The sequence below is a fragment of the Schistocerca serialis genome, chromosome 5 (genome assembly GCF_023864345.2).
Source record: "Schistocerca serialis cubense isolate TAMUIC-IGC-003099 chromosome 5, iqSchSeri2.2, whole genome shotgun sequence".
NCBI classification, from domain to species: Eukaryota; Metazoa; Arthropoda; class Insecta; order Orthoptera; family Acrididae; genus Schistocerca; species Schistocerca serialis.
In genome coordinates this window covers 523,726,128-524,879,560 of record NC_064642.1, presented here as the reverse complement: position 1 = coordinate 524,879,560, position 1,153,433 = coordinate 523,726,128, and the positions used below count along the sequence as shown (strand labels likewise).

Here is a 1,153,433-nt window from a genome sequence, read left to right as displayed (position 1 = left end):
ATTCGTGAAAGGAATGATGATGCATTGGATAAATTCTTTAAATTGAAATGAATGCTTTTTTTAAAAAAAAATTACTTTATATTATAAAAAATCATTATTAGGGCATTTTTTTAAAAAAATTTGGATGACAGTTAACATACATTACTAGATATGCGCAAGGCTGCTTCTTTACCTTCTACAATAATACTCATCCTCCAGATTCCCGACCAGAGCAGTCTGCCGACAAGCGCAGATACGTGCAGACAACTACCGATTGACGTAGACTACTCAAGACTAACAGAGACTAATGCCGACTAGCGACAAGCAACAACTAACTACATACTGCTCTCTGGTCAGAGACTCTCCTATGCCTTGCCTATTGCAGGCAGCGCATACATCGCATACCTCTTACATAACCCTCCACTGGGGGGGCAAAAATTTGGCAGCGATGGTGAGTCAATTGGACTTGCCATGAGCAACAAATTTTTCTTAATTAACTAAGTTTATAATCACAGAATATATACATATATATAAGTGCAGAACATGAAATAAAATATAGTGCACATGCACTGAGTACAGAACATATCAAGCAATGACAAAATGTATACGCAATGAGTACAAAACATATTAACAAATGACATAAAGTGCACACGCACTATAGTACAGAACATATCAAGCAATGACAAATTGTATACGCAATGAGTACAAATCATATTAGAATGTCACATAAAGTGCACACGCACTGTAGTTTTTTTTTACTATTTTACAAGAACTAGGATAGGAAAGGGAAGGATTGCATCATGGTTGTAGCACATTAGGTTGCATGCAGCTGCACTGAAAGTCCATATCTTTCTACAGAAGCACAACACCAAGTGAGACAATCAGAAGTTCTTTTCCCTGAAGTATTAATCAGTGTAGCCAACACACTGAAATGTCTTAGTAATATTCTATGTTATCATTTCGGTAGTACATTAGGTACACCAAACAGTGGGACCATAATAACATCTCCATCGCTCAAGGTGGTGGACAGCATGTCGTGTCAACATCACGTTCTTGTAAGGTACACCAACGTAGAATTAGTGCAAAAACCAAATATAGTGCTCCATGATCATGAGGATAGACAGGACAAACGGATATTGTAGTAATTTCTGGTAATTAGGTCAGAAGGTGACGGACTTTAAGTCTTATGCCAGTCATCATTGATAATTACACTAGTCCATCAACTGATTTGAATAATTCGTGGCACTCTTCGCCCAGTTACTGAACATTTCTGTACCATGTATGAAGTATTACAGAATAATGTTCATAAGTTATCTGTTTACAGAGAACATTGGCACTCATTGACCAGTTACAAACCATCAGAAGTCATCATTCAAAACAGGAGCTAAAGAGTGTAGCATCAAGCTACTGGTATTCATATATATAGCATGAAAGTGACATAACATTAATTTAAAGTATAAGAAACAGTGGCATTCATTGGTCAGCAAGTATTGAATATTACAAAACATTTTTCATCATTCAAGTGACATATGACATAATTAAAAATAATTATTGGCACTCTTTGCCAGTTACAAAACATTAGAAGTCATCAGTCAAAACAGGAGTTAAAGAGTGTAGAGCATGCATGCATTATTACAAAATATCATTCACTATTACTCATAACTCATCATTCAAGTGGCATATGACATATTTAAAAATGTAACACTCTGTAATTATTACTCAAGTCTGTGGTTGGAAAACATCATTCAGTATTACTCATAATTCTCTTAAACTAGTAGCATTATTTGGGACTGGTAATAGATTTTTTTTGTGCTAGCAATGCTTTGCGTTGGGATCGATAATTAATTGCTGGGGCATAACAATATTTGCTTTGGCTTATTGCTGCAAATGAGGATAGGTAACGTCATTCGTCATGACTCAGCTGTAGCAAGGTTACGAAACAAATAGAGTATATGTGATCACATTCATGAATGACACACACAAATGGGTAAAAAAAATGCAAGTTTAATGACCAACTGCTTATAGCACATTAATTATATGAATAGCTTCTCCAGCAAAAAATACAAAATAGATTATTAACCTGAATGAAGAGACGCATTTTATGCTGAAAAGTAGTGAACTTCGAATTAACAGGTAATGAAATGTGTATTAAATATATATGTTCTCTAGCTGTCCTTTCCAAAACCTTCAGTCATCATACCATGCGACATAAGACATACCGTCAAAACGAACTGCAACCAATACTTAAATAACAACATATCATTTCTTAACTAACAGTAAATATACAAACTTCATCTGCAAAGAAAAACTTCATTATTATCCATATCACTATATTCTTCATCATTATTCATCACCATTCATTATCATCTGCAAAAAAGTCACTTCATTATTCATTATACAACTATTCAGTATAGAGTTCCTTATTTCTAGCATATTTCATCACCAAAACTAAGATGTGAAGTTCTGTCTGACAGCCTGCATAAATCGCCTCGTATTCTGAAAGAAAAAATTAGTTAAGACTGCTATCATACGATGTGTATAGTATATTCTTGTTAATGCTTGTTAATTCTGATCCATTCACGCTTCGTGACGAGGTATTGCATCTTCTTTCGTTCATTGCGAAGGTGAAATTCCTATTATTTGTTTCTTGTGCACGTTATTTATGTCTGAAAATGATGAACAATGATTAATGTCTTGCATTTAAATCATATACCCATTAAATAAAAACTGGTTTATAGTGATATAATTGAGCATACAGCGCAGCATGACAGAAAACGTAATATGTCAAAAACATAGACAGTCTGCAGGTGCAAAAGTGTACACAGAATATCATAATGTAACAGCAAAAAACAAAAAAAAAAAAAAAAAAAAAAAAAAAAAAAAAAAAAAGGTAAAATAGTCATGATGTTGAGATATCATAAGACAAAATGTCAAAGTCAACTGGTATTTGTTACATCTTAAATATTTCATAGTGCATACAAGCAAAACAGTAAAACAATACTATCACACATACATGAAGAATGGAAAATGTACACGGTCTGATGTGTAACGACAAGAAGAGCGACCTGCTAACCTTACCTTGCCGGGCACTTGCCAAGAAGAAATACGATAATCATCAGTAAGTGTTCATGTGAATATAATTGCATAAGTGGTCATTAAAAAAATCACGAAATGTCATTACAGTGTGATAAATCATAAAGTATGTTCATTCAATAAAGGGTCTGATGTTGGAGATATGGTGATTGCCTTTGGTTTTTCTGGTTCTCAGAGTTTCGATGTGTACTACATTGGGGTGAGGAATGCTGCGAATTCGATATGGACCTGCATATAGAAGCTCAAATTTACTACATCTACTTTTTCCTCTATTAGATAAATAATGTGTGCGTACTAATATCTTCTATCCATTGTGAAAGTCACAGCGTGTACAAACCTCTTTTTGCTGTCTTCTCCGGCGCTCTGCGGCACGTTTGATGTTGTTCAGCGCAATGTCAATTATTTCGTGGTGTCGTAGTCAACGAGATGTAGGAAAGGTTACTAACTCTTTAATTTTGTTAGGTGGTTCAACATTTTTTAGTATAACAGTCGGAGATAGCATAGTAGATTCATTTGGTATGGAATTAATTACATCCTGGAATGAGAGTATGTGTGTGTCCCAATCAATATGTTTTTTATGGCAGTATATTCTACACAGTTTACCAATTTCTTTCATTAATCGTTCACATGGGTTCGAAGAAGCATGGTACCTGGATATATAGATCGGAGAAATGTTTCTAGCTCGTAACATACGTGTCCATATAGCAGATCGAAACTGTGGTCCATTGTCGGAAATTACTTTCAGTACATGCCCTACATGAAATAGAAAATGTTTTACAAATGCTTTCGAAACAGTTTTAGCAGTAGTTTTGCGTAACGGAGTGAAGGTAACAAATTTTGAAGTGAGTTCAACAGCGACAAAGATGTAGCAAAAACCTCTATTAGTTCTGGGAATCGGATCAAAAATGTCTACAGCGGCCATGTGTCTCAATTTAACACGTACAATGGGATGTAATGGAGGAATATGTGAAGTCGTATCTGACTTAGCTTTCTGGCAGATTTTACATGACTCTAAAACTCGTCGAATACGTTTCTCCATGTTGGTAAAATAACAGTTCTGTCTCAGTATAAGAAAACATTTTCTGGCTCCGTAATGTGCGTAACTTAAATGAGTATACCAGATTAATTTGTTAACAAGTTCGTCAGGAATGCATAATAACCAACTGTTGCTGTCAGGGTGAGAGCGGCGAAACAGAATGTTATTGCGTACAGTGTAATGGTTTCTGATGGTAACATTATTCCTATCTTGCCAAAGCTGTTTAATTTCTTTCCACACGTTGTCTTTACTCTGCTCTTGTGCTATGTCTTGTAATGACGACGAAATGAAATTTTCAAATGCAACTTGTTGAATGTACGTGACGCTGAAGTTTGCTTTGCAGAAGTTGGTTGCGATGTCTTGCTGATTGTTGCTGAGAGAACGCGATAGTGCGTCTGCTACAATGTTTTGTGTACCGGGAATGTGAACAATTGTAAAATTAAATTCCTGCAAATAAAGTTTCCTTGTGTTTAATCTGTCGTGTGTAAATTTAGCGGAAAGTAAAAACTGTATCGCTCTATGATCTTTGTAAACGGTGGTATGTCTTCCATAAAGAAAATGCCGAAATCTCGTCAATGCCCACACAACACATAATGTTTCAATTTCTGTAACAGAATAATTGCGTTCAGCAGGTGACAGAATGCGACTCGCAAAGGCTATGTTTTTAATTACTGTAGTGCCATCTTCTTCAATTTCCTGAAAAATGTGTACGCCTAAAGCGGTGTTAGAACTGTCGGTGGAAATGCAAAAATGTCTAGTTAGATCTGGATGTGATAAAAGTGGTGCATTCATCAAAGCTTGTTTCAGGTTCACAAATTCAGAATGTGCTTGCTTATCCCAGGACCAAATAGTGTTTTTATCTGTCAATTGACATAATCTAGGGGTGTCTAAAGCAGAGTAATGAATAAATTTACGAAAAAAGTTAATTAAACCCAAAAAGCTGCGTAGTTGTTTCTTCGTCGTAGGAACAGTAATGTCACGTAAAGCTTGAAGTTTTTCCGGGTCAGGGGCAATGCCTTCTGCTGAAATTACATGTCCAAGAAATTTTATAGAAGTTTTGCCAAAGTGCGATTTACTGAGATTTACTGTGAGTCCTTGTGCACGAAAAGTTCGCAACAGTTGTTCAAGAATCAGATTGTGTTCAGACCAGTTAGCTTCTGCAATAAGAATGTCGTCTACATACGTTGTGATTCTGTCTTTAAGTTCTGTCGGAAGTATTGTATTCAAACCGCGAATAAATGCTGCTGAAGAAGTAGTTAAACCGAACGGTAATTACAAAATTGATAACAGTCACCAAAACAGAGAAAAGCCGTGTACTTTCTGCAGTCCGGATGGAGTTCAATTTTCCAAAATCCCAATTTCAAATATAACGTGGAATAAATAGCAGTACCATGAAATTTCTGTAGAAGTTCTTCTAGTGTTTGAGGGCGATCCGTTTCATTAATAATAATGTCGTTGATGTGACGCGAATCAAGTACGAGGCGAAGTGAACCATCCTTTTTCTTAAATATATGGAGCGGGTTTACGTACGGACTAACTGCCGGTTCAATAATTCCTTGGTCAAACATAGCTTGCAATTCTTTCTTAACTTGTTCTCTGTAAATATACGGAATGGGATAATGTTTGGCTTTAAATGTGTCGTGCTGTTTAACTTGAAATTCATACATAAAACCGGACATGGTACCAGGCAAGTTGTCAAAAACTGGAGCTTGCTGTAAAAGCTTGCGTACTTGCGTGCGTTCGTCGTCTGTATTTGCACTGCTCTGTTTAACTTTATCAGAAATCATCTGTATAACGTCATAGTCGGCATCGTCTGGAGTATTATAGTTGTGTACGTACGTATCTGTTAACAATGTGGAATTACAGTCTATGTTACGTGATGCGGAAAAGACCTCTGTACGATTAATTGTTTGTTCTTCTGCACATAAAGAGTGCTGAAATTCTAAAGCCAGTTGTACATTTTCATCCTTTAACATTAAATAGTAGTTCTGAAAGTCAGTAATTGCGTCGTGTTGTACCAGAAAATTCGTACCTGAAATAACGTCTGTCGTCAATAAGGGAACAATCCAAAAATTTGAGTGAAATGTATGACCTGCAATACAAAATGATAAATGTGTCTGTAATTTTACATCTACTCTTTTACCAGATACTGCTCCTTTTACTTTAGTTTTGCCTAATGATAACGTTGGATAGGTATTCTCTTTGTTACATTCGTTGAAAGTTTCCTCATTTATGACTGACATAGGAGATCCAATTTTTAATTCGATGACAGGGTGTGAAACGGTTTTTTGAATAACTGGTGTTTCCTGCAAAAGAGTATCTCGGATGTCGTCAAAAGTAATAACATTTTCGTGAACAACATTCTGCGTGTCAAAAGTATTGCTTGCGTAGCTGGAAGATGCGACCTGTACAGTATCTAGTCAAATTCTATCTGACGTGCTATTATTTTCGGGAGGATGCTGTGGCATTTCAACTATTTGTACTGTTCTGTTATTTCTTCCTGACGTATTACGTTCGGGATGATATCTACTGTCTGGTTCGTTCCTGATAATATGTTGTTGCGGATGATTTTGCTGCTGGTAAGACCGACTGTTATTAAACGTACGCTGAAAATTGTGCTCATTACTTTGACGTCTGTCATGATAGTCATTTCTATACGGTGCATTGCGATAGGAATTGAAATAGTGTGTTTTCTGTACGTACTGATTTCCTTGTTGCTGTGGATTACTATTTGTTGGAGCTGAAGCTATACGTGTAGGCGGCGAAACATTAAAGCTTGGTTGACCTTGTACATTACATTGTTGGTTAGGTATGCTAACCAGCTGCTTTTGTTGCTGTTGTTGGGAAAAACCTCTATTATTACCAAAATGTGGTTCTTGTTGCTGATAATTTTGACAGTACTGATAATTAAAATTTTGTCTGTTATTAAAGTTATGCTGGTGGTTGTCGTTCCTGAAGCGTCTATTACCTTTGCTATTGAAATTGCGTGCCTGATCGTAATTGCTGTATGTTTGTTGACCTTGGTTATTATATAAAAATTTTTGTTTATAAAGGAATAATCCGATTGCTGCACTTCCAAAAGCTGTAACAGATCTCTGAATGCCGAAATATTTTCTTTCTGTTGACCCGTTAAAAGTGACACTCTTAATGATTGTGGTAATTTAGAAATACATAATTGAATATGTGCAGATTCACTGTATGGTTCACTTAAGTACTAGTTTTGTTGGACCATGTGTTCAAAAAATTGCGTGACTGTGGAAAAATTTGAGTTCTCATAATTCGGTAAACCAATTAATTGATCCTTGATTCCGCGCTGTGTCGTCTTCGACCAATATGCTGACAGAAAAGCATTCTGAAATTCTTCTACCGAGTAGCATTGTCTCGCGATCGGTCTCATACGAGTTGCCGGTTCACCTTCCAAAAAACTGCAAATAAATTCAAGTTTATGTGTTACGGGCCAAGTCAGTGGAAAAGCAAAGCTAAATTGTTGTATTCAATCCAAGGGGTGGATCTGTGTTCTGTCATTTTTAAATACTTTAAATTTTCTCACTGATAGAAAATGTTTATAATCAAAATTATCGTCTCTGTATGTCTGAACAGGTACAGGATTGTGTGAGAATCTATTTGTCTGTGATTGTTCGGAATCTAAGTCACGTACTCTCTGTAAATTACCTAAATTATACTGGCTGTGTGAGTGTGACAAATGTTCGGAATGTGCCGTATGCTGTGACGTGTTATTGACTGAAATATTATTTATCTCTGTCACCTCTTGCTGTAAAGTCGACAATTTTCTACGTAATGTATCATTGGACGAATCTATCTCACTGATCGTCTGCTGTAAATTTTGGAATTCAGGTGTTTGATTACACGAAATCGGTGAAGTATTGTCTTATTTGGTGTCATTATTACTTTCAATAACGTCAATACGACTGGCCAATTCATCATATTTTTCAGTCAGTATTTTTACCTGATCATCGTTTTTAGTGTCACAAGCATTAATTTGTCTTTGTATTTTACGTGTGGTTTCGTTCAATTTTTTAACGTCTGCCTTGATGACATCGGAATACTGTATTAGTTCTAATTGTTCAAGTCTGTCGGTCACTGTCTGAAAGTCTACTGTGTGTGTATCTGTTTTTGATTTAAGATCGGAAATTTCATCACGCAATTCGGTGTTCAACTGTTTGATAGTATTAATTTCGTCTGATACTGTAGCAATATTGTTGTCTACGTATGTTTTTGCTTTCGTAAACAATTTACGTTTATCTTCCTGTCTCTGTGCGGTAATTGTTTCCATGAGTTGTTGCTTTACTTTATTCTGTTCCTGTATGAATTTACGGTAACGCGTTTCACTGTTTTGTAGGTGGTGATTAAAGCGTTCGTCAATTTGACTGTTCTGTTGGTCAAATTTCGCGTCTACTTTTGCATCCAGTGTGCGTGAAAGTTCTGCTGACATTAATTTAAACTCGTCGTGTAACTGTGTTGCGTTTTCAGAGCATTGTTTACCGACTGCGCTAATTTCGTCTCTAAGTAATTTAGTTGTAGCTGCATGTCTATTATTTAATTCTTGTGCCACAGATCTAATTTCTTCACTACTGTTCCTAGCACAAGCCTTGATTTCCTCACGTAATTGTTCCTTACTATCATGACATTGCACGGCAATGGCTGTAATCTGTTGACTAAGCTGTTTGGAATTGTTATCTAATTTTTCATTAAGTTGTTTGTTCTGTTCACTAAGTTGTTTGAAATTTTCGTTAAGGTTGTCTTGTTTTTCATTAAGTTGTTTGTGGTTGCTGTCTTGCTTATCATTCGACTGTTTAAGACTTTCACTAAGTTGTTTATTCTGTTCACTAAGTTGTTTAAAATTTCCACTCTGTTGTAGCAATACTGCCATAATTTGATCCAAGCCAGTATTACCTACTCTATTCTCTGTGCTATTTGATGGCATACCTGCAATTGTCACGTTTTCTGTAACCATTTGGTCATTCTGTAATTGTTGAAAACGTTTGCCAATCGAATGTGCACTGTTGGTCACTAAATCGGAATCAAATAAATCTGTCGTACTTTGAGTACACTGTTCATTTTCGTTAGAAAAATTTATCTGTTCACAATTCAAATTTTGCAAATCGGGTGTGTTAAACTGGGCAGCGTTCATTGTAACAGAACGTCCCGCGTCATCAATTGTCGTTAAATTAACAGAAGACACAATTGAATTTATTTGTTCATCATTAGGATCAAAATCAGTACTAGTGGTCAGTACGCACTGATTGTCTACAATTAGGGGATTATCATCATTACACTGAGTGTCGCAAGTATTATCGGTCAAATTATTAGAGTCGGCTATTTCGCTCATTGCACATCGCGATGTACTGTTAACAGTTTTTCGCGGCATTTTTCACAAATCAAAATTAAGCACAAATGGAACAAGGACAATGCAAAAATGCAACAAACACAATTACAACAAAGAGCAACAAATTGCTGATGATCTGTGAAAGAAAGAGTGACAAATTAGTAAATGCGTTGCGCCAGATGCAAACTTCGTTTAAGTAAATAAGAGCAGATATATGACTATTTATCAGAAGATTCACAAAGAAATACGATCCTGGCCGGATGTCGCCAAGTGTAACGTCCTCACAAAAATATAAAAAAAAAATATGAACCAAGTGTAACCTCCCCACGAAAATATTAATTATAATGTACCAAGTGTAACCTCCCACGTATATAATAATTAAATTAATTTTATATGTTGTAACATCTGAACAAAATTGGCTCCCATTTATAATCTCAGTGCAGAAATGCATTCACATTTGATGTACTCACAAAAATTCAGTTACTAAATCCCCAAATAATAAAAAAATTCAGTAACCTGGTAAATTTTAGGACGACAGCAGCGCTGCGCCACGGCCCTGTATTCTGAATAAAAAAAAAGCAAAAATACTTACCTCAATAAAAACTGCGAATATATCTGCTCTTACCTAATTTTTTTTTCACAGCTCCGTACAATGCTGGCCTATACTTTCTGATTCGTGAAAGGAATGACCATGCATTGGATAAATTCTTTAAATTTAAATGAATGCTTTTTTTTAAAAAAAATTACTTTATATTATAAAAAATCATTATTAGGGCATTTTTTTAAAAAAATTTGGATGACAGTTAACATACATTACTAGAAAAGCGCAAGGCTGCTTCTTTACCTTCTACAATAATACTCATCCTCCAGATTCCCGACCAGAGCAGTCTGCCGACAAGCGCAGACACGCGCAGACAACTACCGACTGACGTAGACTACTCAAGACTAACAGAGACTAATGCCGACTAGCGACAAGCAACAACTAACTACATACTGCTCTCTGGTCAGAGACTCTCCTATGCCTTGCCTATTGCAGGCAGCGCATACATCGCATACCTCTTACAAGGTGTACTTGTGAAAATAACATAATATCAGTTGAGAGGTTCCAAATCAGTAAAAGTGCTATCTTGTGGGTTTTCAAGCAGCTTTATCAGAAAGTGAGATGCGTTAATTTATACGTCCATATGCTCTGTAATTACAGTAAAAGTCCTGGTACAAAGATAGGTTGCAAGAATGAAGACAAAGGTTAGCTATTCCGGGCCAACATTCTAATACGAGTCATTTTGTTTTGCAGTGAGATGGCATATGTAAATTCTATTAAAAACAGATCGGTTTCTCGCATTTGAGTTATTTGATGTAGGCTTACCGCTTAGTCTGATATCGTATCGATTAGCGCGAGCTTCACACATTTCCGTTCAAAATTAAATTTTCTCAGTTCTGTCACCCAGCACCGAGATTTACGTATTTCGATATCAAAATAAATTTTATACAATTTCTTCGACACCAGTCTGACACAAATACGAGTTTCAACAAATACAAACACCACTTCAAAGTGTTACAAAAAACTTTCAAAGGTCAAAACATTTTAGTGTTTTAATTATTAACATGATATAAGAATAAAGCAGAAATATTTACCAATTTCTTGTTCTGCGTATTTAGAAACAATATTCTTTAAAAATCAAATTTTTTTCGTAGAAATTTAAGATCACTACTTAAATGTGTAGGCAAGCACTGTATTATTACTCATGCAAAATATTGTTTTTGTAGCTTCGATAGTGACTGATATAATTATAGCTAAGTATGCAAAAAAGGTAGATTAAGGGAAACAAACTGATGATTTTCATGTAATAGTTTTGTTAGTGATAACATTTCAAAACATTCCAACTCCACGATATTCTTGATTCATACTGTCCTTTTCATGTTGCTTATTTTTCTTTCTTTTCTTTGTTATTCTGCCCTCCCCTGTTATTTTTTCAGACGCTTCTTCAGCTTCAGCAAAGCGTAGCCTTCTGCAGAAGCCATTTTCCATGTTATCCCCAGTTTTGATGCGTAGTGTGATCACAGTTTTTTATCTGCCAGTCACTCCATCATTAAAACATATAATGGCAGCCATCATACCATTCTGGAAAAGTGGCAAGCGCTACGAAATGCAGCTATTGAAACTTTCATTTGGATTCTGTGTTTTGACATGAAACATTTTTCCAACAGTTTAGACTCTAAGAGGTCCATATTTTTGGCCATAGTTCTACCACAACAGTTTGTGCTAAGTAATGAGACCTTTTAGGCACGTTTTGGAGTTTCATAGCAGTGTGACAGATAGGCACTTAGAAATATGCACCATAATGTCCTTTAAACACGAAAATGGTTAGGTAATATACATAACGTATATATTTTTAGAATGCGGAAGAGGCACAGAATTTTATTAAATAAAAAACAAAATTTTCATGTTTTGAGCATTCATGACGTCCAGGTCGTCTTTAAAGAGGAATAATTGCTATCCATCCAATGTTACTTCCGAGCTGTATTCACACAGTACATGAAATTTTAATTTGAATATTTCTTTTCTGACAACAGTCTTATGTAGCCTAGAACTACCATATACCATTAGCACATGAGTTTGAACACATTTTGCAATCTGGTCTGCTTCATGATGAATGTATGTACGATTTTTACCTAAAATCAGCTGCTACAGATGTGTGTATATGAGTATCCGTTGATTGCACTCAGAGGTAATTCAGTATTTGAGAAATATTGTTGTTATTGACAGCAAAGTGATTAACTTGTTTAATGGTATCTATATAGATTTCATCCTGCATTTTCAACGGGCAGCATTCTTACGCTACCAATGTATCTGAAGAGGAATAAATATTCAGCAGTGTTCTCGTACGTGACCGCCATAGACGCTGGTGAAGTATTCCAACACTCACTTGTGGAACGTTCTGATTTATTCACAAACTGAAACGAAGTTAACAGTACAATACGTAAAACAGTTGATAAGCCGTCTGTGGCTAGACAGTGGATTAGAACCGAAATTGTATAAGATGGTTCAACCAAAAGCTACAGAAATACGTAGCCAAATCTTCGTATGAACAACACTGTCTTCTCAAGTAGCAGTCCGGTAGTAACCCAAGACTGCAGGCCACGGCAGGTCTTCACGGTCAGTCAGGCGAGGTCACAGTCTGCTAGATGATTCAAATTCAAGCTGCCGGATTTGTTGACAGCTTCTCGTAGCAAGGCCAAGTGCCACAGTGTATTCCAATGATAGTGTAGTCTCTACAGTAATGTGTCAGTCAGTGATCGTTAGGCCGCAATACAGGACATATATACCGGGTGATCAAAAAGTCAGTATAAATTTGAAAACTGCATAAATCACGAACCAATGTAGATAGAGGGGTACAAATTGACACACATGCTTGGAATGACATGGGGTTTTATTAGAACCAAAAAAATACAAACGTTCAAAAAATGTCCGACAGATGGCGCTTCATCTGACCAGAATAGCGATAATTACCATAACAAAGGAAGACAAAGCAAAGATGATGTTCTTTACAGGAAATGCTCAAATTGTCCACCATCATACGTCAACAATAGCTGTAGTTGAGGAATAATGTTGCGAACAGCACTGTAAACCATGTCCGGAGTTATGGTGAGGCATTGGCGTCGGATGTTGTCTTTCAGCATCCCTAGAGATGTCGGTCGATCACGATACACTTGCGACCTCAGATAAACCCAAAGCCAATAATCGCACGGACTGAGGTCTGGGGACCTGGGAGGCCAAGCATGATTAAATTGGCGGCTGAGCACACGATCATCACCAAACGACGTGCGCAAGCGATCTTTCACGCGTCTAGCAATACTTTGTTTTTTTCTTGGTTCTAATAAAACCCCATGTCATTCCAAGCATGTGTGTCAATTTTTACTTCCCTATCTACAATATTCCGTGGTTTGTTAAGTTTTCAAATTTATACTGACTGTTTGATCACCCGGTATGTTTTGGTGCACGTTTACTTCTTGAAAGATTTTCATCCCTTGTACTTAGCATGGCTTGGCTAATTTAGTAAGCAAGGCTTAGTCAGTGCGGCTGCTCTAAATAATTCTTTAGCATTTTTGGTGTGTAAATGTGGAATGTACATACAGGATTTAGGGGAAGAGCTACAGGTTCTGAGAATATTGGTATCGTAATATGTTCGTACTTCATTCTGTTAGCTGTTTTTCTTTGCATCCAACAGTCTTCCCATAAACACACCACATAATTTACTACCTGATATTTTCTGCACGGTCATAACTGCACCGTGAAGCTTACTGTGCCTTCAGTACAGGCAAAACATATTATGTCCATGTCCACACTTCAATACCTGACCTGCTACCCAGGGGAAAATAAATATTAATGGCTGAAAATGGTTCAAATGGCTCTGAACACTATGGGACTCAACTGCTGAGGTCATACGTCCCCTAGAACTTAGAACTACTTAAACCTAACTAATCTAAGGACATCACTCACATCCACGCCCGAAGCGGGATTCGAACCTGCGGCCGCAGCGGTCGCGCGGTTCCAGACTGTAGCGCCTAGAATCGCTCGGCCACTCCGGCCGGCATTAATGGCTCACTTGTGCTATGTGTACATTCCAGTACTAACCAACCTAAGGACATACGACTCGTAATAGCGATAATTATTCGTCTGCAAATGGAAAAAATTCTGATGTAATGTTGTACACTATACTCTTCTCTGTCATCTAGAAATATTTGCAGTTTATCATTAACATCCCGCACACTGCCTCCTTCCTCTAACCGTAAATCCCGTGTGGTACAAACCTGCTGTCTTCAATATTTGGCTAATTATTTTACTCAACTTTGCAGCCAGATATCCTTCCTCTTGCAGTTGTAATCAGTTACCTAAGGGAGGGAGGCCGTGTGAGGCAGCTGTTGTGAATTGTACATGAGCGTATTTTTAATTGTTTGCATATAGTATTTTTCAAAGCGGCAATTAGGGCCAGCCCAGCATTTACCTAAACGAGCGTGGGAAACCGTCTAAATATTTCGACAAGGGATTTCAGATCGTTTCCGTATTCCTTGATTTCCGGAATGCTTTTGACAAGGTAGCACACAAGCGGCTCGTAGTGAAATTGCGTGCTTGTGGAATATCGTCTCAGTTCTACGACTGGATTTGCGATTTCCTGTCAGAGAGGTCACAGTTCGTAGTAATTGACGGAAAGTCATCGAGTGAAACAGAAGTGATTTCTGGCGTTTCCCAGGGTAGTGTTATAGGCCTTTTGCTGTTCCTTACCTATACAAACGATTTGGGGGACAATCTGAGCAGCCGTCTTCGGTTGTTTGCAGATGACGCTGTCGTTTATCGACTAATAAAGTCATCAGAAGATCAAAACAAACTGCAAAACGATTTAGAAAAGATATCTGAATGGTGCGAAAAGTGTCAGTTGACGCTAAATAACGAAAAGTGTGAGGTCAACCACACGAGTGCTAACAAAGACCTGTTAAATTTCGGTTACACGATAAATCAGTCTAATCTAAAAGCCGTAAATTCAACCAAGTACGTAGGTATTACAATTACGAACTACTTAAATTGAAAGGAACACATAGAAAATGTGCGTTTTATTGGCAGGACACTTGGAAAATGTAACAGACCTACTAAGGAGACTGCCTACACTACGCTTGTCCGTCTTCTTTTGGAATACTGCTGCGCGGTGTGGGATCCTTAGCAGATAGGACTGACGGAGTACATCGAAAAAGTTCAAAGAAAGACAGCACGTTTTGTATTATCGCAAAATATGAAAGAAGAGAGTGTCACAGAAATGATACAGAATTTAGACTGTACATCATTAAAAGAAAGGCGTTTTTCGTTGTGACGGAATCTTCTCACGAAATTCCAATCACCAACTTTCTCCTCTGAATGCGAAAATATTTTGTTGGCACCGACCTACATGGGAAGGAACGATCACCACGGTAAAATAAGGGAAATCATAGCTCCTACAGAAAGATATAGGTGTTTATTCTTTCCGCGTGCTATACGAGATAGGAATAATGGAGAATTGTGAAGGTGGTTCGATGAACCCTCTGCCAGGCACTTAAATGTGATTTGCAGAGTATCCATATAGATCCAGATGTTCTAGAGGTAGAAAACCCGCACTGAATCTGGACAGTGTAGCAGCCCACAGTCTATCAGAGCGAATTGTATCGGACTCTGGTTGACCCTGTGGCTCGCAAGTTACTGTGCTGCATGTTACGCTATAAATGCGGGGTTTGTATGGAGTTATGTTAAAAGATGAAAAAAACTGTACTTCTACAATCTGTAACGATTAGTAAACAGTTCATACCAACGTGTTAATAAAAATAAAAATTTTGACTGGAGCTGTTATCGAACACACGAACACTAGTATTATAATGCAAGAATCTGCCCACTGTATTAACTTGGTATCCCGCTACACAGTACTGAATGAAAAACGATTGTCGTACATGTGACTACAGTGTTGCCAAATTGCCTTTCTCTTACGTCTATTTTCTACTGAAAATATGCACAAGACGAAAATTTTGTCACATTTACTTTTGTACTAGAAGCATGCAAGGAATCGTGCTGTGATGTCGGAGAGCGCGAATTTTGGATTGCCACGTATATAGTGTCCGTTGTGTGAACCATCTTCGTAGGTAGTCATCGGGAGTCCAAAATGTGCAACTAATTCCAGTGTAACGTACAGAAATTTGTATTGTAAATTTAACTGAATTTTGAGCAAGAGTGCAAACTATCCACGACATGAAGTGTAGTAATCTATACTAATACATAAGAACAAGTCGTTGTTTAAAGTTGTTACCAAAAATATTTAAACTTTCTTAACCGATTTACTCTAATGAACAGTCTGATGGACATAAGCTAGATATTTTTTAATATATAAATATAGTGGGTGGAGCGAAATTCACGCAATCGGTCTTCGCAGCGATAAAAAAAATATCTCTCATAAAATTTAATCTCGCGAGTACAGCCGGCAGAAAAAGGACGTTAGAGAGTGATAATCTGGCAACACTGTAACAACAGTCCGCGGCTCGTGGTCTTGCGGTAGCGTTCTCGCTTATCGCGCACAGGGTCCCGGGTTCAATCCCGGCGAGGTCGGGGAGTTTCTCTGCCTCGACATGACTGAGTGTTGTGTGTCTTTCATCATCATTTCATCCTCATTCACTCGCAAGTCACCGTAGTGGCGTTAAAGAACTTGTGGAGCGGCGGCCGAACCGCCCCGCGAGGGGTCTCCCGGCCATCAATCCCATACGTTTATGTCCTGTAACTACCTCTGGCAGCACGTATTAATAGTGCTGTACAGTTGGTTCTGTGTGTAGAGTTTCGGGTTAGCATGCATGAAGTCGATGGTTCGATCCTCGGTTGGGGCGCATTTTATTATTTCCTAATATCATTCTGACATTTCATACTGTAATATACACCGCTCCTTAGGTCACATGTATCCTAAATTTGCAACATTTTCTAACGCTGAACATAAAAAATGGTCAAATGTGTGTGAATTCCTAAGGGACCAAACTGCTGAGGTCATCGGTCCCTAGACTTACACACTACTTAAACTAACTTATGCTAAGAACCACACACATACCCATGACCGAGGGAGGACTCGAACCTCCGGCGGGAGGGAACGCGCAATCCGTGACATGGCGCCTCAAACCACGCGGCCACTCTGCGCGGCGAACGTAACAAACACCTGATTAAACAAATAAGAAGTAATCCTTCAGTTTCTCCCGGCGTATTTGATAATCAAAATATCCACACCTGAGAACTGTATTTCGAAAAAATGGGTACTCAGTGGCAGATTCAACGTGCTCTCCGCCCAACCACTACAGCACAATCTGTGGAGATGGATGAAATCACGAGGGAGGAGGTAGGCACTGTGTTTATTCCATATACAGGCGCACTCTCGGGGAAAATCGCTCGCATTTTGAAGAAACACCGGGTCGGAACTGTGTTTTGTCCTCCGAATAAAACTCGTGCACTGGGGTGAGCGCCAAAGATGACCTCGGTTTGAGGAAGGCCGGCGTGTACCAGATTCCGTGTCAATGTGGCAAGTCGTATATTGGTCAGACGATGCGTACCGTCGAGGATCGATGCCGTGAACACCAGAGGCACACTCGACTGATGTATCCGAGCAAGTCGGCGGTCGCTGAGCATTATTTGTAGGAAAATCACTCTATGGAGTATGAACGCGTGAGGATTCTGATACAGACGTCGAGATACTGGGACAGCGTTGTTAGAGAGGCCATCGAAATTCGCACCAATGACGACCTCATAAACCGTGACTGTGGCTATAACCTTAGCAAGGCTTGGGAACCAGCGATTGGGTTAATCAAAAGTAAATCGAGCAAACGTATAGTTGTGACGACCACGGCGGACAGAGCCATCACACCGACGTCACCTCAGACGCCGTCGCAATCTGTTCCACCGCGCGACGTGGCGCGGGGCACGGACGGCGGAGTGAGCGCGCCGCGGGCGGAGGGAATTTAAATCTGCCGCCGCCGCGACAGAACCCAGTTCCTGCTGAGCAGCCATAGCGTACGGATCTCCGTGCCGGCACGTTCACAGGAGCTCAGTCCGTCAGTTCACCTGATGATGGCGACATGTATGATCGCCGGAATATTGTGCCCGTTGGACACTGTAGACCGGCGGTACACCCGTGGATATTTTGATTAAATAAGAAGTACACAGTTGAAACAAATGACTTGTCATAGGACCGAATAGCTACAAAAACAATATCAATTTCGAGATGCTAAAGATGATAGCAGCCTACAACACGATAACACAACATCTACTTGAAATTTATAGTATATGTAGTATGAGCGCTCAGACGTCGCACATTAGCAACCAGTGACAATAATAATGTCCATATTAATGACCGCGTGACCTTCACAATAGAATAAGTTGTCCTCAGAACAACAGATGCTCAAAGCAACCTCCTTGCATGTCCAAACACTGCGCAATCAGCCAGTTCATACAGCTCTGGACCCTTAGCTGCAAAGCTGCGTATACAGTAACTAGAGCAGCATGAACACACGCTACCAATTCTTCCACATTCGTCGGTGGAGTAGAGTACACGTGATCCTTCAGGTGTTCCCACAGGAAGATATCCAGGGGACTTAGGTCAGGTGAACGCGGTGGCCATACAACTGAACCTCCACGTCCGGGCTATTTCCATGGAAATGTTCTGTCCAAATACTGTCGCACATTAATTCCAGAGTGTCGAGGTGCACCGTCATGTTGGAACCATATCCTCTGCCGAACATGTGGTTGAACATCTTCCAGCGCATCAGGCAGATAAAATGGTTCAAATGGCTCTGAGCACTATGGGACTCAACTGCTGAGGTCATCAGTCCCCTAGAACTTAGAACTACGTAAACCTAACTAACCTAAGGACATCACAAACATCCATGCCCGAGGCAGGATTCGAACCTGCGACCGTAGCGGTCTTGCGGTTCCAGACTGCAGCGCCTTTAACCGCACGGCCACTTCGGCCGGCGCATCAGGCAGATAGTTTGAGAGGAATGTACGATACCTTCGCGCAGTCAACCTATCGGGCAACGTGTAGGGGCCATAACACTTGTCGCCCAATATTCCGACCCAAAGTGAACTCGATATCCACGGCCGCCTGTGAATTGCTGGTTAACCTCACACCAGTGGTAGGCATTGGGCATGTTGAAGACTCCCACACGGCTGAATGCTGCTTCATCCGGCCATATTACGGTGTTAACTAAGTCATTGTTGGCTTCCTGTTGTTCTTGTTGGAACCATTTACAGAACTGCATCCGCTGATAGTGATCTGCAGGATGCAGGTGTTGCGAGAAAGCATAATGATAGGGGTGCAGCCCACGCTCGTGCTGCATGTAACGACTGTGCATTGCGAGACATGCAGCTGCTTTGCTGTGCTACGTGTAATTCACTGAAGTTTTTGGTGTATGACCTCCAGAATAGCTTCCTCAGTGTCTGGAGTACGGCGGGTCCGTGAACGACCTCTGTTACGCGATGGTGGAAGGAGAGAACCTGATTCCCGAAGGCGCAGCTCCAGACGACGGAACACATTTTTATCTGGATGGCTTTGATGAGGATATCTAGCAGCACAATCACAAGCGGCAACACAAGCCCATTTATCAGATACACTAAGAACCAGAAGCATATCTACATATTCATCGTTTGTGTATGCCATACGTCTGCAACAGTGGTTTAAAGGTTTGCAATGAGAAAATTTGATACATGTGCGCATGTCCATTGGCGTCTGCCATGAGCGCGTTACTCCGCTCGCAACTAGTCACTGTCTGGTGGACAGCGCGTACAGTATAAACACGCCGTCAGTCCTGCGTGCTGTTCCATCTGACGTGCATTATCCCTCTGACAGATATTGTTCTGCAAGATTCATCCCGACACCGCTAATTGTGAAATGTTCAGTTTCGAATTTCACTGTTTCCCTAACGGTAATAGACGTGATGTTTCCACAATCCCATAGACTGGAATAATAATAATAATAATAATAATAATAATAATGCATTTAGATACGTGCTAAACAGCATGCGGTTGCCAGACTCAGTGTTGAAAGGCATAATTAATGGGACCATGGTGATAACACAAACAAGTAGTAAGCGAGTTTGGACATTATTTGCAAAGCACGTTGCTATTCCTACTGGTGACGTAAGGCCCTAACGAAATGTAATGCACCTGAAAGAGGCAAGAATAATAGATGGTACTAGGGATCATTGGAGGAGGGTACAAAGAAAACAGGTTTCCTGTTCACTAGATGAAGTGGTGCGAATAAATTCACGCCCACGACGTGGAAAGGGCTTCTTTCAAAGCTGACCAATCTTCCATTTCTACGATTGTAATGTGTAAGTGCAAATGTTTCATAGAGGATCTGCTCCAATCGCTGTTGACAAATAAGATGTCAGATACGGTACCACTTAGACTACATTTACCAAGTAAAAAATATATGCCTCAACCCAGGCTCCAACCATCGGCTTCCTGTATGCTAACCCAAAACTTTATCCATTGCACCAACTGTACAGCACTATTAATGTGTGCAGACAGAGGTAGTTACCGTACATGTGATTACAGTGTTGCCAGATTGCCACTCCTTCACGTCCTTTTTCTGCTGGATGTGCCAGCCGGATGAAATTATTGGACAGACATTTTTTTATCGTCGGCATGTGAGGATTCACGCTGCGAAGTCCGAATGCGTGAATTTCGCTTCACCCTATATATATTTGATACAGAAATGGGAAACGTTGTTAGGAAAAACTTCAGAAAGATGTAGCTGGCTTCCTTCAAGTTTTATGTGATATAGTAATATAATTTCAGACGGGCAGAGGCTATTTTGTTTTTCAAGAAACGGTGTACATATTTTGTCTTAAAACCGACAACGAGAAAGAAAACGCTGTGCTGTGAAAATATGTTGTTTCGATTTCTTTCCTTAATCAGTTTCTACTACGAGAGCGATTGTATGATTTGTGCCACACTAACAAAGGAAAATGTGTAGCAGATTTTTATGTCACTCACTACATGCTGCGCAATTTGTTAGGATATCACTTACAGCAATCAGGAAATGACAGGGCTCATTTTACGTTAAAACAAAATATTTCAGAAACTGGTGAATATTTAGTAAGATTGGGAATGTCGACGTTGCATAACTATGATTTCGGAATGAAGCAAGTTTCGTGAGCGGGCGAAATTTTTACTGTACTCGTCTTTACTGTTTCTCTGGTATATTAATGAACTGGCGGATAATATTAATAAGAACGTAAGACTTTCTCCAACATGATGAAGTCACCTACAGCGTACTGTTTGAAAGAACGGTGCACAAATATTCATTCAGATCTTGTTAAGATTTCAAAGTGGTCCATATGTTGGCCACTTTCTTTAAACGTTCAGAAACGTAAAATTTTACATTTCACAAAACTAAAATACGCAATGCACTATTGCTATACTATAAATGAGACATAATTGGAATCAGTTAACTCATACAAACGTCTGGGGTAACATTTTGTATGTGACATCGTGTTAGATGAAAATCAGTTTGACTTTTAAAAAGGGTAAAAATCCAGAGAGGCATTTCTGACGTTACGGTTGATAATGAAGACAAGAGTGAAGAAAAATCAAGTCACGTTCGTTGGATTTGTCGACCCGAAAAAAGCGTTCGATTATACAAAATGGTGCAAGAAGTTCGAATTCTAAGGAAAACAGGGGTAAGCTGCAGGGAAAGACAGGTAATACACAACAAGTACAAGAACCAAGAGGGAGAAGTTAAGTCCCATAGTGTTAAGAGCCATGTCAACCATTTTGAACGTAGGTTGCAAGTGCTAATCTGAGATGAAAAGGTTGGCAGAGAAGGAGAATTCTCGGCAAGCTCCATCAAATCAGTCAGAAGACTGATAACTGAAAAGTAAAAGATGTAAATTGGCATTACCACATTGCAGTCAAAGGTAAAGCAGGTGGAAGAATTCGGTTAATTAGTAGGACACTTGGAAAATGTACTCGGTCTACAAAGAAACTGCTTACGAAACACTTGTTCAATTTGTCCTGTAATAGCGCTCAACACCTGCAACAACAGTTCAAATGGTTCAAATGGCCCTGAGCACTATGGAACTTATCATCTGTGGTCATCAGTCCCCTAGAACTTAGAACTACTTAAACCTAACTAACCTAAGGACATCACACACATCCATGACCGAGGCAGGATTCGAACCTGCGACCGTAGCGGTCGCGCGGTTCCAGACTGTAGCGCCTAGAACCGCATGGCCACTGCGGCCGGCTGCAACAACAGTAACTGAACGTACACTGAGGACAGCTCGAACGGTCACAGGATTGTTTCATTCACGAGGGTGAACCACTGTAGTGTTGAAAAACAGAACTGGTAGATGCTGCAAGACAGACGCAAACTACACAGCGAAAGCCTACTTACGAAGTTTCACGAAACAGCATTAAGTGAGGAAGCTGGGAGTATATTGTCGTATACGTTCCCATAAGGACACCAGCGACAACGATATACTGATTACGGCACAGAAAGAGACGTTTGAGCGATCATTCTTCCCCCATAACATACGCAAATGGAACGAGAAGAAATCCTAGTACATGATACTGTGGGAAGTACCCTCTACCACTCGCTTCACATAATTATCGGATGCAGATGTAAAAAGGCATGAAGACGTACATATTCTACTGACATTTGGGCTGTATGTACCTACGTCGTCAAATTTAAATCGTACTAAAATGCAACACACTAAAGAAAGAAAGGCTTATGAATGCGTGACACGACTGCCGGAGGTCAGCTCTAGTGTTGGCTTGAGCCTGCTGCTGCTGCCGGAAGCTCCACAGCTATTCAGATGCGTCACGTGACGCCACCACACAAGGCAGCAGAGAGACGCCGCATCGAGTGACAGTCTTTGTCTTTTGGCCCACGGAAGCGCCTCTCTCTCTCCCTCTCCCTCTCCCTCTCCCTCTCTCTCTCTCTCTCTCTCTCTCTCTCTCTCTCTCTCTGTCCCTCTCCCTCTCTCTCTCTCTGTCCCTCTCCCTCTCTCTCTCTCTGGCTCTAGCTCTTCGCCTTTCATCTTTCCCATACCACACTGCTGGAGGTTCTCTACACTCCCGGATATCACTTTCATATATATCCCTTTGCTGGAAACCTCAGTCTCCTAGAAACATATCTCATTGCAAGTCCTGTCGTCCTCGATAAACTTCTTGGTAGTGGAATTCAATACGTCCGTCTTCTCGATGCATATCGGGTGTGTCAAAAATACATCCAAAACTATACTGGACTTTTTCCCCACGTAAAAACAAGGAAAAAAATATGACTTAAACACAGATCTGTAATTGTTTCGTAATAAGTTACTAACAAAGGAATATTGGCATATCGGAGGTATCATATTATCACCTGATAGCAACTGTTAACAATATCACAGCCTCATAGGAACCGCTAGAAAACATTCAGACTGCTCTCCGCTAGTTCCTACAAATTTCTCAACCCATTGTATCATAGACTATCGTTTCTTCTACAACTCTAGCAGGTATTGCCAATCTTCGGTTAGTTAGTGTCATGTTCCATGATTCATTTTTACAGTAATTCGTAATCACTAGGAACGAATCAGTCTACGTTCATATTTAAGCGTGGCTACGTGATGGCCATTTACAAGATTTTTTCCTTTATTACGCAAGTGAATTAGTCATTTCTACCCAACAACTTTTACATATTACGTACATAGAAATCTTCACACAGAACAGGAATTTATTTTCAAATGTAACTTTGCTGACTGTCGAACATCTTTGTGACTAAGTGATCAGAAAGCATGGTGGCACCATTCTGTACCCCTTTTTGTTTTAACGACAATCTTAATGTGAGATAATCAGACATTTTTCCTCCTGGTATTCTAATAATCAACAGCATTGTTTCTTCTGAACTGCAGTTGGTTGTTTAGAACAAAATTCATGAGTGAATAGATAAAAAGTGAAGCAACTGTCAAAATGCCTAAGTATTTAAACAGATGTCTACAAGATTGTCGTGGATGAGAACACATATCATTCTCACAACAAGTATTTTGAGAAATAAGTTACCAGAAGATTGTCAACACGGCAGCTTTGAATGAAAATACACGACATATATTAACTTAACGATTTGTCTCTCATGAGCATTTGCAATAATTTTAAGAGGAAAGTTTGCTGAAGTATACTATGTTTTTTTGTCTTTTGCAATATGCTTTATCATCAACATGGACAAATAAAAATTTTGGGTTTCCATCCTACCTACTATGTCCTCACCATGTGCTACATTTATAGTTGCTGTAGCACCTCTAGATGTGCAGAAATGAATACAGTGTATCTTTTTTGAAACTGAGAATAAAAAGTTTTGCGGAACATCACTGAAGTCCGCGGCTCGTGTTCGTGCGGTAGCGTTCTCGCTTCCCACGCCCGGGTTCTCGGGTTCGGTTCCCGGCGGGGTCAGGGATTTTCTCTGCCTCGTGATGACTGGGTGTTGTGTGATGTCCTTAGGTTAGTTAGGTTTAAGTAGTTCTAAGTTCTAGGGGACTGATGACCCCAAAAGTTAAGTCCCATAGTGCTCAGAGCCATTTGAACCAATATCAAATGGTTCAAATGGCACTGAGCACTATGGGACTTAACTTTTGGGGTCATCAGTCCCCTAGAACTTAGAACTACTTAAACCTAACTAACCTAAGGATATCACACACATCCATGCCCGAGGCAGGATTCGAACCTGCGACCGTAGCGGTCGCGCGATTCCAGACTGTAGCTCCTAGAACCGCTCGGCCACGCCGGTCGGCGAACCAATATCACTCAATAATAAATTTAAGAACATTTTTACCGTTTCTTCTGTTGCTATAGGTACGTATAGACTTATTATAATGCTAGTGTCACTAGCAGAAAGAATTCTGGTTGTTATTAGAAGAAAGGTTGTTTTCACACATGAAAAACAATAGTGGACGTACCACTGAGCCTTATGGAATCCTGTAAGTGATTCCCCTTCTGTGAGTAGAATGTCCCCTGGCTGCATTGGCGTCGCTATTAAGAACATCTTATTTTTTTAGGTATGATATTATCCATTGGTTAGCGACTTCATAAGTTCCGAAATATCTCAGTTTATCTAGGACAGGGAGATATTTGGCTCACATAATCAAATGCCTTAGACAAGTCACAGAAAGTACTATCTGGTGTCAATTTCCTGTTTCGTACTTGTAAAATTTAATAAGTTTGCGTTTAAATGGCATTCTCAGTTACGGAACTCTTCCTAAAATGAAACAGTCGTTTGCTAAGGCTATTTTTTGTTTAGGTAGGATGATATTTTGGAGTACACCATATTCTTAATTATTTGAAAACGATGTTAGTAGCGAAATGATTCGGTAGTTATCTGTAAACATATCGCAATCTCTCTGAAAAAATGACCTAAATAAATAATGGAATACATCTTGTGCAAAGTCATTTCTACCGCATCGAGCTGTATTTTTATTTGAAACTCAAATTTGTGCCAGAGAATAAAAATACCTTAAAGGTACTTCGAGGCATCTTCTCGGGATTTGTGTCATCTAATGCAGATTGTGGATGAAAATCGATGGGAATGTAGTTTAACGAAGATGCATGCCTTGCCAGTGTTCTACCACACTGCACCTATCCATGTATCGTGGAAGTTATCGGTAAGCACACCATGAACAAATTGACTAAAATGCGCTTCGAAGCGCCATCGTGCATAAACCACATTATTGTTCCTATTGCGAGGAGTAACGTTTCATGAGAGTCTGCAAACGAATTTGGTCATGCTTCGATGTCTTTGAAATGAAAGGATCATGCTGATAACGAGTACGATCTCGTATAGAAGCAGGAGACGTTTCGAACATTTTCAGTGAGTTTTATCAGCCGATAACATTATGAAATGCATCTTTCTTAGTTGTTTCGGGGTTAGGATTCAGCATACATACATATATATATATATATATATATATATATATATATATATATATATATATATGCAACTGTAGGGATATAACATTTCAACATTGTGAATTAGATGAAGTACACTACTGTCTTCGGTGTACAGTCATCACTGTGTATGCAATGCAACGAGCTTCGATAGATATGCTTACCGAATCTCATAAGTACGTGTCGTTCCATTCAAGTACCACTAGTGACCCGTATCGCTGACATTTGGCGAGCATCCTGAATAAGCAAATGTATTAGTGTCGGAGCTGTTTCCGCTGAGCCATTGCTGTACGGGCTGCGAAGTAGACCACTAGGTCAAGGTAGAACGTTTTTCTGTCTTGCGAACTGAAGTCCTTTGGGTCTAATGACTCCTGAACCGCACGTAGAGGCGAACTGCTTGTGGTACAGTAGTTCAGGACAATACCACACCACACACTGAATCGAAATCGACGTTGATAATTAGTGATAACCGTGGTATGACTACAATCGCTTACTTACGAATGTTACGCAACTCCGGGATGCCATCTCTGCCAAATGTGGCTTCGCCTCTGATGCGGGAGGGATACGTGGTATCACATTTTGGGCACCGCCTAAGCTTCATCACTAACATACTCTGACACAAAATTTTGAGGCTATTGAAGAGGGAATGTGGAATAGGTTTGCTACAAATTTTAAGAAACAATTGGTCCCAGAATCGATAGTCAATAATTTTTTTTTCTTAAAACGCTTGACTGTAAAGTAATTTAATTGCTTTACAACGGGAGTAGTCAACCTGTTTTACTTATCACTCACTCTTGAATATCTGTGAGGAGTGAAATTTTCTCACCGCTCACTGGCTCCACAGTAACGGTAATTTACTCGTATAAGGTAGGCAAGGAAGTTTAATTCATAATATTTATAAATCAGAGTTACAGCAAGTTGGAGCATATAATTATTTATCAGATTCATAATATCAAAAGTTTATAAGAAATGAATGAAAATGTTTGTAAGATGGTTACCACCTACCGCTCACCATGAAAGCTGGAACGACCATTAGGGGGCGGCAGTAACCAGGTTGACTACCGTAAAAAGTTTAGCAATGAGGACTCATCCAAGAAATATACAGAAACAATCCCAACCTTTTTTACTAAATGTGGACTAGAGAATGTGAACGTCCACTTAGGTGACGTTGGGTTTTTCATTACTAACAGTATTTCTAGACCACGTTCCACAGACCAACTGAGTTCACATTGCGTTTCATCAGGTTCCTGGTAACCTTTTTCTTGGTGGACATAACCGAAAGATCTCTGGTTTCCAGTACTTACAATTCCCTGTATCTTAATTTGAAACATATCTCATAAGACTGGAAAGGTCCAAAATCAACATGACATACACTCTGAACTGTTGCATTAAAAGACAGAAATCTCCTGACTGACGCACTTACACTGGTAAGTATTGTGCAAATTTCGAAGACATCAAAGTTGGTTGTAATTAAAAAACCGTATGACGCAGACCCCACAAGCGACAATTTCCTATAGGGCACACTGCTTAATCGAAACAATCGGCAAGTCTCAGGAGAGGCTCCAGTGTGGTCTCTTACAGTTGTACATGGAGTTCCGAGGCATCTGCTAGTGCCAAATCAGGTACCAGCAGGAACATTCAACTGATGTCGCAGTAAATAAAGTGCTAAGGACAGAAACTACCTGACAGACAAAATTTGCAGTGACTACCAGCATCGACTCTGTAGGATTCTCTTGATTTCCTGCCTTGTTTATAAAGTAATAAATCGAATCACCAAATAATATCTGCAAGGAAAGATTTGCTGACGTCTGTTGGGATACTTAAATGAAACCTTCGCACGATCTGCTACCTGGAAGCAAGCAAACCGAAGCAAATGAACTGTTTGTGGTGGTGGTAGGAAGCTACAGAAAATTGCGCAAATAATGTACTTCATCGAGTATAGCGGAGGTGCAACAACAGTAACTCTTCGTTGAAATAAGGAAAAAGGCATACGTTCTGTTAAAAACGTTACTTGAACAGAAACACTGCAAGATCAGGAGATCCATCGATTTTACAGCAGCCGCGCAGGATTGGCCGAGCGGTCTAGGGCGCTGCAGTCATGGACTGTACGGCTGGTCCCGGCGGAGGTTCGAGTCCTCCCTCGGGCATGGGTGTGTATGTGTTTGTACTTAGGATAATTTAGGTTAAGTAGTGTGTAAGCTTAGGGACTGATGACCTTAGCAGTTAAGTCCCATAAGATTTCACACACATTTGAACATTTGATTTTACAGCAAACAAATAAAGCATGGCAAGGTAAAAATTAGTCTGAAAGCGCACCTCTGGGTGGCAGCAGGCAGTCAATTGCTACCTGAAATGCCTTCTTCACAGTAACTGTATAATGTGTACACAAAACAATTTTGTCCATACCGGTGCAGACAGTGCAGCAGACGTAGGCGTATCGGTAGCACTGGTTCACTTTGAACGGCGACCACGAAGTAGGCGCGGTTCATGCCGTTGCTGAAGCTATGCTCTGACGCATATGTCGCTTGACTTGCATGTAAGCTACACTTAGCGAGTCTGCAAATAATCGTATTCATAGTTACTTTCAGTACTGCCAATAACTTTCGGGTGTCAACATTCAAAGTCAACAGTTTCTCACTAAAGTGCCGGAAAAAGAAATTGTCATATAACAGAAGTACCAACCAAAGCAGTTACTCAGCTCCATCGTCTGCTGATAGATACAACAACCGGTTTTCCTGATTATACTGAAAATAAAACAGTCACGGTTACATAGTTACTTTTATTTGAAAATAACGCTTTTCGCTGTGGTTAGGCAAAATCAGATCATCTAAAAGGGAAAAGGAGGCTGTTTGTATAATGTATTTTGTGTTTTATTCCCATTACCACCTTGAACTCATTTCAGTGTTGAAGTTTTATTGATCTACGTAACATCCACTACAATTGAAAGACTTTTGACCGTGCATTTAATAGTACAGTGTCAAAGAAATCTGCACCTCTCACAGACATTTATCGATTTTTTTAACGTTTCTAAAATTTGTAAAAGTTTATTGCAATTTTTTTGATTGTTCGTGGTCGCTGCTTTTGTGTGCTTTATCCATGTGTACTTGCTGGCTAACTTTTGATATTAACATCATTTATCACTATACCGTTTATCTACTATGTACACTAAGCGTCATATTATTGTAAGTAATTTCGATGGCCCAAATTACCTGCTCAGTAATTTTCCTTTAATTGCATTTTAATTTTAATCTATTTTGAGCTTTCTTATCAAGTATAGGTTAATCAGTTCCATATTAGACTTGTCAGTACCTCAAGATACTACCGCCATCTGTTGTGCTTTCGTTGTGTTAGCGCGGGTAAATGCGGCTATCCGTCGTTTAGTAGTTCTAGTGCCGCTGCCGTTTAGACGGCACAGCTGTTTAGCATCCACGCCAGTGTGACGTAGCATGACTCTACGTTGTGCTCCACTTGCTGTTATAAAAGTTCAAGGGTATTCGTAATTCTTCGTTGCTTTCCTCTATCGGTTTGTCTGACCCGCTTTCGTCGTGGCTGTGGGTTGATTTCCGAAATTTTTCCATCTCGGTTTCCAAAGTTCCTTTCAGTTATTCTGACTATCGGATTTTCATGCAGACGGTACTGTTCGTATGTGGTTGACACAGAGCTTCGTTAGCCGGCACAGTGAACTTCATTTTTCCGTTTTACATAAGAGCTTTTTACGGTTTTAATCAAGTTACTGGCGCAGCTTAGAACGATGACTTTGTAATGTTTATAAGATAACTATTTAACATTCCAATGCTGCCGCTGGATCGCACAGATCCACTGGATAGTGTTTCTGTGCCTGCGTCTCAAGGCCTGAGCTGCTTCACCCCCTCTCGTCTGTCCCCCTGACTCGGGCATTCACAATAGGCAATTGTGTGTTTACTTCCGCAAGAGCAACACCTTAGGTACAGAGGAGCGGCGGATCGCACAGATACCACGCCAGTATCCCCGTAAATGTTCTTGATTCACTGAATTTTCCTCAATGTAATGTCTCTTTGTGTCTTGTATTGAAGCATTCTGTATGTCAAGTGGAAATTATTATTGTGCACTTATATAACAGAAACTGGTACTGGATATCTTCGACCCAGCACCAGCATTTACGTTCTAGTCTCCCTCGTTCCTTTGCAATGGTCTCAACTACTACTTTTATTTTTATTTTGTTTTGCAAGCATAGAATGTTAACATTGTTGCAGATCTGTTGTTTATCTCGACATGGTCTCAAATGAAATTCGGGATGCACACAATCCAGAAGTCACAGATTTTCAACTACTTTTGTGTGATGAAAGCGATGGCGAGGGCGAACATGCTGTACACAGGGTTGCTATTATGGATCTGTGAGGCGAAGAGATCGATACTGATGCCTCAGAAAGAACAGAGGAAAGAGACGACGCAAAGACCGAACAAAGTGACACAGACGTAAGTCCAGGTGAGGAAGATGGCGATGTGTGTCGTGGTTATAGGAAGAGAGGAAACAAAATAATCGAATCATTCGACTGGAAAAAGACACCATACATAAACTGCAGGAAAACCCAAAAACACAACACTCTCCGCATAAGGCTTCCTGGTTTCACTGGGAAAGCAAAAAAAATTGAAGGAATTTCAAAAAATGGGATTGCTTATTTGAGCAGGAAATGCTGGAAATGATTGTAAAGTACACGAACAAATACATTGAAATTATCCGAAGCATTTAGCAGCGAGAACGAAGAGCTCACACAGCGGACATAGCCGTGATAAAAGCCTTCATTAGACTTCTGTACACAGCTGGAATGCACAAGGCGGGAAGGGGAAGTCTTCAAGATTTGTGGGATTCCAAGTGGTTCGCAGTCGAGATATTTCGGTTCTCCATGATTGAGTACAGGTTTCGTTTTCTGTTACAAGCACTGAGATTTGATGATAGACAATCACGTAGTGAACGCAGAGTAGTGGACCGCCTGGCGCCAATTCGAGATTTATTTCAAAAGTTCGTGTAGAACTGCCAATCTTGTTACGTTGTAGGCCAAAACGTCACCATTGACGAGAATCTCGAGGCCTTTGGAGGACGTTGCTCTTTTATCCAATATATACCGTCTAAGCCGCAAAATATGGAATAAAAATATTTGCTATAGTTGATTCCAAATTGTATACACCTGCAACATGGAGATATATGCTGGCAACTCAGTAATAAAAGCAGTGACGTGTTTGAACGTTTGGTGGAACCTGTTACTAATTCGCGGCGCAATATCAGTGCTGACAATTGGCTCAGCGATGTAAATCTGTTCCTTGATTCGTCAGAGAAGCATCGACTGTCATATGTTGGAACTTTGAAAAAAAAAATGGCCGACCCCGAAAGAAATAAAGGAGGTGAAAACCAGGGCTGCAAATGCTAGCATATTTGATTACATAAAAGAAAGTACGATCGTTTCTTGTCTCCCACAAAATAAAAATAACAAAGAAATGTTTTATTGATCGCAAGTATGCATTATGCCGCTGAAATTGACGAAAACACAGAAGATAAAAGAAAACCTATAATGATATCTTATTATAACACACATAAAATTGGAGTTGATGTGGCTGACAAATTATGCTCTGCCTACGACGCTCACGGGAGTACACGACGATGGCTCATTGTCGTATTTTATTCGATACTGAATGTTGCTGGTGTAAATTCCCGGATAATTTATATGGGAAATTGCAACGAAAGTCTCCTCTGACGGTTGTTCCTTCGTCAGTTCAGACGGGAACTCTTGGAAGAACAACTGGTAAAACGAAGCCTGCCTTCCCATCTACCTCGGACCCTGACTGCCCGCGTTATTGAAGTTCTTCCGCAAAATCGCCGACCTTTAGGTCTTGTTGGTGAGAGGGCCGACAATGCCGACACTAGTCAAGAAAGAAGGAAGCGTTGCAAACCCTGCCTCAAACTAGTACAAGACGAATGACGAAATACTCGTGTAAAACATGCGGATAATATCTGTGTCTTCAACACTGTGATTTTGTTTGTCGTGAAGGATGTGAATTGGGTGCTTCTCAAGAAGAAACATGAAAACGTCTTTTATTCGTTATATTTTTAGTTGTAAGTTACTTTTCAAGACTTTGTACGTCGTACATACCAAGTGAACCATTTCCTGAACATTATATTTTCCAAGCGTAGTTCCTTACTTCTTCGTTGTATGTTTATGAAATAATTCTATAGTAAAATTCTCAAAACTAAATATAGTACCTTACACGATCCTGGAGCTCATCCATACGTGATATTTTTAATGTATTGTTCATTTGAGTGAACGGATCTCACAGATCCGGCGCCAGCATTTGTGTGAGTTTAGGGGCACCATCATCGGTGTGTTAATTAGCCTCTCTTACCTTTTAGACGATCTGATTGTGCCTAACCATGGCGAAACGCGTTATTTTTAAATAAAAGTAACTTTTCAACCACGACCGTTTTATATTCAATATAATAAAGCCCACAAGTCCGGCGACGTTCTGTTAGAAGGGAATCTCATAAAACAAAATCCTTGTAAAAATAGTAGCGCAGTGGACAACATCGCTTACTACGACAGTGACAATTTAAAATAAAGAACCTGTGTCACATGGAAAGGTGGTATTAGTCTCATGAGAATCTGTTCATTAATATTATCTAGGTATAGAATTTTCTTCTTCTTCTTCTTCGATATGCAGGAGTAGTGAAGCCTTGGGAATAGCTGTAACTTTCCTTCTGCTACTTTATCCTTTTAATTGCGCGACTGGAGTAGCTAGCGGCTGTGCCTGAAACCCTCTCAACCACACTTTTAATTAGATTTTTGCTTCCTCTTTGGCCTCTTCTGATAAATTCGATGGCATTAAGTGTAATCACGGGTGCCTGATTATGAAGAAATTTCCCTGCACCTACGATGCGCTGACACTGCTTTGTCATGCTGTGTAATAAAGAGATTGCGAAGAGGACACTCGAAGTACCCTGGTCGGCAGCCGTCAGTCAACTGAGACGGCTGCCTTTAGGACGGGAACTCCTTTCTGCGTCGGTGCCACGTTATTCTGTGTGGGCCCTGCGCCACCAGTGTGTGGCACCCCAGCACCGCACTTGTGCTACGCAAGACATAACGAAGCCTTGCGCCATGTGAAGAGGATATTCTCTTAAGTTTAGGGGGAACTTCTGAAACTCTCCACTAGTGACGCTTGGAATACATCATTCAGTAGACAGAAATGCCACATTGTTAATCGCCTTGCACTCGCTAAAGAACTGACCTGCAAGATGTTGAAATAATAACGGGAGACAAAATTCATCTGAAATGCTGGAGAGCGAATACTTGGTAAAGGAACTGGTGTGCAACTGATAATGCTCCCAATTCCGCAACACCCTCCCATGCATTAGAAAGAAGTGAAAGATTAAAAATGAGTCATGCATCTGAAGTCAGGGTATGAATTAGTTTCTGACTGGAAACAATCCTTAACCACAAAGTTTAAGTCGAATCCAGCGACAACACTGAGGACAGTGCCATATTTGAGAGTGTAGAATGACATAACATACTGTATTACAAGCTCTTATGAGACTTGATAGACCATAGTATCAGTTGCAAGTCATCACAAATATTGCTTGTGAACGTGAGAGTGTCATTGCGTCCAAAACCCACAATGTAAATGATCCACACACTGAAACATGTTACAATACAGTGTAAAATGTGGTCAGCTTGGCATGTTTCATAATGCAACAGTGCCCGTCTCATTATCCAGTCTCTCATCCCCCCCAACCTTTTCCGACGCTTCCCTGTGTGCTAACGTGCTACAGCAGTTATTCCTGCCATTAGGAGCAATGATCATCGTAATCTTATTATCATCGCCCACTCGAATACAGCTAACGTGGTTTTACTATGGCAAAAACATTGCATTGGTGCTTATACATGCCATCAAATATTGAAGTGACTCGCACTAAACTAAAACATCGGTATCGGCCAACCTCCGTGTTGTCCTCTGACAATGGCGTCATTGGATGAGTTGTGGAGCGGCGTTGGGTCAGCACAGCACTCCCCCGATTGTTGTCAATTTTGTGTTTGCATGTCTGAGTGGTTACGGAAGGTCCTTAATGAGGCCGGCAGCGTTCATGATACAACCAAGCAGTTCATTTCACGTATTAACCTCCAGTCTGTGCACCTCTGACATCATCCAACCCCATAAACAAAAAACAAACCATAATGGCGTAATGTCTGGCGATCCTGATGGCCAGTTAATTGTACTAACACGACCAATCCAGCGCACTACTGACCTAGAAATAATGTACGTTAAATGTGTTCGATCTCGGAATCCATTTGCAATAGAGCATATGTCCTTATCAAAGTTTTATTTTCACATGACTGGTCGAAAAATTACCTTTCCTTCTGGAACACCCTCTATATATGTAATGGTTATTAGTCCACAAAGTTTGTAATCCACATAGCAATCCATTCACAGGAGATGGATTAGACTATTTGTCTGAAGGTACTAGTACAAAATAGCAGTAGGCTTCCTCTTCCTAGTGATATAACTGCTATAAAAAGCCGCACATTGAACTAGTGAAATAACAAGTATTGAGTTATAAATGGAGCTGAAATAATTTTTGTGAACAATGTCATTGGTTATTATTATCTTTAATACTTTATAATTAGCTAGCAATTCACTTATCGGCATTGTTTTTGGTTCTTTTCTTGTATTTAGTTCAGAAGTTATTCAGAGGGCCGTAATTAAGTTTATATTGTGGCAAGATGTAGCAAACAATGCTGCTCTCTAGAAAACTCGTAAATGGAGGGTAAAAACAAACGGTAGCAATAAAGTACAAAACCCCACGAAATGGTCGCATTGTGGGAGGTACATTAACCTCTGACCTTCCTTTCTTTCCTGGCGTGGCTCTCTGCTCCCACTTACCACACTTTATGAAAGGGAGCTAATGCAGCGTCGCCTGACGTAAGAGACGGACGTCACTGCTATAATCGAAGGTCGCACACTGGAAAGGAGTGTGGTGGTCTTTCATGAGCTCGCCCAGTACTGCTATAGGTGGGCAATGAAAGACTGTGCCTGTACCCGTTATACGTAAAAGTCGTTTGCCTCTGTTCTTAAAATGAATTCAACGAAGACAATATTGTTTACCATTTTGAGTCGTGGTTTTATTCGTTCATCTCAAACATTGTTTTTCCTTCAGTGGTCACAAGCTCACTGCCTATAACTGAGATATCTTAAGAGGCCCTTTATTTGAGTTACCATTAATGAAAAGGAAGTTGTTGTCATTGTGCTATTTTTCTTGGTCTTAGAAAAGAAGGTACTAGCTTCTGGTGTAGAAGGAGGTAAGCCAAAATGTTGTCGAATCTGAGCGTCAGACTGGTAATAATTGGTTCGAAGCGGCTTTGAATCTAGATATGGATGTCAGTAGTTCGTGCGTCCCTGTCGTATACGTCATACGTAGACTCATTCGCGTAACAAAATGAAATACAGAAACTTTCCATACGAAGTACGTCAGCACCGATACGGCTATTGTATTGTTTCTCGCGCATTTGAAAGTAGCAAATTTCATTAACTCACTTATACAGAAAAACCGCTCCGAATTAACTTTTCATGTTGCACTCAAACTAACTGCTGGGATAGTTCCTTATAGATGGCCACGGCTTATTTCTTTTTTATCTATATTTTGCAGGCTCGCTCTTTTAACCCTAGAAGAAAGTGAGAAACAAATATCTCCACCGCACCATTCGAAAATATAAACAGTTTGCAGAAAAACAAGAGAACTAATACGAGAAGAAAGAACTTAGGATATCTGAAACATAAAAAATTTTGTAACTTAATTTACATTCGAACATTACCGAACTTTATCAGTTTACGTAAAATGAGTGTAAAAGACCTGAATTGTTTGTCCCTTTTCATGCAACGTGTCTCTGTTTCCTTTTTTTTTTTTTTATTTTTCAGTGTCACTTACGTTTTCTTTATTGTTCACAGAACAGTTAACGTATCTGGTCGTGTTTTATTAAACTCGCGGAAACGTTAAGTCCCAAAGACGGGAATGTAAACGAGTTCCATGCGGTAATCGTTGAGCCATTAGGGTTTCTCCCTATGACAACTGAGTATCCTGGTAACAGTAACTCAATAAAACTATGGAATACATCTGAAAAAGGAATGAAATTTATGGATAATTTCCACCAGTAGCTTTAATATTATTTTTCCCTATAGTTCATATCTATTATGATGGAATAAACTGTGTCGAACCTCTATCTACTTTTCCATTTTTACTTCCGCTTGGGTAGAGCATAATATTGCTGTACGGAACAAACGTTCACGCTCTCATGTACAATATTAGCGCTCCTTACGCCAGCATGATTGTAACTCAGATAGTGGAAGTTATCCAGAACCGCCACTTCCCCTTTAAGTAACTCCTCAGATATCCTTACCAAACTGTGTTCACCTGATTTCCCAGCTTCCTTGAATGATGCAAGAATCAATTCGGGTCTTTCGCATGACAAATACGAGGGCTACTCGGGAAGTGAGGAACGATCCGTCGTGAAATGGAAACCACTGTGAAAATCCCATGAGGCTTTTCACGGACGTTTTGGACAGTGTCTCTAGTATGTCCGTCGATCGCATCAAGACGCTCTTTTGATTTGTGAGCACACTGTGAGCGAGTAAAGGTGGCTAGAACAATAATGTCTCCCGCCAAGTAGGAGGGCCCGCTGAGAGACTTCGCCTTACTGAATGCAACCCATCTAATGCAACTGCCGCGCACTTCCTTCTTCACGGCAATTCTCAGCCGCACGCTGCAGGGGCAGTGAAGACGCTTCTGCAGCCTTTTCGATGGGAAGTGTTCGATCACCCACAACACAGCCCTAATTGGCTCGCCCTGAGTATCATCTCTGTTCACATGAAACGCTGGATACGCGCTATCGACCAGTGTAGAGAGTTATCGGAAAGCACAGGCGGCTGCCTTCTATGACGATGGTGTTGGAAATTTGGTATAACGCTCCGACAAATGTCTAAGTCGACGCGGTGACTATGTAGTGAAGTACCTGAGAGGTGTAGCTAAATGTGCAAAGAAAACAGAACTGATTTTCACAGTGGTTTCCATTTCGCGACCGATCGTTCCTTACTTTCCAAACAACACTTACATATTCGTTGGCCGATCACTTGACTGAGACAGACTCACAGGAACTCCTTAAGTGCGAGGACGTAAGTGCAACATTTAGTAAGGCTCATTTGAAAGTGTTGTGTTAACAGTTACGGCAGGAAAGATATTTACTGCTAATGACTCGCCATTCACGTCAGAAGGACGACAGAAAATGAGTGCGGGGGAGGTGCAGAGATCTACTATCTATGAGATGTATGTATTACACTTCACAAAATAGACATTGTCAACATTCAAGAAATATTGGAAACAAAGCTTCTATGCACCACGAGCAAAGAATGAAAAATGACGCACCACAGTGATCACAAAAGTTCGCACCATTAAGATTGAAGGCGAACTCCTTGGAAGTTACAAACGTATCCATGCGTATAGACTCATATTGGTGTAACGGGGTGATGAGAACTGATGGAACACGATGTCATGCAACCGAATGCTAAACGGTTTGTCGTGGAGCTTATCGTGAGACTGGCTATCCGTTAATGCATAGCTGCTGACAGTGCCTTAATATGTTTTATAGACACGGAAAAAAACAAAAATTCAAGGCTAAATTTGTCCGGTGCTTCCAGCTGATTTGAACTACTATGTCACATACTTTTCAGGAGGGATGGTTTGTTCTAAATTAGTATGACTTTTATCCACAGAGCTGGAATCAAGCAAAAGAAAGTTATTTTAATCAGCTATTGGTTCAAAACAGTGCTCCTACAGTAGTTGTCGTCATCTTATCGCTCTTGCTTACTCAGGTGCAAATATTCCCTTCTGCTCTTGCACGATCACGCTGACGAGTAAGAATGGTAGGGGGGGCAGAGCACCTCCAACTTCTCGTACCACAGTTAATAACTTTCCAGCCAGTTTACCATCCAGATTAACAGTCGGCAAAATTGCATACGAATGCATTAAGGCACTGGTGTTCGTTGATCTTGATAGAGTTCTCCTGGTATCTTTAATTGTCAGGGTTACTTTCCTATGGATTTCCTCTTCAAATCCCGATTAGTCTGAGCTGGATGTAAATTCCTTACTGAACGATGGAATAAGTTTATTTGCCTCACCTATAAAATTTTGGGCCGATTCTGCAGCTTGCTGTGCAATATCAAGTTGAAGATTTGTTTCGAAATTTCGTTGTCTTAAGTCTTCCAACTCTGTCACACTGTTCGAAATTATGCAACCATCCAATGCTTCCCCTGAAATCACTGTAATCTACGTTGCGCACAATTCGATGTGCATAACGTAGTAGGTCGCTATCATGCACATCTTATAAATTGTACTGAGCATCACTGAAATGCGCAAACATCAGTTTTTGTAACAAACGCACCTTGTCCTTCCTTGAATAACCGTAGTTTTTCTTATGCGCTATACGGTCATATTGCTGTGGAATTACTCAAAGTCTATTCATGATTGCTTTTTCACTCAGCTGCGGATGATCTTCCATGTACGTAATTATGATTAGCATCCGCTCCTAGGACAACGATTGTCCTTTACTATATTTCACTAGAGACAGGATTTGTGGCACACTGTCCGACAAGATTGATGAACTACATGGCTCGACATCTGTTTCGGTATCACTTTCACTTGTTAAGCACGTATCATCATCATTGTACCTTTCAAGTGTACTCAACAGCAAAAACGTGGGTCACTGTAGACAAAACATCAAAAAACGGACCATTTGGCAACGGCATCATAAAAATTGGGCAGGGCGTGACGTCAGTGGGACGAAGCGGCTCATTGATACAGCAAATCCGAGATATCCGACGCTTGTTCCGTATTCACCTATGCCCCACGAGCTAAGGATTGCTGACTTTACGACACAGATTATGCGCCTGAACGGTTGTTCGAATCGCTACGACGACAGTGGATGCCAATAACTATGCGGCACAGGGGCTATGAAACGTCGAAGAGTGTGCCGATAATATGGAAGATCAATTTTAACAAAAATTTCTTGCATCTTGAAATTATAAATTCGCACGGTTTTGACGAAGGTTAAAGTCACAAAATTACCTTCTGCGAGCATGTGGAGTCATGTGTTCAAAGACACTCCTGTCTCGTCTGTTCCCAGTGCTGTAGTGGATACAAAAATGAAATAGTAACATGAAGGTGCATAGTCTAAGACTATATTTTTTTCGTTTGTGCGGATCAACTAGAAAGACAAAGATGGTGATATTTCGGTCAGTGTTACCCAAACTATGAAATCGAGTGTGAGGGAAATGAAATAGTTGCCCTTACTACATATTGGCTTCGCTATAATTTGCATAGTTTTCATGAAGCACCTAAAGAAGCGAAGGATGTGTCTTATGGCGGAGAAAATGTCTTGAACTTTGAGACGAATATAAAAACTTTACCACCTGTGTGAGTACAGTAGCAGTGTAATCGCAGTGTGATTTCATTACGTCAAGTTACAAATTCCTATCGCTAAACTGGAAACATAGGTCGCTACCGCACTCCACTTAATTCCGAACTATAATACTGCAATATTATCAAAACTACGAAAAAATAAATTCTCTAGACCAGTTATTTATGGGAGGATGGAGTAAAAGGGTAATGAGACAAGAAAGAGAGAGAGAGAGAGAGAGAGAGAGAGAGAGAGAGAGAGAGAGTGGGGAGGGGGGGAGTTGAAGCTGAATAAATGTCACAAGAATTGCTTTACATATTTTTGGAAGGATCCAGCGGGTGGAATTACAGCGTAGGAAACAGATGAATTTAAAGTAATGAAAAATAGCTTTGAGAAAGGCCCTCTTGATCTATTCCCTTTTAAGTATGTAGACAGAGAGCGAATAAAGATAATGTATTATTCAAAACATAAAAATTAAAAGAAATTTGTTTCCATTTTTCCATCGCAAACTGATCTTCCACTGGCTATCACTGACAGAAAAGAACAAATAAGGAAAATAAAATGCTTTCAGTGCTCTAAATCTTTTCCAGAATTTCCAAGTCAAGCGTCTTGGTATGTAGTCTATGAGGCGTTGGACGTAATAACTAGATGAGGCAGCTTACTCCCACGTTTCAAGAAGGCAGCCCCAAAGGGCTTCAGCTGTAGCCGGTTCGTTTCGCGTGCACTTCTCTGACAGTGTTCCTGCTACCTCCACCCAATATTTTCCCTTGGGTTCATATCACAAGCCGGTGGCGGCCAGTCCATGACGTTAATGTCCTTGTTGGTGAGTTGCTGCTGAACGAATGTGGACTTAGGGCAGGTGAATGGTGTTCCTATAGCGTTAACTCTTCTTCATTACTTATTATCTGCAATGAAATAAGCACACGTTCTTCAATATGGGGGCGGGAGTGGGGGGGGGGAGACTGCAGCTTCGAGGGTTCCCACGATTGTATGAAGCAATCCAACCCCAAAAGGAAACCGATAGCCACCCACGTTCTGTGTAGGGTATTGAATGTTCAATCCTTTAGCGCCTAGTGGTAGTTTCACTGTTCTATCTCTTTCCGTAGCACGTGAACATTCGACCAGTTTCTCCGTTTTCGAGACTCTCGTTCACAGGCTCTGCGTAACAATAATCGGTGCTTTGTCAAGGTCGATTATCTCAATGAATACCCTCATTTGTAGCCCATATCTTCGCTAGGGTGTTCCCCAACCTGTGTCTTCTCCTCTTACATGCTTTTTTACAGCGTCACGTGTCCGCAACTCCACAAGGCGACATTCAGTGTCGCGGTGGGCAGCGGTTATAATGATTTGGATTATCAGTGTATTTGGCTGTTTATCTATGTTTATGTGTTATGTTTGTTACTAAAAATTGCAGTCCGCTATTGTTAAAACGCCTCCCAAGACTTCTTCCACTGCTCTGTGTCCCATGCTCTGGTTGCCATGGTGGTCCATCACAAGGCTGCAGCTCACCTCGCCTTCGTCTTCCCCGTCTTCCCCTTTCCATTGTTCCATTTTGAGGCAGTTAGTCTGCTGTTAATAAGTTTGTAAATAACCACAGGGGCATTCAGCGATATGCAGCGTCCCACATTCGCGTTCAAGACATAAACGGTGTATGAAGAAAACCTGAATAACACTGTAAACCCCGTTAAGAAATTGAAGACCGAAATGTTGTATTTAACAGCAAAAATCCGCCATTAATGTGTATACTGAGGTAGTGTCTTATGCTCCCTGGTTCATGAAACACATATTCTCTCTTATCCCATGGGCTTGCCAAGTTAGCTGCAACATTTAAGAACATTTGGGTTACGTTCTGCATATACGGACATTCCACATAAATTTAAAAAGGAAGGTTTAAAACACATGTGTCCTACTAGTAACGACGTAAAGGCTCGAAACAGTGACACTTCTAAGCAGCACAAAGCGACTCCGAGACTGTCAAAGGGCAATAGAGAGAGCAGTGCTCGGAATGAGCCTGAGAGATAGCATCAAGAACGAGGAGAAGAAGGATTGTCTATGAAGTCGTTGAGAGGATAGAAAGACCGAAGTGGCGTTGGGCAAGCCACGACTCTAGGAACAAATTCAAATGGACTAAAACAATGACGCAGTGGTGTCCGAAGAAATCAAAGAAAAATGTCACACGTCCTCTGACGAGATGGAGAGACGTCATCCAACGACATGACGGAAAAAACTGACTCCAGACCGCTCAGCAAAGACCGACATGTAATTCCTTGGGAGATGCCTATATTCAGGAGTGGATTTCTAGAGGCTCAGGAACACACACACACACACACACACACACACACACACACACACACACACACACACACACACAAAAAAAAAAAAAAGACCGAGAGAAAAGGTCACCATTTGATTGTGTGTTCGATCCAAAAAGATCGGCACGAATACCTTTTTCTCTTTGATTTCTCCTAATCGCTGTAATTTTTTAAATCTCTGGCATAGAAATTGCATCAATTCTACCTGTCTTCTGGAATGACCGGTGCTTACCCTTCTGGCCACGCTGTTAACTAATTGCCGCTCATTCATGGCACTGCCGCCAACTGTCTGTGCGACATACAATATAATACTCCTATGACCCTCAAGCCAACGATTTGAACTTTCCTGAAGTCCGAAAAGACAATGCTAAGCTGCACGTCTAGGTCCTGTGGACATGGTGAGATGCGATCTCCACCTGAAAAGCTGCGGTAACATTAGATCCACTCAACAGTCATCCTGTACTCGCGTCATTTTTCACCTGGTATGGAATGACTTTATTCTGTACTGAAAATAATAAAAATGAGCTCGCATATGTATGACACTTTAATTAAAATATTTCACAGCCGTGGATATAGTGGAGTGTCAGCTGGTGCAGTGCTTTCCGTTTCTGTCAGTTTCTTTTTCTGTGGCTGTCATCGTCAAGTGCTAAGTGTAGATGCATTGTAACTCACGGGAATATTATCAGCACAGATTCGCTTTTTATTTTCTGAAGAGTTTGTCCATTGATATTAGATGTTATACATGTACCATCTTGTGAGAGTAGCAGTTTATTGTTTTATACTCTATATCTTATATCTCAACAAATCTTTACATAATCTAAGTTTTAATTGAGTACTTTTAACCATTTATGACCAAACGTTTATGGTTCCACTCGTTGGTGCACTAGTATTTCTATGGTCATGTTCCTTGGCTTTTGCTATGTGACAACTTTAATATTCATTTTCAGCCACATGTCAGTTGCGGATGAAAAATAATATAAGCTCTGGTGATTACACTAGGATACTCAAATAAATCCTGACTATATAATTACGTACATGGTATGCCAATTACACATGTAAAAGTAATGACCGAGACTTTATTTATACTCATTTGCAAAGAGTTATACGTAATGTACCATTTACACTCCTGGAAATTGAAATAAGAACACCGTGAATTCATTGTCCCAGGAAGGGGAAACTTTATTGACACATTCCTGGGGTCAGATACATCACATGATCACACTGACAGAACCACAGGCACATAGACACAGGCAACAGAGCATGCACAATGTCGGCACTAGTACAGTGTATATCCACCTTTCGCAGCAATGCAGGCTGCTATTCTCCCATGGAGACGATCGTAGAGATGCTGGATGTAGTCCTGTGGAACGGCTTGCCATGCCATTTCCACCTGGCGCCTCAGTTGGACCAGCGTTCGTGCTGGACGTGCAGACCGCGTGAGACGACGCTTCATCCAGTCCCAAACATGCTCAATGGGGGACAGATCCGGAGATCTTGCTGGCCAGGGTAGTTGGCTTACACCTTCTAGAGCACGTTGGGTGGCACGGGATACATGCGGACGTGCATTGTCCTGTTGGAACAGCAAGTTCCCTTGCCGGTCTAGGAATGGTAGAACGATGGGTTCGATGACGGTTTGGATGTACCGTGCACTATTCAGTGTCCCCTCGACGATCACCAGTGGTGTACGGCCAGTGTAGGAGATCGCTCCCCACACCATGATGCCGGGTGTTGGCCCTGTGTGCCTCGGTCGTATGCAGTCCTGATTGTGGCGCTCACCTGCACGGCGCCAAACACGCATACGACCATCATTGGCACCAAGGCAGAAGCGACTCTCATCGCTGAAGACGACACGTCTCCATTTGTCCCTCCATTCACGCCTGTCGCGACACCACTGGAGGCGGGCTGCACGATGTTGGGGCGTGAGCGGAAGACGGCCTAACGGTGTGCGGGACCGTAGCCCAGCTTCATGGAGACGGTTGCGAATGGTCCTCGCCGATACCCCAGGAGCAACAGTGTCCCTAATTTGCTGGGAAGTGGCGGTGCGGTCCCCTAGGGCACTGCGTAGGATCCTACGGTCTTGGCGTGCATCCGTGCGTCGCTGCGGTCCGGTCCCAGGTCGACGGGCACGTGCACCTTCCGCCGACCACTGGCGACAACATCGATGTACTGTGGAGACCTCACGCCCCACGTGTTGAGCAATTCGGCGGTACGTCCACCCGGCCTCCCGCATGCCCACTATACGCCCTCGCTCAAAGTCCGTCAACTGCACATACGGTTCACGTCCACGCTGTCGCGGCATGCTACCAGTGTTAAAGACTGCGATGGAGCTGCGTATGCCACGGCAAACTAGCTGACACTGACGGCGGCGGTGCACAAATGCTGCGCAGCTAGCGCCATTCGACGGCCAACACCGCGGTTCCTGGTGTGTCCGCTGTGCCGTGCGTGTGATCATTGCTTGTACAGCCCTCTGGCAGTGTCCGGAGCAAGTATGGTGGGTCTGACACACCGGTGTCAATGTGCTCTTTTTTCCATTTCCAGGAGTGTATTTAACTGTATGACTTCTATATGTCGGTACTCTCACAGAAGTTCTGTACAGTGCTTAATGATCTATGGTGTGTGATGACAATGGAACACCCTAACAAGTCAGTCTGACTTGATTACGTAAGTTCTACTAGCAAAATGTGTATGTTTTTGTATACCTTACATTATCAGGAAATATTTATGTATACCAGCAATTACGTACTATTTATATACTTTTTTTGGTCAAGATGTTGTGCTTGTCATTCAACCATAAGATTATAGTATTATCGAAACTAATCGTGAAGCTCTTTGACGTCAAGCTTTCTTTCTTTTTTAGTTGAAAAAATCATGTATTAATTACTGTATACTGGATATAATCTCCGGATAAATATTCGTATTTTGGGCAACTGTATCATTTCTGAAGCGTACAGTTTTGTCAGTATTAGATGCGCTATAGTGGTAGAAATATTGGATGCTGATACGAATATTGTCACGCAATAAAGGACCGAGGGAGGTAACGCAGCGGTTAGACGGTGGAGTCATGTTTGGGAACACAATGGTTCAAACCCGCCTCCTGCCATCCGGATTTAGGTTTACCGTGATTTTCCTAAATAGCTCCACGCTAATGCAGGGTTAGTTTCTTTCAAAACCACACGACTGCTTTCTTTGTCCATTCATTCGTAATCCGAGCGCGTGCTCCGTCCCTAATGATCTCTCTTTCGGCTGGATTTTAAACTCTAATTTTTCCATTTCCTTCGTTCAATAAAGGAGGGACGGCGGGTGATGTCTGGTTGCACACACTAAGGGAGGGACTGCAATAGGTTTCGGCATCAGATAATGTATTAACCATAGTCTTCGATAGCATTTGATCTTACACTCCACAAGTCACTATTTATTGTCCTACAATAGCGTGTATCATCCAGTCTGCAGGATATCGGTGGGACAAACGCCCCTTCGTACTAAAATACAACTCTTTTTCCTTAGAAGCCAAATTCTGTTTTCGACTGAAGTTTAATAATATAAAAATCTGGGGAGAGTGAGATCAAAAGAACTCGTACAAGACTGGGAATTGCAACACTGTTCCATTTATTTCCAAGTTCATGTCGACGTGCTACAAACGAACTTTTTTTTTACAGTGGACGCATTACAGGAACAAGGTTAAAAAACTGAAGATAAATTTTTTTACTGTCGGCGTACGCTTAGGCGCTTCATATAGAAATGAGTCAAAGGAAGACGAGACAACGGTAGGCAGTCATTCGTCCGGTGACATGACATAAATCTTTTACATTGAAGCCAGCTCCATCAATTCTACTCTCCCCGCCCCCTCCCGCCCTTTCTCTTTTTCTTTTCTCCATGCATGCAAGCCGAAGGGGAAAGGACACAGTCATTTCCTCTATACGCCACTTCGTCACAGCTTGAAAAACAGCTGATATACGTATTACAGTCTAAACACGTTTTCCATGTGCGTTCCTAAATTCTAGTAAAGGAAACAACAATGACAGCAATTAATTGTTATGTCCCGTCGTTTTTGTTGCAAAAATGCAAAATAAGTGCGCTTAGGTGCTCAGGAACATAGATGCAATGAAAATAACGTCGTTCCTGAGTCTCGATCACAGGGTCCTGGGCTCGATTCAAAACTGTGTCCGTTCCAAATAGTCAAATAGAACATTGAGAGGTATACATGCTACATATTCAGATACAATGCAATCAATTTTTGTATATATAAACGCCTAAGGGTAACAGATCACGTCGTGGGGAACAACTTTTGCTAGAGACAAAATGTTCGTTCATACTTCCTTGCAATATTAAGTGTCTTTTATTATTGTCTACGCCCCTGAGAAGCGGCAGGTTGTCGGTAGTCTGCAGAATGCGTACGCACTGTGGGTTGCTTACAATCCAGTCATTTGATCTGTGTGAAAATGGGTAGGCCGATTCCTGATTCGCTTCAAAAATATCCTACTCCGTATAGTGATCCGCATTCTTGAGGTTTTCTTGTCGAAAATGAATCAGTTTACTCGTGTAGGTAGTGTGCAATACGCTAGGCTAGTAAACTCAGCTAGTTGCTAGTTCGATGAAATCTAGTCGTGTCAGGGACAGAAAATTCAACAAAAGAGCATCGAGTGTCCCCAGAAGCGTCAGAGAACATTTTGTATGTAAGAAAAGTTGTTCTCCATCGCGTGATCGATAATTCCTACACGTTTGATGCTAATACTCTGAAACACGCTATACATTCCGTCTATAAAACGGTCAATTACATATGGAATTACAGCATACAGTTTTGTCAAGCCAGAATTACCTGAGTTCGTATAGCAAACATTCTATAAAAGTACGCTAGGCTAAAACACATGTCATATATTACAGATAAGTCAAAAACGTTTAGATATTGTAATAGTTCGTGAAATATATATACAGTGTCTAAAACAATCCACCTACACGGGAACCACATCATGAAACTTTGCTATTTTAATAGTCATTTTGGAACAAGGTGGAGGGACAACAATGATAAGATTAATTGATGACGTTGCTATGCTCAGTGGAAACGAAGTAGAATTACAGGATTTGCTGAAATGAATGAACAGCCTAATGAGTACAGATGGCGGCCTGAGAGTAAATCGAAGAAAACGAAAGTAATGGGAAATAACAGAAATGACAACAGCGAAAAAGCATCAAAACTGGTGATCATGAAGTAGATGGCGTTAAGGAATTCTGCTACCTATGCAGCAAAAGATAACTCATGACGGAAGGAGCAAGGCGGATATAAAAAGTTGATTACCACTGGAAAAAAGGCATTCCTATTAGTATGAAATACAGGCCTTAATTTGAGGAACAGGTTTCTGAGAAGGTACTTTTGGAGCACGTAGGTGGCACATAGTACTCTGAGATGGAAAGTTTGGCATAGAAGAGAAATTTGTGGCGCGTGGCATTAGAATTTGATGTTAGTTCAACACGCAGTTAACGATAATGAGATCACGTTTTCCTTATTGTAATAAATGGAAGAGTCGGAGTAGGAAGTGGGGAGGTCGGATCCTTGTAATTACGCCTTTGTGTGAGCTGTCCACCATCCCGGTCGCTATTAGAACGGTTGTAATGTGATGTAAAGATTCACACGAGGAATTGTGTGTCTTGCTTGAACTGTTTGCCTGTTAAGGCTTTAAAACTTACTTTAAAACTTACTTTGCGTCCACTTAATGAAAACAAAAAATAAGTGATAAATCTCTTGGCTTACTCTTATGTATTTCTGGTGTCTCCAGAGAGTAAGACATTAAGTACATCTCAAAGACTTGAACACTTTTGCAGCATAGATAATAAAAGTGAATAATTCCCTCATTGTTAAAATGCAGAGCTTATGTACTACGGGTTCAGTGTGGTTATTCTACTTCAGACTGTTATTCATTGTCATTCCAAAACATTTCCACTATCTGTGTATCCGGCGAGAACTTAATACCGGTATACCGGTACAGAAGGTCTACAAAATTATTTTATGTTTTATGAAACGCACAACTGTACCCTCCTGACAACATGACACAGTTGCTAATCTTTGCATCACGGTATTTTGTCTCAGATGATATTATCATAAACTTTATGAAACTACTATTATAATTATTGCATGCATCACAGGCACAAATTTCAATTCGAAATCATATAGACGTCATACTCAACAATCAGCGCCCTTAGTTTAGAAGAAACATTTCCAGAACTCGATACCGGTAACTGCTTGATTATCAGAAAGGAGTGACTGGTTGCAAAGTGAAGAGGATTCTGTTGAGGTAATGCTATACATCTTTATTGAGAGTCTACAGGGTACAGCAGTAATATTCATCCTTTTCTCTGTTTGATAGTTGTGTTACTTTAAGTTTCAATGTCTCTAAATAGAACGAGACGGGCTAATTTGAAATTCCTCGTTAGTTGGAACATCAGCTATTGGGCTTCGTAGAAGTCGATGATTATGGAGCTCCACTTCTTGTCATCATCCCCCCTACCCCACTTATGCGAATCCACCTTGTAATACATCTTGCACGGCCGGCCGAAGTGGCCGAGCGGTTAAAGGCGCTACAGTCCGGAACCGCACGACCGCTACGGTCGCAGGTTCGAATCCTGCCTCGGGCATGGATGTGTGTGATGTCCTTAGGTTAGTTAGGTTTAAGTAGTTCTAAGTTCTAGGGGACTGATGACCTACGATGTTAAGTCCCATAGTGCTCAGAGCCATTTGAAGCATTTGATAGCATGAGTACTTTCCAAGAGTACTAGTTAACAGCACTCCACAGCAGAAAACGATATAAAGTGAATGTCATTCAGAGCACAGAATTATGTTCCACGTTAAGTCTGAGTATTTGAGGAATTTAGCAGTTACATTGTTATGTGTGTTATTGTGATAAACCGTACCAACTGGCCCAGAAAGAGATCTTACCTGATGACATGTAAGTCGATTTCATATATAGAGAATGCAGATTTTCTTTTTAGTGATTTTAGATATGAGTCCACATCTGTTGAGTCTTTTAAAATTTTTAGGCTTCTCATGCACATAGTTTCAAACTACTTGAAGTTTCCGCTCTGTCATTTGTCTATTTAAATGTGTGACATAGCAACTTTATAATTACTGTCACGTAAAGGTACAGTAGATCAAAACTGGTGCAAACATGGATCCTTTCGGTAAGCCTTTCTTAATAACTGGTCACCTGAATTTCTAAATCTCTCTGAGGTATTTCAACTTAGAGGGCGACAGCGTACCATTTAGAAAGGTACCCACTTTCCTGGAAAGGAACTGCTTTTGGGAAACTGAAGGATCGTATGCAGCTGATATAAGACTGAGTATTTATACGTGTGTAGGAGTAATATTTGATGGCAGAAATATCTCTTAAGTCGAAATCCCACTTGCTTAGGCTAAATCAGGAACTCATAGTTTCGTAAATTTCAACAGTTTATGAAATACACGTATGAGTGCTACCGACTGGAACTGTTCTGCAGTAGAGTCCTCTCCACCTGAATTTTTATATTTAATATGCATGTACCATTTATAGTAGTTACTCGTTGAATTATATCAACTGCGTAAAAACTGGTGTTGGCTCTATCCACAAAATCACAGCCACAGAGTATAAACACTTTTGGAACCAACACAAGTTCCCCAGGCAGTCTAAAATTACTTCTGTCAGTACTGACACTGCCGTTAGAGTTTAATAGTACGTACTATAAGTGAAGAAGGTAAGAAGTAAGGTTCACACAACCACTTTCAGACTTTTTCTCAGACGTTCCACTCTCGAAAAGCATATGGCAAAAATAAACAGCAAAACCTCCCAGAGCCAGTTCTGATTCATTTTATTACGATGGTCACTTCTCCCTATGTAGGAAGGAGTCATATACTACTTCCATTCGGAAGAGATAATTGGTAACTGATATTCTTTGAAACGCTCTCGCCACAACGAAAAATTATCGGGCTTCTTAATTGAACTAATGCAAGACGAGTTGATAACCGTGAGACATAACGCGCTTAAATATTAATAGCGAAGGTATCGATTTGTAAAGAGTCGGTGATCTACAAACAGATAAATGACAATTAAGATACAGGGGTTTCCTTACACAGGCAGTGTCGTCAGTAGATTTGTGGCACCTTCTGCTAATGAAATGTAGTCATTTGTTCGTCTTCCGTACAATATTTTCTGTAAGATGGTTCTCAGTTAAACTGTTTATAATTGCAATCCCTTAGTATTTAGATGAATCGACGAAGTTTAAATTAGTGTCATTTATCGTGTTACCCAAATTCAACGGGATTCCATAATTACCGATGTGTAGGAGCTCACAATTTATGTATTTTATGATTAATTGCCTTTTTCGCAACATTCAACTATCTTGTCTACAACATTCCGCAGTTCGTTTTGATGTTATGATGGCTTTATTAGACGGTAAGCGACAGCCTCATCAGCAAATAATATAAGAGGACTGCCCAGAACATCCCCTAAATCACTTCCATAAGGAACAACAGAAGGACCTGGGAAACCGTTGATATCAATACTGTTGTACTCGACGACCACTCATAAATTACTACAAGTGAATAAAGAGCAAGTTGTGTTTTAGAACAACAATATTTTCCGAATCTTGCTGGTTACTTGTCAATAGATAGATTCCCGCGAAGTACTTCATAACGTTCGAACCCAGTACATTTTTTAAGATCCTACTGCAAATCGACCTCAATGACGTGTGGTTATAGTTCAGAGGAGTAACTTCCATTTCTTTCCTTGTCTACTGGTGAACTAACGCAATTTTCCAGTCATAGGTACGGATATTTCGTCGAGTGAGCGGTTGTGTATGATAACTAAAAATAGAACTATTTAATCAAAATACTTTGCAAGGAATCTAACTGATAAACAATCTCGATTGGAAGACTTGCCTTTATTACATGACAGCGTCGCTACACAGACCGCATCTGCTTCTAAGCTGCTCACGTTGGCAGCGATTCTTGATTCAGATTCTAGAATATTTTCTACATCTTCTCTGGTGTAGGAATTTTCGGAAAACTGTGTTTACCCACGTCGCTTTAGATGGCGCTGTCATCTAGATTGCAATGAAGGTATCGATTGCATGTCGCTGCTTGTATACTTAACATTTGATTAGAAACTCGTTGAATTTTCTTGGTTCAAATGGCTCTGAGCACTATGGGACTTAACATCTATGGTCATCAGTCCCCTAGAACTTAGAACTACTTAAACCTAACTAACTTAAGAACATCAACACATCCATGCCCGAGGCAGGATTCGAACCTACGACCGTAGCGGTCACGCGGTTCCAAACTGAAGCGCCTAGAACCGCACGGCCGCACCGGCCGGCTTTGAATTTTCTGCCGTAATTCGAGACGGAGCTGGGATATGAGAACTATTAAACGCGTATTGCATTGAAGTCAGCGCTAAGTTTCGGGCTAGTGTAAAAACCACCAATTTTGAGCATACGTGTCGCACTGTGCAAGAACGCTCTGTTAAACGCAATAGACCAAGGGCGCTCTACCCACCGCGGAGGGGCAGCCTTCCCCTCTCCTCGTAGTTCTCAGGGAAACAAAAAAAATACCGTGTAGTCAGATGTTTAACTTCATAAAATGATTTAAAATTCGGTATTATGCAGGTTTTTGACGAGCCTGATACTGCAACTTTCTTACGGCAACTTACATGTCGCCTTTCGTCTTTCAAAATATAAAAATACTGCACCGCCTCCGTCCCGCTTTGCCACCCCCTCCCCAACAACAAACTATCATACGGGCGCTCTTGCCATCGACAAACAGACGTGGTCCTTTCTGACAAATGAACAGTAGCGAAACATCGCTTAAACACGTGGCACTGTATGTTTTATGAAAAGTTTTATCATTGTCATCATCATCATCATCATCATCATCATCCCTCGTTTGTGTCAATACAGTGCAATACAGTAAACTATGTCATCAATAGGTATGTAGATTTCCTACTAAGAACTATCTGGAATTTAGTACTGCCTGCCACTACATTAAAACAGGAGAAACCAGAACCTCCGATTACAGGTTTGACGCAGCACATAGCAGAGGTTTAATTGTTTCAGACACAGCACCGCCTCGCCTCGCAGCACAGTCAATGCCAACAGTACACTCACTGATGGCCTCTCTTCAGCTCCTGGCAGGGGGCACTAAGAGCTCTTCTTTCATGTAAAAGGAAGAGTTTTCTTTAGCTTATGTGATTGCTGCTCGTCGCCCAAATAAATTTGGACGCCACGGCCCAAGTACCACCTGCCCCGTCTTGCGGCAGTAGCTTTGAACTGAGAAACACTGTGATGGTTTTTTGCACTTCTGCCTGGTTTGACGCGGCCCGTCACGAATTCCTCTCCTGTGCCAACCTCTTCATCTCAGAGTAGCACTTGCAGCCTGCGTACTCAATCTTTTGCTGGCTGTATTGTAACTTATGTTTTCCTCTACTGTTATAACCCTCTACAGTTCACTCTAGTACCACGTACGCTATTCCGCGATTTCTTAACGTCTGAACTACCATCCTGCGTCTTCTCTTTGTCAATGTTTTCCATATATCCCAGTTCTCGTCGATTCTGTGCAGAATTTCCAAATTCCTTACTTTATCTGTCCACCTAATTTTCAACATTCGTCTGTAGCACCACATCTCAAATGCTTCTGTTCTCTTTTGTTCCGGTTTTCAGACAGTCCATTTTTCACTATCGTCCAATGCTGTGCTCCAAACGCCCACTCAGAAATTTCTTCCTCGAATTAAGGCCCACTTTTGATACTAGTGATCTTCTCGTGGTCAGGAACGCCCTTTTTGCCAGTGCTAGTCTACTTTTTTATGTCCTTCTTTCTCCATTCGTCGTTGGTTATTTTACTGCCTAGGTAGTAGAAATCCTTAACTTCATCTGCTTTGTGACCATCAATCATGATGTTAAGTTACTCGCTGGTCTCATTCATGCTACTTCTCATTATTTTCGTCTTTCTTCGATTTACTCTCAACTCATATTCTGTACCCATTAGAGTGTTCATTCCATTCAGCATATCCTGTGGTTCTTCTTCACCTTCACTCAGGGTAGCAATATTACCGGCGAATCGTATCACTGATATCCTTTCAACTGGAATTTCAATTCCGTTCCTGGAACTTTCTTTTATTTCCATATTTGCTTCTTTGATGTACAGATTGAACAGCAGGGGCGAAAGACTACTTCCCTGTCTTATACCCTTTTTAATCTGAACACTTCGTTCTTGGTCCTCCACTCTTATTGTTCCTCCTTGGCTTTTGTACAGTTTGAGTATTACCCGTCTCTCTCTGTAGCTTACATGTATTTTCCTCGGAATTTTGGATATATTGCACCACTTGACATTGTCGAACGCCTTCGCCCAAGTCGACAATCCTATGAACGTATCTTGTTTTTCTTTAGTCTCGCTTACACATCGTCATCCAGTAGTCGTAGCAACGAATCCGCCGGGAGAGCCTGAAAAGTCCCTTGCCTGCCTGAGGACCTCCTGCCCTCTCTCTTGTCACCATCCACAGTGTCTCCCTTTCATTTTCTGCTGATCGTCTCTTAGAGAACCCTAGGACGTTGAACCGAGCCTGAGGAATGTGATGAGCTGCCCGGCAAGTGCTCCGCCGCCCGAAGACAAAGGAGCGGCAGGGCAGGGTACACGGAAGCGTTTGCCATGCCCGCCTACAGTTATACATGTAGTCGTGAAGGCTGCTTCCCGCATGCCGACTCCTATCGCTAACGACGTGCGTCGCTTTTGTCTGAAGACACTTATAGATAGCTACTGTTGAACACTCACAGATAACTGTCGCTGTCGATTTGGTGGTTCCTCAGGTGTGTATCTCTCACTAGGAGAGACGGCCGTGCTTTTATTGTGTTGTTGCGGTCTTCCGCCCCAAGACATTTCTAATACAGATCTCGACGGAAGTCTACCCTGGGACTGTCTCTTTATCTCTGCATTATTATTGCAACCTGCATTCATTTCATGCTGCTTACTATACACTAATCAGCCGGAACGTTACATCCACTGACGTACTACCCATGTCTAGGCGATAGCAACGTCACCTGACAAGGAATAATTGCTTGTCACACTCACGCACGGTCCATGCAGTATCCAAAATGTAGAATAGGGAAGGCGTGCGATGTTCTGAATGTGACGGACTGGAGGCTCGGCACGAGCATTTCGGAAATTGCACTGCGTGTCGGGTGTTCGAAGAGTGCTGTGGTGAATGTCTTCGACACGTTGCGAAACCACGGTAAAATCACGTCCAGACGCCATGGGGTTGGGCGGTCAGCCTTCGTTACAGGTGTCTGACGTCGCAAGATGGGCACACTGGTTAAACAGAAGAGACGGCGAACTGTGCCGGAGGTAACTTCAGACTTTACTGCTGGGTGGAGTACAAGTGTGTCTCGACACTCCTAGAGGCGGGCCTCCACACCCAGCGATCCACAAATGTGTCAATGTTAAAACCACGACATCGGCAACTACGGCTGGAACTGATACGTGACCATCGGCACTGGACGGTGGCGCAGAGGCAGATAGTTGATGTTTTCCGACGAAAGTAGCATTTTTCAACAAGATAAGGCGCCATGTCATAAGGCCAGCAGTGTGATGGAGTGATTCAAGCTCCAATTGATGTGCTGGCCAACCAACTCGTCAGATCAGAACCCGAGCGAACACGTGTGGAATGTAACTGAACGTGGCGCCCCAGTCGCCGGAATTCACGAGATATAGGCGACTTCAGTGTGCAGATGTGGTGCCAACTCCCTCCAGCGACCCACCAGGGCTTCATTGCTTCCATGTCACGACACATCGTAGCTGGTATCCCTGCAAAGTATGAAAATACCGGCTATCAATGTATTCCAGACTTGGGGTTCATTTAAAAATTTTACCCCACCAACTTGCCATCAGTATTCTGACTGTGTTGATGCGGCCCGCCACGAATTACCCTTCTGTGCCAATTTTTTCATTCCTCAGTATCACTTACAACTTACGTCTTCAGTATTTCCATCGTGTACTTCAATATCTGCCTTCTTTTACAGTTTTTAACCTCCACAGTTCCTTACATTACCAAATTGATGATTTCTTGATGCCACAAACTGCTTCCTATCGACCGGCCTCTTATTCTATTCAAGTCACGCCACAAATTTATGTTTACGCACTTCCATTCAGTACCTTCTCACTTGGTTACTCTGTCTTATTATTCTAAGTAATCTTCAGTATTCTTCCGTAGCACCACATATCAAAAAAGAGTTATTCTCTCTCGCCAACGTTTCACTTCTGTACAAAGCTACGCTCCAGACACTTAACTTCATAAAAGATTTCTTAATACGAAAATTTGTATTACGACATCTATTGACAAAGTAACTGGACTCCATTTTTTGAGTCTTGCATTCCAGTCGCCAAAAACGGAACCATTATACACTGAAGCGCCAAAGAAACTGGTATAGGTATGCGTACTCAAACACAGAGATATTCAGTCGGCAACGCCTACATAAGACAAGTGTCTGCCGCACTTGTTAGATCGGTTACTGCTGCTACAATGGCAGGTTATCAAAATTTTAGTGAGTTTGAACGTGATGTTACAGTCGGCTCACGAGCAATGGGACACAGAACCCCGAGGTAGCGATGAAGTGGGGGTTCTCCTGTATGGCCATTTCACGAATGTACCGTGAATACCATGAATACGGTAAAACATCAGATCACCGATATCGCTGCAGCCGGAAAAAGATCGTGCAAGAACGGGACCAACGAAGACTGTAGAGAATCGTTCAACGTAACAGAAGTGCAACCCTTCTGCAAATTGCTGCATATTTCAATGCTGGGCCATCAACAGGCGTCAGCATGTGAACCATTCAACGAAACATCATCGATATGGGCTTTTGGAGCCGAGGGCCCACTCGTATACACTTGATGACTGCACGACACAAAGCTTTATGCCTCATCTGGGCTCGGCAACACAGACATTGGACTGTTGATGACTGGAAATATGTTGCCCCGGTCGGACGAGTCTCGTTTCAAATTGTGTCGAGTGGATGGACGTGCACAGGTATTGACGCTGCCTCATGAATCCATGAACCATGCCTATCAGCAGGGGACTGTTCAAGCTGGTGGAGGCTCTATAATGCTGTGGGACGTGTACTGTTGGAGTGATATGGGACCCCTGATACGTCTAGATACGACTATGACAGATGACACGTACACAAGCATCTTTTCGGATCACTCGATCCATTCATGCCCATTGTGCATTCCGACGGTCTTGGGCAATTCCAGCAGGACAATGCGACATCCCACACGTCCAGAATTGCCTCAGAGTAGTTTCAGGAACACTCTTCTGAGTTTAACATTTCCGCTGGCCACCACATTCCCTTGACATGAACATTATTGAGCATATCAGGGATGCCTTGCAACATGCTGTTCAGAAGAGAGCTCCACCCTCTCGCACTCTTACGGACTTATGGACAGCCCTGCAGGATTCATGGTGTCATTTCCCTCCAGCACTACTTCAGACATTAGTCGAGTGCATGCCACTTCGTGTTGTGGGACTTCTGCTTGCTCGCTTGGACTCTACATGATATTAGGCAGGTGTAACAGTTTCTTTGGCTCTCCAGTGTAGGACACTTTGTTGTCCACCTGTCTGTCTGTCTGTCCGTCCGATTGTTAAGAAATCCATTTTTGTCAGGAACAGATAGATGCATAAAGTTGAAATTTGTTTCAGATACTGAGGTGTATAGTTTCTCGGTGGTGTAAAACACTGATGCTCTCGTTTATGTCACATATTGTGGTACTAGCGAACCCTGCCTACAGGGTACTTCCCGTTGGCCTAGAATCATGAAATTTGGCAAGAAGCAAGGTTTCGGAGCATACCAAAGTAAAAGGTACGAAAACGGCAAATTTTTAATTATATCACAGGAAAACAATTTTCCGTCATTTCTTATCTGGCTCTCTACATATGTTCGTTCGTCTGTTAAGACTCCTCTTTCTACGTAACTGGTAGATGTATAAAGTACGTCACATATTACGATTAATGGTCCCTTGGCATTATAATAAACATTAACTTGTAAGTCAGTGCAATCAAAAGATACGGCCATCAATGCCACATATTTTGATAATCGCAAACTCACTCATCAGAACCTGTAGGATACTTCTCGTTGACCTAGATTCATGAAATTTGACAAGAAGCCAAACAAATATTCGGAAACTAGTCGCGTATAACTTGAAACGCCTTGTCTACGTGCAGTAATCGCTTCTGGATATCTGATGATGGATAAATTCCGAAACGTATCATATGATCAATAAAGTCATTCCTTGCCTAAGGTTTGACTTTTACCATTGCGGCCCATTCAGCCTGAATGGAGAATTAATGATTTTAATAACAATGTTCACCTGCTTCCTGCATCACTTTATGTCACATTTATATTATTGAAGTTAAAATACTGTCGAAAAGCGTGGAATCCCTGGAACCAACACCATGCCAGTAATCAATATCGATAATAGGCAACAGTTGTCGAGATTCTCGATTCCCGTAATAGAAAAATGAAATTTGTATGGAACCCTCAGAGCCCGCGTCCTACTGGACCCTGGCCATTTTTTAACTTTATCAAGAATTTTACAGCTTATTGGTCCTTGTTTCCTGCGAAATACTTCTCTCCCCTATGCACAGACTTTTCCCATCGGTGTTTCCATTTCGCGAAGCAGTCCTGAATAGCTTAATCTGCGGTGCTCGAAGGTCTATGACGAATTTGCTTCGATGCCATCAATACTCTGAAAACGACGACCCTTCAGCCCTGATTTTAATTTCGAAAATAAGACGGCAACGAGCCATGTCTGTGGAGTAAGAAGGTTGCTGGAGAACCGTCATCTGATTTCTGGCACAAAATTGACGAACTGACAAAGCTGAGGGTGCACTACTGTGGTGGAAGAACGATGACTTGTCGTGCCGCAATTTCGGTCTCCTTTTGCAGATCTCTTCACGTAACGTTTCAAAATCCCTTGACAGTACACAGCATTCACTGTTTCACCTTGAGGCAAGAATAAGCACAATTCCAACGAAGTCGGAAAAAAACAGTGAGCATCCCTTTGACATTGGATCGAGACTGACGTGCTTTCTTGGGGCGTGGGAATCTTTTGTCAATGCAGTGTGATGATCGAACTTTGTCTCAATGTCGTAGCCACTTCGTGGCTGCCTACGGAGCCACGGTTGTAGCCTGGCGTTTAGCACTTCGAACTAATTCGATGGCTGCAAACGTCTTTCTTCAGAGCCCCAGAAATATGGAAATCGAGTGGAGAAATCGGGACTGTGTGGACAGTGTGTAAGGGACTCACAGAGAAATTTGTGCAACGTAATCTAAAAAACCTCGTCAACATTATGGTGGGTCTACATGTTTCTGAGGTTGTTTAGATTACGTTGCAATAATTTCAGTGGGAAGCCCTTACACATCCATTACCATTTTACACTATTCGATGACGTAACACATCAAATATTGCTAGACACTGTGTAAAGGGACGCCTCTTTTCTGTTGTGAACTAGAAGAGCCACGTCTAATTGAAATTTCTCCGTTGTTGCTACGTACTCTAATTAATTGTACCAGTAAGCATTTCGGTCTATGCTAAAGCCGTTACTACCGCGAATTTATGTGTAATGCGTATCGCAGTAGTAGCCACATTAACATCGCCACTGTGCTAGCTCGGAATTAATTCTTGGCTGTTGGAATGTGTTCAGTCGTGCTTGAAAGACTGACTGTAAGAGTTGCATCCACGTAACAACTGGATCATGTAGAGATCAGTAAGCTCGAAAAATTATCATGCATCACAACAAAATCACTTAATTAATAATTTATGATAGCAAAATCCCCGGTCAGTACCACTATTTTTATCTGTCGTCACTTGTTTCACTATTGGCATGTTTGCTAACGAGAATGACAGCGAGTTAGTATTTCGAGTTTTGTGTTTCGGAGGCCACCTTAAAATATAACTGGCTGTGTAACTAAGTTCAGTGGTTGGAGCGGATTAACGGCATAACATCGCCGGTTACATTTAACAACGCTGCTAGATGTTACAACAATAGGACTACTTATGAACAGTAACTCAGTCATGTGCATGCATGCACACCTCGTTCATACAAAATCCGAATGCCTTGGTGTAATACAGTACTGAAGCAGTCTGACTGAATGAATAGTAGTAATCTGTCCAGAATGCAAAGCATTAAACTAATTTAGTATTTAATTTTATCAAGAGGAACAAACCACGAAAAGGATTAATGTTTAAGGATAGTTAAAAAATCAGTCATACACATTTAAACCGAAATTATATTCTTTCACTTGAATTTATAAGTCACTGGTGCAACCTATTATATCCCAAGCAACAATAGAAGCGATCGCCACGTTTTTACCGGAATTGATACGATAAATGTTGATAAAAGGCGACTTTCGTCGCTGCTTACTTAAGAGCGCCCAGCATTCTCTGTTTCTAGACTTCATCACATCATCTAGGCCTCCAAAAGCCAATTGTGAGGGACTAGTACCCTTACGTATGCGGACATGGATTCCTTATAAAAAAAAATATCTACTACGTTCCCTCTACAATGTCTAGAAGACTGTAATAGAAATTTTGACAAACGTTGCATATTATACGGTCCAGCCACGTTAATGTGACCACTGCCTACGTTCGAAGTGCAGTTGTCATGCTGCAGAAACATCCAAAAGGGCATAATCATAAACCTTTTGGGCCAACGTGGAAGCATTTCCGAAAAGGCTAAGTCTGTAAACAGTTCACGTGCTGCCGTCGTTAAAGTATACCGTGAATGCATGGCAACTGATGCTTATCTAATGTAACACGTTATGGTCTCCTGACCTTCACTGCTTACATATTACGCCCTCACAATCATATTCCGCACATCAAGACGCGTCATTTGAACCCAAACTCGATAAAATAAAGTCAGTGTTGTATGAATTCATGTAAATGGTATGCAAATAACAAGTGCGCACTGGGGTTGAGATACTCGAGGCTGACGTACACACACACACACATTCAAGACACGATGGTCACAAGAGCTTTTAGTTTGGGAGAGGTGGACCGCACGCTGAGAGGCTGGTCCCTTCAGAGGACGATTCAGCCTGTCTACGTCGGATGGCGACTGCCCATGGAGCAGACAGTGTTTGCCCAAGTGAAAGGGGAGAACGACCCCGTGTTCAGCTTAAAAGTAAATTCCGCTACATTGTGTGGGAGCACCCAGCCTACGCATTCTTTACAAACATAGCACACAGTTTCAGAGGTTTTCACAGGGAGACAGCAAACGCCAAACGTCGATGCTACAGATTTCTGGGTTGGTCGCCTTAAACGAAACGTCATTCTCCCGTTTTAGAAGAGCAGTGCTAATTGGCAGACTATATTCCTGACTCCTTGAGCTGAAGGAGTAATGGAAGAGACTGAAAGATATACCCCTTCACGCCTCGCGTGGAGAGGGGCTGTTCCGTTGACACTCTTGGAGCGAGAACACGTAACAAGAGTGTGTGCGCTCGTACGTGTACTCAAAGAGCGATGAACAAGTCTCTCCTCAGTACTTCACTGGGAGAGCACCTCTGTCGACAGCGAATCGGAGTGTGACTCTATATTTAGTCCTTGCGATTAAGCGTTGTTCATTGTGTTGGCCGCCGCACTTATTGTGCGGTGTGAACGGACGGAGTTATAGTTAAACGCCTGCGAGCGAATTTTTGAGTGGCATCATGGTGGACTGGTTATCTGACCACGCCAATAGCTAGACTAGGGGCGAATAGGAGTCCTTGACTTCATAAAGGGGTGGGGACAGTTTTATAGGCAAAAGTCAATCCAGATAGAACGAGAATTACCTTATTTGTCAGCAGCACAGACAGCAGTCATCGCAGCTTACGGTATTGTGTGCCACAGCTCTTGCGAGCCCCATATTTCCTCCACAACAATACTCTTTACTGCATTTCACACACGACAGCCTCGTCCGTACCCAGTAACATTGTAACGGATAATTATTCCAGTTGAGTAGGCACAGATCTCAGCCATTCTGCCAAGTCAATAACAATCTTAAGCTTTGTATAGAAATTTCATTAGCGAATCCTATCCTTAAGAAGTAACTTCACATTCCGAAAAGAACCTGGAAATAACTTGTTCAGGACATAACTAAAAGTGACATTGTGATTTCTTAGAATGTTTGCAAAATAAATAATAATTTTCCTTACTTTCATGTTTTTCTTGCACTAACTAGCACTACTCCAGTACCCAAGTATCCCACTAGTTACATAAGAAACTTTGTGAATTTTTGTGTCATTCCCTTACAGCGGACAACTCCAGAAGATATTTATTGCTGAAAGTTTTTCAGGCATTTCTCTTTAGAACGTTAGGAGCGTTTGTCTGACTTCTGTAGTAGTGTAGGGGTGGAAATTGCATCTTGCACGAGCCACAGGGTAAAGAGCACATCTCAGATTAATCCGTTGCGCAGAATGACAGAATAGCACCCACACACTCACACTGAACCAAGCCATAGATCACAGGGTGAACAATGGCTGCGTAGGTGTGTACGGATGAATAGACGTGCAACTGTTGGGCGAATAATCGTCCACATGAACAGAAGGGCTACTAACAGTGTCTCCTCGACTGTGCGCTGATATGAAACTTCCTAGCAGATTAAAGCTGTGTGCCGGATCGAGACTCGAATTCGGAACTTTTGCCTTTAGCGGGCAAGTGTTCTACCATCTGAGCTGCCCAAGCATGACGGATCCTCTGCCCTTGCAGTTTTACTTCTGCCAGTACCTCTTCTCTACCTTCCAAACTTCCCAGAAGCTCTCTTTGCCCGGTAAAGGCAAAGGTCGCGAGTTCTAGTCTCAGTCCAGCACACAGTTTCGATCTGCCAGGAAGTTTCATGCTGACTGCCGTTCATCGGAGACGAAGACATATATTTGCATGGCAATACCACCACTAGTCGTACACAGAGTGGCGACAAATGGCCTTTTCGGATGAATCACGTTGTACGCGCCATCGAGCTGATGGCCGTTGTGTCGTAGGAAGGGTCCAGGTCGGAAGAGGTAGCATTATGGCCTGGGGATTGTTACGTAGTCCCTTGGTTACGTTTTCATTCTAGAAGGCACAAGGGGTCAGTACAGGTTTGCATCTATCCTTAGGAACATTTTCCACCACTACATTCAGTTTGTTTTTCCTCGGCACGATGGCATCTACCAATAGGAGCCTTCAACGTGTCACACAGCTCGCAGAGTGCGAACGTGGTTCGAAGGGCACCAGGATGAGTTTAATCTAGATCTCTGTCCATCAAACTCCCCAGATTTAAAACCAATCGAGAATCTATGTGACCACCTCGATCGGGCTGTTAGCACCATGGATCCTCAACTGAGAAGCGTAGCGCAGGTGGCCATGACACTATAGTCGGCATGGATCCACTTCCTCGCCGGTACCTTCCAGAACCTCCCTGACTCTCTTCTTGCACGTCTAGCAGCGTTCCGAATTGTAAAAGGCGTTTGATAGGTGGTCACATCACTGTGACTGGCAGTGGACGACGGTAGAAGTCAGTTTACCATTTGAACTGCCTTCTACCTTTGGTTGACATAGGTTTTTTTTATTTATTTCCAAAGTATCAGAGTCGAGAATATAACGTTTATTGCAAGACACATTTTTCAAAATAAGGATCAGCCAGTTGGAAAGTAAGTAAACTGTTTATTATTTCACTGGGTGTTGTGTGATGTCCTTAGGTTAGTTAGGTTTAAGTAGTTCTAAGTTCTAGGGGACTGATGACCATAGATGTTAGTCCCGTAGTGCTCAGAGCCATTTTTTTTTTGTTTATTATATCCAAAATATACGGCATAACCGTTAATACATTCATCCTACTTTGAGACAAGATGGTTAATGTCATCATGAAAAAATGTTTTCGGCTGTATACGGAGCTACAATCCCACTCAGGCACGCACCTTCGAAGCAAATCTAAGACCACGAATGTCTTTCTTCAAGGCTCCAAAAAGGTACGGAGATCGCATGGGGAAAGAACGGAACTGCATAGAAGATATGCAAGGACTTCCCAGGCAGACTTCCGCTGCCCACTGGAACAACCATGGCAACAGGTAGGCCCCACTCACTTACGCAACCTCCATATGGTCCCGACCTCTCCCCGTGTCTTCTTCTACTTCAAAATGGTTCAAATGGCTCTGACCACTATGGGACTTAACTTCTGAGGTCATCAGTCCCCTAGAACTTAGAACTACTTAAACCTAACTAACCTGAAGACATCATACACATCCATGCCCGAGGCAGTATTCGAACCAGCGACCGTAGCGGTCGCGCGGTTCCAGACTGTAGCGCCTAGAACTGCTCGGCCACTCCTTCTTCCTTTCTTCCTAGGCTAGAGCCTGTTTCCTTAGTACCTCTCAGTCTACCCTAAGGATGTCTCACTATTGTTTTGTACATTCTTGCCCTTGCAACTTTTCCTATACCCTTGTTTATCCAAACAGTATCATTTAAACATCCTGTATTTCAGTGGTCCCATAGATGCGGTCGTACTTTCAGCTTTTGAGTGGATATGACCATATTTAGGTTTTTGACTGCCACTTTAAATATATGCAAAAGTTTTTGTATATAACCTTCACTGTTTTCCAGCAGACCTACATCGTCCGCACAAGAAATGATTTTTATATCTTCGTCCCTCATTCTATAACCAATATCAGACAATACCTTCTTTATCATCTTGTCATTGACTGTATTAAGACGTAGGGGACTCAGAAAGTCACCTTGTCTAATACCACTATTAACCACTATTAACAGATAAGCAGGTGGTTAATCTGCAGCAATTTTCGCCTTGATGCAGCTGTTAGTATAAATGACTTCAGTTGTTTTTATTAAGTTGATAAAAAGCCGGTTTACCACATCTGTTAACTGAATCATATTGAAAGCTTTCTGTAAATCAATAAAACAAAAGATAAGCTGCTCTGATGTATTCAATGGACTTATCTGCTACCTACCTAAGAATAAATACTGCGTTGGTGCATGACCTACCATATCAAACGTAATACTGATCCTCTACAAGGTTTTCTGAACTCAGATTTATCACTCCATAGTTGTACGGGTCTTTCTTATCTCCTTTTTCGTGCATGAGAATTGTAACACTAGGTTTCCATTCGTTTGGAATTTTATTACCAGTTACAGTATTGTTAACCAACTTCGTTAATTGTTCAGTTAGTCAGTATCCTCCATATTTTAGAAATTCATTGAACATCCTATCTTTCCCTGGAGACTTACTATTTTGTAATAGTCTTACAGCCGGCCGCTGTGGACGAGCGGTTCTAGGTGCTTCAGTCTGGCACCGCGCTGCTGCTACGGTTGCAGGTTCGAATCCTGCCTAGGGCCTGGATGTGTGTGATGTCCTTAGGTTAGTCAGGTTTAAGTAGTCTAAGTCTAGTAGACTTATGACCTCAGATGTTAAGTCCCATAGTGCTTAGAGCCATTTGAACCATTTGAACAGACTTATATCTTCTACCTCCGTATGTGAAACAAGTTCATCATCATTTACTTGTATACTGATCTCTGATCTGTCAACATTTTCTAGTGATTTTTTACCATTATAAAACTCTATTAAATATTTGAACCATGATTCCTCATTTACGTCGTTCACTTTCAAAACTGCATTTAATTCTTTCCTCTCTTGGGTCATTCTTCAAATTTGTTTCTCCAACAGGTCACATTCTAAATTTTTATAGTTTTCCAGTGTTCCTGTTTACAACGATTCACTTGCGATTTTGTCTGATTAGGAGTTGTTCGTAATCTCCGTAAGATCTTCTTTTTTGAATGTTTTACATTTCAAATAGACACATCTCTCTTTTTTTATACATTCGTTTAATCTCTTCGCGAAACCGTGGTGTGCTATTTGTTCTCTTGCCTTATAACGCGTGTACTTGTGCTTTTCTAGCTGCTACTACTTTCTTTCATTTTCTCCCAAGCCTGATCTATGTTATCCTCTGCGTTAGTGAGTTTCTTTTATTTTCTCTAGCAATTGTTTGTCATATAAAATTTTTGTGGGTTTGTTCCACAGGAACTAAAAAATTCAACCGTGCTCGGAAATATGACAGACAGTCACTTGTCAGCCAAAACACCCACTCGTTAAGACTGACACAAATTGCGGCTAACACCACTGTTGTAAACTCGATACGCCTGCCCCTAGGAGGCGTGAAGCTTTACTGCCGAGGCAGCGACCGGCTGTCACCATTCGAGTTAATGAGATGTTTCAGGTGGTCTTAATGACATACTTGTGGCGGGGGATAACCTAATGATGTCTGATTCTTCCCACCTGCTGTTGCACAATAAATTATCACGTTCTATCACTACTGTATGCGGGAACATACCCGTATTTCTCTATAACGTCTCTGTGTTTACCATGAATTGTGAATATACATATATATACATACTACATAAAAAGTATCCCTGACAACGATATTTTGTTTACATATTTGAATTTCCCACGGAAAAATGGTCTAGAAGCACATACTTTAATATCAGAAATAGAACCCATGTCGAACAGTGTTATACTTACTTGTCAGAAGATAAGTCTGTGTCACTAGGTGGAAGAGCAGAATCTCACACACAGGCCAAACAACCACTTAAAAGCTCATCAAAAGACCTACTACCAACAGCCTTGTCACAGTGGTAACACCGGTTCCCGTCAGATCCCCAAAGTTAAGCGCTGTCGGTCTGGGCTAGCACCAGGATGGATGACCATCCGGTCTGCCGAGCGCTGTTGGCAAGCGGAGTGCACTCACCCTTTTGAGGCAAACTGAGGAGCTACTTGATTGAGAAGTGGCGGCTACGGTCTCGTAAACTGACATGCGGCCGGGAGAGCGGTGTGCTGACCACATGCCCCTCCATATCCGCATCCAGTGACGTCTGTGGGCTGAGGATGAGACGGCGGCCGGTCGGTACCTTTGGGGCTTCACGGCCTGTTCGGGAGGAGTTTTTTAAGACGTACTGATACTTATCACATCGACTAGTCCTAGGCCAACGCAGACAAAACTTCTTGACGAAATATCAGATGTTCCTTCCACCGATAAAACCACGCATTTTAAGAGGAAGGCACTAATTGTATCGAAAGAGCTAATCTCAATTGAAAATTTTGAAACAATACATAATAAGATGGATAAGAAAAGAAAGGAAACAGAGAAAAGACACAAAAAGATCACCAAAGACGCCGGCACGGTTGCTCAGCGTGTTCGGTCAGTGGGTTAGCTGTCCTCTGCAATAAAAAAAAGTGAGTTAATGGGTCAACGACGAAATTAAACGAGTATCTTACGACGTCCACCCTGAGCAGGTGCAATGAACGAAAGCGATCAAAATGAGATTAACAAAAAGGGAAATATTACTGAAGATAAAATGAAACTACAGAAGCTCCGTAACAAAAATACTGTAAATAGCTCACCGTGTACGTCAGATGCAAACACTGCAAGAAATTATGAAAATAATTTCGATGGATGCGATGAGGATGAATGTGTTGGCTATGGTTAAATCTATTACGAAACTAATAAAAATGACGATTGTATTCAGTGTGTTGCCTGTTCACGGTGGTCAACATTTGGTACTAAGTGCAAATGTTGTGGCGAGAGAAAGGCTAAGGGAAAAAAAACCTCATTAGAAAGGCCAATGTTCAGTCAAGATATATAATAAACTGATATACTTGCTTTGGACTAAAATAATTCATGGTACAATTTTGTATTAACTACAACATATTCCAAACAAAAATATGAAACTTCAATTCATTCTTTCCTTCATGTATCACTATTGTCCGTTTGTCCCATTACACTGGTTCTTCTCACACGTACACCTTTTGGTGAGATGGACCACTCATATATATTTACATTTTCTCATTTCACTAGTATCGTAAGTGACAGCACCTCAGTAATATATTGTACTTAAATTTATATGATTCTCCAGACGACCGCCGCTGCCAGAAGTGAAAATGAAAAAAGTGGTTGAACTCTCTTACTCTGTAAGCTCTTAATTTTTGTTATTAATGGATTTTATGTGCCACTTTCCACTTCTCAAGATATTTTTATTTCTCAGGCTCTTAGGCCTACTCCTAGCCTTGGTCGTCATATTTGTGGTCCGTCCTTTCAGAGACACAGTACTGATACTCTAAGCAGTGACATTACACGTCCAGTAGGTCGCTGGCCTGCCTGTCGGTGGATTTGTTTTCAAGATGTTCCTTTCTCTTGGATGGTTGCTTTCACCACAGCTTAGGAGTTCAACCCGTCCCACTAGCCATTGTTATAGATTTTCGGCATCTCTAGCCTTTGCTATTCCCGCACCATTAATGCTGCAAGGCAGCAGGCGCAAATGTTTTTCAAAAAAATGGTTCAAATGGCTCTGAGCACTATGGGACTTAACTGCTACGGTCATCAGTCCCCTAGAACTTAGAACTACTTAAACCTAACTAACCTAAGGACAGCACACAACACCCAGCCATTACGAGACAGAGAAAATCCCTGACCCCGCCGGGAATCGAACCCGGGAACCCGGGCGTGGGAAGCGAGAACGCTACCGCACGACCACGAGATGCGGGCCGCAAATGTTTTTCTTCAAGGTTTTCTTCGTTTAGCGTGATCAACAGCCGATTCTACATGGTAAAAGTTTTGAACGTCAGAGTTGAGGGCGGAACACGAAAGACTCCCTCGGGCCTCGAACCTAATCCCATTTGGTATATTTTGACTAAAGTTCAGTCTTGAACACATGTTTTAATGATATAGATAACCGGTTTCGGTTCTTTCTACAAAACCATCATCAGACCTGTGGATAAATTTTAAGAAATACTAGATACCAATCTTTAAATAAAATGAAAGTGTCTAATGATGTCAAAATTTAACAAGATAAAATAAAATTAGTTATACCCATGGCTCCCTTAGGATGGTAGGTGGAGCTCTCCTCGCTGCTACGCAGTCAACTGATGGTTATGAGTGCTGAACACGAGCTTAAATATGCAGAGGCTCTGCATATTTACCAACCAAGTTTTACAGCTTTGCAGTTTCCAGTGGTAAAGGGGATATGGAGTGTAGTGTTGGCAGAAGATCCAACACCGTATTACTAGAGGAGGCAGAAATGCACGCGTTTTAGCTCACGCAGGCTGGTGTGAGGAGGGAAGAACTATACTCACGTGAGGTCTGGAACATGACAAGGAATTAGAATTCAGAAAGCGGACGGAAGTAGTTTGATACTTAACCTTAATCCAATAATAATGAACGTCGCTCTTGACGGTACATGATTCACAATATCAATCTGTTCAGATCTTGAAGTACTTATAGTAACTGAATATGGCGCCTTGCTAGGTCGTAGCAAATGACGTAGCTGGAGGCTATGCTAAACTGTCGCCTCTGCAAATCAAAGCGTATGTAGGCAGTGAAACATCGCAAGCAAAGTCGGCTGTACAACTTGGCCGAGTGCTAGGGAGTCTCTCTAGACTAGACCTGCCGTGTGGCGGCGCTCGGTCTGCAATCACTGATAGTCGCGACACACGGGTCCGACATATACTAACGGACCGCGGCCGATTTAAGGGCTAAGACCTAGCAAGTGTGGTGTCTGGCGGTTACATCACATGGAGTTGCACGACAGTGTTAATAGGGGGTGGTTTCACATTATATCTGTGACTATGTATTATGCTTCCTTAAGTATTTAATATTCTAGCCGCATTTGTCTTCAATATTTCTAGCATTCGCCGCTGACAACTCTGCTTTTATAAAACTTTATTTTGACATCTAAGCTGGCGCCAGGAGCTACTGTAGTATATGCGGTACGCCACTGCGTTTTTTGCGGTTAGTAAAATAGGTTTCCCAGCCATAGGAGTCTTACTTATTAACATGGATTCTGAAGCTAATTTTCAACCTGAAACATTAAGAGGAAATATTCTTTTCATTCTAGGGAGTACAGAGGCTAAAATTTATTTTCTCACGATGATTGGAATTCGCCGTGGCTACACTTGGGCCCGACGCAGGTAAGGGCTAAAAACAGATTGCGTCCGTCGGCCTGGCGTTCGATCGATGAAACTAATTGGTTTGCCATGGTTACACGGCGGGCAGCCTGTTTTGCCACAGATTGGCTTTCAGGCTTGTTAAAAATTTAGTGCGTTGGGCGGTGAGGCCTAAGAGATGGGGGCTGCATTAGCTACGTCCTGAGAACGTTTTTACAACGTCACCCATGTTACTTTTTACTTCTTTTTACGGCAAAAGACGTGTATTTAGTATATCAGGCATTCAGTGAATGTTCATATATTATTTTTAATTTGCCTTCCAAATGTTGTTTTCAATTTCAACACTATCGAAGCTCTCGGTGCACTTTAATAAGTAGCTGACTCGTTATGCCAATAAGGGAAGTACCCTAACTCAGATAGCTAAAACCAAATACAACTGTTTTAAAATACGGAGTTGTGACTATTCTACTACCTGTAAAGATCGTTTATAGGTACATTTATGGTTTATCTCCAATCGATGTTTGAAGGTCAGCCATCAAGCTGTAAGAATCAGATTATTCCATGGTGACGCAAGAAAGTAACTTTTTCAGGCGATAGTAAGGCGTTTAAAAAACGACGATGACAGACACCCAACGAAAAAAAAAAAAAAACTGTTTTAGTAGCTAAGCATTCATCGGGAAGAAGAAGCTATTATGCGGAACAGCAACTGAGAAACAGCTAATGCTTTGTATGGGGTAAGGCTTTGTGGACGATTAGGAAGGAATGCGAAGAAGGACTGTAGCCTTGAGATTGAAAATGGACGTGGTCAGAAAAAGATAAGCTGGATCATGTTCAAAGTTGAGAAGTTGAAGAAAAAATACAATTACTACAGGACATTTTAAAAAGAAAAAGAACTGTTTAGGACATTTGCAAGGAATTTTTAATGACTGATGATTCAGAAGGGATGGGGAAAGGAAAAGGAGAAAGGTATTGATGCTATTTCATAGATAAGGCGAAAAAGCAAAACATTCATGTAATGCCAAAAAGAAACCGTAGTTGGCGATGACTGATGGAAAGTCAGTATTATGTAAAGACCTTCCTAACGGGCAGACCACTAGAAAAAAACTAAAAGTCATCAACAACAAAATGGTTCAAATGGCTCTGAGCACTATGGGACTTAACATCTGTGGTCATCAGTCCCCGAGAACTTAGAACTACTTAAACCTAACTAACCTAAGGACATCACACACATCCATGCCCGAGGCAGGATTCGAACCTGCGACCGTAGCAGTCGCGCGGTTCCGGACTGCGCGCCTAGAACCGCTAGACCACCGCGGCCGGCCATCAACAACATTTTCCTCGAAACCTGTCCTTCCCCTTGCATCAAGGAGGAATTAACTGCACACCTCTGTCCTCCTATTTCTCTGCCTCGTGATGACTGGGTGCTGTGTGATGTCCTTAGGTTAGTTAGGTTTAAGTAGTTCTAAGTTCTAGGTGACTGATGACCATAGATGTTAAGTCCCATAGTGCTCAGAGCCATTTGAACCATTTTGTCCTCCTAATATCCGGCCGCACTATTCAATGAAATTTCGGATATACATTTGTCACCCTTCAGATCTAGCGACAAAGCCACAAGAAAAGCATTTACGCAGTAATCTAAAAACGCTATTTAATATTCCACTGACAATTGTCATATTTCACGGGAATTTCCTATTTTATAGTCAGAGGCCCGATTTTAATTTCATTTCAATTTTATGCCGTCATTTACAGGTGGAATTTCATTCACTTCAGTGTAATTACTCACACTTGCATGACAGATTAGACTGAATAATGTCTGTCAGAATACAACAGCTTGTCCAATCTAATCACTTATGAACATTGGTCAATCTGCTTTCCCGGCCACGTAGTTTATCAGCTGTCATTGGTTATGAACCTCAACCGATCTACATAGGAATGGTCTATGTAAACTGCTTTTTCATTGACATAAACGAACACAACGATAACACGATTTAACATTTCAAAATGGTTCAAATGGCTCTGAGCACTATGGGACTGAGGTCATTAGTCCCCTAGACTTAGAACTACTTAAACCTAATTAACCTAAGGACATAACAAACATCCATGCCCGAGGCAGGATTCGAACCTGCGACCGTAGCAGCAGCGCTGTTCCGTACTGAAGCCACAGCGACCGGCATTTAACATTTGCTCAGCAAAAATATCGTCATTCAGCAGCCAAAGTATGTAAATTTTAGATTAATTCCACATGTGCTTGGGCTCCAATATGACCTGTGGCCCATCTAGAAAAGAAGCACAGTAATGTGTAAGGGGTTCCAGACTGGTTGGAAAATACGTATCATAACAATGGAAAATTTGTTCATAATGAAACGTGCCTCTTCTGAGAAAGTAATGCGAATAAAAATTTTGAAAAATATGACTTATAGGTTACTTATTCCTAACCACTTTATCAGAGGAATTTCTGAAAGGATTGATTAGTTTTAAGATAATAATTTTTTGTAAAAGCGGACACTAACATAATAAACCCTGCCTACACTTTTCTATGTATTTAAGGCTCTAACTTCTTTGAGATTTACAAAATACGAAAACACGTGTGTTAAAATGTGCTGAAGACTCCAATTAGTATACATTGTAATTTTGAACAAATTCCGGCAAGTAAAATCTGAGAAGAAGTACACTTCATTATTAAAAACTGCAACAGCCACTAAATTCATCAATGCTTCCCGGCCTCATGTGATGGGTTGTCGGCATCCTCTTTCATCCCATCTTGCAATGTCCTTTTCCTGCTTGTGTGTACTGTCTTGTCCATGTTTCAAGATTTCCAACAGCTCCCTCTGATGCCGTGAGTCTTTCATTATCTAAATTTAACATTTATTTAATTGTGAAATGACCAACAGTTTATGTCAGTCTTTTCAGAATCCACAACTAGCAACATTTCCTTCATTGGACGTTGTCGCTGCATCAAAGACACTGAAGTGCAGTGTACTAATTTTCACAAACACTGTATTGGGAACTCTACTGCAGATGGACTCGTTAGGATTCTGGGTGCGGCCATGAAGACTTTCTTCAATAGGCTTACATCTGACAAATCTTTGAAAGTTTCTTTCAAGATGTCTTGGCAAAAGTAATAGCTGGTTTGTGAATAAATTTCTCCCCATTTTGCTGTGTTCTGTTGTATTTGCACATTGAAAATGTTTGGGGGGGGTAGGCCATGAATGGGTTTATCGTCTGTTGAAGGGAGGTGAAACAAAGCAGCCCATACAGCTCGTTTCGTAACTTCAATACAACGTAACGCTACTAACATTTTGCTTGATGGCTGTGCCATAATAATTTTGAACTCTTTCTATGGCAGATTCTGTTAGTCTATTCTTTCCATCGAATCCTCTGCAGTCTTCCAATTTCTTTCCCTGGTATGCCGTTTTCGATCGTCGCAGCCTCGTACCCATTCGCTTTTGTACATGGCCTATGGACTCCTGCTTGTAACAGTTACATTTTCTCCATATAGATTCTCTTCCTCAACTGCTTTGAAAGCTTTTGAATACCCATCTCCTAAAAAATTGCTGTCGAAGTATGGGAACTGTGAGATGGACATCGTCATGCCCGAACGTCTTTAGTTTAAATGGATGAATAAACCAGAAGTAAGGCAATAATATCTATGTATTAGATATTGAGAGGGAAAATTCTGTATACTATGTTCAATAAAAAAGAAATTGGAGGTTCCACCATTTAAATCTGTCTGCAGCCCCTTAGCACATATTAAGTTAAATGTTCAACGATAGTCCTCGCATTTGAATGCAGTACTGCACTCGTCTCAAAAGAGAACAACAAAATCTTTGAAACACCTCCAAATCGCCTGGTAAATCTTGGCAGGTCTAAACAGTTCGTTGCTCCAGGTCTTGAATTGTATCACCAGCATAGGTGTAGGCTGTACTTTTCAGAAGTCCTCAGGAAACTGCAGAGGACTGAGACCGAGCGATCTTGGAGGTCAAGCTGAAAGATGACTGTCAGTCTCTTTCATATAGACTGGCGAAATGTCATCTGCGCGTCATGCTGGGAGCGCCACATAGTGTGCCATGCCACTTTTACATTGGGAAGACAGCATTAAGGCCTTCTGGAAGGAATATGGGACATGTGGGTGTTATATTTCAATTAAGTTTCCTTATTCCTCATCCGAAATGTGGCTGCAGTTGGGTATCTCTATGGATAGTTCATATTTAACGCACCATAGTGGCAGAGGGAGGAAAATGCAGTATAGGTGGCAATGTTGGTTTGGATTTCGAATGGTAACGAACAAAATCACCCACCTTAAAACTTTATGTTACTTCGAGCGTGATAAAGACGCGGCTTGCGTGAGGAAGAGGGCAAACTGTAACGAAAAACTCTTCCCTCTCGCTGAAAAAGAATGTTACTTCAGGAGTCAGAAAGAGGCATTTGGATGAGAAAGACACTGAACCCACAGGCGGGGCTCACTAGGATGTTCGAATTTCTAATACAAACATCTTCCCACCACACGATAGAGAAAGCCAGCTTTACACATGAAAGAGATTTTCATGACGCAGAAGGGGCCCTCGACATGCGGCAGAATGCCATTCTAGGAGAGAGAGAGAAGGCTGAGTGTGAGAAACACAGAGGGCGCCGAGTTGTTGGAAGCCTTGGGATGACAGACATTTTAAAATTTTGCGAAGTTTACCCGAAGCGAATGTAATACTCCCAAAACGATGGGGATGGCGAACGAGAAAGCAGAGGATAAACTCGCATGAGGATAGAAAAATGACGGCAGGGGAGAGTGATTATGATTAGTCATTTTCGAATTAAGCGCATTTAGATTTTCCCCTCTCGTAAGACCCACGGATTGACCATTCGTGTGCGTGTGATTCCCGTGGAGGCGGGAGGAGAACATGGAGGAAGAAGCGAGTACGGCCGCTGATGGATGGCGGCCATACGGGTCCGCTTTCGGGGGCGGAGGGGGGGAGGGACCAGAGGGAATGGGAGGGTCTTATTACTGTCGTCCGTGTGCAGGCACCCGTGGTCTAGGAAAGGCGTCTTTGATTAGTAATCAAAACGTCCTCCGTCCTTGGTTCAAAACACGCCACTGCTTAAATTTTGATTAATAATCGGCGTTGGCGGACGAAGACTTCCGGCATAAGAAGTCAAACGGCCTTGTCAAAAAGGGCGGAGGAGTGGACAGAGCTTCAGGGCACTCCCTTGTCGTTGGGGTGGGAAACTGCCCCTAAATGCGGAACAATCAGCAATGATCAACGGCATGAGGTTGAGAGGGAAATGGAAACCTCTGCGTTGAAGACACATAATGTGTATTCACAGGACAGAGCCCTGTAATTCAAAAAATATCATGCTTGTCTCTCCACTGCAAAAAGACTCCAGAGTAGTCGATTCAGATCTCTGAGAGGGGACTGTCAAGGAGGAGGTGACCATGAGGAAAGGATTGAATTATCTACGTAAGAATAACTTTCTACGAGTCAGAAGCGTGAATGTGGCAGGGAAGCCTGAAATCTGAAAAGGGAAATGTAAAGGCTCAATCTACACATAAAAGGGGTGAAATGGAAAGAAGATAAGGATTTCTGGTCAGATGAGTATAGGGTAAGATCAACAGCAGCAGAAAATGGTTTAACGGGAATAGGATTCGTTATGAATAGAAATTTAGGGGAAGGGTGTGTCACAGTGAACAGTTCAGTGGTAAGGGTGTTCTTATCAGAGTCGAGAGCAAACCAACACAGAAAACGATAGTTCTGGTATACATACCGTCATCGCAAGCTAAATATAAAGAGACGGTGAAAGTATATGAAGATATTGAAACGGAGATGAAAATTTAATAGTCATGGGGGACTGGAGCGCAGTTGTAGGGTAAGGAGTAAAAGAAAAGTTTATAGGAGAATATGGGTTTGCGACAACGAGTGAGAGAGGGGAAAGACTAATTAATTTCTGTAATAAATATCAGCTAGTAATAAATAATTCTTTGTTCAAGAATCACAAGAGGAGGCGGTATACTTGGAAGTGACCAGACGATAGGGGAAGATTTCAGGTAGATTACATCATCGTCAGACAGAGATTCAGAAAGCAACTGCATTATATGGTGCACCCAGGAGCAGATATAGACTCAGATCGCAATGTAGGAGAGATGAATAGTAGGCTGAAGTTCAAGAGGTTAGTAAAGAAGAATCAGCAAGCAGAGAAGTGGGCTCCAGAAGTACAAAGGGATGACGAGACACACTTTAAGTTCTCTGAGGCTATAGATACATCAACGAGGAACAGCTCAGCAGTCAGTACATTTAAAGAAGAATGGGGATGTATGAAAAGATCAATCACAGTAGCTGGAAAGAAAAACATAGGTACAAAGAAGGTAACAGCGAAGAAACTACGAGTAACGGAAGAAATACTTCAGTTGATCGATGAAAGACGGAAGTACAAAAATGTTCAGGGAAATTCAGGAATACAGAAATACAAGTCACTGAGGAATGAAATAAATAGGAAGTGCAGGGAAGCTAAGACGAAATGGCTGCAGGAAAAATGGGAAGAAATCGAAAAAGAAATAATTTTTGGAAGGACTGACTTAGCGTATAGGAAAGTCAAAACAACCTTCAGCGGAATTGTCAGCAGCCTGTTTCTATGTTGGCAGCGCTGCAGACTGTGTTAATATCGCTGACAGAGCTCTCCTCCCTCGACAAGAGGTTCTGTGGTTGGACGGACTAGCAGTTAGCGAGTGGAAAGGTAAGTGTATGGACATGATATTCTTAATGGAGACTGTGTTTGTAGGACATGCTTTGTGAAGTGAGATGAAATGATGTGTTTATAAGAAAATACGTAAGGATATTTATGATGATAGACTTTGTTTGATGATGTTTGGGCAGTGGAATTATTGACAACTATATAATTTTTGGAAATGGATGTCAAGAATAAGGTAAAATTATCTAAATACATTCTTTGCTCTTCAACAAAATCTTTCTTTTTGCTAACCCTATGATTCCCAGTAGTTAGTCTATAGTAGTTAGAATCTTTTTATTTAGCTGGCCGTTATTGCTACTTGCTGTATTTGATGTAGTTCGTGTTATTAAGATTTTGTATGATTTAAGTGACTTACGGAAAAGAATGGGGTTTCCACTATCGGGATTCGTGATTGAAATGAATTTAGGCAATTAACAGAGTTGGAGGCAGTTTCATATTTACTTAATTTCATATTTTTTGGATTTGTAGTATTGTTAGGATTTCTTGCAATTCTGGGCCATTCTTTTGTTATAGTTATTGGAAGTCATGTTATCAATGAATAGCAGCCAGATTGCGTTGGGCATGTACGTTGTGGGTAATAAATGAATAGGTTAAGTTTGAGTCACCTTTGTCAGGGAAAATTCAGTAGGTCAGTGTAAAATAAAAAAATAATTAATCTAAAACGGTGCAAGACGTTCGAAATTCTGAGAAAAACATGGGTAAGCTATAGGGAGAGACGGGTAATAGGCAATATGTACAAGAGCCCAGAAGGAATAATAAGAGTGGACGATCAAGAACGAAGCGCTCGGATTAAAAAGGGTATAAGACAGGGATGTAGTCTTTCGCCGCTACTGTTCGACCTGTACATCCAAGAAGCAATGATGGAAATAAAAGAAAGGTTCTGGAGTGGAATTAAAATTCAAGGGAAAGTGAAGAAGAATTACATAATAGGCTGAATGGAATGAGCAATCTAACGAGTCAGGAATATGGATTGAAAGTAAATCGAAGAAAGACGAATGTAATGAGAAGCAGCAGAAATGAGAACGGCGAGAAACTTAACAACAGGATTGATGGTCACAAAGTGAATGAAGTCAAGGAATTCTGTTACCTAGGCAGCAAAATAATCAATGACGGACGGAGCAAGGAAGACATCAAAAGCAGAATAGCACTGGCGAAAAGGGCATTGCTGACCAAGAGAAATCTACTGGTATCAAACATAGGCCTTAACTTGAGGAAGACATTTCTGAGAATGTACGTCTGGAGCGCAGCATAGTATGGTAGTGAAACATGGACTGTGGGAAAACCGGAACAGAAGATGCTTCAAATGGCTCTGAGCAATAGGGGACTTAACGTCTGAGATCATCAGTCCCATAGAACTTAGGACTACTTAAACCTAACTCACCTAAGGACATCACACAATCCAAGCCCGAGGCAGGATTCGAACCTGCGACCGTAGAGGTAGCGCTGTTCCAGACTGAAACGCCTAGAACCGCTCAGCCACACCGGCTGGCAAAATAAAGAATGAGGAGGTTCTGAGCAGAATCGGAGGGAAAAGAATATGTTGTAAACACTGAGAAAGAGAAGGGACAGATGAGAGGACATCTGTTAAGTCACCATGGAATGACCTCCATTGTACTAGAGAGAGCTGGAGAGTGCAAAAACTGTAGAGGAGGACAGAGATTGGAATACATCCAGACAAATAATTGAGAACCTACGTTGCAAGTGCTACCCTGAGATGAAGATGTTGGCACAGCAGAGGAATCAGTGATGGGCCGCATCAAACCAGTCAGAAGACTGACGACCTCAAAGAAAAAAAAAAGTGCGTTTCCGCTGATGCAGTAATTCTTCTGCTATTTCTTCGGAAATTGGCATTTAAGCCAGGTTCGGTCGGGATTCGTTGATTTCGTTTTTACTCTCCTGATTCAGTCAAATAAGGGAGACGGTTGTGGTTATTCTTACGTATTACAATGATGGTAGATTCAACTAAAGTGTCACCGATGTCCGTTTCCGTCACTCCGTATTCTTTCCTCATGCTGTCAACAGTGTTTAAGGTAGTAACCGATAGCTAACAGCGTTGGTTGTTTCTCGGATGTACCTGCAAGGTATGGGAGAGAACATAATTTTCTCTTGTAGTACGCAGCGATCTAGTTTACTTTCCTCCAGACAGGAGTTTATTCTCGATGGGTTTACAAATTTATTACCTTAGGGGGCCATACCCTGCCATGAACCGTTTCGATAATCATCCATTGTTTGTGATCTTGCCTGGGGTTGTTCATGTTGTGTCCACTACTTAACGGTGTTTTACGAAATTAAGGCCATTTGTGACACTAAAACAATCTGCCAGTCTCCTCCATGCAATCTTTTCGCCACAAGCGCGCCAGAAGATATTTCCGTAGTACAATACCATGATTACTATCTGAGCGCGAGTTAATCACTCATCCTAATTTATGAAGCATCAGAGAAGGAAGCTGTCTTGGAGGTGCTTGCAGAAGTTAATATTGCATTTAGTATACTCTACTATAAAATATTTTAAACTTAGTTTCCAGGAAGAGTCAGACAACATATTACTTCCTTCCTAATACATCTGGCGTAATGAACACGAAGAGAAAATTGGGGAATGTAGAGGGAATATACTTACCAAAAATCATTCTTCTCATGCGCCATTCACGAATGGAACACGATATTGACGCGTTAGATGTCGACTTACTTCGGCAACAAAATGTGCCGGTGCCCCATCATGCATCTGCCATATTCCCCATAGGCGAAATTTGACCCAATCGAAATGTTTACATTTCAAATACCTTAGTACTAAGTAGGTCAATATTTCATACTGAAGTCATTGGCGACTCGTAATCACACATTCATTCGGGAACTAACTGATTTAAGGCCCATCTTCACCGGAATATTTTTGCTCCTATATCCGTACACGTTCACTCATGTCTCTTTCCGCTGTTGGTTAAGACACTTTGTATACCAGACGTTTGAAACGTTTGTAGTTCCTTAGTATCCCTTCAGCTTCACTAATTAATTTCCAACCAAATGCTTCTAAGACGGTCGTTCGATAAGTAATCAAGATTTTTTCTGAAAGTAGGTTTGTTTTATTCAGGATTTCAATACACCATGTAATTCCCCCCCCCCCCCCCCCTCCCTGTTTTGGCTACAATGCCCTATTTTTTAAAATAGTCTCTATTCAATGCAACGATCTTATGCCTCCCTACTGCAAGGGACTATATGCCAACATATTACCACTCTACGACTTCCTGCAAGCAAGAATATCCTTACCATCATTCACGTACTGCTTCCTGTGGAGTGCATACGTCATTAGACCAAACAGGTAGGATCCCTTTATGATCTGTTAGGCGGCGAGGAACCTAGTGGGCACATATTTTTCAGTGGCCCAACTGGTGGACGAGTGTATCAGTACTACCAACAGAGATGCCCAGTTGAGTAGCGTGGTGTTTGATTGTGGTCCGATAATCACCTCTAATGAGTGTCCGCACGTTCCAGCATTGCAGGAAACACTGTGTGTGTGGCCGGCTATCACACGGGAGATCGAACACTCGCTACCAGTTTCGGAAATTCTTTACGGGGCCTCCAAGCCGCAAGCGGTTCCTTCGAAGACTTGACTGCACCAAAGTGCACTTGAGGTATGAATTCACGACATTCAGAAACATCACACGGGAGATCGAACACTCGCTACCAGTTTCGGAAATTCTTTACGGGGCCTCCAAGCCGCAAGCGGTTCCTTCGAAGACTTGACTGCACCATGGTGCACTTGAGGTATGAATTCACGACATTCAGAAACGTATGGCGTCAGTACGCCAATATCGAGAGCTGTATATGGGGCTTGAAGACGGAATAATGGATATCCAAAGCTGGTAGTGAAAATGAAACGAAAAAACTTCTCAGCTTACGTGGCAGTTAGAAGGTTTTCTTTGTTAAATATTTGACCAGCTGCTGTCCCACGTCCACAATGGATCAACAGACACCGTGCTTTTGGTCACTGCCAGGTCTCCGTAGACATTCTGCAAGCGCCTATGAATATCTGTGATGCTCCGGTTTCCCACTAAAAGAAGCTCAATGACAGCGGTCTGCTCGGAATGCACCTCTGTTACAGAGGCCATTATGAACGCTACGCACAGCGACGCCACATATCGAAACATCATGAACTATACAGGCTGAAGCAGAATATTCCACTGTCATACAACAAACTTTTTCAACCGAAATCGTCCGAGAAGGAAATGTGTTACATTACTATTGAACGCCTCTAGTACATTCGGTTGTTTTGTGAAATGTACTGGCTTCCATGTTTCGGTCACTAAATGACAGATGTATCACATTTAAATAGTGAACAGATGCACCGCGAGAATTTGTGTGTGTGTGTCAGGAATACATACCTCCCTGTCCTGCTGTGCTGTGTCCGCCGCTCGTTGCGTAATTTTCCGTAATATGTGACGGACCGCCTGAGATGTGACACAAGCTTGGCCCGTTGCACTTGCCGCGGGCCTCGAGGCCCTGACAGCGAACATGTCACTCCCTAGCCGTGGAGCAAAAGCCGTGAAAAATTCAGAGACGGGCGCGCTGCTACGGATCCATTACTCACTCCATTATGTGAGTCCGGGTGACAGCGTATCTGCCATGCAAGCTGGCTACTCTGGAGCGATGGGCTAAGAGGCCGCGTGAGGTTTCATATCGTTCATTATGTGGCAGTCTTTAATTCATTTACTTACACAGGGTGTGGTGTAATTCAATGGAATTTTCCGTTATTTGCGCAAGTCAACGACTGATTGAGCTCACTTGATCTTTTCCTATGGACACCTTCTCTAGGAAAGCTCCTCCGCACGAGCCTTAATTTCTCTTACCTTCGTTGCTGGTAGTAGGATCATTCTGCAGTCAGCTTCAATACCGGTTCTCTAAATTTTCTCAATAATTTTCCTCGAAAAGAATGTCACCTTCCGTCCACGGATTCCCACTTGAGTTCCAGAAGAATCTCCGTAATACTTGCGTGTTGTTCGAACATACCTGTAACAAAAATAAGAGCCCGTCTCTAAAGTACTTCGATGCTTTCCTGTAAACGGACCTGGTGTGGATCAAAAACACTCAAACAACCTGAAGACTAGGTCGCTCTAGCACCCTATATGCGATCTCCTTTACAAATGAACCACACTTTCGCAAAGTTCTCCCAATAAACCGAAGTCAACTATTCGCCTTCCCTAACACAATCCTCACATGCTGGTTCCATTTCATATCACTTTCCAACATCACGCCCAGATTTTTAACCGACTTGACTGTGTCAAGCACTACACTGCTGACGCTGCATTAGAAGGATCCAGGTTTGTTTTTCCTACTCGTCTGCATTAACGCAAATTTTTCTACATTTAACGCCAGCTGCCATTCATCACACCAACTAGAAATTTTGTCTAAGTCATCCTGTCTCCTGTCACTCAACGACGACACTTTCTAGTACACCACAGCATCATCAGCAAACGACCGCAGATTCCACCCCGTCCCGATCGCCAGATCATTTACGTACACAGAAAATAAAATCAGTACTGTCACATTTCTCTGGGCCACTCCTGACGATACCCTTGTCTCTGATGAACACTGCCGTCGAGGACCTCACACTGGGTTCTATTACTTCTTCGAGCCACTCATAAGAGTGCATCTGGGAACATAGTCCATATGCTCGTACCTACGTTAACAGTTTGTAATGGAGCACCGGAAGTCTAGAAGTCTAATCTGCCAGTTTCCCTTCATCCATAATTCGCAGTATATCATGTGACACAAGGTCTATCTGAATTTCACACGAACGATGTTCTCTGTAACTTTGCTGATTCGTGGACAAAAGTTTTTCCTTCTCAAGAAAATTTATCATATTCCGTTTCAGAATATATTAAGAAAATTGGTCTGTAATTTAGCGGGTCCAGTCTGTTAACCTTCTTATACACAGGAGTCACCTGCGTTTTTTTCCATTCTCTTGGTATTTTGCACAGGGTGAGAGATTCGTGATAAATGTAAGCTAAGTAAGAGGCCATTGCCGTACAGTACTTTTTGTAAAATCGAATTGAGATTCCATCAGTTGTGACATTTAATTTTGGTTTCCCTTTTAGAAGCTATTTCCAGTTTTACTAACAGGCCTTCAAAATGAGAACCACCTGGTATTCGGAGCGACAATAAGTTTTGCAGCGATAGCCCGCACGACCTAATCCTGCATGTGCTGCTATTTGTCGTCAATTTCTTAGTTAATTAGTTGGTTAGCTACAACTTCTAAAGATCATTTGAATGATTCCTTTATCGAAGTGACGTTGAGCGAGTTGTTTAGAGCAGGCCTGTTCACCGATATGCACGTGCGAGCTGGCTCATTGTAAGTGGGCTGCTTCTCTGTTGGCAGCGCTGTGTAGCGCTTTGCATTGGATCTCTGACTGCGCTTTCTTTGTAAGAGACTCTGTCGCTGGTTGGACTCGTTGATGTAAGTTAATCGCCAGTAGAGTTCGGCATTTGGAAGATAGTCACCAGCAATTATGGAAGCACTGTTGGGCGGTTGGAGGTGAACAGCCAGCAGTGATGGGTGTTACATGTGGGTAGAGGTCTGAAGTGTTAGCGTAGGCTAACTACCTGGAAGTATCCGACTTGGAGATTGAAAATTATTCATGATTATGTATCTTTGTACCAGGTGTCAATGACGATTTACATTCGTGTCTGAACTGGATGTCACATTATTAAGGTAAAAAAAACATTATTTGGTTTGCAACAAAATCTTTCCTTTGCTAATCACATGCCTATTAGTAGTTCGTGGTTTTAGTAGTTAAAATCTTTTACTTATCTGGCAGTATTGACGCTCGCTGTATTGCAGCAGTTCACGTAATGAAGATTTTTGGGATGTAAGTGCTTAATGAAAAGTTTAGGTTATCGTTAAGATTTCTTTTCAGTCAGGGCCATTCTTTTGAATTAGTTATTTGAAGTCAGATTGTAATTTTTTTGAGCAGTCACATTGCGTTGCGCTAGAATATTTTGGGTCAGTGTTGACATGATAAAAAAAAGTAAAGAGAAAGTAGGTTCACTTGCACTCGATTTCACACAGCAGTTTAAGTAAAATATTTTAATAAAGAAGTTTCACTGCGCACACACCACAGTAGGGATATGGAGGAGGAGGGGAGGAGAGAAGGAATCAGAACATTGCATCTCGGCTTGAGAAACGGTTTTCAACGAGTCTATTCTACAGCCGCAAACACGACGGGTGTTCAACAGGCAATGCAACAATTTTTTCCCTGAAAACACGTTGGCTGTATTCAGGATTCCAGTAAACAATATTATTCAAAATCTTTTGTTTACAGAACCTTACTTTTCAACATAATCTCCGTTCAAACCGACGACCTACGGCGCCTTATTGGGAGGGCCTGTATGCCGGGATGGTACCACTCCACTAAACGACGCAGGAGCCAACGTCTTGCTGGATCAATGGTCTCCCCATCAGCCACCTACTGCTTCCCGAGGAGTGCATTCTTCTTTGGGCCAATTACATGGAGATCAGGAGCTGCGAATCCAGGCTGCAGAGCAGATGAGGAAAGACAATCCAGTGAAGTTCTGTGAGATTCCTCTCGGGAGTGCAAACTTGTATAAGGGCTTGGGTTGCCATCGAGAAGCACAAGTCCGTGTGCGTTTGTGTAGCGACGAACACGCTGAAGTTGTCTCTTCACTTTCGTGAGTGTAGAACAATACACTTCAGAGTTGACCGTTACACCATGATGGAGGACACCAAAAAGCACAACCCCTTCAGAACCCCAAAAGACGGTCGCCATAACTTGAGGGTGCTGCTTTGGTCTTTTCCTTCGTAGGAGAGGTGGTGTGGGACAACTCCATGGACTGTCGTTTTGTTCCCGATTCGAAGTGATTAGCTCGTGTCTCATCACCTGTAATGATGCTCGGTAAAAAAAAATGTTATGATCATCCTCGTAACGCGAAGCAATTCCGCATAGATGTTCATTCGTTGCTCATTATGGTCTTCCGTTAGGCAGCGAGGATCCCAGCGGACATTCACGTGCTGGACTAGTTTTTTGTGCACTGCCGACAGAGACGACTGGTTGAGCGGCGAGGTGTCTGGTTGTGATCCATCGATCACCGCGAATGAGAATGTCCGCACGTTCCATCATTGCAGGTGTCATGGCTACCTGAGGCCGACAGATTTACGCGACCTTTTTTCGGTCATTACAGGCTACTCGACAAGGACTCGCCACGCTCTTGTTCACTGTCAGATCTCCGTAGACATTCTACAAGCACCTATGAACATCTTCGATGCTCTGGTTTTCCGCCAAAAGAAACTCAATGACAGCTCTCTGCTTGGAACACACCTCCGTTACAGACTCCATTTTGAAAGCCATGTATGGCACCGCCACAAATCTGAACTGCATAAACTACAAGAGCTTAAACGGGAATATACCAGGTTGTACCTCAACAAATCCTACATTTTTTCAACCGAAATTTCCTGAGAAAAGATAGATGTTGCTCTACTTTTTGAATGCCCCTCGTACTTCTACGCAAATTTATCTCTTCACGTTGGCTGATAATTACTGTTGAACTGATGAGAAGTGACAGTGAAATGAAACTAACATTTCTTTTCATTGATATCGGAAGAATATGGGACAGGTAAGTGCAAATAATAATATTTCTTGCGACTGATTGAGCCTTATGATGAACGCCATTGACACGAACATGTATTTCGTGAATATTTTATTCAAATACAAAACATAGAAATACTTCACGTCAAGAAATACTACTTATTTTGCTTTTCACCAAGTCATCATTGTCCGATACCACTTACTGAATATTGCTAAATCGAAGTTAATCTTTAAACTGAAGTCCGTCCATGAGTCTCTGTGGGTAAATTTCGTTACTCGCAGAAATCTGTAGGTCCCAACATGGACACAATCGCATCTGCACACGCTTGTGAACTTGTTGAAATTTATGTTGAGGAAAATTGTTATACGACTGTACAAGACATAGGAGGTGTCATCAAATATACTGTGAATGAAGTTTTTTAGGAGCAACAGCTAATGCTAGAAGTATTTGATGTAATTTAACCAACAGTACGAAAAGGGAGATGAAAATCTAATAGTCATGGTGGGCTGGAATGCAGTTCTAGGGGAAGGAGTAGACGAAAACCTTACAGGGGAGCATGGCCTGCGGAAAAGGAATGAGAGAGGAGAAAGGCTAATTGATTTCTGTAATAAATTTCAGCTCGTAATAGCGAGTAATCTGTTCAACAATCACAAGAAGAGGACTATTTGAAAGAGGTCGGGTCATATGGGAAGATTTCAGTTAGATTATATCATGGCCAGACAGAGATTTTGAAATCAGATACTGGTGTGTAAGGCGTATCCAGGAGCAGATGTAGACTCAGATCACATTGTAGTAGTGATGAAAAGTTGACAGAAGTTTAAGAAATTAGGAAAAATCAGTACGCAAAGAAGCGGGATACGAAAGTACTAAGGAATGACGAGATACGCTTGATGTTCTGTGAGGCTATAGATATAGCAATAAGGAATAGCTCAGTAAGCAGTATAGTTGACGAGGAATGAAGATCCCCTAACAGGGCTATTACAGAAGTTGGAAAGAAAAACATAGGTACGAAGAAGGTAACTGGGAAAAAACCATGGGTAACAGAAGAAATACTTCAGTCGATCGACGAAAGAAGGAAGTACAAAAATGTTCAGGGAAATTCAGGAAAACTGAAATACAAGTAGCTGAGGAATGGATTAAATAGGAAGTGCAGGGAAGGTAAGAGGAAATGGCTGCATGGAAAGTGTGAACAACTCAAAAAATAAATTATTGTCGGAAAGAATAACTCGCCATAGAGCAAAGTCAAAACAACTTTCGGTGAAAATAAAAGCAAGGTGCTCACATTATAAGTGCAACGGGAAATGCAGTCTTACCTGCAGAGGAGACAGCGTATAGGTGGAAAGAGTACACTGAAGGCCTGTGTGAGGGGGAAGATACATCTGATGTGATAGAAGAAAAACAGGAGTCGATTTAGAAGACATAGTTAATCCAGAATTAGAATCAGAAATTAAGAGAGCTTTGGAGGAATTCAGATCAAATAAGTCAGAAGGGATAACATTCCACCAGAATTTCTAAAATAATGGACCGGGGGGAGGGGAGTGCCAACCAAACAACTAAGCACGTTGCACGTTGGTGTGTAGAATGCATGATCTGGCGACATAATCTGACTTTCGGAAAAATATCATCCACACAATTACGAAGACTGAAAGAGCTGACAAGTGAGAGAATTATCTCACAATCAGCGTAACAGCTCGTGCATCCAAGTAGCTTATAAGAACGATATACAGAATAATCGAAAAGAGAATTGAGAATGTGTTACACGACGATCAGGTTGTCTTTAGGAAGGATAAAGGCATCTGAGAGGCAATACTGAAACTGCGGTTGGTAATAGAAACAAGACTAAAGGAAAATCAAAACATAGCATTTGTCGACAGAGAAAAAACGTTTGACAATGTAATATGGTGCGAGATGTTCGACATTCTGAGAAAAATAGGGGCATGTTACAGGGAGAGACGGGTAATGGGCCAAGAATGAATAGCAGCAGTGGACGACCTAGAACGAAGTGCTCCAAATACGAAGGATGTAAGACGGGGATGTAGTCTTCCGCCTCTTCTGTTCAATCTGTAAATTGAAGAAGCAATGATGGAAATAAAAAAAAAAAAAGGTTCAGGAACGGAATTAAATTCATGGTGAAAGGATATCAATGATAAGATTCGCTGATGATGTTGCCAACTGAAGTTAAAGTGAAGAAGAATTACATTAGCTGCTGAATGGAATGAACAGTCTATTGAGTACAGAATGTGGATTGACAGTAAATCGAATGGCCGGCCGCGGTGGCCGTGCGGTTCTAGGCGCTGCAGTCTGGAACCGCGAGACTGCTCCAGTTGCAGGTTCGAATCCTGCCTCGGGCATGGATGTGTGTGATGTCCTTAGGTTAGTTAGGTTTAAGTAGTTCTAAGTTCTAGGGGACTCATGGCCTAAGATGTTAAGTCCCATAGTGCTCAGAGCCATTTGAACCAGTAAATCGAATGAAGACGGAAGTAACGAGAGGTAGCAGGAATGAGAACATCGAGGATTGAGAGTCACGAAGTAGATGAAGTTGAGGAATTCTACTAACTAGGCAGCAAAATAACCAACAACGGACGGAGCAAGGAGGACATCATAAGCAGACTGGCACTGACAAAAATGGATTCCTGGCCAAGAAAAGTCTACTAATATCAAGCATGGACCTTAATTTGAGGATCAAATTTCCTGAGAACGTGCGTATGGAGCACAGCATTGTATGGTAGTGAAATACGGACTGTGGGAAACCGGAACAGAAGAGAATCGAAGCATTTGAGATGTAGTGCTACAGACGAATGTTGAAATTTGGGTGGACCGATAAGGTTTTCAGGGGTCTTGTTTCCTCTGCTGCTTCTCGGCGCTCTGCAAGTTTTTCTCGCCTTTCATATTTCGTCTCTCTTCTTCATCTGCTCCTTCTTCCCCTATATTGTCCTCAAGTTTTTTTCCTTTGCATAGGCCGCCTATATACTCCTTCCACGTTCCATTTCTCACGTATGTGATTAGTACTGGTTTGCCATATGAGCTCTTGACATTCATACAGCTGTCTCCCTTTTCGAGAAAGGTTTGTAATTTTCCTGTTGGCAGCATCTATATTTTTCGCACTTATTCATGCCTCTAAGCTTTGGCTTGTTCCCTTATCCACTTCTGCTTAGCCATTTTGCACTGTCTATAAATCTCATTCTTTGTATATCTGTATTTCCTTTCGCCTGATTCATGTGCTGTCTTTTTGTTATTTCTCCTTTCATCAATTAATTCCAATATCTCAAGTGTTATACAGTGTTTCTACTCTGCCTTGTCTTTTCATCTATGTGACTCTGCTGCCTTCCCTTTTTCATCTCTGAAAGATACCCATACGTCTTCTGTTTTTGTCCTTTCGCCTCTTTGTCCAAAATTGCCTAATGCTCTGTCTGAAACTCTCATCAAGCTCTGGTTTCTTCAGTTTATCCAAGTCTCATCTTAAATTCTCAACTTTCCGCAACTTCTTCAATTTTAATCTGCAGTTACACAATAAATTATAGTCATAGGTCACAACTGTCCCTGGTTCTGGTTTGCCGATCTCTCTCAGAATTTTATAATGAATGTGAAATCTTTCAGTGTTCTTCCGTCTCTTCCACATGTACGACTTCCTTCATAATTTGTAAACCATGTTTTACCGATGATTAAAATATGCCCTGTACAAAATTCAGAATTGTACCAGGTGACTTCCTCTTTCTTTTCTTTCCCCTTTCTCCCTCAGTCCACGTTCTCCTACTAGTTTTCCTTCCCTTCCATTCGCTATCTTAGAATTGCAGCCACGCATCACAATTAAATTTTCGTCTCCCTTCACTAACATAATAATTTCCCTCATTTCATGCCACATTCTTTCAACACTTCTTCATTTGCACAGACAGCTCGCATAAAGACTCGTAATACTGTCTCGGGTGTTGGCTTCATATCTGTCTTGGCTACGACAATACGTTCGCTATGTTATTCGTAGTAGCTCACTCGCATTCCTATTTCTTATTAATTATTAGGTCTACTCGTGCATTACTCCAACTTGGATATGTGTTAGTAAAGCTGTACTGGCCGGAACAGAAGTCCTTTCCTTCCTGAGACCATATTTCACTAGTTCACATTATACACGACTTCAAACTATCAGTTTCTCTCTTTCAGAACTCTCTGACCAAGTTATCTGAGTAAGGGATATAACATTCCACTCTCTGACACATATGCTACTTTTGTTTTTATGAGCAGTCCCTGCTCGGAAATCCGAATGGGGGACTATTTTCCATTCGGAATATTTTACCCACGAGGATGCCATCATCATTCAACCATACAGAAGAGCTGTATTCCTTCAGGAAAAGAATTACGGCTGTAGTTTCCCTTTGCTATCTGTTGTTCACTGTACCAGCTCAGCAAGGTCACGTTGATTAATGTTACAAGGACAGATCAGTCAGTCATCACGACCGTTAATCGTTCAAAAGTTGCTGACACTATTCGGAAACCAAGTGTCAGTCCAGCTTCTCCAAACATTCCCCTCTTTAGTGGTTGCACCTACATTATAATTACCTGAGTCGCTGAGGCACACAAGCCACAAAATTTCTGCGAAATTCATGGTTCGTGTGTGGCGGATAATTATACAACCAAAAGAAGTAATGCGATTCATTATTCCACATAGACCGTATCTTTAGCACAAAAAAGTAATGTACAATGCTACTACCAAATTTCTTATCAACTATCCAATGATATGAAATGTCTGAAATCCTGCAAAGCTAAAGCTGGAAATAAACAGAAAACGTTTCTTCTTGGCAACTTCTATTCCGTAGAATAATTTTATTTTTGTGGTATGTAAAGGGATGGTGGTTAGGAGCTATTATTTCATATCTGTAGAGAGAAAAAAAAGGCTTGCATCTAACCATATTTACATATGAATGAGTAATGTGGATGAAAACTAACTCGTTCCGCGTCATTACGATTACTCACACAAATGATCCAAGGAACATGGAAATAACTAACTGGTCTAATGGATGGAAGCTACCAAAAAACAAGAACGTCACACTACCCTAGGAAACGTTTGCTCTCAAGCTATGCACAACAGAGAAAGAAACGAAGCACACAGAGGGAAGTCGAGGTATAGATGTAAGTACTTACAAAATCTGTTTATATATAGAAATTTTAATAAATTTGTTGTTGATACACTTAACGACAAAAATACTGAAATACTTAAGATGTAGCTTAACTGTAAGGAATTCTGAGACATTTGTTATGATGAACAGCTTGCTTCCATGTATTATTAATGACCCTTAAATGATACAGCTGTGTATTATACACCATTTCCTCCATGCACAAAGCCTATGGCCCTTCGGACATTTGCATGTATTCTTTTGTGCGTAGTTAATGAACGCGGTTCCCAAGTGATGAAGACCAACTCGTTGCCCTTGTAATATAAGCCACAAAGAGGCTAACAAATTTGTCTCTTTCGTCCCACTCATTGTGCTTTTCACGTACGCTTAACAACACCCAGTATATGCCACCACAGTTTTCTTTTAAGCCGCGTGTAATCCTGGAAGTGGTCCAACCACACAAAGGCAACGAAAATACTTTCCCAACATTAAGAATAAGCAACGGAGTTCTCTTCATCACTGCAGACGAGCTACTGTATTCATATTTCACCACATGCTTTCTGCATCTCCATCATCCTGAAATGTATTTCCATGCATAAGCAGTTTAGTGTAGTTCTATAAAGTCACTTGCTCGGTTTTTTAATGAAGTATTACTATCAAGCCCTTACGTGTTGCTATAGCTATCGTTCTCCGTGCAGACTTGTTTAGATAGTTATTTGTCTGCAGCATGGGATTAAAAATTTACTGTTTCTCTGACGAGTTCTACAATTCTTGAATGAGATACGGAAAAACTGAGAAATGCGAGTGTCCATTTTTCTTTCGTTGTTTCTCAGCCTCTGATCACACAAAGAGGATCATGACCAATTTCGATTCTTTAGTAAGTAACTATCAGATGCCATGAATCCGTTAAATGTTAACTCACCTATTGAAGAGGTCAACTGAGGTGCTCACAGCATTCCCCCTCGTTTCTCCGTTTCCGTAATAAGATATCTTTGTGGGTATTTGTGCAATATTTGAATGTCTAATTACAATGGGAAGCAAATTTTCATTCAGCGTTAGTAAATTACTTAAATTTAAGATTTAAACATTTACTGAGACACACGGAAAGCAACATATATGAGACTCTTGAGTTACACTCAGACTTCAAGAAGATTCAATTCCAAAGAAAGAAGGTGCTGACCGCTGTGGATATTAGCGAACTGTCAGTTTCATAAGCCAAGATTGCAAAATGCAGACACGGATTATTTACACAGGAAAGGAAAATCTCTTCGAACCCGACTTCGAAGAGCAGTTTGGGTTCGATAGAAATGGAGAAAGACATGAGATCAGTTTGGGTTCCACAGAAATTTAGAAACACATGTAGAAACACGTGACTCTCTATCTTTCCTTCGAAGACAGACTGAAGAAAGACAAACGCACTCACACTGAGGTGATAAAGGCGTGAGATACCTCCTAATATCGTCTCTGACCTCCTTTTGAACGGGGTAGACAGCAGCTCAATGTGGTATGGACTCAACAATTCGTTGGAAGTCTCCTGCAAAAATAATTGAACCATGCTGCTGTCTATAGCCGTCCATAATTGCGAAGGAGTTGTCGGTGCAAGGTTCTGTGTACGAACTGACCTCTCGATTATGTCCCACGTATTGTCGGTGGAATTCACATAGGCTGATGTCAATGGCCAAACCATTCGCTGGAATTGCCTAGAATGTTCTCCAAACTAATCGTGAATAATTGTGGCCCGGTGATATGTCGCACTGTCATCCATAAAAATGAAGACCGTGAATGGCTGCAAATGGTTTTCAAGCAGCCGAGCATAATCATTTCTAGTAAATTATCGGTTCAGTTGAGCCAGAGGACCCAGATCATTTCATGCAAACACAGCCAACACCATTACGAGGGCAGGCGCAGGCCTCCAAAATGCCTTTTTGACAACTTTGGTCCATAGCGTTGTGGGGTCTTCGCCACACTAGAATTTTACCATCAGTTCCTAGCAACAGAAATACGAACTATCTAACCAGGCCACGGTTAGCCGTCTTCTATGATCCAAACTATATGGTTGCAAGCCCAGAAGAGGCGCTGGAGGCGAAGTAGAGCTGTTAGCAAATGACTAGCGTCGGTCGTCTGCTGCCAAATCCCATAACTCCAAATTGCACCGCATTGTCGTAATGGATACGTTCGTCGTATGTCCGCCTTTGATTTCGACGGCTATTTCATGCAGTGCTGCTTGTCTGTTAGCACTGACAAGTCTACGCAAATGCCGCTGCTCTCTGTTGTTGGGTGAAGGCCATGGCCCACTGTGTTGTCCGTGGTGAGAGGTAATGCCTGAAATTTGGTATTCTCGACACTCTCTTGACACTGTGAATCTTAGAGTGTTGAATTTGGAATGTCTTTTGCGTCTATCTCATACTACCAATCCACGTTCAAAGTCTGTTAATTGCCGTGGTGCTGCCATAATGACGTCAGAAATCTTTTGGCATGTATCACCTGAATACAAATGACAACACCGTCAATGCACTGCCCTTTTTACACCTTGCATACGCGAATACTACCACCACCTGTACAAGTGCACTTCGCTATCAACGTTTGCCACTTCAATGTAAGCAGCGAACATTCAGTTATGCCTTATACAGAAACCAACTGCAGTTACAGAAGTCGGCGGACATAGAAGCAGTATTTCAGAAGGGTGTGGGATAAGGTTGTAACCAGTGCCGTGTTTTTTTTCTTTTTTTTCATTCATAACGTACAAAATATTCTGCGATCAACCAATGAAACAGTCGGTTAATGCACAAACATTGAGGTTCGCCAATAACATTGCAGTTCTGTGAGAGATAGCAAAGAATTTGGAAGATCGTTTGAACAGAATGGATACGATCTTAAAAAGAGATAAAGAGATGAATAACAAAAAACAAGGGTAACGCAGTTCAGTTAAATGGGTGATGTTTAAGTAATTAATTGCAAATTGAGGTACTAAAAGTAGTAGATGAATTTTGCTATTTGGGCAGAAAAATAACAGATTATACCCGAAGAAATGAGGACATAACATTCGCAACGGCTGGGAATAGGATATCATTTCTGGAAAAAAGAGGAATTTCTTACATCGAATGAAAATTTAAGTGCAGGGAGTTTTTCCTGAAGCTATTTGTCTGGAATGTAGCACTGTATGAGAGTGAAACGTGGCTAATTAGTAGTTTAGACAAGAAAAGAATGGAAGATTTTGAAACGTGGTATTGTAAAATAATGTTGAACATTAGGTGGATAAATCTCATAATAAATGAGCAGGTGCAGAAAATAAATGGAGCGAAAAGAAATTGATGGCGCGACTTGACTAAAACAAGGGATCAGTTGATAGGACACATTCTGTGACGTCACACAACTGTCAGTTTTGTTATTACAGAGAGGTGTGACGAGTAAAAATTGTAAAAGGTGACCAAGGGACGAATACAGTAAGCAGAGTGAAATGTAGGTTTCTGTAGTTGCGCAGAGATGAAGAGGCTTCCACAGGATACAGCAGCGTGGACAGCTCCATCAATCCAGTCTTCAGACTGAGGACCATAACAACATCAACATGATGAAAGGCAGCCATTGTGACAAAGATCTAGCTCCACAATCAAAAACATGTTTTCTGTTTTATGCCGTTTACATTTAAGTAGCAATAAATCATAGAAACATTTGGCATCAGAAAATTGTAAAAATTGTGAATACCTGAACTGGAAAATCACTCGAAAAATATCAAATTACTTGCATTGTTAAAATCAAATAAACATCAAATTACAAAGTTACTAAATTAAACAAAAGATATCCTAACATTTTCCGTGTTTTTTACAATTTCTTATAGATACTATTACGCATACACAAAGAACACATTAATTTTAGCAAACAAAAGAATAACAGTATGTATGGCTAGATTACATGATATTCGGTAATACAAACACTTTTCCTATGATTATTGTTTTGGGCTGCGTGTTCCTTCTTGGGTTTTCAGTTAACCATGGCAGTAGACTGTCAGAACTCGAGTCACCTTTCCTGTATAAATATATTCTCCATGACTGCAATAAACTGATGATATAGCTCGCCATTTCCGAAAGAAACAGCTATATATTTTTCAGGCAAGAAGATGAGTTTGTCATGAAGGAAGTGTATTTTCAAAGACATGATTCCATATAACAAGGCAACAGTTCTCCAACAGCCTCCTTATACTTTTGAGTTCTTTTATTTCGTAAGAAATTAAAATAAAAGGTTTACAGGTTTCCTAAATAACTTTTTCCAACATGTAGAGTTTAATCAATATGCTTTTCAGTTTGTGGGAGAACGAATTTGCATCCTTCGCCTTTTGATTCACTCAATCGTGTGAATTTTTCCCTCAAGTGCTTATAGGCTTCACCTTCGAGGCTTATTTTCTTTTTAAGAAACATGTATATGTAACAAAACCTAAGGACAACTTACACTGAGTACCACAATATCGATTCAAGTAAAATAATTAACTCACAAGATCCGAGCGCTGAATAGCACTATCATCGTATTGTTCCAGTCTTGTCATATGTAAAAATTATACATGTGTTGGCAATACATTTCTTCTGTTTTGTTTTAGCAATGGAAAACGCAGTAGAACTAAAACTAGAGATAAATTTCAGTTTTCTTTGTAGTATTCGTTATCAGCACTATGGAATTTATAAGAAATAGCTAATATCAACGAATTTATATTTTCACTGTTACACGGTATTATTGATATGTGACCATTTATTTCTGTTCTGTATCATGAAAACAATAGCCATTATTTATTAGTTTTCTCCGGCACTAGGCCGTTAGTGATTATAGTTGTGAATTTTAGCTAAGTGCATGGCGCATTTCAAACCGGGGCCTGACCAGTTATAATGGAAGAGCAGATGATAGAATGTGTTTCAAACAAGTATTTCTTCCACGTTCAGCCTCGACGGGAAGGCTCTTTTTGAAAGTCGGTGCTGATTCTTTACCGCATATTGCACTCTCAGCGCCGCTGGTGTCTCTAATGATATCGACGTAGATAGAACGTTACACATTAATTTTTTGTACTTCCCTTACCATTTCCTTCTCAACATATTTGGTACGATGACGCATCCTGTTTCAAGTATACGTACAAAGCCTATGTACTTGAGAGTTAACCCAGTTTTGCTTTGAGGTTTCCACGTCTTCCGTTATCGCGAACATTTGAAATGCGAGCTACTTCTTCTCGTGGTGATATGACAAGTATGAACTGCTGAGATACATTTTTCCGCAAGATTTTGTGACTTCATATGGTGCAGGTGAGTATTATCGCAAAGGACCATAGTTTTTTATTTCGCTGCAAGCTGTTGCATATGAAGTGTTCAGATGAAGATATACGAGGTGCATTCAAGTTCTAAGGCCTCCGATTTTTTTTCTAGTTAACTACTCACCCGAAATCGATGAAACTGGCGTTACTTCTCGACGTAATCGCCCTGCAGACATACACATTTTTCACAACGCTGAAGCCATGATTACATGGCAGCGGCGAAGGCTTCTTTAGGAGTCTGTTTTGACCACTGGAAAATCGCTGAGGCAATAGCAGCGCGGCTGGTGAATGTGCGGCCACGGAGAGTGTCTTTCATTGTTGGAAAAAGCCGAAAGTCACTAGGAGCCAGGTCAGGTGAGTAGGGAGCATGAGGAATCACTTCAAAGTTGTTATCACGAAGAAACTGTTGCGTAACGTTAGCTCGATGTGCGGGTGCGTTGTCTTGGTGAAACAGCACACGCGTAGCCCTTCCCGGACGTTTTTGTTGCAGTGCAGGAAGGAATTTGTTCTTCAAAACATTTTCGTAGGATGCACCTGTTACCGTAGTGCCCTTTGGAACGCAATGGGTAAGGATTACGCCCTCTCTGTCCCAGAACATGGACACCATCATTTTTTCAGCACTGGCGGTTACCCTAAATTTTTTTTTTTTTTTTGTGGCGGTGAATCTTTGTGCTTCCATTGAGCTGACTGGCGCTTTGTTTCTGGATTGAAAAATGGCATCCACGTCTCATCCAATGTCACAACCGACGAAAAGAAAGTCCCATTCATGCTGTCGTTGCGCGTCAACATTGCTTGGCAACATGGCACACGGGCAGCCATGTGGTCGTCTGTCAGCATTCGTGACACCCACCTAGATGACACTTTTTGCATTTTCAGGTCGTCATGCAGGATTGTGTGTACAACTCTGGAGGCGATCTGTTCAACAGTCATTCGGCGATCCCCCAAAACAATTCTCTCAACTTTCTCGATCATGTCGTCAGACCGGCTTGTGCGAGCCCGAGGTTGCTTCGGTTTGTTGTCACACGATGTTCTGCCTTCATTAAACTGTCGCACCCACGAACGCACTTTCGACACATCCATAACTCCATCACCACATGTCTCCTTCAACTGTCGATGAATTTCAATTGGTTTCACACCACGCAAATTCAGAAAACGAATGATTGCACGCTGTTCAAGTAAGGAAAACGTCACCATTTTAACTATTTAAAACAGTTCTCATTCTCGCCGCTGGCGGTAAAATTCCATCTGCCGTACGGTGCTGCCATCTCTGGGATGTATTGACAATGAACGCAGCCTCATTTTAAAACAATGCGCATGTTTCTATCTCTTTCCAGTCTGGAGAAAAAAAAGAACTTGAATGCACCTCGTACGAAACGTCATAACAACCAAACGGTTTGAAATCTGCGTCTGATGCTAATGGGATAATGCAGTTAGGATCTAGAAAAGCGAATGTACTGTCGGCACATCCGCCTAAATAATTCAAAGCTATTCCCTCAGCAGATAGGGTGATGTTCACCGTCTTTTTAGAAGTCCCGGTTCCGATACTCATCGAATTCCTCGAGCATGGAAGAACAATTAACAGTGACGCTTGCTGAGAGGCACTTCGTCGCATACGCGAGTCCGTCTAGAGCATACGGCCATTGCTGCCCATGCAGGGAGTGAGTCTACTCTACGATAACGCATGTTCACACGTCTGCAAGGTCACACAGAGTGTAATAGCCAAGTTCAGGTGGCAGTCGCTTGAGCACCCTCTCTACAGCTTGATACGTCGCCCTGCAACTTCCACGCATAAAAAAAAAGGAAAAGAAGGAAAGTAGATCAACTCATACAAGCACTTCAATTCAGAGAACAGGGAGCCCTTCGACACATCAAGCAGTAGGATAGTTGTGCTCCGCTCTCTGATTGTTACTTTCGTGTGAAGACTACAGTTACAACCACTGTGTTGTTTCATACCTTTTCTTTTGATCACCTCTCATAGTACTACGCTATACATCAGGATGTTTCACTATAAACGCCTGATTTAATTACTGCATGTGGCCGAGCGGTTCTAGGGGCTTTAGTCTGGAACCGCGCTGCTGCTACGGTCGCAGGTCTGAATCCTGCCTCGGGCATGGATGTGTGTGATGCCCTTAGGTTAGTTAGGTTTAAGTAGTTCTAAGTCTAAGGGACTGACGACCTCAGATGTTAAGTTCCATACTGCTTAGAAAAAAAATTTTTTATTACTGCAAACAAGGAAAACTCCAGCATTGTTCATATAAATTTGAAACCGTTTTGTCGTTACTGCGTATCGATTTCAATAAAGAGATATCATATTCAGTGCAAGACTAAGTCCAGTAGATTCACATAATCAAGCACGAAATCTAACTTAAAACATCGGTGTTTACTGTGAACAACATGCCAACTAGCGGGTAAGATAGATTATATTTTCAGCTGCCATGTAATCCACCAAAGTAAGAATGTTTTGTATCCAGAGAATAATTATTATCATTTCCCTTCCATTCAGTATTTTCCTGTACGTTCTAAGTGTACGTGAAATAAAATGATGCCATCACTGTCAAGTATCAATCATACCACTGTACGAAAGAGTCTAAAACAGGTTTCTAAATTCTGTGCAATACTTTGCTTGTATTAAGAAAATAATTTTCTATCACTTAGGCATCGATGTGGAAAGCGAAAATATAAACTCTTATTCTGGTCGACGCCTATCCCATTTTAATGCGAAACTTCTTTATACTCGTCTCTAAATTTGCTGTGTGTTAGGCTCATATGAAAGTAAAATCTCAATGTCCTTGCAGTCAGAAATAAAATGACTTTTAGGCAACAGGCGGGGAAAATGAAGATCCCTCCCGTCCAAAGGACATTTAACATGTATTATGTTAGTAACGATCCATCCCAGCTGTCCATAGGTAGCACTCAAAACTGAGTACCCACGATCGGATTACTCGTCTGGCGTAGCGGCAAATATGTACACAAGCCTTCATCATGAATCAGTCTATTAGGGAAAACAGTATCAAAAACCCTGCAGTAGTTCGTCAGATTTGCCTTCACATACTGACAGAAAAACGCAGCGGGGGTTGTAGTATGTACAGATTCCGATCAAGTTTCGCTGCTATCTTCAGTTACGGCTGGTGTTAAGCTTACATCTTTTCCCGCCGATACCTACTCTTCTGTAGCTGACCAGCTTGTAGATCCTGTTATTGCAACTAGATGTCAGTCCATCTCCCATTAAGTACGGAACAGACACAAAAAAGCGACAAGGAAATCAGTTCGTTATACACTGAAGCGCCGAAGAAACTGGTATGGGCATGCGTATTGAAATTCAGAGATACGTAAACAGGCAGAATACGGCGATAGGGTCGGCGATGCTTATATAAGACAGCAAGTGTCTCGTGCAATTGTTAGATCGGTTACTGCTGCTACAATGGCAGGTTATTAAGATTTAGACTAATTTGAATCTGTTGTTGCAGTCGGCGCACAAGCGATGGGACGCAGCACCTCTGAGGTAGCGATGAAGTGGGGATTTTCCCGTACGACCATTTCACGAGTGTACCGTGGATAACAGGAATCCGATGAAACATAAAATCTGCGACATCGCTGAGGCCGGAAGAAGGTCATGCAAGAACGGGACCACCGAGGACTGAAGAGGATTGTTCATTGTGACAAAAGTGCAAACCTTCCACAGATTGCTGCAGATTTCAGTGAAGGGCCATCAACAAGTGTCAGCGTGCGAACCATTCTACGAAACATTATCGATATGGGCTTTCGGAGCCGAAAGCCCGCTCGTGTACCCTTGATGAATGCACGACACAAAGCTATACGCCTCACCTGGGTCCGTCAACACCGGCACTGGACTGTTTATGACCGGAAACATGTCGCCTGGTCGGGTGAGTTTCAAATTGCATCGCGAGGATGGAAATGTACGGGTATGAAGACAACCTCATGAATCCATGGACCCTTCATGTCAACAGCGGACTGTTCAAGCTCGTGGAGGATCTGTAATGGTGTCCAGACCCCTGAAACGTCTAGATATGTCGCTGGCAGGTCAAACGCACGTAAGCACCCTGTCTGATTACCTGCATCCATTCATGTCCATTGTGCATTCCGACGGACATGGGCAATTCCAGCAGGACAGTGCGACACCCCATACAGAGGGGCTCCAGGAACACACTTCTGAGTTAAAACACTTCTGCTGTTTTCCAAACTCCTCAGATATGAACATTATTGAGCTCATCTGGGATGTCTTGCAAGACAACATCTTCATCCCCTCGTACTTTTACGGATTTATGGACAGCACTGCAGGATTCATGCTATCAGTTTCCTCTAGCACTACTTCAGACATTAGTCGAGTCCATGTCATGACGTGTTGCGGCACTTTTGCGTGCTCGCGGGGGTACTAAACGATATTACGCTGATGTACCAGCTTCTTTGGATCTTCAGTGTATAAATGTACACTGTTCTAAAGAATTTGGTGAACAGATGAATCAACATCCAGTCTATTAAACCTATTTTGATACAAGCAGTACTTGTCTTATTCCATGACTCGAGAATTTTACTAGCAGTCTAACCAGCAATTAAAATCATTCCCTACATTCTGGCTGTGCTATCCCTTATAGTGTCAGGCAACCCTTCAGCATGAAGTGAGCGGTGTTGCCCCAGTGAATTCTAGTGAGATACACAGATGGCAGTTGTCATTTGTTTACGATGTATTCGCCATGCATGCGCAATGAGGCATCTTAATGCAGTGCAAATTACAAGGGCGGTTTGTTTGATCCAAGAAGGGTGGACTTTCAGTCGTGCTGCTTAAATGCCAATGCCTCTCCATGTGTCATCCATTGGTTGCAGAAACACTACAGGGAAAAAGGTCAGCACACAAGGCGAATTGAAAGAGGTCGCCGAATCACTGCAACCCCAGGGGAAGACCGATATCTGGCCACCTCTGCATTGTGACCTCGTACGAATACCGCCAGAGCACTAATGGAGATCTCAGAAGGATCACTGGAGCCACTGTGCCTAATCAGACTAATTAACAGATTACAGCAAAGAACCTCACAACCCAGACGTCCTGTTCGAGTACCCCGCTTGACACGACAATATCCTGCAGCTCACCTTCAGTTCTGTCTTTCCCATGCCATCTGGTCACTGGTTGGTAAAGACTGTGTTCGCGCGCAGAGACCAGTGGTGAGCAGTACCTGCCAAACCTTGTCCAGGAAATCGACAGCTTTCCAAGGTTCTGTGATGTTGTGATATTGTGGGCATGCTTCGATTTTGGCAGACATGTGGATCTCGTCATTGTGCGTGCCACCTTATCATCGGCCAGTACATCGAACAGAGCCTGTTGGTAAACTGCTTGCTGGCTGCTGTCCCTGGTTCTTCGCCCGACGGTTGTCAGATAATTTTTCTGACGTTTCGTCAGCACCAATGGCTGGCATTGTGAAAGCTGCGGCCTCCATTGCTGATGGTGACTGGAGTCGAGCTCACGGCCACAGACTATATGTACCTGGCCCGCCAATGTCCAAGGGGCTTCAGCGCAGTCATTTCCAGTGCGGTCCTCGTCTTGCACCCGCAACAGTCATTAGCTGTAGCACGGGAGTCCAGGATGCGTTTACCTTGAGGCTTTCTTCTTTCTTGTTATAGCTATTCTCGTGTTTGTGTGTTTCTATAGCTTTTCTGAACAAGCGGATGTGATAGCTCTTCTCCACAGCCAGAACTTTCGCGTCGGCGAATTTTACTATGTGGTCGGCCTCACGCAGCTTGGGCTCTGCCACTGTTTATTTCTCCACCTGCCCCAATCTACAATGTCGCTTATCTTCTGTAATCCTGGCGTTGATTGATCGTCCAATCATTCCGACATAAACTTTTCCGCATGTACGTGGTACGCAGAATATTCCCGACATTGCAAGTGGGTTCCCTTGCTCCTTTGCCGATGTTCTTTGTCGATTTGTAAATAGTCTTTACACCATGTTTGCGCAATATACGGCCAATTCTGTCCGTCACTGGGAACTTGCGACAGTAAGGCCGTACCCGACATTTCCTTTCGCGATGTGTCACTTCGCTGAGTATTTGACTCTGTTACATTTCTAATATACCTCGTGGCGTAGCTGTTGCTCTTCAGAACAGTTTCTAGGTGTTGCATTCGCGTTTGAGGTGCTGTGGCTCACAAATTCGTCTTGTTCGCCTTACTGTCGTATTAATCATGCCTCTTTTCTGGCTCGGCTGGTGATTTGACAGTATGTGCAGGTATCGATCCTTGTGTGTCAGTTTTCGATACACGCTGTGTCCCAGAGTTTCACCATTCCTTATGACAATCACACCTAGAAATCGTAGTTGTTTGTTCAAATGGTTCAAATGGCTGTGAGCACTATGGGACTTAACATCTGAGGACATCAGTCCCCTAGGACTTAGAACTACTTAAACCTAACTAACCTAAGGACATCACACACATCCATGTCCGAGGCAGGATTCGAACTTGCGACCGTAGCGGTCGCGCGGTTCCAGACTGAAGCGCCTAGAACCGCTCGGGCACAACGGCCAGCGCCGCCGACAGCACTATGTAATGAATGATCACGAATAGTGGAAGATGACTGGTCCTACTCCCACTCCTTCCCCCTAATGACTGAATCATGTCCGCGCCCATTCTAAACGGCCCGGAGATTTGTATTTTTTTTTTTTTTTTTTTTTTTTTGTTTGTGCCAACGGTACCGAAATAAAAAGATTTTATTCAGGTTTTAATCGTCCAAGCGCTCTGTTTCACTCATGCATCAATCTCTTAACCTCATCACGTTTTAGGTTTGATTTTATTTAGCAATTGATGTCATGCAATTGATGACTCCCTGTGTTGAGCGATCTCACTGATAATTAGCATATTACGTGACATAACGTAGAATTTTTCAATTCACAACATTGGGCAACGTGGGACGATCTCATTGGTATTTTGCGTGTTATGTGATATCAAATAGAATTTTTCAGTTCACAACATTTGCATATGCGCGACACGCTTGAGTGACGTGTTCGTGGTCACCCTGTTCCGCCACAGACTCTCCAAGAACTCTCATGAGCTCTCATTAAAGAATGGGTCGACTTCTGCAGACTTACCCAGAGCACGCCAAGTAGGTGTCACGCAGTGATAAATGAAGGACATACACAGTATTGAAGGTCTCAAATTCCAATTAAAAGCACCCAGGATGAGGGGATGAATAATTGTTTTCACTTCGTTTTCGAACCGGTCGGACATTTCACTCCTTTCGATGTAAACGATCCAGTTTTGTTGCGTACTAAGTTTGTGAAAGATAAAAGTACAATTTGGTAAAATACCCACTCCTCAATTATTGCTCATTGTAGTATGGCAGACGTCCATAGACATGTTCCTCTAGTTTTTTTGAGCATTGTATTCCACATTCATCATTCCTACGATTATAAATTACATGCACAAACACTACTGGTGAATTACTCCGTCTGTGATCACCATTTTCTTTTACAGATGGTATTTCATTTGTGGAATGCAGACGGTACGTGATCGTAGCAACCAGCGATATAACGAGAAGGTTACATGCGTCGTTAAATGCCTAACACATACAAACTACTAGTCGTTTGCTGTTTGTAGCACCCCTCGTGTGTGTAAATAATCATTTTATTGAAATACCATTTTGGAGATTTCGAGCATATTAATTGAGTGTCAGTCATTTATAATTCAAATTGAAACCCTATTTCTTGAAGTCCATGTCCTACTCAACCAGAGTGTCATCCTCTCTAACAATAAGAATTAATATTTGAATGCTAGAACGTGTACCGCTTTGCCCTAGGTTGAATGTTCGCTTCCATCATTGGAAGCACCCCCTGCATATCGCTGAACTCCTATTTCAACAAGCTATGGTGTTAGTTTTGTGGTACGTTGTCTGTCGTTGTTTCTGCACACTCTGGAGTTAGTGTTGCTGAGACTGTTACAACAAACGACTATGCTCCTCATTCACAGAGCTAATGACGAGTTATTTAAATGAAGTTTTACCTCCATGTTTAACTAAATTACATTTGTGGTACGTTATCTATCGTTGTTTGCGCAGGCTCGCGAGTTGATGGAACAGTTGCTGTAGTATCAGATAGTTTTGCAATTTCTTACCCACTCCTGAAGCAGGAGGAACGTCTCGACGTTAATTAACTGCCTCCTGGCAGCGGAGAGGTCTACCACGCTGTCTAATAATAAGAACTGTTCTCATTTGTGCCGTAGTGGAGAATGAAACTGTTTGGAGAAAAGTTCGATAGTGGTATTCGATCTTGCAACTAATTTCCAACAGAGAGTACAGTTTCGTAAATTTATGATGGAAACTCTAAGCAGTTATAGATACAAGTTCGTCCTTCCTGTAGCCACAAATTCTCTAATTTATTACTTTCCTTACTATAGATTCTGAGAGCCACAAATACAGCTTAAAATTCATTTCCTCTTTTTTTCGCTAGTTTGCGCCTTCGCATTAATTCAAAGGCGAATTAGCCCAATGCCGACAACATGCATGCCATTTCCTCTTCATATACGAACCGGACAGAAAACTAAGTAAAGGAACCTCTGCCACCACAGAAAAAATAAATAAATAAAATCGTTGGAATTACTGTTATTTTAGTTTTAACGATATAGAGATACACCAACAGGAATTCTAACGAAAAAATTTATCGGATGGTCTAGCCTTAGCGCATACCCTCAGTCAGGCTACGTGTCTTCTTGCATCTGCATTGCTCTGGCGTGAATTTTCTAACTTAAATAATTGTTTGGATAAAATTAAAATTTTAATATTACATATTTTTAAATCGAACTCAAAAGTGTAAAATTATCTCTTGTAGGCCCATACAGATTTCTAGCCCAATACAGATAGTCCTCAAAATTTGTATTTGTGAATTTTCAATAGGTGCAACAATACTTGTAAGATTTATAACGAAAAACATGGGGTACATGCAATACACAATTGATACATGAATTTTTCACGTCCTAATTATTGTTCGTTACATGTGGCCCAGTTTTCGTCACAGGTTTTACAAGTTGTATCAAACGTATTAAAAGTTCACAAGCACAAATTCTCAGTACTTTAGGCGGTTCGGAATCTGCATGAGCCAAGGTGAAATTTTTTTCTTTCCTTGTTATGTTACAGATTTACTTCATTTGAATATGTGTTCTCTGTTTTTCAGTCTTATACATGCAAAATTTCTCAATGGATATTTCGATGAAATTAGATTTTTATTTAAATAATTCCTTGCAAACATACAAGATTTTTCATATTTTCGCCACGCAATGACTGTCCCGAAATTTTATGGAACAGGCAAGATGTTTACCCGCGGCTTCGTCCGTGTACAGATATAGAGGTATAGAGTAATGGTTCGGTCACTTTGGTGCAACACGTAAACGACATAGTAAGTAGTAGGATTCGTGGTGGTATTGGTAGCTTTGGTAGGGAAGGGAACATAAGTGAACGTGTGAGAGAGAATGAGAGGCGACAATTTCTATTGGTTTTTTGTTTGTTTGGCACATAATTAAAACCGCATATCGTTCAGTGTTGCCCCAATTTGGATGCCGTAGCCATAGAAAATACAGGGCGGGGCAAATGAAAGTAGTTCGGAGAACAGAGTTGAAGGGTACAAAGAAACACAGCAAAGGAAAGGAAGTACACTACTAACCTGACTACAGCAGATGTTGAAAGTGATCACCATTCACCTCTTGGCACTTTTGGAACCTGGTCAGGAAGTTACCGAAAGCGGGTCGAAGCTGGACTGCTAGAACTGCTACAATCTCATCCGAAATGTTCCGCTGCGTTTCTTGAAGACTATGAGTATTTTAACGATACAACTTACAGTTGAGGTCTCCCCAAACAAAGTAATAGCATACTAACAGGTCAGGTGACCTGTGTGGTCAGCTAGGGCAGCGACCACACTGACCTCTGCTAACTCTGCCAGGCGTGGAGATGGTGAAATGTGCTCCAAAGTTCGGCCAGCTGTATGACGAGTTGCTCCATCCTGTTGGAAGTAACTGTGGGTCTTTTCCTCCTCCCTTAATGGAATATTTTCGATATCTCAACTGCAGATTTTTGAGCGCTCTTTTAACTTTAGGACTCTGTATCGCAGAATGAACAAAAATAGACTTATACCACTACTGAAATAAGCCCTTCATATCCACACCTAGTCTCTAGGCGGTTCACCACTTCCAGTTTCAAGGGGAATCTAGTAGGACATTGATCGTAAATGCAAACGATGCGATCGAAATGAGGTACGGCCGGCAGGTATTCAACACATGCAGCATACTGGTAATGCAGTTTCAATCTTAACTGACGAAAGCTACTAGAGAAACTACCATAGTTTTTTACGATAGCCTAACGTAACCTATGTTAGTCTTATATCTCTACGTATGTCACAGACACTGCACACATCTTCTCCTTCTTCCTTTTATGGTAACTGGTTACTGCCCGCCATCGATGTGGAGCACGTGTTGGTCTCACCGCGGACTTCTAGTGCTGAGCCACACAAATTGATTTCATCAAAGTGTACGGGCCTGAAGATGGCGTTGACGCAACGTCGAAACTAGTAGTCAAAAAAATATAAAATCTTAAGTACAGCTGGAGGAGTTTCATTTTCAACAAAAATTGTACCAGCTGTGTCCCACTTTTATCCAGTTTAAATATGGATGTACGAAAATTGTGTAAATTATGGTTTGGATGCTAATCACAAGATCATGATGGTGAACTAGAGCTAAGTAAAAAAATTTCGTTAAAATCGTCTTTGAAAGTACTTTCAAACGATAGAAATAGAACACAAGGAAATTGGAACTACTTGGCTTTATAGTTAAAGCTACAAGTTTTTTTTTTAGTTTGACCTCCGTAAAAAAATTCTACCACATATGTTGATTAAAGAGAAAAAAGTTATCATTAGGAGCTCCCGAGAGAAGTGTGATAGGATAACTCTTGTTTCCTGTATACATAATCCATCTGACGGGAGGTGAGCAACAGCCTGTGACTCTTTATCGATGATGCTCTGGAATATGGAAAAGTTTAGTCGTTGAATGATTGTAGGAGGATGTATGATGACTTGGACAGTATTCACGTTATGAATGGCAGCTTCCTCTACATACTGGAAACTGTAAGTGAATACACATTCCTCTAATGTTCGAATATAGTACGAGGGGCGTTTGAAAAGTGGGTGCAAAGTCCGAGAGATGGCACCATTGGCGCGTATCGAGGTGATGTTTCATTAGTAACATCTTTGGAAAGAACGCACGCCAAGTTCCAGCCATATTGGTCAATTTCTTTGTGTTTGTCACTCGCGAGATTCAAGGAAGACGAGTGATTGTCAAAAAATGGACGAAAAAGAATTTAGTGTGGTGATTAAACATTACCTTATGAAAGGCTAAACGCCTCGCGAGACTAAAGAGAGACTTGATAAACATTACGGTGACTCTGCACCTTCGATTACAACAATTTATAAGTGGTTTCAAAATTTTCGGAGTGGCCATATGGGTACAAGTGATGCTGAACGTTCTGGACGCCCTGTGGAGGTTACGACTCCAGAAATCATTGATAAAATCCATGATGCAGTGATGGATGACAGATTAGTTAAGGTGCTTGAGATTGCTAGTGCTGTGGGCATCTCAAATGAACGGGTACACAATATTTGCATAAATATTTGGACATGAGAAAGCTGTCCACAAGATGGGTTCCGCGATTGCTCACGTTTGACCAAAAACGGAATCATGTGAAGTGTGGCAAGGATGGTTTGCAGCTCTTCGGGAAGAATCTGCAGGACTTTAAGCGTCGTTTCGTCACTGTGGATGAAACATGGATACATTACTATACTCCTGAGACCAAAGAACAATCTAAACAATGGGTTACCAAGGGAGAATCTGCACCAACAAAGGCGAAGACCTTTCCTTTGGCTCTGAGCACTATGCGACTTAACTTCTGAGGTCATCAGTCACCTAGAACTTAGAACAAATTAAACCTAACTGACCTAAGGACATCACACATATCTATGCCCGAGGCAGGATTCGAACCTGCGATCGTAGAGACATTTCCTTTGGGTGGAAAGTTTATGGCGACTGTATTTTGGGATTCGCAAGAGATAATCCTCATCGACTATCTGGAAAATGGTAAAACTATTACAAGTGCATATTGTGATCGTTATTGGTCCGTTTGAAAACAGAGCTGCTAGATAAACGCCAGCGATTGGACCACAAAAAAACCCTTTTCCATCGCCACAATGCACCAGCGCACACCTCAGCAGTTGTGGTTTCAAAATTAATGGAAATAGGATTTCGTTTCACATCCCCCCTATTCTCAGTACTTAGCTCCCTCTGAATACTATTTGTTCTCAATTTGAAAAAACGGCTGGCGGGACAAAGATTTTATACAAACGAGGAGGTGACTGCTGCAACTAATAGCTATTTTGCAGACATGGACAATTCCTATTATTTGGTATGGATCAACAAATTAGAACAGCGTTGGACGAAGTGTATAAGTCTAGAAGGAGATTATGTCAAAAAGTAAAAAAGGTTTACCCAAAACACGTAAGTAGTTTTTATTTTTGAATGGACTTTTCAAACGCCCCTCGTATTAGTGGTCTGCTGCTTGATACAATCACTTCTAGGTGTAACACTGCAAAGCGGTATGAAGCGGAACGAACACGTCGAGTCGGCAGTAGGTTGAAAATGAAATGGCTCTAAGCACTAAGGGACTTAACATCTGTGGTCATCAGTCCCCTAGACTTAGAACTACTTAAACGTAACTAACCTAAGGACATCACACACATCCATGCCCATGGCCGGATTCGAACCTGGGACCGTAGCAGCAGCGCGGTTCCGGACTGAAGCGCCTAGAACCGCTCTGCCACAGCGGCCGGCTCGGCAGTAGATTAGGTGAAAGGCCGACTTAAGTTTACTGGGAGAATTTTACGGAAGTATAGTTCATCTATTGAGGAGACTGCACACGGAATTAATTTTTGAGTATTGCTCGGATGTTTGGGATACCCACGACGTCGGACCAAAGGAAGAGATCGAAGCAATTCAAATGCCTGCTGCTTGATTTGTTGCCTGTGGGTTCGAGTAGTAAGCGGGTATTACGATAATGCTCTTTTAACTCTTGTGGGAATTCCTGGAGAGAAGAAGACGGTCTTCCTGCGAAACGCTTTACAGGTAGCTTACGGAATAGGCATTTTTGATAGGGTACACAACGATTCTACGGCCATCGACGTACATCTTGCGTGAGAGCCGCGCCGAGATAGAGAACTCAGGGGTCGTAAAGAAGTATAAAGAACGCCGTTTTTCCCTCGCTGTTTCCGTTATTGGACTAGGAAACTAGCAATGATACAGGTATCCTCTAACATGCTCCGTATTGTGGCTTGCGGGGTATGTGTAGATATGGACAACAGTGGACGTGTTGTATATCAGTACCTACCTGTAGCAGTATTCGGTACCTGTAATTTCTTTACAAAAATAATGGCTCTGAACACTATGGGACTTAACATCTATGGTCATCAGTCTCCTAGACTTAGAACTACTTAAACATAACTAACCTAAGGACAGCACACACATCCATGCCCGAGGCAGGATTCGAACCTGGGACCGTAGCAGCAGCGCGGTTCCGGACTGAAGCGCCTAGAACCGCACGAATTTCTTTACACCATTTGTCTTGTGTCTAATATAGCCCTTCATCTAAACAGAGTGTTATTAGTTTGATTGCCACAAAATATTCTTCTGGTGATTCAGTAGCATGTCTGTAACTAGAATTCATAGAATGTAACGTGCTTAGGTCCCTGTGCAAGGCAGGTTTTTGTCCTACATGCGTGCTCGCTTGTGCTTACGTTATCTGTTGCCGTAATCAATACACAACAGCACAGCCTAATTTCTCACATCGGATGCATACCTCCATCCCTATTGTAAAGCAAAGCGAGTTCCGCTGTGCATGAAATCTTGCCCTTGACGCATCCCTGCCAGTTGGGAGCACGCCAACTGCGCTCAAGCTCATGTGTCTGCATATGTGATTGACATTCGCTTCAATTATGACGCAGGGCTGTCTGCTTGTGTCGTATGTCTTGCGGTTGCTTGCGGAGTTCTAAATTCGCACTCCATCCATCCGTGAGTATGTCCAGGTGAAACTTTGAAGTTATAACCTCCACATTTCTGATTAAATATTTCATGTGTAATACTAGGAAACGTTTTGACTACGTGAATCGTAATCCAAACCTCAAATGAAAACTCAAACCGTACACTCTCCAGCTCTGAATCTTGGCGTATGCTCTTCGGTAATTTTGTGTAAACCATGATTCATTGAGGTATTATTTCTCACGCAATATGTAGTCTGGTTAAGCCTAACGTAAATGTTAGTACGTGTATGTAGTGAGGGATTCAGAAATGAAACAGACTGTAAGAATAGAAATTCCATATAGTCAAACTATTTTCAGTAATTCTAGATGTTTTCAGTTCTTCTAATTGGGAGACTGAAGAAGCATAATGAAAGGAACATACCTGAGCCACCTCCGTTTCACTAACGCAGGGTACTGTTCAAAAGAACCAATCTGAAAGTAGACCTGGAAGAAATTATAGTGTCACTGAGGAATGCAGATGACATAGCACAGAGAATGTGCCTCGGAAGCACGTCGGACTTTGCTGGCAGATCTCAGTTGAGAATTATGATTGAAAGAGCCTGTCGTGCCAGAATCGACAGCGACTACAAGCTGATTATGCAACACTGCCAATTCCATTTATTCGTCGAGGGTTTCATGAAACGAAAAGGTAATTAATTTCAAAGATGGCGGTGACAGAGACTGTGGGTATTGTGGCACTCCAAGAAATTCATATTCCAGAATCAGCAAGAGACGGATTTACTAGTTTTGATCTGCCACCATTATATCGAAAGGAGACGAGAGTTCCGCTTTGTTTTGCTAATTAACAGTAATTTTATAGGTAACACTACAGAAATATTACTTGCATATGACTGTTCTGTTGGAATAAGGATCAAATGTACGTGTATCTACATAATATACCCGGTTCCGCCATGAAGTTGAAACCCTGAAGTCCATTTTTGCTGTGTGTACCTGGTTATACACACTGGTAATTTCAGCTCTCATCACTACAGTTGAGGATATGCAGTTAACATCAAGAATTAGCGAGTGCTAGATATCTGGGCAGAAGCTACTCATTAACATTTAATGATTTGTGAAGGATAAATATACCTTCCATTCAAGAACGTGGGGAATCTCATCTATACCTGATATGTTTATTACGGAGAGGGCAAAACGACAGACTCCTAGCTTGTAGAACATCATTCAAAGGGCCGACGAAGTGTCAACAACGTACAGTTATCCTCACATATTGAATAAACGTACTTCTCTTAAAGAGGCCAACCGTCACAAAACTCAATATCAGAAAGGAAACTTGATCACTCTAGCCAGAATGGATCTCAGAAAACATAAAAAAGAGCGGGCCATCCAAAATTATGGACTTTTTCAGGTGTGGTAACCATTTCCGCACTACAGCTCATTACATGAGCTGTTTAAAAGGAATACACCCCCTGCTAGTCTAAGATGGCCACGTAACAGCCAAATAACTAAAACACGGGACCCCAAGGCAGAAAAGAACACATAATGCTGTAAAACAGTGAACACAGAACACGAGAGCCTGAACTTCAGTCATTCCAGGTTAAAAATCTGGAGTTACTTGAGGACGCTATAATCATGTTAAAGACACAAATCCGAAATTCCTAACACTCAGCTCGATCAGTGGTTCATTGACATTAACTAAAGTTTCAAACGTAAAAAGAATTTTTCAAAAATCTAGTTAAGAATTGATGCTGGTTAGCTTAACTGTTCATAGAGACGATAAACACTAGTGAAATCTAAAATAGTTCCAGTACAAAAACCCAGAGGAAGTGATGAAAGCGTGAAAGACTACATAATAGTATCTTTAGTATGTGAAATATATGTCTATGATAATTTTTTCTTTTTTTTTTTTTTTTTTTAGTTGTTTGGACACACCCGCTTGTTGAGAGAACAGTTTCCAAAACGCAAATCGGGTTTGGAAAACGGACGAGATCCTGCGACTAGCCACTGGCCGCGTGCATATTTATATAGCACCGCTCAGTACTGTTTGGCCTCTCTTCAGCGTATGGCACAGTGCGAATTTATACATTTGTGGGGCAAGACGAATAGAATACTTGCCTTGATAAACGGTCTGCAGCAGGGACTAGCGCTGTTACTCGTGCTATCCGAATTGCACTTTGAATTTGTCCATTTTCACCTTTCTCGCTGTCCAGGGTTAACTTCCACAGAACGCCAAAATCCAAAGTTTGTGTATGCCTACGATCTGGTTGTCGCGGCACAAGCAAATGCTTTTCAAGTTCCAGAAAAGATGGTACAACTTTTTCTGACAACTCTCTCACGCTACTATAAAGAATATGATAAAACCTCAAATTTGGCTGAGTTGTATGTAAGTGATCCACCTGAGGAAGGAAAATGCACACAAATCTCAAACTTAGAATTAACGGCCAACTAATCCATCACGTTTACAGTCCAACTTATTTCAAGGCTGAATTAGCTTGTACATTCTTGTACACACACATGCTGGAAGTTAAAAATAAAAATAACGTACAAATTTGCACGTAGTAGGTGGGATAGTACCTCTAATTCTGTGGAAGTCTCAACCAGTCTGTAGTATTGTGGAACTATCCCGATACGTAGACATGCTAATTAAATCAATATACACCTGAACGAAGTGCTATCAATTATGTCTGGGTCTCTTGGCGCTGCTATTACACGCTGGTTGCCACTGCTGGCGTTCATAAATTCCACATGTCAAATGCCTTTGAACATCCTGACTTACTATTCCAGCAATTTCTACAACAAGTAGCCACCCCCATTTTTCAAATATCTAAACTATATTGGATCTGTCGAAGGCAATAGAGACTGGCAGATGACGAAGGTTGGCACTGTATGCTGACTCGTGGTCGATTGAACAAAGTATTCCCATTTGAATTACCGTGAACTACTTTACACAGATGCAGATGTCAGATGGTAAAGTGAATTCTTCACGGTGATCCACCATGAGGCTCTTGGGACGTGCAGACGTTAGAATATTTTCTTTCTAGTGAAAATTTTCTTAGTTTTAGAAATCGTGATATACCGAAATTGCACATGTTAAAAGCGTGTAGATATTAGCTTTGAAAGTTGTGACATTGTGATATTTTATATGTTAAGATACAATGTCAAAAATGGCTGATCAACTCGAACGTGTATTTGTAGTATTACATTCTAAGACAAGAAAATGACGCGCCACGAAGGAGTTGAATGTCGATGGTCCTTCCGAGTGATACGGTGCCAAATTATGTCCAGCTGGCGCATTATATCATCAAAACCCTGAGCTGGTTGGAGGGCTTTGGCCATGATGCTAAAACCGTTCTAAGCTGGGAACACAATTGGGGATCTGGCTGCCTGAGGTAGGGTTTGGCAAGCACGAAGACAAGAGGTAGAAACTTGCGCCGTGTGAGAGCGGGAATTATGTTTCTCAAATGTAAGCCCTGGTGTTGGATGGCCTGCTGTTGCGGGCAAGAAAATGGGGTGTAGAATGTCAACTTACTGCTGTGCTCCAAGGGTGCCGCAGATGGCAATCAAAGGGGTTCTGCTATGAACACAAATAGCACCCGATACTACCACTCGTGGTTCTCGGGCTGTATTGTATCAGGCTGTATTCCGCTGCTGTCCGGAGCAACACCAGACACTTCTTCTCTGGTTATCGGAGCTCAATTCGAAGCGGGAATCATCACTGACAAGTCGACTCCAGTTACTGAGATTCCAAGCGGAGAACGCATCTGTTGACGCCCCAGTCAGCGGTGGGATACAACCTGGCTGCCGCCCCATACAGCCCGACAATCAGGAGTGGCCCTCTGGGATGTCACTTCCTTTCATAGCAGAACCCCTTTGGTTTTCACCAGCGGCAGCATTAAAACACAGCGTTACGTCGAAGACATTTTACGCCATTGATATCTCTGCAGCACTCAAAACAAATAAAAGGTTCCGGGAGCGCATCTGTATGAACAATGTTGCTCTCCGGTCACCTCTTCCTGTATGGATCAGAAGGCTTCTGACAACTTGAATGAACGTATGTGCTGTATACTGCTTAGTATTCAACACAAGTATTGAATTTCCAACAAACTGCGTGACTTGGAACAAATGCAAGCCCTTTCCATTATCAGGCATTTCACGATCGATGTTAACGACCTGCAAGCTGCACTACTGACAGAAAAGGCAGACATAAGAGTCCCCTCACATGAAGATACCTTATTTCATAGCATTTAATAGGATGGCAGCATCCCAAAAGCCTATTGAAAATACTAGTTTAATCGTCTTGTCTTTCTACTGTACGGTGCAGGATCCTATTGTTCCGACATATCTCTAAGTGGAATCCGGTATCTAGCCAGTGCAAGTTTGTCTCGTTAGGCCATAGTCCTAGCTACAGTCATTACACCTCCCATGGGAAACGAAATCTTGACCCACACTGAGATCGTGCTTTGCAGCAGACGTTACCAAAGTGAACAGATACAGCCTACTGACAGCAAACAACATGACGTAGTTCACTTCAAATACTTATTGCTGTTTGCTATAACAGCCGGTTAAAATATGTTGAATACATCGTATTTATTAATGAATTATGCCCAAACAATAACATCGTCTTATCGTGCTTCAAACATGTTTCGATTATCACATCAATAATGTGAACATCATTAGCCGAAGTGAGAATTAACTACCATTAACTAGCAAGGGATTTTAGGGTCACGCAACCTAGTGACAAGAAATGAGTATATGGGAGAGCCTAGTACAGCCGCTCCTATGTCATGCTACACTGGAAACTTTAGTGGTAAACAAGTAAACAAATTTCCAGAATGCATTTTCACTCTGCGGCGGAGTGTGTGGTGATATGAAACTTCCCTGCGGGTAACTGTGTCTCGACTGTGACCAGAACCTGGGGCCTTTCCATTTTGCACGCAAGTACTCTGCCAAATTTTTTTCACAGTATCCCCCTCACCGCCGCCGAGCCTATGAGACACAGGAAAGTGTGAGACATGGAAATTAACAGAAGTGAAAGCCTTTATTTATTAATTAAATTTTTACTCTTATTGTTGAAAGTATGTTGACTAGATGTCACGTAAGGAGAAAGAAAAATGATGACCTTGAAAGAAAAAGAACCGCCAGACATTGCCAGGGATAGGTGCCCTCAGCTCCTGGGGCTCCCCAGTTATGTGAAGGTCTGAGATATATCGCGATATGTTTAAGATAACTGGCAAACAAATTTTGGTAACGTGGCGTGCGTTCGAAAGCTACATGGGCTGTCTGTAAACGGGTCCAGAAGTCGAGGCGAGATTTTGCTCCCTCACGAATAGGTATAATGGCATGATATTTGGTAGCGAGTGTAGAAAGGTTCGCCATTCGATCGCATTTGGTGCCACTCGGATGTAGCAGTCAGTCATTTAGCGCACGTATCGCTAGAAGTCGTGCGAAGAGGCGCAGATCAGACATTGGTTATCAGTACCATGTTTTCCGGAAAATGAGGGAAAGAGGTGAATCTGACAGGCCGATGTTGTACAGTCGCTGTTTCGTGACAAATTTCCTGTCGACCCCTACGTGATACCCCTCTGCCTGGACGTCTGCAGGGAGGAAGGGCTGATCGATGGTACTCCACACTATGAGCCACAGCATGGAGAGTGTTTGTCTCCAGCAAGTTATGGGGAACACGGCGTAATAATAGGTTGTAAAAGTCCTTGGCCGTGGGCGGACGCGTATATGGGAGGCTGGAACGTGCATAACAGTAATCGACGAAAAAGGCCAAAAATTGAGACTGGTAGAGCGCGATGTGCCTAGCAGACACCGGTAGTGAAGTAGATGCAGGCAGCAGGACTTCAAGCAAGCTGCGTTTTAGGGATGTGCCCCGTCTAGCCCATTGTCTCATCATAGTACTTATATACAAGACCGCACCTCCCATACGGACAATGAAGAGTCCGAGACCACCATCCCCTGACTGCAAGGCAACAGCCTCACAACTAACTTTGAACAAGTAATCAGCTGTAACAAAATAGCCAAGTGCCTCCTGATGGTTGAACTCAATCGCCGTCGCCATCGGTCTGGGAAGCACCTACACGACGTGTATCAACTTTGATGCAACATATCGGTTAATGGACTCTAACAATAAAGCGTGTTCTGGTGGCGCAGGAGGTTCTAGTGGAAGTCGTTGAGGGTGACGTGTAACAGGCAACGGGAATTCATGGAGGCTGTGAGTGTGTTGGTGGGGATGAAGGTAATGCCCATGTACCTCTCCATCTTCTTTGACACTTCGTTCCGGTGTACATCGCACAAGATTTGGTGACATTCATGACACTCCCTGCGGCAGGCCCTTAATATGTAATCAATTCGAAGACGACTCGAATTTCGGAGCCGGTTCAAAATGGTTCAAATGGCTCTGAGCACTATGGGACTTAACTTCTGAGGTCATCAGTCCCCTAGAACTTAGAACTACTTAAACGTAACTAACCTAAGGACATGACACACATCCATGCCCGAGGCAGGATTCGAACCTGTGACCAGAGCGGTCGCGCGGCTCCAGACTGTAGCGCCTAGAACCGCTCGGCCACCCCGGCCGGCTTCGGAGCCGGAGAGGACGAGGAGAAGCAGAAGGTCGTCAACATAAGCCCGGAATCGAAAGGTAATGGCGAAGGCTGAGTTCGGAGAGCTCAATCGACAGGCTCCGAATGAGGGACTCTACAGCAATAGCGTACAGGAGAATAGAGAGGTGGCACCGTTGCCGAATTGAGTGGCGGATGCGTACCGGTTCTGCCGGACGTCCATTGATTTTGACTACTGAACTGACACCACTGTAAAGTTACCGGAGAACGTCGATGAATGGAAGTGGGATGTCCATGCAGGCTGCTAACGAAACCAAGAAAGGGTTACACACATTGTCGAAATCTATAGCGACAACGGCAGCACTGAGTTTTCATGTCGCCAACATTGCAATTGAGTAGCGGCATTAACCTGTGGCAGTCTGTATGTTACCGTGTCCCCCCAAGCGTAGTAGGCTCCAGGCAAAGGACGCTAGGTATTATAGTCCGGAGAGTCATTGCTAGTAAGCAGTCGAAGTTCTTGTAATCTGTGCTGAGTAGGGTGAGCGGAGTATCGATTGAGACCATCGAACCATGGGCTGGTTTGTGGATCGGAATGGTGATCCCGTCAACAAAGTTTGGTGGGACTGCTAGGTCAGATGTCATCAGTTCCTTGAACTTAGTCGTCCACCGCGTTGCTATGAGACCCTGCAAGACCCAACTGAGCTACTCGAGCACTTCTCAAAACTACTCCTCACATCTTTTATTCCGCCCATACCTCATCTGCTACCTTACAGAGTTCACGTAACTTCTCCTGCGGAACCTGCGGGTTAAGCACTTCTATAATTCTGGTGTCAAACCTCCAGCCTTGTCTGCACAGTGTACCTTCTTCCAGGAATGCTACTCTCGCAAGTTTCGCAGGAGAACTTCTGTGAAGTTTAGAAGGTAGGAGATGAGCTACTGGCGGAAGTGTAGGTTTGAAGACAGGTACTGAATGTGCTCGGGTAGCGTAATTGATAGAGCACTCACCAAAGGAAGGCAAAGGTCCGAGATTCAAGTCCCGGTTCAAAAAAGTTCCTATTAACTCTCGCTCGGAAATGATTCATTGAGTCTGCAAAGAGGTATCTGTCACATTACATTGCATGCGACTGCAGCATTAGTCAAGTCAATTTTTTGTCAGATGGTTGAAGTGATCTCTATGAGCGCGTTGTACGCCATATTCAACTTTTTAAGAACATCGTATGTTGCCTAAGCACATATAGTTTTTCGAGTGATGCCTTACATAAAATTCAATGGAAATTAACTGCTTTGTAGTGTCCATGCTCCATGTAACAGGTTGGTGTCACCTAATTCATCTTCGGGGGACAAGATTTTTTTAAATCGTGAGATACTTCATTAGTCTCGTAACTGGTTCGATGCAGTAAGAGACGATTACTCCTGTCTCAATCTCTTCACCTTGCACTTACGTTCTGAGACCATTGTGTTTGCCCATACGAAAGTGATACGTCAGTCATGTTATCCGTCACACATTGTGTCGCGTCTTCTAGAACACCAGGCGGCATTTCCTCCAGGAAATTTAGAAAATGTTGCTCATTAACGTGGCCTGTAATAACAGTAAGGCGACAGTCAATAACACTTCACTGAACAGCAATGCTGCATCATTCCTACTGAGATCATCGACCGGTACGAAAGACTTTTACTGTGAAACTAAGAACTACTTTTATGTGGTAACAAATATGTTCCTTTCATTGCTGAAAAAGATGGGTCATTAAAACCACAAGTTGATAGTAAGAAACACGAAAAATGCCTTCCTCACGTAACAAAATTAACTCTCGCTAAGCCCTGTCAACATTGCATCTGATATAGCGGTGGCAGTTTCATATAAAACGCGAAACGCAGCCCCTTGACTTACATTGTGCAAGTGGTAAAATACTCTCGAACTTGCACTATACCGTTAGAGCGATTCTATGCAAGATCAGCCAACGAATCTTTGGCAAAGCCTCGTCGCCAGTTTTGTAAAGGCTCAGTCGCTACCGTTGTGGAGGTCGAATTGTCACTATTGTTACGGTAGGCCCAGTTCGTGAGTTCGTGAAACGGCTTCTGGTGCAGAAAAATGCCGGACAATTTCTCCCTGCCACTGCTACGCTATGCACCAGGGTCAGGTAACAGGATAGGAGAACTAAGGTTCTGCAACACTCCAAAAAATTACTAACAAAGTCGCACAAATGAGTTGAAAGGTTTACATATCTTTGTAACTAATTGATTAATCAAGTTTGCAACACTGCTTGTAATATAACACAAAAAGGCCCTCAATGGATAAGAGCAAATAATCGTAGGAAAACTTCTCGGTACATAGCAAATACAATTTACAACAACTGTCTGTTCACTTCTAAGATTTCATTAAACGACTTGGCGTGAAGAAGTCAGCCCTGGACGAAGATCTACAACCAAGTGGGTGAGAGAGCTGCTGTTCATTCTTCGGAGTAGGCTTCTCCGTTGTCATTCGGTCACTGGCGGACTGTACTTGGCCGGCAATTGGCCGAGGCGAAGTCGATATCTTCATCCTCAGAGCCGCACGTGGCGCTGGTGGAACTCGCGCAAGTGGTGAGTCTCCATAGCACTGGCACCAACTCGCATCTTTGCGCCTGAGGTGCTTTTGCTCTGCCTGTGTCTTGTTCGGACGACACAGCAGAATCATTATTTAGCATAGTACTTGCTGAAATGTTAAATCCTGTTTACCAAAAATTATATATATTTTGATGAGAAACATATGACTACAAAACCTCAATACAATTTTCACACCACGGAAAAGTAACTGATATGAAGCAACAGTGGACACGTCACTAGAATGGCTGGTGTACCCGTTAGTTACGGAAGGCACTGAATTTATGCTAGCAGCAAGTTATCTTGAGGAACTAAGTCTAACATGTGACAAGAAATGGTAGCTGCTCCAGTTTTTAAAGTGGAATCGCAGCGTTGATGCTGACGACTTACTGGTGTGTACCCACTGAATTAGTCTTCCGCCAATCTCCCCATCTATATCTGCCCATTCTCAAGACTTCCCCAAGCCCGAGAAGACTCACGAAGCCTGTTGTATTCATACAGTTCTCTCACACCTGTTTTTAGTGCGATCAGATTTCTGGACTCAAGACATGGTGAACATTCAAAGCCCTGCTCACTGCTTCGCCTACTGTACAGCTTTGGAGTGTTGCCTGTGATGACGCTGGGGCTCGAGCCGGTAAACGGCATATCGACTATGGTTGCTGTATCTTGGCGGACGACGCACAGCATGCACATACGTTGCAATGACCAGTATTAAATCTATGCTACGAAAGCATTTCAAATTATCCTTCATTCCCCATAAGCTAAGGGTTTATGTCAAGAAATCATTCATTTTCCCATAATTTTTAGAACAACTGTATAAAATTTACGGTAATTAATTAATATTTTGGCAATTTTGTTTTAAGAACAAAGATCTATAGCAGATCAATAAAGTTTGGAAGTATTTGCGCGAATAAGCTCACAGTGTTGGTCAAGCAAAAGGCTGATAAATGAAATAATTAAAAAATAAGAAACTTGACCTGATTGATTGTATATACAGGTATAAACATTTACTTCTACATGTGAAAAAGCAGCATATTTCAATTTAGAAATATAAAATATGAGGTTAAGTTAACAAAACGAGGAGAGAAAAACATTCTGTTGCTCAGACTGTGTACGAATACTGTTCAAAAGTACATTACCAACCTATTTTGCGAAAATGAACAGTACAGCATTGTTATTGTTGTTATTGTGGTCTTCAGTCCTGAGACTGGTTTGATGCAGCTCTCCATGCTACTCTATCCTGTGCAAGCATCTTCATCTCCCAGTACCTACTGCAACCTACATCCTTCTGAATCAGTTTAGTATATTCATCTCTTGGTCTCCCTGTACGATTTTTACCCTCCACGATGCCCTCCAATACTAAACTGGTGATCCCTTGATGCCTCAGAATATGCCCTACCAACCGATCCCTTCTTCTAGTCAAGTTATGCTATAAATTTCTCTTCTCTCCAATTCTATTCAATACCTCTTCATTAGTTATGTGATCTACCCATCTAATCTTCAGCATTCTTCTGTAGCACCACATTTCAAAAGCTTTTATTCTCTTCTTGTCCAAACTATTTATCGTCCATGTTTCACTTCCATACATGGCTACACTCCATACAAACAATTTCAGAAACGACTTCCTGACATTTAAATCTATACTCGATGTTAACAAATTTCTCTTCTTCAGAAACGCTTTCCTTCCCATTGCCAGTCTACATTTTATATCCTCTCTACTTCGACCATTATCAGTTATTATGCTCCCCAAATAGCAAAACTCCTTTACTGCTTTAAGTGTCTCATTTCCTAATCTAATTCCTCAGCATCACCCGAATTAATTCGACTACATTCCATTATCCTCGTTTTGCTTTTGTTGATGTTCATCTTATATCCTCCTTTCAAGAACATGTACATTCCGTTTGGCTGTTCTTCCAGGTTCTTTGCTGTCTCTGAAGGAATTACAATGTCATCAGTGAACCTCAAAGTTTTTATTCCTCCTCCATGGATTTTAATTGCTACTCCAAATTTTTTATTTTGTTTCCTTTACTGCTTGCTCAATATACAGACTGAATAACTTCAGGGAGAGCTGCAACCCTGTCTCACTCCCTTCCCAACCACTGCTTCCCTTTCATGCCCCTCGACTCTTATAACTGCCATCTGGTTTCTGTACAAATTGTAAGTAGCCTTTCGCTCCCTGTACTTTACCCCTGCCACCTTCTGAATTTGAAAGAGAGTATTCCAGTCAACATTGTCAAAAGCTTTCTCTAAGTCTACAAATGCTAGAAATGGAGGTTTGACTTTCCTTAATCTATTTTCTAAGATTAGTCGTAGGGTCAGTAGTGCCTCACGTGTTCCAACATTTCTACGAAATCCAAACTAATCTTCCCCGAGGTCGGCTTCTACTAGTTTTTCCATTCGTCTATAAAGAATTCGTGTTAGTATTTTGCAGCAGTGGCTTATTAAACTGATAGTTCGGTAATTTTCACATCTGTCAACACCAGCTTTCTTTGGGATTGGAATTATTATATTCTTCTTGAAGTATGAGGGTATTTCGCCTGTCTCATACATCTTGCTCACCAGATGGTAGAGTTTTGTCAGGACTGGCTCTCCCAAGGCCGTCAGTAGTTCTGATGGAATGTTGTCTACTCCCGGGGCCTTGTTCCGACGTAGATCTTTCAGTGCTCTGTCAAACTCTTCACGCAGTATCATATCTCCTATTTCACCTTCGTCTACATTCTCTTCCATTTCTATAATATTGTCCTTAAGAACATCGCCCTTGTATAGACCCTATGTATACTCTTACCACCTTTCTGCTTTTCCTTCTTTGCTTAGAACTGGGTTTCCATCTGAGCACTTGATATTCATGCAAGTGGTTCTCTTTTCTCCAAAGGTCTCTTTAATTTTCCTGTAGGCACTATCTGTCTTACGCCTAATGACGTAAGCCTCTACATCCTTACATTTATCCTCTAGCCATCCCTGCTTAGCCATTTTGCATTTCCTGTCGATCTCATTTTTGAGACGTTTGTATTCTTTTTTGCCTGCTTCATTTACTTCATATTTATATTTTCTCCTTTCATCAATTAAATTCAATATCTCTTCCGTTACCCAAGGATTTCTATTAGCCCTCGTCTTTTTACCTACTTGATCCTCTGCTACCTACACTATTTCGTCTCTCAAAGCTACCCATTCTTCTTCTACAGTATTTCTTTCCCCCATTCTTGTCAATCGTTCCCTAATGCTCTCCCTGAAGCTCTCTACAACCTCTGGTTCTTTCAGTTTATCCAGATCCCATCTCCTCAAATTCCCACCTTTTTGCAGTTTCTTCAGTTTTAATCTACAGTTCATAGCCAATAGATTGTGGTCAGAGTCCACATCTGCCCCTAAGAAAGTCTTACAATTTAAAACCTGGTTCCTGAATCTCTGTCTTACCATTATATAACCTATCTGAAACCTGTCAGTATCTCCAGGGTTCTTCCATGTATACAACCTTCTTTTATCATTTTTGAACCAACTGTTAGCTATGATTAAGTTATGCTCAGTGCAAAGTTCTACCAGGCGGCTTCCTCTTTCAATAATAAACGTGCTGATTTGGCTACATTCAAGAGATGATAAAGGAAAAAAACACCGTACACAAATTGTGACAAAATCAACAATAGTTATGCTAACACGTACTGTGTACAAAATACATTAGGTAATATGAAATATGTATAAAAACTCATACAGTTCGCGCAGATATTAAATATAAACAAATGAAAAGCTGTCACCAATAGAGTAGAACCAGTGTTTTTTCAGCAACATTTTTATTGTGGAGCGGGTAATAAATACCTGGTGGTTAAAATTAAACTTTCCCTGTTCAACTCTCTATAACACGGAAGTTAATTACGAGTACCAAACTTGGTAGCATTAATGTGAAGGACATAGGGAAGAGAAAAAATGCAGAATCAGTTCAATCGAAACACTTCTGATGTCTGCTACGGTAAATCAGACCTTTACATACTGGCACCATTATTGCTACAAAAGGGGTTCAATATAGCGCCCATCAGTGTCCATCTGCGGAGCTAGTTGGCATATAAACTTGTACTACTGTGGTAGGCATGAGCTTCGTATCTATCTTGGCCACAATAATGCGTTCACTATGCTGTTTGTAGGAGCTTACCCGCATTCCTATTTTCCTATTCATTATTTAACCTACTCCTGCATTACCCTCATTTGATTTTGTGTTTATAACCGTGTATTCACCTGACCAGAAGTCTTGTTCCTCCTGCCACCGAACTTCACTAAGTCCCACTATCTCTAACTTTAACCTATCCATTTCCATTTTTAAATTTTCTAACCTACCTGCCCGATTAACGGATCTGACATTCCACGCTCCGATCCGTAGAACGCCAGTTTTCTTTCTCCTGATAACGAAGTCCTCTTCAGTAGTCCCCGCCCGGAGGTCCAAATGGGGGACTATTTTACCTCTGGAACATTTTACTCAACAGGACGCTGTCATCATTCAACCATACAGCAAATCTGGATGCCCTCGGGAAAAATTACGGCTGTAGTTTCCCCTTGCTTTCATCCGTTCGCAGTTCCAGCGCAACAAGTCCGTTTTGGTTAGTGTTACAAGGTCAGATCAGTCAATCATCCAGACAGTTGCCCCTGCTACTACTGAAAAGGCTGCTGCCCCTCTTCAGGAACCACACGTTTGTGTGGCCTCTCAACAGATACCCCTCCGTTGTGGTTCCACCTACGGTACGGCTATCTGTATCGCTGAGGCACGCAAGCCTCCCCACCAGCGGAAAGGTCCATGGCTCATGGGGGGAGTACAGCATTATACAGTTTAAAAAGACATAAATGCGCATAAATTATGAAAATTTTGATATTGTTGTTTTCATTAACTGAGTAGTTCTTGTTTGCAGAGCGTGAGCTTCTTATCTCTGAAGCTAACAAATCTATGACCAAAACTTTTTTATCCTGTATACCAACAGCCGCGCAGAGACTCGAATTCACGTGATCTAGTTGCATTTTTCTCTCGTTAACAAGCTCCAGGCTGCGATTTGTGCACAGTACCTTGGCAGGATTTGAAACATTCAGTCATGTTGAGTTGTACGCTTATGGCTGAGTTGCTAGCGTACTGCTAGCGATGAGTACGGAATGAAGAATACTTTTTCCTTTAACGCATTTCTGGTCAAAGTAAGTCTACTATTAACAAACTTCGACCTTAATTTGAGAAGAAATTCCTCAGAATCTATGCTTTTAGCACAGAATTGAATCATGGATTGTGGAAAAACCGAAAACTGGGAGAAACGAACCCTTTGAGACGTGATTCTTTAGAAGGATGTTGGAAATTAGATTTGAAGAGGTTTCCCGCACTGGATCATAGGATCCAATGAAGCGGGCGTCGTTCTGTTGTCTGCATTCCGCAGACTGGCTTGATGTAGCTCTTCACATCAATGAATTCCGTGTAAGCCTTTTCATCTCTGTACGCTTACTGCACCCCACATCCGATTGAACCTTTTTACTGTACTCAACCCTTTGTCTCCCAGTACATCGCTCTCCTTATTTTCAGTTACCAGAGGCCTGTAATGAATGGTTGTGTAATTTAATTGTGTAATATAGTAATTACAGACTTGTTACTACATTGCAGTTTTTTGGTATTGTCTTGTTAGTAAGTGGTAAACAGCTGGTTATAACACAATTACTGATTGTTCCTGCTTACGTATTGTGACCTTATTAGAGCATATATACTGCACTGGAGTTGTACTTAGAATGTGCGAGCTGGCGTAAGTTCTGCGTTACAACGTTTGTGATATGAGGACAAGCGTTATCATGAGTTAGCAGAATGCCTTGTCGCAGTTTTCTCGGACGTTGCGCCTTGATCGCACGCAGTTACCTCTCCAGCGTTGCGCAAAGATGGAGACACCAGGTTCCTCGAAATCAATAAGCAATGGGCCTCGCTAATCAAGAGACAGCAGATGACTGACTTTTGAACTTCTTTATCTGAGGGGATGATGATGACACCACTGCGTCGTCGGCACTTTCCGGTTCCTACTAGTGGCATCAGTTGTGGCGGCAACAGTGATGGTCCTCTTTGGATGCATTTAGCAAAAACGTCGTCGTAGTTTACGTTTTCGCATTTATGGAATGCAGTTTGGAAAGAGCCAAATACCACAATAATACTTTACCTGTAGGTGGCCGCGCGGGGTAGCCGTGAAGTTTGAGGCATCTTGTCAAGGTTCGCGCAGCTCCCCAAGTCGGGGGTTCGAGTCCTCCCTGGTGCCTGTGTGTGTGTGTGTGTGTGTGTGTGTGTGTGTGTGTGTGTGCTTACGCCTAGGGACCGATGACGTCAGCAGTTTGGTTCCATAGTCCTTACCATAAATTTCCAATTTCCTACATATAGGTGCTTATATTTTCCCATCGGAGTTGTGCCGCGTTGCATATACGTTACATCTAAGCTCTCAGTCGGAAACTATTGGTCGCCATTGTATTTAATCTGATTATGTACTGCATCTACGATTTTCCGTTAGTGGTTTAACATGATCAGTATGTTGTTACTTATATTGATTTGGTCGTTTATAATTACTTTCCTTTTTGTTACAGAGGCTCTTTGTACTTTAATGTTAGGATTTTTCTGTTGTGATTATTCAGCCTAACAATTTACATATGCTGTTCTACGTTAGGTGGTTCACATCCATGTTTCATAGGAGTTCAGCAAAGCCAGAACATCTCCTGCTCCTTACGTGTTCTTTGAATTTAGTTTTAAAATTTCTGCCTGTCCTTCCTGAGCCGAACGCGACACGTGTTCATGCCGTGTCTTGCATGACAGATTCTCTTTACCGAACTGTCGCCTCGTTTCTTATTCGATTTACTGGCGTCACTAACTCTCTGGCTTGCCTTCCCGTGAGTGGCAGCAGCAGCGCGTATCGATAAGAGCACTGTCGTATTATCTTTGAAGCGACCTTTAGTATTTCCAGCTCGTCGTGTGTCGGAGTTCAGTCGGGACGGAGCACCAGTGAGGTGCGGACAGCCAATTTTCGCCGACTGCTGGCGACACACATACACTGTCCGACGGAAGGAGACTGGAGCGGCAACGACCGTTTGCTCATCGTTCGGTCGGTCGTCTCATCGGTCGACGTGTATCTGGTCTTTTGACCGTTTCTGGGCCTCGTCAGTTGGTCATCTTGCCGCCAGTGGGACGGTTCCTTCCTTGTGCGGAGATATCGGGTGGCCATTGGGTAAGTACACTCCTGGAAATCGAAAAAAGTACACATTGACACCGGTGTGTCAGACCCACCATACTTGCTCCGGACACTGCGAGAGGGCTGTACAAGCAATGATCACACGCACGGCACAGCGGACACACCAGGAACCGTTGTGTTGGCCGTCGAATGGCGCTAGCTGCGCAGCATTTGTGCACCGCCGCCGTCAGTGTCAGCCAGTTTGCCGTGGCATACGGAGCTCCATCGCAGTCTTTAACACTGGTAGCATGCCGCGACAGCGTGGACGTGAACCGTATGTGCAGTTGACGGACTTTGAGCGAGGACGTATAGTGGGCATGCGGGAGGCCGGGTGGACGTACCGCTGAATTGCTCAACACGTGGGGCGTGAGGTCTCCACAGTACATCTATGTTGTCGCCAGTGGTCGGCGGAAGGTGCACGTGCCCGTCGACCTGGGACCGGACCGCAGCGACGCACGGATGCACGCCAAGACCGTAGGATCCTACGCAGTGCCGTAGGGGACCGCGCCGCCACTTCCCAGCCAATTAGGGACACTGTTGCTCCTGGGGTATCGGCGAGGACCATTCGCAACCGTCTCCATGAAGCTGGGCTACGGTCCTGCACACCATTAGGCCGTCTTCCGCTCACGCCCCAACATCGTGCAGCCCGCCTCCAGTGGTGTCGCGACAGGCGTGAATGGAGGGACGAATGGAGACGTGTCGTCTTCAGCGATGAGAGTCGCTTCTGCCTTGGTGCCAATGATGGTCGTATGCGTGTTTGGCGCCGTGCAGGTGAGCGCCACAATCAGGACTGCATACGACCGAGGCACACAGGGCCAACACCCGGCATCATGGTGTGGGGAGCGATCTCCTACACTGGCCGTACACCACTGGTGATCGTCGAGGGGACACTGAATAGTGCACGGTACATCCAAACCGTCATCGAACCCATCGTTCTACCATTCCTAGACCGGCAAGGGAACTTGCTGTTCCAACAGGACAATGCACGTCCGCATGTATCCCGTGCCACCCAACGTGCTCTAGAAGGTGTAAGTCAACTACCCTGGCCAACAAGATCTCCGGATCTGTCCCCCATTGAGCATGTTTGGGACTGGATGAAGCGTCGTCTCACGCGGTCTGCACGTCCAGCACGAACGCTGGTCCAACTGAGGCGCCAGGTGGAAATGGCATGGCAAGCCGTTCCACAGGACTACATCCAGCATCTCTACGATCGTCTCCATGGGAGAATAGCAGCCTGCATTGCAGCGAAAGTTGGATATACACTGTACTAGTGCCGACATTGTGCATGCTCTGTTGCCTGTGTCTATGTGCCTGTGGTTCTGTCAGTGTGATCATGTGATGTATCTGACCCCAGGAATGTGTCAATAAAGTTTCCCCTTCCTGGGACAATGAATTCACGGTGTTCTTATTTCAATTTCAGGAGTGTATTACCTCTGCATGGTTGGGTCCGAGGCAGTGTGCGCGGGTCGCCGTGTCTCCGAGTTCCGAGTGGACAACAAGGGAGTCGGGATGGAGCTGCAGTCAGCTCCGGACAGCCACCATTTGCTCGACCTTATTTGGTCGTTCGGTCGATCGTCTCATCGGACGACGTGTATTTGGTCGCCAACCGCTAATGGAAACTCTTAGTGTGTCGACTTCTTGTTCCACAGTGATTTCTTTTAGGATTGTTCCAGTTCTTGTGGAAGTGATTTCGTGGAACTGTGTCTAGCTTGTGTAAATTCAACTGAGTAGTTGTGTTAATGCTGTCTGTGTAATGGAGAAGGCAGTCATTCGATTATGACACAGCAGCGAGTGTGTGTTCATCGCTGTGTTGATGACGTCCGGAACGGTGTGTGGTTCCACAACCTTGGTGTTGTTCATATTTGTGAGTGGTTATAGTACCTTGACTGTATCTAGACGCCAATTTTCGAACGTAGTGCTGCTGGTATCCTCGTCCTTGTTGATATTTTCCGCTGTCGTGCTGTTCGTCGGGTGGAACGGAATTGATTAAGTTGTTGGTTGGTCCTTCAGCCGTCCCGAGGTCGTGTTGCCATCCGATTATTTAGTATTACGCTTGGCCGCCTGTCTCACATAAATTTATGTTAGAGTTACCTCCTCAGGCCGACCCTTGGAACACTTCTGAGCACCACTCTTCTGTTGTTTTCGATTATGATTTTTTTTTTAGTCTCAAGTACTCTGCGAGGCCTTCAGCCGTCTATTAATTTTGTTTGTTTTAATGTTCGGTATACGGCCTTCAGCCGAACTTTATGTGAAATATTTTAAGATAAGGCCTTAGTTGGAAAATCATTTGTTTAAAACCTTGCAAATTTTCTTCTCTATCAGAAATTCTTGTTATCCAGGCCTTAAGCCTTGAGTTCTTCTACGTCAAGTGTGTGGCCTTAAGCCGTGTGTATTTCCTAATGCAATTTTAATTATTTGTGTCCGGGCCTTCAGCCGTATTGTCTTTGAATGCCTTTAAGGGCACATGTTATTAAGTGTTTCAGGAGAATAAAGTTTGTATGTTTTGTGCAACTGACAGTAACTGATTCTGACGTCTTTCCATATCTGTAACCTGATCCGCACTGTCCTCCGAATCCTGATTTTACTTCTCAATTACAGTAATTTGTAGTTTTTCTCTTTCTCTAGCACCAAATTTCTAATGTTCTTACGCTATATAATTATCAAAAACTCTTTTCGCTGTAATAGAAATGACTTAGGTGCCTGCAGTCAACCCTTAGGCACAGCGAAGCAGGACTTCTATAACACCTGATCGACAGGAAAAAATTATCCTGATCGGGCAGATTGGGATAGCAAAATGCTGTAACTCGATTTGTCGGTGCGTTTGTGCTGAAAGGAGTTGGCCGATGTGACCGTGTCTGACTATGGTCGTGATGTCGTGAAGCAGAGTCCAGAATCAATCTCTGCAGTAAACAGCGCCTCTGTGGGTTTGGTTGCGCGAGAGAATGAGGGGTGACGCTGCTTGTCGCTCTGGGTGGGCGTTACCCCAGTAACCTAACTCTTGTACTGATACTACATGACGACCGGATCCACACCTTTGATTATCATAGTTGGATAACCGTTACTCCGTAATGGTGATCATCATCACTTTGAAGCATTAGGGCGGTCGTCCTGCTGACTTGTCTACTTATTGTTTACACTTTGTTGTCCTTGTACATTTACTATTCGTGTAGTTTATTTACAAATTATACGGAGGTCCAAATTTACCGTCCTGTCGACGTTGAGGTCTTGAGACACGGAGCACCAGCTTATGTTTGACAAAGATGGCATAGGAAGGTAGAATATGACATTTCTAACAAGTGATTTACGGAAAACAGAGATAGAATATCAGCTCTGACAGCGCCTCTGTTTTGGTGTATGAGTCCGGTATCTGAACAACGGATCGAACTCCACCGATAAAAGGATGATTACGTAATGTAGACTAATACATGTGATCTAATACCTGCAAACAACGAGTGATAGTAATAAACGAGGAAAAGCGGGAATGGAAATTTGGAAATTTGTGATAAGTTCCTACGCGGTCCCTAGGCTTACACGCTACTTAATCTAACTTACACTAACGACAATACACACACCCATGCCCCAGGGAGGACTCGACGCTCCGACGGAGGGAGCCGCGCGAACCGTGGCAAGGCGCGTGAGACCGCACGACTACCCCGCGCGGCCCGGGATTAAGTTCGTCTATAGAAATGTAATTCAGTGTCGTATCATTCTGCAGCTCTGCAGCTCAGCTGTCATTGCGCGAACAGTATATCGTGGCACCTGGCTTTTTTTTTTTTTTTTTTTTTTTTAGACATTCGTAGTTATTACTCTTCTCAGTGACTGCACACAACTTCCCCTTGTGACCCATATTGAATCCTAAGACACGGAAATTATCGTCATATTCTTCAAGTACCCCACCTCACATTTCGTTATACGTTACAATTGTCAGTTACCCTTTATGTTACTGACTGCGTCCCAACAATATCAATTGTGACACATTATATCCAGCCTACAGAGCCAAGTCCCCAAGGATACTTTTGTTAATTATAGAGCCTCTAAGTAAGACAAGTTCAGTCTCATTCTGCGCTTCTTTGAATATTCTTGTCCTCGTAACAGATCTGCTACCTCCCTAGGGCTCGATGCTATAATTTTCATCAAGTGTCAGATTATTACGCTTCTTGTAAAGTAAGAGAATCAACGGTATTTGTGATGCCAGGACTCTGACCAGAGAAGGAAAGGCCGTTTCGGAAGACTAATGAATATGAGAATTTTGCTTTATTGGGTTTGTAAATATTTATATAAGTGATTCTCCATGATCTCAGATGATGAAAGGTATATACAGCCAAACTGGCAGGTTCATAAGTGACTCTTTTAATGCGATTTAATATGTCTTTAATTCATACATATTATTTCATGACCGCTTGTTTTTGAAGCAGTGCTTCAATTAAGGCGCCCTTACACTTGCGCTCCTTGCTCCTAGTCGCCGTGCGACTGTGCTTGTCCCCCACACAACTAGGGCACGCGTGTAGGAGCATGCCTCTTCCTGGACAGTGAGCACTAGTGATTTCATTCACGCCTGTGTTTACATTGGACCCCTATACTTCAGTGTAAGGCAAGCTACAGCCGCAAGGCGACTAGCCGCAAGGCGCACGGGTGCAAACGCACTTTCTGACAACGCAACACCCAGCTTGCTGGGAGGAAATGAAACTTTACTTGTTGGCAGGATACGTTATGCTATTTCAGTGAATAGAAAATGGAGTCCAACTGATTAAGTACTTGGCACTATGATGTGTCATCTGTCAAGGCCTGGATGCACGCAGTTATTCGGTTGGGGAGGGTATCATAATAAAGCCGTTGTATCTTCTCCTGAGGCAAGCTAGCCCACGCCTGTTTTAACTGGCTCTCGATATCGTGGATACTGCCACTGGAAGGAGTTTACGTTTGAACTGGTCCCAAATACGTTCTATCTAGATATATCTGCGGACAAACTGGCCACAGGAGTACTTCAACTTCATGAATACAGTTCTTAGAGACATGTGCAGGGGGTGGACGAGCTTTGTTCTGCTGACAAATGGCACCACTGTACAGTGTCGCTGGGAAGGTAACATATGAGAGGGCAGGATGTTCCTACCCTCAAACGTAACCAGCCATGACCTTCAGTCATACCCTCACCATGACGCGAAGAGTAACAGCGTTGCGCCTCTCCAAGACAGTGGAAGAATGGGATCTCTCCAGAGGCAGCTGTCATACTCACCGACGATGATCATTTAGCATAGTGCGGAATCGTGATACATCTCCGAACACAATGCGACGCAATTCATCAGCAGCCCATGCTTCCAGGTTATGACATAATATCAAACTGCGTTGTGATGTTAATGCCCCCTACATTATGGGACGATAATTCCCCACTCCTGCGGATACTATTCTCCGACCAGTAGTGCGGGATGATACAGAATATTGAAAGAAGCCCTTTACTTCTTATCGGATGGAAGGTGTAGATACGGAGGGGGCTGGGATGTTCTTGGCGCACAATACAAGAACTCTTCCTTGTCTTGATCAGACGTGATTGACCAGAATCTTGCCGACGAGTATACGTGCTCTCGCGTTCCTATACAGTACAACATCGGACCACTGTGACATCCTAACGCCGCACAAATTTTGGTATTTCACTGTCGATTAGCCAGCGACATTGAGACTCAAAGCGAGGCCTATATCAAATTCCGCCAGGTGCTGTTACCGCTGTCTCAGACGAGTACATGGTGCCTTCGTGTTCTTCGCAGTGATCACTCATCATCGAACGCTGTTTACGTCTTTTGTATACACTAGCTGGCCTGGTAACAACACTAAACACGGGTAAAACTCATGCGCTGGGGTGGCCATTCCACCTGTCACTGGCAGTTGCTGCTCTAATCGTCTACATACCCGTCGATGGTGTGTACATGAACGTACACCCGCCTGTAACCTTTTCTTCTCGTTGTATATAAAAAGAAATCATGCATCTGTTCTTATTTTTTATGCATAATTGTGATGATAGTGGTAATTCATGTAACTTTCCGGTGTCAATAGCCTGCCACTAATTTTTCAGTCTGACAAATACTTCAATAACAGGTATGAAATTTTATAGTCTCTTTAACTGACGTGTCTGTAACAGCATTAATTTATGTTTAGCTAAATTCATTAATAGCGTTGCAATAAAGCTCACTTATAATTTTTTTGCGTTACTGTTGTGTGGTAATTCACCTTTTTTTACCGTTTGTCATTTGTTGCTACTGATATTGTGTTCTCAAATGCACCTTGACTTTTACAGACCTGGAGAATCTTAGGAAAAAGTGGTTCACTGTACCGAAGAGGGCATATAGGAAACTGGCGTGACCCATTCTTGAGTAGTGTTCGAGTGTTTGGGATCCGTACCAGGTCTGATTGAAGAAAGACATCGAAGCAATTCAGAGGCGGGCTACTAAATTTGTTACGGGTAGGTTCGAAAAGCCCGTAAGTGTTAAGGAGATGCTTCGGAAACTCAAATGGGAATCCCTGGAAGGAAGGCGACGTTCTTTTCGAGAGACACTGTTGAGAAAATTTAGAGAACCGCACGAAGATAAGCTACGAGAAACTAGAGCTCATACGGAGGCATTTCCCCTCGCTCTATTTGCGAGTGGAACAGGAAAGGAAATGACTAGCAGTGACTAGCCAGACACCGTACAGTGGCTTGGGGAGTATCTAGATGTAGCTATAGTTGTAGAGCGTTTGAATCGTATGTACCAAATAAATTCATGTTTCGACTGGAAAGAAGTGTATTCTTCCATTTGGGTGTCATCGATGATCGGAAACATGCGAATCGATTCTCTGCATTTGTGGGCGTCTACAGAGTGACATGTCACTGGAGTAACCGTGGCCATAAAATTGTCGTGGGAGTTGTTTAAAAAGTTTTCATGTTGAAGCAAGAGAATCACCGTGTTCACTGGTGGTACACATCAGTCAGGTCCAGAATTGTGATATCCCATAATTAGCCACAATACGAAACATTACCGTTCCACGGGTGAGACCACAAAATTGTATGTGCCTCACGTTTTAAGTGAATACAACAAACGTCGGCTGATGATCGTTCGTTCATCTCTACTTAATCGTCACCAATTAGCTCGGGAACGAATTCAGTCAACATAAAATGTGAAATGGGTGACGATGATGTGATAACCAGGATGTTACATGGGGATGACGCAGGGCACTGTTTTAAACGAACAGACTGTCGTCTTTTCTTCTAGAGAATATAGAAGAGCACGTAAACGCGGATTGTTATCGTTTACCGTGACCACTTACCATAAACTGAACTTGCGTCCCCCCCTGGTAGCTGAGTGGTCAGTGTGACGAAATGTCATACCTAACGGCCTGGGTTCGATTGCTGGCTGGGTCGGAGATTTTCTCCGCTCAGGGAGTGGGTGTTGTGTTTTCCTTATCATCATCATTTCATCCCCATCGACAAGCAAGTCGCCGGAATGGCGTCAGCTCGAAAGACTAGCACCAGGCGACCGGTCTAGCCACCTGGAGGCCCTAGCCACACGCTTTTCCAACTGGTATTGCCATCCAGAAAATACGATATTTTAATATAAACGTCGAAATATTTAACCTACCACGTTTATGTAGCTGTGAGACTATCGTGTGGTTTCTGCCTCTGTGTTTATACGTACATCAGCACTTTCTCTTTTGTTTACATGTTTTACTTTCCCTTTTCCGTTTGTTTTTACTCCAGCTGGACATCCTTTCAGGCGTATGCTTACACGAGTGTAGCTGGAAAAAATAATAACTCCGTTGGTTACTGAGTTACCATAAGAAAAATATAGGACGTCGCATTGCGAAAACAAGAGACTGCGTCACGGACAGAGGAAAACAACAGGGGTGAGCGGTACAACGACAGTGGAGTGTTTTATAAAGTTCCCATAACAGCGACCGTGGAAAGCACTGCAAGCTGTCCACGGTGACTGGTTGGATGACAATACTTCACATTTATTCCGGGAAAAGTAACATTGCTAACACCAAACGAAACGATACAAATCGAAGGAAATACCAGACCATGAAAAGCTTTATCTGCGATGTTGGTTGACAGCTGTTGAAAATTATCAAAACAAGTGATTTAAGTAGCTGTATATTACAACTGCTTTACAGGCAGCTAGCAATAATGCCTCCGCCACGCAAATAATATTATTACACTACGTTAGGTAAAGGAAAGCACTGCAGTTGATGTTCATGGAGTTACAACACCCGCTCCATTCACCGCCACCAGCTACCATATTAGTATGAGCGTCTAAGGATGGTAAAAACTGACCGAAAGCTGTTGCCATCAAAATAATGTTTTTGCGGTCGAGACTGAGTACTTTTTGCCTGACCGCTGTTCTCCACGAGAAATGTTCTCAAAAATTACGGTAGAAACGGTTCTTCAGGAGTGATGCCTAGAATAAATCCTTTCCCTGGACAACATGACAAATCTTTATTGTCGTCATCCATTTGATATCGATTTATACATAAAGCTTTCACCTATATATTTCCATACATTATAGTCTTCAACCACAACCAGTCATTTTGGTTTGCTGATCCAGTTCACTCATCGATTAGGTAATTGTCCGCAGTAATGGTTTGTGCAAAATTTTACTCGTTTACCAAAAGTAAACTCAAAACAAATTAATAAAAATGTGTTAAAATAAAAAGTATTATTTAGTCCATGACGAAAAATATAGTCCATAAGTCGCAGTTTTCTGCTCCAGAGGAGCAGGAGGAACTGAAACCGTCAACGTTGGTTACCATATTCTTCTAAGTGGAGCGCATCACAAGTTAAAAGCTGTCAAATTGAATTAAACACCGAAGATTTACAATTGTTTTTTGAGTCATCAGTCTTCAGACTGGTTTGATGCGGCCCGCCACGAATTCCTCTCACGTGCCAACCTCTTCATTCCAGAGTAGTACTTGCTACCTCCGTAATCAACTGTTTACTGGATGTATTCCAATCTGTCTTCTTCTACGGTTTCTTCACTCCACAACTCCCTCAAGTATCATGGATGTCTTAAAAGGTCTTACAATATCGTCCCTTCTCCTTGTCAGTTTTTCCACATGTTCCTTTCCTCTTCGATTCAGTGCACAACCTCCTCATTCCTCACCTTATCAGTCCCCCTAACTTTCAACATTCGTCTATAGAATCACATCTCAAATACTTCGATTCTCTTCTGTTCCAGTTTTCCCACAGTCCATGTTTCACTACCATACAATGTTGCACCCCAAACGCACATTCCCACAAATTTCTTTCTCAAATGTTTGATACTAGTAGACTTCTAGTGGCCAGGAATGCCCTTTATGCCAGTGCTGGTCTGTTTTTGATGTCCTCCTTGCTCTGTCCGTCATTGGTTATTTTGCTGCCCAGATAGGAGAATTCGTTAATTTTATCTACTTCGTGACCATCAATCCTGTTGTTAAGTTTCTCGCTGTTCTCATTTCTGCTACTTATCATTACTTTCATCATTACCCTCGACCTATATTCTGTATTCTTTAGACTGTTCATTCCATTCAGTAGATCAGTAATTCTTCTTCATTTTCACTCAGGAGAGCAATGTCATCAGCGAATCGTGTCACTGATATCCTTTCACCTTGAATTTTAATTACACTCTTGAACCTTTCTTTCGTTTCCATCATTAGTTCTTTGATGTGCAGGTTGAACAGTAGGGAGGAAAGACTACATTCTTGTCTTACACACTTTTTAATCCGAGCACTTCGTTCTTGGTCGTCCACTCTGATTTTTCCCTCTTGTCTTTTGTACATATTACATATTACCCGTCTCTCCCTATATCTTACACCTATTTTTTTCAGAATTTCGAACATCTTGCACCATTTTACATTGTCGAACGCATTTTCCAGGTCGACAAATCCTAAGAACGTATCTTGATTTTTCCTTAGTCTTGTTTCCATTAACAACCACAACGTCAGAATTACTTCTCTCGTGTCTTTACCTTCCATAAAGCCAAACTGAGCGTCACGTAACTAATCCTCAATTTTCTTCTCCTTTCTTCTGTATATTATTCTTGTCAGCAACTTGGATCCATGTGCTATTAAGCTCATTGTGCGATAATTCTCGCACTTGTCGGCTTTTGCAGTCTTCGGAATTGTGTGGATGATATTTTTTCGAAAGTCAGGTGGTATATCCCCAGACTAATACATTCTACACAGAAACGTGAACAGTCGTATTGTTGCCGCTTCCCAATGATTTTAGAAATTCTACTGGAATGTTATCTAACCCTTGTGCCTTATTTGATCCCAAGTCCTCCAAAGGTCTTTTAAATTCTGATTCTAATAATGGATCCCCTATCTCTTCTGTATCGACTCCTGTCACATTAGGCAAATTTCCCCCCTAATAGAGGCCTTCAATGTATTCTTTCCACCTATCCGCTCTCTCGTCTGCGTGTAACAGTGGAATTCCCGTTACACTCTTAACGTTACCAGCCTTGCTTTCAATTTTACCGAAAATTTTTGTGACTTTCCTATATCCTGAATCAGTCCTTGCGACAAACATAGATAATATTATGGGGCAGGCAAATCAAATACTGCATTTTATCGGCAGAAGTGTTGGAAGACGTAATATGTCTACTAAAGACACTGCCTACACCACGTTCGTTCGTCCTCTGCTAGAGTGATGCTGTGCCTTACGGGATGCTTATCGCTGGACGGGGGGCATCGAAAAAGTTCAAAGAAGATCTGATTGTTCATTTTTCCCATGTGCTGTTCCAGAGATTGGAGTGGTAGAGAATTAGTTCGAAGAAACCTCTACCAGGCATCTAAGTGTGAATTGCAGAATAATCCTGGAGATTTAGATGTAGATTGGAAGGGCATTAAGTCGTTTCTCTGACGTGCTATTGCGGAGAAATGTCTTGGTACTCCTCAGAGTTGAAAAACATCTTTCAGGTTCAGCAGTTGTCAGAGGTGTTGTCACTTCTATTTCCAGAAGTTATTGTTACGTGAGAGTGGGTGCCCTGCAGATTGTAGTTTGAAACGGCATAGAGGTACAGCTCCTGCAGTATTTCCGAAGTCGGGTCGTTGGTACAAGACCGAGAGCTACGTCTTTAACCTTCGTTTCCCCAACATGGTGTAAACATGGATAGCAACTTTGAGTTCTTTCTGTGGGAAACATCTTTAGTAATCTTCAAACTCTGAACTCCTATAGCATTGGTGCGTATAGATGATCTACGGCTTGGAAACGATCGCGGGCTTCTCTTTTAAGCCTACCGAAGACTTCTTTTGCATCTGAACGGAACTTCTGGCGCTTGGTCTGAGAGGTGGCTGCTGCCCCGACTGCGATCGTCAACTGAGGCTCTTATATCATTAATAACCTGCATGAGACGGGATGATGAAGTTTTTACTTTTTTTCTTTTAGAACATCGACCGATCTGGCCTCCAACTGATTCTTCTTGGTATCCACGTGAGGCATTACCTTTTGGTAGCCAAAATAGGAATTCTTCATCTTATATATTGCGACGGAGTGCAACTGCTTGACGACAAGCTTGGTTCGATGGCGATTTTTCAAGTGCCGGTAAACGTTCCAGCAGCAAGAATTTATTTTTATACCCCTTTTTTACAGTCCGTTATTTAAAATCCCGTCATACTGCAAATGCCTCTAAAGTGGAAAGTCGTCGTTTACAGCTACTCTTTACAGCTGTATCATCGTGTTTCTGCGTTAACTATGTGTGGTGTGTCTTTAAACATACGATCTATAAGATTCAAAGAGCGTTTTGTAAGAGTATCTGCATTATCCCTTTCAGGACTGAATAATTCCCAGAACCTTTTACACGCAGACTATTCTTTTCGAACTGCAACAGTAATTCTAGCCGTCCCTTTCCGGAAACATCTATTGTTTCATCTGCCATTGAAGCAGCGAACTCAGTCTGTTTTCTATATTACGAAATACACTGTCGGAAAGAAAATCGGTACATCAAAACATAGTGAATGTAGAGTAACGAAATTTCGGGAATACATTTGTCTAGGTAATATATTTAAGAGATTAACGTTGTAAGATCACAGGTTAATGTAAGCGTGAGGTAAGCTATTGCAGATGTCAAAGACTAGTACATTAATAACCGGTGTAAACACCAGAATGTTGAATGCCAGCGTGTATGCGTTGTGCTTTGTACAAGTGCCGGATCTGAGTTTGTGGGATGGAGTTCCATGCCTATTGCACTTGGTCGCTGACCACACGGACGGTTAATGCTGTTTGTACGTGACGCTGGAGTTTTCCTCAGATGTTGTCTCATAAGTACTCGATTGCAAACAGATCTGGTGTTCGAGTGTGCCAAGGTAACATGTCGACACTCCGTAGAGCATGTTGGGTTACAGCAGCGGTATATGGGCGAGCGTTATCCCGTTAGGAAACACTCCTAGAATATCAGTACTTTAAACATAGCTGCGCTACAGCAACGGTTCCACGTAATCAGATTAAGAGCAGCCGACCAGTTGCAAAGGATAAAGTAATCTTTACCTAGGTTTCAATAGATATAAATCTATCTTCTTCAGAAGACGGCAGTATTATAATAACATGAAGCGATATGTCCTTATCGTTTAGACAAACATCTGCATAGTTACATTAGTCATATAAAATATAGCCCTGAAAACAGGGTTTGTCAGACAAATAAAATAGGTACATGGAAGTTGGAGGGCGCATAAGCTACTGACAAACCCTGTTTTCAGGGCTATATTTTATATGACTAATGTAACTATGCAGATGTTTGTCTAAACGATAAGGACATATCGCTTCATGTTATTATAATACTGCCGTCTTCTGAAGAAGATAGATTTATATCTATTGAAACCTAGGTAAAGATTACTTTATCCTTTGCAACTGGTCGGATGCTCGTAATCTGATCACCCCTAGAATGTTATTCATGAATGGCACCTTAACAGGTCGTAGCACCGGACTGATGTACAAATTTACAGTCACGGTGCGTGGGATAGCCACAAGAGTGTTCCTGCTGTCATATTAAACGGCAATCCAAATCAAGGCTACAGTATAGATCCAGCACGTCTAGCTCACACACATGTTGGTTACAGGTCCTCGACTGGCCTCCTAACCAACACACAGGCCTGATTGGCACCGAGACATAACCAGCTTTCATCAGAAACACAACAGACCTTCACACTACTCTCGAAGAGCTCTCACTTGACACCACTAAAGTCGAAAATGTCGGTGGTTTGGGTTCAGTGGAATGCGCGCTACAGGTCGTCTGGCTCTGAGCTGACATTAAAGTTCCGATTTGTAGCAGTTCGTTGTGTCACTGTGGTGTCATCTGCTGCTCAAATTGCTGCTGGAAATGGGATCTACGATGCACGAGAACTATGGCCGAGCAGGATGGTAGGGCCACGTGGCAGTCTGGAGCCTGGTCTTCTTGCGATAGTAGATTCCCGTGAATCCCGCTGTCAGCAATCACATACAGTGGCTACATTCCTGCCAAAAGTTTCTGCATATCATAGACAGCTTCTCGTATTCCTATTACACGACCTCCTTCAAGCTCAGTGAGGTACTGATAATGGCGTCTTTTTCGAACTAAAGGGGTTCTTGACTAACATTACATGACACTTGCTTTCCGCAAAGCCTTGGCGGGCATCGTCAACTAGAAAATTTTACCTGTATCTTCTGTGAAAGACGCCTACGACCGTTTGCATGAGGAAATACCACTACGAAATTTCTGATTATTGGTTAACTGTTAGTCGAAAGTTTGAATAACTTAACTGGAACAGTAACGGAAATAAGACGTTGCAGTGAGACAAAGAATTTTATATAACAACAACATTTTATATAATATAATCATGAAAATAACTCCTCGATCACTCACTTTAATTAATGGTACGGTTATATGGAATGCTGGCCCGTCATCAGTGACGCAAAAAAGGCAATTTTATGCAACCTGGCTATCTATCCTAACTAAGATGACTATAGAGACTGTGGTGTCACCGCCAGACACCACACTTGCTAGGTGGTAACTTAAATCGGCCGCGGTCCATTTAGTACATGTCGGACCCGCGTGTCGCCACTGTGTGATCGCAGACCGAGCGCCACCACAAGGCAGGTCTCGAGATACGGAATAGCACTCGCCCCAGTTGTACGACGACTTTGCTAGCGACTACACTTACGAAGCCTTTCTCTCATTTGCCGAGAGACTGTTAGAATAGCCTTCAGCTAAGTCCATGGCTACGACCTAGCAAGGCGCCATTAGCCTTACATAGCAAGTGATAGTTTGATAGTTATAGTATGCAATGTCTCATCCGGAATGCTGTATTCACAACAAGGATAAATAAAAGTTAAGTATTCGAGGAGCTGCATACTTTTCTTATTAGCATTCAATACTTATCCTGTTCCAGAATTCACGCCCGTCTGCGTTAGATAGCTTCCATTTCGGCCTCCTCTATCTACAAGGTGTTGGCACATTTACCAACACATCAGAGACCATAACGCAGAGCGCCTGTACTCACCAGAGTCTCAGCAGTGAGAGCCTAACCGTCTCCCCTCGTCCGGGGTCCACACACAGTGGCCGGAAGGGCTGAGAGAGTCTGCACAGCGGCTATTTGCCAACCTAACGGGGCCCGCTAACGGGCGGGGAACTTATGTCTTTCTGGTCTAGTGCAGCAGCACACTACTTGATACAGTGGTTGGCTAAACTGCATTTCCACATTCAGAGAACCCACAGCAGACAGCTCACGCATATGTCAGCAGACGCCCCGCATTCACATTTGCAGTCCATACTAAGAGTGATAATATAACATAATTTCGGATTAAAATTCCGTCACTGTCGGAAGGGCACCCAGGTGTGTTTTGAGCATGTGACTCTTGTAACAAGCCATGTAGCGGCTCACATGGGGCCGTTACAGCATCAACCCACCACGTCCTATCTCAGAGGCAACACATGCACGACCGTTACAGCGTGTATTTAAAGCAAATCTGATTTGCATCCTCACAATGGCTCTACTAGTGCCACTCTTATGCGACTAGCGCAAAAGTGGAATAGACATCATGTTTCAGGTGTAGAAACACGACTACCAATTTTGGCTTATGCCGCACAACTCCTTCTTGGTGTAGCATTCTTTTTCCGTCTACGTATTTCGAAGACAATTTTATGTTGCAAAAGGCTGCTCCCATCTGGCGGTGGTTCAAAACACGATGTATTCTGTTGATTGCCCCATAACAGTTTCCTGTCAGATGTCAGCAGGGACACAACATCAAAATATATTATACACCTCTAATGTATTTTATTTGAAGCTGTTGTGTATTGTTCGCACAGCTATTCTGTTGTATGACAAGAGACGTCGCTACAGAACGTCATCTCTATAAGATGTATTTGAATCTGTATGCATTTCATATTGGTCTGACGAAAGAATTTCCAATAACTGTACCTTTATGTACCATACAGTGTGAACGGTCAGCGAAGTTCATTGGCCCTGTAATAACTTTTTCTATAGAAATTATCTGAAGATGGTGATTTAATTTCGCTGAAACGAGTAATCAGTGTGTATTTTTATACGTCTGAGCGAATAAAATTCTGTATTAGAACATCTGTGTTTAAACTGATATACCACGCATCGAAATTGTATATTGAAACGAATAATATATAAATAAACCAATGTGTGCAGACTTAAGCCTTTCTCTCTTAAAGACTTGCAGTGTAACATGGGTATGTAGCAGTACTGCCGCGCGGGATTAGCCAAGCGGTCTATGGCGTTGCAGTCATCGAGTGTGCGGCTGGTCCCGGCGGAGGTTAGAGTCCTCCTTCGGGCATGGGTGTGTCTGTTTGTCCTTAGGATAATTTAGGTTAAGTAGTGTGTAGGCTTATGGACTGATGTTCTTAGCAGTTAAGTACCATAAGGTTTCACACACATTTGAACATTTGAGAGTACTGAGAAAGTCCGAGCATTTGAGATGAACAGTGTGTCCAAATGGTGCAGTGGTGAACGCAAATGTCTAAAAGGAGAAGATTCTGTGTTCGAGTCCCGACCCGCCACACATTTTCACTCGTCGCTGCCGATTCTGCTCAAAGTTCCGATGTACTGTAGCTGATATCATCGGTTCCTTCCCTTTCCTTTCCTTTATCCCCCTCCACCATCAATTTACGTAATAAATATGAGGGCAATTGAACATTGATTTAAAGAAAGCTGTAGATGAAGTTGGCCCTCAGTACGTAGGGAACGTGTTACAGGATTTCAAAATTTCCACAAACAACAGTGGAGTTAACTAAATAAATTTGTTGCTGTACAGGTCAACTTTGCTAGCGTAGGGAATGTTAATAATACTTCGTTTCCGCAAGAAGGAGTTCTTGGGTATTTTAGACAGAGTCCACTGTGACGTCAAGCCATTTTACAAGTGGCAGCATTATTATTATTCGTTTCTCTGTCTTAAGCTTATTACAGCTACTTAAGGAGAATGTTACGCGAGCCTCATTTCGCTTTTATCTACAAATCATCTTTTGCGGTCATTCTGGAAATATGGATAAGTAGGTTCGTACATTTTGGCTGTCGTAAATTATAAACAGTGTTTCTTTATGAAGTTTACGTGCAGTTTATTTACGGTGCATACCACGTAGGTGTGTGGAGCTAGCGTTGGGTGGACGAGATACAGAATAACTCTTTGATACATTTATGAAAATCAAAGTATTTGAAATACTCATTACCGACAACAACTAACATAACATACCCTCCTTCTTGATCAAAGCTGGTTAATTTGCCAAAGCAACTTTTTAAAAATGATTAAAACCTTTTATCAGTAAATCTTAACTCAACAGCACTGCAAAAGAACTGATTCAAACTAAAGTGGCAGTGTAGCTGAAGGCTTTACTGAATTTTAGGAAAAGGTGAAAACACACAAGTCTTTATAACAGATTAATAATAATAAACCATCAATGTTGAAAGTTAATTCAAGATTTAGCCAATTAACGGTCACAGAATAGCGAAAACGGATATCTGAAACAAAATTACAGAACCGAATTTATCAAAAGATTAATAGGTATAACAGGCAGCCATGCCAATTACATTTACCTGCGGCCATATACAAATTAATTCCGCAGCATAAACCAAATTTACAAACGTTTAAGGACAGAAGCTCCACTCAGACAATCATTTACTTTAACAAATCAACGACTCCAGAATCATTACATGGAAGACCGTACACTAATAAGTAACAATAGTGTAGTCATTTAGCAACAAATTAAATAACTGGCAAAAGCATAATCCAGGAAGCAAAAATAAAACTATAACAACGAACAATATATTGATGAGCTCTTCCAGCTCCGAGACCGTTAATCCGGCTCTTCGGTGTACATCTAGTTACAGAACGGCGCAATAGTCTATTGGACTACGTCACTGTGGCAGTTTACAATTCAGATGGGCACGGACACCTTACGTGGTACACAACAAGGCATCAGGCAGTCCATAAAGAAACTATTTTTAATTCTGGAAATAGTTGCACATTAATGAGACGTACTGTATCTTAATTTTCAGTTACAAGAGTCCCAGACATTGTAAGACCAATTCGTCGTCCACCCTTTCACAAAATGCCCGCAGAATACAAGTACCAACAGCTATTACTGAATGACTGTACACACTCATAAGGGGGCGCCACCCGCGAACACGGTTACTAAGTTATTTGAAATAACGCTTAGGTTACCACAATAAACTCGGACGCTTACGACGGGAACACAACAGCTGATGGAGTTTAACACGCTCAACGCTTTAGCACTGAAGAATGCACCGCAAACTGAGTTGCAGGTACAGATGTAACCAGGTAGAAACACCGTTCTTCTTCCAGGAGTTTCAGCTGCAGAATTCGTGCACTAACGACTGGTAGTCTTTTACCATTCCGCCCAGGTTAGAACGACCAAGCCAATGCCAATTCAACAGCATTCTGCCCCCAAACAGCAATACAGCTCGCATCAAACACGCCGCCCTCTTTTATCAGGCCGGCGCCAGACTCATCGCACGCCAAGCAAAGCTTGCTGTCTCCCAATTCTCGCTCAACTCGGACCGCCACTACGCGGCTCCCATGGACCGCGCACGGTCTGTCTGTGGTGCCATCGTCGCATGCAAAGAATCTAGGAACAAGAGATGTGTCAGATCAAGGATATACCGTCATCCGGCGCAGGTGATCCTGCCTCTTTTCACGTATTCTGCAAACCACTGCTTGTTCCTTTTATGTTAGCAGAGGTTGACGTCTAAAGATGATGGTGACGATGTTTGGAGTTTATGCGCGCTCAACGGCGAGCTCATCAGCACCCTTACACTTAATAAAGCAAACGAATGTCACTAAAATCTCGAAAATTGTTCCACACTTACGCACTCGAATGGAGCACACAATCATTCTACACTCCTGGAAATTGAAATAAGAACACCGTGAATTCATTGTCCCAGGAAGAAGAAACTTTGTTCACACATTCCTGGGGTCAGATACATCACATGATCACACTGACAGAACCACAGGCACATAGACACAGGCAACAGAGCATGCACAATGTCGGCACTAGTACAGTGTATATCCACCTTTCGCAGCAATGCAGGCTGCTATTCTCCCATGGAGACGATCGTAGAGATGCTGGATGTAGTCCTGTGGAACGGCTTGCCATGCCATTTCCACCTGGCGCCTCAGTTGGACCAGCGTTCGTGCTGGACGTTCAGACCGCGTGAGACGACGCTTCATCCAGTCCCAAACATGCTCAATGGGGGACAGATCCGGAGATCTTGCTGGCCAGGGTAGTTGACTTACACCTTCTAGAGCACGTTGGGTGGCACGGGATACATGCGGACGTGCATTGTCCTGTTGGAACAGCAAGTTCCCTTGCCGGTCTAGGAATGGTAGAACGATGGGTTCGATGACGGTTTGGATGTACCGTGCACTATTCAGTGTCCCCTCGACGATCACCAGTGGTGTGCGGCCAGTGTAGGAGATCGCTCCCCACACCATGATGCCGGGTGTTGGCCCTGTGTGCCTCGGTCGTATGCAGTCGTGATTGTGGCGCTCACCTACACGGCGCCAAACATGCATACGACCATCATTGGCACCAAGGCAGAAGCGACTCTCATCGCTGAAGACGACACGTCTCCATTCGTCCCTCCATTCACGCCTGTCGCGACACCACTGGAGGCGGGCTGCACGATGTTGGGGCGTGAGCGGAAGACGGCCTAACGGTGTGCGGGACCGTAGCCCAGCTTCATGGAGACGGTTGCGAATGGTCCTCGCCGATACCCCAGGAGCAACAGTGTCCCTAATTTGCTGGAAGGTGGCGGTGCGGTCCCCTACGGCACTGCGTAGGATCCTACGGTCTTGGCGTGCATCCGTGCGTCGCTGCGGTCCGGTCCCAGGTCGACGGGCACGTGCACCTTCCGCCGACCACTGGCGACAACATCGATGTACTGTGGAGACCTCACGCCCCACGTGTTGAGCAATTCGGCGGTACCGGCCTCCCGCACGTCCACCCGGCCTCCCGCATGCCCACTATTCGCCCTCGCTCAAAGTCCGTCAACTGCACATACGGTTCACGTCCACGCTGTCGCGGCATGCTACCAGTGTTAAAGACTGCGATGGAGCTCCGTATGCCACGGCATACTGGCTGACACTGACGGCGGCGGTGCACAAATGCTGCGCAGCTAGCGCCATTCGACGGCCAACACCGCGGTTCCTGGTGTGTCCGCTGTGCCGTGCGTGTGATCATTGCTTGTATAGCCCTCTCGCAGTGTCCGGAGCAAGTATGGTGGGTCTGACACACCGGTGTCAATGTGTTCTTGTTTCCATTTCCAGGAGTGTATGTTACGTGATCTATAATAGCGGAAAAGAGTAAAAGTAGCTGTACATACGATTAAAACAAAAGTAAAACGACAAAGGAACTGCTAAAAAAAACAAAGAAAAATGTGACTGGCCGACCACCTACAAAAATTTGGGTAAGCCAGTCACACTGCTAACACATTCAAAATATCGCCCTAAAATCTTGGGAAAAATGCTGGACAATTCACTAATCTTTAAAACTCTAACCACATTGTTTGAACATTACTTAAAAAGATGACAGATCCGTCGGCAAATCCGCCGCGGTCCGCTGGTCGGAAAATAAAACAGTACAAAAAAATATGGCGCACAGTTATCTGTACTTCACAAACTACCTGTCGAAAGAAACTTCGTTGTAGATGTACACATGGCAGAAACTACAGCTCACAAATGGATGATTAATTTCTACTTGTCAGTCTCCTTGCAAGATGAGATTCGCAAATGACTTCCCGAAGCTGCAACCACGAATAAAAACAAGAGGATCAGCGCGATATGACGCTGGACGATCGGTATTTAAAGGTGTACGACTTACGTGTGATAGGGGTATGTTCTAAGAAGGAATATGCATTTACATGGAGGATGAACTACGACAAAGCCTTGTAGAAGCGCTTCCTGGTGCATAAAAGGGTTTCTTCTTGTTGACGTTAGAAGGGATAAAACAACAGTTGGTAAACGCTGTGCAGGTCTTTTACACAAATCGGATAAGAGAATACATGACAAAACGCCTATAGTACAAGTGGAGAATTCTTTTTCTTCAGTACAAGAAAATGTTCACGAAACTGATTTCACAGTGTAAAACTAAAGGAATTTAAGTACGATTTGTTAAAATATCCACCCTTTTCACAAGACTAGGTATCACGTAACATCCAGCTATTCCAAGATGTAAAGAAATTTGTAAATGGAATTTTTTTCAACCAAGACTGGTATCTATTTCATGGCCCTTACATTGTACTCATGGCGGTGTGGCTAGCAACGCCTCACTGCATCGTTCAAAATTTTAAGGAACTACACCGCTCTGCTCAACTTAATGACGAAACAGATAAAGTAACGCAATATATTAATAAAGCGGTGCAAATGAATGAAAGTGTGGGAACATATTGCCCGAGGTCTCCCAACCGTACACAGAAAGTTGGATGTCACATAGCGTGAGGTCAGCGTGACCATAGCTTCAAATGGGGCTGACCCCTCAACAACAGGCAGTTGAAGGGATAAAAGCGGCGTGTGTCAATCAGCGAACAGTTACGGTGCCCTGTGGCTGTGTTCTTCATTACAACATGTCCCGGAGACAACATCGAAGATTTCACGCAAGGAAGAATCATCAGGAAACTGGAAGAACATCTGTGACGTGTGTACCTGGGTGTTTGATACTGCTCACAAAATTTTGACAGGTTCATAGGGACCATTATACTGCAGCCCCAAGCTGAGGAGGTTGTCCATCACGGTCAACTACAGCAACAGATAATCGCTGCATTCGGCAACGGCAAGAAGGAGCCCACGTCAAAGCACGAGTGCAACTGCTTCCACATGTGACAGGACTAAGGCACGAAATGTCACGGTTCATAGCGGCACGGCGACTGCGTTGGGATGACCTCTGCGACCGACCAACACTACGTTGTGTTCTGGAGACACCCACACATCGGGGGCATAGTTAATGATGGTGCCAAGAGCGTAGGGTCTGGCTTAGAGAGGAGCAATGTCGCTTGATCTTCTCAGCGTATTCTGCACGAATTGTGATACTGGACTGTTGTGTACTTAGTTACGCGTACTAGAGCGCGGCCCGTTAAGCGCAACAGCGCAGGCTCAGCGCCCGTCCGTCACCGCACTACGAGATGGCGCTGCCTTAGAGACGGACGAAATTCTGCTTCCGCCGATCCGCGTATTAATATGCAACGCAGCCAATGAGATTGCTGCAAACGTAGAACCTTTTCTCCTTGCGGATCACACTCGCGCAGTGATACATGAACGCGCGAGGTATTATAACGAGTGAACAGACCTCCGATTAGTCAGTCTGCATTTGTCTGCACCACTCTGTACCAGTCTACATTAGTCTGTACCAGTCTATAGTCAAGTTTCAGTCTGCGCCTAATAAGATTACCATATTCCTGTACATAGCCATGAAGATAAATGAATAGACACTTTGTCAAGTATCAGAGATATGTGAGAATAAGATTAACGTACCAAGACCAAAGGAACTTCAGATTGTCAATTGTAAACAGCATCCAGAATCAAGTTTTGTAATGTCTATGCTTTTTATTATTTTAATAAATGTGTGTGAAAATTAATCAAGTTCTGTTTAAAGTTGGTCACCGTCAATCTGCTACTCTAAGCGTGAAAGTGGCATTTCTATCGTCTGACCTAACGGCAGAAGATAAACACGCCACGATAAGACCACAAGACATATTGCTGACACTCGCCTACTTCGTTAGAGCGACAAGTCAAATAATCTGATGGTGTGTGTACTGAAGGTCTTACAGTACACTCACCACATGGACGTACTGTTATATGGTGAGAGGTGAGAACACTTAGTGCACCCAGGAGCATTGTAGGATATGTTCCTTTGAATGCTCCAGGTGGTACGATGTTGCATAGGAGTACTGACCTGCGAATCCTTGAACACGGTACACTCACCAATCACCATTGTCGATACACTGTATTCCTTCCCCATCTGTGTATTTTAAGGTGTAAATTCGGCCGCGGCTTCATTTTTATGGATGACAATTTGCAACCACTTCGGCCAGCACGGGTGGAGGATCTCTTGGAACTAGAACATATTCGGTGCCGGGACTGGCCTGCTCGTTCTCCCGATTTAAAACGAGAACATGTGGGATGCGTAGAGAATACGTATTAGAGCTCATCCACATAACTCAAAGTTCGTCCAGGAGTTGTCAACTGCGCTGCCGGAGGAATGGAAGGCCCTACCGAAAAATGGCTCTGAGCACGATGGGGCTTAACATCTGGGGTCATCAGTCCCCTAGAACTTAAAACTACTTACACCTAACTAACCTAAGGACATCACACACATCCATGCTAGAGGCAGGATTCGATCCTACTACTGTAGCAGCAGCGCGGTTCCGGACTGAAGTCCCTTGAGCCGATCGACCACAGCTGCCGGCGAAGGTCCTACCGCAAGAACATCTTACCGACCTTGTGGTCTGCTTGGGAGCCCGTTTCACTGCTGCCCATGGTGTTCACACGCCTTGCTAAGAATCATGTCCCTCCTCTTATAAGTCCAGGTGAACGTCATAAATCGCTTTGACTACAATGTAACTACTGTCTTTGAATAGAATTGTCAATTCTGTTCCTACAATCGCTTTTTCCTTTGAGTTGCCCTCTTTATTATACTGTAGCAGTTCCTTCTATGTGTGTTCCAAGTTTCATCAAGCTACCTTACTTCGCAATAGCATGTCAAGCGAAAGATACTTTGGTCGTTAAGTTCTGAGCAGTGGTGTATACAGGAACAGGCAGAACAGATACTTATCCAGGTATAGTTATACAGAAAGCAATAACTAAAAAATTTCCGCAGGGCGGCAGAACTATTATTTTTATATTTATGCATTGAGCCACGCCTTAGGGGGGAAAAAGGCATTAACTCAAGAAGTAACACGTTCTGTAGTTTACGCGGAAGATCTGTTTCTTATCGTGACTGGGCGACCTAGAGACATAGAAAATATAATAAGGAATTAGGTATTAGATAATGCGGATTAGGATTTTCTTGCACGTCAGTGAAGCAGTGATGGACAATGTGGTTAACTGGAGCAATTGAGGTATGTTTCCTCTGGAAGTAGGCATCTGAGCCTGATGATACCATGATGCATTAAAGAAGTGTAATTATAAATGAATGTAGCTTTAACGAGTTTTAACAGAGTCCTATGGAGTAAATAGTGCATATAGCTTTATATATATATATATATATATATATATATATATATATATATACACTCCTGGAAATTGAAATAAGAACACCGTGAATTCATTGTCCCAGGAAGGGGAAACTTTATTGACACATTCCTGGGGTCAGATACATCACATGATCACACTGACAGAACCACAGGCACATAGACACAGGCAACAGAGCATGCACAATGTCGGCACTAGTACAGTGTATATCCACCTTTCGCAGCAATGCAGGCTACTATTCTCCCATGGAGACGATCGTAGAGATGCTGGATGTAGTCCTGTGGAACGGCTTGCCACGCCATTTCCACCTGGCGCCTCAGTTGGACCAGCGTTCGTGCTGGACGTTCAGACCGCGTGAGACGACGCTTCATCCAGTCCCAAACATGCTCAATGGGGGACAGATCCGGAGATCTTGCTGGCCAGGGTAGTTGACTTACACCTTCTAGAGCACGTTGGGTGGCACGGGATACATGCGGACGTGCATTGTCCTGTTGGAACAGCAAGTTCCCTTGCCGGTCTAGGAATGGTAGAACGATGGGTTCGATGACGGTTTGGATGTACCGTGCACTATTCAGTGTCCCCTCGACGATCACCAGTGGTGTACGGCCAGTGTAGGAGATCGCTCCCCACACCATGATGCCGGGTGTTGGCCCTGTGTGCCTCGGTCGTATGCAGTCCTGATTGTGGCGCTCACCTGCGCGGCGCCAAACACGCATACGACCATCATTGGCACCAAGGCAGAAGCGACTCTCATCGCTGAAGACGACACGTCTCCATTCGTCCCTCCATTCACGCCTGTCGCGACACCACTGGAGGCGGGCTGCACGATGTTGGGGCGTGAGCGGAAGACGGCCTAACGGTGTGCGGGACCGTAGCCCAGCTTCATGGAGACAGTTGCGAATGGTCCTCGCCGATACCCCAGGAGCAACAGTGTCCCTAATTTGCTGGGAAGTGGCGGTGCGGTCCCCTACGGCACTGCGTAGGATCCTACGGACTTGGCGTGCATCCGTGCGTCGCTGCGGTCCGGTCCCAGGTCGACGGGCACGTGCACCTTCCGCCGACCACTGGCGACAACATCGATGTACTGTACGAGGTATCGTTACGTTACTGCCTGCGTCCTCCTACACAGTGCTTTCGTATCTTCTGACGATTGACTAGTAACAACTCTTCGCAGTAGTTCCATTCCTTCGGTTCCATCAATATCAACAAGCAACGGGCAGCTTGCTCGAATAATGTTGTGTTTGCGGTTTGAAAGCCTTGTACTACTTTATACTTTAACTCTCGAGTTCGTAAGAGACTAATACCCAGGTTTTTAGTTTCCTAAAATATTACCCTCCAATATGAAATCTGGCCTATGTGTGAATTCAAGCAATATAAGTTTCTTTCGAAATTTCATAGTGGCAAGAACCTTCTCGTAGCACAACGGAGCAATTAAAGGGTGGTTTCACAAGAGTTAAACCAATACAACCCTGAAACATACAATCCTCGCAACAGGGTTCATGTACAGGGTCACAATTATCGAACTATACGAAATAAAATAGTCATAACTTCTGAACGGATTGCGTTAGGACGTTCAGACTACACGATTTGCCGCGGGGCATGACGGGAATTAGTAGGCGCGTGCATGGTTCGGTTTAGCGACGAAGCCCACTTGTATTTAGATGGGTTCTTTAATCAGCAACATTGACGCATTTGGGGGACTGAAAATAGCCATTTCGCGATCGAGAAGTATCTTCACCCTCAACACGTGATCGTGCGGTGTGGAACGTCCAGTCACGGAATAATCGGTGGGATGATCCTTGATGGCACGGTGACTACTGAACGGTACGTGAAGATTTTGGAAGATGATTTCATCCCTATTATCCAGAGTGACACTGATTTCGGTAGGATGTTGTTCATGGAAGACGTAGCTCTACCAGGAGGGTGTTGACGTTCTGGAGGATCACTTTGAGGACCGCATTCTGGCTCTGGGGTACCCAGAGTCCACAGGCATGGGCCTCGATTGGCTGATCTGAAAAACACTGACAAGGATAAGGACTGAATGATGGGACATCTGTTTCTGATCTGAAATCATGCGACTACTTTGTGTGAGCCCAGATTAAAGACAAGGTGTACAGCAATAGCCCGAAAACTATTTCTGGACTGAAAACAGCCATTCAGAAAGTCATCGACAGCATCGATGTTCCGACACTTTAGCGGATCATGCACAATTTCGCTATTACTGTGCGCCACATCATCGCCAATGATGGCAGGTAAGACAGGCATTTTTTCTTGAGTCATCTGTCATGTGATTGGTTTGCTCCTACGTCCTCAAATATTTGCTGGATGTATTCGTATCTCTGTCCACCTCTATAGTTTTTTACCTCTACAGCTCCCTCTACTACCATGGAAGTCATTCCCTGTCGACTTAACAGATGTCCCATCATTCTGTCCTTATCCTTGTCAGTGTTTTCCACATACACCTTTACTCCCCGATTCCACGCAGAACCTCTTGATTCCTTATCACTCCACCTAATTTTCAACATTCGTCTGTGGCACCACATCTCAAATGCTTAGATTCTCTTTTGTTCCAGTTTTCCCACAGCCCATGTTCCACTAGCATACACTGCTGTGCTCTAAACCTAGGTCCACATTCTCAGAAATTTCGTCCTAAAATTAAGGGCTCTGTTTGACTCTCTTTGCCAGAAATGCCCTTTCTGCCATTGCTGTTCTGCTTTTGGTGTCCTCCGTGCTCCGTCCGTCATTGGTTATTTTGCTGCTTAGGTAGCAGAATTCCTTAACTTCATCTACTTCGTGGCCATCACTCCTGGTGTTAAGTTTCTCGCTGTTCTCATTTCTGATATTTATCATTACTTTCGCCTTCCTTCGATTTACTCTCAATCTATACGCTGTACTCGTTAGACTGCTCATTCCATTCAGAAGATCTTGTAATTCTTCTCCACTTTCACTCAAGATAGAATGGCATCAGCGAATCTCATCATTGTTATCCTTTCACGAGGGATTTTAAATTCACTCCTGATCATTTATTTTATTTCCATAATTGCTTCTTTGATGCACAGATTGAACAGTGAGGGCAGAAGACTACAACTCTGTCTTACCCTTTTTAATCCGAGCACTTCGTTCTTCGTCGTCCACTCTTATATTCTCTCTTGGCTCTTGTACATGTTGAATATTACCAATCACTCCCTAAGGATTACCCTATTTTTCTCAAAATTTCGAACCTCTTTCCCCATTTTACATTGTCGAATGCTTTACCAAGCCAACAAAAAGTGTGAACGTGTCTTTTTTTTATTTTATTTATTTTTTTTTTTTTTAGTCTTGCTTCCATTACCAACCGCTACGTCAGAATTGCCTGTCTGGTGCCTTTACCTTTCGTGAAGCCAAACTGATCGCAATCTAACACATCCTCAGTTTTCTTTTCCATCCTTCAATTTATTATTCTTGTCAGCAACTTGGATGAATGAGTTGTTAAGCTAACAGCGTGATAATTTTCGCACTTGTCAATTCTTGCAGTCTTCGTAATTCTGTGAACGATATTTTCCAAAACTCAGATGGCACGTCGCCAGACTCACATATTCCACACACCAATGTGAATGATATTATAACTTCTGATAGTTATCGCCTTTTCGCGGTTACGCGTTCGGTGCCTTAAATGTACGCAATACCACCATTTTGGACCTTTATACATCGGTGCCCAGACATCGTCAAATATTGGCCAAAGAGATGGTGTTCATAAATATTCGTTGTTAGTAGGATATTAAATCAATCACAAGTTCGCAATCAACCAACTGTTCTCATGTAAAGAATATATATAGCTCCTATATGAGTGCGATGAGCAGTTATCTCTTCCCATGCAAGAGCTCTTCTTCACCGAAGATTGTCAAGCTCTACACATTTGTTTAAAAGGCTGAAAGGTGGGGGTCGTGCATTGAGACCATTTCATTCACTTAATTTCGTAAAAGGAAATGTGCTCCCTATCCTTCGCTGTCATAACGTCAACAATAGTTAATAAATCAGTCTTTGTTACTGATCACACATGGCGAACCCAATGCCCAAAATTCTAATTACTGAATTAACTTCATTAAGAACTACTCTTATAATTTCCTTATGTTCTAGGAATGACACCTTCAGCTGTAATTATACGTCTTATTTTATTCGCAATGGATTTCGGTATTGCGTTAAACCATCTTGAGGCCCCTGAATACAGTACACACATTTCCGAAGGAGCTAAACAGATACTGTAGAATACAGACACTGCACTACTGTATGTCAAGCCAAAGCAAGACAACCTGACGCTAAGAACCACGTCCCTCCTTACGCAGGAATCACGTGAAACGCGCTGTGGGACGTAGACACTAGGACACACGGAAGTTTCGATCAGTCCTGAGTACGCGCTCGGATATCCAAACTTGTTAAGGGGACCGCTTGCAGGTTCGAGTCCCGGACCGGCACAAATTTTCATATTTCTAGTGAATTTCACAGCTGTTGTATAACCGTAGTCGCAGTTTGCGAATGCGTTAAATAAAATAATTTAAGTAATAAAGTTACTGTACGTTTTAAGTTTTTCAAGCATAGCGCAACTGGTTTCTAGAGTTTATTCCCCGTTTCGACTGCTACGGGAGTGTTCATTGGTCGTGATCTCCACGTGTGCCTTGTTTCGCTTCTGTTTGACTGTAAATGTCTTTTGACGTTTTCACTGAAACAGGAAAACCGAATTATTTCAATCTTGAAATTCTGATCCAGACGTAGCAGTATAATACTTTTTTTGTATATTTTACCTCAATTCCTCAGCAGAGCACTGGTGTCGCGCATTTCTTGTCTTCCGTGTTGCCCTCGTTAGTTCAGTTTTCGTCGTCGTCTCAGTACCCGGACGGCCCTCACAGCACACGCTACGATAGCACACTGGACGCTCGTAGATTATGTTGTCAGTTGCTGTGTTGGTGACAAATCACATGAATGTGTCGTCTTTTAGTAAGTCTGATCGGCAGCATAAGCTTCTTCATTTTGCTCATTGGTAGCCCCCTAAAACGATTTAAATAATTTTAGTAGATTTCAGTAAATTACTTTTACTAGTTTTTATCACTAACTTTATTTTATTTTTCAATCACTTAAGGCCCAATACTTCGCTGGATAACATCTGTATGGGGTATTGTCTGTTACTTGACATAGGTTGACAAGAAGATATTTTAATCAGTAAAGTGACGCCAGCACGTGATTTTGATAGAGTTCAGTCTCGTTTTTTGCAGTTGTTCCATCTCACATAGGGACTGTCATTGAGTTACTGATTCACTGTTTTTTTATCCAGCATCAGTTCTGAATCCTAATTCTAGTATTTCCTTTTGTAGACATGATATTTATCATATGTCATAGTATTTTTATATTTATTGATGATGATGCTTTATAACTGAGAAGGGCTCAGAACTTTGCCTAGTCACGCCAACAGTTACTCTGCGGCATTCTGTAACTACCCCTCACACCATACGATATACCATAAGTAAATAACATTCTTTTGATATGAAATTAAAAATCGCACTAATTAAATATGTATAAACCCGTTCTTTGTAGGGCGTTTGTGATCCACACCTAATTTCCTAACTTGATGCGTAATGTTTTCTTCCATGTTTAAGTCTTGTCATTCAGTACTTTAAAATACCTCAGATAACTTCAGTGTCTCATTATCAAAGTATTAACTTAAAAATGCAACTTAAAAGTTGCGACACCAGTTGTGTGTATTTATGATTAACTTGATTAAATACAGCTACGCTATACTATTGGAGTTTTCATTAGGTTTTAAAATATTTAATGATCTTAACACTTGTATTAAAAACTGTTAACTGTAGGAAATGTTAATCAAAAGTGGTTCAAATGGCTCTGAGCACTATGGGACTTAACAGCTGTGGTCATCAGTCCCCTAGAACTTAGAACTACTTAAACCTAACTAACCTAAGGACATCACACAACACCCAGCCATCACGAGGCAGAGAAAATCCCTGACCGGGCCGGGAATCGAACCCGGGAACCCGGGCGTGGGAAGCGAGAACGCTACCGCACGACCACGAGATGCGGGCCCTATGTGAAGCTGGGCATGTTTTGTAAATGTTGGCCGCAGAATAGTGTGTTCAAGCATTTTTCAGAGAATTTAACAGCACTAACAGAGGACATGCGTAAAAATGTGTTAACTTTAAAATGAATAACACAATTACCGATGTAAGTTCTCCACAAATTTTATGTTCTATTAACTTTATGTACATTTATGTGACTGAGAAAAGAAAGGACAAAAACTTCTCTGGTAAGTTTACCAAATTTGGAAACAGAACTTGTTGTTTGTTGTAGTGCATAAAATCAATAACAGCTACAAAACGAGGCCTTAGCAGGAAAGCAAGGAAATATGTATTAGCTACCTGAAGATAAATTAGTTATAAATCCGAAACCGGTAGTGGTTTAATTTGTATAAACATTTTTACACCATCTTCTGTCTGGTTGCTGTTTTCAGTTACAAACCTTATAATTGTATAAATACTACAGCGACGGTTGTCATAATGTCTAGTTTTGACAAGATAGCGTCTCTGAACAGGTTTCACTGACATCATTACACGGAATCACATTTCAATGAATTCATTCCCGTTGATACCATTCATTTCATTACAGTTCAGTGAACTTTAATCTGTTGATATAGCCTACGGATCTCCACCAAGGGTTTCCCTTAGTTCTGCTACTAGCAGAATTTCGTATGATTACCTCTGGCTGTGACTTTCGAGAGCTATAGCAGGGAAATATCAGCGATACCGAACATTTAGGTAGGTTCTGCAGGTTTGGTACGCTGACCTAAATGGTTGAGGTGACTGTTTCCAACAAGTAATTCTAAATCTCCATCTAGCATGAATTTTCGTTTGTCACGACTTCTACATTATTTACGTACCTCATAGGAAAAGCTCGTTAGAAAATAGCAACTATCTGTCATGTTTCCACCAAAATACAAGCTTAAAAAGCGACCTACAAAACCTTTGCAAATGATCCCTGAAAATTTAAACGAATTCGTTAATAATACAACAGAAAAGCTGTTTACAACACCGTATGGTTCATAAATGTAGAAATCTGATGTTAAATAAAGCTGTATGGAACTGTAACGACCACCATGGGTTTGTTTACCCACGTAATTGAAAAAGTTCTATTTCTTCGTCCACAGTGACATCTTTCCTTCGAGTGAAATTTCCTGGCAGATTAAAACTGTGTGCCCGACCGAGACTCGAACTCGGGACCTTTGCCTTTCGTGGGCAAGTGCTCTACCGTCTCAGCTACCGAAGCACGACTCACGCCCGGTCCTCGCAGCTTTACTTGTGCCAGTATCTTGTCTCCTACCATCCAAACTTTACAGAAGCTCTCCTGCGAACCTTGCAGAACTAGCACTCCTGAAAGAAAGGATATTGCGGAGACATGGCTTGGCTACAGCCTGTGGGATGTTTCCAGAATGAGATTTTCACTCTGCAGCGGAGTGTGCGCTGATATGTAACATCCTGGCATTCTGGAAACATCCCCCAGGCTGTGGCTGAGCCGTGTCTCCGCAGTATCCTTTCTTTCAGGAGTGCTAGTTCTGCAAGGTTCGCAGAAGAGCTTCTGTAAAGTTTGGAAGGTGGAGACGAGATACTGGCAGAAGTAAAACTGTGAGGACCGGGCGTGAGTCGTGCTTCGGTGGCTCAGATGGTAGCGCACTTGCCCACGAAAGGCAAAGGTCCCGAGTTCGAGTCTTGGTCGGGCACACAGTTCTAATCTGCCAGGAAGTTTCATATCAGCGCACACTCCGCTGCAGAGTGAAAATCTCATTCTTTCCTTAGAGTGTGTTCAAGTGAGTGTGAAATCTTATGGTACTTAACTGCTAAGGTCATCAGTCCCTAGGCTTACGCACTACTTAGCCTAAATTATCCTAAGGACAAACATACACACCTATACCCGAGGGAGGACTCGAACCTCCACCGGGACCAGCCGCACAGTCCATGGCTGCAGCGCCACAGACCGTGCGGCTAATCAAAAATGGTTCAAATGGCTCTTGTAAGTAGGCTGTTTATGTTTTCTCTATGTAAGTAGGCTGTTTATGTTTTCTCTATGTAAGTAGGCTGTTTATGTTTTCTTATTGGCAATGTTACGTAGCGCTCAATATGAAAATCACTGGCTGTGCTGTGTGCAGTCTGTGGCTGCTTTGCATTGTTGTAATACTCGCCATTGTAGTGTTAGGCAGCTGGCTGTGAACAGCGCGTAGCGTTGCGCAGTTGGAGGTGAGCCGCCAGCAGTGGTGGATGTGGGGAGAGAGATGGCGGAGGTTTGCAGTTTGTCATGAACTGATATATATATATTATGATTTGTGATGATATTAAGGTAAATACATTGTTTGCTCTCTATTAATATCTTTCATTTGCTAACTACCCCTATCAGTAGTTAGTGCCTTCAGTAGTTTGAATCTTTTATTTAGCTGGCAGTAGTGGCGCTCGCTGTATTGCAGTAGCTTGAGCAGCGAAGATTTTTGTGAGGTAAGTGATTTGTGAAAGGTATAGTTTAATGTTTGTCAGGGCCATTCTTTAGTAGGGAGTTTTGAAAGTCAGATTGCGTTGCGCTAAAAATATTGTGTGTCACTTTAGTGCATGTTTGAGTACGTTCAGTTTTGCTCAGCTGTTTGAAAGCAAATAATGTAAGAGGTTTATCAGCACAGTAATTCAGAAATTTTTCTAAGGGGATGTTTCATATGACGACCCTTAGCATAGGATACCTCACTGGAATCTTCTGGTTTTTTCTTGTAGTTCGTGTAATTATTGTAGATTTTGTTTATTACTAGCGGGTAATTGTAGAGAGAATCTCCTTTGTAGTTGCAGTCTTTCATTGTTGTATAGTAAAACAGTTGTGGCATGCATGTAGATTTGCAGCAAGTATTTCGCAGCTGCGCTTGCAATTAACTAGATATTATTTTCAGTGCTATGTTAATGTGTTCTCTTATTTTTGATCTTCAAATTGTGTTTTTCTGTGTTGTCGTGTGAAATACTGTGACAATAATGGCGTGTGAAAAACGTAATACTAGGCTCCAAAGTAAACTGAGAAATGACAGTGAAGACGAAGGCAGTGTGTTAGCGCCGCAGAGTAATGAATTAACTGATGTTCAAAGTAGTAATTTGGTAATTGTGAATAGGGAAATGGAGCGGGCTGCAAACAATGGTGTAGACAGTGAAACAGGTAGTCAACAGGGAAGCATTATCGATCGATCGGTCGGCAACAGCTCGTCTCAGGAATCCGAAATGACAGGACACAAATTCGCAAATACTGTAGATTCAGGTTTTGGGTTATCACCGTTTTCTCAAATAAGTCAAGACGCATTTTCTGCTTGTCAAAATGTGAATGTTGCAGGTGCAAATGCACTGCCGAAAAGCGTAGAGAAACAGATTCCAGACACTAATACATTATTATTGCAATTAATGCAACAAATGGAACAAAATCAGAGACAAACACAGCAAAAGCTTGAAAAGTTAGACACAATGGAACAACACCAGAGACAAACACAGCAACAGTTAGACACAGTGGAACAAAATCTCAAAAAGTTAGACTCATTGGAACAAACTCTCGAACAAACACGTGAGGATTTAACTGCTGAGTTACATAACATTGAATCGAAATGTCAAAAAGTCTGTAATGACGTAAAGACTCAAATTTGTGAGCATTTTCAACCTATTTTTTCGCGTCATGAAAATGCATTACAGAATCACGAAGCAGCCATAAAAGAACTGCAAACTATTGTTCATGAAAATCACAACACCTTGCAAGCTAAAATTGACTCAGTTGCATCTACCGATTCGGTTACGCAACTTGCAAAAACTCAGGATAACTTAAAGGACACAGTAGATTCGATTTCAACACAAATGGACACTCTGAAACTTGGTTCAGAAAAACACACTGAGGAAATGTGTTCATTATCAGAGAAAGTAGTTGAACTTTCGGATCAGCTAAATAATTTATCTGCGAAGGTAGATGATAATCTGAATGACGCAAAACCGGTAGTCTTTAATGACACAGAACAGAACGCACAAATTAGGAAACTGAAACAAAATCTGAATCAAATTGATACGCAACACCAAAGAGAAATCCGGGAAGTACAAGATCAGCTGACACAGGTAATACAAGAATTACGTATTTCAGAAGAAACTCGCGCTCCAACACGGGAAGAGGGACTTAGAAACACGGAAAAGCCGCAAAATAATAACACAGGGCATTTCGGAAGTTATGAAAGAAATTGGCAATGTGCACCGAATTTTGAGATGGAACGGCCGACACGACCTAACAATGACCGATATGCGACTCGCCGACATGATGATTTTCACTATAAGCTGTTCATTACTACACGTAAATTCAAAACATTTAAGAATTCTGGCAACGACATTCATCCACAAGCATGGCTCCATCAATTCTCTCATTGTTTTCCTCCCAACTGGTCGTTAGAACACAGATTAGAATTTATGTGTGGCTACTTGGAGAATGAACCAGCTGTAAGAATGCGATCGGTAATTCACGATTGCCACAGTGAAGGAGAGTTTTACCATGCCTTCCTCTCAGCATATTGGTCTCAAGCTACACAAGACCGTGTAAAACATAACATCATAATGATGAAACACTTCGAACAATCTGAATTTTCCAGTCTTGTGAAATATTTTGAAAACATGTTGCACAAGAATCAATACCTGTCAAACCCATACAGCCCCTCAGAACTCATCCGCATTTGCTTAATCAAACTGCCTGAACATTTACGACATATTATTTTAGCAGGACGTTGCAAAGACGACATTGAAGCTTTTCAGGGACTGTTACAAGAATTAGAAATTGACACTGACAATTGCGGAACGCGAAACCAGGAACACAACAATTACAGGTCACATCCGTCGCAAATCCGCGATGAAAGAAGTAATAACTGGACACGACAAGGCTATTCTCACAACACAAATCGTGACCAAAATAGACACCACCCGTATGACAACCGTTGGCAGAGTAGTAATAACTACAGGGAAAGATCACCTCTCCGTGGTAATGACTATCACAGAGACAATCAGAGAAACAGACAATATGGGAACCAAAATAAATATTATCAGGGGAGACAGAATAACTTTAGACGCAACGGTCCAGCGCGCAGTTTCGATTCAGGGAGAAATTCTCCACCACGTGACCGACAAGAAAGAAACTATGGCATCTACCGACATGACGACAGACGATATGATCGTAACGATAGACCTGAACTGCATCAGAACTGGCGGGATTCAAACAGAGCAGGGCCTTCCCGTCAAAGTGAATTTGTAGAAGTTAGGTCTCCTAATCCCAATAACGACGCGCGCCAACAAAGGAACAGACAATGACTCGCACAGCAGGCAGCCGCGTGCGCCCGCTGGCTCCGAGAAAAATAACATAAGACGCTAGCCTGGAGAAAAATTTTAGCATTCTTTACCGATGTATACAACATGATAATTGCTTTGAAGTTGAACTCTGCGTACTAGGAAGAGTAAAGGTTTACACCACATTTCACATGTAAAACCGTTTATTGAAAGATAATCTGCTTTTAACTTAGTCATTGCCATAAAACTTTTCACTTTACATTACTAGTATGCTTTAGAAACTGTTACCATGCAACAATGTTTGAAGTTAAATATCCAATCAAGAACCAAGAGAACTTATTTAAACAGAAATTACGAATGCATTGTTATTGTGAACAGACGACACAGTGTTATTGTGTGTGTACATTCTTGCTTGTTTGTTGCACGATTACGTAACGACTATAAGGCTCACATACTTAGAACATTTACCAGTACTGCTAATGAGATTTTAATGCAACATTTTGGTTTATTTGAAAATACATTCTGAATTTAAAGTGCTTTCTGAGAGATACCAGATGACACAGAGGTTAGTTTATGTGACAGCTACACGATTTTTATCACGACGCTACTAATGAGAGACAATTTACAATGTTGCTTTTGCGGTGTATCTGTTTTATATCTGCACAGTTTTCTGAATTCTTCTGGAAATCAAAACATGTTTTATTAGTAACTTTTGTGGTATAGCTACAAGGAGACAGCCTTTTCCATAGCACAACAATACGTTACAGCACAGTACTTTCATCATCACAACAATAAGCGTAATAACTAAGATATCTCTACGCAATGCATTTCACTTTTGTTTATCATGAGGTAAGTACATTGGCTTCTGCAGAACTTAGCTTTCAGAGGACGATAACTACGACACTTCCACACAGATTATGTTGCAACAAGACGCACATTTAGCGCTACAGTACACGTATTTGAGTGATTAATTTTGTACTTGAAACATTTATTTTTAAAGATTTTTTAATTACAAAGAAAGTTTTCCGTGATACATTTCATTCCATTGCTGTAATTTGTAACACCTGAGGGCATAATTACATTTATCCTCAGGGGGGAACACGCTTACTTTGTGTACCATGTGTGTGGCAACCACAAGGAACCCTAGCTAATATGGTATTTGCTTATACAACTTTACACATCGGTACCATATTTCTCTAACACATAATTACACAGCTATCTGATCATTTAACTGAGACAGACAAACGTTTTTACTATATCAGTGACAGATGTTTACGTAATTACACAGGTGGATAACTTCACACTTATGAAACTGTATTTTGTCTGTACTTTGTGAAACTGTTCATATTTTTTTGGAACCATTGTGATACTATGAGAGCTTTGAATGATGTATTTGGTATGGATTCATGATTTTTAAAGTACGTTTGAGGTAGATGACATTATTTAAATGAGCAGAGAATTCTTTTTAGGCTTAGAAATTATTGGAGGAAGTTACGACGATTTTGAGATTTGACTGAAGTTTTATGATATTATTACGACGATGATGTGTATTATGTTGTTGAGGAATGTTTATTATGCTACGTATTTCTCACGATGAAATATTGAAGAAGTGTCGACGAATATGTATATGTATAATGAGGTAAGGAGTTATGAATAGTGGGTAGGGACTCTTGACTTGTGAAAAAGGATGTTGGAAACCAAGAATCGTACTTTAAGAGTTATGACATGTGTGAATCATGTGTGAATGTATCACAATGCCACTGAACATTTTTTGGACACTGTTATATTCATAGGATTTTGTTTCTACAGATTTGCAACGCTAATTCTTGACCTGTGAAGTATTTTTATGTGAGACTGTCACTTTAGCGAAAATTGCTGTCGTAAATATTTCCGTACGAAAGTTAAGTGACCACCTGCACGTAATGCGTCGCGGGCACCCAGCTGTGTCAGACGCCTGGAGAAAAAGTCATTAGCGCGTGCCTTTCAGAGCACAGGAAGAAAGAAAAAAAAAGAAAGGGAAGGCCATTATCCTGGCCATTGTCATCCCTTTAGAGAAAGCATCGCAAAAACGACACGGTCGAACTTGAAAACATATGATTACACTAGCTCTTAATTTACGATATTTACTGAAATGCCTAATAAAATGACAAGAAATATTTTTACATCTGCACACCTGATTACGACAAGCGTCTTTCTATGAGAGTTGAGAGCTACTAACTTATGAAATGTCACATGACTACTGAATGATATTTTTATGCTTTGCTTTTCATAATTGCTTATTTCATTTGACATCTGTTTTCCAGCTGTGTTGCAGCATTGCTTTTATAAAATAAAATGCATTTGCTAATGTGAACACTTTCTGTCAACAGATCTATTAAATAATTATTTTATGATCCACATTCTTTAAAAAAGGAGCACTTGGAAAGGAAAGAACAATAAGAAGGAACTAGTAACAGTAACACATAATTTTCTTTTCAAGTACATGGTAATATTTCTTTTACAATAAGTTGTTGTGGTGCACCACTTTAATTACATAGATATTAAGATGTGAATACACATTTCCCCTATCTGCATTGTTGTTTTTACTGTAATATTTTTTCTGCTTGCGCTATGTCATCATGTTTAGGTATAAGTTGCTGCTGTTTGCCAGGCATAGTGTTATTGAATTTGACTTTTGCTAATTTATACTGTAGCTTGCTTTGCAATTTTCCATTTTTTTCATTGCTGTTTATATTAATTGTTTTGTGCTGCTGCATTGCCTCGTTCCTTAGTTTAGCATCTGAGCTCAGTAGATTTAAGTTTGCTTAAGAGGGGGTAGACTATATGAGAAACTGACTATGGAGAATAGGTAAAGAATGCATTGCGAAGTTATATAAAAAGGATTTGGGCCCAAATGAGTATTGTACAATCAGAAATAATTATTTTGAAAGAAATATGAACAGAATACAGAAAGCATGCTTGGATAGGATTTTTTTGGTGGAAACAAAGGATGAAATAAGAGGAAAGATATATGAAGTTTTGGGTTGGACTGCAGTACCAAATGTTACACTGAAAACGAACCCTGTCCTTTCCTATTGGTGTTATCCCACTATGTGTGTGTGTACCCTTGTGTATTTGTTTTCTTCCTGTCTCTGTGTAATTTCATAGAATTTTTTCTTTTAATATTAAGCTACATTCACTATGATGAGGAATACTGTTATGCTCAAATACAATTGGCATTAATAATGTGTTATTTACTTTGTAAAGATGTTTAGACATTGTTTATTGTTTTGTTTTAATGCTCATGTGTAAAGTTGATGTTTCAATAATTATTCTGATCTATGTATGTACTTATGTCATAATTCCTGTAACATTGATGTATATGTTTATTTCTATTCTTTTGTAAAGCCTGTTTTACTACAAATGTTATCTGTATTGTTATGTTTTTAATAATGTATTTTGTACCTTTGTTATTGTATTCTTATGTTATAAAATTGTAATTGTCACCAGTTCATGATATTATTAACATGTAAGTTACATTTCACTGCACACGTTTCTGTTGGTCATAGTACATGGACAATATGTGAGAAGTAGGGACTGTTAGTGTTTGCACGTTTGTTAATAATTCTGCAAGGGACTGGACAACAGCATTGCTGGTTCTAAGGACAATTCCAAAAACTTTGTGAGTGCACAAGTGATGGTTTATGGACTTGCTATATTATCCGCAAGACTCTTCGATGGTGAATGTGCACCTGCACAATCGCAACAGATGGCTGCTGGCCTTCTCTACAAGGACCGCAGTGGGTCTGCACCTCTGGTGGCCCACCAATACCGTAATCTCTACCAGGACTACAGTGGGTCTGCTCTGTGATGACCTACCTACCAATACTCTTCAAAATTTCGACTGACTCTGCTGTGGGTTTGCTCTGTTGTGGCCCATTACCTGTCTGCATGTCGAGAGTCAGCACTGTCTTTCCATTGGAAGGACAACACTACTTCTTCAAGACTGCATGGAAATCCACTACTTCTATGTGCATTTTCTTTTACTGCTCAGACTTTGAGAAAAACACTGCTATTCCCCTGTTATGTACGATTAGGACTGTCTTTATGGACTGTGAGAAAATTTTAGCTTTTAACCAACATTGTATCAATAAGTGTGTGCATTTGATTTCTTTGTTATTGTAATTATGAAAAATTTTTTCAAATCTGTATTGGCCACTGCCCCATCCAATTTGTAAAAATTTTTGTGGGGAGCATGGGGGCTATGTAAGTAGGCTGTTTATGTTTTCTCTATGTAAGTAGGCTGTTTATGTTTTCTCTATGTAAGTAGGCTGTTTATGTTTTCTTATTGGCAATGTTACGTAGCGCTCAATATGAAAATCACTGGCTGTGCTGTGTGCAGTCTGTGGCTGCTTTGCATTGTTGTAATACTCGCCATTGTAGTGTTAGGCAGCTGGCTGTGAACAGCGCGTAGCGTTGCGCAGTTGGAGGTGAGCCGCCAGCAGTGGTGGATGTGGGGAGAGAGATGGCGGAGGTTTGCAGTTTGTCATGAACTGATATATATATATTATGATTTGTGATGATATTAAGGTAAATACATTGTTTGCTCTCTATTAATATCTTTCATTTGCTAACTACCCCTATCAGTAGTTAGTGCCTTCAGTAGTTTGAATCTTTTATTTAGCTGGCAGTAGTGGCGCTCGCTGTATTGCAGTAGCTTGAGCAGCGAAGATTTTTGTGAGGTAAGTGATTTGTGAAAGGTATAGTTTAATGTTTGTCAGGGCCATTCTTTAGTAGGGAGTTTTGAAAGTCAGATTGCGTTGCGCTAAAAATATTGTGTGTCAGGTTAAGCACAGTCGTGTAAAATTGTTCAAAGGGGACGTTTCACTCTGAGCACTATGGGACTCAACTGCTGAGGTCATTAGTCCCCTAGAACTTAGAACTAGTTAAACCTAACTAACCTAAGGACATCACAAACATCCATGCCCGAGGCAGGATTCGAACCTGCGACCGTAGCGGTCTTGCGGTTCCAGACTGCAGCGCCTTTAACCGCACGGCCACTTCGGCGGGCGTGCGGCTAATCCCGCGTGGCTTTTCTTAGGGAAACGTTCGTATTGCGTCATAGATGAATATCTCTAGAATGAATGACTGTGATAAATATGTGCAGAGTTCGGTGTCACTGTTGTGTTCTCGAAGATAGTGAGAGAGAACTGGGAGGATCAAACTGTGTGATACCACATTGCCCATTCTTCTTGAATAGCACCGACTGTTACGCAGAGCTAAACGCATCCATCAAAAACCATCACGCGTGATACTGTTGGAATGTTTAAACACAACGCCGTACAGAAATGCAAAGTAAACTGACAGCAAAAAATTCGCGTCACGAAGAAGGAGTTGTGCGACTTAAACACAAGTTGGTAGGCGTGTGTCTACAGTTGAAAGACGATGTATATTCAAACTTTGCGCCAGTCACTTAAGAGTGGAGCTAGTAGAGCCACTATGAGGTACAAATCAGGTTTGCTTCAATACCCGCTGTAACGGTCGTGAGCGTTAGTTACCGTTGAGATCGAACGTGATAGTTAATGTTAGTCAAATGGATTTAAGGCTACAAAGAGGCCATTATCAACACCTCACTGAGTCTCAACGAGGCCATCTCATAAGACTACGAGAAGCTGAATGTTCCTTTCGCGATACTGCAGAAGACTTGGCAGGAATATAGCTACTGTACGTGATTGATGGCAGCGGTGGGCACGAGAAGACCAGGATCAGAACGGCTACGTGGCACTATGAAGAGCGTCCATTCCAATGATACCAAACCACTGTCGTTTACGATTTCAACGATGTCAAATGAGAGCTCATTAGAGGGCAAAATGGAGGTCTGTTGTATTTTCTAACGAAGACTGCTCTGCCTCAGTGCCAGTGATGGCCGCATGGTGGTAACGAGGAGGCCATGTGGACGCCTTCAGCCAACCTGTCTGCGTTCTAGACACACTAGACTTCTATCTGGAGTTATCGTCTGGAGTGAGATTTCGTATCTCAGTAGGAGCATTCTCGTGGTTCTCTCCACACGCCCTGACTGCAAATTTGTACGTCAGTCTAGTGATTCGACATTTTTGTGCTGCCATTCATGAACAGCATTCGAGTAGGTGTTTTCCAACAGGATAACGCTCGCTCAAGAACCACTGTTGTAACCCAACATGCTCTACAGAGTCTCGACATGCTGCCTTAGCATACTAGATCATGAGATCTGTCTCCAAACGAGCAGTTATGAGACATTATCGCACGACAACGCCAGTTTAATCCACAAACGGCATTAACCGTCCCTGTATTGACAGACCAAGTACAAATATGCATGTAACACCATCCCACAAACCGACATCCGGCACCTGTCAAAAACAGTGCATCTGTGTTTGCATGTTTAGTTTCAGAATTCTTGCGGTTGCACTGGTTAGTAATGTGCCAGCTTCTCACATTTGCAATAGCTCATTTGCACTTAAGTTGACCAGTGATCTTGCAGTGTTAGTCACCTAAACAGTAACCTAGGCAAATGTTTTCTCGAAATGTTATTATTCTACATCAATTGTTTTGTGGTGATACGACTTTTTCCGACAGAATATAGTTATGAGGGGAGCCACACGTCTCCACCCTTCTTGGTCAGACGCTGTCCCTGAAAATATCTTCCACCACCAGAACTGGTACCGATTACCTCCTGGTCGATGGCCTCCGATCAGTGTGCTTTAACGATCATGTTTTATGTGTTTGTGTGTGAGTGTGTGTTTGCGTGTGTGTGTGTGCGCTCGCGCGAGCTTGAGTGTGTGTTTGTGGATTACTGGTGCACGCTACAATAGCTACGGTGATAGTAGTCTAAGGTCCTCAGGTAGATGTAAGCTACAAAGTGTCTCGCAAAAAAGGGACAGTTGTTTTACAAGACGGAACTGGAAATTATGGCACGCATTGTTGTCACAAAATGCTGTACATAAACACGTAAACTAAGAAGAATAGATATGACACTTTTCATAATTATATATTGAGTAAAATTGGCTTCAAAAGAAAGTAAATAAGAGAAAGACGTTTTAAAATCCCGCGCTGTTCGGCATTCAATGGTAATGAGTGACATTCATTTCCGTGGCTACGTTAATTGTTTGTAAATAATATATAATTATCGAGGAAAGATAAAAAAGACAGCCGGTATATCGTAAAATCCTGCAATTACTGCATTGGTTCTTAAAACTAATGAATAGTAGTCCTAAATAAATGAATCATACAAATATTTAATCATAATTGTGTTTACATTGCAGTGGATTCATTATCGGTTCATTGGTGCGTATATATACATTTCTACGAAAAATAAACAAATGAGAAGTAAAAGATTAAAAATGGTCGTTTTTTCCTGTTGATTTCTAACTGAACAGCTACCTAAATTGTTCAATGAAAAACATTTTTCACCAAATTATTCCATGTTGGAAACAGGCTCTAGCGGCAGAAAAAGCATGTAACGCAATGGTCATCTCATAGGCAGGCGTACGTACTGTGAGCAATTCAGGACGGTAAATTTATTGAGTGGGATAATATCGACGAAAACATCGGAGCAGGTAGAAATGGGCCAATAAAATAAATAAAAGCAAACACTGTCTGAACAGGCCGTGAAGGCCCAACAGCCACCGTGTCATCCTCAGACCTTAAGCGTCACCGGATACGAATACGGATGAGCATGTGGTCAGCACACCGCTCTCTCGGCCGTTGTCAGTATTCCAAGCTAGTACCGCTACTTCTCAATCAGCTAACTCCTCAATTGGCTTCACAGGGGCTGAGTGCACCCCGCTTGCACTCGGCAGATACAAACGGTGACCCATTCAAGTGCTAGCTAAGCCTGACAGCGCTTATCCTCGGTGATATGGCGGGAACCGGTGTCATCACTGCGGCAAGGCAATAAAATAAAGTACAGGTGTCTTATTCATCATGTGAGGTAATATGATTATTTTTTTCAATAATGTTACTTCAATGAATTTACATTGTAACCTGAACATGATAAAGCTATGACTATCGTTTTTGAAACTCTCTCTCACTCATTGTGTTATATTCTGTTCTACTGCGGTGTATGGAAGTTGGATGCTTGTATTTCATGTTCTGTTTACTCAAGGCAGCTACAAAAACCAAATACTTTAGCACCTTTCCCAATTTTATGTACCTGATATACTTAAGCCGTCTTACAGTGACTGACATATCATAACGGACTCCATAAAGTGATCAAGTAGTACTGTTTCACCGGATTACTGGACAAGTGGAGCAAAAAAGAAAAGATATGTCTGCACGATAAAACGTTATAGTCTTTTCGGATAAATCAGCCACTAGACTCCAACACATGGATCGTGAAATCACTCAACCTAAATCTGACAGTAAAAGTTTCTCGAGGGTGCGGTAGTACTAGGTACTGACTTTGGCTCTTCTAATATCATATGAAGAAATTACGCGTACATTATCGACATTAAGGATAAACAGGAAGGGGAGAGAGATTGGGTTTACTGCTCAGTCGACATCGAGGCCATTAGAAACGGAGCACAACCTCAAATGGTTCAAATGGCTCTGGGCACTATGGGACGTAACTTCTGAGGTCATCACTCCCCTAGAACTTAAAACTACTTAAACCTAACTAACCTAAGGACATCACACACATCCATACCCGAAGCGACCGTAGCGGTCGCGCGGCTCCAGACTGTAGCACAACCAGGGATGGTGTCAAGGATAGGGAAGGAAATGGAAAGTGTCCTTTCAAAGGAACATTCCGGCATTCACCTGGATCGATTTAGGAAAACCACGGAAAAGCTAATTCTGGATGGCCGGCCGCGGGTTTGAACTTCCTCCCAAATGGGAGTCTAATGCGCTACCCACTGCGCCACCTCGATCGCTAGTAAGAACAATCAGTCTTGGAAAGTAATATTGAACACAGTGTCGGCTATTCGTTTGACAATCCACACGAGAAACAAGTATCTTGAACCTCCTCTCACCGAAAAGAAGTGCCAGCTGTTGCAGGGATAATGGTCGCCAAAGACAAAACAATTATCAAGATAGATGGTGAATGTTTTTTTTTTTGTTGAACAAATAGATGATCACCACTACCATACTTCAAAGATGAAATGGGTACAAATAATTCAAACAATTATGTTTAAAGCTCAAAGACATCATCAATCGCAGTCCAGAAAAATACGTACCAAGTAAAGTAATACACGATGTGATAAGGTATAGGATTGGTAAGCAGGGAACATCGGCTGCTGACCCCATTTGAGGACACAAAAATTTATTTTTAACCACATTATGTAAAACAGAGCACTGGTGACAACACAATGGTTAATTGGTATTTGCAAATAGTAGTGATATACACCGATTATTCAATTGTACAAAAGTAATGAGAATAATTCAAAAAATCTGAAAAAACAGCCCTATGGCCCCATCTTTAAATTAATAAAGAAATTTCTTTACACAAATATAACTTTAACATAGCTACTGAGCCCACTAGTCAATTATCAGGCCTTGTGAATATGAAAATAACAATTTTTAAAAGCTATTAGGATTCAGAAAAATACTCAAATAGCAAGAACTCATAAATACGTGAATTAACGGTTGTGGAAAACATTCCGCAAAATGATGTTACCATAGCCTGAAAGATTTACACAGCAATCAGCACATTCTCGACGATTGACGTTCACATCAGCCTCGCGTCTGAATTCTGTGCTCGAGAACTCAAGTGACAACAACAGGCAGTTTGGCCTGCGCATACCAATAACGGCTTCTAGAACACCCAGATCCAGTATTAATGCACAGTTCACTAAAATACTAAAACCAACTGCCAAGCATTGGGGAGCACCCCAATGACGTGAAATTTCACTTTATAAACTTATAAACCACAACTAGTTCAAGGTGAAAATGACCAGACAATCCTCACACAACCTTAAATACCAAAGAACCCTCTGACGGAGCAAAATTATTACTATTATAGTTGCCAACCAAAAGGAAGTGGACAATTCCAATTTAAACTGGCGGCTGAAGTTTTATACAGGGAATAAACTTCGATTCATGAAACTGACCATTTAACATATTAACAACAATAATAAAAAAAGGTATCGCCGAATATCGGCCACACTTGTAATGCAACAGAATCAGGCCACAGGGCAGTTACATGGACCTGCAATACCAATTGTCACCGACCAACGTCCAAGTGGTTTAAGGAATGACTAGCGAAAATCAAAGCGGCTACACGTAGCAATGACACCCAAAAGTTCCACCACAAAATGGCTCAAGATTTAATGTTGGTCTCGGAGCTCGCCGATAACGTGCACACCAGGGTAAACTCCCTCGCACTCCTCAGGATTCGAGATAGACACGACTTTTAAACAGAGCCTATGTTGACCGGTGACTGCTTCCGCACTCCAGTTCCGCTGGCCACCAGACCCGGCCGCCGGAATGTCAACATCGTGCGCCCTCGCAGTACACCAAGCGCCGAGTGACTACTCGCGATGCTTCGCGCGCTGTCTTCCCCCCAGTCACTGCCCTAACCGAGTCTCCGTCACTCTCCTGACCGAGTCTCCTCACTGCCTCACCAGCGGCGGCCGTCCTAAATAGAGAGCGCTGGCCAACCAGGACGCCGCAAAGCACGTAACCTCGACAGAGAAACTATCCTGCCAAGAGCATCGCAGGAAGAAACGGCTCATGATGGTAAAAACCCACCTTGGTCTCATGGTACCACTCGGAGGCCATTGGGAAATAGAGACTACTACACCTTCGTCACAATATAAATTCAGGGAAACTGTTAAGAGTGTGATTGATGTCCTTAGGTTAGTTAGGTCTAGTTAGTTCTAAGTTCTAGGCGACTGATGACCTCAGAAGATAAGTCGCATAGTGCTCAGAGCCATTTGAACCATTTGTTAGAGGAAACTTAATGGCCATTTCTACAACATAAGCAATCCTAAGAATTTCCACCGTCAAATACCGTTGGAATGAAAACATCACAAAGGCCGTCGAAGAAATGCAAAGACCTACGAAAACCTCCTGTTAATTATAACATCTCAAACTGGAGAGGAGTTTAAGCAAAAGCGGAACGATCCAAACAGGCGTCTAAGCAAGCGTATCAAGAGTCGTAGGATCATTTTATAACTAAAATACAACAGGATATGGATGAGATGCAAGCTTTTACCTATAAATTAATGAAATCCTTAAATAGAGCGGATAAAATACTGCAGCACCAAATACAATCATCGAGCATCACTGCAAATAATTTTATAAAAAAAGGAGATTCGGAATTGAATTATACACAGATCAAATTTGTCTAAGGAACAAGGAAAATATTGGAAATATAAAGAGAACTGCCCAAGTTACAAAACTGAATGGAAGCGAATGCAAAAGTGCTAGTTATCTGTCATTCTGCTAGGGTACCATAGTAACAAATGTACTTTTTTATTGATGGGATATCCCATCTCACCTGGCCAATAAAAGGATGTGACGAGCTCAACGCAACCCAATAGGAGGTGCTACCACTCACTGATGCCTAAAAAGTGCTGTCAAGAACTTCACAATTTTACGAGTTTCTTTACAAATGTCGTGCTGAATTATTTGTTTTGAAAAAACGGTAGAAAATAGTTACAAAATTATGTAACGAAATAACTGAATTTTGCTACAAAGTTGTGTAATGATATGTGCAAATGATTAGATACGTATATAATTATAGTACCAAATTAACCTCTTATGACTTTCTATTATGAGGAAAAAACTTGTCCTTACACGGTTTTGAAGTGTATGTGTAGTACTGTGGATTCAATCGCAACAGAACATCTGCAAGAAGTTTTGAAACGCACGAAAAACAGGAAATCAAGTGGACCAGTAATATAATTGTAAATTATTACATTTATACTGATCAGCCAAAACATAATAGCCACCCATCTAATAGCCGGTGCGTCCACCTTTGGAACGGATAATAGCGACGACGCGTGGTAGCATGGAAGCATTGACGCTTTGGTAGATCTTTGGAGAGAGATGGCACCACATCTGAACACACAAGACGCCTAAATCCCGTCAATTCCGGGGAGGGGGCGATAAGCTCTGACGCCACGTTCAATCACATACCAGATGTGCTCGACTGGGTTCAGATCTGGCGAGTCAGGGAGCAAGATCTTCAATCGGAGATCGCCACTGTGTTCTTGGAACCACTCGATCACCCTCCTGGCCTTGCGACATGGCGCATTACCTTTTTGAAAAATGCCACTGCCGTCGGGAAGCATGACCGCCGCAGAGGGGTGTACGTGGTCTGCAACCAATGTAAGATATTTTTGGCCGTCATGACGCCTTGCACGAGCTCCACTGGACACATGGATGCCCACTTAAATATCCCCCAGATTATCATGTAGCCACCGTCAGCTTTTCTCAGTTCCGCAGTACAGGCGTCAAGGAGCTGTTCCCCTGGATCCCACGCCCCGGTTCCCGGGTTCGATTCCCGGCGGGGTCAGGGATTTTCTCTGCCTCGTGATGGCTGGGTGTTGTGTGCTGTCCTTAGGTTAGTTAGGTTTAAGTAGTTCTAAGTTCTAGGGGACTTATGACCACAGCAGTTGAGTCCCATAGTGCTCAGAGCCATTTGAACCATTTTTTGTTCCCTTGGAAGACGACGAATTCGCTCCCTCCCGTCGGCATGATAAAGAAGGAATCGGGTATATTGATAATTTTTACTTATGGACCGTCTGACAGCAACTAAATAAAACACAATTTTAGTGTTATGCGCGTTTCGCCTTTATTTTCTGCAAGGCATCATCAGTGGCAGGTTGCGTGGACAGTTTCTTACATATTACGCTCCTGTTGCATTTTTGGTGTTGTTCTTCTTCTTATGAATGCCAGTTTGCGGTTTTTTTCCCACATACCACGCGCATGGCACTAAAATTGTGTTTTATTCAGTTGCTGTCAGACGGTCCATAAGTAAAAATTATCAATATACCGTATTATTACGCGCAACTGAGGAAGACAGGACCAAAAATGTTGAAGGTATCGGGATTTATCAGACCATGCAACGGCCTGCCCTACCAGTGCGCCAGCGTTTAGTGTCGATGGTCACGTGCCCATTTCAGTCGTAGTTGACGATGTCGTGGTATTAACGTCGACTCGAGCATGGGTCGTCGGCTACGGAGGCCCATTTTTAGGAGCCTCAAGGACCCAACAAAGCCTGTAGCTATACTCTAAACTCGTTTAATGTGTAATAAATATTTTTGTTAAGAACAGAAGACAAGAAACAAATCTAGATACACAGGTTAATAGAAAGATTTTTTTTAATATGGTTATTATTCTTATGCATAGAGATGATGTAACAATTTCGGAAGAAAGTGAAGATGAGTTACAAATGTGTCTGTGTGTGTGTGTGTGTGTGTGTATGTGTGTGTGTGTGTGTGAAATCTTATGGGACTTAACTGCTAAGGTCATCAGTCCCTAAGCTTACACACTACTTAACCTAAATTATCCTAAGGACAAGCATACACACCCATGCCCGAGGGAGGACTCGAACCTCCGCCAGTACCAGCCGCACAGTCCATGACGGCAGCGCCATAGACCGCTCGGCTAATCCCGCGCGGCTGAGTTACAAAAAGCAGTATATAAATTATATGGTTAAGAAAAAGAGAATATAATCGTTGTATGACAAGAAAGAGAACTAAAATCATGGTTCATCATGGGAAATACCCCACCCATTCAATTGCAATAATAAATAATACTTCACTTGATCAGAACTGCAGTTTTAATTTTTTTAGCATGTGACATGACCTATGACAAGGACGAGGATGTAGAAAGTAAGCTTAGCAAATATCAATCAGAATGCATATTGATAAACAAAAACATTTCGAAACAAAGTATGGAAGGAAACAGAATTAAAATTTTGTGAAAGCATGACAACACCTTTATTGCTATATGGAACTGACAAGACAAGTGTGGGTAGGCTCATGCTCCGAGGGTTCTGTACAAACGTAATTACACTGAAGCGCCAAGGAAACTGGTAAAGGCATGCTTTTTCAAATAAAGAGATATGTAAACAGGCAGAATACGGCGCTGCGGTCAGCATGGCTATATAAAACAGGGGTGTAGCGAAGTTATTACATCGGTTACTGCTACCACAATAGCAGGTTATTAAAATTTAAGTGAGTTTCGACGTGATGTTATAGTCGACGCACGAGCGATGGGTGACAGCATCCTCGAAATAGCGATGAAGTGGCGATTTTCCCGTCTACCATTTCACGAATGTACGTGAAGATCAGGAATCCGGTAAAACATCATACCTCCGACGTTGCTGCGGCCGGAAAAGAATCCTGCAAGAATGGGACCAACGACGACTGAAGAGAATCGTTCAACGTAACAAAAGTGCAACCCTTCCGCAAATTGCTACTGATTTCAATACTGGGCCTTCAACAACTGTCAACGTGCGAATTGTTCAACGAAACATCATCGATATGGGCTTTCGGAGCCGAAGGTCCACTCGTGTACGATTGATGACTGCACGACATATAGTTTTACGCCTCTCCTGGGCCCATCAAACCTACACTGGACTGTTGATGACTGCAAACATGAAGCCATGGACCCTGCATGTCAGCAGGGGACTCTTCAAGCTGGTGCAGGCTCTGTAATGGTGTGAGGCGTGTGCAGTTAGAGTGATATGGGACCACTTATGCGTCTGTATACGACTCTGGCAGATGACACGTACGTCAGGATCCTGTCTGATCATTTTCATAGATTCATCGCCGTTGTGCATTCCGACGGACTTGGGCAATTCCAACAGGACAATGCGACACCTTACATGTCCACAACTGCCACAGAGTGGCTCTAGGGACACTCAAGTGAGTTTAAACACTTCCTCTGGCCACTGAACTCTCCACAAATGAACATTATTGGGAATATCTGGGATGCCTTGCTACGTGCTGTTCAGAAGAGATCTTCAGCCCCTAGTAATCTTATGGATTTATGAGCAGCACTGCAGGATTCGTGGTGTTAATTCCTTCCAGCACTACTTCAGACACTAGTCGAGTCCATGTCACGTCGTGTTGTGGCATTTCTGCGTACTCGCGGGATCCCTACGCGATATTAGGCAGGTGCACCGGTTTTTTTGGCTCTTCAGCGTATGTATGTAGATAGTTTATCCATCACATGAATCGAGACTTCTGGCGATTTTTGCTTGTTATCATATCGATATTGGTATGATATCGGTTCGAGAATGTTGTGATTTTAAGAATGCTGTAATTTTAAGCTTCAAGTTCAAATTTTTGTGTAACTTTGCAACTGTTATTGTAATTTTTCGTTTATTTTACAAATTTTGGAGTTACGTTAACTTGCTGTGCTAACTGGCAGTGACAGCTGTTTAGCGTTGTCTGCTCTCATTGCTTTTGTTATTAGTGGTAAAATGTGACCGAGGTCCCAGAGAAGAAAAAGTACAGCCAGCCATGGGTTATTGTTCTTACGTAGATGTCGATTTGTTTTGTGCAATGTTTCAACCGATATTTTATGGGATGTCAGAGCTTCATCCCAAATAATGGAGGTGGTAACCTGCATGAATTACCTATGTTAATTTGGTTTCAAATATTACAGATGCTGTACTTGTTGCAGGCGCAGACTGTCTCGGAATGTTTGTATGCAGAATGAGCAGAATAAGCAGTTCGCTGAGGACCCACATGCTAGCGCTGGTGTGGCAGAGTGGTCGGGAGGTCTTACGCCTATCACTGCTATATGGCAAAGGTGTCGTTTTCACAGCGGAAGGAGACATCAGTTCATTGTAGCTCATCCAATTATCGTGAAATATTTGTAAATTATATACACAAACCTACCTCGCGAATGACTCTATTACTGAAAACCAAGTCAAAATCCTTACAATAGTTCCTGAGTATTTTTAATGGCAATAGCAAAATACGTCCTTTTCTATGGTATAACTACAAATTAACGATTTTCAGAGTTTTTTCCTGTACTGGTACTGTGAAGGCTTGCTTCTTACCAAATTACATGATACTAGGAAAACGGGAAGTAGCTCATAGATTTCGATGAGTGAGTTCCCGAATATAAAAAATGGCCATTTTTGACTCCATTGACTTAGAAGCTTGAATTTTTTACACTGCCAAGGAACCGTAGATCTTCGTATTTGATATAAATTTCAACGTCATGCCTCTATCTTTCCCTGAGAAAAAGTGGACCTGACAATCGAAAACACGCACACACGCACACGCACAGAGAGAGAGAGAGAGAGAGAGAGAGAGAGAGACGGGCGGACAACAAAGTAATCCAATATTCCTTCAGTTTGAACCGAATAAACGACAGAATGAGAAAACCCCCAAAAGAAACGTGGTAGAAGTAAGTTTCGAGCAGTAGATAGTAGATTCCTCATTGAAGTTAGAGGTTTTACCAGGGAAGAATATTTTAAGATGTGAGACTTAGGAATCAATTAGATATTTATAATATCAATGAAAAGATTGCATCACGTGAATTGCGAGACTTATAAAGTGTCAATAAAATATTATATAAGCAGTTACGCCATTTTACATACTGCGTACAAATGGTCCAAGCATTGCAGCGGATCGACCGTCCTCAGCTGGTTCGATGCTGGCTGCCATAGATGTTGACAATGTCTACCCGAAAAAGTGCCTGTTTTCAGATGAAGCAAAATTCCACATTTCTGGAATTTTGAATCGCCATAACATTAGGATTTTAGGTTCCTAAAACCCAAAGAACGCACTAGAACAGATCCGTGGAAGCTCAAAGCATAATATTTGGTGTAGTCTAGTGCACAGTAGGTTGATAAGCCAATTTTTCTTTGTAGAGGAAACAATATTGGGCAATGTTTGCAGGTATATACTCAGACGCTCCTACCAGAGAGCGAAGAGTAGGATCTGTCCATCATCTTCCAGCATGATGGAGCAACCTCGTTGTGAGCGTACAGGATGTGTTGAATGTCACGTTTCCTGAGAGAGGGATGATTCGTGGTGGTCGTATCACATATCGCTCGCGCTCTCCCTACGTCACGCCATTTGACTACTTTCTGTGTGGTTCAGTTAAGGATCTCGTGTACCCGACTCCATTCCAGCCAATAACATTGTTACCCTTCGTTGACAAGTAAATGAACCGATCAGAGCTGTTGATGCGACAACACTTGAATATACATGGATAGAACTCTAATAACGTTGATGTACGAGCGATGTGTGGGGCATATATTGATATTGTGACATAACGGAAAAAGCCTTGACAACTGATAAACATTTTACAACAAACCATGACGCTCTATCTCTAATAGTTTCCAAGTTACTATTTTTTAAATGATAGCTTGACTTTATGGATACGCTTTAATATGTAGTAGAGTTTCTTACCGTTCCATATGCGTATGAAGCATAGGGAGACCGTAAAATTATTAAAAAGGAATCCACAGTCTTGCCTGCACAGCCACTTATTAGAAATATGAGCGGTTTCGGTATCCAGTGGTATGCCATCTTCAGATAAAGCACTATCAGACTGACGGTAATGACACTTGGAACAGCTCTGCAGTTTTGCGACTAGTGTCAACACAGCTGCGCCCAGCGTAATTATCCTCAACCAGATGGCACATTATCTGAGGATGGTATACTTCTAATATCTTTAGCAAATGACTGTGCGACCAAGATTGCTAGGGGTGGATGACAACCCAAAATCGATAGGCACATGATAAGAACACTGTTCTGACGACTGTTAAAATCAGATATTTTTATCTGTAACCGTAATTCCTCCTTCCTGAACATGAGACGTTGTTCTCCCGAAACTGAATACACTGTATTTTATACCCTCATCATGGAGAAAAATTTTGGCTAGTGGCAAATAATCGATCCTCGGTCTTCCATGTAGCTGTCAGTTAAACTGATTGCTCAGCTACAAAACTCGACTTACTATTTGTTTCATCTGAAATTATAGTAACAAGAGCTACTTTTGAACTTGCAGCATCTGATGTTGTAGAAAGTCTCGTGAACTAGTAAACCAAACTCAGCATTTTCAGTAAAGATGATCTGTTTCTTGTAACATTATTGGAAATAAAATGGGTAAGGACCATATTGACATAAAGATTCGTCTGAAACAGTTTGACTAAAGGGAATTGGACAAGAGGATGCCACGAATATATTACTGTAGGGAAGTGTGTTGTACCTGGAAACATTTGAGGCTTTCTCCTCTAGCCAGCTCTATAACAGAAGTTTCATATTATTTCTTACTCAGTTTTTAAATAATGGAAATCGCTTTTTGTGTGCTGCAGTCTTTGTTTCTAATTATGAAAACTGTTTCAGAAAATTAAGATTTTCCCCATTGCGAAACTATGTTTCAAGGTACAACATGGTCATGTACCTAGGAACACGGTATTGAAATTTAAACGCGTTATAATGGAGAAAATCTTACCAGTACTGCATTTAGTCGTCTACATTTTACATTATTATTCTACTATTACATTATTATTCCACTACGTACCAATAATAATCAGTAAGTGAAATCAAGTAAAGCAGACGTATTATGAAAAACCAGTTACAAGTTAAAATCATTTTAAAACAGAAGCTGTTCGCAACCAACAAAAATTTTTAAGACAGGTAAAATTTTTAAAATATTAACAGACAGTTTCTTTGCCACACACACACACACACACACACATATATATATATATATATATATATATATATATATATATATATATAGGTGGCAAATGTGGCAGCACACAGTAAGTCAGTTTATTGATCAACAACACTAATGACACAATACTACTGACTACAACGTGATTCTTTTTTATTTCTGTATTTCTTCTCGTTTTAGTGCGTCTTATGTTGAACACAAAGCGATATAACCGGAAAAGAGCTTCCTGTACGATTATGATACCAATATTTATAGTTTCTTTCTACGGTAATTTTACTTATAATGCACTGACTGTGAGTGGAGTGTCATGCAGAATTTCTGATCTCCAGAGGCATAACATTATTAAATGCACACCTGGAAATATTAATTAAGTTGAAAGCAGAGTTTAATATCTGTCCTCAGTCAGTCACAGTTTTTAATAATATGGTTCTGCGGTTTGCGCTAGAGGAAACATGAAGTGGCTCGTTGGATGAAAGCGAAACAAAGACAAATGGCGGCTGAAAGGAATCGCCGCAGATGGGATCCCAGGGTGAGAAAGAGTGAGCCGCCCCAGCCTGCCGAAGACAGATTTCACGTCGGAGGACTCTGCTCAAAGAGTCACTGGTTCAATGCCGAACGGCCAGATCACAATGGGGACGCAGTGAAAGGCGACCACACGACAAAGGAAACGCCCGTGATGAGAACGGGTATGAAAGGTGCCTCTCGATGCGTTGAAAGCTGGCTCTGTGCGTAATCGTTGCCCTGAAGAGCAACAATGCACCACAAGTGCACATTTTTGGAAAAACTTTTATACTCCTCTAATTACTATAGGTACTCCCGCCATTCCACGATATAGTTCTCAGAAAATCCACAGCTTTTAATTAAAGTAGCTTTTTCTTTGCAGCATAAACTTTCACAAGGACGACGTAAGATTGTGCAATATCTTCAAAATGTTCAGATAAAATGATATACCCTGTAAGGAAAGGTGGGTGATAAACAAAACGTACTTTTAACCAAGAAAAAACAATAAGAACAGGAGCCAAAGAACCAAGTTCTTAGCTTAAAATGTTTTATGAGGTCTCCCTCTCTCATACAGTTCAATTTTTACGTCGAAGAAATAATGACGTAAGTAAAAGATTCAAGATTGAAATTAAAATTCAGAGCCAACGTATATCAATGAGCGGATTCGCTGATAACATTGCTGTCCTCGCCGATAGCGAGGAAGAATTACAGAACATACAGAAGGGAATGAATAGTCTACTGATCATAGTAGACGGACTGAGAATAAACCGAAGAAGGAAGAAAGTAATGAGGAGTAGCTGAAATCAGATTACTGAGAAACTTACTATGAATCCTGGGGACTGCGAAGTTGCCAAATTGATGGGATTGTACTACCTTAGAGGCAAAATAACGTATGACGGTCGAAGCGGGGAGTACACAGAAAGTGAACTAGCCCAGGCAAAGACGGCATTCCTGAGGACAATAAATGTATTTGTATCAAACATTGGCCTTAATTTGAGGAAGAAATTTCTAAGCATACACGTTTGGAGCGCAGCATTTTTATGGTATTGAATCATGGACTATGGGATAACCGAAAACGGAGACAACCGAAATGTTTCAGTCATAGTGCTATAAATGGGTGCTGAAAATTAGATGAACTACACTAAAACGCCAAAGAAACTGGTATAGGCATGCGTATTCAAATACAGGGATACGTAAAAATGCAGAATACGTCGCTACGACCGGCAAAGCCTCTACAAGACAACAGAGGCTCTGTAAAGGTGTGGGGCGTTGCAGCCGACACGTCTCTGACAGGTAACACGTACGTAGCCATCCTGTCCCACCACCTGCATCCATTCATGTCTATTGGGCATTCCGACGGACTTTGACGATTCCAGCAGGAGAATGCGACACACAACACGTCAAGAACTGCTACAGAGTGGCTCTTCTGAGTTTTAACATTCCTGTTGGCCATCAAACTCCCCAGACATGAACATTATCTAGGAAGCCTTGCACCGTGCTGTTCGGAAGAGATCTCAACCATCTCGTACTCTTACGGATTTATTGACAACCCTGCAGAATTCATGGCGTCATTTCCCACCAGCACTACTCCAGACATTAGTCGAGGGCGTGCTATGTCGTTTTGCCGCACTTCTCCGTGCTCGTGGGGGTCCGACAGGGTTTTAGGCAGGTGTACCAGTTTCTTTGACTCTTCAGTGTATTAACAAATGAAAAGACGACCACAGAAACGGGAAGGAATGAAATTTGTGGAAAACACTGGGAGGAAGACGGGGTGAGATGATAGGACCTGTGTTAATGCATCAGGCAGAAACCTCCATGATACTACAAGGAGCTGTAGAGAGTAAAAACTGTAGAGGTTAAAAACCGTTGTGGAAGACAGCGATGGGAATACATCCTGGAAATAACTGAAGATGTTGGTTCTAAGTGCTGAGATGAAAATGAAAAGTATGTTGAAGTCAGCGACTCTATTACAGAATTTATAAAGTAATTTTTCTACTTCAGTCACTTTCTACTAATATTTTTTAGCACAACGTGTTTCGAGAGCGTGCTGTCATCATCAGGTGCTTTGGACGCAATTTAGGTACACACTGACTGTATGGGAATACGTCACTGTCACATCAAGAAAATAGATTACATCACTCGTCAAGATCAATCCATGGTAAAAAATTAACGTAGATATGACTGTAAAGCACTCTAAGAAGCCAGTGTGCATGTAAATACGCTGTTGTCCAAAATTAAAGCAATAAATCACTATTTCCCCGTCTACATCTACATCTACATTGATACTCCGCAAGCCACCCAACGGTGTGTGGCGGAGGGCACTTTACGTGCCACTGTCATTACCTCCCTTTCCTGTTCCAGTCGCGTATGGTTCGCGGGAAGAACGACTGTCTGAAAGCCTCCGTGCGCGCTCTAATCTCTCTAATTTTACATTCGTGATCTCCTCGGGAAGTATAAGTAGGGGGAAGCAATATATTCGATACCTCATCCAGAAACGCACCCTCTCGAAACCTGGCGAGCAAGCTACACCGCGATGCAGAGCGCCTCTCTTGCAGAGTCTGCCACTTGAGTTTATTAAACATCTCCGTAACGCTATCACGGTTACCAAATAACCCAGTGACGAAACGCGCCGCTCTTCTTTGGATCTTCTCTATCTCCTCCGTCAACCCGACCTGGTACGGATCCCACACTGATGAGCAATACTCAAGTATAGGTCGAACGAGTGTTTTGTAAGCCACCTCCTTTGTTGATGGACTACATTTTCTAAGCACTCTCCCAATGAATCTCAACCTGGTACCCGCCTTACCAACAATTAGTTTTATATGATCATTCCACTTCAAATCGTTCCGTACGCATACTCCCAGATATTTTACAGAAGTAACTGCTACCAGTGTTTGTTCCGCTATCATATAATCATACAATAAAGGATCCTTCTTTCTATGTATTCGCAATACATTACATTTGTCTATGTTAAGGGTCAGTTGCCACTCCCTGCACCAAGTGCCTATCCGCTGCAGATCTTCCTGTATTTCGCTACAATTTTCTAATGCAGCAACTTCTCTGTATACTACAGCATCATCCGCGAAAAGCCGCATGGAACTTCCGACACTATCTACTAAGTCATTTATATATATTGTGAAAAGCAATGGTCCCATAACACTCCCCTGTGGCACGCCAGAGGTTACTCTAACGTCTGTAGACGTCCTGTGTCTAATTAACGATACGATCATTCAGACTGTCAATAGATCTCCGTACGATCGTGTTCTGCAAGGAAGATGACATTTCGGTCAACGGAAAACCACCCCAATGATGACGTTAGGGCACCTACACTATGTGATCAAAAGTATCCGGATATCCCCGAAAGCATACGTTTTTCATATTGGGTGCATTGTGCTGCCACCTACTGCCACGTCCTCCATATCAGCGACCTCAGTAATCATTAAAAATCGTGAGAGAGCAAAATGGGGCGGTTCGCGGAACTCACGGACTTCGATCGTCGTCGGGTCATTGGGTGTCACTTGTGTTACACGTCTGTAACATCCCTAGGTCCACTGTTTCCGATGTGATAGTGAAATGGAAACGTGAAGGGACACGTACAGCACAAAAGAGTACATGCTGACCTCGTCTGTTGACTGACAGAGACCGCCGACAGTTGAAGAAGGTCGTAATGTGTAATAGCCAGAAATCTATCCAGGAAATCACAGAGGAATTCCTAACTGCATCAGGATACACTGCAAGTACTATGACAGGTAGCGAGAGGTGGGGAAAACTTGGATGTCATGGTCGAGCGGCTGCTTATAAGGCCACACATCACGCCGGTAAATACCAAACGACGCCTCGCTTGGCGTAAGGAGCGTAAAAATTGGACGACTGGACAGTGGAAAAATGTTGTGTGGAGAGAAGAATCACGGTAAACAATGTGGCGATCCGATGTCAGGGTGTGGGTATAGCGAAGCCGTGTTATAGTGCCAACAGTAAAATTCGGATGCGGTGGTGTTATAGTGCGGTCGTGTTTTTCATGGAGAAGGCTTGCACCCTTGTTCTACGTGGCATTATCATAGCACAGGCCTATATTGATGTTTTAAGTACCTTCTTCCTTCCCACTGTCGACGAGAAGTTCGGGGATGGCAACTGCATCTTCACGCTCGAGCACCTGATCATAATACACGGCCTGAGGCGGAGTGGTTACACGACAGTAACATCCATGAATGGACTGGCCTGCACAGAGTCCTGACCTGAGTCCTATAGAACACCTTTGGGATGTTTTGGAACGCCGACTTGGTGCCAGGCCTCACCGACCGGCATCGATACCTCTCCTCAGTGCAGCACTCCGTGAAGAATGGGCTTCAGTTCCCCAAGAAACCTTCGAGCACCTGACTGAAAGTACTCCTGCGAGAGTGGAAGCCGTCATCAAGGGTAAGGGTGGGCCACAACCATACTGAGTTCCAGCATTACCGATGGAGGATGCCACGAACTTCTAAGTCATTTTCAGCCAGGTGTCCGATTACTTTTGATTAGATAGTGTATCAAATCACCGAACACCTCTTCATAAAATTGTGCTAGTACCGGAAAGGTTTAATTGCAGTCATGTATCGTGAAGAGATCTTGGAGCTCATGTACGGTTGTAGCGAGTAGCTGTGCGCCCAGCCGTCGTCTTGATGGACGATAATGCTCGACATCACAGAGCACCGAATGTTTGACGTTTTCTTGGAGATGGAAGATACGGCACGCATGGAATGGCCTGCTGACTCTCCCGATTTAAATCCGATAGAGCATGTCGGGGATGCACTAGGGAGACAGGTCGGATCACGTCAACATCCACCAACCACTCTCCAAGACTCGCGACCAGTTCCGGAGGAAGAATGGGCGTTATTGCGTCAACATTACACTCATGACGTTATTCACAGCATACTCTGTAGTTGTCAGGCGTGTATTACTACCACAGGTGGTCACATCACACAGTGAGCACATGCAGTTGTTGGAAGGCGTGCGCAAATCTGTTAAGTTGGAGAAAACGAGCATTTTCGTCTATTGTTATACTTGTTGCAGTTGTTTACATTCTGTGTAACTTCCATGGTTTATACTTTGCTATCATCTGTTTGTACTGTTTTGTGGGAAAATAAACGCAACCTGGCAGAATTTCCGTTTGCTATTTTAATTCTGGAAGCCAGCGTATTAGCAAACTGTAGCTGAACAGGAAAAATTAGTTTGTAAATAAAAGTTAGTGATAAATCACAGCCCTAAAATTGTAAATAGTAAGCTAACTTAAACGTGTTGCCAGGCAACACTACATGTTGGATATTAAAAGATGTATAGTAAAATAATTGTCTTTTATTTTACTGAGGTTGACTAACATGAACAGAGGAGAAATGTTTTGTTAAAAACATAACATTCAGTTGCAAAAGACGGATAATATTTGTTCCAGCATGTTAAACGTTATTGATGTATTATTTGTGTATCTTAAGAGAACTGTGATTTCCATGAATTTGTTATTTATTTTGTTGCTAATAGAAGCTTGTTATCATTAATGTCAAGTGTCGTTTCTGGAATGTGCAGCTTTAGTCAGTCCACACAAATACCGTCTCCCATGCGGCGCCCAGTGTGAGAAAAAGTGTTAGTTTGTTTCCCATTACGAATAAAATCATTTTTAAAGCGGAATTTTACGTGCCTGTTCAACAGAACGGTCCCAGATTGGTCTAGTGCGATAATGGATTTATGGACGTGTATTGACAGGGATAGTAAAACATGACGAATAACGAGTTCTCCGACAGCAACAGCATAGCCCTGGCTCTCGTTAGCTACTACAGCTATGAAATACAGCAGCTTGATTGCTGCTGAAGTACTAGTTATTCTGCGTGCGATGCTGTCACTGTTAATACATATTACTCAAACACATATCGCTCTACACTAATCTGCGACTCTTATTTCGAATGTGGACGTAAAATTACACTTAATAACCATTTTATTTGTAATGGGGAACAAACTGACATTGGGCGTTGCATGAAAGACGCGGTAAGCAGTCCTTGTTTGGGCTGACTCCAGCTGCACATTACAGAAACGAAATCGAAAACATCTGACGGAACAAAAGAAAAAATGCACTTGACGGATCTTAGGAGACCCACCCCAGATACCGAATCGTTGTAATGAAACTTACTGTGTACCGACTGCTACAGTGCAGTCTGTATACACTGCAGGACGCTGAAACGTCCTAGATATGTTGATAATTCGATGGGCTCGCTAATTATGCTGCAAAAATAGTAGTTCCACCTTCTGCCATCAGGTGATAAAAAATGGTTCTGTAAGTGGTCAAAATGTGAAATGTCTCTTGATGAAGTTGTTGCAGCTATAGCCGACCCTGCAGCACATACCTCAAATTCTGCAGCCAGTACTCGGGATGTGTCACGTTAATTGTCTCTTCCCCGGTTAACAGTTCAAAGAGTTTTGCGGCGCGTTTTACACTGGTATCGCTACAAGATTCGGGATGTGCAACAAATGAAGACCCGAGATAGACTACAGCGAGGTGACTTTGTCCTTGGTTTTTCGTCACGCTTGGAAATGGATAACATGTGGCTGGCGAATATTGTTTGGACGGACGAGACACATTTTATAGTGCACAGTGTCGTGAATGCTCAAACCTGTTGCATATGGTGCTCTACTAAGCCACGTGTTGTACAGGAATATCAATTGGGCTCAGCCTAAGTTACCGTGTGGTGTGTTTTCACGAGCTTATTCACTCTCGGTCCACTTTTCTTTGGAGATGACACCTCACGGTCGTGTTAGGTGTACAGTGACGTCTGCACTGTGCAGCACGTAGTTCCAGCTCAGCAAGAAATGAACTGTGTCCACATCATTATTTTCACCCAAGATGGGGCGACACCACATGTCGCTTGCTGGTTGAAACTTTTGCTTCGAGAAAACTTCAGTAGTGACCGTATCATCTCTAGGTAATTTCAAGATGTGTGGCCTCCCAAATCTCCCGACTTAAATCCATGTGACTCCCGGTTCTGGGGATACCTGAGAGATAGTGTCTATCAGATATGTATCCGGGTTCTTCCTGATCAGAAGGACAGTATTCGACGACATGTCACTCTGATTAAACAGGATATGCTGCGAGGTTCAAATGGTTCAAACGGCTCTGAGCACTATGGGACTCAACTGCTGTGGTCATCAGTCCCCTAGAACTTAGAACTACTTAAACCTAACTAACCTAAGGACATCACACACACCCATGCCCGAGGCGGGATTCGAACCTGTGACCGTAGCAGCAGCGCGGCTCCGGACTGGAGCGCCTAGAACCGCACGGCCACCGCGGCCGGCTATGCTGCGAGGAAATGTCGACCATCCAGTGTTAAGGATGCAGAGTCGGTAGACAATGCAAGTTGCAGCTTGTGACCATATCCTAATAAAAGATTCAGAACCGCCGTTATCATGTGTTTAAGCGCTCCTCCCCTTTTCCTGCACCCTCACCACATTCTGATTCCTTATAGTACAATATTTTCATCTGTTGGTAGATAGTGGAAGTATTATTTTTCACCATATTTCTGGAGTGCACTCATTAATGAACATACTTACGATGTTTCAGCATCCTGAGAAGTACACAGCCCGCACTGCACCACTCGGAACCCCACAGCACCCGGAACCCTGTTCAAAATGGAATATAAAATTAGCGAACACGAAGGACATAGACGGAAACTATGGATAAGTAGTCGTGCTAGATGGGAGTGTGAGTCAGCCGAGCAGCATTCAAAATGGCTCTGAGCACTATGGGACTTAACTTCCGAGGTCATCGGTCCCCTAGAGCTTAGAACTACTTAAACCAGACTAACATAAGGACATCACACACATCCATGCCCGAGGCAGGATTCGAACCTGCGACCGTAGCGGTCGCGCGGTTCCAAACTGAAGCGCGTAGAACCGCTCGGCCACCAGCGGCCGGCCCGGAACCCTGTCATTTTCACTAAAACCACCCAGCATGAAACTCATCTGCAGTTGTCTGTCTGACTTTCTGCATGTGATACTAATTCACGCCACTCTGATAAAGAAGTAACAAGCACGGAACTCAAAAATAACGGAAATAATTGCAGAAGATAGCAGCTTTCACATTTCACCTTTCGATAGCAACTGTTACATTTCCCAGCAGGGGAACTGACTGAGCAATTTTTAATCTTTACTAAAGCAATAAGTTTGTGCTATGTAGTTAAGCTTCTCTTGGGAGAGAAAATATTAGGAATAGTACAGAGCCTGTGCCATCTTGGAGACGAGCCAGCTTACACGATGCTAGCGGGCGACCCTTTGTTACTGTGATAATAGCCCCTTCGTTACGCGTCTAGCTCTTAGGAGAAACTTGTGAAGCCAGGCGCTGCTCCCCACGTATGGTAGGCAACAATTTGGGCTCCGGACTGGCTAGTGACACTTCCAGGCACGTTGCTCTTGTTTAAAAGGCCAGAACTATTGTCGGCCATGTTCCAAGTTACTAAGAAGCTCAGCCGACAGGCTGTTGGCACCCCGATTGGTTGCAAACAGGCTCTCCATTCTTGAGTGGATCATCTCCAATTACCGCGCTGTCGAGGGGACGTTAAACACTAATCATCCTTCTCATCTTTCTTGTGCGGGAACGTCCAGTTTTTTTGTTTTCAAAATTCCCTTACTAGAGGATTTTGGCGAGTCGATCTCCACTCGTTGGGTGAGCACTGGCTATGTGTTTTAATTGGCTGTTACGTGTCACTATTACATGTCTAGGTACAGTTTTCTGCAGAGAAACGTTAAGAAGAGTGAAGAATCGACGTTTTCCGACATGCTGGTTCAGACTGAGACAGGCACACACCCCTTGGCAGCGCTTTACGCCGGGAGCAGTCTCTGCTTTCAACTCTGATGGCGACTCTTAATTGACAAGCGCTGCTTTGCTCTGATGGTTGAGGTGAAAGGGAGGTTGACAAGATGTGTATTCGAGTAAGCGTTATTATTCGTTAACGGATTCTTCGGGGACTCGTAATTTACTCAGTTCCACGTCGATTTAAATAATTATTTCCTTTGATTCACTAGTGGACGTTAGCTTGGTGAATTGTGTCCACACGTTTTCGAACTGTTTTTCATGTTGAGCCACGTCCGTAACGTTAACGTCTTGCATATCTGGTTAACGTCCTCAAGTATATAACATGGCCTAGCAATTATTTCTGCCCCACCGGTAACGTAAATTTGACTGAGATTTGCGATGACAATTTTCATTTAATTTTAGGAGCTCCCTGCTACCCACATGCAAGTGTTAAATGTATAGTCACAATAGTTATGTCCCATGTTCATTAACGATTTTCTTTCTTTTTCGTATTTAAATATTCTTTACATTTCTTTTCTCAGTTGTGTGCTCGTGGGGCATATTATACTTGGCAAATCTGGACTTAACTGTTCCTAATCAGCAGTTAGATAATCCCTGGCCATATCCTTTAATAATTCGTGCAGGAGTGGCACCCATCACCCATAGTTCATTTATGAGAGCTTTTCTGTGTTATCCGTTGCGCGAAATTTTTACATTACGTATCTGGACACTTGGGGAGCGTTTTGGTTCCCGAAAATCCACAATTGATCAAGTTAACTGGAGGTCCACAACGGGGAACTTGCAATAAGACATGTCCAGTAGCTTGATCCACGTCTAAATGAAACTAATACTAGTATTCTACTAATTATCTATGGATTCAGAGCCATTCGTTCCATAGGGCTAACACATTATTTGTAACAGGTGCGTGCATTCAAACACTTCAGAACAATTTCTTTGCTCTGCTCAATGTCACATGACGTGACATCAGAAGGATTGTGCTGTGGAGGGAGTTACTGCGCAAAGAATCTTCAGGCTGCTGCTAGTGGCATGGACCACAAGCACCACCGGGAAACAACCGATGCGGTTGAACAATAATAATTTGGATTCCCTTTCTCGACATCTGCTTTCAGTACCTGCCAATGACCATGGCCCACTTTCTTACCCAGTAAGTACACTTCCCACAAAAAGCACGGAATAATAGCCTTTTATAGTGAATTTCGGTTGTCTTCAGCCATCCTGGAGCACCAATGGGACCCTGAGGAAGATCCCGGCAGAGGGATAGAAACGTCGAAGAGTGAAGACGTTTTAACAGAAATACGACACGGCGTAACGACTTAGAAGATTTTATCGTTACAGATGATTATCTCAATGAAAAGACATTGGCGATGGGATGTACATTTAAAAGCATAGTGAGAATTAGACGATGTGATCTCTCAATGAGTGTGAGTGTGGACTGGGACATGAGTTCATGAGTTTTCGGAACATTGTTGGATGGGAAAGGAGAGAACTGTTAGCTGAGCTGCAGATATTAGAATGGGAATTGGATGCTAGCAGGGCGAGAAAAGGGGCGGTTTGGATGGGACGGGTATGTTAGGTTATGGTTGGAAGGAGGTCTAAACCACTTGGGGATGAGTTCACGATGTCGGAGGGGAAGGCGTTTAACATTCCGTTGGGAAAGGATACGGCACGCATGAGGATGAAGGAAGGCAGGAGATGTTGATACAGGCACTGTAGGTGGCCAGGTTTCTCGATGATGGGGGGAAAACAGTAGGGCTTTGGGACTCAACTTTTCAGACCACGATGCAGAGGTCATCCAGACATGTAAGGAGATTTTAGCTCTTCCATTAGCAACCTTTTTTTCCACAATGAATGTCACTGAGGTTTGGTTATTTTAATTAATGCCATAGAAGTAACAATATGAAAAATACACTCCTGGAAATTGAAATAAGAACACCGTGAATTCATTGTCCCAGGAAGGGGAAACTTTATTGACACATTCCTGGGGTCAGATACATCACATGATCACACTGACAGAACCACAGGCACATAGACACAGGCAACAGAGCATGCACAATGTCGGCACTAGTACAGTGTATATCCACCTTTCGCAGCAATGCAGACTGCTATTCTCCCATGGAGACGATCGTAGAGATGCTGGATGTAGTCCTGTGGAACGGCTTGCCATGCCATTTCCACCTGGCGCCTCAGTTGGACCAGCGTTCGTGCTGGACGTGCAGACCGCGTGAGACGACGCTTCATCCAGTCCCAAACATGCTCAATGGGGGACAGATCCGGAGATCTTGCTGGCCAGGGTAGTTGACTTACACCTTCTAGAGCACGTTGGGTGGCACGGGATACATGCGGACGTGCATTGTCCTGTTGGAACAGCAAGTTCCCTTGCCGGTCTAGGAATGGTAGAACGATGGGTTCGATGACGGTTTGGATGTACCGTGCACTATTCAGTGTCCCCTCGACGATCACCAGTGGTGTACGGCCAGTGTAGGAGATCGCTCCCCACACCATGATGCCGGGTGTTGGCCCTGTGTGCCTCTGTCGTATGCAGTCCTGATTGTGGCGCTCACCTGCACGGCGCCAAACACGCATACGACCATCATTGGCACCAAGGCAGAAGCGACTCTCATCGCTGAAGACGACACGTCTCCATTCGTCCCTCCATTCACGCCTGTCGCGACACCACTGGAGGCGGGCTGCACGATGTTGGGGCGAGAGCGGAAGACGGCCTAACGGTGTGCGGTACCGTAGCCCAGCTTCATGGAGACGGTTGCGAATGGTCCTCGCCGATACCCCAGGAGCAACAGTGTCCCTAATTTGCTGGGAAGTGGCGGTGCGGTCCCCTACGGCACTGCGTAGAATCCTACGGTCTTGGCGTGCATCCGTGCGTCGCTGCGGTCCGGTCCCAGGTCGACGGGCACGTGCACCTTCCGCCGACCACTGGCGACAACATCGATGTACTGTGGATACCTCACGCCCCACGTGTTGAGCAATTCGGCGGTACGTCCACCCGGCCTCCCGCATGCCCACTATACGCCCTCGCTCAAAGTCCGTCAACTGCACATACGGTTCACGTCCACGCTGTCGCGGCATGCTACCAGTGTTAAAGACTGCGATGGAGCTCCGTATGCCACGGCAAACTGGCTGACACTGACGGCGGCAGTGCACAAATGCTGCGCAGCTAGCGCCATTTTACGGCCAACACCGCGGTTCCTGGTGTGTCCGCTGTGCCATGCGTGTGATCATTGCTTGTACAGCCCTCTCGCAGTGTCCGGAGCAAGTATGGTGGGTCTGACACACCGGTGTCAATGTGTTCTTTTTTCCATTTCCAGGAGTGTATTTTACCCGTCGTTTTGTTTTTCAGTCCGGGAAGGAGGGTTATTCGTAAGTACCTTTGTGGTTTCAGAAGACGGCTTTGCGAAAACTACGAAAAGCAGACGCTCATCATCGTATAGAGCGGATCTCCAAGTTCATAATTCACTCTACAGTGCTCAACATAGGGACCACTAATGACACGTGCTTGCGGTTCATTGACACGAACTGTGTGGGAAAGCGTGACAGCAGCCTGTTTTGCGTATATGTTCACTGGGTTGTCTATCAGCTGGCGCAAATCAATTCGTTGCGAAAATATGGAGCGGAGTGGAGCAGAGTGTTAAAAATTAAACCTTAAAACAGCAAAACTTACTACTACTATCTGCAATAATCCGTCCATCCGCGCATGCATGTCCGAAGGTTAATTGCATCGTAATTTGGAATAACACAGGCAGTGAAATACCTTTTTTATCTGACATATTTGTCCGACGGCATCGAGCAAGCGACTTTCAAGTAAAACATCTCTCTAGTACGTGAATATACATAAAGGATGTACAAATATATATTCTAGACAAATGGTTGACTACACATGGAAGTTTAGGTGTAGCCGCTCGCGATAAGGGGGAAATAAGGGTTCGACTCTCAGTCCGGAACAGATTTTCATTTTCGTGATTCCATTATACAGGTCATTATTGTCTATATTCGCACGTTTCATGTACATTAAAGCGCCAAAGAAACTGGTGTAGGCATTCGTATTCAAATAGTGATACACGTAAACTGGCAGAATACGGCACCGCAGTCGGCAACGCCTCTATAAGACAAGTGTCTGGCGCATTTGTTATGTCTGTTACTGCTGCTACAATAGTAGGTTATCAAGATTTAATTGAGATTGAACGTAGTGTTATAGTCGGCGCACGAGAGATGGGACACAGCATCTCCGAGGTGGCAATTAAGTGGGGATTTTCCCGTACGACTATTTGACGAGTGTACCGAGAATATCAGGAATCCGGTAAAACATCAAATCTCCGACATCGCTGCGGCCGTAAAAAGATTGCCAGAACTGGACCAACGACGACTGAAGAGAATCGTTCAACCCTTCCGCAAACTGCAGAAAATTTCACTGTTGGGCCATCAATAAGTGTCAGCGTGCGAACAATTCAACGAAACATCATCTATATGAGTTTTCGGAGCCGTCCATTCATGTCCACTGTGCATTCTGACGGACTTGGGCTGTTCGACCAGGACAATGCGACACCCCACACGTCCAGAACTGGTATAGAGTGGTTCCAGGAACACTTTTCTCAGTTTAATCACTTCCGCTGGCCACCAAACTCCCCAGACATGAACATAATTGAGCTTGTCTGGGATGCCTTGCAACGTGCTGTTTGGAAGTGATATCTATCCCGTCGTACTCTCACTGATTTATGGGCAGCCCTGCAGGATTCATGGTGTAAGTTTCCTCCAGCACTACTTCAGATATTAGTCGAGTCCATGCCACGTCGTGTTTCGGCACTTCTACGTGCACGTGCGGGCCCTGTGATTGGTGCTACAGAACAGTCATTTTGAGGCAAATATCTAACTGCGAAAAGCAGAGGCAACCAGAGCAAATGGTTCAAATGGCTCTGAGCACTGTGGGACTTTACATCTGAGATCATTAGTCACCCAGAACTTAGAAATACTTAAACCTAACTAACTTAAGGACATCACACACATCCATGCCCGAGGCTGGATTCGAACCTACGACAGTAGCAGTCGCACGGTTCCAGACTGAAGCACCTAGAACCACTCGGCCACAGCGGCCGGCTCAGCCAGATCATATTAACGATCTCCTGTCTAAGATGAATTTTTCGCAAGACATGGTTTTTCACTGGAAATTAAAAAGTAGTTATTGTACGAGAAACTTTCAAGGCTGGAGCCTAGTACCTACCACTGCCCTCAAAAAAAAAAAAAAAAAAAAATGGCTCTGAGCACTATGGGACTTAACATCTGTGGTCATCAGCCCCCTAGAACTTAGAACTACTTAAACCTAACTAACCTAAGGACATCACACACATCCATGCCCGAGGCAGGATTCGAACCTGCGACCGTAGCAGTCGCGCGGTTCCGAACTGAGCGCCTAGAACCGCAAGACCACCGCGGCCGGCCCACTGTCCTCCTCCATGCAAATGGTACCATGGTAGAAAGTCCTTCAGCGTATCATTCTTGGCAAGTGTGGATACCAACTTTATGTTCCAGCGTTAAAACAAGTTATTTTAGTGTTTTAGTTAGGTTGACAGTAGGATTATGGACTGTGAGGTAAGAGACTCGAGGCAGAAAGCTGGGGTGATTTTTAGTATGATTACTATATTTTCGTGGAATTGATGGTTACACATCTACATCTACATCTACATGATTACTCTGCAATTCACATTTAAGTGCTTGGCAGAGGGTTCATCGAACCACAATCATACTATCTCTCTACCATTCCACTCCCGAACAGCACGCGGGAGAAACGAACACCTAAACCTTTCTGTTCGAGCTCTGATTTCTCTTATTTTATTTTGATGATCATTCCTACCTATGTAGGTTGGGCTCAACAAAATATTTTCGCATTCGGAAGAGAAATTTGGTGACTGAAATTTCCTAAATAGATCTCGCCGCGATGAAAAAACGTCTTTGCTTTAATGACTTCCATCCCAACTCGCGTATCATATCTGCCACACTCTCTTACCTATTACGTGATAATAGAAAACGAGCTGTCCTTTTTTGCTCCCTTTCGATGTCCTAGTAAGGATCCCATTCCGCGCAGCAATATTCTAACAAAGGACGAACGAGTGTACTGTAAACTGTCTCTTTAGTGGACTTGTTGCATCTTCTAAGTGTCCTGCCAATGAAACGCAACCTTTGGCTCGCCTTCCCCACAATATTATCTATGTGGCCTTCCCAACTGAAGATGTTCGTAATTTTAACACCCAGGTACTTGGTTGAAGTGACAGCCTTGAGAATTGTACTATTTATCGAGTAATCGAATTCCAACGGATTTCTTTTGGAACTCATGTGGATCACCTCACACTTTCCCTTATTTAGCGTCAACTGCCACCTGCCACACCATACAGCAATCTTTTCTAAATCGCTTTGCAACTGATACTGGTCTTCGGATGACCTTACTAGACGGTAAATTACAGCATCATCTGCGAAAAACCTAAGAGAACTGCTCAGATTGTCACCCAGGTCATTTATATAGATACATAGATACATTTATATAGATACATAGATATGTAGATATATAGATACACAAGGAGAGAAGACTGTTAAGATGGATTTGAAGGGATCGCTGGTATGGTGGCTGCATTTTTTTTTCTCCGCTCCTAGAAGAGCAACGGGCTATATTTTATTTCCTTCGTTGAGGATGTTGTCACAGCCAGAATTAAAATATTGTCTATATGTAACAAATGTAAGTGTTTTATGTGCGTATGAGTTTCTAAATAGTGGTGGTTTCATTGAGTGAGAACTACAGATACGCTGTACGTCTCTGGAGTGAGTTCAGTGTCAGCAATGAGTAGTTTGCTGTGCGGCACAGTCTGACATCCCTACCTCTCTCTCCAGAGACAGAGGTGACGCTAGTCCTTCATCCTATTCCACCGAGGCGTGGCCGTTGCTCCGAGTTGTTATGAAGCAGATCCGACTGCTTGTAGCGCGACAATTTTACATGCAATTAATTACCGCCCGCAGCCTCCGCGCATCTCGCGGCTGTGGCGCGTGTGCCTCGCAGTTGGGCAGTGCGCCGCCGGATGGCAGCAGCGTCGCGGGGCCGGGCGCGGGCCTGCTCGAGCGCGCGCTCGCTCCCCCAGTAGCGGCGTGCTGCCTGCCGCGGACGCGCGTGGTGGCTGGTCGCGGGTGTCTGGCGTACGAGAGTGGCCGGCGTCGCGGTCGCGTGCTCTGTGTGTGCCCGCAGGAGGACGGTTGCCGGCGCGCGGCACCTCTGCTTCCGGCCGACAGCGCCGTTGTCCAGAACGACTGCGGCGGCGCTCGATCTGAAAATTCTGTGTTATTGTCATCGTGGTTACTACTTGCGTAATTTTCGAGGAGACAGTTGTTCGTAGTGGTGTCGTCGCGTAGCGGGTGCCGTAGTTGGTAAATTATTAATCCCGTGGCTGCTCCAGGGGATGTAACGTGAGGGAAGCGTGGAAGGAGTCAGTGGCATCGTTGAGAGTCGGTCCCGGTGTCGGAGAAGAGCGAGTTGCATCGGTGAGGGTCTTGCGCTGCGCGACTGCGTTTCGCGTAGCCGAGAGCGGCAGAAGCAGAAGAATAGGCTGGCCGGCGGGGGCGACGAGCCTAGGGCTATTTCTGTTGGCCGTGTCGCGTCGCGCCAGCGTTGCCAGAAGCGTAGCGTCGGCGTCAGCGTCGGCGTCGGCGTGGCCCGCGGGAGAGCGTCAGGCGGACACAGCCGGTGACAGCCGCCGCCATGCCGTCCAAGAAGCAGTACAACCTGGTGCAGAACGATGACTACGACACCAGGATACCGCTCCACTCCGAAGAGGCCTTCCAGCACGGCATCACCTTCCAGGCAAAGGTAGGTGGTACCACAGAAGTTATTCCATCCATTTCTCTGGTTGGTTGGTTGGCTGACTCCGGGGAGGGCACTAAGCAGTGAGGTTCATCGGTCCGATCCCCATAGATAACGATGGGGAACGAAGTCGGTAGTGCCCTTTCACAGGGACCACCCGGCGTTTACCTGAAACGATGTAGGGGAAATCACGGAAAACTTAAATCAGGATGGCCGGACACGGGTTTGAACCGTCATCCTATCGAACACGAGCCCAGCGTGCTAACGACTGCGCTAGGTCCACTTATCCGCTTTGGAAACGTCTACGTATATAAGAATCAAGTAAGCCTCCATCTTCAGATTTATAAGGTTTCATAGCGATCCAGGAAATATTTGTTTTGTTATAAGTCCAGTCATGGATCACAAATATTTTTTTTAGCCAGGCAGTTCATTTCAGGCATCTATGACTATCTTCATAAAAATGGTTCAAATGGCTGTGAGCACTGTGGGACTTAACATCTGAGGTCATCAGTCCCCTAGAACTCACAACTACTTAAACCTAACTAACCTAAGGACATCACACACATCCATGCCCGAGGCAGGATTCGAACCTGCCACCGTAGCGGTCGCGCGGTTCCAGACTGAAGCGCCTAGAACCGCTCGGCCACAACGAGCGGCCTGACCATCTTCATAATTCATGCCATTACGTTTGTAAATGGTACAACCACATTAATCAGCCTCACAAGCTTCGTCATAAAATCTTGAAATTTTCTGAGTGCCATGGGTACTATTACACCAGTCATATTAACACTTTAAAGAAAGAAAGTTAATCGAAAACTTTACAGCACACATTCTCAATTATCTCGCAAGCGACTTAACGGATCTACTTATTCTATAATGTTTTGTTCCTATTATGGTATAATGTTAGCCATCTACGTTTCCGCTATTAATTAATTGGATATGCATAAATTATCCATCTAGAATTTACACATTAAATACAGACGCGTTTTCGAAGCGGGGCTCGAACCCAAGACCCGACTCTACGAGGAAAGCACGCTGCCACAGTATACACAGGGTGAACCATAACTTGACCAACAAACTTTCAGAGGTTGAACTATGGACCAAAATAAAAAATGTTAGTAAACATGGTTTCTAAAAAAATGCGTGCCTTAAGAGCTATGAGCACTTGTTCATCTTCGGTTATGTGGTTATGTGAGACACATCTCTTCTACTGAAAAAAGTAAAATTTTCTTGTTTTGTTCCATAGCACCTCCTAAAAAAAAAGCATGCAGTATAGAAGAGTAGAAGAGGCATGTTTCACAGTATCTAAGATGAACGAAATGCTCGTAGCTCTTAAGGTATGCATTTATAACTCATGTTTACTAGGTGTTTTTTTTTCTTTTTTTTTTTTTTGGTCGATGGGAATCCAAGAAAAGCATTTCTTCTACTACAGTTCGATTTTTATTTGGGCGTGAAGAAAACGATATAGCAATCAACATGCTAGTAGCTTCAGGTGAATTTACTGTATATAGCTGTTAGTATAGCAGAGGTATAAATTTGGGGGAAGGCAACATTAGATCCGTCGTCGGAAGGAGAGGTGTTCCAGAGCCCGTCGGGTCGAACTATTTTAATGTCTACATCCCCACATCAGAATGCCAGAACGGTTCCATCAGCAAGGTCACATCCGCTCCACTCCACCATCTTTGTCAAACCGATCCATTACTAAGTCTCAAATGACCTCGAAGAAAGTGAAAGTAAGCCACCGGAGCCAACGCTTTGCTCTATGCCAATTTTCCTCCACGCGGATAAAAGGATTCAGCTTTCGCTCTGCACTCACTACGTGGCTGTTAATGACTAAGTTTTCCTTAGTTTCCTTAAATATTCGAAGTCAAATGCAGTGAAGGCTTCACTGGAAAAGGTACGGCCAATCCCCTTCCCGAATATGGCCTCGTGTTCCATCTCTAATGATTCAAGTGTCAACAGAACGATCAGTACTAACAGTCCTTTGATTAACATTTTTTCCAGCGTCGGACCCCACATTCTGAATCCAAAATCACTATTAAAGTCGATATTTGGACTGTCCTCTTCAGAGCAACTATACTACTGGATTCTATGGGTAGTTCTATTTCTACCTTACTTTTCGGAACGTCACTGGACACTTCACAGTCAGGGTGCTGTCGAGGGATGGCTGTAGGAAAGGATTACTGCATGTATTATTCTAGGAGGTGATTGGCAGGTAACAGAGAACGGCAAATTCCTTCGTTCCTTTAGTAGTTATCGATGATTTTTCTTTAGCTTGCTGGATAAAGACCATGTTCTCTAGCGTAGAACAACAAAGGAGAACGTATTTAAGGTCGGTCAGTCATAGCCTGTACGGGTTAGGCAGATCAGAGGGGCTATGTGTTCAAGGACGTGAAGGGCCATACTAAGCTGTGATGGAATCAGAGCACAACTTCCCGTTCCTGCAGTGAACGGGAGTAATGTCAATAGGATTCCGAATAACTTCAAAAGTTACGTATTGACAAACAAATCCATACACCGTAATCATTGGATACTAAAGGTAATTTCTATCGCTACAATTTCCTAAAATTAGACAAAGTGTGAACTGAACGTGCAAACTGAGTGTAAATTGATGAGCGCAACAAGGCTCAACTCCATAAATGTATCACTTTATCAGATTATATAAAACGAAGTGCAATAATACGACGAGGCCGTAGAATAATAAATTAGCGTGTTTTCTTTTTTTTATCTAATCTCTGTGAGTTTTCTCATAAAGAACTTTGAATGGACTGATTACACATTAAAATGAGTTGTTCATACGTTTTCAATGATTATTGAATCTTTAGTCTGCGGTGTGTGATATCTTTGATATTTATCGAGATGGCATAAGGGAGAAAGAAGATTGGAATTTAAATTCGCCGACGTTGTGGTAATTGTGGAGAGTACATGTTGTCTTTGTGTGGGAGGAGGAGGGAGGGGATTTTTGGAACAGATGGTTGGTGAGCTCAAGTCTGTTGAATCAATTATTTCGGGATTTGTCTAAAGCTGTAGAAGGAAATAAGTTGTACAATAGAATGGCCGTGTGAATTTCAGCTCAGCTCTTCCTAAAAGATAAAGCACTTTTAAAGCGCTGTTGCACCTACGTCGCCCGTGTGTCGAGCTGATGTTCTGCTGCAAGATAGACGAAGTTCTCTCATACAATTATCGAGATGATACGACAGCATCGTGTTTCATATCAAGAGCCCACCGTTCAATGATTACGTATTTGAATGAAGATATTTATTCGAACTTTGACTGTTGAGTATGAGACAAAAATGCAATTCCTGTGATAATTATTAGTCATAATTCGCACTTTCAGCGGTACATAGTAACATTTCAACATTTGTATATGTGCTCAGTGGAGTGTTTCTGGGGCAGCTAACTCGGAAATGAAAGTATGGACTTGCACGTTGGGGGTTATGCGCAGAGTCAACACCTGTGCCTTGTAAAAATAATTTAACAAGGGCTGCCGCACTGCCCTTACGAAGACGAATTGCAGCAAGGAAAAGGAATCTGACACGGTAAAAATAATAAAAAGTAGGAGAATAGCTTGGCTTGGACTTTTTTCTTAGGACGGATACACGAAGAAGAAATAAAAAAATTTAATAGAGACCAGCTGGCAGGAAACAGAGGACTGTCACGAATGCGGTGGACAGACGATGTGGAAGAATACGAAAAATATGTTAGGGGACGGCGGAGAACCGTGCTAAAGCGGATAGAATGGGGGAAAGAGGCTAAGACCCACGGAGGGAAGTAACGCAGTGAGAAGAAGAAAAAGAAGAAGAAGAGGAGGAGGAGGAAAGAGAGGAATACTGGACTACAACAAGATGGCTCTGTTAGATGTACGTTGCAATAGTCATGCAGAGATGAAAAGGTTTGCAAAGTGGAGATTACCGTGAAGAGCTGCATCAAGCCTGTCTTCGGCTGACCATAACAAATTTGAACGAACATAGGACTAAAAGCATGGGTCTGGCGTCGCTAATCAGTATGATGCCATTTCAGAGCAGTCTTATAACGTAACGCACATGAGTGGCGCATGTGCAACAGAAACATCATTTTCGTTATAATATTTTTAATTTTTTTCCACAGTTGTTGAGAGCTTGCCGTGGTACGTATCACTGGTCATTGATGCTTTTCCGCAAACAAAATCCTGTTACGTCACCGAGTCATTATAGAGGTCTGATGTTTTCTCTAATGATATCACATATTCTGCGGTCTACCTTACTCGCCAGTGAGATTTTAGGATGAAGTTTCTTGCATATATCTAGTTATTTCTCGTTATCGATCCATCAGGTCGATAAACTACGTTTCCAGAGGGTAGGTTCACTCCACAATGAGGCTGAGTACGCCATGCAAGCTTGTCTCTTCTGCTGTCATTGCCTATTTACCCCACGTAATCACTGACTAGCATTTCGATTATTCTAATCTGTTTCGTTTCTTGTTTCGAGGGGCAAACGGTAGTTGAAGAACAGTTCATACCATAAAACATAGTATTTACAAGCATTCGATAAATATCCGCATGTGAGTAAGAGAAGCCGACACAAAACGAGACCATCGTCTCTCTCTCTCTCTGTCTCTCCCTCCCTCCCTCCCTCTCTCTCTCTCTCTCTCTCTCTCTCTCTCTCTCTCTCTCTCTCTCTCTCTTTCTCTGACACACACACACACACACACACACACACACACACACACACACACACACACAAAATGGTTCAAATGGCTCTGAGCACTATGGGACTGAACATCTATGGTCATCAGTCCCCTCGATTCCCGGCGGGGTCAGGGATTTTCTCTGCCTCGTGATGACTGGGTGTTGTGTGATGTCCTTAGGTTAGTTAGGTTTAAGTAGTTCTAAGTTCTAGGGGACTGATGACCTCAGATGTTAAGTCCCATAGTGCTCAGAGCCATTTGAACCATTTTTGAACCACTCCGGCCGGCCGTGTCAGAAACATCTAAGAGGCTTCGGTTAAGATGAGCTCTGAGTTGCGGTACCATATGAGAGACTCTGTACAGCTTGTCTGGCGTGCAGGTAAAGAGTGACAGGCTGAAAGTTATGAACGCTGTATGAGCCGTGCAAAGACAGTGTAATAAGTTGTGCACAGCCCACGAAACGGAGCCGCCCGGGTTCGATTCCTAATTCAGCATACAATCTTAACTTTAATTTTCGGGCAGAAGTACCATTTATAGGCCCTTACCTTCTCACCTGTGAACTAACGAAACGTCCCAGTTGTAGGGGATCTAGCCCTTCCGCATAGACAAAGCGTTTTCTAGGCGTTTTATTTCGCGGGTGAAAGATGGTACTCTGCACGATGAGGGAAAGTCTTTCACATACACTGTCTGGTCAAAAGTTTCGAGACTCCTTTAATGACGGCTTGAACACCGCTGAAGACACTTTCAGTGAGGTGTGTGAATGTATGTGCAGAAATAGTTGCTCATTCGTGTTCAAGAGCCGAGACAACAGAAGATAGTGACGTTGGACGCTAGGGTTTGGAGCGTCGTTCTAATTCATCCAAAAGGTGTTGCATTGGGTTCATGTAGGGACTCTGGGCAGGTGAGTCCATTTCACGAATCTTATTGTATAAAACCATTGCCTCACAAATGATGCTATTTGACACGGTGCATTGTCATGCTGATACAGTCATCGTCTGCGAGCTATTCATCTGCTGCACGCAGTACACGGTGCTGTGAAATGTATTCGTATCCTCCCGCATTTAGTGTTTTTTTTAAACATAACCACGAAAGACACACTCGTACCGTCAACACCACCTCCTCCTTACTCCACTGTTGGCACTACAAATGATGGAAGATAACGTTGCTCAAGCATTCAACTAACCGAAGTCCTTCCACCAGATTGCCACAGGGTACAGCGTGACTCGTTACTCAAAATCACTTGTTTACGGTCATCCAGTGTTCAGCGGGGTTTCTCTATGCACTACCGAAAGTGTCGCTCAGCACTGACTGCGAAGGTATGTGGCTTATGAGGAGCTTTTAGACCGTTCTACCCCATTCCCTTTAACTCTACGTACCTTCAATGTACTAGCTGGATTGCTGGTAACGCTTTGGGTCTCGCTAGTGATTCCTTCCGCCGATTTCATACGAGTTTTTATAAGTACCTTTTGCAATGTGTGATGGGCTCTGTCCGTTAGTACATGAGGTCTGATTTTTGCTTGGATGTTGTTGTTCCTTCACGTTTCCACTTCAGAACCATTTCATCAGAAGCTATGAAATGTACCTGATAGATTTTTTACTCTGGTGACATCCAACGACCAGACTTTCTTGTGCGACGCATCCTGCTGTCACTCCTTCTCTACGGACAACATTATACTCGCCGCTTTCTTTTGTATTGGCGTGTCCGAATTCTAACAATACCACCACTTGAAAAGTAGGTTAGAAATCAGGTTAATAATGTTGCTCACGCAGCATATGTTCGCTTTATCGGGTAACAACAAAGTTATTGACTGTGGATGGTGTCGTCAGAATGGAAATAATGAAGTCACTGTAAAAAAAGTCATTAATTTTGGCACTTATCTTGAATGGATTCCCACGTAGATTTCGTCGACGTTGTTATGGCTCATCTTGTTGATTCTAGGGCGATTCCACTTTGACTGCTAGAAGGTCCAGATCTGTATTTTAGCAATATTTGAAGACCTAACAAATGCGTTTTTCAGGAAATTCTTAATGATCAAACAATCCCAGATCAGAACAATGGTATGGTAGAAATAATTTTTGACTTGGTGTTCACTATCCACATTTTTATTAAACTTCTTGTAAATTCACATATACTTCTTCGTAATTGTCACATCATCAAGAAAACAGTTTTGTGTCAATCTTCATATATTTAATTTCCACTTTAACCAAACACAAGACTTGACTGTTCTTTTACAAAGCGAAATAACAACTTCTGCAAAGTGAAACAAAGACTGCTCTGGGAGTATTCGCGCCAAAACGGTTACATGTAAGTCAAAGATTATGACAGTCTCACAGAAAGCAATACACACAAGAACCATATCACTGTAATATATCGATACATCGGAGTACCTATACATTAATAAAACCAAATGTGAATATTGTCACAAAATTATGTGTGTTACTTCGCAGAAAAGTAGTGTGATATTACTGGTATCGAGAACTGGGTTTGCAGTGCCGTAATGGTCACGTAAATAAAGAACCATTACAACCTCTCATGACATCTGGGGTCCAGTTCTGGCATTACGTAGCGGTGTCCGGAGGCTTCTGATCAGTGTAGCTTCCTGAACATTTCTTCGGCCGTGAGGCCTCGCAGTCAACAGTTCATTGGTTCGTATTGATGGAGGCAAACAGAATAAGCAATAACGTGCTATGTGTTTATTTTATAAACCAACAGAAGCAATTAATGTTTGCTTTCCATCTGAACCAAGGTAACTGGCATGTTGCCAGCAGTGCTACATTGCTAAACAACTTGTTTAACTGACGGCTACACCCAGTATTCCGACTCGTACGAGAATTATGCACCAACAAACTTTGTTGTGGCTCTGTCTTAAAGCACCACGAACTACGCCATAGTTTGGCCGCCCGGTTGGCCGTGCGGTCTTAACGCATGCCTTTCCGGGCGGGGAGGGGCGCCAGTCCCCGGCACGAATCCACCCGGCGGATTTGTGTCGAGGTCCGGTGAGCCGGCCAGTCTGTGGATGGTTTTTATGCGGTTTTCCATCTGCCTCGGCGAATGCGGGCTGGTTCCCCTTATTCCGCCTCAGCTACACTATGTCGGCGATTGCTGCGCAAACAAAATCTCCAGGTACGCGTACACCACCATTACTCTACCACGCAAACATGGGGGTTACACTCGTCTGGTGTGAGACGTCCCCTGGGGCTCCACCGGGAGCCGAACCGCACAATAACCCTGGGTTCGCTGTGGGGCGGCGGAGGGGTGTAGTGGACTGGGGCAGTCGTCGTGGGGTTGCGGACCACTGCGGCTGCGGCGGGGACGGAGGCTCTCCGTCGTTTCTAGGTCCCCAGTTAACTTAACATAACATAACATAACATAACGCCATAGTTTACATAAAGTCATTCTTAACGCGAAGGTTGGTTTCAACACCACAAAATAATCACATGTGACGGTTGTGTGAGGATAATGGAATGTAGTCGAATTAAGTCGGGTGATGGTGAGGGAATTGGATTAGGAAAGTAGACACTTAAAGTAGTAAAGGAGTTTTGCTAATTGGGGAGCAAAATAACTGATGATTGTCGAAGTAGAGAGGATATAAAATGTAGACTGGCAATGGCGAGGAAAGCGTTTCTGAAGAAGAGAAATTTGTTAACATCGAGTATAGATTTAAGTGTCAGGAAGTCGTTTCTGAAATTATTTGTATGGAGTGTAGCCATGTATGGAAGTGAAACATGGGCGATAAATAGTTTGGACAAGAAGAGAATAGAAGCTTTCGAAATGTGGTGCTACAGAAGAATGCTGAAGATTAGATGGGTAGATCACATAACAAATGAGGAAGTATTGAATAGGATTGGGGAGAAGAGAAGTTTGTGGCACAACTTGACTAGAAGAAGGGATCGGTTGGTAGGACATGTTCTGAGGCATCAAGGGATCACCAATTTAGTATCGGAGGGCAGCGTGGAGGGTAAAAATCGTAGACGGAGACCAAGAGATGAATACATTAAGCAGATTGCGAAGGATGTAGGTTGCAACAGGTACTGGGAGATGAAGAAGCTTGCACAGGATAGAGTAGCATGGAGAGCTGCATGAAACCAGTCTCAGGAATGAAGACCACAACAACAACAACAACAAGGACGGTTGTCTGGGACGAACCGTTAGTTGGAAAGAATTTTCTTCTATCGAACAAATTGACACTCTTCCTTCGCAAACTGTGCCCATTTTAAGTTTAGGTGTTCTGTTTAGGTCACTATAGTGTGTGTATAATGTAGAGTCGATTTTATATTGTATGATGATGAGAGACGTACGAAGATGGAACCGAGAGGTGGCACATAGCCTGCTTCTCTTGAATTCCGCCAAGGCGATTAGTATCTGCAATCGACGAATCAACTGTGGCCTATGTTGTTCCTCAATGAGACATTGTGAAAGGCTTGAAATAGTTATACTAATACTCTTTGGTTTGCTTGCTTTAACTGACAAGCGTGACGTTTTAGAACCTTGGGTACGCTAGACACCTTTTTTCGGCAGAGGGAGCTTTGTCAAGTCGGACCGGCATCGTTCCAACACATAACGTGCGGGCATGCGAGTTAGTCGGTGCCTGGGTCGCATCGTAAACATTGGAATCTGTCGTCGTAAAAGGTAAAGACGGTGTCTAGGGGAACAACTGTCTTAAGAAGTCGAATAGTTTTTCGTTAATAATTACTCAGACCGGAGTTAAAAAGAAGGAGTGAGAGTTGGTGTGACCCTTATTTTGAACGATGTATGAAGAAACAGATATTAGCAACGACCTTGTAGCTGTATTAAATTTATGAAATTTATTGACAACTGTAGAATCTTTCTGACATTAGCTGCATTATGTATGAAGAAATTACCTGTCGGCGACACATAAAAATTTGCTCCCGATCGGGACTCGACCCCAAATTTTCCTCTTGACACGAACGGTCGGCTTAATCACTTCTGCTATTCGAATACGCTTCCAGGACCGACCTAAACTTTCGTAATATGTCATACTGTCAGTGGCCCTATCGCTCGCCGTAGACAGAATGACATCATGGAAATCTGGGTCGCCGCGCGGGATTAGCAAAGCGGTCTAGGGCGATGCAGTCATGGACTGTGCGGCTGGTCCCGGCCGAGGTTCGAGTCCTCCCTCGGGCATGGGCGTCAGTGTTTGTCCTTAGGATAATTTAGGTTAAGTAGTGTGTCAGCTTAGGGACTGATGACCTTAACAGTTAAGTCCCATAAGATTTCACATACATTTGAACACAAATTTGGGTCGGTCGTGGAAGAGTGCTCGCTTAGCCGAATTTGTTAAGCCGACCGTTCGTGTCAAGCGGGATATTTGGGTTCGAGTCCCGGTCTAAGAAAAAATTTTCATGTTTCGCCAATAGGTAACGTCTTCATACCTAATGCAGCTAACCGCAGAAATATTTCGCAATTGCGAATAAATTTCGTATATTCTTAGTGTGAGTAGAACTGAAGTGACTGACAAGAATTTACTTAATGTAACGGCCTGTAGTAGATTATAGTAAAAGCAGAAAACTTTTGTCGATAAAAGAATTAAGGTCAAGTATCTACATCTACATCCATACTCCGCAAGCCACCTGACGGTGTGTGGTGGAGGGTACCCTGAGTACCTCTATCGGTTCTCCCTTCTATTCCAGTCTCGTATTGTTCTTGGAAAGAAGGATTGTCGGTATGCTTCTGTGTGGGCTCTAATCTCTCAGATTTTATCCTCATGGTCTCTTCGCGAGATATACGTGGGAGGGAGCAATATACTGCTTGACTCTTCGGTGAAGGTATGTTCTCGAAACTTTAACAAAAGCCCGTACCGAGCTACTGAGCGTCTCTCCTGCAGAGTCTTCCACAAGAGTTTATCTATCATCTCCGAAACGCTTTCGCGATTACTAAATGATCCTGTAACGAAGCGCGCTGCTCTCCGTTGGATCTTCTCTATCTCTTCTATCAACCCTATCTGGTACGGATCCCACACTGGTGAGCAGTATTCAAGCAGTGGCTGAACAAGCGTACTGTAACCTACTTCCTTTGTTTTCGGATTGCATTTCCTTAGGATTCTTCCAATGAATCTCAGTCTGGCATCTGCTTTACCGACGATCAATTTTATATGATCATTCCATTTTAAATAACTCCTAATGCGTACTCCCAGATAATTTATGGAATTAACTGCTTCCAGTTGCTGACCTGCTATTTTGTAGCTAAATGATAAGGGATCTTTCTTTCTATGTATTCGCAGCACATTACACTTGTCTACATTGAGATTCAATTGCCATTCCCTGCACCATGCGTCAATTCGCTGCAGAACCTCCTGCATTTCAGTACAATTTTCCATTGTTACGACCTCTCGATACTCCACAGCATCATCCGCAAAAAGCCTCAGTGAACTTCCGATGTCATCCAGAAGGTCATTTATGTATATTGTGAATAGCAACTGTCCTAAGACACTGGCACACCTGTAATCACTCTTACTTCGGAAGGTTTCTCTCCATTGAGAATGACGTGCTGCGTTCTGTTATCTAGGAACTCTTCAATCCAATCACACAATTTGTCTGATAGTCCATATGCTCTTACTTTGTTCATTAAACGACTGTGGGGAACTGTATCGAACGCCTTGCGGAAGTCGAGAAACACGGCATCTACCTGTGAACCCGTGTCTATGGCCCTCTGAGTCTCGTGGACGAATAGCGCGAGCTGGGTTTCACACGACCGTCTTTTTCGAAACCCATGCTGATTCCTACAGAGTAGATTTCTAGTCTCCAGAAAAGTCATTATACTCGAACATAATACGTGTTCCAAAATTCTACAACTGATCGACGTTAGAGATAGTTCTGCACATCTGTTCGACGTCCCTTCTTGAAAACGGGGATGACCTGTGCCCTTTTCCAATCCTTTGGAACGCTACGCTCTTCTACTGCGTAGATACTACGTTCAGCGGGGAAATTTTTGTATCAGTGAGGACTGCAAAATTGTAGGTGTGGAGGGCATAGTTAGGAACATTCACTGTCGGAAACCAATAAAACAAGTTTGTATACATCATGTTATCTTTTATAACAGTTCCTGGTCAAGCGTAATTTCGAGTAGATGGCCATCAGTTACAGACACGTCACCGCGTGATCTGTTGTAAGTTGTCCGGTCGCCAAGTGTTAGCTCACGGTAATTTAACTACAATTTCAAAACGGAGAGCCTACAAGGTCCTGTCACAGTCGCATTGTAGCAGACACAGTACTGTCACAGAATATATCCTAATATAGTGGCGAAAAGTACAGTGATCAGGGGCGTAAACCACCATCTCTCCTCCCATCTTTGGCAAAATACCAGCAATGAAATCATTTTCTTGCTCGAGCGATCGAACAGGATACCTCAAAATTGAGGGCCACAGCACAAGTATGTGCTACGGACCCTTCCTACAAAGGCAACACCACAGTGACTTCCTCTAATTGCGGTATTCATTAGAATTGTGAACTCACTTATAAAGCAGCAACAAGGGACTTCACGGTTTAACATTGATACCAAATTATGGAGAAGCTTATTTTCCACATTTACAAATGATTGCCAAATATTGAAGAAGCGGTACGTGACAGACAAATTGTGAGATCGAATCACCAGTGAACACGAAAACTGTGGATCTCTTGTCCGACACCAGTTAGTGAAGCCACACTTGATAATAAATATATTATTATTTTAAAAAATATCCGTGGGCGAGTAGCTGTTGTTTTAGTATGGATCATTATTATAATTATTTGCGTTGACTCATTTTACAACTTTTAAAACTAAAAGTAATAACTTCCCTCCCATAGCTCAAAATTTCCAGATTGTTTTGAATCACATCACTTACATTTATTGCAAATTTATGGTGTTAAAATGTTCATGAAATGAATGTACGTGAAGTAATCGAGGCCTCTTTTCATAAAATTTTGGTTCCGTCCGTTTTCCTGTGGCTCATTAGTCTGACACCCTGCTTCGTTTGCAACACCATTAGCGCTATTGTACGTGTTATTACCAAAGTGACACAAAACGACCTACACAATCATCAGATGTCAGTTATGACGGAGCAGGTTAATGAAGTGAACACAAAACCTATTATGTTATCATAACAATGTTTAATCATATCTCTCATAAAAAAAGACGAGACACGGGGCAGGCCTTAGACCGACTGCAGCCTACAAAGCAGTACGAGGAACGATCTATGACCGTGGTACATGTGATCAGCATGATGTCAATGCTTTCAGCCGTTATTTCCAGTAGATGAACCCTGATGATGAGGCTGCTTCTTTATCCTAGCACATCCTCATTTGGCCTCATGAGACTTAACGGATCGTGTTGCAGATATCCATACCTCAGAAAAATCCAAGGAGGTGCCAGGAATCGAGCCTAGGACCTTCTGCGCTGAAGGAAACAACGGTAGCCATTCGCCATGGAGGCGGTTCGTCATGGCTTTCAGTAAATGTTAATACAATCAGAAGTGTGTCTCAAGTAGAGGACGAAGTGTACTTTGGATTCACTTACAAGTGGCTGCAGGTGGTAACGAACAACCGAGAAAATTACGAGGAAAGTATTATTGTGTTGTCAGAAATGCAATTGAAAGTTATGTGAAATACTGTGTAGAATTATATAAAAATTCAAAGAGATATTATTCTGCAGAAGTCTGTCAGATGTCGACCCTGTTCCTACAGTCGATACTGGTTACAAGAAAGTCAGCTGTCTGTATTCAAAATCCATTGCAGAACCTTATTACTAGCGACTGTAGCTTTTGTAATTGCACTTTTGCCTCTGTATGCCACGATGATCTTCCCTAGGTTTTCTGCGGAGCTATATTCAGCAAAGGAAACAAGTGTCCCAGAATACACCATGATGAGAGCAAAGGGTAAGCTAACGTGTACAGCATAGAGTTCGTTTATTGGATGTTGTCGGGACAGGACGTCGTAAGTTTTCCGTTCGTGACCTGAAGCACAACTCGCGACTGCCGGTTTTCGTCCCCGCCCTCCCCCGCCTCCCCCCTTCGGCCTCCAATTCAGAAAAGACTTATATGTCGGGAGGCGACGAGAGAAGAAAACGTTTTCTGAAGCTGTAAGGACCATAAATTCACCTTGCAAATTTTAGATCTCATCCTTTGCAATTTTAATATAAGAACACTAGACATATTTACGATTCATGAGATAAGGCTACTTATAATGCCAGGAATAGGATTTGTCACAAGATCATGGTGTTCTTGTGGCAAACATATCCATACTCATCTACTCTGTTTCCGGTGTACGTCGGCAATCTAGTGCGAAATGAATAGTGAAAGGGCTAAGCGATACTCTACGCTAGTTGCCTGGGAATTACTAAGACTCTCATCTCTATCAATGCTTAACAGTTTGCGAAAAGAACGATACATATCGTAATTCGCAATCCACAGCAATCAGTGCCTGTCTCTCCTACCTCCCACAGATGTGCAAGAACTAGTGCAAGGTTATAGGACGACTCAGTTTAACAAACGACTATGGTGTTCAAACAACCTAGTTTATTTTTAAAAGCTTTAATTATTTTTATCTATTCTCGTGTTGAAAATATCCACATGCGGTTCATTGGTTTACACTGGAGCCATTATATAGGATAGTAACAGTGTTTGAAGTAGTTCGAATTATTGTCTGCTTTGTTCTGATAGACTTAAACATAGAGTTACGCTCTACCGAAACTATAGTTCGGCACGTACACCGCATAAATGATGTAGCAAATGGTAGAACTGCCGGTAGCGATTGGTAGGGAAGGAAACATAAATGAATGTGTAGGAAGGAAACTGGGAACCAACGACTTCTCTTTGCTTTTTGTTGATCTGTTTGTTAGTTTGTTTCACGCGTAATTATAACCAGGCATCATTCACTGTCAGTCCATGATGTATTTTACATTCTTACAGAATATAAATTGCGTGTCGCAAGTAATGAACGTTTATTGATTGCGTAACTTCTATGCTTTTATGTAACCAAAGCAGTTACTTTTGATACAAGTTCAGTTTACATGCACAAACATAAAAATACATATAATTATTGTTGTTATTTCGCAACCAATAGCACGTCCTTCATTATGAACAGAGGCAAGAGTTTCTTGTTATTAGTGATAAATACTGAAGTTTTTTATGAGTAACAGAAATATCTTATACAGGTTTATTACAAATGATTGAAGCGATTTCACAGCTCTACAATAACTTTATTATTTGAGATATTTTCACAATGCTTTGCACACACATGCAAAAACTCAAAAAGTTTTTTTAGGCATTCAGAAATGTTCGATATGTGCCCCTTTAGCGATTCGGCAGACATCAAGCCGATAATCAAGTTCCTCCCACACTCGGCGCAGCATGTCCCCATCAATGAGTTCGAATGCATCGTTGATGCGAGCTCGCAGTTCTGGCACGTTTCTTGGTAGAGGAGGTTTAAACACTGAATCTTTCACATAACCCCACAGAAAGAAATCGCATTGGGTTAAGTCGGAAGAGCGTGGAGGCCATGACATGAATTGCTGATCATGATCTCCACCACGACCGATCCATCGGTTTTCCGATCTCCTGTTTAAGAAATGCCGAACATCATGATAGAAGTGCGGTGGAGCACCATCCTGTTGAAAGATGAAGTCGGCGCTGTCGGTCTCCAGTTGTGGCATGAGCCAATTTTCCAGCATGTCCAGATACACGTGTCCTGTAACATTGTTTTCGCAGAAGAACTTTAAAGCGTGAGATAGCACAAAACACGTTAACTTTTGGTGAATTGCGAATTTGCTGCACGAATGCGTGAGGATTCTCTACCGCCCAGATTCGCACATTGTGTCTGTTCACTTCACCATTAAGAAAAAATGTTGCTTCATCACTGAAAACAAGTTTCGCACTGAACGCATCCTCTTCCATAAGCTGTTGCAACCGCGCCAAAAAATTCAAAGCGTTTGACTTTGTCATCGGGTGTCAGGGCTTGTAGCAATTGTAAACGCTAAGGCTTCTGCTTTAGCTTTTTCCGTAAGATTTTCCAAACCGTCGGCTGTGGTACGTTTAGCTCCCTGCTTGCTTTATTCGTCGACTTCCGCGGGCTACGCGTTAAACTTGCCCGCACGCGTTCAACCGTTTCTTCGCTCACTGCAGGCCGACCCGTTGATTTTCCCTTACAGAGGCACCCAGAAGCTTTAAACTGCGCATACCATCGCCGAATGGAGTTAGCAGTTGGTGGATCTTTGTTGAACTTCGTCCTGAAGTGTCGTTGCACTGTTATGACTGACTAATGTGAGTGCATTTCAAGCACGACATACGCTTTCTCATCTCCTGTCGCCATTTTGTCTCACTGCGCTCTCGAGCGTTCTGGCGGCAGAAACCTGAAGTGCGGCTTCAGCCGAACAAAACTTTATGAGTTTTTCTACGTATCTGTAGTGTGTCGTGACCATATGTCAATGAATGGAGCTACAGTGAATTTATGAAATCGCTTCAATCATTTGTAATAGCCCTGTATAAGTTCGACAAAGTATTAAATCGATGTTTGATATGTTGTTTTGCATATTTATTTATTTCACTTTATTGTTAAAGAATTTGCGTTTTCTAGCGCTATACGGTAAATCTCTATTGTTTCCTTCATTGCCACTACAACATGCCTCTATTGCACGTTACAAATTAACAATTTTCGAATACTGTTCACTTTTAAGTAGCAGATAGGAGGAAAAGAACAAAAATGTTGCATATGTTACCCAGCCCTTTATGCATCCTCATTAAGTTTCTAAATAGTTCACGGCTTCCTGTTTTTGAGGTATCTGGTAAGACACTGATCTCATACGTAAAGAAAAAGATCAGTATGGGGTAACACCCGATGGGTATACAACACAGGTAGTATGCGGGTAACGTGGGTGCGATCTAAACTGACCAAAGCTACTAGGAAAAGTACTGTAGTCTACGGTTACTTATGATAGTCTACGGCAGTCTACCATAGTTTTGCAATGCTATATAGACATCGCGAACGGGAAATGTGAAACATGTAGCATAAATTTGCCACCGACGGCTGTGGGTCGATAATTCATCGTCAGTAGCATAACCATGCAAGATCCCCTCGCTTCTAAACTGACAGTATAACTGGTCAGCATTTCCACCCGGAATTTGCGAGTGTAAGTCGGACCTTCCTTGATCCGCCATGGTGGGTCGTGTCGTCGGATTTCCTCCTACCTGTGCGCGGTTCAGCTCTCGTAAATGTTGTCCCGTGCAGATTCTTCATTGGCGCATTGGATGTCTCTGTCGGTGGAAGCTAATTATCTGAAATTGCTGTCGATCAGCTTTGCGGTATCTATTTACTCAAAATTAACATTTAGAATGCCGTAATATCACTTTTGTTCCTATTACATCAATAATGAAACACTCATGTCACAAACTACTCGTAACCGAGAGCATGGCTACCATCGAACAAGACAGGAAGAGCTCTTAACGCCGACTGCCGACTTTGGCACGCAGTCCGTATCTCTTGCTAGTTTCGTCACAGTTCGTGGATTTCCGATCAGGTTAGTAGCTACTAAGATATGCATTTTTTAATGAACGGGTGTGAATTTTAACGAGGCAAAATTATGATAAATTGATTTAAACATCCAGAGGCTCCTCCTTGTATTCATGTTGTAATAAATGACTTTAATTATTAAATATAAATAAAAAATCGGTGACTTTGGCGCCAAGGTGGCGGTACTTCCCGTCGTGTATATTTTCCAGGCTGACGCTTGTTGCTACGGTACAGCGCCGAGCCTCACCCCACTACGCGCTACATATGGTCGCTTCGTCACCTAGCCAGCCAGCGTGGGAAATGCTCTCCGACTCATGGCCGGCTACGGACTACAACACTTCCTAACTATCGTGAATAATTTATTAAAACTGGTAAAATGTCTTCCTCACCTAAGACCCACCATACAACCACCGCAAGTTAATTTGAGCAAAAGCTGCTGTGATGCTATACATAAAAAAAGAGGCTGGCAGGCGGAGGTGGAATGCGAACCGAATATTCATGAAGGAACAAAATGCAATCGGCATCAACGCGGTATTGAAATAGCAACTCTTTGAAAACCTGCTATGAGGAAGTGTTTCCTGTAACACTTAAAGTTGCATGGTTTTAAATATGATCGCCTCATAATGAATATTCCTGAAATATGTTTGTGAAATAATGTCTTGGAATGCTACAGTCTTTCTAGCATCATGAAACACTATGTAGGCATCTCTATTCTAACGGTAACACTACATCTACGTCTACATCATTACTCTAGAATTCACAATTAAGTTGCTGGCAGAGGGTTCATCGAACCACCTTCAAGCTATTCCTCTGCCGTTCCACTATCGAACGGCGCTCGGGAAAAATGAGGACTTAAATCTTTCTGAGCGAGCTCTGATTTCTCTTATTTTATCACGATGATCGTTTCTCCCTAGGTAGGTTGCGACGAAAGACTATTTCCCCAGTCGGAGGAGAATATTGATGACTTAAGTGTCATCAGAAGACCGTCCAGCAACGATAAACGGCCTCGTTTTCGTAACTGCACCCCAATTTACGTACCAAATCCATAGCACACTCTCTCGTATTTTGCGATAATGCAAAACGAGATGCCTGTCTTTGAACTCTATCCCATCCGACACCGCACAGCAATATCCGAGAGGAGAGAGGACAAACGCAGTGTGAGCAACCAGTTTAGCAGACCTGTTGCATTTTCCAAGTATTCTGCCAATAAATCACAGTCTTTGATTTGCTTTCCCCACAACATTATCTGTGAGCTAGTTATTTAACTTATTCACAATTGTAATCCCTAAGAATTTACTTGAATTTACAGCCTTTAGATTCGTGCGATTAAGAGGATTTCTTTTAGTATTCATCCGAATAGATTTACATTTCTTATTTTTTACAGTTAATTACCACTTTTCGTACAATACAGATATCTTGTCTAAGTGTTTTTAGAATTGGTTTCGATCATCTGGTTACTTTACAAGACAGTAAATGACTGCATCATTTGCAAAATATCTTAGAGAGCTGCTCAGATTGTCTCCTACGTCGTTTATGAAGGTCACAAAGAGCAGAGAGACTATGACACTTCCTTCGGGAACTCCAGATACTACTTCTGTTTTACTAGACGACTTTCCGTCAGTTACCAGGAACTGTGACCTTTCTGATATGAACTCACTAATTCGGTTGCACAACTGGGCCGATACTCCACTGGGACACAATTTGGTTAGAAGTCGCTTGTGAGTAACGCTGTCAGAAACCTTCTGGTAACCTAAAAACTTGGAATCAATTTAACATCAGCTGTAGATGTCTCATTACTTCGTGAGAACAAAATGCTAGTTGTGTTTTACGAGGGTGGGTCAAATGAAAACCTCAAATTTGTAATAACAAATCGAAATTTCGCTCCGTTATCCTGTAAGTTGGTAAGCGTGCTACAAACAGCGTGCAGAATGGCCTGTATGTGGCAGCATAGTGCAGATGCACACATACCGTCGCAGTATCAGTATAAAGATGGCCGCTCCACTTGCGACTTGTACCAGGGAAGAACAGCGTTCTGTTATTCTATTTTTGCGTAGTGAAGGTGTGAAACCTACTGAAATTCGTCGACGAATGAAGGTTCAGTACGGTGATGGATGTTTGTCACAGCAGCAAGTCTACAAATGGAGTAGGAAGTTCGTAAATGGTGTGACTTCAGTGGAAGATGCTCCTCATCCAGGTCAGGCTCAACGAGTTGTGACTCCACAGAACATTGCAGCAGTCGAAGCCATAGTGAAGGAAAACCGGCGAATGACACTGCAGCATGTTTACAGATTAGTCATGGGTCAGCACACCACACTGTGCATGATGTGCTCCAGTTTCACTAAGTGTCTGCAAAATGGGTGCCACAGCAGCTGACTCCTGAAATGAGAGAACGACATGTTGATGCTTGTGAAGAACTTCTTCGGCGCTTTGAACGAGAAGGTGATAACTTCCTTGCACGAATCGTTACTGGGGAGGAAACCTGGGTTCACTTCCACCAACCGGAAACGAAGAGAGCGAGCAAGGAATGGCGCCATTCCTCATCACCAAAACCCAAGAAGTTTAGAACAGAACCATCAGCAGGGAAGGTTATGCTGAATCTCTTTTGGGACGAAAAAAGGCGTCATTTTGGAGCATTACATATCTAGAGGGACCACTGGGACCAGTGCATCATACACACATCTCCTACAAAATCATATGCGGCGTGCAATCAAATCAAAGCGACATGGTTTGCTGTCACCAGACGTCCTTATGCAACATGACAATGCAAGACGCCATACTCCCCGTACAACAGTTGCAACAGTCACAGACCTGCATTTTGAGGGTCTTCCTCATCCACCATACTCACCAGAACTTGCCCCAAGTGCTTTCCATATATTTGGACCACTCAAAGACTCAATGGGAGAAAAGAAGTTCCGTTCTGCATGAGTGGTTGCGCGGACTACGTAACGAATTTTTTTTTCTAAAGGAATTTATGCAGTTTGTAATTGCTGGAGGACTTGCATTGAGCGTGGGGGAGACAATGTCGAAAAGTGATACAGCTTTGTACCACTTCTGCACAATAAATAATATTTAAAAAATATATTTAAGGTTTTCATTTGACTCACCCTCGTACAAGAATGATATTTCCTGAATCCGTACTGACTATTTGTCAATAAATCGTTTTGTTATAGGTAATTCATAATGTTCGAACACAGTATATGTTCCACATCCTACTGCAAATGGCAGTCAGTGACGTGGATCTGTAATTCAGGACATTTGTCCCTGTTTCGTCTCTTGGATATTGGTGTGACTTGAGCAACTTTCCAATATTTAGGTACGGATCTTTTGACGAACGAGCGGTTGTATATGAACCATGAGTATGGACCTGTTGTATCAGCCTGTTCTGAATAGAACCTGAGTGGTGTACAAACTGGACGAGGGATCTTGCCTTTGTGAAACGATGTAAGCTGCTACGCTACATCGAAGATATCTGCTTCATGTTGCTAATGTTGGCAGTTGTTCTAGATTCGAATCCTGGAATATTTACTTCGGCTTCTTTAGTGAAGAAGTTTCAGAAAATTGTATTTAGTAACTCCGATTTAGTGGCATTGCCATCAGTGACATCACCATTGCTATCGCGTGGTGAAGGTATTGATTGCGTGTTGCCAATGGTGTATTTTATATACCATCAGTATATGTCCGGTATCTCTTTGGGTTTTCTGTCAGATTCCGAGACAATATTTCGTCGTAAAAACTGTTGAAAGCATGTCGCATTGAATTTCGCGCTAAATTTTGAGCTTCTTAGCGCCCAGTGATTAGTTCGTACCGGAAAGTTATAGGGCTTTTATTTTCGTAAGTACTCGTGAGAAATAATGAAATAATAATATAATAACCGCATCCGTCCCTCGGTGTACAGCGAACGCGATGGCAGAGTACTTGAGACCGCATCGCAGAGAAGCCGGGTTCAGATCTTCGTCCACTCGTCCAGACTTGGCTTTTCCGTGTTTGCTCTAAACCATTACGTCGAATGCCCGTCCTTGTTCTATACGTTTCAAGTCTGCCTGCAATAGTCAGTCATTACTTTTCAGCACAGTGTGTCTGTATGATGTTGGTGGGCCGGCCATTGTGGAGGAGCGGTTCTAGGCGCTTCAGTCTGGAACCACGCGACCGCTACGGTCGCAGGTTCGAATCCTGTCTCGAGCATGGATGTGTGTGATGTCCTTAGGTTAGTTAGGTAAGTGGTTCTAAGTTCTAGGGGACTGATGGCCTCAGAAGTTAAGTCCCATAGTGCTCAGAGCCATTTTTTTATGTTGGTGGCTGTGCTGAGTACCTGCCAGCGTTGTGTTGGTGTTGTTAGGGACAGTTAGTCACATGAAGGGAAGGAAGAGAGTGAAATCCGCGCCCGGCACATAGTCCATCCCTCCAGATTAGCACCAAGGGAGTGCCGAGCTTGATGCCCCAATCTCACTGGATGATTACCCTCAACACTGCCACATGCTCTCATTCCACAAGACACCGGAGACAAGTTTAACATTTATGCCACAACGTGGACGCCCAATCTGATAATCAAGAACTGGACATCGCTACCTCTTCTCCCTTTACTGATCACACAATGACGTAAATTTCGTCCAGAGTAAAAATTACTTTAATGTCTTGAAACACTTTTTCTGCGTGGAACATCCATTCGGCTATTGGGTTTAATGTCTCTTTGTTGGTTGTTCGTCAAAAGCCGTGGCCTACTTAGAAGTGCTGAATACACGCCAAGCATTTACAGAGGTGTTGATCCTTTGACTACAATAACGAAACTGAAGAGCGAGTTCATCTTCTTATTATTCTTATTCTTCTTTTTTTACTTCAGGAATTTCTTCCATCCCTTCGTAGGCCTTCGATGTTTATGCTTCCATATTGTTTAAAACCTTAAGATAGTTTGGAAAATCTTTTATTGACGATCCACTGTACATGTTCACACCAGCTGATGCGGTACTTGTTTATTTTTTTCCTGGACTACTTTTGTCTCTAGTAATTACTTTAGTATTTCATACCTTATAATTAATTTTCCTTTTTTTATGATGAATTTGAGTCCTGCGGTAAAATTCCTCCAGAATCCGAGACTGGCCTCTCTTCAAGATGAGTAGGTGATGGGATGCAGGCGAGATAATAGTGTTTGTACTTACGACGAAGGATTTTCTTGAAAAATCAACTGCGAGTGTTAACTGACCGAAAATTTTCACTCGGACTTACTGATCAGAAAATTTTGGGGATCACTGTAGTACCTCAGAATACTAAAACTCTCAATCCAAAATCATAAGAATGTAGCAAATACAGGAGCAAAAGAAATATTAACAGTAGAAAGTTATGCCATTCTCCTATGAAGCACCAAAAGCACACTTTCTTGGGGCAGTCCAGTTTCGCAACACTCATGTGATATTGTCTTCTAGTGGGTGTAATAATCAAACTTTGCATCTGCTTAACGGTGCTTTACCAGCAGTAAGAGCAAACGCTGCGTCTTGTAGCGAGGGACTCACACAGGTGGTTGATCGTACATGTACTTAACACTCCCAACAACTTCTGAAACGGTACTCTGTACTGTTAACATCCCGCTGACGATATAATCATATGACTGTGTTTAGAATGGTGATGCGTTGCTATTTATTAAATTTCATAACGGGAAATATTTTTAGTATTAATTGTTAATATTTTTTATTCAAGATAACCGGTTTCAACAATCTTAGCTGACATCTGTCTTCTGGTCTTCAACATATTCTTTGAAGTAAAACATTTTCATTTTGCGCTGAATCTCATGCAGAAAAAGTCAAGTGAATAAAATTCATCACATTGTAAACGTTTATAATCCCCACAAATATTTAAAAACACACTGCACCTTGCCCCAAAGGCGTGTCCATGTAGGTATTGCTCACAGATGCTTGTTACGTGACACAAATACGGTACACAATACCACATTAGTTTACATATGCTGGTCACATACTAAACAATTGTTTAGTATGTGTCCAGCATATGTAAAATTTGTTTAGTATGCGTTCAGTACATGTAAACAGATGTGCTATTGTATGCCGTTTTTGTATCATGTAACAAGCATCTGAGTTATATTTTTGTGAGAATGGTCTTTTGGACAAGGTGTTGTGTGTTTTTAAGTATTTTAGCGATGACAAGCTTTCAAATGTGCTGAGTTTTATGCACTTGACATCTTGTGCCTGAGGTTCAGCGTAAAATTAACATGTTTTAGTACAAAAAATGTTCAAGGCCTGAAGATAACAGACAAGATTTTTGAAGCGAGTGGTCTGGAATAAATGATATTTTGTGCGATCTCAGCTTTAAAATAGTTTTTAATAACTACAACAGATGGAACTTCAACTCTCTGACAATGAGAAAATTTAACATTTTTAGTATATAACTTCGGAACTCTTGGTCCCAGTTGTTTGAACTTGTTTGTACAGACTGGTAGTCACAAATTTTCCAAAGTCAAATGGTTCAAATGGCTCTGAGCACTATGGGACTTAACATCTGAGGTCATCAGTCCCCTAGAACTTAGAACTACATAAACCTAACTAACCTAATGACATCACACACATCCACGCCCGAGGCAGGATTCGAACCTGCGACCGTAGCGGTCGCGCGGTTCCCGACTGAAGCGCCTAGAACCGCTCGGCTAATCCGGCCGGCTTTCCAAAGTCAAAAATACATAATGTTATACGGGACGGCAAATGTTCAGCAGTAACAAATGTAACATAGGTTGAACCCAAAGGAAGTGTATTAGAACGGTTAACATTTTGAATATACGTATACCACCTTGGTTACACAAGCGATTCGTTTGTGTGTATATTGTGGCTGAAAATTTTATTTTTGTATTAGTGTAGTGCTGATTTTATGCTCGCCAAACGGAGCATGGTGTCTGGAACCGTGGATAAACGTTCGTATTTTTATTCAGGCTATTCGAAACTATACTCCACTTGTCGAAGCCAACGTTCTAGAATGGCCTTTAACACAACACCATGCCTTTAAAATTACAAACTGTCGAAAGTGCAGTCGGAATAAATATTTTTAATAGACGTGAGCGCAATGACTACTTTCAGTAATTGTGACAAAGCTGTTGACTCAGTCCTCATCAAAATTTCTCGTTTATAAAGAAGACACATTATGACAAAACTGTACGTTGTAGGAAAAAAAATACTGAGCTGAGATATGTCTTCAGTGAGCAGAACTATAATGTTAAGCTACTGCCGAAACAAACAGTAGTGTAAGAGGTATTTTCCGTTGGCCCGTGTAACCAGAACACAGTCTCACTCTACCTTTGCTCTTCCACACCGTGTTCGCGGACAGAACGCAAGTGCCCGACAGAGCCGCGGCCCGGCGTAGTTCTCTGCTGTGATTCGCGGGTTTACGCCGGCGGCTGTTGTCACGGGTCACATGCACGCAGTGAGAGAGCGAGAGATAGCTCTTAAGCTGTGATCAAACGGATCCAGAGTTTGTTTACACGCCGGCGCTGGATGCGAGCTGCTGCCGTAAAATGGCTCGATAGATTAACAGCACGCGATCGCCGACGAATCTGTTTCAAATGTTTGCGCAAACCGAAAAAGAAACCCACCAACGACTCCTGCGCAGTTGAAAATAACTGGAAACGTACTCGGTAGAAGCAGAGCTCAATTCTACCCGGTCCTTTCATTCAGGAGCTTCATTTACTATATCATGATGGTAGAGGAATGTAATTCTTATGCGATCGCGACACATCGAGAGATTGCGGCCATTATGCGCATTTTTCAATGCTTTATTTTCCTTTAATAATCCTTGTGTTAGTTATTTCCCTGCTTTAAACTTCTTGCATTTCTTGCATCTGTACACAACCCTCGCTAGTAATAGGCCCACGCTTAGACTCGATGCTAAAGCACTTAATTTGGTAATTTACTAATCAAGTCTTATAACATTTGATACATCCATCCGACTGAAGAAAGTTTACCTTAGCTGCCGAATTTTCAAATTGTACCCTCTTCATGTCAGTATTTGCAGCATCCTGTATCAACTATGGTCCACTATATGCTGATATTCTGACTTGATATTCTGTCTTCCATAACCACTTCAACCACCCATGCGGCGACCATTGAGTCATCAGCGAATCAGATCACTGGGAAAAAAAAGACATTTCGCTGAAGGAGCCGGTGGTTAATTTATTACAAAGCTTTCTTTATTTCTTGACGTAACCACTTTTTTATGACACAGTCGTAGCCGGTTCCGGCCACAACAGCCATTTTTAGACGTTACAAAAAATTTTAAAAAAAGCTTATAGTGAAAACTTAAAATAAATAACAATATTTTTGCTAGGTCTGCTTGTGAGCGCCGGCCGGAGTGGCCGATCGGTTCTAGGCGCTGCAGCCTGGAATCGCGCGACCGCTACGGTCGCAGGTTCGAATCCTGTCTCGAGCATGGATGTGTGTGATGTCCTTAGGTTAGTTAGGTAAGTAGTTCTAAGTTCTAGGGGACTGATGGCCTCAGAAGTTAAGTCCCATAGTGCTCAGAGCCATTTGAACCATTTGCTTCTGAGCAAGTAAAGCGCTATTGAAATACATGTAACTCATACCTGGAAGAGGTATTTTCGTGAACACATGTTCATCCATTGTCTAACTGAAAGTCAAACAGAAAAAAAAATCAGGGATTTATATTTTCTTCCCATAATCAAAAAATGGTTCAAATGGCTCTGAGCACTATGGGATTTTACTTCTGAGGTCATCAGTCCCCTAGAAGTCAGAACTACTTAAACCTAACTAACCTAAGGGCATCACAGGCATCCATGCCCGAGGCAGGATTCGAACCTGCGACCGTAGCGGTCGCGCGGTTCCGGACTGAAGCGCCTAGAACCGCTTGGCCACACTGGCCGGCTTTCGATAATCTTTGCGCTATATGCGAGTGTCCTCTGTAAGACAGTCTTTCCTTTCGAACGCCAAAAAACGTTACGAATACAAGAATAATAATTCAATAAGTTATTCATAAAATACAAAACCGCATTGATTGCCAAAAAAGCTATATCGGCCAGACAATCCTTTGATTTGAGATTTGAAGAGTATACCTATTCCAGCAGTAAAAAAATAGCTCCAAGCACTATGGTACTTAAAATCTGAGCTCATCAGTCCCCTAGACTTAGAACTACTTAAACATAACTAACGTAATGTAGCCACACACATCGATGCCCGAGGCAGGATTCGACTCTGTAACAGTAGCAGCAGCGCGGTTCGAGACTGGAGAGCCTAGAACCGCTCGGCCACAACGGCCGGCTCCAGACGAGAAAACATTAGTCTTTAATATGCAAAATAACGGACATAATATTGATATCGATGGCGGGCAGCTACAAATTTCACATGAAGTTGAAAAAAGGAAGGCGATCAGACAAGTCAGAATAACTGGAGGTTTATATTACGAAGGGAAGGAATCAAACAAACTCGTCATTGAGCAGAATGAGTCTCCAGCAGATGCATATTTTAATATTTAGGACTATCTATTCAACTCAGGCAGTCGCTGCGTCCTACGTGCATATCCTAGCTGATGATGAGGCCTCCCTGCGATGAAATGCTGCCCTGTGCAGTCCAAGGCGCGCCGTCACATGATAGCATCTGCCCAGCAATTGTAAACAAACCTCGCAGCCTCAAGAAGAAAGGTAGCGAGCTGCAGCAGAATGCTGCTCGTGTCCGTATGGACTCGTCTAAGATATTGTGTAAACATCTAGCATGCAGAAGTGCAGTGCCATCAGCCGTCGCCAGCTGGTACCAAAAGAATTGCACCTTTGTTACTTTTACTGTACTTTCTGTTCTTAAGCATGGTATTAGTGATTTAACTATGTTTTTACATTTTACGAATAACTCATTGAAATATTATTGTTATATTTATTTTTGGTGTTAAAAAGTAAAGATTTTGTTATAGGGGATGCGCCCTTCAATCGCAAAGAATAAGGAGAGCAAAGCGCCCTCGGTTGAACACATATACTTCCCTGATGTTTGATTTTACGTCCAGTATGACAACGCATGAGTGTGTATTCACCAAATGTCCCCCTTGGGTATGATACACATGTATTTAGATTACACTTTACTTCGCCCACAAGCAGACCTAGTAAAAATATTGCTGCTAGCTGCAAGTTTTCAGTACAAACTTTTTCATTTTTTGTAACATCTGAAGATGGCCATGATTGAGACGTAAAAAGGCGATTGTGACAATAAATAAGTAAAATTTTGTAATCGTATCATTTTCGTGTGTGAAAAACCACACATTGAGGTGGTCTTTTACTTACCCGGTTGTCTCTTCGATACACAAATTAAATATGAACCATAACAATAAGCGACATTATCATTTGCTAAGCACAAAGAGAATGGAACAGTGCCGGTAATGGAAACCACAATGCATGAAAATACGAAAAAAATGGTCTACGACACATTAGCAAAATCGTCTTCAAAGCAGATTCAGTGTAGGTCCTAAACCTCCACTCTGTTTCTAAACGCAGTCATTCTGGAGTGAAACAAAACTATTTCTCCTTTAATCTATTTTCAATGTTTCTTTACTTTCTTAGGTAAACAATTCTCATATTTTATAGGCACATTATACTGGATTGTGTAGTAATATTTTTCATTTCTTCCGAAGCATTGTCTTTAGATCATAGTACACTTTGGCCAGCTGTAGTTGATTTATGGTTCTTACAAAATGTATAGCCGCAACAATGAATCATTTGTCCCTGTGATGCACTCCAATGTTCGAACATATATACTTCTTTGACCTGCTCTAATTTTTAAGTTATATAGCCTAGAAATTTAAAAACTGCACTACATGAAATGGCTTAATCTTCGTCGTTTTAAGTATAAGATAGTCAGTTTAAGATACACGAAGGGCAAACGTCGTGTCAAAAAAGGACATTAATAAGTGAGTTGATAGACAAAATACAAAAGGGAAGATTTTTATGTCGATAAGGAGGTACTGGACGTTACCATGCTGGCAGAGCATCTTTTCAAATATTCTTGACATCATTCTGTAGCAGAATTATGGAACATATTTTACACTTACGCTTGGTAACGTTTTTCGACAAAGAAAATTTCCATTACATTATTCCGTAAGCAGAGATTTCGCAAAACACTGCTGGCTTTGTTCGTCCATCAAATCCAGAGTACTGCAAACGAAGGCGCCCTGGTTGATTCTGTCTTCCTTGCCTTCCAGATGGCATTCTATACAGTTCCACACTGTCGCTCAGTGAACAAAATATGACTATCAGACTGACTCTGTGGCTAGATACAGGACTTCTTAATAAACTTCTTAATAGACGGAACTCGTAATACAGATTGTAACAGGTGCAAGTGAGGATATTTTTATATGTAGTACCTTAATATACACACACACACATCAGTCTGTTGATTGCTTTTTCGCTGCGTCGAGCAGTCTTCCCACAAATATGGCACAGACTTCAGGACCTCATGTTTGCTGCATAGTTGTGCTGTACCAAAAAGTGTACTACGTCTGTCATTATAGACTAACCCTTTAGCGTCCACGCATCCACACCTCAACTCCTGACCTGCTGCCGAGAGGAAAGTAAGCATTAATAGCTTACTCTTGCCACATATACTTGTATGTACTAACCAACCTAAAAACATACGAATTGTAATGGCTTTATTTATTAGTCTGCAAATGACATAAATAATATTGATGTAATGTTGTTCAGTACACCGTCCACTCAACAGAAATATCTGCACTTATACACGTTACACCCTGTACCTTATCTTCAGCTCTGAAGACCAGTTTGATGCAGCTCTGCAACCTAAATGAGTTTTAACCTAATTGCGTAGGCCCCCGCGGCCAGAGTCAGTCGACATAAAAGATTTCTGTCCACCATTAGACCCAGAAGAAGGCCGCTGCAGTCGTGGCCGAAACGTTGGTTTTTCTCCAGCAGCAGTAGTTTTTACATTATGACGCGGTACCATACCCAGAAAACTTTTATGTCGAGTTTTAACCTGTTAACTGTACTCGAACCTTGGGGTCCCTCTACAATTTCCCCCTCTCCCCGACTCGCCCCCCCCTCCCCCTCCCACCCCGAGACACACACTTTCTGCCAACACCAAACTTTCAATTTCTTGCTGCCTTTGGCTGTATCCTATCAAGTGATCCCTTCTTTTAGTGAAGTTATGAAACGTTTTTTCCTTGCAGCTCGCCTTAATATCTCTTCATTGGTTTCAGATCTACCTATCTAATCTTCAGCATTCTTCTGTAGCACCACGTACCTTTTCATTAGTTATTCGATCTGCCCACTTCGCTGAAACACGTGTAATATTTGGCCATGTCTTGATTGACGTAAATACCTTAGATTTTAAACGGATTAAAATAGCGAGACCCGGCCGGTGTGGCCGAGCGGTTCTAGGCGCTTCAGTCCGGAACCACGCGACCGCTATGGTCGCTGGTTCGAATCCTGCCTCGGGCATGGATGTGTGTAACGTCCTTAGGTTAGTTAGGTTTATGTAGTTCTAAGTTCTAGGGGACTGATGACCTCATATGTTAAGCGCCATAGTGCTCAGAGCCATTTTTTGAAAATAACGAGGAACCTAGTTTATGACGGATGTACCTCTTTTCAAGTCACATTATTCTGTCAATAGAGGAGCTTTTCAGTAAAAGACAGGCTTATTAGCAAGTGCGGTTATACAAATTAGTTTTCAACAACAAATCGATAGTAAAGGTCAGTATCGCTGAAGTAATAATTTTGTACAATTTTTGAGACACTTTAGTAATTGAATTTACACATCCAAGATTTCTGTTTCCCGTTCTCGTGTAAAAATGATTATTTACGAGCGTTTTAGTGAGGCATTCGGACTGTATAGCTTTTCGCGTTTGCTAACAGACAGCGCCGATAAAGTGGCAGTCGCTATGCACCAAACGGACGTTAAACAATACTTTTCCCTCCTTCTTTCCTTGGTGGGTTTAAATCTCCATACCAGTTGTCTGCCTACCGACTCGTGTTGTTTCCCTACGGTGCCTGGGCAAGTTGCTAATCACATATGAAAAAAAAAAAATATATACGAGTTTGTTGTTCTGCCGTTACTGCCAAATGTGTTTAACGGAGTACTGATGCTCCATTCACTATGAAGTGGAATGCCATAAAACTACACACGATTACCACTGCATCGTCACGTCTGACCCTGAGTCAGTACTTCTGTGACGCACCTGCACAGCAGTGTCGTAATGCAGTTACGGGGTACTACCTCACTACGTCAGGTGCGTGAGTAATGTCAGACTTTACCCAAAACGATGATTTCATGTACGAGGCATTTTCCAGTAGAATTCCAACCCTTCACTACGAAATCAACTAATTAATGGACGATTTTGCACATTTTAATGGCTCAAACGGCTCTGGGCACTATAGGACTTAACTTCTGAGGTCATCAGTCCCCTAGAACTTAGAACTACTTAAACCCAACTAACCTAAGGACATCACACACATCCAGACTGTAGCGCCTAGAACCGCACGGCCACTCCGGCCGGCTGCACATTTTAATACCAAATATCGTTGATATATCTAAAGTTATCGATTGATGGCTATGTTGACGGGCAGTTCATCTCGTATATTTGTTAGTTAGTGACTGTGATCACAGTGAAGAATGTGAGAGGTCTTGGACAGCGACATTACAGCTTGGAAAAAAATAATGGATGAAGACGAACCGAATCAAATTTCAAAGCTTTTAATTTACGGTTGACAGCTATATTCTGTGGTTGTACCGGTGTCATTGAAGAAACCAAACAACTTTTGATGACCAAGGATAAAAAATCATTCGTATTATTCTTTAAGGAAGCGCACAGTTTTCTCCTTTGAATTATTTTAGGAAAACTCTCGAAAGCAATACATGTATTTTGAGAGTGGACAATAATTCATTTTTCAATGTATCAGACAACCTATCCACTGTCAATAAATATAAATTGACAACAGAACAATCGATAAAGGAGGGTGCTACTTCGGTAGTTGCTTAAAAATACTGACATTAAGAAACGTAAGTAAATAGTATGTATAGCACGTGGAATAAGATCAGATATTGACTAAATGGAAATGTAATGTGTGATACTGAGATGATTACAGGATGAACGGCGCAGCAAGTAACCCAAAGAACGACCGTGGGTGCATCTGCCCTAGCCATTGGGTTCACATCTGTGAACCTATACTATCTCCCTGTTCTTGGTGACAGATGAAAGAATAAAACCGGTGCACTGCTTGTGTTATTCGTGGACACATATCAGAGAAAGACTTCTACCCTATAAATATTCGAAGACCCAAGACGAATCGGGTTAAATTACAGATGTCTAAGATCAAAGAACAAAATCTTAAACAAATACTTAGTGGCATAACGACACTGGAAATGGAAGAAAAGATAAACTCGTGTTAAGGAAGGCATGGTAGCAACCCTTGCGTAATTTTACTTAATATCGTTATATGGTACCGTGCAAATCGTAACTGACATCTCCATTACTCTTCGTCACTGTAGTCTTTTTTATCTTTAATCAATTCGTTAACAAGTAAGAGGTTTTGGAATTTGTTGGCGGATTAGAACTATGTGTCGGACTGGGACTCGAAACTGGGACCTCTGCCTTTCAAGGGCAAGGGCTCTACCGACTAAGCTATCCAGTCAGGGCTCACAGCTCGTCCTCGCAGCTTTGCTTCCGGCGGTATCTCTGTTTCTAATCAAATTAATTCTGGAAACAACTTTCCGGGCTATGGTTCAGCGACTGTTGCTCAGCCATGTGTCCCGCAGTAGGAATGCTGTCATGCAAGGAATGCGGGAGATCTTCTGTGGGGTTTTGGAAGGTAGGAGATGAGGGACTGACAGCAGTACAGTCGTGCGGGAGGGCGGAAATTGTGTTCGGATAACCCAGTCCTAGAACACTTGCCCGCAAAAGGAAGAAGTCCCAGCTTCGAGTCTGTCTCCGACACACAATTTTAATCTGCCAGGAAGTTTCGGATCAGCGTACAGTCAGCTGCAGAGCAAAAATTCATCCCGGAAATGGAATTTAAATTCCAGTTCACGGTTTTGAGGACAAAAGACGAACATTATTACAGAATAAGAATATTTCATCAGAAGGAATGTTATTGCGATATTAAATAACGATAGAGAACTTCGAAATTCTGAAAAGAAGGCAGCTAAAAAGAGTACTATACGTGTGTGGAATGAGGGCTGTGGGAAAAAATTGAGAAAACTGAGGCATTTGAAATCTGCTATTAAAGAATCATGACTGAAAATTATAAAATAAAGAAGTCGAGGAATAAGGAGGAAAGAACAAGAAATAAATATCACAGCGCATCCCAAAATCATCAACATTACGTTTCAATGTGCAGTACAGCCGGAAGATAGTGTTGGCATATAAAGATTAAAAATTCTTAAGCAGTTAAAGAACGGTAGACTAGTGGATAGCCAACGGTCTTGACGCAGTGGTAACACCGGTTCCCTTCAGATCACCGAAGTTAAGCGCTGTCAGGTTGGGCTAGCACTTGGAGGGGTCACCATGCGGTCTGCCGAGCGCTGTTGGCAAGTGGGGTGCACTCAGCCCTTGTGAGGCAAACTGAGGAGCTGCTTGGTTGAGAAGTAGCGGCTCCGGTCTCGGAAACTGACATACGGCCGGGAGAGCGGTGTGCTGACCACATGCCCTCCACATCCGCATCAAGTGACGCCTATGGGCTGAGGATGACACGGCGGCCGGTCGTTACCATTGTGCCTTCATGGCCTGTTCGGGAGGAGGAGAGGAGGAGAGACTAGTAAAGTGGGATAAATTTATTAGCATAATGTAAGAAAAAAGGGAGGCATGAAACAAATCACTGAAATAATGGAAAGTGTTTCTTTTGATTTCTTTGAATATGTTTGTACGCTGATGCGATAAAACGAGATTCACATCATCACTAATTTTTTGTGTTACTTGATAAATGCTGAAATGGAACCGCTATATATCAACGTCTGAAATGTGTGATCTATGAACCCTCTAAACATAACGTGATTTTGGATTGACATGTTGTAAACGTGGCATTAATTTGCCCGCTCTCAATTTTCTCCACTCTTCTATGGTCTGAAAACGTTTCAGAGGATGCTAATTCGTAGCGGGACGAATTTCATTAGCTGCTTCCTGACAGATTTGCTGCAATATGAAAGGTATTTTTACAGCCTCACTTATGTACTGTCTTTTTACGAGAAACAGGTAACTGTTTTGCACGGAAACAGCAAACTGCCTTTGCAAGCCTTACGACTTCTGAAGCTTCATGTTGGAAAATTGCTGTCTCGGAGTTTGCGCACTGACCTCTTATTAAATCAGTGGTATCACTTAGAAGCACTAAGGCTTGGAAAAGCGAGTAATAGGCTTGCCAATTTCACTGCAGTTTCAAATAGTATTCCAAACCACAGTAATTTTAATTCCTTCCTTGTTAGGGTTTAAGCACTAATTTACGTTGCCTTTAGTGTCATTAAAGAAACAATTGCGGTATTCCCTCAAAGTACCTTACGGAGTTCACAAAATATGTAAATCATAGTAGCTACAAGAGGATTCGAAGCCAAATCTGTCGAACACAAATGCACAGTTTTTGGGGTACCTGACTGACTCATTTATAGTGTAGTTCTACAAATAGCGACACAATAGGCATTTATAATTTTATTATTATTCATACAGTGCAGTCACGATACATATTTCGTGATTCGTTGTAAACGGCTACAAAGGGAGAAGTGCTTCGCACAGTGAACGAACTCGTAAATGTTTGAAACTGGAGTCGCCTTAGACAATGACCAATAGTCAAGTATGCGACAGGAACGATCGTTCGAAGCAAAAATGTCTAGTAAAAAGGGGTCTTAAATGCATATGGTAAGAGCTACGAGCAATTCTTCATCTTCCATGCTGTGAAACACATCTTTTCTACTGCAAGCTCTTCGCTTTCCAGAATTTGAGAGCTTAGCAGTATAAACTAAAATATAAAAACATAGGCTCTAAAGTACTTAAGAGCTATGAGAACTTGTTCATCAACGCTACTGTGAAACACACACCTTCTGCTGGATAAGTGCTCACGGCTCATAACTTATAGCTTTTTAGAGTCGGGGTTATTTGACAATCTTTTCTTGTTTTGGTCCATACTACCTCCTTCCAAAATATGGAAAGCAAGAAGCTTGCACTAGAAGAGATTTGTTTCACAGTACCGAAGATTAAGAAGTGCTCATAGCTCTTAAGGTCTGCATATCAGAACCCTCGTTCACTAGAGCTTCTTGCCACGAATGATCCTTCTTGTCATATCCCTGAATACTGACCATTCCTCTTTCCGGTCATGAACACAGGGAAGGGAGGGGGAGGAGGAAAGGGGGGGGGGGGGGAGTAGGTTCACTAACCATGAGACATCAAACATGCCAATATATTCAGAGGGTTTCGGTTCTGGGGGCTTATGCTGTCTGGCAGGTGACGTTCTGATTCACGCGGGTGTTTCCTATATACACATTTTAGTAGTTTTTTGCACTGACTAGTTAGATGAGAAAAATCTGATAGTGTTGAAAATATGTCTCTGTGAAATGACAGAAACCGAGTTAGGTTTGGGTAGATAATTTTATTCTGTTTACTCTAGGGGGTGGGGTGGAGGGGGGGGGGGGTATCGGACCAACGTTGAGGTAGCCTGTGTTGTCTCTCGCTCGGTACGCCAAATAAATGCATGGCAAAGCAACAGAACAGCAGTGACTATTACAGTGCTTCAGTACACAGTATTTATCGGCAGCTACCGCTAATACTAACCACACGAAACTTTTTCGTCCTGAAGCATCAGACTTCCTCCAGCTCAGAGCAAGGAAGTCCAGATTAGGACTGCTGATATTTTTAAAACTATTGGGAATCCGATGTATTGATATTTATAAAAATTGCGTTACCAGCTCTTAATATATCGAAGAAAGGTATCGATACGTCGAAGGAAAAAAAATCGACGTACCTGCTTATAGAAACATGGGCTGCACATTGTAAATATACTGCCGGTTTTAGAGCTTTATATTTAAATATTGGTTTATTATTAGATATTCTGTACATCAACAAGCTAGTAACCTGCCTCCCCCCTCCCCCCTTTTTAGAACAAGAACTGAAAGGGAAACGAGACACGTTCGCGCTTCGCGATAACCACTTTGCTAACAATGGTAACTGTATGTAAATGGCACGATAAAAGGTGTCCGATGGATCCAGACACTTCATGTCGACTTCCCTGGGTTTTGATTTCTGCTAACGGCAGCGACCTAGCAGTTGTAGTGTCAAAATAGCGTGCTGAAGCTAAACGTTGCAGTTTCTGTTGGTAGCGTCGAGCGCCGATCACGCCAGCATTTCCCGTCACACTTCTCCTCCTACCATAAAGACCAGTCTTACCATTCACATTTTTGTTCATCAGTTTCAGCAGCTGTTTTTGAAAAATGCCGATGTGAAGAAACAGCACACTAGCTCCGTTAAAAAAAAATTTTTAACACAACTGGTGTACTATTTCAGGACATCGGAAATCTTGTTATTCCATTCACATCGCCACACCCCAGCGCAGTCGGACGTGTTCTTTTGTGTCACGTGAACTTGCTTCACACAGTGAAAGAGACCGTCTGGGCATGATAAAAACTCAAGAAGTAGTAAGACTCCTTGACACAGTGGAAGAAAAGTTATGTTCACTACGATTTCAAATGAACACCTTCAAATAAGTACCGAAAATCGTGAAAAAATATAATATAAAACATAAATATAGGTAATCGATATTGCCACCTTGATAGGATATATAGGTAATTGTCGAAAAAGATATCGCCTGTATATATCGATATTTTTATGGATAGTATGTCGACTTACCGATATATTGGCATTTTATCAACTGTCTGGACTCTAGACGTCGAGAAAAAGTGAAGAGATATTAGGTAAAGAGGCGGTTATACAGGTACTTTCTGTTAAACCTGAGTGCAAGTGCTAATTTTGCAGTTCGTAGCAAGTTGTAGATGAGTGGACTATTTGAAACATGCATTTTACACTCAGTTGTTTTGTTGGTAGCTATACGCACTACATTCTGAGTTGCAAATGGAAAGCGCCGTTGCTTACAAAAAGTAAAAAAATAAAATAAAAAATGCGCTGTGGAACTGTGAGCGTTGTAAAGATGATCTGGTCTTCTTTGTCACTGGACAATATTAGATTTTTACATGTAGTAGTGTCAGAACTGAGATTCCTCGATCCAGAGTTACGAGACAAGAAGTAACTAACTGCTACGTTTAGCCTTCGTCGTTAGGCAGGACGAAGATATTTTAATGGTAGTACAAGAAGTTACTCGACTGTAAGACAGTAGCTGAAAATTTGATACTGTTACCTCTGTACCTGTCATCTTGCGAGAGACAGATTATACCCATGACTATACTACATCCTGGAAACTATGTATACTTAAAAACGTCACGCTGTTGCGATATATCATTAATTTTTACTTTAAGAAGATGGGTTAAACTGAGCTCTGTGAGGATATACTGTGCGAGTTGGTGGCTGTGTCACCTCGTTCCAGTGAAGCAAAATATTTTTTTTCTGTATACCACTTTTTATTTGAAGCTCTCCGCCTCCACTGGCATATGCAGTGATTTCAATTTACAGCCTGACTGCAACCAAGCATTTTTGCGCACTGAGTGAACGTTATGATTGTCTATTATCAATAAATGCTGGCAATTTGTCAGATAGAAATGTAGCACAACAACACGAAATAAAGCGGGAGCCAATTACAATGGGCTGCTGCACGTGAATAATAACCCAAATGTTTGCAGCACTCCGTAATGCTTTCGTTGTCAAAATTACGCTGAAGATTTGGAGTTTTGTGGAAAAACCTCCAATAGCGGGGGTGCAATTATTGGTATTGCCTGTGGGACTGCGTAGTTACGGACATTTTTGTGGCACCATAGAATGACTGACAACAAAAGATACTCTGATGGACGAACTCGGCAAAGCTATACGGAGAATTTCCCTTCGACGTGACGTATGTAAAATTTTCTCGTCCCGTGACAAATGTTCCATTGTCTTTCAGGGAGAATATTTCGAATTAGGTTTGCAGATCCGGTTCCCTTTCTCGGAGCTGAAAGTGGAGTTATCCACGAAGAATTTTGGAGCTGTATGTACACGCGCATCGTCATCTGCCTTTTACCATTACTCATTTTTTTCTGTTGAGAAGCAACATCTTACTAATTTGAAATACCAATTTAGGGTGCTTGTATTTTCTTAAGTTCTTCTGGGGCAGTAGTGTGACCCACACAGAAATAACTAGCGACTGCACCACCTTCACGGACAACTTGTCTGGCGCAGCGCTAATAAATCACGCTGATCAGCCAGAACTTCATGACCACCGAACTACTGTCGATATAGACCCGCCCAGGCGACGGCAGGGTCACCTGGCGAAGACACTAGACAGACGCACGCACGGTGCATGTAGTATCATTGAGCTTGCTGTTCGTTTGTAGAATGTGGAAGGCCCGCGATCTGAGTTTGACCGAGGACAGATTGCGATTGCCTGGAGACTGTCTGTAGCATTTCGGAAACTCAAAGACGTGTCAGTTGTTGGAAGCGTGCTGTCGCGAGTGTCTTCACACGTGGCGAAACCAAGGTGAAACCACGTCCAGACGTCGCGGGGTTGGGCGGCCACCTACGATGCTATGAGTGGTGGTCTGAAACAATTGACGTGATACGTAGGGTTCATGGTATCTTCACAGAAAGCTTCGACCGTTCCGGAAAGGCTGAATCGTCTAAGTGCGACTTTCGTAATTGACATCAAACCATCAAACACACTGCAACAAGATGTAGCAGACGAGCTTATCCAGGAAATCTAGATTTTTTTTAAGTGGTAGAGGCAGACCCTGAGTGGACTGATGATATGTAGAGTTAATGTTGTAGTTGGATTTATTGTTGCAATTTCAATTCATGGATGCTAGTTTCACTTCAGTTTGTATTGGCATTCGTTAAAAAACCATATAATTCTTTTGCTCTTCAATTTTTTGTACTTTTACTCTTTCTAACCATGTTTTTCTCCATACACTTTAGTACTGGCGCTTAAGATCTCACTCAGTGTCTTCCATCCAGATAATTCTGTCATCATCATCATCTGTTTTAGGGATACAAATAGGTCTCTATAATGCAAGGTCGAGGAAAGAACTGCACATTTTCTCCGCCTGTTCTGAAAGTATACTTTTGTACGCTCTTATGTTTGTGGTGCTCTGTCCATGAAAGCACAAATTGTAACTTCTTCGTTTTGAGAGTTGTTAGGTACTAAAACAATACCTCAGAAATGTAGTGATCAACGAGCAGGAGGAGCAACACTATTTAGACTGAAACACCCCAAGGAAGGCTTGGCAAGGAGCTGGGCTAGGCTGCCAGCAAGTGGCTCATCGTTCCGGCACTACGTCACCAGCGCCTTACGACAGCGACGCATCTACAGCACGTCATCTTCATAGGCGATGCGGAGCGAGTGACAAATGATTCATGCATCAGAAATGCGGGCCAGTGAGGGGTAAGCTGCGTGCTGCGTAACGCTTAGGACACGCCCTGGTCACAGTAAACAGGACGTTACTCATAGCAGTACGTTGCTTCCGACTGAAACTAGGTGTGGAGACAAGCGTAGGGCCGGAAGCGTACCCTTGTGATGATTTCTGCTGGACTTGCTTACCAAAATAGAGAAGCCGTATAGCATACAGCACATACAACTGTTGATATTTCAGCATGTGCCCTGTTAACCGATCCCTTGTTTCAGTCAAGTTGTACCTTAATTTTCTTTTCTTCTCTATTACATACAGCACCTCTTCATCACTTATCCGATTTACCCATCTAATCCTGAGCATTCTTCTGTAGCGGCACATTTCATTTACTATTTATCGTCTTCGTTTTACTTCCAAATAAGGCTACACTACAGACAAATCCTTCCCGAAAAGTCTTCCTTACATTTAAATGCACTTTTTTTTGTCAGAAAAGCTTCTCCTGCCGCCAGTCTGCTCTTTGTATCCTCTTCGTTCTTCCGTTGTCAGTTATTTCCTGCTAAAATAGTACATCTCTATTGCTTTTAGCGTATTATTTCCCAAAATCATTCCGGCAGCATCGCCAGATTTGACTACATCCCATTCACTTTTGTTGATACACTTTTTAGAAACTGTTTTCAAGACGGTTATTCCCTTCAGTTGATCATCTAAGTACTTTTCTGTCTCCGACTTTGTTTAGACTGGTTGGCTATTAGTTAATCAGTTCGACCACATTCGGATTGCAAGTGACCAAACCGGAAGCCTCTTAAAATAGTGAGATATTTCATTGTTAAACTTGCGAACCCGTTGTATCAGAACGAAACTTGATCTTAAAAAAAAGAAAAGAAAATAAAAAATGGAATATCACGTTCACTTGTTCTCTATAAATTGCAGTTCAGTCGATAACAAGTCAAAAATGCTGTTTATTGGTGAAATTCGTATCTAAATTTAATTATTATCTCAGGCTGTCGCAAACTTTAACTCCGTGCAAAGGCCTGGTGGACCCGTCTATACCAACCGTTCTTTGCCAATGTGAGCGCTGTATGCGGAGTGGAGGGGAGTGGGATCAGCACACCGCTCTCCTGTCGTGACCTGAAGCCGCTACCACTCCGTGGTTCCTCAATTGGCATTACGAGCTTAAGTGCACCTCGTCCCAGCCCTCCCACCAACGGAATATCTCTGGCAGTACCGAGAACCGAACCCATGTCCTCAGCATGGCAGTCAAATGCACTGATCACTCAGCTACGGAGGTGGACTGTGATACTGTGGCAGTAATCTCAAACATTTAGTACGGCAGAAAAAATTCTTCTGCTACCTGAATATATAAGCAGCGGTCAAGTGTTGTTTAGTCGTTATCCGTAAATAAAATAAATTCTTCACTTCATAAACAGCAACGGCGTAAAATCAGCTTTCAACTCTGCACACGTTCATTGCCTTCTAATTACAAAGACATACGTCAACACTTATGCCGTTAACAGCAGACGACACAAATCCAGATTCACAACTGCGCCGAGGGCATAGTGGAAACGGATGCCTCTGAATTTTTTTACTGTTTTCAGTATCGCCTGAGGTATTACAAGTAGTGCGATACTTGGTCGACCTTCCCACTTCGCTGACTCAAGATACAACCCTCTGCTGTTAGAAGTCTCTGAACTATAGCGTGTAACAAAAGTGATTCAAATCGCTCTGAACACTATGGACTTAACATCTGAGGTCATCAGTCCCCTAGAACTTAGAACTACTTAAACCTAACTAAACTAATGACATCACACACATCCATGCCCGAGGCAGGATTCGAACCAGCGACCGTAGCAGTCTCGAGGTTCCGGACTGAAGCGCCTAGAACCGCTCGGCCACAGCGGCCGGCAGCGTGTAACATAGTGGGGTACAACGCCGTATATCGGTGCATGAGAAACAGCATGCTCTAATCGAATTTCTAACCGTCCACACATGGAGCACCCTCTGCTGGCCTCTGTCACCGAGCGGTTCTAGGCGCTTCAGTCCGGAATCGCGCTGCTGCAACGGTCGCAGGTTCGAATCCTGCTTCGGGCATGGATGTGTGTAATGTGCTTAGGTTAGTTAGGTTTAAGTAATTCTACGTCTAGCGGACTGATGACCTCAAATGTTAAGTCCCATAGTGGTTAGAACCATTTGAACACATGACAATGCCAGACCACACACGAGCGCTATGACACTTGCCACTTGCAAAAATCCGACACCTTTGGTTAACTGTCATCGGTCATCCTCCGTACAGTGCCGACTTCAGTTACTTGGAGACCATTTGCCGCCATTCATGTACTTCATGTTCCCACATAGTGGTGTAATTTTTGTAAATGACAATGGGCCGTGTCACGTGGGCCGCAATTGTTCGCGATTGCTTTGAAGAACATTCTGGACAGTTTGAGGGAATAATTTGGCCACCTGCATCGCCCGACAAGAAAGCCTTTGAAAATTTTTATGGGACATTATCGAGAGCTCAGTTCGCGCAAAAAGCCATACAGTGGCAACATTTTTGCAGTTATGGACGGCAGGATGGCTCAGTATTTTTGCAGGGAACTTCCGAAGACTTTTTGAGTCCTCGCGGGGTCGAGTTCTTGCACTAACCTGATCAGATGGAGGTCCGGCACGATAATACGAGGTACCTCATGACTTTCGTCACCTCAGTGCATGAAAACGTGATGTGCACAGATGTATTAGTTTATCTGCATAGAGAGCAAAGTCAGTCACTTACACAACATACGCAGCGTTGCTATGTCGTAGGCGATCGCCGTGAATGCAATCGACTGATGTCTCTGTAATCGGAGAACACTTGATGATCAGGAAGTTTATGTCACATTTGTTGCAGATAATTTGTGAGTAACTTGACTTAATAAGAATTTCAAATATTTCTGGCAGATTGATGTCATGATTTAATTATAAAATTGATAGCTTTCGTTCGCTTCCCTTCTCAGACGCGTTTGGATTAACGTTTGCTTGTTCAGCAAACATGCTTTGTTTCAAATCTGTCTGCTCTTCAACTGTTTGGTCTAAATTTTAAGCTTGGGGCTTGGAAACTCTAACTATGTTTGCAGTGTGTGATTACTGGTTACTCCAGTTTTCTACCTTCGTTGAAAGGCAAGTAATATATAGGTTTTATAAGTGCCAACATTTTACGACAGAATTGTTATTTACTAAGAGTCCAAGTGGAAAATGTTGTCATTTCTAAAATACTGCAGGACTGTGGACGCAAATAAAGCGACAATAATTTGCAGAGGAATGAATTAATCAGATATATTCGTGCGGACGAGTCACAGTTCTTTGTTGTAGTATTCTGATATGTTCAGAAAATTGAGCACTTCGTGAAACTTGATGATGAAACCGGTAAACGAATCTTGTAGACAAATACAACTTTTACAAGTGAATAGTGAATCAATACTAAAATTTTATGATAAAGTACGTCTTAGTCCAACCATCGGGAGCTTTCCTAAAGACGTGTTTTGCATAGAAGTTGTACAGTTAAGGGGATAGGATACAATACTATATGAAGATAGTAACTGTTCGGAAAGAACAGATACCAATGATGACCATGCCGCTTCTCTAGAAAGAAATGATAATTAATCGAAACCCTCAGCTGCCAACAGGTGTTGACACACGTCTATAGATGGTTGTAGAAAGAATAAATATAATTGAGCTTCAGTAACGACATCATATGCACGTCTATAATTAAGTTCCACTAAGAGTTCCATGGCTCATTATGCTAAAGTTACCCTTGAGTAAAAGAAGCAAAATCATACGAGCGTTAACAAGTGCATTTGACGTCAGTTTATAATTGTGAATTTACGAATTTCACGTACGAATAGCGACAGTTTTCTCCTTTGTAATTTTCCTTTACATGAGTTTTACATTTTAATTCCAACTGGGAATTGAAATTAACGATAAACGGAACTATTAATCTGCACGAAATATTACGTGTTTCAGGAATAACTACTTTGGTTTCTCATTTTCACCACCATGTCAACTTCTAATATCAAGCGCGCCCTCGTTGTTCGCACTCGAAATTCAGACATGGTAAATTGAAAAGCAAGCTCATTCTGAATAATTATTTGAATTCGTAGTGATCTTAATAAGATAGTCGTAATTGTGGATAAACACATATCGTGCAAACTGGCTATTTCGCTTCATAGAATCAGACTCACAAGCACTTCCATCGTAAAACCTCTCAATAAGGTACCAAACAAAATAACATGAGATATGGTTTAAGTGAAAATGAGTATTGTTCTCACTAAACGAGGCTTACATTGATACATACGTCTTAACAGATCGCGGCTTGGAGCATGAAAGGTGAAGCGGATAGTAACAAGTGAAGTATTTCAGACAAAAGACGGATGTTGTTTTACAACGATAACATTTTGTAAACTGATTACTCCGGACTTTCCTTATTATGGCTGTATGTGTTTAATACGAGTGTTTTTTCTCTATCACACATGAAACATTTATAGGCAATCTGTTATATTTGCTCTAAATTAAAATAGTTTTATTAAAATAAGAGAAAAAGAAAAATCACTAATATATCGTTGCAGCACACACTGCTGCAAAATTTTTGAGGACTAAAGGCAAATCTTCATTAGATTTTTAAAAGCGTAATATTACCATAGTTTTCAAGGTATCATCTATTCAGTGAGGAAAGGGGAGAGGAAGATGGAGTAGAAGGAGAGCGCGGATTAAAGTTCTGCTTCAGTTTATTGCCGTGCAAAGTGATAACATCCTAAAGCGACACTTCATTGCCTCACATTTAATTGCCCTATGACATAAAAGATCAGAGGTACTCTAACTCTTGGACATGCAACAAGCCGAAATTTGATTCCGGCTTTGGGCTAATTTAAACATTCTTTAGAAAGCAAATCTACATTCGGATATTGCTGAGTAACAATACTGTTATTGTTTCGGGTTACTAATCGTCAAACATGTAATCAAACAGTAATTGCTATGTCCGCCTATTTATGCACAATATGTAACATTTGTTTGAGTTGAGGATCAACTGCCAATTGCTGCACCAGGCGTCGATACCCTGCTGGTGTTCCTGCGCTTCGCTGTACTTTTCTGGCGTTGCTGCTTCGCTGTTCGAGCAGCGTTATCTACAAACAGTCCCTCAGAGCTTCCAACGTAATCTAACAAACCATTTGCACATGTCGTGAATAGCGGAGGCCCTATAACACTCTCCTGAGGATAGTCGCGAATTTATTTTTTTGTCTAATGATTTCTATCTCATCCTGAGAGCTTTCTGTTATGAAGCCATCTGTCGAATGTGCATGTTACTATCGATTAACCCGGGACGTCATAGAACGGAGGGTAACGTCAAAACATTCCGCAGTGCGAAATTTTTCAGAAACTATGTCTTGGAGAAAATGAGCCGTCTAGCTGAAATACTTTAAAATGGGTTGAAAACAGTCTTGACCACAATATTCATTTATAATGATAATCGGTGTAGGTAAGAATGTGGCAGTATTCAGCAGATTTGGTACTTGTGTTTCTTCTTAATCTTTGTGTTATTGCTTGTTTTCTTTTTGTCACGTACTGCTAACGTCGCCGAAGGACATTGATATTTTAACTATTTTTTTCCAAACTAGAGGCCAAGTATCGGAGAGTTTGGACTTAAAATATTTGGACCAAAAGGATCCTACATTATGCATCAATAAAAACATAAAAGATAATACAGTTTTCATTAAAAACAATACTGTGAGGAGTTTTACTCTGGAATTAACAACAGCACGGACAATCAAGCAGTTGTACAACTGCCACTGGAATCTACAATCTTATGCAGTGAAACAGAAAACGCAGTTCACCATTTGAAGAATTATAAACCCCCTGGTATAGACGGTATGTCTGCGAAAATGATCAAAGAAATACGGCAGGAGGACGTTGATGTTCTGCTTTAATTGTATGAAAGAATATGGAAAACTACGGGGTGGCCAGAAGACTGGCTGAAGTCACAGTTCACATCTGCTACACAAGAAAGGGTCAATCAGGATCTGTACCAACTACAGGGCTGTTGCTCTCATATCTCACGCAAGTAAAATTTTGCTCTTTAACTTGAACCAGCTTTTGAACCTATACATTCAGCTTCATAACACCACAGAACAAGCAGGTTTATTTCAAGGAAGGGACCTAGCGAACACACCTTCAGCATATGACAAACAATTAAGAAACTGCAAGAGATCTGACTTTTTATTTTCATCTGCTTACTTCACAATAGTAAAGCCTTTGATTGTGTTTTCGGGGAATAAATTGTGGCAAGTGTTTGCAGAGTTCGGTGCCCCACCATAGGTGATAGTCTGTAATCACCACGTAGTTGTGGAGACAAGTGCTGGCATGTCTGATTTCACGTGTCAAATAGTATTGTATCCTATCCCGTTAACTGTACAGCTTCTACGCAGAACAAGAATCACAAGTGGTAGAATAATTATTAACAATATGCGATTTGTTGATGACATCATGCCTCTAGCCAGCAGCAAAGATGAACGTGTTGAGCTGCTAACAAAGTAAAGGACATCAATCTATCGTACGGATGAGACATCAGTCCCATCAAGTCTAAAGCTCATGACAACTGATAAAGGAGCACAGATTCAACTCAAAGGTCGCTTAAAGGAGCTGAAAATCGTGCATTCTTTCATCTATTTTGGATCTACTCTGTGTGGCATGGGAAGATGTGAAGATGAGATAGGAAGGCGGATCACGCTAAGGCGAATGGCTACGAAACAATTCAACAAGATCTGACAGAACAGAGCGATACCGAAAAGCGCCAAAGATCTGGCTTTGTATTTTTCACCCTATGGTTGCGAAACAAGCAGTGTATTCACGCATTTGAGTTTTGGTGCTGGTGCAGGATGCTGAGATTAAAATGGACGGAAACAGGGACAAATGTGCCCATTGTTGAGAAACGCAGTATCTCTAGGCGCCTTCCTTCCCGTATCAACCAAAGAATTTTCCAGTTCTTTGGTAATTTCGTGAGGCGCGGTGGAGATGATCTGGAGGAAATATAAAAGGTACGTTCGTGGGCACGAGGCTAATGGGGAAAGCAGCGAACAGATGGACATATAGAAACGAGAAGATCTCCAATCTACATTTTCAGCAGACTGCAAGGGAAGCTGGCAACTGTCTGGAATAAAGACGCTTGGATCATGTGGTCACCACTCTCAGCAATCAGCACAATGACTTGCGACGATGAAGAAGACAATACACTTGTTTCCGGCATTATTTGGTGTTTAGAAAGACCCATTTTGTAATGGGTAAAAAAGCGCTACGTATCGCTTTCTATAAAATGAATATACAGGTTTTAAGGCGTTGTAGCATTTATTACTATTAACATACAGTTATAAATAATACATCATAAAAGTTGTTTGTTTGCTTGTGCACATTAGAAATGGCATTTTTCCAAAAATTATTCATGACAAAGATTTGGGAAGATCTCGCCTGTCGACTCGAGTTGTGGCGAATGTTCATTGCATTGAACATTTGTAAGAAAAACCGTTTAAGTTGCTATTCCACTTGATTTATTTACAGTTGTAAGTTGAATGTAGTATATGCTAAAAAGCCTTAAAAACCACACATTCATTTTGAAACATTTTGTGTTTCTGTCAAATTTACCATACTACACGACCTTTTGCTTCGTGGATGGTATCTCGTCAACTCATTTTCACCGTTCACTACTGGGCTAAGCGAAGAGACATTCCGTCTAGTGCAGAGGCATCTAACCTGCGTCCCAAAGCAAGAATCAACGTGGCCCAAAAAGTGAGCATCCATCACACGACCGAAAAAAAATCTGCAAAATTCCGTTTATGTGAAGTTATGAACGTGCTGAAATCTCGTAGAGGGAGAGAGAGATAGGGTGAAAAAAATTCGCGCACTCGACCTTCGCAGTGCGCTTCCTCGCATACTAGCAATTGAAAAATGTCTGTCACAAAATTTCGTCCTCACTGTTATAGCTGTATGACGATTAAGACGTCAGATGCTGTAACACGCAGACTACTTTTAGCTAATAAAAACAAATAAGCCTCGACCCAGAATCTAACCGTCCAACTACTGCGTGCTAACCCAAAACGCTATCCGCTGTGCCCACTGCACAGCTCCGCTTCAACTTGGCAGAGACAGTTACTATACACATGATTACAGTGTTGCCAGATTGCCAGTCTTTAACGTCCATCTACTGCCCGAAATATGCGCAGTATGTGAGGAATCGCGCTGTGGAGTCAGAGTGTGCGAATCTTTCTTCAGCCTATATATTGTCAGCGGTTACAAGGTGGCAATAACTGAATGATAGGAAAAGAATACATTAGTTTCAAACTACGGCGTGAACACACTTCATTCAACATGTAAACGTCACTACAGGTGTTCGGATTTAGGTTATCATATATTCGATATGCCATCATTGGCGATGTGTGGCGCAGACGAATTGCGAAATTCTACGTGACCCGCTGAAGTGCCGGAAAATCGATGCTGTCGATGACCTGCTGAAGGGCTGTTTTCAGCTCAGCAATAGTTTTAGGTTTATTGCTGTACACCTTGTCTTTAACACAGCTCCACAAAAATGAGTCTGATGTGTTCAGATCGGGAGAATATGGCGGCCAATCGAGACCCATGCCAATGGTCCCAGGGTACCCCAGAGCCAGAATATGGTCACCAAAGTGCTCCTCCAGGATATCGAACACTCTCCGCTTCGATGGGGTCGAGCTCCGTCTTGCATGACCCACATCTTGTCGAAATCAGGGTCACTTTGTATAATGAGGATGAAATCACCTTCCAAACCTGTCACGTACTATTCGGTAGTCACTGTGCCATCAAGGAATATTGCACCAATTATTCCGTGACCGGGCATTGCACACCACTCAGTGACCTATTGAGAATGAAGAGACTTCTCGGTCGCGAAATGCACTTTCTCAGTCCCCCCCATGCACCAATTTCGCTTACTAACGAACCCATCATAATGAAACTGGGCTTCGTCACTAAACCAAACCATGCATGCGCATACTAATTCCCATCACGTCCCACGGACAATCGTGAAACTTCAACATGTGACCAATTGTGTAGTTTCAGCGTCCTGACGAAAACCGTCCATAAGTTATGACGATTTTATTTCATATAGTTCAATAATTGTCACCCTGTATTATTAGTGTTAAGTATATGGTGTGTGGTCCACAAATACTCTTCTTCCAATGTGGCCCAGGTAAGCTACAAGGTTGGACCCCTGGTCTTGAACTCTTCTCCTTTTGACGGCAACGTTCTCTTCCGTTCGGTTGATATCCAGTGTGTATCGTCCTTAACTACAGTAAGGCAATTGGAAGTGTCAATAGGCGTATCCTTCCTGCTGCTTAACCCTCTGCCTGCAAGGTGGGATCGTAAAACCACCCGCTCATCCTATTTGCCTTCGTGCGCATGCGCCACGTAGTTCAGGTCTTACCCCCACTTATTGTAACCTTCTAGACTGTCACATTAACAGTATTGCAGGGGTCACCTGCTCCGTGCTACGTACTACCCGGCTTGGATTCTGTCCTCCCTTGTTGTTAACGTCCTTCCAATCCACCCCGTGAGCATGGAGTTAAAGTAGGATTGCTGGGGTATGACAGTGTTACAAGTGCGTGTAAAGCTACGTTAGGTTAGCTAGTCGGAGCTGTTAAGACGCATCGTACTCGACTATTTGCTGCTAGCAATCCGAAGGAAGACGCTGGTGCCTACAGCGACTGTTTACAAGGACAGCCGGCGCGCGCTCCATTCTACTCTGACGGCAGGCGACTGTGGGCAGGGTGGCGGCCGCCGTGAAGACCTTCCGCGCCGCGCCTGCTCGGCGTGCCGGCTGCGGGGGAACCGGTTTCTCTGAGCCGCCCAGCCTCTCTCCCCAGTCCGCCTTACCTGCAACGGGCCAGCAGCGGTGGCGCACGGCGGCACCGCAATAGCTCGCTCCTAGCGTGCATCTCTCCTCACTCCGACAGCAGCCGTTTCTCGGTACGCGGTACCTACACAGTAACTATATCGCTGACCCACATGGGTCACAGCGTGTTGCATTACGTACTGAATTAAATATTGAAGGGTATCTGTAGAAACCATGAACGGTATCTAGTAAAACTCCGCGAAAAATATTTGAGGACGACAAGGTTCGCAGGAGAGCTTCTGTAAAGTTTGGAAGGTGGGAGACGAGATACTGGCAGAAGTAAAGCTGTGAGGACCGGGCGTGAGTCGTGCTTCGGTAGCTCAGATGGTAGAGCACTTGCCCGCGAAAGGCAAAGGTCCCGAGTTCGAGTCTCGGTCGGACACACAGCTTTACTCTGCCAGGAAATTTCAAGGCTCTCCCATTAAATAGGAGTGTGCATTCTGTTCGTAGCAGGCAGTAGATGTGTTCGTAAATTGTATACTTAATAAAACTGAAATTTTACTTTAAAAGCAATTAAATAAGTAGGTCTGCATGAATTACGTAAGGGACAATGCTGTAAAATGTTTCCTGAGAAATAGAGATTGAGATGAGTGGGATAAAACATTAACAGTGAGATGTAATTTAAACTGCTTTGAGCACTGAAACTTCCTGGCAGATTAAAACTGTGTGCTGGACCGAGACTCGAACTAGGGTCCTTTGCCTTTCGCGGGCAAGTGCTCTACCATCTGAGCTACCCAAGCACGACTCACGCCCGGTCCTCACAGCTTTACTTCTGCCAGTACCTCGCACCCTACCTTCCAAACTTTACAGAAGCTCTCCTGCGAACCATGCCGAACTATTACTAGGACTAGAACTAGGAGACGAGATACTGGCAGACGTAAAGCTGTGAGGACGGGGCGTGAGTCGTGCTTGGGTAGCTCAGATGGTAGAGCACTTGCCCGCGAAAGGCAAAGGTCCCGAGTTCGAGTCTCGGTCCAGCACACAGTTTTAATCTGCCAGGAAGATTCATATCAGCGCACACCCCGCTGCAGAGTGAAAATCTCATTCTGGTATGAGCGCTTGGTGTATATGTTCAGATTAGAAAAGGTCTACACATTTATACAAAAACATAATATTTGCTAGTGCTTGCTTTAAGTAATCACGTGAGTGCCACAAATAATCAGTTACCCTGCCTGATGGGCTTGTAAATCCTTAGGGTCTCATAAAATAGGAATTACACACACTTCGTTTTAACACCGCACGGAAGATAGAAAAGGAACTAAAAAAGCTACAACATTCATCACAAGCACATATTGTCGCAAAAGGTTTCGACCACCGGCCTAACAAAAAACATGGAAAACTGAAGCCGTGGAGTTGAACGAGAATTACGATCTGAAATGCAGATCGAATGCCTGTAGAACTCACATGTGAGGGCAATGTAATTTAAGCCCTACAAGTACAGAACAAGAACTGAAAACGGACGTGCTAAAGGCTCGTTCGTTCTTCAAACACGCGGCCCTAGCCACACAAATCCAGACCAAGAAATACGTGTAAAAATTCCGAAAAGTTGGTTAATCCATGGAAGTAATTATTCACATAGGTAAACTATTGCGGAATAAGTGCAAGATGAAACGGATTCATAAAACTAAAGCTTCTCTAAAACAACGACGAACAAGTGGAAGTGGACAAATGAAGGCGGGTGCGTAACAGATGAAAATGACGGAATACCGGCGAAAGTAACGAAATAGAAAAATAAATAAGAAACACGAGCACACTCGCATTCACACTGGGAAACACGAATTCTAATTGAGATTAAGCAGAGTTCGCACAGAATATTCCCACATTTTCAAGTTCTGGCTGAAGAAAGTAACTACTAGTAAAATCTAATAATTACAAAAGCTGAACCACTTCTCATTCCGAATAAAATACTCGGCATGGCTATAAAGGTCTTAAACTAGAAACAAATGGGTTAAAACTACAGCTAGACCGAGACTTCCGTATCTAGAAAGGAAAAAGGTTAAAACTTCAGCTACACTGGAACTTTCACAGACTCAGTTACCATACTCACTACTGCAAACGAACTGCCACGAGCAATCTCTGTATCGAAAATTCCAGGATCGAGCGGCCAACAATCTGACCACATGGGAGTCCACACATAGTGAAAGTTGTCAGAGAATACCATTACAGCACCTTGCCAACTAAAGCAGAACAGCACTTGGATCAGAGGCGAACGAAACTTCTTTTTCACTTTGCAAACTTGCAGCAAAGTTTGCTAAGCACCACAGAAGGAGACAAGAAGTTTACCAGCCACCAGACGTCAATTCTTTTCCTGGAGTGTTTACTGAATACACCAGAAGTATAAGGTGCTAAACGACATGTGAAATGACACTAAACTTTCTTGAAACAGTATGAAAGGGCTAATATGGAGACCCTTCACTATGTACAATGAAAAAAACTCAGTTTCTGGCAATCATATGCTCTCTCAACGGAAGGTCCGTATCTCACGACTGGAAAGTTATACACGACATACACATAAAGTACAAAGAAAATAGAAATAATCCGCTGAATTCTTGTCACACATATTCACACCTTATTTGCAGTAAGAGTTTATAACATATATGTGGGTGGTTTGATAAGTCGAGTAAAAAATCATGATAAAATGTTTGTCTCGTAAATAACTCATGTTACTTCCAGACATTGCCTTCTTTGAGGGATATACATTAGCTCCAGCGACCCTCTATCTTTTTCATGCCATCGGAAATATAGGTTCCGTCAAACTCCGCAAAATATTCGTAGACTGCAATTATGACTTCTTCATTTGATGAAAACTTCCTCTCAGCAACCCAAAGTTCCGTGTTAAGTAACATGGGCTAAGTCCCATGGATACGATAGTTGAGGAACCAATTCAGAGTCTAGTCCTGCACCTTCGATGATGTGTGATATGGTGAAAGATATTTTTTTGTGCGTGCCTACCTTGGTCTTTTTTCAGCAAAGTTTCAAATGGTCTAACAATGAAACATAATTGGGTCCCAGTTATGGTTCTACCTTTTTCCAATTAACCTCTGAATATTATTCATTGGGAATCCCAAAAACCTGTGACCACCACAGTAACAGCTGACAAAACGGTTTTTGCCTTCTAGGTACACTTTCACCAGCCTATGCACATTGTTTTGACTGATATTTGACTCAAGTGTGTAATAATGGATACAGGTTTCATCAGTAATCAGGAATTGGCGCAAAATGTCTAGCGGATTGCAATTGAACATCGCCAGACATTGTGTTGTGACGGATGGGCTTCAGGTCGACTGTGAGGCATCTCAGCGGCCACCTCGCACACAGCTTCATTGCAGTGAGTTCTTCGTGCAGGATATTACGCGCTCGCTTGTTTGAGGTGCTTACACCCTCAGTAATCGCTCAAATTTTTATTCGGTGGTTTTGCATTGGCGTATCATGGAATCTGTCAATGGTTTCCTTTGTGGCGACCTCAATTACACGGCTGGTGCACGCTTCTTTTGGTGATAGTCCGAGTACATTTAAATTCATTCATCCAAAAGTAAATGGTCTTCAATGATGGTGCAGAGTCCATGTCAACTTCACCAAAATCTATTTTGATTTGAGTGGCAGTCCAACATTACAAACGAGAGTGTTTAGTAACAGTACGGAACTTGGTTTTCTCCATTTTCTATCGCAGTAGACATACGGATCAATTCAGATGGTCGTGAACAACTAGCTTTATGCTGTACATTGCTGAAATTCTTTATGAAGGCCTTGGTATAATCAAGCTAACTGACCGTGAAGCAGCAACAAAAAAGTTCCAGTCTTTCGCTTATCAAATCGTCAGCCTCCGGTAGCTGAGTGGTCAGCACGACAGAATGTCCTAAGGGCCCAGTATCGATTCCCGGCTGGGTTGGAAATTTTCCCCGCTCAGGAGGAGGAGGAGATTAGTGTTTAACGTCCCGTCGACAACGAGGTCATTACAGACGGAGCGCAAGCTCGGCTGAGGGGAAGGATGGGGAAGGAAATCGGCCGTGTCCTTTCAAAGGAACCATCCCGCCATTTACCTGAAGCGATTTAGGGAAATCACGGAAAACCTAAATCAGGATGGCCGAAGACGGGATTGAACCGTCGTCCTCCCGAATGCGAGTCCAGTGTGCTAACCACTGCGCCAACTCGCTCGGTCCCCCGCTCAGGGGCTGGGTGTTGTGTTGTCCTAAACATAATCATTTCATTCCCATCGAAGCGCAAGTCGCCGAAGGGGCGTCAAATCGAAAGACTTGCACCCGGCGAACGGTCTACCCGACGGGAGGCCCTACTCACACGACATTTACATTTTACTTATCAAACCACCTTCGCAAAGTAATGAAATACACTGGAGAAAACGACCTATTGACATATCACACATACAGGTTCAGAACATATTGACCCTGCAAAATACAACTGGACCTTTATTCGGACGAAGTGATGGTGGTAAGTTCCTATGGGACCAAACTGCTGAGGCCATCGGTCCCTAGGCTTAATGCAACTACTGACTTACGCTTAGAACAACACACACACACATGTCCGAGGGAGGACTCGAACCTCCGACGGGTGGAGCCGCGCGAACCGTGGCAAGGCGCCTTAGACGCGAGGCTACCTCGCGCGGCGCGGGCAAAGAAATGAGTGCTGTCGTAAGGTGAGTCTGTATTTTTATTTTTCTAGGAGGCTTTTGACATGATTCCTCACAACCGGCTTCTAATCTAATTACTTAATTATCCAGTTTCTCTTCAGTTATCCTACTGCATTCGTAACTTGCTGCTCAGAAAAGTCAGTTGGTAGTAACTGAAGAAAAGTCTTCTAGTCAAGCCAAAGTGATTGATTGCGTTTTCCAAGGTAATGTTTCAGATCTTCTGGGCCTCCAAACCCATACAATTGATTTAGGAGAGAATCTGAGTAGCCCTCTTATGTTGTTTGTACGAGTACATGAAGCTATCGTTTACCGTCTAGTAAATTCATCAGAGGATCAAAACTAATTGTACAGCGATTTTGACATGATATATATGCCTGGTGCGGAAAATGGCAATTGATTCTAAAAAAATTTGTCCTCCACGGGAGTATTAAAATGATAACGTTAAATATTCGTTCACGAAATATCGTGTAAATTTATAAGTTGTCGCTTCATATTAACTGTTGTTTCCTGAAATACTCAGGCTGGGGATAAGGCACTTATAAATGTTAAAAGTTACGGAGTTTTGTAAATAATCTTTTATTAAAGATCGCAAAAATATAAAGTAATTTGTATATAGTCGAGATAGCGTTAAAACCGTTTTTTATTGACTGGTTTCAGAGCTTTAAAAACTTTTTGAGCGTTCGTTGCTTACGCCATGTTAACATGTTAGTGGAGAGTGTATTGCACATTCCACTCAAATGTTGCCATGGTGTAAGTAATGAAAACATAGTGGAGCATGACGTACAACCAGAAATGTTTTTCAAGATCTGAAGATGACAGTCTTACCTATCGAAACTTGTCAGTAAGAAAAAAGTTTTGAACGCGATGTTGGCTATATAAAAAACTTCTTTAAAGCACGTACAGATAGCTCCTAACCATTTCTCACTGTAGGAAACTTCAACCGTAAAAATTATTTATAATCGTGATATCTAGTTTCGCCAAAAACGATTAGCATTTTCAGATCAAATACAACAAACACTGTTGGGTTAAATAACAGATTGGCAGGAGACACGTTGTCATCAACATATTACGTATTTGTGCTTAACAGCGGTCATAGCCCACCCTTTTTGTACATGTACAGTTTGATGAATATTAATTTAAATATCACCCAAATGTGTGAAATCGTCGTACACATTAAATAAAAATATTTTACGAGACAGGGTCCACATATCAAGGGTGCTTATCACAAAGTAGTGGACAAATTGACCCCTGTCGAGTAGCACCATTGAATAACAGAATCATACACCCGTGCCAGCAGGCAACTTGCTTCTACATGGGCCTATTACGTAGATCGATACTGCACTTCCTCTCCAATTTATTTTCTTTCGGTTCGTGCTGATTCACCCGCAATAGTAATGGAAAGACGATACAACACTGTATTGGAGACAATTATCTTTGTCATTTACGACGATACAAACGTAAGGATAGCAGGAAACCGAGCCTTTGAGAGTAGAAAATCTCCGACCCGGCCCAACATCGAACTCGGATCCGTCCGGTTAGCGATCTGCCGCACTGAGACCGCAGCTACCGAGCCTGGCGAATCACGTTATACTACACTTCGTAATGGCGCCTGATAATCACGCTGTAGACTACTCTGCATCCAACGACGTCGCCATTGTCATCACCATCATCATCATCATCATCACGCTACTAATGCGCTTCTCTACTGAAAATACTCACCAGTACCTTTTACGCTGGCGGGTCCATCTCTGGTGACATCTGCAAGTAGGCTGTTTAGGTTTTTATGTTGGTAACGCCACGTAGCGCTCTCTATGAAAATCACTGACTGTGCTGTGTGCAGTCTGTGGCTGGTTTGAACCGCGTGACCGCTTCGGTCGCAGGTTCGAATCCTGCCTCGGGCATGGATGTGTGTGATGTCCTTAGGTTAGTTAGGTTTAAGTAGTTCTAAGTTCTAGGGGACTGATGACCTAAGATTTTAAGTCCCATAGTGCTCAGAGCCATTTTTTTGTGGCTGGTTTGCATTATTGGAATATTTCCTATCGTAGTGGTGGGCAGTTGGATGGGAACAGCGCGTAGCGTTGCGCAGTTGGAGGTGGGCCGCCAGCAGTGGTGGATGTGGGGAGAGAGATGGCAGAATTTTGAGAGCGGGGACGATCTGGACGTGTGTCCATCAGAAAGAGTAAATTTGTAATGCTGGATATCATGAACTGATATATATATAAACTCACCCTATATATACATATATAGAGGGTGAGTCACCTAACGTTACCGCTGGATATATTTCGTAAACCACATCAAATACTGACGAAACGATTCCACAGACCGAACGTGAGGAGAGGGGCTAGTGTAATTGCTTAATACAAACCATAAAGAAATGCACGGAAGTGTGTTTTTTAACACAAACCTACGTTTTTTAAATGAAACCCCGTTAGTTTTGTTAGCTCATCTGAACATATAAACAAATACGTAATCAGTGCCGTTTGTTGCATTGTAAAATGTTAATTACATCCGGAGATATTGTAACCTAAAGTTGACGCTTGAGTACCACTCTTCCGCTGTTTGATCGTATGCATCGGAGAGCACCGAATTACGTAGGGATCCAAAGGGAACGGTGATGGACCTTAGGTACAGAAGAGACTGGAACAGTACATTACGTCCACATGCTAACACCTTTTTATTGGTCTTTTTCACTGACGCACATGTACATTACCATGAGGGGTGAGGTACACGTACACACGTGGTTTCCGGTTTCAATTACGGAGTGGAATAGAGTGTGTCCCGACATGTCAGGCCAATAGATGTTCAATGTGGTGGCCATCATTTGCTGCACACAATTGCAATCTCTGGCGTAAGGAATGTCGTACACGCCGCAGTACATCTGGTGTAATGTCGCCGCAGGCTGCCACAATACGTTGTTTCATATCCTCTGGGGTTGTAGGCACATCACAGTACACATTCTCCTTTAACGTACCTCACAGAAAGAAGTCCAGAGGTGTAAGATCAGGAGAACGGGCTGGCCAATTTATGCGTCCTCCACGTCCTATGAAACGCCCGTCGAACATCCTGCCAAGGGTCAGCCTAGTGTTAATTACGGAATGTGCAGGTGCACCATCATGCTGATACCACATACGTCGACGCGTTTTCAGTGGAACATTTTCGAGCAACGTTGGCAGATCATTCTGGAGAAACGCGATGTATGTTGCAGTGCTCTCCGATCCACACGATCTAACAGCGGAGGAGTAGTATTCAAGCGTCAACTTTAGGTTACAATATCTTCGGATGTAATTAACATTTTACAATGCAACAAACGGCACTGATTACGTATTTGTTTATATGTTCAGATGAGCTAACAAAACTAACGGGGTTCCATTTAAAAAAACGTAGGTTTGTGTTAAAAAACATACTTCCGTGCATTTTTGTATGGTTTGTATTAAACAATTACACTAGCCCCTCTCCCTACGTTCGGTCTGTGGAATCGGTTTGTCAGTATTTGATGTGGTTTACGAAATATATCCAGCGGTGACGTTAGGTGACTCACCCTGTATATATATATAATGACTTTTTAGCATTATTAAGATAAATACATTGTTTGCTCTCTATCAAAGTCTTTCATTTGCAGTAGTTAGTGCCTTCAGTAGTTAGAATCTTTTATTTAGCTGGCAGTATTGGCGGTCGCTGTATTGTAGTAGTTCGAGTAACGAAGATTTTTGTGAGGTAAGTGATTCATGAAAAATATAGGTTATTGTTAGTCAGGGCCACACCTTTTGCCGGGATTATTGAAAGTCAGACTGCGTTGCGCTAAAAATATTGTGTGTCAGTTTAGTGTTGATCAGAGTAAGTAAAGAGAGAAATGTTTGAGTACGTTGAGTTTTGGTCAGCTGTTTGAAAATCAAATAACGAAGAGATTTTCCAGCACTGTCATTTATAAAGTTTTTTATTAGTGGGCGTTACACATCTTGTGGTCGAATGCGCAAAACATAAAGGTGTCCGGGTACTATTGATCATACGGCGTATTTGTCAGAAACGTCGTAGTCTCGCAACGAAGACGGAGTAATTGAATTACGTCACCATGTACGATCACAATTTTCCCCACCACTGTTTATTCGGTAGAGCAGTGACGTTTGAAATGACCTGCAGTGAGGACCAACTTTTGTAGCTTTTGTTCCGCTGTCAGGTTTCTGTAACCTTCATGTTCGCCGCTGTTGACCTTATCTCTCCTAAGGACTTCTTCAACGGACGCAGTTCACGGTGGATAATGTCACGTAAACGTTGGTGTGAATTCCCCATCCTTCACGTCACTCAAAGGCGGTGCACAGTCATGACGTGGTCGCGTAGCGCAGTTCCGTTTGCTCTTACGTTTCTCGGCTGCGGCTCGCCTGTAGGGATGTACTGTTCTGACACGTCACTGGCCTACCTCGTCGCTGAAGAGATATGATGTGACGGCTACGCGGTTTACTCTTAAACTAAAACATAAAAAAAATAAAGAAAAATAACAAATATCACAACATGATCCAGAATATTTTCACTCTCTTGGTTCTTTTCTGGTAGAAGGAAGAGAAGATAAAGAAGGTCAATTTATTTATTTATTTATTTTTCAAACAAAAGCGATGTTAAAGAGCATTTTGCGTCGTCATGTTATGATGATAAATTTTATACTGGTTGCAGGTACATACATTTTCAAGCACATATATCGATCACCACACTTTCAACTTATCAGTCTATCGTCTGGTTTAATTATTTCATCGAACTTTTCCTATCCTAGCGCTGATCATTTTATTCCTAAATAAGTATGCTCCACACTGAAGTGAGAGAATACATGGGATACTTCAAAATATCGTGTAGGACCTGCTTTTGCCCGTCGTAGTGCAGACACTCGACGTGGCATTGACACAAAAAGTCGTTGGAAGTCCTCTGCAAAAAAATTGAGTGATGCTCCCTCTATAGCCGTCCATAACTGCGAAAGCGTTTGCCGTTACAGGATTTCGTGCACTAATTGACCTCTCAATTACGTCCCATAAATGTTCGATGGAATTCATGTCGCGCACATCATTCACTCGAACTGTCCAGAATGTTCTTCTAACCAATCGCGAACGATTGTAGCCTTGTGACATGACATCGTTGTTTGGGAACATTAAGTTCATGAATGACTGAAAATGGTCTCCAAGTAACCGCACATAACCATTTACAGTCAATGACCGGTTCATTTGGGCCAGAGGACCTAGCCCACTCCATGTAAACACAGCACAATAAGAGTAAAAAATTCAGTTTTTAATTTTTTTTTGTAAGAATTCTCGATAGTTTCTGAGAAAGTTTATTTCGAGGAAATCGTGCCGACGAAAGCTCCAAAATTAGGGGGACTTAAAAGTGCCTGCAAACATGACGACTCCCATATGTGACGCAGATAACTCTGTTAAAATGGACCTTGTCTGTATTTTTTATGAACTTTTCGTCTCTAATGTCTTAGGGACGCAAGATCATTAGAGAAATAATTACCTGGTAGGACTCAAGCCCAAATGAGCGTTTTAACAACGGTTACCAAAAGCTGTTCTGGTAGGACTAAGTACTTTGGAAACAGATGTGCTGGATGCTCTGCGATGTTCCAATGATCGTGCAGTGTCAAGGTCTAAGGTTATGGAATTGATTAAAGCACCTGGAAGATTAAATATGCTACAAACTTTGTCACTGACTGTAGGACACTATTCTAAGCAGAGAAATGAGTGTTGGAAGCTACCAAAAAAGCAAGAAGAAGAATAAGTCTGGAAAAGAAAAGGGAGGGAGAACGAAACCAGAAACAAGATTATTATGGAGCTGGGATGCGTTAGTGTTATGCAGAGAGCGTAGAGAATCAAGTATTAACTTGAATTTCCCGGACATTTACCTTTTCATTTTCTGCTACACATTGGTTAAAACCTGTTAGAAAGATGATATGTTGTATACTGTCTTAAAACATATTTAATTAAAAACTGTACTACTTGTAGGAATTAAATTTGAAAATTACAGACTTTCTAAAGAAAAACGATTAGTTATTTACTGAAATTTTCCATGATCATTAATAAAAATTTTTGAACCATAATTTATGACAGCAACATCTTTTCAAAAATCTACTTTAAACGTCATAGGCTAAAGAACTTCCAGAAAAAATGAAGCTACTAAAACTGACAAATTTTTCAACATCCCCCCCCCCCCCTCCCACCTGTGTTCACGAACCAGTCCCACTAACGCAGTCTGCTCGCAACTGACTAGTCGAAGGCACGTCTGTTGTTTACAGTTTTTGGTTCAAACTGCCAACGTAGTCACAGCACTGACGTCGCTTATTTGCCAAGAATAAAACCAGTCTTGGAACTTTATGGACGAATGTTGCATTCGCCAGCAACTGTTTTGCTGACGATCTGCGCTGCCAGCTCGGATTTTGGTGATTGAGTCTGGCCGCATTTCTCACAGCAGTACGACTAACTTGTGCTTTGTTCACACAGTTACCGTGTTTCATAGTGTTCATTCTTTGGGTGCCCTCATTCGGCCATGAGTTTGTATCGTGCACTCACTTTCAACCTGTACCGTACTTGTTATTATTGCTTCTTTATATAGAAAACAGCCAAGGTTGCGAAATTCGCTTCTTTTTATTTGGTTGATAACCGCTTTCGGGCATTAGAGCCCATTGTGAAACACATGATCAATCAAATAAAAATAACTGAATTCCTCAACTTTGGCTGGTTACCACTGGTTTCTGTCTTGTTACTAACCCGGTGTACTGGAAATCCAAAAACTACTTTTTTGGCTCAAGTAAACGGAATTGAAACATCGTTACATCATCACCAGAATAAAACGCCGTTCGGTCTCTCCTTTTGTAGGCATCTTCAGGGATGGAACTCAGCTTGGAACATCGTTACTTGAAAAGGTATCTGTAACAATGACTTGCAGGATGACGATCCAGTTGAAATCTTTTAAAGTCGGAAAAGCTCCGTTGTGCCTGACGCTTTCAAGGAGAATAATTCACCAGCGAAAGACAGAAGATAACATGCAGAAGCCATGTCACCGTGTCGTAAACTAAAGCAGAAGACACTTCCTATTGTCACTACACAAATTGTATGGAAGGGACATTATACTAAAGATGTGTTTAAATGGATATCATTTTGATCTCGTTCATTTGCTTTAGTCACTTGTGAGTACTTACATGCAAATATTTATTCCCAAGAAATTGGAACTGTTACGTTTGGTGGTCCGTTATCGTATTGTGACCTATGAAGACGATCAGTAATATTGCTCTGAACTCCAGATTCGCAATTGGTTCATTTGTTGATTTACGAACAGTGTATGTGGTTCAGTGACGTTTCCCGAGAGACAGTAAGTATCCGTAAGGGAAGGTTGCAATAATTTTTTCATAAGTAAATCGGTATGAACGCGACAGCATGCGTACCTACTACGTTCCAAAACACCACGCATAAAAACGGGATTTTCTGATGTTCATCCCTCGGATTCCACTGGTAATAAAAAGGTAGGGTTAAGTGTTTCGGATAGCCCTTGGTGTAGGGACTATTTGTATACCCAACAAAAGCGTTATCTGTCTGTTATTATCCTACACTACATTGTCAACATATGAATATTACTCACATCCCCCTGCTTAGGCAAATAGAGAACATTGGTTGGTTCTTTATGCATTTGTTGTGGTCTGCAGAGGGCTTGATGGGACTCGTGGAGGCGGTTCCTCAGAAAACCCCATGAAAAGCGTTTTTTACACTTTTTCGCCGTTACCTGCGCACCAAAATCCAGCCGAGGGTTCCAAGACGGCTATGCACAAAAAATGGATAAAAATTTTTGCAAAATATTTTTACAATGTGATCCTGATGTCAAACAACCTTGAAAATGTCTGTGATATCTTTTTCCGTTTGCAAGATACAGAAATTCAAAACTACCTTGCTTGTACACGTGAAACACGCACTTAAAATCCGGTGTGAGGCGAAAATATAATTTATAAAGTGATTTATCACGGATAAATATCCGTTAATTGTCACCGCTATCATCTGGGAACACCATGTTGTCGTACTGAAGCACATCTAAAAATCTTTTGCGCTTAAAATCCGCTCTTAGGTGTAAAATTTGTTTTGCATTATTTAAAAAAAAAAGGTTGAAATGGCTCTGAGTACTATGGGACAAGTTCTGAGGTCATCAGTCCCCTAGAACTTAGAACTATTTAAACCTAACTAACCTAAGGGCATCACACACATCCATGCCCGAGGCAGGATTCGAACCTGCGTCCGTAGCGGTCGCGGTCGCGTGGAGGGGGGGGGGGGGGACTGTAGCGCCTAGAACCGCTCGGCCACTCTTGCCGGCTGCATTATTTCAGTTTCACATAACTATTTAAATTTCACAGACCAATACATTTGTTTCCATATGTTACATGCCCTACTGCAGCAGGGAAGAAAAGAGGACTAGCGGAAAAATATTCGAATCGGAGCACAAAAAATGAGAATGTGTTCCTCTTTATTTAAAAGACTCTGACTGAAAAGTGGGTGCCAACTACCTCATTCTTCCTTCCTCAACACCCTGAAAAGTTTTCCAGAAGTTTTGGGGTGCTAACACTTCCGTGATGTTTTATGCGGAGAGAGAAGAATACAGTGGCGGTAGCAAAGAGATGGAAAAAGTAATAAATATTGGAAGATAGAAGATAAGAGTTGTGTCATAGAAAGAGAGCAGGAGACAGTGGCAATGTGAGAGAAAGAGAGGGACACAGCGGCAGTGGAATGTACTTGACAGTGCCAGAATAGTGCTAGGAAAAGAGTGAAGGAGACAGGGCCAAGGGGGAGGGGGGATGGGAGGAAGAAAGAGAGAGAAAAAGTGGAAGTGATTGAGAGCCATAGATAGTGGGAGACAGTCTATGAGAATGACAGCGAGGCAGAGAGAGATAGTGTCAGTGACAAGAGACAGCAGCAGACATCAAAAGTAAGAGAGAGCGAGATAGAGACAGCGACAGTGAAAGGAGACTGTAGTAATAGAACAGGAGACCATGACAGAGAAACATAAAGGGATAATAACAATGAGTTGGACTGAATGAATGTCTGGGAATGGGAAAGTGGGAGTGGATAAGTATGAGCTACATACAGTGATGGACTAGTGGGTGTGGGTGAGTTACGGTTAGGGGAACGTGTGGAAGTTTGAGATGAGTTGTACGTTAAGAAAGCGCGAGTATCTTCGCATGCCAAAATTGTTGTGAAAATTTTTAAAGCTGCTCAGGAAGGTAGAATAAGGCAGCTGGCACCCCACGTTTAAGTCACAGTCTTTAAAGTAGACAGGAACTTATTCGCTTTTTTGTGGTTCGCCAGGAGAATGTTAGTGCTGATAAATAAATGACAGATAATTGAAAGAGTAAACATTTTTAAGCTCTCGGCGGCGAAATAAAAGAAATAAACGAGGTACAATATGTCGCTAAGACAAATCGCTGCCTCTTCATGTAACGAAAGGGAGAGTAATGAACTCCCGTCAAACTAGCAGCGATATTATCGTGGTACAACGCAGTCCAGCAAAGAAGGAATCAAAACGACCAGATGTGAGACGTCAAGTATTGCGCCATACAGTGAACTGAATAACATACGGAGACTAGAAAGAGTAGGGAACCTAGTATTGAAAATGAAGAAGCAAAATTACACCTAAAAAAAAAGGTAACAAAATTAACGATTGCAAAGAAGCCAGAAAAATCGTACCCAACATTAATCGACTTGTATTAACACACGAAAGTTGAACAATCGAGCTGAGATGCCTACGAAACACCACTGACGCGATGGCACTTCAACAGCTCGGCGCCTGCACGCTCCCGGCTATGGAATGTTCCACATGTCGGAATCTCAAGATCTGCTCGCAATCTTATGCGCCCTTTCTTCTTTCACAGGAAGGTTATAGTTTAATGTCCCATCAACAACGAGGTCATGAGGGCCGTAGCTCAGTCTCGGAATATTTCAAGGATGGGGAAGGAAACAGGCCTTGCTCTTTCAAAGGAACCATCCCGGCATTTGTCTGGAGCGATTTGGCGTAATAACGGGAAACGTAAATCAGTATGGCCGGAAGCAAATATGAACCGTCGTCCTGCCGAATGTGAATTCAGTCCTGTAATCACTGCGTCACATCACACGGTCTTTCTCCGTTCGACTGCAGATCTGAAGACGTCACAGTGAGGTCAATCTCTGCAATTCCTGGAGACATGAGCGTTACTGCTCAGCACAACAGCTACCCCTGACTCCATTGGTTCAAATGGCTCTGAGCACTATGCGACTTAACTTCTGAGGTCATCAGTCGCCTAGAACTTAGAACTAATTAAACCTAACTAACCTAAGGACATCACACACATCGATGCCCGAGGCAGGATTCGAACCTGCGAGCGTAGCGGTCGCTCGGTTCCAGACTGCAGCGCCTAGAACCGCACGGCCACTCCGGCCGGCTTGACTCCATTGTCCGCTAGTGTTAATTTGGTTGGTGGACTTGATGGCTGGAAGTGTGACTCACCTTTCTACCTGGTAGTCTGGCACACTGCTCGATTACATATGTCGAGAGAGAGAGAGAGAGAGAGAGAGAGAGAGATGGGGGAGGGAGGGAGGGGAGAGAGAGAGAGAGAGAGAGAGAGAGAGAGAGAGGAAGCAAATAATACTACCATTCTGCGGAAGTTCTAGTGAGCAGTTCCTGACGACACCTACGTGCTGTAGTGCAGTACGGTAAGCGCAACATTCTCCTGGCAGGAATTCCCGGCTTGCTTACGGCGGAAGCGTCGTACCGCTGTTCACGGAACGACCCGCCTTCAGCCAGAGAATCCTGTATAGCTGTGACTCATCAATGATCGACCAGATGTTAACACAGTCCATGCCGTGGAGAAATAACGTTGCGCACCAACTTTTTGCCAGTAAGGAGATAGGAGATCACGGGTTACAGATTTTGATATTCGGTTCACCGACATTTGTAGTGGCATTGGAAAAGTGGACGCGAGTGCGTGATCTAATGGAGGTGGTATGCCGTTGTGTTCCTCAGACCTTCGTAGTGACTTACCCAGTTAATTAAACTGAAAAGCCAAAGAAACTGGTACACCTGCTTAATACTTTTGTAGGGCTCCCGTGGGCACGCAGATGTGCCACAATGCGACGTGGCATGGACTCGACTAATGTCTGAAGTTGTGCTAGGCAGAACTGACACTATGAATTCTGCAGGGCTGTCCATAAATCCGTAAGAGTACGAGGGGGTGCAGACCTCTTCTGAACACAGCGTTGCAAGGCATCCCAGATATGCTCAGTAATGTTCATGTCTGGGGAGTTTGGTGGCCAGTTTAAGTGTTTAAACTAAGAAGAACGTTCCTGGAGCCACTCGGTAGCAATTTTGTACGTGTCCTACTGGAATTTCCCAAGTCCGTCGGAAAGCACAATGGACATGAATGGATGCAGGTGATCAGACAGGATGCAAAAGTAAATGTCACCTGTCAGAGTCGTATCTAGACGTATCAGGGGTCCGATATCGCTGCAACTCCACACGCCCCACACTATTAGAGAGCCTCCAACAGCTTGAACAGTTGCCTGCTGACATGGAGGGTCCATGCATTCATGCTGTTGTCTCCATACGCGCATACGTCCATCCGCTCGATACAATTTGACCAGGCAACATGTTTTCAGTCACCAACAATCCAACGTCAGTGTTGACGGGCCCAAACGAGGCGTAAAGCTTCGTGTCATGTAGTCATTAAGGTTATACGAGTGGGCCTTCAGCTCCGCAAGCCCATATAGATGATGTTTCGTTATATGGTTCTCACGCTGACATTTGCTGTCCTGGCATTGAAACCTGCAGCAATTTGCGGAAGGGTTGCACTTCTGTCACGTTGAACGAGTCTCTTTAGTCGACGTTGGTCCCATTCTTGCAGTATCTATTTCCAGCCGCAGCGATGTCGGAGATTTGATGTTTTACCGGAGTCCTGATATTCACGGTACACTCGTGAAATAGGAAAACGAGAAAATCCCCGCTTCATCGCTATCTCGGAGATGCTGCGTCCCATCGCTCGTGCGGCGACTATAACACCACGTTCAAAGCCACTTAAATCTTGATAACCTACCATTGTAGCAGCAGTAACCGATCTAACAACTTCGCCAGACACTTGTCTTCTACAGGAGTTGCCGACCGCAGCGCTGTGTTCTGCCGGTTTACGTATCTCTGTATTTGAATACGCCTGCCTATACAAGTTTCTTTGGAGCTTCTGTGTATATGCGTACCTGGAGTTTAGCATGGACTCCGAATCATTTTGCGACAAAAGATTTTTGAGGTTAAACGTTGTCACATTTGAAGGATGTGACAGGACGGGAATAATTCCTACGTCTGACGGAGGTCCATTCCCTCGTCACTAAGAAAGGAGTATGGTTTGCACAAACTGAACGCGGAGCTGAAAACGGGGAACGGATGAGAAAATGCTTAGTTTAGTTCAACAACGTCTGGCACATTTAAGAAATAGAAACACACGAATAGTGGGAATTACGTGTACTTACTACCACATATTTCGATAAAGAAAAAGTTTCAAGGCGGCCCTACAAAGTTGGGCACCATTTATTTTATGTTTACAAGACCCAACTAATTCTCATTGTTGTCACTAAACACATGTTACTCACGAAACAATTAATGTCCTACACTATATAAACTGGCAGATTTTAGCCGTCACAAATAAGACGAATTATTCCTTCTTGATATTTACCAAATATGGTTAGTAATTCATTATATCGAAAGTAAGTTCCTACTTTCTCTCCCTCTCTCTCTTTCTCTCTCTTGTTCTCAGTAGTCGGACAAGAATGAAAGAATGAAAGGTAATGAACTGGGAAGAAGACTCAAACCTCAACACTTTCGTCTGCAGTTGAGCATCACAATTGGTTGTGAATATCGTGGCATGGTTAATGATTAGTATTGGTAATGGTGCATGAAAATACATTTTCAGATTATGAAATATCTGGTGATTGGATATGACGGAGAAGATTGAGATACTGAATTGATAGTTATTATAAACGATAAGGAATGTATATATGTCTCATATCTATGCTTAAGAAACACTCTAATTGTGAGGAAACACAGAACATAGAATTCATGGAGGATGGTCGTCTGTGCAACACAGATACCTGCGGTACTAAATAAGTTCGAAAAAATTATATTTACATTACTGTTACTGAGTAAATAGTTCATCCAAACCGAAATTTGTGGAAGATTAGTAAAGAAATAAGAAACCATTATGCATGAGGGAGAAAGCAGCCTCAGAGAATCGTTGCTCGAACCCATATCATATGCGATTCCTAAATACTGAATTAATAATAAGTTAATTGGAGCGTCTTTAACGATTCCAGTGAGTGATTTCAAAATATTTAGGCCATTTTATTTCCTTACATAGCTCAGCTGGAATTTCCATCATGTGTTGCACTGTACCAGACACAATTTCGCTTTATTGTTCTTTCATTTTGTTATAGATATGAATTAATAATTACGTCCAGTTAATAATGTAACAATACAAACACGTGAACGTTGTACAGTACTATGGGCTAAGGATGGCGAACAAGATGTTGCTAATACTGTTATCAGGCTGCAGTTAATCAAACACCAGAACCGGAACAATATAATTACTTATTCTAATTGTCGTAATAAGATTCGAGTTTGCACGGAATGATTTTGAGATTCCCGTGAAATAAACACTGAGTCAGTTACCAAATATTTAAGTAATCACATTATCCACATTTACTATTTACTATTAAGTATTAACAGTTTCACAGCACAACAAGGTTGGTCTGAAAAACTGAAGAAAGACCCAAAAATGTACTTCAGACTGTGGGGTTACAAACTTCGATGAAGTAAAAAAGAGAGGAAGACCGAAAACATGAGGAGAAAGCATAACAAGAAGCCATGAATAGTAGACTGCTGACGGATGGAGCATGCGCACGAGAGGCTTTTGCCATGATGGATGTGGTCAACAGCGAATGCAATAAATCATCGACCTGTACACACGTAATCCTGTTTGATGTCGACAGAGATAGTGCACACAACATTCTTCACGTCTCCCACAAAAATATATAAAGGAGAATGTTAAGTCTTGTCGTACGTCTTGTTTAGACGTGCGGGTTGTTACCATAATGCCCTCCGTTTATGTTTTTTTTCATCCCGTTGAGTGGTTTCTCTATAGGCAGTGAAAGGGTTTACTGAAGGACGATGAACTTCAAACAGCAAAAATTGTAAAAATTGTAGGCTCGTAAAATATATTTTCGCGCGCAACTGCTTCACTTTTGAAGCGAATTACGTTACTAATCCGCTATGGAACACAAACTACTCCTGCAGATTTAATTGAATCACGCTTTTGAATTGCTGTTCACAAGTATCTTATCACTGCTCTTTAGGATTTAAGTCATGGAATTAACTTACCACAGCATATGCTATTCGTCTCTCGAATTAATGTGTGACACATCATACATGCGCCCTTGGTTACTGGAGTAACTGCACGTGGTCGTTCAAGCGATTATTGACAACTGTCATTGCACCGAATTATGCTTTGTTTACGCCCCCCACAGTAAATTTGCCGACTGTAACATATCCTTTGCGATTATCGCTATAAACTTCATGAGAGTTCAAATGGATTCTCCGCCCGATAGGTTTAATGCAGGGGCAATTTACCCCAGTGCCGGGTGGTTTCTTGTACGAAGATCATTCGGAAGTGCCCTACTTTGAATGTTAATATTGTGAAGTTCCCTTGGTTGCTTAACTTCTGAAATCACTGAATACCGTCGTCTTCTGCGGACGTAGGAAACGGCTCTTTACCACGCAAGATCTTTAGGCGCTCAGTATCGTATTGGACATTTTTCTTAGTACAAATCTAATTTACGGTAAAACGTACCTGCTCCAAATATCGGAACACACAGTTGATGGTTTTACTTGACATACAAATTAGTTCAAAACCGTATATATGCACCCAAATGTGTAAACGTCTTGTCGGATGTTTCGGCCTTACTGAAAGGACATACTCAGCTGAACTCTTCTGAATAACTTACTTTCTTTTGGACATGACGGGTTTCAAGCGTTTTAACCTCATCTTTTAGTGATTTACGCTCAACTCGGGTAGTTCATGTGGGTAGTGCAAACTCTTGTTCCAGTTTACCCGCTCGATTAATCTATTAATACGAAAAAAGAGCTTATATAGTAATATAGTTAATTTCGGACATACTGTGAATAACAATCAAAACTTACGTCAACTTACTGGTAAAGTGTTCGTTCCATATGTATGTAACACATTATAAAGAGGAAAGTGTCCGCAAAAAAGGAGCTTATCGAGTAAATTTAACGAAGTTTTCTGTCAGTATTAATTTCTTTTAAATTAGTAAATTCCAATACAACTGCGCACCATCTACATAAAATGTTCGCATTAAATGACACCCATCAGAGTATGAGCTGAAAAGCCGGCCGCGTGGCCGAGTGGTTCTACCTTCAGTCCGGAACCGCGCTGATGCTACGGTTGCAGGTTCGAATCCTGCCTCGGGCATGGATGTGTGTGATGTCCTTAGGTTAGCTAGGTTTAAATAGTTCTAAGTCTATGGGACCTCAGACAGACGTTAAGTCTCATAGTGCTTAGTGCCATTTGAACCATTTTTGAGTTGAAAACACTCAAAACTGATCATGGACTAAAAAAAGTAATATATTACCAGCGTAGGCGACTGGTTACAATTATTTATTATTATGCAGGTGTTGATTCAATATTCGAATTCCGTGACCCAAAACTGACACATTAAATTGTTACCCTAGACTTATATCTTTCTTTCGATCTATCAGTACAGGCATGACTTACACACCAGTGATACGTACGTGTAGTTGCTCAACAACACAAGTACATTACAACCTCAAACAAACAACGTGGATTTATATTTTCAGGCATCACGTTACCGAACCCCAAACTTCCCCCATACAGTTCTTCCTAAAAGTCGTATACTTTTAACTTGAGAATGCCACAAAAATTACTTTGAGACACCGCTACATTCATATCTCAAATCTGAACTCATCTGACGTGGCACTAATTCCCCAGATCTACAGTAAACTGGCTATGAAACTCGTTGGAAGGCAATTTCCTTCACAACCGAAAGCTGTATGTTTTAAGAGTGTGTTTCTCTATTACGAAGTGTAAGGGCCGAAAAGAAAGTTTTTTTTTTTTTTTTTTTTTTTTTTTTTTTTTTTTTTTTTTTTTTTTTTTTTTCCGAAGCCGTACAAGCGAGAATCGGGTAGCCAATCGTACAAAATCGCCACGATCATTGCAGCAATCATCCCACAGACGCATCAGGCTGAAGTTACCTGTGTGGTATATCCCTGCGTCCTGTTGCGTGAAGAAGTCCGCTACTGCCTGCTGCACATCCTCGGCCGACAGGCGTCGTCGGCCATTCATTGTCTCCTTCAAGGGACTGAGGCCACGGTAACAGCATGGAGAGAGCTCAAGACTGTAGTATGTGTGCTCGAGTGTCTCTCACTTCAGTTGGCATAACTTCTGCATTACGACATTTGCGATGTGGGAACGAGTGTAATCACGATGCACCAGCATCCAGCACGGAACTTGGTGCACCACTTCACAACGGTGGTTTCCGACAATCATACTGCCCCGTGCACTTTCTTCATTCTCTGATGGGTGCCTACTGGTGGTCGTGTTACGGCAGCAAAGAAAAGAATAATAGCCTGTTGGTTCTGTTTGGATGCATTTGCTAATGACATTGCCAAAGTTCACGTTTTCGGATTTACCACACTCATGTCAGAATGACACGAATGCTGCACTAATTCCTTGCCTATGTGTCGGTATTTATGTATTCGTATGGAGTCGCATTACGTTGCACATACGCTGCAGCAACGCTCTCAAACGGGAACTTTTTGATCGCCCCTCATATTTGAGTTTCACAACTCGACGAACTTCGCACAGTCCCGAGGCATTTGCCCAGAGAAATTCCACGTCTACATCTACATATATACTCCGCTAGCCACCAAGCGGTGTGTGGCGGAGGGCACAGTTCGTGCCAAAGTCATATTTCTCCCCCCCTGTTCCACTCGAGGATCGCTCGAGGGAAAAACGACTATCTGAATGCCTCAGTACGAGCTGTAATTTCCCTATCTTTGAATTGTGATCATTGCGCGATTTGAAAGTTGGTGGTAATAATATATGCTCTACATCCTCGGCTAAGATGTACCTTCGATGTATCGAGTGTAAATGACACTAATAAACGTGAATACTGAGTATTGTACATTGACTTAAACTGATTAACCTTCGTATTTATAATGTAAACAAACGTTTACGTACACGCGCAAAATGACCTAATAAAACGTATAAAAACTGCTACCTTCAAAGTATCGAGTCTAAATGACTCTAATAAACGTAAATACTGAGTATTGTGCGCTGACCTAAATGATAATCTCACGTATTTAAGAGCAGTAAAGAATGTAAACAAACGTTTGCGTACACGCGAAACTGTCCTAAACAGAAACTTCGCTTAGCTTATTAAGACGAAAATAAAAACTGAAACCTTCAATTTATCACGTCTATCTGACACTAACGCAAGTAAATACTATAGAATATACAGCAAAAAACGATTAATGACTAACTAAATTACTTACCTCGTAACACAGCAAGCGAACAGCGCTCGTATCTTGTGTCAGGGTTGCCAATCTTGTTCCAGCTTATTATGACATTGACTCATCTGTTTGCAAGAACTTTCGTTCATAATGGAATTTTAAGGGCTTTACAAACGTCTTTGCATTGTGGTTACGTAGCATAATAGCATTTTAGTGCCTTTTGTCAGTCATTCCCCACATTATTACAAAAATCAAATTCCAGAAATCTCACCTTCGATACTGAGCGAAGGAACACAGTGGTTAATGAATTGGACTAGCATTCGGAAAACCGAATTCTTCATTCGATCATCCATATTTACATATTCTGTGCTTTCCACAGCCAACGGCCTTTCTGCAGTGGTAACACCGGTTCCCGTCAGATGACCTAAGTTAAGCACTGTCGGGTGTGGTTAGCACTTGGATGGGTGACCGTTCGGGTCTGCCGAGCGTTGTTAATAAGCGGCGTGCACGGAGACCTTTTGTGGCCAGTAGAGGAGCTACTTGACTGAGAAGTAATGACTCCGGTCACGAAGCCTGACAGCGACCGGGAGAGCTGCGTGCTGACCACTTGCCCCTCCATGTCCGCATCCAGTGGCGCCTTTCGTCCGAGGATGACACGGTGGTCGGTCGGTAGCGTTAGGCATTTCGAGGCCTGTTCGGATGGAGTTCCGAGTGGATCCCCGAAATCATCTGTTGCTGTTATGGTTCCTGCGAGACGAAAACTTACCGATTCTTTGCTTCGTTAATAACCTCTTCGTAGATGACAAATTGAAGCACTGAATCCTAATTTTCTTTCCTTCCTGCCTTTCAGTTATTTATGGTTGTCATTTGTCGTGTGAAAGGCATTACACAAATATGATATTCACAGTGCATTTAAGATGGAATAAAAAGTGGTGATGGAATAAAAAGGTCGCTTTAGATCAGTAACTGGCCACGTCTAGCGAACCGTTCAGGCGTGTCAGTCTTCCCAGAACACCAAAGATGGTAGTATCAGTGTATGAACTTCTGTCGCTCAGTGCAATGCTGTAAACTACAAAGCTACTGCCGTGTAAAGGCAGGAAGGAAGTTTGTTTTCCCGCTCATAGATCAGTCCGAATTATTTAAGATGTCTTGCCAGCCAGGTGGTTCAGAAGTGCCGTCAGTCTTAGGAAATCAGTTATCAGTTATTATGCAAATAACATTTTGTTTCACAAGCTCGTACAGTTGTCTCTTATGGCACATGGTTCGTACCATTGCCCCTAATAGCAATTTCAGCGTATGATACAGTTATCTATAATGAAGTACTATTTAAAAGAAATAATGTACAAATATCCATGCGGATCGCAACAAGATTTCAAATTCTTGCCAAGATGTGCGACTTGCTTTAAATGTTCAGGAGTGCAAAACTGGGCACTCCATTAAACGTAGAAGATTGGTATTCAACGCGTTAACTATCAATTAATCATGATTATAATCACTCAACACTTGCAGATAGGTAGGTGTAATAATTTTAGAGGATACGAACAGAATAATCACGTAAATTGTAAGTACGCTGTTTATGTTTTCTCTATCTAAGTAGGCTGTTTATGTTTTCTTATTAGCAACGTTACATAGCGCTCAATATGAAAATCACTGGCTGTGCTGTGTGCAGTCTGTGGCTAGTTTGCATTGTTGTCTGCCATTGTAGTGTTGGGCAGGGGCAGCTGGATGTGAACAGCGCGTAGCGTTGCGCAGTTGGAGGTGAGCCGCCAGCAGTGGTGGATGTGGGGAGAGAGATGGCGGAGTTTTGAAATTTGTCATGAACTGCTATATTTATATATGATGATATCAAGGTAAATACATTGTTTGTTCTCTATTAATATCTTTCATTTGCTAACTATCCCTATCAGTAGTTAGTGCCTTCCATAGTTTGAATCTTTTATTTAGCTGGCAGTAGTGGCGCTCGCTGTATTGCAGTAGCTTGAGCAGCGAAGATTTTTGTGAGGTAAGTGATTTGTGAAAGGTAATAGTTCAATGTTAGTCAGGGCCATTCTTTTGTAGGGAATTTTGAAAGTCAGATTGCGTTGCGCTAACTAAATATTGTGAGTCAGGTTAAGGACTGTCGTGCATATTTGTTCAAAGGGGACGTTTCATATGCAGGGTCGCCATATGAAACGTCCCCTTTCAACAATTATACATGACTGTGCTTAAACTGACATACAATATTTTTAGCGCAACGCAATCTGACTTTCAAAATTCCCTACAAAAGAATGGCCCTGACTAACATTGAACTATTACCTTTCACAAATCACTTACCTCACAAAAATCTTCGCTGCTCAAGCTACTGCAATACAGCAGGCGCCACTACTGCCAGCTAAATAAAAGATTCAAACTATGGAAGGCACTAACTACTGATAGGGATAGTTAGCAAATGAAAGATATTAATAGAGAACAAACAATGTATTTACCTTGATATCATCATATATAAATATAGCAGTTCATGACAAATTTCAAAACTCCGCCATCTCTCTCCCCACATCCACCACTGCTGGCGGCTCACCTCCAACTGCGCAACGCTACACGCTGTTCACATCCAGCTGCCGCTGCCCAACACTACAATGGCAGACAACAATGCAAACTAGCCACAGACTGCACACAGCACAGCCAGTGATTTTCATATTGAGCGCTATGTAACGTTGCCAATAAGAAAACATAAACAGCCTACTTAGATAGAGAAAACATAAACAATCTACTTACATAGCCCCCATGCTCCCCACAAAAAATTTTACAAATTTTTTTTTTGGGCAGTGGCCAATAATGATTTGATAAAATTTTTCATAATTACAATAACAAAGAAATCAAATGCACACACTTATTAATACAATGTTGGTCAAAAGCTAAAATTTTCTCACAGTCCATAAAGATAGTCCTGATCATTCATCATAATAGTAATTACAGGTTTTTTTTCACAAAGTCTCATTAGTAAAAGAAATTGCACACAGAAGTAGTGGATTTCCATGCAGTCTTGAAGAAGTAGTGTTGTCCTTCCAACGGAAAGACAGTGCTGACTCTTGACATGCTGACAGGTAATGGGCCACAATGGAGCAAACCCACAGCAGAGTCATTCGAAGTTTTGAAGAATATTGGTAGGTAGGTCATCACAGAGCAGACCCACTGGAGTCCTGGTAGAGATTGTGGTATTGGTGGGCCACCAGAGGTGCAGACCCACTGCAGTCCTTGTAGAAATAATGGTATTGGTGGATCATCAAAGATGTGTATGAAACGTCCCCTTACAACAATTATACATGACTGTGCTTAAACTGACACACAATATTTAGCTAGCGCAACGCAATCTGACTTTCAAAATTCCCTACAAAAGAATGGCCCTGACTAACATTGAACTATTACCTTTCACAAATCACTTATCTCACAAAAATCTTCGCTGCTCAAGCTACTGCAATACAGCGAGCGCCACTACTGCCAGGTAAATAAAAGATTCAAACTATGGAAGGCACTAACTACTGATAGGGATAGTTAGCAAATGAAAGATATTAATAGAGAACAAACAATGTATTTACCTTGATATCATCATATATAAATATAGCAGTTCATGACAAATTTCAAAACTCCGCCATCTCTCTCCCCACATCCACCACTGCTGGCGGCTCACCTCCAACTGCGCAACGCTACGCGCTGTTCACATCCAGCTGCCGCTGCCCAACACTACAATGGCAGACAACAATGCAAACTAGCCACAGACTGCACACAGCACAGCCAGTGATTTTCATATTGAGCGCTATGTAACGTTGCCAACAAGAAAACATAAACAGCCTACTTAGATAGAGAAAACATAAACAGCCTACTTACAAAATTTACTCTAATTAAAGCTGGTGGCATGATGTTGTGACCTTCATTCCGAAGACTGGTTTGGTGCTGCAGCTACGACTGCCTATTCTCTTCATCTCTGCCCAACAACTACAAAGTACGGCCGGCCAGTGTGGCCGAACGGTTCTAGGCGCTACAGTCTGGAACCATGCGACCGCTACGGTCACAGGTTCGAATCCTGCCTAGGGCATGGATGTGTGTGATGTCCTTAGGTTAGTTAGGTTTAAGTAGTTCTAAGTTCTAGGGGACTGATGACCTCAGCAGTTAAGTCCCATAGTGCTCAGAGGCATTTTTGCAAAGTACGTCCATTTGAGCTCGCTTACTCCATTCATCCCTTGGTCTTCCTCTACAATTCTTACCTCTACCTTTCCACATCAAACTGATGATTCCTTGATGTTTCAAGATTATCTAACAAGCCTACGCACACTTACAGTGACGATTAAAAGGTTTAAAAGGTCAGAATCATTGAAAAATTTGTAAATATTGATAAGTAGTGTCATGTAATCATTAGCAGTCTTGTAAATATCGTAAATAAATTTAGTGGGGACGAAAAGAGAGTACCTTCTCGTGGTGTTTCCTGTAAACGACACAAAGTAGGCTAAATGTCTTTTGAATTTTTTGAAAATATTCTCTAGTGAAGACTGACAAGACTATCTCAAAGGCCAAGCCTTATCTAGGTAATAATCACGATATTCATTTTGAGAGGTTCATAGAATCAAAATCTGTACGGACGGACACCGAACACAAAATCTTTGCAGCGGAAACACGGGCAAATGACAAGCAATTCAATCCACACTTACTCTCTCCGTTAGAAGATGGGCAAACCAGCATGAAACTGCTAAAGACAGAATATATTATCATAAAAAGTGACTGGTTGCAGTTTCGCATCCTTTCGGTGTATCTTAGAACTAATTTCTAGTAACACATGACTACTGCAGGCCTGTTGAGGATGTGGCTAGGCGAGCAAGAGCGCTCACACTCTCTCGTCGTCGTCTCGGTTTGAAGCGATTGCTGCAAAATGGGACAGTCAGAGGTCGCTACTTGGTGCAACACGGCCTACTGGTAGCGCAGGACAAGTGCAAAAAACATCCTGCCTTCAGAAGAATGACCATACTATGGTTCGGCTTAGTCTTAGTCAGGTATTACACTATCAAATTTCTTTGTCAAATACCTTTGTCCAATATCTTTGCCAAAGATATTTGATGGTGTAATAGGGAACTCTGTCAAATGTCGTCCAATATTTGATCAAATCTAGGGCCTCGCTATAGATTTGATCAAAGAAGTCGCTTGTCTTCTGTTCACTGCAATGTGACATGTTACCACATGGAGCGCTAGCATCGCTGCAGCATTCTGTCGTCTGTAGTGTTTTAATAAACATTGCCGGTAAATACAATTGGTGTGTGCCAACGACTACAAAATTAATAGAGATGCCTCGGGCATGGATGTGTGGGATATCCTTAGGTTAGTTAGGTTTAAGTAGTTCTAAGTTCTAGGGGACTGATGACCTCAGTAGTTAAGTCCCATAGTGCTCAGAGCCATTTGAACCATTTGATACATGGTTGCTCACTGCTATGGTTCCGCAGCTCGTGGTCTAGTCGCCAGCGTTGCTGCCACTGGATCATGGGGGGGTCGGGGATTTTCTCCACCGGGGGACTAAGTGTCTGTGTTTCCTTTATCATTATTCGGGAAGTGCTGAGACTGGAAATGGAAAGATTGGAATTTTACGGGCGCTGGTGATCACGATGTAGAGCGCTCCACAGACCAACAGCATCATGTAAGTCTGCACTCTTTCGTGGCCGTTGTCATTGAAGTTAAAATCTTCTGGGTTATTAGGCCGCGTCATGTTTTTTCTATGACATGACGCGGCCTAATAACCCAGAAGATTTTAACTTTAACATCATCATCATCGTCATCATCATCATCATCATCACTCCTGTGGTGTAAGCGCGTGCGAATCGCACAAGCGGCTGTGCTGAACCGCTAGACTCCCTAGTGTGCCTGTACCTGTGAAACCCGGTTAGCGCGGCAAGAGCCACAGGCTCTGTGCAAGTGTCATTGCTTGCAAGTGTTCCAACCCCTAAGTGGTCACCAATTGGTGCGATGCACGGGAGAGCGTCACGAATGCTGAAAACCCTGAACTGGGAAACGTCTTAAGACAACCATAAAAACATTAGACCAGTTACAGCACGCACAGAGGCATTTCGGCATTCCTCTCGCCCCCCAGTACGCAGATATGAGGAGGAGAAATTTTGTTATGTGGTACCCCGAGAATTGAGCTCTGCTATCTGTTTTACAGTGTCTTAGAGTGTATTGGTGTTAGGTGTAGAGCCGGGTTGGGTTGTTTTGGGGAAGGAGACCAGACAGCGAGGTCATCGGTCTCATCGGATTAGGGAAGGACGGGGAAGGAAGTCGGCCGTGCCCTTTGAAAGGAACCATCCCGGCATTTGCCTGGAGCGATTTAGGGAAATCACGGAAAACCTAAATCAGTATGGCCTGACGCGGGATTGAACCGTCGTCCTCCCGAATGCGAGTCCAGTGTGTAGAACCGGCGTCGCACTCATGTCAAAGGACGCTCAGTAGCCTATCGCTTCTCCTAATAAGTCTCAGGCCTCAAACTATCTTTACGATCAGTAATGGCTCGGCACTCGGATGCCGGCTGAAAAGGTTTGCAGCCGTGCGGCGGGCGGACAGCGCCTACCCGGCCGCATCGCACCGTGCGCGCGGGTAGGCGTGCAGCGCCTCTAGCGGCCGCGGACGGCGGCAGCTGTGGCCGGCAGACGTCCTTGGCGGTTCCCGCCAACACGCCGGCCCGCGCGGCCCAGCGCGGGAACCTGTTGCCTCCAGCGGCGACCACGTGCCAGCGCTCCGGCTCGCTGCAGCCTCCGACTGTCTGCAGCCAAGCGTCCAGAACAGCCCCAGCTGCGCGAGCCGTGTGCCGCGCTGGACCTCACCATTGATTCCTTATGAGCTACAGCTGATCCTCCTGTTTGTGTGGTCTTTATTAATGACTTAGCCCTTGGATGATGTATGTTTGGCGCCGGGAACACAGCCTGTTAAAAATACAAATCCATCAGTTGGATCCAAAGGTGAGGCCTTGGGAAGGTGGGTGGTGCTTCTTGAAACCTAACCCTTCCGTACCCCAAAAAACATTTTTCTGAAAGAGTTTATATTTCTCCCTATATCGGTTTCCAATTTCGCCACATAATTTTCGAAAATGAAAGTGGTATGAAAGTCACTAAACGGATAAGGAATTCTAGTAAATCACAGGTTAAGTTTAAGACCGGATATGTCTCACTTGTGTGCCTGAGGCTCACCTGGATGCGTCTGCGTCCTGACCAACTGTGGAGAACACTGCAGCCAGTAAAGGCGTCCATTACATGCTGAACGTGCGTATTCCCGACAGAAAATCCTATACACTTCATAAACCCACTGGACAAACTGGAAAACCACAGGAAATTGTTTAAAGCAAGACAGAACGAGAAAAATCTGCCACTCAGGGAAAATGGTGGAAAGACGACGGAACGGAAACGACTAAAGGAACCGTCATTCCGCCATAGCTACAGTCTACAGACATGGTTTATTTGTGTTGCTTTGAAAAACGGAACGAATTACATGTAGTGGTCCCGTTTTGTAGAAGGTTTATGTATACCTCGGTTTATGTATACCTCTACATTTTCCAGAGAGAAATGAACACAAACATCTGATAATTTTGACGCCGAGATTGCTCTGGCTCGATATGCTTTCAGCTTCTTTTGATCAGTTCATCAGAGCTCTCTTTTAAGAAAGATGACGAAAATTGTGACCGTTGAGAAATTGGCCCATGTGAGGTCCCGTTATTTGTTTATTTATTTATTTTCTTTGTTGCTTTATTTAACCTGGAAAGCTTAGAGGCATCTGGCCCTGTCTTACATCTAACTCGGCATTCTACACATTTTACATCAAATACAATGACTTAGATGTCGCCAGGCAATTAATTTAATAAAAAATAGATGGGATTCACAAATGTCGAGAAATACCCCGAGAGTGAATGTCAGCTGTTGAACATGTGACGTCACCAGATGGCGACTCTCATTGCACGTGCAGCGATTGAACTTGTCCATCCTTCGAAATGGTTCAAATGGATCTGAACACTATGGGACTTAATGAGGTCATCAGTCCCATAGAACTTAGAACTACTTAAACCTAACTAACCTAAGGACATCACACACATCCATGCCCGAGCCAGGATTCGAACCTGCGACCGTAGCGGCTGCGCGGCTCCAGACTGTAGCGCCTAGAACCGCACGGCCGCCCCGCCTGGCCTGTCGATCCTTCCTGCGCCGATAGAGGGCAGTGCTACACATCGCTACGCTACTCTGTTTTCGAATACCTTTTGTAAATATTATATGTTGTAGACGTAGGAGCTGCAAAGTTATTGTCCTCGATGTAACCAAGGAAAAGCTGTTCTTATTTCCTGTTCTTTTTTTTTCCTTTCGTCCCTCCTTTGCTTCGTTTACGGACTTTACTTAGTAAAGAACATGTAGGTCATTTACTGCTAGCCACGCCATTCAGAAGCATATCCTTATTTACTTGTGACGTATTATGGATTTTGGCGCACTATACTTTGCAGTTAACCAGCGGAGATCGCGAGAATGGAAAATAAAATAATAAAATTTATCTCAACCTAAACGCAGAAATGTTTAACGCTCGGGCCGGCCACTGTGGCCGAGCGGTTCTAGGCTCTTCAACCCAGAACTGCGATGCTGCTACAGTCGCAGGTTCGCATCCTGCCTCGGGCATGGATGTGTGTGATGTCCTTAGATTAGTTAGGTTTAAGCAGTTCTAAGTCCCGGGGACTGATGACCTCAGATGTTAAGTCCCATTGTGCTGAGCCATTTTTTTTTTTTGTCTAACGCAGTGTATTGTGTAAGACTTTGTAAATAATGGTAAGAAGAAGTGGGGTACAGACTGGTGTTGCAACTGCATCGTAGAAAAGCTAGACAGGCGCAGAAATGATTAGCGAACAATTTAACACAGTGAACAGAAGGTTTACTTAAGATATATTTCTCCAACCATACGAACAAATTCTATAAGTCCCTCCAGATCCTTGAGCGTCATGCACTATGCCTCGCCTTCCGTATATGCCTCCCGTCCCCCATGCGTATCCTCTATGATCTCATTCCTTTCCCCCATCTGCTCCTATTCCTCGAACATATCCGCATCCTCTACATATCCCGGCGCCTTGAACCCCCTCACCCCCTGGTTGCTCCTCTCCTCTCCCATCCCCGCCCCCTGCCACGTCTTCACCGTTGTCCCCCCTACCCTCCATCTCTACACCCTACATCTCCTTTCCCAAGGTGGCTTCCATCAACTCTCCCTCCCAGATGATGCCCTCTCTCCCTTCATTTATCCCTCCTATCAACTCTGATCCTCACTCCCCCTCCTTTCCTCTGTCCGTTCCCTGGGCTCCCTCTTCCCCCCTTCCATCCTGTTTTCTCCCCACTAAACCTCTCCCTACCTCCCTTCCCCCCCCCGAGTCCTTTTGTATTCCCCTCCTCTGCCTACCCTACTCCCTGTCGCGTCTGCCCAGCGCCCCCCACCCCTCTTATGGGTCCTCATCCTCCATCAGCTCCTTTCCCGGCTCCCCCCCCCCCCCCCCCCCCCCGTTTTTATTTTCCCATCATCTGTCCAGTTTCTCCCCACCTGCTCTCGGCTGTGGTATGTCACATTTGCCAACTTTATAGTGCAGTGTTCCAGTGACTGTTCAGTGTTGTTCGTCTTTCTCGTGTTGTGAAAAGAAACCATGCTGTCGCTGGGTGTGAATTTTATGTCTTTTGCGAACAGAAACCAGACTGTCGCCGTGTTTTTTTAATTGTCTGTCTATTGTTTTACCTGTCTGCTTTGTGTGTATTTTCTTAGCGTCATCATCCCTCTGTTCTTTGTTTTAAGTTCCACGATTTCTTTTCGCCATGTTACTCTTTAAGTCTCCGATTTTATCGCCTGTTCTTATTATTTATTCTCTTCATACTTCTAACAAAGTCTGTAGGCTGAAGAGCGGCATTCTAAGCTGCTTCCAGCCCGCCCCCTTCGGGGGGAATTGAAATTCAATAAAGGAAAAAAAAAACCATACGAAGTACTATTACAAATAATGCAGCAAGAAACGGAGTCCAGCCGATACAGTACCAACGGAAATTACTCTGTCGGTTCTAAAGCACGGACTGTACAGCCGGAGCTGCGACTAGGAGGCGTCTGCGTAACATTATGTACTGAAGAGAGTCCCAGTGCGCGTGAGCCGTATAGCTGTCGCCGGCCGCCCTATGTGGCGGCGGCAGAGGGCACTCGTGGTACGGAACCACTGGAGGCGTGGTTGAGTGGGCGTGCTCCATGCTCCATTGAGTCCGCCGGATCCAGCACGACCACTATCGGTTTTGTTAGACGGACACTTGCAGTTCAATAGAAAACTTTGACGCCCGCGTGGTGGTATCTATACACGATACCACATCGGGCACAAAAACACACTGTAAGCCTCATGCAAGGCTTGAACCCTGAACTCCACGTGGTAAAGGAGCGCATGTAGACCCGGAGGAAAACCGACGTTAATACTTCTTGCCTTGGGTGTGGGATCTGAACCGTGAATTTACTTTCAAAACTTTTTCTTAAGAATTTACTTTATTTACTAGCGATTCATCAAGAACATTAACACATTTAATCACACTATGTGAGCGTGGAAGTAGTTACTAATCGTAACTGAAGAAACAAATTAAAATTTTTTTTCTAAATAAATGGGAATTTTATTCCCAAAAGCCCTTTTTTTAAAAAAAAATGTTTAAAATTATGATCAAAAAGCACCCTGTAAATATCAAGTTACAATTTATTCAGAGGCAAAAATAACATTTTTAAAATTTTTTTTTTTTTGATAGTATGAGCTTTCGGGTTGAGAACCTTGCCGCTCCCTTTTAACACGGCCGTAGTCACGACCGTTCACAACAACCTCTGAAAGACTACACTGGTGCAAATCTGCAACACACCAGATTACTTTAAACTAAAAATTTTAACAACTCACATAAACACATAAGCTATGCACCCCGTAAGAGGGATGGAAATGGTACAAAACACTCACATTAAAAATTATTTACCACCGAAAGTGCAACTTGTTTTTAAAAGATGTAAGTAGGCTGTTTAGGTTTCCTTACTGTATGAAAATCACTGGCTGTGTTGTGTGCAGTCTGTGGCTAGTTTGCATTGTTGTCTTCCATTGTAGTGTTGGTCAGCGGCAGCTGGATGTGAACAGCGCATAGCGTTGCGCAGTTGGAGGTGAGCCGCCGGCAGTGGTGGGTGCGGGGAGAGAGATGGCGGAGTTTTGAAATTTGTAAGACAATGTCATGAACTGCTATATACATTATGACTTTTGAACACTATTGAGGTAAATACATTGTTTGTTCTCTATCAAAATCTTTCATTTGCTAACTAAGCCTATTAGTAGTTAGTGCCTTCCGTAGTTTGAATCTTTCATTTAGCTGGCAGTAGTGGCGCTCGCTGTATTGCAGTAGCTCCAGTAACGAAGATTTTTGTGAGGTAAGTGATTTGTGAAAGGTATAGGTTAATGTTAGTCAGGGCCATTCTTTTGTAGGGATTATTGATAGATTGCGTTGCGCTAAAAAATATTGTGTGTCAGTTAAAGCACAGTCTTGTATAATTCTTCAAAAAGGGGACGTTTCAAAGAACTCTTATGGAGGAAGGGTGGCAACTTCATATACTAAAATGACCATTTAAATAAAATTCATGAAATGCGGTTTTACATATAATGTACCAACATTACATATATACCACCTCGCAAGATGATAGGCAACATAAAAACATGTTTCAGGAATTCGACCTAAACACCTTAAGCAATAAATTCTTTAACACCGAATCCGACAAACATGACAGAGGCAGCTCTTAACGTACGGCAGATTGACAGGGGGATTACTGAACAACCCGAACCGCAGATTGCTCCAACCCCCCCCCCCCCCCCCCAACTCCACAAGGGAAAACGGACCACCCAATTCATAGATAACCACGTTCCCGCGGGTGGCCAAACGGAGAAGAATGGCGGGACGACCCCAAAACAAAGCGGCTGGTGACCTCACCAAGAAAACAAGTAGAATTTAAGAAGTAAATGAAACAACATATTTCCCATCACTTAACTTCTAATAAACCGCGATTTCAGGCCAAGACCTGGCGCAGCACCCCCAACGCTCTCCCGAACCGTCCGCTGCCAGCCGCTTCAACGAACGGAGGAAGGCGCGCCGATCTCCCGTCTTACGGGACCACTAGCTGAGTTCTGTTACTGGCGGAGTGGCAGGACTCTCATTTCCTGGCTTTGAAGTTTGACCCTAACGACAGCCCTACTAACACTCCGACAGACACTCACTGCCGCACAAATACGAACGAGAGACAGACCAGCCACTGGTGACGCGAGACTGACCCAGCCTCACTCGGACTGACCAACTGCCGAGCTCACAGCGCCCCTTAAATGCACGCGAACAGACAACCTTTCCCCTTTCCCACCAGAGGGAGACACCAAAGCTGCGAGTGCCACAGCGGTGCTACCGCCAGAAATGGAGGGCGACTGCTTCACAGAACGCGCTGCGGCGCGCTCTTCAAAACAGCCATTTTTACCTGGGCTCAGGATCATCAGGTGCGACAGACCGATAGGCTTCACCGTTGCAGATCGAGGTACGTCATCTGGTGATGTCACACTTCAACATTTGTTAGCCACTTTTATGGTATTTCCCGACATTTGCGACCTCATGTGTCTTGCATCAAATTACTTGTCTCAGTGACATCTACGTTACTTCGAGGCTTTTTAAAGGTTAATAAGTATTACCATGTATATTGCGATAAGTGTATTACACTTACATCCAATACAGAATATAACATTTAGGAATTACGTTAGTGTCCGCAGCTCGTGGTCGTGCGGTAGCGTTCTCGCTTCACACGCCCGGTATCCCGCGTTCGATTCCCGGCGGGGTCAGGGATTTTCTCTGCCTCGTGATGACTGGGTGTTGTGTGCTGTCCTTAGGTTAGTTAGGTTTAAGTAGTTCTAAGTTTTAGGGGACTGATGACCATAGATGTTAAGTCCCATAGTGCTCAGAACCATTTGAACCATTTTTTAATTACGTTAGTGCAGAAAAAAACACAGTTTTAAGTTTGGTCATTCCGAGTACAGCAACTAATACAAGTTACAGAAATTATGATTTGAACTACGAGCGGTCCAAAGTTGGACAATAGAGAATGTATGTGGAGGTGCTTATGCTATGTTACACCCTACTTATTCACTGTTTTCTGAAGAACATAGGGCAGTTGTATGTCAAATGCTGAACTTAATAACCTCAGATGGAATTCTAAAATTACGGTATACGTCACTGAAAGGCCGACGCTGTGACTTCCATTAGCGTTGTTTAGGACAGCAGCTTTCTCGCTTTCTCTGTTTCCTCTACACGAGTCAATAGCAGTTGAAGGACAAAGTACATGTCCCTGCAATTACATTTTTTCTATTGTTTCGGGTAAATTCCTCATTACGCCCTTTAACCACAGCAGAACTGCAGTCACCTCTGGAAATTCCAAGGGCCAAAACAATACCGTTTCCGAAGTGAATATTCGTGTCAGTATTCACATCAAAGTCGCTGTTTCGCAGATCCCCACGCTGGCCATGGTCTGTCACAACGACCGTCTCCGCTCCTTGAATGCACCGAGGTTGGTCTTTCTGCGTCCTTGAGAGCCGTCGGCCGCCTCCTCGGTATCGTGACTTGCACTCTGTGGAGAATGCAGCACACCTGTCACCGGAAACAGCAGCTTTTTAAACTTGGAAAGTAAACACTTTGTCTCCTTTTCCAGGAGAACACTTCTGGTCGACGGACGTCACTGTCTCACGTATTAAAGCCGCTGACAATCTTAATAGGCTTGTTTTCCACACTTCTATAACGGTACAGAAAATTTTAGCTATTACGAAAGCATATTTTTAGGAAAATACGAATTTCAGTATCCAGTAATCTCCGCGTTGTTACATGTATGATGAAAGTCAGTGGGAGAGGTACAAGGTAAACAAGGAAGTTTTACTTGAACTTGTCAAAGAAGTTCATATTTATCTGTCTATTAAAAGAGTCTGGTTAGGGAGCTGCGCCTGACAGCAATCAGCTAGTTCAATCAAGAGGCCTGTAACACTAATAGCTCCGGAAATTTTTGTGTCGTCCTGCTTGGACACGTAAAATTCACTTACAGTCTGTTAGTATACGGAGGAAAAATCATTTAGTGGGGGGGGAGGGGGGGGGGGGGTAAAAATGCTGAGTAACTTCCACATTTATTCAAGAAAGGAAACTTCTTTTTTTTTTTTTAATAATGGTTGAGACAAGACGCCTGTAGGAGTTATAGCTGTGAATACTTTTTTATTTATCATTAATTTTCGTTGATATTTCAGAAAGATCAAAGATAGGAGATTGTTTATACTACCCTGTGTGTAGAGCGGCGTGATCGAGTAATTTTCCAGAGCCACAAACCTTTCACCCAAATACAAGCTGGTAGAGAGGCATAGGACCACTTGGGAATATCTGGGAGGGCATTTCGAGTTCTAGCATTTGCCTTTCGTGGGAAACCCACCGGAAACCTTGGTCAGAGTATGTGTATTTTGGATGGGGGTGGGGGGTGGGGGGGGGGGGGGGGTAGGGTAGTTTAATCATGTAAGCTTTCGGTTAAAAAATTGTCTGTATTTGTGAAAACTATGTACACTGCAGTGAAATTTTCATTCTGTAACGGAGTGTGCATTGATATGAAACTTCCTGGCAGATTAAAACTGTGTGTCGGACAGAGACTCGAACTCGGGACCTCTGCCTCTCGCACCCAAGTGCTCTGTCTTCTGAGCTACCCAAGCATGACTCAGGACCCGTCCTCGCACATTTGATTCCGCCAGTACCTTGTCTCCCACCTTCCAAACTTCGCAAAAGCACTCCTGCAGACTTTGCAGAAATAGCACTTCCGGAAGAAAGGATATTGCGACAGCCTGGAGGATGTTTCCACATTGAAATTTTCACTCTGCAGGAGACAAGGCACTATCGGAATTAAAGCTGGGAGGACTGGTCGTGAGTCGTCCTTGGGTAGCTCAGACGGTGGAGCACTTGCTCGCGAAAGGCAAAGGTCCCGAGTTCGCGTCTTGGTCCGACACACAGTCTTAATTAGCCACGAAGTTTCACGTCAACCCACACTCTGTTGCAAAATGAAAATTTCATTCCGGAAACATCAACCAGGCTGTGGCTAAGCCATTTCTCCGCAATATTTTTTCTTACAGGAGGGCGATCCACGATAATAGAGACAGAGTCCACAGCTCTTATGGCGCATTTGATTACTATCACGGATGTCCTGGTGAACCTGCACCCAGAGCTTAGAGCTTCGCCCACCGCTTTGGGTTGGTAGTGCGGAGCATGATTTGAAAACCCGTCCGCCTGATTGGGCAACAGCATATCAGTAATTTCGTCGTTTGCAGATTAATAAAAGTCTTATATTATTACACTGAGCAGTACCCCCAAGAACATGTGGCAAGATGAAGCCCTTAATGCTTATTTTTCACTTGGCAGCAGGTCAGATGTTAAAGCGTGGACGCGCGAAAGCAAGACGGTTAGTTTATACTGAAAGGTTTAGTCACCTTGTTGTGCAATTACGATTGTACAGCTTTGAAAGCTGGTACAGGATACAGATAGGAGAGAATAATCTCATGGTGATCTCATACCGCGCTGATCATCCAAACTGGCAATCCGGATAAGTTGGCTTTTAGGAGGTAAAGGCACCAATGAGACATTTCTGATTCTGCCCTTGATGATGGAGGCAACATCAAAGAAAAATCTAGAGATCTTCATAGGATTTGTCGATCTGGAAAAAGCGTTCGACATAGTCAAATGATGGTTTACATTCTGTTAAAAAGACGGGTAAGCCATGGACGGGTAATAAACAGTATCTAAAAAAACCATGAGGTAAGACTGGAAGAGTAAGACCGTGCTCGGGAGAAGAAGGGTGTATGACACGCTTACAAGCATCTCACTCCTGCTGTCTGATGTATACATCGTAGAAGCAATGAGAGAAATGAAAGAAAGGTTCAAGAAGGTATTACATTTCGTGGTGAAAGAATATGTTAGACTATTTGCAGGTGACACAACTACCCTATGTGACAGTCAAGGAGAATTACAAGATCTATTGGATGGGCTGGCCAGTCTAGTGAACACGCACTTTGGAATGCGGGTAAACCGCAGAAAGGCAAAAGTAATGAGAAGTGGCAAAAATGAGAACAGCGAGAAACTTAACATCAAAATTGGTGAGCATCAAGTAGAGGACGTTAGAGAAATCTGCTGCTACCTTGGAAGGAAAGTAAAAAATGGTGGACGAAGCATGGAGGAAATAAAAAGCAGACTAGTCCTGGAAAAGTGGTCATTCCTGGACAAGAGAAGCCTGCTAGTATCAAACACAGGCCTTACTTTGAGGAATACATTTCAGAATGTACCTTTTGGATCAAAAAATGGTTCTGGCTCTGAGCACTATGGGACTTAACTTCTGAAATCATCAGTTCCCTAGAACTTAGAACTACTTAAACCTAACTAACCTAAGGATATCACGCACATCCATGTCCGAGGCAGGATTCGAGTCTGCGACCGCAGCGGTCGCGCGGTTCCAGACTGCAGCGTCTAGAACCGCTTAGCCACTCCGGCCGGCAGAAGAGGATCGAAACATTTGAAACGTGGTATTGTAGAAGGATGTTAGAAATGAGGTGGACTGATAAGGTAAGAAATGAGGACGTGCGCTGCAGAATTCATATGTTAAGACGTCAAGGAATAACCTCTAGCCGGCCGGTTCTAGGCGCTTCAGTCTGGAGCCGCGCGACTGCTACGGTCGCAGGTTCAAATCCTGCCTCGGGCATGGATGTGTGTGATGTCCTTAGGCTAGTTAGGTTTAAGTAGGTCTAAGTTCTAGGGGGCTGATTACCTCAGATGTTAAGTCCCATAGTGCTCAGAGACATTTGAACCATTTTGAATAACCTCTACTGTACTTGACATTGTAATTCTGTCAGAGACAGCAAAGGACTTGGAAGAGCAGTTGAACGGAATGGACAGTGTCTTGAAAGGAGGATATAAGATGAACATCAACAAAAGCAAAACGAGGATAATGGCGTGTAGTCGAATTAAGTCCGGTTATGCTGAGGGAATTAGATTAGGAAATGAGACACTCAAAGTAGTAAAGGAGTTTTGCTATTTGGGGAGCAAAATAACTGATAATGGTCGAAGTAGAGAGGATATAAAATGTAGACTGGCAGTGGCAAAGAAAGCGTTACGGAAGAAGAGAAATCTGTTAACATCCGGTATAGATTTAAGTGTCAGGAAGTCGTTTCTGAAAGTATTTGTATGGAGTGTAGCCATGTATGGAAGTGAAAGATGGACGATAAATAGTTTGGACAAGAAGAGAATAGAAGCTTTCGAAATGTGGTACTACAGAAGAATGCTGAAGATTAGATGGATAGATCACATAACTAATGAGGAGGTATTGAACAGAATTGGGGAGAAGAGGAGTTTGTGGCACAACTTGACAAGAAGGGACCGGTCGGTAGGACATGTTCTGAGACATCAAGGGATCACAAATTTAGCATTGTAGGGCAGCATGGAGGGTAAAAATCATAGAGGAAGACCAAGAGATGAATACACTAAACAGATTCAGAAGGATGTAGGGTGCAGTAAGTACTGGGAGATTAAGATGCTTGCACGGGATAGAGTAGCATGGAGAGCTGCATCAGACCAGTCTCAGGACTGAAGACCACAACAACTACTATTGTACTAGGGGAAGGTGTAGAGGGTAAAAACTGTAGAGGAAGAATAGATACAACAAATAACTGAGGGCGTAGGCTGCACGAGGTGCTCTGAGATGAAGAGTTTTGTACAGGAGGGGAACTTGTGACGCGCACCAAAGAACCCGTCAGAACGTCGATGATTTAAAAAATAATAATAATAATAGTAAAAAAATTGACTAATGTGTCCAGAGGTATATTTGTGCATCAGCATAAATAAACGACAATAATTTTATAAAGTGAACTACTGGCGTGACGACTGCGTGCAACCTTGCGCACATTTGATCAGAATGAATGGAACAGCCCATCTCCATCTGGCGCCTGCCTCCGGTAGAAACCCGCCCGACAACCTTTGCGGACGTAACAGGAATGAGTCTCCGCTGGGGCTTTGCGACGTAAGCCACTTGAATCCGGCTGCCGCGGTAGGTGGCTCAGCGGAACCCGGTCTCATTCTCGTCCGTGCCGCGGAGGGGAGCTGCAGCTGAGAGTGGGCGTTCTGCAGACGTCATTTCGCAGAAACGATGTCCGCTTGTCAGAAGGGCGCCGCTGACTTTCTGGAACGCTTTCAGCGCTTCGTGCTGCCTACAGAGCTCGAGAAAAGGAAATGGTTGTAAGAGGAAAATAAGTGTAGCATTAACTCACCGTATCTTGCGAGGTAAGGAAGTGAAGAAAAAAATACGCCAAATTAAATTATAATACCAAATGACTAGTTTTGCTTTCTAGCAAAGCTCCATCGGAAGCTTCACAGACGTGCCCTCTTCGAGCTATGCTTGCAGAAACTGAAATTGAGTGCCCGGGCACAAGTTTCCTGGTGCAATATGACGTATTTCTTAAAAAAAAAAAAAAAAAAAAAAAAAAAAAAAAAAAAAAATTTCGAGTCGTGTTAAGTGCAAAGTATGTTCGACTTAGTAACATATTCATAGATACGTCAATGTGTAGCGAAATAGAACTGCAATAATGAAGTTGCTTGTTTGAATCTTGCGACAACCATATTTCTCTCTTACTTTTTTCTTAAATTCTACACTTACTAACAAACGACAATATTTCTTAAGAACTTGAATTGTGATTATTAATAAAAGTAACATCCTTCTCACCTTTAACTGCCACCCGCAAGAAGACTCGAATATTCATAATAAATTAAAGTTTAGTACTAAAATTTGAAACATCAAATACAAATTAACATCCTTCTTTTCTTATTTTGTTTGTATTATCCTTTTTTTCTTATTTTGTTTGTATTTTTGACGTCTGTAACCCTTTCCATTTAACGAAGAGGTGTTTTCCCTGTCTATACCAAATTTTATTTTTTTTCACATTTTTTACTGTGATTCAGTATTAACTGCTGACATTTGCATTTTTAAATAATTGTAAATTTTAAATAAAATTTTATGAAAATGCTACTGATGAGATTCGAAGCAGTGATTTCTTGAATACAAACCTATTTTGCTACTAACTAAGCTAACAACAAATAATCATGAAATATTTTCGACTTAAAAGCACTCAGAATTCTTGTAATCTGAAAATGTGATCTTATCAAAGCTTTTGTTTGTGATAACTGTGTCGTACTGTTTCAGGAAATTCATGTCCAGGCACTCACCTTCAAGTCCTGTACGTGTGAATTAGTCCCCTTCTGAGTTACATGATGCTGTTTACCCGAATATGTTTCAACACAGTTGTGACAGCCTTAAAGGAAGTTTATTTACTTTCCTAGACATTTCATGCATTTTTGTGTACTTGCATCTTACCTTTAGATGGCACTTCGTTTTTCTGTGACTCAATTCCTAAATCAGCCACAGATCAACAGATCGTGAGCATACCATCTACGACATTGCTATCCTCAGATAATAAAGGTGTCGGAAAATTAAGTCTCATATTATGAGATAGGAAAACGTACGCGGACAAGAAACGTCAGCATCGACGATCGCAATCGAACGTGGCCGAAACCAGCCCAATAATAACTCAGAGTGAAGTGAAGTAACCTAGAAAAATTGTTGCCAAATGAATAGGAGCGGAAAGTACGAGAAGAACGATAAGTGAACGCCGCTACGGCTATAAAACATTTAATGCTTTACGCTAAACCGGTTTTCGTTATGAGCACGTCACATTCACTGATTGACACTCGAAGATAGCACAGATAATGCGCAGTGACACTAATGCAGAAGCCTGAGATAGAAGGAGACAGAGAGACAGAGATCTCCCAGGGCTCAGAACAGAGTCCCAGTACCACATAGCGAACTGCAGATGGCATTCTGTCTTAACTTTTTTTGTTCGAAATAATTTCTATTTATTTCACAGAAAAAGTAAATAAAGGCGCACTTAAGATGCCACCACTGTGGTGAAACGTTTGGGGAAACGCAAACATTTTATTGCAGTTTGCTCCGAAATATACCCCTTTAATTATATTTATACAAAGCGGGCATGTAGCTTAAACTATTAATCATCTTGGATTTTTTAACAATATCACTTGACATCAGATTTAGAAGAAAACCACGGTACCATCTCTGATATTTAGTTACTGTGTGAAACAGTGAATCTGATTCAATCAAGCGAGCAATACATGTATAAAGATCGAGGAACAGAGGAAGTTTAGAAAATGTGACACTGACTATCTGCGTTTGGTGCAATCGGTATTACATCGGAAATAAAAGATTAGCCTTAGGTAGGAAGTAAAAACATCAAACCAGTCTACATACTGATGAGCAGAAATTGTACCGACCATACGATGAAATGATTTCTAAAGTTACTGTGATGTGGTACCAGCAACAACTGCTGAATAGTCACGTGATGAAGCTAAATAAGTTTACAGTCAAAAGTTACGTCCTGAAGTTCGTACCTCCGTCGGAAACTACCGAATTCAGTTTCTATATTGTACAACATACTGTATTTAAAATTATACTTTAGCTACTTAATTTTTTTTCGTGTCTTCTTTTATGACAAAAGACATCTGATGTACAACGTGAGATCACTTACAGTTAATTCCTTGACAATGTTTTATCGTACTTTTGTGTAACTTGATTTTCTGCAAAAGCGATTACCATGATATCTACTAACATTGTCCATAACTGCTTTACGGTGATATCTTCACTAACACTCTTCTCACTTACTACCTTTCCATCAGAATAAATAGGAAATAAATTAATTCTCACGCTGTACTTATTTATTGCAGTGTTTCACATCTTGACTTGTAAATAAAAACTATTTAAGTTTTCACACACTCAGACATTCACGCTAAACATCTAAATACTGTGGAACAGTTACAAAATACGGGGTTGTTCTAAATGATGCACCCATTTTCAAAACTTTGTATTTATTCAAGTAGAAATCCAAAATGAACAAGCTTCATGCCAGTGAAAAGAGGGTGGTGGCGGGAGGTGGCCGGGCGGTGATGGTTTTTTAAAAAAAAAGCTCAAATGTGTTTGAAATCTTATGGGAAGGTCATCAGTTCCTAAGCTTACACACTACTTAACGTAAATTATCCTAAGGGCAAACACACACTCCCATGCCCGAGGGAGGACTCGAACCTCTGCCGGGACCAGCCACAGAGTGATGATTTCAGAACGGCCGTAGAGTTCGCGCGGAAATAATGCCGTGATTTCGTTTCACTGTCGGTTGTGAGTGAGACGTCAACTGTGGAGCACAAGGTTTCCTGCGCTCCTTAGTTCGCGAAAAGTGAGTCGCATATTGCAGTGCAGACGGAATTTCGTACCAAATTCGGAATTCAACCACCAACACGCGAAAGCATTAGCCGTTGGTTTAAGAAATTTAAAGAGACTAAGAGACTGGGAGTGTGTGCAAAAGAAAAAGCACAGGCCAACCGCGTGTGTCAGAGGATGATGTCTGACAGATTCAAGAAAGTTTCATGTGCAGTCCGAGTAAGTCTACCAATAGTGCCAGTCGAGAACTTGGAATACCCCAACCAACTGTATGAGAAGTTCTGAGACGGCATTTACTGTATAAGCCCTACCGATTACAACTTGTGCAGGCTCTCATCCCCCAATGACAAAGAGAGGATTCTCGCATTTTGTGGTTGCGTGCTGGCAAAGATGGAGGTTGACTCACTTCTATAGCGTGTAATTTTTAGCGTTAAAGCGACGTTCCACCTTAGTGGAAAAGTCAGCAGACACGATGTTCGCATATGGTGTTTGGAAAATCCACGTTCACCATTGCAAGACGGAGAGACTCAGCGAAGAACGTGTTCTGTGCTGTAACCCGTACAAAGGTTTGTGGACCATTTTTCTTTGCGTAAAGTGCTGTATAGGGAATCACTCCCTGGATATGTTTGAACAATGGCTGTTTCCCCAAGTTATGGGAAATGCCCAGGACTTCATTTTCCAACAGGATGGAGCTCCACCCCATTGGCACAGCGATGTACGAGGCTTTTTGAATGACTCCCTTCCTCATCTCTGGATCGGTCGCAAGGCATTTGAGGACCTGGCTTTGCGCTTCTGGCCACCGAGATCTCCTGGTCTCACACCCTGCGACTATTTCTTATAGGGTTATGTGAAGGAAGCTGTTTACATCATGGCTCTACCAGCCGGCCGGGGTGGTCGAGTGGTTCTAGGCGCTACAGTCTGGAACCGCGCGACCGCTACCGCTATCATGCCTCGGATGTGTGTGATGTCCTTAGGTTAATTAGGTTTAAGTAGTTCTAGGGGACTGATGACCTCAGAAGGTAAGTCCCATAGTGTTCAGAGCCGTTTGAAGCGCCTCTACCAACCGCTCTGAACGATCTGCTGAGCTGGATCACTGCAGTCGTGCAATCAGTAACAGCAGGTGCGCGTTCGCGTTTGTGGGACGAGTTTGGCTACCGCGTCTATGTTTGCCGTGCAGCCAACGATGGCCACATTGAACATTTACAACACTTATCACATTTTTTATTATTAAATAATTATTAAAAACTAATTAATTACATATTATTAAAATTATTAAATTAATGAAATTGATATCAAACAAAACTTTGATACTTTCTCTTTTCATTGGTAGAAAGCTCCTTCATTTTGGATCTGTACTTGAATAAATACAAAGTTTTGAAAATGGGTAACCCTGTACAACAACGTTAACTTCCCAAGTAACTGAAATGAACTGTTTTTCAGTCGTGGTGTTGTTAATATAAATGTACATAACATGACGTTATAAACGTGTGATCCGTTCTGACTCAAGTGTAATTTCACAAAGCAAACTGAACGTAATTAATCGTATCTGAACTGAAACTGCATGTGAAATAACTACGAGAACGTCCCTATTGCTATTTGCATAAGTATATACGCTAAGCGTACCTGCAGAGTGTCACTATCGAATAAATCCTTAAACGAAGTTATTACAGACGGAAAAAAGGAATTTAAATGCATTTACTGCTTCTCTCTCTCTCTCTCTCTCTCTCTCTCTCTCTCTCTCTCAAGAAAACAATGCTAAGTGCTTGTATTTACACAATGTGTATAGCTGCCCCGGCGGGGTCAGGGATTTTCTCTGCCCCGTGATGACTGGGTGTTGTGTGATGTCCTTAGGTTAATTAGGTTTAAGTAGTTCTAAGTTCTAGGAGACTGATGACCATAGATGTTAAGTCCCATAGTGCTCAGAGCCATTTTTTTGTATAGCTGCGAGTGATGAGTCTGCGTTTTGCTGTAGCTCTTCAATACTTTTCACTGCTGCCAACTGCTCACTACTGTGAAGTTTCATCTTTAGATTTTTTTTTTTAACCAACCGAGTTAAAAAAAAATAGGTTTCATAGACCTTGTCCTCGTGTAACTGCGAAATGACTGCCATTTCATTTCGGTTAAAATCAATACAGTTTCGGACCTGGAGCTGCCGACTTTCCTCTGTCTTTGCTTGCTGAGGAAAAGACCGTATAGTTAGCACTGCTGTTCAATATGGCCATGACGGCATTGGTAGTTTCGTAATCAGATAAATTAGCTGAAAATGTTAATGAGCGAAACTATGGGTCTTACATGCTGTTTGGTAACTAGAACTCTCTAAACACTTTAGGTGGGATTTGTAGATCGGATTTACTGCGTTATTTCGTAAACACGCGCCGTTAATTGCAATAATGGACCCCCATGCAATAATGTTTTGAAACGGTGTGGCGTCCGTTTACTCAAATTTTTCGTCCTCCAAACCAACATTTGTTAGGCCCTCTCAATAAATGACTCTAACAATAATTTCACTGTTCCAAGTTTGGCCTCCCAAGCACAAAGGTGGATTAACATTCAGTGTCTATTTACACCGTCCACTCATACGCTACAGCCCACTATTAGTCAAACAAGTAACTCATATTCTTCACACACTGTCTCTGCTACTTTCCCATTCTCTTACACTTCTTTGGCCAAAATCTACACAGTTCTTGTTCTTCCGATATCTTGATCTCTTCTTTCTCGATGACTTGGATGTATTCTTCTGTCTTTTCCTCTTCCCCTTCGTCTGTTCGCTTCTGCGTCGAAAGCTTTAAAACATCTGTGTTCCACTGCAAAAGTTTAACGACTCCTTATAACACTGACACCGCGGTCAATCAATGGCAACGTCTTCTTCAGATCGTTGTTGTTCTTCCAAGCCAGCTTCTCACTTTCCCGATACCTTCGACTCTCCTCTCCACATTTTATCAGTGTATAAAAATAATCGGTATTACATTTGATCACTGTTAAAATCATTGTCCTTCCTTGTCCATAAATGAAAACTTAATGTATTTATTTACAGTGGCGTAAAATCTGCATCACTGTTAATAGGTGTCTGTGCTTTTCGATTTTTCCGTATAATGATCTGCTCATCAACAAACTATAAATTTATCTAATTAGAACTCTAAATCGATTATTTCGTTCAGACACAATTTTACGGCGTCAACAGATAAAAATTAAGGTGTTGATGAAGGTCAGAATGTTTATCTTCCTGATTATAATTCACTGCGTTAGTCTCTAAATATAGAAAACTAGTAGTTTGTAAAAGAAATGAAAAATAAATTTCAAGAAAAATTTCGTAATCGGCAAAGGGCATTCGTAAAGGAAATCTGGGCCATGTTAATACGGTACATACAGTCCTTGCTTAAAAGTTATATAAAGAGGACATAAAGGAAAACTACGAGGTTTTATGCCAGTGTACAAAAGAAGTTATTTACTATAACTGCCACCATCTGCTCAGATACAGTTCTATTCCGAGACAGAGCCTATAAGCATCCCTCACAAACTCCTCCCTTATCGAGCCGATCTGTAATTGCGTAGTGCTGGAGTTCGCCACTCCGCAGAACATTTGTAGATGAGTTGAACTGATAACGGCGAAAGCACCTGGGCACAGAGTATGGATCAACTGTGGTAATACAGCTAAGGCTGGACGCGATAGCGAGTGTTTATTGTACTTTCCAGACTTCACAGCGAGGCATTTTCTCGATCTGAACCAGGAATAGACAGCTTAACAGCATGGATTAATCCACGACGTACTCCAAACGTGTGCGGGGCCCGTACACTAAAATCAGAAGTTCCTGCGCCCGAGGTATGACGTACTTTCTTCTTACGTAAATGAGAGTAGTGTGCTTGAAAATGAGAGGGAAGGTCAGTTAATAAGTTTTCATAATGTGGAAGAGATTGTGGGCCAGTTAGCAAAACAAAGTCAGTTACGATACCTAACAACGTACTCTTCCAACATAACAGAAATTTATATCAAGTAAATTCCATTTTTCTTACACGTAAGACTCATTTTCGACGACTGTAAAATATTGCTGATTGCTCGCTTATTCCACTACTATACAATCCTTCTGAAACTGTATTTTAGGATTCCTTAAGGAATACTTATTCACTATGTTTAAACCACGTTAATAAATCACTTCATATTTTGCTAGAGTGTATTGAAGTATCTATAGCAACTAAAGACTGTAATAAGAAAATAGGTTTCCTGTGTGACCAACACATTTGGCTAATTGTATCACATACGAACAAAGGTAGGTGCTGCCTGATATTAAAATTCAATTAAATGACTGTTTTGAAACCTACTATTTATTCAGCAGCTGCTGGAGGACAAAGATCGTGATTTACACAGTAGTATCTGATCAAAAGTACCTTGATACCACTACGTAAAGCGGAAGTCATTGGGAAAGGAGGACCCGGCAGTATAAAAGGAGTTAGTGGTGGATTAAGTTAGCAGAATGGGCGGCTCAGTGATTTCGAACGTGGGCCAGTCACTGATATTATATCAGTAACAGAAGCGCCAAGGACATTTTAACACTTCTAGAAGTGCCCAAGTCGTCTTTTGGCGGTATGCATGAAGTAGAAATGTGAAGGAACAACCATAGCTAAATCAAGACCAGGCGACATGTACCGACTGACAGTCAGGGGCCGTCAAGCATTGCGGATTACGATTGCAAAACATCAGATGAAATCAGCGGGAAGTATGAGTCGTGTGTTCCAAAGTGTTAATAGCAGTCCATGTAGCGCAGTGACTATGCGTAGGGAATTACAGACAGTGGGGTTCAATGGTCTAGCAGCTTCTCATTAATGCTAAGTGACTGTTGAGGTGGTGAAGAACTATCCCACTGCACGATGGATGGGTCGGGGTGGGTGGCCGATCGGTTCTAGGTGCTGCAGTCTGGAACCCCGCGACCGCTACGGTCGCAGGTTCGAATCCTACCTCGGGCATGGATGTGTGTGATGTCCTTAGGTTAGTTAGGTTTAAGTAGTTATAAGTTCTAGGGCACTGATGACCAAAGAAGTTAAGTCGCATAGTACTGAGAGCTATTTGAACCATTTGGATGGTGGATGGGTGCAAACAAGTGAAGTTCAATTATGAATCACTCTTTACGCAGTGGCAATCCAATGGAAGGGTTTGGGTTTTGCGAAAGTACGAAAGAACGTTATTTAGCGCCAACGATGAATTACGGAAGAGTCGGTGTTACGGTATCGACGCGTCTTTCGTAGTTAGGGTATGATCCGCTTATTGCGATTAAGGAAATGTTAAATGCGGACGGATATTCGAACGTAAAATCTACGCTTCTTCAACAGTCACCAAGAGCAATAACAATAAAACACAACACAGGCTTGTAGTTCAATAAGATTTATTACACATATCCACAAAACAGTTTTACAAAATCTTCAACAAAACCGGTTTTCCAGTAGCCACCAATAGCAAGGATAATCAAAGCCCTTATACAATCCTTACATGAGTACATAAAGTTAAACAAGTTCCTCTTTAATTTAACAAATAAACGGACCCCAATGAATATGAATGACAATCTAATTCCCCACAAAGGTAACTGGAATTTACGTGGACAAAATCCTCACAGTTACATTAACCAACATTACAGGAACTTTAATAACAACTTGTTAAAGAACAATGTCAGCAATGGAAAGCTTAGTCCATTAAACAGATCAACGGAATTCCATTAATAATATAATGACTATTCCACAGGACTCACTCGTGGATTCCTTCCAAGTATAATACAAAGTATGTGCAAAAGGGTTATTTCAATAGTCACTTTAAATAACACGCAACAGCGGGCACACCCTGACGGATGACCCACACAGATGCAAGAGAAACCAATTACTAGGGGCAGGGGACGCACCTTGGTGCATCTCAAGCACCCTAACGAGAGAAGTCCCCAAATAACAGCGAGAGAAAAATATGCAACTTCCGTTAACTACTGGGGTGACCATCGACATTGACAGGATACAGCCAAGTAGCGTGGGGCGTCACCAAAACGTAGCTGGCCGAGCTAACAGCGTCTGAACACTTTTCGCCCATGGAACGCATCCTGTATCGGTCAACACGGAACTGGTTGTGACTGCCGCTGGTAGTTCACTGTAACATTTTTAAAAACAAAACAAAGACAGACAACCAAACCAAAAGAGGGAACGTAAAACACTCTAATTTCAAGGTTATGTCCCCTTTAAATATAATACCCTTAACAGAAAGGAAACCTCAAATAAATGACATGGAAAATTATTCACAATTCAAAATTTTTACAGGCAGCCCCCTCCCATTAACGATCATTAAATCTATAGTACGTGACTCGAATGTCACGCCGGACGGGGTGGCCGAGCGGTTCTAGGTGCTACAGTCTGTAACCGCGCGACCGCTACGGTCGCAGGTTCGAATCCTGCCTCGGGCATGGATGTGTGTGACGTCCTTCGGTTAGTTAGGTTCAAGTAGTTCTAAGTTCTAGGGGACTGATGACCTCAGCAGTTAAGTCCCATAGTGCTTAGAGCCATTTGAACCATTTTTGGACAAATGTCACGGCCCCTTCAAACGGACACCACAGTATAAATTACAAGATACTTAAGTACATTAGAAACCCACTGCCTTAATACAAAACATGGTCTGCGCACTGTGCTAGAATGATTCACGCAGGTTTCACACTACTCATGATTAATACTCCCTTCACTGTGCAGTGTTTTATACTCTGAACTCCACTATTCAATATATAACTACCGGAACCAAGAGTGAATTCCTTCTTTCCACCTCAGCGGGAATAATCACAGTCAAACTCTGTTTCTGGGTGTGAACACAAATTACGATCAGATTGATCACCAATGCCACTTCAAAGAAAATAGTGGATGCCACATAGCGTACATAGGCATCCAGCATCAAGTCGCACTATATACACTCTTGCTACTACATTAGAGGCCATCACCACCAGTCCGACGCCGACACACTTCTCAAATCATAACACGGCGCCGCGAGCAACAAACGTTCCCCATAATGGTCACTGCGAGACTTCACAACACAACCTACGCCCATACCATAGAGAACCTGTAAACAGAGAGAGTGGCCATAGGTGAAGTTGCCCGTGATTGGTTGATTAGCTTTGGCGCTATTTTTCTGCAAACGTCTCTCGCGCTTGCTATGTTCGCCTTACTTTTGAGCTGAATTGAAGTTCAGAGGACTTTTGGAAACGATTAAAAGGTATTTGAATTATTGAGAGACTTGTTATGCGTTGTGCATGCATGTTCAATTTAGTTGTATATCGTTTTTAGTACGTAATTAATTGCGATCTTAAATACGAGTTGAAATAATGAAGCGTTTTGTGATGAAGTCGGTGGGTCTACATGTTTGAAGTAAACACGTTAGTAATTATACAGTATTGTTTTTGACATCTGTAATTCGTTCTGCAGACGTTGGTAAACGATGCCAGGTTGTGCTGCATTTGGTTGTTCCAATAGAGGCGAATGTGGATTTCCCATGTTAGCATTTCCACGCAATGAAGAAAGACGAAAGCAGTGGGCAGTCGCAGCCAACAGGGCTGACACAAATCAAACAGGAGCCTTGTGGAAACCAACCAAGTACTCTTATCTACGCGAAGTAAGTCGTTTTTGCTTTTTACTGCACATAAAACAACTTGCAATATACAGGTAGGCCTATTACAATTTACTGCATTTTTAAGCTCTTATTGCCGGCCGCGGTGGTCTAGCGGTTCTAGGCGCTCAGTCCGGAGCCGCGCGACTGCTACGGTGGCAGGTTCGAATCCTGCCTCGGGCAGGGCTGTGTGTGATGTAGTTAGGTTTAAGTAGTTCTAAGTTCTAGGGGACTGATGACCACAGATGTTAAGTCACAGAGTGCTCAGAGCCATTTGAACCATAAGCTCTTATTCCTTTAACAGTCCGTGCATACTGGTAGCATGACAAGCTTTTCTGAAGCTAATATCTGACAATCCTTGCTGGGAACGGATAGTTCCTGTCATTGTTGTGCCATGCTCATTCGACTTTATAGCGTCAAACTTTATTTCGTTCCGAATCAGAACACTAGGTATTATTTTGGTTTCAGTATTATTGCCTGGCTGTTGACGCAGGCAAGTTGTAAGCACGTTTTCCGCAGTTGTCGTGGTTGATGAAACATTATTCGTAGTAAATAATTGTAGGTACTCTTGAAGACAGTTCTTAATAGGCCTACTTACTGTGGGGTAGAAGGGATACGGTAGTTTTCTTGTTATATTTGGTCGTTATTACAGTAGCCTACAGTTAACATTACCTGATTTTTGTAATCATTTTCGTTTGTTGTCTACGAGAGGTATTCACGTGTCACACTTTTTGCATGTCACAAGTAAACAACTGCTTACGACTTTTATTAATCTGACGTAATACAGGTAAGTTAAATCTTTAGCCTTATGCACTTCCGACACAAAACAAATGCTATACACTATATTTTTTTATTTACGTTACTTTCATTGCAAAATGTCTAGTAAACGAACTATAAAGGAGATAAATGCAAGTAACGAATAATTTTTACAGCCACTGCATCAAATTTTCCTGTGCTGTACTTATTAGACTACTATGAGTATATTATAGCTGTAAAGAAAGGCATTTAACGAATGATTTCGCCATATTGTCTTTTGATTTTGATTCGGTTAGTGTGTACTCCACTACTCCACTACTGGCCATTCAAAAGTCCCGCCCGCAGTTTGCGCAGACAAATGGCCGCCGTATCGTTCGGTTGGCCACTCTCTCCCTATACAGGCTCTCTACCATACCACGGGCAAGCACGACCTCTAGTGTCCCAGAGTGGGAAACCAGGGCCGGAAGCGCCGCGCTTAAATAGCGCTCAGAAGAGGAAAACCAAAGAGAAAACACGCATGCCAGAACAACCTGAATTGATGCCCGACTAGAAAGACAATCATTGGCGCCAGCGATTCCCCTACGGCTTAGATATGAACATATTTTGCGGCATTGTGCAGTGTGTATTTAGAGGGTCAGTTCGGAGCCACTGTTTGTTTGCATTAGCGTCCCAATGAACACTGTCATAATTCAGGATCTGTGAGGCAATGTTTTGTGGACAATAATTTTCCCGAAATATAGTAGCCTGTCGAGAATCAGAACTGAACGTAATGAAATATCTTTACGATTGTTTAGAACGTGGACTTCGTTGCAGACGCCAGTGTCCAACCAACTTTTCTCGTTTTGGCTCTTGAGGAAGAATGGACTAGCTTCCTCCACAGACATTCAGTCATCTATTGTAAATGTCTCAAGCAGAGGTCAAGCCGTCATAAAGGCGAAGTGTGAACACACCCCTATTGACCTTACTAATGCGTATCCTGAATACTGTTGACCAGGCTGTTTAATCCTCTTGCATCAGCTGAATTAACATTACTGGAGTATAAACCAGAATATTACTGTCCAAATCTAAGAGCAGTTTTGGAATCAACATAAAAATTACTTAAAATGAGACTTTTTGCACACATTTGAAACTTACTGTCAGATTGAAACTGTGGACCAGACAAGGACCCGAGTATGTGACATTTGTCCTTTGCAGGTAAGTGTTCTGTCATCTGAAACACCCAAATACGACTCACAACCCCGTCACACAGCAGTACTTCCGCTACTGCATCATCGCCACCCATCCAAACTTCACAATAGTTTTTTTTTTTTCTTTTTTTCTCGTAGCTTATGTGCCTAGCACTCCTGGAAGTGCATCACGGTTGGGTAGCTCGGTCGACAGACAAAGATGTCAGGATCGAGTGCCGGTCTGGCAAACAGTTTTAATCTGCCTGGAAGTTTCAGATAAGTACAAACTCTGGTGCCGCATGAAAAATCAGTTTGGGAATTTTATACATAGATTCTCACTCCTTCCAGACACTCAAAAAATTTCACTTATTTTATTATACTAAGAGGGCAGGCTGGTCTGAGTAGTGGACTCAAGTAAGATTACCACCAAATCAATACACATTCAAACAAATTTAATAAGCGAAAAACTCTTTTAACTTAATACTAATGCCACTGAAAATAGAGGTAGTCTTCTGGCTTTATTATAGAATGAAGACTACGGATAAAGACTATAAACCGCCTCAGGATAGTCAAGAACAGGATCACATATGATCGCAATACCATGGTCAAGCATTGATATTCATTCATAGTGATTATTGCGTTCAGAATTGTTCTCCTTCACTTCAGTTATGTAGCTTGGGTTTCGAAAAATGTATGATACGTAATGTTCGTCTCATAAGTGCGTATCACACAACCGTGAAAATTTTCCTAGATTGAAACTAGATGCTAAATAATTTACAATAATAACAGCATTCGCAACAGGTGTGACGTGAAGTTGCTTAAGAGGAATGCGGCCATTTTTACGTAATTTGAAAGTTTCGTTAGTCTTATGGATAAGTTAGATGTCTCCGTAAATATGTATGACGTGTTCACCCAAACACTGATTAGTCCGGTGACGATGTAGAAATCGAAAAGCGTATTCAAAGAAACTAGTCACCACACAACCTGTGATTTTCGTGTATTTTCATGGCACCCACTATAGCACTGATACTATGCTCAAGTCGGCATTCGTGTTATGCATTTCCCACATTATACATATGCTAATATCTGAATAGACAGTACTGTTTTTACAGCAGTTTCAAAAGTCTTTCTTTTATTTTTTTATTTTTATTTATTTATTTATTTTTTTGCGGAAGCCAGAATATAAAAGTTACAAATGATTTATAATATACAGTGAGACCTGATGTATCCACAAACAATCTGTTTTTCAAATACCATCGATGTATAAACAATAATCTGACATATCTCTGTAATGTGAGATATAACAACATATATATATATATATATATATATATATATATATATATATATATATATGTGTGTGTGTGTGTGTGTGTGTGTGGAAATGTAACATATTTACCTTGGACGTTCTTTGAATTCTTTAAATTTCGTTTAGAAATGTGCCGCGACACAAAAAGTCTGTAAATGTATGTAAATAAGTCTACAACGTCTGTGCTTAAAAGAAACTACGAAACCACTGCGGGAAACAGCAAAGAACTTAGTCATGTTATATGACGTACCATCAGTAATGACCAATGATGAATTAATAGAAACAATCAGGCTGCAAAATTTTGAGGAGATTAATGAAGAAGAATTCAAGAACTGTTTTAAATTAAAATTCAAGACTGGGCCACGGGGTCGTGATGTCGTTCATCACGTCGCTGAGGTGTCAGCACAAATGTGGCGGAACATCACAACAATGGGCAAAATATATATTGGCTTTCACGCCGTTAACGCTAGAGACTATGTCGTGGTACCTCGTTGCCACAACTGTGGTGACCTGGATCACGTCTTAAGGCTGTGCACCAGGGAGCCGGCATGCACTAAATGTGGGGAACATGGTCATAGCCGCAAAGATTGTAAGGCGGCGGCGGTCTGCATACCGTGTAAGAATAGAGGTAAGAAGTCTTGCGGAGCCACAGGCAGGAATTGCCCTACATATAGAATGCTGGAGCAAAGACTCATCTCCAGAACAGACTATGGCTGAGCCAGGTACACCGAATAGGATGCCAAAACGGAAGTCCCCGAGCAAAAGGAGGAGGGATGCCGTGAGGGCAAACAGATTTAAGGAGTTTCTGAGGTCGCTCTCCGGCGCCTTTAGAACTGATACACGAGACAAAGCAACTCAGACTGATTTTCCAACAATGGACATTGGTATACAAACCAATCTCCCCCTCACGACTGAAACTCTCTCCTCTGGAAGCCGGGGAAAAAAGCCGATAATACACCTACAACGGCAAGGGCATCCTGTAACTGTGGTAACGCCGAAAGACAATCACATCGTAACGTCAAAAGACAATCAAATCAATCATATTAAACAACTACCGGTTCAAGAAAATACAGTGACAAGCTCAAGCACGAGCCCCACTGTACCAAGCTCACCAGTAGTCAGAGTCCCACCGGTCGATCCGGTGAGGGTATACCCCAACTTGGAGTATACTATGCAATTATCCAGATTGGAGCAGCCGGCAACCCTGACCACTGCCTTACGACATGTGGTCCGGGTAGGACATGAAGACGGAAGAAAGGTAACCTTCTCGGTTATGGAGGCTGTTGACAGAATCCAGCTAAAATCAGTGAATCTCCCCACCGACTTCGGAGCCTTGCGTGATCTGCTCAAGAAAGTTTTCGACAGACGAGGTGAGAAATTTGACCTTAACGAAATTTACCAGCAATCAGTAATAGCACACGGACGAATTGCTTTCGACTGGAACAAGACTTGGCCACATGACCGAATACATACATACTACCCTTAATGACAAAAATTACCATTGGACAACTTAACAGTCATAATAGCAGACTCGTCATGCAGGAGCTCCGGAGGGAGGTGGAAGAGAGGAGACTAGATGTACTCTGTCTACAGGAGCCATACTCCCTGGCTGGAAAGATAGCTTTTGCCGCTGCAGGCTGGCAAATAGTCAGCACGGGAGATAACCCGAAGGCGGTGATTATAATCACAAATAAGCTCCTCAGAGTTACCACACTATCACAATTCGCAACTAGCCACTGCAACGTCGTGGAGCTTCAAACCCCCATGGGAACAATAATCCTCATAAACAAGTATTTCCAATATGGGGATAACATAGAACTCTATATTGACCACCTGGCTAGAGTCACCACGGCGTTGCAGGGAAGAAAAGTAGTAGTAACAGCCGACATAAATGCAAAATCCCCCCTGTGGTACAGTGGCACAAGGGATGCCAACGGTGAAAAAGTTGAGGAACTTATAATGGCATCACAACTTGTGGTGGCTAACAGGCCTGGAAATCCTCCTACCTACGCTGCAGGGGGAGGACAGGGCACAAATATTGATGTGACCCTTATAACACCAAATATGGTTAACTTTATTCAAAATTGGAGAGTCCTAGAGAATGCCACCACAAGCGACCACAACTTGATATCCTTTACCTTGGGCGAAAGAGAGTGCCGCTGGGCCACGGGGTGGGAGGTGCAACTAAATTATAGAAGAGCTGACTGGGAGCGCCTAGCAAGGGAGTGTGACATTCCTCCATTACCGGAAGGTGACATGTATCTAGACATAGACGTTGACCAAAGAACAGAGGAACTGGTGAATGCAGTGACAAGAGCGGTGAAGGCAGCCGTACCTACAAGGAGGAGGGCCATGGCGGCCTCTCCGTCACCATGGACTGCAGAACTGGGTGAACTGCGTCGATCTGTCAGAAGGCTAAGAAGGCACTACCAGCGCAGTGTCGTCTGGCAAGAACGCCAAAGGTGGCAGATATTATACAGGGAGGAAAAGCAGAAGTTCCAAAAGGAACTACGCGAAGTTAGGATGCGAAGTTGGGAGAATTTCGTGCTTAACCAGCTAGTCACGGACCCATGGGGGCTCCCATACAAGCTGGTAAGGGAAAAAATCCGCTCTCCTCTGGAGTTATCAACAGTCAGGTATGGGGACAGGATGACGGAGTCCTGGCAGGAAACTGCGGGGGTCCTCCTCCAGTCCCTGTTGCCTGACGACAATGCGGAAGGGGAAACAGAAGGGCAGAAACAACTCAGAATCGAAGACCAGGAGGAATACGGTAATGAGACGGCTGTCTACCCTTTTTCAGAGGAGGAGGTGGCAGCCCATATAAGATCATTGAAAAAAGGGAAAGCTCCTGGGCCGGACGGCATTGTGGCGGAGGTAGTGCAGTTTCTGGCGCCACAATTAATTGCGCCATTAACGCATCTTTATAACGAATGTCTCCGACAGAGGAAATTTCCGAAGAGATGGAAAACAGCAAACGGAATCATTATAAAGAAAGGAACAGACAAGGACCCTGCAAATGTGAAATCTTACAGGCCGATTTGCCTGTTGGATATATTTGGTAAAATATTGGAGAAACTGCTGGCTGACAGATTGACGGCACACCGAGTGTTGTGCGGGGTGAGTGACAGGCAGTTCGGGTTTAGGCCGGGGCGATCAGCATCTGATGCTATTGCCCTGGCGGCCGAGGTCTGCAGCTCGACCCCGCATAAATACGTGGTTGGCATCATGGTGGATATCAGTGGCGCCTTCGACAACCTTTGGTGGCCTTCGCTCTTCTCCTGCTTGCGGGAGAAAGAGTGTCCAGGGCCGCTATATGGTTGCCTGAGGAGCTATTGTAAGGATCGGGAGGTCTGGTTATCATCGTCTAGCGAAAGAGTTGGAAAGGTAATCACCAAAGGATGTCCCCAAGGCTCTGTCTTAGGACCCCTTTTTTGGGATATCCATATGGAGCCATTACTAGATAAATTGCAACAAAGTAATGAGGTGCTAGAGGTGATAGCCTACGCGGATGACCTCCTCCTGTTGGTTGGCGGCCGTAGCCGCGAAGACATAGAACCAAAAATAGAGACAGCACTAGACAAACTTCAGAAGACAAAAATGACGATATCACCTAGTAAATCGACCTACTTACTACTAAAAGGAAACCTTATCAGAAACCCGACTGTCAGAATAGATGGTTCACCAGTTCTCCGACGACGGGAGACACGTTACCTGGGAGTTATCATTGATGAGAGGTGGAGTTTTGGGAAGCATATTGAAACGGTCACCCAGAGAGCCCTTCAGATATTAAATAATTTAATCTCCATAGGCCACAAAAGATTTCATCTTCCTCCACACCTAATTAGACTTTACCATAGTAGTATCTTAACCTCAGTAGTGGGCTACGGCTCGGGAGTCTGGGCGCACAGGCTCACGAGGGTGGTGCCTGCCATGGCAGTGAGAAGGGTTCAGAGAAGCATGATATTAAGATCCGTAGGTGCCTATAGAACATCTCCAGGGGGAGCCCTATTAATCATAATGGGGCTCTGCCCTCTGGATATAAAGGTTAGAGAACAGGCGGCTTGGTATTGGGCCAAGAAGGGAAATAATGAGAAAATTGCCGATATCATGGGTATCAGATTAAGGGACAAAAGAGAGATAAAGACAAAAGGGGAAGAGCTCTGGCAGGAGTTTTGGGAGGCAGAAGAGACTGGACGAAGAACCTTCCAGTTCCTACCCGATGTGAGGGAACGACTTGGCCTGAAGTACTTTGAGCCCACGCGAGGGTTGATCCACTTTCTCACTGGCCATGGACCCTACCCGACATACTTATGTCGATTTGGGAAAAGGGCGACACCAGCGTGCGACTGTGGCGATCCGGAGGGCACGCCTGAGCACGTGGTCTATGAGTGTCCCCTCTTCAATGATATCGCCAACGGACTACGAGACAGACTACCCAACCGAGACACATACCAATTACTTAGACGAGAAGAAACGTTTCAGACCCTGAACACCCTGGCAAACGAGATATCACGCAAAGTATTAATCGATTACTTAGGAGAAATACATTAAAAAATGAGCGACAATAACCACCAACTGAGTCTGAGAGCCCTATTCCCATACCTCCTGTGCGTGGACTGGCCGACTACCTCTAAGTTGGGAACCGCCACGTGCAGGACTAGGGGGAGTAGGGAACAACTACCGATTGCGACACACTCACACCGGACATGACGTAGGATAGAGTAGTTTGTAGGAATTAGATATAGGAAATTAAGATAGGGACTGCAGCGAATAAACATCGAGGCCCGCCCAGTGCCAGGGGCATGCTCTTCGGGGTTAGCTCGAAGAGCAGGGCAGTAAAAGTAGGTTTATATCTTCACTGGCACGCATGTGACGCTGCAGTAAATATATATAAATTAGATTAGTAATAGGAATTAGGTTAAGCAATACAAGTAGATTAGACGCCCATTGTTACTAATGTTAACTGTAGCTCCCACTAAAAAGTACACTAAGCTGCAAAAATGTAATAAAAAATGTATCACTGTAAGGACCCACTAATGTAGTAAGGTAGTGGGTTAAATTTGTATAATTATAATGATTTAGATAATAAAGAATTTTTTTTAAAAAAAAAAAAAAGAACTTAGTGTTTTGGTCTTAGGTTTATAAAAATTGCAGTTAAAATACGGCACTTTGCAATATAACTATACAGGGTGGTCCATTGAGAGTGACCAGGCCAAATATCTCACGAAATAAGCATCAAACGAAAAAACTACAAAGGACGAAACTCGTCTAGCTTGAAGGGGGACTCCAGATGGCGCTATGGTTGGCCCTCTAGATGGCGCTGCCATAGGTCAAACGGATATCAACTACGATTTTTTTAAATAGGAACCCCCATTTTTATTACATATTCGTGTACTACATAAAGAACTATGAATGTTTAAGTTGGACCACTATCCGCTTTGTGATAGATGGCGCTGAACAGGCACAAACGTATAAGTACGTAGTATCACGTAACATTCCGCCAGTGCGGACGGTACTTGCTTCGTGATACATTACCCGTGTTAAAATAGACCGTATACCAATTGCGGAAAAGGTCGATATCGTGTTGATGTATGGCTATTGTGATTAAAATGCCCAACGGGAGTGTGCTGTGTACGCTGCTCAGTATCCTGGACGACATCATCCAAGTGTCCGGACCTTTCGCCGGATAGTTACGTTATTTAAGGAAACAGGAAGTGTTCAGCCACGTGTGAAACGTCAACCACGATTTGCAACAAATGATGATGCCCGGGTAGGTGTTTTAGCTGCTGTTGCAGCTAATCCGCACATCAGTAGCAGACAAATTGCGCTAGAATCTGGAATCTCAAAAATGTCGGTGTTGAGAATGCTACACCAACATCGATTGCACCCGTACCATATTTCTATGCACCAGGAATTGCATCGTGACGACTTTGAACGTCGTGTGTAGTTCTGCCACTGGGCACAAGAGAAATTTTGGGACGATGACAGATTTTTTGTCCGCGTTCTATCTAGCGACGAAACGGGTCATTCACCAACAGCGGTAACGTAAACCGACATAAAATATGCACTATTGGGCAACGGAAAATCCACGATGGCTGCGACAAATGGAACATCAGCGTTCTTGGCGGGTTAATGTATGGTGCGGTATTATGGGAGGAAGGATAATTGGCCCTCATTTTATCGATGGCAATCTAAATGGTGCAATGTATGCTCATTTCCTACGTAATGTTCCACCGATGTTACTACAAGATGTTTCACTGCATGACAGAATGGCGATGTTCTTCCAACATGATGGATGTCCGGCACATAGCTCGCGTGCGGTTGAAGCTGTATTCAATAGCATATTTCATGACAGGTGGATTGGTCGTCGAAGAACCATACCACGGATCTGACGTCTCCGGAATTCTTTCTGTGGGGAAAGTTGAAGGGTATTTGCTATCGTGATCCACCGACAACGTCTGACAACATGCGTAAGTGCATTGTCAATGTATGTGCGAACGTTACGGAAGGCGAACTACTCACTGTTGAGAGGAATGTCGTTACACGTATTGCCAAATGCATTGAGATTGACGTACATCATTTTGAGCATTTATGCATTAATGTGGTATTTACAGGTAATCACGCTGTAACAGCTTGCGTTCTCAGAAATGATAAGTTCACAAAGGTACATGTATCACATTGTAACAACCGAATAAAGTGTTCAAACGTACCTACGTTCTGCATTTTAATTTTAAAAAACCTACGTGTTACGAATGTTCGTCTAAAATTGTGAGCCATACGTTTGTGACTATTACAGCGCCATCTATCACAAAGCGAAAAAAGTGGTCCAACTAAAACATTCATATTTCTTTATGTACAATGCGAATATGTAATACAAAATAGGGGTTCCTATTTAAAAAAACGCAGTTAATATCCGTTTGACCTATGGCAGCGCCATCTAGTGGGCCAATCATAGTGCTATCTGGTTTCCCCCTTCAAGCTAGTTTCGTTCTTTGTAGTTTTTTCGTTTGACGCTTATTCCGTGAGATATTTGGCCCGGTGACGATCAATGGACCACCCTGTGTACTCTTAACACGACCAGTAATATCCTGCTTTCAAAAAAATGATGTAGACTGATGAACTACCTGCTCATCAGCTCATGGGGTTCGAAATGTATCCTGTATTGGGATAAAGATCACAATTAGTAACTACAGGTAGTTCGCTATCTTTTTTACAGGAGTCTTATCTACTGATCAAAAGAGCATTATGACCACCGACCAACTATGAATATAAACCAGTCCAGGCGACAGCAGTGTCACCTGGTGTGGATAGACTACCAGTCAGACACACGCACGGTGCGTGTAGGATCAGCGGCTATGCTGTCCGTGTCAAGAATAAGGAGAGCGCGCGATCTATATGAGTTTGACGGAGGGCAGATTGTGATGGCCCAGGGGCTTTGCATGAACTTTTCGGAGACTGTACGACTTTTCGGTTGTTCAAGGAGTACTGTGGCGAGTGTCTTCAACACGTGGCGAAACCAAGGTGAAACTACGTTTGGACGTCGTGGAGTTGCGCAGCCACACCTGATTACAGATGTCGGACGTCATAGGATGGGCAAACTGGTAAAACAGGACAGGCTGCGAACTGTGGCGGCACTAACATCGTATATTAACGCAGGGCAGAGTACAAGTGTGTCTGAACACACATTGCACCGAACACTCCTAACGATAGGGGTCTGCAGCCGATGACCCATGCATGTGCCAATGTTAAGATACGTATCATCGGCACTGGACTTTGGTGCACTGGCAGAACGTTGCATGGTCATATTAATCCTTAATACCTCCTTCATCATGCAGATGGGAGGAGACCTAATCCGCGGTCTTCCAGGGGAAGAGCTCCTTGACATCTATACTTTGGGAACATACGTGGGCATCCGTGGATCCAGTGGAGCTCATGCAAAGCACCATGACAGCCAAGAAGTAACGTACACGGGTTTTCAGACCACGTACCCCCTTCATGACGATCATGTTTCCTGACGGCAGTGGCATTTTTCAGCAATATAATGCGTCATGACACGAGGTCAAGAGTGTTGTAACCTCCCCACAAAATTATTAACTTGAAATTGAAATAATTATTATGGATAACGATTCTAATTTTTGTGTGACCTCAGAACAAAATTGGTTCCCATTTATAATCTCCGTTCACAAATGCATTCACATTTAATGAACCCACAAAATTCTTTTCTCATTTAATGTAAACACGAATAAGAAAAATTCTTAAACCTCATAATAAAAAAAATAAATTCAGTAAACTGGTAAAATTTGGACGACAGCAGTGCTGCGTCGTGGCCCTGTAAGATAATTCTGAATAAAAAGCAAAAATTCTTACCTCAATAAAAAAAAAACGGCGAATATATCTGCTCTTACCCAAAAAATTTTTCGGCACAGTTCCGTCCAAGCTGGCTTATACATTTGTGATTTGTGAAAGGAAGCAACTGATTTTTTTGAAATGAATGTTTTTTTTAAACTACTTTATATTACCAAAATTATTATTAGGACATTTTTAAAACATTTGGATGACAGTTCAGATACATTACTAGATATGCACGACGCTGCTTCTTTACCTTATACAACAATACTCCATCTCCAGATTCCCGACCAGAGCAGACTGCAGACAAGCGCAGACAACCTCAGACAAGCGACTAGGAACAACTAACTGCTACAGTTACACAGTTCGTACTGCAGTCAACACTGCTCTCTGGTCAACGATTCTATATCGCAGGCAGCGCATGCCTCTTACATAACCCTCCAAGGGGGGGGGGGCAAAACTTTGGCAGCGATGGTGAGTCAATTGGACTTGCCATGAGCAACAAATTTTTCTTAATTAAGTAAGTTTACAGTCACAGAATATATACATATATATAAGGGCAGAACATGAAATAAAATATAGTGCACATGCACTGAGTACAGAACATATCAAGCAATGACAAAATGTATACGCAATGAGTACAAAACGCATTAACAAATGACATAAAGTGCACAAGCACTGTAGTACAGAATATATCAAGAAATCACAAAATATATACGCAATGAGTACAAATCATATTTACAAATGACATAAAGTACACACCCACTGTAGTACAGAACATATCAGGCGATGACAAAATGTATTCGCAATGAGTACAAAACATATTAACAAATGACATAAAGTGCACACGCACTGTAGTACAGAACATATCAAGAAATCACAAAATGTATATGCAATGAGTACAAATCATATTTACAAATGACATAAAGTGCACACACACTGTAGTACAGAACATATCAGGCAATGACAAAATGTTTACACAATGAGTACAAAACATATTAACAAATGACATAAAGTGCACATGCACTGTAGTACAGAACATATCAGGCAATGACAAAATGTATACGCAATGAGTACAAATCATATTAGCAAATCACATAAAGTGCATACGCACTGTAGTATCTTTTTACCATTTTACAAGAACTAGGATAGGAAAGGGAAGGATTGCATCATGGTAGTAGCACAGTAGGTTGCACGTAGCTGCACTGAAGGTCCATATCTTTCTACAGAAGCACAACACCAAGTGAGACAATCTGAAGTTCTCTTCCCTGAAGTATTTATCAGTGTAGCCAAGACACTGAAATGTCGTATTAATATTCAGTGTTAGCATTTTGGTAGTACATTAGGTACACCAAACAGTGGGACCATAATAACATCTCCATCGCTCAAGATGGTGGAAATCATGTCGTGTCAACACTACGTTCTTGTAAGGTACACCAACGTAGAATTAGTGCAAAAACCAAATATAGTGCTCCATGATCATGAGGATAGACAGGACAAACGGATATTGCAGTAATTTCTGGTAATTAGATCAGAAGGTGAAGGACATTAAGTCTTATGTCAGTCATCATTGAGAATTACACTAGTCTATCAATTGATTTGAGTAATTGGTGGCACTCATCGCCTAGTTACTGAACATTTCTGTACTATGTATGAAGTATTACAGAATAATGTGCATATGTCATCTGATTATAGTGTACTTTGGCACTCATTGCCCAGTTACAAACCATTTTATGCATTATTCAAAAGTGATCATTCAACATAAGTTAATTAATAGCATACTATTTACATAATTCAGCTAGTTATAGTAATCATTGGCACTCATTGGCCAGTTACAAACCATCAGAAGTCATCCTTCAAAACAGGAGCTAATAAGTGTAGCTACTAGTATTAATATATATAGCATGTAAGTGACATAATACAAATATAAGAAATAGTGGCATTCAATGGCCAGTTACTAAACATATAGCAAGTATTGAATATTACAAAACATTTTTCATTATTCAAGTGACATACGACATATTTAAAATAATTATTGGCACTCATTGGCCAGTTATAAATCATCAGAAGTCATCATACAAATGGGAGCTAATGAGTGTAGAGCATGTATGCAATATTACAAAATATCATCCACTATTACTCAGAACTCATCATTCAAGTGATATATGACATATTTAAAATGTAACACACTGTAACTATTACTCAAGGTCTGTGATTAGAAAAGCATCATTCAGTATTACTCAGAACTCTCTTAAACTGGTAGCATTATTTGTGACTGTTAATACATTTTTTATATACTAGCAATGCATTGCGTTGGGATCGATAATTAATTGCTGGGGCATAACAATATTTACTCTTGACTTATTGCTGAGGATAGGTAATGTCATTCATCATGAGTCAGCTGTAGCAAGATTATGAAACAAATAGAGTATATGTGATCACATTCATGAATAACACACACAAATGGGTAAGAAAAAAATGTAAGTACTAGAACAGGTTTAATGACCAACTGCTTATAGCACATTAATTTCATGAATAGCTTCTCCTGGAAAAAAATACAAAAAGGATTATTAAGCTGAAAGAAGAAACGCATATTATGCTGAAAAGTAGTGAACTTCGAATTAACAGGTAATGAAATGTGTATTAAATATATATGTTCTCTAGCTGTCCTTTCCAAAACCTTCAGTCATTATACCATGCGATGTAAGACATACTGTCAAATTCTTAAATAAAAATGGTTCAAATGGCTCTGAGCACTATGCGACTTAACTTCGGAGGTCATCAGTCGCCTAGAACTAATTAAACCTAACTAACCTAAGGACATCACACAAATCCATGCCCGAAGCAGGATTCGAACCTGCGACCGTAGCGGTCGCTCGGCTCCAGACTGTAGCGCCTAGAACCGCACGGCCACTCCGGCCGGCACTTAGATAACTACATAGCATTTCTTAACTAACAGTAAATATATAAACTTAATCATTATCCTCATCTGCAAAGAAAAACTTAAAAGTGGTGCGTTTAGTGGCCATATAAAGTTCATCAATATCAACACCTACAAACAAAAAATTCATTATTCATATCACCATAACATCATTATTATCATCACCTGTAAAGAAAAACTTCATTATTCATGTTCCCATATTCTTCATCACTATTCATCACCATTCATTATCATCTTCAAAAAGACACTTCATTATTCATATTACCATTTACTTCATACAACTATTCATAGTATAGAGTTCCTTATTTCTAGCATATTTCATCACTAAAACTAAAATGTGTAGTTCTGTCTGACAGCCTGCATCAATCGCCTCGTATTCTGAAAGAAAAAATTAGTTAAGACCGCTATCATACGATGTGTATAGTATATTCTTGTTAATGCTTGTTAATTCTGATTCATTTACTCTTCGTGACGAGGTATTGCATCTTCTTTCGTTCATTCCGAAGGTGAAATTCCCATTTCATAGTAATCCACTGTGGTTTGTTTAATTTATTTCTTTTGCACATTATTGCTTTCTGAAAATGATGAACAATGATTAATGTCTTGCATTTAAATCATATACCCATTAAATAAAAACTGGTTTCTAGTGATATAATTGAGCATACAGCATAGCATAACAGAAAACATAATATGTCAAAAACATAGACAGTGTGCAGGTGCAAAAAATGTACACAAAGTATCTTAATGTAGCAGCAAAAAAAATTGTAAAATAGTCACGATGTTGAGATATCATAAGGCAAAATGTCAAAGTCAACTGGTGTTTGTTATATCTTAAAGATTTCATAGTGCATACAAACAAAACAGGAAAACAATCTTACATACATGAAGAATGGAAAATGTGCACGGTCAGATGTCTAACGACAAGAAAAGCGACCTGCTAACCTTACCTTGCCGGGCACTTGCCAAGAAAAAAAATACGATAATCATCAGTAAGTGTTCATATAAATATAATTGCATAAGTTGTCATAAAATATGTAAGTTTATCTGTAAAAATGTGCACGGTCTGATGTGTAACGACAAGAAAAGCGACATGCTAACCTTACCTCGCCGGGCACTTGCCAAGAAAAAAATACGATAATCATCAGTAAGTAGTCACATAAATATAATTGCATCATTGGTCATATAAAAATCAGGAAATGGCATTACAGTGTGATAAATCATAAAGTATATTCATTTAATAAAGGGTTTAATATTGGAGACATGGTGATTGCCTTTACTTTTTCTGGTTCTCAAAGTTTCGACGTGTACTACATTGGGGTGAGGAATGCTGCGAATTCGATATGGACCTGCGTATAGAAGCTCAAATTTACTACACCTATTCTTTCCTCTGTTGGATAAATAATGTGTGCGTACTAATATCTTCTGTCCAATGTGAAAGTCACGGCGTGTACAAACCTGTTTTTGCTGTCTTCTCCGGCGCTCTGCGGCACGTTTGATGTTGTTCAGCGCAATGTCAATTATATCATGGCGTCGTAGTCGACGAGATGTAGGAAAGGTTACTAATTTTTTAATTTTGTTAGGTGGTTCAACATTTTTCAGTATAACAGTCGGAGATAGCATAGTAGATTCATTTGGTATGGAATTAATTACATCCTAGAAGGAGAGTATGTGTGTGTCCCAATCAATATGTTTTTTATGGCAGTATATTCTACACAGTTTACCAATTTCTTTCATTAGTCGTTCACAAGGGTTCGAAGAAGCATGGTACTTCCATATATAGATCGGAGAAATGTTTCTAGCTCGTAACATACGTGTCCATATAGCAGATCGAAACTGTGATCCATTCTCGGAAATTACTTTCAATACATGCCCTACATGGAATAGAAGATGTTTTACAAATGCTTTCGAAACAGTTTTAGCAGTGGCTTTGCGTAACGGAGTGAAGCTAACAAATTTTGAAGTGAGTTCAACAGCGACAAAGATGTAGCAAAAACCTCTATTAGTTCTGGGAATCGGACCAAAAATATCTACAGCAGCCATGTGTCACAAATTAACAGGTACAATGGGATGTAACGGAGAAATATGTGAAGTCGTATCTGACTTAGCTTTCTGGCAGATTTTACATGACGCTAAAACTCGTCGAATACGTTTCTCCATGTTGGTAAAATAACAGTCTCAGTATAAGAAAACATTTTCTGGCTCCGTAATGTGCGTAACTTAAATGGGTATACCAAATTAATTTGTTAACAAGCTCGTCAGGAATACATAATAATCAATTGTTGCTGTCAGGGTGAGAGCGGCGAAACAGAATACTATTCTGTACAATGTAATGGTTTTTAATGGTAACATTATTCGTATCTTGCCAAAGGTGTTTAATTTCTTTCCATACTTTGTCTTTACTCTGCTCTTGTGCTATGTCTTGTAACGACGACGAAATGAAATTATCAAATGCAACTTGTTGAATGTACATGACGCTGAAATTTGCTTTGCAGAAGTTGGTTGCGATGTCTTACTGATTGTTGCTGAGAGAACGGGATAGTGCGTCTGCTACAATATTTTGTGTGCCGGGAATGTGAACAATTGTAAAATTAAATTCCCGTAAATAAAGTTTCCATCTGCTTAATCTGTCGTGTGTAAACTTAGCGGAAAGTAAAAACTGTCTAGCTCTATGATCTGTGTAAACGATAGTGTGTCTTCCATAAAGAAAATGCCAAAATTTCGTAATTGCCCAAACAACACATAATGTTTCAAGTTCTGTAACAGAATAATTGCGTTCAGCAGATGACAGAATGCGACTCGCAAAGGCGATGTTTTTAATTGCAGTACAACCATCTTCTTCAGTTTCCTGAAAAATGTGTACGCCAAAAGCGGTGTTAGAACTGTCAGTGGCAATGGAAAAATTTCTAGTAATATCTGGATGTGATAAAAGTGGTGCACTCAACAAAGCTTCTTTCAGTTTCAGAAATTCAGAATGTGCTTGCCTATCCCAGGACCAAATAGTGTTTTTACCCGTCAACTGACATAATCTAGAGGTGTCTAAAACAGAGTAATGAATAAATTTACGAAAAAAGTTAATTAGACCCAAAAAGCTGCATAGTTGTTTCTTCGTCGTAGGAACAGTAATGTCACGTAAAGCTTGAAGTTTTTCCGGGTCAGGCGCAATGCCTTCTGCTGAAATCACATGTCCAAGAAATTTTATAGAAGTTTTGCCAAAGTGCGATTTACTGAGATCAACTGTGAGTCCTTGTGCACGAAAAGTTTGCAACAGTTGTTCAACAATCAGATTGTGTTCAGACCAGTTAGCTTCTGCAATAAGAATGTCGTCTACGTACGTTGTGATAATGTCTTTCATGCAAAATTGTGTGTCGGATGGCGTCAAAAGTAATAACATTTTCCTGAACAACATTCTGCGTGTCAATAGTGCTTACGTTGTTGAAAGATGCAACTTGTACTGTATCTGGTCAAATTCTATCTGACGTGCTATTATTTGCGGGAGGATGCTGTCGCATTTCAACTATTTGTACTGTTCTGTTATTTCTTCCTGACGTATTACGTTCGGGATGATATCTACTGTCTAGTTCATTCATGATAATCTGTTGTGGCGGATGATTTTGTTGTTGGTAAGACCGACTGTTATTAAACGTACGCTGAAAATTGTGCTTATTACTTTTACGTCTGTCGTGATAGTCATTTCAATACGGTGCATTGCGATATGAGCTGAAACAGAGTGTTTTCTGTACGTACCGATTTCCTTGTTGCTGTGCGTTACTATTTGTTGGAGCTGACGCTATACGTGTAGGCGGCGAAACATTAAAGCTTGGTTGACCTTGTACATTACATTGTTGGTTAGGCATGCTAACCGGCTGGCTTTGATGCTGTTGCGGTGAAAAACCTGTATTGTTAACAAAATGTGTTTGCGACTGCTGAAAATTTTGTACATACTGATGATTAGAATTTTGCCTGTTATTAAAATTACGCTGTTATTTCTTTTCATTCCGGGAGTGTCTAATGAAAATTGTCACTTTCGGTAAAATTTGTCATATCAGTTTTTCTTTACTTATTTCTAATTCTAGATAGATCGATAGTTGAAGAGCTGTTTTGATAGATATAACGGATAGTAGAAGAGAAGGCAGCAGTGCAGAAAACTAAAGATGAAACAGCACTACTACGGCTCGGGGCCCTGTGCACGCTACGGCACATATTCATCTAAGTGTAATGAATCCCCTGAGGTCAATTACGCACTGCAAATAAATTTTAGTTTCTGCGTTACAGGCAATGGCGGTGAAAATTCAAAAGCAAGTTGTTGTATCCAGTCCAATGCTAGTTTCTGCATTACAGGCCAAACTGATGAAAATACAAAAGCAAGTTGTTGTATCCACTCCAAAGCGTGACTGTGTTCTGTCATTATTAAGTACCTTAGATTTTTTTACGGATAAAAATTGCTTATAATCAACGTTATCGTCTCTGAATGTGTGAACAGGTTCAGGATTGAATGATAATCTGTTTATCTGTGTCTCTTCGGATTCTAAGTCGCGTGGTCACTGTAAATTACCTAAATGATACCGGCTGTGTGAGTCTGACAAATGTTCGCAAAGTGGCGTATGCTGTGACGTGTTAGTGACTGAAACATTTTTCATCTCTGTCACTCTTGCTGTAAAGTTGACAATTTTCTACGTAATGTATTTTGGACGAATCTATCTCACTGATCATCTGCTGTAAATTTTGAAATTCGGGTGTTTGATTAAATGAAACAGGTGTCGTATCGTCTGATTTGGTGTCATTATTACTTTCGATAACATCAACACGACTGGCCAATTCATCATATTTTTCAGTCAGTATTTTTACCTGATCATCGTTTTTAGTCTCGCAAGCATTAATTTGTTCTTGTATTTTACGTGTGGTTTTGTTCAACTTTTTAACGTCTGCTTTGATGGCATCGGGATCCTGAATTAGTTCTAATTGTTCAAGTCTGTCGGTCCTGTCTGAAAGTCTACTGTGTGTGTGTCTGTTTTTGTTTTAATATCAGAGATTTCATCATGTAATTCGGTGTTCAACTGTTTGATAGCATTAATTTCGTCTGATACTGTAGCAATATTGTTGTCTACGTATGTTTTTGCTTTCTTAAACTATTTACGTTTATCTTCCTGTCTCTGTGCAGTAATTGTTTCCATGACTTGTCGCTTAACTTTATTCTGTTCCTGTATAAATTTACGGTAACGCGTTTCACTGTTTTGTAGGTGGTGATTAAAACGTTCGTCAATTTGGCTTTTCTGTTGGTCAAATTTCGCGTCTACTTTTGCATCCAGTGTGCGCGAAAGTTCTGCTGACATTAATTTAAACTCGTCGCGTAACTGTGTTGCGTTTTCAGAGCATTGTTTAGCGACTGCACTAATTTCGTCTCTAAGTGATTTAGTAGTAGCTGCATGCGTATTCCTTCATTCTTGAGCCACAGATCTAATTTCTTCACTACTGCTCCTAGCACAAACCTTAATTTCCTCGCGAAATAGTTCTTTAGTATCATGACATTGCGCGGCAATGGCTGTATTCTGTTCACTAAGTTGTTTGTGATTGTTGTCTTGTTCTTTCTTCGACTGTTTAAGACTTTCATTAATTTGTTTATAATTGTTGTCTTGTTTTTCATTGTTTTCATTAAGTTGTTGTTTCTGGTTGTCGTACTTTTCATTGAGTTGTAGTAATAATGCCATAACTTGATTCCAGCCAACATTAGCGACTCTATTTTCTATACTGTGTGTTGGTGTATCTGCATTTGTCAGGTTTTCTGTAACCATTTGGTCATTCTCTGATTCACAAAAAGCTTTGCCAATAGGATGTGCACTGTTGGTCACTATCTCGGAATCAAATAAATCTGACGTATTTTGACTACATTGTTCACCTTCATTAGAAACAATTATCTGTTCGCTGTGTAAAATTTGCAAATCAGGTGTGTTAACCTGGGCAGCGTTCATTGTAACAGAACGTGCCGCGTCATCAATTCCCGTTAAATTAACAGAGGAACTATTAAATTTGTTTGCTCCTCATTAACATTAAAATCATTACTAGTGGTCGGCACCCATTGATTATCTGCAATTAGGGGATTATCATCATTACACTGAGTGTCACAAGTATTATCGGTCAAATTATTCGAGTCGGCTATCTCACTCCTTGCACATCGCGATGTACTGTTAACAGTTTTTCGCGGCATTTTTCACAAATCAAAATTTAGCACAAAAATGAAACAACGACAAAGCAAAAAAACAAAAAGGAACAAACACAATTACAACAAAGAGAAATAAATTGCCGATGATCTGTGAAAGCAAGAGCGACACATTAGTAAATGCGTTGCGCCAGATGCAAACTACATTAAAGTAAATAAGAGCAGATATATGACTACTTCTCAGAGATTCACAAAGAAATACGATCCTGGCCGGATGTCGCCAAGTGTGACCTCCCCACAAAATAAATTGAAATTATTATTTGGTTAATGATTCTACTTTTAGTGTAACCTCCCCACAAAATTATTAACTTGAAATTAAAATAATTATTATGGATAGCGATTCTAATTTTTGTGTGACCTCAGAACAAAATTGGTTCCCATTTATAATCACCGTGCACAAATGCATTCACATTTAATGTACCCACAAAATTCTTTTCTCATTTAATGTAAACACGAAACAGAAAAATTCTTAAACCTCATAATAAAAAAGTAAATTCAGTAACCTGGTAAAATTTGGACGACAGCAGTGCTGCGTCGTGGCCCTGTAAGATCATTCTGAATAAAAAGCAAAAATTCTTACCTCAATAAAAAAATGGCGAATATATCTGCTCTTACCTAAAAAAATTTTCGGCACAGTTCCGTGCAATGCTGGCTTATACATTTGTGATTTGTGAGAGGAAGCAACTGATTTTTTTGAAATGAATGTTTTTTTTAGATTACTTTATATTACCAAAATTATTATTAGGACATTTTTAAAACATTTGGATGACAGTTCAGATACATTACTAGATATGCGCGACGCTGATTCTTTACCTTATACAATAATACTCCATCTCCAGATTCCCGACCAGAGCAGACTGCAGACAAGCGCAGACAGCCTCAGACAAGCGACTAGCAACAACTAAGTGCTACAGTTACACAGTTCGTACTGCAGTCAACACTGCTCTCTGGTCAACGATTCTATATCACAGGCAGCGCATGCCTCTTACGGTGTGATGGAGTGGTTCGAGGACCTAGTGCCGAGTTCCAGTTGATGTGCTGGCCGTCAAACTCACCGGATCTGGACCCGATCGAACAAATCTGGGATGTGATCGATCGTGGCACCAGAGCTCATTTCTCCCCTCCACGTAATCTACGGGGATTATTTGACTTTTGTGTGCAGATTTGGATGCAATTCCCTCCTGCGACCTACCAAGGCCTCATTGCTTCCATGCCACGACTGTAGCCGTAAAATCAGTAAGTGGGTCAAAGTTATCTATTCTCTCAGCGACCACACCGGCGCCGAAAAGGAAGAACTGAAATGGCTCTGAGCACTATGGGACTCAACATCTATGGTCATTAGTCCCCTAGAACTTAGAACTACTTAAACCTAACTAACCTAAGGACATCACGCAACACCCAGTCATCACGAGGCGAAAAGGATGATAACAGAGAGAAGGCCGAAATACTGAATTCGGTCTTCCGAAGTTGTTTCACCGCGGAAGATCGTATCACTGTCCCTCCTTTCAATCGTCGTGCGAACGTCGAAATGGCTGATATTGAGATAACCGATCGCGTAACTGAAAAGAAGCTACAATCGCTTAGTAGTGGAAAGGCTTCAGGGCATATAAGATTCTATAAATATTATGCGAAAGAGCTTGCTCCCTTTCTAGCAATAAGTTTTCGTAGATCGCTTGAGCGACGATAGGTACCTAACGATTGAAAAAAACCGCAGGTCATACCCGTTTTCAAGAAAGGCCGTAAGACAGATTCACACAGTTATAGACCTAATCGTTGACGTCAGTCTGTTGTAGAATTACGGAATATGTTGTATGCTCAAGAATTATGACGTTTTTAGAAAATGAACGTCTCCTCTATAAAAATCAACATGGATTCTGCAAACAGAGATCCTGCGAAAGTCAGCTCGCTGTGTTCCTCCATGAGGTCCGCAGCGCAATGGACAACAGCGTTCACGTTGATGCCGTGTCCCCTGATTTCAGTAAGGCATCTGATACCGTCCCGCATTGCCGTTTAATGAAAAATATACGAGCTTACGGAGTATCGGAGCAGACCTGCGATTGGATTCAAGACTTTCTTGCAGACAGAACTCAACACGTCGCTCTTAACGGAACTAAATCGACAGATGTAAAGGTAATATCCGGAGTACCACAGGGAAATGTGAGAGGACTGTTGCTGTTTACAATATATATAAAGGATGTAGCAGAAGGCGTCGGATTCTCTTTAACGTTATTCACAGATGATGCAGTTGTTTATACCAAAGTAGCAACGCCAGAAGATGGAATTTACAGAACGACCTGCAGTGAACTGATGAATGGTGCAGACTCTGGCAGTTGAATCTGAACGTAAATAAATGTAAGATATTGCGCATACTTAGGAAAAGAAAACCACTACTGTACGGCTATATTATTGATGAAAAACAGCTGGAGACAGCGTCTGTGGTAAAATATCTAGGCATAACCTTCCAGAGCGATCTTAAGTGGAATGACCATATAAAACAGGCAGTGGGAAAAGAGTGCGCCAGACTCAGATGCATCGGAAGAATCTCAAGGAAAAGTAACTCATCCACGAAAGAAGTGGCTTTTAAGGCGCTTGTTCGCCCGATTCTTGAGTATTGTTCATGTGTCTGGGATCCCTATCAGGTAGGACTGACAGAGGAGATAGAGAAGTTCCAACGAAGAGTGGCGCGTTTCGTCACGGGATCCTTTAGATGGCGAGAGAGCATTAGAGAAATGCCAAACAAACTACACTGGTAGACGTACAAGAGAGGTGTTGTGCATCACGGAGAAATTTACTATTGAAATTTCGGGACAGCACTTTTCAGGAGGAATCAGTCAACACATTACTTCCTCCCACATACATCTCGCGTATTGACGACGAGGAGAAAATTCGAGAAATTTGAGCCAATACAGAAGCTCACCGAAAATCATTTTCCCATGCTCTATTCGTGAGTGGAACAGGGTTCGAGGGATCAGATAGTGGTACCGAAAGCACCCTCTACCACACACCATTATGTGGCTTGCAGAGTATGGTGTAGATGTAGATGCCAAAAATAGACATACCGGCTATTAGGCCGGTGGTCCTAATATTCTGGCTAATCCGTGTATGTTTGACAATGCATTTCTTTTGATTGAAAATTTTTAACGCTATGTAATGGAATGTGACTTTCAAGGCAGATAATACACACTAAGAGAGAAAAGGAAAATGAAATGGCGCACGAACGAAGGAATTATCCGCATGGTACGGAAATCAGTAGATGTGTTGTACACGTACAATCGAACGAATGATTACATTTTCAGAAAAAATGGATGATTTATTCAAGAGAAAGTGCTTCACAAATTGAGCAAATCAATATCATATTATTCACCTCTGGCCCTTCTCCAAGTAGTTATTCAGCTTATCATCGATTGATTTGGTGGTGCGGTAGCGTTCTCGCTTCCCACGCCCGGGTTCCCGGGTTCGATTCCCGGCGGGGTCAGGGATTTTCTCTGCCTCGTGATGACTGGGTGTTGTGTGATGTCCTTAGGTTAGTTAGGTTTAAGTAATTCTAAGTTCTAGGGGACTGATGACCATAGATGTTAAGTCCCATAGTGCTCAGAGCCATTTGAACCATTTTTGATTGATTTGGAGCTGTCCTCCTGAGGGATATCGTGCCAAATTCCGTCCAATTTTCGCGTTAGAACGTAAAATCACTGAGCTGATTGGACGGCCTGCCCATAACGCAACATTGTCGATTGGAAATTGATCCGGCGACGTTGCTGGCCAGTGTAGGGTTTGGCAGGCACGAAGATAAGCAACAGGAATTCTCGCTGTGCGCGCGCGGGCGTTATCTTGCTGAATCTTAAGCCCAGGATGACTTGCAGTGAGGGGCAACATAACGGGGCGTAGAATATTGTCGACGTACTACAGTGCTGTAAGGGTACTACGGATGACAACCATCACACCAGGTTATCGGACCGTATGGCAGTCAGGTATCTACCCAAGCACTGTCCGGGGTGCCTCCAGTCACGTCTTGGGCCTGGAATGTCATTGACTGGAGCAGAATTTCTTCAGTGGCGAATCCCGCTTCGAACTGATCCCCGATGACCAGTGCAGATGTTTGTGGAGACGGCCTCAACAAAGGTGGGATGGCATTCTGACTGCAGCCCGCCATACGATCTGATAGCCGGTGGTGATGGTCTGGTCATTTCGTGCTTGGCCGGCAAGTTCGCCGTATCTCTCCCTAATTGAGAACGTTTGGAGCTTACGGACAGGCCCTCCAACCAGCTCGTGATTCTGACGATGTAACGCGCGAGTTGAACATAATTTCGCACGATATATATTGACAATTTTACTCACTTTTAACCGTTCGAATTAAGCAATACTCAGGTGAGAAGCAAGAAATACGAGGGGCGTTCAGAAAGTAAGCTCCGATCGGTCGCGAAATGGAAACGACTATGAAAATCCGATAAAGCTTTGCACAGATGTGTTGGGTAGTGTCTCTAGTATAACCCCAGTTAGCATCACGTCGCTCTTCTCATTTCTGAGCTCGCAGTGAGTGCGTAAAGATGTCTAGAAAATAGTGTCTGCCGCCAAGTACGAGGGCCTGGTGAGAAATTTCGCCTGAAGCTATGCAGCTAACATTACATAACTGTCGTGCTGTTTCGTCTTCACGACAATTCTCAGCCGCATTCTGCAGGGGCAATGAAGATGCTCCTGCATCGTTTTCAAATGGAAATGTTAGATTACCCACAATACAGTCCGCAATTGTCTCCCCCTGAGTTTCATTTCTGGTCACATGAACCGCTGTCTTTGAAGACAACATTTTGACACAGACAACGAGGTGTAGGCCAGCGTGGAGAATTGGCGGAAAGCACTGGCGGCTGCCTTCTATGATGAGGCTATTGAAAAGTTGGTACAACGCTATGACAAAAGTCTAAGTCAGAACGGCGACTACGTAGAGAAGTAGCTGAAAGGTGTAGCTAATTGTTACAAGTAAAACATTTCTGATGTTCACTGTGGTTTAAATATGGCAATCAATCGGAGCTTACTTTCTGAACAGGCCTCGTAATTCTCAAAAAGGAGGTTCCGCCAGCCAGCAGACACGGGACGGCGACAGGTAGCGGCCCGCTAGGCGCAGCGCAGCTGGGAGCAGCTCGCTGGGTCGCCGTTGTGTGGGGTCAGGGGCGGCGCATGTGTAGGCAGGGTGGAGCGTGTCCGCCGACAGCCGCGTCTGCATCTTTCAGCGCTCCCCTTGCCAGCAGCCGCCCGCGCCTCCTCCTGTTTGCTAGACCGGTTCGCCTGCTATGGAGCCTTCTGACTGACTTGTTGTTGTTTCGTTTTTCAGAAAATGGAAAGTCCAAGAGTGCGCCCTACCCTTCGTTAGAGAATTTTCATCAAAACATCCTTTGAAACGCCATCTTCTTGGATGTTGTACTACGACATATTCATTCGACTTCGGCAGCTCGTTTTTCTTTTTGGACCAAACATGTACCCGTTGTTGTTTCCTTATGGCTCTGGGTAAATGCTGTGGTGCCGCTAGAGCTGGGCCTAGATACGTACTACCACCAGATACTATATGGTACCGATACCAGTCAGGAATGGGTTACGTCAAATCATTGAAGACAATTTCGATTTCATTATCCACATCTAAACATCAATGGTTGATGATGATGAACTCAAAATAATCGATGTTTTTAACATTGATGTAAAATGATTAATCTCTAGAACGGAGTAAAAGGAAATTCTCAAACACAGCTAAAATATTTATTAATCAATCCCGTACCCTTCTCTTCATCTCAGAGTAGCACTTGCAAACCAAACAACGTCCTGAATTATTTCCTGGATTTATTCCAATCTCTGTCTTCCTCTACAGTTTTTACTTTCCACAACTCCCCCAAGTATCATGGAAATTATTCCCTGATGTTTTAACAGATGTCCTATCATCCTGTCGCATATTCCTGTCAGGGTTTTCCATACAATTCTTTCCTCGCCGATTCTGCGGACAACCTCGTCATTCCTTACCTTACGAGTCCACCTAATTTTCAAAACTCGTTTGTGGCACCACATCTCAAATGCTTCGATTCTCTTCTTTTCCGATTTTACCACAGTTCTTGTTTCACCACCATACAGTTCAGAAATGTCTCCCTAACATTAGGCGCTTCAGTCTGGAACCGCGTGACCGCTACGGTCGCAGGTTCGAATCCTGCCTCGGGCATGGATGCGTGTGATGTCCTTAGGTTCGTTAGGTTTACGTAGTTCTAAGTTCTAGGGGACTGATGACCACAGATGTTAAGTCCCATAGTGCTCAGAGCCATTTGAACCATTTTTATAGCCCTATTAGCCAGGAATGCCCTTTCTGCCAGTGCTAGTCAGTTTTGTATGTCCTCCTTGCTCCGTCCGTCATGGATTATTTAGCTGCCTAGGTTGCAGAATTCCTCAACTTCATTCACTTCGTGACCAACAATCTTGATGTTAAGTTTCTCGCTGTTCTTGTATTTGCTACGTCTGATTACTTTCTTCGATTTATTCTCAATCCGTCTTCTATACTTATCAGATTGTTCACTCCATTCAGCTGATCATGTAACCCTTTTTCAATTAGGATAGCGATGTCATCAGCGAATCTTACCATTGATATCCTTTCACCTTGAACTTTAATTCCACGCTTGAAACTTCCTTTTATTTCCGTCATTGCCCCGTCAATATGCAGACAGAAGACTAGGGGCGAAAGACTGCAGCTCTGTTCTACATCCTTTTTACCCGGAGCACTTCCTTCCTTATCTTCCATTCTTATTGTTCCCTCTTGGCTGTTATGTATATTTATATTATCAATCTTTTCCTTAAGGTTATTCTAATTTTTCTCAGGGTTTCGAACATCTTGCACCATTTGACACTGGAGGTTCTTCCCGGTCGACAAATCCTCTGAATGTGTCTTGATTTTTCTTTAGTCTTGCTTTCAGTATCAACCGCAACATCGGAGCTGGCTCTGTGCTTCCTTTACCTTTACTGAAGCCAAACCGATCTTCATGTAACACAACCTCAATTTTCTTTTCCATTCTTCTGAGTATTATTCTTGCCATCAGCTTCAATGCGTGAGTTGTTAAGCTGATTGTTCGATAATTCTCGTACTCGTCAGCTCTTGAAATCTGTGTGTATGATATTTTTCCGAAAGTCAGATAGTATATCGCCAGACTCATATATTCTACACACCAACGTTAATAGTCGTTTTGCCTCTGAGCACTATGGGACTCAACATCTATGGTCATCAGTCTAATAGTCGTTTTGTTGCCACTTATTCCTATGATTTTACAAATTCTGATGGAATGTTATCTATGCCATCAGCCGTTTCATGTCTTCTTTCAAATTCTGATTCTAACAATGGATTCCTACCTCTTCTACATCAATTCATATTCCTTCTTCTATTATGTCACCAGACAATTCTTCTCTTTCATAGAAGCATCCGATGTACTCTTTCCACCTATTCTCCCTCTGCGTTTAACAGTGGAATTTGCATTGCACTCTTAAAGCTGCCACTTGCTTTTAGTTTCGTAGAAAGTTATTTTGACTTTTCTATATGCTGAGACAATCCTTCCGACAATCATTTCTTTTTCCATTTCTTCACATTTCTCATGTAGCCATTTCGCGTTAGCTTCCCTACACTTCCTAGTTACATCATTCCTAATTGACTTACACTTCTGCTTTCCTCACTTTCCCTTAATATTTTTGTACTTTCTTCTTTCATCGAGCAACTGAAGTGTTTCTTCTCTTATCCGTGGTTTCTTCGCAGTTAGCTTTTTTGTACCTACGTTTTTTATTCCTACCATTTTGGAGACGTCCATTCCTCTTCAACTGAACTATCCACTGAATCATTCCTCATCGCAGTATCTATAGCCTAGGGCATCTTCAAGCGTATCTCTTCATTCCTTAGTACTTCCGTATTCCTCTTCTTTGCGTATTGATTCTTCCTGACTAATCTCTCAAACTTCAGCTTGCCCTCATCATTATTAAATTGTAGTCTGAGTCTATAACTGCTCCTGGTTACTCCAATCCAGTATCAGATTTCGAAATCTGTGCCGTACTGTAATCTAACTGAAATCTTCTCGTGTCCAGCGGTCTCTACCAAATGTACCTCCTCCTCTTGTGATTCTTGAACTGAGTATTCGCTATTACTAACTGAAATTTATTGCAGAACTCAATTAGCCTTTTTCCCCTCTCCCTCCTAGTAATAAACCCACATTCTCCAGTAACCCTCTGTTCTAGTTCTTCCCCCACAACCGCGTTCCAACCCCCCATGATTATTAGATTTTCATCTCCCTCTACGTACTGAATTACCCGTTCAATATGCTCATATACTTTCTCTGTCTCTCCATCTTCGGCTTGCAACGTCGGCATATAGGCTTGAACTATCGTTGTCGGTGTTGGTTTGCTGTCGATTGTGACGAGAATAACCACATCGCTGAATAATTGACCTCTGCCCTAACTTCCTATTCAACGCGAATCTTACTCCCGTTATACCATTTTCTGCTGCTGTTGGTGTTACCCTACACTAATTTGACCAGAAATCCATGCCTTGTTTCCACTTTAATTCACTGACCCCTCTATATATAGATTGAACCTTAGCGTTTCCGTTTTAAGATTTTCAGTCTATTATGTTTTTGATCAAGTGATACAGCATTTGAGAACCATCTTCAGAAACTGACCATGTGGCTATCAGCCTCGACCATTTAAGTGCAGTTTCTGGTAGCTCTGAATATGTTGTACCAGTGATGTGATCCATACTTTCGATGGAACTTCTTTAAGATCTATAAGACAACCCTCCAGACGATAAATGAACTATATTGGTAGGTCCCTTTATGATTCACTTTGCCAGTTTTTTTTTCTTGTGGAATCTTATAATGTTCCGTCCATCAATTAGATTCGGATTCTGTGTTTTACTATTATGTATCAACGTGCTGCCCGTCTTCACTGACAGTCGTATTAACATCTGCGAACAAATCTTTGATGACCTAGATTACCTTCGAACACGCTAAAACATCTCGGAACTATATGTTTTTGAAGCTAGGCTCGAGCAAAGTCGATGTGGCAAAAATATTAATGTATTCAGTTGGTAGAAAACATTATTTGTACTCATAAGAAGCCGATATTTGATCGTTAACACCGATGTTTTAGTTCCCAACATTGATAATCGATAATCATTAGTAACAAATTAAAATTATATTGGTAATATCAGAATGACAAATTATCAGAAGTACTGCAAGGTACTGATTTCTTTCTTATGTATTTTAGGATTAACACAAAAGAATTTGCTTAGAAAGCAGGGTGGATAGTGGAGATTATTCTGTGCATGAACGAACTTCAGTATAAAATCAGATGCAAAGTAGAAAAATAAAAATGTTCTTCACCAGATGCCAAAGTAATCACATGCTGTTTTGCTCAGACCATTTTTCCCTATGTTTTCAGCCGGCTGCAATTGTGAAATGCTCGTACCCCTTTTGAGTTTGGGCTGCAGTATGACCACTAGCGTAAAAGTGGTAATAAGAAGTTTCCGAAGCAGGAGAAAGCCATTCTTTTACGTTGTTAACGCTAGCCTTTGTTTTCAATTAGTTGACATACAGCTGAATACCTGAAAACTGTCTCCATATTACTGACTCATACACACTGTTACTGGAAATTTTGGGACCTTAAGAAATTGGAAAATATGTTTATGATGCTGTGGATGACAACCTGTAATTATGTACGTTTCGGCAACAGTGACACAAGGCAGAAGCAGCCGTCACATAACGTAATTCAAATCGAAATGATCTATGAACAGGCAGTAACAAAGCATAGTTGATAACCTCTCATGCCGGATGCCACATACGAGTACATTCATTAGAAGGTACTGAAAGAAGTTCAAACTTTGTTCCAAGTAGATAACGTAATAAGTAATTCTAGATACGTTAGGGAATCGCAAGCATTGTAACATCAACCGGTATAGCGAAAGGAACTGTTGTTGTTTCCTAATGAGTCACATTTTCTCCGGCGTGATTTTTACATTTTTGTTATTATTTAAGTAGGTTTGGACGTTATAGTGAAACGTTGCATTACGATTGCTTGCTAAGCTTAAGACCTGTTATCAACAAATATAATTCACACAATAGAACATTCACGGTTTGTTCTTTTCTTTCTGAAATGGTGACCTTCCTCAATAATTTGCTTATTCGAGGCATGCTGCCGTGGGATGGTAGGTCCGCAACTCTTCAGTACCGAGGAAATTGGATAAAGTTTTAATTTCGTCCGTCATTGCAACTTAGACGGACGGAACAAAAACTTATCCAATTTCACCATTCCTCAATAATCTTTCTTGTGGCGTAGGGGTCACGTGTGAAACAGTTCATTAATTTTCATATGTTCACAATTTCACTTTTATTTTTTTCCATCGCTGTTTGATTTGCAACTTTATTTCCCCCTTCTTCGCAGCATCAAACACGCGATTTTTCCTTGCCCTTGCCCGACATCCCCCTGAAGTTTCGAGTCATATTTGTAAAGAAATTATCGTTTCCAGCCCATTTCAGTCATTTTTATTTGCAGTTTGGGCTCATTACTTCACTTTTTCCCCTTGTAAACGTGAATGAAACACTGATGAATTTATTGTTGTATTTCTTCACTAAATGTAACTTGACTTCTTCTCGCAGTATCAAACATCGGTTCTGTTTTCTCATAATAGTAGAGCCGCAGTTTGCTGTCCTCGTCTTTGCTGCACTAAAAGTTTTCATGGAAAGTTCTTTCCATCTTCTCTCGAAGCCATTGAAAGTATGTCTTTGACCCTGTGGTAGCTCAACTTTTTGTTGATTTAGGGATACTTGTTTTATTGTAAGATCTACAGTGAACTGATTCTTTACTGATTTTTTGTGTAATCCATCGGTTTTGCAATTTCATTAAAGCACTTAAATGTGTTAATGGTCGTATTGTGTTAAGAACGACGCAAATGAGAGTGGCAGCTCCTTCAACCACGGGAATTTCAGTACATACATCGTTGTTAGCTGCATTCGTCAATTAATTTCACTGAATAATCGTATGTCCTGATAGCAAGAAACTGTATTGCCAGAATATCTACATATAGATTTTTAAGCCTTTGATAATGTCCAGGGGCACATCACCGACACAGTTCTCCCTTAATACCATACAACGCTGCAGTATAGAAAATCCTTTGGGCGTTTCATTGTCCAGCTTCATGCAGCAACTCTTGAGGAAAAAAAATGCACCGTTTACTCCTTGAATTTCGAAGAGAGTTGTTAACACCATACATAAACTGCCTTGATATTTGAGATAATACATTTCGTCCGTCAGAATCCTCTAACACAGTTCCAGGTTGTCACTAAATCCCTACGGCTGGTAAGGACGCCTTGGCGCTCGAGGCGTGGTGCGGCATGCATGCCATACAGCTGGCGCAGGTCGTAAAACTTGACGATCTTTCGTTGAATCAGTATTTCAGATCTTTCATTCAACTCAGCACTTTGTGAGCTTATCGCCATCGAAGCCAAGCTCTTCCCTTCTCCAGAATCTCCGAGACCACCCAGTCAGTTTCATACTCGTAAAACTGACGCATACTCACTTGCCGACGTGTTTGTACTACGTTTCAGGATGTAAACAGACAAAAGACGAAGTCCAGAAAGATAAGATGTTTCAGATGATTCCCACAATCTTCACACAGAGGATAATGCTTACGAATACTGATGATCGTAAAGCAGATCCCTTGGATTTTTACTGAATATTGTTAATTTTTACTTGTTGACCCTCTAACTACAACTGAATGAAACACAATTTTCTTGCCATACGCGTTTTGCCTTTACTCTCTGCAAGGCATCTTCAGTAGCTTCGAATATGTACATATTTTTACTGTCTGGTTTACATTTTGGCACAATGTATATATTGGCTATAAACAGTCCTGGTGGCTGGTTTATCAAAGGCGTAGTAATATTTTAAAATCTATTTACAGATTCCGTGGATGATTTTCTACATCTTGTGTTTTAGTTCCGTTTGTGGCGCTGTTCTTCTTCTTATAATTGAATTTTTCGGTGTTTTTTTCCACACTTCACAGCACCAGGAACTGAACATTTGTTCTGATGCTATGTTTTGGTTTGCGTTATTTTTATTTTTTATTTTAAATTTAGATATCTGTATCTGATTGTGTCTGAATGTTTCTGTGTGAGGAGCAGAAGGCGGGAGGGAGAGAGAAAGAGATAAAGAAGAGTAGGCAGTCCATGGATGGCTGCAAATGGTCTCCAGGTAGCCGAACACAACGATTTCCAGTCAATGCTTGATCCAGTTGGACTGTCCATACCATTCTTGAGCCCCCAACAGCTTACACAGTGCCTTATTGAAAACTTGTCACTGGCCTCGTGGGAGCTGCGCCACACTCGAACCTTACCATCAGCTCTTACCAACTGAAATCGGGACTCATCTGACCAGCCCACGGTTTTCCAGTCGTCTAGGGTCCAATCGATATGGTCTCGAGTCCAGGATAGGCGCTGCAGGGGACGTCGTGGTGTTAGCAAAAGCAGTTGCGTCGGTCGTATGGCACCATAGCCTAATAGATACGTAGCTCATACGTCCCACATTGACTTCTTCTATTATTTCAAGCAGTGTCGCTCGTCTGTTGCCGCTGACAGTTCTACGCAAACGCCGCTCCTCTCGGTCGTGAAGGGAAGGTCGTCGGCCACCGCGGTTTCCGGGTTGAGAGGCAATGCCTGCTATTTCGTATTCTCGGCACACTCTTGACACTTTTGGTCTGAATATTATATTTTCTTACGATTTCCGAAATGGTGTGTCCCATGCGTCTAGCTCCAACTACCGTTCTGCGTTCAAAATATGTTAATTCTCGTTGTGCAGCAATAGTCAAGTCGGAAATCATTTCACATGAATCACCTGAGTACAAATGACAGCTCCACTTCCCTTTCATACCTTGTGCACGCGATACTACCTCTATTCGTATGTGTACATATCGCTGTCCTGTGACCATACGTGATTTAAAAAGTTAGTTCACCCACTCATTACTCAACTGCAGGCGCTGCACACACAGTATAGACACTATCAGTTGACAACACGTCCATGATGATGATATTTGGTTTCATTGTTCATACCGCTCCTTCGCAATTGGTTCCCTGGAAACTGAATCATCATATCTCCATAGTGAGTTAGCTGTTGAGCTCATAAAGAGGACACGACGTCAGTAACATCTGCTGCAGATGTTTTGTGAATGTTTTTCCAAAAAGTAAGCATTATCCCACGAAAATGTTCGTAAAATCATTCTTTGTTATTTACTTGTGTTAAATTTCTTCTCGCACTGCAGTTTTTTTTGTTTTTTTTTTTTGTGTCTAAGTAAGCCTTCACTGTACAAAACTTACAAAATAAGTTTCTTTTTGTAATCGCATTAGGTAGCCTAATTTATGATACGATTTTATTCCGTCGTAGAAAATGTTGTGTTGCGTTTTATGTCTGTTCTTTCTTGGTAAATTAAGTTCTGTCCTTATGTCATTGTTATGAAAGGAGCTGATTCTGCAGTAACCATCAAGGTTATTTTTTATATGCATAGCTGATTAGTAAATGTACTAAAATAGTGTACTAAAAAAGTCACCATTTTCAAGAGATCTTTACATGTACCTTGATTACTATTTTGGCTTTTTATTTCTTTTCTTAGTTTGAAAACTGTTTACATTTTGTGTATTTATTCTGAAAAAGAATTCCAGAACTAATAATCTGAGTCTTCACGTGAATAGTTTGTAACAAAGGCCTGAAGTCTTTACTCACAGAGGCTCTAAGGGCATAAAATGCTGATGACATACCTTGTGTTCACTTCACTGCAACTGATAATCAGTATTCGTTCCTAGAAATGGTGTGTCAGTTACCTTTGTGTAGGGGTGTGATCTACATTTAGTTTAGGCTGATCATCTTCGCTCTTCAAACTGAAACTTATTGCAATTGTTGCCTTTATATTCAGTACAATTTTATTGCATATTGAGTGGTTGTAAACTTCTTTGAATATCTCAACTTTCATCTCTGAAAAACAAAGCGGTACAGAGTAGAACTGTACAGGTCATGAAGAATGGACTACGCAATACAGATAACATGTATAGTAGTTATATATCGATAAAAATTGTTGTATCGCCCTGAAATCGTGGTGCCGCAATTAAGTTGGCAACGCACATCGGTACCATAGACATTAGTGATGTCTCGCTGAAATCCGCAACGACGAATGGGAGAAGCTGATGAGGACGCACTCCCCCCCCCCCCCCCCCTCCCCCTCACAGAAGTCAGTATAGGGTAGAGTAAGGAAGCTGAAACAGTCAACAACATCGAGTAGGACAAACGCGTTCTGTGTCACACGGAAACATACTTTGCAGCTGTTGATCATTGTACTTAAGAGGACAATTTTTGTTAATTACTGCACCAAGTGATGCTTTAGTAGTCACGCACTCCTGTGGCAAAGGATGGTATCAAGTTAAGTAAACCTTTTTATCATTCATGTAATAAAACGAACTATAATTTCATCTGTTGTAATTCAGGTCAGCCATCTCCCATAGCAGTCAAAGAGCACACAGCTATGGCGGAACTTTTGTTGTTTCTTCTGATCATAACAAAAACAAACAAAAAATGGTTCAAATGGCTCTGAGCACTATGGGACTTAACATCTGTGGTCATCAGTCCCCTAGAACTTAGAACTACGTAAACCTAACTAACCTAAGGACATCACACACATCCATGCCCGAGGCAGGATTCGAACCTGCGACCGTAGTGGTCACGCGGTTCCAGACTGAAGCGCCTGGAACCGCTCGGCCACACCGGCCGGCAAAAAAAAAACACTGTAGCTTGATACGAAAGGAGGAACGGAATCATGTTAATCGAAAGACTGTACCGTATGACCATTTATTAGACGTCGGCCTATTGAAACTTGTGTTGATTATTGCTGGAAGAGCTAGAGCCTAGTTATCGTCACACCTGTAAATTGCATATTACTCATGGTTAGCAGCACGTCAGTAACACATAAACGTAGTGCCGTTACCGCTGATCTATTCCGATTACCGCGGAATCGGCAAACAGAGCGCTAACGGCCATCAAAGATCATTTGCCAGATCCGTGTCAGCTTTCGGATTGGATGGAATAATGATCGTCGAAATTTATGCGGGAGGGACTACGCCGCACTGTTGTACAGCGCAAATAGGTCGGGCACACACAAAAGGCTGGAAGCGGAACAGATAGCGGAAACCGCGCAGTTGCGTGACAATTTAATCTGGCGCGGTCTGCGCGGCGCACCTGTGATGACGCCGTGTGCGCTCCTCGCCCACAAAGGGGCGAACCGGTGGCATAGCGGCAGCGTTATCAGTGGCCGAGATGAATCTGTAATTGTACGCTACAAACTCGGCCAGCCGTTGATGGGCTTCATTCAATGGTACTAGTGTACAGTACTGTGAACATATTAAGCATATTCGACGACCAGTTATCAGTGCCTCGCACCAGGGCAGTGTTAGCTAACTCGACGTATCGCTTCTCCATACGTAGCCAAAATGAGACTTATGCTTCTTTGGTCTATGAACCACTCCTTTTGTGTTAGATCATGGGAAACGAACAGAAATTTGCCTGTGGTGTTTATAAATTAATCTGATCTTTACTGATGCCCTGAAAATTTAATAACAGCATATCTTTGAGATAACTAAAACGCTCGATAACAGTGCTATAACCACGCAGCTGAGATTCGGAGTCATGCATCTGTGGGAAGAAGAGTTCTTACTTCATCTACGCAGAAGTACAGTCTGATGACGCATGACTTCCTACTCTGACGAGTGAGCTCACCAGCGAGCTTGTGAAGCTTGTGGCGGTCATATTTAAGTTAATCGTGATTTTAAAACTGTTACCTGAGTCGTTGGCATGGGAGTAATGGAATCTTTTATGGTCTAAGTAATGAAACACTGCACCAGTTCGTGTATTTTCAGGCTTAGCACAACGCGCTTTCGCCCGCATCTCGTGGTCGTGTGGTAGCGTTCTCGCTTCCCACGCCCGGGTTCCCGGGTTCGATTCCCGGCGGGGTCAGGGATTTTCTCTGCCTCGTGATGGCTGGGTGTTGTGTGCTGTCCTTAGGTTAGTTAGGTTTAAGTAGTTCTAAGTTCTAGGGGACTTATGACCACAGCAGTTGAGTCCCATAGTGCTCAGAGCCACAACGCGCTTTGGGAATTTATGCTAATTATCAAGTGCAAATACTCACATGAGTGAAAGGAATGTTTGTAGCTCCGTCACAAGTTGCACTGAGAAGTATCTTTCTTTAAAATAAAATAAAAGCAATACCAGACCTCGGTCGCAAAAATTAAGTCTTTCGACCTGGTTTCGGCACTACTATGAGTGCCTTCACCAGAAGTAAAACGATCAAACGAGCCTATAACATAAGTACAAAAATTATGGGAATTTTTTTTTTGCGCTGTTAATTTATCCCATAATTTTTGTATTACGTTATACTCCAGTTTGAATATTTTACTTCTGATGAAGGACTCACAGTAGTGCCCACACCAGGTCAAATGACTTAATTGTTGCGACCGAGGGCTGTTATTGCTTTTATTTTACTTTGTAAACGGTCGCTGACCACGCCGCCATGTTTAAAACTTTATCTTTTCTATATTTCTTGATGGTGACCAGTGTGGGGCCCTGTGTCTATTGTCAAACCCTTCTACAAAGAAAATTACGTTTGACATAACAATTTTATACGAACGAGGCACGTATTTGCAACACAATTATAAAGCACTGATATGTATGTAAGCTATACAAATTTGCCATGGTTAATTAGTCTTTAGAGTTGCCTTACTAGTTACATTCCGTATCGTGCCCCGGGAGTGATGATCAATGCGGTACTATGGCCGACTGAGCGAGAGTAAACCGAACACATAGGACTGACGAGAACTGGTAAGCAGAGACACCAGTAGTTTCAGTCAACAACAGAAATTTAGAAATCCAACAGTGATCAAGTATTGTGTGTGAGTACAGCGATGGTCCAAGTATGATGACTCGACTTCGTTTGCCTAAGTGTATCTGCAAGGGACGTTCAATAACTAACGCAACACGTTTTTTCTCGGCCATTGTCGGTTGGAAAAATTCGGAATTTGTTTTGGGGTATCGTGGAATATTTCCGTTTCAGCCCCTACAGCTTTATGAAGTTCCGATAGGTCACGGCTTCAAAATGGTGTCTGCTCCAAGCAGAGAGCCGCTACTGAGCTTCTTTTAGCGGAAAATCAGAGCACTGCAAATATTCACAGGTGCTTGCAGAATGTCTAAAGAGATCTGGCAGTGAACAAAAAAATGGCTCTAAGCGCTATGAGACTTAACATCTGAGGTCATCAGTCCCCTAGACTTAGAACTAAACCTAACCAACATAAGGAAATCACACACACATCCATGCCCGATGCAGGATTCAAACCTGCGACCGTAGCAGCAGCGCGGTTCCGGACGGTAGCGACTAGAGCCGCTCGGCCACCGTGGCTGGCGAACAAAAGCAGGGTGAATTGTTGGGCGAGGCGTCTGTCTTCATCGCAACAAGGTTGCCCAGAGCTGTCCAACCTGCCGTGTGCCCTACCGGCCGCACACAGCTGTGTTCGAACGAGCGGACACTCTCGTTCGAGGTGATCGACGGATCACAAAGGCCTCGCTACTCGACTGAACGTCTCTGTTTGTAGTGCTCATACACATGCCCACGAGTTGAGGTACTCAACGGTGTACGCCCACTGGATTCAACGCCACCTAACGAAAAACCGTAAAGAGCAACGAAGGACCATCTGTGCGGAATTGCTTGCGCGTTACGAGGCTGATTGCCACAATTTTCTGCCAAACATCCTCACAGGGAATCAAACGCGGCTTCATCACTTAGAACCGGAAACAAAACGGAAATCAGTGGAGTGGTGCTACACGATCTCTCCTCCGCAGAAAAAATTTCAAAGCTTCACTCTCAGCTGGTAAAGACGTTCCGATGGTCATCTGGGACTCTGCAGCGGTTATTCTGTTTGATGTCCTCCCTCATGATGCAACGATCATCCCGGAAGTGTATTGTGCTATCCTCAGAAAATTGAAAATACGACTTCAGCGTGTTAGTTGCCACAAAAGTGCAAACGAAGTTCTCTTTCTCCATGACAATACAAAGCGTCACACAACTCTGTGTGCCGAGAGGACTTCATTGGACTGTTCATCCTCGTGCACCCTACAGCCCGAATCTCGCACCTTCCGCCTTCCGTCTGTTTGGTCCAATGAAGGATGCACTCCTCGGGAAGTAATACGTGGATGATGGGCAGGTTACTGATATAGCTTCGACGACGACCAGTTGAGTGGTACCATGCGCACGTACTGGCCCTTCAGTAAGGTGGCGTAAGGCCGTCCCATTGAACGGAGATTATATTGAAATACAGGATTTTGTAGCCAAAAGAATGGTGAATAATGTGGTGCATTGGAGTCCTGAATAAAACCAACCAGCTTTCGGAAAATAATGTGTTACATTACTTATTGAATGGCACTTGTAGAATAAATTCAGTCATGCATTAGTTATTATCTTACACGACATTTTAAATACTGCTGAGTTCTACGAACGCTCGCACCAACTCTGAAAGCCTGTGAAACTGAGGCCGAAATATTGCAGCTGTCTCACACTGAATTTGTCCAGTCTACGAAGGAAAATTAGGGGAAAAAATAGTGTAGTCGCAAATTTTTGTGCAATGGTAGGAGGGAGTGTCATTAGCAACCGCACCAGAAGTTGTCAGCGTGGAAGTGGGGGGAAGGTGTTACAAAGTGATTTTTTTTAAGAATTCGAAACCAACAACTTCTAGCGAAACATTTCCTGGTAAACATTAAACTGTATTAAATTTCCTGCAAAATATGTGTAATTTATTTCTCTCTACGATAAATAGTTTTCGCGTTCCAGAGAATGGAAAAGTCGAAGATTGTTAAAATACTGTTTTAATGGTAAGAAATTACTGCTTATTATTAAATAAAGTGAGTAAAGAATGAACGTTAAATGTATGTACCACTTCCAATTGCAGGAGAGCATTTTTAAGTGATCAAATTGGTTCTGGTAATGTTACGGGATGGAGAGGGCGGAGGTGGATGGTAAAAGTGTGAGGAGAGGTAGGTCACGGGTTGTGGGCATGTACTTCCTTCCTTCGTATGTCTGCAAACTGAAGAGCGAGGAGGTGATTCCCTGCTACGTCACAAGAACCAATGACGTGGCGTTTCAAAAATTTATACCCAACCTGCACAGCATGGCTTGTGAATCATTGGCGGCACAGAGCACAGACTTGCCCGGGGACGTTTATTTTCCACAAACTGAGTTTACAATAGATGGAATACAAGTATGAGGTACTAATAATACTAATGAATTTGGAAAAAATGGAAATGAGCTTATGGCATCGTTGGGTGGGAGGCCCCTATTCGGGGATGTTCGGCCGCCAAGTGCAAGTCTTATTTCAGTCGACGCCACATTGGGCGACTTGCGCGTCGGTTATGAGGATGAAATGATGATGCGGACAACACAACACCCAGTCCCTGAGCGGAGAAAATCTCCAACCCGGCCGGGAATCGAACCCGGGCCCACTTGCCTGGGAGGCGAGCGAGTTACCACGCAGCTAACCAGACGGACAATGCAATTGGAAATTTGTGGTAAGTTCCTGTGGGACCAAACTGCTTAGGTCAATGGTCCCTAGGCTTACACACTACTAAATCTAACTTGAACTATCTTACGCTAACGACAACACACACGCCCATGCCCGAGGAAGGACTCGAACCTCTGACGGGAGGAGCAGAGAGAACAATGGCAAGGTCCCATAGTACAAGAAACGCATATGGACAGAATCTAGGTAAATCTCGGAACATTGTTCTGTACTGCTAGAGGGGACATTGATTCTTGGTCTTCTTGTACAGCGGCTTCCTGTCGATTTCTTTTATCCGAGCATTCAATATAACTTCAGTGAGCTCATGTTGGTATAGCAGAGTAATTTTCAGTTTATTAAATGAGTACTTATTTAGATATACGCGAGCTATTACATAAAATATGTTCGTATAAACAATGGCTGAGCAGTGTACAATTTGTAATTAAGTCTTTCTCAGTGACCTTTGTAGCGTTTTTGGGATAGGGATTTAATTAATATTATAAAGCCACGTAATTGTGTTGTGGGCACTTAGCGGTCAATTAATAAATGGTCAACATGTTACTGCACTTCTCTCGCCAAGAACTGTCTTTCTAGTAGACTGTATAAACCTCTTCGATTCAGGAACTGCTGGCACCTGTAGAGGGGACCGCAATGAGTGGAACCACTTACCATACGCCGACAGTATATCTTCGAAGGTGTCTGCTGGAACGGGACTGATAATGTTCAAGTCTAGATCAATAATCTGCAGTAATGCGTTCCTCGACTTACGTTGAAATATCTGGAGACCCATAACATCTAAGTGGCCTAGTGCTGTTGCAGATGAAGATAGTTTAAGCCCTTGGGCTTCTTCAGATGTTGGGAAAGATGAAGCTGGGGTGATGCATTTGATAGTCCTCAAACTGTGCAAAGTATTCCCGTCACTAATGCTGGGCATAATGATATCGCCATTGTCAAATACACTGGTATCCAAAATTAAAGCGACAAACTGCTGTTCCCCCGTCCTGCGTCTAATTCACGATATAATTATACAAACTCTGTTCTGCACGGAAGATGGCATTCCGATCAACGGACAATCATGCCAGCAATGACGTCAGGACACATATGAAGCGAAGTAGAGTTGGCAGGGTAGTGCCGCATCCATAGTCGCTGTGTACACAGTCACAGACGGTGCAGTGTGACACAGAGAAGACACTTACAGATTCTCTGCTGTGGAGGGCCATAGGAAGAATGGAAGCAAGTTAGTGGCAAACTAATGTGGCCCGATGGCTTAATGTGAATCGTTCTGTTCCTTCTTTGATGAGGCGACAGTTTATAGAGACCGAATTTGTATCCTGGAGACCAGGACAGGGCCGACCACGCGTGACATCAGGAAGAGTGGACCGTTATTTGGCTGTAAGGGCACGACGGCACTGCCTTACTACTGCACTGCAACTGGAATCTGACCTCGCAGCATCCAATGGACGTGTTATATCGAGGCAAACAGTGTACAGAAAGCTTCAGCAGAGTGACCTTTGTTTGAGACCTCTGGCGTGACTTCACAGAAGGGAACGTCTAGAGTGGAGTCGTCAACATGTCACCTAGGCGATCGAACTGTAGGCCAATGTTTTTTTCACAAATGAGTCCCGATTTGGTGTGGAGAGTGATTCTCGATGGATTCGCATCTGGATGGAGCGTGGAACGTGGAACGTGGAACAAACCAAACATTGTGGAAAGAGATCTGTATTGCGGAGGATCCGTAACGGTGTGGACAGGGATGATGTTGACCATTCGAACACCTCTTCATGAAACTTCCTGGCAGATTAAAACTGTGTGCCGGACCGAGACTCGAACTCGGGACCTTTGCCTTTCGCGGGAAAGCGCTCTACCATCTGAGCTACCCAAGCACGACTCACGCCCCGTCCTCACAGCTTTACTTCTGCCAGTACCTCGTCTCCTACCTTCCAGACTTTACAGAAGCTCTCCTGCGAACCTTGCAGAACTAGTATTCCTGAAAGAAAGGACATTGCGGAGACATGGCTTAGCCACAGCCTGGGGGATGTTTTCAGAATCAGATTTTCATTGTGCAGCGGAGTGTGCGCTGATATGAAACTTCCTGCCTGATTAAAACTGTGTGCCGGACAATTTTTGTGCAGTGGTAGGACGGGGTGTCATTAACAAAACACTGAAAATCGCCACCGGAGGGGTGTGAGTGTGCGGGCAGGAAGGGGTGTTTGAAGATCAACCTTTATGTTTTTTTAAAAAACTCGAAAACTGCGGTTTCGAGAAAAAATGATTCCCAGTACAAAATTAAACTACACTACATTTCCTATGAAACTGGCTTATTCATTTTTTCTGTTTTCTGATTGCAGGCAAAGGAAAAATTGCAGATCATTAAAAATATTGTCTCAGTTGTATAAAATTACTGTTTACTGGTAAATGAAGTGGGGTAACAACAAATATTAAACGTGTGTAAGACGTGTAAATGCACGAGGGCCGTAGTAAGGAAGAAGCTGTGTTCTAAGCGTGTGTCAGAGGGGACGGGACGGGGATGGAGGTTAGAGCCGTGAGGGAAAGTAGGTCACCAGATTGTGGTCATGCATTTCCCTCCTTCATACGTCTGCAAATTGAAGAGCCAGCAAGCAGAGCTCCATTCTCTCTACCAACCTACGCCACAAAAGGCAACTACCGTGTGCTCCATAAAGTTATACCGAGCCTTCCTCAACTGGCCTTACGATCCAGTGGCGACGCAGTGTGCACGCTTGCCCGAGGCTGTTTATTTTGCCACAAAATGCGTTAATACTGCATGGTATACGAAATGGGTTACTAACAACACTATTGCAATAGACGCATATGGACAGACTCTACGTATATCTCCGCACACTGCCCTACGCAGCTTGAGGGGAAATTGGTTAGTCATCCTGTACGGCAACTGTAGCGTTCTCCCGGGAAACGCAGCTTCCCCTACTACAAGCGCTGCTCGCTTTTCATTTTGCAGGCAGACTATATCCCTACAGAATCTCCTATCCAGTTCATTTACGACAGCCGACAAAATTACTTCCTTGAGCTGGTGTTTATTTTGTGGAGTTGTAAATGAGAACTTATTTGTAGCAGTGAACTCTTTTGTAAAACAAAGGTTCAACAGATAGAGCTGTCAACCGTATATTGCACTGCAGAACCTCTCCCAAGGGTAACATGCTGTCAGTACGTACACTGGTGTCCAAAATTGAAGCAGCAAACCGACATCTTGCAATGAGGCGTTCATTTTGCCACAAAACAGTGTAAAAAGGTGACAGTAAGGTAGAAATAAAGTAAAGAATATAGAACAAGTGCATCATGTATAACGGCAGACAAAAATTTTCTTCGTTTCTTCCCAACTTAACGGATTTGCACACACATTCCGACAACTTGTTAATGTGCTTTGTATAGGGTGTGACCACCTTTGGCACCATACAGGCCAGACTACGACGAGGCATGCTATGGATGACGTCATCAATACTATGTTGAGGCAATAACGATCATTCTATCTGCAGACCTGCTTGCAAGTCTTGGAGTGTGGTTGGTGACACTGACGTGATGCAACCCACCTCCCTAATGCATCCCAGAAATGCTCTACGGGATTCAAGTCATGAGAGTTAGCACGCCACGCTATGCGCGCAGTATCTTCCATTGCCACAAAAACATCAACTATCTGTGCGCTAGGAGATCGGGAATTACCGTCCACCAATACGAAGTCTGGATCCATAGCACCTCGAAACAACTCCGTGTGATATGCCAAGATCTCCTCACGCTACCTGATAGCGGTAAAATATTGCTGATTCAACTGTACAGTTTCATGAAGAGGTTTCCAGAATGAGATTTTCACTCTGCAGCGGAGTGTGCGCTGATATGAAACTTCCTGGCAGACTAAAACTGTGTGCCGGACCGAGACTCGGGACCTTTGCAGCGTAAAGATGTGGATTCAGCACTTCCGAATAATACTAAAACCCAATAATGAGCAGCGCTGTAGATAACAAGGTCTAAAACCCATGCATAGACGTTAGCAGTGGAAGACAGTGCTGCATCGTAGCGCATGATGTCAGAAACAGGCTGCAGAGGCGACGAGTTCTTGTAAACAAGAGTCTTATTGTGGCGCTAAATATTAATATTTATTCATTTTTTATGTATTTTTGGTTTATTCTTCAACTGAGGTAAGCGTTTCAGTAGTTTTTTTAACGAAATAACTATGATGTTGGTAGACAGTATGTTTCCTAATGCGTCTTTCAGCATGAGTTACGTAACTTTTCGATCATTAGCAAAGCCATTAGTGTGTGGTCTTCCCCATGGCCTCTGAGAAGGGTACGAAGGGCTGCTACTAATACCATAGCTTTTCTTATAGTTAAAACTCATATAGATTAATTCTGCTGTTTTAGCATTAAACCTTGTACTTTGCGTTATATGTCATGGTTATTGCGTAGCACTAACCTTCGATTTTATTTTTTGTGCAAGTCCGAAATAAACATGGCGTAAGAAAATGAGAGAATGCACAGTCAAAGAGAGTCGTGGTGTTATTAAATATCTTTATTGTAAAGGGAACATGGCCAAAGAAATTTATGATGACAAGACTGGTACACCGAGTAGTATATCAGGAATTTGGTTGCTACATTTAAAACTGGACATTTCGGCACTGATGACGAAGAAAAGTCCTGGAAGATCAACTCCAGTTTCGGGAAGCGTGGACGCTGTTCGTTCCATGCTCCTGGATATCTGAAGATAACAGCTAAGAAGATGGCAGAGACGTCGGACATATCCCGAGAACGTGTAGGTCATATTATTCATGAGATTTTAGACATGAAGAAACTCTCAGGCAAATAAGTTCCGAAAAGTATCAACGCATACGAAAAGCATGAACGAGTGGCTGCTTCACAGTCCATTTTGGTCCAATTTTGCCGAAATCTCGCAGGATTTTTTGGATCGTCTCGTCACCATTAATGAAAAATGGATGTACACTTATGATCCAGAGGCCAAAAAACGGTCCAAAAAATGGAGATACATTGCTTCTTCATGTCCAAAGAAGTGCAAAACACCAAGATCAGCAGACAAATTGCCCGCATCCATCTTTTGAGATAAAGATGGATAACTACGTATGAACTACTTATATCACGGCAAACTAATACGTAAAATAAAGTAACAGTTGGTGTCCACACGTAAAGAAAAACTGAGAAAACTATTCTAGTTTCTGCAAGACAATGCCCCTCATTACGAGGCGTCCATCACGCTACAAAAGTTGGCCGATCTTCATTCTGAAATCCTTAAATATCCACATTATTCACCTGACTTGGTTTCTTCGAACTATCATCTGTTTCCAAACCTCAAGAAACATCTTAAGGGAAGACGATATCTAAATATTTAGGAAGCCAGAAATGCTGCGGATGAGTCGTGTGCAGTACAATCAATTTTTTTGTCTACTTTTTATGGGCAAAGACGCGGGAACAAAGAGGTCACAAATGTGTTGAGCTCAAGGGGGAACATATTGAGTAAATAAATTTTTTGAAACCCATATCAACAGCTTTTCCTTATAAAGTCAAGGACTTGTCAGCCCCTCATTATAATATCGACAGATGAATACAGAGCAATGTTGATTTTCACCATACTATATTTCACAAAAAGTTGTTTACACTTAAGTAATGTCTTATACATAATTTCAGAGAGCGAGCACAAGAGAGAGAGAGAAAATCAGTGGCCTAAATGGACCGAAGAAACCTTGAAAAAGGCATTAAGTTTAGTGGTCAGGGACATCATTATACAGCTTACCAAAGGAGCTCAACGTACTAAAAATTAGTGTCAAATTCAGACAAAAGGTCTTCCTTGTGGAGAGGCTCTGTTTTTTCTCCTGATCAAGAAGAATAATAATGTGACTACATTTACGCAATCACTGTACGGTACTTCCATGGTTGATTTGAGGAGAATTGCCTCTGACCTTACCCAAAAACTTGGCCTTAAGCACAATGGCCGAAGTGGCTGAAGAAAACTGGGTTTCTGGTTTTTAAAGAAAAATCTTAAAATAAGTTTAAGAAAACTATCAAGAACAACCATCAACAGAATTCTAGGTTTTAATAAAGCTGAAGTTGACATATGTTTTCCGACTTGAACACCATTTTCTAAAAACACATTCTGTACGTATTTTGATACATATTTAGGTACTGATATGTGTATTACATACTGGGTCATACCCAGGCAATCGGGACACTACAGACAGGTTTCAGACCTCAGGATATGTTTATATTTTTCTGGTGATTTTCAACATTTTTCAATTTTTCTGGTACAGCTATATGTCTAACATTCCTAGATCATTCAGTGTCTCATGAATTTCTCCATGGAAGCGGCAGAGTCCAAAACAAAACGAAAAATCTGTTAAGGTGTCGGTATTCCCCCGGTCTGTCTTAATTTGTCAAAAAACTAAACGTTCCCTTGAGACAATATATGTTCTACATTTCCTGTGTTAGAAGTTTTTGTGTTGTCGTTTGTTCATTCCATATTCGTCACCGATGTACAAAACTGAAATGTCAATGAAGTGATTGAAACAGGAGAACGGCACAGTATTCACACTTGTCAAGGGCAACACTGCAGTAGCCCATTATCAAAAGCGACAATGATCACATTGTCCAGATCGCCACAAACTGCTCCATTGCACTGTGATTAAATCACTTCATTAAAAAGCCACATTTCCACTCTGATGAAGAATAAAGAATATCACAGCAACATACAATTTGTACAATATGATGAACTGCATGTTTAACATACTACATTTCGACCAAATGTTAAGTTTCTTAGAAACAAAACATCGCTAAAGTAAGCTGGGCATCCTCTGTAATGTCTGTTACACAGGGTATTTTTTCTTCAGCGAGTTTTGGTTCAACAGTACCGTTATTTATACTCGTTTCTCCAAAGTCGCTCTGGCCTGAATTTTTGATCTTCGGTGTTGACAATTCTCAATTTTTTATGTCATTGTCCGCGCCCGGATTCCCGGGTTCGATTCCCGGCGGGGTCAGAGATTTTTCTCTGCCTCGTGATGACTGGGTGTTCTGTGCTGTCCTTAGGGTAGTTAGGTTTAAGTAGTTCTAAGATCTAGGGGACTGATGACCATAGATGTTAAGTCCCATAGTGCTCAGAGCCATTTGAACTATTTTTTATGTCATAAAAAGGAAACTGGATAATTATATACTTTTGGTCATTTAATTTTTTTTTTTTTTCCCAAAAAGTGACTTCAGAGTTCCGACAGGTCTTAACGGTCTAGTCATTGACAAACATTTCTTCATGAGAGCTGTATACGATAAAAATAGTTTCCTGTCTCATTGATACATAAAAACATCTTATACCGAGAACACTTTGAGTAAGTTCTTGTTTCTATATTGTAAATGGCATAGTTTTCTAATTATTCACGATTAGCGGTAAAATCTGACAATGAGCTCCCAGATTTTGGGTTCAAATTTAATTTGAAAGTTTAAAACCCCCTTTTTCCTCTTTCGCTCATAAAATAGTTAGATGTATCTTGTCAGTACTACCATCTTGAAACTGAATTTCCTCATATTTTATAGAAAAAGTGCAAATATTCTGTTGAAGATGACACATGGCGTAGTGTCGGCCTGTAAATTGTTGAGTTCAAAATATTCTACAACATGTTTTGTTTCAGAATCAATACTAACCTATGTTGGTGTACGCTACCAGATGTAGAAAACTTCTATAGTAACTCTATTATCTCCTTATCTTTCAATTTTTTTGCCATGCCCTCTCACGCAAAAACGTGAATCTATAGACCTGACGAGACTTACAAGTAAATTTTATGAAAATTTTCAGTATTTATTGCTTCTAAACAGTTATTACCATACATAGATTTATCAAGAGTTTGGGAAAAAATATGGGGACAATATTATCACAGTAGACACTCAAAACGAAGCATAGAATGACGCACATACTTCTACATGGAAACGAATAGCGTGAGCGCTGCAAGGTTTGAGATTGAGACTGCTCTTGGTCCACTGATAATATATCCGTGAAAGTTCTGCGAGAGTTAACAACGTATCAGTTTAAGAATAAAGGGGGCGTGACAGTCCCGTCAGGCTCCTATTGTCAGAGAATATTTTATGCTCTTTATCTTTGTCTTTTAAGTGGGACTCAGAAGTTTCCTCAGATCGGAAGGGATTAAATCTTAAGCTGTGTGCAAATGCAAAATTTTGCAGATGATTATGCATTGATAGTGTGTGGAAGATACGCGTATCCGTGTTGGAAATTCGTATCTATCTGATTTTAGCCGTTTGAGTTTGTTTATTTCCTTTTTCTCAGTGAAGTGTATTATTATGAGCTGCGTTAGCGTAGAAAGCTGTTGTTGTCTTTAATTAGCTTCATTCCTAACTTTTACCTGTTTGCTTCTCGATCTTCGCCAGATACTTGCAAGCGAAAAAATTCTCGTTCCAAAAAAAAAAATTGGCACCTAAGCTTCATAACTGTCGGCAATTCGTGGATGGCTGCGGAAATTTATTCGTCAGACAAGCACGGCTGGCTGCTCTTCAACATTCTTCACATATTTTTAGACACTGAGACTTTACGGGGCCGAACCGCCATTGTTGGCATCGGATTACGCGTTCGCGCGAGCACAGCTATCGGGGTTTAGTGTCCTGTTGACAAGCAGGCTGGCAACACTCCCATCTGTGGTTTGGCAAATTGCAAGACACAAAGAAGTGTGATAGCTAATTTCTTAGCAGATTTTCATATTTCTCACACAATGTCAACGTCTGTGTGAAGTTAATTCATTACTGTTTTCTGTGTGGCCACAGTTACCAGGTCTTTTTTCTCAAGTTACCCCACGGTTTAACCTACTCACTTTTCAGAGCAGTGTTTCGTTCCCTTAGCAGCATCCTGATCTGTTAGTACTTTAAGGAAATTGAAAATCGGCCACATATTAGTTACCACGTGCGTGAAGAAGACTTACGCAGCAGAAAATGATTGGTGTGTTAACAACGGTAATTATTTCACCGGAAGCTGAGATACGATTTCTCAAAGTTGGATTGCACTGTTGTCTCACACATCGCCATATTTTGTAAAAAAAAATACGAACATTTTTAAAAATATAGTTAACAGGAACTTCGTATTTTTGGAACTGATACAGTGGATGTCGTTAATATTCGGTCACTTCACAATCTCTACCAGTATAGAATTAATAAACAAGGGAAATTTCAAGAGAAGAAGAATGGATTCTCTTAATCAATATGAACTATAGGTTGTAGTCTTAAGTATCATAAGGAGACAATATTTTATTACTTAAATTGACACAAACACTCTCTGTCACAAAAACATATATTCTGTGGTAACCGGTTTCAGTCAGTTTTTGATCATGCTCAGACCTTCACACTGTGATGGTAGACGGTGGTGTTACATGGAGCATATGTTGTAACTCCAGCTGACGTTCGTGGAGTTACACCTGCCCCATTCACCGCCACCGCTCACCATCATGGCACGACGGCCTGAGGATGGTCAAAAACTGACTGAAACTAGTCACCACAAAATACATTTTAAAGTACTTTTGCTACACCGCTGTTCTCCACACGAAATGTTCTCAAAAATTGCTAATTTTTCTTAAACAGCGTTTTTCAGCTTAGCACTGCAACGTTCTTAATATTCGCTCACAGCATAATTGTTCTTCAGTAGTTCGTGGGATATCCCTTCTGCTTTGTAGCCACTTTGAAATGCCGTTGCAGTGCGCTAACGCCCAATAGTTCCCGTTCTATCTTCATCTTCTTTTTCAGATCTTTTCTCGAGTTGATTGTAGTTCTCATGATCCCAGTGTGGGTTTCGTCCCATAAGTTCTCTGTAGATTAAGGGATAGCGATTGAGCTGGTATCTGAACAGCTTTGGAACATTTTTTACAAGGCTTGATGTGTGTTTCGGATATTATTTTGGAAAAATTTGAATGTGGGTCGAGACCCACCTCCCCCCTGCAACTTTTCTGCATTATGCTTCAGGAAATTTAGATGCACTACTTGTTAAACATGCTGTCAACAATAGAAATATGCCACATCAGTTCACGAAATAGTCCCATAGCAAAACACTACCCGTTCTCGCCTCATGTTTTACAATACCTTTAATCCGTATAAACCTGAATTAGTTTACTGAATCATAACGTCTAAATCAATAACAGGATACATTTGCGATTTTGGAAGATGATAATAAACAGTTGGGAGATTGCATACATTCATACAAAGTCCTCACACTAAATGTTGGAAGTGCCCTCCACCAGCATCGATGCACAACTGTACTCAATTGACCATATTCCGCGATTTTCTGTGAAGTGTATCCTCGCCAATGTTGTTTATTTCATGTGTAATGGCTTCTCGGAGATCTGCTGTTGTCCATGGTCTATTCTTGTACACTCGGCTTTTAAGATACTCCACAAAAGAATCCAGGGCGGTTAGGTCAGGTGATCTGTGGACCAGGGTGGGCGGGAGGAGGGCAATAATGTTTTGAGATTATTTGGTCACCAAAGAAACTGGTAACGAGTTGTATGAAAACGTTCCTTCACCCTGTTGAAAATAACCTTCTGTAAATTCGACATCATCCAGCTGCTTCACGAATGTACTGAAGATACCCATACACTGATAAGCCAAAACATTATGATCATTGCCCACCGAGACCTTGGATGCCGCTTGATGGTGTTGTGGGCATGTGACGCGGTAGCAGAAGTATGTAAGGGGAACAGAAACGGACGGGGGATCAGCCTAGCGAAGGTGCAAATGGTGAAATCCATTGAGACAAGTGACTCTGTAAGGGAACAGATGAGTATTACGCAGAGACTGTGAACGAGTATCTCGAAAACGGCGAAGTTGGTTGAGTGTTCACGTGCTACTGTCGTAGGCGTATATGGACACAGGTAGAAGGACAGTGAAACTACCACTGGGCGTTAAATGGTCGGACGCCCATGACTCTTCACAGAACGTGAGGTTCGGAGGATTGTCTGCTCTGTGCAGTAGGATAGATGATGCACATCGGTCTCTGTACATCGTTGAACATGCAGCACCGCAACAGACCACCCCTACGTATTCACATTTGTTGACACAATGACATCGTCAACTGCGATTTCAGTGGCCACGGAACCATCGGGATTCAACCGTCGATCAACGAAATCGTGTTGGCTCTTAGGGAGAATCACATTTTTGCTACACTGGGTCGATGGTCACCTCCAGGAGGTAGGCTGGTGGGGGTAGTATTATGCTATGGGAGACATTCTCCTGAACTTGCATGGCGCCTGCGGTAGTAATCAAAGACACACTAAGAGCTGCGAACCACCTGCATCCCATCATGCTTGATGTCATCTGTCAGCTGTATAATTGTCCGTGCTATAGTGGTATCACCTGACAGAAGAAAAAGGATTGAAGATAGGAGACGTGGAAGAATTCTGCAGGCACCATGATCAAGCAGTCGAGTGGAAAGATTCAAAAGTTGTTAATCTTGGCCGGCCGTGGTGGCCGCGCGGTTCTAGGCGCTACAGTCTGGAACTGCGCGACCGCTACGGTTGCAGGTTCGAATCCTGCCTCGGGGATGGATGTGTGTGACGTCCTTTGGTTAGTTAGGTTTATGTAGTTATACGTTCTAGGGGACTGATGACCTCAGAAGTTAAGTCCCATAGTGGTCAGAGCCATTTGAACCATTTTTTGGTAACCTTGCCTACAGTTGTGCAGGTTGAAAACTTGTAAACAATGTTCAGAGATGGAGTAGTACAGAAAGGCAATCCATATCAGGGCCATGTCCTGCAGCTGTGGGGAGGTACATCCAGTGTATAAGGGGGAGTCTGTGATCAAATGATTGAGATTTACAGGACTTTCTCGATGATTCATTTACTTGATTTGGCACGTGTCAGTGCCGGGATACAGTACAGAGGTGAATGTGAAGCTCCAAAAGTACAAAAGAAGAACAGTTTAGGTCTCGTGCGTCTCGGACAGGTTATTGGAGAGGCGCTTTTTCTTTACCTTCAGATCAAGAAAACTTCAATGGATCTGATGAAGTGCCACCAAACAAACTTTGCAGGTTAAGTAATACACCATGTGATGATTACAGGCTAGACGGGTATCACCACTGTGGATGATTTGACGACTGGCCGTTGCTACAGACAAACTAATTATAAGATTAGTACAAGGATACGAGGTTTGAAGTCCAATATTTGTCTGCCATTGTCAAAAGACTGTAACTGCTTTCGTGAATATCATTGTAAAGAGAGATTTAAATATGTATGAAATGACTGAATTAAATAAAAGACAGTCCTGACCCACGCAATTTTTTGGGTCTTAAATTTTCTGAGAAAATGAGAAAATAAAAACTTCTTACCAATTAATATACCATTCTATGAATATTTTTCTAACCAAAACACATTGATTTCAAAATTTCCGTTCGCTGTTCAATCAGGGGTCTGAAAGGGTTAGGTCACGGGGAACACAAAAAGTGATTAAATCTGACTTTCGTGTATACTTTCGGAAGACAATACGTATCAGTTGGCGCATTGCGGGAGACGTATGGATAGACACGAAGCCTTAAGGCCGCACTACTGCCCTCCCATCATTACGCTGTTAATCGAATGATTAGTCAATGCAAAAGAAGTACCTTTCTTTACTACGGGAGATGGCAACTTTCAGTCGGGGACCGTAGGCTGCAGTGGATACGCACAGTGGTCAGGATGCTAGCCGACGGGGCTGCTGTCCGTAACAGCCCGCCGGCGGAAGCGACTCTGCGGTCACCACGCCCTGATCAGACGCGCTGCGGTCTCCCGTTGTTCAGACTGGCGGCCGGTGCACGACCGCAGATGACAATGTCAGCTCTCTCTCTCTCTCTCTCTCTCTCTCTCTCTCTGTGTGTGTGTGTGTGTGTGTGTGTTTGTGTGTGAGAGAGAGAGAGATATGAGCATCGTGGCACACAGGTGAGCTAGCAATACTCGGTTCCGGACTAGCAGTAGGCTGTTACCAAGCCATTATTATCTGCATACCGTTAGAGAGATATATATTAGTATCGTGGCATATAGGTGAGCCGGCAATACTCGGTTCCGGACGAGCAGTAGGCTGTTACCAAACCATTATTATTTGCATAGCGTTGTTGCTCTCCTGTCTGTCAACCGCTTCAGACTTCCTTAGCATGTCATGTATGTAGTTTCATTCACAGATTAATGAACTTTTAGGAGGCGTGTGGAAAAAGTAATGAGGCTGATTTATTTATCTGGCAGTGGTTACATTTTTTTCAACCAACGATACTAACATTTCAAAGTAATTCCCTTCGGAAGCTTTGCAACGGTGGTGTCGTTCCCAGTGTTTGTAAAACACTTGGTTGACAGTTTGCGCTGGAGAAAAAATTGTTCATGCACGATATTCCTACTGTCAAGAAACAAGTCAGCTTTTTTTTAATCTCTGATTTGCTCATTCGAGCTTATTTTAGTCGATGAGATGTCTCAGTGTGCCCCTTATCACTTTGCCGCTTTATCTGAGGATCGTACACAGACATCCAGGATTCATCACCCTTGATTACACAACTGAACCATTCGTTGTCATTGGAAATTCTCTCAAGGAGATTGACGCAAGCATTTCTTTGATTATCCTTCTGCTCTTTTGTGAGGTTTTTTGGCACCATTTTGGCACAGACCTTTCGCATCTACAGAACTTCGATCTCATTGCTTAACGACGGTTTGTCCCACAAGAGTACGCGCACGTTCGACGTTTTCGTTGGATTTTGAAGTTGACGAACTCCCTGAACACGTTAATCTTTAACGCATTCTCTGCCATCCAAAAATGATTTTTACCAACGAAAATCTGGTGCTCTTGCTACGGAATGTTACTCATAGACCTGTTTCAACATCTCAAAGTCTCATTCGCGGATTAACGCAAAACTCGATGGCATAACGTTACTCTGAATCTCGCTGTTCCATTTTTGTAACACACAACAAAAACACAACTTCACTGGCGGCTCTCTCAAAAATTAAGAGATGGCTGTATGAAGCTGAAACTCGGACTGAGCATCTGGGAGAGATGAAAAACCGGTCTACACAAGTAAAATAAGACATCGTTGCCAGATCGCTCACATTGTTGTCAGTCTCATTACTTTTCTCACGCACCTCGTAACACAGGTGTCACATTCGGAGCGACTGACTAGCCACATCGATTGCAAATGACAAGTTATAGGATCGTACTAAAGCTATCACCACGATATGTACTCCTACGACTCAGGATAGCACTGCCCGCAGCTATGTTTGTGATTCTTGGAGCATGCCCCGTCTATATAGCTGAAGGTGATGTGGATGCGTCGTAAAGGCTACGGCTAGAAGACCTGAATGTTAGACCACCACGGTTATTCCTGATGCTATTTTCTTTCATACTCGTTTGTGAGTTATTGTGAGACCAATTTTAGGCTACTTAGAGTATTTGTGTATTACGTATGGTCGTGTAAACATATCGTAACTCTGAGAACTTTCAATTCATGTAGGTGATATATGAATTGCTATCATATCTGATGTATTGCTTTTTCGTGCTGTGATGATGTTAACTACGACCGAAACTGGTACAGTATGAACAGTAATTCGTATAACTGGTTGCTGAAATTGGTTGGTTGGTTTGGGGAAGGAGACCAGACAGCGTGGTCATCGGTCTCATCGGATTGGGGAAGGATTGGGAAGGAAGTCAGCCGTGCCCTTTCAGAGGAACCATCCCGGCATTTGCCTGGAGTGATTTAGGGAAATCACAGAAAACCTAAATCAGGATGGCCGGACGCGGGATTGAACCGTCGTCCTCCCGAATGCGAGTCCAGTGTCTAACCACTGCGCCACCCCGCTCGGTGGTTGCTGAAATGCTGTTCTTCAAGCAACCTGTGCAAGGCTGTTCTCTGAACAACCACCGCAACCTACATCAGTTTCAATTTGCTTACTGTATTCAAACCTTTACCGTTTTTATGCCTCACACTTCCTCCCATTAAAAAATTGGGTTCTGAAGATGTGTCCTGTGAATCAGTCCCTTCCTTCAGTAACATAATGCCACAAAAATCTCTTTCTCCCTATTCGATATGATATCCTCTCATAACTTTTTCTTCTCAAGCACCAGATTTCAAAATTTCTATTCTAGTCTGCAACTTGACATCCACTTTTCACTTCTGTGCAAGTCTACACTCCATACAAATACCTTCAAAAAATATCCTAACACTTACGTTTATGTTCGATAATAAGAAATTTCACTTTCTCATAAATTATTTTCTGGTTACTGTCAGTATGCATTTAATATTCTCTCCATTTCGCCTACCTACTCCATGAACTGTAATTCCCTTTTCATATTTCGCATTGGTTGCCTGTACTGCTTGTTTAATACACAGACTGAATGACACAGGAGAGAGGCCACGCTTCTTTTCACTCTCTTCTCAACTACTGCTTCTCTGTGCTTCGATACTGTTAACGGCAGTCTAGTTTCTGCTCAAGTTATAGATAACTCTTCGCTCCTTTAATTTTATTCCGATTACCTTTAAAGTTTCAGAGTGTATATTCCAGTCAACATTGTGAAAACCCTTCTCTAAACTGACAAACGTTTTTGTGTAGTCGGTCTAAGGTAAGTGGTAGCGTCAGTACAGGTTAGCGTGTTCCTACATTTGTCCGGAACCTAAATTGATCTACGCTGAGGTCGGCTTCTACCAATTTTTCCTTTCTTTTGTAAAAAGTTTGCGTTAGTATTTTGCAACTGTGACTTATTACATACCTTAATAGGGCTCTTGAAATTACAGGTTACTTTCGAAAGTGAGAAGATTCTATGGCTTCAGGGAAAGACTACAATGAATCACTTTAAACCACGTCGAGGCATTATTAATCACATGAGTAGTCATAGTCCCTACCTGACGTACTTATTTGAAATTGGGGAACGATGTTAGAAATGTGTGACTATGGACAGGTTGAGGGGGGGGGGGGGGGAGCATGTTGTACTAGTTTTCCCAAATACGGTAGCTCCTTCAGATAATTTGTATAACTTTCTGACACACGCGGATCTGTTGTTATAAGTGTGTACTTGTTTCATGCAGCGTTATTATAACTAGTTTGTCAATGAGATACTAGAATTTTAAAATACTAGCACAGACTTACGAAAACAGGATTGGTGACCGAACACGTAACAGCCACAGATTTAGGGCATCCGGAGTTACTCTTTCACACTGTAACGGAGTGTGCGCTGTTTCGAAACTTCCTTGCAGATTAAAATTGCATGCCGGACCGGGACTGGAACTCAAAACTTTCCTAGATTCCGAAATCGAGTGCCCGTGAGGCACGTAGTTTTAATCCGCCAGGAAATTTCTGACGCAGTATTGCTACTACATCTACATCTACATCAGTACTCCTCAAGTCACCTGACAATGTTTAGCGGAGGGTATTTCTGGCACTAAAAACTGATCCTCCAGTCTTTGTTCCACTCGCGAAAGGCGCCTGGGAAGAACGATCCTCGGTAAGCCTCTGTATTAGCTCTATGTTCTCGAATTTTCTCATTCTGGCCATTTCAGGAGATGCATGTGCGAGGAAGTAATATATTGTCTGACTCTTCCCGGAATTCAATAGCAAACCTCTCCATGATGCACAACGCCTCTATTGTACCGCCTGTGTGACTCTTCCTGGAAAGTAGTTTCTCGAAATTTCATAACAAACCTCTCCATGATGCACAACGCCTCTCTCGTACAGTGTGCCACTGGAGTTCGTTAAGCATCCCTGTAACACTTTTGCTGTTCTTTGGATCCTCTGTGTGCCTTCTATCAGTCCTAATTGGTAAGGGGCCCAGACTAATGAACTATACTCAAGACTATGTCGCACAAGCTCCTTGTAAGCCACCACTTTCGTAAATGGGTTACATTTCCTTAAGATTATTCCTATGAATCTCGGTCTGGCACCTGCTTTTTCTATTTAAGCGGTCATTCCATTTAAGGTCGCTCTGGATAGTTACACCTATATATTTTACAATAATACTGTTTCTAGCAATTTGTCAACACCATTTAGTTGTAGAGTAGTGGATTTCTTTTCCTGTGTACGCGCAATATGTTACATTTACTTATGATCAGCATCAACTACCAGAGCCTGCACAATTCATCACTCCTCTGTAGGTCATTTTGCAAATCGATACTGCCTTCTGGCGTTGCCACTTTATTATAGACAACCACATCATCTGCGTACTGTCGTAAAGAGTTTCCGACTCTTTCTATTAGATCATTTATGTACATTGTAAGCAGTAGACTTTCTTACAGTGATAGAGGTGCTGGACAAGGGGTGGGAAGGAGTTGAAGTCTTCTGTGAAAGGTGTATAGATCATAAATAAAAATTAATATATAAACAGGGCTTAATTTCCTTTATTCAGATGGTCGTGGGTTTACAACAATTAATTCGATTTCATTTTAATTGTATTTATGGCACTCATTATGTTAAAATTATTTGTAACAACAGCATATCTTTATGATTATAATTTGGCAACAAAGGATTGCTCCAGATTAACACTTGTGTATTAAACGACCTAAAATACAGATTCAAGTGGCAAGTCCTTAGACTTGGCTGATAAGGCCGAACCAAATTCTTCTCCTGTGTCAGAGTAGCACACGCACCCCCACGCCCCCTCCATTATTTGTTAAGTGTATTCCAATCTCTGTCTAGCACTACAGTTTATACTCTCTACAGATCTCTCTGGTGTCACGGAAGTTCTTCCTTGATGTCTTAACACATGTCCTGTTATCTTGTCCGTTCTTCTTGTCAGTATTCGTCATACGTCTCTTTCTTCGTCGATTCTGAAGACTTATGCTACTATGCTATTGCACTAAGATATTTATACACAAATATATATGTTTGGGAATAGGAAAGTCAAATCTCGCAGAGACTACTGACTCATTGCCTTACTTATTCCAGGAAGATCTGTTCTAATAGATTACAATCTACATCTTTGCCTATGCACCTCATTGCTCACTGAATGGATATCGTCATCGATTGAACGTTCAGCACATAAAAAGTAAAAATAATGTCGGCTATCTTAACTTCGCTGCTATCCGTCAATATCCTATTATTCTGTGGGCAACACCGTTCCACGATCAGATATCTTGTGATTTCATGTAAACGATGGTGAGAAATAAAGAGATTATAAATTCAAGATACGATAGCAATAGACGCACGCCAGTCGCGAAGAGAGGTATACGTCAGTAATCTTATGTCAATTCTTTGAACATAAGTTATTTGTGACATCTGTAATTCTATCACTTTTTGCGTAGTGTGTGCTGTATTTTGCGTGTGTACTGTTGCGTGCCGTTCCGGGTTCAGATACTTTCCTGGGGCCTTCGAACTGGGCCTCACCGTCCGATGGAACACTTTGCTCCACCTTCGATCCCCCGCATAGATGCCGCCGCGATGCTGCGGGGCTGGCTAGCACTTCCGGCAGACCACAGCTTGGCTTGTCCAGCGCCCCAGGCAATGAAGCTTCCGGAGCGTCCATGTTGTTCTTCGATAAAGACAAACGCCCCCAGCAGCGCTTGCGCGACAGAGTAGGAGGACTGTTATCGGCGGTAAGAAAGAACTTCAAGCACTAGGTTCTTCTGCAAAAGATTTATGACGCCGTTGAAGGGCAGGAAAGATATTCCGTATTGTAACTTAGGACATAAGTAGCTCATTACCTGACACTGCTCGGCTATACATTCATTTCAACTCTGTGCTATTCAGTAACAGGAATTAAATCTCTCTGCAGAGCAAAAACACGTAGTGACTCTAATCAAAAAGGAAGTATGTTAGCGTTGAGTTAAAGTTCTCGATGTAGCTCCCATCACATCCTGATCCCTCCCCTAAAGTTGTTACAAGCGTCTTTTCCCGTTAGGCTCTCATATACACTCCTGGAAATGGAAAAAAGAACACATTGACACCGGTGTGTCAGACCCACCATACTTGCTCCGGACACTGCGAGAGGGCTGTACAAGCAATGATCACACGCACGGCACAGGGGACACACCAGGAACCGCGGTGTTGGCCGTCGAATGGCGCTAGCTGCGCAGCATTTGTGCACCGCCGCCGTCAGTGTCAGCCAGTTTGCCGTGGCATACGGAGCTCCATCGCAGTCTTTAACACTGGTAGCATGCCGCGACAGCGTGGACATGAACCGTATGTGCAGTTGACGGACTTTGAGCGAGGGCGTATAGTGGGCATGCGGGAGGCCGGGTGGACGTACCGCCGAATTGCTCAACATGTGGGGCGTGAGGTCTCCACAGTACATCGATGTTGTCGCCAGTGGTCGGCGGAAGGTGCACGTGCCCGTCGACCTGGGACCGGACCGCAGCGACGCACGGATGCACGCCAAGACCGTAGGATCCTACGCAGTGCCGTAGGGGACCGCACCGCCACTTCCCAGCAAATTAGGGACACTGTTGCTCCTGGGGTATCGGCGAGGACCATTCCCAACCGTCTCCATGAAGCTGGGCTACGGTCCCGCACACCGTTAGGCCGTCTTCCGCTCACGCCCCAACATCGTGCAGCCCGCCTCCGGTGGTGTCGCGACAGGCGTGAATGGAGGGACGAATGGAGACGTGTCGTCTTCAGCGATGAGAGTCGCTTCTGCCTTGGTGCCAATGATGGTCGTATGCGTGTTTGGCGCCGTGCAGGTGAGCGCCACAATCAGGACTGCATACGACCGAGGCACACAGGGCCAACACCCGGCATCATGGTGTGGGGAGCGATCTCCTACACTGGCCGTACACCACTGGTGATCGTCGAGGGGACACTGAATAGTGCACGGTACATCCAAACCGTCATCGAACCCATCGTTCTACCATTCCTAGACCGGCAAGGGAACTTGCTGTTCCAACAGGACAATGCACGTCCGCATGTATCCCGTGCCACCCAACGTGCTCTAGAAGGTGTAAGTCAACTACCCTGGCCAGCAAGATCTCCGGATCTGTCCTCCATTGAGCATGTTTGGGACTGGATGAAGCGTCGTCTCACGCGGTCTGCACGTCCACCACGAACGCTGGTCCAACTGAGGCGCCAGGAGGAAATGGCATGGCAAGCCGTTCCACAGGACTACATCCAGCATCTCTACGATCGTCTCCATGGGAGAATAGCAGCCTGCATTGCTGCGAAAGATGGATATACACTGTACTAGTGCCGACATTGTGCATGCTCTGTTGCCTGTGTCTATGTGCCTGTGGTTCTGTCAGTGTGATCATGTGATGTATCTGACCCCAGGAATGTGTCAATAAAGTTTCCCCTTCCTGGGACAATGAATTCACGGTGTTCTTATTTCAATTTCCAGGAGTGTACTTACCAAGATTCGCTGAAGATTGTGATTTCTCTACACGTTCCACAGTTATGCTCAAATTTCATCCCACTCCTTCCCCATTCCTGCAAGCTCAAGGGGTGTCTTGCTACAACAGTATATTTTTGCCGAGACCAAGTGCAAATATTTAGCAAGTGTGATTGAAATTACGCCCTGCGTTCAAGGGTTACTCTTATGCGTCACTTCTTAACCGCCGCTACACGTAAGGATCATAGGGATGCTTTACCTCCAAATCCCTCCTCCAACGGTAATTTTATCCCGGTAATAAGCCGCCATAGAATGTATGTTAACACGGACATCACTTGAATAACTTAGCACAAATATACTTAATCCAAAATTATATAAACATACGGAATCAGACATGGGCAGTGCGAACCGATACCATCAAATAATGGAAGTGATTGAGAAATTTCGAAACACGGATAGGCTTTCTCCAAGTCTCTGTGGAAGAAGCTAGCATTATCGATCATATACACTCACTGTGGATCCCAGGTCCGGCAATATCTACCGTTAAGAATCATCCCGTTATAGAGAATTTGTGGAGAGGCTGAAGTCACTGGCACAGTTATGTCCTTGGAGATAAAACATCCAAGAAAGTAATAGTTGTCAACAATGTGGTCAACTTAACGAAGTCATGGGTGGTAACCTCGGCCTTTAAGAGTTGGCACAACGAGGAAAGTTCTTGTTCTAAGATTCGAACAGACCGAACGTTTTGAAGTATAGAAACGTTCCGATGAAGAAGAATAAAAGAATAAGAAGAAGAACAAGAGCAGTGAGGATTCTGATGTGGGCATATCGATGAAATGAAGATGGTACTGACTTGAAACAATTTGAGGAAACTACGGAAAATGTAAATTTATATGACAAATGAATTTAATCCCATTGGTTTCGAATATGATATTAGTTTTCCCACCATTATACGAAGAATTTGTTTCTGGAACAAAACTAGAAAATTGCGAGCTATTCACGGCTTCACCACTACAGCTGATGTGAGTTGTGATAGAAACACTGTCTCCCACATACTTCGAATGCAGTATGCAGTTCTGCGCCCGTAGCGACCTCGCAGCATATGAAGGCCACCAGATCTAGCGTTACATTCTCCGTTAGTTGCTTCACTGCCCACGCTTGGCAAGGATCGCGTTTCATTTACCCATTAGTAGCCTCAGTACTGCAATCAGACCGTTGCTGTGCTGGCTATAATGAAACCCAGGTCATCGAAGAGGCGTTGGTACTTGTATAATTGTTTTGAAACGCTAACGGCAGTCATGTTTAACAGCTTAACAAGTACGACAGTGCTTTTTAAGAAAGAACTGTTAAACGGATTTACTACGATACGTAGATCTCATAATTAGTGTAAACATTTTCAGCAGTGCTTCCTAACAGTTAAAAGGTGAAGAAAACCGACAATGTGTAACTGCTTTATTGTCTATATGTTGATTTCTAGTTTTACTACCGTGGACTCAACTTTCTGTTCTACAGTAAACTTTGCGTACTTATAAATTACTTTTAAAAATTATGTGCATCTCTTAAACGATCTGTCATAAATTTAAACACAGCCAGATTATGTGCAGTCGCTGGGACGTCCGTATAACTCCCCTTCGGAGGAAATAGGTAAATTCAGAGGGTTCTCTAAGAGTTCTCTGAAGATGTTCATACGAAAGTATTTTTGGGTACATTTTTGTCGATTTGTGCACGAGATCCGAGTATACCTGTGCGCGGGACACCGAAGAAGGTGTCGCACGACGCATAAAAACCATTGTTGACTAGTGTAAGGATATCCAACCATTTGTTATTTCGTTCTCGTCTATGCAAGCAATAGCCCTGTACTGTTTCTAGTAAATGTAATTATATGACGCCATTTCGAAACACTTTCTTTATTTTTCTGGGTAATGAAATGCAGAATATGCTGTTTAATTTTTTCCTTAATTTCACGTAGTACATTGTATTACACTTGCAAACATTTGGCTGACTGAAACCACGTTCGTAAACTTCTGTTCAGCTGGAATCACATGACCGACCGAAGTGGCCGTGCGGTTCTAGGCGCTACAGTCTGGAACCGAGAGACCGCTACGGTCGCAGGTTCGAATCCTTCCTCGGGCATGGATGTGTGTGATGTCTTTAGGTTAGTTAGGTTGAAGTAGTTCTAATTTCTAGGCGACTGATGACCTCAGAAGTTAAGTCTCATAGTGCTCAGAGCTATTTTTTTGAAATCACATTCTTTTTCATTTGGCATGCAGCTTCCGTCATTTGTTGGAAATTCTGTTCTTCTGAACGGAGAAATTATTCTCCGAAAAGATCGCAATATTGGCGATGTATTCGTAGTTGAGAGGAGCCGTTTTCGTAATAGGGCTAACCCACTATGTTTGTAGGCTTACACGATGTCTCTAAATCACTACAACTGCAGTACCGTGTTGGTTCCTCCAGTGAAGGTGAAATCTAACGTCCCACCAGCGTGTACCGAGTGAAATGAGGGAAATGGCAGAAAATTACATAATACTGTAAGAGGTAAAAACTGCAGCTGTACCCAAATTAGGCATATTTCACAATGCTATTCACCAAGGTAAATGATGCCCCAGGAGAGATGAATGGGAACTGCTAGTCACATAATTTTACATAATACTTACCTTCGTCTCTAAAGACAGTAAACACAAGCGCAAAACACCTGCTCCATCGTCCATCCATCAATTGTTTGCTGACATCGACGAAAGCAGAGGAGACATTACACCAGCTGACTAATTCCTATAATTCAGTACGTGTCAACCGACGTAACACTGTCTCCGCTCAACTGAGTAATTACAAATTTAAAATAACTATCAATGTGATAGCTTTCTCAGGGTTCATGTGAACTTAACTGCTCGGCTTGCAAAAGTTTTTGACGAATTAACAACCAATCTTCATAATTCTAATTCCATAGCCAATAGTTATCTTTTCCAATGAGGATATATACCCACTGCTTCTGCTGAATGTCGCTGTCATGTGAAGGGCTTATTTCAATAGTGGTACAAGTCCATATTTGTTCATTCAGAGATACAGAGTCCTAAAGTTAAATGAGCACTGAAGAATCTGCAGTTGAGATACCATAAATATTGAAGTATATACTTGACTGTGCAGTACTAAGCCACTACGCGGAAAGTCCTTAGTATTGGCGTACCAACTTTCAGCAGACAATCCGCTTGGCCAACAATTAACAGTACTGAGACCAAAACGTCATTCCTGTACACCTCCTTCAATCCCTTGTGAATATTTGCCAATGCCCCTTTCTCACAACAAACGAACTCTATGATGTCACGTTGCTTAAGACGAACCTAAGTGTGCAGTTGCCATCTTGATAGAGTGCGATGCCAGCGCAATTTAAGGAAACACGTTGAATTATATTTCAATACAAGCAGGTAGACTGTTCCTCCATGAATAGAGAGGATGTAGAAAAGAAGCTGGATTTTTGGACAAAAATGAAAGACTAGTCCATTTAATTTGGAGCGACGCTCGTAGGTGGGGGTTTTGAATGAATTGATACAAAATATTCTGTTCTCCTCAAAAAGAAAATTCTTTTATTCAGAAAAGTCAAATAATTTCTTAGATATGATCGCGCTTATAGACGTGTGTCGAATCTGGGTGATTGGGTCATGTCGTCACGACTACCCACAAGCAGGATTACCGAAGCGATGCTGACGCAAACTTCTGTATTTTTTTTTTTAAAGAATTCTTTATTCAACATTAATATTTATACAAAGGAACCCACCACCTTAGTGATTAGTGGGTCATAACTATTCTACAATGTTAGATATTCAGCAGCGGATAAATTATATATATAAACTTCCGTATTTGCTTAATAAAAAGGGACAATGCTGGCGACCGAACGTCAGGTTTAGAAAGTTACTGAAGTTTTAAATTACGATGACTGAAACTTTCGCGAGTTTGAGCACGATATCCTCCTCACATCTGGCTACAATTTTAAAAACCAAATGATCTTTCCAGAAGCAGTCTATAAGGGCATGTGATATAAGATGTTCTTAAATCCAAACATTGACCTAGGATCCAAGAAAGTGGAAGACGACAACAATATGATCTCGGAAAGTACTAACAGATGCTACTTAAGAGAGAAAGGTAGGTTGCTGTTTAAAAAAATACGTTAATAAATTATATGGAATGCATATAATTAAGGTCTGTATTAGATAACCTCTTACATATATGTACTGGCAGAAGTCATTGCGAACGCCAATCACTGCAGAATCCATGCCTAGAGACAGCTTTTTCACTCTCAGAACATCATTGCAAGTTGTTGACATTACCAGTGTTAATGTTCCAAATGAATCAGAAAGTAACTTATCGTGAAAAAGTACAACCAACAATTATCTTTGTGCACAGTGGATGTTTGAAACTACACTATGTGATCAAAAGTATCCGGACACCTGGCTGAAAACGACTTACAAGTTCGTGGCGCCCTCCATCGGTAATGCTGGAATTCAATTTGGTTTTGGCCCACCCTTAGCCTTGAAGACGGCTTCCACTCTCGCAGACATACGTTCAATCAGGTGCTGGAACGTTTGATGGGGAATGGCAGCCCATTTTTCACGGAGTGCTGCACTGAGGAGAGGTATCGATGTCGGTCGGTGAGGCCTGGAACGAAGTCGCCGTTGCAAAACATCCCAAAGGTGTTATACAGAGTCCTAAAGTTAAATGAGCGCTGAAAAATCTGCAATGATATACCAGAAATATTGAAGTATATACTTGAATATTTCTGGTATCTCAACTGCAGATTTTTCAGCGCTCATTTAAGTTTAGGAATCTGTATCTCAGAATGAACAAATATGGACTTGTACCATTACTGAAATAAGCCCTTCATGTATTTAACAATGTGTGACAGTGCAAAGCGCAGGTCGAGTAAATGTTAATCATTTCTTCTTCATAACGGACGGTCACTGCTCTCCTGTTGCGACAGAGAAACTATGCACTCTGTAGCGTGCGGCGATTCTCTGTGGATTTTGATAATGGACGATTAATAAGTTATGTAAGTGGACTGTGGTGTGAGTATTGCTATCGAGTAGACGTTTACATTTTCTGCATTGTTACAATCAGCCATCTTGATACTTTTTTAATTCAGAAAGTTTAGCGATCTGCTAGAGTCGCAGTACAATAGATACATGAAAGATTTGTTACTGTATAAGAAGAACATATGAAAATACAGTATTCTTTAGCTGTGAAAAGGTGAAGCCGGTTTCCATTCCAAGAGGTACTGTACAGTATATAAGAGTCCCTAAGTGCGGCTCGTCACACTCAACATTCTGACGGATGGAATTTGGTAGCAGTTTTCCTCTAGGACTGAAAGTGCTTACCAGAATACAATCTCGTTTCTTGTCACTGCGTGGACGAGTTCCGAACGATCTATCACTAGCATTCTAACGTACAGTGACGGAAAAAAAAATCGCAGCACTAAGGAGGAGTTGCGCAACATAAACGATAGTTGGCAGGCCTGTTTTTAGATATGAAAGATTATGTCTATTCAGATTTCGCTCCAGTCGCGTAAGAATCGCACTAGTAGCGCCAACATGAGGATGCGAATGAGGTTTGCTTTAAATACGCGCTGTAGCGGTCTTGGACGTTAGTAATCATTGAGATTGGTCATACTGAGTTGATGTTATTCAAGAGTGCCTTTAAGGCCAGAAAGACGCCATTATCAACAACACTGAGGTTAAACGAGGTCGTTTAACATGGCTACTAGGAGCTGGATATTTCTTCGGCGATACTGTTGAAAGACTTGGCAGGAATGTAGACACAGCACATGACTGTTGGCAGTGGCGGTCACGGGAAAGTACGGTCGCAAGAAGCCCAGACTCCGGATAGCCACGCGGCACTAGCGAGAGGGAAGCCCATCGTGTTGGTCGTATGACTTTGGCGCATAGTACTGTATCTACAGCATTAGTTTGAGCAGGAGTTACCTCCACAGTGATACAAGGAACCGTTACAAAAATGGTTCAAATGGCTCTGAGCACTATGGGACTTAACTTCTGAGGTCATCAGTCCCCTACAACTTAGAACTACTTAAACCTAACTAACCTTATGACATCACATACATCCATGCCCGAGGCATGATTCGAACCTGCGACCGTAGTGGTCTTGCGGTTTCAGACTGCAGCGCCTTTAACCGCACGGCCACTTCGGCCGGCAACATTCTGGCTGTTGCACTCGTTATTAATATACTAGCATTTCACATTTGCAATTGCTTATCTCGCGCTTACATCAGCCTGTGATATTACAATATTAATTACTTAAACAGCTTACCTAGGCAAATGTACTTCCGAAATTTCGTTACTCTCCATTAATTATTTTTTGGTGCTGCGATTTTATTCCCGTCAGTGTGTTTATGAGTTGTAGCCTACGACAAACTGACAAGCGAGACGTCGGGGAGTAAAAGTTTATTTTCGGCGAAATACAGGATTCCTGATAGCAATTTTCAACACTAGACAAGAGCATCACTTCACATGCGCAGTACTTCATACAATAAAAGCAACATACAAGTCTTTCTGATTTCTCAACGAGAAATTAAAACATTATCGGAATCATTCATCAATGGTTCAATTCTTTGATCATTCAGAACATTATTCAGATTCAAATTTCACATTTTACACTAAAGAGTGAAGTACGCTGCATTTTGAGTCATATCAATTTAGGATATACAGAGATTACGTTTGGTATTTCAAGATCAGTAGTTCAATTAACTCAAAAATCGAAATATTTCATTTTAGTCAGTTGCATGCCCTTTAGCTTTAAGCGGTACTTAGTAAAATCCGTAGTAAGAGATTGTTTTCATGGGCTCACATTAGAAAGAATGGGTGTTCAAACCCCCATCCAGACGTCCACAGTTAGGTTCCCGCAGTTCCACTAAATCTTTAATAGCAAAGTCCGAGACGTTTCCTTTAAAGAGGGCACAGCTAATTTGCTTTCCTACCTTTCTTCAACCTGAGCATTTGTTCTGTCTGCAGAAATCTCATCGTCGGTGTAACGTTAAATCATAACCTTCGTTTCGTTCGTTCTGTTTTTAGATAAAGGAAAAAGGATTCAGTGAGGCTATTGCTCCCGCACTAAATTTGCTGAATGGCTCTGTACAGGCTATAGATTTCGCTTGGAAGATAATGTAAGATGGGCCAAGTAGTTACACATTTTGCTAACTGATCACGCTCTATCGATAAAAAAAGAATATTTTTCACGCTCATTTAGATAAATCTGTTACCTGATCCTAAAGAGGAACGATATACGGCCATGTCTTAAGCATTCTGTGAAGGACAGAGGAGCTCTTTCTCATTTAAGCATAGTGAAAATTGTGAACGGTATCAAGACGAGTAATACATTCCCGACACCCTTGAAAAATGATATTTCAAATATTACGGAGTTCTACATCTTTGTGTACAGAAACAAATTACTTACATCCAAAATATCTATGGAAAACCATAATTTCCCTAAATTGCATGAAGGCCAGGATGTTTCCTTGGAAAAATTATAGTCGATAGCTACTCCCATTAACCCCCCACCCCCCTCCCCGCCCCATTTCCAGCCCGTTTTTAATGACGGGACGTTAGACTAAAACCTTCCTTTTTCATTATTCCAGTTTCCAACAAGCGCAAAATTAATTTCCGCAAGGGATCCAAGCACCCGCGCAATGCCAACCGACCGCTGAATCATCTGTCTCTCTGGGATGCAATTTAGACTCCAATGTGACAATGTATGCAGATAGCATTGCAAGTCCCCCAGCCGTTAATATCGGCCGTTCCAGACCACCATATCTCGATCCTGCAGTTCCCGAATTGTATTCACGAGACTGAGTACACCTCGTTACAACGTTCCCGCCTCGGTGAAGGCAGTGGTAGCAATGGAACCCAACTCCCCCACGTGGCAGTTGCTCGTTGACTGTTCAGCTACGGAGACTGAACAACAGGCGTAACCGTAGGAACAAAAGAGTGGAGCGGTGTTTAGTGTTGGAGTTCACGTTTCAAGGTAATGATCACTGTTGTTAAGAGCACAATGAGAGCAGCATTATCTGAGCTGGCACTGACACCTAAGTAATGAACAGTGTCATACCGGAAACTGCGAGGTCAAACCAATGTGCTGCACGAGAGGTACCTGTGGATAGAAGCGTCGTATGTCTTGTTCCAGTAGAAATAAGTATACGAGAAAACATTTCTGGTCAATAATTTCGTATGAACAGTGCTCCATAAGCAACTACGAGTTTTAAATACAGCACAATCTCGTCTGTTTACGGAAATCAACTACATGTCTTTCGTAGCTAATCCACTAAATTCTAAGAACTTTTTATATGTTTTGTATTCCTTTTTCGTGACTCCTGGAATCGGAAACAATTTCAATATTAAGGAAGGAAATGAATGAATTAATGGCAATGAATGAAGAGACGCGGTATTTCTCGCAAAGATATTTGTAGAAGGATGGGTAATGCCAGACATTGCTACGCGCCTGACAGAGACATCAGCCTGTACTTAAAGTGACTGATGTCTCTGATGAGGGCAAACATTAAGCTGATGGCATGCCGTTATCCCACAACAGCAGAAAGAAGTGTGCATCGTCAGGCTATTCATAACCCAGCGAAAAACAAAAAGAAAGAAGAAAAAATTACGGTCACTGAACTTCTTAGTTACAAATTAAAGTTGATGAGCCAGGAAAGAGGAAGATTTGTAAACGGAATGTGACATTTGCAAACGAGATGAAGCAATTACAACACTTTCGATACAGGGAATCTGTGGGAAAATTCAAACGTGAAGGTAGGTTGGAGATCTGAGCAAAGTTCGTCTCAAATACGAATTAATTGTCTTGACCATTGTGCTGTAACTCTCACTCTTAGCAGGAGATTTTTATTTATTTTTTGCCTTTAATATTATTTCCATCCGTGTGAAGAAATGTGCACTGAATTTTTCTTTACATAAAGTAGCAGTCACATGAAATACTGTGGAAACCCAGCCACGAAAATCCTCTACGAAGGTCGCGTTCGGTAACGCGTACATTTGGAGAATATACCTGGGGAATCTGTACTGCTTTGAAAAAAATTAAATAAGTAAATAAATAACTAAAAAAATAAAAATAAAATAAAGTGTCATAAAATTTGTTTTGTGCAACGACATGTTACCAGGTTTCTGAATCGTAATGTTGTACTGGATAGTAACAAATGTAAGAAATAAAAAACTACTATCCAGTAGTTTTTATTTGTTACATTACTGCTAACTGATATACTTGAGAAATAAAAAAATGTGACAGTACTGATTTAGGTTGAAAATCTCTCTTCCTTGTATACTTTAATAACATTGGGTAACGTGTGTTTCTGCGTCTACAAATACCATACAAGTTTTGTTTCATGTCATTTTAAGTTTTTTTTTTTTTAATAATAGCGTGAACGGCACTTTGTGGATAATTTTTTCATACTGTGGGGCCACAGTCATAATATATTTCTTTAAAGTCAGTATCGCCATTACACTGTTTTTTATTTATTTGCAGTGTTACATTATACTACATGATCGCGTAATGTAACACTGCAAATAAAAAAAACAGTCTAATGGTGGTACTGACTTTAAAGAAAGACTTTGTGGATAGTCACAGAGAACTTAGGTTATAGTACTATCACTGGAATTTCCAGATAAGTGCAATTATTCTACTTCTTTAGACTGGAATGTAATAACGAACCTTTCTGGCCTTCATAATTTTCAGGTCTTTCTCAGTGTGATTCGTTCTCCAAATCATAACAGTAATAGAAGTCAGATGAAAAGATTTGTGAAATCGTTTCCTTTGGCTTACAGTGTTCATCATTCTTTCAGCGGATAGGCGATTCATTCATACAGGTCCTACGTGTTTACTAAGTCATTTGATCTGGAAGTGTTGCTGTGTATTGTAAACTGCGATCATAGTACCGAGTATGACAAATGCCAACTGTTACTTTTCATCAACACGTCTTTATATGTTCTTCCTAGTAGTCACTGTCAAACAGAGGAAACGCCTTTTTCGGCCGCAGATAACACAGATCGCCTCGTTCTTGTAAGAGGCGGACGCCGCGCTGGCCTTCTCTCCCCCTAATCTCGTCTGGCTACCTACACTTTCACCACTAATTGGTCGAGTTACGTCTTACAAACTCTCACCACTCAGGGTCGACGGTGGAATTTCTTTTGTGACAGCTAATCTGATTAAGTAGTTGGAACTGAATGAAACGTGACGTGATTATTCGCAGATGGCGTGTGTTTCTAACCTTGTTTCACAGCCGCCCGATGTGGCCGAGCGGTTCTAGGCGGTTTAGTCTGGAACCGCGCGACCGCTACGGTCGCAGGTTCGAATCCTGCCTCGGGCATGGATGTGTGTGATGTTCTTAGGTTAGTTAGGTTTAAGTAGTTGTAAGTTCTAGGGGACTGATGACCTCAGATGTCAAGTCCCATTGAGCTCAGAGCCATTTGAGCCTTGTTTTACAAACCCTTATCGTGGATTTCGTTAGCGATGAGTCAAAACATTATGACCATCTGCTGATTACCACGTCGTTTTTGAACTCAACACAGCCAAGATTCTGCGTCATCGCATCTGAGAAAATCTCGGTCAGTTTCCGGATGTACGTCGTACAAGATTTTTACGTAGCAGGCAATCCCCGTAAATTGCAGGCCGATGTACATTGGCCGCGGAGCTGGATTTCATCGGTTTTAGATCACTATAAAGCTCTACAAAACACGAAGCACGATTCTGGCCTTGTGATACGGACAGTTATCCTGCTGGAAAATGATATAGTTACCAGAGGAGACATCAAGCGTGAAGCGATGCAGGCGATTGGCGATAATATGTCGTTCCCAGCTGCCACGGTGTATTCGATTACTACCGCTGATTCCGTGGTTGTTCGTGTGAGTGACCCCATAGCATAATAGTGCCCTCACAGGCCTATGTCTTTGGAGTGGCTTTGTGCCGCACAGTCAGCCAAGGTATGAACAGCTGTGACATGGTTAATTTAAGTGGAGGACGTATGCCCTTCTTGTCGCTACCCCATTACCACCTTCCCCGTACCTCTCCGCCCTCCCCCCTTCCGAACCCCCCCCCCTCAGACACACATACACACACACACACACACACACACACACACACACACACACACACACACACACCTGGGACGAAATATGTGTACCCCAACGTCTGGGTGTAGTGTTATTCATGCGAAAGTTTTTCTAAATGTTTGACAGTCGGGTAACTGATGTGGGAGTTGGGTACCAGCGCGGTATTCACATAGTGAGGTGTGGTGAACCGCCTAAAAACTACATCTGGCCAACACATCGAACATTGTCGTCAGTCCGCCTGCCGTATTCTATCGGCGACTGGCTCCTTTCCCCGTCACGGAAGTGGAGCTTTAAGGCGCACGGGTATCCGGGCAGGTAAAATTTCGAACACCCTGCCGTAGTTATTGCTGATATTGACAGTTACTTTCGCTATTTCAAGATGTAGCTTTCGCGACAGTGGTTCGATTTCCACGTTACATGGTAAATTCTTTCCAAGTAGTTTGTTGATTGATCTTTTTAATGTACAGGAAATTCATAGCAGTATACCAATGACATTGGCGTTACTGATAATGCTCTGTGTTGGTGGAAATAAAATTCGGACTGACGGTGAAGTCTACAACATTTCACGTTCTTTTGTTTGGAAACTTAAATTCACCCAGACATTACTCGACATCAATCACACAATATAACTTTTAAAAATTACCTACGAGTTTAAATTCGATTACAGAGGTGCAGTTTCATCCAAATTGGAGATGACAGATGTCGGAGAACTCTTAGTTAATTCCTTAGGGAGTCAACTGCTTTGCCATTGCTCAGAAGACAAAACTGTCAGGCTAGTTTCAAAGCACAGAGGGGAAAAAAGGAACTACTGTAGGTCATACATTTTGTAAGTGATAGTGAACGTATGATTATTTCAATAACACTAGCTCCAGCTAAAGACAAAAGTTACCATACTTATTCATGTAAGGAGGGAAAATCACATATTAACGTCTCATCAACGATACGAGTATTAGAGAACGACAAGAAGGTAGTAATATATAAATAAAAATAAGGCAGGACAGTGTTCGTCGGGCGAACGTTTACGATGAGAGTTTATTCCACCACCATTGATACCAAGTAACTACTTCCAGTCCGAGCGCCAACGCACTAATTTAGTGACGCCGGAAACAAACACGGTTGTGATAATGATAACAATACTAGAAAACTATTTGGAAATTCACGAATTTGCTAGAAGTGAGTCATACGTAGATTTTGAGTACTGCACCATCAAATATTTGGCAACTATGTATGGCTCATCACTGTATTTGACCTACAGTCAATAAAACTCTGTCTCAAGGAGGCTTTTTAATTATCTGACTGCACATTCTTCACATTACCTGCATTAACTGTTATTTACCAAATAAGCAACACAATTAAAACATTTTACATAGAAATTATTGAATTTTGGTGTAGTGATCCATTTATAAATACTGACGCCATAAAAAATGTTTTTGTTCAGAAAAGAAAAATTTTCCAGTACAGCCAGTGATTCGTACATGTCTGATATTTCAGTGTACCTTCAGTGAGTGAATTTCCTTCAGGTGTCCTCAGTATCAACATCGTAAGTGATCCACTGATCCGTGGTGTACATGTCATACGGCTCAAACGGCTCTGAGCACTATGGGACTTAACATCTGAGGTCATCAGTCCCCTGGAACTTGGAACTAGTTAAACATAATTAACCTAAGGACACCACACACATCCATGCCCGAGGTAGGATTCGAACCTGCGACCGTAGCTGTGGTTCCGGACTGAAGTTTCTAGAACAGATTGGCCACCACGGCCGGCACATGTTGTACGCATTGTGTATTGACAGGACAGGGTTTTAGTGTCCCTGAATCTAAATCTCCTGTTCTAACTTCTTCTAATATTTGAAAACAAAAGTATGATTTCTTCAACCTCTGAACAATGTACATCAACCGATTGAGTTACGGTAGAGCTTGATGAAGACGGGGTACTAGCCTTTCCTGGAGTTCTAGTTGGATGTAGACTTAATAGTAAGCTCAGTTGCAGCAGTAATCGGAAGTTGACCCTTACGGGCCGGTACCTACAGTGTCATCGGTAAAACCTGGCCGGCAGTAACGTCAAGCCATAAAGATGTTAGTGGAGAACCGTCTCAAGTGTCAACAAGTTTCTTCGAAACAGGTACAGGATGTTGCATACGGGCAGATATCGAAACCGACAACGGCCAAATCAGACCAGCTATGAAACATCCCGTACCAATGACTTTGATGCAAAGAGCACTAGCCATCTGCTATGACGAAATTTTTCTTCAGGAACTGAACCAGATTCTCGGAAGATACAGCAACCTGCAGGTGCAAGCCACCTTATCTGCAAATGACAACGACTTGGAAAGATTCTGGGTAAACCAGAAGACGTGCGCTCCGCCGATTTAGTATAGCAGCATGGGGAGGAGCTGGTTTCTGGATAAGTTCTGATTTCCACTATAAAAGTCGTCAACTGTTGCGAGCTTACCAATGCGAGACACGACTCTATACATCTGGCATCTATAAAATTCCTTTTAGTTCGATAAGGACTGAGTTGTAGAACAACATCACTATCCCGCGGAATTGTTCTTCACAGGAGAGCCCCTCGAATATTGACAAAAAATTTTGGATTACAGAATTAATGTTAACAGACTTTTTGATACATCGCTAATGAGACTATAGCAGCAATAGCCTCAGTAAGGCTGGTGGCATGCAGGTACATAATTATGATTGTTATTTAACGATGACAGAAGTTAAAAACGGCTCAACGAAGAAGGAACTCCAAAATGGCCTCATAAGAGGACAACAACTTATCATCGATGTCATCATGGTCAACAGTCTGGGCCTATATAGCGACCATAGCACTCAACATACAGTAATCAGTCATTTGATCATGACAAAGATGATGCCTGTCTAAAGCACGTACGGAGTTGAGCGATATGACACGGCTTGACGCACGAGCAACTTTAACAAATCTTATCACCGTGGGAAAAAGTAACAGAAGAATAATCAAAATCCAGAATACACACATGAGTGTGCATCACCTGAAATACACAAGAGATTTCTTGCAGGTGGTCCCCCACTGTTAGTAAATATTTTGAGAAAGAACAACCAATATGAAATAAACCGTTATTCAATACCAGTTCCGCTCAAATGACCATCCTAAAGTAAAATAAAATTGTTCACATCAGCCTCTGAACCGTGCTGCGGCTCGCGTTGGTGCTGTTGTAGGTTTCCATCCTCTGTTGAAGGCCAGACTGTATCGTTTAGTTGACATGGTTGCGGTTGATTGTATTCTTCTTGTGTTGACTGGCGCCACTTGGTTTCGCAAGTGTTGCCTGCCCGCTTGTGGCAACAGCGGCGTTATCGATATGCAGTAACTGTGACCCTATCTTTGGGGTGACGTCGTTGTGCTTCCGTGTATTGTGAGTGAGCAGTTTGGTTGGGGACTCCGGAGGAGCCAAGAGGGCGGTGCGTGAACACGCCGGGACCGCTGGCAGCATGCATGCACTGCCGGATGGAAGGGCTGCGGTCGCGGGGGTAAACGACCTAGTCGTCAACCGGATCCAATAAGCTTTAAGTTGAGTGGATTTTAATCCTAGCAGTGAAACCTCCACCAGTGTGAGATCTCGCGATTTTGCAGTGTCTTGGGTTAGTGTTGCTGCTCGCAGTGTCGCCGAGACGAAGAGCAGCGAGTAGAATGCTTGGGTGAAGGCGGATCTAATAAGCTTTCCTCGATTACTCGTTACTAATTGCTGCATTCTATGTGTTACTATTGTTAAGTTCAACCAGCGGTATTTTTCCTGCCTGGTGGCTGCTAACGTCCCAGTGACCTGCCGTGGCAGGGGCAGTGTACGTTTCCTCGTCTTGCCGCTGCTGTCCAGTAAGGCGTGTAGTTTTGACAGTTTCATTGATTTGTAGGTCGGTTGGTGCTTCTTCTACTCTGGTAGTTTCTCCTTTTTGGACGCTCTAAACACAGCATTCTGAGGACGTAGTGCTGACCGCCGGTTCCGGATTTGGCGTGGTGTTCCATCGTTGTATTGGTTATCGGACGTTAGGTAGCTTCAGCAGATTATCATTAGTCGTTCGTTAGACTGCCACTAGTCTGAGTTACAATCTTGTGAAGTGAATGCCTCTCTTGGCTGTCTTTCTCATCGCTCGCGAAAGTGTTTTTGGCCTAATCTACTGCCGGCCGGTGTGGCCGTGCGGTTAAAGACGCTTCAGTCTGGAACCGCGTGACCGCTACGGTCGCAGGTTCGAATCCTGCCTATGGCATGGATGTGTGTGATGTCCTTAGGTTAGTTAGGTTTAATTAGTTCTAAGTTCTAGGCGACTGATGACCTCAGACGTTGAGTCGCATAGTGCTCAGAGCCATTTGAACCTAATCTACTCAGAGGTCGGTTCCTGGAGTACCATCTGTGACTAGCCCTTGTGTTTTGTTGTTGTGTTATTGTTTTATTATTGTATTACCGAGTTATCATCATTTGTCTCACCTTTTTGGTGATCAGTTGCGTGTCCTTTTGAATAAACCTTGTTTCATATTTGCGTTTTTATTGTATGTTTCAAAAATTTTTTAATATAATTGCCTTTATTAACGTTTCAACAATCTTAAACGGTTGTGCTACCGAGTTTACTATCATTTTGTCTCACATGTTTTAAATTAACTTTTGCTATTGCCTTGCTGTTTGACAGTATGTTTGTTACTTTTTTTTTAATTATTGCCATTCTTGGCTTTAAAGTCCTTCAGCCGTGACTGTCGCAACTTCCTCTAAAATTCTAATGTGGCAATTGTATTTTAGCAGTTAACCTTTAAAACCTTTCGGATTTGTTACACTTTGTAAGTTGCAACAAGTTAAACAATTGTTAATTTATTGCCTTTAAGGCCTTCAGCCGTGAGTGTCGTTACTTGTCTTAAAATTTTAATTTGGCAGTTGTATTGTTGCAGCGAGCTTCAAGACCTTGCTCACTTGTCTTTTACGTTTTAAAAACTGTAATTGTAAGTTGCAGCAAGATTAATCAATTCTGAAATTACTGCCACTAAGGCCCTCAGCCGTGAAAAAATTCTTAAATTATTGTCATTGTTTTAATTTGTTGTTGATTTTAAATAAACTATGTGTGATTAAAGGAAAAGCCAACCAGTGGTAACTGATTACGGCCCCGTCCACAATCGTAACCGAACCCCTGGCTTCCTTGACCACCAGGTCTCAGCGGGTGTACGCTGATTCGTATTTTGCTGTCAAGACTAAATAATGTTCGGACACTTTCTACATTCAGGTGCTGTCCTCATGCAGTTAAGCTTTGGTTGTTCCTTCACCTTCCAACTTTACAATCAGATCAGCCACAGTCAATTTACGCAGCTTTAGAAGTGTCGAAATTTTCCTGATAGATTTGTTACTCAGATGGAATCCAATGACAAGTCCAAAATCGAAGTCACTGATCTCTCCTGAAAGACTCATTCTGTACACTTTTTTTTTTTTTTTGGGTAGTGCTAATTTGGTCACCCTACACATGCTGCACGTATGCCAAAATAGCATACAGTGGTCCATATTCTAGGTGTGCAGGAATGCATTACGTTGAGATATTCTACTCGGGTTAAGACGTGGCCAACCGCCGTGGTTCTCGTTTAATTCTAGAGGAGTGGCAGCCCCAGGGCAGGGAGAGGCTCAGAGAGAGAAGACAAGACAAGCCGCGCGGAATGCGGCGCCTCGAGGCCGCTCGCTGTGGCTGTCCGCTGCGTTCTAACCTCTCCTGCGGCTGCCGCTGCTGCTGCGACCACAAGGTGGCGAGCAATTGCTGGCCTCCGCTTCAGCCAGCGATGTGCTGTAGCTCAAGCGGCCAATCTCTCTTCCCGTTAAGTAACACAATACGTGCTGTTTCAAAAGATTCATCCGATTTCATGATATCACATCTTCTACACGAATGAACATACAATCGCACCAAAGGTTATTGGCACACGTGCGTATTTATCGTTGGTAATTACAAACGCCACACCTTCCGGTACACAACACATGTACGTGCCTACCATTAAAAAAGAAAGGCAGTGTTAAGGGCAAACATGTATCTGCTCTGCACACAAAAAGTATTGGCACAGAGCGTGGCTTCTCAGTATATTGCTGGGTTTTTAGGTACCGGAACGCCATCTGCTGACACGGTAGACACTGCGTGTTGTTGACGGCCCAGTCGCTAGTATGTTGCCGTATTGCGAGATAGACGTCAGCATGTGGCCGAAGAAGAAGGAACATTCAGTGGCGTTGCGTGAGAGAGTGGTATTGCTCCATTCACTAGGGAGAAGCTATCGACAAATCGGGGCAGAGGTGTCTGTTAGCTCCACCACGGTACAAGCCATCATTCATAAATGTAAAGAGACTGGAACAACAGTGAATAAGTGTTGTCCTGGACGTCCAAAAGTGCTTACAACCCGAGAGCGTCGCCGTATCATCGCACTTGATCGGAAAGAATCTGCTACAAGTGCAGCAACTATTGCTGAGGTTGTTCAGACGACGTCCGACAAGACGGTTAGTGTTCAAACTATACGAAATGTGAGAATGAGGCTGACATGCATGGACGTTCTCTCAGGAGAAAGCCCTAAGTATCGGAAAACAACCGGCAGAAACGCCTGCAGTTTGCCAAGGACTACATCAGCAAGCTGATGGAGTTTTGGAACACTGTGGTATTTAGCGACGAATCGAAGTTCAATGTTTTCGGATTTTATACAAGAAAGAAAGTTTGACGCAAGCACCTCGCACCTTGACATCAAACACATACATCCCACAGTCAAACACAGTGGGGGTGGTATCATGGTCTGCGGCTGTATGGCGGCGTCCGGCATTGGAAATCTAGCTGTAATCCACGGTACAATGGATCATATGAGATATATCGACGTGTTGCGAGGTAATTTACACGCTAGTGCACAGACATTGGGCCTTACATGGGTGTTTCATTTCCAGCAAGACAACGACCCAAAACATACCGCCATGGAGTGGTTACTGTACAATGCCCCCAGAACGGTTCTAACACAACTTCAGAGCCCTGATTTGAGCCCCATTGAGAACCTGTGGGCTCATCTTGACACACAAGTCAGAAGAAGGGGTCCGTCCGGTAAAAACGGAGAAAGTGGTCCTGGAGGAATGGTCGAAAATTACCCTTGATATCACCCGGAATTTAATACAAAGCATTCCTAGGCGTTTGCGTGCTGTTATAGATGCTGAAGGGATGCACACTAGCTATTAGAAGGTGAACATCAATGAAAAAAACGAACACACTGCCCGATTCATACGTGTGCCAATACTTTTTTGGATGCAAAAGAGCAATTGTTACTTTACGGACAGGTGATTTGGACTTATTTGTAACCTATGTAATGTAAGGTGGCACATGTCTGGGTTCTGTTCTGAAATATATGTTTCGTTTAAGCTACAACCACTAAAATACTTGTGCCAATACTTTTTGGTGCGAGTGTACAAATGTGACGTGTTTTAAATTCAGAATCGAATCTAAAAGTTAGCCAAGGTACCGCTGTAAGGGCCGGTTAATGGGGCTGCTGACAGGTGTCTCGTTGTTGCATCTAGCTGTCTTGCTCAATATCCATTGCCGCCAAGCAAAGATTGCATACCGAGCGAGGTGGCGCAGTGGTTAACGCCCTAGACTCGCATTCAGGAGGACGATGATTCAAATCCTCTTCCGGCATCCAGGTTTAGGTTTCCCGGGATTTCCCTAAATCCTTCAGGCAAGTGCTGGGATGGTTCCTCTGAAAAGGGGACGGCCGATTTCCTTCTCCATCCTTTCGCAGTCCGAGCCAATCCTCCGGTTCTTACGTAAGCGCTGTTGACGGGACGTTAGACCCTAATCTTCATTCCTTTAAATATGGCGACAACACATGCGCACATGGTGTGTAACATAAGAGTGTAATCTACTCCTACAGGAGATACGATTGTTGGAAACTAGAAGGAATATTCCTGTAATGATACGTTTGGAAAGCAATGCTTGTAACATGTGGGAAAATATGTCTTCTCATTTCCATTTATGTCTTACGTAATAATAGAGAGTGTAGGCAGTGCCGCATGTGCTTACCGACGATCCTGACACATCCTTCAGTGCTTCTTGTCAGTGCGTCATGCTTTCAAATAGAACTGGCTTCATTCGGACTGCGTCACGTGTATTTGTCACACGTTCCTGTAACGTCTGCACATTCTCGATGGGTTGGGCTTAGACCAATGCAATTAAATTCCCTCTTAGCCACAGACATGACGGAATAATGACGGAAACGGGAAAGCCATGTTACCGGACCTCCTTGATAAATCCATCGATCACGAAACGTTGCAGCCACTTATTACAGTAGAAAACAGGGTGGTGATCCGTAGTGCATGTAACACATTCGTTGTCTTTCAGTGGTAATAGTAGCGCTGCTAATTCACTGCGCAGAAGTCGGCTATACAACAACAAATTGTTGAAACGTCCCCTTTGATCAATTATACATGACTGTTCTTAAACTGACACACAATATTTTCAGCGCAACGCAATCTGACTTTCAATAATCCCCACAAAAGAATGGCCCTGACTAACATTAACCTATACCTTTCACAAACCACTTACCTCACCAAAAATCTTCGTTACTCTCACTACTGCAATACAGCGAGCGCCACTACTGCCAGCTAAATAAAAGATTCAAACTACTGAAGGCACTAACTGCTGATAGGCATAGTTAGCAAATGAAAGATTTTAATAGAGAACAAACAATGTATTTACCTTAATAGTGTTGAAAAATCATAATATACATAGCAGTTCATGACATCCAGTCTTACAAATTTCAAAACTCCGCCATCTCTCTCCCCACATCCACCACTGCTGGCGGCTCACCTCCAACTGCTCAACGCTACACGCTGTTCACATCCATCTGCCCAACACTACAATGGCAGACAACAATGCAAACCAGCCACAGACTGCACACAGCACAGCCAGTGATTTTTCATACAGAGCGCTGCGTGGCGTTACCAATAAGAAAAAGTAAACACCCTACTAACATAGCCCCCATGCTCCCCACAAAAAATTTTACAAATTGTTTTGGGCAGTGGCCAATATAGATTTGAAAAAATTTTTCATAATTACAATAACAAAGAAATCAAATGCACACTCTTATTGATACAATGTTGGTCAAAAGCTAAAATTTTCTCACAGTCCATAAAGACAGTCGTGATCGTTCATCACAGTAAAATTGCAGTGTTTTTCTCAAAGTCTGAGCAGTAAAAGAAAATGCAGACGGAAGTGGTGGATTTCCATGCCGTCTTGAAGAAGTAGTGTTGTCCTTCCAACAGAAAGACAGTGCTGACTCTTGACATGCAGACATGTAATGGGCCATAACAGAGAAAACCCACAGCGGAGTCAGTCGAAGTTTTGAAGAATACTGGTAGGTAGGTCATCACAGAGTAGACCCACTGTAGTCCTGGTAGAGAGTATGGTATTGGTGGGCCACCAGAGGTGCAGACCCACTGCAGTCCTTGTAGAGATTACGGTATTGGTGGGCCATCAGAGGTGCAGACCCACTGCAGTTCTTGTAGAAATAATGGTATTGATGGATCATCAAAGATGTAGACCCACTGTAGTCCTTGTAGAGATGGGCAGCAACCATCTGCTGCGACTGTGCAGGTGCACAATCACCATCGAAGAGTCTTGCAGACAATACAGCAAGTCCATAACCACCACTTGTGCACTCACAAAGTTTTTGGAATTGTCCTTAGAACCAGCAATGCTGTTATCCAGTCCCTTGCTGGATTTTTAACACACGTGCAAACACTAACAGTCCCTACTTCTCACATATTGCCCATATACTATGACCAGCAGAAACGAGTGCAGTGAAATGGAAGTTACAAGTTACTTAATTTGATTAACTGGTGTCAATTACAATTTTATAACATAAGAATACAATTACCAAATTACTACTTTGACTGTCTGTTAATTCATTTCACAGTGGTGCTGATAAGCTACGCTCGTCGTCACTATTATTTCTCAGTTTACTTTGGAGCCTAGTGTTACGTTTTTCACACGCCATTGTTGTCACAATACTTCACACGATAACACAGAAAAGCATAATTTGAAGAGCAAAATAAGAAAACACATTAACATAGCACTGAAAATAATATCTAGTTAATTGCAAGCGCAGCTGCAAAATACTTTGTGCAAATCTACATGCATGCCACAACAACAATGAAAGACTGCAACTACAAAGGAGAGACTCTCTACAATTACGCGCTAGCAACAAACAATAGCTACACTAATTACACAAACTACAAGAAAAAAATCAGAAGATTCCAGTGAGGTATCCTCGGCTAAGGGTCGACATATGATACGTCCCCTTTGATCAATTATACATGACTGTCCTTAAACTGACACACAATATTTTTAGCGCAACGCAATCTGACTTTCAATAATTCCTACAAAAGAATGGCCCTGACTAACATTAACCTATACCTTTCACAAACCACTTACCTCACCAAAAATCTTCGTTACTCGCACTACTGCAATACAGCGAGCGCCACCACTGCCAGCTAAATAAAAGATTCAAACTACTGAAGGCACTAACTACTGATAGGCATAGCTAGCAAATGAAAGATTTTGATAGAGAGCAAATGATGTATTTACCTTAATAGTCATAATATATATAGCGGTTCATGACATCCAGTCTTACAAATTTCAAAACTCTGCCACCTCTCTCCCCACATCCACCACTGCTGGAGGCTCACCTCCAACTGCTCAACGCTACGCGCTGTTCACATCCATCTGCCCAACACTACAATGGCAGACAACAATGCAAACCAGCCACAGACTGCACACAGCACAGCCAGTGATTTTTCATACGGAGCGCTACGTGGGGTTACCAATAAGAAAAGGTAAACAGCCTACTTACACTGTTAATGGTTCAAATGGCTCTGGGCACTATGGGACTTAACATCTGAGGTCATCAGTCCCCTAGAACTTAGAACTACTTAAACCTAACTAACCTAAAAACATCACACACATTCATGTCCGAGGCAGGATTCGAACCTGCGGACTTATGCGCCTAGACCCGGTCGGCCACCGCAGCCGGCCCAACAAACTGGTAATCTGTTTCGTTAGGTGTAGGGCCCTGTGAGTTTGTAACCAATAATCGCTGCCCGATTATTGATAGCGAAGCAGTCCTAATGCCTTGCCTCCACGACTGCTTGATGATTTGCATCTGCCCACAGGTGTGTTTTGTGGTTATTCACTGACAAGGGAACCTCCCCATCGCACCCCCCTCAGATTTAGTTAAAAGTTGGCACAGTGGATCGACCTTGAAAAACTAAACACAGATCAATCAAGAAAACAGGAAGAAGTTGTGTGGAACTATGAAATAAATAAGCAAAATATACAAACTGAGTAGTCCATGTGCAAAATAGGCAACATCAAGGGTAAAGGGAGCTCAGGAGCGCCGTGGTCCCGTGGTTAGCGTGAGCAGCTGCGGAACGAGAGGTCCTTGGTTCAAGGGCTGGCTGGGCTGTTTTGAGGGAAGAGACCAAACTGCGAGGTCATCGGTCTCATCGGTTTAGGGAAGGACGGGGAAGGAAGTCGGCCGTGCCCTTTCAAAGGAACCATCCCGGCATTTGCCTGGAGAGATTTAGGGAAATCACAGAAAACCTAAATCAGGATGGCCAGACGCGGGATTGAACCGTCGTCCTCCCGAATGCGAGTCCAGTGTGCTAACCACTGCGCCACCTCGCTCGGTCCTTGGTTCAAGTCTTCTCTCGAGTGAAGAGTTTATTTTTTTTTTTATTTTCAGACAATTATTATCTGTCCGTCCGGCCGTCCGATGTGAGGTAACTGCGCCGTAGCATGAAGATGCTACACCTAAATAAACATCGAAACACACGACGTCAGTCGACAACAGCGCACGGAAGAGAGAGTATTCCTGCTAACGAGGCTACCTGGCTGGCAGTTGACTGTTCGCTACTTTGGACGAGAGTGCATTAAATACGTGAGATGTATGTATTCCGTGGGCAATATGAACCCAGCAAATATAGCTCGCGACTTCAATAACAAGGTCAATGAATATTTTCCGAACTGTAAGTTTGCGGTGCGGTCGCAAAACATAGACACTAAACTTATTACAGTAAACAGAGACGTCAATCAACGAACGGACAGATCATAACTTTGCGAAAATAAAGGAAAAAAAATTTTCACCCGAGGGAAAACTTGAACCAAAGACCTCCCGCTCCGCAGTTGCTCGCGCTAACCACGGGACCACGGCGCTCCGGAACTCACGTTGTCCTTGATATTGCCTATCTTGCGCATGGACTACTTAGTTTGATAATTCGGTTATTTTTTCATAGTTCCACACAACTTCTTCCTGTTTTCTCGAATGATCTGTGTTCAGTTTTTCAAGGCCTATCCGCTGTACCCACTTATAACTAAATCTGAGAGGGGTGCGATGGGGTGGTTCCCTTGTGAGCCACATCTTGCCTCATGTCGCACGCTACACATTACATGCCACAGGAGAAAAGGCTTACATCTCAACAGGTACTGGTTTCCGGACATATAACCTAATTTTTCTTCTAGTTTTAATTAATTCTACCTCTTGTAGGAGTATTTGACACGTTTTAAACAGACTGTATGTTTCAATAGGACGGAGCATCATCGTACTGTAACTTGCATGTAATAGTATTTCTTAAAAGTGAGCTGACGGTGGGTAGGTCGTGAGGGACACACGGACCTCCCTTTTCAACTTGGGTCACCGAGGTCACCTGACCTCACGGTATTTGTGGCGTTTTATGAATGACTCTGTCTATGCTCATCCTCTTTCAACAGTTTCAGGGGCACCGCGATGGCACATAGGAATAGCAGTGAATTCACTAACTCCAGACATGCTAGCAAAAGCTTGAAATGAATCTGACTATCGTCTGCGTGTTCATCGCGTATCCGTTGGAAGGCACATTGGACATTTCTCAAAGATGAATGAAAACTTTGATCCCAAACTTAATAGCACCCGAAGGCTGTGTATGCACCATTTGGATTCTAAAGGCCTTGTGGATGTAACCACTCTCTTCGGTATTCTGATACAGTATTCTGGTGTGTGCCCCTGAGTAGACAAGACGGGTTTGCTGAAGATGATCCTGAGTGATTGAAGCATGTAATCTAATTGAAAACGAACAATAGAGACTGAACAATATATAAGAATTATCTTAAATATCAGTACAGTTGCTAATTCTCACGAGACGAAATGTCTGCTACAGTGACCCTCGTCTGCCATTAGCTATCGTTTCAATGCCATGTAATCATCACAACCAATCCTCTTCTCGATGCATTCCAAATAATCCATCCTAGGGTGTTCTCTTTCTTCCCCCCCCCCCCCCATAACTTTCCGTTCAAGAATATTCGTGATGAAGATGTTCCGTGTGACGACGTGTTCAATAACTTTTATTTTTCACTTTTCCATTTCCTTTAATATTCTTATCTCTTCGTTTACTTCCCTCAAGACTTCCAGATTCCTTTTTCTCTCCATCCAGTTCGTTCAGTTCGTTAATGTCACTATCCGCCATATCCATATTTAAGTAGCTTTAAGTTCACTCCTTCAAATGGTTCAAATGGCTCTGAGCACTATGGGACTTGACATCTGAGGTCATCAGTCTCCTAGAACTTAAAATTACTTAAACCTAACTAACCTAAGGACATCACACACATCCATGCCCGAGGCAGGATTCGAACCTGCGACCGTAGCGGTCGCACGGTTTCAGACTGTAACGCCTAGAACCGCTCGCCCACCGTATCCGGCTTAAGTTGATTCCTCTCCTATTTACGCAGAGACCAGCTTTCACTTCCACAAAGCAGTGCACTCTATACAAATTATTTTGTAAAGGATTATCTGACATCGTACTTATACATTTGCTGGTCAAAATGTTTTTCTTAATGTTTTCTCACTGCAATGCTTCAATCCACTTCCATTAAGCATCTACAACCGAGATAGCAAAACTGTCTCTCCATTAATACTGGTTTTAATTTCTCCCATATTTCTTCCGTACTGTCATTACTTTTGTTTTCCTTTTGTTCACTTAAATTTCTGTAGTTTAACAGACTTTGCAACATTCTGCACATTACTTTTTCGACTCTTTAACTACCACGATATCATCAGAAAATCTAATAAACGTAGACATTCACTATTGCCTTTTACTCCCTTAGGCTTCTCCTTCTTCGTTTCAATACTTTCCTCAAAGAACTTAGTAAAAAAATGCGAGGAAATAGGACATACTTCTCTAACCCCCTTTCCAATTCTCTACATTATTGGAGTTTATTTTTATGTTTTCGTTACATACAGTTGATTACTCGTTAGTTTGTTCTTCCATTGAAGTCCTACTAACAGAAGATGCAACTTAAAAGTTGCGAAACTGATTGCGTGAGTCTCAATCGACTTCAATAAATATAGCTATTATGGAATATTTGCCTTTTCATTCAGTGTTACGTCTCAAAAGTCTTAACAGCTGTACGTAAACAACTGTGTTATACTGCATGAAGGGTCAATCAATTACATATCCTACTCATTTCCGAGTTGCTCCCACGTCACATGGTCAAAGTCTTTTCTAAATCAAATCCCATGCATTTAAAAGATATGTTCTTTAAAACGGGGTGATTCTTTTGAAATTAAAAACTTTGTCGTCCCATGTGTAAGTTAAAATGTGCTTAAAGTTCCCGTCTTCATTCATGTGGGAAATATAGTCTTATGGAGCCCGATGAAGTTCTTTTTGAAACACACTGTTTTTGACGTTCATTCATTCATTCATTCATTCAACTGGTGTTGTAGGACTGCCAGGATGAGGAGTTGCAAATTGATAAAAAAGTGCTGAATTTCTGTGTGCTACAGGGTAGTGTACTAGGACCAACACTGTTTAGGCATACAGGTTATCTAAAAGATCTTTAGGGTAAAAGTATTATATAGCGATATAAGTAGTAGAGCTGTTTAATGGTTACTTTTTACCTAAAATGCCCTGAAGAAATTGTAGTTTATTAAATGGGTTGAGCTCACTATCTTAACATTAGATTTACCCTGACAAGTGGATAACAGTAATAAACTTGCTGAGAAACTCGTGTCATGAAAAGGCAGTACGTTTTATTAGTATTAAACTTGAGACTTCAGGCACAGCACGTGTTCGACGTCATTACTTCGTCGTTACCAAGAAAACTTTACACAAGATTGTTCCCAGAATGAATTTTCAAAGGTGTCAGGTTCGAGTCTTAGTCCGACACGCGGTTTTAATTTGCCACGAACTTTTCAGCGCCCACTCCGCTGCAGAGTGTAATTTATTTTGGAAATTATAATCATGGGTCTCTGTTGAGAAGAAAAGCACTGACCAGCGTCCTGTGGGGGCCTAGTTTCAGGTGGTTGGCATCGTAACAGACCTATAGTATGTTCAAACACTGTCATTTTTTCCAATAATGTCAAAGTTCAGCTACCACTGTTGTATCATCAGCGTGTATGAATTGTCTGTTGTCGTTTGCCATTGGCTAGTCATTGTTGTTCACGTTGTATAATACTGGCGCCAAGACGATTACTTGTGGCAATTAATTCTTCTTTATCATCAGTTTACTGTTCTCCCCACAACGGCTGACGTAGAACGCCCTCCTGTGAAGAATGAAGCCAACGAAGGAAGTCGCACGGTGGTCTCCGGCCACGTCTGTATTTAAACCCCAGCTTTTGGCTGTTCAGAATGACGTACGTAACTGTCAGATCGACCAAGGTCAGTCTAGCAATCTAATTGTGAGAAGTGACAGGTGCCGATACATGTTTCGGCTCTGTGGTGTGGGTGTAGCTAAATTTTGTCACTAACACCGAACCCTTCACACCTAAATAATTAGCTATCACCGCCATTTTTAAGGTGTTATAGGTGCTTACAATTTTCATAATAATCAAGATAAAACATATAAAATGCTGCGATATAATAGTATCAGAAATAATAATTTGCTTGCGTTGATGTTTAACTGTAATTTGCGTTTTTGAAAAACACAGAATTTGAAAAACATTCGTGCGAAAGTTTGAGAAGTATATGTGTTATGCAACTGATTGGAGAACCTTAATACCTACAATCGCCCACAACTTTAACAATATCATTTTTCATCGTCAGTCAAATGAACTTTAACGGTGTTCGGCGTTCACAAGTACTTTTTAATGAAGACGTACATAACTCGAAATTACATAATGCTGTTAATACACTGAAACTGTTATTATATCTCAAAACTATGTAATTATTGGAATATTTAAGATTCACTGACTACGTATTGGTACTGTTAGAACTGCATATTTCAAAAATTCATATGTAGTCATTGAACATGTTGTTAATTTGAGCGATCAATAGTTATTTACGTTTCACCATGCACACCATAGCATGGTCTAAGTAAAATGAAATTAATTTTATTAACTGTAAATTTGTTAAAAACGTAGATTTAACAATATGTATACCAATGTTGATTGTCATGAGCCCGAGCCCCTGAAGTCGGTAGTCGGTAGTTAAATGCTAGTGCCCAGTTTTTTATAGTGTCAGCGTCAGCTAGTTTGCTTTGTGTTCGAAAAATTATAATTTTTCATTAAAAAGTCAAGTAAAAGTTGAAGGGTGCATTCGAGTTTCATTTGAAAGTCATAAAAATGTTTCATATAATTAAAACCTGGAATGTATCCCTTCGCAGCAAACAGCAGCTCACACCCATTGTTAAAGGACGAAATTTATGTATCATGGCTATTGTACGTTATGCTACCCAACTTAATTTATGTGTCATACGTTTCGATTTGATAATTTGATGGAAGAACAACACAGACTGTTATAATCTTCACATTCATAGAAGAAATGGTTGCAAAGCAGAACGATATGGCACAAATTGTTCACTCACTGATATGGGTGATTCACTTAGCACTACCACTATGAGCAGAGGTCAGTAGACTATAGCTATGGTAGCGTGTAAATAGGGCATACTGCTGGCGATTTATTTTATCTTATTTATTTTTAATTTTAGCAGCGTATCTTTTCATTTCTATTATGCTTTTCTCTAGGTTTGCCGGTTCTGCTTGTGGACTCAAACAAGCTGTATCAGATTTTATTATCGTATGTGTTGTGCCTGTTCTTTCGGACATGTCCTAAAGAGCAGACACCTCACATGTTGTTGCTGTTGTGGCCTTCAGTCCGAAGTCTGATTTGATGCAGCTCTTCATGCTTCACTATCCTGTGCAACCCTCTTCATCGCCGAATAACTACTGCACCCTCGAACCTTCCGAATATTATCACAACATTCATCTCTTGGTCTCCCTTTATGCTTTTTACCGCCACTCTTCCCTCCAGTACTAAACTGGTGATCGCTTGATGTATCAGAACGTCTCCTACGAAACGATCGCTTCTTCTAGTCAGGTTGTGCCATAAATTTCTTTTCCTCCCCAGTTCTCTTCAGTACATCCTTATTAGTTACGTGATGTACCTATCTAGTCTTCAGCATTCTTCTGTAACACCAAATTTCAGACAACACAAGTAATACTTACGACTCGTTGCATTTCATGATATCTTCAGTGCGGATGCACTCTGGGTCCGACTTGCGGGGATAATGCGAGATGTTGCGAACAATGAAGAAAATGGACGAGGACGAGGAGATGCTACGGAAGTGGAGTGCGACAAGTAGGGAATCTGGGTTGGACAGGAAGCGTGCTCGGATAGCCGAAGCTATTATGCTGAGATATCCGAGTTCGAGGCCCAGTGTGGCACAATTTTTCACTCGTTTATTTCAGTGCATCTTGCTGCAGACATCAGTATTTTTCTTTCATCACGTATCAGATTTGTTGATATGTTGCTGGCACGAGATACTGTTAGCTGTTGAATGGTGACCTATACTTGGAAGGAACTTTCTGTGCCAGCTCTTAGTATACAAGCCTGCTCACACTGGAAAGAAGCTGAATTATCCTATGTCAAACGTAGCTCACTGTTTCTTGCTTTCCTACCAAATTCGGGACATTTATTTTTCATGCTGTCTTATTCTCAGAAAGTCAAATAAAAACATTTTAAATTAATATAGCCCTATATAAGGATCTAAACGCTTTCTCTTTATGACGCCCATGACGTTCCCCACAGACCTGCACCTGGGCAGTCAAGGCAGGAGCGGACGTTCTGCGTTTGTTCATGCCACCCGTCAGTTGATAGTTCAGAATAAGCAGTAATCAGAATTCCGCATTTTCACCCTCTTTGTAACAGGTCGTGTTTGTCCACAAGAGAAGCTACGAACTCCCCACGCTCCAAGTTTTAAACCCGCCTGTGTTGGTGGTCCGCAGCCCTGCACTTTGGATACCCCTGTCCTACCTGTTCCTCCCCCGCGGCGGCGTCTCGACTCAGCCCCTTTGTGCCTCCTGTTATGCATTATCCGGTCGCCGCACGCCCCCGGCTCCAACAAGTTTCCACCAGCCGCCAGCCTCCTTAAGGCTACCAACATCAGAAAGCGCTCTGTTCCACTTAGCACTTCACAGCGCTGCTCGGTGATTAGCGGCTCACTTCCACGAACGCTTAGAACTCCCTGACACGCTAATATTCGCGTAATGTAGCGATAGGAACGCAGTTTCGAACCCACTTTGCCGCCTAACGCTCTGTACGTCAAACGTTATACGTTACTCCGACTTGCATGTGTGAGAGTTCACGCAAATCCGTACACAAGCTACTACGAACACCCCCGACGGTGAGTCAAACACCGCTACAGGATTCGTTAAATCGTTTTTCGCAAGGGAAGTACCCGAGCCCTAAAGGCTAAAACCAAATAAAAAGATTTTAACATACGGAGACGTGTCTTTTCTACCGCACATTAAGTCCATTAATCTGTAAAATTAAATTTGTGTACAATCGATGCTTGAAGTAGAACAAGCCGCCCAAGAAACAATATCGTGATACAGACACTAATGACCAGCATCTTCACAAGAGTTATAAATGTGATATTTGTTGTAAAGAAAAACTTAACATTGGTTTAACTGTATACTTTAACACACGCAGTACTCACAGAGTCACATGTCCCAGACTAGAAGTTACTATTGTATCATGCGTTCTTCCTTCATTCGTCGCCGAAGTGCAAATGTGGGTTTTCAGAGAAGCAATTGAAACACAACAGAGAGGAACAGAAAGAGACAAAGATGAGGAAAAAGCTATCAGTATGGATTTTGATATTAAACTGTGTGTTGTCGAACAAGACTCGAACCTCGACATTTTACGCTTTTTTTCCTGCCATTGATAGAGTGGCAAAGTTTTTCTGGCACTGGACTCCGAAAGAGATGCAGTTCAGATTTAGATCGAACCTTGTGCTCATTTTTCTGATGACTACGTCGGCTATAGGACGATAATATTAATCTCACTTAGTTTATGTTAGCCTTCAGATTACATTCGCTGTCATATTAACCTCCAGCGCTAAGTAGAAATGATTTTTACGCACGTAGATAAATATGAAAATCTTTTTACTACGCTATCCACTAGTTTTAGACGAGTATTGAGGGTAAAAACAAAACGAAAGCTTAATAATTCAAAGCTATAAATACTGATCTAATACTAGAATCGCTGATGTTTGGTCACACCTGGAACAGCGATAGAGTCACTTACGACCCGGCTATTGTCCTGTGTCACTGAATTTTCTGGCTATGAGAGTATTGAAGGGCGATCTGTTTTAATTCTTAAAAACCATTCAAATGACAAGATCACGCAATACATTTTTTATTCAAAACAACCGGTTTCAGCAGTCTTAGCAGTCATCTTCAGGTTTTAAACATTTTTATTGTAAAAAACGTTCATTTTACGCCTGACCTCGTGCAAGAGATGTCAAGTGCATAAAGCCCAGCGTTTTATAATCGTTTGTCATCCCTAAAATATTTAAAAACACACAGCATCTTGTCCAAAAGACCATGTCCATATACATATTTCCCACATATGTATTACTGCAAAAAAATTGTAAGACCTGAAGATGACAGCTAGGACTGTTGAAACCGCTTGTCTTGAATAAAAAATATTTTGTGCGGTCTTAGCTTTTGAATGGTTTTTGACAATTCTCAATTACTGTTAAGAAAACTTACATTCCTGGATACTGTTACTGGCTAGTATCTCATAATGAGAACAAATGATCTTTTGATGTGTATTTGTTGCAACAGCTTTCTTTCACGTAAGACACTTTAGAAATGATTTGTTTCCAGGACACACAGGCATTACAAGGCATCATGTTCACTATTCCACTATCTTTACCTCTCAGGAATATCTTCGGGAGAAACGCAGTAACGCAGGTTCTAGTGTTTTTTTTTCTTTTTTGCTGTGTTCTTTGTTAGCAAAGCCCTCCCCTGTCTGCTGTATGAAGGCCCTGAGTTTCAGCCTTTCCTCGTTCAGACCATTGTGGAATACCTAGGTACTTATCCCAGCCAAATGTAGCAAGCTGTAAAATGTGTGAACAGGCCAACGTTTGGATGATACTCTTAAGTATTTGCGAGCCATTTCGTCGACCAAGTCCGCTCCATATCTAGAGCAGTTATAAAAATGTATGTGGCTACTTTTTCACACCAACTTCAGTTTTCACATAAGGATACATAGTGCTGAAAATCAAGATATTCTTCCTCCCCCTTCTCTGATAAACAATCACTGTTGTATTTGTCAGTAATCGAAAGCACGACGACACTTGTGATCTATAGCGAATACTACTACGGACCACCTACATCACATCGTGCTTGATAGTTTTCAGGGCTATTTCCTAGCAGAATAACTTTACGGGTCAGAAGGCTAGATTTTCTATACAGTTGTTTGAATCGTATGATCTCGAACTCACGTTGACGTCTTCGCCACCAAATTAGCCTTCTCTTAACCCAACAGAATACATCTGGAACTCTACTGAGCACCGCCTCTTGATCTACGGAAATTGCGTGAAATGTACGTAAACATCCGGTGCCACATTCCCGCGCAAACGTACCAAGGATTTTTAGAATTGGTGCCACGCAGAGTCTCTGCTCGATTGTTTTCCAAAGGTAGCCCAGCAAGCTATTAAGCAAATGGGCTTAATGGTTAGGTTCACCAGTGTATATATGTATGTACCTATGTATGTATGTATGTTTGTGTACCTGAAGCCACTCTCTGACTCGGGCAAAAATACACAGCCTAACATCTCCCTCTCAGTATCTTATGCTGACGATGGTGTGAGCCCTGATCATCACCGAGCCAAGTCGGTCTAACGAGAAACCCTGGAAAGTGTGCTGTCCTTACAATGTCGTGCACAGCTTAGATCGACATCCGCTTTGTTTTATTCCACAGGCCGTAATAATCTCGTCCTAGTTCTGCCGAGCTCGAAACCTATGATAAGACACACAGGGCGCTCTCCGAGGCCCAATTTCCGAACCACACCGTGGACGTGAGGACACGACTTTTGATCATTCGAAGTAAAAGACGAAACAATAATAGTACAGCGTCCACCGACATTCGAATCCCATTTCGCTGGAATATCTTCAACCGCGCTCCCATCGCAGACGCTATTGCTACGTCTGCCTATTCATAAGACAGGTCCTGGTGGTGCATTCCGGTAGTACAATAGAGCGTTCTCTTGCTGTAGAAATGTATGAGGAGCTAGTGCTTTCGGTTGTTTTAGGCATTCATTTTCTAATGTGTGCCAGAAGGAAGACAAGGAAAAAGATGAATCGAGCATCGAAGTTTCTAGACGACTGTACAACTTATAGCATTTCATCATGCCACGCATCATGCTTTCTTCACAGTCTAAAGTAATATTATAACACCCATTACCCCCTGGTCCTTAAAATTAAGGAAGATACTAGACTGAAAATTCTCCCCAAATTTCCGGCTTTCCCTTTCAGTGAAGCAGTTATGTCTCAAATGTGAAAAGTATGGGCCTAAAGAAAAGCTTCCTTTTGATGTTTGAAAATGTTGGTTATTAACTCCTTAGCAAATACATCAGCTCCACTCGGATTAATGTCATCCGTATAAACATGGGGAACTCGAGCCAGTCAGATTAGTAATCAAAGCTGGACATACTTGCCACAGGAAGTATGAAATAATAAAAACAACGATATGTAGATGGAGCATAAGTCTACTGTCTTGATCAGATGATGGTTATTTATTACAGTACTACAACAGACTCCTCTCATATGATATTAAAATCGTCAGCACAGTAAACCGGATGTACAAAAACGGCCGGAAAGAGTCGTGTCAGAGAAACCCCTATTTGTTTCAGCATTTCTTTCATACAATTGTTGGGCATCCGTTTTCGTTCGGAAAAAGTAGAAAATGATCTTTTGAAGATGTAAGTTCGTTCGCCGTTTGTGTTGTCAAACCGAGGTATCCTAAAAATTAATCCAACGGAAACCCTTACGGACAAAATGTGACGATATTTTCTAGCCTGGTTACGAAATATATTATTCGTCTACAAAGTTTATTTGCATAATACCCAGAATTATACGTACAGTTTCGCGGGCTGTATATTTGTAAGACGCCAAATAAAACGCCACAGTAAAAAAAAATCCGACGACAAGGTCGAAAAAGTTCAGAAGAAATTTGTTCGCTAAATCTTGCCGCATGGTAATAATATCAATAATGGACCTGATCAGCGTTATCAGCTTTTGGAGAATTTTTGGTTAGAAACAGCTCATATTCCGAACTGTAAGTATCGATTCTAAACATTGCTAAAACATGTTAAAGGAACACGTTAATAAGATCGAATTAATCATATTTAAATATTTTTTCGGTAACAACATCAATGTTTTGCCACTTTGATACGTCCACAAAACCGTCTCATGCGACACTTGTTCAAGCATAACAAACGTCTTACAGTCCTCATTTCCCTCCCCCCTACTCTAAAGCACAAAATAATTTCCTGTCACTAATCGGGCATTGTTGTCTTCCCCTCCCAGACCCTTCGGCAGGAAATTTGTAACAAGACATCCGTCTCTGCAACCCTCCTTTAGTATGCACTTTTACTTTCACATTACCTTTTTCTTTATTGTAAATGTTAGGTCACAACCAGGCTTTTAGGTAGAAATTTACTTATGGAAACTAACACTACCAGAAAATACATGAAGCTGATTTCATCTCCTGGTAAACATGAAGATAATACCAATCACTCTTATAAAGAAATAAAATTCCGCTATAAGTCTCCCAAAAGTTCTAAAAAGGTATGTAAAATAAGTGCATATACTAACTGCATGGTGGAATTTAATTTCCTTGTTTAAATGGAGATCGTGGTGAGTAATGCTCCGAAGAATCCTAGCCACGTCTCGCAAGTTTCTAAATGCATAAACGACCAAGTTCTGTTACCAACTCGCGTAAACATGCGAACCTCTTATAATGAAATTCAACCGGAATGGAGATGTTTTTCTACATTGACATGTATGCAGGACATCCCCCTGATGCAGAACGCTTCTCCCTATTTTCGTAACAACGCACCACCTTATGAAGAGACTGCAACTTTCTTGCTATGATAATGAAATGCACAGCATTCAGCATCTCTCTTATATCATGCTACATGCTTCTTTTCCTGCGTTTCTGCCGGGAGTATACGATATCTAGCTTAAAAGCTCTCAGTTTATTCCAGTGACTAACAGAAACCTTTTTCTTCTTTCCAGGTACGTGTCAATCCAGTGGCTTCAGTGGTTGATGTATGTCTGAGATCGTCTGTAAGGTATGTGGGCGTTTAGAGAACTCCATATCACATTATCTACATTGTGCACGTAGAAATACTATCTGAACAAAGTATCGACTAGGCCGCGTCAGCGCTCTGTGTACCCTCCACCGCTGTGGCCTACCGCATGCCTGTTGCTTTGCGAGAGCTCTCCTTCCGCAAAGCTGTTACTGCTGCTAACCAAGACTCTGGGAGTCGGAATTTTATAATTGACAATGCCGTCACAAACTCAGAAGCATTTTATTGGCAATAGCGATGTTAATTTTTCAAAGCCTTCTTTTCTTTGTTAGTATCAGTTCGATCTAGTAATTTTACTTTTCAATAATTTGGAAATCTGATGGGTTAGCCCGTTTCGGTCCATTCTTTCTATTCATTGTAAACGTGATATTTGGGACTTGCTATAGATTTATGGATTGATTTTTGGGAGATGTATTACTTTTATACTTACAAGGGGAGGCCGCCAATTGTGAAATTCAGATTCGATTCATACTGCGCATAACTAAAGCTCATGGCCAGAGGTGTAATGTGGCAAAGCACCAAGATGCACTTCTCAGCCGTTGTCGAGAAAATCGACAGTTAAAAGAAACCGTTGCGGTGAAATACTCTCTACGATTAGTAATTTTCTACAGCGTGGTGGTGCAGCGGTAAGCGCTCGGGTTCGTAATCCGCAGGTCGCCAGACCGATGTCGCTCCATGCAACTTTTTTTTTAGTATTTGTTTTTTGTAATTCATATATATATATATATATATATATATATATATATATATATATATATATATACAATTCCCGGCAATCAGTTGCAACAATTATGCATATAATAAGTTGTTGAAAGTCGTTTGTCATGGAGAAACTGGCGACTTCGAACATCATTATGTTTTCCGCAAACAAAGTTGTATTTCACAAATGTTATTAATTGTCTTCATGATGTTAACCACGTATAGTTAACGGAAGACGTAGAAACGAATACGTATAGCGTAAGTCAAACGTTCGAATTAGAGTAGAGACCTCACGAACACAAACTTGCTGTGGCAGGTATGAAATATAAACTCCGTTACTCGCTCGTTATACTTAAAGGACAGATGTTGAATGGGCCGAAACGAGCCGCCCCATAACAGCGTAGTTGCCTGCTAACTTCGAAAGACGGTAGATGCGGTCCCTAGCGCAACTTATAACATCGTCGAAAATCAGTGCGGACGGGACAGCGTTGGTACACACTGTTAAACAAACGGAAAAATGGAGGCGGTATAATTGGAGAGCGATCCGCCTTCACCAACATGCATAAGCAATTCATTAATAGTTTATATATATATATATATATATATATATATATATATATATATATATATATATATATATATATATATATTTGAATTGCAAAAAAGCTAATAATAAAAAAATATTGCATGGCGCGAGATTCGATGCGGCGACCTTCGGATTACGAACCCCAGCGCTTACCGCTGCGCTATGACGCTGTAGAAAATCATTAATCGTAGAGAGTATTTCACCGCAACGGTTTCTTTTAACTGTCGATTTTCTCGACAACGGTTGAAAAGTGCATCTTGGTGCTTTGCCACATTACACCTCTGGCCATGAGCTTTTATTATACGCAGTATGAATCGAATCTGAATTTCACAATTGGCGGCCTCCTCTTGTTAGTCTTAATATTTGTCTTTTATGTCGTTTTATTTCCAATTGCTGTTTTAATGTTATTTGTTGGAAACTGTGTATTTCTGACGCCAATAGTACCACTGATTTTTTTTTTTTCAGTTGCAGGTGAGTCATTTTTGATAGTTGGGGCGCAGTTTCCATTTTCTGAAATATGAACTCAGTGGTCTTTACGTTAAATTTCAGTGGTCCATTTACCTAAGTATTTAAGTTGAGACAGAGTACTTTGTTATTGCCAGTATTTTTCTGTAACCTGTTCTAGAATATAATCGCCAATCTCAATATATTTGTGTCTCTGTACATGCAAGCAGCTTATTAATTCGATATGAATATCTTCCACACAATTACATGTGATATGTACTTAATTTGAAATATTAAAAAACTAATTGCTGGGCAAAATAAATTAAACAACCTTATATAAAGAGAAAATGGAAACTGAAGTGTAAAATCTTTGTAATAAATTCCTCATATATCTCTAAAAATACCAAACTTTTCTATGACTTTCCATGACTTGGAGATTCCTGTTCACGCTGATTGAATTAAGTAAAAGCTTTTCAATTCACATGCTACTTTCAAAGCGCAGTTTATTTGCCAGATGATGACATTATGTCCTCTGCATTAAATGGGCCCGTTTAAGAGAAAAAAATCCTAACAAGCTTACTTATTTATAAAGGAAGGCTACTGTGTTGATTTGAAAGCATAATGAAAAAGTTATGTATGTTTTTGACGTCGGTTTCGTAATTTACATAGCAGACGTTGTTGCCGTGCGCAGCGCCAGTCGTCAAAGTATTCGTCTGCCATTTTTTCCCTTTGTTCTATAGCCTGTGGATATTTGTCCGTATATGAAAGCCTAAATAACGTTTGTCGGATTCCGCAATTTTTTTCTTCTGTAATACCGTGCCTCCTGTTATTTATTTGGCAAATTTAGGATTACCCTGTAGCCATGGGATCGAAGAGGCTGCAACGTATACTTTACAGCTTTTAGCGTAAAAATTTCTCTCTACAAATGACTACAAATTTTATGATACTGTTTGACATTGGATGGAAATATGTGCGTGACTGCTTATGTTTCAGGAAAAAAGAAAAAAAACGCCATCTGCTTTGGTAAAACAGAGCTACACAATCAGAAAATAAAACAAAAACTGGAGAACACACGTTAACGATATGTTTTTGCGTCGTAATAGAACTTGTCTTACTATTCATAAATTATCGGCCACTACACGTGAGAGATGCATGTATCTTTTATTTTTTGCAGGTGCCACAAGTGATATTGTTTAAGATCTGGATGGCTGTATCGCCTTCAGGCCAAAGGGCAAAACAGAAAAAAAGACGTGGGATGTCGTAGCAAAGAGAAAGGTGCATAATTTCAATTCTTTGATATCAGATTATTGCTTAACTACAACGCAACACGTTAGAAACTCTGAGTCACTTAAAAGGCAAGCGTTATTACCACAGGCAGGTTGCTAGACTGAAGAAACTTACTTGGATGTATCATATGCAGAATCCTGTGCAAAAGTGCACGCTACTATACTCACTATAAGAATTATCACCAATGTTACCGAGTACGAGACGCGAAAGCCTATTTGCTTACGACTACTTTTGCTCTACTATCTCGTATGGTGTGATACTTTTGGGGAACTGTGTATCCATGATGAATACTCGTTGCACGGCAAAGGATGGTCAGTTTAAGGATCCCCTACGTCCGCTGAAAATAATGTCGCTGACTCCTGTCTCTCAATTTACAATTTTCTACTATCCTGCTGAAGTGTATACATCACAATCCTAATAGAATTCTGGCGTTCCATTCGTGTATAGACACGACAGGTTGCTTATGCAACTACATAGATATGTTGATAATCAAGTGTAATATGCAACTGAGATGAAAAAACAAACGATATAGTTTTTTTTTAAGTTCAAATGATTCAATAATTTCGTTCTCGGCAGGTAGTTTCGTGGAAGCGAAAGCGGTAGAGTGACATAAAGTACCAAGAGATTTCTTCTGTTACATTATAATATATAAAGAAGAAAGGCATTTTCTTACATACTGTGTTGTCTTTAATTAAAAAAATATTTTATACTGCATTTTAAATGGCAGCAGACGACCAATAAAAATGAATGAATACTTTCATGATACCTGACTTTCCCTTACTACACATGCAAGTCCGTAATTTATAGCTGCCTGACCGACTGCCTGCAAGTGAAGGTGTACGTATACGTCACTTCGTAGAATGTACAATACTTCTCTCGCAGCAGCACCATTGGTCGCTTAATATGTAGATATCTTCTTTTTTTCTTATTCTTTTTCTCGTGCCTTTGTCCTGCATCAGCAGAAAGTGGGCGTGGATATGATATTGGTTAAGTTAAGGGATTGCCGGATGCACATCTGTCACCACTCCGTTAACCCCCCTGGAGTGAGTATATGTACTCCAACAGTATCTGTAAAATATTCATGTGAAGGTGAAGGAAAGTTTTCTGAATGTCTGCGAATCCTGTAATTTAGGCCGGGACCTGGGTACTAGCCAAGTGTTCACCTAGAATGATGTGAGAAACCGCCTAAAAACCACATGCAGCACACCGACGCTCGTCGTTAATGCCTTGGGAACGTCCAGTCCGGAGCTGACGCATCTCCCCGTCCAGGGAAACGGCGCTTTAACACGCACCGCTATCCGGACAGATAATATGTGGACATCACAAACTGTTAAATGTAACACAATATCATCTGAACAATGAATTTGAGCTCCAGTTTAAATATCCCTGAATGCTCAAGTACCGAGTCAACGACCCAGTAACTTATATTGTTCGATGTAATAAAATAGCAGTTTCAGGAGCAGCAATTAGAATTGTTACTGCTCTTTGCAGATTACCTGGACAAGTGGTAATTGAATGATGAATTTAGAACAACAGTCGGAATGTGGATATATCTCGGCCGTCGCGATTCGCAATGTTAATTACAGAGACTTTTTTCCTAATGAAAATAATATCCTATTAAAAATGTCGACATATAACAGCCAGCACATTGAAATGGATACTACGAGAATAACTCCAAAAGAAACACACACTATTTTTGTAAAAATACGGTTTTCATTCTGCTTGTGTGAAAGTTTTACAGTGTGTAGATACATCCTTCTCGCTTGTTTCAAACTTGTTTTCAAACTTAGTTCTGCCTGTTCCCGTGAGTGGTGCTGTCACAGGATGTCTTCAAGATGGCTGATACACTTGTTCGTCAGAAGCAACGTGCTGTCATAGAATTCCTGTGCTGTGAAAACGAGGCAGTGGGAAACATCCACAAGAGGTTGAAAAAGGTGTATGGAGATGCTACTATCGATCACAGTACAGTTAGTCGGTGGGCAAGCAGGTTACTTGATGAAAGTGGGCAAGGCAATATTGAGGATTGTCCTCGCAACGGCAGGCTTCGTACAGCACACACTCCAGACAATGTGCACAGCGTTAACGAATTGGTGACTGCTGACAGACGCATCACAGTGAACGAATTGTCACGCTACGTTGGGATAGGGGAAGAAAGTGTTTGCAGTATACTGAAAGTGTTGGCGTTAAAAAAGGTTTGTACCAGGTGGGTTCCCAGGATGTTGACTGTGGCTCACAAAGAAACAAGAAAAACGGTATGCAGCGAACTTTTGGAACAGTACGAGAATTGTGGAGATGAATTTCTTGGAAGAATTGTGACAGGTGATGAAACATGGTTCCATCACTTTACACCAGAGACGAAGAGGCAATCAATGGAGTGGCATCATGCAAATCCACCCAAGGAAAAAAAATTAAAACCACATCTTCTGCTGGAAAAGTGATGGCTACGGTGTTTTTCGATTCCGAAGCACTCTTGCTTGTGGACATCATGCCAAGTGGAACCACCATAAATTCTGATGCATATGTGATGGCACTGAAGAAACTTCAAGCTCAATTTAGCCACATCGGCAAAAGCAGGATGTTTTCCTGTTGCACGACAATGCACGGCCACATGTCAGTCAAAAAACCATGGAAGCGATGACATAACTCGGATGGACAACACTGAAACACCTGCCTTACAGTCATGACCGGGCTCCGTGTGACTATCATCTCTTTGGTAAACTGAAAGACTCTCTTCGTGGAACAAAATCTGAAGATGATGACTCCCTTGTGCACACTGCACAGTGAGTATTTTTTTTGGAGTGACACTCGTACAATAAGAAACTCAGGTAAAAACCAAAGGCGCAGCTGGATGCGCACAATTTCTTATGCCGACACACCCCGCCGCAACGTCAAGTACGTTCCCTCGATGCAGCATGGCAAGCGTCTTTTCCTCTGACAGAGTGGAGAGAATTCCGCAGCTGTTTTAAGAGGCGATATGCGGAGCTGAGGAGGACGTTAGCGGGGCGACGTCGTCATGATCTTTCACGCCGCCCTGTCACGCCCGGCGGGCGCCTTGTGCGAGACGGCATTTCAATAATGGCGGTGTTATCGTGGCAGTAACCCCGCGTCCGCGAGCAACAATACCACGTGCCAAGTGCCTATAAACTGTTCCGTACCTAAAGACTTCGGTGGCGCTAAATGAATATATGCCAGTTACGATTTAGGCACGTTCGGCTCTCGAACCTGTGTTAAGGGGGGGATAGGACGTCAAACGGGCAGACTTGGAGCAGGAGAGGCACCACAGGACATTTTAATTTCCACTGTCTATACTTTCACAAATAAATTCATAAAACGTGATCAGCATGACCAGGAAGGATTCAGGATTCATAATCATAGCAGTGGAAGCTCAAAAACGTAACAAAACACCTTTTTTTACATATGAAATTTCATCATTTTTTCACTTACTATTGGCTGCATTTCTTGCTATAGGTACACATTTCTTCCTAAGTAAGAGAGATTCTTCGATGACTTTTGCACAGCATACAAACCATAGGTACAGGTGTATGAAACTCTAGAAGTTATCTATTTTATGAAAAAATGGATGAACTGTTACATTTTAAACTTCATGTTTAGAAAAAAACACAAGTTTTATAGTTAATTATCTCAATTTTTCCACAGATTTGTAATAGAATTGGAAAATTATAGAGGTTCATACACCTGTAACTACTGTTTGTATGCTATGAAAAATTCATTGAAGGATCTCTCTTACTTAGGAAGAAAAGTGTACCTATAGCAACAAATGCAGCCAGTAATAAATGAAAAAATTATGAAATTTCACATGTAAAAAAGGTATTTTGCTACGTTTTTGAACTTCCACTGCGATGAGTGTGAGTTATCAATCCTTCTTGGTCATGGTGACAAAGTTTTATGAATTTATTTGTAAAAGTATAGACAGTAGAAATTAAAATGTCCTATGGTGACTCTCCTGCTCCAAGTCGGCCAGTTTGACGTCCTACCCCCCTTAAGCAATGCTGAATCTTTTTCTTATATAAGCATAAAGCTATATCATGTGTCATTTTAATGAAGAGAATTTTCTATTGATAGTGTAATCCATTACATAGAAAACTTGTTTTCAATATGACTTCAAATAGGGAAAATAAGTGCCGTTCCAGCTAATATTCTAGATCCTGATGTAAATAAATAAATTCTTCCCACACTGAAAGCTACATGTAAAAAAATCCAGTTAGAAGAGCAGTCCACACAGAACTGTGCGAAAACATTATTTAGATGATGACATTATTGGAATCTGTCTCTATTAAGTGAAACGCACTTGTTCTGTGTTACTTTGCCCAAACAGCTTCTGGAAACTTTGTGCAATAATTAGTGGCTATTCCTTTATTTTATATCTGAAAGTTTAAATTGTCTTTGAATAATTAAGGCCATCGCGATGTTTGAAAAAGAGGCGTACACTTTTCCCTCTAACTATTGTCATTTTTGAATTGCTTTTTTACTTGAGTTACTAGCTGTTTATTTTTTTTCTCCGCAGGTAACCTGCCTTCTGAACAATGTTATTACTTGCCAATATAACACTTTAAAAAGTTCTGTGCTTGAGAAGTTACACAGTGAAGGTAATAATTACTCTGCGCTGAAAACATAATGACGAGAAGTCGATAGCCAAAAACTGTACCCTCTCCCCCTCCATCTCCCTCTCCCCTTCCCCCTACCCCTCTCCCTCCCCCCTCTCCGTCCCCCTTTCCCTCTCCCCCTCTCCCTCCCCCTCTCCCCCCCTCTCTCTCCCCCTCTCTCTTTCTCCCCCCTGTCTCCCTCCCCCCTCTCTCTCCCTCTCTCTCTCTCTCTCTCTCTCTCTCTCTCTCTCTCACTCTCTTTAAAATACACACACACAAAAGGTCCACATATCACTTCATTATTAAATTATTCAGCGTCCATCAGTCTCAGTCCACTTTTTTGTTTATTTACTTTTTTATAGTGTTTATTTTTTTAATCTTTTTCTTAATCAAAATTTTGCGTTCTAATTTACTTCAGTGTTACTTCCAAGATTCCACTTTTTCTCATATATTCAGTCTGACACTTAGTATAACGACGTATTGTTGCCAGCAAGGGCGGATTTAGAATATATCATCCTTGGCGCGGAAAACAGCGGTGACTCTTTGTGGCATGGAAGCAATTAGTCCTTGGTAGGTCACTGGATAGATTTGGCTACACACCTGCACACACAACTCGCGCAATTCTCGTAAATTCCGGAGAGTAGGACGATGAGCTCTGACGCCACATTCAATCGCATTCCACATGTGTTCGATTGGGTTCAGATCTGGCGAGCTGGGATGCCAGCACATCAATTGCAATTGGAACTCGTTACTGTGTACCTCGAACCATTCGATCACACTCCTCGCCTTGTGACATGGTATATTATCTTGCTGCAAAATTTCACTGCCATCGGGAAACATGATGGCTATGAAGGGGTGTAAGTGGTCTGGAACCGGTGTGCGATACTTCTTGACCGTCATGGTGCTTTGCACGAGGTCCACGGCACCCATCGGTGCCTTCGTGAATGTTCCCCAGAGCATAATGGAGCCGCCGCCAGCTTTACTCCGTGCTACAGTACATGTGTCAAGGAGCTGTTTACCTGGAAGACGACGGATTCGCGCTCTCCCATCGGCACAATGAGAAAGGTATCGGGATTTATCAGACCATACAATGCTCTGCCAACGCGTCAATGTCCAGTGCCGATGGTCACGTGACCATTTCAGTCGTAGTTACCTAGTCGTAGTTAGCAAATTTGTACCTACAAAACAAGGAAGATCGTCTTTATATGGTTCAGCACATACTGCTCTAGATCCTTATCATTAGTTACTACTGGCACATGCATTGTCGTCGGCTGCGGAGGCCCATTATTAGGAGCGTTCGGTGCACTGTGTGTTCAGGCACACTTGTACTCTTCCCAGCTTTAAAGTCTGATGTTGGTTCCGCCACTTTACGCCGTCTGTCTGTTTTACCAGTCTTCCCGGTCTACGACGTCCGACATCTGTAATGAGGAGAGGCCACCCAAGCCCACGACATCCGGACGTGGTTTGACTTTTGTATCGCCACGTGTTGAAAACAGTTGCCTCAACATTCCTCGAAAGCAAGACAAGTTTTGCAGTTCCCGAAACGCTCGTGCCTTGCCTCTGGGCCACTACAATCTACCCTGGGTCAATCTCAGATAGATCGCACTCGTTCCCCATTCTACACACGTAGAGCACTCTCACTGATGCAGTATACACCGTGCATATGTCTGACTAGCAGTTATTCTAGAAATTAATCTTATTACAGTCTTAGTACTATCACTAGCACGAGATTCTAATATTTGGCAGCCCCGTTACTCTTTTATAGTCCTCTACTAGAGACTTATCCATATTTTCGTCAGTTTTTTAGCAGATTTGTACCTACAAAACAAGAAAGATCGTCTTTATATGGTTCAGCACATACTGCTCTAGATCCTTATCATTAAAGTTTTGCGACGTCAGTTTGTGTAGGTGTCTGATTCTATGCAGTGGAGTTGTGGGGACTTTAAAGACATTTTATTTAACAAATGGTCGAGGAAAGGTACGAACAATGAAATACGGTAATATTCTTTCACAGATTATGTCTGAAAATTGGGTCTGTTGGTTTATTCACAGCATATTGTTACGTAAACGGAGTGCCACCTGTAAGCATTTCCGAAAGTTCTCAGTCGATTAGTTATAGTGTCTGTTGATTTATATATTCACCTAGCTTTTACCCCCGGCTTCTTCCGCGTGTTGCTAGTACTGTTATAATGAGTAAGTACCGGAGAAGCACAGCTCGCGATGTGCGCCGTCAACTCCACTGCCGCATCGCACGAAATCAGGTGTTACAATTTTAACGCCTTTCAGAGTCTATGGTATCACAGCTCCAACACGAATGCATCAATTTCAATACATTTGCTTATTTATTTAAAGACTAGTTAAATCAGAATTGCCGTGACTTGTTGTTGTGGTCTTCAGTCCTGAGACTGGTTTGATGCAGCTCTCCATGCTACTCTATCCTGTGCAAGGTTCTTCATTTCCCAGTACCTACTGCAACCTACATCCTTCTGAATCTGCTTAGTGTATTCATCTCTTGGCCTCCCTCTACGACTTTTACCCTCCACGCTGCCCTCCAATACTAAATTGGTGATCCCTTGATGCCTCAGGACATGTCCTACCAACCGATCCCTTCTTCTGGTCAAGTTGTGCCACAAACGCATCTTCTCCCCAATCCTATTCAATACTTCCTCATTAGTTAAGTGATCTACCCATCTAATCTTCAGCATTCTTCTGTAGCACCACATTTCGAAAGCTTCTATTCTCTTCCTGTCCAAACTATTTATCGTCCATCTTTCACTTCCATACATGGCTACACTCCATACAAATACTTTCAGAAAAGACTTCCTGACACTTAAATCTATACTCGATGTTAACAAATTTCTCTTCTTCAGAAACGCTTTCCTTGCCATTGCCAGTCTACATTTTATATCCTCTCTACTTCGACCATCATCAGTTATTTTGCTCCCCAAATAGCAAAACTCCTTTACTACTTTAAGTGTCTCATTTCCTAATCTAATTCCCTCAGCATCACCCGACTTAATTCTACTACATTTCATTACCCTCGTTTTGCTTTTGTTGATGTTCATCTTATATACTACTCTCAAGACACTGTCCATTCCATCCAACTGCTCTTCCAAGTCCATTGCTGCCTCTGACAGAATTACAATGTCATCGGCGAACCTCAAAGTTTTTATTTCTTCTCCATGGATTTTAATACCTACTCCGAATTTTTCTTTTGTTTCCTTTACTGCTCGCTCAATATATAGATTGAATAACATCGGGGAGAGGCTACAACCCTGTCTTACTCCCTTCCCAACCACTGCTTCCCTTTCATGCCCCTCGACTCTTATAACTACTATCTGGTTTCTGTACAAATTGTAAATAGCCTTTCGCTCCCTGTATTTTACCCCTGCCATTTTTAGAATTTGAAAGAGAGTATTCCAGTCAACATTGTCAAACGCTTTCTCTAAGTCTACAAATGCTAGAAACGTAGGTTTGTCTTTCCTTAATCTTTCTTCTTAGGTCAGTCGTAAGGTCAGTATTGCCTCACGTGTTCCAGTATTTCTACGAAATCCAAACTGATCTTCCCCGAGCTCGGCTTCTACTAGTTTTTCCATTCGTCTGTAAAGAATTCGTGTTAGTATTTTGCAGCTGTGACTTATTAAACTGATTGTTCGGTAATTTTCACATCTGTCAACACCTGCTTTCTTTGAGATTGGAATTATTATATCCTTCTTGAAGTCTGAGGATATTTCGCCTGTTTCATACATCTTGCTCACCAGATGGTAGAGTTTTGTCAGGACTGGCTCTCCCAAGGCCGTCAGTAGTTCCAATGGAATGTTGTCTACTCCGGGGGCCTTGTTTCGACTCAGGTCTTTCAGTGCTCTGTCAAACTCTTCCCGCAGTATCGTATCTCCCATTTCATCTTCATCTACATCCTCTTCCATTTCCATATAACTGCCCTCAAGTACATCACCCTTGTATAGATCCTCTATATACTCCTTCCACCTTTCTGCTTTCCCTTCTTTGCTTAGAACTGGGTTTCCATCTGAGCTCTTGATGTTCATACAAGTGGTTCTCTTATCTCCAAATGTATCTTTAATTTTCCTGTAGGCAGTATCTATCTTGCCCCTAGTGAGATAAGCCTCTACATGCTTACATTTGTCCTCAAGCCATCGCTGCTTAGCCATTTTGCACTTCCTGTCGATCTCATTTTTGAGACGTTTGTATTTCTTTTGGCCTGCTTCATTTATTGCATTTTTATATTTTATTCTTTCATCAATTAAATTCAATATTTCTTGTGTTACCCAAGGATTTCTACTAGCCCTCGTCTTTTTACCTACTTGATCCTCTGCTGCCTTCACTACTTCATCCCTCAAAGCTACCCATTCTTCTTCTACTGTATTTCTTTCCCCCATTCCTGTCAATTGTTCCCTTATGCTCTCCCTGAAACTCTGTACAACGTCTGGTTTAGTCAGTTTATCCAGGTCCCATATCCTTAAATTCCCACCTTTTTGCAGTTTCTTCAGTTTTAATCTACAGGACATGACCAATAGAATGTGGTCAGAGTCCACATCTGCCCCTGGAAATGTCTTACAATTTAAAACCTGGTTCCTAAATCTCTGTCTTACCATTATATAATGTGTCTGATACCTTTTAGTATCTCCATGATTCTTCCATGTATACAACCTTCTTTCATGATTTTTAGACCAAGTGTTAGCTATGATTAAGTCGTGCTCTGTGCAAAATTCTACCAGGCGGCTTCCTCTTTCATTTCTTAGCCCCGATCCATATCCACCTACCACGTTTCCTTCTCTCCCTTTTCCTACACTCGAATTCCAGTCACCCATAACTATTAAATTTTCATCTCCCTTCACTATCTGAATAATTTCTCTTATTTCATCATACATTTCTTCAATTTCTTCGTCATCTGCAGAGCTAGTTGGCATATAAACTTGTACTACTGTAGTAGGTGTGGGCTTCGTATCTATCTTTGCCACAATAATGCGTGCACTATGCTGTTTGTAGTAGCTTAACCGCATTCCTATTTTCCCATTCATTATTAAACCTACTCCTGCATTACCCCTATTTGATTTTGTGTTTATAACCCTGTAGTCACCTGACCAGAAGTCTTGTTCCTCCTGCCACCGAACTTCACTAATTCCCACAATATCTAACTTTAACCTATCCATTTCCCTTCTTAAATTTTCTAACCTACCTGCCCGATTAAGGGATCTGACATTCCACGCTCCGATCCGTAGAATACCAGTTTTCTTTCTCCTGATAGCGACATCCTCTTGAGTAGTCCCCGCCCGGAGATCCGAATGGGGGACTATTTTACCTCCGGAATATTTTACCCAAGAGGACGCCATCATCATTTAATCATACAGTAATGCTGCATGCCCTCGGGAAAAATTACGGCCGTAGTTTCCCCTTGCTTTCAGCCGTTCGCAGTACCAGCACAGCAAGGCCGTTTTGGTTATTGTTACAAGGCCAGATCAGTCAATCAGCCAGACTGTTGCCCCACATTCTAAAAAGGCTGCTGCCCCTGTTCAGGAACCACACGTTTGTCTGCCTCTCAACAGATACCCCTCCTTTGTGGTTGCACTTACGGTACGGCTATCTGTATCGCTGAGGCACGCAAGCCTCCCCACCAACGGCAAGGTCCATGGTTCATGGACAGGTGCCGTGACTTATGTTTGATGAAAGTTTGTTCAGCCGTTTAAAGGTAGTATGTTATGGACATAGCGTTTGCAGGCAGAAACGTGTTGCCTAGTCAATATGTGGTACATAATTCGGTGAAACTATTCAGATAGTGAAGGGAGACGAAAATTTAATAGACATGGGTGACAGGAATTCGGTGGTAGGAAAAGGAAGAGAAGGAAACGTGGTAGGTGAATATGGATTGGGGCTAAGAAGTGAAATAGGAAGCCGCCTGGTAGAGTTTTGCACAGAGCTTAACTTAATCATAGCTAACACTTGGTTCAAGAATCATAAAAGAAGGTTGTATACATGGAAGAAGCCTGGAGATACTGACAAGTTTCAGATAGATTATATAATTGTAAGGCAGAGATTCAGGAACCAGGATTTAAATTGTTATGAACTGCAGATTAAAACTGAAGAGACTACAAAAAGGTGGTGTTTTAAGGAGATGGGACCTGGATAAACTGACTAAACCAGAGGTTGTAGAGAGTTTCAAAGGAGCATAAGGGAACGATTAACAAGAATGGGGAAAAGAAATACAGTAGAAGAAGAATGGGTAGCTTTGAGAGATGAAATATTACAGGCAGCAGAAGATCAAGTAGGTAAAAAGACGAGGGCTAGTACAAATCCTTGGGTAACAGAAGAGATACTGAACGTAATTGATGAATAGAAAATATACAAATGCAGTAAATAAGGTAGGCAAAAAGGAATACAAGCGTCTCAAAAATGAGATCGACACGAAGTGCAAAATGGCTAAGCAGGGATGGCTAGAGGACAAATGTAAGGATGTAGAGGCTTATCTCACTAGGGGTAAGATAGATACTGCCTACAGGAAAATTAGAGAGACCTTTGGAGAAAAGAGAACCACTTGTATGAATATCAAGAGGTCAGATGGAAACCCAGTTCTAACCAAAGAAGGGAAAGCAGAAAGGTGGACGGAATATATAGAGGGTCTATACAAGGGCGACGTACTTGAGAACAATATTATGGAAATGGAAGAGGATGTAGATGAAGATGCAATGGGAGATATGATACTGCGGGAAGAGTTTGACAGAGCACTGAAAGACCTAAGTCGAAACAAGGCCCCGGGAGTAGACAATATTCCATTAGAACTACTGACAGTCTTGGGAGAGCCAGTCCTGACAAAACTCTACAATCTGGTGAGCAAGATGTATGAGACAGGCGAAATACCCCCAGACTTCAAGAAGAATGTAATAATTCCAATCCTAAAGAAAGCAGGTGTTAACAGATGTGAAATTTACCGAACTATCAGTTTAATAAGTCACAGCTGCAAAATACTAACGTGAATTCTCTACAGACGAATGGAAAAACTGGTAGAAGCCGACCTCGGGGAAGATCAGTTTGGATTCCGTAGAAACGTTGGAACACGCGAGGCAATACTGACCTTACGACTCATCTTAGAAAAATGGTTAAAGGAAGGCAAACCTAGGTTTCTAGCATTTATAGACTTAGAGAAAGCTTTGGCAATGTTGACTGGAATACTCTCTTTCAAGTTTTGAAGATGGCAGGGGTAAAATACAGAGAGCGAAAGGCTATTTACAATTTGTACAGAAACCACATGGCAGTTATAAGAGTCGAGGGACATGAAAGGGAAGCAATGGTTGGGAAGGGAGTGAGACAGGGTTGTAGCCTCTGCCCGATGTTATTCAATATGTATATTGAGCAAGCAATAAAGGAAACAAAGAAAAATTCGGAGTAGGTATAAAAATCCATGGAGAAGAAATAAAAACTTTAAGGTTCGCCGATGACATTGTAATTCTTTCGGAGACAGCAAAGGACTTGGAAGAGCTGTTGAACGGAATGGGCAGTGTCTTGAAAGGAGGATATAAGATGAACATCAACAAAAGCAAAACGAGGATAATGGAATGTAGTCGAGTTAACTCGGGTGATGCTGAGAGAGTTAGATTAGGGAATGAGTCATTTAAAGTAGTAAATGAGTGTTGCTGTTTGGGGAGCAAAATAACTGATGATGGTCGAAGTAGAGAGGATATAAAATGTAGACTGGCAATGGCAAGGAAACCGCTTCTGAAGAAGAGAAATTTGTTAACATCGAGTATAGATTTAAGTGTCTTGAAGTCATTCGTGAAAGTGTTTGTATGGAGTGTAGCCATATATGGAAGTGAAAGATGGACGATAAATAGTTTGGACAAGAAGAGAATAGAAGCTTTCGAAATGTGGTGCTACAGAAGAATGCTGAAGATTAGATGGGTAGATCATCACATAACTAATGAGGAGGTATTGAATAGAATTGGGGAGGATTTTGTGGCACAACTTGACTAGAAGAAGGGATCGGTTGGTAGAACATGTTCTGAGGCATCAAGGGATCACCAATTTAGTATTGGACGACTGCGTGGAGGGTAAAAATCATAGAGGGAGACCAAGAGATGAATACACTAAGCAGATTCAGAAGGATGTAGGGTGCAGTACGTACTGGGAGGTGAAGCAGCTTGCACAGGATAGAGTAGCATGGAGAGCTGCATCAAACCAGTCTCAGGACTGAAGACCACAACGACAACAATTCGATGTTATACTCAAATACAGATCTAAGTTTATCTTTCACCTACAATCACTGTTTTTGTGATTTCTTACGGATTCACTAAGCCAGTACAGTCAAAAGACAAAAATGATGATGATGGGTCAACTGTAAGAGATAAGGATATGCTCTTGTGAAATTCGTTTCGTTGGTTCTGGCGTGGAAATGTGGGAGACTGACAGAGTTACTTTCACATCTATGATATTGGTACCTACGAGCTACTCGTGCCTTTCAACAAGAGCTAAAGTGCTTTATCATGACTAAAATACGCTGGCTCCTGATAAAAACGCCAAACAGGACACAAGATAGTACTTGACAACAAGAGAACTTTGGTGAAATGTCAAGGTGCATAGAACAATACAAATGTACTGACTGTAAGGTGACGGAAAATCGAAACGTGTAGCTTCAAATAAAATTGTTTATAGCAACCAGCAGCAGTACTAGGAAAAGAATTCATAGACAAACAAATATTTAACGAAAATGTATAAATTTGTGAGTCTGAACGCAGCACTAATAATTTACAAATGTCCCGCAGAAAAAAGATTTCACTTTACTTGCATAGCAAGTAAAAGCTACACAATAGCTTGTTTATCCGATACCAAATCATGAAACGATAATGGACCTCATGTTTTATTGTACTTTTATCGTAAATTCTGGCAAAAAAGAATCAAGAAGCAATGAACTGAAGGCAAAACGCACTAACTTACACTTACGTTCCGTCTATTCCAGGCCTTCTACTATTTTTAAATTCACAATTACGTCCTGCCCGTAAGTAAAGACTGTGATTACACCGGTATTCTCTCTCTCTCTCTCTCTCTCTCTCTCTTTCGCTCCCTTCCTCTCTTCCTCCCTCTCCCTCCCCCTCACCCCTCTCTCTCTCATTTTCTATCGGACTGTATGAGAGGAGTGTGGAGGGGGGGGGGGGTGAGGGTGTAGAATGGCAGAATATAGCAAACGTGCGAAAAGAAACAAGGAGACAGAGAGAAATCTTAAACAGCATAAAACCCACTCTCAGCTTACCATCCGTGAGATATGTGTGTAATTTTTATCTAAACAGTGTTTCAATAAACAGTTGAAAATTACACATGTTTCTCTTGACAGAAATTCCAAAACCGTTATGTTGGTCATTGATAATATGCGTTAGAGTTGTAATAGGTTTTTATTTTCCACTGAAACGAAAGAAAAATGATGGTTGAAGACAACAATCCCATCTTCAAGTGTACAGAATATCCATAAGTCAACTAACGGGGGTTATTATACTTCTTCGTTGGAGAGGTTTCCCGTTCTGCCCTAGGAATACACGCACGAGATAGATTTCCTGCTTACATGCAACAGAAGCGCTGTATTAACCCCTGTTAGAAGGCATGTATGTACATTCTATGCCTCTGAAAATGGAACATCTAGAAATCTGGCTGCGCTTTCCTTTTGTTGAAAAATAACAATCTTTTTATTAATCCCTGTTAGATGGCTCGTATGTACATGAAGATGGCACTGTTGTCCTGAGCCGGCCGATGTGGCCGAGCGGTTCTAGGCGCTTCAGTCTGTAACCGCGCGACCGCTACGGTCGCAGGTTCGAATCCTGCTTCGGGCATGGATGTGTGTGATGTCCTTAGGTTAGTTAGGCTTAAGTAGTTCTAAGTTCTAGGGGACTGATGACCTCAGATGTTGAGTCCCATAGTGCTCAGAGCCACTTGAACCATTTTTTGTTGTCCTGAAACGTGGTTGTACTTTCCTTTTGTTGCAAAATAAAAATCTTTTACAGCTGTAGAGGATTTCATTGATCACGAATAAGCTGAAAATTACCTTAGACTTACTTAATACCATAAACAAGTTACTCGTTAAACACAACAACTTTGTTATTCCTTTCGGATACGTCGACAAGTACAGACGTACCCAGCGAGGGCAGATGTCCAACTTCTTCTCTCCTCCCCCCCCCCCCCCCCCCCAGCCTTCCCTCCCTCCCCACACTCGAAAAAAATAATTTAGGAATGTAACTAACACTACTGCGGCTCATTAGCTTTGTGTGTTACTGCCAAATTACCGTTCTACTCTTATTTAATCCAAGAATCTCTTTCCTTTTATTATTCATTTGTCTTTGTCCAAACCTATTCCTACTCAGTCCCAGCCATTCGTGTTATCAATATCATGCAGTTTTTTGATGGTCTCATCACTGTTGGATTTGTGGTTCGCTCGCCAGCTGCTGTTCTCCGTGCAGAGTTATGGAGGGCACCGGCCCTCTGTGTAATTGATTACTTTTTAATCAATAATTTCTTATGAAAACAGTATCACACACCTGCGGGCACTCAGTTTGTTTTGATTCATTATTCAGAGTGAGAATAACGTTGCGCGCGGTACTTGTAAATAGCGTGTCTTCTTTCCTAACCAGATTAAGCCATCTGAACTAAAGATTTTGTTACAACAACAAAAATTGCATAATGGCCTACGAGGTTGTGTCAACAGTCGCTGATACTGAAACCAGAGCAACAAAGTTGAAAGATATGAACATAACTCTGTATTTTCCACAATTGGAAATATCATCGACCGTACACTAGAATGACAACAATATCTGAATTCCTTATCGATACAGATTACATGGATCAACTCACTGAATATAGATGAAACAAAACGAAATTAGTGAATATTATATGCTTAACGTAGCGATAGTATTAACAGAAAAATAACGATTGCAATCAATACAATGTTCAAATGATTCTGCACTCTATCTGTTTTCCTGAAAAAGAAATATTGAAACAGTTGGCTAATTTTACATTGGAGTTTGAGTTTAGAATGAGTTAAGATTGTTGACGGCCTAAGAGGCTTGAATTTTAACTTCGTAGAGGTTGGAAACAGCGTTAGAGATAGTATTTGCGCTTGATTTGTGTTCAGAGGACCTTCAGGACAGTAGAAAATATTTCTAGCAACTTATATGAGCACTTCAGACGTCAGGAAGTTTGGTACTATTTAGTATATTATATACTGTCAGTAACGAATAAACTGCTGTTGATGACATTCAATATTTAGCAAAACCCATCCCAGACAAATTCCAACCGTTTTTCTAAATATTATTAGAGTTTCTAGAGGATCGTTAGGCACTACTTTTTATTTAAAGTACGGAATGTTACTAGCTCTCTGTCCATTATGCAAGGTATTTATAGGCACATTGAGGCGTATTAATTTAGATATGAATATTCTCTTACGTGAGTATTCCTGCCATCCTGCAAATTGCTTTACGCAGATTGTATATACGTATATATTCCCGGAAGGGCGGGGGGTGTTAGGGTACAAAAAAAGGTTCTGTTCAGAGCCTCGTTGTTATTTTCTGTGTGTTTCACGGTGTTAAAATAGACGTCGGCCACAATGCGTTATTTCTGGTGGATGTGGAATAAATAGAACGCCACGTTCCTCAGTTAGTATAGGCTTTTTAAATATGAAAGTATATTAACTTACGAACTACACAGTAATAAAGATAAATAATTAAAGTTGACAGGTTTAACTGAACGATTTTATGCGATTCATGTGGATTCTCCCCCCTCTCCCCATCTCCCCCTCCCTTCCTCCCTCTCCCTCTACCTCTTCCTCCCTCTCCTTTTCTCTCTCCCTCCTCTCTCTCTCTCTCTCTCTCTCTCTCTCTCTGTCTGTCTGTCTATCTGTCTCCATCCCTCCCACTTCCCTCTCCACCCCTCTCATAGCCTCATATGTTTCTCTGAATTAAGGCTGCAATGATAGTTTTGCCGATGTGATATTTACAGGGTGTCAGTATTTTACAAGCTTTAGTAAAATATTTCTCAATAAGTTTGTAAGATGTTAGCAGCCTATCTCTAATTTAGAAAACCCAAATAACGAGTTAGCCGAAGACTAGAGATACAAGCTACCATCATAGAGGTGTCTGGAGGAGCAATCAGTTGCAGTATTGTTCAGAGCGTACATGATGACACAGATGTTTCAGCTCCTTGAAGATGTGTGATTTGCAACAAACAAACTTACGAGTGCATTAGTTGTGCCATCTACTCATGGTGTAGTTAGGCGTGATTATGTTACAGTACATGGAGAGATTCAGCTAAATGACTGGGGCAATGACGCTCCAACACCATTTTGTTTTTGAAAGGGGTTCTGCCTACCAGAAGGTCAAAATTCACAATAAAGTCACTAGGTGACATTATCTGAATACAAAATTTTCACCCACCCTAAAGCTTAAACTCAGCCAACGGCCTTGCCACATTGGTAATTCCGGTTCACTTCACATCACCCCAGTTATAGGACTTGGCTAGCACTTGGATGGGTGAGCGTCCAGGTCTGCCGAGCGCTGTTGGTAAGCAGGATGCATTCAGCCCTCATGAGGCCAGCTGAGAAACTGTTTGATTCAGAAATTGCAACACGCCTGTAGGTATAACTGTAGGGGGACGCTTAAACTGTTTGTTCTCGCTTTGCGCGTACTTCCTGCCACACCACGTACCTGGCACTTCCCCGGCGATATTATTTATGCTCCACACTGCTGCTGGCTTGCCTGAAATTATGTATATAAATATGCAAGTGGGTTTAGGGGAGCTACTCACCATTAAACACAACCCTACGTCTGGTATGAACAATTATTGATGAGACGATAAGAAAATCGCAGGTGGCATTTTTACACACTAAGTCATCAGTGTTGACGCCAACTAACATTCTTGGTAATGTGATGAGAGGTCATAATTATCATACCCTTATTATGGTACAGTATTCTTGACGATGCTACTGTCTGTCACTATTCTACTTCACACGTATTTCACACTCTTAGTCTAGCGGAAACTTCGGTGATAGATACACGGGCAATGATGATGATTATCTGTCGACAATTACCAATTCGACGAGCGTACGCGTAACCGACACGACGCTGGTGATTGTTCATGATCCGGAAGCAGAATGATCGAACGAAAGTTCTTACGCTCGTCACTACACACAGATATCTAGTACCAGTCTTTCTTGACACTTGTAGTAATATAACACTGTCCATAAAAGTTAATTTACAGTTCATAGTTCCGTAGAGGCACGGCTGATTGTTGATGCTGCGGAAACGCGATGACCGAACGCATGTTCCCACGTCCGCTAAAAGACATTAGCACTTGACTGCTCTCCTTTGTGGTAAACTATTTTACTGATTCACATTAATTTCATTCTGGGAAGCCGAACATGACGCGGATGACTGAGGTACAGTACGACACTCTAACGCACGGATACTCAAATACGTTATCGGCGGCTCTGCTGATACTTAATTACTTCTTTACGCACTTTTCAGTGAATCCACTTCCACATCTCAGTACTTCACAATAATAATACTTACTGCTACACTTGAACTTCCGTAATAATACCTTGCTCATTCACAGCTACTCACCAGACAACATAGCAGCTCCATGTCCCGTGCTCGCAAAGATACTCCGCAACCAGGCCAGCGGTATGACAATACGCTTACAAAGTAATGGCGCTAGTCACGAAAATTGGCAACGGCAGGAAGACCGCTGTGCCGACCACATGCACCTCCATACCCACACCCAGTGACTCTTCTGGGTTGAGGCCTTCAGCGAACTAACAGATATGGGACTACTGAAGCGTGACAAAGCCTTGTGTCGTGTTTCAGTGTGTTTTCTGCGAGGCGGATTGACCGCAATAAAGTTCGATTATTCGATTTTATAGCTTTACGTAATAGTAATCCACTGGTAAATAAAACTTTAGTAAACTGAGTGCTCACAGTACACGTATAAATCGAAGAAACAAAACTTCTCTGAATTTGAGAAAAAGTGAATTATTTATTTATTTTTCTTAAATATAGACTGCAAATGTTCTGATAGGTTGTCTAGCAGTGACAGTTATTTGTCAAATACTGCTAAAAGTAATAAATAGTAATTCTTGAACAAAATAATGAAGTAAAATAAATAAATTATTTTTACATAGTACTGTATTTTGCTATCTTTAACAAATAATATATTTTATTTGCTCAATAAGATCGTGGCAGCCGTAGTCACAAATTTTGTACATCTTCACGGCAACTGTGTTTGACTCGACCCATGTGAGGACGACATTCTAAGGAGGAACTTCAAGAGCGAAACACGTGAAACTTCATTCAAGTCAGAGGTGTAATAATTATAAATAAGTCATGAAGAAGAGGTGATAAGTTAAGATACATCGGTAATTCGCGTGTTTACACTATAGTGAAGTCACTAGATTAAAAACCAACTCGAACATCGCAAACATTACGCTTGAGATGTCATAGTACAGGAAAAACGCACTTCATATAGACAATTATTCTCCGAAACTCTTCGTGCAGGAAGTAAATAAAGAAAAATCGCAACTGTCAGTTGTGTTGCTGTTGTGGTTTTCAGTCCGAAGTCTGATGGTTCAAAATGGCGCTGAGCACTATGGGACTTAAAATCTGAGGTCATCAGTTCCCTAGAACTTAGAACTACTTAAACCTAACTAACCTAAGGACATCACACACATCAATGCCTGAGTCAGGATTCGAACCTGCGACTGAAGCGGTCGCGCGGTTCCAGACTGAAGGGCCTAGAACCTCTCGGCCACCACGGCCGGCTTCCGAAGACTGATCTGATGTAGCTCTCCATGCTACTCTATCCTGCGTGAGCCTCTTCATCTCCTAATAACTACTTCATTTATATTCTTCTGAATGTATTTATTGTATTCATCTCTTGCTCTCCCTCTACGATGTTCACCCCCAAACTTCCCTTCAGTACTAGAGTGGTGACACCTTTATGTCTCAGAATGCTTCCTATCAACGAATCCCTTCTTTTAGTCAAGCTGCGCCACAAATTTCTTGTCTTTCCAATTCTATTCAGTAGCTCCTCATTAGTTACGTGCTCTAACAGCCTGATCATCAACATTCATCTGTAGCACAACACTTCGAAAGCTTGTATTCTCTTTTAGTCTAAACTGTTGAGCCTCCATAATTCACTTTCATTCATCGCTACAGTACAGACAAACACCTTCAGAAAAGATTTCCTAACACTTAAATATATATTCGATGTTAACAAATTTCTGTTCTTATTTTGCTGCCCTAATAGCAAAGCCCATCTACTACTTCAAGTGTCTCATTTCCTAATCAAATTCCCTTAGATTTACCTGATGTAATTCGACTACATTCCATTATCCTTGTCTTGCTTTTGATGGCATTCATTTTGTATCCTCCTTTCTAGACACGCTCCATTCCATTCAGCTGCTTTCCCTAGTCCCTTGCTGTCGCTGACAGGATTACGATGTATTCGGCGAACCTCCAAGTTTTTATTTTTCCGTGAACTTTAATTCCTACTGGAAATTTTTCTTTGGTTTTCTTTACTGCTTGCTCAATGCACGGGCTGAGTAACATCGAGGGTATGCCATAGCCCTGTCTCAGTCTCTTCTCAACTGCTGCCTCCCTTTCATGCCCCTCGACTCTTATAACTGCTGTCTGCCAGCAGCAAATGTTATTCTTGTTGTTATGGTCTTCAATCCAGAGACTGGTTAGATGCAGCTCTCCATGCTACTGTATCCTGTACAAGCTTCTTCATCTCTCAGTACTTACTGCACCCTACATCCTTCTGAATCTGTTTAGTGTATTCATCTCTTGGTCTCCTTCTACAATTTTTACCCTCCAACCTGCCCTCCAATACTAAATTGGTGATCCCTTGATGCCTCAGAACATGTCCTACCAACCTATCCCTTCTTCTAGTCAAGTAGTGCCACAAATGTCTCTTCTCCTCATTTCTGTTCAATACCTCGTCATTAGTTACGTGATCTGCCCATCTAATCTTCAGCATTCGTCTGTAGCACCACATTCTCTTCTCGTCAAAACTATTTATCGTCCGTGTTTCACTTCCATACATGGCTACACTCCACACAAATACTTTCAGAAATGACTTCCTGACAGTTAAATCTATACCCGATGTTAGCAAATTTCTCTTCTTCAGAAACGCTTTCCTTGCCATTGCCGGTCTACATTTTATACCCTCTCTACTTCGACCATCATTTTTTTTGCTCCCCCAATAGCAACACTCATTTACTACTTTAAGTGTCTCATTTCCTAATCAAATTTCCTCAGCATCACCCGAGTTAACTCGGCTACATTCCATTACCCTCGTTTTGCTTTTGTTGATGTACATCTTATATCCTCCTTTCAAGACACTGTCCATGCCATTCATCTGCTCTTCCAGGTCCTTTGCTGTCTCTGACAGAATTACAATGTCTTCGGGGATCCTCAAAGTTTTTATTTCTTCTCCATGGGTTTTAATTCCTACTCTAAATGTTTCTTTTGTTTCCTTTACTGCTTGCTCAATACACAGATTTAATAACATCGGGGATAGGCTACAACCCTGTCCCACTCCCTTCCCAACCACTGCTTCCCTTTCATGCCCCCCGACTCTCATAACGGCCATCTGGTTTTCGTTGAAATTGTAAATAGCCTTTCGCTCCCTGTATTTTATCCCTGCCACCTTCAGAATTTGAAAGAGAGTATTGCGGTCAACATTATCAAAAGCTTTCTCTAAGTCTACAAATGCTAGAAACCTAGGTTTGCCTTTCCTCAATCTATCTTCTAATATAAGTCTTAGGGTTAGTACTGCCTCACATGTTCCAATATTTCTACGGAAACCAAACTGATCTTCCCCGAGGTCGGCTTCTACCGGTTTTTCCATTCGCCTGTAAAGAATTCGTGTTAGTATTTTGCAGCCGTCACTTATTAAAATGATAGTTCGGTAATTTTCACATCTGTCAACACTTGCCTCCTTTGGGATTTGTATTATTATATTCTTCTTGAAGTCTGAGGGTATTTCGCCTGTTTCATACATCTTGCTCACCAGATTGTAGAGTTTTGTCGGGACTGGCTCTCCCAAGGCTGTCAGCAGTTCTAATGGAATATTGTATACTCCCGGGGCCTTGTTTCGACTCAGGTCTTTCAGTGCTCTGTCCAACTCTCCCCGCAGTATCATATCTCCCATTTCATCTTCATCTACATCCTCTTCCATTTCCATAATATTGTCTTCAAGTACATCGCCCTTGTATAGACCCTCTAAATACTCCTTCCACCTTTCTGCTTTCCCTTCTGTGCTTAGAACTGGGTTTCCATCTGAGCTCTTGCTATTCATACAAGTGGTTCTCTTTTCTCCAAAGGTCTCTCTAATTTTGCTGTAGGCAGTATCTATCTTACCCCTAGTGAGATAAGCCTCTACATCCTTACATTTGTCCTCTAGCCATCGCTGCTTAGCCATTTTACACTTCCTGTCGATCTCATTTTTGAGACGTTTGTATTCCTTTTTTCCTGCTTGATTTACTGCATATTAATATTTTCTCCTTTCATCAATTAAATTCAATATATCTTCTGTTGCCCAAGGATTTCTACTAGCCCTCGTCTTTTTACCTACTTGATCCTCTGCTGCCTTCACTACTTCATCTCTCAAAGCTACCCATTCTTCTTCTACTGTATTTGTTTCCCGCATTATTGTCAATCGTTCCCTAATGCTCTCCCTGAAACTCTGTACAACGTCTAGTTTAGTCAGTTTATCCAGGTCCCATATCCTTAAATTCCCACCTTTTTGCAGTTTCTTCAGTTTTAATCTACATGTTATTCTACATCACACAAAATCGTACGATTCCACGCAATCAGACGATCAGTATCAACATAACGTTGCAAAACATGGCGGCTAAGTTTCCAGTTGGCTTCAAATATGACGGCGCCTTGGGCAGTCTGTGAGTTTCGTGTAGGTGGTTGGTCTCCCCAGTTGGGGAACGTCGGCGTTGGCTGCCAGCTGCTGGTCCCGCCGCTGCGCCTGCCACCTTGCGCCCCTGCGTGGACAGCTAAGGTGGACCCGCGGCGCGAGCGCAGCTGCGTCGACCTTGAGCACACGTAGCGCGGGTCACTGGACCCTTCCAAGGACACCCCACTGACCGAGCGGCACGCCAACTCGTCCCGTGCTTTGCTTTGCCTGGCCGCCTGCCGGCTGCCACTCTCTCCCGTCGTGCTATCTGCAGCGCCCCGCAGCCGCACCGCCACATCCCACGCCGCATATGAACTGCTGTCAGTTTTGAAGCGTCGGCCTGTGGAACCAGCTTCCCGCGTGGAATGCCCGAATGGCATTCCTGAATCAGAATTCCTCTGTTAGGTCTTGTTTCGAATTGCACGAATTTCCGAAGCGGACGAGCTGACATACAACACGACTGGAATAGACTGATTTCCCTAGAGCCAATGCGTTCTCTGCGGAGAGGTATTCTAAAGCGCACAATACCGAACAGGAACTCGTATAGCTTCGATACCACTAAGGTACACGCGGTGGACAGAAATATGGAAATACCAAAAACACAGCACATTATCATTCCTAAAATGGCGTAGGAAAACTGTTGACATTCGAAACAGTTTTCTGTCGTCTCTCAACGTCTCCTAATGTCCTGTATGTTTTTCAAGTGAATCTTATACCACTCTCGCTGCAAAGTAGTGGCAGCGATCACGCACCCTTCTCTCCAAAGTGGACCACAAAGGCTCAATAAAATTGAGGTCTGGGGACTATGGTTCACCTACATCTATGTCTACATAGATACTCGGCAAGCCACGGTACGGTGCGTGGTGGAGGGTACCTTGTACGACTACTTGTCATTTCCTTTCCTGTTCCACTAGCAAATAGAGCGAGGGAAAGACAATGTCTGTTTACTTCCTTATGGGCATTAGTTTCTCGTATCTTATCTTCGTGTTCTTTAAGGACAATAAGAGCAATGTATGGTGGCGGCAATAGAATCATTCGGCAGTCAGCTTCAAATGCCTTCTCTAAATTTTCTCAGCAGTGTTTCTCGAAAAGAACGTAGCCTTCAGTCCAGGGATTCCCATTTGAGTACCCGAAGCACCTCCGTAACACCTGCGTGTTGTTCGAAGGTACCGCCTCTGAATTGATTCGATGTCTTCGTTCACTCCGACCTACAACGGATCCCAGACATACGAACAGCACTCAAGAAGAGGTGGCACCGCCTTCCTATATGCGGTCTCTTTTACAGGTTGAAAGGTATATACACAGAGTAGAATTTTATATTGAACCAGAGATAGTAAAATGTTGTATCGATTGTGTAGTAGCGTCGATGCTCAAGACCGATCGCTGCTTCAAGATTTTATGGGTAATATGTTAGAGTAACTTTAGATACAGAGATGTATGGAGGGCTTTCAAGCGTAAAAACGAGTTGTATCTGATGAGTGCTGGATATATACTAACTGGCTACGGGCAGTAATGATGTTTGCTTTCAAGATACGATACTGGAGACAATTAAGGTGCAGAAAGTTCTTTTGTTACCAATGCAATGCGCATATTCATAAGTGATGATTGAGTGAATGTATAGCACTCAAGTCCAATGATTTTGTAAAGCGAATTGTTAATGTATAATCAGTTTATTTTGTGTTAATTGTGACCATTATTAATTTTCAAAGATTCAAAATACAAGTTTTGAAGTTAGGGCCAAACTGTTACTTACTACTAGGCAATAAGAATCCCAGACCCATGTCGCTTTTGATTAACTATTTTGCTCAAGAAGTTATTGTCTCAGTTACATTCGATTTCATTAAAATGTATGCTAAGCAACAACCTTTCACAATAGCTGTATGTTAACTATAAAATTTAAAGTGCTAACAGAGAGCAGCGCGAAGAGCGTTACCGTTGCGCAGGTAAAGGTAAGAAATTTTATTATTTCAGTAATAGCCTTCGTTAAGCACAGGGACCATTATTTTCAAATTGATAAAGTTTTCTTTTATCACCAGAGCCAATTTCAGATCAATAGTGTTGGATCAGATTCAGTCTTTGTGTTACGTGTATTCACGCAGTTTTGGTTTGGTGTGAAGTTACTGACAGTTTGCATTCCCACCGTCAGAAAAGTTCAATACATGGCAAAACGCGTAAGAGACGAGTTAAAATACACGTTCACATGACATTCGCATTCTAACAGATGTGTTGCATGTTTCTGTCAGTTACGTTATTTCAAACGTACATGTTCCAAGGTGACCCACTCTTTACTAACATTCTACCAACAAACCGAGGTCGACCACACAACCTACCACATTTCTCACATGCTCGTGCCATCCCATATCGCTTTGCTCACATATTTAAACGACTCGACTGTGTTAAGCAGGACACCAGTAATACTATATCCGATTATTACAGGTTTGATCTTCCTACTCTTACATTTTCCCACATTTAGGGCTAGCTGCCATTCATCGAAATAACTGGAAATTTTGTCCAAGTCATCTTGTATCTTCCTGCAGTCACTCAACTTCTACACCTTACCTTACACCATGGAATCATCGGCAAACAACCGTAGAATGCTGCGACTGTGTCAGCCAAATCATTTATGTATGTAAAGAACAACAGCGGTCCTATCAATTTTTCCTGGGGCACTCCTGACAATACCCTTGTCTCTGATGAACACTCGCCGTCGGCGACAACATACTGGGCTCTATTATTTAAGAAGTCTTCAAGCTATTTAGATATTTGTAAACTTGTACCGTATGCTTTTACCTTCGTCAACACTCTGCAATGGGGCACCGTGTCAAAAGCTTTGCAGAAATCTAGAAATACGGAATCTGTCTGTTGGCCTTTCATCCATAGTTCTCAGTATATCATATGAGAAAGGGGCAAGTGGAGTTTCGGAAGAGCGATGCTTTCTAAAACCATGCTCATTCGTGCACATAAGCTTCTCAGTCTCAAGAAAGTTTATTATATTCGAACTGGGAATATGTTCAAGTATTCTGCAGCAAACAGAAGTTAGGGTCCGTTCTTTTGCCCTCTTCATACACAGGAGTCACCTGCGCTGTTTTGCAATCGCTTAGGACTTTGCGCATGGGGCTTTGTTGCCAGAGGAGATTGGACAATTCAGCCTCGTGCTTATAGAACCAGTCCTGGATGCTACGAGGTGTGTGAACAGGTGCCCTGTCGTCTTGGAAAATGGCATCACTACTACGGACAAACACTGCACCATAGGATGTACCTTACCAGCCAAAAGGGTCACATAATTCTTGGCAGTAAAGCGACCCTGCAAAGTAACTAAGGGGCCATGGAATATCACGATATGGCTGCCCGAATTATCACCGAAAACCCGCTACGTTTCGCTATTGCGACGTAAACTCGACCAGAAGTTGGAGACAGTGTGAAGCAAGACTCATCCGACCAAATGACATTCGTTACGGTCATTTAGATCACTGATAACTTGTTTTGGAATTCTAGCTCACCATGCAATTTCCTTCTTATATAGCGCTCTTCAGTTCTGGAGTGAATATTTTGCAGCAGTTCTCTTATTTTCCATCACAATCCTCTTCCATGAAATTCCGTCACAATTACTCAACATACACTTTCGTACGTATTGTGACATCGCGAATGATGTTTTCCCGCTTTTCCTGTACGTGTTATAAATCTTCGAAATGTGCCTCTTGAAACACCAAACGCTTCGACTCCCTTGGTTGTGGAAGCACATATCATACGAGCACTAAAAATGTCCCCACGTCGGAATGCACTGAGCTCTGTCTTATGCCATCGCTCGGCTGCGTTTACGAAGTCATTTCCAGTAGCACGAACCAGACTCTGGGATTCCCGCTCATTGTATCAGGGAAGTAAATAACATTTCGAGTTTCAAACACAATTAACGGCCAACATACTGAGGAAAAAATGATATCTACTTTTGTCCCAGTATGCTCTTCTTACCTCATTACATTCTTATTTGCACGCTCTATTTGTGGCAGTCTAGCTAAATTTTTTTCCTCAGAACTCGCTATGTCAGAAAATATCAGTTTATACAGCTATAAGCAATTTTTGCATCTGCCATTATCACTATTATCATTGTTATTAGTGGCGGCAGCAGTTAGTTCTTAGCCAGTACTATTTGCTCGCACTGACTGCATTCAAATGACTTATAATTGTATTGACACTATTTTACTAGTGTTTATACTTTAAAATTTTTATTTCTTAGCAAACCATTATGTTAAAATACATTGTACCTGCGAAATGCAGGTCAGATGTAAGATATGGCCTTCAGACCTTAACCTGATGAAGTAAAACAAATAAACAAATAAATAAATAAAATAACAGTTCTACGTTTTACAAAAGTCTAAGTAATATTTTAAGGTAACTGAACGAACTTCAGAACGAAAAAATGCATTGACAAGTTTGATAGAGCTATTCTCAGCTGATAGATAATTCATGACAAAAGATGGTCCTAAATTTTACGTTATGTAAGATTTCAACTTTCATCAAAGTTCATACAAACATATCACAGAATATACCTCCGACATAATAATTGATTAAATATATGACAGTTGCGTAGTTATGTCAGGAACATGACAAAGCAAAGTAATCTCATCATTCATACAAAAAGTTAAAGACACCATAAATAGAAGTAAATGGCATTCTGTACTACCAAAATGTGTATATTGATATGTTTGTTGGCTTTATTTTATATAGTAACCACTCGAAGCGCGCCGTCCTCGATACTAGCCTTTAAGAGAATCCAATTTCCAGAGAGAGTTTCTTCCGCTTATCACGGGCAACTTGTCACTGGTGCAATCTATTTAAGTACCGCAAAGTAGATTTCAGATCGCCATGTTTCTCCCATGGAAAAATACTTTGTTCTGTTGTGGGCTAACCCAGGTGATGTTTGATGGAGCGGAAAATAGTCTTGCGTTACTATTAAAATTTAACGTTATCATTCGAAATCTGTACTAGCACTTCTAAAAACATTTGATGATAATTGATTTGTTTCTACACTCTCAGCAGATTTGATCCCTTTTTGTAACAAATAGTAGTTTCGCACAAAAAATTTGTGGCTGATGTTGAGTAAGAAGTTAGTTCCGTTACCAAAGCGTAGTTAATTAATACCTGTCACTGAACCCTACGTCATTATGCAATTTGTTATCTGTTTCAAACGTCTAAAATTCTCACAGGTGGATACTATATTTAGAAAATCAGAATTAAACATTGGGAATTGCGTTACCACCTTTCCAGTAGCCACCTCCATTGTAAGTTTCCGCAGTGTCACCGTAGCAATGCGTTATTGAATACCACGGGTGGCAGAATAAGAGTTATGCCAACATGTTTTCTGTATTTGAACAACATGTATCCAGTGAAAAGTTAAGCTCTTCTTCTTCTACCAAAAAAAACTCTTTTTCTTTCTCCCAAAATCTTCAAAACACTATTAAGTTCTAATTCATATTTACAAAGAAACGCATGGGTTCTCACACAGTGGAGTGAATCAAACGTAACTTTACCATCTTATTATACTGAATATACTAATGAAAATTTTCCTGTTATGTAGAGTTACGTACCTATCAAGACGCTAGTATTTGTGTTCAGAGATACTCAGATTATTGTTCTCCCGTTGTGGTTTCAGTGGTTTCCCTCGTAAGTCAATGTCTGATTTCTTCCATCGACCATGTCCTATCGGAGCTAGTGGTCCCTCCTTCATAGGAGCAGGTGGTCCCTCTTTCGTAGTCATCATCAATGCGACATCAGTTTCTCATCTTCCTTCCTTTCTTTATTTTCAATGACGCCCTCCTTACTTCACAAAATTGTGATATACACTGACGGAAAAAGAAGTCTCTACATCAAGAAGGAGTTGTGCGACATAAACGAAAGATTTTCGGCACATTTCAACATCTGAAAGATGATGTAACTTTGAATTGGAAATTGTGATAAGGACTATGGGACCAAACTGCTGAGATCATCGGTCCCTAGGCTTACACACTAATTAAACTAACTAAAACTAATTTACGCTAAGGACAGCACGCACACCGATGCCCGAGGGAGGATTCGAACATCCGACGGGGGGAGCCGCACGAACCGTGACAAAACGTTTCAGACTACATGGCTACCCCACGCGGCATGTAATTTGAAATATCACGCCAGTCTCTTAAGAATGGCGCTAGTGGCACCAATATGAAGATGCAAATACGATTTGCTTTAAATAACGCGGTAACGGTCGCGAGCGTTAGATATCTTTGAGACTGGACGTAGTGAGTTGATGTTAGCGAAGAATGCCATTATCAACAACTCACTGAGTTTGAAAGAGGTTGTGCGGTAGGGTTACAAGAAGCTGGACGTTCCTTCTGTGACATTGCAGAAAGACTTGGCCGGAATGTAATCACCGTACATGATTGCTAGCAGCGATGGTCGTGAGAATGTAAGGTCGCAAGAAGACCAGGGCTCCGGATGGCCGCGTGGAACTTCCGAGAGGGAAGACCATCGTGTTCGGCGTATCGCTCTAACGCATCCAGCTGCATCTGCAGTAGCAATTTGAGGAGGCATTGGAACCGCAGTGGCCGGCCGCGGTGGCCGTGCGGTTCTGGCGCTGCAGTCCGGAACCGCGGGACTGCTACGGTCGCAGGTTTGAATCCTGCGTCGGGCATGGGTGTGTGTGATGTCCTTAGGTTAGTTAGGTTTAAGTAGTTTTAAGTTCTAGGGGACTTATGACCTAAGATGTTGAGTCACATAGTGCTAAGAGCCATTTTGGAACCGCAGTGACACAACGAACTGTTACAAATAGGTTACGAGGGGCGTTTAAAAAGTCCATGCAAAAATAAGAACTACTTACGTGTTTGGGGTAGACCATTTTTATTTTTCGACATAGTCTCCTTTTTGACTTACACACTTCGTCCAACGCTGTTCTAATTTGTTGATCCCTTCCGAATAATAGGAACTGTCCAAGTCTGCAAAATAGCTATTAGTTGCTCCAATCACCTCCTCGTTTGAATAAAATCCTTGTCCCGCCAGCCATTTCTTCAAATTGGGAAACAAATAATGGTCTGAGGGAGCCAAGTCTGGAGAACAGGGTGGATGTGAAACGAGTTGGAATCCTATTTCAAATAATTTTGCTACCACAACTGCTGAGGTGTATGCTGGTGCATTGTCGTGGTGGAAAAAGACGTTTTTGCGGTCTAATCGCCGGCGTTTTTCTTGCAGCTCAGTTTTCAGACTGTCCAGTAACGATGAATAATGTGTTTCTGAAGAAGAGAAATTTGTTAACATCGAGTATAGATTTAAGTGTCAGGAAGTCGTTTCTGAAAGTATTTGTATGGAGTGTAGCCATGTATGGCAGTAAAATGTGGACGATAACAAGTTTGGAGAAGAAGAGATTAGAAGCTTTCGAAATGTGGTGCTACAGAAGAATGCTGAAAATTAGACGGGTAGATCACGTAACTAATGATGAGGTATTGAATAGAATTGGGGAGAAGAGGAGTTCGTGTCACAACTTGACTAGAAGAAGGGATCGGTTGGTAGGACATGTTCTGAGGCATCAAGGGATCACCAATTTAGTACTGGAGGGCAGCGTGCAGGCTAAAAATCGTAGAGGGAGACCAAGAGATGAATACACTAAGCAGATTCAGAAGGATGTAGGGTGCAGTAGGTACTGGGAAATGAAGAAGCTTGCACAGGATAGAGTAGCATGTAGAGCTGCATCAAACCAGTCTCAGGAAGACCACAACAACAGCGGCAACAACAACATTGTGCACCTGTAATAGTTTTACCCTTTTCCAGGTAGTCGGTGAGGATTATCCCTTACGAATCCCAAAAGACAGTCCCCGTAACCTTTCTGGCCGAAGGATGATCTTCGCCTTTTTTGCTGCAGATTCTCCCTTGTTAACCCATTGTTTAGATTGTTGTTTGGTCTCAGGAGTATAGTAATGTATCCATGTTTCATCCACATTGGCGAAACGACGCTTAAAGTCCTGTTGTGGACTCTTCCTGAACAGCTGCAAACCATCCTTGCAACACTTCACACGATTCCGTTTTTGGTCAAGCGTGAGCAATAGCGGAACCCATCTTGCAGATAGCTTTCTCATGTCCAAATGTTTATGGAAAATATTATGAACCCATTCATTCGAGATGCCCACAGAAGTAGCATCGATGCCCACAGCAGTAGCAATCTCAAGCACCTTAACTACTCTGTCATCCATCCCCATATAATGGATTTTATCAATGATTTCTGGAGTCGTAACCTCCACAGGGCGTCCAGAACGTTCAGCATCACTTGTGTCCATATGGCCACTCCAAAGATTTTGAAACCATTTATAAACTGTTCTAAACGGAGGTTCAGAGTCACCATAATATTTATCAAGCTTCTCTTTAGTCTCCTCAGGCGTTTTGCCTTTCATAAAGGAATGTTTAATCACCACACGAAATTCTTTTTCGTCCATTTTTTGACAATCACTCGACTTCCTTGATTCACACGAAAGCCAAACACACAGAACTAGACCAATAGGGCTGAAACTTGGTGTGCGTTCTTTCAAAAGATGCTACTAACTAAACATGACTTCGATACGCGCCAATGGTGCCATCTCTCGGACTTTGCACGGACTTTTCAAACGCCCCTCGTACTTCAAGGACAGCTGCGAGCTAGACACCCCGTAGCGTGCATTCCACTACCAAAAACCACCGCCATATGCGACTTCAGTGGTGCCAAGTGGAGCCTCACTGGAGGGGAGGTTGGAGAATCTTTGTGTTTTCTGGTGAAAGCTCTTTGTACCTTGGTGTCAGTGACGGTCGTGTGTTGATTAGAATAATACCAGTTGAAGGCCTGCAACCAATCTGTGTGTGTGCTAGATACGCTGGACCTACACCTCGGGTTATGGTCTGCAGTGCGATTTCATGTGACAGCAGGAGCACTCTCGTGTTATCCCACGCACCCTGACTGCGAATTTGTACGTCAAGCTGCTGATTCGACATATGGTGCTACTATTCGTGAACAGCATTCCCAGGGGTGTTTTCCAAGGGGATAATCTCCGCCCAAATACCGCTGTTATGACCCAACGCGCTCTACGAAGTGTGGACGTGTCGGCTTGGCCTGCTCGATCATCAGATTTGTCTCCAGTCGAGCAAAGATGGGAAATCATTGGACGACAGCTGCGGCGACATCTACAAACAGTATTCACCGTCCCTGTGTTGACCGACCGAATGAAACAAGCGTGGAACTCTGTCCCATAAACTAACATTCGGCACCTGTACAACACAAAGCATGCACGTTTGCTCGCTTGCATTCAACATTCGGGACATTACACCGGTTATTAATGTACCAGCATTTCATATTTGCAACAGCTTATTTCGCGCTGACATTAACCTGTGATCTTGCCATATTAGTCAGTTAAATATTTTTTTAGATTTTGAGCTTTTCCTCATAACAGAGGCTTATCTCCAACATAATAATTTACTCGGAAATTACTATACAAAGAATAAACTTTCTTAAACTATATTTTCAAAATATTCCTCAAGGTGTTTCGATCTTGTGTGTCCTCTTCCTCTGCGCCCATTCTCCTCATTGTGTGCTGTACATTTTAGAGCCAGGTGGTTCTAATCTTCTCCTCCCCCCCCCCCCCCCCCCGGTTCCCTCTCCAGTATCAATTCCTCCATTCTTCGTACGTGCCCCTACCACTGTAATTTCTTCCTATCCATTAAGTCATATATTCTTTTTTTTATTTCCATTCTCCTTATTATTTAGGTGTTCCTTATCTTCTCTTTCCTGGGGAGTCTTGCCGATATTCTCCTGAACTCCATCTCTAGAGCTTGTAATATTTTAATGTGCTTCTGGTTAATTGTCCAGGTCTCCGTTCCGTACAGAACCACATTCTGTAATGTGGATTTGTGTATTAATTTTTTAGTTCTGCTCATTACATTCCTGCTCCATAAGACTGAGTTAAGCTTCCCAGTGACCTTCCGTCCGCTACTAAATCTTTTATTGATTTCTGACTCTGATTTTCCCTCGATTTGTAAAATGGATCCCAAATAACAGAAAGTGTTTATCTTTTTGATTTTCTTTACTTCAATGTATAGCTCATATGAATCATTAGTCAAGTATTCTGTTTTTTGGTAATTAATCTTCAAACCTCATGTTTTGTATGCTACTGCTAGTTAATTGCACATGTAGTTAGCATCCTCCTCATCTTGTGCTACGTCTACTTGATTATTAGCAAACAATAAATTGTGTAGGTAAACTACATCTCTTATTTCCAATCCCATGCTATTACATTTACAATTTATAGAAAAATTTTCCTGATTATCTATATTTCAAGTGTTGAATCTGAATGTAAATATTTATTGACTTAAGCTTACTTTCCTCTACAGTATTAGTGCTACTGCAGTAGGTATCCACCTGTTATTCCTAAATTTCTTGTAATTGGACGAAGAATCATCGGAAAATTGCCGAAACCCTCACCGTTGACTGGTTTTTGACGAACTTTTTGCCCTTTAGACTACGAAATGCGGCCTGCAAGTAACGAGGGAGATTTATTTTGGCAACGTTGTGTACATGTATACATGTAGTTCCGGTTATAGTAGTAGATGAAGTGCAAGAGGCAGATTCCATGTTCCTAGATTTCCGGAAAGCGTTTGAGACGGTGCCCCATTGCAGAATGTTAACACAATGATCTGAAAGACAGGACGAGTAGCTGTCTGTGGTTGTTTGCTGATGACGCTGTGGCTTGCGGGAAGCTGTCGTCATTGACTGACAGTAGAAGGATACGAGGTTACTTAGACAAAAGTCCTAGTTGGTCTCAGGAATTACAGCTTACACTAAATGTATAAATGTGTAAGTTAATGCAGATGGATAGGAAAAACACTGCCGTAAGGCTCGAATGCAGTATTCAAAAAAATGGTTCAAATGGCTCTGAGCACTATGAGACTCAACTGATGTGGTCATAAGTCCCCTAGAACTTAGAACTACTTAAACCTAACTAACCTAAGGACAGCACACAACACCCAGCCATCACGAGGCAGAGAAAATCCCTGACCCCGCCGGGAATCGAACCCGGGAACCCGGGCGTGGGAAGCGAGAACGCTACCGCACGACCACGAGATGCGGGCGAATGCAGTATTGGTAGTGTGCCGCTTGACACAGTCCCGTCGATTAAATAACGTTGAAAAGTAATTTGAAACGGAACGAGAACGCGAGGGTGGTACTAGGGAAGGCGACTAGTCGACTTTCGTTTATTGGGAGAATATTAGAAAAGTGTATCTCATCTATAAAGGAGACCGCGTATGGAACACTAGTGCGACCCATTCGTGAGTACTACTAGAGTCTTCGGGATCCCTAGCAGGTCGGATTAAAGGAAGGTAACGAAGCAATCCAGAGAAGAGCTGCTAGATTCGTTACCGATAGGTTCGATCAACACGTAGGTATTATAGAGATGTTTCGCGAATTCAGATTGGAATCCCTGGAGCGAAGACTGTGTTCTTTTCAGGGAACATTACTGAGGAAATTTGAAGAACCTTCTTTTAAAGTTGACTGCAGAACTATTCTATTGCCGCCAATGTACATTTCACGCGAGGACGACGAGACAAGACAAACTGGGGCTCTTAGAGAGGCTTAAAGACAGTTGTTTTTCCCTCGCTGTAATAATTTTTGCAAAGGGAACAGGAAACGGAAATGGCTAGTAGTGGTACAAAGTTCCTTCCGCTGTGCGGTATATGGTGGCTTACGGAGTATGTACATAGATGCAGATTTTCAGGGATGACGCAGATGAGTAAACATATCAACCTGAGACAAGGAATCCTTGTCTGTAAGCTTTTGAGTCTAAAGTTACGAAACCAAACTTGCTAACGAATAAGTATGCGAGTATGAATTATATGTATACAATAAGTATACAACAAATATACAATAAATACACAATAACCTACTAATCGTCATTTGTACGATGTGATAAATTGGTTTTTTGTGCACGTAGTTGCAAATATTGTAGCATATGCGATGTTCTCTAAAGAAGCTGCAAATGGCGTAACTTTCATATTGACGCATTTGCCTTTCTCCATCACACTGTATCGTTATCTCGGATATACCCTGTGTTAATTGCTGTCCTCTCACGGCAAGAGAAGTACACTGAACGGTCAAAGTAAAACTAGCCTGGAGAATATTTACAATAAGACTGACAGACACGGGTATGACCCTTGTTAATGAATATCACGGCTTTTTTCGCTACAGAGCCGGTTTCGCACCATTTTGCATTTCAGGCATTGTCGGAGGTTTTGCCAAGGCACTTCCAGTCTTAAACTCTTATTCAAACAGTTCCTCACAGGTATTCCACGAATTGCGCTTCGTATAAGACTCTAAAATGAAGAGGCGCTTTTTCATAGTGAGCACAATTTTGTGTTGTATGAGGCCTATTTTTTAAATAAGTGCTGTTTCGAAATAAAAATAAAACAAGTAGCCTCATTTTAGCGATTTTATTTTTAAATGATAGCCTTTACTTTAATTTTCGTTACTATATAATTGCCACCAATATTCGGCGTGTTTACGTATGTTTGTGCGTATTTGACTCCTCCGATTGAGAATCCCTCCGAATGCGAATTAAGCGCTGCGATTCCTTTTCTTCGTGCTAAAATGCTAGAAACCGGCTGAAACAGATCGTCAGATCAGTGACGTATATAGAGAAAACATTATGAGCGATGGGATATTATGTAAGTGGGTGAGAGCTTTTAAAGTGGACAGTACGAATTTGCATAATGAGGAACGAAGAGGGTGACCTTGTGTTTACTTACGATTTGGTACAGAAAGTTGATGAAAAAGTTGGAGACAACAGATGCTTCACAATTTCAGTGTTGTGCGATGAGTTTCCTCAAGTGTCAAGAAGTGTATGTTTCTACGAGGATGGATGGTATACAAAAGCTGGTTTTACAATACGATAGGTGCCTTAATGTTGGTGGGAATTATGTAGAAAAGTAGATGAGATACAGACTTCGATGTAAAAATAAAACTGCTAAGAAAAGTCTAATTGTTTGATTTTTATTTCAGAACTATTCTTACTTTAAAGAAACACGCCTCTTATTTAACTGGATACTAATTACGACTGCTCCTCTCACTCATTCAAATGTACTGTTACACAAAAGTACTCGGGACAAAGCATGTGGGACATGTGCATGTGCAGACATGTGACAGCAACCCACTGGTGCATCGAGACGAATCCGGGCCAGTTTTATTTTGTTTCAGCAACACTGCCTACGTCGGCAGATAATTTGTGAACTCTGAGGCAAAGCGATGCTCCTACGCCTCTATAGTTGAGTACAGACTCGTTACTGTGTAACCTTGTCTCTGAATAATGAAGTATCGGCATCAAGATTAATGTTCTGCCTTCAGTAGTTGGAAAGGAGTAGTCGGGGCAAGTTTATTACACATCGACCTTCAGATGTTGCGAAATTATAGCTGTTGACGTTGGATCGTCTATTATAAACTTTCTAAAATTTCTTGACTTGGCGTTCTAGCGCTCGATATTCAGTATGGCTTTAACAGTTAAAGACATTACGAATCAGTGATAATATATTACAGCGTACATAAAGTTGTAGAGTGATGCCTAAGTTAAATAGCTGGTGAAGGCCTGATATTCAAACCAATTAATAAGTGTTCGTTGAAAGTAGACTAAAAAAAGTTGATTTAGAATAAGTAGCTGAAGCTTTTCCATTTTTTCCTCACAAAACATGAGCTTGAATGTATATGTAAATTCTCTTCTCGCAGCATATATATCTCGAAAGCGTATAAGTAAAAAACTTGCAATGGCTGGCTGTGTTGCCTTGTAATTTTGCAAGCAAAAACACTTATGCAAGACAATTATCTCCGTTCTCTCTGTGTCTCCCATATCACACATCTAACTGCGTTCCATTCTTACGTAAATTCGGATAATTTTGGCTACTGCAAATCACTCCTCAGTTACAAATATTAATCTTCTGATCGTATTATTGTGAGACGGAGATCTTTCTTGAACACATGGACACCGCAACGTGGTCGCGTTGCAGTGTTTGAGCAAAGCAGGTAATGTCACGTGTAGGCCCCATTCTGATTATTCCGCTTCGATAAGGCGACATGCATATTCGCCACTAGTCACTTAGGTAGCCACTCAAAATGAATCTCCGTTGAACAGCTACATTGGCAAAAATGTTACTCTGAAAGCCAGCGCTCTCAGTTGAGCAGTGAAGAGGAAGTACGCCGCCTCTGAGTGATGAAATATTTATTGATGATGAGTTGCGTGGGATGCACTTCCGGAAGAGTATTTGCCAACGGGTCCACGAGACGAGAAGATCTGTTCCCCAGATCATTACACTGCCGCTGCTCGTCACCTACTTGCTCTGCCATGCTAGGGTCAATCTCTATTCCGTGTTTCGATGCTCAGTGACCTTTGTGATAAAGGTGTAGCTGCAGCCATCCTCGTGGATTAGTAAAGAGGCTGAAAAGGATTCTGTCTAACGGAACTATTTGGAGATATGCCTGTTTACTGTTTGTAACGGGGCACTCTTTGTTGCCGCAGTTTTTATTTGTTATATAATTACATGCTGTACTTCCGCTGTAACAATTTGATGCGTGTACTAGCCTTGACATTGACCTAGTAGATAGTGTCGGAAGTTCCATGTGGCTTTTCGCGGATGATGCTGTAGTATACAGAGAAGTTGCAGCATTAGAAAATTGTAGCGAAATGCAGGAAGATCTGCAGCGGATAGGCACTTGGTGCAGGGAGTGGCAACTGTCCCTTAACATAGACAAATGTAATGTATTGCGAATACATAGAAAGAAGGATCCTTTATTGTATGATTATATGATAGCGGAACAAACACTGGTAGCAGTTACTTCTGTAAAATATCTGGGAGTATGCGTGCGGAACGATTTGAAGTGGAATGATCATATAAAATTAATTGTTGGTAAGGCGGGTACCAGGTTGAGATTCATTGGGAGAGTGCTTAGAAAATGTAGTCCATCAACAAAGGAGGTGGCTTACAAAACACTCGTTCGACCTATACTTGAGTATTGCTCATCAGTGTGGGATCCGTACCAGATCGGTTTGACGGAGGAGATAGAGAAGATCCAAAGAAGAGCGGCGCGTTTCGTCACAGGGTTATTTGGTAACCGTCATAGCGTTACAGAGATGTTTAATAAGCTCAAGTGGCAGACTCTGCAAGAGAGGCGCTCTGCATCGCGGTGTAGATTGCTCGCCAGGTTTCGAGAGGGTGCGTTTCTGGATGAGGTATCGAATATATTGCTTCCCCTTACTTATACCTCCCGAGGAGATCACGAATGTAAAATTAGAGAGATTAGAGCGCGCACGGAGGCTTTCAGACAGTCGTTCTTCCCGCGAACCATACGCGACTGGAACAGGAAAGGGAGGTAATGACAGTGGCACGTAAAATGCCCTCCGCCACACACCTTTGGGTGGCTTGCGTAGTATAAATGTAGATGTAGATGTAGATATAGTCACTGAGAAAACAAGAGAACTCCTTGCCGAGAAAGCAAATGAAGTTGTCAATGACGTTTATGATTGGTCAATAAGCAATAAAGTGACATTGAAAATAAAGAAAATTAATGCCATTAATTTCAGTTTGAAGAGGAAAATTGACAATGTTAAATTAAATGTAGCTGGCACCTCTATATTTTATTCTCAGTTGAAGTGGTGTGAACACACAAAGATACTTACAAACAGAATGTCATCAGCATGTTATGCCCTTAGAATCCTATCATCAGTGTGTAACATGCAGTGTCTTATAGTTGCATATTATTCATATGTACACTCAATTCTTAGCTATGGCATTCTTTTTTGGGGAACAAATGCACAAAATGTGAACACAATTTTCAAACTCCAGTAAAGAACCATAAGAATAATAACCAAAAATACTACTCTAGCTCATTTGTAAAGATCTTTGGGGATCATGGGGGATTTTAACTGCTCAATGTGAATACATTGACCAGTCAGTTGTACACTTCAAAAATAACATCGGTAACTACTGAACATAAAGCTCTGTCCATGACCATGCAACAAGAGGTAGACTCAACTTACATTTACCGAGAAAAAATAAACATAAAACTCAAAACAGCATTTTCTGCCGAAGAATAAAACTGTACAATAAATTACCAAAAGAGATTAAAGAAATTGCAAAAATACACTTATTTAAAAAGGCAGCTATAAGGTACCTGTTATGCAATACGTTTTATACATTATAGGATTACTTAGATAAAACAGAGTAGGGGTTTGATAAAAATGTTAGACAAATAAATGATGATAATAATAATAATAATAATAATGATTATAAAACATCCAACATTCCACATAACACCTTCACTTTATGTTTTTTTCCTTCTTTTTTCCTTTCTAGAAATACTTATCCCCAAGGTATGCATAGCACAATACTAACTAACATCTCCTCCACTTTCTCAGCTCAACATCTCACTCATTATGGAGGGATGCTGACTCAGTTTTTCGGAATAGCAAATGGGAAGTTGCGGTACAGAAAATGGCCCAGAGATCACCAGGGTGTGTGTGTGTGTGTGTGTGTGTGTGTGTGTGTTTGTGTAGTGAGCGAAGTGATACGAAACAATGTGCGTATAGTGTGTGCAGTGACTGGTAGTGAGATATGAGTGAACAGTGTGGCATTACATTATTTAATAAGTTATTTGTAAAAAAAGGTATTGTATACCAGGAATAAATCTAATGATTGTCTCTAACTAGAAGTCTGTAAAATCATGTGTACACGAATTAGCTTATTTTAAATTGGTATAAACTTGTAAATACTTTGACATTTCCAATATCCTTGTAAAAAGAGATCTCCGTATGAATAAAGTTACTACTACTACCACTGCTACTACTACTACTACTACTATTACTATTTGTGTTCGCCTCCCCTTTGCGTTCATCATCGTCAAACTCACAAATACGACCATTTCTTACAAGAAAATATTACTTCAAGAAATACGGTAAGCAGCCCCTTTTTTTAATACCTCTATTTTATTAAACAATGTGATATGGTCTCTCGTCCATGTTCAACATGCGTAGTATATTTAATGCTTAATCAGAATCACATTTTCCTTGACAGCATTGTGAATACTGCAGCAGCCTTTCGTTTTAAAATTTGTTACTCATTTTTCGCCTTTATATCCAAACCAATAGACCATGCCGAATGTTACGCTGCATCAGTGGATTTGTGAACAAAAAAGGGTTTTTGGTATTGATGTAAGGGCATACGAGGAGCCATAAGTTACAGAACACAGTTGTAGGAATCAAAATGCTGTCAACTGATTTCAGCTAAATATAGTACGAAGTTGAAGATGGTGAAAGCCCGAAAGGAGTCCTTGCATTAAATAAATTTTTACATAAATGCCGCTGCTTTCTGTATTTCTTCGCGTAATTCAGTCCACAGCTACGTCAATCAGTATTAATATGAATAAATTCATGAAGATTGCTAAATTAACCTTGCTGTTATAATCGAATCCCATATCTTCTACTACGAGCATCTTAAACTTTTACTTGTTCTCTAATTCGTATTTTTATGTTAGATATTTCGTTATAATTTTGTATCTTAATTTACAATAGAGACTGCACATCTTCGAACTGCAAAAAGAATTGATATCAAATGCCCAACAGATGGCAAAATTTTAATGTAAGGTGAAACAGACCCGTTTCGGCAGCTACTTTTCTTTCATAGAAGAATTTTTACTTAGGAACTTGAACCTTATTTAGTGCAAAAGTGTTACATACGTACTACTGTCATTGAATTAAACATTGTTTCCTGTTATGTGAAATTGTTTGTAAGTGGCCAGCATGTTACCGTGCTAAATGTCAAGTTTATATTCTGCAAATTGAGTTGTTACTACCTATAAAATATCCGAAAGAAAACGTAACAAAAAAAGAAAGGATGGATACCGTTACACGCTAGATCGATATCATTGGGAACACAATGAGAACAAAAACCAGCTCTGACTTTGCCGCCTACCCTCGCTGCACGAGACGCTGTGGAGAGGTGTGGAATTTAATTGACATTGGCGTTAAGTCTGGTAGTGTTGTACTTCTACAGTATAATCCTCACCTTGCTGGGCAAAAGCTACAGGGAGAATTTTGTACCATCAACAGAATTCCAACCTACTGCACAAGGCATAGGAAAAGGCCGTGATGCGATATCGAAGCATTATTATTCTCGAGCAATGCTCACACCGAATGAGCAATTCCAGGACATTTCTGCTTCCATCTACCAGTAACTCACTCATACATCTCAACCTCCCAAGAATATCAATTTTATACCTTACTAGGTCTCCAAGAAAGTTTGCAAAGAGCATTGCCCGGAAAAAGCAAGGCACCGTCTTCGAGCAACATCTCAGCGTACAGTTTGAGTGTCTTATGAAGTTTCACAAGAGTGAATGAAAGGTTCATTAAGGAAATATGTAAGTTCTAAGAAAGAACTGATGGCTAATAGCATTTGACATTTATTTCATAGAAAGGAATGTCTGTACCTTTACCACAAGGTGCGAATATTTAGTGATTGATTGTGACTTACATAATTGTTTTAATACGTCATGTGCTAAATGTCGTCTTTGTCAAATAAGTATTGACTGTAGTAACTGAAAATTTACCACTGAGATATATATTACTGAATAACTTTTGGGTTCTTAAATTTGTAAAAGAAATTCATTGTTGGCCAAAGAGTGTCCGCCTTCTTGAGTGAACACAAAGGGAAGGGGCGTTGAAGGCTGGGAGAAATAATCCAGTTCTATAAATACTTATAATGGGTGCTTGGCTTGGCAGATAATAGAACACACGCCATACAACTGAAATGGCCCGGAGTTACAAACACTGCGGCTTGAAGGGGACGTAACAGCAGACAGAGTCCCCGCCAACCAGTGGGCTATCCACGTGGGGGGGCACTAGTCGACGTAGCAGCTCATTTTGTGAAATAGTAAGATTCACTGTAAACATCTCTTGCTTGATTTTGTAAAATGGATCTAGTCTATCGAAATGCAATATTTCATTAAACTTTAGTAGTGTTTGGTAAAGTTAAGCTCAGTACAGCTGTTCTTCTGCTTTTCGGACACGTTTTTTCAGCACTTGGTACCTGATTGACGTATCGACACCTTCAAGAAGTTCTCTCATGATGTAAATATAAAGCTAAAGGTAAATGAGAACGTTTCGTTTCTTTTAATGAAAAACCGCTCCAGTTGCAAGAAAGAACTTTAAGTCCACGACCGGTTTCGTTCTTTACATTAGATCATTTTAAAGAGGATTCCGATACTTTTACTGTTAATGCGCAAGATGATATACAAATATTCTACGAAACAGGACATGAAAAATAAAACTAGGATATGCACAGTATAACTACACAAAGAATATATAACTCATATCGTGCTGCAGAAAAACAGCGTCATAAGATCAGGAAAGTAAAAGTCACATAGCTTTAAAAAGGTATGTGCCCGATGTCATTGAGAGAAAAATGGGCATATCTTGAGTATAAAAACTGTGCAGTTTGATACAGAAACAGTATTAGCATGCTTCACTTTTAATAATAGTTGTATTCTGTTGTGTTCAAAATTCTGTACTGCTTGATTTACTAATAGTAGGCTAAAAGTGTTTTTTTAGGTTTACTAAATTTGTAAAATAGCTGCAAGGCTCGGCTTGTCCAAGTCGAGTGCAAAGTCACGTCCTCTGGCGGGCAAAAGTTAAAATACAAGAAACTCTGGAAGGATCTTGCATAGCTTCAACAGTCCGTGGACTGCTTGCAAAAGCATGTTTTCAAACATCTAGATACACCTAAGAACCAGCAGAGCATCTTTAAAATAAGTTTTCAATAACGGGAATGTAGGCGTCCAAGAAATTGGTGTTTCTCATTGAGCTTGTCTTCCTTTGATTTTTCACGTAGGTGAAATTTCAGTTTGTCCATATATGTCCATGAAGCATCCCCTCTTGAAACTTCCTGGCAGATTAAAACTGTGTGCTGCACCGAGACTTGAACACGGGACCTTTGCCTTTCATGGGCAACTGCTCTACCATCTGCCAGAGCACACTTCGTTGCAGAGTGGAAATTTCATTCTGGAAACATTCCCCAGCCTGTGGCAAAGGCATGTCTCCGCAATATCATTTCTTCCTGGAGTGCTAGTTCTGCAAGTTTCGCAGGAGAGCTTCTTTGAAGTTTGGAAGTTAGGAGGCGAGGTACTGGCGGAAGTAAAGCTGTGAGGAGGGGTCGTCAATAGTGCTTGGGTAGCTCAGTTGGTAGACCACTTGCCCGCGAGAGGTGAGGTCCCGCGTTCGAGTCTCTGTCCGACACACAGTTTTAATCTGCCAGGAAGTTTCATATCACCGCACACTGCACTGAAGAATGTAAATTTCATTCTGGAAAAATCCCGTCTTCGTTGTATGGACAACTAAGAGTTGTTTTTATGCTGTGCATCGTGTCACTGTCTTGTACAAGGTGAGCTGCGAAGTTTTGTTTACTTCCTACGCTTTTTCTTTGTAAGCCTGTTGTATGTTCCTTGCAACGCGTTTTAAAATTCCTTCCCGTTTGTCCACTGTAGCTAGCCTTACAATCAGAGCAGTATATTTAGTATGTACCACCATTTGGTACACGTCTTGCATTGTGTTAGTGTCCTAAATTAAAAGATCGGTTCAGATGTCTCTCGAGACGGTTCAAGATTCAGTTACATAAAACCATTATCCAACCCGTGATACTATATGGCTGTGAGACGAGGATAATCCGAAAGCAGGACTTTCATAATTTTCTCATGCCTGGTATAAAATGTCGTGGAAGATCTTTGGTATGATGTTGGACTCAAACATGGATGAATGGAGAATGAGACACAGTCATGAGCAAGCTGAACTATACCAAGAAGCAAATATAGCAGAATCATCAGAAGCAAACCATTACATTGGTATGGGTATGTGGTTCGGATTTTAAACCCGCAGGTAGTAGACCCATGGGAAACACGAGGAAGAGGAGGAAGGAGGGCCTCCATAAAGACATAAAACAGCCAGCGTCAGTTGGTGTTGCGTCAGTTGGTTTCTTTTAGATTTCGTCAAATTATAAATAACCATGCTGTAAAGGTGGAAAGCCGTCGTGCATTTAATAAAATTATTATTAGCAACTGGAGAGTCATTTCATTAACTGAACATACAGCTGCGCAAACCGCACCTTTCGTTTCTGCTAATAACAATTCAGACTGATTGTGTGAGCACGGTAAACAAAGAAGTTAAATCTGTGAAAGAAGTAAGCAGTAGGACAGAAAACAATAAGTCCTGGAATGTGGGACGCAACAAGTCATTCTGCATACGACGTCAGTAACTTAAAAGTTGCGTCGTTAGTTTACAGAGGCTTTAGCGTGTGTTAGATTGTTAATAAGAACCACGAGCATTTTGTTTTCGAAGGTGATGTTTCATGAAGTTTAGCACCGTTGATAAAATACATATGCCGTACATACATACTTACGTGAGGGAGTTGGAAAATAAGTTTCCCCTGTCGACTGTGGTCAGAGTTGTGTGTGAAAGGAAGAAAAAAAAAGAATGAGACAGTAAAGATAAGACATATCTTTATTTTTCTACATAATTTCCAAGTCAATTGAGACGTTTGTCATACCGCTTTATAAGCTTCATAAAGCCACCCAGGGAAAAATCAGGGCGTTGCATATGGAAGAGGCCTTGAACAGTTTGTTTGACGTCAGCACCTTCCGCAGAAGGTCTTCTTCAAAGCAGGAAACAGATGGAAGTCACTTGGTGCTAGATCCGAACTGTAAGTCGGATGGTGTAGGCGCTCCCAACCAAGAGTTGCAACATGGTTTTGCATTGCCGTCGCCGTATGTGGTCTCGCATTGTCATCCAACAGTAGAACGCCAGATTTGAGAAGACCAGGCCGTTTTTCCGAATCACCTCTTTCAATTTCGACAGAGTGGTACAGTTCCGCGCAGCATTGATTGTTGCATCGAAAACGGTGAATAGCACTTTACTTGCAGACGGAGTGCTTTTGAACTTCTTTCGGACAGGTAATGACGGATGTCTCCATTCCATGGATGTGGCCTTCGATTCGGGCGTGTAATGGTGGACCCACGTTTGATCCCCCGTCACAATCCGAAACTGGTCATTGCCAGATGCATGGTAACGCACGAGCTGTTCCAGGCTGAACGCCATACATTGTTCCATGTGTGCCGGGGTCAGTTGGTGGGGCACCCATCGTGCTGACACCTTCCTGTATCGAAGAATGTCGTGGATGATCTTGTGAGCTCGCTCATGTTCGATTCCAAGTTCTGCTGCTACTTCATCGGTGGTATAATGGAAATGTCGTGTGGCTAGGGCCTCCCGTCGGGTAGACCGTTCGCCTGGTGCAGGTCTTTCGATTTGACGCCACTTCGGCGACCTGCGCGTCGATGGGGATGAAATGATGATGATTAGGACAACACAACACCCAGTCCCTGAGCGGAGAAAATTTCCGACCCAGCCGGGAATCGAACCCGGGCCCTTAGGATTGACAGTCTGTCACGCTGACCACTCAGCTACCGGGGCGGACATCGGTGGTGATACGCCGGTTCGCTTTAATCATGTCATCCACCTTCATGGCATTTGCATCTGTAGTGGCCGTGCGCGTCCGTCCAGGTCTCGGTAAGTCCTGCACTTGCTGACGTCCATCACTGAATTGCTGGCACCATCTCCCGCACCCTTTGCCTCGACATCACACCTGACTCATACACCTCAACAAGGCGGTTGTGAATTACTGTGCCTGATACTCAACGTGCCCATTTATAGCGGATAACAGCTGTCACTTCCGCCTTTGACCACGACTCCAAAACGCACCTACTCTCCATAGCTCCGGGAAAAGACTGAGCGGCTGGCCTCCGGTTTGCGCAGGCACGGCGACAGCGCCCTCTGCTTGATCGCAGTCGACCTCTACCCAATGGTGTATCGATGTCTTGCATGTGCGCGTCCACCTGCCGTGTCGTCTTTCGCCCATATCACACAACTCTGCCCACAGTCGACAGGGGAAACTTATTTTCCAACTCCCCCTCGTAGAAAGAATTTCGTATTCCAAACGCAGTTGAAGTGATTGTTCTTCGTGGGAACAATTAGGTCCCTAGTTTCGCAGGCACTGTTACGGTGTCTTGGTGGCATTTCCTAGGTATGGGCCCCCGTGGGCACTGGTCAATAGTTCCACTACTGCTGGCCGGTGGCTGAAAGTTCGTTTCGGTGTTCCAACGTCTTCAGTAGGTTAACTTTTCTGTGTGCCTTGTCGCAGTTTATGGGGAAATCCAAATTTAAGACCTGACTGGAGATTGACTGACGACAGGCAACAGTTACCCATTTGTAGATATTGAGGAACGTAAGTATATTTTATGGACTGCCATGACCATCCGCGAAGTGTAAACGGTAACCAAGTGGAGTAAGTTACGTGTCAGGAGAAACAGACTGTAAAGTTGCACTTGCCGCAGACATAACCACCACCCGAAAAACTGGTCTATGAAAGTACCATAGAAGACCCTTTGAGTGAAACTATGTTAAGATTTCTTAGTCTTGCCATTAGCGGTGCAGGGTTTATGCAGCGCAGTAGTGCCGCACAACAGCTGCAGACGCGGGAGAAATGTCAGGCGTGCGCACGTGAGAGATCTGGGTTCGCGATTCGCTGCCTTTGCGGGACTTGCGCGTTGCAACAGGAAAGTGCCGGCCGGCTTTTTGCCATGAGTCGTCAGGACTGACGTCCCGCTGCCTTTCGTCTCCCAAGGTCAGCACTAGCGTCACTCGCCCACTAGAGTCATGAAACTCATTAAAGGCAGCTATAAAAATACGAATAATGAAATTGCAGAATGCCATTCTACGTGAAAACAGAATTTGATAATCAGTACCGCAGTAAGCGCAGAAGGTTGTGGGCTGCTAATATTTGATGTTCGTCATGAAATAATGTCTGCTGTACTTGTACTGTATGACAGCAGCTTTGAATAGGTATCCCACTTCATTAATACGTTCTGGGACGGACGAAAAATATATTTAATGGGAAGTGAGTTCCGTCTATTTATGTAAACCACAATGTCTTTTCATATGACTTTGTTACTCAAATGTGTTTCGGTACATTTGTGCCATGATCAGAGAAATTATATTTCATTGGTTATTTAATTTTAGTGATTCTCAACGAACTGTTGACCAAACAAGCACTCCGTCTGCTAGATACACACTGATACACCAGTTGATGTTCTGGTAACAAACCTCCTACGAGTTAGCAGTCGTTACTGGTGATACAGGATCGTTAGAAAGTGTATTTACAGATGGCTGACGCTAAACGATATCCAGCATAAAACTCTGAAAATGCGTCAACCTACTCGGATGTTAAATGAAAGAACACTTCCTGTTACTTACGAGTACATTTCCTCCGTTATTCAAAGGAACCGTATGGAGGGAACCAAAGAATGTGTAATGTTGTACTTTCCTCACCTACGTTTCCACACAAGGGCATGATTCAAATTTATCACTGGAACAGAAAAATAGTTAAAACACACTTTTTTTGTTTACTACCATTCACATCAATGTGCTTGATTATTTTTGATTTGAACAAGCAGATAAAACCAACAGCGTTCCCAGCACAACATTGTCCACACCGAAAAAGGTTTTATTGTTCCCCGTAATTCTAGTAAAGGCAGTCAGTGCCCTTAAAGTGTAGTACGACTCCCTTTACGAGTTCTTTATTAGATACAATTTGTTCAGAACTTGATGACCCGAATATTCTGTCTTTTGATCTCTGTGCAGTTTCGTCACCCGCACCGCACAGACTACACCTAGGCGCATCTTTCTCGATACCCATCGTCTGTAGGCGTTTCCCAAAGTTCCCATCGCCCGTCATTAGCCCCACCCTGAGTTTAGTCTGTCTCCTGTTCAAGCCTAGGATTACAGAACTTTTCATAAAATATGGCTTGGGCGTCATTAAAATTCAAATGGCTCCAAGCACTATGGGACTTAATATCTGAGGTCATCGGTTCCCTAGACTTAAAACTACGTAAACCTAACTAACGTAAGGACATCACACACATCCATGCCCGAGGCATCATTCGAACCTGCGACCGTTAGCAGGCATTCGCCAAACCTGAATCCTTCCACCGGATTGCGACCAGGTGGAGTGTGAATCATCACTTCCAATCACTCGTTTCCAATCTTTGATAGTCCTTTGGGATCGTTCTTTACATCAGATGAAGCATGGCTTAGCACTTTCTATAGAAGTGTGTGGCTTATAACGAGCTACTTGAACACTGTACTCAATTCTCTTCAACTCCCTACATTCAGCCGTTGTATTGCTTGGACTGCTGGAAGCACTTTGGAAATCATGAGTGACTCTTTCACCTGATTGAATGCGATTTTTTACGTCCACAATTTGCAACGCTCGACGGTTCCTGTCCATTCAAAAATGGCTCTAAGCACTATGGGACGAAACACCACACCCGCCGGCCGAAGTGGCCGTGCGGTTAAAGGCGCTACAGCCTGGAACCGCAAGACCGCTACGGTCGCAGGTTCGAATCCTGCCTCGGGCATGGATGTTTGTGATGTCCTTAGGTTAGTTAGGTTTAAGTAGTTCTCAGTTCTAGGGGACTGATGACCACAGATGTTAAGTCCCATAGTGCTCAGAGCCAGAGCCACGAAACACCATTTTTGCGGTAAGATGGCTGAATTTTAGGTGGTAGACTGTAAATCTACTTATGAGATATTCCCCTAGACTTGGAACTACTTAAACCTAACTAACCTAAGGACAGCACACACATCCATGCCCGAGGCAGGATTCGAACCTGCGACCGTAGCAGCAGTGCGGTTCCGGACTGAAGCGCCAAGAACCGCTCGGCCACAGCGGCCGGCGGTTCCTGTCCGTCAGAACATGAGGTCTGCTTGGTGTTGGTTTAGCTGTAGTTGTTCCTTCACGTTTTCACTTCACAGCAACATCACTAACAGTTGAAATGGGCATCATCAGAAGGGTTCAGATGTCCTCGATGACTTTGTTACTCAGTTCCTCGTTGCTGCCTACAACTGATTGATCATAAATGTCCTGTAGGCAATAAAATCTAGAGGTGGGAATTTCTCCAAACTCATCGTTAGGGATCGAAGAGCAGAATCAATCCGCACAAGCTCTACAGTAAGCCATGCTTAGCCCACTGCTTCTTGAATGTTTGTAAGTGCAAAATCCACTCTGCCGGCACGGAAGACAGGGGGACCAATTCACGTGACTACTGACCCACCCATTCTGCTTGTACAGCTCCTCTCCTGGCAACACAACACTCCCTGCCTCTTTTTGTAATGACGCTTCCGTGTCTCGTGACAAATTACGCATTAGAAACTGGTGTCCGGATGTTTGTGATCAGGTCGTGTAGGTATATCTATAGCGTCAACGGTTTCGTAGTCATTAGCTGCAGTCTGTTTACGAACATATTGTGCATATCTCCAAATTATTCATATACGTTTACAGTTTCCGGTCACCTTTCACGTGCCACAGCTTCAGTAGAAGTATGGCCACTTTTTTAATGCCAGCCGGAGTGGCCGTGCGGTTCTAGGCGCTACAGTCTGTGATGAAAAATATTATTTAAGAGGCAAGAAAACATTTTATTAGCTCTGTAATTACACCCTGGATACGAAGAAAATCACATTTACTGAAAGAAGACACAGAAGTTACATACAAGCCAAGAATAAAGATATTGACAGCAGAGTCATGGAGCAGCACATAAATATAAACGTCAAGGAATTTTTTTCTTTTCTTTTAACACTTCCTCCAAAAGAAAAAAAAATCATGGAATTATTGCTTTGTCTCTTGCATGCCAATTTCTGAACGTAGAAAATTAAATCGAACTCCTTCAAGGGGTTTCGTCAAAATATCTGCCAACTGATTGTGTCCATCGATGTGTTCCAAGAAAATCTCACCGTTCAGATATCTTTCACGAACATAGAAATGTCGGACCTCTATATGTTTAGAACGTCGATGATATTCTGGATTTTTTGCCAACTTCAATGCACTAGCATTGTCAATGTAAAGAACTGGAGGCTGCCCCGACATTTCCACTAATTCTGATAGCAGACGACGTAACCAAACTAACTCTTTCGCTCCTTCACTAGCTGCAATTATCTCCGCCTCGGTTGTGGATGTGGCCGCTACTTTCTGCAACTGACTTGTCCATGACACTGCACCACCTGAGTACTTTGCAAGAAATCCAGTTGTTGAGCGCCTTGTCCGGTTATCACCTGCGAAATCTGCATCAGCGTATATCTTTAACTCTTCTTTTTTATTATATACAATTCCAAAATTTAAGGCCCCTTTCAAATACCGGAAAATGCGCTTTACTCTATTCCAGTCTTCAGTGGTTGGTTTCTCCATAGCTCGAGCAGCTTTATTCACTGCAAAAGTGATGTCTGGACGAGTTACTGTTGAAAGGTACATGAGACAACCAATTGCTTCACGGTAGGGTACAGATGACGAAACTTCTTCGTTTTGATTATTGTCCTCACGTCCAATAGGAGTTGAGATTATATTGCATTCTTTCATTCGAAATCTTTGAAGAATTTCTTCTGTGTATTTCTCTTGACTTATCATTATTGCTCCATCTTCATATTGCTTTATTTATATGCCAAGAAAATTGTCAAGACTGCCAGTTGTTATTTCGAATTCATGTTGTAAAACATCCATAAAAACAGCAATTTCTTTCTTGTTACTGCCGACAATCAGGCCATCATCAACGTAGATTGCCACATAAAGGCTATTTCCATTTTGGCTACGATAAAATAGGCATGGGTCTGCATCACTGTTTGAAAAACCAGCTTTCTTCATGAACTCAACAAAACGTTTGTTCCAGCAACGTGGCGCTTGCTTCAACCAATAAAGACTTTTTTTGAGAAACAAACTCGGCCTGTACCATCTTGGAAACCATCTGGTTGGTTGCCGGCCGCGGTGGTCTAGCGGTTCTAGGCGCGCAGTCAGGAACCGCGCGACTGCTACGGTCGCAGGTTCGAATCCTGCTTCGGGCATGGATGTGTGTGATGTCCTTAGGTTAGTTAGGTTTAAGTAGTTCTAAGTTCTAGGGGACTAATGACCTCAGATGTTGAGTCCCATAGTGCTCAGAGCCATTTGAACCAAACCATCTGGTTGTTCCATATATACTTCATCTTCAAGTATTCCATTCAAAAAAGCTGAGCTGTCTTTACATCGAATTGTTCTAGCAACATTTTCTTTGAAGCAGCTACAGCCAACAGAGTTCGTATGGTGTCATAACGTGCCACAGGGCTAAAGGTGTCGTCACAATCAATTCCTGCTTTCTGAATACAGCCTTTTGCAACCAATCTGGCTTTAAAGCGAGTACCTCTGTTGACTGCGACCTTTCGCCGTAGAACCCAGCGGTTCTGCAATACTTGGGCATTCTTCGGACGGTCAACCAGCACCCAGGTATTGTTTTTCTTTAGTGACTGAAGTTCTTCACTAATAGCTTGCATCCATTCTAACTTCTCGTTTGACTGCAATATTTCTGAAACACAGTTTGGATCTTTGTATTCAAGTGGATCAACTTTTGTTGCCATACAAAATTCACCACTTTCCATCCAGGTTGGTTTTCTTCGTTGTCTTTTATTCTTCTGTTTCTCTTCATTAGAAGATTCAACAGCTTCTGCTTTTAGAAATTCTGTTAATTCTTTATTTTCATCAGATTCACTCGAATCTTGACTTTCTCTAGAGTCGAGAGTGCCAATTTTTTCTTGAGTTTGGCTTCCTCCAGAAGTGTACAGCCTAGGAGATTTACATTGGTCATCTTTAGATGAATTCGGATCATTAAATTCTTCCTGAGGGACTTCAAATTCAACATGATCACTATATTCAACATGATCACTATGTAAATCACAAACTATTTCTCGCTTAAATTTCACATCGTGAGTCAACACCACTATTCTTTTAGATGGTATCCAAACTCTAAACCCATCTTTATCATTAACATATCAAACAAGTCGTACAAAAACTGCCTTATCATCAAACTTGGAACGGAATTGTTTGTTAATGTGAACATAGCAGCCTGTGCCAAAAATTCTGAGATGATCAAGTCGTCCTACTGGTCCATTAAACCATAGTTCATAAGGGGTTTTATTTTCAACTGAAGATTTTCCAGTACGATTTATTAGGTAGACTGCTGTGTTACATGCCTCTGCCCACAACCCTTTAGGTAATTTACCCGGATTTAGCATTGACCGGGCTGATTCAACAATGGTCCTCTTTTCCCGTTCAGGAGTGTAAGGAGGAGGAATCAGTACCTCTATTCCCCTGTCTGCAAGCAGTTCACTGACATTCTTATTGTTAAATTCTTTGCCACCATCACATCTAAATTGTTTGACAACATGTCCATTAGTTCGTGCTTCATTTAAAAACTTCTTAAGCACAGTACACACTTCACTTTCGTGTCTTAAAAAGAAAATTCGACGAAATTTACTAAAATCGTCTTTGAAACATACATAATAATGCTTACCTACAAAAGATTTCGTGCTCATTGGTCCATTGACATCCGCGTGGATTAATTCACCAGTACTGGTAGCGCGTATTGTTCGTGTTTTGAATGGCATCCTATGCATCTTTCCAACCGCACAGCCGTCACAAAATTCACTCTTGGCATCTTCCACATTAATGTTCATTCCTTTTAAAATATTCTTCACGTGTTGTCTATTTTGATGACCAAACCTTTCATGGTACACTTGCAATGTTTCGGATGATGTTATCAAGTTCACACGATTCATTTTTGCATTTCTAACAACACGCATGTTCAACACATAAAGTCCATTTTTCACATAACCTGTCATACCAATATTGCCACTGACTTGTTTTCGAACACAGACATTATTATAATTAAAATTATTACTGTAGCCTCTGCAGGCAATGGCTCTCACAGAGAACAGATTAGCACTTGCATCAGGGACGTACAAAACATTGTCCATTCTAGCATTGTACCATTTATTGTTTCGTCGAATTTGGATGTAAACTGTTCCTTGACCGCACGCACACATTTTGACATCTTTTTTTCTCAATTAAATGACTTGAGAACATCAAATTCACTACACGAAACAAAATACTGTTTTTTGGGAGTGATATGATTTGTAGCGCCACTGTCGCAATACCATTTATTTGGGTCACTGTGATTACTGGTACACACACCCATAGCGTCTGAAGTAAATGCAGCGTGTTCACTTTCTCGCTTCTTCTCTTTTCTTTTATTGCTGTCACGAGTCTTCTGTGGACACTCTGCTGCCCAGTGACCTAATTGTTTGCATATATTACACGGAAACTTCTGTTTTAATTGTGACTTCGTCATCTTTACTTGCTGATTACTTGTTTGCCGTTTTCTTGTTTTAGAAACGACAAAAGCTGCACTTCTATTAATGTCTTGTTCACGCAGTTCAATTGTACAGAGTTTTTCAATCAATAAATTCAAGCTTTGCTTTTCTGTCGGTATCGTATCCCAGAGATCCTTAAAATTGTCGTAGTGTTTTCCCAGTGTAGACAAAATTCGACCATTTAAGATTCTTTCAGATAGCGTATTTTCTTCATGTTTTGCTAATTTGTCGTTCAGGTCCACAAATAACTTTTGCAGTTTGGCCACATGTGCACTAATATCTTCCGTTTCATCACGTTTAACACGGAAAAATGTTTCAATCAACATATTCAAGCGCTGAGTACTGCTACGTTCAAATCGGGCGCGTGATTTGTCCCAGATTTCTTTAGCATTCTTGCACGTTAAGACGAGTTCTGCAACAGGTTTACTTAGTCCACTTGCTGTAAGACTTGCTGCCTTTGCGTCGTCCTTGTGCCATTCCACATACGCTTCTCTTTGTTCACTTGTCGCATCTTGCGGCAACTCTACACGTTCACGTGTACCGTTAATAATATCTTCTAGTCCATATGAACGCAGCACCATAGAAATACGCCATTTTCATTTGGCCCAGTCGTCAGGTCCTTCAAGCTTATCAATGCTGATCTTATAATCGCCGCTAGCAGTCATGTATCTTTACAGACACAGGCTTATTTCAAACATTGTTTTACTTAAACTATGTTGCTTGCCTTTACACGTGTACTGGGCCCATAACCTGATGAAAAATATTATTTAAAAGGCAAGAAACATATTATTAGCTTTGTAATTACACCCTGGATACGAAAAAAACCACATTTACTGAAAGAAGACTCAGAAGTTACATACAAGCCAAGAATAGAGATATTGACAGCAGAGTCATGGAGCAGCACATAAATATAAACGTCAAAGAATTCTTTCTTTTCTTTTAACAGTCTGGAACCGAGCGACCGAGCTCCTGCCTCGGACATGGATGTGTGTGATGTCCTTAGGTTAGTTAGGTTTAATTAGTTCTAAGTTCTAGGCGACTGAAGACATCAGAAGTTAAGTCGCATAGTGCTCAGAGCCATTTGAACCAACTTTTTTAATTTGTCTGTAAGCGTTGAAAATTAAAAACCGAACTTGTCAAAATCTTCCCAAACTTCGATTGAATTTCCATTGGTGAAGAGCAATACAGAATAGATAATTTTACATTGGTGAAGTGGAAAATGGAAATAAGTCCCATGCTCCTTGACAGAGCGTAGGGGAACGATTGGTGTAGTACCTTATTTTATTTGTTTGACTATTATATGATCTGTGGGTAGCTGTTGTGCGTATCACACGCGCTGAAAATGAATACATAGACTGCCCTCCATAAGTTTGGAAACACGATGCTGCGTATTACAACGGAGCAAGATGGACGTGATCTATGTGAGTTATTGGTTAGAATACGGAATAGCAAGCTCAAATAACGGTTAATAATGACACGTACAGTATTGTACACTTAATTATTGTACATTTACAAACATATTGGAACATACTAGTATTTATGTAAACCGACTTTACCTGTCCGAGCAGTTCTACTATAGGCACCAGGTGGAGCGAGTAGACCGCATGGCTATGGAGGGGTACGATGATTACATTTCTGTTCACTTGTAGTTGCGTTTGCATAAAGGTATAACACGTCGCCAAAGTAATTGAAAATGGCCCCAAAGTGCCAGATTCCTTATGAATCACGGTTAATGGTAATCACTTTGCACCAAAAAGGTAATAGTGTCCGACAAATAGCCAAGAAACTGATGATTTCCATCAGCGGAGTTGTCAAAACCATACACCGGAATCGAGAAACAGGCTCCTATGGAGATCGTCCTCGCCCAGGAGCACCCAGGAAAATATCATAACGCCAGGAAAAGTGTTGGTAGTGACCAGTAAACGTAAAAGATTAAAAACTGTCCGTGAATTGACTGCTGATCTAAACGCAACGAGTGATACACCGGTGAGTGAGTCAACACTGAGACGATGTCTGGCAGACAACAACCTCCGAGGATGTGTAGCAACAAGGAAACTACTGTTGAGCACTGTAAACAAGAATAAAAGGTTTCAGTGGGCTAAGATGCACCAACAATGGACATCGGGGGATTGGGAAAGAGTCTTATTCACTGATGAATCCAAGTTCGAAACATTTGGAAGTAAACGCCGTCAATTTGTACGCCGTTTACCCCACCAAATCCTGAATCCTCAGTGCATAATTCCAACTGTAAAGCATGGAGGGGTTTATGTGATGGTATGGAAGGGAATAAAGTCGGAGATTTGGTGAAAAGACATTGAAAACTGAACCAGCAAGACAATGACCCGAAACACGTCTCGCTTGTATCAGAACTATGTGAAGTTTCTAGAGGTTCCTAAAATGTTGAAAAACATGGAATGGCCGCCCCAATCCCCTCATTGTAACCGAATCGAGCTGCTATGGGATGAATTGGACAGGAGGATCTGAAAACGGGAAATCATGAGTGGGTCACAATTGTGGGAGGTGCTACAGCAAGAATGGAATATTAATTCCAACTGAAACCTTGCCGAAACTGACGCAGCACATGCCGAGAGCGTGCAAGGCATTGATGGAAGCAAAGGGCGGCTATTTTGAGGAACCGAAAATTTAATTGTTGCATCTTCCTGTATATTATTTGAGCTTAATAAACATTTGGCAAACTGCTAAATGCATTTTATACTGTACTTCCTTTCCTTTGTCTCTAATTACTCGGTGTTTCCAAACTTATGGAGAGTAAAGTAACTAAGCGTTATAATGCAACCATCCGATATTTAGGTGGATGGTTTCGACGGTGGGCCTTAGTGCAGTTCAAAGCAGTCACTCGTCAACGGTAACACAACTACCAAGTGTGGGGCAATACATAAGAGAGTCAACTGAGAAAAGCTGGAAGTCCTGTGAATCAGAGAAGTTATCGATGAGCTATCGATACAGTCGTAAATTACAAAGCGGACGATGAATCAAAAGATGCTATCCGGCCTTGGCATTTCTTAACGGCGTAACAAAGTGAAGGTCGTGCAGTTACAGCATACCTAAAGAAACTGAGGCCTGGTTTCTGACGCAGAAATAACTATAGTTTCGCTATCGTTAGCTCCGTATTTGGCTGAAGAGTATGGTGCAATGTAACAGCTGCAGTTGGTCTGTTGCTGCATTGTCTGGTACACATGCACTCAAGAACACCTGAGGAACACCATGTTTTGTAAGAGTGGTGCAGCGACTACATTATTGTCACAAGACGCGGTTAATGACCGTGTGTTTCCTTCGGCCGTTGTACCTGTTCACCATTGTGTAGTTGCCCATGTGACCGAGACTATTTCAGGAGCTCTACTCGCTATAGTGTACATCATCACGAAGCAGTGCGTCACTGGAGAGTATTACACAACTGATATTCGATACAGTTTGGTTACGTAATGTGCTGAAGGATGATGGACGCAAAATTGGCTCCTGAAGAGTGGATAAGTTGCAATGTTATACACCAATAACTCTTTACCTCCCTTATTAATTAAGAAGCATTGCTTTAACGTTATTTGTTAGTCTTACTCAACAGAGTTTAGAGAGTTGTGGAAAAAAGACTTGTAAGTCGATCACGAACTACTTCGTCAGTATTATACTAACGGGCAACCTTCCGAGAACTTCAAAAGAACAAAAATCACAGCAATACTCAGTCCTAGTAAACCATCGAATAAAGCTGTTAGCCATCATCCAGTCACCCTTCTGAGCTGCTGTTGTAACATTTTAGAAAGATCCATCGTTAACGGAAGTGGTACATATGTTCATGATGTTGCTCCCATCGAAGAAGCAAGATCATTGGGGTTTGTCGATTTTACAGCTACCTAGGATACGGTATGGAAGACTCGTGTACAAACCCGCAAATGCTATAGACTGCCAAACTGTAATCAGGCTTATATACAAGTTGTCTGAGAGTTACTTCCAAGTGGTTCTTGGCAGTAGATTAAACCGACAGAAGAAACTTCATAAGTCTTCCCCAAGGTTCAGTTTTGGTACCAGTTCTGTTCAACTTACGTAGATTTGATTTCCCTGTAAAGAACACAGTCTTGGAAGTTGGTCAATCGACAGGCAAGTCTTGTAGCTGTTGGAAAGCTACTCCCTGCAGATCTAAGTACAATGCATGATTATTTCTTCTTAACAGTAGAATGGCCAATGTAACGTTAAATACCACCTTTAATTGTCAAGGCCGGCTGGAGTGGCCGTGCGGTCCTAGGCGCAACAGTCCTGCCTCGGGCATGGATGTGTGTGATGTCTTTAGGTTAGTTAGGTTTAAGTAGTTCTAAGTTCTAGGGGACTGATGACCTCAGAAGTTAAGTCCCGCAGTGCTCAGAGTCATTGAACCATTTTAATTGTCAAGTCCTCCACAATCAAAAATTCCCAAAATATTTATCTGTCATTCTTGATAGAAACCTGTCATACAAGAAATACTTAGAAAACACAACATTAAAGCTGAGATTTCGCAATAACATCATGCAGAAGCTGAATGGTGTCTCACGGGACGCAAGAGCTACAACACTACGATGTTATTCGTTAGGACTCCTCTACTCTGCTACCGAATACTGTCACCCAGTGTGTCTTGATAATTCACACGTGATAAAAATCGATATTCATGTAAATGATGCAGTTAGGGCAACAACAACATGCATCAGGCCTACTTCTCTTCTCTAGGTACCATCTCACAGTGCACCACCAGATATGCGAAGACAACGCCCTTCTCAGGTGATGTGAAAAATTAATTAAAATTCCCCAGCTCTTAATCCACGCTGACGTGCCTGCACTTGGAATGAACCGATTAAAATCCAGGGAGTTACCCGGCATATTGACTGAATCGCTGCGAGCAGTGGATTTCAGTATGAATAGAAAACAGTCATAAACCTGGTCCAGCATTTCCCATGACTAAAATCAGATTCTCATAAAACCTGGTACAAGGCCAGCCGGCATGGACCTAATGCGACTTTCTTCGAAGACAGTTGCCAGATTGCTCACAGGCCTTGATATATGTGTATAATAAGTCACCGCTGGTGGGGAAAGCCTTCGACTTCTCAAAGTGACTGCGGTAGTGAACATCAAACCATCAAACACACTGTAACAAGCTGTAGAAGACGAGTTTACTCTGGAAATCTAGTCGCTTTCTTCGAAGTGACAAAGGTAGCCCTTGAATGAATTGAAAATTTAGGAATTAAATTTTATATTAGTGTATTAGTTCTGTTTATTTTGTAATATTACGCAGCTCATGGATGTTAGTTGCTCTTCAGGGTGTATTGCCATACGGTAAATAAATAATAAAATATTCGATTCCTTCTCATGTTCCTCTCAAGTATATCTCGTTTGTTCAAGCGACGAAGTGTCTGTAGATCGTAATTAATCTACAAATGCAATATTAATGCAAAGGTAGTAAAAGATAAGATTTGTTATTCACAGTTTTATCTATTTTTAGAGAAATGTTGCTTCTACGTCTGCAGTGTTCCTTTATGTGCTAACTACTAGCTCTCATGCTCTTAGCAGGCAGCAAACTGTTTCGAGTACCACCTGGCGTCGTCATCGGCAAACGATAGTCAACAGCGTCGACCCCAAAACTAACTGTACACAAATACGGAAAAAAAAACAAATTGCATCTCTGAAAGATTCCCGAAATATCAGAATGTGCTTTGTTAACAGCTGGGCACTTTGAATAATACTAGTCTCGCCTACATGTATAAATACGTCTAGAGAGAGGAACAGCACCTAGTTTTGATGAAACGATGGAGACTTAAAGAAGCAACTAAATCGTTGGGGGAATTATCCTAATTCATTATCAGCAACTACCCGTAATTTAGAGCCTGGTCAGAGCAGTGTTTAAGCCGCGCCCATCACCCTCGACGCTGTCTCACCCGTGATCAGTACGACTGAGGTCAGTTGACCCTGCACGTGGACACTCGTGTCTGTGGAGGCTTCCTTGCACAATTTTTGTACGTAGAATTTTCTCTCTACTGCATATTATTTTATTTCTCAGTTTTGATAACAGCCCGTTGCGGCAGTCGCCATCATCAGACCATTACGAAGAAGCAAATAACTGCGTAGTTACAACATATTTCATCGCAGCCTTCTTTGAACACAGCACGTATCAGTGAATAGTCAGGTGCGCTGTTACGTTTCTAGAAGTAAAAATAATTTTCTTGTAGGCTGTCCATCCGTATCCATGGTTCAGGTTAGAACTTTATATTCTGGTTCGAAAATCTATAACAGATTACCGACTGTTATCACACAGATAATCGAGAATTTGTAAATATTATAAAACAAAGTAACAGAATACCTTATCAGCTACGCCTTCTACGGTCTACCTAAGTATTTGAACTCGGGAATGTAAATAACAACAAAGTTTGTTTTAAAATCTTCGCTTTGCCAGTAAGCTCACGTAGAAAGCTCATGGTTGCCTGTGTTAAGTTACATAAATACTTTGTCTGAAGTGTTTGGTAAATAACTGCGAAGGAGTTGTGTAAGACGAGCAACAATGGCTCTTCCCTGTTTCAGCTATTTTCTCGCATCTTGATTGTGTTCCGATGTTGCTGCTGCCCGAAACATGCAACACAGCAAATTTAATAGTAATACATTTAGGGATCTGGGCAAATTGATACGTGTGATTGCTAGAAACTAAATCAGATAAATTTCTATGGGCAAGTGTTGAATGTAATCGCTGACGCCACCAGGAATTTTCTTTCCTATTACCGCCTAAATCATTCTTACGCTATTTTGCACCGATGATTCACATCGTCATCAGATACCGGGCTCTGAGCACTATGGGACTTAACTTCTGAGGTAATCAGTCCCCTAGAACTTAGAACTACTTAAACCTAACTAACCTAAGGGCATCACACACATCCATGCCCGAGGCAGGATTCGAACCTGCGACCGTAGTAGTCGCGCGGTTCCAGACTGTAGCGCCAAGAACCGCTCGGCCACTCCAGCCGGCTCAGCAGATACCTGTAGACGAAAAATGGATGTACATCCGCAAACAGAAGGTTCCTGTATCATCCACACAGCAAGCAAACATCTTCGATAAGAGAGTACCTTTATCACAAGTGTCTCCACATTTCAGGCCGCTTCCTTCTTACAGTTCCTCGCAGGCCCTTGAACTATAGCTTGCCGGCAAGCAGTAAGCTCAAAAAAAAAAAAAAAAAGTTCAAATGTTGTGAAATCTTATGGGACTTAACTGCTAAGGTCATCAGTCCCTAAGCTTACACACTACTTAACCTAAATTATCCTAAGGACATACAGAAACACCCATGCGCGAGGGAGGACTCGAACCTCCGCCGGGACCAGCCGCACAGTCCATGACTGCAGCGCCCTAGACCGCTCGGCTAATCCCGCGCGGCAAGTAGTAAGCATTGGCTCGTGCGAATCCCTTGAAAACAACCTACTCAGATTCCGCCGTCGGCATGCAACAACATTTATCACTCTTCAGTGCGACCGACCTTCCTCCGTGATTCAAGCGACCAAAGGCGGTGTTCTAGACGCCATGTTGATGTGTGTCTTCCTGCTTATTGAGACCAGAGATTGACTTGTGTAACGTTGGCCTCCGCAGCCCATAACAAAAACGGGTGGTTTTAGATGTTCTAAATGATCATCGCTAGCTGTCTTCTAGCAATCAGGTTGCGACAAACTGCACCGTGATCCGTCTGACCACTGTACTGACTAGTCTTCGACGATCTCTGGCACCAAGAAGTTGTTGTCCACGACATTTAAATCAGGGAGCGGTGTTTTTTCGTGCTACGGGCTACATCCTGTTACACGATAGTACCTCAGCTCCTCTGCAAACTGGAAGGTGGACTGTACCAAATTTTGGGCACCTGCTATCAGCGGTGGCGAAAGAGCTGCTATCGCGCATCTGAGCTACCCCGCGGTCGTCCCTGACGTCACGGTGACGGCCAGTACGGCCCCCTGGTGCCATGCTACACTCTTGACGTATTGCATTCGTCGCTGCTATTTTCTCAACACAGTAGGTATCTCTCCATCCAGTTTCTCATGCATTTTATTCGACGTAAATAAAATGAGATTTTTCTATAATTAGCATTTTCATAACAGGTTTATAGTCTTATTTTTAGAGATACAATTTTTTTTATCAAGATAACAAATGGTAATTTGTAATTATAAGATCAGGAAAAAAGGTAATTAATTATTAATTCTTTCTTTCCGGTTAGGTGTAGCGGTTCTGGTATACAATAAAAACCCCGCGCTTCAGTATTGTAGCATGCAGCTATATGAGTCAGTACAAAACGGCACAGCCTACTAATGTAGTGGATTGTCTTGCGGTAAATATTTTTCTGTTCTGGAAAGGGATCAACGCTGAGGTTTTGACAATATAAGGCAGTAATGTACCACCATATGACGCAGTGTTGAGTGGCGTGCACGCTTTCCATTGTGGTCAGGCAAGTCTGAATGACTAAAAAGGATGTGAAGAACTGGCAATCACAAGATAAGCGGAGGTTCTGGCACTCGAAGGGGGCCGGCCGCGTTGGTCTCGCGGTTCTAGGCGCTCAGTCCGGAACCGCGCGACTGCTACTGTCGCAGGTTCGAATCCTGCCTCGGGCATGGATGTGTGTGATGTCCTTAGATTAGTTAGGTTTAAGTAGTTCTAAGTTCTAGGGGACTGATGACCACAGATGTTAAGTCCCATAGTGCTCAGAGCCATTTGAACCATTTTGAACTCGAAGGGGCCTCATGCCATTCTGTTCAGGACAGTCACACATGCTGCTTCTTTGGGCTATAAAATTTGGTCTCTTCCCCCGGCCCCTCCCCCTGCATTTAAGTGACATGGCACCGACTGACTACCTTTTTTCTCGGACGAAGAAACAATTGCACGGTGGGCCTCTCCGGAATGACGACGAGGTTATTTTCGGTGTGAAACGCTTCTTGAATAGCCAAATTGCTCATTTTTGCAACCAAGGCCTTCGTCTAGTCGTTCGTCGCTGGGAGAAGAAAACTTTGCACTGAAGGGTGAATATCTACAGAAGTACTAACCTCGTGGCGAAGTTTCGTGTTCGCAACTCGATTTACTCCTCAGCAGCTTTTGAATGTTGGGCTCCATCAGGTTCTCTTTCTGTGCAGCGACCGTGGAATATAAAATTATAAAGAATGTAGCAACCAGTCGCTGAAACTTAATTTATTTATCTTGTTGCAAATCGATTTCGACTGATATCAGACATCATCGATGAATTTTTCTAGCCGATACATGTCACGAGTAGAAGTACTGTCCTTGGCAGATTTCTGTCATGACAGAAATCTGCCATGCATATATTGGTTAGAAAAATTCATCGATGATGTCTGATATCTGATTTCTGTCATAGTAGAAATCTGGCAAGGACAGTAGTACAGTACTTCAACTTATGGCATGTATCGTTTAGAAAAATTCATCGATGATGTCTGATATCAGTCGAAACCGATTTGCAACGAGATAAATAAATTAAGTTTCAGCGACTGGTTGCTGCATTCTTTATAATTTTAATTCCCTAGCAGCTGTCAGTGGACGCCTCTAATACACTCCCTTTCATGTGAAGTAACTTGTACACCTATGCATCATCGGCGGGCATGTGAATGATTAAGAGTTGCAATTCGCTGGAAAAGGCCGGATGGCAACCACAGTGCATTAATGGTGTTCGTATGTAGTGTACTTAGCACCTTTGTCGGATACCCAAGACACGTGTATAGTGTCAGGCGTTGAGCCATCAATATGAAGGACGCGGAGATGCAGCACACTCGTGTGCCACAGTGTTATCGGCACCTGACAGAGTTGAAAAGAGGGCTCATTGTGCTTCTCCATTTGGCTGGTAGGACAGCACTACAGTACTTCTACTTATGACTTTCTGGAGTGGGAAGGCGCGCCTAGTCCCCAGCACGAATCCGCCCGGCGGACTTGTGTCGAGGTACGGTGAGCCGGTCAGCCTGTGGATGGTTTTTAGGCGGTTTTCCATCAGCCTCGGCGAATGCCGGCTGGTTCCTCTTATTCCGTCTCAGCTACACTATGTCGGCGACTGCTGCGCAAACAAGTTCTCCACGTACGCAAACATAGGGGTTACACTCGTCTAGTGTGAGACGTTCCCTTGGGTGCGGGGATCCACCGGGGACCGAATGCACAATAACCCTGGGATCGGTGTGGGGCGGCGGATGTGTGAAGTGGACTGCGGTAGTCGTCGTGGGGTTGCGGACCATTGCGGCCGCGGCGGGGACGGAGCCTCTCCGTCGTTTCTAGGCCCCCAGTTGACATACCATGCAAAGTTCATTGCAAGTTTCCTCGGTTTTGACAGCCACTGAAATAACAGCACGTATCCTCTCAACCCGTGAAGTTTTTTTTCGTTTCCTCCTCCGCTTCTAGTGCTTCACTTTTTTTGTCAAGCGGTGTGCACCACTCGTTAAGTTGAAGTTCATCCCAGTATAAACTGCCAAGAAAGATTATAGAATTTCTTACTTCCTGTTTCATCCTAAAGTAAAAATACGTCGTTAATTTTACGAATCTAGGTTACTTTAGTCACAGTACTAGTTTCCGAATATGATTTTATTACGTAAACTCACGGTGGTTGTATAAAAGTACGTAGCGAATCACCCTCAGGAAATTGCAAGAATTCCATCTCCCTCTGATACGTAGGCGTAAATGTCTTGCATATTTTGTTTTTCAACTCTTTCTCTGTGGGTCATTTATTCCTGAGTCAACACGCTGACAGGAGACAATCGTCCCTATCTAAATCGGCATTGTTGTTCTAGTAGAACGCTCCCACTCAAACTACATAGGCCTCTGCCAAGCGCCCGCCACGCTTTATTTAGCAGCATACCTTCCATCGTAGGAACCACGAGCGTTTATACACTCGCTTTCAGATGGGAGAACAAGAGCTATTCTCTTCCTCCTTTCACGTGTTTTGGCTCGTTTCCATCTATTACTCTCTGGGTGGTGTATTGTTTACTTCAGCTGATGTTATCTTCAAGTTGCTATGTTCTTCTTACTGACCAATTTTCTTTAACATTATTTATTAAAAATTAAAAAAGAACTATTTCTCATTTTAAAAAGTATAAAAAACAGGACTTTACAAAGAATCAGGTTGAAGTTAACCTTATATATCAATTCATTCTCTCTGATGTTCTTTCCAGTTACTCACATTTCATCGTTTTTAAATTCTTAGAATGGGCAAATCGTTCCCGCCCTTCTTAAGTTCTATACATTGTGTTTTGTGTGTTACGATGATTACATTAGACATTTTATCAACTCCCTATCCCCGATTACTTTCGTAATGTTTGTTTAAATTATTGGTCACCTTGTTCAGCGTATGCTCCGTTGTGATTTTCTTTGTAATCTTCTTCCGATTGCTTTATTTTCAGTAGGGAATGTTTTTTTATGGAGCATTTACTTCTCTTTGCAAGCCCCTGTTTAGCTCCTAGCCAACCACCATTAAGTCATTATTCGAGCTACCTGTACAATACACTTCATGACTGCGTAGCGCAACCAAATCCAAATACTGTACATCATTATTTCCTTCGGCACCGCCCAGAACGTAAACCATACCGCAGAATATTTGAGATTTTGCTTTTTAGCCTGTAACAGGAAAATACAATGGAGAATAAATCACGAAACAACCTGAGAGATTACAGGAACTAACAGTTGACAGAGAAGAGTTTATACACGACAAGAGTGTATACGCGGATAAAGTAAAGCAGTTTACTCAGTATAGGATTTTTCGCTTAGTCTCATCCTACGACTTAAAATCATCACAGTCAGAGAGACCAGAAACACATTTTGTAGAAAGTCCAAAGACAATTGAAACTGGGGAAGAAGAAGTTTTTAAGTACTGCAAGGGGAACATATCTTGCGTTGGTATTCTCTACAGAAGAATATTGTGCACCAATCCAGTTGCGCATTTCGGCTTGTAAAGGAAGCTGAGGTTCTTTACAATGCAGCTGTGAGAACCAGTTGTGACACGGTCATATCTCCTACTCACCTACTTCTGCTTGAGGAATATAATTAGGCGTGACACAGTACGATAATTAGGTAACAATTCGAAAGGAAACGTAACGAAACATTCATTTACCATTTAAGAGCATTTGTTTGTATTAACACTTAAACAGTACGTTTTTACATTATTCGTAAACAAAAACGAACCCAGCCTACTACATACAGAACCGTACTGATGCATTGCAACAGCGGCTCAAAGCGGTTACCATCAACGTTGTTGCAGACACTGTAACTACGAAGCATGTTGCGGTACACACAGCGCATCCCACCTGGCGTGTCTTCAGTTTCTGGTGCAGCGGGCAGAACTCGTGCCAGTGGATCTCACTCTGTCACTGCAGGAGTCTCGTAAATTAAACTTTTCGAAAGACCCCACATGAAGTAGTACACGTCTTCCTCTCTACCCTATCGCGTACTAGGAAAGCAACTCAGAGACTTTTCTCTTTCGCTCAACAGACGTGAACGCGCTACACATCTGAATTGAAACCATCATAGCTTTCGCTACGATAAGGATGAGGAGTAAGTCGTCAGTGGAGTGCCGAAGGAACCATAAAAGCAGTGAGAACATAACTCACGTGGATGTACGACGCTTTGGACACCGCTCATCAAAAACAGGAGACAAGTGCCTGAACCACTAAGTCACGTTGTTCCCTCTTAATGAAATAAATATATTCTATTACTTTGTGTTGTATACATATTATTTTCGATTATTCTCTTTTGAGAGAGCGATTGAACTTGAGTAGTCATGATTTCTTCTTCTTTCTTCGTTCTTCCCAAATTCTCACTATGTTCCCTCTAGCGTTCCCCGATCATCTTTTTCCAGTTCTGCTTTCCGTATATTCTTGTTTAAGTGTGTGTTTCTTTACGATGTTTCTTATCTGTTCTCTATTGTTTATGTTGTCTTGCGTGATCCCCAGTTCTTTAATGTCTTGTTCTGTTTCAGTGATCCACTTTGTCTTGTTTTTGCTCTTGTTTACTATCTCAAAGATTTGTCTTGTGAGCCTGTTTTTATTCATCCTGCTATGTCCATAAAATTTCATCATTCTCTTTCTAATGGTGTGTGTTATTGTATCTATGTCTTTGTAAATCTCTCTATTTCGCCTCTTCATCCGAATTCCTTCCCGAAACACTGGTCCATATATTTTCCTCAGAATTTTTCTTTCCTGCTTTTCAGTCTCTCTGAGCTTCGTATGACCATGAATCACTGTAGTTTCTGCAGCATAAAGTGTTTCTGGTAGGACTACTGTGTTGTATAGCCTTAGTTTTGCATTGACAAAAACAGATTTCTTATTGTAGCAATTCCAATTGAGTCTATATGCTTTTTGTAATTTGGAGATTCTATCATTATTGGCTATTGAGTTCAGTCCTGATGTCTGGATTATCTCTCCCAGATTCTGAAGTGGGCAACTGGTGCCACTTTCCCGTATTGAGTTATTTAGCTTGCGGGTCATGCGCAGAAATTAAAATATGTGTTCATTGCGAGAGCTAACGTTTCTATTATAATTTCGTCTCAGAAGGCTAGCTTTCCTGTGTAATAATATGTAATTCCTTCAGCTCCCGTGGTATTCCTATAATGTGCTTCATTTTAATCATTCTTAACTTTTCTTTCAAGGATTAATTGTTTCGTTATTGCCTATACATACACAGAGATAATTTTTTATGTTCAGTTTGACCTAAATTCACTCCGTTCAAATGGTTCAAATGGCTCTGAGCACTATGCGACTGAACTGCTGAGGTCATCAGTCGCCTAGAACTTAGAACTAATTAAACCTAACTAACCTAAGGACACCACACACATCCATGCCCGAGGCAGGATTCGAACCTGCGACCGTAGCGGTCACGCGGTTCCAGACTGAAGCGCCTTTAACCGCACGGCCACACCGGCCGGCTTCACTCCGTCACCTTTGTAGAAGCTTACGTGTGGAATAAAGCGATACTTTGCTGCAACGGCTTCGAATAAGAGGAGAACAGGTTCTGTAATCCCTGGAGAACCCACACAATTTTCTACCAGCCCAGTCCCCTGTGCAGGAGATTTTCATTTTAAGGCTTCGATGTTCCGCAGTCGTACGCCGTCCACCGTGTTAACTGCGGATTACGCGGGTAGCAGCACGATAGGGCTTCTCTGCAGAACTGTATGGAGCGCTGTTTCATGGATTTGTCCAACCACTTTGTTTGATTTCCAGTTTGCTGTGAAACTACACCAGCAGAAAATTGCTTTCCCTTTCCTGAAATGTGCCAACTTCCTTTACCTAAAAGAATAACAGTTTCATAAGTTTAATTCACATTTATTGGCAACTGAGTTACCAGATATGCTACAAATAATATTCTGTTAAGGCTACACTTCCAAAGAACTCCGCCCTGACCACTGCACTATTGGACTCGTCAACTGCTCACCGCCATTCCTGGCCGTTCATGTAGGCCTCTGAAGCGGCACGAAGCGGATGAACCCTTGTATCAGACCACCCATCAAGGAAATCGCCCATCGAGCCCGGATTATAAGTGCGTCGGTTGAGTAAGTTCCTTGTTAGATGACGATAAACATGGTTTCATAAAAGATAAAGGCACCAGTGAGGTAGTTCTTACGTTGCGCTTGGTAACGGAAGCAATATTCCAGGAAAAAACAAGACACGTACGTAGCATTTGCCAGAGTAGATTCAAATTGGTTCAAATGGTTCTGAGCACTATGCGACTTAACTTCTGAGGTCATCAGTCGCCTAGAACTTAGAACTAATTAAACCTAACTAACCTAAGGACATCACACACATCCATGCCTGAGGCAGGATTCGAACCTGCGACCGTAGCGGTGACGCGGTTCCAGACTGAAGCGTCTAAACCGCACGGCCACACCGGCCGGCTGTCAGAGTAGAAAACGCATTCGACGACGTAGTGCAAGATGCTGAAAGTGCTCTGCAAAATATATATAACCTATAGGAAAACACGGGTAGTGTTTAATACGGACAAAAATGAAGAGAAAAAATTAAGAAAGGAAAACTAGTAACGAATGGATGTAGTTTTTCACCCCTACTCTTCAATCTATAGATGGAAGAAATAGTTATGAAAATAAAGAAAAATTTCAGAAGTGGGATTAAATGTCAATTATAAGATTCGCTGATATCATTGCCATCATGAGTGAAACTGAAAAAGAATTGCAGAACCTATTTATGTGTTATCATTCTGACAAGTGCACTCTCTGGATTTAGCGTATACCGAAAAAATGAGGAAAGTAATGAGGAGTAGCACCGATGTTATTAGCGATAAAATTAACATAAAAATTAGGGACCACAAAGTAGACAAATGAAAGACGAAGCACAGGCTAAGAGGGCATTCCTCGCACAAATAACGCTACTAATATCAAGCATGGGCCTTCATTTGAGGAAGAAGTATCGGAGAATGTAGGTTTGAACGATGGCAGTGTGTGATATCGAATGACGGATAATGGGAAAACTGGGATGAAGAGACTGAAGCGTTTGAGATGAGGAGGGCTTGACATGTGGAAAACACTGACAAGAAGAAGGGCCAGAATGATAGGATGTGTGGTAAAAGATCAGGGAATAACCTTCATGGTACCAGAGGGAATTGTAGACGGTTAAAACTGTAAGTTATTATTGGAATACATCCAAAAAATAACTGATTACGTAGGGAGAAAGTTCTACTCTGATATAGAGAGGTCCGTACAGGAGAGGTAGTCCTGGTGGGCGCATCGGACTATTCAGAAGAATGATGATCGAAAGTAAAAATAATAATAATAATAATCCTTGTGCATGATCAGCAATGTAACGCATGTAGTACATTCTACGGTCCCCGCACTGTCATATGGTTCAAATGGCTCTGAGCACTATGGCACTTAACTTCTGAGGTCATCAGTCCCCTAGAACTTAGAACTACTTAAACCTAACTGACCTAAGGACATCACACAAATCCATGCCCGAGGCAGGATTCGAACCTGCGACCGTAGCAGTCGCGCGGTTCCAGACTGTAGCGCCTAGAACCGCTCGGCCACCCTGGCCGGCTCCGCACTGTCATCTGGACTATTGTTTCGGTTACATGTTAGCAATCCTGAATCCAAAATAGTAACACTGAAATCATGTGCACACGATCATGCACTATTTTTATAGCACTGGAAATAATAAATAACTGTGTAAGTAGGCTGTTTAGGTTTTTTTATTGGTAACGCCACCTCTGTATAAAAATCACTGGCTGTGCTGTGTGAAGTATGTGGCTAGTTTGCATTGTTGTCTGCCATTGTAATGTTGGGCAGAGGCAGCTGGATGTGAACAGCGCGTAGCGTTGCGCAGTTGGAGGTGAGCCGCCAGCAGTGATGGATGTGGGGAGAGAGATGGCAGAGTTTTGTAATTTGTCATGAACTGCTATGTATATTATGACTATTAAGGTAAATACATTGTTTGTTCTCTATTAATATCTTTCATTTGCTAACTATCCCTATCAGTAGTTAGTGCCTTCCGTAGTCTGAGTCTTCTATTTAGCTGGCAGTAGTGGCGCTCGCTGTATTGCAGTAGACCGAGTAATGAAGATTTTTGTGAGGTAAGTGATTTCTGAAAGGTATAGTTTAATGTTACTCAGGGCCATTCTTTTGCAGGGATCTTTGATAGTCAGATTGCGTTGCGCTAAAAATATTGTGTGTCAGTTTAAGCACAGTCATGTATAAATTGTTCAAAGGGGACGTTTCAACTGACATATTGTCTGTAATTTGAAACTTTTAAAAAATACGTTTGATGTAATCGCATTTAATTGAACCTTCTCTAAAGTATTGCAAAGCTAGACAAAGAGTTGATTTACATGATTTGTTCCGTTGTTGTGTGGTGCTATCCATTATTACGAATTGGGTCACAGTATTGGCGACAGACATTATTTGCTTTACAATATTATCAACGTCAGCTTAAAAATAGTTTGTAGATGCACCCACACACCAAACGATGCAGGCCGATCATTGCAGCAGTCAGACACTGGGAACACTTCCAAAGACTTACAACACACGGCTTTAAATTAAGGGTAATGATTATCTATCTGATTTAGTGCTACTGTTTTATGTTCTTTCCGCAAAAATTTTTTGTTCAGATATAGACTACCTTTATAATATATTTCTCAACAAAATTTCAACGCACTTCTGTAAAGTTCTCATGCGTGCTCTAATGTATAATCCACACGCTTACGCCACTGCTCTCATTCTCTCCCGCTGAATGTTGCTGTGTTAGATTTCCAACTCCCACCACTAACAAAAACGTAGTCAGACTTTCGCAGAAGGTGTATCACGCCCTTTGGTAGTGTGAGGCAAAATTCTGGACCTCACCGACAGCTACCGCCATACAGCAACCCCGCTCAGTAGCTCGTGGAGTACTGTTTATTCCTCGTGTTTGTCTTTCCGTGTTAATACATATCGATAAAACGAATACTGCACTAGACTAATTTCAGACCGCTTTTAGAATCATTGTCCTTGTAACGTTAAAGAACATGACGCTTTCCGTCGCCAATTTGTGTCGCATGAAAGACACGATGATCGGTATTTGTTTGAGCTGATTGCATCTGCGCATCGCTAAAACTAAATTGTAAATACCTGCCGAAACAGAGAAAATGCGCCTGAGGACTCTTAGGAGGGACACCTTATATATATATATATATATATATATATATATATATATATATATATATATATATACTCCTGGAAATTGAAATAAGAACACCGTGAATTCATTGTCCCAGGAAGGGGAAACTTTATTGACACATTCCTGGGGTCAGATACATCACATGATCACACTGACAGAACCACAGGCACATAGACACAGGCAACAGAGCATGCACAATGTCGGCACTAGTACAGTGTATATCCACCTTTCGCAGCAATGCAGGCTGCTATTCTCCCATGGAGACGATCGTAGAGATGCTGGATGTAGTCCTGTGGAACGGCTTGCCATGCCATTTCCACCTGGCGCCTCAGTTGGACCAGCGTTCGTGCTGGACGTGCAGACCGCGTGAGACGACGCTTCATCCAGTCCCAAACATGCTCAATGGGGGACAGATCCGGAGATCTTGCTGGCCAGGGTAGTTGACTTACACCTTCTAGAGCACGTTGGGTGGCACGGGATACATGCGGACGTGCATTGTCCTGTTGGAACAGCGAGTTCCCTTGCCGGTCTAGGAATGGTAGAACGATGGGTTCGATGACGGTTTGGATGTACCGTGCACTATTCAGTGTCCCCTCGACGATCACCAGTGGTGTACGGCCAGTGTAGGAGATCGCTCCCCACACCATGACGCCGGGTGTTGGCCCTGTGTGCCTCGGTCGTATGCAGTCCTGATTGTGGCGCTCACCTGCACGGCGCCAAACACGCATACGACCATCATTGGCACCAAGGCAGAAGCGACTCTCATCGCTGAAGACGACACGTCTCCATTCGTCCCTCCATTCACGCCTGTCACGACACCACTGGAGGCGGGCTGCACGATGTTGGGACGTGAGCGGAAGACGGCCTAAAGGTGCGCGGGACCGTAGCCCAGCTACATGGAGACGGTTGCGAATGGTCGTAGCCGATACCCCAGGAGCAACAGTGTCCCTAATTTGCTGGGAAGTGGCGGTGCGGTCCCCTACGGCACTGCGTAGGATCCTACGGTCTTGGCGTGCATCCGTGCGTCGCTGCGGTCCGGTCCCAGGTCGACGGGCACGTGCACCTTCCGCCGACCACTGGCGACAACATCGATGTACTGTGGAGACCTCACGCCCCACGTGTTGAGCAATTCGGCGGTACGTCCACCCGGCCTCCCGCATGCCCACTATATGCCCTCGCTCAAAGTCCGTCAACTGCACATACGGTTCACGTCCACGCTGTCGCGGCATGCTACCAGTGTTAAAGACTGCGATGGAGCTCCGTATGCCACGGCAAACTGGCTGACACTGACGGCGGCGGTGCACAAATGCTGCGCAGCTAGCGCCATTCGACGGCCAACACCGCGGTTCCTGGTGTGTCCGCTGTGCCGTGCGTGTGATCATTGCTTGTACAGCCCTCTCGCAGTGTCCGGAGCAAGTATGGTGGGTCTGACACACCGGTGTCAATGTGTTCTTTTTTCCATTTCCAGGAGTGTATATATATATATATAACAAGTAAACCGTATCGTTTATCACACAAGAAATTTAACTATTAATCGGAATGAAAACGAACGGAGTATGGTAAGAAAACACTTTAACGGTAGTGGGGTTATGATAAAAAGCCTGAATTGAAAAAACTATTTATCGTAAAAAAAATGAAGACTAATAAAAGGATTAAATATTATTATCCTCTCAGAAAAAACATACGGTATTTTATATGAATGTATGTCTGTTCTTTCGGACATGTCCGAAAAAATAGATACAATGCATTCGTATAATTTATTCGCCTCGATGGGTAATGGATCCACATTCTTCAGGGTGGATGCACAAGTACGGCCGACCTCATGCGGAAATCTCAGAGTAGCAAGCATGAAGGAAATGGACAGCAACTGCGGATAGGTGGCGTTCGGTGGGGATGTGCATCGGCCGTGAGGTGTGCGGAGATAGTCCGCGCAATTGGGGTAAAACCGTGTCCCGGATGGCGCAGCTGATAACGCACCTGCTCAGTAAGCAAGTGATCCTCGGTTCGAATCCTCCATATCCGCATCCAGTGCCGCCTGTGGGCTGAGGATGACACGGCGGCCGGCCGGTACCATTGGGCCTTCCAAGGCCTGTTTGGACGGAGTTTAGTTTTAGTTTAGTTCAAGAGATATGACATCACGAACACTGAGATGCGTGAAATAATGCCGCATAGTGCATGAAGTTTAAATACATTTATTCTTTGCCACTAAGACACTCCTGCAGTGGAGTCAATTCAAGGAAATACCTGACACCTGGGAATTCTTTTGACACTTTTAACTGCGAAGTGCAAACGCCTGTAGGCGAACTATGAAGAAGCGTTCCCGTAGAGGCACTTACAAATTCACTAAACACAGGAATCAGCTGTAATTGTACATTTATACATTACACATATTTCTGTCTATGATTGTTTCATAATTTCAAAGGTGTTTTCATAAACAAATAGAAATGAAATTTTTTCGATATTTCGTAACAGACACATTTGCTTTTTGTTCCCGTTTGTAATGAAAAGAATCGACAAATGAAAACTCGGGCAACGGCAGGTTTGTCAGCTAGTACCATTATAAAGAACATTAAACCAAAATGCACACCTACAAGTAACGCCTCAGTGGCAATTACCGTTGCGTCACTGGTCTAATCCAACGGTTAGTATCTCAAATTCCTCTTGACCCCGTCTATATTATTAAGATATCTATAAAACAGTAATAGCAGATTCGCAGTACTTTCGAACAGTATCTGTCTGCACTAGCGATGCAATGACACTCAGGAACTCAAGACCACTTAATCGCAAAGCAGCACATCCGTAGCACAGTCATCAGACTGAATACAATTTATGTTAGCGACAAAAGTTCTCTTCTAAAACATCTGAATGCTTACTCCGTAGATATTCCTGCTGCATGATCACCAACGCATACTCCCCTGAAGACAGAAACCTGTCTGCTCTAACAGCAATCAAATTGTAAAGTGAGACACCTATGGTTGAGAACATTTACAAAAGCGAAGAAGTCCCACAAGGCACGGAAATTATATCGATTTGTTTGGAATGGATGAGAAAACAAACAACAAATTTATTGCTTCAGGAATCTTCTTATAGTTAAAGCATCAACTAAGATATTCAAATAAAGTAGTCATTAGTGCCAGGTCGCTCCGTAGCCAAAATGTTACCTCGAATCGTTGGAGCTGAAGGCTGCGTAACACGTTTGAACCTTTCTGAACGTTCTTCGCCATTCACGACTGATTTGGTTCAGAGCGCACATCTTTACAACACGGCAGTAGCTTCAAGTCAGAAATAAAACTCATGCGGTAAGCTAATTTCTGTCAGTAAAATGTTGCAGTGTCTAATGTAACAACTGCACAACACGGCTGCTCGGAAATGAGTGGTTGCCCAGCGACAGCTACGAGGCATTGGTTCAAATGGCTCTGAGCACTATGGGACTTAACATCTATGGTCATCAGTCCCCTAGAACTTAGAACTACTTAAACCTAACTAACCTAAGGACATCACACAACACCCACTCATCACGAGGCAGAGAAAATCCCTGACACCGCCGGGAATCGAACCCGGGAACCCGGGCGTGGGAAGCGAGAACGCTACCGCACGACCACGAGCTGCGGACACTACGAGGTGTTAGCAGAGAGTAACAATACTACTAGTTTCTTCCTCTAACCAAAGATAATGTTTTAATTCTTACATGTTCTAATATAGAAAGACAAGTCGTTGTTTAACGTTGATCCCAAAAATATCGAGAAGTTCTTGACAAATTTGCTTCAAACTTTTACACGGTACTCTAATGCACATTCGGACGGACATAGACTATACATATTTTATAAATGGTTCAAATGGCTCTAAGCGCTTTGGGACTTAACATCTGAGGTCATCAGACTTAGAGCTACTTAAACCTAACTAACCTAAGGACATCAAATACATCCATGCCCGAGGCAGGATTCGAACTTGCGACCGTAGCAGCCGCGTGGTTCCGGACTGAAGTGCCTAGAACCGCTCGGCCACAACGGCAGGCGACATATTTTATAAGCGACAATGCGAATGCGCAGGTATTCTGTTCAAAGCGACTTAGAGAAAGAAAATCCTGTACTGTGCTGTGATAAATGTTCGGTTTCGATTTCTTTCTCGCTGGCAGTTTCAACTACTATAGGAGGGTACGGAAATGATTAGGAAAATTGTTTGTCCCATGTACACTGATCACCCAGAACATTATGACCACCGACCAACTATCGATACAAAGTCGTCCAGACGATAGCAGGGCCAACTGGAGAGGAATGGCTGCCAGAACCACGCACGGCGCTTGCAGTATCATGGAGCTTGCTGTCCGCGTGTAGAATGGGGAAGGCGCGCGATCTATCTGAGTTTGACCAAGGGCAGATTGTGATGGCCCGGAAGCTCGGCACGAACCTTTCTGATACTGTACGACTTCTGTGGTGTTCGAGGAGTGCTGTGGTGAGTGTCTTCAACACGTGACGAAGCCAAGGTGAAAGCACACCCAGACATCTCGGGGTTGCGCGGCAACCCATCATTACAGATATCGGCCGTCGTAGGATGAACAAACTGATTGAACAGGACTGGCGGTGAACTGTGGCGGAACTAAGATCAGACTTAACGGACGGAAGAGTACAAGTCTGTCCGAACACACGGTGCACCGAACATTCCTAACGATGGGTCTCCGCAGCCGACGACCCATGCATGTGCCAATGTTAACGCCACGCATCGGCAGCTACGATTGAAATGGGCGCGTGACAATCGGCACTTGACATTCGACGTTGGCGCAGTGGCGGAGCATTGCGTGGTCTGATGAATCCCGATACCTTCTTCATCATAGCGATGGGAGGGCGCGAATCCGTCGTCTTCCAGAGGAACAGCTCCTTGACACGTGTACTGCGTGCGAAGACAAGCTAGCGGGTGCTACATGGTGCTCTGGGGAACATTCACTTGGGCATCCATGGGTCCAGTGAATCTCTTGCAAGGCACCAAGACGGCGAAGGAGTATCGTATACTAGTTGCAGACCACTTACACATATTCATGACGATCAAGTTTCTTGAAGGTAGAGGCATTCTTCAATAAGATTATGCGCCATGTCACAAGGATATGAGTGTAATAGAGTTGTTCAACGAACACAGTGGCGAGTTCCAGTTGATGTGCTAGCCCCCTTTTCGCCAGATCTCAAGCCAGTCGAACGCAGCTGGGATGCGACTGAACGTGGCGTCAGAGCTCATCGTCCCTCTGCCCGTAATTTACGGGAATTAGGTGACGTGTATGTGCATATGTGAAGCCAACCCCTCCACAGACCTGAAAAGGCCTCATTGCTTCCATGCCATGACGCGTAGCGCGGTAAACTCTAAAGCTGCATTTATGGCATATCATCTTATTATTAGAATATTACTACAAACTCTGAATCGTCTGAAATTTTTTTGTCCTACCCATACACAGATTAAACCTACGTGCAATACTGCCATTTAAGCACCATACTCACCGGTCCAGCAACTGGAGTGGTGTCTCTTATACCCCACATACCAATTACTCCCAACCGATTTACCCATTCATTCCAACCTCCTTCGATTCTTCGTTTCCCAGTCACGGTTTGTTTGCAGTAACGATAAACAAAGCTAGTGAGGAGTGAGGGAAGGTGGATGGACATAGGAAGGACATGCGCAGAGAGAGACGGGGGAGGAGGAGGAGATGGTCAAACAGAGAGGGTTAGGAGAAGATGTGCAGAGAGAAGGGGTGGAAATTAAGATGTAAATCCAATTCCCATACGTAATTAGCAGTTGTGAAGCATTCCTGTTTTCCGATAGTAATTATATAAAATTTAGCATCATACCCACATTAAAGAAAGTATTGCCAAACAAAAGTAATTAATGTAACGATAGAAATTTTCAATCAAGATCACAGCTAAGTTGTAATTTCGGTCGCTAATTTGCTCGTTGTTTCGGAGTCTCTAATACATAAATACCCACAGGGAGAACTTTAACTCTATGCCTTCGGGCGTGGAAATAACGTAGGTTCTCTAAGAAAGAGAATAAGCAATTAACTAGTTTACTTTAGTGCTGATACACTTGAGATCTGTTGAACAAACATTAACACTGAAACACCATTTACTGTTATTATTACTCATTTTAAATCTGTCTGACCTTCAGCCATTACGAACCACTGACTACCAAAAAAATGTTCTAATGTGTGTGAAATCTTATAGGACTTAACTGCGAAGGTCATCAGTCCCTAAGCTTACACACTACTTAACCTAAATTATCCTAAGGACAAACACACACACCCATGCCCGAGGAAGGATTCGAACCTCTACATCTACATCTACATCTACATCTATACTCCGCGAGCCACCTTACGGTGTGTGGCGGAGGGTACTTATTGTACCACTATCTGATCCCCCCTTCCCTGTTCCATTCACGAATTGTGCGTGGGAAGAACGACTGCTTGTAAGTCTCCGTATTTGCTCTAATTTCTCGGATCTTTTCGTTGTGATCATTACGCGAGATATATGTGGGCGGTAGTAATATGTTGCCCATCTCTTCCCGGAATGTGCTCTCTCGTAATTTCGATAATAAACCTCTCCGTATTGCGTAACGCCTTTCTTGAAGTGTCCGCCACTGGAGCTTGTTCAGCATCTCCGTAACGCTCTCGCGCTGACTAAATGTCCCCATGACGAATCGCGCTGCTTTTCGCTGGATCATGTCTATCTCTTCTATTAATCCAACCTGGTAAGGGTCCCATACTGATGAGCAATACTCAAGAATCGGACGAACAAGCGTTTTGTAAGCTACTTCTTTCGTCGATGAGTCACATTTTCTTAGAATTCTTCCTATGAATCTCAACCTGGCGCCTGCTTTTCCCACTATTTGTTTTATGTGATCATTCCACTTCAGATCGCTCCGGATAGTAACTCCTAAGTATTTTACGGTCGTTACCGCTTCCAATGATTTACCACCTATGGCATAGTCGTACTGGAATGGATTTCTGCCCCTATGTATGCGCATTATATTACATTTATCTACGTTTAGGGAAAGCTGCCAGCTGTCGCACCATGCATTAATCCTCTGCAGGTCCTCCTGGAGTACGTACGAGTCTTCTGACGTTGCTACTTTCTTGTAGACAACCGTGTCATCTGCAAATAGCCTCACGGAGCTACCGATGTTGTCAACTAAGTCATTTATGTATATTGTAAACAATAAAGGTCCTATCACGCTTCCCTGCGGTACTCCCGAAATTACCTCTACATCTGCAGATTTTGAACCGTTAAGAATGACATGTTGTGTTCTTTCTTCTAGGAAATCCTGAATCCAATCACAAACCTGGTCCGATATTCCGTAAGTTCGTATTTTTTTCACTAAACGTAAGTGCGGAACCGTATCAAATGCCTTCCTGAAGTCCAGGAATACGGCATCAATCTGCTCGCCAGTGTCTACGGCACTGTGAATTTCTTGGGCAAATAGGGCGAGCTGAGTTTCACATGATCTCTGTTTGCGGAATCCATGTTGGTTATGATGAAGGAGATTTGTATTATCTAAGAACGTCATAATACGAGAACACAAAACATGTTCCATTATTCTACAACAGATTGACGTAAGCGAAATAGGCCTATAATTATTCGCATCTGATTTATGACCCTTCTTGAAAATGGGAACGACCTGCGCTTTCTTCCAGTCGCTAGGTACTTTACGTTCTTCCAGCGATCTACGATAAATTGCTGATAGAAAGGGGGCAAGTTCTTTAGCATAATCACTGTAGAATCTTAAGGGTATCTCGTCTGGTCCGGATGCTTTTCCGCTACTAAGTGATAGCAGTTGTTTTTCAATTCCGATATCGTTTCTTTCAATATTTTCCATTTTTGGCGTCCCTGCGACGGCTGAAGTCAGGGACCGTGTTACGATTTTCCGCAGTGAAACAGTTTCGGAACACTGAATTCAGTATTTCTGCCTTTCTTCGGTCGTCCTCTGTTTCGGTGCCATCGTGGTCAACGAGTGACTGAATAGGGGATTTAGATCCGCTTACCGATTTTACATATGACCAAAACTTTTTAGGGTTCTTGTTTAGATTGTTTGCCACTGTTTTATGTTCGAATTCGTTGAATGCTTCTCTCATTGCTCTCTTTACGCTCTTTTTCGCTTCGTTCAGCTTTTCCTTATCAGCTATGATTCGACTACTCTTAAACCTATGATGAAGCTTTCTTTGTTTCCGTAGTACCTTTCGTACATGATTGTTATACCACGGTGGATCTTTCCCCTCGCTTTGGACCTTAGTCGGTACGAACTTATCTAAGGCGTACTGGACGATGTTTCTGAATTTTTTCCATTTTTGTTCCACATCCTCTTCCTCAGAAATGAACGTTTGATGGTGGTCACGCAGATATTCTGCGATTTGTGCCCTATCACTCTTGTTAAGCAAATATATTTTCCTTCCTTTCTTGGCATTTCTTATTACACTTGTAGTCATTGATGCAACCACTGACTTATGATCACTGATACCCTCTTCTACATTCACGGAGTCGAAAAGTTCCGGTCTATTTGTTGCTATGAGGTCTAAAACGTTAGCTTCACGAGTTGGTTCTCTAACTATCTGCTCGAAGTAATTCTCGGACAAGGCAGTCAGGATAATGTCACAAGAGTCTCTGTCCCTGGCTCCAGTTCTGATTGTGTGACTATCCCATTCTATACCTGGTAGATTGAAGTCTCCCCCTATTACAATAGTATCAGCCGCAAAGTCCATGACTGCAGCACCTAGACCGCTCGGCTAATCCCGCGTGGCTACTGACTACCTGAAGAACACATGGAAATGGGTCACGGGAGAAAATAAAAATCTCTGACACAGATAATTGTTTCAGTTTACCCTTTACTAAAAAATGTATTATTTCCACAGAAACTAAGTTGTAATATCTTGTCATCAGTACACAGAAGTACCTGCTATTATAAATTTACAATTGCTTCGTGTCTTTAGCTGTAAAATACGGAACTGGAAACTACAGAAAAATGTGTCAAAGGCATATTTAGCTACCTAATGGAGTTTATGAGGTCTTTTATCCAAGGTGTCAGAATAGGAGAGGGAGATGTTGAGAAACGACAACAAATGAACATACGGAACGTAGAAGAAAAGATTGCTAGTCACAGAAATTTTGAATCCGCATACAGATAATATTCAATTAAAAAGTGTCTGAATGAATACTCTGCTACCACACTGGAGGAAAAGGAAACGATCATAGACGAAACAAGAGGTGGATCCAACGAATGCAGACTTGAAGCTCCAACAGACCTAAAGATCTACTGCTGGAGTGTTGAAGAAGAGGACCACTATCACAGATTCACTTTCATTATTACTTATCCTGTCTTAAAAACATCACAGAAACCCTCCTGTCTACTTTGTGGCTATAGCACTCCTGGAAGAAAGAGTACTGCGGAGAATTGGCTTAGCCACAGCCTAAGATATTGTTTCCAGAATTAATTTTGACTCTCTTGCAAGATATGCAGTATGCTCGCTGTGGTATTTGGAAGGTAGAAAAGATTTTCTAACGGAAGTGAAGCTGTGAGGGTGGGTACTGAGTTGTCCTTGGACAGTTCATTCAGGAGAGCACTTTCCCGCGATAGTTAGAGGTCCCAGCTTCTAGTCTCTCTCCGGCACATATAAGATTTCAAATCATTGCACACTACGCTGCAGAGTGAAAATTCATTTTGAAGAGCGCTATTATTTCTCACTTACTCACTCCGAGACTGGGACATTAAGGAATCTTTAAAAAAGTTACTGATCATATAAACACAAATATAAAGGTAAGAAACACCGTATGTTCTCTTTGTTCATTATCTACTAAAACCAGCCTATTTTGTAGAAGTATATACCACCGTGCAGCACCTAGAATTCACTAACACAGCATGAGCATAACTCGGAATCTACATCTACATCTACATCCATACTCCGCAAGCCACCTGACGGTGTGTGGCGGAGGGTACCTTGAGTGCCTCTATCGGTTCTCCCTTCTATTCCAGTCTCGTATTGTTCGTGGAAAGAAGGATTGTCGGTATGCTTCTGTGTGGGCTCTAATCTCTCTGATTTTATCCTCATGGTCTCTTCGCGAGATATACGTAGGAGGGAGCAATATACTGCTTGACTCTTCGGTGAAGGTATGTTCTCGAAACTTTAACAAAAGCCCGTATCGAGCTACTGAGCGTCTCTCCTGCAGAGTGTTCCACTGGAGTTTATCTATCATCTCCGTAACGCTTTCGCGATTACTAAATGATCCTGTAACGAAGCGCGCTGCTCTCCGTTGGATCTTCTCTATCTCTTCTATCAACCCTATCTGGTACGGATCCCACGCTGCTGAGCAGTATTCAAGCAGTGGGCGAACAAGCGTACGACTGTGGGGAACTGTATCGAACGCCTTGCGGAAGTCAAGAAACACGGCATCTACTTCCTTTGTTTTCGGATTGCATTTCCTTAGGATTCTTCCAATGAATCTCAGTCTGGCATCTGCTTTACCGACGATCAACTTTATATGATCATTCCATTTTAAATCACTCCTAATGCGTACTCCCAGATAATGTATGGAATTAACTGCTTCCAGTTGCTGACCTGCTATTTTGTAGCTAAATGATAGGGGATCTTTCTTTCTATGTATTCGCAGAACTTTACGCTTGTCTACATTGAGATTGAATTGCCATTCCCTGCACCATGCATCAATTCGCTGCAGATCCTCCTCCATTTCAGTACAATTTTCCGTTGTTACAACCTCTCGATACACCACAGCATCATCTGCAAAAAGCCTCAGTGAACTTCCGATGTCATCCACATGGTCATTTAAGTATATTGTGAATAGCAACGGTCCTATGACACTCCCCTGCGGCACACCTGAAATCACTCTTACTTCGGAATACTTCTCTCCATTGAGAATGACATGCTGCGTTCTGTTATCCAGGAACTCTTCAATCCAATCACACAATTGGTCTGATAGTCCATATGCCCTTACTTTGTTCATTAAACGACTGTGGGGAACTGTATCGAACGCCTTGCGGAAGTCAAGAATCACGGCATCTACCTGTGAACCCGTGTCTATGGCCCTCTGAGTCTCGTGGACGAATAGCGCGAGCTGGGTTTCACACGATCGTCTTTTTCGAAACCCATGCTGATTCCTACAGAGTAGATTTCTAGTCTCCAGAAAAATCATTATACTCGAACATAATACGTGTTCCAAAATTCTACAACTGATCGACGTTAGAGATATAGGTCTATAGTTCTGCACATCTGTTCGACGTCCCTTCTTGAAAACGGGGATGACGTGTGCCCTTTTCCAATCCTTTGGAACGCTACGCTCTTCTAGAGACCTACGGTACACTGCTGCAATAAGGGTGGAAGTTCCTTCGCGTACTCTGTGTAAAATCGAACTGGTATCCCATCAGGTCCAGCGGCCTTTCCTCTTTTGAGCGATTTTAATTGTTTCTCTATCCCTCTGTCGTCTATTTCGATATCTACCATTTTGTCATCTGCGCGACAATCTAGAGAATGAACTACAGTGCAGTCTTCCTCTGTGAAACAGCTTTGGAAAAAGCAGGGATCTGCTCGTGCTGAACATATGACCCACATAAATCCTTAGAGTTAGCACCCATATCAACCCCATCAGTTCTCTGACGAACAATCCTCCTTTTTCCTCCTTTATACGACAGCGACCATTGGTCAACAGTCGGAAGAGTAACATTAAGAGGGGTTGGATAATAGCATGCAAGAGTTGCAAATCCCCTTAATACAGTGATCGTCAAACTTTTTTGCTCAAGGATCATAACTGACATTGTGGGGCAGCATCTCGGGCAGCATAAGCACCGACCTTAATGTTAATTGATAACCTACGTAAATTGGGATATTATGATTTTCCAACAGAATAGATACAGTACGGGCGTGAAAAAGAGGTCTCCGCCCTCCAGATACTGATCGTTAAAAGTCGGCATAATTCGGAACACTTCGTATCGACTGTTATCTGTTTCAGATACTGCCACTCACGGTGCCCCAAAACCTGTTGCACTATAATGCTTGGTGAAGTGTTGCCGTGTTATCTGTGTGTTCGGATGACTCATCAATAACAGGAATTGTACTTATATTTAAATTCATTATGCGATATGAGACAAGAGTACAGATATGTACTCCATGTTTCGAACGTCATTTTTCTTCTATTCATTGCGTTGTTTTAAAACAGCGTTAATTTAATTTCATATTCCTTGTGAGAGATATGTACCACATTTTAAAGTGATCGTCTCTATAATGCATATTCACGAGTCCATGTTACTTCCCCGTCGAAGTTTAAACCATAGCACGTGATCGGTACAATTCGCGAAGGCCCGTGAGCTGTCCGTACTGGGACACAAACAATAAGAAATGCCCCCCACCCCCCTCCCCGTCAAACACAAACATCACCCTAACGTATTCAGTATACTTGTGCGAGCTGCCGAGGCCAATTTTGAGTTGAGCGAACACGTTAACAGATATAACTGCACTCAGTGGTATGCTGAAATCTAAATCTTTTGTTAGAATAACCACTAAGTCAACCAGGTGTGAGTCTTCAGTGGGCAGTATCATCATTTGGTGTACTTGGACCACATTTTTTTTTTTTTGAAAGAACAATGACAGGAGATAAGTATTAGGATATGATTCAGAATTACGTGGTACACTTATGACGTGTGCTGAAAATTTTCAAGAAATTTGATTTCAACACGATGGTGCTCCACCGCATTATGCCACAGCCATCCACGGTTATTTAAACGAAAGTTCCCGAAGAGAAGTGATTAGTCGAAGGCAGATTCTGACATTCCTCCACGTTAACGAGGTATCACGCCCATGTATTCTTTCCTATGGTCTGTAGCCAAAGGAATATGTTTATTCTCAAAAGCCTCACATCTTAAATCAACCAAACGACTACATACACAACGCATTTCATGATTTAGACAGTGATCCCTCACTAAGCCATAGCGTATGTAAAATCTTCCAACAGACTTCCAAGATGTATTAATGAAGACGTAAAATAGTTTCAACATAAAAAATAATTGTAAGTATTGTTTGTATTTGTAATGAAACATAAATTAAATATTTTGTTTAAATCAGTGCCCAGTGTCTACTCACTTTTGCACCGCCCTGTATTTACTGCGGCGACGAGACTGGTTTTAACACAGACGCGTTTCTGTACGAAAATTACAGTTAGCCCACGGTTCACAGCACAACGGAAAACACCTACTCAGTGTGCTTCTTCTTACGGAGTCTCAGGAAAACCGTAGTGATGAAAATCTTAGCTACTTGGACTTGCAATTCGTCTTCATTGACTAACGTGCTAGTGAAACACGTAATTTTTTACGTTTATGCTGAAACGTCCTTAGCTAATTCCTATGCATGAACCGCAATTATACATTTAAGAACACCGTCCCATGCCTCAAGAGGGAAGAGTAAACGCAGCAGTTACCGCACACCTTGCGGTAATGACAACGGTACAGGCAGTCTTTACTGAGACACCGGAAAACATCACGCAGCGGCACACTCTAGGCATGCAGTCCTGTCGGCGTAATTTCTTTGCTTAAGAGTGGCGCGGACCCCTGAAAGGCACCGCTTCCAGCAGTACAGCGAATTGCGTATGCTGCACAGCGACCGAACATTCCATTGTGCGCCATGTATGGAAGACTCTGTCAGGACGGTCAAGGCTGTCGTGTCCAAGATTTCCAGTGGAATTATGTCCTGAGAAATGTCACTGAAATGCGCCAGCCCCAGAAAGGACTTCACTGACATGTCATCTATGTTTTTGAATACAGCAGACTGAAAAGGGAGATGTGTGAACAACTATATAATCTGAGCAATTTTTTCTTCATTCATGATAAAATCAAATGTTCAAAAATGTTCAGATGTGTGTGAAATCTAACCTAAATTATCCTAAGGACAAAAACACGCACCCATACCTGAGGGAGGACTCGAACCTCCACCGGGATGATAAAATCAAAGGTTCTGTAGGGTGTAGAAAAATTCACGCTACCAGTCACAATAAAAGATTATTTTTTCGTCACAAGACCGGTTTCGGGCTTGTGCCAATCCTCAGGTGTTTATACATTCATGCACACGTTTATATGGCTGCAGATCACTGTATAAATACGTACAAAAGAATTATTTGCTGGTCACTAAACAGATACAAGTAGAACAATTGTAAGTCACAAGCAAATAATTTTTTTTTGTATTTATGAAGTAATCTCTAGCAATATAAACATGACATGAATATATAAACACATGAGGATGGGCACAAGGCCGAAACCGGTCGTGTGAAGTATTAACTACCTTTTATTGTGAGTGGTGGCGGAAATTTTTCTAAACCCTATAAAGGAACAGACACGGAGCTCAACGGCGTCCACTATGGATAAAATTCACTCAAAGCTTTTGTACTTGCTCACCACTGGCTACTGCAGTATTGTATTTGCCACAGACACGAATGCAGTGATGATGCCAGACGAGGTTACAGGTGGGCCGGCCGCGGTGGCCGAGCGGTTCTAGGCGCTTCAGTCCGGAACCGCTCGACTGCTACGGCCGCAGGTTCAAATCCTGCCACCGGCATGGATGTATGTGATGTCCATCGGTTAGTTAGGTTTAAGTGGTTCTAAGTTCCAGGGGACTGATGACCTCAGATGTTAAGTCCCATAGTGCTCAGAGTCATTCGAGGTTACAGGTAGCAGAGCCTGGCGTCACCACTGAAAAGAAAAAAGCTCGAAAGTGTTGCGTCTCTTTAAGACACCTGGAAGAAAAATTATTTCAGTGAAGACTGTAAATCTATAAAAATAATTTTTGTGTGGATTATAAAACGATCCAAAATCACTGGTTTGTGCACCAGTTCTGTTCCTACTGATGTTCACGACATCATGTGTTTTACATAGACAGTGCAATGATAGGGGCTGTTGAGAGACATAATGCAAAGGAATCTGCGTTTATTACACTGATACGGTATGCACTGGTCGGTCTTACCTACATGAATCTCACAATCAACAGGAGTAGATGACGAAAGTTAGAGATATTTGAAGAAAACAGAAACATTTTCAGGACGAAGTTGAAATAATAAAGAGGCAGGCTGAGGCGTCTGCCTTGGAATTGATGTAAAATGCATCCCTCTCTGTGCAGGCAGACGCTCTCTCCCAGGCCCCCTGATGTTGATCTATGTTGCTCCTCCGTACACACTCTGTCCTTTATTGCTGCGCTCGTGTAGGCGGCACAGCTAGAAAAAGCGTGTATAGAACGCAGAATTATAAATTTCTCGATGTCGACGTTGAGAATGACAAATGGGATTGTACACTGCATACATTATTTACACTGTGTGTCATACATATCGTTATATCACTTCTATAAAATTACATGGCTTAGCAATGAGGAGCTTAAGTCGTGTTCTACAGTAGCAACTGTACTAGTCTTATTTTTTATCGTTTGCGTAGTTTCACTGGCTTGGTACCGTTCCCTTTCATGCACCCACTACCTCTCCAGTCATAGCTGAACACTCGTCAGAAGAAGGAACGTCGAATTACTCACTTCGCTGGCTTTGGATCGCCCTCTGTGGTGGTCGCACAGCACAGCTTTACAATGTCTGCATCATGTGCATCAACAGATGCTTGATCGATGTGTTACCTAAACATGGCGTCGAGAGAAAAGAATGGTACCGCTGAAAACTGCCATAACACTGATAAACGCGCAGACTATTTTGCGTCGTTGCCACGTCTCACAGTAATCCATTATGTTCAATAAGAACTCCTCGATACGAAACAGTCACATGTTTGAGTCTCTCTCTCTCTCTCTCCCCTCTCTGTCTACGTATATCCCGTCGTACGGTGCCTGATGTTTTCTCGACTTGGCAACCATTTTATTTCATCTTAGTGGCAGGATTGCCTTCCTGCAGCCACAGTCAATACAAGAGAGAAAGCTAGCGTGTGCCATCTGAAAGCAAATCGCTCTGTGACGACCCACGTAAAATATTTTTTGTTATTTGTTCTAACTGCTATATCCCGAGTGCCAAGTCCCCTCTGCTGACGCTCTCGACTTTGCTACAACCTTGAGTTGTCACAGACGCGTAAGTTACATTCATAAAAAGTGCAGCAAAGTGGTACGTCTAGATTATTCACGATTACTTATAATGAAATTTGTACTGGTTTAACAACTGATTCACTTATATTAATTTAGGAACCGGTTAACCGTGTTCTAACACCCATCCATACTTCTGCAAAGGCTGCCGTGTTTTTTGAAGCGTCTAGCGGACAGTATTCAGGCGACGGTCGATAAAATTTTCACTAACACTTCATTTCTTGCTTGAATGACCTTTTAGATAGCTTCATATTATCCAATAAACTTCGATGATAGTGTTAATAACTGGGCCAGTAAACCCACGAAAAAAAATATTTCTATAAAAATTGTGGATAATGAAAAGACGGTCGTAACTCCAGGAGGGACAAATTAAAAATATTATTCAATCTCGACTAGAAATTAATGGTTGGACCTAGCGTGAGGATTTACACTCTATTTTAAAAAGATAAAAAAAAATTCCCTCGCTGTTCCTTCATTACTCTTACACAGTATATAAATACACAGCAACATATTTGAGTAGAATAATCATACGTACAATTAACTAAAAAGAAGTATTGGCTTAAGACAAGCTAGTGACAATGTTACGTCGACAACACTACAAAACACAATACACACTAAGAAGTACAGAAACAAACAGTAAACAACGGTGTAAGGAAAAGCGTGCTGTTTAAGACGTAAGAAGCGCGTAGTTCTGCTGAGCAACGGAAAGTATCAGTGTCTAATGAAGAAAGACACCAAAGACGTGCTAGCAGACGGCATTTTCTGGCGGAGTCGAGAATCCGAGCAGCAATAACCGTAACTAAAAACTACCAAAGTTGACGACGTGTTTATCGATCTTAAAAACAAATCAAACCGTAAATAACTTTAATTACAGACCACTGACGATGCTTTACCTCAACAAAGTGAAAAGCGTCTGGTGAAAAAACACGCATGTTCTTGTAGTTTTAATGACGGAAAGAAAACACCCTCAGGAATTATATAGTAACGACGGACAATATGCCCACACAAATGAAGAATTTACGCTCTCATCTCAGTGAAAACCAAACTGATTCACCCAAGTACAGTTTCAGCACTTCTTTCAGTCAGAACTACTGAATGTTTTCATACGCAAATGTAACTGTAAATCTTCAACTATTTCAAGTTACTAATCCCAACACATTTAAACTGAATTAAGCATGAAAACAATAACATTAAGACCGTTCTTTATAGCTAGGAAAATCTAGTAGCTGTCCTGTAAGTTGCGGAAATTTTAGTAACTTTACTGAATTTTTAGCAATTTAGCAATTACCAAATAGCAATATGCAATATAAAGTCGCAATACATATCTACAATTTGAAGAGTGCGCTCAGATTTGCACAACAATTACATTATTGGTGGCATATGGTTCGTCCAATGTAACAAAATGAAAGGCTGTTTTAATTGTGCCAGAAGGGTTTCGCTTCCTTTCATTTGTGAAGCCTGTTCCAGAGGCCGATGCAGAAGCTTCATAAAAAAAGGAAGCGAAACGCGTATGGCACAAGTAAAACAGCCTTTCATTTAGTTCAATAGACGAACCACACCCCAAGAATTTAGAAGCAACTAAGAAACGACGGAAAACGTAAAAACTGACGGAATTAGTTTCCTGTTCAGTTATTAAGCAACGTATAAAATTACTTTCCTAGAAACACATGACCAGACGAAATAATGAAAGTTGAAAGAAATGATCAGTGCAGAATACTTTAAAATGACTCTTGAATACTTTTGACAAAAGTAATTTACTGGTCAAAAGTAGTTAGGAATACGTCTATAACTGACCTTCCTGTTACAGATCTACAGATATCAAAACGTTCTTGCCTTCCTAATGACGTATAGACCTGTGGGCAGTAATCAGCCAACACATATCAGTATCTTCATGTACCTTACAGCAAATATACCTCCGGATCGCCAATTTGTTTTTCTGAAAGCGTCATGCATACTCAACGGTCAACTTTAACTTTTTGTAACCTCAAAAATCTTGAAAGATCCTGGCAGATTAAAACTGTGTGCCGGACCGATACTCGAACTCGGGACCTTTGCCTTCCGCGGGCAAGTGCGCTACCGACATTTTTCTTTTTTTAAATCATCCCATTTCGTTCGTTACTGTTCGTTACTGTTCGTTGCGTTTGTTTGAGGCGGACGTCCCATGACACTCGTTGAAGTTCATCGTTGATCCATTCACTCAATTATATATATGGTGGAGCTAACTCTCTAACCGAACACGCTGAGCTACCGTGCCGGCAACCGACTGAGCTACCCAAGCACAACTCACACCCCGTCCTCACATCTGTAGTTCTGCCAGTATCTCAATCTCGTCTCCTGCCTTCCTTGCAGAAGCTGTGAAGACGGGGCGTTAATCGTGCTTGGGTAGCTGAGGTGATAGAGCACTTGCCCGTGAAAGGCAAAAGTCCCGAGTTTGAATCTCCTCCGGCACACAGTTTTAATCTATCAGGAACTTTGATATCAGCGCACACTCCACGGCAGAATGAAAATTTCATTCTCAAAAACCTTGCGTTCGGGAGAACAACACGAAAGAACGACTTACTACAGCAGTTAAAAAACTTATGAACCGTTTACAGGTCATTAAATGTCACCACTGCTTGTTAAGGGCATCTGTCTGCGAATTTACTTGACTGACGACTATCTGGGACTGACTTGTTACGCGAAGGCAAAAAAAGGCTCCAAAGTAAAGGCGTTGCACTTTCCCTACTTGAGTGGTACAAAACCACGCTCAGAAATAATGTAAAAAACGATCAAAATGTTTCGGTTTAAAGGCCACCCTAACCCCTTTCCCACATAAAGAAGTGCCCAAAGTCAGTCTCCGGATATCTTTCCTTAATATCAGTATATTGAAATAAATGTACGCTGAAATAAATATATATAGAAATAAACAAAAGCAATCCGTAGACTGAATCTAAACTTTTTTTAACCAGTAAAGATCGCGGTAACTCAATCAAGAACAATACGTTTAGTTGTGATAAACCTTGTCTTGACAGTGCTTGTATACCCGCATCGAAGTCGCGCTGGGTTACATACAAGCAGCAGCAAAGCCCTGAAAAGCAAACTTTTTGATCGCCTCTTACCCTCTGTTACGATCCCTCAATTAAAGAACATTACATTACATTTTCTACTTTTGACAATGTTAGCAAATCTTTTCCTTATAGCAAAAACGTTAGCTCCAGAACACGACGAAAAAGCTGTGAGGTCACGTAAATATCTATGCTCGAAGCATGAAACAACCACCACCTTCGTACCTTAGGAGAAGATCTGGCAGCGAATCTGAAAACATTCTGATAAACTCGCTAATTAGTCCTTATTGAACAGTCCGATGTTGCAGTTGCAGTTGAAGGTAGCACAACGAAACCCGAAGTTTTAAATTTCACATTCGAGAAATCGTTCACGCAAGAGAATTGTACAAGCATACTGTCGCTCGACCATCGAACAGACTCCGCTGTGGACGACAGAGTAATAAGCATCCCTGGCGTAGAGAAACAACTGAAAGAGTTTAAAACAAGTAAGACAACAGGTCCGGATGGAATCCCTTTTTCAAAGAGTTTCCTAAGACATTGGCCCCTAACTTAGCTTGCATTTATCACGAGTCTGTCGCCCGGCGCTAAGTCTCAAGCGACTGGAAAAAAGTGCTGGTGACTCCTTGTGTGTAACAGGGCAAAAGAACGGACCCTCAAAATTTCTGACAAAGATCCCTAACAACGGCCTGCTGCAGAGTCCTTGAATATGTTGTCAGTTCGAATATAATAAATTTTCTTGAGGTCTAAAAGCTTATCCACGAATCGGCATGGATTCAGAAAGCACAGCTCGTGCGAAACTCAGCTTGCCCTTTTCTCACATGATACGCTGCTCTATGTGGGTGAGGGGCAGCAGACACACTCCGTATTTCCAGATTTACGGAAAGCGTTTGTCACTGTGCTCCTTTGCAGGCTGCTAAAGAAGGCATGAGTATATGTAACAGGTTCACAGATATGTGAGTGGCTCGAAGACTGATTAAATTATAGAACCCAGTGTATTGTCGGCGATGACGAGTGTTCATCAGAGACGAGGCTATCCGCAGGAGTGCCCCAGGTAAGTGAGATAGGACTGCTGTTATTCCTCATATACATAAACGGTACGGCGGACGGGTTGGGCAGTAATCTGCGGTGTACGGTAAGGTGTCGAAATTAAGTGACTGTAGGGGGATACAAGACGATTTAGACAAACTTTGTAGTTGGTATGATAAATGGCAGCTGGCTCTAAATGTGGAAAAAAGTTAGTTAATGCGGATGAGTAGGAAAAACAGACCTGTAATGTTGGGATACAGAATTAGTAGTGTCCTGCTTGACACAGTCACGTCGTTTATATTTGGGAGTAACGTTGCAACGCGATTAAAATGGAACGAGCATGTGAGAATTGTGATAGGAAAGGTGAATGGTCGACTTCGGTTTATTGAGAGAACTCTAGAAAAGTCTGGTTCATCCATAAAGGAGACCGCACATAGGACGCTGGTGCGACTTATTCTTGAGAACTGCTCAATTCTTTGGGATCCGTAGCAGGTCGGATTAAAGGAAGACATCGATGGAATTAAGAGGAGGGCTGCTACAAATGTTACTGGTAGGTTCGAACAACACTCAGGTGTTACGGAGATGCTTCGAGAACTCAAATGGGGATCCCTGGCGGAAGGCCACGTTCTTTTCTAGGAACACTATGAGGAAATTTAGTGAACCGGCATTTGAAGCTGACTGCACAACAATTGCCCCCATTATACATTGTTCGTTAGGACCAAGAACATACGATACGGGGAATTAGGCAGGCCGGAGTGGCCGTGCGGTTCTAGGCGCTACAGTCTGGAGCCGCGTGACCGCTACGGTCGCAAGTTCGAATGCTGCCTCGGGCATGGATGTGTGTGATGTCCTTAGGTTGGTTAGGTTTAAGTAGTTCTAAGTTGTAGGGGACTGATGACCACAGCAGTTAAGTCCCATAGTGCTCAGAGCCATTTGAACCATTTCGAGGAATTAGATCCCATACGAAGCCATACCGACAGTCGTTTTTCCCTCGTTCTGTGTGCGAATGGAACAGGAAACGAAATGAGTAGTAGTGGTGCGGGGTACCCGCTGCCACGCGCCGTATGGTGGCTTGCGGAGTATCGATGTGCATGTTGATAATTCTTGTGCTGTTACGTTACAGTGTGAATGTAACGCTCCTTATACCGAGAACAAGTTATCAGCTGTAAACAATGATAAACCCTGTGGACACGTTAGTGACCACTGCGTATTGTTTTTCGATACAGCTATCCAGTCAGCACAGTTTTATTGTTTAACAGAAGAATTTAACAAACCCATGGCTTATAGGCAGTTCTCATTCAATATCTTGAAGCACCGGAACTACACCTTTCAACAGTTTATTTCTCATCTCAGATGTGAAGGAGAGAGGAATGGTTCAAATTGCTTTGAGCACTATGGGACGTAACATTTGAGGTCATTAGTCCCCTAGACTTAGAACTACTTGAACCTAACTAACCTAAGGACATCACATCCATACTTGAGGCAGGATTCGAACCTGCGGCCATAGCAGCCGCTTGGTTCCGGACTGAAGCGCCTACAACCGTTCGGCCACAGCGGCCAGCGGAGAGAGGGGAGACAGTGCTGGCGATAAATATGGCGGAACGTGGAAGCAAAATGTAAACGCTGATTACGGAAGGAGGGACACGAAGCTGACCGGAGTGGGAGGAAGAAGTTCACACAATAAATGTTCCACAGACAATAGCAAAAATGTGTTTTAGAGTGCTATTTCTTCTATATAATGAACACTATAATTAAATACCAATTTTATGGAGACGCCATGGTTCTTATCTCAGAATAGGGCATCAAATCTAGCAAAGAAACAACGAGAAAAATTGCTCTATCTTGAGTTTTGGTTTAAAATGCTGCGGACATAACGTGGACGTATGAACCTGATCACAGTGTTATCGCCCATTATAGTTGTAACGTGAATAAGTAGACTACCTAGACCAATTTTTATAGGCTGACGATGTAATTTGTTTTTTGTCACCTTACTTGATACTGTGAATACTTTTGTGAACCTGATAGTCTTCAGACGTCTGAAACTGTTGGTAGAAATGAAGCATTTTATCAGCAGGTCAAAACCATAATACGATATTTTTCAAAATATAAGTCATCATGTGCGAACGAACCTCGTCTCTTAAAAGGAATATTATGTCATATTTTTCAGAAAAATTGAACCATCGCAATTGAAATAGCTAGAATTTATACACATTTCACTGTAAATAAATGTTGTCGCAGTGAGAATGTGTGGGAATTATTCTCAGCAGGTCCATTTTTAATTGTTGTGATTTGGAGGACATTGGCGCGTGGGCGAGTAACGTTTGATAGCGCTCCACTTATAAAAATACTGAAGTTAAGGACGAAAAGGATCGATGAAATTTTAACAATATAGAGAAAGAACTGGTACCATATAGTACAGAAGATTATTGAAACAAATACACAATGAAACGAAGAGAACTGAGACATTTACTCAAAGACAGTAGTTAGTCTCCGCGTTATATGATGGTCTCCAGTACACTACAAAATGCGAGGCATGGCTCTCAATAGAGTGTGTTATCACCACCGCATGCTACGCAACGTACTCCGATGCTGGCCACAAGGTAGGTCCGGAGTTCTTGTGGTAGGACTCGCCATTCCTCCAGCAGCGCGATTGACAGGTGCTACGTACACTCCTATGGCGCTAGGTGGGAACACGTAATGTACCGAGGAGCATTATCTGACGTGGTCGTTTTGGTGCTCCAGGTGTTATGGTGTGGGGAGGCATAAAGTGGCATCGGCGTACTGAACTCCATATCTCTGAACGCGGTACATTCATCGGTCAGCGCTGTTGTTACACTGTGCTCCGTCCCACTACTCGCCTTTTCAGGGGTGCATTCGGCTCAGACTTCATTTTTTTGGATGACGGTACGCAACGGCGTCAGTCGGCGGAGGTGGAGAGGTTCTTGGAACGAGAGAATATTCGGCAAATGGACTGACATATCCATGACACGTACTCAAATCCCATCGATAACGTGTGGGATGAATTGGGATGCGTATTGCAGCACCTTCACACGCACCAGAGACCATCCGGCAGCTGCCAACCACGCTGGTATAGGAATGGAAAGCAATACCACAAGAACTCGTTACCGACCTCTTGGCCAGTATGGGGGCACGTTGCAGAGCATGTACTGCCGTCCGTGGTGATCACACTTCCTATTAAGAAAGTCGATGCCATATTTCTCAACTTTCGAAAGGCGTTCGACTCGGTTCCGCACTGTCTCTTGCTCCAGAAAGTGCGCGCTTACGGTTTATCCGATGACATATGCGGTTGGATAGAAAATTTTCTAACAGACAGAGAGCAGTATGTCGTCCTGAATGGGGTGACTTCAATAGAAACAATCGTAACTTCAGGGGTGCCCCAGGGCAGCGTAATAGGTCCGCTGCTTTTTACGATTTACATAAACGATCTGGTTGATGGTATTGGTTGGTTGGTTGGTTTGGGGAAGGAGACCAGACAGCGTGATTTCGGTCTCACCGGAATAGGGAAGGATGGGGAAGGAAGTCGGCCGTGCCCTTTCAGAGGAACCATCCCGGCATTTGCCTGGAGTGATATAGGGAAATCACGGAAAACCTAAATCAGGATGGCCGGACGCGGGATTGAACCGTCGTCCTTCCGAATGCGAGTCCAGTGTCTAACCACTGCGCCACCTCGTTCGGTGATGGTATTGACAGCTGTCTTAGACTATTAGCCGATGATGCTGAAGACTACAGGAATGTAGTATCACACGAAAGCTGTGAAAAATCAATGAGGATCTGCAGAAAATAAATGCGTGGTGTTATGTCTGGCAGTTATCTGTCAATATTACTAAGTGTAGCCTACTGCATATAACAAGGCGAAAATCCCCGTTAATGTACGAGTGCAAAATAAATGACCAGTCTTCGGAAGCTGTAACATCCGTCAAGTATCTGACTGACGCTATTTGAAATGATCTCAAATGGTCAAATAGACTGATTAGATTACACAAGTAAATGGCAAGGCGAACTCTATATTGCGGTTTATTGGTAGAATCCTGAAGCGATGCAGTCCTTCAACAAGGGAAATAGCTTACAATACGTTAGTTCGTCCACTGTTAGAGTATTGTTCGTCTGTATGGGACCTATACTAGTTGGGTCTGATTCAAGAAATTGAGAAGGTCCAAAGAAGAGCGGCAAGATTCGTGGCTGGTACATGTAGCCATCGTGAGAGCGTTACAAATCTCATTGAAAGTTTGAAGTGAGACACACTTGCAGATAGACGACGCGCTATACGGAAGGGACAGCTCACTAAATTCCGAAATCCGATTTTCGCCGAGGATGTAGAGCATATGTTATTACCACCAACTCTCAAATCGCGCAATGATCACCATTCAAAGATAAGGGAAATTAGAGCTCGTACTCAGGCGTTCAGACAGTCGTTTATCCCTCTTGCGATCCGCGACTGGAACAGAGAGGGGGAAATGTGACTTTGGCGCGAATTGTGCCCTCCGCCACACACCGCTTCGTAGCTAGCGTCGTATATATGCGTCGTATATATGTAGATGTAGATGTAAGAACCATGTCCCGCCTTTTGTAATGTCCAGGGAGCATCATAACACGCGGTGACTTCAGTGTAATTATTTTCTTTGAATAAAAGTGTCATTTCTTTTCGTCTCATTGCGTACCTCTTTTAGTTACCTTCTGTTCTGTATTGTGGCAGTCCTTTCTATCTATGGTCCGAGTTTCATCGGACTATTTTACCCCGCAGCGATGCATCATGCAAATGTCCATTTCTTCTTTAAGTTGTGCAAACCAGTCTATGAACCCTTCTTGTCTGCCGGACGTTAACACGAGAACGTTACTGTCTTGCGGCAGGCCAGGTATCAGTATTCATCTAGAAATATCACACGTTACAGGTCGCTGTAAACACGCGCAATGCAAAGGCATTTAGTCATTGGTTCTTAGCTATAGAAAACCCGTGCTGAATTTCTCAGTGTGCAATTTCGAGCTCGCGTCGTGAATGATGTACCTACTTGTTCGCAACTGCATGGGCTGTTCCGGCTTTTGGGACGCACAGTTTTAAATGAAATTGTCTAGTTGAAAACTAGGACGACATGTGTATTACATTCCTGTTTTATAACGTTTCGCAGCCAGCGCTCTCCTTGTTACATAGTAGCGAGCTTTCGTGGCCATTAGTCTGAATCGCCATATTTCTCATAGCTACCGAAGCTCAGTGCTCCTCGCGAACGTTGACGTGTAAGTAATACACGTCAGCGGCAGAACGTAAAAGGCAACCTGGTGGATAATATTTCATCCGGTTGAGAGGTTACGGGCAATATGTACAGTAACATACGACGGTAGGCGAAACTCAAGTTAGCGTTATCCGCCCTATAAATTGGCTGCCTTTTCATTCATACCTTTACAGTGAAACAGACTGACAGTTACAACATTCCTCAATCCACTTCCGTAAGAGTAAATTACCTATGTCCCAAAGAACTGGTCACAATTTGTGATCAATGAAAAAAGTATTACCCATCTTCTCCGCATTCACGCCCAGTATGAATTTTACCGTTAACTATTATTGAGTAGTTTGCAGTGTGGCTTCCACCAGTAATTCGTAAACAAAGACATAGTGTGTTTCATTTTTCATTATCGTTCACTACGTTTCACTCCTGTTATTACTGCTTTTCTGTGATCAGCTAAACACTAGACTGTAGAGTTTCTAATAGCCATGGCCTCATTAATCAGCCTACCTCGTCAAGTACAGTATTCTTTGAGACGGCAACTTTTGGAAATCACGATACTCACGGTTCCCCATCAATCTTTTCAATAGCTTTACTTAAACGATGGGTTCTAAGAGGCGAGTTAGAAAGTTCATTCTGTTTTATCCATACGCGAGGTATGACTAGCGTTTGTATACCGATCTGCCGCCTCTTCAGTTTAACATAAGAAGGGGTTCAGAAAACATTTTTATAGGATGTTGCGAATACTTTCTATTTTGTTACGAAGGACATTTAAGATTATTACAAAGTAAAAGTTACGTGAAATGAAACTCGTATTTCGTTTTTGTCTTCTTGTATAATTACTTATAAAGGTTTCCGTACCCTTGCTTTTCTGTTGTTTGGAAACGAACTCTTAACACCTTCACAATCTTATGCGTCGATTGCACTATATAAACAGCTATACTCTGAAACTACTGTGATTCGCAGGGCAGAGGTTACTTTACATTCTACTGCCTATTAGGGGTTCGTAATGTTCTGTTCGCGTATTTAGTACTGGAAGAATGATTGCATGAATGCTTCTGTGCACAGTCTAACCTTGGCTTCGCGATCCCTACAGCAGCTGTCCATTTGTCGTTTTAGTATATTCTTAGATTCGTCCCTTTCCTGAAACTCTGTAGGTAGGCTTTAACTGCCAGTTCAAGTGTTTCAGAGTCTTCACGACGGTCGCTCGAGGGTCAAACAAACCTGTCACCACTCGTGCTGCCATTCATTGCGTTTTTCAGTTGATTTATATGTGTCCCACACATTTGAGCAATATTATGTGATTTGTCATACGAATGGTTGGAGAACAATCTCCTTGCATTTTCCCAAAATCCTCCCTATAAACCAAAGTCTGCCATCCGATTCACCTAGACTTACATACTTTTAAAAATACATACAAAATCACAGGGCATTATCTTATAAAAATCTCTGCACTTCTACCACTAAGTGTACAGAAGCAACCGTGTAACTGGGAATCAAACGTTTCGCTCGATATTTTTTCAAAAGAAATTTCCGCCATTTGACTGTTAACTTTGTGTGGTCTCCATAAATAAAGACCAGTTAACTGGAAAATAATATAAGTGAGGCCGCGAGCCTTTTTAGAAAAATTACTGCAGACAAATTATACGATATACAGGGGTTTATGTCTCCACTGTTTTTAGTGCACTCGAATTTTTTTCCGACTATTAACTCTACATGTAATTTTGACAATTACTGCTGTCCTTGAGGCGATCTTCGTGCGTGCTGTGTGGACTTTCTCCACGCCCCGGGCAGGAAACAACTGGTTGCCTCCTTTTTCGAAGTCGAAAATTCAAGAGCGAACGCACATAATGGCTGTTTTATGCTATAAACACCCCAACAGGAAGAGCGGCCGTGTCCCATGTCTTTAACTACTGCTGTACTTCACGCTATTGTATGGGCGACAGTAAAGGAAACGTCCCTTGTTACAACAGTTTTTGTAACAAGGTATGGGTAATGAAGGGGAAACCTGTGGCAAGTTTAAAACTTTGAGAAGGACCTTGAGGTGTTCTCGGCTAGCTGCGTTAGAGGAACGTTTGCGGTAAAAACTTACTGCGTTCAAGTTCCTGTACAGCACAGAATTTTTAATTGTTAGACGAGTTTAAAAGATTTCATATTGTTAATGAGAACTTTATCTGTGTTTATGGCTAGATTAACGACGCCGTTCACACAGAAAGCTCGGTAAAATGGAAATGAGCGTTCGGCATCGGGGAAGTTCCGCCGCCAAGTGCAACTCTTATTCGTATTTCATTCGACGCCACCTTGGACGACTTGATCACCGGTAATGAGGATGAAATGATGATGAGGACAACACAGCACCCAGTCCCCGAGCGTAGAAAATCTCCAAGCCGGTCGGGTATCGAAATCGGGCCCGCTTGTTTGGTAGGCGAGCACGTTACCATCCAGGTAAGCAGGCAGACGCAGTAAACTACGTGTTGTTACATTAGAAACGAATAACTTACGTACCGGCTCGGTAAACTAGAAGAAATAGTCTTTTACAAACGGAAAACTGAATCTGGATTTCTTCGACAGCTCACAGACAGTATCCAGCACGGTACAGGAATATAGTTTCACACTATTGTCTCTAATCTTTTTCTTTTTTTTAATCTAATCATTTTGCTCAATACAAGTGTACCAGACATAAATGAAATTACAGGTAACAAAATTCATCAGTTTTTGATACGACGTTCTCAAACAGATTTGCTACTGCTAAGCACGTAAAAATAACGCTTGCACGAAGGTGAAGTGAATGTCGATATAGTTCCAACTGTTGATTCTTGTATGCGCACACTGCTGTACTGCTGGTTTCTTAAACCATGTTTCATGGTAGTCATTGTGCAGGTGGTATCCAACATGACTGTTCTTCGCTTGAAGAAACGTCAGTTTCCGCATTTATCTGCATCCTGTGATTACTTACTCGCCACGAAAAACAGATTTATAGAACCGCCTTTTATTTACTAGTGAGAACAATAATTTTTAAAAACGTAGGCACAGGTTTTGACTAAGAAATGGTTATCACAGACTGCATGTGGACAAAAAAAAGGGAGACAGTGGATTTTTTTATGGAATCTATGAAAGCTAGCAAGAAACTATGTATGCTATGATAAAACAAAACAAAGTTACATCTACGTTCATGTGCTACAAGCGATGATTGTATTATCTTTTTGTCTTATTTACCAATTTCTTTGTTTTCTTGTTCACAACTAGATACCGTAATGCGTAAGAACATACAGTATTATTTCATTTCTGAGAGTGTTATCACATTACACTGTATAAAAGTAAGCGGATACTGCAACAGGTTATGGGGAAACATGCCGGCTGTACTTGCAGGGACGTGAAGTTACCTGAGGGAACTGTTTCACAGTTTTCATGTTGATTATTCACAAAGTGTCACTAATTAGAACTGTGATAAATTATTTTAGGATAGCAGATTAGTCATTGTGCTTTATAGCGGGACGTGCCCTGGAAAACGTTCTGCGTGATGTAGAGCACATCACGAGGCGAACGGTCGAAGTGGAATTATAATGTTGCGCGAGGTCTCATCGAAGCTTACGGAGGAATTTAAAAACAGCGCCAACTCCGCTGTGCCTTGAAAGATTGATTCTGGGATCACCTCAAGTAGTGTTAGCAAACCATAGAAAAATCAAATCAGGATTTTCGGAAGGGCGTTTCAACCCAGCTCCTAAGTAAGAGTCAAGTTACTTTCCACTACTCCAGCTGTCCCGGTCAAAATGATTGATCCTCAAACGGAAACAATACAGTAGATTCGTTTCCATAATTCTAAGACTCTGCGAAAACTGGAGACGAGAGTTCGTTTAGCAAAGGTACGGTGGACAGATGCAGCTCTTTTGTGACAAATGTAAAGTTCAGTGCAAGACTAGGCCACCATCTGCGAGCAGCGTATATAATATGGAAATCCGTTTCAATATTTTCGAACAACGGCCTTATACAAGTGACTTGCGGTTGTCTTTGATGAGAAACTGTCACGTGCCTGCATGCTGTCTGCGATTTTTATCATTACCTGTAATAAGAACTGTTCTGAATTATGTACAGGTTTTGCTCATCAGAAAAAATTTGTATGAAAATATCAAATCAGCAATGCTTCATTGGCAGCAGATTTCCATTGCCTAAGTGTAATGCACTTCACACACGTAAATTTACTTATAGAAATGAGTAAAAAATTACTGATGATTTTAAGTGTATTTTGTGAGACTGAACCACAAAGAAAATTTATTTGAAAAGATAATAAAACAAAAGATAGTTGTAATATATCGTTTGCTACTACAGTGGTCCATCATAAAGTTAAAATGAAGAGACCATGACAGAATTTGAAGCTTAAGAAATTCATTCCTGGGCTGAACGTAATGTTTACTAACTAAACAATAGAAGAATTATTGTATAACCTTGTATCGTACAAAGTTTTGGTTTTGTACTAAAATTTTAAGACTGGTACTAGAAGAAGAATACTGGATATTGTTTTGTAATTGATTATCAAAATTATGCTGCTCATATACAAACCACTATAACAGAGCAACAAAAAACACAAAACCGCCTCTCTGAAGTTATTAAGTGCCGACTTCTACGTGAAAAGATACTCGTCCTCTGACGAAGAAGTGCCTGGCGTAGCGGGATAAACAAGTGTCAGCTGGTAGAATGAATGTAACATTTCACGCTTCTGACGTAACAAAGCAGTTTAGCACTGTGGACCACTGACTGAAAGACAATAAACATGCCACAATGTGGGACGAACTTGAGGGGAACCCAAGGATAACAACCGCAAGCCGTCCCAGACTCAAGAAGACCGCGAGCGACACCAACGGTCAGGTTAACGTGTTTTTCTTTTTTTTTAATTTTTTTTTGAAAATAATCACGCGAAATCTCAAGGGAGATCATTACAAAATACGGAATGACGCCCCCCCCCCCGCCCCCAATACACTATCCTTTTCGTAGAAAGAATATTTGAATTTGTTAGCTCTTTCAGTCTGCGACTTCTCATGTTGGAATCCAAAAGTGGAAATTTTAGAACATGTATCTTGGCTTCCATGTTCGTTCTTACGAATAATTCTTCTGAATACGAGCATCCTCGCTATCGTAGAACATGAAAAACTGCATTGGCTCAAACAAACGAGACAGCTCCGTACATTTTGAGTTTCTAAGCAGGCACGTGAGATGCCAGCCAAACTTCCGTAAGACCTTCGAATAACACTAAGGAAGGACAATCACCACCACACCTTAGACATGTACAGAAATCACACGACAGCAGATGCATAATAACTGTGACGTCAAACCATAAACAGAATCACAAATATGCTGCAATCAGACACATGTTAAAGAGAATAAGATATCCCCAACACGATTAGCGAGTTACACACTTCCAAACAATACACATCAGAAAGGGTATAAACATTGCACACAAAACGAATAATCACAAACCTAAAACCAAATAGATGCCAACAATGTAACTGCTCACGCGCTGTGACCAAATTTACATCAGGTTCACTAGCAAAACCTTTAACAGAAGGTATCAGGAACACATGAGTCTACAAAATTCAGTACTAGCCACTCAGTGTAAAAAGGAATAGAATAGGCCAAGCACAATAAAATGAGTATGAGAATAACAAAAGTCATTCACAAACATGCACGCAATAAACATATGCCTAATGACCGACCAAGCGAGATGGCTAAGTGGTAAGATACTGGACTCATTTTCAGGAGGACGGCATCCGGCCATCCAGAAGTAGGTTTTCCATGATTTGCCTACATCGCGTAAGGCAAATGTCGAGATAGTTACTTTGAAAAGGCACGAACAGTTTCCTTCCCTACGCTTCCCTAACTTAGGATTGTGCTCCGGCTCTAACGCCTTTGAAGCCTAATATTCCCTTTCTTAGTGACCAAACAAACATCGGAAACCAAGCAGTACACATAATAATTGGACACGTCGCTCGAGTAATAATAAGAAACTAGGAAAATCATCGACTATTTGTCTCTCTCTCTCTCTCTCTCTCTCTCTCTCTCTCTCTCTCTCTCTCTGTTTCGTCCTTTCCTCCCTTCTCCAACTCTCATATCACTCTTCCTTCCTCATATATATATATATATATATATATATATATATATATATATATCTGTGTGTGTGTCTCGCTCTTCCCTATTTCTGTTGACCGAAACACGCTCTCTATGGGGTCATTAACTCCCATATAAATGAAAACATACCGACCGACGTGAAATGACGTATTACACATACGGTAAAATATAGATCAGACAAGTGAATGCCTTTGTGTGTGCGTGTGTAGTCTGTGTGTTTTTTTGAAAGTGTTTCATGGACAGAAGTTCTTCTGTAGTAGGTCACCAGCATCAATACATGCATCGCATTGGCACTGGAAACTCCAACGCGTCATTTGTAGGGTCCGTGGGGTGCCGTCTATCAATTCAAAGTTCTGCGGCTAATTTAATTTTTCTGTCCCCTGAGGCGCCATAAATTAGTCGCAAGCGTGTCCCGAATGAAGTAATAGTGGCTAGCCCGGCTGCGTTAGCAGACAGCCGAATACCGTCTCTTCAGCTTTAAACAGAATTTTTCTGATCTGGTTCCCTCGTCCCTATTTTTGGTCATCCTTTGAGCACACATACAAAGGAGAAGCACTAAATGAAATTATGTCTGAAGCTGACACCCTTCTGACAAAATGCTGCGCAACTGCTGTAAATGTGTTAAAATGACTTTTTGTAGTCGTTGCTAATAGTGTTTCAAATGAAACCACTATCCAAAATGTACCAAATTGTACTTCTCTAAACAGTGCCGCGTAGATTCTTCAAAAGAATAGATTGTTCGCACATCGGTGTTTCACTGGTTTTACATACACATCCATTATTGTTGTGTCCACGATTCGTTTCATATAACGGTTTCGCGCGAAACCCTTTATGTCATATTTGCAATTGAATCAAAGAAATACCATAACAGGGACTACACTAGTACAGATGCATGTTAAGACAACATATGAATAACGTGTTGTATAATAAATTGAGCCCTGCAGGGCATCAGTATGACTACATATCTGTAAAGGCTACACTGTGTGATTAAAAGTATCCGGACACCTAGCTGGAAATGGCTTACAAGTTCATGGCGCCCTCCATCGATAATGCTGGAATTCAGTATGGTATTGGCATATCCTTAGCCTTGATGACAGCTTCCACCCTCGCAGGTATACTTTTCATCAGGTCCTGGAAGGTTTCTTGGGAAATGGCAGCCCATTCTTCAAGGAGTGCTGCACTAAGGAGAGGTACCAATGTCGATCGGTGAGGCCTGGCACGAAGTCCCCGCTCCAAAGCATCCCAAAGGTGTTCTATAGGATTCAGGTCAGGGCCTTGTGCAGACCAGTCCATTACATTACAGGGATGTTATTGTCGTGTAACCACTTCGCCACAGGCCGTGCATCATGAACAGGTGCTCTATCGTGTTGAAAGACGCAATGGCCATTCCCGAATTGCTCTTCAACAGTGGGAAGCAAGAAGGTGCTTAAAACGTCTCTGTAAGCGTGGGCTGTGATAGTGCCACGCAAGACAACAAGGGGTGCAAAACACCTCCATGGGAAACACGACCACACCATAACACCACCACCCCCGAATTTTAATGTTGTCAATACACACGCTGACAGATGACTTTCACCGGGCATTCGCCATACCCATATCCGGCTATCGGATCGCCACATTATGTACCGTGATTCGTCACTCCAAACAACGTTTTTCGACTGTTCAGTCGTCCAATGTTCCTTACGCCAAGCAAGGCGTCGTTTGGCATTTACCGGCGTGGTGTGTGGCTCGACCGTAAAATCTCCCCTCCCGCCAAACTGTCATAGTTCTTGCAGTGCATCCTGATGTAGTTTGGAATTTCTGTGTGACGGTCTGGATAGATGTCTGCGTATTACACATTACGGCCCTCTTCAACTGTCGGCGGTCTCTTGTCAGTCAACAGACGAGGGATGTTTAGGAGTGTGGAAGTCTCGCGTACAGACGTGTGACACAAGTGACACCCAATCACCTGACCACGTGCGGAGTCCGTAAGCTCCGCGGAGCGCTCCATTCTGCCCTCTCATGATGTCTAGTGGCTACTGAGGTCGCTAATATGGAGTACGTGGCAGTAGGTAGCAGCACAATGCACCTAATATGGAAAACGTATATTTCTGGGGGTGTGCAGATGTTTGATCACACATTATACGTATACAAATGATTAATGTTTGTGGATGCTTGTCTATTGGTAGGTTGTCAGTAGCACACTAAGAAACTAAATGGATTTCACGAGGTATTTGGCGACACAGAAAAGTGATTCATCAAGATCTTTCGTGCCGGCCGCGGTGGTCTCGCGGTTCTAGGCGCGCAGTCCGGAACCGTGCGACTGCGACGGTCGCAGGTTCAAATCCTGCCTCGGGCATGGATCTGTGTGATGTCCTTAGGTTAGTTAGGTTTAAGTAGTTCTAAGTTCTAGGGGACTGATGACCACAGCAGTTGAGTCCCATAGTGCTCAGAGCCATTTGAACCATTTGATCTTTCGTGTTTCAATTTTGGCCTTTTGAGAGAAGGGACTGTTAACAGATTCAGAACAAGTAACGTGTGCACTGACTAAACGAGTCAAAAATACGCTGCCCAAAATGTGAGTCCCGCGTCGTATGTTAGAAAAAAGTGTGTATGTTCCGCATCTCCTCCTAAACTCCTGGACCGATTTCAATTGAACTTGGTAGCTCTTTCATTTACTGTCTGGAAAGAGTCACTATGGGGGTAAGAACCACCTACCTATTAAAGGGAAGGGTGTGGAAAAGCAGTGTAGCCCACAACGCGCGAATACGCACACTTTACTCATCCATTATTTCAGAATGAGAGCACACATATTTTTAAAAAATTTTCTTGCTGACAGATCCCACAAAATGATGAAAGGAAATAAGTTTATAGCTTACTACATTTCCTGAGTTCGTGTAGTAATACTGCCAGACGAAGCATGACGTTTTAATTTATTACTTCTTTACTACTAACTGTGTTCGCGACACATTTTGCAAGCAATATGAAAATATGGTACTAGATGTAGCAGCAAAAATATAACATTGTACGACACGCAATTCAGGAAATATGACTCATAATGTTCAAATGGCTCTGAGCACTATGAGACTTAACATCTGAGATCATCAGTCCCCTAGAACTTAGAACTACTTAAACCTAACTAACCCAAGGACATCACACAGATCCATGCCCGAGGCAGGATTTGAACCTGCAACGGTAGAGGTCGCGCGGAGCCAGACTGAAGCGCCTAGAACCGCTCGGCCACACCAGCCGGCTTATGACTCATAAACACTGCGACGCTTCAGAAACTGCTTTGTCAAACATGACGTTTAAACATATTACTTCTTTGCTACTAGCTCCATTCGCATCACATTTCGCAGAGAGCATCCGTATATGCCGGTGTATGTGTCTACAAAAATATATCACAGTACGAGACACAGTTCAGCAGATACGACGTCATAAACATTGCGCTGCGTGAGAATGAAACAGCAGGGCGAAATTCGGTAGAGATACAGGTGAGAGATGTGCACAAATACGCGAGAAGTATGTGAAATGTATTTTACATCGGCGTACGTGGGCAAAGGGGCCACCTGTAAAAATCCCATCCTAGACCCCTGGAACGATTTTAATCATGTTCAGTACTCATATTAGGATGATCTGAAAGAGATACTGTGGGGGTAAGAATAATCAGCCTTCAGTTTGGGGTGGGGATGATGATATGAAGAGTGAAGAGGGTATTAGGAGATACAGAGAGTAAGGGAGAGACACAGACAAATGAAGGAGGAGGCAATGAACAGTGAGAGGGAAAAGGGGATTGGGATGGGAGGGGGGGAGGTGGAGATGGACAAAGAGAGTAGAGAGGAGAAGATGGACAGAGGTTACTGGAGGAGATGGAAATAGGGAGCAAGAGTAGACGAAGAGAGAGAGAGATGGAAGGAGCAGGTTGACTGAGGGAGGTGGGAGGAGCCGACGGGTGGATGAGGTAGACATAGGGGGAGGAGGAGATAGGCTAAGAAGACTGAAATAAATACATGCCCAGTCAGTGCCGAGTACTCTGTCAGTATAAATTTAAAGTGATAAATACAACCACCCAACTACAATTACACTGCACAGTATTATAGAAATTATTAATTATTTTTCTCTTAAGAGTAGTTATGTATTCTTCTACGTTCAGGGTGACCTCTAGCTCCACCGACAATGTCTTGGAGCCGTTCACGGCTACTTTCTGAATATTTATGAACAAGGAAACCGTGGTCTCCTGTGACTCAACAAAGTGTTGTAGTATTTCGTATGATTTATTACTGCTATTTCCATTTATTTATCAATGCTCTAAAACACATGCAAAACACGGGAAATGTCGATGGTATGCGCTGCGTGTCTTGCTTGGAGACAAAGTGGCCCCATTTACTCCCACTATCTACATATCTACATGGCTATTTTGCAAATCATACTCAAGTGGCTGGCAGAGGGTTCTTCGAAACACCTTCACAATAGTTTTCTATTGTTCTACTCACGAACTGCACGCAAAAAAAATATCTTTCCCTGCGAGCTCTGATGTCCCTTATTTTATTACGATGATCGTCGGTCCCTATGTAGGTCTGCGTAAACAAAATATTTTCGAATTCGGAGGAGGAAGTTACAGATTGGAATTTCGTGAAAAGATTCCACCGCAACGAGAAACGCCTTTAGTTTTAATGATGTCCACCCTAAATCTTACATCATGTCCGTGACACACTCTCCCCTATTTCTCGATAACACAAAACGTGCTGCCCTTCTCTGAACTTTCTCGATATACTCCGTTAATCCCATCTATCGAGTATCCCAGATCGCGCAGCCGCACTCCAAAAGAGGACGAACAAGCAAAGCGTAGGCAGTCTCTTTAGAAAACCTGTTACATTTTCTAAGTGTTCTACCATGCCGGCAGCTGTAGCCGATCGGTTCTAGACGCTTCAGTCCGGAACCGCGCAGCTGCTACGGTCGCAGGTTCGAATCCTGCCTCGGGCATGGATGTGTGTGATGTCCTTAGGTTAGTTAGGTTTAAGTAGTTCTAAGTTTAGGGGACTGATGACCTGAGATGTTAAGTCCCATAGTGCTCAGAGCCATTTCTAAGTGTTCTACCAATAAAATTCAGATCTTGCTTCGCCTTCCCAACGACATTTTACATGTGATCTTTCCAATTTAAGTTTTCAAAATAGTAACTCCTAGTGCTTGCCGTTGAAAACAATAATGCCCATTTTATTCTTCGTCCTCAAACTTGCATTCAGTACTGTCCTGATCCGTTTAGGTTTTGTTTTTCCAACAGTGTTAATTGTACATTATACACAGCAGAAATATGGCTAGGTTCAGTGATGGATGCTTGGCCGATACGCACCTTAGGTGTGGATTCACCGAATGCAGTGGAAAAGAGGCACAACGACTCTGTTCCCGCTGGGACGGCAACCACATTGCAGTTCTTTCGCACCTGTTAGAAAATATCACCCTATCCTAGCTACTCAAGCTAGCTAGTTGTCAATAATCACTACGTGGACGATGTGGCCTATTCTACTCCATATCTTAAATTTATGTGACGATGCTATTCTGATTATATTTATATGTTTTGACGATGGCATTATGGTTCAAATGGCTCTGAGCACTATGGGACTTAACATCTATGGTCATCAGTCCCCTAGAACTTAGAACTACTTAAACCTAACTAACCTAAGGACATCACATAACACCCAGTCATCACGAGGAAGAGAAAATCCCTGACCCCGCCGGGAATCGAACCCGGGAACCGATGGCATTATAGTCGTATCACTTTTGGACATGGTGTAAAAAGATCTGAGGATGGTCATTACAGACTGAAACCGGTCATCGTCTAAAGAATTCATATTGTGATCAGTGACTGGAATAAAAAAGCATTTTACTGTTTTTAGCACCATAGAAAGAAATGGGCACTAGAGATCGCCATAAGCACTTTCCAACATTTTCTACAGCTTGTGTGGAGGTGAGACATGTGGTTACGTTTTGTGCAGCTCTTGTAAATGTTATGAGCTGCGAACATTTAGATGTCGTATAACATATTAAAGCTATTTGAAAAACGTTGTTAGTTATTCAATTGCCGCATTTTATGCTGAGTATAATTCTGTACACAGGGTGGTAGGGACATACAGCAGATACTGTGACCTTAACACGTACGCACTTCAGTGTGTTAGTTTGTTTATCTCTGCACATTAAACAGGCTTCCCGCAAAGACGTCACAGAATTTACTACTTGATATATTCTCCACGGTTTTAACTGCATCACAAAGTGGAAGATGCCTGTTAGTACAAACTAATCGTTTTCCGACCACGTGTCCACACTTTTACACGTAACATGCAGAGCAGTTGGAGGTACTAACCAACCTAAAAACATACCACTTCTAACAGCTATAATTATTTGTCTGCAAATGAGGTAGACACGATGTGATGTTGTTCAGTGCAATGTCCTCAGTCACCAATGAAAATATCTGTACTTATGCCCCTAAACTCCAGTAGTTTTAAACCTATAAGTAGCTTAATAACGTGTGGGCAGTTAGACCATTCTTCGTCTCAAAAATAGAAATTTGTGTTAGTTTCCAATAGCTTTTATTTCAAAATCTACTTAACTTGTAACTGGTTTTTGAAAATACTTTTACTGAGTTTAATTTAACTTTCATATTAATGGCTCTGAGCACTATGGGACTTAACATCTGAGGTCATCAGTCCCCTAGAACTTAGAACTACTTAAACCTAACTAACCTAAGGACGACACACACATCCATGCCCGAGGCAGGATTCGAACCTGCGACCGTAGCGGTCGCGCGGTTCCAGACTGTAGCGCCTAGAACCGCTCGGCCACTCCGGCCGGCTAACTTTATTATTACTGGTGTGTTGTAGACTAATAATGCAACGGAGAGATTACTGAACACACCACTGACAAATCTTTTTGATTGCAATACCTTAAATCCTAGTGACCATTTCATAATTTGAAACTTTTTACCGCATTTAGAAAAACCTTACTTATCCCGAGAAATTTTTGGAATTTCAGAAAAAACTGCAGCACCCACATAATGAATAGTATCAATTAAATTAATCAGAAAACGCAAAGCCGGCCGTTGTGGCGGAGCGGTTCTATGCCCTTAAGTTCGGAACCGCGCTGCTACTACGATAGCAGGTTCGAATCATGCCTCGGGCATGGATGTGTGTGATGTCCTTAGGTTTGTTAGGTTTAAGTAGTTCTAAGTCTAGGGGACTGATGACCTCAGATGTTAAGTCCCATAGTGCTCAGAGCCATTTTCGAAAACGCATTGAACTTCCGTTACAGAGGCGCAAAGCTAGAACGTGTTCCAGGGAACAACAATCTATCCTATCTGATAAGATGACTTTCATATAAAACCAATATATAAAAAAAGAAAGATGGCAAGTTGGTCGAAAATAGCCCAGAAGTAAAATATGGTCCGAAGCAGACGGATGACAATAACACAAGACGGTGGAAGGAAATTTACAGAAATAGTTTTGGTTGCAACACCTCCAACAACAACTATTAAGGCGCGTTTCCACTATGTGGAACAGCCTCGTGCAACGGATTCTCGATGTAATTCTTGCTTAGTGTGAACTTCCTGCCGTGAAACGTGCTGCGCAAGGCTGTTTCGTGGTAAGCCAGACCACTGTCGGTTATTGGCTGCGAAACGGGTCTCACTTCCCTTGTTTCAGAAAGCAACCACCACATCAAATTTTTCAAACGTAATTTACTTTTGTGGGATCCCAAAGATAAAAAAGCACACCGCAATCGCGCAAAAAGAGAGGTTGTGTGAAGGAAATGAGCGTGACGTTTCAGCAACTATTCTCCACTCTGAAAACAAGAATAAAAGTTCTTTTGGGATCATACAGAAGGCTTTGTTCAATTATTTTTCTTACCATTAATTATTGTCAAGGAATATTTTAAGAAACTTAATATTTTACATCATTTTACTTTTATATGTAAATATAGCTATTCACTTGTATTTAAAATAACTGTTTATGTATATCCTATAAATAGAAAAAGCACTCCGTCTTCAGGCCACAAGTGGCCCATAGGGACCATCCGACCGCCGTGTCATCCTCAAGTGAGAATGCGGATAGAAGGGGCACGTGGTCAGCACACCGCTCTTCCGGTCGTTAGGATGGTTTTCTTTGACCGGGACCGCTAATATTCGGTCGAGTAGCTACTCTGTTGGTATCACGAGGCTGAGTGCACCCCGAAAAAATGGTAACAGCGCATGGCAGCCTGGATGGTCACCCAACCAAGTATCAGCCACGCTCGACAGCGCTTAACTTCGGTGATCTGACGGGAACCGGTGTATCCACTGCGGCAGGGCCGCTGCCTGTAAATAAATGTTGCTAAATAGTATTACAAATATGAGTCACAAAAAATCAAGTAAGTGAAATAATTCTTACCTTTTCATGTTCGTTAAGTACGTAAATCAAAGCATCACTAATGGCTATGATAACTCCTTGTATCGTACTCTTTGAAATTTAAAGCAGATACTCTAAACTTCTTCATAAAACAGTTGTCACAATGAATCTGGGTCACAACCAACCTTTGTTGAATACTTACTGCTTCTGTAACCTTCGTAGCTTTTGATTTTCACTCTCTTGATTTTCAGAGGGATCAGCAATACAAGGTGTTCAAAATCTTAGCCATTTATACGAATGAAGTACCCGATTGCATCGTCGATGGATTCCATGCTATTTCCCACATACGCTGCTTCTCATATTAGCATTCCCGACCTCGTTTCGTTTCCTTTTTCAAATACAGCATCGCTATGGGGGCGAACGCGCTTGCAACAGCTGACATGGTTGTGTGGCCCAGAATGATGGCTCGTCGTTTTCGTGTCTGTTTCGCGCTATTGTTCGCTCACTGCGAATGAAGAGAGAGAGAGAGAGAGAGAGAGAGAACTGTGTCGTGACACAGCCTCGCGAGGTAAGTCTCCCACAGTGTAAAAGCTCCTTTACACGTAGCCTTATCACCAACTAGGGACCGTAAAAATCTGTTTACTCTTGCTGATATCGCATACGTCACATCACATATCCTCATACATCGATATTACGCATGCCTTCTTACTCAAAAAAGTGTTAACAAGTTTGTGGTGTGCGTACCGTAAGACCTTCGGTACACACACCATCAGATTATTTGACTTGTCGCTCTAACGAAGTAGGCGAGTGTCAGCAATATGTCTCGTGGTCTTATCATGGCGTGTTTATCTTCTGCCGTTAGGTCAGACGATAGAAATGCCACTTGCACGCTTAGAGTAGCAGATTGACGGTGATCTAGTTTAAACAGAACTTGATTAATTTTCACACACATTTATTAAAATAATAACAAGCATAAAAATAACTTAACTTGGTTCTGGATGCTATTTACAATTGACAATATGAAGTTCCTTTGGTCTTGGTACGTTAATCTTATTCTCACATATCTCTGATACTTGACAAAGTGTCTATACATTTCTCTTCATGGCTATGTACAGGAATATGAGACTCTTATTAGTCGCAGACTGAATCTTGACTATAGACTAATGCAGACTGACTAATCGGAGGTCTGTACACTCGTTATAATACCTCGCGCGTTCAGGTATCACTGCGCGAGTGTGATCCGCGAGGAGGAAAGGTTCTACTTAGTAGCAATCTCATTGGCTGCGTTACATATTAATACGCGGATCGGCGGAAGCAGAATTTGGTCCGTCTCTATGACAGCGCCATCTCGTAGTGCGGAGACGGACGAGCGCTACGCCTGCGCTGTTGTGCTTAGTGTGGCGCACTCTAGTGGGAAAGTTGTGTACGCGCTGACTACGCGGAACTATGTACACAAGAAATTTATTATCAGAGCATTTCATGTGATTGCTTGTACAGTAGAAACTAATCCCCCAGTGAACGCCCCTCAAGCAGGAGCATAGCTGCTGATGCAGCAGCGTCTCGTCGTTGACTTGGTGACGCAGAGGGTATTCTGGTGGCCCCTGCAGAAGGGCCATACCGGTGTGGCACGGTCTCCCGCGCTGCCCGTCTCTCCCCGACAGGTGGCCTGTGGTTTCCGCCCGCCTCGGTCGCTTCTCATGTTTCGGGGAGGGGGATTGAGCTGAGGGCAGGGGTCCTAACCGCGACACACGTGCTGGCTTCCTGCCACGACATCACTTCATTTAGGACAGGCCACTGATCCTGCAAGTACTAGCGAAAGTAGACCAATAAAAATGTAATCTCGTTACTCATTTCTCAAATCATTATACAGCGTAATTATAAAACCCATGAAACATCTAAAAGTCTGTATAGGTAAACATTGAAAAAGTCGGTATAGGTAAATTTTAAGTTAGTTTTTCTCCAGAAGTTTAATAAACACGACAGATACACATAACAGAGACTTTCGTCATCAATAATATAGTATCCTTCGCTATTTACAACAGCCTGCCGATGCTGGTGTGACTTTTCTATTCCGTGACTGTAGAAATTACGTAGTTTTGGGCGAAGAATGTCGTCGAGATATGTTCGGAGCTCATTTTCATCCGAAAAGGAAGTTCGCTGAAGGCTGTTCGATAGAGAGCGGAAAGGCTGAAAATCTGAAGCGAATATAGCGGGTGCGGAATGACTTCTGAGCCCAACTCCTTTACGGTGCTTTTTCTCAGTCTAGAAGTCGATGAAGTTATCTGTTTACTATCTTTGTCCCACTGGTTTAAACTTCACACTAGTTACTGCCCGCCATCCACGTGGAGCACTTGTTGATCTCACCGCGGACTTATAGACTGAGCCACACACAACTGATTTCATCAAAGTGTACGGGCCTGAAGATGGCGTTGACGCAGCGCCGAAACTAGTAGCGAAGTAAGTATAAAATCTTAAGTAGAGCTGGAGGAATTTCATTTTAATAAAAATTATACCAGCTGTACCCCTCCTTCAACCAGTTTAAATATGGATGTACGAAGAAACCATTTTCTTGCCGTGCTCTAACCAATAGCATGGCGCAAAAATTTCTGGCTGGCTCCGCTGTTGTCTCCCCTCTTTTGAACTCAAAGAGAAGATTATGTTAAAAATTTTCCGATTTCTTCGCTTGCCACTCCATTTTCTATCTTCCACAGCTCCACTCATTGTTTCCAGATGACAAAATAACAATATGTAAACTAAAGCAGCAACAGTGAGTTACAATTAAAAAGTAACTATCGATAAATAAACCCATGGCAACCACAACATCAAAAACATAAAGCATAGAAACGTAAGAACATGAAAAACATAGATCCTACGAACTTATACACCAACTCAATAGCTAAACTTAACATGACAATTGCTACAATACAATGAAAGACAAAGTGTCAAAGTTTTCTTATGAACTTGGTGCCGGCACGACGGTTTGGAAAACAGTTAACAGGGGCGCCATCAACCGCAGAGGCTTAATGGGTTGGGTTGATTTAGGGGAAGAGACCAAACAGCGAGGACATCGGTCTCATTGGTTCAAGGAACGATGGGAGAGGCAGCCGGACGTGCCCTATCAAAGGAACTATACCGGAACTTGCCTGAAGCGACTTAGGGAAATTACGGAAAACCCAAATCAGGATGGCCGGACGAGGGACTAAACCGTCGTCCTCTCGAATAAGAGTCCAGTGTGCTAACCACTGCGCCACCTTGCTCGGTGAGGTTTAATGATGGTGGAAAATGCCGAGGAGGCGTTTTGTATTCTAAAATTTGTCACTTGCCAATAGGTAGTGAGCGTGCAAGGAGCTTTCCGTATCAAGTTTCACAAGACACCGCCAGTTTACAACAGCAGAACGAAGAGGTACAAGAAATTCCAGGATTATAGTTGTTACTGAGATTCAAAACGTTCGGGCCGACCATGTGTGAGAACAGACACTGGACCGTGTGACAGACGTGATATCGAGAAGTTCCACAAAGTCTACCGACAGTGCCAAGTGCAGAACTGAACACGCGTCAGCCAACAGTGTGGAAAACGCTTCGTAAGTGTTGAAGAGTGGAGCTGTATAGAATGCAGATCTTCCAAGGCATAAGCCATGACTACAAATTGCGCGTTCTGCAGTATATCAACGTTGAATATGACGACTTCGCAAGTGACGAAGCCACTTTCCGTCTTTCGTAAAAGATCGACCAACACAACACACGCTTATGGTGGACTGAAATCCACATGCAACTGTCGAAGACATCTGGGATAGAAGCACGTATAAGACGGTGTCCAGTGGAATTTACACCCAGTGAAATTTGCGACTAGTGAAATCTGTGCACAGGAAAGGCCGAGGAAAGGTCTACTAATGTTCCTGCCTGATCTCCGCAGCTTGCCTGGCAGGTAGAAGAGCCGAGGTCTCTTACATAGTGTACTGATGAACACACGTCGAGTGCTCGAACCCTAATGCCAATTTGTTTACTCTGGGAAGTAAACATAATTCGTTTTATTTTTTGTCGGACGCAATAATATTTTTACTTACAACGGGATCTTCAGAATCTACAATGGAAAAAATAAACCGAATTACAAACACAAATTTTCAAAATCTTTATGTCTTCGTGTCTGAGAAAACATACTTTTACATAAATATAAAATAAAATGTGGCCCAGGCGTGGACCACCATATGCTATACGTAATGTACGTAAGACGTGTTGTTAAACTAACTAAGAAGCCAAGGAGGATTATGCTTCTAAATACGTACAGCTTATATATAAATATACCATAACACCTATGTACTTATTCTCCTCTTATTCTAGCCAAGTGGAATATACGTAAGTATACAAATTGGACATTAAGTACATATTTTGAAAGGAGAGAGTATACATCTTCAAGTATGTTGCGTAACAACAAATAAACAAAAACACTAAGCTGGCAATGCACAACGATTTTTCACATTAGAACACAGTGTGATTCACAATAGAAGTATTATTAAAATTTAACTCAAATAGAATCAGTGCAATATGCATATGTAAGAGGGCATATCGTAGAACCGTATCTAGAGCACGTTTAATATCTCTATTTATTTGTCTGGAGTTTTCAAGAAAGAGACTAGAAAAATCAGATTGCATGACGAATACCTTTTTTGTTTGCTCACTCAGAGTCCTATGTCTACTAATGCAGTCCCCTCCGGTCAATACTTTGCAGCAGACAATACAGGTCCTAACAATGCTTATAAGGTCAATGGCTCGAATGTGAAAGACGGCTCTATTCTCGACGCTACGTTGGTAGTACGTAAGTGTTAACTGCTTATTGTATCGGCGACAATGTGCTTGGGGTATTAGTAACCAGCTAATTCGGGAATTAACACCAGGTCTACGACGGACGCTCCTGGAATTTTATGTACAACTACGCTGAAAGTCTGTGGTGTCGGACATTGAACTCTTCTGAAATCTTAGCAAGTGTTCCTGTCTGTAATCATCCAAGCTACATCGTCATCTGAACACTTTGGCGTGGTCGAAAGCTGACAATATGCCCGTTGTTTCCAATGAGACGAAAAAAAACTTCATCATTCAGTTACACAACCCCTTCGAAAGTATTTTTCACAGTCATGTTGCAAACGCTATCCACGTAACGTACTTTGGGAGTCCAAAGATAAGTTTGACGGGGCTTTTTAAAAACAAGGTAAGTTCTACTTTAAAGCCACAAATCACAATGGGTGAGAATGAAGAGACGAGGAAACATGTGTTTTAAACGTTTGAACCTTGTAGGAAGTTTTGGTTTATTATTGTCTTAAACATCTGGTTTAAAACACACGTCTTATAAGTCTGAATATACTTTGGAAACAAAGTGTGGAAAAGCGCTTGCTTTTCATCATTTAATATTACACTTGATTTTATGAAAGTTCCGTTCAGTATGTAGTATCCATAATAGCAACAAACTTTGTGTTGTTAACTGTGGATATAAACACGTCTAACAACCACTTAAGTTCGGCTATTCCTCTGAAAGTGATTTCACCAAACAACGTGTGATGGCAAAATTATACGGAAATAAGCCTTTAGTACAAGTCTTGCTTAGTGGTTTGAGTATTATTGTGAGATTTTGTACTCAGCGCTCTCTCTGAACCATCAAAAACTACGCTTAATAAGCGACATCACTCTCAACATAAAAATGGTTCAAATGGCTCTGAGCACTATGGGACTCAACTGCTGAGGTCATTAGTCCCCTAGAACTTAGAACTAGTTAAACCTAACTAACCTAAGGACATCACAAACCTCCATGCCCGAGGCAGGATTCGAACCTGCGACCGTAGCGACTCTCAACATAATTACTTAACATGCAATATGATCGAAAATCGTCCTAAGGACTCGCACACTATCGAAGTGTCCGTAAACACTCTCTCTCCCTTCACTATTCTCTATGGTTGTATTGGTGACTAAGGTTGAGGAATAAAACCTTGATACACGTCCTATGGTGTTTAAAGAAAGGTATTAATAATTTACGTTAGTAATATCATTTGTGCCCGCTATGGGGATAAATTCTGTTTTTAATTCTCTGTGCCGATCGAGGTGGCGCAGTGGTTAGCACACTGGACTCGCATTCGGAAGGACGACGGTTCAATCCCGTCTCCGGCCATCCTGATTTAGGTTTTCCGTGATTTCCCTAAATCGTTTCAGGAAAATGCCGGGATGGTTCCTTTGAAAGGGCACGGCCGATTTCCTTCCCAATCCTTCCCTAACCCGAGCTTGCGCTCCGTCTCTAATGACCTCGTTGTCGAGGGGACGTTAAACACTAACCGGCGCCGCCTTTAATTCTCTGAGCAGTCAGCGCGGCTGACTGTCATGCTGATAGAAGAGCTAGACAAGATGCAGTGAAGAGCGGCAACTTTCGCTATGGGTCCGTTTAGTCGACCCGAGAGCGTTACAGAGATGTGGTCCATTGGCAGACGTTACAAGAGTGGTGGTGCGCAGCACTGAGAGAACACTTCCCAGGACCCTCATATATCTTGCGTAACGAGCACGACGAGTAAATTCGAGAAATTAGAGCCAATCGTTCTTTCCACACACCATTCGCGAGTGGAACAGGATAGAGGGAGATCAGTTAGTGCCACGCGATGCGGCAACACACCATTAGTTGGCTGGCGGAGTACGGTGTAGATGTAGAAATAGCAGTCACACATACGTGCGCGTGCGAACACACTCGCGTGCACACACGTACACACAGACACACACACACACACACACACAAACACATAACCACACACAAATGAACATAAACTGAGCCGGCCAGAGTGGCCGAGCGGTTCTAGGCGCTACAGTCTGGAACTGCGCAACCGCTTCTGCCGCAGGTTCGAATTCTGCCTCGGGCATGGATGTGTGTGATGTCCTTAGGTTAGTTAGGTATAAGTAGTTCTAAGTTCTAGGGGACTGATGACCTTAGCAGTTGAGTCCCATAGTGCTCAGAGCCATTATTGGACATAAACTGAAATAAACATTATAGAGACAAATAAACTTATAGATCGGACAACCGTAGCTAAAAAACTTGTACATAATATGAAGGACAATCAACAGTTTAAAATCAGAGATGGTAAAGTAGTCCATCATTAAAACTGATTGTAAAGTCCAAATCTGCAATAGCTGTTGATTGTGTGACCATTGTATGACACGGTAAACAGCTACTGTGGATTTGGACTTTCACTCAGATTTAATATAGACTATTTTACCTTCTCTGATTTTAAATTGTTTGATTGTCATTCACAGTATGGATCATAGAGACAGCTACATTACATTCAATGTCTGGTGTCAGTTATCTATTTTTCCCGTTCCTCGTGGCGATACTCTAACAGCAGGAAGGGAATGGTTCAAGTGACTCTGAGCACTATGGGACGTAATATCGGAGATCATCAGTTCCCTAGAACTTAGAACTACTTATATCGAACTAACCTAAGGACATCACACACATCCATGATCGAGGTAGGATTCGAACCTGCTACCGTAGCGGTCGCGCGGTTCCAGACTGTAGCGCCTAGAACCGCTCGGCCACTCTGGCCGGCCCATGAAGGGAATGCAAGCAGCCTGTTGCTACAGAAGATCTCTGTCAACCAGAGAAGTCATCAGTTCCAGTCTGCTAAACAAACACAGCAAGGGAGATGTTTGTTTGGATCTGCTCAGAGAAACATAAGTTCGTTGACGCTCTCGCTGTTCCTCGCACGTCAGAACTGGGTGGCACTCAACAGGCCTCGGTCGTCAACAGCGTCTGAGCTATGAGGAAGCCATGAGGCGCCTTTCACTGACTAGGGTCATCGGTCTGACTCTCAAAAATATTTACATTTCGCATCTGGCTCAGCAAGAGTTTTTTTTATCGGTGCTGGATGTGTTAGGAGGCTACGCTCGGTATTCCTGGGCTGCGTGGTCGTCCAGCGCTGGCCCACCGCACGGAAAGCGCTCACTGCGAGTCGCGCAGCTGTTTAGCGAGGTGGACACTCGAGCCGCTCAGATGAAACTCAAACACGGCGGCGAGCAGCTGCTGCCCCCGTGCCTGCCGCCGAAACACCAGCGGCCAGTTCCGGCCCCACGTACGTCCATTACGCGGCTGTCGCTCGCTGTTTGTACGCTACAACGGTACGGCTCACGGTTCCGCTCCCTCTGTCCATTTCAAACGTCCCAATAACTGCTCTTTTAATTGACGTTGCCTCATTTTATTTTCATTTTCATTGCTGTTGCCTGCTTTCTTCTGTCTACATCCATAACGATTGGCTACCCATCTGTGAAGATCTTTTTTACTGTTTTCGTGTTTCTTGAACTCCGGTCGAACAGTTTCCTACAATCTGCGATAATCTTTTTCCTTGCCCAGTGTTTTTTCAACTCCGGTCGAACAGCCTAAGGCCTGTATAACAATACAAAATTTCACAATTAATAATATATTCCGGGCTGTTATGCCATGCTCGAAGGAATTTCACTTGAAAACTCGACGTTTGGTCCCCTCTGCGGAGGACATTTTCAAGGGGTATCGTGGCATTGTTGGATGTCCGATTGACACCCTGGCTCGCTACTGAATCGGACATTCAACAAAGCTACGATCCCCCTTGAAAATATCCACCGCAGATGGGGACGAAACATCGGGTTCTAAAGTCAAATCCCTTCGAGCCCGGAATATTTTATTAATTGTGACAATTCCGGCTGTGAAAGTTTAAATTATACAGGGTGATTCAAAAAGAATGCCACAACTTTAGGAATTTAAAACTCTGCAACGACAAAAGGCAGAGCTAAGCACTATCTGTCGGCGAATTAAGGGAGCTATAAAGTTTCATTTAGTTGTACATTTGTTCGCTTGAGGCGCTGTTGACTAGGCGTCAGCGTCAGTTGATGCTAAGATGGCGACCGCTCAACAGAAAGCTTTTTGTGTGATTGAGTACGGCAGAAGTGAATCGACGACAGTTATAGGGGTATGTTAAGAATATGGTGTTTCGGCCACCTCTCCCAGCCACCATTGAAGATTTGAAACGAGAAATAACAGCAGCTATCCAAACTGTTACGCCTGATATGCTACAGAGAGTGTGGAACGAGTTGGAGTATCGAGTTGATATTGCTCGTGTGTCTGGAGGGGGCCATATTGAACATCTCTGAACTTGTTTTTGAGTGAAAAAAAAACCTTTTTAAATACTCTTTATAATGATGTATAACAGAAGGTTATTTTATGTTTCTTTCATTAAATACACATTTTTAAGCTTGTGGTATTCTTTTTGAATCACCCTGTACAATATACACTCCTGGAAATTGAAATAAGAACACCGTGAATTCATTGTCCCAGGAAGGGGAAACTTTATTGACACATTCCTGGGATCCGATACATCACATGATCACACTGACAGAACCACAGGCACATAGACACAGGCAACAGAGCATGCACAATGTCGGCACTAGTACAGTGTATATCCACCTTTCGCAGCAATGCAGGCTGCTATTCTCCCATGGAGACGATCGTAGAGATGCTGGATGTAGTCCTGTGGAACGGCTTGCCATGCCATTTCCACCTGGCGCCTCAGTTGGACCAGCGTTCGTGCTGGACGTGCAGACCGCGTGAGACGACGCTTCATCCAGTCCCAAACATGCTCAATGGGGGACAGATCCGGAGATCTTGCTGGCCAGGGTAGTTGACTTACACCTTCTAGAGCACGTTGGGTGGCACGGGATACATGCGGACGTGCATTGTCCTGTTGGAACACCAAGTTCCCTTGCCGGTCTAGGAATGGTACAACGATGGGTTCGATGACGGTTTGGATGTACCGTGCACTATTCAGTGTCCCCTCGACGATCACCAGTGGTGTACAGCAAGTGTAGGAGATCACTCCCCACACCATGATGCCGGGTGTTGGCCCTGTGTGCCTCGGTCGTATGCAGTCCTGATTGTGGCGCTCACCTGCACGGCGCCAAACACTCATACGACCATCATTGGCACCAAGGCAGAAGCGACTCTCATCGCTGAAGACGACACGTCTCCATTCGTCCCTCCATTCACGCCTGTCGCGACACCACTGGAGGCGGGCTGCACGATGTTGGGGCGTGAGCGGAAGACGGCCTAACGGTGTGCGGGACCGTAGCCCAGCTTCATGGAGACGGTTGCGAATGGTCCTCGCCGATACCCCAGGAGCAACAGTGTCCCTAATTTGCTGGGAAGTGGCGGTGCGGTCCCCTACGGCACTGCGTAGGATCCTGCGGTCTTGGCGTTCATCCGTGCGTCGCTGCGGTCCGGTCCCAGGTCGACGGGCACGTGCACCTTTCGCCGACCACTGGCGACAACATCGATGTACTGTGGAGACCTCACGCCCCACGGGTTGAGCAATTCGGCGGTACGTCCACCCGGCCTCCCGCATGCCCACTATACGCCCTCGCTCAAAGTCCGTCAACTGCACATACGGTTCACGTCCACGCTGTCGCGGCATGCTACCAGTGTTAAAGACTGCGATGGAGCTCCGTATGCCACGGCAAACTGGCTGACACTGACGGCGGCGGTGCACAAATGCTGCGCAGCTAACGCCAGTCGACAGCCAACACCGCGGTTCCTGGTGTGTCCGCTGTGCCGTGCGTGTGATCATTGCTTGTAGAGCCCTCTCGCAGTGTCCGGAGCAAGTATGGTGGGTCTGACACACCGGTGTCAATGTGTTCTTTTTTCCATTTCCAGGAGTGTAAAATTAGATTCAAATGTGTGTGAAATCTTATGGGACTTAACTGGTAAGGTCATCAGTCCCTAAGCTTACACACTACTTAACCTAAATTATCCTAAGGACAAACACACACACACCCATGCCCGAGGGATGACTCGAACCTCCGCCGGGACCAGCCGCACAGTCCATGACCGCAGCACTTACAATATCAATTTTCTTTGGCAAAGTTGATTTGTTCGATATACGCTGACGGGAAAAAATCGCAACATCAAAAGATAATTAAAGCTGAGTAACGAAATTCCGGGAATACAATAGTCTAGGTAACATATTGAAGTGATGCCATAAATGCCGTGTGGCTAGGACCTCTCTTCGGGTAGACCGTTCGCCTGGTGCAAGTCTATCGAGTTGACGCCACTTCGGCGACTTGTGTGCCGATGAGAATCAAACGATGATGATAAGGACAACACAACACCCAGTCCCTGAGCGGAGAGAATCTCCGACACAATCGGGAAACGAACCCGGGCCATTATTCATGACATCCCGCCGCGCTGACCACTCAGCTACCAGGGGCGGACATTAAAGTGATTAATATTGCAAGATTACAGCTTGATGAAAACCCGCAAGGATAGCCGAGAGCGCTAACGCGCTGCTTCCTGGAATAGGGTAGGCGCGGCAGCCCTAGATCGATCCGCCTGGCGAATTAAAGACGACGGCCGGTGTGCCGGCCGGCCTGGATGTGGTTTTTAGGCGGTTTTCCACGTCCTACTACGTGAATACCGGGCTGGTCGCCACGTCCCGCTTCAGTTACACGACTCACAGACATTTGAAACCCATTCATACTCTTTCACGATCTACACTCGATGCAGACCGCATGGGTACACTAATTCCGTCCTGGGGGGGTACGGGGTGGCGGCAGGAAGGGCATCCGGCCACCCCTTAACATTAACATGCCAAATCCGGTTAACCATGACCGGCTCTGCGTAACCGCGGGACAAGGCGAAAGTGATAGATAGACAGACAGAATTACAGGCTGATGAAAGCCATTGCAAATTTGAAACGCTGGCATGACATCCCGTCGCGGTGACTTCTCAGCTACCAGGGACAGATATTAAAGTGATTAACATTGCAAGATTACAGGTTGATGAAAGCCATTGCAAATGTGAAACACTGGCACATTAATGACAGACGTAACTGCCAGAACGTTGAACGTAAGCAAGCAAACGTGCATGCGTTATGTACTACAGGTGCCGGATGTCAACTTGTTGGAGGGACTTCCACACCTGTTGCACTTGGTCGCTCAACGCAGCGACGGTTAATGCTGGTTGTGGATGACGCTGGAGTTGTCGTCCGTTGACGTCCCACATGTTCTCGATTGGAAACAGAACTGGTAATCGAGCAGGCTAAAGCAACAAGTCGACAGTATATAAGGCGTGTTGGGTAGCAACAGCGGTATGTGGGCAAGCGTTATCCTATTGGAAACCTAAGCCCTGGAATGCTGTTCACGAAAAACAGCATAACAGGTCGAATCACCAGAATAACGTACAAATTTGCCGTCAGGGTGCGTGGGATAACACGAGAGTGCCCTTGCTCTCATGCGAAATCGCACCCCAGACCATACATAACTTCTGGTATAGGCCCAATGTGTCTAGCGCACACACAGATTGGTTGCAGGCCCTCGATGGTCTTATTCTACCGAACATACTGCCGTAACTGTCACCGAGGCAGAACCAGCTTTCAGCACAAAACACAACAGACCCCAACCCTGCCCTCCAACGAGCTCTCTCTTGACACCAATGAGTCGTGGATACCGATAGTTAGGGGTCAGTGGAATGCACGTTACAGTGCGTCTGCCTTGGAGCTGTTCTTGGAGTAACCCATTTGTAACAGTTCCTTGTGTCACTGTGGTGCCAACTGCTGTTCAAATGGCTGCTGTAGATGCAGTACGATGCGCCAGAGCCATACGCCGAACACGACGGTCTTCCCTCTCGGAAGTGTCACGTGGGCGTTCTGTGCCCAGTCTTTTCTTGACTGCTGTAATCAATCATGTACAGTGGCTACTTTTCTGCCAAGTCTTTCTGCAGTATCGCAGAATTATCATCGAGCTTCTTGTAGCTCTATTACAGGACCTCGTTCAAATTCAGTGAGGTGCTCATAATGGCGTCCTTCTCTTCTTGGATAACAACAACTCACTATGTTCAACCTCAAAGGTAGCTAACGCTCACGACCGGTAAAGCGTGTACCTAAAACAAAACTGATTAGCATCCTCATATTGTCGCTACTAGCTCCACTCTTAGCGACTGGCGCGTAATCTGAATAGACATCATCTTTCAGATGTAGAAACAGCCTGCCAACTTCCTTTTACGTCGCACAACTACTTCTTGGTGTCGCGATTTTTTTTCCGTCGGCGTAAATTACGTAATCTAATAAGGAAATTTTGTTAAATATTGACTTTTAACCAATTCATTTGATCAAATTTAGCGCCTCGCTCTAGATTTGATCAAAGAAAGCGTTCGTCTTCTGTCTACTGCAATGTGAAATGTAACCTGTTAAAGTGGTGGCATGCTCCAGCTGTTTGGTGTCTGTAGAGTTAGTTAACAAGGCTACAAAGTTCGCTTGGTGTGTTCCGCCCACAGTAAAACTTGTGAGGAGGTGTTCTATAACTTGCGACATCCGGGGTGCAAAAATAGGCTAATAAGAATGAAGAACTATAAAAATTTGCGGACGATAAATGCCAACGAGAAGGCAAAAGTGCCTAAGGACACACTTATTTCATTCCCTATATACGTATATATTTGTTTACAGGTACTCACAGGCAGGGAAGAGTGGGAGCGATTTGCAAATGACTCCCAGGAAAGTGGAACCCTTGTAACAAAGTAGGGGGAATAGATGGAAAGCATATTCACCACCTTTAGGTTCCCAAGCTGCCTCTGGATGTGCAGTATGCGGGAGACCGGACAGAGATGAGTTTAAAGAATTTTATAACGGTGCTGAGAAAGTGCCCTGGCAAGATAATCACATTTTCTAACCAAATGTAAACAAATACACGTACCTCACAAACTTGTCTCAGTATTACTTACATTTTCGTCGACCGTCCTCAGCTGATCAAGGAATTTTAAAAGTTTGAGTAAGCACACTTGCAGCTGGTAAACAGCCTATGGACTGGATCCACTTTGGCCATATTGCAATAAACAAAGATATGTAAAATATTTCTATGTTAGGGGTGAACACTATTGCAAACATTGCACACACACACACACACATATATATATATATATATATATATATATATATATATATATGTGCAACATTGCACACATATATATAGATATGTATGATGTATGTATATAGATATGTAAAATATTTCTATGTTAGGGGTGAACACTATTGCAAACATTGCACACACACACACACATATATATATATATATATATATATATATATATATATATATATATATATATGTGTGTGTGTGTGTGTGTGTGTGTGTGCAATGTTTGCAATAGTGTTCACCCCTAACATAGAAATATTTTACATACACACACACACACACACACATATATATATATATATATATATATATATATGTATATGTATGTATGATGTATGTATATAGATATGTAAAATATTTCTATGTTAGGGGTGAACACTATTGCAAACATTGCACACACACACACACACACACACACACATATATATATATATATATATATATATATATATATATGTGTGTGTGTGTGTGCAATGTTTGCAATAGTGTTCACCCCTAACATAGAAATATTTTACATATCTATATACATACATCATACATATCTATATATATGTGTGCAATGTTGCACATATATATATATATATATATATATATATATATATATATATATATATATATATATGTGTGTGTGTGTGTGTGCAATGTTTGCAATAGTGTTCACCCCTAACATAGAAATATTTTACATATCTTTGTTTATTGCAATATGGCCAAAGTGGATCCAGTCCATAGGCTGTTTACCAGCTGCAAGTGTGCTTACTCAAACTTTTAAAATTCCTTGATCAGCTGAGGACGGTCGACGAAAATGTAAGTAATACTGAGACAAGTTTGTGAGGTACGTGTATTTGTTTACATTTGGTTAGAAAATGTGATTATCTTGCCAGGGCACTTTCTCAGCACCGTTATAAAATTCTTTAAACTCATCTCTGTCCGGCCTCCCGCATACTGCACATCCAGAGGCAGCTTGGGAACCTAAAGGTGGCGAATATGCTTTCCATCTATTCCCCCTACTTTGTTACAAGGGTTCCACTTTCCTGGGAGTCATTTGCAAATCGCTCCCACTCTTCCCTGCCTGTGAGTACCTGTAAACAAATTTATGTCTGTCTAATATAATACACAACTAATGATTTTCAGCCAGCCAGTATGGCCGAGCGGTTCTAGGTGCTTCAGTCTGGAACCGTGCGACCGCTACGGTCGCAGGTTCGAATCCTGCCTCGGGCATGGATATGTGTGATGTCCTTAGGTTAGCTAGGTTTAAGTAGTTCTACGTTCTAGGGGACTAATGACCTCAGATATTAAGTCCCATAGTCCTCAAAGACATTTTGATTTTCATTTCTGTATTTATAGCAGAAGTAGTGTGTCAAAAGGAGGGTGCAGTTGCCCACAGCGAGCCACAATCCCAGTTTCAAGAGCATCCTCCTACAAAGAAAATGGGACAACCAAGTGATGTGCTTCTGGTAGCCACCTGAACGCTGAGGGCTGCGATCCAATTAAGGAGCCGTGACAGAGAAGGCCTGTATTGTGCCTACGCAACCCACATTACCTCAGGGAGATGGGTGATGGGGGAGGCGAGGCATTTGCGAGAAGCTCAATGCACGAGATAAATCGTGTCCTGATGGGTAGGCGGTCACGTCAGAGCCACAGCTATCCACCTCTACCTCTGGATTCACCGAGGCTGCATTTCACCAAGTGGAGCATCGAGGAGGACACATTATAAAATAGCAATTTTTTGGATCTTTTCCTAATCTATTTTTGTGCTCCGAACGTCGCCAGTTATAAAGTACTTCATCTGTTTCACTCATTGCCGTCACTTTTGTTGTTGATGGAATAAAATCTATATCTTTGTAATTCACAAGATGCTGGGAGTTTCAGAAATATGTAAGACTCTTTGTAGGATGATAGGTTTGATACAGCAATCACTTTAAGTGTATGAACATGGGGTCTCTGACTCATAGTTATTGCGATAGACAATTCCAAAGCTAATTCGCTTTGCCCGGAGGAAACATCACTGTACATTGTGATTACTGCAGTAAATATTTGAAGTGTGACTTGATAACATAACTAAAGTTGTCGGACATCGGAACAGTGGAGATTGGACAACGTTTCACTGGCTTGATCTCGGACGTCCCCTGCAGCAACAGCAATTAGAGCTACGAGCACTTCCACAATGTTTACATGGGTTTGTTACAGAATAGCCCTCACGTGGCCCTAAAGTTGAAAATTAAGTGGTGTGAAGTCTGAGGATCTTGCTGGCCAGTTAACAGGGTCAATCCAGCGTCCAGGGTATTATCTATCCAAGTATCTTCTCACTCGATTTGGGAAACTGGGAGGTGTCCCATGAAGCTGGAAGAACGTTCGTCTTTTTCCTCTCTTGCACTGTAGTTGTCTTTTTGAGGCTACGCTGCAATACGAAAATAAAGCAAAGTGAATCTTGTAATATTTTTAGTTGCTAAAGTTAGAGATGGTATTTTTGTTTGTCTGCTTACCGGTATTGTGCCTCCTCCTATACACAGAATATTACACACAGTCAAATCATAACTTACACTGTTTGTTTTTGATATCAAAATATTCTGCAGAGCTACTACGACTTCGTGGCTGAACAAAGAGCTTGTGCACAGTCAGGGATGTTATATTTTTTGTGAACTGCATTATATGTAAAATTTGACAGTTATGCAATTAATTTTAGCATTATTAAGTATTGAATTATCGATTACATTCTCTCTCTCTCTCTCTCTCTCTCTCTCTCTCTCTCTCTAAGAAAATGTACATATTTATGAAAATTACTACGGTTATCATATGCAGGAGAAACTAATTGATTTGCTATCTAGTTTGTCGCAGAGAATTTAAACTCCGAGCTTTTTGTGGTGAATAAAAATTTCAAACTCCTCCATTACATTTGCGAAGCACTACAGTATCTTAAGAACTTCTATATTTTCGAATGGGTGTCCGGCGCTTTTCACGTGTGTTTTTAAGTGTGTTGCTGTTCCTGATTCTGTGAATTAGTTAACAGTTGATTTGTTCAGTGAACCAGATTTGAAAGTATCTGCCAATTTATCCTTCATAGTATGTTTTGTAACACATTTTGATTACAGAAACAATCTGTGTAATGGATTAAGCACAATATTTGTAAGCAGACAAACAAAATACTATTTCTAACATTAGCATGTAAAAACATTCCAAGTTCATTTTGTCTTTTTCTCTGTTTTGTTTTTCTATTGCAGTGTAACATCAAAAAGAAACTACAGTGTGAAAGGTGCAGAAAATCACACATGTAAACGTCGCCAAATATATTTATGTGAATAAATGCACTGGAAAATGAGAATAAATTTTCGAAATGCCTTGTGCTACGCGTGAAAAAATGAGTAGCTGGTGCAGTTTTTTATTATTTAAATAATGGAAAACTTTATTTTTTAACTAGTTTCGAGTTATTTTTAGTCCATCTTCTGTTGTCATTATCATACATTTATATGAGGATAAACAAGTGTATAGCCGTACATGTTTTCAAACATTAAATGGAAATCTACATTCCCTGGACATAACACAATAATACTTCATCTTAGACGATGTAAAGGTAACCTTTAGACCATCTAAGGTTACCTTGAAAAGCCTACTCCGATAAATACTTCCAACAAAGGACGTAAGAAATGCTACACATATCACCAGTAATCTTGTCTTGTGGAAAACATACATTTATCAAAATATGGCGCAATGATACAGACTGAATGGGCAAAAAAATGCATTAATAACTTTCAGATGACTAGACAAGCTGTAGCAGATAATTAATACCATGTTCCGTGGATCGTCTGCATGATTTCTATAGACAGGATGGGAACGGCTCAGTTCATTGGATGCGTAGATACGATACGTTTTACAAACCATGTTGACTGAAATTGACATTTTTTTCTTCATACAACTCATTGTAATAATGAAACATATTTAAATTAATTAACAAACATAAACATAATAAGTTTTTCATGGTACATTTATTAAAGCGATCACTTGCTGAAAGCCTGAATAGCAATCTTTCGCGGCGCGGACCGTTGCGAGTCGTGTAGGAAGAGTCAGTGATGATTCGACAGCTACCGTCAGGGATGTGGGGCCATGCCGACTCCAGTGTCGTCGTTCTCCAGTCCATAACAACCAGAATGCTTCCTGCTCCTGCAGGGTGTTCACTTTCAGACATTTCAGGTCGTACACGCCAGCGTCCACCTGTCCAAAGGAGAATGAAACGTGATTCGTCTGAAACTACCACCTGCTGCTAGTGAGTCGACGTCCAGTTGCAGTATTAGCGTGCAAATTCCACTCTTCGACGCTGATAGATGTCAGTCAGCATCGGCGCATAACCAGGCGCTTCCTGCGGAGGCCACACAGCAACATTCGTGGAACGGTCGTTGAGGAGTCAGTGTCGGTATCCCCTTGATTCATATGGGTAGTTAGAAGCTGAACAATTACAAGTCTGTTCACCCGTACAAATCTCCCTGTCATCTATGCCCGTGGTGTACCACAGTTGCTTCAGCACCGGTTTTAGATAGCGCCGTTTTACCATGCACCATACGTTAACCACAGACTTAGCAGTTCGGAAACGCAAGAGCATTCTATCGTACATCACAGTAACGTCACCCAGATGAACAACTTAAATTGTGTACGTCAGAAGTTCCTGAAGGTGAGCAGTAAAACCTTGATATGCGTGTGGTGTTATGAAAAGATCTTAATAAATTAAGTTAACAAACTTATTTATTGCCAGCTTCGCGGATAAATTCGGTTTTTAATAATCTCACTGAGTTTCTTTCTATTTTACCCGTCTAGCTCCGTAGCACCAAATTGAGGAGCAAATCTACAAGGTCATGAAACGTGTCAGTACCTGAAATTACACGTAAAAGTAATGACAGATAAAATAAAATGTCTCTAAACTCAAAACAAAGACAACAAATTCATGGTAAGATCTTATGGGACCAAACTGCTTAGGTCATCGGTCCCTAAGCTTACACACTACTTAACCTAACTTAAACTTACTTACGCTATGGACAACACGCACACCGATGCCCGAGGGAGGACTCGAACCTCCGACGGGGAGAGGCGCGCGCGGACCGTGACAAGGCGCCCAAGACCTAGCGGCTACCCCGTGCGGCTAAATAAAGACAACACATAAGTTTATGTAAACGCACTCAACAATATACCACAGGTATCAGCTTAACTTTTCAAGGATCTCTTCCACAGAGTAGAAAGTGTGACCCATGAGGAAACTCTTTAGTTTCGATTTGAAAGCGCGTGGATCACTGTTAAGGTTTTATAAGAATATACAGCCTACAGTTGCAGGTTAACTTTATCGTTTACCTAGGTTTCAGCGTTAGTAATAACTTCTTCTTCAGAACATATATTATTATTTAAATGTTTGCCTAAAACAAGCCATGCCCTAAGTCAACTTTATAAAACTTGATGCATAACCATAAGGTTTTCTCACTTCTATTAAACAAGCTGTATCAAATTAACTTTAAGCTCGTTGTATGGGCCTCGTCGTGTGAGTAGAGACTGCATAAAAATGTTAAAAATTATACTGTCAAGACTTTTTAATTCTTGTAATAGTTTATTGCAAATAGATGCAGCAGTAAACTGCGCGGTTATCTGCACAAGAGTCAAGGAATTGTGATCCAAATGCAAATTGGATTACTGCCTAATATTAACTAAGTGAAAGCTGCTAATTCTTGGGAATAAGCTGAAACTGTTAAAAAGAAACGATAGTAAATAATATATGTAGACACTAACGTCAGGATATGCAGACTGATGAACGGGGCTCGACAAGAGGTTCGCGAACTTGCACCACTTATTAACCGAACTGCCCGCTTCTGAGCCAAACATATCATTTGATAATGGGAAGAATTACCCCAATATACAATACCGTACATCATAAGCGAATGAAAATACGCAAAGTACACAACTTTCCGTGTCGAACTTACTTCAGATACCGTTCGAGTAGTAAAAATGGCAGCATTAAGTTTTTGAACAAGATTTTGAATGTGGGCTTTCGACGACAGTTTACAATCTATTTGAACACCTAGAAATTTGAACTGCTTAGTTTCACCAATTAAATCGTCGGGTTTTGTTGAACTGTGTGTTGGAAACTGTAGAAACTGAATATTGCTTTGAATTATCCTTAGTTTGTTTTCTACAAGCCAACAACGTATCTCTAGAAATGCAATTTTTGAAACAGTGCCAACGTTGTACACAACATCCGTTACTACCAAGCTGGTGTCATCAGCAAACATAAATATTTCAAAATAACCTGTAATACTAGGGGTCACATCATTTATATAAATAAGGAACAGGAGCGGCCCCAGCACTGATACCTGCGGCATTCCGCATTTGATCGAGCACCACTTAGACCCCACCTCATAGCCATTCTCATCACTGTGGAGAATGACCTTTCGCTGTCTGTTATTTAAGTAAGAGATGAATCACTTGTGACCTACTCCCCGTATTCAATAACGATACAAGTTCTGCAGCAATATTTTGTGATCAACACAATCAAATGCTTTAGTTAAATCAAAAAATATGCATAACTTCGAAACCTTTTGTATAACCCATCCAGTACCTCACAGAGAATACAGAATACAGCATTTTCAGTTGTTAAACCACTTCTAAAACCGAACCGTACATTTGATAGCAAATTATATGAAACAAAATGACCAATTATCCTTACACACACAGCCTTTTCAATAAATTTATTAAGCACTGATGGCGTAGAAATAGGTCTAAAATTGTCTACATTGATCGTTTCTCTCTTTTTATAAAGCTGCTTTACTACTGAGTACTTCAATCGTTCAGGAAACTGACCGTTCTTAAAGGAAAAATTACAAGAATTTCTAAGTACAGAGCTAACATGTACATGTTGTTGTTATGTCAACACACACACACACACACACACACACACACACACACACACACACACACACACACGCGCGCGCACACGCACACACACACATATATATATATACAGGGTGTTTCAAAAATGACCGGTATATTTGAAACGGCAATAAAAACTAAACGAGCAGCGATAGAAATACACCGTTTGTTGCAATATGCTTGGGACAACAGTACATTTTCAGGCAGACAAACTTTCGAAATTACAGTAGTTACAATTTTCAACAACAGATGGCGCTGCGGTCTGGGAAACTCTATAGTACGATATTTTCCACATATCCACCATGCGTAGCAATAATATGGCGTAGTCTCTGAATGAAATTACCCGAAACCTTTGACAACGTGTCTGGCGGAATGGCTTCACATGCAGATGAAATGTACTGCTTCAGCTGTTCAATTGTTTCTGGATTCTGGCGGTACACCTGGTCTTTCAAGTGTCCCCACAGAAAGAAGTCACAGGGGTTCATGTCTGGCGAATAGGGAGGCCAATCCACGCCGCCTCCTGTATGTTTCGGATAGCCCAAAGCAATCACACGATCATCGAAATATTCATTCAGGAAATTAAAGACGTCGGCCGTGCGATGTGGCCGGGCACCATCTTGCATAAACCACGAGGTGTTCGCAGTGTCGTCTAAGGCAGTTTGTACCGCCACAAATTCACGAAGAATGTCCAGATAGCGTGATGCAGTAATCGTTTCGGATCTGAAAAATGGGCCAATGATTCCTTTGGAAGAAATGGCGGCCCAGACCAGTACTTTTTGAGGATGCAGGAACGATGGGACTGCAACATGGGGCTTTTCGGTTCCCCATATGCGCCAGTTCTGTTTATTTACGAAGCCGTCCAGGAAAAATAAGCTTCGTTAGTAAACCAAATGCTGCCCACATGCATATCGCCGTCATCAATCCTGTGCACTATATCGTTAGCGAATGTCTCTCGTGCAGCAATGGTAGCGGCGCTGAGGGGTTGCCGCGTTTGAATTTTGTATGGATAGAGGTGTAAACTCTGGCGCATGAGACGATACGTGGACGTTGGCGTCATTTGGACCGCAGCTGCAACACTGCGAACGAAACCCGAGGCCGCTGTTGGATCTCCTGCTGCACTAGCTGCGCGTTGCCCTCTGTGGTTGCCGTACGCGGTCGTCCTACCTTTCCAGCACGTTCATCCGTCACATTCCCAGTCCGTTGAAAGTTTTCAAACAGATCCTTTAATGTATCGCTTTTCGGTCCTTTGGTTACATTAAACCTCCGTTGAAAACTTCGTCTTGTTGCAACAACACTGTGTTCTAGGCGGTGGAATTCCAACACCAGAAAAATCCTCTGTTTTAAGGAATAAACCATGTTGTCTACAGCACACTTGCACGTTGTGAACAGCACACGCTTACAGCAGAAAGACGACGTACAGAATGGCGCACCCACAGACTGCGTTGTCTTCTATATCTTTCACATCACTTGCAGCGCCATCTGTTGTTGAAAATTGTAACTACTGTAATTTCGAAAGTTTGTCAGCCTGAAAATGTACTGTTGTCCCAAGCATATTGCAACAAATGGTGTATTTCTATCGCTGCTCGTTTAGTTTTTATTGCCGTTTCAAATATACCGGTCATTTTTGAGACACCCTGTATATAGGGTGTTCAGAAAATGTCTGAAACGCTTGTAGGGATGTTACAGGGGAGATTTTACTGAGACATAAACGTTAAGAAAAAATTCGATACGTTGCGCCGTTTCCGAGCATTTTGGCACTGAAGTCAGCCAATCAGGTCATCGCGCGCGCCAAGTTCAGGTTTCAGCTAACCAAACAAAGCACGCGTTGGGCGACACCGCCCCTGGTAGGCCGTTTGAATGTGAGCGGGTGACGCCTCGATTGGATACATTCACTGCTACATAACCCGAAAACAGCTCAACGTATCTAATTTTTTTCTAAACATGTATGTCTCAGTACAACCTGCTCTGCAACATCCCTAGAACCGTTTCAGACATTTTCTGACTACCCTCCACCCTATATATTTGAATATACTCTTCGAATACATTGCTCAAACCCTTCTAACGTAGAACAGCCAGAAAAGTAAGATTCATCTATCCATGCTTTTGCGTAAGCAGTACGCGTAAGTTTGCGGCGCGAGCTGAAAATAGCCGTAACTCCGGAGCCGTTGCGAACAGAACATATGTTTGCATGATGTTTCCCGTGTAGAGCAGTCCGTAACATTTAGTTCTCAAAACATATCTGCAAGTGATTTACGCTAGTGATTCGGTAAGGAACAGATTTTCAAAAGCATCACGTACAAGCTCGTAAATTACGTAACGAAAAAAAAAAACTTGAAATAACACAGTTTACAGTAATGTTTTCTGTGATGTTACACCTCTCCCCTTAAGAAACTCAACGAATGCACGTACTAAGATAGAGTAGGCTTTCATTAGCCAGAAAACAAAATGAAAGAAGGACTGCACAAAACTCGGCGTCGTAAGCGAGCGTAAAAGGGAAATGCGACCAGTGTAGGTGCCGAATTTGAGCCTTTTAGAATAATGACGCAAAGCTTTTTGGTAAGGTGACGGGAAATGTAATGAAAAAGTTGTGTACATGAAATATTAAATCCGTATGCAAATGGCGCAGGCAAAGAGAGCGTCCCCGGTTGCTCGCAGACCTTTTTGCCGCAGACGGAAGCCGGAAGCCAAAGAGGAATTACTCGAGCCGTCGAGATTAAAGGGGCCATAACTCTAGCCACCGGCCTCAAACACCTGGTGCTCGCCGAAAACACCACAGGCAAACGGATTAGCTTTCTGGCTCTGAGGGCGCGGGGGCGGGACATTGCCCCAAGGGATGAATCTTTCAGCCGGCACTGAAGACATCCTCGCTTTAAAAGACGTCCGAAATAAGGGCGAAGGAAAATCTTCCAACTGTGTCTACTCTACCAACGAAAGCTCATTATTTTCCTTAAAGGATCCAAATACTGGCATAAGTTGTTGCCTCAGATGTCAAACGACCGACGAAACTTGGGCAGATTCCCATTGTTGTGTTTTCATAAAGGCTTGTTAAGGTGTTCAGTAAATGGAGTGAGTACTTTCTTTTCTCTCTTATACTCACAGTTTTTAGGGTTCCGTACATTATTCGGTATAAACGGAAATATTACAGGATCACTTTCTTGTCCGCCTATCTGTCTGTCTGTCTCTGCCCGACTGTTAAAAACCATTTGTCTCGTGAACGTGTAGACGTAACAACTTGGAATTTATGTCACATACTAAAGTGCAAAAGCCCTTAGCGGTGTAATAAACGTAAACTTCCAAGACAGTTTAGTCAAAAGGTACAGCCGTTTATGTAAAATTTTATATTTTAAAATTCTCTCATTATAGCCGCGCGGTGTAGCCACGGGGTCTGATGGGCCTTGTCACGGTCAGAGGTTCAAAAGAATGGTTCAAATGGCTCTGAGCAGTATGGGACTTAACTTCTGAGGTCATCAGTCCCCAAGAACCTAGTACTACTTAAACCTAACTAACCTAGGGAAATCACTCACATCCATGCCCGAGGCAGGATTCGAACCTGCGTAGCGGTCGCGCGGTTCCAGACTGTAGCGCCTAGAACCCCTCGGCCAACCCGGCCGGCGGTCAGAGGTTTGAGTCCTCCCTAGGGCATGGGTCTGTGGGTCGACCTCAGCGTAAGTTCGTTTCAGTTAGATTGTAAGTAGAGTGTAAGCCTAGGTACCGATGATCTCAGTAGTTTGGTCCCTTAGGAACTTACCACAAATTTCCAATTTTCTACTATCACAATCTGTAGGTTATTTTGTGTTATGTTATGTTAACCGGGGACCTGGAAACGACGGAGAGGCTGCGTCCCCGCCGCAGCCGCAGTGTTCCACAACCCCACGACGACTACCGCAGTCCACTTCACCCCTCCACCGCCCCACACCGAACCCAGGGTTATTGTGCGGATCGGCCCCCGGAGGACCCCCCAGGGAACGTCTCACACCAGACGAGTGTAGTCCCGATGTTTGCGTGGCAGAGTAATGGTGGTGTACGCGTACGTAGAGAACTTGTTTGCGCAGCAATCGCCGACATAGTGTAGCTGAGGCGGGATAAGGGGAACCAGCCCGCATTTGCCGAGGCAGATGGAAAACCGTCTAAAAACCATCCACAGACTGGCCGGCTCACCGGACCTCGACACAAATCCGCCGGGCGGATTCGTGCCGGAATCTGTAAGTTACTTCCCGTTGGTCTAGAATCACGAAATTTGGAAAGAAGTAAGATTTGACAGTACAACCAAAGAAAAAAAAATCTGAAAATTGTGGATCTATATTTATATCACACGAAAAAAAAGTGTCATTTGTAATCTGACTGTCTGTGTGTTCGTTTGTCTGTTGAGACTCCTTTTTCTCATGGAACTGGTAGACGTATTAAGTTGGAGTTTATGTCCCATTCTAATGCGGTGTGATAAATGTAAACTTCTAAGTCAATGCAACCAAAAGATACTGCCATTTGTCACATTTTTTGATAGCCGCAAACTCATCAAAACCTGTGGGGTACTTCCTGTTGTCCTAGAACCATGAAATTTGGCAGGGAGCAAGGTTTCACATTACAAATAAAGGGCTAAAATTGTTAATTTCTAAATATATCATACAAAAACCTGGTCAAGTTATCTCAGTTAAACTTTCTTACACACACAAATATAAGCCAGTTCCTTCACACTTTTGTCTGAGACACACAGCCTCAGAATTTACAATAGCTACAATACGCTAGTTCCCAGCTTTACAGGTGCTTTCACTTGACTTTCCCTTCCCTTGACTCCAAAATGTTTCCACTGGGGAACACCATCGGTCCCCCCTCCCCCCCCCCCCCTTGCTTTCTGAGGTTGTACAGGGGACAATCATGTTCTAAAAGTGGGCTGCGTATCAAACTACTAAGTCTGCTCTCCGGGGTAGAGAACGAGGAAAAGTAACAATACGGCTCCTTGAGTGTAGCAGTGATATTGCCTAAACGAGTGGCTAACACTGTAGCACCTCGTACCAAGTGGTATCGAACGCCGACGAAAAAGCTGCGTTGAGTGATCTGTAACAGTCAAACAGTTGACCTGATGACATTGCCACAATATGCACGTGCTGATAGAAGCCAGATGGTGTTAAAGCTTAACTGATTCAATAGCATTAAACTGACAGACGCCACACTGCCTCAGACGGCACGGGTCCTTCAGGAGTCCCTTTGTGTGTGTAGTCGCGTTGGCAGCCTTGGTCGGTGGGGCTGTTTAACATTCCAGCCTGCTCCTGTGACGCTGTGTCTCATGCATGAGCTTTGAGAGCTGATTCACAAACATTTTGCGGACTGATACGTTAAGAGAAACTGAGACGCTGCTAGGAAAAATTCTCTCGCCGTTTTCAGCAACGCAATTCATTTGTACTTTGCTGAATCTTAAATTATGTAAGGAAACTGCGACTGCATTCAATAGACTACAGTGGGAGCTATACAAATTCTGATGATTGTGAACACATTCAGCACGAAGGAGTACAGAGACTACTTCTTTCTCCCAGCTATGATAAATATTCGTCGAACGGGTGACCCGTAAGCACTTTCCTTCTCTCAATACAGAAAGACAGAAATATCGACTGCCTTTCGCATTTTCTTAAATACCATCGTGAACAGAGGAAAAAGCTGACAGAGACTGGAAAATATACCATAGGTTGACTTTAAGGATAGTTCGATGCCTTTCTTTACTGATTACTGCACTGTAACGAAGCAAACAGGAGATTGAACTCATGTTTACGAACTACTGTTAACAACTGTTAGTTAAATGACGCCTTTAGGTGTTATTTAAATTATTTTGTTTGATGTGTGAGAAAATTAATGTTCTGCACTCGCTTCACAAAATAACAATCCCAGAGAGGTATGTATGCTATAAAACAGTTTGCCTGTGCCATCAGTACAGGTACGTTGCTCACCTTAACGAAAGATTATTTTATCCAGTTATGAATTATTTTTTGCTGAAAACGCATCTTCATTACTTTTCTAAGCGAATATTTCTATTTTGTAAGTAGCTGAGAATGGATTATATATATTGTTTGTTTGTATAAATCTTCTTCTGAAGATCTCTAGCCCTTAGCTTCTTGTATACCTGTTCAGTTGCTGGTTTACACGCTCTGCAATCAATACTAATATGTATCTACTTGTATTTCAGGTATGTCTTCCTTGAAATGAGTTGCTGAGGATTTCTTGCATGACTGTAAGTTCAACTCCTTCTCTTTTTGGTTATTCCGATTACAAACACGTACCTTTTGTTATCTATTTGACATCTGAAAATATTTCTATGATCCTTAACATTTTTATATCGGTATGGAGTTGAGTGGACATTAGTAGGAAGAAAATAATGAAAAGACATTGATTAGCAAATAAGGAAGCATTAGATCATGTTAAATATAACACACACTCAAGGACCTCTATCTGTGTTAGTAATGAATTACCTCATTGAACAGTTGAAATCAATGAAGATATAAACATAGTGCATGTATGGAAATGAATAGCATACAGTCATCCTTGTGGTACGTCATCTGTTATGTATGTGAGACAGAGTTTATGCATGTATGTATGTCCAGGATCTCCTTCTAAACCCCTGAATCAATTTCAGCCAAATTTGGCACAAAACAACAGGCCTCACGAATAGCAGCATTGTGAAGTTTGTAACTTCCTAATTTCAATAGCAGTGGAGACATGGGAAAACGTGTTTCTCCTGCTCCTGCAAATTGTATGCCCTTCACAATAGGTATGTTGTGTGGCAACAGCATCAGCATGTCAAATCAACCTGCTTTGCAGGGCAGTCTAAATTTCAGGGGCAAGAAACGGTTTTTGGACCCCAATGTGTTAGGCTGCCCTGCGTGACAAGTGTGTTGTGTTGGAGTAGTATCGGTGAGCTTTATCCAGCTGCTTTGCATGGCAGCCTGTACATCATGGACACACAAATTCTTTCTGAGCCTGTAAAGTGTAGCCTGACCTGCATAACAGGGATATTGTGGGGGTATTGTTGGCCTGCTTCATTGAACTGCATTGCAGAGGCTGTATGTGCTGAAGAGTGTGACTGGGGACTGGTTGGATGGATAGAGGGGATGGACTGAATGAGGGGATGAGGGCATAGATAGAGAGCAGGATGGGGGATGCATGTGGCAGATGGAAGGTTTAGAAGTGTCGTGGATGGGTGTAGAAGGAAGACAGGAAGGTGAAGATGGAGGAGATGGAGAGAGAGGACGGGGAGGACGAGATAATCAGATAGAGGTGGTAGACAGAGGGAGGTAGATGTAGTCACAGAGGAAGGGGTCAGAATGAGTCTTAAATATATGTGTGATGTTCTAGCATGTTGGAGTAGCTTTGATCAGCAACTTCTTTTATTTAGTAAACCGAAAAACCTGTCCAAGTCGCAAATTTTTACTTTTTATTCATTCGATGACTAGTTTCAGGCTTAGACCCATTTTCAAATCATCAGAACATAGTCGAAAATGACATTTCCGAAGGTGCAAAAAATGTGCAATGAACATTTGCAGTGCTCACATACAAACAATGTAGACATGTGTTGAACACGTACACGAGAGAAGCTGCCACGAAAGGCTAGTATACAGGGTGTTATAAAAAGGTACGGCCAAACTTTCAGGAAACATTCCTCACACACAAAGAAAGAAAATACGTTACGAGGACATGTGTCCGGAAACGCTTACTTTCAATGTTAGAGCTCATTTTATTACTTCTCTTCAAATCACATTAATCATGGAATGAAAACACACAGCAACAGAACGTACCAGCGTGACTTCAAACACTTTGTTACAGGAAATGTTCAAAATGTCCTCCGTTAGCGAAGATACATGCATGCACCCTCCGTCGCATGGAATCCCTGATGCGCTGATGGAGCCTGGAGAATGGCGTATTGTATCACAGCTGTCCACAATACGAGCACGAAGAGTCTCTACATTTGGTACCGGGGTTGCCTAGACAAGAGCTTTCAAATGCCCCCATAAATGAAAGTCAAGAGGGTTGAGGTCAGGAGAGCGTGGAGTCCATGGAATTGGTCCACCTCTATCAATCCATCGGTCACCGAATCTGTTGTTGAGAAGAGTACGAACACTTCGACTGAAATGTGCAGGAGCTCCATCGTGCATGAACCACATGTTGTGTCGTACTTGTAAAGGCACATGTTCTAGCAGCACAGGTAGAGTATCCCGTATGAAATCATGATAACGTGCCCAATTGAGCGTAGGTGGAAGAACATGGGGCCCAATCAAGGCATCACCAACAATGCCTGCCCAAACGTTCACAGACAATCTGTGTTGATGACGTAATTGCGCAATTACGTGCGGAATCTCGTCAGCCCACACATGTTGATTGTGAAAATTTACAATTTGATCACGTTGGAATGAAGCCCCATCCGTAAAGAGAAAATTTGCACTGAAATGAGGATTGACACATTGTTGGATGAACCATTCGCAGAAGTGTACCCGTGGAGGCCAATCAGCTGCTGATAGTGCCTGCACACGCTGTACATGGTACGGAAACAACTGGTTCTCGCGTAGCACTCGCCATACAGTGACGTGGTCAACGTTACCTTGTACAGCAGCAACTTCTCTGACGCTGACATTAGGCTTATCGTCAACTGCACGAAGAAATGCCTCACCCATTGCAGGTGTCCTCGTCGCTCTAGGTCTTCCCCAGTTCCGAGTCATAGGCTGAAATGTTCCGTGCTCCCTAAGACGCCGATCAATTGTTTCGAACGTCTTCCTGTCGGGACACCTTCGTTCTTAAAATCTGTCTCGATACAAACGTACTGCGCCACGGCTATTGCCCCGTGCTAATCCATACATCAAATGAGCATCTGCCAACTCCGCATTTGTAAACATTGCACTGACTGCAAAGCCACGTTCGTGATGAGCACTAACCTGTTGATTACTGATGTGCTTGATGCTAGTACTGTAGAGCAATGAGTCGCATGTCAACACAAGCACCGAAGTCAACATTACCTCCCTTCAATTGGGCCAACTGGCGGTGAATCGAGGAAGTACAGTACATACTGACGAAACTGAAATGAGCTATAATATGGAAAGTAGGCGTTTCCGGACACATGTCCACATAACATCTTTTTTTATTTGTGTGTGAGGAATGTTTCCTGAAAGTTTGGCCGTACCTTTTTGTAACACCCTGTATACGATAAAGTCTTCAATTGCAAAAGACCAGTGTGCGTTTTTTTATGTTTCCATTCGTTCACTGTCAACTCCAGCATATTGATGACTAATGTTACCTTGGGTAATTCCACTGTATGCTACTACAGGAGAATTAAAGTCATTTTTATGTTATGTTTTTAATAATCTCATGTTTTCATAACAGGTACTCTGTGACACGATTTTGAACAGGGTTTGAGGAGAGGAAGTGGGTTGGCTAACAAAAAAATACAGGTTGCTACTGTAAAATAGATACTGCTGTTTAAATCTTCCAATTTTTTATTTTGCTTCCGGACAAAACGTTGTTGCAGTTGGTCAAGATAAATGGGACACCTGTATATACCACTCCTTGAGGTTTTCTTTTTTTTTTTCTTTCAAGTAGCATAACTCAAGTGTTGTTTGAATTGTGTTACCTTCCCATTCTACCCACAAGGAAGAAGATCTCATCCTATAACATCTAACTTAGAACAAAATCCGTTTCTTGTAGGATAATTGTCTACATTACTATATAACAAGAGCTCTAGAGGTTCTTTGAAATTATTGATATTCCCTATTTTTTTCTTGAAAATTTACATCACCGTCATACACTTATGTATTTTCGTCTGATGACGTAGCTCTTAAGTTGAAGATAATTGTAATTATATAAAACCCTTGTCTAAAGAGTTTCTAAAAATATTTTGTGACTGCTAGAATTTGTTGCGCTTTGAACTTCTCCATTATACGTGCTACATACATCGAGGAACTACTTCGACATGCAATACTATTAGTCATATGTTGTAAATTTAAGTCTATAGAGCAAGGTCGCTGAGTGTTTTGTAGATTTTTCTGTCTGGTGTATGGCCTTGCATTTCGGCTGCAGAATCGGTTTGGCAATGGTAGCCAGTTATATCTCTAATATTTTTACTCGTTGGTAATCACTCGTAATGTTGTCTTAGGTGAATGGTACATATGTTTTTGTTCTCCATCAATCGCAGAATCTGTCTTATCAACAAGAGGCCAAACTCATGCAATAACGACTACAACGTGATACATGTTTGCCCTGAGTAAGCTGATTGTCCCTCAACTTATACTTTCAGTAAGTAGACCTAATTGTATGTGAATAAATCTATCAGTGTTAACTAACAATGCCTGTTTTAGTATTTGCTGACAAACGTTGCAATGCATCCAGAGTGAGTGTTGTGCAATAAAAATAAAACACTACCATAAGTGAGGTCCTGAACTGTAAAGCTGTGCTGTAATATATGAATATTTATGCCGCAGAAAACAAATTAGAATCGCGATATGCCCACAGATGTTTAACGAAATTATCACAGACAACACACACACACACACACACACACACACACACACACACACACACACACAAACACACACACTTAAATAGGTGCAAAAGAAATTAATTTTGCATAGCTGGATATCTAAGCGTCAAACCGTATAGGTAATAATTCATCACGAACCTCTCCGTAATTTATATAATGTGAATGTTTTCAGCTTATAGCCAAAAGCTCTGCAATGAAGATGATTCCTCACATCTGTAATAACTGAATTTAGATTCGAAATGACTATTTACTCAGACGCTTTATCAAACCACGTAGACCTGAATATAGTTTGAGAACAAGATCTCCAAGTACTATTGCAAATAGAGAGTCCATCACCATCGTGTGTTCCACGGCATATCTCAATGACATACAGGAAAATTACGTGTCGTATTTGGAAACCGTCAGTCTTCCAGAACAGGATCTGACACCTTTCTCCACCTGTAGCCTTAATCCATGCAAAGAACAGAACGTCTGTTGCTACCGGTTTTCAGGGTAGTATGTGATTATCTTAGTCAAATGTTCACGTCGTAATGGAGCATGGATGTGATTAGGCCTGCAAAAATAACTGTGAGCAAGACGTTATCACGGCAGCATGTCTCCGTGTTACATAAGATAATAAATGAAATTACTTGGACTCAACGATATTATTCAGAGAAGATGTAAAAAATATTACCTCAGATCAGAGCGTATGATCCTCAAAGCCCGCAAGAATCCTCAATACTGCCGAACAGAATAATGATATTACATACTCTCAGTACACGACTTCTAGCAACACAACAAATCGTTTATAATACGGGTTATTATTACAACATGACCCACTGAAAAGATATTACTCTGTCCTATAATCAGCTATGAAACTTCGTTTCGTCATGCCGAAGGATACCATCCCACGTTCTGTCTGCGGGATGACTGCCTGAAACTCTGCAAATACTTGGAATTCACTAGTGAAATAACCTATACACTATTAGACACCATGACAAGTAATTCAAAAGCTCTCGCCCATAATCTCAATCATAGTAGAAACTCCAAACCAGCTTGCATTGCACCAGGCACAGCAAGAAGGAGAAAAGACGAGGTTGCTTCCCAAAACGAAAACCAGGAACAGAATCCAGAGACATAATGGCGGACACTCAAATTGTATTGTCTCGTTTCCGTTTGGCGAATATCCTAACAGGCCTCCACAGATACGAAATGCGTCAGTGTAGACACAGAGAGATCGCTCAAAGAGATTGTTGCGACTAACCGAAGCTGATCATAGCACAAACAAGCAAAGCATTGGAAAGATAAACTCACGGTTTAAGAGAAACAAAATTATTTTGGGTTAAAAAGGTAACAGGAAATAAACGCACTACTCCATGTCCGAAAGTGACTTTGCAATGTTAAAATCTAACTCGCTTTCGCATAATTTATCAAGTTTTCAAATATCACCTGCTGCTAATGAACGATGCCTGTGATTCAAAACTCTGCTGGCCGACAGCTCTGATATACAGGGTGATCCACAAAATCTTTTACAGGCGTCTAAAACTGGTTCTAATGGCTCTGAGCAGTATGAGACTTAACATCTGAGGTCATCTGTCCCCTAGAACTTAGAACTAATTAAACCTAACTAATCTAAGGACAGCACACACATCCATGCCCGAGGCAGGATTCGAACCTGCGACCGTAGCAGTCGCACGGTTCCGGACTGCGCGCCTAGAACCGCGAGACCACCGCGGCCGGCTTTCCTCAAGTAGATCGAGTACTCGAAACATTGCCCGTGCCGTGGGCTATCGTAGAGCACACCACATTGAGCTCATTGTCTCCATTGTGTAGTGTAACACGAAGTGGCATATTTTAAAGTAATTTGATATTCAAACTTATTTTATATCCAAATAGTACATTTCAGAACGTGGGTGTCTTAGCAAAACACTGTCTACTAAAACTCCTCCCATAACCCCGAAAGGAATTATGAAACACTCAGTATACCTCACAGTTTTCGTCAACTAACAATCAAGAATCAACTATAATCCATTACATTGTTTCAGTGTCCATATTGTATCTAATACACTATGTGATCAAAAGTATCCGGACACCCCCAAAAACATACTTCATAATAGGTGCATTGTGCTGACCGCTAATGCCAGGTACTCCATATCAGAGACCTCAGTAGAGTCTTGAGAGAGCAGGATGGAGCCATCCACGGATCTCACGAACTTCGAACGTGGTCAGGTGATCGGGTGTAACTTACGTCATACGTCTGTACGCGAGATTTCCACACTCCTAAACATCTCTAATTCCACTGATTCCGATGTGATAGTGAAGTGGAAACGTGAAGGGACACGTACAGCAAAAAAACATAAATGCCGACCTCGTCTCTTGACTGACAGAAACCGCTGTCAGTTGAAGAGGATCGTAATGTGTAATAGGCAGACATCTATCTAGACCATCACACAGGAATTCCAAATTACATCAGGATACACTGCAAGTACTACGACAGATAGGCGGGAGGAGAGAAAACTTATATTTTACTGTCGAGCGGCTGCTCATAAGCCACTCATCACGCTGGTAAATGCCAAACGACGCCTCGCTTGGTGTAAGAAGCGTAAACATTGGACGATCGAACAGTGGAAAAATGTTGTGTGAAGTGACGAATCACGGTACACAATGTGGCAATTCGATGGCAGGGTGTGGATAAGACTATGCGCGGTGAACGTCTTATGCCAGCGTGTAGTACCAGCAGTAGAATTCAGGAGTGGTGGTGTTATGGTGTGATTGTGTTTTTCATGGAGGAGGCTTGGACCCCTTGTTGTTTTGCGTGGCACCATCACACTACAGGCCTACATTGTTGTTTTAAGCACCTTCTTGCTTCCTAATGTTGAAGAGCAATTCGGGAATGGTGATTACATCTTTCACCACGATCGAGCACCTGTTCATAATGCAAGGCCTGTACATCAATGTAATGGACTGGCCTGTATGGTCTGAATCCTATAGAACGCTTTTGGGATGTTTTGGAACGCCGACTTCGTGCAGGCCTCACCGACCGACAGCAATGCCTCTCCTCAATGCAGCACTCCGCGAATAATGGGCTGCCATTCCCCAAGAAACCTTCCAGCAACTGTTTAAAAGCATGCCTGCGAGAGTGGGAGCAGTCATCAAGGTTAAGGGTGGGCCAACACGATACTGAATTCCAACATTACCGATGGAGGGCGCTATGAACTTGTAAGTCATTTTCAACCAGGTGTCCGGATACTTTTGATCACATAGTGTATTAGACACAGTTCTGCATTTTCATCAGTAACTTAGATTACACGCGGGGAGGAAAAACTAAACTACCAAAGCACACAGGGTAGATTAAATAATTCACTGCTATTAAGGAACTCGCAAAATATCACAAAATCGGTTTACTTCCCTGTTGCTGCTCCTTCTTGACCGGCGGCTGCTGGATGACTCAGATTCCTTTCAACGGGGGCTCAGGGGCGTATTCGCCTTTTCTGTGCTGCAATAGGAGAATTTTTCCGCTGGTTCCCTTCTTTTCACTGCCACAGCAGTGTGTATGACTTATATGAAAATAAATTTATGGGTCAATAAAATTTTAGTAGTTTACTTTAGTGAAACTGAAATAACAAAACTAATTTTACGTCTCAGATCGGATTTTAGACGCAGAAAAATTTTGCATGTGCTTCAGTACTACAGTATTGGGTTCCCGGAAACCTTCTGACGATAAGGGAGACACTTTACAGCTTATATCTCGGTGCTGCTTCTCTTTATAAACTATGTTTTCGCCTCACACTGGATTTTACGTGTGTACTTTGCGTGTAGACTTAGAGTGAGTTTGAGCCCCTGTATCTCTAAAACGGATAAAGATATCAAGAACATTTTCGTGGTTGTTCGTAATCTTAGGAATATGTCGTGAATATTATACGCATTTGACGTATATAGTCGTCTCGGAATCTACGGCTCGGTTTTCCTATCCAGAAACCATGTTTCGGGGTTTCTCGATTAAAGATAAAGATTTTTGTAAACAAGAAGGTGGCACTTCTAGCTTAATGTCCAGAGATAGAGAATATAACATCAAAATTTGAGCAATTTTCTGTGGTTATTTATTGTTTTGATCACCTATTACTGGATTTTAGGTATGTATTTTACGTGTAAAAGTAGTATAACTTTGAGCCGAATAAAGATATCAAGATACTTTTCAAGGTTGTTCGAGATCAGAATCTTAGGAATATATCGTAATTTTAGCCGTTTGCCTTGCATAGCCGTCTTGCCTCGGTTTTGGTACGAAAAAAATTGTAAAAATAATCCTTTTTGGGGGTTTCTAAGGCCCATGAATTAATGGCATCTTAACAAGCCCGTAAAGGCCCACAGTAGAAACAACCGATTTGCTCTATTTGCCTAAGCTGGAGGAAGCATGTAATATTCATATTTTGATCCAGTATTGTAGAATAGTTACACTAAGACAATCCTTCTGTTGAGTATTCAAATGATCCCTCGCCCGAAGGCTATACGAAACACATAACCCTACCTTTCCATCACCAACAGAACCCGAAGTATGAGTCACGGAAGATTACGTTTTCATGCGTGGCGATTTGGAACATAGATAGCGCATCCTGTCACATGCGTGTCGATTGTGCGATTTCCATACACGTGTATGCATTCAGCAAACAGAATTTTTACGAAAATAAACACAGTTGTCTATCACGAAATATTGTCATTGCCATACGCTACAGGACATTACGTATAAGATACCGCTGATGATCGACAACGCCCGAAATAGTCCGGTAAAATAAATCCCTGCTGAAGCAGCTTACGTCAAATTATTAATTACTGATGTCATGTATTTATGTAATAATCGCCTAGAGCCATTTGAGTCTGCCCGCTACAGTCAGGTCAACTACAATTTTGCCCCCCTCTTCTTTCCCCCCAGAACCCCATACACTCCCATTCATTACCAGATTAATTAGCCCTTGATGCGTCAGGGTGCCTCCTATCAATATACTCCATCTTTTAGACAGCTTCTTGCGAAAGTACCTTTTCTTCCACACTCGATTCAGTCTCTCTCTCCATTGGTTATCGTGTACACAGATGTTGTCTTCAGCATTCTTCTGGAACACGAAACTTTAAAAATTCTGTACTCTTTTTCTCTGTACCGTTTGTAGCCTTGTTTCACTTTCCTGTAAGGCTGTTGTTGTTGTTGTCTTCAGTCCGAACCCTGGTTTGCTGCAGCTCTCGCCGGCCGGTGTGGCCAAGCGGTTCTAGGCGCTTCAGTCTGGAACTGCGACTGCTACGGTCGCAGGTTCGAATCCTGCCTTGGGCATGGATGTGTATGATGTCCGTAGGTTAGTTAGGTTTAAGTCGTTCTTATTTCTAGGGGACTGATGACCTCAGATGTTAAAAGCCATTTGAACCATATGATGCAGCTCTCCATCTACTCTATCCTATGCGTGCCTTTTCGTCTCCAACTATTACAATCTACAGCCTTCTGAATCTGCTTTTGTATTCATCTCTTGGTCTCCCTCTAGGTTCTTTACATCCCCCTCCCCCCACCCCCCCCCACCCCTCCCCCCACTTCCCTCCAACACTAATTTGCTGATCCTTTCTTCTCTCAGAAAGTGCCGTAGCAACTGAGCCCCTCTTCTAGTCAGGTTGTTCCACAAATTTCTTTCCTCCCCAGTTGTGTTCAGCGCCTCCTCATTAGTTAAGTGATCCACCCACCTAATATCCAGCAATTTTCTGTAGCACCACCTTTCAAGAGCTTCTCTTCTCTTCTTGTCTAAACTGTTTATAGTCCATATTTCACTTCCACGTATGGCTACGCGCTGTACAGATATTTCAGAAAAGACTTCCTAACACTTAAATCTATATTCGATGTTAAATTTCTCTTATTCAGAAACGCTTTTGTTGCCATTTCCAATTTGAATTTTATATCCTCTTTACTTAGGACATCATCAGTTATTTTGCTGCCCAAATATCAAAACGCATCTACTACTTTAGTATCTCGTTTCCTAATCTGATTCCCTCAGCATCATTCGCTTTAATTCGACTACATTCCAGTACCCTTGTTTTGTTTTTGTTGATGTTCATTTTACATCCTCCACTCCAGACACTGTCCATTGCTCTTCCAAGTCCTTTACTGTCTCTGAGAGAATTACAGTATCATAGTTAAACATAAAATTCCTTTTCTGCACCCTAGACTTTAATTGCTACTCAAAATTTTTCTTGGTTTCCTTTAATGCTTGCTTAATGCAAACATTAAGTAACATCGAGGATGGCTACAAACCTCTTTCAGTCCATTCTCAACGACTGCCCCTCGACTTCTATAACTACCGTCACGTTTCTGCACAGGTGGTAAACGCACATCCCTCTGAAAGATACATTAAAACTCGCAATAACAACTACAATAAAATAAAGCAGAAAGATGGAGATAGCAAATGATGACGACTACTGTTTATGATAGAACCAACAATGTCAATACAGATTGCAAACAAACTACACTGACATCACATTTATTTGTAAGGAAAGCAAACAGTTAGCAAAGTTTGTTACAGAAAGAAAAAAAAATTATGATTGATATCGTGTAAAATGCCTAGAGTCTGTACAGAGGGGCGGGAGCGCTTTGCATTGCAGCTGATTTTTGTAGTCGATCCGTTGTGACGTCAGCGGCAGCGTGTTGGTGCTGACGGTGAAATTAATGTAGCTTCACCAGTCATGAAATTGGCATGGAAACATCCTCTTGCTTTGCAAATGGTTTTCCTGATAGTAATATTAGTCCCTGCATAATTCATTTGGTTCCAGGCCGGTTCCTATGGCCTCGTCAATAACGTGTCTTACGGCTCCGTTATCAACGTCCCGTTGACAGTTTCAAGACGGTATAAACAGCTTCAACTCGCAGGTCGCGACATCACTGTCCATTCACTTTTTTCACGAAAGTCACGACTATGAATTCACCGTTCTGGTGAAAAACAGTGCCTTACGTAACAGAAAATTTAAATCTCTCTGCGGCGATAGTCGATCTTTTAACGCGCGCGGCAACTCATTAAGTTGCACTCAAGATAATAACTCTAAAGTTAGTTTATGCAACTCAGTTACATGCAAATCGTTCAGTTCTCCTAACGACAATCACCGCCCATTCGCTTATGCATTGTCACTGTTGTTTATAATACTCAAAGAACCTTCCAGCACTCACAGTCTAACAGTTTGTTTCATAACGTCCACAACAAAGTTTAGTTTATACAGTGATCAAAAAATAAGAACGCGGTCATAAATTTTTATGTGCTTGTTTCTAGCTCGATTACATGAAACAGCGCGTACGCCGCAACGTTGCACGCTTGTTCAGTGCCCAGTGTCACTGTTCGCCCGCCAACTAACGATATCGACTTCGTATTACAGGTCCTAAAATGGTGCTGCATATTACGTTTGGTTTCAAAAAGCGCATTTCACAAAAGCATTACAAAGAAAATAAACGTACACTGACACTTTTGCAGACTCAATTAAAAGAGATTCATGTAGCAATATTAGTATTTCATACTATTTTTGATACTGGTATTGTCGATTACAATCATATTTTTTGATATGAAAGCATTATCTTTTTTTTCAAAAACTCAACAGTGGCTTAATATATTTTCCTGAATAACAACTAAATTCATGTAAACAGTATGTCTCTTACATTTTTACAGGTATCTAACAATATTCCAGAAGTTATATTCTTTAATACTTTTAGAACATTGAACACATAATAAACAATGTATAAACTGGATTTAAGCCCCGACACTAGGTCAGTGATTTTACAAACACTGATTTAACAATGATCTTTCAGTGTTCTTCACTAACATCGTCTACCCTGAAACTTCCTGGCAGATTAAAACAGACTCGAACTCGGGACCTTTGCCTTTCGCGGGAAAGTGCTCTACCATTTGAGCTATCCAAGCACGACTCAGGACCCATCCTCACAGCTTCAATTCTGCCAGTACCTCGTCTCCTACATTCCAAACTTCACAGAAGCTCTCCCGCGAACCTTGCAGAACTAGCGCTCCTGGAAGAAAGGATATTGCGGAGAAATGGCTTAGACACAGCCTGTGGGATATTTCCAGTAAGCTTAAATGTGTGTCATAAAGAGCTGTGTATGTAAGATGAAATCACTATACTTCCTTACAGAGCGGAAGAGTACTTAAATTCCATATAGTCACAAGACTTAAATGTAACTTGTCCAGTTAGGGACACCTTTCATTGTCCCAGTTGATAGTGTTGTTTTCTTATAGTTTGTCTGAGCCGCGCGCGATAGCCGCGCGGTCTGAGGCGTCTCGTTACGTGCGGCTTCCCCCGTCGGAGGGTCGAGTCCTCCCTCGGGCATGGGTGCGTGTGTTGTCCATAGCGAAAGTTAGTTTAAGTTAGAATAAGTAGTGTGTATGCTTAGTGACCGATAACCTCAGCAGTTTGGTCCAATAAGACGTTCCACAAACTTCCATAATAGTATTGTGGCCACCAGGTATTAATAAATCATAAGCTTCGATTATCTTCACAGTTTTTTCCGACTGTTTATTATTTTTGTGCTGTTAGACGGTTTTAATATGATCCTTGAGTTCGCCCAGCTAGCAGGGCAGTCTAACGCGCTGCCTCCCGAGCGGGAAGTCGTGTCGGTCCCCAGCATGAATCTGCCCGGCGGATTAGTGTCGAGGTCCGGTGTGCCGGTCAGCCTGTGGATGGTTTTTAAGACGGTTTTCCATCTGCCTCGACGAATGCGGGCTGATTCCCCTTATTCCGCCTCAGTTACACTATGTCGGCGATTGCTGAACAAACACATACTCCACGTACGCTTACACCATAATTTCTCTATGAAGCAAACATTTGGAGTTACACTCGTCTGGCATCATGAGACGTTCCCAGGGGGGGGGGGGGGGGGGGGGGGGAGAGGAGGGCGCCGAACCGCACAATAACCCTGGGTTCCGTGTGGGGCGGTGATGGGATGTTGTGGGGTTATGATGAACCACTGAGGGCTACGGCGAGGCGAAACCTCTCCGTCGTTTCAACGTCCCCAGTTCAGTACAGAATATTCCTTGATATGTCACTCTCACACCCACATTTTTATCATCTTTGTTGTTTTGTTAACAATTTTGCCTAAATCAATCCATTAAAAATCTAAAATAATCATTAATAACAAAAATCAAGGGAATCACACCTCCTTATCTTTTATCTTTGTAGCAAGAAATTAGTCTTCGGGCGGGATTAGCCGAGCGGTCTAAGGCGCTACAGTCATGGAGTGTGTGGCTGGTCCCGGCGGAGGTTCGAGTCCTCCCTCGGGCATGGGTGTATGTGTTTGTCCTTAGGATAATTTAGGTTAAGTAGTGTGTAAGCTTAGGGACTGATGACCTTAGCAGTTAAGTCCCATAAGATTTCACACACATTTGAACAAGAAATTAGTCTGTTATTGGCATATGTAATTGCTTTCGTTCTGATCACACACACAGTTCAGTGTTAAAAGGAGTTAAGTACTACTAACACTTCATCAAAATATTGCAGCCTTGGTCTTTGGTCATAGACTGGTAGGAGTAAAATCATTTTCACACTAACGTTTCTACCTATATGTCAAGATCCCGGTAACATACTGCACTAAGGAAAAGGTAAAACTGGACTTAAGCCCTTTTTCCAAGTCATAATTCAAACACTTTAACCGTTGACGATATGTGTACAGAGCAAAGAAACAGAGGAAAAGAAAGAAGAAAGAAAAAAAATTCTCTCACAATTAGAAATATCGTCAAAGTGGAAAGTCAGAGTACAAGGCATGATAGCTGCGTACTGCTTTACGGTTCCCAAAGCAAAAGACGACGATCCACGGTAGGAAGTAAGAGGTCGCCAGTCCAGTTTAAAAGGCCACGTGACGAAGCTGCCTTGGCCTTTGAGGTTTGGCAGACTTAACGCGACACAGACGTAGGGTGGGGGGGGGGGGGTGGGGGGGGGCCTTACTCACTGGCTGCTGTTTATAAATGTGAGTGACCGACAGGCTTCAAAGCACTCTGTCTCGAATTCTACGGACGTTTTCCCAGCCACTCTTTGTTGCAAGTTTCCATTCACGTGTGTCCTGCTCTTTCCTCTCTTTTGGCCTTTAGTGCCTTCGAGACAGAATGTTACTGTCGAATTTCTCGATACGTAAAATATAATTTCGACAACGACGAGACACTTTCAAAATATGCCTCCTCTTGGTAGCGACTGCAACTAAGTGAATATCCGCTATACACTTTCTAATGAACCAGCTGCTCCCGACTGCTACTGTCCCGTAACTCTCCATAAGGTGAACAGGCAGTAGGAAGGACATTGGAAAAGTACCAACATTTTTTGGTATCGAATACTTTCATCTCTATACCGACGTTTTACTCATTACTTTACAATTGATTCTTCTACTCGTTAACAATGATACTAATCATCGTTCACCATGCACTGCACAGCTATGCGTGTTCATATAATCGTCTCATGCCTCGTGAGACCATTAAGACGTGGCAATTACTGTTGCTGTATCTGAGCCATTAGAATTATATTGCAGTGATTCTCTTTCCACGTAGAACGGGCACACGAGAGAAGTTTTATATTTGTGAAAAAAGAACATCAAATTCGCAGGGAACAATTACGTGGGTAGCCTATAACAAGAATGGTCGGTTAATGGAATTTATCGATCTGAAATACTTGCTATAACCCAGGTACTAAACTGAAAGTTGCTTGGATATGAAATTCATTAAAGCAGTATTTACAGTTTTATTGGCAGCGGTATTTCTAGTCATATTCTCTGTTCTGCGCCTAACTACGTGTTATCATTAACAACTGTCTAATTGATCTAACTGTGCAGAATGAGTATTAAAGTCCGCAACGGGTGTACTGGACTCTAAAATCGAGGAGGGAAAGGACATCCTTTCCTCCTTGCTTTATATTTCTTCTGCAGTCCCAGTCTTTAATTGCTTTCATGTTTATTCATCTGCTATTTTAGGTTAATTAAAACGTATACTGCTAAAGGAACCAGAAAGTAGTAAGTTTAATTTTCTCCTACGACCTTCAATAAGGTAACCAGGATAGTGTTCCGGACATGTTTGCGAAATGATTCGAAGAGCTACCGGTTTCTTTTTACGTCTGACAGTGAGAAAAGTATTCCTGAAGGAGGTATTTGACAATGTTTCGTAGACGCAATGTGACTCAAACTAAAATGTTAATAGCCACAAACAAAATGCAAAACGTGCGATAATCAGTTGCTGGAAGCAGGATTATTATATTGCTTTGGAAAAACCTCTAATTTTTTATGCAAAAATTGAGAACTTTATCCAATTATAATAACACTTACCAAATTCAGAAGTGAAAGACTTGTCTTAGAAATTGTCTTCTAATTCTAATACATTCTTAATAGTCTGTTTCCTTAGTAATTATCAGATTTATTTGAATTTTTAGTGTAACAATTATTAGTGCAACAGTGATCCTGCTTTGGCTGAAAGCGATAAAAGATTTTCATTTCTTTATGATATTTCAGCCCATGTCAACAGCTGGTACCACACTGTCAAGTCACATTAATGTAACCACCTGTTAAAATGCTGAACAACCATCTTAGCGCGTATGTCAAGGACGAAAGTCAGTTATCTTTGTTGATCCGTCATGGACTGTGGGACAACGGCTGGCATGTATTTCTTGATGCAATAATTTACCAACAGCCGTATGTATTGTAGAAATTTATTCTATGAACTTCTTATGTGCTACCAGTTTCGGCATTTCATTGATGCCATCTTCAGGCACAGACTGTCGCCTGGCCACCAAGAGCTGTTGCATAGCGATTTGATTCACGCATCCAGTTATATGGCTCCTTCCGTGTATAGCGATTTTACGACTACGACGTATGGGGCCTGAAGATGGCATCAATGTAATGCCGAAACTGGCAGCACATAAGAAGTTCACAAAATAAATTTCTACAATACATATGGCTGTTGGTAAATTATTGCATCAAGAAAGTCAGTTAGGTTCTGGAAGGTACCGACAGGGATGTGGAGCTATGACGATTCCAGTGCTGTGGTGCCGTGGTCAGCTACGCTAGGATTCTCGGTTGAGGGCCATCGCGCCAATAGACCGATCGAAGCGGTCCCACAGAGTCTCGACTGGATTTACATCATGGGAATTTGGTAGCCAGGGGAGTATGATAAACTCATCCTGGTGCTCTTCGAACCACATACGTACATTGAAAGCTGTGTGACACATTGCATTATCCTGCTGGTAGGTCCATCGTGCCGAAGAGCAACCAACTGCATCTAAGGGTGGATATGGTCGCCAAGGATAGATGCATACTTCTGTTGATCCATTGTGCCTTTCGGAAGGACGAGGTTATCCAGGGAATGCCACGAAACCTTTCTCCAAACCGTAACGGTCTGTCTTCTGGCCTTGGCACGACCGACGCTTGTTATAGGATGTTTGCTTTCAGACGTTTCATGGCCTACACACCAAAGGCCATCTTTCCGATGGAGCATGAAACGTGAGTCGTCCGGAAAGGCCTCCCGTCACCGCTTAGAGGACAACGCCGGTGAACAGCAGTATGCATGAACCAGGCGCCTGTTGCGGAGGCCCAAACACGGCATCGTTCACAGAACGATTGTTGACGACACACTGTTGGTTCATCTTGGTGGTCAACTGGTCAATAGTTGCAAGGCTGTTCGCACGTACACACCTTAGCAATCGTAGTTCGCCGGCCGGAGTGGCCGTGCGGTTCTAGGCGCTTCAGCTCTGGAATCGCGTGACCGCTACGGTCGCAGGTTCGAATCCTGCCTCGGGCATGGTTGTGAGTTACGTCCTTAGGTTAGTTAGGTTTAAATAATTCCAAGTTCTAGGGGACTGATGACCTCAGCTGTTAAGTCCCATAGTGCTCAGAGCCATTTGAACCGTTTGAACCAATCGTAGTTCACCTCTGTCATCTATGCCCCGTTTTGCATCACAGTTGCCTCACCGCCGGTTTTGGGTAGCGCCGTTTATCCAGGCGCATTATTCTTTAACAACTACAGCACGTGAATAATTTAAAAACTTAGCCGTTTCTTAAATGCTTCAACCCATGGAACAAAAGCCGATGATCATGCCCATTTGAAGCTCAGATTAACCGGTCGTTTCCGTATTACTACGTCAATGTAAATTGCACTGTTTTCAACGCCCCCCTAACCCCGACACCCTTCATATGCCCTCCTCTGCTCATGCTGTGAGTGGTTATTGCTCGTTAACGTCGAACATAGTCGTTTGTGTGATACTAGGTCTACAACTTGGCTTCCGCCGTTTTTTCTCAAAGTTCAGGGCTTTGTTCTGAAAAATTAACAAAATAAATTATGATGTATAGTATTGCCCATCGCTGGCCACTACATTCTTCCATCTTTCGGGTAGCATACGAAGCCAGTGGCGGAAGGACTGGGCGTCTGTTGTGGAGATCCATGAACCGATTCAATTTTGCACTTGTTCATATGATCGGAAGTGCTGGTCAGCCAGACTATGCCACTGATCGAAAAAGATGGTAGTCAGAGAGAGTAACGTATGGAGAATACGGCGGGAAGGGTAGGACTTCTCATTTCAGCGTCTCCATGTATATTTTGATGCGTTTTGCGACATGGGGTCGAGCACTGACCAGCAGCAAAATTACCTTTACATGTATATCTCTGTATTGTGGCCGTTTGTGTTTCAGTGCTGGGTTCGAACGCATCAATTGCTTTCGATAATGATGTCCTGTGACTGTCTTCGTCTGTTTCAGTAGCTACGAAAACGTTCTGTCTTCTACCGCCATGCCGGTCTTCGGCATCAAAATCACCGTTCTTACGGCGTTGAAAACATTCTCTGCACGTTCTTCCACTAATAGTTAACTCACCATTGGTCTTACCCAGCATTTTAAGAGCCACAGCCGCATATTTCTTCATGTTAAACCACAAAGTCAAAACTTCCCGCAGATGCCGAGAAATGGGTACGTAAGTTGACGTACAATCAGCTTATGATACAATCACAAATCGACTAATATTTTTATGGCATTATGTTTACAGATGCCTAAGCTTATTGTATTACACCTATGACCAACCACCTGAACCCCACTTGCCGCTACTGCCGTCTACAGCAAAACGGCGAAAGCAAACTTGTAGATCTAATATAACAATGCACTTGGTAGTTTCCTGCCGTTAGCAGCTCTGACATTTGAAGACGAGAGACAGACTCGTTTTGTTTGCAGATTATTTTTGCGTGTTAGTTACACATGCTTTTATTGACCGTGAAATATGGAGTGTTAAAAAAAAAAAAAAGCTTCTCTTAGAATTTACTAAATCCAAGTCAAGATTTTCGAATAAGAATAGACAGGAGGGTGCCTATCACACCTAACGTCCTGCAGCACTGGATGTCAGAACACAATGGCATACCTGTTTCGGCTACTGGAGTAGAAAGATCAGCTCTGTCTGTCAAGCCGTAAGATACGCAGCCCGTTACAGTGCTGAACGGACTAATATAATTTCTTCATTTGTGTGGCTCTAGAGTCTGTAGTTGCTTTACAATTCTTCAGAGTATTTTTGGGTGTGCATAAAAGTGTTGTGAAAAACATAAGAAATGCATAGTGCTGGAGAACAACTAAAACTTAGACCAAAACAACGATGTGCGAGCAGACGCCGTTTCCCGATGTAAGCTAGAAATCGAGCGAAAATTACCATAAGCACAAATCAACATACTCTTTACGAACTGTTTCTCGATCTAAAAGCAAATCTAAATGTAAATAACTTAATTACAGACCACTGATGATGTTTTACCTCAATAAAGGGATACACGTCTGGTGAAAATAATCACGCATTTTTTTAGTTGCAAAGACAGAGCAAAAATACTCTAAAAATAATATAATTTCGTTCATGAAACAATCACGCCAAAATACTCTTACAGCCGCCTGCATCTGCCGAAACATGCATATTGATTTCATCTTCCTTTTTTTCTCTTTATTGAGTTTCGATTCCCCCTGAAGGGGACGGGCTGGCAGCAGCTTATTGCGCCGCTCTACAGCCTACAGAATTTTTGTTAAAAAGATGAAGATAATAAATAATAAAAACAGGCGATAAAATCGGAGACTTACATAGTAATATGGCGGAAAAAAATGTGGAACTTAAAAAATAGAAACAAAGGTATGATGATAAAATACATATGAAGCAGACAGGTAAAAGAATAGACAGACAATTAAAAAAACACAGCGACAGTCTGGTTTCTGTTCGCAAGAGACATAAAATTCACACCCAGCAACAGCATTATTTCTGTTCACAACATTTTGGAAAGACAAACAACACTGAACAAAATTATTTGCAAATATGACATACCACAGCTGAGGGCAGGTGGGGGGAACCTGGACAGATAATGGGGAAAAATAAAAAATGGGGGGAAGGAGAGGAAAAACGAAGGGGGGGAAGGGGAGAAAGGAGCTGATGGAGGACGAGGACCCATAAGAGGGGGGGGGGGGCTGTTGGGCAGACGCGACAGGGAGTGCAGAAAGGCAGAGGAGGGGAATACAATAGGAATCAGGAGAAGGGAGGTAGGGAGAGGGTAGGCGAGGAGAAAACAGGATGGAAGGGGGGGAAGAGGGATCCCAGGGAAAGGATTGAGGATCAGAGTTGATAGGAGGGATAAATGGAGGGAGAGAGGACATCATCCAAGAGAGGAAGTTGATGGAAGGCACCTTGGGAAAGGAGATGAAGCGTGTAGAGATGGAGGGTAGGGGGGACACAACAGTGAAGACGTGGCAGGGGGCGGGGATGGGAGAGGACAGGAGCAACCAAGGGGTGAGGGGGATCAAGGCGGCGGGAGGTGTACAGTATGCGGAGATGTTCGAGGAATAAGGGCAGATGGGGGAAAGGAATGAGGTCATAGAGGATCCGCATGGGTGACGGGAGGTGTATATGGAAGGCATTGATTTCTTCCAGTTCGTTCTTTCCTTTAAAGGGCGAACTTGGCTTTAGTGTTAACCGGCAATGGATCTGAAAGTTTATTACACCCATCTGTTCCGTGGTCTTCAGGACAGGGCAGGACAAGAAAACAAGTCCATATACAGGGTGGTCCATTGATAGTGACTGGGCCAAATATCCCACGAAAGAAGCATCAAACGAAAAAACTACAAAGAACGAATCTCGTCTAGCTTGAAGGGGGAAACCAGATGGCGCTTGGTTTGTCCGCTAGATGGCGCTGCCATAGGTCAAACGGATATCAACTGCGTTTTCTTAAAATAGGAACCCTCATTTTTTATTACATATTCTGGTAATACCTAAAGAAATATGAATATTTTAGTTGGACCACTTTTTTCGCTTTGTGATAGAGGCGCTGTAATAGTCACAAACGTATAAGTACGTGGTATCACGTAACAATCCGCCAGTGCGGACGGTATTTGCTTCGTGATACATTACCCCTGTTGAAATGGGCCGTTTACCAATTGCGGAAAAGGTCGATATCGTGTTGATGTATGGCTATTGTGATCAAAATGCCCAACGGGCGTGTGCTATGTATGCTGCTCGGTGTCCTGGATGACATCATCCAAGTGTCCGGATCGTTCGCCGGATGGTTACGTTATTTAAGGAAACAGGAAATGTTCAGCCACAAGTGAAACGTCAACCACGATCTGCAACAAATGATGATGCCCAAGTAGGTGTTTTAGCTGCTGTCGCGGCTAATCCGCACATCAGTAGCAGACAAATTGCGCGAGAATCGGGAATCTCAAAAACGTCGCTGTTGAGAATGCTACATCAACATCGATTGCACCCGTACGATATTTCTATGCAGCAGGAATTGCATGGCAACGACTTTTAACGTCGTTTACAGTTCTGCCACTGGGCACAAGAGAAATTACGGGACGATGACAGGTTTTTTGCACGCGTTCTATTTAGGGACGAAGCGTCATTCACCAGCAGAGGTAACGTAAAAGCGGCGTAATATGCACTATTGGGCAACGGAAAATCCACGATGGCTGCGACAAGTGGAACATCAGCGACCTTGGCGGATTAATGTTTGGTGTGGCGTTATGGGAGGAAGGATAATTGGCCCCCATTTTATCGATGGCAATCTAAATGGTGCAATGTATGCTGATTTCCTACGTAATGTTCTACCGATGTTACTACAAGATGTTTCACTGCATGACAGAATGGCGATGTACTTCTAACATGATGGATGTCCGTCACATAGCTCGCGTGCAGTTGAAGCGGTATTGAATAGCATATTTCATGATAGGATTTCTTGGGAAAGTTGAAGGATATTTGCCATCGTGATCCACCGACAACGCCTGACAACATGCGTCAGCGCATTGTCAATGCATGTGCGAACATTACGGAAGGCAAACTACTCGCTGTTGAGAGGAATGTCGTTACACATATTGCCAAATGCATTGGGGTTGACGGACATCATTTTGAGCATTTATTGCATTAATGTGGAATTTACAGGTAATCACGCTGTAACAGCATGCGTTCTCAGAAATGATAAGTTCACAAAGATACACGTATCACATTGGAACAACTGAAATAAAATGTTCAAACGTACCTACGTTCTGTATTTTAATTTTAAAAACCTACCTGTTACCAACGGTTCGCTTAAAATTGTGAGCCATATGTTTGTGACTATTACAGCGCCATCTATCACAGAGCGAAAAAAGTGGTTCAACTAAAACATACGTATTTCTTTACGTACTATACGAATATGTAATAAAAAGGGGGGTTCGTATTTAAAAAGACGCAGTTGATATCCGTTTGACCTATGGCAGCACCATCTAGAGGGCCAACCATAGCGCCATCTGGTTTCCCTCTTCAAGCTAGACATGTTTCGTTCCTTGTAGTTTTTTCGTTTGGCGCTTATTTGTGAGATATTTAGCCTAGTCACGATCAGTGGCCCACCCTGTATACAACGATCGGCACTACTCGATATTATCAATTTATTAGTTTGTGTTAAATTAGCACCTGTGCTGAATTACTGAGCAACTTGTTTGGAAACTACGGCTGCACGTTTAGGAAGAAACACTTTATACTAGATACAAAGCACCTTTCTGTCGACTGGCACACGTCACGTGGACGTTAGCGCTCAGGAGATCATCGCCATCGATTTTGTGTGTGTGCCGTCGTGTTTGTGCTGCAGTGTTTCCGCCGCCCACGCCCCATCGTTCACGTGTGTCATCTCCATCATCAGTGTTCATGTACAGTGCTAACAGTTTCTTTGGGTTTCTTCGCACGTGAACGGCTTCGTGTTTTTTTCGTTACTGTGTCTACTGTTTTTTGTCCACCGTTATGTTATGTTCATTCTGTCTCACCATTGGTTTTTCTCTTGTACTGCCTGTGGCTGAAGAGCGGCGTACTGTTGCCGCTGCCAGCCCACCTTGTAGGGTGTAAAATGACAATAAAATTAAAAAAAAAAACCCTTTCTGTCTTGAAGCCACGTATCCATCCTCCAGTGGCCAGCTACGCTTAACATGGCTTGACCGTTAGTCATAACTTTTGTGTATATTCCCTGCTTTCTAACGTTGCCAATCTCCCATGCCTTAGATAAGGGCTCGAACTTACTGAGTAATTCTCAAGCAGTACGATTGGCAACTATAAACTAATGGACAGAGGCAATGAACAACTTTCTGTATTTAGGTAGCGTTGGCTCTTCAAATAATAGTGCACGTCAAAGACTAGTCAATAAACTTCTTCTGCGTATGTGACAGCATTGCCAACGTGTAAATTCTCCAAAGTTTCGGTCATTACTGCAAATGGCCTTCCTCAGGCCCCTGTAGGGCCATTTGCAATAGTGGCGGAAACGCCGGAGAATTTACGCATTGATAATGTGCTCACATTTCGAGAAGAATTTTATTGGCCATGACAATGGCCACGGAAGGCTGGCTTACAGTGTAAAGAGTTTCCCAATTCAACCGCATAGTGTGTCAGACACTTAGGGCTATAATATTTTCACAGTCTTGAAAGTTGAACTGGTATAAAACGCATTTTGTATCCTTACTGAGGAACAGGTTCGTGCCAGCAACAATCAATTACTTGCCCAGCGAAACTGTCTAGGAAACAGAACCTTTAACCGTCTTTGCCGACAAAAGACAAAACAGCGCATAATATGAAGAAAATAGGTATCTGAGAACTGTTAGATTTGTAAAGACACCAGCTGGAGGAAAACCGCTGGAGTATTATGTTTACATACAGTGAATCATTCCTCACTGGACCCTTTGCTTACTATCGGAGTGCCTAAGATGTTCAAGGACGTCAAAACAAGGTACCACAGCTGGCGTCAAATATACGATCAATATAGCCGGCCGAAGTGGCCGTGTGGTTAAAGGCGATACAGTCTGGAACCGCAAGACCGCTACGGTCGCAGGTTCGAATCCTGCCTCGGGCATGGGTGTTTGTGATGTCCTTAGGTTAGTTAGGTTTAACTAGTTCTAAGTACTAGGGGACTTATGACCTCAGCAGTTGAGTCCCATAGTGCTCAGAGCCATTTGAACCTCTTTTTTTTATACGATCAATAACTGTGAATGAACAAAGCATTAATGGAGAAGGCTCGTATATAAATGCACCCAGACTGTTGGAGTGAGAAATTTATGATGGTAGTGAATGAATTTGAATAGAGAACCTTGCCGTACTTACGACTTGTCATTTTACGCATAGGTACACCAGCTATGAATAAATCTATCCACCAGTTGAAACTAAACGTTCGTGTAGAGTTCTATGTCGTCTGTGAAGGTCATGACTCGTGGGTAACACCATAATCCCCTCTTTCCAGTGGTTATAATGCAATATAGAACTGACAAAACTTATTTTGAAAGTCCATCCTTCTTGTGGATGTTGGACACAGGCCGACGATATAAATAATGAAAACTGGAACACCACGGCCGTGTTTTCAAAGTATTTGTTACTCAGATGACTAGTTTCAACGCTACATTTGCGTCATCTTCAGTTCCTGTTTATCAAAAAACAACTTATGTAGTTACAATGTCTTTGTCTAATAACCGAACTAAAAATAAGATACTACAACTCCTTTAACATCGGTAAAAGGAACAAAACTCTACAGAAGTACACTGTGTGTGTAGACAGTACAATATATATATATATATATATATATATATATATATATATATATATATATAACATTATTTTTCACGAAATGGATAAAAGTACGTGAACATACAAGCACACAGTGGAAAAGTGTATCATAGCAACCACACGTGTGGTTATTAGCATATATGGAAAAGGTGGAACCTTGTAAGGTAATTATTGACTTTAAAACTATGACAGTATAAAACAACATAGTGTTCAAGAAATCTAAATTTTGATCAGAGAAAATGTCAAGCATGAACAAGCTGACAACTATACGGTGATAGTCAACAAGCATGATACGCAAAATGTTGTAGAAGTGGTGTGATGTGCGTATAATGGCAGTTAGGAACGAACATGGTGCAGGTCAGCCACACGAAAGTATAAACGCATTTATACTTTTTCTAGCAACAGACCTGAAGATACCGCAAATGCAGCGTTGAAACTAGTCGTCTGGGTAATAAATACTTTGAAAATACAGCTGTGATGTTCTATTTCCTTTACTTAACGTACCATCGTCGCATACTGTCCAGATAAACGTGTAAGAGAGGTGCTAGGTTTAATCTTTTTGGTATCGTGCTGTTTACATGCCACCACCATCTAACCAGTGCAGTACTCCCGCACAGAGCTTCATTCACAGCTCTCGTGTCGGGAACAGCAGCAGTGCCAGTCAGCGGGCCGAAGCTTTGAGCGGCTGGCGTTCCACGGTGTTGGTATGTAACCAGCGGCGCGCCATTAAGCAGAGTGGGGGCAGCAGTCTGTAAACCTGTGAACGGTCGCCGCCCGCGGTGCCAGTGTGCCCTCAGTGGATCACGCGCCGGCAACAAAGAGCTAATTAAGCTGAGCGCTGTCCACAAATACTCCTAATGAAGCTCTCGTCACGAGTACTGCAGTCCTGGGTTAGATGCCGGTAGCCACAATGGCGACGGCAATAGTAGCAATAGCACTAGCATATCAGGTCAGGCGTGTATACAGTGGCAATGACAGAGAAAATTATCTGTAGGATTGCAAACAGCTGTGGGCAATAAAGCCGATTATTAGGTTTTCCTGTCCACCTCTGTGGTTCAGTGGTTAGCACGTGTGACTGCCAAGTAGAGTACTTGGGCTCATTTCTTGGTACTTCGACGGATTTTTCCATATTGGAAACACTGGAAAGGGATTCGCTCAGCCTCGTAAGCAGCTGTCTGAATGAGAATTAATGGCTCTGTGATCTGAGAAGTCGAGAATGGCCGAGAGTGTGGTGTGCTGATCTCACGGCACTCCTTCTGCACATAAGACCTGTATAGAAGCAAGAACAAAATCTAAGAATAGTATTATTTTCATTTGAAATTCATAAAGGTGGTTTTACAAATGTATTTTTAATAGTTTTGGGTACAGTCAGTAAGAACTATACTCCGTTGAATGTGAAGGGCTATGATTCGGCACTTATTTTATTTCATGTATAGAAGTTGAGGTGTGTTATTCTCTCCAACTTCTGAGAATATCAGTTGTGATAAGATATCAAAGGAAGAACTAGAGGGATTTTAGAAGCACCAGCCTGGCTCTCAATAATGTTTGAACAATTGTTCACGCAGCGGTATGTCATTATGAACGTTGCAGAGAGTTGCCACAGTCCCGACTATGCAGTGAGAGCTCCCAGTCTATGAGATGACTTTGTGCCTCGCAGATGCTTTTAGTAAATTTTTCGTATTGGGAGAGGACCGGTAAAAAATGTTCGGAATGATTTAACAGAACCGTATCGCACCAAAAGCTACCTAATCGAGCTGTGAAGAATTTGCTAACGGATGTAATTGCAATTAGCTACCTTTCAGATGTTAGGAACATTCAAGAGTTGCCATATACTGCCTATATTACCCACCGCGTGGTAAATGCGACTTTATACATTATTTAATTTACAGCATGCAAATTTCTACTGTACTGTACTGTACTGTCTGCAGAGACGTTGTAGCCTTTTCAGATCCAAGAAGTACGAGATGCTGGTCAACGTTTGTTGTAAAAAATAAAATATTAGTCGATCCTCCTAAAGAACTTGTATAAGTGAGAAAATATTTTGGATCAATGCAGAGTTATTTGTACCCAAAAGAATTCTTTTTCAATTTAAATGTGGCATGTTAGTCATCTTAAACCTGATTTCAGCCCCATTCTTAGACACCTTAAATCCGATTTCACCTCTATTTCTCTGCCAGTTGCAGAAAAATAGTTATTTCTCAGCACGGTGTCAGTTGACATCGAATTGTAAGTAATAAGGTAAGAAATATTCTCTAGTTACCGCCAAAACTGTTCCATTGGTCCCTGTTGAGTTGGCGCCAAGAAAGAAATTGCCATTTACAGCTGAAAATACTCAAACCCGCCACAGACACAAAACATTAAACTACACCACATATCTAGCATAAAATCATCCAAGTGGAATAAATGCGGATCTTTTCTTAAAACTTTGACAGTCTTCTGTGCAAACATTGAATAGAAAAATAGCGCATCGGGCGCAGTGACGAATTATCCAGTGAAACTGAAACGACTGATGGTAATGGAGGAAATGTAATACAGACAAAATCCACCGGGCATCTTCATGTATTTTTCTGTCCTGTTTTCCTCGTTTTTATGTACAGCACGGAACGGGAGCTCAGATGAGAGGGATGTTCCAGCCAGAACGGTGGGTAAGTTTCCATTGTACCGGCGAAGCGTGCTAAGACTGAGCAGAGTTTAAAGAGCTGTGCAGATGTATGGGGGGGGGGGGGGGGCGGGGATGAGGGAGGGTGGGAGGAAGGGGGGAGAGGAATTGTATTGCGGTCAGCATTCCTACCGCTGGTCCGGAACCCCTTGCAGCGACTCCCAGATAGCTAACTAACTTCGACCCGGGCAGCCGGCCACGTGCGCCAAACAATCTGTGGTACTCCGGCATTTCCTATAAGCCAGGCTGGCTGCATCAAACTCTTATCTCCCCCTACCAGGCTAACAAAACGGCAGATGCAATAGTCACGTAGTTGTCGATTATCAGAAAGATAGTGACACCCAGGAAGCAGCGCGACTGCTCCGTGTGATCACAAACAGAGATTAAACATTGATACTACACGGTGTGGTTCAAGAGGAACAGTAAATATTTCAGGAGCCGGTAGATATAGACTAATTCGAATAAAACATTCCGTGTAACATGTGTCCAATTTTCATTAGTTACAGAGATACAACAGGTTACAGCGATAAGTTTTCAGTTCTTCTGCTGGTACTCCTGCTTCTATGAGTTTGTATATCGTCATTCTTAGAATACCGTATCTCGAGCACTAAAAAAGGAATCCTGATAGATTTGCTTTACTGTCCGTCTGCCGATTGTTGAGAACGCTTTTTCTTAAGAATAGGTCGAGTATCAATTTCAAATTTATGGCACGTACTAAGGTCCATGGTCTCCTGTCAGCGTAAAAAATTTAAGCTTCTAAGTCAGTGCTGTCAACAAATACAGCTCTTCATGTCAAGTATTTTGATATTCCTAAACTCACTCATCAAAATCCTAAAGAGTTCGTCCCATTTACCTGCAGCTGAGAGATCTGGCGGGAAGCTAGATCTCACAGTACGACTTCCTCGATTCACCGCCAGTTGGCCCAATTGAAGGAAGGTAATGTTGACTTCGGTGCTTGTGTTGACATGCGACTCATTGCTCTACAGTACTAGCATCAAGCACATCAGTAATCAACAGATTAGTGTTCATCACGAACGTGGTTTTGCACTCAGTGCAATGTTTACAAGTGCGGAGTTGGCAGATGCCCATTTGATGTGTGGATTAGCACGGGGCAATACCCATGGCGCGGTACGTTTGTATCGAGACAGATTTCGTGAACGAAGGTGTCCGGACAGGAAGACGTTCGAAACAATTGATCGGCGTCTTAGGGAGCACGGAACATTCCAGCCAATGACTCGCGACTGGGGAAGACCTAGAACGACGAGGACACCTGCAATGGACGAGGCAATTCTTCGTGCAGTTGACGATAACCCTAATGTCAGCGTCACAGAAGTTGCTGCTGTACAAGGTAACGTTGACCACGTCACTGTATGGAGAGTGCTACGGGAGAACCAGTTGTTTCCGCACCATGTACAGCGTGAGCAGGCACTATCAGCATCTGATTGGCCTCCACGAGTACACTTCTGCGAATGGTTCATCCAACAATGTGTCAATCCTCATTTCAGTACAAATGTTCTCTTTACGGATGAGGCTTCATTCCAACGTGATCAAATTGTAAATTTTCACAATCAACATGTGTGGGCTGACGGGAATCCGCACGAAATTGTGTAGTCACGTCATCAACACAGATTTTATGTGCACGTTTGGGCAGGCATTGTTGGTGATGTCTTGATTGGGCCCCATGTTCTTCCACCTACGCTCAATGGAGCACGTTATCATGATTTCATACGGGATACTCTACCTGTGCTGCTAGAACATGTGCCTTCACAAGTACGACACAACATGTGATTCATGCACGATGGAGCTCCTGCACATTTCAGTCGAAGTGTTCGTACTCTTCTCAACAACAGATTCGGTGACCGATGGATTGGTAGAGGCGGACCAATTCCATGGCCTCCACGCTCTCCTGACCTCAACCCTCTTGACTTTCATTTATGGGGGCATTTGAAAGCTCTTGTCTACGCAACCCCGGTACCAAATGTAGAGACTCTTCGTGCTCGTATTGTGGACGGCTGTGATACAATACGCCATTCTCCAGGGCTGCATCAGCGCATCAGGGATTCCATGCGACGGATGGTGGATGCATGTATCCTCGCTGACGGAGGACATTTTGAACATTTCCTGTAACAAAGTAATTGAAGTCAGGCTGGTACGTTCTGTTGATACGTGTTTCCATTCCATGATTAATGTGATTTGAAGAGAAGTAATAAAATGAGCTCTAACATGGAAAGTAAGCGTTTCCGGACACATGTCCACATAATATATTATCTTTCTTTGTGTGTGAGGAATATTTCCTGAAAGTTTGGCCGTACCTTTTTGTAACACCCTGTATAAACTGAACTCTCCTGCACCCATGTTTTTGTGTCTCCACGCTAGTGTCAGGAGCTACTGTAGAGATCTTGGTAAGTCTTGGAATTTCGGGAACGATGTCTTTTCAGATACAATATCGATAACAGGCCAAAAATTACCGACATTCTTGATCCCAGGATGGAAGAAATATCTATGTACATAAATAAGTTTCCAGGAACCTTTTGTTGGAAATTCAATGCAGTTAAATTTCGTACTGGGACTCGCATTTGGCCGATTTTTGTTTTAAAGTTGTGAAGTATGAAAAATATTTCATCACATCACCTCTCTGTACACACACAAGGTGATTCAGCCGCCCCTACTCATGGGTTTTAAGCAACCAGCAGCGCCTTCAAATATCCCGTGCAGTGCTTTCATATTCTCTCGCTGTCTATGCAAAAACTATTTGTCCCACAAAAAATTAACATAACTCTTTGCAGGAAATTTAGTGTTATCACATTTTGTACTGTAATATGTTTTCGCTTGAGGCCGTACTTTTTGGATTTTTCAAGAAAAACGTACTCAAATGACCATTAAACTCATTTTTCTTGGTTAACTCGGAAACCGTGCTCTCATGCAGAAAGTGTCCCAGTATAAAATTTAGCTGTATTAAATTTCCAACATAATATTCCTGTTCATTTTTTTCTGTAGGAGTAATAGTTCATACATAGTGGGCGAGAGAATATGAAAATCTCCGGCGTGTTTTTTTTGAAATATTTGCAGTTTGCATAAAACCCATAGTGAGTTTCAGTTGAACTACTCTGTGTAAACTGAATTCCCCCTGCATGCTAATTTTTGTGTCAGGGCTGGTCTCAGGAACTACTGAAGATGTTTTGGTACATTCCTGAGTTTACATAAATGAATTCTGCAATTGTGTTTGGCTCATCTGCTGTGCCGTTTAACCATATCGCATGTACAAGGTGCATTCAAGTTCTAAGGCCGTTCTAAGGCCTCCGATTTTTTTTCTAATTAACTACTCACCCGAAATCGATGAAACTGGCGTTACTTCTCGACGTAATCGCCCTGCAGATGTACACATTTTTCACAACGCTGACGCCATGATTCCATGGCAGCAGCGAAGGCTTCTTTAGGAGTCTGTTTTGACCACTGGAAAATCGCTGAGGTAATAGCAGCACGGCTGGTGAATGTGCGGCCACGGAGAGTGTCTTTCATTGTTGGAAAAAGCCAAACGTCACTAGGAGCCAGGTCAGGTGAGTAGGGAGCATGAGGAATCACTTCAAAGTTGTTATCACGAAGAAACTGTTGCCTAACGTTAGCTCGATGTGCGGGTGCGTTGACTTGATGGAACAGCATATGCGCAGCCCTTCCCGGACGTTTTAGTTGCAGTGCAGGAAGGAATTTGTTATTCAAAACATTTTCGTAGGATGCACCTGTTACTGTAGCGCCCTTTGGAACGCAATGGGTAAGGATTACGCCCTCGCTGTCCCAGAACATGGACACCATAATTTTTGCAGCACCGGCGGTTACCCGAAATTTTTTTGGTGGCGGTGAATCTGTGTGCTTCCATTGAGCTGACTGGCGCTTTGTTTCTGGATTGAAAAATGGCATCCACGCCTCATCCACTGTCACAACCGACGAAAAAAAAGTCCCATTCATGCTGTCGTTGTGCGTCAACATTGCTTGGCAACATGCCACACGGGCAGGCATGTGGTCATCCGCCAGCATTCGTGGCAAGCACCTGGATGACACTTTTCGCATTTTCAGGTCGTCTTGCAGTATTGTGTGCACAGAACCCACAGAAATGTCAACTCTGGAGGCGATCTGTTCAACAGTCATTCGGCGATCCCCCAAAACAATTCTCTCCACTTTCTCGATCATGTCGTCAGACCAGCTTGTGCGAGCTCGAGGTTGTTTCGGTTTGTTGTCACACGATGTTCTGCCTTCATTAAACTGTCGCACCCATGAACACACTTTCGACACATCCATATCTCCATCACCACATGTCTCCTTGAACTGTCGATGAATTTCAATTGGTTTCACACCACGCAAATTCAGAAAACGAATGATTGCACACTGTTCAAGTAAGGAAAACGTGGCCATTTTAAGTATTTAAAACAGTTCTCATTATCGCCGCTGGCGGTAAAATTCCATCTGCCGTACGGTGCTGCCATCTCTGGGACGTATTGACAATGAACGCGGCCTCATTTTAAAACAATGCGCATGTTTCTATATCTTTCCAGTCGGGAGAAAAGAAATTGGAGGCCTTAGAACTTGAATGCACCTCGTGCAGTATGTGATCAAAAGTACCCGGACACCCCCAAAAACATACGTTTTTCATGTTAGGTCCATTGTGCTGCCACCTACTGCCACGTACTCCGTATCAGCGAACTCAGTAGTAATTAGACATAGTCAGAGAGCAGAATGGGGCGCTCCGCGGAACTCACAGACTCAAAAACGTGGTCAGGAGATTAGGTGTCACTTGTGTCATACGTCTGTACGCATCGCTAGGTGCACTGTTTCCGATGTGATAGTGAAGTGGAAACGTGAAGGGACACAAACAGCACAAAAGCGTACAGGCTGACCTCGTCTGTTGACTGACAGAGACTGCTGACAGTTGAAGACGGTCTCAAGGTGTAATAAGCAGACATCTATCCAGACCCTCACACAGGAATTCCACACTGCCTCAGTATCCACTGCAACTGCTATGACAGTTAGGCGGGAGGTGAGAAAACTTGGATTTCATGGTCGAGCGGCTGCTCAGAAACCACACAAGCCGGTAAATGCCAAACGACGCCTCGCTCGGTGTAAGGTGTGTAAACATTGGACGATTGAAGAATTGCAAAACGCTGTGTGGAGTGACGAATCACAGCACACAATGTGCGGATCCGATGGCAGGGTGTGGATAAGGCGCAGCTCGTTGAACATCATCTGCCAGCGTGTATAGTGCCAACAGTAAAATTCGGGTGTGGTGGTGTTATGGTGTGATCGTGTTTTTCGTGGAGGGGGTTTGCACTCATTGCTGTTTTGCGTGGCACTATCACAGCACAGGCCTACATTAATGTTTTAAGCACCTTCTGGTTCTGAACGCCCTCTGTAATAACCTGTGGAAATACACCATGATCGTCACTTCTGATGATGGCACCATGCGAAACTGTTCTGCCTGAAGTGAGCATAAATGTTCAGCTCCAACTACGAAACGTTCTTTTATTCAATCCCACCTGTGAAAGTGAGCGAGTGGTTTGCTAAAGGTAGCCCAATTTTGCACCTCATCCGAACGTCTCACTCACTTGATTTTTCCTTCTCTTCTTCAGAGTGGTTACTTTTAAAAGCTCTTGTATACGCTCAGTTCCTTCACGTTCGCCGTTTCCGTATTCTTTGACTTGGTAAGAAATGTAGTGCGTTTGTAAATTGAACTGGAAGTATTCGGTGTGTTCTGACACACTAAACAATTTGCGAACCCACCTTTTTGCTTAAAAAAATAAGATTCTTCGCACTGTGGATTGAAATGTGAAGACACTGTTGGTCCTGTGCAATGCCCACTCGCTATTGCTGCTATCAGATGGTATCAGTGTCAAAGCTGACTCACTCCTGTTTCACGTTTGGCACACTTCTCCCGCGTTTTTGTGACAAGTTCCTGAGCGCACTCTTCCCTCACTCCTCACCACGCCGCAGCTGCTCAGCTCCCGAGTGAGAGCCTCATGAAGTACGAATGCTGACGCTCATAATCGACGAGTTGTTAAGCCTTGTGCTTACGAGAATAAAATTTATTTAATGTGTGACCATTTCTTGTATTTCCACAATTAACGTAGTCTGCTGATCAGCTTAGACACACTAATACAAAAAAAGGAATTATGAATGGAGTGGCACATTTTTGTCTCCACAGTCCCAGGTATTCGTTGCACTACGGCCGCCTCCGCTAAGATGGCTCCTGGTAGGGGTTCTCTGGAGCCCGGCCTGAGATGACGGCTGAGATGGCATCCTCTACCTCCCACAGCAGCCGGCAGGCTGCAACACACGAGGTGTTGCCGCAGACGCGACGTGTCTGCGTTGCCTGCGGCAGGTGGCAAGTTGCCGCTGGCTTGGCCCACGGGGTTTCGCTATATATGGTAATGCGGCGCCGCGGGCGCAGCTGCCGCCAAGCCACGCGTGTGATGACATCTCGCGACATAACGCCTGTGGGCGACAATTCGTGCCTTCACAGATACAATCTAGAATTCACCCTCCATCATATCATGCATTCTTTGGTGTAAAGTGCTTAACTACTGCCTGCTGCAAGCGCATCTCAAGACCGTACCAAAATATCTACAGTAGTTCCAGTGGGAGTTCAGTTTTTATGGCTTCTAGCCGGCGCATAGTGACCGACAGACTGTCAAACTTTTGCATGTGATTAAACCTATGGAGGTAGGCGTAGCTAAATCACCCTGTGTATACATGCCTGTTGAAACATATATATATATATATATATATATATATATATATATATATATATATATATATATATATATATATATATCAATGTGGTGCCTGAATGTCTGTGGAGGACTGGCAGCCCATTCTTCCTCAAGAGCCGAAAGCAGAGAAGGTAGTGAAGTTGTGTTCTGTGTACGTATATATGCTTCAACAGGTGCTGTGATAGTGCCACAAGAAACAACAATGGGTGCAAGCAGCCTCCATGAAAAGCACCATCCGTCCGCTGTGACCGAGCAGTTCTAGACGCTTCAGTCCGGAACCGCGCTGCTGCTACCGTCGCAGGTTCGAATCCTGCCTCGGGCATGGATGTGTGTGATGTCCTTAGGTTAGTTATGTTTAACTTGTTCTCCGTCTAGGGCACTGATGACCTCAAATGTGAAGCCCCATAGTGCTTGGAGCCATTTGAACCATTTGAAAAACACGACCACACCATAACACCTCCATCTCCGAATTTTACTGTTGGCACTACACATGCTGGCAGATGACGTTCACCGGACATTCGTCATACCTACACCCTGCCATCCGATCGCCGCATTGTGTACCGTGATTCGTCACTCGACACAACGTTTTCCAGTGTTTAATCGTCCATTGTTTACACTCCTTACACCAAGCGAGGCGTCGTTTGGCATTTACCGGTGTGATGTACGGCTTACGAGTAGCCACTCGACCGTGAAATCCAAGTCTCGCCTGTCATAGTACTTGCAGTGGATCCTGATGCAGTTTGGAAAGCTTGTATGATGATCTGGATAGATGTCTGCTTATTACGCATTACGACCCTCCTCCACTGCCGGCGGTCTCTGCCAGTCCACAGACGATGTTGCCCTGTACGCTTTTGTGCTGTACGTGCCCCTTCACGTTTCTACTTCACTATCACATTGGAGACAATCAATATAGGGATGTTTTAGGAGTGTGGAAATCTCGTGTACAGACGTATGACATAAGAGACTACGTTCGAAGTCCTTGAGTTTGGAGGAATGCCACATTCAGCTCTCTCACGATGTCTAATGACTATTGAGGTCTCTGATATGGAGTACCAGGCAGCAGGTGGCAGCTCAATGCACCTAATATGGAAAACGTATATTTTTTTGTGCGTGTCCGCACACTTTTGATCACGTAGTGTATGTGGACAGAGTTCGTCACATACCAAAACTGAAACCTTACAAAGTAATTCTGATACTGCTTCTCGACGTCATCTAATTCCTTTCATATAGTAACACTTTGAGTACTCTTACAGATATATTGGCAATGGATGCTCTTGCATATTCCAGAGCGAAAGTATCATAGATCTTGTAGTTAGTTATGAAGTCGTGATCAACGTGCGGGCGCGATGGAAATTAATGTACTTTAATTTTGTAGCCAGCCACAATCGTCAATTAACCTAAGAAATGACAGGCGTGTATGGGAACAGTCTGTCAGTCTTCTTTACTTGCACGTTATAAATCTTAAAGTGCCTGTGTGCCGTATTTTCCGCAGTGGTGGTGAAACAGTCACCTATAGACGTGTAGATTTAGGAAACCGCCTGAAATCTATGCTAGGGGTTTCCAGTTAACCAGACTGATGGTCGTTCATCCAGCTCGCCGATTCGACTCGGGTGGGGCTTCTCTCCCAATCTCGTAAAGCTCCTCTTCCAGTCTAGTAAACTAGCGCTCGGCGGGCTGAGCCTGACGAACACCTCTAAAATAGACTGACTGATTCACGGGGAAGGTTTGTGTACATAATTTATTACCGCTACACAAGACGGGTCGTACGGCCGTAAATACACTGATGAACCAAAACATTATGACCACTGCACACCGCGACGTTGGCTGCGGCCTTGTGGCGTTGTCGGCATGTGACGCGGTAACAGAAGTGTTTAAGCGGAGCACACACGGACGGGGGATCATGCTAGCGAAGATTCGTGCTGCAAATGGGGAAATTCATTGAGATAAAGTGACTTTGACAACAGGCAGATTATTATTACGCAGAACGTGTGAACGAGTACCTCTGAAACTGCGGAGGTTTGTGAATGTTCACGTGCTATTGTCGTGAGCATCTACGGAAAGAGGTAAGAGAACATTGAAACCACTATGCGCTAAATGGTTGGACGTCTACGATTCTTCACAGAATGTGGGGTTCGGGGGCGTATGTGTTCTGTAAAATAGGATAGTCGATGATCTGTGGCATCCCCGCCGAAAGAGCACAACGCTGGCGCGCACACACAAGTGTTTCGGATTACACCGTTCATCTTACATTGTTGAACATGGAGCTCCGCAGCAGACCACTCCTACGTGTTCACATTTTGACTCAACGACATCGTCAATTACGACTGCAGATTGAGATTCGAATGTCGGTCATTGGAAAAGGTCGGCTCTTCGGATGAATCACATTTTTGCTGCACTATGTCGCTGGTCGTCTCCACAAACGGTGGCTCGAAACTTGCAGCGCGCCGCAGACGTAGGCCAGTGCGAGCGATATTATGCTACGGGAGACGTTCTCCTGCACTTGAATAGGACCTGTGGTAGTAATCGAAGACACGCTGACAGCAGCGAACTACTGTATCCCTTCATGGTTGATGTGTTCTCCGACGTCGATGTCACCTTTCAGCAGCATAAATGTCCGTGTCTCGAAGCCCAAACCGTGATATAGTGGTTTGAGGAGCGTTATAGTGAACTTACGGTGACGTCTTGGCGACCAAACTCCCTATCGTAAATCGTGTGGAACCCATCTGGGTCGCCACGAGCGCCATCACCACGTTCACAAATCAGTGCCCCGTTATTTACGCGATTTACATGAGCTGTGCTTATACATCTAATGCCACATACCTCAACAAACCTACCAACAAACTGTCGGATCTCTTACATGCAGAATCGGTGATGTATTTTGTTCCAAAGACGGACAAACAAGCTATTAAGCACGAGGTCATTGTTTTGCCTCTTCAATGTACTTATAAGTGAATGGTCCAGTCCGACATGTCGAAACCTAACATGAAATTTTTCATGCAGGGAAAATACACTGAAAGACATGCAGTTTCAAAATTTTATCTGCTAAGGCTCATTGTATTCTTAACAAAATAAATTTACTCATTGTGCCCCACGAAGAACCGCTTTCAACACCGGTTTGTGTAGCCGTTTCTGCCTTGCGCACGAATCAGTGAATATGCATACGAATCTGTGACAAACGAAATAGTGCCGCTTAGCGCGAAGTTAAAAGTGCGCACACGCGAATTTTAAGCACTCAAACCATTAATCTTTTGAGTAACTTGCAGTTCATATTTTCAGGTAACTGTTGCAGATCTACTTGTTACGCAACAAACTCTCAGAGGAAAGAAAATAACTCATTGTATGATATTGCGTTACAGACGGGAGTTTAATATGTTGATATGAAATATTTTATAACAATTTCTGTAGCACAGTTCCTATGATAGTTTTTAAATAATGTGTATTTCAATACAATGAATGAGTTCCTTGATTATTTCCAGCAGTCGTCACAAATATGCCAGTTGTCTATTAGGTAACGAAAACAAACATTTTCTATACACCAGGCACACCTGATACAAGAAAACTTAATAAATTTAAACACGTCATAGCAATTAGAAGTTTTGTTTGGACAGAACTGGAATGGAGTAAGAACTGATCGTTTCTGTTGTTCTACATATTGTGCTGCGTACCAGGTACACTTGAAAAAATTCCTAAGACCTTTTGATGCAGTTGGACATTGCAGAAATGAATTAAGTTTAACAACACTATTGGGCTGGTGAACATAAAATGACAATGAGCTGTTAGAATTTACTGTACAATAATTTTCTGAAGAAGTGTCGGAAAATTGCGTTCTCGGAGCCTGAATCTTTTCGTCGTCCTATAGAGATGTGTGATGTTACGTGCAGTCCAAGAGGCTCTGAATTATTTGCTGTAACTGATAAGAAGACGTTTCGGATGTAATACTGAAACCATTCTCTCCCATTTTCCAGATTTCACTACAGCGATTACAACATTTTTTCAACAGAACAGTCCCTTTCTTTTAATGTTTGCTCCTAATATGCCTTGAGGTTCCTGAAGACGGGTACAAAGCCGCAGAAACTCACATCCACTGATGTATGTCACTGGTGGTAAGCATTCATCGACTGCACAGACGAATTCCTCTTTATTTCGTTAGAAATGATAAAGTGCTGTTTGCACGCAGTTGTTGCACGAAACCCGATTGACCGGCTTTATACACTGCATTTGAGAAGAAATAATCAGTCCCGCCTTTAGTCAGCTACAAATTTCTCTTTAGTATTACCTATTAATGACATCCCTTCTACACATTCACTTGAAGTAAACTTCGTGATTTTCCGACTTCCTATTCCATACAATTTCTTTAATCTGTTTACCTATGCCGAAGAAGCATGAAACTCACTTGCATTTCGGAGGTCCCAGTCACGTAGATCTACCTCGGCAACAGCGTATTGACTCTCATGAGTTGTTCTAAATCTTCCGAATAGTTTATCTGTCGCAATATTGCGAGATTCATTTTCTCTTGTATTTCGTATTTTGTGTAAATCTTTGTTCTGTTTATACAGTTCGCGTTCAGATTTTACAAAACAGAATTGGCCTTGCGCACTGCTTAACTTTCGTTTTCTCCCTCCTTCGTCTAACCAAAAAATTTACAGCCTTTTCTTTGAAAATGAACTCTAGTACCCTAAGGAAGATACTGTGTTTTTGTTCTGCACTTTAGCTAACACAACAATCACCCTTCGACCCACAATTCACGGAACTGTCAGTCATTTCTTGTAATGTTACCACAATTTCTAACAAAAAGTCGACATCATTCGAATGAATGTCAAAAAAAAAAAACTAAAATAATAAACAACACATATGTACGTCTTCAGAAGAAGTGGATGATTTCCATTGTGTACCACGTTGTTGATATTTCATTCTTGCGAGACTGCAAATGTTAATAAGATTCCACATTACTGTGAAGCTCTACAACATGAGCAAAGACAATTGCTATTAGCTGGCATATACGAAGAAAACACAAAGAAAATTTATTCAGTTTTATCTCCATTGTTAGCGAATCCGCAAAGGCAGATGAAATTATTATGGATATTAAAATAGTGGTAAATCCAAGAAAATATTAAGTGTGAACGATTGTGTTAGATAAACTGTCAACGGAGACTGAAGTTCACTTTACAAATTAAGATCGCGTTAGAGCATGTTACCTTTGACTGATTTGACGTGCGAGGCTATACACCCGTCGTATTGCACATGCTCTGTCTGCCGCAGCTGTCTGACAAGCTACGAAATTGGGAATTTTCAACATTTTTTAAAATTTCCTGGAATTGGGTCTTAGCGGCTGATATTTTTACATTGTGTTTATTTTAGTGTATACTTTCCGCGTAAAACATTTCGGAACATGTTTCGATCCATCGGATTGGAGTTGCCTTGTTAGTGCTACCAGTGCGAAGCCAAGACAGGTCCCTATCTATTGTGTACATGTTGTTTCTATTTACTTAAATGGAACACAGAAAGTGTTTACTTATTGCATGTTTAACATTTTTAATTCAATCACATCTATTTTGCCCTCTTAGGATCTGGAAACAAATGATCTCATTTTCTAAATATAAATAAAGGATATTATATTTGAATAATGAAAGCTGGCGGTATATCCTAAATACTTAAACTAAAGATAAGTATTAGTTATGACTAAAAAAATATGCGCATCTAAAAATTCACGCTTTTAAAGAAGTCATTTGTCTGGTATAGCCAAGGGTAAAAGTACTCCACCCGCAATCCCTATGAACAAATACGTTTTTTAAAGCAAGAAATGTTGAGGGAAGCATCTATTACACTGCCACCATGTATCAGTTTCAAACTGGTAGTAATGAGAGAGATGTGTTAGTGAGTAATTGCTAAAGTCGTAGAAGCCTGTATGTTATTCGATAACCTCTGCATTGGAAAAAAAAATTGGAGATAATTACAGCAAAATCGAGTATGTTCATAAAAAAATAGTGAAATTAATTGTATTAAGTGACTCTGTGAATGCCAAATTAGAGAAAAGTTAATTCAAAACAATAAACGTAGTTAAGAAGACACGAAACATGCACGTTTGACAATTTCGCACTGGTTCAATGTGTGTTTCTATATCTGCGATTGTACTGTGCTTAACGTACAGAACGGGTAGCATATCCGGTGCCAAAGACGATACGTTGCAGAAAATTGTTGTTGGTTGTATTGTGGACGGAAATACTGACAATTGTAGGTTTATACTTGACTACCTCATTTGATGTATAAAAAATTACAGATCGTGCAGGATGCAGCTATTTTGATGACAGCTGACACGCAAGAGGGACGGGGAACTGCGTCAGACCAACATTAGGCTTAGTGACCGGTACAACAGTAGGTGTTCCGCAGCCTCTCTCCATTCCTAGGAGCGTCACAACTCTTTCGTAGATCGCAGGGACGACGTCTAATAGTTGTGTGGTGATGCCTCCCATAGGCGTTACCAAAACACAACGCAGGACTTCAAACTGGTGTACCATCAAGTTGAAATTCACAGATACTTCCACGTGAGGTTATACCTGTGTAAGTTTTTGTGAAGATGTTAACTGTCAAAGTTGTATCAACGCATTGTTGTGCATCGCATTTCAAACGGCTTTTTATTCTACAAAGAACTTCGAAGATAACAGTCCCTGTCCAGTAACAAAAAGGTATTATAAACATTTAATTTCGGATTAGCACATTACAGAAGTGTAGTATACGTTGAGACGGGTATGTGCAGAGGAAAGTTGTGAGCTTTGGGAAACGTCTACCATGGTTCGACAGCCGTGTTAGAAAGCTGCTACAAAAGCAAACAGAGCTTCACTACAAATTTAAACCAGCGCCTCACATACAGACAAAACTGAATGAAGCCAAAATTAGTGCGAGCAGAGCTCTGGGAGAAGCATTAAACAAAGTTTTGGTCTGATGTTAAAGCAGTGGACAGATCGAAGCCATCTGTCCTGCCTATCTGTGATCATAATGGCATCGAAGCAGAAGGTGGCACAGAGAAAGCCGAAATGCTAAACGTCTCGACAGAAAAAAGGCAACTGATCCTGACGGGATACAACAATGATTGTACATAGACTATGCAAAAGAACTTGCTCCTGTTCTAGCACAGTGTACCGTATGCCGCTGGAGGAGCGAAGCATTCCTAATTTTTTGAAAAAAGCGCAGGTCATTGCCGTTTTCAAAACGAGTCGTCGAACAGACGCACAAAATTATAGTCCTATATAGCTAACGTCGGTCTGTTGTAAAAATTAGGAACACATTTTATGCTTGCGTATAATGACATACCTAGAGACCGAGTCAAGATGTGTTCCGGAAACAGCGATCGTGTGAAACCAAGCTCTCTCTGTTCGTCCACGAGACCAAGAAAGCAGTAGGTACAGGCGCCCAGATAGATGCCGTGTCGCATGATTTCCGGCAGCCATTCGATAAAAGTACGAGCGTACAGAATATATGACCAGCCGTGTGGCTGAATTGAAAAGTTTTTGGCAAACACAACACATGTCATCCTCAACGGAGTGAAATCTTCAGATGTAAAAGTAGCTGCATGCGAACCCCAATGTAAGCAATTCTAAGAAATACTTAGCACACTGAAAAGGAAACTGAAAAAAGAGATCCTCAAGAGATTTTTCCTTCCCCTCATGGCAAGACAATATGAGGCGGTCTCAGCTGTTGTTTTGACGAGAAAAATCATGGCAGATAATGTCTACTAGCAGCACAAAACGTTATCAAGTCGTATGTTAATGGTATAGGCACAAAACAGTAAAACTAAAGATTCAGATAAATAAACTCTCGGTTCATGATATTAGTTTTAGAGCTAAACACACTGAAATGTCACAAAATCTCTGCTATAAGTGATAATGAAGGAACTACATCTGCGAATTACCAATAATTCCCACAGCAAGTCTTTGAAGATTGGAACTTCCAAGTAGAAAACATCTTCAAACGTCTGATTGCTTTACAAATGCGCTAACGTATTAATTATTCAGATTGAACATATAAAACCTCTACGGATGGAGACACAAATCTGTGGTTATGTAGGTTTTACTGCTATCGAGTTATTTATCCGTCTGATAAATGGGTATCGAATAGAGACAGTAGCAAAGGAGTAATAAACTACAACGTCATGTTTGATGCTCAAATTTTACGGCATAAACAACAACAATTTAATAAATGATGATCTCTTTTCCTTTCATTATTTTCTGAGACTGTAAGAAGGAAAAGCTTGGATAAGATATGAAAAGATGTTTAAAGTTCCTTGGAAGCCGCTAAGTGCTCTGATTATCAAGCACTGCATGAGTACAGCCTGGGTAATTTGCGCTTTTTTCACATGTCTCAATGTTTACGACGTTATATCTCCTCAACTAAAAGTTATAGAATGATATAATTTTGCAGGTGCATTCTGTGGTATACGTAGATAATGTCAAAAAATTGTTTGCGAACAGAGTTAGTAATAAAGAGGCAATAAATTAAAACGTCATGCTTGATGCTGAAGATTTACTACATGAACAGCAAAAATGTGTAAGAGGTGATCAAGGACTTTCCGTTCGAGGGCGTTGTTGCAAAATATGTGCAATCCAGCGCGACTCCGATGTGTATATAGAAGTACCAACATATAGCCAAGGGGCTAGTGTGGTCTTCGAATGGAAACCTTTTGGTAGCCCCTCATAATAAGCGTTAAATTTTACTTCCTTTCGTTACATCGTGTGTGAGTCTGCGTGTGTGTGTGGAGGGGCGGAGGGGGGGGGGGGGAGGAGTGGGAGGGGAGATGGTGTATCAGCAAGGAAATGTTTCTGAAAGGTTTGAAATTGTGTATAACATGTGTTAGATGTCGCTAACTGCTATCATTCTCAAATACTGGATCAGTATATTCTTGACTGATTAGTACGCCTTGAGTGACACTACTTCAAGGCAACGCACAGTTTTTAAATTTAATATCTGATTTATTTCGTTAAGCATTAAACGTAAGATTATATCTCTCAATGAACATATTACGACAGCATTTTAAATTTCTTAATTCGGTCGATAATTAGAATAAATGCTGAAAATCAAAGTTTTGTTCCAGGAAGCCCTTAGATGGGCAACCTGTCAATGTGATCGAGCGACCGGAATTAGCCTCTCAGTAACAGACGTGCAACAATCGGAAGTGATATGTCAGGAAATGCATTTCGTTACACATTCCAGTTGAATGTACATAATATTTGGTTGTATCATTACTGAGCTAAAAATGACAAGTGTAGTTAAGATATCAATATTTCTAGCAGATTCATTTAGCGATGTCCAGCCAACTGAAAAATAAAACTTTCGGCAATGTCTCACAGTTCCATGAAAAGTTGTATGATTCTTGCAACCGTCTTTCTCTCAAAAAATGACAGGCTATACATCTTTTCTCAGGGTAAAACATTTGAAGGTTTGGAGATCATCTTCCGTGCTCGACTATAGCATGTGATTGCGGTGTTACCAATATTCTTACGCTGTTCTGGTTAGCACACAAAGAAGTCCCGCGCTGGCGTTAATATTAACTAGGATCTGGCCCCAAGGTAACGTTTTAATAACATTTACGAAATACTAGCCAAGTACCTGGCAGTTCTCTGGCATTTCCTTATTCTAATCTTCTGTTACTTCATCTCCTCCTCCCTCCTCTCTTTATGTTCTCCTCCCTCCTCTATCGGTCCATCTCCTCCTGCCCTCTCACTCTCGATTTCCTCTTTCCTTTCTGTGTCAATTTCCTCCTCTCCGTCTCCTTTCCTTTCTCTGTCGATATCCTCCCCCCCCCCCCCCTCTCTCTCTCTTTATCCATCTTCTCCACCCTCTTTCCTTGTACAACTCTTCCTGCCCCTGTCTTTGCCTGTCACCTTGTCTTTCCTTTATCCATCTGCTCCTCCCCCATCCATCTATCTGCTCCTTTCCCGTCTGTCCATCTTATCACCCACCTAAGTCTTTCTCCCCCTTCCGTCTGCTCCTCGACGTATCTAAGTCCATCTCCGCCTCTTCCTCTATTTCCTCTTCTGCCCTCTCTCTCTCCATCTGCTTCTCTTCCCTTTATGTCAAATCAAATGGTTCAAATGGCTCTGAGCACTATGCGACTTAACTTCTGAGGTCATCAATCGCCTAGAGCTTAGAACTAATTAAACCTAACTAACCTAAGGATATCACACACATCCATGCCCGAGGCAGGATTCGAACCTGCGACCGTAGCGGTCGCTCGGTTCCAGACTGTAGCGCCTAGAACCGCACGGCCACTCCGGCCGGCCCTTTTCTGTCCATTCCCCCCAGTCCCTGGCCACCTCCTCACACCCCTATTGTGTTCATCTCCTTCGTTTTCCTGTCTGACTGTCCATCTGTTCATATCCCACGTTATAGCCCCACCCAAAGGATACCTCCACACTGTTTCTTTCCAGTGTATCAAGATTGGTTGAAATTGGTCCACAGTTTAGGAGGAGCTTTTTATCCCTGGCCCTACATCCAGAGATATGCGTAGATCCGGTATGAGAAATCTGTAGCGAATGACTTGTAGAGGCGAGAGAGTATATAATATTTTGAATAGCAACCCATGTCCGGAAACGTCACCCAACGGTGCTACAGAGCGTCAAACTTAGAGGCGCCGGTGACTGCAAGTGTATGTACGAACAGGATGATTGCGTGGTGATGTTACGAACTTTCAAGAATGATGGAGAAGGATAAATGTGTCAATTTGTGGTAAGGGTCGCTATGCAGGAAACGTACGAGTGGAAAGTTAGGAACGAAAACCGTTCTGATACCTCTGAGTGGAACACATGCACCAGTACTGTTCTGCTAAGATTATAGGGCAGGCAGCTTTCAGCGGTGGCAGTATGGATGGTAGTATGGACCAAAACAAGGAAAAATTTTTAGTGAGCATGGGCTCTAAAATACATATCTTAAGAGTTATAGGCACTTGATCAACTGAGGAGATACTTTTCACACTAGCGAAGATGAACAGTTGCTCATAGCTCCTTAAGTATGTATGTTAGAGCCCATGTTTATTAGATATTTTTTTCTTTTCTTTTTTTTGTCCATGCTACTCCCTCTGAAAGTTTAGTACCCCACATTCTTAGCCTCAACAGTTCCAGTATATGTATTCCTCAGTCAGAGGTACCAGAAGGGTTCTCGTTTATTACTTTCGACTCGTAAGTGTCCCTAATCGTACCTTACGTTTTTGTCTGGATGTAACAACATACGAGGATGTCGTTGTAAGTTGTTAGGTCAAGGAACTAAATAGACCTTAACCAGAAGTGATTTTGGAAAATCTATGGAAGAACGCAAGAGGAAGGCTGAAGAAGTATGTGAAACTTAGCCTGCCGATTTCGAGTTCAGTACCTGATTGTCACGTTTCCCTTCAAATTCGATATCTTTGTTTCTCTCACGTCGTGGATTGTAACCATTGAGACTATCGTTCTTGCTGAGATCTTTAGTCCGAAGACTGGTCTGATGCGGCTAAACACGCTAGTGTGGGCTGTCGGAGTCTCTTCATCTCAACCCACGTCCATTCGTAACTGTCGACTACAGTCGAGCATTGGTCTCTCGCTACAGTTTCGACTCCGCACACTTGCCGTCAGTACCAAATTGACTATTCCTATATGCCTCAGTATGCGTCCCGTCAACAGACCTCTTCATTTAGTGACGTTTTTCCATAATTCTTTTGCCTCAATTCGGTTCAGTACCTTCTCATTAATAATTCGATTTTCCCGTCTAATTTCCAACATTATTATGTACCATCACATTTCAGAACTTTCTAATTCTCTTCTTGCCTAAACTATTTATCGCACACGTTTCCCCCTCATAAAGAAACTTGTCAGAAAAAAGGACTTACTAACATTCAAATTTCTATTCGATAACGAATCTATGCTTTTTCAGAAGTGATTTTACTCCTACGCACAGTCTGCATTTTATATGCGGTCTAACTCGCCCAATTCCACTAACTTTGCTGCCCAGAAAACAAAGTTTATCTTTCAAGTTCCCTAATATTATTTCCTCGGCATTGTGTGGTTTAATTCCTCTATATTCCATTTTGAAACGAAAATGTAAAATAGTGCAATAATCACTTACGGTGGAACAACAGGTGGGCGCTCAAGTCTAATAATGAGGCAATGTAGCCTGATTGGAATGTTTCACAATTTTGTGAGAGTCAAAACAGTATTGCAGAACTGAAAACAAAATGGTAGCGTCAGCGGATGTAATTAATTACTGTTAGTTAATGAACTACTGATATTTAACGGGAATTACTCGGATAAACCAACTTTCATTAGCGTACAAATAGAAGTGACTGTTTGACGGTTTATCAATCATACCTTTCTTTCTTTTTTTAATGCAGATATGAAATCCTTTGTAAGCTGTGTTCCACAACCTGTGTGCAAGACTATTTTGTGTATAACTACGACAAACCAGCGACGTTGTCGTATGGCGGACTTTACTATATTAATATAGTGTGTGTCAGTCTGTAATTTTAAAATACGTGATATCTATTCAGTGCTGTGTGACTTCAGACTTGAAATACACACCACTTTAAAATGTAAAGACTGTCAAACCCATACATACTGCCGAAATTATTTGCAGAACCATTAAAGATTTTAGCAGCTTAGTGGTGCCAGAATGAACTTTTCTGTGCAGTGAAGTGTGCGCGGGTTTGAAACTTTATGCTGGACGGGAACTCGAACCTCGTGCGCCTACCTTTCTTTCAGGAAAACTAGACCCGCAAGGCATACAGGAGAACGTTCGAGAAGTTTGAGTAGTAGGAGGGAAGGTACTGGCGGAGCGAAGCTGTGAAGGCAGGCCTTGAGTCCTGCTTGGTTAGTTCAGTTGGTGGAGCATCTGTTCGATACAGCCAAACATTCAGTCTCGGGTCTGGCAAACAGTTTCTGTCTTCCAGGGATTTCCACTCACATCAGCAACTGTCGACTTCGACAGCATTTTTTCGCTTCGGTTCTCTTCTGTTCCTGTATTCCTACAGTCCACGCTCCACTACCATACAATGATGTACTCCAGACGTCCATTGTCAAAAATTTCTTCTTCAAATTGAGGCCTATGTTTGATACTAGTTGACTTCCCTTCGCCAGGAATGCCCTTTCTGCCATTGCTAGTCTGTTTTTGATGTCCTCCTTGCTTCGTCGATCATTGGTTATTTTACTGCCTAGGTAGCAGAATTCCTTCTTCTATTTCGTGACCATCATTCCTGATGTTAAGTTTCTCGTTGTTCTCTTTTCTGCTACTTTTCATTACTTTCGTGTTTCTTCAGTTTACTCTTAGTCTGTACTCCATACTCGTTACATTTTTCATTCCATTCAGCAGATCATATGGTTCCCCATCAGTTTCACTCAGGATAGCAATGTCATTTGTGAATCGAATCATTGATATCCTTTCACCTTGAATTTTAATTCCCCCTCTCAATCTTTCTTTTATTGGCATTATTGCTTCTTCGATGTACAGATCGAACAGCAGGGGTGAAAGTTTATATCCCTGTCTTACACCCATTTTAATCCGAGCATTTCGATCTTGATCGTCCACTCTTATTATTCACTAAGGGCTCTTGTTGTTGTTGTGGTCTTCAGTCCAGAGACTGGTTTGATGCAGCTCTCCATGCTACTCTATCCTGTGCAAGCTTCTTCGTCTCCCAGTACCCACTGCAACCTACATCCTTCTGAATCTGCTTAGTGTATTCATCTCTTGGTCTCCCTCTACGATTTTTACCCTCCACACTGCCCTCCAATCCTAAATTGGTGATCCCTTGATGCCTCAGAACATGTCCTACCAACCGATCCCTTCTTCTAGTCAATTTGTTCCACAAACTCTTCCCCAATTCTATTCAATACCTTCTCATTATATATGTGATCTATCCATCTAATCTTCAGCTTTCTTCTGTAGCACCACATTTCGGAACCTTCTATTCTCTTCTTGCCTAAACTATTTATCGTCCATGTTTCACTTCCATACATGGCTACACTCCATACAAACACTTTCAGAAACGACTTCCTGACGCTTAAATCTATACTCGATGTGAACAAAATTCTCTTCTTCAGAAACGCTTTCCTTGCCATTGGCAGTCTACATTTTATATCCTCTCTGCTTCGACCATCATCAGTTATTTTGCACCCCATATAGCAAAACTCATTTACTACTTTAAGCGTCTCATTTCCCAATCTAATCTAATTCCCGCAGCACCACCCGATTTAATTCGACTACATTCGATTATACTCGTTTTACTTTAGTTGATGTTCATCTTATATCCTCCTTTCTTGTACATGTTGTATATAACCAGTCTCTCCCTATAGCTTACCCCTATTTTTCTCAGAATTTCGAACATCGTGCACCATTTTACATTGTCGAACACTTTTTTCAGATCAACAAATAGTATGAACGTGTCTTGATTTTTCTTTAGTCTTGCATTGTATGGAACTGGGGACCTATAAACGACGGAGGCTTGATCCCCACCGTAGCCCTCAGTAGTTCAAAACCTAACAACAGGCTATAGCAGTCCACGCACCCCACCGCCGCCCCCCACCGAACCCAGGGTTATTGTGCGGGTCTGCCTCCAGTGGACCCCCCGGGCAACGTCTCACACCAGACGAGTGTAACCCCAATGTTTACGTGGCAAAGTAACTAGGGTGTTCGCGTACGTGGAGAGTGGGTTTGCGCAGCAATCGCTGACATGGTGTAACTCAGACGGAATAAAGGGAACCAACCCGCATTCGCCGAGGCAGATGGAAAACCGCCTTACAAACCATTCACAGATCGCCCGGCGTACCGGACCCCAACACTAATCCGCCGGGCGGATTCGTGCAGGGGACCGGTACGCCTTCCCGCCCGGGAAGCAGTGCGTTAGACCGCACGGATATCCAGGCGGGCTTTCTTTAGTCGTGCTTCTATTATCAACCGCAAGGTCAGAAATGACTCTCTCGTGCGTTTACCTTTTCTGAAGCCAAACTGATCCTCAACTAGCGCATCCTCGATTTCCTTTTTGCATTCTTCTGTATATTATTATTTTCAACTACTTGGATGCATGAGCTGTTAAGCTGATTGTGCAATGATTCTCGCGCTTGTTAGCTCTTGCAGTCTTCGAAATTACGTGGATCATATACTTCCGAAAGTCTGATGGTATGTCGCCGGACGCATACATTCTACACTTTGTTGCCACTTCTCCCAATGACTTTAGAAATTCTAATAGAACGTTGTCTATCCCTCCTACCTCTCGTAAGTCCTCCAAAGCTCTCCTAAATCCTGATTCTAATACTGGATCCCCTATCTCTTCTAAATGGAATCCTGTTTATTCTTCTTTCACATAAGATAAATCTTCTCCTTCTTAGAGGCTTTCAGTGTATTCTTTCCATCTATCCGCTCTCTCCTCTGCATTTAAGTGTAGACTTGTAATATTACCGCCCTTGCTTTTAATGTCACCGAAGGTTGTTTTGACTTTCCTGTATGCTGAGTCTGTCTTCCGACAATCAATTCTTTTTCGATTTCTTCACATTTTTCATGCAGCCATTTCGTCTTAGCTTCCCTGCACTTCCTGTAAATTTTATTTATCACCGACTTGTATTTCTGTATTCCTGAGTTTCCCGGACATTTTTGTACTTCCTCAGTTCATCGATCAATGGAAGTATTTCTTCTGTTACCCATAGTTTCCTCGCAGTTAACGGTTTTATACCTATGTTCTTCTTTCCAACTTCTGTAATGGCCCATTTTAGAGATGTCCATTCCTCTTCAACTGTACTGCCTACTGAGCTATTCCTTATTGCCTTAGAGAACTTCAAGCGTATCTCGTCATTCCTTAGTACTTCCGTGTCCCAAGTCTTTGCCTATTGATTCTTCCTGACTAATGCCTTAAGTTTCAGCCTACTCTTCATCGCTACTATATTGTGATCTGAGTCTATATCTGTTCCTGGGTACGCCTTGTAGTCTAGTACCTGATTTCGGAATCTCTGTCTCACCATTATGTAATCTAATGAAATATTCCACCACCACCCGGCCTTCTACAAATATGCCTCATCCTCTTGTCATTCTTGAGCAGAGTATTCGCTGTTACTAGCTGATGTATATTCAGAACTCAATTAGTCTTTTCCCTCTTTCATCCGTTGTCCCAAGCCTATAATCTCCCGTAATATTTTCTTCTACTCCTTCCTCTACAACAGCATTCCAGTCCCCCCAAGACTATTAGATTTTCATCTCTCTTTACGTACTGTAGCACCATTTCGATATCTTCATAAACTTTATCTATCTCTTCATCTTCAGCTTGCGACGACGACATGTATACCTGATCTATCGTTTTCCGTTCCTGTCGATTCTGATAAGAACAACGGTATGACTGAACTGTTCCTAGTTACACACTCTCTGCCTTACCTTCCTTTTCATAACGAAACCTACTCCCGTTATACCATTTTCTGCCTCTGTTGATAATATCCTATTCTCATCTGATCAGAAATCCTTGTCTTCTTTCCATTTCGCTTCAGTGAGCCCTACTTTATCTAGATTGAGCCTTTGCATTTACCTTTTTAGATTTTCCAGTGTCCCAACCACGGTCAAGCTTCTGAAATTCCACGTCTCGACTTATAGAACGTTATCCTTTGGTTGATTGCTGAATCTTTTTCTCATGGTCACCACCTCCTTGGCAGTTCCCTCCTGGAAATCCGAATGCGGGACTGTTCCGGAATCTTTTGCCAATGGAGAGACTATCATGACACTTTTTCAATTATAGGCCACATGTCCCGTGGATACACTTTACGTGTCTTTAATGCACTGGTTTCCATTGCTTTCTGCATCCTCATGCCGTTGATCATTGCTATATCTTCCGCCTTTAGAGGCAGTTTGCCATCCCCTAGGCCAAGAGAGTGCCCTGTGACCTCTGTCCGGTCCTCCGCTACCTTTGACAAGGCCGTTGGCAGAATGAGGGTGACTTCTTATGCCGGAAGTCTCCGGCCACCAACCCTGATTATTAATCAAATTAAACAGTGTCAGGATTGGAACCCGGGACCGAGGACGTTTTGATTACTAATCGACGCTAACCCTAGACGACGGGTGCAATTAGCTCCACGTTAGTGGGAGTGATAAACAGATAAAGCAGTTCTGAAACATAATGCCACTCGTATCTTCTACTTTTATTTAACGCACTCGGTAAAAATAATGCTTTTACTCCATTTGAATTCAAAATACAATCACTGGGGTCTCAGGCTTCTGCTACCCCAAGAACAAAGAACTGACTCACTTAGTTCGTTGTAAGCATTAATTTCCCAAGAGCATTTCATAACTCCTGAATGTGTCACGCTGTCTCAGCCAGGAATTTATTAATCTCCTGAGTCCCGGAGTTTTTCCATTGTGAAACTCTTAAGGGTAATCACGAGTTCTAATTGTCGCCCGCACCTTCGACGTCGTCTGCGAAAACAGAACGAAGCCCACTAAATGTTACTTCATTTACGTTCTCACAAGTAAAAATACTGGTAACTTTTCTTAGAAATTTCGTTGTATTGCTAACCACTCCTGCGTCAACAATAGTGTCAGCATCTCCGAACGCGCCGCACCGCAATCGGTGGAAATTAGCAATTTGGCCAGTTGACGAAAATATGTGGAACTTTCTAGCAAATGAGCAGTCGTTTTTACTTTTATTTTCCGTATTTATTTTTTCATCATATTACAGTGCCAAGATACTGAAGAAACATTCTTTGAAATATACCGCAGATCTTTCTTCATCGTTCAAATGTTAAAATTTGTATAAGCGTAGAACACAATATCTTAACAGAATACACGGATTTCTTATATCGAATGTTCATATCGATTACGAAATTCTAAGTTTTAGCGTTGCTAACATTATTTTTGCTACAAGTGATGTTTGTCAGGCAACAATTTTTCGGTGAACCGCAAAAGAGCCTGCTATCAATGATATTTCAAGTACTACATTTTTCAAGTTTCGAGGTAGCAAAAATTTATTTTTGGATGATGGAAATGGCTTTGTCACTGCTTTTACATTGACTGCATTTCACTGAAGTTCCCAAGAAATATAAGTTTTAATTATCAAATAATCGAAGAGTTAGCGTGAACTGACCTTCCTTTTTCTATGCCATTATAAGGTAAAGCTAACCGCACTCTTACGTCAGTGAGGCTCAATGAGTATTACGACCGTTTACAGTGCTTTGCCTGTGCTACTTCATGTGTTTTCTTACACGTGATTGGTAAAGTAATTGTGCATCGGAGTTCTACTGGATTGCAGATAGTCATTACTGTTACGATCTCCAGTTTTCAGTGACACATAAATCATTACCTATTCCATTAGGTTGGACGTGTTCCCGCAATGAAATTGTTCAGGAGCTATTCGGTTATTGAACAGCCCATACTGTAGCGCTGTATTACTAATCTGCCACACGACTGATAGCCACTGTTAATACGATCACGGTACAGTTCAGTGCCGAAATGACCAGTAGATCCTCCACTTCGCGAATGTATAGGAGAATACCGCTATCGCACTAGAATGGCCTTCTGCAAACGCTCATACTGCTGTAAAATTGCTCTTAATGATGCCATGAACGCACAGCAGGTCAAATAAATTTGGGAAAGAAAGAGATTTCTATTGTACTGGACATGTCAATGATTGTTCAAATGCTTGTTATGAAAAGATTTTCTGTTCCCGGCACTGTCTCACACAATTTCACTAAGAAATATTTTCTGCAATCACTAGTCACCTTTAGACTGTAATGACAGAAACAAATGTCCATTCCGACCACTGAAAAGTCACAATGTCACAATAAATTTATTCTGGGACGAAAGTTATCTTACTGTACGTGAAAGTGACCCACGATTTCCTGAAATGACGCAGTTCCTCCACAAGAGCGAGATGATGTTGTCTTGAACTCTGCTGAAACATAACCGACCAGTAGAGAGATGCCAAAATAATAGTACGCAGCTGATGCTGTTGTTGTCAGAATTGTCATAGTAGGTTTCAGCTAGTTTTTTGCTGTTGGAGGCGCTGTGAAACATTCCAAGGTATAAATTGCTGAAGATAAATTTGAGGGTATCTGAAAGTGTTTTATTTCATGTTGCCACACTCAAAAAAATGTTCAGATGTGTCTGAAATCTTGTGGGACTTAACTGCTAAGTTCATCAGTCCCTAAGCTTACACACAACTTAATGCTTACACACTACTTAACCTAAATTATCCTAGGGAAAAACACACACACCCATGCCCGAGGGAGGACTCGAACCTCCGCCAGGACCAGCCGCACAGTCCACGACTGCAGCGCCTTAGATCCCACATTTACCAAGGCATTTCAAAACGCGATAAACTAAATTACACTGTATAATAGTTGAGGCCATGGATAGTTAGCCACAGCTTCTATTTTCTGCCACCGTGAAATTGGAGTGCTGCCATCTTGCTAGCGAGGAGTGTATGTAAAGGTGAAACATCTGCTTGAAAGCATCACGAAGGAATGTCCCCTGTTTGATTGATTTTCCGACTGGTGAGTAAACTGTTGCAGTCTACATTTCTTTTGTCTGGTTAACTTGCAAAATCGAGCTGAGGAGCTGCTAATGGTAGTCTCCTTAGAGAGGTTCACTTTTGTTGTATGCATGCATTATAATTTGTTTCAGTTGTTTCGTGCTGTGTGCCTGTTCCGTAATTGATATCGGTGGGGCTAGCTGGCGTAGTTAGGTATGGGTTCTGTTTCACACACCTATGACAAATTACCATATGCCTTTTCCAACTAAACCATCCATCGCTGTTCATTAAAAAGGAAAAAATTCTATAAAAATATAGAGATACACGTCGCCTAAGAAGTAATTCCTATTTTCCATACAGTCGGACCACGACAGAAATCCAGTCATGGCTGGAAAAAGGTGCAAAATACTGTCGATATGATTTTTTTTCTGCGAATTGTGACGACAGCATGTCAGATATTAACTACGCCGGAAATGACAACTGCTTGGCCTTTCTAAATGACAGTTCAGAGGCTGAAGAACCTCTCCGTGGCGTAAAGATTTCATCCTTAGCCTCCTGCCTAGACGAAGGCGAACGTTCTCTTTCGACAGTTCAAATTATTGCTGGAGAACCAGCGGGTCACATCGAACAGGACTAGCAACTAATCCCCCACAATATCAAGGGCCTCCTGATCACCTTGAAATCCATGTGACTTTGTTTTGGTGAAGTCCCGTCCCCGCCTGTACCCTGCAAAGACTGTCGAAACCGAAGGCAGCGAGATTCGCGAGTCTTCCAAGATGAAACAGGGTAAAGCTGGAGATGGTCAGCAGAGGATGATTCAGTTTGATACGACCAAAGAAAAACTGTGCGGAAATTGAGCCCACCTGATCAAACATACGAGCGCTAAACTCTTACATTCGTTGTAGATTTAAAGCAATGACCTAATTCTATCTGAATAACTACAGGTAGTTTATACATTTCAGCAAACTTAAATTTTTGTGTGAACGCCATTTCTTCACGAGATATTTATTTTTTGAACAATTTATTCTTTGAAAAGGAAATTGTCCGAAGTTTTGATGAAATAAAATGTTTTCCTTCGAAAATTGTTGTGTTCTAAGTATTCCTATGCAGACCAGCTTAAGCCAACGCGCCCCTTGATACACGCCAGCTAAAGCTGCAGCTGGGGTTAGTTGGAGTGGGTGAAAGCCTTTAGGAAAGGTATTTATGGGGTTACGTAGACACTCATCTAATTAATGAGTCCAACATGGTTTTGTAGCCAAAATATTACGCTATTCGCCGCATGCACAAAACAATACAAAAACCAATACCTCTGTCAACTAGCCCTGGTCTCCTTAAATAAAATGCTTTATGTGCGGGTTGTGTAGAGTTATTAGAGAAGATAAAAAGAAACGCTTTAGCTATGTGAAACAAATGCCGCACGTGCACATTTCTCACTTGGGGTGCCTGAACGGCTTGTCGCTGGACTTTGCTTAGGCCAACGTTCAAATTTATTTTGAATGCTTGATGCATCACACTACCATCTTATTATTAGTATGGTTTAGTAATGGTTAGTATGCGAAAGTCTGCATCACTCTTAGCAGTATCCACGTCCCAAGATAATCAATTACATTATTGTTGCGTATATTAAGTTCACATGAAAGTTTCTACTGATGTTCACAAGTTCTTCATGGCTGATCAAGTTAACTGACATGGATCTCATTTTGGAGAAGCATGATACAACGGTCGAGCAGCAAGGCGCCTGTTTGCATAACGATTCACATTTGAAAGACCTGATGGCGCTCTTCGTGAAACGAGATCCCTTAGACGAGACCGACATGAAACCGGTAGGACTTCGCAGGGTGTGAACTCTTCAGATTGAGGTAGCTGTGTTGCAGTGAATTGAGAACAATGCCAGCATTAGCACACAGTCCACAGCCAAGCAACTAAATACCTCCGATCTCAGTGTGTGTAACATCCTGCACGAGATGGCCGTGCGTCCATTTCAAGTATCAGAAGGACGAAGACCTATCAGCTGACGACTTTTCCAAGGGCCTGGAATTCTGGGAGTGGTATAAACATCCCTCACATACAAATGTGTTTGGCTATTAATGAGGCTGCCTTCACAGTAGAAGAAATATTCAAGAGTCACAATAACTATGTCTGGGAGTTAGAAAATCCTAAGGCAGCTCGTGTGTTTCATCATGAACAGAGATTTACCACAAATGTGTTGGCTGGTACTGTACACGATTGGGACAAACTTTCTGACTAACACGTTCGATGGAAAAAATTACCGTATCTTTCTGCGTGAAGTACTATAGGAGTACGGTTCTAGCATAATGAGACCCCACAACGCTTTGCCATTGATGTCAGACACCCTTTAGACAATGTTTTCCCAACTGGATTTTTAGTGGTGAGCCACTACCATGGCCACAACGTCCTCCCGCCTCACTCCTAAGGATTTACTTTTGTGGGGAGAGACGAAGCGTTCAGTGTACGAGACACCGACAGACACCGCAGAAGAGCTGATTATCTTTTTTCGCTGAAGCTCCAGCCATCATTCATGAAACACCAGGCTGTTTTGAGCGTGTGAGACAATCGTTAACACACAAGTGCCAGACATACATTAATGTAAACGATCTACGTTTTCAGCAACATCTCTATAACAGTATTCATCACACGCCAATCCGAACATCGTCTCTGAACAGAACTAGCGTCAAAACGTTCACGTACTGCTCCACTGACATTTTTGTCACACGAAAAAATAGTTACTGTTTATCTCCTCTAAACACCCTAAAATTTTATGCATGTAATGTATTACACCCTGTACGTACACTGACGAGCCAAGATGCTCACCGCGAATCTAATTTCCCCTGGAGGCGTTGGGGGTAAGTGAGCAGTCGGAAATCAATATAGTGACGACAGGGCTCGCAAATGACAGTGACGACTTTAACAAAGGCCGGAATGTAATGGCCTGGTGCTTTTGGACGAGCATCTCGGAGACGGCTAAGCTGGTCGGCTATTTGTGTGGCACTAGCGTGAGCATCTCCTGAAGGTGATGAAGGACAGTGAACCCACATAGCCACAAGAAGCTGGATGTCTACGGCTCATCGCGAAACGTGGAAGCCAGGTGCTTATCCGCCCAGGAAATTAGGGTATGTGGCGATTTGTGACAGATCTGAGGACAGGGTACAATTCTGATGAAGTCAAAAATGCTTTGGAGTACACCGTTTAGCACTGATTGCGAACATATGACGCAGCAGCTGATGACCCATCCGTGTCCCCATGCTAACTCAATGATATCGTCAATTATGGTTGCTGTGGGCATGGTAGCACCGAGATTGCCGGGTGATCAATAGAAGTGTGTCGCCTGGGCAGATGAATGATGTTTCTTTGTTACACTGAGTCCAGATAAACCGTCATCGCGAATGGCTGCTCTAAGCATGCTCTAAACACGGACGCAGGCTGGTGAGGATAGCATTATTCTACAAGGGACATTACGCTGGGCTTCTATCGAAAGCACCATGGCAGCTGTGGACTAGGTGAAAATTATTGCAGATTACCTGCATCCATTCATGCTTCTTTTTTCCCAGGCAAAAGAGCTTCTTCCAGCAGGATATCTGTCGGCGTCATAAGACCATAATTGTGTTATAGTATTTTATGAATAAGACCGTCTGGATCTCTAAATCGAGGCACCTCGATTATGTATACTTTTCAATATTGACACTGAACCTTGTTTCGCAAGTTCACAGTTTTTTGATATTTTGATGATGGCAGATGCCGAAACGTCGTAATAAATAAAGACATTTTATTTAGCGAACTAGACGATTTTATTCATAAAATATTCTTGATGATCGCGGTTTGATACCGGCAATAAGTTTCCTTTATTAGCGAGCTACAGAAGTTTGGGTTACTCACATGCACGACGAAATGTAACAGGAATCGCAACCGAAGCCCTACAATACACACTCAGGGACTTACACAAATGGGGACAACTAAATGAACTAACAGGCCAAGTCTCCAAGGCTGAATGCAGGGTCTATAAACACTTAAAGGCATCGTAGCAGACACCAAAGAAATGACTGGGTTAATGCAGATGAGGTCTTTCTTCTCCGACATCGACACAAAGGAATAACACGCGAAGTACATGTAGACACTCAAGTATGACAACATTAAATACAGATCAAACCAGAGAGACAAACTTTAATATGTATTCGTGGCGCCACGTTAAACCTGTTACTATAGTAACATAGATTTTTTCAACACATAGGTAGAATAAGACTTGTTGTGGTCTTCAGTGCAGAGACTGGTTTGAAGCAGCTCTCCATGCTACTATATCCTGTGCAAGCTTTTTCATCTCCCAGTAACTACTGCAACCTACATCCTTCTAAATCTGCTTAGTGTACTCATCTCTTGCTCTCCCTCTACGATTTTTACCCTCCACGCTGCCCTCCAATACTAAATTGGTGATCCCTTGATGCCTCAGAACATGTTCTATCAACCGATCCCTTCTTCTAGTCAATTTGTGCCACAAGCTCCTCTTCTCCCCAATTCTACTTAGAACCTCCTCATTAGTTACGTGATCTACCCATCTAATCTTCAGCAACCTTCTGTAGCACCACATTTCGAAAGCTTCTATTCTCTTCTTGTCAAAACTATTTATCGTCCATGTTTCACTTCCATGCATGGCTACACTCCATACAAATACTAACAGAAATTACTTCCTGACACTTAAATCTATACTCGATGTTAACAAATTTCTCTTCTTCAGAAACGCTTTCCCTGCCATTGCCAGTCTGCATTTTATATCCTGTCTACTTCGGCCATCATCAGTCAGTTTGCTCCCCAAATAGCAAAACTCGTCTACTACTTTAAGTGTCTCATTTCCTAATCTAATTCCCTCAGCATCACCTGACTTAATTCGACTATATTCCATTATGATCGTTTTTCTTTTGTTGATGTTCATCTTATATCCTGCTTTCAAGACACTGTCCATTCCATTCACCTGCTCTTCCAGGTCCTTTGCTGTCTGTGACAGAATTAGAATGTCATCGGCAAACCTGGAAGTTTTTGTTTCTTCTCCATGGATTTTAGTTCCTACTGTGAATTTTTCTTTTGTTTCCTTTACTGCTTGCTGAATATACAGATTGAACATCATCGGGGAGAGGCTACAACCTTGTCTCATTCCCTTCCCAACCACTGCTTCCCTTTCATGCTCCTCAACTGCCCTCTGATTTCTGTACAAACTGTAAATAGCCTTTCGCTACCTGTATTTTACCCCTGCCTCGTTCAGAATTGGAAAGAGTGTATTCCAGTCAACATTGTCATTGTTATATCATACCTTATCAACTACTGCACACAGCTGTCCGTTTCGAGGTCACGTTCCGAGACCTCCTCCCTGGGCAGTCCAGGTGTAGGCACCCCTACTACTCAATCTATCCAATACTCTTTTATCGTTCTTCTTAAATCAAATTGTTTTCTTTTATAATTTCCTATTTCCAACATGATGCATAATAGTTTTATAAGTATAATGCAGCTGCCAGATACACAAAGATGACACAATATCTCCATGAGGTGCTGTATGGGCAACGGAATCCACGGCCTCTGCTGTGTAGTATGAGAGCTGTGTGGTGGGGACTATTGACTCCGGCTAAGTGGACTGAATTAGATGGCGGGCCCTAGTAGTGAAAACGCAGCATGAAAAAAAAGAAGTTTGAGGGGCTTGAAATAATTTTGATGAATTGCCCACCAAATTTTCCTGTTCTGAACCCAATGGAATACATCTGGGACGCGAGCTCCGCACCGAGAATTTAATTTGTCACCACTGCGTAATCCATGCCTAGACTTATGCTGCCATCTTTTTCGCCAATGCGTCCTGTGGCGCAAGTTAGTAATAACATGAAATTCAGCATAGTGAAACAAAAAATGTAAATAAAACTCTAATGTCAGTCTATAATACAAAGTTTTTCCTTTAGTGAATTACAATTGCTACGAATGTATTCATCAAACATTGTGAAATACAAAAAAGTTTATGTCAAATATCTGTTATGTTCAATTCTCGGAAATACTACTCAGGAAGATATACATAATCCTAAACAGTTTAATTAATTTGATATCCAAATTACTGATGACTAACGTTCCGAAAAATGTGCTACGTGAGGTATACGAGTAAACCACCTCTGGTTCAGTTGTCTCTGTGTTCAAAGGGAATTAAGTACATTTGAGTTGTTCTTGAATTTTGTATAATTAATGTACTTTCTTTTTTTCCAGCGTTTGAAATGTGAGGGACCTGAATGGATTCGACACTGCGGGTTCGCTTTCTGTTCAGTACCATTGCCAGAAAAAAGCCTTGCGGTGTATGAAGCCGTCCCATTTGAATAACACTGCTGGATGTCGTGTTTGATACCTCTGTCCAGAGGGCGCGCTCAGCGCTGCGTATGACAGTCCTTTGTGGGATTATGGAGTGGGACAGTCGGAGTTATCACATGGGCGATTTTTGACGTGCAGCGGCCTGGAGAAGGGCACGGGCGTGCCTTTGACGGCTAGCGGCCCGTTTGTTGCTCTCTGTTTCCGTCCCGAGCCGCGTGTGTCGACGCTGAATGCCGGATGCGCGTACAGAGCATACTGCACGACCTTATGCTGGCAGACACAGCAGAAAGCTCAAACGTGAGCCACCGCCAACAGCGTTACACACTGTCGAGCCTCAGCCTCATGAACGTCTCTTTCTTTCTTTCTATCTCTCTCCCTCTCTCTCTCTCTCCCTCCCTCCCTTTCTCCTTCTCTTTATATCTTAACTCTCTCTCTCACTCTCTCACCTACGAGTGAACTAAGACATATGTCCACATTCGGGAGAACAGTGGCTCAAACCTCCGTCCAGCAATCAAGATTTCTCTAAACGTCTTAATATCAGTGTTGAGATCGTTTCGTTGAAAAGTCAAGGCTGGTCTCCATCTCCATCCTTCCCAAATCCGAGTGCATCTTCCTTCCTTTGCCTTCCCTTTTACCCTCAAAGATAGTGTGTCAACGCTGTAAATAACAGAACTCGCCGCCAAGTTGCACTGAACATATGCGCAACGTAACGTTCGGGCAGGAAAACAAATCTACCCCTTCCAGAATGAGATTTTCACTCTGCAGTGGAGTGTGCACAGATATGAAACTTCCTGACAGATTAAAACTGCGTGCCGGACCGAGACTCGAAATCGGGCCCTTTGCCTTTCGCAGGCAAGTGCTCTACCAGCTGAGCTACCCAAGCACGACTCACGTCCTGCTCTCACAGCTGCCAGTACCTCGTCTCCTACCTTCCAAACTTTACAGAAGCTCTTCTGCGAACCTTGCAGAGCTAGCACTCCTGAAAGAAAGGATATTGCGGGGACATGGCTTAGCCACAGCCTGGGGGATTTTCACTCTTCAGCGGAGTGGCTAAGCCATGTCTCCGCAATATCCTTTCTTTCAGGAGTGCTAGTTCTGCAAGGTTCGCAGGAGAGCTTCTGTAAAGTTTGGAAGGTAGGAGACGAGATACTGGCAGAAGTACAACTGTGAGAGCGGGGCGTGAGTCGTGCTTGGGTAGCTCAGATGGTAGAGCACTTGCCTGCGAAAGGCAAAGGTCCCGAGTACGAGTCTAGATCCGGCACACAGTTTTAATCTGCCAGGAAGTTTCAAATCTACCCCTGCCGAACACAACTTAGTGAGAAGACATTTTCTATATAGGACGAGGAATACCGCCTTATGCAAGACACCTTTTTCAGTTTCGTTTCACCCAGAATGTTTCAGCACTTATTGTGCTACCTGTTTTCTTACTTGCATGAAGCTATTGGGTATTTAAGTTGGTAGCTAGTCTGCTAGACTATCTACAAATTGGCGGCGGCAGCGAAAACTCTGCCTACAGTCAGAAATTCGTAAAAAGTGCGGTGTCAAATGACCGTAAGTCACAGAAATCAACGTATTCACCTCGTCAAAACATATGATTGCAGATTGTATAGCAGACTAGCTACATGTAAGTAACAAAGTAAGCTTCATGTAAGTAAGAAAATAAAATAACACACTGAAGATAGCAAAAAAAAAAGTGTTGAAACATGTCTGGGCAAACCGAAACTTGAAAAGGTGTCTAGCATAAGTTGGAATTCTTCGTCCTATTTTCGTACCAAGCATGGACATAAGAAGAACTGCAATACCACAAGATGATTATTTTCCATATAAGAAAGACGTCTATCATCTCCTCGGCTAATGGTTTCTGGGAAAGCATTATTAAGGAGACAATCGAGAAACATCGACGAATCTTGTTTACCGAGATAAGGGTTTTACTCTCAGGGTAGCTGGACAACCAACGTTTGAAGCAATAAAACGGGAAAGACAGCTGTCTTCTCTGTCGCGTAGGGCAGCGATGGTCAGTGGGCGTGAGATCGCAGACTACGTAAACAATTGGCCAGAGCGCTGTTAAGCTATTGTTTTGGTTGTCTGCCCTTATGGTCAAAAACCACAACAAAAACTACTGTGGAGCGGCTGTCGTTGAGATCTGAATGCTAATAGCCGAAACCTGTATAAGGAGAGGGCTACAAGCAATCCGTAAAAATTTTGCTACATTGACACTCCTCGTAAACATTCATGAGCAAATTGTCAATATTGTCAACATTTATGAATCTGTGGTGTCCGTTCTTTCGAAAGAACAGACACCAAGTATTGATACAATTAATGTGCCTCGATTTCAATGATTCCACAGACTTCAGTGCGGATGCACAGTTACGTTGGACCTCCAGCGGGAATCTAAAATTAGCGAGCACGGAGGACATGGACGGAAATTGTGGATAAGTGGTGGCTCTAGTTGGGAGTGTTAGTCAGCCGAGGAGCATTTCGAAATAGTCCGCGCATTTGCGGTAAACACTGTGCAGTGATGGCGTTGTGGTCACGGCAGCTGTCTAGTAAGGAGGAGATCCCGGGTTCGAGTCCTCGACCGACACACATTTTTCACTCGCCACCGCTGATTCCTCATAAAGTCCCGATGCAGCTGATATCATCAGTTCCTTCCCTTTACTTTCTCCCCCCGCATCTTTAATTTTATCTCTTATTGTTCGTGTTTCTTGCACTCGTTACATGGTAATATGATAATTTTGGTTAGTTCGGAACTTCATCGGCAAAATTTCGGAGGCTGTCGACGGATATTTTCTGAATATTGTGGTATCAGGTGCGTGTGGCCTTCGGTGACTCTTTATAGGATGATTGCATTTCCTTTGGTTCCATCTAACTTTGTGTCTGCATTACATTCAACAGCTCTGCACAACCAGTGCAAAACTAGTCTCTCACGATCCTTGCTTTTGAAAACACTACTCTTTGCTCTCCAGCTTGCTTTCAGCACTTATCTGTTCTGTGTCGGGAAATACATTAGGCTGTGCTTGTTGTACGTTAATGGCGAAACACAGCAGTAAGCATTTATAAAATTTGACTACAGCCGACACATTTGTCGCAAGAAGAGCAACATCATTCTTATTTAAAACATTTCTCATTTTTAATTATTGATGTGATTCGATCCCTCTGCATCATCTTTACATTTAAAATAAAGTTACATTAAATATATACTGTCCATTATTTTGGAACTAGTGGTAAAACTGTACATAAAAGTAGAATTTACCTATGTAGTTGCGCCAGCAACCCATGGTGTCTTTGTCAGAACCTCATATCAGAGTACTGTACTTTGTAGCTGCAATTAGTGTTTCTTTCCCGTCTTCCAATCATCCTTGCTCCAAATTTCTCCCTGTTCCCTCTCCCCTCTTCCCTTTCCCATGCTCTTACATATACCAGACATAAATTTAAAATATGGGCCGAAGCTGCAAAACACAGTACTCTGATATAAAGTTCTGACAAATACACGACGAGTTGCATACGCAAACAGTTAAGTTCTGCATTTATGTATAATTCTTTTCTACTTATTGCAAAATAATAGGAAGTACATATTTGGAGCTAATTGTTTTAGATCTGAAGATAATCCAGAGAGGTCGAAACATGACGCGAATTTTTTAAAAAAAAGTGCTGCTGACACTGAAAATTACATCTAGTGGTTCTAAATATAAATTTTGATTCTCGAAATTCTATATCTAAAAGAAAAGTTGATGAAAAGTAACTAAGAGTTTTTAGTATAACTCGTAGCAGCATATTTTCAAAGCATTTTAAATGGTTAATTGACTTTATAGTCATTGTTGCCGGACCACTCACACTGTCCTGTATTCTTCATAAGGACGAAATTGCAGATCTTTGGAGACCATTTATGGATTCTGTATTTTGCAGGCTGTGAAAGTTCTTCTCCTTCTTCTTCCATATTTCAAATATCAGATATTTACCTTTCTTGATCTTCTCCCTTCAGGCTGATATGTTTGTAGGTTTGAACGCCAGTCTCTGGCCACTTATTCTGTTAAAATGTTCATTTTATTAAGTCTCGTGTAATAACTCTTTAATTCGTACATGTTCAGTTCCCTCCCGTTCTCATCATTCGTAGTACTGTCAACAGTGCAGTACTCTTTTGTCGCTCTGGGGGAGTTAATTTTGCTACCTAAATTCTACTCCCTTTTTATTTATTAAAGACCCTTGACGGGCTTCCATGCAACGTAGGAACACTCATGGTCTTGTGAAAATCGGAAAGTGAAACGATTAAAATTTTATTTTTCTTGCACTTATATGTTGTCTAAAATTTAACTGTAAATTTTGGCAGTTTTGTTTCTTTGTCCTTGTTATATTCGTATATGCAAGCTAATTTGTTGTTATGGAGGCTTTTGACTCAATCGTTCACTTGGCTTTTTGTTCTTTTATGTACCTTTTTGTTACACACTTCGGATAATTTTGCGCAATGATTAAATTGTTTTCGTATATTCCTGTTTATTCCAGAGGTGTGGAACCGTTCACACATAAGAAACAGTTTATAGTAACATGTGTACCTCTAAGGAGAACCTGATTTCAACTGAGTTTAGCACTGCGTCGCCTAGATGTACTGGATGACTCATTTAATTAACACATAAAAATATGCCACAACAAAACAGTACAGACCAAATTCACACGAAATAAAAATAGGGATTGCAATATTTCTCTAAAGATAGCGCCATCTAGTGTAAAGTGAATAGTGCAACCATGCTGCCCTCTGTTATTTATGCGAATCTGGACGTTATAGTACCACTGACTGACGTTATAAAATAAGTTAATTTGCCACTTGAAACCAGAATGATATTTATTAAATGTAATATGTATCGACTATTTAAGGTTGCTCACAGAAGGTATTCTTTTGTTAACAATATCAGTAGCTTCACAACAATTCTATGAATTCCAGGCGAGTTTCGTTTTTAAATTCTCTTCGATTTCCGGTTATATCTTCTTACACATATGCAGCACTTGCTGTAGATCTTCCTTTCCGAAACCCATTTGTTCTTCAGTGTCTTCCACAAACATAGTGTGTTGTCACGTATTCATGGCATGTGCAACGACCAAACCCACTGAAATATTGTAATAGTGCAGCCTTTGACGTTCGAATCAGCGATGTATCATACTAACAGAAGCGTTTCAGGGTGTGTACGTAGCGCATGAAATGAGAAGAGGAAATTAAAAATGTCCACAAATGAAAGTAATTGTCACTGATATGGAAGATAGGGTTGCCTTTTGCACAGGGGTTACAAAGTTATTCATACTTCAAAGTTTTGGCAAAAAGTATTATTATTATTTTAGTATTGTTATGGCAATAATAATTATTATTACTGCCATTTTACCTTCAGTGACCTCTTTCTCAGATAAACTCAGTGATCTATGCTGCTAAGCGTCAGCGTGAAACTAGGTCGCTGCAGTCTAAGTGCGGAGCCAATTACAGGGTTCGCTAGTTAACGAGAGTTGCTTATAGGACAGCATTCTCGGGAGACGAACTGCGTCTCGGTGTTTCAAACAAGAAGCTAATTCAATTTGGCCTCGTTAGCTCTTGAATCTTTCTGTGGCAGTAAAGAATGGAGCACTCTGCCCAATGCCCTGGCAGAAAAAGGAAACGGACATCCCCCCAAACAGAGTTGCAAGTAATTGCTTACATTATCTCAGGATAGTGAGACTCTTCGCTTACGGTGTTTAAAGTTCCATCAGGTCAACATTTCGAGGACAGAACTAATGCCATAAAATTTTACTCTTGTCCCAAATCCGACTGAAAGTGATGCAATGAGTGTTGAATTAATTAAATTTGAAGGAAATCCACAGGACAGGAAAATCTGAAAGTGTATTTAAATATTGTAAGAAGAAGTCCAAAAATCTCAGAGTGATTACTATTATGGATTCAGTGTAAGAGATATGAGTGAAGTTGTCATTGTTAAAGCATGAACAGAAATAATGTTCGAAAGGTAGGTCTATACCTTTTAAAGTGTCGTTATCTATTGAGATATTATGACCAATACAATGGTAATTTGTATAGACATGAAATTTTTACAGACTTCGATATATTTATGTATGTATAAATCTCAAATGGAAACACCCATTTTTCGTTGCAGATTCGGATTCTCCATAAAAAAGTAATCAAGTTTTGTCTGAAACATTTTTTTAAACCATTGAAAATGGGGAAGAACTCTGATTTATTTATAATTATTAGAGGAAGACTCATCAAATTCATTATTGTGAGTCCCCTAGCCTCTCACAATTTCGGGTGCTTAAGTAATAAAATTAGCCACTAAGAAATAGTTCAAAATTATCCCCATTTGCTTCAATGCATAAAGTCAATCGTTTGCGAAAGTTGTCCACAGTTTTGAGCAGCACATCCTGTGGTATGGCTTGAATGCGTTGATCCATATCGTTTCGGGTTGTGGACTGTCTTTCATAAACAATATTATTTAAATAACCCCACAAGAAAAAATCAGGAGATGTTAGGTCTGGTGAACGTGGACGTCACTGAACTGGTCCACCGCGTCCTATCCACCGACCAGGGTACCGTAAATTTAAAACGTTCTGCACATTTTTAGCATAATGGGGAATTGCTCCGTCCTATTGGAACCACATTCGTTGCCTAGTTTCTAAATCAACATCTTCGATTAACTCCAACAAATCATCGCGGAGAAGTTGTAAATAAGATTCCCCAGTAACATTTCGGTCAAAAAAATGCTGTCCTATCAAGTAACTGTTTAAAATTCCACACCAGACCATTAACAGCAATTTTTGTTGATTGTCAACGGGTCTGTGCCAATGTGGATTGACAGGGGACCAATAATGACAATCATGACGATTTAATTCGCCATTGTTTTTGAATGTGGCTTCATCGGTGAACATAACGTATCTAAAAAAAATCATTGTCACCTCTTATCATTTCCAAGGCCCATTGGTGGAAATGCACGCGTATTTGCGTATCTTTCGGTGTTAATGCCTGCATCAGTGTGGTATGATACGCATGATATTTATGTGTTTTCAAAATCCTTAAAACAGTTGATTTCGATATTCCAGCTTGTCTATGAATCGCACGACCACTCATTTCGGTATCCAGTTGAACACAGGCGAGAACGGTAAGGGTACTTGCGTCATTTTCATTGTATTTGCGATGACGAGGTGGACGGTGCATGTATCCATTTCGAACTCGTCGAGTGCAATTTCGAATAATGTTTTCGCTTGGATGCCGTCTGTTTGGGAAACGATCCGCATACAATTGCGCAGATGCAGTGTAATTGTTATGGCATTCACCTAAAGTCAACATCATATCAACAATCTCTGTAGGAGGATAGTGAGCCATGTTTCGCTAAAGAATAATTTAATTTCGTCAGTTGATGTTTACGGTTCACAATCTGAAAGTGAAGTGACGTCTGATCGAATTGCACCGACCTTTATACTGAGCCATAGTTCACAGTTCGGCCACGATAGCGCCACAGTCGGGTGAGTAATCCAACTGTGAAGAGTTCCCTAACGAGATATTAATACCATACCGCCTCCCTCCATCAAGAACTGTAGCAGGTAGGATAAATTTTGTTAAAAAAAAAGCTTAATTTGGCGTAAGGAAAGAATTGGTGCACATTTGGTATCGATTTGATGCGTCCTTCTCGGATCATTCTAAATAACTCGGAGTTATTCCCCAATTTTAATTTTTCTCGATTTCATCGCTATCTGTCAATGGTTTAAAAAAATGTTTCAGACAAAACTTGATTACTTTTTTATGGAGAATCCGAATCTGCAATAAAAAGTGGATGTTTCCATTTAAGATTTAGAAGTTCGCCCCCGTCCCACCCAAGGGGGCGGGGGCTGGGGTCACATGTAGTATCATTTGATGTCCCCCCTTTGAGCTTACGAGCTTGTCTTACCCACTATTTTTACTCGATGTATAGTTTTCGAGATAATCTCATCCGAAACTTCAGATGGATTACCCTGTACATATATATAGTTGAAAATAACAAAATCAAATGGATGACAACAAAAAATTAAATAAAATGTGCGTAACCTATATGCAAATTACCATATTGTTATAAATACAAGACAAACAACAGAAAATCGATAAAGGGAGCGATAAGGCCTGCATATCCATGACTTCCACAATTGCAGAGAAATAGGAACTTTTAAGCACACTAACACTGCCAAATCAATAGTAACAAGGCCAACCCCACATCGCCACGGGAATAAGGCCTCAAGCAAAAGCAAAAGCAAGGAACTTTTATGCATAGCAGTGCATGATATTCTATTACAGGCTCACGGTGTTATGGAGACAGTGAACGAGGATGGTTTAAGGTAAAAAATACTTCACACAAGATTAAAGTAAACAAGGTTTTCAAGGCAGTGGGTGCAATGAGAAATAAAATACTCACTGACAGAAAAGAAAGCCATGTTACAAGTGAAGTTTGTAATAATTTAATGTGTGTAATTGGTCACAGGAACCATTTTCAAAAGGATGCAGTAAAATTTCAACCGCCAAGAGACTCCATACATTAAGTATTGAAGGATGAGAAGGGGCCGTGAATTAAAGTAAATTACGTATTTCTGTAGCAATGGTGATCTCGATAAAGTTGAGTACAATAGTGTGTAACTAATGTTTTTAAGAGCGATAACAGGAATCAGAGTAGATGAGAGAGAAATGAATGAGGTTGGTTATACGATGACATCGTTAGAAGTATCAAGTTCCAGGTATATAATAGTTTATGGTTTCCCTTCGACAGTTTTAAAGAGGAGATTAAGGAAGACAAATGAAGAGATGTTGGGAAATTCTATGAAGAGTGATCAGATTTCGAAACCATACAGATGAATATGATGGAGGGGGAGGAGAACAAGGAAGAAATGGCGGGGTCACAGTCTAACAGATCGCGATGACATCCTCATATTTTTATTATACATGGCAATCCAGAAATGAAATATGCTACTTTAACGGAAGAGACGTTTTCGTTTTTTTTTACAGAGAGAATATGGTATTATTGGAGCCAAAGTAATGAATCTGATTCAAATCTGAGTCTCTGGAAATGTTTTCTTAATTTTAATATTTGATTCTGTGAGAAAAAAGTACACGAGTTTAGGATTTGTGTAATGTTATTTACTTCGGCGTCACCTGGCTGAGATCTTCGAACGTCTTGGAATAGTTTACTTATTACTGATAAATGGCCATAAGCTGGTAGTGTTAAGTAGGGCTCGATTCCATGTGAGTTGCTCAAAAGTGTTAAGGTCTTTATAAGACATTCATTTAAGTATTAACAACCAAATTTCGACGCTACGGAAAACTGACCGTTTTGACTGAAATTAGGTATTTCTTCATTCTTTGACTACAGTAAACTTATAATATACATTCATGGGTCTAAAAAGAACAAATTCGAAGTTAACGAGCAGTAATCACGGTCTCATACCTATCGTGATTATTTGAGCAAGAATAATTTATCATAATGGACTAGGAAAATTATGAGAGAGGAAAAAGGATTTGTTTCACATGATATTTTGGTATGACTGACACTGCATAAATGTGCTCTTGAGAGCAGAGTTCATTCTGAATATAAACACGCTCGCATATGAAATAGTCAGAGCTGAACTGTATGTGCACATCGAATAGGCTCCTGTAGAAGAGAATATTCATTCGGTTACATTTTTAAGCAAAATAACTGTTATTATTTGATAGCGAAGTTTTCTCACATCACTTCGACATAACACTTAGTATATGTATATGAATGCGTGATGTCTGCTTTTTACTGCCTTTCTCACACACTGTAGTTTGGTTAGATAAATAAAATTTTTTTTTAAGTTGTGCAGTGACCGAAAGAAATAACATTGAGCATAAATATGTAAATAGAGCCTCATCAAAGAAGGCTTCTCCAGATATATTTAAAAAAATACTGATTGCTTTTTTCCTTTATAAGCATTTTAATCCACAGGCACGGACATCAAACTCCATTACCATGGCTAAATTAATGTTCCCCATATTTTAAAAACGCTACACATTGAGATAGTGCAGAAAAAAGTGCAAAACAGGTTCCAGCGTTTTAAAATAAATTCTTAGAGCAAAAAATATCCGAATGACAAGCGGGGATATTAAGACAAAGCAAAGAGAACAAGATGGGAATAAATAAATGTTTTCCAAACCATAGAAGTACCGTTTCACCAGAACAATGGCAGCGCCAAACATATAACTGACGAAACTGTTCAGGATTTGAGAAATTTTTAGAATTCGAAATACTCAGACCACCAGTCAAGGTTTGAGATGGTACCCTTATAAAACTGAGCAAATATCGTAACAAAAACAAAACTAAGCCGACGAACAGTACAGAAGTATAAGCAGCATATTCGTCTTGAGAAACATAAGTTCTAAACTTATAAAGCATTTGAATAGGGGAAACATACGGCGCATTATTTAAGTTGACCTGAGACCGACGATAGGTTCTGTAACTATGCAGTACAAGGCAGAATACTGTCACTAAAAGGATTTCGGTATTACTTTTTATTTATTTCTTTTTTTCTGAATTTAAAAGGCTAGTGCAAAATTTTATCCTGGCCGTCAGCCAAAAAGTACATTCTCACGCCATCCGTTGGTGACTGGAGCAAGTTGCCTGTTCGAGTGTGCTTACAAGTACATCCCCGCCATCCGTAGAAAGGCAGAATAACAATTTAGATGATTATTTTTTCTTTCATTATTCATTTTATATACATATAAACCTAAAAACAATTGTAATTCTTTCGTTACGTGATATGTAATCATATTTCATTTGATTATTGAGAACATGTATGGAAAATTTCCACTAAAACATGTCAGTATCACTGTATTAGTAATAAGCACACTGAGAGGAGAATGGGAAGGGCAACTCGTGACTTCGAATGTGGAAGTGGAGATGTGTTTTACTGCTCGCCTGAAGGATGGATACATTCTTAGTATGAGCGTATAAAAATATCCACATGTTGTACGAAACATTAGCAAGTGCAGCTTAGAGGATATGTCCGCGCTTCAGGATTTCATCGTGACTATGTTTGCACTTTACTGCCTCATGCGAAAGATAGACACACTTGAAATACGGGGCGAGAACTTCTCAATACAAGTTGTTGCAAAAAAATGAATCATTGCCGGAAGTCATACACACAAAGAGAAGTGGACTGGTATTTTCCGAAATTAGAATATGTACTTGGTAAGCAAATGGAATGCTGTGTGTAGCGGAAATGTTTCTGATTCCCGTTTAGAAAGTTTATTCCGTTCATCGAATACGAAGCTTTTACAGTCAGTTCAATTAAATGATAGGGATAACAACTACGAGTCACTTACATTGGAACAATGACACAATGTTGCGGGAAAGGCGAAGCAACCACTGCTTAGAATATGCAACAAGTCCAATAAAGTCACAGCCTACTCTACGCCAGTCCGCCCTGAGCAAGAGTATTGCTGTGTGCTATGGGATCCTAGCCAGACAGGATTGGCTGAGGACATCAGAAAAGTGGGAAGAAGTACAGCTCAGTGCGTATTACCGCGGAACAGGCGCATATGATACGCGAGTGGGGATGGCAGTCATTAAAAGAAAGGCGTTTTTCCTTGCGTCGAGACCTTTTCACGCAAAATTTACTATAGCAGTTGGTACCAGTTAGCGGTTTTCGCCATTCTGGTATTGCAGTACAGGGTATTGAGTGTAAAACAGCACATTTTGTACTTATTTTGTATTTGATATACTACTGGAAATCTTATACATGCTAAGGGAAGAAAAGAGATACATGCTACGTTGTCGAATTATCCAAATGAGATGTAAATCATTAGTTGTGATTTACATCTAGAGTCAAATAAATCATTACAATTTCAGAGAAAGGAAACCATGCAAAATAAGTAAATATAAGCGTAGAAAAAGTTTTTGGACGTAGTTCCGGAATTTTTTGAATAGACCTCGTCTGTGTCCTAAATGAACTGCTCCCTGGTTGACTAATAGACGTAGGCCTACGGCTTCCGTGAGTTGAAAACGAAATTTAAAATTGCCTCAAATCAGAAGTTTTAGGATTAATTTAAGTAGAAACGTGAGCTAAAGCTAAATGCCAAATAAAAATAGAAAAAGGAGAGAGAAATATTAATACCATAATGGAGCACAAACTATTGCTCTTCATCACGACAAAGCTTTAATATTAGAATCGATGGAAGAAGACAAGAAATGTAATATTGTTTGAGGACACGAATATTAAAACTCGTAATGATGAAACATCTTTCTGGAGACCGTGGTAACTATGTTAAACGTGATTTTCCGCGCCTCGCTCGTTAGGCGTATTTAACATGTGAAACAGATCCTCACTGCGAACCGGCTTTTTACCAAATAGGCACAGCGCCGGGGACGAGCCGATTCGCCGTCTTTCAGCGCCGCGCCCTGCTTTTGCCGGTGTGAATGGCCGGAATGGAAATTTATGCAAACTGTTTAAATTGGCGAGATTCGTCCAGAAGGAATAATGCCGCGACGCGTGCATTAAGAGCATTTGGGCGTCCACCTTTTTTCTCTGACTGCGCCAGTCTTGTATTTTTTCTTTTCTTTCCTTCGTCATGCAGAGAAGCAGCGAGCCGTGTTAACGCTACAAAGAATCTGAAGTAATTTCCAGGAAAGCAATATTAAAAATATTGGCACAGGCATACGGAAACAAAATTTCAGCGTTTCGATCACTTTAACTCTTTCAGACTCGAATATTTTTTTCTGTACAAAGGGAAATTTCTCTTTATGCTATAATGCTCTTGCGTGATTTTTTACTGATTTTAGACACAAATTTACACAAAAGTATGCATTCGTTTTCAGATTTTATACTTTTTAGACTTGGCTTATTTTTATGGATCAAAATAACTAATTTTGAAATATTCACTGTTGTAGTAAATAAACTGATCATTCACTATCACGCAAAAGAACAAAAACAATATTGAGTTACAGTGGGGTATAACTAACCTACCACTTTGGTGTATTCTTACTGTCATGAGCATCTGCACGCTGCTTCATTGACTAGTTGATATTTTTTTAGTGATGCCCAACAGTTGACAACACTAGAGCGTGATGGAAAGATTGGACATTCACAAATGTGTACATGAGGTTTCCATTGGGGACAAACATTTCTGCAGTGGCTAAGACACATTCGAATGTAATGTACACAGTTATAGCCAGGGGGCCTGAAAGTGTTAAGTATCAGTGCTCTGATACGTTCACTTTACGCTTGAAAGTAACCGAATGCTGTTGCTTTAGTGATTATCCAGTTCTGCTTTACGACAACGATTCGACCATATGAAGTAATCAACCCACCCTTAACTGACGTGAATATTTCAGTTGATCTGTTGATCTACATTTACATCTTCATCTACGTCTGTGCTCCGCAAACCACCCCTACGGTGGGTGGCGAAGGGTGTTTTTGGTACGATTTCTTCTATCCCCCCACTGTACCACCCTTTTTTCTGTTACTTTCACGCATGGCGGGTGTGAAGAACCATTATAGATAAAGACCCGTCTAACACACAATTTCTATGATTGTGTTCTTGTGATCATTTCGCAAGTATATGTGAGAAAATAAAATGCTGCCCGACTCTTGTAAGACTGTACGCTCTCGAAATTTCAACAGTTAAACCTCTCTCGCTGGTGCACAAGACCTCTCATTCAGCGTCTGCCACTGGGAATGCGCTGCTTTTCGTTGGATCGTTTCCATTTTTTCTGTTAATCTAACCTGGTTAGGCTGCCAAACTGCTGAACAATACCCGAGCAGCGGCAGAACAAGTTATTGCAAGGGACTTATTTCTTGGCTGAATTGCACTTCCCTAATCTCAGGCTGGCGTCTCCTTATGCTAAAATTTATTTTATGTGGTCATTCCATTTTAGGTCACTGCGGATGGTGGTTACCATTGGGTAATGCACGGCTGTTTTTGTTTCCATTGATTTATCGTCAATCCATCATTAACATCATAACATTATTACAAATTGTAAACGGTAGCGGCCCTACAACACTCCCTTGCGATACTCCCGAAATTACGTTTAGATTCGTCGATTTCGCTGCTTCAAGATCGACGTGTAAGATGTATGAACAAGGAAGTCCTGCAAGAAAACCAACCCTGTGAATCACTGAACTCTCCATAGCACTCAAACCAACAGTATACATCGAACAACATGAAACTACTTTTCAAATTCTACTCTTCTACTGTCTCAAAATCTCTTTACAAAATGGACCACAATGTTCATTCAGTCAGTCCAAAATAAAATATTTATTGTATTTAAATAATGTTTATGTTTACCACTTTACCCACATAATTATGCCAGCATCCGTGACATACTTCCAGACGCTTCATCTCATCGTTGTTATAGCTTCTTCTATAACTTTTATATCCATTGAGAATGATCGACATTTTCGAAATCGAGTAATGTGAGTGCTACAGAGGGAGCATTATTCTTGAAAAGGTAATTTTTAAATAATAATGGCTCTGAGAGCTATGGGACTTAACTTCTAAGGTCATCAGTCCCCTAGAACTTAGAAGTGCTTAAACCTAACTAAATTAAGGACATCACACACATCCATGCCCGAGGTAGGATTCGAACCTGCGACCGTAGTGGTCACGCGGTTCCAGACTGTAGCGCCTAAATAATAATGACCCGCTTCCATAGGTGATGTCATTAAAACGATCATTATTTTCTCCTCATTCGTTTAGAGGCGTTTGCATCTGTTAGTGTCTCGTAGACCTTGACGTGAAACATTCATGTGACGTTTATCAACATCAACTACCCTCTAGGTGAGGTGAGATTGCAGAAAAACTATACGTAGTACAACAGTAATATCATCACCACATGTCGGACATGTGTTACATTTAAACGTTTATTTTCCTCTACAGAAAATAATCTTCCGTGGCCGATACTGGTTGCGAATAAAAATTTTTGTTTCATTTTTGTACTGAATAACTAGAACGCTGTTGTACATCTCTCTTGTAGAAACTGCCTGATGGTACAGATACCTGTTTTTCACCGTCTGTAATACTCCCACTGAAATATCGCAGAATGTTTTACAGACCATCAGCGGGATGGAAAGACAACACAGGATCTATGGTAGCTAAAAGTTTGTAATTGATCCATCAGGCCTAATCGGAAAAACACGTCCAGATAAACCTCCTGTTTCGGCTCAGGCCGCAATACAACTCCAGTTATCACTCCTGTGTGCGTGCGTGTGTGTGTGTGTGTGTGTGTATGTGTGTGTGTGTGTGTGTGTGTGGGAAAGGGGACGGGTAGGTGAGAGGATAGGGTTGTTGGGGAGGAGGGGGGGGGGGGGGGGGGACGGACTCAACTTCTAAATTCCGGGCTAGCTCGAAGATACGAATTCATTCACTGCAATTCAGAAACAATCTCAGTATTAACGCTTTTAGTTTGCTCTCATTTTCTAGACTAATTAATTGTGTGACGACGGAAGGGGAATTGAACTAAAAGGTAAAAATATTATTCTATGAATAATTAATGTGATGTGTGGGTAAACAATTAAATATCATGTGATAAGATTCATCAATCATCATAGACTTTAATTGTAGTTGCTATTTAACCTCGTTTCATTGCCTAAGTCGCTATATGCCAAGATTTCTGAAGGTACGAGCATGTGTCGACAGATGATCCGTCTCGTGGTACTGTCTTTTGGCTGATACGCTGTAGGACCACACTAATGTTTCGCGGAGTTCTTTGTAGAGGCGGCCAGTCGGGGCTTAGCGGGCGAAAGTTCCCCAGGGCCAGTTTTCTGCTTTAAAGCTGGTGGAGAAGCTGAGGGATTGTAGGTCCACATACTGCCACGTGTTATTTTAATGGGTGAGACAGCACTCTTCCCCGTAGGAAACGCATTGTTATTGTAATTTTCTGCGTTAAGCTCACACACTACTGTGAACTGTCTGACTTATGGACGATTTGCGCTAACCAGAACTCGGCGTCTTTGCGAATGGGTCTGAGATTCGCACCATCGTAGACGACGGTATTCGGCCAGGTTTTCATAATACATTCTTGTTAACGCTTACTTGTCCTCTCTCTGATAGGAGCGGATCACTTAGACCAGCATGGTTTACTAGGATTCTTTCAAACATTTCCGTTATCGTCCTTCTTTTCGAAACTGAATGTTACGTTGTCAATTATGTGTACAACTATTTCCTTGCCCCTTGCATTAATGTTTCATGCATAATGTACACAATTGCAATTGATGCGTTTTTATAGTGTTAATTCGCGAGTCCACCTTATGTGACAGACAGTTTTGTAAAACATTACCGATAAAATGTATAAATTTAAAAGTGACCTCGTGCAGGTGCGAAAATCCACGAGAATTCTTTCCGTTTCCCTCGCTTACGATGTACCTCACGTTTTGTTAACCCTACAACAGGCGTTGCTACAAATTTAATGCTGTTTAACTGTGCTTTTCTCTCTTGATGTCCTGCATTAGTAGCTTTGTTTCACTGAGGTTGCCTATGTACTCCATATACTCTGTTACTACAGTTGTTAATTCCTTTTTTTAGTTGGTTTCTTTATCACTTTACGTGTTCAGTACCTCTTGAAGTAGTCTCGTCAAATACTAATTTTATTTTATTTAGTTTGTTTATTTAATGTAAACTATTATATAGGTTCACTTTTCTAGTACAGCGTTAATGTTCTTCCTGTTTGATCCCTTTACGTTTACTTCGCATTTAACTTTTTATTTTTGAAATGGCAGTTCCGCCACACTGTCAAAGATGATGTTAACTGTGTGTTCTCTCATATTCCTCCATTTTCCTGCGTTTCTTTATTTCTTTTTATCTTATTGAGACTGCGTATGCAAATAATATATTCTGTTATTGGAACTGTTAATTCTATTCTGTAATTGGTTTCTGTATCACCTTCCATGTTTAATAGGCTTCTCAAGTACTAGTTTTATTATATTTTATTGGGATTGTTTATTAATGTAAACTGTTATGTAAACACGGTTTTCCAGTTTGGTGTTAATGTTTCTCCTTGTATATTTATTTATTGTTCAACATTTTAAGTCTCAAATTGCATTCCACCACACCGTCAAAGACGTCATTTACTGTCTGTTTGTGCCTCAATCCAGATGAGTAACTTTTTTTCTTCCAATTTTGTTTACGAACATTGTACCTTCTTTGACGACAATACCGTACATATACATCTACATCTACGTGATTACTTTACTATTCACAATAAAGTGCCTGGGAGACGGTTCAATGAACCACTTTCAAGCTGTCTCTCTACCGTTCCACTCACGAACGGGACTCGGGAGAAACGAGCACTTATATTATGATCGTGATGATCATTTCTCCCTATGTAGGTGGGTGCCAACAGAATGTTTTCGCAATCAGAAGAGAAAATTGGTGACTGAAATTTCATGAGAAGATCCCGTCGCAACGAAAAACGCCTTTGTTTTAATGATTGCCACTCCAATTCACGTATCATGTCTGTGACAGGTTCTCCCCTATTTCGCGATAATACAAAACGAGCAGCCCTTCTTTGTACTTTTTCGATGTCATCCGTCAGTCCCACCTGATGCGGATCCCACACCGCACTGCAGTACTCCAGAATAGGGCGGACGAGCGTGGTGTAAGCAATCTCTTTAGTAGACCTGTTGCACGTTCTAAGTGTTCTGCCAATGAATCGCAGTCTTTGGTTTGCTCTACCCACAATATTATATATGTGATCGTTCCAATTTAGGTTATTTGTAATTGTAATCCCTAAGTATTTAGTTGAATTTACAGCCTTCAGATTTGTGTGACTTAGCATTTATTCGAAATTTAGCCGACTTCTTTTAATACTCATGTGAATAACTTCACACTTTTCCTTATTCAAGGTCAATTGCCACTTCGCGCACCATACAGACATCTTATCCACATCATTTTGCACGTAGTTTTGATCATCTGATGACTTTACAAGACGGTAAATGACAGCATCATCTGCAAACAATCTAAGACGGCTACTCAGATAGTCTCCTATGTCGTTAATATAGATCAGGAGCAATAGAGGACCTATAACACTTCCTTGGGGAAAGCCAGATATTACTTCTGTTTTACTCGATGACTTTCCGTCTATTACTACGAACTGTGACCTTTCAGACAGGAAATTACGAATCCAGTCGCACAACTGAGACGACTATATCTTCTGAGTCGGGGTTCGGTAAAACGATCCAATTAACAGTTTAGTCCCATTGTCAGGTATATAACCTCTACCCATACTATTTCACACGAGCTATCTACTTCAATTTCGCTACAAGGCAAACTACCTCTGACAGCAATAAATACTTCACCACCAACTGTATTTAATCTATCCTTTCTGAAGACTGTTAGATAGTTTGGAAAAATTTCGGCTGAACTTATTTCCGGCTTTAGCCAGCTCTGTCAGTTGAAGCGTGATGACGGCCTTATAAGCCAAAAACAGGTTAATGCAATAAATTAATTCATAGAACGTAAGAAATATTGCTCTTTTCATTTATTAGAAAAAAAAATCAGTTACATTTCTGTTCCCAGATACAATATTGTAGATTTTTCAGGATTGTGACTTTTCGATTTCAGCTAGTAATTCAGCAACATTAATCCTTCAGCTGGCTTACCCTGCAAGAATTAATCATGAAATGATAATTAAATAGACACCCTAGCTGCAAATAGGCGTTGATGTACTTCATTGGGGACATGTTGAAAATGTGTGCCCCGACCGGGACTCGAACCCGGGATCTCCCGCTTACATGGCAGACGCTCTATCCACCTGAGCCACCGCGGGCACAGAAGATAGTGCGTCTGCAGGGACTTATTCCTTGCACGCTTCCCGTGAGATCCACATTCCCAACATGTCCACACCACTACATTCGTAGTGCGCCTAAAAGATGTTTGCCCATCATACTCATTACTCGTGGTAGATTAATCTACCAAGTCCCGTAAGTGTTCGGGCATAGCGTGTGCGTTCGCACAAGAAGTTCAATGGCCGGGAAGCCATATCCACCTATTAGTGGATATTAATATGGCGTGTGTCCACTCTTCACCTTTATGAAGGCTTGAGATCTGCTGGGGATACTTTCTGTCAGGTGCCTGAATGTTTTTGGAGGAATGGCAGACCATTCTTCCTCAAGAGCCGAAACCAGAGGGAGGATAGTGACGTAGGACGCAGGGGTCTGGACTAAAGTCGATATTCTGACTCAAATAATAGGTATTCCATTGCGTCCAGACCGGGTCTCTGGGTAGGCCAGCGCATTTTAGGAATGTTATTGTCCACAAATCATTGCCTCACAGACGCAGCTTTATAACAGTGTGCATTGTCTTGCATAAACAAACAGGAACTGTCACTGAAATTGATCCTCTACTCTACACAGTTCACAGTGCTGTAAAATGTGTTGATATCCTTCTGCATTTGGAGCCTTATTTGACGCAATAAGGGTACCACACACTAATCACGAAAAACAACCCTACATCGTAACACCATCTCCTCTGTACTTTCCTGTTGACACTACAACGATGGCAGGTAGAGTTCTCCTGCCATCCGTCAAAATTACTTCCATGGCTTGGGGCATAGTGTAGTTCAACACTCCAAATACGTTTCCAATCCTCTACTGTCCAGTGATGTTGCTCTTTACGTCATGTCAAGATTCGCTTGGCACTGACTACACAAATTCGTGCCTTATAAGAACCTGCTCGAACATTGCACCCCTTTCTTTTAACACCCTAAGCTCATTCAGCTAGCTGGACTGCTCTTTGGCGAATTCACGAATGGTTCTATAAACTGATATCATGAGATTTTTTTACAACCACCCTGCTGAATGATCGACTGCCCACGCCCATCAGTACGTGAGTTCTGTCAGGTTCCCGTTTAGCTGCAGTTGTTTCTACCCGTTTGCACTTCACAGCCACATCCCCATCTGTCGACTTCGGCAACTTTAGAAGTGTTGAAATGTCCATGACGAATCTTTTACTCAGGTGGCATCCTATGGCTATTCCATGTTTGAGGTCACTGAGCCCTCCTGACCTACCCATTCTGATGTTGCAGCTCCTCTACTGACAACACGAAACTTCTTGGCTCCTTTTAAGATAGTGATCCGCCGCTCGTGTTACCTAGTGGTGAATTCCACAGTACATACAGGTTTCTGAATATTTTTGGTTAGATAGTGTATATGGTTCGAGCTCACAGTACAGCTCACCAGCAGTCAGTTTCCCCACACGTTATTCACGTATGGTACACGAAAGAGGGTATGTGATAGGGGAACACGAAGTACCCGCCCCAGACACCTTAAGATTGGTTGTGATGTACATACGGGGTGATGGGGATAGAAGTGCAGATATCTAGATTATTAGTATATTAACGTATACCCGCTGCAGTGTGTTAGTTGTTTTTCATCTGTGAGTTACAATCTTCCCACAAAAGTCACATAATTTACTACCGGATGTTTTCTGCACGGTCGTAATTGCACCACTATGTGGACTACAGCTATGAAATAGACTAGGTGTTTTTCGTCCACGTGTCTGCACTTCAACACCTGACCTGCTGCCCTGTGATAGGTAAGCATTAATAGCTTGCTCTTGCCACATGCAATTGGAGGTACTTGAGCCGTGCTGGCCCAAGGTTATGTATTGGTTTAAACTTTGACTGTTACTCTGCGTTTGATTGCCCGCGGTTATTGCGGTTATGCCGTGGTTCTTCCTCCTTCTACATGTGGCAGCAGCGGTGTGTATCGATATTCGCACTTTGTACTATCTTTGCTCTGGTGCTTATACTTTCCGGCTAGCCGGTGTGCGGCATTCGGTCGGTTGGCGTGGATCAGACAGGAAATCTCCGCGCGGCGCAGTGGGCCAGGCCCGGTGGCGGTCTCTACGCAGTGTCGGAGTGTGAGGGAGCTGTTCCGATTGCTACGAGGTTCGTGACTCACAGACCCAAGACATCAAAGTTGAGTGGAGATTTAATTACTGAAGCCAGTCTGTTCACACTGTGCCGTTGGTTTTCATGGTTGGCTGTTGGGCGTATTCCCGTGAGCAACAGCAAGTGTTCGAGTTGGCGAAAGTTTGGCCACCATCCGGTGGAGTTTAACTGTACTTTGGTTATTTGAAGTCCAAGTGCACCAACGGAGTTTTCTGCCTTGTGGCCGTTAGCGTTCCGATTACCTGCCCTGGCCGCTGACGTAAAATTGAGGCAGTGTCCTTTCCTCACCGTGTTGTCGCTGTCCAACACGTGTGTGTAGTTTTGACAGCTTATGCTTATTTGGTTGTGGGCGGGTACGCCTTTTATGTTTTGGCTTGGGAGTTCCTTGTGTACTGGTCGAGTGGAAAGCTAGTCGTCTTGTCGGTGGGTCCGTTGACTGTCTCTTGGTTGGGTTGCCGGAGGATCGGATATAGTTGGACCGACCACCCGTCACCCCTGAGCGAACGTTAATATTTCAAGTGCGGACCGATCCCCAGAAACTTCTGAGCTCCGCTGGCTGTACTGTCTTTTCTTATTGGTGTTTGATTGCCTATTTTAATGGCTCATGGCCGATGGTTTGAATTGGCAAGCTTTTAGTTGGATTTTAAATAATGGGCCTTCATCCGCTTTAAAATTGAAAGTTCCCTACTTGTCAAGTTTTGCATTGTTTGGGCTTTCAGCCTCATTTAAAACATTTCTTTGGATAACGCTTTAGGCCTTCTGCCTTTTTAAAGTTCATTGTAGCTGTGGTTTTTAATCATGGGCTTTCAGCCGTCTTGAAACTAAAATTCCTTTTTTGTCAAGTCTTAGATTGTTTGGGCCTTCAGCCTCATTTGAAATATTATTTAAGGATAAAACCGTGCGCTTTCTGCATTTTGAAAATTTATCGCAGTTGTGTTTTAAATCTTGGGCCTTCAGCGGTTTTAAAAATTTAAGAGGTTGTGCCCTTAAGCCATAAGGCTGTGTGACATATTCAGTCGATAGTTAAGCTCGGAATTTTCCGCTGTAATGTTTGAGCAACTAAATAAAGTTATATGAGTTCGAGTGTAACTGACAGCCGCTCGTTTTTGGCCCCTTTCCACAATTCCAACTACCTGTTCTGTCTTGCGGATTTAACGAGGCGTTTCAGTACTAAACGACTTAAAAACATATTACTCCTAATACGTAAAATAATTAACCTGCAGATAAAGTAAATACCGATACAATGTTGTTCAGGACACTGTCTTCAGTCGCGAATAAGAATATCTGCACTTATTACCTTAACACCTTGTATAGACATGTAGATAATGGTATTATATTCTTATCACGTATTGTCTGATGCTTCTAAGAGCTGTGTGAAGTCGAACAATAATGACATCCTCATGCGTAGACTACAAAAAAACAAAATTGAACAACAAGCTTCACTTACCCTACAAGGCCCTCACATTTTTTGCACGTCGATCTGCTTTTGGCATTTTCGTATTGAGTGATTTAATTAGTATCTCATGCTGCCAATGCTGACATTCCACCACATCGCCAGGACGCGATGTCAGTCACTTTCATCTAGGGAAAACATTCCCTGTAGACACCGGGTGGTGGTATGAACTGTGTGGATAACGACACAGCTCTCCTCGGCTCTTGACGCTCATCTGAGAATGTGGCGCGCTCGAAAAGCGTCGAGTCGCCGTCGTCGTCTTGCTCTGACTGGCTGGCGAACGAGCCCGGCTGGCCAACACGACCACAACGCAGTCTTTCTTCGGCCCTCGCCTGCCCGGTAAACCTTTGTGCTTTGCTACTTTTTCAAAAGACGCGCTTGCAGGTTTCGTGCGGCCGACAGAAAATTAATGAGCCTTTTGTTCTGACTGCAACCGCGGCGGTGACAAAGGAAGGGAGGAGACGGGCGGAACAGCAGGCCTCGGAGCGACGCAGAGAAATGCGTTAAAAACTCACTCTCTGCTGTAGTGCCGTCTCTTGCGGTCTTGCGTCAGAGAGGCTCACGTTAGATCTTCGTATCGCAGCATTATAAATAACGTATTCCAAGTGATGTTTTTGTGACGAACTTTTTCGATTTTGAACATTTGCCCGCGGGACCTAAAAAGAGGTAGCTATGTAGAACTAAACGTATTACGTGAGAGCCGCAAAAGACAGTGGAACCCAATACACATTTGCACAATGATGGAGCGCAACTAGACTCTAAAAGAAGATAAAAAAAGGCGCACTGCGAAGGAATTTTCCGAGTGGGACAGAAATCGGTATGTATGATGCACATGTATAGACAAACAAGTAATTACAATTTCAGAAAAATTGGATAATTTATTCAAGGGAAAGAGCTTCCCAAATTGAGCAAGTCAATAACAACGCTGGTCAACCTCTGGCCGCCGGCCAGAGTGGCCGAGCGGTTCTAGGCGCTACAGTCTGGAACCGTGCGACCACTACGGTCGCAGGTTCGAATCCCGCCGCGGGAATGGATGTGTGTGATGTCCTTAGGTTAGTTAGGTTTAAGTAGTTCTAAGTTCTAGGGGACTGATGACCTCAGCAGTTACGTCCCATAGTGCTCAGAGCCATTTGAACCAAGCAAACCTCTGGCCCTTATGCAAGGGCGTTGATTGATGTTTGATTTCCTCCTAAGGGATATCGTGCCAAATTCTGTGCGATTAGCGAGTATGTTCTTCAAAATCCCCAGGTGATTGGAGGGCCCAGCCTAGTGTTCCAAAAGTTCTCAGTTCGGGAGAGACTCTGTGAGCTTGCTGGCCGAGAGGGGTTTGGAAAGCACGAAGAGAAGGAGTACGAATTCCCGCTGTCTGCGGGCGGGCATTGTCTTGCTGAAATGTAAGCCCAGGATAGCTTGCCATAAAGGGAAACGAAACGAGTGTGGAATATCGTCGACGTACCGCTGTGTTGTAAGGGTGTCGTGGATGACAACTAAATGGGTCTTGCTCTGAAAAGAAATGACACCAATGACACCACAGAGGATCATTCCTTGCTGGCGGGCTGTATGGTGTGCTACACTCAGATTCGTATTCCACAGTCATCCGAGTCGTCTCCAGACAAGTCTTCGCTTGTCCTCGAGGCTCAGTTCGAAGCGGGACTCATCACTGAAAACAATTTTACTCCAGTCAATGAGATTTCAGAGCGAATGTGCCCGACATCAGTGCAAACGGGCTTGTTGGTGTAGTTGGCGCAAGGGACGCCGTGATCTCAGCCCACTTTCTATGAGACACCCATTAATGGCACTTGTGGTCACTGAAGCACTGTTGGCACGACGGATCGAAGACAATGACGAATCCTGGACTATGAGCGCCTCTCTGACGATTTCTCGGTCCTCACGTCTCTCTAGACTGACCCCTTGCTTCTTGACGCTGTTTTCGGCCATGGTTAACCCATTCCCACCAACATCGTCGGACAGTGTCCTCGCACCTATTTAGATGTCGAGCGATTCGCGATTACTTCAACCGACTTCTCTGAGCTCAATTACACGTCCCCTCTCAATTGCTGACATCTAAGTACATTGTTCCCGTGCCTGTCTGTGACGCATAGTTACTGTCCAACTGTGCACACAGAATCATATTCGTAAAGATTTTATGGCCTGGTATAGAGATGCCCCTGCTTACCTGCTTACTATTCTTATCAGCTGCGCGGTAAAACTGCGCGCAGTGTCACACATTCATCCCTCAGTCGCCAAAGTTTCAATGCCGCCGATATCTGTTTGAATATCAGTTTGTGACCAATCTGCATAATTCCTTCTTGGTGCGTTGCGATTGAGCATAGTTTTACGCACTTTCACCATAAGTACTTAGGGAAATTCCTCGCTGCTACCCTTGATCCTCTTCAGGAGCACAGCACATTTACTCTGCTGCTTCTTTCCGCTGGCTCATCCGACAGAAAAGACGTGTCTGACCTATACACTTTGTGCATTCCCTTGCGTACCTTAGAATCAAAAATGGTTCAAATGGCTCTGAGCAATATGGGACTTAACTTCTGTGATCATCAGTCCCCTAGACTTAGAACTAGTTAAACCTAACTAACCTAAGGACATCACACACATCCATGCCCGAGGCATGATTCGAACCTGCGACCGTAGCAGTCACGCGGTTCCAGACTAAAGCGCCTAGAACCGCACGGCCACACCGGCCGGCACCTTAGAATCCATATTCTTACAGCACAATAGACGTATTCATTGTAATAATATGTAGAGGGAACCTGAAGTACAGAAACAAAATTTCGAAAGTTTTTCAGGGATATTTTCTGAATATTCGTATGTTGCTGTAAGGCATCCATAGTCTCCAGCGGTTCTGAAACGAAGTTATAACGTTATTCTGATTTATTCTGTTCATTACCCCAGTTGTATTAAACTGGGGACCTAGAAACGACGAAGAGGCTTCGTCCCGCCGTAGCCCTCAGTGGTTCACAATCCCACAACAGGCCACATCACTCCACCCACCCCACCGCCGCCCCACGCGGAACCCAGGGTTAGAGTGCGGTTCGGCCCCCAGTGGACCTCCCTTTCTTGACGGAACCACGACCTCACTTCCGCTTGCACTGCTTCAGTACCCTCAGAGTAGTCCTAGAAGGTGTTCTTTAAGTTTTGGGAACAGATGAAAATCGGATGGGGCTAAGTCGGGGGACTCGTCAGAGGATGATCGATGACTGTGAACCAACGACGTCGGATTGTTGCAGATGTCTTAGCGCTCGTGTGTTTGCTGAAGGAGAGGGTGTTCATGTGTGAACCAACTCTTATAATTCGAAACCCGATTACAGCACGCTGTTTCTCACGCACTGAAACAGTTACGTTACACACCGCCACATTGCAGGCTACAATTCGCTGCCCGCTAGCGTCAGACGGCTGCAAATGTGTATACATGAACAATAAGAAGTGGAACGGCAATAAGTCGGTCTTATTCGAAAATTTTTAAGGGTTTTCGCATCAAACATTCAGAACCATTGCTTTTCACCAAGTCCTCGTTGTCCAATTTGATGTTGTTTCCCGACTGGATGGATCGTAAGTGTCAAATTGTCGCTGTCGACCGCCCGTCCACCACATTGTAAACAGCTATCCTTCACACCCTGGATACCTTCCACATGAGCTAACTCACGGCCTGATTAGACAAGTGCACTGTTATCAAGCAAAGTCACACCCCTTTCTCGTTTTCTTTAAGGCATGGAAGGAATCATGAATGTTGTGCATCGCTTCAGTAGACTGTGTTCCTGATGTTGTAATAATATCAACGACGGCAAATTTTGTGGATTACACTGGCCCTCTGACTCAGTAGAAAACACATCACGCACAAATTTTTTTGGCTATTCACCGGCGGCCAACATTTACTAGCAAGCCGTTTTACCCATGCACAGTAAGACGCATGTTTCACATCTCCCTTCTAACACCGACCACTCGAATTTTAATGGCAAAAAAATCCAATAAATATGACGCCAGAGTTCTTATGACATTGTTAAAAACACAAGCAGCCCTCTCCTCACCCTCTCTCCGCCATCTCCCCATCAGTAGCTAAATAATTCTACGTCCTGAGAAGGTCGCCATATTTCAGACTTTTAAGTATTTCGTGAGATGACGCTGCAGTCCAGTCAAGAAAAGTGTTAATGAGATTTCATGGTACGTTTACCGCGAAGATTTATTGTTGTACAATAATATCAAGTTAGCATCACCGCAGATATCGTAGAAATTCGCAGCTGCATGGCCAGTATCCTAAGAGGTAGTGGTTCATACTATACTGTAACAGATATGGTCAGTGAGCTTAAAAACTCATCTTCGAACGACAGGCGAGTTTCAGCACCAGCGTTCGAGGAATAGCGTGAACCAATTCTTCAGCCTCCATTATGTATCTCGAGAGTAAGAACAAAGCGTATAAAGAATCATATACACAGTCCTACATCCATTGCTGTATATGGAAAAATACCAAGTCAGTCCCAAAAGTTTCGAGACTGGACTCATGTGTTCTAGACAGTCTTCTCCCAATACAGTACGACGCACAGGACGCTCATACAACCATTTGAAACTGTCATAAAATTTCTTCTAGCTGTTCAACTCACTCTTCACATTGATATGAATGTGCCGGCCGCTGGTGGCCGAGCGGTTCTAGGCGCTTCAGTCTGGAACCGCGCGAGCGCTACGGTCGCAGGCTCGAATCCCGCCTCGGGCATGGATGTGTGTGATGTTCTTAGGTTAGTTAGGTTTAAGTAGTTCTAAGTTCTAGGGGACTGATGACCTGAGATGTTAAGTCCCATAGAGCTCAGAGCCATTTGAACCATTTGACATGAATGGCGTCATGTGAATTTCTGCATTTTATCGTTTGAAGCACATTCGTATCGATTACACCAAGTCTCGTTAACCACGATAATCTTCTTTCCACAAAAGAACTGTCAGCGTTTTGCTTTTCAATCATGACGCGGCAGGTGTCAACGCGTCATTATTTTTGTTCAGGAGTCAAGATACATGGGACAAACCTTGCGCAGACTTTTCTCTTCTTCAAAACACTGTTGTCTTAAACAGTTGTTCCCTTCCGATTTGTGACACAGTAACGTTGACATACACACGTCCAGTACTTAGCACCGCCTGTTCACAACCAATTGGTCGAATGCACTTCTGTTGTTAGCACACGTTGTCACTGTAGTTACTGCACTCCTGTCGCTTCTACGCCAAGAATAAGCTCCGTCTCAACACTGTTGGGACGGAGTGCGTAACTGGACGTAAAGTGGCTGCGCACTGAACTGTGAACTCCGTAGTAAACGGGGTGACCCACCAAAATCGTGCACCCTTTATATTCCGTGAACGGTTCGAGATATAGAACCGAGATTTTCGGCAAATGATACTACGCAGAGGGGCATATAAGTCTCTAGTATATCTTACATCAACGTGGCATCCGAAACCTCTTAAAAAGAAGAGTACAGTGATTAAACGCTCCTTTATGTTGATGTTGAACTTTTCACTAAGGTATCGGAGAAACGTGTTACAGTTGAAAGTCGAGTGACTCACAATTGGCCATTGCGTTGTAAATTCCGCCAAGTGGGACTCTCATGCCAAGATATGTATTGAGCAAGACGATAAGGCTAAGCAGCTACGATAAAAAGTCTTTCCTCTTGTTGCAAATAGAACTAGTTGCAAATTTGTAGTGAATCAGCAGCGCATGTCGAAAACAATTTCAAATGTGTTTAAGGGAACAGCATTTGAGGAAATAAGTTCCAAAAGTGTAGTCTGGAATGAGAACCTCATTTGGCGCTGTTTACAATGCAATGCGCCAATTTCCCAATTCCTGTCGCTTTGCCTCTCAATCACCAAGCGCTTGATCCGTGTATCGGGTCATATCGACACAGTTTTGATACGCTACATAAATAACAGAGATAGTCCACTGTGTTCAAAAAATGGTTCAAATGGCTCTGAGCACTATGGGACCTAACATCTATGGTCATCAGTCCCCTAGAACTTAGAACTACTTAAACCTAACTAACCTAAGGACATCACACAACACCCAGTCATCATGAGGCAGAGAAAATCCCTGACCCCGCCGGGAATCGAACCCGGGCGCGGGAAGCGAGAACGCTACCGCACGACCACGAACTGCGGACAGTCCATGTGTATGTTATACTCCTACGGAATATAAGCTGAATTTTAACGACAAAAAATTTGTTGACCACCTAACTTCTGTCGTTTAAGTAACCAAAGTAAATAATTTCGATGCATGTACAGTTTACAGGCCCAAACACAAAAAATGTATATTATTAGTATGGTATTTTGTACTAAATAAAATATTCTTGATCACGATCAAAGGCAAGAGTTTCTTGTTATTACTTATGAATGCAAAATTTATTTATGAATAACGGAAAAAGTTTTATATAAATTCGAAGAAATATTGCAGTGATGCTTGATATATTTTTGTTTTGCAGTTTCTTTTATTTTTGCCTTTCTGTTGAGAAAATTGCGTTTTCTAGCTCTATAATTTTATGATAAATCTGTATGTTTTCTTTAGTTTTACTACAATATAACTTTGTTTCCAGTTATAATTCGGCTCTTTTCGAATAAAACCTGAATTAAACATTGACAGTTTCAATTTTTCTATAAATACTTTTCTCTTTTAAGATGTAGGCAGGGAGATTACTATGTAAAACAAAAATGTTCCATAGATTATTTCGCCTTTTACGTATCCTCACTCAGTTTCTAGAGTGTTTATCGCTTCTGGTTTTTAGGAGAATATGAAGGGCTTATTTCAATAGTCGTACAAGTCCATTACCTCCACTTTTCTGTCTATAATGATTCTGACATTAATGGTCCAAAGAAATAGAAAGAAATGTTCATCTCTAGCAAGAAGCCATATGCTTCAACATTTCTGGTATCTCAACTGCAAATTTTTCAGCGCTCATTTAACTTTAGGACTCTGTATCTCATAATGAAGGAAAGTGGATTTGCCGGCCGCGGTGGTCTAGTGGTTCTAGGCGCTCAGTCTGGAGCCGCACGACCGCTACTGTCGCAGGTTCGAATCCTGCCTCGGGCATGGATGTGTGTGATGTCCTTAGGTTAGTAAGGTTTAAGTAGTTCTAAGTTCTAGGGGACTGATGACCACAGATGTTAAGTCCCATAGTGCTCAGAGCCATTTGAACCATTTTTTTTTTTTTTTAAGTGGATTTGTACCACTATTCAAATAAGCCCTTCATATGTAAAGAAACTGAAGTCACACCTGATAGGTATGCAACACACCTAACGTACAGGCTATGCGTGTACGACCTTAACTGACAAAAACTAATAGTAAAGCTACTGTATTCTACATGGTCGAAGTAGAGAGGATATAAAACGTAGACTGGCAATGGCAAGGAAAGCGTTTCTGAAGAAGAGAAATTTGTTAACATCGAGTATAGATTTAAGTGTCAGGAAGTCGTTTCTGAAAGTATTTGTATGGAGTGTAGCCATGTATGGAAGTGAAACATGGACGATAACCAGTTTGGACAAGAAGAGAATACAAGCTTTCGAAATGTGGTGCTACAGAAGAATGCTGAAGATAAGGTGGGTAGATCACGTAACTAATGAGGAGGTATTGAATAGGATTGGGGAGAAGAGAAGTTTGTGGCACAACTTGTCTAGAAGAAGGGATCGGTTGGTAGGACATGTTTTGAGGCATCAAGGGATCACAAATTTAGCATTGGAGGGCAGCGTGGAGGGTAAATATCGTAGAGGGAGACCAAGAGATCGATACACTAAGCAGATTCAGATGGATGTAGGTTGCAGTAAGTAGTGGGAGATGAAGAAGCTTGCACAGGATAGAGTAGCATGGAGAGCTGCATCAAACCAGTCTCAGGACTGAAGACCACAACAACAACAACATTCTACACTTACTTACAATGTCCTACAGTAGCCTGCAGTAGTCTCACAACATTATTAGAGGCTTTTCCCCTGTGATAATCTTGACGTTCTTGCCTAGCAACAACCCTTGTGTCGCTCCGATCCAGCGCGCAACTGGCCCGCCTGTCTGCTTTGAGAGTACCTTCCGCTCGCTCTCAACCTATTTCGGAGTTTTCGTGCTGCAGCTGAGCAGCGCAAAGGGCGCCTGCCGAGCCACCGCGTTCTGTCAAATGTTCACATCAGCCCGTTATAGGCACCACACTCGCTCGACTGCATTTGAAGAATCGTGCTGCCGTCCAAAGGCAGTGGCGAGTGTCCGACTAGGTTAGTGGTGTTCCTAATATTATTTGTAAAATTTCAAGCCATTGTCATTGGATTTGTTTTGTGTTATGTTAATTATCTTGGTACCGGACTTGACCTGTTGTATGTTATTGAAAGCTTAATACCTTATATTTCATATTACGTATATACATTGACAGAAATACGTCGCAACACTAAGAAGGACTTTTGTGATATAAACGAAAGTTGGTAGACCTGTTTCGACATCTGAAAGATGATGTCTATTCCAATTCCGCACCAGTCACATAAGACTGGCGTTACAGCGCTTCTCATAGATTGTAAAACAACTTTGCCTTAAATATACACTATAACGGTCGTGAGCGTTAATTACCTTTGAGTTTGGACGTGGTTGATGGATGTTACTCAAGAACGCCTTTAAGACGACATAGACGTCATCATCAACACCTCACTGAGATTAAACGAAGGCGTGTAACAGGGCTACGTGAAGCTGTATGTTTCTTCCGTATGATTGCTGGACGAAGTGGCAGGAATGCAGCCACTGAAAATGGTTGCTGGCAGCGGTGTTCACGAGAATGTACGGTCGCAAGAAGACCGAGCTCTGAATGGCCACGGTTCACTACCGAGAGGGAAGACCAGAGGCTCGTCATACTGCATCTGTACTAGCAATTTGAGCCGCAGTTGGCACTGAAGTAATACAACGCACTGTTACAAGTCAGCTACATCAAAGGCTACTCCGAGTCAGACATACTGTAGCGTGTATTCTACTGACCCAAAACCGCCGCCATTTGCGACCTTAGTGGTTCCAAGTGAGACCTCATTGGGGGGCAGGGTGGAGGTCTGCTGTGTTTTCTGATGAACGTTGGCTCTGCCTCGGTGCCCGTGATGAACGTGTGTTGGGTAGGAGGCTAGCTGAGAACCTGCAACCATTCGGTCTGCCTGCTAGATACACTGGACGTATACCTGGAGTTATGTGTGGCGTGCGGTTTCATACGATAGCAGGAGGACTCTCATGGTTGAGCCACGCACCCTGAATGCAAATTCGTACGTCAATCTGGTTATTCGACCTGTTGTGCTGCCATTCGTGAACAGCATTCCAGTGGTGTTTTCCAACAGGATAACGCTCACCCATATACCGCTGTTGTAAACCAACATGCTCACAGATTGTCGACACTTTGTCCTAGTACCAGATCTGTATCCAACCGAGCTCATACGGGACATCATCAAACGACAATTCCAGAGTCATCTACAAATAGCAGTAACTGTCCCTGTACTGAGCGACGAAGTGCAACGGGATTGGAACTCCATCTCACCAGCTGACATCCGGTACCTGCACAACATATTACATGGAGGATTTCATGTTTGTATGAACATTCTGGTGGTTACACCGGTTATTAATGTACCAGCACTTCACATTTGCAATGGCTTATCTGGAGTTTACATTAACCTGTGATACTGTAATGGCAATCACTTAAATACGTTACCTAGACAAATAAATTCCCACAGCCCCATTACTCTACATCAACTATTTTTTGGTGTTGCGTTTTGTTTTCCGTCGGTACAGATATATGTATTGTATTTATGGAGATTAAATATTTGGTTATTGACAATTTAATCAGATTATCTTCAGAATCTTGTTATATAGTAAGTTTACTGTGAGGTCGAGAGATATTCTGAAGTTTGCCAGGTGGAGTTCGGATCTAGTCTTGCGGACTACCGCCGTCTCCTAATTGTATTTTTCCTGTTTTAACTCACGTCGTATTAACTTTCTTATGTCATTTTGATACGTAATTCACTACTTTTTTATTGTTAAGCTTTGTCGCCATGAGTATGAGTACTTTTCCTTATATTTTTTGCAGTACTGTCTTTTAAAATTTATAATAAGTTTTCCACTGGAACAAATTTTTCTTAGCACAGTCCTTTCTCTCCCACATCATCACGACACTAAAACTCCCATCGTTATATCACTGTACTCGTGTTGCAAGAACTTTCGAATGATGTTAAGAGCATCTCAATGGCACGAGAGCTACGAGTATTACTCATACAACAAATTTTGTGCTCTTCTTCCCACTATTATTTGCATAAACTACTTTCCGATATTTCGAAGCAGTCGCGAAATAAAAGGGACGCAAGTTTCAGGTGACTCATCTTGTATATGTAGATACGGATTCATGGAGACGGCCGTTGTGGCCGAGCAGTTCTAGGCACTTCAGTCTGGAACCACGGGACTGCTACGGTCGCATGGTCGAATCCTACTACGGGCATGGATGTGTGTGATGTCCTTAGGTTAGTTAGGTTCAAGTAGCTCTATGTTCTAGGGTACTGATGACCTCAGATGTTAAGTCACATAGTGCTCAGAGCCGTTTGAACCATTTGATTCATGGAGTTAACTGTAAATATCTATGTGACGCTAACAAATTACTGCTTATTTTAGACAAAATAATGGGGAACTCGTATAATAACTAGCATCCAATAACTAGCACTCGCCCTGTGCAATGACGTTTCATATCATACGTAATTCTCATTGCTACAATAAGATTACTGCTCCTGTTCTTTGATCTTCACGTATATGCAAATTTTTAATAATACTGGTAATGTACAGAACAGCAAATTAAAGCTAGAGATTTGTAGCGTAAATTTTTATTTACACACGGGGTATCTGGGAGGTAAATACACACGGAAAATAAAGTGTCGTGGAATATTTCAAGAAGTTTCCTTTTTTCCAACAAACATTACTTCCAAGTTACTCGTCCAATACACTTTTCCGTGGTGAAAATACTAGACAGACAACATGTAACAGATTATATAAGAGGCAACGTATTCTGTCAGCTGCTCTTCCCTTATATCACATGAACAGTGGCGCAGAACGACGAATATTGCAGTGGATATAGCTGTTTCCTTGCCAAATGGTCTCCTGAATCTGATATCTGCTGTATCATTGGAGCTGACCAGCATTTTTCGCTATTTACACGCGCCGTTAAGTCTCCTTTATGTACTCCTAGCCAATTTTACGAGCAATTGAACAGACAAATGAGGTCTTCTGCGAGTGAAACAACTTGTTAACTAATACATGTAGTATTTATAAGTTGATTAAGCAACGATATAGCTACGAGAAGACGGAGTGTTCTGTTGTGATTGATCTTAGGGTTTATATTTCATTAAATATTCAGGATTTAGAAAGAAAACCTAACTGTATATACAGATCCAATAATCTGATTTTAACTAACGAGCTATAAACATATAAGTTCATAGAAAAAAATAACATTTTTGTAGATGAAAAAGTATCTAATCACTTAAAGAAGTTTCTACGAAATATAACTAACTTCTAATTAAGATAAAATATCTAATTAGACACAGCTAATAATTTTTACGTCTAATTTTCTCTCACAACTGTTACCGAAAAACAGCTTTTATTTTCACATTTTCAGAAATGTCACTGATACAGGTAAAGCTGTGATAACACATTTAGCCGGCCGCTGTGACCGACCGGTTCTAGGCGCTTCAGTCCGGAACCGCGCGACTGCTACGGTCGCAGGTTCCAATCCTACCTCGGGTATGGATATGTGTGATGTCCTTAGGTTAGTTAGGTTTAACTAGTTCTAAGTGTAGGGGACTGATGACCCCAGATGTTAAGTCCCATAGAGCTTAGAACCGTGTTTGAATAAAACGTGTTTGTGCGAAAAACTTTTAGAAAAATATGTTTTGCAGCAGTAAGAAGCACCTAGTTAAAACGTAGAATTTTAAAACAAAAATTGGAATTACTATCAGAGATTAATTTCGCTGATGAATTCAGAGCTTCGAAGGAAAGACATTTTTCAGATTGTGCCTGTATCCGGGGAAGCAAATTCTGTTGCCTGAGTCCATAGAGAATCTCATGAAAAGAAACAGGAAGCAAGCTTAAATCATGGTGGGCGGAGCTATCGGACGTGAGTACTAATTGTTAACTGCCGAAAGGTGATTAAATGCTAGCCGTCACACTATTGTCCCTGGTTGAAATCATCGTACAAACGATAAAACAGCTGATAGAGGTTCAAAAATGGTTCAAATGGCTCTGAGCACTATGGGACTTAACATCTGTGGTCATCAGTCCCCTAGAACTTAGAACTAATTAAACCTAACTAACCTAAAGACATCACACACATCCATGCCCGAGGCAGGATTCGAACCTGCGACCGTAGCAGTCGCGCGGCTCCGAACTGAGCGCCTAGAACCGCGAGACCACCGCGGCCGGCTAGCTGATAGAGGAATAAATGGTAATGAGATAGAAAAGCAAATGAAATCGCTCAACAGAGGGAAGGCTATTGGACCTAATGGAATATCAATTCTACACGGGACGTGAGGAATGGTTCAAATTGGCTCTAAGCACTATGGGACTTAACATCTGAGGTCATCAGCCACCTAGACTTAGAACTACTTAAACTTAACTAACCTAAGGACATCACACACATCCATGCCCGAGGCAGGATTCGAACCTGCGACCGTAGCAGCCTCGTGGTTCCGGACAGGAGTGTGAGAAAGAACATGTCTCTGTTCTAACAGCTCTAGAGGAGCGAAGTATTACTGATGATGCATATGTCGACTTCAGTGGTGAATGAAACTTGCTACTACGGCCAGGACGCGAGCCTGGGAATCCTGCTCACTATACAGAAACGCTAACTCAACACTGTCCTGGCGCAGTGACTTTGCGCACCTGCAGGGACTGCCTTATAACGCTCCCTCCCCAGTCCAAATTCCTATGCATGCCTCAGCCCAACTGGTGTTCCTCGAACAGCATTGCGCAGGCTCTCCGATGGTAATAGAATAGCCCCTCAGCATCGAACGAAACGCGGGTCCTACCTGAAATAAAAAAAAAGATATTTTAATCAAATGAAACTGTATGATTTCAGAGACCTCTTCAAGTCTCAGACCTCTGTGACGTATATATTCGGACTGGAGCAACGAATCAAAATTCGTACCAAGGCTAGGATTCGAACCGGGCCTCCTGCTCACTAGGCAGATGCATCGATCACTGCGCCACTCTCTCACGACTGCACGACCTACTCTAGCACGCCTGTCTCTGCAACCCTGATGGTTAAAAAAATGTACATGTCATTCTCGTTTTCAAGAACGGTCGTCGAACAGACGTCGTCTGTCTGTTCAAGAATTTTGATACACGTTTCATTCTAGCGTATTATGACATTTCTGGAGACTGAAAATCTCTTCCAGAGGAATCAATACGGGTTTCTAAGACAACGATTGTGTGAAATCCAGCTTTCTCTGTTTGCCCACGAGACCCAGAGGGCTGTAGATGCCGGCGTCCAGGTAGGTGCCGTGCTTCTTGACTTCCGTAAGGTATTTAATACAGTTCCGCATTGCCGCCTAATGAACAAAATACAAGCGTACGCAGTAAATGTGTACCGGACCGAAGGGTTCCTAGCGAAAAGAACACAGCGTGTCATTCACGATAGAGAGAAGTCTTTAGACGTAAAAGTCACTTAGGGATTACTCCAATAGAGTCCATTACTTATCACGCTATACCTAAAAGACCCAGTAGATAACGTCGGAAATTCCATGAGGATTTCCGCGCATGATACTGTTTTATACAGAGAAGTCGCAAAGTTATAAAAGTGTAGCGAAATGCAGTAAGACCAGCACAGGGTCAGTGATTGGTACAGAAAGTGCCACCGTCACTATAAAGAAATGTAACGTACTACATATAAGTAGGTAGAAAGACCCTTTATTGCATGATTAGCCGATTGCAGAAAAATCACTGGAGGCAGTTACTAGTATAAAATAAAAATAGCAATCGATTTAAAGTGAAACGACCATATAAAATTAATTGCAGGGAAGGCAGATGCTAGACTGAGACTCAATGGAAGCCCGTTAACAAAGGACGTAACTTACAAAACCCTTGTTCGACGAGAGATCCTTTCCAGATAGGGATGATAGAAGATCCAGAGAAGGGCGGCGCGCTTCGTTACAGGTTCATTTAGAAAGCGCGAAAGCGTTACGGAGATGATCAATCGATCCCATTGGAAGACGCTGCAAGAAATCCGTTGTGCATCACGGTATGGTTCACTGTTAAATTTCGGACAGCGTGTGTTCCTTCCCTAGAAGTGTCAGTAGATATGTTGCCTCGTCCTACGTATATCTCGTGGAAAGACCATCAAGATAAAATTAGAGAGATTCGGGTCCTCACGGAGGCTTACTCACAATCGTTCCGCCCCCAAACCATTGGGGATTGGATTGGATTGGAACAGGAAAGGGGTGAAGTGATACACGAAACACCCTCCGCAGCACATAGCAAGATAACTTGTCGAGTGTAGTTGTAGATGCAGTTTATGTTGCAAGAACGCTAAACCGTTTTGACATACCCTTCAAGATCAGAGTACTAGATGACACACTCTAGTAGGATAACGCTACACACCAGACCGCAAGGGCAAGGAATGTATAGACCCTTGACTTATCAGCTCGGTATTCTGAATTGTCGCCCACAGAGCATGTCTGGGGTGCTATGGGAAACCTATACTTTTCTACCAGCCTCCAGTGAGCAATTATTGTTAACCGACACGGCATACGTCTTAAGCGTAACAAGAAATTCTTCACGATGACATTCCGAGGCTCTTTGCTTCCAAGTCGCAACGAATACTGGAGTGTATTTGTGCCCATGCTCTCACATATCGTATTGAAGATGATCATGCACATCTACATCTACATCTACATCTATACTCCGCGAGCCACCTTACGGTGTGTGGCGGAGGGTACTTATTGTACCACTATCTGATCCCCCCTTCCCTGTTCCATTCACGAATTGTGCGTGGGAAGAACGACTGCTTGTAAGTCTCCGTATTTGCTCTAATTTCTCGGATCTTTTCGTTGTGATCATTACGCGAGATATATGTGGGCGGTAGTAATATGTTGCCCATCTCTTCCCGGAATGTGCTCTCTCGTAATTTCGATAATAAATCTCTCCGTATTGCGTAACGCCTTTCTTGAAGTGTCCGCCACTGGCCGAAGTGGCCGTGCGGTTAAAGGCGCTGCAGTCTGGAACCGCAAGACCGCTACGGTCGCAGGTTCGAATCCTGCCTCGGGCATGGATGTTTGTGATGTCCTTAGGTTAGTTAGGTTTAACTAGTTCTAAGTTCTAGGGGACTAATAACCTCAGCAGTTGAGTCCCATAGTGCTCAGAGCCATTTTTGCCATGAAGTCGGTTATGTGATGTCCACAGAGCTTGGTAAATATTTGGCAGTGATGGGAATGACAACTTGAATCTCCCAGCCGTAATGTTGAACGACGCAGCTGGACGATATAGGATATGCAACGATAATCAGTATTATGGTTTCTTTATTTTTTCATTTCAGCAGCGCTGGCAGTTTGCGTTGTTGGTAACTAGTTTCGAACATGTCTGTCCATTATTGAACCATTACTGACTAGTTTCGAACAAGTCCGTAAATTGTTGAACCATTACCTGAGTGGTTCTGAAATAATTAATGAAATAACATTTGTACATTTTTAGCTATTCACTACTGTTCAGAGTCGAAGATTCTGTGTTCTTAATGTAAGTGCCTACGATACAGTGAGTCATCTGTTAACGAAATGTGGTAGGAGTATTTGACAGGAAGATGGCGCCTGGCAGTTACGTAGGGACTTCATAAACTGAATTGCACGTACCGTCGCACACTCAGACCAGTGCCCAACAAGAGTGGCACATTGTCAGAAGAGACTGCGTATCATGGGTTTCCCGTATACACAGTTCTGCTGCGGTATGGGGTGGGAGTGAAATGGCGTGGCAACTGGAAACATACTTCAAATCTGAAACACTGTTTTGGGCGAAACTTCTAAACTACACACTGATTCATCATGAATTAATAGGGATACATAGAACAAATGCTATTTAGCATCCAGGCATGGTGCAATTATACCAACAATTTCATCAAGGCCTCAGAGCCATGGTTTGTGATGATCGACGAAGGCCATCGATATCGAACACAACATCCGGGTGATCTAGCAACTGCCTGATTGCAATTGCGGGACGTACACGTGGCCGTTCTCGAATGGCTCCTGACCAAGGAGAGAATTTCTACCATCGAGGAATTCGACGATTGGTAGAACGTTCTGATCGTTATTTATAGAGGCTTGGTAACTATCTCGAGCGTGATTTATGTGGGTTACTTCGACGTGTACTGTAGCACTGAATAAAAGTTACTTGGCTTGCCATTACTTGGCCTCCCACAATAATGGTTTTTGAAGTATCCTTGCATATCAAAGACGCAGAATGTTGGAAGTTGAACAGCTGTGAATAGGTAAAAATGTACAAATGTATTCCATTAATTATATCAGAAATGCTGAGGTAATGATTCGATAATGACTGCGGTAGTCGTCGTGGGGTTGTAGACCACTGCGGCTGCGGCGGGGACGGAGCCTCTCCGTCGTTTCTAGTCCCCCGGTTAACATAAAACACAATAAAATTGCCTGTATGCATGAACACCTGAAACTAGGCAGAACAAGGACAAACAGAATTTCAATGTGTAAAAACAAAAAGAAAAGTGACTTGTAGCAGAAAATACGAATAAGTAATGTGTGTAGATGGTTGAACTATAGGTTCTGATGTGTAAGTTTTCGTGTATCAAAATATGTGATATGAATGGCAAAATTTTTTGATTACATTAAGTAAGAAGCTTAAAATTTGCACTGTTAGACTTTTCCAGTTGCCAAATTTTATGATCCTAGGTCACAGTAAGTACTTAAAAGTTTAGAATTTTACACTGTCAAGGTATTGTAGAGCTTAGTACATGACATACATTCCTCTTGATACCTCTAGGCTTTTGTGAGAAAGAGGGGTCTTAACAGTCGGACAGACAGACAGACGGACAACAATGAGGTCATATGAGGTTTCCGCTTTTACCGGCTGTCAATTTAAATAAATTTAAACTACACTTTTTTTTTGTCATCAGTCTACCGACTGGGTTGATGCGGCCGGCCACGAATTCCTTTCCTGTGCTAACCTCTTCTTCTCACAGTAGCACTTGCAACCTACGTCCTCAATTATTTGCTTGACGTATTCCAATCTCTGTCTTCCTCTACAGTTTTTGCCCTCTACAGCTCCCTCTAGTACCATGGAAGTCATTCCCTCATGTCTTAGCAGATGTCCTATCATCCTGTCCCTTCTCCTTATCAGTGTTTTCCACATATTCCTTTCCTCTCCGATTCTGCGTAGAACCTCCTCATTCCTTACCTTATCAGTCCACCTAATTTTCAACATTCGTCTATAGCACCACATCTCAAATGCTTCGATTCTCTTCTGTTCCGGTTTTCCCACAGTCCATGTTTCACTACCATACAATGCTGTACTCCAGACGTACATCCTCAGAAATTTCTTCCTCAAATTAAGGCCGGGATTTGATATTAGTAGACTTCTCTTGGCCAGAAATGCCTTCTTTGCCGTAGCGAGTCTGCTTTTGATGTCCTCCTTTCTCCGTCCGTCATTGGTTACTTTACTGCCTAGGTAGCAGAATTCCTTAACTTCATTGACTTCGTGACCACCAATCCTGATGTTAAGTTTCTCGCTGTTCTCATTTCTACAACTTCTCATTACCTTCGTCTTTCTCCGATTTACTCTCAAACCGTACTGTGTACTCATTAGACTGATCATTCCGTTCAGCAGATCATTTAATTCTTCTTCACTTTCACTCAGGATAGCAATGTCATCAGCGAATCGTATCATTGATATCCTTTCACCTTGTATTTTAATTCCACTCCTGAACCGTTCTTTTATTTCCATCATTGCTTCCTCGATGTACAGATTGAAGAGTAGGGGCGAAAGGCTACAGCCTTGTCTTACACCCTTCTTAATACGAGAACTTCGTTCTTGATCGTTCACTCTTATTATTCCCTCTTGGTTGTTGTACATATTGTATATCACCCGTCTCTCCCTAAAGCTTACGCCTACTTTTTTCAGAATCTCGAACAGCTTGCACCATTTTATATTGTCGAACGCTTTTTCCAGGTCGACAAATCCTATAAAAGTGTCTTGATTTTTCTTTAGCCTTGCTTCCATTATTAGCCGTAACGTCAGAATTGCCTCTCTCGTCCCTTTACTTTTCCTAAAGCCAAACTGATCGTCACCTAGCGCATTCTCAATTTTCTTTTCCATTCTTCTGTATATTATTCTTGTAAGCAGCTTCGATGCATGAGCTGTTAAGCTGATTGTGCAATAATTCTCGCACTTGTCAGCTCTTGCCGTCTTCGGAATTGTGTGGATGATGTTTCTCCGAAAGTCAGATGGTATGTCGCCAGACTCATATATTCTACACACCAACGTGAATAGTCGTTTTGTTGTCACTTTCCCCAATGATCTTAGAAATTCTGATGGAATGTTATCTATCCCTTCCTGGCTTATTTGACCGTAAGTCCTCCAAAGTTCTTTTAAATTCCGATTCTAATACTGGATCCCCTATCTCTTCTAAATCGGCTCCTGTTCCTTCTTCTATCACATCAGACAAATCTTCACCCTCATAGAGGCTTTCAATGTATTCTTTCCACCTATCTGCTCTCTCCTCTGCATTTAACAGTGGAATTCCCGTTGCACTCTTAATGTTACCGCCGTTGCTTTTAATGTCACCAAAGGTTGTTTTGACTTTTCTGTATGCTGAGTCTGTCCTTCCGACAATCATATCTTTTTCGATGTCTTCACATTTTTCCTGCAGCCATTTCGTCTTAGCTTCCCTGCAATTCCTATTTATTTCATTTCTCAGCGACTTGTATTTCTGTATTCCTGATTTTCCCGGAACATGTTTGTTCTTCCTCCTTTCATCAATCAACTGAAGTATTTCTTCTGTTACCCATGGTTTCTTCGCAGCTACCTTCTTTGTACCTATGTTTTCCTTCCCAACTTCTGTGATGGCCCTTTTTAGAGATGTCCATTCCTCTTCAACTGTACTGCCTACTGCGCTATTCCTTATTGCTGTATCTATAGCGTTAGAGAACTTCAAACGTATCTCGTCATTCCTTAGTACTTCCGTATCCCACTTCTTTGCGTATTGATTCTGTGGTGTCACCGCCAGACACCACACTTGCTAGGTGGTAGCCTTTAAATCGGCCGCGGTCCATTAGTATACGCCGGACCCGCGTGTCGCCACTGTCAGTGATTGCAGACCGAGCGCCGCCACACGGCAGGTCTAGAGAGACTTCCTAGCACTCGCCCCAGTTGTACAGCCGACTTTGCTAGGAAAGGTTCACTGACAAATACGCTCTCATTTGCCGAGACGATAGTTAGCATAACCTTCAGCTACGTCACTTGCTACGACCTAGCAAGGCGCCATATCATTTCATATTTATCTTGTGAAGCATGTACAGTCAAGAGCGATGTACACCAATTATGGATTAAAGTTAAGTATTCTACCACCTACGTTCCTTTTTTATTAGACTCAACTCCTATAACTGTTCCAGACCTCACGCCAGCCTGCGTGAGCTTAAACGCGTGCCTTTCGGCTACCAGTCATAGTGGATTGCCTGTCGGGCCAGTCCACAACAGGTTCTTCCTGACTAATGTCTTGAACTTCAGCCTACTCTTCATCACTACTATATTGTGATCTGAGTCTATATCTGCTCCTGGATACGCCTTACAGTCCAGTATCTGATTTCGGGATCTCTGTCTGACCATGATGTAATCTAATTGAAATCTTCCCGTATCTCCCGGCCTTTTCCAAGTATACCTTCTCCTCTTGTGATTCTTGAACAGGGTATTCGCTATTACCAGCTGACACTTGTTACAGAAGTCAATTAGTCTTCCTCCTCTTTCATTCCTTGTCCCAAGCCCATATTCTCCTGTAACCTTTTCTTCTACTCCTTCCCCTACAACTGCATTCCAGTCGCCCATGACTATTAGATTTTCGTCCCCTTTTACATACTGCATTACCCTTTCAATATCCTCATACACTTTCTCTATCTGTTCATCTTCAGCTTGCGACGTCGGCATGTATACCTGAACTATCGTTGTCGGTGTTGGTCTGCTGTCGATTCTGATTAGAACAACCCGGTCACTGAACTGTTCACAATAACACACCCTCTGCCCTACCTTCCTATTCATAACGAATCCTACACCTGTTATACCATTTTCTGCTGCTGTTGATATTACCCGATACTCATCTGACCAGAAATCCTTGTCTTCCTTCCACTTCACTTCACTGACCCCTACTATATCTAGATTGAGCCTTTGCATTTTCTAGTTTCCCTACCACATTCAAGCTTCTGACATTCCACGCCACGACTCGTAGAACGTTATCCTTTCGTTGATTATTCAATCTTTTTCTCATGGTAACCTCCCCCTTGGCAGTCCCCTCCCGGAGATCCGAATGGGGGACTACTCCGGAATCTTTTGCCAATGGAGAGATCATCATGACACTTCTTCAATTACAGGCCACATGTCCTGTGCATACACGTTACGTGTCTTTAATGCAGTGGTTTCCATTGCCTTCTGCATCCTCACGTCGTTGATCATTGCTGATTCTTCCGCCTTTAGGGGCAATTTCCCACCCCTAGGACAAGAGAGTGCCCTGAACCTCTATCCGCTCCTCCGCCCTCTTTGACAAGGCCGTTGGCAGAATGAGGCTGACTTCTTATGCCGGAAGTCTTCGGCCGCCAATGACGATTATTTATCAAAATTTAGGCAGTATCGGGGATCGAACCCGGGACCGAAGACGTTTTGATTATGAATCAAAGACGCTACCCCTAGACCACGGGTCTACACCACGAAGATTACGTGCTATAGACGCGAAATTTTACCGAAACGAAGAAGATGCTGTGATATGCAAATAATTAGGTTTTCAGAGCATTCATATCATAAGGTTGGCGCCGGTGACAACACCTACAACGAGCTGACGTGAGGAAAGTTTCCAACCGATTCCTCATACAGAAACAGCAGTTGACCGGCGTTGCCTGGTGAAACGCTGTTGTGATGCCTCGTGTACGGAGGAGAAATGCGTACCATCACGTTTCCGACTTTGATAAAGGTCGGATTGTAGCCTATCGCGATTGCGGTTTATCGTTTCGCGATATTGCTGCTCGAGTTCCTCGAGATGCAATGACTGTTAGCAGAATATGGAATCGGTGGGTTCAGAAGGGTTATACGGAACCCCGTGCTGGGTCCCAACGGCCTCGTATCACTAGCAGTCGATATGACAGGCATCTTATCCGCATGGCTGTAATGAATCGTGCAGCCACGTCTCGATCCTTGACTCAACAGAAGGTGTCGTTTGCAAGACAACAACAATCTGCACGAGCAGTTCGACGACGTTTGCAGCAATATGGACTATCAGCTCGGAGACCATGGCTGCGGTTACCCTTGACGCTGCATCACAGACAGGAGCGCCTGCGATGCTGTAAACGACGAACCTGGGTGCACAAATGGCAAAACGTCGTGTACCGGATGAATCCAGGTTCTGTTTACAGCATCATGATGGTCGCATCCGTGTTTGGCGTTGAACGCACATTGGAAGCGTGTATTCGTCATCGGCATGCTGGCGTATCACCCGGCGTGATGGTATGGTGTGCCATTGGTTACACGTCTCGGTCACCTCTTGTTCGCATTGACGGCACTTTGAACAGTGGACGTTACATTTCAGATGTGTTACGACCCGTGGCTCTACCCTTCATTCGATCCCTGTGAAATCCTACATTGGATAATGCACGACCGCATGTTGCAGGTCCTGTACAGGGCTTTCTGGATACAGAAAATGTTCAACTGCTGCCCTGGTGAACACATTCTCCAGATCTCTCCAATTGAAAACGTCTGGTCAATGGTGGCCGAGCAACTGGCTCGTCACAATACGCCAGTCACTACTCTTGATGAACTGTGGTGTCTTATTGAAGCTGCTTGGGCAGCTATACCTGTACACGCTATCCAAGCTCTGTTTGACTCAATGCCCAGGCGTATCAAGGCAGTTATTTCGGCCCGAGGTGGTTGTTCTTGGTACTGATTTCTCAGAATCTATGCACCCAAATTGTGTGAAAATGTAATCACATGTCAGTTCTAGTATAATATATTTGTCCAATGAATACCCGTTTATCATCTGCATTTCTTCTTGGTGTAGCAATTTTAATGGCCAGTAGTGTATTAATTCCCACTCATGTACACTAGATTCATTTAAAATAGGATTAAATTTGCAGTTCCGGTCGTTTTTTAACGTTCTCGTTTGGCTGTCTCAGCCTGTATTTCGAGATTATATGATGTGGCTGTTGTCGGCTGAAGCGCAGACATAACGCAAATTGACCAGCCGCAGCTGGTCCAGCTGTTCGCGTGACGCAGTAAGTCGCGCGCGCAGCTGTAGCTTCCGGATGTTGCTCAACGCGCGACGTCACGCGCTGGGCTCCAGATGGCCCTGCGGCCGGCCGAGCAGAGGGCGCCAGACGCCCGCCAGACGCGGCAGGCCTAGCCGGAAGCCCCCCTCCCTTCCCCTCCCCATCATCAGCGCAGGAGGGGCGCGTCGTCATGGCGAGTGACGTCACCGGCCTGGCTGCGCTCCACGCACCTATTTCTGCACGGGCGACGGCGGCCCGCGGTCGGCCTTACGTCACCTGCAGACACCAGTCGCTGGCGTGCGGTACAGCCACAGCCGGGCGCCAGGAGTCAAGTCTCGCAGCGGACTCCACCCCTGCCTTCAGCGGTGCAGCTCTCTGCTACTAGCGGCAGTCTCCTTAACTCGCTATCAGAGTACCACCTGTCCACTTCAAATGTAATGATGTCTCCGAGAGCTACACCTCGGAGTGAGTAAGATAACAGGCTCATGAGAAGAAACGCTCAAACTCATTCTGGCGAGTGTAATTTAAGTTCAAAAGTAAAGTGGCGTGAGACAGCCCCAAAGCTAGCCAGACTGGGCACAAAAGAATAAACCTCTACAAGGGCCCGTCCCTCCTTTACGCGAGGGAATGAAAGACGAGTAATGAACTACAAGAATGAATGGTGGTGCGCGGGCCGCAATCAGATCTTTGGCATTCCGTATGTGGCTCGAGGGCCGCGGCCTGACCATTCCTGATGTAGACGTTAAGCTGGACCTTTTTCGAGTAATGTGTGAAACAATAAACATAACTAGAAGACGCAAAAATATAAAAAAAATTAAATTATCTAACGATGTTGCGCTATTACTGTGTGGAAGCATTGGGACACAAATACTAGGAAAGGGTGAAAACGATTGAAAGACGGAGAGATACATTACATAAAAGAGGTTCATTAAAAATTTCACAGCTGTGCAAATTAAAACTCTGTGTTCCAAGAAATACTTGCCTTTCATTATCAAACATTTCATAAGAACAAATTATTAAGCTGAATTATTGAAACCAGCAATACCTCAAGATTATTAAACTTCTCTAAACAATTTTTGATCTAACAGCAAACAAATTGACCTAATTAAAAACCAGCTTAGTAAACACTTACGCCGTCGGCACACGGACCGAGTTGTCGAACGTCAACGTTGAGCGTGCCGAGTTCAACGTGCTGCTGAACGCTCAGGAACGATGCGACTTGTGCATACGATGCGTTGGCCCCAACGTGGTATACGCGATCGCAACGCACTCCAGCGGCAGTTGAGGGGTGTTTCTAGTTCGTAAATCACGCTATTTACTCAACGGGCGTGCGTGAAATTCCCACTTTAGCTCTATTAAAAGGCACATTTCCTCCATCGTCCATGAAAAGGAAAGTACCACGTCCAATCAGTAAGGATACAGGCTTATAAAAGTTCCATTACAAACAGTGCGTTAGAAATTTAGAATACTTCTCTACATAACATAAACACTATTTCATCATTTCCACATTTTAGTACGGCGCCAAGGTCAGTCTTACTTGATCACTGTTCCTACCTAGTAGCAGAATCTTTGCAACATGTGAATTACGAAGCGTGAAAGAAAAAGGAGCAAAATATCTTTATACAAGTAGCGCAAGCTGTCCTGTAGATTAAGCCAATCGAACAGTCACCCCTGTAAAAAAGGTGAACTTATATTTACATAACATCAAATATTGTAGTTTATACTTATATTAAACTAATAATAAAGTATCAGAACCTAATAAAGCCGGGAATGTTATGAAAAAAATTTTAAGTGTGAAGACGCGAACCACTATCCCAGCAAACAACTCTACACAGAACAGTGACACCACTCATTACGCAAAACCATTATCACATCTTCTACCTCTAAATATACTGTATTACCCGTTGCTGAAAACCTTAATCGTAGATATGTTACTGATTGAAATTTAATTATAACAAATTGTACCAAGAACAGTGCGTTTTGGGTGGATCGTCAGTGGGCCGCTGCCTTCAAATAGCCCACTCTCATAATACGCTCGTTACAATAATTCTTTTGCCACGAATATGATGTTTCTCATTATTTTACTGGAACGAATCACACACGTAACAACGGGTTTTGCAGTGATTCTCAATTTACTGGTGCTCAGAAACGGCATATATACATATAAGCTTGAAATGAATGCCAATATGGCTCCTGGCAACTTTGTACTGTAGGGAGACGGCGTGCGTGTGACGTAGGTGGCTTTGTGCCATCTCATTGGTCAACGCTTAGACGCACGCTCAGGATATCTGACATGCCAGATATTGCTCTGCACGTTCGGGAAGACTCCCGATCGTGCTATTCCACGCTATGACGTCAGAAACTCGGCACGCTCAACGCTCAACGTTCGGATGCGCGGTCCGTGTGCCGACGGCTTTACTCACTAGAACATCAAGTAAGTGGTCTCAATTGTAATAACAATATAAACACCAGAATATTCACAAGTTCCAGTCTTTGGATAACACAACTATACAGCTGATAATTCTGCTGAGGTTGCAGTATTTAAAGAAAAACTCCACCATAAAAGTAGGTTTTCAAATTTTCTTTTTTTGGGGGTCCATAGCCTCAGCATGTTTTGGGAATGGAAACATGGATCAAATGGGCTGTATTCTTTTTCTTATCAGTGCGACCGGCCAGTTTCAACCCTAGGTCACGAATCTTAACCTTACAGGTACCACAAAATGTCTTACGCCGGTTGTACTCAGAATATCGACCACTAATGAGCATAATTGTACTCTGAGACAATTCCGCCTGCTTCTTCTGACAGCCTGATTAACATTACGTATCATTATTATGAGCGAAAATCATCAGAAATGATTCCTTACCTTTTGCAACGCTCGCTCAGTTTCCAGGTGCAGTTCATTACAAGCAAATAGTTGTATGACAGGTTTCAAATTCAAATGGCTCTGAGCACTATGGGACTTAACTTCTGAGGTCATCAGTCCCCTAGAACTCAGAACTACTTAAACCTAACTAACCTAAGGACATCACATACATGTGACAGACTGTAGCGCCTAGAACCGCTCGGCCATCCCGGCCGGCCCTGGCCAGTTTCCAATTCCTCCATACAGTATACAAAATATGATGGTAGTGGCCACCACTGAATAATTAAAAAAGGCCACAGTAATGAAGGTGAGCGTAACGGCATATGCGTTAATAGTAGTTAGCTTATATCATCTTACTCAGATTAGCAACGTACGCTGAAGTCGGTTATCGTCACAGGGCAACAGCAAAAGGATGCGTCTGCAGTCAAAGTGTATATTACAAAGCCTCACGTGGAGCATCAAATCTAGCAACTTCTTCAGGTACGATTATAGTACCTGACAGCAAGAGCCATAACCTGAAACCAATGAGTCTCCAATACCGTTAAGGTAGACAGTTTCGACAAGTCTTATCCGTTTAAAAACATCGGTGTCCAGTAGACTCGTGTCCAATATTCACAGTGACGATATTCGGTAAGACAGTGTGCGGCGCCTTCCATTTAGAGCCAAGTAAACGAGTTGTATTTGCTCACCGTCCAAGCATCGAGAAGCGCACTTGTTGCTTATTCGCCGTTACTGTTCCGAGTCACTCACGTCTTTCTTCCGCTACACTGACGCGTATAAAGCCTCACTTCAGTCAGAGAAGTCACCTCAGCAGAGATAGAGAGTACAGCCAGCATAACTATAGTGCCGAACACTGCACACCAGTACTGTTCTATGGAAGCCATAAGTAGATGATAGCAAAACAAAAAAGCAAACTTCTATATATTTATTCCAGCTACGAACCACAATATTTTACACCGGGCGATTAATTTCAGTCTGCCATGACCACCTTCAGAGCCGAGTTCAAACAATTTTTCAATCACAACGGGCTAAAATTGAAAAACTGTTTGTTCTCTGGTCTGGAGATGGTCATAATAGATCGAAATTAATTACCTCGCGTAAAATTTTGTTGGCTGTAACTGCAATAAACCTATAATAGGTCATTGTGGATATTTGATGAATCTATGTCATAGCTCGACAAACAGCAGTGATGAGAATATACACACACACAGAAACACACAAATATACACACACAAGAAGGCAACCCCTCTGACCACTACCTGGTCTTTGGTATTCGTTTGAAAAGAACAGAGCTGTATCATGGAACAAATTTCAAATAACCCGCCGCGTGAAGACTGGTTGGAATGAAAGACGTAAATACGATACTTAATTCATTTCTTCCATCGAACAAGTCAGACCAGTCGTTCATGCTGCCCAACGTCCGTACTTTCATGTCCACATGGTTCGGCAAAATAACGACTATTACATGCTACCACGTTGCACCCTTGGAAATCACAACAGTGAAAATTGAAAAATGACTTTCGTAGTAATACGTTTTCTGGGAGTGAAATAGTGGCTACTCAGTTCATTTTTGACCTGGTTAGCTCATATTTCGATACTAGATTCACTTCATTCTCTCTAATTAAAATGATAATCTTGTAACACTTCCACTGGTCAACGAAACCATCGCCGTCTTTTACTCTCAAATGCAGTGATCACATTTGGTCTGTTTACTACCGACAACCAGTTCGACACTAATGAACCATCACCAGAAGCAGTATTTTGCGTCACAGCGGCATCTAGCGCTCGTCGCCGTCGTTTAAAATTTTGCCGTAAATGCGTCAAATTTTATCAAATTTTTTTCTGCATAAAAGAGTATATCAAATGGATTCCGTGCTCAAATTTAGCAATGTCAAATGTCATTAAGACGCGCACGTCGGCGTGTATCACCGGGTGGATCTTTATTAGGAATGGTAATACAAAGTGATATCTCCCTGTACAAGAATATATTTAGTTAAAACACCAGACAGTTTGCACCTAACATTTATCTTCTCATCTGCATTTTATGGCTGTGTGAATTTGCCTTATGCTGCTGTGTAAGTCGTGTGACCTTGAAGCGGACTTGGCCGCTGATCGAGGCTGCCGGGCAACACGGGCCCTAGTATTACTAGGCCCGTGTTGCTGGAAAATCAAGATTGCGCAACACTGATAAGGGGCGCAGGCTCTGTGCGCGCGAGTGGGAGCCGGAATTTCTGACGTCATGGTTCTTGATAACTGTGTCGAGAGGCAGCAGCATGTTCATTCGACTCGAGGCAGCCGCACGAAGCACACAGCCATGCCGTACCGTCGTAGAAGATACAGGAGGAGGAGCACACTTCCAGTGTACAAGACAGTTGATACATTTTCAATTACGCCAAATGAGACTGGTCAACAGGAGTTACTGCAAGGACCCATTACTTTTGTTGGTTGCAAGATTCAATTTTCCTGTACTACAACAGAAGTAGTTAGTGGCAATGCATGGTTAACAATTGCTGTTGTGAGAGGTACTGACAAAGCTCTTGAAGGATTGGAAGCCTACAATGAGAGGGACATTATTTCTTATCGCACCTTCCCATCGGGCGGTGTGTAAAACTTGTGGCTCACGTTGGACTCCACCAATTAAGCTACCAGCAGTACACTAGTGCATGATGTATTATCCATCAATTTTGTGTGACTTTTCAACGAGAAAGATTTCTGAACAAATGATACATCATATAACTTGCGATTAATATAGTATAATATTATTTTTTGTATCTCTCGTAGTTTTAAAACAACTTTCAAAATAAACTACACTGAGGTGACAGAAGTCATGAGGTACGTCCTAATATCGTGTCGGATCTCCTTTAGCCCGGCGTAGTGCAACAAATCGACATGGCATGGACTCTGCAAGTCTTTGGAAGTTCCCTGCAGAAATACTAAGCCATGCTGCCTCTATGTTGTTGTTGTTGTGGTCTTCGGTCCAGAGACTGGTTTGATGCAGCTCTCCATGCTACTCTACCCTGTGCAAGCTTCTTCATCTCCCAGTACTTACTGCAACCTACATCCTTCGGAATCTGCATAGTGTATTCATCTCTTGGCCTCCCTCTACAATTTTTACCCTCCACGCTGCCCTCCAATACTAAATTGGTGATCCCTTGATGCCTCAGAATATGCCCTACCAACCTATCCCTTCTTCTAGTCAAGTTGTGCCACAAATTTCTCTTCTCTCCAATTCTATTCAATACCTCCTCGTTAGTTATGTGATCTACCCATCTAATCTTCAGCATTCCTCTGTAGCACCACATTTCGAAAGCTTCTATTCTCTTCTTGTCCAAACTATTTATCGTCCACGTTTCACTTCCATACATGGCTACACCCCATACAAATACTTTCAGAAACGACTTCCTGACACTTAAATCTATACTCGATGTTAACAAAATTTCTTTTCTTCAGAAACGCTTTCCTTGCCATTGCCAGTCTACATTTTATATCCACTCTACTTCGACCATCATCAGTTATTTTGCTCCCCAAATAGCAAAACTCCTTGACTACTTTAAGTGTTTCATTTCTTAATCTAATTCCCTCGGCATCACCCGACTTAATTCGACTACATTCCATTATCCTCGTTTTGCTTTTGTTGATGTTCATCTTATATCCTCCTTTCAAGACACTATCCATTCCGTTCAACTGTTCTTCCAAGTCCTTTGCTGTCTCTGACAAAATTACAATGTCATCGCCGAACCTCAAAGTTTTTATTTCTTCTCCATTAATTTTAATTCCTAACGGTGCGTAATTGCGAGACTGTTGCCAGTGCAGGATTTTGTGCACGGACTGACATCTCCATTATGACCCATAAATGTTCGATGCGATTCCTGCCATCCGATCAGGGTGGCCCAATCATTTGCTGGAATTGCCCAGAATGTTCTTCAAACCAACAGCGAACAATTTTGGCCGTATATGGTGCACTGTCATCCATAAAAATTCCATCGTTGTTTGAGGTAATGACGTCCATAAATGGCTGCAAATGGTCTCCAAGCAGCCGAACATAACCATTTCCAGTCAATAATCGGTTCATTCCCACATAAACACGGCACACACTGTAATGGAGCCACCACCAGCTTCGTGGGGTCTACACCACACTCCTACCATCAGCTCTTACGTATTGAAATTGGGACTAACCTGGTCATGGTTTTCGAGTCGTCTATGGACCAAACGATAGCGCCACGAATCTAGGAGACTCGCTACAGGCGATGTCAGGCTGTCAGCAAAGGAACTCGCGTCGATCGTCTGCTGCCATAGCCAGTTAACGCCATATTTCGCCGGGCTAACCTAAAGGATACGTTCGTTGTACGTCCCATATTGATTTATGGGGTTATCTCACTCATTATCGCTTATGTACAATTCTACTCAAACGCCGATGCTCTCGGTCGTTAAATATAGGGCGTTTGGCACTGCATTGTCCGTGGGGAGTGGTAATGCCTGAAATCTGATATTCTCTGCACACTCCTGACACTGTGGACCACGAAATACTGAATTCCTTAACGACTTCCCAAATGGAATGTCCGTCCGTCTAGCTCAAACTACTGTTAATTCCCGTCGGAAACTTTCTCACGTGGATCACCTAAGTACAAAGGACACCTCCGCCAATGCGCTGCCGTATTATACCTCGTGTACATGATACAGCCGCCATCTGTATATGTGCACATCGCTATCCCAGGTGCAGGAAAGCATGAACACACTCGTCGCTCCACAGCGAGAAACACAATTCTCAGCGCCGGCGAAAAAGTATCAATTGTAGTCATCGTGGCGGCAACTTTGCTCTGTAATCTGTCGCTGCGACCCGAAGCGCTGGCTCTTCAGCAGCTGCCGCCCTTTAGTCTCAGATTTAAGTTCAAACTGACCATCATGGTCATCAGTTCCCTTGAAGTTAGAACTACTTAAACCTAACTAACCTAAGGACATCACACACATCCATGCCCGAGGCAGGATTCGAACCTGCGACCGCAGCGGTCGGACGGTTCCAGGCTGCAGCGCCTAGAACCGCTCGGCCATTCCGGCCGGCAAACAATGTGAAATATATAGTTAGTGGTGTACCGCTATTGCAGCAGCAGTAATATTTTCAAGACGCAACATAGATTTCAGGATCAACGCTGCTTGGGGAAACTACGGAATAGTTTGAATTCCGATGTAGAAACGTAAGAATGAGTTACCTTAATAAGTACTATATACTGATCGAAATTTTGAATCAGTTCAAGGTAGTTAGATTAAGCTTCAAATATTATTTTGCTCGAGGTGGCACAGTACTTGTGGCGTGCACATGGTTTTTTTCTTTTACATTAGGTTCCTCCCCGCGGGTAACAAACCGTTGGCCAGAAAAATTACGGTTCATGACACTGATGTGGGTGTGCCAACTGTAAAAATTGTTAATTCGCCTAAACAGGTCATTCCAAAGGATTTAAATACGTATGTTAAATCTCATGTTAGTAAATTGTCGAAGTGTCTGCAGCTAGTTACTCTCCGAATTAAACGGTAGTAATGCCAATATTGTATTAGGTAACGGAAGCTGGTTGAAACCAGACGTAAAAAGCAGTGAAATTTTGAAGTCGGATTGGACAATATTTAGGAAGAATAGAACTGATGCTATGGGAGGTGGTGTGTTCATTGCAATTAAATGCTGTTTAAACGCAGTTGAGATGGATACTGGGTCGTACTGTGGAATAGTCTGGATGAAGCTGTCAATCAGACAAGGATTGACCATTATATTAGAATGTTTTTATAGACCCACCAGCATCCGCAACAAAGGCCGCAGAACGTTTCAGAGAAAGTCTTGAGTACATAGGAAATAAATATCCAAATTATCCATTAGTTATAGGTGGAGACTTTAATCTGGCATCCATTGACTGAGAAAATTACACGTTTATCCCAGGGGGCAGAGACAAAGTCTCGTGTGAAGTTATTCTAGGAGCGCTCTCAACATACAACCTTGAGCAATTGGTTAGAAAACCAACTCGAGATGGAAACGTATTAGATACCTTTGCGACAAACAGGCCTGATCTTCTTGAGGAAGTTAATCTAGAAGAAGTTATTAGCGGCCGCAATGTCGTTGTGGCTTTCATGTCAACGGAAATTGCAAAAAAAAAAAAAAAAAAAAAAAAAAAAAAAAAAAAAAAAAAAAAAAAGGGTAGAGTTTTCTTGTTTCGGAAAACAAATGAAAGAGTCATTAATGAATATCTTCACAGACAGCTCCAAGCATTCACCGCGGGACACAAAGATATTGAGCATCTTTGGTCGGAATTTAAAGGTATCGTCCACCACGTGCTAGAGTAGTATGTGCCTAGCAAAATTATAGGGGAGGGAAAGGATCCACCATGGTACAACAAACATATTTGGAAGCTGCTAAGAAAGCAGAGTATTTTGCACAGTCGTTTTATAGGTCGTCACTGCCCCGCTGACAAACAGAAGTTGTGCGAAATGAAAGCAGCTGTCAAAAGGTCAATGAGAGATTCTTTTAACGAATTTGAAAGCAATATATTATCTGCAAATTCTAAAAATAACCCCAAAAAATTTTGGTATTACGTAAAATCTATGAACGCTACCAATAATATTATACCTTCTCTTGCTGACAGTACGGGTAATGTAACGGATGATGATAAACAGAAGGCCGAAATTCTAAACCTATTCGCTTACGGCAGAGGACTGGAGCACCATACCCCCTTTCAATTACCGAACAAATGCAAGGATGGCTGACGTAGTGTTTAGTATATCTGGGATTGTAAAACAGTTAAGATCCTTTGACGCCAGGAAGGCATCTTGCCCAAATTGTATCCCCATAAGATTATATGTCGACTATGCTACAAGTATAGCACCATTCCTATCCTTCATCTATCCGAGATCATTGGAACAGCGGAAAGTTCCACGGGACTGGAAGAAGGACCAGGTCATAGAAATCTATAAAAAGGGTAGGAAATCGGACGCACATAATTACCGGCCAATCTCACTGACATCGATTTGTTGTAGAATCATGGATCATATTTTGTGTTCAAATATAATAACCCATCCAGACTATGAGAAGCTCATCTGCAGAAACCAGCACAGTTTTAGGAAACAGCGGTCATGCGAGACACAGCTGGCCCTCTTTGTGCATGATTTACAACAGGCTCTAGATACCGGCACCCAGGTTGATGCCATGTTTCTCGACTTTCGAAAGGCGTTCGACTCAGTTCCGCACTGTCGCTTGCTCCAAAAAATGAGCTCTTGCGGTCTATCTGATGACATATACGGTTGGTATAGAAGATTTCTAACTGACAGAGAGCAGTATGTCGTCCTGAATGGGGTGACTTCAACAGAAACAAGCCTGACATTAGGTGTGCCCCAGGGCAACATAATAGGTCCGCTGCTTTTTACGATTTACATAAACGATCTGGTTGATGGTATTGACAGCGGCCTGAGACTGTTTACCGATGAAGCTGTAGTCTACCCCAAAGTAGTATCACACGAAAGTTGTGAACAAATCAATGAGTATTTGCAGAAAGTAAGTGCTTGGTGTAATGATTGGCAGTTATCTCTCAATATTAGTAAGTGTAACCTACCGCTTATAGCAAGGCGAAAATCCCCATTAATGTAAGAGTACAACATAAATGCCCAGTCTTTGGAAGCAGTAACATCCGTCAAGTATCTGGGTGTGACTATTCGAAATGATCTCAAATGGAATGATCAGATTACACAAGTAACGGGCAAGGCGAACTCTAGATTGCGGTTTATTGGTAGAATCCTGAAGCGATGCAGTCCTTCAACAAAAGAAATTGCTTACAATAAGTTAGTTCGCCCATTGTTCGTCTGTGTGGGCCCTTACCAGTTGTATCTGATTCAAGAGACTGAGAAGGTCCTAAGAAGAGCGGCAAGTTTCATGACTGGTACATTTAGCCATTTCGAGAGCGTTACAAATCTCATAGAAAGTTTGAAGTGGGATACACTTGCATATAGACGACGTGCTAAACGGAAGGGGCTGCTCACTAAATTCCGAAATCGGCTCTTCGCCGAGGATGTAGAGCATATATTATTACCACCAACTTTCAAATCGCACAACGATCACCATTCAAAGATAAGGAAATTAGAGCTCGTACTGAGGCATTTAGACAGTCGTTTTTCCCTCGTGCGATCCGCGAGTGGAACAGAGGGGGGGGGGGGGGGGGGGGGGGGGAATATGACTTTGGCGCGAATTGTGTCCTCCGCCACTCACCGCTTGGTGGCTAGCGGAGTAAATGTGTAGATGTATGTAGATGTAGAAGTTAGGTATTCAGTTTTGAGTGGAATTTAAGTACAGTATTACGTTTATGGTAGTACGTGATTCAGAAGGACTACACTGTCAGAAACAAATAGGTTCTAAAAAATAGGTTGTTATTGTTTACTGTATAACATTATCGTATTGTCCTAATGAAGTGATTACTCATGGCAGCTGTTAGTGATCGGGGAGGGGGGGGGGAATCTGAAAGACTTAGTGTGTACGTACTCTTATCGTACTTCGTAAATTCCTTCGTTCATGACTGTACATAGTGGAGCTTTAAGGTTGCCAGCAGAGTCGTTTTTCTAGATATTAATTCGTTTGCTTCTGTATTTTGTTAGGAAGCGTTTACTTCAAAATATTAAATGCCACGTCAGTGATACTAGAAAAATTTTGTATATCTTCAGTGGTATCTTCTCAATGTGAGGAATTTCATTTTTGACGAACAGATGCAGTGTAATTAAAAAAGAAAGCTACTAACTTTTAAGATCCAGTCAATGAGTAGCTCATTAGAGGCCCAGCACTAGCCCATACCGGACAAGTTGGGGGAATGAACTCGGACGTATCCTTTCAGAAGAAGTCATCCCAACATTTGCCTGAATCGATTTAGATGAAACCAAAGAAAAGTTAAATCTTTGCGAGCGGCTGTTTGAGCTCTGCCCTTCTGGAACACGAAATCAGTGTGTCGTTAGAAAGTATTGCAACACATGTACGTTACTACAGGACTACAACTCTACGTCGTACATGATAGACGTACTAGTGTAACAATAGCAACTAGAAAACCTGGGTCAGTAGGTCTCAATGCATTTCCTTCCGGACGCCGAAATGTACCTCAAGTGTCAATTGTCATAAGTGTTCCGAACATTTCATAGTGGCCTCAGGTTGAGCTATTACAGGAGGAGCTCCCAAGAGGGCCCATGTGCTACAACTTATGTTACTAGAAACAAAAGGCAGCAAAATTTGCTATATCGGGGCATAGGTAGGTGACGCTCAGACAGCCAATCTTCCTTCCCGTTTCTAAACATTGTATGTGAACAGGAACAGGTTGTACCTCATTTTCTAAAATGTGGTTGATTCCCAGATATCCAGCGATTTCTTCCACAGTTTGCAAAGTGTGTACAATATCTGTAGAACATTTGTAAATATAAAGTTATAAAATAGTCTGTATTGGAATTATTCGTCCACTGTTCAAGTGCAAAAGAGCGAAAGGACACACACAAGAACTACGTGATACTGGATGGTTATATGAGAGAAGTTATATACAAAAATAGAATCCTGCTACAGCCAGTGATAATATGTAGCAGAAAATGCTACTCACATGTTTCGAAGCATATATGAACTAATCGTCCAGAACGATCCGAGACTGATATTATTCCCAGGTACAAGTGATGCCAGCGCAGTAACTACGGTGCTAATGACAGCTTTAAACGATAGATGTGCATTCGACCAGTCAATTTTGTGCAAGCAATATTAAGTAGTGTATGTGTCGAAGTTTTGTTGCTAAACACAATGGGAACGCCTCTGAAGACATTCTTAAGAATATTTGAAGTTTGTACCTCACACCTTGACGATGTAACAAAAACAGTGACACTTGGACGCTTGCCGCAACATCAGTGAAATTCAAAACGTAGTTTTTTCTGGAGAAACGGGTGACAGGACTTAGTGTTATCAACATGAACCTACCATAAAACGACGCAGAAATTGACCCAACGCTTTGATCACAGAACCGACATTCAGGTCAGTGTGATGCGCGAGTCGAACAACATGGTTGTATGAACGTTCTGTGCGTTTTAGTGGAGCAGGGTGAAATTACATGGAACACCTGAAGCAATAAATCCACCATCTTAGTTAATTATGATTTTTATTTATCTAGCCTCTAAACGTTTTAGCCTGACAGTGTAGACAGCTGGATATCAAAAATGCAAAATGCAAAGAAGTAAATTCTACATATATTGGGTTACTGTGCAATGGGAAGAATGTATTATTAAATATGTGCATGATTCATGGTGTACATAAAGTGAAATTTAGGACACGGATCTTCGACCTCTGGCAGCAAGAAAAGGATTAATCCACCTGAGCATTCTGTCGAACTAAGCTTAGATGATTCATACCGGTAAGTCATTTCATGCTGCTTCAACTTTGTGGCGAACTTCATGAATCGTAATGGCTGGTGACTGGATATTTTGCCAGTTTCTCAGCAACACATTACTAGACGTTCTCAATGAGTGATAGATATGGAGAACTCGCCCAGATAAACGAAGTACATTACTTATGCTGTCTGAAAAATGTCAGTAAAGATATCTGTTCTGAAACAACAATCTCCCCAAATATTGCAGTAACTCTCTTCTCAGAAAGTAAGTTATTTTTGTAACACTACCAACAAGTGAAGAATATGCTGTGAAGAAACTACTCCAAAAGTTACATCAATGGAAATGTTCAAGAAAATATGCGAAATAAAAGTAAGTTAACTGTTTAGTCACGTTTTGTACTCTCCCTCTGTCAGTTTTAATAAATGTATGCTTTCCCGCTTCTCAATTATTGTCATATTCGAAGAAAAAGTTTACTTGTAGGAAAGAAGTATTCTCATGCGTCTCTTGTAAGACTTTTGTAGTTACTTTCATAGCAGATTGTTAATGGAACATATTTGTGTTTAGAACTTAACATTTACACTTCTAAATCTTTTCTTACATTGCCTGTTCATGTTTTCGTATATTCTTTGCAATTCTCTGTTATCGAACGTTATCATCCGAAGTTAATGCATTTTGAAGTGTTCAGAAAATGTCAAATAAGAATACTCTGAGCATACAATCCGTATGGTTAATAGCTTGTGTTACTCTTCACATAATCATTCCCCATCATGAATAACGAAATAAGCATTAGTATTTCTATTTCCCCCTGTGGTATTAAAACTCCTAACCAACTGCTGACGCGTGTTGCTGACCCCTGTACGTGCGGCAACCATGCGAGCAGCATTGCACGTTGGGCTGCAGGTATGTAGGCTCGCTCTCACATCAAAGAAGGCCAACCAGAGACATTCATCAGATGCTACCTCAGATTTGCGTGCATGTAATTATCCTATCTTATAAACAGCATTTGAAGAAAACATTTTACAGCAGTGGGCATTTTTTTTCTAATACGTTCAGTTGTTGCTGTTTCCGACTTTGCTGCTAAGTGTTACTTGTGTCACTTACACTGCTGCACCTTAGTGTCTTGCAACTACTCTCTGTTTTATGAGTTATATTAATCTCATATGATTTGGAAGTTTTAAAACTTGAACTCTGGAGAAATTGTTTTCCTAGGCGAGTGCTTTAGGTCAGTAGGGGTGTAGTAGCTAATTACACTAAGATATGTTTTAACTTTGGTGGCCTCAATATAAGGAGAGTCAGCATCAGTTGCTAGTTAGTGTTTTAGAAATGTGTTAATAAATCTTTGTTGTAACTCTTAGCGCTGGAAACTTAAATGATAGTACATTTCCAAAACTGATATTTCCTCACTGTAGAAGGTTGCTTCTTATTTGATAATTTGTTGTATGTCCATATTCCGGGTTCACTCGTCACTATCCGCACGCCGATGTAGAGTTCCTAAATGAGGGTATGTCCTAACCTTATTCGTTCCACCCTTTTCTGACCCATTCATATTTTTACAGGCATTCGGCAAATATACTATATGTTTAGTCTACCTGAAATTTTAATTCACCGAAGACAAAACTTCGTACTGTATATTGTCATGTTACGCATCCTTAAAAAACTTGTTCTACTTCTCGTACTAGCAATTTAATACTTGCTAGTAATTACGATCACTTTTATTGTTTTCTCGTGTTTTACTAATTGTGCACATCAGTGGTCTGACGCACTGCAGAACTTTTCTACAGCTCTTGTTGTAAGCGTGAGAAATAGCGTTATTAAAAATGCAACACTTGACATTAAACATTCAGGCGAGTTGCTTATCTCGCTTCCGTCTTTACCTTTAACTGTATTTGGAGGTAGGAATCACGAGTTAATATTCATCAACTATATACATACTGGTACACTATTTCATGTAGCAGTAACAACTATTACTGTTGCATAATTATTGGGTTTTGCTACTTACTGATATACAGTGAATGTCTAATTGATAGATATACCGTTATCAGTGTCTCAGCTTAGTTTCGGAACTTCTGCTTGTCACCTAATAAAATTTCCGTGTTTCTTGTCAATTACAACCTGGTCCCAAGAAGTGTCAGCTGTTTTTATCGTCGCTCAGAGCTAACGAGTTAACATCTAAAGCGAAGTCAATTTTGGTAAAGCAGTTGTTTCAGAAATATACAACACTTAGCAAAAATCAATACAGACAGCACTGCGTTGTTCGAAGTATATAGTGAAAATCAATACTAAAGTGGTTAACAGACGGGAGTTAGTACTGGAATGGATTAGGGCGTCCACTTCTGTTACGTTAGAAGTATGTGACAATGCTGCACACAGCTGCGTCTGGTCGTTCTTCTGTCGTGAATGATGAATGATTACATAGCAATTTACCTTCATCCGTTCGTAAGTAGACAGACACAAGTTCATACATGGCACTACATTAACACACACCGATTGCTCGACATTTTGCTATCGTATGTCTCACCTCTCCAGGCGAATAAGTTATACCTACAGATTTTCGGTTCTGATCATACTCAAGATCTAATTGCTTTCCTTCTGTAGGAGCCTACATCAATATCGCACCGGAGGCGATGCTGGCATGGATCGTGTTTTGCGTACAAGCCACTGGGCCCGGTCGAGTGGCAGCTGTGTTATTCGGCCGGGTGTAATGAATGTCCGCCACCCATTCACTTACATTAGCTTCATATAATTAGGACGCGCGTTATGTCCGCGATTTACGACTGCGGCTGCGGCGCGAAGCAACGGACGCGCTCTTTGCGGTGATTTACTGCTGACGCAGAAATGGCAGTGGACGCCGTTTGGATCAGAGTACGACGCTGGGATCATTACGAGTTAGAATAACCGTGTCCGCGCAGGAGAAATTCTTCTCTTACCGTGTTATTCTCAGAAGTAATATTTTACATTTCTCTGGCAGCGAACACGTTGACCTGCATTCATTTCTGACCTGCACTCATTTCTGAGTTAACTCGCAGCTGTCGACGCCGTGCTTCAAATATAACACTGGCATCTTTCTGTTTGTAACTACTGATCGCATAAAATGTAAATTGTAAAATGGGACAGTTATATACATCAATAATGCTGTCCAATTTTATTAACGAAGGAAGTATTTTACATTCTATCAGTCGAAGTTTTGTACCATGTTTTAATTTAATGTGAATACTTATACGTTCATGCGATTAGTAACCGAAAACAAAAACACGTTTCTTTATTAAACAATATGACACAAAATTTGTTAGATAAGACTTGCTTTACTTAATTAATATGAGAACTTAAAGAAAACAAAAATAATTGCGACCAACCAGATTCGAACCAACCGCATTACGACAACTAGGTTTTTACGCTCACCAGCAACTATTATGTTAATAAGTTTTTAATTTTTTGTAGTTGCCGGCCGGGGTGGCCGAGCGCTTCTAGGCGCTACAGTCTGGAACCGCGCGACCACTACGGTCGCAGATTCGAATCCTGCCTCGGGCATGGATGTGTGTGATGTCCTTAGGTTAGTTAGGTTTAAGTAGTTCTAAGTACTAGGGGACTGACGACCTCAGAACTTAAGTCCCATAGTGCTCAGAGCCAATTGAACCATTTTTTTTTTTTTTTGGTACTTAATAGCGTAAAGAGACCTTCAGTTTTTTTTTAAATATCGCCGTACTCCTTTAGGAAGGACGAGGCATGTTCAGAAAGTCAGTGTACAAGATTTTTATATCTTTATTTACCAAACACCTTTTTATAAAAATATTACAGGATATTGTAGACACATTTGTTGACCACTTTACCACATAGTCACCATCCCGTTCATTGCGTGTGGTGAGCCGTGGCACACTCTTCTTTCTGCCCTCCTCGAAGAATTCCCCAACTAGCTCCTCCCTCACTTCAGAACCTCTTTCAGCACCTGCTCGTCGGTTGAAAATTTAATTCCATCTTCAGGGAGATGGAAAGATGATAATCTGAAGGCGGCAAATCAGGGGAATGCAGAGGGTGGTACAAAACATATCAACCAAAGGAGTCCAAGTACGACTTGATGGCTAAGACTCTGTGAGGATAGACCTTGCTGTGCAAGAAGCACACTCCTCTCGTCAGCGTTCACCTACTTTTATTTTGAATGCTCTTTTTTGAGTTTTGTAGGATCTCACCATATAGTTTTGCATTGATGGTCTCCCCCGCGAGGCAGAAAATCGATGAAAATGATGTCTTTTCGGTTTAAAAACACTGTGAGAGTTGTTTTTCTTTTTTTGCCCGAAATTGTGGTCTTGAATTTTTTGGTAGTTGGAGAATTGGTTGGACGCTACTGTGACGACTATCTTTTTGTAGTAATGAGCCACTCACGTCTTTTCTAGTGACAATAGAGCTCATAAAACCCCACCTTCCAATTCAAGTTGTTCAAGAAACTCGTGGGCGTTTCTGACCCATCTTTTGTGCTGCTCTTTCAGCTGCTTTTGGATCCAATTTGCGTACAATTTCCAGTATCCCAGTGTTTCTGTGAGAGTAGCACATAAGACAGTTTTGGAGAGTTATAGAAACACCTAAGAAATTTCATGTCAATCGGCGGCCATCACGAACGGTTTCCTTGATTTTTTGCATCAACTCATCAATCGGAATGGAAGATCTTCCACTCATACTTTCATTATGAACATTTCTTCTGCGTCCACTAAGCTCTCTACACCACCTTCGTAGTAAACCGTTTTGATTCGCGAAAAAATTTCGGCAGGTGTTATTCCTACTGCGAGCAGGAAACGGATCTCAGCCCATGGCTCGCACTTTGAGGCATTTCTTACTATCTTTCAAGCAGCTGGACACTACAACATTAGTTTACGTACTACCGTGTTCCTGCGGTGCTCGTTGGGGTCAATGGATCCTCCTCCACCTCTCAGTGTTGTCAACCCTCGAAAAACAAATAAACACATCCGGTTATGGTCACAGTATAATTACTTTCTCAACGTGCCTCATAATATTCGGCCACTGACCTTCCAATCCCATTAGTAGTATGTAAGGTTCCCCTGTCAATCACTCATCTTCGCATCACTATATTCAACAGCAGTGTCAGGGACGGAAAGAATATTGTGTTCACGAAGAGTGAGCCAAGAACCACGCTGAAACTTGCTAGTTTATTATGCTAAATTTCACGTCCTTGCAGAAATAATTAGACTACACTCAGTTTCTCAAAATCATTGTTCAACGCATCAATGTTTTCTCTGCCATTATAATACACACTAGATTTTATTTCCGGTCTAGGCTGTATCTTACCATTTTTTAGCAAGCGGTACAGTAAAACAACTATAAATTTTCAAAGACAAACTTTAATGAGAGGAGACTAAAAGTGACATTTTCTGGTAAAACTGAAATTTTGTGAGAGACAGTAAAGGACTCTGAAGAGTAGTTGAATGGAATCATAGTTTCCTGAAACATGAACAAAAGTAAATTAAGGATAGGAGGATGTAGTAGATATAAATCAAACAATACTGAGGTAATCAAATCAGTAAATACGACTCTGAAAGTAGGGAATCAGTGTTCCTATTTAGGTAGTAAAATAATTGAGGTTGGCCGAAGTACAGAGGACGGAAATTTTGCAATGGCAATAGCAAAAGAAAATATATCAAAAAGAGTAATTTGTTAATACCGAATATAAATTTAAGCGTTAGAAATTTTTTTCTGGGGGTATATTGAGTGTATCCCTTTACGGAAGTGAAACGTGGCCGATAAAGTTTTCAGACAAGATGAGGATAGAAGTTTTTTAAATGTTGTACTACAGAAGTATCGTAAAGATTATGTAAGTGTAGCTAGTAACTAATGAGGAGGTGTTGAACAGAGCCGGCCGCGGTGGTCTCGCGGTTGTAGGCGCGCAGTCCGGAACCGCGCGACTGCTACGGTCGCAGGTTCGAATCCTGCCTCGGGCATGGATGTGTGTGATGTCCTTAGGTTAGTTAGGTTTAAGTAGTTCTAAGTTCTAGGGGACTGATGACCACAGATGTTAAGTCTCATAGTGCTCAGAGTCATTTGAACCATTTTTTTTTTTTTTTTTTTTTTTTTTTTTTTTTTTTTTTTTTTTTTGAACAGAGATGGTGAAAAAGGAAATTTATGGCACAACTTGACTAAAAGACGGAATCTTTTTGTAGGATACACCCTGGGGCTTCAAGAAATCGTCAGTTTGGTAATGGCGGTAAATGTGTGTAGATGGGGGCAGAGAAGTAAAAATTTCACAAGAATCACAAGCCTTCATTTAGCAGGTTGAAACGTAGATTGCAGTATTTATGCAGAGACGAAGAAGCCTGCACGGGGTAGACTAGCGTGGAGAGTTATACTTGTATAACGTTGAGGGCGATCTGAAGGTTACATTACTCTTGAAGAATCAAACTTGACCAGATCATTGGTCATGCTTCTTATTACTGTTACCGGTGTCGGCAGATCTATGCTGCCATCATAGGATCTTGGTACATCCAATAGTGTCACAAGATCCTATGATGGCGGCTTAGATATGTCTAAACCTAATATTAACAAAAAGAATATTTGTAAAAAATCTCAATAGTTGTTTATTACTGCGTTTAGTCATTAACGTTTTATTATTCTGTGCCACTGTTCTTTCATGCGTGCCACGAGAGGAAATACTACCATGTATCAAAAGCACTTCCTATTCTGGCTCAAGCGTACAGCGTATAACAGTTTAGTTCGTCATAGAATCGCCGAATTCTATTTAAAGCCGTCATTTACTCGTCCGTACGTAATGGAATGTACACTGAAGGCCATTAACACTGCAAAATCAGGAATGACAGAAAAATCAAGAAATTTTAATGTGCGTGTATAGAACAGAAGCAAGAATACATTACTGAATTTGTAGGTGATTTGTGAGTCTACAAAGTTGAAATGTGATACAAAGCGAAGCTTCCTTTAGCACATCAATGGCTCTAAGCGACCTGCGCATCGAGTACAACTGAGCTTGGATAACGGGTCCAATATTCATTCCATGCAGTTGAAACATTACGCCAGAATACATCATTTTTAGTGTCTGGCAAATGGTGGCATGACAGTCCTTCTTGAGGAAGCTCTGGCACTGTTTCGGGGTCTGTCAGAACTTCATAGGTAGCATGTTGTCTTATGTTACCTTGTGGAAAGGTAACGACACGGAGACGTCGAAGTTAAGCCCTGTCATGAACTAGTAGACAACTAAAATGTAACGATTTCCGGCCATTTTACCAGCAGTGCCAAAGAAAGGCAACCGATTTATTTACCCATTGGCACTCCATACCCTTACAACCAGTGCTGACCCTTATCAATACGACAGTAACCTGGCAGTGTTCATTCTCATCGGAGCCCCTCTGATCTATTCAGCACGATGCTGTAAGCAGAATCAAGACTCGTCTGAAGAAACGACATGGAGCCTTTCCTGTGCCTGTGAAGCCGATATGCCTCTTTCCGCTTCTGCATCAAAGCAAACCGCTGCTCTAGTCTCCGTGCTTACAGTCTGCGCTGCTCGAGACGTCGTCACACTACCTGTGTCAATACCTGTTTTGCCCCAAACAAGCCCATCTCTTAAGACTGTATGAACCCTGACGGCAGTTGGGACAATGTGTGCCTCTCTGGCGCTAATCGCGTGCTACCGTTGAAATTTTGCTTCGTATTGAGTATGGCGCTCCTGAACGCATCTGTTCGCATGACAGTTGTGAGGTTCCACAAACGTGAGTGGAAATATCGTAGAATAATTAACTGCAATCTCGGAAGGCGAATATTCTGCAGCTGACGAATTCCAAGATGTTGCTCCTTTTTACATGAAGAAGAAGGCGATCCTCTAACAACTAACCAACATCCAAACACGAATTCTAAATGGGGAGAAATGTGCTGCCTGCTCTTTCCTTATATACAGAGTGTAAGTGACATTACTGGTACCTATCTTGTACGGTTGTGCTGAACTGCCGATCACTTGCACATCCAAGCATGTAGGATACTTCGTGCCAGTTTCACTTTTGTCATACCATCTTCCAGCAGCGTAAATAACTGCCCGCAGACTTTACAGTGTGTGAAAGCCCCTCGTATTAAGTGGGTCCAGTACTTTATTTGTGGGGGGAGGGGGGAGGGGAGACAACTTACTTTAATGATTTATTTAAAAGTATTTCTTATATTCATTTTAGCCTCACAAACTCGTTAAGGAAAAGCGAATAGAAATGTACTGGCAAACATTTCGTACCCTTTATTGTTTAAAATTAACGATCGTGCTACAGCGTGTGACGCCCAGCAGTGTACTGATTCCAACAGCGGTATTTTTCTACAGTCAGCGGACGGTGTGCCACATAGCGCTCTGGAATGCACAAGGTACTTCGTTGTGTGTTTCCTTCTATTGGCGTTGACAATACGTTTGCGACGGGCGCTCTGCTACAGTGCAATAGACTGCTAATAGAAAGTGACTCAGACATTACAATTGGGTACATCAGTTGTCTCTGTAATGGAGTTTCTTTCCTGTTCATCCGCTTGCATTAATGTAAAATGAATTACTGGCTTTTATGTGGTCTCCTCTTGAAACATGACATTAAATTAACACCACAGTGTCTAGAAATAGATCTTATTCAAGCGGTGCTCAAAAAAGAAAGTTAAAAACCTGCTGAAACGAAGAAGTTGAAAATATAATGATACATACCATTTTACAGACATCAGATACACGCCCAGAACATGTATGTACTAAAATTAGTAATTAAAGGAGAAGTCTGACGATTTAACCAGATTGAAACCGGAAGTCACTTCAGATGCATAAATGTAATGGGAGAAGTTTCTGAGAGTTTTCAACTTCATAGAGGGCAGGATACCAACCGTGAAAATGAAGTGGATGTAAATTCTGATGATTACAAATTTGAAAACGGACCACCGGCAGTAGACGGTAATTCACCACCAAGAGGCCGTTTTTCTCAACCTCTTGATAATCAGCAAAATGCACCTTTTATCAGCGATGGAGGATTATCCCAAGGTAAACAGATTGAAGAGATTGAACTAAAAATTATTGATAGTAAGACATGCAAGTCCGAGAGTGCTTTACCTAGGGACACTAAAATCAAAATATCGTTTAGCTGCGATTGTTATTGTAATTATAGAAAAACGGGTAAAAAATTGAACGACTTTTGGCAGTGCTGTTCCTCTGCTTTCAGTGCAGTGTGTTTTGTAGCCTGCTGGTTGCTCGGAGACAGAGAAGATGCATGGAATGATGAACGCAGTAATGAGTATATCAGTAAACTTTTAAGCTGGATTATGGTTTGTGAATGACTAATGTTTTCATATTTTTACTTCGAAGGTTTATTCGCGAAAAGGCCCCCTAAATTGATTTGCAGGGCTCCCTCCAAAACTCTAGTTATCCCATTGCCGCTTTTATGATATACTTTTAATGGCAAGCAGTGGAACTATGGAATTCCCCGATAGCGAGAACAGAAGAATGTCTCAATAATTTCTGCTAGTCAAGTATCACCCATTATTTCAGAACGAAGGACCCGGCCGTTGTGTGTTCTGTGATGACCATAGTTATGGCTTTGAACTGTTCCCGAGGGTGTAAAAATCAATCAGAATATTGAACCATGTAGATGCAGGCATAACCTTTCTTCCAAGTAGTTGCAAATTCGTTGCAAGACCTTAAGATGGCAGTACGTAAAGTGCAGAGACAATGGTAGCTCAGATAATTATGTCTGGCCCGAAACTGACTAAAACTGAACAATCATTCGAAATTTAAATTACGCACAGAAAAACACACGCAGATTGAACGAATGTTGCTGTGCAGCGTCCTCACGAAATACTCCAGTTGAAGGTTATGAGGCAACAATTCTAATAACCCATGCTAATTTTGCTGTCGACTTTAATATAACAAAGGATGCGTTCACCTCCAACACTCGGAATAAATATCTGAATACAGTACGACCGAGCAATAAAACTTGATAACAATCATATAAACAGAACAAAATCATAAAATGCTTCTTGATAACTACAACCTGTAGCTCAGAATCTCATTGCTTACTTGTAGTTTAACCTATCTACCCCATCCACTGCCCTGGAATTATCTGTAAAAAATGAAGTCCCCTCTGAGAAGACTGCTATCTAGATATTCACTCTGTTTGATGCTGTTTACACGGGAAAAATTGGCGAAAGAGTTTTTCTAATATTAAAACGTCAAATTTCTTGTTATTGAGTAATCAGTGTACACTTCCAAGCATGTTTATACAACTAACTCTAAGAACAAAAACTAATATTCCCCCAGATTTATATTTCTTAGAGTAGTTTATTATACAACATTGTACTGTATAAAGATTTTGTTCTTGTTGCAGGTACGTTCAAATTCAGCAGCTAGAGTTTCAAATTTGAAGCTCGTCGCCGTGACAGGTAATGTGTTGCTGCCACATTCGTATTTTTATTTGTGCCTCTTATATACTTTCCTTAGAATGAGATCGATTAAAGTTAATTCCAGCATTATGGGTTTTGTTATACTAACAGTATTATTATTACACTGTTTTTAACTGTTACTAACTTCCATACTGTGTTGTAATTGACTTGTCGGAATCCTATTAGAGTTAATAGGACCCGTAGCATAATACTGCGATTTTTCAAATTCGATTCCCGTTGATTTTATCATAGTTCTCCGACGTTAATGATTGCCTTAACCTTCTACGTTATACGTAAGTACGAGGGTTGCAACTTTAATAGTGACAACTATTTATATACAGCTCGTACAAAATAGATAAGTGTTCCAAAGTTTTACTGACCTTCAGAGTAGTCACCAGCATTGTGTAAAACGCGTTGCCAGCGATGTAGAAGTCGTAGGATATTCTTAGCAATGCCAATTGTGTTGACATTTAGAGCGGCGCGGTCTATTGTCCGACGAATTTGTAGCAATTCTGAAGCAAAAACAGTGATGTGTTTCCTTCAGTTTTGAAATCGACTTGAACTCACTAGGGCTTAAGTTAGGGGAGTGCAGTGGGTGGTATAACACTTATCAGCCCCATCAGTCAAACAAATCAGTAACAGCTTGCACTGTACCTGCTTGAGCATTGTCCTGCAAAATGATGGTGAAATCCTGCAGAAAGTGTCATCACTTCTGTCTCTAAGCTGGTCGTAGGTTGTGTTCCAAAAATGAACAGCATAAAGACAGAAGTTATGACACCTCCTGCAGGACCTGACCATCATTTTGCAGGGCATTGCTCACGCACGCACAGTGCAAGCTGTTAATGATTTGTTTGACTGATGGAGCTGCTAAGTGCTATACCACCTACTGTACACCCCTGACTTAAGCCCTCGTAAGTTGAACTCGATTTCGTAACTGAAGAAAACATTTCACGGCGTTCGCTTCCGAAATGCTACAAATTCGTCGGGCAATAGTCCGCGCCGCTCGAACTGTCAACACAACTGGCACTGCTAAGAGTATCCTACGACTTCCACATCGCTGACAATGGGTTTTACACAATGCTGGTGACTACTTTGAAGGTCAGTGAAACTTTGAAACACGTATCTATTTTGTACGAGCTGTAAATAAATAGTTGCCACTATTAAAGTTCCAACCCTCGTATTTATGCTATGTATGAAACGACTGCAGCAACGTTCTAGAGTAACGGCTACTGCTAATTGTTCTTGAAATAACGTTACGTCACTGTGAAACTTCCTGATTTATTATTTTAACCACCGACAGCATCGATCCGCGATCTGACCCCCAGAGGACTGATAAATAGGGCAGGCTCTAGCAGTTGATCCTGTTGAAATCTAACTGCGGTTACATAGCAAAAGAAATCCATCGCTGTGCAACTACACTATTGATGTCAATCTTCTGGAAACAGTATCCACCGTAACACATACACTCCTGGAAATGGAAGAAAGAACACATTGACACCGGTGTGTCAGACCAGCCATACTTGCTCCGGACACTGCGAGAGGGCTGTACAAGCAATGATCACACGCACGGCACAGCGGACACACCAGGAACCGCGGTGTTGGCCGTCGAATGGTGCTAGCTGCGCAGCATTTGTGCACCGCCACCGTCAGTGTCAGCCAGTTTGCCGTGGCATACGGAGCTCCATCGCAGTCTTTAACACTGGTAGCATGCCGCGACAGCGTGGACGTGAACCGTATGTGCAGTTGACGGACTTTGAGCGAGGGCGTATAGTGGGCATGCGGGAGGCCGGGTGGACGTACCGCCGAATTGCTCAACACGTGGGGCGTGAGGTCTCCACAGTACATCGATGTTGTCGCCAGTGGTCGGCGGAAGGTGCACGTGCCCGTCGACCTGGGACCGGACCGCAGCGACGCACGGATGCACGCCAAGACCGTAGGATCCTACGCAGTGCCGTAGGGGACCGCACCGCCACTTCCCAGCAAATTAGGGACACTGTTGCTCCTGGGGTATCGGCGAGGACCATTCGCAACCGTCTCCATGAAGCTGGGCTACGGTCCCGCACACCGTTACGCCGTCTTCCGCTCACGCCCCAACATCGTGCAGCCCGCCTCCAGTGGTGTCGCGACAGGCGTGAATGGAGGGACGAATGGAGACGTGTCGTCTTCAGCGATGAGAGTCGCTTCTGCCTTGGTGCCAATGATGGTCGTATGCGTGTTTGGCGCCGTGCAGGTGAGCGCCACAATCAGGACTGCATACGACCGAGGCACACAGGGCCAACACCCGGCATCATGGTGTGGGGAGCGATCTCCTACACTGGCCGTACACCACTGGTGATCGTCGAGGGGACACTGAATAGTGCACGGTACATCCAAACTGTCATCGAACCCATCGTTCTACCATTCCTAGACCGGCAAGGGAACTTGCTGTTCCAACAGGACAATGGACATCCGCATGTATCCCGTGCCACCCAACGTGCTCTAGAAGGTGTAAGTCAACTACCCTGGCCAGCAAGATCTCCGGATCTGTCCCCCATTGAGCATGTTTGGGACTGGATGAAGCGTCGTCTCACGCGGTCTGCACGTCCAGCACGAACGCTGGTCCAACTGAGGCGCCAGGTGGAGATGGCATGGCAAGCCGTTCCACAGGACTACATCCAGCATCTCTACGATCGTCTCCATGGGAGAATAGCAGCCTGCATTGCTGCGAAAGGTGGATATACACTGTACTAGTGCCGACATTGTGCATGCTCTGTTGCCTGTGTCTATGTGCCTGTGGTTCTGTCAGTGTGATCATGTGATGTATCTGACCCCAGGAATGTGTCAATAAAGTTTCCCCTTCCTGGGACAATGAATTCACGGTGTTCTTATTTCAATTTCCAGGAGTGTATATAAGTAACCATTCGAAGCGACCTGAAGTGTAATGACCATAGACAACAAACAGTAGGAAAAACAGTTGCCACACTGAGATTCACAGGAAGAATGTTAAGGAAATTTAAATCATGCATGGAAGAAGTGGTTTACAAGGGACTTGGTCGGCCGATTCCTGAGTACTGTTCATCAGTCTGCAACCCGTACCAAGTAGGACAGATAGAAGAGACAGAGAAGATCCAACGAAAAGCGGCGCGTTTTGTCGCAGGATCGTTTGGGAGGCGCGAAGGTGTTAGAGAGATGCTCATCAAATTCCAGTGGCAGTCGTTACAGGAGAGTAGAGGCGTTGTGCACCACGGAGGGGTTTACTATTGAAATCTAGAGGGACTACTTTTATAGAAGAGTCGGACAACATATTACTTCCTCCCACATACATCTCGCTAAATAGCCACGGCGAAATAATTCGAGCAATTCTAATACAGAAGCATACCGACATTCTTCCGACGATCCATTCACAAGTGGAAAAAGAATGGAGTGATCAGCTGGCGGTACTAGAAGTACCCTTCAAGACACACTGTCAGTTGGTGTGCTAAGTATTGATGTAGACGTAGATGAATAATTTTCAATGTCAATAAACTTCACCAACAGCCATATACTTTGAGACATTTTATTTTATTCTGAAAGCAACCAATTTCGGTATTTCATTTTGGCATCTTCAGGCACCTGCACAATAAAGGAGTATACATGTAGTATATAAAGGTGTACAAAGCAAGCTTACAGAAAGTGACGGGTAATCATAATACCACGTAACCTTAAAAATGAAAGTAGTGGCGTTTAATCAAAATTTGTGTACATCCAGCACAACAGACTAAAACATGCATGGGTATTTGTTGTAGTCATAAAACTATTTAACGCCACAAATTGGCAAAAAACGTGTAAATACGTTAAAAAAGATCAGCACTGGATAGTGTACAGTCGAGAGCTCTGTTGAAGCTAAGCTCGTCTTTATATATATACATATACATGTATAAAATTCTTATAGATGAGAAAGCGCCTAGTATACGAGGGCTATTCGGAAAGTGAGGAACGATCGGTCGCGAAATGGAAACCACTGTGAAAATCCGACAAGGCTTTTCACAGACGTTTTGGGCATTGTCTCTAGTATGCCCTTCGATCGCATCAAGACGCTCTTTTGAGCGCACTGTGAGCGAGCAGAGGTGCCTGGAACGACAATGTCTCCCTCCAAGTAGGAAGGCCTACTGAGAGGCTTCGCCTCAGTGAATGCAGCCCGCCTAAGACAGCTGCTACACACTTCCTTCTTCATGGCAATTCTCAGCCGCACTCTGCAGGGGCAGTGAAGACGCTCCTGTAGCCTTTTCGATGGGAAGTGTTCGATCACCCTCAACACAGCCCGAAGTGGTTCGTCCTGAGTGTCATCTCTGTTCATATGAGACGCTGGATATGAAGACAACACTTGGGCGCAGGCTAAGCGCTATAAACAAGCGTTGAGAATTATCAGAAAGCACAGACGGCTGCCTTCTATGACGATGGTGTTGGAAATTTGATATGACGCTCCGACAAATGCCTAAGTCGGAAGGGCGACTATGTAGAGATGTACCAGGAAGACTTAGCTAAATGTGCAAGAAAACAGTTTTGATTTTCACTGTGGTTTCCATTTCGCGACCGATCGTTCCTTACTTTCCGAACAACCCTCGCATATCAGGACCAATCTTTATTTAAAGTAAAATGCCACATAGTAAACTATCAAGTGCAATAGTATGCATATTTACATCCTCGGCAACATCACACAAGGTAATGCAATCAGTTGTCACAGCATCAAAAATAACTTGACGCAAAACCCAACGGCAGTCGACATATTAAGAGAAAACTGCATGCACAGCAATCGCCAAGAATATTCAGAATTACCTGCTGGCCTAGGATATGCAGCTAACCGGAATACCACATAACAGGTGGGCATTACCACAATGAAACAAACCAACAAGAACGTCAAATGCTAATTAAACAAGGCGAGTCCTCTTAGTTCACACCTGACAACTTCATATAGTTTTACTCGTAGTATAAGGCACTATTTTGACGACCTATCCATAGATGAAAAACCATCTAAATAATAAGACATCTGAATTTGTTTCGCGGTGAAGAACGTGGATACGGAAAAAACAAAAGGTAAATGAATGTGCGAAGACCACCATGCCCTCAAAGTTGAAGCCTATAAAACGAGTAACATCATGTAACTCCATGAACCCCAAAACTGGTCTCCATAACTTGATTGGTGAAGAAGGACAACACCGACATGCTGATAAACTAACCGCGTCCAGATCATACTCATAAGATGCAGTCAAGAGGTGCCGAATTGCCACAAGTTAACTGGGCAGTGTGTCAATTTGGGTCTAAAAATACAACTGGCTAAAATGTGGTAGCTGACAATTATTTCCATTATAAGCAAGCAGTAAAATGCTTTATTGTCCTAAGTATAAAAGTAGCGTATAAGATACCAAGAAACCGAAAACAGGGACACTAATAAACATATGCTGCCTACCAAGGGAGTAGATTGCTATAAAGCGGATGCAAAGAGTTGTAGAAAGAATGATCTACGAGGTCTTATGAAGGTCACACATTGTAACGATGAGTAATTTCTGATTTCGTATTCCATCCCTATCGAAGTCCGGTTGGTAAACCGTATCACAGCGTCTCTTGAGAGAGGTAATTACATGGTCAGTAGCTATTCTAAGTGAAAGAGTCTCTAATGTACTTCAACAAAACCTACACAAGATCACAAGGCCAGTGTGAAATCTTCACTTTGAGATTCCCACCAGTTAATTTACCGAAACTGTTGGCCAACACTACAGTATCTCGTTCAATATTTGTCCTTTATGACAACGTCACAACTTCACAATCTGTGTGTTACGCTTGTGTTTCATTACAACTGCGGAAAATTTCTAATTGACTAAATATTAAGGCACTTTACTTTTTACATATACGATACAAGGATTTGAATTTACACGAGCTGAATGATTTAAAAGTCGCAACCCGTAAGTCTGAAAAGTAAAAATTTACATCTCAATTTATGAGATGCAACTGGAAAATCACTCAACTGCAGGTGAAGGGCAGTTCAGAATGCACTAAAAGTCTATACAACGAGAAATATGTATCCCGTTTCACTTCGGAATTACGCCATTGATCTGGATGAAGTAGGTGATTACGTAATAAAAGTTCAGTTTGATAAAACACGCACACACTAAACGAGAGGGTATGAAATACAGTCTATGAATGATTAGACTAGCATCATTTTTCCAAAAATTGTGAATCGAAAAATTGCCTAATAAAAATCTGGTGTTCATTAAATCTCATAAAACTTTTCATTAATGGCCAAAGACAAATTGTTATAAGCCGTATTACTTTATGGAGGTTTAGTACGTCTAAGTACGTTGAAGGTTAATAGAAATTCCAAAATACCAAGAATATCAATGCGAAAAATGTATATCATTTTTGGAACACGAATCCCCTAGGAGGAATACGGCCGAATCACATAGCACAAAAAATGGTTCAAATGGCTCTGAGCACTATGAGACTTAACAGCTGCGGTCATCAGTCCCCTAGAACGTAGAACTACTTAAACCTAACTAACCTAAGGACATCACACACATCCATGCCCGAGGCAGGATTCGAACCTGCGACCGCAGCAGTCGCGCGGTTCCGGACTGCGCGCCTAGAACCGCGAGACCACCGCAGCCGGCCACATAGCACAGCCGAGTGCCCAGAGAACTGGCAGCCTACGGATAGCTTTACTAGGAGTAAGGGCTTACTAACGTTCTCGTTCTTAACATCTAACATACGAGGGACGTTTGAAAAGTCTGTGCAAAAATAAAAACTACTTCTGTGTTTCGGGGAAACCTTTTTTATTTTTCGACAGAGTCACCTTTTAGACTTATATATACTTCGTCCAACACTGTTCTAATTTGTTGATCCCTTCCGAATAATAAGAATTGTCCAAGTCTGCAAAATAGCTATTAGTTGCTGCAATCACCTCCTCGTTTGAAGAAAATCTTTGTGCCACCAGCCATTTCTTCAAATTGGAGAACAAATAGCAGTCCGAGGGAGCCAAGTCTGGAGAATAGGGGGGATGTGAAACGAGTTGTTATTCTATTTCCATTAATTTAGCGGCCACAGCTGCTGAGGAGTGTGCTGGTGTGTTGTCGTGATGGAAAAGGACTTTTTGCGGTCCTATCGCCGGCTTTTTTCTTCCACCTCGGTTTTCAAAAGGTCCAATAACAATGAATAATTGCACCTGTAATAGTTTTACCCTTTTTCCAGATAGTCGATGAGGATTATCCCTTGCTAATACCAGAAGACAGTCACCATAACCTTTCCGGCCAAAGGAATGGTCTTCGCTTTATGTTGCAGATTCTCCCATTATTTAGATTGTTGTTTGGTTTCAGGAGTATAGTAATACTGTATATGCATGTTTCATCCACAGTAAAGAAACAATGCGTAAAGTCCTGCGGATTCTTCCTGAACATCTGCAAACAGTCCTCGCAACATTTCACACGATTCCGTTTTTGGTCAAGCATGAGCAATCGCGGAACCGATCTTGCGGATAGCTTTCTCATGTCCAAATGTTCATGCAAAATTTTATGTACCAGTTCATTCGAGATGCCCACAGCACTAGCAATCTCACGCACCTGAACTCTTCCGTCATCCATCACCATATCGCGGATTTTATCAATGATTTCTGGAGTCGTAACCTCCACAGGGCGTCCAGGACGTTCGGCATCACTTGTGCCCATATGGCCACTCCTAAAATTTTGAAACCACTTATAAACTGTTCTAATCGAAGGTGCAGAGTCACCGTAATGTTTATCAAGCTTCTCTTTAGTCTCCCGAGGCGTCTTGCCTTTCATAAATTAATGCTTAATCACCACACGAAATTCTTTTTCATCCATTTTTTGACTCACTCGACTTCCTTGATTCATACGAATACCAAACACAAAGAAATAGACCAATATGGCTGAAATTTAGTGTATGTTCTTTCAAAAAATGCTACTAACTAAATATGACCTTGATACGCGCCGGTGGTGCCATCTCTCGGACTTTGCACGGACTTTTCAAACTCCCCTCGTACACGTAGATTAGGAATCTTTTCGTAAGGTATTCTCTTCGAGTTGTACGAAAGACAAACGTGGTTGATATACGGTACGTGCAAGAAAACTTTTGAAATACAGTACTACACAAAAATGCTGAATATTAGATGGACAGGTCGCTGAATCGAATTGGAGAGAAGAGAAATTTATGGTAAAACTTGAGTAATACCAGACAGTTATAGTTACAACGCAACTAAGCACAGAGGTCCAGTGTGGGCTCTAATTATCGTATGGCAGTGAAACGTGGTAGGTGTTCTCATGTGCTACTGCGGAACCGATTAAGCTGCAAAGAAATTGGTTCCAGTGGTGAATACCATTGGCAAATCTTGTGCTGTGAATGAAAGAAAGAATTCTAGAAATGTTTCCATACGTATCGGATTAGGAACGGGACGTGGGGAAGAAAGGTCAAACAGGTGAGAGAGGCATAATGTTGATTTTGTTATAAACCGCCGCTTACACAATTTGTTCAATATGAGCACCGGAGAGGTAGGCGGTGTGCTGTACAGGGCCAGATTTACGCCTTAGGGCCAAATTTCGAACTAATTTTTTTCAGAGTAAATCGGTTCCGAATTAACGTATTAGCATATCTACCAAGTTCCGCTGCCATACGGTAGTTACAGTCCACAGTGGACCTTCATGAGTAGCTGCACTTTAATTATAACCACCCGGTATAAGATATCGTTTGACAGGAGACGCTCCGAGGCATCAAGGGAGAGCAATAAATAGTTTTTCAGTATAGGGAATGTTGTGGGGGGGGGGGATTACGGAGGGAAACAAACGACTGATGACAGTCGTAGTAAGCTGGTTCGATTGTATGTATTTGCAGTATCTATGCAGAGATGAAGTGACCAGCACAGGATGGACCAGCTCCATCAAGCCAGTCTTTGGACTGAAACCCGCGTCAGTAACAGCAACAGCCTGTTATGGTCACGCAGTGTTGAACGATCTGTTTCCGAGTAGCCATAGACAATATTTCGTAAATGACAATGTCTCTCTTAGTTCGTCATACTACTCGCTGTAGAGAGAACCACAATATGCCGGACTCATAATTCAGTACTGTAGAGCGAGAAGCTTTATGGTGAGTAATAACTTTTGAAAACATTACTGGAAATTAACATCGATCTGATAGATAGTTAAAATACTAATCGGTCTTGATCGCAAGGATTTACTAAAGTCTAAAACCACACGGCGGAATGGTAACCAGTTTCGATTTTATCAGAATTCATTATCAGATCATGTCTCTGAAACGTTAAACATTAATATTCTCTGGCGGCACATATTCCTCGCCATAATCCCTCCACGGCAATCATTGGCGTCGCTGCGCTTATCTTTGATTCAACATTTGAGATTGAACTTCCACACAACGCCCGTAGATGGCGGTTTAGAGTTCTTACTTCCATTTCTATTGTTGGTTTACGATGATATGATTATTTTTGACAATGTAAAATAATTACTACTGCCTCCAACTTAGTTTATATCATCCTTAATATGTTTTACATATGTTACCATGATATGTTAAGCCCTAGTGGCTCTCAATAACGTCATGCAGCAGGGCGGAGCTTTCTCTTTACAACCAGTAGTGTTTTGACGATATTTAACAGCACTGGTGCCTTCCGACACCTACCAACGCTATGCCGTCGTCTCTGCTCAACATCTGATGGTATCAAAACTTTTTAACTTATTAAGTCTGTCTATCCATAGTTATTACGTAGGAGGGATATGTAATTTCGACCCGTGTTTCCCTCTAAAAGATATTAATGTTTAACGTTTCAGAGACATGTTCTGAAGGCGATGTTTGATAAAATCGAAAACACTTACCATTTTGAGGTGGGATTTTTAGTTTTTAATACTTCCTTGCGATCAAGACTGATTAGTATTTTCACTATGCAGAGCAATTTAGAAACTGTTTAAACTGAATAAGTGTAATGAAGAAGTATTAGTAGGAACAGGAGTCTCACAGAGAAACTGATCAACGCTACTTTGCCATATAACGCAAGGAACATTCAGTGCTTTCCAACACTAACATGAAAACTAAATTGCTAATTAGTAGTTGACACGACGTAAATCGCGGTGCAAAATTTACATGTGATTGGCAGAGACAGAATACGAAACTACGGCGAATTTTGGAGTTGAAATTTCGTTAACGAAATAAACGTGTAAGTACCGTAGGTGCAACCACAACGGAGGGGTATCTGTTGAGAGGCCAGACAAACGTGTGGTTCCTGAAGAGGGGCAGCAGCCTTTTCAGTAGTTGCAAGGGCAACAGTCTGGATGATTGACTGATCTGGCCTTGTAACAATAACCAAAACGGCCTTGCTGTGCTGGTACTGCGAACGGCTGAAAGCAAGGGGAAACTACAGCCGTAATTTTTCCCGAGGGCATGCAGCTTTACTGTATGATTACATGATGATGGCGTCCTCTTGGGTAAAATATTCCGGAGGTAAAATAGTCCCCCATTCGGATCTCCGGGCGGGGACTACTCAAGAGGATGTCGTTATCAGGAGAAAGAAAACTGGCGTTCTACGGATCGGAGCGTGGAATGTCAGATCCCTTAATCGGGCAGGTAGGTTAGAAAATTTAAAAAGGGAAATGGATAGGTTGAAGTTAGATATAGTGGGAATTAGTGAAGTTCGGTGGCAGGAGGAACAAGACTTCTGGTCAGGTGACTACAGGGTTATAAACACAAAATCAGATAGGGGTAATGCAGGAGTAGGTTTAATAATGAATAGGAAAATAGGAATGCGGGTAAGCTACTACAAACAGCATAGTGAACGCATTATTGTGGCCAAGATAGATACGAAGCCCACGCCTACTACAGTAGTACAAGTTTATATGCCAACTAGCTCTGCAGATGACGAAGAAATTGAAGAAATGTATGATGAAATAAAAGAAATTATTCAGATTGTGAAGGGAGACGAAAATTTAATAGTCATGGGTGACTGGAATTCGAGTGTAGGAAAAGGGAGAGAAGGAAACATAGTAGGTGAATATGGACTGGGGGACAGAAATGAAAGAGGAAGCCGCCTGGTCGAATTTTGCACAGAGCACAACATAATCATAAGTAACACTTGGTTTAAGAATCATGAAAGAAGGTTGTATACATGGAAGAACCCTGGAGATACTAAATGGTATCAGATAGATTATATAATGGTAAGACAGAGATTTAGGAACCAGGTTTTAAATTGTAAGACATTTCCAGGGGCAGATGTGGACTCTGACCACAATCTATTGGTTATGACCTGTAGATTAAAACTGAAGAAACTGCAAAAAGGTGGGAATTTAAGGAGATGGGACCTGGATAAACTAAAAGAACCAGAGGTTGTACCGAGATTCAGGGAGAGCATAAGGGAGCAATTGACAGGAATGGAGGAAATAAATACAGTAGAAGAAGAATGGGTAGCTTTGAGGGACGAAGTAGTGAAGGCAGCAGAGGATCAAGTAGGTAAAAAGACGAGGGCTAGTAGAAATCCTTGGGTAACAGAAGAAATATTGAATTTAATTGATGAAAGGAGAAAATATAAAAATGCAGTAAGTGAAACAGGCAAAAAGGAATACAAACGTCTCAAAAATGAGATCGACAGGAAGTGCAAAATGGCTAAGCAGGGATGGCTAGAGGACAAATGTAAGGATGTAGAGGCCTGTCTCACTAGGGGTAAGATAGATACCGCCTACAGGAAAATCAAAGAGTCCTTTGGAGATAAGAGAACGACTTGTATGAATATCAAGAGCTCAGATGGAAACCCAGTTCTAAGCAAAGAAGGGAAAGCAGAAAGGTGGAAGGAGTATATAGAGGGTCTATACAAGGGTGATGTACTTGAGGACAATATTATGGAAATGGAAGAGGATGTAGATGAAGATGAAATGGGAGATATGATACTGCGTGAAGAGTTTGACAGAGCACTGAAAGACCTGAGTCGAAACAAGGCCCCCGGAGTAGACAATATTCCATTGGAACTACTGACGGCCGTGGGAGAGCCAGTCCTGACAAAACTCTACCATCTGGTGAGCAAGATGTATGAAACAGGCGAAATACCCTCAGACTTCAAGAAGAACATAATAATTCCAATCCCAAAGAAAGCAGGTGTTGACAGATGTGAAAATTACCGAACTATCAGCTTAATAAGTCACAGCTGCAAAATACTAACACGAATTCTTTACAGACGAATGGAAAAACTAGTAGAAGCCAACCTCGGGGAAGATCAGTTTGGATTCCGTAGAAACACTGGAACACGTGAGGCAATACTGACCTTACGACTTATCTTAGAAGAAAGATTAAGGAAAGGCAAACCTACGTTTCTAGCATTTGTAGACTTAGAGAAAGCTTTTGACAATGTTGACTGGAATACTCTCTTTCAAATTCTAAAGGTGGCAGGGGTAAAACACAGGGAGCGAAAGACTATTTACAATTTGTACAGAAACCAGATGGCAGTTATTAGAGTCGAGGGACATGAAAGGGAAGCAGTGGTTGGGAAGGGAGTAAGACAGGGTTGTAGCCTCTCCCCGATGTTGTTCAATCTGTATATTGAGCAAGCAGTAAAGGAAACAAAAGAAAAATTCGGAGTAGGTATTAAAGTCCATGGAGAAGAAATAAAAACTTTGAGGTTCGCCGATGACATTGTAATTCTGTCAGAGACAGCAAAGGACTTGGAAGAGCAGTTGAACGGAATGGATGGTGTCTTGAAGGGAGGATATAAGATGAACATCAACAAAAGCAAAACGAAGATAATGGAATGTAGTCGAATTAAGTCGGGTGATGTTGAGGGTATTAGATTAGGAAATGAGACACTTAAAGTAGTAAAGGAGTTTTGCTATTTGGGGAGCAAAATAACTGATGATGGTAGAAGTAGAGAGGATATAAAATGTAGGCTGGCAATGGCAAGGAAAGCGTTTCTGAAGAAGAGAAATTTGTTAACATCCAGTATAGATATAAGTGTCAGGAAGTCATTTCTGAAAGTATTCGTATGGAGTGTAGCCATGTATGGAAGTGAAACATGGACGATAAATAGTTTGGACAAGAAGAGAATAGAAGCTTTCGAAATGTGGTGCTACAGAAGAATGCTGAAGATTAGATGGGTAGATCACATAACTAATGGGGAAGTATTGAATAGGATTGGGGAGAAGAGAAGTTTGTGGCACAACTTGACCAGAAGAAGGGATCGGTTGGTAGGACATGTTCTGAGGCATCAAGGGATCACCAATTTAGTATTGGAGGGCAGCGTGGAGGGTAAAAATCGTAGAGGGAGACCAAGAGATGAATACACTAAGCAGATTCAGAAGGATGTAGGTTGCAGTAGGTACTGGGAGATGAAAAAGCTTGCACAGGATAGAGTAGCATGGAGAGCTGCATCAAACCAGTCTCAGGACTGAAGACCACAACAACAACAACAACGAATTCATTAACCCAGTTCCTCGACGACTGTGGGAGAAGTTACAACGGCGAGAGGAATACCGAATCAAGCTGTTAGGCTGATTGACCTAGTGGTACTGGACGCGTAAAAACAGAGAACTCTGGAGGTATTCGGGTGTGGACTGACAACGAATGAAGACATTAAATCTACTTTGGCGATTGTTTTGAATGTCAGCGCCGTTCATTGTCTGTTTAATAGTCTCATCTCAGTCTGTAGCGTACCTCGAATGAAACTCCAACCACGACAAGCAAACAAAGCAGCACACTCGACAACCTAATTTATCCATGTTATTGCCGTTGATATCCTTGGCTGTAGATTTAAGAGTGTCATTTAATAAGTAACATAATTTGTTTTCTGAAAGCAGGTTGTTTTTATTCACGATTCCAATATGCCATATTATTCACCACTCTTTTGGCTACGACACCATGTTGTTGTTGTTGTTGTTGTGGTCTCCAGTCCAGAGACTGGTTTGATGCAGCCCTCCATGCTACTCTACCCTGCGCATGCTTCTTCATCTCCAAGTAACTGCTGCAACCTACATCCTTCTGAATTTGCTTGCTGTATTCATCTCTTGATCTCCCTCTACGATTTTTAGCTTCGACGCTGCCCTCCAAAACTAAATCCCTTCTTCTAGTGAAGTTGTGCCACAAACTCCTCTTCTCCCCAATCCTATTCAGTACCTCCTCATTAGTTACGCGATCTACCCATCTAATCTTCGGCACTCTTCTGTAGCACCAGATTGCGGAAGCTTCTATTCTCTTCTTGTCTAGTTATCGTCCATGTTTCACTTCCATACATGGCTACAATCCGTACAAGTACTTTCAGAAAAGACTTTATGACACTTAAATCTATACTCGATGTTAACAAATTTCTCTTCTTCAGAAACGCTATCCTTGCTACTGCCAGTCTACATTTTATATTCTCTCTATTTCTACCATCACCAGTTAAATGCTCCCCAAATAGCAAAACTCATCTATTACTATAAGTGTCTCTGAATTGGTTCAAATGGCTCTGAGCACTATGGGACTCAACTGCTGTGGTCATAAGTCCCCTAGAACTTAGAACTACTTAAACCTAACTAACCTAAGGACAGCACACAACACCCAGCCATCACGAGGCAGAGAAAATCCCTGACCCCGCCGGGAATCGAACCCGGGAACCCGGGCGTGGGAAGCGAGAACGCTACCGCACGACCACGAGATGCGGGCTATAAGTGTCTCTTTTCCTAATCTAATTCCCTCAGCATCACCTGATTTAATTCGACTACATTCCACTATCGTCGTTTTGCTTTTGTTGATGTTCATCTTATATCCTCCTTTCAAGACACTGTCCATTCCGTTCAACTGCTCTTCCAGGTCCTTTGCTGTCTCACAGATTACAATACCAGCGAACCTCAAAGTTTTTATTTTTTCTCCATGGATTTTAATTCCTACACCAAATTTTTGTTTTGTTTCCTTTACGGCTCGCTCAGTGTACAGATTGAATAACATCGGGGAGAGGCTACAACCCTGTCTTACTCCCTTCCCAACCAATGCTTCCTTTTCGTGCCGCTCGACTCTTTTAAGTGCCATCTGGTTTGCGTACAAATTGTAAATAGCCTTTCGCTCCCTGTATTTTACCCGTTCCACCTTCAGAATTTGAGGGTATTCCAGTCAGCAATGTCAAAACCTTCCTCTAATGTAAGTTTGCCTTTCCTTAATCTATCTTCTAAGGTAAGTCGTAGAGTCAGTATCGCCTCACGAGTTCCAACATTTCTACGGAATCCAAATTGATCCTCCACGAGGTCGGATTCTACAAGGTTTTCCATTCGTCTGCAAAGAATTTGTGTTAGTATTTTGCAGCCGTGACTTTTTAAACTGGCAGTTCGGTAATTTTCACACCTGTCAACACCTGCTTTCTTTGAGGTTGGAATTAACATATTCTTTTTAAGGTCTGAGGATATTTCGCCTGTCTCATACATCTTGCTCACCTGATGGTAGAGTTTTGTCATGCCTGGCTCTCCCAAGGCTATCAGCAGTTCTAATGGAATGTTATCCATTCTTGTTTTTTTTACTTAGGCCTTTCACTGCTCAGTCAAATTCTTCACGCAGTATCGTATCTCACATTTCATCTTCATCTACGTCCTCTTCCAGCTCCATTTATTGCCCTCAAATACTTCGCCTCTGTATAGACGCTCTATATACTCCTTCCACCTTCCTGCTTTGCCTTCATTGCTTAGAACTGGTTTTCCATCTGAGTTCTTCATATTCATACAAGTGATTCTCTTTTCTCCAGAGGTCTCTTTAATTTTCCTGTAGGCAGTATCTATCTTACCCTCTGTGATATACACCTCTACATCCTTACATTCGTCCTCTATCCATCCCAGCTTAGTCATCTTGCACTTGCTGTCGATCTCATTTTTGATACGTTTGTATTCATTTTTGCCTACTTCATTTACTGCATATTTATATTTTCTCCTTTTATCAATTATGTTCAGTATCTCTTCTGTTACCCAAGGATTTCTTATAGCCTTCGTCTTTTTACCTAATTGATCCTCTGCTGCCTTTACTATTCAATCTCTGAAAGCAACACTTTCGTCTTCTACTGTATTTTTTCCTCCTGTTCTTGTCAATCGTTCCCTAATGTTCTCTCTGAAACTCCCTACAACCTCTGGTTCTTTCAGTTTATCCAGATCCCTTTCTCCTTAAATTCCCACCTTTTCACAGTGTCTTAATAGATTGTGGTCAGAGTCCACATCTGCCACTGGAAATGTCTTAAAATTTAAAACCTGGTTCCTAAATCTCTGTTTTACCATTATATAATCTATCTGAAACCTTCTAGTGTCTCCAGGCCTCTCCCACGTATAACACCTTCTTTCTTGATTTTTAAACCACGTGTTAGCTATGATTAAGTTATGCTCTGTGCAGAATTCTACCAGGCGGCTTCCTCTCTCCTTCCTTCCCCTCATCCCATATTCACCTATTACTTTTCCTTCTCTTCTTGTTCCTACTATCGAATTCCAGTCCCCCATGACTTAAATTTTCGTCTCCTTTCACTATCTGGATAATTTCTTTTATCTCATCATATATTTCTTCAATCTCTTCGTCGTCTGCGGAGCTAGTTGGCTTATAAACTTGTACTACTGTGGTAGGCTTGGGCTTCGTGTCTGTGTCCCCGTTCCATGAGACAGCCTTACGCCACCTTACTGGGACGGCCTGTATTCCCACACGGCAGCATACTACTGGACTGCTGGTCTTTCTGCATCAGTGACCTTTCCATCGTCCACGTACTGCTTCCCGCGTAGGGCCAAACAGACACAAGTCGGAAGGTGCGAGATCCGGGCTGCAGGGCTGGCACACACTAACTGGTGGACGAGTGTCAGCACTACCAACAGAGACGTCAAGTTGTACAGCCAGGTTTTTCACTGTGATCCGTCTATCACCTCCAATGAGAATGTCCATACGTTCCAAAATTGCAGGTTAGCAGCTGCGTGAGACCGGACAGGTTTGCGCTAGTGTGTTGCAATTGTGACAGACGTCTCGCCCAGTGACGCATCTTGCTTTTATTGACTGCTAAGTCTTCGTAGGAATTCCTTAAGCGCCAGTGAATAACTGCGATTGTCTGGTCTTCCGCCACAAGAAACTCAGTGACAGCTATCTGCTTGGGACGCGCCTCCGCTACAGAAGCCACTTTGAAGGCTACGTATAGCGTGACACCTATCGGAAATTTGTGAAACTATAGGGGCTGAAGAGATAATATTCCGTGACGTCCTACAATAAATTCAGCATTTTTTGAATCGATATTGGATGAGAAAAATGTGTTGCATTACTTATCGAACGTCCCTCGGTGTTACTTGAAGAAATGTAGCTGAAATGACAGACAGCACGGAGCTGGGAGTGGTAAAGGGCTGATTTCAAAATACCCAGAAGCAGGAACGATGTTTTACACTTATTCGCCACAGACGCATTCTAACTATACTGGGAATAATGAATAACTGAATTCCTGGGAAGGGTAATACTTCAATTAACAGAAAATTATTTTGTCTTCTTCCAAAACAAGCGTTGTAAGAGCCACCATAAAGTTATCAATGGATCACGTAATCAGAATGATAGTTCAAGACATTCTTTTAAACATTTTTTAAAATTTTGTCCTTGTGAGTTTTAAAGCCTACAGAAAGTGACATAATGAGTATTAACAGTGTAAGTTTTACAAAAAGTTCCCTTCATTCAGTAGGTGAGTTACCCAAATGCCCAACTCATACGTAAACAACGAAAGCATTAACAGTATTAAATCGCACTTCACAGAGCTGGAAACAACTACGTTTGGTTAATAATCGGGCACTGGCATATTCTCCCGTGCACTGTCGCTGCACTGCGAGTAGAATTGGTGCTTTGCGCCGACGATACAGCACTGTTCACCCGCAGCATGAACTTCCAGACATTTAGACGTCGGCTACAATTCGGGTGCAATGCGATGGGAGCATGGGCGACCAAATGGCGAATTACATTCTGTGCCACCAAGAACCAGGCAGTAGTCTTCACCCGAAGGTTGCTGCGGCCAGCTTTTCGTCAGCGTCATGGGGGGCCCAATTCCTTGGACGAAGATGGCGAAATACCTCCAGGTGATTCACGACCAGAAGCTCACTTAGGCCCACCCTGCACGTGACGTCAGAAGCAGAACAGTGGGGCATCTCCGCGCACTGTACTCTCTGCTTAATCCTCGGTCGAAAGCGGCCACCAATAACAACACAGGTCGACAACGCGTTGGCCTGACCTGCTGCAAGAGGAATTGTCTATGCAGCAGCCTGAGGACAACTCACCTCCACGTCACTGGAGGCCATTCTTGCTGCGAAGATAATTTCTCTACAGTAGCTTGAGGACAATCATTTCTACATCACGTGGTGCGAATCCAGCGTGTTGGGCAATCGTAACACAAGATACAGAGGTTCAGCAGGAATGACACTTTAGTGTTTAACCCGCACACATGCCGAGCGAGGAATTCTCCCGAGATAAGCGACTGGTGACTAGGCATCGACATAAGGGGACCAGCTTCAGGTTAGCCCAGACGTCGCTCTATCCCTTCATTCAGCTCAGAGTGGGTACTCTAAAACGCACGAACGGTGAAAACTAAGATCACTAACCAACAGAAATGAAATACAGACCGCACGCCGAAATATCTCATAAAGCCCTTTCAGTCCTTAATACTGAACACTGTAAGTTTTTGTATTTCGACTCAGTAACCTTGAATAAAAAAAATAATTGCGGCCATTTCACACGTAAGCGTTTAAAAAGAAACAAGCAATTCAAAAGACTAATCTTCCGTGGCAGTTTTCACATACACTGCTTTAAAAAGATAAAAGAAATTAAAGTCAATAATTATACCGAACCATTATTTCACAAAATAATAAAAGAATGCTGATATACATTCAGAACTAAAGCGAATACAATTCACTAATCAAAGCTAGAAAGTGTTATATGCGAGAATCTGAATTAAACTTCTGCAACAAGGCCTCGCTCGAAAAACAGAGGTTTTAATGTGTCACAACCAGTATTTTAGCCACATGTAACAGAAGGTGCTCACAGCTTCCTTTCTGCGTCAGTACTTGGCTGTATAGCAAGTACTGGCAGATATGCACCTACAAATTAAAGCAGTAGAGATGTAAAACCTGCAGACTCTGAAGACGCTGGATCACGACGACTAAGGCAATGGGAAGCAATAACGTCGTGAGCACACTTTCCTCAGGTATGGATCACTATTCATAACACGACGAACGGCTCTTCGTCCTCGGTGGCGAGTACTAGTTAATATGACAAGCAGCAACGAAAAGTCCCCCAGCAGAGAGAGCGCATGCTGTTAAACACGCTAGGCGAGTGGCAGTGCTGCCTCTAATGGGATACCAGCGAATCCGTTGCTGTGATATGAAGTAGAACAAAGTTTATTGAGCGTTAGGTATCATACTAATGCACGAAGGGCTGAACGGTAATCAGCTATTTATAAAGTTATTTCATGCATGATGCACGTTGTGAAATCTGCAGCTGTAGCTACTTTTTGTATAGCTTTAATCTTATGCTAAGGGGCCTGTCCTGCTTAACAGCGTGGGCAACCCACTTTTAGGTTCAGTCGTGAGTCGTGGACATCCAGTACTTTCTCAGTACACCTACGTTCAAGTAGATGATGGGACTACTTCTTTATCTGCGCGGATGACACCTTCAGTTGTATTTATAGGTCTTATTTTTATCGCAATCGATTTCGGTGTTCCATTACGTCATCATTATATACCTCATAGAGACCAGTATAAATCGATGTCTGGGATGCTGAATCCGCTTTCAAGTTGATGGTTGGCTAGTTAATAATTAACTGAATCCATGGTTTAAGGGGGCAGTCGGCTCCCAGCCGTGCTGCGAAGTGGACGTGCGCGGAGCTCTGTGCGGCGCTCCGCAAGCGAGCCGTTGTTTACTCGGGCGGGTAGTGGTATTGCAGTGTAAACAGATCACCTCGAACGACGATGGCACTTTCGTATAGAAAGGCCCCCATTAAATTAACGTTCCATGTACAGCACGCACGACATCAGGGATACAAAGTAGATCATTTCCTGTGTGAAGTAATGCACGTCGATCCATAGGAACTTCTCAGTATATATCGTAGTCATCTCGGGAAATTATTTTGTGGAATCAGATACCACGAGAATTAACAATCAGGTCGCCCCACGGTGTGCTCCAAGATGTAGTGAACTACAAATTCCTTTCTCTCTGCTGTCGGACATGAAATGATGAGTAGATGACTTATGAGATTGCTCCACATTAGCAGCCAACAATTACTTGATATCAATAATGAAATGACATGAAATATAAGTGGATCGTAATTAGGGGTTCATGCCTGAATGTAAGCGATTGCTTGTATGTATTTATTTTCGTGCTATTTATACAAACCAGAACAAAATTTTACACCTCAGGGCAGATTTGAATGGGCGACTCAGTTATTAAGGGGAAGGAGAAGAGGACGGATCGTCTCACCATTATTCGTTATCGTTCGTCGTGTACTGCTGTCGGCGGCGGCTGCGCCAGTTCGGTGCGTCACCTCGGGACTGTGCGGCCCGAGTCGGCTGCCCTCAGCGATCGCGGCTTTGAGGCCGTCCCAGGTACGCTCTCAACGTTGTCTGACAGTCGTCGGTCGCATGGCCGAAGATGTCGGAAGGAGGATGTTGGCGATGGTGGAAGAGCGCCCATGTCCTGTCGTTTCCGCAGTGTCTCCACGACTCCCCTATCGCTTCTCTTCCATCTCTCAGCTAAACTCCTCTTCGAAATATTCTTTCTTTCGGTGTTGTCACTGGCGGACAAAATTTTCAATGCAGCGCAATGACGGATCGCAGTTTCATAGCCATGCCTCTCTGTGCGGGGTGGAAATTTCCTATCTGGCGTGGGCTGGCGTGTACGTCGCGAATCGGCATCTTTCTTCATCTACATCTACATCCATACTCCGCAAGCCACCTGACGGTGTGTGGCGGAGGGTACCTTGATTACCTCTATCGGTTCTCCCTTCTATTCCAGTCTCGTATTGTTCGTGGAAAGAAGGATTTTCGGTATGTCTCTGTGTGGGTTCTAATCTCTCCGATTTTATCCTCATGGCCTCTTCGCGAGATATACGTAGGATGGAGCAATATACTGCTTGACTCCTCGGTGAAGGTATGTTCTCGAAACTTCAACAAAAGCTCGTACCGAGCTACTGAGCGTCTCTCCTGGAGTTTATCTATCATCTCCGTAACGATTTCGCGATTACTAAATGATCCTGTAACGAAGCGCGCTGCTCTCCGTTGGCTCTTCTGTATCTCTTCTATCAACGCTGTCTGGTACGGATACCACATTGCTGAGCAGTATTCAAGCAGTGGGCGAACAAGCGTACTGTAACCTACTTCCTTTGTTTTCGGATTGCATTTCCTTAGAATTCTTCCAATGAATCTCAGTCTGGCATCTGCTTTACCGACCATCAACTTCATATGATCATTCCATTTTAAATCACTCCTAATGCGTACTCCCAGATAATTTATGGAATTAACTGCTCCCAGTTGCTGACCTGCTATATTGTAGCTAAATAATAAGGGATCTTTCTTTCTATGTATTCGCAGCACATTACACTTGTCTACATTGAGATTCAATTGCCATTCCCCACCATGCGTCAATTCGCTGCAGATCCTCCTGTATTTCAGTACAATTTTCCATTGTTACAACCTCTCGATATACCACAGCATCATCCGCAAAAAGCCTCAGTGAACTTCCGATGTCATCCACAAGGTCATTTACGTATATTGTGAATAGCAACGGTCCTACGACACTCCCCTGCGGCACACCTGAAATCACTCTTACTTCGGAAGATTTCTCTCCATTGAGAACGACATGCTGCGTTCTGTTATCTAGGAACTCTTCAATCCAATCACACAATTGGTCCGATAGTCCATATGCTCTTACTTCGTTCATTAAACGATTGTGGAGAAACGTATCGAACGCCTTGCGGAAGTCAAGAAACACGGCATCTACCTGTGAACCCGTGTCTATGGCTCTCTGAGTCTCGTGGACGAATAGCGCGAGCTGGATTTCACACGATCGTCTTTTTCGAAACCCATGCTGATTCCTACAGAGTGGATTTCTAGTCTCCAAAAAAGTCATTATACTCGAACATTATACGTGTTCCAAAATTCTACAACTGATTGACGTTAGAGATATAGGTCTATAGTTCTGCACATCTGTTCGATGTCCCTTCTTGAAAACGGGGATGACCTGTGCTCTTTTCCAATCCTCTGGAACGCTACGCTCTTCTAGAGACCTGCGGTACACCGCTGCAAGAAGGGGGGCAAGTTCCTTCGCGTACTCTGTGTAAAATCGAATTGGTATCCCATCAGGTCCAGCGGCCTTTACTCTTTTGAGCGATTTTAATTGTTTCTCTATCACTGTGTCGTCTATTTCGATATCTACCATTTTGTCATCTGTGCGACAATCTAGAGTAGGAACTACAGTGCAGTCTTACTCTGTGAAACAGCTTTGGAAAAAGACATTTAGTATTTCGGCCTTTAGTCTGTCATCCTCTGTTTCAGTTCCATTTTGGTCACAGAGTGTTTGGACACTTTGTTTTGATCCACCTACCGCTTTGACATAAGACCAAAATTTCTTAGGATTTTCTGCCAAGTCAGTACATAGAACTTTACTTTCGAATTCATTGAACGCCTCTCGCATAGCCCTCCTCACACTACATTTCGCTTCGCGTAATTTTTGTTTGTCTGCAAGGCTTTGGCTATGTTTGCTGTGAAGTTCCTTTTGCTTCCGCAGCAGTTTTCTAACTCGGTTGTTGTACCACTGTGGCTCTTTTCCATCTCTTACGATCTTGCATGGCACGTACTCATCTGACACATATTGTACGATGGTTTTGAACTTTGTCCACTGATCCTCAACACTATCTGTACTTGAGACAAGACTTTTGTGTTGAGCCATCAGGTACTCTGAAATCTGCTTTTTGTCACTTATGCTAAACAGAAAAATCTTGCTACCTTTTTTAATATTTCTATTTACGGCTGGAATCATCGATGCAGTGGCCTAACCGCTTTATGATCTCTGATTCCCTGTTCTGCGTTAACTGTTTCAAATAGTTCGGGTCTGTTTGTCACCAGAAGGTCTAATATGTTATCACCACGAGTCGTTTCTCTGTTTAACTGCTCAAGGTAGTTTCCAGATAAAGCACTTTAAAAAATTTCACTGTATTCTTTGTCCCTGCCACCCGTTATGAACATTTGAGTCTCCCAGTCTATATCTGACAAATGAAAATCTCCACCCAGAACTATAACATGGTGGGGAAATCTACTCGAAATATTTTCCAAATTATCCTGCAGGTGCTCAGCCACAACAGCTGCTGAGCCAGGGGGCCTATAGAGACATCCGATTACCATGCCTGAGCCTGCTTTAACCGTGACCTTCACCCAAATTATTTCACATTTCGGATCTCCGTCAATTTCCTTCGATACTATTGCACTTCTTATCGTTATAAACACGCCTCCCCCTTCACTGTCCAGCCTGTCTCTGCGGTATACATTCCAGTCTGATTTTAGAATTTAATTACAGTTTACATCTGGTTTCAGCCAAACGCTCCTGCAGTTTACTATTAGCAGATTAATATTGCTATTCGCTGTTGCATTTTGCCTACTCCTACCTTGCCGCGTCTCAGTAGGCGTCTTGCCTGGCCTAGGGAGGGAATTGTCTAATACAAAAAAAACCACATGTGCACTCCACACGCACTCCGCTACCCTTGTAGCCGCTTCCTGCGTGTCGTGCACGCCTGACCTATTCAGGGGGACCCTACATTTCTCCACCCGATAGCGGAGGTCGAGAAATTTGCACCCCAGATCTCTGCAGGATCGTCTGAGCCTCTGGTTTAAGCCTTCCACTCGGCTCCAAACCAGAGGACCGCGATCGGTTCTGGGAACGATACTCCAAGTAGTTAGCTCAGATTCCATCCCGCAAGCGAGGCTGTCCCGCTTCACCAACTCTGCCAACCGCCTGTATGAACTGAGGATGACCTCTGAACCCAGAGGGCAGGAGTCATTGGTGCCGACATGAGCAACTATTTGCAGTCGGGTGCACCCAGTGCTCTCTATCGCCGCCGGCAAGGCCTCCTCCACATCTCGGATGAGAACCCCGGCAAGCAGACAGAGTGAACACTGGCCTTCTTCCCCGACCTTCCCGCTATTTCCCTAAGGGACTCCATCACCCGCCTAACGTTGGAGCTCCCAATAACTAATAAACCCCTCCCCCCGTGTGCCTGCTCGGACCTTGCTGAAGGAGCGGCCACATGTCCACTCACAGGCAGAGCGGGCGATGCCTCACGGCCAGCCTCCACATTGACCCTCCGCCTCGTGCGCCGCGAACGCCGCTGAACCCGCCACCCCCTTGGGGAGAGGGTGGCCCAACCGCGCCCGGTACGCGCGAAGATGTCTCGACAGCAGAGACAGTGGGTGAAGCGTGTAACACCTGGGATGTACCATGCGACGCACCAGACTCCCCACAGCCGCTACACTCCGAGGCAGCAGTCTGAAGACGGCTGACCGCGGCCATCAACACGTTCAGCTGTTCGCGAACAGTGGCCAGGTCCTCCTGCGTCCGTACACAGCAGTCACACATCCTATCCATTCTAAGAAATCAATTTACTGTAGAGAGTTAATCAACTTTTAACTAGACTGCTAATTCACTAAAGGCGGCTGATAGTTGACTAAACTGTGATTACTAGACACTTCTTGCAGAAAACAATGAAAATAGCACAACCTGTCTCTGGACTGTATTCAAAACAAACACTAACACTACTGGCACTGTGGCTGACTAAAGGGATTCTTTCTGACTCTATTCAAAACAAACACGAAATTATGGAACACTATTACTAGCACTCTACAATTAAAGCTTCCTAAAAGCAAAATCACACGGAAGAAGAAGTGACAAGTAAGAAAAATACAGCTAATACTTAAATTAACGTAGCACGCTGCACAGCAGACGTGACACAGACGGCAGTTACGAAGACATTCTTTCTCGCGATTTCACACTTTTACGACGCTTTCCTGCATTTTTAGAAGGTTGTGAGAGCACTTCTTTGTAACGGCTCTGTCTGTGAAGCCTAGACACATTCATGTTTGGGCTTTGTCTCAGGATCTACAGGCGTCCGTGGTTTATAAGGAATGTCCTCACTGTCGAGAAAAACATCTTTTTAAGAACGCTGACTTCTTTCACACGCCTCTCTGCGCCAATTCCGTGCGCTTTTTGAACGCTCCTCGCTGTTAAAATGACTGCCGCCAGGCCCCAAAAACTCAGATGCTTTCGCACATACATTCTTGGCGTTCCGTCCTAATGATTGCAGGTGTCCATCAGTGCTCGGCAAGCTTCTCGTTGACAGACAGGCCTTTCACAACGTATCCCTCCTTGAGAGAGGCGAGGAAGTCTACCCCCGGCTTCCCGGTGTGTGCTTGCAGAATGACTGCAGTGTCCTCTCCTCGGGGGCTCGCCCCAGGGTGTCTGGCTCCCTCCTCCCCGTCGGCCGCTCACGGCGAGTTGGAGAAAGTGGCTGCGGTCGGATGTATTACAACATCTTTCTATCGTATCCAGCACAGTGTATCTGAAAATTGTCGCCGTTCCACCGATGGATATCATTTCCAACACTCGGATGGCAACGTGGGTAGAGTGACTGTCGATGATGTAGGATTCAGCGTTAGGAACATAGGAATCTTCGAGCTGTCATTCGAAGTTCGGGCCATGCTTGTCGTGAATGCTTTGCTGCCTTACGGGGAATTACTCAGTCACGTGAAAAAAAAAAAGTGACACATGTTCGAGACATATCCTGTTCTGAACCTAGTGCGTCAGGTGCGAATCGAAATGCACAAACACATCCCGTGACCATTGGTGGCTGTCGAGCGATCGTCATTTATGACGGTCAACCGCGGACTTGCTGGGGTTGTGGGCAGGGATGACATGTTCATTCTGAATGCGTGCAGAGACGCCTCGTCCAGATACCATGTGCTGACACGACGCCTATCGCGACCGACGACGCTGCCTAATACATACGTTGAGGAAACGAGAGACATGACGGACGCAGACATTGTTCAGCTTCAGTCACCAACCCTCGTGGGCCCTATTTCCAGGACGACACGACCTACATGAATGGCATCTTTGACAGAAGCGAGGAGACGAGCACGAAGTATGCGGCCGAACAGCTTGTAATCCGAGTTCACGAATTTCGACGGCCGGAAGTCTTGCGGTCTGCACTCCCCGGTCAGGGGTGGGGGTGGGGGGTGGATGGGGGGGGGGGGGGGACGCGAAAGTGGCACATCTGCCGTCAATCGTCCCCGTTAGGTCTGAAAAAGCGCTATAAAATTCAAGTGGATGACCATAAGGTCCAACGGATTTGTTTCTCGCGCCCCGCGACATTGCCATGCGCGTTTCTTCCCTCGTGACGGCCTCCAAGAATGTGGGATCGCCTTGCGCCCTAACCGAAGGTGGCAGGTCGTGCAGGACGCCCTCAAAGTCATTGTCAGGCCGTTGATCTGCTGGATAGAAATAATCTGTGAGGACACTCGAGATGGCGGTGTGCGTGTATCTCTCTCCCTGCACGTTGCCCACTGCCGTGATGAGTTGCTTCCTACGATGTTTCCGTTCTCTGATCATGTGATGAAGAGAGGCATGTTCCTCTGGGATGGAATCTTACTGTCTCGCTCGAACCCGCATCCCGTCCAATATGTCAGCGGCGATCTGCAGAAGCCGAGCCTGTGTCCAGTGGATGGCCGTTCCGCGCTCTGGCGAGAGGTTGTTGCGATGCTACGTCTCGCAAGACCGTGTAGTAAAACTCAGAGGTCGATCGGAGCCAAAGCGCCCTGTCTCGTCCATATGCCATAAGCGTGCAGCGAATAGCTCGTTTACCGCAGTGTGTCCACCAACTTGTCGTGGAATCATAGGTATGACGTTGTTGGTCACATTTGTGCCAGGTAACAGTGACGGCTACACGGTAAGCCTATTCCTGAAGAATGTTGATATTAAGAGTCCAAAGTCCTCTAATGCGGTTCATCTGTTGTTGTGGCAGAATCACGGTGGAGATGAAGGCCTGATGGTCGTTGAATTCTGTGGTCCAAAGATCGGCACCGACAGTCGCTGCGCTTAGACATCGGGAAACGTACATCCTGTCCAGCTGGCTCACAGAATGGTTGGTGAAGTGTGTACATCCGCGTCGGTCACCGTGGATTAGTGTCCATGCATCATTGAAAGAGAGGTCCCTAGCCACATCATGAACGGCTGGGCGGACATGGTGAAGGGTCTGATCCTTATGGCGTACCACAAGTGCTCTGTAGCGCCTTGAAACAATGGAGCCACCTCAGTAGAGTGATAGAGCGTTCGCTCTCGACGCTTCGCAGTACCAGACGAGACATACAGATTCACAAGGCGGACTGCTCCTATGGTCAGCACAACGCCTCGCACTGATGGCAGATACTGAATATCTGTTGGTTCTATGCCATCATTCAATGTAGCAGCATCCCAGGAGCAGATATAGACACAGATCAAAATTTAATGGTAATGAGGAATAAGCTGAATTTTAAGAGACTACTCACGAAGAATCAATACGCAAAGAAGTGGTATACGGAAGTACTAGGGAATGAAAACGTTCGCTTGAACTTCTTTAAGGCTATAGATACTGCGACAGTTCAGCAGGCGGTGCAACTGGAGATGAGTGAAGATCTCTAAAAGAGGAGTCACAGAAGTTGGAAAGAAAAACGTAGGTAAATAAGGTAATTGCGAAGAAACCATGGGGGACAGAAGAAGTACTTTAGTTGATCGCTGAAATAAGGAGCTACAAAAACGTTCAGAGAAATGCACAAATATAGAAACACAAGTCGCTTAGGACTGAAACAAACAGGAAGTGCGGGGAAGCCAAAACGAAATGGCAGCATCGAAAATATGAAGAAATTGAAAAAGAGCTGACTGTCGGAAGGACTGACAGCACATAGAAAAGTCAACACAACCGTTGGTGACATTTAAAGCAAGGGTGGTTACAGTAAAACTACTATGGGAATTGCACCATTAAAAGGAGGGGAAAGAGTGGATAAGTGGAAAGAGTACATTGAAGGCCTCTATCAGGCAGAAGGCTTGGCTGATGTGGTTGACAAAGAGGCAGGAATTGATGCAGTATTACAGTATTACAATCAGAATTTAAAAGAGCGTTAAAAGACCGAAATTGAAATAAAGCAGAAGAGATAGATTACATTCCATCAGAATATCTAAAATCACTGGGGAAAGTGGCAACTAAATGACTATTCACGTTGTGTGTAAAAGGTATGAGTCCGATTTTCAGAAAAACATCATCCACACGATTCCGAAGACTGCAAAAGCTGACGAGTGCGAGAATTACCGCACAATCAGCTTAACAGCTCATGCATCAAAGTTCCTGACAAGGATAATGCACAGATGAGTGGAAAAGGAAATTGAGAATCTGTTAGATGACGATCAGTTTCGCTTTAGGGAAGGTAAAGGCACCAGACAGGCAATTTTGAAGTTGTGGTTGATAGCGGTAGCGAGGCTAAAGATATAGCAGGACACATTCATAGGATTTTTCGACCTGGAAAATGTGTTCGACAATGGTAAATGGTGCAATATATTCGAAATTCTGGGGAAAATGGGGGTAAGCTGTAGGGAAAGACGCGTAATATACAACATGTTCAAGAGCAAAGAGAGAATAGCACGAGTAGAAGATCAAGAACGAAGTGCTCGGATTGAAAAGGGAACAAGACATGGATGTACTCTTACGCCCCTATTGTTTACTCTATCCATCAAAAAAGCAATGATAGAAAGAAAGAAACATTCAAGACTGGAATTACAATTCAAGGTGAAAGGAAATCAGTGATAAGATGCGCTGATGAGATTGCTATCCTCACCGAAAGTGGGGAAGGGTTACAGTATCTGCTGAATACAGAGAATAGTCTAATAAGTACAGAATATGGACTAAGACTAAATATTCGATGAAAGATGAAAATAATTAGAAGTAGCAGAACTGGGAAAAGGAAGAACTTAACATTAGGATTGATGGTCGCGAAGTAGACAAAGTTAAGGAATTCTAGTGCCTGGGCAGTAAAGTAACCCATGAGCAAGAAGGACTTCAAAAGCAGACTAATATAGGCAAAAAGGGCATTCCTGATAAAGAGAAGTCAACTGATATCAAACACAGACCTTAATTTAAGCATGAAATTTCTGAGAATGTACGTCTGGAGCAGAGCATTGTAGGGTAGAGAATTATGGATGGTGGGAAAACCGGAACAGAAGAGAATCGAAGTATTTGAGACGTGATGCTGCAGACGAATGTTAAAAATTAGGTGGACTGATAAGGTAAGGAATGAAAATGTTCTGCGAAGAATCGCAGGGGAATGGAATATGTGGAGAACACTGACAATAAGAATGTACTGAATCGTAGGACATCTCTTAAGACATCAGGGAATAACTTCCATGTTACTAGAGGGAGCTGTAGAGTGTAAAAATTGAGGGTAAAAACTGAAGAAGAAAGCAGAGATTGGAATACATCGAGCAAATAGTTGAGGACGTATGTTGCCAGTGCTATTCTGTAATGGAGAGGTTCGCATAAAAGAGAGAAAAAAAAGTTTGTAATTTATGTGCTGGCACCGACACACCGTTTTTGTGCTACGTAGAGAATACTCAGCTACTTGTGGTTTCACAGCCTATCAACTATTTTCCATAGATTTTCACGACAGTAGCGCGCTAGCAGGCGTTCATCTTCACTGTTTTCGTCTCCAGGCGTCAGGCCATAATAGACTTTGCTTTATCAAAGTTGGTTATGTCAAAGTATTTCCCAATTTGTGACCCGTCGCTACAACTATTCGTCTCTTCTCTGGTTGCATCCTTTCCTTCCTACATCACGTGCTCGCAGAGCCAACAGGTTGCATTCAATCTCACGGTGGGCATTGCTCATCAGTGTATCTTAACACATTCAGTGCTTACAGAGTAGTATTACTCAAAAACAGAAGTTGCTGAGCAACCGTACGTTGTTCCCACCTTCATCTGATGTAATACATCTACACCGTCCAGTCACAGTCATGTGACCGCCGTCTATGTTCGGCATCAACGTGCAATAATCACTTCTAGGCGGAAGCTGGTAGCACTAGCAGTGGAGTGTGTATATAGCCTGTCGGGGGATGCGGAAACAATTCGTTCGTTATATGTGATCGGAGGCTTTCTCGGGTGTCCAGCCGGATGCGATCGTTGAAGTCCAACGATGTTTGCCGGCCGCTGTGACCGAGCGGTTCTAGGCGCTTCAATCCGGAACCGCGCTGCTGCTACGGTCGCAGGTTCGAATCCTGCCTCGGGCATGTATGTGTGTCATGTCCTTAGGTTTAAGTAGTTCTAAGTCTAGGGGACTGTTGACCTCAGATGTTAAGTCTCATAGTGCTTAGAGCCATTTGAACTATTAATAAACCATTTGAACCCACGATCTTTCGGCGAATAACCTTTCCGCCATCATCAGGTGCTTCTGATGAAATGTTCTGTCTGCTGCTGCTGATTTCATTATTTTTTTTGGCCTCAGGCATGAGTCCCGGTTTACTGTGGAGGGTGTTGTCTGTCGACATTTCCTCCTGCCTAGTGGTAGTTTTAGTTAGTCCTATTTGAGGTATGCCCTGAGTGTGTAGTGAACACGATTTGTTTATCCTATGGGGCTGACTGCCGGTTTTCTGTTTTTTTATTTATTTTATTGACTTTTTATTTTTATTTTATCATGTTTTTTGTAGTTTTTTTATGTCTGCTCATTGTCGGTGTTACTTATGTCCGTCAGTCGGGTTCGATTCCCTGCGCCGACGGTCCGATTGCAGCCGCCGACATTCCGATTGCGAGCGTCGACGCTCTGATTGAGCCCTCAGCGTGTTCGGACAGAGGGTTACGTACCCTCTGTAATAAAAAAAAAAAACTGAGTTAATCGATCATCAACGAACTTAATCGGATGTCTTATGACGTCCGCCCCGAGTAGATACAACGAACAAACGCGGACAAAATGAGAATTAAAAAAAAAAAAAGATTGCGGGCGCCGACGCAGGTCCGCGCCGTCCCCGGCGTCGCGCCGGGTGGTTGGAGATGTAAAATCCCGTGGAGTTTCCCCGGCAGCCGTCATGGGAAGTTCTGGTGTCGACACCGACAATGAGCAGACAGACCATTCCATCAGAACCACCTGATGATGACGGAAAGGTTATTCGCCGAAATATCGTGGGACTTCAACGATCGCATCCGGCTGGACACCCGACAGCCCTTTAAACAGTTCGGTCGTTATCGTAATACCGAAACGGAGTAATTTATCGGATTCCGCGAACGGGATGATCATTAGGTTTTGGGCCAAGGGTGGAAGCATTTTCGAAATGGCTAAGTTTGTAAACTGTGCACATGCCGGCGGGGCTAAAGTATACCGTGTACGGAGAAACGGCACTATTCAAAACCGGCACCGAGGCAACTGTGCTCCCCCATGGCCGCGAAGATGTATAACGGTGAATACATGTGGAACTATCAAGGAACTGACCGCCCAGAAGAAACGAGGGGCTACCAACAGTGTCTCCTTATGACTATGTAGCTAATTTTCTTGTTGTGCGTGTGTTTGTGTGTGTGTGTGTGTGTGTGTGTGTGTGTGTGTGTGTGAAGCGCGCGCGCGCCTCTGCAGCAAACGCCTGATTCATACACCAATGCTGACGTCCAGTGAGTGGCGACATGTAACCTTTTCAAATGAATCCCATTTTGTTCTCCATCGGGCCGTGGCCGGTGACGTGTACCGCGTGAAATGTCTGAAAGCAAACATCCTGCAACCAGAAGAGAGCGTTATGGTCCGGGAAATGTTTTCGTGGTATTCCCAGAGTGATTCCGTCATTCTGGAAGGCACAGTGAGTCAACAAAGAGACACGTCTACCCTTGGGGACCATGTCCACCTCCACATGCAGTATGTTTCTCCCTGGCAACCAGAAGAGAGTGTTATGGTCTGGGGAATGTTTTCGTGGCATTCCCTGCGTGATTTCGTCAGTCTGGAAGACATAGTGAGTCAACAAAGAGACACGTCTACCATTGCGGACGATGTCCACCTTCACATGCCAGTATGTTTCTCACTGGCACTATGGCATATACCAGCAGGACATGCATCGTGTCAGACAACTCGCATTGTTCGTGCGTGTTTCGAACAACACCAGGATGAGTTACTGTACTCTCCTGGCCATCATATTCCCCGAATTTAAAGCTAATCGAGAATCTGTGGAACCACCTCGATCGAGCTGTTTGTGCTTTAGATCCTTAACCGAGAAACCTAGCGCAGCTGTCAACCTCATTGGAGACTGGAGTCGGCATGCCTCCACGTCCCTGTCCGTATCTTTCAGAACCTCATTGACTGTCTTCTTACGCGTACCTCGCTGCAAATGGCGGTTATTCAGGCTTTTGACAGCTGGTCACACTCATATGATTGAACAGTGTCTATCTTCTCCTGTACAACATTTTTATTTTCTGAATTCCGAATGTTGAAGCTGCATTTTGTGCTGTAATTTGTGGCACATTTTTATCCACAGTGAACTATCGTTTTACTGGAATCATAATGGGACTAGGTTGGGAATTTCCTGTGGCAGCCTGAGCGTTAATGGTATTTGCAATACTGCGCTGTTCGTGGGAAAAAAATGCATGGTAGTACTCGTAGGTGAGTAGGACGCCGTAATGGCGACTATTCCAGACACAATTACTGCCGCCCCATTCAAGCACATGCGGCGCTCACTGCTGTCAATGTTCCACTTCAGCCCCTCTCGGACCCGCACCGCGGCCGCCGGCACAGATGGATGTGTTGTGTATGCAACACGCCATCGGTGGCGAGCCCTCGTCTCGTTATTGACCGCTGCCTAGCGGCCGAAAAGCGAACCGCAGTAATTTGTCAGCGTCACCAAGGGCCGCGAGAAAAGAATGCCCTGTCCAGGGGATAATGCATTGAAACGCGGACGGCAGCTTCATGATAGAAGCACACAATCCATTCAGCTGACCTTGCAGTTGCCATTCGAGACCCTACTTGATGAAATTACTCAACCTCACACTAGACTACTCTGCTTTTCTCTCGGTCACTTCTTGAAGCCAATACTTTCCACAATACTGCGCCAATGTTTTCCACAATCGTGGAAAAGGAACGTATCAGACACCAGTCTTTCGAGACAAGTAATTAACGACAGTGTTTTTAATATTCTTAAAGTCTCCTAGATCCAACTTTTACATATCGCGTTAGCTTTAGTGACTGGTTGGTGAACAGAACAGGATCCAATCCATGCGCAGATCTAAAGACCGACTACACGGTTGCACATGCAAACCTGATCTTGGTTCTAAACAGTCAATTGGTACTAAATGAAGGTGAAAACAGTGAAGCACAGTAATATACCTTCGAAGAAATCAACCGATTTTATAAGGATAAATCTTTTACAACCATGCACTTGCAAACTTTGCCTCCGCAGCTCACGAGGAGAACACGGGAAGTGTCACTACACAATTTCCCAGAAAATTCGCTCAGTCGAAGAGGAGCCTGAATAAATGAACATGTGTCTCGCTTATCCGTAGATACCGGAACGTTTCTGAGAAAACTAAGGTTAAAGTACGCTTTTTGGCCCTGGAAATGGTCAGCAGAAGTGGTGGGACAGTACGTAGCACCGCGTCTCTCACTTTTACGCCCCATGTTCGAAACCCGACTATTGTTTTCAATTATTTTATTTTATTTTTTTTTTTTTTCGTTTATCTACCCTTGTCCGCACAAGGTTACTACACGAATGTTTCTTATAACTAAAATGAGCTCTAACATGGAAATTAAGCGTTTCCGGACACATGTCCACATAACATCTTTTCTTTATTTGTGTGTGAGGAATGTTTCCTGAAAGTTTGGCCTTTTTGTAACACCCATGCTATTTTCAGATGGTAGAATTTTTCTTATATGTCATTCTCATTCCCACACCAGTTCTTCTATTCTCGTATTTTATTCGTACATTTATTTTGCAGGATGATGTACTGCATTCCCTTGGATGATATCGATCGCAGAAACATTTGAAACGCAGGAATTCCGAAAACCACGAGCGTCGTGTGAAGGCATGTTTCCACAGTGGCATGTCTTCATATGAATCTCACTCGGGAAAGAAACGTCGTTTAAACTGCTGAAGGTTTCAGGCGTTGGCAGTAATTTCGCGGCACACCATGCATAACGGATAAGTGTACCGTAAATCAGAGCTTGCGATTGATTATTTACGTCAACATCTACATCTACATAGATACGCAGCAAGCCACGGTAAGGAGTGTGGCGGAAGGTACCCGGTACCACTACTTGTCATTTACCCTCCTTTTCCACTCGCAGATGGAGCGAGGGAAAAACTACTATCTGTACGCCTCCGTGTGAGCTAATTTCTCGTACCTTATCTTCGTGGTCCTTACGCGCGACGTTATGTTGGCGGGAGCAGAATAGTTCGGCAGTCACCTTCAAATGCCGGTTCTCTAAATCTTCTCAACAGTGTTTCGCGAAAAGAGCGCCGTCTTCCCTCCAAGCATTCCCGTTTGAGTTCCCGAAGCATCTCCGTAACACGTTTTGTTCGAACCTGCTGGTAATTAATGTAGCAGCCCTCCTCTGAATTGCTTCGATGTCTGGTAGGGATCCCAAATATTCGAGCAGTTCTCAAGAATGGGTCACACCAGCGTCTCCTTTACACGTGAACCACTCTTTCCTAAAAGAGTGAATTAGGATACGCTACATGAATTTAACCGAAAATAACTTCAAATAATTTTATGCATTCGGAAACATTCGTGACCTTCTGCGGGCGTGGCTAAATAAATAAATAATAGTTGAGTTTCGAATACAGGGCGCATAAGTGTGAAGCAGCGTTGCCAGCCACTGTGTCCCGCTTCTTACTTGCTCTAAGGCACATAAAATACCTCTAAAAGACAGTTGTTTTCTCAGACACGGCGGACTATCTATGGATAAGTAGAGACATGTGCTTGCGTATTTTGACCCCTCTTCTACTGAGCGAAGTTTCTGAGGAGTCGAGTTATGGCACTTGGCAAGTTCTGCTCTTCGGTGGTCAGCGTGTTTGGCTGCTATGTGGAAGGCCAGGGGCTCGATTCCGGTTACTGTCAGAGATTTTTCCTTGGTGGGTGGGCTGGACCCGGGGTCCGATCAGCTTCTTGAGGCCAATGGATGAGTTACTTACGAGGGTAATCCCAAAAGTAAGGTCTCCATTTTTTTTATAAGTACATAGACCTGTTTTGGCCGTGCGGTTCTAGGCGCTTCAGTCCGGTCGCAGGTTCGAATCCTGCCTCGGGCATGGATGTGTGTAATGTCTTTAGGTTAGTTAGGTTTAAGTAGTTCTAAGTTCTAGGGGACTGATGACCTCAGATGTGAAGTCCCATAGTGCTCAGAACCATCTGAAGCATTTGAACATAGACCTGTTTATTTCTACAATGGTTTACATCAGTTTACAGCTTGGACATTCAGCTCTTTTTCGACATAATCACCATTTCTGTCGATGCATTTTTGTAGATGCTGTGGCAGTTTTTTTTATGCCCATGTCATACCAACTCACCGCCGTGCTGATCAGAAATTTATGAACCACGTCGTCGTCGGAGGTGAATCGCTGGGACCAAAATTAACGTTGAAAGGTACTGTGAGACTCTGAAAAAACTCAGACGGGCAATTCAGAACCGGAGAAGAGGAATGTTGAACAAGGGCGTACACATTCTCCATGACAATGCTCGCCCACTCATCGCTCGGCAAACCGTTGCTCTCCTGCAACAGTTTCAGTGAAACATAAACACCCAGCCAAGTCCTGCCTTGGCGCTCAGTGACTATCACCTGTTCCCTAGGTTAAAAGCACATTTGGCCAGAAAGCGATTCAGCTCCGACGACGAGGTGAGAGAAGAGGTTCATAACTTTCTGAACAGCATGGCGGCGAGCTGGTATGACATGAGCATACAAAAACTGCCACAGCGTCTGCAAAAATGCATCGACAGAAATGGTGGCTATGTCGAATAATAGCTAAATGTTCAACCTGTAAAATGATGTAAACCATTGTAGAAATAAACGGGTCTATGTAAAAAAATAGGTGACCTTACTTTTGGGATTATCCTCGTAAATGAGAAGTAGTTGCGCCGGATAATGACAGGGAGAGCGTTGCGCTGATCCAAGCCGATCCATAACGCATCCAACGACGCCTTTGGCAATGGCTCAAACACTCAAATGACGGTCGGCCGGTCTTGATTGTATCATCAGGGCCAGAACGTACGATTTCCCTTAGCTTTATTTACAACATTAGCGTACTTTTTACAATTCCGTTTAAGGCCGAAGTTGTCATTTACCTTCGCAACCCATGACAAACCTCCAGACGTCAGTGAATCTCGTCCCATACCTTTGCGAGCATGTCAGCTGTTCCTAAGCTATAGGTAGAGGATGTACACAGGTAGGCTCTTTACAAAAACTAACGAGACATCAGGCCAATGTAAAGTATAGAAAGTGATGGCGCCATCGTCGAATGCTTTGCGCTGCACGGGTTGTAGTGCCGTACTCTAGATGAAAATCAAGCAGCACATTTGCAACTGACGGTCATATTCGTTGCGACAGAACAGCAACTTTATTGACTTTTAAAAGAATTCTGATTTAAATTTAGGCCTTAGTAGCAAATTATTAAGTACATGACGTGTTTCGATGTCTCCAGATCATTTCGGATCCGTGTAGTTGCGTCAGTGACCCGTCGTGTCGATGTCGGAACCACATATAAGCGTACAGTACTCTGCTATGATGTTCTGACACAGACACGACAGGTTGTTGACGTGATTACATAGACCTGAAGGTGGTCCAGGAAGATCTAAACATGCAATTTACTTAAAAATGTGCATCTGAGCCTGAAAATAAACGATAATTTTTTAAAAAAATGTATCTGAATTGCACTTATTGAAGCAGAGAACGCATAATGCATTTTGTTACTGTTTCATGGCCATCTCGAGAGACATTCAATAATGAAAGAACGAGCTAACTGCAGTAAGGAAAACCTTAAGGTGACCACCTGGGCTGACATCTTACAAATGGTGTGCAGAGGGTAAACATTTAGTTTTGAAGTATGAATTGAAATTCATCCCACGTTTCCATCTTCATTCGTTTAAAGCTATGGTATTGTGAAATCGGATTAATCTGTTCGAAACATCCTATACACAGACGCAGGTTTGTGCGCGCGCGCATACACACACACACACACACGCGCGCACACACACACACACACACACACACACACACACACACACACACACGTACACGCATACACACACACACACACACACACACACACACACACACACACACACACACGCCCACAGACACAAGCACGTACACACGCGAGTGAGCGTACACACAGAATAAAGTTTACTTGACAGATTACGCACAAAACTACCGTCCTTCAGAATAAATTATGGTTATGGGTACAGGAAGCGCACTTATCGCAGATTTTACTGTATATTGTCTCTTATTAACGACCTCGTCACGGAGAAGTAAATGCTGAAAATACACTGATGTGCTGAACATAAGGGCGAAAGTAAGTTCCGCATGGTGTATTATGAAACGTCCCCTTTGGAAACTTATTGAATTACTGCGCTGGTAAACCCCTTACGTTATTTGATTTTCAAACAGCTGAGCAAAACTGAACTTACTCAGACATTTCTCCCAAATGGCTCTGAGCACTATGGGACTCAACTTCTGAGGTCATCAGTCCACTAGAACTTAGAACTAATTAAACCTAACTAACCTAAGGACATCACACACATCCATGCCCGAGGCAGGATTCGAACCTACGACCGTAGTGGTCTCGCGGTTCCAGACTGTAGCGCCTAGAACCGCACGGCCACTCCGGCCGGCGACATTTCTCTCTTTACTTATTCTGATCATCACTAAACTGACACACAATATATTTAGCGCAACGCCATCTGACTTTCAATAATCCCTGCAAAAGAATGGCCCTGACTAACAATAACCTATACCTTTCATGAATCACTTACCTCACAAAAATCTTCGTTACTTGAACTACTGCAATACAGCGAGCGCCAATACTACCAGCTAAATAAAAGATTCAAACTACGGAAGGCACTAACTACTGATAGGCATAGTTAGCAAATGAAAGATTTTGATAGAGAACAAACAATGTATTTACCTTAATAGTGTTCAAAAGTCATAATATATATATATATATATATATATATCAGTTCATTACATCCAGTCTTACAAATTCACTCTTTCTGATGGACACACGTCCAGATCATCCGCTCTCAAAACTCCGCCATCTCTCTTCCCACATCCACCACTGCTGGCGGCTCACCTCCAACTGCGCAACGCTACGCGCTGTTCACATCCAACTGCCCAACACTACAATAGCGAATATTCCAACAATGCCAACCAGCCACAGACTGCACAAACCACAGCCAGTGATTTTCATACAGAGCGCTACGTGGCGTTACCAACATAAAAACCTAAACAGCCTGCTTACAGTATCACTGCCTAGTAATATTGCTCATTGTAACATAGACCATATATAGAAAGAACTGCTACATGATAGTACGGAATATATAATGAGACGAAGAGCAACGCTACTTTCATTGAAAGACGGTAGTTACGCTGAAGTCACCGCGATTTATGACGTCTTCTGGTCACTTTAAAACGCTGGACTTGTTTCTTAATAGGGTATATGATTACCTGTGACGCTATTACATGCTCTGCAGTGTGATTCCACGTTGGTCACAGGGGTGGTGAGGAGCTCTCGTGGTAGGGCGTTCCATTCCTCCACCAACGCGGTTGACAACTGCTATATGATTGCGGAATTCTTGGCGCGATATAAGTCGATGTAACGGGCAGGCCAGTCTATTCACCGAATATCGTCTCGCTCTAACAGGTGCTCTACCTGCTAAGTTGGATACAGTCGCGCTGTCATCCTCCTAAAAATGAAGTCAGTACCAAAAGCAGCGTTGACAAAACGCACGTGGAGTAGGAATGCAGTATCATAATAACAATGACCGGTTGAGTGTACCTTGCTCAAAGGATTGGAGTTGTAAAGCCCACCCAACACCGTAACATTTGGACCGTCAAAGCAATCGTGTTCTACAGTTTCCCTTGACATATTACGTGTTCACTCTTGTCGCCATATGGGGATACGTTCAGAGTCACTATTCTTGTTGAATCTGCTCTCATTAGAGAGCGGTTATGAACGGAAGACAATGTGCTGGTCGTCGAGCAAAAAGACCACCCCTGTGTAGTCTCTGTGACACTGTAGAGGGTGAAACCGCATGCCTTGCAGTGCTGTTACATACAGTCACAGTGGCACACGCTGTTTGACGTTGGTCCATTCTAGCCCGTTGCTCTACGTAGCGGCCGTCTGCTGCTGTATCTGACCATGGCCTACTACCACCTTCAGGCAGCAGTGCATATTTTTCGGAACGCTCCCCGTATACGTAAAGCAATGCTGTGAGCAATATCGTGTTCCTGGGATACACTGGTCACAATTCGTCTCCCATGTGTGAAGTCATCCAGATGTTGTCTCCAGGCCATGTCGTAATAAAGAACACAGCCACAGTGTACCACAACTGCTCGCTGATGGACACACACTGTCTTTCTCCCTTTTCTCGAGTAGCGGGCCCAGCCACATTTGGTACTGTAGTTACACTGGCCTCACTCCATCCAACTTTCTGTGCGTGACTGGGAGACGTCTATCAACATGCTCCTGCACTTTCATTCATTTCCACATAGTAGTTAATAACTGTCAGTATCAACGAAATACTCCAACAGCCGTGTGACTAAGATGTTATTTTAAATTATTTTGACAACAACCGGTCTCGGTATTCCACTATGCCATATTCAAGCCCCACAAGCATCTCTCAGAATAAACGATAATGCCATACAGTGCCATATATCTCTGAATTTCGTGAATCCAAACCACTTCACAAGTGCTTCACTCGAAGGCTTGGTAGCTACCAAGACTTCGAATGAAGCACTTTACAACTTGGTAGCTACAGAGTCTTCGAATGGAGCACTTGCGAAACGATTTGAATTCACAAAATCAAGAGATACATGGCACTGTATGTTATTATCGTTTATTTTGGGAGATGCTTATGGGGCTTGAATATGGCGTAGTGGAATTGCGAAACTGGTTCTCGTCAAAATACAGTAAAATCAAATAACGTCTTACTTTCACGGCTGTTTGTGAATTTCATTGATATTGACCATTACTTAACCAGAGGATGTCTCCTGTCCTTGATGGATCAACAGAGATAGTAGTTAATAAGTTGTAAAACGACTGTACAGCAACGAGTAATACACAATGAAGAAACAGTCAGTCTTGTTCGCGGGGATGTATTTATTATTTATTTACCAATGATATGTGCATAACCCAGACATGAGCAATTATACCTCCGACATGTTTGCATGGTGACTGATCTATGATGGCCTGACCTTGTTTTGCATTCATTGGACTTCGGCACATGCCTCAACAAGAGCACTGCGCATGGATTCCGGATATTTGACGAGGGAAATTATTTGCTAGCACGTTCTGTATGCTCAGTATAGCGTGTACCTAACACTACTAATACTCAGCCAATGTGAAGATGCTTGAATCAAGCGAAACGCGTCATTGATAAATAATAAGTACATCCCTGAAAACAAGACTGATTGTTTCTTCATTCATTAATACGTATGTTGCATTACTTTATCTAGCACGTCCTTCAGTTTTACAGAGCAGTGTTTATGAAGCTGGGCGGAATTTATTTACATAAAATTTCCCAAAGGTTATACTAAGGAAGTTGGAAAAAATAGCATAAAACACTAAAAAATTTAAATAAATCGAGATAAATATAATGTGGCACCCAAATTGCTGAGTTACTTGGAAGCAAACGATTGAAATGTTGTTTCGATGTTGGGGCTATTGCAGAGTGGGCCCACTGGAAATGGTGTAGCATGTCCACATGTCGCCCTCGTCAAGTATGCACGCTTTCCTGTTCTGTTGTGTTTTAATAACTTAATTGAAACTCTACATTCGCAGCCGGCCGGAGTGGCCGAGCGGTTCTAGGCGCTACAGTCTGGAGCCGCGCGACCGCTACGGTCGCAGGTTCGAATCCTGCCTCGGGCATTGATGTGTGTGATGTTCTTAGGTTAGTTAGGTTTAGGTAGTTCTAAGTTCTAGGGGGCTGATGACCTCAGAAGTTAAGTCCCGTAGTGCTCAGAGCCATTTGAACCATTCTACATTTGCACTTCGATGACGAATAAAGGCAGGACGTACAATGACACAGCTACTTATATTTTGGGAAATATGACTCTGTAAGTATAGCATGTGTTAATAATTCACAGGGCCAAGTGGAGACACCTCTGCGTCAGTTCAGGATAGCTGTTGGGAACCTGTGAAGCATCAAATAACCTAGTAAAACATATTACAGTTAAGTTATTTATTGACAACGTTTACACGTCGTCATTCTTTTCGCATCGGACTTTGTGTTGGTTTCTAGCTCACGTCCATCGAATCAGCTCAATGTCTGCCTGCCCAGGAGAACATGTCAGTGATCCTGGTGCCATGAAGTTTGCTGGGTGGCAGGCACCACTTTTGCCCAGCATGAAGCGATTTTCGAACTGGTTGCTGTAGTGTCGTCAGTCCCACTCCAAATTCTGCAATGGCTCTTGATGACCCATCCGCTGTGTACCTGATGTGGTAGTCACGTGGTCGGTTGATCTACTATAGTGTCCTCAGTCCTGCTCCAAATTCTACAATGACCCTTGATGACCTATCTGCCTTGTACCTGCTGTGGTAGTCATGTGGTTGGTCGATCTCCTCCCTACTCCTGGTAGCTTTCAACACGTGGAGGCACCTGCATGTTGAAAAAGAATGTGGATGCCAAGAGTCCTTGTTGCTGGCTACCGCATTCAAGTTCCATGCTGGTAGCGCTCTTCACTATGGTGTTGTTGGAAAACAGTTTCTCTGTCATTAGGCAGTAGGTGGCTAGCACTGTGAAGTTCAGGAGCTGATAATGAGGACGTCTTTGGCTAGTCCATAGACTGTAGTGGAGCGCCCATGATATAGATTCACTATCGTATCTGTTGCTATTGCTGTGAATCTCATCGATCCCAGTTATCAACTCGTGAATTGAGAGTTAGGGGTGTTTAAAGGGAGCTAGCACGAGACTATGATGCAAGGTTTGGTTTCATAATGAATGCATATATCCTCCTTATTCTGCCATATTCACTTAACAGGATGTTAAATATTGTGTCAGTTCATTATATCTTCCAGTGAAAGAGAGAGTTTCTTGTAACATGTCTTACGAGCTAACAAATACGCTTGTCTAACTGCCTTTAGATTCCTGTCGCAGTCTGGTTGCGGCTGAAAGTGTATCCTCACTCTGCAGACAGTGTCGTAATGAGTCATCGATCTGATCCCCTGGTGACATATTCTCTCGTTTTCTGCTTCTGCCTCTGCCTCCGGGATGACGTGAGCTTTCCTGTGGCGATATGAGTGATTTTTAATAACTTTTTTTTCTAATTTCTGTCTTTCACTATTCTGTGCCATAACAATATACATTGTTTCAAGCAAATATTTAACTTTTAGCTTATTAATATCTCATTTACGACTCTTGTCAATCTGCTGGTCTTAAGTGTCTGATACACGACATTCTTTCTTCAGCGGGAATCCTGTAGTCTTTATATTTATTAACCTACGGGTACCCATCTGTTCTACACACATCAATATCTTTACAGATGAAAGGCCTTTATGGGTGATGGAACAGACAAATTTCAGTATTTTAAAATAATTTTATTTGATTTTACTTGTTCAAGCTGGGATACTTCTCTAGTTGGTGAAAAATGGTTTGCTGTTGCCACCCTCCAACCTGTGTGTGTGTGTGTGTGTGTGTGTGTGTGTGTGTGTGTGTGTGTGTCGAACGTGCTTCTGTCTTGTGTATAGGTGACTATGGAAAGTAAATCTACAGTTTAGTGACGTGTTTGTGCTGTTACAGGTGAAGGGCAGTGACAGGGGTCTGGAACACAGCATAATGATTGTAATAGCACAAAGAATTCAACTCCCCATCTGAGGGAGGGATCACAGTTGTCATATGCTCTTACTCCGCCAGAATTCAGTTTAGAACAGTGGCGTATAATCTGTTGATCTGTAACTTTATGTATTTTTTCCGCTTGCCGTGACGGTTCAAAATTAATGGAGAAATTTCTTCTGCAAGCGCTTCGTAAAGATACCTCCGGGCCGAGTGCCGCATTACAAGCACCCTTTGGAAAACTCAGTTACTAAGGAGACTTCTCATCTCTTTGATTTTAACAGATTCAAAATAAATTCGTAGTGGTCGTTCACCACTGGATATGATAGAGCAGAATGCATTATTTTAAACAATTGATTCTGTACCATGGACATTGTACGTTTTGGCACCTAAGTTTCTATCCAAATGATAAATACTTGATCCGTCTTACAAGCTACCAAAGTGTGCGATGGAAATATAAGAGACATCTTGCACATCGACGAATTTGTTGTGCAGATCCAAATTATTTCTTGTGTACATCCGAATTAAACAAGATTATTTACAGAAGAACGGAAAAAACTGGTATAAGCCGAACTCAGGGAAGATCACTTTGCGTTCCAGAGAAATGTAGGAGCATGCGAGGTAACACTGACACTATAATTTCTCTTAGAAGATAGGTCAATGAAAGACGAAACTAAGTTGGTAGTATTTGTAGACTTAGAGAATTATTTGACCATGTTGACTGGGATACACTGTGCGAAATTCTGAAGGCAGCAGGGATAAAATGCACGGAGCGAAAGGTAGTTACAAATTGTACAGAAACGAGACAGCAGTTGTAAGAGTCGAGGGAAATGAAAGGAAAGCAGTGGTTCAGAAAGGACTGAGACGGAGTTGTAGCCTAACCCCAGTAAAATTCAATTTGTATATTTTGCTAGTAGTAAAGGAAACCAAAGAAAACTTTGGAATTTGGAGAAGGTGCAGGGAGAGGAAATAAATACTTTGAGTTTTTCCGATGACAATCCTGTCAGAGATATCAAAGGACTTAGAAGCGCAGTTTAACGGACTGGACAGTGTTTTGAAAGGGGGATACAAGATAAATATCAACAAAAGCAAATCAGGGGCAGTGCAGTGTAGTCGACTTAAATCAGGTGATGCTGAGATTAGGAAACAAGACTCTTGAAGTAGCAGAGACGTTTTGTTACTTGGGAAGTAAAACAACTGATCAAGAGGATATAAAATGTAGCCTAGCAGTGGCAGGTAAAGCGTCTGTGAATAAAGAAAATTTGTTAACGCCGAATATAGGTTTAAATTGCAACTGTTGGCAACACTCAGCTGTATAATGGAATGACGACACTGCAAATTTTTTCCAGACTGGGGCTCGAAAACTCCTGCTTGTTTCGAGCAATTCCCTTAACCACTTCCGTTATCTGGGCATACTTCACAGCCAGTCCCAAATTTCCATATGTCGTCCGCAATCTGTCTACAGCATGCACCCGATTTACAATATATATTCCCGTACAGTATAGACATTTTAACTGGAAGTCGTTTGCCCGGTATCTGTGGATTAATACGATATTACAATGCATAAATGTCAGAAGGAACAGGCACTGCACAGGAATATACATAACTAATGTGCGAGTGCAAGTTGCAGAAACATGGACGACCACACATAAAAGTATCGGTATGGCCATGAACTGTGCTCGGATAGCCGAAGTGATTAAGGTGGCCTGCTCGTGACAAGTGGGAAATACGAGTTCGAATCCTAGCCCGGCAGAAGTTTTCAATGTCGTCATTCCATTATACGACTGAATGTTGTCCTTATTCGGAACTGTATTTCGTGACAGCTGTAGTCGCCACAGTTCTGTCCTTTCGTACATTGCATTGCAGTATCGTGTAGATTTAAGTATTAGAAAGTCTTTCCTAAGGGTGTCTGTCTGGAGTGTAGCCTTGTACGGAAGTGAAACGTGGACGACAAACAGTTCAGACAAGAAGAGATCACAAAGTTTTGCAATGTCAAAAAAATTGCTCCAAGCACTATGGGACTTAACATCTCAGGTCATCAGTCCCCTAGACTTAGAGCTACTTAAACCTAACTAACCTAAGGACATCACACACATCCATGCCCGAGGCAGGATTCGAAACTGCGACCGTAGCAGCAGCGCGGTAAATACTGCTGAAGATTAGATAGTTACATTATGTAACTAAAAATAAGGTATTGAACAGAACTGGGGATAAAGAAAAGCGTTCCACAGCTTGATTGAAGGCGGGGTCGGTTGTGGGACATAAAGGGATCATCAGTTGAGTGCTGAAGGCGAGTGTGGCGACTAAAACTGTAAGGGAGGCCAAGAGATGACTATAGTAAGCGGGTTCATAAGGATGTAGGCAGCAGTAGATATTTTGAGATGAAGAGGAGAGCTGCAGCAAACCAGCCTGTGGGCTGAAGACCGAAAGAATAACATACAAATTAAGTCAAAAGAATTAAAGTATAAAGAAACACGAGATAAAGGAACGTGATGTCCAGATTACAGCGAAATGGTATTGCAATGCTTGTACGTCACTCTGTCATCATTGGTAAACGCAGTTACGCCCCAAGAAACAATGGCAAGAACAGTATGTGTGTTACAGATCGGAAATCTAAGGAGTGGGCTTTCCTGAGGGAGACTGCATTTTGTTGTAAGCACTAACTGTATACACGAAAGCCTCTTCCCCCGACCCCATTTCTTATAAGACTCCACCTGTTGCTCCGCTCACAACACTCGGAACTTGAGAGCTAGGAAGACGCGGAATCGCGGGCTGTTTTCTTATTTTCTACAGAACCTTACCGTGCAGAGCCTTCACAGAGCTTAAGGGAAAGCTTTTTCTCCCTTCCTTGGCGTATTCAATAGATATTTACAAAAAATAGCTGTTTCAAATGTGGCAATCGAATCAAGGAAGTGCTCGCCACAATGTTTCTTAATCTGCACGAAACACGCCACGCGTAGTTTACTTACAGCATGAAATGATTACACGCGAATGTCTCCTAAAATAAACGCCTCACAAAGCTCAGACATTCATAAAATACTCAGTACTGTAGTCGCTTTACATCAGTGACACGGTAACCGATCAAACGCGCTAATTTCTTCGTTGTGATACAAATTTGATCAGAGCGGTTTAACATAGGTGTTTACCGGAAGACGGCTCCGGAGCGACTATCTCGACTCATAGAACTGAGGCAGAAAGCCCTCGTCGAATGCGCGAGAAATGCTGAATATCTATTGGCTAGTATGTTAAGCAGCTAGTCAGATCATCTCGAGCGCTTCTTTACTCGCGCTATTTCTAATGTCAGGCAATTATCACAAGCAATTTAGATTGGAACTCTCGTAATTCCAAAACAAAACAAAATTTAATGAAAACGAAAGACGAGTCATTTCCACAAAATAAATTACTAATAAATTTAATACACGACACCTCATTTGGGTGCCTTTTACAAAATCAAGCTCACTTAGACATACGTCACAAATTCTCCGACTGCACAACAACTTTCTCTCACAGTTTTAATAAAATACAACAGTCTCCCTTTATGTGTGTACTCTATTCACTCTTTCAGTCTCTTGAAAACATTCGCACAACCAAAACACGGTAAAATAATAATTTTGCAAAGCATTTTTGATTACGTCAGAGATCTGTGGTAATAAAATTAAAGAAGGTTCCAGAAAATTACATTATATGAACCTTTCCTCTTGATTGTAGTTTCAATTCAAAATGGCTCTGATCACTATGGGACTCAACTGCTGAGGTCATTAGTCCCCTAGAACTTAGAACTACTCAAACCTAACTAACCTAAGGACATCACAAACATCCATGCCCGAGGCAGGATTCGAACCTGCGACCGTAGCGGTCTTGCGGTTCCAGACTGCAGCGCCTTTAACCGCACGGCCACTTCGGCCGGCTGTAGTTTAAATTGATAGTTTATATGAATACCTTACAGTCCCTAACTCAGCGTCACAATGCCTGCACTGCTATTAAGTGTTTGGGGTACAAATTAATATCTGCGAAAGTAATGAAGTTCTTCATTTGAAGTTTTAGAAGTATGGTTGTGTTACCCATAGAATTTGGTATACTTTGTATGAAAAAGATCGATTAATATTTAATAGTACTTCTTAAGAGCCGTAGAGAGTATGTGTAATGTACTGCAAGCAGATTAGGCAAGTAAACGGATCGCTCGGCCCAGTACCCAGCGTCATCTGTCCCAGCTTGAGAACCAAAATATTCTCTCCTCCCGGTACCAAGGCAAGCTACGTTTTCAGTGCAAGATGACAACTCGTAATAGTTTGCTACGCTACACCTGGTATCTGTTGTGCCGGGAAACAAGCAGTTTTGGCCCTAGCTAGCAGGTATTCATCCATTTCTGCAGGGGGTTTCGCATACAAATATCTTGATATAACACCAGAGGAAAATATCCAGAGGTTTGAGATCCGGCAATAGCGCTGACCATTGGACAGGACCTCCTCTTTCAATCCAGCAATGATGTTCAGATGCTCATGGACATTAGCATCAAAGTGGACTGCTGCACCATCGTGCTGAAAGCACATCCTTCCTCGGCAACAAGGGATATAGTCTCCAAGAACTGTGGCTGCACATCTCGCAGGAAGACCAGGTAATGTGGACTAGTCAAACTGGCGGTCGTCGCTTTGAACAGTTACTGTCAGTTGCGCTGTTGTCATGCGATGCATGATGTGTATAGCTATAACACAATTAATGCGCATTTCCGACCACTGATTCCCTATCTCTATATAATTAGTTCCGGACCCCCGGTCAACCATTTCAGTACAACCTAAAATATTTGAGACACCAGGTATAGTAAACCATACCTTCACAAAGTTGACAAAGCGTTAGTCTTGTTATTACCGCTTGTTGTTGATGTTGTGTGGTCTTCAGTAATGAAACTGTTTTGATGCAGCTCTCCATGCTACTCTATCCTGTGCAAGCTTCTTCATCTCCCAGTACCTACTGCAACCTACAGCCTTCTGAATCTGCTTAGTGTGTTGGTTCAAATGGCTCTGAGCACTATGGGACTCAACTGCTGAGGTCATTAGTCCCCTAGAACTTAGAACTAGTTAAACCTAACTAACCTAAGGACATCACAAACATCCACGCTCGAGGCAGGATTCGAACCTGCGACCGTAGCGGTCTTGCGGTTCCAGACTGCAGCGTCTTTAACCGCACGGCCACTTCGGCCGGCTTAGTGTGTTCATCTCTTGGTCTCCCTCTACGATTTTTACCCTCCACGCTGCCATCCAATGCTAAATTAGTGATCCCTTGATGCCTCAGAACATGTCCTACCAACCGATCCCTTCTTCTAGTCAAGTTGTGCCACAAACTCCTCCCCAATTCTATTCAGTACCTCCTCATTAGTTATGTGATCTACCCATCTAATCGTCAGCATTCTTCTGTAGCACGACATTTCGAAAGCTTCTATTCTCTTCTTGTCCAAACTATTTATCGTCCATGTTTCACTTCCATACATGGCTACATTCCATACAAATACTTTCAGAAACGACTTCCTGACACTTAAATCTGTACTCGATGTTAACAAATTTCTCTTCTTCAGAAATGCTTTCCTTGCCATAGCCAGTCTACGTTTTATATCCTCTCTACTTCGACCGTCACCATTTATTTTGTTCACCAAATAGCAAAACTCCTTTACTACTTTAAGTGTCTCATTTCCTAATCTAATTCCCTCAGTATCGCACGATTTAATTCGACTACATTCCATTATCCTCGTTTTGCTTTTGTTGATGTTCGTCTTATATCCTTATTACCGCTTATACAAGTTATATTACATGGAAATCTTAACCCTATATGTCCAACGAAAAACTCTTCATTTTCGATAACGAAGTGTAGAATTAACTCTCTGCATCCATTGACAAGTTTCACAAGCCAAAACGTGTGAAACAAACTGATGATGAACTGAATTAGATATAAATGTAAGTTGGCTTCATTGCACAGGGACACCCACGAATTATTTTGAAAACTCGATACAGATAAACAGCAAAAAAAAAAAAAAAAAAAAAAAAAAAAAAAAAAAAAAAACAAAAAAAAAACAATGTAACAAATGAAACAGTATGTGACAGACAACTTTCAAAGTTTTTAAATTTCATTTTTATTTTATTTTTTATTTATAAATGTTCTGTATGCGCGTACTTCGTCGCACGGCACACACATATATGGTAATAGGTAGTCCAGTTCTGCCCATACCCGACCAGCATATCAGATGTGTTTGCTGCGACATGGTGTCATGAGTCTTCGTGGTTGTGTCTTAGGGGTTGAACACGAACGCTGTTCTTCTTGTAATCCCACAAGAAAAACTGCAGGCCTTCAAGCCCGGCCACAGTGGTGGCCACTCGATTAGGGCTAGGTCAACTGCCGCTACACCGCCTATCCGGTGTCGTGGCAAGGTTTTATTCAGCTAATCTCGTACACAACTGACTCTAGACATGTGTAGGGTCACCATGATGTTTTAAGATGAAATCCCTAGAGTAAGTTTAAAGTTGCGGCATGAGTCGCAATTGCAGAATGTTGCAAAGGTGATGATACCGCTGATAGTTGTCTCAGTGGAGAGTCCTTAAACTTTTGGAACCGGCTCGGATCATGTTTAATTTCTCGGAATCGCGGACGTCGGACAGTTCCATGTGCATTCTCTCTCCTCCATATGACTGTATTATATCGGTTGACCTTTCACAGAAAATTTAAAATGGCTTCGCCATTGACGATTAATTTGTTTGCCAAGTCGACATATCAATGCAGACCTCCAGACGACACAGTTTGTCTCCATGGAGTGTTGTTTACGGGAGCTGCAGTTCGTTAAGCTTCACTCTTGATCGCTTCCGAAGGGTTTTTGTCACTTTTGGCTGAGGGATGGCCAGTCCCGCACTAGCTCGATAGGCCGACTTTGTGGAACTTTGCAATATTACGTTCCTCAAACGGTCCAATGTCTGTTCAGTCCGAACGTTTTGCAACTCACAAACTGCCATCCTCCTTGAATTTCTAGTACCACTTCACTATGCTGCTGTAAACTGCCATTGTCATGTAAAACTTTCCGTGGAATGTACTTTGCCACCTCACTACCGATTTCAGCTTGCAAATTCTAGCACGCAAAATGCTATCTCTCTGCCTAGTTCGCCGCAATCTTCAGAAACTGCGGTCACTAGCGCCCTTGTGGGCAGTCTTACAAACTAACTTGCCCACAACACGTCTTGCATGTGCAGCATCCTTTCCGACGTCACGCGTATCCATTTACTTACTCCGAAAAAAACTCCGTCTTCAGGCCACGAGTGGCCTACCGGGACCACCCGACCGCCGTGTCATCCTTAGTGGAGGATGCGGATAGGAGGGGCGTGTGGTCAGCACACCGCTCTCCCGGTCGTAAGATGGTATTCTTGACGGAAGCCGCTACTATTCGGTCGAATAGCTCCTTAATTGGCATCACGAGGCTGAGTGCACCCCGAAAAATGGCAACAGCGCATGGCGGCCTGGATGGTCACCCATCCAAGTGCCGACCACGCCATACATTGCTTAACTTCGGTGATCTCACAGGAACCAGTGTAGCCAGGGCGGCAAGGCCGGTGCCCTTTAAAACTTTGCATGGACTTTCTGCTTACACTGTATATCTCACATGATAAGTTGTGCTTGAACAGTCTGTTCCTTGATTTTACTTTTCAGCTGCTGTGTACATTGCCTATATTTCTTGTTCTTAGTAAGTATAACGTTACGACCCGAGCCAGGCTCGTGTTGCTATCATGAGGTCGAGTGAAGACCAGAGGTGAGTGATCTTGTGAAGTGCCAGGGCCCTTATGATACATCATTCAATTAACCGTCAGTGATTGGCGAGAGCTTTGCAATCATACTTGTCTCCTTCCCTGCACTGCCTAGCAGCAACTGCGCTGAGTCCGTGCTGCTTGAAAGCACGAGGTGGCGAATCAGTGCCCAGCGAAGAACTTGGCTCAACACAGGATCTAGCGTTGTCTGTGGTTATTGTGGCGGCAACTTTGGACGTCGTTCGGAGCCTCAGAGCTCTTGATGAGTGAAGCTGCGCTTAGGCTCGTTCCCAGAATATTGCGTAACAAAAAATGATTCAAATGGCTCTGAGCACTATGAGACTTAACATCTGAGGTCATCAGTCCCCTAGAACTTAGAACTACTTTAACCTAACTATCCAAAGGACATCACACACATCCGTGCCCGAGGCAGGATTCGAGCCTGCGACCGTAGCAGCCGCTCCAAGAACCGCTCGGCCACCGCGGCCGGCAATATTGCATACCCTGTGGTCTGTTGTTGAAGGGGCATGAAGGCGGAAGACTTTAACACGAAAGACAGCCCGAGTGGTGGCCCAAGCGTACAGCCTGTAAGGCAGTACTTGTACTGCCCTAGGAGTGGCGCCACAGGCGCCCAGAGCCCACGCAGAACGAAAGATCACTTCTTCATCCACGGAAGATCACCCCGGCCTCTATCTTCAGCCAGTCTCTGTTGTGAACAGCATGATTGCAGCCTGTAGATCAGAAGTCCCCTCCACTGCAGGACGGCTGCGGACTTGTAGCATTGGACTCCAAGATGGCGGCAACTTGTAAACAGTTGCTGAGTTCACCAAAGAATACTGAACCTTAATGGAGCTGGTCTTCCATCGGTATCCGTGATGCAGTTAGAATGGTCTCACTCTGAGAAAGCTTGTGGAGGACGGAGGTTTTACAGCTGGCAATGACGTGGTCCCCCTCACATTGTCACAACATCAACCACCCCTGCTCTATGAGGTCGAGCATTATCATTTGTCAATATGAAGTCTGCGCCAGCAGCAGCTCGCAACAATGATGTCCTAAGATTTCGTCACGATACCTGACAGTGGTTAAACCTCGACGATTCACCTGTAGAATTTCATGAAGAAAGGTTCGAGTGGTAAACATAATCCTTGCTCACACCATTAGGAATCCTCCTCGATATTGGTCTCTTTCCACAATGTTTGGGTCTCGAAATCGTGTTCCACGTTCCTTCCAGAAGCGAATCCATCGAAAACCACTCTCCAGACTAAGTCGAGACTCATATGTGAAAACAACATTGGCGCTCTCTTCGACCGTACTAGTGGCATATTGATGACTCCACTCCAGACGTTCTCTTCTCTGAAGACGCGTCAGTGGTACACATACAGCAGGTCTCCGAAAATAGAGGCCGCTCTGTCGAACCCTTCTGCACAGCGTTTGGCCCGATACAACACTTCCAGAGGATGCTGCGGGTTCACATTGCAGTTGCCGTGCTGTACTAACGCTATACCGTCGTGCCCTTACAACTAAATAACAGCTCTCCCTCCTGAAGTCACACGTTGTCGGCCCTGCCCTGGTCATCGGGATACACATCCAAGAAACCACAGAATGATTCACACTAAGCCATCGGGCCACATCAGTTTGCGACTGTCCTGTTTTCGTTCTTTCTATGGCCCTCCACCGCAGAGAGTCGGGAAGGGATATTTCTGTGCAATACTGCACCGTCTGTGACTGCGTACACAGGGACTGTGCATGTGAGGCCACCCGGAAAACCCTACCTCGTTTCAGGGGTTGCCCGACATCATCAATGGCTTCGTCGTCCGTTGACCGGCATGCCATTTTACGTGTAGAACACGATCGTACGGACATCTAGTTGACAGTTTGTACCATTATGTCGTGAATTGGACACAGGAAGGGGAAACAGTGGTTTTTTGCTTTAATCTTGGACGCCAGTGTATTTCAGTCGTATTTGTACAAAACGTTCACCTCTGTCTCTAGCGAATTTCACACTGCACGCAGCTCAGTGTTTATGGCGCACATCTCTTGAACTATATTTCGTATAATGATGTAATTTTGCAGGTATATCCAGTGCTGCAGGTGGATACTGTCTACAAAATAGAATATATAGAATGAGATTTTCACTCTGCAGCTGATATGAAACTTTCTGGCAGATTAAAACTGTGTGCCGGACCGAGACTCGAACTCGGGACCTTTGCCTATCGCGGGCAAGTGCTCTACCAACTGAGCTACCCAAGCACGACTCACGCGCCGTCCTCACAGCTTTACTTCTGCCAGCACTTTACTTCTGAGAGCACATGCCCGCGAAAGGCAAAGGTCCCGAGTTCGAGTCTCGGTCCGGCACACAGTTTTAATCTGCCAGAAAGTTTCATATAGAATATAGTTAATAGTAAAGAAGAAAGAAATTAAAACGTCATGCCTGATGCAGCAGTTTTACTGCATGAACAGCAGAAACGTAATAAACGATAAAAAATTTTCATCTTTTTGTAGCGGGAAGATTTGAAATTATTTGTCAAATTTGTTGCAAGTTACTAACTGCTCTTATTCTCAAATACTTGATGAATGTAATCAGGCCATTTTGGCGTCGTGAGCTCAGATGCTTCCTCACCCCCACCTTCATCCATTTAAGAGGTAAATGGTTCTTATCCCCACAGTGGCTTTTCCCAAACGATATGGGATTTGTCTACCAAGTTTGGTCGAAATTGATCCAGTGGTTTAGGAGTCGGTGTGGAACATTCATACATACATACATACATACACTGTTATCATGGATGTACCGATTCAAGTGACAATGGAATTAAGTAATGATGTGTGTGAAGCTTTTTAAGTGTTAATAATAACACTTGCAAACAATATGAGTGAATGGCAAATAAACAAAATTTAAGAAAGGTCTGTTTCCTCTTCATTGTAGCGTAGCTGTACGTGTGAAGGGTAAAGGCCACTGATGCCTGTGTGGAATGCGAAAGGCATCCACAACACGAACATCGACAGTGATGAGCTGGAAAGTTAGAAATGCCGTTTCACCTCAGACCTTACGCACCAGTGCTTAATTTACATGAAACGCACTGTGGTTGCCTTCTGCAGGCGTAGTCGTCAGTTATTGGACTGCTGCGCTCAAATTCGGTCCACAAACACACAGCGTGGGTGTCTGCTTTCCGGCCGTGTTTATTCGCAAAGGCAAACTAAACCAGACAGACCTCGGAGCGCTGTTTAATATTTCAGCGAAAGTACATTAAACAATTACACAAATTGGTTCCATGATTCACAAACACAAGTCGGTACTGTTCCAAAATTTTACTGTTTTTCGCAGATTTATTGTAGCCACACTGTCAGGGACGAGGTGGAAACCTTTAAAGAACAAAATATTAATTCGATTTCGGGGAGAAACTGTATACTTTTACGACAAAGCACAGCTAACTTGGCTTGAAAAGCGTTGTAAACAAGTGAAAATATAACACGCTACTAATACAAGACAAACCGCCATAAATCACTTAGTTTTGTACACTATTTTCGCTTTACAAACACGAAGATCTTCTGATCTGTGGCTGGAAATCAAGTCTACTCTACATCCATACTCCGCAAACCACCGTAAAATGCATGGCAGCCGGCACTTCCCGTGATACCACGTATTAGGGTTACTTTCAGTTCCATTGCCGTATGGAGCGTAGGAAGAACGATTCCTTAAATGTCTGTGCAAGGTCTAAACAAGTCTCCATGGTCCCTACGGGAGCGAAAAATGAATATTGTAGTATATAACGCTGGTTCTTGCGACTTTGTTTGCAGGGTTTGCGGCGTACTTAGCCTCCATCTTCAAGTGACAGCCAGTTCAGATTTTTCAGGATCTCCGCGACGCTCTCCCATTGGTCAAACAAACCTGTGGCCATTCCTGCAGCCTTTCTTTGTATACGTTCAGAGAAGGAGCGGTTCGTCACGGGAGTTCCTCCCGTATGTGGGCAATATTTTGTCAAAATCGGGCAGAATCTTAAGCAAGTAATCTTCCGGCCGCCTACAAAGACCTGTGCTCTTTGGTTCAGTAAAGGACGATGTTGGACTGCGGAGGGCTGGAGTCTACAGAATACCTTGCCAGTGTGGCAAAGCCTACGTTGGTCAGCCAACGTGCGCAGTGGACGAAACATGATCGCTATACTCGCCATTCGCAGCCCAGGAAGTCAACCTTAGCCTCGACAAGATCTTTCTAGGATTCAATTATTAACGAAACGAGATGATGGCTTTCAACTTGATAAGGCGTGTGAACAGGTGAATTCTTTAATTTCTTCAGGAAGAAAGTATTTTATGACTAATGAAGCGTCTAGCGGCAATTAATTTTGATTCTGACATTTGAGCTTTAACTTCATGAGCAAGCATTCCGACAGAGATCGCGCATGTAATGTCACCATTAAGCATACACCTGTGCGTCGTAGATGGAGGAATATTCGAAGAGGGCGCGAAATTCGACAGAGGTCGCTCACTTAGCGGCTTCCTTTCCATATGCGTCCCCGCACCAATATTTGGTATGAAGTTATCTCCAGTGAAATACACTCACATTAAGACAGCTGAATGGTTGTCAGCCGAAATATGTGGCAAGATGTCGACGTAATCCTACTGCAGCCTCGAAACTTCATGGAATGCTCTACGTAGGGAAAATTTGGAAAGTCAGATTCCTAATCAATGCATTACTCTTAAATATTATCAATACCTCACTGACCGTGCACCGTATTTCAGACAGTACTTCATTATAGGTAACTGTTTCACCTGAGGGAGGTTACTGTTAATATTGTCTGACAGGTCGTTTCAGTTATCCTCTGCATTTTATTAAATATTGTTTTTACCACTTCCTCAAGGTCTCTGATATCAGTTTCAACGTGTACATCATCAAACAGGTCTGGTACGTTTATCGTCACTGGGCTTCAGAACTATACACTCTTGGTAGTTTTCAGAACAGACATTTAACACTGGTTCATAGGATGCCTTGTCGCACTCAGCACGTATAAAAGCGTAGTTTTACCAATCGATTATTGACGATTACAACATCCCATAGCCATGGCAGTATAATTTGGGAACATACGTAATAGCGAACTTAGCTTTTCTATAAAGTTTTTGATATTATATCGGAGTGACTCTCATGGCTGTTAGAAAAATCTGATTATAAGTTCACCCTTGAAACTAAAGTAAGTCCAAAAACCTCGTAAAGAGGTTTAGTTTCTGTCTCTGTGGATCTGAGATTATTGTCTACCTCCATTCGCCATTGACCAATCATTTCCATGCACCTTTGGATTGACCTAAAAAATCTCTCAGTCATATATTATAGTTTTAGGGCACTATCTATACCGGGTATTACGTGAGCTTCACTACGTTTTAGAAGTGCTTCAAAATCTGACACTTGAGTGCGAATGTTTTGGCAGTTGATTATTAAGATTTTAGTAGTCTCGTCTTTCGGGGCATTTCTCTGGATTTTACACCAAATCTTATACCAGCTGAGCTACTCTACGTTATTATCATCAGGATTGGATGAACAGGTGCCTCATCTACATGAAAAATTATAGTCGTCCCATATACAGTCAGCTACATGGGTAACAGCTTCCGTATGTGATGCGCTTTTGAAATATTTAATGGAATCTTTAAGTTCTTGATGGTGCAAGTCTGGGAAATCGCAGCCTATCTTTTCACAGAACCTTCAAAGCCTCTACTTCCAGTCTTCTACTTGATTAAAAACTAGAGGGGGGGGGGGGGGGGCGCACCATTATTTCTGGAAATAGTGTGGCACATCGTGAGCTAATTTGGAATTCCGTAAGCAAGACTGGTCTTCTAAACAGCAGCAATATTTCGTTCGAACCTTTATCATAATAGGCAGCTGGTTGCACGCTGGTCTCTTAATGGGTGTCATGTTGAATGACACTCCCAGGCATGTAGTGAAACAGCACAACCTTTCCATGCTATTCTGCCAGTTCCCTAAGGACCAACATTATTCGCCCTAAGTTCGAATTGCCGATGGTTAACAGATACCCATCTTTGGCGACTGCTTTTTCCTGGGACGTTGGATGCCTCTAATTATATATAGGGTGTCTCATATGTTTAGGTTCAGTTTCGGTAAGAAAGAGCATCTCATTTTTGGGTAGGGGGATGGTCGTAATATCTTGAGTATTCCTCGTCCCTATCTGCCGTGGAAAGGGCCCTGGACTGACCACTTACACACCGCCCACAGTTAAGCGATTGAAAGGTGATAGAGCTTGAAGTTCGTGCAGAGAAGATATGATCCACGTACCTTTGACATCTCTGGTAGGTCCCCACGCAAGATCCTCATACACATTAGCTTTCAACCACTTGACAGGAGAGAGATTTCCATCTTGTTACAAACTTCAAATAGCTCATTCCATGCGTGAGAACAACATTCACAACGAGACTCTGCTGCGGCTAGTGCAGTGCTTTATAGAACAGTAAACAAATAACTGAACTAGCTGCTTCTCTTGATACGTTATGCTGCAAGGATTACAAGTTTCTTGTAAGAACTGAAGCTATAAACATCTAACAAAGTGACTTACGGCATAACAGAACTAGAGAGTAGGAAAAATAGTGACAAAATTTGTAGGTGCTATGATGGTGGTTGAAATTTTGAGTCATGAGCTTTTGCTTTTTCAAGGTTATTGTTGCACAGTAGAGTAGGAGGTGAGTGCAGGAATAAAATTTTGATAAAAAACGATCGAGAAGTCGCAAAGTACGTGCGTCTGCCGGCTACGCAACGGTCTCATAACCTAATGTCAACAAGGGAGACCCAAAGTACAAACAAGCTGGCAGCTCTTTCCATCAGGCTGCCCGTGGTGGCAGCCAACAACAACGGATTCAGCATTTTCGCTTTACTGTAACGAGGTTAAATGTAGCATCACCAAGCGGTGTCCTAAAAACGCCATTCAGGATACAAACATCGCGTAAAGAACTCCACGAAACCTTGACGTTAAACACTAGAGCAGCCGAGATAGCTACCGTTACGCATGCAGTCGCTAACGATCTGTATTCTTTACGTTGTTTCTCCTTCATCTGCAGAATAAAAGCAACCTTGCAAAATTTCTGTTGCAATTTAGGACACCAGTGTAAGTTAAATATATGTGGCAAGCGCGTACGCGGGCAAAGAGCTCCTCCTAAATCCGTGGATCGATTTCAGCAAAACTTGGTAATCGTACTAGTATCTGGAAAGAAATACTGTGCGAATAAGAACCAGTAACCTCCTATTGGGTAGGGGGTGATAATATGAAAAGACAAGGGGCAGTAGGAGATCTACAGTGGGAAGAAATGAGGAGATAAATATAGCTGCAGTAGAGGAAGAGATGGCCAGAGAAAGGGGTAGGACAAGGTGGACGGAGAGAGGGGAGAGGAGATGAGCAGATGCACAGGGAGATGAGGAACGAGGAAATGGACTAAAAGAAAACTGGAAAAAATACACACCCAGCCAACGCCGGGGACTCAGCTACTTATAATGTACAGTTAAGTGCCTTACCTTTTTTATGAGGCTGTGTTTATTACTCAAAAATTTATACGTTTACCACGAACAGCTGGTATCGGCCTCTGTAGCCGTTATGAAGTACAGGTACAATTACGCATTTCAGTTAATTCTTGATAATGTAAGCTTATGGAAGATTTCTCTGGGTTAGCAATAACGGACTCTAGACTCATGAAAGGGATACTTCTATCTCCAGTATTTGTAGATTTAGAAGAAAGATTTTTCACACTCTTTAAAAATTTTGAAGACAGCAGGGTAAAATGCAGGGGGTGAAAGCGTGTCCACAATTCGCACAGAAACCAGACTATAAATACTCATATGAAAGGGGGGCAGTAGCTGAGAAGGTAATTATGCAGGGTTGTAGCCCATCCGCCACGTTATTCAGTCTGCACATCCAGCAATCTATGGAAAAATCCAAGGAGAAACTTGGAAAGTGAACAGAAGTTCCAAGAGAAGAAGATTTGCCAATTAAATTGTAATTCTGTCACAGAAAGCAAAGGACCTGGAGCAACAGTTTGACAGTATGTATACTGTCTTGGAAAGTGTTATAAGATGGTTATCAACAAAACTATCACAAATGTAACAAAGTGTAGTCGAATTAAATTTTATTAGTCTGAGGTGATCAGATTTCTACATGGGTATTTTTAAAGTTAAGAACCTATAGCGCATCGTGTCCGCGCATCCTGTCACGTGAGGTCCATTCAGTGATGGCATTTCCAGCAGGATAATAAAAGTTTGTTCCCAAGAAATAAGTGGGATTTTTAGCCACATATGTAATAGCTATCTGAAGCAGGGTATTTTCCCAGATAGACTGAAGTATGCCATTGTTAAACCACTGCATCAAAAAGGGGATACGTCTGATGTCAACAACTACCGCCCAATCTCTCTTCTGACTGCCTTATCCAAAATTCTTGACAAAGTAATGTATTGTAGAGTAGCTTCACACCTTTGTAAAAATAAAGTTTTAACAAAATGTCACTTTGGTTTCCAGAAGGGTTTTTCAACAGAAAATGCTATATATACTTTCACTAATGAAATATTAAATCCTCTGAGTAAAGTGATTTTTTGTGATTTATCAAAGGCTTTTGATTGTGTAAATCACGGAATACTTCTAGATAAGCTCAAGTACTGTGGTACGAATGGGACAGTGCTCAAATGATTTAAATCATACCTAACTGGAAGAGTGCAGAAAGTTGAAATAAGCAGTTTACATAATATGCAAAAAACTGGTGATTTCTCAAACTGGGGAACACTCAAGAATGGGGTGCCGCAAGGTTCAGTCTTGGGTCCTCTGCTGTTATTAACATACACTCCTGGAAATTGAAATAAGAACACAGTGAATTCATTGTCCCAGGAAGGGGAAACTTTATTGACACATTCCTGGGGTCAGATACATCACATGATCACACTGACAGAACCACAGGCACATAGACACAGGCAACAGAGCATGCACAATGTCGGCACTAGTACAGTGTATATCCACCTTTCGCAGCAATGCAGGCTGCTATTCTCCCATGGAGACGATCGTAGAGATGCTGGATGCAGTCCTGTGGAAAGGCTTGCCATGTCATTTCCACCTGGCGCCTCAGTTGGACCAGCGTTCGTGCTGGACGTGCAGACCGCGTGAGACGACGCTTCATCCAGTCCCAAACATGCTCAATGGGGAACAGATCCGGAGATCTTGCTGGCCAGGGTAGTTGACTTACACCTTCTAGAGCACGTTGGGTGGCATGGGATACATGCGGACGTGCATTGTCCTGTTGGAACAGCAAGTTCCCTTGCCGGTCTAGGAATGGTAGAACGATGGGTTCGATGACGGTTTGGATGTACCGTGCACTATTCAGTGTCCCCTCGACGATCACCAGTGGTGTACGGCCAGTGTAGGAGATCGCTCCCCACACCATGATGCCGGGTGTTGGCCCTGTGTGCCTCGGTCGTATGCAGTCCTGATTGTGGCGCTCACCTGCACGGCGCCAAACACGCATACGACCATCATTGGCACCAAGGCAGAAGCGACTCTCATCGCTGAAGACGACACGTCTCCATTCGTCCCTCCATTCACGCCTGTCGCGACACCACTGGAGGCGGGCTGCACGATGTTGGAGCGTGAGCGGAAGACGGCCTAACGGTGTGCGGGACCGTAGCCCAGCTTCATGGAGACGGTTGCGAATGGTCCTCGCCGATACCCCAGGAGCAACAGTGTCCCTAATTTGCTGGAAAGTGGCGGTGCGGTCCCCTACGGCACTGCGTAGGATCCTACGGTCTTGGCGTGCATCCGTGCGTCGCTGCGGTCCGGTCCCAGGTCGACGGGCACGTGCACCTTCCGCCGACCACTGGCGACAACATCGATGTACTGTGGAGACCTCACGCCCCACGTGTTGAGCAATTCGGCGGTACGTCCACCCGGCCTCCCGCATGCCCACTATACGCCCTCGCTCAAAGTCCGTCAACTGCACATACGGTTCACGTCCACGCTGTCGCGGCATGCTACCAGTGTTAAAGACTGCGATGGAGCTCCGTATGCCACGGAAAACTGGCTGACACTGACGGCGGCGGTGCACAAATGGTGCGCAGCTAGCGCCATTCGACGGCCAACACCGCGGTTCCTGGTGTGTCCGCTGTGCCGTGCGTGTGATCATTGCTTGTACAGCCCTCTCGCAGTGTCTGGAGCAAGTATGGTGGGTCTGACACACCGGTGTCAATGTGTTCTTTTTTCCATTTCCAGGAGTGTATATTAATGACTTGTCATTCTATATTCACGAAGATGCAAAGCTGGTACTTTTTGCCGATGACACAAGTAGAGCTACCATACCCAACAGACAAGAATTAACTGGTGAAATTGTAAAGGATGTTTTCCCGAAAATCATTAAGTGGTTCTCTGCAAATAGTCTCTCATTAAACTTTGACAAAACACAGTATATACAGTTCCACACAGTAAATGGAACGACACCATTAATAAATATAGACTTCGATCAGAAATCGGTAGCTAAGGTAGAATATTCAAAATTTCTAGGTGTATGCGTTGATGAGGGGTTGAACTGGAAAAAAACACACTGAGGATCTGCTGAAACGTTTAAGTTCAGCTGTTTATGCTATTAGGGTCATTGCAAATTTTGGCGATATACATCTCAGTAAATTAGCTTACCACGCCTATTTTAATTCTCTCCTTTCGTATGGCATCATATTCTGGGGTAACTCATCATTGAGTAAAAGAGTGTTCATTGCACAGAAGCATGTAATCCGAATAATTTCTCGAGCTCATCCATCATCCTGCAAACACTTATTTAAAGAGCTAGAGATCTTCACTGTAGCCTCACAATATATATATATTCATTTATGAAATTTGTTATTATCAATCCGAATGAATTCAAAAGTAATAGCAGTGTACATGGCTACAACACTAGCAGAAAGGATGATCTTCACTACTCAAGGTTAAATCTAACTTTGGCTCAGAAGGGGGTAAATTATGCTGCCACAAAAGTCTTTGTTCACTTACCTAATAGCATCAAAAGTTTGACAGATAGCCATATAGCATTTAAAAGGAAATTAAAAGAATTTCTTAATGGCAACTCCTTCTACTCATTAGATGAATTTTTGGATATAGTAAGTTGGTAATTTCCCCAACTCCCACCAAAAAAGTGTAATATTTTGTGTAATGTAATATTCTGTATAGACACCTTTTATTAACCTGACACGTTCCACATCATTACGAAGTGTCGTATTCATGATCTATGGAACAAGTACTAATCTAATCTAATCTAATCTGTCGGCTCACTACGCCGCCATTACCTTTCACGCCTCTGCCGGTGTTGTTCGTATGTTTATACTGTTTCGTTTGCCGCCATGTCAGTTAGTAATCCTACTGATTGTGAAATGCGCTCAGTTTTTTGGTTCTTAAATGCAAAACAAGTTCGTCCTGTTGAAATTCACCGGCAGGTTGTTGAAGATTATGATACATACGCGATGAATGATGGAAATGTGCGTAAATAGTGTAGGCTGTGTATTGAAGGAAGGACAAATGTTCATGATGAAGGAAGATCTGGATAACTTACTGTCATGAATGAAGACTTCACACAAAAAGTAGATGAGGCAATTCGCCTACACAGGAACTTCGCTATCGACGAGCTGAATTATAAATTTCCACAGGTTTCAAGATCAGTAGTTTCCTACGTTGTTACTGACCAACTTCACTACAAAAAAGTGTGTCGAGATGGGTGCTGGAAATGTTGACAGAAGAACACAAAACAAAGCGAATCACACATTCTTCTTCCGTTTTGAAGAGCTATCACAAGGACTGTGACGAGTCCTTTAGACTTTGCCAAGATGAATGACGATAAATGCTGAGAGGTACTGTGAAACATCATTAAAGCTTAGGCGCGCTATTCAAAATCGCCGGTCAGGACTGCTCTCTTAGCTCGTCGTTCTTCTTCACGACAATGCTCGGCCTTACGTTGTAGCAAGAACAAAGACGCAACTGGACATTCTCCATGAAGAATTACTGGATCATCAATGATATAGCCATAATTTAACACTATCAGACTATCATCTGTTTCCAAAACTCAAAAAATTTCTTGGTGGAAAGAGTTGGGGAAAGTGATGATGAAAAGGTTGAAAGAAACTGTTACTAACTGGTTTAACGGTCAGGTGGCAGAGTCCTTTGATGCTGGATCCAATAGCTGGTGCCAAGACTTGACAAATACACTCCTGGAAATTGAAATAAGAACACCGAGAATTCATTGTCCCAGGTAGGGGAAACTTTATTGACACATTCCTGGGGTCAGATACATCACATGATCACACTGACAGAACCACAGGCACATAGACACAGGCAACAGAGCATGCACAATGTCGGCACTAGTACAGTGTATATCCACCTTTCGCAGCAATGCAGGCTGCTATTCTCCCATGGAGACGATCGTAGAGATGCTGGATGTAGTCCTGTGGAACGGCTTGCCATGCCATTTCCACCTGGCGCCTCAGTTGGACCAGCGTTCGTGCTGGACGTGCAGACCGCGTGAGACGACGCTACATCCAGTCCCAAACATGCTCAATGGGGGACAGATCCGGAGATCTTGCTGGCCAGGGTAGTTGACTTACACCTTCTAGAGCACGTTGGGTGGCACCGGATACATGCGGACGTGCATTGTCCTGTTGGAACAGCAAGTTCCCTTGCCGGTCTAGGAATGGTAGAACGATGGGTTAGATGACGGTTTGGATGTACCGTGCACTATTCAGTGTCCCCTCGACGATCACCAGTGGTGTACGGCCAGTGTAGGAGATCGCTCCCCACACCATGATGCCGGGTGTTGGCCCTGTGTGCCTCGGTCGTATGCAGTCCTGATTGTGGCGCTCACCTGCACGGCGCCAAACGCGCATACGACCATCATTGGCACCAAGGCAGAAGCGACTCTCATCGCTGAAGACGACACGTCTCCATTCGTCCCTCCATTCACGCCTGTCGCGACACCACTGGAGGCGGGCTGCACGACGTTGGGGCGTGAGCGGAAGACGGCCTAACGGTGTGCGGGACCGTAGCCCAGCTTCATGGAGACGGTTGCGAATGGTCCTCGCCGATACCCCAGGAGCAACAGTGTCCCTAATTTGCTGGGAAGTGGCGGTGCGGTCCCCTACGGCACTGCGTAGGATCCTACGGTCTTGGCGTGCATCCGTGCGTCGCTGCGGTCCGGTCCCAGGTCGACGGGCACGTGCACCTTCCGCCGACCACTGGCGACAACATCGATGTACTGTGGAGACCTCACGCCCCACGTGTTGAGCAATTCGGCGGTACGTCCACCCGGCCTCCCGCATGCTCACTATACGCCCTCGCTCAAAGTCCGTCAACTGCACATACGGTTCACGTCCACGCTGTCGCGGCATGCTACCAGTGTTAAAGACTGCGATGGAGCTCCGTATGCCACGGCAAACTGGCTGACACTGACTGCGGCGGTGCACAAATGGTGCGCAGCTAGCGCCATTCGACGGCCAACACCGCGGTTCCTGGTGTGTCCGCTGTGCCGTGCGTGTGATCATTGCTTGTACAGCCCTCTCGCAGTGTCCGGAGCAAGTATGGTGGGTCTGACACACCGGTGTCAATGTGTTCTTTTTTCCATTTCCAGGAGTGTATTTAAACGTTGATAGTGGCTTCGCTGAGAATTGAAAAATGTGCATGTTGTTGTTTGTGCTACAATTTACGTTCACAAATAAAGTTTTTCTCACTTCATTACAAATCGGTTCTTACTTTACAACTTATCCTCCTATATAGGACACAAAAGCAGTATATGAGTTTTGGTTTTTTGGGTAGCAAAATAAGTGACGATTTTTTGTCTGTGGAGGATACAACATGGAGACTGACAAAACCAAGAAAAGTTTTTCTGAAATAGGTAACATGTAATATAACGGTGTTAGGAATCTTTTCTGAACGTATTTGTCTGGAGTGTAGGTCTGTACTCAAGTGGACGTTATACTTAACACATAGGAAGAGAACAGAAGCTTTTCAAATGTGTTGAACAGATGACTACCGAAAATTAGATGTGTGTATCGAATAATAAGTGAGAAATAATGGATCGATTTGGGAAGAAACCATGGCACGACCTCATCAAAAGAAGGGATAGACTGAAAGGCCACATCCTAAGGCATAGACGAAACCCTCTCAACATGTGTAGAAAGTAAGTATGAACGCTAGTCGAGGAATTTTCACACCGTGCTGCTTCTTCACAACTCCCCTAGATAATTCTTCTCGTCAAATCAGTTCAATAACAAAGCATGACGATAATTACGAAATTAATTTACAGCAGCTTATGGATAACATAGATTAATTCAGTACGCGTCATATCTTCCATTTCAAACAATTAAAGTGAAGTGACTTCATTTCTATTTAACAAACAGCAATTTACAGGATACGACCATCGGTGGACCAGTTTTGTACGATTATGCATTCACTCTGGAGAGATTTCTAGCTGAACGCGTTTGAGTGTTGTCTGAAACAAATCTGCATTAGCTGAATGCACCGCCGCATAAATGTCACGCAGTTAGCGTTTGAACGATATATCGCCGTTTATTTGGTGTGAAGCGCACCAACTCTACTAACTGTATTGCAGAATAATTAATTGCTACTTTTCAGTTCATTGAGACATGCACAGAAATTCGTTGATGAGGCAAAAAGGCTTTAACGATCACAACACTGTATCGTTTGCAAGCGGTTTACAACACGAAAGTTATTCATTTCAGTGAAACAAAAATATCGCTCAACACATATCACATGCTACATTTTAGGTGGATGAAAACAGATATTTTATGAGGCATGAAAAACTGCAAATATTGTTATTAAGAATAATGTTTCGATATACGTCCACCAATATAATCGAAGTGTGTGGCAGTTTCATTCTTGGTAGGACTCTACCATGCAGAAATGGTGCACGCATCCTACCTCTCTTGCCCTTGATATGTGGAAATGTCACTCCAAGATTCTTCCTTGAATACCTTAAGGTTGACAAACGAATAAATGTGTCACAAGGTTCATTACACTCTGGTTTCATTATTACTCGACAGATCATTATAGCATCGTAACTCAGATGAAATCGGTCAGTTCAAAAATGGTTCAAATGGCTCTGAGCACTATGGGACTCAACTGCTGTGGTCATAAGTCCCCTAGAACTTACAACTACTTAAACCTAACTAACCTAAGGACATCACACACATCCATGCCCGAGGCAGGATTCGAACCTGCGACCGTAGCGGTCGTGCGGTTCCAGACTGTAGCGCCTTTAACCGCTCGGCCACTCCGGCCGGCGAAATCGGTCAGTGTTTGATAAAAATCGAACAGGGAGGGCATTGACTAGCATAGCATTCAGGAGGTTAAAGTTCCTGAGTACCCATGTAGATTTGGTTTTCCGTGGTTTCTCATTATCTACTTGGGGAAACGCCAAATCGATAAGCTCAAATCTCCTGTTTCTTTTTATTCGTTTGTTTAGTAAAAACGACGAAAAGTGACGTAAGGTACCTGATACTCGATACTGTGTTTATGTTCGTTGTGCCAATGACCAGCCACTTTCTGTGAACAGAAGAGATCCCTTTATGCCGACGGTTTGGCGTTTAGCGAGTCAAGGGAAATCTGTTGACGATGTTGAAGCCCATCTGACAAACACATTGAGAAGCTGAATGTGTATTACTCCAACAATCAACTTCGTCTGTATCCATTTAAGCACCATCAGGTACGTCATACTTTGACGTAGAGACAGTATTATGAAAATACGAGACTGGAGTTGGAAACGAGAAGTAATATCCTTGGTGAGATCATTGCTAGCGGGTGGCGCTCTCGACCACAAACCCTGAGCGACGGCACTAGCTAAGTGTTACAGTGCTGCAGAGTATGCGTGCTCGCTTCACCCATGCGAACATAATTGACGAAGAGAAACGTGTTGGCTTTTTACAGGGTTTTCAAACCGACTTGCTGGCATAGTGCCACCAGACAATCGACGTGAAGTAGAGAACAAATCAGGTTAAGCAGGACAACCATCCACTACATGGGCACGTTCCAGCCCCAAGTTTGAGGTCCAGAAGAAGTTTTCTCAAGTTCACTTCAGTCGCGGAGACAACAGGAGCTACAGCGATGTAACAGTTGTGGATCTCTTCGCTGCCTCTCCCTTTGGAAGCATAGGTCCAAGCAGAATTGGACCGTGTGGAGATCACTCCGTCGTCTTCCTTCTAGAGTGGAAGATCCATAGGTAACATCCAGAGATAGCATTTCTCCATCGATTCCGTCTATAGTGACTATATAGAACTACACACCATGGAGCACCTACTGGGTTGTAATTTATGCCGTAGATCTTGCTCGGAAGAAAAATATGATCTGCAACTGAAATTGCAAGATTTTAGTCAACAATAATGTAACTTTATAACCAATTTGTTTTTAATGGTAACTACAGTGTATCGAATTCGTTTCTGCCTGGATTAAAAAAAGAAACTTTAGGATTCACAGCTATGAAGGAAGCGGTTGGGTGAGGTTCAAGATGAAGACACGGCACGTTTTCAACCAATCCCACAAGAGCTGTAGCAGCGGCAACCACCCGCAGTTGTCCTTCACCCCGCCACTACATCACTTCCAATTTGCAGTATGCGGCAGTTTCCTGAGGAATCGTTCATTGCGTGCTGACATTTTGTTTATTATTTTTTCTCTTACAGTTGAGGAGTCAACGTACTATCTGTGTTGCGCAATACTGAATAATGTCGGAAGCAAGTTCTTGAAATGATATTGTTGTTGTTGAGGTCTTCAGTCCAGAGACTGGTTTGATGCAGCTCTCCATGCCACTCTATCCTGTGCAAGCTTCTTCATCTCCCAGTACCTACTGCAACCTACATCCTTTTGAATCTGCTTAGTGTATTCATTTCTTGGTCTCCCTCCACGGTGCCCTCCAGTACTAAATTGGTGATCCCTCGATACTTCAGAACATGACCTACCAACCGATCCCTTCTTCTAGTCAAGTTGTGCCACAAACTTCTCTCCTCCCCAATTCTGTTCATTACCTCCTCATTAGTTGTGTGATCTACCCATCTAATATTCAGCATTCTTCTGTAGCACCACATTTCGAAAGCTTCTATTCTCTTCTTGTCTAAACAACTTATCGTCCACGTTTCACTTCCATACATGGCTACACTCCATACAAATACTTTCAGAAACGACTTCCCGACAATTAAATCTACACTCGATGTTAACACATTTCTCTTCTTCGGAAACGCTTTTCTTGCCATAGCCAGTCTACATTTTATATTCTCTCTACTTCGACCATCATCAGTTATTTCGCTCCCCAAATAGCAAAACTCAGCTACTACTTTAAGTGTCTCATTCCTAATCTAATTCCCTCAGCATCGCCCGACCTAATTCGACTACATTCCATTATGCTCGTTTAGATTTTGTTGATGTTCAACTTATATCCTTCTTTCAAGACACTGTCCATTCCGTTCAACTGCTCTTCCAGGTCCTTTGCTGTCTCTGACAGAATCACAAGGTTATCGACGAACCTCAAAGTTTTTATTTCTTCTCCATGGATTTTAATTCCTACTCCCATTTTTTTCTTTTGTTTCCTTTACTGCTTGTTCAATAAACAGATTGAACAACATCTAGGATAGGCTACAACCCAGACTCACTCCCTTCCCAATCACAACTTGCCTGTCATGCCCCTCGAATATTATAACTGCCATCTGGTTTCTGTACAAATTGTAACTAGCCTTTCGCTCCCTGTATTTTACCCCTGCCACCTTCAGAATTTGAAAGAGAGTATTCCAGTCAACATTGTCAAAAGCTTTCTCTAAGTCTACAAATGCTATAAATGTCAAATGATATTGAGTAGAAAAGTTCGTCAAGGCTGTCTTGGCCAAGGCATTGCCGTACGAGGTTACAAAGGGAAATGGTTTGAGCGTTATGTACGTAATCTGTCAACAGATGTTCGTGACAATGACCCCAGTCGTTCTATTGTTACTGGGAAGACGGTTACCATGGTAAAAGCGAAAAAGGAGATGATTAGTTTCAACGTTGCAATGTTGAAGTAAGTGACAAATTTAAAAAGGTGGCGCTTATGGATCTATCACTCCATAAGCCACAGTTCTCATCGAACGAAATCTACGAAATGACAAAAACATGTAGGGTTGTGATTATTGGGCTGTCACCTTACCACTGCCACTTCAACACTGTTAGAATTAATGTCGACCCAAATTAAAGGCTGCTTAGCAAATAATAATGAGAGAAAGACGCTCTTTGTGATCGAGGTACTCCGCAATGAAGCAGTTACGGAAATCACCTCTCAAGACTGAAAGAACACAGTCAGTCTGACGCAGCGCATTATGGAAAAAAAGTATAGCACACTGCATCGAAAACTTTAAGGCCTAAGTAGATAAAGCAAGATAGGTCTATGGAAATTAAAGAATGTGCGGGCGCATGTTGTCAGAAGTCTTCCCGTCGTTCACAAAAAGTCGGACGTCACATGATGTGAGGTTAGCGTGATAATAGCGCCGAATGCGGCTGGTCCCACAACACGAGGCAATGGAAGGAACGAGAAAAAAAGTGTGTGTGTGTGTGTGTGTGTGTGTGTGCTGTGTGTGTGTGTGTGTGTGTGTGTGTGTGAGCGCGTGCCCGTTTCGATAATCGAGCAGTTACGGTGCACTGTGGTGGTGTTCTTCCTTCCAACATGGCCCAAAGACGACATTTAGATGACTTCACATGTGGAAGAATCATCGAAAAACTACAAGAAGGATAAAGTCTGAAGAATAACCAAGAAGTACGGCATTGTTCACACCATTGTTTCACCTGCATGGCGTGCGTTTCAAACCGTGGGGTTGAAACCATAGGCAGTGCTGCCCGACGGAGAGGAAGTGGTCGACGACGGCCAACTACGGCAGCACATGACTACTACGTCGTGCGAGAGGCAAGAAGCGACCCACGTCAAACAGCGCGTGCAGCTACAACCACATTTAACAGTACTGCAAGGTTTGAGACTACTACAAGATCTGAATTTGGTGACGTATTTAGCGAAGAGATCGCTTCCCCATAATTCTGTGGAATATTATGACAAAACTGCATAACGGAAACCAGTGAACGTTTAAATAGGGATGACCCAATTAAACATGAAACACAAATACCATATCTCATATAGATACAGTGAAAATGAAGTTCAAAGGACTATGGAATGAAACCAAAGGACGCAATAAAATCTTGTTTGTTACTTTACTTTACTTTTCCGTTTCCAGATCAAATTTTATTTTTCCAATAGTTAGCCACCGCTACGGCTTTGTCGTTGGCTTGTAGCAGGTCACTAAAACTGCAGGGCTCCGGCAGTAGTCGGCACATGAGCAGATGTGCCTCGTCTTGTAACTCTCCGCATCCGCAGAGAACGTTGTCATCGTTAGTCAGCAGTCCCCACTTGCACAGATTAGTTTTGCATCTGGGTACACCAGCCCTCAGCCTATTTAGTGTTCTCCACACTGTGTAAGGAAGTTTGTTTCCAGGTGCCATTTGCTCTTTTGGTATTATCTGCAGTGCGGTTTGTTCATTCTCCCATTTACGGACTCTATTATCTTCCTGTGAACCGTCAAGGATCTTGGTTCTTGCAATAAAGCTATTTCTAGACTTAAGCCTCCGAGCCTGAGTGACGTGTCCATTCAGTGGGTGTCGAGAATCTGTTTTTGTTTGTTATTAATAAGCATTAACTTGATTCCAATCACTGAGCAGAACAACAAGTAAAGTTGATTTATAAAAGCTACACGATAATACCTTGGCACAGGTGGGCGAGATTGGAAATGAAGTGATACAATTATGTCCACATAAACTCACCGATAACTGCTGAAGCGGTCAGCAGATTTAAGAAAAGACCCATACCGTCTAAGCACCAACCCCTTGCCTAAGCGCATTTTTATTCGAACTAAATGAGTGACTTAATTCAGAACAGGAAAACTCTAACTTGAAGCAAAAGACTTAGCCCCCCCCCCTCCACATGATGCACTCAAATGCAGCTCATGCTTACCATCGTCTTAAAACTCAGGTGCTGACTAAGCTTTCTAAGTTTAGCCCTGGCACCAATGATTAGCTCTAGAACAATGTCCTCCCTCTCTGAAGCTCTAATATGAAGGCATGTCGCCATGTGACAGTCCAAAACGAAGAAGTGCCTCCTCTGGACATGTAAGACGAAGAAGTTCCTCTCTGAAGATCTAAGACGAAGAAGCTTCCCTTCTAAAGATCTAAGGTGAGGTCTGTCTTTTCTCCTTTTCTCAAAATCTGAATGGTTCTGCAGGAACGGATTCTCACTACACAGTCACTGTAGACCTTCCGAGTTCCAACCAACGAAAGCTCCAACACCGAAAGTTCTCTCCCTTCTCCTAAAAGATCTGCCTTGATTAACAAGTAATACACACTTCTCTGTCTAGAGTGGATAAAAAAGCAGAAATTCTCTCTCCCTGTGCGAGTGATTTCACGTTGCGTTTCAGGACAGCGGCTGCACGTACGCGAGCCTTCATCCCCACTCCGAAAATACTTTTGGTGAGCCAAACCAGAAATTCCTCACGAAATTTAAACATCGGCCACTGCTGGCCTCCTTTGAGTCCAACACATTCTTCTCACTCTGAGTGCAGCTTGCTTCCAATCCCATTGCAGATCTCTATCGTTTTAGAAAGCATTCTATTCCGCCGCTTCTCACAATGGAATTTTACAGCCTGCCGAATGCCACTCCAGCTCTCTGCGAAGCTGTTATCGGAACTTGGAATACCGCCGCTGACAGCATCAGTCCGTTCAGTGTGTAACTGCAACTGGTCCGGGGCTCTGCCTTTCAGCGAAGAACTGTTTCACGACTCGCATGTAGTTGTGCTCCTGCTGTCTTCACTCTCCCACAGTCGTCCAGTGGACCCAGCTTACAGAAAACCGTTACACTTATTTATCACAGTTTATAAATGAGCCGGCCGAAGTGGCCGTGCGGTTAAAGGCGCTGCAGTCTGGAACCGCAAGACCGCTACAGTCGCAGGTTCGAATCCTGCCTCGGGCATGGATGTTTGTGACGTCCTTAGGATAGTTAGGTTTAACTAGTTCTAAGTTCTAGGGGACTAATGACCTCAGCAGTTGAGTCCCATAGTGCTCAGAGCCATTTGAATAGAAATGAAACTGAGAAGTACTTCTTAGATTCTCATTCACTGGTGATCTTTCAGATGCGTCCGAAATTTCATGTGTCGCTAGTAATTTGAATTGAGTTAGTAGTTCAAATTTAATATTGAGTTATTCATTATGTTACAGAGCAGTTTTGGAAAAAGCTGTCCGCTAACAAAGGCGCCCAATCGCAAGCTCCACAGTGGCATGGCAACTGCATGAGGATGACCTCTTTGCCCGACGACCAATACATTGTATTCCCTTGACAACCCCACATTGGCGGCAACGTTTGCGATGGTGCCAAGAGCATAGGACCTGGACCGATAAGGACTGTGGTCGCTTGCTCTTCTCGGATGAGAGCAGATTCAACAAGAGCAGTGTTTCAGGACGCATCTTCATCTAGCGATAGGTGGAAATGCGTGTTGTACCCAGGAACATTTTCGAACATCATTGGTGGTCCAAATGCTATGGCGTGGGAAGGGATAGTTTTGTATGTGAGTGTTTCGGGTAAACATTTTTTATTTTTCGACATAGTCTCCTTTTAGACTAGTACACTTCGTCCAGTGCTGTTCTAATTTGTTGATCCCTTCCGAATAATAGGAATTTTCCAAGTCAGCAAAATAGCTATTAGATGCTGTAATCACTTCCTCATTGGAGTAACATCTTTGTCCCGCCAACTATTTCTTCAAATCGGGGAACAAATAGTGGTCAGAGGGGGCCAAGTCTGGAGAATAGGGGGGGATGTGAAACGAGTTGGAATCCTGTTTCCATTAATTTTGCAACCACAACTGCTGAGGTGTGTGCTGGTGCGTTGTAGTGATGGAAAAGGACTTTTTTGCGGTCCAATCGCCGGCGTTTTTCTTGCAGCTCGGTTTCCAAACGGTCCAATAGCGATGAACAATATGCACCTGTAATAGTTTAACCCTTTTCCAGGTAGTCGATGAGGATTATCCCTTGCGAATACCACAAGATAGTCGCCATAACCTTTCCGGCCGAAGGAATGGTCTTCGCCTTTTTTGGTGCATATTCTCCCCGGGTAACCCATTGTTTAGATTGTTCTTTGGTCTCAGGAGTATAGTAATGTATCCATGTTTCATCCACAGTGACGAAACGACGCCTAAAGTCCTGCGGATTCTTCTTGAACAGTTGCAAACAATCTTTGAAACACTTCAAACAATTCCGTTTTTGGTCAAGCATGAGCAATCGCAGAACCCATATTGCGGATAGCTTTCTCATGTCCAAATATTTATGCAAAATATTATGTACCCGTTTATTCGAGATGCCCACAGCACTAGCAATCTCATGCACCTTAACTCTTCTGTAATCCATCACCGTATCATGGATTTTATCAATGATTTCTGGAGTCGTAACCTCCACAGGGTGTCCAGAATCAGCATCACTTGTGCGCATATGGCCACTCCGAAAATTTTGAAACCACTTATAAACTGTTCAAATCGAATGTGCAGAGTCACCGTAATGTTTATCAAGCTTCTGTTTAGTCTCCAGAGGCGTTTTGCATCTCATAAACTAACATTTAATCACCACACGAAATTCTTTTTTGTCTATTTTTTGACAATCACTCGACTTCCTTGATTCACACGAGTGCGAAACACAAAGAAATAGACCAATATGGCTGAAACTTGGTGTACGTTCTTTCCGAAGATGCTACTAAGCTACTAACTAAACATGACCTCGATACGTGCCGATGGCGCCATCTCTGGGACTTAGCACGCACTTTTCAAACGCCCCTCGTACACACCAGTCACGCTGTTCCTCAAGTGCGACTTTTCGGGGGTGCATTCACCCTTGACTTCATTTCTAAGGATGACAAGGCGCGAGCGCATCAAACAGCCCAGGTGCAGGAGCTCTCGGAAGGAAAGGATATTCAGCGAGTGGGCTACCCTGCCCGTTTCCACGACATAAATCCCATCGTACTCGTGTGGAATGCCGTGGGCAGACGTACTGTAGCACGGGTACACACACCCTCGACCATCCAGCAGTTGTCACCCGCGTTGTAGAAAAGTGGAACGCTGTACCACAATGACTCGCTACTAACTACGTGACCAGCAGGGAAACACGTTGCAGAGCATGTATTGCTGTCCGTGGCTATCATACACCTTACTAACAACGATGCCCCGCCTTTCGTTATATCTAGCGGACGATCGATATTACTCATGTGTAATTATTGTCTTTGAACAAAAGTGTTATTTCTGATCGTCTCGTTACGTATTTTTTAATTTTTTTTCACTTACCTGCTGTGCTGTACTGTGGCAGTTCTTTCTACGTATGGTCCAAATTTAATCGATACATCATGCAAAAGTTACTTTCGTCGTTAACTTTTCCATACGAGTATAGAATGAAACTATTTTTAAAAATTCATTATAGGAATTAAAGTATCAATAAGTAACAACAGTGATAATTTTACATCAAGCATGTATTTCGACGAGAGTAATAACAATAGAGTTTCCTCATTGTCATAACAAAAGATGCACATCTACATTCAGCTGAATGTCTTGTACGCGCGATAAAGTAGCTGCATGGCAAAATTATTTATTTGCAGAATTTGGCTGTTAATAAGAAAGCTGTTATCAACAGCTGAGTACGCATGAAGTTCATCTCAGGAACTCAGTCTTAACCACACACACACACTCACACATACACACACACACACACACACACACACACACATACACACACACACACACACACACAGCCACACACACACACACACACACACACACACACACACACACACACACACAAACAGAGACATTCTTTCAGTGCTTGTGTTATAATTGTTGCAATTCTTGACAGTCTGTCTGGGGGCGATCCGCAATGTATGGCAACTAAGAAAAACTCGAAAGCACAAAATCGCTAAAAAAAACACTTTATTGAATGAACGGTTTCGACAGAGCTATACTTTCAGCATCAGATCTTATGTAAAAGTTCAAGAGCAGTAGATCTGATGATGATAGCATAGCTCTGTTGAAACCATTTATCCAGTAAATTGCTTTTTTAGCAATTTTGGAATTTCATGTTTTCTTCAGTTACCAATGTTGCAAATACTGACGTAGTGTATCTTGTTATCACTATCTTCATTCTTCCAAGCCGATAACGTATGTCTTCTCACGTCGATGAACAGGTATAATATTTTTGTTGCTTATGTTTATGTTTTCTGATCGGTCAACTTTAACTACTAACCTAGTATATGTTTCTTTCAATAAAACTAAACGGGAGGCCGAGTATTGTTTGACTCACGAACGCAGCCCATGCGCCACAGTTTCCTAAAATTATCTCGTTTTAGAGATACGCATGTCCAAAATTTGATGTCGTCAGAAGACGCATTTTTGTAAGATTTCCATACATCGTTCTGAAAATTAATGCTAGCAAATAAAACTGAGAGGAAAGCGTAGTGCAGTTCTTTTACAAGTCACTGATGAACGTTTCATCTTTGTACATCGAATAGTCTGCGAGTTTAAACAAGCTGAGTGAAATGTAAGATAATGTGTGTGTTTTGTGTGTATCGTGGCAAGTTAGCTGTGAGCATCCGCGTGTTCCTACCGAAGCGTCAGTCCTAAGGTAATTTTCAATCAGACTTCCGTCGGTGGCAGCATCTTGATGACACATCATTACAACAACATCATATATGTTTAAGTAGAGGCTTATTAGTAACAAGTGTCAAGGTCGGTAAAGTGTTCCGTTACTCGGTTTCTGCATAGGCACTAAAGGAGCCTCTACGACCACGCCGATGCGCACGGTAACCGTGTGAAACAAGCTACGAAATTAAGTGCGTTATCTGTAGTACTACTATTTTATACAGTTTTAAATTACGTGAAATACAAACGGGCGACAGTCTGCAAGAAAAACGCTATTTTAATCTAGTCGATTATAAGCGGAAATTTTCATCATCGGAAATTTTGTTCACCTCTAGCGCAAGGAGATTAGTGCCGAACAGAGAGGTTTTATTCACTCACATGTCGGTGTCACACACTCCATGCAGATGTCACAAGAGGACGCGAAAAAGGAGGGATGAAAAATGATAAACATCTTTTCCTGCATCAGATCACATTCAAGTTTTCTCGAATGCTTTCCAATGGTCCTTAGTGGCTCCACCCAGTATACCAGGGCAAAATTTGCGGTCGCAACTCAATCCACAGGTATCAGATTACGTTCAATGGGCCTGCAGCCCTACGAGGAGGATTGAATTCTCCAGAGGGTGTCAGCAATCTCATAACATGTCAAGAATGTCGTCCTGTTGTACATGGCACGGCAAACTGGCGTTTTCCTCCGCGAGGTGTGTGAAAATGCAATCCATCATCTGCTTTTAATTTTCAATATTCAAATGTTGTACACTGAAGCGCCGAAGAAACTGGTATAGGCATGCGTACTCAAATACAGCGACATGTAAACAGGCAGAAAACGGCGCTGCGGTCGGTAATTCCTATGCAAGGCAACAAGTGTCTGACGCAGTTGTAAGATCGGTTACTGCTGTTACAATGGCAGGTTATCACGATTTAAGTGAGTTTGAACGTGGTGGTATCATCATCAATATGGGCTTTCGGAGGCGAAGGCCCACTAGCGTACCCTTGATGATTGCACGACAGTAAGCTTTACCCTTCGCCTGGGCCCGTCAACACCGACTGAAAATACGTTGCCTGTTCGGACGAGACTCGCTTCAAATTTTATCAAGTGGTTGGACGTGTACGGGTATGGAGACAACCTTATGAATCCACGGACCGTGCATGTCAGCAGGGGACTGTGAAAAGTGTTGGGGGCTCTGTAACGGTGTGCGGCGTGTGCAATGGGAGTGTTATGTAGCCCCTGATACGTCTGGATACGACTCTGACAGGTGACACGTACGTAAGCATCCCGTCTGATTACCTGCATCCATTCACGCCCATTGTGCATTCCGAAGGATATGGGCAATTCCAGCAGGACAGTGCCACAGCCCACACGTCCAGAATATCTACAGAGTAGCTCCAGGAACACTCTCCTCAGTTTAAATATTTCTGCTGGCCACCAAAGTCCCCAGAAATGAACATTATTGAGCATATCTGGGATGCCTTGCAACGTGCTGTTCAGAAGAGAGCTGCAACCCCCCGTACTCTTACGAATTTATGGACAGCCCTGCAGGATTCATGGCGCCAGTTCTCTCCAGCTCTACTTCAGACATTAGTCGAGTCCATCTCACGTCGTGTTGCGTCACTTTCGCGCGGTGGCCCTAGACGATATTAGGCACGTGTACCAGTTTCTTTGGCTCTTCAGTGTAGAATGTACTTCTTAACGACAGAGTTCAATTTCAACCTCTCGTATCAATAATTTTTAAGTGCAAAAGTAACCATCGATATGTTTAGTTATAGAGATCTGAGTAAAGTTATCTTAATTGAACGAATACTTCATTGTATATATACTACTTACATTTACTTAGAATCATGCATACCATTTTCATTAATATTACCTACCAAGATAGCGATACTATTATCTCTCAGGTAAGTGAGCAAAAAGCAACGTAGTCACAACGCTGTTTCCAACAATACATCACACAAAAGAAATCAATTATACACATACAATTACTTTAACACATTGTGTTTGGAAAAAAAAAGTTTGCGATGTGAAGTGGAATTTTGGAATGGTAACAAATTCAAGTTAGACTCTACAAAATTTCAGTAATACGAAATGCAGAGAAATTTAAAGAATAATTGAGTAAGTCTCGGAAAAAAATAAGCGCTTTGTTAAGTGAAATGTTCAACAATCTTCTGAAATAAATGGTGTGTCCCATAAGATTTCACGCACATTTGAACAACAAGTCAGTGGACTTTTATTCAGGAGGAGTGGATGGTCGTGTACACATTCCGACACTCTATATTAGATATGTTGCGCTTACGCAAGGAACGTCGAGATGAATAACGGGATGGTTCCCCTTAAAAGAACAGAAGACAGCAGTTTTTTCTTATACGAGCAAGTGCTCTGAATCTCTACGGGACGTCGAGCACTTAGCATTCCTCCCTTGAGATTTGCGCCACGACCCCTCCGTTGGCGGCAGCTGGGCTGGTGTTGGACAGCGGCACCTGTCCCTCTGTCCCTTCACCCCCTCCTCCCCCCCCCCCCACCTCGCTCCCTTGTCGCGGTGGCAGGCGCCCAGACAGCTGCTAATGAGGGCGGGCCAGAACTCCCCCCTGACCACCGCTCTCGGCTAATCGTGGCGCCCATTATTCGGGCTACTAATTCAATTCTCGGCCCTCTCTCGCCTCATTTAGCTTTGTCTGTGGTCGCCTCTGTCCGACGCTCTGCACAACACGTGCGGCTCACACTCCTCTTTCACCACCTTACTTGTTAGAATGCAAAAATCTCGTGACAATAATAAATCAGAGGCAGTCTAATCAAACCTCACATAATGAAAGGATATATTTACTTATACGTATTATACCTATTAAAGAAAAGCATCATAATGAACGAAACAATCTAGATCACGTTTTACTAACTCTTACGACCCATTCCGGCCGAATTAAGCATCGAGCAACCAGTAATTATAACGAAACATGACATGTGAATCAGGTGTCGCAATCATTAAAACAAATGCGTTTTTCGTTGCGACAGGATTTCTCCTGAAATTTCAATCACCAGTTTTCTCAAAAAAAAATGGTTCAAATGGCTCTGAGCACTATGGGACTTAACATCTATGGTCATCAGTCCCCTAGAACTTAGAACTACTTAAACCTAACTAACCTAAGGACAGCACACAACACCCAGCCATCACGAGGCAGAGAAAATCCCTGACCCCGCCGGGAATCTAACCCGGGAACCCGGGAACCCGGGCGTGGGAAGCGAGAACGCTACCGCACGACCACGAGATGCGGGCTACCAGTTTTCTCCTCCGATTGCGAAAACATTCTGTTGGCACCCACCTACATAGGGAGAAATGATCCCACGATAAAATAAATCAGAGCTCGCACAGAGTAACTGAAGTGCTCGTTTTTCCCGCGCGCCGTTCGAGAGTGGAACGGTAGAGAGACAGCTTGAAGGTGGTTCATTGAACTCTTTGCCATGCACTTTATTGTGAGCAGCAGAGTAATCACATAGATGTAGACGCAAATGTACAAAAGAAACCAGGAATTAAGGAACTTTTGGAACTTTGTGGTAAGTTCCAATGGAACCAAACTGCTGAGCTCATCGGTCCCTAGACTTACACACTACTTCATCTAACTTTAACTTACGCTAAGGACAACACGCACACCCATGTCCCAGGGACGACTCGAACCTCCGACAGGGGGAGCTGCGCGAACCGTGCAAGGCGCCTAAGACCGCGCGACTACACCGCGCGGCTGGAATTATGGAAAGGGACATAACGTTCAGGTAGAGTATATAAAAGCTTTAATGCTTACCAATGATGTAATTCTTCTGGAGACGGCAAAGGATTTCGAACAGCAGGTAAATACCGCTGATTGGCAAAGCAAAAATAGCGTTCCTCAGTGAGGAATTTTAGTGCTAGCATGAGGCATGGATTATAAATAGTTCACACAAGCTAGAGCTAGCATGGGGCGTGGATGACAAAGAGTCTAGACAAGAAGAGAGTAGAAGCTTTCGAAATACTGTGCTGCAGAAGAGTACTGAATATTAGATGGGTAGGTTAAATAATTAATGAAGAGGTGCTGAATCAATGCAGAAAAAACAAATTTAGCATAACGTGATTAAAGGGGGGAATCGAATGATGGAACACGGTCTGAGGTGTCAAGGATCGTTAAGTTCATAACAGAAGGAAGTGCGGCGGCAAAAAATTGTAAAAGAATACCAAGACATGAACACAGTAAGCAGTTTCAAATGGATGTAGGTTGTAGTAGTAAGTTATCCAGAGATGAAGAGGTGTGGACAAGATAGAGCAGGGAGCTACGTCAAACTACTCTTCAGATTGAAGACCACAAAACAACAAGGTGTACAACTAAAATAGGTAGCTGTTGCTATCACCGGCGACAGTTGGTGTGGTACATTGTGAAAAAAGCGCCCCAGCTGACGCCTTTGGTAGCAATATTCGTATATTACACCATATAATTGCTTCTCAGAAATGAGATCTTCTCAACAACTGATCTTTGACATTGTAACGTTTGCGAACTATAGAAATTGTATGTCTACCATATGATACGTTCAATTGGAAATGCTTGGAGAGAATATATATATCTAGATCTATTAGTCTTTCAGTATCGAAGCAACTGAAAACTCACAATCGATTGTACTGCTTATAATTCTGTCAGGATCCAAGAAAGTTACAACTGGGTAATGCGGGTAAATGGAATTGTTTATTGAATTGCCTACGCATTTAAAATTATTACTCGCATTTTAGCTGTTTCCTCGGGTTTAATAAGATCGCTTGAAATTCAAATCCACACGGAAAAATTCACATAAAAAATTCTCAGATTAAACGGCATATTGCGTATAAACCACATTGAACCACACCTGGATTTTATTCTCTGGTATACAAGTCGCACTAAATGTGACTTTTCGGCTGTTTCTCACTTGTATCTATGTTTGGCGGGTTCCTCTGCACCTTAGAAGCACAACACGATCGCAGTTAATGTACAAGTATGCAAAAAAGAGAAAAAAGTACTACTTAGACTACACCTCAATAGTAAGGGGAGTACCGTCAACGATAGGATTAAAATAAATGTAATTCCCAAATCGTCGTTACGTTATTCAGTGTCAGCAGTGACGAATAAATAAGTTTTGGACAATTGGTAACACCAGAAATGCTGTTTCTCAAATATGTAGAAGGTTGCAGGAGGAACGATAAGATAGAAACACTAGGCGTGACACAGTCCACGTCATATTTTTATTTAATTTCTAGTTATTGACATAAGGCATTCAGAGCAAATGCTGCGACCGCTGTGCAGGGAATACCGGCTCGGTCTCAGATGGCAGTGCAAACAGTACAACTAGCTAACAACCTTTCCTGTTCCACTACAACTTCTTACAAACATAATTTACCGTGCCTTGCCGTTTGTACAGCTCACACAAAATAACGTGGTACCAGCACAGATATGCTTCCTGGACGTGAGCACTGAGTAATTGCATGCCGTTGTTCCTCCAATCAACCTACACACTTCGAACGTTCTCGTTGCTGTCTCTCCACTACACAGCGTGGCGCCACAGCCATCACACAGCTTAACTGCAGGGGAAGTTCTCCGTAATCAGGCTTATGTGTTTACACGCAGTGCCATGAAATTTGTGAGGGAGGAGGCAAACGAGAAAGCAGAAATCTCATTAAAGATTGTTCTTGAGAAGATTGCAGGAACCGCTAGCTGTTCCTATCACTTAATAAACAAAGTAAAGGAAGAGGAAACAATTAGCTACAAGTACTTCGTAAGGCTTCACTGCTTCCGACAGATGTGGAAGAAAAAGAAAATCTCTCTCATTTTACACACACAAACCCGTCCTCCCTATGCCGCCACCCTCATACATAACATTATCATTAGCTGAAACCAGCTACATACGAAGCTCTGGTTTTTAGTTCAATAATCAAAGAGTATTAAGCAAAACTAAACACGTTAAACGTAATTTCAATACTATGATTGTAGGTGAAATAATATCCTGAGTTCTTGCAAACACGTGTCAATTTTGAAATAACGAATGCGTGCTACTGTCATTATAGCGAATGTAATATAAACCGATATACATAAATTCTTTGAACATTACCTCTTTAATCAGGCTCTTTCGTGTGTTTATATGCTGGAAAGCACATGAGAGTTGCTGCCTGTGACAAAGTTAGTGTTGTGCTATAGACTACACCGACTGGAAAACATAAATTATATTTTCCAGAGTAATATGTGCACCAGGAATAAACCCAGCGATTCTAACAACTGTAATGAATGTCACATTCAGTGCTATTTGTTCCGATTTTCTGTCTTGCCATAGCAATGGTCCCAATCTTGTCACGGTCCGCGCGACTCTCCCCGTCGAAGGTTCGAGTCCTCCCTCCGGCATGGGTGTGTATGTTGCCCATAGCGTAAGTTATTTTAAGTTAGTTTAAGTAGTGTGTAAGCTTAGGGACCGATTACTTAAGCAGTTTGGTCCCATAAGATCTTACCACAAATTAAAAAAAGAAATGCTCCCAAATACATTAAGTGTGTACCGTCTGATGAGTCGCAAAGCCATTCCAAACAGGTCATGATAAATGAAAACTGAAGCATAGCGAAAGGTGACTGGTTACAGTTATTTCTTGAAACCTCGAAGAAAATTTTAATTATTGATAATATTGCCGAACGGGTTATCGGAGGACTGCCACATAATTAGCAAGAGACACATGTGCTTTTCTTGAGTTGTCATCGTTGTAGTAAGCTACGTTGTCCAGCATGCCAAAATTGTACGCCTTTTTTGTTTTACGAGATTTGCTTCCGGAAGTGCACTTTCGACCTTACTTTTCTTTGGCTGGTCCTCTATTTATGTGTATATTTCTTTTTCGTTACTTTCGCGAGGAACTGTTGACTCTGAATGTTTATTTTTGTCTAGTTGCTGGTGGTACTGAACTAACGTTTAATGCAACGGTTTGCAGATTCGCTAGCTATAGCTTACATGTTATACACGTTTCTGCATGGCATTCAGCTGTCGAAATGCACCTACGATTCGCTCTGCTGCAGCTGACACCATAGCCCCAACTACTACTGTTTTTCCCGTCCCCTACCCTGGTGTCTGCACGGCTACGGGCCGAGTTATTTTGTACGCACTGTACTTTTATTGCTTACCACGCAAAAAAGCAAATTTCACATTTAACCATTTTTTACATTATTTCGCTGATTTTAAAATGGTATTCGTGTCAGCATAGTCCTCACTTGGTTGTGCTATCTTTGTAGGCATGTGATGCCGAAAACGGAGATGTGATCAACGTTTCACTGACTGATTTCTCCTTGTGTTGCAGTACATTGGGACCATGGATGTACCGCGGCCCAAGAGCCGCGTGGAGATCGTCGCCGCCATGCGTATGATACGGGTGAGTGATGCTTTTTGCTGATATGATGCCGGGTTGGCCGACGGTTCTAGGCGCTACAGTCTGGAACCGCGCGACCGCTACGGTCGCAGGTTCGAATCCTGCCTCGGGCATGGATGTGTGTGATGTCCTTAGGTTAGTTAGGTTTACGTAGTTCTAAGCGCTAGGGGACTGATGACCTCAGAAGTTAAGTCCCATAGTGCTCAGGGCCATTTGAGCCATTTTTGATGCGCTAACTGTAGCCTTAATACAGGGCAGACAGTGCAGCTCCATCCACCAAGGCTAGCCAGCTGTCGCAGTTGGCACAGGAAAGCTTTCCCTCAAATCTCTGTAAGAAAATGAAGTAAGTTTAGAGGGTGGTTCTTGCTAACGTTTCAAAACCCACGAAATAGAGTAGATGCCGATTAGATAACTAATACACTACTGGCCATTAAAATTGCTACACCAAGAAAAAATGCAGATGATAAACGTGTATTCATTGGACAAATATATTATACTAGAACTGACATGTGATTACATTTTCACGCAATTCGGATGCATAGATCCTGAGAAATCAGTACTCAGACAAACCACCTCTTGCCGTAATAACGGCCTTGGTACGCCTCAGCATTGAGTCAAACAGAGCTTAGATGTCTTGTACAGGTACAGCTGCCCATGCAACTTCAACACGATACCACAGTTCATCAAGTGTAGTGACTGGCGTATTGTGACGAGCCAGTTGCTCGGCCACCATTGACCAGACGTCTTCAATTGGTGACAGATCTGGAGAATGTGCTGGCCAGGGTAGCAGCCGAACATTTTCTGTATCCAGAAAGGCCCGTACAGGACCTGCAACATGCGACCGTGCATTATCCTGCTGAAATGTAGGGTTTCGCAGGGATCGAATGAAGGGTAGAGCCACGGGTCGTAACACATCTGAAATGTAACGTCCACTGTTCAAAGTGCCGTCAATGGGAACCCCATACCTTCACGCCGGGTGATACGCCAGTATGGCGATGACGAATACACGCTTGAAATGTGCGTTCACCGCGATGTCGCCAAACAGAGATGCGACCATCATGATGCTGTAAACAGAACCTAAATTCATCCGAAAAAATGACGTTTGGCCATTCGTGCACCCAGGTTCGTCGTTGAGTACACCATCGCAGGCGCTCATGTCTGTGATGCAGCGTCAGGGGTAACCGCAGCCATGGTCTCCGAGCTGATAGTCCATGCTGCTGCAAACGTCATCGAACTGTTCGTGCAGATGGTTGTTGTCTTGCAAACGTCCCCATCTGTTGACTCAGGGATCGAGACGTGGCTGGACGATCCGTTATTGCCATGCGGATAAGATGCCTGTCATCTCGACTGCTAGTGATACGAGGCCATTGGGATCCAGCACGGCGTTCCGTATTACCCTCCTGAACCCATCGATTCCATATTCTGCCAACAGTCATTGGATCTCGACCAATGCGAGCAGCAATGTCGCGATACTAAAAACCGCAATCGCGATAGGCTACAATCCGACCTTTGTCAAAGTCGGAAACGTGATGGTACCCATTTCTCCTCCTTACACGAGGCATCACAACAACGTTTCACCAGGCAACGCCGGTGAGCTGCTGTTTGTGAATGAGAAATCGGTTGGAAACTTTTCTCATGTCAGCACGTTCTAGGTGTCGCCACCGGCGTCAACCTTGTGTGAATGTTCTCAAAAGCTAGTCATTTGCATATCACAGCATCTTCTTCCTATCGGTTAAATTTCGCGTCTGTAGCTCGTCATCTTCGTGGTGTAGCAAATTTAATGGCCAGTAGTGTATAAAGAACATGGGTAGGTGGGGGGGGGGGGAGAGGGGTGGCGCAGATGTCGGAAAATACTCCATAAATTGATGACAAATGTTGAACATGTGACATCACTAGATACCTTACCACAAGTGCAGCAGTTGGGCTTGTCGTTCCTCCCTCGCCGGTAGTGGGCAATGTAATACATCTCTCAGCCAGGGTATCCTTTTTCGTTCTTTCATTATCCCCCGTGATCGTAGCGGTAACACCAGCTCCCGTCATAACTACGAAGTTAAGCGCTGTCGGCTTTGATAGTACTTGGATGGGTCACTGTCTGCGTCTGCCGAGTGCTGTTGGCAAGCAGGGTTCTCTCAGCTCTTGTGAGGCCAATTGAGGAGCTACAAGATCGGACAGTAGAGCCGGTAGAGCAGTGCTGACCACATGCCCCTCCAAACAACATCCGTCGACGCCTGAGGGCTGAGGATGACACGGCAGCCGGTCGGCGCCGTTGGGTCTTCAGGGCCTGTTCAAACCATGTTTGTTTTATTATCTAATGCGATATGGTAGTGCTAGCGGTAGTGATAATAAAAGAATACGATGAATCGGACGAGATACGTCATGTCGTGAGGTCACATGTTCAACACTCGTCATCCACCTTTGGGGTGTTTCCGGCAGTTGCGGCCCCATGTGTCTTGTATAAAATTACTTATCTCTGCGTCATCTATGTCGCTTTGGCTTTGTTTAAAAATTAATAAAAATTACCGTGTATGGGCCGACATCAGCCAATTGAAGATTGAATATGGAAATGTACTAGTTTTTCACAGCACGCTGCCAGTGCTATTGTGTTCTTGGTACTCTGTTGCATGTCCCTAAACTCGATACAGGTACTCAACCGTGGAGAAAGTGTTTCAAACATGCGTTAGTAGACGACACATGGTCTTTATGCCATGCTGTGCTTCCCTCTGGAGCTTCAAAATTTAAAATATATGGGAAATACTTTTTGCTAACTATAGTACTAACATTAAAAGGAAGGTCAGCGTTGGCCGTAATATTGATGTTTTATTGATGTCAGAATCGATTTTCGATCACATAGTGATCATCTTCAGTGCTGTACAAATTAAACTCAGACACTGTTATCCAGTTATCAATAACCAAAACTGAGAAGCGATTGATTGTGATGCCTTCTCAGATTTGCTTATTGATAACTTGATACCAGTGTCTGAGTTTAATTTGTACAGCACTGAAGATGGTCACTATGTGATCGAAAATCGATTCTGCCATCAATAAAACATCAATATTACGGCCAACGCTGACCATCCTTTTAATTTAACATATATGGTCGTTGTGCACACAGCACTCCATGGAGTCGCCAATCTGTAGTACTAACAGTTAAAAACACAATGCTGTATTTCTGTCCTTATATTATCACAAATAAAAATTAGTGCTTCAGCATTAATAGTATTTGGAACAAAAACTTTATTCTTGCTATTTTGTCGAAAACTGACGGTTTTGACACCTTGGCTGTGTACAAAGGACGATTTTATGCGCTGCAAAGAAGGAAACAGCAATTATTCACTGCTAATAATGCTGCTTATTTATAAAAGAGAACCGTTACCGGTTTCGTATTGACAGGTTCATCTTCAAAGAGCTGTCACGTTTATATAGGGTGATTCAAAATTTCTACTACAGTTTTCTGAGGATTGTAGAGGGAACTTAGCTGATGAAGTTTTGATAAGAAAAACACGACCGGAAACGTATAGTTAGGATGTAAGATAAGTTTCAAGATCAGATCACTTTGAAATATCACACTTCACGGCACGCACATAAGCTGATGAGAGGGCACCGTCGCCAATCACGTCCGAGAACTCGGAGAGAACTTGGAGAAATTTGTTACCTTCGGAACGAGGAGGGCTGGCTGTTGTGCTTCATGAAAGCTTGTTTATGTATCGTATGGCAATACAAATACAAAGCTTACAAAACTACTACGCTTTAACACCCCTCCAGCACAAAACAACACAAATTATAACAGCTATACATGGAGATAAAGGTCTTTCATGTATTTTGTAGCATCTCTCGTCGCTATGAGGAAATCTTCGAAAGGACTCCTGGATGCACGAGGGGACATGTCGATAAAACATGAGCAACTGTGTGTCGTTCCGCACCTCAGTCACACGATGCTGATGACGATTTGCTCCACTTGTGGAGAGTGTCTGCACATTGTCCGTGGTGCATTCAGATGCGGTTCAAGGTACTCAGAATTGCCCGAGGCTGGGCGAATCTAGGGGGTTTCTCCTGGATGCAACGCAGCTTCAGGCGTTTAGGGAACAGTTTTGTTGTCAGCAGCGTTTCCATTCATAGACGGCACTCGATTCAGTTTCCGTGAGAGTCCTGACTCTGATGAGATGGGGTTACCTTGATCTTAGTCTTTTTCGCTCCGCAGAAAATACGTCGTCCATTATTGGAATGTCGGTTTTATTAGCACTCTTCCGGTATTCACGCAGTAGCCATCTCTTCCGTCTGATATCAGGAGGTGGAATGTAGCTCAAGACAAGTAGCCAGCATTTGGGAGTAGATCGTACTGACCCGCTAAAAATGCGTGTGGTTTCGTTAAGTTGTACGTCTATCTTTTATTCGTGTGGAGTGTTAAGCCAGAGAGGCGCACAGTACTCTGCTGCTCAGTATACCAAACAGAGTGCTGGTACCCGGGGAGAGTCTGCTGTCGATCCCGAACGAGAGTCACAGAGCTTTTGGGGAATGTTGTTTCTGGCTTTGAGCTTAGCAGATGTTCGTGTCAAGTGCTTCTTTATAGGAAGAGTCATATCTAGAGTGATCCCTAGGTATTTTGGATGCATATTATGGTGAAGTTAGTATCCTTCAAAACAGACATCGAAGGCTCTGTGTGCCAGTCTATTGGACAGATGAAATCATGAAACTTCTGTTTTATTTGAATTTGGCTGTAGCCTCCATTTAAGGAAATAGTGGCTAAAGACGTCTACATCAGGAGTTAGGATTTATTTTGAATACATGTATATAAAACAAGAGATGAGCAAAGACGTATCCCTGTGGTAAGCCATTATTCAATACAGTTGGGTAGCTAGTGTCTTTTTCTGTAGTTACTGCAAATGTCCTTCGAATTAACATTGAATACTACCAATTCAGTGAACTGTGGGTGAAACACGATCAACAGGGACTTACATGCTTTGAGCAAAAATAATAGTGCATTGAGAATGACTAGCTTCTAGCCGAAATCTAGATCTGCATAATAAAATTTAAAAATGATGACTGATTGCTGCAATCTATGATTTACAACTTATAATTAGTGCTCAATGGTGCAATTGGGTGTTAATTCTTAGGCTGCTCTGATGCCTTGCCGGGCTTGAGTATTGCTATGTTCTTCGATTGCTTCATTTTTTATGGGACTGAAACAGATGTCATAATGTCAGAGAAGATACCCGCCAGCCATCTTTTTGCGTAGATACCAATACACGGAAGGAGTTCTAGGTGGATTCTGACGCTTCCCAGTGCCTTTGCGGGTTTTAAAGTGTTAAGAGCAGCTGACATTTCATATATGGAGAAAGTTCTAGAGAGTGAGATTGTTCATTAATATTGTTTTTGAGCGACATAAGTTTGCGTCTTATGTCTCACAAGAACTTTATCCCTTAGTGCATTTGATGTGGACAGTCCTATTAGCTGATATACGAGTTGTTTCTTACTATAACTTTGTTTCCAGCCAACTTGCTTAGTAATGAACATGGTCTTCTACTTTATGTTTGAAAATTGATTGACTCAACAGTCTCTGTGCACCTAATGCGTCTGGCTGTACTGAGGTTATTGAGTAGGTTATCTGCTATTCCCCAGTCCTCGCTTTTTAGAAATGCATCATAATGTTTCACAGTAGTTTCATTCCAACCTGTAATATATTGCTTCTGGTAGCCCCTAGGTATTGCCTTCTTTGCTACACTTAACATAGCTCCAACAAGCCTCACATAGTTTTTTTGCTTTTGGGGAATTCAGCCATATTTTTAGCAAATGCTCCCACTTTACTTTCTGAAGTTCCATTTAGGTCACGGAAAGGATTAAATACGTAAGTGGGATATTATTCCCTGATTCAATTAAGATTGGACGGTGTTGGCTGTGTGGGAAGTCTTTTAATATGAACCTCTGACTTCGGAGAGGTAATTTATTTTCATTAGTTGTTACAAAGCACAGATCGAGATTGTACTACTGTCCACTGGCTGCCGATACGAATGTTCATTTATCCTTTCCATCAAACACCAAATATAAGCTCACCATTTTCATCACTTTCCTCATACTTTAGTTGAGTACGGTGGCCGTTAAAATCTCCGAGAAATATGGCGGAGTGTTGTGATACCGGGATAACCTATAGAGGCCGAGAGAGACACATTAATTACTGTTATTTCTCCTATTTTTACTGTAGCTTCGCGGATCTCATTGAGATCAGATACAGAGCAAAGGTGTGCATTCTTCATTGACAATCGTACGTATGTTGCCACTCCATAATCACGGTGGTACTTTGCTCCTAGTAATTCAAAGCCAGGAATATTTTCTATCTTATTCATTTGATGTTCATTATCAGTATATATTTCCCGAACAACGGCAACATCGATGTTATATTTTGCTAAGATCTGCTGTAAGACTCAGCATTATGGTTTACTTGTGCCTTCAATGTTGATTTGACATATCTTGATAGTGGATCCAAAGTTTATAGCTGGAGGGTCCTGGGAAGATAATATTATTAATAATGGCTGGTTGTTACTTTTTTCTTCGCAAGAATCAACTTGTAAAAGCTTTCTTATTGGCACCTAAAACCAATCGTTACAACGTTCTTAATAAAGTACTTATTTTCTAATTTGTCCCATTATTTTTTGTAGTGATGCCTCGAGCTAAATAGTTCTGTGTTAACAAAAAAACTTCCTCAGTCTTTTTGGATACGTATCACTTGCATACGATCAAGGATACATCGACTTTTATTTCTCCTGAGAAATGTCAGGTTTTCCCATTTCCACTCTTCAGTTGGCGACTTTTGGCTGTCACCGTTATGTATTTACTTTGTACTTCGAAACATCCTTGCCTTTGTGAACGGAAGAGACAGCGAAAATAACAGTAAGTAGTATCCTGTGAGGAATAATTAGGCTTTTTAGCATGGGTGAACGATTGTTTTCTCGATAGGAAAGTAGTTTCAAGACAGATAGTGCTACCATCAACCTCGGTGTTGCAAGTAAAACCATTTTAGGATCATAAACAGTATACGCTTTTCCATATGAACTTAGACTCGCTGTTTGACTCGGTAGTCTTGCAAAGCTTTTGTGATGACTTATGCAGGGGAAACCTTAAACGGAATTTTGACTGTCTGACAGTCTTCGGTTAAACGCGGTTAGGGGAACCTGGTACGGACAGCGTTCACAACTCTGTCAAAGGGTGAATTAACGTCCCCTTGGCTACAGCTCCCCAGTGAAACAGGTGTATATTGTGCCGCGATATAGTAAAGCTGGAAGCAAGCTTACCTACTAGCCCCGGAACGATTGTCTAGGAAACGCCGGCACAGCGAAGTAAAACCGTCCGTAACAACATTTGCTACGAAGCGTATGCGACGCATGGCGTAGTTATGGAACTATAACGGCTCCGGGAAATCAGGGGTTATTATTTTGTGAACACCAAAAGGATGTGGATTCTGCGCTACAAAGTGTTGCTCTGCTTTTGTAAGGTAGTATTTGTGGCTTCCGGTCGACGGATATATCGAAAATTCACGTGAGAGACTCTAGAGAGGCAGTGTGAGGTGGCTCAGGAGGTGGGTGATCGATGACAGTTCGGATTTATTTATTTTGGTGAGACAACCAATCATAAGATAGACCCGGAAAATGAGTGGACAAGCATGAGGGGGTGGGATGGAGACGGATGGGTGGAGGGGGAATGCTGGCACTCGGAGTTAGTCTGTTGCGGGCGGGTAACGATTGTGACTGGAGAGTAACCAGCACGAAGAGAGAAGTTGGGAATTCTACCTGCAGCAGAGGAAAGCGGAGAGACGTAGTGTGATGGTGATTCGGATTTAGAAAATTTCCTTTGTCTCACGTGGTGAACTTTTTATAGTGATTCTGGCGACACAGTTTTTAGCTAAAGGTTTTGGTTATTGGGGGGGGGGGGGCATTGTTGACAGTCCGAACTTCGGTATGTATATTTACGTGTCTAAGTAATTGTCATAATTCGTGTGGTACACTATGGCCTGTATTGACTCTCGAACGTCCTTGTCTATGAAGAAAATTACCTACATGTTTCTATTTTATGCAAACACCTAAGTCGTTGGCAGTGAAAATGCAATTCACAATAGTTTCTGATGGAGCAGAGCCTGTCGTTGTATAGATTTGTTTATCGTCTTTTTCTGCAAATAAGTTCAGTTGCGACAAGGATTGGCCGTATAGCTTACATTTAAAACAAACGTTTTCTTTCACATGATCACAGTATCTTTCAGACGCATTTGTTTATGATTCAGTCCAAATGTACATGTACATCAACATTGTACCTTTCAAATACATAAAATACTAACATTCACGAAAAAGATAAAAAATACACAGAACTGCATTTAACTATTATGCTGTTCTGTATATACACTGACGGGAAAAAAATCGAAACACCAAAAGATAATTAAAGTAGAGTAACGAAATTTTGGGAATACATTCGTCTACGGAAGATTACAACTTAATGTAAGCGCGAAATAAGCCATTGCAAATGTGACATGTTGCTACATTATTAACCGATGTAGCCGCCAGAATGTTGAATGCAAGCCTGCAAACGTGCATACATTGTGTTGCACAGGAACAGTTTATCGGATGACTGCACTTCGTCGGTCAATACAGGGACGGTTAATTCTGTTTGTGGATGACGCTGGAGTTAGCCGGTCGTTGTGGCCGAGCGGTTCTAGGCGCTTCAGTGCGGAACTGCGCTGCCGCTACGGTCGCAGGTTCGAATCCTGCCTCGGGCTTGGATGTGTGTGATGTCGTTAGGTTAGTTAGGTTTAAGTAGTTCTAAGTCTACGGGACTGATGACCTCAGATGTTAAGTCCCATAGTGCTCAGAGCCATTTCTGAACGCTGAAGTTGTCGCCCGATAATGTCCCATATGTGATCGATTGGAGACAATATGGCGATCGATCAGGCCAAGACAACATGTCGACAGTCTGTAGAGCATGCTGGGTTACAACAACAGTATGGGGGCGAGCGTTAAGCCGTTGTGAAACACTCCCGTGCACACTGCTCATGAATGACAGCACGACAGGGCAAATCACCAGACTGACGTACAGTTTTGCATTCAGGGTGCGTGGGATGATCAGGAGAGTGCTCCTGATGTCATATGAAATCACACCCCACACCATAATGTGGACGTTCAGTGTGAGCACGTAGACAGGTTGGTTGCAGACTTTTAACTGACATCCTCCTAGGCAACACACAATCGTCACCGGCACCAAGGCACATCAGAAAACACAACAGAACTCCACGCCTTCCAATGAGCCCTCGCTTTACACCAGAAGTCGTCAATGGCGGTGATTTGGGGTCAGTGGAATGCACGCTATAGGGCGTCTGGCCCTGAGCTGTCCTTGAAGTGACGATCTGTAACAGTTCGTTGTGTCACTGCGGTGCCAACTGCTGCTCAGATTGCTGCTACAGATGCAGTACGATACGCCAGAGTTGTGCGCCGAACGTGATGGTCTTCCCTCTCGGCAGCGCCATGTCACGGTCCGGAGCGCAGTCTTCTTGTGACTGCAATATCTCAACCAGTTTCTTGTAGCCCTGTTACACGACATCGTTCACGCAGTCAGTGAGGTGTTGATAATGCTGCCTTTGTCGCATTAAAGGTATTCTTGGCTAACATCAACATGTCCGATCTCAGAGGTAACTAACGCTCGCGGCCGTTATAGTGTGTATTTAAAGCAAACATGATTTGCATCCTCATAGTGGCGCTACTATGGCCATTCCTATGCAATTGGTGCGAAATTCTGAATAGCCATCATATTTCTGGTGTAAAATCACGCCTACCAACTTTCGTTTATGTCGCAGAACTCCTTCTTGGTGTTGCGAGTTGTTTTGTCGCCATTGTATTTATTCATAAATCAGGTGCTGCCATGTCACAACCTATGGTGAGCTGCGATTTTAATGGTAACGATAAGAGACATTTTTAGTACCTGACATCCCGAGGATCCCAGCCCGGGTATCGATATGGAGGAATGGTAAGAGAACTGAGACTTCATATCATGGCTCCCTCCGCAGCCGCTAACGTGTCACCTGGCCCGTCCACCTACGCGAGAGTGCCTGCAAACAACGCGGCCCGACACTTTGGCAGGTACTTCACGCTATTCTGTGAAGCATTCGTTATGCGCTAGTAGTAGTGCAGTCGTTGACCTCGTCTATGTTAAGTTTTCGATTCGGGTTGCTCACTGGAATGTTTGTGCACATTTTCAACTTTCGCTACGCTGTGAGCTTTGAATCTGGCTAGCCGTTCAAATTGTGATCTTTGCTGCCATCGACCAGATGCGCTTTGTGTTAAAAGATGAACACCGTAAGGAACCAGATGATAAGTGAACGTTAGAAATGTATGGTACGATGCCCATGTGACCAATAAAAACATGTAATGTGATTGGTTACAACTATAAACATGCAGCTACAGCATTCTCATTTTAGACTTATGAGCATATTTAGGATGTTCCGTGCGTTTGATCACCTATTAGGGTGTCCAATAATTCGTAATGACGTTTGTGAAGGAAAAAACGCGATCGAGTCGCGTTTTTAACTATCGCGTTAACACTGATGTTTCTTACGTAGTTACTGTGCAAAAACTGCTCTCTACGACGACCACCGTTTTCATTTGCATAAATTGCGTTGACGGAGTTCGTTCTGACACACACATCCAAAAATATCTGGTGTATGATGAATCATTCCCGCTGCGCCCATAACTCGGGCCGCCAAGTCTGTCTCCTATCTCGTAAACCATTCAACTCATGTAGCCTCCAATAAAAAGACTGAAGGAGTCAAATCCGTCGACCTCGGCAGTCAAACACTAGAACGACCTTGACCTGTCCACGTTTCCCGGAATACTGTCACGAGATTTTCTCACACGAAAACCACAAAATGTGGTGACACCCAGTCTTATTGAATCCTCGACTCTTCACGAGTGCTCAACGGAACACTCTCTATAGGAAAATTATCTGTTTCAGATCGTGAGGAGGGGAAGAAGGATGCACGGTTCAATGAAATCACTATCGAGACTTCGATGTCAAAGCTGTTACTAGGATTCACAGAAATGTTTTACATGAGAGATTATTTGAACCCGAATGTAGGCTGCCGTGTGCGACGGCTTCGTAAGACATATCAGTATTAACACGAAAGTGATAACCGAAAAATGACACACATTTGAGTAATACGTGAATGGACCGATTCCGGACATATATTGCTATGTAGCACATCGTTTATTCCGTCGCTGTAGCGCGTATTGCGAAACACCCTACTTACGATCAGTGGCGGCTGCTGTAAGAGCACAAGAGCATGTAAACACCCTAACTTTCGACACCTTCCGCTCTCGTCGGTTATTTTTCTTTGAATGCTGTTAAACTTGACATAGATGATGCAATCTGAAAGATACGGCACTTAAATCTACCCCGCTACTGCTCCTGTAGATTCCGTGAAACTTGGCATCAGGGTCGCGAGCACACGTTCAGTTGTGCACTTTTTAAGAAGATTTTGCGCAAGCACAACTCGCCTGACGTAATTACCTTACGGGCCAAATACATATGGATTTCATAAACAAGGTGCACGGTTGACGATGCACACAGCTTGAAGTTCACGTGAGTGCCGCAAGGTGGTAGCACACTGTAGCAGACATTTATCCCAGTTCACTCGGCATAAATCCTGCTAGACGGTAGCACACTCCTCAGATATGCTAATTCACTCACTACACACTATAGTGACAATAGATTGAACATCCGAATATGTTAAAGTTGTACTGACAGTAAACCTGTTTTGAGGGTTTCTAAGTTATAGTGTATTAAGTTAGGAATTTTATCGTAAAGAAATCGAATTGAGGCACTGAGAATCATAAGAGCCTAAAGCACATCACTTTCGACTGTGAGATTGTAGCATTTATTCATTTTTCTGAAATTTGTTGATCTTATGGTGAGTCAGGTTTGCCTGTGCTGTGGGCCCACATTGTACACATGAAGATTCACGAAAAGCTGGATCACTGGTTTCTCTGATAATTACTTAAATGTAGGATCGACAGTGGTGTACTTTAGGCCCTTGTGGATCTCAGCGCCTCATATGTATTCTAGTCAAGTGACAATGCTGGTATACATTACTACTTGCGCTGTGAGGAGTGGTTGTGAGTGGTGCTTGTGTAGCTCAGTCGGTAGAGCACTTGCCTGCGAAAGGCAAAGATCGCGAGTTCGAGTCTCGGACCGGCACACATCTTTAATCCGCCATGAAGTTTCGTATCAGCGCACACTTCACTCCAGAGTGAAAATCTCCTTCTGGGAACAGAAGAGTAAATCTTCAAGAAAAGCTAGCCGCAATGGAACTAGGGCCTCCGACAACAGATTGTTTGATTGGGAGAGTGACGAAACCAAATAATGGTTCCTACAAGCAAACATTTAACGAGGAAGTGTACAGTTAGCACTAGTTGTGTGGACACAGCGTAAGAATATCTAATTTTCAGCCCGGAAGTGAATTCGTGAACTTATACATGTGTTGTATATTTGCGCGAAAAAATTTGAAAAGCGCGAGTACCCCCACTTACACAAAAATGCGAAATGGAGAGTTGCGAACGCTTACACGTTATTTCGTTATTGCTCTAAATTGTACTTAATTATATACAAAACAACAAAATTCCACAAACACAATTCTTTCTTTTATCAGTTAAGTTGTTCATCTTACTTCTATAATTATTGCTGTTGGTATTGTTGTTGGCAGTGGCTATAGTTGTAGACACTCGTTGATAAGCATAATTGTTATGCAGCAAACGCTATTAATTTCACACTCTCACCTTTAGCTGAATCTAAATATTTCTGAACACTTAGAATGTATACTCACGAGCCGCTGCTGCACACGATTCTCTGTATCGTAGCGTAGGTGAAGCATAGATATTGTAGAAGAAAACACAATTTTTACGCCGTTAATGGGCATCGAAAATACTGCTTCAATGTAACTCATAGCAGAATCAACGATTTACGTTATGGTGCAACACTTTGTGTTTAATCATCCCTTATGAATCTAGTGTTTCGAGGCTTTTTTTGGGGGGGAGGGGGGTGGAGGGTGGAGCGTGTCTACTGCTTATGGACGCATACTTAGTTACGCTAATTGAGAAGAAATAGTTTCGTCGTTTCTTGGATATAATTTTCCGTTCATGTTCTTAGGTTATAGTTAAGTTTACAACGTGTTAACAAACCACACGTGCGTACGATACATGTAATGCCTGAGATTCAAACTCCACGTAGGGACGAAGAGCGCCATTGTAAATGCAGAGAGAGGATTTTAATTGGAAGCAACTGGTGGGACATAGCCCAACAAGTTTAGTATTACTTATAACTTACATTTGTGCCGAAAATTGCACAAATTATTTGTAACTACGTGTTTGTTAGCACTTTCTGGGGTTCATTGTTCAGATTGTTGGTGTCTCCCCATTGCAGTTTCCTGGACATTTGTTTCGTACGTTTCTATATGCTTCGTAATGGGGTAACGCTGGAATTGCAATTTTACAGCTATAAGCGAAATATGACGTCCTTTCGATAATTCACAAAAGCTGTGGACCCATTCACAAGAAGTTAATGGACTTTTGTTTCAGGTCTTGCTATCAAAAGCTTTCTCCAAATCTACGAATGAAATGTATGTTTCCTCGTTCTTCCTTTGAATTTGCTAGGATTAACTGCCGCTCAACAATTACCATTATTCATGTCAGCTTTAATGCTTACAAGTATTGACGTCAATGAAGTGTCTCTCTCTTCCTTTCCTAGCGTTTATCATGTCGTTCAGGACCCACGGTTCTCATGATTTTGGGCAATTTATTTTATTTTCACTTTGTGGTCGGATGGCCTTCCTGTCGTTGCCACATGCAACGCATGGAAGGAATTCTTGTGTGCCATCTGTTTCTGGATCGTGTTAGTTTTTGTTCTTTGTGTTAGCGCTTTTTAATTCTTCAAAAAAAATGGTTCAAATGGCTCTGAGCACTATGGGACTTAACTGCTGAGGTCATCATTCCCCTAGAACTTAAACCTACTTAAACCTAACTAACCTAAGGACATCACACACATCCATGCCCGAGGCAGGATTCGAACCTGCGACCGTAGCGGTCGCGCAGTTCCAGACTGTAGCGCCGAGAACCGCTCGGCCACTCTGGCCGGCTTCTTATTCTTGTTTTTCGTATTTCCTAAAGCAGAAATTATGATCCAGCCCAGTATTTACGTAAACGAGTGTGGGAGACCGCCTAAGAATCACAGTGAGAGAATGGCCAGGGTAACAGGTCAATTCGCCGCATGGAACTGGTATCGGGTGTGCAGCATGGACCCCCCCCCCCCCCTACTCCTACCTTACCACCCCCGCAATCCTCCCCCCCCCCACACACACACACATACACATACGCACACCCGGCCCTTCTACCGTCTCGCAAGCTCGTGTGATGCGCGTCAGGATATACGAGTAGGTCCTGACGCCAATGAAGTAATATACAATAATTCAAGATTCCTGACACCAGCACCTCAAAGCGTTGCTGAACGCCAAGCCCCAGTGGAGAAACCTCCAGACAGAAAGGAATCCTGACGGGTCTGCTTTGTCCTCTTGAGGCGCCGTCCATTGGAGCAGAAGTGGTGGATGCTTCACCCGGGGTTAAGAGCGCCCTCGGCTCAGCTGAAATATTGTAATATCTGCGCAGGCGCCGCCTGTTGGTAGCCTGGTAGCTACTGGCCCGGAGCAAGGACTGCGACTGGGTCTGAGGTTGGGGCAGTAACTAAGGAGCCGCCTTCTTTGATGTGGCCCGCCGCGCCGGTGGCGTCGCTACGCGCCAGTAATTACGGCGCCTGCAGAAGAGGTGGGTGGGGCCGTAACCAACGCTTATTAGCCCTTTGATGTCTCGTTACACTCTGCCGGAAACACGACGGAAAACTCCCTAGACATCAGTATTTTAATTACAGAAACAGATAAGCTGTAGGTGTTGTGCGCCTTTAGTTCACTTACCACGTTATTTTACTCCGTGCTGAATCTTTACGACGATAACTGCTTGGTTTCTGTGTGCTGAAAACATCCACCCCTTTTGATAGGTTAAGTGTAGGTTAATGTTGTTCAAAGTACAACGGTCCGAGAGTTGCAGCATAACTTCAAGTAGTTCTGAGCGCTGGATAGGCCAGCTGTACCATCATTTGTTATTTCTAGATTTGCAGAAGGCTTCTGTCACCGTTACTCGAAAGTAGCTAGTGATATAAACGGGTGTCTATGGAGTATCGTCTCGGTTGTGTGACTGGGCTATAGATTTCCTGTCAGAAAGGTCACAGTTCGAAGTAACTAACTGGGTTGTCTACTGAAACAGAACTGACATCCGGCGTTCTCCGAGGAAGTATTAAAGGTCCTCTGCTATTCCTGATGTACAGGGTGAGTCACCTAACGTTACCGCTGCATATATTTCGTAAACCACATCAAATACCGACGAACCGATTCCACAGGCCGAACGTGAGGAGAGGGGCTAGTGTAACTGTTTAATACAAACCATACAAAAATGCACGGAAGTATGTTTTTTAACACAAACCTACGTTTTTTAAATGGAACCACGTTAGTTTTGTTAGCACATCTGAACATATAAACAAATACGTAATCAGTGCCGTTTGTTGCATTGTAAAATGTTAATTACATCCGGAGATATTGTAACCTAAAGTTGACGCTTGAAACCTCCGACGTTCAGTTGCGTGTTGTAACAAACACGGGCTACGGTCGGCGAGCAGCATCTGCAGGGACATGTTTACGATGACGACCGTGTTTACGAGTGTGGCTGTAGTGCACTGTTGTGGTTTGGTCTAGCTGTCGCAGTGTCCGCATGTAGCGCTTTCTGCTATTGTTATTCTGCATTCGTCTCCGCACGAAGACCAGTTGTAGTACACCGTGTTACCAGACGTCTGTGGTAGTATAGTGTTGTAAGAAGTGTGACCATGGTGTATTCGATCTCTGAAAAGGCGGAGATGATACTCATCTATGGCGAGTGTCGACGAAATGCAGCTGAAGCCTGTAGGGTGTACGCAGAACGGCACCCGGACAGAGAGCATCCAACGTGCCGCACATTGCAAAACATCTACCGCCAACTGTATGCAACAGGTATAGTCGTAGCACGCAAACGGGTCCGTAACAGGCCCGTCACTGGAGAAGCGGGTGCAGTTAGCCGCTGTTGCCATGAACTCACACATGAGTACACAGGACATTGCGAGAGCCGGTGGACTGAGGCAAAGTAGTGTCATGCGCATACTGCATCGTCACCGCTTTCACCCGTTTCATGTGTCGCTACATCAGCAATTACATGGTGATGACTTTAATCATCGAGTGAAATTCTGTCAATGGGCATTAACAGAGAATGCGTTGCAGTTGTACCTGTTTACAGATCAAGCGGGTGTCACAAACCACGGGGCAGTGAATCTACGGAACATGCATTACTGGTCCGTGGGCAATCCTCGCTGGCTCAGACAGGTAGAGCGACACCGACCATGGACTGTAAATGTATGGTGCGGAATCATTGGCGACCACCACATTGGTCCTCACTTCATTGCAGGGGCCCAAACAGCTGCAACATACTTCGCGTTTCTACAGAATGATCTGCCAACGTTGCTCGAACATGTCCCACTGGAAACGCGTCGACGTATGTGGTATCAGCATGATGGTGCACCTGCACATTCCGCAATTAACACTAGGCTGACCCTTGACAGGATGTTCGACGGGCGTTTCATAGGACGTGGAGGACGCATAAATTTGCCAGCCCGTTCTCCTCATCTTACACCTCTGGACTTCTTTCTGTGGGGTACGTTAAAGGAGAATGTGTACCGTGATGTGCCTACAACCCCAGAGGATATGAAACAACGTATTGTGGCAGCCTGCGGCGAAATTACACCAGATGTACTGCGACGTGTACGACATTCATTATGCCAGAGATTGCAATTGTGTGCAGCAAATGATGGCCACCACATTGAACATCTATTGGCCTGACATGTCGGGACACACTCTATTCCACTCCGTAATTGAAAACGGAAACCACGTGTGTACGTGTACCTCACCCCTCATCGTAATGTACACGTGCGTCAGTGAAAAAGACCAATAAAAAGATGTTAGCATGTGGACGTAATGTGCTGCTCCAGTCTCTTCTGTACCTAAGGTCCATCACCGTTCCCTTTCGATCCCTACGTAATTCGGTGCTCTCCGATACACACGATCGAACAGCGGAGGAGTGATACTCAAGCGTAAACTTTAGGTTACAATATCTTCGGATGTAATTAACATTTTACAATGCAACAAACAGCAGTGATTACGTATTTGTTTATATGTTCAGATGTGCTAACAAAACTAACGGGGTTCCATTTAAAAAAACGTAGGTTTGTGTTAAAAAACATACTTCCGTGCATTTTTTTATGGTTTGTATTAACCAGTTACACTAGCCCCTCCCCTCACGTTCGGTCTGTGGAATCGATTCGTCAGTATTTGATGTGGTTCACGAAATATATCCAGCGGTAATGTTAGGTGACTCACCCTGTATATAAACGCCTTGGAAGACAATCCGAGCAGCTCTACTAGATTGTTTTGAGATGATACTGTCTAGCTAAGTCATCAAAAGATCTAAACCAGTTACGAAATGATTTAGACATCTGTGTGGTAGAGGACATAAAAAGGCAGAGAAGCGATGGCAGAAAGGGAATTCCAGGCCAAGAGAAGTCTACTTATATCAAACACAGGCCTTAATTTCAGGAAGAAGTTTCTGAGAATGTACGCTTGGAGCACAGCATTGTATGCTAGTGAAACATGGATGTGAGAAAACCGAAACAGAACAGAATCGAAGTATTTGAAATGTGATGCTAGGGAAGAATGTTGAAAATTAGGTGAATTGATAAGGTAAGGAATGAGGAGGTTTTCCACAGAATAAGTGAGGAAAGCAGTGTGTGGAAAACACGGACTAGACGAAGGGACATGGCGACAGGAAATTTGTTAAGACATCAGCGAATAACTTTCCTGTTACTACAGGGAGCTGTAGAGGATAAAAACTCAGGCAGACGGAGACTGGAATATATCCAGCAAATAATTGAGAACATAGGCTGCAAGTGCTGCACTGAGATGAAGAGGTTTGCACAGGAGAGGAATTTGTAATGGGTGGCATTATACTTGTTAGAAGACTGATGACTCAAAAAAGAGATGGTAACAGTGACAATTTGACCCTAAACAAGAAAAGGTGCGAGGCCCTCCACGTGTGTACTAAAATAAAATCCTTTACATTTAGGTGAAACGACAAATCACACAAATACAAAGGTTCGCGATTCGGCTAACCACCTAGGGATGTCAGTTACCAAAAAGGGAACTTGTAACCATCACATAGACAATGCTGTGGGTGAGGCGAAACAAAGACTGCATGTTATTCACAGAAACTTACAGGATGCAAAAATTTTATAAAGAGACTGCCCGCTATACACTTGTCTGTCCTATTCTGGATGATTGTTGCACAGTATGCGATCCGTGATGGAGGAGATCGAAACATTTCAAAGGAGGGCATCTCGTTTTGTCTTATCGCGAAATGGGAGATGGAGGACAGAGTGTCACGGATTTGCTACGCGAATTGCGGTGGCAGTCATTGAAGCAAAAGGGCTTTTCTTTGCGGCGAGATCTTCTCACGAAATTTCAATCATTAATTTTCTCCTCTGAATACGAAAATATTCTGTTGACTTCCACCTACCATCCTAATAAATGGGAGAATCAGAGCCCGAACGGAAAACTTTTGATGTTCATTTTTTTCCACATGCTATTCGTTAATCAGAAAGAGGATTTACAAACACCCTGCAAAACACTTAAAAGTGAGGGGTTGAATACGTAGGTATAAATAGTCGAAACAGGTTTAGAGACACATATACGTGGAAAGTAGAGCTTTTACACCAGGGGGGATGATTGGGCGTGCTGGATGGGTGCGAAACGTGCAGCTGGTGTTCAGGGTTGGATGTATGTAGTAGAATGAAGACTGTCGCAGAGAAAATAATTACAGGAAGCTCTGCAGATATTGGAGAAACTAAACAGCACTCAAGATTACACAGGAATGCTTTTAGAGAGGCGCTTTCTTGGCCGGTGTTTTTGTCTTAACGCGAAAAAAAAGAGAGCTTCATGCAACTTCAGTGAAACTTTTTACAGTATAACTCGACTGGCAAGACAAAGAATTGGAGATGGACAATAATAACTTTTGCAGAACGCTAGAGCAATGATACTCATGGTATTGGATATCGCTGTTATTCCTCATGTGAGACTTTGTCTCGGCTGTCAAAATTTGTTAATGTAAGAGGTGTGAACAATCCTATAAAAAAAAGGAACTTTATTAAGAAGAAATTTTATTAATGTAAGAGGTGTGAAGAATGCTATGAAAAGAAAGGAACTTAATTAGGAAGTAACACTAAAACAGCGCGCAGGCACCGTCGGGTGCTCCCCAGGAAGTGGATTTTTGGGCGGAGTTACATATGAGGTGGGATAATATAGATCAGCCGAGAAAGCGGCCGTGCGGTAGCTGCTGGCGAGAACGACACCTTCGTGGTAGCCAGGAGGCGCAAACGTTCTAGAACGTTCTGGAAAAGAGTCAATCCTTAGGAAAACCGTCAGAAGAGTTGGAGGGAGGGCAACACGATGAGAGAAACTCGTCCATGAGCCCTGAAACGTTATGTAAGCGGACAACACTCATGACCAAGGCAGACATTACCAGGAAGTGTTTGCAGTTAGTAGCCATCGGGAGCAATACCACGTCCGAGCGTCGAAATCGGTGTAGAGTGACACTTTCATGCTGCTGCAATGAAATGCCGAGCAGATTATATTTTTTAGAGGAAGAAAAACTGAGTTTCCGATAAGCATCCAGCGACAGCTATTATCCCGATTTTTCTGCCTTTTAAAAAATCAGGAAACACTACAGAGTTTGTCTCTAGAAGCAAAGAGTAATAATTTATATTTTTAGTGTGTCAGCTGTCTCGCACTTGATCATAGAATGAAGGCTTTCTCGACTGGATGACATAGCTAAACCTTTCGGGATGTGTGGTCCAAGAAACTCTTTTGTTCCTGTGTCGTCAAGACTAACGGAGGAGCGCCTCTGAGGATATCCAGAGCAGGAACAGAAGAGTTTCTTGGACGACGACTCACATCGCTAAAGGTTTACCAGCAACTACGCCTCGCACTTGTTTCCTATTGTGAATAAGGTTATCTGATTGCGTAAGTTACAATGAGTAATGGTCCTGTGTGTCAGAATATAAGGAAGAACCAGCAATGTCTCGCTCTTCTTTTCACTTGAAGATAAGGATTTGATCATTGTCGGAATGAGTTGCAGGCAGGGCGGTCTCCTCGAACAGGGAAAGGTAGAACTCTTGAACCGGATGTTGCTGGAAAAGAATAATATACATTGCGGTAGGATGTGCTCATTGATTTGTAAAGACGTACAATCACTGCAAGATAGCTCTCCTAATAAGGTCCAACCATTGGGAACAATTGTTCTTAAACTGAATCCTTAACTGTTTGCATCCTTATTGACTCTCAACGAATCACAACTTGACGTCTTCGTTCCAGAATCACTTGTATTATACGTCCCAGGAGACTTTCTCCCTCTCACTCCATTAGAGGTGACTTAGTAGACCTCAGTCCACGAGACTTACCAGACCTCGGCCCACAATGTCATAAAGATCCATATTTTGCTACACAGGCCACGCCGAGATAATACCTGTGTTGGGATGCAACAGCTTCGCTGTTACTTTTTATGCGAGACACACACACACACACTGCTGTTCAGACTTCACTCAGTCCTTCGCTCTGTATCAGCCATAGCTGGCAGACATCAGTGTTTGCATTGTTTACTAAACTGTTCTTGTTTTGATGCCATCTCCGCCTCAAATCGATAAGAACAGTATGGTTGACATAGAAGGGAGTGGCAGGTGTTATGTCTGACAACAGCATCAGAGTCAGAGGACCGAAAAAAAACCTAACAAGTAAGAAATGCGCAATGAATGTCATCTGAATGACACACAACACCTGGCCGGCCGCGGTGGCCAAGCAGTTCGAGGCGCTACAGTCCGGAACCGCGTGACTGATACGGTCGCAGGTTCGAATCCTGCCTCGGGCATGGATGTGTGTGATGTCCTTAGGTTAGTTAGGTTTAAGTAGTTCTAAGTTCTAGGGGACTGATGACCTCAGATGTTAAGTCCCATAGTGCTCAGAGCCATTTGAACCATCTGAACAGACAACACCAGTGAGTACTAATCGTTCTCCACACAAATAAAATAACCTATATCTCAACATGTATCTGTTTCCAGAAATATGTTTAAAGGATATTGGGTCCTATTATTTAAGAAGTCTTCGAGCCATTCACATATCTGGGAGTCTATTCGTGTACTCGTACCTTTGTTAACAGTCTGCAGTGGGCTACCGTGTCAAACACTTTCCGGAAATCAAGATATGTGGAATCTGCCTGCTGCCCTTGCGTCGTTATCTACCGGATATTTAGCTGAGTATTTGCTCTCTCTAACCAGCATCCCATACGAGCAAACCAAATGCAAATTTACCTGCGGTTACTCGTACTACAGGTAACTGGGCTCTACACGGTTCTGTGTTAATGTCGTAGGGTCGAGCCGCACACGTCTGCTTTCCTGCCCTGCAGCGAACTCGTTGCAAATGTAACTTGTACTGTGGTACCGCAGTCAAATACGCATTGGCTGGAAATGTAAATTAATAATACACAGAAAGATTGAATGTAAGATAAATGAATAATTAATAAAAAGGATTCTGTTCTGTAACTGATGTTGTCGACATCAGAAAATTATCTTGAATGATGTCTATTCAAGAAGCAACCTCAAATAAAACGAAACAGGTCTTACATTTTGCAGTAGCAGAAAACAGATGGAAACATAGCCTTATTAAAATGCAACAATTTCCGTTCAGAGCGTTTTGCGAATTGGTAGCAAAATACAAACCTAAATAGTCATCCAAAAGTCACGAAAACTAAGTCCATGTCTGTGATTACAATACATGAAATATTCACTAGCTCAAAATGACTCAGAGTTCAGCATAACGGTTTGTCCATTACCACACGAGATAACGAGTAGTGTCTATTCTCATTTCCAGAATGCTAACAGATGGTCATTCCTACCGAAAATACATCGATCTTGCGTTCCGCAGAAATGGATTTGATTCAGCTTGGTCACTTTCTGCACTAAACTAATATATTACAATATTTAAATACAGAAATAGAAGTAATTCAAAAGTCAAGATCGCTTAAATACTGTTTACTGGATAACCGGTTTCAACACACTAAAGGTACCATCATGGAATCTGAATGTAGCTTAACATTTATAAACCATTTGGATATAACGATACATGAGGCAGACCTGCTGATATAGAATCATTGTCACAAAAAATATCAGCTAGTCTGCATCATGTATCGTTATATCCAAATGGTTTATAAATGTTAAGCTACATTCAGATCCGATGATGGTACCTTTAGTGTGTCGAAACCGGTTATCCAGTAAACAGTATTTAAGCGATTTTGAGTTTTGAATTATTTCTACAACAGAATGATCGCCCGGCCACGCACTTTTTGTTCACTGCAAAATACAGAAATGTTATAAGTATTTGGTCGCACATCATTCACAAAAAGTATAAATAAAGATTTGTTCATAAATAAATAAGGCAGCGTTCATCCGGCAGTGCGCTCACTTTAAATGACGTCAAAATAATGTTAAATATTGCTTAAACAATTTTGGCCTCCATGGCCTGTTTGTTTAGTAAGATACTGAAAATATTATTGTGTTTCATTGGATGCGCCTCAGTTTCTGAGATCGCCGATGTATTCAGATTTTCTTTGTTATGTAACTGGGACTTATACAAATTCTAAGAGTGGCAAGTAGCCATATTTCAGACAGCCTTGCAGTCTGCCATTTCTGGTACGTATCCTGTCCCCCTGACTCCCTCCCCCCCCCCCCCCCCCCCCCCCCCCCGTCCAATATCGCTGCTGTAGGACGTACCCATTTCTGGTGGCATGCTCCTCGCCTTTGCACTTTCCAGGCCGCGGCGCTTTGGCAGAGCCGGCTACGTCTCGTCCTGGCCTCTAGGCCCTGTACCGTTGAGCAATGTAACCATATAACCAAATTCATCTCCTACGAATTCTAGACGGTCGAATAACTCGCCGACATACGCGTAAAGTTACACAATTCATACGAAGGTGTGCAGGATATTTTGCGAGGAAAGAGCGGCCCGATTTTCGCATAAGCAAAGCTTTCTTAAACCGTGCTGATTAGTGGACTGAAGCTGTCCAGTATCAAGGAAATTTATTGGTTCAAATGGCTCTGAGCACTATGGGATTTAACATCTTCGGTCGTCAGTCCCCTAGAACTTAGAACTACTTAAACCTAACTAACCTTAGGACATCACACACATCCATGCCTGAGGCGGGATTCGAACCTGCGACCGTAGCAGTCCCGCGGTTCCGGACTGCAGCGCCTAGAACCGCACGGCCACCGTGGCCGGCAAGGAAATTTATTACAATCGAACTGAGAATTTGTTCAAGAATTCTGCTGCAAACCGATCTTAATGAAAGCGGTCGATAATTTTACCCTCCTTATATACAGAAGTCACCATCGTTTTTCCAGTCGCTTGAGGCTGGGTGAGGTATTCGCGATAAATGCTAGCCCAGTAAGCGGCCAGTGCCGCGAGTACTCCCTGTGAAACCTAACTGGGTTCTGACCGGACCTGGCGATATATTTCCAACACTCTCAGTTTCTTCTCTACGCTAGAAACTCATATTATTATTTCCTCTACAAATGAGTCTTTGCGGAGATCAAACTACGGTATGTCTGTACGATCCACCTGCGTGATGATTTTTTAAACGCGAGATTTAAAACGTCGAATGTCAGCTTTTATTCTCTTCTATTGTCACACCAGACCGGCCAACGAGTGACTGGATAGAGCCTTCAACCCACTTCGCGATTTTATGTAGGGTCAGAATTTCCTAAGGTTCTTAGTAAGTCCTTCAGCTGAGGTATATTGAGATTGTTGTATGCTTTGCGTATCGATCATTTTACAGGCACACAAACTTCTGCTCAGTTCTGCCCGTTGCCTTTGGCTTTTTTTTTTAAACCGATAGTCCAACTGTTTCCGTTCCCTAGGCATTTTTAGAATTTTTTTACTAAGCCACGATGGGTTTTCCCATCCTTAATTGCTTGGTCGGCATATATTTCTCCAGAGCACGATTTACAATCCATTTCAACTTTCCCATAATTCCTTTACGTTAATCCAATTGAAATTAAATGATGTTCATTCGTGCTCTAAACGGATTACAAACAACTGCTTCTCTACTCTTTGTGGCAAACATGGTCCCCTAGGCTTCTTGATGGATTTATTAACTTCAGTAACCATTGCTGTTATGAAGACATCATAACAATAATCACTGTCTCTATACTGATACACTGGACTCGCATTCGGGAGGACGACGGTTCAATCCCGAGTCCGCCCATCCTGATTTAGGTTTTCCGTGATTTCCTAAATCGCTCCAGGCAAATGCCGGGATGGTTCCTTTCAAAGGGCACGGCCGAATTCCTTCCCCATCCTTCCCTAATACGATGAGATCGATGACGTCGCTGTCTGGTCTCCTACCCCAAAAGAACCAACCTGTACTGACACCGTCGATAATGTCATGCCCGTTTGTAGTTACAAGGTCTAAAATATTTTCAGTGTGTGTGGTCTGCCTAAGTAGCTGCTCAACTGTTTTCAGAAAACGTGTTCAAAAGTCCTTCACGGACTACCTGTCCGTACCACCTGGGAGGGATTCCACAAACGTCCCAGATATTCGGTAGGTTAAAGTCGCCGCCAACTATTAACACATGATCTGGGTATTTCCGCGCTGCTGAGCGTACTTGCATTGTAACTGTCACGATGAAATTGGGTTTCCGGTCAAGGCATCCGTTAATTTACTGGAGTTCCCCTTGACTTGTTACATGATACCATATCATTGTGATATTCTACGAGGTAGTACATCAAACATTTAGTTATGCAAATTGCCAGAAGGAGAAATATAAAAATGTCCGCTGTGTTTGTTTCAATTTGTTAAATTCATATTAAACGACGCGCTTCGGGGTTTCGCGCTGTTTTGCATCTATATTCCCTGATACAAAATACGATACATTTTTTAAGTATATGATCTGATAACGAAACAGACAATGCAAAACATCGCAATATGGCTAAAGCAGTAAAATTTATCAAATAAAAATATATATGTGAATGATTATAACGATATATCTCTACAGTTCCGGCGAACTCATCGGAAATCTAGTGCTAAGTATGACATAATATCAATCGGACTGATTATGGACTGTGTTGAACATGGAAGACTGCAGATCAGACCTCTTCGAAGCTATTAAATTGTTGCTGACATTTAGTCTGAGTTCATTCCAGCATTAGTCTTAAGCTAATTAAGACTGCTCTAAACCATGTGAAGGAGAGGGATTTCAGACTCGATACTCTTTCTTATTAGTGCTGTTACTTAAGGGTACCATTTCACCGCCTAATAGATCGTTAAATTTTTTTTTTTTTTTTCAAATTATGAAAGACAAAAAAGGTTAAGATTTAATGCCATGCCAACGAGAGGATAATTAGAGACAAAGCACACGCTATGATCGGGAAAGATTGTGGAAGACATCCGACCATGTCCGTTCCAAAGCAACCATGCCAGCAACCGACTAAAGCAGTTTAAGGAAATAAGAAGAAGAGTAGATTCGGATGGCTGGGCCAGAATTTGAACTGCTGTCCTCCAGAAATCGAGTCTCGTGTCTCACCATTGCGCCATCTTGTTTAGTTGCGGATTCTGCGATATGTGTATGTTGCAGATGCAGTTTCTTGTTTCTACATATCTGTACACTGAGGTGACAAAAGCCATGGGATATCTCCTAATATAGGGTCTGACCTCCTTTCCCCCAGAAGTGTGTAGAAACTCGACGTGGCGGGGACTCGATAAGACGTTGGAAGTCTCCTGCAAAAATGCAGACCCATACTGCCTCTACAGACGCCCATAATAGCGCAAGGGTTGCCAGTGTTGGATTTCGAGCACGAACTGACCTCTCGATTATGTCCCATAAATGTTCGATGTGATTCACGTTGGTCGACCTGCGTGGCCAAACGATTCGCTTGAATTCCCTAGAATATTCTTCAAACCAATCACGAACGACTGTGGCCGGGTGATGTAGCACACTCTCATACATAAAAATACCGTCGTTTTTTGGGAATATGAAGTTCATGAATGATCTCCAAGTAGCCGAATATAACCATTTCCAGTCAGTGAGCCGGCCGTGGTGGCCGAGCGGTTCTAGGCGCTTCAGTCTGGAACCGCGCGACCGCTACGGTCCCATGTTCGAATCCTGCCTCGGGCATAGATGTGTCTGATGTCCTTAGGTTAGTTAGGTTCAAGTAGTTCTAAGTTCTAGGGGACTGATGATCTCAGATGTTAAGTCCCATAGTGCTCAGAGCCATTTGAACCATTTTCCAGTCAGTGATCAACGTAAACACAGCCCACATCACTATGGAGCCACCACCAGCTGGCACAGTGTCTAGTTGAAAACTTGGGGCCCTAGCTTCATGGGATCGGCGCCATACTCAAACGCTTCCATCAGCTCTTACCAACTGAAATCGGGACTCGTGTGACCAGGCCATCGATTTCCATTCGTCTAGGTCCAACCGATGTGGACACAATTCTAGGAGAGGCGCTGCATGCGATTCGTGTTGTCAGCAAAGGCACTCGCGTCGGTCGTCTGCAGTCATAGTCCATTGACGCCACATTTCGCCCCAGTGTCCCAACGGATACGTTCGTCGCACATCCCACATTGATTTCTGCGCTCATTTCATACAGTGTTGCTTGTCTGTAAAGGTTTCCGAAATGGATTGTCTCATGCAAATAGCTCCAACTATCATATAAAGTCTGTTAATTCCCTTCGTGGGACCATAATCACGACGGAAACTTTTCCGCATGAATCATCTGAGTACAAATGGAAGCTCCACCAGCGCACTGCTCTTTAATACCCTGTGTGTTGGATGCTACCACTATACGTACATGTGCATTTCGCTATCGCATGATTTCTGTCACCACGGTTGACGAGTGCATCATAGTGTGCAAATGATATAGCAAAGCAATCGGAAAGTCATGATTTAAATAATTAAAACTGCGCCAGTTTTTGGTGCTTACCACAACACGTTTCGAGAATTTATTCTCGTATTCAACTGCATTTGTGCATTTTTTTTTTTTTACTTGAATATGTTTGGTGATATTTGCGTATAATGAGTATCTGCCTCTCTCGCGTCTTTTTGTAGTTAGACTGCAATCGTAAAATGAGACTAAATTGGATTTAATCGAGGAACTTGAAATTTTTATACACCGCAAAAAGGAAGGAGAAGGGAACCCACTTCCGGAAAATACCTTTTCCATTCTGTGGCGGTTCAGATGTTTAATTTATCCACTTCTGCTTGAGGAACTGAATTAGGCGTGAGACGGTAAAGTTATTATTTGACAATTCACAAGGAAACATAACGAATCGTCTTTATATCACTTAAGCACATTTGTGCGTATTAACAATTGAACATTACTTGTTTACATTACTCCAAAGCAAAAAGGAACCCAGCATACTGTACGTGTAGAAGAGCGTCTCGATGTGGCGACCACAAACATTGATACAGGCATTGTACGAAGCCTGTTCTTTTACAAACTCTCCATTCCATCTGGTGTCTCTTCAGTTTCTAGCGCAGTTGCCAGAACTCGCCCATCTTCCTCGTCCCTACAGGAGTCTCGTAAAATTAATTTTGCATACGACCCCGGTTGACGTACTACATGTCATCCTGTCTGCCTTATTGCATACCAGAACAAGCAACTCCGACGAGAATTTTCTCTTTCCCTCAGCAGACGCATTACAGATCTGACTTGAAACGGACGTAGAACGGAAATGGTACGTACTCAGGCATAAGGTGCTATTCAGAGTATTATGTACAGGTCCTAGAAGTTAACGGGAAATTCCCAACATGTCGTATAAGATTATGTTCTTATCTTTGAATTTAAACAAACACAACCACGTAACTATAGACGCGCTCTTATGACTTAGCACCTTCTTCCGACAACCTCTTTAATCAGTCTGACAAATTGATTGAAGCAGTTACAGTTTACGTGAATCAACTATCAATCATTTTCACAAATTCGAATATTGCTTCATCCACTTGCTTTAGTTGCTGGATATAAGCACCAGTTCCTCCTCTACGGAAGTGTTTCGTGAGCACAGAATTTATAATAAGACCCCAGAAAAAAGATATACTGCTTACAGGTACGAACAGACAGTAGTAATAATCACGGCCGGTTCGAGAACATTTGTCTAAAGAGGGACGTATCATTTACCGCCAGTCCCTATCTTAAGTAATTACTTGTACTACCTTTGGCTCTGGATAAGACCTTCAAAAATTAATCTACACTACTGGCCATTAAAATTGCTACACCAAGAAGAAATGGAAATGATAAACGGGTATTCTTTGGACAAATATATTATACTACAACTGACATGTGATTACATTTTCACCCTATTTGGGTGCATAGATCCTGAGAAATCAGTACCCAGAACAACCATCTCTGGCCGTAATAACGGCCTTGATACGCCTGGGCATTGAGTCAAACAGAGCTTGGATGGTGTGTACAGGTACAGCTGCCCATGCAGCTTCAACACGATACCACAGTTCATCAAGTGTAGTGACTGGCGTATTGTGACGACCCAGTTGCTCGGCCACCATTGACCAGACGTTTTCAATTGGTGAGAGATCTGGAGAATGTGCTGGCCGGGGCAGCAGTCGAACATTTTCTGTATCCAGAAAGGCAAGTACAGGACCCGTAACAAGCGGTCGTGCATTATCCTGCTGAAATGTAGGGTTTCGCAGGGATCGAATGAAGGGTAGAGCCACGGGTCGTAACACATCTGAAATGTAACGTCCACTGTTCAAAGTTCCGTCAATGTGAACAAGAGGTGACCGAGACGTGTAACCAATGGCACCCCATCTACATCTACATCTACATCTACATTGATACTCCGCAAGCCACCCAACGGTGTGTGGCGGAGGGCACTTTACGTGCCACTGTCATTACCTCCCTTTCCTGTTCCAGTCGCGTATGGTTCGCGGGAAGAACGACTGTCTGAAAGCCTCCGTGCGCGCTCTAATCTCTCTAATTTTACATTCGTGATCTCCTCGGGCGATGACGAAAACACGCTTCGAATGTGCTTTCACCGGATACGACCATCATGATGCTATAAACAGAACCTGGATTCATCCGAAAAAATGACGTTTTGCCATTCGTGCACCCAGGTTCGTCGTTGAGTACACCATCGCAGGCGCTCCTGTCTTTGATGCAGCGTCGAAGGTAACAGCAGTCATGGTCTCCGAGCTGATAGTCCATGCTGCTGCAAACGTCGTCGAACTGTTCGTGCAGATGGTTGTTGTCTTGCAAACGTCCCCACCTGTTGACTCAGGGATCGAGACGTGGCTGCACGATCCGTTACAGCCATGCGGATAAGTAGCCTGTCATCTCAACTGCTAGTGATACGAGGCCGTTGGGATCCAGCACGGCGTTCAGTATTGCCCTCCTGAACCCACCGATTCCATATTCTGCTAACAGTCATTGGATCTCTACCAACGCGAGCAGTAATGTCGCGATACGATAAACCGCAATCGCGATAGGCTACAATCCGACCTTTATCAAAGTCGGAAGCGTTATGGTACGCATTTCTCCTTCTTACACGAGGCATCATGACAACGTTTCACCAGGCAACGCCGGTCAACTGCTGTTTGTGTATGAGAAATCGGTTGGCAACTTTCCTCATGTCAGCACGTTGTAGGTGTCGCCACTGGCGCCAACCTTGTGTGAATGCTCTTAAAAGCTAATATTTGCATATCACAGCATCTTCTTCCTGTCGGTTAAATTTCGCGTCTGTAGCACGCCATCTTCGTGGTGTAGCAATTTTAATGGCCAGTAGTGTAAATCTAAAGGTCGTAGCAATGGGTTGGATTTACTGTTCCGTATCTCGATCGGTAAGAACGGAACCTTACAGGGATGCTTTGTTGTCCGTCTGTCTATCTGTTTGTCTGTCTGTCTGTCCCATTATTAACAACCCTTTTCCTTAGGCATAGGTAGACGTATCAAGCTGAAATTTATGTCCTCTGGAGGTGTAAACAGTCTAAGCGTTTAAGTCATTGCAATAAAAAGATACGGTCATTTACAGTATGTCACATATTTTGATACCAGCAAACTCACTCATCAAAACCTAAACGGAACGTCCCGTTGACCTGAAATCATGAAATTCGGAAAGAAGCAAGTTTCCGGAGTATATGTGAAGAAAATAGTCCAGATACTGTTAATTTGTTATTGTATTACACGAAATTTTTTCTGACTTGTTATACGATTGCCTGTTGGTCCGTCTGTTAAAACCGTCTTTTCTCAGGAACGGGCTCTCGTATAAAGCTGAAATTTATGCCACGTACTTACCTCTACGGTCCCTTGGTGTTGCGAAACATTTAAGTCTCTAGGTCAATGCAATTCAAGGGTACGGCCATTTATGTCACACATTTTGACGTAAACTCACTCATGTAAACGTATAGGTACTGTCCGTTGACCTAGAAACATGACATTCGGCAGAGAACAAGGTTACAAAGTACAAGTACAATAAAAACATCCAAAAATTGTTAAATTGTAAATGTATCGCATAAAGATGGGTTTTTGCCAGTAGAACATACATTGTGTCCATCATCTGTAAACCGTGCGGTCTAAGGCGCCATGTCACAGTCCTTGCGGCTGCCCCGTCGGAGGTTCGAGTCCTCCCTCGGGCTTGGGTGTGTGTCTGTTGTCCATTGCGTAAGTTAGTTTAAGTTAGATAACTAGTGTGTAGGCTTAGAGACCGATGACCTCAGCAGTTTGGTCCCATAAGACCTTACCACAAATTTCCAAATTTTTCCGTCATCTGTTAAAAGCATAATAGACCAACATTACAGCATGCAACTAAATGTAAGTAAATAAAATATATTTTATGACTTCTTCTTTCTCCACATATATAAACTCAGGTCTTCAGCTCGCTTCTTTTTGTGCGTCAGTGCTACTCTCAGGAACTATTGTAGATGTTGGAATTCCAGGGATCGATATCTTACCAGTATCGATACCGACAGCTGGCAAAAATCGTCGAGAGTCTCGGTTCCCGGAATGGATCAACTATCTGGTATATATTTAAGTTTTTACGGAATCCTCAGTGCACAAGTCGTACTCACACTTGGCCAATTTTTCTCTTAAAATAATTGCTACGTAGACAATCCGGACATGATGTTTTCTTTATAGAAAAGAAAATTGTAGTCGACATGGGAGACACAGGCGACCCAATATTTGAGTCAGATCAAATAAATCAGAAGCGACAGATAATAGTTTTTTTGCGTCATCAATCTTCTGACTGGTTTAATGCAGCTCGCCACAAATTTGTTTCTTGTGCCAACCTATCTATCTCAAAATAAGACTTGCACCGTCAATTAATTGCTGAATCTACTCCGATTCCCATCTTCCCCTACAGTTTTTACACTCTACAACTCCCTCTCCTAACAGAGACGTATTCCCTGATGTGTTACCACATGTCCTATCATCCTGTCCCTTTTTTCTTGTCCATGTTCTCCTATGTTCCTATCGTCGCCGTTTCTGCGGAGTACGTCCTCATTTCTTAATTTATCCATCTAACTTCCAACATCCTGCTAACCATGCCTCAAACTATTTGATTCTCTTCTATCCCGTCTACTTTTTATGTTGTCCTTCCTTCGACCGTCACTTGTTATTTTACTTTCAGGGAAGGAGAATTCCTTCATCTATAACCTGATCCCCAAGTCCGATGTTACGTTTCCCGCTAATCTAATTTCTGCTACTCCTCATTACTTTCCCACTTTCTTCTGTTATCTCTACACCCATTTTCTGTACGCGTTAGACCGGTCATTCCATTCAGAAGGTCGGGTAATTCTTCTCCAGTTTCACTGAGTACAGGGATATCATTAGGGACTCTTATTATTGATACACTTTCACCCCGGTCTTATTTTTCTCAGAAAATCGATCATCTTGCCCATTTTGCAGTGTCGAACGTTTTTTCTGCTGTGTACAGTAAATTCCGTGTTTTTTCTTCCTCTATCAAGCTAAACGTCCGAACCGCCGCTCTCGTGCCTTTACTTTACATAAAGTCAAATTGGACTTATCTAACAGAGCCTCGGTTTCCTTGTCCATTCTTCTGTTTATTACTCCTGTCAGGGTTGTTGAGATGTTAAGCTTATTGTACGATTTACAGAAAATGCATTCACAGTTGCGAATCTACCCAACCACCGGCAGTGTAAGGAAATGACGAAAATTTGTGCCGGATCGGGTCTCGAACCCGGATTTTCCGCTGCAAGCGTGCGGTTGCGGTAACTGTCTTGGCTATCACTTTACGACTCAAGGCCAGACCAAGACGTCCATGCATAGTTGTTCACAACGTGTACTCGTGCCCACATTATGTAATTTCTGTAGAGGGGAGGACGATTAATTGGAAGCCGCTGCCCGGTATCTGCAGATAAATACGATGTTACAGGCCTAAATGCCCGAAGGAAAATTGCATCGTTCTTATAAACGGCATAGGCACTGTAATGTCGTAAGTGCACTGTTATTCTCACATGTGTCAACCGTCGCTGTCTTCGGAATTGTAAGTCAGACGGTATGTCTCCAATATCATAGGCTCTAACAGCCTACTAAATCGAATACCGATAGCCGTTTGATAGTCACTTCCCCTAATGACTTCAGAAATTGCGAATAAATGTTATCTATCCCTTCTGCGTTATTTGAACTGAAGCCTTCAGAAGCTCTGACTTCAATACGATTCGCTATGTCTTTCAGAACGATCTCCATTATTGCTTTCATCAAGTCATTAGACGTTCCCTCGCCCTCGTAGAGGTGTTTAGAGTGCTCTTTCCACCTGCGGTCCCTCCAATTTCCATTGCCCTCTTAATATTGACCGGCACCATATTAATTTTAGGAAGATTGTTTTGACTTTCATACACGCTGAATCATTCCTTCCGATGATAATTTCTCCTTCGATTTCTTCACGTCATTCCTGCTGCCATTTCGCCATGACTTCCCCTCGCTTCCTACTTATTTTATTCCTAGGTGATTCATAGTGATATTCCTGTCTTTACCTTAACACGTTTGTACTTCCTTCTTTCGTCGATCAGTGGAAGTATTTCTTCTGTTCTCCAAGGTTTCATCGCAGTTATCTGCCTTGTGCATAATTTACTCTCCCTTTTATCTGTGCTATCCTTTTTTCACAGATGTCCACTCCTCTTCAAATGAACTGTCTTCTGTGGTATTCATTATCCCGCAGTATCTACAGTGTTAGCAAAATTCAAACGCTTCTTATCATTCCTCTGTACTTCAGCATCCCATTTCGTTACACTGATTCTTCTGGGCGATTTTGTTAAGCTTAAGCCTATTCTTCGTCATTACTAAATTGTAATCCGAGTCTGTATCTGCTCCTGAGTACGCTTTAAAATGCAGTATCTGATTTCGAAAGGTCTGTCTGATGACGTAATCCTGCTGGAATCTTGTCGTCTTTTCTTTTCCAAAACAACCTCCTCCTAGTACGGCTTTTGAAAAATATATTCGTAATTACTAGCTGACATTTATTGCGGAACTCGATTAATATTTATCCTCTTTCATTTCTGCGACGGCATCTATTTTCCATCTAAACACTGTCTTCTATATTTTTTTCCTTTATAACCGCGTTCGAATGCCGCTTAATTATTAGATCATCATCTCCCTTCAAATACTGAATTCCTGGTTCAATATCTTCTTATACTTTCTCTGTCTCTTCATCTTCTGTTCGTGACGTCACTATGTATACTTGAGCTACTGCTGTTGACGTCGTTTCGCTGTCTACTCTAATCATACCACCAAACTGTTCACAAGAACTCACTCTCTAGCGTAACATCCTACTCACAGTCAAATATACTCCAGTTATATCATTTTCTGCTCCTGTTGATGATACCGTACATCTTCACTGACCTCAACTACGTCAAGACTTATGCTTTGCATTTACATTTTCTGACTTTCTAGCTTTGCTATCGCGTTCAAACTTCTCACATTCCATGCTACGTCTCGTACAAGGTTAGCCTTTCGTTAGTTATCCAATATATTCCTCGTGGTTACCTCTCCCTTGGCAATTCCTCCCGGAGGTCCGAATGACGAACTTGTCCGAAATGTTTTACTACTGGTGAAATCATCATGACTCTTTTTGCAGTTACGAACCACTCATGATGGGGCTTTAATGCACTCGTTTCCGCTCCCTTCTGTACGCCGTTGATCATCGCATAGTGATGGTGATGATTTTGGTTTGTGGGGCGCTCAACAGCGTGGTGCTCAGCGCCCGTACAAATTCCCAATCTTTACAGAGTCCAGTCTCGCCATTTTCCCGAATGATGATGAAATCATGAGACAACACAAACAACGAGCCGCCGGGTGGAGAAAACCACCAACGCGGTCGGCAATCAACCTGGGACCCTGTGATACAGAGGCAGCAACGTTAACCACTAGATCATGAGCTGTGAACGATCATTGCTTATTGTTTCGTCTTTTAGAACAGTTTCCAGACCCAACAGTAAGAGGGTGCCTCGAAACTCTGTCAGCTCGTCCACCCTCTTTTTGACAAGGCCTTTGGCAGGAAGGGCGTGACTCGCAATCCCGTAGGTCTACAGCAGCCATTGCTGGAAATTTAAGAAGTGGCTGGGATTTAATCGAGGACCGGGGACGTTTAGCTTACTAATTGAACATTCTACTTCCAAACCCCAAACATATCACATGTAACAGAAATAAACCCCCACGGGCTCACGGCTCTTTCTTAAGTTCGTGCTTCGCTCAAATGGGCAGAGCTGTTGGTGCCCATCCTTCCTTCCCAGGCCCCATTTTCCCGTGGCCTTTCCTCCCTGTCTTCTCTCCTTCCCCTCTGCCCCCTCCACTCCTCTCTCGGTGTTCTTGCTTATATCGACCTAGCGTTCCATCTGGTTTCTTGTATTCCTTCCGGTTTTTGTTCCCCTACGGCGTAGATTTCTATCCCCCTTGCTCCTTCTCTTCCTTCCACGCCGTAGCCCCGCCCTCCCCATCCCGGGCGCTAGGTCACCAGCACGTATAGCCAGTTCATGTAGTGGAACCGTTATGCACCCATCTGGTTAAGTCCTCTGACACCAAAGCAATCACAATTCTGATACCTGGGCTGTTTTCTCAATGTGCATGGCCAGAAATGATTGCTTGTCTTCCTGTAGCATTGCAACTCACAGCAATGGCCACCGTGTCACACGGCCCTTGCTGTGGCTGGATGGCATCCAAGGAGAGAGAGCCCCTGATCGGAGTGGGTGGTATCAGGGCGGATGCCTTGCGAATGAAACATATTAACCTCCAGGAAACTGATGTTGTTCTACGCCTTCTCTTCGGTTGGTAACGGGTCATTTAATGCTGTTTCCTGTGACCCTGCAGCCTTCGCTTTCCTGGCTACACCCTGATGGACGGCCATGCTCATTGGCTAGGAGTGAAGCAGTCTTCCCGCTACCGAGTCTGCACTAAGACTGACGGGGGACACGTACACCTAAACCAAGCCGCTACTTTTTGTGGAAAATAAGGAAGACAAGTTTGGCGCAGTGGAGTCTCTCAGTAACATGGGGTCGGGTTCGCTGTTGATCAGAACTTCTTTTGCAACCCACATCTGCAGCCTCTCATGCTTGTCACCATCTTGGTGACCCCTAGTGTCCTCACCAGTCTTTGAATATGGGGAGTCACTTTCACAGGGACCACATTCTTCTAATTGATTGAGGAACTCTGGGTCACTCTGGAACGACGGCACATGGTCATGGAACTGTCATTCGTCAGCGCCGTCTACCGCGGCAATGATAAATTTCTTGACACCTGAAACTTGCTGGCAGATTGAAACTTGCTGGCAGATTAAAACTGTGTGCCGGACTGAGATTCGAACTCGGGACCTTTGCCTCACGCGGGCAAGTGCTCTACAATATGAGCTACCCAAGCACGACTCACGCCCCGTACTCACAGCTTTACTTCTGCCAGTACCTCGTCTCCTACTTTCCAAACTTTACAGAAGCTCTCCTGCGAACCTTGCAGAACTAGTACTCCTGAAAGAAAGGATATTGGGGAGACATGGCTTAGCCACAGCCCGGGGGATGTTTCCAGAATGAGATTTTCACTCTGCAGCGGAGTGTACGCTGATATGAAACTTACTGGCAGTGAGGACGGGGCGTGAGTCGTGCTTGGGTAGCTCAGATGGTAGAGCACTTGCCCGTGTGAGGCAAAGGTCCCGAGTTCGAGTCTCGGTCCGGCACACAGTTTTGATCTGCCAGGAAGTTTCATATCAGCGTACACTCCGCTGCAGAGTGAAAATCTCATTCTGGTTCCAGACACCTATTCACAAGATCTTTTCTCCTCCATTTCCAGTCAGGAATCCGTCCCTGCAGTTTGCAGGTTTTGTTAACGTCTGTTGTGGCGTAACAAGCTAGTTACGCCACACTGAGAAGGGAGCCGAAAGGCACGCGTACACACACGCCGACTGGCGTCAAGTCTGGAACAGGATACGTTATGACTGCTATCAAGAAAAGTACGTAGCTGCTTTATACTTAACTTTTAATCTTTGTTGGTTTACAACGTTCTTCGTGAGACATTTATACGAAAACTCTCAAACTAGGTAAGGCTAATGGCGCCTTGCTAGGTCGTAGCCATGGACTTAGCAGAAGGCTATTCTAACTGTCTCTCGGCAAATGAGAGGAAGGCTTCGTCCGTATTGTCGCTAGCAATGTCTTCCGTACAACTGGGGCGAGTGCTCGTCCGTATCTCCAGACCTGCCTTGTGGTGGCGCTCGGTCTGCGATCACACAGTGGCGACACGCGGGTCCGACATGTACTAAATGGACCGCGGCCGATTTAAGCTACCACCTAGCAAGTGTGGTGTCTGGCTGTGACACCACAACGTCCATCCTGGTATTTCTCGTGTGAAGTTGTCTCTTTCCAAGGGCTACAAGCAGATAAAGGCATATAATGTAGACATGGGCAGCAGATCAGCTACTTCCTAATTTAATTGCAAGCAATGAATGAACCGTTACGTTTCTAATTTATTACTATTGCCAAAACTGCCTTTCCCCCCTCATTATTTTATAGAAATGTGAGACAAATATTAATCCTCTGTGTAAAATTTGGCCGGCGGATGTGGCCGAGTGGAACCACGCGACCGCTACGGTCGCAGCTTAGAATCCTGCTTCGGGCATGGACGTGTGTGATGTCCTTTGGTTAGTTAGGTTTAAGTACACTACTGGCCATTAAAATTGCTACACGAAGAAGAAATGCAGATGATAAGCGGGTATTCATTGGACAAATATATTATACTAGAACTGACATGTGATTACATTTTCAAGCAATTTGGGTGCATAGATCCTGAGAAATCAGTACCCAGAACAAACACCTCTGGCCGTAATCACGGCCTTGATACGCCTGGGCATTGAGTCAAACAGAGCTTGGATGGCGTGTACAGGCACAGCTGCCCATGCAGCTTCAACACGATACCACAGTTCATCAAGAGTACCGACTGGCGTATTGTGACGAGCCAGTTGCCCGGCCACTATTGACCAGACGTTTACAATGGGTGAGAGATCTGGAGAATGTGCTGGCCAGGGCAGCAGTCGAACATTTTCTGTATCCAGAAAAGCCCGTACAGGACCTGCAAAATGCGGTCGTGCATTATCCTGGTGAAATGCTGGGTTTCACAGGTATCGAGTGAAGGGTAGGGCCACGGACGTAACACATCTGAAATGTAATGTCCACTGTTCAAAGTGCCGTCAATGCGAACAAGAGGTGATCGAGACGTGTAACTAATGACACCCCATACCATCAAGCCGGGTGATACGCCAGTATGGTGATGACGAATACATGCTTCCAATGTGCGTTCACCGCGATGTCGCCAAACACGGATGCGACCATCATGATGCTAACAGATCCTGGATTTATCCGAAAAAATGATGTTTTGCCATTCGTGCACCCAGGTACGTCTATGAGTACAACATTGCAGTTGCTCCTGTCTGTGATGCAGTGTCAAGGGTAACCGCAGCTACGGTCTGCGAGCTGATAGTCCATGCTGCTGCAAACGTCGTCGAATTGTTCGTGCAGATGGTTGTTGTCTTGCAAACGTCCCCATCTCTTGACTCAGGTAGCGAGACGTGGCTGCACGATCCGTTACAGCCAAGCGCATAAGATGCCTGTCATCTCGACTGCTAGTGATACGAGGCCGTTGGCATCCAGCACGTCGTTCCGTATTACCCCCTGAACCACCGATTCCATATTCTGCCAACAGTCATTGGATCTCGACCAATGCGAGCAGTAATGTCGTGATACGGAAAACCGGAATCGCGATAGGCTACAATCCGACCTTTATCAAAGTCGGAAACGTGATGGTCCGCATTTCTCCTCCTTACACGAGGCATCACAACAACGTTTCACCAGCAACGCCGGTCAACTACTGTTTGTGTATGAGAAATCGGATGGAAACTTTCCTCATGTCAGCACGTTGTAGGTGTCGCCATCGGTGCCAACCTTGCGTGAATGCTCTGAAAAGCTAATAATTTGCATATCACAACATCTTCTTCCTGTCGGTTAAATTTCACGACTGTAGCACGTCATCTTCGTGGTGTAGCAAATTTAATGGCTAGTAGTGCAGTTCTAAGTTCTAGGGGACTGATGACCTCAAACGTTGAGTCCCATAGTGCTCAGAGCCATTTGAAAAATTTATATGGTCGTTTTTCATTCATTTTTTCGAATGAAAAACCCATGTGTAGTGAAATACAATTGGTTTTTATGACAAAACAGAAAATGTTGTATAAACAAATACGAATCAAAAAGTTAAACAGTAGGCAAAAAATAACATTTACTAGGAGTAATTACAGCAATTAAAGTTTCAGTAATGAATTAATAGGCATTAGCCAATATTAATTCTTCAAAGTGTTTAGAAATGTTGATTCTGTAATATGCTGATTTGTAAGTTGACTAACTTCATCAGGCGCAATATCGTTCCAAGACGATATAAATTTTTCAGAAGACCCGTAACTTCCTACCACACTCGATTTTAGAAAAGGAAATTTATTTAAAAAACAAACAATTCAGTACCATTGCTATGGCAATGTGATATGACGGTCTTATAAAGGGTTACCAGCAAAAAATAAAAATGCATGTTATAACCGAGACCAAACAAATGGTTCAAATGGCTCTGAGCACTATGGGACGAGGCAGGATTCGGACCTGCGACCGTAGCGGTCGCGCGGTTCCAGACTGAAGCGCCTAGAACCGCTCGGCCCAACCATACCGGCCGGCTTGGCGTTTCATTGTGTGTGTATATATATATACTTCGAAACACACTTGTTAGATGCTGGGGTATACCATTCTTTTCTAAAATTCCTCATGACTTAAATCTGTTAACATTCTCAGAAGGTTTCTCATATATAGTAAGGCTACGATGTGGAGTGGTTGTATTCTCTATGGTTATCAATAATTTGGCACTGTCTCAGTAAGATCATCCCATCCGAAACCCATTCTGCTCTTAAATAAGAAACGTTTCCGGAAGTACCTTTAGTCTATTTGTGATTAATTTTAGATATATCTTATGTTCACAAGACTAATACGTTGATGATTGTCACATTTTCTGCGATCACCTTTTTTACATAACGGAATAAAAATTTCTGTTTTCCAATCCTCTGGTATGTTGCTGTATTTTCAACAAGTATTTACGAAACTCAGTAGTCTTATGAGTAATGATTCCTGAGCATGTTTGAATAATTCCTCACTGAGATTGTCTTCCTCAGGGGATTTTCTGTCCTTAGATGTTTTTAACACAACCTTTGTTCAAAAAAATGGTTCAGATGGCTCTGAGCACTATGGGACTTAACATCTGAGGTCATCAGTCCCCTAGAACTTAGAACTACTTAAACCTAACTAACCTAAGGACATCACACACATCCATGCCCGAGGCAGGATTCGAACCTGCGACCGTAGCGATCGCGCTATTCCAAACTGTAGCGCCTAGAACTGCTCGACTACGCCGGCCGGCAGTACCGAGAAATACCGGTTATTCAAAACTACAAGGTGCGACAATAAAGTAATGAGACTGATTTTCTTTGCAAGACGTGACAACCCTGCAGGCTTGCGTAGGCACAATATCTTTGACCTTGGTCTATAAGCTGCTTCTAGTGTAAGCGGCACATTGTTGCAACTGCTCAGTCGTGAGTTGTGCTGTAATAAGCTAAGACGTGTTTGTCTCTCTCATCACGGAAATGGAACCACATAATATTGCGCAACGGTATGCCATTTCATTTTCCGTTAAATTGGTTGAAAACGCGACGACAACTTACAGTAAGCTTCAGGAAGCTTTTGGAGGGGAGGTTATGTCAAGAGCTCAAGTTTTTCGTTGGCACAAAATGTTTAGTGAACGTAGAATGAATGTTGAAGATGAAGACCGCAATGGACGAGCATCAACCTCACGGACGGATGCGTGAACTCGTACGATCTGATCGCAGATTATCTGTGAAAATGATTGCAGAAGAAGTGGACATCAAATGAGAAACGGTTCGTCTAATACACTCCTGGAAATTGAAATAAGAACACCGTGAATTCATTGTCCCAGGAAGGGGAAACTTTATTGACACATTCCTGGGGTCAGATACATCACATGATCACACTGACAGAACCACAGGCACATAGACACAGGCAACAGAGCATGCACAATGTCGGCACTAGTACAGTGTATATCCACCTTTCGCAGCAATGCAGGCTGCTATTCTCCCATGGACACGATCGTAGAGATGCTGGATGTAGTCCTGTGGAACGGCTTGCCATGCCATTTCCACCTGGCGCCTCAGTTGGACCAGCGTTCGTGCTGGACGTGCAGACCGCGTGAGACGACGCTTCATCCAGTCCCAAACATGCTCAATGGGGGACAGATCCGGGGATCTTGCTGGCCAGGGTAGTTGACTTACACCTTCTAGAGCACGTTGGGTGGCACGGGATACATGCGGACGTGCATTGTCCTGTTGGAACAGCAAGTTCCCTTGCCGGCCTAGGAATGGTAGAACGATGGGTTCGATGACGGTTTGGATGTACCGTGCACTATTCAGTGTCCCCTCGACGATCACCAGTGGTGTACGGCCAGTGTAGGAGATCGCTCCCCACACCATGATGCCTGGTGTTGGCCCTGTGTGCCTCGGTCGTATGCAGTCCTGATTGTGGCGCTCACCTGCACGGCGCCAAACACGCATACGACCATCATTGGCACCAAGGCAGAAGCGACTCTCATCGCTGAAGACGACACGTCTCCATTCGTCCCTCCATTCACGCCTGTCGCGACACCACTGGAGGCGGGCTGCACGATGTTGGGGCGTGAGCGGAAGACGGCCTAACGGTGTGCGGGACCGTAGCCCAGCTTCATGGAGACGGTTGCGAATGGTCCTCGCCGATACCCCAGGAGCAACAGTGTCCCTAATTTGCTGGGATGTGGCGGTGCGGTCCCCTACGGCACTGCGTAGGATCCTACGGTCTTGGCGTGCATCCGTGCGTCGCTGCGGTCCGGTCCCAGGTCGACGGGCACGTGCACCTTCCGCCGACCACTGGCGACAACATCGATGTACTGTGGAGACCTCACGCCCCACGTGTTGAGCAATTAGGCGGTACGTTCTACCCGGCCTCCCGCATGCCCACTATACGCCCTCGCTCAAAGTCCGTCAACTGCACATACGGTTCAGGTCCACGCTGTCGCGGCATGCTACTAGTGTTAAAGACTGCGATGGAGCTCCGTATGCCACGGCAAACTGGCTGACACTGACGGCGGCGGTGCACAAATGCTGCGCAGCTAGCGCCATTCGACGGCCAACACCGCGGTTCCTGGTGTGTCCGCTGTGCCGTGCGTGTGATCATTGCTTGTACAGCCCTCTCGCAGTGTCCGGAGCAAGTATGGTGGGTCTGACACACCGGTGTCAATGTGTTCTTTTTTCCATTTCCAGGAGTGTAATAACTGAAGATCTTGGTATGAGAAAGATTTGTGTAAAAATGGTCCCTAAAAATCTCACACCACAATAGCGATAAACACGGAAAAATGTGGCAGTCGATCTGTTAGAGCAAACGGAAATCAATCCAGAATTGTTGAGCCGTGTTATCACTGGTGATGAAAGTTGGTTTTTTCAGCAAGATCCAGAAACAAAACGCCAAAGTTTGCGATGGTGCTCAAAGGCATCACCCAGACCAACAAAAGCTCGCATATCAAAGTAAAAAGTGAAATGCATCCTTGTGTGCTTCTTTCATTCCAAGGGAATTGTTCATAGAGAATGGGTGCCTCCTGGACAAGCAGTTAACCAATATTACTGCAAAGAAATTTTAGAAAGACTTCGTAAAAGAGTTCTTTGTGTCCCTGATAACATTGCTGATAATTGGATTCTGCATCACGAGAATGCGCCATCCCATACTGCTCTGTCAGTACAGCAATTTTTAACCTCAAAACAAATTTCAGTACTACCACAGCCACCTCACTCGCCAGATATCGCTCCGTGCGACTTTTTTCTATTTCCGAGAGTCAAAAAAGCAGTCAAGGGACACAATTTTCAAACTACACAAGATGTTCAAAAAGCTGTGACGAGGGTCTTGGAGGATATAACTGAGTTCGAGAAATGTTACCATCAATGGCAGAAGCGCTGGAAAAAGTGTGTGCAGTTAGAAGGGAACTACTTTGAAGGAGACAACACTAAACTTGACTAAAACGGTAAGCAACATTTTTTTCACGTCAGTCTCATTACTTTATTGTCGCACCTCGTAAAATACCGATATCAGTTTTAACCAATCCGTTTTTACCGTACCTGCGCAGCAGGGCGATTTTCGTGCAGCTGACACTAGCTGGCGCGGCACTATGCGACCCACTGCTCCGCAGTTGCTCTCCGTGAGGTTTGTTGAGGAGAAGCGGAGGAGGAGATGAGCGGAGATCTCTTCTCTCGCTCAGATAGAGCGAATGTACCAACTCAGGAGAGAAGGAAAAAGGTAAACAGGAGGTGTACGTAGGCAGGCGGTGTGGACGAGCCGCTGGGCAGGTGGTCGCGCCTCCGTTTCGGCTGGCCCGGGCGCGTCCATCGATCAGCTGTCGATGGCGGCGACTGAGTGTTTGCTGTTTGCCGCCGTTGCGCTGCGATGTTTAAAGGCGAGCCGGTGACAAGCCGTTCTAAATCCCGTCGGATCCCGCACCTGGCCGGCCCATCCCCTGACAACTTAATCTCGGGGGGGGGGGGGGGGGGTATGCTCCGCCGTGGATGAGGAGAGGGGTCATAGCTGGCCACAAGAGTAATTACATACAACACGCTCCTGGCGTAATTCAGTTCCAGAAAACGAGTCGTTGGGTTACTTCCAAAATCCGTGGACAGGCGATGAGGAGAATGTGGAAATAGCAGTTAGTGGCGAGCATATTGATCTTTTACCCGTTGAAGAACAAAGGTTGTGCCGGCCGGGGTGGCCGAGCGGTTCTAGGCGCTACAGTCTGGAACCGCACGACCGCTACGGTCGCAGGTTCGAATCCTGCCTCGGGCATGGATGTGTGTGATGTCCTTAGGTTAGTTAGGTTTAAGTAGTTCTAAGTTCTAGGGGACTGATGACCTCAGATGTTAAGTCACATAGTGCTCAGAGCCATTTGAACCTTTTTTTTTTTTTTGAACAAAGGTTGTGTTAAAAACATCTAAGGACAGAAAATCCCCTGAGGAAGACAATCTCAGTGAGGAATTATTCAAACATGCTCAGGAATTATTACTCATAAGACTACTGAGTTTCGTAAATACTTGTTGAAAATACAGCAACATACCAGAGAATTGGAAAACAAATTTTTATTCCGTTATGTAAAAAAGGTGATCGCAGAAAATGTGACAATCATCAACGTATTAGTCTTCTGAAGATAAGATATGTGTAAAATTAGACTAAAGGTACTTTCGGAAACGTTTCTTATTTAAGAGCAGAATGGGTTTCTGATGGGATGATCTTACTGAGACAGTGCCAAATTATTGATAACCATAGAGAATACAACCACTCCACATCGTAGCCTTACTATGTATGTGAAACCCTCTGAGAAAGTTAACAGATTTAATTCATGAGGAATTTTAGAAAAGAATGGTATACCCCAGCACCTAACAAGTGTGTTTCAAAGTATATATATATACTGGGCCGAGCGGTTCTAGGCGCTTCAGTCTGGAACCGCGCGACCGCTACGGTCGCAGGTTCGAATCCTGCCTCGGGCATCGATGTGTGTGTGATGTCCTTAGGTTAGTTAGGTTTAAGTAGTTCTAAGTTTTAGGGGACTGATGACCTCAGATGTTAAGTCCCATAGTGCTCAGAGCCATTTGAACCATTTGATTCTTGAAGCGCCAAAGAAACTGATATACATATGAGTATTCGAATACAGAGATATGTAAACATGCAGAATATGGCACAGCAGTCGGCAACGCCTATAGAAGACAACAACTGTCTGGCGCAGTTGTCTGCTGCTACAGTGGCATGTTATCAAGATTTAAGGGAGTTTGAGCGTGGTGTTATATTCGGCGCACGAGCGGTAGTACACAGCATCTCCAAGGTAACGTTGAAGTCGGGATTTTCCCGTACGATCATTTTACAAGTGTAGTGTGAATATCAGGAATCCGATAAAATATCAACTCTCCGACATCGCTGCGGCCGGAAACTTATCCTACAAGAACGAGATCAACGACGACTGAACAGAATCGTTCAACGAGACAAAAATGCAACCCTTTCGCAAATTGCTGCAGATTTCAACGCTGGGCCAGCGTACGAAAAATTCAACGAAACGTCATCGATATGGGCTTTCGGACCCGAAGGCCCACTCGTATACCCTTGATGACTGCACGACACCAAGTTTTACGCCTATCCTGGGTCCGTCATCACAGAAATTGCACTGTTGATAACTGGAAACATGTTACCAGGTCGGACGAGTCTCGTCCCAAATTGTATCGAGCGGATGGACGTGTATGGCCATGGAGACAACCTCATGAATCCATGGACGCTGCATGTCAGCAGCGAACTGTTTAAGACGGTAGAGGCTCTACAATGGTGTGGGGTGTGTGCAGTTGGAGTGATGTGGGATGTCTGTCTAGATACGACTCTGACAGGTGACGCGTACGTAAGCAACCTGTCTGATCACCTGCATCCATTCATGTACATTGAGCATTCCGCCGTACTTGGGCAATTCCAGCTGGACAATGGGACACCCCACACGTCCATAATTGCTACAGAGTGACTCCAGAAACACTCTTCTGCGTTTAAACATTACTGTTGGCCACAAAACTCTCCAGATATGAACATTATTGAGCATATCTTGGATGCCTTGCAACGTGGTGTTCAGAAGAGATCTCAACTCCCTCGTATTCTTACGAATGTATGGACAGTCCTGGTGTCAATTCCCTCCAGCACTAATTCTGACATTAGTCGAGTCCATGCCACGTCGTGTTGCGGCACTTTGGCGTGCTTGCGGGGTCCCTACACGATATTAGGCTGGTGTACCAGTTTCTTCCGTGTACTAATACACAACAAAATCAAAGCACAAAAAGTTGCCTTGTAGCGAACCGTCGACATTATTTGAGCGCGACCTCTACGAGACTCTTCTTCGGTCTTTGTGTTTCCATCTTTGATGTGTGCTAAGACTCGTAGCGACCACGCACACAGTGACATTTGAACGCTATAGTCTTCTGCGCCTCAGTTTGGATTTCTTATGTGCTGTGAAAACAGAAAAAAAACTTACCGCATGACTTCACGTGATTTTGCTTAAGTGGCAAAAAGTACTGCAGCGTACCGGACGTCATCGGATATACATGAACGCATTTCATTGAGTAGATATGCACACTACTTCCTGTTATATAATTCTGCGGGTTATAGAGGAGAATTAGTATGTAAATTTCTGATGAAGAATTCATGTTCGGGAATGTACCATTTGGATAAGGAATAAATTTAAAGATGGATCACTTTCAAATCTCCAGATCCACTGCAGGCATACAGTGGAGAGAATGAGCTGTGACCTGTGTGCTCTACGGGAATTGCTCCACGTAGTGACTCTGCTGTTCACTGCACGAGATGCAGCCGCGATACATGCTTCTGTGCACACGGTCCAGAAACCTGGGTGTTCACCCGTGGAGCACCACAGCTAGTTACTGGCGTAGCCATGGTAGTGTGAGGCGGACTAGGTGATACAAAAAACCTTCTCCATATAAGCGTTGTGCACCTGTATTATTACATACCGTACCTTGACGTGGAAGATTTTAAAGTGATCCGCCATTCGAACTTGTTTTACACCAAAAACGGAAGATCTCCTTTACTTATGAAAACTTGAAAACCAGACGCCAGTAATCAAAATTGTCAAGCACGCTGTACAAACGATTGATTTCCGAGATACGTGTGGTAATGCAATCTTTATTCTGAAATGTACCATGTATGTACTGTGAATTATCAACAATGGAAAGCTTTACACCTCGCAAAGAACCTAATGACGTCACAGTGTGTCAACACACGAAGTCTGCGAATGACGATACTACATTTGTATCGTTTTATTTATGTATTGATAAACACTCTGAAGTGTTTGTATGGTACGCAGCTTGTCTCCCATGGACGTTGTAATGAATCTTGCTTCCTCACAAGTTTCGTACTTCAATTGAAATGTTCGATTCCATATAAATTTCGATCTAACTCAACTTTTGTACTTAAATTATATATTCCGCATATGAAGATAATGTTGCTTGTATTTGATGGCAAATATACTATTTTTCTTATAATATAATTTTAATTTTACATATTGATCGATTTTGCAACAACAATCCTGAACCATGAAAATTAGTAATCATAATTGTTAACTTTAATGAGCCAAAAACCGTTTTACAGTGGAACTAATACTATTACGGCTTAGTTTTCGTGTAAATAAATTTCTGTTTTCATTCGTAATTTTTCTAATTTTACTCTCGGTAACTCAGTCGACAGTTATACAAAAACAGGAAGCTGATAGTTTTTATATTGTCCAAATTTGCAACCATCCATTTTAATCATTAGGCGCTTAATTCTTTATATAAATAATTATTCCCAGAAATGTTATGTAAATTATGTTTTGAAAAGTAATTTCAGTTGAGAGAATCATGATAAAATTCGTTGTAACTACATATTGTTCTAGAAGGTAGTGGCAGCTATGTACGTAACATTTATAGAAATTTTATATATTACTTTCAGTTGTCGAGATTGGTCAATGTAATTATCAAGTTCTTTGTGTTGTGTTGATGTGTTGCACAGTGCATTTACTTAACAAGTGGTGTTGTAGTAAGTGTCAAGAATTTATGAATAATTACTGGTTCAAAAAGCAACAGCATTCCAGCAACTTTTACTGAAACAAGAAACCATGGACCTGTTAATTGAAAAGCACAAATAGGAACCGACACCCTAGACAATGAGACTGCCATAGCAAGATAAGTAATAACTAAATGTTAGTATCATGTATCTACCATTATGAAACGACATTGCTGCGCTGGGTAGCCGTGCGGTCTTAGGCGCCGTGCCACGGTTCGCGCGGCTCCCCCCGTCGGAGGTTCGAGTCCTCCCTCGGGCACTGGTGTGTGTGCTGTCTGTAGCGTAAGTTAGTTTACGTTAGTTTAAGTAGTGTGTAAGCCTAGGGACCGATGACCTCAGCAGTTTGGTCCCATAGAACCTTACCACAAATTTCCAAAAATTACATAAACGTTGACAATACTCGAACAATTATTCCAAAGTAGGATAATTACATTCTCTACATCTACGAACATTTTCATGATAAAGGATATGTAACGTTTTAGCTTCTTACCAAATTTTAGTGGTCTTGGTAAGCCATTTTTCCCGGTGCCATTGTATTGTGAGGTGAATGGTCTGGATGTACTTCTGTTGTATTGTCCAGATACTTGAGGTTTTGTTTTTCTGATTTGTTTACCTGTGGTAGTTCTGCATCCGCATACGGGAAGAGAGTGGCCCGTTTCTTTTCCTCTCGTTATACATGATGAGACTGTCGCTGGAGAAACATTAATCAGCAATCTTCATTTCTCTCGGTCTCCAGTGACCGTGGATTGGTGAGAAATTGAATAACGATCTTCATTTCTCCATGTATCTAATGAGCTCTTCATTGCTCTGACATGAAAATCTAATCTTCATATCTCCTTATCTCTAATGACCACGTCGTTGATGGGACAAGCCCTAATATTCGCTGCTAAGTAAAATTAAAATTCAGAGACTACTTCTCGGAGTGCAACGTACAGTTAACGTAGAACTGACAAAGAATTTCAATGTAACACTACCTTTTTCGTGAAGGAATTCCCTTTCCTATTAGTACACAGATGGGCTAGCTGCATCAGGGAGAAGGAAAGTGTAATCTTAGCCGAGAACGGCATTTAGGTCTCGGTGTAACAAACAGATTAAATCTCGTACACATTGTTATGTTGGAGGAGAGAATTCTGTAGTAGCGCCAACCCCGCATACACTGTATTCGTTCTCCCGTGGGTGCCTCTCCAGCAGTAGGCAAATAGCCCCTATGGGTACTGAAACGTAAGGGAGAACTGTAACTGTAACTCTGTCCGTGAGACGAACACGAAGTAGAACGTGCTCTGCAAGTAAAGTTTCGTCCCATTTCATATCACTTCGTATCATCATCTCTAGATATTCAAATGTAGTGTCAGGCTCCAAACATTTACCATTAGTATTACTTTCAGATAATACGAGCTGTTCCTTTTTTATCATACATGTTGTACAGCATTACATATATGTTTCATTGCAAAGCAGTCACCACGTATCTCCATGTATGTGTTGTTATAGAAATTGACATAATATAGTGCCCAGACCAATCGCACAGTTAAAAGATACTTTTCTAGACGGTTTAAGATTGTTTGTGGATCTTGCGTTAAATTTATTTCCAGCTCTATTCACTTTTCCAGGCCTTTCATTTCCCTGATTATTCTGTATTGAAGTGTAAGTAAATTCTGTTGCACAAACCCTTTGTGTCCGCCTCAGTGATAGTTGCCTCCTTCCAGTTCCTTTAACATTCCCTTTTACGGGGGAGCACATACGCTAATTAGCATAAGGAATTACCTTCCAAGGAACTGCAGAAATGAAGTTTGTGTGAACTCCAGGCTGTTTAATAACTGAACACTACTCCGTCGAGTTGCTCATTCGTTTACTTATTTATTTATTCATGGCCGGCTGCAGCTGGAAGATGAGAGATATATATACGCCCGTGTTCACATATAAGAACAAGAAACAGAAGCAAGTGTTAATATAGAGTCGCCCTCATATAGCTGTTGCAGCAAAGCAAAATAATTTTCCAATATCAATTTCTTAATCAATCGTTCGATACAGAAATTCGAAGCAAAAGTTCATCACAGCTATAATTGCCAGCAGTTGCAGTCTTGCGGCAGTTCATGTCAACAGTAATTATCGTGCTCTGTCTTTGTGCTTTATGATTCGATGGCGCCATGAATAATAACTTTCTTTATGAACGTTAAAAAATATATGTAAATGCGGACATAATGTCTGCAGGGAGATGAAGCAACTGTTGGAGTGTTTTATCTGATTATCTAATCCAGTCATAGGTACGGCATTATACAGCTGAACTTCATACCTGCTTTATTTTTATATTTGCTACTGCGTAACGCATCAGTTTCATTACTGTTACTGTTGACTCGACATTAGCATTTTAATGTTTGAGCAGCTCGTAGCAAAGCTTTGGAAAATGTGATAACTGTGGCTTTTTAAACTGGCTTACTGTAGTGCGGACGTACGTAAAATAATGCAGCTTGTCCATTCGTTGCCTTTATCAAGTACGCATACAATTACAGTCCACTGTGGTTTAATCACTTCATTGAAACTCCACATTTACACTGCGATGACGAATAAAGGAAGAACTGACGGAAAATATGACGCTGTGAGTACTACATGTGTTAATCAGGTATTGTTTAAACCAGAAGTTTAGCTTTCTACCATATAATACCTATGTGTTGTCAATCAGCTGGTCATAACTGTATGTTACGCAGTATTGTTCCTTCGGCGAGTAAGCTTCTGTAGTCTTTAAAAAAATTATCTTCAAACATCGATTGTACACAAATGGTAACGCAAATGCATAATCTTAATGGGCCTAAAATCAGACACATCACCCAAAACGTTTTTATTCGCTCTTAGCAGTTTGACGTGGCGTACTGCATTTTCCGTATACAGCTGGAAGCAATGTATGGGATTCAGACGGAAAAAAGTTAATACGTATAAAAATGTTCAAATGTGTGTGAAATCTTATGGGACTTAACTCCTAAGGTCCTCTGCCTATAAGCTTACACACTACTTGACCTAAAGTATCCTAAGGACAAACACACACACCCGTGCCCGAGGAAGGACTCGAACCTCCGCCGGCACCAGCCACACAGTCCATGACTGCAGCGCCTAATACCGCGCGGCTAATACGTATAGACTGAGGTTTAAGAGTTTTACCCAAGTTGGAAGAACAGTTTTGAAAACCCGAAACTATACTTTCGTCGACGGGGAAGTGTCATGTCCCCCTCCCCAAGGCTATTGTGGCAATACACCGCCTGACAAAAAAACTGAAGCATCGAGAAGGGGAGAGGAGATCGAATGAAACTTCATGGGTTGAGGTGTGATGTTATTTTGTGATTAACCTTTCAACCGAAGCATCTCTTAAATATGTGTAACTAGAAACATGAGCTCTCATAGACCTCTTAATACTTTTTATCACATAACTGCACGTTAGCTGACTAAAGTGAATAGTCAACTGTTTCTTAGTATAAGTGGATGAAACACTATTCAGTGCTTCTACAGACTTCGTTGATTACGTTATTAAAATGAACTCGAAACATGGTGAGTCTTGAAGTTACTGTTAGTATTGTTAGGCGAGTCATGATATCTGTGAATATAAATTAAAGAGACTGCAGAAGTCCGCAGCTCGTGGTCGTACGGTAGCGTTCTCGTTTCCTGCGCCCGGGTTCCCGAGTTCGATTTCCGGCGGGGTCAGTGATTTTCTTTGCCTCGTGATGACTGGGTGTTGTGTGATGTCCTTAGGTTAGTTAAGTTTAAGTATTTCTAAGTTCTAGGGGACTGATGACGATAGATGTTAAGTCCCATAGTGCTCAGAGCCATTTGAACCATTTTTAGACTGCAGAAAATGTAAACGAAGGTAGTAATCAAATGAACTGAAAATATTAATTCGCAGAATTTTTGCACATTCGACGTACATCTTCCAACCACATTTCAGGTAAACTGGCTGACCACATTTGGTGAATTTATACCACTGCTTATACGGCCTTTTCCTTTCCTTTGACGCTGGACGCTTCATACCCGTCTTCCTCTTTTCCATTGCATCAGCTGGTATGCCTCTAACACTTCGTCATCATATAATTGCCCTATATATAATTCGACATTTGGTAGGCGTTGGCGCCAAAATTCGGCTTTTGCTTTTAGTCTAAGCATTCCTCCTTTCAGGATGTTATGTTGAAGTAGTTTTCTTGCTTTAGTAGACTTTGAACGTACCCACTTGGGATTATCTTTCCGATAACAGTATGTGTTTGCTGTGAATAATTACCTGGGTACAGGTCACAACTGGCTCTTGTTCCAATGAAGCATTTTCTTCACTAGTGTCACACTGTTTCATGGTGACCATCAGCTACCACAAGATGAGCATCAGTATCATGAAAAATGTCATTGTCGTTCCCGTTTTCCTCTTCACCTATATAACGTGATTGCTGTTACATCCAAGCTTCAAAAATTGGAATTGGATCAACTGCAGACATCTTAGAAAATCGCTCCATGCTATAACTGCATTAGTGGAATTCCCGCATGTAATAAAACGCTATGAAATATAAGAAATCCGAAAAATCATTTGAAAGGAAAATATGCAGTAATTATAAACACGTGGACTATTTCGCTTATCTAATTGTTACACATAATGCGAAGTATGCGGTGAGACGGGTACCAATTTCGCGCTCAGTTCTAAATAATACACTTTATCGTTAGACTGACAAACTAAAGCTGATTGTTGAATGTTGCTTTACAGTCGGCAAGCATTAAACAGAAGATCTTGAAAAAGAGAGAGGGTGGATTTTGCAGTGCTACAACATTCAATTTCTAAAATGAATTATAGATCTGAGGGACCGTTGTTTCGGGTTAAGGCTTAAAAAACCGAATCGTATTTACAAAGATCGTGGCAGTATAAGCCCAATTATTAGTATGACATTGGACCGTCAGGCCAGCAGGTATGCAGTGATTCAGTTGAGGAGTGTGTGGTCCTTGATGGCCTAGACACGAGCACAGGGCGCAGTTGACGTCCGGGTTGCTGCCACACATGTTCCATCGGATCAGATCTGGTGATGTCACTGGACGCAGGAGTGACTCTAAATCTCGCAGACATTTTGTAGAGATGCGCATCATGTACAGACGAGCATTGTCCTGTCGAAAAATGAAAAATGCCGTCACGGTTCTGTCACATGAGAGGTCACCCACCTTTGTGCCGTCGGAATTCCCTTATACACTACCAGCCGTGACCTGAAGAAATCAACGATGGCTCCCCATACTAGGCGCTACAGTCTGGAGCCGGGCGACCGCTACGGTCGCAGGTTCGAATCCTGCTTCGGGCATGGATGTGTGTGATGTCCTTAGGATAGTTAGGTTTAATTATTTCTAAGTTCTAGGCGACTGATGACCTCAGAAGTTGAGTCGCATAGTGCTCAGAGCCATTTGAACCATTTTTGAAGCTTCCAAATGAGAACCTCATTTGGCGCTGTTTACAATGCAATGCGCCAATTTCCCAATCCCTGTCGCTTTGCCTCTCAATCACCAAGCGCTTGATCCGTGTATCGGGCCATATCGACACAGTTTTGATACGCTACATAAATAACAGAGGTAGTCCACTGTGTTCAAAAAAATGGTTCAAATGGCTCTGAGCACTATGAGACTTAACATCTATGGTCATCAGTCCCCTAGAACTTAGAACTACTTAAACCTAACTAACCTAAGGACGTCACACAACACCCAGTCATTACGAGGCAGAGAAAATCCCTGACCCCGCCGGGAATCGAACCCGGGAATCCGGGCGTGGGAAGCGAGAACTCTACCGCACGACCCAGGTGTAACACCACTGTGCTTTTTGAAAATATTGGAAAAGTGGGACCTCACACGAGGTCAACGCTATGCTAGCCGACGATGGTGATCCGGGGTAATACAGAACCGCGATTCATCGCTGGATGCAGTGTGACGTCATTTATTATCAGCCCATTATTCTCGTTCGTGGCACCACTCCAAGCGCAGCTGCTTGGTTCAAATGGCTCTGAGCAAAAAATGGTTCAAATGGCTCTGAGCACTATGGGACTTAACTTCTGAGGTCATCAGTCGCCTAGAACTTAGAACTAATTAAACCTAACTAACCTAAGGACATCACACACATCGATGCCCGAGGCAGGATTCGAACCTTCGAGCGTAGCGGTCGCTCGGTTCCAGACTGTAGCGCCTAGCAGCTGCCTGTGTTGTGGTGTTAACAGTAGCTCACGATTGGGGCTGCAATTCCCTTGTCCAGCAGTTGCTAGTTTTCGACCAGTAGTGCAGAATGACACAGAATATTGCTGGAGGTGCATTACTTGTTCTTGTTTGGCAAGCAAAGACGTGAAGGGGGCTACATGTGCTTAACGAAGGATACAGCAGTCCTCTCGTGTGGTCCACTGGAGCCTTGAAGGCGGGTATGCCTACCCTCACGTTTCGACCAATAGTGCAAGATGACACACAGCTGTGAAGAGAATCAATTACTTGTTCCTGTCTAAAAAATGTTCAAATGTGTGTGGAATCTTATGGGACTTAACTACTAACGTCATCAGTCCCTAACTTTACACACTACTTAACCTAAAGTATCCTAAGAACAAACACACACACCCATGCCCGAGGGAGGATTGGAACCTCTGCCGGGATCAGCCGCACAGTCCATGACTCCAGAGCCTTAACCCTCTCGACTAATCCCGCGCGGCTGTTCCTCTCTGGCGGGCGTTGATGCGAAGGGGTTACAACGTGTTCAGTGCACAATACGGCGACCCTTTGCTATAGTGGTCATACATGGTCGGCGAAAGCCTTGATGAAGTGCATGCCTACCCTCACATGCCCACGCATTCAACCACCGTACCCGTGTCATATCTGAAGATCCGAAAATTCGGATATTGCACGATTCGAACAGCCGTTCGACCAGCCTGCCAACTGGAGACCCAAATGAAGGCCCTTTGAACCTTTCAGATGTTGAAAACGGTGACTCACAATAGTATGCGCCATCGCCGCGACCTTCACAGTACAGACGCAACATCTGACGCTGTTCGCGACCATTATACACCATACCAGGTCTGATAAGGACACTAAACCCGAACAACACTAACGCACTCTGGGGCCGTCCTGTCTGTTTTAGAGAATTGCGACGCTGATGATTTAGATATCCTGCGATGGTGTCTAAGTGAACTAGGCACACTGCCATCCTATGGGTGGTTCATTTCTTATGTGTAGCAACGTGTAGCGCTACAGCTTTTTAGCCGGAGATGATGGGGGCAGCAGTATATTGTTATGCATTTACATATGTTAACACATTACTTATTAAGAACTGTTACCGTTTATAAGTATACTGGCGCCGCCTGTGTGGCCGAGCGGTTCTAGGCCCTTAAGTCTGGAACCGCGCGACCGCTACGGTCGCAGGTTGGAATACTGCCTCGGGCAGTCCTTAGGTTAGTTAGGTTTAAGTAGTTCTAAGTTCTAGGGCCCCCCACGAACCATGGACCTTGCCGTTGGTGGGGAGGCTTGCGTGCCTCAGCGATACAGATAGCCGTACCGTAGGTAGACCCACACCGGAGGGGTATCTGTTGAGAGGCCAGACAAACGTGTGGTTCCTGAAGAGGGGCAGCAGCCTTTTCAGTAGTTGCAAGGGCAACAGTCTGGATGATTGACTGATCTGGCCTTGTAACAATAACCAAAACGGCCTTGCTGTGCTGGTACTGCGAACGGCTGAAAGCAAGGGGAAACTACAGCCGTAATTTTTCCCGAGGGCATGCAGCCTTACTGTATGGTTAAATGATGATGGCGTCCTCTTGGGTAAAATATTCCGGAGGTAAAATAGTCCCCCATTCGAATCTCCGGGCGGGGACTACTCAAGAGGATGTCGTTATCAGGAGAAAGAAAACTGGCGTTCTACGGATCGGAGCGTGGAATGTCAGATCCCTTAATAGGGCAGGTAGGTTAGAAAATTTAAAAAGGGAAATGGATAGGTTAAAGTTAGATATAGTGGGAATTAGTGAAGTTCGGTGGCAGGAGGAACAAGACTTCTGGTCAGGTGACTACAGGGTTATAAACACAAAGTCAAATTGGGGTAATGCAGGAGTAGGTTTAATAATGAATAGGAAAATAGGAACGCGGGTAAGCTACTACAAACAGCATACCGAACGCATTATTGTGGCCAAGATAGATACGAAGCCCACACCTACTACAGTAGTACAAGTTTATATGCCATCTAGCTCTGCAGATGACGAAGAAATTGAAGAAATGTATGATGACATAAAAGAAATTATTCAGATAGTGAAGGGAGACGAAAATTTAATAGTCATGGGTGACTGGAATTCGAGTGTAGGAAAACGGAGAGAAGGAAACGTAGTAGGTGAATATGGATTGGGGCTAAGAAATGAAAGAGGAAGCCGCCTGGTAGAATTTTGCACAGAGCACAACTTAATCATAGCTAACACTTGGTTTAAGAATCATGATAGAAGGTTGTATACATGGAAGAACCCTGGAGATACTAAAAGATATCAGATAGATTATATAATGGTAAGACAGAGATTTAGGAAGCAGGCTTTAAATTGTAAGACATTTCCAGGGGCAGATGTGGACTGTGACCACAATCTATTGGGTATGACCTGTAGATTAAAACTGAAGAAACTGCAAAAAGGTGGGAATTTAAGGAGATGGGACCTGGATAAACTGAAAGAACCAGAGGTTGTACAGAGTTTCAGGGAGAGCATAAGGGAAAAATTGACCGGAATGGGGGAAAGAAATACAGTAGAAGAAGAATGGGTAGCGTTGAGGGATGAAGTAGTAAAGGCAGCAGAGGATCAAGTAGGTAAAAAGACGAGGGCTTGTAGAAATCCTTGGGTAACAGAAGAATTATTGAATTTAATTGATGAAAGGAGAAAATATAAAAATGCAGTAAATGAAGCAGGCAAAAAGGAATACAAACGTCTCAAAAATGAGATCGACAGGAAGTGCAAAATGGCTAAGCAGGGATGGCTAGAGGACAAATGTAAGGATGTAGAGGCTTATCTCACTAGGGGTAAGATAGATACTGCCTACAGAAAAATTAAAAAGACCTTTGGAGATAAGAGAACCACTTGTATGAACATCAAGAGCTCAGATGGAAACCCAGTTCTAAGCAAAGAAGGGAAAGCAGAAAGGTGGAAGGAATATATAGAGGGTCTATACAAGGGCGATGTACTTGAGGACAACATTATGGAAATGGAAGAGGATGTAGATGAAAATGAAATGGGAGATACGATACTGCGTGAAGAGTTTGACAGAGCACTGAAAGACCTGAGTCGAAACAAGGCCCCCGGAGTAGACAACATTCCATTGGAACTACTGACGGCCTTGGGAGAGCCAGTACTTACAAAACTCTACCATCTGGTGAGCAAGATGTATGAAACAGGCGAAATACCCTCAGACTTCAAGAAGAATATAATAATTCCAATCCCAAAGAAAGCAGGTGTTGACAGATGTGAGAATTACCGAACAATCAGTTTAATAAGCCACAGCTGCAAAATCCTTACACGAACTCTTTACAGACGAATTGAAAAACTAGTAGAAGCCGACGTCGGGGAAGATCAGTTTGGATTCCGTAGCAATACTGGAACACGTGACGCAATACTGACTCTACGACTTATCTTAGAAGAAAGATTAAGGAAAGGCAAACCTACGTTTCTAGCATTTGTAGACTTAGAGAAAGCTTTTGACAATGTTGACTGGAATACTCTCTTTCAAATTCTAAAGGTGGCAGGGGTAAAATACAGGGAGCGAAAGGGTATTTACAATTTGTACAGAAACCAGATGGCAGTTATAAGAGTCGAGGGACATGAAAGGGAAGCAGTGGTTGGGAAGGGAGTAAGACAGGGTTGCAGCCTCTCCCCGATGTTATTCAATCTGTATATTGAGCAAGCAGTAAAGGAAACAAAAGAAAAATTCGGAGTAGGTATTAAAATCCATGGAGAAGAAATAAAAACTTTGAGGTTCGCCGATGACATTGTAATTCTGTCAGAGACAGCAAAGGACTTGGAGGAGCAGTTGAACGGAATGGATGGTGTCTTGAAGGGAGGATATAAGATGAACATCAACAAAAGCAAAGCGAGGATAATGGAATGTAGTCGAATCAAGTCGGGTGATGCTGAGGGAATTAGATTAGGAAATGAGACACTTAAAGTAGTAAAGGAGTTTTGCTATTTGGGGAGCAAAATAACTGATGATGGTCGAAGTAGAGAGGATATAAAATGTAGACTGGCAATGGCAAGGAAAGCGTTTCTGAAGAAGAGAGATTTGTTAACATCGAGGGAAGTGAAACGTGGACGGTAAATAGTTTGGACAAGAAGAGAATAGAAGCTTTCGAAATGTGGTGCTACAGAAGAATGCTGAAGATGAGATGGGTAGATCACATAACTAATGAGGAGGTACTGAATAGGATTGGGGAGAAGAGGAGTTTGTGGCACAACTTGACCAGAAGAAGGGACCGGTTGGTAGGACATGTTCTGAGGCATCAAGGGATCACAAATTTAGCATTGGAGGGCAGCGTGGAGGGTAAAAATCGTAGGGGGAGACCAAGAGATGAATACACTAAGCAGATTCAGAAGGATGTAGGTTGCAGTAGGTACTGGGAGATGAAGAAGCTTGCACAGGATAGAGTAGCATGGAGAGCTGCATCAAACCAGTCTCAGAACTGAAGACCACAACAACAAGTTCTGGGGGACTGATGTCATCAGATGTTAAGTCCCATAGTGCTCAGAGCCATTTTAACCATTTTTGAACCATAAGAATGCTGGTGTCCAAAATTAAAGCAACAAACGGAAATTTGAAAAGTAGTGTTTATTTTGCAACAAAACGGTATACACACGTAACAATAAAGTAGAAACGAAGTAAAGAATGCAGAACGTAAACAACTGCAATATGCATAATGGCGGATAAAAATATTCTTCGTTTTTTCCAACTTAACGGTTTTGCATACACATTCTGAGAACTGGTTAATGTGCTCGGCATAGGATGTGACCACCTCTGGCAGCAATACAGGCCTGACAACGACGGAGCATGCTGTGAATGATGTCATCAGTCTCATTTGGTGGCAATAACGCCCATTTTTCCTGCAGAGGTGCCCGCAGTGTGGTTGCTGATGTGATTGAAGCCGTGTCCCTAGTGAATCCCAGACATGTTCTATGGAACTTCCTGGAAGATTAAAACTGTGTGCCGGACCGAGACTCGAACTCGGGATCTTTGCCTTTCGCTCTTAAGTGCTCAACCATCTGAGCTACCCAAGCACGACTCACGAACCGTCCTCAGAGCCTTAATTCCATCAGTACCTCGTCTCGTACCTTCCAAACTTCACAGAAGCTCTCCTGCAGACCTTGCAGAACTAGCACTCCTGGAAGAAAGGATATTGCGAAGACATGGCTTCATTCTGGAAACATCCCCCAGGCTGTGGCTAAGCCATGTCTCCGCAATAGCCTTTCTTCCAGGAGTGCTAGTTCTGCAAGGTTTGCAGGAGAGCGTCTGTGAAGTTTGGTAGGTAGGAGACGAGGTACTGGTGGAATTAAGGCTGTGAGGACGGTTCGTGAGTCGTGCTTGGGTAGCTCAGATGGTAGAGCACTTAAGAGCGAAAGGCAAAGATCCCGAGTTCGAGTCTCGGTCCGGCACACAGTTTTAATCTGCCAGAAAGTTTCATATCAGCTCGCACTCCGCTGCAGAGTGAAAAACTCATTCTTATGCTCTCTGGACTTCAAATCGGGAAAGTGAGCAAGCCACGCCATGCGTGCAATATCTTCCATTTCCAAGAAGAGATCAACCATCCGTGCACTATGAGGCCACGTATTATCGTCTATCAATACAAAGTCTCGCCTCGCAGCACTTGGCAACAACCGCATATGAGGTCCCAAGATCTCGTCACAATACCCATAGCAGTTAAGCCTTGCCGATTCTCCCGTACATTTTCAGGAAGAGGGGCTCAAGTGGCCAACATAATCCCTGGCCACATCATTAGGGATCCTCCTCGCTATCGGTCTTTTTCCACAATGTTTCGGTCCCAAAATCGTGTTCCACGTTCCCTCCATATGCGAATCCATCGAGAATCACTCTCCAGACTAAATTGGGACTCATATGTGGAAACAACATTGGCTCATTGTTCGGTCGCCTAGGTGGCTTGTTGGTGACTCCACTCTAGACGTTCACTCCTATGAAGACGCGTCAGAAGTAGACATGCAGCAGGTCACTGACAATAAAGGCCACCCTGCCGAAGCCTTCCGCACGCCGTTTGCCTCAGTACAACACGTCCAGTGAAAGCTGCGAGCTCACAGGCCAGTTTCCGTGGAGTATGAAGATGGTACCGTCGTGCCGTTACAGTCAAATAACGGTCCTCTCTTCTGAAACACAGGTGGTCGGCCCTGCCCTGCTCTTCGGGATTCAGTTTCGGTCTCTGTACTCTGTCGCCACATCCTAGGTCGATTCACACTAAGCAATCGGGTCACATCAGTCTCTGACTGTCCTCCTTCCTTTCTTCTTATGGCCCTCCAGCGCAGATACTATGGTAGGCACCTTCTCTGTGCCATACTGCACCGTCTGTGACTGTGTATACAGCAATTTTGGATGTGGGACTACCCGGCAAACACTACCTCATTTCAAAGGTGCCCTGACGTTATCGTTGGCGTGGTTGTCCGTTGACCGGAACGCCATCTTCCGTGCAGACTTGATCGTACGGACATCTGGTTGACAGTTCGTATAATTATATAGTCAATTAGGCACAGGAGGGGGAAACAGCGGTTTGTTGCGTTAATTTTGGACACCAGTGTACTTCGGTAGCTAAGGCGTAGATTCCGAGAAGGACTAAAGGTACCTGCGTACTTTGTTTCTGCATAGTGTTAATGCTTACGAATGTATTATCAAACAATTTACAACAGAGCTCGTCATTCAGCTGAAGCCGTGACTCGCAAAGGAGAACATGCACACAGTTAATAAAAATGAGATACAGAATGGAACGGTAGATATAGGATAAGCGTAAAAGAAACATCACTCAATTTAAGTGAAATCGAACATGTGCCATGATACAAGACTGAAAATACGTGGTTCAGAGCAAACACGAACCTGTCCGTATACATATTTCGTACAAAGAAGAACCAGTCCACTACGGGCAATATCAGACGCTAATTCCAGAGACGCTGTTTATATGTCAGTCACGGACAGACGTTCCCGCGCAGAGCAGCTGTTACCATCAGTTTGTGTTTGTGTGCTCCCTCGTTATAATACTGCATAGTACTAATGTTAACAGTTATTGTTACGAGGACACAGATACTTACCAGCTGACCGCGTTTTCGAAAGGGTAGAGAAACTTCAACAAAAATGGCCAACAATTGTAACAAAAGAGGAATATAATGAGGTCTACAAAACATGGATGAAGTGAGTAACTTAGGTAAAGATTGGAGAGTGGTAGACGTGAAGCTCTTAACTAAAGGCCTACGAAATTTAGGCCACAGAAGAGAATTGAAGTTAATGTACATATACAAGGACGAAGCAACTGGAAACATATTGATGTGGAGGCAACTGCAGTTTGGGGGTCCTGGCAAGGTGAACAAGAGTTAAGTCTCTTTAGAAACGCGGATGGATCGTTACGAAGCTCTTTTCTTAACTAAGGGCTGAAGCACTTATTCATCCAATCTCAGATGACAAGAAGAAAGATGCTTATGGTGCAATGTAAACTGGCAAAAGCGAGAGGACTTTAGGTGGTATACATACACCATTAACGATATACCAATGTTGTTCAACACAGAGGTAGAGAAAATCGCTTGTCATGGTTTGGAAGAAGCTCTGTTTTATATGTTCAGATGTGACTGTTACCTCAAAGGATCGTACTCTGTTATGGTGATTTGGAATATTTTCAGTAAGTGTGAAGCTACAATAAAATCAAAATATTCGGTGAAACACCGAATATCAATGTTACAGTTGCCAATTCATATTTTTTTCCATAATATACTTACGAAATTGTTACGCAATACGTAATTTGATAAAGTTTGAAAAGCATTATAGAATAAGATGAAGTTTAAATAAAAACGTTTATTTTTGAAAATAATTAAAAGCTGACCATGAATAAATGATTCATACAAATGAGATCATGCCCATATCTAAGTGCAATGTTTAAAGGAATATTTTCATCGTATATTTGATTTACAGGTATGAACTGCATTTTGGCACAAAAATAAAACCGTTTGTACGCCCATGTGTCGATTTCATTCATACGTCTGAAATAAGTTTTGCATTGATCGTGAATTAACTGCATTTAGTGGCCATGTTTGTCTTTGCATTCGATTCCTCAGTTAGTGCTATTATGAAATCCCTTATATTTACGGAAAACAGTTAACTCAGTACGATGGGCTGTGCCATAAAGACTAGAGGTGAAAAAATGAACATCAGGAAATGTCTATAGTGAACAGTATAGGAAAGTATACTTGTGAGCAAGATTACTAACAGCGATCATAAACGGATATACTGAGTAATGAATGTAAACGATTGGCTGCTGACGAAATGTAAGCTTCGATATCGAAACTGTTTCCCTGACGTATAAATCCCTCATATGTTCGTTTCTCTAAATCTTTCACGGTGAGTATGAGTTATAGGATTTATAATCTTGGCACTGAGAGAGCCGGTTATTTATTTCCACGTTATCTCCCATGTAGCACGTACGCGAGGACCTGCGTCGCGTATAAAATAGTTGTTAAATTTCCCCCGGGAAACTCGTTAATCCTGCGTGCTTTGGAGCCCTCTCTTTGTTTTGACAACAGAATGTTTCTCCTTAGTTGCTTCCCATAAATTGTCTCCTCGTGCAAGACAGCCTTTGGTGGATATTTTTCAAAGTTGGCGCACCTGGAAAGGCATTTTGCTGATCTAAATCACTAATTACAAGCAACAAGTAAACAATTAAAGAGTGAAATGAGCAATCATATGAACGTATACATGTAATAAAACTGTAACTGACCGATGTCTGCACAGGAGATATTTCAGAAAACTTAATATGAGAGGTCTTGTTAACAGCAATAGAAGTCAAAACAATTCCCATAGGTGGTCAAGGAAACCGTTTTAGGAAACTTTAGGTGCTTTTTGTGAAAATAATTTTGCATACTCTAAGTTTAACATTTTATGTTTCGTGTGATGATCATTTTATTATATTGGAAGAAAAAAATTGGGACACAGAAAGTTTTATACAACTAAGAAAAGCAGGATAATATATATAAAAATTAGTGTTTTGGAACGTTTTATTTCCATAGCAACAACGTTAACAGTTCGTCCCGATATCCATAAACAGTCTTGAGTTCATTCTTAAATCGGTATAACTATTATCGTTGATAAGTTGGTCTAGTTGAGACTAAAAATCACTGTTGTACATTTCTTCAGAGGTTTTCATCGTGTCTTATCGATTAAGTGAACTGATAAATTGTAGTGATTTCGTATTAATGTCTTCGTTCGTTTAACTTCTTCCATTCTTGAATTCATTCTTCAGTTGGTGTAATTATACTATTATCGTTGATAGTAATAATGCCTTTCCGGTATGGATTTCGAACCTGCATGAATTTTGAAAAAACCTGAAGCTTATTATCAGTGAAACAGGTACAAAAAAACTGAATTTGAAGATGTCAAAAGAGAGCAACGGAATAGAACTGATGTGTCTGTAAGAACTGATTGTTTAATTTTCTTAATTTTTTAAATACAACGTCAATCTGTTCCCTATCCAGATCTATTTTATTTCATACTTCAGATACCCGTATCTGTGCTGTGAACTGTCTACCAAAACGTCTCAAAAATGACAACCAAACAAACTAATTTCTAACTTAAACTAGTGTAATCTGAAAAAGTCTTTCTCTATTGAACTATACGAAGACTTAATATGTTTAGCTCAACAGTGTCTACAAATTGAAGCGAAGTGTTAGTATGAAAATATAGTACTACCCGGAATGTAAACTGACTTCTGACGTAAACGCGCAGCTTGACTCACAAAGAAATTCCTTGCCCTAAACTGTACTTTCACTTACCTCGTGTCTTGACGAATATTTTTGGAAGTTTCTAAAAAGCAGCGCACATCATACGGAAGCAAAGCAACATTAAAAACTACGACTGAAAATTCTATACCACGAAATGCAACGTACGTACATAGATAATAAACGAATGGAGGGTATTTTAACAGTTAAGAAACGATTACTAAAAAAATTGAATATTCCTGAATATTCACAATAGTATTTATACAACATGACTTTAAGCAAAGGGAATCTCAAACCACCTATTAGGGCAATCGATATAACAACCATACCGTCTGAGCTCCGTTGCTACAATCTCTAACACAAAACAATTCTATGCGCCTGCTTGGTTACCTCAGTCTCACAACATTCCAGAAAGACTCACAAGTAATATCCTTGGCTTCTATCTCCATAACTGCATCAAAAATATTCATACTCCAGTTCTGTCAAACTCATATCGCACTCATAAAGAAAATCTCCTGGGCATTCTCCAAAACCTCCTCATCACTGCCCAACTTAGAACGCGCGTGATTTTGCTAGCGCACTCGGGCAAAGGCAGTGAGGTAACACAAATATATTGTAACAATAATCAAAAATTACTCAGGTACGTTGTTTTTCTCTGTGTGAGCTATGCATATCGATACTTACGTGATGAACAGAATTTATAGAATGACCAAAATACAATACATACCTATAAACTGATTAACACCACATATCCTCTCAAACCGTGAAGGTTCATACTGTTTTTATCTTTGCCTTCAGTGCTTCAACTTGTTTGTCAAGCTGGTGTGCTCAAGGGAACATACGACAACTGTGAAAAAATTTTTCCACCACGTATTTCTTCTTTCTCGGTGTTGTTCTGGTTGTTTGTCTCCTTTCACTAGGTCCTCTTCATGGTTTAGAAGTTTCATAACGGATTGATTACGCATCCGGTTACCTTGGTGTTTATTTTCAATAATATGTGGTTTTATGATTGATGGGTCACGTATCCAGCTACTCTTATTTACGTTTTTATTACTTTTAGTTCATGTTGTCTCCGTAACCGTGCAAGATAGGACCATGCCCTTTTCCTCCATTTGTATCAAATTGATTGGTTGCTGCTTTATATAGACAATCTGGTAATGTCACAAAAGGGTAAAAGGCGTCATTGAAATTAAATAATTTCGCAACCGAGACTGTTTTTGTTCTGAAATACTTTTAAACCCGTTGCTGTAACAGCATGCCACGATGGAGTGGGAAAATTTTTACATTGTATATTATATCTCTGGAGCTGCTAGATTGCAGAGGTACTATATAGCTACCTAGGTCTGTAACAGCAGAGGCCTGTTTAAAATATACCTCTACTTACTGAGCAACTTTATAATGATCACCGACACTTGCCTGGAGCGAAGAGGAAATCTCAGTTCTTGACGCAGGATAACAGATAATTTGTGGAGAGAATAAATGACGACCCAAGTTTTCATTGTCTCTCTGTTTGGTTGGGAGATCCAGTTTCTTGCATTGTGTTAGAGGGAAGCTTGGTGAATACCATTATACAAAATTACACAGTTCCGTTCTGATTTCTAGACAAGGAGGCAAAGACTACATAAAAGTTTTTTTTTATATATATATCGAATTTTCACTTCAGGATCACAGTTCACTTGAAACTTGTTTTCATTGTCAACATCAATTCAGCTGAGGAGTAAATGTACTGGCAAGTGAGTAAGAGAGTGTCAAGATTCTTTAAAAGCTCCCTGAAAGATGTGTGGTTACCCACATGACACCGTATTCTTACTGCTCGCTCCTGCTTAAGGAACACTTTATTTACATTAGTTTTACTGCGTCAGAATATAATTTCATAAGAAAGCATGGAGTGCAAATTGTCAAAAATAAATCAGTACTATAGTCTAGAGGTCAACACAACGAGATCATTAAATACTGAACTAAGCTTCTTTATCAGTTTCTCTATGTGATGACTCGTTTTAACCTACTAAGATGTTAGATTCTGAGAATATATTAAAGTATTTCATTCAGTGTATGACCATGAATGGCTACTTGCTACTACGATCAAGTCATTTAACAGAACAGACACGGTTGTGACTCCGTCAGCGACTTGCGGCTCTCATGTGGAAGAGACTCAGCAACCTGTATCCCTACATCCCTGTCCTACAGAGGTTTGTGTCCAGGCAATAATTTTTCGCTGACATTCTAAGGCGAGTGGCACGTGTGCATTTCACTGCTCGTAATATATTGGCTACCCATAGTTTGGATGTAAATGAGAAATGCATCAAGAGGGAAGTGATTAAATTAAATTGTCTTTAACGGGATGTTCTAAAGCTGAGGATGTGTACTATAGGACTAAATTTAACATGAATACGTGTTTCTATCTGCCTGTTTTCCCTCTTCCATTCATTTTTAATTTTCCATACCTTAGTCACTAAAAACGGAACCCCTATAGTACCGCTCTATCGCCCCTCCCTCCGTCCGTCTGTCCGTCTGTCTGTCACAAACTCGTTTTGCCAGGAACGAGTAGGGGATCAAGATCAAATTTATATCTCATACTAAAGCCTACGGTCCCTTGGCACAGTAAAACGTTTGAGCTTCTAACTCAATGCTATTGAAAGGTACGACAATTCATGTCATATTTTGACACTCACCAAAACCTCTCTTAAGACCCGTTGACCTAAAAGTCATAAAATATGCTACGGAACACTATTTTACTTACAGCCGGTGTTTGAAAGTGGTTCTTTTACTTCACGAGACGTGTGCTGTCGGGAAGTGTGTGAGCCACATCGAAACCCAACCGTTTGGTATGAGAAGAGACTCTTGAGAGAACTAACTCTTGACACCCAAACACTGTGGTTTGACATATAACACGTCAGCCTCAGTTCCAAATAGAAACCAATCTTTACCTAGGTTTCAGCCAAAATAATTTGGCCTTCTTCAGAAGCTATTGACACTAAACAATTTCATGCCAGATTTTGGCCATGTCAAGTATAAAAGTATAGCACCGTAGTATGCAATAATAAATCTACATTACTTGGGATGAAGAGAAACAGCAGGCCCCACTGCGCGGACGATGTCGGTAGGCCGCGAAAGCTGCGCCGGAACTAATCGCAGCGAGCAGCTGTGTACCGAGCACCGCTGATAGTCATGCGTATGCGCGCGTGGAAATATTGAGGCGTAAATAGTAGCTACCTTTACGTTAGGAACTGGATTAATATAACCATTAAAACTGTTAATTGCGTAATCTGTGACCAAACTAGCTTCTGAGGAGAACGAGAACCCTACAAACGGATTCGGAGCACGTAAGAAAGACTAGATATTACTGGGCAAAATTATTCCTCAATTTTGAATACATTAATATTCGACTAAAGAAAGTGGAGACAGGCGTCAGCGACTACAAAGGCACCGTAACATCAGGGCCGGTGAAGCAAAGATTGAAAATCCTCGAAAAAGGAGAACGAGTTACAAACCATAGAAGCTATCGCCTACAATAATAATGTAAAACCAGAAATTGTTGGACAGCTCTTTAACAAGGAAACAGGTAGAAAAAAAAACTGCAACCTCATCTACTGTAGGTGTCGCACCAGAGGGTAACTCCAATAGCTTCATTTCTATTCCCTTCGTAGGCAAAGCATCTTATAAAATAGGGCTACTCTTAAAGAGCCACGACTTTAAGATTGCATATTCTACGAATAAAAGCCTAAAAAAGAACTTGGTCCTCTCGTTAAAGAATACTGATGACAAATTATCTCGTTCTGGGGTGTACAAAATCACCTGTAGTGATCGCCCGAGTTATTACATAGGCCAGACCGGAGAGCCCTCTCAGCTAGATATGAAGAACATACACCCACGAAAAGTGGTGATGGCACGCGTGGCTCGACTTCTACCCAAACCCACCAAATAACACAGAGCTATTAAATTGCGTGGTTAAAGGCACTAGGCTTGACATCCTTGAGATGTCCCTCAGCAATACGCAGTCACTTGTCCTGTTTCAGAAGATACTTCTCAGCCTGCAGGATACGGACAGCCACTGAGGGTGGGATTATTGGTAGCTGGGAGCTCCCACGTTAGACACGTTACGGGGCCCATTAGGGACATGGCTGCCAAGGAGGGGAAAAGAGCAAACGAGCACTTACCTGATGGAATCATTCCAGACGTGGAACGGGTCTTTCCGGATGTCATGAAGACTATAGGGTGCAGCCAACTGCAGGTGGTGGCTCATGTCAGTACCAATGATGTGTGTCACTTTGGATTGGAAGAGATTCTCTCTGGTTTCGAGTGGCTGTCAGAAGTGGTAAAGGCTGCCAGTCCTGCGAGAAAAAGGTAGAGCTCTCCTTGGCAGCACAGTCGACAGGACGGATTGCGGACGTCTGATACAGAGCCGAGTGGAGGGATTTGAATCAGAGGCTCAACGGTCCTGTGACCGTGTACGCTGCAGATTCCTCGATCTGCGCAGTAGGGTAGTGAGGATTCCGCTAAACAGGTCAGGACCACATTCATCCACGAGGCGGCTTCAGCTGTAGCGGGGGCTGTGTGACGTAGACTGGCCAGTTTCTTAGGGCCTCGGGCACACGCAATTAAAATTAAAAATGCGAGTGTAGACCAGATGTGGTTTAAAATCAAAGAAATTACTGCAGTTGAGAGATTTATACGAAATAAATTAACAAACGACGGTACTGATCCCACATGATGCACAAAACGGGCCAGAATAGTGTTTCAGAAACAACCAAAAAAGCGTACCAAATGTGAATGAACGCAAAGCCCCCAAAAATGGCGATCTTTAACAGAAGCTCGAATTTACGGTGACTTCAGTGCGAGATGTTTATAATAGTTTCCACAACGAAACTCTGTCTCGAAACATGGCAGAAAACCCAAAGATATTCTGGTCGTTTGTAAAGTATGCTTGCGGCAAGACACAATCAGTGTCTTCTTTGCGTGATAGAATACTATCGACGATAGTGCTGCTAAAAGTTATTAATAAACATATCCCTCCAAAATTCCTTCACCGAAGAAGACGAAATAAGTATTCCACATTTCGGAATCAAGAACAGCTGCCAACATGAGTAGTGAAGCAACTTAAATCATCTAAAAAACCAAATCTTCCGTTCCAGTCGGTATGCCAATTAGGTTCCTTTCAAAGTATATTGGTGCAATATCTCCATACTTAACAATCGTATACAACCGTTCGCTCGACGGTAAGACCCGTACCCAAGGACTGGAAAGTTCCATAGGTCACGCCAACGTTCAATAGGGTCGTAGACGTAATCCACTAAATTACAGTCCCATATCATTAACGTCAATATGCAGCAAGATTGTGGAACATGTATTGTGTACGAACGTTACGAATTACCTCTAAGAAACGATCTATTGACACATAGCCAACACGTATTTAGAAAATATCGTTCTTGTGAAAGGTAACCAGTTCTTTACTCACACGAACTGTTGAGAGCTGTCGACAAAGGATTTCAAATTGATTCCGTATTTATAGATTTCGAGAAGCTTGTAATCAAATTACTTACTTATGGAATATCGTATCAGTTATGCGACTGAACTCTAAGGCAAACCATCCTCTTTTGGAATACTTCTGCGCGGTGTGGGGTCCTTACCAGATAGGATTAACAAAGTACCTCGAGAAAGTTAAAAGAGTATGTTACCGAGAAACAGAGAAAAGATTGTCACGAATGTGGTACATAATTTAGGGTGGACACATTAAAACAAAGGCGTTTCTTAGAGCGACTTGATCCTCTCACAAAATTTCAATCACAACTTCCTCCTCCGAATGAGAAAATATTTAGTTGACGGCATCCTACGTAGAGAGAGACACAATCGTCATAATAAAGCAAGGGAAATCAGAGCTCGCACAGAGAGATATAGGTTTTCATTTCTTCTGTACGCTGTTCGAGAGTGGGATAACAGATTATTATGAAGGTCGTTCGCTGAACCTTCCGCGAGGCACATAAGTATGAATTGCAAAATGGCTTTGAGCATTATGGGACTTAACATCTAAGGTCATCAGTCCCCTAGAACTTAAAACTACTTAAACCTAACTAATCTAAGGACATTACACACATCCACGCCCGAGGCAGGATTCGAACCTGCGACCGTAGCAGTCGCGCGGTTCCGGACTGAAGCGCCTAGAACCGCTCGGCCTCCAGAATAGCCATGTAGATTGATGTAGATGTAGATGTAGATGTCATGCGTTTCCTTCTTCATAGTAATTCTCGGCCGTAATCTGCAGAGACAATGAAGTCGCTCCTCCAGTGTTTTCTATGGGAAATGTTTGATCACCCACAACACAGCCCGCAACACGGCCGCCCCCCCCCTTTCACTGCCGGCCCGCCACCCCCCCACCCCACCCCACCCCACCCCCCCTGCGCCCCACCCAACCCGAGTTCATCTCTGCTCACAAGAACCGCTGGCTCAGACAACAAACTGTAGATCAGCGTAGAGAATTGGCAGAAGGGACAGGCGCCTGCCTTCTATGACGAGAGCATTAGAAAGTTGGTAAAACGCTACGACAAATTTCTAAGTCAGAGTGGCGACAATGTAGAGAAGTAGCTAGAAGATGTAGCTAACAGTTAGAAATAAAATATTTTTAATTTTGGCAGTGGTTTCCAATTCGCGACCGCTGTACCTTACTTTCCGATTAGCCCTCTTACTCATCCACAATGGACTAACCGCGAAAAGCTGCGACTGATTCGATAACAAACAAGACAATCATCGATTATCTGTATCAATCACTATTAAATCATCAGTAACGTTTCAGTGATCAAGCATGAATAGTTAGGTAGAGTAAGATATTTTTACATTGCAGTATTAACTTTTGACATGAACATGTGTCACCTATTTGTCTTACGGCGATGCAGCAATAAAGTTATGCATAATCTTGAACTACTGAAGAAACAGTAACATTAATTCTCAGAAATGAAAGGTGTTGCACACATTTCTGCATGTGTGTATCAATATACTGCGAATCTGGTAAACAGTAGTGCTATATGCCGCCAGAGCGCAGCGTATGCGATTGTCAGTACGTACACTCCTGGAAATGGAAAAAAGAACACATTGACACCGGTGTGTCAGACCCACCATACTTGCACCGGACACTGCGAGAGGGCTGTACAAGCAATGATCACACGCACGGCACAGCGGACACACCAGGAACCGCGGTGTTGGCCGTCGAATGGCGCTAGCTGCGCAGCATTTGTGCACCGCCGCCGTCAGTGTCAGCTAGTTTGCCGTGGCATACGGAGCTCCATCGCAGTCTTTAACACTGGTAGCATGCCGCGACAGCGTGGACGTGAACCGTATGTGCAGTTGACGGACTTTGAGCGAGGGCGTATAGTGGGCATGCGGGAGGCCGGGTGGACGTACCGCCGAATTGCTCAACACGTGGGGCGTGAGGTCTCCACAGTACATCGATGTTGTCGCCAGTGGTCGGCGGAAGGTGCACGTGCCCGTCGACCTGGGACCGGACCGCAGCGACGCACGGATGCACGCCAAGACCGTAGGATCCTACGCAGTGCCGTAGGGGACCGCACCGCCACTTCCCAGCAAATTAGGGACACTGTTGCTCCTGGGGTATCGGCGAGGACCATTCGCAACCGTCTCCATGAAGCTGGGCTACGGTCCCGCACACCGTTAGGCCGTCTTCCGCTCACGCCCCAACATCGTGCAGCCCGCCTCCAGTGGTGTCGCGACAGGCGTGAATGGAGGGACGAATGGAGACGTGTCGTCTTCAGCGATGAGAGTCGCTTCTGCCTTGGTGCCAATGATGGTCGTATGCGTGTTTGGCGCCGTGCAGGTGAGCGCCACAATCAGGACTGCATACGACCAAGGCACACAGGGCCAACACCCGGCATCATGGTGTGGGGAGCGATCTCCTACACTGGCCGTACACCACTGGTGATCGTCGAGGGGACACTGAATAGTGCACGGTACATCCAAACCGTCATCGAACCCATCGTTCTACCATTCCTAGACCGGCAAGGGAACTTGCTGTTCCAACAGGACAATGCACGTCCGCATGTATCCCGTGCCACCCAACGTGCTCTAGAAGGTGTAAGTCAACTACCCTGGCCAGCAAGATCTCCGGATCTGTCTCCCATTGAGCACGTTTGGGACTGGATGAAGCGTTGTCTCACGCGGTCTGCACGTCCAGCACGAACGCTGGTCCAACTGAGGCGCCAGGTGGAAATGGCATGGCAAGCCGTTCCACAGGACTACATCCAGCATCTCTACGATCGTCTCCATGGGAGAATAGCAGCCTGCATTGCTGCGAAAGGTGGATATACACTGTACTAGTGCCGACATTGTGCATGCTCTGTTGCCTGTGTCTATGTGCCTGTGGTTCTGTCAGTGTGATCATGTGATGTATCTGACCCCAGGAATGTGTCAATAAAGTTTCCCCTTCCTGGGACAATGAATTCACGGTGTTCTTATTTCAATTTCCAGGATTGTATTTCCATACCGAAGTCTTGCACAGGGAAAAAAATATGTCGTGGAAGCAACATGAACTTTATTATTCATCTAACAAAATTAAATGGCTCTAAGCACTATTGGACTTAATATCTGAGGTCATCAGTCCCCTAGACTTAGAACTAATTACACCCAACTAACCTAAGGACATCACATGTCCGAGGCAGGATTCGAACCTGCGACCGTAGCAGCAGCGCGGACCAGACTGAAGCGCCTACAACCGCTCGGCCACAGCGGCCGGCCATTTATCCAACAGAAACGACGTTTTCCGCCTCACTTTATAGACAGTAGCCAGTTTCGAATGACTGAAAACAAACCAGACTCTTAGTAATACCGCTAGAACGCCGCTTAAGTTGTTTGAGAGTGCTGCTCTTGCTAAAACTTGCTGAGCTTTCTTTAAAACTTGCCTATAAGTGAGTACAGACTGCCGAAGCATGCAATGTTTCCACTCTGTGCCATATTTCCTGGTTGTCGTTACATAAATGTCATGTTGAGTTAGCCACACGCAAGCACTCAGAGTAAAGAACTTAACAGCGATACTGCATTAGCCCGAAAGTACAGTCTTCTCGGCGTATTGTTTACACTGTTAGGTTTTTACTCTCTCTCTCTCTCTCTCTCTCTCACACACACACACACACGCACGCACGCGCACGCGCGCGCGCGTGATGGATGGTTTTCAGTTGCTAATACAGACGATGTTGCAGACACTAATAACTTAAAATGAATTTGCCATAAAATTAAAACTTTTGCTCATAGATTCACAATGACAATTTAGTTACATTTTTCTTCAAATATTTGTAGTGTTTCTTACTTTAATCATATTTTTAAAAAAACTTTTTTGTTGTACGTTTCCTGCTCTATTACACATATATATTGTCTCAATAATTTTGCAACAGTGATTTTCGTCTGAAATATCTGCCCATTCTTTCAGTTATGTAAGTACGGCATTGATAAAGTGTAATTTAACTTTGAAAAGTCCTCGCCGGTTCTCTTATATCGCGCCGCCACCCGCCACTGGAATGCAAGCGATTTCAAAGGCTGGGTGTGGCGTGAAAGCCCTGTTTTTCCTCACGTCAGGCCGAACAATAGTCAGACATATTGGCAATCGACTGCGACCGACAGCGGGGGGTATACAGCCGAAGTTTGAAGCTCTATCGTGATCGTCGAGGGCATAAATTAACGGTCACGTTTTATTTTTAAAACCGCTTTTCAAAAATCTGGAGCGTATGATTTCCGCTGCTGTGCATCGGCCTTCATTGTGTAACATTATTATTGTAGTTTCATTCAGCAACAGTCAGTTTAAAATTAACGTCCATGTAAAACACGCTGTTATCTAAGGAGTAATATAAAAACTGTGTCTTTCCACTGATAACATGTGGTTTTTTTTCTACTGAAGAACATAGCATAAAGAGGCGAAACAACTGTCACATTAAGCATAGGCGACAAATCCATAGATTGTTAAGCAAACACGAAGTTTTTAGGAATGAACACTGACTTTCAATTAACATGAAATGATCACACAAAGATAATGGCAAAAAGAATGCCATGTTTCATTCTTATGGTGTTAGGTCAGCCGTTTCCTTGTGGTGACGCACTATGCATAAGTACACTCAGTTCTTAGCTTAGGATTCTTTTCTGGGAATCGAAGGCACAAAACTTGGATACAGTTTCCAAACTGGAGAAAGAATAATAATAAGAGTAATACTTGGAACAAGTAGCCGGTCTCATTTAAAAACAATGAGCATCCTTACTTCACCAGCTAAGTAGGTACTACATCTGTTACTCTGTGGTGCATATTAGGAAAACAATACTAAATACTTCACTAACGATTCAACACATAATCATGGAAAAAGAGCCAATTTGGAATTACAATTACCCAAAGAAAAAAGAAAAAAAAACAGAACACACAAAACAGCATTTTACATCCGGGACAAAAATTGAACAATAAATTGCGAAAGGAAATAGAAAGATTATTAAAAAAGGCAGCTAAAAAGTTCTTCATAAATAATGCATACTACAAGACTGAAGATTACTTAGAGTAATGACTAGTAATGAAAGGGGACAACACTGTCGGATTCCAATGCATGACCACTGATCACTGTTTACTGCTTGCACAATGAAATGTGTCGAGGTGTAAAATGCATGATAGTAGTGTCTGCTGACTTAGCTTTTTAAATTGGGATGAAGAGCATACTTGAACGTGATGGCAGCGCAATCTGGAATTGTTGCGAGCAGCAGCATCTTCACAGTCCTGGAGCCATCAGCGAGTGTCCTTAGTGTATGTGGCAATAAAGAGCGGAATTGTGTTTTGTATTACAAGTTATCTGAAACATATTGCGTTTAAATCGTGGAATATTGTACAATAGGGAATGAGGCCTCATATTCTGGAGGAGTTTTAACAGTATACACAAGCACACAAACTATGCACCCCCCGTAGGAGGGATAAAATGGTACAAAACACAAACAATTAAAATATTAACCTTGCCACCGAAGATGCAATTTGATTTTAACTTCTAAGAAAAGTCTTACGGTGAAAGGGTGGCAACTTTATATACCAAAAATGATCATTTAAATAAAAGCCCATGAATTGGAATCTTATAGAAAATTCTAAAAGGTTGGACAAACAATAGTTACGATGCTCTACAGTACACAGATACCGTCTCTCAAGATCATAGGCAATAATATCAAAGTTTCCAAAGATCAAAACATATTTCAGGTACTAAGCCATTACACTTCAAGCAATAAATTCGTTAACACACCAAATCCGACAATCATGACAGATGTAGCTACTAACGTACGGTTGATTGACAGGTAGATTACCGAACAACCCGAACCACAGGTTGCTCCAACCCGCCCCTACTCCACAAGGGAAAAACGGACCACCCAATTTATAAACAACTACTTCCCTGCGGGTGGGCAAACGGAGATGAATGGTGGGACGACCCTAAAGCAAAGCGGCTGGTAACCTCTTCAAGAAAACAAGTAGAATTTAACAAGAGTAAATCCAACAACATATCACCATTCACTTAACTTCTAATAAACTGCGATTTCTCGGGAATAACTGGCGTAGGACCCCCAAATCGCTCTCCCGAACCGTCCGCTGCCAGCCGCTTCAACGGACGCAGGAAGGCGCGCCGATCTCCCGTCTCACGGCGGCGCAGCTCGCACCAGCCAGACTGATGTCGTGGGTTGACTCCTGTTGCTCTCGTGTCGACCGCGAAGTCACTAACCCTCGCTATACGCTGCGGTCTACTGGACTCACGTGGCAAGCTCACATGCGCCGACGCTCAAGACGGACAAGTCATCTTGTGTCTCAGTGCGCGACCGACCAACCGATCGATCCAACCACCAATGACCATTGCCTGAGCAAACTCCAGCAGACTGTCGGCCTAACGCGCAGACTCAGATGCGGGAACTAAGCCCCGACCGGGCGACCACTTGCTGAGTTCTCTTACTGGCGGAGTGGAAAGACTCTCCTATTGCCGGCTTTAAAGGTTGATCCGAACGACAGACATACTAGCACTCCGAACGACAGACAGACACTAACTGCCTAACAAATGCGGACGAGAGACAGACTAGCAAGCTGGGAACGAGAGACTGACCCAGACTGACTGACTGGCGAGTTTTTTTTTTTTTCCTTTATTGTAATTTTAATCACCTACACAGGCGGGCTGGCAGCAGCACAAGACTGACGATTTTTTTTTTTTTTTTTTACTTTATTGTTAATTTAAACCCTGTACAACAGGCGGGCTGTCAGCAGCACACTACGCTGCTCTTCAGCCATAGAAAATACAAGCAGCAAAAACAGTGAGAAGACACAAGTTATAGAACGGTGGGCAATAAATCAGGAGACACATAGAGACAAACACGGAGCCGTTCACACTCGTCGATAATCCACACTGCTAACTGATGAGACGACGCACGAACACTGAAGATGACGATGGCACTGGTGAACGAGGGAAGAGTGGCGAGCTCATAGCTCCCCTTAAATGCCCGTGAACAGACAACCTTTCCCCTTTCACGCCAGAGGGAGACACCAAGGCTGCGATTGCCACAGCGGCGCCACCGCCAAAAACGGAGGGCGACTGCTTCACACTACGCGCTGCGTCGCGCTCTTCAAAACAGCAACTTTTACCACGGCTCAAGTGTATTCGTTGGTTGCACTTTATCCAACATGTAAACGTCATTTCAGATTTCGGATTTAGGTTATGACATGCTCAATATGCCTGCCATCATTGGTGATGGAGCAGACGAGTAGCGATATTCTGCATGACCTCCTGAAGGGCTGTTTTCAGTAATACACCCCACAAAAAGGAGTCGCATGTGTTCAGATTCGGAGAACATGGCGGGCAATCGAGGCCCGTACCAGTGGTCTCTGGGTAGCTAAGAGCCAGCACGTGGTCCCCAAATTGCTCTTCCAGGACACCAAACACTCTCCTGCTTTGAGGGGGCCGAGCTCCGCCTTGCATGAACCACATATTGTCGAAATCAGGGTCACTTTGGATAATGGGGATGAAATCATCTTCCAAAACCTTCACGTACCGTTCGGTAGTCACCGTGCCACAAAGGAACATCGCACCGATTATTCCGTGACGGGACATTGCATACCACACAGTCACCTGTTGAAGTTGAGGGGACTTCTCGATCGCGAAATGCGGATTTTCAGTCCCCCAAATGCGCCAATTTTGCTTATTGACGAATCCATCCAAATTAAAGCGGGCTTCGTCGCTAAATCAAACCATACAGCATACTAATTTTCATAATGCCCCGTGGCCAACCGTGCAGTTTGAATGTCCTAACGCAAACCGTTTACAAGTTATGACGATTTTATTTCACGTAGTTGAATAATTGTCACCCTGAACCTGCCAATATTGATTTCATTAAGTATAAACAGTTTACTCCGGCGGATAAATCGCGTCGTTATAAGCCAATAATGCCCGAGAACGGTCAATAAAGATTCATTTTAAACAATTCCTCGGGGAGTTAGTAGACAATTGCCTTCAGTGTATTCATTGGTTGCACTTTTTTGTGTATTTGGGGGGGGGGGGGTTGGCAACGACCATGTTTCCGCTCTTCAGCTATTGATTTTATAAAATAGTTTATATTAAAATAACATTTAAGAAGTTAAAATAGAGGATATGATTAATAAACATTAACATGGTCCGTAGGCTGTAATGCATTGTTTACTTAATCGTGCGATAGAATTGGTGGTATTGACTCTGCAGCGTTCTTACATTTTTTGCATTATTGTGTTTATTCATCGGAAACAGTGCAAACCAAAGCTGTTTGGTATGGAACGAGTCAGCGCCTACTTAACAGAATGCTGATTAGAAAATTAGCAAATAATTATCACAATACAGATGAATGTTCTCAGTTACTGTGAAGAACTCTTGTACATAATAAAAGGAGTATTCCAGAAGGAAACACGTCAACTTGGATTTGAATTTGTGGAGTTTATCACACAGTTCTTTCAGTTATGCAGGAAGCTTACTGAAAATGAAATCCTGTGAGTAGTGCGAATCTTCCTGTACAGTGATTAATGAAATGCGTATCGTTTTTCCGTCTAATGTTCACGAAATAATTTTACAGCGTCCTCCGACTGGGACAGTATTATCAACAACAAATCTCAGGATGAAATGCATCTACAGGAATAGAAAGGTTAGAATTCCCAAACACCTGAACAATAGCCTAACTGCTGCTGGCAAACTGTCACAGACGATCAGTCTGGGTGCCTTTTTCTCGCGTAAAAATATTCCTCGTGAATGCACAGAGCTACCCCAAAACTTAACATCGTACGAGATAAAGTGAAACGAAGCAAAGTAAACAAGCCATGACGTTTCAGTAGCAGACCTAGTGGAGATCATTCTTATAGTGAACGTTTAAGCTTTCAGTTTCTACACGAGATTGTTAACATTATACTTCCAAGAAAGCCTTCCTTCAACCCTCAGTCCCAAGAATTCAAGATGGTCAACCTCACGATTGTTTAACGATCCTGGAACAATAAAATTCAGGTTTTACAAGTGTTTCATCTCTGAAACTGTGTATATTGCGTTTTGTTACAGTTAAGCGTTAATACGTTCCCTGGAGGCCATGTGCTGATGTCCCTGATTACATTATTTCCTCCATCATTTATTTTACATTTCACGTCTTTCACAAAAACAACTGCGTTATCTAAAAAAATAATAATAAATTGTGTCATATTGTTGGGTAGCGAATCGTGGACTGTGGGTAAACCGTAACAGAAGAGAATCGAAGCATTTGATACGTGGTGCTGAAGATGAATTTTGAAAATCAGGTAGAGTGAAAAGGTAGGGAATGAGGAAGTTGTGCGCAGAATCGGAGAGGAATGGAATATATGGAAAACACTGAGAAGAAGGACGGACGGGATGATAAGGCATCTGTTAAGAAATCAGGGTATAACTTCTGTGGTACTAGAAGGACCTGCAGAGGGCAAAAACTGTACAGGTAGACAGAGATTGGAATACATCCAGCAAGTAATTGAGGACAGGGATTGAAATACATCCAGCAAATAATTGAGGGCGTATGTTGGCAAGTGCTACTCTGAGATGAAGAGACGAAAAAAGAAGTGTATGCTTGGTGGGAGTTATAGAGATACCATTAGTTACTGGACAGTTCCTCGGGGAACCTCACAAATTTTTATTTTTTATTTTAATATATTTTAGCTGACACCAACGGACGATAATCCAGCCGAGGATTCCAAGAAGACTATGCGCAGCAAATGACTGAAATTTTTACGTGATATTCCTAAGATTCCGTTCTCGAACAACGTTGAAAATTTTCTTCATATCTTTATCCTTTTGCGAGATAGAGCGTAAAATTCAGTGTGAGGAAAAAACGTAGACTGTCAAGTCCTATCTTGTAGTACTGAAGTATATGGAAATTAATTAGCACTCAAAATCCTATCTGAGGTTTAACATTAGTTTTGCACTATTTCTGTTTCACATAAGCAAACTATCCAAATTTTACTGACCAATACATTTATTTTCATCTGAGTCAATGCTGCAGCAAGGAAAAGAAGGGAACAAGCTCAAAATTATCCTATCGGAGCACAAAAAATGCGAATATGTTCCTCTTTATTTAAAAGACTCTGAATAGTGGGGTACCAGCTGCCTCATTCAACCTTCCTCAGTATCTTTAAAACATTCCATAAAATTTTGGCATGCGAGGGAGAGAGAGAGAGAGAGAGAGAGAGAGAGAGAGTAGCACCGGAGAAAGACGGACGAGTTGTAAAAACAGGAAGATAGTAGAGAGTGGTTCTGTTATAGAAAGTTCGAAGGAGGCAACGGCAGTGTGACAGAAAGAAAGAAACACATTGGAATATAGTTCACAGTGACAGAACAGTGCTAGGAAAAGACTGAAGGAGACAGTGCTTGGTGGAAGGGGGGAGGGCGTCGGCAGCAATAGAGAGAAAGTGGAAGTGGCAGTAGGAAGGAAGGATTAAGATAGTAGCAGTAAAAGAGAGCAGGAGGGGGACACTGGCAGTGAGACAGTAAGAAGAGACTGTAGTAGCACGATAGAACGAAGGGGACTATGGCTGTGCCACAGGAGACAATGAGAGAGAGACACAAGGAGGTAATGACGATGAGCTGGGCTAAATGAGTGAGTGAGGGCAACGGGGAGAGGATATTCATGGGCGACTTACAGCGATGGACTAGTAGGTGTGCATGAGTTACAGCTGGGTGAGCTTTTGGGAGTTTGAGCTGCATGTTAAAAAAATCGCGAATATATTTTTTTGGAAAAGTTTGAAATGTGCTGAGGAAGGTAGAAAGACCAGCTGGTATTTTAAACAAACAGGAACGTATTTGGCATTTTGTGCTCCGATAGCAGCATTTTTTCAGCTGGTTGCGATGGACATGGACTCATGATACGTACCATTTCATTTATTCGCAGTAGAGTCAGTAACATATGAATAGTGACGTACTGAGATTATGCAGGCTTATGTTCCACTTTTCCAACACGCGTTCGAACAGATGCGTCGTGTCTGCTGTCTGAGGGCGGGTTGAGGACGTGCTGCCACTGGAGTGCCTTGCATATTCACGACCATGCGCGCTACTCTACCGGGAGACGTGTTGCACGGAGGTTGTCACCAGGTAACGCTGGGGCAAGCAGATCACGTCGATGTACGAACAAGGCAACAATCAAACACAGCACATAAACAACGACGAGCAGTGTTTCCTGCACAGATGCAGATCATCTTAGTGTAAAAGTCAAAGACACTTATCATCCGTGTGTAATACTATTCTGCCAGTAGCTTTCCTCGTTATTCCTGGGACCGTTCATGGTTCAATTTTTTTACCTTGTAGTGTAAACAAAATATATGTAGATTCCGATATCCAGACGTTGGTACGATCTTTTCACATCCCAAAACCGATGCGAAAAAACAATAGAGCACACTGAATATGACATACTAATTCATTTCATGTTCACTAAATTTTAGCACCTTCATTAACAAGGTAAGAAAAGCTTTACAGTCTTTTTTTTTCAGGGGTAGTCGCATATTTCACTTTTCGCATGCAACAATGAGGTGCTCAAGAGATTAATTTTCATGAATATTTTATTTCATTTAAGCCAATTTTAGAGACAAGTGAACCACTTTTTGAAAAATACTATTAACTTCTACACTTCTATCATTCAGCTACATGTATCACTGCCTATTATGTGTTATCTTACTTTGTTGAGCCATACAAACAAGCGATGGCGATAAAACTTGAAAACTGTTTAAACCAAAGAAAGTGAAAAACCTAGAGGCTAACAATTTACTGATAAGTGAGCAAATTTGTATAATTATCAACTTTATGTATGATGCGAAGGCGGATGAGAGACAGCAAATACTGTAGGTGATAAATGGGTATAGAGATATTTTTCCCTGATCTTTTCCAATCTATGCCTATATATACTACAAAGATACTTATGATCGCCAGGCTGGCTGTTTCAATTAAAACCATATGATAGTATAGAAACCTTCGTTCTTTCACGTACAGTCAGAAACCAGCAAGATGACACTGGCCATTAGAATGTGCTAGTCCCGGGCAACTTAGGATCACAGAGTGGTACTTCCAGGAGAGCTCCAGAGATCAGTTAGGCAGGACTTAAGTAGTATATCCATTTTGATCTGTCGACTGTTTTCTCTGGTAGCCAAGGTTTGACACAGCACCCAAAGCGAGCACTGTGTCTCTGCTTTTTGGACTATCACGAAGAAGTTAACACGCGTTTCTGCGACAGGTACAGTCAGCATCCAAGCTGTATGTGACAACAGCTTAGGCGCCACTAAGTGCTGAGACCTCAGAACTACGAGTATTTAGTTGGCTACTCGTTTCAACGAGGAAATCATTTAAGCTGCTCACTCTGTGTTACAAAATAATTTATAAATATAATGGCGATAGCTCAAAAGAACAATCGCAACTGACTCCTGGAAACGTCCATGCTACCATTCAGGTAACGCTAAACGTTCTGTTGCCACCATAGCATCATTTCACACATCTCTCTCGCTTTCCTTCATTTTCTAGTGTATTTGAATGTTCACTGTGTGTGATTCTCTCCTGTGAACAAAGCAGTGACTGCCAGTCCCATACTCTACAATGGCTGAATAGTTAAAGCACGCTTTGCGATTCATTTCAGTACTATCACGTTAACTGAATAAATTAACTTCTTGCATTTGAGGCTTTCATTCCATATATCTCTTTATTTTAGTTTGTCTACGAGTCTCATGTACGTGTCTTTGTAATCTTCCCACCGGTCCACTATTTCTGTCAGTAGCTTGATCACGATCGTATCGATTAGGAGAGAAGTTTAATTATGTTTGTAAGTATGAGGGTATTCTGAGGATGGGCTTACGGTCAGGATGAGAATCTGTGGGGCAGGTGTCCAATATACCGAGATAATGAAGAGTCAGGGGAGAGTTTAACACTTTTCTCAACAGCATTCGGTAACATGTACTGCTGCTTCTTGTCTAATTTTGAAGCTCAGCTAACTGACACTCTTCTCCCCTCTACTCTTAATTTCCGAGTCTGAGTTTTTATACCCATAATTTGAGCTTTCTTCTAGTATGTGTATAAAATCAAAAGCGGTCTTACCTACTTTCAGTCAGAGGGACTGTCATCTGATAGCCGCGTTGCTGGAACATACCTTCTTGAACCTATCTTCGCTATTTATTCGACATTCGAGGTAAACCCTAACTTTCTCATTTCTCAGTACACTTTTAGCTGTCTCAATAATCCATCTTCTGTTACACAGACATTACTGGAATGCGTATGTTGCATATTACTCGACCGGGTCTATAATACATTTTATAACTCCTCAGGCCCTCAATCACTATAGATAAAGGTCAAGCACCTCGGCGAATTTTCATTCGGTTCATTCTTAATTTATCATTATTAACTCATTTATCATTATTAACTCCTAAGTAAAGTTGTATTCCACATCAGTTACTGGTACACACTACAGGGCGTTAACTGACTCCTGAACATTTGGCTAATCATAACGTAACCAGTGTCATCTTTCTGCGTCTATATGTCATTTCCTGGTATAACATATTCTATTATAATTTTTAATAGACGTTTGGGTACACCAGAATTAATTTTACAACCCTGAATGCCATTCGTTCGTCATGCCAGCATGAATCCTAAAATATTTGTGCCTTGTTTTCCGTCTGACCACAGAGTTCAAATTTCTTAACAATTCGTAAGTTTCCTTCTGTATTCGTTATAACATTCACAGCACTCTCATATTAGCGATACTGGCAAGTACAGTGGAGAACACATTATAGAACCCAGTTTTTGGCAGTTGTATAGTTAGTAAATCTTGCACTGGTATGGTGTCTACGTAACAATTTCCTCTTTTAGAGCTCTCATATTCTCCTGGAGAAGAATACTCTCTCATAATATGAAGTAGAAAGGGAAGATCTGTGCAATGAAGGAACAAGAAAACAACTGCTGGGTGCAATTAACCTCTTGTCGCAAGTGAGGAAATAGTGAACCGTAGCTCAACATAGATATCAGTCCTTTGCAGTGCTACATAGCTACCCGTCAATGTTTAAAGTGATTCGCCTGTAGTAAGTTGTACAACTTATTCGATGAGCTGACAGATGGCAAATTTTTGGTCTGGCAGTATGGTGACATTGCCTGTTGTCCACGAAGTGACAGTACTTCTCATGTTTCGTATTTTCAGTGCACGACAGTTGTTTACCATCCCCCATTGCACCCTGCATGTTTAATGTCATGTAGTCAACATCTCCGATGTAATGGTGTATGTGACAACACTTGTTGATTCGCTCATGAGTTAATAAATGGTAGCCGTCTGCTTAGGTAATATCTGCAAGAGACAAGACAAATAAAGAGATCCTTACGTCATATAATGCCAAATGTGCAGCGTGAATAAAATTATGGATATAACTTCAAAAATCGTTTTCAGAGCCAAGTACATCCTTTTTCGGGTCCGTGTAGTACCATAAAATGGGAGCATACTGTGTAATTAATATCTGAAACTTTCCGAATACGTTGCAGAAATTTCTTAACATCCTGCTTACCGATGTATATGTTGTTCATGTGTGTCTTCCTACGTTACGTGGAGATACCTAGGTATACAACTGATTGTCATAAAACTGACAATATTACTAGTGTGCAGTCACTCCACAACTATATGATGCGAACAAAAAGTTTCGTCAACGGCCTTGCAGAGGTTGCAGATAATAATAGCTTGATCATCATCAACTTCATCATCATCATTTTTATCATCATCATTGTCGTCGTCGTTATCAGCCGTTTGACATCCACTGGTGAATAAAGACTTCCCCTGTTACGTTGGTAGAAGCGTTCTGAAATGTTAGATTATACTTGACTTTATGACGTAACGAGGTGAAATCCACACCAGAAGAACTATAGATATAAATGACAGTGCGACGGATGAATCACAGCGCGCTGGACGGAGAGCGGCTTGCAGATAGGTAACCGTTCTCAGAGTGGGGTTGCCCTACGTCACCCCAGAAGATTGGACTTCGTTGGCTGCGGGTGGGAAAAACCTGGCCGCTGAGACTCATCTGAGCTGTTCGAAGTTGAGTAAATGGCGGCTCTCGAACAGAATACAAAAATGGTGTAGCGGTATTTTAGATTGTTGTGATTAGAATTGCGCTGTGACAAAGCTACGATTCAGTAGTGTTGGTACAGTACGTAAACGACGCATTAAATGGTTGGATCACCAGTTGTATTGGTAGCATTGGTAGGGAAGAGAATATAAATTATGTGTGAGAGAGGAGCTGGGAGCTAACGACTTCTCTTCGTTTTTTGTTCGTTTGTTTGCTTTGCAAAGAATTAGAACCATACATATTTCAGTGTTGTCCACTGTGTGTTTTATATCCTTACAAAATATAAATTACTCTTTATAAGCAATAAAATTAGCTGTTCACGTAACTTCTGCGTTTTTCTGTAACCTAGCAATTATTTCCGATGCAAGTACAGTTTAGAAGTACGAATACAAACAGTTATATAATTATTGTTGTCATTGCTGTTATTACTGGTAATAACAAAATTTATCTAGCAATAACAGAAAAAGACGTTTTATGTAAGCTCTACTGAAGCGATGTTTGATACGTTTTTGTTTTGCGTTTTGTCTTTAAGTTTATCTTCGATTTGAGGAAATTGCGATTTTTAGCGCTATATGATAAATCTTTCTTTTAATTTTTAATTAAAAAATTCCTCTGTTTCAAATTACAGATCAACCATTTTCTAATACAACCTCAATCAAACACTGAAAATTTCAATTACGATAGTCTATAACAGCCTCCAGTAGTTTTATAATTCTAGTTGTGACCTTTAATGAAGGGATAAATGTATTCAACAGGCAAAAACGGCAAATTAAAGGTAAGGTTGAGTTGCTACTGCTGGTTATCAGTACCCTTTAACCCTACCAGCTGTTCGAGTGCTACAGTTAATTAAAAACATATCTCATTAATTAACTTTGGTAACAAAATTGATACCAGACTTATCGAGGTGTCAACACATTCCGATGAGAACTATCTACAAATATATTCACTTGCATTATTAACATGTTTGCTTAGCTTGCGGGAGACCGTCACTAGTTGCAATATCTGATTACTTTCGAGAAGCTACGTAATTAACAGAATGTTACTCACAGCAGCATGCACTAGAATTAAGAGCTACATATTGGAACAAATGTAAATAAAATGTAAATGTCGCTGCTTTTACGTAAATTGAGATCAACATTAGATGACACGTATTATTAATGTAAGTGATTGTGCCGTAGCCAGAGCGGCTACGTCAATTTTGAGTTCATTATTGGAAAGAGGGGAATTACTGCGATACTGCAGCACCTGCGTTGTTAAGAAGAACGATGCATTGTTCCTTTGGACATGATCCAGGTATGAATAGATCTGGCCGCGGGTCATGCACGGATAGCCAAAGTGTTTAAGGCGACTCTTCGCCTAAAACTGGAAATCCGGATTCGAGTCCTAGTCCAGCACGAATTCTCATTGTCGTCACTCTCTTATACAGCTGATGGTCGTTCATAGTCGCATTTGCGAATACATTTTACGCACAGGGATTATTCCCATATAGAAGAGGCCCTACGTATTATCTCATAAAATTAAGGCGTATTTTCACTCTTAAAATCTCATACTTCATGAAAGTGCTAGAAATCACGATAGCTTAAAGGATATTTCAGTCAGACATGTAGAGTATAATTTCAGTTTGTTCATAAAATAAATTTGTGTGGTTCAAATGGCTCTGAGCACTATGGGACTTAATTTCTGAGGTCATCAGTCCCCTAGAACTTAGAACTGCTTAAACCTAACTAACCTAAGGAAATCACACACATCCAAGCCCGAGTCAGGATTCGAACCTGCGACCGTAGCGGTCGCGCGGTTCCAGACTGTAGCGCCTAGAACCGCTCGGCCACCCTGCCGGCTAAATTTGTATGTGAATGTACATTCCTAGTATAAATATCGTGTGTTATTCTAAACAAATGTGTTTTTCGAGCCTGGTGAATCTAGACAGAGTCGGCTGAAGACCAATGGGAAGGGGTGGGGAGGGGGAGGGAGGGGGAAACGGATCGTGTATATGCGCTCGTACATCAGTCGGCAGGTACACGAATGTTATTGACTCGTGATGTTGTTTATGTAGCTATCTACTCTCATAATACTTGTAAAAAGGTGAACAGTACAAATGAAGAGAGTCGTTTAATATCGTGCCAACCACGCACAGTAAACAAAACGCTGTGTACTGTACGGGACCCGTTTTTGCTGTGTCGGTCTGCACGGCAGTTCAGCCTTGTTCACAAAGTATTTGCAGGAAAAACTGCGAAACTCATACTTGAGCTTTCGAGAGCACTTGTTGCTTGGCACATGTTACTTCATCTTTTGAAGGGCCTCTCAACTGAAAGCGATGCTAGGCTTTATACTCAAGTCGTTGGGACTTAGAATTAGCGGTGATTGAGTATCTTCGACGGGGCTTCCTAGAATTTGACTTCAGACTCAGTTAAGACCGACTGGTCTTACGGTTCACCACATCCCTGCTCGTACGTCTGAGTATAGTAAACAATTAATTGAACTTAATCATGTGCGTCGACTACTGCAGTTTTAAGCCAGCGCTGTAACGATTTAGGAATATTTACAGGTGTTTTCGATGAACAATATTTTCAGCAACGGAATGTGACGATGGTCAGAAGCCCCTTTGATACAAATGAGCAGTAAACGTCGAATAGTTATCCGTGCATCGCGTTCCGTTGCTGGAGTAAGTTCGACGACATCAATAAATGTTTTTATTTTTACTTTAAAACACCAGGTATGAGCAAGAATCATTCATGTTTACAAAATAAGGTCGGTATCTCTGACGTACATAGTGTCTAGTTCACTGTGTGTGGTTAGCACGGTATGAAATGACTCTTTTCATTTGTACTGTTCACTTTTTTACAAGTATTATGAGAGTAGATACATTCATAACAATATCACGTGTCAAAAACATTCGTATACTTGCCGAATGATGCTTCCTAATGCTTTACCGTGTAAATCATGGCAAATTTTGTTGTTTTTTTCTTCACCCGTATATAGACATGTTAGATGAGGAATTAATTAGCTCCAACAAGAGGAATGAATTAGCTGCAAACAGTAGCTTCTGACGCAGTATGTTTGCAGGAGTATCCAGTACTTCTTGTGTTTATTACCTTTGGAGGACATTTCAGTGTGACTGTCCCGTATGAAACTACATGATCACTAAAATTATCATGATTATTAATTTATAGTTTCCCACAGTTCCAACTCGGAGATCAAGTACAAAGTCAATCTGTAGTTAACGTTCGTGATCCGGTGGCTTTCCGGTTTGCTCGCGGAGTGCTGTAATGCGCAAATCAGGCATTAAACACATCATATGGAATTGTTAATGCCGTCTGCGGCGTATACTGCGCCGGCTGCCCCGGAACAAAGCGCCATTTAACCAGCGGAAGCTCATTAAATGACTGTTTGCGGTCGCAGCTGTTCACTCCCTCGTGTCCCGTGGACATTTCAAACACTGTAACAGGATGAGCATCTTGTCTGTTTACTGGTCCATTCGTTCACATTTCACATGCTACTCGCAAATCACAATTACTGCCTAGCAGCGCATATTCGGCACGTTGTCACACGGACATCTGATGCTTTGTTTCTAGCAGTATCAGCACTTTTATTTATTTATTTATTTATTTATTTGTAATTTGGTAGCCTTGTGATTCCAAGCGTGTTAACGTAAAATTCCTCTTAAGTGCAACGCGGTTCAATAAGATGGACACAGTTTCAGTTGGATATGTTTCCTGTACTATAAGTTGGTGTTTAGGTCTGTAAATTACATTTGATTATCCATACGTGGAAATTTGCAGATGTTCGGTATGAACTCCTCTGGCAGCACGGAGAACATCTATACCGTCGCTGAATTCACCCCACAATCAGTGACGAATATCTTACCTCACTGAGTTCACCGCCCCGCTAGCTGAACGGTCAGCGGGTAGGACTGCCACGCACGGAGGCCTGGGTTCGATTCCCGGCTGGGGAGGGAGATTTTCTTCCCTCAGGCACCGGGTGTTGTGCTGTCCTCGTCACCATTTCATCCCCACTGTCGACGCGCAGGTCGCCCAATGTGGCGTCGCACTCAGTAAGACCTGCACTTGGCGGCCAAACTTCCCGACTGGGAACTCCCGGCCACAGACGCCATACGCTCATTTCCATTTTTTAGGTCATTCAAATCAGTGGGAAGAGGTGGTATGTAAACTACATCTTTCACGAACTTCCATAGGAATACGTTGCAGAGTGTGAGATTAGAATACGTCGGTGGCCAAACGTGAAGTCCTAAGTCTTCATTATTCATGCGATCTCTCCGTCTTTGAGGTAGAGATTTATCCAGGAAACGTCGAAATTCAGATGTGAATTGGGTAGAGCTCCGCCATGCCGGAAAAGATAATTTGCTGTATCTTCGTTCATTTGAGAAACAAGCCAGTTTTGTAGCATTTTGAGTTACATTACTCCAGTAACCGTACGGCCGTCAAAAAAGAAATTTCCATAAATTTTTGTCAACGATATGGGGAAAAACACATTGACTTTGGGCTGCCCCTCTCCCATTCCATTGTTAAATGGAGATTTTGTAGCCCCCTACATGTGGACTTTCCAATTTAGATGAAACGTAACTTCATCAGTGAAAATTAAAGCAGCAAAAAATAATTCATGTTCTTCCATGTTTTGGAGCATAACGTCACAAAATTCTACACGCTTTACCGTATCGTTTGCGCGAACGTGTATCACTTGTAGATGTTATAGTTCTGTACATTGACCGGCGCCTCAATATACGCCACACAGTTGTTGGCGTTAGTCCAAGTTCCCTTCTCGCTCAACAGTTCGATTTTGTCCGTCTCGGTAGCTCCCTGGCCAGCGTGGCTGATTGTCAAGCAAAGAGGTCCGGATTCAATTTCCGGCCGGGTCGGAGATTTTCTCCGCTCGGAGAGTGGGTATTGCGTTGTGGATGTTGATGCTTACGGGCTCTCAACACCGAGGTTATCAGCGGTGTTGCGTTGTCCTTAAGTTCGATCGTTATAATTGATGTTCACGTTTGAGCTGGCTGAATGCACACGTCCCGAAGGCAATAATATTAACAAAAAAGGATGAACTGATTTCTTGGGCTACGTTCAAAACTCACTTGAATGTGCTCTACTTGCTCCACCGATACAGGCGGTCGACCTAGACTTTTATACAGAGAGCCAGTTTCGTCAAATTTTTTATTTCAACAATCAATGCTCTTCCTCGTTGGGGGTTCAGTATTAAAGTTAGCGCCAAAATGCACGCTGCGGACTCGGTTTTACTGAACTCACAAATGCAGTAACTCTTGCGTCGCATAGTAGCCGTCTCGCTTAAAACTGACGCGGTACATGCTACAGGCAGTGCGGTGCTCGAGCACTCTAGCGATGTTATTTGAACCTTTACAACGAACTCTTTCAGATTTACTTGACAGAATTCAAGTAGAACGTATAGCGCAGGAAACAAGCAAACTGAAACTGTGTCCGTCTTTTTGAATCACCCTGTATATTGTGCCCTGTCCTACTTTGCATATGCAGGGTAGGTTATTTGTCTATAGAAATGCCAATAAACAATAACAAATAACAACAATGAAACCGACATCACACTTTGGGTCGTAAGTGAATAAAAGAGAATTACGGAAGGAGCTGAATAACGGACTGAAATTAGGGTCGCACGTAACATACGAGGTCTGTCCAAAAAATTGCGGAACTTTGTCCACAAAATTTTTCTACGGTTACCTCTTACTTATTGTGCGTGGTCATCTTCTGAATACTGTCCTCCACAATTGAAACACCGGTCTCAACATTGTTACCACTTCCGGTAGCAGTCTTGGTGCGCCTCTTGCTGAACCACGCGACGCTCCGTCAGCAATTGTTTTTATCTCGCCTATCGTTGCAAATCTTCGTCCTTTCAATGAGATTTTCAATTTTGGAAATAAAAAAGTCCGCAGGTCCCAGGTCTGAAGGGTACGGAGGATGAGGCAGCACAGTGATTTCGTTTTTTGTGCAACAGTCACGCACTAACAGGGATGAATGCCCACGTGCGTCATCGTGATTCAAGAGCCATGAATTATCTCGCCGCATCTGAGGCCGGTTCCTTGTGATATTTTCTCGTAGGCGTCGCAACACGACCCGAGAGTACCATCGGTTAACAGTTTCTCCATGTGGCACGAATTCATGATGATCTAATCCTTCGGTAGTCATCGGTAGGCGTCCTGAACGACGGATTATCTTTAACTTTCGTCCGGACTTTTTTAAACCGTGTAAGTCATCCATAACGCCATAGGCTTCTTGCGTCGTTCGGTGTCTCTCTGTAAAAGTTTTCTTGAGTTCCACGCAAAATTTAATGCAGACGCGTTGCTCCTCTTTCATCTCGGAATTCGCAGACTGTGATACCCAATATTCTACTCAACACGGCACTGAACAATAACTAACAGACATACAACAATGAAACTTCCGGCAGTTAGACATTAAACAGAAGCGTGTATGGGGATGCCAACCGCATTTCTGTCCGAACACCATTGGAGTGAAATTAAGAATGTTTCGGAAATTTTTGAGTTATGCAGACGCGTTGCTCCTCTTTCATCTCGGAATTCGCAGACTGTGATACCCAATATTCTACTCAACACGGCACTGAACAATAACTAAAAGACATACAACAATGAAACTTCCGGCAGTTAGACATTAAACAGAAGCGTGTATAGGGACGCCAACCGCATTTCTGTCCGAACACCATTGGAGTGAAATTAAGAATGTTTCGGAAATTTTTTAACAGGCCTCGTACAGGAAATTCTGGCGAGTCCCTGTTCCAGATGCGTCTAAAAAGCTTGTTACATGTTTCGTAAAAATAATTAACTTATTTATGCTGATTGTGAAAAACTATAGCGACGGAACATAACTGTAGCTAGCACATATCGATTGCAGAATGGCTCGTAGGTCTTAAAACAGTGCTGACATCTGCGTACCCGCTACAGGGTGTTTCTCCTAAGTTATCGGGTCAATTTTCTCTGGTGTTTCACCAGATATTTGCAATTTCGTTTTTGCACTGTTTAGTTGGAATCAGTCCAAATAATGTTCATCATATTTTTCATGCGACGCTCACTGTTGACTGAAAGCGTTGGTTTGTTTCCCGTCACAAACAGGATGATTTAAAATCGGTCTCATATTAGCCTAGCGCGGTACTTGTTTTATCGATATGTATTAACAGGGGCAGTACAACTCGAAGAATAACCAGTACTCCAAGCAGCGATAGCAGTGCTCTGGCCCACATTGAATGCTACCGCCAGGCATGCGCCATTACTGAGTAGCTGCTGGATTGTTGCTTATTCTTAGTGTTGTAGCATAGCTGTTCGCACACATCGATAAAACAGTTATCGAACTATACTAATATGGGACGACTCTGTCGAATGAGCACATAAAACTCTGCTTTGAAAATAATTTTGTTTTTAACTGGAAATAAACTGACGATTTCAAATAGTTCAAGTGGCTCTGAGCACTATGGGACTTAACATCTGCGGTCATCAGTCTCCTAGAACCTAGAACTGCTTAAACCTAACTAACCTAAGGACATCACACACATCCATGCCCGAGGCAGGATTCGAACCTGCAACCGTAGCGGTCACGTGGTTCCAGACTGAAGCGCCATAGAACCGCTTGGCCACTGCGGTCGGCAACTGACGATTTTCGTCGACACGGAGCATCGCAGTCGACATGGGCGTCTCGTGAAAACCATGAGAGCAGTATTTGTTTGAGCTGACTCCAGCTACACAATGCCAAAACGAAATCGAAAATAGTTGCTGAAACACCTGAGAAACTGCGCCTGACAGCTCTCAGAGGAGACACCCGTGTATTATCTGAATTAATATTGTTTTCCCTTTTCAGACTTACCGCAATTAAAGAGCATTTTTCAACAGGCGCGTTTCGCTTTGATTCATAAAGCATATTCTTTGATCATTGGTGGAAGACTTCAAAACATGTAAGCAAGGAGCAAATTCTGATGTGTTGGTAAATGTGCCAACACCTTGTAGATATAGGAGGCCTAAATGCACGCTATCTAACGCAGACGGGCGTGAATTCTGGAACAGGATAAGTAGTGAATTCTCATAAGAAAAGTGTGCAGCTCCTCGAATACTTATCTTTATTCCATCCTTGTGGTACATCGCTCTTGATAATACAAATAAGATTATCTTCAGATACGGTTAATGGCGCCTTGCTAGGTCGTAGCCATGGACTTAGCTGAAGGCTATTCTAAGTGTCTCTCGGCAAATGAGAGAAAGGCTTCGTCAATGTAGTCGGTAGCAAAGTCGTCGTGCAACTGGGGCGAGTGCTATCCCGTATCTCGAGACCTGCCTTGTGGTGGCGCTCGGTCTGCGATCACACAGTGGCGACACGCGGGTCCGACAAGTACTAAATGGACCGCGGCCGTTTTAAGCTACCACCTAGCAAGTGTGGTGTCTGGCGGTGACACCACAAATTCACCAGTAGTTGCTGTACAAATAGTAATACAACGCATATGGCGAAGAGATACTTTAATCGCAGTACGATTCTGACGGAAAAATCAAAAATGGTTCAAATGGCTCTGAGCACTATGGGACTCAACTGCTGAGGTCATAAGTCCCCTAGAACTTAGAACTACTTAAACCTAACTAACCTAAGGACATCACACACATCCATGCCCGAGGCAGGATTCGAACCTGCGACCGTAGCGGAAAAATCAATATTAGTTTGATATCCAACAGCTACTGCGGAAGATAGTCATGCAGACAACATGCTCTGAGTAAATACAGTCCAGTTTAATGCAGGAAGAGTAAGATAAGTGCATCAGTTTGCGGAAGTTGCCACAAGCATTTTGGGGCCAAAAACTATTACATGTCGCAATTCTGATTTTTGGGTGGATTCTGCAGTGAACGTTCCGTATTTGGTATTCTTCTAGAGCTCATAAGGTGATAGAAAAGGAAGCAGGCCGATCCTCAGGGTCAATCATGTTTCGGAAACGTATCTTTTTATCACTAATCGAAGGGTGACTCGTCCAGGCACATCGAACTACTTGTTGTGTCATCCAGAGCTATCCGCACATCACACAAAGAGACTTACCGAATTACATTTAGAGTATATACCAAGAAGACAATAAGAATGTGAAAAAAATCTACAAATATTTATCACAAGGAACTCTAGATGGGATCTTCTAGAAGCAAATTTTAAAGGACTTTCATAGATAAAACACGATCTTCTACAACGAAATTACTTTTTCCTATTGTGAAGCTCTTGGTACATTTGTAAGTTTGTATTTTGGTTCTGTATTTAAGAAAATCCACCTCCAAATTGCTTCTGTACCGTGAGCTCTAATCAGCAAAAAACCAAACAAAATGTTTCTTGTCTGGCGCATGTCTTACCTTTTTGCATTCTGTTGGAAACGATATACAGTTTTCTTTGCCGTCAGTAGAAATTTTATTTACTTGTAATACCATACGGGGAACTAGGAGTCGATTAAAACGATATGTTATTGTAATACACGTGGGCCTCGTAGTGATGCCAGTTACGGGAAAGAGAAAAATCGAATAGAAAATTTTCTTAAAGGATATCATATTCACCGTTAACTGTTGAATTATTTAGTTCACAATTGCAATTTCTGCCTTTGGCCCTTTATCAACTGGTGCTGCAAAAGCTAAAAAATACACAAAAATGAAGCATATAGTGTACAGTGCATATAGAACTATACAAAGATTTTATGTGGACAGTAGTACATTACAGATTTGGTGAAAATAATACATACATTTTGCTTCAGCAGCTGTCAGACTTTAAAATGCTGAGACATGTATACGTGTCATCGTCAAACAGTGAAGTGGCTTACCTGAACTCACAATAATGTACACCACTCATTTTGATGCCATTCATTATGCGCTACACAGGGTGAACATAAATTAAAAAAAAAAAACGATTACCTGCAGGGACGGATTCCTGACTGGAAATAGAGAAAAAACGGTCCTGTGAACATGTGTCCGGAAATGCATAGTTGCCAAGTTACAGTGCACTGACGAATGAAAGATCCTCTGACCCTGTGCCGCGTGTTCCTTGTTTGCTGCAGGCTAGGTGATTGACGAAGTGTACTGTAACCAGCAGAATGGTACGGTATTCATGTCGCGAACAAGTCGAGATGGTGTTTGTTTCCAGCCATGCAAATGAAAACAGCCGAGAGGCGGAACCCGGTCCTCCATATTTGGTGTACTCACAGTCCGCCGCCTCCTTGGACGTTCGTCTGTCTGAAAGAACCTACGATCACACAAATGCCAAAAATGGCTTGAGATATTTTGTGATGTGGTCGATGTGTGTGAAGATACTTGTTTTGGTATTGCCGTGCCACCTCTCGACCGTTTCCATCTCCTTGGCCGTACACAAACACCATCTCTGCTTGTCCCTACGTGACTACGGGACCATTGTGCTGCTTACAGCGCGGTGCGTCAATCACACCGCCTGCAACATACGAGGATCATACGGCGCGTGGCTAATGGTCACCTTATAATACACAAAGTTCTCCTTCTTGAATGAAACATTGAAACATTTACTTTTACAAGCTACGTGCTAATACCAGCGATCCAACACAGCTGATTGAACTGTAATATATAACGTGACCACTCTAGCGAACGGTATGAACCTGCGTTATAAACACCTGTGTGAAGAACAGAACACTGAGGTACAAGTTTAACTTTGTATCTCGTTACTTGAACGCAGGTGAAGGCCTCGTATTTATCCTGTTATCCCCGTATACATTAGCTATGACTGGATGTCGATATGGAACATGTCGGGAATCCAGTACTAGAATATGAGACTTGGAAGACTAGATCAAATAAGGCGGAAGACATATATAACATTCCTTCCGAATTTCTAGAGTAATTGGGGGGAAGTGCCAACCAAACGACTATTCAGCTTGGTGTGCAGAATCTATGAGACTGGGGACATACCATCAGACTTTCCTCAAAGTATCATCCACAGAATATGCAGCAGCAGATAACTGCGTGAACTGTCGAACAATCGGCTTAACAGCTCGTCGATCCAGGATGCCGGCACGAGTAATACATAGAAGAATTGAAAAGAAGATTGAGGAGATTGTTGGGTGACGTTCAATTTGATTTTAGGGAAGGTAACGGCGTTAGGGAGCCACGTCTCCCCCCTAATAATGGAAGCAACATTTAAGAGAATTCAAGACGCGCTCATGGGATTTTTCGACCGAGGAGAAACGTACAACATGTAAGTTGGTGCATACTGCTTGAAATTCTGAGAAAAATAGGAGTAAGCTATAGGGAAATACGGACAATTTACAGGATGTGTAAGGACCAAGAGGGAAAGTGGTCGGATTTAAAAAGCTGTAAGGCAGGCATGCAGTCTTCAGTCCCATTTGCACAATGTACAATGCAAAGAAACAATAACGACAATAAAGAAAATGTTCAAGAGAAGGATTAAAAACCCGGGTGAAAGCGTATCAACAGCAAGATTTGCTGATGACATTGCTATTCTCAGTGAAAGCGAAGAAGAAATACATAACCTTTTGAATGGAAGAACAGTGTAGTGAGCGCATACTACTGATTCACACTAAACCGAAGACGGACGAAAGTGATGAGGAGTAGCAGAAATGAGACTAGCGTTGAACGTAACAACAAAACTGAAGGGGATATATTCTGCGACTTTAGACGCAAAATGACACATGACGGACGAAGCAAGGAGTACATGACATGCACATGCAAAGAGAGCATTCCTGGCGAAAAGAGGGCTACCAGTATCAAACACTGGCCTTATTTGAGGAAGAAGAACAGCAATGTGTGGACATAAATCATGGACTGTGGGAAAACTGGGAAAAAGAGAATAGAAGCGGCTGACATGTGGCACTGTAGAAGGATATGGAAAATTAGGAATACGGAAGTTCTCCACAGAATCGTCGAAGAAAGGAACATATGAAAAACACTGACAAGAAGAAGGGTCAGTCTGATAGAACATGTGTTCACACATAACATACACAATGGAATAAACTCCATGGTGTTAGAGGAAACTGTAGAAGGTAAATATTGTGAGGAAAGATAGAAGCTGGAATACATACGACAAATTATTGAAGACGTACGGTGCAAGTGCTATTCTGGGATGAAAAGGGAGCATAAGAGAAGAATTCGTGGCGGTCCGCATCAAACCAAATAGAAAGCTGATGACTAGAAAAAAAAAGGATCATACACAAAACAAACGTATCGTACAAAGAAAAAAAAAATGGTCTGACTATAATTCTGTTAATGAATGAAAATTTGCGCCAGAGCAGGATTCGAACTCGGATTTCCCGCTTATCACAAACGATCGCCTTAACAACTTCCAGAACCGATCAAAACTTCCATATGTCGTGGAGCCCATAACCTTTACGAGCGCAAATTTCGTGATGTCTGCAGGGAGAAACACAGATATTTTATCATAATTTTTGCCCGCTGAGACATGGATACATTATGTGTGGTTACAAGGTCCTTATTTGTACAGTGTATGTTCACACTATAGTGTCCTTTCTGATATTCATTCATGGCTGACAAACACTGTAATGTGAAGATACGGACACTATAAACACAGACATTGTAATTAGTAATTTCACTCCTGAATGAACTTTTAATTCTTATTGGAATGAAGCTGCAGAAACTTATAAAAACCGGAGAACAAACAATAAACATCAGTTACGTAAATTTGTAGAGGAACTGGGCTATACTCCCATTTAAAGAAAGAATTCTGGACACCATTTGTAATATAAAGAAGGTTGAGATTCATTGGGAGAGTCCTTAGAAAATGTAGTCCATCAACAACGGAGGTGGCTTACAAAACACTCGTCCGACCTATACTTGAGTATTGCTCATCGGTGTGAGATCCGTACCAGGTCAGGTTGACAGAGGAGATAGAGAAGATCCAAAGAAGAGCGGCGCGTTTCGTCACAGGGTTATTGGTATACGTGATAGCGTTACGGAGATGTTGAGCAAACTCAAGTGGCAGACTCTGCAAGAGAGGGGCTCTGCGTCGCGGTGTCGCTTGCTGTCCAGGTTTCGAGAGGGTGCGTTTCTGGATGAGGTATCGAATATATTTCTTCCCCCTACTTATACCTCCGAGGAGATCACGAATGTAAAATTAGAGAGATTCGAGCGCGCACGGAGGCTTTTCGGCAGTCGTTCTTCCTGCGAACTACACGCGACTGGAACAGGAAAAGGAGGTAATGACAGTGGCACGTAAAGTGCCCTCCGCCACACACCTTTGGTTGGTTTGCGAAGTATAAATGTAGATGCAGAATACTGAGACATCGTTTTCCGTGTAAAAGCTTAAAAGAGGACTAGTCATACAGAAGATTAGAGTCTTTCTGATATTTTAGGCGAATGGTTGTTTACCAATTCAAAATAGTAGCGTAACAGGTGCATTCTATCGCGAATTTACTGATTACAAACATCACAGGCATCTTCTTTGTTCCGAAACAGACCAATTTTTTAATTAACTGTTTTTGTTCTCTATTAAATTTGCTCAAATAAAATATATTACGACTACGCTACAGAGGAATAATAAACCCGTGTTTTATCTCCGAGATAATGAACTGTATTTCTTTTTTTTAATAATATTACTGTGTTTATAGCAACACATTGCTTTGTGTCTTTATAGTCGATTTGCTGTCTGTTTTGTAATTCAAGCCACTAATACAACAGAGAGACTGGTCAGTTAAAGTTAATTGATTCCATACCTTTATTCTTATGTTTCAGTACGAGTTCAAGGCTAAAGGTGTGAAGAAAAAGAAAGTGACGCTTGAGATATCAGTGGATGGAGTACGTGTGACACTTCGGAAAAAGAAAAAGGTACGTTCAATTATGAATATTATAACTAAACAGAAAATAATGAGAAGCGAAGTATACTCATTACGATACCTCAGTACCGGAATCATTGTGGTTGTTCGATTTATAAGAAATATAGCTCGTTTCTCCCGGAATGAATTTTTTTTTCTGACAGAAACTGTAGGTTTCTCTGTGCATAAGAGTATGAGTTCAGTAAAAACAAGTGAGACTTTCGCGTGCATGCGCACTTGTGTGTAACTGTGTGTTTGTGTGTGTGTGGGGGGGGGGGGGGGGATGGAGGGGGGGGCGATCCGTAACAAAAAATATTAAAAGGCTATTGAACATAGGTGTTTAACAATAGAGTAAATTATTTAATGATGAACCTGTCCTAAGGAAATATATGGGAGGTACAGGAATCTACAGGAAAAAACTAGCGATATCTTATTCGGGACGACAGTAATTCTCAGACATATAAATGAACAACGGTAATTTTAGAAGTGTCAGTTAGCATAAATTCTCAATCAGAAAATACGAAAAAGTTTTAAAAATGCTACGACGAGACTGGAACTAAAATTATGGATAGCAAAGCAAAAGCTGAAATGCTTACCTTTGCTTTTAAATGTTCATTTTTAAAGCAATCCAGGATTATTAATCAATTTAATTGTCATATTACTGAAAAGATGAGTGAAATAGACATTAGTGTCAGTGTCGCTGAGAAACAGCTGAAATCGTTAAAACTGAACAAAGCGCCAGTGCCCGATGGAATGCCTATCAGATTCTATACACAGTTTTCAGCCGAATTTGCCCCCTCTTAGCTATAATCTACCGTAGATCACTCGCAAAAAAACCGTGCCCAGTAGCTGGGAGAAATCACAGGTGACACGAGTCTACACGAAGGGTAACAGATGTGATCCACAGAACTTCCGTCCAATATTCTTGACATCCATTTGTTATAGAATCTTAGAACATACTCTGAGCTCACACTTAAAGTGGTTTCTCGAAGAGAATGACATCGACCGTGCCAACTAAAACGAATTCCGAAAAATCAGTCATGTGAAACACAACTCACCCTTTTCTCAATATACATACCGAAATCCATGGATAAAGGCAGTAAGGTGGATGCAGTATTTCTCCATTTCCTAAAGGGATTTGACTAGTTCCAAATCCACGCGGGTGAGTCACATGAAAACCGTAAATCTTTTTTTAAATATTATTTATTGTGCAGAAGTGGTACAAAGCTGTATCACTTTTCAACATAATCTCCCCCACGCTCAATGCAAGTCCTCTAGTTCTTACAAAGCGCATAAATTCCTTTAGTAAGAAATTCTTTTGGTAGTCTGCGCAACCACTCATGCACCGCGTAACGTACCTCTTCATCAGAACGGAACTTCTTTCCTTCCATTGCGTCTTTGAGTGGTGCATACAAATGGAAATCACTTTGGTGAAGGTCTGGTGAGTATGGTGGATGAGGAAGACACTCAAAATGCACGTCTGTGACTGCTGCAACCGTTGTACGGGCAGTCTGGGGCCTTGCATTGTCATGTTGCAAAAGGACGCCTGCTGACAGCAATCCACATCGCTTTGATTTGATTTCAGGCCGCAGATGAATTTTTTAGGAGATCTGTGTATGATGCACTGGTGCCAGTGGTCCCTCTAGGCATGTAATGCTCCAAAATGACGATTTTTTCGTCCCAAAAGAGAGTCAGCATAACCTTCCCTGCTGATGGTTCTGTTCGAAACTTCTTTGGTTTTGTTGATGAGGAATGGCGCCATTCCTTGCTCCTTCTCTTTTCCGGTTGGTGGAAGTGAACCCAGGTTTCGTCCCCAGTAACGGTTCTTGCAAGGAAGCCATCACCTTCTCCTTCAGAGGGCCGAAGAAGTTCTTCACAAGTATCAACACGTCGTTCTCTCATTTCAAGAGTCAGCTGCCGTGGCACCCATCTTGCAGACACTTTGTGAAACTGGAGCACATCATGCACAATGTGGTGTGCTGACCCATGACTAATCTGTAAACATACTGCAATGTCATTCAGTGTCACTCGGCGGTTTTCCTTCACTATGGCTTCAACTGCTGCAATTTTCTGTGGAGTCACAACTCGTTATGCCTGACCTGGACGAGGAGCATCTTCCACTGAAGTCACACCATTTGCGAACTTCCTGCTCCATTCGTAGAGTTGCTGCTGTGACAGACATGCATCACGTACTGAACCTTCATTCGTCGATGAATTTCAATAGGTTTCACACCTTCACTACGCAAAAACCGAATAACAGGACGCTGTTCTTCCCTGGTGCAAGTCGCAAGTGGGGCGGCCATCTTTATACTGATACTGCGATGGTATGTGTGCATATGCACTATGCTGTCACCTACAGGTCATTCTGCACGCTGTTTGTAGCACGCTTACCAACTTACAGGATAACGGCGCGAAATTTCGATTTGTTAGTACAAATTTAAGGTTTTCATTTGACTCAACCTCTTACGAGCCCATGGGGTTGTTGTGGTTTTCAGTCCGAAAACTGCTTTGATATAGCTCTCCGTTTTACTCTATCCTGTGCAAGCGTCTTCATCTCCGTATAACTGCTACAGCCTACTTGTCCTGTCAACAAATCTCCATCTACGTACCTACTCCGCAAGTCACTGTATGGTGCGTGGCGGAGGGTAACCTGTACCAGTATAGGCTTTTTCTTTTCTGTTCTACCCGCAAATAGTGCGAGAAAAAATGCTGTCAATATGCCTCTTTACGAGCTCTAATGTCTTCAATCTTATATTCGTGGTGCTTACCCAAAATACACGTTGGTGGTAATAGGATCACCCACAAATGCCAGTTCTCTAAATTTTTTCAATAGTGTTTCTCAAAAGGAACCTCGTCTTCCCTCCACTTATTCCCATTTGAGTTGCTGAAGCATTTTCGTAATCCTTGCGTCTTACCGGTAACAAACCTAGCAGCCCGCCTCTTTGATGTGTTCCTCTAATCCGACCTGGTGCAGATCCAAAACACTCGATCCCTTCTTTTAGTCAGGTTGTCCCACAAATTTCTTTTCTCCCCATTTCCTCATTAGTTAAGCGTCTTACCCGTGTAATTGTCAGCATTCTTGCGTAGCTTCACATTCCAGAGGCCTCTATTCTCTTCTTGTCTAAAATGGTAATCGTTCATGTTCCGCTTTCATACATGGCTACATTCCACACAAATACCTCCAGAAAAGACTGCTTAACACTTAAAACTACATTCGGTGTTAAAATATTTCTTTTCTTCACGAACGCTTTTCATGCCATTGCCAGTGTTCGTTTTACATCCTCCTACTTCGGCCATCAGCAGTTACTTTGCTGCCCAAATAGCAAAACCCATCCACCACTTGAAGCGTGTGTTTCCTAATCAAATTCCCTCAGCATCACGTGATTTAATTCGACTACATTCCATTATCCTCGTTTTCCTTGTTCCTTGTTTGTCCTCCTTTCAAAACATTATCCATTTCGTTCAAGTCCTCTTCTGTCTCTGACGGAATTGCAATGTCATCGACAAACCTAGAAGTTTTTGTTTCTTCTCACTGAACTTTGATTCCTTCTCCAAGCACTTCTTTGGTTTCCTTTGCTGCTTGCTCAGTGTGCAAATTGAATAACATCGAAGATATGCTACAACCTTGTCTCACTCCCTTCTCAACCACTGCTTCCTTTTCATACCCCTCGACTCTTATAACTCCCATCAGGTTTCTGTACATGTTGTAAATAGCTTTCGGTCCCAGCATTTTACCTCTGCTTCCTTCATTATTTCAAAGAGGGTATTCCAATCAACATTGTCAAAAGTTTTCTCTATGTCGACAAATGGTATAAAATGAGGTTTGCCCTTAGGGCCAGTGACTGGATGGATATACTTTGCTAAGGAGGGCGCAGCACGTTATTTTGAATGGAGTGTCATAGACAAATGTAGATGTAATTCCGGATTTACCCGGCACAAGTGTATTACGTCCCTTGATATTCATGCTATATATATTAATGACTTTGCGAAAAATGTTAAGAGCAGCCTAAGGTTTTCCGCAGGTGACGGAGATATGTATTATTTTATGTACAGATATTCAATGGGACCTTGATAATATTTGAAAGTGGTGCAAGGTTTGACAACTTGCTTTAAATTATCAGGTCTCTAAAACTGTTCACAAGACGAAAGCTCTTAGTATCTTATGACTCTAATAATTACGAGTCACGATAGGAGTCTTTAACGTGATATAAATACCTGGGTGTAACAATTCCTGGGGATATGACATGAAACGATCACATAGGTTCAGTTGTGGGTAGAGCAAGAGTCAGACTTCGGTTTATTGGTAAAATACTATCGAAATGCAATCAGTATACAGAGGGGATTGCTTAAAAATCGTTCTTGCTACCCGTTCTACAATATAGCTGAAGTGTGTGGGACCTGTACCAGATAGCACTCACGGATATTGGACGTATACAGAGAAGAGCAGCGCGAATGGTCCCTGGTTTGTTTGAGTTGCGTCAGAGTGCCACAGACGTGTTGAAGGAATCGAACTGGCAGGATCTTCAAGGTAAACGTAACCTATCCCGATAAAGCCTGTGTAGAAAGGTCAGGTCAGTTACGGTACACTCAGAGGATTTTCTTACCGCGCTCCATACGTGAATGGAAGGGGAAAAAGCCCTGATAACTGATGCAGTACCCTCTAGTATGCACTTCACAGTGATCTGCAGAATATGGACGTAGATGTAGTTGATATAAATTTCATTTGTAATCGATTGGTCCAGAGCTGCAGGGCCACGACATCGTATTTCTGAGGTGTTACGAAATGGTTGAATAACAAATGAAAACTTTACGTTATGTTTATTGATTATTATCAGCACAAAGAAAAACAATGCTGTTCCACCTTAGTATAGCCGTCGTAAGTGATTCCTACCTCTTGAGAATCAGACATGCACAGAGTCATCTCAGCTGTCACTCCGAACTAACGTAACTCACTGAAAATCTCTGTCAGAAGTGTCCACTTTCTGATGAGATAGCTTCTTTTATTATGGGTGCTCATGATTACCATTTATACAGTTTCAAAAGTTATCGGAAGTATGATTCCGTGGATTAAAACAGAATTTGGGAATCGGCATAAACTTCAGATTTTGTTCGTCCGAAAATATAGTTTAAAATATATTGATTTAACCAGGCTGACATGCAAGAGAAAAATTTCTGCGAGATGGGTCGCACACTGTTTGACTGCTGAAGGGAAGCAGAAACACCTGGACTCTGTAACCTTGCTCTAACAACGATTCGACTGTGAAGGTCAAGGATTCTTGTGTTGAATTGTCGTTACTGATGAAACGTAAATTAGAGACTTAGAACTAGAGTTAATAACACAGTCAAATGAGTTTAGAGTTTCAGTTTATTCACGCCCAAAAAAATTTCGGGGCTGAAGCAAATGAAGACTTCTGCGTATGATCACCAAGGAATCATCATGACAGAAAAAATTCCGCGTGGTACAATTGTCACAGCTGGGTATTATCGTAACTTCATACGAAAGCTGCGCAGAAAAATGCACAAACTCGACCTCAGATGCTCCAGGCTGGGCCATTTATTCTCTACGACAGTGTTCGCCTGCATACCGGAGGTGTTGTAACCCAAAAACTGCGCGAATACTTACGGTAAGTATTGCTGCATGCTCCTTAGAGCCCGGACATGGGTACACCAGACTTCGCCTTGTTCCCAGAGTTGAAAAAAAAAACTCTATATGGTTGTCGGTATCCTTCTGATGATGAACTTCCTACTACTATTACTAGAGACATTCGACAAATGAATAGCTGCGCTATCCTGGACGGAATAATAGATGTTAGGGAACGTTGAGATTCACTAACAGAGAAACAGTAAGACTGCAATGAAGGACTGTAAGGAGATACCGGGAAAAAAAGGAAAGACAAAAAAATTAATGTGCATTATTTACGAAATGTCCCTCTTAAGTACGTTGGTAAGTGGATTGGAATCAGCCTTTGATTTTAAAAAGAAAAGAGAATTCAGTAGAATTAAATTACATATGTAATGGAGGATAGGATACCTCTATTTTTGCTAATACATTTTTCTTTTGTTTTACAGAAAAAACAGTGGATGGATGAAAATAACGCCTTTCTAATGCACCACCCTATATATAGGTAAGGCATTAGTATGCTCTGTACGAAATTTATTTCCTTATGTCTTCAATGTTCTTTCTTATTTGTTGTTACTTCTTATTAGTGTAACGAGTAATGAATGACAAAGCAATTAGAAAACTAAAAGCTATATGTAAAATTACGAATTCACTCCTGTTCCTTAGAAGTTTTGTTTTGCTTCTGCCAGCTATATATAATTTTAAAGTATCTGGATTCTTCCGATTTGAGAGGACTGGAAAAACAGTGCAAACTGTGAGGTAAGCTGTATGTACTGCAGGTACTCAGACACATGCTGAAAATGACACATCGATTACTCTCCTGAGTCGTGCACGGACAATCTGCTAGAAACGCGATATTCACGTGACAATGTCTTATTTTTGAAATTCAGGATAATGTTTTATCTGCAAGGAGACAATTCCAAGTTTTCTATTTTCGTTCGTTGCCTGTCAAATAAGAAAACTAACATCAGCCATTTTTTTGTTTTTTTTTTTATTGTCATGATTGATATTTTGGAAGATTTTGCCTCGTTTTTGAGTGCTTTAATGAGAAAAACAAAAGTAAAACTGAATTTTAATGTGCCGTCGACGTAGGGATGAAAGAAAAGAAAAATTCGGGTGCTAAGTCAGACGATGACGAGTTCATTAAGCCTAATACATACACGTTGACGTGATCTGCGTCTAGGCAGAAAGTATTACACAAAGAAAAGTTAAAGATCAATTAATTAGGTAATTTTATATGAGAAAAAATAAAGAAGAGCCAGGAATTTAAACAAACTGTGTCCAGGACTGTAGACAATAATGTCAATTGTTGCACCATCGTTACGGTCAAAAGAAGTAAATGTTTGTAGGTTGCATGGACCGATGTAATCAACAAAATATCTGGAAAATTAATAATAGTAAATAATAATGAAATCCGTCTTGAAGTCACATCGTCATCATGAAGATTTTATTAGTTATGTAATAACCTTGACTGAGATATCAACACGACACAAACTCGTATCCGGAGAGATTTTCTTAGTTTCAGTTGCGATATTGTGATAAAAAGATGTACATAATTACCGACGAACGTATAAGGATCTAACATTCTAAATGTGCTGTGAACCAAAAGTAATGTTTTGATGTACGTATAACGAAAAAAAACAGTATTGTATGACACACGAAATTAGCACGCTTGTTTTTACGGTATTAAACGTTTATTATTATCCCGTAAATATAAATTATACTGCAAAGTAGGAGAAAATTGCATTGAATTTTCCAGAAAAAGAAATTTAAAAATTTGAGAGCAGAAGATGTCTTACACATTATCTCGTTCAGACTAAATGGGTAGTCCGACAGAGATATCATGCTATAATGGTTGACAAAACATACCAAATCAAAAATCATCACGTTTCTGTATGTCCATCTTCTCAGAGACGGTTGCGGGACTCGGCTGTTCGATACCGAAAGTCAAATTAAACACCTTTCAGCCGTCTAGTTTCTGAATTCATTGTCAATCTTGTCATTTAATGTGGGCCAGGGTTGTGATATGGGTTGCTTCTTAATTTTTTGGGTTTCTAAAACGTCTTGTTCGAATATGTAACACCATTCACTTTATTTTCGTGTTATCAGTTCTGAGGCCTGTTTTCTGAAGGTGGTGAGTATTGGTTATTTATTATTTTTATGTGGATTCTCCTCTCACTTCTTGGTAAAGCAGTGTCATATTTTACGTTGAAAAACAAAAACAAAAAACAAAAAAACGAAACTGTGCGCTTCCGTCCTAATAAGATTTATTTCGAACCGACTTCGAGGCTCAGTTTAGTCCATATGATTATAATCATCTGCACAAACTTGCACCACAAAATAATTGTAAGATAATGATGGATGCTGAAGAAATAAATTTTGTGCCACGGCCGGGACTCGAACGCGAGTCTTCTTGCTTTGTAGGCAGAAATGCTGAACATTACTTCACCGCAGCACTATGGTGAACAGTCCTTCAGTACTGGCAGAAGTAAAGCTGTGAGGATGGGACGTCAGTCGTGCTTGGATAGCTCAGATGGTCGAGCACTTGCTCGCGAAAGGCAAAGGTCCTGAGTTCGAGTCTCGGTCCGGCACACAGTTTTATCTGCCAGGAAGTTTCAGTCCTTCACAAGCTACCCATGTCGGGTGCCCACCCCAGCACAAACTTCAGTTCGTATCTTCAGCTTGTTTTCCCCCTGGAGTGTCACTATTGCCAGTGCTCTCCGGCACTGGAATAGCACTCCAACGTTGGACGTAATCACAGGTGATCTTACAATTAATCTTTTAATTGATTTATTCAGCTTCCATCATTATCGTAGAGAAAGATGAGACTTAAATGTCTCTGGGAAAGTTTACAAGATCTAGAAGATCATTATAATTGTCATTACGTCTATATCTTTCCTCCTCCAAAGAACCTTTAATATTACATTCATACAATTTGTTTATTTTAATATTGTGTGTTTTTGTTATCGTATACACTGTGCTTGATACTTTCCACCTTGTTAATTGAAATTTAACATTCTAACTGAACATGTGCATGACACCAGTGATGAGAGCTCGTTTCACATTTCCCACTTAATTTCATGAACAACGATTCTGTGTATGTGTTGTTAGCTTTTTTGTTCCTAACGTCTGGCTTCCTAGACATGTTTCTTGTGAACACTAGGTAGTTACAATATCCTTTCTTCCAGGAGTGCTAATTCTGCTAGGTTCGCAGAAGAGCTTATGTGAAGCTTGGAAGGTAGGACACGAGGTACTGGCGGAACTGAGGTTGTGAGGACGGGTTGTGAGTCGTGCTTGGTAGCTCAGGTGGTACAGCACCTGCCCGCAAAAGGCAAAGGTCCCGAGTTCGAGTCTCGCTCCGGCACACAGTTTTAATCTGCCAGGAAGTTTCATCCCTTGGAATGCTTTTCGTGAATAGCAGCAGAAGAGGTCGAGTCACCAAACTGACATAAATTTTTAGTCTGAGAGCGTGGATAACCACGAGAGTGCTGCTGCTTTCAGACGAAATCGCACCCCAGACCATAATTCCAGGTGTAGGTCCAATGTGCCTATCACGCAAACAGGTTGGTCGCATGCCCTTCTAACCAACACACGGCCACCACTGCCACCGAGATAGAACCAGCTTTCATCAAAAAACACAACAGACCTCCACCGTGCCCTCCACTTATCTCTCTCTTGACACCACTGAAGTCGCAAATGGCGGTGGTTTGGGGTTAGTGAAATGCACGCTACAGGGCGTCTAGTTCGGAGCTGTCCTTGACGTGACCGATTTGAAGCAGTCCGTTGTACTTGGTATGAACCGTTCCTCAAATAGCTGCTGCAGGTGCAGTACTATGGGCCAGAACCATACTTCTCTTACGGTAGTGCCATGTGGCGCCCGCAGCTCGGCTTTCTTGCGACGATACATTCCCGTGACCATCGCTGCCTGTAATCACGTACAGTGGCTACATCCCTGCCACATCTTTCTGAAACGTTGCAGAAGGAACATTCAATTTTTCTTAGCCCTATCACACAACCTCGTTCAAACTCAGTGAGGTATTGGTAAAGGCCTCTTTGTCGCCTTAAAGGGATCATCAACTCACCTCGTCCACCCTCAAACGTAACTAACGTTCACGACCGTTATAGCGTATCCGTAAGACAAACTTGATCTGCATACTCTTAGTGGCGCTAATAGATCCACTTTTATGCGACTGGTGCAAAATTTGAATAGACGTAATCTTTTAGATGCTGGAACACTTCTGTCAACTTTCGTTTGTGTCGTACAACTATTTTTTGCTGTTGCGATCATTTCTTTCCAGTAGTGTATTTCTTGGCGAAATAAACATTAGTAGAACAGAACCACAATCTTTTTCTGATTTCAACCTCAAGAAAGTTATTGTTTGGCTTGAAACGGAAAGTTGCCGGCCGGTGGGGCCGAGCGGTTCTAGGCGCTTGAGTCTGGAAGCGCGCGACCGCTACGGTCGCCGGTTCGAATCCTGCCTCAGACATGGATGTGTGTGATGTCCTTAGGTCAGTTAGGTTTAAGTAGTTCTGAGTTCTTGAGGACTGATGACCTCAGATGTTAAGTCCCATAGTGCTCAGAGCCATTTGATTTTTAAACGGAAAGTTGCAGTATTCTTTGTATCTTCCCAAATTATCTGTTTCGAAAACTAATGCGTTTACAGGAGCTATTTCTGAGTGGTCCCCAACCATGGTGTTATGAGCAGTATAATCGGTGGGTCGACGGTTGTAATCTACATTTTCAAGATTTGAAAATTAGAAATACACAAAATTTAAGTGAGGTTACTACGGAGATAAGTGACAGGCTTGTACTTAAAGCGTCGTTACCGAACTACACCACTGTTCTCAGCTTCACCTACAAAAATCGTCACTGCTGTGTACAGTACGTCTTTCTGAGTCGCACACGTAACGAAAGGGCCGCCATCGCATTGTTCTGTTACTCTCCGGCAAACGAGCTCGACAGCGACTAGGCGGGTGCTTTTGATCCCCACTTGCAGCCTGCAGCTTTCTGCTGCCTCTGGCTAGACAGCACGTATTGCATGAAAGGAGCCCGTCCAGCGGAAGGCAAAGCGGACAGCGAACTTCACACAGTATGCAGCTCCGCTGTCGTAGTATTATCAATGAATAGCGCAATCAGCGGAGGTGGCATGTCACAGATTGTTATGAAGCTGCTGCGAAAGTAGTACGTACGAAATACTCCACAGTACGACGCACAGCTCCTGAGGGTAGCATGAGTATGAGCAACACGTTTTTATTACGCGGGTAGAGAAAGTTTTTAAAACGTGAGTAGAGAACGCATGAATGGTGTAGTGGCGTGGCAAGACAGCCAAGCCACTCGGAGGTAGCCGAAAGGCACGCGTTAAGCTCACGCAGATTGGCGTGAGGTCTGGAACAAGGTAAAGTAATTATCCTATAAAGAAAAGAACGTAGTTCTTGGAATACTTAACTTTAATCCACAATTGGAGAACATCGCTCTTGTTTAGACATTATTACACTGAATATAAACTGGTAATGGCGCCTTGCTAGGTCGTAGCAAATGACGTAGCTGAAGGCTAAGCTAACTATCGTCTCGGCAAATGAGAGCGTACTGGTCAGTGTAGCTTCGCTAGCAAAGTCGGCTGTACAACTGGGGCGAGTGCTAGTACGTCTCTCTAGACCTGCCGTGTGGTGGCGCTCGGTCTGCAATCACTGACAGTGGCGACACGCGGGTCCGACGTATACTAGCGGACCGCGGCCGATTTAAAGGCTACCATCTAGCAAGTGTGGTGTCTGGCGGTGACACCACAAATGGCGTCGATCATATATGAGCTACACCGTAAGAAATTAACATGTAAGTGAACATGGGTTAGAGTGAAACGAACAATATCGATTTACTGTGAGATCCACTTTTATTTATTACAATAACACTGTAACTTATAGAATAAATAGATACTTGTTAGAACATTGTAGAACACAACTTTCAGAGCTGGGAAGCTTTTCTACTATCCATAATTATAATTTGACTCAATCTTACATTTACTTTGCCACATGTATGGGGTACACTGAAGCAGTTGAAGGGACACAGCGATACAAATATTCCTAATATTTCAACTTGCATCATTTATCGAGTTTTATGCAAATGCACATTAGCATAATTATTATTTGGCATTAAAGCTTAAGAAAACTACACTCTGTAAACCCTGACAAAACTCTACCATCTGGTGAGCAAGATGTACGAGACAGGCGAAATACCCTCAGACTTCAAGAAGAATATAATAACTCCAATCCCAAAGAAAGCAGGTGCTGACAGATGTGAAAATTACCGAACAATCAGTTTAATAAGTCACGGATGCAAAATACCAACGCGTATTCTCTACAGACGAATGGAAAAACTAGCAGAAGCTGACCTCGGGGAAGATCAGTTTGGATTCCGTAGAAATGTTGGAACACGTGAGGCAACACTGACCCTACGACTTATCTTAGAAGCTAGATTAAGGAAAGGCAAACCTACGTCTCTAGCATTTGTACACTTAGAGAAAGTTTTGACAATGTTGACTGGAATACTCTCTTTCAAATTCTGAAGGTGGCAGGGGTAAAATACAGGGAGCGAAAGGCTATTTACAATTTGTACAGAAACCAGATGGCAGTTATAAGAGTCGAGGGGCACGAAAGGGAAGCAGTGGTAGGGAAGGGAGTGAGACAGGGTTGTAGCCTATCCCCGATGTTATTCAATCTGTATATTGAGCAAGCAGTGAAGGAAACAAAAGAAAAATTCGGAGTAGGTATTAAAATCCATGGAGAAGAAATAAAAACTTTGAGGTTCGCCGATGACATTGTAATTCTGTCAGAGACAGCAAAGGACTTGGAAGAGTAGTTGAACGGAATGGACAGTGTCATGAAGGAGGGTATAAGATGAACGTCAACAAAAGCAAAACGAGGATAATGGAATGTAGTAGAATTAAGTCGGGCGTGTCTGAGGGAATTAGATTAGGAAATGAGACACTTAAAGTAGTAAAGGATTTTTGCTATTTGGGGAGCAAAATAACTGATGATGGTCGAAGTAGAGAGGATATCAAATGTAGACTGGCAATGGCAAGGAAAGCGTTTCTGAAGAAGAGAAATTTGTTAACATCGAGTATTGATTTAAGTGTCAGGAAGTCGTTTTTGAAAGTATTTGTATGGAGCGTAGCCATGTATGGAAGTGAAACATGGACGATAACTAGTTTGGACAAGAAGAGAAAAGAAGCTTTCGAAATGTGGTGCTACAGAAGAATGCTGAAGATTAGATGTGTAGATTATATAACTAATGAGGAGGTATTGAATGGGATTGGGGAGAAGTTTGTGGCACAACTTAACTAGAAGAAGGGATCGGTTGGTAGGACATGTTTTGAGGCATCAAGAGATCATCAATTTAGTATTGGAGGGCAGCGTGGAGGATAAAATTCGTAGAGGGAGACCAAGAGATGAATACACTAAACAGATTCAGAAGGATGTAGGTTGCAGTAGGTACTGGGAGATGAAGAAGCTTGCACAGGATAGAGTAGCATGGCGAGCTGCATGAAACCAGTCTCAGGACTGAAGACCACAACAACAACAACAACAACAACCCTGAAATGGTATGGACTACTCAGGCTTTTAATATAAAAAAATGGAATGATTAATAAGTGTAGAACAAAAATGTCCGGCTACCAAATAAATAAAAAAACTTTCATATCCTTCAGACGTATCCACTGCATGCAGATAGATTCACTATTTTCTCTCGGAAACTGATTGAGACGCACGTGCGAGCTCTGACATATCCATTCTTGTCCGGTTTGAAACTGGTTGTCCTTGACACGACTCTCAGTGGGCCAAGTCGCTTCAGAACCTAGACAGAATAGAAAAGAAAAATGTGCGTTCCGGTTGCAGTACAGCGAAATACTGTGTAGATTCCACTGGTATACAGTCACCCACGCTGCGGTGTCATTCTTGTCTCAAGTCGATGTGATACGGGCCGTGACGGTTGAAGGTAAACAGTGAATCCGACAATACATTCTTCAGATATTGTTTCTGTGGCCTGTTTAGTATACGACAGCGATCCTGCCTTGTTGTCAGGATAACATAAAATGGATGGGATTCCAGAAGGACTGTTTGTGACTTTTTAACCTGTATAATTACGTGTGTCGACTTAAGACTAAACTACTACCAATATTATCCGAAATCTTTGGCTATAAAATTCCCTCTGCGTGGCTCTACTTTAGGAACAGTCTGTCCTACTACATTAGTAGCACAGTTAATGAGTTCGAAGGTATTTGCGTGCACATATTTGCACGTTTTTAGTGGGTGGCCATTTTTCTTCCGTGCCGCAGCGCTCACGGTAAAAATTGGTCCCTCATTGTTGCAATTATCTCATAAACTGTTATCAGCTCAAAGTCGTTTTTAGGGTTTTCTGTAAAAATATTGAAGAGTTATTCGGAATTGTGATCACAGGTTTTTTCGCAAATTGGCAAATATTTTTTACAAGATTAAAATTTCCCCTAGTAACATTTTTTTCGCGAAATGCTGCACAACTATTCAAATTTTTTTCGGAGGACTCTGTAACTAAAACATTTCTATCAAGAACGTCGAAAAAAATTATGTCTCTCGAAATTCGGGTGCCAGTTTCACCGTACTCACACTATTCTGCAGTGATACCCGATGCTGACATCTGTTCACAGCGTTTGAATACACGTAGATGCCTAAACCGAAGCTGCTCCGTTGCCGATTGTTAGGCTGTGTGATGATGCACATGAAGCTCGGAATAAGGAATTGCTGTCTTTTGCAACTGCAATAAAAGTCTTATTAACATCGGATGCTTTTCTCCTTCTTTTAAAGCATCTTCAATGGTCACTGTAACATGATGGTTCCTTCTCTCACAATTTTGTTTGTTATTGATCGTTAAAAATTCGGATGCTTCAGTTATTACTATAAACAGTCTTTATTCTTCTTGTCACGATATTTTTTCTTCGTCTTCCATGTGTATGTGTTGAGTTTTTGCACACAGAACTTTCACTGAACTTAATACAGTATATTCGCATTTCTGTGTAGGGAAGTATAGCTCTCATCTCGCCATTTCGCGTGTTTTGTTTTGCTATTGCGGGATGTGTTCGTCTTTTGTTTTGGTTGTGCCAGGAGCGTCTGCTATCGCCCTTTGAGTGTTTATATTTTCCGACTAGGGAGAGAGAGAGAGAGAGAGAGAGAGAGACAGACAGACAGACAGAGGGGGGGGGGGGGGGGGGGAGCGCGATTGAGAGAGAGAGAGAGAGAGAGAGAGAGAGTGTGTGTGTGTGTGTGTGTGTGTGTCAAACAAAACTGTAAGAAAAAAAACCAAATTGTTACAATGACCACTGAAGATGCTTTAAAAAAAAGGGAAACGTCTTTGATCTTAATAAGACTTTTATTACAGTTGCAAAATACAGCAAGAAACCTACACAACATGTGCATGCGCAACTGCGGAAAAAGGAGGCCGAGAAACAAAGAAGACAACTTGTTATAACCGTTTGTTCGTCGCCACATGTGCACTGCATCTACTGGTTTTATATATATTCTGCAGATGTTTTCTTCTTCCAATTTATTTTACAATTGAAACTCCTGTTATTCAGTTTCTATTTCTGTTATTGAGACTGATCTGTGATTTCTTTTAGGAGAACATTCTCGTTTCCAGTATTTGAATCAATCAGTCTTTATATCTTGAGAACATCAACAGGTAGCAAGAGCCTTTTTCTGCCCACTGCAAATATTTACACATATTGCTCATATGAACTGTTCAGCACAGTGTTCAGAGGAAACTAACAAATTACGTCTTGGCATGTGTGCCTATTTAGGTGCGTAACTGTACATTAATGAAGGTATTCAAAAGATGTCCGTAAAAAATACTCGGTGTGGATTATGACAAGCCGCGGAATTTATTTAAAGCAAAGAACGAGCACCCTCACCTGCCGCCAAGATCGCCACCACAGTGTTTTGTGTTGATGGTCGAGTTTGAGGTAGGGTAATCGAATCCTGATCGTGGAAGAAATTTTCATCTCCAGCGTTTGGCCGGCTTGGGAGATGGGACCTGAAGATCAATGTGACCCGTCAAATGTCTCATGACTATACTGCATACAGTAGCCACATGATGTAGTTACACATTTTATACTCCCAAAATGGCAACGACGAACCACCTATATCAAGACCTGCCAAGCAGAGCATTGCGAGTTCACGCTTCTCTCCCCAAATCTTATTCGCGGACTGTACAAATTACTGTTGTTCTTAAAGCCTGTATTGGTAGGTCGACAGCGATAGTTTCTTTAGACATTAGTCCTTAACAGATTAATAGTCTGTCTCATATAGGAACTCGAACACAATCCCTCATTTAGTAACTCTCTTCCCAAATTAGTTATAGCAACACACTTCAGAACAGGATTCCTAGCTCCAGTCCATCATAACTTCTCTCCTGCATTCCAGACACACCGATTATGTTGCAGAGCAAATAAGGAATCCTTGGTATGCATGCGTTTAAACCGAATTTCAATGGAGTAACTGAATTTGTAGATCCGTATCTATGTCCACCGTATGTCGAAAAGAGTGAGTTTCGTATGCTCCATAAACTTTCTTCATAATAGTGCTTCGTTGACGGAAGTCGTATTCTACAGACGATGGTGTAGAGATCCTGACGATATTCCCCAGTTAAGGAAAGATCGTCTTCTTCTGAGAGCGTCCCATCTATTGCAGTGAGCTGCTATGACCTTATTAAACGGCATTCGACGTGGCTGCTTCTTCTCTCCGCAGTTATCTCGTGCCGGCACTCGTAAAACTCTGCCCGCTTTTATAAGCCAGCCTTCTCAAAACTCTTACAACCCTCGACGCATGAGCCTTAAACTTTCGACAGTTAATACATTTTAAGGTTTCACTCTCTCATTTTTTTTACACGGTACCACCACAAAAACACGGAATTCAGTAAGAGTAGTGTGATAGCCGTATATGAAAGAACGTTTCTGTTGATGTGATACCATCATGAGATCATCAGAACCAGTTACGAGTTGAATGATTAAGGGGATTAGGGCGACCTTCAGCGAAGCAATATAGCGTTTCTCTCAGAACTTTCTGACTGTAACATAAACCTCTTACAATTGAGCTGTTTCGCTAGTGCCGTACAATAACATAAAGGAGTGATCAAAGTGAAAGAGTTTCTTATTACAGCTCAAAGTGTTTCCTGGTACACTGTCCATTTTGACAAAGAAATGAGAGAGTTGCCGTAGTTTACAACAAAAATGAATTTTTCAGGCAGCCGACAAATTTTTATATTATTTGTCACCGATATACGTTTCTCCTTCGTAACAAGGCATCGTTAGCGGGTGTCTAGAATATTGCCTGAGTCTTCGGTTGCCACTTGTTGGTTATAGATTTAGAAACTGTTCCTGAATTTTTACAATGAAATTGAAAGGTGCTTGCAGCAAAGCTTCTCAGAACGCTCAAAAGACATTTTTCTCGTAAACTGCTGCGACTTTAGTAGCTGCGAAAATGGCTACCACATGGAACTCTGAAGTGAGAGAGATAATTAATGCTATTGCTGTAAAAAAAGTTCATGAAATATCAAATCCTGTCGCAGAAATTTACCAGTAAAAACCTCATTACATTTTCAAATCCGTCCTAGAATGTATAAGGATAATGAAGATATGTATAAAATAACTAGCTAATTTGTGACCTATGAGATATTAAAGTTTCTGCGTCCACCTGGTTAGGCTTTGAAAATCACAGGTTGCGACATTGTCGCTAATAAAACAGCAGTGCTGAATTTGTTTTGAACAGTAGCGCTACTGACAAGATGACTCTTGCATATGCTGTTATTTATTTATATTTGATGATGCTGGTGCTGATTTTGCTTTTAACATTTGACGAAACCACTATGGCTGCAGTACATTATGACACTACTATTTTTATAAAACAGATCTAAAGATCGTCATTATAGACCGAACCCGATAATCTGTTGACAAAAAGTTTGTGATCATAGACGTAAAGTATAGGAACTTTCAAAGTCTTAGGCAGGGACCAGTGAATTGCCTTCCAAAACAGCTTAAATAACGCATGTATAAAGATTCTGTTATACTTCGATAGAGTAAATTTCAGGTGAATATCAGTATAAAAACTTTTGATTACATCAACGGCAGAGCAGTGTCTTGTTGGAAAGATTCTCATACTGTTAGTGAGAATGTAAAAAAATACTCGTACACTTCTTCGTGTTCTTCTTTCGCGTCTGAGTCGCTTATGGCCACGCAAAATCAACATCGTTGGCGTTCCTTTTGGCTCAATTTTCCTTCATGTGCAAGACGAGTTATGAAGTTTCCATCGCTTCAGATATCTCTGGCCCTTTCCTTCTCTTCCTCGATATCTCGTGTTTGGATGAATTCCCTGGCTGCATCTAGGTCCTATAAAGTTATTGGTCCTAATTCCCTGGACAATGATGGAGTAAAAATTGCAATCCATAGATTCAGTAGATATCATCAAACTAGAAAGTGTGAAAAACCATGCGTTGTAGACTATGTAAATATAGACCGGGTAGACCGTTCACCGGATGCAAGTCTTTCTATTTGACACCACTTCGGCGACTTGCGCGTCGATGAGGATGAAATGGTGATGATTAGGACAACACAACACCCAGTCCCTGAGCGGATAAAATCTCCGACCCAGTTCGGGATCGAACCCGGGACCTTAGGATTGACATTCTGTATCGCTGACCACTTTTTTTCTTTTTTTTTCATCTCATTTTGTTCGTTTTCGTTCGTTGTATCTGCTCGGGGTGGACGTCGGAAGACACCCGTTTCAGTTCGTGGTTGATCCATTAACTCAATTTTTTTTATTACAGAGGGCAGCTAACCCTCCGGCCGAACACGCTGAGTTACCGTGCCGGCTACCACTCAGCTACCGGAAGTGGACATTGTATAGTATTAAAGCCTTAAAGCATAACTATTCACAATGGCAATGTTCACTGAAGCGCCAAAGAAACTGGTATAGGAATGCGTATTCAAATACTGAGATATGAAAGCGGCAGAATAAGGCGCTGCGGTCGGCAACGCCTATATAAGACAACAAGTGTAGAGAAAAATGCAACCCTTCCGCAAATTGCCGCAGATTTCAATGCCGGGCCAGCAAACGAACCATTCAACGAAACGTCATCGATATGGGCTTTCGGAGCCATAGGTCCACTCGTATACCCTTGGTGACTGCACGACACAAAGTTTTACGCCTCGCCTGGGTCCGTCAACACCGACAATGGACTGTTGATAACTGGAAACATGTTACCTGGTCGGACGAGTGTCTTTTCAAATTGTATCGAGCGGATGGACGTGTATGGGTTTGGAGACAGCCCCATGAATCCACGGACCCAGCATGTCAGTAGAGAACTGTTTAAGCTGTTATAGGCTTTGCAATGGTGTGGGGCGCGTGCAGCTGCAATAATATGGGACCCCTGATAGGTCTAGATTGTAACAGGTGACACGTACGTAATCATCCTGTCTGATCACCTGCATCCATTTATGATCATTTCACGTTCCGGCGGGCGTAGACAATTCCAGCAGGACAATGGGACACTGTACATGTCCAGAACTGCTACAGAGTGGCTCCAGGAACACCCTTCTGAGTTTAAACACTTCGTCTGGCCACCAAACTCCGTGAACATTATTGAGCATACCTGGGATGTCTTGCAACGTGCTCTTGAGAAGGGATCTCCAACCCCTCGTTCTCTTACGGATTTATGGACAGCCCAGAAGGATTCACGTTGCCAGTTCCCTCCAGTACTACTTAAGACAGTAGTCGAGTCCATGCCACATCGTGTTGCGGCACTTCGGCGTGCTCGCGGGGATTTTACACGATATTAGGCAAGTGAACCTTTTTCTTTGGCTCTTCAGCGTGTAATGGCAAATCATGAAAATATTTTATAGTGAGCCTGGTGAGACTAAAAAGAAACTGGACGTGAAACGTGACACGTACTAAATTGTTCTTTCCTTGGACAGAGTTTGACCTCGTAAAAATTACTATAGGGAGGTGCAAGCCATGGTGCAAGCCATGCTCTGCTATGGAAGACGTTGCGTACATAGCTGTGAACCAAGCTGAAATAGAACATTGCAACATAAATAGGAGTATGTGAAGCACAACAACAAGAAATTGGAGCACATATTATTTATATTATGTAGGCAGGAACAAAGGTGCTTTTTTTTAAAGTAATACTATACGGTAATACAAGTGTGTTTAAGAGCAAAAGGTCTCAGCAGAGTGACAGCGTGAAGTGCAAATTATCTCTGCGGTAGGACCGAGCGAGGTGGCGCATTGGCTAACACACTAGACTCGCATTCGGGAAGACGACGGTTCAATCCTGCGTCCGGCCATCCTGATTTTGGTTTTCGTGATTTCCCTAAATCGCTCCAGGCAAATGCCGGGATGGTTCCTTTGAGAGGGCACGGCCGACTTCCTTCCCCGTCCTTCCCTAATCCGATGGGACCGATGACCTCGCTGTCTGGTCTCCTTCCCCAACGCAACACAACCCATCTGCAGTAGGTAACCGTAGGAGTGCTACGAAAGGTAACAACAAAGGAGTGCCGTCATTTATGAGCAAGAAGTCTCAACAAATTAAAAACGTAAAAATACAAATGGTTCAAATGGATCTGAGCACTATGGGACTTAACATCTGTGGTCATCAGTCCCCTAGAACTTAGAACTACTTAAACCTAACTAACCTAAGGACATAACACTCATCCATGCCCCAGGCAGGATTCGAACCCGCGACCGTAGCAGTCGCGCGGTTCTGGACTGAGCGCCTAGAACCGCTAGACCACCGCGGCCGGCCGTAAAAGTACAATCATTTAAGATAAAAAGTCACGGCAGAACTTTACATTGGCAAACATGTGGGCTAATAGTAATATAATAAAGCATAGAATGATATTATGGAAGACAAGGGGTTGGTGCATAATGTAACAGGAAGATATAGCTTTTCTACATGTATGTGAGCTAATTCTTTTATGTTGCAGATGACAGCAAAGTCTGTATAACCCGGCTGTTTGCAAGTATTTAACTATTTAAGCGACCTTGTCAGTAGAAAAATTTTACGAACTAGAACGCTGCTTCTAATTTCTCAACATGATAAAATTCAAATCAAGTGATATGAAAAAGAAACAAAAAAATATTTTGCGTATTTTAGCTGTGCGTTTTTCCCGTTAGACCATATTTTTCACGGAGCTAATTTTCGAAACCCTACTTACATCCCCATATTACCACATGTATAAGTAAATATTTAACAAAGAATAAAATGTTTACCGAATTTCGCCCAGACACCCTAACGCGGCGATGTCTATTTAACCTGATATTTACTGCACCGCTGCAGTTGGGAGTGTGTCGTCCATCTCCACAGAACATCCGACATGGTCCGGAGGGCAAATAGAGAACTGAGCGGCTGAAATCCAATTCTGCGGCTCGCGGTCCTCTTCCTAATCTCATTTTCTTCTCGTTTTACAAATTACGTGATAGGACTTGAGATGTCACGGGACTCGGACGCTGCAGGCAGCAGCCGGGAGTGGAAGTAAGTGGCGTCTGCGGAAACTATCCTGTAGCGACAGAGGCAACTGAGGACTTGGACGGTGGCGTAACCTGGTTTCATATCGTCCGTATCGAGATGTTCAGGCAGCACCGTGCTGACCACGAGACTTTCAAAATAAGATCAATTTCATCCGTCTGGTAACTTCGGAAAAGCGATAATCAAACGATAAGGCAGTTTCTTGTTATTTATTTGACCTTCGGCATCTAACGTCCATTTAGCCAGCCAAAAGGCAAACACCTCGGATGCAGTACAAAACAAAGAGGCGAGATAATACGAGAACATGCAGATAAAAGATTAACAAAGGTCTTCAAGCCTACTGTTGATTGACACGGTTTGTAAATGTTCATGAACATTACACTGAGGTGACAAAAGTTATGGGATAGCAACGTGCACATACACAGACGGTGGTAGTACCACTTATACAAGCTATAAAAGGGCAGAGCATTGGCGGAGCCTTCATTTGTATTCAGGTGATTTAAGTGAAAAGCTTTGCAAAGTGACTATGGCCGCCGGACGGAGTTAACAAACTCTGAACGCGGAATGGTAGTTGGAGTTAGACCCACGGGACATTACATTTCTGAAATCACTGGGGGGTTTAATATTCCGAGATCCACCGTGTAAAGAGTGTGCCGAGAATACCACGGGCAACGCAGTGGCCGACAGCTTTCACTTAACACCCGAGAGCAGCGGTGTTTGCACGGAGTTGTCAGTGCTGACAGACAAGGAACACTGCATGAAACGACCGTAGAAATCAGTGTGAAACGTACGACGAACGTATCCGTTAAGACAGTGTGGCGGGATCTGGCGTTAATGGATTACGGCAGCAAGACGACCAACGTGAGTGACTTTGCTAATAGCACGACACCGCGTGCTGTGCATCTCCTGGGCTCGTGGCTATATCGGTTGGACCTTAGACGACTGGAGAACCGTAGACTCGACAGACGAGCAAAGATTTCAATTGTTAAGAGCTAACGGTAGCGTTCTAGTAAGGCGCAGACTCCACGAAGCCATGGACCCAAGTTGTGAGCAAGGCGATGTCCAAGCTGGTGGCGGCTCCATAATGACGTTGGCTGTGTTACATGGAATGGGTTTGGTCCTCTCGTCCATTTGAACCGACCATTGATTGGAAATGGTTATGTTCGGCTACTTGGAGACCATCTGCAGCCATTCATGGGCTTCACGTTCCCAAACAACGGTGGAATTTTCATGAATGTCAGTACGCCGTGTCACCAGGCTGCAGTTGTTCGCGACTGGTTTGAAGAACATTCTGTACAATTCGTGCGAATGATTTGCCCACCCAGTTCGCCCTACATGAATCCCATCAAACATCTATGGACATAACCGAGTTGGCAGTTCGTGCACAAGATCCTGCACCGGCAACACTTTCGCAATTATGGACGGCTATAGAGGCAGCATGGCTCACTATTCCTACAGAGGACTTCCGACGATCTGTTGTGCCCATGACACTTCGAGCTGCTGCATTACGCCAGGGAAAAGGAGGCCCGACACGACATTAGGAGGTAAGCCATGACTTTTGTCACCTCAGTGTTAGTCCAATAAATAGAAACCAAAAACGGTCTAATGTCGGCAATAGTTCGTGTAATCGGAAATTATTGTGCAGTGATAGCAGGGACTTCCTCGATCAACATACTAGAAATCCTGACTGATGACGGTTGAGTGTGGGAGTGAAGGTGCCTTTTAAGACCACTGTCGTACGTTTTTCTTAAATAACTCGAAAACTGTGGACTCCAGTGAAAACGTATCTCAGTACAAAATTTAACTACATTAAATTCTTTACAAAAACGTGCTGTTCGTTTTTTCCGAAGGTTTAATAGTTTGGGCGTAGCCAGCGAGAGAATGTGAATACCTAGTGTGCGGCTTTTAAGGCCAGGTGTGACATTGTGTGTTACATAAATCGACATCGGTAGGAGCAACTGTATCAACCTGTGTAAGCGGAGCATAGACGAATGGGGAATCATTCCACCTACGATTCCCGCCGCAAATGGGGAAATGTACTGACTGTGACAAACGGCAGATTGTTATGACCTGGGCCCTGGGAACGAGGATCTCGAAAACGGCGAAGCTGATCGGCTCTTCGGGTGCAATTGTCGTGAACATCTTTGGAAACTGTTGAAGGGCGGTGAAAGTTTAAGTAAGCGACAATGTGCTGGACTTACAAGGCTAAGGCCTTGAAGGTCAGAGGCTCGCTCGTACTGTAAAGCAAGGTAGGCAACGATCTGTGGTGGATGAAATGAGAGAGTACAGTACTGGTGCAGGCATAAGTGTTTCGGAACACACCGTTTAACGCGCGTTGCCGAACGAGTGGCTCCGCAGTAAACTTCCACTACATGTGCCCACATTTGCCTAATGACGTTGTCAATTACAGTTTCAGTTATCGCCGCATCATCGAGATTGGACCGTGGACTGATGAAAGCTTGTCGCCTGGTCGTGAGAATTGTGTTTCTTGTTGGACCAGGTCCATTGTTGTGTCCAGATGCGCAGTCATCCAGGCGAACCAGCTGCTCTAAATATTCATCGTGATAAGGACGGTGGCCAGTGTTAGGCTGTGAGAGACATTCACGTGGGTGTCCATGGACCTGTGGTAGCAATAGAAGGCACCACATCTATGGTTTACGTGTACCATCTGCGTGTCTTCATTCCTGACGTCGTCCCCGATGGCGATGCGAGATGAATTCCATTGGCTTCAGAATTGCTTCCTCATTTGCCCGTTTCACTAAGACATAATGGTGCTAAATTGGTTTGAACAGCATATCTCGATCATCAAATTCTGAAGCCAATGGAATTCATCTCGCACGCCACCTTTGTACCCATAAACCATAGGCCCCTAATTTGTGAGAATTACATGACCTGTACGTAGACATCTGGGGCTACACAACCTCCGGAACTTAGCAAGGACTTGTCGAATCCATGCCACACAGAATCGCTGCATATACGAGGGTTGGGAAAAAAAACGAAGACGCGACAAAATTCCAGTTGCATCATGGTTAGAGAGATTCCGAAATATGATGTTGGATGGTAAAGCGTACCCCGGAGCAGATATTGACTCGATCACAATTTAATAATAATGAAAAGTAGTGTGAAGTTTACGAAAATCGTCCGGAAGGATCAATGTAGAAGGAATTCGGATGCGGAAGTAATGAGGATGATAACACGCAAATGAAGTTCGCTTAAAAAGTGGATACCGCATTAATATCTGCTCCGGGGTACGCTTTACCATCCAACATCATATTTCGGAATCTTTCTGACCATGATGCAGCTGGAATTTTCTCGTGTCTTCGGTTTTTTTCCAAGAATACCTGCTCCTCTTGTGATGATTGAACAGAATATTCGCTATTACTATTTGAAATTTGTTTCATAACTCAATTAATTTTTCTGCTCTCTCATTTCTATAGCCAAGCCCATATTCTCCCGATCCGCTTTCTTCTATTGATTACACTTCACCCACGTACCAGTCCCTCTTAATATTGGAGTTTCATCCCCACTTACATACTGAATAACGCGTTCCATATCATCGTATACCTTCTCTATTCGTCTTCTGTTCGCGACGTTGGTATGTATACCCGAACTATTGTTGTCGGCCTTGGTTTGCAGTCGAATCTGATGAGAGAAACCAAATCACTGTACTCTTCCCAGTAACTCAGTCTCTGCCCTACCTTCCTATCAACAACTAATCGCCCAATAGTGAGATAGTGACCTGAACCTCTGTCCGTTCCTCCGCCCTCTTTGACAGGATAGTTGGCAGAATGAGAGTGATTTCTTATGACGGATATCTTCGGCAGCCTTTTCTGGTGATTTTTTTTCCAGAAGGTAAGCAGTCTTGGTTCGAACCAGGGACCCATGACGTTTTGATTATTAATTAAAGATGTTACCTCTCTAGTATGAGTGAAACCATCAGAGAAAAATAGGACGACCCAACTTGAGGAGCGAATGGTGAAACTGAGCTCATAATGTTTCGGAGTAAAGAAGCAAGACACGATCCCAGTTTCAAATTCACGAGAAACACAAAAGCTTTGAACTTCCACAATACGTCGCTCCTAAACAACAACACGTCTGGGCAAACCATCACTAATTTATCGCTAGGAATTGACGAAAATAACCGTGCGATACAAATTTCACACGCGTAAACTGACTCTTAGCATCTTGCCTGTTAGCAACCAGTTCGAATTAATTGAAAATTGTCATCAAAAAACTGTTTGCTGCTGATGCCATAGAGGTGCCTCTACCTCACTTGCGGCTCCACGTCTAACAGTCTGTTTCGAACCATTCACAAGTACGGCACAGTAAACCGCTATCTATGATTTGTAGAGCACGCAGAAGTCGCCAGATGCAACATCTTTCCGCTACACGATCTCGAAGAGACACAAATCAACCTACACTGCATATTGATACTGGCTGCCGAATGTCCTTGCGAAATGTTGCCATAGACAAATTTTCGGGTTATAGGAAGCAAAACTACTGAGGATATGCAACTGCCATTCAACTAGCAACTTTCGCAGTCTTGCGCTAAATGTGAAGAACAACACGGGACAATTTCCGTTGGCAACATGCGGAGTACGCTAAGCTCACTGGATTGAGATTCCTGCTGTGTGGAGATTTACAGAACTGGTGTATGGACTATTTCATGTTTAATTTCTGGTTCAAATATTTATTTATTTATTTAAACTGATCACATTATTGGCATCGGATGCTCTCTTACGTCGGACCATTATTTCACACATACAACATCTCTTACATCATAGTTACATAAGAAATTAAAATTTTAATATCACAACTAGTAATAAAGTTAGCACTGGCATTACTTGTACTACTGCAGCACAGCCACCAACAGTGAAAATAGTAATAATAATAATAATAATAATAATAATGAAGACAATAATTGTGAGATAAATAACAATAATGATAGTGACAGGTATGTGAAGGATTTATAGATCCACACAATAGATGTTTCCTGATATAACGAATTCTGGGAAAAAGGAAATTAACAGAGACTTCATCGGCTAAGAATACTGAAAAATAAGGAAGATCAGCTTGGAAAGAGGGATATAGAAGGGTAATGAGTGCGTACAGGAACAACAGCAATCTTATTCTTGCTTTAGTAGATGTGTCATTTTCTGTCTTCTGAAGCTGGAGACGTTATTTAGTTCTCTGATATAATGCTGCAGGTTGTACGAAAGTCGGGTTCTTGCTACTGAGAGGGACTTCGAGAAGGTGGCTGAACGATGGGGTGGGACAGAAAGTATTTTGCTCTTATGGTAACAGGTATTATTGCGTGATGTTCAGACAAGAACGTTAAGGTCGAGGAGAGATGTGAGGGACAGTGTTCACTGATAGGACGGTAGAGAAGACAGAGAGTATCGAAATATCTGTGCTTGTCTGCATGCAATCAGGATAGCTGTGCCTATGACCGTGAAATGTAATCAAAAAGTCGAACATCATAGATGTAACGACCACAGGCGCTCACAGCCAGTTCCAGGCGTCGTGAGCTTTCCTGCGAATGGCCTTTCAGCTTAGCATCCCTGTAATCAAGAACTGGAAGTGTATGTGTTTGTAAAATTTTCTTTGTGAGGTCAAAAGGAAGAGCTTATTATATTTTTGTAGGGCATGGAGAAATCTGATGGCTTCTCGCACGTTACAACTGCGTGCTCAGTCCAGTCTACATTTTCATCTACGAGTACTAATACTCCTAGACGCTTTGCTGAAGGAGAGAAGTTGATATTTGTCCCATTTAGGGTTAGAGATGGTAGGGACTCAGGTATTTCGGGCTAAAGAGCCGGGGCCACTTAGGTATTGGATGCGTTGAGCTTTAAACCCGTATCCTTCGCCAATTTTGCTAGTGAACACAGGTAGATATTCAGATTCTCGATAGCTGTCTTCAGGTTTATAGGTTTCGCACTCAGATACAACTGTAGGTCATCAACGTGCATGTTGTATTGGCAATAGGACAAGACTGATGACATATCATTTACGTTCAATGAAAAGAGTATAGGACGAAATACTGAATCCTGCCTCCATTGTGACTTTATGGCGACGGACATGACGCACTGCTGGCGAGACATCCGACATAAGTTCGTGGTTTGTTGAAAATAAACTAAAGCTAAATCACAGTAGGAATCAATTTTGACTGTTTTTAACACACAATTCAACAAAACCTGACGTTCTAATTACACAGAAGGGGCGTGTAATTAGTGCGACTGAACAGCTCAAATTTCAAGATCTTCAGATAAATAGCAAACTAACGTTGAAAGTCCATGTTCAGGATCTTGTCGAAGGACTTAATATTGCCATTTTTACTACTAGAGCAGTATCTGAAGTGATAATTCGACACGAAAAGTATCTACTTTGCTTCTTTTCATACGCTTATGACTTACACTCCTGGAAATAGAAAAAAGAACACATTGACACCGGTGTGTCAGACCCACCATACTTGCTCCGGACACTGCGAGAGGGCTGTACAAGCAATGATCACACGCACGGCACAGCGGACACACCAGGAACCGCGGTGTTGGCCGTCGAATGGCGCTAGCTGCGCAGCATTTGTGCACCGCCGCCGTCAGTGTCAGCCAGTTTGCCGTGGCATACGGAGCTCCATCGCAGTCTTTAACACTGGTAGCATGCCGCGACAGCGTGGACGTGAACCGTATGTGCAGTTGACGGACTTTGAGCGAGGGCGTATAGTGGGCATGCGGGAGGCCGGGTGAACGTACCGCCGAATTGCTCAACACGTGGGGCGTGAGGTCTCCACAGTACATCGATGTTGTCGCCAGTGGTCGGCGGAAGGTGCACGTGCCCGTCGACCTGGGACCGGACCGCAGCGACGCACGGATGCACGCCAAGACCGTAGGATCCTACGCAGTGCCGTAGGGGACCGCACCGCCACTTCCCAGCAAATTAGGGACACTGTTGCTCCTGGGGTATCGGCGAGGACCATTCGCAACCGTCTCCATGAAGCTGGGCTACGGTCCCGCACACCGTTAGGCCGTCTTCCGCTCACGCCCCAACATCGTGCAGCCCGCCTCCAGTGGTGTCGCGACAGGCGTGAATGGAGGGACGAATGGAGACGTGTCGTCTTCAGCGATGAGAGTCGCTTCTGCCTTGGTGCCAATGATGGTCGTATGCGTGTTTGGCGCCGTGCAGGTGAGCGCCACAATCAGGACTGCATACGACCGAAGCACACAGGGCCAACACCCGGCATCATGGTGTGGGGATCGATCTCCTACACTGGCCGTACACCACTGGTGATCGTCGAGGGGACACTGAATAGTGCACGGTACATCCAAACCGTCATCGAACCCATCGTTCTACCATTCCTAGACCGGCAAGGGAACTTGCTGTTCCAACAGGACAATGCACGTCCGCATGTATCCCGTGCCACCCAACGTGCTCTAGAAGGTGTAAGTCAACTACCCTGGCCAGCAAGATCTCCGGATCTGTCCCCCATTGAGCATGTTTCGGACTGGATGAAGCGTCGTCCCACGCGGTCTGCACGTCCAGCACGAACGCTGGTCCAACTGAGGCGCCAGGTGGAAATGGCATGGCAAGCCGTTCCACAGGACTACATCCAGCATCTCTACGATCGTCTCCATGGGAGAATAGCAGCCTGCATTGTTGCGAAAGGTGGATATACACTGTACTAGTGCCGACATTGTGCATGCTCTGTTGCCTGTGTCTATGTGCCTGTGGTTCTGTCAGTGTGATCATGTGATGTATCTGACCCCAAGAATGTGTCAATAAAGTTTCCCCTTCCTGGGACAATGAATTCACGGTGTTCTTATTTCAATTTCCAGGAGTGTATTATATTTAGGAGTAACTCTACTCATTCTCAAAGGGTGCTTATGGCTGAGAAAGGAGCCTTTCTGACAATAAGTGGCGTAAGTTTGCGAACTGCTTGTCATTAGTGATTAGCCTGGATAGTCTGACATCGGCCTTTCAATATGTATATTCTTTAATGTCGTTTCTTGTTGACGGTATCAGCTCATTCCAAAGAATTAACAGCTTTCACTCTGTTAATACTAGGCAGAAATTCAGTCTGCATTTGGATCGCTGCTGATTCCATTTTCAGTAAGTTACTACAAGAATTCGAAAATCTTAGCAGTAATCCACGCGCATTCAAATCTATATTGAAGAGTGTCCTCTTGTGGCATTCCTTCTATTCTGTTGAAGTGTTCCTTGAAAACCTAAATTAATTATGAGTAGCTACAGAATATGGATTGAGATTAAGTTGAAAAAAGACGAAAATAATGAGAAGTAGAACAAATGAGAACGGCGAGAAACTTAACATGAGGATTGATGGTTACGAAGTAGATGAAATTAAGAAATATTGCTACTTAGGCAGCAACATAACTAGTGACGGACGGAGCAAGGAGGATATCAAAAGCAGCCTAGGACTGGCAAAAAGGGCATTCATGAATAAGAGAAGTCTACTAATATAAAAAATAGGTTCTAATTTGAGGTAGAAATTTCTGAGAATGTGTGTTTGGAGCACAGAATTGTATATTACTGATACATGGACTATGGGATAACCGGAACAGAAGAGAATCGAAGCATTTGAGTTGTGGTACTATAGACGAACGTTGAAAATTAGATGGACAGTAAGGTAAGGAATGAGGAGGTTCCGCGCAGAATCGGAGAGGAAAGGGACATGCGGAAAACACTGAAAAGGTGAAGAGACAGGGTGATGGGACATCTCTTAAGACATCAGAGAATGCCTTCCATGGTACTAGAGGGAGCTGTAGAGGGTAAAAATTGTGAAGGAAGACAGAGATTGGAATACATCCAGCACATAAATGAGGACACAGGATGCAAGAGGTTGGCACAGAAGAGGAATTCGTGGCGGGCCGCATCAAACTAGTCAGGACACTGACGACTCAACAAAATAAAAAAAGTTTGGCAAGTAAAATGCCATAGTAGACGGTGTCAGAGGTTTTTCTGAAGTCTAAGAAGTGCATGACACTGGCCTCCTGTGCGTCCATGGCGAACTTCAGACCTGTTACCTTTTATTGAGGCAGATGTTGTGCTGCAATACGTCCAAAAGTGCTTTTAGTCGCTATAGCATAAGAAGGTTTGGAACCTTTAGAGGTTCACTCGTATTTGCGAGGCTTAACTCGCGCCTGAGTGTTGACGGGATGCCCTCAGCTGTTTTGGCGACAGAGGGGGGCCGGCTCCCTCTCGAGGGACGGCCGTCTGAGCTCGTTAACAGTTTAATTAAGGCGGCGCCGTAATGAGTGGCGCGGCTGACGCCTGACGGCGGACGGCTGTGCCACTTGACTCCGCCGCTGCCGGCGCCTCCACCCACACCGCCCCCGCCAGCTCACTCGGGCCAGGTGTCCGCCTCCGACAAGTGCCGGAGATGGCACTTCCTGGAGGTGGAGGGCACCTGAGCAGTCAAGCTGCAACTCGTGCTCCGGCCTTTTTCGGGGCTCTTTAAAAAAGGAGTGCGACATTTTGATGTAAAACACTAAGGAAAGATGGAGTGCAATAGAATTGTGGTAGAGGTGTAGATTTTTAAGTGCATACTGTGGTATCTGAAAGACGCTGAAACGTATCAGACGAGCTGCCCTAGTGCTGTGGCTCAGTGGTCATGGAGAAGTGCGGTCTGAAATTCTATCCAGCCATCCACACTCAAGTTTTCCTTAATTTCGCTGCATAGGGGGAGGTCGGATAGTACCAGACACGGAAGCTCTTTTTAATATATATTGCTCTGAGCACTATGCAACTTAACTTCTGAGGTCATCAGTCGCCTAGAACTTAGAACTAATTAAACCTAACTAACCTAAGGACATCGCACACGTCAATGCCCGAGACAGGATTCGAACCTGCGACCTGCGACCGTAGCGCCTAGAACCGCACGGCCACTCCGGCCATATATATATATATATATATATATATATATATATATATATATATATATATATATATATCGTTTAGTGTGAAGAATGTTGCAACATTCTTCACACTAAACGATAACAAGATACATATTTAACATTATTATAAAGCTTGATAACATAAGAATCAATCCTCCCCATTGTATTGTATTGAACCGGGGACCTAGAAACGACGGAGAGGCTTCGTTCCGCTGCCGTAGCCCTCAGTGGTTCACAATCCCACAACACGCCACAGCAGTCCACCCGCCCCACACCGAACCCAGGGTTATTGCGCGGTTCGGCCCCCCCTGGAGGAACCCCCCTCCCCTCCCTCCCCCTCCTCACCCCCCACCCCACCCCCCACGGGAATGTCTCATACCAGTCGAGTGTAGCTCCAGATTTTTCCGTGGTTTTCGTGGTAGAGTAATGATGGTGTACGCGTACGTGGAGATAGTGTTTGCGCAGCAATCGCTGACATAGTATAACTGAGGCGGAATAAGGGGAACCTGTCAGCCCGCATCTCGTGGTCGTGCGGTAGCGTTCTCGCTTCCCACGCCCGGGTTCCCGGGTTCGATTCCCGGCGGGGTCAGGGATTTTCTCTGCCTCGTGATGGCTGGGTGTAGTGTGCTGTCCTTAGGTTAGTTAGGTTTAAGTAGTTCTAAGTTCTAGGGGACTGATGACCATAGATGTTAAGTCCCATAGTGCTCAGAGCCATTTGAACCATTTTTTTGAACCTGTCAGCATTCGCCGAGGCACATGGAAAACCGCCTGAAAAACCACCCACAGGCTGACCGACATCCAGACCTTAACACTAATCCTCCGGGCGGATTCGCGCCGGGGACGGGACGCCTTCCCGCTCGGGATCCAGCGAGTTAGACTGCGCAGCTAGCCAGGTGGGCATCCTCCCCATACTTTTCACACAGTTTGCTGTAAACTGCTCATTTCTTGTTGATTATATACGTTCACGACAAGCTTGTGCCACTATCTGTGTTCTTGTTGACATTACATTTATACATAATTTTATTCTACTTCTATGTAAGAGTACTATGTGTATTTTTCTTATATTATGATTACGTGTAGCTGGAGGGACGTCCATAGATCATCTTGAAACGTAAGTTCTTTTATATACTATGTTGTTAACATAGTCAGGTATTCACTTTCTAAAGAAGAAAAATAGTGAAATTTCGTGTTACGTTTTGATAGCTGTAAAATGACAGATCGTTCCAACGATGTTTACGTTTTCAAATAAATTATATCTCAGGTAGTCAACAATGTTTTTTGTCAGAGACATCGTGCATTGTATAGATGTACAGTCTCAGTGTTATCTATTACTTTGTTATTTATACTGTTTACCTCTTTTCTTTTCCTAATGTTTCAGTAATGTTCTCTAGATAATTTTCGTGTTTGAAGCTCGTCTACTCTTTTAGGATGTCATTGGGATATCTATTTGTGTGTGCATAAATTTTCAGCTCTTCCAAAATGTTTGTGGTTTGACCTTTAGGTATCCTGTGTAGAATTTCCATAGTGTTCTCGATTATGTTCGCTCTATGATTAAGTGCAGGTAAAAAATTGACTGGTTGCTTTCGCAGTCTTTCATTTGCTCTATAAATCTGATACGAAAACTTCGTCTGTTTGTCCGATGCAAAAACTGTTACAGACGTCGAACAGACTAGTATTAGAAATAATAGGGATATCGCTATTTCCTAACAGTGTTTCCGGTGAAGATGCCGACTGCGGCAAGCAAAAATTCTTAACGCAGGTTGCCTCCACCGAATCATGACGCTGAGGAGGAAAAGGCATTCGGATCATTCCGAAGTACGGTTGCTCGCGTTGTTCACGACAACACGACTGTCATGCGCATACCGAATCGATGGGTCCAGGAGGGTCGCACAAATGCTATCTAGCGTCTGAGACAACAGATGTATTGTTCGCGCAACTGTCCACGGTCGTACAGCCAGCAAGAAAATGTATCCGCATTGAGAGTGGGACGTCCGGGGTATCGTGGACTGTCAATACGGCGACCATTGTTGCGGCTTCTCTGGATGGGGCAGCAGGTGTACCGACCGTAGAGCACTCAATAACACTGATCACTTCAGTGACACCATGTCGTATTTTCAGATGAGTACTGGTTTTGTGTACAGCATCACGGTGGACGTTGCCAAATCCATTCGCCATCGTCATAACAGCCCTGCTTGTGGCATACATAAAATGATCACCTCCAGTTTGTGTAGCTGGTATCTTGAACATCAGCCGTTATACTTCTGACCTGTTATGGTTGATGTGTGTTCCCTGTTTTCGTGGTCTCAGTGACGTTATTTCTCTACAAGACAGAATATTTCTGCGCTCTCCTAGTGTTTATCAAAACACCAGGTTTCTGGCTGTTGCTCCGGCCAGTACATCCTCAACATCTCTCACCTGTTGGAAATATGTGGTGATAGGTTGCTGAAAGATTGATACGACTGAGGAACTCTAGCAAAGAGATGAGGCACCATATAATGACGTACCTGTATCATGTGATTCAAGCTCAGTTCGACTCTGGTCCTACCCAGGATTGAACCATTGTTGTTCCTAGAGGTTGCAGCTCTGTGTACTGAATTTCCCACCCCGTATATCCCAATTCCCTTAAAATTTTATCGTGTTTTCATCCTACTAAACTGAATAAGTATAATAAGTTAATTTGCAGAGGACTGTACGAACTTACCTTCACCAATCTGATTTATATTGTCAGGGTGGTAGGTCACGACTAGGACTTCAACATATATACGTAAATAGGAAGATGTAGCTCTCAACCGTTTTGCGAAAATCGTGTCTGAAAATTTTTGGCGTGCTTAGGAACCTTACCGGTCCGCCACGGTTCTGCAGTACAGGGCAAATCATCGAAAGCACTTAAATCTCAAACCAGAAGAACAGTTTCTTAAGAAATTAAAAGCACAAAAAAGCAACCACAGCTGAACTCACAACTGCAGTCCTCTTCACAGAAGTTTTGACGTTTTTCATTCAGTTTCAGACTGTACCAGGAAACGTTTTCCTATTTATTTACTTTAGTACAGTGCATAGTCGTATTTGCAGAAACTTGTTTCCTTTCCTGGTATAGGTCTACTATACAGTCTGACAGAATCTTCATTTGCGTAATATTTAGGATGTCCCGGACATAGACTGAAAAACTGACATATATCACATTCGCGTTAGTTCTGTCTCAGGAACTTCACTAGGGCGCGATTTCTACCCGCCAGAGCGCACACAAGTGTACATGGTGTATTCCAGTGCCGACTTGTTGAGTACACTTGAAGAAAGACTGTCTGCATTGCTCCGAATATTCCCGAGTTTATCTAATTTTGCTGTTGTGCCAAAAATTATGCGGAAGTAATGTATTTCTTTTGTTGACACATAAGCTGAGCGATCTACGGTCTTCTGTTGATATAAAACAAATCAGTACCGTCCGCACAGGCCTTGAGGCCCAACGGTACCGACCGGCCGCCGTGTCATCCTCAGACCATAGGGGTCACACGATGCGGCATGTGGTCAGCACACCGCCCTCCCGGCCGTTGCCAGTTTTCGTGGTCGGTGCCGCTACTTCTCAATCAAGTAGCTCCTAAGTTGGCCTCCTATTTGCCAACAGCACTAGGCAGACCTGCAAAGTGACCGATCCAAGTACTAGCCAAGCCCGACAGTGCTTTAACTTCGGTAATCTAGAGGGAACCGGTGTTTCCACTGTGGCAAGGCCTTTGGCCCTTTGACACAAAACCGCTGACTTTAAGCCCACTGTTACACAGGTTCACTAAAACACTTTTTTTTTCCTTTTGAGAGTCCTCCTCGGGTTGAACATTGCGACAATGGATTCATGGAGAAAACGCTGACGTATTCTTTCAGTTTTTTTCTGTTTCACAAACTGTGTAATTCAGATATATAGCTTATTGTGGAAGGATTAATAGCATTATGAACTCGAGCAGTGCATATCAAATACTGCGTCCGATATGACGCTGGTTTCACGCAGAAAATTCTGTAAGCACGTAGCGCCTCTTTGTGTTATAGAATTAGACTTCCCACTATTGTCACATGTTATATGTTTTCCAGATTTTTTGATACTAATAAATAGGTAATATCCATTTCAAAAGTATTCCAGTGGATAATTTTCAGTATGGTTTCGTAGTATTTGCCGAGTGGGGTGGCGCAGTAATAAGATACTGGGCTAGTCTTCCGAAGGACGCCGGTTCAAATCCCCGTCCGACTATCAAGGTTTAGGCTTTCCATGGGTTCCCTAAGTCATTTAAGACAAATATTTGGATGGTTTATTTGAAAAGGATATAACTAGTTTCCTTCCCCGAAGCACGCTTTTCCCTAATCACTAATGACCTAGTCGTCGACGGGATGTTAAAGCCTAACCTTCCTTCTGTGACCTTTTTCTTAGATTTTTCTTTTTTTTTCGAAGCGTGCGTATTAATCGTAAATGCTTTTACACTCGTTTCCTTTATGCACATGCAGCTGAAAATATATCTTATACTACACTTTTTTTTCTCAGCACAACCCATAGACAATTCTGGGAGATTAAAATTTATTCTTTTTGTTGCAGGATATTCTACGTCTCTCACGACTCGCAGGATCTCAAGATCTTCAGCTACATTGCCCGGGAGGGTTCTAGCAACGTATTTAAGTGCAATGTCTTCAAGTCCAACAAGAAAGTGAGTACTAATCTGTTTACTACACACAGATGACATGTAATACAGCTCTGAATATGAAGTGGAGACTTCAGTGCAAATCTATTAAGATCTGAAGTGTCATATAACGGCAGAGGTTGTGGAATAGCCATTCACTGTATAATTAAATACAACAACAAACATACTGTGAAGTGAATACCGAATAAATTGACATCCATTTACGGTAGTGAGCTGCATTACCAATTTTTTCCAAAAAATCTACTACAAATGAAAAATTATCTCAAAGGGTATTTATAAACATACGAACGGTAGTTTGTCCTTCCAAAATGTCCCACAGTACGATGATTGTTTTTATCTTGTATAATTTATCTCTCAGACGGGAAAAACAATCACTGTGTGCACATTTGTATCGTAGCCACGTAAATCGTTCTTGTATTACGCCTGAAATATAAACGTTTAGAAAATATTTATATGAAACAGGTTAACATTTCACGTTCTTTGTTGTAGTGACTATAACTTCACATCAAAAGGCGTCTCTTTTGCTATATGCGGTTGTTTCTCGAATTTGTTTTCTTTTCCTAATTTTTCTCCTGAACCATCCCGTCTACTGGAAATAAATTGCTGACTGATTATTAATCGTAATTGTCGATGTCCACTTAAGTATATTAGTTGAACAACGTTTTTCTAAGCTGACAGAATTAGGTTGCATTGTTGAGATTTTTTTACTGATGTTTTACGGTGTAGGAACATGGGTCGCAATGAGCTGTCTGTATGTTATTTTCTATTCGTTTGTGTCGAATCAGTTGTCCAGTGGATATCAATACCGAAAATTAGTTGTCCAAACTGAACTGAAGTAACATTATATTACAGTGTGATGTTTGAACATATTCGTAGTTTTCTTCTTGTCGATGCTTCGTTTTGGCTTTATATTTCACGAACATAATTAGTATTTCATCTGCACTTTATCACTGACTGATAAAGTACTTTTTACATCGTAAAAAGAAACTTTGTCCGTCTTTCTGAAAACACAGCTAATTAATTTACTAGATAGAGTCGTCGGGCCAACCTTGTTTCAAAATCTGCGGACTTAGTCACTCATAATGTCAACGACAGTTTCACAAATATTTCAGTTCTTCTGTATTTCGCACAGTTAATCAGCACACGTCTTCAAGATTTTAAATGCGCATATTCTTTACAAAGTTCGAGGGAAACAGCAGTGCGAGTATTAATTAGCCACCACGCCGTTTAAATTAGTTCCCGCTTCCGGAAAGCTATAAACTGAGTTTGCGGAACTCGCCAAGACATTATTTCCGAGAGGTAGCTTTCATTCAGTCTGTTACTTTATTACCAAAGTTTAAGTGGAAATCAAGTTTCGTCAGTACCAGAGCAAAAGTCTCCCATTTTCGTGTGCTTTTTACGGCCCTTCTGGGCGTTTCATTTAACCTTATTCAAGTCAGCAGGCTGTTCCGTAACGGCATAGAACAGAATTCTGAATACTCAACAAATTTGACACGAAACCTGTTGCTGTCAACTTATATGTTCTCCTTTTGTGTGTCTTTAAGTGACCCGGCTGGAAACTTGAGATTAAGTGGAAAACTAAATAAGAGTTACGTCTTGCGCAGACTGGCGAACGTATCTGTACCAATATGATGCACATTCCAAAATGGGAACCAGGTCAATCACGTCTTTGATTGCCAGTGATAGACGAAAGTTCCAGAACTGCGGAAACAATTCAGTTCTATAAAACGTTGCTATCCTATTCAATTTGCATCACATATAAACTAAGAAAGAAACATGTGACTGTCAAGCTGCTACCACTCCTACAGCCTGCCTTAATTGAAAACCACTATTTTATTTCTTCTTTAAATACCTGCTTAGTTAACAGTTTGGTAACGTATATTGCTTACTGCCAATAGGGTTGTCAACTATTTACATACAACTCTTGAAAAGGGAATATCAGATAAAAGCACTGCTGTATGAATTTGTTATGGAACACAATGTTCGTTTTGTATCCAGACCATACACTACTCATTCTTCCTTCCATTATTCCATTAATATTCAAGACCTGTAACTTTCCAATGCTGAAAAGTTTCTGACTGAAATTATTTTCGTGAAATGCTATGCTTCTAATACCTAATTTCTTCCTCCACACACTGGACTCGCATTCGGGAGGACGACGGTTCAATCCCGTCTCCGGCCATCCTGATTTAGGTTTTCCGTGATTTCCCTAAATCGTTTCAGGCAAATGCCGGGATGGTTCCTTTGAAAGGGCACGGCCGATTTCCTTCCCAATCCTTCCCTAACCCGAGCTTGCGCTCCGTCTCTAATGACCTCGTTGTCGACGGGACGTTAAACACTAACCACCACCACCACCTTCCTCCACCTTGTGTGAATCTGTCAACTGAATATAAGAAATCTCATGCTCAGCATACAGGGTCTTCCTCATATTCACTCATGGGCCCTGATTACATCCAAAACTCTTCGCAAAGCGAATCATGATTACACAGCTGCGATTTCACCATTTTTATCTTAACTTCTTACTTCGAGGATCAATCTATTACGGTCCAATCTCGTCTTATTTTAATATTTACGTTTCCAATGAAATTGTTTCTAGGGACCTGTTTGTGTTATTTTAACCAAATGCTGCGTACTTTTTAATGTAACAGATATTTTGTCTTAACCTAAGCTATTTTGTCGAAAACTGACTTGGTGAGACTTAAACTCTGTGAAAATATAGATTCTAATTCAATCATTTTAATTCATTTTCGGAGTGAATTATGGTAAATCAGCTGTGATATTTGTTCTTAATAAATAGCACTAAGTGTTGTTTTACTTTATTGTGAGAATTAACCTGCATTTAATGCAATTGGCTGACGGTTGCGTACTTCCAGTATGTCCACTTGAGAGCGGAATGAAAAAGTTCTGCGAGAAAAAGCATATTGTTATGGAAGAAGATTTTCTATATATTCCTGCCTCTCACTCCTTGCGTGTAAAATAGTAAACTGTCGGGTATACAGGACCGGGTACACTAGCATTCCTTTTGTGAACATTTATTCCAGATTCTTATCCGCATATTTTAGGTATTTAAACTCGTGCGTAGTTGTTTATTGTCATCCATTAGCGCGATGCGAGGTACTAAAACATATTGGCTTCTCTCCAAAGTACCTTGGTGCCGATGATGCAGTGTTCTGAGCCTGTAGTTCATTGGATTCACAATCTCTCCACTAATTCTAGGGTAAGTCCCAAGTTGAACGTTTTGAGCGACCTTGTGCAATAATCCTATAGTGGTACCATAAGCTTCGGCTTTCGCATGCGTTCGCTCCCACTGCAGACAAACAAAGCTTTGATCCCAAGGGCAGCAGCATGGAAAAGCTTGAAACCTAGTTCAGCTGCGGTGATGACTCTATGGTATTTCCCAGATACGTGTCTGACAGGTCCCTGCGCAGACAATAAACATACTTGCATGTTAGTAACCAATGAGATCACACCAACGCTCTCTTCTTCTTTGTTACAATCACCACTTATAGAATATTTTCTACTTCTCAACCTTCTGTAACTGCTATAAAATTCAAATCTCTTTCATTATGCATCCATTAGCGTGTGTTGCATAATCAGTCTCGTAGATTTTTGCCTCTTATGCAAAGTAGTGCGTTTAAATGTAATCACGCCCGGTGAATTAATCACTAGTCATAACACTTATCTTATTTCTCCCCTTCGCTGTTTTAGAGCAGTTTTCTTTTTTGACATCATAAATTTGACATTATAATGAATTTGCCAAATTGAGTAAATAATTTCAGATCCTTTGTAAAAAAAGCTTCCGAAGGATTAATTCCAGTGACCAAGAAACAAACCAGTATGGCGTTTTGGTTACAAATTAAATGAAGTTATAATTTTATTAGCTAATGGATACGTTTCTGTTGAAACGTGATAATGGAAGAAGGCGTAAGGGTAAAGATTGTAGAGGGACACTAAGCAATGAATACAGCAAGTAGGTTCAGTGGATATGGGTTGCGATAATTTTTCGGAGATAATGATGCATGTGCAGGATTGACTACCACAGAGAGCTGATCAAACCAGTTTATGCACGGAAGACGACGATGGCGACAACAGTAACAACACAACAACAACGACAAAGACAATGACTACACATAATCTCCTTATATTCCTTGCCTACTTTATGCTTATGTAAAGGAAAGCCAGTACACCAATGAAAGAAGTAATGTTTCAGCAATATTTTTATTACGCGTGTAACAGAAGACGTGATAAAACTCGATCTTATTCAGCGTCGATTAACGTAATTTTCATAACTGCTTACTGCAAAAGGATGCAGTGGCCTTAACGAATCATTGGTATCAAAATTGTCGAAAATTTAAAATTATTTAATTGAGTACAAGACGATGTTACACGAGTAATGTATTGTTCTTTGGTTATAAGTAAAAAATTTGCAAACCACTGAATTTAGTTTTTTAATATACATAACTTTTTTGTTGTTTCGTTTTTCTTGGGAAAATGGGAAGCGACGAAGTCTAAATTCATAATCAGCACCTGAGAAACATGTAAATGAGTAAATTTTGCAAACTTGTATCAAGGTTTCCTTGACTATTGTACGAGCGCCCGCGTGTTCTCACAGCTGATGTGCCATGGCGGCTTTTGTAGTACACGGAGCCACCGCTGAGAGGCAGCACTTACTGGTTACGAGAGCCGCCCATTCAATGGCGAGCGGCTGGCAAACACGTGTGTGACCGTGTCTACCGGCGTATTTTGCAAGTCACCGTGACTGTACTTGTACCGAAAATAGCTATTCTATCGATGTGTCTACCAATCCAGACTGGGCAAAAAATGTCCCGTTCATGGATTTTCGCTCTTTCAAGATGAGTAGGAGAATTATTCGGGAAGTAGAGATACAAATGCAATAACAATATAAGATTATTCCTCCGGTTGGCGGCTGTGCAACATTTTTATACTGTCTGCATGGTGTATCACAAATTACCGCCTATTTTGTACCATTGCTGTATTCAAAATCGAAGAGAAGAAGAGCTATGTTTCAACCGAATTTTCCGTGGTGGCCGTGCGGTTATAGGCACTTCAGTCCGGAACCGCGTGACTGCTACTGTCGCAGGCTCGAATCCTGCCTCAGGCATGGATGTGTGTGATGTTCTTAGGTTAGTTAGGTTTAAGTAGTTCTAAGTTCTAGGGGACTGATGACCTCAGATGTTGAGTCCCATAGTGCTCAGAGCCATTTGAACCGCGTCCGAATTTGTACACGGACGTGGATTCGACAGTTGAAATTCCTCGTCAACTCCTTTGTATAGTGGGAATAGTGCAAAGATTTTCAAGAGCAAGAAGGTGATATTCATGCGGAAAGGAAGAGTGGAGCGTCAGTAGTGCTCATTGATTGTCTATGTAAAGGATTAGTAAATACAGTATATTTATGTATATGATATAACAGGGGAACGTTGCTAGCGAAAATTGAGGCAACTTCTTGATCGATTTACTTAAAAATTTTACACGATGCTCTAATTAAGGTTCGGAAGGACGTAGGGGTCCATATTTTCTTGATATATGTGGTGTATGAGTAAGTATATATCTACTAAAAATGGAAAAATGTTTCTGCAAAAATCTCGATAAGTCCTTACTCGGCTTTAATGAAAATATTTTGCGATGTTCTCATTAAAGTTGATAGGAGCATAGCCTACACATTTCTGGAAAGGTTATTAGCAACTATCCCGCAAAGGTCCTGACCAGTGTATTTGTTCTGGAAAGGTTATTAGCAATTATCCCGCAAAGTTCCAAACCAGTGTATTTGAAATATTTAAACAAGGCTCGAATAACCTTCAGCTGTTAGTTTCCTAAACAATAATGCACAGGTGTTCTGTTAAAACTGACTGCGAGAAAGAAAGTGTGCCCATGTCGTGCTGTGACAAATGTGTTTTTACTTTCATTCCCGCAGCCATTTTTAACTACAATGTTTGGGCATTTAGACATTAGACAAATTGTTTCTCCCATATATATTCTTTTTTGAACAAAAATGGTATCCATAACTATGTACTGTTTTGATTTCTTCCTCGCAGAAGGCTTTAATGCAAAACATAGAAGTTGTTTTTATGGCTTACCGGCTTATAATTAGAACGCTACCACGGAATCTGAATAGTCGGAAACTTTGTTATTCTTCCCGTCACATTAAAACTTTCAAAATGACGTCAATGAAGCTACTATCGTCGCAGATGCAGCAGCAACGGAGGTTTGCCATTCCCCGTATTCGATTAACCCATTCATTTTAAGTGACTTTAATTCCAAATCAAGGATTCATAGGCAATAACAATAAACAAATCACAAGTTCAGAGAGAGGGCAGAAGGCGAAATGGACGAACGCGGAAGAGGAAGTAGATACAGGGAAGGGGAAGGAAAAAATGGACTGAGAGAAGGGGAGAATTCCCACAAATATTTAGCAACTGCGAAGCATTGCCTAATGTTTCATCAGTTTTCGGACACTACTATATAACTATTACCTATATTTCGGCTGAAAATATTGCACCTATTGTTAAGGTTAGTCAGTGACTAAATTCATTATCATGCATTTCCTGACACGCCTAGAATGTGGGAGGTCACAAATTACAACGAAATTCGAAACGCACACGTCACAGATCACGTAGCCAGCAGAACAGCGCAACAGTCGTAGATGGAATTTACGTGGTTGGACAAAAAATCAATTGTAGATGACAGCATACAGAAGAAAAAACAAGCACAGAACTGTTTGGCAGAAGCTGTGAACGGTGATTGTGAAACCAGTGAATTCTGGCTATCTGTAAAGAAATTCTCCACATAGAACTAGGAAAGGATCTGTGATCCAAATACATCCATGAGCCAAAATACTATGCCCACCCGTATAACAGCGTGTTGGTCCACTCTTCAAACACAGCACAGGAGCGATTCCGCTTGACATGGATACTAAAAGTCCTTGATAGGTTTTCAAAAGTATGGAGCACCAGATGTCTACCACATGTCACTAAATTCCCGAAAATTATTGGATGGTGGTTTGGGGCACGAAGGTGAGGTCAGATTTATGTTCCATTGGTTATCGATCAGCGTCATTTGCTGGCTAAGATGTTTTTGTGAGTTTACTATCAAGTTCCTGAAACAACTGCAGCACGCTTCTGGCCCTGAGTAGCGGGAATTTATCCCGCCGGAAAATGTCATCGCCATCAGAGAATATTGCAACCATGAAGGAATGCAAGTGGTCAGCAATAATGTTCACGTAGTTCATTGTTGTCACGGTGTCTTCGGGTACTAACATAGATCCCATAGAAGCCCAAGTCAATATACCCCTACCACATATCCCATAGAAGCCCAAGTCAATGTACCCCATAGAATGACCTTCACGTGTGGCGCGGTGCATTTCGTGCAACCATTCGTCTGGATGACAACGTGTAAGATCCCAACCATCGACCTGGTGTAACAAGATATAGGATTCATTCCGCAGGCGACCCGTTTCTATTGGTTGACGGTGAAAACTTAGTGATGCTGTGCCTACTACAATCGTACATGACGATGTCGTTGGGTCATCACGGGAACACATAGGGGTAGTGTGATGTGATATCCATGACCAACAACGGCCTTTGAACGGTGTGCTCCAAAATATCTGTACTCTGTCGTCAGATCTGACACAGACTGCTGCCTTTCCTGGATTACACAGTGGGGCATCTTCCGACCTCTACGTTCTGTGATGGGACATGAACGACCAGTACCATACGGCCTACACGTTATTCCACCAGCCTGCAACCACTTTCCATAGGTGCTTACAGCAGTAGTACACAAACAGCCGACCAGCTTCACAATTTCAGAGATTCTTATTTCAACACACAGCGCCACTACAATGTGCCCTTTGCCAAAACCGATCAGTCTATTTCCGCATCTGACGACCTTATCGTCGCTATAATGATTGCCCACTTGTCTCTGTTCCGCTTACATTTTTCATTACTGCGTCTAGTGCCCGAAACACCATCAAGAGGCATTCAACATTGCGGTTGGCTGTGGTCACAATGACCTGGCTCGTCAGTGTAGTTATATGCCTCTGATCCGCAGTTAACTTAATGAGGTAGGGAGGTGAAGTAACATTCTGCGTCGATCTTTCTATGTGTCAAATAGGTTGTCCATCTTTTCTACGTAAGCGCATCTTGACGGCGGAACAGTGGCAATGCTTTATGTTCAGAAAGTACTAGCGTCTGGAATTGTTCTGGAGATTACGAAGTGCATCTCTTTCAGTCATCATATTCCAATGAACTAATCACCATTAATTCCATTATTCAGTGAATCGATGTAAATCCTGATGACTAGGTAAACCACGGTCTTTCGCCAAACACGTTTTCTCAGTTGTGCTGTTTTCACATCCTCCATGTTACAATCTCAGCGTGTAGTAGTAGTAAATGAAATGATAGTGTGGCTTTGATGGCCGGGAGGCCCCATACGGAGCAGTTCGGCCCCCGAGTTGTAAGTCTAACATTGGGCGACTTGCGTGTGGGTGATGATGAGAGGAGGGTGATGAGGACAACACAGCATCCAGCCCACGAGTGAGAGAATCTCCAACCGGCCGGGATTGAAACCCGGGCCCGTTGCAGGGTAGGAAAACATGTTGCCACTCAGCTTAGCAGGAGGACTCCAGATTGTAGTTTTCGGAACTAATATAAAATCTGACTCGAGACTAGACGCGTGTCTAATATCGTACGTACCTGTGACTATTATTTACGGTAAGCGACAGATCTGGTTTGGAATCCCAGTCTGATAAGAGTTTCGATTCTCACAATATATTCTTCGCAGTTACTTTCACCAAGCATTAAGGATGTACCACCATGATGAAGCGACAGGCGACTATATAAAACAATGTTACTCGCTTCGTCAGTGAAAGTTTGCAGAGAAAAAGTCGATATTTAATTGACTGTTGAAGAAAGTTATCATATTCCAGAACGAGATTTTCACTCTGCAGCGGTGTGTGCGCTGATATGAAACTTCCTGGCAGATTAAAACTGTGTGCCCGACCGAGACCCGAACTCGGGTCCCGAGTTCGAGTCTCGGTCGGGCACACAGTTTAAATCTGCCAGGAAGTTTCAAGTTATCATATTGGTGTCCGTTATAAAAGTTACAGGTAAGTGAGAAAGACTTCTCAAGAATTTCAAATATATTTAGTAGTCAGTTTAGTGAGGGCATACTTACAGGGTAGTAACTAAATAAACCATAGAACTTCTCGTTAATCAAGAGAAAAAAAAAATGGCTCTGAGCACTATGGGACTTAACATCTTAGGTCATCAGTTTCCTAGAACTTAGAACTACTTAAACCTAACTAACCTAAGGATATCACACACATCCATGCCCGAGGCAGGATTCGAACCTGCGACCGTAGCAGTCCCGCGGTTCCGGACTGCAGCGCCTAGAACCGCACGGCCATCGCGTAATCAAGAGAAGTGAGTGTATGTAGCAAGGAGAAGGGCACCGATGATCGTAATTTGTTAACATCCCACCCCCTCCCACATACACACATACACATACTATTTATTTATTTATTTATTATTTTAACAGCTATTTAGCTCCAAGGAAATAAATACCTACTATTTATGCCTTATGGATGGAGAAAACGAAGTTGAAATCAAACAGAATTTTCGTTAAAAAGCATAAAAGTAATTATACAAAAATTATCTCAGTAATCCGGGTGCTGTTTCCAATGTTTGGACGTTTAATGCTACACAGTACCCGCGACAATACTGGGTGATCAAAAAGTCAGTATAAATTTGAAAACTGAATAAATCACGGAATAATGTAGATAGAGAGGTACAAATTGACACACATGCTTGGATTTTATTAGAACAAAAAAATACAAACGTTCAAAAAATGTCCGACACATGGCGCATCATCTGATCAGAAGAGCAGTAATTAGCATAACAAAGTAAGACAAAGCAAAGATGATGTTCTTTACAGTCCACCATCATTCCTCAACAACAGCTGTAGTCGAGGAATAATTTTGTAAACAGCACTGTAAAGCATGTCTGGAATTATGGTGAGGCATTGGTGTCGGATGTTGTATTTCAGCATCTCTGCAGATGTCGGTCGATCACGATACACTTGCGACTTCAGGTAACCTCAAAGCTAATAATCGGACGGACTGAGGTCTGGGGACCTGGGAGGCCAAGCATGACGAAAGTGGCGGCTGCGCACACGATCGTCTCCAAACGACACGCGCAAGAGATCTTTCACGCGTCTAGTAATACTTCTTTTTTTTTGCTCTAATAAAACCCCATGTCATTCCAGGCATGTGTGTCAATTTTTACCTCTCTATCTACATTACTCGGTGGTTTATTAAGTTTTCAAATTTATACTGACTTTTTGATCACCCGGTATAATTCGTTGAAAAAAAAGATTTTCGACTTATTCCAATTAGGACACAGGGCACCTAGACATCATTGGTAATAACCAAGTTTGCATATGTGATGTTGGTACTTGATGTGAAATAGTGTGTGTCAAATGTACGCTTGTGCAACAGTTATTGGTGGGTATACGGTAGATCTACATGTGGAAGAAGTCATCACCATTATTCTTTTATACGAACAGGTATTCACTTAAGCAATAGGGTTTCAATTTATTCATTAATCTACTTTTGTCAAGTTGTCATAGAAAATAGTTAAAAGTAGCTCCAGTTCTCTGTTTGCGACCAAAATGTTCCTCTCCCAAATATTATTCACAAACGCGGTTCCTTCTACCCATTGACAGATTACCTGATAATCTGACTGAAAGTAACTGGGGTGGGTCTCGAACAGTTATTTGTATCATTCAAACAAAATAATTAAAAACGATCTGATGTTTTCCCTGGGTTTTTCTAAAGTGTAAAATTCTCTTGTGTCCGCCTGGATCAAGTTATAAGTTCTCAAAGGTGTTTCTGCAAGCAGATTCATTACCATCTTCAGGTTTTTCGCAGCCAGAAGTCACCACCCCCACACACAATGGTCTCTGTTGGTCCATTACGGCCAGAGGACATCGGCTCGTACGCACTTTTCAATTCAATAAAGTTTATCAACAGCCGTACTGTCACTTTTTCGTATGAATCAGCTGCACAGCGATTGGAATTCACGATATCCAGTTTTATGACACTGTACGATAAGTTCGTTGATTTGGAAAAAGGGTATGGGGCCTGAAGATGGCAAAATGAATTGCCGAAAGTGGTTGCTTTCTAAATAAAATAAATTATCTTAAAGTGTACGGTTGTTGGTAAGTTCATTGAATTGAAACAGACACACACACACACACACACACACACACACACACACACACACAATGGTGGCTGCGAGAATCGCAACAGAGGCGGAGTGATGGAGGTGGTAATGGCCAACATACTCTTATAGGACGCCCAGAAGAGCAGAACAGCAATCATTAGAAATCACTTGAAGACGGCAACGAGTACGCTGAAATATCGCGGAGAGCTGACGTGACCTGGTCGGACACCCAAGAATTGTACAGTAAAAAAATGAAAAGTTTGAAAAATTAGGTCCTGAACTGCGGCAAAGACATTTATGCAGTTCTTATACCTAATGTGTTTGAGAAAACACACATCTGTGTGTAAAATATGCTGAATGCTGGATAGAAGTAAATACAGCAAGGTTTAAAAAAATTCAAAGAGATTTGTTCTCTGATTTCTTACTCTGGATTTCAGACATCTGCTCCAATTAAAGCAAAAAATGGAACAGCACTGATAATAGTGTGGGCGAAAGCTGTTAACACGGCACGAAACGGATGGACCTGACTGAGTGAAAAAGAATCTTGGAAAATGGTTCAAATGGCTCTGAGCACTATGGGACTTAACTACTGTGGTCATCAGTCCCCTAGAACTTAGAACTACTTAAACCTAACTAACCTAAGGACATCACACACATCCATGCCCGAGGCAGGATTCGAACCTGCGACCGTAGCAGTCGCGCGGTTCCGGACTGCGCGCCTAGAACCGCTAGACCACCGCGGCCGGCAATCTTGGAAAAGCCTTGGTTCATGAAACTAAAAACGTCATCTTTCATTTACTCACTGTGCTTATACACAAAGGTGTTTTGGTAAAGGGAAAGGTAAGGTATGAGTTATTGCAACATTAACCCTATTCAGCAGACTTGCAACCCACTTACTTCCGCCTACTCCCACCCACATCTGCCTGACACGTTTGGAGCCCAGTGCAGTATTTTTGGCTGTCGTAGATGGCTGCGATATCAGTTTAATGTAATTTGTCTGAAAATATTATAATTTTCCGTTGTGCATTATTCCGCCTAGCCACTGAGTTGCAGCACATAGCCGGCCTTGGTGACCGATTGGTTCTAGGCGCTTCAGTCTGGAACCGCGCAACTGCTACGGTCGCAGGTTCGAATCCTGCCTCGGGCATGGATGTGTGTGATGTCTTTAGGTTAGTTAGGTTTAAGTAGTTCTAAGTTCTAGGGGACTGATGACCTCAGATGTTAAGTCCCATAGTGCTCAGAGCCATTTGAACTATTTTTGCAGCACATAGTACAGGTATGCGAAAAACATCGATAGCATATCACTAAGTAATACACAGGCTAAGCAGAAGATTATTTATTGATTTATTTTTTTGTAGTTAGATTAACGAACGTCTAGTTTACATGCATTATTCTTTCAGCCATGTCCCTTGTTATTATAACTGCGGAAAATACGTAATGTTGGATTTTTTTCCGAAATAAACTAAATATTTTTCTGATTTTGGTTATTTTATTGATTCAGATTACAGACGTCAGCTTCATTCAGTCAAGACGTGCTGACAGTCTAATTAAGCGAATACTACAAGGAGACAAGCTACAGAAAATGTGTACCGTCGCACAGATGGCGCTATTTACTGCAGTTTCTAAACAGTACAAACGTAATGTTTTGGAGTTACCATTCTTAACGTTAGTTCGGATTTTACGTATAATTTTTTCTACATAGAAACAAATCATTTTGCGTTTGAACGATGCTCTGTGATTAGTTTGAAACCATACGAATTTTAATTTTTACGGTTATACTCGGATTATGGAAGTAATGTTCGTGGCTCCATTCACTTACAGTTTATAAAATGCACAAAATATTAAATCTGACTACTTGAGCTGTAAATTATAACAAAACACTGCAATTGAAACTAAAATTTCTACACGATACTGTTCTCTACTGAATTTCTCATTTCTGAAATTTAATAGAAACGCATATTCATTACAAAGCTAATCATCACCATTTCATCCCCATCGACGCGCAAGTCGCCGAAGTGGCGTCAAATCGAAAGACTTGCACCAGGCGAGCGGTCTACCCGACGGGAGGCCCTCGTCACACGACATTATTATTTATTATTACAAAGCTGTCTGTTTCTTAACAATACCCAACATCAAATGTGTAAATGGTGTAACACTGTTGCAACCCAGCAAACTTAAAGGCATATACATAGCTTTCATGCCTAGTTTGATAATAAACATTAGCAAAGCTGACAAGATTTCATCATGTAATATCTAAAAAATATAATTTCAAATGGATTAATTATCGTGATTTTGTAGCTGGCCCATACAGACATAATATGTGTTCTAACGAAAATTTCAAAAACAATATGAGTTTACAACCAAAGATACTCTTCACTGCTGTTTTAATTATTGCCTATTAATTAGAAATTATCATCGGCTGGAAGGACTGTAACATGCATTATCATATAGTAACGAAATAATAATGTACTTAAATATCAGTATGTTATTAAATGGTCAATGTCGAATTACTTCACAGTGGATATTTCGCAGAACTTCGTGTTGGATTTCAAGAAGGAAATTTGTTCACTTCTGAAAAATAATAGATTTTTTACCTGTGAACAAAGTCTTACATTGCAAGACATGGAAAATTTTCTTTTCATCCTCGTATACGCTCCGTGTAACTCTCTATAGTGTCATTTACATAAACCAACAGTTATCTATAAATTTACTCGTTTTCCAGTGAAAAGAAAACGTCGTGTTCGTTTTATGTATTTTATTGCACGATAGACAATAGGAGATAGAGCTGAGCACTAATCGCAAATTCGATCTGCAACATAACGTGAACTTTCTTCGTCTTACTTCCAGAAAATCGGTCCAGCGGTCGACTGCAACTGCTGTATAGCCTAATTCCGGAAGTTTAATGACTTCCGCAATGGCCAAACATTCGGCAAAGTTTACTGTTAGTGACGCAGCCCGCAGCGTCAGAACCGCTGCCTGATGCTGGAGATATCAGTCAGATTCAGTTCATTGCTAGGAAAACTACAGAAACCTCTCGTCAGTTTCAGTCAGTACCATATGCCGCTTTTCGTATTCTCTCAAGATTCTGTGAAAAGATACAAACAGCTTGCCTGACCTGTTTCGTCTCATTTCAATAACTCCTTTACGTCCTCTTCTCGAGTACTAACTCAAATCTTATTTTGTGGTCCTGGAGCATCCCCAGTTTAGCGTACTGTGTCAAACATGTCCAAGTGACAGACACTCTCGCTCCATATGACGTTAAGGCGATGTCTCGAATTTAAACCGGGATGTTTGCGTTTAGTCTCGTATTTGGGAACCGTGGACTGTCACCTGCACTCCTATCATTCGCCAAATTTTGACGACGAAATTGTTTTACCGCTGTTATGATTCAAACAGACGACTACCAGGTCGCGTGCAAATGCAGTAACGCACGTCAGCGTCATCAATTGTTGAAGAGATAAATTAGTAACAGCTGGAAACTCTTAAAGAGAATAAATTATGTATCAGCTGCAGACATTCATGTTCAATTTACACGTTAATTAAGAAAATCTTTAAATTAATGGTTCAAATGGCTCTGAACACTATGGGACTTAACATCTATGGTCATCAGTCCCCTAACTAACCTAAGGACATCACACAACACCCAGTCATCATGAGGCAGAGAAAGTCCCTGACCTCGCCGGGAATCGAACACGGGAATCCGGGCGCGGGGAGCGAGAACGCTACCGCACGACCACGAGCTGCGGACTTTAAATTAATGCCCCGCCGAAGAAATACCTAAGGGTTTGTAACATTCCTGCCACAAATTCATAGTAAATACGTAACTTCTTACTGGGAATGAAGTCGTAGCACCCATTGAGCTTGTGACGTTTTAGGACATAACTACGTCCCCAGATTCCAAATGCAGGAAGAACTCCACAGTTTTTTATCAGAAACGTCAACTTCGTTACATTAGTAGTACTTTAACTAGATACTGCCAGCAGCTGTTAAACATATTCATACACTCAGCGATAAGAGTCTTTTCATTATTACGATCAGTTTCGATCTTACAATGGACCATTATAAAGTTGACTGTACGAAAAACGGTAACACTGAAGCCGCAGGAATGTACATTACCATTCTATGCAAAACACTGCCATAGCGCAAATTTTGCCTTCATACTTCTAGAACATACCAAAACAAGAAAACTTCTCTAGTAAATATAGGCCCAAAAACGCATGCCCTTAGAGCTATGAGCACCTTTTTCAGTAGGAGAGATATGTTCCACAACAGCGAAGATAGACAAGTGCACATAGCTCTTAAGGTATGTATTTTAGGGCTCACGTTTACTAGACTTTTTTGCTTCGAGTGATTGTTCCTGGCATATCGCTGAATATCGATCATTCTACCTGAGACACCCCGTTTAAGTTTCATACATCACATTTGTTAGAGCTGTTTAGAAATGACAGACCTATAATTACCTACCACTGTACGCCAGGAAGGTGCTGATATAAAAAAGGAACAACATTAACGAAAAACACGTTGTCACTTTGTGAAATGAGAAAGCGTTTAAGTAAGCTACAATTCAACAGTGTGATTTAGACACTGAAGAAAATGAAAAGCAATTAGGAAATAACAACACAAGTAATGCAATGAATCCTAAAATACTGAGACCAAAAGCTAGAAATAACAGAAAAATATCACGTTGCAGTTTGTAAAATTACATACATGCATAAATGAGTAACACTGTTGATCTCATTCCAAAAAATGGCTCTAAGCACTATGGGACTTAACAGCTGAGGTCATCAGTCCTCTAGGACTTAGACCTACTTAAACCTAACGAACCTATGGAAATCACACACATACATGCCCGAGGCAGGATTCTGACCTGCGACCGTAGCCATCGCGCGGTTCCAGACTGAAGCGCCTAGAACCGCTCGGCTACAGTAGCCGGCGAAGCGCCTAGAACCGCTCGGTCATAGCGGCCGGCGATCTCCTTCACAATAGGGAATGAAATGACATTCACCAGAGAGTAATTGCAATAGTAAGTGAATATCTGCTTGAAACCTTGAACACACTATTCCAATAATGTATGTCTCGACGGAGCACTCTTGGGATTATGTCATTACGGTCCACCTAATGGTTATTTACGAACTATGCAACTTCATTGACGAAATATTTCAACTACATAGTTCCATGAAGATAATAGCTGAATTACATAAAGAGACAGTATATATAATAACAGGTAAATGAATTCCTTGGCAACGAATTAACTAAAATATCTATAATCTATTACTTGTTTTACAAATTCCTTGTGCACGAATTTAATGAAATTTCTATAACCTATTACTCGTTTTTCAAAAAGCTCTTTAAAAACTGATCAGGTTTCTGGTTGGTTCAACACGGTTTCCCCTTTGTGCCTACCTTTTCATCTCGGAGTAGTACTTACATCCTAGCCCTCAATTATTTGTTAGCTATATTGTAGTCTCTGTCTTCCCCTGCAATTTTATCCTCTGCATCTCCCTTAAGCTCCATATAAGTGATTCCATTACGACTTAACACATGCCGTATCTTCTTGTCCCTTCTTCTTCTTGTCAGTGTTCTTCGTTATTACCTTTCTTCGCCGATTCAGCGGAGAACCTTCTGACTCCTTAACAAATCAGTCCACCTGATTTTCAACATGCTTCTGTACCATCACACATCAAACGCTTCGTTCTCTTGTTTTCTGGATTTTCCACAGTCCATGGTTCAGTACCATACAATGCTGTGCTCCAAACATATATTCTCAGAAATTTCTTCCTCGGCTTAAGACTGACGTTCCCTCTTTGCCTGCGGTAATCGGCTTCTCATGTCCTCCTTGCTTTGTTCGTCACGTGCTATTTTACTACCGATGCCTTCCATATCGACTCCAAATTCTTCTTCAATCACGTCATCAGATAAGTCTTCCACTCGTATAAGTCTTCAGTGTACTCAGTTGCACACTCTCTCCTGCTTAGCTAAGTGGTAACGTGGTTGCCTCATATGCACTGGCACCGGGTTCGATTCCCGGAGATATTCTCCCCTCGTGGATTGCATTTTGTGTCGTCCTCATCATCATTTCATCCTCTTCACCGGCACACAAGTCACCCATTGTGGTGTCGACTGAAATAAGACTTTCACTCGGCGGCCGAACTTCCCCAGATGGGTCCTCTCGGCCAACAATGCCACAAGACCATTTCATTTTCCTTAACAGTTAATATCCAATTGCACTCTTAACCATAACGCCCTTGCTTTTAATTTCATAGAAGGCTGTTTTGGCTTTCTGAATTAGTCTTTTGGCTGAAAATTTCTTTTTCAATTTTTTTCACATTTTTCCTGCAGCCTTTCGCATTGGTTTCCATGCACTTCACATTTATTTCATTCTTGAGTTTTATTTCATTCCTGATTAAGCACCACCCACCTACTATTCTAGCTAGAAAAGACATACGCTGAACATCCCGGACTACTTAAGTACAGTGAGTGAAACGAACGCGATGAAAAAGGCGGACGTACAGCTCCGTCTCGAAAAGAATTGCCTCGGTATGACGCTGTTCCTCGTCACTTCTTACGTCACAAACACGGATTTATTTTTATCTGACCCCCAGGAATTTAGGTTAACGGGAGGTCCCAGAATACACTCCCGTCTGTGTGTACAAGCTTTGTTCTCTCTCTATTTATAAATAACAATGCGCCGGGTTATGAAAGCAAACTTGCCGCTCTTTGTCTAAATGAAGACCGCGCCACAAGAAGAACTCTTCATCGCTACATTCTTACTGGTGCGGGATAGATTTCCTGATAGGTATACACAAAAGATGCCAAGTACGACTGACTTTAATTTTACCTGATAGCCGACAGAGGGAAATGCACCACAGGAGAAAAAAAGTTTGCCACAAACGAAAATACATGACATCAGTTAATAGACCATGGAAAATTTTCCCAAATAAGTTTTTCTCCAGGAATTAAGTACCAAACAGGTATTTAGCGGATGCGGTCTGTTGTAGGAGAAAGGTTATGAGACACCATTCTTCTTACAGAAAGTTCAGACACCGTAACATCTACTGGCCGGTTCAGAAACAGGGGATCAGGATTAAGAAACCGACGAAAGAACTGTACGCAGAGCAGACACGAGAATAAACAACATCAGCAAAAGAAGGGCAAATTCCTAATGACGCATGCATAGGATGAACGAAAACAGATTGATCAAGAAGATTTTTAACATACTGACAACTAACAGAGAGAGAAAACCAGTTGAGTAAAGGAAACCACGGGAGACCTAAAAACCTGAATGTCTCGACAGAAGACATGACAGACAGAGAAAAAAATCAGGAAATAGAATATTGTGCAAATTTGCAGAGAAAAAAAAACAAAAGAAGTAGACAGAAGAGAGGAAGAAAAAACACAGTGAATATATGAGAAGTTTTTGGAAAGAAAAAAAGTAGAAAAAATGGCATGAAAAGTGATTGTGTTTTAGCGCTCTCCTGAAGGAGGAATAATAATAATAATACACATATAAAGACTAAACGTTGCTTCGAAAATAATATAAAACATTCAGACGGACATAAATTACACAATTCCAAGTAAATTAGGTATATTACAATCTACATGAAGCACACAAATGGGAAATGTTACCTGCGAGACTCTCGGAAAGTTAGTTAAACGTTCAAGACCAATGTACTGGTTTTTTGGTAAAAAGGATTGCGAGAAAGGAAATGCTGCACTGTGTCGGGAAAACGTGCGATTTATTTTTCATTTTCTCAATCAGCTTTAACTGTGATAGCAGGGCATGCAAGCCATTTTTTCTCCCAAAGTAGTCTTTATTCTTTCATATGATTGTAAACAGAAACTGAAAGCACAGCACTGTTCTCCTTGTTTCCTACCTTGCAGTTTGTTTTAACAAGAAACAGGGAAGTAATATTCATGGCTCATCGGCTTATGATTATAATCCTACTACGGAATCCGAATCGATCGAAATTTGGTAATCCTTCCCGTTCGCAGATTAAAACTAAGCGAAATACTCTCATCGACGCTAATATTCTCACAAATCCAGCAACTGGAGAACTTTACTTCATGTCCCGTATACCAATAATCCCTGCCGATTTAAGCGCTCATTTTAAACAACTTCAGTAAACCACTTTACATTCAAATTTAAGTACGTTTTTAGACATGGACGTTCAGATCTTATCATACATATAAATCGCTTCATATTGGCTGACACTGACGTCATGCGGCTCATCCGCTCTCTCTGTCACTCTATTTAACCTGCACCTGCTCAACCATCACCAGCAGTTTGGGGACTGGTGTCAGCACAGCTGTTTCAAGTGTCAAAAACGTCAGCCGGATGGATAACGATACATCCTTTCAGGTGTATTCTTTTTAATGTCTTCTGACTTCCCTATGTAAAACAGCACTTTTAATTTTTATATTTACAGTGGATTATCTGAAAGTTGTCTACTACTAGAGACCGAAACTGCTCACATTGTACCGTACATGGTTGTGATGTTTACTTAACTGACAGATCATTATTTCCCAATACCGTTATCTAAAATTGCTAAGTAACTTCAGTTTCCACCAAGGTGCTGTTTTTTTTTTTTTTTTTTTTTTCAATGACAAGGTCGGTCGGAATGATGGTGGAAGAGGATGTGGAATGAGGAGAGGGTGTTGTAGAAACGGACATAGAGACGGCGAGGAGGAGATGGACAGAGAGAGAGAAAGAAAGAGAGAATGAGGGAGGGGGAGAGGGGGGAGAGAGGGGTGCAAGTTGACAAAGAGAGCAGGGAGAAGGAGATGAACAGAGAGAGGGGAAGAAGGAGATCCTGGCTACGTAACATTTAAAATATAGACAGACGAATATTATGATGAACATTATTTAGTACATGAAGTATAAGACAATATTTTGTTTGACAGCAGCAGACAAGGTAACATTTTGTCTACATAAGGGTTTAGAAGTTCAGTTTGAAGGATGAAAACGCCCTTATAGAATTACAAAGAGGGCTGAATGACACAGCCTGTATAAAAACAATATAACATGAAATGCAGCCAATATAAACTATTTAAAAAACGAAAAATTATGAGTCGACAAAGATAGAAAAAACACTTCGGTAACTGAACGAGGGAACCCGAAATCAATATCAAGTAACGGCTTTAGGTGTAAAGAAGTTTTTATTACGTAATGGTAGCTGCTCATTAAGAATGAGGCTATCATTTCGAGAAAGATGTTTAAAAATTTCTAATCTTCGAGAATATCTAATCTACGCCCTTTCTTCTTGATGTATTATCGTGAACAGCTTTAGGCACGTGGCCTGTAATCAAAAGGTGGTCGGCAAAAGACGAATTTTGGGTGCGAGTGCCATTTTTCTTAAAATATGTTCTTTGTGTCTGATTGTAAAGACACTATGTAGTAAGAAGAGTAGGTGTCGCAGAAAATCTTATACACGGGAGAGTTTTCCAAAGGGAACGAGTCGATTTTAAATTATGAATAAAAATTTTTTTCCTAATTATTATTGATTGAAAAGGCAACATTACAGCTGTATTTGCCGGCCGAAGTGGCCGAGCGGTTCTAGGCGCTGCAGTCTGGAACCGCGCGACCGCTACGGTCGCAGGTTCGAATCCTGCCTCAGGCATGGATGTGTTTGATGTTCTTACGTTAGTTAGGTTTAAGTAGTTCTAAGTTCTAGGGGACTGATGACCTCAGAAGTTCAGTCCCATAGTGCTCAGAGCCATTTGAACCATGTTGAACAGCTGTATTTATTACGAAGAAGGCGTTCAGTCTGGTAGGGGATGGGCCCTAAGAAAGGAATAGAACATAAACTTCTTTGGGTTAGATTCAATGATAGAGGTGCCGAGTGTAGTAACTCTTAACAGTTTTATTATTAAGGATGTCATCCACTATGCCAGATTCATATTTATTATTAGTTGCTAAATTAATTTCGGCATTGAATTTTTCTTTCAAGAGTGGAATAGAAGCAGCTCTATGAATAGCAGAGTAGAAGAAAGCGTTTTTATGAGATTGTGGGTGCATGGAAGACGCAGGTACGATCTGATAAGTACATGTTTCGTCACGAAAAAATCGAATAAGATTTTATTTTCTTCTACTGTAAGCGCCATGTCAAGAAAGTTTAATAGACGAGCCTCGTTTTCGAGTTCGCTGGTGAAGGATATTTCCTCGTGAAGTTCATTAAAGAGATTGAAAATACGATGAATGTCATCAGCAGGTCCTTTGTAGATGATTAAAATATCATCAACATATCTGAAATAGGCGAGAATGCCTAATGCTGTAGCTGAGAAACAGTTGAAAAACTTTTCTTCTAGAGAGTTAATGAAAATATCAGCAAGGATACCAAAATGGCTCTGAGCACTATGGGACTTAACATCTGAGGTCATCAGTCCTCTACAACTTAGAACTACTTAAACCTAACATCACACACATCCATGCCCGAGGCAGGATTCGAACCTGCGACCGTAGTAGTCGCGCGTTTCCGGACTGAGGTGCGTAGAACCGCTCAGCCACCGCGGCCAGCAACAAGGATACCAGCTAACGGGTTTCCCATAGGGAGACCGTCGGATTGCTGATACAACACTGTTCATTAAATTCAAAATATTTGTATTTGACTACGATTGTGACTAAATTCATGAAGTCTGTGATTTATTCGTCTGAAAGTTTTTTATTGAAATGACGTAAATTTTTTTCTACGTTCCTAAGCGTTTCTTGTACGGGAACGTTTGTATAAAGATTTTTTATGTCTAGTGAAAACAACTTGGTATCTGGACGGCATTCTAAATCTTTTATTTTGTGGACTTATTATAAATTGGGCGTATCGGATGGTTAGGTCTGTGAATTATGAACTGAGAACGAAGTTTTTGGGGGCTGAGGGTTCATGCTGATAAGCATTTTCTTCTGAAAAGTTTTGATTAAAGATTTTGTGTCATTGATAGCTGACCTCACTTCTTTTGTAATTCCGGAGTCGAATACTCATCCAGTTCCGTAATATTATTTTCGTTAAGAGATCTAAGGTTTTTGAAATACGAGGGTTGGAACTACACTGCTGTGGAGACACTATGCAATGGAATCTACTATTGTCGCTGATAGCACATGTTGTTGAAATACCTACCTTACCTCCGAGCAAATGAACTCGCCCGTCCCACGTCACCGGAGTGCACAGAATCGAGGGTAAAACAGTCACTTGTGAGCGAGCGGTCTAAGGTAACTGTGTCACTATGTTTTCGAAACAGGACCAACGGAGTTGAATCAAGATTCAATATGCCGTCAATGCACAGTATTACTACTCGGTTTTGGCATTCGCACTCTCTATTAAGTTGCTCTGCACTCTGCGCAACATTGACGGTATATTTGATCTTAAAGAAACGACTGAAGACTGAACTTCGTATGTACTCACTCTCTCGGTCGCTGGTGTGTCCAATATGTTCGCCCTTAAAGTTCTGAATGAGGTTGGCAGCTGCTGAACATCCCTGAAATTCATCGATTTCCAGCGATGTCTGATCGGATGAATAAGCAATGAAGTACTGGCCATCTGGACTGAATTTTCGGAGAAAACAAGGTGGTTTCTCGACATTTAGTGAAATTGAGGAAAACGTTTTGATGAAATTCCCTAGCAACGTGGAAATGTGTACCCGGATGAACGGCTCCAAAGATTCGACAGGCGGTAGACCACTCCATTCGCACCATCGACAGAACAGGCTCTGCTAACAGTATACTACTCCTTCCACATCTCTGGCAACAGGTTCTACACAACGTTGGTGACTTCTTTGAAGGACAGTAACAAGTGCAAACAAGTAATTCTTTTGTATCGGTTGTGAACAAATAGTTGTCACTATTTAAGTTCCAACCTTCGTATATTCAGAATTGTAGGCAATAACCAAAGAGCAACCTTTGTCAGACTTAGTTATTAATGCATCAGCTTTTTTAAAGTTTATTATTAATGGATTTAACCAACTTCCTATCGTTATGCATAACATTTTGACACAGGCTCTGTTTTTACTGAGAATGTTAACTAAGTCAAAGGCAATTCTAGTTTCATATAAACTATCAATTTTTTTACAATCAAGACCAATTATTAGGTCTTTTCTATTACATTTTTGTCTGCCAAGTAGGGTATGACATTGTACTTAAGGCCTTTTTCGAGTAAGACATTTTCATTCTGTGTAAACGTATTGTTAGTCTTATTTAAAATTCTTTTATGAAATACGTGACTGCTTTTCCTGAAAGTACTTTGAGGACATTTTTCAGCAGGAAACAGACAAAAAAGTGCAGGTGTTATGTACAGAACGCGTGTGTTTAAGTGGTGTAAGTAGCTTAGTGAAGGCAGAAGGAATGTCCATGACGAACAGAGGAGCGGAATACCTCCCATTCTGACTGATGAGTTGGTGCAAAACATCGAATGTACTCTTCTTGAAGACTGCCGATTGACAGCGAATAAATTTTCTGCGATGTTTCGAAACTCTCCAAGATTCTCTTGTTCGAGAGACTCAGAGAAACGTGGGAATGCCATAATTGTGCGAAAGATGGGTCCCAGAGCAGCCGAGTTTCATGAGTGACTTGATATGGAAGGCGAGGATTTTCTGAGCTCTGTTGTGACTGGAGATGAAACGTGGTTGGATCATTACAGGTCTGAGGGAAAACAAAGTCTCACCAATTCTGTATCTGCCAAAAATTCACAATTTCGGGCAAAAAATATCATTGCCTCGGTTTTTTTGTCGAGGTTTTGGTCGAATTTCTGCTTCACGGGGAGACCGTCAATGCACAGTGATGCTGTGAGACCTTTAAAAACTGAAAAGGACCATCACAACACAAAAGAAGGGCGAGGGGGAGGAGGGGATCCTAATGAGAGAAGTGTACTTGCTGCATAACACCCTGCCTCAAACAACCTCACGCCCTCTTGGACTTATTTGGTTGCGTTATTTTAAACTACTCTCGTTTTCCCCTGACTTCGCGCCTTCAAACTGTCATGTTTTCACTTCCATGAAGGCGCACATGAGCGGAATTAAATTTCCAACCAGCAAGCAGGTTATGAATTGGTGGAAGGAGCTAGCGGGAAATTTCCTCGAGTAGAGTATAAAGAAGCTTGTGCAACAGCTTACCAGATGCATTAACGGGATGTCGATTATGTGGAAAAATACTCAACATGTGTGTCAACAGTAACCTGTAATTTGTTTTTCAAATACACTTTTTTTCTAGTCTAGTATACTTACTTTGTGAGCATGCTTCGTATAAGGTATATCACAGCCACCAGCCGTGAAAGTAGTGCCTTTAAATTAAAGGTTATACGAACCAGAGAAGGTTTTGTCGTGCACCCTTAGCACCCAGTATCTGTAACAGAGGTGCTGGGTCCATATGACTATGGCAAACGCCACCTGGCAAAGATCGTTCTCCTTCTGACATCCAGACACGCATACTTGCATCGTAATGCTGTACGTGGAACCGAAACTCTTCTGAAGACGTGGCGCTGTGCCACTCCAGAGTCCAATGTTGTCGTAGGGCGCTCATGTCTCTGCTAGCACGTCAAAGGAGGTCGCAAACATGGACCCCCTGCTGACAGTTTGTGCTGTTCTGCACGTCATCGCGCTGTCCATGTGGGTACTTGTCATACTGTAAACAAACACAACGGCTCTGCGCCTGCTCGTCATCACCGATTTCTTCCACAGTTATGGAACATGCAGTGGCTGGCCAGAGATGAACGTGACAGAAGTGAGAGCTCCAGATGGCCAACCGCTTATGGGCGAAAGTATTCTGGCGTGGGTCGTGTGAGAGATAAGCCATTTAAGCTAGCATAGGTTACACACTGTGGTTGGCGCAGCAAGAAAGGGTACAGAATTGTAATCAGGCTGCGGCAATGAGTCCACATGAGGGATGTGTTTTTTTTTTCGACTTTTGCTTTACTTACACTGCTGATAAATCGAAGTAATGATGTATTTATTACAAGGAGCATGTAATCACACCATATTATTCCTCTCTCTTTTGGATACAAAACCTTATTTTGCAACATATCTCCATTCGAGGCGACGTGCTCTCTGGTCGACGTCGGAGCCAACGTCTTGCTACATCAGTATCCTCCTCACCATCCACGTACTGTTTCCCGTGGAATGCATCCTTCATTAGGTCAAACGGATTGAAGTCGGAAGGTGCGAGATCCAGACTGTATGAAGCCTTGCGTCGACATGGAGAAGTTCGTTTGTATTTTTGTGTCGACGAACCCGTTGGAGCCGTTTCGACAGCTTCTTGAGGGTAACACAATACACTTCGGAGTTGGTCGTTGTACCACGAGCGAAGACATTAACCAAAATAGCCCCTTCAGAGTCACAAAAGACCGTCGCCATTGCTTTACCGGCAGGGGACGAGGCTTTGAAATTTTTCTTCCGAGGAGAGATGGTGTGGCGCAACTCCGGTTCGAAATGATGAACCCTTGTTTCATCGCCTGTGACGACATTCGACACGCATTGCTGCCATGTGTAGGTTTTTGCCACACCGTATTGTTTAGTAGGCATGGTTGCATTGTTTGTCTTCTTCTCGTGTTCACTGGCGCCACTCGGTTTCGTGAGCGTTGCCTGTCCGCTAGTGGCAGCAGCGGCGCTTATCGATACGTAGTTCTGCTGCCCTGTCTTTGGGGCGACCTCGTTCTTCTTCCTTGCGTTGTGAGTGGGGAGTTCAGTTGGGGACGGAGGAGCAGCGAGGTCTACGCTGAGCGACTACACGCCGGGACCACCGGCGGCGTGTATGGACTGACGGATCGAAGGGCAGTGGTCACGGGGGTGCACGACCTCGTCGAACCTGGATTTTGCATGTTTAAGTTGAGTGCATTGGAATTCGCGTAGAGAACCTCCACCATTGTGAAATCTCGCGATTCTCCAGAGACTTGGGTTCTTGCTGCTGCTCGTAGCGTCGCCGAGGCGAAAAGCAGCGAGTGGGGAGTACCTGGTGAAGGCGGATCTGATTAGCCCTCCTGAGATTCTAATTACTATTTACTATTTGTAGCTTCTAACATTGTTAAGTTCGCCAGTCGGTGTGGCCGTGCGGTTCTAAGCGCGTCAGTTTGGAACCGCGTGACCGCTACGGTCGCTGGTTCGAATCCTGCCTCGGGCATGGATGTGTGTGATGTCCTTAGGTTAGTTAGGTTTAAGTAGTTCTAAGTTATAGGGGACTGATGACCTCAGTAGTTAAGTCCCATAGTGCTCAGAGCCATTTGAGCCATTGTTAAGTTCAACCATGTGTATTTTTCTGTCTTGTGGCCGCTAACGCCCCAGTTTCCTGCCCTGGGGGTTAGTGTGTGTAACGGCAGTTTACACTTCCTCGCCTTGCCGCCGCTTTCCGGTGAGGCTTGTAAGTTTGAGAGCTTCTTGATTGTGGCGTTCTTCTACCTTAGTGGTAGTCATTCCTTCTTGTTGCGGGCGCTCTAAGCACAGTATTCTGCGGGTGGAGCCCAACCGCCGGTTCCGGCTTTGGCGTAATTTTACATCTTGCATTTGTTTTATTGGATGTCAGATAGCCTCACGGAGATTATCATTAGTCGCTCATTAGACTGCCACTAGTCCGAGTTACCATCTTGTGATCTGAAGGCAACTCTTGGCTACCTTTCTCTTCGCTTGTGGAAGTGCTTTTGGTGTGACCTACTCAGAGGTCGATTCCTGGAGCACAGTCTGTCACTGACCTTTGTATTTTATCTTATTATTGTATTATTAAGTTACCATCATTTGTCACACCTGGTTTTCTTTAATTAACTTTTGCTATGCCATTCGCCGTTTGACAGCATATTTGTTAAAAAAAATTGTAATTGCCATTTTGGGCGTTATAGGCCTTCAGCCGTGATTGTGGTTACTTGCCTTAAAATTCTGATTGCGACCACATTGGCTTGCCTTCGAAATTATTGGCTGTCTGAATTTTATGCATTTGTTAAATTTTAAATAATTGCCATTTTTCGCGTTAAAGGCCTTCAGCCGTGATTGTGGTTGCGTGCCTTATAAGTCTGATTGCGACCTCATTGGCTTGTTTTCAAAAATTGTTTATTAAAATAAATGAGTGAAATTGCAAAGCAAACCAATAGTAATTGATTCGGGCCCCGTCCACAATCGTAACCCAATCCTGCCTCTCTAAATTGCCAGGTTTCAAAACCGTCAAGATCAGCCACGTGATTCGAAAGGAATTCCTCACAGATGGTCCTTCGTTGCTGTTCACGGTCTTCTGTTAGGCAGCGAAGAACCCAGCGGGACACGAGTGTGACAACGTTACCAACAGAGATGTTCGGTTGTGCAGCGAGGTGTTTGATTGTGATCCGTCCATCATCTCGAATGAGAATGTCCACACTTTCCAACATCGCAGGAGTCACAGTGTGTGCGGTCTTATAGACTCTTGAGCTCGGCGGTCATTCACGAGCTCAGCGCTTGGAAGAGGCGTGCTGGAGATGGCGTTCGCCGACGTGTGGAGGCGCGCGCTGTTTTCTTACACCCGGTGCTGGTCGTAAAGCGAGGTTCCGTTTCCTCGGCGGCTGTCTTGACGGAACCGCGGCCGCGCCTGTCCGCCGGCCCACAGTGCACACAAAGGGGCCGCAAATAGCCCGCCACGCCATGCCGCTACTGGGAAGCGGCGCCGCGGGAGCACAGCTGTGCGCCCCGTGACGTCACACGCCGTGCAGCGCAGGTGGCCGGCGCGGCCCTCTGCTGCCTTCCGGCGGACCTCCCGGCACCTCGGGCGAGCCGCCTCCTCCGCAGCGCTCTCCGTGCACGTGTTGCTTCCTTCCCCCGCCCTCCGAGTGGCTTAACATTTCCGTTACGATGGCAAAATTATAACGCAAAACACATTTCGTGAGGGAAGACCATGTACTCACTGGTTGAGGTTAATGCCGTTCTGAGACGGGAAGCGTTGCTCATCACGAAGCACGCCACACGGCGTATTCGTGGTAGGTGCTGCACGCTCTGAAACGACCTGCTGCATCTCACGGAACGTGCGTCTCATCGTGATATGCGACCACAGCACTCTCCAGCATTGCCCACGCAGGTTGTCTTTTTTCTTTTTTTACGGAACTGGACACGCGCAGAGTGGTTTTATTAACTTTTGTTTGTGACCGTCGAAGAATCTCGGAGAAATTCGCAGAGAGGATTCTGGACTGGACTCATCGATGGCTTGAATAGCGAGTTGCTATGAGGGTCACTCCAAAAGAAATGCACACTATTTTTGTAAAAATACAGTTTTCATTCTGCATGTGTGGAAGTTTTACAGTGTGTAGATACATCCTTCCCGCTTGTTTTCAAACTTAGTTCAACCTGTTCCCGTGAGTGGCGCCGTCACAGCCTGTCTTCAAGATGGCTGCTACACTTGACGTTAGTCAGAAGCAACGCGGTGTCATAGAATTCCTCTGCTGTGAAAACGAGACAATGGGAAACATCCACGAGAGGTTGAAAAAGGTGTAAGGAGATGCTGCTGTCGATCGCAGTACAGTTAGTCGGTGGGCAAGCAGGTTACGTGATGAAAGTTAGCACTGCAGTATTGAGGATTGTCCTCGCAGCGGCAGGCCTCGTACTACACACACTCCAGACAATGTGCAGAGAGTTAACGAATTGGTGACTGCTGACAGACGCATCACAGTGAACGAATTGTCAATCTACGTTGGGATAAAGGAAGCAAGTGTTTGCAGAATACTGAAAGTGTTGGCGTTAAAAAAGGTTTGTGCCAGATGGGTTCCCAGGATGTAGACAGTGGCTCATAAAGAAACAAGAAAAAAGGGGATGCAGAGAACTTTTGGAACAGTACGAGAATAGTGGAGATGAATTTCTTGGAACAATTGTGACAGGTGATGAAACATGGCTCCATCATTTTTCACCAGAGACGAAGAGGCAATCAATGGAGTGGCATCATGCAAATTCACCCAAGAAAAAAAAAATTCAAAACCACAACTTCTGCTGAAAAAGTTATGGCTACGGTGTTTTTCGATTCCGAAAGACTCTTGCTTGTGGACATCATACCAAGTGGAACCACCATAAATTCTGATGCATATGTGACGACACTGAAGAAACTTCAAGCTCAACTGAGTCGTGTTCGACCACATCGGCAAAAGCAGGATGTTTTGCTGTTGCACGACAATGCACGGCCACATGTCAGTCAAAAAACCATGGAAGAGATCACAAAATTCGGATGGACAAAAAAAGGAGTTCAAATGGCTCTGAGCACTATGGGATTTAACTTCTGAGGTCATCAGTCCCCTAGAACTTAGAACTACTTAAAGCTAACTAACTTAAGGACCCGTGGTCTAGGGGTAGCGCCTTTGATTCATAATCAAAACGTTTTCGGTCCCGGGTTTGATCCCCGCCACTGGCTAAATTTTGATAAATAATCAGCATTGGCGGCCAAAGACTTCCGGCATAAGAAGTCAGCCTCATTCTGCCAACGGCCTTGTCAAAGAGGGCGGAGGAGCGGATAGAGGTTCAGGGCACTCTCTTGTCCTAGGGGTGGGGAATTGCCCCAAAAGGCGGAAGAATCAGCACTATGGAAACCACTGCATTAAAGACATGTAACGTGTATCCACAGGACATGTGGACTGTAATTGAAGAAGTGTCATGATGATCTCTCCATTGGCAAAAGATTCCGGAATAGTCCCCCATTCGGATCACCGGGAGGGGACTGCCAAGGGGCAGGTTACCATGAGAAAAAGATTGAATAATCAACGAAAGGATAACGTTCTACGAGTCGGGGCATGGAATGTCAGAAGCTTCAACGTGGGGGAAACTAGAAAATCTGAAAAGGGAAATGCAAAGGCTCAATCTAGATATAGTAGGGGTCAGCAAAGTGAAGTGGAAGGAAGACAAGGATTTCTGGTCAGATGAGTATCGGGTAATATCAACAGCAGCAGAAAATGGTATAACAGGTGTAGGAATCGTTATGAATAGGAACGTAGGGCAGAGGGTGTGTTACTTTGAACAGTTCAGTGACCGGGTTGTTCTAATCAGAATCGACAGCAGACCAACACCGACAACGATAGTTCAGGTATACATGCCGACGTCGCAAGCTGAAGATGAACAGATAGAGAAAGTGTATGAGGATATTGAAATGGTAATTCAGTATGTAAAGGAGGACGAAAATCTAATAGTCATGGGCGACTGGAATGCAGTTGTAGGGGAAGGAGTAGAAGAAAAGGTTACAGGAGAATATGGGCTTGGGACAAGGAATGAAAGAGGAGAAAGACTAATTGAGTTCTGTAACAAGTTTCAGCTAGTAATAGCAAATACCCTGTTCGAGAATCACAAGAGGAGGAGGTATACTTGGAAAAGGCCGGGAGATACGGGAAGATTTCAATTAGATTACATCATGGTCAGACAGAGATTCCTAAATCAGATACTGGATTGTAAGGCGTACCCAGGAGCAGATATAGACTCAGATCACAATATAGTAGTGATGAAGAGTAGGCTGAAGTTCAAGACATTAGTCAGGAAGAATCAATACGCAAAGAAGTGGGATACGGAAGTACTAAGGAATGACGAGATACGTTTGAAGTTCTCTAACGCTATAGGTACAGCAATAAGGAATAGCGCAGTAGGCAGTACAGTTGAAGAGGAATGGACATCTATAAAAAGGGCCATCACAGAAGTTGGGAAGGAAAACATAGGTACAAAGAAAGTAGCTGCGAAGAAACCATGGGTAACAGAAGAAATAATTCAGTTGATTGATGAAAGGAGGAAGTACAAACATGTTCCGGGAAAATCAGGAATACAGAAATACAAGTCGCTGAGGAATGAAATAAATAGGAAGTGCACGGAAGCTAAGACGAAATGGCTGCAGGAAAAATGTGAAGACATCGAAAAAGATATGATTGTCGGAAGGACAGACTCAGCATACAGGAAAGTCAAAACAACCTTCGGTGACATTAAAAGCAACGGTGGTAACATTAAGAGTGCAACGGGAATTCCACTGTTAAATGCAGAGGAGAGAGCAGATAGGTGGAAAGAATGCATTGAAAGCCTCTATGAGGGTGAAGATTTGTCTGATGTGATAGAAGAAGAAACAGGAGTCGATTTAGAAGAGATAGGGGATCCAGTATTAGAATCGGAATTTAAAAGAGCTTTGGAGGACTTACGGTCAAATAAGCCAGAAGGGATAGATAACATTCCATCAGAATTTCTTAAATCATTGGGAGAAGTGGCAACAAAACGACTATTCACGTTGGTGAGTAGAATATATGAGTCTGGCGATATACCATCTGACTTTCGGAAAAGCATCATCCACACAATTCCGAAGACGGCAAGAGCTGGCAAGTGCGAGAATTATCGCATAATCAGCTTAACAGCTCATGCATCGAAGCTGCTTACAAGAATAATATACAGAAGAATGGAAAAGAAAATTGAGAATGCGCTAGGTGACGATCAGTTTGGCTTTAGGAAAAGTAAAGGGACGAGAGAGGCAATTCTGACGTTACGGCTAATAATGGAAGCAAGGCTAAAGAAAAATCAAGACACATTCATAGGATTTGTCGACCTGGAAAAAACGTTCGACAATATAAAATGGTGCAAGCTGTTCGAGATTCTGAAAAAAGTAGGGGTAAGCTATAGGGAGAGACGGGTCATATACAATATGTACAACAACCAAGAGGGAATAATAAGAGTGGACGATCAAGAACGAAGTGCTCGTATTAAGAAGGGTGTAAGACAAGGCTGTAGCCTTTCGCCCCTACTCTTCAATCTGTACATCGAGGAAGCAATGATGGACATAAAAGAAAGGTTCAGGAGTGGAATTAAAATACAAGGTGAAAGGATATCAATGATACGATTCGCTGATGACATTGCTATCCTGAGTGAAAGTGAAGAAGAATTAAATGATCTGCTGAACGGAATGAACAGTCTAATGAATACACAGTATGGTTTGAGAGTAAATCGGAGAAAGACGAAGGTAATGAGAAGCAGTAGAAATGAGAACAGCAAGAAACTTAACATCAGGATTGATGGTCACGAAGTCAATGAACTTAAGGAATTCTGCTACCTAGGCAGTAAAATAACGAATGACGGACGGAGCAAGGAGGACATCAAAAGCAGACTCGCTATGGCAAAAAAGGCATTTCTGGCCAAGAGAAGTCTTCTAACATCAAATCCCGGCCTTAATTTGAGGAAGAAATTTCTGAGGATGTACGTCTGGAGTACAGCATTGTATGGTAGTGAAACATGGACTGTGGGAAAACCGGAACAGAAGAGAATCGAAGCATTTGAGATGTGGTGCTATAGACGATTGTTGAAAATTAGGTGGACTGATAAGGTAAGGAATGAGGAGGTTCTATGCAGAATCGGAGAGGAAAGGAATATGTGGAAAACACTAATAAGGAGAAGGGACAGGATGATAGGACATCTGCTAAGACATGAGGGCATGACTTACATGGTACTAGAGGGAGCTGTAGAGGGCAAAAACTGTAGAGGAAGACAGAGATTGGAATACGTCAAGCAAATAATTGAGGACGTAGGTTGCAAGTGCTACTCTGAGATGAAGAGGTTAGCACAGGAAAGGAATTCGTGGCGGGCCGCATCAAACCAGTCAGTAGACTGATGACTGATGACAAAAAAAAAAAAAAAAAAAAGAAAACCTAAGGGCATTACACACATCCATGTCCGAGGCAGGATTCGAACCTGCGACCGTAGCGGTCACGCGGTTCCAGACTGTAGCGCCGAGAACCGCTCTGCCACTCCGGCCGGCTCGGATGGACAACACTGAAACACCCACCCTACAGTCCTGGCCTGGCTCCATGTGACTATCATCTCTTTGGGAAACTGAAAGACTCTCTTCGTGGAACAAGGTTTGAAGATGATGACTCCCTTGTGCACGCTGCCAAACAGTGGCTCCAACAGGTTAATCCAGAATTTTACCGTGCAAGTATACAGGCGCTGGTTCCAAGATGGCGTAAGGCAATTGAGTGGGGTGGAAATTATGTGGAGAAATGAAAGTATTGTTCCTAAAGGATGTATCTACACACTGCAAAACTTTCAAACATGTAGAATAAAAGATGGATTTTAAAAAAAAGTGTACACATCTTTTGGAGTGATCCTCGTACTTAGGAATAATACACTATGCTGTACGACGATCCGAAATACGCACTACTGGAGACTGTTCGCTAATTTAGTTGAATATCTATCAGATGTTCAGCTTTCGGCATGCATAATATTCTTGACGTTTTATTGACTACCATCATTCCAAAGTAACGTACTTGATCATACATGTTTCAAGATCGAGGATAGTTTCATAATTTCATTCGAACAGAAGAGGATATTTTTTTCGAAACTGCTCACCATGATTGAAAAAGACATTTATTTAGCGGAAAGGTACAAACACTAGGCAGTCCATAAAATGAAGGAATGTTATATATATTTTACACCAAGTCCCATAATAACAAAACTTTCCCGCGACTGGCTTGTATTTACTTTCTGAAGTAGACTGAGAGCCACCTTAAGATTTCATTGCAGTCCTTCGCCTACACAACAAGAATTGCAGCAAATACATTATTTGTGATAAATAACATTGAGTTTAGTTAATAAGAACGTCTCAGAATCTTTTAGAAGATATATGGTGAAAAAGAAAGAAGTTTGTTGGTAGCTAGAAATAAGCCTGATGCCTTTCCCTTCGGACTTTGCAAACGCTACCAGTTACGCTGTGGCTTGAACATGACTGCTGCATCTAAGCTACTTGTTATATAATTTGTACAAATGTCTGAAGACTTTAGCCAACTGTAACGAACTGTATCAAACAGACTCACTGTCGATAAATCATCATTGCGCCATAGCCTTCGAACGGCATACTTTCATAGCACGCAAATAATACAAAAATCACGAAATGCAAGAATCCTGTAGTTACCTATATGCACTCGTACGAAAAGCGACGCATTTTCGATAGATCCTCCATGCGCTTATGCTTTGAAACAGCTTATATTCATACCAAGTAGGATATAACATTAAACCCACCAAGTAAGGGGTTGATTTCCATACATCTTAATACAATACGGCGTCTTCTAAGTTCTGCTTGTGACACATAACCGATGCTGCTCCTCATTGACCACTCTCCTCTCCACGAAGCATAAATCTGACGAGACAGTTCCTTGCTTTCATGCTTCACACTCTACCAGAACGTGGAATTTCACGCCGTGACGTCACCTGCTTCTCGCTCGTGAACTTTTTCATGGGTCGTGAAAGGACGCCTTTAGGTTACATTATGCAGAGCGCTACAGATACAGGGAAGAGTAAAACAACCCGACAGTAAAATGAGAGAGGAGGTCGAATCGAACATAATTTTTCAGATACCCACACATCGGAAATGCAACATTCAGGGACTACCTATGCTTACTTAAACAATTTAGCGCAGGTAGCAGGGAGGAGAAAGTCCTGCACCCGATAAAACGTGTTTTATGTCGTGGTAGCTGCACCGCGTAACATATTCTTTTGAGCATATGACCGCTAATCTTCGAGCACTAGCAGTTCAAATGCTTTCAAATCAAATGGCTCTGAGCACTATGCGACTTAACATCTACGGTCATCAGTCCCCTAGAACTTAGAACTACTTAAACCTAACTAACCTAAGGACATCACACAACACCCAGTCATCACGAGGCAGAGAAAATCCCTGACCCCGCCGGGAATCGAACCCGGGAATCCGGGCGCGCGGACCGAGTACGCTACCGCACGACCACGAGCTGCGGACAAATGCTTTCAGTTACATCCCTCTTTGTTTTCGGATCGTCTACATTACGTAAGACGTGACGTTTGCCGAACGTATTTCTCAATCTTACGTTAATTTTTGGCAGCAGTCAAGTTCTTTTGTAGAAATAATTTTCATTCAGCTGTGTCAAGGTGCTTCTTATATCTGACTGCTTAGACCATGCTGTGTAACATACGTTTTTTTCTTTTCCTTTTTCTTAAATAATCACATCCCCACTTTTTTTCTTAATCCTAATTTGTGCTCAGCATTCTGACGATGACTATTAGAAGTATTTGAAACCGATTACTCTAGAGTTGTTGTGCTATAGTGAAATGTTGGGTATCGTATCCTCGACTAAAACCACCCTAGAAAAATGTTACGCAAGCTCTGTTTTCCTAATTCTGTGACGTTACCATTGGATCAAATGGCTCTAAGCACTACGGGACTTAACATCTGAGGTCATCAGTCCCCTAAGACTTAGAACTACTTAGACCTAACTAACCTTAGGACATCACACACATCCATACCCGAGGCAAGATTCGTACCTGCCACCGTAGCAGCAGCGCGGTTCCGGACTGAAGCGCCTAGAACCGCTACAGCGGCCGGCTGTTACCACTGGTGCAGGAATGGTCTTTCCGTGCTCGAGCAGAAATGTTGTTACAAGAATAAAAATTCCCCGTTTATTCAGGCAGTGAGATGACTCATAAAACAAAGACTTTACACTCTGTAAGTGATGAAGTCGACGACACTGTGAAATGACCCTCCTCTACTCCCAAAGTTTGTAAGAGCACTCTGCGTCATTTACCATGTCTTCCACGTTGTGCAGGGAGCAAGCGATTTCGCTATGCGATTTACTTGTTAGTAAAGAGAACAAATGATTAGCGAACGTCAACCAAGAGCGTAATTTCCTAGATATGTAAAATTGTTTTCTTAAGCGTAGCCTGACTCACTTAGGTCCTCACGGCAAGGATAAATAATCACTCTTTTACATCGTGTTTTCAACCATCATTGCTCTCAGGCTCTTGGTTCAGTACTAGACTGGAAATTATATACCACTAACAGAATCCATTTAACTGGATGTCAACTCCCTTAAATTTTGCAAAAGAAAACCCTCCGAGTAACGGCTGTCAGCAGCCTACCACAATCACATAAACCACCCTAAGGAAAATTTTACTCGAGGACATCAATATCTGTTTGCCATTGATAACCTACCTAAATTCATTTCTTTATTTATTATCTTCTCGGGTGGTAATTAGCTTTTCAGTGTAGCACAGGACTTCTGCCAAAAAATCCCAGATTCTGATAAAAGTACAGTCGTCTCTAGTGGCCCCATCCAAAGAAGTCACTTAGAAAAGGTGATGTAACTTAAGCTTTATAGCAATTTTATGCAGTCTATTTAGCTCTACTGACTCCTAGGGTTCGTGGTACGATCCACTACTATAATATGACGAAAATGAAAAATTATTAGAGAAGTGCAATCTTCGTCCTTCGTCATGCGAAGGCACAATCTGTCTTCTGGGCTCTGCAAAAGTCTTCAACCCACTGTAATGATGTCTCCAGCACAACTCGATAAACTGTTTGAACATTTCGCTTTTCAGCCCATCGATGCTGTTGATCGGCTTTCGCCCCGGCACAGAATATCTCCATTCTATGCGTTCTTCCACTAACTACCTAACTGGAATTCTCTGTTAGGTACTGCGTTCTATCAGGACATCTTATTACTGTAATTCACTAAATAATGTTTAGAAAAGTTTCCACTGATGCTGTAAGATCCCCTTTTACGTACTAGTTCGGCCCAGAAAGTCCTGCAGGAGTATTCTGCAATCGATGCGAACTTTGAAGTCAACAAACGGCTTAGTACAAAATCCACTCACCTAATAATGCTATTAAGACGAAATATATGCTTAATATGGAAGGTGTTCCTAGTTATTTTATTACCGACGACCACCAATGGGCCGTAACAGTTAACTCCTAAAGTTACTTTCTAGCAACGGCGGTCTCTCGTATCCCAACTTAACTACGCAAAACCACTCCCCAAATGAAATTCTCGATCGGACGACTAAAAATTATGGAATCGCACTCTCTACACGATCTGAAGGATAATTGTAAAAAAGCTTACGATAATTTAGTCCATCACATTATTGAGTGGAGAGAACTGAACAATGCAACGAGACTATTCGTGGGAATTTGGAAAATTTTACGTAAAGGACTATATAGTCCTCAGTCAAGATATTTATTTCCAACACAACATTGCAGTATCTAAGGCACATTGAAAATTCCATTACTTATTACATCTCATCGAATTTTCGTACGATTACACCGAAATTTTATGGTTCATCGTTAAAAATACTGAGACTTATTCAGTAAAGTTATCGCTAGTTATTCCCAGTGTTAGCATATATTACCAACAACTCGCAAACTTATCAGAGACCATTCATATTATATTAGTATTACAACATCCGAAACGCAATTTTATTAGATTTTGCACTGTTCATCGAAATTACAATGATGATCTACGCACTACGTATTCTGAATCATAATGTTACTGATTAGGATCTGTGAATTTTTGGATCTTGAGGCATTTAATTCGAGGATGAGAGGCGTAAGTGATGATTTATAATAAAGGGAAGAAGTGTTAACCAATGTCCGTGGTGTTCGTATGAGTATAGCATGGTTTTTAAAGCAGCTGCGCCCACTAATCTCTTTTAATATTACTAGATCTGCAATTACTTGTCTCCTTTTCCGAAGCATCTAACTTGCAACGCTCGTTCCAGTAGTAGCTGTAGCTAATCATTGTTGTATATGGTAGACATCAAGATTTTGGCTCTACGAAAGAAGTATCCGTATCTGTACGCGATTTCTAAACTGATACTAAGTTCCGTGTCAAATCATCCGTCGAGGGTGATCAGACATAAAGTGTTGTCATTCCGTCGGTCCCTACAAAGAGTAGCCAATCAACGATCACTAAGATTCGTCCTCTCACCCCACTTATTTGCTACCTGTCTTCACGTCTCATGTCAGTGATTACGCGATAGTGTGGAAGGCTGGATCATTCTTGATATGAGATTTAGATAGATAGAAACAGTCGTAAAACCAGTGTCATTAAAGCACAAACGGATTTTGCCTTACATAATTGTATTGTCATTTTCTTCTAGCACGAAAGCATCTCGTGCGTAAAACTATTTTGCGTCACTTATGAAAGAGAATTGAAACTTCATGCAGTGTTTGCCTGTAATGTACATTTTAATGGCACAAATTACGCTGACAATTCCAGCATTCTCTTAGGCGTGAGCATTAGTGTTGTATTCTTAGTCTGTCAACAGGTCTCACTGTCACGCAGCTCCAAAGATCTGGGGAAGGCAGTGGGAGTGGATGAAGATCGTTGTCGTGTGTTCATATGTCCGTCGTGTTAGTTCGGAGTGGTCACTACACCTATATTAACAACTTATTCTCTTCTGCCATCATCAACGGTTCTCCTTAGACTGTCGTAGGATTAAGTTAATGAGGGGAGAAACTTTCCCTTCGTTTAAAATCTTCTTTTCATCCTGTCCAGTTTTCTGTACCTGAAATGTACAACGATTTTCTGACTGAGTACGCTGCTCCAAGCATATTCCATAGACAAAGGTTTTCGAACTGTGCGCCGCGGCCTTAGAAGCAGGGGTGTTGCAGTGATTTTATAAAAATGATTATGTTGTCTATTTGCTTCTCAGTATAGAAAGTGCTGTAGTACCAAAATGGTATCTTGTGAGCCGGCAAGTAAAGTGTTGTTACTACGGCGACGTGGTAGATGACAGCCGGATAGTACTACATGAGTCATTTATTTTTATCCAATAACAGTCACTTTGAAGGTTGTTGTTCGTCTTCTGTGATTTTTGTTTGTCACCATGGACAATTTTTTAAAATGTAAGTCAAGCGCATGAATAGACGAAAACGCAGGAAGTATGACGACGATTATCTGAATTTCGGGTTCTGCTAACTCTGGGAATGAAGAATGACCATAGTATATCACTTCTTTCAAAGTTCCAGCTACTGCAAGCAGGCTTCTGGTATAAAATTAAACTACATTTCGAGTGAAATCACAGTAGTTTGCTAGACAAATCGCGAGATCACGTCTCCCACAAGTTAAAAGAAGTAGCAAAAAGGAGCTAATATTCCTACAAGGCTCTTCTTTAATCTTAATTAATTTAGTTTTGTTGTAAGGTCTTATGGGACCAAACTGCTGAGGTCATCGGTCTTTAAGCCTACACACTACTTAATCTAACTTGGACGACACACACACCCATGCCGGAGGGAGGACTCGAACCTCCGACTGGGGGAGCCGCACGGACCGTGACAAGACGCCTCAAATCGCGCGGTTACTCCACGCCGCTCTTTAATCTTACAAATTTTTGCCTACCATGTAGCAAATAGCGAGAAATGTCACATCATTTTACCGCCTGCCCTAAGGTGACAGATGAATCACTAGCCAAGCATATAGTAAATTTGCCTTTTTCGGACAACATTATTAGTCACCGAGTACTCGATATGGTTGACGACATAAACATGCCGACTGTCGCATCGTTAATGATCGATGTTTCACCGCCAGACCGGGCAGGCACACGGCGTCAGGTGTGCGATTCTGCAGTGGTCGCCGGCGACCACGCAGCAGTCAGCATGTTAAGCATCACTTATTTGCAAAACTGTAATTCAGCTGGATGAAGCTACAGGCAACCACAATTATTGTTGCTGTTGTTGTCTTCAGTTCGAAGACTGGTTCGATGCTTGCCTCCATGCTACTCTACTCTATGCAAGCCTCCTCATCTTCAAATAACTACAACAACTTATCCGTCTCAATCTGCTTACTGTATTCCTCTTTTGGTCTTCCTCTAATATTTTTTAATCCCCCACACTTCCCTCCAGCACCAAACTGATGATCCCTTGATGTTTCAGAATGTTTCCTATCAACCGTCGCTCTTTTCCAGTCAGCTTGTGCCACAAATTTCTTTTCTCCCCAGTTCTGTTCAGTATCTTCTCATTAGTTACGCGACGTAACCCTATAATCTTCAGCATTCTTCGCAGCACCACATTAAAGCTTCTGTTCTGTTCTTGTCTAAACTGCTTATCGTCTATCTGTCGCTTCCATACGTGGCTACACTCCATACAAATACTTTCAGAAAAGACTTCATAAGATAAATCTATACTAAATGTTTATGAATTTCTCTTCGTCTGAAACGCTTTTCCTCCCATTGCCTGTCTATATTTTATATCCTCTCTTCTTCAGCCATAATCAGTTATTTTACTGATCAAATTCATTTATTATTTAAATATATCGTTTCCTAATCTAATTCTTTCAACATCATTTGATTTAATTCGACTACATTCCATTACCCTTGTCTTACTTTTGTTGATGATCTTATATCCTTCTTTCAAGACGCAATCCATTCCGTTCAGCTGCTCTTCCAAGTCCTTCGCTGTCTCTTACAGAATTACAATGTCATCGGCGAACTTGGAAGTTTTTATTTCTTCTCCCTGGTCTTTAAATCCTACTCCAAATTTTTCTTTGGTTTCGTTTACTGCTTGCTCAGTGTGTAGATAGAATAACATTGGGGACAGGCTATAAACCTGTCTCATTCCCTTCTCAACTACTGCTTCCATTTCATGCCCCTCGACTCTTATAATTGCCGTCTGGTTTCTGTACAATTTATGAGTAGCCTTTCACTCCCTGTATTTTTTACCAATGTTACCTTTAGAGTTTCAAAGAGTATTCTGGTCAACATTGTCAAATCTTTCTCGAAATCTACAAACGCTATAGCCGAAAGTTTGCCTTTCCTTAACCTATCCTTTAAGACAAATTGTAGGTTTAGTAGTGACTCGCATGTTCCTACATATCTCCGTAATCCAAACTGATATTCGCCGAGGTCAGCTTCTTCCAGTTTTTCCATTCTTCTGTAACGAATACGTGTCAGTATTTTACAACTATGGCTTATTAAAGCGATAGTTCGGATGTATTCACACCTGGCAGCATTTCCTTTCTTTAGATTTGGAAATATTATATTCTTCTTGACGTCTGAGGGCATTTCGCCTGTGTCATACGCCTTGCACACCAGACGGAAGTGTTTTGTCATGGCTGATGCTCCCAAGGCTATCAGAATGTCTGACGGAATGTCGTCTACTCCTCCGGCCTTGTTTCGAATTAGTTCTTTCAATATCTGTCAAATTCTTCCCGCAGTATTATGTCTCCGATCTCATTTTCATCTATGTTCTCTTCTGTTTCGATAATACTGCGTACAAGTTCCTTTCCCATACATAGACCCTCTACATACTCCTTCCACCTTCCAGCTTTCCCTTCTTTGGTTAGGATTTGTTTGACATCTGAGGCCTTCACGTTCATGTAGCTGCCTGCTTCTTTTTTCTCCAAAGGCCTCTTTAATTTTCCTGTGGGTGGTCCCCTAGTGATATATGCTTCTAAATCCTTACATTCGTTTTTACTTCCTGTCAGTCTCATTTCTCCTGCTTCATTTATGGCATTTTTATATTTTTTTCCTTTAGTCAGTTAAATTCAATATCGCCTGTGTTATTCAAAGATTTCCATCTGGCCTTTCTTTTTTACTTATTTGATCCGGTACTGCCTTCACCATTTCATCTGTCAAGGCAACCCATTCTTCTTCTACTGTATTCCTTTCCCCTGTTCTTGTCAATCGTTGGCTAATGCTCCCTCTGAAACTCTCAATAACCTCCGTTTCTTTCAACTTATCCAGGTCCCATGTCCTGAACTTCCTACCTCTTTATATTTTCTCCAGTTTCATAACCCATACATTGTGGTCAGAATCTACTTCTTCCGCTGGAAAGTCTAACAATTTCAAACATGGTTCCTAAATCTCTGTCTTACCATTATATAATCAACCTGAAACCTCCCAGCGTCTCCAGATCTCTTCCACGTACACAACCCTCTTTTATGATTCTTAAACCAGGTATTAGTGAAAAATGGAATTATACTCTGTGCAAAATTCTACCAGGTGGCTTCCTTTTTCATTTCTTTCCCCCAGTCCATATTCACAGTTTTTCCTTCTCTTTCTCTTCGTAATATCAAATTCCAGTCACCCACAACTATTGAATTTTCGTCTCTTTTAATTATTTGCATAATTTATTTTATCTCATCATGCATTTCTTCATCATGTGTGAAGTAAGATAGCATAAAGACCTGTACTACTGTGGTTGGTGTGTACTTCGTGTCTATTTTGGCTCAAATAATGATTATGCGTGTCTAATTTATTACGTTCGGTTTACACATGAAAACATATTTAATGAAGATCTTCTCTGTAGAAAAGTAACTACTGGAACAAAACCAGCAGACGTCTTTGAAATACTAAGCTCTTTTAGGCAAGAAAATATTAACTGCAAAAATTATGTAGTCGCGTGTGCTGATGGAGGTCATTGTATGGCTGGCTGTTATGACGTATTTTAGGCTCTGAATAGTCATCCGGCTCCTCATGACGCAGTGTTTTATTCACCGAGGACTGGCATGAGGCAATTCAGTCAGCGATCGAAGTGGTGTACTTAATTAAAAGTTGACCACTTACGTAAACAGAGATATTATCGACAAATGTGGATGATAAGGTTCTGTATACATTTCCCTAATTTATGACAATAAGTTTAGCTGGATTTCACGCCGTACATCTTCAAAAGGATGTATAAACTCAGAAATGAACAATACTCCTCTTCAAGAGAATGACTGAGTTGCGGGAAGTTCGTACACAGTGATCTGGTTTTGAGGCTGGCGTGACTTTGTGACATATTTGAAAAATTCCCTGTATCCCTGTAATAAGACGGACATTCTGCACCTGTCAAACAAAATTTCAGCCTTCAACCTATTTTGCAAGAAAAAGTTGGATGATAATGATATACAATTTTCCTGATCTTCATTCAGTTTTGGAAGACAATGATTTTCAGCTGAGTGAAGACTTGAAGTCTTTGTTTCTGGGTCATTTAACTGAAATCAGAGATTACTTTCTGCCAGAAGAAGTTGACTGACACAGCTGGATCGTAGTTCTGTAGTGACAGTGGACACAGTGAAAATTATCGTAACGAGAAGTATTCCAAGCCAGAGATGTGCAACACATGTTATTTGGTGTTCGCGTGACCACTATGTTCTTAATTCTTTGTTTTTCCTTGGTTGCTATGTGTATCCAGAGATATCACTCACTCACTTTATGCTACGTTTGTTAAATGTTGGAAATAAATATCTTGTTATAAGACCTAATATATATCCTTTTAGTAGAGACTTTCAACCAACACTTATCACTCAAAACGGAGGACTTTATTAACGTTTCTTCAGACTTCACATTGAAACCAAAGTTCGTTCATCATAGCTGGAGTTTGGTTAGAATCTAGCGTATCCATAAGGAAGTCACCATGTCATACGACTTTTGATACCTTTTGCAACATCGCACTTACGCGAAGTAGTTTTTTCATTATTGGTAGTTATCGACACGAAATATAGAACGTGAATGAATGTGGGGGAAGACATGCGAGTCACAATCCTATGCCGACATTTGCAGAACTGGTGATGAAGAAGCGATGTCATCTCTCCCATTAATTTCGATGCGTGTAATAACTTTAAATTTGATTAAAATGCATTATGTCAACAGTTAATAAAGAAATAAAAGCTTTTGGCCTTTTTTTCCGGGACAAACTTTTTTACCCCACACTTGGACGTCATGTGCGAAAGGATTCGCTTGTGGTTATGTTCAGGTCAAGGAAGCCGCGGACCCAAAAAGTTTGAAAACCATTGCCATACGTAATATATTGCAACCGACGTGTTATTAGTGAATTGTTGCTTAAATGAATTTTATTACAGATTATAGACTTCGGTTATACCTTAGTAAAAATAAATAGGTAACAGTGTATAACATGGACTATTTACTTTCTTTGATTAAAATTGCTTTAATCGCTGCAAAATTATTTCACCAGTCATGTAAGTTTAGGTAAAATCGGTTTTCCAGAGACGTTCATTAATAGTATTCTAAACGTTTTGCTCATTCATTCCTAAAATATATAATAAAAATCGTATGAATCCAATTTCTTGCGCAGGATAGAGTAAGACGGAGGTCAGCATCAGACCAGCCTTAGGCCACAACAACAACAACAACAACGACGACGACAACAAAACGGATGCTACAGATATTAACTCTGGATCACCCAAACTTCCGTTAGCCTTGGCAATTATGACAACAGAGCTGGCAACAATACGGAAGGTACTCAAATATGCTAGAGGTGTCACCTTGATAATGCCGGACCCGGGCCGTCTTTACCCCTCTTAATAATGTAGTCGTTATGGTAATAATCTTTGTGTTTAGATAGTTGAAAGGAAACTGGAAGTTATTGGCCAGAATGATTCCTCACATGGGAGGAGGCACGTTGTAGTATTTAAGGTAATGAGAACGTACACCATTTTGCAAGATGAGCGTCACATGAACGGCACGTGCATGAGACTATGATTCCTCAAATTGATCTTTTCACCCTGACCTAAAATAATACTAGCAAATATATCATTTAGGTAACAGTCTGTGTTGTAGACACTTACGGCCCGAGATAACAGGAAAAGAAATGAAATGTGCAGACTTAGTGCTCCACAAAATTATCAAGAATAAATCTGATCCTGAAATTTAACCACAGATTATATATAAAATATTCTTTCCGAGTAGTTGTAGTGGATACACCACATACTTACCGCGGTGAAAAAGATATAGATCGTCTTGGTTGGGTGCAAAAGAATGACAAAAATAAGTAAATTGGTAAAATTTCCCATGAGCCTGAATTGTGCGCTAGCCTCTTACTTGAGGCCATTATTAATACAGGTATCGAACGCCGTATGAGATTACAAATCAGTATCTAATCATTTGAAAACAGTGTGTGCGGGCGCGTGCGGGCCCCCATATGTGTGTGTGTGTGTGTGTGTGTGTGTGAATGCGTTCGTGTGTGCTTTAGTATTAACAGTAGTAGTTACACAAACAAACTGAATGGCTGGAAGGCTTTCAACAAGACATAAATTTTAAAAAAAATTTAAGCTGACTACGATATTTTATGTAAGTGCTCCGTATTCAAGAGTTCGTAACGCAATGTTACCACTCAATGGAACTGTTGGTGTGTGATGATAACTTAAAAATATCACCACATCAAGTTTAGTGGTACACGAACTTTTTATCCGTAGCTTAACACACCTTTTGAGTCCATTTCGTTGGTTATGCTACTTTAAATTAGCCCTAAGTGGAGTAAAGGTAGTAGTAATACGGTTCGCACTGGGACCGGCCTGCACAGTGTGTTCTCTCTCGGGTGTCGTAACTCAGCGCTCTAAGCTGCTGGCGGTAGCTGCACGCCGCTCGTGACGTCACGACTGTAGTGCCCGTTGCGGCGGTGACGGAGCAGTCCCTGAGCCGCACAACAGAGCCAACGTTTCGAGCGTCATCAGGGCTCGCAGGATCACCGTGTATCAGCCCAGTCTCTTACTGACGGCGTACTTTCTAAGTAATCATTACCAAAACTGTGCCTGCTCACGTTTCCGACTAACAGCTGAAAACGTTGTTGCTGCAAACCCCCACTCTTGCAGATGTTAAATGTATGTGAATTCCTAAGGGACCAAACTGCTGAGGTCATCGGTCCCTGGACTTAAACACTCTTTAAACTAACTTAAACGGACTTATGCTAAGAATAACACACACACGCATGCCCGAGGGAGGACTCGAAACTCCGGCGGGAGGGGACGCGCAGTCCGTTACATGGCTCCTCAAACCGAGCGGCTACTCCGCGCGGAAACTTTTGCAAACTGATAATTCGCACACATCGATGTTAACGATGACTACTTCTTGCGTGTTTGGTTAGAAAAAAATATTCTGTATGTGGCAAATTCGAAAGAACAGACGCCATTTGGATCCTGCAACCACTATGAATCAAGACACAAAAGAACGCAGGCTTTCTCGGCGAATCTCGATAATAACATCTTCTCGGGTTGACAGCCGAGTCAATGGGTTTTTCTCCAGCAACGTTTCAGCAAGTTTCTTACTTGCCATCTTCAGGCGAAGTGAAGTCTTCACCTGAAGATGGCAAGTAAGAAACTTGTTGAAACGTTGCTGGAGAAAAACCCATTGACTCGGTTGTCAACCCGAGAAAAAATTGAAGACATTAACTCCCAGTGTGGCATTGATTGAAATCAATGGGGCAAGTTGAAAATTTGTACCGGACAGGGTGCGAACCAAGGCCTACTGCTTACTAGACTGATGCACTGACCATTGCGCCATCCGGACACAATGGTCAGCGCAACTGCGTGGACTCTCCTAACACACCTCCCGTAAGACCCAAAGTCTCAACTTATCCACACACTGTTGATGTAGAGCCCCTTGCCCAATAGCCTCATTACTCGCGGTATTTCACCGATTCCTTCAAGGGTTCGAGCGTGGTGTGGATCCGCAATGAAGTGATAATCCCGGTCCGGCATAAATTTTCAACTTGCCCAGTTGATTTAAATCAATGCCCACTCACAGCTAATGTCTTTAAATCCTTTCTGTCTTGAAGTCACTCGAGTCACGTATTACATATCACACAAATTAACTAACATATTGCGGGCCAGTTTTACTTTGCCCGACCTGCACATGTTCTTTCTTGTCTTCAGTTCGAAGACTTAATTTATGCACCTTTCAACGCAAATCCTTCCTGTACAATCTTGATCTCTGCATCGATTTTAACATGTTTGCTTTATTCAGTCTTTGCTGTCTCTCTACAGTTTTTACCCCTCACACTTTCCTCCATTAGCAAACTGACAATTGCTTCATACCTTAGAGTGCATTCGTCAACCGAGCCCTTCTTTTGGCCAGGTGATGTCACAAATTCGTTTCCTGCAGGATTTGATTCAGTACCTCTTTTTCAGTTACACGATGCATCTCTCCGTCATGTTCTTCTGTAATCTACTTGTCTGGACAGTTTAACAGTCAGTATTCAGCTCGAAAAGAAAAGTGAGTCACCCAGACTTAGACGAAGAAATGAAATTAAGTAGCTGACAGGGTATGTGATGTTATTTCTATTGTGACCACACGAAACTACTTTTATCTGGCTGTAACTGTATGTTGTTTGACTGCTTGTGGGGAAAGTTCATCAAAATAGAAAACATTAAATATTAATTCACTTTATTAAGAAAATGAATAAAGATTTACTTAATTTTGCCACAGGATTTATTGATGGTTTACAACTGTCATTGACTATAAAAAATGGTTCAAATGGCTCTCAGCACTACGGAACTTAACTTCTGAGGTCATCAGTCCCCTAGAACTTAGAACTACTTAAAATTAAATAACCTAAGGACATCACACACATCCATGGCCGAGGCAGGATTCGAACCTGCGACCGTAGCGGTCACGCGGTTCCAGACTGAAGCGCCTAGAACCGCTCGGCCGCAAGGCCCGGCAATGGTGAACATAATACAGGTCGTTGTACGTAGTCCATGGTGTGCTGAAATCGAAGTGAGCGTACGGCATTGTGGGCCGGGAGTTCCCAAGTCGGGGAAGTACGGCCCCCGAGGGCAAGTACTTATTGCATTCGACGCCACATGGGGCGACTTGCGCGTCGGAGATGGAGATGATGAGGAGAACACAACACCCAGTCCCTCAGCGGAGAAAATCTCCTGCCCCAGCCGGGAATCTAACCCAGGCCCCTTGAGGTGGCATTCCGCCGCGCTGACCACTCAACTAACGGGGGCGGACTATGATGTGCTAAGTGCACAATACGGTGACCTTCTCATGTGGTGATCACACGTGGTCGACCGGAACCTTGAGGACGAGAATGCTTACCCTCACTATTCTGATCAGTCCAACAGTGGGTCACTATCACATTCAAATCTTGCTCAGGTCTGTGTATTGCACCATTCGACTAGGTGGCTTCTTTCAAACTCTGTCAGGTGCTGTTAATACTTTCTCACATGTGTTCGCAGCATCTCCGTGTCACTCGGAGCGATCACCAAATATCTGACGCTGTTCACGAGTCCTATATGACCTACCAGGGCTGGTGGCAACAGAAAATGCGAACCTTACTAACGCACTCTGGTGGCAGCTACATCTGTAACACAGAATTATACTTGTAATCAATTACATAACTGTCGATAGTTTGTAGATGTGACAGGCGGCCATAGCTGCTGGGTGCTTAGCTTTCTTTGTCCAGGAGTGTATATAACAGTAAATTCCAAATGCTCAAAACAAAGACTTCCTAACCGTTACACTCATTAAATCTATTACTTTCGATCGAACAACAGACCACTCTCAGGCATATGAAAGTTTATTAATTACAAAACATAGGTTTGATCATGATAATACCGCTTCTGTCTGGCCATACCACTTCTGTTGGCCCTGTACTTCGCCCAGCCGACATATTGCCTAATCATAAACTTTGAAATTTTATGGTTTCTATAATTTTCATGTCGTTAATGCATGCCGCGCGGGATTAGCCGAGCGGTCAGGGGCGCTGCAGTCATGGACTATGCGGCTGGTCCCGGCGGAGGTTCGAATCCTCCCTCGGGCATGGGTGTGTGTGTTTGTCCTTGGGATAAATTAGGTTAAGTAGTGTATAAGCTTAGGGACTGATGACCTTAGCAGTTAAGTCCCATAAGATTTCACACACATTTGAACATTTTGAGTTAACTCATAATGTTTATTTAGAAAGCCTCACATATGTCCCTCAGTTAAAGTCCTTTTATATGCCATAGAATGGTCAGTTGTTCATTACTACTAGCAATTTCAGTCAAAGTCACATATAGCCATAACGGCAAATCGTGATTTTTCAAAAATATTTAAAAGTCTGTAAATCTTCCTTTCTTTAATATATTGTGAACGTAAATTTACTTTTGCTGTTACCATATTTCTGTATCTGAAAACAGATTCGTACAGCTTGTAGTTTGCATTTTGTATACTTCAGTACTTCCGCCATCGTCAGCTACATTTCTGTCCAGGCAGCACAGTTCGCCAACTACTTTCAGCTTATCTTTTTCCTATTCTATTTTCCCAAAACCTTAAATCTATCATACTCCATTATCCTTGTCATTATCATTGATGTTCTTCTTAGGTTCCTTTTCCAAGACACTATCCAATTCGTTTAACTGATTTTCTTTTGCCGTCCGTGACATACCCTGCACACAAATAAACGGAAATGACAGTATAGCCGACACAGGTCAGTCCTGTAACGTATTTTATTTCAAGCAATTGACAGCCTATACGGACTTACTGCTTTTTGTGAGAAGGAGTCGTTCTGGTGTGTGCGACTCATTTACAAAGAAATATGGGCGTGACCATTAGTTTTTTTGGACCCTAGTTCATAGGAACAAGGCTTTCTGCCACTAGCTGTCGCAGCTCTAGGGCGGTACAGTAACTCACAGCTACGGCGTTCGCAACTCGACCTTGCGTCCGAGGGCGGCTGTCGTCGAAAATTGATGGCACGCAGCTCGGAAATATATTTGGCGGCCGGTGGCGGCGCCGCGCTGTGACGTAAATACTTTATAGGAGGGCGCTCCAGGAATTCGGCAGCGCGCCTGGCCAACGCACCTGAAGCCGCGCCGCGCCGCGCCGGGCCGCCGAGGCGCCGGTTTGTTGTCGGTGGTATTTCAGGAACTGGCAGGCGGCGCAGGGGCAGCGGCGGCCGCAGGCGCCCGCCACAGACTCTTGTACGGCCCACGGCCGCACCGGAACACCCGCTGCCGAGAGGCGCTGTCCGAGAGCATCGAGACAACTGGACCGAGCGACTCACGTCTACACTCCACAAGCCACCTTAACCCATTACGGGCCATTGTCCATTTTTTGGGACGCGTATATTTTACTTATTTCTACGTAAGAACCATCAAAAGAGTGACGATGAAGATGATGACGTAGAATTGGCGATTATTTCAACCGATGCAAATGTAATAACAGATGAAGACGACCTTGACGAAAATGTACTGAACAATGAGTCTGTTGTACAAGATGCAGCCGGTACTTTAGAGCTCATAACCAGCCGAGATGAAGCTAATGCTACAGTTGTACCTCCAGAAGCCAAAAGAAGGAAAGCGTTAGGAGATGTAGCAGAAAGTGGTACGTTATCTACAAAAAAATGTAAATGTAAGTGGTATAAATGTCAACCAACGTACACAAGCACTAGTGAACCAGGGAAGAGCAACGAACATTATGTTGCGAAATATCTAGCAAATAAGACAGTGCCCCAGGTGTTTAAGGATTTTTTTTCTGAGAAACTAATGAATACTATTATTGAACAAAGCGATACCTATGCTGGCCAACACAACAAAAGAAATTTTCTGCTTACCAAAGAAGAACTAAAATCATTTATTGGCATACCACTTCTGAGTGGTTATCATAAGCTTCCCCATGAGAATATGTACTGGGAACAGCCTCCTGATGTCGGTGGTCCTTTAGTCTTCAACTCCATGTCAGGAAATAGGTTTCGGGAAATAAAGAGATTCATTCATCTCAATGACAACTCAAAATAGACAGAAACGACAAGATGTACAAACTGAGGTTGGAATTTGGAAAATTTGGCGTATTTCATTCAGAACTCTCAATTGATGAAATGATGGTACGTTATTATGGCAAACATTCAGCTAAAATGTTTCTGAGGGGAAAGCCTATAAAATTTGGTGTCTTACAAGTTCTGATGGCTTTTTTTGTAATTTTTCGCCTTACTGTGGCAAGACTGACAACGAACGGGAGCCTTTAGGTGCAAGGCTTATAAATGAACTAACCAGCATGATTTCAGAATCAGAGTATCCGAATTATAAGATTTTCTTTCACAACTTTTTCACCAGTGTTGACACACTGATCACACTCGGAAAGAGTAAAATGAAAGCTACAGGAAGAAAAGAGAGATCCGAACTAATGCATGTTCTTTGATTGACTCGAAGAGAATGGCAAAAGAAAAGGAGCGAGGATTCTATGACTACATGTTTGACAAAGAGAACGAAGTTCTGGTGGTGAAATAGAGTGACAACAAACCAGTATGTGTAGCGACAAATTACAGTACTATTACTCCTCTGAGTTCTACTAAAAGATACTCACGGGTAAAGAAAAAGGAAATATCCGTTACAACGCCACATCTCATCGAAGAATACAATGCCCATATGGGTGGCGTTGTTCTACTGGACAAGCTGATATCACTTTATAGGACGAGGATAAGGTCAAAGAAATGGTGGTGGTCATCATTCACACAGATGATAGATATCTGCGTAGTAAACACATGGCGTGCATACCAAATTGCTAACTGTAATGAGAAGCTCTCATTTTTGGATGTCCGACGGAGAATAGTGATGTTTTACCTATCAAAGAAAGCAGGATCAATACCAAAACGCAGAGGACCACAAGGAAGCAAATTGATGGGACGACGGGTGAGCACAGATGTACGACTAGATCCAGGGAATCGTATCATTGTGCCAAGTAAAACACAGAAGAGATGTGCTTACTGCAAGAAAAAAACAACAAACATTTGTGATAGGTGCAATGTTGGTGTACACGACAAGTGTTTTGCTTCATTTCACACTGAATAGAGATTCAATAATATTAAAACATTCTTTATTTATTGTTTGTGTTGTTTCTTACAGTATTATGCATGGAGAATAAGGTTATGAATTTGGATAGCGCATTTGGCCAATGTCCCAAAAATGGGACGGTCTGTAGTTTTTGTTCTAATAAACTGAAAATTTTCAAAACAACTTTTTATTCAATTAATCACTCTATCTAACTTATTTATGAGTTTGCAAAAAATGATCCGATAGAGTTTTGGCCGGTAATGGGTTAAGTTGTCCTTGCAAGGAACCTGTTTCACATCGCGAAGCACGCCAGACATGGTGTCTGATGTACTTTCACTCATGACGTGCGCGATTTCAGAGATCACGTATCCATACAGTTCATAGGTCCGCTTATAGAGGCCATCTGGCGCGCTCTGGTGAGTGGCCAAAGAAACAGTGTTATTTAAGCGATCGCAAACTAGTGCCCGGGCTGTTCTGTAGCCTGTATTACTGTTGTCCAGTCAGTATGTTCAGTGCTACTCACAGCTCGCACTTCATTATATCATACTTGCTGTTCTATAAAGTACAGTGAGTCCCAAAAATAATAACCCGATTTTAAATAGAATTATTTATTAGGAAGAAGGGCTTAACATCAACAAATGTACAATTTTGGTAAACATTTTTGGAATACAGTGATCAATAGATTATTATATTTTGACTAAAGTTCAGTCTTGATCACACCATTATGGTAGGCGGAACTCTCCTCAGCTGCTCAGCTGCTCAGTTGACTTCGTAGCAGCTGAGGAGAGCTCCGCCTACCATCCTAAGGGAGCCATGGGTCTGATGATGGTTATGTAAAAATAACCGAAACCGGTTACCTACGTCATTGAAACATAAATGGTGTGATCAAGACTGAACTTTAGTCAAGATATCAACAAATGGTTCAAATGGCTCGGAGCACTATGCGACTTAACTTCTGAGGTCATCAGTCGCCTAGAACTTCTAACTAAACCTAACTAGCCTAAGGACATCACACACGTCCATGCCCGAGGCAGGATTCGAACCTGCGACCGTAGCGGTCGCTCGGCTCCAGACTGTAGCGCATAGAACCGCACGGCCACTCAGGCCGGCAACACCAACAAATTGCATACTAAATTACTCAGATAAAACAGAAGTTTATAAAAATCCATTATTAATGTTCAATGTACCCTCCATTCGAGAATGAGATTTTCACTCTGCAGCGAAGTGTGCGCTGATATGAAACTTCCTGGCAGATTAAAACTATGTGCCCGACCGAGACTCGAACTCGGGACCTTTACCTTTCGCCGGTAACGGCTCTACTAACTCAGCTACCCAAGCACGAATCACGCCCCGGCCTCACAGCTTTACTTCTGCCAGTACCTCGTCTCCTACCTTCCAGACTTTACAGAAGCTCTCCTGCAAACCTAGCAGAACAAGCACTCCTGAAAGAAAGGATATTCCGGAGACATGGCTTAGCCACAGCCTAGGAGATGTTTCCGGAATGAGATTTTCACTCTGCAGCGGAGTGTGCGCTGATATGAAACTTCCTGGCAGATTAAAACTGCTTGCTGGACCGAGCCTCGAACTCGGGACCTTTGCCCGCTAAAGGCAAAGGTCCCGAGTTTGAGTCTCGGTCCGGCACACAGTTTTAATCTGCCAGGAAGTTTCATGTCCTCCATTGGCAGCACGGACGACATCTAGCCGATAGCAGAATTCATCCCACACTGAGCGTAAGATGTCTTCTGTCACTGAAGCTACAGCTGCTGATATTCTGGTTTTTAGTTCATCAATGTCACGAGGTAAGGGAGGAAAGTAAACACATTGTTTAACATATCCCGACAGGAAGAAATCACATGGTGTTATGTCAGAGGACCTAGGAGGCCAAGAGTGTAAAGCCTGGTCTCGCAGTCCTGTACGCCCTATCCAACGTTGAGGCGCGTTGGCATTGAAGAAACTGCACACGTTGTGCCAGTGCGGTGATGCTCCATCTCGCTGACAGCACGACGCGTAGACTTGCGGGGGCTCCGCTCAAATGCTCGTCGGATTTGTTCCACTGTTTGTTCAGGGACTCGTGCCCGGCCAGGACTTTTGCCTTTACAGAGCCACCCTGTTTCTTCAAACTGTTTATACCAGCGTCGAATGTACTTTGTTGGTGGTATTTAAAGATCGGTATTCGTTCAGTAATTTCATACGAATTGAAGAAGAGATTTTTTCGAACCTGCCCAACATCAATGGATTATTGGATTATATCAGATTGTGTTACACAGCATTATGTAGTGTTCCTCTAGCAGCAGCCTGCTGCTGCTGTTTAAGCCATCGACGAGTCCAGAATCTTCTTCACGGTTTTCTTCACTCTTCTTCAACGATCGCTAACAGAGTTAACGCATCTACTTTATGTGCGTCCGTTTCGTAAACAAACTGTGCAATTTGTGCAGCCGGAGAGCGCAAATCATGATGAGGAGCCCGTGCTGTGCGATGCAGCAGGTCGTTTCAGGGCCCTAAGTAATATCGACTATTGCAGACAATACTTTTATTAAATTAATATGAAAGACCTAGAATATTTTAGAAACCAAAAGGCTAAAAAAATTGGATGTCGCTACACGCGAGTCTGCTATCTCTCCCGCTGAAGTTCACAACATTATCAACTACACTACGGCTTTGATATGGTGCAGGGCCTCATTTAGGTATAGTATACACTTCGTTACGGCTATACGTTCAAATGCCATTATCTGATGTTTAACTATGACAAACCGCACCCGAAACGAAGATTATCGTGCCATATCATTAAAACCGTATGCTTTCCTAGCACACCAGTTATTAATCTAAAAGCATCAAATACGAGAAGCCTTTATCCACTGATGTGCCGTTTCCTGTCATTTTATTGTAAAAAACCATACCAAAATGATACATTCTTGAGAGATTCTCAATGTATTGGTGCTCTGAAGCAGCTTTTATTCGTAACTCGTCCGCTATAATAAAAAAATAAATTATGGAGTTGAGCTGCATTCAGTGTCCGCCTTGGCCGCTGTGCGGTCAGAGCGGCGGTTTAATAAGCGAAGGGGTCCGGGTTCTATTCCCGACTGGGTCGAAGATTTTCTCCGCTCGGAGGCTGAGTGTTGTCTCTATGTTCATACATTCATAATTGACATTCCACCATTGAGATGGCTGAATGGACAGGTCTCGAAAGCCAAAAAACTGAAAAAAAGTATAACTCTATACAACATGATGTCTCCAAAGTACTGCTTGTGACATAAGACTGATGTCTCATCTCATTACCACGTTCCTCTCCACGAAGCAAAAACGTAACATGACTGGTTCTTCATTTCAGACTTCGTAATGCAGTGGAGTGTGGAATTCCACTATGTGACGTCACCAGGTCGTTTTCCACGCATGTTCTCGTACTGTGAGAGAACAGCCTTAGGATGTATTGCGAAGGATCTTTGGTATAGATATTAGGGCTATATGGCTGACGTTAACCTCTGGTAGAACTATAGAACGTTGAAACAGGTCAATTGGGAGTTTGTTATTTGCTTTTCTGGAGTTTGTACATACTTTGGATGTCTAAAATGCTAATCGCCTATTATTCGCGCGCAGGCTTTCGTCAGAGTAGCTCTGTCACTGGAAGATGTGTTTGTTTTGTCGTCACTGCTTGGCAGTGAGGAGAGTGGGAGTTCTGTCGTTTGAGTCGTAGTGAGACAGACGCCGAGCGGAGGACTCGTGGCAACGAAGACGTGAAGTTAAGGGCATCTATGCTTAAGTAAAATGATTTGTGTTTGAATATTGTGAAACAGAGAAGAAGGATTTGACTAGGGATTTAGAATGAAAAGAGTATGAAGAGAAATTAAGGCAATATTTTTATTTATGGGGACTGCAGTCGCGAGTAGTAAGAATTATGGTTCAAAGAGACATCCGCGTCAGCGAAGTTCAGATTTTTCATTAGAGATTTTGTAATTTTCACTGAAAGTCATTTTTTATGTTTATCAATTACTTGTCTAACGTTTGTGAGAGTATGAGTTTGATCTGAGTGTTGCCCTTTGTCAGTGTTCATAAGTGTTGTAACATGAATTTCGTACAATTAATAATACATCAGACAGTTTGAAAACAGTTTGTTAAAGGAATATTTCGCCTAAGAGCATTGTCCACATCCACGATCTAAGCCCGTTTTTATTTAAGGAAATGTCTCACTCAGATATGTGTATAAAATAGTTTGTATTGTATTGCATGGTAACTGGGGGCTAGAAACGACTGACAGGCTCCGTCCCTGTCGCAGCCGCAGTGGTCCGCAACCTTAAGTCGACCACTGCGGTCCACTTCACCCCTGCGTCGCCCCACACCGAACCCAGGGTTATTGCACTGTAGTAATAGTGGTGTACGCGCACATGGAGAACTTGTTTGCGCAGCAATCGCCGACATAGTGCAGCTGAGGCGGAATGAGGGAACCAGCCCGCATTCGCCGTGGCAGATGGAAAACCGCCTAAAAACCATGTACAGACTGGCAGGCTCACCGGATCTCGACACAAATCCGCCGGGCGGATTCGTGCCGGGGACCAGGCGCTCCTTCCCGCCCGGAAAGCCGTGCGTTAGACCACACGGCCAGCCGGGCGGGCAATATAAAATAGTTTACTTGTTGCCTGGAGCATTGCGCTAATCTCACAGCAAGTGTAGTTAGCAATTTGTAGCTGGCGCACAGAGAGCTTCAGACAGGGCGTTGCCAAGAATTTACATTACGAGGTAAGATATTTTCATTTCAGGATCAGTTTCCTACAAAAACTATCAACGCACAGGGACCATTTCATGAATAGCATTATTAAGTACATCATTAACACACAAGGAATACTTTGTTTAATTAAAAAGATTTAATCAGTTTGCAAATTTTTTCAGAGTGATTATAAAGTAGGACCAAAAATCATATTGTATTCTCGCAGGCAGATGTATTTGCCTTCTCTCTCAGCTGCAAATGCGCAAATGCACCCAAGGCTAAACAACAGCAAAGTTACAACCAATCAACCAAGCCAAAATCAAACGAACGTATAGAATTAATAAAAGAAACTTCAACGTGTATTATGGACACTATTACGACAACCGTCGCCGACATCTACAGCCAAGTTCGCTTAAGCAGGCGTGCGCGGTAGCGCTCATCTCTCAAGTAAGCTGGGTCAGACCGTGCTAGTATTTGGTCGCAGAGAGGGAAAGACGTGTTGGCCTGAAGATTACCAGTCTTTCGCCGCTGTCCTCGAGTAAATTCCATGCATATCTGCAGCGTGTCATGAAGTGATGGCGTGTGATGCTGCTGATGGTGATCTACGGATCTGTCGGATTCGTTGGTGCTACTCGACAGGCCTCTTCCTTCTCTCATAATCATCATAGAACACTAACGCTACACTATACACGCATCCGTTACACTCTACAAATACACATACAGCACAACTCTCAAACATCCGCAAGGAAAGGGGTCAATATGTGCAGAGGGAGAATATATACTATGGTTGGAACTTAACTAGTGGCAACTATTTATTCACAACCGATACAAAAGAGTTACATGTTTGCACCTATTACTGTCCTTCAAAGTAGTCACCAGCGTTGTGTAGAACCCGTTGCCAGCGATGTGGAAGGCGTAGTATACCGTTAGCAGAGCCTGTTCTGTTGATGGTGCGAATGGAGCCATCTACTGCCTGTCGAATCGATGGAACAGTTTTGATGCGAATGCCACGAAGTGGTTCCTTCATCTTCGGAACCAAATCAAAGTCTCACGTCGTATTATTGTTCGTTTTTGGAGCATCACCTGGGACCAGCTTTGCGAACTTTCTGCGCAACCCACCCATCATTTTGCACGACAATGCGAGGGGCATACAGCGCAAGCTGTGGCTGCTCTGTTCGGTCGATGGGACTGGGAAGTACTGTACCATCCACCATACTCCCCGGACTTAAGTCCTTGTTACTTTGATTTGATTCCGAAGATGAAGGAACCACTTCGTGGCATTCCCTTCAGAACTGTTCCAGAGATTCGACAGGCAAAAGACCACTCCATTCGCACCATCCAAAGAACAGGCTCTGCTAACGGTATACTAAGCCTTCCACATCGCTGGCAACGGATTCTATACAAAGCTGGTGACTACTTTGAAGGACAGTAACAAGAGAAAAGATGTAACTCTTTTGTATCGGTTATGAATAAATAGTTGCCACTATGTAAGTTCCAACCCTCGTAGATCGTTGGTTGCTTGTGGACTGTGAAAATCGAGGTTGTCTGCCTGTCACCGTTTCCTATAACATCAGCTTACAAAGATCAGACCTGATACACTTCTGCTCCCTGGACTGTGGAGACATCGGGCCAGGGAATTCGATTGCCAAGTTATTAACTAATGAAGGGAGTAGGTCGAGACTACAGACCAGCAACAGAGAGCTACAGTTGCAGCACCCGTATTCTTGGTAGGAAACAGAAATGTGAGTCAGTCTCGTTGCAAGAAATGGGAACTTGCTAGTCCACAAATATGGACTACTCAGTGACCTGCGTACTTCCTGTGAGGCAAGCTTAAAGTATGTGAAAAGAGATAGAAAGAGTTGAGAAATAATAACTCGCCTAGCCCCTAGAGGAAGTACTGATCAGGAAATAAGAGGCGGATCTCTAGAATCTAGAACCACGAACGATTGTAACAAGCATGAGTCGACACGTGATGCTAGCATGCAGCCTTTTGTGTTGGCAGAAGAGCCAACACCGTGTTACGAGTGGAGGCCGAAATGCACGCGTCTTAGCTCACGCAGGCTGGCGTGAGGAGGGAATAACTATACTGACGTGAGGTCTGGAACATGACAAGGAATGAGAATTCAGAAAGCGAACGTAATTAGTTTGATACTTAAATTTAATCCATTAATGATGAACGTCGCTCTTGACGGTACATGATTCACAATATTATCTGTTCAGAAGACATTCTTGAAGTAATTATAGTAACTGAATATGGCGCCTTGCTAGGTCGTAGCAAATGACGTAGTTGAAGGCTATTCTAAACTGTTGTCTCTGCAAATGAGAGCGTATGTAGACAGTGAACCATCGCTAGCAAAGTCGGCTGTACAACTGGGGCGAGTGCTAGGGAGTCTCTTTAGACTAGACCTGCCGTGTGGCGGCGCTCGGTCTGCAATCACTGATAGTGGCGACACGCGGGTCCGACGTATACTAACGGACCGCGGCCGATTTAAAGGCTACCACCTAGCAAGTGTGGTGTCTGGCGGTAACACCACACAGCCCACCGTTGTAACACTGATGGAACCGTAATACTGACTTCTCGCAGTGCAGATCGCGTGTTGGCATCTTCATTATGGTCTTATGTACACTGTGGAAAATATTACATCCTTTCAGAGATTTCCAATTCACTTAAGATGTATTGTTGCAACAGTGCATATGGAGTGCATAAAATGATTACAGTTACAGATCAGTAGTACAAGCGGTACTGTAGTACCAAGTATCAAACCGTGCTGAAACATCCATATTAGTGCGTAGTGTAGCCACCACGGGTGGCAGTGCAGGCGCTGACTCTAGCATTCAGTCGATCTCGCAGATGGCGAATAGTTTCCTGGGATACGTTGTACCACGCCTGCTCGACCTGTTCACGTAGTTCTATAGGATTTTGGTTGGCGAGTCGCAGGAGACATTTCTCGCGTCATCATAGCTCACACAGTCCGTCCCTGGTAGCTGAGTGGTCAGCGCGACGGAATGTCATACCTAACGGCCCGGGTTCGATTCCCGGCTGGGTCAGAGATTTTCTCCGCTCAGGTACTGGGTGTTGTGTTGTCCTTCACCATTTCATCCCCATCAACACTCAAGTCGCCAAAGTGGCGTCAACACGAAAGACTGGCACCAGGCTACCGGTCTACCCGACGGGATGCCCTAGCTATACGGCATTTCCATTTCATAGCTCACACATGCTCGATTAGACAAATGTCTAAAGATCGTGCTGGCCACAGAAGTTACTGTACGTCTTGTAGACCACGTTGAGCTTAAAGAGCAGTGTGTGGGCGAGCATTATCCTGCTGGCACAACACGTCAATTTGCTGTTGTAACAACGGCAAAATAACGGATCTAACAACTTTCAGGACATACCGAGCGCTGGTTAGTGTCCTCTCCAGAAGCATGGGTGAACAAGAGTTCACTTGGGGTGGGACCGAAGTGTGTTGGCCGAATTTACTCTACAAGACAGCGCTCACCAGATCTACGTTGTATGCACAAACTACGATCACTTGCGTGCAGGCAGAATCCGTTCTAATCGCTGCAGACCACGGGACGCCACATCATCTGCCAAGTAATCCTCTGACCGGCCGAGCTGTGCACGTCGATTCTGCGACGTAAGTGGACGACGGGCTAAAGTTTTGCGTGCCCATGTAATCGGTTCGCAACAGTTCGTGTTCACGACAGGTCCGAGCTCACAAGCCTTCTTATCTGTGCTGTGGTAATTGTACGATCTGCCACTGTTGCTCCTACAAATTGACGAACCTGCAGGGCATCTGTGCTGCGTCGACGTCCAGAACCTCGTCTACGGGTGTGAGAATGGTCACGTGACCATTTCTACTAGCATCGTTGCACAACTAACGCAGCACGTCCAATTTGTGTGGTAACTGTGCGATAGGATTATCCTGCAACTCGGAAAGCCACAACTGCCACCTATCAAAAGCTTTCAGCTGGCTGTAGGAAGCGCGGGAGCGATTCCTACTTCGAATGTCTGGACAAGAGCTGAACGTAACAGTGCATGATTGCTTCCATGATCGAAACCAACACATGTTCCGCAAAAATGCGGCAGCTGCTGCACCATTGCTGGCTGCGAAGTAGTGATGTGTACCAAGAACTAAAGCTAGAAAAAGATTCTTGCAGCCGGCTTGACTGGGGTTAGCAGTGCATATTTTGCTACAGCTTTGTGCCGTTGGGCAATTCCTCCCGCCTAATGCACAGATTGCTAAACCTGGGTTGTCACCATTTTTAGTGTGGGGGGGAGTCACTGTCCCTTCGCGCCGCTGTTGCCTTGGCTAGAATTTGAAAAAAAAAAAAAGGTCCAAATATGTGTGAAATCTTATGGGACTTAACTGCTAAGGTCATCAGTCCCTAGTCTTACACACTACTTAACCTAAATTATCCTAAGGACAAACACACACACTCACGCCCAAGGGAGGACTCGAACCTCCGGCGGGATCAGCCGCACAGTTAGAATTTGAAACTAACGGCCACTGTAACCATCATCTGGGATGGGGAGGCGCTGGAAATTGCCCTGATGAAGGAGATGAAGGGTGTGGAGGTCGAGAGAGGGAGGGATACAGCAATAGAGGCGGGCAGGGGGTGGAAAGGGAGGAGGTGGGGGGTGGAATCAAGCCAGAAGACAATGTAAATATGCGGAGATGTTGGAGGAAAAGGAGGAGGTGGTGGAAGGGGATGAGTTCATACAGGAGCCGTGTGGCGGAAGGAAGGCAATATGGAAGGCAAGGTGGAGCGCATGGCGTTCGACGATTTGGAGGGCCTTGTAAATGCGGGTGGGTGCGGAGATCCAGGCAACGCTGGCAGAACAGAGGACTGGACGGATGAGGGATTTGTAGGTGTGGAAGATGGTGGAAAGATGCAATCCCCATGTCCGGCCAGACAGGAGTTGCAGTCACCAGTCAACATAGGCTCTTTTTAAGAGTCGTGTACCTATCTCGAATTCTGAGAAGAGCACAGGAGTTTACCCTGGCGTGTATGTTAACAGTGAGCTCCTGGACTAACTTTAAATGGTGAGCCATTTTATGGTGACTTTAGGATGTGATTGCTCCGTGTAGCCACTTTGATTTTCGCTATTCATTCCTTAAACCACTTGGACGTGGGTCGGGGATACTAGGTATTGCAAGTCCATGTAACTGCGTAGTGCCCGGGTTCTGTTGCATCTATCTTGAATTACATTTGAGGTTGTTATTCGGCGTTTCCTTTATTATTATTATTATTACTATTAATATGTTAAGTGGTCAATTTTATGAATCAAAGTTTATTCTCTGTGTAAAACTTCAGCTGCTAATTTAAACTGGAATTGCAAACTTCTTCCTTGTTGGCAACTATAATAGTAACAATTTTCCGCCGTCAAACGGTGCTTTGATATTTAAGGTTGTGTGCGGATTTTCTGGTTATCATCCCCTTGAGCCAGTTGTGGTTTATAAATTTATCAAGCGAAACTTCACGTCATTGAAGATTGTTTAACGAACTATTGCTTTAATAGCAACTGCGGTTGTCACACTATAACGTTTAACATCTCTTCCTGCATTTAGCACTAACCAGTGATTGGCTGTTGGCTTTAGCATTTTCGTGAACTATGTACTAATCCTGGGTTTTGTTTTCTAAAAGCCGTTTTTCGTATGCGCACGCCAACCTGTCTGTTGTTGTCGCTCTCGAACACGGAATTCAGATGCGCGGCCGGTGTGAACGCTAAACGTCGAGAATGTGCTCATTGCTATGTAGATCTTTCAGGCTCACATAACATCATACTGCTGAATGTTTTCCATAATAGTTACTTCACGAATTTATAAGATCTTGCTATTTGAGTATTTTTGAAACCTAGTAGCTTTTACAAATTGTTACTTTTCATATTCACGGGGGCTGATAATTTCAGAACGAGAGAGCTCAGATCTGCTGTTATATTTGCGTAAAGTAATTTGTTATTAATTTAAAGTTGGGGTCATAAGGCTGTTTTTCTTTTAAATTTTTTTTAATTATACTCATTGCTTTTATACAATTGAATAATCGGTGTAGATCGGCGCAATTTGCAAAAGCCTAATTAATCGTTGTGTTGTTACCATTTCTCTGTTTTAATTAACGTTGTGAAAATAAATTTTTGTTTCCTCAAATGGGGTCAGCATTCCACTCCATCAGCCCATGTGCCCTGCTTACCAGCCTCAGACCTTATCAGAAACCTGGAATCTGCATGCCAATAATGCAAGAGTACGTCGACTGAGAAGTCACGGCTGGGCTTATCAGGTAAATCACGTTTTATGTTCCATCGGGCAGATAGCCTTTGGCGTATACAGTGTGAAACGTCTGAAGTCAAGTATCCTGCAACAATCGACGGAAGGGCCCTGCCCGAAGAAGGGGGCGTTATGGTCTGTGGAATGTTATCATAGCACTTGCTGGGTGATCTAGTCATTCTGGAAGGCACAATGTATCAACACACATATATATGTGTACTTTGGGTCCATGGACCATGAACACCTTTACATGCATTTCGTTTTTCCTCGGTACAATGGCATCAAGCAGGACAGTATTACGTGTGGTGCAGCTCGCAGTGCACATGTATGTTTCGAAGAGCACCAGGGTGACTTTACCGTACTTCTAGACACGAGACTCCCCAGATTCAAATCCAATCGAGAGTCTGAGGGATCAACTCGACTGCGCTGTTCGCGCCGTGATCCCCAACCAAGAAACCTAGCGCATCTGGCCACGGCACTGGAGTCGGAATGGTTCCACAACCCTATCAGTGCTTCCAGAACCTGCACGTCTCGCACAGGACATAGGTCCACGCTGCAAAAGATGGTTATTCAGGCTGTGGAAGGTGGTCACGTTAATGTGAAGTGACAGTGTAAATAGAAATCAGCTACTGTACGATTAGCCTACACTACTGGCGGCAACTCACTGGAAACAGTAACTACCATAAAAAAAACACAAGAGTTACTATCCGGAGCGAAATAAAGTGGAATGATCACATAAGACAAATAGCAGGGAAAGTAAATTCCAGATAAGATTCACAGGAAGAATATTAAGGAAATGCAATTCAGACATGTAAGAATTGGCTTACAAAACACTTGTTCGACCGATTCTTAAGTAATGCTGATCAACCTAGGACTCACCAGGTTCGATTACTAGAAGAGATAGAGAAAATCCTACGCAGGGCGTCGCGTTTCTTAATAGGGTCCTGACGATACTATCCAGCTTCGTTATGTCATTTTGTTAGCTGACTACAACTGCGTGTCTTACAGTTGAGAACGTTAGTAAATAATAACTAAGTTAGAATTACGATATGCGGTTTAACCTATGGTAGCAGGATCTTAGAACGTAAAATGGAAAAATGTATCGAGTCTCTAGTTCCTACTTTTTTAATTCGATTATCAGTTACCCAATATGGCCGGCCGGAGTGACCGAGCGGTTCTAGGCGCTACAGTCTGGAACCGCGTGACAGCTACAGTCGCAGGTTCGAATCCTGCCTCGGGCATGAATGTGTGTGATGTCCTTAGGTTAGTTATGTTTAAGTAGTTCTAAGTTCTAGGGGACTGATGACCTCAGCAGTTAAGTTCCATAGTGCTCAGAGCCATTTGAACCATTTTTACCCAATATGTCGATACCGGTTCTCAGTATTCGTGAGTTCTGGGACAACGTATGTGGTGCAGAGTACTTCTGGAACGACTATAACTTGACATTATCCCTGTTCCATTCGTAAATGGTATACGGGAACGTCCAGTGTCGCTTAGCTTCCACGTAATTTCGAATTTCTCTGTTTTTTTTCCGATGTGATCATTTCGCGATATGTGTGTTGGAGGAAGTAATATGTTCCCTCACTTATCGTCGAACGTACGCTATTCGAATTACAAAAAATTTTTTTTATTCAAAATAAGTGCTACACGGACATTCATCAGTAACACAAATAAATTTGTCAGTGTTATCCCATTGCTGCTTATTAAAAGAAGAAACTACTCAATTCCATTTGATGTAATTCCTGAGATATTCAGTAGGTTTTAGTGATACCACAAAGGACAGTACCCGTTGTATTGTTATAGTCTTAACAAAATCTGCTATCCGTTAAACTCAGTGGAAAGAATGAAAACATAAAATTTCTTGTTTCTTTAGTTTCCATCGAAGAAGGGGGGGGGGGGGGGGTTACGTTAAACATAAGACACGGTTTAGTTACAAAAATTGTTCATTTTTATTTATTTATTATTTTTTAAACTTATGTGTTACATGTGAAAAAACTACGTATGCAACGGAAAATGTAGCTTAAATTTACGTGCCATACGAAAGGGAAGCGCTCTATCAATAGATTCGTGTAGAACTCCAACAGTTATTCATTATACAAGAATTTACTGACGATTTTTCCCATTAGCACAAACATTATACTGGATTTTTTGTACGTTTAATCAAGCAAACTCTTTCAAAACAGAATGTAAATCAATTGACTTCAATGTATCGATCTCAGTGGCAGAATTTGATAGTCTACACAATCGTTCTTGAGAAAGTTAAGGTATGTCTTGATCAACTTCGGTTTTGAAGAACTCCTTCCACCACAAGTGGTGATGTCGTTATCTTCAGTCCAAAGACTGGTTTGATGCAACTTTCCGTACTACTCTATCGTGTGGAAGTTTCTTCATCTTCGAATAACTACTACAAACTACGTCCTTTCGCATCTGATTACTGTATTCGTCTCTTGGTCTCCCTTTAAAATTTTTACCCCCACTCTTCCTTCTAATACTAATCTGGTGATCCCTTGAAGTCTCAGAATGTGTTGTGTCAATCGACCCTTTTTTCTATTAGTTACGTGAAGTACCCATCTAATCTTCAGTATTCTTGTGCAGTACCACATTTCAAAATCCTCTATATTCCCTTCATGTCTAAACTGTTTACCGTTCATGTTTTACTTTCGTATATGGCTACACACTAGACAAATACCTTCAGAAAAGACTTCCCAACAGTTAAGCCTATATTCGATGTTAACAAATTTCCCTTCTTCAGAAATGCTTTTCAGTCTACATTTTATATCAAGTCTGCTTCGTCCATCGCCTCGGCCATCGCCAGTTATTTTGCTGTCCAAATAGCAAAATTCATCTGTTGTTTTAAGCGTCCTAATCTGATCCCCTCAACATCACATTCCGTTATCTTTGCCTTGCACTTGTTGGTGCTCATATCTTCCTCTCCAGACACTGTCCATTCCGCTGAGCTGCTCTTGTATGACTTTTAGCCGGCCGCTGTGACCGAGCGGCTCTAGGCCCTTCACACCGGAACCGCGCTGCTGCTACGGTCGCAGGATCGAATCCTGCCTCGGGAATAGTTGTGTGTGATGTCCTTAGGTTAGTTAGGTTTAAATAATTCTAAGGCTAGGGGACCGATGACCTCAGATGTTAAGTCCCATAGTGCTTAGCGCCATTTGAACCATTTGTAAGTCCTTTGTTCTCTCTGACAAAAGCGCCGAGAAGGATAGTGTAGTGGTCAGCGCACAGCACTCGCAGGCGGTAGGAGGATGGTTCGATCTAGCGTGCCCCCATCCTGACTTATGTTTACGTGATTTCCCTAAACCGTTCAAGGCAAATGCCGGGATGGTTCCTTCGAAAGGACACAGCCGCTTCCCTTCTCTAATGCGAGCATGTACTCCGCCTCTGTTAATCTCGTTGTCGAGGGGACGTTAAACACTATTCTCCCCTTCTTCTGACAGAATTACAATGCAAAACTCAAAGGTTTTATCTCTTCTCGCTGATCTTTAATTCCTTCTCCAAATTGTACTTTGGTTTCCGTTACTGTTTGTTCAGCGCACAGATAGAATAACATCGGGGTTAGGCTACAACCCTGTCTCACTTCATTCTCAGCCACTGCTTCCCTTTCACGCCCCTCGATTCTCATAACTGCTGTCTGATTTCTATGCAAGTTGTAAATATCCTTTCGCTCTTCGTATTTGATCCCTGTTGCCTTCAGAATTCACATGTATCGTGCTAAAGTAGTAATGTACTTCCTTATAAAGTAGGACTTGCGTGTAATTTGAGACGGATGACACTGGGACTTTATCGAAAAGCCGACATTTCGAAGACATTTATACTGACACATACTTCCACCCATGTGAATTTTCGCAAGTAATTTTGATAGAACCTATATAGAAATTATTATTATATATAGAAATTATTCTCAGTTTAGCGGCCCACCACCACCACCACCACCACACCACACACACACACACACACACACACACACACACACACACACACACATAAAAAATAATTTGGTATATGTGTAGTTGTAGTGTTGGCAGAAGCGCCAACAATGTGTTGCTAGAGGAGGCCGAAATGCACGCGTTTAATTACACGCTGACTGGCGTGAGGTCTGGAACAGGACAATATCTTGAGAACTGCAAATAAAGTACGTAGATGATGTAATACTTTAATCCACAATTGTAGAACATCGCTCTTGATGATACATGCTTCACATAATAAATATCAATTGAATACGGTGCCTTGCTAGGTCGTAGCAAATGTAGCTGAAGGCTATGCTAACTATCGTCTCGGCAAATGAGAGCGTATTTGTCAGTGAACCATTGCTATGAACGTCGGCTGTACAACTTGGGCGAGTGCCAGGACGTCTCTCTAGACCTGCCGTGTGGTGGCGCTCGGTCTGCAATTACTGACAGTGGCGACACGCGGGTCCGGCGTATACTAATGGACCGCGGCCGATTTAAAGGCTACCACCTAGCAAGTGTGGTGTCTGGCGGTGACACCACAGAAGTAACTTCACATGTGGCAAATTCTTTTTGGTGTGTGGGTGTGTGAAGTTACTTCACATGTGGCAAATTTTTTTTGATGTGTGTGTGTGTGTGTGTTTGTGTGTGTGTGTGTGTGTGGTGCTTTGCACAACATGGTAATGTACAAATTACATAAGTGCTGGATATATTTTGGAATATTCGAAAAACACAATCCTGCAACTTCGCAACAAAATCGCGCGGAATTTTCAACGTAAGTACCATAACCACTTAACCTCACATATTTATTTACGCTGTATTTCATCGTTTGGAGGTTAGTTATTTTCACATAGGGCGCTTCAAACACTGTTTTCTACCGTAGGGCAACAACACACCAAAAATACTTCACCACAGTGGAAGAATAAAAATCGAAAACGGACGATAATGTAAAGTGTATCTTGAAAATCATGTGAACAGCCGTCTGACGATGAACTTGCCAGTTGGAAACCGGTAACGGAGCTATTTACCTAAATAAATAGCAGTATTAATAGTGGCTGGTTGCTGTTTTCTTCTTTGTAAGAATTAACCTACATTCCTTCCGAATTTCCTCTATCTAGAAAACTTCTAATCCACCAAATCAGTAGCTTTCGCCTTTTTATTTAGGGGTTTATAGTATGCGCCCGCCATTAGCACAAAAACTGAAGTAGCTGAGCTATCCATATTGCCATCAGAATCGCAGATCACTAAGAAATGCTGGAAAACACTGGCTATTCATATTGCCATCAGACTCACAAAATGCTGGAAAACACTGTATATGATCCACTGTACAAACGGGCTTGCACTCCAGACCTCTATAAAAATGTGGCAGGTAACTGAGAATGCAAGACAAAATGACACGCAACATGTGCCTGGAACTTGGCATAATGGAAATGTAGCTTAAAGCGGCGCTGGATGGGATGCAACTTGTTGCCGGCCCTAGCGTGGATTTTGGAAACTCGCGGGCTTCGGCTAACGCGCTGCCGGTAGTGTTTCGGGTAGCAGCCGCCGAGCGTGGGGCGGCGCTGGCGTCGCAGGTGGCAGCAGCGTCGCCGTCCCGGGCTGCAGCGGCCGCGGCGGCGTCGTCTGCCGTGCAGTGGCCGGCGGCGCGTCGTGGCGGCGCTGCGGGGGCGTCGGTGAGTGCAGCGAGTACAGCGGGTACAGGGCTCGGAGTGCACAGTGCGGCGCTGCGAGGCGGGCGAGGCGAGGCGAGGCATGCTGAGGGGCCGCGCCGACGGCGACGCCAGCCAGCCGCGGCCGCGCAAGAAGCTGTCGTTCCGCGCCCAGCCCGAGATCATGGGCTGCTACCGGCGTACCGTCAGCGCCTCGGGCGCGCAGCGCGACCCGCCGCGCCGTCCCGAAGGGCAGAGCCAGCGAGCCGCCAGCGTCGAGGACCTGTCTCTGGAGGTAGGCGGGCGACCACGTGGCGCCGGCTAGACCGAGGGCGGCGCCGCGCCGCGCCGGTCGATCAGTCGCGCCCTCTGCCGCCCACGCTCCGAGTCGCCCACATCATTAGCGTACTTACAAGGAAACCTCCCCATCGCACCCCCCTAAGATTTAGTTATAAGTTGGCACAGTGGATAGGCCTTGAAAAGCTGAACACAGATCAATCGAGAAAACAGGAAGAAGTTGTGTGGAACTACGAAAAAGTAAGCAAAATATACAAACTGAGTAGTCCATGCGCTAGGTAGACAACATCAAGGAAAATGTGCGCTCAGGGGCGCCGTGGTCCCGTGGTTAGCGTGAGCAGCTGCGGAACGAGAGGTCCTCGGTTCAATTCTTCCCTCGAGTGAAAAGCTTACCTTCTTTATTTTCGCAAAGTTATGATCTGTCCGTTCGTTCATTGACGTCTATGTTCACTGTAATAAGTTTAGTGTCTGCTTTGCGACCGCACCGCAAAACCGTGCGATTAGTAGACGAAAGGACGTGCCTCTCCAATGGGAACCGAAAACATTTGAGCGCAAGGTCATAGGTCAACCGACTCCTCCACAGGAAAAAGACGTCTGCCATATTCTATACGACACTGGTGACGACATGTGCGTCACATGACAGGAATATGTTGTCGACCCACGTAACTTGTACAGTTGGCGAATGGATAAAAAGATTCTTCTACCTTGCCCGATTTAGGTTTTCTTGTGAATGTGATAATCACTCCCAAAAAAGTGATCCCATCGGATGGACAGATAATAATTGTCTGAAAATAAAATATTAAACTTTTCACTGGAGGGAAGACTAGAACCAAGGACCACTCGTTCCACAGCTGCTCACGCTAACCACAGGACCACGGCGCTCCTGAACTCACAGCCTCCTTGATGTTGCTTATCTTGCGCTTGGACTACTCAGTTTGTATATTTTGCTTATTTTTTTCATAGTTCCACACAACTTCTTCGTGTTTTCTTGATTGATCTGTGTTCAGTTTTTCAAGGCCTATCCACTGTGCCAACTTATAACTAAATCTGAGGGGGGTGCGATGGGGAGGTTCCCTTGTTAGTCGCCACGGCGGCTTCAGTACCGATAACAGCACCGTGTTCAGACAGTTGCAGTGATGAATACGAAATTAAAGGTTGTACAGGACCACCTTTGGCATCCAAAAGTGCTTAAATCATCAATACATAGAAACTATTAACGATGATAGGTAGCTAGACTGACAAATAGAAAATAACCCTATTTCTTTGCAAAAATAGACATAATGTCTAATAGGATAGCAGCAATCAGTGAATTTTACAATGTTACTTAATAATTCATCTTTACTGCAATTTTTTTTATTCCTATGACCGGTTTCGGTCCATCTAGAACCATCTTCAGATCTGTGAAAGTTGCTACATTTGGACGAGTTATTCCTGTAATCGAAATATCAGATCTGAAGAGGGTTCTAGATGAACCGAAACCGGTCACACGAATAAAAAAGAATTGCAATCAAGACGGATTATAAGTAACATTGTAAAACCCTATTTCTGTCTGCTAATCGCTGTTTCTGTTATTTCAAACTTTTTCGTACACTGTTGCCCATCTTCAGACTTGTCAAACTATAGGCCTACATGGTGTCCACCAATTACTATTACAGACTTCTAGGACCTGTAGACGGGAATAAGTACGCAACATTTTGATCAAGCACCCACGCCCGAAAACGTACCGTTTACGTTCTACGACGGTTTCAGTTTGGATGTTTAGCTACTGTGCGGCTAGTGCCGGCGGAGGTTCGAGTCCTCCCTCGGGCGTGGGTGTGTGTGTTTGTCCTTAGGATAGTTTAGGTTAAGTAGTGTGTAAGCTTAGGGACTGATGACCCTAGCAGTTAAGTCCCATAAAATTTCACACACATTTGAACATTTTTTGATGTTTAGCTCATCCACTTCTGATTGAGGAATCGAATTGGCCGCGACGCAGTACAGTTACTAGGAAATAATTCGAAAGGAAACAGAATGAGACATCAATTTATCTCTTAAGCACATTTGTTTGCATTAACACTGAAACATTACGTGTTTACATCATTCCGAAACAAAAAAGAATCCAGCATGTTGAACGTAAGGAACGTAATGTTTTAGTGTTCGTACAAAAAATGTGCTTAAGTGGTAAATGGATGTTTCGTTATGTTTCCTTTCGAATTCTTATGCAATAATTGTACTGCGTCACACCTAGCTCAATTTCTCAAGCAGAAGTGGATGACCTAAACAACTGAATCGAAACCGCCGAATAATGGAAAAGTTACGTGGTTGCAGATCAAAATATTATGTACCCACTCCTCTCTACAAGTCCTAGTAGTTTGCAACGGGGATTTCCGAACACCTTGTTTAAAACAAATGGCAACACGGTTCTAATAGAGCGTTTACAATGTTACGGAAAACAATTTCTTTCTCTCTAACTGCAGAGTAGCGTAAACAATTTGCACTGGGAACATATTATGCATATAGTGGCTTCTCAATAGGATTCGATACTTCACTGAAGATCGCACTTCACTGTTATCCGAAGAATTGTAAGAGTGACACAGCAGATTCGTAGAATTCTTCCGGCATGATTGTAGGCAAAAAATGTGTTATTGTGTGCACAAAATCTTTTGTTCGTACCTGACATGATATATCAAGTGATGAATTTGAAATCGCAGCTTATCTGTAGTGTATTTGATTTTGAGTGCTGTTTTAACGAGAGATTCCAGACAGCTGTTGAATCGGCGGGAAGGACAAACTGTGACTCGCGAAATAAGTACTAGTAATTTCAATAAAACACAAGAAGTTATTTTACATTTGTGCTCAGTATAATCACTTTCTGAATGAGAAATTAAATAACTTTTCACTAATAGGCAATGTCTTGTTCCTATCCCTTTAAAGTATCCAGGTACTGTGCAGATACAATGTTCATAAACCATAGAATAACGATCTGCTTTATTTGAGCGTTGTAATTGATTTCTACTTCTAAATCAGCAATCTCACTTCACTGAAGTAGATTTCTAGCAAACATTTATCAAAGTATCTTCAGTTAGGTAATTTCAAAAATAAATCACCAAATCAACAAATTTGTATTCTCTTCAATACTTGCAACAGATTTATCTACAGAGCAATATTCGCTCCATAACCACGTAATAAAATTATTATATTATGAAACTACAGGCGTAGTTTCAGAACTGATACAATGGTTTATTAACAGAATGCAGATTCGTAATTTTTTTCTTGTTACAATAATATAATCGCTGTCTTAACATACTTGGAGACATCATCTTGCGGAGTCTGGCCGTCGACCATGCCGCAGACTGGTCCGGATTAACCTTTTCATCAAAACGTCTCCACCACCACCACCACCCCGTGTAGAACATGAAACAAAAGGAAAATACCAAATTTGCAGAGTGTATACGATATATCCTATGTCATAACACAGTTAACTATTTATGAAACAAACGTCATTAAGTTCAGTACCACCCACTGTGGGAGCAGCGAACTTTGGAGTGAATCAACTTCCCAGCTGAAACACTTCAAACTGTCATGTTGTGCGCCGGCCGAAGTGGCCGTGTGGTTAAAGGCGCTGCAGTCTGGAACCGCAAGACCGCTACGGTCGCAGGTTCGAATCCTGCCTCGGGCATGGATGTTTGTGATGTCGTTAGGTTAGTTAGGTTTAACTAGTTCTAAGTTCTAGGGGACTAATGACCTCAGCAGTTGAGTCCCATAGTGCTCAGAGCCATTTGAACCATTTGTCATGTTGTGCGTATCATAGTCAAAGTATTTCGACACTAGTGACCAACATACGAGGTGCAATGCAGGATACATACTCCAGTCTTTTAAAACTCCTCCAGTTGAATGATATTTTAAAGTTATACATAATAATCCAGCAAGAAACCGGCTATTGTTTGATAAACAAATGCTTAACCGGTCAAAAATGTTTGTTACACCAGCTATAAATCAAAATTTTTGGCAAAATAGTCGAACGGTCTGTTTGACAAACGTCAGGCAACGCCGCAGACTGCCTAATAATTTGACAAACACATGAAGGATGATAGATCGTTTGATCGTCTACGGTGGCCTTTAAAACATGTTAGGGACAGATGACATGTCATTATTAGTGAGAAGAACTCGTGTATCTCCCTCAGATAATTCTTCAGCCATCTTTTTTTTTTCTTTTTTCTTTTTTTTTACAAATTTTGTAACGCATTTCAACTGACTTCCGATGAGCTAGAGACTTCAAACAGTATGACAATGCAATATTAACTTATTTTCTTCTCCGATGTATAGGGAAGGGTATTCTGTACGTACGCGAATGGTTCGCACGGAAGGACAGTTGCTGGTAAGCTTTCATGTGATCTTAAATCTCTCTTATATTTACCTTCACGTTCTTTCGTGGTTGCACCTGCTGAAGAGAAACTGATATAAACCTGAAATTTACCACATGTGCCTGTTGTAACCTCAAATCTGTGGAAATATTCGACACACACAACACAAAAAAGCAGGAAATCGTTATTTAAGTAGAAATGAATTTTTAATATACCATACTTATACATCAGACTAAAAATATAATTTCTCCTAGTCCTATACACATTTCTAAACCCATATGCACATCCTGAAAATTTGTGAGTTCCTAATAACGATGAAAATACGAACTTCCATAATGCTGGTATAGCTGTGGGTCAGCAACTTTTGTTAAGTAGAACGAAAAACCTGTCCAAAGTTGCAAATTTTACTTTTTTTATTCACTCTGTGACTAGTTTCGGGTCGAGACTCATGTTACGATGATTTGAAAATGGGTCTCAGCCCGGAACTAGTCATCTAGTGAATAAAAAAAGTAAAATTTGCAACTTTAGAATTTCTTCTGTATCTTTAGAGGTACAAAAAATGGCACTCATTAACCATGCAGAAAGTACCTGCCTGCACGAGTAATGTATAACCTTGTTTCCATGAACTGTATTATCTATGGAGAATTCGTGGTGCTAGGAAATCGTTTGTTGATATCTCTTTCTGGTTGTTGCAGCACGTAACGTGGGAAAGGATCGACAAGCGATTGAGGACAATTCATACATGCGAGAGGGAATCTACTTTATATCCTACGCAGGGGGAACGTAGCTTCTGGCAGTTTTATTCATGAGTAAATTTACGGCCATCAATCGAATTCGTTCTTCACTAACATCTCCATTACAAGCTGAGAATAGTAAGGCTGCTACGAATCTTGAGTGGGGCGTCACACAGTTCTCTCGCCATGGATGGATCGTTGTGGGCCTCTGGCACATCCGGAAGAAAAGCTTCGTTAAATGTTACAATGCGCTACACGCTTTGCAATAATTAGCGTTGAATATTTGTGGCATTTTTATTGCTGAACGTTTATGACATACATTCCTCCAAGAACGCTGGATTACTGGTAAACAAATGTATTATTGTCGAGTGCAATGGATTCACGTTAGATATGGACAACATTTTGAGAGTTAGCTACTGCACTATTCCTGCGGAATGATCTTCCTCTTCAAAGAAGACGACAGAACATACATTACTGTAAGGGTCATTTCTACACTACTGTTCTGGGGAAGACAAGCGACTTGGTATGGGGGTTACAGCAAGGATCTCGCTTTTGGGCGAAGCACGATTGAAATAGATCTCTGCTCGTCCTTATTTAGGTTTTCCTTTTGTTCCGAAGTAATTTCAAGTGAATTCCAGATTGGTCTTTTCCAAGAACAACGGTTGTTTCTTTTTACCGAAAAGTGCCAACTGAATTTGTGCTCCGTTCCGAGCGACCTTGTCTTCTGTGTAAGGTTGCTCTATAGTTCTCTCCAGTTTCTGAAATGAATTTTCGCTTTGCAGCGGAGAGTACTCTGACATGAAAGTTCCTAGCGGATTGAAACTGTGTGCCGGACGGGGATTCGAACCCTTGACCTTTTTCTTCCGCGGGCAAGTGCTCTATCAACTGAGCTACCCGTGCATGGCTCACGACCGGACCGCCAGTACCTTATCTCCTACCTTTCAAACTTCACAAAAGTCCTGCGTAACTAGCTGCTCCGGCACTCCTGAAAGGCATGATATTGTAGAGACATGGCTTAGCCGCATCCTGGCGGATTGTTCCCAGCGGAGCGTGCGCTGATTTGGAGGGTTAATCTTCCAGGAGTTTTCAAATCAGAGCACAGCCAGCTGCAGAGTGAAAAGTCATTCTGAAAACGGTCCACCAGGCTGTGGCTAATCCATATCTTAGTAATACCCTTTCCTCCAGGAATGCTAGTTCCGCAATGTATGCAAGTTTGAAATATTGGAGACGAGGTAGCGTCGGAAGCAAAGCTGTGAGGATTCCCGCGAAAGGCAAACGCCCCTGGTTTGAGTCCCAGACTGGAACACAGTTTTAGTTTGTCAGGAAGTTCTTTTCTACTTTATGTTTCTGTGAGGATGACAATGTAGCGACTGCCAACATTCAATGTAAAAGTAATAGTAAAATGATAAAATAACACCAAATGGTTACTCGATAACTGGTAACTCCCGTGTTTCATAGATGCTGTCGGCATGTAGGAAAATACATATGACTTATACAGGGTGTTTCAAAATTCATGTTACACTCTTCTAGAGGTTGTAGAGGGGACTTAGTAGATCAAGTTTTACATAGGAATCCATGTCCTGAAACGTCATCCAACGACGCTAAAGAGCGTCAGAGTTATAGGCGCCGGTACCTATAAATGTAAACAGGGCGATTCTGTGATGATGTTGCAAGCTTTTAAGGATGATGGAGAAGGATAAATGTACCAGTTTGAGGTGACAATCCCCGTACCGGAAACTAACGAGTCGAAACTTATAGGCGAAAAACGTTCTGATACCTCTGACACTGGAAAACATGTATCGGTACTGTTGTTGCTAAGATTACGAGGCAGGCTGTTTTCAGTGGTGGTAGTATGGACCACGACAAGAGGAAATGTCCAGTAAACATGGACTCTAAAATGCATACCTGAGGAGCTACGTGCACTTGTTCACCATTGCTAGTGTGAAACGTCTCCTCTACTGAACAAGTGCTCATAGCTTTTAAGTTACACGCTTTAGAGCCCATGTTTGCTAGATCTTGTTTGTTGGTTTGGTCCAAACCCACTGCTCTGAGAGTTGCCTATCCTACAATCTTAGTAACAACAGTACCAGTACACGTATTCCACCGACAGAGGTATGAGAAGGGTTTTCGCTTATAACTTTCGAACCGTTGGTTTCCGAATCAGTGACCTTTACCACAAATTAATACATTTACCATTCTCTATCAACCTAGAAAGTTTTAAAAATCATCACTGAATCACCTTGTATATACATACATTTACAGGCGCCGACGTCTAAAATTAAGAAGCTCTGTAGCATCGTTGGATGACGTTTCCGGATGTGGGGTCCTGTGTAAAACTTCATCTACTAACTCCCATCTACAACCTCTAGATGCTTGTAAGATGAATTGTGAAACACCCAGTAGCTGATTCACTGTTTAAAACTGAATTGTTCACGTAAAATACTTCGGTTTCCGTCTAACTCCGTGAAAAATCACGGTACCCACTGTTACGCAATAGTCAGCTGTAGCTGTGTTGTTTGATCCTACGAACTTGTTTCAAATGGCTCTGAGCACTATGGGACTTAACAGCTGTGGTAATCAGTCCCCTAAAACTTAGAACTACTTAAACCTAACTAACCTCAGGACATCACACACATCCATGCCCGAGGCAGGATTCGAACCTGCGACCGTAGCAACAGCGCGGTTCTGAACTGAAGCACCTAGAACCGCTCTGCCACATCGGCCGGTCTCGTAACTGCAATAGACGTCAGTGTGTGTCAGTGTTTATATGTGTATGTGTGTGTGTGTGTGTGTGTGTGTGTGTGTGTGTGTGTGTGTGTGTGTGTGAGAGAGAGAGAGAGAGAGAGAGAGAGAGAGAGAAAGAGAGACAGAGAGATAGAGAGAGGGAGGGGGATAGAGTTGCTTGGGCGGAAGTAACTTCGTAGGCCATTTTGATGCACAGCTGATGTACTTGAGAGAGATTTATAGCCCTGTTTGAGCATCACGTCACCGTGATCTGCGGTACTGCTCTCCGCGCGTCATCCGTCTGCATAGTACAGAGACGTCCGTGTAACGAAAACCGAGCAAAAATAAATGCGAAGTGGCTGCCAGCAACTGATGCCGGCCGGCCGTGGTCTTCCGATCGCGTAAATCACGTGTATCATTTGCGTATCGCGAATAACAAGCGTCGTAATCGATTTTCAGAGGCTCTCACTACACAGACAAGTGCGTGAGATTGTAGAGGCCGACTTTCGCCAGCATGGCACGGCTCTTTGTGATGGCCACTGACCATGCGGGTGCTCCGTGTTGACTGCTCCAACATATCGACAAATGGTTCAAATGGCTCTGAGCACTATGGGACTTAACATCTATGGTCATCAGTCCACTAGAACTTAGAACTACTTAAACCTAACTAACCTAAGGACATCACACAACACCCAGCCATCACGAGGCAGAGAAAACCCCTGACCCCGCATATAATTTCTAACCCCCGGAATAATACTAAATAAGTGGGATGGTAACTAACGCCATAGTCCACATGGGTGAGCAAATGAAAGATAGATATTGATTCTCGAACATGCAACAAAGTCTCTCGCTTTGAACGACGCGTTTAACCTTGGGCACAAAGAAATTACATCTATAAAACATGAAATTCCGTAAACGAAATGTTACGTCGAAGGGAGCTCACAAAAAACGGTATTACCGTAAGTTTCAGTACGTCGCAGCGTAGAAATGGCCATCGTAATGAAACATTAACAAGTCAGCGAATTAACACACGGAAATTGCAGGCAGCGTCCACGCGATGTGTCTAGACTCAGCGGTTCCGGAAACATAAATGTGTGTGTGCGCCTTATCGCCCCGACAACTTCGGCACGCTTTCTCTAATCTCTCACGCTGACTCGGGTTTGATCAGTCAGCTACCGCCTCCACAGCACAGCGTATAGACCTACAGGGTGGTCCAAATGTCCGGAAATATCTTCATAAAATCCAAACGGAGTAGCAAACAGTAAAACAAAGTCCATACACACGAGGAAGAGGAGAGGGAAAAACTTGTGTGTGTAGAAAATGACGATCATTCCACTTGGGACCTGTGGAATGGTACATTAGCTTATTTGTTTTAGTTGTAAATATTTGTCATGTATTGTTGTTTTTCTGACATGTTCCACAACCTGGAGGACCTCCTCACTACGGATCAATTGGAATGAAAGTATATCTAATCTAATCTAATCTATGTCACCAACGTGACTGCCATCTTCAAAGCCGCTATCTTCGATTCGACTTGAAAATATCCAATAGGAAGGTGGTCATGTGACAAATCAGACAGATAGAGAATTTCACCAGAAAAACGATGACGTTGTTACTTTGAACACAGCTTTATTCACTCTCGAGTTATAAAGAATTACGTGTGGCAGCAGTGATACGCTTGGTAGCGTGAATGTTACTCACCGAAAAGGCAGTAAATCGACATAACACAGTCGCGAGAGAAAACTAACAGACGCAGGAACAGTTCGATATACTATCCATTATGTTGTAGTGTTAATGCTATAGTCTAAACACAGTCCTGATGACCTTTGACCAACACATCCGGCTGAATTTGACCGCTGCTTAAGATGAACCAGATCCTGTTCTTTCACGGCATAAACCAGTGCTTTGACGTGACCCTACAGGTCAAAATCCAAAGGCGTTAAATTAGGAGAACGAGTGGCCACTCCACTGCACCGCTACGGCAGTCCACATTTGGGGGAACTGGACATCCAGGTAAGCCCGTTCACGGTGTCCATAAAGCGGCGGGGATCCATCGTGCTGAAAGAATTCGGGAAATGTCTCATTCTCCGTTAACAGAAAAGGAAACACCACTTCATCCAGTAACTTCAGATAACCGTTGGCTGTTGATGAACCTACAATAAAAACGGCCCCACCACTCGGGTACCCCACACACCACACCAGACTATCATTTGCTGCGCACCGATCGTTTTAGATGCATCAGTCGAGTGCGGATATGTGTCCGATCAGTATCTGTTGTTCTGCTTGTTTACCTCACCAATGATAACCAGATTGGCCTCATCACTGAAAAGTTGCTGATAGGGAAAACGACGGATTACCTGCTGTTGCTGCGTCACCCATTCTGTGAATTATACCCGACGGCCTGGACCACCCTCATTCAGGTGTTGGAGCAACTGAATTTTGTACGCGTGCCATTTGTGCTACCATAAAATTCGCAGAATGGAGATATGGGTAGCCCCCTATCCTTGCGACAGGCAACGAGTGCTTTGTTGAGGACTCTTGCTAAACGATGCCAGCACGTCAACTGTTGTTGCGTCATAGGAGGCAGATTTTGGTCTTCCAACTTTCGGTTTATCTGCGACGGAACCTGTTGCCCGCAATTTGGCCACAATTTTAGCAACAGCTTGTGATAAATGCGTTGTCTGGTCGAGTGGCGACGTCTGTTGAAATCCTCAGCAATGACCGAAGTGCTTCGTCCTCCTGACGTCCAGATGATTTCGATGCGTTTTTCTGGTGTTAAGATATTTTCGTAACCAGTAAATGAGGAAACAACGGTTAAAAAGTGAGTATGAGTAAATTTTACCTAACATTTAAACACATGTAAAATGTCAGGCATGGGATTTGCACTTTGAACCATTTAAAACTCCTTTTGATGCCTTCCCGGTACGTAACAGTCATGCTGTCAAGCGTATCACTGCTGCCTCATAAACTATGTTCAAAATAACATCATCGTTTTTGTGGTGAAATTCTATATCTGTCTGATATGTCACATGGCCATCTTACCATGAGAAATTTCCGAGCTGAATCCAAGATAGCGACTTTCAAGACGGCCGCCATGCTGGTGACAGCCAGTTGTGCTGTTTGCTACTCCGTTTTGGATTTTATGAGTGTGTTTATGAACTTTTGGACCACCCTATAGTTTAGCTACGCAGCCGAAAACTGTGTCATTCAGAACAGATGAAACCTCGCCAGCGTGTAATAACTCGCATAAAGATGATATCGAACGAACTGCTCTCAACCCGTGAAAAAAACCGATGACTTTCAGCAAATTGGAACTTCTACTTTCGATCATCAACGAGGTTGGTGTGATGTAGCTCTCCAGTGCTCCCACTTGTCCGCCATCGTCTTCATTTGATCACAACTGCTGTGCTCCAACATCATCGACGGCCTGTGTTGCGAATATAAGCGTAGGGATTTTCATGCGACTCATTTCTTCCACCATCCCTTCTTCAACTAGAGGTTTCAGCAGTGATATGTAACAATGTTCTCAATAATATTTTTCCCCTTGTCTGACTGGTGGATGACTTCATTCCTTACCTCATAAATCCATCGGATCTTCCAACATCCCTTATTTAAAAAAGCGTCCCATTAGTAGCCTAAAGTAGTTAAAGAAAACTAAGGGAAACTTCAAAAAGGATGCCGCGATAGCCATTTGTAAAGGAAAACGTGCCATTGCAACACCTTTTCCAGTACAGTAGACGAGAAGAGCAAAAGAATTTTGCTTGTTATCGATATCGTACTGGCAAGGTATTGGTCCTAGGTATACCAAGACAGTATCAGATTCTCTCTGTACTTCATCAGACTAGACGAGACATACAAGAAGAAGGGAGCAGGGAACTTCAGTTTATATAAGTAGAGAGAGAAAATATAATAAAACATTTTATTTACTTACTAAAATATGACTGTAACTTACATTTTATGTTTGCATGCAGTAATGTTCGTCTACTACGGTTTTTAAGGTTCATGAATGCAGTGTATGGTCAACATAAAATAACGTGATATAATTACAGTTTGACAAGGTTCAATTTTTTCCTTTACTTGTACTGTGAAAGATTGCTTCTTGCCAAATTTCATGATTCTAAGTCAACGGGAAGCGTTCTATAAATTTTGATGAGTGTATTTTCATCAAAATATATGACATCAATGGCTGCATGTTTTGATGTCATTGACTTTGAAGCTTACAACTTTTACACCGCCCATGGACCGTCACTCTTTTTATGTGACATAAATGTCACCTCGATATACTACATCGTTCCAGAGAAAATGGATCTTAACAGAGGGGAAAAGCAGACAAATTGACAGACAGCTAAAAAAAGACAAGAAATATTTTTCCTATTATGTAATTACAAATTATAAATTTTCGGATTTTTGTTTCCTTAACTTCTACTGTGAAACCTTGCTTCTTCCCAAATTTCATGATTCTGGGTCAACGGGAAGCACCATACATATTTTGATGTGAGAGTTTTCGAGTATGAAAATATCTCACATAAATGGTCGTATCTTTTGACTGAAGTGACTTAGAAGCTTACACTTTTACACCTCAAAGAGACCATGTGACGTAAATTTGAACTTGGTACAACTACCTGTTCCTGCGGGAAAGGTTCTTAACAGGCGGACATACGTACATACAAACATACATACATTCCTACATACACACACACACACACACACACACACACACACACACACACACAGAAAAACAACAAAGTGATGCTCCAAGGGTTCCTTTTTCACAGCTTGGGGCACGGAACCCTAAACATGTAAAGTATTGCAATTAAGTAAGAGTCCAAAGCTCGTGGACGTGCGGTAGCGTTCTCGCTTCCCACGTCCGGGTTCCCGGGTTCGATTCCCGGCGGGGTCAGGGGTTTTCTCTGCCTCGTGATAACTGAGTGTTATGTGATGTCCTTAGGTTAGTTAGGTTTAAGTAGTTCTAAGTTCTAAGGGACTGATGACCATAGATGTTAAGTCCCGTAGTGCTCAGAGCCATTTGAACCATTTTCGAACCAATTAAGTAAGAGGAAAGACCGGTTATTGTCTTTTTACGATCAGAATAGTAATTGGAACCACCGTATTCAGTAAATATCTAGGATTATGCGTATGGACGGGCTTGAAGTGGAACGATCACATAAAAGTAATGGCAGGTAACGCAGATTCCAGACTGAGATTCGTTGGAAGGATCCTAAGGAAGTCTATCCACCCACAAAGGAGCTACCTTATAAAATTCTCGTTCAATCAGTACATAATATTGCGCGTCAGTCTGATATCTATGCCAGACAGGATCGATTGGGGCAGTCAAGGAGACTCAAAGAAGAGAAGCGCGGTTCCTTACATGTTCATTTACTAAGCACAAAAGTATCAGGGAGATGCTCAGAGCACTGCAGCGACAAACGCTATAAGTGAGGCGTCGTGCATGATAGTAGGTTTTATTGTTACTATTCCGAGAGTTATTTTCTTGGAAGAGTCAAGCAGCACAAACTCTTCCTACGTACATTTCACAGACGGGTAATAGAGGTATATCTATAGCGATTCACGAGGAGGCTTAGCAACAATCGTTCTTGCCGCAGGTTATTCGCAACTGCAACAGGAAAAAGATGGATTTCGCTGTGGTAGACAGGGCGCTCTCGGTCACAATCCATTACACGGCTTTCAGAGTATATATGAACACGTAGAGGATGACAATTAGCGAACTATATAAAAAGAAACGTACATTAGTCACCAACTACGGCGTGCACAGTCTTTATTCAAAATGTAAACGTCACTGCAGATATTCTGATTTAGGTTATGACATATTCCATATGCCTGCTATCATTGGTGATGATGTGGCTCAGACGAATAGCGAAATTCTTTATCATCCACTTAAGTGGCGGAACATCGGTGCTGTGGATGATCTGCTGAATGGTTGTTTTCAGCTCAGCAAGGTTTTTTGGCGTACTGCTGTACACATTGTGCCTAATGTAGCCCCACAAAAGGAGGCACATGCTTTCAGATCCGGAGAATATGGCAGCCAATCGAGGCCCATGCCAGAGGCCTCTGGGTACTCCAGAGCCAGAATGTGGTCCCCAAAGTGCGCCTCAAACACTGCTTCTATGGGGACAAGCTCCCTCTTGCATGAACCACATATTGTCGAAATCAGGATCACTTTGGATAATGGGAATGAAATCATCTTCCAAAACCTTCACGTACTGTTCGGTAGTCACAGTGCCATCAAGGGATATCGCACCGATTATTCCATTACTGGACATTGCCCACCACAGAGTCACCCGTTGAGGGTGAAGAGACTTCTCGATCGCGAAATACGGATTCTCAGTCTCCAAATGCGCCAATTTTGATTACTGACGAACCCATACGAAAGAAAAAGGGCTTCGGTCGCTAATGTACGTGCGCATCCTCATACTAATTCCCATCATGCCCCGAGAGGAACCGTGCAGTTTGAAGTCCTAATGCAAAATGTTCTGAAGTCATGACGATTTTATTTCATGTAGTTCAATAACTGTCATCCTGTATATTACCGATCAAAAGTTTTCGACCACCTATCACAACTATGAATTTGTGATTGAAACCGGGATTCCGCTTTGAATACCTTATCGCCTTCCCGTTCTCATAATAAAACAAGCGTAAACAGGCAGTGCCTAAGCGCCTTTTTCGCGTATTTGACAGGTTGTCTGCATAGAGAAGCGCTGATGAATATCCACAGCGATATTGAAGCGCCTTTACTTAAGACGGTTCCACTCGAATAAGCCTCGTTCCTTCATCCGTCTGTGTATCAGTCAGTTCGCATAGTTTACAGTACATTGTGTGCGTCTAGAAGTATGTTTGTATACTTAATCATGTTCCTATCATATCACCATTCAGTGGGACGGATGCAGGAGATTCGAATTCATAAATGTACTGTAATTGTAGCTCTGCATCAGGAAGACTATTCTAGTAGTCAACAGCAACTAAAGTTGGCGTAGCCCCGTCTACAGTGGTGTATACCTAGCAACTAAACAAGAAAACTGATGTCAATGCAAGTATTTCGCTATCTGGAAGACGCAGAGTAACATTCTACAGGGAAGATCAGTTCATATGTGTATAGTGTAAACATTAGAGGACTCTTACTGTACCTGATATTCGCGAGGAAGTAATTAATATGTTAGCAGCTCCAATCTCTACCTCGACAGAGCAACGCCTTCTTGGTGAAGAAGGTGTAAAAGGCTGCATAGCGGCAAGAAATCCTTATTACGCAATCAAAATAACGTGGAAATATTGCAGTGGGTACAGTAACAAAAAACTGGAGCGTGCAGAAATGGTCCAATGTGCTATTCGTGGAAGAATGTAAATCTGAAATCTTTGGAAGCCATCGTCGAAGGTATGTCGTGGAGAACGTATGAAGAGGCAGTATGTGATTCCAACGGTGAAGGGTGGTGGAGAGTCGGTAATAGAGCTGTAATGTCTTGTGAGTTATAAAGTCTGTCATCTAGTTAAAATTAATGGAACATTAAAGAATGAAGGATATCACAGAATGCTGATCAAAAATGCATTTCTATCTGGCAAGAGACTTACTCGTCGTGGGTTTGTTCTGCAGCAGGACAACGATCCCAACATGCTTTTAAATTGTGCGGAGGGTATGTCAATAGAAAAGAAAGATATGGGCAACTGAAGGATATGATTTGGCCAAGTCAGTCACGTGACTTAAATCCCACTAAACCCTTATCGGATGAACGTGACTGGGAGCTCAGAAAAATGAAGTCATCTAATTTATACACATTTTTGACTGAAATACCTACAAGAACGGGACAAAACCTTACCAACAGATTGCCAACAGTTTGTGCAGCTTTTCTGAAGGTAAAGGGTGGATACGTCGAAGAAGCTAAAATCTAAACCACATCGTACTGTACTTAATGATAGAGAAAATATTTGTTTCGTTGCTGTCTTTAGTTTTTACAGTGTGATTGTGACTTAAAATAAAGTATATGGTTTTCATCATGGGTGATCGAAAACACTCGACCGATAATGTGGAACAGGTATTAAACTGTTTTTGGAAGATGGAGTGCTATCAGTTCGATGAAAACGAGGGAAACTCTTTGTACGTTTTCCCCGTCTGTTAGTTGTACCATCGTCACCTTCGTGTACAGTTTACAGCTTTCCAGTACAAAGAGGCCCCCAGCACCGCTTCTGCCGTGTTGTATATGTATTCCAGTGTTCAGAGACACCAAAGAGACTAAACGAAAAGAACTCATCGAGGAACAGATACGGTAAGTGGGGAGATGTAAAGTGATGTATATCGATGAAGATCAAAGGGAGCAAGAGCACAGGCGGCTCTTGTCTCGCCGTAAATCACACACGGTGTCTCTCGCGAGTGCAGGCGCGCCTGTCATTTACGTCGTAACGTTCGTGTACGTTGGCGTCGAGTACTACGTCGCCCATCTACGTCGCCAGCAGGGCCTTTCCTGGACTTGTATGACGTTCTCCCGGCGCAATTTGCCAAGTTGGAAACCTTGCGGAATGCGCTGGAATCTGACAATTTAGCTGCCACTGTAGTACCGAACGCCGAATTTAAAATAATAAAGACAGATAAAGTCGCCGGCCGCTGTGACCGAACGGTTCTTGGCGCTTCAGTCCGGAACCGCGCTCCTGCTACGGTCGCATGTTCGAATCCTGCCTCGGACATGGGTGTGTGTGATGTCTTTAGGTTAGTTAGGTTTAAGTAGTTCTACGTCTAGGGGACTGATGACCTCAGATGTTAAGTCCCATAGTACTTAGAGCCATTTGAACCATTTTGAAAAAAAAGTCGCCGTCATTAAGCGGCAGATAGCCTACAACTTGAGAAACTTGTAACATTTTGCTTACATATCTACGGAGTCTTTCGCAACGGAGTTCTTGGATAAAAAGTTTTTGATTAACCCTCCGCTTAAAATTCGGACAAAATCCCAAAGATTCGATGGCTGCCTTAATGATAGACGTCAGAAGCTAAGTGAGACTATGAGGATGGAGGCAGTCTTCGCAACTGTTTGAGCAAAATGTTGTTAATTTTTTAAGTTCCAGGCTACCAGTCACCCTATATACCTTTACCTATTTTTACGATTCACAATGTCTCCAGTTAGTGCATACATTGTCGCAGTCCCTGTTATTGTTTCGAGTAATTGGAAGATCCCTTAACCCGTAAGAACTTGCGTATATATCCAGGGCGTCCACTCAAACCACCCTGATATCAAAGACCCAGGGGGAAAAAAAAAGCACAGTAGATACGACTATGAAAAATGCACCACACTGTAGAGCATCTCAAGAATTTATTTACTTTTCATCAATACACCTTTAAATGTGAACCATTTGTTGCACGAAGAATATCGCGTCTATATTCAATTTTTTGCCAAGTTCTTTGTAACATTTCCTCTGTTATTGTTGCAGTCGCATTAGTGATACGATGTCGCAACGTAGGAATATCGTCCACTTTGGTCGCATACACGCGGTCCTTCACGAATCCCCACATGAAGAAATCAAGCGGCGTAATGTCGGGTGAACGTGGTGCAGTGGGTCCTCCGTGCTCGATCCATTGGGAAATTTCCTATCCAGGAACTTGCGAACAGCCATTGACCAATGTGGCGGTGCTCCATCTTGTTGAAAAATGATGTTGGGTTGCAAGTCTTGTATCTGAGGGTACACAAACTGCTCAGACATGTCCAGTACATGTACACTGACCCATTCACTGTTTGTTCCGCAAAGAAGAACGGTCCAACAATCCTGTCGTGCATTAGCCCGCACCGGACGTTTAGTTTAGGGCTATCAGGAATGTGTTCAATGACAACGTGCAGATTTTGCGAATCCCAAATCCGAACATTATGCCCATTCACCCTTCCTCATAGATGAAAGGTTGTCTCATCTGAGAAAACATCTTTCCAGGAACCTGGCATCCATATCAATACTCTGCAGCGTATCCGCAGCGAATTGTTGTAGGCGTGGTTGGTCATTCGAAGTCAGATGTTGCAGAATTTGCACTTTGTAAGCACACATACGAAGACGCTGGTGAACTACACGATGCAATGTTGATCGAGGTACATCAAGTTGCCTAGATGCTTGACGAATTGACTTACGTGGGCTTCTGAGGAACGTTTGTCTGGTCTCCTCCACTGTCTCTTCTGAAACTCCGTAACATGCACTGCCAGAATGTTTCAGAACACTTCCAGTTGCCAGAATCTTCCGATACCATTCCTTAATTGTTTTCACATCAGGTGGATCACATTCATACGCACGACGATAATTTCTTTGCACAGTAATCGGCGATTTTGTTTCTGAAAACCACACTATTGTTCGCGCTTGCTGTTGTGGAGTCGCCATTTTCACTTCATGCGACCATGTTGCACTCTGGCGACGATACTTGGCAGTTCTGACGCAGGAATATAAATTCTTTGAGATGTCCTCCAATGTAGTGCATTTTTCATTGTCGTATCTGCTGTGGTTTTTCTCTCCTGGTTCCTTGAAATCAGGGAGGTTTGATTGGAACACCCTGCACAAGCAGCTGTTTGAATCAAGAGTAGTACAGGGTGTTGAAAAAAGTGATACAGTCTTACGCGAAAATCGATGAGTTACAAAACTTGTGTAAAGTGGCCTGCATTATAGAGTGCTGCAACGCTCAATATTTGACCGGTCACTGCTCGCCTGTTGACGGGGGGACCGAGCCGCTTATGTCCGGCCCCACACGACTCGGCTCGGTCACGTACTCGCCCCATGTCTGTTGTCCGGATTCCGGACACGCGGATAACCGAGCATGACCGGTCACCGCTGACGTCTCACCTCGCCTCGCCCCAGCTCGCTGCACTGTACTGTACAAATCCAACGCCTCTCTCTCTCTCTCTCTCTCTCTCTCTCTCTCTCTCACACACACACACACACACACACACACACACACACATACAATGAATTTATCTCTGTCTCTCTCTCTCTCTCTCTCTCTTTTAATACAAAAGTAACATTTCCAAGAACAGGTACGAGACACAGGTAAATTCATAAAGCAATTGGGAAGTAAAATGATATTTCAATACAATCGTGGATAGAAGACGAGTCTCATTTCCAAACAGAAGATATATTTTTCCTTTCATTAATAGGAAACATTAAATAAGTGTTGTCCCTGTAATCTAGAAGACAACCATCTTCATAAAGAAAGCAGACAAAGAACATTAAACATTTACAGACGTGACTTGTCGTACTTTTCACTTGTTTGCAACAGAAACAAAATTGTTTATCAGCAGTAAATCACTTACGCGTTCCGCATTTAAATGGCTGCGGCGATTTGTTACTAACATGCCGGCTTTACTAAAGCATCTTTCACTAGGTGCGCTTGTTGCTGGGATACAGAAAATACGTCGTGCAACTGCAGCCAGGCCTGGTAGATCCGTTTCATGTCTGCTCCCCCACTTTAAGATGTCATCATCATCTCCAGGGTACATTAAAATGTAGAGATCTACTTCATCTGCTGCGGATGATCTGTTGTTCCTCCATTCCTTGAAACGAACTCTCTTTCTGGGTGGTGATGACACAGTACTTGAAGGATCTATGATAATAGAGTGCGTAAGGATTCCAGCATAGTGTACAAGCTGTTCCAGCGTGTGTAGGCCTCTAGTTTCAACGATGATTTCAAAGACGAGCAGAGGCTACTGAATGTACCTTATAATGCATTCTGCAGTATTTATTGTTGCTGCGATGTTCGGGGCATGATTTAGCAAGAAGTTATCTTCATCTAAACTATGGCTAACTGTGTGTTTATACAATGAGCAGCGCAAGGAATCCTTTCGTGATTTTCCAAAGCCTTTATTACATTGGCACCCTGGTCAGAGACAAAAACAAAACTGTGCAACATGTCCGGCGAAATGTCCCAATCACCCATCCTCTCTTCAATTTCTATCATAATATTTACTCCCGTCTTCTTAACTCCCGGCAGTTTTGTTGTAAATAAAACATTGTTCACAAAAGACCAATCTGTGTTAATGTAATGTGTTGTAAGCGTTAAATAGTGCACCAGATTTTGCGAACCAGTCCACATATCATCTGTCGCAGCACATATTTTATTAATAACTTCTGCAATAACAGAAGGCATTATGCTGTTTCGTATTGCATCAGCTCGTTCTTTGACATGTCTGCTTATAGTAGAGGGATGTGGCATGACATCTGCCACGTTAACTTCTCCATAATGCGCACCTAGATGTGCTAATTCTTGGCCTAGTTCTCTGAAACCTTCGCCGGAAACAGCATTAAAAGGTCTCATGTCTTTAGCACACATGGCAACACACTTTGCTGTAATACTATTTTTTATTACTGCCGATATCCGTGAAGGAGCTGTATCTTTGTGAGGTTTCTTGCAACTGTATTTCTTTAAATGAGTGGTTCCCGATTGGAAACACGACAATGTGGAGCAGTTTATGCACGATACGTACCCAGTAGACGCACTGTTTTCGTCTACAACCAACAGAAATTTACTCCATACTAGGCTTTTTAGACCTTCCAGTTTCTTCAATGTGTAAACGTTGGTTTCAATCTTACATCTTACTGCACTGGCATGATTACAGAGAGACACACCACACGGATAATGACACGTGTAATGTGTTTGACGTTACGTGCTACGTATTCGGTCACGGCATCTATACTCGGTCACTAGAACTAGTGCGGGCAGCCTATCCAGTTAGGGTGTGCTCGCCCTATTTCGTGTTTTGTGCTCGCTTACTCGGTCATGCAAGACTCTACTGCATTATGCGATTCATGTAACTGAACACTCCCTCTAATGGTCTGCGTATTTTCAAGCGGAAATAAAGGATATTAAATCTGCTGGTCTTATATAACTGACGTGAATAAAATAATTTTGATCTATTACGTTTTGAAATGATCGATGAACTGCAGATCGATCTATCGCCAAAATAAGAAAGAGAGTCGTCTCAATTAATAACCACTCCAGATAGGAACCCAGATACGTTAAACATTATAAATATTAACATTTAACTTTTAATTCGGACTCTTTACTGTCATAGCGAACACAATTGCCTTCTCTCTTCTCTAACAGTCAAGCAACAAGAACAAAATGGGGTTCTGCATCGGATTGCAATCGTTTTATAAGTTTAATTTCCCAGCTAGTAGGCCAACAAAATCACAGTTTGAGCTTCCCGCTTACTATTGGCCCTCTAATATTCTATAGTCACTGACAAAGACCGAAAACAGCGCGCATGCATGTATTTTCACACGTTGCAATGCTTGTTGAAGAAATAAAGCAACACCTCTTTCTGAAATTTGATAGTAGTGTGGAGTTGAGTTTCGTAAGCCGCATCTTCAGTTTTCACAAGAAAAGGTCAGATTGTAATAAATCAAGAGACTGATGGAGCTACAGCACTTTGAAACCCGCTTACCATCCAAGCACTGATGCAAAAAAATCGTTTTGTTGTACGCTGTATGCCCAGTAGCACTGTCCAGCTGAAATCATTTGTGCTGTAACTGGTCTTCAGTTATACTGTCGCAAATCTTTATACCGCCTGTATGTTCACTGTTAATTGTGCCAAGAAACAATGCGATGAAGGTTCACTTACGCAGCACTGCACACATTCGCTCACTTTTAGTTTGTGCAAAGGAGACTCGTTGAACTGATGTGAATATTCGGTAGACGAAATAGAATTCTGTGAATTCACATTTCCACCGAGGTAGGACCATGAACCCTCAGAACAAAATCAATTAGTGAGTTCTTACCTACCTTAGGTTAATGGTGACATGAAGACCGGCGAAAAGATACATGTTTTCCACTGTCAGATAACAATCCATGAACAACACTGTATCTGTACGAATATATCCTTAAACTGAGCAACGCCACATGGGCACTATCAATGGGAAAAAAAAGCAGATTCGCTGGGTAGGAGTCCTGCAGGCATCCCAGGGATCAGAGAATATACATTTTGCACGTCAATAAAGTTTTGTGGTGTTAGTGCTTCCGATCGATCACTTTTGGCCGCATCTGCCACATTCTGTTTCTTCTGAGCGTGCTCGTACAGGTTTTTTTTTTTTTTTTTTTTTTTTTTTTTTTTGTTTGGTGTGACTTAACCACATTTTTCTGTGTAGACATGTTGAGTATGGCTGTAACTAACACATCTGATGTACTTGACGACAATGACTACTCACCGCTGTAATATTTAACGCATTTCACCCTCAACTAAGTATGGATCGCACGTTCAACAGGTAAATAAACACTGTCCAGTAATGATGATTCACTTTTTGATCACTCTTTAGAAGGCTTCACAAATACGGTGATCGCATAACATTATGTTGGCGTCGTTTAGAAGCCGAGTATCGAAGATGGCAGCGAAATTTACAGACCAAAGAGGAAAACATAAAAATCTAGCATCTATTCAAAGATAGTCTTAATTGCTCTAAATACTGTGTAGTACAGCTGGAACATAAGAGAAAAAGTTGAGGTGTCGATATACGATAAATGACAGGACTGAGAAGGTTCAAATTTATCCACTGGGGTCGTAAATAGTATCGCGCTTTTGCAAACAAAACAGGCTGTGTGAATTCCCCGTTTACTGGAAAGATACGTATTTGCTAAATGGTGTCCTTTGCAGCTGACTGGCGTGCCGCCCCAGTAACTTAATTTATGAAACGACTGTACCTCTTCCGTCTGGAATGAGTTTCATTTGGGCGCTGCTTCTGCCGTTATTGTATTGGATTTATTTGCACAAAGAATTATTGTTTGCCATTTGAGTAACGTTAAATTTAATACCAATTTACTTAAACCAATTTTGTACTTTCATATTCAAAGCGAAATACTGTACCTGTCAAATGCAGGAGACGTATACAATCCTTCCAAGAGTCCACGGTACGCAGAACGAAGGGTTTCACGGAATGGACAGCTGGAACAAATTAAGCTGCCTTTGTTGAGTTGTCACAAGATCATACAATTGATACTCCACTGAGTTAATGGCTGCTTAAAATTAAATCACCATCCCAGCGAAGAGGACTTAAGGATAACAGGTTTCGAAATGTATGTACATTCAGTTCGTTAGACTCCTGAGACACGCGGTCTTAATCACTCACCGTAAGTACTATCAAATGAGGCCAGATCAGAAAATATTTTCAAAGTATTTGATTTCTGTTGTTGTGGTCGTAAGTCCAAAGACTGGTTTGATGCAGCCTTCCATGCTACTCTATCCTGTGCAAGCCTCTTCATCTCAGAGTAGCTGTTGCTTAGTGTCTTCATCTCTTGATCTACCTCTACGATTTTTACCCTCCACGCTGCCCTCCAGTACTAAATTGGTGATCCATTGATGCCTCAGAATGTGTCCTACCAACCGATCCCTTCTTGTAGTCAAGTTGTGCCACAAATTTCTCTTCTCTCCCATTCTGTTTAGTACCTCCTCATTAACTACGTGGTCTACCCATCTAATCTTCAGTATTCTTCTGTAGCATCACATTTCAAAAGCTTGGATTCTCTTCTCGTCTAACCTGTTTATCGTCCATGTTTCACATCCATACGTGGCTACACTCCTAAGAAATACTTTGAGAAAAGGTTTCCTGACACTTGAATCTGTACTCGTTTTTCAGAAACGCTTTTCTTGTCATAGCCAGTCTACATTTTATATCCTGTCTACTTCGACCATCATCAGTTATTTTTCAGTTTCACCCGATTTAATTCGACTACATTCCATCATCCTCGCTTTGCTTTTGTTGATGTGAATCCTATATCGTCCTTTCAAAACACTGTCCTTTCCCTTCAACTGTTCTTCCAAGTCCTTTGCTGTCTCCGACAGAATTACAATGTCATCGGCAAACCTCAAGGTTTTTGTTTCTTCTACCTAGATTTTAATTCCTATTCCTAATTTTTCTTTGGTTTAAATTAATGCTTGTTCAACGTACAGATTCAATAACATCGGGGATAGGCTACAACACTGTCTCACTCTCTTCGCAACCATTGCTTCTCTTTCGTGTCCGTCAACTTTTATAAGCGACCTTCTGGTTTCTGTACAAATTGTAAATGACCTTTCGCTCCCTGTATTTTACCTCTGCCACCTTCAGAATTTGAAAGAGAGTATTCCAGTCAACTTTGTCAGAAGCTTTCTCTTAGTCTATAAATGCTATAAACGTGGGTTTTCCTTTTCTTGACCTAGCTTCTAAGATAAATCGTACGGTCAGTATTGCCTCGCGTGTTTCTACATTTCTACGGAATCCAAACCGATCTTCCCTGAGGTCGGCTTCTACCAGTATTGAATCTGCACTGTATTAAAATTATGTTTTAATCATTATCGATGAACATGGGTTCACACTTGCTGACTTTTTTAATGACTCCATACAGACTGCAAGTATCAATCGTTTTGGTTTATTTTTCGTACTATAGTACGCTTTCTGCCTTGGGCTGTCTTAAAGCACCTAGTTACAGTTACTCTCTGCATCAAAGTCAATCACAGCAAATGTTGCCGTATTGGCCTTTCAACCAACCAAATTTATGGGGACATACAGGTTAACGTGTATTTCACACCACAGCTAACCTTGGCATTTTTGCAGTTGTGTAAATCATTGTCAGTGGCAAGAAGCGGTATGTGGTAACACTCGTAGGATGACTTCGATATGAATCTCAAATTCCTAAACTAATGTGACTCTTAACCATTTAGTAACTGGGCCACACCGTTATAATTAGTATAATAAATCCGTTACGCATCGTGGTCCATTGCTTACTGCTGTCCCATTTGAAGCATAGGCACTCAAGGCCGCAATAGGCGCGCTGCCGGGCCTGACCAACACTTGGATGTGTGTCCGCCAGGGTCTGCCGAGCGCTGTTGGCGAGGCCGATGGAGGAACTACTTGATCGAGAAGTCGCGGCTCTTGTCGCGAGAGCTGACAACAGCCGGGAGAGCAGTGCGATGACGACGTGGCCTCCATATCCGTATCCGATACCTATCGATTGAGGATGACACGGCGGTCGGTTGGTACCGCTGGGACCTCCGGGGCCTGTTCGGACGGAATTTACTTGTTTTTAGCTTAGTGTACAAACGGGCAGTATCTTTGATTGCAGGATATCTTTGTCAATACTTTATTTGAAATTTATTACGCTAACAACTACTTCAATGAAGCACATGTAAAAACAAATGTATAAATACATCATCCATCTGGCTGCGCGCTGTCGGATTCTAGATACGTCACGCTGGAGAAATATCGGACGGTATAGTGAGTGCAGAAATGAGCTGTGGGGTGTTGGAATGCCATTCCACCGCTTTTACTAAAAAATCAGCTCACGTAGTTTAAACCAGAAAGGTGTATAGAGGGGTGTTCTGCAAGCGCTGTTTTTCAAACTGGCGATAAGTTTATTTTGAATGTTGTCCGTCCCGTGCATTCTGAACGAAGATGCTGCAACATACTTTCGGCACTGTGTTTACTAAGTGCTTTCATAATGTATCTCTTCCTGGCACTCGAGGCAGCGTTGAGGAAATTGATCGGTCATCTAATTATATCCCAAAAGAAACTAACCGTGCACTCAGTGAAAACTCCTTAACTGAAACACAATACTGAAGTACATTATGAAAGTAACGTAACATCAAGTGCAATGTCTGACTTGAAATATCTACGAAATAAAATACTGCACATCTCGGTAGAAAATAACCGTTTAAGATTATCTACACTGTTCACTATAAATTAATCTGCTCACTTCACTTGAAAATTCCGACAGCAAAGTGTCTGCTCACAAGAATGCAAAGTGCGATCTGCTCTGAAATAAAAGTAACTTATCTCATGCTCAGCATGCTGTTTTGTGTCTGGTGTACTGACATCCCCGAAAGAAAATAGAAATCAGTAGCATCAGCAGCTAAAGAAAAACAATCACCCTAAATTTTTCCTTGCTTGTCAGAGACAGTCGGTAGCTGCATGTGACGTAAGGTGCAATGCACACACGACAAAATATTTTAACATTTACTAAGAATGATGGAGGAGGAGGGGTTTACTTTAAAGAAAGTAGTTCTCGAAAAATGAAACTCCTATTACTGTCAGAAAAGACTTTACAACATAAGAAGACTCGAACAATTTCAAAATTCTCTCACCAGTCTACAAAAATTAGACATTTCAAACGATTACATAATTTGTGATGTAATGAAAACAGAGATACCAAATTAACTCAAATCATGAATATTAGTAGTTATCTAAGCAACAAATATTCCCTTTAATTGCTAATTCTGATAAACGAAAATTTAATTCTTGCGCATGCATGGGTTATCTTCAAATATTCCTGAAAAAACCTTCTTCATCAAAACAATCAATAAAACAGTTTTATAAGCACATTTTCATCCACATAATAAAGTATTCCAGGTAATTTTTCCCAGGTTCACAAACAGCAGATCCCCTTTTCTAAAAATCAACTGCTCGCTACTATGCCAGTAATAAGAATGCCATAGCTCCAAAAGTGACTGATGCCAAGCAACCACAGACTAGATTAAAAACAGAGTCGAGGATATTATCCACTACTTCTGCAACGCGCTCATGCATATTTGTCGCAGGACAGTAAAGGTGAATTACTTACAATAGCAGGAAACGTATGAAAACTATACAGCTGCTACTGTAAAATTCTTAGCTGAATGAAATTACAATGAAATGAATAGCCCTATCTGCATACAGGCGTTGACATATGTCAACGGGGACAGCTGAAAATGTGTTGCCCTGCCCGGCACTTGAACCCGGGGTCTCCTGCTTACATGGCAGACGCGCTATCCATCTGAGCCACCGAGGGCACAGAGGATAGTGCGACTGCAGGGACTTATTTCTGGCACGTCTCCCGTGAGACCCTCATTCGCAACTTATTGTCCCGCGCTATATTGCTGTTTGCAGCTCGGCGTATTCTTTTCATTGTAATTTCATTCTAACGAGCTGGACGGTCACCGGCTGCTCGCCCTCTGTAACAGAAAACAGTAAAGGAATCAACGGTCAACTTGACCGAATGTCTTGTGACGTCCGCCCAGACCAAACGCAAAAAAAAGGTAGAGCGTATGCCATGTAAGCAGGAGATTCCAAGTTCGAGTCCCGGTCGGGGCACATATTTTCAACTGCCCCCGTTGACTTATTTCAAAGCCTGTGTGCCGCTAGGGATATTCATTTTATTGTAATTTCATTCTAACGAGCTGCATGGTCACCGATGGTATCTTAGCTGAATCTCGGCAGTTAGTTCTCTTCCTTGTGCAATTTCTTCGCTGTGGTAAAGTGCTAGCGGTGCACGGGGTAAGCCATACTACGAAACTACACTTCTTTTCTGATTGGTATTTATCACGTAATCGAGTTTTACAACTGGAATTAATGTCTGTGTACACTATTATAACTAAATTTTTTCAGTATTAAATGCCATTTGATACTCGACGTTGTGTAGTTATTTACTTAACTCACATTTGTTTGTGACAGGGAAAGGAATTTAATCTGTCTACAGTTTGTTTTCGGTTACTTTTACATGTCACCGCCCCCCCCCCCCCCCCCCCTCCATCCACTGCCCCTCCTCTTCGTGCCCAGCACCCGGTTCCATCACTAGGATTGTTAGTTGTCTCCTCGACCCACAGTATCTTTTTCTTCATGTAGAGTGATATGTGTATTAAGATTGTTTGAAATGAATTGGTTCATACGAACAAACCCCAAAACTTACTCTACATTGTTTAACTACGTTTTCGATTATTTTTACATGTCCCCCCCTTTCTCACTCCTCACCCCTATTCCTAACGATGACCTAATGAACTACGTTTGAATGAAATTACTTCCCTTGTTCCAAATAGCGTTCCAGAGCAACACACACGCACACTTTCACAGAGAGAGAGACGCACACTTTCACATAGAGAGAGAAAAAGAGAGAGAGGGAATAGCTAAAGGTTATAATCGCAGGCACTATAGTCTGATATGAGAATAAAGCCACAAAAGATTTTCGTGACTGAGATGGAAGAGTATTTACAGTTTAGTCCAGGTACTATTTTGAGAGACAATGCACAGTGCAGGATGCTTAGAAGGAAATTTGAAACTGAGTAAATCGATAGGTAATTCGAGAAAAATGTATTACGAATTTTCTGGAAGCATGTGGATAGTCTTATAAATCTTCACGAAATATCATGATGATTTACCAGACCCTAAGGTCATCATATGAGTAAATTATAAAGGCCGAATAACATAGAGGAAGAAACGGCTGTATTATAATACCTGTAAACAGTATGGCGATTTTTTCGTCTGGACGAGAAATAGCAGACCGGAGGTAGAAAATTCGCTCTTGCTGTTTGTCTGATAGCTCTTCCCCCACACAGGACAGTCACATCCCCCCTGCAGTGAACAAAAAAACAGGTCTCTCCTAACAACGCAGTTTAATTAGAATGCCTGTCACCACTGATTAAAATGCATGTGATCTTACCTACACGTACGGGCTCGAGGTTGACAAAATTTATAGCAGAACTCTGTCTTTCTGAAAAATTTACTTTGTGGAACAGACACCGTTGTTTTAGATTGAGCAAAATCGTGAATAAATACAGTGGGCTTATTTACTCTTAGCTTATTTATCCCCTTTTGGATGTCCTAGCAATTCTAATTTCCGTGCTTGGTAAGAAAAAACTGGAGAGGAATTCCTTTTTGTGAGACTGTGTTTTGTAGTTTAATCGTCCCGACATAATACATCTCTTTATATGCTATCTTCGGTGAATTTTCGTTTATTTTCTTTCTGAGAAATCGTTGTTACATGTCAACCTACTGTGTAGATTATATGAATTTTGGCTCAAAAGTATTTACATTTGCGAAAGCAGCGATTATTAGACGTCAAATATCTTACATTAGTTCACATTTGGTATACAGCTATGCCAAAGAGTTGAGGTATTATATGTTTTGCTTTTACCCTTTGCTGAAAAGTTTTGGTCTTATATTAAATTTGGTAATAACACCAAGGTACGACCTACTTTTTTACCTTAACTCACATGACCTTATTAGATGTTAACGCTGGTAGCTTTACATCCCAAAAAATGTTAAAATGTGTGTGAATTCTTAAGGAACCAAACTGATGAGGTCATCGATCCCTAAGCCTACACACTACTTAACCGAACTAACTTACGCTAAGGACAACACACACACACCCATGCCCGAGGGAGGAGTCGAACCCGTGACGGGGCGAGCCGCCCGGACCGTGACAAGACGCCTCAGATCGCGCGGCTACCCAGTGCGGCTTTACATCTCATATCAAGCTGATATAAACACTGCAGTTCACCACTGAGACATAAACAGATGAAAGACTCAATTTCCTAGACCTCTCCGTGCACGAGAGAAACAACGAACATTAGTTCACAATAGGACCTATACAGGATACCTACAATTACCAGCACAGTTATACACAGCAAAACCAATCACTCTACAACCCGCAAACAAGCATGCCTCAGATGTTTACTACACTGGAAGAGCAGATCATTTATGAACATACAAGACTACATAAAATAACGAAACATGATAAAGGAAACTGCGCAGGAGAATGGCTGTGGCGAAAAGAGAGTAGATCAACTAAAGAACAAAATACAAAAACAGATAATACATAATCAGGAAACATACATACATAATAAATCAGCAGATAGTAAGCAACAAATGGTACATAATGCCATATAACAACAAAGTTACACTCCAGGTGAGTAAAATACTAATGAGAGACGGGTTCAACGTAGAATACTGAAATAAAAAACATAATGCAGAGCATACCTAGAAGACGAACCACCAACACTGACAAATATAGCCAATATGATATATGCCAATTAACTTGTAATTGCTTCAATCTGTGTATGTGGGTAAAAAATTTAGGAATTTTAGAACAAGATATGCAGACCATCTCATAGCATCGAAAAGTAATAGCTCCCACTTAAAATTTGTTGACCTCCTGAGAGCACAGTACCATCAACCAACGATCATACAAACTGATGAAAAAATTTTTGAGACTAGTAACACCTTGTACCGAAAATCAGCGATAGAAGAGAAACATAGTGTCCAAAAATTAGTATCTCAGGAAAATTAAGTTCTAAATGAATAAGCATCACTGTGCAACAAAACTCTCTTGCGACAATGGAAGAACTGTGTAAACACTTCCCCTCCCCTCCTCCCAGAATCTGAAAATACTTATGGCTAACGTCACCACCGCTTTAAAATTGCACACACCACCCAAACAAACACGAAACGAAACAAATGAACACGAAATACCTGTAACAACGCGTGAAACGGCGACTGAAACCAAGTAATTTGCTGACAAATTATACAAAATGGCTCTGCAGCAACAAGAAACAATAACAGCAAAAGAAATAGTGCTTAAACATGTAACAAAAATGTGTCAAACCACAACATCAGAATACCGTAACACGCTGAATAACGGACTGAATAGCGATTCTCAGTTTGAAATGAACGATAAAAAGAAAAATAGAAAACAGTTCGTTGTTTGTAGTTGATAAGTTGTAGAATGTGTGATAGGTATACGAGCTACCATCATTTTTTCTTTTTATCGTTCATTTCCGACTGCACTTTTATGCTTTGTTTAAGTGTAAAATATAATGTCGCCTCTGTGGCATATAACTCTACATCTTATGTAAACTAATTTTTAAAAAAAATGTTCAAATGTGTGTGAAATCTTATGGGACTCAACTGCTAATCTCATCAGTCCCTAAGCTTACACACTAATTAACCTAAATTATCCTAAGGACAAACACCCACACCCATGCCCGAGGGAGGACTCGAACCTCCGCTGGGACCAGCCGTACAGTCCATGACTGCAGCGCCTAAGATCGCTCGGCTAATCCCACGCGACGACTAATTTAAAATATTTGACTCCTAATACCCGCTCCTGTTGTAAATACTTTTGAGCCAAAAAATTGATGCAATCTATGCGAGAGGTTAACATGTACGAAAATTTTTTGAGAAAGACAATAAACAAAAATGCACCAAAGATTTAACATGAAGTGTCGAAACAAGTCTGGATGATAACAAAACCACAAAACGGTGTCTTGATTAAGGCGGAGTTTCTCTCCAGAAAATTTACCAGATTTGTTCACTTCAAGCTTCTATCATTCACTTTGAGGCACCTGAAAAAAAATTTAAATAATGAGAAATGGGTAAAAACATCTGATTAGGTTAAACTGTATCTTAGGACGTACATATATTTGGAGTAACAGTCGTGAAACCACATAATCCACAACGTAGTCCCATATTTAGTTTGAAGTCGCCCATAGAGCGATTTGAGCGATGTTCTACTGAGATATCGCTGTCGAATGCCATTCAGTAATACACCAGTAAATATTTTGGCAGTTGTGCGTAGAGATCGTTGTTCAGATGCATTTCGTTGAAGGGTAAGTAAGTAAGCAGTCATAGAATACAACTAAGAGCATTGCAAGATGGGATACAAATCGTATAGATACGCGTTAATGCTCGAAGCATAGTTTGTTGCATACATAGAGCATTTTCGTTAGAAACATTTGTTTTCGAAACATTCGACATCTAACAATACTTTAGTCTTACTCCTCGCAATACCAAGTGGAGGGGGGAGGGGGGGAGGCGTTACTTCATGGTTACCATTTGAAAATATTGTAATCTAGTAAGTCACTTTATATTTTAAAATTTTGAAAAAATATTCATTGTTTTTAATGATTTCTTATATCAGATTTCATAAATGATTTAAATTTTTTTGTGGAAAATGTCTCAGAAATTTAAGTCTTACTAGTAGGTTTCATTTTCCACATGAATGTCATGTTCAATATTTTTAAGTTCAGGATCGTACTTACACATCAGTACCACTTCAAACAATACGTTCTAAATAACTGTCCGCAACAACTAACGTAATTTTATCTTTTTTAAATTTTTGTAATAGCTAAAAAGTAGCCCCAGCTTGATAGTACATGTTATGGAAAACGCGTTCATATTGGTAAAAGTGTGCTATCAGATGTTTCCAGGTTATTATCTCTACTTACACATCAGTACCTCTTTCAAAAGTATGTTGTTAGTATGAGACAACAAAAGTTAACGAATTTTGTATTTTTTTATTTTTTGCGGTAGGTATAAAGTACCACCACCGATGTAGTAACGAACCATTCTATTCGAATGTTAAATTTAATTTGCAAATACCTCAACAAGATGGAGGCTTGATACTTGGAAAACGTTTCACACACAAATCACAAGCATTACTGTAATTATTGTCATGTATCCACCATCCTTGCAAAACAAAATTAATTCTCTGTTCATTATTTCTCAGATAATAACAAGCAACATAACCTCAGACTGCTACTGTCAACTGGCTTACGGGTAATATGCATTAGTCAAGTTCACAACTGACTACTGTATCATGAAATGAAAAACGTTGATGGGTTGCTAGTGGCAACTAGCTTATGGCCCTAACCGTATATAGTAAATAAAAGTATTTATTATTAAATAGTTTCAATTTTTTAAAAGATTAAAAGCTAAATGTGTTTCTGGGGTTGGGGAGCTCTCCTCTATGATTAAGTTAATATTTGGTGTCAAACAGACCATTACTTTACAACAACAGTTTGTCCAGCTTTTTGATGTAATACTGTGCTCAGGCTTTTTTTATCAATGATTTCGTTTTTTCTGCATTGTTACTGACTACAATTTGGGCACGTACGTTCTTGAAGATCTTTTTTTGCCAGATTTCCTCGCACTGGAAACCAACGTTCGTATGTTTCTGCCACCGAGAAGTACAAGACCACGCCCTACGGCTTATTAATTATCTTACGTCTTAAGTATTTATTCTGCATCGTTTGGCGTCGTACTTCCCCATAATTTCATTCGTGCTGTTACGAATTGCCAATTGTGCCATTCTTTCCGTGACACCAGAGCTCAGCTAACCGTCTCACTGCATCACACGGAGTGCCTCACGTCCCCCTTGGCCTGTGCCTTTGCTGCTGGTTTCATGAACGTGGCTCTCGCAGCAAATGCTGGAAACAGAGACTGCAGCAGTTACGTACCGTCATATTCCCTACCGATTATTCTCCATGTCAAGTAATTCATTTGACGATTGGATCCTGATCTCACCGACTGTTCATTGCATTTCTACATGTCTTGAAGAAGAATGTGGAAGCACCAAAAACACAACGTATTACCCTGCTTCATACGTTGTGGGAAACTGATTGGCATTCAAAACAGCATCGAGTCGTGAAGGAAATCTTATACCAGTCTTCCTGCAAAATAGTGGTAAGTTCAGGTAACGGTGATACAGGTGGATAGCAATCAAGCATGCTTCTCTCCAAAGTAGACCACAAAGGTTCATTAATATTGAGATCTGCCGACTGTGGTGGCCAGGTGAGATGCATAAAATAATCCTCGTGTTAATAAACCCAGTCCTGGACGATTCGAGTTGCGTGAACTGGGGCTCAGTCGTCTGGGAATACAGCAGCACCACTGGATGGACCTCATCACACAAAATGGTCACATAATTCTTCGCTATAATGCGACCTTGCAGAATACCCATGGGGCCAATCGAATACCACGACATGACTGCCCAAATCATCACCCAACCCCCACCATTTTTTACTCTTCGAACCCAGATTCGGCCAGAAGTTGGACACAGTGTGACAGAAGACTGATCCTGGCAAATGGCTTCCCTCCATTGTTCAGTAGCCCAGGTTTTATGGCTTCGGCTCCACGTTTTCGTGTTACGGGCATTTGCGTCACTGATGGGTGGTTTTGGAATTCTAGCTCGCTCTATAATTCCCTGCTTATGGAGCTCCCTTCATGTTGTTTGATACTGACCAAATGCCTTCGCAAAAGAAGACGAAGTAAATATTCCAGAAATCGAATCGAGAACAGTTGCCAACATGAGTAACGTAGAAGTAAATATCCCTGGAGTAGTGAAGCAACTTAAATCACTCAATAAAAGCAAGTCTTCCGGTCCAGACTGTATACCAATTAGGTTCCTTTCGAAGTATGCTGATGCATTAGCACCATACTTAACAATCATATGCAACCGTTCGCTCGACGAAAGATCCGTACCCAAAGATTGGAAAGTTGCACAGGTCACACCAATATTCAAGAAAGATAGTAGGAGTAATCCACTAAATTACAGGCCAATATCGTTAACGTCGATATGCAGCAGACTTTTAAAACATATATTGTGTTCGAACATTATAAATTACCTCGAAGGAAACGGTCTATTGACACACAGTCAACATGGGTTTAGAAAACATTGTTCTTGTGAAACACCACTAGCTCTTTATTCACATGAAGTGACAGGGGATTTCAGTTCGATTCCGTATTCCTGGATTTCCGGAAGGCTTTTAACACTGTGCCTCACAAGCGGCTCGTATTGAAATTGCGTGCTTATGGAATATCGTCTCAGTTATGCGACTGGATTTGTGATTTCCTGTCAGAGGGGTCACTGTTCGTAGTAACTGACGCAAAGTCATAGTTTAAAAGTGATTTTTGGCGTTCCCCAAGGTAGTGTTATAGACCTTTTGCTGTTCCTTATCTATATAAACGATTTGGGAGACAATCTGAGTAGCCGTCTTCGGTTGTTTGCAGATGACGCTGTCGTTTATCGACTAATAAAGTTATCAGAACATCAAAACAAACTGCAAAACGATTAAAAAAAATCTGAATGGTGCGAAAAGTGGCAGTTGACCCTAAATAACGAAAAGTGTGAGGTCATCCACATGAGTGCTAAAAGGAACTCGTTAAACTTCGGTTACACGATAAATATCTAGGTATTAATATCTAGGTATTACAATTGCGAACAACGTAAATTGGAAAGAAAACATAGAAAATGTTGTGGGGAAGGCTAACCAAAGGCTGCGTTTTATTGGCTGGACACTTTGAAAATGTAACAGACCTACTAAGGAGACCGCCTAAACTACGCTTGTCCGTCCTCTTTTAGAATACTGATGCGTGGTGTGGGATCCTTAACAGGTAGGACTGACGGAGTACACCGAAAAAGTTCAAAGAAAGGCAGCACGTTTTGTATTATTGCGACATATGGGAGAGAGTGTCATAGAAATGATACAAGATTTGGGCCTGAAATCCTTAGAAGAAAGGCGTTTTTCGTAGCGACGGAATCTTCTCACGAAATTCCAATCACCAACTTTCACCTCCAAATGCGAAAATATTTTGTTGACACCGACCTACATAGGGCGGAACGATCACCGTGATAAAATAAGGGAAATCAGAGCTCGTACGGAAAGATATAGGTGTTCATTCTTTCCGCGTGTTATACGAGATTGGAATAATAGAGAAATGTGAAGGTGGTTCGATGAACCCTCTGCCAGGCACTTAAATGTGTTTTGCAGAGTATCCATGTAAATGTAGATGTAGATGACCATGATCGCGAGTAGACATTCAGTTCTGCAGTAACTTTTGCAGTTGCCGTCTTCCTATATTCCGTCACAGTCTTCTTCATCGATAGTCTGTCGCGATTATTTAACACACACATCCGTTTGCGATGTTACTTAGCGGATGATCTTTTTGCGCTTTCCTTGTATGCGGTATAAATGCAAGATACGATGCCTCTTGGAACACCAAACACTTCGGCATCCTTGCTTACGGAAGTACATAGAGCACCATTAATTTGCCGACGTTCGAATTCACTTAGCTCGGACGTAATGCATTCATAACTACACCGTTCTGACGGCGACTGACATTTGCAATGTATAGAGGACATTGCACAGGTGCCGTTCGTGGCGAAACACAACAGCGCAATCTGGTGGCTTGGCCAGCACCTGTATTTATGTTCAAGCATGCATTTCTCGCGGTGTTTGCATGTTTTTGTCCAATCCCAGTACCGTCGTGGTGTGTTGAAGCCACTGGTTAAAATTTTTTCCGGTTTCGGCTCTAATTTCAGTTTTGTTATTTGTTTTTTCAACATTTTTGTCTCGGAAACGTCCTCATTTTTCGTTTTTTTCTTTTTCAATTGTGATCAGTGTTTTTTTGCCTATTTCATCGTTTCTGTTACGGCTGCGAATTGCTGACAGTTCCGAATAATTGCTACATAACTCCTTTACATAGAAGGGGCTGTTGACTCATTATCTGCATTTAATGGAGACTCCGTAATGCCCCACTCTACAATATACTTCGAAGCTGTTTGTAATTTACAGCTGTTCTCCAACGCCTAGCTCGCTGACTGGGGGCGCCCGCCTCCTCCCGTGGCCTGCCAGCCAAATACCGATGACGAAAATTGTTTCTGCTGTTGGGATTCGAGCCAGGTAGCATAAGGCAGGTGCCAATGTACCACTGCGATTCACTTGCCTCCACAGTGAAGGAGAGCTGAAATTAAATATACCGAGGAAGGCGGAGCAGCCGGCCGAAGTGGCCGTGCGGTTAAAGGCGCTGCAGTCTGGAACCGCAAGACCGCTACGGTCGCAGGTTCGAATCCTGCCTCGGGCATGGATGTTTGTGATGTCCTTAGGTTAGTTAGGTTTAACTAGTTCTAAGTTCTAGGTGACTAATGACCTCAGCAGTTGAGTCCCATAGTGCTCAGAGCCATTTGAACCATTTTGAAGGCGGCGCAGTGCTTAGCAGAATGTAGTAGCATTTGGGAGGGGGCGAGCTTTCAATCACCTTCCGGCCAGCGGAGTTTAAGTTTGCTGCAGTTGCAGTAATTCGCTTAAGCTGAATGACGGAACTGTACCTCTCATAAGTTTATGGCCAAATTCTTTTCTCATCTCTGTGCGGCTGGTCCCGGCGGAGGTTCGAGTCCTCCCTCGGACATGGGTGTGTGTGTTGTCCTTAGGATAATTAAGGTTGAGTAGTGTGTAAGCTTAGGGACTGATGACCTTAGCAGTTAAGTCCCATAAGATTTCACACACATTTGAACATTTTTCCTTCTCATCTATGTCGTATCATTCTCTAATCACAGTGTTGTCCAGGGGCGGATCTAGAGTCAGGTTCTGGGTAAGAGGGGAAGGGAAGAGTGGGGAGGGGGGGATGGATAGTCACAATCTGTTTCAGCCAGCCCCTCCTCACCTTCCAGTATAGCTTGCCGTTAGCATTACTTTTAAAGAGCCACAGATTTTTCAAATGATAACGATATATCATTATTACTGTAATAACACAACTTACGTACACTGACTGAAAAGGAAAGTGAAGCACACAGAAGGGAGCAGGGAGCGAAATGAAACTTTACGGGTTGAGAGGTATGAGATGTTATATCAGTGATTACAAAATCAAGTCAGTCTACAAAGAACTTGCCAGTATGAGCCCACCCATCAGCGTGAAATTGCGATCCCCTGGCCTGGATACTTGCAGTGATTCTGTTGGGAAAGATGTTACAAAGTCGTTGTAACCTCTACTGAGACCAACTGGCCCACAGTTTTCTGTGACTCAATATGCTCAAATATAAAAGGAAGAAAAGAGAAAGCAAACGTCTCTAATGTGTATGGGAATTGGATACACCTCGTAACCTCCTTCCCTCCCCTCTCTCTGTCCATCTGCCCCTACACCTTTCTCCGTCCATATCCTCATTCCCTCTCCCCGCCCCCCATTCTGTCCGTCACCTGCTCAGCTTCTCCCTATCAGTCTTCTGTAGTAGTGTAATAATCATAGACCAGTAAGCCACAGAGACAACTTTACTATTTGCTAACACCGCTTCACTGTTGTATATATACACGACACTTAATAAACGTTTAGGCACATATGGAATATATACTTTTTAATACCGCTTGTTGATGTTGTTTTTGTTGTTGTTGTTGTGTGGTCTTCAGTCCTGAGACTGGTTTCATGCTGCTCTCTATGCTACTCTATCCTGTGCAAGCTTCTTCATCTCCAAGTAACTACTCCAACTTACATTATCCTGAATCTGCTTAGTGTATACATCTCTTGGTCTCCCTCTACCATTTTTACCCTCGACGCTGCCCTCCAATACTAAATTGATGATCCCTTGATGCCTCAGAAGATGTCCTACCAACCGATCCCTTCTAGTCAAGTTGTGCCACAAATTCTTATTCTTCCCAATTCTATTCAATATCTCCTCATTAGTTATATTATTTAACCATCCAATCTTCAGCATTCTTCTGTAGCGCCACATTTCGAAAGCTTCTATTTTCTTCTTGTCTAAACTGGTTATCGTCATGTTTCACTTCCATACATGGCTACACTCCATATAAATACTTTCAGAAACGACTTCCTGACACCTAAATCTGTACTCGATGTTAACAAACTTCTCTTCTTCAGAAACGCTTTTCTTGCCATTGGTAGTCTACATTTTATATCCTTTCTACTTCGACCATTATCAGTTATTTTGCTCCCCAAATAGCAAAACTCATCTACTACTTTATGTGTCTCATTTCCTAATCTAATTCCCTCAGCATCACCTGATTTAATTTGGCTACATTCCATTATCTTCGTTTTGCTTTTGTTGCTGTTCATCGTACATCCACTGTCCGTTCAACTGCTCTGCCAGTTCAAAGTTTTTATTTCTTCTCCTTCGAATTTAATACCTACTCCAAATTTTTCTTTTGTTTCCTTTACTGATTGCCCAATACACAGATAGAATAACATCTGGGATAGGCTACAACACTGTCTCACTCCCTTCCCAACAACTGCTTCCCTTTCATGTCCCTCGACTCTTGTAACTGCCATCTGGTATCTGTACAAATTGTAAATACTTTCGCTCCCTGTATTTTACCCCTGCCACCTTCAGAATTAGAAAGAGTATTGATGTCAACACTGTCAAAAGCTTTCTCTAAGTCTAAAAATGTCAGAAACGCAGGTTTACCTTTCATTAATCTAGCTTCTAAGATAAGTCGTACGGTTAGTATTGCCTCACGTGTTCCAACATTTCTATGGAATCCAAACTGATCTTCCCCGAGGTCGGCACCTACCAGTTTTCCATTCGTCTGTGAAGAATTCGTGTTAGTGTTTTGCAACCATGACTTATTAAAGTGATAGTTCGGTAATTTTCACGTCTGTCAGCACCTGCATTCTTTGGGATCGGAGTTATTATATTCTTCTTGTAGTCTGATGGTATTTCGCCTGTCTCATACATCTTGCTCACCAGATGGTAAAGTTTTGTCAGGGCTGGCTCTCCCAAGGCTATCAGTAATTCTAATGGAATGTTGTCGACTCCCGGGGCCTTGTTTCGAGTTAGGTCTTTCAGTGCTATGTCAAATTCTTCACACCGTATCATATCTCCCATTTCATCTTCATCTACGGTCTCTTCCCTTTCCATAATATTGCGCTCAATTACATCGCCCTTCTATAGACCTTCTATACACTCCTTCCACCTTTTTGCTTTCCCCTCTTTGCTTAGAACCGGTTTTCCGTCTGAGCTCTTGATATTCATACAAGTGGTTCTCTTTTCTCCAAAGGTCTCTTTAACTTGCCTGTAGGTAGTGTCTATCTTACCCCTAGTGATATATGCCTCTACATCCTTACATTTGTTCTCCAGCCATCCCTGCTCAGTCATTTGCCACTTCCTGTCGATCTCATTCCTTTTTGCCTGCTTCATTTATTGCTTTTTTATGTTTTCCCTTTTCATCAACAAAATTCAATATATCTTCTGTTACCCAATAATGTCTATTAGCTCTAGTCTTTTTACCTACTTGATCCTCTGCTGCCTTCACTATTTCATCTCTCAAAGGTAACCATTCTTCTTCTACTGTATTTCTTTCCCCCGATCTTGTCAATTGTGTCCTAATGCTCTGTCTGAAACTCTGTACAACCGCTGGTTCTTTCAGTTTATCCAGGTCCTATCTCTTTAAATTCCCTCTTTTTTGCAGTTTCTTCAATTTTAATTTGCAGTTCGTAACCAATAGATTGTGGTCAAAGATATCTTACAATTTAAAACCTGGTTCCTAAATCTCTGTTTTACCATTATAGAATCTATCTGAAACCTTCCAGTGTCTCCAGGCCTCTTTATGAGTCTTAAACCATGTGTTAGCTATGTTGAAGTTACGCTCTGTGAAAAATTCTACCAGGCGATTTCCTCTTTCATTCCTTACCCCCATTCCATATTCACCTTCTACTTTTTCTTCTCTTCCTTTTACTAAGTAACTTGTGAAAATCTGATGTAAATCGGAAAGCTACATTTTGGGATTTTTGGTAACAATGTTTTCTCATTATATAATATGTATCTATATTTATGTACTATATGAATTAAAATACGTATATTTAAGAATTATAAAAACATGCCATCGTAGAATTCAGAGTTGTTTCAAAATTTTCAATGCAATTAGTGAAGAACTTTCGGAGTGAAGCGATTTTGAACAAACCAATATCACTATTTTTATAACGTTTCTCCTTATATTAAATATTAATTACATATATACCTAATTATGTTCCAGTGGGTATATAAAAACACTGGAGTATTCGAATGCAACGTCGTGTCAAAATTTCAAAGCAATCCATGAAGAACTTTAGGATATCTGAGATTTTGAAGAAGCGAACATCTACTTTTGTACCTATAAAAGAAATGTAGATGTTCATAATCGCAAATCTCCAAAAGTCTCTGACCGATTGCTTTGAAATTTGATACAACGTTCCATTGGTAGACATGCGTGTTTTTACTTGGCTGTTTTCATTTTTATTTATATAGATTTAGCTACAGGAGGTACGACAGTACTTTTCTCTTCCATTATGTTCCTCCCGCTGTTAATCTTGGATTCGGCGGCAGAACTGAATTCACAACACACATATATTCACTCAGCCAAGTACATAACATTTAAACACATAAAATTTACGTAACAGGAAAGAGAAAGTAGGTCAGTTATACTATTGGATTATCTGAATGTGGTTACGTTGATGTTCCGTTCGTTACTTGATTTGACGCTAATCCAGTTTATTGAGTAATTATTCACAATCAGCCTCAGTGAGTAAAGTTGTTATCGCTAACTGTCATTGAATGCAATCTTTTCGTTAGTGAACTTATTGTTAGTTACCAAAAATTATTGTCCAAACTGAGACATGTTCGCGAGTAAAGCAGTGATCCAGGAAGTGTAGAGTAAATTCCTCTTACTTCTGTCTATATCACGAAACATTATACTAGAACATTTTTTAAAACAGATCTGAAGATGGTTATCGCTGGCCGAAACCGGTGGTCTAAGAACCTAACAATTCGGTGAGCATTGACGGAAATACGAGAAATTTACCCAAAAATTAATTTTTAACGTCCTGCCAGCCATTTGTTTTTGTAACAAGCTTATGAAAAGCATAAATTGCTACTCAGCTGAAAGATAACACGTTGAGTTGCAGATACGCACAACGAAAAGGTGGTTATACATTGAGCTTTCGACTAAAACCTTCTTCAGAAAGGAAAATACACACACATGTTCACACAAGAAAGCACACCTCACACGCACATGACCACCATCTCCGGCCAGAAACCAACTATGCCGTGTCGCGTTCTGGATGGAGAGACCCGACATAGCAGTCATGTGTATGAGGTGTGTTTGCTTGTGTGAACATGTGTGTGTGTGTATTTGTTTTCATTTCTGAAGAACGTTTCGGCTGAAAGCTCAATGTGTAACAGCTTTTTCCTTGTCTCTCTGGGACCGATGACCATGCAGTTTGGTCAATTTAAACTTCAAACCCACCACCACCTTGTGTCTCTCTGCAATTCAGTGTATCAACTTTAAGGTGAGTAGCATTCAGTCCTTTTCATTGTTGACATTACAACCTGGACTTTCCATTGTTTGAATGTTTCTTTAATATCGTCTGTGAGATTGGTTCTAAATAAATAACTTGTCTCGCCTGATAAAGTAACGAAGCCTACGCACTGAAATGTCAGCTATTTATTACACTCTGAGCTAACGCATGCTGTAGTTCATTTGCTCAAAAAACTTTGTTTGCTGTCAATATTTTTCGATGAACAAAGAAGCAAGTAAGGAATCTACTGTTAGCTAATGGCGAATGGAAGCCGGTACTGCAATCTTTGCCCGCTCCAGCTGCACGGAAACACTACTTTCTCGAAATTGGCGAAAATTTGTTCTTGTAGTTATCGCTGACATTTATAGGTGATAGATAGCTGTAATACAACCGTTTCTGGAAACAAACATATACAGAGCACTTCACTTTGGAGTGTCCACATTGGATAGAAATTTTGTACGGGTACTATTCGTATTATAATGGACGATCCTTTATTAATTATACCTGCTCTCCCCATGTCCCCATATTCTTCCTTCCTCAGCACTGTTTAGGTAAAGGTCCTTCAAAATTGTTTCGATCTTCCTCTGTACATGTGTGCGCTGACTTGCACATAGATGTTCCTTTAAAATACATTGAGGTGACAAAAGTCGTGGGATACCTCCTAATACGTGCAGTACCTCCTTCATTCCAGGATAGAGCAGCAACTCGACGTGACACGGACTCAACAAGTTGTTGGAAATCCCATGCAGAAATACTGAGCTCTGCAACCGTACATAACTGAGAAAGTTTTACTGGTGCAGGATTTTATGCACGATCTGTCTATTATGTCCCAGAAATGTTCGACTGGGTTCATGTCGGGCGACCTGGGTGGCCAAATCTTTCGCTCGAAATGTTACTCAAACCAGTCGCGAACAATTGTGACCCACTGACATGACGCATTGTCGTGCATAAAAATCCCATTGTTACTTCCGAACATGAAGTCGATGAATGGCTGCAAATTATCTTTAAGTAACCGAAGCTTTCCAGTCAATGATCGGTTCAGTTGGATCAGACAACCCAGCCCATTCCATGTAAATACAGCCCACACCATTATGGAGCCACCACCAGCGTGCCCAGTTCTTTACCAGCTGAAATCGGGACTCATCTGACCAGGCCATGATTTTCCAATCGTAATTGTGCACCATTGGTCTAGGGGTAGTGTCTTTGATTTGTAACGAGAAACGCTCATGGTCTCTGCTTCGAGCCACGCCACTGCTAAGGTTTTGAATAAAAATCATCAGCATTGGTGGCCGAAGACTTCAGGCATGAGAAGTCACCCTCATTCTGCCAACGGCCTTGTGAAAGAGGGTGAAGGAGCGGTCAGAGGTTCAGGGCACTCTCTTGCACTTGGGATGAGAAGCTGCCCCTAAAGGTGGAAGAATTAGCGGTAATTAGCGGCATGAGGATGCAGAATGCAATGGATACATAATGTGTATCCACAGGACATGTGACCTGTAACTGAAAAAGTGTCATGATGATCTCTCCATTGGCAAAAAATTCCGGAATAGTCCCCCATTTGGACCACCGCGAGGGGACTGCCAACGGGGAGATAACCATGAAAACACACGAAATGTCAGAAGTTTGAATGTTGTAGGGAAGCTTGAAAATCTGAAAAGGGAAATTCGAAGCCTCAGTCATATAGTGGGAGTCAGTGAAGTGAAATGGAAAGAAGACAAGGATTTCTGGTCAGATGAGTATAGGGTAATATGAACAACAGCGGGAGATGGCATAAGAGGAGTGGGATTCGTTATGAACGAGATGATAGGGCAGAGTCAAACAATGGAAAATCCGGGATGGAATAATGACAATATTATGAAAAGGATAGATTGCTACTCACCGTATGGTGGAGATGTTTAGCAGTCTTGGTCGTGCCTGTTTGTGATCCAACATCTCCACTATATGGTGAGTAGCAATCTATTCTTTTCAGCCGGCCGGTGTGACCGAGCGGTTCTAGGCGCTTCAGTCTGGAACCGTGAGACGGCTACGGTCGCAGGTTCGAATCCTGCCTCGGGCATGGATGTGTGTGATATCCTTAGGTTAGTTAGGTTTAAGTAGTTCTAAGTTCTAGGGGACTGATGACCTCAGATGTTAAGTCCCATAGTGCTCAGAGCCATTTGAACCATTTTTATTCTTTTCATAATATTGTCAAGGAAGGGCACAGAGAGAGTTACTGCGAAGAGTTCAGTGATACAGTTGTTCTTATCAGAGTCGACAGCAAACCAACACTGACAACGATAGTTCAGGTATGCGTGCCGATACCGCAGACTGAAGATGAAGAGGCAGAGAAAGTACATGACGGTACTGTATGGGTACTTCAGTACATAAAGGGACTGTGAAAGGAGTCTACTTTGGCAAATTTGTATGTAGCACCCGAATATGATTATATAAATGATGTGTGTCTTTGATAGGCTGTATATCGCTGACTGTGTAAGACCACTGGCCCAGATATACTGCTCCTGGTCTGCGATTATTATAGTGTTGGACTAAGAGAGAGCTTGGCGCACATTTGTAAGTAGCTGTCTGTGAGCGAAAGACGATGGAGTAGGCAGTTTTTGTGGTGTTCTGTGTGAAGCGACCGAGTGTTAGATTAATGTAGGTATGTCAGTATTGTTGGACATGGAAGCAGAAGTCTTCATGCAAGCTTGGTGAAGATGTTAAAGAATTATGATTTCTGTTTTTGTCAGTGAGTTAGTGTAGATGAATTGGCTGATAATTTACAATTGTTGAGTAGCCCCAGAATATACGTAAACTGATTTGATGAACACGCTAGTTAGATATTTAACTTTTGTAATGCTTCTAAGATTTGTTGACAGAGCTATTGCGATCTGATCATTTGCTTTTAAGTTGTATTAATGAGGTTACATAATACTTGCTGTTTAAATGTCATTGTTTGTCAATCAGTTGTAAGTAAAGTAACTTCAGTTGTCAGATGGTTTTGAAAAGAAGAACTTAACGTGCAATATAATTTTGTTAAAGAAAAAATCATTATTAGTAATTCTCCACAATCAGTACCGCCTCCCTGTCCACGTCATGTATTTTTCAAAGAAGTTGGATTTTTCATAAATGTTTTCGTTTATCAACCAACAGAATCTCATGTACATTTCAAAGTATTACGGGTAGCGTTGCACACTGCTGAGCGTGTAGCTAACATCCATATTCTTTTTATGAGAGACCAGAATATATCGTGTTCCACCGTTGATGCTTTAGAGGTAAGACAGTGTAATATATATCTTATGTGCGCAGGGACCAAAGTTATCAGTTTTGAACAGGGCCAGATGATTAAGTACCTAAGGGGCCAAATGTACTTTGCAGTGACTGTGTTTCTTTATTGGTATTGGGAGTTGCATTCCCCAATCAGTTCGTACAGAGTTTTTGCTAACAAAAACACAAAGTAAGCACACCACTTGCATTTAGAACACGCTAAACGATAATTCGAGTTTTGTATCCACACCACAGTTCAGACAGACTGGAATGCATTTTTAGGCAAAAGAGGAGAGGAAAGGGTTACCAGAGAATATGGGCTTGGTATTATAAAGGAGAGTAGAGGGAGATTAACTGCGTTCTGCGATAAATTTCAGCTAGTAATAGTGAAAACTCTGTTCAAGAATCACAACAGGAGGTGCTGTATTTGGAAAAGGCTGGGAGTTACGGGAAGGTTTCAGGTAGATTACATCATAGCAAGGGAGAGATTCTGAAATTAGATACTGGATTCTAAGGCTTAGGCAGGAGCAGATACAGACTCAAATCCTAATTTAGTAGTGATGAAGAGAGGCTGGAGTTTAAGAGATTAGCCAGGAAGAATGCATACGCAGAGAGGTGGGATACGGAAGCACTAAGGGATGACTATATCTGCTTGCAGTTCTCTAAGGCTATAGATAAGCAACAGCTCAGTAGGCTGTTCTGTTGAAGATGAATGGACATCTCTAAAAAAGGCGAAGTTGAAAGAAAAACATAGGTATAAAGAAGCTAACTGTGAAGAAACCATGGGTAACAGAAGGAATACTTCAGATGATTGATTAAAGAATGGAGGAAAAAACATTCAGGGAAATTCAGGAATACAGGAATACAAGTCGCTTGGGAATGAAATTAACTGAAACTAAGGCAAAACTGCTTGGTGAAAAATGTGAAAATATCAAAACAGTAAGATTGTCCGAAGGAATGTCTCAGCATAAAAGTCAAAACGACCTTCGGTGAAATTAAAAGCAAAGGTGTAAATATTAAGAATGCAAAGGTAATCACACAAATTTAGAGGATAGGGTGGATAGGTACAAAAGTCAAAACAACCTTCGGTGAAATTAAAATCAAGGGTGTAAATATTAAGAATGCAAAGGTAATCACACAAATGTAGAGGAGAGGGTGGATAGGTGGAAAGAGAACATTAGAGGACTCTGTCAGGCCGAAGATTTGTCTGATTTGACAGTAGAAGAAATAGGAGTCGATTTAAGAGAGACATATGTTCTAGTATTAGAATCAGAATTTAAAATATCTTTGGAAGGTTTAGGATCGAATAAGGCAGATGGAATAAATGACATTTAATCAGAATTTCTAAAATCATTTAGGTACATGACAACAAATGGTTCAAATGGCTCTGAGCACTATGGGACTTAACGTCTACGGTCATCAGTCCCCTAGAACTTAGAACTACTTAAACCTAACTAACGTAAGGACAGCACACAACACCCAGTCATCACGAGGCAGAGAAAATCCCTGACCCCGCCGGGAATCGAACCCGGGAACCCGGGCGCGGGAAGAGAGACGCTACCGCACGACCACGAGCTGCGGACATGACAACAAAACGCTGGTGTGTAGAATGTATAAGTCTGGCGGTATATCATCTGACTTTTGGTAAAATATCATTCACTCAGTTCCGAAGACTGCAAGAGTTGAAAAGTACGAGAATTATCGCACAATCAGTTTAGCAGCTCATGCATCCAAGTTCCTGAGAATAATAATATACAGGAATGGAAAAGAGAACTGAGGATCTGTTCGATGACGATCAGTTTGGCTTTAGTAAAGATAAAGGCAACAGAGTGGTTGATAACGGAAACAAGACAAAAGGAAAATCGAGACACTTTCAAAGAATTTGTCGACCTGGCAAAAGAGTTCGACAATGTAAAAAAATTCAGGATCTTGAACTTGTTAGGAAATAGAGATAAGCTGTAGGGAGACACTGGTAACATACAACGTGTGCAAGAGCCGAGAACGAAGTGCTGAGATTAAAAAGGGTGTAAGTCAAAGATATAGTTTCTTACCCGTACTGTCCAGTCTAGGCAGCGAAGAAGTAATGATAGATATAAAAGAAAGATTCCAGAGAGTAATTAAAATTCAAGGTGACAGGATATGAATGATAAGATTCGCTGATGACATTGCGATCCTCCGTAAGAGTGAGGAAGCATTACGGGATCTGCTCAATGGAGTGAACAGTCTAATGAATACAGAATTCCGATCGAGAGTAAACCGAAGAAAGACGAAAGTAATGAGAAGTGGCAGAAATGAGAACAGCGATAAAATATCAGCATGGATGGTCAGGAAGTATATGAAATTAATATCAACTGCTGACTAGGCAGCAAAATATCCGATGACGGAGAGAGTAAGGAGGACAATAAAAGCAGACCAGCACTGACAAAAAGGAAATTCCTGGCCAAGACAATTCTACTAGTATCATATATAGGCCTTAATTTGAGGAAGAAATTTCTGTGAACCTACGTTTTGAGCACATCATTGTATTGCAGTGAAACATGGCCTGGGGGAAGGCCGGAGAAGAAAAGAATCGAAGCATCTAAGATGTGGTGCTACAGAAGAATGTTGAACAAGAGATGGACTGATAAGATAAGGAATGAAGAGGTTCTGCGCAGGTTCGGAACGAAAAGGATTATATGGAAAACACTGACAAGAAGAAGGGACAGGACTATAGGAAATCTGTTAATACATCAGGGAATAACTTCCACAGTACTTTTGGGAGCTGTAGAGGATGAACACTGTAGAGGAAAACAGAGACTGTAATACATCGAGCAAATAACTGAGGATGTAGGTCGCACGTGCTAGTCTGAGATGAAGAGGTTGGCGCAGGAGAGGAATTCGTGGCGCGGCACATCAAACCAGAAGACTTATGATTCAAAAAAAGAAAAAAAAAGGTTTGGTCCAACCCACATGTTCATAAGCCTAGAAAAGGCACTTCAGACGATGTCGTGCTATTAGCATAGACACTCGCGTTGGTCGTCCGCTGACACAGCTCATTAAAGCCAAATTTCGTCACTCTGTCCTAACGTAAACGTCCGTAGCACGTCTCACATATATTTCTGTGGTTATTTCACGCAGTGTTGCTTGTCTGATAGCATTGACAGCTCCACGCGTATGCTGCTGCTCTCGGTCGTTCAGTAGAGGCCGTATTGAGACGCAATGCCTGAAATTTGGTGTTCTCGGCACACTCTTGACGTTGTGGATCTCGGAATACTGAATTCACTAACGATATCCGAAGTGGAATGCCCCATGCGTTTAGCTCCAACTAGCATTCAGCATTCAGAGTCTGTTAATTCCCGTCGTCCGGTCGTAATCACGTCGGAAACCTTGTGACGTGGATCAACTAAGTACAGATGAAGCCCCGCTAGTGCATAGCACTTTTACATCTTGTACACGCGATACTACGGTGATCTCTGTATGTGCATTCTAACATTCTGCGTGGTGTCTGTTTGTTATATATCGTGTCTCCCTACCACTTTCGCGCAACGACGCTCTGAGCGTGTTTTTTAGGGAATTGACTAGTTTGAACCTGGGACCCGTTGCTGGTTAGGAGACGCCAGACCACACATGACATGTAGAGTTCAGAAGAGTTCATTGAGACTATCGATGATATAACCAAATACGTAATGATTTCAGCGTCAGCTCCACTGCACTCCCTGTAAAAGAATCTTAATACTAACTAAATTTAGTGGAAGGGATTCAAGGCTTTCCTATTTTTAGTTAGCTGGTAAAATAACGTCGAAAAAGCAGTTAAGTTTACCATTGGAAATTTTATTCTACTCGCAAAACATTGTTTATAAATTGCACTATTGATAAAAGGAAATGTTTTAATACAGGATGATAAAAACCAACTGCGTTCAACAAAAATGTAAACGAATATTCTCTGAGTGGGTTTCCAAGTTCTACAATGGATCCAAGGATGACCTATGCCGTATCACATGTATAATCTAGGTTTAAATTAAGTTTCACAAGAGAGAAAACTTACAAAATGGTCTACAGTGACCCTCAATTATCTTTAATTACTTATCTAACTTGTCGTAAATTACAGTGGCTGATGTGGCTTCTCAATAACTATATAACAGAAAAATCATCGCGTTTCAGATTTTTACTTCAAGTGGCAAATGTGAACACCATGCGCTTTAATTGACGATCGACACTAGTATTACGCAAAAAGGGGGTGTAACAGATGAGACTTCTGCAGTTCTGAGTGAAGCTTTATGCGCTGTTATGCGGCATCGCGTGCGTTCATTACCTTGTCGGTGTTCGTCAGGGGGCAGCGGGCAGCACAGCTCCACTCACTTCGCCGTCTCGGAAGCAACTCCCTCCTACCTTCTCCTTAGTACAATTTACCTAAGTTGGTTTAAAAAAAACTATCTGACTGTATTTTCATCTGACCAATCAGGGTCTCAATGTTAACCTTAAGCTCCGCCTACAAAAATTCTGTCTATACAATGAGAAACGTTATACTTTTCGTGGAGGGGCAATGTTTTTAAAGTTTGCAACGTAACAGAGACGCGAAAAAGTCTCACGCCAAACCTTGCAGCTGGGGTGGCCCTTTTTGTATTATCGTAAGATCTATACTGTTCTTCTGGAGGGCTCTAGCTTTTAACATGGGCTGGGGGGTGGTCCTGACGTAACAGAGACGCGAAAAAGTCTCACGCTAAAACTTGCAGCTGGGGTGGTCCTAGTGGTTAACTGGGACGTGGGTGTCCAGTCCGTCCCTTATCGTAGGGCCTTCCAGCTTAACACGGTTCTGCTCTCGGCTTCTGTTCTCGTTTCTCCCCTCGGAACTGCGTCTGTCTCACGGTGGGAAGGTATGACGTGCATTTAGCCATTCTTGTGTTAGTCTGTGGTATTCCATTTGCTCACTCGTTACTCGTATTACTTTGGTTAATTTAATGTCACGATTTATTCGGAGCTGTGTGACATGCTTATCATGTCAGGGTTTTCATGGAAGGTGTTGGATTTACCTGACACCATACAGCATGTCGCTGCCCCATCACTTTTGCCACATCAGTGTATTACCATTCCACCTTCGGCAGTCTGTATTTAGCCGGCCGGGGTGGCCGAGCAGTTCTAGGCGCTACAGTCTGGAACCGCGCGACCGCTGCGGTCGCGGGTTCGAATCCTCCCTCGGGCTTGGATGTGTGTGATGGCCTTAGGTTAGCTTGGTTTAAGTACTAAGTTCTAGGGGACTGATGACCTCAGAAGTTAAGTCCCATAGTACTCAGAGCCATTTTGCAGTCTGTATTTATTTTACACTGTCATCCACAATTATAATTAATTCTTTATATGCTCTACTGTAACGTCTTCTGCTTGCTTCTCATCGTGAATGCAAACAGGCCATCAGAAGCCTTTATTCTCTTCGTAGAACACAGCCACTTTCAGCTGTCTTCATCTCCCATTCGTCAGTTTACATAGATATTAATTCCTAGGAGAAGAACACTCAAACAACACAAAATGTTCACTATTTTTAATATATTTTTACATAATTATATTATACAGGGTGGTCCATTGATCATGGTCAGGCCAAATATCAAACGAAAAAACTACAAAGAACAAGACTTGTATAGCTTGAAGGGGGAAACCAGATGGCGCTATGGTTGGTCCGATAGATGGCGCTGCCATAGGTCGAACGGATATCAACTGCGTTTTTTATAATAGGAACCCCCATTTTTTTTACATATTCTTGTAGTACGTAAAGAAATATGAATGTTTTAGTTGGACCACTTTTTTCGCTTTGTGATAGATGACGCTGTAATAGTCACCAACATATAGCTCACAATTTTAGACGAACAGTTCGAAATAGGTATGTTTTTTAAATTAAAATACAGAACGTAGGTACGTTTCAACATTTTATTTCGGTTGTTCCAATGTGATACATGTACCTTTGTGAACTTATCATTTCTGAGAACGCATGCTGTTACAGCGTGATTACCTGTAAATACCACATTAATGCAATAAATGCTCAAAATGATGTCCGCAAACCTCAGTGCATTTGGCAATACGTGTAACGACATTCCTTGCCTTCTGTAACGTTCGCACATCCATTGGCAATTCGCTGTCGCCGGCCACTGGTGGCCGTGCGGTTCTAGGCGCTTCAGTCTGAACCGCGCAACCGCTACGGTCGCAGGTTCGAATCCTGCCTCGGGCATGGATGTGTGTGATTATCCTTAGATTAGTTAGGTTTAAGTAGTTCTAAGTTCTATGGGACTGATGACCTGAGATGTTAAGTCCCATAGTGCTCAAAGCCAATTCGCTGACGTATGTTGTCAGGCGCTGTCGGTGGATCACGATAGCAAATATCCTTCAACTTACCGCACAGAAAGAAATCCTAGGGCGTAAGATCCGGTGAACGTGCGAGCCATGGTATGGTGCTTCGATGACCAATCCACCTGTCATGAAATATGCTATTCAATACCGCTTCAACCGCACACGAGCTATGTGCCGGACATCCATCATGTTAGAAGTACACCGCCATTCCGTCAAGCAGTGAAACATCTTGGAGTAACATCCGTAGAACATTACGTAGGAAATCAGCATACATTGCAGTATTTAGATTGCCATCGATAAAATGGCGGCCAATTATCCTTCCTCGCATAATGCCGCACCATACATTAACCCACCAAGATCGCTGATGTTCCACTTGCCGCAGCCATCGTGATTTTCCGTTGTCCAATAGTGCATATTATACCGGTTTACGTTACCGCTGTTGGTGAATGACGCTTCGTCGCTAAATAGAACGCGTACAAAAAATCTGTCATCGTCCTGTAATTTCTCTTGTGGCCAGTGGCATAACTGTACACGACGCTCAAAATCGTCCCCATGCAATTCCTGGTGCATAGAAATATGGTATGCGTGAAATCGATGTAGATGTAGCATCCTCAACACCGACGTTTTTGAGATTCCCGATTCTCGAGCAATTTGTCTGCTACTGATGTGCGGATTAGCCGCCACGACAGCTAAACCACCTACTTGGGCATCATCATTTGTTGCAGGTCGTGGTTGACGCTTCACATGTCGCTGAAAACTTCCTGTTCCTTAAATAACGTAACTATCCGGTTAACGCTCCGGACACTTGGATGACGTCGTCCAGGATACGGAGCAGCATACATAGCACACGCCCGTTGGGCATTCTGATCACAGTAGCCATACATCAACACGATATCGACCTTTTCCGCAACTGGTAAACGGTCCATTTTAACACGGGTAATGTATCACGAAGCAAATACCGTTCGCACTGGCGAAATGTTACGTGATAGCACGTACTTATACGTTTGTAACTATTACAGCGCCATCTATCACAAAGCGAAAAAAGTGGTCCAACTAAAACATTTATTTACGTACTACACGAATATGTAATAAAAATTGGGGTCCGTATTTAAAAAACCGGTGTTGATCTCTGTTTGTCCTATGGCAGCGCCATCTAGCGGGCCAACCATAGCGCCATCTGGTTTCCCCCTTCAAGCTAGGCGAGTTTCGTTCTTTTTAATTTTTTCCTTTGATCTTTATTTAGTGAGATATTTGGCCCGGTCACTATCAATGGACCACCCTGTATACCATGGAAGCCATTAATGAACAAAAAAACCAAAGAAAACTGCGTTGTTTGAGTGCAGACTGAAGCAACGAAAGAGATTTTTAACTGTGGCCGGGATTGGAACCCAGGTCTCCCGCTCCGTGGGCTAATGAGCTAACCACTACGCAATCCTGACGTTGTGGCTTTGTACTACAGAAACGGCTACGTAACCCCAGCACGGCCCCCTCCACAGTACAATTTCCCGTTGACGCCTCAGCTCACTTGGTATTCCCTAGGTTTGAATCCTGGCCTTCGTAGATAATTTCATTTGTCGCTTCAGTTTGCATATACACTACTGGCAATTAAAATTGCTACACCAAGAAGAAATGCAGATGATAAATGGCTATTCATTAGACATGTGATTACTTTTTCACGCAATTCGGGTGCATAGATCCTTAGAAATCAGTACCCAGAAAAACCACCTCTGGCCGTAATAACGGCCTTGATACGCCTGGGCGTTGAGTCAAACAGAGCTTGGATGGCGTGTACAGGTATAGCTGCCCATGCAGCGTCAACACGATACCACAGTTCATAAAGTGTAATGACTGGCGTATTGTGACGAGCCAGTTGCTCAGCCACCATTAACCAGACGTTTTCAATTGGCAAGAGATCTGGAGAATGTGCTGGCCAGGGCAGTAGTCGAACATTTTCTGTATCCAGAAAGTCCCGTAAAGGACGTGCAACTTGCGGTCGTGGATTATTCTGCTGAAATGTAGAGTTTCGCAGGGATCCAATGAAGGGTAGAGCCACGGGTCGTAACACATCTGAAATGTAACGTCCACTGTTCAAAGTGCCGTCAATGCGAACAAGAGGTGACCGAAACGCGTAACCAATGGCACCCCACACCATTACGCCGGGTAATGCGCCAGTATGGCGATGACGAATACACGTTTCCAATGTGCGTTCACCGGGATGTCGCCAAACACTGATGCGATCATCATGATGCTATAAACAGAACCTGCATTCATGCGAAAAAATGACGTTTTGCCATTCGTGCACCCAGGTTCGTCGTTGAGTACACCATCGCAGGCGCTCCTGTCTGTGATGCAGAGTCAAGGGTAACCGCAGCCATGGTCTCCGAGCTGATAGTCCCTACTGCTGCAAACGTCGTCGAACTGTTCGTGCAGATGGTTGTTGTGTTGCAAACGTCCCCATCTGTTGAGTCAGGAATCGAGACGTGGCTGCACGATCCGTTACAGCCATGCGAATAAGATGCCTGTCATCTCGACTGCTAGTGATACGAGGCCGTTGGGATCCAGCACGGCGTTCCGTATTACCCTCCTGAACCCACCGATTCCATATTCTGCTAACAGTGATTGTATCTCGACCAACGCGAGCAGCAATGTCGCGATACGACAAACCGCAATCGCGATAGGCTACAATCCGTCCTTTTTCAAAATCGGAAACGTGATGGTACGCATTTCTCCTCCTTACACGAGGCATGACAGCAACTTTTCAGCAGGCAATGCCGGTCAACTGCTGTTTGTGTTTGAGAAATCGGTTGGAAACTTTCCTCATGTCAGCACGTTGTAGGTGTCACCACCGGCGCCAACCTTGTGTGAATGCTCTGAAAAGCTAATAATTTGCATATCACAGCATCTTTTTCCTGTCGGTTAAATTTCGCGTCTGTAGCACGTCATCTTCGTGGTGCAGCAATTTTAATGGCCAGTAATGTATAAATCGTAGATGTTTCAGACGTGAAAATGTTTGTGACGAGAAAAACTGATTTTTCCATTACACATGTGTTCCATTTTGCATAAATTATGGATGGTACTCGAAATATTGTGTGTAGTGGGAATCTGTAGCCGTAAAATCCTGTGGTGGGGATACCTCGAACAATTGGAAGCGCGCTGTGGTGACGCGTATATCAGCGCGGAGATCGTGGCTGACCAGGTCTGTCGGACCGTAGAAGCAGAATCCCGCTCGCGCCCGTTGGCGCCGTCACGAGCGAGCGGCGGCCTGGCAGCCGGCGAGCCACGCCGCGCCGCTCCACGCCACGCCACGCCGTTGGCAGCCACGCGTCCTATTGTCGGCGGGCGGGCGGCCACTGCCAGGAATTCCTGACAGGGTCCCCGCGTCGTGCCTTGCGGCTATCGAGACGCAGGCCGGCAACCTGGCGGAGCCGGCACGCAACCGCGGACATGTGCTAGAATCTACTTGCGGTCAGAAACTAAACGATGCTGCTGGAAATTAAAATTGTAACACGATGCGGCAAAGCGTCAAATTGACTCCAGTGTACGACATTCTTGGGTGAGCAACTGAGTAAGATTTAAACGCGATCGCACAAAGAACCTAAGAGCAGGGCTACGTAGATTCTGTATGACACAGAACTCTTCTCATTCAGAAATAACATTGAATGATGGTTCGTTGTGAGAGACTCGTGCTGTGCTTCGTGTGTCAAGGCGGAAAGCCTATACGTATGTGTCAGAATTCCATAGTGACAGCTATGCCAGCTGTCGATACTGTGATTTAGTTTTCTGCGATACTGCTGTTCGCGTTGGTTGGGATTGCGCGACTACCATGCGGATACGGTCGGATATTCCGGCCTGACGAGCTTGAAAGCGCTCCTAAAATTTGCGAACGCCGCTGTCGCCATCTCAGCACTGTGCGCTGGCCACGCCCCCGCGGCAGCGCATGGAACCCGTTGTGAGCCACAGTCCTTCCACCTGGAACACAGACCGTGCAACTAACATCAAACTGCTGCAGGTCTTACAAAATCGGTGATTTCGGTGCATACCTGGGGTACCCAGGTGGGTCAGGTTCCATGACTTGCACCAGGAACTCGACATCCCGTCTATACAGGAACTTGTCATCTCCCACACACGCAAACTTTTGGGCAAAGTGGACGTGCTGAGGCCTTCGACAAGACAACTGTGCTATACCGGGACAGTCGCCCTTGCGCGCCGCCGCCGCATCCGGGTATTTGTAGCCATTATTGAGGTGTCACAGTGAATTTAAATAAAGCCAAATGAAATCAACCCACACCTCATATTGCCTCAAGCCCCCCCCCCCCCTACCCGTCCCAGAACGGCTTAAACGACTTCTTAGAGCCCACAGCACTCCTTTCCCTAAAATAAAGAGTGAATTGCCTTCACTTGTCACCCAGAAGTTCAGCCACCAAGGTGGTAACACTTCAGCGCACAAGCAGCCAAAAAAAAGAAGCCCTGACTTCAGTCACGTTCCGAATGTGATCTCGTTCTGTTCGCTACACTCGTCGTTCTTTGGTTCCTGATATAGCTACATCTAGGCTCTCGATTTCGTTCGGTCTCTGTACTTGTCATTCTGCCATGTTGTCTTCGCTATCCGTCCATCGTCATTTGTTGCCTTTCTGTGGTTTACGGCGAGTCACTGCCGACGCTCTCGTCCGGTCGCCTAGTGTCTCCTGGTTGTGTCCGTTTCCGATTATTATATATGGAATCTATTCGTTCAGGAGGGTCGTACTCGTCGCCATGAGGGATCGCAAAGGGCCCGGCGATTAGCACCTGATTGACCTCGTTTTGTCGCATGGTCATGTAGAGATGTACTGTGCATACCTTGAGTGTGAAACTGAGCTGCTTCGCAGCAAGGGAAGTTCCCAAAGGGACAATGCGACAACATCCAGAGCACCACTCACACCATGACGACCATTGTTGTGGCTGCCACTGAGTCGGCGGCAGAGAGAGGTGGCGATATGGTGGGTCCATCGACAACACTGCATACAGGAGAGGCACCAAATCGTCTTTTCAGACAAGTTCTGATCTTGTAAACAGCATCCGCGTCTAGAAGATCCGAAGAGAACGAAACTTGCCAGACTGCAATTCGTTATCGTCATATGGGCCAGCACTCGTCACGATTAAATGGGATTCCATTGGGTATGCAACACAGTCACCTCTTGTTTTTATAGTCAGTATTTTGGACAGCAGGCGTTACATTTCAGACGTGTTAAGGCCGGTGTCTCTGCCTTATTTTCGAGGTCTCCATGACGTTATCATTGAACAAAATAACTCTAGGCTTCGCGGTAGGTGTGATGTCCAACATATCTCGACAAAGAAGAAGTTGTTCTGAACAAAATGTTTCCCAGATCTATGTTACAATGTAAATATGTGTTCATGAATTGCCAAGACTGTCAAGCCACCACTCTCCAGCCACTAAGATTGATGGCAGTTGGAGCAGAAAGGGATGACGTGTATGTATCTGTGATCCAAATTCAGCTTAGTTCGAGTCGGTGCCTAGCCGAATTAGAGCCACTGTGTCTGCGTACCAAATTTCGCACTTTGCATACCTCCAATTCAGCTACAAATGTAATCGCGTATTCTTCCTACTGTACTGCATACGCACAAGAAGTAAAATTTCGCTTTTTTGCTATCTTTTTTGGTGTTGAAATTTTAAATTAATGGCGAAGCGCCAGCTACTCGATCCATTCTCCAATATGTTACTACTGCTAGTGTCTGGACGAGCGAAGAACTTCATTTATTGCCAGCAGAAATTCTGGTATGTTGAACAGGTTTGATGAAATCCGGTAGCTTCCTGATGAACTGCATTTCAAAGAGGAGTCAAGCAAGGAGACTCCATTTCGCAAAGCTATTCACAGTAGTCCTTGTAAAAGAGGAAGATGCAATACATGTCTGGCTCGTCATCTGTATGCTGTCATCAATTTACAGTTTGCCTCCTGTGTGAATATGGAAGAACTTATTGGAGCAGTTTTCAGATAAAGCACGAAAATCATAGTAAAACTAACACATCGAATAGAAAATAGTGTGAATCCACGATGAACTCATAAATTATGTTAATGAGTTTTTGTTTTTATGGTAACTGAAAATAACAACTGGATAGGTACCACAAAAAATAAATAGAAGAATAGAAATGGCCTCAGTTCTTTTGGTAATCTAAATAGATTTTCAAAAACATAGAGTACGAGGTGTCTGAAACGAAAAGGTGACTATCAGTGTTCATTACTTTTCACTTATGGAAGTGTGGCATGGAATTTTAATGCATAATTCATTAAAAACCTAAGGATTATGTAGCGAGACCATCCACAAACCATGGCCCTTGCGGCGATGGGGTGACTTGCGTATGTCAGCGATACAAACAGCCATACTGTAAGTGCGACCAATCGGAGGAGTATCTGTGGAGAGCCCAGACAAACATGTGATTCCTGAAGAAGGGTAGCAGCGTTTTCAGTAGTTTCAGTGGAAACAGTCTAGATGACTGGCTGATCTATCTGACACTGTAAAATTAGTCAACACGGCATCGGTATGGTGGTAATGCGAACGACTGAAAGCAAGGATCTCCTCAACAAGAAAAAGTAACTGGTAATCTGCGTGTCGTTGCATGGAAAATTTGATTCCTTAATTGGGTAGGTAGAGTATTTTAAAAAAGGGATATTGATAGTCTGAAATGAGATATAGTGGAAATTAGTGAACTGTACTGGCAGGAGGAACAGGGTCTCTGCTCTGGTTCGTTGATTGCGAAACAGCATACTGTACCGTCAGTGAGTAGGACGCAGGAGTGCCTCCGTGTTACTGCCAACTACACTCCTGGAAATGGAAAAAGAACACATTGACACCGGTGTGTCAGACCCACCATACTTGCTCCGGACACTGCGAGAGGGCTGTACAAGCAATGATCACACGCACGGCACAGCGGACACACCAGGAACCGCGGTGTTGGCCGTCGAATGGCGCTAGCTGCGCAGCATTTGTGCACCGCCGCCGTCAGTGTGAGCCAGTTTGCCGTGGCATACGGAGCTCCATCGCAGTCTTTAACACTGGTAGCATGCCGCGACAGCGTGGACGTGAACCGTATGTGCAGTTGACGGACTTTGAGCGAGGGCGTATAGTGGGCATGCGGGAGGCCGGGTGGACGTACCGCCGAATTGCTCAACACGTGGGGCGTGAGGTCTCCACAGTACATCGATGTTGTCGCCAGTGGTCGGCGGAAGGTGCACGTGCCCGTCGACCTGGGACCGGACCGCAGCGACGCACGGATGCACGCCAAGACCGTAGGATCCTACGCAGTGCCGTAGGGGACCGCACCGCCACTTCCCAGCAAATTAGGGACACTGTTGCTTCTGGGGTATCGGCGAGGACCATTCGCAACCATCTCCATGAAGCTGGGCTACGGTCTCGCACACCGTTAGGCCGTCTTCCGCTCACGCCCCAACATCGTGCAGCCCGCCTCCAGTGGTGTCGCGACAGGCGTGAATGGAGGGACGAATGGAGACGTGTCGTCTTCAGCGATGAGAGTCGCTTCTGCCTTGGTGCCAATGATGGTCGTATGCGTGTTTGGCGCCGTGCAGGTGAGCGCCACAATCAGGACTGCTTACGACCGAGGCACACAGGGCCAACACCCGGCATCATGGTGTGGGGAGCGATCTCCTACACTGGTCGTACACCACTGGTGATCGTCGAGGGGACACTGAATAGTGCACGGTACATCCAAACCGTCATCGAACCCATCGTTCTACCATTCCTAGACCGGCAAGGGAACTTGCTGTTCCAACAGGACAATGCACGTCCGCATGTATCCCGTGCCACCCAACGTGCTCTAGAAGGTGTAAGTCAACTACCCTGGCCAGCAAGATCTCCGGATCTGTCCCCCATTGAGCATGTTTGGGACTGGATAAAGCGTCGTCTCACGCGGTCTGCACGTCCAGCACGAACGCTGGTCCAACTGAGGCGCCAGGTGGAAATGGCATGGCAAGCCGTTCCACAGGACTATATCCAGCATCTCTACGATCGTCTCCATGGGAGAATAGCAGCCTGCATTGCTGCGAAAGGTGGATATACACTGTACTAGTGCCGACATTGTGCATGCTCTGTTGCCTGTGTCTATGTGCCTGTGGTTCTGTCAGTGTGATCATGTGATGTATCTGACCCCAGGAATGTGTCAATAAAGTTTCCCCTTCCTGGGACAATGAATTCACGGTGTTCTTATTTCAATTTCCAGGAGTGTATTTGGGCGGCGGCTGCTATCACGAACCTGTCAGCAGCCATAAACTGGACGGCAATGAAGCAGCTATGACACATCGATACTGGCGAGACGCTTTGGTGCCGTTACTGCGTATTCTTGGTGTACCGGTTGTCTAGAGCAGGGCAAGAGTAAGCTCGTGAAATGTAAAGTGTAAACTGCTTAAAAGTATTGTGTTCTGAGCAATGTGATGGTTCCTTGGAAACATCTATACTGTTCCAGGGGAAGTGCGAACACGTGTGAACATTATGGAACCATCAGCTTAGTAAAACACCAGTAGCTGCTGCACCCCTGACTCCTTAAAGCATCGAATTCCCACATTTGAAGCAGCTTCAGAAGTATAACTACTTTACAAATGAGTTAAAGCGTTAAGTAAATGATATCAAGCGTGTAAAATGTGTATTACTGAAGACATAAAGACGTAATTACGGTGGTTATGTTAGCTTCGGGTAATTCAGCCTCAGACGGAAAAGTTTAGACAAAGTTCGAAATTATGTTTAAAAGTCATGTGAGGTCACTAAGTGCTCTCATTTTCAATTATTGCATGAGTATAGTCTGGTTAATTTGCGATCCATTGTAGGGAAAGCTAATTTTTCACGCATTTCAATGTTTATAACGTCATATCTCCTGAGCTATATGTCGTACAATAATAATTTTTTGCACGTGTGTGCAGTTGTACTTGTGGATACTATCTGCAAAATGTGTTGCAAGTAGAACAAATAGTAAAGCAGTAATAAATTAAGACGTCATGCGTGATACTGACTTTTTACTGTATGAACAGCGGAAATGTCGAAAGCGATAATTTTTTTTTTTTTTTACTTTCATTATTCTGAGTGGAGCGTTAGCAAGTAGATTTCGGAAAGCTTTGAAATTATGTGTAAATAAGTGCCCTTATTCTCCAATACTGGATGAAAATAGTCTGTATAATTAGCGTGGCGTTTGTTAAGCTGCCTCTAGACATAAACACAGTTTCAGACTTTATTTGCCTTATCCTGTTAATTATTTAACCCAAGAGTAGATTATGACAGCTTTTTAAATTTTTGAATTCAGTCAGTAATTATGTGAAATAATGGAAATTAAATTTTTGTTTCCCCTGGAAGCCGCTAGGTGGGCTACCTACAGTTTGGGTTGGGCACTGTTTTAATCGTTCATTAATACAGATGGTTAAAAAGTACCGGCGCGAATTATTTACGAAAATATGAATAAATTGGTAGAAGCCGACTTCGTGGAAGATTGAATTGGATTCCGGAGAACGTAAGAACACACAATACTGATCCTCCGACTGACCTTTAAGGATAGACCGAGGAAAGACAAATCCATATTTATTTATAGCATTTGTATATTTAGAGAAGGCATCGGATAACAATGAATGGAGTGCACTTTTAGAAAAACAGAAGATGGCAGGAATAACACAGAGGGAGTGAGAAGTTACGATTTCTACGGAAAGAAGACTGCACTTATAAGAGTCGATGGACATGAAAGGGAAGTACTATTTGCGAAGCCACTCTATATCTACATGACTACTCTGAAATTCGCAGTTAAGTGCCTGACACAGAGTTCGCCGATCCACTGTCACTCTATACTGAGGTGACAAAAGTCTTGGGATAGGGGTATGCACACATACGGATGGCGGTAGTATCGCGTACACTGGGTATAAAGGGGCGGTGCATTGACGAAGGTGTTATTTACCAGGTGATTCACGTGAAACGGTTTCACGTGTCATTATGGCCGCACGACGGGGATATACAAAGCGGTGTGATAATTGGAGCACTGGACAGGCATTAGGGAGGACGACGGTTCAAACCCGCGTCCGGCCAGCCTAATTTAGCTTTTCCGTGATTTCCCTAAATTACTTCAGGCTAATGCAGGGATGGTTCCTTTAACAGGGCACGGCCGACTCTTCCACATCCTTCCCTAGTCCAATGGGAGCGATGACCTCGCTGTTTGGTCCCCTCCCCCGAATCAACCAACCAACCAAGGTTGGAGTTACACGAATAAGACAGTCAATTTCGGCATTCGTGAGCCAATTCAGTATTTCGACATCCAAAATGTCAAGTGCGTGCAAAGATTACCAATTTCGTCAATTAATTCTAATTATGCACAACTCAGTGGCCGACGACTTTTACTCAACGACCGAAAGCAACGGTATTGGCGTAGACATTTCAGTGCCAACAGACGAGCAACACTGCGTGAAATTACTGCAGAAATCAGCGTTGGATGCCCGACGAACGTATCCGTTAGGACAGGGAGGTGAAATTTGGCGCTTATGGGATATGACTGCAGGCGACGGATTCGATTGCCTTTGCTAACAGCACGACATCGCGTCCAGCGCCTCTCCTGGGCTCGTGATCTTATCGGTTGGACCCTAGGCGACTGGAAAACCGTGGCGAGGCCAGTCAGCTACTTGGTAACAGCTGATGACGGGGCGCAGACTCCACGAAGCCATAGACCAAAGTAGTTAACAAGGCACTGTGGAAGCTGCTGGTAGCTCCATAAAGATCGAGGGTCCTCTCGTCCAACTGAACCGGTCATGGTTATGTTCGGCTAATTGGATACAAGCTGGAGCTAGTCACGGACTTCATGTTCCCAGACAACGAAATGCTTCAAATGGCTCTGAGCACTATGGTTCTTAACATCTGAGGTCATCAGTCCCCTAGAACTTGGAACTACTTAAACCTAAGTACCTAAGGACATCACACACATCCATGCCCGAGGCAGGATTCGAACCTGCGACCGTAGCGGTCACGCGGTTCCGGACTGAAGCGCCTAGAACCGCTCAGCCACATAATCTGGCTCCCGAACAACAATGGAAATGTCACCGGCCCACTATTCTTCGTGATTGAACATATTGCACAATTCGAGTGATGATCTGCCCACTCAGATCGCCCGATATGGATCGCATGGAACATTTGTGGGACCTAATCGAAAGGTCAGTTAATGCACAAAATCCGGCACCGACAACACTTCCGCATTTATGGACGGCTATAGAGGCCGCAGAGCTAATTATTTCTCCAGGTCACTGCTCACGACCGTATTTTGGTTGAGACCATCGCAAGGCCGAGTTACATCACTACAACGGACAAAAGGAGGTACGACACAGTAATAGGAGGTATCCCATGACATTTGTCACCTCAGCGTATTTCTCTACCGTTTCGCTCTCGAACGGCGCGCGAGAAAAGCGAACACTTCAATCTCCTGTGTGACCTCTGGTTTCTCTTATTTTATTACAATGATCACTTCTTACTATTGTGATGCGCATCGAAAGAATATTTTCGTATTCGGAGGAGAAAGTTGGTGACTGAATTTTCGTGAAAAGACCATACCGCAACAAGAAACGCCTTTGTTTCAGTCATTACCACCCCAACTCGCGTATCATATACATGACACCCTCTCTCATATTTCGTGATAATATTAAACGAGGTGTCCTTCATCGGACTTGTTCGTTGCTCTCCGTTAATCCTGTCTGGCAAGGAAGTTGAAACACCTGGTTAAATCCGAAGGACAGAATATGTAGTTGGAGTGGTGGAAAGGGGCCAGAAATGAGCGGCTGTCTGTTACACTCGAACACATATAACTTTATTTGGCTTGGTTCAAATGGCTCTGAGCACTATGCGACTTAACTTCTGAGGTCATCAGTCGCCTAGAACTTAGAACTAATTAAACCTAACTAACCTAAGAACATCACACACATCCATGCCCGAGGCAGGATTCGAACCTGCGACCGTAGCGGTCACGCGGTTCCAGACTGAAGCGCCTTTAACCGCACGGCCACACCGGCCGGCTAACTTTATTTAGTTGCCCAAACATTACAGCGTAAATTTTCGAGTTTAACTATCGACTGAATATGTCACACAATCTTGTGGCTTACGGGGTACAACCTCTTTAAATTTTAAAACGAATGAAGGTCGATGATTCAAAACACAACTACAATAAATTTTTACAAGGAAGAAAGCCCAAGGCTTTATCCTTAAATAATTTTTTTTAAATGAACTACAGTAAATTTTCAAAAGGCAGAAAGCGCAAGGTTTTATCGTTAAATAATATTTCAAATGAGGCCAAAGGCCCAAAAAATCTAAGAATTGACAAGGAACTTTAGTTTTAAAGCAGTTGAAGGCCCATTATTTAAAACCCAACTAAAAGCAAACAGATTTAAACTGTCGGCTCTGAGCCATTAAAATACACAATCAAACACCAATAAGAAAGGCAGTGCAGCCAGCGACGTTCAGAAGCTCCCGGGAGTCGCTCTGCACTTGAAATATTAACGTTCGCTTAGGGGACACAAGTAGTCGGCCCAACTTCAAATAACCAAAATACAGTTAAACTCCACCGGATGGTGGCCAAACTCTCGCTAACTCGAAAACTCTCTCGCTAACTCGAAAACTCGCTGTTGCTCACGGAAATACCCCTCCCCCCTCCCCCCTCACAGCCAATCATGAAAACCAACGGCACAATGTGAACAGACTGACTTCGGTAATTAAATCACCACTCAACTTTGATGACCTGGGTCGGTGAGCCACGAACCTCTTAGCAATCGGAACACCTCCCACACACTCCGACACTGCGTAGAGACCGCCAAGGGGCCTGTCCCACTATGCCGCGCGGAGATTTCCTGGCTGATCCACACCAACCGACCGACTGCCACACATCAGCACTGAGACAGCACTAAAATAAGTGAGCAGTCGACATCAAAAGCTACACACAGTTTCACGAACACTTGCACGAAGGACTAGACAATATTAACGGCAGCGACTGTGCAATAACAAGGACGAATCACTAGTAGGCAACCCGTAAGCGATCGCCGGCCAACATACACGTCGTCCGACAAGACGACCGACCGACGGCCAACCATGGTGGTCCGCACTCAAGTGATGTGTATCGGCAACCGTCGGGCCAGTCATGGCTATCCGGACCTCACTGCAGGTGCGCCCCGACTGAACTTCTGCCGCGTCCTAAGTCAAACACTGCCAGGTCGAAACTGCACTCCTAGCGCCTCCCAAGTCACTGGCAGATCCGAACTAACTCCGAACACACGACAATCGGGAATTAATAGCAGTCAGCAAAGACAATACGCCAGGGCTTATATCGATAAGCGCCGCTGCTGCCGCTCACGGGCAGGCAAGGTGGCAACTCAGTGACACCAGTAATTGAAATTAACATAGCCGGCCGAAGTGGCCGTGCGGTTCTAAGCGCTGCAGTTTGGAACCGCGAGACCGCTACGGTCGCAGGTTCGAATCCTGCCTCGGGCATGGATGTGTGTGATGTCCTTAGGTTAATTAGGTTTAACAAGTTCTAAGTTCTAGGGGACTAATGACCTCGGAAGTTGAGTCCCATAGTGCTCAAGGCCATTTGAACCATTTAGCCAAATTAACATAACGAGGTGGTAGTACATCTACATCTACATCTAAATCTACATGATTACTCTGCAATTCACATTTAAGAGCTTGGCAGAGGGTTCATCGAACCACAACCATACTATCTCTCTACCATTGCACTCCCGAACAGCGCGCGCGTAAACAAACACCTAAACCTTTCTGTTCGAGCTCTGATTTCTCTTATTTTATTTTGATGTTCATTCCTACCTATGTAGGTTGGGCTCAACAAAATATTTTCGCATTCGGAAGATAAAGTTGGTGACTGAAATTTCGTAAATAGATCTCGCCGCGACGAAAAACGTCTTTGCTTTAATGACTTCCATCCCAACTCGCGTATCGTATCTGCCACACTCTCTCCCCTATTACGTGATAATGCAAAACGAGCTGCCAATTTTTTGCACCCTTTCGATGTCCTCTGTCAATCCCACCTGGTGAGGATCCCACACCGCGCAGCAATATTCTAACCGAGGACGAACGAGTGTAGTGTAAGCTGTCTCTTTAGTGGACTTGTTGCATCTTCTAAGTGTCCTGCCAATGAAACGCAACCTTTGGCTCGCCTTCCCCACAGTATTATCTATGTGGTCTTTCCAACTGAAGTTGTTCGTAATTTTAACACCCAGGTACTTAGCTACATTGACAGCCTTTAGAATTGTACTATTTATCGTGTAATCGAATTCCAACGGATTTCTTTCGGAACTCATGTGGATCACCTCACACTTTTCGTTATTTAGCGTCAACTGCCACCTGCCCCACCATACAGCAATCTTTTCTAAATCGCTTTGCAACTGATGCTGGTCTTCGGATGACCTTACTAGACGGTAAATTACAGCATCATCTGCGAACAACCTAAGAGAACTGCTCAGATTGTCACTCAGGTCATTTATATAGATCAGGAACAGCAGAGGTCCCAGGACGCTGATATCAGGACCTGATATCACTTCAGTTTTACTCGATGATTTGCCATCTATTACAACGAACTGCGACATTCCTGACAGGAAATCACGAATCCAGTCGCACAAATGAGACGATACCCCATAGGCCCGCAGCTTGATTAGAAGTCGCTTGTGAGGAACGGTGTCAAAAGCTTTCCGGAAATGTAGAAATACAGTAAAAACGGGATGTCAAATGAGATATGGCGCGACACGAGCCACGCGCGGCTCAGACGTCAAGGTGAGATCAGTTTGTAGCCTATCCCAGATGTTATTAAAATTGTAAATTGAACAAGCTGTGACGGAAATCGAGGAGAGATTTGGAGATCGAGAATTAAAGTTGCCACCGGGCTTAATTTTGTCGCTGGAGGGCGAACACAACAGAAGTATTCTTTGTTTCCATAGTGGAAGACTGTGGAATGTTGGTAATGGCTAGAGCTGTCACTCCCAGTCCGCCGTGGGCTGACTTGTTGCGGAATGGGCTGTGTGCTGGCGGGCGGCTGCCGAGACGCGAGACGCCGTCCGGCGCGCGGCCTGTGTTTACAAACACTGCGTCCCAGCAGGCGCGCCCGTCGCGTCGCCCCCTCCTGTCTTAACCCGGCAGCGCTCGCGCCGTCTGCAGTGGCGTAGCGCCGCGGCGCGGATTTCCCCACCTCGCCTTGCCCAATCCCAGCCCGGGAAATAAATCCGGCTGTTTTATGCTAACATTAGAGCCGACACGTTTCCTCAAAGAAGAGGCTTTTATAATAACTCTTTCCGCTAATGTTCGCGCTTGTTGTGCTCTTCAGTCCCAAAGCTGTTTCGATGCAACGTTTCACGCCAGTCTGTGTTGTGCAAGACTCTCCATATCTGCATCACTACTGCAAACTACATCCAGTTCAACCTGATTACTGTAGAAGAATATAATAATTCCAATCCCAAAGAAAGCAGGCGTTGACAGATGTGAAAATTACCTAACTACCAGTTTAATAAGTCACGGCTGCAAAATACTAACGCGAATTCTTTACAGACGAATGGAAAAACTGGTAGAAGCTGACCTCGGGGAAGATCAGTTTGGATTCCGTAGAAATATTGGAACACGTGAGGCAAAACTGACCCTGCGACTTATTTTAGAAGCTAGATTAAGAAAAGGCAAACCTACGTTTCTAGCATTTGTAGGCTTAGAGAAAGCTTTTGACAATGTTGACTGGAATACTCTTTTTCAAGTTCTGAAGGTGGCATGGATAAAATACAGGGAGCGAAAGGCTATTTACAATTTGTACAGAAACCAGATGGCAGTTGTAAGAGTCGAGGGACATGAAAGGGAAGCAGTGGTTGGGAAGGAAGTGAGGCGGGGTTGTAGCCTCTCCCCGATGTTGTTCAATCTGTATATTGAGCGAGGAGTAAAGGAAACAAAAGAAAAATTCGGAGTAGGTATTAAAATCCATGGAGAAGAAATAAAAACTTTGAGGTTCGCCGTTGACATTGTAATTCTGTCAGAGACAGCAAAGGATTTGGAAGAGCAGTTGAACGGAATGGACGGTGTCTCGAAAGGAGGATATAAGATGACATCAACAAAAGCAAAACGAGGATAATGGAATGTAGTCGCATTAAGTCGGGTGATGGTGGGGGAATTAGATTATGAAATGAGGCGCTTAAAGTAGTAAAGGAGTTTTGCTATTTGGGGAGCAAAATAACTGATGATGCTCGAAGTAGACAGGATATCAAATGTAGACTTACAATGGCAAGGAAAGCGTTTCTGAAGAAGAGAAATTTGTTAACATTGAGTATAGATTTAAGTGTCTGGAAGTCGTTTCTGAAAGTATTTGTATGGCGTGTAGCCATGTATGGAAGTGAAACATGGACGATAAATAGTTTGCACAAGAAGAGAATAGAAGCTTTCGAAATGTGGTGCTACAGAAGAATGCTGAAGATTAGATGGGTAGATCACATAACTAACGAGGAGGTATTGAATAGGATTGGGGAGAAGAGGAGTTTGTGGCATAACTTGACTAGAAGAAGGGATCGGTTGGTAGGACATGTTCTGAGGCATCAAGGGATCACCAGTTTAGTATTTGAGGGAAGTATGGAGGGTAAAAATCGGAGAGGGAGACCAAGAGATGAATACACTAAGCAGTTTCAGAAGGATGTAGGCTGCAGTACGTACTGGGAGATGAAGAAGCTTGCACAGGATAGAGTAGCATGGAGAGCTGCATCAAACCAGCCTCAGGACTGAAGACCACAACAACAACAACAACAACTGTAGTCAAGCACTGGTCTCAGTCTACAATTTTTATGCGCCCCCTCCCCCTCCTTCACACACACAACACACACACACACACACACACACACACACACTTTCCTCATCGCCAAACGGACGATTCCTTGCTGCCTCAGAATCTTTCGCATTAGTTGGGCCCTTAGTTTTGTCTAGCTGCGCCGTAAATTTGTTTTCTCCCCATTACGAGTCAGCGGTTCTTCATTAGTTATCCGATCGACATATTTCTTAACCATTCTTCTGTAACAGCACATTTAGAAAAACATCTGTTTTGTTCTGGTCCGAACTGTTTATAATCTACGATTCTCTTCCCCATGAGTCTACACTCCAGACGAATACCTTCAGAATATTCTATTGCCGGTCTGTATTTGGCATGTTCTCTACATCAGCCATCATCAGTTATTTTACACCCGAGTAGGAAATCTCATTTTATGGTGTGTTATTATCTAAAATAATACCCTCGTCATCGCCTTACGTAATGAAACTACGGTCTATTCGGAAAATAAGGAACGATAGGTCGCGAAATGGAAACCAGCGAAAATCAGAACTGTTTTATTTGCAGTAGTTAGCTACAACTTTCAGCTACTTACCTCTATAGGCGCCGATCCGACTTAGACGTTTGTTGTAGCGTTGTACCAACTTTCCAATACCCTCGTTATAGAAGGCAGCCGTCAGTGCTTTCCGCCAATTTTGTACGCTGGCCTACAGCTCGTTGTCTGTGCCAGAATTTTGTCTTCATAGCCAGCGGTTAAAGTGAGCAGAGATGATACTCAGAGGGAGACAATTACGGGCTGTATTGTGGGTAATCAAACATTTCCAACTGAAAACGATGTAGGAGCATCTTCATTGCCCCTGCAGAGTTCGGCTGAGAATTGTCTTGAAGAAGAAATCGCACAACAGTTATGTAATGTTGGCTGCATAGGTGCAGGCGAAATTTCTCATCAGGCCCTCGTACTTGGCGGGAGACACTATTGTTCTAGGTTTCTCTATGTGCTCTCTGTGTGCTCAGAACTAAAAAGAACGACGTGGTGCGATCGTCAGGCATACTAGAGACACTGTCCAACACACCTGTGGAAAACTTCATCGAATTTTCACTGTGGCTTTCATTTCACGATCGATCGTTCCTTACTTTCCGAATAACCCTCGTACTTTCCATTAACTTTGTTTCACTTTTCTTGATACTCATACTCTAGGTTCTTTTCGAGAAACTATACATTCCGTTCATGTGCTTTCCCATAAGCCCATTGCCGGCTCCGAGAAAACAGCAGTGTCAACAGGAAAGCTCAGAAATTTAATTTTCTCACTCTGAACTAAAATTTATTTTGAAATTCCTCCCCAATTTCTTCCACAACTTGTTCATGTTATAGATTTAATAACACCGCAGACCCTGTTTCCTCGACTGTTGCTTCCCTCTCATAATGGCAGTCTCGCTCCGTGCAAGCTGTAGATTTTATCCTTGCTAAATTCAGAAATTCAAAAAGTGTTTTGCTGTCAGCAATGTCAAACGTTTTCTCCAAGTCTGCGAAAAAAATTGCGCCCGCTTTCATCAGCATCTTGTCTGTTTCAAATCTGCCCACTCCTTTGCGATTCTCCTCAGCGTTGTGGATGACGAGTAACATGCTGGTCTAATGGTAACCTCCACTGAGATTGTCGTTTCATTTGAAAATGTGGGTAGCGTCTTCTGATATCTATGATTCTGCTCTTGGCTTTTCTTATTTTCGTATCCTCCTGTTCTCCTCTTTTATTGTCGTTAGGATGAGCGACGTTGTAAATTATCGTCCGAATATTACGTCTCCTTTCTGTAATTATCATTTCAATATGTACCCTTCTGAATTCCAGCATTACCGATGGAAGGCGCCACGAACTAGTAAGTCATTTTCTGACAGGTGTGCGGATATTTTTGATCAGATAGTGTAAATAGACATATGTAGAATGAAATAGATTATTTACACAGGGTGAGTCGCGTAAGACTTTAAGTTCCAGGCAGCAGGTTAAAGGCACGAATACATATATAGGAACCACAAAAGAACGGTCCCGCATAATTACAGACCAATATGCTTAAATTCGACCTGCTGCAAAATTCATAAGCAAGTTTGGTTTGTGGGTCGTTCAGCTGCGGGATCGGGGATCGTACCCGAGACCCCGTTATCTAGAGACAGCAACGCTAACCAATTTTTTTATTTTTTTTTTTAAATCTCATTTTGTTGGATATTGTTCGTTGCATTTGTTCGAGGCGGAACGTCATCTGCCAGCGTGTGTGCCAACATTCGGAGATGGTGGTGTTATGGTGTGGTCTGGGATTTTATATCCGCCCGGGGACTGGATGTCTGTGTTGTCCTCATCATTTGATCATCATTTGGAGAAGTGGCGAGAGTGGACCGTGAAAAGATTGGGAATTTCTATAGGCGCTGATAACCGCGCCCGTGACGCTTGTTCAAGTTCATCGTTCTTCCACTCTTCAATCGTCCAATGTTTACGCTCTTACAGAAGGCAAGGCCTCGCCATTTATCAGCATCATGTGTGGCTTATGAGCAGCCGCTCGACCATGAAATCCTAGTTTTCTCGCCGGCCACGGTGGCCGAGCGGTTCTAGGCGCTTCAGTCCGAAACCGCGCAACTGCTACGGTCGCAGGTTCGAATCCTGCCTCGGGCATGGATGTGTGTGATGTCCTTAGGTTAGTTAGGTTTAATTAGTTCTACGTTCTAGAGGACTGATGACCTCAGATGTTAAGCCCAATAGTGCTCAGAACCATTTGAACCTAGTTTTCGCACCTCCCTGTCAGTCAACATACGAGGTCGGCCTGTACGCTTTTGTGGTTTTCGTGTCCCTTCACGTTTCCACTTCACTATCACATCGGAAACAGTGGACCTAGGGATGTTTAGCAGCGTGCAAATCTTTCGTAAAGACGTATGACGTAAGTGAAACCCAATCACCTGACCACGTTAGAAGTCCGTGAGTTCCGAGGTGCGCCCTTTTGTGGACTGGCAAGACAGCCAATCCACTGGGACGGGAGGCCGAAGGGCACGCGTTTAAGCTCACGCAGGATGGCGTGAGGTCTGGAACAGGAAAAGGTCTTTATAGTAGCAAATGCACAAAGGCACGCTGCAAGGTAATGCCTCCGAATTCTGTATGTGAAAACTCTTAAAGCTTTTAAAATGAAATAGAAGTTACAGGTATTCTATACACGTATTCTTAATGTCTACATATGTATAGCCTTCTGTCGCCTAAGGGCTCCGAATAAGGGCATAAAACATGGCGGTGTGTAACGCAACAATGTTGGTGCATAGGAAACACCGTGTTGTAATGGAGTTTCAAATTCGAAGAGTTTTTGCACACGTGGAGCACTCTCTCCGTCACCATAACAATACCAGACCACACGAGCGCTGCGACATCTGCAACGATCCAAAGCCTTAGGTTCACTGGCATCAGTCATCCTCCGTACAGTCCTGACTTGGCCCCATCCGATTTTCATCTGTTTCAAAAACTTAAAGAACACCTCTGAGAACTGGGCTTTGATAGTGACGAAGTAGTGCATTCAGAGGCCCCGTCAACGATGTTCAAATAGCTCAAATGGCTCTGAGCACTATGGGACTTAACATCTGAGGTCGTCAGTCACCTAGAACTTAGAACCACTTAAACCTAACTAACCTAAGGACATCACACACATCCATGCCCGAGGCAGGATTCGAACCTGCGACCGTAGCAGTCACGCGGTTCCGGACTGAAGGGCCTAGAACTGCTGGGGCACCGCGGCCAGCGTCAACAGTGTCAAACGTTCTACAGTGATGGTATCAACAAACTGGTCTCTTCACGGTAAATGATAACAATCAAACAGTTGCAGGACAAAGATTTATCTAAATCCTTGACCACGGTTTCGGTTTTCACAGGCGAAGTACTGATGCTGTGCTGTGTTCGCATCGACCCTCATAATTATGTTGTATAAATGGAGATGATGTTTTAACTACTGACGACGCCTTTGGCACGATTGTTTAATGTATCTCCACTGCAGGATGTGATTTTAGTGTATTTTACTTTTGATGAAGGTATATTTAGATATACCGAAACCGTGATCAAGGATGACTATGCTGCAATATAAGTATTCAGAGATGCAGAATAAAGATGTAGAATGTTAATAGCGTTTGTTTTACTTAAAAGCGTTAAGAGTTTTCTGATAAAGAGTTCGGAGGCATTACTTTTCAGCACAACGGCTGTGATGTGAAAGGGGAACCCAGGGATAACAGCAACACCATTCACAGATAAAAAATTTTAACAGAAAATTTATTTGACAATTGATAAGCTTAATTTGATATAGCAACCTTAACTAATTGCATGTATTTATGATAATGAAATCCTAAGAAGGAGAATTTTTTTTCAGATATCACACAGTTTGAACGATATCAGAGATATTTAAATTAATGATCTCTTAAAAAATCCGAATGAATAAAAGTAAAAATAATGATCTCCTTAAAGAAGATAAAAATGTTCTAAATACATTGTATCACAAATAGCTTCAACAAATCCAAAGAAAATATTCAGAATAATGATATTTTAAGTAAGCTGTTTGGTTTGCATACCTAGCAGTTATTAAGGCCACCAACATCTTGAACTACCTGCAACTTCCAGACCGCGTCCCAAAACTTAAGTCTAACAAATACCGACTTCAAGAAAACGTCTTATTAAATTTATAACATCAAGAATACCAACGCAGGTAAGACCGTAAGACACTTCATTTCAGAAACAATAATTCTCAAGACGCACGACTGACTAAAACAGTAAAACCAACATTCAATAACTGGCTAGTAATAATTTACAGAAATTAATACGTGATTAAGTGAATTAAATGCACTTGCACTGAATGTAAGAAAGTACTGCTAACCAAACACTTAAATACAGTGTCGCTGCCAAGTGGCAAGCAAATCAAGCACGGCACTTTAACAGAAACCTTTAAACATACACTACTGGCGATTAAAATTGCTACACCACGAAGATGACGTGCTAGAGACGCGAAATTTAACCGACAGGAAGAAGATTGATATGCAAATGATTAGTTTTTCAGAGCATTCCAACAACTTTGGCACCGGTGGCGACACCTACAACGTGCTGACATGAGGAAAGTTTCCAACCGATTTCTCATACACAAACAGCAGTTGACCGGCGTTGCCTGGTGAAACGTTGTTGTGATGCCCCGCGTAAGGAGGAGAAATGCCTACCATCACGTTTCCGACTTTGAAAAAGATCGGATTGTAGCCTATCAAGATTGCGGTTTATCGTATCGCGACATTGCTGCTCGCGTTGGTCGAGATCCAGTGACAGTTAGCAGAATATGGAATCGGTAGGTTCAGGAGGGTAATACGGAACGTCCTGCTGGATCGCAACGGCCTTGTATCGCTAGCAGTCGAGATGACAGGCATCTTACCCGCATGGCTGTAACGGATCGTGCAGCCACGTCTCGATCCTTGAGTCAACAGATGGGGACGTTTGCAAAACAACAACCATCTGCACGAACAATTCGACGACGTTTGCAGCAGCATGGATGGTTCAAATGGCTCTGAGCACTATGGAACTTAACATTGGAGGTCATCAGTCCCCTAGAACTTAGAACTACTTAAACCTAACTAACCTAAGGACATCACACACATCCATGGCCGAGGCAGGATTCGAACCTGCGACCGTAGCGGTCGCGCGGCTCCAGACTGTAGCGCCTAGAACCGCTCGGCCACTGCGGCCGGCAGCAGCATGGACTATCAGCTCGGAGACCATGGCTGCGGTTACACTTGACACTGCATTACAGACAGGAGCGCCTGCGATGGTGTGCTCAATGACGAACCTGGGTGCACGAATGGCAAAACGTCATTTTTTCAGATGAATCCAGGTTCTGTTTACAGCATCATGATGGTCGCATCCGTGTTTCGCGACATCGCGGTGAACGCACATTGGAAGCGTGTATTCGTCATCGCCATACTGGCGTATCACCCGGCGTCATGGTATGGGGTGCCATTGGTTATACGTCTCGGTCACCTCTTGCTCGCATTGACGGCACTTTGAACAGTGGACGTTACATTTCATATGTGTACGACCCGTGGCGCTACCCTTCATTCGATTCCTGTGAAGCCCTACATATCAGCAGGATAATGCCCGACCGCATGTTGCAGGTCCTGTACGGGCCTTTCTGGACACAGAAAATGTTCGATTGCTGCCCTAGGCAGCACATTCTCCAAATCTCTCACCAATTGAAAACGTCTGGTCCATGCTGGCCGAGCAACTGGCTCGTCACAATACGCCAGTCACTACACTTGATGAACTGTGGTATCGTGTTGAAGCTGCATTGGCAGCTGTACCTGTACACGCCATCCAAGCTCTGTTTGACTCTATGCCTATGCGTATCAAGGCCGTTATTTCGGCCAGAGGTGGTTGTTCTGGGTACTGATTTCTCAGGATCTATGCACCCAAATTGGGTGGAAATGTAATCACATGTCAGTTCTAGTATAATATATTTGTCCATTTATCATCTACATTTCTTCTTGGTGTAGCAAGTTTAATGACCAGTAGTGTATTTTCTTAAAACTGCCGTCACGTACATAACTTAGTCGATAATAATCCAAGGCCAAGGCGCCAACCCGATCTCCCTTGTCACAGCAATATTAAAGATACGGTTACTGCATCGGGCAGTTTCCTTCCTCCATCAACGGATCGGCCCAGACCATTTGGACCACCAAAAACAACTTGAATTGCTTGCCCAATAACATGGTGGGCAAAGGCGACCAATTACAGTAGTGCACTAAAGCAGACGTTTTCAATCGCTGGAATTGGCTCCATCAGGCATCGCACAAACGAAAGGCAGTCGTAGCCGACAAGGCAGCAGCAAAATGGTTCAAATGGCTCTGAGCACTATGGGACTTAACTGCTGTGGTCATCAGTCCCCTAGAACTTAGAACTACTTAAACCTAACTAACCTAAGGACATCACACATATCCATGCCCGAGGCAGGATTCGAACCTGCGACCGTAGCGGTCGCGTGGTTCCGGACTGTAGCGTCTAGAATCGCTCGGCCACTCCGGCCGGCCAAGGCAGCAGCAGCCGACAGACTAAGGACCTGTCTCAAGACCCCGTGCGGGCCCACAACACTCCTCCAAACTTCCTCTCACGATCGCCGTGCGCACGCGTCTCCAAGTTATCGCCACAACCCAGACCTCTCTCGCCTAGTTTTTCTACTCGACCTGTCGGAATTCTCGCAAAGATTTTCTTGCCGAAGGAAGTCGTCCCATCGCCTTGAGCACCACGGGTCAGTCTCCATCTTTCCGATGCATCCTTTGCAGTTCCAGCGATGCCTTTAAAGTAGTTACCTCGGAGTGAGATTGGCCGCCTCGTTTGTTGCAGAGCCAGGCGATGCGCATCGTGCGAACCGTGGGGCAGGCCTTCGAGGTGTGCCACAAGCTGTCGGCTGCGGCGGGCAACGCGGCCGACGACGACGACCAGGACCTCGCGGGCACCGCGTCCACGGCGGCCATGGACGCGGCCGAGGCCACCACTGGAGTCACGGGGGTCGAGCGCAAAGGTAAAGGCAGGCGCCGCTTCTGTGTACCACGGCTGGCAGCTCCTATCTTAGATATTTTTTTGGTATTTTCTTTTTCAGTCATCAGTCTCCTGACTCGTTTGATACGGCCCGACACGAATTCCTCTCTGTACCAACCTCTTCATCTCAGAGTAGCACTTGCAACCTACTTCCTCAGTTACTCTGGATGTATCCCGATCTGTGTCTTCCTCCACAGTTTTTGCCCTCTACAGCTCCCTTCAGTACCATGGAACTCATTCGCTGATGTCTTCACAGATGTCGTATCATCCTGTCCCTTTTCCTTAACTGTGTTTTCCACACATTTCCTCTCCGATTCTGCACAGAACCTCCTCATTACTTACCCTACCAGTCAACCTAATTTTCAGCATTCCTCTGTAGCACCAAATCTCGAATGCTTGGATTCTGTTCTGTTTCGGTGTTCCTACAGTCCATGTTTCACTACCATACAATGCTGTTCTCCAAACGTACATTCTCAGAGATTTATTCCTCAAATTAAGGCCTATGTTTGATACTAGTAGACTTCTCTTGGCCAGGAATTCCCTTTTCTCCATTGCTAGTCTGCTTTTGACGTCCTCCTTGCTCCGACCATCATTGGTTATTTTGCTGCCTAGGTAGTAGAATTCCTTAACTTCATCTTTTTCGTGATCATCAGTTCTTATGTTAACTTTCTCGATGTTCTCATCCATGCTACTTCTCATAACTTTCGCCTTTCTTCGATTGACTCTCGATCCCTATTCTGTGCTCATTAGACTGTTCATTACACTTAACAGAGCCTGTAATTCTTCTTCGCTTTCCCCAAGGAAAGCATTCTCATCAGCAAATCTTATTATTGACATCCTTTCGCCTTGAATTTTAATGCTGCTCTTGAACCTTTCTTTCGTTTCCACGTTTCTATCATAGCTTCTTCGATGTGTAGACTGAGCAGCAGAGGTGAATGATTACATCTCTGTCTTACACCATTTTTTATCCGAGCACTTCGTTCTTGGTCTTCCTCTTGGCTCTTGTACATATTCTCCCCGTAGGTCTAGGTGTACAGACAACCAAACCAGCGTTTATAAGATTTTTAGATTTAAGAAGAAGCATTTGACATTGTTGCTTTGAACACAATCTGAGGCAGCGAATATAAAATACAGGGATCGAAACACCTACGTAAACAAGGCTGAATTTATAAGACTTGAGCGATATGACACGGTACCAGTGCTTGAGAAGGGAGCGAGAAGTATTGTATTCTGTCTTCTATCGCGCCCCGACACTAGTTCACTACCCCAAAATGGACTCGGAGTGACCTGCGTGGCGCAATCAGAACGTTAATAACAATGTCGGTGTACTCTCTGTTGATCCATCTTGGATACAGAACAGCGGCTGGTCAGACATTTACCGCAGAAAAATCGCAAACAGAGGTATATTTTCAGAAGTTGTTATCTCACTAAGACTTCCGGTTTCGGCATCTCGTTAATGCCATCTTCAGGCTCCTATACACATCATGTATAAAAAGTCAGATACATCGATGCATGCGTAACTGGAACCGTCAATATCCGGATTCCGTGAATCTTTTGTGGAGTGTGTACTTCGAAGACTTGACAACAACTGACAGATGTTGTCAAGTCTTCGATGTACACACGCCACAAAAAGGATGGTGTTGATTGATAGAAGATATACCGAAGCACCAAGGAAGAGTCAGTTCGCTGGTGAAAGATAGTATAGGCAATAAAACTTTTACCGGGAGACCAAGTATTGACTACAGTAATCAGATATAAACGCACGTAGGTTACAGTCGTTATGCAGAGCTGAAGATGCTTACACATGACAGGATAGCGTGGAGAACTGCATCAAACGATTCCTTGCAAGGAAAAAAGGAAGATTAAGGTTTAATTCCTGTCTACAATTAGGTCAATAAAGATGGCAGTCTCTGGACTGAGGACCAGAACAACAAGTACAACAAAGGACTCAGCAATTAAAGTTTCCTTCTTTTCTCGTTTGTGGCACCACACTACGTTGGCTCCATAAAGCGACGCCTACGGGCAACGCAGGTCGCGGCTCGTACGTCACAGCACGTGACACTGCAGGTCTTACGAGTACCAGCAGCCGCCTCCGGCGAGAGCGAGTGACTGTTTCAGGAGAGTTTAACAATTCTTGTCTGCACGTTTAAATGGATGCAAGTTCTCGATAGCACACACAAAATTAAGACCTTTAGTGGGTATCTTTTCAATTAAATATTCATTTCCTATGTCCCTTACACGGAGACGAAAGTTCGCAAAGTGTGGCGGACAAGCCGACTAGTGTGACGTCACAAATTCATTGAAGGCCCTTATATGTCGATGGTCCCGCAGGAAATGGAAGTAAATTTAAAAATATTTTCACACCGAGCTGACAGGTACTACATTTGTTTTTGATCGTATTATAACTTTCTATTTAGGAATGTGCTAGTTGTCCATTCTTTCGTTTTTACCGACAGTGGTCTTTTGGACAGCAAGTTTTGTTATCCGCTTGAAAACATGCATTCAGTTCTCGGCGCTCGACTGAAAGGACTATAAGCGTCTGCGGTGGAGTTTTTTCTTACTGATTAGTTAATGCCTTGTAAAACGCTAAACTCATGGTGAGAGGAAATCTTTATAAATTTCTCCATCGTTCTTGGCTATGGCATCTCGTACACACGCAGTCCAGATGTATTTTATTACGTGAAATATTTGAGACTTCCTCAAGCTGCAGTGTACTGATGTTGACTATTAATACGACATACATGACCGATTTCGGAAAACACATTCCATTATCAGCTGATCTGTACATAACAACAGCATCATAATCAAGCACCGCAAAACATAAGACTCATGGTTATGATGCTTTTATTGCTTATAGGCCTACATACATTTTATGACAGACTTTTCATTCCAGTGTTTAGCACGTACGCTGTGCCAATAAAGGGCATCATAAAGAAATCTGCATTCTTCCGCATAATATAAATTATTCAGATCCTATGGCCATAATAAATGCTGGTATTGTCAGCACGGTCACTTTCCAGTCCCAGCTCCCAATCTCCACAAAACTGACCTAGCGCTTAGTCTCTAATGACCCAACTATATATGGAAAGCTAGAACCAGCCAAAAGCGTTAAAGAAAAACTGCTGCTGTTACTAGCAGTAAGTCAAATGCAGGTATAAATAGCGCCCTACAACACTCAGAGCCTTTACTTTTAATTTACCCTATTCATGTTCCAGTCACGTTTTGAAATATAGCTCGTCAAAGCTTATTTTCAAGGTTAATTCGAGTCAAAATACGTAACGAGATACGAGTGTGCAGTCACGTAGGCCACCTAGAAAGTATTATTTCGATTGGTCCTCCACATTTATATTGCCGGAAAACAATTAGCGCACCCTTCTAGAGGTTTCCCATTCACTCAAGACCTTTTGCTGCAATAGTGCATATGGGGGTAACTGAAATTACATGTACAAAATAAGAGCACTAGTGGTTCTGCGGTACTAGGTATCCACCCATGCTGTAACACTCATATTAGTACGTGGTGCAGCATCCACGGGTGGCAATGCACTCACGAACTCTGGATCCAGTCGGTCGTACAGATGGCGAATACTGTCGTGGGAAACGTTATGCCTAGTTTGCTTGACCTGTTCACGTAGTGCTATAAGAGTTGTTGGTTGACAAGTCGCACGAGTCACTTCTCGTCCTATCATATTGGATAAGTGCTCGACTAGGACACAGGTCCAGAGATCGTGCTGGCCGGAGAAGTTGCTGCATGTCGTATAGAACACATCGAATTTCTCGGGCAATGTTTGGGTGAGCATTATCCTGCTGGAACAACACGTCGCCTTCCAATTGCAAGAACGGCAAAATGACCGGGGTGACGGTGTTCTGCAAATAGCGAGACTTGGTTAACGTGCCACCCAGAAACACCAAAGGTGAATGCAAGCTGTAGCTTATCGCACCTCAGACCATACGACCTGGGATGGGGTCGTTGTATCTTGGACAAATGCACTCTGCGAGACTGTAATCACCAGGTCTACTTCGAATGCGCAGACAACCACCACTTTCGTCGCCGAAGGCCAGGGCGCGCCATTCCATCTTCCGGGTGATACTCTGAAAGCACCAATCGAGTCGTACACGTCGATGCTGTGGCGTGAGTGGAAGACAGGCTATAGATGTACTTGTTCATAGTTCCACTGCTGATAACGGTTTCGTAATAGTTCGTGCTGACACGGCTGGGCTCCCACTAGTCCTCTTACCTGTACTGAGGTAGCTGTACACAATACGACGATCCCGGCGGGCGTCATTGCTGCATGGATGTGAAGAACCTCGTCTACGGGTGTGAGAATGTCCCCACTGATACTGGCATCGTTGCACAACTGACGCTGCATGTCCAGTTAGTGTGGTGGTTCTCTGAAAGGGCCATTCCGACACTCGGAAGGCCATAAATCTACCTCTTTCTAACTCGCTCAGTTGATTGTAGGAAGCACGTATACATCTCTGTGACATGGTTGCTACTTGCTGCACACGTTTGCCCCACACTGACGCTTCCGCCTGTTAACCTTACCTATTAAAGGGTAAACACAAATGGCGATCTGGTAGCTAGTCCACTTCACTATCTATTGGCAGACGACGCTGCAAACATTATCAGTGGCATATCCCGTCATCGGATCAAAGCCTACATCGTGTTTCCAGGCGTACTAATTTTTTTCCGGCAGTGTATGTATTGAGCATAAATAGGCAAAATCCACTGCCGTTCGATTGAAATTTTGATGAGAAATTACTGGAACAGTAACCATGATCAACTCTGCCCTGCATCTTGCATAGAAGATCTTCTGCTCGCGACTCCTAGCGCAGTTATACCTACGAGTAAAAATTCGGAGCGACATCTAGTGGAATGCCTACAAAACACAAACTGCAGTAAAAGCAAATGTCAAGCAGACGTTCATTGGAAGAATCATAAGGAAAAATAATTCATCCACGAAAGAAGTGGTTTACAAAACATATTTCGACTGAGTCTCAATTATTGCTTTTTAGTCTGAGACTCTAACCAGGTTGGATTAATACAAGAGACAGAGACGATCCAAGAACAACTGTACGTTTCGTCGCGGAATTGTTAACTAAACACGAGAGCACTGGGTAGATGACCAACAAACTCTTGTGGCAGACACTACTGGAACGTTATTTCTATAACTGCAATTTCCTTAACCTTTAATATAAAGGGAGTGGAAGGATTTGACCGATACAGTGACCAATTCATTTCAACGTATTTATTTGCATCGTAGATAAATCATTAAGAGAATTACAATCATAAATCAGATAATTTCTTTAAGAAACGTCATTCAGGCAAACTGTACAAACTGCTTGTTGTATAAAACCACAAATGAATTAATCTATTTAAAAACATTTTAAAAAACCGCCACTCGGGCCAAGTAAATCATTTAAAATAAACCTTACATCAAATAACCAAGACATCAATTATTATTTCCACGTAGATTGAAAACTGACCCTCCCGGCCGAGATATTACCAAACAACTTTACAAGGTTATAGACAGTTTGATCGATAATAACCCAGTTATTTCCCCATCAAAATTGACATACGTCACTAAGGCTGAATTGCACCGAAATTTTAGAAAACGGTTTCAATTAAGACACATTCTTCTAGAAATCCCTCAAAATTCTGAAGACATATATTTAAAACATTTAACCCGGGCAACCTTGCAGAGCCACCACAAGTTTTAGAAAACTGCCGCTTGTACAATAACTGAGGCCCGAGATTGTGAGGCCGCGACTTGGCCACGAACGGTGGAGGCGACTGAGTACTTATCTTCGAATTAAGATGTGGACTCCGTTTGTACCTCCACCCCATTCAGAACACCGAAATCGGAACCAAACAGGACACGCGAGCACAGGCGAAGTCCACAGCCCGCACACCCGCTAGTAATTTAAAAGGGGAGGCTCTGCACTTCGGTGGCCCACTGCTTCCGATCTCTGAAACATAAATCAGAAGCGACAACAGGGAACCAAACAACCCTTCCTTCACCTTAATACTCAAACTTAAATAGAAAACTACTTCGACAAAACTGACAATAAAAAAACTGGTTTCATTCCTTTAAGCAGTACCACGTACACGAATGATGCAAACGGAACTGGCTCATTAAAACCCAAGCATCACATGGAGCACCTTATGTGGGCCTGTAAGGTACCACACGGCAATCTTTAGACACGGAATATAGATCGTTCGGTAAGGCTGCGCACACGTATCAATGTTTTAGACACTTGCCGGCTGAAGTAAGAACAATACTATTAAGGAGCGAAGCACACACTTAATAAGAGGCATGAAATATCACATCACAGTCCTTGCAACGCTTTGCTGCCTCAAGAGCAATCATCATCATATTTCACTAATTGTTGTTTGGACTTGAAGTACTTAACTTGATGCCAGCTGTTGAATCGATGTGGCGAAGACACCAGACGCTGCTTAGTCCGATAGTAACAGCGTGTTCCTTCAGGGAAGCGAGCACATGCATAGCTTCACGAGGTTGCCAAGAAGCCACAGCGCCGGCCTGCTGTTACTGACCCCAGTACGATCAAGCGCTAACTGCCGCCCGTACTCGGGCATACCGTGCTCGCTGTCGTCTCTCCAACGTCTCGCTAATACGCGCACTTCCGCGTGCCGTGCCCAACGTTGCTGTCTATTTCCACTCCGTACTGCTCGCTATTTCCTGAGCCGGCCCAGGTTCCAAAGACAAACTTCTGCCAGAGGGAATCGATAGTGCCTAACCAAAGATAGCCCTGGCACCACTCCCGCCACGGCTCAAGTACAAGAGAAGCATTTTGTATCTCGGAGAAGTTGAAAACTCGAAGATTACGGTCTAGGTATAGTCGGACAACATTTTACTTCCTCCCACAACCGTCGAGCAAAATGGCCAATACGAGAAAATTGGAGAAATTAGAACTCATAGAGGAGACTAGCGGAGTATATGTATTGATGTAAGTCACGGTATTTAGATTTACACTGCGGAAGTAATTTTCTGGTCTTCTCCTGCTGTCCTGAAAAACGTTAGCCTCGATGTCGGCACTGCAACCTTCGCTCTCAGCAGCAGACATTGCAAAATCTGTCAATGGGCCAGCTCGTCCGCGCGGAATCCCTAGCTAGAGAGATGGCGGTCACAGGTGGGCGGGCTTTCAGCATGCCAAATCTTGTTTCCTCGTTCTGTTATTTACGACCCGCTGAGGCATTCCTGTCACGTAATAAATACTGGTTTTAAAAGGACGCCGTTAAAAATGGCTTTCAGGATAACAGTAAAATTTAAATCGTGCGCACCAGTGTAATAGGCTGGAGCACGAAATGCATCGATCTCCTTTCTAGGTATCTGAAATGCTTTGCAGGCCGTTGTAAAGTTTCGACTGTGACTACATCGTTAGTATCACACCGTTCAAATGAATTATTACTGTTTGACACAAATTTCAGCGATTCAGTGTTTACGTTCTCATTTTCAGATCCTCTGCGAGATAAGTCGACATTACGTTAAAATATTACGTGCAGCAGTATGATAGCTTCTGTCAACTCATGTTTAATCATCGGTTCTTCTCTCAATGAGGATCTCAAGACGTAACACTGAGGATATAAACAATGAAGTGCTGAAATCCGTGTGTGGCAGTAATAATCTCTACCAGTAGTGTGATTCTGACCATCTGTTCACTGTTAAAATCTCTGTTTTCTGAAAACTTTGCGACACTTTTTAGTTAGTTTCAGATATCTAGAAGACGGAACTATGAACTTTGGGCTCCAGCCAACAGCTTATTTATTCAGACAATTAGTCATTCAGGTGTGTGTGTGTGTGTGTGTGTGTGTGTGTGTGTGTGTGTGATGTGTGTGTGTTGGTTGGTTTGGGGAAGGAGACCAGACAGCGTGGTCATCGGTGTCATCGGATTAGGGAAGAATGGGGAAGGAAGTCGGCCGTGCCCTTTCAGAGGAACCATCCCGGCATTTGCCTGGAGTGATTTAGGGAAATCACAGAAACCCTAAATCAGGATGGCCGGACGTGGGATTGAACCGTCGTCCTCCCGAATGCGAGTCCAGTGTCTAACCACTGCGCCACCTCGCTCGGTTGTGTGTGTGTTCCAGCTTAACCGTAGGGCCAAATTTGACACTGTTTAGATAAGACACCCCTGAGTGTGTGACGGGAGTGCCGTGTAAAAGTTTTGAAAAATCTACGTTAATACTACTGAATCCATAATTTTTGGGGTTGATGGGCTGTTTGGTGGCTGTCACGATTTTATCTCCTAGGTGTGTGATGGTGAATGGATGTAATGTAAAAGCTATTCAAACGACAAATATTATGATCAAATCCAGTGGGACTGGAAAGGTAGGTTGGCATGCAAAGTCTAATTCTAGAAAACATGAAGAAATTTTCCCGAACTTCACATACTTGTCATTTATTATCTGGAGAAAAATTGCGAATAATACAAGTAAATGAACTTAGTTTATTACTGCTCCATGACTTCATTTCGTAATATATTATTGGCATAAATAAGTAAAGTGAAAACCTGGTTAACCTGCTGGTATATATATTTCTCCTCCGTGCATTACGATCTTCACCAATTCCCATATATGTTGCTCTCTCCATGTTTACTAATGCCAGCCACCCATCTTCCAGTAGATTATCGCAGCCGTCTTTTCTTATTTCTTGAAATATTGCAAAGTGCTTCCTTGGTGTATCTTTCAGCGCCTGGCTACATCACTTGCCTACTTGCAACACATCACTGAGGGCGAAACACGTACAGCCTCAGTGCATTGTATCATTGATTTTTCGCTTCAACTGTCGAAAACTGCAACTATGACTTGTCCAATATCTTACACTTTTATCACCCCCCCACTTCAAGACGGTTGAAATTGTTTGCAGGTATTTATATTATATTCCCATACTTCTCAAGATTACGAACATTTTTTTTTTTCCAGAATGAGATTTTCACTCTGCAGCGGAGTGTGCGCTGTTTAGATAAGACACCCCTTTTTTTTTCATCTCACCTTGCCCATATCTTTCTGTAGATCCTCCACAACGTCACAACTAATGGTTACTTTATACATATTTAGATTACAAAATGCAACACAGCAATTGTTTCCTTGATACATTAATTTTATCAATCCATGCCGATGTCCGTCCAGTGGCGCTTTCATTTTTCATTTTATTCTTGTGTTCATTATTGAAATCAGAAATTTAGAAGCTTCAGATTTCAATCTGATCCACCAATAGCTTTCACATTTATCCACCCTACCATTCTACATGACACATCTTAATGCTATTCTGTCAATCTACTAGTTTCATAGATAAAGGCTACCAGATCAAATAATGTAATCCCTTCAGTTCCTGCTGGTCTTAGCAGTGACCAAATTAAATCTTCCAATATTGTAATTGTGGGTTAGAGGTGACTTTCTAGCACTATTCAGTCGTGTCACCAAAAATCAATCGGTTGTCTGTCGATGTCTAACTGTCCCTAATGACTGGCCAGTTTCCTCCAAACCATTTTTCACCTTTTAATCGCCATTCGAAACTGCTCTTCTGGTCTACAGGACTTCGATACATTAACACCATCTATTTGGTTTTTCTTCTGCGAGTCATTATTTTCACTTTCCATTTCCTGAAATAACGTTTAATATCCATGTCATGTCAATTTTTTTGACTACACTCTTTTTCAGTGTTTCCACGTGTTCTTTATTCTTTCATTTATCGAGACAGCAATCACCGCTCACTCATCATGTAAAAATCATTCGTAACCTGCAGTCATCGTCAGGTCATATGAAGCAACGTAAAGACCTTTGTGACACCTGAAGTTCTTGTTTTTATACCGCCTCCTCATATAGTTTCATTAGGCTGTGGATGTACTGTATTTAGTTACTAGCTGGTACCAACTAGTTTCCCGTTTATAGCAAGTACAACGGTCTCACGGGATCACTCAATTTAAGCGTTTGTGACTAAATTGTTTCGTTTGTTGCGATCTTGAATTCAGAGCTCTTCTGTTCTACTGCCTGCTGCCTACCGCCTACTGCCTGCATCTGTTTCCAGTCTCTCTCAGTCGCATTTAGCATGGCATTCCTTCTATGGTTTTGATCCAGTGAATCTGTCTGATCGAATGGCTGTTGCCGTTCCCATGTCGCTACGGTAGCGTTCTCCACTGCGCCCAGTCTGTGAACCAGCATGGTGCCAAACTCTTACGCAATCTCTCTGTCTCCGACTATAAATTTTTTCTTGGCTTTTCGCTCTCGTATTCACTACGCCGCTTCAAATCATAACAGCAGCGCATCGTCCTCCTGGTTTCCTCATCTACGACCACAGATCTTAAAAGCTCACGAAAGGAATAGGAGAAAGAGGACAGTTAACAATTTGACAGCACTTCGAAAACGAAGACATCGTGAAAGAATCATCTAGACATCAGCTTGAAGTGGGAGACGCCACTACAACAAAAGTACGAGGGCCATCCACAAAGTACATTACGTTTTGGAATTAAAAATAAATAAAGTATTGGAAATTTTTTTATTATATACAGATGAAAGCCACACTTAAATACTAGTTTTCTACATAGTTGCCATTTAAATTAAGGCACTTATCGTAGCGATGGACGAGCTTGGAGATTCATTCGTCGTAAAATTCGGCCGCCTGCGCCTTCAACCACGTATCGACTGTCTCTTGGGACAGAAAAGGTGTGATTTTTGTGGATTTCCTGGAAAGAGGCACTACAATAAACTCTCAAAGGTATTGCCAAACTCTGCACAACTTCAGAAGAGCAATACAAAACAAGCGCAGGGCAAAGTTGGGCTCAAAGATATTGCTGATTCACGACAACGCCTGGGCCCACACGGCAAATGCCACTCGTGAAGTTCTCGAATCTTTTAAGTGGGAGTTGTTTCCTCATCCGCCGTACAGTCCCGACCTGGCGCCGAGCGACTTCCACTTATACCCAGCAATGAAGAAGTGGTTGGCTATGCAGCGTTTTGATGACGACGCACAGTTTCAAGAAGAGGTAACCACGTGGTTGAAGGCGCAGGCGGCCGAATTTTACGACGAAGGAATTTCCAAGCTCGTCCATCGCTGCAATAAGTGTCTTAATTTAAATGGCAACTATGTAGAAAAGTAGTATTTAAGTGTGGCTTTCATCTGTATATAATAAAAAAAATTTCCAATACTTTGTTCATTTTTAATAACACAACGTAATGTACTTTGTGGATAGCCCTCGTGTTAATGTGTAAGATCAATATGATTCATGTGTCCGACACGGCATACGAAAAATACACAATTAGGCTCGCCATCCGTCTCTCTCTCTCTCTCTCTCTCTCTCTACAGCTTCCTCTCTCTCTCTTTCTCTCTCTCTCTCTCTCTGTCTCTCTCTCTCTAGCTTCCTCTCTCTCTCTGTCTCCCTGTCTCTTCTCCTCCTCCTCCTCTCCGTTTTTGTTCAAATCGATAATCTGAGTACGCTGCTTCCGTATTTGAAACGAGCTCTGTCAGTTGGGTAATGGAGATGATCTTTTTAGTGACGTCTTAGTAAAACCTAAAAGTCAATCAGCCTGTTTTGAGACTTTGAAATTATGTTGTCGAGTGATGCTTGTTATAAATCTTTCAAATTGGGATGCATGTGCGATGTCGTTAGTGTTATACGATCGTTTGAGCTCCATAGAACATATCGATGAATGTCACCGACAGAAACTGAATGGGAAGATAGTTTCGAATTACTACGCTCATGAAGCGGAGGTACCCGACTGTAAGCAGGAGCATGATTATGTCTGCTGTCACTTCCGTAATTAGACTGATCAACAAATGTTGAACTTTTTTTGTTGCAAGTAAAGTCAATATTATTTTCTTTGTCAGATCTGAGAACTGATTACAAAAGGGAAGTCTAAAGGTTAAAACTAATAACATACACATGACCCCTATATTTTACGACCAGTAACTTCTGTGCCTTCAGTTAACGTAGAAGTGATATATTTTAATTTCTAGCATGTAGTTCTTCCTCACTTTTCACGGGTTCTCTCTCGTTCCGTGCATTAGGGACACCTCTTGCCTTACTTACACTCGTACAACTATCCTTCTTGCCAACGGGTTTATACAATACCTTGCATTTTTTTTGTGTATTCCTTTCCGTTTATAGAATATTTCTGAATCTGCTGATCTTCATGTCGGTACGCCTACAGCATTTCTGATTAGTCTTTCCGCTTTTAGCTGATTTTATCCTGGAGGATTCAGTTTCTCGTTAGGAAGGTGAACTATTACGTACAATGACAGACTTGCAAAATTTTATTTTACAAGAAAGGAAGAATACTATATTAGAACAAATAAGCCCTCGGTCACAAATATTAAGTCAAAATTGACCAGGTTTCGACGCTACTATGAGCATTGTCTTCAGACTTAAACTAACTGTTCTAAAATAAAACCGGTATATAAGACATTAATAAACTAAAGTGTGTACTGACTGGAAAGAGATGCAGTACTTACAAGTCACATTCTAAAAAAATCTAAGCCGGAAGGCGACGTCATGAAAAGTTGTAAATAAGATAAGATGGCGAGCCGCTAAGGGCTGCTCGTACCTGAGTGAACACGGGTTGCAACAAAACTCTTTCCAGTCAGTACACACTTTAGTTTATTAATGTCTTATATACCTATTATGTTTTAGAACAGTTAGTTTAATTCTGAAGACGAAACCTGGTCAATTTTGACTTAATATTTGTGACCGAGGGCTTATTTGTTCTAATATAATTCTGACACGGTCACTGAACCTTAGCAACTATGTTCGAAGAATACTATTTAACGTTCCATAGACATTATTAGAGATGGGGCATAATCTCGGAATGGGAAAGAATGGTGAAAGATATCGTCCTTTTCGTTCCTGGTATTTGCATCACACGATTTGCGAAAACACCAGAAAATGTAAATCTTGATGGCCGGGCAGTTCTTAAACCGCCATCCTGCTGAACGTGAGTCCGGCGTCTTCATGACTCCGCTATCTCATAGTTTAATTATTATAGAATGTCAGACTGTTTAGAAAGAGTCTTATTCAAAAGTTCATCCGGGATTTCATAAGACACTGCACGAAAACTATAGGACATACAGGATAATGGTATGTATCAGTGGATAGGAACCATCTCCATCTGTCGTAATTGCAGAGCGCACCTTTGGGACAGGCGAGTCAGAACATGGTGTATAAAGGAACGATGCGTGCGTTTTGTATCGTTGAATTCGGTTAATGTGAGTCAGTTGTGACGGTTCAGCAACAATTTCGTATCAGGTGTTAGGCAATCCGTGAGTGGTACAACACATTCCATGAGACTGGCTGATGGAGACTGTGCGTGAATCATTCGCCAAGATTCCGAAGACATCAACAATATTGCAGTCAACTGTCTGGCAGAATTTACGCGAGCGTAAGCTGTAAATCCATACCAGCTGCAATTGTTACATTCGCTGCCTGCTCGGGACAACGAGCTCTGTTCTGACTTCTGAAGATACTTGCAGCGGCTACTGGAAAACGACAGTTTTTCATAGAAGACGGTTTTCGGTGATGAATTCTTGTTCATGTGTCTGGAAATGTGAATCGTGCGTGCGTACGTGTTTGCAGCGCAAAACATTCACACGTGATTGTGGAACACATCCGTGAGTCACGTAGAATTAAAGTATTATGTACCATGTTCTCTTCAAAAGTTCATGATTTTTCTTTGTATACAGAACTGAGACTGGTTTAATACACCTGGAGATGGAGGTAAAATGGTTTGCACTACGATTATAGAAAGACACTGAAGGCTTCATTTCGGGGCACGACGGTCCTCCACCACACTATTGTTTCAAACTTACTTGATTACTTCAGTGCCGAACTGTCTCAGAATTGGATTCCAGCTACTTCCCATCACGATAGTCCTCTGCAATGGCCTCCACAATCATGTAACTTAATTCTATGCGGTTTCCTCTTATGGGGTTATGTCACTGATCGCGTGTTCGTATCTGTACGTAATTTTGAAGAGTTGCCACAGTTTTTTTTTTTTTTTTTTTTTTTTGTAGAGGCGGGCGTGGGGGGGAATGGTAAGGACAATTTTAATCACGATACTGCCACAGAATGACAAATACCCAATTATTTTACAAACATATATACACGTTTCATCATAAAGACTTTTCCCAAATTCAACACGAAAAGTAAATATCCGTGAAATGAACAAGTACAACTTTTCGGTAGCTGAATCTATTAACAATGGTTACTTTAGAATATCAGTGACATTATTAAACACTAAACACTTTAACCAGCTTTTTAAACCAATCACTCTTGTTTCAAATAATAAATGAAGTATAGTTCTACTTTTAATTCACTGGTGTTGGCGTGATCAATCTACTGGCACCTTGCAATGGTATTAACAAATGGACAGCGTAAAAAAATGGATTACTATAACAGATAGAAAGAAACAGAATTCAAAACAGACTTTAGAGCACTGAAACATATATTTAAACGCAGATAAAATGTGGCCACTATAAGCACGGGAGATGCACAAAGATACTTGGCCAAAACTTCGAAAGATTTAATATTACAGCAGAATATAACAAAGATAGTTAAGTGTTATAAACTATATTCTGCTTTGGCACTCCAGAGATCAACATAACTCAAAAACGAGAAATAATAGTTATGTTAACAAGGGATTTCACAGTTGAGGCAATTAAAAAAAGGAAAACACAATATTCGACAGTTATCATGCACGGAATATAAGTGCGTGTTAGCACCCAGATTAAAGGACACTGGTGAACACAAACACGCAACGCCCACCATGGTGAATAGCAACAATTAAAGTTCACTATAAGTTACAGGTGAGATCCGAAGGAGCAGTTTTTGACATAAGATTCTCACCAAAACAATTTTCCTCTGTGACCGCCCTGGAGTAACAATTTCATAGCGGTCGGTGTCGTGCGCAAATGTTACTGCACTTTGACCAAGTTCGTTCTTAAGTCACTTCTCGACGCTGACAGCCCGGTCTGGACTACGGGAAACGCACCAGAGACCAAGGGGCCAAGTTGAAGCTTCCCGCTCGGCCACATGAGGGTACGAAGACCAGGCAGGAAACCTGACCTATGCGTGGAGACACCGTCATCACGTCCTCCAACACAGGACTGCGACGGCGAGGCCGACCGCTCCGATGAATTCTACACACGCCGTTTGCTCCCTATTGCAAGGAAGGTAAACACGTACTCTTGAATCTAGCAAAGACGTAGTCTCGTACACACGATATTGATTCCAGGCACTCAGAGGAGTCAACAACGAAGAATATTTAATGCGGTCGCTGATGTCGGCCATGAAGTGTTGGGAAGTGTTTAACAGTAGTGTGACTGTCGTATTGATGTTTTCCACGTCACAGACGATGGCCACATTGTGACCCTGTAAACCTTTGTGAACTTATCATTTCTGAGAAGGCATGCTGTTACAGCGTGATTACCTGTAAATACCACATTAATGCAATAAATGTTCAAAATAATGCATTTGGCAATACGTGTAACGACATTCCTCTCAACAGCGATTGCCTTCAGTAATCTTCGCACATGCATTGACAATGCGCTGATGCATGTTGTCAGGTGTTGTCGGTGGATCACGACAGCAAGTATCCTTCAACTTTCCCCACAGAAAGCAATCCGGTGACGTCAGATCTGTTGAACGTGAGGGCCATGGTATGGTGCTTCGACGACCAATCCACCGGTCATGAAATATGCTATTCAATACCGCTTCAACCGCACGCCGGACATCCATCATGTTGGAAGTACATCGCCATTCTGTCATGCAGTCAAACATCTAGTAGTAACATCGGTAGAACATTACGTAGGAAATCAGCATACATTGCACCATATAGATTGCCATCGATAAAATGGGGGCCAATTATCCTCCCTCCCATAACGCCGCACCATACAGTAACCCTTCAAGGTCGCTGATGTTCCACTTGTCGCAGCCATCGTGGATTTTCCGCTGCCAAATAGTGCATATTATGCCGGTTAACTTACCGGTGTTGGTGAATGACGCTTCGTCGCTAAATAGAACGCGTGCAAAAAATCTGTCATCGTCCCGTAATTTCTCTTGTGCCCAGTGGCAGAACTGTACACGACGTTCAAAGTCGTCGCCATGCCATTCCTGGTGCATGGAAATGTGGTACGGGTGCAGTCGATGTTGATGTACGATTCTCAACACCGACGTTTTTGAGATTCCCGATTCTCGCGCAGTTTGTCTGCTACTGATGTGCGGATTAGCCGCGACAGCAGCTAAAACACCTACTTGGGCATCATCATTTGTTGCAGGTCGTGGTTGACGTTTCACATGTGGCTGAAAACTTCCTGTTTCCTTAAATAACGTAACTATCCGCCCAACGGTCCGGACACTTGGATGATGTCGTCCAGGATACCGAGCAGCATTCATAGCACACGCCCGTTGGGCATTTTGATCACAATAGCCGTACATCAACACGATATCGACCTTTTCCGCAATTGGTAAACGGTCCATTTTAACACGGGTAATGTATAACGAAGCAAATACTGTCCGCACTGACGGAGTGTTACGTGATACCACGTACTTATACGTTTATGACTATTACAGCGCCATCTATCACAAAGCGAAGAAAGTGGTCCAACTAAAACATTCATAGTTCTTTTGGCACTACACGAATATCTAATAAAAAATGGGTGTTCCTATTTACAAAAACGCGGTTGATATCCGTTTGACCTATAGCGCCGCCATCTAGCGGGTCAACCATAGCGCCATCTGGTTTCCCCCTTTAAGCTAGACGAGTTTTGTTCTTTGTAGTTTTTTCGTTTGATGCTTATTTCATGAGATATTTGGCCCGATCACTATCAATGGACCACCCTGTATATGCAACAGCCAATTCACTTGCTACGTCTTGTCCTGATGGCCAAATAGCCATCACCAGTAATCATTCCGTTGACGGGATGTTACCTTGATCTTCCTTGTTTTGTTGGGTAACTAACGGTTAGGTTATGTTATTATTAATTCCCTTACGTTATAACCTACCTGTATCGGTCTGAACCAGCATTGTTTTCCTAAGAGGCAAGTCAGAGATGTGATCAAGATGTATCTTGATATTAATATCCCTAATTAGTCAAAAATTTCTCATTTTGCATTTGTATCAGTCCACCAGCGGTTAAGAATCAGTGGAATTAACGTCTTTATATCCGGGGAAACTGATACCCGTCAATTTATGTGGCGTGCGAGTCTAGGCTTCAGAAGTTGCTTGCGATTTGAACTATTATGGACGTCAGTGCTATCTCCACTAGAATGTTCGATACCATATTGATTTTATGAGGAGAGTGACTCGGAGGCATGAAACATATGAAGCTGTAACACAATGACCTCTGTATAACGTCAGCATAGTGTGTAACCTTATACACACTTGGCACTCGGTGTTGTGCACCCTAGGTGAGTTTGAGTGTTGGGATAAATAAGAGAATTAAAGGAAGGGGAACAATTTGCCAAGTATGAAATGTTTGTTAGTAACAAAAAATTAATATTTAGTGTGCCCACCTTTTACCCTTATTACAGCAGAAATTCGTTTTACTAGAGAGCACACTAGCTTTTTACAGTATTTGGCGCTTACGGCATTCCATTCAGAGCGCTGGCGGTCTTTTAATTCTTCTTTTGGTTTAATTGTGTGCCACCTGACTTTTCGCTTCAATAACCCCCATAAATGTTCTATGGGGTTCAGGTGCGGTGATTGAGCAGGCCAGGCCAGAAGCACAAAATAATATTCCCGAACGCATATCTTTGTGCTGACAGATTTATGGAAGACTGAGTTATCGTGCTGGAAATAAACGCCGTCCATGTTTGTATCGTCAAAAAGCGTTGTAAAAAAAGGCAGTAAGCCAGATTCTTGGACGTCTCTATACGTGTGGAATTCATCGGCCTTCACATACGGTAAATTGTTCCACTCCTGCAGCCCCAGTTCATGATGCTCCCTCTGCCATGTTTTACGGTAGGTACCACACACTCTGGGTTATATTCCTCAGCCATCCGGCGACGGACATACGCCACACCCGGTGCACATAACATCTGAAATATGAATGAATATTATAGAGGATTCTTTCATGAGCTTTTAAATTAATATATTTGGATTTTTATCCAAATTGGTATGTGTTGTTAGAGCATCAAATTGACAAACCTACCTGAATGTTAACTTCGTCAGGCCACAAGATATTTGAACATATTTGTTCGGTGAACATTTTGTGTTTTAGAGCCCATTTATACCGCGCCTTTCTATTCTTGTCCGAGAGCTATGACTTCTTCTTGGCTTTACAGCCTTTTAGACCAGCTTCTTGGAGTCGTCTGAGAGTGGTGCAAGCAGATATTTTTTTGTTAAAACTTTCAGACAACTCAGCAGCGAGGTCTAAAGAGGTTTAGTTCCTAGTTTTAACGACTCTCTTACTGTCATTTGGTCCTCAAGGTCTGATGTGATCTGTTTGTGTCCTGCTCTGAGCCTGTCAATATGAGACCCGGTCACGGTGAATCGCTCAAAAGCGTATTGTACAGATCGGAGTGAACATTTCACAGTTTTCGAAATGTGCACCTACGATTTGCCTTGCTCATGCAAAAAAGCTTTACCTGTACACGTTTTTCTTAACTAAGTTAGTTTCTTTTATACGTAATACAGCAGCATCACTGATGTCACAGATGTAAACAGCAAAAGATCACTACATTAGCGACATGTGTCTACAACTAGCGAATGTAGTGAACTGATTAGTACACAGAAAAACAGTCAAATGGCAAATTTTATTACACCAGATGTGTTACTGGTGGCTTTGAGGAGAGTCATTATTTTTTGCCTTTGTCGGTGCCGACGAACTACGTTTAAAACGAAAGAGTTACTTATTGTTGTTATACTTACAGCACACGGGAAAAATTTGTAGGGTGCTCAATACTTTTTAGCCAAGGGTGTATGAATTGCTCTGCTGTATGGAGTGGAAGGTTCGATATGGAAAGAAACCTTAGTAAACCTACTAGAAGCTATGAAACTGTGGTTAAGCGGGAGGATTTTTAGTCTCACTGGTAAAACACAGCAGAAATAAAAAAGTAATACTAAGTGCACTCTAAAAAGCAGAGATGCTGATTGTCATGAAATGCAGCTTGATGGCGTGCTAGGAACATGCGTGGCTTAACAAATAATACAAGCCATTACACTTCATTCTAAAATGTAGAATCGAAGATCGTTGAAGATTAAGTAGAAGAAGGGTATCAAGCCTGAAACATATGTGATTGTGTTGAAAAAAAAAAGAACGACACTACCACATGGCTGAAAACCGACTTGTTATCCACAGTCACCATTGTGCTGGTAACTGGGAAAAGAGTGCAGCATAAATAGAAGGATAATTAAAACAACATCGTGCGTTTCAAATGGGACACGACTAGGAGACCAGAGCAATATTCTGGTTCTGGAAAAGGTGATACACTAAACGGGATTATAGGGTGTGAACCGTTCCGCAGTTTCGTAGCATGCCTGTTCAACAGTGCATCTTTCTCCTTTAATTGTTGCTCTAAGTGGGATAAGCGGGCTGCTATCTTGTTGATGTATAGAATATGTTGTGATAAAATGTTCAAATGTGTGTGAAATCTTATAGGACTTAACTGCTAAGGTCATCAGTCCCTAAGCTTACACACTACTTAACCTAAATTATCCCAAGGACCATCACACACACCCATGCTGCCCGAGGGAGGACTCGAACTCCGCCGGGATCAGCCGCAGAGTCCATGACTGCAGCGCCTAAGACCGCTCTGCTAATCCCGCGCGGCTGTTATGATAAATCAGTACTTAAATATAAAGTCCTAAAACTGGCAGTATATTTACAATGTGCAGCCGATGTTATTTTTTTCCTTTCGCCAATGTGTCGATATTTTTCCCGTCGGTATATCAACATGCAGACAATTTTTTTCGCTGTATCGAAAATATCGATACATCGGATACCCGATAGTATTAAAAATATCAACAGTCCTGGTTAGGAGGCCAGCTGAGGGCCTGCGCACAATTTGTCTGTATACTAGACACTCTGGACCTACACCTGGAGTTATGGTCTGGGGCGCGATTTCGTATGACAACAGGAACACTCTTCTGGTTATCCCACGCAACCTTACCGCAGAGTTGTACGTGAATCTGGTGATTCGACCTGTCGTGCTTCCATTCATGAACGTCATTCTAGGAGGTTTTTCCCAACAGGATAAAGCTCGCCCACAAACTGCTGTTGGAACCCAAATTGCTCTACTGAGTGTCGACATGTTGCCTTGGCCTGATCGACCGCCACATCTGTCTCTAGTCGAGCACAGATGAGGCACCAACGGACGACATTATCATTATCCTGTATTAAATATTTTTTTGTGTTGCGACTTTTTCCGTCAGTGTATTTAGAAAATATTCTCACACGTTCAGATGAGGTGACACTAGACGCAGACAGATGGGGTAACTAATATAGGCCGCGCGGGATTAGCCGAGCGGTCTTGGGCGCTGCAGTCATGGACTGTGTGGCTGGTCCCGGCGGAGGTTCGAGTCCTCCCTCGGGCATGGGTGTGTGTGTTTTTCCTTAGGATAATTTACCTTAAGTAGTGTGTAAGCTTAGGGACTGATGACCTTAGCAGTTAAGTCCCATAAGATTTCACACACATTTGAACATTTTTGAACTAATATTGTCCCCGGGGAGAAGTGTGGTGAGAGGAAGGGCAGTATGTCAACCTACACCACTAACATCACGAAACTAGGATTAACATGCCGATCCTGTATGGGTTAAGACCAGGAAAAGAACAAGACGTTGCATTCCGCCTTCATAGTGTTGCGATGTTAACCGCCATTAGTGGAACTACGACGTGGGAGCCGGTGGTAGCTGTGCCCCGTCAGCGTGTGTAGGTGAGTCGCCGCGGCACTTGGCTGCGAGTGTGCGCTCGCCGGCCGCAGAGCAGGGGGCGGCTGCGGAGGGCCGTCGCGCCGGTGACACGGCGTGGCCGCCACTGGCCGCGGCTGTTATTCCTGCGCGCGTGACGTCAAGAGGCGGCCGCCTTGGCAGGCGCACAATGCGCTGCTGGCGCGCTGCCGGCGGGGAGCGGGCGGCCGCAGCGGCGCACCACCGCCCCGCGCCCCGGTCTCGCCATTGTTGCTTTCCGCCGGCCGAGCTGTCAGCTGTCCTATAACAAGCTACGCGCAAGTATGTACACTTAGAATACAGCGGTCTCGTCTTCCCCGACTCATCACTGAACCAGCCGACCGAGCCGACGTAGCAAGATGAGGAAATTCTATTGACAGAGGAGTAATCACGGCGTCCCACGCGGTTCAGTTTTGGCTCCACTCTTGTTGCTTGTGCACCACCCGTCCAAAACGTTCCCAGCCATTTTATTCCCAGTGTATAAGCGACGGCAGCGCGCTAACTACGGTGGCAGCTTGAACTACACTACTGGCCATTAAAATTGCTACACCACGAAGATGACGAGCTACAGACACGAAATTTAACCGATGGGAAGAAGATGCTGTGATATACACACAAGGCTGGCGCCAGTGACGACACCTAAAACGTGCTGACATGAGGAAAGTTTCCAACCGATTTCTCATACACAATCAGTAGTTGACCGGCGTTGCCTGGTGAAACGTTGCCGTGATGCCTCGTGTAAGGAGGAGAAATGCGTACCATCACGTTTCCGACTTAGATAAAGGTCGGATTGTAGCGTATCGCGATTGCGGTTTATCGTATCGTGACATTGCTGCTCGCGTTGGTCGATATCCAATGACTGTTAGCAGAATATGGAATCGGTGGGTTCAGGAGGGTAATACGGAACGCCGTCCTGGATCCCAGCGGCCTCGTATCACTAGCAGTCGAGATGACAGGCATCTTATCCGCATGGCTGTAACGGATCGTGCAGCCAAGTCTCGATCCCTGAGTCATCAGATAGGGAAATTTTCAAGACAACAACCATCTGCACGAACAGTTCGACGACGTTTGCAGCAGCATGGACTATCAGCTCGGAGACCGTGGCTGCGGTTACCCTTGACGCTGCATCACAGACAGGAGCGCCTGCGATGGTGTACTCAACGACGAACCTGGGTGCACGAATGGCAAAACGTCATTTTTTCGGATGAATCCATGTTCTGTTTACAGCATCATGATGGTCGCATCCGTGTTTGGCGACATCGCGGTGAACGCACTTTGCAACCGTGTATTCTTCATCGCCATACTGGCGTATCACCTGGTGTGATGGTATGGGGTATCATTGGTTACACGTCTCGGTCACCTCTTGTTCGCATTGGCGGCATTTTGAACAGTGGACGTTACATTTCAGATGTGTTACGACCCGTGGCTCTACCCTTCATTCGATCCCTGTGAAACCCTACATTTCAGCAGGATAAGGCACGACCTCATGTTGCAGGTCCTGTACGGGCCTTTCTGAATACAGAAAATGTTCCACTGCTGCCCTGGCCAGCACATGCTCCAGATCTCTCACCAAATGAAAACGTCTGGTCAATGGTGGCCGAGCAACTGGCTCGTCACAATACGCCGGTCACTACTCTTGATGAACTGAAGCTGCATGGGCAGCTGTACCTGTACACGTCATCCAAGCTCTGTTTGACTCAATGCCTCGGCGTATCAAGGTCTTTATTACGGCCAGAGGTTGTTGTTCTTGGTACTGATTTCTCAGGATCTATGCACCCAAATTGCATGAAAATGTAATCACATGTCAGTTCTAGTAAAATATATTTGTCCAATGAATACCCATTTTATCATCTGCATTACTTCTTGGTGTAGCAATTTTAATGGCCAGTAACAACAGCAAACAACACATGTGCATTAGAGCAGTCAGTTGTGAGCAACCAGTCTGAAGTAGTGGACTTGCAGCCATGGTGTGTCTACGTTGTTGTGTCACAAATCACAGTGGGGCAACGAATTGAACATCTTTAAGATGGAATAACAAATAAACTGTTTCTGTTCTACTGATTTTTGTTTAGTTCTAGCTAAGGATAAAACTAAAGTAATGAATTAAAGTATGTGCCAAGGCCAGAACTTGGACCCGTCTCCTGCTTAACAGGCGGATGTGCAAACCACTATATCAGCCTAGTAAGGAGGAGACCTGGCACAAATTTTAACACATTTTTGAAGCATTTATCCTTATCGAATGTCCATTGAGTCGGAAGATAGAAATCAACAAAAACCAGTAGAACAAAGACAGTTTACTTTTTATACAACGTTAAATACGAAATTGTTCTACCAAGAAGCAATGGAAGAATGCATAAATAAGAACTGAACATCTCTAAATCAAGTATTCAAGATATTTTCCAGAATGTTTTGATGAAGAGAAGAGTATATCCTAAGTTCGTCCTGCACGCCATGACTTCTAAACAAATACAACAACGCGTGGACGCTTGCCGTGTCTTTGTTACGGTAAAACGAAAAACGCGGACATTTATACTCTGGAAAACATCATCACAGGTCACGAGAGTTTGTGTTATCAATTCGAACCTGCCAAAAACCGATAAAGTGCAGACTGGTTCCTGAAGGTTCGCCAAGACAGAAGAAAGTGGAAATGTGATGCGTAAATTGAAAAGCATACAAGGAGGGCGGGGGGGGGGGGGGGGGCTGAGGGAGAGGGGGAAGGGGGCGTAACTATGTAGAACACCTAAAGTATTAAAAATCACCTTCCTAACCGTTGTCACTTTTTAAAACCCAGTCACGAAATCTTTTGGACAGACGAGGTATATGCGAATAACACTACACCTAACATTCATCAAGCGCAATTAGTACTTTTTGCAGCGAAGCCAGTGTTAAAACAAATAGCATTGGAAGGAAAGCAACAGGATTTGTTGATGTTGTTTTTCAAAGAATTATTCGGTGATTCTCTGGAAGTGAACTGTCCCTTAATTCTGAGAAAATTCACTACAGTTCTGTACAAGGAACAGAGGTATACCAACAACTGATGTAGCACATAAGCAGGAGTCTATAAACAGGTTATGTCCCAAATTTTTGGTTGTACAAATTGATGAAAGTGTGAACTGGTAGAAACATATTACTGAGCTGCTCAAACAACTAAATTCAGTTACACTTGGTCTCCACATAGTTGATATCTTGGAAAGAAACGGATCAGTCTCCTAACGTATTTAAATATTTCCAGTCAACAGATTCCTACGGAGTAATTTCTTCGGGTAACTCGTCACTTGATTGTAGAAAACCGAGCAGTAAGAATTATATGTGACGTCCATTAACAGTCACTTCATAGCTACCGCGTCAGAGGAGTTAGGAATTTTAGGAGCACCTTCACAATAAAGATATTTGAGAAAAATTCCGGTGTCTTACAGCAGTAAAAGACAAAATGATTGTTATTACTCATTATAAAAGCTGCCAGTGGCCCAGATTCGGGTTGTATATGCATCAGAATTACTTATTGATCATTTCCCGAGTAACATAAGAATTTAAAAATAGCCTAAAATCATTTCGTCTGAACTATTTCATCTATTCTATGAACTATTTTTTATTTATATCTGGTAGCCTTTAAAAACAAACTAGTTGAAAGTTTACATAGTAGGACTGAAAAAATACGTCTATTCAGGTTAAATGTAGGTCAGTGTGCCATTTGGGAACTTGTAAATGGCCAGCATCTAGTTATTCAGAGAAACTAATCATGTACACATATCCTGTAAACTGACTTGTTCTACATAATTTAACTAAAAATTCGTTAAAAATATGCACAATGTGTGTAACTAACTAACTAACTAACTAACTAGGTGCGATGTGCGTTATCAAAAAAGGGGGCGACAAGGGGTAAGAGTAGCCATTTAATCTCTATAACCTGGGAATCGGGAGAAATACTCATACACCTCTAAAAATCATTGTTTATGGCTCCACTAAACCTCAAGTTTAAACTATTGTAGCAAACGTGGACGAGCACATTGGGAAATAACTGTGGCTTTAGCAATCGCTGCATAATTTGTGCTTTTTCAGTTGTCACATCGTTCATGGGGAAACTGTACCGTTTCCTTCGGCGCAAGCCCGTATTTTCTTCCACCTTAACTCAAGACAGATCGAAATCTCTACAGGAGAGCGCTATAGCTGAGTTCTGACCCGGCGCGTGGAGACGCTGATCAGTTTTACACGGCATTTCGATGGATTGGATCCCGAAGGAGTTGGGTTATACACTATATGTACTCATTGCAACCACAGCAACGCCTTTGTGAAAAATCGTCATTCGTCTGAAGGTTAAGAAGTATTATTTGGAACATATCACGCAAGTGTTTATGTAGCTGATCGGCCATAGTATGCACGACATCATCGGTGTTGTGCGAAAGCTTCAATTTTTCTGTTTTTCCAGAAACATCCGTCACTTAAAAGTTGTTATAAATTTTCCTTTACAATTTTGTATATGGTTTTCACTTTTTAAAAAGTACAGTAATTTATTTTTATGCGTTATGTAGCCATTTATACAGGCCAGAGGGAACCAGAACGGTGCCATCTGATGTGATTACAAAATGCACACTACAACCGTGTTAATGTTTTCTGAAAAACTGTTAATGACCATGAAACAATAATTGCGACAAAAAAGATTTTTTGTAACATAGTTTTTCATAGTATGTCAAAGAGGAAATTTTGTTAACATCACAATCGCCTCTGAGTGTAAGAGTATTATTCGTTTGAACTACTGCAGTTCCGGCTGTGTGGTCGTTACCAAGTGGTTTAGCTGTGCCTTAGCGCCTCTCAAAGTAAAAAAAATCTTTAGAGTTTTACGAAGGTGTCTGTGACGTGATTTACAAAATTTTACATGACTATCGTTCCCAACCAGATTTTAGTCACCCTTCGCTGAGATTAAAAGCAAGACCGTCAGCATTAAGAGCGCAGGAGATAATTCGTTGTCAAACATAAAGGAGAGCGCTTATATGTGAAAATAATACACTGAAGGCATCTACGATGGGGAACAACTTTCTGCTGATGTGACATAAGGAGAAAGGCTGGTTGATTGGCAAGATTTAAGTAATGCAGTATTATTGTTAGAGTTTGACTTGCGATTAAGTAACGCTGAAGGCAAGGAATACATTCGTTCTGAATTAGTGAAATAATTATGTGGAACTGGGTGTGTATAGTCAATGATGCTGGAGACATACCGTCAGACTTTCGGGAAAAATATCACCCACACAATACCGGAAATGCCAAGGGCACGTAAGTGCGAGAATATCAGCCTAACAACTCCATGTTGCTGACAAGTATCCTCCAGAGAAGAATGGAAAAACGTTGAGGATCTGTTAGTTGTCTATCAGTTTTCCTTTAGGAAGGATAAACGCCCCAGAAAGGCAATCCTTACGTCGCAGTTCTGTGGTACGACTAACATTTGATAATACTTTCAAACCAGAAATATGAAATATGCCTCTATACGACACAATGTGATAGCATATAACAAATATTTTTGTATGCATTATCGCACGCGGCGTTGGACAGCAGCACGAGAAATTTATTATTTAAAGTAAATTAACAAATGAGCTTTCTTAATTAATTAATCTAACTTAAGCACGATTCTTTACCATGGATGTGCAATATGGAGGTGCACTTCACATTATTTGTTTGCGAAATTAAAATATAAATCCAGAAAAGAAATACGTCTAAGTAGCTGTACAATGTCCACTTTTTTATTGTATCTAGTTTTATAAGTTGTATCTATTGGATAACAATGACAGAACACCTTATTATGTTGTGAAAACGTGAAGCCGCTATCTGCTTTGAAAGACTAAAAAGAAAGTGTTCCTTTAGAAATAAGAGATTCTGGCTTCTCAGGTTCAACACATACGAATTGTAGTGGTCATCAACTTAGAATATTTCTCTTATTCGCTCTTTTGTCTGTTTTTTGCAATAAACCGATAATTCATCTTTTCCTCCATCATACTAGCGACGTCATTTCCAACCCACATTAAACATTAAATATAGGCGACAGGCATCATTTACATCCCCATTTCGTTGACTCTTACAACAGTAGGAACTACAATCTCTCAGCTAGAACAAGTAATTACAACGTACCTCTTCTTTTATCATTCCAAACAAAGCAAGCACGAGAGTGTTTTTTGCGTTATAAAATGTACATTTCAAAATCGAAAAAGATACATTTCTAGACCCAGATTCTTGACACTTGCTTATTTCAGGCTAATACATAATATTCAATTATACAATGTTCTTTTAAAATTTAGGTAATAATATTTTGTTACTTTTTTACGCCACGCTAACGCTCCGCCATCTGTTGGCCTGCAGTGGTACTCATACATACTACAGTGTATCACAACTGTTCCCGACGTTACCGTCCCTAGAAGAAACCTTTTCTTCAACATTTCCTCTGCTAGATGCAGGTAATCCAGAGTTCATGATAATAATTTGTGCACGTATCAGAGCTTAAACACATTCGTTGCATATGACAAAAGTCAACAAAAAGTAAACTTTTTACAAAAATTGATTTTTCGTTTATCATTCCGTATGTGGCCATAATTTTTAGCAGAGACGCGCAACATTCCCAACACGGTAAGGAAATTCAAAAATATGACGAAAAGTATTGGTTTATAACAACTGGAGTCGAATAGAAACTGTTTTGCTCGAGCTTGAGAGTCCACATTTCTACCACGCTTATGACATGCCTTCTCTAGCCCCTCGCTCTACCTCAAACTGTGTTTAGCCTCTGGATAATAAGGAAGAGTGAACTTTAGCCGAGATGCCAAGGATATTGCGTGGAATGTGCAAATTATGAAATACGTTAATTAATCAAAGAAATGTCACATATCAGTCTTGTAATAAGTCTCAAGTAATAACAATTCTAATTCAAGTGTTTCGTAGTCATGTTATTAACAGATTCCATGTAATGCACTCGATTTCCTGGTCACTACAACTTTCGCAATGATCTACTCCTTGCTTATCTCTACAATTACCTGTCAATTTCACTATCACCACTAGCCTACAAAATTTTGAAAGCTGCTATTAGATGAATAAATATCACAAAAAAGAACTTTGACTCTTCGCATATTTTTCTGCAGTTACCATCAACGATCCACCTAGTCAGTTTTTAATTGCATAATAAATAAAAATAATTAGCATGTGGCAGGCTACAGCTCCAATGCTAGACAACTAACGCGTCGTTAAATTAATTAATTTTGTTGTCTCTGGCAAACATGCCACATTACCAACTCATGTCCCTGTACGAACATTTTGCAATTTGTTTCTCCAATATCCAATTTTCCAGTTGTCGCAGCTCTCGTTTTCCATTAACCCTCGCGGCGTAAATGCTTTTTACGGGACTCGCAGACGCATATGACGTACTTCTTTTTCCATGTTTGTGATTGTTTGCTGCGGGCGTTTTGAGCAAGCACTGCTGTATCCTCCGTTGGTTGTAGTTTCTACAATTACTCTCCATTCCATAAATGCAAAAGAAGACACAGCCAGTCAGCAACATCAAAGGTATTACTGAAAGTGTCGAAACAACCACAGAATTTGACGGGCAACCCAGCGCCTCGTCAGATGCTGCACCAAAACAGACGTAAGTGTTGTAATACAAGTTAGCTGCTAAATCCGTGTCGATGTGTAGTTCACATTGACAAATGGTGGGGGAGCTATTTAGTGCAACATGATGCCGGGTGCTTTCCACAGGGGCTTTTTTAAAGCATGTGACAGCGTAGAGAGTGAAGAAGGTACTGTCCAACCAGTCAAAAAACTTATTAATCTCACCCAACTAAAGAAATCATAATTCTGGGCTTTTCTGGACTTCCATTTTCTAATGATGTCATCTCTGTAACTTTTAAAAAAATAGGGCATAAGCTACAATGTTGACGTACACAAGGGTGATGTAAATTTCTTCTGATAGCAGACTCAGTTCCACAGCTCTTCGCAGTGCCTCATACAGTGATGGCGGTTTAGGCTGTTGATGGTGAGCCGTTATTCGAACACCCAGATGCCCCTTTGGTGCTATCTGAGAGGGGTAGGTTAGGTGCCAACACAAGGTTTCACCCTCATCCTTTCTCTCCTTCATGCAACACAAACATGACGGTACACGTACAAACCCACGTTCGTAAGAGTCACCTACACCTTACAGATGCACTTAAAGACAACTCTCAAACTTTGTGAAATAAAGGTACCCCTGTGAGCAAAGGAAGAAAAGCCTTCCCTATTAGGCAGCTGAAACTATTCCTCGGGGTCTTCAAGCCGACCACGCCATAAAACTTCATTAGTGTATCATAGTAAAGGCTTTTCATTGCATCTGTATGATGGAGATGTTATTGTTGCTGTTTTCTTCAGTATGAAGATTGGTTTGATGCAGCTCCACTTTCTTATCTATGCAAGCCTCCTCTTATCTACATAACTAAGGCAATGTACATTCATGGGAAACTGCTTACTGCATTGAAACCTTGGTCCCCCCCCCCCTCCACCACCACCACCACCCTCAAACCTTCCTTCCTTTAGCAAACTGACAATTATTTCCTAACACTTAGATTGACATTAGACGTCAACAAAATCCCGTTTTCAGAAACTCTTTCCGTTGCCTTACCACATCCCCTCATCATTTATTTTGCTGCCCAATTAGAAAAACTCATCTCCTAGTGTTTGTGTATAATTTCCTGATCTAATTGCTTCAGTATCATGTTATTTAATTCCACTACATTCCAATGCTGTTGTTTAACTTATGTTTATGTTGATCTTATACTTGCATTCCAAGAATCATTCACGATTCATTCCATTCAACTGCTGTTCCAAGTCATTTGTTGTCTCCCTCACCTTTAACTTCATTTCCAAATTTCTGCTTGATTTACTTCACAGGTTGCTCAATGTGCAGACTGAATAACGTTGAGAAAAGGCTACAAAACTTTCTCACTCATTTCTTAGCCACTGTTTCCCTTTCATGTACTTTGACTCTTATAATTACAGCATGGTTCGTGCACAAGTTGCAAATAACATTTAAGTTCCTTTCTTTTATCCCTGCTAGCTTCAAAATTTCAAAGAGCGTCATCTGATCAATATCGTTAAATTCTTTCTCTAAATCTATAATTAGGGTTGTGTTAGAGGAAGACTAGTTTTTTCTGTAGGAAAGGTAAAGACACAAGAGAGGCAAGTATGCTGCTGGGGTTGATAATGGAAGCAAGATTTAAACAATCAAGAGACGTTCATAGAATTTGTCGACATGGAGAAGTCATTCAACATTTTCAAGTGGTGGAAGAAGTTCGAAACGGTGAAAAAAAAGGGGTAAGCTGTAGGGAAAGATGGGCGATATTCAATATATGTAAGAGTCGAGAGGGAACAAGCAGACTTGAAACCAAGAAAGATGTGCCCAGACTAAGAAGAGTGTAAGACAGCAATGTAGTCTTTCACACCTACTGTTCTATCTACGTACAGAGTGTCCATAAAGACCCTTTACAACTTCAAAATGTTATTACAACTGCAGTTGTTGAAAATATTTTAAAACATTTCCTTTATTGTAATCAATGTTTATAAGAGTTTTTTGACAGTGTTTAATAGACCTCTATATGGACACCTGTAGTTGCATGAAGCACATCAAGGGGGTACTTGATTTCTTGAAGTGTTCATTGTAGCATGTTGTTGTTGTTGTTGTAGTCTTCAGTCCTGAGACTGGTTTGATGCAGTTCTCCATGCTACTCTATCCTGTGCAAGCTTCTTCATCTCCCAGTACCTACTGCAACCTACATCCTTCTGAATCTGCTTAGTGTATTCATCTCTTGGTCTCCCTCTACGATTTTTACCCTCCACACTGCCCTCCAATACTAAATTGGTGATCCCTTGATGCCTCAGAACATGTCCTACCAACCGATCCCTTCTTCTGGTCTTCTCCCCAATCCTATTCAGTACCTCCTCATTAGTTATGTGATCTACCCACCTAATCTTCAGCATTCTTCTGTAGCACCACATTTCGAAAGCTTCTATTCTCTTCTTGTCCAAACTATTTACCGTCCATGTTTCACTTCCATACATGGCTACACTCCATACAAATACTTTCAGAAATGACTTCCTGACACTTAAATCTATACTCGATGTTAGCAAATTTCCCTTCTTCAGAAACGCTTTCCTTGCCATTGCCAGTCTACATTTTATATCCTCTCTACTTCGACCATCATCAGTTATTTTGCTCCCCAAATAGCCAAACTCCTTTACTACTTAAAGTGTCTCATTTCCTAATCTAATACCCTCAACATCACCCGACTTAATTCGACTACATTCCATTTTCCTCATTTATGTCCATCTTATATCCTCCCTTCAAGACACCATCCATTCCGTAGCATAGCGTCATCAATTGTGGCAATGGCATTACAGATCCTTTGCTTCAGGTCAGCAGTTTCTCTTAACTGTGTTTGATACACAATATCTTTTACATAACCCCATAAAAAATGTCCTAGGGAGTGATATCTGGCGAACGTGTTGGCAAGGAATTGACCCATCCTTCCCAATCCATCTGCCTGGAAATGTTTCTTTGAGGAACCAATGAATATGCAGTCCCCAATATGGCGGTGCACCATCTTGCTGGAAAATGATAGTTGGTAGTAAGTCAATCAATTGTGGTGCTACATATTCAGTCAGAAGGTCGGGTAAACTTCTGCACTAAAAAACTTCCTGGCAGACTAAAACTGTGTGCCAGACTGGGACTCGAACTCTGGAACCTTGTCTTTCATGGGCAAGTGCTCTACCATCTGAGCTACTCAAGCACAACTCATACCCCGTCCTCACAGCCAGTATCTCGCCTCCTACCTTACAAACTACACAGAAGCTCTCCTGCTCACTAAGCTTGAATGAATAATAATATTAGTTTCTCTGAAAATGCTCACCATGTTTCACAAACATTCTATCAAACAGATTAAAATTTATGTTAATTAATTTAAATGGAATACATTTAGTAACATTATTACCAATGGCCTTTTAATTGGTTTCAACAGTTTGACTGTTACAGCCAAGCACACTTTTAGTACAAATTTTTTATAGCCATGTTTAATTTTACATCACTATCAATAGTTACTCTGTTTGAAATTTCATCTGCTTTAATGAATAAATTAGGCTTTTTCGAATGAATAAATTTTTCTATGTTCTATAAACTACATTGACCAGCAGGAATCCCTGTTATTTCTCCATCACAATTCAGTTTATTGTTTTTTGATGTAATATTCATAGTTAAGAAAGTTGGAAAAAAACCAACCAGTGCAACAGTGTTATAACTTTCTCATATATGTACAAACAATCATTTTTGAGAGCCTTCATTCCTAAATGAAATAATCGACTCGTTTACTATTAAATATTTTATTTACATGATATACTTTATCATAGCAACATATATAACATTTATCTTGTTGATTGTGTAAAGAATTAAAATTAGTCTCCAGTAGACAAGTTGTCTGTTTCTCCTATTTTAAAATTTTGATTGAAGAATATCTTTTTGAGGTAGCTTTGTAAGTATAGCAATTTTTTGTTTCTTGTTTAACCTTATCAATTAAGATTTTTGTATTCTTATTGAATTCTTCTAGCTTTTTATTTTAATTTTATAATTTGTCTTGGATTTTTAATTGATTTTCGAAAATCTGTAGCTACTTGTTGAAATTTGTTTTGTTCCATAGTTTTGTATACTTTAGATAATTAAGTAATGTGTCCACAACTGTTAAATAATTATCTTTAATTTCATTGGCAACCATAATTCTTAAACTCATAGTTTTTCACAATTTTAGTACATTATAAAACCTGTGTTTTTGCACTAAATTATTAGGTTTTAAAATTTAAATTTCATCTTCAATATATTCATATTCTAGAGCTAATGAATTATCATATTTTATTTTAATGTACTCAACAGTATAATTTATAAAAGCTGTAATAAGAATCTCTTTTTAATTGTTTAATGTTATCAGGTTTGACACTTATTGATACTGAAATACTATACTTAATAAAACATAAGGTATCATTAGTAGTTAATACATTCTTCTCTTCATATAATCAAACCCAAATATCTTTAAACCAAATACCTAAATTTAATGAATAATTGTTGTTCTGTATAACTTCAAATATATTCATCATAGATGATTCTGACTTAGATGTACTTCCAATAGCTACTGCTTATTAAAAATAATGTTTTTAGATTTTTAATTTTTTATTTTTTATTTCATTTTGAATAAATTCGTATTTTATAGGTAACTGATTATCATATATAATTTGTGTATGAAATTTCGTTTTGTTTAAGAAATTCTACAGAATGTCTTTTACTTCCTGACACATATTCAGGTGTCACATCTTTGATGCCTGGAATGAAAATATACAATATCATTTGTAATAAAATATTTCTCTTATTTCGTTTAAGATCTACAGGGATTAAAGTTTTAATCCTTGGAAAAAGAGAAATATTTAGAAGATCTTATTATATCCACTGCAGTTTTAATGAGAAATAAAACATTTTTACAATTATTAAGTATTTTAGAACATTCTTTTTTATTATTAAAATTTTTGTCGGAGAGATTCTCGTGGAATTTCATGTTGTAAAGTTATAAAAATATTGCATTGTCAAAGTTATATTCCTGTAATCTTTTAAGCTTTTCCTCTTCTTACAATATTAATTTTCTTTAATTTGTTTCTTGAATTGTCATACTACCATTAATGTAACAATATCCTAGAATTTTATGATGTTTTTCTATTTGTTTTGATCTGACAACTTTCTTCCTTTCTAAATCTTCTGCAAATCTATTAGCTCTTTTCTATGTTAGTTATAGTAATTTTCTATCCTTAAAGTCTTTGCAATACTAGCCCAGAGTTGTTTTACATTTAACACTTCTATTTCCGAATCTTTAGGATATAAGCATTTCTTTGCATTTATATGGTTCTGTTATACTTCATTGACACATTCCATTAAATTATATTTACTCTTGTAAAAAACCTCATATATTTAAATATTTAGCTATTTCACATGATTCCTAAATTCTTTGTTTGAAAGTTCTTCATTACATTCCTTGTGTTTTTTTATATGTTTTAGAGAAGTTTTTGTAACCAACAACCACTTCTCTGAAATTGGTACCCATTTATAGTAAAGAAAGTTGTATTAGAAAGTTGAATTTTTGCGATGGAACCGAATGGGATACCCCATTATTTTTTTTATTAAAAGTTGAATTTTTGTAAGAGAACATCCTGGCCAGGTTCAAAATTACATCTCAATTAGGTTGAAATTTATTATATCGTTAACCAATTCTTCACATGTATAGTCATCCAAAATATTAAAATAATTATGTCAAGAAATAATTCTTAAAGTTTCTTTCATTCTCTCATATAAATTTACTGAATTAGAAACATAATTATGTCATAACATTTCTTCATAGTTTGTGTGTTTATCTTGAATAGTGCACAACTGACCTCATAAATTTTTTATTTGTGTTCTAATGATGTAGTTAGCATAATCACATTCATCATCATTAATTTCAAAGAACAAAAGCAGGTCTTAAATTAGGTTCTTCAGTTTGAGGAACAATATTTGGTAACATTAAATCTATTTCTCTTTTTCGTCTGTTTATTACATCTAAAGCCATATTAAATGTTTCAACCAAATTTTCTATTCATTTTTCTCCAGCTTCTTTATTTCTTATAGTCATTCTATGCAATTATTTTTGTTTCTCTAGGGATCTGTCATTTCTTTTTTAATCTTATATTCTCCATGTTCACAAGTTTCTGGTAAAACTTCATGTCTGATCCATTTTCTGAATGATTTTGCTTCTTGCTTTTGCGATTTAAAAATTGAAGAGTATATGCTAGGTTCATTGATTAATATTGATAATTTTTAATTATCACTTAATCCTGGGGTGTCCTTGGATTTTAAATTTTTGAACATAATTTTATCTTCTTCAAAACATGTTGTCTAATTGCATAGTGATTCTTAAATTAGTTTTTTATTAAAAAGATGAATTTTATATTTCAATATTTCAGCAACATCTATAGTTTTAAACCAACGACTATTCTTTTCGTCAGTAATCACAAATTCTTATATACCATTGTTTGTAGGCTTGTTAAGCAGGTCTGTAATTGAATCCATTTATATAGGATAGAAATGTATTAGATTAAATTGTTTAGGTAGGTTTCAGTAATTTCCTTATGAGTGAGTCATTATAGATCACAATTTCTTTTTCATGAAACATGTCTTGTACTAGAAACTCATAAATTGAATAAAAAATACATTGTACAAATGCTAGTGACAGTTAAACATTTAAGAGTGTAAATATTTTCTCTATACAGTTAACTAGTCCGCAGCAACGTGAAAGAGGAGTCATTTATTAATATACATTTTTATTTGGAGTAAGAAAAGACCATAAAAATGTAATCCTTTTTCTAAATCTTCTAGTTTTTGATGCATGATAAGCGTTATTGATCCAGTTAGAAAATAACCTGCTAAATCATAAACCGTTTCATCACAATGAAGATAATTATCACATTCTCTGGCCCAGTAGTTAATATATTTTTATATTGTTTAATATGATCTTCATGATTAATTAATATATATCCATCTTCAGTTTCACCAATTTGATCTCAAAACACTCTTTCATTAATTTAGTGATGAGTTTTCAATGTATGTCTTCTTGGATTTTTTGTTACCAATTGTAACAATTTTATTTTTCCATTGTATTTATAACATAATAATGTTAATTAAAGTAATGAAAATTTGGTCTCACTAAAAGGCAGTGTTCAATAAGTGTAAAAAATCTGATGTGGAGAAGACAATTGATAACTTTCATCTGGACATGTATACAAAGGATAAGCTTTTGCATATTTGTAAATAAGGTAATAATAAATATCAAAAAATATTTAAAATAATACTAATAGAGTTCTTTTTACATAGGAAAATGTTTTGCATCTAAATATTATAGAATCAGTTAAAACAAATTTCATCTGATGAGTGTTCTATAATTTTACTGTCCATGAAAACTGACAAATGTGATAATTCAACAAAAATGATTGCTTGTCTAAAAATTAAAGATTATAGTTGCTTTTACTTGAATGCTCCATCTAGGGGCAAACATTCAAGTAGTTGTAAGACTTTTTGGGATTATTATAAACAGCAATGTAAGTTACATACAATTAATAGAACTTCGAATTATGATCGACAAATAGGCTTTAAAATATTTGTACACTGTCAAGAAATTAAATACCTCTGTTGTTTTTGCTTAACCTGTACATGTAGGGCAAAGCTCTCAAGTAGATGCAAGATTTATCAACTGGAAGACAGAAAAAAGAAAAGTAGTCCATAAGCCTGGAAAAGAAATAGTTAAAAATTGTATCAAAAAGCATTTATCACAGCCAAGCACATAAATCTGACTGAAAACAAAGTTGTTGCAACTTTTCATTTTTTCGAATGTCTAATGGTTTTTTAACCTAAGTAAATGGCTAAGAGTTTGAGAGAGTTTACAGTCACTTAACGTTGTATTTGTTGTAGAAGCAATAATTTACGAGTATACAGAAGATTTAAAAAAGAGAATTTAAATAATTTAGTTGTTTCAAATTATTTATCTATCCTAGCAGCATTCTTGATGATTTAAAGTTTCAGAACTCATAGCTAGAGCTAAAACTCGTGGTATTAGAGGATATAGTACATTAAAGAAATCATAATTAATAAATTCGATTGTGTGAGTTCAACTTCATACTGAATTATTCCAAAACACTAGGACAAGGCCAAAACGTGTACCTAAGGTATATTATTTTTACGGGTCTAATGATGATGTTGTTCAAAAACTCAACCACCTAGACAAGAAAGAATAGTGAGACTAGATCAAATTTATCCATTCAGTAGCAAACCATTTGACAAGAAAAAGAGACTAAACCATTTAAAGAGGATTTATTTGAGATTAAAAAAATAAGATCGAGATTAAATGAAAAATTTAAAACATGGTCATTTGGCTATAAAATTGCCTTTAGTAATGATAATATTACCAAATTCGATAATATTTGTTAGAGAACAGATATATAACAAAAACACTTAATCATACATTCTTAATTTTAGAAAAGGAGATATGTTGACTACAACATCCAAAAATACAAAAGTGTTTCTTCCAATTTTTGCAGTTTATAAAGCATCAGGCAATACTCAACAATATGTTCAAGTTTTATGCAATGAAATCAGAGATATATTAACACATGATGAGTATATTGATATAGCAAATACTAAATTTGACATTCAAATGTTAGTAATGTCCAGATGGATAAGCAATAGAGGTAAAAAATAACAAATTTAGCTGATGATAAAAGATAAAAACGTTTGTCACAAGAATTAATAATAATGATAATCTGTTTTATTCGAGAGCAATAATAGTTGCATTAACATTCCAGACAAATAATATCTTATTCAGAGTACTAACTGCTGGTGAAGTTAAGAAACTTAGAGAAAGGGATAAATATAAAATTGGAAAAGAGTTAACTCAAATATTATATAATCAGCTGGGCAAATACTATGAACAAAGATTTACTCTAGATTATATTAAACATGTTGAGAAACTACTAGAGATCGAAATAAATGACTTATACGCTGATATTTTCAATTCAGTTATTAGTTGTGGTTCTGAGAAACAAATATAAAGATATAACTGTATAAAAATCAAAACCATTCTCATGTAATTAACAGTATGCAATCTTTCTTAGGATCATATTATTTCTGTGATAAATGTAACAAACGATATAACAAGAAACACAAACATAAATGAAAACTACAGAGGAAAATCTGTATACTATGCAGTGGTCCAGAATAAAAAAGTGCAGAAAACAAGATATACTGTGGAAACTGCAATAAGTAATGTTATAATGAACAATGATTAAAAATCATCAAGAAGTTTTTGACATAGCTTATAAACATCTAAAGAACGTAAATGTGGTTATGAACTATGTAGAAACTGTAAACAAGTTGTGAAAATTAAAAATAATACATGTTAAATGCAATACAGATTGGTATGGTGGTATTTATGAAAGAAAATTGATAAGGATTTTACAGGCAAAGGTGGTCCAAATTGTAATAAATACAGTTGTTATACTAATGGAGAATTCTAAGACTATTGTATATTCAAATGCTGAGGGTGTAGAAGAATAGTTGGTGGTAAACATTTTGAGTGTTGTGAAGACACTTTCCATATGAGACTGAATTGTGCCTATACAGAAAGATACATGTGGTTTGATTATATAGCTCAACAAGAAACAGGTATACATATTCTGAATCTCATAATAGCTCACAATTTTACTTTTTATAAACATAGGACATATGATGAATTCTGTAGTTCCACGGTATCTGATGAAAACAGGAACTATGCATTCATAGCTCATTATGTTAAAGGATATGATTTATAACTCATTTTGAAGTATTCTGTTGAAAATACAAGAAAACGATGTATTATCGACACATGAACTAAGGTGATGTTATTGGAGAGAAACAATTAGGTTTACAATTATGGATAGCATTAATTTTGTACAAGGTCCTCTTAATAACTATCCAAGAACATATGATTTGAAACAATTGAAGAACGGACATTTTCCATGTTTATCAATGCAAAACAAAATGAAAATTAATTGGGGTGATTCCTGATGTCAAATATTATTGTGTTGACACTATGAAGCCAAAAGACAGAGAAGTATTTCTCAAAAGTCATAGCTCCAGCATTAAGGAAAATTATGTGTTCAATATGAAGAAAGAAATTCGTGAGTAATTTTGATGTAGATATTTAAAAAGAGATGAATACACTAAGCAGATTCAGAAGGATGTAGGTTGCAGTAGGTACTGGGAGATGAAGAGGCTTGCACAGGATAGAGTAGCATGGAGAGCTGCATCAAACCAGTCTCAGGACTGAAGACCATAACAACAACAACATATAAAAAGGACTGAGGAAACAATTTCTAGAAATAGCTAATATTGACCCCTTCTATTATGTAGCAATTGCTGGAGTTTGAATGGCTATTTACAGATGTAAATATATTTCTGAAAATAACATTGCTGTATTGGCTAAAGAACAAGAAGAAAATTATAGCAAAGAATCTATAGGTTAGTTAAATAGTATAAGAGTAAAAATATTCAACATGCACCTAATAGTGGAGAAATAAAAATAGTAGATGGTTTCAATAAAGAAACAAATTCTGTTTATCAATGTCATCACTGTTTTTAGTATGGTTGTAAAGAGTGTTTTAAAAGTGATATGATATTGACAATGAAAAATACTTTAAGAAGAAGTGCAGAAATATGAAATGCAGAATATAATTTAGTAGAGATGTGAGAGAGTATAAAAAACTTAAGAAATTAAAGCAGTTACCAGAAATCGTTGAACCATTGAATCCAAGAGACGCTTTTTAAGTTGGTCGAAGAAATGCAATATAGTTAAGAGCTATAGCTGAAGGTGCTAACAAAAAATAAGACATGATGATGTATGCGATCTTTATCCAAGTGTACAATATTGTGATTAGTATAAGTGACATGAAACAGGAATGTAGATTCCAGAATACTAAAAAAAGAAATTGTATGGATTTATAAAATGTAATGCATAGACACCTAGAGGATTGTATTATCCACTATCATCAGTAAGAATGGAGACCAATAAAGGGGAAAAACTGTTGTTTACTTTGCATGTTTAATGTGCAGAAGAAAAAATAAATAAATGTTATCACAATAATGAGGACAGACATCTAATTGGAACTTGTGTAACTGATGAAGTAAAGTTAGCTGTGGAAAATGGATATAAAATTTTAGATGTATATGAAGTATGGAATTTTACAAATAAAAGCAACACAATACTTAAAAACTAAAAGTAAATGAATTGTATTATATTACTGGCTGTGAATATTTAAAAACTGGAATTGGAGAAAAAATTTGTATGGAACACACACTAAATTTAAAACTATTTTGCCAAACAGACATAAAAAAATCAATTACCAGTTGGAATTTTCTGTTTTTTGAAGAAGGTAATATTAAACTAAGATATAAAGGAATGAAGAAATATAAAAATAATTATAATGAATATCACAATACAGAGTTCATTATGTAAGAATAAATTATTTTATTTCTTATTTATTTTTATGACTACAATGGGTTGGTGCAGTGATTTACCTCTAAGTGCACTGAAGTCACTCATTTACTGCTAATGCGAATGATGGTCTATGTCCCGACTCCACCACAGAGACGTTAACATTACAACAGGAAAACATGCAGTGCAGAATTTACTTCAGGCGAGAATACTAGGCGTACCCCACATTCCTTCACACAGATAATGAGGCTTTTGGCACAAGATTTTTGGCGTTAGAAGGAACATTTTGCCAATGAAGCACATACTAAAAGAGCCTCCCTGACAAATAAAGTAGATGCAGTCTCTGTAGCATGAGGTAACGACAGGAAGTTAAAGAAAATAATGTTTAATATAAGTCCTCATATTAGAATAAGGTCCAAGATATTAAAAAAAACATTTATTTTGTTAAAACAATACTAAGTGCATCCCAGTACTTCGAATACTGCAACATAGGAAATCACTGTTCACAAAGATAGCGCAGCATATGACATGCTATACTTTGTCACGTCTGCAGTTAGAAGATGATATGATTGTTACAAATAGCACATATTTCCCTTTTACAGTGCCATCAAGAAAGAGCTATTTCTGATCCTTCAGTTAGAACTGTGAAAACAAGAAGACGATGAAAGTTGCAGGATGGGTGTACTAGTGAATTAATAAAATACATACTACTCGTGAGATTTGTGCTAAACGATACATTGGTACCAGACTCGCAAAGTTTAGCGCATTGCGGAGTAAACATGTTTCATTCCCCGCGCAGTGAATGACGAACGTAGGAGCGGATTCCAGAGTCTGATGCATAATAATTGCTCATTAACGCTAGTGTGTTCTTCACAATTACTCCATTAACACCTGCCCTCACAGACTGCAATGGACGTGTACAGGCATACTCTAAGAGCGTATAAGTGATGGTGCTGTGTGCCATTAAAGCTTAATTTGACGCTGGGGGAGCAACTTTGCGTTCTTAACCACCAAGATCGGAAATGATACCTTGGTTCTCTCTTCATCGCTACCCGTAAATTAAACACAATGCACTGCCTGTACGTGTACCAGACAGTTCGTTAGCGGATAGCGACCTTCAATAATTGGGACCCTTAAAATAGAAAGCTGCAAAACACCAAAATCATTAAAAACACACATAATAAAAATTTATTTACTGCAATTATTTCACGTCGTAGTACTGTTTATGCGTAAAAATACGTATGACGCATTGTCTCCGTATATTATTCTTGTAAAACTCATTAACAAACATAACAACTGTAACGAAACAAGAAGTGAAAAGTAAGTACCTTGATGGCAACAAGCTTCAGGCATACATACTTGGAATGTAGTCAATCGGAAACTCTTTAAGTCTGAAAAAATCACATCTGTCAAGTATATAAGCAGCCTCAGTCGCATTGTGTAGTTTTTATTTGATATTCTCTCCGATGAGTCCACAAAATGCGTTATTCTTTTTGCACTAAATTGGACTCTGAAAGTCCTTTTATCCATGTGGAACACTCGAACTTTAGTAATATCAAGAAGTAAGTAATATGTCTATAGCAAATATTTCCCTTTTTCAGAACGTCCATCTATTTCAACAATATAAATAGACTTAATGAGTTATTCACCCATTTACCTTTGCAAAATCGTCACAACTAGAACAAGGTTCCTTTTTCACAATAGGTTATCATCAAAGGTGTTGGTTCAGGTAAACTGAACTATCCACTAGAGCGGCTCGACTATGTTGCAGTCTAAAATATCAGACCAATTGTCGTACTGTACATTCACGGAAGTTCCAGGAAATAGCCGTAACACCAGGATATTTACGATGCAATACCCATGTAACACACAAATAATTTCGTGAATCCGTAAACAGATATTAAATTACGTCCTATTCTTTTGAATAAGTGAAATTTCCTCAATGAATTTATTCTATTATACATGAGGGTTGTTTGTTTGTGTTTGTGTGTGTCTGAAGACAAAAAAGTCATTCACTTATTTATAGAGTGACCATGCAGCCAGATTAACGAAAACGATCTCACTCGTAAGTAACAGACTGTTGATTACCTGTGGCTGACGGGAGCAGCTGCATCGGTAGAAGCCTCGGTTGGTAACGACGGTTTACTCGGTTCAGCTAACGTATTCAGCTTAAGTTACCAGATGACACTGTGTTCAGTATGTGTGCATACTCGTAAACGAAAGCAGTCGTGTACACAAAGAGTTTATGGTTACAGATATGATAAACAGGGAGTACCAGGAGGAGGTCAGTATTCACAGGTGTGACCGAAACGATCAGTCGAAGCCAAAAAGTTCAGTAAACATGCGCTCTAAAGTGCATATCTTAAAAGTTATGAGCACGTCTTCATGTTTGATGCCGTGAAACAAATCTCTTCTACTGCAAACTCTTTTGCTTTCCTTATTTTTAGAAGTGATAGCATGGACCAAAAAAAAAAAAAAAAAAAAAGTTGCCCAAGCGACATGGGCTCTGAAGTCCATACTCTAAGAGCTGTGAGTACTTACTCATCTTCGCTACTGTGAAACACATCTCTTCTACTGAACAAGTGCTCATAGCTCTTCAAGTACGCATGTTAGAGCCCATGTTGAACAGACTTTTTTACTTCAAATCATATTTCCTGTCTCCTCACCGAATACTGGTCATTCCTCCTGGTACACCTTGTATATGTAATTGAGTCTGATATGGCTTAAATCGATCAAGATGTTCTTTGGAAATAAAATTGAAATCAAATGCCTGGTGGTGACGGAGAACAAGCGAATATCAGCACGAAGTCACATACCACCTTTCTACTTTTATCGAAACAATTATTACTTGTATCCACAGCGGCGATATCGCCTAATATCTGTCAGTCAATAGTTCTCTATTTACTATGACAAGATTTATTTCCCTCATTAAACTTCCGTTCCGGCGTTCGTGTTTCATGGTTGTAGGACGACAACGAGGTTCTGATAAAACAGATGACACCCCACTAATAGGTGTCCGGATGATAGTGAATGAGAAGTAAGCAAAACTGAACCCGAGACTCTCTTCGTTATTTCCAATCTGTCACAAAAATTTTCTCTCCTTTCAACACTAATAGAATTATTCGGCACAACATTTTCCCTTCATTTGTTAACAGAATCATTTTACTCTTTGTCTGGTCCATTTGGGCTTGTATGAAAGGGAAGATTTCCGGTACATCTTTGTAGAAGCCAAATTTTTACCAAAACTCACCTCTTAGTCATCGCGTGAGATTAAAGTTTCATAATGTCGTATGTTACTTACCCGTGCTGGATTGCAAGCTCTTGAAAATTTGAGAGTAACTTTCTCTTCAGTACACATTTCCTTTCCCTTAGCATCTACCATTGGAGGTTGTTCGGGATTTCTGCATCACTCTTGTGTGTTTGAACAAACCGGTGATGGAGCGCGCATCTCTTCTTCGAATGTTTTCTTTTCCTCTCTCTGTCTCTGTCTGTTTTTCTCTAGTTAATACAAATGTTTTTTCTAGTGAGATTTTTACAAGCGACCTCCGTCTTGGGTGGATTCTATAGTCCCGTAGAATTTTCCCCTAAATCTCGATCTGGCATTCCTAGATTCATGTACTTGTTCCACCTTTTGATTTCAGCCATTTGTGATCAATTGTTTTGTCGAATTTCATCCTATATTTTGGCCTATTTACGCACGTTCATTACATTTGTTTATGGTGTGGGTCAGCTGGGCAATGTTTGCATCAGCATGGATTAAGCTACATTTGCGGAAGAGGCACCAAGCATCTTTTTAGCCTCTTTCATTAAATGCTCATAGTTAAGGAGTTGATCTTCATGTGGCACTCCTCAGATCTGAGTCATCTGCATTCCAAAACTGCATGTAACACAAGATAAACCACTATTTTCTACCTGCAGCCAAAAAATCCACTGCAGGAATGCAGTAGAAATTATGGACCGGAAATTTCCACTTGCACTGTGTAAAGTCACTTGTAAAGCAATGACACTAGCGTTCACTTAGCCTCCAAATGTGACTGCGAACGCCGTTGGTGGGATGAGGTGACCCTGCAAGCCCACGCAATGCTAAAATATCACGCACTGCGACCCCGAGCAGAAGCAACGCGGCGAATCCAGGTCATGCAGTTTTGAATACCATCCGCATTTGTTCTAGATATATCTAAGCCCATATGTTGCATGTTTCATCTACCAGAAAAAAATTGTTGCGGTAAGAGTACAGAAATCTTACAGTACCTCGCTGCAAAATTACGCATAGGGTGCACTAATGAGCAAGAACTGTGACGAACTAGTTAATAGCGTGTTCCTCCACCTTTGTAACGCAATAGCAGCGTTTCTGCGTACCATGGAATCGACAGCCGTTTGGTATGTTTCCGTATGGATCGTCGGATGCTACACACAGGTCTCCCAAATACCGTAAATTACGGGCCGGTGATTTGCAGACACTGGGCTGACGCCCATGAGTATCCAATGTTCCAGCGGGTTCAGACGAGGCGAATATGGCGGCCAAGCCGTCAACGTGAGTTCAGTGACATGGCTCCCTAACCGCTGTAACATGATTCTGGCCTTGTAACAAGGACTGTTATCTTGCTTGTGGAGTCCATCGCCATCCCTGTGAAGGGACGAAGGTGGTCAGCAGTAACGTTTAGGTAGTCTACAGCTATCTTGTTATCTTCGATTACTGCCACAGGTCCCATGGGAGCCCAGATGGAATGTCCCACACAGCGTAACACTGCCACCACCGGCCTGCGTCCGTGGTGCAGTGTTTGTTTCCAGCAGCTCTTGGCTTGAATGACGTGCGGACTCGATCATCGACCATTGACCTGGCGTCACAAGTAACATTATTCATCCGACGAGGCGATACGTTTCATAGAGACACTGCACGATCTCGATGGCCCAGTCATAACTATGTCGTAGGATCAACATGGGATCAAGTAGCGGTTGTCTGCCCCATGTTAAACAATGTGTGCTAAATGGTGTTGTCCAAAACACTTCTACGCACACTAGCATTGTACTCTGATATATCTCAGATCATCGACTATCCTACTTTGCAAAGTGTTCAAGCATCCAACGTATGAATGGCAGTCAAACGGAAACCGAACACCCCCCACAGCGCGATCGTGGAATGGTTCAATTCAAAATTTATCACCACACTTGTTAAGACGTTTCTCCTACTGGGAGACAAGACTATCAATTCCTGTTCCGTAACACACGATCGGCCGCTGACGGGCCCACAATCGCACCCACTCTTGCACCTCCTCGTCCACACGTGTCTTCTTTCAAGTCGCTAAAGATGTGAAAATCACAATATCAAACACTCAGGCTGTATGGAGCATGTTTCAGTGTTTCCCAACCTTATCATTGAAGCGTAGCGTTCGTCCAATTTGCAGTATGGGAGTGATCGTTGTCGTGCAACAGGAAGATGCTGTCAGAGAGGATTCATCGGCGTTTTGACTTTATGGCGCGTCGCAGATTCTGCAAAATGGCTTCATAGTGCTACGCATTGATTGCTGTTCCTCCCTCGAGGGACTCGACGAGCAGGGGAAGTATCCTGTTGCACAGTTACTCCCGCCTCCACACTGTCAATCGGACGAAGAATACGATTCAGCGATTTGGTTGGGAAACATTGCAGCATCTTTCGTCCGGTCCGGATCTTCCACTGTGTGACATTTCACGTCTTTGGCGACCTGGCGAAATACATGAGTGGACGTCAGTTTTATTTGTAGGAGAAGGTGCTAGAGTGGGTGCGGTTCTGGATCCGTCAGAATCCAACCGCGTTCTGCGGAAAGTAATTGATCCCCTCGTCTCCAAGTGGGATAAATGTCAACGCATGCGGTGATTAGTTTTTAATTGAACGATTGGACAGTCCCGTTGTGGTTCGTATTCGGCTTTCATCTGATGCCACTTACATACATCACAGCTGCTGTCTCCACATTCTGCAGTTAGCATTGATGTAGACGGTGGGCCGGCCGCGGTGACCGAGAGGTTCTAGGCGCTTCAGTCCGGAACCGCGCTGCTGCTACGGTCGCAGGTTCGAATCCTGCCTCGGGCATGGATGAGCGTGATGTCCTTAGGTTAGTTAGGTTTAAGTAGTTCTAAGTCTATGGGACTGATGACCTCAGATGTTAAGTGCCAAAGTTCTTAGAATCATTTTTTTTTTTTTTTTTTTTTTTTTTTTAGACGGTGGCGCGTATTGTACGAGAGCTATTCGGAAAGTGAGGTCCGATTGGTCGTTAATTGAAAACCCAGTTAAAATAAAAAATGTTTTATTTGCAGCAGTTTGCCAAACCGTCCAGCTACTTTTGAACACAGTCGCCTCTCCGACTCAGACGTTTGTCGTAGTGTTGTACCAGCTTTCCAATGTCCTCGTCATAGAAGACCTGTGCGTTCTGCCACTTCTCTAGGCTGGTCTGCTGTTCATTGTGTGTGCCAGAATGTCGTCTTTATAGCCAGCGGGCCCTGTGAGTAGAGATGAACATCAGAGAGAGCCAAGTGATCAAACACTTCGCATCAAAGATGCTGCATGGGTGTCCGCATTGCACCTGTAGCGTGCGACCGAGAATTCTCTTGAAGAAGGAAACGCATGATACTTCCTGGCAGATTAAAACTGTGTGCCAGACCGAGACTCGAACTCGGGACCTTTGCCTTTCACGGGCAAGTGCTCTACCATCTGAGCTACCGAAGCACGACACGCGCACGGTACTCACAGCTTTACTCCTGCCAGTATCTCGTCTTCTACCTTTCAAACTTTACAGAAGCTCTCCTGCGAACCTTGCAGAACTAGCACTCCTGAAAGAAAGGATACTGCGGAGACATGGCTTAGCCACAGCCTGGGGGATGTCTCCAGAATGAGATTTGCACTCTGCAGCGGAATGTGCGCTGATATGAAACTTCCTGGCAGATTAAAGGCAGATTAAAACTGTGTGCCCGACCGAGACTCGAACTCGGGACCCTTGCCTTTCGCGGGCAAGTGCTCTACCATCTGAGCTACCGAAGCACGACTCGCGCACGGTACTCACAGCTTTACTCCTGCCAGTATCTCGTCTCCTACCTTCCAAACTTTACAGAAGCTCTCCTGCGAACCTTGCAGAACTAGCACTCCTGAAAGAAAGGATACTGCAAAGACACGGCTTAGCCACAGCCTGGGGGATGTTTCCAGAATGAGATTTTCACTCCGGGCGCGAGTCGTGCTTCGGTAGCTCAGATGGTAGAGCACTTGCCCGCGAAAGGCAAAGGTCTCGAGTTCGAGTCTCGGTCGGGCACACAGTTTTAATCTGCCAGGAAGTTTCATATCAGCGCACACTCCGCTGCAGAGTGAAAATCTCATCTGGAAACGCATGATAGTTACGTTATGTGAGGTTGCATGAAATTGGGGGAACTGAAAGAAGCGACATGATGCAGTGGACCGGTGTAGCAGAGACAGCGCCCAACACATCAGTTCAAAGCTTCGTCGGATTTTCACTGTCGTTTCCATTCGAAACCTATCGGATCTAACTTTCCTAATAGGCCTCGTACCCAACATCTGCATGTGGCAACACAGATAAAATGCGCGTTCAGTTCTGCAGACGCGTACGTAGTTGAATGGGAGAGAATGAGGTAATGAACATGCCGTGGAGCCGTGCTGCGGTAGTTGAAGCAATTATCCGAACTTGGTTTTGCCACGGAGCCTTATCGGGCCTTGTGACGGAATAGTAATGATTGTCATTTGGCTATAACCAGGAGACACCGTTTTACATGTGAGTGAGACACCAAAGAGCTACAGGTACTGATCTGAACCAGCTGTCAGCAGGCCAGGGAATAAGTGAGAACCTGGAACGATTGCGCAAACACTTTTAGCAATGTGCATAAACATTTAACTGTCATGCTGTTCACTGAACCGCTTACTGCAGGATTTGAAGTTTCATTCGTATAAACTGCAGGAGATTCAAGTCTCGAGAGACATTGATAGGCATTGTAGACTCGCCAACTGCACTGATAATCTTGCAGTGATTAACCGAGAAGCACTATTTCTCCAACAACTGATGACTTCCGATGAAACAAACCATTTTAATCACTGGGTATGCTAATAAACGGAAGTTCGGTTATTGGTCTTATGAGCATCCTTGACGTGTACGTGAAAAACTCCTAGCAAATCTAAAAGTTGTGATACGGTTTGCTGTTGGCATGTGTGGGATTATTAGCCCCTATCTTTTTGACGATGTAGGACGCGTAGCAACAGTGATTGCCGACCACTACTGCAAAAAGTTGTAGAATCACCAGCTGCGACATAGTCGCGTGTATGAACCGTGGTACAATACTGTCAAATGTTTTTAATCCTGTCTTGGATCACAATATCAATTCTTTTGACGATGACCAGTTTCAGTCAGTAGTGATCATCCGCAGATCTTTTCTACACCATGTGATATTGCGCAGTTCGTCAGATTTAACAGGTCTGGACTGCTTTCTCTCGGGTTATGTGAAGAAAGGGGCTTTCACCAGTCGTTTGCAAACAACTGCTGAATTATTAGACTGTCGTTTGGCGTGAAATTATCAGCATACGATAGGATATGTTAAGGCATGTTATGGAAGCCTTTAGAAGTGAATTCAGGCAAGCGGGAGACATTTGGAGGTGTAATGGGGGTAAAGCAAGAAAAAATCTTATTAATGTTGGTGCTGATAATACGCTCCAACGTTAAAAGACCGCCGCTTTCCGCCGAACAACAGAACTAATGTCGCGGATTCGCTGCTTTGCTTAGCAACCGTTAACTTCAGTAGCGTGCGCCACACTTCCACATGGCCCCGCAGCCGAAAGTCCAATGTCTCAGGTTAACAGCGAGACACGCCAATGGGCACGATCTGGGCAACCGATCCACCGCGTTGGGCATCCATCCAAACAGAAGTGCGCTGCGGCCCGGTTGACCAAGAAGTACTTTGCGCGGCGAACTACTACACGTACATTTGCTTGTATCACATGCATGTGATCATTAAGTCGTCAGTTTATCACGCACGGGTCAGTCAGGTGATCAGGGATAAAATCACATCATATGATTGTTGATAATTAGCGACACTTACATCACGGGAATGAGTAGTGCCCTACGTGGAAGCTTATGGTGCTACATTATGCAAATGTGGCCTCGTTCGTGAACAAAACGTGAAGCTGATATAAGGTATCACATACTATTGCGCGACACCTTTACTTCACCACCAACGTGTTCAGGGAATAATTTTTCTTTTATTCGCCCTAGGAATCATGCTATTACGACTGTTATAAATCTTAGCAACACTTTCTGGATTGTCAGATTCGAAGAGAGATGACGGAAATGTTAGTATCTCGCGAAAAGAATTATTCAATTAAGAAGGCCGAGTACCACTATTTTACTGAAACGATTTATTCATTACAGTTTTGTTGAGGATTTTTGGCATTTTTTGACGTACTTCCTGTTGGCTTTGGTTTCGGGATCTTCGACAGACGTATATTTAATGATTTTTCTGCAGTTTTGAGAGCTGGAGTGCTGTAATTGTTGAAGTCTCGTCCTCCATTGCTGGAGGAGGACTGATGTAAAGCTCGCGACGAGAGATTATACACGTTTCCATAATCAAAGTTTCACGTTCAAAACTCTGTGACAAGAGAACCACTGCTCAGAATGACGTCAAATTTGAGCAGCATATATTGACGCGTGGGGAAACGACAAGGAACAAAAAAAAATTCCAAGGAAAATTTTCCCAATAGACTTTACGTAAATGGGGTCGGCTACAAAATACAGATCAATCGCAATACGACGGCTACGCACCATCCGTAATTTTCAGTGTGCATAACTGCAGAAGTTCGGCAGTCAACAGTTGTGGCCCTGTTAGGTAGATAAGCCCATCAACCACTGCAAGATCGTACCACATCAGATGGTGAAAATCAGTTTTAACTGTCCTGAGGTCAAAAACACCATAAGAAGCAAATTGACATCGGGTTTTAATTGTTAAGAGGCCAAAATTCAAAACAAAATTGGTTTCTAACTGTCTTGAGACTGTCGCAAAATATATATTCAATGCGCTGTCCACCGTTTATTGCCGCAGCCGAAATCGAGAAACAGAATGCTCCACAACAAATCGCATTGTGTCGAACGTCATGTCCAGAATGTATTGCGCAATGAGTGACTTCAGTCCAGTTACGTTCGTAATTGGGACGCACGTAAGATCAGTTCATTTAAACAGACATGCTGTAAAGAAAAGACTGCTGATATTTTTGGCATATCAGAAATGTCTCTGTAACAACCGATTCACTGGCTGTGCAGTGTCCTAATCAGCGCAATTTTACATAAAAATGATTCTACCCACACATTCATTCTGTTGAAGGGTTGGGGCATTTACCTGTCCTTAGGACTCACCTCCTCGATAAAATACGATCCTCTGGTAAGTGAAGCCGTAAACTGACACCACACAATCACCTTCACGGAATAAAGTGGTTACGTAGATCCATTGCCCACATTCTGCAGTTCTGCGTATTGACATGCCCTTGTTGACATGTCCTTGGAGATGGAAATGGACTTCGTTTACCCACAGAATGTTCCATGGCCATTCAATGTCCACTTCCACGCGAGTAAGAAATTCCATAGCGAACGTTTGTCTTGCTGGCAGGTTCGCAGGAAGCAACTCCTAAACCTGGGTTATTTTTGAATTGTGAAGAGGTGGGGCTTTACAGCTGTCATATAACTGTGAAACTTCATTGCAGATGAACATCAGCTTTTTATTTTTATGCTCAATGCTACCGGTTTCGATCTGTATACCATTATGTGGCGAAGCAAATCGTAACCAGCTTGTCACTACAACATTTGATGTGAATAACTTTGATGTGTATATAAAAACATAATTTCTGTTAAAACAAATTATCTCCTACATATCTGTGTCTTTTGGAGATTATTTATTGTAACAGAAGCTACGTTTTTCTGCCTACATCGTAGGTTGAAAATATTGACCACCAAGCAGGTTACGGTTTGCTTCGGCTCGATAATGGCCTGCTGATCGTAACTGGTAGCACTGACCATAAAAATAAACAGCTGATGTTCATCTACAATGAAGTTTCACAATGAGTGATTTGTATGGATGGCAGTGAAGGATACTTCGTAGAATTTTATGCATCGTGTTGGCAAGCTTGTGCTTCGGACAATTCCCCGCACATTGCATGTTTGCAGACCATCTCTCGTACCATCCAGCAGTGCTGCGGTCACATCTTCGACCGATGTCGGATTTATTGCTTTCCTCCCTGTGCTAAATTTCACTTGAAAAAGGCCTATCCTTCCTAATTTTGAAATCATTTTTTCCAGGCCCTTATCAGACATCGGACCTTATTTCATACCCTTGAGTGTTCTGGACTTCTGCAGGGCTACTGGTGCACAGACATCGCTCTTGTAAAAGAGCTTTACCAGCAGCGCGCGGTCCTTCATGGGCATCTCGGACGCAAACTAAGGACATGTGTGCCGCTCGTGTGTTGTGCATATTCTGACGCTTATTGGTCAAATTTTCGTTAATTTTTTTGTTCCATGATGCTTTCCCTTACATCAATAATATGAGCTTCAAATTTGACGTCGTTCTGAGCAGTGGTCCTCTTTCCACATGTTTTTAAACTTGAACTTCAATTGTGGACACCCTGCATATTTCACTTCACGCACCTGTCCTCTTGGCTTGTTGGGTATTATTTACTTGAGCAACTTTTTTTCTGTTTGATTGAACATTTTCATCGTTTTATGAGCTATCATTTGCCTTCCGTAAGTATCGTCTTATATTACGCGTATAAACCTATTCTTCTCTGTCCTCCTCAAGCTTATATGTTACATCACAATCTCAATGGGTAAGATGTTTAGCTTGCTCTATTATTCTATTATTAATCATAATTTTTGTCCGTAGAGGTGGTTTCCCTTTAAAAGCCGTTGATTTTCTTTTCTTTTCTTAAATCGTCAAATGATACTTCCACCAATTTTACCTAATATATTGGCCTTTGTTGGTCATCTGCATTCTCAGTCTGCGATATAAAGAACAGTTAAAGTGGGAATTTCTGATAATCTTAATCCTCCTGTTAAAAATCACCTTCGTTTCCGGAACGTATCCTTGGCGTAAGAGTCTCTCCGTTGCTTATTACTGGAGATGACAGAAAAAGGACACCTTAAGTCTTGTAGTTATACTTCGCCGCCGACGTGTATGTTTACAACAGACACCGGAGTGCCACTGATATCAGTTTAATCAGGTACGCTGCTCTGAACCAGACATCAGGAGCAACTACTAAAATAATTGCGATTATATTTCCGAAACACACATTCAGTGACACAGAAATAACTTCAAGAGATCGTATACAATAATTCCAACCTGTGGCAGTCCTGTTCTGAAGTTAAGTCCAATTGGTGAACACTAAAGTCTTCTCGCCGTGGTGGTACGATGAACTGGAGAGGTAGCGGCGACGACGACTGGAACTGGAAGTCCAACTAGCCCCCGCTAGAACTATCGCAGAAGAACGGTCTCCAACACGTCGGTTAAGCCGCGGAACGCAGCTTATTTCCTGGTGATACTAAGCTCTGCATTATTTGTTTCACGTGATGCGTGAAGTGAAACGGAGGGCCCTACTTTCGCTATGCTAGCGAATTCTGCAGCAAACTGCTATAATTTGCTGGCAGACTCGCTTCGCCTGTTGATTCGGCCGTCCTGCGGAGCTTACAGTTCTTGAGGGAGGTCTAGCCTGCAGGAGTTGCGACTCATGGACACAACTGTAAGGTTAGGAGAAAGGGACCAATAGGTTGCTGTGGAAAACAATTCGGCCTGTCCAGCTTGGGTGACCTTTCTGGTAGCTAAGCTACCGCCATCATATCCCTCCGGATCCAGAGCACGCAAATCTCCTCGCCTACACCGTCAGTACTACGTTAAGGGGGTGTCCCCTGAGAAGGGCGAAATTTTCTGTCACTTGTAACGCGCGAAAATTGTATTCAACGATTGACAAGATCAAAGAGAATTAGGGTTTAGCATCTCGTCGACGACATGGTGGTCAGAGACGGAGCACAAGCTCGTGCACTGTAAATACGTACATGGAAATCGGTCATGTCTATGTGAGAGGTATCATGCTGTCATTACAAGATTTAAGGGAACTAGAGTGTAATCGGACGACTGAATCTCTGCCTTTCTCGACGTGATTCCAGTGTATTAGCCAGTGAGTCAACTCACTAGAAATATTGGCCCGTTTCAAGTGGAGAGAAAATAGCGAGATGAGGATTTTAATTTGTCCCAGCTCGAATGCTGTAGTTGATAGAGCGTTGCATGCACGTACAACGAAATGGTTTAATCGTTGTATGACTGCCAACGAAAAATTAATGACGCTTTAGGTCATTTCCCTCATAAATTTTCAAGTGGTATATTTCGGCAGTTGTAACAAAGGTTTGAGCAGTAATGCTACACTCCTTTAAGAAAAATCAAATTATCTGCACTATTTCATTGTATTGCATCATAAATATCATGAGGTTACGGCTGTTTCCTACTAATTCGATGAATCTATTACAACTGGTCGGAGATTTTAAACTGTGGTATACTCAAACCGCTTAAGTGGTCGTTTCAGATTAACTGTATGTCCACCACAAAGATGGTAAACCGATCCACGGAAACAATCGTGTATTGATTGTGATGATTTCTTCTAAGTAAATAGGTGAATAATATACGAGAACACCAAGCACTTGTTTAATTTTAGCCAGCACGATTGAAATTTCAACCTTATGCTCATTTCCAAGATAAAATTTTCGTGTCTAGGCACATACAAAAATTATAAAAATGATCGGATATTTATAAAAATCTCATACTGTACCGACACATTTCTTACAGTGGAATCGAACAACATTTTCTCATAACCGTCACAGACTTCCGTGGACTATCGTATTGCAATCTACAGACTCATTTTACAACAACTGACACAGCATTGGTTGAGTGTACTGCTGATTACACTTTTATATTCTAACACTAACGGCGATGTGTACACAGCAGGACGCTGGTTTACGTAAGCTTGTAAAGATGTAGTGCATATGTTGTTCAAGTACACTGTGTGCTCTATGCGTGACCACCGCATAAAATTTTTATGTATGCCAGCAGAATTTAAAATTTTGGTGTGTTCTTAGAAAAGAACGACCAGAAGGTCTAAACTGCAATGGAGGTGACTGAAATAAGCTAGCCACAGATCAAAATGGCCTTCATAATTTTTTTTGTTTATGTCACACGTAATACTGGTACTTAAAGTATGCCCTGTCTGCTTAACGTGATGTCGTTGGCATTGATGCCGAAAGAAAATTCGATGCAATTAACTACCCTCCCCAATCAACATACAATTTTTCTATTGATATCATTTAATGAAACATTATTATAGATGAGGTATTATTCTCAGCTATAGTAAAAAGCCCGGTATAAATCTATTACTTATCACTCTCCTACAACAAGTTTTTTTTTTAATTTTATTTGTTCGTTTTTGGTTTCATAACCATCTACCCAACCAGAATTCACACATATAAATAACAGCTGTCGGTTCTGTTATCTGTGCACAAACATTTAAATTTGTATTAGCCAACATAGGTATAATTTTTATAAAATTTGTATATAGGAACTACCCTTATTAAGGCACAAATTCCTAAATTTTTTAGGGTTCCGTACCTCAGGAAGTATAAACGGAACACTTATAAGATTACTTTGTTATAAGTCTGCCCCTCCGGTTGTCAGTACCCCTCTTTCTCGGGAACGGGTAGGCGTATCAAGTTGAAATTTAGGTCAAACAATAACGTCTACGGTCCCTTGGCGGCACAAAAAATTTACGCTTTTCAGTCAAAGATATCAAAACATACGATCCTTTATGCTACATATTTTGATACTCTCAAACTCACTAATCAAAATCAGTAGGGTGCTTACCGCTGAACTAAGATCATGAAATCTATCAAGAAGCAAGATATCACAGTAAGAGCACAGGAAAAAAAACGAAAACTGTTAATTTGGAATTATACCACATAACAATGTTATGTTACCATTTGTTGTCCATCTATTCGTCTGTCTGTCTGTTCCTGTGTTAAAACCACTTTCTCTTAGAAAAGGTGAAGGTATCAAGCTGAAATTTACATCAAATACTAGGATCTGAGATTCCTTGCTTGGTAAAAAAAATAATGAACTTTCTGTCAGAATAATCAAAAGATACGGCCATTTATATCACATGTTTTGATAATTGCAAACTCACTCGTCAAATCCTATAAGTGAACTACACAGGGAAAAAAGTAAGTAAATTGAGAATTATTGAAAAGTAATCTCCATAATTGTTAATACATTTAGCCCACTGTGAGATAAGAAGGTCAGTGCTTCATTGAAAAATGTTTGCGGTTGTCAAGGGAACCATGATTGCATCCAGGAGTATCGCTTGGGTAAAAATTGGGACTTAATGGAGAACGCATAAGACATTCCCAGCGAAATTTGTGCAGCGTACTCGAAACAACACAAGCCGGCCAAATGGAGACTCACAACGAGGCCCCTGTCAAACTCTGCCAGGTGCTGATATTGCTGTCTCACACAGGTACGCGGCATCTCGGTATTCTTCACAGCGATTTTTCGATATCCGACGCTGTTGATCTATTACAACCAACCAAATCCTCGCAGTTATGTCGATTTCCATCTCAATAAGTCTATTTTTTTGCGCTTTCTTCGTACCTTTATTAATTCCAAAATTTAGCTTAACATAATACTGATGATAAATTGATTTATAACTAAACAAGTTACATACGTAACAAATGCACCAAATTTTCAAAGTTTCGTTCTTCTCACTGTGTAGAACGTTCGATTAAACAAAAAGAAATAGTTTAGCAGCATTCAATAGACGGTGCTCATGTGTCACACAAAGATTCACATGATACCCAGAAAACAGGCAGAAATTTTAGACAAGCAAAGAAAATAATGTGTAATTAGTACTGTCATTATAGTGCCATAAACCTAGCGCACAATATATCTGTGATTATGTAGTTAACAAACGTTGTTGTCATTCGCGCTCTAGGCAATGAATGTGAAGAGATGACAAACTAAACTATTTGTCCTCCGAGTCTTTCGCGACGGCATACATGAATAAAACGTTCTCGGTACTTGAACGCCATATGTTTCCACCACCCTGTAAACAAGAAAGCGGTCCTGAACACGTTGGTTCATAGAGCCAAGATTATCTCTGACGACGACCACCTACAGCCTGAGTTGCAGAACTTAAAACGTGTTTTCGGGGAAAATGGATACAGCAAAGGTGAGAACGCAAACGCTTTCATGGGCAGCCGACGAAAGACATCTGGTGAATCAGTAGAAGAGGCCAAACGGGATGCACTTCTGCCATACTGTGGAGCAACTAGCAGCAAGGCTAAGACCAGTGTTCCGGCCTGCTCCCAAGATACGAGATATGTTGCGCCCTGTTAAAGACGACATTGCTCTCCGAGTGTCCGGCGTGTATGGTGTACCCTGTGAATGTGGCAGCATGTATATCGGACAAACAATTCGCACGGTTGCGGAGAGTAGTACTGAGCACGAGCGCCATATAAACCAAAGGGAGCTTGACAAGTCTGCCATAGCGGAGGATTGCCTAGAAAACTGACATAAAATACAGTTCGAAAATATGAAAGTGTTGGGTCATGCATCTACATATTGGGACTCCGTTATACAGCAAGAGACTAATGACCTCAGCAGTTGAGTCCCATAGTGCTCAGAGCCATTTGAACCATTATACAGCAAGCGGCCGAGATTCGTTTAAACAACATCAATTTCAACAAAGACCAGGGGTACACACTCAGGACATGGGGCCGGGCGTTGGACATCGAAGGAAAGCAAAGACAGATGCGCGACGCGGGAGCGGCAATTTCAAACGTGGCGCCTGCCCCTGGCGCCACCTGACGTCACCGGTGCTACCACGGGCAATAGCTCCGCTAGCTGCCCGCGTCGACTTACGCTCGCGCGCCACATTGGGTCTATCTGATTGGTTGCTGATGATGTCATCATGCTTATATAAGTGAGAAACCGTAGCAGCCTTGACAGTCAGTGAACTCCTGACGACGATGGTGGAGATGGTCATCGAAAGCTCGAGGATTTTATTCGAATTGACGCGGCTTGAAAACCGAGAATGTTTTATTCAAACTAAAGTATTGATTTCACAAATTGCCGAGCTGCCTGTCTTTACCATATCCACGTCTAATACCTAATGTGAACGACGAACAGGAGGAAGATGCGGTAGATCCCGTGTATCCGGCCTTCTTTAATCTGGATCTTCGGTTCACACGAATGGTTGTCCTTTAATTTTATTTTGTTTTATTTTTTCTTTAGAAAAATATAGTAACTCTACATTATTTGAGAGAACGGAATAGTGGGTACAGTTAACGACGACAGTCAATAAATTTTAAATTCAGATAACCGCCAAACATGGGTTGTACAGTATTGCATTGTCCGGTTTGTTGCTTCTGTAAACTGACATCAAAGCGAAAGAGGGTGGTAGTGTCCATGGGAGTAAAATTTGGTGCACTGCATAAAAAGGATAAAGGAGAATTGATGAAGAAAACTGTTGCTGCATTTGATATTTGAACTTCAGCCGCCTCAGACTGGAACAATAACTACAAGGAAACAAAAGATTTTTGCTTCAAAATGATGATTCCTGATGTAATTATCACCTTTTGACAGAAAAAAGAGTATCACAGATATTCGTAGGTGCTTGCAGAGCGTCTACTGAGACCTGGCAGTAAGCAAAAGCAAACTGAGCAGTTGGGCGAGACATCTGTTATCATCGCCAAAAGGCCATGCAGACATGTACGATCTCCCGCGTGCCGTTCGATCGCTCGCAATTGTGACTCCTTCAATGCTACGCTGGAACGTCCGGACACTCTCATTCGAGATGATCGACGGATCATAGTCAGACACCTCACTCCTCGACTGGACGTCTCCGTTGGTCTGCGACTCCGAGAGGGGCTCACAAATCTTCACTCGATGGTTGTCCTCACCCACCAAACAGCCCGATCTCACACCTTTCCGGTTCCATGTGTTTGGCGCAGTGAAGGATGCACTCCGCGAGGGACAGTACGTGGGCGATGGGGAGGTTACTGATGTAGCAAGACGTGTTCTCCGACGTCGACTAGTGAAGTGCTACCATGCGGGCTCTCCTAGTAAAGAGGAGTAAGGACGTCGCATTGAACAAAGATTATGTTAAAAAAATAGTGTTTTGTAGCCAGAAGAATGAGGAATAATATGGTGCATTGAAATCCTGAATAAAATCAAACTGTTTTGAGAAAAAAAATGTGTTGCATTAATTAATTAATGCCATCGCAGATGCAGGCCTTACTGTGAGTGCAATACTAAGATTGAGATAATTTCGGAGATATTTTCTTGCGTACAAATCGGCAAAGTTATTGTTGTTTATCACTAACATTATCACTGAGATTACCATGAGTAACTTATTCTTCCATTGCTCAGACCGGTGGCTGCCTACGCGTGTTAAAACGGCGTGAAATACTCCGGTGCGTAGATTTTCCGCGTCCCCGAACACGCCGTGAGCGGTGATTTACGGCCGTTCGCTGCGTCTCGCGTCCACGGCGATGGCCATCCCAGTATTTATAACGGTCTCCCAATGCGCCTAAATTACTGCTCCGCACTACCCTGCTCTGCCCTCGCCTGGTTGGCTGCCTGTCTCACCTTTCGATACGAATTGTTTCTGCTGAAGTCCGTGCCTGCAGCTGCAGTAAACTACATCCCCTGACCCGGCTGCTACCTCTGCGTAATTGTCTGTTGGCATCGTCACCTCAGCCGTGAAATACATCGGGGAAGATGTCCAGAAACCAGAGCTGGTTGTCGTCCGTGGGAGGATCAGCGGCCCTGAAGGACAAGAAAATATTTCCTCCAAACATTTTCCGACAGACCATGAGACGACTGTTGTTGTTTTAGCTTTATATGATAGGGAGGTCACCTTCAGCTGTATTTGTAAGTCTTACACTATGAAACCAAAATAAATAAATAAATAAATAAATTGGGGACATATCCGGTGACCTTGTTGGACAAGGCAGGGATTGAAAAGTACGAAGACAAGCAGTAGGAACTCCCGCTGTGCGGGGACTGGCGTTATCTTGCTGAAATGTAAGCCCAGGATGGTTTGCAATGAAGGCCAACAAAATGGCGCGTACCGCTGTGCTGCAAGGGTGCCGCTGGTGCCAAACAAATGAGTCCCGCTATGAAAAGAAATAGTACCACAGACCATCACTTCTGGTTGCTGGGCTGTATGGCGGCGACAGCAGGCTGATGCCCCACCACAGTCCGCGGCGTCTCGAGACATGTCTTCAGCTTGGAATGCCGTTGAATGGAGTAGAAATGTCTTCAGTGATGAGTCCCATTTCGAACTGAGCCCCAATGATCAGCGAAGACGTGGCTGAAAACGCGCCGGCCAGCAGTGGGATACCGATCTGCTGTCGCCCGCCAGACGGGCCCGAAAACCAGGAATGATGGTCTGGGGCACCACTACATTTCACAGCGGGATCCCTTTGGTTTTCATCCGCGGCACCCTTTGTAGCGCAGAGGTACGTCGACGATGTTGCCAATCATAGCAACCCTTCCTGGGCTTACGTTGAAGAAAGTAAATACCCGCCCACATGCGATGAAAGTTTCTATTGCTTGCCTTCGTGCTTGCAAAACCCTACATTGACCAGTGTGGTGTCACCGCCAGACACCACACTTGCTAGATGGTAGCCTTTAAATCGGCCGCGGTCCGTTAGTATACGTCGGACCCGCGTGTCGCCACTATCAGTGATTGCAGACCGAGCGCCGCCACACGCCGCCACTCGCCCCAGTTGTACAGCCGACTTTGCTAGCGATGGTTCACTGACTACATACGCTCTCATTTGCAGAGACGACAGTTTAGCATAGCCTTCAGCTGCGTCATTTGCTACGACCTAGCAAGGCGCCATATTCTTCAAGAATGTACTCTGAACAGATAATATTGTGAATCAGGTACCGTCAAGAGCGACGTTCGTCAGTAATGGATTAAAGTTAAGTATCAAACTAATTACGTCCGCTTTTTGAATTCTAATTCCTTGTCATGTTCCAGACCTCACGTCACTATAGTTCTTCCCTCCTCACGCCAGCCTGCGTGAGCTAAAACGCGTGCACTTCGGCCTCCACTAGTAACACGGTGTTGGCTCTTCTGCCAACACAACAACCAGCAAGGTCGCCGGATCTCTCACCAGTTGAGAACGTTAGGAGCGTCATTGGCAGTGACTGCCCACTAGCTCAGGATTTTTTCGATCTAAACCGCTAATCTGGCAGAAATTGGCACTGTAACCCTCAGGAGCACAACCAACAACAGCATCAATCAGTGCCAAACCTAATAACTGCTCGAATAATGGCCACAGAGGGACCAAGGATTTATTGACTTGCTCAGTCTATGAAATTCCTTCTCTTGAATAAGTCATTCCATTTTTATGAAATTATTAATCATTTGTTTGTGTTGTTTGTGGCTATACGTAAGTCACATCTACCGATTTCCGACGCCATTGGGATAATTCGTTCGTGGCATGTCGTTTTTTTTTTTTTTTCTTTCCTTAGGATGTATTTTATTTCAAACCGATTTCAGTGTTACAATACACAATCCTTAGGCCTGTCTGTGACACAAGCTGATCACGTGGATACCGGGGGAAGGCCAGTCATGAGACAGATGTTGACAGCCAGTGAGATTGTTGTTCCTAGTTTCTCTCGCTTCGTAAATTAAGTTAGGCGATGTTTGTCTCATAATAATTTAGAATTTATAATATGTGTAAGTGGCATTTTAAATGCACTTTTACGTAAGTACGGGGGTTGGAACTTGAATAGTTGCAACTATTTATTTACAGCTCGTACAAAATAGATACGTGTTTCAAAGTTTTGCTGACCTTCAAAGTAGTCACCAGCATTGTGTATAACCCGTTGCCAGCCATGTGGAAGTCGTAGGATACTCTGAGCAGTGCCAGTTGTGTTGACTGTTCGAGGGGTGCGGTCTATTGCCCGACGAATTTGTAGCAGTTCTGAAGCGAATGCCGTGAAGTGTTTCCTTCAGTTTAGAAATCGAGTTGAACTCACGACGGCTTAAGTCAGGGGAGTGCAGTAGGCGGTACAGCACTTAGCAGCCCCATCAGTCGAACAAATCAGTAACAGCTTTCACTGTACGTGCTTGAGCATAGTCCTGCAAAATGATGGTCAGGTCCTGCAGAAAGTGTCATCACTTCTGTCTCTATGGTGTTCATTTTTGGAACACAACCTACGACCAGCTTAGAGACTTTTGCGGCCGCAGCGATGTCGGAGATTTGATGTTTTACCGGATTCCTGATATTCACGGTACACTAGTGAAATGGTCGTACGGGAAAATCCCCACTTGCTACCTCGGAGATGCTGTGTCCCACCGCTCGTGCGCCTACTACAACACCGCGCTCAATCTCACTTAAGTCTTAATAATCTGACATTGTAGCAGCAGTATCCGATCTAACAACTGCGCCAGATACTTGTTGTCTTCCATAGGCGTTGGCGACCGCAGCGTTATATTCTTCCTGGTTACATATCTCTGTATTTAAATACCCGTGCGTATACCAGTATCTTTGGGCTTCAGTGTAAATGTCTATCGGTAACAGCAGGTGAAACGTAGAAATGAACATTCTCAAAATATAATCGCCAACTACCTCCTTTAGAGGTATATGGCCTTCCTGAAGAGACTGACAGGCTCTCTTCCTCGCTAAATTGAGGTCATTGTCGAGGCTAAAGGCTGTGTCACACAGTGTTAGCCTGATGTATCGTAGGGTTATCTATGTTTTTTTGTACTGTGTGTTCATTAAGAATAAGACTGGAAATCCATACATACGCTTTTTAAGAAACGTCAGGCCTCCTATGGTAGCGGCTGCGTTGAAGAGCGCATACGAGGAGAACTGTGATTAACGTGGTTTTGTGTTACAGACACGCTGTCGGATCCCATCAGCTGCGACACACTGGCAGGCACTGTGGCCGAGGACGAGGCGTCGATACAGTCGGAGCCGGTGCACGCCACGGTGCCGACCTCGGCGTCGGGAGGCGGCGGGGGCGGCGGAGGCGGAGGTGGAGCCGCACCCAGACCGCTGCGACTCGACATCCTGCCTCCGCCCCCGTCCAACCCGCGGAGAACGTCGCCACAGGTACGTGTTCGCCTTGGGCGTGTTGTGAAGTGGGCTACTGGTACGCTCTCATATGCTATAGCTGCCGGCTGTTACGTCACTGGTAATCACTGTACGCCATATGCTAGCATACGTTGTCTTTGCGTTCCATGCGCCCGCTTCAGTCTTGGAATCGCAAGATCCCGCGACATCCCGAGCCGTAGGCAACCATCTCTATTAAGAGCGTTGTCGGTGACTCTTATTTGAATGACTTCCTTAACACACTGCTCCATAAACTGTTGGTGCGAGTCACAATAGAGGTGCCGTCAAATTTGCTCGGCTGACCATTTTCTAGAGCACGCTCAGATAAAGTACGAAGGTTGCCCAGAAAGTAATGCACCACTTTTTTTTTTTTTGTTCTCAGCCGAAAGCAATGCTACGAATGCAGAGCAATACCTAGCATATCAGATGTTGTGAGCGTGCGTCTGAATGTAGTCGAGATGGAAGAAGGCCACCTACTTCACGAGCATGCTATCTCTCTTCAGTGCCATATTGACTTTCTGTTGAAGCCCATAAGTATATACCCAGTTTCTAAGCACCAGTCAATTGAGGATTTCTGGAAAACCTGTCGTTACTCGAGTGATTTGTTGTAATGACCTCACCCTCCATGCCCAGCGACTAACTGTACTTCTGTCGACAGCAGATGCTCCATAGGCTTTGCACAAGCGTACGTGAATATTCCCCACCAATTTCTTTCTCTGCAGTGAGAAATACAATGGCAGCACGTTGCTTGTAGCGTACATCACCTACAGACGCCATTTTTAAACTGTCCTGAAGCTACGCTATCTGTCGGATGTGTCAGAATGTTGGCGCGCTGATTCAGGAGACTTCAAATAACACATACGTAACGTTTCGCATTCGTGACATTGTTTTCGGCTGAGAAAAGAATGTTGTTTGTTGTGGTCTTCACTCTTGAGACTGGTTTGATGCAGCTCTCCATGCTAGTCTATCTTGTGCAAGCTTCTTCATCTCACAGTAACTACTGCAGCCTACATCCTTCTGAATCTGCTTAGTGTATTCATCTCTTGGTCTCCCTCTACGATTTTTACCCTCCACGCTGCCCTCCATTACTAAATTGGTGATCCCTTGATGCCTCAGAACATGTCGAGAAAAGAATGCAGTGCATTAATTTCTGGGCACCCTCGCAAATATAAGGCGCTCTTCCTGAGGAGTGAGTTTGTTCCACTGGTTTAATCAACGAGACAGCCTGCACTTTCTTGTTTTAAGTTTTGTATTTCGGATAATGTTCAGATTCTGCTATTGACTAGGAACAGTGATCAAGTGATAACGACGTCGGAGTTTTACTACGAAGTGAGAATGATTAAATAATTTTTATCTTATATGGAGATCTATTGTAAATTCTCGTCGCACTATCTGTACTAGAACTTCTACAAGCCATTGACGTTACGGAAAAGATATCGTACTTGCCTTTTTGCTTTTTAACACGTTTATAGTATATTTTTGTATACCACAGACAAACCAACGTGACTAGCATATGAGCAAGGGAGGAAATCTGCAATTTAAGTGAACTAACGTAGGAAGTTTGCATCCGTCCACTTTGTAAACAGTATGATTTGAGAGCCAGATACAGATCACAACAGCCACTGGAGCGCGCTGCGATCGCGTATACCACGTTGGGGCACACGCACCATATGAACAAGTCGCATCGTTTCTGAAAGTACAGCAGCACTCTGAACTTGGCGCGCTCAACACTGTCGTTCCAAAGCGCGGTCCTTGTGTCGACGCCTTAAAGCTAAGTAACAGAAAAAGTAGTGGACGATGAAACTTCTCATATTCCCTCCTGCGATGTTCTATAGTACCCAGTTATTCTACATTTGACAAGGAGTACTTGGTCGAAAGCCCGTGGAATTTTAACTATTTGACGTGGCTGGAAATCCGAGAACATCTTAAGATATGTTACCGCCGCCGCGTGACTCTGCATTGTTTGCATTAGTAAAGAATTCTTCGTCGTGGCGTATTTGCTATCGACTGTTTCTCGAACCTTGAGCTGCTGCTGTTACACTGCAACAAGTTTCATAAAAGCATATAAAAGTGCGATAAGAAATAATGTCTCTTTCATTATAGGCCTCCAATCCTTGTAGAGGTTTATCAGTACCTCTTAAAATAGCAATTGTTAACCATGAATTGCCACTAACTAACTCTGTTGTAGTACAAGAAAATTGAATCTTGCAACCAACAAAAGTAAATAGCACCAGCTATTTACAAGAGATTTCCTTTGGACCTCTGCCAGAATATGTGTCTATGTTTGATACCAAGTAAACGAGATTGATGTTGAATAGAATATTATTGGTTTTTCAAGCCGCTACAATACTCGAGCTTTCGATAGCTGTCTCCACCATCGTCATCAGACCACTGACTGCCGAGCTGCCACTGTGTTTTGCTTATATATCCCGACGGCAGCGTCTGGAACTTTCCAGGGAATGCCACAGTGAAACATGCATGGGAAAGCGGGCATCGATCCGTCGTTGGATAGTGTGACATAGCGCGAGGGGCCGGTGCCACGTTTGATACTTTCTCTCTCTCCTCCTTAACATGAACCATCCGATCAATAAAATTTTTCTGGGTTTTTGATCGCATTGTCAATATGTCAAACTACCGACGTTTTGGTCCCTGTTGCAAGTGACCTTCTTCAGGATGTTTTTTCACAAACCCACGTTTATATTTAATCAGGCATCCGTCTTTGCTCCCGCTGGATGTCCAAATCCTACCTCCTTGCACTACTAAGCGTCCACCTCTCCTCTCGATCAAAACTAACGCAGATTATTCTGTTTATAATGACGTCCCATTGTTATAATGCATGAGTCGAGACTCTTTCGATGGAGAAAACGAGATTCTTGGTTCATATCATTTCATACAGGGACTCAGCTACAAAGGAGGTAATTGTGATTAGAGTAAAACGCAAAAAATCTTAACCGCAGTCACGGGTACATATTTATTAAGGCATGGGACCCGGCTTTGGACACCAATCGGAAGCAAGGAGGGTTGTTAAACACATGCAGAAAGACGGGATAACCAGTTTCAAGGTTCGTTCCGCCTCACGTTGCACGACCCCAAACTGTATTCCGCTCATGCGTCACAGTGATTCTCTCTGGAGACTTCCAAACGCTGCTGTCGCTCGTAGATAAGCACAACGCCGTATCAGCGCCAGCAGTCATTGGTTTCTTTACCCTCGTGATGATGTAGGTTTTACCTGTCTAAAACTCGAGTAGTTCATTCGAAATAACGCGGCTTGAAGATTTTACTCAGACATGTCATAATGAAAGACGCGAAAGACACAGAAAATTCGTGTATTGAAATTATGAAGGAATTTCATAGCTCCAGGGTGGGGGAGGGGGGGCATTGAAAAGTGATGATTCGGTTACACGTCATTGAACTATGCTTTCTGTAGATGGATTAATAAGCGTACATGTACATTTAAGCTATGCGCTTATGAGCTGCTTCCTGGACTCGGTTAGGCGCACTGGCCCCAGATCGAATCCGCCTTGTGAATTACCGACGAAGGCCGGTATGCTGACCAGCCTGGATGTGGTTTTTAGGCGGTTTTCCACATCCCACTAGGTGAAATCTGGGCTGGTCCCCACGTTTAGCCTCAGTTACACGACTCGCAGATATCTGAACACGTTCGCACTATTCCATGGATTACACTAGACACAGACAGCTGGAGTACACCAATTCCATCCTGGGCGTCACAGGATGGCGCCAGGAAGGGCATCCGGCCACCACTTAAATTAACCTTGCCAAATCGGACCTTAACCATACCGACCCTGCGAAACCGCGGGACAAAGGCATAAGCAAAAGGAGAAGATGTACATTTAAGCTATGGCCAATTATGTGCTGATTATATAGTGGGCATTAGATGCCTTGGAATTGCACTAACAAGTTGATCTTTTCTCGAAACTAGCGTGCAATGCATTCAAACAACAGATTTACGAGTACATTGTGGTGCTAACGACATGCAAATTCTGAGTGGAAAGAAACAATGATGGGTTTGGGTTTCTGGATTTTTCTCTAACAAAAGGACCATTTACTCTGAAGAAGTCACACAGATCACACATAAACTGACGTTAATTACAACTGTATTTCCTTATGCAGTTAAATAACGTAATGCAGTTTTTCGACTGATACAGCTGAAGTGCTTCTAATGATATCAGGAGAAAGAATTAACTGTACGCGTTTTCGGTATTCAGCTGAATGTGCGTCGATTTGAAACTTACTGGCGGGTAAAAATCGGAGCTCGCACCTGATATCTTTTCTTATCGCGAACAAGTGCTCTACCGACTGTGCTGTCCAAGTATCACTCATGCCCCCCCCCCCCCTCCCCCACACCTCCTCACAGTGCTACTCCTTCATTTCGTATCCTCCAGACTTACAGCAGTTCTCCCGCATACCTCGCGGTACTAGCACTCCAGGAGTGCTTCTATAGCTCGGTCGGTAAAGCACTTGCCCGCAAAACGCAAAGGTCCCATGTTCGAGTCCCCATCCGACACACAGCTTTAATCTGCCACGAAGTTTCAAGAACTACCTGGCCTGCTGCAGCAAATGATTACTTAGCGTACGTATTCTACGAGCCCCCAGGCGTGTTTGTTTCTTATTGTGTGTGTCAGATCCAGATAGTTTCGTCGTTCGGCGCTGTCCATTGTTCATAATGTAGTTGTTCATAGTCTCTTGACAGAACACCTTTCAGTTCCACATCTTGCAACGGAATTCCCAGGCCGTTACTCAACAGATCGCAGGATCGTATCGTCTCACTCTCTCGTCCCTTGGCTTCCAAAAAAAGCGGTCTTTCCGATTTCTTTTTCCGATTGTTGGAGACGGTGATGCATGGCACAGGGAGTGACTTTAAGACTGACACCGATTGGTTGTTGCATCCTTCTTCTGGATGACGAAATTCCGTGTTGGTTCCAATTACATCCGTACAGTTTCCTGCCAGCACGAAGCACGCAATGGTGCTTGGCGATCTCTGGGTAACGCAACTGCAAGCAACGTAATGAGCTGCCGTGGCGAAACACTCTGTTGTGATGCCAAACGCAGGTCTTCTTTGGAGTACAACTTCCTCGTACACCTGCAGCGCGCCGTTAGCAACGGACTGAAGCAGTGGGACAGTTTTCACGCTCTGCAGCTCACTCTGGAACTATTTAAGTTAGCCCTTGACGTCTTAACAAATGTCCTACAGTCCTATCTCATTTTTGCTAGCGTTTTCTACATATTTACTTCTCCGATTCTGCGAAGAACCTTATTTCTTAACAGCTTAACAAATTTTCAGCATCCCTCTATAGCACTGCATCTCAAACCCTTCGCTTCTTTTGTCTTTCGATTGTGTCACAGTCCATGATTCTCGTCCATAAAGTACCGTACTCCAGACGTACATTCTCAGAAACTACTTCCTCAAATTAAGACCAATGTTCGGTTGTAGTGGACCTACTTTGGTCGGTGTAGTTCTCTTTGCTATGTCCTCCTTGCGTCGTCAGTCAAGTGTTATTTTGCTTCCAAGGTAGCATAATTGCTTCATTTCTACTTCGTGATCCTTTGGTTTACTCTCACTCAGTATTCTGCACTCATTTGACTAGTCATTCTCGTTCAACAACTCTGTAATTCTTCTTCACTTTCACTGAGGATAGCAATATCAGCAGCTTATCTTATAATTTTGTTTCACTCTGAATTTTAACTCGCTCCTCAGGCTTTATTTTATTTCCATCATTGCCTCTTCCATGTATCCGAGCGCTTCCTCCATCGTCTTCCCTTCTTATTGTCTTTCCTCGGGTTTTCTACGTATTATATATTAGACTTCTTTCTTTGTACCTTACGCCTATGTTACTGCGAATTTCGAACACGTTTCAACGTTTTATGTTTAAAACACTGTTCTACCTCGGCAAATTCTAAGAACATATCTTGATTTTTCTTAAACCTTGCTTCCATTATCAAGCGTTACGTCATGGGTGCCTCTCTATTGTTTTTATCTTTTTCAAAGCGACAATTTCGTTTTCGAGTTCTTCACATTTCACTTGCAGCCATTTTGCCTTAGTTTCTCCACACTTCCTGTTTATTTCATTGCTAAATGACTTAATTTGCTGTATCCATAAGAACATTTAAGTTTTCTTCTGTCGTCGATCAATGTAAGTACATCTGCTACCCAAGGTTTCTTCGCAGCTACCTTTCTCCTACCTAACTTTGGCTGTGCTACATCTCTGATTGACCTTTTTAGTGATGTCTGTTCCCCTTCAACTGAAATGTGCAGTGTGGTATTCATTATCGTAGTATGAACATCTTCAAAGAACTTCAAAGACTTTACGTACGCTATTCCAGGAACTCCTGAATTCACTCCTTCCTGCTGTTTCCCTTGAGGCTAGGCAGGAACTCCGATTGTTTAACATTCTAGTTGAGCACAGGAACACGTCTCTAAGAGACTGCTCATTTACCGCCACATTTGAGTCTATACTATTTATTTTTGCACGTGGACATAAGGTCTCGTTTTCTATTAAGTTAGTGATTTTTGAAAATATCTTTTTTGTATTTTTGAGATATTATTTTTTAATTATATTTCTTTACGTTTTAGAAAATTAATATTTACTGCGTATTTTTAAAATACAAATTTTTATTGCATAATAAGTTCACCTATCACTTAATTCAGCTTAAGTAACAACTTCTGAAAATTTTACCCTTCCACTACTAGTAGAACCTGGGAAAATGTAGCGTATATGCAAAAAAAAATTGCTGCATTCCTGGTCCATAGCTAATATCATCAATTTTCTCCAACAGTTTCCTCTTAATGTTCTCACCTGTATAACTATCTTTGAGTAGATGTTCATGTTTTCTCTGAAGATCAGAGCCATTCTTTGTCAAATTAAAGAATATCTGAATATCTTCTGTAGTCTGTTATCCCACCCAAACCCCTACCTTCTCCAAACATCTGCATTCTATTATGCTGCTCTGATTGAACGCTGGCACAGCAGAGTACATTTCAATGTGAATAATGTTTTACCAATAAAAACAGATTTACATACTTTGTTCCGTATGATGTAGTTCACGCACTCCTTGGTACAGGGTGACAATTATTGAGCTATATGAAATAAAATCGCCATAACTTCTGAACGGTTCGCGTTAGGAGGTTCAAACTGCACAGTTGGCCGTGGGACATGATGGGAATTAGTATGGTTAGGTTTAGCGACGAAGACCTCTTCCTTTGGATGGGTTCGTCAATTAGCAAAATTGGCGCATTTGGGGGGCTGAGAAGCCGCATTTCGCGATTGAGAAGTCTCTTCACCGTCAACGGCTGACTGTGTGGTGTGCAGTGTCCAGTCACGGAATAATCGGTGCCATGTTCTTTGACGTCACGGTGTCTACTGAACAGAACGTGAAGATTTTGGAAGATGATTTCATCCCAATTATCCAAAGTGACCCTGATTTCGACAAGATGTGGTTCATGCAATGCGGAACTCGACTCCATCGAAGCTGAAGAGTGTTTGATGTCCTGGAGGAGCTTTCTGGGGATCGCATTCTGGCTCTTGGGTACCCAAAGACCACTGGCATTGGCCTTGATTGGCCACCATATTCTCCGGATCTGAACACATGCGACTCTTTTCTGTGGGGTTATATTAAAGAAAAGATGCACAGCAATAAACCCAAAACCACTGCTGAGGTGAAAACAGCCATTCAGGAGGTCATCGACAGAATCGATGTGCCGACACTTCAGCGGGCCATGCAGAATTTCTCTATTCGTCTGCGCCACGTCATTGCCAAGGACGGCAGGCATATCGACCACGTAATACCATAAATCTGAATATGTGTCGTGACGTTTACATGTTGAATGAATTGTGTGCAATACAAAGATTGTAACTTATTTACGTTTTTTTCATATATTTCAATAATTGCCACCCTGTATGTAATATTAGAGGCGAGATTCCAAATATTTAGAAAATGTTTTCTCAAAAATCGAATTTTTCACCTATATACCCTTACAGTTAAGCATAATAAGACACCTGGTTAACTAGCGAAAGCCCGAAACGCATAGTGCTATGCCCACAGAAGCAACAGAAAGACGTGAATTAATAATGTTTCCTGACTGGTAGCGGTCATGAACATAAAACTACATTTGGTGTGTGTTTTGTCCCTTTAAGGAGTGTTATAATTGCCACGATTTTTTTCTTTTACTACTTTATCCATTAACTTTTATATAGCTTTCTACATTTGCAGTGTGTAGATAATCTGTTACACATGCTATCGTTTTTGGACCTCTATCGCTTGGTTTCTATCTTTCATTTTGTAAATCAAAAGATTTAATGCGTCTGAGCTAGTCAGTCTCTTAGCTCTATCTCGTTTTTGTTCTGAAAATGTTATATTCTCATATTCGTTTTACATGTTATGTGGAGTACTTTGTTTGAATGCCTTATGAACATTTGTCTTTTACATACAACCGTAACACACTGTGTAGCTTTTGTTGCTTTTTCAATCATCAATGTTTTTGCTGGTTGCTTTTATTTGTTCACTGCACTACCATACATTTGGCAGTGGTTTGCAGTGTATATACTAGATGTAGATTAGGGTTATTACTGCTGTTATTATGGCTACAGTGAATCTACTTTAACTTTAATTTTTCAATGCTGTGTGTGACTATTTCTTGTTTTCTCTGCCATTATGATATGTCTTTCCTTAACAATTCAATTCAATATCATTCCACATCCACTATGAACTTATTTATTATTTGATCAGTTCCAGAGTTTTTGTGTCCCATCTTTATATGCATCGCAAACCACTTATCTTGTAAACAAAATGGACACTGTGTAGTATACAAAAATGTATTAATACAGCTTAAAGTTTTTTTGAATGTGTAACATTGCCACATGTTTCGAGACATAAGCTGATCAGCATGCTGAAATGCCAATACAAAAACATTTTACGTAGAAGTTACAGTTGTAGTTTTTTTTCTTGGCACATGTTGTGGCCTTCCTGGGCAGAAACAGAGGTACAACCACTATGAGAGAGTGTTTTTAGTTTGCTGGTCTGTTGATAATATTAAACGTAAATAATCACTCACTCTGTTAATGTGAAATAGCAGAGTTCTTGTGGTGATATCACTTTCACCCGCGGCCATGACTAATTGGACCTTCTCGTCCATAGTAAATAGTAAAAATCACTCACAACACGTTGTTTATTACAGCGAACATCGGTGTGCACTAGAAACATGGCGGTCAAAACAAAGCTTGATTGGGCTTCACTATGTATGTTACCATCGTGGTCATATACATAGTGGAGAAATGACTGTTAAGAATAAAATTCGATACGTTGCGTCATTTCAGAGTTGTTAAGCATTGAAGTTAGCCAATTCAAGCGTTTGTACACGCAACATGCGGTAATGTACAGACGTCCGTAGGTCAGTTAGTTACCACTTGTTGAAATGTTAATTACCAGTTAAAAATCTGCCTTTTTCGGAAGTGATAAATTTAAGGTACGTGAGCAGAAGTTAAATTTGTCTGGTTTGAAGAAACAAAATGAAAAATATGTTAGCTGAACACCTCTGACAGGCTGCTTGATATGCGCCCACCTTAACCTAATTGGCTAACTTCAGTGCTAAATAACTCGGTAACGGCGCAAAGTATCGAATTTTTTATTAACATTTATTTCTGAGCACTATCTCCCCTGCAACAATCTTCAAGATTTTCAGACTGCATCCGAATAATCCGTATGTCACTTAGTAATGCCTTTTCCGATACTTGGCGAAGCGTCTACAATATTATATACGAAATACAGTGTAGAGAGAATAGAAAATGTTTCATATTGCTCTTGAGAATTTACGGTTGTACTAAAATGACAAAGATTTAGTTGTTGAACATACAGAGTCATGTATATTATTGATCATTGCTGATTTTCTAATTCAACAGTATTGAATTTTTCCATTTCTGGCCATGGATGAATGTTGTCCACGAACTGGTTATGTATATGAATTACTGGCTGATTCATATGACACATAATGTCAGAAAATCGCCCTGCCAATACTTCCATTTTTTGTGGTATTTTTGAGTTAATAAACATCTTTAATGTGATTGCGTTTGTAAAATCAAACCCCTGTAAGACAGCAGTAGCGGACCGACAAAGTTTAGCTTGAATGTGAATAAAATCCTGGTCAGTTGAACTTGATTTGTATAATTCGCCATTTGCCGAAGGTTCAAGTTACTGAAGTTCAGAGGAGTATCGCTCGACTTTCGACAAACATATAACTCGGCCACACAGCAACATTTATTTAAGAATGTACGGTCATATGGGTTATGAAACACAATTTTTGATTAGATTGCGTTCTTGGTAGGCAGGACGCAGTATGTTACCATGGAGAGAATATCGCAGACAGTTGTGTCTTCGAGAAGTATGTTGTGACACCTGCAGTCCATGTTATGTTTTAATGACCTGCCACACGACACTAACAGTGAGCTCAGACGTTTTGCACATTCTGGAGTTACCTATAATGAAGTGCTGTCTGAAAATAATCTGGAAAAGTATCTACTCAGATCTTGATACGATATGGAAGTGGTGCAAAGCGTGGAAACCTGCTTTAATGTGGACACAAGTAAAATTGTGCACTTCATAATAGGGAAAAATGGAGTGCAGTGTGACTACAATATCAACGAGTCTCAACTGCAATCAGTCATCCCATACAAATACCTTGGTGTGATAACTTGTGAGAAGATGAAGCGGAATGATCAAATAGACCAACCGTCGGTGGAAAAGCAGGTGGCTGATTTCGATACATTGGTAGTACACCGGGAAGATGTAGTCAGTCTGCAGAGGAGATTACTTAGAAACCGCATGACAGGATATTGCTCATATGTGCCGGACCCATACCTCATAAGACTAATGGGTGATACTGAACATAATTCAATAAAAGGGTGACACGAATGGGCACAGATGTCTTTGACTCACAGGAGACCGTACCTCAAATGTTGAAAAATTTGAATAGGTGGACGCTTGAAGATATACGCAAATTATCCAACGAAAGCCTACTTTCAAAGTTTCAGGAATCAATATTTATAATTTAGAAGTATTCTTCAGCTCCCTACATACCGCTCGCGAAGTTAGTTAGTTGGTTAATTACTTACATGTTCTGTAGATCATAGCTTCCACCCCCTACTATGACACAGAACGATTCAGTTTCAAAATCATAATAAATCTTCTCAAGATGAACCACAGCAATACGTTGGGCATTAATATAATTTGTTATGTGTTTTTATAAATGCATGCAGTGATGGAAATCATTCATATATATATATATATATATATATATATATATATATATATATATATATCACACACACACACACACACACAAAATAGTAGTACTACTGTACATACAGAAATTTTTCTGTGCTTAGAAGTAACTGTCAAGCAGATATGATAATACTCTGCATTTGAAGTTAATTTTATTAGCCGTTAAATTCTACATATTTCTGGGTAAGTGGCTGGATACATCACATCTTTCTGCACCACATTAAGGTCAAGTGATGGATAGTGTAAGACTCTCCTCGTTCTAGTTTTATATTTACTAATGCTACTGTTATTTTCAGACCATAATTAATCGTTGACAAGAAACTTAATAAAGGAGTAAATGGACTGTGAGGCTATTCTTTAGTATGAGGAACTGTTTAAAGAGCTGTCTACAAGAGATTCTAGAGTGGACAGCACACGTTAATTTTATCGCACGCTTCTGTGTAATAAATCCTTTTTCCTCAATCACGACTTATCGGAGAACGTCATGCCGTAAGATATTAGTAACTAAAAAGTCTATGAAGTCTGATATTGTTCCTAACGCAAAAGTTTCACACTTAAAATATTCCAGAAGATCTGCACTGGGTGACTTCTAGTTCCAGTATTTGTCAATGTAGACAGCTAAAAATTTTGGGTGTTTTGTTTCATTTATTGATTTACTCACATACATTGTTTGTAATAAGGTGGCCGGCGATGTGGAGTACCGAATTGCATGTATTGCGTTTTATATACATTCAGTGATCGTCCATTTGCAGAGAACTATTTATTTATTTTCAAGAAACTACTGTTTAGAATTAGAAATGTTGAAGTTACTCATCTGCTCTGATCATAATACTTATACGTCAGCAAAGAGAAGTATATATGGCGAAACATCACTTATGCAGGGTGTCGCAGAATTGTTGCGGCAAGTTAGAGTTGTTGTAGAGGGTGTCTTGAGGATCAGATTGAAGACAGAACCCGTGTCTGAGAACGTCATGCAATGATGCTGTAGAGCGTCGGAGTTACAGGCGCCGGGGCCTGCCACAAGGCCAACATTTCAGCAGCAAAATGCTTTTCTATGCAATAGCTGGCTCCATATTCTCCAGTGGTGATAGCGACAATCAGCGAATATGAAACAGCAATGTGAGACGTTCCGCCAGTGGTTCGTCAGCGTCCCGAGTCACATTTGATGCCAAAGAGGTGGCAGGCCCAGCACCTTTAACTTCGACACACTGTAGTTTCGTTGCATGCCGTTATCGGAAATGGGTTCCTATCAATAATTTGTTCCTCCAGACGCCCTCAATAACCGCTAGAAATCTGTCGCCATGATTCTGAGCAGCCTGTCTGTAAGGAGAACAAGAGCAGACTGAGTATCGAACCTTTTGGTAGACTTGGAGTAATTATACCATATTCTGAAGATGTTGTTTCATTGTGTACCCTCTCTGAGTTTCTTAATGCAGCACTCTTCTTACTTAGACGGGATGAAAACAAGTTACCAGCACCACCTTTGACGTGATAATATTCGAGCCATCAGTAGGCGAACTCTGTGAATTGCACAAATGCTTTTGATAACTCACAGAAGGTACCAGTCGTCAATTTTTCGTCACTCGAGTTTTGTGTAATATGATTTGCGAACAGAAAAGTGGCGTGTAGGTACCGTGAAGAGAAGATTACACTAACTTGAGTACATGGAGAGGCATGTAAACAGTCGGTATACGGACATTCCATACTGGACCAGGAAGGAAAAATAAGTTTTACAGAAATTCGAAATATGGAGAGTACTTCAATGCGAGATGCTTTTAATAATTCCCACAACGAAATCTGGCAGGAAACCGAAAGAGATTCTGGTCATACATAAAGCACACCAGTGGCAAGACACAATCAATACCTTCAGTGCGCGATAACAACGGTGAAGTCACTGATGACAGTGCCACTAAAGCAGATTTATTAAACACGGTTTTCCGAAACTCCTTCACAAAGAAGATGAAATAAATATTCCTCAATTCCAATCAAGAACAACTGCCAAGATGAGAAACATAGAAGTAGATATCCTGGGTGCAACAAAGCAGCTTAAATCACTTAATAAAGGCGAGGCCTGCAGTGCAGATTGTATGCCAGTCAGGTCCCTCTGAGAGTATGCTGATAAAATAGCTCCATATTTACCAGTTATATACAACCACTCGCTCACAGAAAGATACATACCTAAAGACTAGAAAATTGCTCATGTCACACCAATACTCAAAAAGGGAAGTAGGAGTAATCCGCAGAATTACAGCGCTATATCACTAACGTCTATCTCCAGTAGTGTTTTAGAACATATACTGTACTCGAACATTATGAAGTACCTCGAAAAAAAAAACGATTTTTTGACATGTGGTGAGCATGGATTTAGAAAATATCGTTCTTGTGAAACACAACTAGCTCTTTATACTCATGAAGTAATAAGTGCTATCGAAAGGGGGTGTCAAATTGATTCCATATTTTTAGATTTCCAGAAGGCTTTCGACACCGTTCCTCACAAGCGTCTTGTAATCAAACTGCGTGCTTACGGAGTATCGCCTCAGTTGTGCGACTGGACTCGTGATTTCCTCTCAGAAAGGTCACGGTTCGTAGTAATAGACGGAAAGTCATCGAGTAAAACAGAAGTAATATCCGACTTTCCCCAAGGAAGTGTTATAGGCCCTCTATTGTTCCTGATCTATATTAACGACATAGGAGACAATCTGAGTAGCCGTCTTTGATTGATTGCAGATGATGCTATCATTTACCGTCTTGTAAAGTCATCAGATGATCAAAACGACTTGCAAAATGATTTAGATATCAGTATGGTGCGAAAAGTGGCAATTGACCCTGAATAAAGAAAAGTGTGAAGTTATTCACAGGAGTACTAAAACAAATCAGTTAAATTTCAGTTACGCGATAAGTCACACAAATCTAGGAATTACAAATAACATAAATTGGAACGATCACATAGATAATATTGTGGGTAGATCATACCAAAGCCTGCGATTCATTGACAGAACACTTAGAAGGTGCAACAGGTCTACCAAGGAGACTGCTTACACTACGCATGTCCGCCCTATTCTGGAGTACTGCTGTGCGGTGTGAGATCCGCATCAGGTGCGACTGACGGATGATATTGAAAAAGTACAAAGAAGGGCAGCTCGTTTTGTATTATCGCCAAATAGGGGAGATAGTGTCACAGACATGATACGTAAATTGGAGTGGCAATCATTAAAAGAAAGGCGTCTTTCGTTGTCACGGGATCTTCTCATGAAATTTCATTCACCAGTTTTCTCCTCCGATCGCGACAACATTCTGTTGGCACCAACCTACACAGGGAGAAATGATCATCAAGATGAAATAAGAGAAATCAGGGCTCGGACGAAAAAATTTAAGTGCTTGTTTTTCCCACGTGCCGTTCGAGAGTGGAACGGTAGAGAGACAGCATGAAGGTGGTTCATTGAACCCTCTGCCAGGCACTTTATTGTGAATAGCAGTGTAATCACGTAGATGTAGATTTAGAACTTATCAGGCGATCAACGCTATGTGCACATTGTCATGCATTTCAAAGTCATTTGCAGAATATAATAGGTATAGGTGTAGAGCAGGTAAGGCAGGTAGCACTCGCTAAAGACAGCTCGGTGGTTTGGCAGAGCGGCAGCGGGAGCGGCAGCGGCGGCGCGGGCGACCTGTACGCCTCGCCGCCCGGTGGGGGTGGCGGCGGGGGCGGCGAGGGCGGGCGCGCGGGCAGCAGCGGCCGCGAGACGGCGGCGGGCACGCCGCTCAGCGCGCACCACGAGCTGCAGCTGCTGCGCGAGCAGCTGGACCAGCAGGCGCACCAGACGCAGGCGGCGCTGGCGCAGGCGCAGCTGCTGCGCGACCAGCTCGCCGCCGAGACGGCCGCGCGACTCGAGGCCCAGGTAAGTCACCTAGACGCGGACCTCGGCTGTCCGCTAGAGTTGGACTCCACCAAAACTGCTGTTCGGTAGTTTCGGTACACTACATAAATGACGTAGTAAATGGTAAGATTGCCGGTAGTACTGGTAGCTTTGGTAGGATAAAAAAAAAAAAAATTGCACTGAATACATGGTGTGTCGCGGGGGGGATCACTCTGATTTCAAAATAATTAAAAAGCCACGATCTCTTCAATATCGTTTACTAGATGACCGGTTTCAGCACTCTGAAGGTGCCATCATTGGATCTGTGAAGGTATAACATAACAGGTATGAGGGAGGCCCATGGACGAAACGAGTGCCATGCCGATCAGCGTACATGGAGTCACTGTGCATCATGGTCCGCATGTCATCCCCCCCCCCCCCCCCCCCCCGGTTCCTGTGCCCTTCCGTTTGCTTCTGACCTGGCATTCCTTAATTCCCTGTGTCTATGCGGGTTTTCGTAGTTGGTTCGTACCTTGCTCATAACGAAGGTATATATGGTGACAGACTTTATAGCAAGTTAATACGTTCTTTTTTGGCGCTTACAATACCTAAGACTTAGGTGCCTAGACAGGTAAGGCCCAGCATACAGGTTTTAATCGCTTGTCACATTGTACCTAATAAGGGAACCTCCCCATCGCACCCCCCTCAGATTTAGTTATAAGTTGGCACAGTGGATAGGGCTTGAAAAACTGAACACAGATCAATCGAGAAAACAGGAAACAGTTGTGTGGAACTATGAAAAAACAAGCAAAATATACAAACTGTGTAGTCCATGCGCAAGATAGGCATCATCAAGGACAGTGTGAGCTCAGCAGTGCCGTGGTCCCGCGGTTGGCGAGAGCAGCTGCGGAACGAGACGTCCTTGGTTCAAGTCTTCCCTCGAGTGAAAAATTTATTTTCTTTATTCTCGCAAAGTTATGATCTGTTCGTTCGTTCATTGACGTCTCTGTTCACTGTAGTAAGTTTAGTGTCTGTGTTTTGCGACCGCACCGCAAAACCGTGCGATTAGTAGACGAAAGGACGTGCCTCTCCAATGGGAACCGAAAACATTTGATCGCAAGGTGATAGGTCAACCGATTCCTCCACAGGAAAACACGTCTGATATATTCTATACGACACTGGTGACGGCATGTGCGTCACATGACGGGAATATGTTGTCGACCCACCTAACTTGTACACTTGGCGAATTGGTAAAAACATTCTTCTACCTTGCCCTATTTAGGTTTTCTTGTGGATGTGATAATCACTCCCAAAAAAGTGATGAAAACGTAAGAGTTTGTGACATAAACTGAAAATAAAAAATTAATCTTTTCACTCGAGGGAAGTCTTGAATCAAGGACCTCTCGCTCCGCAACTGCTCACGCTAACCAAGGGACACAGCACTGCTGAGCTCACGTTGTCCTTGCTGTTGCCTATCTTGCGCATGGACTACTCGGTTTGTATATTTTGCTTATTTTTTCATAATTCCACACAACTTCTTCCTGTTTTCTCGATTGATCTGTGTTCAGTTTTTCATGGCTTATCCACTGTGCCAACTTATAACCAAATGTGAGGGGGTTGCGATGGGGAGATTCCCTTGTAAGTAGTGTTATGACCAGCTTTCTGTGTGCATATTCCTGACGTCCTTATATGAATAAAGGTAAATTATAATACGTAGTTTAGTGAGGCGCTAATGGATAATGTCTGTGCCTCAGATGCTTTTACTTTGTAATTGACGTACTTTATAGTGATTGTAGTATGTGCAGGAAACGTACGTGCAAATGTGGGCTTTGCATAGGCATGTGACAAGCAGTTATAGTAAAGTTGTGTTTTAGTAGTAATGAGTGGCAATACTGTGGGACTGTGTGTGCGCTGCTTGGACAGCGCTATCTAGTGGCTGGTTGTGAACCGCTAGAATCACAGCTGGTAAGCCTGCGCGGAATAGGGCAGTGATTATGCCGACTGGTGTTAGGTGAGCAGTGGTAGTTTCATCTGGTGTCTTCAGTTTTATACTTTATGGAAAGAACGAGCATGAGAGCAGTTTTTTATTATTTTTATTGGTTGTGAAAATGATTTTTATCAGATGGTCTGCCTCTTGTGCTATGACGTCCATATGATTTTATAAACGTTAATCTATGTTTCAGGTAATGGTTCTGTAATAATTGTAATGAATATAGTTACTCTTGTAAGCCCTTTTCAAACCTGTTATGTTATACCTTCACAGATCCGATGATGGCACCTTCAGAGTGCTGAAACCGGTCATCTAGTAAACGATAGTGAAGTGATCGTGGATTTTCAATTATTTAGAAAAAAAAACCATAAATGAATGTGTGCGAGATAAAACAGGACCGACCACTTCCCTTTGTTTTTTGTTTGTTTGTTTTGTAAATAATTAGAACAGCATATCATTCCGTGTTAGTTCGTTGTGTATTTAATATCCTTGCAGAATATACTGTAAACTGCATTTTATAAGTAATAAAAATCAGTTAATCGCGTAACTTCTTCGCTTTTATGTAATCAATGCAATTTACTTTTAACGCCACTACGGTTTACGTAAACAGATACATGCACATAATTATTGTTGTTACTTTCTACTCACCAGAATGTTTTTCATAACAACCAAAGGCAAGAGATTCCTGTTATTACTGACAAATGCAGAAGTTGTATGAATACCAGAAACATGGTGTATAGAGGGTGAACATTAGTCAAAAATCAGAAACGGCGGATTTCTGATTGGAAGTGGAGGAAAACGGGTGTTCTGCACAGTGTTCGGAAATGCATCGTTGCCACGGTAGATGGCGCCGACGAATGACTGCTTCCCTGACCATGTGCCCTGTGTTCCTTGTATGTTGGAGGCTCTGTGATTGACGCTACGTACTATAGGCAGCAGAATCGTTCTGTGTTCGTGTCGGGAGCAGGACGAGATTGTGTTTATGTACGGCCTAGTAGATGGAAACGTTCGAGACGAAGCACGGCCACACCAAAACAAGTACCCTCACAGACACCAACCACATCTCACAACATTTCAAGCCTTTTCGGGAATTTGTGTGAGCATGGGTACTTTCTCACAGACGAACGTCCAGAAAGGCGGCGGACTGCGCGTACACCAGATCTGGTTGACTGTGCTACCTATCGACCATTTCCATCACATTGGCCGTACATACACTACTGGCCATTAAAATTGCTACACCAAGAAGAAATGCAGATGATAAACGGGTATTCATTGGACAAATACATTATACTAGAACTGACATGTGATTACATTTTCACGCAATTTGGGTGCATAGATCCTGAGAAATCAGTACCCAGAACAACCACCTCTGGCCGTAATAACGGCCTTGATACGCCTGGGCATTGAGTCAAACAGAGATTGGATGGAGTGTACTTGTACAGCTGCCATTGCAGCTTCAACACTATACCACAGTTCATCAAGAGTAGTCACTGGCGTATTGTGACGAACCAATCGCTCGGCCACCATTGACCAGACGTTTTCAATTGGTGAGAGATCTGGGGAATGTTCTGGCCAGGACAGCAGTCGAACATTTTCTGTATCCAGAAAGGCCCGTACAGGACCTGCTACATGCGGTCGTGCATTATCCTGCTGAAATGTAGGGTATCGCAGGGATCGAATGAAGGGTGAGCCACGGGTTGTAACACATCTGAAATGTAACGTCCACTGTTCAAAGTGCCGTCAATGCGAACAATAAGTGACCGAGACGTATTAACCAATGGCACCCCATACCATCACGCTGGCTGATACGCCAGTGTGGCGATGACGAATACACGCTTCCAATGTGCGTTCTCCGTGATGTCGCCAAACATGGATGCGACCATTATGTGCTGTAAACAGAAACTGGATTCATCCGAAAAAATGACGTTTTGCCAATCGTGCACCCAGGTTCGTCGTTGAATACACCATCGCAGGCGCTCCTGTCTGTGATGCAGCGTCAAGGGTAACCGCAGCCATAGTGTCCGAGCTGATAGCCCATGCTGCTGCAAATGTCGTCGAACTGTTCGTGCAAATGGTTGTTGTCTTACAAACGTCCCCACCTGTTGACTCAGGGATCGAGGCGTGGCTGCACGATCGCTTACAGCCATGCGGATAAGATGCCTGTCATCTCGACTGCTAGTGATACGAGGCCGTTGGGATCCAGCACGGCGTTCCGTGTTACCCTCCTGAACGCACCGATTCCATATTCTGCTAACAGTTATTAGATCTCGACCAACGCGAGCAGCAATGTCCCGATACGATAAATCGCAATCGCGATAGGCTGCAATCCGACCTTTATCAAAGTCGGAAACGGGATGTTACGCATTTCTCCTCCTTACACGAGGCATCACAACGTTTAACCAGGCAACGCCGGTCAACTGCTGTTGTGTATGAGAAATCGGTTGGAAACTTTCCTCATGTCAGCACCATCCTTGTGTGAATGCTCTAAAAAGCTAATCATTTGCATATCACAGCATCTTCTTCCTGTGGATTAAATTTCGCGTCTGTAGCACGTCATCTTCGTGGTGTAGCAATTTTAATGGCCAGTAGTGTAAATACCATTTCGGCTTCTACCCGACATGAATACCACTCCAGTCTGTTGCTTACAGTACGCTACGTCAATCAGGCAGCCTGCGACACACAAGGAACACTCGTTGTCAGGGGAACCTGCATCTGTCAGCACCATCTACCGTCGCAATGATACATTTTCGGACACATATTCATAGGACCTTTCTTCCTCCATTTCCAGTTAGGAATTTGTCCCTGCATTTTTTTGGTTTAGTAATGTTCACTCTGTGTAAGTTCGACGAAGTACTGATGGGGTGTTTTGCGATTTCTTTTTGTTTTACCTTTTTGTTGAGGAAATAGCGTCTGCCAGCACTATATGATAAATCTTTATTGTTCCCTTTATTTTTACTACATCATCCCTCCGTTTCACCACAATAATCAACAATTTTCAAATAAAACCTGAATTAAAAGTTGACACTTCAGTTTTGCTATAAATACTGTTTATTCTTAAGTCACACACAGAAGGATATCTATGTAGGACAATGTTCCGAAGGCTACCTCTGGCCCTGAATGTTTCCTCAGTCAGTTCCTAGACTGTTCATCGCTTCCGGTTTTCAGGGGAATCTAGTAAGACACTGGCAGCATATGCAAAGGAGCGATCACAATCAGGTAACGCCGATAGGTATGCAGCACACTAACGTACAAGTGCAAACTTGAATGACCAAAGATACTAGGAAAATTGCCGTAGTCAACGATTATTTATGCTACTCTACGGTAGCCTGCGGTAGTTTTACAACTCTGCTGTTGGCTATTGCGATACATTTGAGGCGTGTAAGCTAACCCTATCTAACGCGATCCTCCTCAGTGTAACGCCTGAAACTAATACACAATATGATGGAGACTCATATTTCTAATAAAACTGTTTACGAACCCGGAGGTCAGACAAACGGCAATGTGACTGGGACTCTAGAAGCACGGCAAGCCACATTTCGAAGCATCAGAAAAAGGCTAGGAAAAGGTGTCTACTCGATGTGTGACGCAACTATTAACAGGTCATGGCCCAAATGCGCAACATCCACATCAAAAGGGAATCAGTAGTACATCAATGTGCACATGCGGACAAGAAGGCTCCAATGATCATTGGGTTTAAAGTCGCTCCCGTTTCCTGATAGAGAAAGAATGCAGGCAGTTAGATCGTAATTTTCATACAATTGTCACAGATCAGAATTTCTAGACTACAGTCAAGTTCATCAAAAAACTATGACATTAACGTCAAGTGGGTTCTCTGAATATCAAACTAAAGTCAGTACACTAAAAGACCAAAGTAGAAGAATGAGAAATGTTATCATCACAGAGGAGAATGCTACAGTTAAGGAAAACTGTTAAAAGAATGCATGGACATGAATACACTCGAAGACTGCCGAGTCACCCACGTATCAGTAGAACAAATTTAGAAAAATGTAGCAAAAATGGGCCTATATGTATGTATGGTTAATCTGAGGCCGCCAGTAACAGCTATTTCATATTGTTGTTTATTTTTTATTATATTTATTCTGTTTTGTTTCTTCATTATATATCTACAATAGTTATTATTAACATACCTTTTCCATATATACACTGAGGTGAGAGGAGTCATGGAATAGCGAAATGCACACATACAGATAGCGGTGGCACTAGGTACTCTAGGTATAAAAGAGCAGTGCATTGGCAGGAATATCCTTTATACTCTCACAAGGGAAACTCTCTATCGCAGCCTGAAGTGTACTGAACTACGAAAAAGAAGCAAAATAGAAACAGTTAATGGTCCAAGCTAAAGATGTGGAACGTCGAGAGAATTGAAATCATTATGCGGTCAAGGTTGTATGGTGACGGTGTTGGACTGCAAACGACAAGACCGTGTTCAGATGCCCCTCGTGCCACGTTTTTTTCTTCACAAAATTGTGAACTTCTCTTCTGGTCACTGACGTGCCTGTTCTCCTTCTGTAGTTACAGAATGTGAGTCAAGTGGTAAGCAATTAAATGTGATGAATAGTGAGAGCAGGTGAGATGCCGCATAGGCGGTACACAGAAACTAAGACAACAAATAAACGGGTGTGAACTATGTTTGAACAAAGAAATTCGAGAGTCAAAACTTCCAAAATGGAACGCTAGAATCATAACATGTGGTGCTTGCGTAGAGAAAAATAGGACGTACATACATGTGGAGGCCCCTTCCTTACACCTCACTGTTGCAAATGGACGTTACACCAAGACACAGACACAAATCTGAATACCGCGAACAGACACGCTAATGACAGCACGGACATTTCATAATTTTGTTAAAAAAATAACGTGGGTCACGAGGGAAATTTTAACACGGATCTCCCATTCCGCAGTCCAACACCATGACCGCGTAACCACAACGCAGTAGCTATTCAAAACGGCTCTGCGTTGCACATCTTGAGCTTGCACCGTTCCCTTTCGACTTTGCTTCTTTTTTCAGAGTTCAGTACACCTTCTTCCTGTTTTCATGCTGGATCCGTGTTCAGTTTTTGTTAGGCTGTCCCTAGGTCGTCTAACCGCTAAATCTGAAGTGAGTGCAACGGTGAGTTTCCCTTGTCAGGTGAGTCAAGTGAAAATATTTCCGACGTAATTATGGCCGCACGACGGGGATTAACAGACTCTGAACGAGAAATGGTAATTGGAGTTACACGTATGGGACATTTCATTTCGGAAATTGTTTAGGAATTCGATATCCAGACATCCCTACTGTCAAGAACGTGCCGAGAATACCACATTTCAGCCATTACCTCTCACCCACAAACAATGCAGTGGACGACGGCCTTCACTTAACGGCCGAGAGCAACGGCGCTTGCATAGACTTGTCAGTGTTAACAAACAAGCAACACTGCGTGACATAACCGCAGAAATCAATGTGAGACGTACGACGAACGTATCTGTTAGGCCACGGTAGCGAAATTTGACGTTAATGGACTGTGGCTGTAGACGACCAAAGCGAGTGCATTTGCTAACAGCACGACATCGCCTACAGTACCTCTCCTGCGCTCGTGATCACATTGGTTGTACCCTAGACGAGTCGAGAACCGTGACCCGGTCAGATAACTGCCGATTTCAGTTGGTAAGAGCTGATGGTAGCGTTCGAATGCGATGCAGACCTCGCAAAACTGTGGACCCAAGTTGCCAACAAGACACTGTGCAAGCTGGTGGTGTCTCCATAACAGAACAGTGTGGGCTGTGTTTAAATGGAATGGACTGGGTCTTCTGGTTCAACTGAACGGATCATTGACGAGAAATTGTTACGTTGGACTACTTTGAGACCATTTGCCGCCAAACAAAGATGCAATTTTTATGGATGACTATACACCATCTCATGGGGTGGCAATTATTCGCAATTTGTTTGGAGAACATTTTGGACAGTTCAAGCGATTGATTCGACCACCCAGATCGCCCGTCAGGAGTGTCATCGATCTTTTATGCGACGTAATCGAGAGTTCCGTTCGTGCCCTAAATACTGCGTCGACAGCACTTTCGCAATCATGGACAGCTGTAGAGATAGCACGGCTCCATATTTATGCAGGGGACTTCAGACGACTTGTTGAGTACATGCCACGTGGAGCTGCTGCACTACGTGAGGCAACAGGAGGTAGGACACGATACTGGGACGCATCTCATAACTTCTGTCACCTCATTCTATATAAGCATTGTATTTTTACTGTGATTACTGAATACGTACCACCTGCTTAGATTTTCGAGATAACAGGTTCCCAATTTGTGGCAGTAGATTAAATCAAACTGAATTGATTGGGTACCACTATTAATGTTCACTGAAATTCTATCCCTGTGGTTGTTCAATATCGTGTCCGTAATGAAACGTTGTTTCTTGCAGAAAAATTAAGACTGTGGATCTCTAATGGATAAGGCAACTAAATATACACTACTGGCCAATAAAATTGCTACACCAAATAGATGACATGCTACAGACGCGAAATTTAACCCACAAAAAGAAGATGCTGTGATATGCAAATGATTAGCTTTTCAGAGCATTCCCACAACGATGGTGCCGGCGGCGACACCTACAACGTGCTGACATGAGGAAAGTTTCCAACCAATTTCTCATACACAACAGCAGTTGACCGGCGTTGCCTGGTGAAACGTTGCTGTGATGCCTCGAATAAGGAGGAGAAATGCGTACCATCACTTTTCCGACTTTGATAATGGTCGGATTGTAGCCTATCGCGAATTCGGTTTATCGTACCTCGACATTGCTGCCCGCGTTGGTCGAGATCCAATGACTGTTAGCAGAATATGGAAACGGTGGATTCAGGATGGTAATACGGAACGTCGTGCTGGATCCCAACGACCTCGTATCACTAGCAGTCGAGATGACAGGCATCTCATCCGCATGGCTGTACGGATCGTGCAACCACGTCTCGATCCTTGAGTCAACAGATGGGGACGTTTGCAAGACAACAACCATCTGCACGAACAGTTCGACGACGGTTGCAGCAGCATGCACTGTAAGCTCGGAGACCATGGCTGCGGATGCCCTTGACGCTGCTCACAGACAGGAGCGCCTGCGATGGTCTACTCAACGACGAACCTGGGTGACCGAATGGCAAAACGTCATTTTTTCGGATGAATCGAGATTCTATTTACAGAATCATGATGGTCGCATCCGTGTTTGGCGACATCGCGGTGAACGCACATTGGAAGCGTGTATTCGTCATCACCATACTGGCGTATCACCCGGCGTTATGGTATGGGGTGCCATTGGTTACACGTCTCGGTCACTTCTTGTTCGCATTGAAGGCACTTTGAACAGTGGACGTTACATTTCAGATGTGTTACAACCAGTGGCTCGCCCTTCATTCAATCCCTGTGATACCCTACATTTCAGCAGGATAATGCACGACCGCGTGTAGCAGGTCCGGTACCGGCCTTTCTGGATACAGAAAATGTTCGACTGGTGCCCTGGCCAGCACATTCTCCAGATCTCTCACCAACTGAAAACGTCTGGTCAATGGTGACCGAGCAACTGGCTCGTCACAATACGCCAGTGACTACTCTTGATGAACTGTGGTATCGTGTTGAAGCTGCATGGGCAGCTGTACCTATACAATCCATCCATGCTCTGTTTCACTCAATGCCCAGGCGTATCAAGGCCTTTATTAAGGCCAGAGGTGGTTGTTCTGGGTACTGATTTCTCAGGATCTATGCCCCCAAATTGCGTGAAAATGTAATCACATGTCAGTCCTGGTATAATATATCTGTCCAGTGAATACCCGTTTATCATCTGCATTTTTTCTTGGTGTAATAATTTTAATTGCCAGTAGTGTATCCTCTGTGAGGACGCAAGGTTATTCAGGATACATTATTTAGGACTTGAGGACAGTAAGGTCGGGCAATATTACAATTAAACATATTACTGATAGAAAAAACCGTTATTAAATTAATAAAGATATATCCTTTAAATTAATTTGACAATAAGAAGAAATAAGACACTGAAAATAGTAGAAAGCGCTAAAGCAATACACATAAAGTGATGAGGCAAACCATTATGACTGCTACCCAGAAGGAGTGTCACCTGGTGGTGCTGCGCACACCTGATGCGGTAAGGAAAGAATATAAGTGGCGAAGAAAGGATTGGGTATCATTCTAGTAACGGTACGGGTAGGAAATGGGAAAGTTCACTGACATTAGGGACTTTGACAAATGGCACATTCTTATGGCCCGATGCCAATTCCTGGGACCAAGTATGTTTGGATCGGCGAAGCTCTCCTGCTGATCTCGTACTACTGTGGTGAACATGTATGGAAAGTGATTAAACGACTTTGAAATCACGAGTAGACGACAAGATGTTGGACGACCACGCCTCCTCACAGAGCGTGGAGATCGGAGCATCAGACCACCACTAAGTGTTACCATGCTGAACCAACGATATCGTCATTTACAATTACAGTGGTCAGAGAATCATCAAGGTTGGACCGCTAACGAATGGAAACGTCTCGCCTGGTAGCATGAATCTCGTTTCTTGTTACTCCATGAAGATGGTCGTGTCTGAATCACCCGTCATGCTGGCGAACGGCTGCTAGAAACATACACTGTGCCACAGACGCCGGACGCATGGGGCCAGTCTTCTACCATAGGGGACCTTAACCTGGGTTTCATCGGACATGTGGTTAGTAATTGAACACAAAATAACAACTATGATCTCCATGAACATTCATGCTTGATGTGTACTCAGATGGCGATGGGATCTTTCAGCAGGACGACAGTCCCTGTCAGAAGGTCAGACTCATGCTACAGTAGTTTGAGGAGCATGCTACTAAATTCACTTTGCTGTCTTGGCTACCTAATGCGCCTGATTTCAAATCGATGGAACACAGCTTGACCGCTATCCGGCGCCAGCTTCATGCCTGAAAGCCGTTGGCTTGTAATTTAAGGGATTGCGTGACTTGTGCGTAGACATCTTACGACTCATACGTGTTGTAACTTATCAATAACTTGTTGAATTCACCACACGCAGAATGGCTGCCGTCTTGCTTTCCATATATTGACTTACACGGAATTAAGCAGGTGCTCATAAGGTTTTGACTTATGTGTACACTCTTGCAACTTACACACTTAATTCCAAGACATTAGGATTCGCTTAGGGTCTCCGGAATCTCATGAGAGATCGATAACGCGATCCACGGGAGAGAAATGCGTGGCGCCAGGTGGTCACCTGGTTTTTCACCTACAGCAAGTTTGGCTGCAACACGTCTCGCTCCATTCAGACAGCATCTCGCCCTTTTCGGTGGTCTCTAACTGGCATCACGTTTCACGTGCTTTTTGTAAAGATCATAAATGAGAGTACTGAGGGCCGAAATCCATCGCTTAATAAAGACAGGGATGCTTTACGACGCGATGGAGGCCACAAAAAAACTTTGTCCCAGGATACTCAATGGACCTACAGGATCCAGAGTTACCCAAACGTCTCTGAGTTACGTAACCACCGTGGAAAAACGAGCAATAAGGCCTCAGTACGGAGGTTATGACCCATCTGTTGTCTGAATGAGTTATTTATGTAATTAGTAAGCGGTAGGAGTTTCGGGAAGACTTGATGCCATCATGAAGTTCTTAGAAGTGTTATGCCATTAGATACACTCAAACATATGCAAGCAACAAAATACATTGTAATTCTTCATGCTTTCCCGGCGATCTGTTGACATCTTGGATATTCGGGAATCCAGCTGGATGTTCGCGTCGTTCTCGCACGATATTTCAACAGCACCTGAAGAAGACAGCGAGGCACGCTGTTGAAATATCTTGCGAGAACGACGCGAACATCCGGCTGGATTCCCGAAAATCCAAGATGTCAGCAAAATGCATTGTTAGACATTATACTACTCTCCATTACACATGTCGTGTTGTAACGATCGTAAATACCTGCAGTGCTTAATGGTCTCACAGAGCTCTAAATAAAACACAAAAATGCATATCTGCTGCTTGAATATTTTGGATGGTGCTTTATGGCATAATACTTTTAAGAACTTGATAATAGTCCGATATCCTCCTGAAACATAAATTAAGTAAATGGGACTTTTGGACAACTAACGCTCCATAATCTCCGTACAATGATGCAATTATACTATGGCTTCACAACAGATAATAATAAGGGCCGTTTACAATGAAATAATCACAGTAACGTGAAACCGTCATATCTCTTAAGGTACAGCTTAATAAACGGTGAGGGCTATCCTTGTGAAACTGGATACCCAGATACTGCATTATCAAAAAAATCCTTACAAAAATGCTAAATATTACCGAATTTTCCAGTATTTCTGTACATAAGATGTTTATGTCACAACTCATTAAATATATCCCAACCTTTGGCCTGAGAATAAGTTGTAACTTCACGGTGATCTCACCCGTTTGCAAATGACTTTACTACTTTGTGCAGACGAAGGCAGCGTGTGAGAGTCTGGGCACCGACAATCTACAGATGACTGCAGCCACAGACTGTGGGCATTGCTTTATTGTTTATAGTTTTTAGTTCACGCTGCCAGCATAGTTACTGCACTGACGTGGCTTATGCGCCAGGATTAAAATAATTCTGTTAACTGTTTGATCGAATGGTGTATAAAGGATACTGTTGTGGTTATAGTATCAGCTTTTCCGTCCTGTAGAATTCCATAAGTATAATTTTTCCCACTATTTCTTTTGAAATTTTCCTCAGCGTCAAGGAACCAGTAGATCTGCCAGGGTTCTACAACTCTCGCCGTGATGTCTACATAATATTGAGTACCTTCTGCTTTTAGAGAGATACTTTTAATAACGATGCTCCTCTCACGCTCCAATCGTCAACGAGGGTGTTAAGGAAATACAAAACATTTCATTAAGGTTATTACCGCAGGAGATCATCCTTTTATATCTGTACGATTGCTGGCGGGAAATATCGTTCCCCGTTGTTTATTAAGTGTTTTATAGACTGTTGCCTGTAACAGCGCGAAAAGCATAGTAAAGGACATCCCAGTATTCGGCAGTTCTGTAGGCTCTCGGTGAGTAGCTCCAGCTGTAAGACATGGACACTGCCTGTGTTCTGAAAATTATTCCAGGTCCGTTCTGCATCTCTGCGGCTCATTGTCATTCGCCTCGCATCTACTCCTCTTTACTGTACTTTTTGACATAAAATAACAATCTGTGTGCGATCAGACGTCGACATCTGTAGTCTTCGTATCGCAGAAAGTTCATACCTTGTTTACTAAAGCCTTATACTGTTTTCTGAACGAATGCACACATGTAAATACCATCGAAATTTAATGGGTTGAGTGTGCTGGCGATAGACAGTTCAAAGGGTGAGATGTGTCTAATCGTGGCAACGTAGGTCACGGAGGAATGAGTTTATGACAAACAAAGTGATGTAAAGCTTTCGTTGACGTAATGCTAAGCTTTTTCTGATGTGACGGGCCTTAGAAGCCGTAAACGGATAGTGCGGTTTCTCTCGCTCCTTTCTCACGTGCATTATCTTACTTTCTTTGGGGGGGGGGGGGGGAGGGGGGGGGGCTTTGTTCCACAGAACTGACTGGTATGATGGGGCCCGCCACGATCTCCTCTGCAGTGACAACCTCTTCACCTTAGCACTTAACACCCGACGTGCACAGTTATCTGTTGGAGATAGTACAATCTCTGTATTCCTCTAGCATTTTTACCCTGTACATCTCTAGTACCACGGATGTTGTTCCTTGATGTCTTTAACAAACATCCTATCAGTCCTCCTTCTTGTCAACATTTTCCAGGCTTTTCCCTCCTCGCCATTTCTTTGGAGAACTTCTGATTACATCTCAAAAGCTTCTATTTTCTTCTTTTCCGGTTTACTCACAGTTCGTGACCCACTTCCACACAATGTTGCTCTCGAAACGAAAAATTTCAGAAATTTCTTCTTCAAAATAAGCCCAAAATTTGATATTACTAGACTTCATCTGGCAAGGAATGCCCTCCTTGTCTGTGTTAGTCTACCATTTATGTCCATCATACGTTATTTTTGATTCCAAGGCAGCAGAATTCCTTCGCTCCGTGTTCTCCAAAATTGATGGTAAAATTTTCACTAATGTCGTTTCTTCCACTTCTCGCTATACTCTCGATCAGTACACTGATAAGACAAAACATCATGACCGCTGCCCACCGCGACATTGGATGCCGCCTTGTGCCATTGCGGGCACGTGGCGCGGTAACAAGAGTATGTAAGCGGAACAGATACGAGGGATCACCCTAGCAAAGATATGGGCCACAAATGGAGAAACCTATTCAGATAAGCGACTTTGACAAAGGGCAGATTATTATTACGCACAGCCTGTTAACGAGTATCTCGAAAACGGCGAGGCAGGTCGAATGTTCACGTGCTACTGTCGTGAGCATCTAAGGGAAGAGGCAGAAGGCCAGTGAAACTACTACTAGACGGTAAATAGTTGGACGTCTACGTCTCGGAGGCTTGGCCAATCTGTGAAGTAGGACAGATGTGGATATGTGACGTCTCTGCCGAAAGAGCAAAATACTGGTGCATGCACAAATGTTCCGGAGCACACCTTTCATCATACAGTGTTAACTTGAGCTCCGCAGCGGACTACCCTCGCGTGTTCACATGTTGACCCAACGACATCGTCAATCGCTATTGCAGTGGGCGTGAGGCTATCGAGATTCGACCGTCGATCAATGGAAACATGTCGGTTGTCCGGGTGAATCAAATTTTTCTACACTGGGCCGATAGTTGTCTCCACAAGCGCCGTCATCGAAGTGAACGGCGGCTCGAAAGTTGCAGACACAGGCTGGTGGGAGCAGTATTATGCTATGGGAGACGTTCTCCTGCGGTTTCGTGGACCTGTGGTAGTAATCGAAGACACAGCGACAGCTGCGAACCACCTGCATCCCTTCGTGCTTGACGTCTTTCCCCCTTTCAGCAGTATAATTGTTCATGTCTCGGAGCACTGTCCATGTTTCAGTAGCGTTACAGTGATCTCAGCTTATTTCTCGGCGACGAGATTCGCCTGCTGTTTATTCTATGGGATCTATCTAGGTCGCTATAGGGCACCATCACTGCATCCAAAAATCAGCGGCCCGGTATTTACACGAATTATATGAACTGTGCGTAGACATTTTATGCCACATACCTTCATACAACAAATTATCGGATCCCTGATATGCAAAGTCAGTGATGTATTTCCTTCCCAAGACGAACAAACAAGCTATTAAGCAGGGGGATCATAATGTTTTGGCTCACCACTGTATACCGTACTCAGAAAACTGTTCATTTCATTCAGTATATCCTGTAAGTTTTCTAGGGTTTCAGCGAGGATAGCGAATGTCAACAGCGAGTCTTACTGATAGGCTTTTACTTTGAATTTTAATCGTACATTTGTCCACATTGAAGGAAAGCTGTCATTCCTCACATTTTGCCTGGCTGCTGTTTGTTCCTCATCTGTATTAGCTGATGTAATTACTGGAGCGTAACGAAATGTAATACTTGTTTTGTTAATAGGAGTTGTCACTATTATAATTGCAGTTCCATTATGTGGAGAAAGTTGTGGACGCTCTTCCCCTCCAAATTGAAGGACTACACGGCATTAGCGTGATGCTATTGGGAGTAGCTTAATTACCCTCGTAATTACGGCACAGATGAATGTGATGCATTAACGCGCATACGCTGGTCCTCAGGCGAGAACGCATCAGTTGCTGGTGCACAACAAGGAGCTGCTGGACCACATAGCGGCGCTGGTGGCGGCCCTGCAGGACCAGGAGCGGCTGCACCACCACCAGCAGCAGCAGCAGCACCAGCAGCACCAACAGCAGCAGCAGTTCCAGCAGCAGCAGCAGCAGCCGCAGCAGCTGCAGCCTCCGCACGTCGCAATGATGCCACAGGTAAACCACCTACTGCTGCGTTGCTGCATGCCCAGTTCACGCTTGTTTGCACAACTTACGGCCTGAGTTGTTGTTGTAGCATTTGATAAGCTAACTGGCCAATATGCTGCAATGCTATCCAATCCAAGCCCTTGGTGGCGAACAGTACAGCCTCCTCAAATGGTCCGAAAAATGAGAAATAATGTGCCAGGAACAACACAGACACGTGATCAATGCCCCACTAGGCGAACCTCATACGAACAATCACTAAACACTTTCAAATGTAGAAATTACCGAAAGTCGTATTGAACTGCCGACAGCTGCTATCATGCATTATTTAATTCTACTATAATTTCAGTGGATACAGAAATACCTGAATTTTTCTTTTTTTTCGCCTCAGCTTTTGCGTATGGTTCGCGACAGTGCGACTCGTTTTCGAAGATATAGTTTGCTTTAATACGACTGTGCTCTAAATAACAATTGCACCTGTGTGTAGACTACATTGACTCTTCTGCGTTCTTTGGTGTGGTGTCCTTTTTTCGTGTTCGTTAAGCACACAAGGGAAAAACCGATTCCTTTTCATTTGCTGTATGTATCGAACAAACATTCTTTTTATACCTAGATAATACATTTTGCTAATTTTTCAGAGATGACCTTTGTGCCTCATGAGCGATTCGTAAATATCCGAAGAGAAAAAAATTGATTCATTTTGGTAAATGTTTTATCATTGCGTGGAAACGATCTCAATACAATATAATTTGTTTGTATCACTACAAAAGATATTAGACTGAATGTTTGACTGTGAGGGCTATTCGGAAAGTAGGGTCCGATCAGGCACGAAATGGAAACCACAGTGAAAATCCAATGAAACTTAGCACAGATGTGTTGGATGGTGTCTCTAGAATGCCTGTCGATCGCGTAACGTCCCATTTTTCAGTTCTGAGCGCAAACTGAGTACGTAAAGATACCTAGAAATTAGTGTCCCGCAGCACATATTAGGGCCTGGTGAGAGGCTTCGCCTGATATCATGCAGCCCACATAACATAAATACCAGAGTTTCCGTGACTATTCTCGGACGCACCCTGCAGGGGCAATGAAGATTCTTCTGCAGCATTTTCGATGGGAAGTGTTTGATCACCCACCATAGAGCCTGTAATTGGTTCCCCCTGCGTTTCACCTGTGCTCACATGAACCGCTACTATGGATACAACATTTTGGCACAGACATCGAACTGTAGACCAACGTAGAGAATTGGCGGAAATCACAGGCGGCTGCCTTCTATGACGAGAGTATTGGAAAGTTGCTACAACGCTATAATAAATGACCAAGTCGGAGCGGCGATTATGTAGAGAAGTAGCTGGAAGTTCTAGTTAACTGTTGCAAATAAAATATATTTGATTTTCACAGTGGTTTCAGTTTCGGAACCGATCGAATCTTACTTTCTGAATAGCCCTCGTATTATATACGAGGCGATCAAAAAGTTTCCATTCTAAGGCTATACAGTCCAAAATCGGTTTGCCAATCAGGAAAAATCGCAGTGAGCATCGAGAAAGTCATCACACCGACGCACCAGGTTGAAGATAACCGTTTGGTAAAACACTGTATCCTGGCGCGTAAAGAAGTCCGTAACTGCCTGCTACACATCCTCCTCGGACAGGATTCGTCGAACTTTCAAGGCCTTTCTAAGGATCGAAGGCGTGTTAATGGGGTGATGAGAGATCGGGACTATAGGGGGGGGGGGGGGGGTGCTCGAGTTTCTCCCACTTGAACTGGCGTACAACATTTACAAGATGAGCATGTGCGTTATGGTGACGCAGCAGCACCCATTGTCGCAGATTTCCCGGAAGGTGATTTTCGTCAGACATGCTGCCCAATACACATTCGTCATTGTCGATGAAGGTCTACTGGTGTTTGTCCTTCGGCAGCCAAGAAAAGAAAAATGACAATATGGTCCTACTTGGTCGCATTTGTTAATGATATCGCCATAGTTCACGTTTCTGCATTGACCGCACGCATGTCGGAAAGACACGAATTCCGTACTAGTTCCTGAGCTACATATCGGTGGTTATATTACCCGCTTCGGAGTCGCGCTGCGTTGCATATACGTTGCAGCAACGCTGTCAGACGGAAACGTTTTGCTCTTCCCATATTACAAACGAAAACGGTAGGTAGTGGTAAATGAAATAAGCAAATAATTCTGGTCTAGATAGGTCTGGAAACCAGTGGTTACCCGACGAGAGGGAGAGGTGTTACGACTGAGTAAATGAACACTTTATCGCAGAGTCCCCGGGGATCCCAACTGCACTTGAGGTCAAACACATTAAATGAAGTGTTTTACAGGGTCACCACTGATGTGAACCCAGGTGCAGGACGTCTCGTCATCGATGGCCGTACATGTTCAAAAATCCCAGGCGTGTTCCAAAGGCACTGACAACCGTAGACAACACGTTTCCGGATTAATCGGCGCTGTAAATAGGGGTGGAATACAGCAAAATATCCCCACACAAAAAAAATCCAACTACACTCCTGGAAATTGAAATAAGAACACCGTGAAATCATTGTCCCAGGAAGGGGAAACTTTATTGACACATTCCTGGGGTCAGATACATCACATGATCACACTGACAGAACCACAGGCACATAGACACAGGCAACAGAGCATGCACAATGTCGGCACTAGTACAGTGTATATCCACCTTTCGCAGCAATGCAGGCTGCTATTCTCCCATGGAGACGATCGTAGAGATGCTGGATGTAGTCCTGTGGAACGGCTTGCCATGCCATTTCCACCTGGCGCCTCAGTTGGACCAGCGTTCGTGCTGGACGTGCAGACCGCGTGAGACGACGCTTCATCCAGTCCCAAACATGCTCAATGGGGGACAGATCCGGAGATCTTGCTGGCCAGGGTAGTTGACTTACACCTTCTAGAGCACGTTGGGTGGCACGGGATACATGCGGACGTGCATTGTCCTGTTGGAACTGCAAGTTCCCTTGCCGGTCTAGGAATGGTAGAACGATGGGTTCGATGACGGTTTGGATGTACCGTGCACTATTCAGTGTCCCCTCGACGACCACCAGTGGTGTACGGCCAGTGTAGGAGATCGCTCCCCACACCATGATGCCGGGTGTTGGCCCTGTGTGCCTCGGTCGTATGCAGTCCTGATTGTGGCGCTCACCTGCACGGCGCCAAACACGCATACGACCATCATTGGCACCAAGGCAGAAGCGACTCTCATCGCTGAAGACGACACGTCTCCATTCGTCCCTCCATTCACGCCTGTCGCGACACCACTGGAGGCGGGCTGCACGATGTTGGGGCGTGAGCGGAAGACGGCCTAACGGTGTGCGGGACCGTAGCCCAGCTTCATGGAGACGGTTGCGAATGGTCCTCGCCGATACCCCAGGAGCAACAGTGTCCCTAATTTGCTGGGAAGTGGCGGTGCGGTCCCCTACGGCACTGCGTAGGATCCTACGGTCTTGGCGTGCATCCGTGCGTCGCTGCGGTCCGGTCCCAGGTCGACGGGCACGTGCACCTTCCGCCGACCACTGGCGACAACATCGATGTACTGTGGAGACCTCACGCCCCACGTGTTGAGCAATTCGGCGGTACGTCCACCCGGCCTCCCGCATGCCCACTATACGCCCTCGCTCAAAGTCCGTCAACTGCACATACGGTTCACGTCCACGCTGTCGCGGCATGCTACCAGTGTTAAAGACTGCGATGGAGCTCCATATGCCACGTCAAACTGGCTGACACTGACGGCGGCGGTGCACAAATGCTGCGCAGCTAGCGCCATTCGACGGCCAACACCGCGGTTCGTGGTGTGTCCGCTGTGCTGTGCATGTGATCATTGCTTGTACAGCCCTCTCGCAGTGTCCGGAGCAAGTATGGTGGGTCTGACACACCGGTGTCAATGTGTTCTTTTTTCCATTTCCAGGAGTGTAGTTCAAGTCGGGGGGCCTGGAACGCAATGGTATTGGTATGCAAACAACCAATATACTTGTTATGATGAATAAAAAAAATTTCTGGGTGTTGTATCGCGTCATTGTATAAAATACTTTCTTACTGTCAAAGACCTTTTAATACCGTGGAAAAGATGGTTTTACACTTATAACTAAAGTATTTTACACAATAATGCCTTTCAACACCCAGAAGAATTTTTATCATTGGTTGCAGAGGCCTACGTAGATACACTTGTTGCCAAAGATTCGTGCTTCATATTCTCGAACAGCTGCATGGAAGCATGTTGTTGCACCATCATGCATGTACGTCGGTTTCCTTACTTCGTATCATCCAAACGTAACCTTAAACATTAACAGTGTTGTAGTATTGGCATGACTCCATTTTTGCATACATCGTATCGTATCGAGCAAACCGTTGGTTTCCGGACCTATGTTTATTGGGCTCATTTGCTTGTTTCATTGTCCTCCACCCGTCCATTTTGTCTGTTCTTGTAAGAGTCAAACAACCTATGACGTAATTTCAGTGCGTGTGTATTTGAGCATAACATGTCAAGAAGTGAAGAATTTCGACATGTTACACGTTAGTAGTTCGATTTTTTAAATTCTTTTACACTGGAATTTCGAAATATACGATGGTTAGAGGTGTGCAGCAGTGAACGGTGGGGTCTCCTTGCCATGTCTGGTCATTACTTAAGCTGTGGCGGTGGCCTGCTTGATGTCTATGGTTACTGCAGCGAAAACTGCCGTCGCCATGTTGCGTCGGTCGTGCAGTTGAAATGAAACAGGAAAATAAAAAGTTTTGAAATACGTATCTATAAATAATACTATAATGAACAAAAAATCATCTGCATACGTACAAAATCACTTTAACAGAGGCCTACATTGCATTACTTTTAAGTCTTCTCACCCGCAATCGCTTAGACCAGCACCATGGAAGCTCCAGTATCTTGTCGTACTACAGGTTACAACCATGACTCACAGAAATGCCCTACGAAACATTGCATTTTTGCAACCACATGCAAAAGCTGAGTAGGTAAATAATATTTTCTTTTCGTATGATAATGTGTTACGATTAAACAGACTGAAAATTTTTAGTAAATGCTGACAATTCGTGGTAGCGATCTACAGGACATATCTGAAATGTTGTATTTCACCTGCAATACAAGGGTACCAAAATAAAGCACTGAGTTAATGCACAACTAACATTGAGTTAATGCACAACTAATTATTCAACATATTATGAAACGTACATTGAGGGTTTATTATTATAAAGACTAGGTTATGTCTAGACGAGCATATTGCATTCAAGGGCCCCAGAACACAACAACAAATAACTGATTTAAAAGTTGCATGAGACTAAAATTAGAGAGGCAAGAAGTGCTAGCAGCCTTTTTTTTAATCAAGAAATGCCACATAGAGGACGTCTCATACGCTGTGACTGTCCTTATCCTACAGAATTAAATTTCGTGTCGTATCTGTAATCAGCTCTCTCATGCGGCACATTTTTTTTCTCTTTCACTTTCTGTCGTCTCTGTATCTTAGGCGAGTCACTTGTTTAGTGGTCGAGGTGATGGTGGTGGTGGTTGTGGTGAACATTGAAATGGTAGTCATTATAAAGATTGTTCTTCCTTGTTATTATTGTTCGAGTTGTCGCACTACCGTCTTTCCGTTAGTCTCAAAAATATTTCTAGCCCATTTCCAGCAAGGAAATCATGTATATCTTCAGCGATGAGAGGTAAAAATCAACTGTTTCAGCAAATTCTTTAAGAATCAGTCCTATTGTAGAGAGTTACTAGAATAAATTGATGTACAAACTATTTTAATATGACAGGAAAATATAAATCCTTTACAAAAAAAAGGTATTTCTACAGCGACCAAGACGTAAAAATTATGCACCACGCTTAGCAAACTAGCAGAAATTAAACAAACCATGGCATAGTAGGTATTGAAAAGAGAGTGTAGGTAACATTATTCAGCCTGCGCTACACAAATTGTTATGTTACACATCGCACGATTCATATACCAAGCCCATTTTTCTCTCGTTAATGCTTCAAAGATGTTATTTACGCAAATGTGTTCTTGTCAAAGAAACAATTTGGTAGTTCAAAATACATCAATATCATAAAATATACAACAAATAAAGTGATTATATGAGGTATGGGTGGTGTAACAACTTAGTTGAACTTCAGGTTCTACATATAGGTCACTCTGCACCATATTAACATTGGGGTGCTATTCCCAGCACAAAAGGTGTCAAGATTATTTCTGTCCTTAGCAGTTCTGTATCGGTATTCAGGGGTTTTTCCTTTTTTAAATCTTGAAAGTGTCTATTCTCTGCAAATTGAGTGCAGTGTATCAAAATCCGTGGAATATTTGTGGCCGATTCCTAAGCAAAGCTGTGCAAAGATGTGTCTGTTTTCCGCAATTTCCAGCTTATGTGAGGTTCCTTCTCCCATCTCCACCAAACCTGTGCTATTCAACTATAAATTTTGTTCAGATAACTCATCTGTAAGAACTAAAACAATGTCTGAAGCAGCCTTGAGTGTCTTTCATGTAGGTAATAGTAACCTATTGTCAATAATGTGTACTGGGAAATGATATATTTCATCTATAATCTAAGTTTGACGTAGCACCATATGCTTCTCATATCATCACTTAATTTCTTTGCTATATATTATAATGTCATGTTGTATTTCGTATTAACTCTTAATTTCCTTGGGCGTTGTACACTTTGTTTTATAATACAACATAAGACATAAGTAGTATCTTTGTAATAGTAACACCAAGACATGGGTTTGGTAAATGAGACCCAGTGAGTGTAAAAGAAAGAAGTTGTACCTCGAAGGCGAAAAGGAGAAAGTGTTTTCTGATTTAATAATAATACTGTTTTGCCAAGAACCCAAAGGAAACCAAATCAAAATAAGTTTTAAAGTCGTGCTCGCATATTCTGCACTCGTTTCCGGCAAAGCATTGCAACAACATTTACCGAGGTTATGTTCTGAGCTAGAAGCAACTTACACTGTAAATGAACCAATATGTTTCAACATATGTTCAATTATGTTACGCCTTTGCGAAGTATCCGTTGTGAAGAATATGTGTGACATTTTAAAACTGTGTGCCCATCCGGCTCGAATGCAGATACACATCTTTATCGGACAGTGCGCTAGCAGTCACGCTAACCGATTACGCCTTACGACTGACTCAGAACATCATTTCAGCTCACACTTCATGTCAATTCTTTGAAACGCCTCCCCGATGCTGTGAAACAAGCATCTCTCAGAGAGCAATCCCCTACATTTTTTTTTTTTCGGATTGCACACTGTGAATTTTCACGTAATGGAGAGAAAGTTCTGGTAACTCGAAACTGGGAAGATCCCAAAAGTGTGAATAGGTTAGTGTCATTGGAAACTTAGTTCCCGCAGAAGGTAGGTATCTGGATTTCAGTTGTTGTGGGGCACAGTAGTTCAGCTTAGCACATCACATTGAGGTAACAGAAGCCATGGGATAGCGATGTCCACATCTACAGATGACGGTAGTATCGCCTACACAAGGTATAAACGGACAGTGCGTTGGACGAGCATTCATTTCTACTTAGGTGATTCATGTGAAGCGGTTTCCGACTTGATGATGGCCACAGGATGGAAATTAACAGGTATTTAATGCGGAATGGTAGTTGGAGCTAGACACATGGCACATTCCATTTCGAAAATCGTTAGAGAGTTCAGTATTCCGAAATCCACAGGGTCAAGAGTGTGCCGAGAATGCCATATTTCATGCATCGAATCTCACTACGGACAATGCAGTGGCCAACGGCCTTCGGTAAACGACCAAGGGAAGCGGCGTTTGCGTAGAGTTGTTAGTGTTAACAGACAGGCAAAACTGCGTGAAATAACCGCAGAGATATATGTGGGGCATATGATGAACGCATCCGTTAGGGCAGTGCGGCGATCTCTGGTGGGAATGCGCTATGGAAGCAGACGACCGACGCGGGTGCATTTGCTAACCGCACGACGTAGCTTGTAGCGTATGTCCTGGGCTCGTGACCAAGTCGGTTGGACCCTAGATGACTGGAACACCCTAACCTGGTCAAATGAGTCCCGATTTCAGTTGTTAAGAGATGATAGTAGGATTCGAGTGTGGCGCATACTACATGAAGCCGTGGACCCGTCATCAAGGCGCTTTGCAAGCTGGTGGTGGTTCCATAATGGCGTTGGCTGTATTTACATGGGATGGATGTGGTTCTCTGGTCCAATTTAACCTATCATTGACTACAAATGGTTATGTTCGGCTAATTGCAGAACATCTGCAGCCATCCATGGATTTCATGTTCCCAGACAACGATGAATTTTTTATGGATGTCAGTGAGCCATGTCGCTGGACCACAATTACTCGCGATTGGTTTGAAGAACGTTCTGGACAGTTCGAGCGAATAATTTGGGGACCCAGATAGCCTGACATTAGTCCCATCGAACATTTATAGGATGTAATCGAGAGGCCAGTTGGTGCTCAAAGTCCTGGACCGTGCAACACTTTAGCAACTATGAAAGCCTATAGAGGCAGCATGGCTCAGTATTTCTGCAGGGGACTTCCAACGACTTTTTGAGTCCATTCCACGTCGAGTTGCTGCACTAACCTGGGAAAAAGGAAGGTCCGACACGATATCAGGAGCCATCCCATGACTTTTGTCACCTCAATGTGTATTAACCACTGATAGTCACGTGTGCAGCTTTCAGTGCAACCTGATGCTTTTTATCACAACAGCGAAATTCTTTTTGTGCATGCTATTTCTATTGTAGTGAGCTTTTGCTACAGTCATCAACTAGAAAAATGTTGGATTATGCTATGTATTCTTGCATGTTCCTGAAACTTTAATAACTAGTAGTGTTACTACTGAAACACGAATTATTAATTTTGTTCTTTCCACTCTGAACCTAAAGCGATTGCTTACTGTGGAAAATATTCAGCCGTTTCTCACATTCGTCGTATTCCTTTTGGAACCATATGGCACTCTCTCATTTTTAAACAATGTATCACATGTACTTCAAACAAATGCACTTTAAATATCATAAAACCTTGCATCTCCAAAGCGCCTCGTCAGTTCGCAGCGCACCAGAATTAGCGTTTCTGGTTGATCATCGTGTAGCAAATTGCTGTTTTCTGAAAACATTTTTAAGCGCCTCTATGAATTATCAAGTGATGGTCATTGTCAACTGTTGATCAACAAACGTAAAGTAAACACCAAATACAAATGTCTGCGTAACTCTTAAAAGACAAGTTATTCGCTACAGTTTGGTATAATTACTACAAAAATAGCTTAAGAATTTATTTCACCTTTGTCTTCATCGTTGCTAAACCAACACAAATGCGTTTGTCACGGAAGTGTAATATGTTGTTCTTGTAACAAGTTGTTGTATCTTTTTGTTGTAATTTGCAATGTTTTGCTCTGTGTGTACAGCACTGTTGATGTACTATTTTCTTTTTTTGACGTAGCGTAATTTGAATTTGTAATTTGGGTTTGTGTGACTTGTATTAAATCTGTCCGACAAAACCAAGTTTTTGCTTTTCTTTCCTTATTTGTTTTTAGACTTATAGCTTGATCCTGTATTCTACTTATGCATGTGGCCTTGTAGTCCTATTATTTTTTGAATAAAGATCTACGAAAACGTTTTTTTTGTTTTTTTAAATTGTGTAGTTTCTAACTGTGTTGTGAGATGTAACTTCCCGAGTGATTTGTAACACTTTTAACAGTAAAATTCGTAGTTTTGTGAAACAGAGCTCTCGTGTTGGTCAGCGTACAGCGAAGAATCTGTTCGACCAAGACAGCTGTGAGACAAACAGAAACAGTTGTTCCGCTGTCGTGAAAGATATACGCTGGTTTGTTGTGCGTCAGCAGACCTTGATTCTCATCCAAATATATTTAATTTTAACACGCTCCCAACTATTCCTTCCACTGCCGGGTCTATTCTCGACAAAGGTAACGGGTCTTTTTATAGCAACAACCAAATAGAGTTCTCCACGAATAAGGCTTATGTAATCTCGCCGCTTTTGGATTTGTTTTACGGCGCGTGAACCCTTTAAAGCAAACTGAAGTGGTAATTCAGGTGACTATGATTTTGCAGGCAACGGTGATAATTAGGCCTGCCGCAGAGCGGAGTCACTGTTCCCAACAACCATGTTACTATATTTCTTTACCACAAAGAGGTTAATTAAAGTTAATTACATGTAAATTTAATTAAAAGTAATTAATGTATCGACGGTATGCAGTAAGTAACCTGTATTCTGCATCAAAAAAAGAGCTCTGTATCATAATACTACAAATGTTTTTGAATTGCTCTCTGTAAATATTTTAAGCGTAGCGAAATGTGAACATGTGGTATAGAAATTTTTAGCACATTTTGCCAATGGTAACTTTGTTTATCAGGGTAGTCAAACAAGTTTTATTATTGTTACAGGTCTTTGCAAAGGAAAATTTACTGGACTTTCAATCCAGAAGTAGCTCTTGATTTCCAAAGGAAAGTAACACTTCAGTACCAAAGAGACAAATATTGTTATGATCAGTTTGTGATGGATGCTATACCGCATGCGTAAAATTTTGTGTAGATGACTGTAGTACAAAATCAGGCCACAATCATGGCAAAAACTAAAACATTCAGTTACAAACTGTGGAACTTAAAAGTGATTTCGTTGACTGTAAATGTCTTTTGTTTTCGTGTAACATATATCATAAGATATAGTTGAGTGTTTTGTGATAAAAGACTTAAGATGCAAGGTGTTAATTTCAGTATCTTGTCTACATGCAGTATTTTTGATACAAATTTTTGTAACTGAACTTACAAACATTCCATGTACATAGATGATATTTAAAAATAGTTGAAAATTAAGTTTTATGATGTTGAAAGTTGATAAATGATATAAGTAACTTGCATGTTAGTGTAGAATTCGAAGATATATATATAACCCGTGCAGAGGTAAAAGTCACAAACTACTAGATGTCCTATATATATACAGTGATAGAAAAATCAAACATGGTGCTTCCTGGATCACATAAAAAAATATTGTTATAATTTGTTGTGAAATATAGTAATATCCTCATTGTTTACATGCTTGACAGTTGAGAATGATTTTGGAAAAAGTAACACATTATTTCAGAAATGGTCTTTCGCAGGCTCCAATCATTATGGCAGCAAGATTATTAGCATATGTGCAATTGTATGAGACAGAATCGCAGTTAACACTTATTTAACCTGTTGTTATTCTTGTTGTTGTTCCTTGTCCAAATACTGGTTTGATGCAGCTCTCCGCACTAGTCTGTCCGGCGCAAGTCTCTTCATCTGGGCATTACTGATGCGACTTTCATCCATTTGAACCCACCTACTCTTTCCATGCCTTTATCTCCATCTGCAATTTTTACTCCCCACAATCCCCTCCATTTCCAAAATAACTATTCATTGATGTCTCGTTATTTGTCCTATCGACTCATCCTCTTTTTTAGTCAAGTTGTGTCATAAATTTCTTTTTACCGCAGTCCGATTTAGTACCTACTTATTAGTTATTCGGTCTAGCCATCTAAGATTCAACACAGCACTGTTGCGCTATATTTCAAAAGCTTCTGTTTCCTTACTTTCTGAACTGCTTATTTCCCATGTTTCACTTTCGTGTAAGACTACATTCCAGACAAATATCTTCGGAGAACGACTTCCCAGCACTTAAATTAATATTAGATGTTAACAAATTTCCATTTTTCCGAACTGGTATTCTTGCTTTTTTAAGTCTGCATTTTATATGATCTACTGTTCTACATTTCTGTCATCATCAGTTATTTTGCTACCCAGTAGCTAAACCCATCGACTGATTTCAGTACCTCATATTCTAATCTAATTCCTCCAGCATTGCCTGATTTAATTCAACTATATTTCATTGCCCTTGTTCTACTTCTGTTGATGATGATCCTGTCTTGCCACTCAAGTTCATCCTACATTTCGCCATATCTGCTCCTAGTGTCTATACCAACTTATTTACTTTAATCGTAATTTTGTAGTCTCCTTACTTAAACAAGACGATGAAATGCCGGAATAGCTTTCCTAGGTCTCTGTTCACTCTATTGTCTAATAAATATATGTTGCCTTAATGGAAACTTAATTTTTCTTATCTCTTTCCTCCAATTTTCCCCAGATTTTTGTACTGCAGAATATTTTTAAAAAATCCCTCGGTGTTGCAGATTAGGCTTTCTTTTGCATTTGTAATGGACCTTCTGCAGCTTCCTAGTGTACTTTCCGTGTCTTATACGATCGCATTTTGCCTCCGTTTCTTCTCTTCGTCAGTTATTTCATTTTCAGAATCCATTCCTTTGCTGATACCACGAAGTGTTGCCCATAGATTTTTGAGAAATTGTCGTTCGTATTATTCTTATGTGATTTTTGCCACACTCTGAGTTGAGAAGATGTGGTTACGAAACAAACACAGACAAGTGTGAAACAATCCAATTCGCATCGTTCCCTCCAGTCTTACACTAAACACAATTGCTAAATCGTTTCATATGAAAATGATTACCTGTTATTAAAATTTTATTTCCAGAATTGTAACTAACGTGATACTAAATATACTTTATTCTCATGAAATATTTACTTTCTTACCAACTAGTTTCAGCGCACCATGAATTCAGCATTAAGTAATTCGAACAAAAAAGAAAGACAGACTGGAGCCCCTAAGAGCCTGTTAACAGCTTGGTGCAGAAAACGGGAAAATTTGAAATATTTTAAAACATGTAATAATTTAACAAAATTTCATTTGAGATTCCAGATATATTGTACAGGAATGGAAACTGTATTAGGCATCACCTTGTAAAGATTACACCGGCGAAATGCTTTCTGTGTAGTTTGTCACCAGCAATAGTAAGTCCCTGCTGTAGCTTTGCTTTACGCGAGGCAGTGTGTCACCTGAGTTGTTGGCCATTTCCTTTTCAATGTATGTCTCAAGCTCAGTTACGGTTCATAGTACAGTCTGGTACTTGACATCCTCAGATTTCCTCAAACAGAATTCGCAGAACAAACAGTCTCAATACCTTGACGGCCAAGTGGTTTTCCTTGAAGTTACAAGAACCGCTAATACACTTCTTACTGCGTACTGTCTCGTATTGTGCAATATAGTTCCATCCTGCTGAAACCAGAAGTTCCGTGTACAATGATTTGGAAATTTATGGACCCACTGAGCCAGAAATGTCTCAAACGTGTGGAAATAATTTTGAGACCTCATAGTGACAGGAGCACCTCGATCATGACTGACGCCATATCCTGGGAACCATGATGTGGGTTGCTATAATACGTGAAGAAACACCGTCTGTATCACAGTTCCTTTCATTAACGACTACCAGTTTCGAGATGCTCTACAGATTATATTCAGGTCTAAGCAGGAAAAGGAAAACAGAGGGCCAACATACAAACTAGAAAAGCGCCACAATATAAACAGTACCATTAAAGACAATACAAACAACATCAAAACATCATGAAATCCACAAGTACTGGGCTGCAAGGTCCCATTTGTCAACAGTGGTATATATGACATAGAAGTAACGTAAAAATACAAAGAATGTAGTGTGGAAAGAATAATATGATCGGTCATATGATCCGTGCAGAAGTCATTGGCTGGTACATTGCTACAAATGGTTCAAATGGCTCTGAGCACTATGGGACTTAACACCTGAGGTCATCAGTCCCCTAGAACTTAGAACTACTTAAACCTAGCCAACCTACAGACATCACGCACACCCATCCCCGAGGCAGGTTTGGAACCTGCTACCGTAGCAGTCGCGCGGTTCCGGACTGAAATGCCTAGAACCGCTAGGCCACCGCGGCCGGCTACATTGCTACAGCGCAAAGGTGGTTTTTCCTGCCTAAAATAATAAAAGATTATAAGATTAAAAATTTAAAAACGCGTTAATCTAATACAGTTCAGTAATGCGCGGTATCGTAACGTGAAGGATAAAATAAGAACGTAGGTAGCAACAAACAGTAAACAGTACATCGGATGTTTTAGTTCTTGTGTATTAATTTCTAAAGACGGTGAAAAATTAACAAACACATCTAATGTACATTATTTGAGATCTCCATCTGTTATAAGAACTTTAAGAAATGCTTTCATTTAACAAACAAAGAACTTCTGAGGTCTCTTATTGTACGATAAAAACGTGAAAAAGAAAATTGGTTTCAAAACCAACTACAGCTTTTAGCTAATAATATTACTGCATATTAACATGAGCGCTGCATTATTTTTATTTATTTTGTTGGACCAGTTAGGACCACGTTAAGTCTTCTAACTTTTGGAAGTGATCTTTGCCCTCTTTGAAACCCAGACTTGATTCATTTTTTGTGAGTGAATTCGCTTAATCCCTTCCGTCCAAGCAGTAGCGTGTCTTTTTAGCTGCTCTTCTAGGTGCAGCCCATTTGTCGCTGTCTTCTTCCGGAAGTGACCCTGTTTTTATATCGGGTGATTCAACCGCCCCTAACTATGGGTTTTATGCACCCCACAACGCCTTCAAAAACCGCTCACGAGATTTTTCATATTCTCTTGCTTGCTACATGGAAACTAATGGTCGTGGAGTTAAAATGTACAGGACCTTTTAGTAGGAAATTTAATGTAGTTAAACTTCACACTGGGATACGTTGCCTCTAGAGGCCAAAGTTTCCAAGTTGTCCAGGAAAACCGCGCTGAAGGTCACTTTTGTACAGTTTTCTTGAATAATTCGAATACAACGGCCTCTAGCGAAAACGTACCCTAGTACAGAATTTAACTACATTAAATATCCTACAAGAAGGTCCTGTTAATTTTTTTTCTGTGGGACCCACAGTTTACACGTAGCGAACGAGACAATATGAAAATACTGCATGTGGCACTTGAAATCACTGCAAGTTGCATAAAATTCATAGGTAGAGACAGCCGAATCACCCTATTACAGATTGCTAATGGTACGAAAGGAGACTTAGTATATAAAGTTTTGGTATGTAACCCATGTCAGTGTATCGTTTGCATTCAAAACAAGTTTGAAGATCAGATCACTTTCAATGCTTCATGGTAGGACTAACCTGTATGTTTTACAAGAGCCCATGGCACGGATGATGTTTTAAGTACTCGTTGTCGTAACCTGTTCTACTATACGAAGGGTGTCCTCTTCAAAGTCGAGTGTGCAGCGCGCCTATGGAGTACCGCAGTCAACCAGCCTAGTTACGAATGCACCATTTTCTAGCAGCCGTTGTTGTTGTCGGACAAAAATGGTATTTGATGTCATAATTACAAACGTGGTTGACCAGCGCTCTCTTCTCGGTTTGTATGAGTGCTGTGAAGCGGGAGATCTGATCTTCAAACTCATTTTATATCCAAATGGTACATTACCGGAAGTGGGATCAGCATCAAAACTTTATCTACTAAGTCCCCTATATATCCTCAACAAACTCTAATAGGAATTGTGAACCACTCCGTATATTAAAGACGATAAATCGTGACTTTTACCGAATGAGGTGGGGAGTGGTTAGCACACTGGACTCACATTCTGGAGGACGACCTTATCAATCCGCGTCCAGCCATCCCGAGTCACGTTTTCCGTGATTTCCCTATATCGCTTAAGGCAAATACGGGAAGCAAAGTCTGAAAAAGTGAATCCAGCTAGTACCTTCTAAACATTATTAATCTGGAGCTAGATTAAACTGGATATTACTGGATTAACTCAATTATTTAAAACTGCGACGTATAAGTTTGAAGTTTGGCTCCAAGGTGCCTGGAACTTTCCTCTGTAATGATGTGATAGCATGGCACCCTGCAACTACACAGTTGGGCTCGGCGACGCTTCTAACAGCAAGATGACGACACATGCGAAAAAAAAAGGCCAGAGCTGTGCAGTTCGAGTGAGATGTAACGTAGGTTACCGATGTCACATTGGCACCATATTCCAAACATGTGTCAGTACCACATCATCAGCCGGCCTGTGTGGCCGAGCGGTTCTAGGCGCTACAGTCTGGAACCAGGCGACCACTACGGTCGCAGGTTCGAATCCTGCCTCGGGCGTGGATGTGTGTGATGTCCTTGGGTTAGTTAGGTTTAAGTAGTTCTAAGTTCTAGGGGACTGACGACCTCAAAAGTAAAGTCCCATAGGTGCTCAGAGTTATTTGAACCACACGCTCCCTTGATCACATCACAGGAAGGCGCCAGAGAGGGAGGGCTGAAAAAGCATAAGAACCCTTTGCTGCTTCAAATCGCGTTAAAATTTCGTCGAATGGTTTTCAACGGTCCCTTCTTGTTCCGCACTGTACTCCAGAGCAAAAATTGCGTCCGCGCTGCACTCCAAAGGCGTACGATCATGTTCAGTGGGGTTGCTAGCCGACGATATCCTTAGTGGAACGTTGAAGCGTCCATGGGGTTTCAGCAGCGTCAAAGATTTTTAAGAAGGCGCCAAATAGGAGAGCTGAAAAAGCATAAGAACCCTTTGTTGCTTCGAATCGCATTATAATTTAGTCGAACGGTTTTGAAAGGCCCCTCCTTGTTCCACACTGTACACCAGAGCAAAAATGGCATCCACGCTGCACTCAAAAGGGGTGCGATCATGATCAATGTGGTTGCTTTCCCACGATACCCTTAGTGGAGGATTGAAGCGTCCGTGAGGTGCCAGCAGGCTCAAAGATTGTTAAGAATGTCGTCCTGTTGTACAGCGCACTATGAATTGTCGTGTAGGATCGCAAAATGTGTAGGAATCGACGCTGAGTTGGTTCCGTTACGTCCTTGATACCACCCCTTGAGGCCTTCTCGTTCTAGTTCTGAGCGGCTATGTGACTGAAACGTTTTCATTGGCCACACATAATAAAATAGCGAGATTTCAGCGCTGGGCGACGCGGTTCTGACACCCATCGAGGAGGCGTCATAATTTTTGTGAAATTTAGTGCCAGTGTGACGTCATCAACACACATTACACCTCACATGAACTTCTGAGCTCTGGCCTGTTTTTCCGCATGTGTCTATACTTTGCTGTTTGGAGTGTCGTAGAACCCTAAGGTGACGTCACTATGTGCCATGCTATTGCATAGTTACTGAGGAAGGTTGTAGGCACCTTTGAACCAAATTTCAGCTTTATACTTCGCAATGGGAAGTAATTACGAGGTTTCGAAAAAGTGATCCTGTAATTGGGTTGCGCACTTTATGTCCAGCAGCACGCAAGACACTGCAAGAAACAACATTCGATACGAATACTGTAACATTACCTTTACAGTGTAGACGCACGCGGCTGAAAAATTATCCTGTTGGCCGTACTCCTCTGCACTTTACCCCGGCTGACGGCAGTTCGTAGGGCGTCCACATTACGCCAAAGAAACGGCCGGACAGGTGCACACTTGGCAACGGCGGCTGAGGGCGTCTGCCACAGCCTGGCGCTTCGTCAGCAACACTGCTCTCCCGTCACACGCGCACATTTTACGCTAATATATACTCGTCATGTCGTTCCAGGTATTCCGCTTTTTTAATCTGTAACTTTGTTCTTTTCATTTACATACAGTACTCAACATATTTTAGGTTACGGTGCAGGCCGAACAGCACGCAGAAATAACAGTAAAACAGTTTCATCAATCATATGACAAATTCCCATCACTGAGTAGTTTATAGTTTTTTTTTTACCTCTGGGTATTTGCTGGGTTGAATATCAAGTTGTGGGAAAACAATTTGAAAAGAAACTCCATTGTCGAGGCTGTTCCATCGAATATCCTGGAGAGAGGATTGCAATGGTGTACGTTTGATGCGTGTCTAGCGAAGAATCCTGAATACGTGACCTCTTCTTGCTGATAGTGTGTAGGCGTCTATTACCTTGTGACCGAAAGACAGTTACTAGCAACGGGTATTCTTACAGTCGCCAAGTTATCTGCCATACTTTGTTTGTATCTGTGTGTAAGTATTGAACCGGGGACCTACAACCGGCGGAGAGGTTTCGTCCCCGCCGTAGCCCTCAGTGGTTCACAACCCCACAACAGACTACAGCACCCCACTCACCTCATCCCTGCCCCACACCGAACCCAGAGTTATTGTGCTGTTCGGCCCCCGGTGGAACCCCCTCCCCCCCCCCCCCCCCCTCCCGGGAACGTCTCACACCAGACGAGTGTAACCCGAAATGTTTGCATGGTAGAGTAATGGTGGTGTACGCGTATGTGGAGACAGTGTTAGCGCAGCAATCGCCGACATAGTGTAACTGAGGCGAAATAAGGGGAACCAGCCCGCATTCGCCGTGGCAGATGAAAAACCGCCTTAAAATCCATCCACAGGCTTGACGGCATACCGGACTGCGACACTAATTCGCCGGACTGGACTGCGACACTAATTCGCCGGACCGGCACGCCTTTCCGCTTCGGGAAGCAGTACGTTAGACCGCACGGCTATCCGGTCGGGTCATCTACCACACTTTACTCATACACGACTTTATCTTCTTTCTTTCTACCGTCGTAAGCAAATGGCTGGCAAATCATAGTTCATTACATCTGCCAGTTCTTGAGTTAAATGACGAGGCCAAAACCAACTGACCTTCCTCAGAGAGGTGAATCGATTTCATCGAAGTGTCCTCCTTTGATACAACAAATCTGTTTTTTGTCTGCTTTCTCGAATGCCATTTTACCACTAGCTGGCAAAAATATTTTGACCTGTCTCTGGTGACTCTGTTATTCCATTCAGTAAATTTTTCTCGCTTTATAAGCCGCGTCATTTCGAATGCAGTACTCGAGCTTTCGAAAGCTGTCAGGAGTTGAAATCACTTTCTATTACCGTGAGAAAATTCTAACGTCAACTTCTGTAGTTCTAAGCCAGCACAAATATTCTTCAGATCTGTGAAGTCATACGAGTATATACGAGTACATGCATAACACTCAGATGGCGAAATTGTAGTGAATTTTTTAGCCAACATTGGCGTCCTATCGAAAATAACGCTCTCAGTGTTACGTATAAACATAACAGATTTGTTTAGATGTAATGGTCCATCGTCTTAGTTCTCAGCGTGATGACTCTGGTTTTAATTGTTCTCCATTCTTGTTATTCTGTTAAATTTTACCTCTACTTTATATGTGATAAGATGCAAAGTGAACCACTTCTCACATCTGACATCGCTTTGTAGTTTATTGTGTAACTCATAAATTATGTCTTTGTGTCAATGCATCTTATCAAAACGGTTTCTTCAGTACCCTTTTGAGCACCATACACCGATGGACCAAAACATTATGACCGCCTTTTTAATAGCGTGTTGATCCACTTTTCAAACACAATACAGCAGCGATTCTGCTTGGCATGGATTCTAAAAGTCCTTGACAGGTTTCCACACGTGTGTCTACTTACACATCACAAAATTTCGCCGGTCGGTGTGGCCGTGCGGTTCTAGGCGCTTCAGTCTGGAACCGCACGATCGCTACGGTCGCAGCTTCGAATCCTGCCTCGGGCATGGACCTGTATGATGTCCTTAGGTTAGTTAGGTTTAAGTAGTTCTAAGTTCTAGGGGACTGATGACCTCAGAAGTTAAGTCCCACAGTGCTCAGAGCCATTTGAACCATTTTTGAAACCCGCTTATGTCAGTTGCGGCCCGTATCTTCGCTATAAAACTGCCCAGCCGTCTCTTTTCCACTTACATTGTTTCCTTACAGCGTCGCGTGCCCGCAACACCACCAGGAGGCATTCAGCCTCGCAGTGGGCGGTGGTCACAACGTTTTGGCTCATCAGTGTAATTCCTATAAATAAAATAAATACAACATCGATCTCAGAAATATATCTTCTCTCTCTACCTCAACGTCGTATTAGAAGATAATTTTTCCCCGTGTCCTTATCCAGATATCGTATTCTTGTGAATTTTTCAGTTTTGTCATATACTTGTCATTGACAATGAGCTTTGAATTCGTCGGTGTTTTTAATGAATGATCTGTTGCTTCCCCATCTGTTCTGAAGATAACTAACGACGGCCTAAAATGGTAACTGTTGTTGAAAATGCTGTGAGATTGTGTTAGTCAACAAACAAAGAAAAGGATATTGACGATCACAGACAGGTATAAATTATGACAAAGATCTTATTCTTTCCAAATTTCTATTCCCTTGATTCTTTTAACGTCACGTGATTAAATTATTCACAAGTAGAAGAGCTAATTTGCCTTCTGCAGGCAGCATCATGCTTTATTGTTTGTCTTTCCGTCGTAGTTTTCAAGGCTAAAAGGTTAAATCGACCACGCTTGTTACGTACCTCTGCACTGTTGTGGAAGCAGGGAGTTAGGCCCAAAATAATTGGTCGTGAAGTCGATTAAGTGTATAATACAATGTAATATTTATTGATCGTCAAATTACAGAATAAGGACCCAAAGTATAAACGCATTACTGTACAATGTTATGACGGGAAGTGATTCTATGACTTTAAAAACAACAACAAAAATGCAAAATCCAAAATTATTACTTAAAAAAACATAATTAAGTCATCTTGATTTATCCCCAAACCACAATTATGGAACCCATTGGCCTTTCAATTCACATGTGGTCCCTTTAGCTGGATCATTTACAGGAATACATAAGTCTATACTACTTACAAAATAATGCTTTCCTTTTGATACAACAGGCCTCAAACTCTGACCCTATCCTACCCAGTAATTCACCAACATAGAACATGTATATGGCGTGTTTTCCTTTTACAGAAGCTACATTACATGGAATTCATCGGCAGAGACCGTGCCCTCATATACATATCTCTTAGACACTGGTTTCATTAAGCTGCAACAGGCGTATGTTAGCCACTGGTAAAATAACATGTCATCAGCTTAACAAATAATATGCAAGCATCCGTAACGAGTTCAGACTGCTACGTAAACTGTTAGAGAAACACCAGTCTATTACTCTGGCGCCTTATAAGGACGGATTTTAGTGTTCCTCTTAAAATACCACTGACACATTGAAAAGGATTGTCCACTATTAACTTCAGCACCATGTGTCTGAACCACAAGTAGTACTTGGTATTGCACAAGAGACAGACCGCGACAAGCAGTAGTGAACAGTGACAAGAGGCTTCTCTAGTAAACTCTCAGCAGAGGCACAGTACAATCATAGTTTAATGGAAATATCGGCTTCGTAAGTGCTTACATCGGCACAAAATACAGATATCACGGTTTGCGATCGAGTCTTGATACTTTTTAAACTAAATTTTCCCTGAGACATTTAAGTGTCTAATTTATCTACAATAACGTTGGAAGGTGAAGAAGAGAATTAAAGTTAGTACTGCGTGTGGGAGTCGAACGCGGGTTGTCTTGCTTACTAGGCAGACATGCTAACCACTACACCACCGCAGCATTATGGTTAACATAGCTGCACGAACTACCAAAGTGACAATAGTGACAATATAAGGGGAGATGTGAATTAGTTTTTGTGTTGGGGGAGGGAATTTGACATTAGTAGTTCGTGCAGGTATGTTGACCTTAATGCTGCGGTGGTGTAATGGTCAGCATATATGCCTATTAAGCAAGAAGACCCGCATTCGAGTCCCGGCCGCAGCACAAATTTTAACTCACTTCTTCAGCTTCCAGTGTTATCTGATACTTCTGCAACAACACCGAGCACACTACTTATTCCCTACCAGTTCTCTCTGCCCCCCGCCACTCTTTTTTTAACCACATTTTGGTCGCCTTAGTTCGTTGCATCTGCTCGGTGCGGACGTCATAAGACACCCGTTTAAGTTCGTCCCGTGCCGGCATCCTCGTCCGCCACGCTTCCGGTTTGCCCCACTGCCAGTCAACATCATACTCACTCCTCGGCCAACCACCGCGCCAGAGAAACTCGGAGCTCCAAAGACCGAGTAGAGGTCATTGCCCCTTGATGCGGCTATCAACAAGTGTCGGCATGGCATAACTGGAAGCTACATGTCCAGAAATAGATTTCGTCTGGCATTTCCTCGCAACTGTATCTCGTCACTCTCAATAATGCTACCATAGAAATGCCATCTTTATCCAACATAATAATTCATTATTAAATCGGCGATTTCCTCCTTTGGAAGCTTTAAGCTCGTGATAATTTCACATTGTTAAACTGTGTGATTACCCAGTGTATTCCATCTGTCTGTACATGATCGAAATTCCTTCTTATCATCTTACGGAAATCGGCTGGGCTATACCCACGGTGCGGGAATTACATGTTCATTTTATGCCCTGTTCTGAGGGGACACAAGAACACTGACATATCATTCGCCATTTGCATGTTCTTTAGTCTTGTTCACTGTCTTATCCGTTGTAAAAAGGTAGCTCACATATCAAATAAAGGTCTCATCGATTTACATATTACTATTAAAACTCCAAATTCATCGTGAGAACCTGACAAAAAAATGCAAATTTAGCGCACGATGTTGTCTAAATCATCTTCTCCTGGACGTGGTCTTTACATTGTAATCTGATAATGTTAAGCGTCTATTGATGGCTGGTAGGTCTTAAGGCGTAAGTGAGCGTTTTACTTATTCAGAGCACTTTTCTTTAGATTCCTTAAAGGTTCTAAATGTGGGGAATGATAACGAACACACACACACGTTCATTTTCTAGAAGTTCAGTTCCATAGACACGAATGAATTTTAACATGGCTCCGCCGAGACTGTGAACTTGAGTCAAACTTAAAAAGCTATTAACATCCACTAGAGGCTTGCTTCGGCCAACGGCCTTGCCGCAGTAACACCGGTTCCCGTCAGATCACCGAAGGTAAGCGCTATCGGGCTGAGCTGGCACTTAGACGGGTGACCTTCCGGTCAGCCGAGCGCTGTTGGCAAGCTGGGTGCGCTCATCCATTCTGAGGCAAACTGAGGAGCTACTTGATTGAGAAGTAGCGGCTCCGATCTCGTAAACTGACATACGGCAGGGATAGCGGTTAGCTGACCACATGCCCCAGTGATATCTGTGGACTGTGGATGACATGGCGACCGGTCGGTGCCGTTGGACCTTCGGATGGAATTTAGAGACCTGCTTCAACTTATAGGCCAGTGTCATTGTATGCAAGATACATATAATCAGGAAAGCTCAAACCACGTGGATTGTGTCCGAAAATGCCTGCATGGACACAAGAGTGTAACCAACTGGATAAACGGTATCACTAATTTCACAGTAAAATAACACCCGAAGATATACTGAAGGCTTTCGGTCAGAATAGAAGACATAAGTGGCACTATCCACGGATGGATTGAATTTCATGCATACCATCCGCAAGGCATGGTACTTTGGTACAGATCTAGATATTAAAAAAAGAAACGCACACGTAAATAACGTAGATAAACATACTGTAAAAAATTGTATGCAAAGACACCTAGTTACCCTTACTGTGCACTTCACTTTGACATAAATGCACCCAACTTAGCTCTGATCTCCCTGAATAATAAAGCCGCTGTATTTGATGGGGTTTATTGGGAGTCCCTTAAGGCTGTGGGCCTCCTGATGAAATAAGAACTCACAGAACTATTCAGTGAAATACCGTGAAAACTAAAGTACTTGCATTTACGAAACCAGTACAAAAAGGAACTGCTGTGGTTAACAATTGACCCATATCCCTATTCATCGTGAGCATCGTGCGATATAACTAACTGGAGAGGCTATCCTCAGTCGCAGCTAAGGGGTCAGTGATAAAATAATCCCAATCGAGTAGGGTGACATTCATAAAAAGTGGGAGGTGCTGTGATGCTGTTCTAACGCTTACAACATTGGCTGAATCTGAATTTCATAGAGTGTTCAAATCAGCTGCAGCTTACGAGGCAGTATGGAAAGAAGACCTGATGCTCAAGTTTGTTCGTGTAAAATGAAATGTCCGATAAGCAATAATTTCTCGACTGTTATAAGTCTCCAGGCCTGCTACAGTATCTACTTTACCACCACGTAGTTCAGCCACAGTTCCCCAACCATTACCATGTCCAGTAGCGTCTGCGTTAGTAAGCGTATAATTCAATACACATCCACAAAACACTGAAAGACCATGCAAAATCACTTGCGCACCTACACTATTCTTCGTACTATTAGCAATATTATCAACAGATTTACACACTGTCAGGCGCGAACGCCTTCTCCTCCTATAATAACGCGCGCTACTAAACTAGAGGCATTGTGCCGGTTCCACCAACCTCCCATATCGCTCCTCCGTCAGACAGCCATGCTTGCAGCAGCATTGAACGACTCTAATGAGGTGAAGTCAATAAAAAAAGAAACTGTGAGCACACAACAAGTATAATTGTGTAATATTTATTCGATTGTGCAGCATCAACTTTAAGGGTGGTTTTCTCAAAAAATTTGGGTGGGTTGCGGATCAAAATGACTTAAGGAGTGCATTATTTGAGATGGTGCTCAGTTGACCAGCAAATATGAGCAGAATTGTTTGGCAATTTCTGAAGCCTTTCCTCTGTAAGTGACCCAGAACAGCCGACTGTGGCTAATGTAGATTATACGAGGGGCGTTCAATAAGTAATGCAACATTTTTTTTCTGAAAGCTGTTTGCTTGCTTTCAGAATTCCCGACACTTTTGCCTGCAAAACCTTATTTTACAACATAATCTCGGATCAATGCGACAGCCTTACACTAGTTTACTTGGAGGGCCTGTATGCCCAGTACCAGTCTACAGGTCGACGCTGGAGCCAAAGTCGTTTTGCATCCTGCTCCTCAGTTGTGCAACGAGGTGTTTGATTGTGATGCGTCCATCACCTCGAATGAGAGTGTCTGTAACTCCAACGGGTGCAGTCGAGTAGCACGCCAGAGATCGAACAGGATTGTGCAACCTTATTGCGATGATGAGAGACGACTTGCCCAACGACTCAACGTGCTTTTGTCCATAGCCAGGTCGTGAATAACTGCTACACTCTAGTTTTCTGCCAAAAGAAACTCAAATGATGGCAGTCTGCTCAGAACGCAACTCCGCTACATATGTCATTTTCATGGCTACATATAGGGCCGCTACCGATCAGAATCTCATGAAACTGTGGGGGCTGAAAGGAGAATATTCCACTATGTCCCACAAACAAATGCCTCACATTTTCAGTTGAATTTGATAACGTTGCTTTATTTATTGAACGCCCCACATATGTATCTGGTCCACATCGTAGACACGACTGCAGTCCAGGGCACAATGTACCACTGTACTGTCCACCTGATTTGTACTGCTCACAAATACTACTGCAAGAGGATCTCCCCACTGTGACATGACTCAAATTATCTCTGCACGGTCCTGACTGTTTTGTTACGCTGGTAGTCAGTACTGAGTGGCATATGCCCAGACGAGCCGCCTGTGGCTAATCCAGACGATGTGTGTGTCTCTGTCCGTGCTCCTTGGGCTATCCAGCTGCCGCTGCCGCTGCTGTGCGACTACCTGTCGGCGCCGATGGCGGGCGACTACCAGGAGGCGGAGGCGGCGGCCGCGGCGGCGGCTGCGGCCTACCTGGGAGCGCCCGGGGCGCGCGGCTCGCTGCTTCAGGCGCCGGCCACCGCCTTCGGCTCGCCGTACGGCTACACGCCAGCCGAGCAGCAGCTGCTGCAGCGGCTGCAGGCGCTCAGCCGGTACCAGCAGCTGCTGTACCCGGGCGGAGCGCCGCCGTCGCCGCTGTTCGCGCACCACCAGCTGCAGCTGCAGCAGCAGCGCCTGTCGCAACCGCCCTCCTACTCCGGCTCCCCGGTACTCGGCCACCGCCAGCCGCACCTCCCTTCGCAGCAGGAGTCACTGACCCGCTCGTCGCCCTGCGCCGGCGACGACGACTCTTCGCCGCCGACGCCGTCGCAGCAGCAGCAGTCGCAGTTCATCAAGCCGCTGTCCCAAGTGGGCACGCTGACGACGACGGACGCCGACGGGCGGCTGCGAGTGATCGTGCCCGTCACCGCTGACGACGCGACCAACCCGGCCGCGAGTGGAGGCGGCGGCGGCGGCGGTCCCTCGCCGACGTCGGGCCCGCGTCAGCTCTCCGCAGCGCTGGCAGCTCTGCGAGTCACTGACGACCAGAGCACCCCTCCGCCGCTGCGTCGACCGCTGGCCAACGGCCCTCCGTCCATTACCCGGTCCACCAGCGAGAAAGTTCCGCACCGCAGCGAGCTCATGTCGCAAGTGCAGCGGACTGCGTGGGCGCGACACACCACCAAGTGACCCCCGCAGCAGTGCCAGCTACCGGCTATGAAGGCCTATCCTCCGGCGCGTCGCGAACGTCGCTTAGCGTAGACTACGCGACAGCGCCGACACTCGCTTCACTACGTGCCGAAGAAGTGCGTTGTCGCGCTCTCTACTGGCACACTGGATTTCCCGCAGCTTTGGGGAGAAAATACATCGGGGTGCATCCAGTTCCGTTAACGGTAACCGCAGATACGGTCCGTGGTCACTGACAGCTTCCTCAGGTCTACTGTAATTTAGCTGTCCCTGTATTGCTGTAGAGGCTATAAACATCATTCCAAATAGGAAAGGAATTGACAGATCGCTTTTCTGCGACTAGTATCACCAGATAACCCATTTATCCATGACTTTCACTCTATGATGTATCAAACGAGATTCTGAAACTTTAAGATTCACGAGTGGTGACGGACAAGTTCTCAGCCCACCCAATAAAGTTTGTCAGCTGTCCAAATGATTATGGCTATTTTTCAGCGTAGCCCCGTTCTGGTGTTACACACTTTTGCCATAGATGCTGCAGGCCCATTAGACCCTCCTTGTATGTTTCTTCAGCTCAGGGAACAGATGAAAGTCAGAGGAGGCCAAATCGTATGGATAAGGTGGTTGCTGAACCTGTTCGAAGCCACAGTAGTCGATGATAGATATCGCAATGACGGATGTCTGTGTGGGTGCATTGTCCTGGTGAAAGAGTACTCGTTTTTGTCACATCCCAACGCGTTTCACTTCGATGGTCAACCTCAAACACACTAACTGAGCACCATAATATGCTCGATTCACTGTTTCACCTTTCTTGAGGTGTTCAGCCAGGCTAACACCCGTCAGATCCCCCAAAAAACACTGACCATCATCTTGCCAGCTGATGTGACTGACTTAAACTTCTTGGGGATGAGTGAGGTGGGCTGTCCCACTGTTTCGATTGACCCTTCGATTCGAACTGAAAATGGTGAACCCATGTTCCATTTATTGTGGAAGGACTTTGGAGAAATGTCACTCTGTCTGCCTCAAAAAGAGTCGAATTTTCGGCGGACATGGCGTTTGTCTGGTGTTTCTTTTCTGCTGTCAACATTCTTGGGACCAATCGACGTGTGACCTCGTGTATGTCAAGTGCAACTCTTTTGACATGTTCAACACGGCCCTGAGAAATGCCCACTCTTTCGGTGATATAACATTCTTTCACACACGGTTTGCCAATATCATATCGTGGACTGCAGTGACGTTTTCCTCCGCTGTAGCCAATACTGATCTTCCACTGTGAGGTGCACCTGGGACAGAGGTGTCGCCCTTCTTGAATTCCGCCACTCACTTTTCCATTGTGGAACAGGAAAGGAAATCCTCCTCTAATAACTTTAACCAACATGATCGGGAGGTGTTATGGTTGATGATCAATTAGGAAAAAAAATAAATGAGAGATTCTGAGATCCTTATAGTTTTTTTTCTAATCGATAATCCTCCTCTAATAGTTTCATCACCTGTGCATCATTCCCTTTTTCAGCAACACTGGATAACCACACGCATGTTCTCTTTACCCATTTTTCAAAGTGTATGCACCCTGCACACTTCAAACACGAATATCTGAAACAACAAAGAAAATATATTCATGAAATATTTTGTATGTAACCTAGCAAGGGAATACACTATTAGCTGCTAAACTGACATTCGTCTACGACAAGTATTTCATGGGTGGGCCGATAACTTCTCAGTCACCCTTCGTATTTAAACTGCGCCAGACAGCGAAAAGTTTCCGTTACATTTCTCTTAGCCTTAAGGACTGACTTATACAATTACGACTTGCTGATTCAGCCTTCTATTGCTTTCTGTTGGAACGGTGCTTCCGTTCCTTTTGGTATAGTCTGAGAGTTCGAATGGCAACGCAAACACCTGGATGGCTGCGATTTCGGCAAGCATGAACAATGTGAAATATTGCAGACCCGTGAATAAAGCCCAAGTCCGTGGTATTGCTATAACAAATCACAGCGCAGGTCGTCAACGAGAGGGTTGCCACCTTGAATGGCGTAAGTATGTAAGCTGAACACGACACTGTGCAGGTAGCTTTATCCCGCTCTGGAGACCTTTAGATCACGTGACGTGTCGCGACTTGGCGTAGGACGGCGTACCTCCATTCCACTGCGGTGTGTTAACTGCTCGCTGCGAGTATGCGGCGCCGCTCGCTATGCCAGTCGCTGGCTAGAGCACTTCCCAAAGTACAGAGACTTTCAAGATTACTTTGCTGGTCTAGCACTTCAACGAAAACGGGAACTGTAATATGACTGCAACGGAATGCGTGCTGATATAATACTTTCAGAGATGTTGTAACTCCATGTTGGGCGAAGTGTCGAACTTAGGCCCCGGCCTTTCGCAAGCACTGCTTTTATGAGATATCTAGATGTATCTCACGACCTGGCTGACGCCTTCAACCTGCCAGTACATCTGTTCTGCTTTGCCAATTCCAGATAAGTTCTTCAGCATATCTTGTTTTGGGATGTGGATCAGAGGTCCTGGCACGCTTTAGTTAACGAAAGTGACCGTGAGATACGGCTGGATATAAGGCACTGTAGGAACACTGCCCGCAAAACGAAATAATTCGGTTTCGTGACGTAGTCCGTCATTCAGCTACAATCAAGAAGCTTCAGAATGTGTATCTTCAGTACCAAAATTTCTGAAGTAAATAATGCACGTCTTTGTTACTGTCGTACATAACAATGTACTGGACAGACCACAGTAATTTCTGGCACTAACAACAACACCATCATACAGGTCGACTGAAATTCCCATTTAGAGAGCAACGTGGTACATAATCTAAACATAACTCACAACTACGCGACGCTCTGAATCGACTCTCACAGCTTCGATAGCGAACTGTCAATCGCTTTCGTATTTGAAATGGGCCGTAAGGCAGAGTGACGTTCAGCGAAACACTCCTTTCTCAACGTGATGAGATCCCACGAATTCGGAATGTCTTTTTTCCCGTCCGCGCTAGTTTAGATAGAACTTGATATTTTTTAGTCCGGACAGCTTTTTGATGCTCACTTCAGTTGCTCATATTGAAGCTGCTTAACATTCCATCACTAGTATTTGTCAAGTGACATACGCATGAACATAGACAAGTCAGGAGACGTTATTAATCAGACTGTAACAGACCGTGATTACATCATTCCTAATGCGGAGGAACTGCTAAATACTGCGTTTTATTCCATCAGAGAGCAATCCTGCTTTGTAATGAGTATTACCTCAGGCCAAGTAAGGTCAGCCATACACGAAATGTCACTATCGATAAGCAAACAGTACTCGAGTAATCAGTTGTAAAAACTAGGAAATAGTATTCTGGTGGGAAAATGATGAAACTGCTGGGTGCAATCGCTTCCCTTATAAGAGACCATACAGTTCTGTAATTGATAACATATAGGTACTACCAACACAGTACGGCGCAATGTGTTCCTGTTTTCGTTGCTTTGAAGCAGGTTGAATTTTAATCGAAGGAGAATATCGTGATACCAAACAGTTTTATGTTCATGTTTACTTAAGAATCAACCATCAAAACGTCGTTTCTACCTGTGTATCAGGGACGAGTAGAGTGCAATGTCTTAACATAACAATTGCTTTATGTAACTGATTGTTACTGTTATAAATACATGTTCTATATTAAGTTGATTACACAGTCATGGAGTCCACAAATTAAGACATGATAAGCACGTTTTAGATTCAACAGCCTACTTAAACACTGGTCGACGCTGAAGCCCGCATACCTAAATGTTCAAAGACATTATTACTTGTTTTTCATGCTGATGTTGCTCTTCAATATTCAGCATCAATTACCAGTACATTTCAAGACGTTGCAGGCAACAGTAACAAGACGTTGCCGAAGCCACCGTTCCGGTGCAATACCTAAAGACTCGAAAAGAAAAGCAAGACAAGAAGTTGCCGAAGCCACCGTTGCAGTCCAATACCTAAACACTCGAAAAGAAAATCAAGACGAAACATAAGCAAAGGATTCTAGCTACTGTACTGTGACCTAGGAATTTCATGCCAAATTAATCAATGCAAACTATTTTTTGTATTTTTTCACTTTTGTTTCCATTCTCACATTTTCATCTGACAGAATTTAAGACACTATGAGGTGTGAGATACTACATATACTGAATGTTAAGTTACTGCCAAAGTGGAGACATAACCGAGCTACAATTTATATTATTGTTGTGACAGTTTCAAATTTTGACGTTAAAATAATAACGACAATATGAAGGCATAATGTTCTCAAGAAATATGTGCTGATGTATCAGCATCATCAAATGAGACTTGTTCCGACTGAAGTTGATGTTGTACGTTCCTTAGGCCTGAACACTTTTGTATTTGTTGAATTTTGCCTACGTCACGTACTTTGTTTCATGTATATGGACTACAAGGTAAATCTGTAATTCCTTTAGCTCTCTTGGCAAAATCTGTGGACCATATGGAGAAATCACTCGTTGGAAAAACGACGTAATTTCTTTTCGCCTGTCTATATCTGGAATTTGTTTGTATCAACACGATGAAACCCATCTCCAAACCACCTATAATCGCTAACAATAAAAATAATATTTTTGTATTTGTATGTGTTATTGTGTCTTATTTCCCCTGGCACCTATAAACTAAATTATACGTCAAAGTGTAATCAGCTCATTGTAATCGACTCTTGTTTATAGAACATACGGAAATGATTAAGTGTTTTTGCGGAAGCTGTAGATTTTCTCTTTGGGCCATTTGGTAATTCGACAAAAATCGAAATAAAGGATGGGCCACAACACCATAGTGTCGATACCGAAAACAATGGGCATAATAGAGTGTATCTTTCTCAAACCGAGAACTTTCACGAAAAAGTCTTAGACCAGGGCCTAATACGGTTAGAAACTCTCACCCTTACAGCTGGGAATAGGACAGACTGTAAGAACAAATGGCAACAACTTCCCACCGCAATCTAAGTATAGCGAAAACTAAGTATACCTTTGATGCTCTATCTCTGGTCGTTTCAGTGACGAGAAGATAAAACCCGAACATTGAAAGACACTAGTCTTTTACGCTAACGTCCTCACGAATTTCATTTCTTTGATTTTTCAAAATACGTACCATCACAAAGTATTAAAAGTAGAAAAACGACTACAGAAATTAGTGATTTTTTTTATACACTGAACGATGTTCGAATAGAATGTGAGTTCTGTTCCACAGGTTTTTCTCTAAAGCAGCGGAGAGAGTTTCATTGATACAGATAATATATGTAAGACACAAATTTCATTTTCATTTCGCTTTAATAAATAAATAATGGTAATATGACTAGCCAGAGGCAGAGCACGTGCTGAATATTGAGCCTCCGAGAGAGGAGGGGCAGTACCTGTACTCTGGACTCGCATTCAGGTGGATGTGGGTTTGAATCTACCACGGGCGTTCCAAGTTTGGTTTTTCTGTGGCTTCCCTGAATCGATTGAGGTAAGTGCCCAGATCCTTTCAAAACGGACGTCACCGATTTCCATCCATATCCTCGCCCAGTCCGAGCGTGTGCTCTCTCTTTAATGACATCGTCGTCGACTATTCCATAGCCCTTAACCTTCCTTACTCCCATCTTAAGTTAGTCATCATATTCGATAGCCACTAATACTGCGCGACTACTTCTGTAAGATACCCGGTTCCAGTGCTCGTTCTAGAGTCCTACGTACGACGGCGTACTGAGAAGTGACACCTCCAGTTTTTTATGCGAAAACCCTTAAAGATTTTTCAATAATGCAAACTTTATTAGCATTCTACATCTTTATTCCATGTCTACGTATTTATTTCCGAACAGTCACCATAGCGACGGGCACATTTCTTCCAACGAGAAACCAATTTGCTGGCGCCTTCACTGTAGAATAAATTGACTTTTTGACGGAGCCATAACTTCACCTCTGCTTGCACCGCTTCATCAGTATCAAATTGAAGTCCTCGAAGGCGTTCTTTAAGCTTTGGAAACAGATGAAAATCGGATGGTCCAAGTCAGGAGTATATGGAGGATGATCCACAACAATGAACCCAAGGCGTCGGATGTCGCAACGCTCATGTGTGGACTGCCATTGCCACGCTGAAGGAGAGACGGTGCTCCTTTTATGGAAGCACTCTCCGAATTCGAGACGCTATTACAGCATGCTGTTTCTCACCCATCGACGTAGTTGTGTTACACACCACCATGTTACACGCTACAATTCAGAGCTCCTTAGCGGCAAAGCCTACACATATGTAGACACGATGAATAAAGATGTAGAATGTTAATAACGTTTGTTTCATTTACGAGTAAAAACCTTTACGAGTTTTCACTCACTTACAGAATTTGAAAGCATTACTTTTCAGCACGCGCTAGTAATTCTGAGCATCTTTCTTCGTCTGTTTGTATTTTCTTCCATTTCTAATGTCGTCCATCTTCCATTTCTCTTCTTACCTCTCCCTCTCATTCCTTCCTCTTTTCCCTTTATAATTATTTGCTGCAGGCAGTTCCTATGCAGTACATGTCCCAGTCACGATTTTTTCCTCTTTCTCATCACTTCCAATCTTCTTTCTCTCTCTGTTTTCTTCGTTACTTCTTTTTTTTTTATTAACTATCCATGATTCACTGCTACTTATACTACAATCCGGACATACCTTTACCAAGTCCTTTCCTCAGTTTTATTGAAATTCCTCTAGCTGTTAGTAATTGCTTCACCTGTTGAAATGCTCTCTTTTCCATAGATATACTTCTCTTATTTCCTCTGTACAGCTTCTGTAGTACAGAAATGATTTTACGTGTTCTATATTTTTTCCGTCTAAGAATATGTTGACTGGCACTTCCTTAATGTTCATACTCACATTTTTTACCTTTCCCATATTTATCATCATTCCATACTCCTCAGCTATCCTTGCAATACTCTTCAACATCAGTTGTAGATCAAGATTCCGTCACCACTGACTCATCATCCGTATACATATAGTCTTTATTCTTTCTCTTCCAGTTACAAAGCCTCTTGAGTCCTCTATGGGTCTTTGACGCCTTGAAATACTCATCTCTTCCGGCCCCACCTTTCCAATTCTGCTACTTTCTGCTTTGTGCACATCTGCTTCATTAACTTCCTATCTTCCCAGCCTTGAGTCCCACCTACAACGACCCCCCCCCCCCCCCACCCACCCGCCCCTCCCCTTAGGACGAAAAACAAATACAGTATTAAAATATCAAAAACTTACTAGGGATAAGTGGATGGGGGGGGGGCTGGGCTAATTTAGATACTTGTTGCACTTTTCGTTACACATTTTTGGCAACTCCTCAAGTGACCTTAAACTCAAGACAATCTTGACTAGTAAATTTTTGATCTTTTATCATCACAACGTCAACATTTAACCGATTAACAACACCTAGAAGATCTAACATCTCCAAAATTAAAGTCAACTGCAAATCAAGAAAGAGTTATGAATACACAAGCTCATTTAAACAGAATATTAATTAACATGTAAAAGTTCAGACATTTAGCACAATAATCAATAATCCTGCAAAATAGCTTCTCAAATACAACCATTAATATCTTTGAGTTCAAATTCTTGTAGAATATCAAATAATTCCGAAAATTCCAGACATACTCCGGCATCTCCAATATGGCCTACACATAAACAATTATGAACAATGAATTTTGATTATATATTTGGACTAACACCGCTCTAAATTTAATTGTAATAAAATAATCAGTCTTTATTGATAAAACCTCTTCTATTTCGCCATCAAGACTTATTATTTTATCACTATTATGAACAAATTCTGACCACTGAAATATACAGTGTGCTTGCAAAGATGTTGATCTAACCTTCAATAGCATTCAGTTTACTTATTCTAATTCGATCAGTAATCCATCTGTAACAAAGTCAATGCAGGTTAACATTAACTGGAAATCTAATGTTAATAAGATACAGCGATTACATAAATTTCCTATTCCTATTCAGTCATACAGGAGGTCACATGTAGTCCACACACCTAATGTCTCCTGCGTGCATTAACATTCAAACAACTGGGAACTTAGCAGCTAAACCGCACTTAGCATGATAGCTCACACAGTATAAAACAAAGCGTCACTGCTTAACAGTTATCCAGGGGAGCCTTTTATTTCAAAGAAAAAGAAAGATAGAATTTGTTTGTTAAATAACCTATGCACCAACAGACATTAATGCCAAACAACTGCACCGATAGCTCACAACGTGGAAGAAAGCAAATCCATTCGTTAAGTTGAAGAGAGCTTAATAACCGTCCAGTCAGAACATGCTGAGTGACAACTATGCACGAATTACTCCTGTGGCTTATGTCCCGCAAAACCATCCAATGTTGTTGTTGTCTTCAGTCCTGGGACTGGTTTGATGCATCTCTCCATGCTACTCTATCCTGTGCAAGCTTCTTCATCTCCCAGTACTTACTGCAACCTACATCCTTCTGAATCTGCTTAGTGTATTCATCTCTTGGTCTCCCTCTACGATTTTTACCCTCCACACTGCCCTCCACTACTAAATTTGTGATCCCTTGATGCCTCAGAACATTTCCTACCACCCGGTCCCTTCTTCTTGTCAAGTTGTGCCACAAACTCCTCTTCTCCCCAATTCTATTCAATACCTCCTCGTCAGTTATGTGATCTACCCATCTAATCTTCAGCATTCTTAACGCGCCGAATAATAAGTTGCAGCGCAAATCAAGTCTGTAATATCTCTTACTACTGATGGTGTGAAAACACCATACTTCTAACGACTGCAGCCAACACGCATTATTATGAATAGCGTTCAATACAGTGATACAGTGATCACAGTTAAAGAATGCAGAGTACAATAACAGTTCAGTACCTCGTAATTTGTAGCCGCAAAACACAGTATATTCCCCAAGAAAATAGCCACAGTAAGTACTAGCCTCCACAATGTCTTGGTGCGGCACCAAAAGCAGTAAGTAAAATATGATAAAAAAGTTCTTCTTTCCGTATATTGACCACTCTCATAATCTCCAGTACGAACATCGGTTACAACCACTGGAAATTTCAATTGGTGCCCTCAAAATAAAGCTGTATGGTACCCTGCAGCAAATTTACATCTTTTCATAATCCCATGACAGCTGTCCCCAGTTTCACAGCTTCTTCATCGAGCCCCGCCAGACTCCTCCCCCCCTCCCCCTCTCCCCGCCAAGCCCATCCACCCACGCGAGCCCGTGTGCGCGCGCCACTCCCATACGCGGCCTGCACGTATCTCCAATGCTCAGTAGATGGCGCAGTAAGCACTGCCCTCTTACAAGGGAACCTCCCCATCGCACCCCCCTCAGATTTAGTTATGAGTTGGCACAGTGGATAGGCCTTGAAAAACTGAACACAGATCAATCGAGAAAACAGGAAGAAGTTGTGTGGAACTATGAAAAAAATAAGCAAAATATACAAACTAAGTAGTCCATACGCAAGATAGGTAACATCAAGGAAACCGTAAGTGCAGGAGCGTCGTGGTCCCGTGGTTGGCGTGAGCAGCTGCGGAGCGATAGATCCTTGGTTCGATTCTTCCCGCGTATAAAAATTTTAATTTTTTCATTTTCAGACAATTATTATCTGTCCGTCCGTTATGATTTCATAACTTTTTTGGGAGTGATTATCACATCCACAAGAAAACCTAAATCAAGCAAGGTAGAAGAATCTTTTTACCCACACAACAATTGTACAAGTTAGGTGGGTCGGCAACATATTTCTGTCATGTGACACACATGCCGTCACCAGTGTCGTATAGAATATATCAGACGTGTTTTCCTGTGGAAGAATCGGTTGACCTATGACCTTGCGATCAAATATTTGCGATCAATTTTTTGGAGAAGCACGTCCTTTCGTCTACTAATCGCACGGTTTTGCCGCGCGGTCGCAAAACACAGGCACTAAACTTATTACAGTGAACAGAGATCTCAATGAACGAACGGACATTGCCAAAATAAAGAAAGTAAACTACTTTTCACTCAAGGGGAGACTTGAACCAAAGACTTCTCGCTCCGCAGTTGCTCACGCTAACCACGGGACCACGGCGCTCCTGAGCCCACGTTCTCCTTCATATTTCCTATCTTGTCTATGGGCTACTCAATTTGTATATTTTGCTAATTTTTTTCATAGTTCCACACAACTTCTTCCTGTTTTCTCGATTGACCTGTGTTCCGTTTTTCAAGGCCTATCCACTGTGCCATCTTATAACTAGATCTGAGGGGGGGTGCGATGGGGAGGTTCCCTTGTTAGAGAGCCTGTATATAGGCTCTCTATGCCCTCTGACTATAGAACCAGCGGCAGACTCGAAACGTGCGGGCAACGGGCATCGCCTATGCCATCATCTTTTAAAATTCTCAGCAGTGTACTTCAGGTGATATTGCGAGCATAGTCTGATGAAGACAGGAAAAGATGTGCGGTCTCTTGGCGTTGCAAACTTATCACAGCGCCCTCAAGCATTGGTATGATATGTTCATATCAATTGCAAGAACATAAATCTGTATGTCCATATCTATAATTTTTTCTCTAACCATCCTCAGACAACCTATAGCAGCTGTCGTCCTTTAACCCTTTCTAAAGCCGAACTTGTCTTCTCCAGTATTTTTCTCATTTTTTTTAAGTTCTCCTCATTAACAGCCGGCCTGAGTGACCGTGCTGTTCTAGGTGCTACAGTCTGGAGCCGAGCGACCGCTACGGTCGCAGGTTCGAATCCTGCCTCGGGCATGGATCTGTGTGATATCCTTAGGTTAGTTAGGTTTAATTAGTTCTAAGTTCTAGGCGACTGATGACCTCAGAAGTTAAGTCGCATAGTGCTCAGAGCCATTTGAACCATTTTGAACCTTATTAAGACTCTGTTTATAGCGGAACAGAAACTCAAGGTTAGCAAAGGACTGAGTCAAGGGTGCTGCTCTTTAAAACATTTTTGAACGAAGCACTGAAAAATTAAGAAAGAAAGTGTGAAAACATTGAAATTAGAATAGGTGATGACATCCAATTCACCCTAAATTTCGTCGACGATCAAGTCATCTTCACCTAAGAAGAAGAGGATGTGTCCTGCGTGTTAAGTAAGCTTAAAGAATATGAGCAGAGGTGCATGAAATTAACTTTACAAAGACTGAATACTTGGCTATAGGAGGTATGAGAAGGGATATGGTTATGGATGATGGGTCTACAGCAAAGTGTAGCCGTTCATATTTATATTTAGGAAATAAAGCACACAAATGGAAAGGGAAAGGGGCCAATTAAGCAGTTACACTCCGTTAGTTCGAATGAACCGACGTCATAAATTTAGAAACGATGATACACGAAGCTATGTTTGAGAGCATTGCTCTGTATGATACTGAATTGTGGCAAGTTAATGTAATGGACGAGGGTCTCCCGTCGGGTAGACCGCCCGCCTGGTGCAAGTTTTTCGATTTGACGCCACTTCGGCGACTTGCGCGTCGATAGTAATGAAATGATGATGATTAGGACAACACAACACCCAGTCCCTGAGCGGAGAAAATCTCCGACGCAGCCGGGAATCGAACCCAGGCCCTTAGGACTGACAGTCTGTCGCGCTGACCACTCAGCTACCGGGGGTCAATGAGAAGAAATTAAAGGCAATGTAAATGGAAATTTGGACTAACGGGATAAGAAAAAATAAGAAATTAAGTGTTACGAGAACAAATGAGAACTAAAACGATATTGTAGCCACAATTGAATATAAACGGCAAACATTGTATGCACGTCTTAAAAGAATGCCAGGGAAAAGATGGCACACTGAAATATGGTACTGGAGACCTCCTCGACACAGAGAAAGAAGAAGACCCCGCCTACATTGGCGCTATTTAGTGATACGTGTGATGCAGGACAGGATCGTGGAAGAACGGGACTGGCAAGAAAGAAGGAGATGGAAACTTGGATGCGGGAGACGTCGCAGGGCGTAGAAAACTCGCTGAAAGGAGAAGTTTACAGCTCTTGTAACGGGACTGGGTTCATTTTCTTCTCCGGTACACTTTTTAGTTAAACGTAGTGGAATGATCATAAGTAGATCTTGGAGCCTAATTCCTGTCATAAATTCTGATTATAACCCCAGTCTAGCTATTGAATTCTGGCTAAGACTTCCAGTGCCCTCAGGTGGTGTTCTGTCACATCCCAGTGCTTCCGCCTTCCTCCAAATTGTTATTTTTCCATTCCCTGTGCTTATTCATTTGTCCAACATACTTCTTGTTATGCAATCTTTCCTTGTTCTTCTTACCTCTCTAATTTCGTTTTCTAATCTTTCCAACATTGCATTTATAATGGAATTCCTCTTTTCAGTGACTGCTGCATTTCGCGTTACATGTTTCAAATTATTTTCAACGTAGAGACTGTACTCTTTCGTAATGTTTTCATTTCTTAGTTTTCCAACATCCTGTTTCTTAGTCTATTGTATTTTCTTAACAAGCTTTAATGTGTGTCCTAGTATATGATGTGAGTAAATTATGATCTGTAACGACGTCTGCTCTTGGTAATGTTTATACGTTCCTAATACTGTTTTGAATCTGTGGTTGATTATGAATAAGCAATATCACCTGGAGCTTTGCAAGTACATAATTTTCGTTGATGGTGTTTAAACCAACTATTAGTAATACAGGAATCAAAGCGTTCTCGTTAGTCTACCAGGTTTTCACCCCTTTCATTAGTCTTTCCCTGTCCGCTGTGTCTTTCCCATTATACTGCTCCAGTCTCCAATCATCCCAGTTATTAGTATACTTTCCAATTTTCTTCGTAAATTCCATCACTCTGCTCATGTATTATGTCCACTTCCTCTTTCTCACATCTGATGCTGGCACCTAAACTGCAATAAATAGTATTTCACCAGAGTTAATATTTGATTTCACAGCTTACACCCGGTCACTAACGTAAATACCCGTCGCTGTATTCTTGTCTAGAAGTTTCCATCTATTAATCCAACCAAATTTTCCTCCCTTTCGGATACTTTTTAAGTTATACTGTATCCTCCAGGTTCAAATATTACCTCTCGTCCCCATCGAGCCTCACTTCATCCTAAAATACTGATGTTATGTCTCTCCGTTTCTCTCTTAGCGTATTCTAAATTTCACTTGTTATTCACCGTTTTCATATTCCATGGAGTAGCCTTACGTGGGCAAAGCTCTTACCGACTGAATTCCCCATACAGGAATCACGACCCTCCCTGCTAGTTAACTGTAGTTCACACTACCTGCAACACTCAGCGACTTCCGTGTGAGTAAAATAGAACTTGTCCTGTAAGGCTGTCTGGCGTGACACCCAGATTCGACATTGCCTGGTGCAGAACACATTTTGTGGTTGATTTGCTTTGTGAAGTATTTGACCGTCCATCCTCTAGCTATGACCTTACTGGAACTTTATTGGTGTCTAATAATTCTAGTCCAGTTCATATTTTTAACATGATGAACCCACCTGTCGCACATTAGATCCAAAGCTACGCGTCACAAGTCTGTAGCACATTTACAAACATTAATTCTACTGTGTAATAAGTGCTCAGCTCGAATGACGAATACGGTAACAAGTAGGCCAACAATTACTGCATATGAGCAAATAAATATTACCAATCACCTGTGCCGGCCATTGTTGCCGAGCGGTTCTAAACGCTTCAGTCCGAAACCGCGTTGGTGCTACGGTCCTTGGGTTAGTTAAATTTAAGTAGTTCTAAGTCTAGGGGACTGATGACCTCGCATGTTAAGTCTCATAGTGCTTAGAGCCATTGAACCAATCACTTCTAGACGTCCACTACGATAGGATTGAATAATGTATGTCAGAACTCAGTTTTAACTCAACGGAAAGTCCAATAAAATATCTGACTCTTTAAAAGTGTCAGATTGTCTGAAAAATATCATTTTCAAAATTAGAAAAAAACCGTTTTCAGTGAATAACCTACAGTTATCCTACAGTTCCTCGCATACTACTCACATATGAACTGTAAAATACTTAGATAAAGCAAAACGCTATTAGTGAATGGTTAAACAAAGAGCGCTGAATTCAGAAATACTGCATAAGTCTTCTAATGTGAAATTCCAGGTCGCTATGTCAAAGGATTCTATGCGCGTTTATGGCTATCCTTACACGAACAGTAATTGAAATCTCTTATAAATCTCCTACCTATTTTGTTTTCCGTAGCCGTTAATCCCTTAGCATCGAGATATGTTGGGGAAGAAAGAAGAGTGGAGCAATTTTCACGAAGGCAGGCAGAGGAAAAGTACTTCCAAACAACGTCTACAATGCTTCGAGGACCTAATCCACATCCTTGTTTCAAAGAGTCATTCGGATGTAGCAACATAGTTAGTTGTAGCAATAAATGTTGGTAATATAAAATTCTTTTGTCTCTATCACAAGGTATTTTCATTAATATTTGACCGGTTTCAATACCTTATACATCAAAATCGGGTAAAAAATGCGGAGTCTGCTGTTTGTGATACTGCAGTGCACACTGACGCGCTATTCGTAGCCGAGGTTGTTGTATCTGGTATTCGTGTATAAGTTACTGAAACAGTTAATATATCCATAAAATATTTTTCGATTGAGAGAGAAAATTTTCGTACTATTATCAGATGGATAAGTTGATGCTGGCCGGAGTGGCCGTACGGTTCTAGGCGCTACAGTCTGGAACCGAGCGACCGCTACGGTCGCAGGTTCGAATCCTGCCTCGGGCATGGATGTGTGTGATGTCCTTAGGTTAGTTAGGTTTAATTAGTTCTAAGTTCTAGGTGACTGATGACCTAAGAAGTTAAGTCGCATAGTGCTCAGAGCCATTTTTGATAAATTGACCGTATAAAATATGTCTCGTTGAGGTGAACCTTTTAGGTGACTGACAGTCAAGACTTTCACAACACAGTAACTAGTGAAGGAACA

At 42.5% G+C, this 1,153,433-nt stretch overlaps 1 protein-coding gene and 1 non-coding gene across 2 annotated transcripts; one reads left to right on the top strand and one right to left on the bottom strand.

The window, feature by feature from the left end:
• The first annotated feature begins 194,931 nt into the window (after window positions 1-194,931).
• Window positions 194,932-1,143,151, top strand: LOC126482058 (carboxyl-terminal PDZ ligand of neuronal nitric oxide synthase protein). Its single transcript, XM_050106034.1, has 11 exons — window positions 194,932-195,639; window positions 742,023-742,094; window positions 839,846-839,938; window positions 845,995-846,050; window positions 875,562-875,670; window positions 1,019,065-1,019,242; window positions 1,081,193-1,081,407; window positions 1,096,332-1,096,356; window positions 1,096,429-1,096,598; window positions 1,112,284-1,112,487; window positions 1,137,754-1,143,151. Exons 1-11 carry the CDS (start codon window positions 195,532-195,534, stop codon window positions 1,138,543-1,138,545), a joined length of 2,022 nt encoding a protein of 673 aa, XP_049961991.1. The 5' UTR covers window positions 194,932-195,531; the 3' UTR covers window positions 1,138,546-1,143,151.
• Window positions 609,455-609,529, bottom strand: Trnat-ugu (transfer RNA threonine (anticodon UGU)). Its single transcript has one exon. It is a non-coding gene; the product is annotated as a tRNA-Thr (tRNA).
• Window positions 1,143,152-1,153,433: the final 10,282 nt, after the last annotated feature.

Bases quoted from the DNA above. Each gene is read 5' to 3' on its own strand.
- LOC126482058 (XM_050106034.1), top strand. From the start codon at position 195,532: ATGCCGTCCAAGAAGCAGTACAACCTGGTGCAGAACGATGACTACGAC. The intron at 195,640-742,022 runs GTAGGTGGTACC...CTTGTGTTGCAG, and splicing joins GCATCACCTTCCAGGCAAAG to TACATTGGGACCATGGATGT. The intron at 875,671-1,019,064 runs GTGAGTACTAAT...CGTTTGTTGCAG, and splicing joins TCTTCAAGTCCAACAAGAAA to AGCCAGGCGATGCGCATCGT.